This window comes from Apostichopus japonicus, chromosome 3 (genome assembly GCF_037975245.1).
Source record: "Apostichopus japonicus isolate 1M-3 chromosome 3, ASM3797524v1, whole genome shotgun sequence".
NCBI lineage: Eukaryota > Metazoa > Echinodermata > Holothuroidea > Aspidochirotida > Stichopodidae > Apostichopus > Apostichopus japonicus.
In genome coordinates this window covers 21,614,870-22,725,996 of record NC_092563.1, presented here as the reverse complement: position 1 = coordinate 22,725,996, position 1,111,127 = coordinate 21,614,870, and the positions used below count along the sequence as shown (strand labels likewise).

At 37.7% G+C, this 1,111,127-nt stretch overlaps 40 protein-coding genes, 8 long non-coding RNA genes and 2 pseudogenes across 124 annotated transcripts in view; 32 read left to right on the top strand and 18 right to left on the bottom strand.

The window, feature by feature from the left end:
• The first annotated feature begins 17,435 nt into the window (after nt 1–17,435).
• Nucleotides 17,436–96,959, top strand: LOC139965468 (uncharacterized). 4 transcript variants are annotated; one of them, XM_071967842.1, is made up of 22 exons: nt 17,436–17,984; nt 25,867–26,266; nt 28,888–29,054; nt 31,876–32,205; nt 32,638–32,773; nt 34,621–34,725; nt 36,008–36,079; nt 37,047–37,310; nt 49,312–49,578; nt 58,493–58,759; nt 61,216–61,476; nt 65,866–66,123; nt 72,039–72,299; nt 72,968–73,234; nt 73,956–74,216; nt 75,121–75,373; nt 78,656–78,814; nt 79,222–79,354; nt 80,736–80,844; nt 82,395–82,522; nt 83,456–83,702; nt 85,710–96,959. In XM_071967842.1, exons 2-22 carry the CDS (start codon nt 25,918–25,920, stop codon nt 85,922–85,924), a joined length of 4,509 nt encoding a protein of 1,502 aa, XP_071823943.1. In that variant the 5' UTR covers nt 17,436–17,984; nt 25,867–25,917; the 3' UTR covers nt 85,925–96,959. The 4 variants fall into 4 exon arrangements, with proteins under 4 accessions (XP_071823943.1, XP_071823942.1, XP_071823941.1 ...); XM_071967841.1 differs by lacking the exon at nt 17,436–17,984 and adding an exon at nt 17,993–18,801; XM_071967840.1 differs by lacking the exon at nt 17,436–17,984 and adding an exon at nt 17,993–18,924.
• A 43,933-nt stretch (nt 96,960–140,892) lies between these two features.
• Nucleotides 140,893–147,215, top strand: LOC139965500 (uncharacterized). The gene is made up of 4 exons (XR_011792272.1): nt 140,893–142,053; nt 144,658–144,776; nt 145,239–145,387; nt 146,210–147,215. It is a non-coding gene; the product is annotated as an uncharacterized lncRNA (long non-coding RNA).
• Nucleotides 147,216–150,576: 3,361 nt separating this feature from the next.
• On the top strand, nt 150,577–172,625 carry LOC139965498 (uncharacterized). Of its 3 annotated transcripts, none has more exons than XR_011792268.1 (4): nt 150,577–151,044; nt 153,884–153,996; nt 154,889–156,266; nt 171,227–172,625. It is a non-coding gene; the product is annotated as an uncharacterized lncRNA (long non-coding RNA). The 3 variants fall into 3 exon arrangements; XR_011792269.1 differs by lacking the exon at nt 171,227–172,625 and adding an exon at nt 157,260–157,722; XR_011792267.1 differs by lacking the exon at nt 171,227–172,625 and adding an exon at nt 157,184–157,722.
• On the bottom strand, nt 163,309–179,466 carry LOC139965482 (sorting nexin-21-like). The gene is made up of 4 exons (XM_071967888.1): nt 179,318–179,466; nt 176,302–177,036; nt 172,632–172,765; nt 163,309–170,399 (listed from the first exon to the last, which is right to left on the bottom strand). Exons 2-4 carry the CDS (start codon nt 176,588–176,590, stop codon nt 169,722–169,724), a joined length of 1,101 nt encoding a protein of 366 aa, XP_071823989.1. The 5' UTR covers nt 176,591–177,036; nt 179,318–179,466; the 3' UTR covers nt 163,309–169,721.
• A 7,379-nt stretch (nt 179,467–186,845) lies between these two features.
• On the top strand, nt 186,846–195,756 carry LOC139965477 (noelin-like). The gene is made up of 6 exons (XM_071967879.1): nt 186,846–187,007; nt 188,711–188,872; nt 189,312–189,563; nt 190,497–190,662; nt 191,111–191,243; nt 192,268–195,756. Exons 1-6 carry the CDS (start codon nt 186,945–186,947, stop codon nt 192,914–192,916), a joined length of 1,425 nt encoding a protein of 474 aa, XP_071823980.1. The 5' UTR covers nt 186,846–186,944; the 3' UTR covers nt 192,917–195,756.
• Nucleotides 195,757–201,339: 5,583 nt separating this feature from the next.
• LOC139965470 (uncharacterized) lies at nt 201,340–229,738 on the bottom strand. Of its 2 annotated transcripts, none has more exons than XM_071967844.1 (8): nt 229,600–229,738; nt 228,067–228,251; nt 226,234–226,396; nt 212,368–212,476; nt 211,544–211,616; nt 206,086–206,298; nt 205,603–205,727; nt 201,340–205,026 (listed from the first exon to the last, which is right to left on the bottom strand). In XM_071967844.1, exons 2-8 carry the CDS (start codon nt 228,197–228,199, stop codon nt 201,721–201,723), a joined length of 4,122 nt encoding a protein of 1,373 aa, XP_071823945.1. In that variant the 5' UTR covers nt 228,200–228,251; nt 229,600–229,738; the 3' UTR covers nt 201,340–201,720. The 2 variants fall into 2 exon arrangements, with proteins under 2 accessions (XP_071823945.1, XP_071823946.1); XM_071967845.1 differs by having other exon boundaries at nt 229,545–229,672.
• Nucleotides 229,739–237,670: 7,932 nt separating this feature from the next.
• Nucleotides 237,671–258,351, top strand: LOC139965466 (uncharacterized). 3 transcript variants are annotated; one of them, XR_011792260.1, is made up of 4 exons: nt 237,671–237,824; nt 246,487–252,940; nt 253,846–255,009; nt 255,062–258,351. XR_011792260.1 is itself a non-coding variant. In XM_071967835.1 (3 exons), the coding sequence occupies exons 2-3, from the start codon at nt 246,688–246,690 to the stop codon at nt 254,376–254,378; spliced, it is 6,786 nt and encodes a 2,261-aa protein (XP_071823936.1). In that variant the 5' UTR covers nt 237,671–237,824; nt 246,487–246,687; the 3' UTR covers nt 254,379–258,351. The 3 variants fall into 3 exon arrangements, 2 of the variants coding, with proteins under 2 accessions (XP_071823936.1, XP_071823937.1); XM_071967835.1 differs by having other exon boundaries at nt 253,846–258,351; XM_071967836.1 differs by lacking the exon at nt 237,671–237,824 and adding an exon at nt 237,864–238,509 and having other exon boundaries at nt 253,846–258,351.
• Nucleotides 258,352–258,631: 280 nt separating this feature from the next.
• LOC139965493 (cilia- and flagella-associated protein 90-like) lies at nt 258,632–263,037 on the bottom strand. Its single transcript, XM_071967913.1, has 3 exons — nt 262,461–263,037; nt 261,145–261,264; nt 258,632–260,631 (listed from the first exon to the last, which is right to left on the bottom strand). The coding sequence occupies exons 1-3, from the start codon at nt 262,617–262,619 to the stop codon at nt 260,473–260,475; spliced, it is 438 nt and encodes a 145-aa protein (XP_071824014.1). The 5' UTR covers nt 262,620–263,037; the 3' UTR covers nt 258,632–260,472.
• A 153-nt stretch (nt 263,038–263,190) lies between these two features.
• LOC139965476 (RING finger and SPRY domain-containing protein 1-like) lies at nt 263,191–283,175 on the top strand. 3 transcript variants are annotated; one of them, XM_071967877.1, is made up of 14 exons: nt 263,191–263,406; nt 266,151–266,775; nt 268,409–268,461; nt 271,973–272,085; nt 272,553–272,738; nt 273,484–273,550; nt 274,135–274,266; nt 275,374–275,489; nt 275,644–275,787; nt 276,355–276,466; nt 277,014–277,116; nt 277,905–278,057; nt 278,498–278,602; nt 279,269–283,175. In XM_071967877.1, exons 2-14 carry the CDS (start codon nt 266,513–266,515, stop codon nt 279,387–279,389), a joined length of 1,668 nt encoding a protein of 555 aa, XP_071823978.1. In that variant the 5' UTR covers nt 263,191–263,406; nt 266,151–266,512; the 3' UTR covers nt 279,390–283,175. The 3 variants fall into 3 exon arrangements, with proteins under 3 accessions (XP_071823978.1, XP_071823976.1, XP_071823977.1); XM_071967875.1 differs by having other exon boundaries at nt 263,191–263,411; XM_071967876.1 differs by lacking the exon at nt 263,191–263,406 and adding an exon at nt 263,420–263,591.
• Nucleotides 283,176–284,028: 853 nt separating this feature from the next.
• On the bottom strand, nt 284,029–295,979 carry LOC139965496 (uncharacterized). Of its 2 annotated transcripts, none has more exons than XR_011792265.1 (4): nt 295,965–295,979; nt 290,045–290,213; nt 288,295–288,800; nt 284,029–287,613 (listed from the first exon to the last, which is right to left on the bottom strand). It is a non-coding gene; the product is annotated as an uncharacterized lncRNA (long non-coding RNA). The 2 variants fall into 2 exon arrangements; XR_011792264.1 differs by lacking the exon at nt 295,965–295,979 and adding an exon at nt 291,649–291,663.
• LOC139965473 (uncharacterized) lies at nt 291,987–312,748 on the top strand. Of its 3 annotated transcripts, none has more exons than XM_071967863.1 (10): nt 291,987–292,545; nt 294,255–294,378; nt 298,409–298,455; nt 307,834–307,954; nt 308,272–308,367; nt 309,597–309,722; nt 310,068–310,260; nt 310,656–310,776; nt 311,317–311,704; nt 312,040–312,748. In XM_071967863.1, the coding sequence occupies exons 1-10, from the start codon at nt 292,205–292,207 to the stop codon at nt 312,625–312,627; spliced, it is 2,145 nt and encodes a 714-aa protein (XP_071823964.1). In that variant the 5' UTR covers nt 291,987–292,204; the 3' UTR covers nt 312,628–312,748. The 3 variants fall into 3 exon arrangements, with proteins under 3 accessions (XP_071823964.1, XP_071823965.1, XP_071823963.1); XM_071967862.1 differs by having other exon boundaries at nt 291,990–292,545; nt 309,582–309,722; XM_071967864.1 differs by lacking the exon at nt 309,597–309,722.
• Nucleotides 312,749–317,180: 4,432 nt separating this feature from the next.
• LOC139965480 (malonyl-CoA-acyl carrier protein transacylase, mitochondrial-like) lies at nt 317,181–327,272 on the bottom strand. 3 transcript variants are annotated; one of them, XM_071967883.1, is made up of 6 exons: nt 327,023–327,272; nt 326,182–326,374; nt 324,422–325,107; nt 322,242–322,329; nt 319,494–319,711; nt 317,181–318,348 (listed from the first exon to the last, which is right to left on the bottom strand). In XM_071967883.1, the coding sequence occupies exons 3-6, from the start codon at nt 325,040–325,042 to the stop codon at nt 317,959–317,961; spliced, it is 1,317 nt and encodes a 438-aa protein (XP_071823984.1). In that variant the 5' UTR covers nt 325,043–325,107; nt 326,182–326,374; nt 327,023–327,272; the 3' UTR covers nt 317,181–317,958. The 3 variants fall into 3 exon arrangements, with proteins under 3 accessions (XP_071823984.1, XP_071823985.1, XP_071823986.1); XM_071967884.1 differs by lacking the exon at nt 326,182–326,374; XM_071967885.1 differs by lacking the exon at nt 326,182–326,374 and having other exon boundaries at nt 327,180–327,199.
• A 19,442-nt stretch (nt 327,273–346,714) lies between these two features.
• On the top strand, nt 346,715–356,860 carry LOC139965454 (interferon regulatory factor 8-like). 4 transcript variants are annotated; one of them, XR_011792258.1, is made up of 5 exons: nt 346,715–346,943; nt 349,663–349,810; nt 351,045–351,222; nt 353,719–353,854; nt 354,587–356,860. XR_011792258.1 is itself a non-coding variant. In XM_071967797.1 (4 exons), the coding sequence occupies exons 2-4, from the start codon at nt 349,685–349,687 to the stop codon at nt 353,775–353,777; spliced, it is 363 nt and encodes a 120-aa protein (XP_071823898.1). In that variant the 5' UTR covers nt 346,715–346,943; nt 349,663–349,684; the 3' UTR covers nt 353,778–356,860. The 4 variants fall into 4 exon arrangements, 2 of the variants coding, with proteins under 2 accessions (XP_071823898.1, XP_071823899.1); XR_011792259.1 differs by having other exon boundaries at nt 346,718–346,943; nt 353,748–353,854; XM_071967797.1 differs by having other exon boundaries at nt 353,719–356,860.
• Nucleotides 356,861–357,023: 163 nt separating this feature from the next.
• Nucleotides 357,024–406,650, top strand: LOC139965472 (uncharacterized). 9 transcript variants are annotated; one of them, XM_071967852.1, is made up of 11 exons: nt 357,024–357,469; nt 397,075–397,186; nt 397,793–397,876; nt 398,342–398,493; nt 399,133–399,249; nt 402,204–402,299; nt 403,485–403,625; nt 403,973–404,165; nt 404,561–404,681; nt 405,220–405,610; nt 405,944–406,650. In XM_071967852.1, the coding sequence occupies exons 1-11, from the start codon at nt 357,125–357,127 to the stop codon at nt 406,529–406,531; spliced, it is 2,340 nt and encodes a 779-aa protein (XP_071823953.1). In that variant the 5' UTR covers nt 357,024–357,124; the 3' UTR covers nt 406,532–406,650. The 9 variants fall into 9 exon arrangements, with proteins under 9 accessions (XP_071823953.1, XP_071823954.1, XP_071823955.1 ...); XM_071967853.1 differs by lacking the exons at nt 397,075–397,186; nt 397,793–397,876; nt 398,342–398,493; nt 399,133–399,249 and adding exons at nt 358,937–359,020; nt 360,027–360,110; nt 360,801–360,953; nt 361,631–361,747 and having other exon boundaries at nt 357,025–357,469; XM_071967857.1 differs by lacking the exon at nt 357,024–357,469 and adding an exon at nt 395,160–395,608.
• Nucleotides 374,708–378,223, top strand: LOC139964429 (uncharacterized). Its single transcript, XM_071965985.1, has 4 exons — nt 374,708–374,837; nt 375,360–375,480; nt 375,939–376,329; nt 377,526–378,223. The coding sequence occupies exons 1-4, from the start codon at nt 374,708–374,710 to the stop codon at nt 377,727–377,729; spliced, it is 846 nt and encodes a 281-aa protein (XP_071822086.1). The 3' UTR covers nt 377,730–378,223.
• A 4,149-nt stretch (nt 406,651–410,799) lies between the features above and the next one.
• On the bottom strand, nt 410,800–421,116 carry LOC139965481 (malonyl-CoA-acyl carrier protein transacylase, mitochondrial-like). Its single transcript, XM_071967886.1, has 5 exons — nt 420,884–421,116; nt 415,896–416,585; nt 413,698–413,785; nt 412,577–412,794; nt 410,800–411,699 (listed from the first exon to the last, which is right to left on the bottom strand). Exons 2-5 carry the CDS (start codon nt 416,517–416,519, stop codon nt 411,313–411,315), a joined length of 1,317 nt encoding a protein of 438 aa, XP_071823987.1. The 5' UTR covers nt 416,520–416,585; nt 420,884–421,116; the 3' UTR covers nt 410,800–411,312.
• Nucleotides 421,117–422,426: 1,310 nt separating this feature from the next.
• LOC139965501 (uncharacterized) lies at nt 422,427–430,492 on the top strand. The gene is made up of 3 exons (XR_011792273.1): nt 422,427–423,351; nt 427,898–428,014; nt 429,055–430,492. It is a non-coding gene; the product is annotated as an uncharacterized lncRNA (long non-coding RNA).
• Nucleotides 430,493–435,062: 4,570 nt separating this feature from the next.
• On the top strand, nt 435,063–467,984 carry LOC139965475 (uncharacterized). Of its 2 annotated transcripts, XM_071967873.1 has the most exons (9): nt 435,063–435,201; nt 435,861–435,977; nt 437,932–438,052; nt 442,261–442,353; nt 442,871–442,996; nt 443,302–443,494; nt 444,017–444,137; nt 466,563–466,953; nt 467,276–467,984. In XM_071967873.1, exons 2-9 carry the CDS (start codon nt 435,895–435,897, stop codon nt 467,861–467,863), a joined length of 1,716 nt encoding a protein of 571 aa, XP_071823974.1. In that variant the 5' UTR covers nt 435,063–435,201; nt 435,861–435,894; the 3' UTR covers nt 467,864–467,984. The 2 variants fall into 2 exon arrangements, with proteins under 2 accessions (XP_071823974.1, XP_071823975.1); XM_071967874.1 differs by lacking the exon at nt 442,871–442,996.
• Nucleotides 452,345–456,638, top strand: LOC139965502 (uncharacterized). The gene is made up of 3 exons (XR_011792274.1): nt 452,345–452,453; nt 455,155–455,271; nt 456,118–456,638. It is a non-coding gene; the product is annotated as an uncharacterized lncRNA (long non-coding RNA).
• On the top strand, nt 457,615–558,282 carry LOC139965488 (terminal nucleotidyltransferase 4B-like). 5 transcript variants are annotated; one of them, XM_071967907.1, is made up of 13 exons: nt 543,654–543,762; nt 544,891–545,002; nt 545,249–545,332; nt 545,758–545,798; nt 546,762–546,914; nt 547,543–547,659; nt 550,127–550,247; nt 551,692–551,787; nt 552,302–552,427; nt 552,732–552,924; nt 553,732–553,852; nt 554,318–554,702; nt 555,812–558,282. In XM_071967907.1, exons 6-12 carry the CDS (start codon nt 547,613–547,615, stop codon nt 554,445–554,447), a joined length of 834 nt encoding a protein of 277 aa, XP_071824008.1. In that variant the 5' UTR covers nt 543,654–543,762; nt 544,891–545,002; nt 545,249–545,332; nt 545,758–545,798; nt 546,762–546,914; nt 547,543–547,612; the 3' UTR covers nt 554,448–554,702; nt 555,812–558,282. The 5 variants fall into 5 exon arrangements, with proteins under 5 accessions (XP_071824005.1, XP_071824004.1, XP_071824006.1 ...); XM_071967904.1 differs by lacking the exons at nt 543,654–543,762; nt 544,891–545,002; nt 545,249–545,332; ... (4 more) ...; nt 551,692–551,787; nt 552,302–552,427 and adding exons at nt 457,615–457,755; nt 498,020–498,131; nt 498,733–498,816; ... (3 more) ...; nt 507,289–507,384; nt 507,899–508,024; XM_071967903.1 differs by lacking the exons at nt 543,654–543,762; nt 544,891–545,002; nt 545,249–545,332; ... (4 more) ...; nt 551,692–551,787; nt 552,302–552,427 and adding exons at nt 496,070–496,551; nt 498,020–498,131; nt 498,733–498,816; ... (3 more) ...; nt 507,289–507,384; nt 507,899–508,024.
• LOC139965484 (uncharacterized) lies at nt 510,195–560,685 on the top strand. Of its 4 annotated transcripts, XR_011792261.1 has the most exons (5): nt 510,195–510,334; nt 510,813–510,934; nt 511,466–511,856; nt 512,191–514,122; nt 559,577–560,685. XR_011792261.1 is itself a non-coding variant. In XM_071967891.1 (4 exons), exons 3-4 carry the CDS (start codon nt 511,503–511,505, stop codon nt 512,776–512,778), a joined length of 942 nt encoding a protein of 313 aa, XP_071823992.1. In that variant the 5' UTR covers nt 510,195–510,334; nt 510,813–510,934; nt 511,466–511,502; the 3' UTR covers nt 512,779–517,059. The 4 variants fall into 4 exon arrangements, 3 of the variants coding, with proteins under 3 accessions (XP_071823992.1, XP_071823994.1, XP_071823993.1); XM_071967891.1 differs by lacking the exon at nt 559,577–560,685 and having other exon boundaries at nt 512,191–517,059; XM_071967893.1 differs by lacking the exons at nt 510,813–510,934; nt 559,577–560,685 and having other exon boundaries at nt 510,217–510,334; nt 512,191–517,059.
• LOC139965478 (malonyl-CoA-acyl carrier protein transacylase, mitochondrial-like) lies at nt 517,057–524,593 on the bottom strand. Its single transcript, XM_071967880.1, has 5 exons — nt 524,472–524,593; nt 522,354–523,043; nt 520,198–520,285; nt 519,065–519,282; nt 517,057–518,187 (listed from the first exon to the last, which is right to left on the bottom strand). Exons 2-5 carry the CDS (start codon nt 522,975–522,977, stop codon nt 517,798–517,800), a joined length of 1,320 nt encoding a protein of 439 aa, XP_071823981.1. The 5' UTR covers nt 522,978–523,043; nt 524,472–524,593; the 3' UTR covers nt 517,057–517,797.
• On the bottom strand, nt 525,503–525,734 carry LOC139965852 (U2 spliceosomal RNA; annotated as a pseudogene).
• Nucleotides 536,551–709,187, top strand: LOC139965474 (uncharacterized). Of its 6 annotated transcripts, XM_071967865.1 has the most exons (13): nt 536,551–537,021; nt 590,708–590,831; nt 597,431–597,514; nt 598,632–598,680; nt 599,633–599,785; nt 600,379–600,495; nt 601,592–601,712; nt 676,843–676,938; nt 678,135–678,275; nt 678,580–678,772; nt 679,294–679,414; nt 705,185–705,572; nt 705,895–709,187. In XM_071967865.1, the coding sequence occupies exons 6-13, from the start codon at nt 600,413–600,415 to the stop codon at nt 706,480–706,482; spliced, it is 1,731 nt and encodes a 576-aa protein (XP_071823966.1). In that variant the 5' UTR covers nt 536,551–537,021; nt 590,708–590,831; nt 597,431–597,514; nt 598,632–598,680; nt 599,633–599,785; nt 600,379–600,412; the 3' UTR covers nt 706,483–709,187. The 6 variants fall into 6 exon arrangements, with proteins under 6 accessions (XP_071823966.1, XP_071823972.1, XP_071823973.1 ...); XM_071967871.1 differs by lacking the exons at nt 536,551–537,021; nt 676,843–676,938 and adding an exon at nt 603,167–603,262 and having other exon boundaries at nt 590,346–590,831; nt 678,150–678,275; XM_071967870.1 differs by lacking the exon at nt 536,551–537,021 and having other exon boundaries at nt 590,347–590,831; nt 678,150–678,275.
• LOC139965487 (malonyl-CoA-acyl carrier protein transacylase, mitochondrial-like) lies at nt 562,260–568,299 on the bottom strand. The gene is made up of 4 exons (XM_071967902.1): nt 567,798–568,299; nt 565,604–565,691; nt 564,476–564,693; nt 562,260–563,601 (listed from the first exon to the last, which is right to left on the bottom strand). The coding sequence occupies exons 1-4, from the start codon at nt 567,990–567,992 to the stop codon at nt 563,212–563,214; spliced, it is 891 nt and encodes a 296-aa protein (XP_071824003.1). The 5' UTR covers nt 567,993–568,299; the 3' UTR covers nt 562,260–563,211.
• On the top strand, nt 605,798–616,851 carry LOC139965490 (terminal nucleotidyltransferase 4B-like). 3 transcript variants are annotated; one of them, XM_071967908.1, is made up of 7 exons: nt 609,091–609,246; nt 609,613–609,811; nt 610,249–610,449; nt 611,829–612,021; nt 612,419–612,539; nt 613,080–613,469; nt 613,804–616,851. In XM_071967908.1, exons 3-6 carry the CDS (start codon nt 610,369–610,371, stop codon nt 613,357–613,359), a joined length of 675 nt encoding a protein of 224 aa, XP_071824009.1. In that variant the 5' UTR covers nt 609,091–609,246; nt 609,613–609,811; nt 610,249–610,368; the 3' UTR covers nt 613,360–613,469; nt 613,804–616,851. The 3 variants fall into 3 exon arrangements, with proteins under 3 accessions (XP_071824010.1, XP_071824009.1, XP_071824011.1); XM_071967910.1 differs by lacking the exon at nt 609,091–609,246 and having other exon boundaries at nt 609,615–609,811; nt 610,249–610,304; XM_071967909.1 differs by lacking the exons at nt 609,091–609,246; nt 609,613–609,811; nt 610,249–610,449 and adding an exon at nt 605,798–605,833.
• Nucleotides 616,888–626,873, bottom strand: LOC139965479 (malonyl-CoA-acyl carrier protein transacylase, mitochondrial-like). Of its 2 annotated transcripts, none has more exons than XM_071967882.1 (5): nt 626,633–626,873; nt 623,978–624,195; nt 621,781–621,868; nt 620,652–620,869; nt 616,888–619,782 (listed from the first exon to the last, which is right to left on the bottom strand). In XM_071967882.1, exons 2-5 carry the CDS (start codon nt 624,170–624,172, stop codon nt 619,393–619,395), a joined length of 891 nt encoding a protein of 296 aa, XP_071823983.1. In that variant the 5' UTR covers nt 624,173–624,195; nt 626,633–626,873; the 3' UTR covers nt 616,888–619,392. The 2 variants fall into 2 exon arrangements, with proteins under 2 accessions (XP_071823983.1, XP_071823982.1); XM_071967881.1 differs by having other exon boundaries at nt 623,978–624,667; nt 626,633–626,872.
• LOC139965877 (U2 spliceosomal RNA) lies at nt 635,039–635,133 on the bottom strand (annotated as a pseudogene).
• Nucleotides 654,015–670,454, top strand: LOC139965499 (uncharacterized). 2 transcript variants are annotated; one of them, XR_011792270.1, is made up of 7 exons: nt 654,015–655,206; nt 658,147–658,308; nt 658,620–658,910; nt 659,489–659,689; nt 659,798–660,002; nt 661,831–661,913; nt 663,118–670,454. It is a non-coding gene; the product is annotated as an uncharacterized lncRNA (long non-coding RNA). The 2 variants fall into 2 exon arrangements; XR_011792271.1 differs by lacking the exon at nt 654,015–655,206 and adding an exon at nt 655,991–656,015.
• Nucleotides 679,936–687,222, top strand: LOC139965492 (uncharacterized). The gene is made up of 2 exons (XM_071967912.1): nt 679,936–680,270; nt 681,597–687,222. Exons 1-2 carry the CDS (start codon nt 679,962–679,964, stop codon nt 681,771–681,773), a joined length of 486 nt encoding a protein of 161 aa, XP_071824013.1. The 5' UTR covers nt 679,936–679,961; the 3' UTR covers nt 681,774–687,222.
• On the top strand, nt 695,919–788,191 carry LOC139965471 (mitochondrial inner membrane m-AAA protease component paraplegin-like). 5 transcript variants are annotated; one of them, XM_071967850.1, is made up of 17 exons: nt 757,180–757,292; nt 761,474–761,590; nt 768,679–768,790; nt 769,391–769,474; nt 769,965–770,116; nt 770,748–770,864; nt 771,555–771,665; nt 772,737–772,872; nt 775,803–775,951; nt 780,946–781,184; nt 781,645–781,774; nt 782,848–783,010; nt 783,711–784,021; nt 784,551–784,623; nt 784,851–785,011; nt 786,706–786,783; nt 787,974–788,191. In XM_071967850.1, exons 2-17 carry the CDS (start codon nt 761,504–761,506, stop codon nt 788,181–788,183), a joined length of 2,313 nt encoding a protein of 770 aa, XP_071823951.1. In that variant the 5' UTR covers nt 757,180–757,292; nt 761,474–761,503; the 3' UTR covers nt 788,184–788,191. The 5 variants fall into 5 exon arrangements, with proteins under 5 accessions (XP_071823949.1, XP_071823950.1, XP_071823951.1 ...); XM_071967848.1 differs by lacking the exons at nt 757,180–757,292; nt 761,474–761,590; nt 768,679–768,790 and adding exons at nt 695,919–696,379; nt 747,256–747,367; XM_071967849.1 differs by lacking the exons at nt 757,180–757,292; nt 761,474–761,590; nt 768,679–768,790 and adding exons at nt 743,985–744,385; nt 747,256–747,367.
• On the top strand, nt 748,575–752,846 carry LOC139965486 (uncharacterized). Its single transcript, XM_071967901.1, has 3 exons — nt 748,575–748,892; nt 749,429–749,819; nt 750,237–752,846. Exons 1-3 carry the CDS (start codon nt 748,804–748,806, stop codon nt 750,654–750,656), a joined length of 900 nt encoding a protein of 299 aa, XP_071824002.1. The 5' UTR covers nt 748,575–748,803; the 3' UTR covers nt 750,657–752,846.
• A 2,166-nt stretch (nt 788,192–790,357) lies between the features above and the next one.
• Nucleotides 790,358–795,496, bottom strand: LOC139965483 (uncharacterized). 2 transcript variants are annotated; one of them, XM_071967889.1, is made up of 5 exons: nt 795,290–795,496; nt 793,953–794,722; nt 793,121–793,256; nt 792,249–792,378; nt 790,358–791,370 (listed from the first exon to the last, which is right to left on the bottom strand). In XM_071967889.1, exons 2-5 carry the CDS (start codon nt 794,642–794,644, stop codon nt 791,285–791,287), a joined length of 1,044 nt encoding a protein of 347 aa, XP_071823990.1. In that variant the 5' UTR covers nt 794,645–794,722; nt 795,290–795,496; the 3' UTR covers nt 790,358–791,284. The 2 variants fall into 2 exon arrangements, with proteins under 2 accessions (XP_071823990.1, XP_071823991.1); XM_071967890.1 differs by lacking the exon at nt 795,290–795,496 and adding an exon at nt 795,050–795,232.
• A 1,661-nt stretch (nt 795,497–797,157) lies between these two features.
• LOC139965503 (uncharacterized) lies at nt 797,158–803,264 on the bottom strand. Its single transcript, XR_011792275.1, has 2 exons — nt 802,246–803,264; nt 797,158–799,377 (listed from the first exon to the last, which is right to left on the bottom strand). It is a non-coding gene; the product is annotated as an uncharacterized lncRNA (long non-coding RNA).
• LOC139965495 (uncharacterized) lies at nt 799,149–810,633 on the top strand. Of its 3 annotated transcripts, XM_071967915.1 has the most exons (5): nt 799,160–799,289; nt 800,923–800,955; nt 801,894–802,063; nt 803,273–803,422; nt 803,530–810,633. In XM_071967915.1, the coding sequence occupies exons 1-4, from the start codon at nt 799,202–799,204 to the stop codon at nt 803,372–803,374; spliced, it is 393 nt and encodes a 130-aa protein (XP_071824016.1). In that variant the 5' UTR covers nt 799,160–799,201; the 3' UTR covers nt 803,375–803,422; nt 803,530–810,633. The 3 variants fall into 3 exon arrangements, 2 of the variants coding, with proteins under 2 accessions (XP_071824016.1, XP_071824015.1); XR_011792263.1 differs by having other exon boundaries at nt 799,149–799,289; nt 800,921–800,998; nt 803,273–810,633; XM_071967914.1 differs by having other exon boundaries at nt 803,273–810,633.
• On the bottom strand, nt 809,847–815,083 carry LOC139965497 (uncharacterized). The gene is made up of 3 exons (XR_011792266.1): nt 814,806–815,083; nt 812,873–812,984; nt 809,847–811,727 (listed from the first exon to the last, which is right to left on the bottom strand). It is a non-coding gene; the product is annotated as an uncharacterized lncRNA (long non-coding RNA).
• A 1,051-nt stretch (nt 815,084–816,134) lies between these two features.
• On the top strand, nt 816,135–822,307 carry LOC139965491 (transmembrane protein 208-like). The gene is made up of 4 exons (XM_071967911.1): nt 816,135–816,322; nt 818,690–818,851; nt 820,624–820,760; nt 821,207–822,307. Exons 1-4 carry the CDS (start codon nt 816,317–816,319, stop codon nt 821,415–821,417), a joined length of 516 nt encoding a protein of 171 aa, XP_071824012.1. The 5' UTR covers nt 816,135–816,316; the 3' UTR covers nt 821,418–822,307.
• Nucleotides 822,308–828,953: 6,646 nt separating this feature from the next.
• LOC139965458 (polycystin-1-like protein 2) lies at nt 828,954–875,189 on the top strand. 22 transcript variants are annotated; one of them, XM_071967800.1, is made up of 37 exons: nt 828,954–829,109; nt 832,748–833,023; nt 836,141–836,413; nt 836,611–836,655; nt 837,119–837,157; nt 838,276–838,314; nt 838,855–838,893; nt 839,656–839,706; nt 840,262–840,312; nt 840,753–840,803; nt 840,976–841,026; nt 841,606–841,647; nt 843,113–843,151; nt 844,111–844,254; nt 845,466–845,663; nt 845,989–846,464; nt 846,771–847,191; nt 848,071–848,202; nt 848,758–848,944; nt 849,106–849,371; nt 851,022–851,219; nt 852,158–852,303; nt 857,528–857,734; nt 858,134–858,259; nt 858,361–858,393; nt 858,684–858,881; nt 859,203–859,466; nt 859,950–860,061; nt 860,517–860,855; nt 861,368–861,519; nt 862,558–862,788; nt 863,298–863,578; nt 864,908–866,106; nt 866,720–866,998; nt 867,498–867,766; nt 868,675–868,816; nt 869,215–875,189. In XM_071967800.1, the coding sequence occupies exons 1-37, from the start codon at nt 829,025–829,027 to the stop codon at nt 870,417–870,419; spliced, it is 8,286 nt and encodes a 2,761-aa protein (XP_071823901.1). In that variant the 5' UTR covers nt 828,954–829,024; the 3' UTR covers nt 870,420–875,189. The 22 variants fall into 22 exon arrangements, with proteins under 22 accessions (XP_071823901.1, XP_071823904.1, XP_071823903.1 ...); XM_071967803.1 differs by lacking the exon at nt 837,119–837,157; XM_071967802.1 differs by lacking the exon at nt 838,276–838,314.
• Nucleotides 870,701–885,434, bottom strand: LOC139965462 (dnaJ homolog subfamily A member 2-like). Its single transcript, XM_071967825.1, has 10 exons — nt 885,033–885,434; nt 883,666–883,725; nt 882,377–882,482; nt 880,306–880,417; nt 879,689–879,769; nt 878,386–878,519; nt 877,853–877,995; nt 877,407–877,605; nt 876,699–876,826; nt 870,701–875,812 (listed from the first exon to the last, which is right to left on the bottom strand). The coding sequence occupies exons 1-10, from the start codon at nt 885,144–885,146 to the stop codon at nt 875,654–875,656; spliced, it is 1,236 nt and encodes a 411-aa protein (XP_071823926.1). The 5' UTR covers nt 885,147–885,434; the 3' UTR covers nt 870,701–875,653.
• A 2,234-nt stretch (nt 885,435–887,668) lies between these two features.
• Nucleotides 887,669–891,561, top strand: LOC139965461 (probable E3 ubiquitin-protein ligase MID2). Its single transcript, XM_071967824.1, has one exon. The coding sequence runs from the start codon at nt 888,032–888,034 to the stop codon at nt 889,394–889,396; it is 1,365 nt and encodes a 454-aa protein (XP_071823925.1). The 5' UTR covers nt 887,669–888,031; the 3' UTR covers nt 889,397–891,561.
• A 2,016-nt stretch (nt 891,562–893,577) lies between these two features.
• On the top strand, nt 893,578–897,618 carry LOC139965463 (uncharacterized). The gene is made up of 2 exons (XM_071967826.1): nt 893,578–893,734; nt 893,876–897,618. The coding sequence occupies exon 2, from the start codon at nt 894,079–894,081 to the stop codon at nt 895,282–895,284; it is 1,206 nt and encodes a 401-aa protein (XP_071823927.1). The 5' UTR covers nt 893,578–893,734; nt 893,876–894,078; the 3' UTR covers nt 895,285–897,618.
• Nucleotides 897,619–901,334: 3,716 nt separating this feature from the next.
• On the top strand, nt 901,335–911,496 carry LOC139965452 (uncharacterized). Of its 2 annotated transcripts, none has more exons than XR_011792257.1 (2): nt 901,335–902,304; nt 911,357–911,496. XR_011792257.1 is itself a non-coding variant. In XM_071967794.1 (2 exons), exon 2 carries the CDS (start codon nt 902,976–902,978, stop codon nt 904,389–904,391), a length of 1,416 nt encoding a protein of 471 aa, XP_071823895.1. In that variant the 5' UTR covers nt 901,950–902,304; nt 902,773–902,975; the 3' UTR covers nt 904,392–906,567. The 2 variants fall into 2 exon arrangements, 1 of the variants encoding a protein (XP_071823895.1); XM_071967794.1 differs by lacking the exon at nt 911,357–911,496 and adding an exon at nt 902,773–906,567 and having other exon boundaries at nt 901,950–902,304.
• A 2,718-nt stretch (nt 911,497–914,214) lies between these two features.
• LOC139965449 (uncharacterized) lies at nt 914,215–957,066 on the top strand. Of its 2 annotated transcripts, none has more exons than XM_071967792.1 (14): nt 914,215–914,890; nt 916,457–916,562; nt 931,244–931,317; nt 932,513–932,584; nt 937,954–938,011; nt 940,965–941,043; nt 942,298–942,485; nt 942,775–943,191; nt 944,782–944,854; nt 945,669–945,972; nt 946,709–946,800; nt 947,394–947,635; nt 948,067–949,701; nt 950,435–957,066. In XM_071967792.1, the coding sequence occupies exons 1-14, from the start codon at nt 914,336–914,338 to the stop codon at nt 950,476–950,478; spliced, it is 3,939 nt and encodes a 1,312-aa protein (XP_071823893.1). In that variant the 5' UTR covers nt 914,215–914,335; the 3' UTR covers nt 950,479–957,066. The 2 variants fall into 2 exon arrangements, with proteins under 2 accessions (XP_071823893.1, XP_071823892.1); XM_071967791.1 differs by having other exon boundaries at nt 937,954–938,023.
• A 2,980-nt stretch (nt 957,067–960,046) lies between these two features.
• LOC139965451 (uncharacterized) lies at nt 960,047–974,078 on the bottom strand. Its single transcript, XM_071967793.1, has 16 exons — nt 973,911–974,078; nt 973,108–973,198; nt 972,594–972,719; nt 971,826–971,855; nt 970,218–970,313; nt 969,804–969,908; nt 968,629–968,658; nt 968,166–968,264; nt 967,370–967,489; nt 966,095–966,223; nt 964,920–965,039; nt 963,439–963,477; nt 962,877–962,993; nt 962,150–962,347; nt 961,571–961,734; nt 960,047–960,465 (listed from the first exon to the last, which is right to left on the bottom strand). The coding sequence occupies exons 1-16, from the start codon at nt 973,989–973,991 to the stop codon at nt 960,289–960,291; spliced, it is 1,722 nt and encodes a 573-aa protein (XP_071823894.1). The 5' UTR covers nt 973,992–974,078; the 3' UTR covers nt 960,047–960,288.
• A 3,479-nt stretch (nt 974,079–977,557) lies between these two features.
• Nucleotides 977,558–1,027,546, top strand: LOC139965447 (tyrosine-protein phosphatase non-receptor type 1-like). 2 transcript variants are annotated; one of them, XM_071967789.1, is made up of 11 exons: nt 977,558–977,770; nt 981,504–981,600; nt 989,888–989,988; nt 1,005,906–1,006,004; nt 1,009,640–1,009,783; nt 1,011,132–1,011,341; nt 1,012,380–1,012,556; nt 1,014,030–1,014,157; nt 1,015,664–1,015,774; nt 1,020,968–1,021,043; nt 1,022,325–1,027,546. In XM_071967789.1, the coding sequence occupies exons 1-10, from the start codon at nt 977,705–977,707 to the stop codon at nt 1,021,008–1,021,010; spliced, it is 1,176 nt and encodes a 391-aa protein (XP_071823890.1). In that variant the 5' UTR covers nt 977,558–977,704; the 3' UTR covers nt 1,021,011–1,021,043; nt 1,022,325–1,027,546. The 2 variants fall into 2 exon arrangements, with proteins under 2 accessions (XP_071823890.1, XP_071823889.1); XM_071967788.1 differs by lacking the exons at nt 1,020,968–1,021,043; nt 1,022,325–1,027,546 and having other exon boundaries at nt 1,015,664–1,020,362.
• Nucleotides 1,027,425–1,034,872, bottom strand: LOC139965448 (cytochrome b-245 light chain-like). Its single transcript, XM_071967790.1, has 5 exons — nt 1,034,504–1,034,872; nt 1,033,276–1,033,342; nt 1,032,235–1,032,309; nt 1,031,084–1,031,167; nt 1,027,425–1,029,893 (listed from the first exon to the last, which is right to left on the bottom strand). Exons 1-5 carry the CDS (start codon nt 1,034,565–1,034,567, stop codon nt 1,029,653–1,029,655), a joined length of 531 nt encoding a protein of 176 aa, XP_071823891.1. The 5' UTR covers nt 1,034,568–1,034,872; the 3' UTR covers nt 1,027,425–1,029,652.
• Nucleotides 1,034,873–1,036,528: 1,656 nt separating this feature from the next.
• Nucleotides 1,036,529–1,049,367, top strand: LOC139965446 (DNA replication factor Cdt1-like). Its single transcript, XM_071967787.1, has 12 exons — nt 1,036,529–1,036,729; nt 1,038,260–1,038,942; nt 1,039,248–1,039,511; nt 1,039,852–1,039,976; nt 1,040,473–1,040,673; nt 1,041,213–1,041,379; nt 1,042,442–1,042,593; nt 1,043,069–1,043,257; nt 1,043,436–1,043,579; nt 1,044,543–1,044,655; nt 1,045,325–1,045,413; nt 1,046,716–1,049,367. Exons 2-12 carry the CDS (start codon nt 1,038,271–1,038,273, stop codon nt 1,046,877–1,046,879), a joined length of 2,280 nt encoding a protein of 759 aa, XP_071823888.1. The 5' UTR covers nt 1,036,529–1,036,729; nt 1,038,260–1,038,270; the 3' UTR covers nt 1,046,880–1,049,367.
• A 925-nt stretch (nt 1,049,368–1,050,292) lies between these two features.
• LOC139965445 (dehydrogenase/reductase SDR family member 4-like) lies at nt 1,050,293–1,058,420 on the top strand. The gene is made up of 10 exons (XM_071967786.1): nt 1,050,293–1,050,626; nt 1,050,923–1,051,001; nt 1,051,354–1,051,531; nt 1,053,009–1,053,086; nt 1,053,616–1,053,639; nt 1,054,182–1,054,252; nt 1,054,923–1,054,986; nt 1,055,558–1,055,692; nt 1,056,347–1,056,420; nt 1,057,447–1,058,420. The coding sequence occupies exons 2-10, from the start codon at nt 1,050,943–1,050,945 to the stop codon at nt 1,057,565–1,057,567; spliced, it is 804 nt and encodes a 267-aa protein (XP_071823887.1). The 5' UTR covers nt 1,050,293–1,050,626; nt 1,050,923–1,050,942; the 3' UTR covers nt 1,057,568–1,058,420.
• A 5,123-nt stretch (nt 1,058,421–1,063,543) lies between these two features.
• On the top strand, nt 1,063,544–1,101,004 carry LOC139965444 (breast cancer anti-estrogen resistance protein 1-like). Of its 3 annotated transcripts, XM_071967783.1 has the most exons (5): nt 1,063,546–1,063,683; nt 1,066,903–1,067,010; nt 1,072,765–1,073,081; nt 1,083,583–1,083,819; nt 1,095,974–1,101,004. In XM_071967783.1, the coding sequence occupies exons 3-5, from the start codon at nt 1,073,079–1,073,081 to the stop codon at nt 1,098,050–1,098,052; spliced, it is 2,319 nt and encodes a 772-aa protein (XP_071823884.1). In that variant the 5' UTR covers nt 1,063,546–1,063,683; nt 1,066,903–1,067,010; nt 1,072,765–1,073,078; the 3' UTR covers nt 1,098,053–1,101,004. The 3 variants fall into 3 exon arrangements, with proteins under 3 accessions (XP_071823886.1, XP_071823884.1, XP_071823883.1); XM_071967785.1 differs by lacking the exon at nt 1,066,903–1,067,010 and having other exon boundaries at nt 1,063,544–1,063,683; XM_071967782.1 differs by lacking the exons at nt 1,063,546–1,063,683; nt 1,066,903–1,067,010 and adding an exon at nt 1,070,161–1,070,523.
• Nucleotides 1,101,005–1,109,846: 8,842 nt separating this feature from the next.
• Nucleotides 1,109,847–1,111,127, bottom strand: part of LOC139965649 (uncharacterized) — a 76,797-nt gene continuing 75,516 nt past the window's right edge. Inside the window, exon 37 of the mRNA XM_071968244.1 lies at nt 1,109,847–1,111,127. This exon is cut by the window's right edge and continues 3,599 nt beyond it. The gene's annotated coding sequence lies outside the window, so the exon portion shown is untranslated.

Here is a 1,111,127-nt window from a genome sequence, read left to right as displayed (position 1 = left end):
TATTTGTTTTTTCTCAATATACGGTACATTGTATGTCATACAAACGTTTACAGATATGAAATTGAGTATAAAGAGAAAGGAAGTGATCTAAAAACCTGAAAGGCTTATCGAGTAGAGCCACTCCCTAAAGAAGGAAAATAATTAAGTTATCAGAGTTAACGATATAAACAAACAAGATTTCTAAAAAGTATTATGGATCAATAATCACTTATGTAAACCTCGCTTAATTGACTTTAAAAGAAACGTGGTGACTGAGAATCATTTTGTATATGATCATGATGATCAAGTAGATAATTCCAGCAAGTGTTTGCCCGATAACGTATACTCTGTTTACCCAGGTTACTATGGGAAAAAGTCTATGTATGTGATCAGCCTGTCTTGTATTATAATCATGGATTTCCCTATTAACAGTGAATAAATTTTTACATGTGGGCGGATTATACCCATTAATAGAGCGATAAGCGAATGTAGCAAGATGAACTTTCACAAGGTCCGGTAATTTCAGTAGCTTAAGTGAGGCAAATAATTTACTAGTATGATCGTTATAGTCGGCAGAAGATATATGTCGAATAGCCCTTTTTTGAAGTACAAAAAGTTTCTTAATGTTATAAGCAGCCGTGCCAGACCAAACTGTAATGCAATAAGTAAGGTGAGGATAAATTAAAGTAAAATATATAGAACGAAGAATATGTTTTGGTAAGTAGTGCTTCAATTTGGAAAGAATCCCAACGCCACGAGAAATATTTGTTGATATTGTATTTATGTGATGACGCCATGTCAGACCAGAATCAATAGTTACCCCTAGAAAAGTGGTAAAACACACTTTTTTTAGACTACTACCATGCATCTGTATGTCAGACAGAATATTCCTATTCCTACCTTCATTGAAAACAACATATTTTGTCTTACCTACATTTAAAGAAAGTTTGTTAGCTGAAAACCAAGCATGAAATTCATCAAGCACAAGACAAACTCTAGCCCTCATTTCCACAGGATCCAAGCCAGAGAAAAAAATATAAGTATCATCAGCGAATGATATGATAGTACAATTATCTGACACATGACAAATATCATTTACATATATTATAAAAAGCAAGGGCCCCAATATAGATCCTTGTGGAACCCCACAAACAACATTCATGCAATCAGAATCCGTATGAAGACAATTTGTAAATTGTTTTCTGTTTGATAAATAGCTTCTAATCCAGTCTAGTCCTGTGCCTCTTATGCCATAATGTGACAATTTCATAAACAAAATACGGTGATCAACTGTATCAAACGCTTTGGACAAGTCCAAGAATACACCGACGGAAATCCTTTTGTTATCTATGGCATCATACAATACCTCCAAGGCCTCAGTCAAAGCAAGTTCGGTTGAGTGTCCTGGCCGATACCCATATTGACTTTTGAACATAATATCATGTTTACTGATAAAATTATAAATACGATTATGAACTATTCTTTCAAAGATTTTAGAAATAGAAAATGCTTAGATGCAACTTACAAGGCAAGGGAAGTGTCATTTCCAGCGATCTGGGAGGCATTTTCGGCCAAAATTTTCTTGTACGCTTCGCACCAACTCGTGGTGGCGCTACGCTTAGATAGTTTGCCTACAGGCTTCGCCCATCCCTTGGCAAATTTTCGCTACGCGCCTGTTCGAATTTGTAAAGCAGATATCCGTCATATCAGTAAGCATGAAAATGTCGTTCCAAAATGAACAGCCTCAAAACTGTCTATGAGTAGTCAAAGGCGAAGGAGCCCAATTTGAATTGGGGAGCTGTAACGACTGGCCCGAAAAATATAACCAACATTTTTCGCGCGCTCCGCGCGCGTTCAACGTGTTAATGTCAGTATCATTTAAGGAAGCATCGGCTATTACATCGCATGCCATCATGTACCGTACATAGGCGTACGAGGCGGGGGGTGGGGGGCTGGGGGCTGCGACCCCCCAAGCATATCTTTTGGTGAAAATTCGGGTAATATTCTGATAATTTTTCGGGCACCTACTGGAAGAAGAATAATTTGCAGTGTGTTTTTTCATTTTTTGGGGTGAAACTTCGGCAATATGCTGACAATTTTTCGGGCATCTACTGAAAGAATAATACTTTGCAATGGTTTTTTTTTTCAAATTTTTGGTGAAAATTCGGGCAATATGCTGAGAATTTTTTCGGGCACCTACTGAAAGAATAATAATTTGCAGTGAGCTTTCAAGGTTTATGGTGGAAATTCGGGAAATATGCTGAGAGTTTTTTTTCGGGCACCTACTAAAAGAATAATAATTTGCAGTGTGTTTTTCAAGTTTTTTGGTGAAAATTTGGGCAATACGCGCGAAAAATTTTGGTTATACTTTTCGGGCAAGTCGTTACAGCACCCCCCCCCCCATATCAAATGAGGCTCCTACGCCTATGGTACCGTAAGCTCACTGAAAGTTGCGCAGTATACCCCGGGATGCTCATATAAACAACTAATTGTCCTATGTAGATGGAGAAAGAGCATGGAGGTCCAATTATGTCAAAACTCTCTTTTACATTAGTATTGGCGAATTAGTCGGCCAAGCTTAGAACTTTACTTTAATTACCAAGGAGATAATTTTTAAACTATTCATTTCCTTTAGCTACTTCATTGCAATGTATTTTCTTCCAGTATTGGTGCCCGAAAAAATTCTCAGCATATTGTCCGAATTTTCAGAAAGAAATATTTCGTTAGCCCCCCCCCCCCCGTCGCCTCCTTGACCTATGTGTGCAGTGTTCGGTTTCGGAAATATCTGGTATTTTTTCGTTTCCTTCAACGAAGTTTTATAATAGCCGTTGTAGGAGGTTTAAATATTTGTACACCAATAAATTAACTGTGTCTGAATTTTCGAAAATTTCCTAACCAACATTCTTCATCGTATTTCCCTCTACTCGTGCAATTTTGACCAGTCTGTAAGGGGTTCAAGGAGGTTTTTCTGTATTGGTTGTCCATAGATGAAATTTTTTGCAACATTATGGGTATGTTTTGAAGTGAGTTTAATCACGAGAAATTTGAAATTCTGAACAAAAAATTGGCCTAAAACCTTCAAAAGTGGGGTTGTCGGGTATTGTGGGCCGCGACGTCGAAGCACCTACAAAAAGCAATGATCCACAGGAGATGCGATGAGATCGAACATGATGTGTGACTGGTGACAATCATCAAAAAGGTTATGGATGGGGAAAAAACTATTGGGAAATACTTTGTTCTCAGGCAAAAGTGTAAATCTGTTTGGTCTTTTTTAAGCCAGAGAAGTGTCATTTCCGGTGATCTTGGGGGTATCAAAACCAGAAATTTTCTTGTACGCTGCGCGCCAACCGATAGTGGCGCTCCTCTTAGATAGTAATTCGCGCCCCCGGGTTAGAAAATCCTAGATACGCCCCTGTAGTGTCTTGTACGCAGCTAGTATAGACCTTACACTGTAAGGCTATATTGCGTGCAAAACAGTACAGAACTTTAGTCTTTAGAACAACTACATACCCCACAAACTGTGGTTTGGTACGTTCCAACTTAGTCGTTTCATCGCGTGGTCAGAAACAGGTTCAAAAAGATACAGAAAATTTCACTTTGGAGGTATTATTTTCAACCAAAATTACAATTAATTGAATAAATAAAGTCTTCTGAAAGTTACTGAGAAGCGTTTTGAGGTAAATCTAACAATAACTCAGGATATCACAATCAAACGAAGACAACAACAACACTTCTTTCACCAACGTGTGCTGAGTACAGTATTGTGACGTCATGTCGATTGAGAACGAAGGGAAACAGAAGGAATATCCCTGATTTCTTTTTAGTTTGTAATTTTGGCGTAAGGTTCTCATTGGTCAATCTAGTTAAGAATCGGTAGAAAACGTGATGAATATTCAAAGGTTTAATTCACCGTTTGAACTGGGATTATAGGACTTCGCATACAAAAGTTACGGTGCAAAAATAGCCCACACAGTGCGGAAAAACTAGGGGTTTCAAGTGTACTCTCATTGAAAATATCCAAAAATCACTTTTTTAATTAAAACTTGGCGTAAGGTTACCAAAATATATATGGATTAAGGCATACACCACCAGAAAGCTAACGGTTTAAGCTTTCGAAATGTGGATGGTCCAATATGATCGACTAAATACACATGAAGATACAGGTCAAAACACACACAAAATTGCTCTTGCGCTACACAAGTTAAGGACACTCTCGGAGTGCCGTGAGGGCTATGTTCCGTTATGGCGTAGAGAAATTTAACCTGTATAAAATTCCACAGCGAATTTATTCTCAACAAGGGCAATCTACATGCTTAAATTTTTCATAACTACAATTTCACCTTTATAGTTACTTCACGAGATTTTCAGACTGCGTCTTATATAATAGGGGTTGTTTACAAGCAGTTTACAAGGTTCTTACAGTTTGACCTTTGGTGACCTCAATGGCCTTTGACCTCCATGAACAATTTGTATCTTCTACCCAATATGGCTTACCCATATGTAAAGTATGAGTTTAATCAATAATTTAGATATCGTGTTTACAAGAATGTGTCACATACCTAACACACCACGCACCCACACGCAGCTGTGTTTAACATTTAGACTGAGGAACCCATTGTTTTTTCCATTGTTCAAATCCATGAACCGTAACCTTCATAATACGCCTTAACAATAGAATCCTTGCAAGGACTCAGTGATATTTTAGCAACCACATAAGAGGACCTGGAATTATTTTGTTCAAGTCCACAGTCAGAATACAAGACATAAGCAAAAGTTATCATAGTTCACTATTTCACTCAATAAATGTAACGTTCCTACAACTTCACCCAACTTTGAATATCAAACCTGACTATATGGCTAGCTTTCCCAGGATGAGTTACACATTCCGGTTTACCCAGTTCATTCTTGTCGATTCAGTTAGAAGATCCAATTTCTAAAAGGGTGCAACAAAGTTTTACATGTTCAACCAGAATGGCACATCACAAGTATTGTGTAATTACCAATAAAAAGTATCAAAAATAGCTGAAATCTGTATTCATTCTCTCCTCTCTCTCTTTGCAGGTAACAATTGTGCACCCCCTTTTAATAAAACGCGCCTTGGTCGAGAACTAGCTTTTCTAAGTTAAGACAAATCATGAAACAATTAAACCTCAATATATTTTTAAGCCCTTGGCAGGAAGAACGAAATTTGATTGGTGTTTCACTGTCTCCATCCTACTTGAGAATATAATTTGGTGCGGCAAACACGGCAGCATGGTACCTCAGTGGCAAAACAGTTAAGTTACAGCAGCATCAGATGCCAATAGGAGAAACAATTGTGCTGAAGCTTGTCTGAGATTTGCTGGCATGTCACCACTCAGGAAAAAGGTGAAGGAACATTTTACATCTGTCACTTTTGCAACAAGATTGCAGTACTATTGGTCATCCGTTTTTTGGTGGCAAGATCCAAGGGTCCCCTAGACAGATATGCCTTAGCAGTGTCTTGAAGATGTTAACTACCCTTTCTCACACAGTCATCATCAACTCCTTCCCTGTATGGTAGGAAAACTATCAAACATCTACTGTTTTGGTGTTTTCACATAGTCGCTATCTGCAGTTTTTAACTGGTGAGATGGAAAGTCGACGGCAAGAAATTCCAATATGTGTTCCATCTCCAGCAAGTTATTTTGGGTTGTAACCACACCAGTGATCAACTTCTTTAGGGAAATCAATATCAAATCGACCGCACCAAGCAAAGAATCACGGAACACACTCGGAGTTTTCAGAAATAGTCACATTTGATGTAAGCACACGCTTGGTAAAGTCCCAGCCTATTTCAACACACATATAAAGTACAAACGTCTGCTCACCTTTGGTATTTTCTTAGAACCGAATTCGTCTCTTGAAATTGATATGCTCAACTTAAAATGTTCATAAATTATTAAGATGGATTCTGTTGAACTCTCCTATTCCTACCCCCATGAAACCGGCCTAATAATAAAGACCCAAAATAACGGCCCAAATGACTACAGACATTTCTATACACCTTATAGTGGATAATCAGTTCTTCTCTTTACATTTTAGCGGTTATCTGTTTCAGTAGTTGCAATGTATGAGATGGAACTATGCAAAATGTTTCCCTTTCTCTTTTTTTTTTGGTATATAATCTAATATTAGTTATCGAGCTAACAACCCAACTGGAGTTCATAAAACATTGAAACACCAGTTGGTGGTCTGTAATGAAGTAATGATTGCTTTTAAGATAACCTCTACCATTCACATTTGCAATTGTTGTGTACAGTGATGGGTGATGGACACTATGGCACTGAACAGCGAGATTATCCCAGAGAAAATTCCTATGAAGACAATGTGAGAACAACAATTTCCAAAAGAAAGAAATCAATTAGTCTATGTTCCTTACACCTGGAATTTTAAAATTGAAGTCCAATTTTGGAGTTGAATGTCATAAAACCATATCGTCCCTCAATACAATTGCCACAGAAAGTGATTGAAAATTTTGGAGAAGCTCCAGCAGGGGAACGAATGTATGAATATGAAGGTCAATCGTGGATGTGGAGTAAATTTCCACATTTTGGAATAAACATTGCATCTCACACAAGCCCACATATTTTGAGAATTCTTTATCAGGGAAAGAATACTCTTGTGCAACCTGTAAAACCCCCTTTTTTGCAGACAATGTTATTCTATTCCAATCAATTCCAAATTCAAAAATATTATAACAATAAGTGTTAGGCCTAGTCCTTATTTTGTACTTAGGGCCTATACCATGCCTCTCACTCTCACTGAGTCGCAGTGTCCACCTTGAACTTGAAGTCACATGGACGAATGTGAATAATACTGTGTAAATCCGACCTCTTTTACTTAGTATTCCACCGCACAGTCACGGGCACATACGCATTGCGTTCATAAGCAAAGAACTGAAGGCTTCACTTTTCTTGGTCAACATAATAAAGTAACTTAGTGTACGTATATAATCATGCATGTGGTCAGAATGAACATCCTGATGAAGCCGTGCAGGGCACGGCTCCTGCAGATTAATTAGATTTTTTTAAACAAGACTGACCATATAATTGTTTGACCGTTAATTGTGAGGTAGACAAGCAACACACACATTTTGGAAGCATATTAATATGAGATACTGGGAGCTACTAAGTAATAATTAATATTGGGAGGCTGCTCCGAACCAGGCAAACTCACCATCTCATCAATTACCGTCGGAGTTATCAGCCAATCTCGTGACGTCAGCATCATTAATAACCATCGCTTGGAAGTTTGAAGACACACAATGAATCAGAAGAATGATAAGGTCCACGGGTCTTAAAATGTCAAATCATGAATGAGTTTATTGACGTCACTGAAACGTGCATGCTGAACAGAATAATATTTGTTGATTGACCTGTAACACTAGTTACGGGGCTTCCTTCCAAACGGCCTTACTTTACTTTTAATGTTTGGAACACATGTTAACCTTCATTATGATACATACACAAAATTCCGTTGGGTTCGTGTTTACGTTATCCAAGATTCGTGCGCGACAACATTAGGACTCTAGTTAGTCTGAATATTCCTGTCTAAGATTTGAAAAATGGTACGCGAATAATCAAGGCTTAATTGACACAACTTTCTGTTGAATTATATGTATCTCCATTGGGCTTAATCATATATAGAGGAAAGTATTGACTGAACACCGCACATTTAGGACGGGAATATCTTTGTTGCAACGAATGTTTCTGGTTACCTCGAAGTGACGGTTCAGTGGTGATGACGTAACTTTTCCGACCAATCATGAGCGACTATTTACACATAAATGCAAAACTGTTTGGGGAAAAATTGACTCCCGGGAAGAAACCCCTAGCTAAGAAAAGAAGAGAAATAATAGAAAAAAAGGAAAAATCCTTCCCGGTGGTTGGGCTGTTCCCTGGAAGAGAACTGTTCTTCCGAAGTTTTACTCAAACGCCCTCTAGACACCGGGTTCCTAAACAAGGGGCCTCTTCCTCTGCCAGAGCCGGGGCCTTCTCCCAGTTTAGAAAATCAATATCCAAGGAGGATTTTAAATTATTTTTTGCATATTTTTTAATAACCAGGAACTTAAGGAGGGGGTTTTGAATCAGGAGGTCGAGGAGGAGGGCATTTTTAAGACATTATGGTTTTCAGCAATTAATTGATAAAAACGAGGGATTTTGTTTGTAGAGCTTTTTTTTGCGGCGATATAACCGGGGATATTAAGGCATATACTCAGGGCTTAGTTATTAATAATATGTAATTTTGAGTTTTAGTACAACTAAGTAGGCAGAAACTGCAATAAGTCTAATACTGAAAAGTCTAATACTGAAAACTGAAAAGGCTAATATAGGCTTAATATTAGGGTTATAAATTTGTAATAGGATATGTGGAGGGAGAATGTTAAGATTGCTAAGCCTTTTAAGTGCGTTTAAGATCTTCCAGGCTTTCCAGGTACTGATGTCAATGTGTTTTTTAAATTTAGTTTATTGTCTAGTGTTATTATAAGGTAAACAGCTTCCTTACTGGGTGTAATGTTTGTGATGGAAAGATTAATGTTGCAGTCTTCAGTCGAGTCCTTTGAGGACAAACTGAGTTTTATCGGGGTTAATTTTAACTCTTCACTTCTTACACCAGGTGCTGATCACCATCGAGGGTGTCAGAGAATCTCTTTAACGCGCTGACGCATATTTATATTCTTTTGCTGCTATGCCAGATAGCGAGGTCGTCGGCAAACTTACTATAATGAGCTGAGTTAAGATTATTGTAAGCGTAAATACTATGAAATTGAGTCAAGATTATTGTAAACGTAAATACTATAATACTATATACTTGTTAACGTAAATACTATAAAATTGGGGGCCAGAACCGAGCCTTGAGTAGTATCAGCTTTGAGCGCTAAGGAGTTGGCAGTCGGAGATCTGACCTCAAGAAAAAAACCGTTATTGCGCAATTATTAGCCACGGGAAGTTTTACCGGAAGTAGACAAACTACTCTCTTCCAGTTTGCAAAGTTGCGCGAATTCAATCGACACCACATAAGGAAATTGTCGGAATTATGCATATTCATATACTTTAGAAGCGTTAACTTTCTTCATGTGTGACTTAAACATTCCTTTACCCGAGAATATCCGACTTTTGACGAACCTAAGCTGCTGGGGTACGGTTGACGACGAATAAATGAACGTTACTTGCAAGAAATAGTGAAATGAGTACCTAAGTTTTAGCTCCAATTTTATCTGTGACATTGCCGTCTTAAGTCACTAGTCGTACCAACGAGTGTATTTTCTGGTATAAAACCCCTTTTCCGCCACAGTATATCACAATGCGGAGTCGTTTCACAGTTAAATTAGGTTATTTGTGGCCTGCTGAAAATGAGACACTAAACGTGTTGCTTGGGTCTTTAATTTTTATCCTATCGTATACACTACACAAAGCGATTAGTGCTTAGGCTTCGCAATCGCATTAACAGTACTGAATACACAGTATTTGTCAGTAGCCTAGCCTACAGTATGTATATTAACTTGTTATAGTAGTAGTACGTACACAAAACTGTCCTACAGCCTACAGGAGTGCACAAGCACAGGGTAAATTATGAATATGAGTTGGACTAGGCCCAGGAGTGCGTGAGCATACATAGTGTGTTGGTAAATTACTAGGCCTAGTGTAATATTATATCGGGACTCGCGAAAGAATTGTACTGGGGTTATCTAGATGCCGTATTTTATGCTTCTTCAGGAGACGTATCGAACGGGCAATAGAAGAAAGCAATGAGTTCTCAGAGAAAAAATTTGACAAGATAGGATTTGATTAGTGATTCGGTATAATTTCTTCTCTGTCGATTCTCTTATAAACAAAACAAAATTACAATGATTTGACCACGTCAATTACACAACTCGAAGAAGTGATGAAGTGATGAACTTGCAGGACACATGCCGCTTTTTATGGATTACTCTACCGAAAATCCCACTGCGCATAGTCAGAAGGCAGCCAATAACCTGCCCATTCTGCATTAGCTAACGAAATAAAAATCAGTGTGTTGGCACTGATCTGCCCTGATTGGTTGGGAGTTTGGAAGTCCACCCCTTTTTATGGACACTTCCATACCACGTGAGAAGAGCCTTCTCGAATGTTCCACAGACACATCGAATCTATTTTGGGAGAAGGCCCTGTAACATGATTCAATAAGATAGTTAAAACTTCTCGTGGGAAAACTGAAACATCGACCTAGATAAATATTTAAAGAGCCTGTATGGTATCTCGATGGAGTGTTTCAGGAACATCAAAGAGGCAGTATTACTATTTCATAACACTAGTAAAAGGGTACCAATTTAGAATGAGTGACACACTCCCTCATATTATTTATTACGTATCTAACCTATTGCCTCTTATTTCAAAATCAAATCTGTTGCTCACAGCTCCGATCCTTGCTTATTTATTAGTTAGGTATCCCTAATTTTTAATGCTCCTTGCCCTACTTTTAAACTAGAGCCAAGTTTAGATCTAGAACTTAAGCAGTTGTATGATGTTTTTGAAGACGTACTCGTAGTATTTCAAACTTTCTTGAGGCCTACAATTTACAATAGAACAAGTACAAGCAATAGCCTAACTTATTCCTATACTAGGCTATACCATTTCAGACATGCTCTTCTAATCTAAGTAGGCTTAATCTAGGAGTAGCATATTTTGGGGTTAATTTCTTAAGGCCAGCCATTAGCTTCCTGTAGGCTGTAGGAGAAGGTTCTTCTAAAACTTCTGAGAGTGGGTCAGATGGACAGGACTTGGAATCTGATAATGAAAATGGGTCTTGAGAGCTTGCAGACTAGAGAACCAATGCCACTTGTATACTGTTATTGTTGCCTTTGTTGGGTTGCGTGCCTTTTGTGCCTGCCACATGATAAACCTTTACTTATTTTTTCCCCACAGTATGAGCAGAAGCAATGAGTCTACTTGTTTGATAATAAGTTTACAGGTAGTGTGTGAAAACCACAATGGGTTGCTTTCATACTTATAACACATATCAACCTTTAGCCCACACTTTTGTGAACTGGTTAGTTTTTATACATGTATGAAATTTTAGCACAATTTGCTTTCATAGCATACCATTAAGACTGATTGTTGATTGCTTTAAGAAATCTTTCTTTACAATAATCAATCCTGTATGCAGGCAGCTCATAGTTTATCATAAAAGGCTGAACAGGCTGGTAGTAACTGGTGATTGTTTGTGAGAGTGTGTTGTTTTGTTGATGTAACATTGTTGTACTGTTTGTTTGTGATTTGTCTCTCCTCACATTACAAGTATAGTTTTCCTGTCTCTCACATGTTTCCGTCCAATGTTGTGGTATAAAAAGCTTCCACTGTTATGTAAGCATCCTGCAAATGCTTGAATCTATTCTGTTTGGTTACTGCATCTTATTTCGGAGACCAAAACATGTTTCCTTTGTAAAGAGCATTTGTTTTACTTTTTATTATATAAAACATAAATATACATAAGGAAGCATTTAACTGCCTTAAGACAAGTTTCCATTGGTTCTACTTCTACTGACTTGCCTTGCAAATTTTTTTCATATCTTTTGCACAACACCTATTACATTAGTCGTTGTAAAAGTGGTCACACTTATTTATCATTTAATACTCGAGTTGTTGGCCATTTTCTATAACTTACCTACAAACTGCTAATAGCATTCCTGTACCTTTGCTTTAAAAGAGATCAGAATTCTATATTTATCAAAACCTTTATATATGCATAAAGTCACTGCACATCTTGTGTTGCCCATATGTTAACTTCTTTCAGTTCTAATAACCATACATAATGCAACATGAAATACTCTTCCCTGGTGAATGCAATAGCATCCTATAGATGCTTTTTTAAAACTTTGGTTTACCCTTGCCAAAGAGAATGCCTTTCTCTCTTGAAAGTCCTCCTGTAAGTACTGTAGAATTATGTTTATATTTAGTGTATCACTTGATTCCATGCTTTCTAGCAGCAGCACTATAATGTTACTTTTGTCAGTTTCAAAGAGTTCACATAATTATACCATTTCATTTAAAAGATAAATTTCTGTTTCCTGCTTCTTCTGTTTTATTCGATATGCAGTACTACCTAGAGCAGCCATATTACTTTTATTAAAGTGGTCACACCTATAGGTGCTTGTGTTCATGCACAAGTCTGTTAGCTTTTGGTTCCTTTTCTTCATTACTTGTACAGTTGAACAGCTATAAAATGTTATCAGTGTCAAAGTGGTCACCGAAAACATATGCTTTCTTTCATTTTTATTATAAATAGAACAAATGTATTACATTTTTCAGTATGAAATGTGGATGCACATTATATACTCTATTTGTTCATAATAATCAGTACAACTTTACTCCTTTCACATTACTTTAATGATCATTTTGCTAATTAGTTGTACAGCCAGGTTACCTTGATAATGATTATATTTGTATTTTCTGAGTGTGCTTTTCTACCTCTGCATTATTACCTTGACAGGTATCGAACATTAAAGCCAAGTATTTATCAAATGGTACATTTTATTATACTGTTAAAGAAGTCCGCTCTTTTCTATGTTTACTTATCATATACTTTCATACCAGAAGCAGTCAACCATTATTTCAAAGTTACAAAGTACATATTTTAAGATTTTTGTATTTAACATGTGCGTGCCTGTCATTTTTGTCACTGCCGTTTGCCAATTTGCGTTCTAACCTGACCATATAGATGTCTACCTCATTACATAGTCAAACTGACACAAGGTAATAAACTTCATGTCCTTCCTCAATAAATGTTATCTTCTAACTTCTAAGCATGCTTTGGCTTTCATAGCAATTGCAATGAAACTTTCATGCTAACTTTCATGTGCAAGTTAATTATTATTTTATGATCTTTCAAAGTTTTAATATGATATAGTTTAATTTAGTGGCATAGTACTCGTTACAGATTCTTTTGTAAGTTCAGATTTTGCCACAACACAGCAGTTTTCTGGAATTTTATGATGTGAAGACTTCTGTATTTGCAAAAGAAAAAAATGTGTACACACATCCTGCCTTGTGATGATTATGCTTGTATAAAAGATCTCACTCATAGGTTATTTTCTGCTTCTTAGTGATGCTGGATTATACCACTAAGGTTTCTTGACACATTCATATTTGCTGCAAGGCATTGGTAATGACTGGAGTCACTCCTTAGACCTGGTAATTATCCCCATGCGGAGTGAGAAAGCTTTATTTGCGGTCCAGTTGGTCATTTAGTATTGAGAAAGAACACTGCTCATCATTCTCACATTTGGGTAGTACTGTGTGGTTCATATGCTACAGTGAATTCCTCATATGCACTAGGAACCAAGCTCAAGATCTAACAGTACCCAGGTCAGTTGGCCTATTAAGGATTGCTGCACTGCAGTCGTAATGAGTGGAGTCTGATCACTTAAGCGAGGAACCTGCCAAAACAAATTTGGCAACAAACTTATATTCTGTATGTGTGTAGGTATTGCTGAAGTGTAACCTTGCATATACTTTGGGCCTTGTTCAAAACAACAGCCAGTCTCTCTTGGCCTTTTCAGATACTATACTCAGGGTACTATGAAGTGGTAATAAACCATAAAATTTTACAATAAACCACTCTTTGGTGAGTGGTTTATTGTAAAATTTGTGAATGCGGGACAGTTTATGTACCTATTTTGTTTTGCTTTCACCAGCGTCAGCGCTTGCTTGATATCTTATGTAAATCTGTGCTATAACCCGCTTCATATTTCTGTGTTCGATATGACCTATCCATGTACTTAAACTTGTGTGAAAATTCTCCATGTTCGTATTAATATCATTTTTGAACTGCCATCAATATATTCTATCAATGAATAAAAATGTTGAAAAGGAACTCAAACTTGTTTTTTTGTTGCAATGATTGGTGTGAGTCATTGTCAGCCTATGATTAAATAGATAAGCAACCAGGTGTTAGAAAAAGAAGGAAATGCTCCCCATGGTGGATGGGGGAGTAGGGGAGTTGATATGCTTGTATACTACAGAATAAACTACTTAACCATTCCAATGAAATAAATTCATTAAGGCCATTGACCGCTTAACTTGAGGTATTGTGCTAACGTGCCTCACCTAGGTGTGCCCATCTGACCACCACCCGTCTCCACTCCCACCTCTCCTGTCATTGCTTTCGACGTGAATGTATACTATGGCAGAAACCAACACTCATAACCCCCACGTGAAGTTGATGTGATTTGAAATTGCATTTTACATTCTATCTAATCATCCCTACCCCCATCAGGAGAAACGCGCCGATCTAAACCGATAGAATGCATTGTTTATGTAGTGAAGTGAAATTTTGTTGTATGCACCCGTTGAGTATTTACATCAACGAGGTAAATGAATCTGGAGAAACTATCACACAGTAAATAAGCGCGTACGCGCGTACCATGTATGGAGGGTCATGTGATGTGTTCCAGAGTGGTACTAATATACTACTCTCCCTATTACGCATGATGATTTCACCCAACTAGTACGTAAATGTGTTTGCGTGCTTAGAGCAGCAGACGACACCCGTTACCTAGCAATAACCGTGCCTGTAGCCTAACGTGATAGCTATATTCCCGTCGAGCAGCATTAGGCTCTGTTCCATGGAGAATTCCGTGGTTGCACTGAACTAAACAATTCCCCACATTTCCCATTTCTACATTCACTTATAGCGTGTAGTAATAACGTTAGGCCATATGAGACAAAGCTTGCCCCTAGAGCTGTATTAATAAGTAAGATTATGTAGAAAGCCTGCCTTCATTCAAGAGAATAAGGTTGAACGTTAGCATATTAGCACTATTTCGTAGGCCTGAAGTACCAGTACCTTCTTATGCCGCTAGTTCCCATGTCCGAACCGACCAATCTTTCACGAAGTCACTAACACTGTTCTCGAACTGCTACAGAGAAATATCAGTATAGTACCACCCTGGAACACATCACATGACCCTCCATACATGGTACGCGCGCACCCAATTGACATGAATCCTCCAGATTCATTTACCTCGTTGATTTACATCAACGAGGTAAATGAATCTGGAGGATTCATGTCAATTGGGTGCGCGCGTACCATGTATGGAGGGTCATGTGATGTGTTCCAGGGTGGTACTATACTGATATTTCTCTGTAGCAGTTCGAGAACAGTGTTAGTGACTTCGTGAAAGATTGGTCGGTTCGGACATGGGAACTATCAACGAGGTAAATGAATCTGGAGGATTCATGTCAATTGGGTGCGCGCGTACCATGTATGGAGGGTCATGTGATGTGTTCCAGGGTGGTACTATACTGATATTTCTCTGTAGCAGTTCGAGAACAGTGTTAGTGACTTCGTGAAAGATTGGTCGGTTCGGACATGGGAACTAACTGCATAAGAAGGTACTGGTACTTCAGGCCTACGAAATAGTGCTAATATGCTAACGTTCAACCTTATTCTCTTAAATGAAGGCAGGCTTTCTACATAATCTACTTATTAATACAGCTCTAGAGGCAAGCTTTTTCTCATATGGCCTAACGTTATTACTACACGCTATAAGTGAATGTAGAAATGGGAAATGTGGGGAAATGTTAAGTTCAGTGCAACCACGGAATTCTCCATGGAACAGAGCCTAATGCTGCTCGACGGGAATATAGCTATCACGTTAGGCTACAGGCACGGTTATTGCTAGGTAACGGGTGTCGTCTGCTGCTCTAAGCGCGCAAACTCATTTACGTACTAGTTGGGTGAAATCATCATGCGTAATAGGGAGAGTAGTATATTAGTACCACCCTGGAACACATCACATGACCCTCCATACATGGTACGCGCGTACGCGTGTATTTACTGTGTGATAGTTTCTCCAGATTCATTTACCTCGTTGATTTACATGTATTACGTAATAGTTCGTAATAGTTTGTAGCGTTAGTTGTTTGCACGTGTGTATTCTTCAGTTCTGTATACGTCGTTTTAATGGCAGCATCGTCCCTGAAGAGCTCCGGGGTTCGCCTCGTAAACCCCTTATTATTTTGTCATATTTTATTAATCTCGGGTCGTCAATAGCCCAGATTCACTCTTATCTGTACTGTCTGGAGGTCAGGAAGGAGATGTCACCCTTCTTTAGAGGCAGGATGCCTCAGGTTTTGGATGGTTCGGCTTCTGGCTCGAAGCCACTGGTTTCCTAAGATGGCGGACCTATCACATATATATGGCGAGCTAGCGTTGATGGAGTCTCGATGTCCGCGAGCTTCCTTTACCGCGAGCGTAGAGTCCTCTTCTTCTTTATCGCGAGCGAATTGACTTCAGTATAAGAGTTTAAGTCGTAAATATTAAATGCCGTACGTACCCTTATTGTTAATTAATAGAATCTGATTTTAAGTGTTTGGCTAGGTTGTACTTGACCGTACAGAGTACATACGTTAGCTTGTGTATTGGTGCTCCTAAAAAGCATATCTGAGTTTACCAAGTTGTACTTAGTACTTTAAATGCTTATATGTAGTTATATATGTCATAATTCAATTAAATGAACCTTTGTAAGCTATTCCAGATTTTATATGGTTATATATTCATTTTCTGGTTTAGGTTCTTTTGAGTTGAGTCGTGATCCGGTGATGTGAGGGTTACTGATCATTGTTGTTAGATGACTGGGCTGGTAAGTTGATGCATGATATTTTGCAGGGTATTTCTTTTGTGGTCATAATTGTTCATGCGAGGACCTGAGGTTACATTTTAGCTATTTTGTTTATTATTATCTTCTGATTTTATCTCGCCAGGAGCGAAAGGATATGTATATACGCCATGCCATTGATTTGTGTTCTTCGTCATGTTACAGAAGGTGTTAATTAAATTTCATATTTAGTTATGTGCTAGATTGGTCCTTCGGTAAATATTATCATATTCTGCTGTTATCATTTTTATGGATGATGTTATTGTACTACACAAGAGATTCACTTTTTCACTCTTCGGGTTTATATGGATGAACCGATAACTCCATTCTTTTCTTCAATTCATATCCAATTCTTTTCCAATTCATTCAAGTCTTACTCGATTATTATCTTGTTATTATCACTAGAGATGAGCTATTGCAGGGTTGCTAGTCACTTGTTCATTGCAAGATTGTTTTACCAATTATCTGTTGTTTTATTATTTTCATTCAATTGAGGAGTTTCACACCAATGGTAGGTTGTTGGGTAATATATACATGGCTTACCTGGACAACTGCTTAGTTTTTAATTTTCTCTTTTCATTGCAGAGGCTGTTTGTCTGTTTGTTTTGTTTGAATAAATTGGATGAACCAAGTGCGACTCTTCATCATTGTCATTTGTGTGGCATGACTCACCGCTAGCTCCCCATTCAACTAGATTCCCAAATCGCTTCATTTACAGATGCGATCAAACCACGAGAGAAAATGTTCAGCTGAAATACTGCGATAACTTCAGGTAGCATACGCCCGCTAAAATCCCCATTGACTTATACACTAAATCACAAAATTAATGTGGTGTCTAAGTCTAGATAGAAGGTTTCACTAGCTCAACGCTACCCATCACCGGATAGCTGACAAGTTGGTCTTTAATGGCACCATCAATTTTCAGTACCATGACCGAGCAGATTTTTTGCTATCCAGCCGGAAGTTTTCATCACTTGTAAACAAACCTCTTCACTCAGTAGTAAACAATTTTCCTACGCTGCTCCTGGGAGGCCTAAAGGGGTCTAAAATTGCCTCAATTGACCCAATTTTCACACCATTCATGCTCTTCAACATGCAAGCCACAGAAACTAGATCATGATTGATAACAGGTCAAAAAAGATGTTCTCCTGCTGCTTTTTGGCACTTTTCCTGAAGGAGAACAATCGAGCGGATGGATATAGACTCTAATAGGAGTACACCACCTTAAAGTCGAAATTCAATATGGCCGCCAGACAAGCTAACGAAACGCATAATCTGCTTCTATCATACGAAATGCGAATAGCCGTCTTACGATGTTTGCCGTTCTGAATGCGACGAAATCCAAAAGGTATTTCACTTAACGTAAAATCCGGGTCACTTTCGAGTTGTTTTCAGGCATTATCGCGACTTAGGAATGATTTTTAAGCATCCTCCGGCAAGATCATGGAACCGCTATCAAATTTTCTTTGCCTAATTTCTCCGGCAAAATTTACGAAATTCCAACATAACATTCCACCTATGCATTAAATAATGTGTTTGCTACGCGCATGTGTCTTTTTTTTGGGCATTATAAACCATATTTGGCAATAAATGGTTATTGGAAAACTCTATGCGTGCAGCCTTACGCGGCCGCCGTAATTCAAACGTAATGATATGCAAAATCAGTAAAACAATCGAAGGTCACGGGGGCATATCTCCGACTATTGGAACAGAGACCGTGGAGATAAGAAGAAAGGAGTCTGATCAGAGAGTTTCCACAACAACTGCTGTCTGATAAAATGATTGCCGTGGTGCAACAGTGATGAAATAGGGTTTCAAGTTTCAACAGCTTTCGCTATTGCGCAATGAAGGGAAAATTCCCCGTGTCGACGCCAGCTCGAGTTCAAGTTCAGTTCAAATTCTTCAACATAGTAAATATTGACAAAGACAATTTGTGGTACAGTGGTATCAGTATAACGTACTGTAGTTCATATATAGCATCGTGTGTTTGACAATTGGTGTGGGTAAGACATAAATAAACGATCAATTTGAAAGCACATCACGAAGAAAAGCTGTACGTTCCTGACTACAATGTTGAAGCATACATGAAAGAAGATTTTATCAGTTTTTACAGTCTGTCTAAGACTTTCATTTAGAGGTCTTTTGGAACATTTTGGTTGAAGAACGTAAAGTCTAACTCTCTGCTTTGGTGCTTGTCTGAAATATTGTGACTTGATTAGACACAGCTTAGGATAACGCTAACTATAGCTCACAAATGTTCCCGATGAATGCCATTCACTTTGACCAAGGTATAGTTATGTATTTGAATTGAGTTCTCCATATTTCAGCTGGTAAATTCGTATTAATTTAAGATTAAAGGGTATCCTCGGTTAGCGTTTAGCTTTTAAATCTTCCCCGAGGCCCAGAAATATAAAAACTACAAGTAGAATACAAATAATACTATCGCGTAAGCCTATGCTGTTTGGTAGAAAAAGTGTTCCCTAAAACCTGCAACTAGGTTAACTATAGTTATATCGATTAAGCCTAATGTTACAGTAACATACCATAACGTTTGGGCTAGGTTAACTGTTCAGGAACTAGTTGAAAGTACTGGCCAAAGGATGGGCTTTTACTAGCCTGTACTAATGGTTTGGGTATTGGTTGTAGCCAATGGTGAGTTAATGGTACTGATATTTGGTTGTTTCTCAGTATGATTGGTTCAAGAGGTTCCGAACTGTAGTTGTCACCAAATCAACAGCATGTTGATAACACTGAATGTAATAATGTTAGGGGAAACTTTACTTTTAAGTTACCTATTTTCAAGAAATGTGCTCAAAAAATTAAATGACAAAAAACGTTATGTTTTGCTCCAATTCTTCATGTATTCCCTGGGCATTCATTACAAGCACCTACAAAATTGTTTCATAGTCATTTAGTCAAGAACTTTACTCTCCAAAAATGCAAAATTCACTGGCCACTAAAACTTTGTCATGTTTGCTACAAAGGATATGGCTTATATATATATATATATATATATATATATATATATATATATATATATATATATATATATATGTGGGCAGGGTCAAGCGGTAACGGAGGGACATTTGACTGTTTTCCTTACACATTTTGTCTCTCTTTGCATCAGTTTGAGGGAGTATGTTGCAATTTCTTTTGTGGTTATCTAGACAGGTAGTTACTTGCTTCATACCCATAAACTTAATTCTTGTGGCTGTTACTGTAGGGAAAATATGGCATGAAAAACATGGTAACGGAGGGACACCAAATGAACACGTGTTTTCACACTTTTTTTGGAAGATGTCAAATCCACTGTTCTTAAGTTGCACTGACCATGTAACTTATATCAGGTGTTGGCTGGTACATTGCTTCACATACACCAAGGAAAAATTAGATGAACAGGCATCAATTGTGAAATCTACAGCTGATTTCGTACAGTAACGGAGGGACAATTCCGATGGTAACGGAGGGACACAAATTGTTCAGTGTTGTTTAGTGTAGCCTTTTGCCTGTTTTTGCTGCTTAGTTAGATTCAATATTTTTTATTGCTGTTGGACTAAAAGTTATTATATTACTTAGGGAAACAAGGATAAGAACATTAAACCAACAGCTATGTTCACCAAAACATTAGCAATTTTAGTGGTTAATAAAAATGTAAGAAAAAATAGTAAGAAATTGATTAAAAGAACAAGTTTAAACAGACCACTCTTCATCATTTAGCACTCTCTAACTGCATTATTAGCAACTGTTGGGGGGGGGGGGCTGGTGGCTAGTGGCTAGTGCACTTCAAACCAAGTCAGTAAATCACATATTTACAGTAGACAGTTCACAGGTACTGTACTGTACCATGTGCAGAAAGGAAATTTCATTACAGTAGTATGAGAGTCACATTTTGTCTTCCAAATACTGCTAGTACTTTGCAGAAACCACTTTGTGCAGTATATACTTGATACTGGGCTTAAAAGTGAAATGCTGAAGTAACTTCTAACTTTAATGATAAAACCATACTGTAATAATGCAGTGGTAGTATAACAATTTAACAACTAACAACAATAATAATACAAAAACATTTTGAGACATAACATGATACAGTTACAGTAGCTACTGTACTGTACTGCAGAAAGGTTCAGTATACCTGAATGTAATATTTGTGGATTAGAAATTATAGTTGAATTAACTTCCTGTGATTATTTATAAACTCAAAACAAAACAACAATATCATAGAAATAAAAAACAATATTCCAATCACAACTATGCTTTGAACATGTCTGCAAACTTTTCTATTATTTTTAATCCTGATCAACAAATTTTGAGTTTGCTCTTGCTGAAAGAAAGTGGCTTTGGAAGCTCTTGCAAATGGAAGAAAATGTCCTTGATTCTCACAGCTGAAATATTGCTCACAGTTTTGAACTGGTTGGCAATCAGCAGTGTATGAATGAAAACTTCCATTCTGTACCTTCCAGCCAGTGTTTGTGATGTGGTTTATTTCTAACTCAAATGTAGCTTTTCTTGACTTCCATGACTTCACATTCTGAGGAATTTATTAATGTTAGTCAAGCTGTTGTTCTCTTCACATAAACAGGAAGTCAAGAATTCCATTTTAAGAACACAACTACTTAGCAAGTAAACTCCCACTGGCAGGAATCTGTGCACAATCTTGCATTAAACAATTGTCCCTCCGTTACCAGTAACGGAGGGACACTACTTCACTTGTTCTTTATTTTAGCATAAAAGTAGCTAAATCCTTGGTTTAACATTTCTTTAGTGGTTAACCCTATGAAAGTGTTTTATACAAATTATGAAATTTTTCCAGCATTGAATGACTGAGAAATTTAAAAAAAATGTATTTTTTTGGTAACGGAGGGACAGGTAACGGAGGGACAAATCAGGTAATTAGCAATTACTGCTAATTGACAATTTATAGACATTGAAGGGGAATTATTCCTGTGATATGCATAATATTGACCATGACTACTAGGCTGTGTAAGAAATCTTTCTAAGTCATCTTTGTACTTTGAAAAATTTGGTTTTAAAAATATCCCCAAAATTCAATATTTTTTGGCATAACACAAGTGAAAATTGGCATGTGTTATATATGTCTATAACTTTTTATTAAATTAGTATATTTTTGTTCTGCAAGCACAGTGGTAAAATATAACTCTTTACCTATCTAGCCATACCACATTTGACCATGTTCTGTACATTTCCAATTTCAACCCAATTGTTACATTTCCCTTGACCTTGCCCATATATATATATATATATATATATATATATATATATATATATATATATATATATATATACCCTTACCAAAATCCCAGATCTGGCTTATATCTGGCCATACAAAGCCAGATATAACTTGATTTAAAGTCAGCCCAGATATGCAGATAAAGTTTTATCTGGAAATATAAAGCCAGATACCACTTGATATAGAGTCAATCCAGATATGCAGATTTTTTTTATCTGGCCATATAAAGCCAGATATAAATAGGTATGTAGTCAATCCAGATATACAGATAAGGTTTTATCTGGCCATATAAAGCAAGATATAACTGGATATAGAGATAGTCCAGGTAACTTTCATCTGGCCATACAAAGCCAGACGTAACCTGATCTATAGTCACTCCAGATACACAGATAACATTATAGACATACACCAATTATCCTAATAATTACTTTGAGACGTTAAGCTTCTGTTTCATATTGACTTAAAAGGAGCTGTCAATTAAAAGGAATGTGCTTGTAGGTATGGTGCTAAGGCTTCACAGTTTTGGCTGAAAGGAAAACCATGCAGTTGGGTTGCAAGTTTAAAACTGGTTTCACTGGGTTTTCAATGGGACTTTGCAATTCACTTGATGCACATGCAAACAAAACAAAAAAGTTTCTTCAGGTTTACTTGTAAACATGTTTTCCAATTGATAGAATAGGTAATTGAAAATTTGAAATTTCCTTGATTATTTTAACATCGTGTACAATGTTGTCAGTTAATAAACTACAAAGGGTGATAGATTGTAATGTAACAGTTGCTACGGAGAGATTTTAAAAGTCTACAACATTGAATTAAGGAAATTAACCAGGTTTGAGAAACCATAATGGATGAAAGCTGTGTTGAATTGAATGATGTTTACATTCTTTGGGAGGAAATTGTTAAAACTCTGGGAAAGGTTACTTTTTCTCTTTTAATGCTAAATTACCTTGTCATACAACAATGATTCCAAAGCAACTGGTTTCAGTTTGTAACCTTTGTGGCACCATTTTGGTTAAAATTGTTTAATGCAAATAACACTACTATTAACTCTAGTCTAGCAGAGTACAAAGTTCTTATAAAATATACAGGCTTAGCAGAACTATGTATCGAAAAATATCACATGCTGGTCCAATACCTTTGTGTTATGATTTTCATTCCAGAAAGTATTTTGAACCTGCCATATAAGAATCAAATTGTACCATGTTCTAGCGAGTATACTGCAGTATTGTTGGTATTAAAAGAGATTTAGGAAGTATTGACTTTCTGTCTGTATGACCTGACACAAATAAAAGAAACCACCATTGTGGTGGAAACTTTGATGTTTTGTGGTTCCTGTGAGATGTCAGCTGATAACCTGTGTAGTACAGTATATGAGATTAATTAGTAAAGGTTATGACGTAGACTGACCACCATTTGAAGACTAACAGGGCTAAGTTAAGTTTTGTGCACATATAGTACAACATATCACATTGATGGTAGGAACTGGTAGGAAATGTATGCCATAGATAGGCTTATGCATTGTAAAAAAAATGTATTTATCATAGCTGTCATGGATTATATACTCTTTAAACATACAGTACCATCTCAGATTTGTCAAAATGTAAGTTACAGTCGGTGATGATGCTGTGATTGGTTGGGCTGGGGAGGTGATTGGTAAGAAGGTGGCACTTGCCTCAAACTTTTCTCTTTTTGGGCATTGTATGAGAGGTTCACCAAGTTACAGGGTTAATTTCGTCTTTTACAGGCCTACAAGAAAGTTTCCTCAGAAGTATTCCTTAAAGTATGTTTCTTACCAGCTGTCACTTGATACATACAAAACACAACTGACAGAGAGTCCGGTCATATCAGTGCCCTATGATGTGCACCTGGAACCCATACTGCATGGCATTCTCTGCCAGGATGCCTTTTCAAAGTATTGTGCTTACCTTCCAAATTTGGCAACAGGATCCACAGTCTGAATGTAAAACACACGTGTGTGTGGGTGCGTGCGTTTGTTTTGCATTCTGACTGAGGACTTGAACAAAATGATCCAGGTTCTCTGATTTCTAAAGAAACACCAACTCCTTGCAAGAATTCTATTGTTAAGGTGTATTATTGAGATTAGAGTACATGGATTTGAACAATGGAAAAAACAATGGGTCCGCAGTCTGAATGTAAACACAGCTGTGTGTATTTGTAGCCTTGGCTTTTAAACATGATAACTCAAATCTATATGGTGGGTGTACTTCATATTTGGTATGTGATATGCAGCTTATAAAGTAGAAGAACACCTTTTGTTTCCTGGTAAGTTCAAAGATCATTTGAGGCCAAGAGAGGTGAAGTCTGAATACCTTGTAAACACAAATGTGCAGAAGATGCACTTCTTATTTGGTATGTGGATGCATCATATTGAGTTGAAATATCTTTCTGAGGAGGTGGAGGGTCATCTGATGTCAACAGTGGTCAAAGTCTGAATAGCTTGTAAACAAGTACAGTAGAGGTTGGGTATTGTTTTCTGTGGAGGTCAAAGGACATTTGGGTCAACAGTGGCCAACGTCTGGAAACGTTAATGATCACATAAAATCTGTATGAACTTCATATTGAAAAAAAAATATGAGATGCACCATCTGAGTAGAAAAACTTGATGTTTTTTCAATAGAGGTCAAAGGTCATTTTTGAATAACAGCTTGGTCAAAGTGACCCTCAGTGACCCTCCACCAAAATGACCCTCAGATAACTGTTTTAGTTTTGAGCACCATTTCTTTGATGAGTGGCTTTTCTATGTCACTAACTGTCTCAGGTTTTGACCTTTGTTCTTTTAAGTGGCTGGAAGGGTTATCCATATCTATCTATGACTGTTATATGTCATCAACTTTCAGAAGGGTAGAACCTTTAAAGCCTGTACAATGGCCAAGTTATCTGGGAGTAATTGCTGATGTACTGATACTAGTATTGAGGACCTATTTTCCTCAGTTGCACTATCAATCAGGTGATTCCATATATAAAGTTATAAGTCAAGGAATCACTAGACCTACTGGCTTTCTGGCTTTCTTTAGAGTTCAAACATCATTTGAAGGCAGCAAAGGTCAAATTGTGAATTCTTTAAAGCTTCATACATAGTATGTGGATCCCCTTACGCCATGTTGACATAACAGTTCCCAGACTCCAAGCTCGCTTTGTGTTCAGCATTAAAACAAGATGAATTGAATTTTTAGCCTCAGAGCATTTACAGTGGAACGTGTGCTCTGGTATTAGAACTTTCGCCGGTGACCACAGGAAGTTGAGGTTTTTTTACTAGAAGAAACGGCGCAAAACCATTGACCATTCATATGCTTCTGTTATCTCAAATTACTGATGTAGACAACCTCAGAAGTTACAGGTAACCGCTGGTCCCAGGTCAACCTTAATCTGCGCTTTCATTAATATTTAACACCAGGCTTGGGTCTGATCCTCCCACAAGAGTACATCGGGTGGTTCAAACTGGGGTCTGATCCGCGTTTACATTGAAAATCGCATTCTGATTTCGGGTTCAATACTGCGCCCTGTGTCTTATTTAAACAGGGTCTTAATCATTTCAAGAATACTATATAGTATTCTGTAGAGGTGAAAGCTAAACTAATTTCAACAACTTGTTATCACAGCAACTCCAACAAGTAAAGCTGGAAGAAGTATATAAAAACATTGTGTGCACAAGTCACAAATTGTCCTCAACTTCACAGGAATGTAAAATGTTGCGAGGAATCACTCAGCCTTTTGGCTGTCTGTTTTCTTCTTTTGTTTAAATATTGCATGGAACTATAGAAGCTCAGAGAGCAATCTATTTCTGGACCATGTCCTTTATGATCCGAATGGAACTATAGGTGGCTGTGCCATCTTCTCACTACACATCTGGTAAAGCAAAAATTCACAATGCTTTGCTAGTTTACTCTCCTTATGTCTTTGTCACTGGTCCAAACTTCTAGATCAGAATCAATTGATTGCTCTTTGCCTTTGTTATTTGCAGTGTTCGTGAGTTACGCAAAGATAGAGACCCAGCTCCACCAACCGCTGCATAATGGCTGATCATTGCCAATCATTACCTGCATCCCTGTGGGAGGAGACATATAAACTACATCCCTGGTATATTTTGATCAAAGATGATGTCCCTAGGGTTGACTATCGTTCAGTTTTCCCCAAGTGTGCTGAGAAAGGAGAACTATATTATTATGATGCATCCTCACAGACTTCCACAAAGAGCTATAGAGAAAAGGAATCCAAATCAAAGAAGGTTATCATGACAGCTGTGTGTTCTACTAGACTTCAAGTTCAGTGGTCTCCACATATATTTGCACCATTGAATGATAAGGAGAAGGAACTCTTGGAAGCTATACCTTCTACTAAACAGCGCTTTGTGACCTACAATGGTAAGATGTGGTAGATACCTTACATTTCTTTTGTATTCAAGTATCTTAAAATTTCTAGCTTCTCTGTTCTTTGTATTGATGGAGATGCAAACTCAACGATAATCACTGAATCTAGTCATAGAGATGTTTAAGATAAACACTCTTTAGGGCAGGCGCGTAGCCAGGAATTTCACAAGGGAGGGGCGAACCTGTAAGCAAACTATCTAAGCATAGCGCCACCATGGGCTGGCGCGAGGCGTACAAGAAAATTGTGGCTGAAAATGACTCCCAGATCGCTGGAAATGTCACTTCCCAGACCTTATAAGAGGCATCTTAACATTTTCTCTTTTGAAATTAGTAGCGATATCATAGAAACATACAAAAAAAATTGCTCAAGGGGGTTGGCTGCCCCCTTTGCCCCCCCCCCTTTGGCTACGTGCCTGCTTTAGGGACTTATACACTGACATTTAAATGATGGTTGGGTTTGTTCTCCTTTTAGCTAATATTACAGTAATTAGCTCATCTTACCTATATTATCACAAATAAACTGACAATCTGAAGGAAGACATAAGATGGTCACAAGCCAGTGATTAATATACAGAGAGCAGGATTCAGCTCTTAGGAAGGAATTATTTGGTGGTACTCATTGTCATTGTCGACTTTCACGTAGTTCTGTAATATTGAATGGTTAAATGTGCGAATCTGCAGTTTCAACTGTTTCACCTTGGAATAGAGGTTACCAAACATTATATTCATGACAAACAGCTGATTGGTCTCCTGCCATGTTCAATGTAAAATGCTTATGGGTAGGCTACTGAAGAGCTAATAGTTAGATGGCATGTTAAGCCCAGGTAAAGTGACTATTCAAACCACTCCTAGAGAGAGAAAGAGTGAGAGAGAGAGGGAAAAAGAAGAAGAGAGATGGCAGATTGAACAATAACTATTTTAGTGGACCAGGGTCTGGTAGGGGCGTATGCAAATGAGGGAGATGGAGATGGAGAACTTAGAAGGTTGCATGCCCAGCAGTGTGTAGGAAGATGCGGAGGCAAAGGGCAGATTCAGCAGACGTCTTAAACTGGTTCCAGATGGTTGTTGTTTGCCACCAATGCCTAGGGATTACCACTTCACCCCTGGAAATCCTAAGGTGTTGGGGGTAGGGGGTCGAAGAGGAGACATATTTTTGCCTCTCAATGAGCACTCATTGGCACAGATCAATGGATACTGAGAACTATGCTTCAAAGGACACAAGAAAGAGTTTATCTCTGGTTGCCATTCTGGGACAGAGGAAGATTTACTCCAATACCCAAAGACTTGCTTTTAAGCAGGGTTGTCCAACCTTTTGCAGAGGAGGGCCACATGGAATGATTATGATGAAGGAGGGGGCCGCATGAACCGTACGCTCGATTTTTCGATTTTTGGCCCGAAACCTAAGGCAACAGAATGTGAGCACTGCGCGTGGAGTGTACTGATTTATTTTCCTTCCTGATAAAACAGATGAATAAAGTCCAGCCCCCCCCCCCTGCTGAGAGTGTCACACAAACTGACCTGTATGCAGTTTTTGGACCCAGAAGGTTCGAATAATTGATTATATAGCTTCAAATTGTTAACAATAAATCTGCTCACTAAAATTTCGCACCGTAGAGCATCTCTGGCGGGCCGGACGCAACCCTGCGGCGGGCCGGTAGGTTGGACAACCCTGCTTTAAAGAGACTATTTTGGATATGGTCCCTGCTGATAGTGCTGAGGTGTGAAGTTGTGTCCGAGCCCTCAGACATATACAATTGTATTAGCCGTAACTAATGTGCATCATAAGCTTTGCACTAGTAGTAGACCGCAAGATAGGCCTGCTTGTAGAAAAAATTAAAATAGCTCTTGAGTCTGATGCATTGTGGTCGTCTTTAATTACGGAAACTAAACTCAATCTTACGATGGAAACTTACATTAGTATGTCAATTTCATTCTGAGAAGACCATAACATATATAGCTACTACTTACTGTTAAATGTAAAACCTTTGATAACTGGTTGCACATATTCAGAGTATAGTTTCGGTGAAGTTGTATCGAGTTGTAACAAGTACAGGCAATACTTACACTCTTTAACCTAGTGATCTTGGCATGCTTCTAAGAAGTTTTTGATTGCTTTTTGCAATCCCTTTGTGTCACCCAATCCATACCCCAAACAGTCTGAGTGAGGTTACCTTGTAATACACCATCACTCACAGAAAAGCTTGAAGACATTCATAATTTACATGTAGATGCCTCTTCTTGAGTAAAATCTTATTAAATTTGGTCATGGTCAAAGGTCATTTGAGTTCGATACAGGTCAAAGTACAAAAACCTGTAAACATAATAACTGCAAAAGTGAAGCTTTGATGAAGGTCATTTTTCATATGTTTGCTTGAACTACTCAGTGCATTTACACAATAGTTTTTGTGGTCAAAGCTGCAATGGAAATTTTAAGTTTACAGAGATCAAAGTCTGAACACCATTTAAACAGAGTAAAAAACTTGTATGCACCCACATCTTCATAGTTTGTATGTAGATCCACCTTAGTAAGTACAAGTGTAGTTTACATTACATGTTCTCATGTCAAACTTGGCAAAAAATCACTAAACTTGTTTTCTTCCTGGTTCTTTCTTTAGATCAGAAAGACTATCTTTTATTTGGGGCACAATTGCAGATTAATGATCCTGTCCAACTTTGTGCTGGTGCCCTGAGAGTTCCAACGGCCAACGATGTCCATGGTAAATTGAAGTACATAGGACCACTGAAGGGCCAAAAAGGGACAATGTTTGGAATACACTTGTCAGTGAGTTCACCTACGTTATACTAAACTGTAATTCTTTTAGCAGCATACAGGACATACTGTAGCAATGAATCTTTTGATCCCTTGCTGAAGGCAAAAGTAATTTATGCCATGAAGATGATGTGTATGTGTGGGTATGTGTGTATGTGGGTATGTGTGTGTATGTATGTATGTATGTATGTATGTGTGTATGTATGTGTGTATGTATGCGTGTATGTATGTATGTATGTGTGTATGTATGTATGTATGTATGTATGTATGTATGTATGTATGTATGTATGTATGTATGTATGTATGTATGCATGCATGCATGCGTGTATGCATGTATGTATGTATGTATGTATGTATGTATGTATGTATGTATGTATGTATGTATGTATGTATGTATGTATGTATGTATATATGTATGTATGCATGCATGTATGTATGTATGTATGTATGAGACAACTGCTCGTAAACACCATTGCTCAAAAAGTTCATGGTCTTTATACTTACTCTTATTGAGTGCAAGAACCATCATTTTCTATGAAGTTTAAAGATATATTGTGGTTAAAAGAAGTCAAAATCTGAAAACTTTGTAAAGACAGTCACTTCAAATAGTACATCTTTGTTTGAACTTCATACTTGGTGTGTAAATCCAGTTTCGTGAAACAAGAACCCTATTGAATTTGGTAGAGGTAAAATGTCACATGAGGTCAACATGTGTCAAGGTCTGAAATCGCTTTAAACAGTAACCAAAAAACGAAAGCTAGAATTAAACTGGGGGTTCTCTGATGCTATAATTTTCTTTTAGTGCATTTTGTTTGATCATCTTCAGTCAGTATAGTTTTGTTAAGGGGCTCAAAATATAATGTAGAATCTTCCCATAATAAATAGTCAGCCATGAAATGGAATCTGTTTCAAAGAGTTTTGGTGACTTAAGCACATTAAAGTGGCCCTTCTCAGTTTATACTTTTAGCTTCAAGCAGGTTATCTCATATCCTCTGAAACTTGGGTCAAAGGGACAGTTACCTTAAATGGTCTCACAATTGGCCTTATACTCTATGTTATTCTAGATGACTGCAGCTTTGGCAGTTAGCAATGCAAATATTTCACAATGAACAAACAATGACATGTAACGCTCATTTCATTAAATACAATTATTAAAATGGCGGTTGGTGGCAGAACTGATTTGTTAGCTAAAAATGTTAATAGAAAATGTCCATTTCATCATATGTAGAACATCTATGTGTTTATATTTCGCAAAGGAAGACTGTTCTTTCTGGATATTAAAACATTTTGGAATAACAGATGTATGTTGTGAAATCTTTACCATTGAAGAAATTGGTTGATGCCAACAAGAGGGTGCTTTGCATAAGAGCTGGGAATCTCTCATCTTTTCTGGTTTTCACTTAGTTCTTGGACGAACTAATTCACTTGTTCTGTGTTAGTCAGATAGCTGAGAGGGAATTTTGAGGAATCACAAAACTTTCAGGCGGGCGGTCTTGAAACCAGTGTAAGATATATCCAAGGCTTTGAGGTGTGTGTATGTATGTGCATATGCTCTTTTTCTTTGTTCTGACTGAGGACTTTAACAAAAGAGCTCCTAGTCCTATGAAAATTTTTATTGTTAAGTTTGTTTAGGTTAGGTTACATGAATGTGAACAATGGAAAAAAATCCATGCAGTCCTCAAATGTAAGACACACCTGTCAGCTTATATACATTTTTGAGTGTGCATAACTGCATGGAATTGGCTTGTAAGGATGGAAAACTCGAAAAGTACATGATAGATCAACTTCCTACATGGTACTGTATGTTTATCACCCTGGGTGAGTTCAAGAGTCCTATTGGAATTGGTGCAGATGGAAGGTCATTTGAGGTCAACAGTGATCAAAGTCTGAAAACTTTGTAAACATGCTATCTCAAAAAGGATATCTTAGTTGAAGTTCATACTCAGTGTGTGGATACCACTTAGTGAGTACAAGAACCATGCAGAAATTGGTGGAGGTCAAATGCCATTTGCAGTCCACAGAGGTCAACTTAAATCTCATATACCTGATAACCCCTGAAGTTAAGCTTGGATGAACTTTATAAATGGTAGGTAGGTCTGTATTAGTGCAAGAATCTTGGTGATCATTGTTATGTCAGTATTGTTCAGCACTAAAATATCTTGCTTGTAGTGTCAGAAGGTGGCAAGGAATCACTATTGGCTAATTGGCTTTCTGGTTCATTAAAATGTTGCTGTGTTGGATTTTCCACAAATGGTATTTAGTGTCTCAATGTCACTTCTATACTCTTGTTTAAAACTCTTTGTTAGTTCTCACAAAATAACACAATGGAACTTTACACATGTAAAATGGTAGGCTCATAAACAATTAAATATTTCAAAAATTAAAACTTGACACAATGTTTTGGGGCCTACACACATACAGTATGGGCTGTCATTACCATCAGAAAATATCAGCCGCTTTCTCACAGGTCATTAACATGAAACCATTGGAAAGCATTGAATTTTGGCTGGTTGCAAACGAGTCAACCTGGAAAATATAAAACTGTATTCAGTCTTTTATAATATTTATGATAACAACAGCTGTCAACATTGATTCATGATCTACAACAGTGAATCATTTTCAATGAACAATTTAACCTCTTTTATAAAGTTTGTTTTCTACACAGTATAAAACCCACAATCATAGACAATTGTAAATAAATCCGCAGGACATTTTTAGGGAGCTATTAATGTGAAAACAGCTCTGTACCAATTTCTGGAATGCAAGCAATTAAAACAAAGAAAAAGATAATTTTGATGCAAATGTAATAATCAGTTCTTCACTTGTAATTCAGACCAATTATGGAGATTGCAATGGAACACATCGGTCAACCAATTATTTCAAGTGTGACTCCTTGTATGGAATATTCTTACCAATTAATAAATTGGTCCCTCTAAGAAAATCAGACAAACTAACTCAACAGGAGACTACAAAGAAAGTAAAGCATTGCAGAGCTGCCGCCCTTGGCACAGAAGATGTTCCACAACCCACAATGTTGAAAATAGGGGTAACTGTGGAAATTAAAACAATCCTTCAAGATTCACCACAAAAGAAGACCTTGGTTAAAGGGACAATTGTAAACATGGCAGTTTTTGAAGGAAACACTCTATTTGCTGTTGAACTGGTAAGATACTTGAGTTGAATTCTTATATGAATGTATTAATCTCAGTAATTTGACTTTGATAAAGAAGTATGACCCTCTTTAAATGAGATTCCTACATAAACTTCAGCAAATTTCAATCATATGTAATCTACCACTTTAATTTAAATTATAAATTAATTAATGCAAGTGGTGCTCTGAACATCAGGTCTTTGTAAACATGGCTGGAATTTCTGGTAAAAAATCTAGTGATAAAAATGTATTCTGAATGTACCCATTTGATTATTGTTTAAACCTCAAGTGACTGTTATCATACAATAGAAGAATCGAAGGAATAGAGATATTGTAGATGTTAGGATTTGATATATCAAGCCTTAGATTGCACATATGTATATTTAAATGTTGGAGAAATTGCAGTTTAGTTAGTCTTTGCAAAATACTTTGCAATTCTTTCAGGATGGATTTAAGAAGCCTGCTGTAAATACTAATGGATTTTACAAAGGAAAAGCTTTCTTTGCACTAAAGAACCCAAAGTACACTGTCACTGTGGAGCAATCAGCCATCAGACAGATTCACTCCAGTCTCACATCAGGTATAGTATCACATTACGTCAGAGGTGCAACTGTATTCTGATTTTATGTTCTATTAGTAATGTTGACACTGCTTGGGAAGCCTCACATCGACACTCTTACATCATTGCCAAGTGACTATTGTTACCCTTGATATGAGCATAGTTCAACAGCGCAGGAACAAGAAAGACAAGAGAAGTAAGACATGCTCTCGACTTTCCCGAATATTGACACGATTTGAACTACTCAGCGCTGATTGAATTATATCACAAAGAGAAGCTTGCAAAGTTCCATGTTCACCTTGCTATAATAAAGTTATGTAAGGTACACAACTTCAGAATAACTTCTGAATACAAATTTCTTAACTCATGGAATTGCTCATATCTTGAAACTGTAATTTTTTATTTGTGTTTAAATCCAATACGACTTACTCTTCACATCTGGCTTCCAAGTCTTTCTCTGTTACCAGACACCAAAGCCATGTGGTCACAATAATACCATCCTTTCGATGTCCCCAAAGCAGTTGTTTATTTTTTATTCTATACATGGGTTAAACTGTTTGTCTTTTGTTTTCCTGCCATGTTGTCTCTTTTGCATTTGTTCCAGTTTGTATCTAAACTTAAATGTGTTTTATAAAGGCCTACTTAATACCACCAACATCTTATTGTTTGCTTGCTGCCCCGAGTTTGATATACCTGCACCCAGCTCCTCTTGTAACAAAGCATTCCTGTGTAATTTTGAGTAAATTATCAAAGCAGATAAAATCATTGTATTGTGCCCTGGCATATTTCCTTATCTCAGCTTCCCTGTAAATATTTGTTTCAATGGTGGCCATTGTAATATTTACTGATATCCAATATAAAAACAGAGTGTCCATAAAGCAGACACAAGTACTTCTGTCATGGTTATATCAAATGAGAGTAATTGTATTGAGGTGTGGTCAGTTGGAGGGCAACGTAGTAAGGGGCAGGGTGCTGCCTGTATGATACAGTACATAAGTTGAGTGTATCATTGGCGTTGCATTAGTATGCTAAAGTAGGAAAGTGACTGCAAACAATATAGATATCGACATACAGTAGTTCATCATTTTGCAACCTTTGAGTCTCAGACACATGTTACCCTCAAATATTCTTCCCATTATGTAGTTGCATAAATCTAGTATGCAATTTAGATTCAAAAAGTAAATACTTGTTTTATGTATGAAGCAAATTCTTGTTGAGAGTCCTTAGTACAAATGCTGCATAACAAAATAAAACACAAGGTCTTTTCAGGGAATTGCCCGAATATTTGGCATTACATGCAAATTATTCTTACGATTGGCAGCTCTCAGGTAAAACACAGAGTGACATAATAATGAAATAAAAACAGTAGATATTAGTTAACAAAATAAGTTTCAAAACTACATTTTTGGTTTCAATGATAACCGTAACCTTTGCATTTATGATTACATATGCGTGGGTGCATTTGTGACACCCAGCTTGTAAACACGATTTCTCAAGAAGGGCAGGTCAAACCAATTTCATATTTAGTGTGCAGAAGTACCACATTAAGTACAAGCAGCCATTTATATTTTATGGATGTCAAAGGTCATTTAGGGTCACCAGGGGTGAAATTATGAAAACCTTGTAAACACTATATTTTTAAGAAGGGAAGGTCCCTCCTATTTCTTTTTGGTGTCCTAGTTTTCTTTTGCATAGTACTACTTTTGTTGTATCCTTTCATTAACAGCATTCATAATTACCATTTCAGGATATTATAAAGTTCAAATTCAAGTCAGAACTTTTCAAGTTCTTGATGTATGTCTTTGTTGAAGTGTGAGATTAACTGACTTAGTTTCTCATTCAACAATTAATGTTTGCATGATCATCAGGCAAAGAGGAAGTTGATGCTGAGAGAGACTATAATGGGAAGGAGCAGTTTGATGATGAGAGAAGAACGATGTCTTATAACTTCGAAAGAGGAACAAATCAATTTGGTGAGTTCAAGTTTTCCATTTTTTTTTATTAGCAGCATACAATTTCCAGAATTTTTTATCATACATAGTCAACCTTGGCTAAGAATGTAAGGGACTGTTAACAACTCTATGTACTTTACTTCCCTTTCTCTGTTACCTTTCTCAAAATTTTGTATTGCAACTGTCCTTCTCAGGGATGACATTTTAGGTTGTGTATTACACAGTCACATACCTCTTTGGTTACTCGCATCACTTTATACCCGACCTATAATCAATGTTGAGTGTGTACAATGCCCAAATTGGTAAACACATTATCTTTAGAAAATACATGATGACAAATTTCATACTTGACATGAGCCTACCCATATTGAGCAAAAACTCTCTATTATTGTTTGCAGGGTGCAAAGTAAGTGTAAAAAGTGAAACAGCCTACAATTTTTGATAAGGGGTTAATGTCATTTTAGATTGGAGTTGGAAAATGTTTCTTTACTTTCTGTTTGCAGGATAAACTATCCGTAACTTTAGTATTTCACACTCCGTACTTGCATTTGTAGATTAAATAATCATATAAAATTCTTCATAAAACTGGTAATAAATACTATCCTACCATTTAACTGCTACGTTGCTAAGCAAATCAGCCACTTTTGTGTTTAGGAAACGGGCAACACTTTGATGTGCGAACTTAATTCTTAGATTGCAAGCTGTTGATAATCATTTTATCATTCACCGAAGAGGTTGATACTGTCAACTCCCTGAAATTCAAATTCCAGTTAAATAAAAAGTAAAAATAATTTTGAAATGGTTTCATGCCATGAAGCAATATAGCAGTGTTCTCCACCTGTTGTAAATTACTGACGCTGCCCGGAAAGCGCTTTGCATGTAGTAAAACTACAAGGCAATTTCAAAGCTACAGTATAAAGAGAAATGTACATGTTATTTGAATATCTAAGTGTGTGGTGTTTACAATATGTTTCTAGCATATTTTACTCAAGTTATGCATGAACTGTGTTTAAGTTTACTGGAATTTCTTGACAAGACTTTGGCAAGTGCTAGTCTAACAGGTTTCAGTGAGCCTAGTAACATCAGTACATTAGATGATGGTGCAAAAGAATATGCAGTGCCATATATACCACAAAACTTAGTAGTATAAGTATAATAGAACGTAGTGCAGTAATCATAGGGCATTTTTATGCTATCTTTGATCTTCTTGTTCAATTCCACTTCACCCTCTTATAACTTGAGTGCTTATGCATGCATATGGTGTTACATAATAATACGCTTTCTCTGCGTATGTTTTATTCAGATGATCTTCAGAGTTTCAGTAGCATTGACATTAAAGTCCCCCCTAAAACTGGGAAATGGGACGAGACAGCTGGTGAGTTCGTGGCTTTAAAAAAGCTGATCTTTGGTTGCTTTTACATTCATATTCATCTGTATTGATCAATGTATACTCCAGCCTATGTTGAATATCTAAGGAGTGTTATAGGAGCCTGCGTCATTTAATATGTATTTGCTATTATTATAGGATATAAACAGATGAAACTTGCAAAAACATATCAATGTAAAAACATACATTGCATTTTTACAAGAAAGAAAATCAACATTTGTGCCAGAAGAGCTGGGAAGATTAGAAAAAATTGAGCAGGAATAGCTATTAATTGGAATTTAAAAAAGGAAAAAGGATTGAACAAAATGGTAATATTACTGACCTATAGTGGGCTAGGCACCCCAAATAGCTACCAGGCCCCCTGATTTAAAGTAAAAAGGGTTATTGAGTCTAAAAGGAAGTGCTGAAAATGCTGTTAATTTTAAAATGTTGAAATCCTAGGAAAGCAAAGCATTGAGTTCCTTGTCAGCAAAAAGGAATCTGGGATGGTGGTGGCATGCATGGGTGTTTGTGTGTGTGTGACATTGCTGGCCTGAAAGTTAAAATATGAAATGGGACTCCACCTTAGTGGATACAAGAATCTTATAGTTCTCAGTGCAAGTCAATGGTCATTTGTTTCAACGGAAACCAAGCTCTGTCACTTGATGTCAACATAAAACTTTGAAAGCACAAAAGTTCCTAGATAAACGTACATTAACTTGATTGATAATATATCTACAATAGTTCAATAACTTTGCTGATCAATTGAAGAAAATTCTAGTCAGTGCATAAAAATCTTGTGTCACAGAGACTCTGTATCCAGAATGTTCTCATGGTAAGGATTCACTATTCACCAATTGGCTTTCTGTATTTTCATACGTTGATTTTCATCAGTGAGAGCAACTTACCACTTTCTTAATCTTTTCATTTTTGATGCACATTTCTTACATAACTTGTGTCTACCATTATGAAATAGGAGAGACACCATCAAAAGTGAAAGGAAAGTCTGCAAGAAAGAGTGAAGATCAAGAAGATGAGAATAACATAATGTTGCCTGCATCTTCAAATATGGTTAAAATTCTGCCGTCATCAATGAATATGAATGAACATCATTTTGTGACAAACTCAAGACTAAAGGGTGGCACATCATGGCCATCAGATAACCATCAACATGACGGAAAGCCACCTGATGGTTCAAAAGGCTTCATTTCAAATTTCAGAAGTATGTGGAAATCTCCAGGTGAGCAATTAATATTCCCTTACAATTTCATTGTGAAAGGTTTAGTTAGCATAATAATCCAGAGAACACATATAAGACAACATTGGAGGACTTAAAATGATAGAGTATTGCGTATCTTTGGATACCTTGGTAATTGGAATAAACAATTTAACTGTTATTAATTATATTGGTAGCTTTGTTATAGGGTTTCAGTCTCCATAACTAAGTGGTTAAGCTGTACTAACAGTCACCAGAGAGTTGTAGTCAAATGGCTTAGGCAGTGGACTTGGGATCTAAAGGGTTGCTTGGTCGAATCCTGGCTTGGTCGAATTATAAAAGGGGCATATTGTGTTGATTTTTTTAAATTTAGGAACAATAACCCAGCTGTCAGACACGACAGAGAATACCAAGAGTCATAGACACAGATTGGTCAAATTGAACAAAAAGTTAATATTACTGTAGTCTCACCTATAGTTAGCAACATTTTAGAACATTTATTGGAATTTATCAATGGCTTAGTGCACTGTTAATATGTATGCTGTATGCATTGTTCATCTACAAATAGTGGCATAGTACATCAATGTACGTTATGAGTAAAAAAGAAGGGTTTGTTATTATCTGATGTCACATGATAGAGATGATTTGATTAGTTGAGTCTTGAAATATAAATGAGAAAGGTGTGGTTTTCATGCATAATTGTTTGGGAAAATAAAATTGTCAACTTTAATGCAAAGGTGAATTACTCATTAATTAGTGTTCACCGAGTTAAAACTCTATCACAGTAATCTCTCATCAATCGCAAGTTGCTGATATGTAAGTTTCAAAGGAATGCTAACAATTTCAGGTACGTGCAATATTGACCTTTAAAGATGAACGATAATGAAATTTCAGTATTCACCAAAAAAAAAATACGTTTTTATTACCAGTATTCTAGTTGGTCTCATTTTTACATATCTGAAAAACGATGTCAATGAAGCCAATCAGATGTTGGGAAAGGCTGGAGAAAAAATCCTAAACTTGTTGTGAAGAAAATATAAAAAAGTAAGCCTATATCTTCAGAAGCCTACATAATGATACTACGACTACCATTGGAAGCAATTCACAAATAAACTATTTAAATATGACAACAGCAGTAACTTGGTTTGGCAATGCTGAACCAAGTTTAATATGTAAAAGTGAATTTTGTCAACACCCAGTCACAAAATGAGTTAACTGTTTGAAGTAGTTCATTATTTGCACATGTTGTATATGCAGGAATGTTTTACTTGTGGGTTTGGTTGTTCACAAAGTTGAAAGTTTTCTTCTGTTTGAAAAGTTGTTTTTTGTTGTTGAATTTATAAAGAGTGTTTTTCGTGCCTACTGTCATTTAATTTGTCATAGCTTTTGAAAGTTGTCTTTTTTAATCTGGAATGGGTAATGAAATATTTAACATATTGGATTCAAATTTATTATAAAATGTTTTATCCATTCTTTAGCCAATTTAAAAAATTTGATAAATAATGATCTCACGTAGGACTTGTCTATGTGCAGGTAACTCCTGCAGTAAATATTCAAGTGACCCTTGCATAACAGGTGCAAATGCCTTGCTATACATTCAAATATAAGAGCACTAATCTAATAAAAATTCTGTAACTTTTTAAGTTAACACGTTGTCAACCACGATATTCCAAGTTTTCTATGCAGGCTCTTATTCCATGATTAAAAGACACAAGAAATGTTGCAGCTGATATGAGAAGAATCAAATCCACAGTTCACAATAAAAATATTGCATCATCGAAGCATGTAACTGCCAAGGTTGTTGGGTTCACTGCCACAAATGCAAACAACGGTAGGATAATATTTTGTTTGTGACCACGAAAAAGTGAGCAAAAATATTTCATGTATTGGAATAACAATACAAAAGACATTAATTATTCTTAATGGGTACTTTTGAAATGGCATCAATAAATATAGCACACTGTCAACTGAAACATCCTTACAGTTCTTCAATAGCTTTATTTTGAAAAGAATTTTCATATTCTCACTCAAGACATACAGTAGGTTGCATATGGGTTACAGACACTTTGACAAACCTATAATTTTCAATGGGTTTACTTATCAGATTGTTTTTATGTAAGCATTGATGTAGTTTGCTTACAATTTTGTCCAACAAATTGAGTTGAAATAGAGTCCAATTTAAGTTAGGGTACTGGCACTAGCAATAGTAGGTAGCACTAGTGTTAGAAATGGGAGGAAGGGGATGGGGCTACAATTTCAGACTTTCTTTAGGGGGGTTTATATATTTTATGACATACATGAAAAATTGCAATGTACCACATAGAATGTGGGAAATATTAGCACTATTTTCATATAAGGCCTGACCTAAACAAAACAATTTCCCAAATTGGGAGGAGTTCCAATTCCCTTAGATCCCCCAACAACAGTCATCAACCAACATTTTGCTCTCCCTACCCCATCAAACTGGGCCTGATGAAGATAGGTAGCTTTGCAGATAACATTAAACAATCGTTTGAAAGTGATGTGCACTAATGAAACTAATTTGCTTTAGTGAAGTGGATGTCAGCCACAACTGAAAGACTAAATAGCAACAAACAAATAAGATGTGATCAGTTTGAAGATCCTGGAATGTTATATTGGATGTCAGTCAAGTAAAGTCATGGAAAAGTCAGGGAATCCTCAATTGTCAAGGAACCCTCTGTTGAATTCATTTTTGGTTTCGATGATAATTGTAACCTATGCATTCATGATGGCCAGTGGCGTAGGAAGGTACTTTTGAGTGGGGGGGGGGGCTGGAGACTGATGGCCGGCCTGAGGGAGGGGTGTAAGGGGAGGTTTTTTCTTTGCATTTCCAAGTGGCCTCAGATGCAATTTGGTGCAATATAGCACACTTCAACACCCACTCCATTTTGTAAATAATTTTGCATTTTCACCTGGCCTTAGATGCAATTTGGTGCTCCAAATGAGATTTTATTCTCATTTGGAAATGAAAAAGGGGTTTTCTGACTTGCGAAGCGGGGGGGGGGGGGGGCGGAATGATACTTTCGCCCCACCATATTTTTCACTGGGGGGGGCTGGGGCGGTTCCTATGCCCTTGACGATGGCATTTGGGGGTGTGTATGTGTGTGTAGGTGCGTGTTTGTGACACCCAGCTTGTAAGCACGATTCTCAAGAAGGGAAAGTTGGACCAAGTTCATGTTAAGTGTGTACTGTAGATGTACCACATTGAGTACAAGAAGCCTATTGTTTTCTGTGGAGGTCAAAGGTCATTTGGGGTCTTCAGGGGCCAAAATGTGGAAACCTTGTCAACACAATTTCTGAAGAAGGGAAAGTTGGACCAAGTTCATGTTTGGTGTGAAGATGTACCACGTTGAGTACAAGAAGCCTTTTGTTTTCTGTAGAGATCAAAGGTCAATTTGGGTCACTAGGGGTGAAATTGTGAAAACCTTGTAAACACGATATCTCAAGAAAGGAAGCTTGGGCAGACTTTATATTTAGTGTGTAGAAGTACCACATTGAGTACAGGAAGCCTATTGTTTTCTGTGTAGATCAAATGCCATTTAGGGTCACTAGGGGTCAAATATTTAAAACCTTGTAAACACGATATTTCAAGAAAGGAAGCATGGGCAAACCTCATATTTTATGTGTAGAAATACCACATAGGGTACAAGAAGCCTATTGTTTTATGTGGAGGTCAGAGGTCATTTAGGGTAACTATAGGATCAAATTGTGAAACCTTGTAAACACAACAGCTCAGGAAAGGAAGCTTGGGCATACCCCATATTTGTTGTGAAGAAGAACCACATTGAGTACAGGCAGCCTTCTGTTTTTATTGGAGGTCAATGGTCATTTGGGGTCACCAGGGGTCAAATTGTGAAAACATTGTAACCACGATATTTCAAGATGGGAAGCTTGGGCACACCTAACTTTTAATGTGTAGACGTACCACATTGAGTACAAGATGCCTATTGTTCATGTTGGAGGTCAAAGGTCATTTGGGGTCACCAGGGGTCAAAATGTGAAAACTTTGAAAACCCGATACCTCAAGAAGGGAAGCATGGGCAGACCTCATATTTAATGCTTGGACAAACCCCATTGAGTGTTACATGCCTATTGTTTTTGGTGGAGATCAAAGGACTCTTATGGTCACCAGCGGTCAACTTTGAAAACCTTGTAAACACGATATCTCCGGAAGGAATGGTCAGACCAATTCATATTACCGTGTAGACGTACCACATGAGTACAGGAAGCCTAATGTTTTTGGTGTAGGTCAAAGGTCATTTGGGGACAGCAAGTCAACCCATGTCAACCTTGTAAACATGATATTGCAAGAAAGGACATATCTCATATTTGGTTTGTAGAAGTACCACATTAAATTTAAGGAGCCTATTATTGCTTTAGGTGGAGGTCAGAGTTCATTTGAAGTCAGCAAATGCCAAATATTTACTTCACTCCCGTCTTACCTGTCTCTTCACACTAACACATCTTCCTAAACATAATATCGCAAGGGAAGCTTGGACAGCTCGCATATTTGTTATGTAATTGTACCACATTGAGTACAAGAAGCCTTAATGTTGTGGGCGGAGGTCAATGTGAGTTCACCAGGGGTCAGATTGTGAAACCATGTTTTACACAATATTTCAACAATGACTGATGTCATATATAGTATGTTGATGTATCTATCACATTTAGTACAAGAATTTTGTTGTTGAGGTCAATTTAGGACAGCATGTGTCATTGTGAATTTATTGTTTGTCACATCGCACTGCTTTTCAGTGTATTACTAATATCAAGTATGTTGTACACCCCCACTATACATTTCGCCAGATTCATGCAGAAAATAGCTCATGATATCATCGCAAACCACTATGCATTTTTGCATTCTTGTTTTTTTTTTGTTACACATGTGTTAAACTCTCTGTCTTTTGTTTTTGGTTCCTTGCTTTAGCAAAAGGAACCTATGTAGTCAGGTTTGCGTGTGTGTGTGTCTGTGCGTGTGTGCGTCTGTGTGTGCATCTGTGACACTTGCTTGGGTACACTGTAACTCAACAAGGGAATGTTGGACGTAACTTAAACTTGGTATATAGATCCGCCATAGTAAGAAGGTGTGTCCTATTGTTTTTGGTGCCCACAAAGGTCACCAAAAGTGAGTTATGGTCCAAAATATTAAAACTGCAATAACTCCAAGTGCCAATGTGCGACAAAGTTGATATTTTAGGACAAGTTGTGAATTGGTTAGTGGAACTTTTTGAAACTAACATTCATGTGATCCAAGGTCACCAAAGGTCAATTAATGTTAAAAAAGCAGTATTTTTGCGATAACTTGAAAACGAATTGTCCATTAGGGTTGAGAGTTGCTTCAATGTAATCCAATTGTCAACCCGCATCTGGGTGGCCCTTGACCTCAATTTGACCTCTGGTGACCTTTATGTGTTTTGGGGATTTTTACAGTTTCGATGCTATTTTCAGATACCTTCTGATCATAAATGTCTATAGGTTGACCCCTGTGTGACCTTCGTGTGCGAAGTAATATGGGGTCAAAGATTTTGGTCGGAGTTAGGATGGCTGTTCAGATTTGTTGTGTTGTTTTTTGGAATCAGGAGATCAAACTACATCTGAAACCAAGGTCAAAAGGTCAAAGGTCACATTAGAAAAAATGTGCTTATTTTGGGAGAAAACGGGGAAAAAAAGAAAATGTTTGGTTTTTATGCTAGATTTGGATATCAAAGGTACCTTCCGATCGAAAATGTCAATTTAAGTTAATTTTCAGACATTTAATGCAATAACTCCCAGTGCCAAGGTGTGACACGGTTGATATTGGTGCTGTGGCCGAGTGGATACAGGCGGTGGCATTTGAAGCAATGAGGGTTAGCAATCGGGAGGGTCGGGGTTCGATTCCCGGCCGGGCCATAGTAAAGTGGGTTTTTCATCCAAGAGCAATCTACGGTTTTCCCATCTGAAATGTTTTTCTAAATTGAAAAGATTCCAAATATGAGTTAAAATGTTGAATTGGAAGCCAACCGACGTGTAAGTTGTAATCCATAAGCCCTTGCGGGCTTCTCCCACGTTTGTGGTTGCTTAAGCGTCGTAAAAGTAACTGCTGATTATTATTATTATTATATTTTGGGAAAAGGTGCGAATGGTAAAAGGGAATATTTTCAAACCTAACGTTCATGTGATCCGAGTTCACTAAAGGGCAATTAATTTTAAAAATAGAGTATTTTGGGGGGAGAAAATGGGCAAAGAAAATAAAGTTTGATATTGCATAGTTTTAGATGCTATATTCACGTCTCACCGATCAAAAATGTCAATGGGTTGGCCCCAGGTGACCTTTGTGTGTGAAGATATACAAGTTCAAAGTTAATTTTTAGACATTTAATACAATAACTCCCAGTGCCAAGGTGTGACACGATTGATATTTTGGGACAAGTTGTGAATGGTGTGGTGGAACATTTTTAAATGTAACGGTCATGTGATCTGAGGTCACCAATGTTATCATATCTGTTGACTCGCTTGTACGTGACCTTATATTTCTTACATTTTCGACGCCATATATACAAATCTCAAAAGAGCCTTCCGATCACAGTTTGTGATCACAAAAGTGTTGGCTATAGTGTTGGTTACTTTATGGATACATGTAGGGCCACAATTACCAAGACTATTTGAGCCCAATCTTACTATGATAATATTATGTGTATTGCCATATACTGTACCCCTATGCAAGGAACCACAGTGCCCTTGGGCTCTTGTTCAGCCCTGTTGTCTCTTTTGCATTTTTTCCACTTTTTATCTGAGATTAATGTGTTTGACATATTTACCAACATTATCTACTTGTTTCTTTGCAATCCTGAGTTTGATATACCTGCACACACCCAATTCATCTTGTAACAAACAAATTATTCCTGTGTCATTTTGAGTTCATTATTAGAGCAGATTAAAACATTGTACTGTGCCGTGGCATATTTCCTTTTCTCGGCTTCCCTGTAAATATTTGTTTCAACTGTGGCCATTGTAATATTACTGATATCCAATATAAAAACAGAGTGTCCATAAAGCAGACACAAAAACTCTTCTAATGGTTATAACAGATGAGAGTAATTGTATTGAGGTGTGGTCAGTTGGAGGGCAACGTAGTAAGATGCAAGATGCTGCCTGTATGATACAGTACATAAGTTAAGTGCATCATATGCATTAGAATGCTATAGTAAAGTGGCTGTTAATATTATAGAAATCAACATAACGTAGTTCATCATATTATAGCTTTTCAGACACATGTTCCCCTCAAATATTGTTCCCATGATGTAGTTGCATATATCTAGTACTCTAGGCAATTTAGGTTCAAGAAGTACATTCTTGTTGCATGATGAAGCAAATTCTTGTTGAGAGTCCTTTAACAGTAAAATGCTGCAACAAAATAAAACAAGGTCTGATCAGGGAGTTGCCCAAATATTTGGCCTTATATATATGCAAATTATCCTTAAATTGACATAATAATGAAATAAAAACGGTAGATATCAGTTATCAAAATAAGTTCCAAAACTACATTTTTGGTTTCAATGATAATCGCAACTTTTGCATTCATGATGGCGTATGTGTGGGTGTGTGTATTTGTGTGACACTTGTTATATGCACGATAACTCAACGAGGGAATGATTAATTAAAGTCATACTTGGTGGGTGGGTGGTACATAATGAGTTGATGAAACCCTATGAATTTTGGTACTAATATCATGAATATAAATGAGGTCACAGGGTCAAACGTTAAAATCTTCAAATTGCAAAAACTTGACAACCACAAGTTAGAGATTCTTCAAACTTAGTATGGTGATGTTGGTAGACAACTTATACATGCTGATGAGTCTTGCAATTGATAACATGCATATTTATGAGGAGGAGGAGGGGCTGAGCATTAGTTTTGTAACAGAAGGTTGTATGCACGATTACTCAACAAGGAAATAATTGATCTATGCCATAATTGGTATGTGGGTGGTCCATAACGAGGGACTGCCATACTTGGTGGGTGGGTGGTACATAATGTGTTGATGAAACCCTATAAATTTTGGTACTCATACCATGAATATTAATGTGGTCACATGGTCAAATGTTAAAATCTTCAGATTGCAATAACTTGACAACCACAAGTTGGAGTTTCTTCAAATTTGGTATGTTGATAGTGGTAGACAACTTATACATGCTGGTGAGTCTTGCAATTGATAACATACATATTTATGAGGAGGAGGGCTGAGCATTATTTTTGTAACAGAAATTTTTATGCATGATAGCTAGACAAGGGAATGTATGATCAATAACATACTGTACTTGATAGGTGGGTGATCCATAAGGATTAGATAAACCTCTGTGCTCATATAATGATATTTGTGAAGTCACACAGGCACACGTCAAAATCTTCAAATTGCAATTAACTGGTCAATCATAAGTCACAGTTTTATAAACGTGAGTGTGTTATTAGTAGGTCGCCAGCACATGGTGATGTAAATAGCTCAATTTCTGTTTCTTGTTCTCCCCTTCCTAGTGGTTATGTAATAGGTATGCCTATACTCTTCCACAACCTGTGCTCATATTCCCTTGTAAATTTAGTAGTGAGCCAGTAGCAACAGTACTTTCTTTGTTCTGCCAAAGTTGCTGGTTGCTGTAAACATCTTCTCTTCTTACTTTCTTTTCTTAGATAAGGGATGCCTTGTCTTAGTTGTTTCAGTTTTAGTGTAAGCATTTGTATGCAGATTAGTCTGTGTAATTAGCTCTGATTGGTTCCAAGTGTTACTCTTGGTATCTAGGGTGTTTATAGCCAATCAGAGGTGTTAAGAGGGTCACATGTTGTTACCCTGTGGTTTAGGAGCTTCCTCCAAGGTGTCTTAGGAGAGAGAGGCAGTTTAGTTGTCAGCTAGTCAACAGGGCATGTTTGTATATAGCCACCCTTGACATCATGTAGTCTTTACACTACAGTATACTTATATAAAAAATAATTAGAGAAGTTGTCTATCTTGTGCTTTGAGAATATTTATCTACATTCATATAACTTTTGCTGTCCGAGGAATTAATTGTCTATAATTGATTTGCTGTACGTTTGTAAACATTATTTCATCGTTTTAATGGATTATATGGAACTGAGAGCTGTGTCCTGCTAGTTGCCATTTTGTATTTACTTATCTTTTACTGGGACTTCACCTACTCTTTAACTTATCTTTTACCGGGACTTCACCTACTCTTTTACCTGGACGTCACCTAGTCTTCTACTGTACCTACTGTATCTTGTACCTGGACTTTACCTACTCTCCTTGGGAAGAACATTTCTTTGAACATATATATTATTTATTGGAGTATTCCTGGAACTCTCACTCATATCTATTTTCACTGTCCAAGTATATTCACGGAACTCTTACTACTCACCTTATATTTCGTACTATCGGACATTTACTGTATTTAACCTTTCAACACCGTGCCTACCAGTCCTTCAACTACATTGCTGTGCCGTGCTGCTGGACTATACAGACCTGCCCGCCAGATAAGCTCTATCTCTTTTTTTATTAATGTGCACATACATGTATTAGTCTTGTGGCCACTTGACACCTTTAGTTGTTAATATTCAATATCTCTTGTTTTAATTGTTGATACAAGTTTAATTATGTAACAGTAAAGAGTACTCTCCCAAGATTCTTTATGTTGCACACTTTCATGTGTGACCGAGCAATATAACTATTTTCTGTACCTAACAGCCAGTCTTATTCTTGTTTTTAGCCTGTTGTATTTGTAATACAGTGGTCAGCTGTCTTCACACATCGTGACCACTAGGGGGATTCCCAATAATCCTGTTGTACAGCTAGCTGCTGTCAAGAACCCCATATCCCGCAACTCTTACAGTGATTTGTTGCAATTGATAACACGTGTATTTATTAGGAGGTATGGCTTTGCATTATTTAGGTTACAAGTTTGTATGATTAATAACTGCACAAGGCAATTATTGATCATTGCCCATATTTAGTGAGTAGGTGAACCTAATTGATTTAAGTGCTCCTGTCATGTCATTTTAGTTTACCAGGTGAGTTTACCAGGTGAGGGATTATATATCGAATTACATTTACTTGTGTGAAAATCATATTTTGCTCTTCAAAATTGGTTAAGTGATATTTGAATATAGCAGACACATGCTGATGTGTGCTACAGATGGTTCATGCATATTTATGAAGGGCCCTAGCTAGCATTATTTTGGTAACAACAGTTTGCACACATAACTAAGGGGAATGCTTCATTATTACATACTTGGAGTATTCCCTCTCAATCAAATCAATGAGCAGCAAGGAATCATGAAATGTTTCATTCTTGTTTTGTTCTGTGTATGTATATAAATGCCCTATTAAACTACATAATCATTTTTTTGTTTTATGTAATGTGATTCAAATCTTTCACAAGGTTTAATCAGGTAAACCCACCACTTAGAGAGCTGATTTTTGGGCTATTCCTGACATCCTTTATCTGTTTACCTGAATAGCTACAATCTGTTGACAGATTAGATGAGGGTCTTGAGCTATTTTGATCTTCAATGATGAAAATTCTGTAGAAAAATTCTACATTCTTTATGCTTTGATTATTTGCATGAACGTAAATTTCAGAAAATGGCGGGTTAGATGACAGATTAAAAGAAATCTGCATATCATCATAATGATCACTAAAACTTTTCTCTATGAATCCATTAAAATGGTTACTATACCGGAGATATCAATGAATGCATTTAAAAGGTATTATTGTATTAGTATATAATATGTTGATGCTTACAAACTGTCTGTTGCATACTTCTGAACGATAGTGTATTTGTATCCCCTGTCATTTTTTTTTATATTTTGGTAAATTTTCTAAAAGCTGTAACACTGGAACGATTGATTCAAAATTAAAACACTGTCAGCTTGCCTTTATTGTTTTGTTTTTAGAATTTCCATTTTTAGACTTCAGAAGATAATCGTAGATTGGCAATTGTTTCCGAAATAAATAAGTCCTTCTGTTAAGCCATGTGTAAGGATGTATCACCGAAAGGCATCCGTAGTTTTCTCCTTGGTGGGCAGAGGATAGTAACAACCCAGTGATCTTTGACATGGGTCTATTACATCATCATTGTTTAGATCATAGAGCGATGCATGGTGCGTCACATGGTCACAAAGGACACTATTGTTTAACTTTGGTTTATTTTGGGAAGGAACAAGTCCAGACCTGTTGGGGAGGAGATATTGGGGGAACAAAGAAGGTGAGAGGAAGAGAGTAATTAACTTTAGCAGAGGGTGGACTACAACTAGTGAGGAGAGTGCAGTATTTTCTTATACTCTTGTCAGATTATTTGTAATACCTCAAAGTAGAGACTTACAATTAATTAGAGATGTAGCTTTTGCGCTATAATTGGTGTCCATCTCCAATTTTTGTGTGTGAATTGAACATTCTCAACCCAATGTTCCAGGTGGGAACATAATGACATCATGTGTAAGGTAGAAATTCTTCTTGGGTTATGAAGAATGAATTGTCTTTTATTATAAGCATACTTTATTGGTACCAGCTGTGTTGGAAAAAAAACTCAGTTTAGCTTTGAGAAAAGAAATTTAAAGTCTAAGTTGAAGTTTTGATGAGGTTATTATGCTTTTGTTGAGGTCTGAATGAGAAGTTAGCAATAACAACAAATTTTGCTTCCATATGTAAGTAGATGTTTGAATTTTAATTTAAGGCTCAGTTCCACATTTGTTTTCACATTATGTAACCTCCCACAATATGAAGGTCTTAAACTTGTGCACTCCATGAGTCTGTATCGCCAGATAAAATAGAATAAGCAAAATACCTTTGGGGATAGCTTGAGTGAAGCCACTTCAAAATATATATGCAAGTTCTTATAGGCCACAGTCTGTCTAACACTACATGAGAAGTTTGTTTCATTTCATGCAAATGGTATTATATATTGTTAAGTAGCTGTGAGTCTTTTCTTGTTTGCCTAATCAAGTAACTGCATGCATATATTATTTATCCATTCCTAGATCCACCACCGTATCCATTTTCTGTGTACGAAGGTCAAGCTATAGTTACTGATAGCAAACTCTTTCATGGATTGATCTCTGAACTGGAGTTGACTGATAAATGGAGAGCAAGTACAAAAAGAGATCAGAAGGACTTCTTCAGGTTTGAATCTGTGCTTCAGAGTTGGTGGAAAGATATACATGAAGGGCATCAAGCTCATCTGCAGAGTTTGCTCATGTTTCTTGGACAGTATGGAAGAGAAGATATAAGGGATCACATTGAAAAAGGTAAACAATTAACTTAGAATATTCTGATATTCAAAGTTGTCTGTTTACAAAAATATGCTGTTAACCTCTTAGTGATGGAAACAGTCCAACAATTTTCTCCCTAGTACTCAATTGCCTATTTTGGTTGGTCGCCCGGGTACCTGTTCATTATGCAATCAACCTATACAATAATAGCATACATAAACCTAAAGTTACCACATATAGACTATGCAGGCTGTCAGTCACTTTATATGGTAAAACTGTAAACAACCCATGAACTTATTTATATGGCAAGACTGCATATTTATATTTACTACTTACATGTTAAAATTACTTTATAATCAACACATGCAATGTTTCCCCCCAATGATGGTTTTCTTTGGCCTATGAAAAAGTTTTGTAACTTCCAAGTATGTACAGTACTGATTTCGCTTAACTCCCGTTGAAAAAAAATCAACGATCGATAACAAAAGTTAAAAATCGATATAAAAAGTTGAAATTCGGTTAATTTCGTTGACAAGATTTAGACTACTGCGGGCACGGTTGTCAACGAAGTTTCAACGAAATTTCCACGAAAGTTATCGCGATCAAAAACCGCAAAGGCAATTCTAGACATATCAAGGTTGTGACTTGCGTTGAATCCTTAGTGTAACTACAGCCGTTTTCAGACTCTACCAGAAGTTGCCGAGGAATATTACAAACGTTGCAAAAGTGTGATTGTATATAAGACGGAGTAAGTTCTGTACTAGGTGTTTGAAAAATGATTTGGCTAGGATAATAAAAACTAGTCTTGGTCGATCGTAGCAAGCACATTCTATGACTCTTAAGTTATAGGCTAGTATTAAACTAGGATAAGTTTAAGTTAACTCACCAAGGAACGCAGTGTCAGAAAAAACAAGAAAAAAATATCAACAATGAAACAGTCGTAGCTGGATATCAAAGAGATCTTTATTTCCAAAAAATTCCTGTGTTACTTGACGTACTACGGTACCGTTTACTACAGAACCGCACTCACTTTCAAACTTTTCTGAGAGCGCATTCCGTCCAAAAAATCTCCCCCGACTTCAATGCACGCAAAAAAAAAAAAAAAAAAAAAAAAAACTTATTTTTCCCCTAACCCGTTACTGTAAGTTGCCCGCGAAAGCAGATGGACTGCCCTGGTAAGGTCGCAGCCTGGGTCTGGGCCACCTGTAGTATGCTGCTTACATGTGCATTCCCTACCCTGGATATCCCCACCACCAAACTTTTTTGAAAGGCTTAGTCCAATCATAAACTTGGCTTTGTCAAATTCACGCCTACCTTATGTTAATTAGCATAGTATTTATCTTCGTGGGGGGTTTAGCACCGCAGAACCTTCATGGCTGGCTGCCTCTAGAAGCAAACATTATTTTACCCCTACTGTTCGTAATGGAATGGATGTTATCTGTTACTTAGTTAATTGAAAACCAAATATTCATTCATATATATATAAGTAGAACAATCCAGCAGGGATAGAAAGTTTATCTTGAATGAACCAATCAAAAGTCGTGCTATTAATAAAACTTGAAAACACCTGGCCAGCAAGAGAGTTGCAAACAATTGTTTCCATGACTACTAAGAAAATAAAGCAGTGACTTGGGGCCCACGTTGGGTAGATTTCTGTGGAAAATGAATATATTTTCATTGCTTATTTGAGTATTGTATATTGGGAAGAGCTGATCAAACATTATTGGGGAGGGCTTTCAACTGGCCTGACGGCTTTCAACTGGCCTGACGGCATGTATAAGTTTATTTTAATGAGTAGGGGGAGTTTTTATGAGTCTCCCGGTATGCGTCACATGAAAAGTAAATGTTTTGTTTTTCGGTTTTATCATCGTTTTTCAAGTGGAACAACTCATAAAATCATGTCAAATGAAAATAATATATATTTGAATATCCTTCCTTAGTTTTACTAATCAGGAATGCTTGATAAGGCATGCAATGCATCGTTCGAAAATGTAATTTTAAAGTAGAATTGAAAATGAACGACATAAAACAATATCTGTGAAGCGTGTGGAGCACAACTTTGAATATTCGTTGTGAAAGAAAACATAATGAACGATGTTTACTGCGTAAATAAATTTCGCGGAACTGGTACAGAGAAATTACTTACTGCAGCTTACGTCAGAGAAGCTCATAAATGACACAGGTGGATAGAGCGCATCAAAATTCGGTTTAGGAAATCCCTATACAGCCGACAAAAGTCGATGTCTCCTTCCGTTTTCGAGTTATAAGCGATTTTGTGTTTTTGCGATATGGTTTTCAGTATATTTTCATTGAATAAGGGCGTTTTGTTGTGTGTGTTTAAATAAGGGTGTGACCTATCAGATATTTCGCTAACCGTTTCACCGTATCCCCTGCCGGTCGGTTAAACGTTTAAACGCCGTTTCCCGCCGTCCCCCTCCCCTAAGACCCCTCCCCCATTTCAGTCACCACTTCCAGATCCGTCGGCAAGTCAAATTTGACTTAAAATATGCACCAGATTGCATCTAAGGACGTTTCAAAACTAAAAATTTTCCAAAGGGGAGGGGGTGTCCCCCTCCCCTTTGGAAAATTTTTAGTTTTGATTAGACCCCTCCCCCATTTCAGTCACCACTTCCAGATCCGTCGGCAAATCAAATTCTCCACAACCCCCCAACAACACAAAAAACCTTCGCTACGCCCCTGGTCACATACATGATACAGTACCTTACATTTGATACAAAAGTTACTTCAAACAACAGCTTCCAAAAATTTGTGTCGCAATATGTTAAGATTTAACCACGCTGCTCAGTACCATTCATAATTTGCATATTACACTCGGCGTCCAGATGGCGGGAGAATATAACATCATGTTCAATGTGTTGTGTCGTTCCCATGGTGCGATGAACTTGGGCAAGTTGCCAAGTTCGAATGTCAATGACCTACTTATGTTCTGTGACCAATGTCAGTTGGAATTATGTGTGTAAAAACTCGGGTTTTTCCATTTGTTATATATATAGAAGTTTTTCCGTAAGCGGAGCGAATTTTAGGGCGGCTCGTTGATTGTGAGGAAGCACTTATCTAAGCATCAATATTTGTGAAAAAATATCGTAAGTTTTTCAGTTTCATTCATTTTCTTTTATGTTTGCCGCAATCGCGCCCGCAATGCATGCACAGCATAATATCATGTGTGAAAAAATGGCTGTACACGTGCGGACCTGAGAGAGCAAACTGGCCTTGTGTTGTTAATGTTATGACGGTACTTTCTAGAACGGCCATTTGCGTCTTTTGAGGTCAACATATTTTCACACGGGGTTTTCACCATGCCATTGATCGATGTACACGGGTGATATGTCGCAAATATAAACTGAGAAAACGAATTGACGACACTATCATCATGAGCTCATGACGATTGGCCTACTACTTTAGTTATATTAAACACATTATTCATGCCTAAAACATCGTTTTTTTGTTTTTATAGATAGTTTGCAGTACATTACTAAGTTCTTTACATATTTTAAAATAATTTTCATGTTTAAAAGTAAACAAAATAGAAAAAATAAAAAGAGAAAACGCCTTTTCGAAAAATGGAAGCGTACTCGCAGAATGGGCGGGGCATCTTTATTTTGCTTCAAGTTACATGTTTTCGCGCAGAAACAAAGTTTCATACTCCAACTCTAATTAAAAACCAATTTACATCTCTAAAAAATAACTACGTTTCGTAATCTGCAAGTAAACCAAGTTTATATGTCCATTCATTGTTATTTAAATGGTTAAACAGCACTCATAATTTATCTGGAAGGGTGCCTCGTGGTACATAGCTTTGACTGCAACCTCTCTTACGTCCTGGCGAAGTTAAGACTTATGTCACTGTGTTTGGGGTTCACAGTTAGAAAACGTCCCCCGTCAGTTTCACTACATGTTTCTTTGAGTGTCACTACTCAGTAAGTACAGGAATGTTCTTGAGAAAATTCCTGCCTTCAAACGACTGTTCCAAAGTCTAATCAATACTAATAATCGAAGTTGCTCGTTTTCCGACGTTTCTCGTAACCACACATTGACCTTCTATTTCGTTTAAAAAAGAATTTCAACGTATCGTTGAAAATTCCACGAAGGAAATGACCGAAATAACCAATCGTTAAAATTCGTGGAATTTCGATAAAAATCGGGGAATTTCGATGACAAAACGTGGAAATTCGGTTATTTTCCTTTTAACGAATTTTAACGGGAGTTAAGCGAAATCAGTACTGTACGGCCATTCGAGCCAAACATTGCAATGCCCCATTGAAAAACTTTCTTGTGATTGAAAGATTTTCTTGAAGCATTCGTTGGGGTATATTTGCATAAATTGATAAAATTAAGCAATGGGAGACAATTGATGGTATATTTTGCGAAAAATGACATTTAAAAGAATCTTTCGGCACTTTAAACAGCACCGGCAGTATCATACTTGTACTAGTCCTATCCATAATGTTCTTTCATTGCTGTGCACTAAGGCTAGTGCTCCAGGAGGTCACGCCCAACCCTTTTTAATTCCCCAGTGAATGAGGTCGCCAGGAGGAACATCCTGTGGCGACTAGATCTTGATTTTCTCAAATTCTGGTCGCCCAGAATGAAAATGTGATCGCCACTTTGATATGCTAAATATTAGTACAAAAAAACACTAGGCCTAGGCTCAACATCAAGTAGAACTACTGTCAGTACTGACTACACTAACGTTGAACTATAGTATAAAAAAGTATTAATTCCCGCGCTAATAGGGTTGGGCGATATATCTAAACTTATTATTATCGCGATAATTTTTTGGGCTTGAACAAATGACGATAATTTCTTGTGAAAGAAATTTGAAATAAATGTGGAAAAAAATGAGATTATCCTTTCTCCGTTTTATGTGTAAATGTTATTCTAGCATTCCATGGTTAAGAAAGTTGAAAAGAAATCAAGTTTATCAACTTCATGACTTTTGAAGTTCGTAAAAACCAGTCCTGTACAACATTAACTGTATAGAGAACAAAACTCTGAAAATCAGTAGAGAAATTACCAATTGTGTACGAAAAGTAAGTTGGTACACCTTTCAAATTTTACAAAAGATCGAGCAAAATACTTTCGAAAAATTCACGCGAAACTGGCATATCGTGCTAAATGCAACTAATTTCATGTAAACAAGGCTCTAGTACACCCATTTATGAATTAACCATAATTCCACATCTAGTGTTGAGCGGGGGAAAAAGAAAGTATTTTCTAGAATTTCCACACAAAAAAAGGAAAAATTAATATCCTACCATAGTTAAGTGTATAGTAAATAGCCTAACCACTTCGTCGGTTACGGATCTCACGTAACAACAAAAACACAACTTAAATTGTATTTTGCGAAGTTAACGTTCTCTACAAGTACATGGAAACAATATTTAGCATTTAGTTAATCATGCCAAGTGGCCTAAAACATGGGATTGCAAGTTTAACTTTCATAAAGATGGCCATACTGTAGCTATTGAGGCCTTGATATCGTGCTATGTCTGTACGGTATAGACTGTGCCTCTTGTATCATGGGGAATAGATTGTTTTGTTCATGCGAAGGAGTCGGTTGACCTGAGGTGTGTTTTACTTACGGGGATATTTACCTACTTTTCTTGAACGTCTAAGATAATATTTCGCATAACTTTACCGATCCTTTACTGACTGACCTAATTAATTCTAGAGTGGAGACAAAATAGATTACTCCATGAAAAGTTTTTTTGGAAACGTGCCAAAAATGTTAAAAAACAGGTGTTCGACAGGGGGTTGTTTGGCAAGGTACCTGGGAAAATTCGAAAGACATGAAGCCAGCCTACCGTGATATTTAAGTAGGGTTAAACACTGCAGTCGTAAACTGATGTACGTATCGTGCACGCTGTTCATTGTTAGGCATTCTAGAAACGTGGCTTTGCCGAACATAGTTTGTTTCATAATATCGACAGTTTTGTAAGGGAAATCCATTGGATATTAATTTTTTAGCAACGTGCGTTTAGTCAGTAAGTACATTTCAGTTTTTTGTAAAGCATTGGTGAAATTTTCAGTTGCAAAAACTGATCGCCACAATATTATAGGGCTGGCGACTAGCATTAATTTTTCCAGAAATTCTCATCGCCAGCCGAGAATTGTGGTCGCCAATGCGACCATGGCGACCGTAATTAAAAAGGGCTGGTCACGCCTATTTATAGATTAGTTGGAAAGTCCTTAAAACTACATCAATCAACCCAATATTGTTAAATAGTGATGTCCGATGTGTGATAATGGATCAATCACATGTTTTTGATTATGGGAACATTCTGTTCAACTTTTGTGGGACCGGTCCAAGAAATTTGATTCTGGGCGGTCAACTTTATGAGCTGTGCAAGAGTACAAAGATCAATTTTTGTTGCATTGAAATTATGCAAGTATGCAATGCAGAGACCTTGCTAAGGCTATACAGTGCAAAGTTTTCATTAAATTTTACGCTTAAACAAATCAAGATAAAAGGTAATATTACCAAATGATGTAATTACGGAAGAATACACATTTTTATCCTCTTTCATTAATGCAAATAAAAGTGAAACTGAAAATGGAGAACAATGTCAGTGGTTTCCACATATTTCCGGACCAGGTAGTAAAGGCTTGGACCAGGAAATAACTTTTTCGGATGGTTCCCTGGTACCCGTTCCCATTGAACAATCTCTTACACAAGTTTGGAAAACCGAGCACATTCTAATAGCATGTTAAACCACAATGTATACGTTTGAAAATTGGATGAAGTCTCATGAATGAAACATTTCGTTTAATTATGTAAGTAAACAAATTGGAAAAGGAAAGTAAAGAGTAAAACATGTGTCACTTGGCATCACAAATCAGTAACTAAAATCCATTTCCTGCAATTTGCAATTTACGAGGTTAGTTTTCTTGCTAACCACAAAATCATCTTTGAAATGAGATCACCATCAAATCTATGTACATTGTAAATGTGTAGCTCTTTCCCCACATGCATTTATGTGGTACAGTAGCCTGGTGCCATTGAATTACTGATGGGTTTCAAGCAGTCTGGAAAGCAGGTTGGTTGGGGAAAAGTAGGGAAAACGAAAAATCTCTTTCTTGGTTCTTGAATATCCTCGAAGTTTGAAGATTAGTCTGTGAAAGTGATGAAAAATTCTAATTTGAAACTTCTGCTTATTGATGTTTCCCAAATGTAATTACAAAAAGATTTTGGGTTCTTTGCCATTGGCAGGCAAGTATGTTTTGCCTTATGGCTTGTGTGTGTGTGTGTGCGTGCATGCGTTTGTTTGTTTTGTATTCTGACCGAGGACTTGAACAAAAGAATTTCAGGTCCATGGTTGTGATTTCTAAAGAATTACCATGTCCTCGGAAGAATTATATTGTATGGGGTATTGTTAAGGTTAGGGTACGTGTGGATTTGAACAATGGAAAATACAATGGGATCCTCGGTCTGAATGTAATACAAACATGCGTGTCTGCGTGTGTGTAAGAATCAAGTTTGTAACCATGATAACTCAAAATGTACATGATAACAGAACTTTACATTTGGTATGTGGAATTGTGTTAGGGAGTGCAAGACGATTATAACAATTGGTGGAGATCAAAGGTGACGGGTCATTGAGGTCAATAGAGTTCAAAGTCTGAAAACCTTGTAAACAAGATAACTCAAGAAGGACAATTGGTGAAGTTCATAACTAGTATCTAGATCTCCCTTGATAAGTGCAAAAAGCCTACTGAGACTGGTGGAGGTCAAAGTTCAACATAAGAGAAATTCTTTAACTTCTGGTAAACATGTTACTCCAAAAGCCAAGCTTGGATGAATGTCATACTTGATATGTGAATGCACCTTAGTGCTTACAAGAACACTGTTGCCTTTTTGTCATGGTCAAAGATTGTTTGACTTCTGCAGAAGTCAAAGTCTAAAAATGTTACCACATTCAGAGCTGTTGTAACTACTGTACTACAGTTGTGTGTCAAGTGTGTATTGTTGATATAAGTTTAACAAATTTAAATAATTCCTACAATTTGTTCTTTTACATCAAAGCAGGAAATTAATGATATTTCTATTTGGATAGTAATTTGATTAATTAAATGGTTCAAAACTTGATAAGGTCTTATCTGCTGTGCATGGAGATCCCAGACCATTGAGATGTAAAGCAAGGCTGAATGACTGCTCTATAAGCAGAGGAATTAAAGCACTTGCTCTTGTTATAAATTAATGTGGGAAAAATGTAAGAGATATTCGACTATCACAGGGTTGTCCAACCTTTTGCAGAGGAGGGCCAATTGGAAAGATTATGATGAAGGAGGGGGCCGCATGAAGCCTACGCTTGATTTTCTATATTTTGCGCGAAGCCCAAGGCAAGAAAATGTGAGAACTGTGCGCGGTGCGCACTGATTTATTTTCTTTCCTGATAAAACAGATAAATAAAGTCCAGCCGCCCCCGCCCCCTACGCTGAGACCTGTATGCAGTTTTTTGGACCCAGAAGTTCGAATGATTGATTATGTAGCTTCAAAATGGTCAAATTGTTATCGATAAATCTGCTCACTAAATTTCGCACCGTAGAGCATCTCTGGTAGGCCAGATGCAACCCTGCGGCGGGCCGGACTGTGGCCCGGGGGCCGTAGGTTGGACAACCCTGGACTATCATATAAACCTAGAGTCAAAGGGCAATCAACAAATGCGTTCTGAAACACAGCTGTATTATTCCTGCATAATTCAATTGAAGAGGTTTTTTCATCTCAAGACCAATTTCATACAGCATGTGCCCACAGGCTTGGTTATGACCAGCCAAAGATTTCAATATATCCACCACTGCTGTCTTTGTCCAGCCTATTTTGGTTTGTTTTATCCAAAATATGGTTTGAATGTTGACCAACGCTAAGGGTTAGTAATTGAAGAATCATTCAAAAATTAACACCTTAGAGAAACTTTTACTCCCTTTGCAGTTCCTGACCGTGGTTGCTTTGATGAGACTGTTCTGAATACTGTGATACTTTCAGTAACAAACAGCTGGAAACTGTTTGTTGCTGAGCTTGGTGTAAAGCAACATGAACTCACTGGAAAGCTAACACAAGATATGAATCCCTACGACTGTCTTAGGACTGCTTTTGACATTTGGAACACAAATGAGAGAGGATGCAACAAGCTGGGTCAACTTCTAAAAGCCTGTCGTGCCATTGGTCGTGACACTCTTGCTGATGAAATTGAGCAGGGTATGTTCCAATCAATCTCTATGACATAATTTCTGTCCTTCAAATCAGTTTCAATGGAATCATAATCAAGATCGCAGTTACAGGTCAAATTTATGCAAACAAATGCATTTTGTTATGACTCCAAGGGGAAACATGGAATTGAGTTGCAATAGTCAAATGTGTTAAGGGTAGGACATGCACTGTGGATAGATGTGGTTACAATGGTAGCTGAGGTCACAAGGTCATGGTTCAAAGGTATAACTTCAGTGCAAGTTTGTGTCACACTTTTCTGTATACTTGTTAGGAAGTTTCTAGTGTTTGCAAAGGGTATCCAAGTATCTGGGTAACTACCTGACGCGGTACTACCTGGTTCCTAATTTATTACCCGAATCCTAAGCAAAGTGTGAATTTTTTTTAGCTAACCGAAGGTTAGGTAAGATTTTCATATTGACTTAATGTGGTGTAAGGCTACGATGTGGTCAAAGTTAACAGCAATTATAAAGTATTTCATGGATATCTTATAATTGCGTCACAATTTCAGCGAATAAACAGATGGTGAGGCTAGATTTTTTCATTGACACAGTCTGGTGTTAGGCTACCATGTGGAAGAAATTGAAAGAATTCTCACAATTATTATTTTTTCATTCGTTTATTTCATAGAAGGAAAGACCTAAAAAGGAAATTTACGAGATGTTACTAATGGATTATAGACTGGATAACTAAAAAATCATAATCCCAAGCGGCTTTTTACTAAACATTTATTCTAAATGCAAGAATCCCGCAATCCCGCTGGTAATGTGAACCCAGGCTGGCATTATAGATAGCAGTAGGCTAGTAAAACTGTTTAAGAGCTAAATTGGATATTCATATGGTCTGATCCAATAGAGGAGGTTGAGAGCAAACATAAGCCATGGCAGTGCGATGTTACTGTAGTAGTGATGTTAATTATATGAAGTTATTGACAAATTAATGAAAGAAACAATTGTGTCTTACCGAAATCGATTTTATAAAAGCAACAGAAATTATTGAGGAAGTCTTTAAATACTCTATCTTAAACCTATATGAACATGAAAACATTGTCAGTGGAGAATATAATTCATCCAGTATAGCATCCAATAGTAATTTCTTAAAATTCGCGATACACGAGGGTAAATGTCAATTTTTTTCAGGTACCCGGATACCCGACGGGTAACGGCTCTCGTGTACCCGGTTACCCATTTCGGAAACATTGAATTGACTGAGGAATGTCAAATACTCTCCAAATATGTGGTTATCATATTAACTGAAGTCAAAGTCATAGATTCAAAGTCAAATGCACTGCTAATTTGCAATGCAAGAAATTCTGTTCAATCAGGGGCCAAACTGCTTCAAACGTAGTAGGAAGATGCCCTATGATGGGAACTTGTACAGAGTGATAGGTCAAAAGCTCAGAGGTCAAATTCAGTGAAACCTGACCTTTTGCATTAAATCTAAGTGGACATATTGAATCAAATTGCAATAAGCACTGGTATAGTGGGTATGTAAAGTAATATAAAATGTGTGATTAAAATGTTAAGTAAGGTCAAATGTCAAATGAATAATTTTTGTGCTTGTATGTAAAGTGCCCAATGAAAGGGAATTACCACTTGAAGGTCTTTAAAATGAAAGATCAGAGGTCATAAAGGCCCAATGAAGTGAAAGGCAACTTTGCTATCAATGTAAGGACACATATATATACCGTATCAAAATACGTAGTTACTTTAGGCAAAGTCTGGCATCAAACCCAAGGGGTAAATATAGGGCAGGTTCAGAACAAGTACAAGAGATTTTCAAGAAAGAGAGAAAATAAAACCCTGTTCTTAGTTGTGCAAATTTACAATGTCAGTACAAATGTATTTTCTTTATTTTAAGTTGTAACAATCTTTGTTGGGTGTTTTACTTTTGAGAATATAACTGTTGGGAATTTGAATTTGACCGTAGAGAAGTGAAATTGCTGAATGATAAGGGTTATGTCCAGAAGAATAAAAGACAAGTGAAAGCTAATACACGCACAGACCTACACACATAAATTGTGTTTGCTGGTCTAGTTTTGATCCTTTGCAAATGGTAAAAGGTATATATGCAATGATGGCTTATGTTTGTATGTGGGTAAGTGTGTGTGGTTGTGAACGCCATAACCCAATAAGTATATCTTGGTTGAAGTTCATACCTGGTGTGTACATCCCTGTGCTGAGTACTAGAAAGAGGATTAAACTGGTGAAGATCAAAGTTCATCTGAGGTCAGAAGAGGACTGTAGCTCCCAGGCTCCTCTACTTCCAGTCTCTGAATTAAGACCAAAAAAAGTTTATTGGATACATATCTGGGGCAAAAAGCAATTCCTTAGGGAATTATGGTTAGAAAAGAGAAAATGTGGGACAACCTGAAGTTATATAAGTCTCAACAATCATTGCCTCTGGTGATGAAACAAGTTTTCATCCTTTATTTTTGTCCTTTACAGGTTTAAATGAATCTGTTTTACGTCGAATAGGCCATCAAATTAAGAAGGAACAATGGAAATTACTTGGTGAAAAGCTGTTGATTTCTGAAGTGCGTCAGGATGCCTTTAGGGAAAAATTCAAACTCCTCCCTGAGAGAATCTATCGAATGTTCTCATACTGGAGTATGCTTCAATCTTTTGATGCAAACAAAATTGAGATGCTTGCCTCTGTATTGTATAAAGTTGACCTTGGACATGTTGCAGAAAAAGAACTATATAAAGGTAAGATATTTGCTTGCTCTTGTAAAGTTAATATTACATGCTAAATGTGAATAAGACAAACCCCTCATTAGAGTTTATGTGAATCTACTGTACCCTACTGCATATGGTAATCTATGTTCTTTCCTTTTAATGGTATGTATTCTATGTTTATAGCAACTCCTTTTTTTCCCTGTCTCAAACGGGTCCATCGTGGATGCACCTATCAATTAAACCTATAAGATAAAAAAAGTGGACACCTCAAGACAATAATTCATAATTGTGATTTAATAATCTAGTTTATTTCCAGTGTCTCTTCTGAGCCATCTATAAAAATTAAATATTCTTCCTCGCTGTTCTTTATTGTGCTTCTTGTGACAATGATTCTAATGCACTGAGCAAAATGTAATGCATGTAAAGTCCTTCTGGTTGCAATACCTGTAATGGATCATGACATCACCCAGAATGTCATGTGAATTTTCTGATTAATAATACTGTCTCTCAGACAGGAATGAAGGTTTTCCTAACTAGAATTTGAATATCACTTTTCTTAACTGGAACTGGTTAAATGTGAATCATAATGTCATTTAGTGCACAAGAATATTACTCATGCCTAACTGTATTAATGTACAGAATGAGTTATCAGTGCCTAACTTCTACCTTAAAAGAAGAACTTAGGGAAAGTAAATGTTTCAAATCCTGTTTGTCTTATATCAATGCCAAAATTGCAGCTGGACAGTGTGGTTTATTACACCCATGAATGTTGCAATAATAAAACAAAAAATAAAAAGAGTGAACATTCTCTCCTGTTTCTCACTTACAGATTTACATTTCTCAGATTTACTTAATATTAAGCTTACAAAATGCAACAGCTTCTGGGGGTTTTGCGATACATTTCGCTGAAATTGATTTCCCAGAAGAAAAAAAACTGTTAGCCAACTACTTACTGTAACTACTGCAAACATCCTGTGTTGGTAAATATGTAAAAGATAGAGGTGTTTCGATCCTAGCAGGATCTTATGCAGAGACTAAACTTAAACAAACAAAGACCACATTAAGAGACACATATGGACACATTAAGAGATATAGATGGACACATTAAGAGACAGATGGACACATTAGAGAACACAAAGAGAACGAGAGAGATACAGATCTATGGACACATTTAGAGACACAGTAATGGACATGTGAAGAGACACAGATGGGCACATTAAAAGACACAGACTGACAGAGATACAGATGGACAGAAAGTTGAACAAATGAGAAATGAATATCTGAGCAAACATTGTCACAACAAAGGAGAGATACAATATGAAAGGAAACAGTGAATGTCCTCTCATCTAATTTAAATCTCCTCAGAAATTTATTTCTCTGCTTAAAGTCATTTCAAGAAAACAAGAAATATCTGCTAATGCTGCAGCTGAAGCCCTCTGGACTCTCACGAGGGCTCTGAGATACTATACATTCAATAGAATTCTTGTGAAAATGTTTCTGACATCACTGTTGAACATGGCGACTAACACATCACCCCAATTTCAACCAGATCTACTCAAAAACTTCCAGTAATTACTAAAATTACATTCATATGTGAGTTGAATGCTGGTCATTCTAGTTTCAAATGGGGAAAATGGATCCTGTTTACTGATTGTTATGGGTATGATTAGCAGTGCCCTACCCAAAATTTTATTGTTTGTTTTGGCGTTCAATAGCGCGTATGGTGGGCGGAGCCTCAGCGATTGATTAACATGTGCCTTAATTTCAACTACTAAAGATAAACTGTTTTTCCTCTCTCCGTCTCACAGGTAAGATGTTGCTTAAATCCCTTTCATGTGAAGATGAAAGTATTACTAGGTTGTTGATTAAATATTTGTCGTTATTAAAAGTATTTCATTATGACGGATGGTCTAGATTTGCCATTGATACATGAGAGTTAATATTCGTTATAAACGAGACCGTCAGATTTGCATGTAGGATATGTCTGTGTTATCATGGGCCTACATATATTCGCATAACAATTGTTTGTCGTTAAAGTTTGATTAGTGGTAGAAAATCATAATTTGCACGAGTCATATCAGTACAAAAGTGATTTATTTCTTGATGTTATTAATAATAATATATCATATGTATCAGGATGCCGTAGATGTGGCATTTTAGGTAATTTCTTTGAACGTAATGTTGCTCAGTGACCTAGCGTTATGAATAGGCTATAGCGTGTACATTTGGTCGTTAGAACTGTCATGAGGGGTGACGTCATTGCGTAGTAACAAGAGTAGGGGATTCCCCGAAATGCCAGGATGAAAATCCATTCAGATGCCTCATCCAAATTTGCAGTTATGTGAGACTGCAAAGTTATTGTATTATATCAGTGATTGATTAACATGTGCCTTAACGTTACAACAACTGTTTTTCCTCTCTCTGTTTCACAGTGGGATTGATAGATCCGGGTCCTAACATAATTTGCCATGCTTGGAAATAGATGTGTAAATATATGTGTAAAATATTAGTTGATGGTTGATGTTCATGCAGTATATAATGGCCCAGGGAGCCATTCTGGCAGTCTGCCACACAGCATGATATAATCTATTCTTAGTATTTACATTTGTTTTTTTGCATCCGGTTTCTAGAAGCTGCACATCCAGCTTACCTGCACAATTACTACAAGTACTAGGAGATCGCAAGAATCATGATGTGTTATCACAAGTCTCTGTTAGTGTATATTGTCCAGCGTCAAGTTTACAACTACCTTTACAAGCCTTCTCCTATTTGTGCAAACCTTATGCAGTTAAATATTGTATTGATGGAAACAATTGGACAGGATTATAATTTTCATAACACTTTGTCAGGGGCATCGGAGGCGGTACGGCAGGTCCAGCGAATGCCGGACCAACATTCATGGCGCCAAAAAAAAAAAAAAAAGTAGGACTAAGAAAAAAAGGGCAAAAATAATCTGGGAGATATTTTTCAATAATTTTCAATAATGATGACGGCAAGTAGGCTAAATGTGACTACTCTGGCATGGCAGGGGTCCTGTTTTCAAGCTCGGGAAGTGCCATTTCGTGCAATCTGGGAGGCATTTTTTTCAAAATTTTCTCTGTTCAGTTTAGTTTCACCTACCAAACGTTCCCCCCCCCCCTGATAATTATGATACATGGCCACACTCTGATCTGCAGTACTAATCCAAAATAGCTTCCAACGCCCCTGTTTGTACTGATTAAAATGGAAAAAAGGTAAGTTTGCCCATGTCCACATCTCTTCAGGCAAATGCTATAGGTTGCTATCTTAATCCTGTGCATACAGCTATATTTACAAAGTACATGACAGTTTCCCACTTAAACTCCTGGGCGAAGAAAGGCCATGGAGATTAAGTGCCTTGCCCAAGGTGTCAAGGACACAGCAAAATGATCTGGCAATCCTTAGATTGCAAGCCGTTGCCATATTACCATTTTACCACATTGCTGTGTATTTCTATTTGAATGTATATTGCAAAACCAGTATGCGTACATGTACTTAGTATGTGATGACATAATTAGCTGAATGTTTGAGGAATCTGGCAGTATACATATAAACTTTCAACTCTTGAGGTCACATTTTGACAGATAAATGACCATGGGATTAATAATAGGATTCCTAGCAATATGGTACATGCCAAACTGTATCCTAATTATAAGTTCATCATTGCAAAACCCCATATTTGCAGGCAATTTTGACATTGCTAACCACAGATGACCATGATTTTAACTTGAATCCACAGATTTATATTTTTTAATATAGGGCATCCACATATACCAAGTGAAGGTTTCATTAATACAGTTTACCTTCATGAGAATCATGTTTACTTGCAGTTTTCTTATGCATACATACAGTATGCCATCATAATTGTAAAGGCTTATTATCATTGGATTCTAAAAGGGAAAAACTGACTGGAAGTTTGAAGTATTAGTCATTACACCAAAATCTGTAAGAGGCTGCATTTTCATATGACTCTGCATTAGGTCTATCTTTCTTTGGAATACTTTGCCTTTCAATACTTGCAACACACCCTAATAACTACTTTCAAGTATAAACCCAAAACTTATTTATTTAATTACTATTTCAGTCTTCTTTGTCGCATTTGTAGTTTGTATGTATTTGTTCATATTTCCTTTGTATAGGGCTTAGGAACATTTTGTATTTTGAGCTTTATAACTTGTATTACTGTAATTTATGATTATTATACTTTGTATCTTTATAATTAATACTCAGACCCAATTCTTCCTAATTGGAGAGCTATGGGTTGTTAGATTCGTACTGTCAAAAATCTCAGAACATGGTTGCCACCGCTTGTTGTTTCACTGTCAACATTTTTAGTATCCTGGGTGAAATTGCATGATTCTTCTGCTTCTCACATCTGTGATATTTCTCCATTTATTTTAGGTCTGAGACAACATGAGCTTGAGAACATTGCATCTCTTCTCTCTGACAATTGGCAAAAACTTGCACCAGTTTTTGTCAAATTTCAGGACATTGATTATATGATGGAGCAAAAGGGAGATTCATCTCAAAATTGTCTCAGAATGTTAAAAATTTGGAGGGGACGAAAAATTCAAGCTGATGATGGCAATTTGAAGGAAACTTTTATCGAAGCAATGTGTCAATGTGATTTGAACAGAGAAGCCAGACAGTTGTATGATGGTAAGTTGTGTTCTCTCTTTGTTTGGTGGGAAGTGGAAAGCTTTGAAGATGAGGCTGCTGCAGGTACATGGTTACTTGTGGGAAGCACTCTGGCCTGGTAAATATATCAGGTGTAGCCATTGTGGCTTTAACATACACAAAAGAGAACAGTTTGGCTATTTGCCACCCCACATCTTTGAACAACAAAGGATGGGAGTGAAAGGGGTATCTGGTATGTAGCCTTATCTGTCATGCTGTTGGAAATATAACTTAAAGAATGAGGTATATACAGTCATTTATAACTTGTTGTGCATAGTCTAAAGGCAAAGCTATCTCTGTTGTATTTCTGTAGAAATTATAGTTGTGAGAAATGACCCATAGAACATATGAGGCTCATTAATTGAAGTGGCTTGACCATTAAAAACTGGTGTAATTGTATTAATAATTTGGGCCTGCACTGTTGAGATGATGACAACATTAATTAAGGCTTAAAGCAGCCGTTTCAAACAATTAACGTAGTCTGGATGTGAATAAATTTAAAAATATAACAAGTGATAAAAAACATTACTTGCACTCATATTTTCGTCTATAATTTATCAAGAAAAATTCTGCCGAAAGCTGTTTGTGCTAATCATATGAAGTAACAAGCACTAGCTTTGATAACCTTGGAGTCGTTTAGTGCTAACTCATCATAGGCGTAGGAGCCTCATTTGATTTGGGGGGGCTGTAACGACTTGCCCGAAAAATATAACCGAATTTTTTTCGCGCGCTCCGCGCGCATTCTACATGTTAATGTGCATTTCATACAGGCATCCATCATTTATTGCATCATCTGCCAATAACATCAAATCATTTTCCGTGTTATTACCCTTCCATATTGGTTAGAATTATTGGGGAAGTCGTTACAACAATAATGATAATAATAATAATATCAGTTTAACCATTGAAAAACACATTGCAAATTCTTCTTCTTTCAGTAGGTGCCAGTGGCGGAGCTAGGGGTATTGGTCGGGGGGGGGGGAGAGAATGGTCTGTAGGGACGCTTTTGACACTATCTAAGCGGAGCGCCACCACAGGTTGGCGCGGAGCGTACAGAAATTTTTTGAGTAAAGATACTCCCTAGATCGCCGGAAATGACCCTTTCCGGGCCTTGCTGATTTGCAGATAAACGAAGAATAAATAGGTGTCATCGCCATTTGTCAGAAAATTGAACCAACAAAATGTGACAAATGTCAATAGGTATTTGAGAGCGCAATAAAAAAGTCAATAATCGAGAATAAGTCAAAAGTGGTAAAAAGCTGAAAAGGGTGCCAGCAGTCCATTTGAGTCCGTCAGGGGGGCATCCGCCCCTCTGACTGTATGGACGCTCCGCCACTTGTAGGTGCCCGAAAAAATTCTCAGCATATTGCCAGAATTTTCACCAAAATATTTCAAAAAAAACATTGCAAATTATTCTTCTTTCAGTAGGTGCTCGAAAAATTCTCAGCATATTGCCCGAATTTTCACCAAAAATTTGAAAAACACATTGCAAATTATTATTCTTTCAGTAGATGCCCGAATAATTCTCAGCCTATTGCCGAATTTTCACCCCCCCCCCCCAAAAAAAAAAGAAAAACACATTGCAAATTATTATTCTTCCAGTAGGTGCCCGAAAATTCTCAGCATATTGCCCGAATTTTCACCCAAAAAAATTGTTGGGGGGGCTGCAGCCCCCCCAGCCCCCCCGCCTCCTACGCCTATGTAACTCATACAAGAAGGGTTATATGTGCTGGATACAATGGATGGACACATCTTTTGCACAGAACAATGTTTTGTTATTTATTCTTAAGTTTTTCTTTGGTGGCCCTCAATGGTAAGGCATTTATTCCTACTTTTTATAGGTTTAAATATATTAATATTATATTAATATCATATTTTATTATAATAAATTATGATTCTTGACTGAGTGGCTAAAGTATCAAATATAGCTATCTGACTCTAGTACCCTGCAGTCTGGTGTCCGGTTTCTTATTTATTTTGTCTTGGTGTTTCCTAGATAATGCTCAGAACTTCTGATACTTTCTGAGCATTTGGATTTCGAAAGACCGCAGGGTTATTAAGAAACTAACAGTTACCCTCAGTGTTCCCCCCTTACACAATGGCCAATCAAAGAGAAGTTTTACAGATAGTTCCATCAGCTGTGTGATTTAAACACACTAATCAGATTTTACACTCGAGTGGTCAACTGGTTATCTCAAAATGGTCTCAAAATTGGCTTTATTCTCTGCAATTTGTACTAGATGACTTTGACTTTGGCTGTAAGTTGTGAAAATATGTGTAACTCTCATTTGTTACATAAAATTTTTAAAGGGGTGGTTGGTGGGAGAGCAGATTTGCTAGCTCAAAAATGGTAAAAGAAAATGTCCGTTTGATCATACCTAGGACACATTTTTGTCTATATTTCACTTAGGAAGACTGTTCTGTGTGAATATTGAAACATTTTGGAATGAAAAGTATATTTTTTAATTGGTAAAAAGTAATTGGTTGATGCCCACAAGCGAGAAATACAAACAATACATCTTTTATGGTTCTCACTTAGTTCTTGGACAAATTTAACTCACTTGCTCTTTATCACCTTTGTAAGATACTGTATATCCCAAGGCTTTCAGGTGTTCGGGGGGTGGGGGGTACGTAAAATTATCCTGTCAACATTTTAGCTGACTTTCAGTTTTGTGGTCGGCACCCATGTGACCTGAGAGCATGTAGAATCACAATGCATGCTTCAAAAATAGAGGCACAATTAGACTCAAAATATAAAATATCATTAGGCTGGCCAGTTAAGGTGTGCATGAAACGTTTTAAAAGAAAATCTTATTACTGTGGTAATTAGCATGCTCATGACTGCTGGCAATATATGATTGGACTAGTAGTCACGAAACAATGATTTATGGCTTCTGGAATGGCTAGGTTACATGAACTGAACCATGGAAACTACACTGTACTGTAATCCTTAGTCCAATTGTGAAACACACCTGTGTGCTTGTATGGATCTGTGAGTATGTTTAAAGACCAACTATGGAGACAATTTGGGGGTGGGGGGATTTTCCATTAATTTGGGAGTTAACATACCCATAATCAACATGTGTAAAAAAATAATCTTCGAAAACCTACTATAACCCATCAAAAAAGACCACGAAAATGGACATTTTGGGTAGTCACCTGACATGAACCTCTGGAATGTCTGAAAACAGAGATTGACCCAAAGGAGCCTCTGGTCACCGTGTGACGTCATTGTTTGTATACCGCGAAAATCAAACGCTGATATAGGCTGATATAGGTTCACTTAAAACAAGAACACATAAAGGTAAACAAATATTTTTAAGACAATTTTAAGAAGAAAATTTAGTTAAATTGGTTACTTTGTTATCAAAATTTCCACTCAAATTAAAGCATCTTTTACATAGCGGAGCATCAATACGTCCGTACGGTAAAATATACTGTAGAACATGCAAGCAGCTTGGCGATTCCGTAATACAATTTGATCGCAAGATACCCTAAACTGAACAGAAGAATATACCTAAAAGATGCCTCATGCGTGATATGTGACGGGTAAATTGCTTACGTTACTGTCAACGAATTACCAAAAAGAAACTAAACATAATCGAACAACTACGAGAAGACGCTGACCCGAATCGACCAGGGTAGCATATACATGACTAAGCTTCAGCTGAACATAGTACTTACTCGTTTTAATATCCAAAAGTACAAACACAGAAAAAGTATCCTTTCAATAAACCAAATTTAGCAGTGAATATCCAAATCCATGTTTCTCGTTTAATCCTGGGCGAAATACTACCGAGACTCTGTGTAATTCCATAGAGTTAGGTCTAGTTGAAACAGGCCTTGACCAGTAACATCCCACAATCACAAGACAGTTACTAACAGAATAAAACGTCCGATTGCTACATAGAACCGTTTTTATTCAACTCCTTGGACCATGCAGATGCCGGAATAAACATAACGGACAATATAACACAATGTACCACAAACTCATGATACTGCATGGAATACAACAAATGTAGATAAATGCGATGAAATCCTAACATGACTATAAACACATGCTGTGAGTTGTAACTCACTACATGTACTAACAATGCTACCCTAGGCACGGTACATACATGGTCATCTCTTTCAGTAAATATTATACTGTCAATTGCGTGATATAATGTTACATGTAAGGACGTCCAGAGCTTGTTTACGAGGAGACTTGAAAGGGTCAATTTCCTATTAGCTATATGTCTGACACAGCTATGGACAGTATATAATTTTCGCAGAATGAGACATTTGCAGCATACACAGAGGCAGAGTCATGCATGTGGACTCATGGGCATGAGATACTCCGGGTGCTGAAAAATCTTTCCTCGTGGATCTCACAAAATTGATCCAAAGTCTGCGGCGTTTACGTCAGTTCTTTTACTCGGAAATCTAAAAAGCTAATGCTTTTGTTGGGTGAGTTATAACTGCAACCTCCAAAAACACAGAATTGTGGCATATCGGGGCAAAGGAGTAATATGGTTGATGTTTTTGGCAGCTCAAGTATACAACTTTACACACTAAAAGTATTGTTGTGAGTGAGGTATACAAACAGTGACGTCACATGGTCACCTGATGTCTTCGGAATGTTTCAGGAATGTCTGAAATAGGTTTCATAAAAAGTTGACTTTTCTTCCATTTTTCACGTATTTAACGTCCGAAATTGGTAAAGTTAATTACAGCAATGTAATTGGAGTGAGTTAAGGATTACATACATGCAAAATGGTGGGATTTTATGTTCATCGAAAAGTCTCCATAGTTGGTCTTTAACTGCATGTCATGTATGTTTATCCCCCTGGAAGAGTTCAAGAGTCCTATTGGAATTGGTGCAGATGGAAGGTCGTTTGTGGTCAAAGTTTGTGGAGTGTTAGGTCAGTGGTTAACCCTGGTGCCTTTCAATCATAAGGTCCTGAGTTCAAGTCACTCCATGATTCATGTTTGCCGTCCAGTTACAGAGTTGTTGACAATTCATAATCATGGACGTTACATATGAATCTAAGAGACTGACTTAGGTCAGCTTGCGGCTTTGATAAGCCAATAATGGTTTCTTTGCAAGTTCCTGCTTGCAGGAGGATCTAAATTACATAGAAATACAAGTCTGAAAACTTTAAAACTCAAAAACAAATCTTGGTTGAAGTTCATACTCGGTATGCAGATACTGTACCACTAGAGTGTCACTCTAGAATGTTCTCGTACAATATTCTTCCTGTTATGTAGTTGCATATGGATCTAGTACTCTATGCATTTTAGATTCACAAAGTAAATACTTGTTTTAGGCATGAAGCAAATTCTTGTTGAGAGTCCTTAGTACAAATGCTGTATAACAATTTAAAACACAAGGTTTGATCACGGAGTTGCCCAAAGTTTTGGCATTATACGCAAATTATTCTTATATTGACAGCTCTCAGGTAAAACACAAAGTGACATAATAATGAAGTAAAAACAGTAGATATTAGTTAACAAATTCAATTCCGAAAGTACATTTTCTTCAAAACGATTATATTTGCAAGTATTGCAGTTATTTGAACTTTCTTCCATCAGTGTGTGTCTGAAATAAGATCCAGCGGTATAGCGATATATTCCAACTGGTCGGTGTTGAGATTATAATCAAACCAATGGTTTTGCCTTCTGCATATGACCAGTGACTGATGAAAAATTGAAATAATTATGAATAATTGATTACAAGTCATGAAACAGTGTCCTACAATTCCTTTAGTATAATTTCATTCCTAAGCAATATGGGTGTCGTTTGTATCTAAGCTAATGGAAATTTTGCTACCATGCATGCAGAACATATTTGAGCCTTTGTAGCAGTTGCTTCCAATGTTACCGTACAGTATGTACTATTGTATCTTTATTCCTAGGTCCACCACCTTATCCATTTTCTGATTTCCATATTGAAGTTATAACTGATGATAAGAAACTATGCCAGGGATTGATCAGAGGCCTGCAGTTGGAGAACAAGTGGAAAGCAGAGAAAGGGAGAGAGGCTTTTTTCAGGTTGGAATGCGTGCTTCAGCACTGGTGGACACAAATTTATGAAGAAAGCAAAACACAAATGCAGGAATTCAAAATCCTCCTTGTACAGTATGGACGAGAGGACCTAAGGGATCATATTGATAAAGGTTTAATATCCTTTTAATGAGATGATATCAATAAAATTTCAATACTGAGCATCTGTAAGTTCAATTGGTCATCCATGGTCCAATTAATAGTTGTCTCATCCAATTCACTGATAAATTCAGCCATGGGTTGAGATTTGAGTAAGAGATAATCAAATTTAGTGTGTAGTTCTTCTCAGAATAATTCCAAATTTCACTAACAAAGTTGAATTCCTTTATTATTTATTTAATTACCATTTCCTATCCTTTATCTATGAATTCTTTAGTGTTTAATATCCAAGCATCAACAGTGGTGGTCTATATCCTGCAAATTTGGCATAACATCTTTTAAATATAGTTTTCCCAGGCACTTTGAAAAGAGTAAATACATGCTCCTGGATGTGCAGTGCACCTGCAAGTAGACACACACCAATCAGAATTGAATAATATATAGAATATTGAATCTGCACCTGTCAGAATTGAAAAATAGTCTGCTTACACTGTAGAGGCTATTCTTTCCTTTACCATATCACAGCTTTTTCCCACCTGATGAACAAGCTTTCTCTTGTCTGTAAATGGTAGAAAACCCTGTCTGATCAGCCACTATGTACTTTTAAATTAAGCCTTTGTCCAACATTTTGTAGGACTTCTTCCATTATCCATCTGTCAAAATAAATTGTATTCTTTTGCAGTTCCTGACCGTGGAATGTTTGATGATACCATTTTGAACACAGCAATATTTTTAGCCCGTAAAGACTGGAGAAAGTTCGCCAGTGAACTGGGGATGAAGCAAAATGACATCGATGAAAAGTTGAAACAGGCTGTACTTCCAGAAGAAAGCCTTAGGATTGTTTTCCATATTTGGTACAAACAGGAGCAAGGATGTAGTAAGCTGAGTAAACTTGTGAAAGCCTGTCGTTCTATTGGTCAACATACTCTGGCTGAAGAAATTGAGCAAGGTATATTTCAACAACCTTTGTGGGTATTTATTTTTTGTAACATTCTTGAAAAGTCTACATTATAGGCTAGAATTTAACTGAATAAAAAAGGCATACTTCATTTTTGGCTCCCCCCTTCTACCAAAGAATCAGTTGGAAGAAAGAATGTGGGCAGTGACATTAATGTGGGCTGGATGGGACCGAGGCAGCACAGCTAAACTGTTTGTATTACTTGACAGGAGCCCAACCAGTCCATTGAGCAGTGTTTAGTGATGAAGCAATTATTCATATCCACATCTTGATAGATGTTTCTTATTTTTCATGGATTCCTTATCTTTATATAGTTTTGTGCCATCATTCAGTCACTGTATGTGCAGGTCTTGGGTGTAACATATGAAAGGCATTGATATCGTAGTTAGATAATGGTCAGAGAAGCAATCAGTTTTAGACATTTATATATCATAAATTAGATCTTTGCAGTTGCATGGTACTATTTGCAAGGTGCAAAGTAAAAACCAAGATTGCAAAGTACTAAGTTTGACAAACTTCTTTTTCTTTGCAATGGAGAGACATTCCCTTCCGTAAGATCGTTTCCTAAGTATGGACAATGTCTGCATGTTCAGATGTTACATGTCTTAGCTTTTGTGAAGGAATGTCATTTATTGAATGTGAAATTACATTCTAGCTCGTTCATGAAGGTTGCTATGCATTCAAATAGTTTTGTACCCATTGTCCTTTCCAGGTCTGAGTTACGATATGTTAAGGAAAATAGCCCATCAGATTGAATTAAAGTCCTGGCAACGACTTGCTGATCACCTGTTAATCTCCCCTGTCCGTCAAGATGCATTTAGAGAAAAGTTTAAATCCCTTCCCAGTAGAGTGTATCACATGTTGTCATACTGGAGTATGATTCAACCATTTGGAATTGACAAAGTGGACGGACTTGCCTCTGCTTTGTATGATGTCAAGCTTGGATATGTTGCACAAACATTGCTATACAGAGGTAATTATGTGTGGTCATGCATACCTTCAATAATGTTGAACTAATATTCAAATTTTGCACATCCCTGTGAATGTTTTGGAACAAGGAATTGCAAATAAACTGAAAGTTTTGTTATGTTAAAATACATATGGATTTAAATGTGCACATTAACAGATTTTACAAACAATCTGCACTGATTTGGGAATTTAATTTGCTACTAGCTACAACAGTATAGAGAAAAGGCATATATTAACCAATCAGTGAACAGCATGCATATATCATATGATATCAGAAGAACTGATTGAAGATATTGATAGGATAGGTACAGCAACTGCTTTTGTTTACATTGTGACTTTACATCTCCATCAGATATTCTTTACTCGATGCCATTTTTGGTTAGATTTCTTGGGTACTTTTATCCTAGTAATATGCAAGTTCCTATCATTTTTCGTGTGTGCATGTGAATCGTGATATTTGTGCTTCTGTCACTCTGTTGTCATTTTGGTTCTCCATTCGAGAGATAGAAATGTTACTTGACTAAGGAATTCAATATGCTATATTGATTTAAGATAGTTCAGTTCAACATTTCAGATTTTGGTGGCATTGACTGTGATCAGTTGATGGCTATATATATCCAAACCCCAGAGATTATTAACTCAAGGAAGTCTGGGCCTATTGTACAATAATTGTGCTTTGTTTCTTGTTAAACTTTGCATTGGATGTCACAAAATTTGTCTGGGTATTATCTCACACATATTATAACATTATAACTGTTCATAACTTTAATCATAATGTTGCGATTAAGTAGAATTTTTCATTTTTTCTGTTAATTTACATCACATAAATGTTTGTATTTCTTCTCCAAACTTGGATTTATTCCCCTGTTCATGAGCTTACAATGTCAAAAAGTAATTTCTTCCTTCAGATTTTGGTGACAAGGACTGTGAACCAGTTGAAGGTTACATTGATCCTCCAAAGAATGTTGAAGCTTATCAGGTTGGAATGTTCAAAGGTATCCAAGGAGTCCACAACTCTTCCTATATGGATGCCACTCTCTTCAGTATGTTTGCATACAACAGTATCTTTGATGCAATTTTGTTCCATGATGAATCCACCAAGGAGGATATCACACAGGTCAAAGATGTTCTTCGGACAACAATTGTAAACCCTCTGAGAAGGTAGGCCAATTGTTAATTTGTAAATTGTTTATGAAAAAAATTCCTTATTACATTGCTGCAAGTGCAGCAGTGCAACTTGTACCTAACTGCTGATTGGCTAGATCTGTGAAGAGGCAGCATTATAACTTGCATGGCATTTACATAATTATTGTTGTGATTCTCTTATATTCACAATATATAAAACAAGTCCTTTACAAAGATATCAGTAAGATCACGGCCTTTATTGTTCTTGCATTTGACTTGTTTGAATTGTTTGGTACATATTTAAAGAGCTTCTAGCTCTTCTCTGGCGTTATTACTATGGTAAGAGGTATCATTGCCAGCTGTAACAGGCATAACATCTTTAAAATATGTAAAGGCATCAAGTAACCCAGTCCTGGAAATAAACTCTCCTACAATTCAAATTGAAGCTCGAAATATGGACCTTAAAGAGAAACAGCCGTTGGTGATGTCATCAAAGACACTGTAATTGTGGTATACAGATCCTTTGTGAGGAATAAAGGATATGAAGTAACAGTTCCCTCCTAAAGACCATCCTATCAAATGTAATCAGCAATCCTTAATCTTCTCTATTTCTTCTTCAGTTAGACCAATTATTTTAATGTTTTCCTTTCTTGAATATTGTTCAAGCTGCTCAGTTCCACTGCTCTTTACTTTAATATTCTGTTTCAAACCATGAAGTTCTCTCTTCTCAATCTGTAGTGCTTCCATGTTATGTCTAATACTTGTTCTGTCTTGGCCCTTATGCTGTTGCCACTGCTTCCATAATCATGGGCTTTATTAAAGTTATAACACTTAATATTATGGTGCTGAGATACTCACCTGCAGCCCGCATAACTGTTATTTCGGAGGTGAACTGACAATTGACAGTTAACTCAATGTTTTCCCATTAGAGTTATAGCAATACATTACTTTTCACTTCATTTGTCCCTTTATTCTGAAAGTCTGTGAGTTTGTGTCATGCATAGGAACCTAACAATCTAGAAGAAAATCTGGCAGGTGTTTTGTAGAAGTTTTGTCTCAAAATTGCAATTCAGAATGAGGACCCCATTTCTTTTACAATGTTCAAATCAACATACCCTAATCTTAATATCCGGATAAAGGACGTGTTGATTCTTTTGAAATGACGTCTGGGGACTCAGTCAGAATACATAACAATTGCACAATCATGAATGCACCTCATCCAGAATGTCAGGACCTGTGCTAAGAAACACACCTTAAAAGCCACGACATTTGAGGAAGACAGGACCAAAAAACCAGTCCTCAGATTTTCTTTGGCTCATAGCCATTGTCATGCTGCCATCTTCTTTCTCTCAGAGTTTGCATACACACACAAAGTTTTGTAGCCCTTCTACAGATGACCTCCAGACAACTTCTGTTAAACTTCCCACTTTTGACGCCATTTTGTATTATCTGCATTCTGTGCACCCAAATGTCAATCTCTATTATCTGACGCCACTAATTCAGAGATTTTTGCACCACAAGATACTCAAATGATTCTTTCAACAGAAGAATGAACTTCCCAAACCTGAACTTTATTGTTTTAAATGACTGTTCGAGACAACACTAGTAAAATCAGCTAACCTTCAAATTTTTATTGGGTTGGTCTTGTCCAAGGGTTGAAATAAGGATTTGTGGACCAGGAGCCACTTTCTAAAAAAGTGGCTCCTGGTTCGCAGCAATTTCAGTAGGACCAGGAGCTATTTTCTCACTACCAGGAGCTAAAAAGGAGAAACAAAATTCAAGTATGGCATGTACGTACGTATCAGTACAGGTGTTGTGCGATAAACCATGTGCACCAGTGCAATTGTGCATGCACTCTATCGATCAGTGATTTTATCAAATCGCTAGCAGTTACTATATAGCACTAGCATGCAATGTAGTTTCAGGCTTCTGTGCAGCGCATGATAAGGCTGATATTTACAGGAGTACGCGGGCGCTTATTTGCCGACAAAGTAGCACCTTTGCAAATTGTATTTTCATGTCCAGGGGCGCTATTTTAGTGCTTACCGGCGCGAATAGCGCCTGGGCGCCCGCTTATTTCAACCCTTGGTCTTGTCACTCTTTTGGTCAAATGTAGTCCAAAAATACAGAACAATGTCATAGGAAACTATCTAATAACTGAATGGCACTAACAACTGGGGTTTTGGAGTATTCCTCAGAAGAATAATTTAGTGTCTTTATATACAATGGTGGGTCCAATGGGATGTTGGAATCTCAAAATGTCCACTTCCTTATCTCTGAATTTTTATTTTCTCATAACAAAATCTGTATTTTTTAATGGAAACTTTAACTTGCTCCTCACATTATCAAATTTATAATGTCCCACCTTTTATCCTTAGATTACTGAGTTTTGCTTCAGTTTTTCTGGAATTTTTCTTCATATAAACTTATAATAAAAGGAATGTAAGACAAAAGTTTGATATTTTGAAATTGCAAACTTTTGACTGTTTGATCTGAAATGTAGACTTATGACTGGGAGAAGCCCGCAAGGGCTTACATCATCATGTCGGGTGGCTTGCTTCCAAAGCAACATTTTAACTCAAAATTGGAATCGAACATTAAAACATTGATAGTTATACCAGTGACACTGTCGCTGTGTAGTTTTGCATATTCATTACTAAATTCACATTTAGGGGTGGTCTAGCAATCATAACGAGAATCGTTTTTTTTCCTCAAAATTTTACCATCTTTATGGCGTTTCCATTCGTTTTAACAACTATCAAGTGCTGTCATTTTCAGTCATTAGAGAACAAATATCAGCCATGAACAAAACCGGTGGTACATCTAAACAAAGAAAAACATATCATCAAACACTATCTTATGGTTTTCCTATTTCGGTATGCACATAATCACTTTAAGAAAGCTTAGCCCAGCTAGGCTACATACATCTGCTGTGAAAGTATTTTTCAATATGACATCACCCATCACTTATGACAGTAACGTGACCATGGACTTACACTATAATGCTTGAGATTTTTTCACTTTTTGTTTACTTGCTATAGGCAGGCAAGTAACCTTTGCAGTCAAGTTGGCACGTGTATGTGTGATGCCCTAGCTCAAGATGGGTAACCTCTGCAGTTTTCATATTTAGCATATGGCTTCCCCATAATTAGTAAAATGATCCTATTGTTTGGGTGAAGTCAAAGACCATTTAGGGTCATCATGCTGCATATGTACTGTATTTAAAGGCAAGAAACCACTGGGAGATGTTTCCCTTTGGTCATGTCCATTAATTCAGATTCTGTGTTTCTTATTTTTCTCTTTTCTTGCTTCTCAAAGCATTGGTTATGTTCGAGGCGATCACATGCTGTATTTCTGCAACTTGCTGAGAGGCCTAGACATCTTGCAAGGTCTACAAGCAGAGGAGAAAGATCCAGCAGAGTTCATACAAGCCCTCCTGCAGGAATTAATTAATGTGAAACCTTTCCTTCAGATCAGGTACATAGTAGTGGTATTGCCTGTTTCATTCCAAAAGAAAACAGAATGTGAAATATTTGTTTAATTTTCTATACCGTAATCATTTACATTACATGTAATAGAATATTCTGTCATAGACCAAGACTGGAGACTGAACGAGGCTTTTACCATGGTCTAGCTAATAGGTGAAGGAATGACGCAATCTCTAATAATAAAAGCCAGAAAAACCAAAAATGTACAATATGTCTTGAAAGAAGTGATTTGGGTGTTGCTATGTTAGACCTATATTTGAGTCTGAAAGTGTAGGAAATAATACCACCATTGGAAGACTAAGAAGTTGAACTTTGATAACTGCAGAAGCTATATCATCTTAAACTGAAATAACCAAATATGACATTTTTCCTTATTGTTTACTTTCTTTTCCACAGTCAAGGCCAAAATACTACAATGGAGTCTTTCATGTATCAGATATTTCTGGACAAGCAAGATAATTCAGACACGTCAACAGTGTCTGATCTGCTCCACTTGTCTTTCCTACAGTCTGACTTGAAGTTAGCTAAGGTGATTAGTTTACTTCTCTACTCCCTCCGTTAGCATGGCTTCTCTAAGATTTTACTGTTTGAGTGTTATTATGGTGTATTGTGTAAAGAACCTCTTCCCATGGGCTTGTATTGCAGTTTAATGCATGAAATCAACTGTTGGCTAGCACTTTCCAATATGATGATTGTAAGGAATAGAAAGTTACGAGTATGAAAAGAAATGTTAGACCAACAAAAATAAGGAAATTCATTTTGACATTTATAGACTTTTGTTCAAGTTAAAGTGAAAAACATACTGTACAAAAGACATTTCACCTCAATGTCTAATCCTTAAAATGTTTTAGGTAACCTGTTCACTACTAACATATGTGCATATCAAATAAATCTATGCTTTCGATTGTCTGTGGTAGGTAATGTGTACAAATAATGTTGTGTCAGGGATCCTGTAGGAATGTCAATGTGCTTTGACAGTTCAAGACAGATTGCCAGTCGAATATCATCAATTGATAGTTCTTCCTTCATAACTCTCCAATTTTGAGTGATTTGAATGTAAGTATGTGAAGTATAGGCTTATTATTAATCTGGATGTAGCAGGCCATGGTACAGTAAATTTACAGTGGAAATGTTCCCTAACATGTTATACAGAAGGTGTGACACCACCATTTATTGCTCCCATTGATTTACACACTAAGATTGTCACTTTCCAAGGTGGATAGAGCATATAGATAGAAGTTTTCAACTGACATATCCTACCTGGCACATGATAGATAATGGCTTGGGCTATCATAAAACATTCAACTTTTGCCACCATGACCAATTAGATTTTGAGCTAGAAGAGCTCAAAGTTAATCGTAGTGCTTACCAACACATCTTGCCAGCTGTCTTTGCAGAATCATCTTGTTTCACTAAAGATTTCTAAAATACCTTAAATCACCTTCAATCATCCAGATTTTTAGACCTTCAGTAGTTTATTTCATCCTTTTTAACATCCAAGCATAAAAAAAATGGTGATGACTCCGAAAATGGCCAAAAAGTCAATACAGTGTTCACATTAGGACTATTTTCCGACAGTTAAAGTCACACGTGCACTACTCTAATTGTGGTGTGATACCTGTACATTCTGTACATCACTGTACTGCTAACGATTGACATCTTGACCTATTGTGCAATACTCAACCATGGTGTAACTCCCAACTAGAATATTATATATTTAGGTATCAGTCTTATGGATTGATTGCTGATAGGACATGCATATGTTTACTGCTTAGTCTCAAATAGGTCACAAAGCACTTGAATAAATATACCCTTTGATAAAAACTGTTGTTGGGCAAGGATTTATTTGTAAGATTTTCTTGGTTACAAGAAAATATTTAATCTTGGAATTTGAATTCTATTTTCTGAAGGTACCAGAGTGTTTAATCATTCAACTTCATAAATATGGCAAGAAAAACAAGCTTTATGATTGGATCATTCCCAGCCTTGAGATGGATATCAATACACTCATCAGAGATAGTGAGTTGATTGCATTTCTTCTATAATGTGAAGTTTTTATCATCATCTCATCATTTTTGGGTCTGCAAAAAGTTAATTGATAGAGCTTATATGCAATAAATGGAATAAAAGAAATTAAAGCTGACCTAATAACGAATCTTGAAGAAAGCCACCAGAATTGTTTTCATCCTTCACCACCAACCCTTCTGAACCCCAATTATTAGTACCCACATCTCTTTCTGATTGTTTGTTGGTTAAAGCTTACTGTATGATGGCTTTCCTGATGCTACTGTATAAATTACATTTTTTTGGCTTTATATGAAAATGATCTATTGATTCTGTTCATTGCTACCAAAGGTATGACTTTGGTTTGGTCAGAATTATTCATATTTGCAACATTATGAAAATACAAAGTTCTTTTAACTATATTTCTCTATTTATACCACACCATCATCTATCCATAGTGGCATTCTCTTTCCATGAGATTCCTGGGGAAAGTGTGTGAAGGTTTTTTGGTTAAACTTTACAGAGTAAAGATCAGTATGTGAAATAAGCAAAAGCTGACACAACACTGAAACTCACAGGAAACCTCGACAATACTTCTTTGTCACTTACCATGCACTGACGAAAGTAACAATTTTATTATCCACACATTTCTTTATGCTTGTCTGTTGGTCCGAAGACCGTTAAAAACAGAACTTTCATGAAGTTTGAAGGTGCATTTTGTTTTCAAATTGACGCAATAAATGGGTAATATACAAAACCAGTAAAGAAATCATATAAGCAATCTAAACAAAGGTGCAATGCATTATTCCACCAAAGGTACACAAGGATCTAAAGGCAGAGGTTTACAAAGGGAAAACTTAGCCTAATGAACCCAAGTCAGTACCGATCTATTTCCATGTATAAAACTGAGAGTATTATCAAGCTGTTTCACTGTAGATGTGAAAAGAAGTTCTTGCATGGTTGATGAGAAGCTACTTTAATAAAGAGTCATTGTGTGCATGATTAAATACCTCTAAGATATGACATTACAAAAACTACTTTGTTAAATTACTTGAAAACAATATGAAATTAAACACATAGTCAGCTCAAAAGAATAAGTTAGTGCACACATTTTGTTTTAAAGATTTTTCAGGCTATTGAAACTTATTTCTCATAAGCTACTGAAAATAGCATGTTTCTGTGTATAAAAACTGATATATATTTTCATTTATGAAGCAATTTGCTCAATTTGCATAGCATTTAGCTATTCTATACAGAATAAATTTGCTGAGGCCACTTGCTATATAAATGGAAATTTGATACATTATACACAAATTTTGAGCACTAATTCCTATCACTTTGGAAAGTTTCTGTGCAAGGTTTTTCTGTTTTTCAGTGGGACCCCCTACTAGCTGCAAACTGTCCATATGTTTAATCAAAGACTTCTCCGTCTGTTTAAAATGTTTTCCCCAAATTTCTTTACTGCTCTGTTTTTAAAATGTCTATCAAAGATTTAACGTAATAATCATGGGTTCTATGATAATTGTTGGTCTGATCTACAAATATAAATTAATTTGGCTTTACAGGTCCCCGACAGTGCAGTATCTGTGGTAAACTTGCATTTATAGAATGCAAGGACTGCACACCCGTGTCAACAGATGAAAACAGAGATGTCATTCAAAGCTTCTGTGTAGATTGCTACCTTGCAAGACATGTGAGATATTATATCTTCAATATATATTTATTACCTTCAAAGTTAGTCTGAAAACCAATATTATCACTCTTTGAAATGTGAATTTAATGTATGCATGCTGAATAAAACAATAAGTTAATTATGCTTGTAAAAACACTAACTCCCCTACCCGATTGCATTTCCCTAAGCTTCCCATTCAAGTATTTCTTTTGTAGTTATTCATGTGGTAATATGTGCAGAGTAAAGCATGTAGGTTGTTAGCAACTGGGAACAAGATTTGTACCAAGACAAGACAATGTTGAACTATTCAAGTACAAAAATTAAAAAGAAAGCATTTGCTTTCCTGTGTTGTTTTGACATTTTGTGCTGTCATCTTCCGGAAATTTTAGCCAAAGCGATTAGAATAGAATTTGATTATAGGTGGTACATATCAGTAATTATTTGATACATGTATACAACTTATAGTACGGCACGGTTCGGTCGTATTTTAAATTCTAATAATGCTGGCAGAGGTCTGGATAATAATGCAATGTTTCTGTATTGAGTTCTAAATTTAAGTTTTTCAATGTCAACTTAAATCACTTCAGCTGCTATCATTGAGAACATTTCAGTTGTGTCAGATGGGTTTTGTGTCAATATATACATAAGGGAAATCACAACATTGGATGTGCAATCAGAGACGATGCCTTCCTTATTTTAATGTAGCATTCTGACCATAGATATGTATAATTTCAGTAAATATTCAGTTCATTTAATGTTATGTGTGTGCATGTGTCTTTGTTGCTGCAGAAAGCTCTTCAATGTGTTCTCCCAAAAAGGGTATTAGAGGTTCCTTATTTGTTGCAGAATTAGTAGATCCCCTTAAACGGACGATATGTTGATTACCAGTGTCCACTTGAGTGTCCCATGTAAATTCCGTATCAGTTTATGGTCTACATGTTTTATTTGTTGTAGAAAAGAAAGAAACATAAAACTACAAACCTGTCTGTAACGCTTGAATTTACCAAGATGTTTCAAGAAATAGCAGAAAAGGTTGATGAAGATAACATTGCAGTAAAGACTCAGCATCTTTATCCAGAACACAGAATGGAGTTGTTTTCTGTCGTCTGCATCGAAACAAGTCACTACATGGCCTTTGTAAAGACTTGTAGTGGAGATGGTGAACAGTGGGTGTTCTTTGATAGCATGGCTGACGGACGAGGTAGGTTTTCAAGTCACACCTACCTCTCTGGTGGTAGGAATATCAAGACAGATATTTTTAATTTTCATGAAACCTTACTGCTGTTGCAGTTATCTACAACAGCGTTCCCCAACGTTTAGGTCCATGAACCTGGATCTTCCATATGGAACCACCATTCCTCAGAATGGATGCTTGGAATGCATCAAGCTAGGTTGGACTACATAATTGATGTAAAAATATAACTAAATGGATGGCCATCAGCAAACTAAAATATTAGATCAATTATGCAACATCTGGATAAATCCCTGGCTCACCAATACAATTTTTCCAACTCATTTTTTTCTCACACCCATTAGTTTTCAGCTGTCAATCGACAATTCCCAGGGGTTGGCTGATTGTAATCACTGGTTTAAATTTTGATTTAAGTCACTTGATTTTGGTTCAAAGAAAGTCACTGATTGCAAGTAAAGTAACTTTGCTAATTTGGTAAGTGGGACAGCTTAATGAAGTGAACGCTGCATGATGTATGTATCTTTCTAACTAAATTATATGATAAGTAACATCATTCTGCATTCTTGAAAAACATGGCAATTAAAACAGATACAAAATATCAATTTTTTTATATCTTGAAGTAAACAACACATCGCTTTATACAAAACATAAGTCTATGAGAATTCCACAGTTTATTAACTAATAAAATGCATCAGCTCATATCGGGATTACCTTTCGTCAATCATCACCCTTCTGCTCCTTTTCATACAGAATTCCATGTAATACCACTCACCCTATCAATGTTGTAATTTTCTTTTAATTCCTCACCAGAGGCAAAAGGATTCTATGTGATGGTATGTGTGTGTGTGCTTGTGTATGTAACACCCGCTTGGTGGATTAACTTCATAGTTGGTACATCTATGGTATTGAGTGCAAGAACCATATTCTTTTCTGTGAAGGTCCAAAGTCCTTTTGAGTTCAACAGGTCAAATTCTGATAGCTTTGTTAACATGATATAGTACATCTTTTTTAACTTACTTGGTATGGAGATCCAGTTAGGTGAATAAAATAACTCTATTGAAATTTGTAGAGGTCAAAGGTCAACAGGTGTCACATTTTGAAATCCTTGTAAATGTAAGCGAGGCCGATTACGGTAATTGTAGAGTTCGGAAGGATACAAAATATACTATGTACAACACTGTGAACTATGCGTAACATATATTTTATCAAAAGTGCTATGTACAACACTGGATTCGTGCGTAACATATATTTAATCAAACGTACTAACACCTAAACGTATCTAACACCTCGTGGCCAACTCAACCAGCCTTCTCCACAAGCGAGCCAGGGCTCGTCGACAGTGAACATTAAGATTAAACTATTGTTACAAAAATAAAGGGCATCATTCCTATATCTTCTTAGCATTTCGGATATGCAAATGACGGATAAAGGTTAAGGGTGAGAGTTAACTTTACAATTGAATACAGTCGTTTTTTATTTCGTTAAAAATATAGTGGGCCAGCAGTCTTTATTATAAGATGTTTCATAAACATGATGGGTACAAACTTAAAGCTGCAATTAAATGTTCAACTTCACTTCAGGTTTGTGAAGGAATCAATATACAATAGATTTAAAGTAATCTTCCAACAATACAGTACATAGCCAGCCAAGAAATGAAATCTGCTTCAAATGAATTGATAGTCTTCTGTTGGGTGCTTTAAAACACATTGAGTGACCCTTATCAGTTTTCACACTCAGAGAGCTTCAAGGGATCCATGGGTTATATCAAATGGTCTCAAACTTGGCTAAAGGGGTCAACAGGTTATCTTAAATGGTCTCAAAATTGGCCTTATTCTCAGTAATTTATACTAGATGACTTTGCCTTTGGCAGTAAGTTGTGAAAACATTTCAGTCAATAAAATAATAACATGTAACTCTCATTCATTAGTAAAAGTTATTTAAAGAGTTGATTGGTGGTTGGCTGATTTGTTAGCTCAAACTTGGTTAAAGAACATATCCATTTTCTTGTATGTTTAGGTGATCAACATGGTTACAACATTCCTGAAGTGGCTCATTTGAGTAACTTTAGGCAACAAATGGAAAGTGACAGCCTCAGAAGAGATATGAAAAGACACAATTTTCCCAAAAAATTGAAGAGACTGCTATCAGATGCCTACATATGCTTCTATAGACCTGTCAAGAATAGAGCATCTTCCCATATGGACACCATTTCTCAAAACCACAAACGTTAGAAATGCACAGGGAAACGGTGGCAGCTATTCAGAAAGTAATCATAGTATTTTGCAGCCTCACCACAGCCTCGGTTATACAGACGCAACATACCAAAATACTTTCAATCAAGAACCAACCAGTCAGCAAGTGCCTCAGAAAAGGAACAGTAACCAAAGGATTGAGCCAGAAGAAAGAAGAGTAATGTCACAGGGATGTAGAGATAGGGCCTTGAGCTACGGGCAGCAAAATGACAACCGTTTGTACGATAAGGAGGCTTATAATCAATACAGATAAAGGTACCCATCAGAATACAAGATGAGCAGATGAGATAACAGATGAAAATCATATGGATTGTGAACCTAGTGAAATCTGGGAAAATTATAATTGTAGTCAACAAAGTGGATATCCAAGAAACTATAGCACTAAACAACACATTGGCCAAAGCAGTGGACATTTGAGGAACCATGGTATTGACCAACAATCAAGGAACTATAATAGCAATCAAAACATCGGACAGTTAAGCAAGTACAACTGTGACCGAAGCAGTTCACATCTCTCCCAGTCACTAGATTTACAGATGTTTACCAGTGTGGGAGTAGATCTGATAATATCAGATCTCAAGGAGTATCAACTAAAGATCAATGGAGCAACATTGATCTGAAAACATCCCAACAGCAAACTTCCACTTATACTCCCAATCGACCAGCTATGAGCAACAAGATGAGAGGTGGACTCTTCGAACTACTCCTGGAGGTAGCTTCACCACCAATCAAGACTTCTCTGGATTCTCCACAAACTACAGGAAGGCTCAGTAGGAAGGATTGGAAGCTCACATGAATCAAAACATCAATCCCCAATTTGACGTACATTATCAGTCCAAATGCTTCACTCAGCAGTGCCCAAGGGAAAGATCTGGATAAGACCAGATTATATCCCATCAAAAACTTCACAAGGAAATTTAATGAAGGGTGGAATGAAGAAAAGCTGAGATGGTGACAAAATTAGTAGCTGCCAAGGTTTAGAGTTAAGAAGTGACTTCATTGTAAGTGATGTGGATCTTTGTGTTTTATGTATGTTAATGATACCTCACTTTTTAAGTAGATTCAATGGTTTCATAAAGATGCATGACAAAGTTGATTTGTGTAGTCTTTTTGGAATATTGCATTTTATTTGTAGATTTCAATATAAGAGAAGGATATCACTTGATATGTGACTCCTAAAAGCCAGGCATCTGCCAAAAAAAATCGAATCAATGGATTGCAACAGTTGTGAACCAAATAAGTCTGTAAGTACTTTTCAGTTTGGGATCATATCCCTCTCCCTTATGTGCACAGATTTAATTTATACTGTTGCAAATGTGGGGAAAATAGCATCACTCAGCAAATGTATCCCTTCCTTTCTGCATCTTTGTTAACTACTTTGTAGAGTGAACTTTATAGTAATGGATAGAATAAATTCAATTCAGTTTAAGTTTCTTTCTTCCTGTTTTTTCTTCTTGTTTTTTAATTAAATCAAGATCTGTATAATGCTTGTAACTTTAATACTGAAATTCTCACAGTCAAATTATTGATAAGAATCATTTTAATGGCTCCAGTTGAGGGGTAAGATCATGAATTGCTGTAACCTGACATGCAGATCCATGCATATAAAGAAATATGATTTAGAATTTGACCATCTCCAAAGAAAAATTAATACAAATTGTTTTGCAAGTGTTGATGATTAAATATTAATTTTTCAGCTTTATCAATTATAGACAGTGAATCCATTGACAGGAAAGCCTGTGTACCTTTGGAATGTGATGTATTCTAGATGTTACTGTAAATACACTATGACTGCAATTTTACTTTATTCAAGTTGTTTTAAGGTATGATTGCTGAAGGAGCAAGATAAGGGGTTGAGTTTTGGAGTTGCATTCATAACCTTATCTTGATGCTTTCAACTCTACCATTAAATTAACTGCACAGTTTACTGTATTTGAGTCATTTAACTTATATGTTACCTCAAAGGGTAACATGCAAGTTGTCAATTATTATAATATATAAGCTTTCTCATCCAAAGCTAAAATTATATTATGAAGTTGAATTTGGTCATCATCATCATCCTTTTTGCTTTTTTTCTTCTTCAAATGAAGATTTAAGTCTGTTGTGGGGTATATGTGATGAATACATGTATTGCATTTGTTTTTGGTATGCTATCTGCTACAAAGTGGCAAACTTAACACGTCGCAATGTTGGGAAGTTATGTAAATGTTGGGAACTTACGTAAAACTGAAGTGATACAATTATTGAATAACCAAATGTTTGTGAGTAAAAATTCACATTAAACAAACGTTACATATGTTGCATAGCTACTTTTTTATAACACTATTTGACTTTAAGTCAATAATCAATAAATTCCTTTAGTAAGTTGTTATGATGTAGCATGTTACTTTAAAGGTTAACTACGCTAATTGATGTTATGCAATTCTTAAATGGTGTATTATTATGCTAATTTGTAAACGTAAAGCACAATCAGTGCAGTTCTAAGCTACGGTCGAGTAACCTCACCGAATGCCATATATATTAGTTTTCAAGGAGTGGCTCGGTCTCTTCTCCCAGTGGCACCAACCTGTACGTCACGCCACGTAAAACAACGATGTCTGCATAGCCCTTACAAAACCTACCTTTTCCGTTCCGGCCTTTCTTCACCATGCCAACCACGCTGTGTGTGACTTACTCTTAACTCTCTTTTGGATACCATTCTTCTGAACTTATTATTTACCTTACCTGGTCCTGTTCTCTATACCGGAGCTGTTATTTATACGAAAAGCGCCTTCCGGAAGCTTCCAGACACACCCGCACTACGGTTACAGACTACCCTGGGATTTGACACCCCGACGGAGAGCCCAGCGGTAGCGAGGTACCTTGCGTGCGCGCTAAGTTAACTTTAAGTATTAAGGTATGTAATGTATTTATGCTAAGTTACATATTTTTGTTACCAAGAGACACGCATTAGATTCTTTTAAAACAAAACCTATCTAACCTACTTTATTGTGTTCGTTTCCCAAACCATGATATCTGGACTTCGTAACAGATATTATTTGGGGGCCTATCCGGGAAACGAACAAATTGGCTAAACTTGCAAATTTTTTCAAAAAATACCAGATTAGCAAAATTTGCATCTAATTAGTGTCTCTTGTCTTATAAGTGTTTCTATATGTATGTAATAGCGGTGTATTTATATTTCGTTATGGCCTTTACAACGGCTGAAGCATTTGTATCACATACTGAATTGACTATAGAGAATGTAGATGATTTATCCAAAGATAATCTCCTAGACTTAGCTAAACACCTTAGTATCGTAGTACCTCCAGCTGCTAAGAAACCTCAGTTGAATCGTATAGTTGGTAATCATTTACTAAAATGGGGTTTCATCAAAGGAAAAGGGGAGGATATGCCAAAATCTAGTGAAGAAAGTGAAGAATTAAAGAAATTAACAATCCAATTAAAGATTAGGGAACTAGAATTGCAAAACGAAAGAGAGATACGTGGTAAGTGAAAAGTTAAAGATAGAGAACGAATTTAGACTGAAGGAATTAGAACATGAAATGGCTCTTAAAATGCTGGAAACGAAAAGTCACATAGGGCAATCTTCATCGTCTTTTGATTTCTCTAAGAACATAAGGCTAGTTCCTCAGTTTGATGAAAATGACGTAGACAGATTTTTTACATCGTTTGAAAATTTGGCGAGAAAGTTAGGGTGGCCTAACAAATATTGGACCACATTGCTTCATAGTGTATTCACAGGAAGAGCAAAAGACGTTTACACGTCATTGTCGTACTCTGTAGGTTCAGACTATTTAAAAGTCAAAGAACGAGTCTTAAATGCTTATCAGCTAGTACCAGAGGCATATCGTCAAAAGTTCAGAAATACAAAACGCAAAAGTCCAGATCAAACGTATGTAGAATTCAGTAGAACAAAATCGGAACTATTTGATAAGTGGCTTGCTTCTAAGAATTGGAGTTGATTTTGAGCTATTAAGAGAGTTAATTTTGATGGAAGAATTTTGTAACTGTCTTCCAAGGGAGATCAGAACTCATCTTTCAGATAGGGGGGTAGAGCAAATGGAGAAAGCTGCCATTGTTGCAGATGATTATGAGCTGGTTCACAAGAGCTCATTTGGTCAATCCCAGAATCCCAGAGTTCCAAATTATTTCAAAGGAAAGGGCAAATATGGGAGATCAGGAGAGGGCAATGATTCTGACACCAGAAGGGGTAGGTTTGGAAATGCAGGTTCCAGAAATAGGCCCACGTGCAGTTTTTGTCACAAAATTGGCCATGTTTATGAAAGTTGTTTCAAACGGTTGAGAGAAATTGAAAAGCCAACGGCGTTTATTGCCAGTAAACAAAAGTTAATTATGGGATCCCCACTCATTCAACCGAACTATGTGAAGGACAATAGCATATTTTCGAAAAGCAAGCTTTCTAGTAGTCAAATTGAGAAAATTAGGGCAAATCTCAAACCACATGGCTACGATAATTTTATGTCAGTTGGCACTGTTACTAGGCCAGGCACTAATGATTCTTCAGAAATTCATATATTGAGGGATACTGGGGCATCACGTTCTTTGATGTTGCGTAATGTGTTTTCCCCAAGTCATGACGCAGAAACCAGTCCAATACATGTGTTAGTAAGGGGTATGGGAGAGGATACCGTGAGAGCCCCCCTCGTTAAACTTCAGCTCGATTGTATGTCTCTAAGGTAGTCGAGATAGGAGTAGTAGAGAGGTTGCCGGTCGACGGTATAGATTTTCTCCTTGGCAATGATATTGCTGGTGGCCAAGTCCACACTTCCCCCTGTGTCCATGTATGTAACCAACCTCAGTCTAATGAGGAAACAGAACGGTTGTTAACAGAATTTCCAGGTATTTTTCCGGCTTGTGTAACAACTCGTTCTATGGCTCTTAAAGCACCTAATGTGAATGATACTAATGTTCCAACAGGTGATGAATGTTTCCAACTGGCAGGAACATTCTTTGAAAATCTTAATGATTTATCTCGAGAAAATCAATTTAATAAGAATCCAGCAAAAAATGCTGATGTTGTCAAACCATTGGTTTTAGATCAACAACACTTGATCGAAAGGCAAAAAGCTGACGATCAAATCAAGAAACTTCTGCAATCGGTTCATACTGAACAGGAGATTTCTAAGATACCAGTAGGGTATAATATGTCAAAGTCTGGGGTGCTTATGCGAAAATGGCGGCACCCAGAAGTAGCAGCCAATGAAGAATGGCTAGTTTTTCATCAGATTGTTGTCCCGTCAGAGTACAGGGCTCAGATCATTCAGGTTGCTCATGACCATGCAATGTCAGGTCATTTAGGCGTTAGGAAGACTAGAGATCGCATACTGCGGCACTTCTTCTGGCCAAAGTTATATAAAGATGTGAGTTTTGTAGAAGTTGTAAAACCTTCCAAATTGTAGGTAAACCAAACCAGAAAATTAAGAGTGCTCCCCTCATTCCTATCCCCGCAGTAGGGCAGCCTTTTGATAAAGTCATCATTGATTGTGTTGGTCCACTCCCCAAAGCCAGGTCCGGTTTTATGTATCTCTTGACGATAATGGACGTGGCTACCAGATACCCTGAAGCAATCCCACTTCGAAATATTTCGGCAAAATCTGTTTCTTATGCACTTTTGAAGTTCTTTACCAGAGTTGGACTTCCTAGGGAAGTACAACATGATCGAGGTTCAAATTTCATGAGCGGGTTGTTCTCAGAACTATTGCAAACACTAGGTATTCGGCAAACGGCGTCATCTGCCTACCACCCCGAATCCCAAGGTGCACTAGAGCGTTACCACCAAACCCTTAAAAATATGCTAAAAACGTTCTGTCACGAAAGTCAGATGGATTGGGATAAAGGTATCGACTTTGTGGTATTTGCAACTAGAGAAACACCAAATGAGTCTACGGGTTTCAGCCCCTTTGAGTTAATTTATGGGCATGAGGTTCGTGGGCCTTTGAAGTTAATGAAGGAAAAGTGGTTGACAGATTCGCCTGCTGAGGTCAATTGACTAGATTATGTATCAGATTTGAATGACAGATTGCACAAGGCTAGCAAATTGGCAAAGGATAATCTGTTAAAGAGTCAAGATCGAAAGAAGAAAAGGTTCGATCAGAAGTCAAAAGAAAGAAGTTTTCAGACTGGGGAAAAGGTCTTAGTTTTACTGCCAGTACACGGTGAACCATTGCGTGCTAGATTCTCTGGACCGTATCGTGTTGCAAAGAAAATTAGTGATGTGAACTACATTATTGATACCCCTGGACGCGGTAAGTCTAACCGTCTGTGTCACATTAACATGTTGAAATCGTTTCATGAGAGGGGAGAAGACAATTTTTGTGTGATGTCAGTAGTAGGGGATAATGGTGATGAGACAGAATTGTTGGGAAAGTACTTGAAAGTGACTAAAACGAACTCTGAAGTTCTTTGCAATCTTGACAGCAAGTTAGGTCACCTACAGCGGAATGAAAGGGAAGATCTGAAACGGTTAATCTCTTCGTTTCCAAGTATTCTTAACGATATTCCAGGAAAAACAAGTGTATTGTTCCATGATGTTGATGTTGGGGATGCAAAACCAATAAAACAACACCCATATAGACTCAATCCTTCAAAACTATCTGTGGTTAGGAAAGAAATTGAATATATGCTTGAGAACGGGATTATTTCTCCTAGTCATAGCCCTTGGTCTTCACCTATATTACTAGTACCCAAGGAAGATGGATCCCAAAGGTTATGCATAGATTATAGGAAAGTAAATTCAGTGACAGTCACCGATTCACATCCTATACCTCGTCTCGATGATTGCATCGATCGTATTGGGAATTCAAAATTTGTGAGTAAATATGACTTATTGAAGGGATACTGGCAAGTCCCCTTAACTTAAAGAGCTAAAGAAATTTCGACTTTTGTGACACCGGATGGTGTATGGGCATGTAATGTAAGGCCTTTTGGTATGAAAAATGCACCAAGTACAGGCGCGTATCCAGGATTTTCTAACCCGGGGGGCGCGAATTACTATCTAAGCGGAGCGCCACCATCGGTTGGCGCGCAGCGTACAAGAAAATTTTTGGTTTTTATACCCACCAGATCACCGGAAATGGCACTTCTCAGGCTTGAAAATAACCAACCAGATGTACACTTTTGCCTGAGGACCAAGTATTTCCCAATAGTTTTTTTGCCATCCATACACTTTTTGAAGATTTTCTTCAGTCCCCAATCATGTTCGACCTCATCGCATTTCCTGTGGATCATTGCTTTTGTAGGTGATTCTACGTCGCGGCCCACAATACCCAACAGCCCCACTTTTCAAGGTTTTCAGCCCATTATTTGTTCAGAATTTGAAAATTCACATTTCTCGTGAATAAACTCACTTCAAAACATACCCATACAGGGGCGTCGAAAGCTATTAGGGATTGGTATGGCAGATCAGAGTGTGGCCATCTATCACAATTATCGGGGGGACGTTTGGTAGGTCAAACTACACTACGCGCCACCATGGTTGGCGCGTAGCGTAATGAAGAAAATTTGTTAAAATGCCTCCCAGATTGCAGGAAATGGCACTTCCCGAGCTTGAAAACAAGACCCCTGCCATGCCAGAGTAGCCCGATTAGTCTTCTGAAACACATTTTTGAAGTATGTTTCATTTTGGTTCTTTATTTTTTGCCCTTTTTTTGCGCCGTGAATATTGGTCCGGCTCCGACGCCCCTGCCATAATGTTGCAAAAAATGTCATCTATGGACAACCAATATAGAAAAACCTCATTCAACCCCTAACAGACTGGTCAAAATTACACGAGTAGAGGGAAGTATGATGAATGTTGGTAAGGAAATTTTCAAAAATTCAGACTCAGTTAATTTATTGGTGTACAAATATTAAACCCTCTTATAACGGCTACTATAAAACTTGGTTGAAGGAAATGAAAAAAATAGCAGATATTTCCGAACACTACACACATAGGCGTAGGAGGCGGGGGGGGGGGGGGCTCCTACTGAAAGAAAAATAAATTGCAATGATGTAGCTAAAGGAAATGAAAATATATCTCCTCGATAATTAAAATAAACTCCTAAGCTTGGCCGACTAATTTCGCCATTACTTATGTAAAAGAGAATTTGACATAATTGGACCTCCATGCTTTTTCTCCATCTACATAAGACATTTCGTTGTTCACATTAGCATCCCGCGGTATACTGCGCAATTTCCACGGACCGTGCGGTACACAATGGCATGCGATGTAATAACCGATGCTTGCTTATATTATATTGACATTAACATGTTGAACGCGCGAGGAGCGCGCGAAAAATTTAGGTTATATTTATCGGGCAAGTCGTTACAGCCCCCCCCCCCCCCCCAAATCAAATTGGGTTCCTATGACTACACACATCGACAGTTTTGAGGCTGTTCATCCTGGAACCGCCATTTTTATGCTCACTGATATGATGTGATATCTACTGTTTGCGTTACAATTTGAACAGGTGCGTAGCGAATAATTTGCCAAGGGAGGGGCGAAGCCTGTAGGCAAACTATCTAAGCTTCGCGCCACCAGAGTTGGCGCGAAGCGTACAAGAAAATTTTGGCCGAAAATGCCTCCCAGATAGCTGGAAATGACACTTCCCATGCCTTGTAAGTTGCATCTAAGCATTTTCTATTTTGAAATTACTAGCGATATCATAAATAAAAATATGCTCGGGGGGGGGGGCGGTCGCCCCCTTCCCGAAATGCGTCATGTTCCCCGACGACTCGGTCGAGTTCGAGACCAGCCACAGTTGGTTTAATAGCACAATTGTTTAAGGTATCCATGCACACACGCGTTATGTTAAAGACCATATATAGTATTTATGTAGATACATTAGTGAGAGAGGAAAAATGGAAACGTCAAAAATGTAGTTGTCGGTGTAAGGGGTAGGGTGAGGCGCACGCCCTTCCGAAGTCCTCGATCCATCACTAGCTACCCGGTCATGTGTATATAATAGGGTTCAGCGATGTAATGATGTCACTGTCCCTCTTTCTCTTCCAGATGTCTTGGCGTTTTTCTTTTGCTCCCTCCTTTTCTCCCTTTTCTCTCCTTCTTTTTCTTTTCCCTTCCTTCTTCTCCTCCTCCTCTTTTTCCCCTCTTTTTCCCTTTTTTCTTCTCATTTTTTTCTCTCCTCTCTCACTTACCCGGGGGGCGCGCGCCCCCAACGCCCCCCTGGATACGCACCTGAAGTACGTTCACCCGTCTCATGAACATAGTTTGTAAGGGTCTTAAAGGGTGTGGTACCTATATCGATGATGTTATTTTATATTCTGACAGCTGGCAATCTCACATAGAACAAACCAAGGATTTTTTTGAGAGACTTAAAGAGTGCAAACTTAACAATAAATCTAAACAAGAGTGATCTAGGAGAGGCTTCCGTTACGTATCTTGGTCATGTTGTGGGAGGGGGTAAGGTTTTACCCAAAACAGCTAAGGTTGAAGCAATTTCCAGTTCCTTCAAACAAAAAGGAACTAATGCGTTTTTTTGGGAATGACAGGATTTTATAGGAAATTTTGTCCGAATTTTGCAGATGTGGCCAGTCCACTCACTAGCCTATTAGCAAAGAAAGTTAAATTTTTATGGTCAGAATGTTGTCAGACCGCATTTGAGAATCTTAAACTCATTCTTATAAGTGAGCCTGTACTTGCGGCTCCAAATTTTAAGATATCATTCAGCATGACTATCGATGCAAGTGACGTCGGAGTCGGCGCTGTATTATTTCAAGAGGATGACCAAACAGTGGAACATCCTGTTATTTACTTTTCCAAAAAATTAAATCAAAGTCAACGAAACTATTCTACAATTGACAAGGAAGCATTGGCTCTTATTTTATCTGTAGGGCATTTTGAAGTGTATCTTAACGGTCCATATCAAACTGTCGTATATACCGACCACAATCCATTGGTTTACACTAATAAGTTTAAGAACAAGAGTGCACGTTTGATGAGATGGAGTATTTTCCTCCAAGGGTATGACCTAAAGATAGCTCATATACCTGGAAAGGAAAACATATGTGCAGACGCACTCAGCCGTGTCGGTTAATTGTTTATATATGTGAGTGGTTAAAGTGTTTTTAATTTGTGTAATTATCATCACATGCTAAGTGTTTTCAAGGGAAAAAGACTCCCTTTTTGGTTGTATTTTTCCACTTTATGGGGAAGAATGTTATGATGTAGCATGTTACTTTAAAGGTTAACTACGCTAATTGATGTTATGCAATTCTTAAATGGTCTATTTTTATGCTAATTTGTAAACGTAAAGCACAATCAGTGCAGTTCTAAGCTACGGTCGAGTAACCTCACCGAATGCCATATATATTAGTTTTCAAGGAGTGGCTCGGTCTCTTCTCCCAGTGGCACCAACCAGTACGTCACTCCACGTATCACAACTATGTCTGCATAGCCCTTACAAAACCTACCTTTTCCGTTCCGGCCTTTCTTCACCATGCCAACCACGCTGTGTGTGACTTACTCTTAACTCTCTTTTGGATACCATTCTTCTGAACTTATTATTTACCTTACCTGGTCCTGTTCTCTATACCGGAGCTGTTATTTATACGAAAAGCGCCTTCCGAAAGCTTCCAGACACACCCGCACTACGGTTACAGACTACCCTGGGATTTGACACCCCGACGGAGAGCCCAGCGGAAGTACCTTGTGTGCGCGCTAGGTTAACTTTAAGTATTAAGGTATGTAATGTATTTATGCTAAGTTATGTATTTTTGTACCAAGAGACACGCATTAGATTCTTTTAAAACAAAACCTATCTAACCTACTTTATTGTGTTCGTTTCCCAAACCATGATATCTGGACTTCGTAACAAAGTGTAAAAATGCTTCATGAATTGCAGAATTGAAAATGCATGTTATCAACGATTTTAAAATTTGTGGTAGCCCACAAAATTGTACTTTTCTGATTCTTTTTCTTTTCAGCAGATTGTAGCCTGGGCAAAAATGTGTTGCATTCATCATTGGGTAAACTAAATAAATATGTAAACCATCAGATGGAGTGCTGTCATTTATTTTTTAATCAATTTGTTTTAATCAATTATTGTTGATCAATTGTAAACTTTGAAACCACAGTTGCCCTCTCATCATTTTTCTTTTCTCTCCAATTTTGTTGTTGTTCTCAAATCCACCAATAAACCTACAGTATAACAATTGGATTCCACAAACTATGTTTATACTACACTATACAGACACCCAGGTAACTTCAAATATTGACACTTTCTTAAGGTTGCCAGTGTCAAGGTGAAATGGTTAAGGCAATGGTCATGTGACCGAAGGATGCAGGTTCCAGTGGTGGGCAGATCATTAAGTCCTTGGGCAAAGCATTTTAATCACAATGCCTCTCTTTACCCAGGTGTATAAATGGAGACCTGTGTGATAATTTGTAGATACAGTTGAGTGTCCGAGATTGCCTGAAACCTATGAAATGTCCCCCGAGGTTAGACTAGATACATGTGGCATAAATACTGTAATGCCATTGGGGTGACAATTGAAGTATTGCATTCTTGGATTTGTGGGTGTAACAGGTTATCAGGTACTAACTGTTATACAGTTATGTAAGAATTAAAGCCTTGCATGGCCATGATACAGGATTCTGAACTACTGCAACTTTATATAAAACTATATTCATCATCTTTATAGTTTCATTCTTATCAAACACCAAAAGCAGTTTAAAAGTAGTTTATTGGTTAATGTCCACTATTAATCAGAATATAATAGGATACATCAATGGAGTAATAATTTTACCCTCTTTGATCCCTTGCCTGAGGTGAAAGGGGCCTACTCGATGTTGTTGGTGTGTGTGACCCTTGCTTGTAAACATGATAATTCAAAAAGTTCATGGTATTTTTTCTTTATACTTCGAATGTGGATCCATCTTATTGATGACAAGAAACCTATTCTTTTCTGTAAACGTCAAGTCGTCAACTGAGGTCAAAGTCTGAAATCCTTATAAATAGGATAGCTCGAAAATTCTTTCTTTGGGATTTTTTTCTCATTAATTTAATCCATTTGAATAGAAAAGTAGAGAGTAGTAGGTATTGTATCACACAGTAAGCGAATTTTATAGTGTACACGCGAATTTACCTTACCACCATACAACACTAGGCCTAGTACTAGAGTATCATGGGGGTAGGGGGGGGGGCTCATAATTGACGCACTTAAGGATTTGATCAATGATGTCTATCAAGGAAAAGTCCAATTCACTCAACTGTATGCATCTTTCATATGTGTAGTTCCTCAAACTGGTAATGATTTCAAAATATTTATTGTATCTACGCAACATACAATTGAGCAGAATTTGACAACAAAATGTCCGCCGTGTCAAGTTCTTTCATATCATGAAATTGACACATTCGTTGATAAGCTAAAGTATAACTTTAAAAAAAAAACGTAAATATACATCTAAGCAACTGAGCCCAGGTCCCAAAGAGCAGTGGTATCATGTTGAGGTAATTTTGTTAATTTTAGCCTGGGAGTAAGATTTCCAATACCAAAAATACGTGCAAAACTGGGGGGGGGGGGGGGGTGTTTAAAGCTTAAAACAAAACCAAAATTTGATCAGCACATACCCGAAATGAATTCCAACTCATGAAATATGTAACGCTGCAAAAAGTTTAAGTTGCCTGCTGCATCGTTGCTAGTAATATTTGAAGGTGCCTCAATTATGAGGCCTTTACTCAGTTGCTGTACTACTGCTACTAGAACTCATGATGGCATATACCCACTCTAGACTAGGCCTAGCTAAATTGGTACTGATACAGTGATAGCCTAGGCAACGTATGCAGCGGCTAGGACACACTAATCCAACAATACCAAATCAGATAAATCATTCGGTCACTTAACGGCCGTTTCTTGGAATGGCACTCTTTATATTTTCATTCATCGTTGATTAGAACTAGATTAACCCTACAGTAACGGCATTCGTTCGGTAAACTCGCCGTACGGCCGGTCGTATGTAAGAATGTGTTATGTACAATGGAACGCGAAAAGGGTCAAAGTTGGGCGCCCTCCACTCAGAGATCGCTTCTCAAATGCAAGCAGTGGTCCACTTACAAATCGTCGTTAACGTGTATGGCAAGCCTTGTGGGACAAACACTGCATAATATATCCGCGTATTAATTGGAATTTATACGCGTATTAATTGGAATATATACGTGTATATATTATTAGCCAATCATATGGCTTAAATATATCCGCGTATTAATTCGAAAATATACACGTATTAATTCGAAAATATACACGTATTAATTCGAATATATACACGTATTAAATAAAATACATATGGGGATTAAATCCAATATATGCACGGATTAATTAGAATATACACGAAAAAACATTTCCGCTCTTGCTGTGTACATATACCAACGATAAATGTTTTGGCGGGCTCGCGAGAACACTTCAAAAAGCGAAGCTTTACACATGTAGGCTACAACACATGTATATTCGAATTAATACGCGTATATATTCGAATTAATACGCGGATATATTATGCGGTGTTTGTCCCACATGGCTTGCCATAAACGTGAGACGCCGTCCACTTAGAGATGGTCGTTGATACACAGATCGTCTACTCACATATCGCTGCGCAAACAGCCAACCAACCTTTCGGGAAACCGGCGCGATTTAGAAATGGTCGTGATTCATAAAACGTCCATTCAGAGATCGTTCACTCAGAGATTGTTCACTCAGAGATTGTTTATTCAAGTGACAGCGAAATGTGTGTATTATATCGTGGGAGGGGTGTAAACTTTTCAATCACAGAGTCGAGGTGCGTCGACCGTTCGCACTCGACACTCGTACTCGCTCATTGAATTATCAATTATATATTAAAATAGATCAAAACGATGATATACAACTCGAGGAATATGTGAAAATCGGTTTCAGCCACAAAAGACAGGCAGATTTGCCTGATTGCAGTGAATCAACTGTTCAAAGAAGGTGTGCTTCTTTAAGCCTCTGGAAAAAGATGGATCTTTCGCAATACAAAACTAACGTTAGTATAGGCTATGATGAGTGTATGAGAACGGTGCTGGTATTCATCAACCTGCGGCGAATCCCTAACTACTAGACTTGACCCTCATCCTAGTTTTTCTTACCCATTTCATTCATTATCGTTTCGCACTCAATCTTCAGGAGTTGTGCATGTTGAGACGACGTACAGTGAAGCCCATTAGGCTAGTGCCACCGAAAATCAGTTGCTCTGAAATTCAATCAGCTTCAAATTTACCTATTTCCCAAATTATGCGTTATAGCAATTCAACTCACATAGAATCTTTTCAAGAACTGAATTGTACAATGACAGTCTCCAGAATCTGAGTAATATGATGTTCAGTTCAGCACAGTTAATTCGTTTCTTCACAGATAATGTATAACAAACACACTATATAGGAAGAACAAAAAGTGAACACGTGAAATGATTGAACAAAAATAAACCTTGTGGGCTTGATAAATTGATCACTGTCAGAATAAGAACAAGGAAGTGAACAAAAGGAGGGTGTAGATAATGAAAACCCCTTACTCATCCCTGCCAAATCCCAGCCCCCCCCCCCCCCCCCCAAGACAGGAAGAACGGGCGACACTTGATGGTAATTTTACATTTTAAGCTGATTGTCTGAAGGAAATAACCGAAGGTTTGATTTTCAAATCTATGCATAAGTTGTTCGATATTGGACAGACTTTTTTAGTTACACATAATGTAGAGTAAGAACTGTAGGGAGGTGATTATTATTAATGCGGTTAAGATCGTTAAGCTTAATTTTGCTCAGCATGTACTACTACGAGAAAAAATTAACAACACTAAGAGCATCGAGAAAGAATAAAACTGCATCAAGTGATCAAGAAACATTCTTGGGGGAAACATTCCTCACTTTAGATTACATTCCAATGCCTTTGAACACTTGTATGGCTACGCGATTGATATGATCCTTTCGGGATTGCTAGGAATAAAAATGACGCCTAGAAACAGTGTATTATTCACTCTCCGAAGTAAATTACTGTCCTTACGTACATCGAAAACCGTAGTTTTGGTAAGATATCGAATATTGTATAATTTAATCTTATCGAGATTTAAAGATAGCTTATTGTAGAAATACTCGTACGAACTCGTACGTCTTTTTCAGAGAGACTTATGAATAAACGGAAGGTATTGCGACAGTCGGTTGTGTTATCGAATGCTGTCAATTAATGGTAGAAAAAATATTTCGATAAGTAATTTTAGAATTCCAAGAGCGTTCGAGGCATTATCAAGAACTCCTTTGTGGGGCTATTTGTCTATTATATCCTCTTTCCTTGTCATATCAACGCAAGCCAATCCAAACCAACAAACCTAGCCCAACCCAACCAACAAACCAAACCTAACCGAACCAAGCCAAATACAACTCGACTCAACATACTTAAGTCTGTAACTCACTGTCGGATTAACACTATCTGAAATCTTAAGGCGCTATATGCTTATCAACGTTCCCTTTTTATAACTTTTGCTTTGGCATGTGCAACCTTAAGGTATCGAAGGTCAGGTTTGTCTTGCATGGAAGTGGTCACGGAGGCCATGTTAATTTGAAGGATCGACCCATTGTCTAAACAGACAACGTGAAGTCACTTGCGTGGTGTAGGGCTGAATTGGGTCCCAGTCCGATTCAGTGTCTATTCAGGTGTAACAATGGAGGGCCGGTGTGGTAATACCAGCCACCAACCCGATGATTTCGAGGTCAACCGACTTACTTTAGGAGGTCCAAACCATTCGTTGCAGACCAATAAATAAATCAGGGAAGGAAGCAAACCGCATAACCAAAAGAGGAGGGCTCCACCGCTTAGTTTACGTAGTTTGATGTCACAATTGCGAAACCATATGATTAAAACAACTTTTGAAGAGATCATTTAGCCAGTGTTCGTGTCAAGTTTGAAAAGCATGTGTCTCATGTTTACCCGCGAAAAAGCTATCCAAAGAGTTAACGCTTTCTTCACCGACAGCACTATAATAACGAAACTGATTAAAAAGAAATCAACTCAGAATTGAGATATTTAAATTTCAAACCTCATGAACTCTTAACGGTTACAATTCCCCATCCCCCAACTTTGAGAAACAATTCAACACCCAACGCTGTATATGACCCCACGTGTCTTTACCGTCTACCAACCTTTAAGTGTTCCCAAATCGAATCATTCTCCAATGATTCCCCTTTCCTAACACACGTGGTTCAGGCTACCCAACTATGACACCATTTTACATCTACGGGTTATATCTAACTTCAAAATTCATTCTTCTAGAGACAATGATTCCTCAGTCATATGTCATGTGCTCTCAGAGAAAATATACCTTATACCATTTTCTGACGTTCCTCCCTAAACTGCAAAATTCATGCGCTCCTGTCACTTTCTGAAAAGAGCTGTACATGATGAGATGGGAAAAATACTCTTTTTTTTTTAGTCTATACAAGATAACGGAATTCGTTCTTCTTGTGTCATGTGACAGGAACCGGTGAATCACATTGTTTAGTAAAACAGCTGTAAATATTCATCTATCACATTGGACCACGTACACAATGTGATAGTCTTTTTTCAATACGACATATAGGCACGTCTTTGACATAGATGGAAGTAGAGTGACAAAACAAGTGTTATATGGAAATGGCGACCTTATATAGGCATGATGTCATAGTAGTTAAAGCCATGGTGGAGAGGCAATTTTACATTGGACAGATGAAAGAGGAACATATTGAAATTTGGTTTAGATTCTCATGTACTGTTCTCAGCCTTTGAAGTGACACTTATATGCAGCAGAAGTGAACATGAAGCTACCGGTGTGATGAGAAAGTAGCACACTAACATATTTGATTATATTATTCGTAAAGCTATAATTACAGTTTTCTACTTCAAAAGTGTTTTGCAACTTAGTACAGTCATTGGTTTGTTGTTATCGTTACATCCCCTCAGGTAAATTCGGATCCCCATCCAATCCAAAGTCAAAACAATTAAGTTAAACAAAACATTTGACCGTCAGTGTGTTACTAATTAGACATCACTGATTTCAAGTTCACTTATGATGCAATATGTCACAATTGAGATTGATCAAATTGTCGAGAACGCTATGTACGAATTGTATGCATATAGCATACATGCAGAGTGAAATGTATCTCCTTTATCTATGTTCCTTTATTTCTCTAGCCAGTGGCTTAATAACCGATTACACTGTTCTCTGTGCTATATCACAGACAGTAAGCCTGGCGCCCAAGACAGGGTCTGATAATTGTTTTTCATGCAGTTTTATTGTATCACATTTACGTCATAAGTGTAAAATCCAACGCTAACGTTGATTCCAACGTGTGACCGACTTCGTATCGATTTAAAACCGACCCCCCCCCCCCTGTCATGTGCGACAACCTCCACGCCCCTGTCCCAACCCGTTTCATGATGCAGTCTGGCGAAAAAAACATATCCCAATTAACTTGGATATGGATATACCCATAATTGTTGAATATGGACAACTCAAGGCCCTGCCCCATATCAAGTCACCATCCTGTACAAATCCATCACAAGTCATATGATATACATATTGTTTCTCTTATACCGCCCCCCCCCCTGCCACACCTCCTTCATATCCCCAACCACCACCACCAACAACTCAGAATTTGTAGTTATATACGGGTTTGCATCTAATATATATACATGTCCTAAATTGTATATTTGCAAACCACTGTCTTTACTCTTCTATATAAAAGTGTTAACTAAAATGTAATTACTTTATTGATTAAAGAAGAGTTCTTAATGTTATTGATATATCAATAAATCTGCAATCTTAAAAATATTGATTTCATTGTGTGAAGTGAGGGTAATCGATTCTAATTTAAATTTCTTACTTCATTATATACATTCTAATATAAACAACTAAATGTTATATACAATAACAGTAGCACTTGTGTACACAAGAAAAGGCACAACACGTTATGTCAAAAAGGAACCTTCTCGGATACAAAATTAAAGCTTTGGCTTAGAGCGGTAACTTTAGGAATATTGGTCTACAATACTTTTCGAATGTATTTCACATCGCGCCATATCATATGTTGTTATACGAGTGACATCGGTAAAGCATTAATTTAGCGCGTTGAAGTGTCAATTCGCGGTGATTTGTTTCTCTCAGCACGGTTTTTCTCTCAGTACGTCTATTCTATACCGCCTCCAATGCAACTTACGACCGAAGTGAAGCAATCTATGAAATAATAAAACATTCCAGCTCAAAAAGAAAGGACGTTGGACACAAGAAAACTTAGAAAAATTTAAAGAGACATTACTTGTATAATTTTGTCTCATGGTTTCCGTGTAAGCAGTTTGTGGTATTTTGGATTATTTTCAGTGTTTATGTGAGGAAATTTATACGTTTAACAGTAAATCTTTACAGGGAGTAGATTTGAAGAAGGAAAAAAAAACTTATTGATTACGTTCAAGCTATACACCATTTGGGTGAAATACAGAGCCGAGATATTTTGCATACTACAACACAAAACCCGCAGCGGGTTATATTCAGGCAGCAGAGCTCCGAAAAAAATATTTTGGATTCACTACAAACTTTATGTTAAACTTAAAAGTTATATAGTAGTCAATACTCAGAAACGCACTGAACCAGATCGGGACTGGTATTCAGTCTGAGAAGCAAAGTGTGAGTTACGTGCATTTCTGTAAAACATAATCGACTTTCAAATTGTGGAAAATGTATGAATGTGTTTGGCTTGCCTTTCTCATAGCATCTCGTCTGGTCACATCTGGGTTAACATGTGACTGTCAGTGGACTCACTTTAACGGTAGTTGTTACTATCTCTTTACGCACAAGGATACAATGTGCGCACAAGTGAGTATTTGTAATAGTCTATCGAGTCCGTCGAAAGATGTCAATCTTGTCCATATCAGAACCGAGGAAGAGAACCTATTTATAAGAAACGAAATTAAAAGGGTTTTAGGAAGCGAGGAGAAGATTTGGATTGGTCTTATGGAGGCTACTGGTCCCACCAGGGAGCTACCTGGTTCCACTGCGACACCAGGGAGGGTTTTCAAGTGGATTGATGATGGGAGCGGCATCACAGAATTTATTGGGTGGAGAACTACGGAACCTAATAATCACGGTGGAAATGAAAATTGCGTTCACTTTAGACGTGGAAATTGGAACGATGATGAATGCACAGCACAGGCCATGGCAGTATGTAAATATACTCCATGACGTCACATGGGTACACAGTATGACGTTGTAGATCAGAATAATATGTTATCTATATAAGTTTTGTGGTAAACGGTTGTTTAATCGAATGCATTACTTGTACTACATCTGTCGACGAATTGTTAGAGACTTAGCTATATAGAGTCGTATTTCATGATGACATACAACCTCTTATCATTTGCACTCAAATTATTTAGATAAGTTCTGCTCGCAATTTATTCAGTTTTTGTCTTCACCAGTACAAGCTACAACCTAAATGGCAATCTATTGTCACGATTCTTCTACATGTTAAGTATAGGCTACTAGACTCTAGCTACGTGTACTCAAGTGTGGTAATCGCTTACTATAGCATTTACATATTATCCAATGTGATACAAGCAGAGCCGGATTTAGATTGTAGGGGCCCGGGGCCAGAATAGTTGCGGGCCTTTACACGATTATGCCCACTATCTTAACGGAGCGCCACCATAGGTTGGCGCGTAGCGCGCACGGAAATTGTGGCAGAAAATGCTTCCCAGGTCGCTGGAAATGGCACTTCCCAGGCCTTGCAAGTTGCATCTAAACATTTTCAATTTTGAAATCTCATGTTCTGGAAATTGACTATTGTCACAATTAATATGTAAACTGTTTTTTGTTTTTACGTTTTTTTTCTTCTAATGCCCCTCCACCTGGAATCAATATTCCGTTTCCCGTAGGAATAACATGGTCGGTGATTGATAGCTAGAACGTCATCCAAATATCTTTTGCCAATTTGTTTTGTGCAAAACCGACAGAATTTACATATGTAAACACTAAATTTATTGGGTTCGTGGTGTCACGTGTGTGACAAGTTTTGCAAGTGCCTTAGAATAAAGACCTTACCTCCTTATAGGCCCAATGTATTTTTGGAAAGACAACTTTTGTTCAGTGTGGAGTTTTGAACAAAGTTCCGTATTTTACACATACTATCGACGGACGGACGTACAGGCATCTTATGCCTCCATTTTATGGACACCCAAATGTGGGGGCTGGGGCCCGTAAATCCGGCACTGGATACAAGTTTCTATACATTTGTAAAGACAAGGGAGCTTGAAAAGTGAAATTTTGACGTAATATTACTGTGGCACGCCCTTTGTAAAATGTAAGTGTCTTTTAAGGCACACATGTGTACTCATCGTTAAATTAATTAACGTTCATTGTCCGTTCTGTGAAGTCAAAAGATGTCATGGACGTAAAGGTACCCTAATACAGTCAATTAATATTCATCATTCGTCGTGGAATAAAACTTGGAAACACTAGCTCTTTTATTTAATTGCTTAACTTTTATTAAGAATAAACTGTCTTAAATGGTGGGTACAGTAATGACTTGAAACCCATTAATTATAACCTTCGTGTCGAACAATTACACTTTAGTACCGATTCGTATTTAGTACCGATTCGTAATTACCACACATCGGCAGCCGGGACAATGTCAAGTTTGCATAACCTATTCATAGTAAAGGTATTACCCAAATTTTGGTTTATATTCTCGTTAGCTGATTTCTGTGCTTTAATTATTATGTACATAATGTGTCTAATTAAATATATAGGTTATTGTTGAAAAATTTGTATTGTGTTTGCATGTGTTTATTGGTCCATGAATACATTTGTTGTTCGTGATAAAATTACGGTGTCAGTTTTCACTATTATCGCAAATAGCCTACACAAAGCTGAAACATAAGGTTGACTTAACTGACACATGCATGATTCAGTTATAATTAGTATAATAATTTAATTTCCTCTAATAAATCGTAACCAATTGACCATTTGCGGTATCAATTTGCCTCTGAACAAGACGTTGGGATGGACGATTAATGTACTTTATTATGTTATTATGTCCTGGGCTTATCACTAACAATTCAATACTAGGAAAATAGGATGATAGCCTAACTTAGGCCTATGTACATAGCCTTGCCCTTGCTGTGACTTATAGGTTAGCCTATAGGTCATAACTTAAGTGTAGAATATTTCAGTCATTAACATATCTAGAATTGTAGATATTTAAACAAATCCTCCATTTGCAACATATTCCCAACACTGTTTTTAAGGTCTAATGATATTCACTAACCATGTTCAGACAAAGCTTTGTAGGCAAAACAACACATTCAAGCCACTAAACTCGTGCTAACATTTCATCCTTTGCTGACTGTGAAAGAATGTATAGACATGCATCAAATCTGTTGGACTCTCACTTCATAAGGTGGGATCTTTTATCCTACATAAACTACTATCCACTTTGCAACATTAACATTAATCTGAGAACTGCATGCACAGACTAAAATGGAAGTAATACATACAAGTAGGTGTGTTTGGGAAGTGCCGTGTTAAAGCAACGGTCGACCCTCACGTGAGATGTTTGCCGTGAGCCTCTCAAATACCGGAAATGACACTTTCCAGACATTAAAAGTTGCACAAAACACTCCACTTACTCGAGTGAAGTTAATAAAGTAAAGTAAATAAAAGTAATATTAAATGTAAATAAAAGTAAAAGTAAATAAAAGTAAAGTTAATAAAAGTAAAGTAAATAAAGTAAAATAAATAAAGTAAAATAAATAAAAGTAAAAGTAAAAGTAAATAAAACGAAAGTAAATAAAAGTAAAGTAAATTAATGTAAAGTAAATAAAAGTAGAGTAAATAAAGTAAATGTAAATAAAAGTAACAGTAAATAAAAGTAAACGTAAATAAAAGTCAAATTAAATAAAGTCAAAGTCAATAAAAGTCAGAGTCAACAAAAGTCAAAGTCGAAAAAAGTCAAAGTAAATCAAAGTCAATAAAATTCAATAAAAGTCAAAGTAAATAAAAGTCAAGTTATATTAAAGTCAGAATAAATAAAAGTCAATTTAAATAAAAGTCAAAGTAAATAAAAGTCCAAGTAAATACAAGTCAAAGGCTATAAAAGTCAAAGTTAATAAAGTCAGAAAGTAAATAAAAGTCAAAGTAATAAACAGAAGTCTTACAAATCGTCCAGAACACTAAGGGTTTCCTTAAAGGAATCCCTACTACCATCAAGGAAAAGCGTAGTGTCATCTGCGTATTGTGATAATTTAATTACATTATTCCATACCCTAATAACTTTGATGTTAATGTTAGAAATAACCTTTAAAGCAAGCACTTTCGCACAAATATAAAAAGATAAGGACTCAAAGAACATCCCTGTCTAACACCCCTCTGCATGTTGAAGAATCCCGTTGAATAGCCATTGTTACACACACATGCATTTCCCTCTTATAAAACACAGTAATCCACTCTCTAAGGCTATTACCAAAACTCAAGTCCGACAGGGTGTAATCAATAAAATTCCATTCCAACATATCAAAGGCCATTTCAAAGTCAATAAGAAAGAATAAGCCAGGAATGTTGTGATTTTACGAATGATCAATAAGATCTAAAACAACAAGGGATGTCATCGCCAATGAACTTGCCTTTCATAAACCCAGTTTGAGTGTGTGATTGGTCGATAATTTTTAAGAAAAGTTGAGTCTTTTCCTGGCTTCAGTATGACAGTAATAATACCCTAGATTGTTCAGCCGTTAAGGCACCCTCCTGAAAACCGGAGTTAAGAGAGTTAATAAACACTGGTCCAATAATATGCCAGAAGTTTTTTATACATAATTGACAGTTAGACCGTCGCTCCCAGGGGCATTATCATTCTTCATTGAAGAAGGGCACTAAAACATTCCTCTAAATCTAAAGGTCCACCACAAGAACTTGAATCATCTGGATTCAACTGGGGGTGATCTAGGTCATTAAAGAAGCTAGATGGGGAGCAATGGTTAGAAGTATATAATGTCTTATAAAAATCTTTAATATTGATAAGAATATCAGTACTCTCTGAATACATTTGACCGTTTTCTCCAATGAGCTTACGAATTGTATTATTACTCCTATTTTTTTCTATAGATTAAGAAAATACCTTGTTTTTCCCCCTCCTCTACCCATCTTGCACGAGATCTAATAATAGTTCCTTTCAACTTATAATCGTAGGAGGTTAAATGCTCGATTTGAGCGCTTTTTAGCTTAAAATGATAAAATGATGAAATGGTAAAATGGTAAATGGGTAAAATGGTAAAATGGTAAAATGGTAAATGGGTAAAATGGTAAAATGGTAATATGGTAAAATGGTAAAATGTGGTAATATATGATAAATATATGTAGCCTACAATAGTAACGAATAGTTAAACTAACTTATGAATATATGTGGCTTACAATACTTGAAAGTAATTAAACTTACTTACGAATATCTGTGGCTTACAATAGTAACGAATAGTTAAACTTACTTATGAATACCTGTGGCTAACAATACTTACAGATAGTTAAAGACACTTATGTATTTCTGTGGCTTACATTACTTACTGATAGTTAAACTTACTTATGAATATCTGTGGCTTACGTTAGTTACAAATAGTTAAACTTACTTATGTATATCTGTGGCTTACATTACGAGTGATTAAATTTAATTATCAATATATGTATATATAATACCTACGAATAGTTAAACTTACTTATGAATATCTGTGGCTTACTATAGTAACAAATAGTTACAAATAGTTACTATAGTAACTATAGTAACTAATAGTAACTATAGTAACTATAGTAACTAATAGTTACTATAGTAACAAATAGTTACTATAGTAACAAACTATATTATGAATATCTGTGGCTTACGAGACTAACAAATAGTTAAACTATATTATGAATATCTGTGGTTTACGAGACAAACTAATAGTTCAACTTACTTATGATTATCTGTGGCTTACTATATTCCGAATAGTTAAACTTAAGGATTAATATATGTGGCTTACAATACCCACGAATAGTTAAACTTACTAATGAATATCTGTGGCTTACAATAGTAACACATAGTTAAACTTACTTATGAATATCTGTGGCTTACAATACTTAAAATTAATTAAAATTAAAAGTAATTAAAATTAATTAAGAATATCTGTGGCTTAAATAGTAACGAATAGTTAAACTAAATTATGAATATCTGTGGCTAACAATACTAACAAATAGTTTAAGTAATTATGAATATCTTTGGCTTAAAATACTTATAGGTTAGTAATCTTACTTATGAATATCTGTGGCTTACAATACTTGAAATGTGGCTTACAATACCCACGAATAGTTAAACTTACTAATGAATATCTGTGGCTTACAATAGTAACACATAGTTAAACTTACTTATGAATATCTGTGGCTTACAATACTTAAAATTAATTAAAATTAAAAGTAATTAAAATTAATTAAGAATATCTGTGGCTTAAATAGTAACGAATAGTTAAACTAAATTATGAATATCTGTGGCTTACAATACTAACAAATAGTTTAAGTAATTATGAATATCTTTGGCTTAAAATACTTATAGGTTAGTAATCTTACTTATGAATATCTGTGGCTTACAATACTTGAAAGTAATTAAACCTACTTACGAATATTTGAGGCTTACAATAGTAACGATTAGTTAAACTTACTTAACTGAATATCTGTGAATATCTGTGAATGAATATCTGTGAATGAATATCTGTGGCTAACAATACTTACAAATAGTTCAACACACTTATGTATTTCTGTGGCTAACATTACTTACGAATAGTTTAACTTACTTATGAATATCTGTGGCTTACATTAGTTACAAATAGTTCAACTTACTTATGTATATCTGTGGCTTAAATTACGAGTGATTAAATTTAATTATCAATATATGTGGCTTAAAATACCTACGAATAGTTTAACTTACTTATGAATATCTGTGGCTTACAATAGAAACAAATAGATAAACTATATTATGAATATCTGTGGCTTACGACACTAACAAATAGTTAAACTTACTTATGAATATCTGTGGCTTACAACACTTGAAAGTAATTAAACTTAATTATGAATATATGTAGCTAACAATAGTAACGAATAGTTAAACTTACTTATGAATACCTGTGGCTTAAATAGTAACAAATAGTTAAACTAAATTATGAATATCTGTGGCTTAAATACTAAAAAATAGTTGAAGTAACTTATGAATATCTTTGGCTTAAAATACTTATAGGTTAGTAATCTTACTTATGAATATCTGTGGCTTACATTACTTACGAATAGTTAAACTTACTTATGAATATCTGTGGCTTACATTACTTACAAATAGTTCAACTTACTTATGTATATATGTGGCTTACATTATTTACATTACGAGTGATTAAATTTAATTTTCAATATATGTGGCTTAAAATACTTATAAGTACTTACAATACTTATAAGTAATTAAACTTAAATATGAATATATGTGGCCTAAAATACCTATGAATAGTAAACTTACTTATAAATATCTGTGGCTTACTATATTCCGAATGGTTAAACTTAAGGATTTATATATGTGGCTTACAATACCCACGAAGAGTTAAACTTACTTATGAATATCTGTGGCTTACAATACTTGAAAGTAATTAAACTTACTATATTCCGAATAATTAAACTTAAGGATTAATATATGTGGCTTTCAACACCAACGAATAGTTAAACTTACTTATGAATAAATGTGGCTTACAATAGTAACGAATAGTTTAACTTACTATTGAATATCTGTGGCTTACAATAGTAACGAATAGTTAAACTTACTTATGAGTATCTGTGGCTTAAATATTAACGAATATTTAAACTAAATTATGAATATCTGTGACTTACAATACTAACAAATAGTTTAACTTACTTATGAATATCTTTGGCTTACAATACTTAAAAGTAATTAAATTTAATTATGAATATCTGTGGCTTACAATAGTAACGAATAGTTAAACTAACTTATGAATATCTGTGGCTTAAATAGAAACGAATAGTTCAACTTGCTTATGAATATCTTTGGCTTACAATACAATACCATACAATACAGTAATTAAACTTACTTATGAATATCTGTTGCTTACAATAGTAACGAACAGTGAAACTTACTTATGAATATCTGTGGCTCAAATATTAACGAATAGTGAAACTAAATTATGAATGTCTGTGGCTTACAATACTAACAAATAGTTTAACTTACTTATGAATATCTTTAGCGTAAAATAATTATAAGCAATTAAACTAACTTATGACTATCTGTGGCTTGCAATAGTAACGAATAGTGAAACTTACTTATGAATATCTGTAAGTTACAATATAGTAACGAATAGATAAACTAAATTATATTCAAACTGAAATATAGTTAAACTAAATTATGGATATATGAGGCTTACATAAAATGATAAAATGGCAAATTGGCAAAATGGCAAAATGGCAAAATGACCAAATGGCACAATGTCCAAATGACCAAATGACAAAATGACAAAATGACAAAATGACCAAATGACCAAATGACCAAATGACCAAATGACCAAATGACCAAATGACCAATTGACAAAATGACCAAATGACCAAATGACCAAATGACCAAATGACAAAATGACAAAATGACAAAACTTAAATTATGAATACCTGTGGCTTACAATGCTAAAGGAATAGTTCACCTTAATTACGAATATATGTGGCTTACAATATACCTACGAATAGTTAAACTTAATTATGAATATCTGTGGCTTACAATACTAAAGGAATAGTTAAACTTACTTATGAATATCTGTCGCTTACAATACTTATGAATGGTTAAACTTACTTAGTAATATCTGTGGCTTACAATACTTACGAATAGTTAAACTAATTTATGAATATATGTGGCTAACAATACTTAGAAATAGTTAAACTTACTTATGAATATCTGTGGCTTAAATTACCTACGAATAGTTAAACTTACTTATGAATATCTGTGGCTCACATTCGTAACGGATAGTTAAATTTACCTGTAAACATATATGGCTTTAAATATTTACGAATAGTTAAACTTACTTATAAAAATATGTGGCTTTTAATACTTACAAATACTTAAATTTATTCATGAATATCTGTGTCTTACAATATACCTACGAATAGTTGAGCTTATTTATGCATATATTTGGCGCAAAATACTTGTCAATGGTTTAACTAACTTAGGAATATCTTTGGCTTACAATACTTACGAATAGTTAAACTTTCTAAAGTGTATATGTGGCTTACAATACTAACGAATAGTTAAACTTACTTAGGAATAGCTGTCGCTTACAATACTTATGTATGGCTAAACATTATCATGAATATGGGTGACTTACAATATACCTGAGAATAGGTAAACTCACTTATATATATATGTGGCTTACGAAAAGTTAAATTCCCTTATAAATATATGTGGCTTACATTACTTACGAATAGCTAAACTTACTTATGCATATGTGGCTTACGATACTGACAAATAGTTAAACATACTTATGTATATATTTAACATAAAATACCAACAAATAGTTAAACATACTTATGTATATATGTGGCATAAAATACCAACGAATAGTTAAACTTACTTATGAATATCTGTGGCTTACATTACTTACAAATAGTTAAACTAACTTATGAATATATGTGGCTTACAATAGTAACGAATAGTTAAACTTACTTATGAATATCTGTGGCTTACAATATTCCGAATAGTTAAACTAAAGGATTAATATATGTGGCTTACAATACCCACGAAAAGTTAAACTTACTTATGAATATCTGTGGCTTACAATAGTAACGAATAGTTAAACTAACTTATGAATATCTGTGGCTTACAACACTAACAAATATTTCAACTTGCTTATGAATATCTTTGGCTTACAATACAATACAATACCATACAATACAATACAATACAATACAGTAATTAAACTTACTTATGAATATCTTTGGCTTACAATGGTAACGAATAGTTAAACTTACTTATGAACATCTGTGGTATACAATACTAACAAATAGTTCAACACACTTGTGAATATATGTGGCTTACAATAGTAACGAATAGTTCAACTTACTTATGAATATCTGTTGCTTACAATATTCCGAATAGTTAAACTAAAGGATTAATATATGTGGCTTACAATACCCACGAATAGTTAAACTTACTAATGAATATCTGTGGCTTACAATAGTAACGAATAGTTAAACTAACTTATGAATATCTGTGGCTTACAAAACTAACAAATATTTCAACTTGCTTATGAATATCTTTGGCTTACAATACAATACCATACAATACAGTAATTAAACTTACTTATGAATATCTTTGGCTTACAATGGTAACGAATAGTTAAACTTACTTATGAATATCTGTGGTATACAATACTAACAAATAGTTCAACACACTTATGTATTTCTGTGGCTTACATTACTCACAAATAGTTCAACTTACTTATGACTATCTGTGGCTTACATTACTTACAAATAGTTCAGCTTACTTATGTATATATGTGGCTTACATTATTTACATTACGAGTGATTAAATTTAATTATCAATATATGTGGCTTAAAATACCTACGAATAGTTAAACTTACTTATGAATATCTGTGGCTTACAATAGAAACGAATAGTTAAACTACATTATGAATATCTGTGACTTACAACACTAACAATTAGTTCATCTTACTTATGAATATCTGTGGCTTACAATAGTAACAAATAGTTTAACTATAGTATGAATATCTGTGGCTTACGACACTAACAAATAGTTTAACTTGCTTATAAATATCTTTGGCTTACAATACAATACCATACAAAACAGTAATTAAACTTACTTATGAATATCTGTCTCTTACAATAGTAACGAATAGTAAAACTGAATTATGAATGTCTGTGGCTTACAATACTAACAAATAGTTTAACGTACTTATGAACATCTTTGGCTTACAATACTTGTAAGTAATTAAACTTACTTATGAATATCTGTGGCTTCATTAGTAACAATAGTTAAACTAAATTATGAATATCTGTGGCTTACAACACTAACAATTAGTTCATCTTACTTATGAATATCTGTGGCTTACAATAGAAACTACATTATGAATATCTGTGGCTTACGACACTAACAAATAGTTCAACTTACATATGAATATCTTTGGCTTACAATACTTACAATACTTACAAGGCTTACAATACTTACAATAATAAGTAATTAAACTTAATTATGAATATCTGTGGCTTACAATAGTAACGAATAATTAAACTTACTTATAAATATCTGTGGCTTACTATATTCCGAATAGCTAAACTTAAGGATTAATATATGTGGCTTACAATACCCACGAAGAGTTAAACTTACTTATGAATATCTGTGGCCAACAATACTTGAAAGTAATTAAACTTAAGGATTAATATATGTGGCTTACAACACCCACGAATAGTTAAACTTACTTTATGAATATCTGTGGCTTACAATATTCCGAATAGTTAAACTAAAGGATTAATATATGTGGCTTACAATACCCACGAAAAGTTAAACTTACTTATGAATATCTGTGGCTTACAATAGTAACGAATAGTTAAACTAACTTATGAATATCTGTGGCTTACAACACTAACAAATATTTCAACTTGCTTATGAATATCTTTGGCTTACAATACAATACCGTACAATACAGTAATTAAACTTACTTATGAAAATCTTTGGCTTACAATGGTAACGAATAGTTAAACTTAGTTATGAATATCTGTGGTATACAATACTAACAAATAGTTCAACACACTTATGAATATATGTGGCTTACAATAGTAACGAATAGTTCAACTTACTTATGAATATCTGTGGCTTACAATAGTAACGAATAGTTAAACTAACTTATGAATATTTGTGACTTACAACACTAACAAATATTTCAACTTGCTTATGAATATCTTTGGCTTACAATACAATACCATACAATACAGTAATTAAACTTACTTATGAATATCTTTGGCTTACAATGGTAACGAATAGTTAAACTTACTTATGAATATCTGTGGTATACAATACTAACAAATAGTTCAACACACTAATGTATTTCTGTGGCTTACATTACTCACAAATAGTTCAACTTACTTATGACTATCTGTGGCTTACATTACTTACAAATAGTTCAGCTTACTTATGTATATATGTGGCTTACATTATTTACATTACGAGTGATTAAATTTAATTATCAATATATGTGGCTTAAAATACCTACGAATAGTTAAACTTACTTATGAATATCTGTGGCTTACAATAGAAACGAATAGTTAAACTACATTATGAATATCTGTGACTTACAACACTAACAATTAGTTCATCTTACTTATGAATATCTGTGGCTTGCAATAGTAACAAATAGTTCAACTTGCTTATAAATATCTTTGGCTTACAATACAATACCATACAAAACAGTAATTAAACTTACTTATGAATATCTGTCTCTTACAATAGTAACGAATAGTGAAACTGAATTATGAATGTCTGTGGCTTACAATACTAACAAATAGTTTAACGTACTTATGAACATCTTTGGCTTACAATACTTATAAGTAATTACACTTACTTATGAATCTCTCTGGCTTCATTAGTAACAATAGTTAAACTAAATTATGAATATCTGTGGCTTACAACATTAACAATTAGTTCATCTTACTTATGAATATCTGTGGCTTACAATAGAAACTACATTATGAATATATGTGGCTTACGACACTAACAAATAGTTCAACTTACTTATGAATATCTTTGGCTTACAATACTTACAATACTTACAAGGCTTACAATACTTACAATAATAAGTAATTAAACTTAATTATGAATATCTGTGGCTTACAATAGTAACGAATAATTAAACTTACTTATAAATATCTGTGGCTTACTATATTCCGAATAGCTAAACTTAAGGATTAATATATGTGGCTTACAATACCCACGAAGAGTTAAACTTACTTATGAATATCTGTGGCCAACAATACTTGAAAGTAATTAAACTTAAGGATTAATATATGTGGCTTACAACACCCACGAATAGTTAAACTTACTTATGAATACCTGTGGCTTACAATAGTAACGAATAGTTAAACTAACTTATGAATATCTGTGGCTTACAACACTAACAAATATTTCAACTTGCTTATGAATATCTTTGGCTTACAATACAATACCATACAATTCAGTAATTAAACTTACTTATGAATATATGTGTCTTACCAAAATAACCAGTAGTTAAATTCACTTATGAATATCTGTGGCTTAAATAGTAACGAATAGTTAAACTAAATTATGAATATATGTGGCTTACAACACTAACAATTAGTTCATCTTACTTATGAATATCTGTGGCTTACAATACTTACAAAGAGTTCAACACACTTATTTATTTCTGTGGCTTACAATAGTAACGAATAGTTAAACGTACTTATGAATATCTGTGGCTTACATTACTTACAAATAGTTAAACTTACTTAGGGTATATATGTGGCTTAAATTATTTACATTACGAGTGATTAAATTTAATTATCAATATATGTGGCTTAAAATACCTACGAATAGTTAAACTTACATATGAATATCTGTGGCTTACAATAGTAACGAATAGTTAAACTACATTATGAATATCTGTGGCTTACGACACTAACAAATAGTTCAACTTACTTATGAATATCTTGAATGGCTTAAATTACCTACGAATAGTAAACTTGCTTATAAAAATGTTTTTCCCCCCTCCTCTGCCCATCTTGCACGAGATCTAATAATATTCCTTTCAACTTATAATCGTAGGAGGTTAAATGCTCGATTTGAGCACTTTTTAGCTAAAAATGATAAAATGATAAAATGGTAAAATGGTATGATGGTAAAATGGTAAAATGGTAACATGGTAACATGGTAACATGGTAAAATGGTAACATGGTAAAATGGTAAAATGGTAAAATGGTAAATATATGATTAATATATGTGGCCAACAATAGTAACGAATAGTTAAACTAACTTATGAATATAGGTGGCTTACAATACTTGAAAGTAATTAAACTTACGAATATCTTTGGCTTACAATGGTAACGAATAGTTAAACTTACTTATGAATATCTGTGGTATACAATACTAACAAATAGTTCAACACACTTATGTATTTCTGTGGCTTACATTACTCACAAATAGTTCAACATACTTATGACTATCCGTGGCTTACATTACTTACAAATAGTTCAACTTACTTATGTATATATGTGGCTTAAAATATTTACATTACGAGTGATTCAATTTAATTATCAATATATGTGGCTTAAAATACCTACGAATAGTTAAACTTACTTATGAATATCTGTGGCTTACAATAGAAACGAATAGTTAGACTAACTTATGAATATCTGTGGCTTAAATAGAAACGAATAGTTAAACTAAATTATGAATATCTGTGGCTTACAATAATAACAAATAGTTTAACTTACTTATGAATATTTGTGGCTTATAATACTTACAAATAGTTCAAAATACTTATGTAATTCTGTGGCTTACACTACTTACGAATAGTTAAACTTACTTATGAATATCTGTGGCTTACATTACTTACAAATAGTTTAACTTACTTATGTATATATGTGGTATACAATACTAACAAATAGTTCAACACACTTACGTATTTCTGTGGCTTACATTACTCACAAATAGTTCAACTTACTTATGAGTATCTGTGGCTTACATTACTTACAAATAGTTCAACTTACTTATGTATATATGTGGCTTAAATTATTTACATTACGAGTGATTAAATTTAATTATCAATATATGTGGCTTAAAATACTTATAAGTACTTACAATACTTATAAGTAATTAAACTTAAATATGAATATCTGTGGCCTAAAATACCTAAGAATAGTCAACTTACTTATAAATATCTGTGGCTTACTATATTCCGAATGGTTAAACTTAAGGATTTATATATGTGGCTTACAATACCCACGAAGAGTTAAACTTACTTATGAATATCTGTGGCTTACAATACTTGAAAGTAATTAAACTTACTATATTCCGAATAATTCAAATTAAGGATTAATATATGTGGCTTTCAACACCAACGAATAGTTAAACTTACTTATGAATAAATGTGGCTTACAATAGTAACGAATAGTTCAACTTACTATTGAATATCTGTGGCTTACAATATTCCGAATAGTTTAACTAAAGGATTAATATATGTGGCTTACAATACTCACGAATAGTTAAACTTACTTATGAATATCTGTGGCTTACAACACTAACAAATATTTCAACTAAGTTATGAATATCTGTGGCTTACAATACTAACAAATAGTTTAACTTACTTATGAATATCTTTGGCTTACAATACTTAAAAGTAATTAAATTTAATTATGAATATCTGTGGCTTACAATAGTAACGAATAGTTAAACTAACTTATGAATATCTGTGGCTTAAATAGAAACGAATAGTTCAACTTGCTTATGAATATCTTTGGCTTACAATACAATACCATACAATACGGTAATTAAACTTACTTATGAATATCTGTTGCTTACAATAGTAACGAATAGTTAAACTAAATTATATTCAAACTAAAATATAGTTAAACTAAATTATGGATATATGAGGCTTACATAAAATGGTAAAATGGCGAATTGGCAAATTGGCAAATTGGCAAAATGGCAAAATGGCAAAATGGCAAAATGGCAAAATGGCAAAATGGCAAAATGGCAAAATGACCAAATGGCAAAATGGCAAAATGGCAAAATGTCCAAATGACCAAATGTCCAAATGACCAAATGACCAAATGACCAAATGACCAATTGACAAAATGACAAAATGACCAAATGACCAAATGACCAAATGACCAAATGATCAAATGACCAAATGACCAAATGACCAATTGACCAAATGACCAAATGACCAAATGACCAAATGACCAAATGACCAAATGACCAAATGACCAAATGACCAAATGACCAAATGACCAAATGACCAAATGACCAAATGACCAAATGACCAAATGACCAAATAACCAAATAACCAAATGACCAAATGATCAAATGACCAAATGACCAAATGACCAAATGACCAAATGACCAAATGACCAAATGACCAAATGACCAAATGACCAATATCAATATATGTGGCTTACATTACCTACGAATAGCTAAACTTCCTTATGCATATGTGGCTTACGATACTGACAAATAGTTACTTACTTATGTATATATGTGGCATAAAATACCAACGAATAGTTACACTTACTTATGAATAAATGTGGCTTAGACCACATACGCATAGTTAAACTTACTTGCTTACAATAGTAATGAATAGTTAAACTTACTTATGAATATCTGTGGCTTACAATAGTAACGAAACGTTTAACTTACTTATGAATATCTGTGGCTTACAATATTCCGAATAGTTTAACTAAAGGATTAATATATGTGGCTTACAATACTCACGAATAGTTAAACTTACTTATGAATATCTGTGGCTTACAATAGTTATGAATAGTTAAACTTACTTATGAATATCTGTGGCTAAAAATAGTAACGAAAAGTTTAACTTACTTATGAATATCTTTGGCTTACAATAGTAACGAAAAGTTTAACTTACTTATGAATATCTGTGGCTTACAATAGTAACGAAAAGTTTAACTTACTTATGAATATCTGTGGCTTACAATAGTAACGAATAGTTATGAATACTTAGTTATGAATATCTGTGGCTTACTATATTCCGAATAGTTAAACTTAAGGATTAATATATATGGCTTACAATACCCACGATTAGTTTAACTTACTTATGAATATCTGTGGCTAACAATAGTAATGGATAGTTTAACCTACTTATGAATATCTGTAGCTTACAATAGTAACAAAAAGTTAAACTTACTTATAAATATCTGTGGCTTTCAATTCTTGAAAGTCATTTAACCTAATTATCAATATCTGTGGCTTACAATAGTAACGAATAGTTAAACTTAGTTATAAATATCTGTGGCTTAAATAGTAACGAATAGTATAACTTACTTATTAATATCTTTGGCTTACAATACTTATAAGTAATTTAACTGAATTATGAATATCTGTGGCTTAAAATACCTACGAATAGTTAAACTTACTTATTAATATATGTGGCTTACAATAGTAACGAATAGTTAAACTAATTTATGAATATCTGTGGCTTACAACACTAACAAATAGTTAAACTTACTTATGAATATCTTTGGCTTACAATACTTATAAGTAATTAAGCTTAATTATGAATATCTGTGGCTTAAAATACCTAGGAATAGTAAACTCACTTATAAATATATATTGCTAATTATATTCCGAATAGTTAAACTTAAGGATTAATATATGTGGCTTACAATTTCTTATGAATATCTTTGGCTTACAATACTTATAAGTAATTAAACTTAATTATAAATATCTGTGGCGTAAAATACCTAGGAAAAGTAAACTAACTTATAAATATCTGTGGCTTACTATATTCCGAATAGTTAAACTTAAGGATTAATATATGTGGCTTACAATACCCACGAATAGTTTTACATACTTATGAATATCTGTGGCTTACAATACTTACTAATAGTTCAACTTACTTTGGAAATTATGGATATCTTAGGCGTACATGAAGGATAAAATGATAAAATGATAAAATGATAAAATGATAAAATGATAAAATGATAAAATGATAAAATGATAAAATGATAAAATGATAAAATGATAAAATGATAAAATGATAAAATGATAAAATGATAAAATGATAAAATGATAAAATGATAAAATGATAAAATGATAAAATGATAAAATGATAAAATGATAAAATGATAAAATGATAAAATGATAAAATGATAAAATGATAAAATGATAAAATGATAAAATGATAAAATGATAAAATGATAAAATGATAAAATGATAAAATGATAAAATGATAAAATGATAAAATGATAAAATGATAAAATGATAAAATGATAAAATGATAAAATGATAAAATGATAAAATGATAAAATGATAAAATGATAAAATGATAAAATGATAAAATGATAAAATGATAAAATGATAAAATGATAAAATGATAAAATGATAAAATGATAAAATGATAAAATGATAAAAGGATAAAATGATAAAAGGATAAAAGGATAAAAGGATAAAAGGATAAAATGATAAAATGATAAAATGATAAAATGATAAAATGATAAAAATAATAAAATGATAAAAATGATAAAATGATGAAAAGATAAAATTTTATAATGGTGATAAGATGGTGATAAGGTGGTGATAAGATGGTGATAAGATGATGATAAAATGGTGATAAAATGGTGATAAGATGGTGATAAGATGGTGATAAAATGTTGATAAAATGTTGATAAAATGTTGATAAAATGTTGATAAAATGTTGATAAAATGTTGATAAAATGTTGATAAAATGTTGATAAAATGTTGATAAAATGTTGATGAAATGTTGATGAAATGTTGATGAAATGTTGATAAAATGTTGATAAAATGTTGATAAAATGTTGATAAAATGTTGATAAAACGATAAAACGATAAAATGATAAAATGATAAAAATGATAAAATGATAAAAATGATAAAATGATGAAAAGATAAAATTTTATAATGGTGATAAAATGGTGATAAGATGGTGATAAAATGGTGATAAAATGATGATAAAATGATGATAAAATGGTGATAAAATGGTGATAAGATGGTGATAAGATGGTGATAAAATGTTGATAAAATGTTGATAAAATGATGATAAAATGGTGATAAAATGTTGATAAAATGTTGATAAAATGTTGATAAAATGTTGATAAAATGTTGATAAAATGTTGATAAAATGTTGATAAAATGTTGATAAAATGTTGATAAAATGTTGATAAAATGTTGATAAAATGATAAAATGATAAAATGATAAAATGATAAAATGATAAAATGATAAAAATGATAAAATGATGAAAAGATAAAATTTTATAATGTTGATAAAATGGTGATAAGATGGTGATAAAATGGTGATAAAATGGTGATAAAATGATGATAAAATGATGATAAGATGGCGATAAGATGGTGATAAAATGTTGATAAAATGTTGATAAAATGTTGATAAAATGTTGATAAAATGTTGATAAAATGTTGATAAAATGTTGATAAAATGTTGATAAAATGTTGATAAAATGTTGATAAAATGTTGATAAAATGTTGATAAAATGTTGATAAAATGTTGATAAAATGATAAAATCATAAAATCATAAAATCATAAAATGATAAAATGATAAAATGATAAAATGATAAAATGATAAAATGATAAAATGATAAAAATAATAAAATGATAAAAATGATAAAATGATAAAAAAGATAAAATTTTATAATGGTGATAAAATGGTGATAAGATGGTGATAAAATGGTGATAAAATGATGATAAAATGATGATAAAATGGTAATAAAATGGTGATAAGATGGTGATAAAATGGTGATAAAATGGTGATAAAATGTTGATAAAATGATGATAAAATGTTGATAAAATGTTGATAAAATGTTGATAAAATGTTGATAAAATGTTGATAAAAATGTTGATAAAATGTTGATAAAATGTTGATAAAATGTTGATAAAATGATAAAATGATAAAATGATAAAAATGATAAAATGATAAAAAGATAAACATTTTATAATGGTGATAAAATGGTGATAAGATGGTGATAAAATGGTGATAAAATGATAAAGAGGTGATAAAATGGTGATGAAATGATGATAAAATGGTGATAAAATAGTGATAAAATGGTGATGAAATGGTGATAAAATGATGATAAAATGATGATAAAATGATGATAAAATGATGATAAAATGGTGATAAAATGGTAATAAAATGGTAATGAAATGGTGATGAAATGGTGATGAAATGGTGATAAAATAGTGATAAAATGGTGATAAAATGGTGATAAAACGGTGATAAAATGGTGATAAAATGGTGATAAAATGGTGATAAAATGGTGATAAAATGGTGATAAAATGGTGATAAAATGGTGATAAAATGGTGACAAAATGATGATAAAATGGTGATAAAACGGTGATAAAATGGTGATAAAATGTTGATAAAATGATGATAAAATGGTGATAAAATGATCATAAAATTGTGATAAATGGTGATAAAATGGTGATAAAATAGTGATCAAATTATGATAAAATTATGATAAAATGGTGATGAAATGGTGATAAAATGGTAATAAGATGGTGATAAAATGGTGATAAAATGGTGATAAAATGGTGATAAAATTGTGATAAAATTGTGATAAAATTGTGATAAAATGGTGATAAAATGGTGATAAAATGGTGATAAAAATGGTGATAAAATGGTGATAAAATAGTGATAAAATGGTGATGAAATGGTGATGAAATGGTGATAAAATTGTGATAAAATGGTGATAAAATGGTGATAAAATAATAATCAAATGGTGATAAAATGGTGATAAGATGGTGATAAAATGGTGATAAAATGGTGATAACATGGTGATAAAATGGTGATGAAATGGTGATAAAATTGTGATAAAATTGTGATAAAATGATGATAAAATGGTGATAAAATGGTGATGAAATGGTGATAAAATTGTGATAAAATTGTGATAAAATGATTATAAAATGATGATAAATGGTGATGAAATGATGATAAAATGATGATAAGATGGTGATGAAATGGTGATGAAATGGTGATAACATGGTGAAAAAAATGATGATCAAATGATGATTAAATGTCGATTAAATGATGATAAAATGGTGATAAAATGATGATAAAATGATGATATTATGGTGATAAAATGATAAAATGGTGATAAAATAGTGATAAAATGGTGATAAAATGATGATCAAATGGTGATCAAATGGTGATAAGATGGTGATAAAATAGTGATAAATTGTTGATAAAATGGTGATAAAATGGTGAAACAATGGTGATAAAATAGTAATAAAATGGTGATAAAATGATGATAAAATGGTGATAATATGGTGATAAAATGGTGATAAAATGGTGATGGAATGGTTATGAAATAGTGATGAAATGGTGATGAAATGGTGATGTAATGGTGATGAAAAGAGATGAAATAGGGATGAAATAGGGATGAAATAGTGATGAAATGGGCATGAAATGGGGATGAAATGGTGATGAAATGGTGATCAAAAGAATTGGTGATGAAAATATTGGTGATAAAAAAAATGGTTTATGGAAATGGTGATGAAATGGTGATGGAAATTGTTATGGAAATGGTGATGGAAATGGTGATAAAAAAAATGGAATCGTTGATGAAATAGTAATGAAATGGTGATAAAATGGTGATGAAATGGTGATAAGATTGTGATAAAACTGTTATAAAAAGGTGATAAATTGGTGATAAAAAAAATTGGTGATGGAAATTGTGATGGAAATGGTGATGGAAATGGTGATGGAAATGGTTATGGAAATGGTTATGGAAAAGGTGATGGGAATTACGATGGAAATGGTGATGAAATGGTGATGGTGATGGTGATGAAATGGTGATGAAATGGTGATGAAATGGTGATGAAATGGTGTTGGAAATGGTGATGAAATGGATGAAATGATGAATTGGTGATGAAATGGTGATGAAATGGTGATAAAAAAAGGGTGATGGAAATGGTGATGGAAATGGTGATGAAATGGTGATAAAAAAAATGGTGTTTAAAAAAATGGTGATGGAAATGGTGATGAAATGGTGATAAAATTGTGATAAAAGGGTGATAAAATGGTGATAGAAAAATGGCGATAAAAAAATGGTATTGGAAATTGTGATGGAAAAGGGGATGGAAATGGTGATGAAATGGTGATAAAATGGTGATAAAATGGTGATGAAAATGGTGATGAAATGGTGATGGAAATGGTTATGGAAATGATGATGAAATGGTGATGGAAATGGTTATGGAAATGGTGATGAAATGGTGATGAAATGGTGACAAAATGGTGATGAAATGGTGATAAAATTGTGATAAAAAAGGTGATAAAATGGTGATAAAAAAACTGGTGATGGAATTGGTGATAGAAATGGTGATTGAAATGGTGATGAAATGGTGATGAAATGGTGATGAAACGGTGATGAAACGGTGATGAAAAGGTGATAAAATGGTGATAGAAAAATGGCGATAAAAAAAATGGTGATGGAAATGGTGATGGAAAAGGGGATGGAAATGGTGATGAAATGGTGATAAAATTGTGATGAAATGGTGATGAAATGGTGATAAAAAAATAGTGTTTAAAAACATGGTGATGGAAATGGTGATGAAATGATGATAAAATGGTGATGAAATGGTGATAAAAAAAATGGTGATAAAAAAATGGTGATAAAAAAAATGGTGATAAAATGGTGATGAAATGGTGATGGAAATGGTTATGGAAATGGTGATGAAATGGTGATGAAATGCTGCCAAAATGGTGATGAAATGGTGATAAAATTGTGATAAAATTGTGATTAAAAAGGTGATAAAAAAACTGGTGATGGAATTGGTTATGGAAATGGTGATGGAAATTACGATGGAAATTGTGATGGAAATGGTGATGAAATGGTGATGGAAAAATGGTGAAAAAAAAATGGTGATGGAAATGGGGATGGAAAAGGGGATGGAAATGAGGATGAAAATGGTGATAAAATGGTGATGAAATGGTGATGACATGGTGATGAAATGGTGATGAGATGGTGATGAAATGATGATGAAATGATGATGAAATTGTGATGAAATGGTGATGAAAATAGTGATAAAATGGTGATGAAATGTTGATGGAAAAGGTGATGAGATGGTGATGAAATGGTGATGAAATGGTGTTGGAAATGGTGATGAAATGGTGTTGGAAATGGTGATAAAATGGATGAAATGATGAATTGGTGATGAAATGGTGATGAATTGGTGATAAAAAAAGGGTAATGGAAATGGTGATGGAAATGGTGATGAAATGGTGATAAAAAAATGGTGTTTAAAAAAATGGTGATGGAAATGGTGATGAAATGGTGATAAAATTGTGATAAAAGGGTGATAAAATGGTGATAGAAAAATGGCGATAAAAAAAATGGTGATGTAAATTGTGATGGAAAAGGGGATGGAAATGGTGATGAAATGGTGATAAAATGGTGATAAAATGGTGATGAAAATGGTGATGAAATGGTGATGGAAATGGTTATGGAAATGATGATGAAATGGTGATGGAAATGGTTATGGAAATGGTGATGAAATGGTGACAAAATGGTGATGAAATGGTGATAAAATTGTGATAAAAAAGGTGATAAAATGGTGATAAAAAAACTGGTGATGGAATTGGTGATAGAAATGGTGATTGAAATGGTGATGAAATGGTGATAAAATGGTGATGAAATGGTGATGAAACGGTGATGAAACGGTGATGAAATGGCGATGAAATGGTGATGGAATTCTGATGAAATGGTGATGAAATGGTGATGAAATGATGATAAAAAATGGTGATTACAAAAAAAGGGGGTAAAATTAAATGGTGATGGAAATGGTGATAAAATGGTGATGAAATGAGAATGAATGGTGAGGAAAAGGTGATGAAATGGTTATAAAAAAAATGGTGATAAATAAATGGTGATTACTTAAAATGGTGATAACAAAAATGGTGATGTAAATGGTGATGGAAATGTTGATGGAATTGGTTATGGAAATGGTAATGGAAATTACGATGGAAATGGTGATGGAAAAATGGTGATAAAAAAAAATGGTGATGGAAATGGTGATGGAAATGGTGATGGAAATGGTGATGGAAAAGGGGATGGAAATGAGGATGAAATAGTGATAAAATGGTGATAAAATGGTGATGACATGGTGATGAAATGGTGATGAGATGGTGATGAAATGATGATGAAATGATGATGAAATTGTGATGAAATGGTGATGAGAATAGTGATAAAATGGTGATGAAATGGTGATGGAAATGGTGATGAAATGTTGATAAAATGTTGATGAAATGGTGATGAAATGGTGATGAAATGATGAATTGGTGATGAAATGGTGATGAATTGGTGATAAAAAAAGGGTGATGGAATTGGTGATAAAAAAAAGGGTTATGGAAATGGTGATGTAAATGGTGATGAAATGCTGATGAAATGGTGTTGAATTGGTGATAAAAAAGGGTGATGGAAATGGTGATGGAATTGGTGATTGAAATGGTGACAGAAATGGTTATGCAATATGCAATATTTCATTCAAAACACTCTGCAAATTGAAATAAAAACATATAATGAACTCATTGCAATACAAACACATACTTTACTCTTTTGCTTGTGGCAAAAGGCTGGAAGCTGGTGGATTGTGGTAGGTGGTGGTATTTGTTACTTGGTTGCTGGAGACGTCTGGAACATCTATAAATATATAAACTAGAAAAGATCAATCAGGGATTTTATTTTAGTTTAAACACTCTTCAAATCGGCATAAAAAATATATAGTAAAATCATTGCAATACCAACACACATGCGTTATTACTCTTTTGCTCGTGGCAAAAGGCTGGGGCAAGGTAGCTGGTGGAAGGTGGTGGAAGGTGGTGGTATTTGTTAGTTGGTGGCTGGAGTGGTCTGGAACATCTATAAAGTATAAACTAGAAAGAACAATCAGGCATTTCTTTAACAAATCTGCATAAGTATATGTAATAACATCATTGCAATACAAATACAAATACACATACTTTATTACTGTTTTGCTTGTGGCAAAAGGGCTGGTGGCTGTTGGCTGGTGGCATGTGGCTAGTGGATGATGGAAACCTGTACCACCTGCAATATATAAACTAGAAATGAGCAATTAAACTGATTTTTCAATTCATACCAGTACTACACCATTTTTGGTTCTTCTTCTGTTTAGTTCATATCATGGTTCCTTTCGTTCTTCGGTCGATCTGTCGTCTTGGTCCTCGTCCGCATTGTCATCATTCTAGAAGCAAACCAGTAGAGTTGTACATTAAGTTTCTCTTTAATTTTATTTCGAGTATGTCCTCAATTTAAATTGCAATATTCGTAATAATACTGGTTGCTAAATAAGGGAAATCTTTGCAGGTCTCCTGGTACCAGCAGACGTATCCAAGAAAGAAAGTCCCATCAAATAAGAAACGTTCTAGAACGTACCGTACCGTGAAAAGTTTCATCTTCAAGTAAATATATTGACATTTTGCAGCAAAATGAGAAATTTCTTAAGTGTAATAAGTGAGGAAATTAACTTTGTGCTGCCAAACGCCAACATTACTATTTATCAAATGTCACCCACTTCAACATTTGGAAACAAAAAGATAACTTATGCTCACATCAGAAATTCATCATTACCACTGACAATTTGCAGCTAAAACTGATGACGTCATTTCAACACTATATTCAACAAAAGGTTTGATTACGCTTCCATCAGAATGCTATCAGTTCAGCATTTTGCAGCAATAATCCAGAAAAGGATTTTAACATTTTGACGGCACCTTTACTTGTTCACAGGTTACTACAACTGGATTAATCGACAGTAACTGTTAAAATTTGGTTTCTTGTCATAACATAAATAGACGTATAGCCTACTTAACCGCATGAACAAGTTTGGTAAAACATAACATGTTTCTCGTATTAAATATGAATGGTATCTAAGAACATCAATTAGTAGTAGAGCATTTTAGCTAAAGTTTATACTACTCTAAAGAAGGCAATAACCCTAAAATCATTCTTGGTTCATGTGATATATGCCATGCATAACTTCTTTCAACATCTAACAAAATCTTATTTCATTTGGGAGATATGATAAAGATTTAGTGCTTCTTTACACATAAGGCTGGATAACAAACCAAGTTCATATATGACATCATCGAGCTGCATGTGATTCATTGTTCTTCTATTGTCTTTTAATTATTACATTTTTTATATTGCATCAATGATGGTTTTTGTGTAAATTTGTTTTTTCTAAAGCTGAATCTCAAATATTGAACCTCTTTAACACGGTCAACAGTTTACCTAGGGATTATGTCAAAAGAAACCCAAATAGAAAGTATGATTGAACAGAGTCCAACACGGAGATGGGCCAAACACCATGGATATGTATGCTCCACTGACATATTCCTCCCCTTGCATCTTTACAAACAGTAGACCAGGAATATGTGACTACACATTCCTGGATGTAAGCTCTTTACTTGCTTTATAGGATTATACAGATTACACTTAGCATTACCATTAGGTAAAGGCCAACAACGTTGCACTTAAAATATCTGACATCATTGCCTTCTGTTTAATCAACATATTCAACAAAAGGTTTGATTACGCTTCCATCAGAATGCTATTAGTTCAACACTTTGCAGCAAATATCCAGAAAGGATTTTAACATTTTGACGGCACCTTCACTTGTTCATAGGTTACTACAACTGGATTAATCGACAGTAACTGTTAAAATTTGGTTTCTTGTCATAACATAAATAGACGTATAGCCTACTTAACCGCATGAACAAGTTTGGTAAAACATAACATGTTTCTCGTATTAAATATGAATGGTATCTAAGAACATCAATTAGTAGTAGAGCATTTTAGCTAAAGTTTATACTACTCTATTAAAGAAGGCAATAACCCTAAAATCATTCTTGGTTCATGTGATATATGCCATGCATAACTTCTTTCAACATCTAAGAAAAATCTTATTTCATTTGGGAGATATGATATAGATTTAATGCTTCTTTACACATAAGGTTGGATAACTAACCAAGTTCATATATGACATCATCGAGCTACATGTGATTCATTGTTCTTCTATTGTCCTTTAATAATTACATCTGTTATGTTTGCATCAATGATGGCTTTTGTGTAAATTTGTTTTGAACAAATTTAATGCTGAATCTCAAATATTGAACCTCTTTAACACGATCAACAGCTAGTTTACCTAGGGATTGTGTCGAAAGAAAACCAAAGAGAAAGTATGAATGAAGAGAGTCCAAGACAGAGATGGAACAAACACCATGGAAGTACAAGGATGTGCCCACACTGGGCGGCAATGGGTGGCCCCGCCCAGCACTAAAAATTACCGCCCAGCACTGTCTTAAAAATCGTGAATCCCGCCCAGCACTATTTTCATCTAAAATCCCGACATTCCTAACATATGTTCAACATAAACTGGGCCTGGTCTATGCCAAAATCATACAGATTAATAATGCATCAGTTACGCATGCGAGAAACATTACTTACGGCTCTCAATCGGTCCCTTGTAAAATCTCTTTGAAACAAACTAATAACTTTTACCAGGTACGTAATATATTTCACTAAATAAAATAAAAAAAGGAATTTTTTAGCAAAACTAGTACTTGTTTCTGTGCTTAAAAAGCTACACAAGTGCCAGCATTTGGCATCTTGGCACCTTCAAAAATCGGGGGGTGGGGACACACCCTCCCCCTTACACCCCTCCCCTAGGACGGCGATCAGTATAGCGGGCCCTCAGAAAATCCTGGGCAGAATATGCTCTACAGACATATTTCTCCCTTTGCATCTTTACAAACAGTAGACCAGGAATATGTGACTACACATTCCTGGATGTAAGCTGATCTTTACTTGTTATATATATATATATATATATATTTACCATTGAGTAAAGGCCAACAACGTTGCACTTAAATTATCTGACATCGTTGCCTTCTGTTTACATGCATATGGTGTTAAAATTACTTTACAGTTACGCACATTATTAACAATTTCTTTAAGATATGTTGTATTCCTCAGCCAAAACAAAGAAAAAGTAACTTAATTAAGATACTCTATTTAGATTCCTCAACTTACCCGGCTTCACTGCAAAGCAGCCCGCATTCTGTATACAAAGTCTGTAAACAACGTTACACTGCTTCTCTTCCTAAAGTCTGAATGAATTGAATTTCCCGCCCAGGGCGTCTGTCGCGTGCCTTACCTCATTACTATGGATGTTTTCTAGTCTTGTCTTTCATCGAAGTCAGTCAACTATGCATACTAATCTGTTGGAAGCTAGACCAAGTAATCCCCGTACGTTCTGCGTATCTTTTCTTGTGGTTGATTGACTTCGTCAATGACGTCAATGGGTATATTTTGGGATACATGCACTCCACTGCAGTGCTAGATCAAACAGCTGGATCATTTCTATTAGCGGCAAATGATAATTTTCTCCGCTTCAGATTGAATTTCAGATTGAAACTGAATTGAATATTTCAAGATGAACAGTCGATGTTTGGAGATAAAAAGTCTCCAAATTTCGAGGAAGCCGAAATTTCAGAAACAAAATGACAGCTGATTTTGAAGTAAAAGTGCCCTTCCCCCTTCATGTTTATCTTCTAACCGTGCAAATAGTATACGTCATTGAAACCGTCACTCCTTATTGGTCCAAAGTAGTACCAGTAGTTATTATAGGACAGTATGATACATTGCCGCGATGAGACGAGACGGGACATAAGGCTACTAAATGCCGATTATTCGTTTCAAATGAAACAAGGAAAGTTGTGGTATTCAGGGAATTCAGAGATTTAGTTGGAACCGGTAGGCATTTATTTTGGAGTTAATATTGAGTATGTTTATAACTTCTTATCAAAAGATTGTACGTACGCGACTTCGGTCAGCCAACAGATAATAATAGTATTACTATCAAGATATTACACCTTGCTATATATGACTAGGCCCGTAGTACTACTCCTAGTTATTGCCTATACTATAGGCTTGGCCATACTAGTTGAGGTAACGTTACATATTGAGGAAGGTTGACTAGGCCTAACATTAGGCCTATACTTATTGCGAACTTGTGAACTAGTAGCATGGTGACTTCGAAGTTCGGACACTTAAGACTTAAAACACCCCAAAACTAAATCTTCTGGTATAAATCACCTGAAAATATACTTCATATGGTGGGAGAATTGTGTTATTGTACGATACACGGCCAAACTTTCTTTCCTGCAAACTGTTTTCACGTTGTTTTCTAAGAAGATTCTTCGTGATTGTGGAACTGGTATTTCTTTGCTAGAGTATTGCGAATTTCGGCCACGCAACCCACAGTGTGACGCTGGTGATAAAATTGGTGGCGCAGTTGCTCTTTCAGTAATTATAACAGACTTCATATGTCTTTGTCATTTTATTTACAAATATGTAAGTAATTTCTTGCACACGGGTCATTTTGGAGAGAAAATAACTGTAGGCTAGCTTCGTACTTTTTGGTGAAATTTGGCTCTTCCTGTAGGTTTTCATGGTGAAATTGTGTATTTCTTAGGGTGTCCGAACTTCGCAGTATGCCGAACTTCGCAATACTGACTATACTAGTAGTATAGTTGCGGTACGGATGTTTGCAGGCCTACAAAACTAGTGAACTAGCACTAGTAGTAGCACTAGTAGTAGTAGCTAGCACGTACTTTATAGTGTTTAGTTGTTATAAAAAAAGACACGATGTTCTTGATTCATGAAGATTGATTGCCTGTTTATTTCTTACTCGTAAGTGCGTAGCACTGCCATCTTGGAGAGGGCGTACTTCAAGAATACATATCATAAATACATAAAGAATGTCATTACAATAACTGAACACAACATTTCCCCCTCCTTATAACTGAAGTGTAACCCCTGCAGTAGGGTCATAGGATTTTGTTTTCTTCAGAATTCATGTTTGTAAAAGAATACCACATGCATAAATCAACAACTTTAATAAACTTGAATAATAAACATATTAAACTTCAAACTGATCAAATCTCTTGACTACTTTAAACATTAAATTAGTCCATGACATAATCCCTCACCCAAGTGGGTGGTCTACGGTTCCTAATGGGCCGTTCCCTAATTGCTTCCCGTCCTCTGGGCCTCTCACATGGTTCTACTTGACCAGCCACAGGCAAGAGCCACTCTTCATTCCTGCCCTGGTTTGGGGCCCAACCTCCCATGTAGGGAACCAATCGCTCTACATTCCAGGTCTTGCCATCAGACAGAATGTAGGTGCTTTGACCAACTTTCTTGGTTATTTGTAAAGGATCAGAATAACTGCTTTTGCCCTTTGGAATATGTCCTGGTAAGTGGACACGTACCCAGTCATGCACCTTAAATACTCTGTGCTTAACCCTCTTTCTCTTGTCAAAATATTGCTTGCTCTTAGTCTGCGCATGCTCTACACGCTCTCTAACTCTATCTGGGTCAGTCTGTGTAGGTACAGGGGTTGCTCCCACTATATCTAATTTGGTTCGCAGATGACGACCATGCAATGCCATCTTTGGGGATTCCCCCGTTGTAGCATGAGGGGTACTCCTGTAAACACACAGAAATTCTCGCACTGCCCTTTTCCTATTGGTGTTCTCTAGCCTTGCTGTTTGTAAGTAACCCTTGAACACCCTATTGAATCGCTCTACCGTACTATTCCCTTGAGGGTGGTAGATAGCGGACATTCTATGTACTATGTTCCTCGAACGCAAGAATTCTTTAAATTCATGAGAAGTAAATTGTACACCATGGTCCGTCACAATCTCTTTAGGGTAGCCTTCCCTACTGAACACAGTTAATAAAAACTCTATCACCGTGCTTGATGTGACAGTATCCGTAAATGCAACCTCTGGCCACTTAGACTTGTAGTCTATCAGGGTAATTGCAAATCTGCATCCTAATGGTGCAGTCTCATCGGGACCCACAATGTCCAATCCCAGTTTGTCCCAACTACATTCTGGTAATGGTACTGGCTGCATTGGAGCTACTCTTGTGCTCACCGACTTATCAGCCAAGTTGCATGTTGCACAATGCTTTACCATTGTGGTAACCTGGCTGTCCATGCCTGGCCACCAATATAGCTTCCTTATTCTCTGTTTTGTCCTTACCATACCCTGGTGTCCCTCATGGGCCATGCTAACTATGATACTTGTTAGTCCTGTAGGGACTACAACTTTTTCACCCCTGAATATGATATTGTCATGCACTGACAATTCATCATGCACACTGTAGTATGGCTTCACTATATCATCTACTCCTGATTTACTCTGAGGCCATCCCTGCTGTATGTACCCTTTTATAGTTTGGCAAGCCTCGTCCCTATTAGTCTCACTTTGTAGCTGAGTATAGGTAACGCTACTCTCCTGTAATACTGTTTGACATACCGCAGCAATGTCGTCATCGTCATCATCGACTACGCCAATTGCTGGGTTATGTTCCACTGGCAAACGGGATAGGGCGTCTGCCACTTTATTTTCTATACCAGGTTTGTATTCCACTGTATAGTTGTAATGACAGAGGCGTGTAGCCCAGCGGGCAATCCGCATTGGCCTATGGCCCGTTCCACTAGTGGCTAACAATGTAGTCAATGCCCTATGATCTGTCCTTAGGACAAATGGTCTACCCCATAAGTATGTATGCCATTTTTCAATCGCCCATACACATGCCAAGGCCTCCCGTTCTCCCACTGAATATTTCTGTTCTGCAGCGGTTAGTTTACGGGATGCAAAACACACAGTGACCTCTTGCCCCCCTTGAATTTGTGACATTACAGATCCAACACCATACCCACTAGCATCAGTTGTAACAATGGTCTCCCTATTCGGATCAAATAAGGCTAGCGCTGTACTATTGATGATTTCATGCTTTACTGCCTGAAATGCCACTTCGGCCTCCTTTGTCCATTCAAAGGCATCAGCTACCATTGTATCCCTAATGTGCTGAACTCGCATGGCAAAGTGGCGAATAAATTTGGAGTAATACCCCACCAGCCCCAAGAAAGATTTCACTTGATCCCTATTTGTTGGGGTGGGTGCCTCATTAATTGCTCTCACCAGGTCTGGGTTTGGAGATAGTCCCTTATGATCCACCACGTGACCCAAGATTTCAATTGACCCCACATTGAACTCACACTTAGAGTTCAGTTTCATCCCCACTGACCTGAGTTTGGTCAACACTGCATGCAATCTCTTATCATGCTCCCCCCTGTTTACACCATATACAATTATATCGTCAATGAAACATTGGACTCCTTGAATCCCCTGTAAAACAGAGCTCATGACACGTTGAAAACAGGTAGGAGCTGAGGCCAGGCCAAAGCAAACACGCTTATAACGATAAAGGCCTTCGTGTGTCACAAACGTTGTTAAGTAACGTGAACTCTCTTCTAACTCAAGCTGGTAGTAAGCCGACTTGAGGTCTAATTTTGAGAAAAATTTGGCATTCCTAAGCTCAGACAGGAGCTCATCAATATTCGGTAGGGGGTATTTTTCAATCACTACCGCTTCGTTAACTTTTCGCAAATCAACACAAATACGGATCCCCCCATCCTTTTTCCACGCTACTACTACTGGGGATACCCACTCGGATGCCTCCCGAACTGGTTCAATGACCCCCTCGTCTGTCAGACGCTTCAGCTCATTCACAACTTTACCCCTGACTGCAATGGTATGCGTCGTAGTTGCTGTTGTACTGGCTTGAAGCCAGGCTGAAGTTTTATTTTGTGGGCATAGCCTTTGATTCGCCCCACACCATCAGAAAATAAATCCTGAAATTGCCCTGTAATGGCACTTGAATCATGTGTGTAACTGTTAGCATCATTACTGCTGACTGTACCATCCTTCAGTCTAAGTGTAGGCCTATGTCTAGTAGTTTTACCATGACTAATACCTGTGTTATTATCACTACTAGTGTCAGGGCAAGTGTTAGGCTTATAACCCTTGCTACCCTTCATAACACCGGGCACACTAGGCATAGGTGTAGGCCCAACATCACTTGTACCCACCTGTAGACATGATAATGATTTGCCATCCAACTGTAAGCCTAGTCCTTGGATGACATCTTTACCTATAAGGGAAATCCCCACCTCAACAACATAAATGTTGGCATGCATGCTCTTTCCTTTATGGCCTACTTTGGCCGTAAAACAACCTAAAGTTTGGATAACAGTGTTGTTGTAGGAAACAAGTTTCTTGTTTATTGGACCGAGGGATTCCCGCAAAAAATACTTATCAAACCTTCTTGCATTCATGAGGGTAATATCACTGCCTGTGTCCACCACAAACCTCAGACTGATGCTGTTGATTTCCAGGTCACAGACGATGCTCGGTTTCGCGGAACCGGCTTCAACCGCTGGTTCTGTAACGTTAGAAATTCCCAACACCTGTACACTATCTGCTCCTTCATCGGTAGTACGAGGATTATGTAGCGTACTGCTCTGTGTAGAATCCACCTTTCGAACACTCGCATTATTGTTGTTTTGTAAACAAACCCTCGCGAAGTGTCCTGTTTTACCACACGCGTCGCACTTAGCATTCTTTGCTCTGCATAGATGTGACTTGGCCAAATGTTGTTTCGATCCACAGCGATAACAACACTTGCGCCCTCTGTTATCTGGAGTGTTCTGGTTTGTAAAACTAGAATTTCCCCGAGACTTTGTGAACTGCGACTGCGAGTCTCTAGCATCTCCTGATCTATGGTTGGAACGGTCAGAGTTCTTGCCCCTCGTAAACTTGACATTTGCGCACGTCGCTTCTTCAGGCATTTTCCCAGATATGGAACGGGAGTCTCTTACTGCTTGTTCCACCTGTCGGGCGGTTTCTATCGCTTTGGGTAACTTCAAATCCGTTTCCAAGAGTAGTCGTTCTCGTATACGTGTCGAGTTCGTTTTTTCGACGAGTTGATCCCGCAACATCTCGTCCAGGAAGGTTCCGAAATTACAAGTCGAAGACAACTCGCGTAATGCAGACATGTACGTGTCTACCGGCTCACCTGTTAGTTGTGCTCGCTTTCTGAAACGGTAGCGGGCTGCCACGACGTTTACTGTTGGTTCAAATCGTTTGTCCAAAACTTGGATAGTCCGATCGTAAACATCCTCGCCTTCTACAACGGGAAGGTCTGGCAATGTGTAGAAAATTCGCTGTCCTTCTAGTCCAAGCGAATGAAGCAGTATCGCCTGCTTTCGTCCGGCGGATGACGTATCCGTACCTGCCGCTAGCATGTAATTACTGAACATGCGCTTCCATTGCGGCCACAGTGTAGGCGGCTCTCCAGGGCTTGATAGAAAAACGGGCGGAGGGAGTAGTCCTGAGGTAGCCATGATTGTAAAAACACGTCCAAATTGTAAAATTTTCTCCTCGTCGCCAAATATAGTGTTTAGTTGTTATAAAAAAAGACACGATGTTCTTGATTCATGAAGATTGATTGCCTGTTTATTTCTTACTCGTAAGTGCGTAGCACTGCCATCTTGGAGAGGGCGTACTTCAAGAATACATATCATAAATACATAAAGAATGTCATTACAATAACTGAACACAACATACTTGCGGTAGGGGGGTTTAGGCATACAATTCCACAGGCAATATAAGTATTAACCGCACTTAATATGCATGGCTAAAACCTTACAATGGCGTAAACAAGTTTGTTACAAATACTAGGCTGAAATCAATATTTTCTTTCATTTATGTTATCACCAAAGATGGTGTACTTGTGGATAAAGAGGATGAAGCAGAGAAACAAAGATGCTCTCGTAGTCGTACCTCTCCTTGAAATGGAGCCAAACACAGCCATCAAAGTGGTGAAGAGAAATGGAATGTTGGGTAAGTGACAATTTAGCTCCAACCTATCCAAAATAGTCTGTTGACATGAATATAATCAGCAGTGTTTCGAAATGTGTGTATAAAAGTTGGGGGATGATTTTTTTTCATCAAACACACTAATTAAGCCTACCTTTGTTCATGGGAAGGATTTCCCTGGTTCCTTCAAATATAACATTTGAGGTGTTCAAATCGCAGATTCCCCATCAGTTGACAGGAGTAATTTTACTTTTGAAAGACGTTTCAACTTTGCTATTAACATGGATGATTCTTAAACAATCGTTAACTATCAAACAGGTGGCCTAGTGTTGTGCGGGATCCCGGTAGTCAAGTGAATACCGGTATCCTGATCCCGGTACTGACTAATCCCGATCACAGGGCAATGTGTAACTACTGCCAGTATTGGGAAAACAACCGGTTATTAAATTCGTTTCGGTATCATTCCCGGGAATCCCGGACAAAATAAAAAATATCTACGTGTAACTATTTGAAATAAATAAAAGAAAACACGTTTATATCTGGTTTCTGTGTTCTTAGTTTGAATAATATCTGATCAATTTACACACTGGCCTAAACCTATATATTAACGAATCAACTTTTCTCGTAGTAATTTGGACCTAAGCTACACCAAATATCGAACGTTACTTAGGCTCAGCATGTTACGGGACCTCAAAGTTATTCTGAAATTTTCATCATTTATTCTTCCTTCAAACGATGATTGTGAAGGTTCCCATGTACAAAATCTTACCCTTATGCATTTCACCACATTTTGTTATAATAATTAAAACGATTTAATAATTTTTGAGCCAAAAGCAAAGGGAGTATATGCCAGTTTAAATCCATCTTCGCACGGGACTGTATATTATTATAGCCTAGTGTACGGTACTGGTACACACTGCTGTGCGGTACTTGAGACTTGATGCTGTAATGAATTGGATTCGTTTATTAATGCGGGGGTTCCACGATGTCATATCTAGTTATCTTTCGCTACTTTTTTAATTTTTAAGAACTATTGTACGAAGATTGGTATTGTACGTATTGAAAGTACTGTTAATTTTGTGGGGGTAAACAACAGCCAATTAACGATATAAATAAATCCGTACTATTATGTATGTAGTTTATAATCTCGTATTTACGTAGCCCCTACGTTACATTATTATTGTCTGAAGTTCCAAAGACTTGGGGACTTGTTGATAGTTAAACAAATTTCAATGTGAACTCTTGAACTTAAAGTAGTAGTAGTAAGTCGAGTCCTGTCTATCCAACATGCTCAGTGATTCCCGTTAAATTAAATTTAGGTAACAATGCATGAAAACTAGGCAGGCATTGGCCGATCCTACTGTACCTCTAAGCCTACCTCGAAAGTTACGCCGTATTACCCGTATACACCTCGCAAGAAAACCACGATAACCTTAAATGAAAAAACATTTTTTTGCACTTGACGATTTGACTTCTCCCAAAATGCAATGATAAGGTCTAGACCCAGTACTTCTTGATATATATATTGAGTTTCCAATTAATAGTCAAAATAGTCGAAATTTGCTACGCTTACATAAAATATCTATAGTATATATATTACACGTGGAAAAACCCGAGTTTTTACACACATAATTCCCATTGACATTGGTCACATCACAAAAGTAGGTCATCGACATTCGAACTTGGCAACTTGCCCAAGTTCATTGCACCATGGGAACGACAACACATTGAACATGATGGTAAACTTTCCCGCCTTCTGGACGCCGAGTGTAAACTTTGGTGTAATATCCAAATTATGAATGGTACTGCGCTGCTTGGTTAAAACTTAAACTATTGCGACACATACAAATTTTGGGAAGCTGTTGTAGAAGTAACTTTTGTATCAAATGTAAAGTACTGTATGTTAGGCCTTCTATAATTTATAAAAGAAGGTTTTCCTCAGGTGATAGGGAAAAGGGGTGTTTCGGTGAACTCGATCTCTTTGTATAGTACTTGGATACTTAAAATGACCAAGTACATGCAGTTTCTATTTCTCTTTAGTAAGCTCTACATAGCATCCCAGTACGCATCACACTGGCGGTCCGCTGGCGTAAAAACGCTGGCGGTAAAACGCTGGAGGTCCGCCAACGGACCGATAGACATTGCTGCTTGGAAAAACCCAGCGTATTGCCGACAGCGGACCAACAGCGTATCGACGTCGTAAAAAAGCTGGCGGTTACACGCTGGAGGTCCGCCAACGGACCGATAGACATTGCTGCTTGGAAAAACCCAGCGTATTGCCGACAGCGGACCAACAGCGTATCGACGTCGTTAAAAAGCCGGCGGTTACACGCTGGAGGTCCGCCAATGGACCGATAGACATCAATTGCTGCTTAGAAAAAACCCAGCGTATTGCCGACAGCGGACCAACAGCGTATCAACGTCGTAAACAAGCCGGTGGTTTCACGCTGGAGGTCCGCCAACGGACCGATAGACATTGTTGCTTGGAAAAACCTAGCAGAATTCCGACAGCAGACCGACAGCGTAACGCCGTAGAAAATTTCCCACAAATATTATGTTATGAAAGTCACTCAGCAATTTACACAAGTTCACATACACATTGACCATCGGGTCTGTCCAAAATCTTAAGTCTCTATGTGAAAGTTTAGTTAAAGATGAGTTTCTATTAAACTATTTTACCCGTGCTTTTTGTATATATTTGTTCCTGTGGAGAGAAAAATTAAGAATACTTGGATTTTGTGTAGTATTATAGGCCAGGTTTAGGTGCGGCTGCATGGGCTTATACGTTATTAGGCAACGGCTGGTGGTCCGCTAACGGACCGATAGATATTACAGCTGGCTTGTAAGTCCAGCGGAATGCCGACAGCAGTACCGCCGGAGGAAATATTGGATAGCTTTTGTGCAGAATTGGCGGGAAGTTACCTTACCAAACTGGCACAATTAACAGAATAATATTTTCCTAAAACCTATATTCGCCAATAACTATAAGGTAATTAAAGATTGAGCTAACTCAAAGTAGTTAAATGTTGCTTACCATCCAATGTTATATATATTATCATACACTACATAATATTTGAAGGGGAAAAAAATACTGATCGAACGAGTCTGACGGATACCACATGAAGAAATCTTGGCAAGCATTTGGGCAAAATGGGCGGGTAATACCCTTAACCACAGGAACACTTACAAAATAATATTTTCAACAAATTCAAATTCTGAAATAAATATTAGCAATAACGTTATAAGCGATATTCAAATACTTTAATTAATTTCAACTATCCCAAGAAGTATTTATTAATCAACAATTTAGCGTAGTTGAGAGAAAACAGTTCAGAAAACATTTTTCACTGATCGAACGAGCCTAGTATAACTGGCATCCAATCGCTAAACCGCAATGCTCAGTGTCCTCAGATATAGCAGCTAGTTTGAAAAGCGTTCGCTTTCGTAATCCGTTACAACTCTTTCGATGTTGGATATCCTGATCAATTGTTTTGAAAGTACTTGCAGTCTGCAGATACAAATTTGCTTAAGAGGTATGTACCTGTTTTTTCTTACTAAGGGTTGACAGTTGTACATTTGATTTCGCAAGTATTTGAAGTGACTATTTTTTAAATAAACTTAGACGTAATCTAGCGTTAGGCTAGAATGTATCGCTTAATGAGAAGCCTTTCGCGGTGTATGAATTACACCTAGCCTACATTTGTAGGTGTTAATTGTGTTAGGCTGAGCAATAACGATCACACATAAAGGTAAACTAATGACCGTTGTTTGTATAATAGCTAGGTTATGCAATGTTATGCCGAAACATTTGTTTGCTGACTGTATTAGAAGAAAAATGTTATCTGCAGAAGGTTAATACTGTTAATATTACTAGATGACTATGGAAGGCTTCCTCCTAATTTTAAATATCATATTCTGAAATATATATTACTTTACTAGTAGTACAGTACTATAGTCAGTATTGCGAAGTTCGCCATACTGCGAAGTTCGGGCACCCTAAGAAATACACGATTTTCACCATGAAAACCTACAGGAAGAGCCAAATTTCACCAAAAAGTACGAAGCTACAGTTATTTTCTCTCCAAAATGACCCGTGTGCAAGAAATTACTTACATATTTGTCAATAAAATGACGAAGATCTATGAAGTCTGTTATAATTACTGAAAGAGCAACAGCGCCACCAATTTTTACCAGCGCCACACTGTAGGTTGCGTGGCCGAAATTCGCAATACTCTAGCAAGAAATACCAGTTCCACAATCACGAAGAATCTTCTTGGAAAACAACGTGAAAACAGTTTGCAGGAAAGAAAGTTTGGCCGTGTATCGTACTATAACAAAATTCTCCCACCATATGAAGTATATTTTCAAATGATTTGCACCAGAAGATTTAGTTTTGGGGTGTTTTAAGTCTTAAGTGGGCGAACTTCGAAGTCACCATCCTACTACTAGCTAGTAGTGGTAGTACACTAGTACTAGGGGCCTAGGCCTAGTTTTAAATCATTTGGCAGTATTGAAAAATCATGGTCATCCATAACTTTTAAGAAATAATGTGCTGTTTTATTTGTTTATAGCTAGGCCTAGGCCTAGGCTAGTTAAGAAGGTAAAGACTCAATGTTAAAACCTTATTAATAATAATAATATAAGTATGGTTGTTTTTAAATATCAGGAATGGGTTGGTGGTTAAATCTTTTTGGATTTCATGTTTAGTGCTTAGGCTTCAAAGTTTTTGTGACAAATTAAGCATTTTGGAGAACAATAGGTCATCGTCATCATAGTTTATGAGTACTCCTGTGGAGTATAGTGATACCCAGTAGCGTAGGAAGGTACTTTTGAGTGGGGGGCTGAAGACTGATGGCCGGCCTGGGGGGAGGGTGCAATATGGCACACTTCAACACCCACTCAATTTTGTAAACTTAATTTTGTATTGTCACCTGGCCTTAGATGCAATTTGGTGCTCCAAGTGAGATTTTTTTCTCATTTGGGAATGAAAAAGGGGTTTTCTGACTTGCGAAGCCAGGGGGGGGGGGAGGGCGTAATGATACTTCCGCCCCTCCACATTTTTCACTGGGGGGCTGGCGCCCCCATCCCCCCCGGTTCCTACGCTCTTGGTGATACCAACCAACACGATAATGAAAAATATTTCATATCTAGCCTCTAGGCTTCTAAAAAAATTGTGGCTGCCTTATCTCTTTTTGTTGCTTTTTGTCTTAGCTACTGTCAATTTGAAATATTTGCATTGGGTCTATTCCATGTGCTCAGTTTCTGGTGAATCATTCTTCACATGATTTCCAAGAAAATAACTGCCTACATTGAAGTGATCCTCAGTTAAAGTAAAGTATATTTGCCCAATAGCTGAACTGCCTCTGTGCTATGTCTGTACTGCGTGCCACTATTTAACTCTATGGAAAGTTACTTTAAAGGGTTCAAAGTTTAAAGTGCTGCGGGGAGAACTGTTTAAATTCCTTGGCAATAAATCATTGAAAGCATAGTTAGTAGAGGTAGTTTAGGTTCAATTTGCCCCTCTATTGTATTCCTAGATGAATTAAATGGCAATGAAAGTAGATACAACTTTCGGCAAGCAGGAGGGTATGTTATTCTGTTTAAAAAGCTCTGCAGACAGAGTAACGAATAACATGATTTGTCTGTATTTGATGATGTAAATTTGACCTTATATAATAGTTCTCCCCCCCCCCCCCCCAAAAAAAAAAAATTAATCCAAGGGTTAATGCCCATTGTTAGTAATGGATACAGAATGAAGAGCTCTAGATTATTGTTTTTGGTTCTTATTTTGCAGTAGATTAACAGGGAAAAAATGACTCATGTGAAATCCCTGGCGAACTAAACAAGGAAAATACAAAATGAGGTTGATGGGCATGTCAACACTGTTTTACAAGAAACAAGCAATAATGATAACAACTTTGAGCTGCATGATGACACAGTTGAAGTTAAGAGTGAAAGGATTCTAAGTATATAAAGGAGTGACAGATAGCCATTCCTCTCCTGCACAATATGTTGTTGTGAACTTATTTACTGTTAACTTTAATTTGAAGTATGGAAACACCAAAGTATGCTGCTGTTGTTGTTTTTTGAGGAAGATGGAGTCAGCAGATTAAATCACAATTTATCAATTTTTCCAGATCAGGATTTCAGGAACTAAGTTAGAAGCCAGCGCGTTACTATTCCTGTGGGATCTTTGGAGGAATTTAATAACCTGGATGACTCTATTGAAACAAACAAGGCTTTGGAAAGATATTTGGTAAGTCAGTTTAAAAGTGTAAGGAAAGTAATCAGAAAACAGTTTTCCAGAGTGTAATGTTAGTTTATCATTATAAATTTGAAGCCAAGTCAGGTTTTATTGTGTCAGTGGTCTGTACAAAATAAAATATTTCCTGAGGGGCTAATTTCCTTTTACTGGGAGAAAATTAAAACTGTAAGGTAGTAACAGACATGAAAGCATTTAGGTAACAAGAGTTCGGCCAGAACTGATTTTACATTGCGGTGCATTCTACAAAAGTGGGCTGTTAAATCAATCTTGTTTTTGACTGGACCCAGAAAGGAACATTGCAGCACTGCATTGCTAGTTCCTCTTAAAATATTGATAAGAAATTAGCAAAAGATGCCAAAGTTTGGATGAAATAGAATTACTTGAATATTTCTGTTTGTATAATAATTATTGAATGGTTTCTGATTAACTTTTCTTTCTTTTTGTTGTTTCAAGAAGAGAAGACTATCAATTCTTGGTGGCAACACGTTGAAGGATTGCGTTAAAAGAATCATGGGTGATTTATTGGCAAATGCAGTTGCTACCACACTGAACTGGACATGTACCACTGGGAAAACAGCCTTTGCGAAGCTGCATGTATGAAAGTGAGTTTATATGTGTCATTTTTGTTTTCAGCAGCAGTGAAGAGAACCTAGAGTTGTGGGGAGGGGGTTGTGCATTTGACTCATGGATCGGCCAGCTTTTCAATGCAAAACCCCATCAACGAGAATTCTTGCTTTAATATACATTGAATTCTGGTCATTTAAATAAGTTACTACAAATATATTTTGATGTAAGATGTGTTGTTTCAGATGCAGTTGAAAAGCAGCATTCAGCATTGATTTTAAAGTTAATTCACCATATGATTTTATTGACCAGTCCATTGTCACTTTCTTTCCCAATTGATGGGACCTGGATTTGCAACAGTAATGCATGTGTTCAGTATAAAATGAAAGAAGGTGACTGTCAAATGCAAAGGAAATATTTCGTATATCACTGAAAAAATGGTAAATGTGTGAAAATGTGAATAATGTAGTTTAACCAATTGTGATCATAATGTGAGACCCCAGCCGATACTCATAGCTAGTGTTACAGTTGGCACAGTAATTATCAAAAAGATGTGACACATTGAACTAAGAGTCAGACAGGTGAAAATTTGCAGTAATTTAAAAAAAACATTTTTAGTATATTAAATTTTATAATTATTATTATTTTTTTTTTAAATTTGCATTTACAAAAAACTTGCCACCTGTAACACATGTGTTACGAGCAGTTACAGTAGTAACTGATGCATGGTTGTGGAACATGAACAGTAGTAACTGTCCTAGCTATGAGTATCAGGTAACCCATTATTGGCTTCATTTTACTGCTTGTGTAGAATGCAATCTTTTATGTAATGTTTTGTGTAATGTGTTTTGTATTAACAGAAGCTGTACGGAGGAACTGCACAATCGACTTCATCTGATATTCAGGCGGCGGTGGTTAGATTTCTGAAGGATGCATCTGATTGTGAGGGAGGGCGAAAATCTCGGACTTCACCACAAACAGTTGACGAGTGAATTTCTTTAGTGCTGTTGCAATATTTAACGCTGGAACTCATTTTCTCGCTTTGTAATTTATAGGCGTAATAAAATGATAGCAACTAATTTCACTGTGTTAGTCATTATTTCTTCATATGTAACCGCATGTGTAATTCAGTAAAATCTGCAGGTAGACCAATAGCTCTGTTCTAGTAGTACACCCCAAACAAGCTGGCACTCTTGCTAGCATTCCCTTGACAATGTGCTGGGACAAAACCCGATATTTGACGGACAGTTTTCTACCGGAACACAGATATTTGGTTAGCAATTCATGTGAATATCTCTGCCTAGCGGGTTGCTGGCGAAATACCAGATTTGGGCTAGCAGGTCGCCAGAACACTGGATATTAGCTAGTGGATAGCCAGTGGCTTTCTCTGACAGAAATTCAGCGGTACTCCGGTGGTAAGCTTGCGTTTCTCCGGCGGTCTGCTGGTAGTACACCGGCGGAAAACTGGCGTTTCTTCGGCGGTCTGCTGGTGGAACACTGACGGTACACCAGCGGTACGCTGGCGTTTCTTTGGCGGTCTACTGGTGGAACACCGGCGGTACGCTGGAGTTTCTTCGGCGGTCTGCCGGTGGAACACTGGCGGTACACCGGCGGAACGCTGGCGTTTCTTCGGCGGTACGCTGGCGTTTCTCTGGCGGTCTACTGGTGGATCACTGGCGGTACACCGGCGGTACGCCGGCGTTTCTTCGGCGGTCTGCTTGTGAAACACTGGCGGTACACCGGCGGTACGCTGGCGTTTCTCCGGCGGTCTTCTGGCGTAGTCGCCGGCGGACCGCCGGATTAAAGCCGGCCAAATCTCTGGCGTTCCGCCGGCTTTCCCCGCCGGTGGACCGCCAGTGGTGCAGCTGGCGGCCGCCGGTGGACCGCTAGCATGATGTTATCTGGGATTTTTATCCTTTGTGGATCTTTATTGGAATAAATACGAAATGTATTGTTTTACGCCAGTATTTAACGGTAAGCAATTTCTTAAATTGTTGACTGAGCTTCAAAATTCATTTTCAAACAAGTCTCTTAATTTTCATGAAGGTTTTATAAAAATCGACATACAGCTAGGGAACGAAAGTTGTTCTATATGATCCAAATAAAGTACATGTTTCTCGTACTGAAATCTGAAAAAAAACGGGCGGCCATTTTTCTTCTTGTCATGCGCTGATACTAGTTTGGAATATGTTCCAACCTTTACAAAATAATTTTTAAGGATAGTTTAGATTTCTTGTTATCCGAATAGAAACTCGGGAATCAGGAAAAAGGAGGCCCATTGCACGGACGAGAAACATGTTTTGTTTTTAACCGGCCGTGCTTCAAATTTGTTGGGTGGAAGTTTTTTTTCTTTTCATTATGTTGGAACCAAAAAATTTGGTAAATTATATAAAAAATTGACACAAGAAACGCTTAGTAACACTTTATTATTTCTTCAAAATGTTGCCAACTATTCAAAGTAAACTTATCCTCCGTGGAACATGGCGGCAATTTGTGTGTCAACGATCGAGATTATATGCGATTGTACTTGTTTATACGTCTTTATACGATCATGTGCCCGCACACATGTCCAGTTATACGTGAGTGGTACTTTAGGCTATGCATATTGAATGTATGACATTGAATCTCGTAACTAAGTGCTTTGAACCATAGATGAAAGTTGAGGAAAATACCGGTTGTAGTTACGATACCGGTATTCATGTTGCAACACTACAGGTTGTGTGAAATCCGACAACCGCACACAGCTAAGGTGGCCTCCCAGCAAACACATAACATTATCATAACATTTTTAAAAGGTCGTAGAAACGTTATAACAAAACATTTTTATATTATATTTATATAACGTTATTATGATGTTATTTTATAACATAAAAATGTTTTAAAAATGTTTAAAAAATGTTTTGTTTTCAATATTATTTCAAAATGTTGTTAAAATATCATAAAAATATATTCTACCGTTAATTAGATGGAAATATGCATTGTGGGTATATGATGCATTAAAACTACGAAAACAATGGCACTTCATCAAATGTGATTCACATATGCTAATAAACTTGCATGTTAATAATAATATTTTAAAAACATTTTTAAAACGTCTTGCTATATAAAATATCTTCCTAATGTTATAATAATATTTTCTTAAAACGTTATATCATCATGTTTTTAATTTGTTATACAATAACATTGAGGAAAATGTTTTAAAATGTTTTAAAAATGTTTTACCTACAACACTATATCAAAATGTTTTTCAAATATCATATAAATATTTTCTAATGAAGTCAGATAAAAGTTTGCATTGTTGGTACATACGCAATAAAATTAAATAAAAAGGACTAAAAACAAACATTGCCTGCACCCTCAAATTGATTCAAATAGGTTCACAAAGTTTTATATTAAAAACGTTTTAAAAACATTTTTATAACGTTTTGCATCACAAAATATCTTTAAAATGTTTCAATAATATTTTCTTAAAACGTGATATCATAATGTTTTCAATGCGTTATACAATAACATTTGTAAGAAATGTTTTTAAAATGTTTAAAAAATGTTTTACCTTCAGCATTATATCAAACTGTTGTTCAAATATCATATAAATATTTTCTAATGAAGTCAGATAAAAGTTTGCATTGTTGGTACATACGCAATAAAATTAAATAAAAAGGACTAAAAACAAACATTGCCTGCACCCTCAAATTGATTCAAATAGGTTCACAAAGTTTTATATTAAAAACGTTTTAAAAACATTTTTATAACGTTTTGCATCACAAAATATCTTTAAAATGTTTCAATAATATTTTCTTAAAACGTGATATCATAATGTTTTCAATGCGTTATACAATAACATTTGTAAGAAATGTTTTTAAAATGTTTAAAAAATGTTTTACCTTCAGCATTATATCAAAATGTTGTTCAAATATCATATAAATATTTTCTAATGAAGTCAGATAAAAGTTTGCATTGTTGGTATATACGCAATCAAATTATAAAAAAAGACTAAAAACAAACATTGCCTGCATCCTCAAATTGATTCAAATAGGTTCACAAACTTTTATATTAAAAACGTTTTAAAAACATTTTTATAACGTTTTGCATCACAAAATATCTTTAAATGTTTCAATAATATTTTCTTAAAACGTGATATCATGATGTTTTCAATGCGTTATACAATAACATTTGTAAGAAAATGTTTTTAAAATGTTTTAAAAATGTTTTACCTACAACATTATATCAAAATGTTGTTCAAATATCTAGTTTCCTAATGAAGTCAGATAAAATTATGCGTTGTTGGTATATACGCAATAAAAAAAGACTAAAAACAAACATTGCCTGCATCCTCAAATTGATTCAAATAGGTTCACAAACTGTTATATTAAAAAGGTTTTAAAAACATTTTTATAACGTTTTGCATTACAAAATATCTTTAAAATGTTTCAATGTTTTCTTAAAACGTTATATCATAATGTTTATAATTAGACTATCGTGATAAATCACGGTAGTCTAATTATTATAAACGTATCTGTGGTAGATCACGTGATAGTGATTAATCACAGATACGTTTATAATAACCCTTATCCGCATTAGGGAGTGACGTCAGACCGTCAGGTCACGCTCCACTGAGCATCACTTGAAGCGGCCGCGGTTTGCAGTCGTGTTTAATCATAGATACGTTTATAATAATTAGACTACCGTGGTTAATCACAGATACGTTTAAAATAAGTTATAATTATAGGTTTCGGTTAGGTTCCCAAGGGTTAATATTAATCGAGCATGTTCTTTCATAATCCCGAAATAGAAATAAAAAGATTCAAACTTAGTTTCAAACTTAGTGTCACATGCATGAATTCCAGGAATTTGATTGGTTAAAAAAAATGTCGTACGTACGACGCATACGCGCTAAATTTAAAGCCATTACCACCAGTGTTACCAGCTTTAGCGTTTTACACTAGATTTAGCGTGTTTTAGACTTTTCTGCTGTCCTAGCGTACGTTTTTTCGTATCAAAATTGATGGTTCCCAAAAAAATGACCGTATCCGAAACATTCGAGGTGAAATTCCCGCTTTGCAACACACTTGAACCGCTATTTATATGTTACTTTTACACAATGTTATCGCGGTCGATATATTTAAAATGAATAATGCAGAACGTACGTACAGCTGAGGCGTACGTTTGCATGTAGTAAACATGAGGAGCGGAACTGTTGGCCATTGTGTGAGTTTATGTATACACTACGTATACAGCCTTACCGCGGATTGAGACGAGAATCGTCTGAATTTGTTGTATTTTTGTTGATTCTTCAGTTGTTTTGTTATGATTCTGAGCCATTATGACTTGAAGTTTGTTTAAAATAATCATATTCATAACAATGTCTATCATATAAGTAAGTGCAACTTGTGATGGAGGTAATAGGCTACATTACATATGTGCATTAATATCTATATCTAGCGTTTTCTGGGATTTTACTTTTGCAAATCTAGCGTTTTTTGGCATGTGCCGCTGGTTACGCTGATTTGCTCATTTGCCATCAACTTTGCCAACTCTGCCAACTTTGCCTTCAACTTCAAAGTTCAACTTCAAGCCTGTTCTGCTCTAGTTACTGCAGTAAGAATTACTCATTCAAGTCTGTGAATTATCCAGATTCTTTTATACTTTTCATCAGGAGTTAGGAGTAAGTCTATCGAAAACAAGAAATAATTAGGTAAGTTCATTGTATTTTTCATAAATAATGCAAAATCAGCCTACCGTACTATAGTATAGGCTTATAGCATTAACGTAAGGTGTACCACTAACGTTATAGGCCTAGCCTACCCTACCACGATATGCACGTTATCACGTATTTTGTATGATGGACCCTGCGAAGTTCGGACACGTAAGAGGATCAGAGGGAATTTTCAAGCTTAAAGAAAACCTGTATGAAACAAAGTTCACCCTTTTATAGATCAGCTTAGCAGACATTAATTGTGAAAGTTTCAACATTTTAGGAAAATGTATATAGGCTAGGGCTACTTTTTGTACAGGAAAACCAAAGAGATTGGGGCTTGTTATTTAATAATGTGTAGGCCAGGCATAGGCTACCTGTTTTTGGTTAAACCTTGCAAAGAAAATGTGGGTGATTATATTACAGGTTAGGGTTTAGATATATTTCACACTATTTTTAATCCTTTTTTAACTGTTTGATTTGATTATTAGCACAGAAAATAAACAAAAAAGTTGGTTTTAGTGTTATAGGTTAGGGTACTGTACATGTTGTTGGAAACAGGTGCACGCATTATTACATCGAGCCAACAACGTCCATTGTTGCTAAGTTCAGACAGCCGACTTAAATGGCCGCCAAAAGTTAGGGCTCGATTTAATAATGTGCATATTTCTTTGTCAGTTTTATATTTTTTACCTTTCTGAAAATGGTTCGGACCCTTTATTTGCAATCAGAACATTCATGTGTAGATGACTTGTTTGAGTTTGTTTATAACTTTTTTGGGGTATCGGTACAAGATTTGTCAAGAAATTGGTCCATGTCAGGCGTAGCTTAAAATGTTCCAGTGATATGTAACACTAATTTCCTATTGAATAATACAGTATAGAAGAAGCTAATTTCTTTGTTTTTTTTATTAAATGGTCCCAGCCCTTTTATTTTTAACCAGAACATTTGCAGATATATTGAATGAGTTAGAACATAATTTTCATGGTTCAAAGGTTCAAATTTTCTCAACACATATCTGCTTTGACATCGATATAATTGTTTCCAAACAGGAGCATCATCTAACTGAGTTTCCTGTAACAATTGTAACAGAGAGCATTTTACTGTTATCTCACCTTCCCCTTACCCTAGGAACATATTTACAATATCTTAGCTAGTAGCACAGACAGGAAGTTCTTACATCACACCTCTCAGAAACCTCCAACTTATTAGTTCCAGGAGATCATCCACACTGTAACCTCTAGTGTAACTTTCTACAACCAAAACCCTACACCTGTTTGTGCACCTATTATTATGTAATCTTCAGCAGGATGTGTGGTCAGCTTCACAACAGCTTAACCACTGTTTATGTAGACAGAGTAACATCCTGTCCCATCCTCTTGTAATCCATTGTAAAAGAGTATATAAGATGCAACTTTCACCATTTGTACTCAATAGCATATATCCAGCCAAGGAAGATATCAATTTTCTAATTCTTGGCAGGAAAAGTTGAATTGTGGTCAGCTTAATCTCTGAAATCAAACAATTCGTATTAAAGTAGAGTCTCAATCAAGTATCAAAGCAACTTCAGTAAATCCCAGTAATATCTGTCCCATATATATGTAATATATAGCCCATGGCACTGATTAAACTGCAATAATGAAACACTCGTATAATTAAATACCAAAGCAAATAGTCTTGATTGTAGAAAGGAAAGAGCCGAGTCTCTTGCTTTAGTGGAACTTTATTCAAACTTTTATCAAACAAATGAACTTGTATTAAACCTGTTTTATTCCCCCCGGGGGTGGGAGGTATTTTCAGTGAGAAAAATCCTGTCACACTGGTATGGCATGTGTCCCATCGTACTAAAACAAATTGAACAATTCTAGAAATTGCCTGCAAGAATCCCCTCTAGTTGACCTGTTTGATAGAGACTCAATGAAGTATGTGAGCTTGGATAATACTGAATTGGGTGCACTTAAAGATATATAGCCTAGTATGAGCCCATGCACACTTCTTCTGTGGTACTCCCCATTCAGAGTGAAGTGTCAACTACCAAATATAATACAATTCCCTATAATCCCCCAATCAAACCTTACTGGGGTGGAGTATCATGAATAAATTAACTTCCTGTGTATAGACAGTAGATTGCATAAACTATGGTTGTGAAGTAGCTCATTGGGTGCAAACAAGTGTCTGTGTTCAACAAAGGGAAATTGGTATCATTGGCCCCTTAGTGGGGGATATAGGGCCTAATTGTGAAATAATATATACAAGACAGCATGACTTCTGTTGATTGTGTGGAAATCAAATTAAAGCATTGGGCTGACTGCTCGTATGTAATATGGGTGGGTATAGGTGTTTTTGGAAGATTTAGGTAACATTTGAGAGGAAATTGAACTTTTGATTATTGCAAAATTTAAAAAAATCTGATTGAAATAAAAAAAAAATCTGATTTAAAAAAAAAAATCAACAACCCTGGTTCTAGGTTGCCCGATATTCTCCCACTGGCAAGTTTTGAAATTAACCTGAAAAAGTCATCCAACTGTGTATATACCATAGTGTCCCCAGGTTTACATGTACAAACAAAAATATATCGATCTGTCACTGAGTATATTTATGTGTCAAAATTTACATTGCATACATATTAAACAGCACTACAAGTGCTGGACCCATGGGTACAGGCTCATGAGTACGGGTATGGGTAATGGCCTATACTGTAAGTACGGGTCCAAGGAAAATGAAACTGTGAGTATGGGTACCAGTACCTACTCATGAGTATGGGTATGGGTATGTATAAAATATGTTAGCCAATTTTTTCAAACAGATGTTTAATACTTGTTTCCTTTCATTTGTACAGAAGCACTATGGAAATGCATCAAAAATGGGAAGAGGAGCGATTTCTTGTTTGAAATCGGTGAAGTTCTAAGAAATGCCCCAAATATGCCAGGAGGCAGCAACTACATGAGAAAGGTAATTGGAATTGTTTATATTAATGAAATAAACAAGATCATGTCTCTAAAGCACTTAGTGTTTGTGTAGATGTGAGTGGAACAATATTGTGAAAAACAAATGACTCGGCACAAACTTAATGCACTTGGTTCTGCATGGCAAAGCAGAAGAGTGATATCTGCAAAATGTTTTGAAAAATTATCATCAAATACCGTTTTTTTACCGGCCAAATCTGGAGTAACCACCATTCCCCACCCCCTCAGATTTGGACTTGGGGAGATAGCACCCTGAGGCAAAATGTTAGATGTGGGTGTGCTAAATTTATGTGACAGAACGTTCTGTCAAAGGCATCATCGCAAAGCGATACGCCATATTGTTGTGGAATCAAGGTGCCCTTTTGGGGGATAGTATATGTATATATATGTTTTAAAATAGCATATATGCTATGGTGTGTTAGGCTATAAAATTCACCAGTTTATGTGTATAAAATGATGAGAATAAAAAAAGACATCGTTTGAAGATTTCAAATATAAGTATAGGCTTTAAATTCGCCTATGCTACAGGGTGTCAGGCTATAAAATTAACCAGTTTGTGTATAAAACGATCCGAACAGAAATTGACATCGTTTGAAGATTTAAAAAAATATAGTTTTAGGCCTTAAATTCGCCTATGCTACAGTGTGTTAGGCTAAAAAAAAATCACCAGTTTATGTGTATAAGTTCTCAGAAATGCCCTAATTAATATGCCAGGAGGCAGCAACTACATGAGAAAGGTAACTGGAATTGTTCATGTTAAATAAACAGGATGATGTATGTGTTAAGCACATCCTTGTGTAGATGGAACCATCAGTAACTGCATGCATGTATAAGATTTTTAATAAAAATATATTACCATTGTTCTCCATATCTTATAGAAATCACAAGTGGCACAAAAGAGGAACACACAGGTGTATGAATCTGAGGTTGAATCAGAAGAGGGACCAGCAACTCCAGCGATTGAACCCTCATCGTTCTAGTATTGTGTTCTCAGATTTTGTTGTCTGTTTTTGTATTTGCTCTTCTAGTAATATTCTAGTGTTCTAGTATTTGTTGTCAGAAATAAACATGTTTACATTGAACATAAATAATGTCTCTTATATTTGACTTATTATCTCGCTAATCGGGGTGGGAGTTCAGCGACAATCACCAAGTAGTTCCAGTAGCTCAAGCTACCAAGTAGCTCAAGCTCAAGTACCGCCCCTTTGTGTTCGCAAGAGCGCCGGTTGTCACGCCACAGTGACCTAGCATCCCGCTGCCAGAATTTTCGGGTACCTACTGTCAGTTCCGAGCTGCGCATGGCCAGGGGAAGAGGTGAGACACATACGACAAGATGTGAGCTAAAGGGGGGGGGGGGGGCGGGGTTATGGGGATATCTAATAACGTATTGTCGCTGTCATCCGATCATTTCCAAGACATTTTGATGACATTTGGAAATAATGTTATCATAACATTTGCTATAAACGTTAACATAATATTTTCCAAACGTTTCGTCTGATATTTTATTAACGTTATATTAAAATATCAAGTAAACGTTTTGATCAAATGTTAGGTAAACTTTATATGAAAATATCAGGAAAATGTTTTGGTCAAATGTTATGAAAATGTCTTTAAAAGACGTTATAATAACGTAAAATATTGAGTCTTAGAAATAGCGGGAAAACGTTTTAAAATATTTCATGTAAACATCATGAAAACGTTATAAAAACGTTGTGATGATATTGGAACAAAACATTTTAAAACGTTTTCCCGCTATTTCTAAGACTCAACATTTAACGTTATTATAACGTTATTCCAAAACATTTTCATACCGTTTGACCAAACGTTTTCCTGATATTTTTAAAACGTTATTGTGTTTGCTGGGCTGAACAATTATGGGTTGAAGGGAATCACCTTTTGAAAATTATAAGTGGATTTCGCAAGGTCTTTGAGTATCCCTGACGAGAATTTCAAACACGCCAGGACTTGGAAGAACAATACTCATATTACAAAAAAAAGAATAATGAAGGTTCTATAGGCCTATAATTTATGTTATGTAAGCTCTGATTATGAACCTCTTATATTCATTTCAATTTGCAAGAATACTTGTATTTTGTTTTCCACACCTAATTTAAAGCTCAGTCACATTGGCAGTTCTTCAGAAAAGTCATGCCAGTGGTCGCTGTTTAGCCAAATGCAGTGTCAACATATCTGAATGCAGAATGCAGGAGATCGTTGGTAAACATAGCAGTTGCTAACATGATGGTATGCCCATGGGTAAGTATTTATTTTTATCATATATCCTGATTTCATACGAATTTGATGTATACAATAACATTGATATATTAAGACTTGTAACCAGTATATGTATTATATATGCCCAATTTATATAAAATTTACATAGTCAACCCATGATAAGGAAAATTCTTTTCAGGTCGAGTATTCGTAACATGTTTCAATTTTCCTGCTTGAAGGCATGATTGCATATATTGTAATAAACTTGAAAGCATTTCAATGTACACGTACATACAGAAGTTTGAGATACAGTATTTCCTACCTAAGGTACATATGCAGCTAATGAAGTGAGCTGTATGATGTCAAATTGTAGTTAGCAGCTGCCGAATTAAGATGTAAAATGCATGTTTAGTGGTGAAAAGTACTTTCATTAAGGTAAAAGTTGAGCTGTTGTCCTCACTGCAAGAGTAATCTGACTAAGAGGTCTGTCTGTGTGTTCAAGGGGTGACCAACGGCTCTAGATAAATAGATAGTAGATAGATAGCTAGATAGTCAACTTGATTGAATCCCAGAAGGAAATTATGTAGATCTGCGGTGAGCAATACAATGAATATGGTACAAAATACAAAGAACTTTGATACAACGAATGATACAAAACACAAAAAAAAAAACATGGAATGAGGAGTCCACGAAGAAAGTCACGAAATGGGGAGTTAAACTCTTGAAAGGTAAGCTGCTAGTAGTAGTAGTAGGCATTCTATAGCCTAGAAACAGGCCTTGGAACGTAATTTTAGGCCCCCGGCCCTAGACTAGGCCTAGGTGTAGTTCCCCAGCCCCCTCCCCATCTTTATAGCTGGTACCAAAGTTCTGTATACCAAATATTAGCACTTCTCGTAAAGCATGATTTATAAATCATCAGAAAGCTTTAAATATGTCAAAACACTTACTTTCTATTACAGAATGGTGTCCAGCAAAGGAGCTAAGAACTGATTTTGAGCAGCTTGACGTGCCGGAATTGGCTTCCCTTCTTCGAAGATTTTATGGAGAAGTTCGAAAACAAGATGGTAGTCCATATGCAAACAAAACATACTGAGGGCTGCGATCCACCGCCATCTGACAGGGGCTCCCTACAACCGTCATGTAAACATTATGAGAGATAAAGACTTTCAGAGTGCCAATAACGTCTACATTGGAATGATGAAAAAAATCAAGAGAGAAGGCCTAGATGTGAGTTGTCAGAAACCAGCTATTTCTGAAGGCGACCTTAAAACCATGTTTGAGAGCAAAGTTTTGTCCACAGATAATCCTTCTTCACTGTTAAACATGGCGTGGTTTTATCTTGAGTACCATTTTGTCGTCGAGGACGAGAAGGTCTGCGAAGTCTAAAGAAGTCGTCGTTTAACTTTGGTATCGACGACACAAATAACGCATATGTCTTTCTTAACTTCAACGAAGCAACTAAAATTCACCATGGCGACCTCCAAGACGACTTCCAATCCCAGAAACGCATGTATGCCACAGATGACGAAAAATGTCCAGTGAAGGCGATCAAGAAGTATTTGCAAAAGCTGAATCCAAACTGCGAACACTTTTTTCAACGGCCAAAGGTATCTGTTGCTGAATCAGACCAAGTATGGTATGACAACCAGCCGCTGGGGGTTAACACCCTTGGCAAAATGATGGTGAAGATTTCCGTAAAAGCAAAGCTGAGTCAGAAATACACAAACCACTGTGTTCGTGCAACAACTATTACAACACTCAGTAGTGCTGGCATCGAGACACGGGTCATTATGGCCATGCGTGGACACAGAAACGAGAGCAGTATAAAAAGTTACTGCCAAGATGCATCTAATTCACAGAAATGATCTTGTTCAAAAGTCTTGCAAGATGCCATCAGAGGTAAAGGACGCGAAAACATGGATCCGCACTCAAGTCTAGGCCAAAGTGTAGGCTGCACAGCTGTTGCCTCCAACAATGACATTAACGTTACTGCTGCTGTTAGGGCTGAAACGTCTAACATGTCCAAACTGTTTTCCAAATGTTCTTTCCAAAGTCCTGTGAATGTTTACTTCCAAAATTCATAGTTATATCCGTATTAAAACACCAAACAGTACGTTGTGGATGCTTTGAGTTTAAATATATCCAGTATCTGTCCGTAATTAAGGCCGTTAAGGCAAGGCCGTTATGTTGCTCATAGTGTTATAAATTTAATGTTAAACGACCGCAGTGCCAAGCACTCGTTCAAGTGAGTGTACGTACGTAGGTACGGTACGTATCGTACGTGTTCAATACAAGGCCTACTATGTTATTGTATGACTATATACCATACGTACATGTTTGTCCCTAGAATGGTTGCTATGGGAACCAGAAGCTGTAGGGTATTGATATGATAAAGCCAACTAGTAATTGTTTGTAGTTCCTTGTTATTGAGACCTTTCAAAAATAGTTTTATGACCGCAATATTGCCAAACATTAGTTAAAATGTTATTATGGTTCATCTTTTATGAATGATAGCTTTTCAAAGACGTTTCCTTTATAATTATTCACTATCGTTCAGTATTACTTTATAATTGCACATGTACATTGTTATGCTGGTTGTTAATCGTTAATTCGACTTACAGGGCATCACTCTAATAAACTTTTGGTTATATGTAACCAAAAATGTTTTGTTTTATGATTTTTCCCCCACACAAATGGTAGTGTATGAATGAACGGGGTTAATCAACGGTCTAGCGTGCGTTACTCACATAATTAATGCACTCCGGGTGTTAATGCTATCGCTGGATGCATTATCCCCCGATCGTGCATTAATCCTGTGCGTAACGCACGCTTCACCGTTGATTAACCCCTTATTTAATTATCACATCGCTTGATAATACCTTACTGTATGTCTAGTTCTAAAATCAATAACAATCTCTTTGGTTTTGGTAACATTTGATTCCAAATAGTCTCCATCTCAATAATCTACGAATCTGCTAATCTGTTCAATGATACATATTATGGTTGCCATCAGAAACCAAACCAATAAGGGCAGTGCCATCAGCTAATTTCACTAAGGGACAGTTTAGGGTTTGTTGAATGAATATCAGATGTGTAGACAGTAAACAGAAATGGTGCGAGAACTGTACCCTGTGGGGCACCAGTACTGCAATGAGTAATATCGGAATGAACGTTATCTCCTAGTTGAACATACTGCGAGCGGTTGTTGCGAGCTGACACCTTGCCAAACTTTGTTTGTTCAAGGTGAGAATACAGCTTGTCAAATGAATATAATATTGCGTCTTCAGTACAGCGAGCGAATTGTAATGGGTCCATCTGACAAGATATTAAAGACTTAAGAGAATTTAGGACTAAACGCTCACAGGTCTTCATGGCAACCAAAGTTAAAACAATAGGTCGAAGATCATTCATGCATGAGATTATTGGCTTTTTGGGCACAGGGATGATACATGACTGTTTCCAAATAGATGGAGTGGACTGTGTAGTGAAACACATATTGAAGATATGTAAGTAAATATACCAGCTAACTGTCGACTTGCACAATCTCTAAGCACACGGGGGGATAGATTATAGGGCCAGCAGCCTTAGATGGAATAATCTTTCTAAAATTATGCCGAACAATTCCTCTTCAGTGATCGTTAGAAAGGGCACAGAATTTGGGAGAATTTACACATAGGAACCTGTTGTCAACTTTGGTCGAAAAAGTCATGACAATCGAAACGGCTGTAAAATGTATTCAAAGCATTAGCATAATCAAAAGAAATATTATGTAAGACACTACGTTTGTTGTCATTCACACACCCACTCATTAATCGCAAACCGTCCCTTACACGTTTCATGTTATTCTCGGTGAAATGATCTTCAACCTTTTCCTTATAAACCTGTCTCTCTTTCTTAATTGCTCTATCCAATTCTTTCTGTATCCCTTTCAGTTCTTCTTTATTGCCTCTACTACCAAACACCCTCTTCTTACGGTTAATGATCCCTTTAATCTCTTTGGTAATCCAGGGTTTATGATTAGAAAAATCATTTAACCCTTTTAGTTTGGTATAATAGTGTCCTCACAAAAGTGGATATAGGCACTGATTGTATCTGTGAGCTCATTCAAGGTTAGATTCAGTGAAGGCACATCACAGACTGTTTCTTCAAGGCAATCCTGTAGACATTCCAAACTTTCTTCAGACCACTGCTTTGTATTGACCACTTCTGTTTTAACCTCCATGGTTTTACACATTGAACAATCTAGGCTTGTATATGTGTCAGCTAGGAGGATGAGATTATGATCAGCCTCACAGAGTTTAGTCCTGAATAGAGTGGCAATGTAAGCGTCTTAATAGACATTTGAATAGCACAGATCAAGAATAGCATGCAACTCCAAGGGTCAGACAATTGACGTATTGGTAGAATTGAGACACAGATCTCTTTATTGAGCCATGATTAAAATATTAAAAACGATGAAAGCATCTGGGGCTGCCACTTGGAGATCATGATTAGCTGCACTGAATTCCTCACCACCGGCTTTAGCGACAGACTTATCCGGGATGTAAATAGTGCAATAAAGTACATGCGAGGATTCACGTGGTAAATAAAATGGTCAGAACAAAACAGTCATAATTTCAAGGTTAGGGGTGGATGAATATTTTTTTTTGATGAAAGCATTGTTTGGATGACACCATCTATCGTTGATGTAAACACAGACACCTCCCCACTCTTTTTGCCCGCCTCCTTCATATCCCGATCACCCCTGAGCAGTATGAAACCATCAATATTAACATGTTCATCACTATGAATGCTAGTTAACCATGTCTCTGTAAACGACATCAGATTAGCATTAATTTACGAAAATCTGCTATGTAGATAGAATTTGCTTGAAGTTCATCAATTTTATTGATGAACTTCAAGCAAGTGCTATCTACCTAGCAGATTTTCGTAATGCTAGTAATGCTGTACTGTCGAATGCAGTGTATCACTACTGAAAAAGATTTAGATCACCAAGGTTGATATCAGTTAGTGTGTGATCATATAACCAGAAAGCCAATGGGCTTATTGTCATTCCTTGCCAATTGAGATTTTAATCCCAAGCTTTCGTCATTGTTGAGTAAATTGATCTGCAAGGTTCTTTTACTGACTGTGGACCTCTCTACTAAATATGTTAACTTACCATGTTTACAAGCTGTTTTTAGCAAAAATCAACTCAATTGAGTTGATTTTAGCCCTGCCCACTAATTAATGTTCATAATATCACATTGAACATACATTATCATGTACCAGCTGTCTACCAACTCCTTCACACAAAGTATGATTCAATTCTGAAAATGTTTACATTTGACCCTGTGACCTCATTAATATTCTTGATATGTGCACCAAAATCAATGGGGCTCTGACTTTCGGTTGCGGAGTTATAAGCATTTGAATATTTTTACGTTTGACCCTGTGACCTCATTATTGTTCATTAGATGAGCACCAAAATCAATAGGGTTCTTATACTCACTATGGCGCATCTATGAACCAAGTATGACTTCAATACAACTTCTTATTGTCCAGTTACCGTATTGACAAGCTATTTTAGTGAAAATCAACTTCAGCCCGCCCCCTAATAAATATGCATAATATCAACTTGAATATGTTACCGTGTACCCACTATCTACCAACACATTAAATTCAAGTATGAATAACTTCTGACTTTTGGTTGCGGAGTTATTAGCATTTGGAGATTTCACATTTGACCCCGTGACCTCATTATTCATTAGATGAGCACCAAAATCAATAGGGTTCATCTACTCACTATGGCGCATCTATGAACCAAGTATGACTTCAATCCAACTTGCCATTCTTGAGTTATCATGTTTACGAGCCAAGGGCGTCACATACACACACACGCAAACGCATGTTTGTGTTTCATTCCAACCGAACACCCCATTATATTTTCCTTTGTTCAATCCACGTACCCTAACCTTAACAATACCCCATACAATAGAGTTCTTCGGAGGACTTTGTGATTCTTTAGAATTCACAACTGAGGACCTGAAATTCTTTTGTTCAAGTCCTCGGTCAGATAGAAAAACAAACGCACCCACACACACCTGACTGCATATGTTCCTTGGTTCCAGCAAGGAACCATAAAAGGGAAAAGTAAAGAAATGTACCACTTCAATAAGCATCATTAGGTGAATTTATTAGGAATCAGATATACATGGGGATTCCCTTTTGAGGTCTTTGAAGTCCGTTGAACTCAAATGGCCTTTGACCTTTGCTACACACAAAACTCTTTTTTAACACACTATGAAGGATTTCAAGTGAGAATTATCTTAAGTTTCCCGTCTTGAGATCTTGTTTACAAGATTTTCACATTTAGGCCTCTGCTGTCCTTAAACGACCTTTGACCTGCACAAAAACATGCTTGATCTACCTATGGGGCATTCACATAAAGCATGATATCCAGCTGAGTTTCCTTCTTGAGATATTACCTTTACAGGGTTTTAACTCTTTTGAACTCAGCTGACCTCCAATGACCTTTAGCTACAATGAAAACAGTGGGCTGCACCTACTAAGCATTGTTTCATATCCTGCATGGTGGCACAAACATTAGGGTTTCATATCCTGCATGCCATGGTGGCACATACATTAGGGTTTCATATCCGGCATGGTGGAACACACATATAGGCTTTTATATCCTGCATGGTGGCACACACATTAAGCTTTCATATCCTGCATAGTGGCACACACATTAAGCTTTCATATCCTGCATGGTGGCACACACATTTGGCTCTCATATCCTGCATGGTGGCACATACATTAGGCTTTCATATCCTGCATGGTGGCACACACATTAATCTTTCATATCCTACATGGTGGCACACACATTAAGCTTTCATATCCTGCATGGTGGCACACACATTTGGCTCTCATATCCTGCATGGTGGCACACATTTGGCTTTCATATCCTGCATAGTGGCACACACATTAAGCTTTCATATCCTTCATGGTGAAACATACATTAGGGCAAAATACATACAACCGGTAAGAAAAGTGTAAAGCAATTACCCGGACAACTCAAAACAACATATACAATGTCAGCAACTAATTAATTTACTTCATCAAATGTATTTTGTTTAGCTGTCATCATTAACATCAGATAAACCAACTTGAACATAGGAAAACATATACCATCATCAGAGATATGCATAGCAGAACAGTGAGAACACATACACCCAAAACATACATCAAACATGCACTGCCTGTAAGTATTATGATTGCAAAAAGATATTAACCACCCTAAAAAGGGAAACAATAGTATAAAACTGAGCTGGCAGTGTAGCAAGGTTCATAAAGACATTTGTATGATTGCAAAAGTTTGTAAATGAAGCAAACATATCAAAAGACATAGATAAAAATAGAATAAACAAATGACATATCATAAAGAATACTGGAACAGATTAGTGGAATATTGTGACCAGAAACTTGTAAACTTGCAAAGACTGACAATCCTCGCCACATGCATACTTGATGTTATATAAATGACCCACAAAGGAAAGGCTGGAGTACACATACTCCATCGTACAATAAATTACCATGGTCCTCATTCCCATCTCAACTGTTTTCCCATCTGAAATAGTATTTCAGAATCGGTGCAAAAAACAGGGACTTTTGAACTTCTTTTTTACAACACACTTTCATTGTGATGTGTTAGCATTTTCCCTACAAGCATATTTGGGGGCTTAAAGTGCTAAGACAGAATTGTCTTTATAAAGAATATATACGCTGAAGTAGTGGGAACAGCTAAGGTGGGTAACCAATTTAAGAAATTGAAATACCAAAATATGTGTGAAAGATAACTTAAATCACATGATCTGGTTTACATAACCACCAATGAGTTAATCAATACATTAACTACTATTGTAAATGAGACAATACAATCCTCACGACAACAACTACAAAGAAGATTTTCACACATGAGACAAGTGATTGATAAAAGACTTTGCACTTATTGACTCTGAAAATGTCACTTTAACATTAGCATTGGTTGTTATTTGTCAGTCATGAAAACAAAATTAAGCTTTACCAATCACAAACAAAAGTTTCAAAACAATGATTCACAATTTCTACACACTGGAAAGTACAGTGGAAAACTGTAAAATACTATGCAAATGCTTTTGAACAGAGCAACTCCAAAAAATGGATGAAAGAGTTATTCACCTATTTTTATTTTTGGAAGGGGATGGGGTAAGGGTTGGATGGGATGGGGATAGGTCCTCCAACACTTCCCAAACTATGGGCCCAGCCCCAGAACTGGCTTGCAAAGTTTTTTTGGTAGGTTGGGAAAGGGGCTAGCTAAAACTAAAGATGGAATATTACAGTAAACATCCTCCCTGTCATGTGAAGTTTTGATAGATATGTTTTTTCAGTCAGGGTGTAATCAATCGTAATCATATAAACCAGTATTAGAGTATTAATCATCAATCAACAAGGAGGACATATAGGGTAACATATTAGGTCTCAGAAAGTAACAGGTCGTGAATGCACTAGGGAAATGATAACATGAGTCCCGAAAGAACAATGTTGAGGAGAAAATCTCCAGGGAGTATGACAGTATTCTTTCATTTCAAATCGAAAAACATGCTTAATTAAAGAGAGAACTTCTTGAATATACATTTTGAAATAACAGTATTTGTATATAAGAAAGAATTAAAAATAGGCAAAAAATGATGTTTGTAACTATTTCTTTGGTAAGTTCACCATAACACCAAACAATGGATACATGCTTACATAAATCAGACAACAGAACTAGTGAATGTAAATCTCTTCAATTTATACACTCATTTTTACATATATGTGAAAAAGGAATATTTTGTATTTTCTTCTGGAATATTACACTAAAAAGACCTTGTTCAAAATGGTAATTCAACCAATTACTTATATTTACTCTTTTGTCAAAGGATACATGTCATAATCACAACATGTGTAGTGTAAGCAGTCAAACTTCATCATGTATGTCGAATAACACACAAAACTGCAACATATAATACGTTACCCAAATAGGGGAATAGCTAGTGATGATTATTTCAGAAAATGTTAAAAGTTAGAGTGTATATTATAACAGTCAAGGGTCAAAACGTCAGCCTCGATATTTGTGACCTTGCAATCTTTAATTAATTTAATTGAGTACGTTATTAGATTAATTGATTTGACTCATCGACCCAATCTCCGATACGAGATGAAACATACCGATATCATTATTTATTTTCATATTACCTACCAAATATTGCAGGGAAACTCACACAACAGCACTGATAATTGGATATTAACACTTGATCCTGCTTTATATATTGAGAACCACTGGCAAACACTATGTCATTTGTATCTATCTACTTGTTTCAATGGTATGATAGAAAGCTGTTCTCATAACATTAATTAATTTCAGAATCATCTAGACTGATCACCTGACAATCAGCGACCCTCATTCTGTTTAAAGTTAAACCTTGAAAGAGCAAAGGAAACCCTTTTCCTACGATTGGATTTTAACCAATGACCTCATGACTATTGACCTCTACACCCCCAACCCCCTCTCACAATCACCCTCCTGCATCCTCCTGATGCATTTTTCCTTCCAAATTAATATATTGTGTTCTGTGGCATGTTATTATTCCTGCAGAATTCAACATAAAATGCTGCATTTAAAATATAGATAATAAATAGAACACATTTGTCCTTTCTTACATTGCAGTTAGCCAATCTTTCTTTCACTCACATGTTCAAGTACTAATCTAGGCATATTGTACGGTACGAGTTTAAACCCAATGAGTTGCTTTTTTGAGCTTCTTGGCAGTTTTTATTAATTGTAAATTATAGATAACATAAACAGTACTGTGTCAAAGTACTTTAAAACTGGAGATCCACCACAGTTAACTTATATTAACAAAGATCCATATATACATAATACTGATGACAATACACAAAAATGAGATAACATTTCCACAGTGAGGAAAGTCAGAAAAAGAAGACAATTGATGCACATTTTTTAAAATAAACATCATGCAATGATAACTTGTCAAATAACACCACCAACCCTCCCCCCTCCCCAGGTATTTCAACATCTCATACCTCAGGGAACATGGTACCATAATTATTCATTGAATCTGGCACACTTAATGACACTCCGGCAGTTAATTAATGAAGTTCAGGCAGTTTATTATGCAAATGAACCAAAAATTTCAAAATTTGTAACACAGTTATTAAAGCATGTCAACTGCATATTGGTGGTAGAAAATATTTTATCAAGCAATAAATATATTTGCATTAAAAAAACAATGCAATTAGTAGGAAATTAACAAGATAGTTAAAACTTTTTAGCTTTGTATCAAAGCATACCGACAATTAGAATCAAAACTAGATCACCACAAAGTGCAGAGACAGTTGTATTAAGTAACTGAAAATATTTTATTAAGCTAAAACACAGCAAATTGTTCGAAAATCTCCAGAAAAAAAAAAGAGTAATAAAAAAAGGATCATGCATTTGAAAAATCAATATTAGTGATGAAAATACCACCAACAAAGAACATGGAAAACAAGGTATTACCAAAAGTACAAGAAACACTTGACTCAAAAATGTCAAATTTAAAATACTATAATTTTAAACATTTATAGAACTATTTTGATGAATAATAAAAGAGAAAGAGTGCCATAGAGAAACGGTGGTTGCAATGTGCTTATATACGGAAGGAAAGTTTCTGATGCAACCAAATTTAAAAAGTAGTTATTGCTTCCAAAACGCTTTTCAACCACTCCCAAAATCGTAGATTGAAAGTGATCATGCCTGAAGGACGACAGTTACTGTATCATATCATGGGGTAGGCATAGGTTAATCTCACTAATGGCAAGAAATTGAAGTTGTAAAGTGGCAGTTTTACCCACTATTAAAAAATCCATTTTTTGCATCATTGTAACTTAATTTTTTCTCTTGCAACATTTCTCACATTTCATTTAGATTGATAACGATGCTGCAACTAGATGTAGCAAGTCGAAGAAATCTTGAATTTCTGATTCAAAATCTTCCAACACTCTAAACTGGTATTAAAAATTATCAGTAACAATGTTTGTAGCCAAAACCTAATTTTGAAGAAAATAGCACAGAAGTGTTGCATGTATGCGACATTTCTTAAGATTGGGGAAAAACATAGGCAGAAATACTGCTACTCAAGATGAGGAATAGGCAGTTTATATTGCTAAAAACGACATTGCCAGACACCATATATTCAACGTACGTTGTATTTGTAACTACTTCTCAATGTTACTGTGCTGCTTTTTGATTTTCACAATCCACATTTTAACAACGGTCGGCTCTCAATCAAACTTAAGAAGAGGAAAGCTGTGACATCACACAAAATCTAGCGTACAATATATCGTTAGATTTCACTGAGACGACATAACATCTTTAAGCTACAATGAAGAAACTAGGCCTAGAAGGATTGAAAGATATGTCTCATAAGATTGTTGATTTGGTACAAACCAATATTTCACTTCTTTTGTTTGAGTACCAAAATTAAAGAAATATCAAAGAAGGAGAGAATGAGAGAAACAGGTTAATACAATGAGCATTGGTTAATTAATAAATAATAAAGTGGTTAATTATTTTGGGATCAAATTTAAATATAATGACCACTTTGTAAAAAACTGATAACCATAACATAACATAACCATATATAAATATAACCCAAATTATGACCACTTTGTAAAAACTGATAACTTTGTGCAAAGAAAAATCTGGAAAACAGGAACATGACTTTATAGACAACACTAAAACATTGACCAGACTAAGAAAAAAACAACATAACTTTCATTTATGAATTATTAAGAATTATTTTAATGACATATATTCAAATAGAGAGACAAATTCATATGTGGAAAATATACTATTTACCATTGTGCAGGTTTTCATACAATTCTAGAATCCATAGATTTAAGTTTATATTCCAAATAAATTCTTATCGAATAAAGCTCTTTACATTGAGCAGGTACATGTGTTTTTACACACATATTCAAAAGGTTGACATATAAATTAAGGAGTTGCATTTTAAGGGAGGGTTTTGTCTTTCTACTTTGCCATGGGCAAATGGAATCTACAGCACATATTTTAAGAGGTAGTTTAGGTAAAACACTGAAAAATAACTGAAGTTTCATTCACTTCGAAAAGTTAAGAAAAAAGATATAACCTTCATCTTTTTTCGTTAAATGTTAACATATACATTCTATATACTTAAGGACTGCACGACCCAAATAGCACCACTTTGAAAACAGTTTTGTTTTCTCCAAATCTATGAGAAATGAAAAGGAACTGATGATATGTTTTGACTGTTTATCTGCACAAAAAAACACCAAATATGAGAATTGTATTGATTTTGCAGTATTTTGTCGTCACATTCGCCACCCAAGTTTTCTTCCAATTACAAACAGTTTTGTGACTAAGACAAAAAAGTAGAAAAAGGGAAAAGGGAAACTGGCAAAAAATATGGCATCAGGTTCAGTATAAGTGAATTAATCCCAAATTGATGAAAAAAAAAAACATTTCTAACATTATATATGCAAAGCTCTAATATCATAAAACCCCCTTAAGACTGAAATATTGAGAAGAGGGAGGAGGGGATGGGGTGGGAGGGTGTTAGTTATAGGATGGATAGCCTCCCCCCCCCCCATTCCACCTATTTATGACATAAGATATGACACAATGTAACTAATAATGAATGCAAACCTGACATGCTCCACTTCATTTAAAGGGTTCAATAGTATCAAATAAATGTTTCTCTTAATACCTATCTTACACAGTCATCTAAAAAAGAAGCCCTTACTCTCCAATAGTTGATTCTTGTTCCATAGCTACTTTTCTCTCCTTCCTTATATATTTAGATTGATGAAGTGTCTTCTTACCCCATCTGCTAGGATTTAAATTGACCTAGAACATAACCTGTCAACTTTAAAAATGGCGACCATCAATTCATATCCTTGAGTACATACATCTTTACCATCAGACCTGTTTGCTTCAAGTTCACTTTTGGTACAAAACATGTCAACTTCAGATGTTGTTATTTCAACAACAACAGCAACAAGAAAAAGATTACAAAGGAATTCAATGCAGCATTTGCCAGATGCTTAATAGATCACTTTGCCAAATTTCATCAGCTAAATATGAAAAATCCTATGAACTGTCCTTTCAAGCACGTCGCATCAGGCATTGATTATGAAGGGACAATATTACCTCTCTATATTAGTATTACATGCACAACATTGGAATCATTCCCCATTGTTTTTGTCCACTATCAAAATTAAAAACAATTTTAAAAAACATTAAAAATTTTGTTTTGAAAAAAAAACAAGATTGAAACTGCCAAGAACCTGTTCCTGTTAGAAAAAATTAACGAACCCCATTTCAAATAATCTGAATGGTTTTTTCCCATCTTTCTATGCCGTGACAAGCCTGCCCATTCTATTATAACATATAGCTTCTCATACATGCGATAGACTCTGCATGACAAGGTCCTCCAATGTCGGCATATCTACAGGGCCTATTCCTGGCCGCACATAGGTGGCTAGCAATGTCTCTAGATCCCTCTTCTCTTTATTAAGTCGCCACCTCACCCCGATCAATGTTTGGATCAGCGGGATCTTAAAAGGGCTGGTCTGCGCTTCCCGGATGATCCTGAACGCTGCTTCGGCATAACCCAATGCATGGGCCTCTCCTTCTTCTATCGACATGTACGCTACGACTAGAGCGCAGAAGGTGACGACCGTGTCCGGGTACTCTTCGCCCAAAAGTTTGGCTTGTAAATGGGAAGCATTTTGGAGTAGCGGTATAGCCTCTTGGAATTTACCCTCGGACATGAACTTGTAAGCTCTACGGATGTCCGTTGCATAGAAGAAGTCTTGGTACGGCATGGACAGTCTTATATCCTCGCTCGTGTAGATGTGGCTGAGGTACTGTTCAAAGGCACGACTGCGCTCTGCGATAAACTGATGACGAAAGTTACCGGTGAAGGCTTTCCGCGGGAAATAGATGTGCTCCATTACTTGAGGAAATAGCTTGGTGAGTTGCTTGTGGAGATCCAGGAAGTCTGAGTATCGCTTTTCGATCGTTGCCTGGGAGGTGTCAGATCCAATGTTACGATTGATGGCAATGGTGTACAACTGTAAGAACAAATGCATGGACAGAGGATTGGTGATATGTGGTTAATGGCGATGGTGTACAACTGTAAGACAAATGCATGGACAGAGGATAGGTGATATCACCAATTTATCAACCTTATTGCAACGGTGGGATTTGAATTTCATAACGGCAACACTTTTTATTAAATGTGGCATCGAAGGATCTGCTATTTCTTGGGTTGAGAAATTGGTTGGAAAAAAAGGAATGGTGAAAAATATCCATACAGTAATTAGCAAACTTTAGTTAAAGATAATGTCATCTACCCTAGGGTGGATTTGTAGTTGCTCTCCAAAGCAAAAAACAGTTAAACTGAAAATGATACTCAACAGGAACTACAGTTTGCAGATGACTCAGTCGATTCAACCATTTAATACTTCCCTTCAACTGACTATGTTGGGCAGAGAACAATGAAAGGTCACATTGCATCACACTGCATGTCACGGAAATTAACAAGGTATATTAGGAATTGGTTATTTTACCTTAAAAAGTAAATGTTGAAATTTAAAAAGGGGCTCTTTAAACTACAGATAATTGAACTGACCAAAAATTTATTGAGCTTTATATACTGTACTCTTTAATTACTGTACATTCCACTTTTCAAACCAAAAACTATTATCTTACATTTAAAGTTTCTCAAATTGAGACTTCAACTCCCCCCCATTAAATTGAAAGCATATTCTGGATATTTTCTGTATTCATCAGAGTAAGGGAAAATCATATGCATATATTACGTGCTTTGTTATGAAGATATGCATTTTCTATACTTCATTTTAATTGGTTTTTCTTTAATGAATGCATCTGGCAACAGCTGACTGAATGATATCTTTCGGCAAGCATACCTAGAGTAACGAACAAGATGATGCCGGGTATATAAGAACATTCCATGTACTGGAGGAGTTTTCTTTATTTAATTTTTTTAAATGATTACACCTGATACGCTTGCTTAAAACAATGTAGTTTATTAGCGTGTGATCAAGTGTTCATTTCGTATCATGAAGAACAGTCTTAATATGTACGTGTATCTGAACACCTAAGCTAGATCACCAAATTCCAAGACTTACCGGTTTTAGATATTTACGAATGACATGCCTACCTGTCTCCTCACAATCTCAGCACTGTCATTCTACCGTGTATAAAGTAAACTGGTAACCTTAACACTGTGGGCCTTCTATGGCTAGACCCTCCGGCCAATGACCTCATTCTACCAGTAGAAAAGTGTCTAGAACGTTCGTTCTGTGCTCGGATTTCTTTTGATACAATTTGCTTGGAACTGTTGTTATCAGGACCTTTTTCAAAACATCTGACCCAACCTTCAAGAAGTGTTTCTCAATACCAGACTGACATTCATAATTTAGCTACTTTATCCCTAAATTTTATTCCCACATGAAGATCTGGCATATAAAGTTGGTGAACGTGTTCCAATCGTAAATAAAATTGTAGCCAGAATTGTTTGCATATCGTCGTATGCAAAAAGGATCTCAAAATTGCCTTCATTTTTCTTAATCTTTGGTAAAGAAATATGACTACTGATGATAAAATAAGTCTTCTTTTATGAGGTTTATATCATAAAGAATACTGACAATTAAACAAACCATCAGTCCATACTGTATTATAAACTTGCTAAATATTATAGTCTTTTGACCTGAGCAACATGTTGGTATTAGACTGGCTTTTGGAGGAAGTTTGTGAACAGCATTGCCTTTAATAGACACAATTTAGACCTTATAAACCGTACAATGGGAAACCAACGATACCATAAAACAAAAATTCTACAGGAGCAGAGGATGTGTTCACTTCCTAATTGCAATTTCATTTCTTGTGATGAACACAGAAATTCCAGTGCAGGTGATTGACCCAATTGAAATCCCAGCTGCAGTAACAGAGTGATAAACACACAGTGCCTAACGGCATGATGAAGCAGCTTGGAATGATTTTCTAAGTTTTGATCAATATTCTGACAGTGAATAGTTTATTCTCCAGTATGCAGAAGGGGGTAGGGGGAGGGAAGGAGGTTCAAGGCCCACCAATATCATCTGTCAGAACTGCCTTCAGTCAGGACATTTTTTACTTTCAGTCAGGGAAGAACGAGCCCACTCTTCTGGGCCAAACGAGGTCCTTCCATTTTAGAATTTACCCTCCCCTAACCACACCCTTCCCCCAATTCATATCCACCTCACTGAGCACTGTATTTCACATAAGGAAATGACACTTACAACAAATTTCTTGTGGCCATCCTTCATTGTCTTGGCTGAGGTCACAGAGAATGCCGGTTTACTGGAGGAGAGCGTCTTTTCCTCATCCCCGTACGGGCAGAGCTCTGAAACTCCATATATCTTGAAATTTCTCCCTGATGATACAAGAAAACAAACTGATGAAAATTCATCCATAAAATCTATGACAAGGTGCAAACAATCTGTATAAACACATATATGCCATAGTGTTTAAGATGTACTTGCTGAGAATATAAAAAGGAGATGTCATTATTTCCTGACCTTGTTTGAAATCACCTTCAATACTGAAAAAACAATTATTCATTACTAAACCAGGAAACGAAAGAGCTACCAATTGTGAAGAACACTTTTATACTTTTAATTGTAAACAGAAAACACAAATTCCATCCATTTTGGGGTTCTTGGACTTTTTGAAAGGTTACTTTAGCTTACAGAAATGCATATTTGAAAAATGATTGGGAACGATATTGGGAGCCTTGGGAAAACTTTTTGTGGATTAACATTGAACATTACTAAAAGATATACTTTCCAATTGTTATATGTATTTGAATTTATTTTTGTGTTTACAAAGCAAGATGATACATGTTGATTGTCTTGTTTGTTTGTACTAAAATGATATATAATTTAATCAAAAATAATCAAAAATAAAATAAATAAAATATTGTGAAGAACACAGAAACTGTTAGGTGTCAGAATCAAATATGTTTTAGAAGTGTTTTTCTCTTTGTTTCCTTTCTTCATTGGAATGTTTGTGTTGACGGTTCCGTCCTTTCATCAAGGAAAACAATGATTCATCAGCTAATAAATATATATCTAAAGTTATGCATATTGTTTACAATTCATGGATTACCATTCATTTCTGTACATAATGTGTGTAAAGAACTAAGGTACAGTCTGGGAATGATTGAACCTATGTTCTAATTAATTCAAAGTCAGAGTAACAAACATTAACAAAAGTTACTGTGCATGTAATGATATAATGTATATAAGTTTACAACATACAGCTACTGTACCCAACAATGTTTTTTAAGCACAGGTAGTTGGCATTTTGTAAATATACTCGTGGCTAAAATAGGCAATTCTCTAGGAGAGACATCGCTTTACACAGCCAATTCAGTGAAACAGTTTACTAAATTCAACCAAATGACATGACCAGAGGTTATTACTTATTAGTGACTTCCAAAAGCGCTCACATCTTTTTGTAATTAACTGATGTGGTATTCATAGCTGATCACCTGTTTTTTACAAAATATATGAATATCAATCTACTGTAGTCCTACTGTATACAGCCTCATTGGCAAATTTGGCATACAAAGGTGTGAAATGTACTGAGTATAATAATATTAGTAATAATAATGTTAGTTCTGAACATTAGATACAGGAATAGGTACAGGAATAGCCTACTGTACATATGAAACTAGTTAACTAAGTATATATGTATATTGTGTGTTTATATATATGGAACAAAGTGTAGAGTCACACTTAACACTTAAACTACATGGTTACTTAACCTAGCTCAAAGTTGAAAGAAAACAATGTCCAGGAAGCAAAGTTACACATATAGGTTAATACACTATCTGATACCATTAAATTTACACATATGTACATTTCTTATTCTTTAGAGGCTCCAAGCTGCCAGTTGATACAGTCAGTAAAGTAGTCATAGCCTGGCATCAATCAATCGATCACAAAAAAAATACAACACTGTGCAAAATATGCGTCCTGGATCAATCTCAGGTCCAAGTAAACAAAAACTCCAACTGATTATTAAGTCCCGAATAATTCCAGAAATGTCCTTAGTTGTTTTATTCTCCTGTTATCAAAACACTCTGCTTGTTGTTCAAACAGTCCACTTTGAATGGTTACCAACTTGTGATGAACTTTTGATCCTTTACCAAAGTTCCGACAGGATATCCTAACTTTCAACCTTCTACCAAAGGACAATGTGGAGTACTAACACATTGTAATGGAATAGTCTGCCATACGCACTGTACTGTAGATTATTATGATTGGTTTGTACAAAGAAAACAGTGCCAGGTCGTGCCACTGTGTGTAACTGTAGGAAATTGCTGAAGTGTGTGTCTCAGCAAATTTGTTTTGGAAGGAAGCCTGTATGAAGTACAATGGCAGTTCATTACAGTAAGTGGTAATGGAAACTAATATTTTAGTATACTCAGCAAAAATCTGAGTCAAAATGTAATGCAGACAATGCAAAAAAATTCTGCTTGTTAGATTGATATACAGATCATAATATAAATTGATACACACCCAAATGTTTACACAAATTACACTTTTCTGGACAAACTGTGATGCTTTTACAAAGATTTCGGAGATTGGTATTATTGATAATGTCAGCAGTGCGAACAAATTGTTAACACAAAAACAAACACGCACACACACACAGAAAATGGATAACAACTTTTCCTCATTGACGTCTGAACTATTTATATCTACAACTGAGGTTTAGCACAGTAAGCCATTTTCAGTTTCAAGCTTACCCTACAGTAGGTGTGTGAAGTTATATCAAGCGGAAACAAAACTTGCAACACAATCAACTATGCAATCATTAAAAATCCCTGTAGGCCTAAAACTAAGAATACAGACTTGAGATTTATTAATTCCTTGCCACATTTTACATATATGAGAACAAGTCATGTTTAAAAGTTCACAAAGTTTTTTTTTAACTTAATGAGGAGGAACAACTAACATAAACAAGTGTCAGGTTCACCCAAGTTTGACATTCTGAATTATCTGAAGTATTTACAAGGTTTTCAGAATTTTAAAAACCTGAATGAAATGATGACTTTGATTTGTACAGGCTTTTTAGTGAGACATAAAGGGATGTGAATTAACCAATAAAACTGTTGCGGTTTTGAGAAAACCAAAGACAGGAAGCAATAGCACAGGTCTCAGCATTATAACAGTAGGCTTCGCCAGAAAAGTCTTGTTTGTGGTAAACAATCTCTAACAGTTTTAAATTTTGACATAAAGATCACCCTTTTTCACCAAAAAAAATATTTATTCTTAAGGGCCTACAACATATCAAAATTAATATTGTGCCTTACGTCATCCTGAAAAGTTTTGAAACCATGACACTGTTTCTCCATTTATGACAGCTGGTGTAGCAGGTCTATACTTTGCACAACAAATGTGTTAGCCTTGTTTTAGGGATTTCCTGGTAATAAGTACTGATGCTACTGTACAGTTTTACTGGGTATGTTTGGGGAAAACAGATAAACACTGGTGTCCAACCCCATGTATTAAACACGTAACTTTAATGATTCTGTTGGGTAATTCAAAATGGTCATTTTTTTATGACAATTGAATTCAGCTAAAATCTAACAATTACTGTCATGAAGAAATAGGATTTATTAGGGAAAAGGGACCAAAAATCTCTCTTCCAATGTGAGCAGTACCAAAATGGACTTACAAATCTCGAAAAGCAAACTTCACTGTCATTTTATACTGGTTTTAAATTTCATATATTAACATGGCTGTATAAATTCAATCTGTAAGTTACCTAAATAACACTCACTGATGGAATTCACCTATTAACTCTATGACTACCCATCTCAGCAAACCCATAAATTGGTACAATTGTACCTAACATGGTTTATAATTCAAATTTCATAAAAATAGGCATTTACTCTACCTGAGGGAAGAGAAGAAAAGGAAGCACCCTGAGACCCGGTGTCATCATCACCATCACCATCATCATCATCATCATTTAAACCATCATCGCCTTCATCATCACCCAAATCACTGTCACCTGGGATGCCCATGCCATCCAAGCCGAGACCATCGTTAAAGGTCAGTTGACCGCTGAAGTTGACCCCGAGCTCATCATCGTCTTCCACCAGCTCACTCTCCGACGATGAGCTGACAGGATCATTTATACTAATGGTGCAGGGTAACTTCTTCAACTTTCCCGGAGCGGTCATACTTTCTTTCCTGTCTCCTCTCTCCTCCTACGTCGCAAGTATTTCCTCCAGGAGGAGAGACAGATATGTTGTGCTCTCTCTAGTTTCTCTAGTCTTGACTTTCTTTCTACTAAAAGAGTTTTATGTCCACAAAAGGACCTTATATCAACAAGATGTAAAAATCTGATTTTGCATGATATGGATGGGTATAGGACATCACTCTGATGTGTGTACAGAACTCAACTAGTGTGTGCAGCAATGTCTAGCAGATTGTGCTATTAGAATGAATATTTCTGAACAATCTGATTTGGTTAATAACCGTGAGTAAAATGAGTTCTTGTGTCCATCTTCCTCATTCTGTTGGAGGTAATGCTAAAATTTAGCAGGACTTCGCCAAAGACTATGTAGTAGTACATAAATAATTCAGGCTAACCTGTGCCTAATGCTACAGTAATACCAAGTGCAATCTGAAATGAGAAAATAGACAATGAAAAGAGAATAATGATGTCTTTCTAGATTATTTATTTAAAGATATTTCATATTAAAGGGAAAGTTGCCAGTAAGGAAGCCGCTTATAATTGGTATAATTTACCAACTGGTGTTCAAATCAAGCTAGGAGAAAGTATCCTGTATTTATTATATTGGACACTAAAAATGCACAATGAACTGATTGGAAGATAACTACTACCACCAACACCACAGTTTCCCCTCCCCATGTATCCCCTCTCCCCCCCCACCCCCCATATAGCAATTGATTAATGAAGGAATAGCAGACAGCATTGTCTAGAGCCTTGAAGAAGCACACTGTAAGGAACCAACTTCATTGCTTATTTCCACAACTTGGTATTTTTGCTAAGATTTTTGTTGTATCAGAAATGCCAAGTTCTTTTCAAGTTCTGTAAGATACGTAAGACCAAAAGTCATTGACCATCAGAGTCACTGGATCATTTGATCTGCTGTTAAAGAAATTGTACAGTTTGTACAAAGAACTCTATTCATATATTTTTTTTTAAAGGTACAAGGACTAAATGCAGTGCACAGTTTAAAGGACCAAAGTTCAGTCATGAACAGTACAATATGATTTTGGTATCAAAAGAGATTGAATGGAAGGCGAGATATTCTCACGCTTGACCACATCTTGTTTTAAATATTTGCTGAACCTATATATAGTCATGTGAAAGAACTAACGAAGAAGATTACTAAAGTACAGTACCAGAGTTTGTTGGTTTTACCATGCTTGCAATTTTTTTGGGCATTGTGAAGATGACATTCACAAATCACAAGATATCATTCTTGCAGAAAATTGCTCCAAAGAATGAAAAACCCAGGAAAAGACTTAATCAAATGATTGGTTGACAACCACTTACACTTGACCTTTAACAATGAGAGTTCTAAGGAACTTTTAGAATCATTCCCATAACACTGCATCATAGCTAATATATAACTGGCCTAATTGGAAGTTTTCTGTGAGTGCATGACTTTGATAAAACTTACATTCACAAATATAGGAACAGACACACACAAAAATACATTAAATTGCAAATGAGATGTAGACATACAAGTGATCATATTACAGTTCAAGTACATCAAATAAATGAAGTTCAATTCCTAAGCATGACCCAGCTTATATGGATGACTCAGTTGTTACACTAAGTATAAAATAGGCCTATGCATCCTAAGCATAAAATTAAGACCTTTATCCTATGACTGATAAAAGTGTGGCCATCGAGATGCGTTAGTCGCAGTTTACCAAGCTGGTGTTTGCAATGTGGGCTGAGCCAGAATTCAGAACTGATAAGTACCTGCCTGTAAGTTACTTCTGTGACAGTACTGTCTGCACTTGGAACTTTATAGTACTTCTTACTAACAGTCACCCAAGAAGGAACCTGGGTACCAAAAATGAACGCCTGATCCACTCTCAACCCCAGTCCCCTTTCATCGAGAATGTGACTGTGTGATTGTCAGGTGTGTATACATGGCGATATCTCTATATGGGGAATATAATGCTACACATGGCATGGAACAATACGTTTCCCTATGTTAGGCCTGTAGCACTGCAGGCAGCTTTCTGCTATTCTATATAATGAGCTTCCTATGTAATGATTTTAACCTTTTTAGTAGTCATTCTTGTGACTTAATGTCACCTTCGTTTCCATTGTACAACACTGTAGTTCTTATTCAATCATCAATGGGTCTACTCTTACAAACAGAAAATGCTAGAATACTTCTTATGTTATTTTTATTTGTTAAGAATTGGAATAATGTTGTTTATAAGTACCCATGGTCTAATAAATTCATTATACCTCTCCTGTGCATGAGCCCGACAACTACTGTATTAATACTATAACGTGTATGCATGTGTCTTGTCACTCCCGCTGGTTCTGTTTAGTGAAGTTGGTCGATGGTTAGGTGTAGTATCAACTGTTAAAGTTATATAGTTGAGGAAAGCCTGTGGGGTAACTTACAGAGATGTGCCAACCATAATGCTTTGCTTAGCCTACGTCTAACTCTAAGCAGCTAGTCTCATGTCCAACTCTATTTATGTATGTTAGCCGAAGGCCTGTATAGCCTATGGTAAATATAGAGCCTAGGCCTACTGCAAAACCTAACGTAACGCTAAGCAGATACGTTTCTGAATGACATGAACATTGACCTAGCCAGCAATGGAAGCCGGCTTGTGAAGTTGAATTTTACAATTAAAGTTGTCATACAGAAAAACACATAAAGAGGATTCCTCACTTATCCTACCTTCCTTTCCCGACCGACTGCGAAGGCTTCTACATGTCTAGACCTAGTATTAGTACAGTACTAGGGCCGCGCCGGGACATGTTATATTCCACCCCAAGGTAACACATTGCATTTAGCGTTGTTAGTGTGAGATATGTATATGGCAGCTAGTGTAGTTTGCAAGACGTGACTCTCTTAAGATTTCAGTACCATGCACGTAGTCTCGTTTAAAAATTTTGTGCGCATACTTTGCCTAATCGGAACAGGTTTGTAAAGATTCCCAGCAACCGCTATAAACCACGTATCATGGTATAAGCATGGGGGTAAATCAGAAGTAAGAGTAACCAGGCGATATAACCATAACTGGGGGCAACCCTTCTGAAACTGGACAGGGACCGCATAACTATTTGGGTTAGTTGGAACGTAGGGACGAGGGAACGTTTGTTGAATTTATTGAAATGTATTTTGGTGCCGATCGTCTTATTGAGGCATATATAAATATGTGTAAAGCTCTATGGTTAGGACTTAATGCCACTGTGTTTTCTCTATACCCACCTACAATTACGAACGAAGTCTTTGGTTCCATCGGAATATGAGATGTCAGTTGCAGGTGACTAAAGAAAAAAAAATCAGGTTTTGAATGAAAGAAGCACCTATATAAGAATGCCCTAAGCCTGGCGCACTGGCGGGGCTTGATTCCCCATTTTCCGGCCCCACATGCAGAATATATAGTGTGTCACGCCTCCAAATGTATGATATGTATGATCTAGTGTCTGTATACGTTATTATTACAGAATTGAATTACAGCTGTAAGCAGTTACACATATACCATATTGGAGCCATATCACATACTTGAATAATTTAAAACGGACTACATGGACTCGCCAGTGCCATATCGCCAGTGCCATATTAGGGAGTGTTAGCTCAGTGCCTTTCAATCATAAGGTCTCGAATTCGAGTCACTCCAAGATTAATGTATGTCGTCCAGTTACAGAGTTATTGACAATTCCTATAATCATGGACGTTAATATGAATCTAAGAGACTGACTTTGGTCAGTTTGCGGCTTTGACAAGCCAATGATTGCTTCTTCGCGAGTTCCTGCTTGCAGAAGGATCCAAAATACATGCATATCCATACAGGTTCCCTGTACCCTGAGTACAAAACAAGCCTGAGTCCACGGAAAACATGCCGAGTTCATATTCCAGTCTTTAGAGAAAATACACTTACATGGACAAAGAGATGCAAATACCAACGGCAACAAATATACCCCCTCCCCCTCCCCAGATATTATAAACGTCGATGTCGCTATGACCCTGTCATAATCGTTTGGCGGCTCTTAGAAAAAATGGAAAGAGCGTTCTCTATGCAATTAAGTTTACGCGGCAATCACGCGTACCTACATGGGTGTTTTATACATCAGCAGTGCATGGATGTGACGTGTATTCTCTATCACAAATCCCTTTCTATTGAGGAGATTTACTGCTGCTAGAAGTGGGGTGGGTTGGCGTGGCGTGGTATAGAGGGAGCTGATTGAGGGGTGGCTTTGTAAATTAAATACCCAAATGTTTTATATTTGTTTTTTTCTTCTAAAGTTGAAATGAAACTTGCCGAAATAGGTGATTTTGTTAACTATTCAGCTAGTTAGGACCGTTTGCTAACGCAATGTCACTCTTAACTGTCCTCTTACGTAGGCTACTATGCTTCGAAACACTATTACTAACAGGTGGAAAAGTCTGATATATCCTGTTGTAGGATTCCGTATACTGAGTATAATGACAGTTTATACTTCCGCACAGTAGAGACACGATACTCCGCACACTGTTCATATACTGTCATGATACAAGTGCTCTGAAGCATGACCTGAAAATAAAGCCGTTTGTAAATAAGCAAACGGCCGAACTATAGGTGAAAAAAATACAATACATTTCTTATTATTCTGTGTAAGACTTGTTAGTGTTTGACATCTGTTGTTTAATGTTTATGTAGAAGAGGGACGGGAGGGAGTGATTTAGGTCCTGCCCAGTGTATCATGACACCCCAGTTAAAACTTGTGCTGATACGATGGTAGTGTGCAGGAGAGGTATAGTGAGGAGGCACAGGGGAGGTTATCGTGAATTGCTTGTGCAAACTCGAAAGAAAGGTTTGAAATTGGGTACCAAAGACATGGATTCCGGTCTTGGATTCAATATTCTTTAGCCTTGGAATTTGTAGAAACTGACTAAGTGGACTGAGATTCCCACCGCCGACTGTTTCCATAAATACTGTGAACGGATATAAGACCTGTAAAAGACTCGCTAAAGGATTTGGAGATAAAATTTGACTGAAATCATATACAAAGGATCATCGTGTATATTGCCTCCCATTATGCTAGAGGGTAACATGTGTCAAGTAACGTTCAAGTTTCAACTGCCAGTCGAAGATCTCGTCATCTTTTCCATCGGGCGGCTATTCGCCATTTATTATTCATACATGGAATGAAATAATCTTTCATTTCCACTACTAACCAATACTAAACCCTGGACAGACTCGCAATTACTGGGTGAATGATACGCATGCGTGGAGCGTTTATGATTTATATGAAAGGGTCGACATGCAGTTGTTTGAAAGCTTCGGTTTAATATTTCAGAGTTATCATTTTGCATATTTCAGCGTAAATGTAAACATACTAAGTACATACGCCATGAACACCTCTCATCCCTACAAAATAGTCATACAGAATGCCATACACGTCACTAACTAATGAGTGTGAGTGAAAGGTTAATGCACAACCACTATCTTGCGGACAGCGCAAGACGTGCACGGCTGTTCTGAAACCAAAATATAAATAAAGATAGAAGAAAAGTTACTTTAGTCGATGCTTGACTTAAAGAAGTATTCATTGTAATTTTTAAAGAGAAAATGTCTTAGACTACTTTTATTAAAATAACCAATAAGGAATGATACGGAGTTCTAGTGGGATGACGTTCCGTAATTTAGGGCCATCTTTGGCAATTGAACGATCGCCTAACTTAATGTCACACACGTAACCAGATTTTTTTTTTAAATAAATCAATATTTTACATGATTACGGATGTGGAACAGTTTAGTCTTTCACGTTCATAGATAGACAACATATCGAGGTAGTGGTATGAGAAGTAAAAGTTCTTCAACCACCTAAGAAACAGATATTTCCAAAGATTTATTTTCTGCAAACTTTATTATCTGGAACAAGGGTCACCTAGTGTACAATAAAACAGGCGCGTGGCCAAGGGGAGAAGGGGGCACCCCCCCCCCTTGAGTATATTTTTGTTGTATGTTTTTATGACATCGCTAGTAATTTCAAAGAGAAAATGCTAAGATGCAACTAACAGGGCCTGGGAAGTGCCATTTCCAGCGATCTGGGAGGCATTTTCATCCAAAATTTTCTTGTACGCTTCGCGCCAGTATGGTGGCGCTACGCTTAGATAGTTTGTGTAACATATCTACGGCTCTGAAAGCTATACAGTTTCGCCCCTCCCTTGGCAAATTCCTCTCTATGCGCCTGCATTAAAATACCATAAGACAGAATATTTTTCCCTCTCCGAAAAAAAATACATAGAGGTAAACGAAAAAATGTACACGTCTCACACGTAATCGAGAATGGCTGTACGGATCAATTTCCATTAACGTATGGTTTTCATGCCAGCAAAGTTTTCTTACATTTTTATAATACAACCTCTCGGATTGATATTTCTACCAGTATATTTTTTTTTCCATGTTAAACAACACCAAAGGATTAATTTCACTTTAACCCAGTTGAAAGTGTCTGATTCCATAGGAAACCCCATATGAACTCGTAAAGGCATTTATAATTGCCTTATATCACTATTTTGAACTTACTCAAGTTGATTAACACCGGATATGGCTTTGTATATGAGGGAACACGTGCAATAATGCTCCTATAGTGCATAATTTGTCTTGTCTTGAGGAGAAGGGGAAGAGGGGGCGTAGGGGAGGGACGGTCACGGTGGCACGGGGCAACTAAAATTTCACTGAAAGCTACCGAAAATACCTTCCTAGTTACACCTGGTGAGTATAAGAGACTGAAACCTTGGACCCGTCTCGCCGTTTAATCCTAGTCTGAAGAGCTTCCGGGTTTGCATTAGCCATTTACCTTGCAGACGGTAATATAAAAAATATAATAATAATAAGCCTAATATTAATGAGGCAAATGTTTTTCGGGATTGAAAATGAGTTTAGAGCAAACAAGAGTCTGCCACACAGGCAGTATCGTAGCCAGAGGAGGACCGGCCGCCACTCAATCAGTCTCACCATGGAGGTAAAAACAGACCTCCATGGTCTCACTCATGGAACCGTGTGGCACGTTCGTGCAATTCATACATCACAAATGCTATGATACAATTTCATTCATATGAAAACGTTCCATTCGCGTGAAGGGAGGGGGTAAGGGTGGGGTTAGGATCATGCTTTATGCAAATCCCCATTGCTCATGATAGTATAATCTTTACACATTCAAGCATCCACTTCCCTCCCCAATTTTTTTCATCTCGTGTTCAACTTAGATTACAGGTACCGTACCACATTAATGCAGAGTAGTACACGTCCGAGAGAATGGTTAACCATTATACAAAAATATTCCTAAAAGTAACCTACTGTAGTGATTTGTTTGGCATGTTTGGAGTCATTATCGTTCATTTTCATTCTTGGATGTTGAAGAGGATGAAATAAACTACTGATGATCTAGACATCGAGGATTGAAGGCGATTTGGGGCATTTTAGAAAATCTTGGGTGAAACAAGGGCGAGAGCTGGGGAGCACTTTGCTAAACTTTCTTTTATCTCAAACACTAAACGGTTATGGTGGCAAAAGTTGAATGTGCCGTGATAGCCCAAGCCGTTAGTTTTCATATGATGAGTAGGACATGTCAGTTGAAAAGTATCCTTCAGCGATGTGATTTCTTCGATGATTTGAACAGATTCCGGCAGAAATAGACAACATTCAACTTGTAGAGGTTATTCAAACTGCTGGAAACAATGAAATTGTTTCCTATACCTTTGCGCATGCGATGAAGTCTGCAGTATAATTCAGCTAAATAGAATCCACGAAAGTGTCTCAAGATCCAAGTTACAAAAGTGATGTGTACTTGTTTCACAGTGGTAACTTTGGCTGTTTCCGTTACAACTTTGCAGATTAAAATTGCGATTGAAATAGTACAGTGGTTCACAATTTGACTAACGAACACATCAGTGCAGATTATGTATAACACCGTACGCGAAAACAGTAAGGAAAGGTGGTGTAGTTTAGCGATGCTGGATAGATAACTGTTTCAATTTACAGAAACTAAGCGCCCCAAAAAGGAACAGAGGCAGGCAAAGAAAGAGATGGAGAGATGAAATACAGAAATTCTGCATGGAATGAAACCAATTGGTACACACTGGATCCAAGGGGGGGGCCAAGGGGGCCATGCCCCCCCCCCCAAAGGTGAGCCAAAAAGTGTTTCCGAACATCCGCTAAATCATATGATTGGAAATTAAAAAAAATCGAGAGGAATAGCAGTGGTAGACTAGTCTAAACCTTTTCGTTTTCTGGTTTAAAATTAAATGCAGAGCTCCCAACTGACCCGCAATTCGCGGGAATTAGACCCGCATTCTAACACCCAAACCCGCTGACCCGAACAAGCGTCCGAAAAAACCGCATTGTAATTGCCAAGTATATACATAAAAAAAATTGCATCAAATTTTGACTTAGCAACCATCATTTCTTTGGCATTTAGCATAATAGAGTATAAAACCTCCTTTACAGCATCATTTGAACCTCAAATTAGCCTATATTTCTTTTCATTGGGGCGAGCAGCGAACATTTTCATGCCACGGGAAAGAATGAATTATCACCTACTATTCAATTTATTGATGTTACACACAAAATAATGCATAATTCTCAGAAAATTTTGGGTGACAAAAGCCTTTCTAAGTGCCACCATTTTACATGTAGGCATCACCAGGATTCCAAAAAAATTCAAAAGGGGAGGGGGACACCGCCTCCCCTTATACCCCTCCCCCAGGACTGCGATTCGTGGCATGAACCAGCATTTGCCTTCTCAAGAGTTCGGAGCTATGTAAATGTATGAGGATTTACAGTTTAACACCATTTTGCAGTTACAGGCTGGTTATAAGAAATTTATAACCTATGAGAAATAAAATTTCTTGAGAAAGATGATCCCAACTTTGTTTTATAGATATTTTAGAAAATTACACCTGGGAAAAAATTTTTTTAGAAGTAAATTAACATCACCATTGTCCACTTTTGTCGCACCAAATTGCATCTGAGGGCATTCAGCAATAGAAAATTTTCCAAAGGGGAGGGGGGCACCCCCTCCCCTTAGACCCCTCCCCATATCACTCTAATGCCACTTTGGCCCCTCCCAAACAAAGGCTCTGGATCCGCCAGTGTTGGTACACACATGCAAGGGAGAGAGAGAGTTGGAGACATCATGCTGAGGCCTTCATCCAGCAGTGGATCGACAACGGCTGAAGAAGAAGAAGAAGGCGCCCCAAAAGTAAAGCAATCGCTGTAACTGCAGGAGATATTTCTTTCATACAGAACCACGTACTTATGGACCACCGGATAGTACGGAATAGCAAATGCGACATGAGTCCATAAGGGCATGGGCAAGTGCCCCTCCCTGCCTCCTCCACTGAAATTTCAGAGACGATACAGGGAAGACAAGAAAGGGGGGGGGGCGGTAATATATATGATACTGTGTATGGGTTGTACTTACTTTTTTTATTGTGGTCTTTAATAGAAACACACCATCTCCATTTGTGTCAATATATAGAGATTTGAAAAACATGCGTATATGTATACCAACAAGTAATTTATGTCTTATTGATGTTTGACAACTTTACATATTCAGGGACGTATCCACTCGAAGCATGGGGACACATGCCTCCTCCCCTTATTCCCCTCCTACAAACTGTCTTCCAATGGCTTACAATTTATAACACACGGCCGCAAAGTCGACTTGAATGTATAGTTATAATGATGGAAAGGATAGCAAAATTCATCTTTGCACTCTTACTGAATACAAATCTCGTATAGGGAAGTGTACATCCCTCCCATTAGACTCAATCCCAGAACGGACACCATCTAACTTTTTTTTGCCTGCATCAACCATCCCCTCCCCGTAAACTTGAATTCGTAACAGCAGGTACAGTCTATCTTTGTCATGAAAATTCATATCAATACAACCGTTAATTACATCGTAAATACCCTGACTCTTACAGAATGGGGTAAAATAGAAAATTGGTCTTCGCCCCTCACACCACGATGGCTTATTTTGTGATGTTGTAGGCTATTTAGTCACGTGACATGTTTTACTTTGTCGCCATCTGTAAATGAGAAGAGTTTGCTACACAGGTCACGCGTTTGAACCTCAACTCGGAAGACGATAGAGGAAGTGTACCGGACGTGTAAGATTATCTCTGACGAAACCAATATACCATCAGATAATGTAAACCGTAGATTTATTTCGCTGTCTAGATATATCATATATCACTGTCCTCCATTAAACTCTTTACTGCAATTACTAAGCTATAAAGCAAGAGACATCAACAGAGAATTGAATATTCTGACACGTTTGTCGTTTACCCCTTCCCATCTTAATGAATCATGGCTTTTTCATCACAATTGGAGAAGATGTTCCTTTTGTTTGTTTTAACAACAAACTTGCACGTAAGTTGACATTTTCAGTCTTATCCTATATATTCATATGTATATTTTATGTATATCTATGAAAAATAGTATTCGTTAAGACATTGTTTGTCTATTTGTAATTTCTTGTGAAGTCAATCATCCATTTATGTCTGTTATATCACAATATTTATGTCGCTTCAATAATTTATATAGAAGCATTATATAGAAGCAAAAACATAATGGATCACTTTCTGAAAGAAATTCACCGTGTTATTGAGGCTAAAATTATTTTAACATATTTTTTATTTAATAAAAATGTCACCGACGATACAAACCGGTCACGAATGAATGATAGGATATGACTACAAATCTATGACAACGATTACAGAAATGAATGTTAGAGTATGAGTACAAATCTATAAGTATAAATGAATGCGAGAATATGACTACAAGTCTATTAGTATGCGGAGTACAAAAATTAATGCGAGAATATGAGTAAAACTCTATGAGTATGAGTACAGAAATGAATGCTAGAATATGAGTACAAATCTATGGGTATGAGTACAGAAATGAATGCTAGAATATGAGTACAAATCTATGGGTATGAGTACAGAAATGAATGCTAGAATATGAGTGCAAATAGGCTATATGAGTATGAGTACATAAATGAATGATAGAATATGATTACAAATCTATGAGTACGATTACAGAATTGAATGCTAGAATATGAGTACAAATTTATAAGTATGAGTACAGAAATGAATGCGAGAATATGACTACAAATCTATGAGTATGAGTTCTAGAATATGAGTACAAATCTATGAGTACGATTACAGAAATGAATGCTAGAATATGAGTACAAATCTATGACTATGAGCAGAGATGAATTCTAGAATATGAGTACTACAAACTCATAACATATATAGCCTACACAAGGGCGGGGGGAGCACTTTTAATCTGGGGGGCACCGACATCAAAGGGCACTTTGCAGAAATTCGATTGGACTGATGCAGCCTTATATTTAGTACCCTTTATGACTCTTATTGTATAATCTTATTTGCGTATACACATCACTCCATCAACGCCCCCCCCCCCCCCCTCAAGGAAAATATGCATACTAGCACTGCAATATCAAATGTGCAAATTGGGAAACAAGGAACAAGTTTTCTTTTGAGACAAAATGAGGTGAAATCATGCTAGTCGCTAATGTAGGAATCTTCCGAATTAGAGTTTATTTCTTGTTATTATCTTAACAAAAGTTATTCCATTCGAAATAGCTTTGAGTTTGACCCACAGAAATTCATTAAAAGTCAGGGGCGTAGCCAGGATGTGAAAAGTTGTATGCACGACTATCTGAGCGGAGCGCCACCATCGGTTGGCGCGGAGCGTACAAGAAAATTTTTGGTTTACAAACCCCTCAGAAGGCCGGAAACGGCCCTTCCCGAGTGTTCATTCTGGTTCCCTGGCCTCTTGCTAACTTGAGATGAGACACCTCAATTTTTATGGAGAAAAAGGGCACATTTTTAACCTGAGGAAAAGTGGGGGGGGGCACGTGCCCCCTATGCCCCCCGGTTCCGCCGCCCTTGAGCCTACATTTGACTTATATGTATAAGTCAATAACATCAATAGGAATTTGATTGAATACTAAGCAAACAAATTACATTAAGAACTTTTGTAAAAAGATTAATCCTCACTTCACATCATAGAAACCATTATCCACACTTATATGTTTTATTTTTAAGATTTCGTACGCTCAGGAAACTGACGTCGGTTTCGCTGTTGATGGATCACGTAACCCGTTAACTGACCAATGCATTTGTCGCGTGCATGTTCCAGACACCATTCAATGCGCAAAGGTGACAAACCCAGCAACTATAGTGCAGATCAATGATCTACAAAATGAGGTAAGTTTAGAAGTGACCGAGTTTTAATAACATGCATATGATTACGACAACACTCTATACATGTAAATCATTAACAAAGGCATTAGGACCGATTCATTATACAGTGTCCCAACCATTTAGAATTTCAACTTGACAGAAAAGATATAATGCGTTGACCGAAACTTATGTACGTTGTATACATAATAACGTTACGGTATACTGTTGGGAAATACTCTCAACTCCAAGAATTCATCAATCGGATGAATAAAGCACGCTCGATAATATAAGTCAGATTTACGTCTTCTCAGGCAAGTGATTCCAAATCCCTTTGTCGACATTATTGATGAAGGAATGTTATATAAAATATAGACATACGATGTTTTATATAAGCGCATTTTATGTCAGGCAATGGATACATGATACAAGATAAGATTGTTAATATCAAGTCATGCATCTTTAGGTTTCTCGAGTCAGTCTGCGACTTGACAACCAAGTCACAGCCATCCAAGCTCAGACAGCTACGATTGACAGCGTAAGTGTTACCTTGGCAACGTCACTTGCAACTCTGCAGAGAATTGAGGCGGGAACTATGGTCGTTTCTCGACCTGAACTCATCCAAATACGCAAAGAAATTCAGGATATGGAGGCGCTGTTAGTTACTCTACAGAGCAACCGTACATCGACCTTGGTGATCGGCAGACTACAGGCAGAGGTGAGCATATAAGGGACTTATTAAAATATCTTGTGCATATACTCTCTTATTTTTAAATTTACAAAGTGATTGACATCATTATTTGAGGGTTTTCCGGCATAGATGGCACCAGAATATATAGCCTCTGAATCTCACGTTGTTAAGGACGGAGTTACATCACGTGCAAATACACTCAAGGTACTATAGTGAATATTTTTTTTTAATTCACTCTATAATTTAAACTTGTAATATTTCACTTTCAGAAAGATCCTTTAACAAATATCAATATGTTGACATTCCTACGTATAGTTCCTTGCCATTTAGATGTTCTTGTCGAGGTTTTCTTTCATCTATAACATCTCATAATTTAAGTTCTTCGTGATGGCTATAAAAGACATGGCGATTTTAGATCTAAAACAAGAAGTTTATCATATCGAGGTGAGTTATCTAAACGAGCTCATCCCATATACTTTAACTTGACTACTTTATCGCTTTACATTTTAAAAACATCTGCAACTTTAAATAAATACACATATGCAATATCTTCCTTCCTGCTCTGTACATCTCTCAACTTGAAATATAAGTAAGTTGGCCTGACGTTTCGATCCTAGCAGGATCTTCTATAAAGGCTTTTTTTTAAGCCTTTGAAGAATATCCTGCTAGGATCGAAACGTCAGGCCAACTTACTTTTACACATTCTCTTACACAGGCTCTCTAGTGGATAAGCAGTTTACTAACAGTTTTATTTTATTTTAACTTGAGATATATGCAACTTTGTTGTTAAGAGTGGGGGGTGTAAATATCTGGTATAACTCTAGAATCTCACAACCATCTACAATACCATTCTATACCCTCTTCCATCTGTTCATATCAATGTCTGGTACATGTATACACGCGGTTTACATATACGTTGGTATAACAATTACCCAGACTTTTGTATTTTCTTGATATCAGATTTTTAACGTCACAACGTTACTGAATGAACTGGAATTGAACGAGAACACCGATACGTCTGACCTTCTGGAACAGATTAAAAATCTTAGAGCTAAAGTTGACGAGTGTAAGAATGCAGAAATCCCCTCATCACTTTATGATTTGTGGGAGGAAGATGGCACACAGGGTGAGTAAATTATATACTTACTTATTTATGTTTTTCAGAGGTTAATTTTTTAACAATAATGTAAAGTGACGAAAGTAAAATTTCGGCGTAATTTTTGCTTAATGACCTTTAACGTTAACGCTCTTTTCTGTCGGACGGGAGGGGCTGGTCACCAGGGACGTAGCCATGACGGGGGGGGGGGCAATTGGAGCGATCGCTCTTCCCTCTTTCAAATTTCTCGCTATTTCCCTTTTGGGCACGGGATAGTAATCATGGGAAAGTATCATTTCAAGTGGCCAGTGACTATATTTTTCAACTCATTATATGAGATTGAATTTTGAGGGAGAAGTTGGGGGTAGAAGTTGAAATATATGTAGCCATGAATGAATATCCTTATAGATAAGTCTAATTAAAATTATGCAATCAATACACAGATCTTGCCAAAACGAAGTTCTTACTCTTTTAACAGATTCCTGTGCTAATTTGGTAGCGGTTTCTCTTCCCTACACCGTTACGGGGCTCCGATCGCTCTACGGGGCTTGGTTCCGCGATCCGGTGAAGTTCCCCAGAAGGGTTTACTCTTATGAAATGCCCAATGGAAGGTTAGTAGTTATTACTTACAATATAAGATGGCACGTTGTATATGTAGGCACTTATCTTGGTCAAATTGTCTTAGATGGCTGGAGCCACCCCCTTCCCCTATCCCCCTACCCCTTCTGATAATGTTTTAATTTTTCTGTAGCTTAATTCCAGTTTCAAGACGTTGAGTTTCAAAAAAATATTCATGTCTAATGCTCCTATAAGATTGACCACATTCACCCTTCGGTGTAGGCGTGAAATGCAAATGTTTATGCCTTTCATTATCTAATATCTCAATAAAGACATGATTTTCAACTTCTTATAAAGAACAAGGCACCAAAAATCATGAATTTTGTAGATGCATCTGTGGAACTGACCTAATTGCCACTGTGTGGTTTTTAAAAGTCTCTTCACTTTAATTGATTAATCTTAGATGCTTAAAGCTTCATTTCTCAAAAACAAAACAAAAATAACAAAGTAAAACCTGCAGGTTATTGTTACTGGGCATTAATGTTTAACGGACTTTAAGTTATCAAAACTGTGTCTATAGTAGTCCTTTGAAAAGTACTTGCATTCCTAAATTGACAAGTGAAGTATGATTCGATCTCCAGCTTACGCATGGACGGTGTTCAAAAGAAACGTTCCACACAGTCAGTATAGGCTGCCCATCAGCGCAGGTAATATCCACTGTTTGTACTGGATAAATTACCACAGATTATATAGGATATACATAATTCACCTATGGTTTTGTGTATGTCCTTTTCTTTTTGGTTCACCGGAAGGGAAAACTATATAGAGTTCACTCCAACCGACCTTGCTAAATTGTGAGGGTGAACCGCGGGTTGCAAAGTCGGTAATTACCATTACGGTTTGATTCTTTAAACACGGCAGCATACAGAAACGTTGTACTCAAAGCCGAGACCAAAGTGAATTAATCAGGTCTACGCATCCAGAGTCTATACATGCGAAGTTTTTCAATACCGCCCTCATTTTCGAGGAAACATTTCATGCTGTAGCTTTGATTCTTCTCCCATACTATATATACAGATACTCCAACCTTGTCAAATATTACGGGTCCCTGAAGGATTACCATGACGGTAACGATGCCGTAGAAATACGTCTTACCGAAAGCTCACAGGGGACTGGACTGGTAGCATTTAACGGTTCCATCTACTACAACCCTTACAACAGTAGAAATGTCGCCAAATTTGATGTAGTTTCTAATCAAAAGCTAGTATTCAAAGCACTAGATGACGCAGGCTACAACAATGCTCTACCGTACCGGTCCGCAGCCTACTCCGATATCGACCTTCTCGCCGACCAACTGGGACTGTGGGCAATCTACTCTAGTACGGCAGCCAACGGATTCATCCTCATCAGCAAACTCGATCAGGACACGCTCGAAATTATCGAGACTTGGCGTACAAATTACCCGAAGAGTGCCGCGGGAAATTGCTTCGTCGCTTGCGGCGTCGTGTACTGTACCAATGGCTTTGACTCTCACATTAACAAGATCAATTACAAATTTGACACAAAATCGGAAAAAGAGGAGTTCTTGAACATTCCGTTCGACAACAAATTTTTAAAGACATATTCGTTGAATTACAATGCGCGTGATCAGAAGTTATACGGATGGGATAACGGCCATCAAATGATATACGATCTCATCTTCAGAAATGAAGCTCCTACAGTTTAAAGATTCTTGTCGCAACGTGTGACAATTAGGAATATCAAGTACGGGTGGAGGGAATAACTGGTATCATACCATTATTAACTTGAGTAGTATAAATCAGCCTAAAAGGTTAACCATTGGCAAGTTATAACGGTCTTAACTTTACCTACTTGAAGTAACCTTCTTTTTTTCATCATCTTCCCCTTTACATTGCTTTCATCTAGACCTTTTGTTTTGGTTTGAGTTTTTCCTTCACTCGCTCTCTGCGAATGGGCCAAAGTGTTTGGGAACACCGTTATGCTTGTGTGACGACGAATCGGTAAATTCGTGTTTATAAAGAAATACATAAAGGGGATTTAACTTACTTTAGTTTAGAGACCCAAGGATCAGGAAGTCTTTACAGTAGCTTTATTTCAGACCCTATTCGTGTTAGATCGTGGATGAACACCGGCTTATTTCAAGCCTTCTCTTTTCGATAAGTGTTCAGAAGATAGCGAGGCTAGGGTGTGAATTAACTCCCATTCCTGCTCCCGGACCGCCATTTAACGTCCCCATCCGCCGGATGAGAGTGTATGCCCCAGCATCTGACCACTTTCTCAAATACTGAAGTAACCACAGTGTTGTCGATAACTTTTCGGCAAAACCTTAATTTTGATTTGTTGTGCTTAGACCGTTGAATTGTGCTTTGACCGTAAACATGACTGTCTATCATGTATTTCAACAAAGCTTTAAAACTCTTTACAGAGTCCAGTTTGTATTTCTCTATTTAATTTCTGAGAAATGACCCTTCTGTGGATCATCAATTAAATTGGCTGGACTAATAAGTCTAGCACACAGACCAGCGCCGTTGATCTCTGACACAGATCATAAGGTCGGTTCCTCATGTGCAACAGGACAACATCAGACGTTTCTTGGCCTAAACATGATAAAGGTTGTCAAGTATAGGCCCCAAATTATAGCATGCTATAATTGCTAGTTTTCAAAAAGTACTTTCCTGGTGGTCTTTACTCTCTAAATTGTTTTCAGACATTTTTAAGGTACACATAAGGTGACTGAATGTCCCAGTGAGGAAAATTGCCTCGATGGTTGCAATAAAAACAGTTCAAGAATTATGACCAATGGTGACCATCTTTGAATATCTAGCATATTCGGGGCAAATACAGCATACCTTTAAAAGGATTGTCTGGTGGCCCAAAGAAGTTACCTTAAAAAATAGTAAATAATTTTCCAAACATGTTGTCAAAGTATGAGAACGCTAATGTTGCGTTTGACAGAGAAACGATTTTTTAATCGTTATGGATAGACACTTCAAATATGATTTGAACAGTACAATACGTGACGTCAGCTCTGCCATAGCAGATTGCGTCATAACCCACCCTCCGCACAGTACCTATACGGTAATCACAACAAAAACAGCGTGTGTATACAGATAAATTTCTTCCTTAATTTCCGGTGAAATTTCTTAAAAATTAGATATGTTTTCAAAAACTCCTTAAGCCACCATGTACTTGAGCGGTGGTTCCGTGGTCTTTGTGTAACACAAGGTAAATTTTAACAGCAGACTCTGAGTTGTTCAGGCTATGCATCGCGCTATCCAGCTCCAACGCGAAAAATGTTCGCATGTAGGCTGTACTCAAACGTTGACAATCGGACAGTTCTGCGAAGCCTAAGCTTTTCAGCGCTATATTCTGCTCTGACAACGATTCGATCAATTTCTTCAATAATTTCCGGTGAAATTTCTTATAAATTAGATATGATTTAAAAAACTCCTTAAGCCGCAATATATTTAGTAGATCGGTGGTTTCGTGGTCTTTGTGTAACACAAGATAAGTTTTAACAGCAGGCTCTTCGTTGTTTATACATCGCGGTATCCAGCTCCAGCGCGAAGAATGTTCGCGTGTATAGGCTACTGTAACGTTTACAATCGGACAGTTCTGCGATGACATCGATCCCGCCAAGTTTCATCTTTCGGTTTAACGAATACTTTATAAGTTTCCTTTTACTGTTAATTTGATCCGTGAATTTTATTTCAGCGAGTTCGAAGAACAGTTAATGAACTGTGGTTTGAGTGTGAGTGTACTATGTGTAACGCTATACAAGTACACCAACTGAGCATCGTAGTATATACGTTCGCGAGTATGTACGTTATATATATGAGGCAATTCAATGTACTTACACGTGAGTTAATTTGCTGCGGAATTGGGAGTGCTAACTTCAAGTCGCCTGTTTTGCCTATCTGCAAGCACTACGTCAAACACCATATTGAAGCGTTCGAACAAACGGTACTTTTGGTGAGAAACTGGTGAATTTGAAAACTAGATTTCTACAAGAAGAAAATGTCGAATGGGGACAATTTTTACATGGTTAGAAAGAGAAAAATAATAACTACAAGGACAATGTATCAAAATCTTCCACCAGACAATTCCTTTAAAATGTACTGCAAATATAAAGTGTAAAAGGTGTTGAATGTCGTCCATGGTGCTGCTGGTTTTCCCATGCTGCGACATAAGAGAGAATAGAGTGGATATGTTGACATGTTAGCCTTAATGGAGCATTCCACCTATACTTCATATTTTGAATTGCTGAATACCTTGAAAACTGTAATAACTATAGGAACGATACTAGCGCAGTTAACTTTGTTTGCTTATTCTTAGACTAATACATATCAAGTCTAATGCCTACAGAGTTCCTTCAAAAAGCCTACATTATCAGCCAGTCCTTTAGAGTCAATAAAATATACCCAATTCCATTATATATATAAAAAAATAACCATTATTTATCAACTTTTTTGGCCTTGTCTAACTACTTCAAAATTGTAAAACACAACATTTCTGCAGAAAGAAATACATAAACACATGCATTCACTTGATTGCCCTTTATAATTTATTTACATAACTGTATAAATTATTGATTACATCTGCTACTTACGGATTGATGAAGTATACAAAATACTGTTGAGTACTATGTACAAAAATTAATTGATATAAGAGTCCTGTAAAGTATACCTTTACTATATAGTATTCAACATCTGGATTAAAAACATTCCCAATGAGGTCTTCAAAATCACTCCAAAATGTGCTGTATTACACCTACACCCCATCAGACCCCCACTCCCTCCACCTCCCTTTTTCATTGGGGGAGGGGGATCAACAATATATTGGTCTAATTGCAAACTCAATTGTCGAGGAATAATTTGGAGGTCAGAACAACCATGAAAATACAGTTTCTGAATACTTTAAAGTAATGTTTAGCAGACTAAATTTTTTATTAAAGGGAGGGGGGAAGGGTATGAATATGTAACACAGAAGACAGGATACCGACCCCACCAGAATATAAGTAAGTAAACTTTACACATGTCATAAAATGATACTACACCAGAAATACAACATGAATGTGAGACATATCCATATTAAAATTAACTCTTAATGCTTCAGCAACACAGGAGCAGTCCTAGGGATGTTTGGAGGGTGGGAGGTGGGGGTCTGGGAAGTACAAAATGAAAATTAAATATAGATATATATAATGTCTACATTCTGACATCTGAAACCGCAGAATGTGATATTAAAATGATTTTAAATTACAGACTACTTTAACAGTGACACAGCCCCATCTTCCCCTTCTCAACATTGACTTAACATGCATAGTACTGTATTGGTATATATTATCTTTAACAAACAACCATTGCAAAATAAACAAATGAACTTTTTCTCGGCCTACTAAGTGTGGATCTTGATGTATGAAATAACTGTACTTCTGTTTGACACAACATAACCAAGAAAACAAACAAAATTATTCATGTGATATTTCAGTTACCTAACTTATCAATATTGAGAAGCTGCGATACTTCCTTCTCTCCATCTTCAAAATGGATCAGATGGTTGTGTAACAAACGAGGACAAAAACATGGGACTGGATGAACGCTGGTAACTTTGGTGATGAGTTAATCAGAATGTAATCAACTCTTGACTATTCCACTCTTGTCTTTGCTGTGTAATTTTTTTTGGGGGGGGGGTGGGGGAACAGTCATGAAAGACTGGCCATATTCTACATCATTATGAGTTGTAAAACAACCAATGAAAGTTTACCACCATGCCTCACACCATGCCCTTTACTACCTTAACCATTCTGGACATATACATTCCAGAATTATTTCCGGAACGAGAAGTAAAACATTTTGTATCTTTTATTTTGACCTGTACAGAATGATATTCAAGCAACTCTTGGTTTTTTAATCAACATAATATTAAAGTATCAAAACAATCACCCAATGGAAAAAAAAAATCAAAATTCATGCATTTGCCGATCAGAATGTACTATATAATAGAAAATAGTATTAGCAAGAACTCCATTTCCACTTTGAATACATAAACTATTCAAAGATTTGTAATAATGAATTATTCACTTTATTCTCAGAGATGAGTTGCATATGAAGGAGAATAAAATGAGGGAAAAATGCAGTATGTATTATGTGCAACAAGACAGCTGAGGGACATCGATTTTTATTTCCATACCCCTCCCCCCCCCAGCCCAATTTACCAAAAAAAAAAGAAAAAAGAATTCAACACTATATGTAAGAATAGTAAAAATCTCTTTCACTCTCCATAACAGTGAGTGAATGTCTGCCATACGATCCTGTAAGACATTTCCTCCAATGGAGCACCTCAAGTGGAAAAACTTTAGAAAGCCTCCCATGTATAACAGTCGTGCAATCATTTTGTATGTGGAGTCATGGCTGTAGACAGAAGCTGTACAGGTGCATACAGACCACTGCATAGCATAATCCTCATTAAACCAGTGTATCCAGACAGCATAACATACATTGCACAACTTTTGTTGACAGATTGAAGTAAAAAAAAGGTTAAAGTTTGAGAACACGGATTTTAAATGAAGATAAGGTCATTTAATTTGCAAATTTTGGGTCCTGTCTGTATACTCAGCAGCATTGGTTTAAGAACAGAAGAAAAGGGGGAATCAATGAAATGATTGTCTAAACAAAATTAGAGGTAGAGAGACTGAAAAGAAAATGTGATTTGATAATTTTATACCATGAATGATGAAACAAATTCCAGCACTTAACTTACTCCACGGTACCCCCCCCCCCCCCCACTGCAATGCTGGATTCCTTCAGATTTCTAAAAATTTAACCTGTGAGTTATGATAATAAGAGTTGTTATAAAATTATACTGATCCTGTCCAGTGCCTGAGCTTCAAAGCAACCCTTGTAAACTTTGGTCAATGTGTTTTACGGTACTATCGCCATAATTTTATGACTTGCAAAAGTTTTCACCGTTTGCGCAAGTCTTCAACAGCTTCCAGATCATCCAACAAATGCTAATAAACATTTTCAATAAATTAATTGATTACAGTTGATAAATATCAATCAGTTACTTTAGACAAATGTCTTCAATTTTCTCCCTCTCCCCACCACCCCTCCCTTAAATCACTAATTAAAAGAGTGGTCATCTTGTTCCAATTCAAATCCTGCTTTTCTTGTTTACATTTTGAAATATTACACCCACTGTAGGAACACACACTGACAAAATAAATGCAACATTTATAAAAAAGTTATTTCCTTAAACATATTAATGCTATACTAATTTTGGATACAGGAATGATCTCTTTTTAGTCTTGCTTATAAAAATAGAATTGAATCATTAGTTTCTTTCTTCTTAGGAATGTTAAAAAAATATGATGAAATATTACCCTTTTCCTTTTCTCACGTTCATTCAAGTTATGATACAGGATATACGACAATCCCTTGAGTAAACTCTTGAAATTAAAGTAGTTAACTTACTGCAAATAAATCAGGTACAGAAATACAGTTATGTGCAGAAATATTGAAGGAGGAAAATACAAACCCACTGCCTTAGAGCATTCACTGGATATAAAAAAACATGTGAAGCGCTTTCTATAATATCTATATAATATATATATATATATATTTATATATATATAATATATATATATATATATATATATATATATATATATTGAATATGTATATATGTTAATCATTTTGGCAGTTACCTTGACAAACTATCAACACCTTTTTAGCTTAGTGGTGGTGGTGCTTGCTGCTGGTATTTGGATAAAACATTACTATCTACATTATTTTATTTCAGACAAGTTCAGAGGTTGAAGTGTATTTATACAGAGTAGCAACATAAGGACAATGCTATTATTGAAACACTGTTATATACCTCACTTACTCCCTCCCCACCCAGTCCTCCCCACCCAGTCCCCCCCCCCTTTCCTCCCACTTGCAAGTTTACAAGGATAGTACACCATACAAAAGCTAATGCCTTATATACAATGTACAACCTATAGACACTCTGATACATGCATGGTATATAAACAAAGTGTAAAATATCTTCATCATCAAGGTAAAATAGCTGAATATAAAATGGTGACCATCCCACCTCCTTGTTACATGCCCTCCTCTCCCCTCCCCCACCACTTCAGCCATATACTTCTACTGTAAGTTCTAACTCACTATAAAAAACAAAAACTCTATGTAAAAGGTGTTTCTTGGATACAAGTTACCTGAGATAATTTTAACTATACAAGAATCAGTAATTGTCTGGTAATGGTAATATTACCTTGATCTTGACAGTTATTCTGCCACATTGTTTTTGAGATGAATAATTGTACATGAATGACATCAGTAATGTCTCAATTGAACTCACTATACTCTCTCAAAATTTAGCTTTACACAAACAAAAACTTCCTATTAACTTTGTAGTTATCAACTCTGTGCTTAAATTGTACTCACACTCAGCAGTAAACTTAACATTAAAGTAATCATACTTGTACTCACTGCTCTGTACTCGTAGCTCATACATCTACTCAGTAAAAATAATGGCCGTGTGCTTACACTCAAGACAAATGCCTTTGTACTCATACTCAGCAAATGTATTAAATAATCATGTACTCAACTCATGGCTTTGGGCTCCACTAGCAATCGTACTCGGGACCTTGAACCCAAAACTACTCGAAAGTCTGTAACTTCCTAATTTTCTTCTTAAACCAGTCTTGCTGATATAGCACCATACTAGCTAGATATTAGATGCAGCCTCACTATCTCACAACTTTTCCTGCCAGAAAAAAAATGAACCTAATTATCATGCACAATCTCAGTTTTGTTTAAAGAGAGGAACCTAGATGTGCTAACCAGTGGCAACTGTAATCATCATAGCTCAGAATTATATTGGTTTCCCTTAAAAAAGTATATATATATTTATAAAATGTCCACTCAAATGAAAGTTGCAATCCATTTATCATGCTTACATCTCCTATCGTCATGTATTAATTAGATGAACATGATTTTGTAGAGTAAAACTAATCCAAAAATAGAAAGCAAGATATGATTCTAAATTTTCTAATGATTAGTCAGTTCCTCTGCTTTATCTGGGGAGATCAAACAAAACAACCAATATCAGTATTGCTCATTTAACTTAAGTTATATCGTTTTTTTTTATACTTAGGAATAAGTTAGGAATACAGCAAAACCTTTTTAATATTTGGCAGGTTAACATATGACCATGCTATTGCTGATTTTACTTCAGAGAGAATTTTTGTTTCTGGAATGAAAGTCAGGAATAAAATAATTTCATATATATTTCTGCAATGTCTATACACAACATTTTCATAACTTAATGTCTATACACAACATTTTCATAACTTATTCTCAAAGTCATTTCCCATTTCTGTTATTGATACAAATTAATATAGAGTATATTCCTGCCTCATGAGATTATTGCAGTCTAGTCAGACCCTGCTTCCAGCTATAACCATACTGACTCGTTAAAGTTTGACAAGATTTATATCAACCAATAAAAAGAAGGAATAAGGTTTGCTCTTCTTCTACTGCCTTTTGAGTAATACATTTTCATGAAAATGACAACAACGAAACAGGGATACAATTTGAATACATGGCTTAAAACTGGCCCGGTGGTTACAATGGATGTTTGAAGCCAATTCCAAAATGGAAGAGTTTCTTCTGCTTATTAAGCCATGCATGAAAACAATGAATTTCCTGACAAGTCACCCACTTTCATAAATATGAATGTAAGTGCATATGAAACATTTGCCAGTGAATACGACGTAGAATGAATACGTACAAATTATGTATTGATGTCACCTCAATGTTGAATAACTTTAGCTCATTAGCCCCCTTTTATGGAAACAGCTGCATAATTAGCACCAGGCAATGTAGCTGATATACATAAACAAAATGCATCATGAATATTGATATACTTATATAATAAACTAAACAAAATTATCACCAAAAAAAAATATATATATAGCAAAACCAAACCAGGGATGCTGAAGGCTCCACACCTATCATGGTATAAAAAGATTACTGATTGGACAAGATATGATATCCATAGCTTGCTTCTTGGATCAAATATAAAACTCCAATATCATAAACCACGTTTTCTCTTATCAAAGTTTGGGGTTGGTTCACAAGCCAAATTCCCCCTCAAATAAAATTGAAATTGTCTTTCGTCATTTGTTATATGTTCTACTATGGTTGTCTCTACTTGGGATTAGCTCTCAAACAGTGGCTTGCAGTGGAGAAGACATTTGAGAAACAGGGCTCTGTATTACATAACATACTATTGCGCAACTTTTGGTTCCACCAATAAAAGGGAAGAATTTGAATATTTCATACCTCACCAATGTAAACAAATCATGTGAACAGAAGTTGTACCAACGACTTACTGTTAACATTCTCGATTTGTCTTTACATATATTTCATAGTTCTACCTCGGAGACCTTTTAACTCTATACCCCCTTTAAAGAGGTTTACCAATCTACGTTGTTCATCATAAGATTTCCTTACCGATGTAGACATGTCGCTGAGAGACTGACGGTGTCCGGGAAGGGCTCTTAATGATCTTCTCCTGACTACAGTTCAAACTTGTGCCTGGGGCTGGTTTACTGTATCTGTTATCTAAGGCACTATTCCTCACTCCACCATCGGCCCAGTAGGAAGACTTAACACCCATTACACTCTCTTCGGTGTCCGGACCTACTGCGGAACCTGGATCCCAGCTGTGAACTGGATAACTTCTTTTGTCATTAACCAAGGCATAATCTCCTCTCACCGAATCAGCCTGTGATGAGGTTGATTCACCCGTAATAACCCTACCCGAGAGATCTTTGCTCAATCTAGATGGCGGTGGCTCAACATCATCCTGACTCCACTGTGAGATCAGATCAAAGGAGTCCACGCTGCCGATCGGTGAGACTGAACTTCTTGACACTCTTTCCAGTGGTGGCGGCGCCAACATAGACTTTTGCTTCTCTGATTGATTGTAAGAGTCAACAGTTTGTGTTGTTCTCAACACTGGAATTTCTTGTCTGTTCTTTGATCTGTCGTGTTCGTTCGTCTTCCTCCCATACGGGCCTAGATGCCTCTTCTCCTCTTGGCGTCGTTGCACCTCTGGCCTTCTGGACACATCGTCCGTTGACCACTGGTCACTTTTACTCGGCTTCAGTTTAGGCCTGGCTCCTGATCTTGAATAGATGACCTGCTGATATGACGGGAGAGGGGCCTTTGATTTTGCAGGCAGGTTGGAAGCTTGCAGTGGCAGGCTTTGCTGGAGCGGAAGACCCTTCTGAGAGGTATGCTCGATTATATCTGGACCTGCATAATTATGACTCTGCTTCAACGGCTTGGGCTTGACGACTCTCTTAGCCAGAACTGTCTCGTACTCGGGTGGCTTTCTCTTCTGATCATCCATGAAAGATTGGAGACTGTCTAAACTACGTCGGTCAGACATGTCTAGTTCTAGTCTCTGAGAAACTTGACTCGCTTCGAACATCCTGCCGACGCTTTGTTCCGTTCTGCCATCGTTTCTGCTAGCGTTCCGTCTCACCTTTGGGCTGTGTCCACCCCTCTGGGGCTGAGATTCAGGTTTCACCTGACTACTGATGAACACTTCATCAACATCCAGATCTTTCACCACCCACTGTCTGGCATCCCCGCTTCTCTTATCTCTAATTAAATCGGGAAGATTGTGAGGAGTGGATCTCGTCTTGGGGTTTGTTTCATCGTCACTGTGGGTGCGGCTTTTTCTCATCAGAGCCTGGTCGTATGTCGGTGGGATTCTTTTGCCTTGGTCCATCTGAGGTCTAGATTGCTCTGCAGTTCTTAAAGTTCTTACTGTTGCCTCTTTCACCTCTTTCCTGACACCATCTGGACCCCCTTGCACTTGCCTAGTCTTAGATATTACAGGGTGCTTATTTTCCCCATGTGGCTCCTGATCAAATCTGGTATTCTCTTGCGGAAATGTCTTCACCTGGGCTGATGGTCCGCTCACTGGCCTATTGTTAGTTATTTCTGCAAATTTTGCTCTTGTTATCTCATCATTTTTACGCCTTACTTGATGATGATGAAAGTTCAGGTCATCCTTTGATCTTTTCATTCCAACGTTCTCACCATTTCGACCGGGGACCCTTTCATAATCCCGATCCCGCCTCTTCTGCACCATTGCTGGGTTGAAGGCAAGGTCTTTACGACCACTCTCCAACGCTGCAGGCTGCGGGCCATCAAATTTCGATTGATGAGACCAGTGGTCGGGCAAGTCTTTTGGCTTTGGCACAGGGTCCTTTCCTTTAACAACGCTGAAATGGTTACTTCTCTCCTTTGAGGCTTCCCTTCTTACAGGCCTATTCTTTTCATACCTAGTCATCCTTGTTGTAGCTGAGGTTTGATGATCTCCGTGGTTTTCTCTCTCTGCCTTCCTCGCTCTGTTTTCCTCGGGTCTTCTATACGTTGCATGATATCTTCCTTCGGGAGGTTGTCGTCCTTGCCTCGAAGGAGGATGTACATGCTTTCCATGGTTTTGTTCTAAAGATTTCTCTCTCGGATTTTCTCCTCTGGCGGATAAGTTATTTCCTCCCATTCCTCTCTCCGTATTTATTCTCTCTCTTTCTTTCCTATTCTCGGGTCGATTTGCAGGTTTTGGTGGCGCTTGAAAACCATTTGAGGCTGTACGGTTGGCAGGAGTAGGATGGTTAGCTCTTTTATGACTGGATGGTGCAGAGGATCCAACCGTAGCACTGCCATGTCTTACATGCATACCATGCTTCGGATGAGTCACCTCCGATCTTTCTCTCCTCCTACCACTTCCTGTATGGGTAGAGTTTGCTGGCAGAGTGCCTGATAATGGTCTTGTGGCTCTATTTCCTGGTTCAACCAAGGTCCTTGGAGGTTTAGGTGGTGGTCTGGCAGAAACATTGCCGTCATGATTTGAAGCATGTTGGTTACCACGATTCCCGTTCCTCTGGGCTGATGGATCTGCTGTACCTTGAGCAGAAGCAGAGCTATCAGTGGTTCTCCTTGTACTTGATGGAATTGAAGCATTAGTGACGACACTAGTTGATGCATTGACTACACTGTTGGAGATGGTTGGCACAATACGATCACTTGCGGGTGGTACCGTGTTGGCGCTACCACCCTGGTAAGGCACAGAATTCGCGTTGGCAGTATTAGCTGCTGTTTGGACATTTCTAGGTACCATTCCTGGAGCACTGTGGGTCCTATCTGCTGTTACAGTGGTAGGAGGCAGAGGGGCAGCATGTTCCACAGCTGCATGAACGGTGGTGAGTGGGTTGGTGGGTCCAGCATTCCCAGTCGGCAATGATGCCTCTGTTACACTGGTACTAAATAAAACTGTAACGTCACCAGCCACCGCCTCTGCGTAGGTCGGTGGGGGCTCTGCTGGAAGTGGTACTGGGGCTATAGATCTGTCGGGGGTGGATTCCAGGGGGCCGATGTCTACCCCTCGCTCTGAGTAAGGAGGTAAAATCACAGGTCTTCCCTCCTCTAGGTGACTTTCCCCAAGAATGCTCCACTCAGGAAACGCATTACCGTCTACCCTTATAGGGCTTATTACCGTTCCTTGGGTATTTGAACTCATCCTGCGGAGAGGTTTGTTGCCAGTGAAAGGACGCTGAAAGAACATTAGTATTTTACAGTTGATGGATGTTACCAAGGATCCCTTTTGAATACTGGGTGGGGTAGTCACAATGCAGGCAAGCTCCCATCCACGTTTACCCATTGTGTGGATCACTTTGTTCCATGAGGTCTTGGCATAGCATTCTCTGAAATCTTCAAATCGAGTCTGGAAAATTAGAGAAAGAAGATAGTCTGAAAACATTCTCTTAGGGGTTAATTCCAAAAAAAGATTTTTTTTATATTTTTTTATAATGATTAAGTTTTTAAAATTGATAGATAGGCTTGTACATTGTCTAGATTGTCACCAACTGACTCATGTAAAGGATCTTCACCATAAACTATAAGGATGATTTGTGAAAATGTATGCAGTCTGTTTTAAGAAACAGAGAAGGGCAGTCTTGACATATCTTTGAAAATCACAAATCAGCGATAAAACAATTTCATTAATATTCACATTAGTGATCTGCACATTAAGTCTTTCCTCAGCTGAGACAAGCACCTCCCTTACTTAAACCTTTCCTGACTTTAACATTTTTCATAAAAGATGCAGTAGTGTAGTAGTCATAAAGAAATCAAAGTCAAATGAAATGCTGTATTTAATTCCAGAGTTTAAGGTCAGTGTTCAGAGCAACGAACTACAATATAGAGTATAATGTATCATGGATGATAGCTGAGATGAGACATATGTAAGTGAGGAAGGAATCAAACTGAACAGTTGGTAATTACGAGACAATACACTTACGTATGATTTGTGCATGTAACGTATGATGACTCCCTCCCATCTCGGTGAGGGATTGCTCTCGTCCTCTGCTCTCTTCTCAAACACCCACACAGAGTTCATGGTAAGGGTACGGGAAGGGACTGTCACTAGAATGACAATAAGACAGAATAAAACATCAAACATGCTGCACTTTATTGACACAATCAAAACATGGCTCCCTCTGGCAAAACAGGTTTGTCAGTACATACACCAGGGCCTTTGTAACATTCTAGCTCATAAAATACATAACGAGTCGGTTTTATCTCTTTCACCTTCACACAACTCACTTCCTAGGTTTGTGAGTTCACAGGTAATAACACTGCTGCCTACATTAAATGCACTTTTCCGTAAGCCTTTTTGAAGAGGATTAATGAATTTTAAGACTGGATCTCCCCCCACCCCCACCCTCTTCTCTCTCTCTCTCTATTCTCCCTTCTATGATTCCATTCCATAAATGTCTCTCACCTCTATGTCTGACAGAGCTATCAAACAGTATCTCAACTAGCTTCCATCCCTCGCTGAGGAAGGTTATAAAATGTGAGAACCAATCGCACTCCAGGGCGTCTCCGCTAGGGTGTGTCTCTCTATGCCAGAGAACAGGCACACTAATTGCCTGGTAGATGAAAAACGAAGGGTTGAAGTGAAGGGGTACATCGAAGAAGACATCTACTTCTTGAACTGAGGATAGAAAATAATAAAGCAGTGTATACAATTGCTTTCCTTTCATATAATACAGAATATGTTGCACAGTAAAACTGGAAGTTTTCAACAGCTGTATTTTCTTAACCATTTAATTAAATTAGATAAACAATGGAAAACTGACAGGGAGTTTGAAGTTACTTTTGACGTTATGGCATCTACTTAATGGTACTTAGTGTAAGTGGTCCTTAATAAAGTTATGGTGCTTTATGTAAATAACTTATGTAAATTAAGTATGTAAATTACCATAAAAATCTAAGTTAATTCATAACCAATATGCTGCTCCAGATGTCCACACACAGAAAAGTAAGCCTACAGTAACCTACGCTAATCACCTCCCCTTTGAAATGAAAGATCTCATCAAACATAGTCCTCTTGCTAAAATCACTTACTACAGTAGTTCTTATCGTGAGAAGAGACAATATGTGAGGGATTCTGCCATATAAGCAATTATGAGATAAGAGTAACAAAGTCTCTCTGATAACAGAAAACAAATTTCATATCTCGAGGCCAGAGTGCTTTAAATCACAGAAGCTTTTGTTTGTCCTTCACTGAACTATGACGGTTTAATACTGGGTAATATGTAGGCGGGTTGAATCACATAATTACCCGACAAATAGCAGGTACCACACCTAAATCAAAAGATGCAATGTACTGATACGGCATTCTTAAGGATAAAACTATCTCCGATGAACGAAACTAAAGCATGCATATCCATGCAGCCTTGCCATCAGAGATTACATCATATATTAACTTTCATAACACAGGGAATAACATCTTGTATCCCATTGCAAAATGCTATGTAAAATGACCATAAGGAAAAAGATGTATATATTGCAGTAGGTTTTATACCCTGAATTGTTATGTTACACAAATTTCTGATAAACAAAATTGTAAAAATCTCATTGAAGGGGCACAAAAAAAGTGTACTTTAACTTATCCCCCCAGATTTAACTATCCTTTTCAAAAAAACTGTACCAGCAAAATGTTGACCTTTAAAGGGGGGCACGAACCCTAGTCGTCAACTTGAGCTTATATGGCAGAGATCGTTGCAAAAAACAACTCTGCTAAATAGCTAAAAAAGAAATGTTGTTTCGAAATTCAAAGTCATTTCTGGGGAGCTGTCATTTTGTAAATCTATGATGTTACAATGCCACTGGGATGTGAAACCTCTTAGTTTTCTCTTTGTTTTGCTTTTCAAATGTTCAAGGTAGAATGTTAACAGTAATGACACTGAAACCAATGTCATAATTACTGTAGGTTATGTTTAAGAGGGTCTATATTTAAGATTCAGCATATAATATGAAACACCAATCTCAGTTACAAAGCATTAACATTGTAATCACTAAAGAAAGACATAAACAAATATGAAGAATAAGTGGCTTGATGATGTCATAATATTTAAGCTTGATCAAGTCTTCTGTGGGTAAAAAAACATTAAATTTGTGACAACTCCCACGTGGAAAACAAAGGTTTTCTTATGTGTCTAGGGGAAGTTGTGAATGACAGTTATTTCTATTGAATGTTGTTTTGGAAAGTAAATTTAATACCTGCTTGGGTCTGGAAAGAGCAGGATGGCTTATAGTGACTTTTAAATATTATTTAAGGGATATAACATGAGTTATATGGAGAGATGTTCATGGCAGCTATATCTATCACATTGCCCATTATTGATGGTAGGTTTGCTACTCCTGGCTGTGGAGGGTGGAGTGGATGAGGAGGGTGGGGTGGGGCGCGTGAGTTGTTCGAGACAATTATTTCAATCAAATAGACCATTTTACAAAGGGGGGTTTGTGTCTCCTGGCTGTGGAGTGTGAGGAGGGTGGGGTTAGGTGAGGAGGGTGAGGTGGGTGAGTTGCCCATGACACTAATATCTTTCACATACACTATTAATGATGGAGGGTTTGTGACTCCTTTAAATGTGACTTTGAAGTCTGATACTGTAGAGCTCTGAGGAAGCCTGATAAAACAACTGGTTGCATTTCATATTCAAATTTCATTTCTCACTGGAGTCCCTCATGTTTTCTAATACAACATCTGTTCTTCAATCTCTACAAAGTTTTTGTTTTGTTTAATAAAACCTGTAAATTAGGTTGTAATTGTGCTCAACACTTAAAATGACAGAAAACAGTATGTCTACTGTGAAGGCCTAAACCCTGATGACTTTCCATCTCATAAGGATTTGTTTTTCAAGCCAAAAAAGGAACCATTCAAATCTGCTAACCCTTATAAGATGACTAGAGATGTTAAACTGTAAACAAAATCCAGCTGCTTTCAATAAAGATTTTAAATAACATTTTCTCTTACTCTGCTAAAGTCATTTCGGTTATACTGTAATAACAATAACATGCAATACCTAGAACAGGGATTGGGTGGACATAAGGTACTGTATCTCCCTGTCCACCAGTCCCATCCCACATCCCCTTACCCTTTCTTTCCCCTTCCATTTCCCATCCATGCACCCCCTTTTTCCCCTTCACCATACCAACTTCTGATAAGTTTAGATGTAACTTTACCATTCCATAGTATAAAAACCATTCATTAAACACCTTTCAATATGCCACTAGCAATTAACATCATATGTTTCAATTTCTCAATAATGATAATGCATGGAATGGATATCCATAGATGTAAATATGATACAATATACATGCTTACTAAATAAGCCATAAGCATCAAACTCTGGCTATGTCCTCTCCTGTGACAGGCATAATTGAATATTTTGACACAGTACTGTATGTAGCTAAACATATATAGCCAAAATTGATCCAAATTACTGAGTAGAATCAAGTATGTAGAGACTGAGTGCAAACTGCAGTTTGACATTAAAAAGTTTATGAAAAAGTTCCTCCATTTCTTGTAACCATGTGTTTGCATTTGGTGGCCAGTGTTACCAAATCTAATCAAATGTTACTCCAAATTTTTGGTGGAAAGAAGAAAAGTTAATGCAGATTTGCAGATACAAAAAAAATAGCAAGACTTTGAAGTTTTGGTGACTGTAACCAAAACGTTACATGAGAATAAATACCATTCAAGGACTAATAATATTCGCTACAGAAAGTAAAAATTTCACAAAGCTTGCATCTGAATCAACTCTGTTGTGTAAATAATATATATTTTTAACAAATTTTCACGACGATGTAGAAGCATAGAACTCAACAAGAATTTGTGTCATTATGTCAGTTTTATTATTTATATAGAACTATTTTTTGACCTGGATGAGCCTCTTAACACCGCATGCCACCATGCATACCATGCAAACTCACGCAGGCAGAGGCCTACCAATTCCCCAACTGCCTTTCTCTAGATCATCTTCAGGAATAGGGAAAAAATATGTAAAAGTAAACAACTATGTAGTTTAGAACACATTAATTTGAGTACACAAAATCACCCTTAAAGCTACATATAAACCCACAAGCTTTAAGGCGTTAGTTTGTAATACTATGACCACACATATCAAGTCTTGAAATTGCCTACAACCAGCTCCCCCTACCCTCACCCACCGCCCCCCCCACACCTGAAATAAAACAAATGTAACTGATAATTTTGTTATCAATTTGAATACACACTCGATATCGAACAAAAACTAGTCAACACAGGTTTTAAATGGTCTTTTCCTACTTTTTGTTACCACTGGAAGTGGTGGTCGCTTGATCAGGACCAATAATGATGCGCATATCAACGGAGAAAAATGTGAATGATATGCTTGTACACATTTTAATAAACAAAGGTAGGAATTTAGGAATACTATACATGTAAGGTACGTGAATGGAAAAAAAATTGGGTACAAATATCATAGGACCAGTATTTACTAGGGTTGTGCGGGATCCCGATAGTCAAGTGAATCCCGGGATCCCGATCCCGGTATTGACTAATCCCGATCACAAAGCAATGTGTAAATACTACCGGTAGTGGGAAAACAACCGGTTATTACATTCGTTTCGGTATAATTCCCGGGAATCCCGGACATAATAAAAATATCTACGTGTTACTATTTGAAATAAAGAAAACAAAACACAATTTTTTCTGGTTCCTGTGTTCTTAGTTTGAATAATATCTGACCAATTTACGTACTGGCCTAGACCTATATATTAACGAATCAACTTTTCACGTAGTAATTTGCACCTAGGCTACACCAAATATCGAACGTTACTTGCGCTCAGCATGTTACGGGACCTCAAAGTTACTCTGAAATTTTCGTTATTTATTCTTCCTTCAAACGATGATTGTCAAAGTTCCCATGTACCAAATCTTACTCTTATGCATTTCACCTCATTTTGTTATAATTATTATAACGATTTAATAAATTTTGAGCCAAAACCGCAGGGAGTATATCCAGTTTAAATCCATCTTCGCACGGGACTGTATATTATTATAGCCTAGGGTACGATACAGGTACACACAGCAGTTCTTGAGATTTGATGATGTAATGAAATGGATTCGTTTATTAATGCGGGGGGTTCCACGATGTCATTTATATTTATTTTTCGCTACTTTTTTAATTTTTAAGATCTTTTGTACGAAAGATTGATATTGTACGTATTGAAAGTATATTTTCTGGAGTGAACAAAAGCCGATTAACGATATAAATAAATCTGTACTATTCTTATGTATGTAGTTTATAATCCCGTATTTACGTAGCCCCTATGTAACATTCTTATTGTCTGAAGTTCCAAACACGTGGTGACTTGTTGATAGTTAAAAACTTTTCATTGTGAACTTTTGAACTTGAAGGGGTTGCCCTATTCCAATATCATGGATTAGTGGGGAACTCCCAATTTATGTTTGTGTACGGATTACAAGTTTAATCCACGTGCGAACGTGTTAATCTAATATTGTACGTCGAGTATGAATGAAGGATGGTGTGGGTTGCTTTTTTCCAAGGTTTGTGCTTTTCTTTTTGGAAGTGTATGTTAAAAAACAAAGGCCCTAATATAGCGTGTTATTTTTTTAATTTTTTTTTAGAACGTGCGTGTACGAGTATGTACATAACCTATATGCTATGTATATTGAATGTATGACATTGACAGTCTCGTAACTAAGTGCTTTGAACCGTAGATGAAAGTTGAAGAAAATACCGGTTGTAGTTACGATACCGGGATTCATGTTGCAACACTACCGGTTGTGTGAAATCCGACTACCGCACAAAGCTAGTATTTACGACTTATTGCTAATGAATATTAACCAGACCAATCAAATCTCTTTGATTAAATATCAATCTCACCTTGGTGATGCGCTGCCGGAATGGTGGGTTCTATAGAGACCAATCTAGCCCCACGAGAAGCCTCCTCTTGAATCTGATGATGAAACAATAATGTATAAGTTAATTACATCGAATCTTGTCCTTGCATGTATGCAGGTGAACTTTGACACAATGTCAACATTCATTTGCACAGTTTTCTTAATGACAACTTTGATTCCGAAGCTCCTTTCTTAGCTTCGATTCTGGAAAATAATTTGCATAATTTAAACAGGAGGGAAAATTGATTGATGGTTTGTGTTGAAACATAAACTGCGTGGGTACGGGGAGACAGGTATTGGCAGACAAACAGTAAATCTATTATTAAAACTTCACCATGTCTGTACAGTAATGTATCATCAATCTCTAGTCCAGCAAAAACTGCAAAACGGGTTTTGGTTGAAGTGATGAGCAAGATTACATTAAGGAGCTGCAGCAGTTACGGTCCCCTGAGCTAAAAAGGGAACATCCATATTAAAGGTGTTAAAATATGAAGGAGGAAGTTGTTGCGTAATTTCTGAGTGGTTACCTAGAGTCCTTTATGTCAGGTTCACCTGCAAACGTAATGTTCAAGTGGGTGGTTCTTGTTAATATTTGCAATGTTTGGTACACAATTGGTACACAGTTTAAGTGGAAAACTTTAGAAATAAAAGAGTACTGTAGATGGGTACAGTAGGGGAGGGACATAGTCAATACAAAATTAGATATATAAGTACTGTACTTTGGAACTGGTGTTATTGTGAAACAAAATATCTTACAGATTACCAAACTGTATGTTATAATAGAGGTAATGCACTGTAAATACTCACATCTCTCCATAGTTCTGTAACGTGTGTAGTTATAGTACTGTTGGAGTGTTCTGTGCTGATAAAGCTTCTCTTCACATGTAACTGCCATTTGTTTGTCAGACTTGGTCCTCTGTGGAAATGACAACAGCAGAACGAGAAATATATTACACTAGTCTCCACTGCACGGCATAACAATTTATAATACTATTGAGGATTTATAAAACCGCAGACATATACACTGATAACAGTGCTCAAGGCGCATAACAATATTACCCTGGTCATATGATAACCTGTCAGAGACAAATCCATCCACATGATAGCAGAGAAACAGCACCAAACTGACAGTTTATCTCACAGGTCCCCAATTATACACCTTTGTGAAGAGAGGCAATGGAGATAAAGTGTGTTGCCCAAGGACACAACGTACAGTAATGATCTGGCCAGGACTTGAACCTGTAAGCCTTACTGTAAGTCCACTACCTTAACCACTTGACCAGAATGTTCTCACATACAGTTGTACCAAATACACGAGCATGAGCGGAACCACATGTAGACTTTAATATATATATTATCACAGAGTGAATAACATACATGTCACATTAGTACCAAAAACCTTGAAAAGAATGTGGGTAGTGATCTGCCAGTGGGTCAGTGGAAGGAGGGGCGAGGGAAAGGGGTAGTGTTAACTGTTACCAAGTTTTGCAGGTTAGAAACTGTAGATGAGAAAGTGCATACAGTAACATCTATAGGAACCGTTAAGGAACGTTATAAATACCTTTATAAATCTAAGAGAATATTTCAATTACATAGCAAAGTGGTATATAAAATATAACCAAAGTGTGAAGAGTACTGTTCATCTCAGCATCAACATAGTAGGCTATGATTAACTGTAAATTTGGTATTACTGTAAGTCTCTAAATTAACAAAAATGCAACAGAATCCTACCAGAAGAATTGCAGAAAGATAGATATTGGGCAGTAACCCTAGAGGTACAAGCCACTTGCAATGATATTACCAGGTTTCGTATTAGTTGGATACAGTCAGCGGTGGCTCCAGCCTAGGCAATTGAGGGGGGGGGGGTACAACTAGGGAGCAAGGTGTATATTTGGGGGGGCAAAAAATATATCACTGATATGGGGGAGGGTCTAAAGGAAAGGGTGATCCCTCCCCTTATGGAAGGTTTCTACAAGTAAAATGACTTAATAGATACAAGTGGTGCTATAGTATCATTAAAAAAAAAATAACATTATAGTGCACATACATTCATGTTTGTTCAGTATATTGCAAACTGTAGGGTTACGGTAGTTTATGGTCACTACGGTACATTCATTCCTTTGCCACACGGAGGTTATGTAGGTACATGCCCAGATGTCATGATGTAATGAATATTCACACCCAGATGTAATGATGTAGTGAATATTCAGTGCCCTACTGTAGGAGCTGCTGAGGTTACTTTACTTGTCACCACAGACATTTCAGTCAGTTTAAATGGTTTAAAGGTTTGACTTTATACAGACTTAGTCTTGGTTATAATTTCTTAATCAAAGGAAAACAAAAAATTGGACTGACTAGTAATGTTTCTATAGCTATTTAGGTTTTTAAGATATTCACCTAGAGCTAAATCATGTGAATTCTCTGGAACGATGCTTTGAGGCTAAACTAACGATGATGTCGGCTCCTCAGTGCAGGCCATTGAGTTTAAAATGTTCTTTTAATTCATACAAAGGAGAGAAGAGAGCATCCTTTGGTGACTGTCAATACGATTTGTCCTAGACAAATGTATTAACTAAACACAATAAATATATCAAAATATCACACTTGAGGCTACTAAAGTCCAGGTAGATGTTTTTCCAAAATAGTTTTTTTTTGCATAAGGCTGTATAGTTCAGTCATTTTAACTGTTGAACCTGAGCTGTGTTAAGCATCATAAAAGTCACCCTTGAATGAGCTGTACTATATAAGATCTTTCCAAAACTAACAATATTGGGCGAGATCCTCAAATGTGTACACACAAACAATAATATAGAGTATACACAGTAAGGTATTAATTGTATGAGTCTCTTATTGTAAATCATTCACTGTGAACACGTTTTCCACCTCTTCACTGCCATTCATTCCACCCACCTCATGGAGTATTGTTAACAGGAATGGTGAACTAACATAGGGCTACAGTGAAGTTCTGTTAAATTTTTCAATTCTGCCTTGTAACATACTCAGCTCTGAATATAAATTATGCACTTTCTATGTCGACTTGATACTGTACCTATCCATGCGCACTGTCTATGAACAGCAATATACAATTCCTACATAAATCATATTCAAAAATATAATACATATATTTGCATGACTCAGCCTTTCATACTAAAGGATTTTATTTTATTTTCTATCACCACTGCCAAAATAGTTGATATCTGGAATGATAGCAGCTCCTTTCAATGAGATACCATTAATCATTGTAATGTTTTGGATAGCAAATATATACTGTAATACAGGGTAGCAGAGAGTAAGCTACATTATCTATCGCAAAATGCTATACAAAATGGTTAAATTGCAGCTTTACAAGTCCAAAGATGTACAGTTTAGCAGTTGTTAACACAGGAACCATAGTATATATATATTGCAAAGGTTTAAATGGTACAGTAGGCCAGTCGTCACAGATGACCAAATTTCAGTTCGGACATCCAACATCACCTGTCTGTGGAGTTATCGTCTGTCGGACGACCTGTTCTTGATATCAAATTCAGATGGCACTGTCATACTAAATATCCCAAAGATGTGAAATGGTAAACTGGTATCCCCAAAGGTTTATGTGCCATACAGAAACTTACACAATCTCTCCATACAGTGTTAATATTGATCATTGCTTTTTTTTCTGACTTTTTTTTGGGAAATTTTACTGTTCCGACAACCGGAAAATAATTCCTTAAAAATTTGTCCCGGATTTTATGAGAGACAATTTTCAAAGCCTTACAAAAATGCTTCTGTTATACAAACTCTGTACACTAAAGTATTCCCTGAATAGCGTACTGTTCTGCAAATAACATATGCACATCAGGTGCAAATTTAATAATAATAGTCCCTATCGTATTGAACAGAATGAACCAATTTTACATCTTACACTCCAGTCTTAACACTTTAGAAAGAAAAGTGTTGTACTTCTAGTGCACTGCTACAGTATGCATGTATAGCCTACTTGAATTGACAGTGTCTCTTAAATTCTTAATACACATGTGTCAATGAGCATACAATGCATGTAGGTCAAATTTCGAAAAGAAACAGCAATATAGCCAAGTTTACTTGATTTTGTAGACAATTCTGGAACTCCTACGGTGTGGCTAATTTTTTTTTTTTTTTTTTTTTTTGTGGCTTGTCTGAACCATTGAAATGTGCCGTACCCCAATGATTGTATTTTTACATGTCAAAGGCTTTATGGATTTTACCAGGCTGTACACCCAACCTGCAAACCTGGGAATTAGCAAACAAAACTATAACAAAAAATATATTATTTTCCAAACTCATTGCATCTTGTAAACACATTGACATATAATATTATATAGGATGTATGCAATGCTTAACAATTTTGTAACACTCCAAACTATTCTAGGCTAATAAACATCTATATCAAGTCAAACCTACATGATTTAGTATACAATCATAATGTTTTTAAAATATGGAGAATTAATAATAATATAGCTTTCCTAGTCCCCATTGGGATTCTAAGATATTTTGAGGTGTTTTATTTAGTTAATAAATTGGTTCAATAAAATGAATTTGACTTTGGTCAACATTTTCTTTCCAACCCTAGAAAGTAGACACATAATTTAAGAAAAAAAATATTGCAATTGATACCCCCCATGAGGCCCTCCTAGTTTTTTTTTTTTTTCCACTAAATCAAGGTTCATGAGTGAGTTATTTTGAATTTGAATTAAATTTCAGTGGTTTGCTATCAGGACACTCTCTTCAGTATTAATCACATCAAAAAACAACAATTAAGATTCTCTGACTATATACTGAGACTGTATTTGCAATGAATCTTGAGACAATACCAGTATATTTGAGTAAAATTGAGTCAATCATCAAGACCGCACCCAACATACAGGATAAACAGGATAATCCTACAGGATAAACTTCAAGATCATCCTGCTCACATATAAAGCCCTGCATGGATTAGCACCAGAATACATTAGTAGCATAATCAGTCGGAAGACCACCAACCGCTCTCTCCGATCCTCAAATCAGCTACTGCTCCATGTACCTAAGTGGAAGCTCAAGTCATTTGGTCAACAATCGTTTTCTAATGCTGCTCCTACTCTTTAGAACTCACTTCCACTGCACATCAAGTTGGCACCCAACATTAACATTTTCACAAACAGACTCAAAACTTATCTATTTTTGACTGCCTTCCCTGAGCACTAGCGCCACTGAGCATTGGTTTTCCTCTGGATATTGGCGCTATATGAATTTGCATTTATTATTATTATTACTGTATTAACTTGCCATCAAACATTAACAACATGTTTCACCAACTTTGACCCAAAAAGCTGTGGTTGTACATTAACACACTTTTTTAAGCCACTCACTCAAATTATTTAGGGATAGCAATACAGCATGACGGCAAATTTGGATTCGGACATTTTACACAAAGGAAAGCAAGTTATTCCCTCAAATACTGATCAAAATTTTTTCAAGTTTCCTTAAATCTTACATAACGGCGTCTGTCGCATTTTTTAACTCCTCTACAGTCTGTATCTAGGGTTAAATTTTAAACCTTTTACTAAAAAGACTATCCCATGCATATAATACTACAGGTGGGTATTTGCCATCGGTCTACGATACAATCTCATCTTTGCAACGACTCAACAGTCAACATGAATTATTAGTCAGATGCAACACAAAATACAAAACTACAAAGAAAACTTGTTGACCCATCAAACAAACAATAATGGGTCACACCTTGTAGGGTGTCAACAACCTCCACCAGTCTGTGTTGTACAGTGTAAAGTAACACCGACCCAATGGTCTGCAGTGTAGTATCACATAGATTCAGACCACTCTTTTATACTCCTGGTCATCTTCATTTAGCTGACATAAACTATCAACACAATAGGGTATGTCCTTCCTGTTTATCTGGTCTTGGGGATAGAGTTCAGGTTCAGCTGGCCAGAATCACTACTTTAGCTTTTTCCCACAGGTACATCTTTTGTTGGCTGTTTTGTGTGGTCAGGGATTTATCTTTTAAATTTTGTTTGCAAGGAAGCTTTCTCCACAGAGTTACTACAGCTTCCTCTTCATGATATACTTGCTTTACATTTTACTCTGATACTGTACTTTACTTCATTACTTTGCATTTTACACAGTACTGTACTGTTATTCATCTATTCGGAATACATAATAATAGGGTTGGATCTCTACAATAATAATATTACTGGAAATCTTACTCTACTTGTGTTGTGTTTATTATGCATCCCCTGTTATAATAGTAGTAATAACCAACCAAATGGTTTGACCTTGCCAAAGATGAAACAATAACAGCAAAATACTATAAATATCTGCGTGTCATATATATAACTACAGAAAATACAAAGTATGCACTCAAAGAAACTTAAAACAAAACTGTTTTTGTTTTTCTTTTCTTATTTTAAGTTTAAATAACAGATTGATTGCAGTTTCCTTTTCTTGTTTTATTTTGATGTAATTTAAATAATCTTGCTAAATATCAACAGTAGGCTGTCTGTTTACTGTCACAACATCTGATCAGGCTTGAACTAAGATTTATAGTTTACAGCAAAATACTGTAAATCAAGGAAGGAAATCTTGCATCCACCCTTAAACATCTCTTCCAAATCCTCATCTCTCCCCCCCCCCCATCCCCCATAACCACCTTTTTCTTCTTCTTTGCTGTGATTTATGGTGTAGTTCAAGTATGCAGATTATGCTAAGATTACTTATTTATATTCAAGTATAAAACACACAGCACAACTAACAGGTCTGTTGTTGTCCACCTACATATCACCTTACACACTTTTACAGTTATACTGTAAGAGTTGCGGGATATGGGGTTCTTGACAGCAGCTAGCTGTACAACAGGATTATTGGGAATCCCCCTAGTGGTCACGAGGTGTGAAGACAGCTGACCACTGTATAACAAATACAACAGGCTAAAAACAAGAATAAGACTGGCTGTTAGGTATAGAAAATAGTTATATTGCTCGGTCACACATGTGTGCAACATAAGGAATCTTGGTAAAGTATTCTTTACTGTTACACAAATACACTTGTATCAACAATGAAAACTAGAGATATTGAATATAAACAACTAGGGGTGTCAAGTGGCCACAAGACTAATACATGTATGTGCACATTAATAAAAAAGATAGAGCTTATCTGGCGGGCGGGTCTGTATAGTCCAGCAGCACGGCACAGCAATGTAGTTGAATGACTGGCACGGTGATCAAAGGTTTAATAGGATAGATGAATGTCCGATAGCGGGAAGTAACGGAGAGGACGGTGTTGAAAGGTTTAATACAGTAAATGTCCGATAGTACGAAATATAAGGTGAGTAGTAAGAGTTCCATGAATATACTTGGACAGTGAAAATAGATATGAGTGAGAGTTCCAGGAATACTCCAATAAATAATATATATGTTCAAAGAAATGTTCTTCCCAAGGAGAGTAGGTATAAAGTCCAGGTACAAGATACGGTAGGTAGAAGACTAGGTGACGTCCAGGTAAAAGAGTAGGTGAAGTCCCGGTAAAAGATAAGTTAAAGAATAGGTGAAGTCCCAGTAAAGATATGTAAGTACAAAATGGCAACTAGCAGCTAGAACACAACTCTCAGTTCCATTGAATCCAATAAAACGATGAAATAATGTTCACAAACGTACAGCAAATCAATAATTAACAATTAAATCCTCCAGTAAAGTTATATTTATGTAGATATATATGTATTCTTTAAGCACAAGAAAGACAACTTCTCTAACTATTTTTATATATATGTATACTGTAGTGTACAGACTATGATATCAAGGGTGGCTAATATACAAACAGGCCCTGTTGACTGGCTGACAACCAAACTGCCTCTCTCTCCTAAAACACCTTGGAGGAAGCTCCTAAACCACAGGGTAACAACATGTGACCCTTTTAACACCTCTGATTGGCTATAAACACCCTAGATACCAAGAGTAACACTTAGAACCAATCAGAGCTGATTACACAGACTAATCTGCATACAAATGCTTACACTAAAACTGAAACAACTAAGACAAGGCATCCCTTATCTAAGAAAAGAAAGTAAGAAGAGAAGATGTTTACTAAAAACCAGCAACTTGGCAGAACAAAGAAAGTACTGTTGCCACTGGCTCACTACTAATTATACAGGGGAAAATGAGCACAGGTTGTGGAAGAGAATAGGCGTACCTATTACATAACCACTAGGAAGGGGAGAACAAGAAACAGAAATAGAGCTATTTACATCACAATGGCCTTTTTAAAACAATATACAGAAAATACCAAAAACATAGAAAGTAACAGTACTCATTCTTTAATATGACTATCTGAATTATAAATTAAATTACCTCTAGATATTTGGCATTTATTAACATTTTGTGCAATAACAAGCCCATTGGTGAAATTCACTTGTTATCAGTGCTCCATCATCAAATTCAACTGCCCACACAGCCCATCAGGTATGTTAATTAACTTACAGTACACATATAGGATGCAGAGCTAGTATCAACACATGCTTGGTTTTGATCAACACACCAGGCTGACATAAAGACAGTGTACACAAACATCAGGTACGCTTTGATTACACTTTTATTGGATACCCTCATACTTGTCAAGAAAATTTTGGATGGGTGGGGGAGGGGGATTTTGACATATAAATATCAATGGTATCCTATATACACTAAAATCTCATAACAATGTAGGACATTAGTTGATAAGTCAAATTTCATTCCCAATAGTTATGTTAAAGATTAAATTTTTCATACTTTCCACTTTTGAATTTGCATAGATATGATATATTTACTGATTACTATGAACAACAGCCGGGGTCATTATTTGCTCATTCACTTTCTTCAGTCTACCTCCTCCCTCCCTCTCTCCACCCCTCCCTCTGCCCACCCTCTCTCCCTCCCTCCCTCCCTTCCTCCCCTCCACCATTCCTCATCATTCACTCATGTTTCTGTATATGGTCAATTCCATGGTGACTCGCGTGACATTTTTACTCAAATTCCTCTCTATTTGATATCATTTAACAAATAAAAAAATTACCTGGGAGAAAAGCATTAATGTAGCAGTGAATGTACGCCTTAATGCTTACAACAGTAGAGAAAAAATATTTATACCTCAAGTATTGGGGGTGAAATTGGCGAAAAACTAAACGTGACTCGCGTGACAGTTACAGAATGCACACACAAATGTTCGATTTCTTATGTCTTATTAAAATTTTTCCAATCACTTTTTATAATCATACCGAAGTTGAAAAATAACTCTACCTCAATTGCTATGCAACTTTGAAAAAAAGTTGTAACGCATGAAAATAACGATGAAGATGTATTGTGACTCGCGTGACAAGAAAACGTGACTCGCGTGACAAGTTCACTTTTCGGATAGTTCTAGACCAAATGCAGTAGTGAATTGAGGGTACAGATCTTGCATAGTGAAATATAACATTCATTGGTCTAGAAAGTGTCCAAAAGGTACTTCCCTTGGGAATTTCCAGATGATATTAATGTCCCGGAGTTACCTTCATGACTGCAGACAGTAGGTAATATACTGTACGGGTAGTACAGTTGTTCAGGCAATATATTTTGTCAATTAATATTTATAACAATATTTAGTCTGTTGAAGTCACTCATTTGAAAGTTATAGAAGAAACAGATCTATCAAAATGTGATTCAAATTACCATTCTCATTTGTCATATTTGAATAAACCAAAAGTGTAATATTTGAGAAGATACATTTGCTCATAGGATTTTGGGAATGATTGAGCAGTTAAGACCTTAAGGTTGTCAAGTCATAGCACATGGCATTGCCAGATACAAATGTAGATTATGTTTTAGTATAATACTAAAAAATCAATGACATGTGCTAACTTTCCAAATGTGGTGATAAAATAGGCATTATATTGCGAATAAATATTCATGATTTTAAATTCTGATATTTCAAATGAAATTATGATAATTAGTTGCATTATGTGTGCCCATATTATTCAAGTTGCCTAATTAAAGGGGAATGCACATGATATCTTTAATCAGTGATTCATTCATCAAACTAGATAACATCCCTGTAATTTTCACACAGTAAATAGGTAGAAACACTATCTTGATTTGACGTGACTCGCGTGACGTGACTCGCGTGACATTCATAAAGGGTGATTTTCTGCAAAATTTGAATATCTTCTGAAAAGGAAAATTCAGTAATCCTTTTGGTATCTATGTGAAGACTTGATATTCATTATTTTGGAGTAAAACTATTGTGCAGGCAAGGAGAAAAAAAGCAAAAACAGTCAATTTTGTGACTCTGTGACAGTAAATCGAGGGTGTTTACTGTTTTCTATTTACCACTGTTGTCTAATGCCTTGATATCAAAATAAAATTGAAGCTATTAAGTGAGCACTATGCTATAGCAAATATAATTAGTCCAACACACAGTAAATAGGTAGAAACACTATCTTGATTTGACGTGACTCGCGTGACGTGACTCGCGTGACATTCATAAAGGGTGATTTTCCGTAAAATTTGAATATCTTCTGGAAAGGAAAATTCAGTAATCCTTTTGGTATCTATGTGAAGACTTGATATTCATTATACGGGGTAAAACTATTGTGCAGGCAAGGAGAAAAAAAACAAAAACAGTAAATTTTGTGACTCGCGTGACAGTAAATGGAGGGTGTTTTCAATTCACCACTATTGTCTAATGCCTTGATGTCGAAAAAAAATTGAAGCTATTAAGTGAGCACTATGCTATAGCAAATATAATTAGTCCAAAAAACTGATGATATCTATGATTACTATGTACAAATCTGCACAAAATGAAATTTCACTGTATTTTTCATAATTTAGTTACAACGGGAACCATTTGTTATAACTGACCCCATAATCAAACAAATGATGTTTCGGGGGTGAAAAAATTATTTTTAGTAACTACAAGTATTCTATTTATTGGAAACTTATACAATTTTAATGTACAATGATTTTAAATTTTTTGGTATGATGTTGACCTTATCATGGAATTGACCATGAAACTGTTGATGATCTTAAGGGCAGATCTCTTGTTTGGCTCATTTTAGTGTACAGTACATACTGTCGGACGGAGAATTCTATTTCTCCAGTCTGATGTGTGAATATATTTGTTATCTGATGCGAGGGCGCAATCTCCGACGGTCATCGCATTGAGGGTCTGATACCGTCATTACATTGTGCTCTCCTTGACACGACCTTCAGAATGTCATTGACGACGAGTGGACTGAAAACAGTCTCACAAATTACAAAAGTCTGCAAAATGTAGACTATTATCCATGGAGTAAAAAATATATCCTACTGTCCAAACAGAACATAAAAGAGTGACAAGTAGCTAATTATTGATATGTATAGTTCATATATGAAGACTTTTGAAATCAAACAAAATATTAACCATATAAGTATTCACAATACAATTTATAAGGGTTTGCGTAGGACTGTATATGACGACCAATAGATATCACCGAGAAATTATCCTACATACCAGCATGACCATACACCAAACACTAATCAACGGAACGGACGAGAGGAATAAACTGGTACGGAAATTCAGTGGTTTTGAAAATGGAAACAGATCACAGTGTATAAACTACCTACTTTGTAATGCACAGCTTTATGAAATATGGCATTCCTTTGATTCTACAGTTTCTCTGCAACTGGCTGCACAACCTAATTAAGGAGTGTGATTTAAAACAATGCATTTTTCACAATTGGTAGCAGAATTGGCCGTCCAGTCGTCCGAGATTCTGTTCCGACCACCTAAATCCGCTATGGAGGTTATCGACTAGTTGTTTAACTTGTTTACATCAAATTCAGATTGCGTTGTTACTAAATATAACCAAATACTGTAGGTAAAATGATAAATTGGTTATCACTCCTAAGGCTGGTTTCTATTCATAAACCTACACATATTGGTCACTGCTATTTTGCTACAATTATTCCGCCTAGTGCCTACAGTACCAAACTTTTAAGGCCTGGTTGTCCGAGGGACAACCAGAGGAAACTTTGCCCTTGGTAGCAATATGGGTAGCACTTATTTCTGTGACAGAACAGTGGATACTGCATCTGTGCATCAACTGTACATATCGGTATTCGCAAAATCGATGATTTTACAATTTAAATTTCCAAGCGACTGGATCGATACTGGGCACATACTCAGTAACAATCAATTTAGATACAACAATGTCAGAGCATACAAGTACACACATACCTGACCAGATATTATACTTCACCACCAAAGCATTTACATTGTTATTTCAAAATTACATCGTGAGCATAAAATACACCAACAGATTGTTGCTAATTAATTCTTACATCTCAGATCATATATGCGGGAACATAGAAATCCCTTTTCAATACTTATGTCGCACAGTTTTGCCAAGGTCTACATTTCAGCACATACAACATACATAGGATAGTCAAATTATTCACATTCTGTTCATCTGGGCTGAAATTGTGAATTTTGATCAGACTAACTTGATTACCCTAAAATTATTAGCTGACCAAGACTGTTTGGGGAGGTATATATGCTTCTTAAAAGTACAGTGGCATTTTTACCGAACAATACAAAGTTAATGGAATGGACAGCAAGCACACAGGGGGGGGGGCGGGGGTGAAGGCAAATTTAATAAAAATTTAACAATGTTAATTATGAAACTATGTATTCATTGTTATGTGAGAAACATCAGAAATAAACAAAGTTGTTTGCAATATCTCTGAAATTTCCACCCCCCTTTATATATATTTTTTGTTTACCCCTAAATGAGACTATCGGCACTATCCTGGGAAAAAGACTGCACTGGAACTGCACACTACATTCAGGTATCGCATAGCAAATCGTGGAACATGATGTGCAAATTACTACACAAATAAATTTAAATGCAAGACTTTTTGAACAGAAACTTGGTGCTGTTAGTATTTTATGAGAAACAAAATATGAAAAAACCTTCTACAGTACACTTAATTGAAAATACTAAAAAACATCGCTGTCTACTAAATCTAACAGCTGCACTCAATTCAAAAGGGTTAGAAAAACATCCTTTGTGTTTCTTGATGGATTGCAAATTTACCCAGCGGTAAATCTTTTGTACATTTACAAATAAACTAACATACCAAGCATCAACGTACAATAAATCCACTGATTGGATAAAATTGTTCAAAACACTGTGCTGTCGAATTAGATGGAGGATATGTGCCTGAACAGAAGGTACTCATTTTCTGCCATGCCTGGATCGTGGAATGAGGTAGGGGAGGATGAGGGAGGTGTATTGGGGAGGGGGGAGGAGTATGAAACGGACTAGACTCCATAGTGGGCAAAGCTGAATAGGTTCATAAAACATTCTAGACAGGATACGGCAACTTGAGTGTATAGGTTGTGAAGAGATAGTTAGTTGGGGAAGCAAAACAAATATTTCATACCCTTTTAGTATTACTATAAGCGATTTCGTTGTTTAAGGAGACAAAAACTCAACCATCATTATTCATCTATGTTATATTGATTACTGCCAAGAACAACTTCCCCACATAGCTAAGAAATTTTTTATTCTATTTAGTAGATCTATCACCGATTAAATGTTTCGTCATTTCACATAAGGCTGAAGACTTGATCAAGTCGAAATATGACATCATCAAGTTGGATCAGCTTCTACCTTGTTATTTTTTGTGTTCTTCCTTATTTTTGGAAATGTTTTATATTGATGGGTGCTGCAAATCATACTGAATATGAAATATTGAAGCTATTCAGATGACATAATGATTAAAAAAAAAAAGAGAGAAACTAAGAGGTTTCATATCAGAGTGGCATCATATGACATCACAGATTTACAAAATGACAGCCCCAGACACAGTCTAATTAACTAGTTAACTACTTAACTACTAAACTATAGTATCCCTCAATACAAAGATTTGTTCTTAGTTGTCTGGGGAAGTTGTTCTTCAGAAAGTATGTCATATTGCTTGATGATTGTTGGGTTTTTGTCGCCTTTTTGAAGAGATATATTCCATTGGTTGAAGTTGACTGCTTCATAATAATGCTGTTTAAAGTTTTCTGCATCTTTAAGGTCAAAACCACATCCTTGTAGCAGTTGGTACTGTATATCAGAGATACAACTTTTTAACTTCTTAACTTTAGCTGTAATATTGTTAATTCGTCTGGCAGAGTGGATTGTGTAGTCACAGCAAAAATCGGCCGAAGATGTTTTTCCTTTGTAATATTTGACTCACTTATTCACAGAGCAAAATAGAATGTTTATAAAACAAGTTGCATGTTGATAAAGTTCTGAATGCAGAGAACCATGATATCTAAGCAAACATTCCAAAATGTATCCACAATTTCAAGGATGAATCAACAACAAGGTTATTATAATGGGAAAGTAAAGCTTTTATTTTAGCAACTGCTGTGATGACATCAAAGATCATCTACATTGATCAACTCCCTGGAAGAATGAATGGTTTAGCTGGTTCAAATTGATTACATTCAATCATCCATATCTCAACAGGATATCAGAACTTAGGTGTTTTCAACTAACAGCGTGGAATATTTTTCTTTTTCATATAAGTGCCACTGGAAATTACACCGGAAGATACATTATAAGAAAAGTCACCCAAGATGTAAAACCTGGGCAACGAAAGAGGTAACACTTACAGAAGATCCGCCGATTTGGATAAAATAACTTGAAAGAGAGTTTTGTTGTCGAACTTGACGCAAGGAATTCTTTTCAGTTGGTTCAAGGTGTAACCGTCGTTGTAAAACTTTGCCACCAGAGGATAAACTGCTTGGAGATTATTCCTTTGCCTGGATAATAACTCTGTAGAGAGAAGTATGTGAAAACAGAAAAGGTAAAACAGGTCTGGTGAGAAAAATCAAAAGTTTGGGTTTGGTTATAACTTAAAGGATTGGTTCAGTTGTCATACATGTTTATGTTATATGAAACAGGACAATAAATGAAACACAATGGTGAAAAAACTGTTCAAATATCTTTTTCAGTTAAAGAGATATTCAAGTGTAAAGTTTTATCAGATTGTGTAGAAACTGCTGAAATCTGACTAGCTGTGATGTCACATCCTCACATTCCTGAAAAGTCTTTGTTTTTTTCTCTAAATATTTTGTGAGATTTCATGACTTTCAACCAAAATATATGTCAGGAGATCTCATATTTGTCAAAGGAAGTATTGAGATTAAACACCTGAAAATTTTTGTTTATATTATTTTCAAATGTGTTAAAAAATGTAAATAATTAAAAAAAATATATATATTCACAAATGTTAAGGAAGTGAGGATGTGACGTCACACCCTCACAGTAAGTCTTTCTACACCAGTCGTTTTCAAAGAAATGTTGATATCTTCAAAGTGTCATAATTCCTTAACAGAGCATGCTACCATGGTAGTTTCTTCACTGTTCTTTTTGTCTTTTTGTGCTCTTTCATACATATTAGACATGTCAAACACCTGAACCAATCCTTTAAGTGACACACTTGTTTCTTTGCCTTGATAATATCTCTGTAGAGAGAATTTTATGAAACAGAATGGTATAACAGGTCTGGTGAAAAAAATCAAATAAATTTGTGTTTGGTTATATAACTTAAGTGACACACTTGTTTCTTTGCCTTGATAATAACTCTGTATAGAGAGAATTATGTGAAAACAGAAAGGGAAAAACAGGTCTGTTGAGTAAAATTAAACTAGATTTGTGTTTGGTTATAACTTCAGGGACACACTTGTTTCTATGCCTGCATAATAACTTTGTAGAGAGAATTATGTGAAAACAGAAAGGGAAAAACAGGTCTGTTGAGTAAAATTAAACTAGATTTGTGTTTGGTTATAACGTAAGTGACACACTTGTTTCTTTGCCTGCATAATAACTCTGTAGAGAGAATTATGTGAGAACAGAAAGGGAAAAATAGGTCTGGTGAGAAAAATTAAACTAGATTTGTGTTTGGTAATATAACTTAAGTGACACACTTGTTTCTTTGCATTGATAATAACTCTGTAGAGAGAATTATGTGAAACAGAATGGTATAACAGGTCTGGTGTGAAAAATCAAATAAATTTGTGTTTGGTTATAACTTAGGTCACACACTTGTTTCTTTGCCTGGATAATAACTCTGAAGAGAGAATTATGTGAAAAGAGAATGGGAAAAACAGGTCTGGCGAGAAAAATAAAAATTTTGTGTTTGGTTACTTAACTCAAGAGTGACACATTTGCGATCTGTATATTACATATATACTACATTGATTCCAGCAGGTGCATTCAGGGTACCAGCTACAGTAAAGATCATACTGCTCATGACATGAAGACATGAGAAGTATAGCTAAGTGGTACCACTATTAGACACAGTACATTCTCATTCTACGCTACCATCATTTGAAAATATGCAAACACTAGCATAACAGAATGACCTTTCTTTTCATTCCAATATTGTCCACAAAATGTTTTCCCTGCACCCTAGGTCTTTAATCTTCATTACCATACTGTACCTGTATTAACAGATGATTCTGTCACGAGGAGACTATATTCCAAGCCCTTTGGTGAATGACTATGGCCGTCTACCGGTAAAACGGAATGTTCCCCTGCCGGGAGGTTGTCATAGTGAGTATGAGATTGGCCCATTACTTATCCATTTCAGCTGGAGGTTTTAACTATAAATCTTTCAATGCCTGTACTGTAAGGATTAAAGAGCAACATTATAAGTCCATTTTTCATATCAACTTACACTATGCACTTAGAATAGGTACATATTTGCAACTTTCCCGTTTGCTCGTACTTTTGGCATTTGGAAATATTACTCCCTAAAAATAACCAAAATTACATCAACATGATACCAGTACTCTCTGGGACCTGACCTGTCTGAGCTTAGAGGCCCAGAGCATAGCAAACAGCATCCAGAGTCAATGGATGTATACTTACAGACTACAGTTTGCTTCTTGATGAATGTGTCAATTTCAGGGTATAAAAGAACTTGACATGGCAGACATTTGTGGTCAAATTCTGCTCAATTGTAGATTGCGTAAGCACAGAACAATAAATATTTTGAGATCATTACATTTCTGAGGAACTACACATCTGGCTATGGAAAACGCATACAGTTAAGTAATTTGCATTTTACCTTGATAGACATCGTTGATCAAATCCTTAAGTGCATCAATTATGAACCCACCATAGATCTAGTGCCAGTTAAGACAAGACTGGGGAATTGATACACATTTTAATGTACGGGTTGATTGAATAGTTTTATTTGTAAGTTGGTGAGAGTGGATACACTGTCTTCAAAAATAATATGTAATACTTCTTGGTTTAATAAATCAAATTAAATTAGACTGATTGTTTATTAAAGGACCGATTACGATTGTCAATTTAAAATACCAATTTTGTGGATTCTGCGTGCCTAGGTAGAGTGAAGCGAAGCAATATACAGTGTATATACATACAGTGCACCCACAATCATGTGCCATTACCCCCATACAAAAAGTGCTTTACCACCATGGCGGTAACATGGAGGAATGGCACTTTTTCTATGGCGGAAAGAGCACAATTCCTATGGCAGAAAGTACTGATGGTGGAATGACATGGCTCCCGCCCACCATGCTACCACTCCTAGTCTACTCTTACTAAGGCTAGCCAGATCCTGATTTAAAACTAGCCTAAGTTCGTACTTAAACCTAGTAAGTACTGTACTAGTCTAAGTTAAGCCTACCCTATGTGAGAACTAGTGTTTGTACATGTAGACTAGGCTAACGTTAATAATGTTTAACATGCGAATGAATAACGTTAATAAGCTTACATAGTAGTATAGTAATAAGAATAACAACTGTCCGTAGCCTGTACTGTGGGATATCATGCGAACAGTACTAAATACTATCATTATCAATGCTGCAGGCTTGCTCTATACATTCCTCGTTTTAAAACTAACAGTTAGTGATCGATACCCTTCAGACCGCTCAGGATAAAATCGTACCTTGTATTTAAATAACAGAAACTTTTCGCGAATCCTGTCTTTACAAAATACATACCAAAGACCATTTACGCCTACAGTTATCCAGTAGAACGGTTGGCTGTACTAGTACTAAAGGCATACAGTAATGGTACTAGTACATACATTGCAAGCAGTATTCCAGATAAGGGGTTGGATCCATTGATATCATATCTCTGTACTGTGTTGAGTTATCAGTGGTTGGATCACTTTAAAACTGGCATATCCAAAATACAAGAGGGCGGACTTCTGTTTTTGTTTCTTCTTTTACAGTGAAGGAGGGAAGACCTGGGCAAATCTCTTGTGGCTTAATTAATGTACCTGACGGCATAGGCGTACGGGACCATTTCAGTTTGGGGGCAGAACTTTTGTGCCCGAAAGTTCCCGTGACACTATCTAAGCGGAGCGCCACCATCAGTTGGCGCGTAGCGTACAAGAAAATTTTGGGCACACAATGCCTCTCAGATTGCCGGAAACGGCACTTCTGAGGCCTTGCAAGTTGCATCTAAACATTCTTTATTGTATAATCTCACGTTTTAGAAATTTACACTTCCCCAAAAATTTGGTATATTAGAAGAAGAAAAAATGGTAACATCACTTTGAAGGGGAAAAATGGGACAGAATATTTTTTAAGCTCCTATTTAGTTACCTTATTTATTATTTTAACACAGTACTCAGCTACCTCCAGAAAAACATACATTGTTCAACGACACGTAAGCGGGATAATGTCGCTGTGTCGGATGAGACTGCAATTTGTCTAACAAAAAAAGTATAAAATATAACAAAGAATATGATAAACCTGTACTTCTATGCTTGTAGGCACCCCCCCCCCCACCATCCATGAAAAAGAAAATGTTTCTTCTATATACACTCATGTTGGGGATATCCAGGTCAAGGGCGGCGGAAGCACTTTTAATCTGGGGGCACCTACATGATACATCAAAGGGCACATTGCAGAAATTCGATTGGACTGATGCAGCCCTATATTTAGTACCCTTTATAACTCTTATTGTATTATCTTATTTGTGTATACACATCACTCCATCAATGCCCCCCCCCCCCTAAAGGAAAATATGCATACTAGCACTGCAATATCCAATACGCAAATTGGGAAACAAGGAACAAGTTTTCTCTAGAGACAAAATGAGGTGAAATCATACTAGTTGCTAATGTAGGAATCTTCCGAATTAGACTGGTTTTTTCTTGTTAATATCTTAACAAATTTTCCATTCGAAATAGTTGTAAGTTTGACCCACAGAAATTCATTAAAAGTCACGGGCTTAGCCAGGATTTGCAAAGTTGTATGCACGACTATCTGAGCGGAGCGCCACCATCGGTTGGCGCGGAGCGTACTATAAAAATTTTTGGTTTTACAAACCCTCAGATGGCCGGAAACGGCCCTTCCCGAGTGTTCATTATGGTTCCCTGGCCTCTTGCTAACTTGAGGCACCTCAATTTTTATATAGAAAAAAGGCACATTTTTATCCTGAGGAAAAGTGGGGGGGGTCACGTGCCCCTGTGCCCCCCGGTTCCGCCGCCCTTGGGTCCAGGTAAACAATTGACTAGTTAGAAAAAAAAATGATCTTGCAAAAAGCGTGGTAGCCCAGATGAACTGCGCTTACGGTGGTGTTACACGGAAATATTCGGGCATAATGATACTGAATAAAGAAAATCATGCATTGTCGGGCAAAAATTTGAAAAACATTCGGGCAAGCTACTGCATATTTATATTCCAGATGACAAGAAATTCGGGCAAAAGTCCTGAAAAATTCGGGCAGCCTAAAAAAAAAATATATATATATATATATATTTTTTTCTCCTCTTAGGCTGCCCGAATTTTTCAGGACTTTTGCCCGAATTTCTTGTCCTCTGGAAATTTGGGGGGGCAGTCTGCCCCCTGCCCCCCGCCTCGTACGCCTATGCCTGACGGTCGTAATATCTAACCAGGGAGTTGTTATGGACTCCCTGATCTAACAAAGCAGCCCAAAACCTCTCACTCCCACTCCCCCTGCAAGAAAATTCATGATTTCACGATATGAGTAATGTGTTTTTGTTTTCAGAAGTTTCTTTATTTTTTGGTTAGTGGTACTTTAATGCATTCCACAGGGAACCCGACAATTGCAGGATTCAGATTAATGGTGGGACAGGAGTCTTACCAATGTCACTGGTGTTTACCTACCCCACCGGGAAATCACATCTGTGACCATTTCCTTCCTGTACCCTCCCTGGTTTTCATGCCCATACATAACCTCCAAATTAGTAAAGACTTGGATACATGGACAGAGTTGATAAGTTATCTAATTTTAGATGCAATTCGCAAAAATAAAGCTATAGACGGTCATGGGCGGGAGGGGGGAGGGGAGGGGACAGGAGTACTTGCTTTTTTATCAATGTAAATTAATTATCTACCTGAAAGACTTAACTTGGCTTCAGTGTCAAGGTATGTATGACCGGTAAGTCTGCATATTAAGGGCGGGGGGGGGGGGTGGGGACAACAGAATCCGCACCTATATAAGACAACGCTCATGTTCCCATTTGAGACAGATATTTGCAACCCTTGAACTAATAATTTTGTTTTGAAGAATGCATTACACAATAAACAGTCGCTAACTGTCCGACCCCGACCTCCTCCTTCCGTAATTTTTAAAACATTACATAGATTCTGATATGAGTTATGTTAGAATGAAGTAATGGAGTACGGTTTTAACTCCAATTTTACTTTAACAATAGAATATATATAGCCGCAGATGATGCACATGAAACGCAGAATACTGCTACCAACACGACAATAGGTGATTGTATTACCTGCATACAAAAATACATACATAAACCAGGGAGTTGTTATGGAAACTCCATGCATGAACCCTGCATTCAGATTCGATACCATACACTGGGTGCATAAACTGTTAACGGTATGCTGTATGAAAAAATACCGTACATACCAGATATCGAAAATCGTTGAGGCATATATCACACACCAAGGGCGTAGGAACCGGAGGGGGGCTGGGGGGCGCCAGCCCCCCAGTGAAAAATGTGGAGGGGCGGAAGTATCATTCCGCCCCACCGGTTCGCAAGTCAGAAAACCCCTTTTTCATTTCCAAATGAGAAAAAAATCTCATTTGGATCACCAAATTGCATCTAAGGCCAGGTGAAAATACAAAATTAAGTTTACAAAATGGAGTGGGTGTTGAAGTGTGCTATATTGCACCAAATTGCATATGAGGCCACCTGGAAATGCAAAAAATTCCAAAGGGGAGGGGGACACCCCCTCCCCTTAGACCCCTCCCCCAGGCTGGCCATCAGTCTTCAGCCCCCCCCCCCCCACTCAAAAGTACCTTCCTACGCCACTGTCAGACACTGCTTGCAAAGTTAAAGCAAATGTTTTTAGACCTTGTTAACGATACTTCCAACTATATAATAGGCATACACCAAAGGCAACAACAAATATTAAGAACAGCGAACATACATATAATACTACATATGCTTGAAGTCAACAAATATGTATTGTAAACCAGATATCGAAAATAGTCCACGGATATCATTATCAGATGTACACTGCTTGCATTAAACCAAAATGTTTTAGACCGGGAGACCGTCATTTCTCAGAAAGGTTGATATTGCTGAAATCGTATAGGGTCTAAACTGTTTGTCAATGTTAAGAAAAAACATTCAACATGTAAAATAAAATTAGCAAATGAACATTAAAATTGTACTTGGTACTAATAAATTAGTTATATTGATAATATAAGTACTTCAATACCGCATTTACCTCTTTTCGGGGAAACATTTCATTCTGTAGTTTTGATTATAATACTCAAGTGTCTACTGTGGGTTTCTAAATTGGTTTTTTTTACCATGAAACCTTTACTGCACGAGAAAAATCGTTATTAAATCCTCTTGATTTCGTATTTAATCTCTTCAAATAACATACCGTAAAACAAGTATACAATCGCTGGGGAGGGGATGTCAGCACCCCCACCACGAAAAAGATAAACACCAATAATGTCTGGAACCGGTCGATACACCCGTTCCGAATAATTTCCAAAATATTATGATGGTAAGATCGGGGCAGAATAAACGGTTGAGAGGTAAAACTTGCGGTTTGTCAGGGGGGGGGGGGGGGAATCACATATGTCAGGAAAAATCTCACAGTTGCCGGGTAAGTAGATCAAATCCTTTTGGCATAATGATCCATCGAGGAAGCTCTCAAATATATTCACGATCGCTCGGCTTGTCGGGAAAAGTTTGTCAGGTAAAAATTGAGAACCAAACCTCCGCCTACACCCCCCCCCCCATATCCCTACTCCTCAAATTCTTCGAACCTTATATTTACCCTGCAAAATGTCTCCCAATTCCAGAGTCATAATTTGTGGCCCACCTTATGAATATGTATCCTATACCTATATACTGTTTCATCACTTTTGTTTACCTCAGTGACGTATTAGGGGGAGAAGGAATGCTTGGTTATTTTAGGATATTCTTTGAAAAAACGATTATAGCTATATATTCAGTCCCAAGCTTCTTGCGTTTACTTTGATACCTGCTAATTTCCCCTGCTGAAGTTAATACACAATCCCATTCATGGTATGGAAACATTTTCAATTAAAACACATATATGTCTCCCCGGTAAGGACCATAAAAGAACTATATGAAAGCCACAGCGTAACAAGCTACCGTCTCCCTATAGAAAACCCCACAAAATATACTTCACCCACTGACCCAGCAGAAACAGAAAGGTCAACAGTCATTTTACATTGATCATTATCAGCAATATCGATATGGATAGACCATTACAGTTGAAGCATGGAGGGGGGGGGGTATCTTCGTTACCCCAGTGTTGCCCTATTATATATTAACTCCACTTCGTCATGCATCCAGCCTGACAATATATATATAAGGTTCAACATGAATACAATAGAAAACATACCACAGTTACATGTGTGTAAAGTTTTCCCCAAAATACGTATAATGGCAAACAAGTTTGATCAATTGATCACTTTTTGGTAATGAAATTGACTAAACTCTCGTACTGTTTCTTTATACCCAAGGTGTGTTGAACTTACATATACGAACCCAAAATATTTGCCCAAATTTGAAGAGGGTGAGCTGCATGGTCGCTCCATTATGTATTATGTATAAAACATTCGATATTCCTCGGGGGGGGGGGGGATTTTTATTTGTTTTATTTAGGTAAAAGTTTTGAGGAATAAGTATATGCATGGAGATGATTATACCCAGTGGATACCGTTCAGCCCCCCCCCCCCCCTTCCTTCTGCACATATACACACAAACGAAGGTACCGGGAAGGACGGTCGTTGGATTTTATAAAGAATGGAGTGTGGCCCTGGGGTCGGTGGGCCGATCAACGTGTAGGGGCGTAGTATTGGAGAAACTCCCTCCAGCAAAACTGAACATAAAATTTTGCTAATGGTGTAGTGATATTTGAATATTTATGTACCTCCATGGGCTGACCAGGTTTTATCCCTTCCCAGTCCCCGTGCCATTGGACCGGTCTGCACACTCACTTTTCATCAGCGTGGGCGGTTCGGGAGGAGGAGGAGGAGGAGGAGGAGGAGGAGGAGGAGGAGGAGGAGGAGGAGGAGGAGGAGGAGGAGGAGGAGGAAATACTTTTGTCGGTTATAACCTAGAGAAATAAATGCAAATCTGTCATTATGTGCGGACACTCCCGTATCAATTGTCATTCAGTAGAAACATAAGATGACTAGTGAGATGGTATATTTAACACCAACGCGAAATTTTGTGGTTTGCATATTGATGTAAATTAGAGCTTGTATGTGTGCAAATTACAATCACCCGAAATGTTACTGTATGTAAATATTATGTCCCTCTGTCAACAAGCGCAGTACATAATCTGGTTTCGATGCCGCATTTCATTTTTCCTTACAGTATAATCTATGCTAAATGACTCTCAGGCGATAAATAAGTGATGACAGTGGTTATTTTTTCTTTCGTTAAGTGCAGGCGCTGCTACGTATATTGTCGATTTGAATGGCATTATGCTATACGCCTGTTCACCATTTCTTTATACATGCTCATGAGTAATTTGTTGAATTGTGTCGTTGATCATACCAACCTTACCGCATCTTTTGTTGATTCTTCTTCTTTTTCTTCTTATTTTTTTCCTTTTATGGTCTCTGATAAAATTGTCAGGTCCATGTGTTGCCCTCTCCTATCTTTGCTCACCAGGCATGAAGTTCTGTAAATTCATGTAAACAATGGTTAACTAGTATCATAGGGGGGTTTCAGGAGGGGTGCTCCCCCACTTTCCCAGACCTTGAGTTGGCTTCCTTTTCTATCCAATTCGGTCGGTAGTTTGGTTGGAGTATGCCATAGCAGTAATGACAACACTGCGATACTTTTATACTTATTCATGTCATTACACAGACTATGAGAAAGATCGAACCATTGTGACGAAATTCACTTGTTACGTTTTTCGCAATCTGGCAACACTTTAATGCAAATTACATTTTCAAGACACAACTAATAATAATAATAATAATAACAGAGATTTATAATGCGCACATATCCACCCTACAGGGTGCTCAAGGCGCAACATGGAAAAAAGTCAAATAGAACTACTGGAAAGCTTCACGCATAAGGTGAGTTTTAAGGTGTTTCTTGAAAGCTGCAATACTGGTGCATGACTTCAGTTCATATGGTAAAGTGTTCCAAAGGCGTGGGGCGGCAACCCTGAAAGACCTGTCACCCCACAAATGTTTAGACCTGTGTTCCTGGAGGTTAAGCGTGCTGCTTGAACGAAGATTCCGTGATGGAGAGTACAATTGGAGTAATTCTGAAACATACATAGGAGCCATGTTATTAAGTGATTTAAAAACAATGAGTAGAATTTTGTAGATAATCCTATAAGAAATAGGTAGCCAGTGTAGATCTCGTAGTATAGGTGTTATATAAGACGATTTTCTTGACAAAGTTACAACTCTAGCTGCAGTATTCTGAAGACGTTGAAGTCGGGAGAGCTGAGATTGTGGTAAACCAAAGAGTAAGGCATTTCCATTATCCAGACGAGAAGTGATAAATGAATGAACGATTTGTTCAGCAGCAACACGATTTAAGTACTTTCGAATCCTACCAATGTTCCGAATGTGTAATGAGGATGAACGGATAACATTAGAGATATGTAACTAGTAGGCTACTGGGAAATAACCTATACATCTATAGGGGCGTTATAAAATCCAAACATTTCACCCACTCCCATTTGACCCCTCCCTCAGGTTCACCCACTTTCACACATCAAATTCCGCCCCTGGCGAGTATAATCCCATATAGCTTAATTCATTAAAATTGACAAAATATAACGGCTCTCATTTGATTGTTCTTTTAAAAGTCTATTCCAACCCAGTGTTCCATACTATTTTGACATATACATGTAAGTTATTGTTTTCGTGACTATTTTCATCGAACGTTATTCGTAAAGGAAACAAAGAATTCTTTGTTTCCCCACAAAGAATTTTTTGTTGACCCCACCCTCTGGGGTCCCTCACTGGAGGTAGTTTAGCCAGTATATGATTCTAGGTTAGTGTAATCAGGTCATATGCCCGCAACCATGTTGGGTGCGAGATCCAAAACAAAATTTCAATGTTGTGTTTTTGTTTGGGTGGGAGTGCAAGATGAAGGGTTTGATAGGGATAAGGGAGGCGTGAGGGTATGGCCGGGAGAGAGCGGGTATTAGTGGTGTCACCTTATCGATATTCCCTTGGTTTAAACATCAGACAATTTTCATACCATAATCTTCTGCATAATTTCTTCTGTTGTAACTGAATCTTCTACGCCCACTCACATTTCGACCATATTAGTCGTATTTCATGGGTCAATGTCCACCACATTATTTCAAAGTGCTACTTACGGATAAATTTAGGTCTTAATAGTTGTATTGCTTTCCGGTCGATTTTGGACGAATGTTAAAAGCGTCTTCTCTCGATTCAGTCGAAAATTTATGACGTTCAACAAATGATATACCGGTCCCCCATATATTCTTAAACTTGCTGCAAGTAGTAACTTCGTTGGTCACGTTGGAAAAACAAACGTGATTCGTCAGTTCTCATGACGTAATATTTTAGCTCATTGACTCCGCCTACCATTTGTCAGTACCCCTCAGCTTCTTTGCTGTCTATATTTCAGTCGCCATCTTGGTTTGGTTGGGAATGGGCAACTCGTCTAAAATTAAAGAAGTCATTCTGTATTGACATTGGATTAATTCCGCCTACTTAGTCCTGTTAATTGTTGGTAAGTAACTTTTTTAACAGTTTAGCGGGTTCCCGGGTCCAAAACCGGGTCCAGACCGGGTCAACCGCGCATTTTAGACACGCATAACAATTACGTAGTGCTGCGCGTTGTTTTGTCTTCTTTCACAGTATGTTATGTACGTACTAACGTTCGTACGTTTCTATATGGCTCGTAAACACAATATGTAAATACGGCGATACTAACGTGGGATTGAACGTTGGAGATGGTTGTAGCAAACGAAGCTACGTACATATCACTCCGTCAATAACTTTTTTTCATATTATGTTGAAAATATTCTAAGTGCCGCTGTTAGATCATGTATCGCCGCGGCTGTTGTGTCAAATGTTTCCTGAAAAAGTTTTTACGCAAAGTTTGATCGTTAGTTTGTAGATATTGTATCGGTTTGAGGGAAGCCATTTTGGAAATCTGGGTGTGAATATAGGACCCACATGACCAGTACGAACCAATGAAATTAGAGTATTAGCTTACAGAACCTGATTTACATGCACAGATCCCGAAGCTCCGCCCACAGGGTTCAAGTCTGGCATCTGGCACATACAAAGCAGTGCAGCCGGGGCTAAGAGTGTTAGGCACATTTATACTAGATGAGTCTCCCTTTAACAAAGACATGTTTGTTGCTACAGTATTGCATCTCTGGATTAGCTCTTGATGAAGAATTTATCAAGTAAGATTGCTCTCTCATAAAGTTAATACTCTGGCAATTGCTAGTGATAATACAGGACTGTGTCCTTTGACATGTTGGGCCTACACCCACTATGCTCTTATTTCCCACTGCCCCATTTACAATCCGAAAGCCATGCTGAACTGTCTTGGTTTCTCAAGGAGGGGACTGTAGCAATTAATGTTAAGATTGAAAATTCAGGAGTGAATATGGAAATAGGTGAATTGGCCCAGGCTGTTGTGATTTGATCTTTTCACTTATTAGGCATCTTATATGTTGTTGGAGTGAACACGCTAGTACCATTTAATGACAATTTCGAGAAAGTGCAACTGTACGGTGCTATATGGTAAGAGCCCAAGCATAGCAGTGATTCCCACTGATTTTTATGTGTGGTTTAGTTGATCATACTTTGCCAGAATGAGGTAGTTTAATTACTCACAAAGGTCCAATCAATGTAAAGTAAGCAAGGATAATTTTGTGTATGTCTCAAATTTTGTTGTATAATCCTGCTACGTAGATGAAATATTTCATGAATTTACTATAGAATGCAAAATTGATGCTTCTCTATAACAAGTTTAATAGCTGTTTTGTTAAGGTTGTTTGTGTAGGCCTAGACTAAAAGTTGTGCGAGGTTGGTTACAAGTTGACTTTTAAACTACAGTATCATTCCATGTAACAGTACATAAAATTAAGGTAACATGTGAAATTGCTACACTACTATCGGAACAACATTAAAAATATGGGTTTCTTTTATTTCATTAGCAATATGAGGACACCTCATCCAGTATTCTTTATATTTTTTTTTAAGTAACGACAAATGTTTCTGTAATCATTCTTACAGTAAATTAGTGTTGAAGGTTCGTAGCTTCCACAGGTGTGCTCTTAAGAAAAAAAATGTAGTTTATGAAACGAAATCATTTATGTAACATATTGAATTTTATTTATGGAGAAAGAGGAACTTCTGCATTGTTCAGTGCTAAATCCAAAAATAAAATGTAGGGGGGGGGGGGGGAGAGAAGTTGGCTGTTGCAGTAGAATTTTCTAAAATGGATATCAGCCCTTATTTGATAAGGTTCAATAGATATAAGATAACAAAAGGTGGGAGGGTAGCCGTGGGTGTTTTTTAACCTTTTCAACAGTAAAAATCGGTGTCAAAACAATTTCCAGTTATTGTGATGATTGTAATAACATTATGATGTTGAGTAAGCACAGTTATTTCCTATCATTATTTCTGTTGTGTGAATACTGTTTCCTCAAATCTAGTGCAACAACTTGTTAAATTCAATGACCAATTAAATTGAAAGGTGATTTCCATCACAGCCACATCACAGCAGAAAAGCAGAGACCAAATACAGATTTTCAGATTTATTTAGTACTGAGTTGCTCTCAGTATGTGTTGTGCCAGTTTGCTTATAAGATGTGCCATATATATACAGTACTGTACTGTACTCTCTAGTGAATTCCATTGTGTGGGTGTATTGTGTGTGTATACACATGTGTTGTCAATGATTGCATTAACTGCATGTTATGAGTGCATGTGTATACTGACTGTACAGTCGTTCAGCATGGTGACTATAAAGGCCTGTATTCATGAGCAATATATAGTGTGTAGGCCTATTGTTTGTTTGTTTAGTGAAGAAATGAAGAGAAGAAAGGAAGGTGCAAAATATTATCACTGTAAGATGAAGATGACAGTGTTCAAATACTTTAGATTATCCAAAGTCTCAAATACAATTTAGTAAAGGTCTTACTGACCGTAGGAACACAAGCCACAAACAGTGTGAGCATACTGTACTAGGCCTATAGCACACAAGGTGAGAACGTTTATCAGGCTCCTTGTAGTGTTTTGCTTGGTCCTCCTAAACTGGTTATTACAGTGCTAGACAATTTATTTTAATTACATCTGTGATTGTCGTTTCTGTTGTTGGCTTCATTGTTGTTGTATAAACTATCAACTTAGCTGTCACAGTTAGAGCTGTGTTAACATTATGAAGATTGATTTACCTGTAAAATAAAGATTATGTCAGTGCAAAGTATCTTTTAAAAAACCAACACCAAGTCGTTGTATAATTGTGTACAATTGTGAAACAATGTGAGAAACCATTCTTGAAAGTACCGTAGAATACAAGTTTGAGTTTGCCCTCCCTTTTTTCTGTCAATATGCTAGCTGTTTTCATTGAGGCATCATGTAGATATGGTTCAAAATTGCGATCAATAGACAACTTGGTTGAACTGTATGACAGGAGCTCTACAGTGTCTGTCAGTACAGCTATATGAAACAATAGTTATATTAAGGTACCATATATACCAGGCAATTTACATCATATTTTCCATTGCAATGGTATATCACAGCAATCATATTGTAGTATTCATTTTGCGCGGTCACTAGGTGATCTATTTTCTATTCAGAAAGTGGTAATTTATGTGTATAGATTCCACAACAATGAAAGTGAACTCGAACATTGTTCTCCGTTGTACCACAGTACAGTCATAGAACATGTCTGTTAGCATCATATAAAGTCAACACTTTCAGACCTGTATTACATTTATGGAAAAAAAACTTACTTTGATACTTGCATCAAAAACTAGAAGAAAATAATTGTTGTACGTGGTATAGATTTCAAGGGGTTTTCACCAAATATTGATAAATAGAAATACCTGTATAGGTCAGATAGCAGACAGTGTGTTTTCAGTGTCCATTAGGATTGGAAGAGTTGTGTTCACATATTTGTACATTAAATAACCTAATCATCCTCAGTATTTACTGATCTATACAATCTGCACAATTGTGAATGCTACAGTAAGTCTGTAAAATGTAAACAACTGGTGTTACAATTTTTTAATTCCCGGATGAAAAGGTTACCACAGTACTGCATGTATATGATTGTGTACACAAATCACACCCTTGAGCGAGCACAAGCTCTGCACACAAGTATTTTGCAGGAGATATGATCAACTCTGTACAGTATGTAGTATGTATTTTGAATTGAAACATTAATGGAAGATACCAGATCACATGATCTAGAAATGATTCAAATGAGTACTGTAAACACACACACACAAGAGTAGTGGAAAAGAAAAAATAACTTGAAAGTATTGAATGTTACTGAAATACTTTTTACCTTCCTAATTTCATATTTAAATAAGAGGGCCTGGTGCTTCGATCCCAGCAGGACCTTCTGCAGAGAGCAAAACATCAGGCCCTCTAACTTTAAATAACATATTTACCTACACAGGCTTTTTGCAGTAGATAAGCAGTTTAGTGACAGAGTCTTGCTTTCTTTGACTTCCTTTGACCTTTTAGACCTGTAGAAATAAGAGCTTTAACATATATTTACCTATAGGCTGGCTATACAGACTCTTTGCAAGAGATATGCAACTTGCTAACAGTCTTTTTCTCCCTTTGATGTCCTAAATTCAGACCTGTAGAAATTTATAACTTATAAGCATTCTAGTTTCTAGTGTCTACTTGAAATTGTGTAGCACAAGTTTGTCAGTTCTAACAATTACAGGATACAAAAGTATGTAAATCCTCTTGTTACTTAAAATGTGCAATCTTTTTCACCATTTAAGTTCACCTTCATTGAAGTATTGTACAAGTATTCAGTCATTTTAGCCATCATGGCAAGTAACAAAGTGCATAATTTTTACTGGAGAGTTAATAGTGCTTTAAAGGGTTTCTCCATTTAGCAGATATTGTCACTCTGAACTTAAAAAGAATTTTATTCCACAAGTGCTGGTAGTTCAAAACCCCATCTCAACATCTTGCAGTTATCTCTAGATACGGTTGATTCAATGTGAACTATTTTTTGATTCTTCAAGGACAAGGAGTGTATCGCAGTGCAGAGGTGGTCTGTGATGTCATTTCGATTGATGCTTTTCAAAAGCTGTAGTTTATTATTCTTGTTGATTTATCCTTGAAATGTAATAAATTTGGAATGTTTGCTTAGCTTGCCAATGCTTTCTACAGGTACAGTACTAAGTTTTTCGGGAAAATGAATTTTCGTAGAAATAATAATATTTCTTTTGTGGATAACCAGTAACACTGTGTAGTAATATACAGATATTAGCAGGGTTCGCAGGTTTCTTCCGGGGGTGGAAAAAAACGCGGAATAAACCGCGGTTTTTTCCACTCGGAAGAAATAGGTTTCTTCCAGTTTCTTCCGGACAAAATGGAAGAAACTCATTTTTTGGGGAAAAACTGTTGATAAAGTTTCATAAGTTTCATGCAATGATTTCTAACTATGTAATAAATGGACAAGAAGCACTATAGTGTCATCTAGGTAGTCTATATCTAGGTTTGGAGCACATGACCTGTTTCCGGCATATATACTGTACACAATATGATACTAGGCTACTAGCATCGGACAATTCAACAAAACTATGGGCAAGCAATATTTTGCAAACCAGAATGGTCCTCATTATAGCCCAGTTCTTAGTTAAAAACTAGTTTCTGAGTGGAGGAGCAAGTGTTCCCTGGAAACTAGTGTAGGCCTACTAAAATGCACACTCATTACTACGATTACATTGACCACTATGGCCATATTTTGTGGAGATTGAACTCAAGACATGAGGGTTACAGATTCGACTGGAAGTGGTAGTGTGAAATGAGGGCTGGCTCATGGCCAGCTGTGTTTAAAGGGTGTGAAGACTCGCGCAAAAAGAAACGTCTAATGCCGGTAATCTGACCTAGTTTCGAATGAGGTGTAACAAGTGTTAGACACCACCAATGATCGCAGAAAATACACACACAGCTTGCTACCATCAGTAATTATACACTAGTATACAGCTGCGGTCAATACCCACAACAGTGTACATAGCAGCGATGGACATCTCAGGTCCAGCTAAAGATAACAAGGTACCACGTTTCATTACTGTACTGTCTGCATTTTGTAGCGACACGAACTAAACGTCACTTGCAAGCAACGGAAAGTTAACTTTTTCAGATGGCCACACACCGTTTGGGGCGAGTCTTCCATGCCTTTAATTGTGGATGTTTGTTCTTTTTGCTGTTGGGATGACAAGTCCTGTTAACTACAAGCTGTAATTTAGGGAGTTGCAGAAATTAAACTGTTGCCTAAATCTAACAGATATTGTTCGGCTATTTTCTTGGTGTTCATTGTATTAAATCCTCAGTGCATGGGCCAATCCAGGTTAATCATTCATACAGTATGGCCAGTTATGCAATTCTGGTTGATGGGGGGACCGCGAGATGATAAGTAGTCCTTCAATATTGTGATTTATAAGCAAACATCTTTTGGTGTAGAAAAACAACCCAAAATTATAATCAAAACAAAAATATAATATTTTGATGGTTTCAATGGTATGCATTGATGGTAAACTATTTGTCTCTTTATCATGTATGTGGGCTGTGCTGCGTACAGTATATGCCAATTTTCACAGTTTCTTCCAGTTTCTTCCGGTTTCTTCCAGTTTCTTCCGGAAGAAACTGGAAGAAACCTGGAAGAAACAGGTTTCTTCCAGTTTCTTCCACGTCCCCGGAAGAAATAGGTTTCTTCCGGAAGAAACCGAACCCTGGATATTAGAAATAAGTCTTTTCAGCATTATTGCAGTGATAACATCATTCACTCTGCTGTTACCAGCTGCATTCACAATGTATTCGTCCTACAATATGCATTTAGGTATTTGTGGTTTTGACATAATGATGCAGAACATATATCCTTCATTATTGTCAAGCAATCGACTTCAGCCTCTAGAATACTCTTAAACATGCCCTGAACACTGTAATGTAAATGTACATGTATACATGTGCAAAGTAGAAAGAGGGATTGAAAACAAAATTTACAGTAGATGGCCCCAATTAGACTTACACAATCACCCTGTACTTATTTTTACATTTTTACACTATATACCACAACTACAGTATTACTGTGTGCAGGGACTCTGCACTCTCTCTACCTCACATCCATAGTTCAAGCCAATTAAATGTGTGTGTAGCTGCTGCTGGTAATGGAAGTGTCTAGTAGGAAACAGGCATGCTGTACAAAGGCACTGACTGTTATACAAAGTGAATTGCAGTGTGCGGTACAGTATTGTGCACTATTTTGAGTATTTTCATAGAAGTCCTGCTCAATGTCCACTGTGGTGCAGTGTGGATTAGGTTGTTGACCCATATTAATTGCTGTTTCTCAACATCTTTTAAATTCAGAAGTTGGTGTTTTTTTAGCAAGAGTATAATAGTACAGTTCAGGTAGTTTTGTACCTTGTAGTATAGTAGTTCATACTGTAGGTCTACTGTATATGTATGCTTCATTAAAATTGTGTGGCACAGTAATCTGTTGATAGTACATTACAAGTGTAGTAGGTTTGCACTATAACATCAAATGCAGGGAATAATTTATCTTGTACTGTATTGTATAGCAAGATATTATGGATAATTTACAAAATTTGCATGAATAATTGCAGATACATAGATCTTTAAAGTAGAATCTATTTTTAATTATATTATAATGATAATAAGAATGCAGGATGTCAAAATTGCTACATGATTCAAACTTCTGTATTCACTGACTTTTGCCCAGGTGGTCAGTTTTTATCTGCAGGTGGACTCTTAAACACAGACTAGGAAACTTGGATAAGATTCAGGTCACCCTTTAGTGTAGGTACAAAATAAGTTACTGTAGGAATAATTTGTAAAATAAAGACCTGGCAAAGGTTTGAATCTAGATGTTGTAACATGATCAAACATCACTGACAATGAGAATTGTTCAGTACTGTGTACAGTAGCTATAGAGAGTGATTAATAACTTACATGAAGTAAGTGTGTGTTTGGTTGCTTAAAGTTTGTAACTGTTTATATGACACTGTATAGCTGACATACATCAGATTGAACTTCAAATTTGAGTATGTTGTAGTTTTTCAAAGTTAAACTTACAGTATTTAGGTTTATACTGTACTTGCCTTTGGTAGACAAGTTTAAATCTACATACAGTATGTAGTCCAGTTGGCACATGTGTGTGTATACATAAATTTGCATACATGTTACAGTACTTACAGTATGTGTGACACAGGGTCGTACACAGGTACCAATTTGAGTCCTCATGAATTGTTGATAAATCATGATAGAGTCCTGAAAATAGCTGTCTACTGTGTAGGCCAAGTTGTGGTCATAGATTTCAGAAATGAAGTCTAAAAGATGATTGGAGTATATAACTGTTATGTGTAGCTCTAGATATATATAATGCCTCAAAAATCTCCATATTTGCTGGGCCATTTTTGGTTTCATCTTTACTACCAGTAAACAGAACTTCCTATAGAGGCAAAGCTTTCAGGATACAACCAGCCTATAAGGGTTAAAAGCTTTTCTTAAATACAAGAGCCATATATACCACTCACTTTTGGAAATAATTTGTATCAAAACTGGCACTTTGTGTGACTTTGACAAAATATGACCTGACATCACATACTGTGTTTAAGTTGTAGCTACACTGATAGACACTGTAGTTGCTGTGTTTGAAAGTCAAATTCTTGTAATTACCAACTTCTGAAAAAAAATTATACAATATTTTTAAAGTTAAAATGGCTGACTTGAGGTTGGAGTGTAGAATTGCCATAAAGTGAACACCAGAACTCTACCTTGTGGAGGTCAAAGTTCATTTATGGTCAAACCTTGGAAATCCTGTGTATACAGTGTTACAATAAATGATTTCATATGAAATGTGGCAACTGGCAAGGTGTCATTGAGCCTATGAACTGACTGTGTTGATTTGCATTTAAATTGGAGTGAACTTAGGAATTTTAAATTTCCCATAGAATAAAAAGAATGTCAAATTTAGCTTGATTTGTTACTGACAGTCAAGGGTCATAGAGGTAGAACTGAGTGATTAATTAAAGCTCAAGATTGGTATACCTGGCAGGAATTTTCAATCAGATTGTAAATGCCTGCTGATTTTTTTTGCTTCATTATGGATCCAATTCCTGATTTAATATTTTTTGTTTCTATTTTTTTTCCCTCCCTAGATTTGTACCTCCTGGAAGAAACTTACTACTAAAGAGAGAAAAAGAAACCAGAGGTATTGGTACACACACGTCTACAATGCATAGCAGGTCTACTTGGGTATGATATCGTGTAGATACAACAGTCAGCATCCAATAGCCGAGTACCATATGATGTACTCAATGAAAGTGAACATATTATGTTAGTAATGTTGATCCCATACAATGTCTGAGGAAGATGTCCAGGTGCTGGGACCACCAGATGAAAAGATGGAAACAGACCATGAGGGGTCACTGATGCCAGGAAAAGCAGAAGTCAAAAGTGTTTTGGAGGCAGACTCTGAAGGCAAAAGAGGTGGGAAGACAGGCCAGTCTGTTTACATTAATGGGTTGTCTCATGACAAAGATGAAGATGCAACAGAGAGTATAGACGAGGTGATGGATGTGGATATCTCTGAACATCAACCCTCTTCTGGGGGTTTGTCTGGCCAGCAGAAGGGAGTTCTTGATGCAGACCACTTGCAAGGGCAAAGTGCAAGCCAGAGTATTGATAAAGACAAAAACTTAAATGTTGAGACAGATGGTGTTACCATTACAGAGAATGATGTTCAAACAGTTTCCAACATGGATCATGCCATCATTCATGAAGACGCTTATACAAATTTAGTGCCCGTAGATTCTGAGGAAAGTGAGCCTCCACGAAAGGAATTGTCTAAGGTTTCTGAGACGTTGTCTTCCAATGACGATAGTGGTTCTCTTAGCAAAGCAATATTGGATGATGGTAACGCCATTGCTGTAGAGAACGAAACCAAAAGTGAACATCAATCTCAGATCAACCAAGATGTTGATAATTCCATTTCGGAGGTGTTAGAAGTGGAATCACAAGACAGTAACGCAACAGCTCAGGAAGAAAGTGGCAAATCCAGGGATGGACAAGCCCTTAAAAGTGGGGATAAAGAAATCAATCAAAGCCTTGCTGAAAATAATAGCAGTGACCAAACCTCAAAAGACAAAGCAGTCAAAGCTGTACCGAGGAACTCAAGCAAGACCATAGAAAAAGGAAAACCAACACCAGATGATGATGTTATTGTTATTGATGATGACGATGATGAACCTGCAGCTGTTCGACCAAAGCCCGTTCGTAAAAAGTCCTCTCAGGCAGCACTTTGCAAGTGTATCCTCTGTGGAGACATGGTCAGGCTTAGTACATTGGGGCTCCATGTAAACAGTTTACACAGTAAGCTGATTGTGAAAGGGAATGCCAGCATAGAGTGCAAAGTTTGTGAAGAATTTTTTACTTGGAGTAACTTTGTTGATCATGCACAAGTGAAACACAAGTGGAGTATTGTCAAAAACAGTACCACTAAAGCAAAAACTGTTCCTGCCAGGGTAGACTATGAAAATATGAAAGTTACTTGTATTTGGTGCAAGGAGGGAACTGACGTACGATCTATCTCTTCACATTTTAAGTCTGTACATAAGGTAGATGAAAAAGTAATTGAAAGGGCCATGAAGCTTACTTTTTTATCTAAAGACCATGACAAGGGAGCAGAACCAAGTAAAACCACATTGCCGACAGGTATCACTGGTGCTTTATTTGTCACATGCAATGAGTGCAACAAAGACCTGAAATTTTCTGAAGTTTTGAACCATTTCCAGTTAATGCATAAGAAATCAAAGGTGGCACCAAATTCAGGGCAGGTTGTTAGTAGACCTGCAATTCCTCCCCAGAGACCAGTCACCAAGCAATCAATACCTCAACCACCAAAACCCAAATCTGTAGCTGGCAAAGGAGAGCAACTTATTACACTGTTTAAAGGTCAACTGAATATATCCAAGTCTCCAAATTATGCTTTGGTCAAATTAGCCCATGATGGGAAGGACAAGATCCTTTCTATTCCTTTCACTCATCCCATTGCTCGTCACAAAGTTCAAACCATCGCTGTAAAAGGTGCTTTAGATGATATACCTGCTCTCATTCAGAGTGTCACAGATTTATTAGCATCTCAAAAACCTCCAGCAGAACCCCTAGTTCCTCCACCAGTCACTCAGGGAATGTTATCAAAACTACAGCCTCCTGCTACTACTACTGCTTCTACCACTGCTACTGCCACTGCAAGCAAAGCGAAGCAAACTGTAGCTCAAGTGGATGACAAGAAAGATAATAAAAACACAGCTGTGAAGGATGATAAGGCCTCAACAGAACATGCAGGTGATAAGTCTGAACAGGCTTCCAACTCTGCAGAAAAGGGTAGTTTAGGAAAGGATTCATCGTCTGATTCTGGAAACCAGAAAGTGAAAAAGATTGTTGAGGAAAATAAGCCGGATGGTTCAAAAAAGGATGAACCAATTGCACCTGCCACAAAAATTTCCAGCGAAGAAAGTAAGAAGGAGAGCAGTGAGGAGAAGACTGAAGTTGAAGATTCTCCTCTGAAATCACCATCGAAGAAAGGTAGCCCAAGAGGGTCGTTGAGTCGATTGTTAGAACTACAGAGAGAGTCTATAGGTAATGCTGCTGAAGATGTGGCAGAAGAAGAAGAAAGCTCTGGTAGACCACTTCGAAGAAGTTCTCGTAGAGCTAAGATGGCTGCAAAGTTAAAAATAAAGAGTGTAGTGGAAAAGGAAATTGAGGAATGGAAGAAACTTCCAGAGCTTACTGAATATGTTCCAACTGAAGAAGAGGAAAATGACAGTAAATTGCCAGCAAATAATGTAATTTATATGGTGTCTTCAAGTGCAACCAATCACACAACCTCAGTAGCTGCAAAGAATAAACCTTCCAATGCTATAGAGCAGTATATTTTCAGACAAGTGGAGGGTGGAAAGAAAATGCTTGTTCCTGTAGGGTCAAAGGAGAGTTTTAACAAGCCACCCGGAGTGCAGATTACAAGCGGAACTCGGGTAACAAAAGCACTTCCGCAAACAAGAACGAGTGTTCTGAAGTCTGCTTCGACGTTGGACAGAGGAGCAACAACTCCCGTTGTTGGTGGAAGGTTGCCTGGGACTGCAGGTGGTCAACTCAAGGTGTCATCTCTTGTGACCAAGCAGCAGAAATCACCTGCTAGGAATTCTGTTACCTCAACACCAAAGCTCATTGTCCCACAGCAGCATCAAACAAGCACAACTACTATTTTGCCATCTGGTGTTACACTTCATAGCCCTCAGCTGTATCAGCAGCCAAATGTTTCATCCGGGCAGGTGGTCCTCAATCAAGTTGGATCGCCACAAGGAGCTCAGTATATCATCCAACCTCAGCAGCAAAGTTTAGCTTTCATGCAACCTACGACTGTACTTCAGCAGGGCTTGGGTGGTGTTGGGAACGTCCAGGTTCAATTGCAGCCACAGACCGTGCCAGTTCAGAGTCCAAATATGATGGTTATGCAAAATCGCCTTCAATTGGTAACAACCCCGCAAGGTCAACAAATCCTACTCTTACCATCTAATAACAATATGTCACAGCCAGTGGTAGTGAATCAGGTACCACAAAATAGGATGATATTTTCAGTAGGACCCCAACAATCAGTACAGCATGTCAAACAAACCGTGGTCACTAAAGCACCACAAGTTTCAAGTCCTCAAGCAGCACCTACGGTATCATCAGTAAAACCACACATCACTGTTATAAAAAGTACCTCAAACCTGCAAACTGAGAAGCGTGTTAAAAATACACAGTCAAGTAACACAGACTTCATGAGAATATCAGATCTCAGTAAAGAAAAGGATGGATATGTCTGCCAAAAGGCTGACATTAGTGTCAAAACTTTCAAAGAAAAGGTGATCAAAAACATACCTATCATCAACAGTGTTACTCCTGTAGAGAGGACTGAAGAGCAAGTGATAGAGGCCAAGAAGGCAGCTGAAGAAGATGCAAGCTGGTTTGAAGACTACGCTCGTGTTGTAACGATAAGCACGTCTAGAGGCAGCATCAAGGTGTCAGATCTCCCTGATATTCCCTCCATCATGTTTGAATGTTCCAGATGTGGCACTGGTCTCCCAACTCATTTGTTGTTACGTACACATCTGGTAGACTGCTTTGATACACCACCCGTGGAGGAGCCAGCCTACATTGTACGACTTCCATTCTCTCTACTTCAGATGTTCTTTGTGACAGGGCCAGAGCCAGGGGGTGTGGTGTCATGCAAATTGTGCAACAAAATCATCCCAAGATCTGGTAATAAAGATTTGATTCCACTTCAGGCACATGTAAGAGAACATCAGGGCCAGAATACAGCTTTGAAAGGAGGGAGTGTAACTTTTGGTGTTATGTCGTTAAACAAAATATCAGTGTTAAAATGTAAGCTCTGTGGCGAGGTGATACTCAGATTGTGGCAGGACATCACTCCAATGGGAGCTCATCTTCAGAAACACATCAAAGGGAATGTTGAAATCTTATGTAATCAGCCACCAGTGTTTGGACTGACCAGTAAACCACATGCCCAGCATATTAGTAAGAAAGCCTATACTTGGGTAGATTATATTGTGCCACCTTTCACAATGGAGAATCCTCCCATATCTGAGAAGCAGAGCAATTTAGATTCTCATGTTGCAACTGCCGGGATTTTGCATCACGAATCCCTCTTGCCGAGAAGGAAGCGAAGATACCAGTCAGAGCCAGAAGCACCTAGACTCCGTGGCAAGTCTTCTCAGATGTACCAGTCTAACCTCAAGCCTTTGATCATCGAGACTTCCACTGCCGAAACGGTGACATCATACGACATCAGGCCGGGGAAGACCAACCTTCTACACAGTATCAAGATTATGCCATCGCCGAACAAACTGAAACGATCTACATTGACAGCATCCATTCCACTAAAAACAAAAAGTAAGACAGTCATGGCTCAGTCATCTGGTAGTGACAGGAGAAAGATATATAGGCAAGGCCCGTACAGGAGTGCTCGTTTACAAGAGAAACGGGACAAGTATATGAAGGAAATTGATGAAGCGGCAGAGGCTGGGAGTGGGACAGACAGTCCCCTCAATCCTTCAACACCGGTTAAAGAGCAAGAACCTGTTAAGAACGCGGTCCTACCTGTGACCTGCAGCAAGTCTCAAAGAAATGATAAACCTCTTCAAGCAACTGTGACTACATCACAAGCAGAGAATGTGATGGCAAAGTCAATCTCCTCTGCAACTGTGATGCTGAAGAAGTTTGCTGAAAGCCAAAGTGCAAAGTTAAACTTGACAGAACAGTCAAATAAAGTAGAGGCTAAGAAGGCAGGTAATCCTGTGAGCGCAAAAATGCCACTGCTCAGACCTGTCGACATTGAGAAAAAGCAGACTCCATCATCTTGGCAAGACGATGGTGTTGAGTATGTGGAACCAGTGATGCCTCCTAGAACACCATCCCCTCCAACTCCAGAGACACCTCCACCACCAATTACCGAGGGAGATATATCTGACTACTTGAAGATTCTGGATGGGTGTGACTCCTTGCTGAAGGAATCCGAGGCCGATGACAGTGACTCAAGGAGACCTATGCCTGAGATTGGCGATGTATCACTCTCAGATTATTTTGGAGACTCGGCCAACACCAGCATACTGTGCGAACCATTGATAATAGAACAAGGACAGGCACCGATGTACTTCACTCGTTCCGCTAGCACTGGCTATAGATTCAGGTGTTCCTTTAGTAAATGTGAAGCTGCAGTACCAAACAACACCCTTGTCATGCTCGCCCACCTCAGCCAACATTTCCGTGTCAGGATTGCGGGAGACTTTAGTCAAAACGGAAGTGTGGTTGGACACCGAAGGACTTGTAAATCATTACCTCTGACCATCAACCAAGTCGGTGCTCACTTCACCCTTTCAGATAGGGAAGAGGCTAGTTTACATGCTGGAGAGGTCCAAATGGCATATGTTTGTCAGTGGAGGAACTGCAATCGCACCAGAACTTTTAAAAAGGGTCTCATCACTCATCTTTACCGTCATGTGTCTTTTCATCTCATCAGTGAATCACAGCATGCAGCCTTAAAAGAGAAGAGCAAACCACTCAAACTCTCATCTGCGCAGTTTGTACCGCATGGTTCAGGGACGAAACTCATCACTGAGTCGATGAACTCAAGCCATGGGCTTAACTTCGATAAGAGTAAGTGCCCTAAGCTGCTTGGCCTTCTGAATGAGAAAGCTGATCCTGATAATCCTCAACTCTCACAAGGTAATTATGGGACAGGAAGTCCTTTGGGGTCTCTTATTGATAAGCTGGCCAGTCAGCTAATGAAGTCTGATGGAGGTCCATCCTCTCCATTAGTAACCATTGATGATAGCTCCAATAAGAAACCATCTACAGTACCAAAGGAGGGAGAGACTCTTTCAAGAGCTGCCTATCGAAAAGGGAAATTTCCTCACTACCAGATGGGATTATCTGTGTCTTCACCTAGCTGTGGACCAGGTCCAAAGAAAATAGTAACACCAAGGGTGCCTGGAGTCTCTAATGAAAAGTCATCAAAGAATGATGAAGAAGAGGTTCAAGGAAAAGACGGTAAGACTTTTAGATAATGTCTTCGGTGATTGGTTATATATATAATGCTTGAATACTAATATTTTTCTGAACGCATGAAACTGTTGATGCATTAGAATCCAGTTCGCACATTAATTTCTCTTATTACTATACATTGAAATGCTGTTATTATTACTTCTCCAATATGCCAAATGATAAGGTTTGGTGTTTGAAAGTTAACCTTCATTACTCAAAATTCCTCTGCTATATTCTTCTGCACAAACTTATTGAGCCATGGGTTTTTCCAGTCGTTAGAGGTCACCCTTTAATGCCGCAGATTTCCAAAGATGTATTTTACGTGCATCAGTTTCATTTTCAGTGTAATGATCCCTATGTGAAGTTGTAGGAGGCTTCTCGGTGTTATTAATAAGGCATTAACTTGTTGCGATCAAGCCATTAAGCTTTTGACAATTTTACTACCCATTTCAAAGCTGATGAAAGAGTACTATTTTCAAGAAAGAAACTTTCAATAGCTTTCCAACAATTGTGAAATGTTTTGAATACTTCCAGATTGAGCACAAGTACATTCTTGTGTTCATAAACTTTATAACAAATATAAGCATGTTTACAAAATGGAAATATTTTTAAAACAGACTCAAATTGGCTTATACTGTAGTTTCAGCCCCATTTGCTGTACATTTGCACTACATTTTTGGTGGTAATGAAAATCATAAACTTTGCAATCAGAATTGAGTGTATGTGTTAGTATGTATGTATGTATGCATGTATGTGTGACTATGATGCATTGTTTGTAAAAAACATTTCTCAAGAATTAACGCTTATTGGCTTTGAAAACATAGGAGTATTACAGGTCTTTGGCCTTTTGAAATTAACTTCTCAAGAGTCTGGATTGTATCATTGTATCATTGTGGATTGTATCATTTCAGGAACCTTGACGGATGATGTCAATTCCACCAAGTCTCCATTGGATGGAAAGAGAAAACGTCAAGATGACGAGATCAACCCCCAGAGTGAGGGAGATGAACCAACCACCAAGAAAACTAAAGCAGAGGATGAAAACAGATCAGGAGATGCGGAAAGCCATCATTCCAAAGAAAAAGAAGACGACGACGTCCAGAACCCAGAGGGCAAAACTGATTCTCCATTACTCAGCGGACCGTACGAAGCGACAAGCGGGGAGATCAATGCCCAAGAGGAACAACATAAGTCTGGAGATGGGGGCTCATCTTTTGCAGGAGATGATAGTCCAGGTGATACTGACCTGACTCCTCCTCCTCCTCTGTTGTCCCCAGAGGCACCTTGTGTGAAAGAACTACCAAAACTTGGCAAACAATCAAAGGACGTTCCAATGCCACACTTAGATTTTGTCGGTCCAGACGATACAGACGAGAAATCGACAGACAAAGCTAGTCGTTCACCTCCAGATCTGCCTAAGTTAGATTTGATTGGAGACTCATGACATCAGAAAGTGATGTTGTGGAAGAGAACTTGGTTGGCATCCACACAGAGAGTTAAAAAAAAAAAATGCCATCATTTTGTTAACTCATGGATTATCCGGCAGTAAGAGTTTTAACTTATCCATTGCATTTCAGAGCGTTTCCTCAGAAATATTCAACTGGGTAATGTAGAATTTTATGTCAGTGCTTATGATCCTGAAGACAAAGAGTATCTAGTTTGTGAAGAAAAGGGAAATGTTAACAAAACATTACATACATTAGAAATGATGTCTGTATTCAAAGACATGATATCCCCTTGGTAGACGTTGTCGTAAGATAGACATTTCTTCAGGTCGTATGGAAGATTTGGGTTGATAGGTATTTTTTTCCGTACAACCATTCTATTTTAAGGTATCGAAAGTAATCACCTGATCAGCTTTGCGATTAGAAGGACAAATAGATTTAACATTTAAGCTTCAATCAATCAGTCCTACCATCTTTGCTGGTTTGTGATCAGTGGCTTTGTTGGCAAATCTGGTGGCATCAGATTAGTCAAGAGTCAGATGTAATTGCTAAAAAGGTCTTGAAGAAGAATGAGACAACTTCAGCCGATGGTTGGAAGGGGAAGGGAGTGACAGTGAATCCTGTTTTAAGGTCGTCACAGTGAATCCTGTTTTAAGGTTGTGGCCGTGAAACCTGTTTTAAGGTCATCACCAAATATGCTAGAGAGTTAAATAATGGTTACTCATGTCTAAACTTGAACAAGTAATCTTTCTGCCAGAGACACTCTTAGACAGTCTTAGTTAGCACACCTCAGTGTTGGAGGAAAATATGAAGAGTGATTAAACCCGGTATCTGGACATGCTTGGATACTTTGACGTGGTGGTAGAAGGTATGGGAGTAGGGGGGATGGGGCAGGGAGGGAGGGAGGGAGGGAGGAGGAGAAGAGATATTCCATATCTTTATTCTAAATGTAACTTACTAAACATTTAGTTCCAGAGCCCACTCGCCATGTGTTTGTAATAAAACTGATTACTTATGTGTATCTACCCAAGTATCTTGTGAACTAGCAAGAACCATCCTATAAAACTACTGTAAGCAGTCTGCTTTTCAGTACAGAGTGTCTTTATCTTGGGACATTCACAATTGAATTGGTATAATAATTGATTGGCAATGTGATTTGTAAACTATCAGTGGCAATGAAGTCTCATCAGGTAGTTTAATGTTTGGGATGAAACGAAAGAGAAAAATTGTACCATGCATGTTTAGAGAATTCTGTGGAGCTGTATGTACTTACCTGTACAAGTGTTGGATAATTTTTATGATCACGTCGGTGGTATTCATCATTCGATTTTGTTGTCCAAGAGACTTATCTCTTCACCTTTTTGATAGTTGTAAGGAAACGAATGTCTTCAAAATCGTCTTCCTCCTCTGATGGCATTATTAAAACACCAGTGATATCATAATGACGCAAATAATATATTAAAATGTCTGTTGCCATGAATATGCAGTAGTGAATATAGGATACGGAAGGTATAAACACAAGAGTTTTCCAGTCGAAAAAATATCCCACAGAAATTTTTTCGGCAACTGCTTCTCATTTGATGCGGTGCTTGTTTTTTTTCACTTTGGAGGTGATATTTATCCTTGCGTGGATATAACAGGTTAACTTCTTTCAAGAAAGTGTTCTTTGGTTCCACTATTTCTGGCATGTAGTCATACCACTTGACTTAAATAATATCCCTTTTCATTTGTTTTGGGCAACGGTGTAAAGTATTATTGTAAAGACTGCGATGCTCTTACCCCCAACTATATGTAATACTGAGGATCAGTGGTCCAAATGGTTTCTCATGTACAGTATGTGTAGCACCTGTAGGTTATCCAAATCATAAAAGGAGAAAGTTATAACTTAAAGGATGAGAACTTGGTCAAGGTAGACAGAGAAAGGAAAACATAACTTAACATGTCCTCCCATCAGGTATTCTTAAAAGATGCAGACATATTTCTCTATTTTTCAGTATTTACAGGGCAAAAATCTGATATGGCATTTTCTTACTCTTACAGTAGGAACTTCTATTCATCATCCCCAATGTTCTGTGCTGTAGACATTATAGTGCACATTAATGTAATCTAATGTGTTAATAAGTTACAAAATGGGAGAGGGAGGGGGATGGTGGGAAGGAGGGTTTGAGTCTGGAAGCAGGAAAACTAGAGTGGATGTTTGTGTTGACTGAAGGGGGAAGGAAAGAGGGAGGGAGTCAGGACAATACAAATTGTGGTTGTTATTAATCGGGTCGCTGTTTGTTAAGAATTGGGCTCTTTGGTTTTCAGTTATACTGGATAATGGTTCTCTCTTCCATAGGGAAGATTTAGTTATGTACAATGTAAATAAGATGTTATCTATTTTCTAATAAGTGTCACATTAAGAGAAAAGTGTAGGTGTTTACTCTTTAGTGCAAAGAAAGCATAATTGTTTGCTTACCTTTTTTAGCTTTCCCCATCTGTATTTTCAGTTATGTTGTGCTTTTCAATGAATATGTTTTGTTTTCATGTTTCATTCTAATTCAGTTTTGCTCGGCCTGACCTCTTTCACTTCCCCCTTTATTTGCGTTCCAGTATGATAGTTGACTAGAAGTGTTTTTGAAAATCACCACTCCTGTTACAGGTTGACAGAGAAGGGTAATGTGTGTGTCACCATAGGCTGCATTAAGCAACTGTCAATATTCTTGGTACCCAAAATACGGCCAGCATCAGTGTTCGTAAACAGCTGTCGACGACCTAATACCCGATTCAGAGCTGCTTTTTACAAACCATAATTGTCATGTCACATTTTAGCAATCTTGCACAGACCATATGAATATCCTGTTTCTATAAGAGAAATGATCAGCATGTGAGACCGTCGGTACAATTTAGTGGCGTAGTGGGTGAGGTGACCTAGGCCCCAAACGTTTGTCTGGCCCCCAACAAATTGTCAGAATGTTTTTTTCCCCACAAAGCTTCAGTGCCCCATAGCAAAAGGAGCCACACCTCTGGACTATGATTGCTATGAAGCCTGACATGATAGTAGAGAGTAATATGAGAAAAAAATGTCCTTATAGACTTTGACTGGTTGGCTCGATCATTGGCAGATTTTGTAAGAAAATTTGAATGGATTCACCCAACAGTTTAAAAGGGCTTAAACGAACCTCCCTTCCATTCTACCCATTACCTAAGTGCCTCTCTGTAAATGGTTAAAAAAATGTATCCATCTATGCTCCTGAAATTATATAAGCATCCAAGAACTGCTATAGCTGTGGTTTGCTGGTCAAAATAGGCAACCTGTTACCTTGGGTAAGAGCCTCTTCACACTATTTCTAGTAATATTCCTGGCAAAGTACAGTAGATGTGATACTGCTCAAGGTTGTGCACTGTCATAGAGCTTTATACTTGCCATCTCAGGGATCAAATTGCTCCACGAGGAATGAAAAATTCACATCATTGCAATATTTAGAGGAAACACTATTTCCTAGTGGACTGATTTTTGGTATTTCTGTTGCATTTGTGGAGGGGGGGGGGAGGGGGAACATGGGCCACTTCATACTGTATTGCATACATCATTGGGCAATACAGCTGAAAAACTAATGAATATGTAAGAGTTAAATTTTTGTGGGAATACTAGACCACTGATATTCCTATACCTCAATTGATTAAGACATATTTTTAAATATCTCCTCAAATTTGTACAGTGTGTTTCTTCCTTGTTCCTAAAAGACCTTGAAGTATCATTTCAGTGCTTGTGCAGTGAATGGAGACAATGATGCAGGCAAAGAGAGAGTTTGCTTGATAATTTATCGTAACTGTAGTTTTGTTTCCACCGTTTTGTAAAATTTTGTTCATAATAGAATTGCAGAAAAGTAGACAGGTAATGAATCAGTAGATGTTACAAACTGTATTAAGCCTTTCATAAGAACAAAAGTTTCCATTCGATGTAAATAAAGTTTAAAACAGATGAAAGGATATTATTTTTTGCATATTTTTTGGGTCAAACATATTTCTTACAAATATGGCTCTGAACGAGAGTGTTAAAAAGGAAAGAAATAGATCCTCTGATGATAATTTACTATAAGGATGATTAACAAAAGAATTTCACCAAAAGTACAAAGAAGAATTATTATTTCAGTATCAACAAAAATTGATCTCTAATAGTGACTACAAGGGTCGGTTCTGTCTCTTATGTTACACTGTCTCTCCCACAAAGATGAAAACCAGGCAATACATTAATACAAACTCATGAAACTGAAATTTACATGATAAAAATTTATTTTGTTTCTCAGTACAAACATTGTGTTACAAACCAATGATTTTTCTTATTATTTTTCTTATTATTATTTCTTATTACAGTGTATCCTTACACAAAACTGCTTCATGTGGCCTGTATTCAACATATATGCCTGACCATGTAGCTATAAAACCTGTCTCTAATATGGGCACAGGCCTAGCATTGTGTTACATTATAAACTAAAATCTTTTTAAAAAAAAGAAGATAAATGTGCACTTAATACAGAAAATTAGAAAATATTTGGAAAACTGTCAAACACTGAAATTAATAGAACAAGATCTCATGGATACAGTAGGTAAATTTCTAAAAAGGTTTCAACCTTGGATTGGTGTGTTATTTAATGAGCTAATTACAATACAAGCCATTATACCACACTCACAAATGGCTAGGCTGCATGCCTACTTGATTTGAAAAATAAAATCGAGATGACACAATTTTTCGGTGACAGCAGAGCTGCATGGTGTGACATTAAGGTTTTTATCCAATCAATTAAGAATTCTCTGCAGTTCAGTCTGAACTCTTAACAAACCAAAAATTTACCTGTTAGGATTTTCCACCATAATGTAGGTTAAAGGAATCTTTTGCTTAAGATATCTTCTCACGTTTGAAGTAACCACCTAGATATACTCTCACATGGTATTAAACCCCATTGATTAACATTAATGTCAATTTATAACAGTTTGCATTAGTATATATGCATCTAAATGAATTTTCAACATACACAGAACTTAAAATTGCATCTGTATAGCTGAATAAGTTAACTACCATGGAATATATTTTATAAAACAATTACCAAACATCATTTTATACAAGCTAGGGGCTTTACCGCTACTGCATACCTCCAAACATTCAGAGTAAACTGCTTTATTCCCTGTGAACAAAACCATCTATTCTACCAAGAAATTCTGTCTTTGAATAATTACAATGCCATATATACTAAGTAACCTTATTTCATAGAATGTACTGGAAAAACTCTGGGTCTTGAAGTGAAACCCAACATGTGAGAAGGCTTTCAAACTTCCATCAAATCCAACCAATCAGAATGTTTGGTACAGAAGACTACACAGATGTCATTTCTCATGAACATATGAGAACAGATCTAAAAGAAAGCTTTCAAAAGAATGTTCAGCCTGCAGTGGTCTTACATATATCTTCATACTTTCATTTACGGAGATGGAAAACTTTACATTGGTTACTGAAATGGCACACAATGTTTTGGTTTCATTAATGGCACAAACATTTCAGTATTAAGTGGTTGGCCTTTTAAAAAAAAGGAAACCCCCTTTCAGGGCTAAATATGGCTGACTTTGCTGTTTGAAGTTTTGGTTGTTCAGATGAAGGAAACAAGGAAGACAATAACATATAGTTGAAGACTTGAGGTCCACAAAAAGATGGGGTTTTGGAGTTTGGTACTATGAAGCATGGTATCATGTGTGTTCTAGAAATGATGACAGTTTATTCTCTAAGTTAACAATTAACTTGGAGATAATTCCAACACCTTTTCAATTTGGAAAGGAATGATTGCTCATGTGTTACTGAAACCTCTTGCTGCGTATGCGCCAAATATCACTGAACTCTGTTGGTGAACAAAAAGCTTGCCCTGTCCCCCATCATGAAAATATAATCACAGGCTCAGAACTTGCGAGAATTTCACAAAATGAACCATGATATTTTCCCATCTCAGCTCATCAAGTTTATGAAGATACCGTAAGATGCATGGCCATACTAGTTCTCATTTTCCATATCATAGTACAGCATAATATTATATCTTTTTACCTCATTCTGACAATGATCAGCAACTAATGTTCTTCGCCGCGAACATTTATTCCGTTTCGGCTGTAGAATTCTGAATTGACATGACCAACCCTTACATGTTTACGACCAGGAGGGTCGTTGAAATTTTCCAGTTTATGACCGTAGACTGATGACGATAAGGTTGGAACGAATTTGATTTGTTCCTACAAGAGAAGAAAAGAAGGAAAATCTATATATACAAGTCTTTCGGAGGAAGCATGCAGAAAGGAGTCACTACCATGTAGCAAAATTTAACACTGGTAGCTCTTGAATCAAGTGTCGCTGCTCTTTGACAAACTCCAAAACAATATCTAGTCCCACTGGTCCTTCAATCCAATCATAAAATTTCTATCTTAAGATAGGTGCTACTTAATAATATTTGCTTTTTATATAGCACTTCATACCAGCGATAGGTCTCAAAGCGCTTTAAAGACGTTATATTACCCCTGGTCAATGATAACCTGTCCCAGGGACAATCCCTCTAGTCGGCAGCAGTTACATACTGCGCCCAATGACAAGTTACCTCACAGGTACTCATTTAACCCCTGGGTGGAGAGGCAATTGAGATAAAGCATCTTGCCCAAGGAAACAAAGTAATGAACTTAGGCAGGAGTCGAACCAGCAGTCCTTGGATCACGAGTCCGACGCCTTAGCCAGTTGGCCACCACGGCACTTACCTCGTCATTCACATGCAGACCTCGCAGTTTCGCATGTTCTCTGTCACATCTGTGCAGTTTGTTATTGTACCCATCAGACTGATTAAATAGTTGATCGTATGTGGAATGAGAAGCTTGATCCTGCAACAAAAGAGAGAAAAAATGAGTTCAAGACACCTCTACCCAGCAGGTCTCTACAACACTGAATTAAACAAAATGAATGGTAGGATTATGAACTGATTCTGAAGGGCCAATACGACACACTGTAACGGTGATCATAACTTCTGGATACCGGTGGTGTTTTACCTTTAAACTAAACATAGTAACAAGATTTGTCCAAGCAACTGACATGAAATTATGGCACTTTAAACTTCTCCATCTCCATCTTTGCCAAATGAGGCTACTGTCAAACTGGACTAGTAACAAACATAGAATATTAACATGTTGATTGTGTGACGTAGCCCCTAGAGCTACCTGTTGACCTGATGGTCAGCATAATTGAGAGTTACTTAAAACCTTTAATGTATTTGGTAGATATATGAACTTGAATAAATGAGTTCTTGAAATAAATTGTGAATCAATTATCCTATGTTAAAATGGCATACATTTGACTTGCTTCATGTAATGCTCACCAGTAGCCAGTCTAGCTAGTGGTGTCAAATTCAAACAATTCTCTTTCATGCACAAACTGGAACATGCATTTTGTAATAGCACTTTCTCTGAACTCTTCATGACTGTATATGACACTATCATTTCATAGTATTCATTCTCCAATCTGGTTAAGGATTTGGTCAGAACATACAAAAGAGTATCTCTGACAACTTTCAGAAGTTTTTCTGACTTCTGTTGATAGCCTGTAGTAACTAAGAGTACTATTAATAGTATTATGTCATCACAATGGCAGGTAGACCATAAGTTTGAATGTACAGTCAGCGCTAGAGGGCTCTGTAATATTGATGCTTGTTTATTGTGTTGGTTGGTTCAAAATATATATCAGAGTGACACAACATCCAAAGTGTGGACTGTGGAGTCATATTTTGTCTTGGCTCTACAAGCCTAATAAGTAATAGTGAAGTAATAGACTGGTGACCTTTCAAATTTTTCAATAAAGCACTGACTTGTGGTTAAGCCAAGGCTGGAATGACTTCCTAAATTGAAAAGATTCCACATTTGAGTTAAAATATTGAATTAGATGCCACCGGACATGTTTAATAGTTGTAGTCCATAATGGCATAAGCCTTTGCGTGTTTCTCCCACATCTGTCCCAAATAATTAGCTTCGTGAAAATAACTACTGATTATTATTATTAATATTATTCATTGTAAGGCTTAACTCACTGGTTTAACACTGTTGAAAGCATTTAGTTTTGGTCTGTTGTGCTCTCTCTTAGTAGGCACATAACTGAAAGCAGACTTGGCAGCAATTGGATGTCCATCTTCCATCAATCCTGGATAGTCCTGCAAAGTTTTGCGTTCAACCTCTGTCTGCAGTGCCATGCCTTCAGCTTTCTTTGGTTTGGTAGGTGAAGTACTACTATTTTAAACAATCAAACTAGGCTAGTGTTACTGTTACTGTGTGTTAGGCTGGCCTGTAATTTTACCAAAAACATTAGAACTATGCTAACACACAAAGAATCCGATATAAGAACAAACTTGTAGATAATAAAACAAGCTCGCAGGATGATTTTTAATTTGCAGACTAAGTTATACTTCAGGCTAGAACTAAAGAGTAACGATTGTGCACTCCAAATCTAAGTGAGATCCTGGGACACCACTGTCACACAGGCACTGAATACTCCATTCACCATGTCCATACGATATGCAGCAGCAGGGCAGTGGTTTCGTGTCGACAGCTAGCTAAGAGCGAGAGTCCAACATTATTGTACGTGTATCTTTCATCTTTGCAAAACAGACGCTGCTGATTGTTACTATAGCAACTTGCCAGTGGCTGATTAAAACTTGCAAGAGAGTTGTTAACTACCGCCCTCTTCATTATTCAATCGGTAATGAACCTGATGATCTGAAGGCACTTACTTTAGTACTAATAATATAGTCTAGTACTAGACAAACGTAGCATACTGTACTGTACTCATGATGTAGGCTTATTGGATATCGGCAATACAATATCCAATGGGAAGTTCGTTGCGTATTGATTACTCAACCACAAATGTCCTTTTATGGAGACTTACCCAATTCTTTTCAGGAAGTTCGCACTGCATCATCAAACAAACACTAGCGTTAATCATTAATGGCATTCACAGATATGTTAGATGCTGTCTTGAAAGTAACGTATGGATTGTCGTTTCACATTATTTGTTATTAATATTTGACTATAGGCTGCCTAGGCCTATTTACTTTACTGTAGTGTTACTGTTAGGAATAGGACTTTCATCATAGAATTTGTAAATGTTGGACAAAATTACATTACGCCTTAGGCTTGTACTAATCTCAGAGGACCAACAATATCAAGTAAGTAACTGATTAAATACATTTTGACACGGACAGTTAAACTGTAATTGTAAGTGTAACATTAGGACAAGGATAGGAAGGCCCAATGTCACATTGTAGTAGCATGGTCACTTCGAAGTTCGGACACCTAAGCCTTAAATCACCCCAAAACTAAATCTTCTGGTATAAATCACATGAAAATATACTTGATATGGTGGGAGAAATTTGTTTTAGTACGATACATGGCCAAACTTTCTTTCCTGCAAACTGTTTTTACGTTGTTTTCCAAGAAGATTCTTCGTGATTGTGGAACTGGTATTTCTTTGCTAGAGTATTGCGAAGTTCGGACACGCAACCCACAGTGTGGCGCTGGTGATAAAATTGGTGGCGCAGTTGCTCTTTCAGTAATTATAACAGACTTCATAGATCTTCGTCATTTTATTGACAAATATGTAAGTAATTTCTTGCACACGGGTCATTTTGGAGAGAAAATAACTGTAGCTTCGTACTTTTTGGTGAAATTTGGCTCTTCCTGTAGGTTTTCATGGTGAAATCGTGTATTTCTTAGGGTGTCCGAACTTCGCAGTATGCCGAACTTCGCAATACTGACTATACTACTAGTATGGTACTAGGCCTAGTTACTACTAGTAGTAGTACTGTAGTAATAGTACTTGTACTAGTAGCATGGTGGGCTCAAATTAATTGACACACTTAAGAATTTGATTAATGTTGTCTATCAATGAAAATCCATATCACTCATATGCATTCATTTTCATATGTGTAGTTCCTCAGAAATGTAACGTTCTCAAATATTTATTGTTCTGTGCCTACACAACATACAATTGAGCAGAATTTGACCACAAAATGTCTGCTGTGTCAAGTTCTTTCATACCCCTAAATTGACACATTCTTCGCTAAGCTAACTGTAGTGTAGGCCTAAGTATACATCCATTGACTTTGGAATTGGATGCTGTTTGCTATTCTCTAAGCTCAGACAGGTCAGGTCCCAGAGAGTAATGGTATTATATTGAGGTAATTTTGGTTATGTTTATTAGGTAAGATTTCCAAATGCCCAAAAAATGTACAAAACTAGGCGGAGGGTGTTAAAAGACTTTTAAAAAACACAATTTGATCAGCATATACCTGAAGTGGATTAAAGCTCATCAAATTTGGAAATCTGCTTGACTGCAAACATTTTAGGTTGCCTGCATATCATTGCTAGTAATATGTGAAGGTGTGTCAATTATGAAGCCTTAGTACTAGGCTAGTGCTACCCTAAAATGAGGTTATCATTCAGGCTGGGTATGAATAACGGTGGTCCAATTGTTTGGGCTGACAAAAATGTGTCAAACAACTTACTTCCTTCTAAACCAGCTTTGCCAGTAAGTCGATCAAACAACAAAAATTACAAATTTGGCATTCCCATTTGGCAGTAGGAAAATGAAATGTCCGACTACAAGTGCAACAGCACTTTTTGAATTTTTCACTGCATTTTTAATGGCCTAAGCTACAGTACCAATTTAAGAGAAATAGACTAGTAGCTGTAAATTGTTAAATTCCCCAAATAACATTGATATCAAGCATTTCATTATGTTCAGCCCAACTTTGGGCATATCAGTAAAAAGTTCTTGACCACATTTCACTTCCTAAATGTGCATGTACAGTAAGAGAACCCACACAATTCCTACCCATTTACAAATTATACGGTCATATTCAAAATCCATAAAATAACAGCAAATTCTTATTTGGCGTTCTTTCATCTGTTTTCGCTGCCAATTTGGCCAGTTGCATCACAAAAAGACGGTCAAACCTGTCCTAAATTCCTTCTCCACAGTCAATCCTATGTCATTTTAAAGGGTGTGAAGACTCGCACACATAGAAACGTCTCATGCCGGTAATCTGACCTAGTTTCGAATGAGGTGTAACCGAAGTGTTAGACACCACCATCGATCCCAGAAAATATGCACACAGCTTGCTACCGTCGGTAATTAGACACTAGTGTACAGTCAATACATACAGCTACGGTCAATACCCACAACACAGTGTACATAACAGCGTGGACATCTTAGGTCTAGATAAAAGATAACAATGTATCATGTTTCATTACTGTCTGCATTTTGTAGCGACAAGAAGAAAACGACATTTGCAAGCAACGAAAAGTTAACTTTTTCAGAGCGCGGCACGCGGTTTGGGGCTGGTCTTCAATGCCTTTAAATGTAATGATGCTCTTGAAACATGTTTGCTGTATACCGGTTGTTTATAAAAAATAATGATGATACTAGATATCCTTGTTGTTGAGATGAGGCTTAATTTGAAAGGAAAGTCATTATAAAAATAGGAAACATTCATTTTAATGGACATGTTTTCAAACACGTTTATGTGTTTGACTGTTTGTTCCACTTTTCAATTCTAGTTTAGCTACAGTACTTTCAATGGTGTTTTTTTAATAATAAAGACAGGTTTTACCGATTTCTTCTTGACACATAAATTGGAAAAGAAAGAGAAGAAACCCAAAATAATAATGATGCCAATATATACAGTATAATGACAAGATAATTGTTGTGCTTTCTTTCTCTTTAGGCAACCTATTTGAAGTTGATGATGATGATGGACTAAGGAAAGAGCTGTATTGACACTGGGTCTTAATGGCATTTCATATCAATCTTAGCTGAGCTGTCTCCCCAAGAGGAAGAGTCCATGTCACACATTTTCCATTTACTTTGCTTTTAAAACAACCGAGTAGGTTGTAGATGTCAGTCTCCATGTGGAAATCATTATCTGTGCTCGATGATTCGATGTCAGTCTGACATAGCAAGTCTCTTTTAAGTTTGGAATCCGCAATACATTGCAGACCTAACATATTTTGTCTTTTAAAATCTCATGGTCGCTGTGATATTGCACCAGGACGGTAACTTTACACATATTTGCTCGACCAGTGATTTATGATGGGCAACTCTTGCTTTGGCAAGCGGAGACGAACAGATCATGCCTACGGACCACAAGTGCCACAGAATGTCAATAGCAGGGGTGAGGAGGAGCAATTATGGAGCCCCGTGCCACGACTCTATCCAGATAGACCCCATAATGGAATTGTCATGCTGAGGGGTAGTCATATGTTCACCTGCGATATGAACTACATATGGAACATGGATGTAGAGTCCTTGGTCTTATTGACTCTCAAGGAAATCAGAAGACTCGTTGACAAGTAAGAGAGGCATTGAATTTTTTCATTTTTTTCTTTGAAGACCAGTAAACTGTTATACATATTTGAAAATGATTCATGCAGTATCAGTCTCAAGTTACAGCCTAACTACCAGAAATCAGCATAGACCAGTGGCATGCATTGCAATCAAACTTGTATTCCATTTGACATAAAGTAACGTCTGTCAGATCTGTCGTAACATTAAATGTATATTAGGAAAATGTGCATAAAGTAACATTAATGTTTTAAAATGTTAAAATATATTTTCAGGATTTACTGACTCACTCACCTGTCTCCCCACAACAACAACGATCTTTTCACTACTGTGTCTAGAGCATCTGGTGACCTTTTAGCACCCCCCCCCCCTCTATTGGTGTCGGGTTTGCAACTTTGTACTATCTTCTATTATAGTCAGGTGGGGTAAAAAAAAACAATTTACCCAAAGTTTGCTCTAAAAATTGATGAGTAAGAGGTATTTTTCGGTTCCGATGTTCAAGTGTGTGGAGTGGGATTCTCTTAAAGAGAATCTAACAAAAATAACTTTTTTGTAAATGGAAAGTGTTGTTTTTGGCGAAAAATGTTGTTTTTTTTTACCCCCCAAATTTGCTTAATTTGGGGTAAAAAAAGACAATGCTGGGGTAAAAAAAAACAATGCTAGAAAACAGCTATTTTCTTCATGAATGTACCTTAAAATCGTGTTTGCATATAATTACACCTAAGTATGAGCTACTACCTTTACATGAAAAAGGAAAAAAATTGTAAAATTGTCTTAATTCGAAATTATGGATGACTCGTGTCATATGTCATGCTCAGTCATATTCATACTGTACAGTGTGTATATGATGCTACACAAATGTGGTGTAATATAGTAGAAACATTAGAGTAGAGCCAATTTCAGTTACTTCTGCCCAATTATTTAACATTTTTGACATAACACAGACATGAAAACTATTTGCCTTACCTCTAAAATCAACATTATGGAAAAATTTATCCATTCGGGCAAAATAGGGAGTACATTGGAGCCGGAAAGTACTTGTTTTTTTTTACCCCATTCGCATCATTTTTTTGGGGTAAAAAAAAACAAGGCCCCCCCATGAAGCGTGAATGAAGTTGGAGTAATTCTACCATGGGGGAGTGTAATATCACTAATTGCTATGCTGTAACTGCTGGAATAATCTCCACATCATATAAGCTGGGTTCGCAGGAGAAAGTTTCGGATATGTGGTACAAACTTCAAATTTTGCTAGTTTAGCATTCGCTTGATTCGATGAAGCGGTGATTGGCAACGAAGTGACATAGAGTTCCAGAAATTATATAATAATAAACTAGACATGTAGGACTATCACCCAAAATAAATTGGAACTTTGGCTAAATATTCCCCTTCTATAAAAAGGGGTTGTTTTTTTTTACCCCAACTACCCCCTTGTTTTTTTTTACCCCAACTGACTATATGTTTTATAAAATGTTGCACAACATATAACATCTTTGAGGCTATAAAATACAAGGTGAAAATGTAATATGTATTGTACTGATTCTATATATCTACATTACTTCATATCACAATAAATAACTTGAATTTTCATTAAGGACTTCTACTGACTGGTCACATTTGTTATTCTTTTGTTTGTTTTTGCAGCAATCAAGAACCTCCCCTTTCTATCATTAGGCTGAATGAAATTGGAGAATCAGGTAATTCTACGAAATGTTTACTGCTCTGAAGAAATGATAATAAACCACAATTATTATGCAGACACATCAGGATTGTAGACTGTCCAGACAAGAAACAAATTCTTTATAGTAATTGCTGTTTTAATAATGGACCATACGTGATATAGTGTGTTTCACATTCTATGCATAGTGTTTGTTACAACTTGCTGTTCTTATAAATGTACCATATGTGATATAGTGTGTTCCACATACTATACATAGTGTTGGTTGCTGTTTTAATAATGGAACATACGTGATATAGTGTGTTTCACATACTATACATATTGTTGGTTGCTGTTCTAATAATGGACCATACGTGATATAGTGTGTTTCAAATGCTATATAGTGTTGGTTGCTGTTTTAATAATGGACCATAATAATAATAATAACTGTTATTTATATAGCGCAGGTATCCAGAGCACAAGGCAATGTTCAAATGCGCTCCCATATAAAGGGTCTAACTGTGATATTTCTCAAAAAGGATAGTTTTTAACTGTTTTTTGAGATCCGTCTTACTGGATGGAGAAATAGGTGCCTCTTGTTTGACTATGAGATTGTTCCACAGATTGACCAGACATGATATAGTGTGTTTTACAAACTATACATAGTGTTGGTTACTGTTCTAATAATGGACCATACGTGATATCGTGTGTTTCACATGAAGCTATACATAGTGTTGGTTGCTGTTTTAATAATGGACCATACGTGATATAGTGTGTTTCACATACTATACATAGTGATGGTTATTGTTTTAATAATGGACCATACTTGATATAGTGTGTTTCACATGATGCTATACATAGTGTTGGTTGCTGTTTTAATAATGGACCATACGTGATAGAGTGTGTTTTACATACTATACATAGTGATGGTTATTGTTTTAATAATGGACCATACTTGATATAGTGTGTTTCACATGATGCTATACATAGTGTTGGTTGCTGTTTTAATAATGGACCATACGTGATATAGTGTGTTTCACATACTATACATAGTGATGGTTATTGTTTTAATAATGGACCATACTTGATATAGTGTGTTTCACATGATGCTATACATAGTGTTGGTTGCTGTTTTAATAATGGACCATACGTGATATAGTGTGTTTCACATACTATACATAGTGATGGTTATTGTTTTAATAATGGACCATACTTGATATAGTGTGTTTCACATGATGCTATACATAGTGTTGGTTGCTGTTTTAATAATGGACCATACGTGATAGAGTGTGTTTTACAAACTATACATAGTGTTGGTTGCTGTTTTAATAATGGACCATACGTGATATAGTGTGTTTCACATACTATACATAGTGATGGTTATTGTTTTAATAATGGACCATACTTGATATAGTGTGTTTCACATGATGCTATACATAGTGTTGGTTGCTGTTTTAATAATGGACCATACGTGATATAGTGTGTTTCACATACTATACATAGTGATGGTTATTGTTTTAATAATGGACCATACTTGATATAGTGTGTTTCACATGATGCTATACATAGTGTTGGTTGCTGTTTTAATAATGGACCATACGTGATATAGTGTGTTTCACATACTATACATAGTGATGGTTATTGTTTTAATAATGGACCATACTTGATATAGTGTGTTTCACATGATGCTATACATAGTGTTGGTTGCTGTTTTAATAATGGACCATACGTGATAGAGTGTGTTTCACATACTATACATAGTGTTGGTTGCTGTTTTAATAATGTACCATACGTGATATAGTGTGTTTCACATGATGCTATACATAGTGTTGGTTGCTGTTTTAATAATGGACCATACGTGATATAGTGTGTTTCACATACTATACATAGTGTTGGTTGCTGTTTTAATAATGTACCATACGTGATATAGTGTGTTTCACCTACTATACATAGTGTTGGTTGCTGTTCTAATAATGTACCATACGTGATATAGTGTGTTTCACATACTATACATAGTGATGGTTATTGTTTTAATAATGGACCATACTTGATATAGTGTGTTTCACATGATGCTATACATAGTGTTGGTTGCTGTTTTAATAATGGACCATACGTGATAGAGTGTGTTTCACATACTATACATAGTGTTGGTTGCTGTTTTAATAATGTACCATACGTGATATAGTGTGTTTCACATGATGCTATACATAGTGTTGGTTGCTGTTTTAATAATGGACCATACGTGATATAGTGTGTTTCACATACTATACATAGTGTTGGTTGCTGTTTTAATAATGTACCATACGTGATATAGTGTGTTTCACTTACTATACATAGTGTTGGTTGCTGTTTTAATAATGTACCATACGTGATATAGTTTGTTTCACATACTTTACATAGTGTTGGTTGCTGTTTTAATAATGTACCATACGTGATATAGTGTGTTTCACCTACTATACATAGTGTTGGTTGCTGTTCTAATAATGTACCATACGTGATATAGTGTGTTTCACATACTATACATAGTGATGGTTATTGTTTTAATAATGGACCATACTTGATATAGTGTGTTTCACATGATGCTATACATAGTGTTGGTTGCTGTTTTAATAATGGACCATACGTGATAGAGTGTGTTTCACATACTATACATAGTGTTGGTTGCTGTTTTAATAATGTACCATACGTGATATAGTGTGTTTCACATGATGCTATACATAGTGTTGGTTGCTGTTTTAATAATGGACCATACGTGATATAGTGTGTTTCACATACTATACATAGTGTTGGTTATTGTTTTAATAATGGACCATACTTGATATAGTGTGTTTCACATGATGCTATACATAGTGTTGGTTGCTGTTTTAATAATGGAACAAACGTGATAGAGTGTGTTTTACAAACTATACATAGTGTTGGTTGCTGTTCTAATAATGGACCATACGTGATATAGTGTGTTTCATTACCAGTAAACACTGCAATTTACTGGTTTCAGTACTGACTCATTCTGTTTGTACCTTTCTTGTGATGTGAAAATCAACATTTAAAATGAACGTTTTTCATAGTGCATTAACACTGTAATGGATATTACAGTGTTATATCAGAGTCTGTATATAATGTAGGATCATGATAATGGAGTCTGTTTTCATTTAGTCTGGTTTTATTGTAAGTATATTATGAAAGAACAACATGTGATTTTAATTGCATAGATAATTGCTGATAAAGATACTGTTTCAGTTACATGCCAGCTTTTATGACAAAGCTGGCAAGATGCAAGTTGTTTGTCATTTCACTGCAAACTGACCTGCTTTTCAAGCCGATATCTGCAAAATTTTATGAATAAATATTTACTTCACTTCCTTACTAACCTGTCTCCTCAAAACATTACCACTCCTCTTGTACTGTGCCTAAATGATGTGGTTACTATTTAAGCACAGTGCACCCTTAGTGACTAGTTTCATCTGAGCAAACAAGCTTGTTATTCTACAGCACATGCCTAAATGCATATCTGTTTTTTGTTTCTTCACATTGATGTTTCTTCTTTCTTGTAGAGTCTGGATGGGTTCAAGTTGTACAGGCCATGATAAGTACAATACCCATGGATGATCCACTGGGACCGGCTGTTATAGCACTCTTATTGGATGAATGTCCCTTACCAACTGTAGTAAGTATCAGTTAGGCTAGCAGCACTGGCATGCGACAAGATCAGAGAGATCGAAAGCCAGAACCGAAACCAGGGACAACTATGTCACCAGGCCCCCCATTTTGTCAGAATTAAGTATATTATGGAGTAACATGTACACTGTTCTTTATCCTATATCTTTCCTGGCCCCCTAATTGACACCTTATTTAAACTTCATTCTTTGTCGTTTTGAGATCAAGAGTCCTTCGATACCATAATGACTGATGTGTGTTTGTAAGGTCAAACCTCACAAACATGTACTGTCATATTTATTCCTCATACTACAAGAGCCTTCCTTTCTTTAATCTGTAAACCTACCGAATGGGATGTTGCACTCCATAGAATCCTGTTTAATAGCCATCACTACTTACAGTAGTTGCCTAGTTTGGTCATGTCTCAGATCTCCAACATGAATGTATCACACTGACTATTTCCAATAATCCTTTCAGGAAACTGTTGAAAAATTGTATGATATACTCAAGCCATCTGGAGAACTGGCACAGGAGGCCCTGCACCTGCCTGCAAAACACAGGAATTTTACATGCATTCTGGGATGTGTGGCTGGCATCCTGGCAGGACTGAAGAGTGTTGAACTACTCAAGGACAGTGTTCTGGAATATTTACTTACATTATTGGTAAATTATGACGAATAATCTTTCATGTGATTCAAGCATTGTTCTACTGTATATGCAGTCGGGAAAATACTTTCTTTTTTTTCTTTTGGAGGGCGGGGGGGGGGGGGGATGGCAGAAGTTCACAATCAACCATCATGAGATTCAGTTTATTATGTAAATTGATGCCTTGTGCCTTGATTATTATATATATATATTCTTTAAATAAGGCTAGGCTAGATACCTCCCTCTACTGTGTAGGTACAATAGGTCAAGGTTAAGTGTTGACGTTGGATCATCGGATGCCAAATACAGTGAGAAAAACGCAAAGGATAGACTCACTTATTACTGACTATGATTGTGAATTTGCTAGGCGGTGTTGAAACAATGTCATGTTAGTCAACTTCCCCCCCCCCCACCCCATAGAGATAATGCAGTGACTGGCTTGGATGGTTGGATTTGAGTCAATTAAAATCACTGGCAATGACATAGTAAAGTGACTGTAAAGTGGCATAGTAAAGTAAAGGGACATTGTAAAGGGACTCTGTATATAAAAGTGGCATAGTAAAATAAAGTGACAAAGTAAAGTGACTCTGTTGCTGACTTTCATGGACGAGATTATGGCTCCATACTGTCAGGTAAACCTGTCGAAGGAAGTCAATAGGTAAACTTATAGTACTGTTTTGATGTATTACATGTTGTCTTTATGCCACCTCAAAAAAAGTTGTATTGATCGTTTGAATTTCAATATCCTATATTTATTCTTCAGGATCCAAAATTTGCACAAGAAGTTGTCTTATTTGCTCTAGTGGCACTAGAGAAGTTTGCTCAAACTGGTAAGTGCTCTTTTTGGAAGGGTTTGAAAGTTACACTTTGACCTCCCTGTTTGAGTCATAGTAATAATATAACTGAGGAGATTAACAGTAAATTGCAATGTCATTTTTTTATGAAGTTACAGTATCTTTAATCATGCTTTTCTATAAATACCACTTCTGTCACCTTAGAGAAATTTCAAGGTGTTATTTCCTTTAGGAGGGAGTGGGGTAGGAAGGGAGGGTGTAGAGTCTTTTGAATTATTTAAGCAAGATACAGGGTACTATGACCTATCTCCAGTCACATGACAAGTTGTTTTTTTATACATTTATTGGTCAGGGATATAAAGTAAAAGACAACATTAGTATCCATCATTATTTGTAGAGATCCCTTTCCATGTATCTTTGCCATTCTCGCTTTCTGTGAATGAAAGACAAAATATGTTCCTTTGCGACATTGTAATATTTGATGCTCAGTGTGATTCTAGAAGCTTATTCCAATTGAAGACTTTAAGCGATTTTTAGCACGATGTTAAAAATTTCGGCCAACACTGATGGTCTGTGACTTGATTGCTAGCAACCACTGAATCCCACATTCAACTTTGCAGGAGAGAATAAGGCGACGATACGCAAATCTGGAATCCAGGAAAAGCTGATGGAACTGGAAAAGTATCAAGATAGCTCTCTCACCAAATTCAGGGAAGTTGGATTCTGTGCTCAGTGGTGCTTGGATAATACTTGTAAGTGTCAGTTATTTGGTAATAGGGCACTGCTAGAATATAGACAATAGGTAGTAGATTATACTTTATCAAGTGAAAAATAATCTACCCATATTCATGTTTTGCTGTTATTGCTTCATATGCTCTTCAAGGCAAATTTGTTCAGGATTTTTTTTTTTCTTGGTTGACCCTCGGACAAGCAGGTCTTACCTTTTGGTGGTCCTGAACAGCAAGTTTGGTTGTCAGATGAAATATATAGCAATATAGGAAAGAATGACCAATATGTACTCTTTAAGAGAGATGTGTAGGTTTGGTGAGTTGAACACAAGGCCTTGGGCCAAAGAAACTCACCTTCAGGTGAATCATAGGCCTATCACTCTTTTTGTTTTTATGTTACTATCTCCAAAATTTTAGAGGGCGATATCAATTTATGATTTGACCAATTTGGGAGTATTTATTAAAATGCAATCTGAACTTGATGTAAACTACGACCACCAAAGCTGATTTTGATTGTCTGATCATACTTTTGGTCCACTGAACGACAGGAAAAACATTGCCCTGCTATGTTGGTACATTATCAAAGGTGTTAATAATGTTGCTTTTGATGACAATAGGCATTTACCACTGCAAAAGTAACGCTCAAACATTGAGGAGAAAGGTCAGAACATTTGACGTTAAAATGCCTATGCCGATATTTTCGTATAAGTCCTAGTCAGGCAAATTGCTTCAGGAAACATCTGGTTCTTAGATTACTTGATTGCATCCTACTAGCAGTACTGAGATCTTGGATGTGTTTTTGAGCCGTCTCTTTCTTAATAAGATAATAACAACTAGAATGAAATGTTAAAGCTTAGGCACACATTCCTCAAAGCAACCGGTCAACTGGAAAAGAAGGGGGGTGGGAGAGGGAGGGAGAGAATGAGGATCTTGACTTAAATATTTGAACGCTTCTATCGATCTTTCGTCAGTCTTATGAGATTTTCATAGCTTTTGCCTGTAAAGCTGGGAAAGAAAATGATGTGAGGAGGGTTTGATGAGGAAGGGAAAATGGTGGAAATCTCACTGACCCTATTGTGCATATTTGAGTTAATTCTGCAACTATCTCTCTTTTCTCTTCTCTTTTGTCAGTACCTATTGATGGTAGGACTCTTACCTTTGAAGGGCTTTCCATGGAAAAGTGCAATGTCATCCTTAATGACCATGACGTCAGCGAATATCTGAAGATCTCGGCTGACGGACTAGAGGTGAGTTCATCCGTTCAATTTTCTGTAATCTCATGTCACTTTTTTTTCCATTTGTATAAAATCGCTATTACATGAACAAATCTGTTTTTTCCTGTTTAAATCTGAAGTAAACAAGTTTTTCTCCTTTTTTTTTTGTGTGTGGATTCGAATACAGGCAAGGAGCGATGCCTTATCATTTGAGAGTGTTCGTAGTACGTTCTGTGTGGACGAAGGTACCTGGTACTATGAGGTCCTGGTGCTGACAGATGGCGTCATGCAGATAGGCTGGGCCACAAAACAGAGTAAATTTCTTAATCATGTGAGTAGTATACAGCCAAATTGACTGAAGTCCCAATAATGGTGATCATATCGGTATATATTCATTGCTTTCGTTTTAGATATCTTTTGTTAGACTTGGCTCCTGTTGAGTTGGGTTGTTTTATCAGATGTCCGCAGGTCTGGAGTTGACAGACATGACCTAGAGACTGTAAGGCTCAGTTGGATTAATTCGGAATAAAACACTTGTTGCCCCCTGCCATGTTTTTGGTCTTCCTTGGTCCTTGCTTTTTCAAGGTCTAGACATCTAGATGATCTTCTTCTAATCACTAATCTGTAAACTTGTGTTCTGGTGTCATTAGATGCACCTGTATATTGCTATGTCTTGAAAATGCAGTAGATTACTTTCACATGTATGTACCCATGGTATTAACCACACCCATTTGCCATTATTCAGATACAAAAGCCCTCTGATGTGAGTGTGGCGGAATCTTGACAACAACGTGAGACCTTGGGTTCTGTGTCCCTTAAACTCGCCTAGTTATTTCTGTCAGATTTCACTTTCAGATTTAGTTGTAACGATATCGACTGATTCCATCTCTGTTTTCAGGAAGGAGTCGGTATTGGAGATGACGAGTATTCTTTTTCGTACGATGGCTGCAGGCAGCTGTATTGGTACAATGCTAAGAGTCGACCACATGACCATCCTCAGTGGAAACCTGGTAAGAAGCTGTCTGATAAAAACATGGAAGCCAAATATAAAAAAGTGCTACTTTTTTTTGGGAGAAAGATTTTAAGCAGAGATTACCATCAACTGTGGGTTCAACAGCACAGTTAAAGAGAATTCTGTTCTTCACAATTGCATAATGTGGTTTTCCATTATTTTTTTTTGGATTTTATAGTTTGCTAATTAGTTTTACAAAGGTAGATAGAAAAAAAGTATTAAGTAGACCAAAGTGACTTGTGAGGCATTTTGTATACTGGGAAAGAAAACTGTTTGAAAACTGACTTGCAAACCCATAGACAGGGTCAATTGTCATAAATTCACAGAAAATTTGTATGTGATGCTTTTTTCAACCGATTTGGCTGTAAGTTTGGCCGGTTGTGTCACAGAAAAGCTGGCCACCCTGGCGTGTGACTTAGATGATGGATGACAAAACACAATTCACTCTGCGAAAATCATTCGAGCTTACGCTATTGCGGAAGGTTCAAGCTGTTCTGCATTACAAGTTCAATTTGTTTTTTGTTTTTGTCATCTTGATAATCCAGGTGACATAATCGGCTTCCTGATAGACTTGGAGAAGAAGCAGATGGTTTTCTCTCGTAACGGTATCTCTTTCCCACCAGTCAATGATGTTTTCCAGTCTGTGTGGTAGGTTATAGCAGTGGATTTAAATAAAATATAATAACTCGAATTAAATTCTAGATTATTTACATTAAAATGGGTATTAAAACTCACCTTACCCTAAGTATGTTAGAAATGTTCAGAATGATCCTTTAAGCCCAGATTAATGCTTAGGCCTTACCTCAGGTCTGATTGTTAATGTTAATCCATTGTTCTATCACTTCCATTAAGTGTTCAATAATCAACGTCATTCTGTCGATATGAACAACAGACTACCAAGCAATGATATGAAACTCTGAACAATATCATTTAAAGAAAAATAATAATAATATTGTATGTATGTCATGGTAATTAAAAGATTCGGTTATTCTTTATTGTTTTATTTGTTGTCTATTTTGTTCTTGAGAGGAGAGAAGTATAATTGTTCTGTAAGGAGATAAAGTAAACCTCTATACATAAATGAAAAAACGGTCAAACGGTATTCTAAATTGTTCCAGTTGTGATTCTTGTCAAAACACCTACACTCTTGATGAAACGTCAACACAACAAGAAACAAAAACAATCACAAAATAAACTCTTTGACAATGAGTTATAAAACCAGACTGTCCTCACATTGTTCCTCAATTTCTCTGTGACTTTGGGAAAACAAAATTGATGTCAGGGTAAGGGTCAGTCTTTATTTTCTGAATATTCAGTAAGGGTTGACATCAGACAAGAAGAAGTTGGTCTTTTTGGTAGATTGATTGCAAGCCAAGAGGCTAAACCAGAGAATTTTGAGTTTTTATTTGAAGTGTATCATCTCTCTCCCCCCACAGCACCGGTTTCTTCGCTGCTGCCAGTTTTATGTCTTTTCAGCAGTGTCGCTTTAATTTTGGAATGACTCCATTCAAGTTTCCTCCTAAAGTGCCTTTCAAGAAATTCAACGATTATGCATTCCTGCCTCCAGAGAAGAAGATTATCCTTCCAAGGTAAGCAGTCTAGTTGGTTGCATTTTTTTTTTTCATAAAGTCACAAGCAAACCAATATCACATTGCTGGTTGATCAATGAAAGAGGGAAATGGGTAAAAGGATGAAGAGAGTCAGACCTCCTGTTCAGATTTTCCAAAAAATATGCAGAAACCCATCAGTCATCATGACCACTGATTCATGACATATTTACACAAATAGGAGAGGTCAAATGTCAAAGACAGACTAGCGAGGTTATGTTATTACACTCACTGAGCATATGCCATTCCTAATGCTATGGTAAACACGATAGTACCCATGAAAGGAACTTCTCCAAACCAAAACGAGGTTCAGTTTCAGTGGTGGCCTTATGTTTTTGTAAACTGTTAGGGAAAAATGTTAATTATAAAGTCAAACAAGTAAAACATTTTTCTTGTTTGTTTTTCTTCCCCTGTTTATGTAGATTCCAGAAGATGAAACTTCTTTCCAGCATGAGTATAAGTGAATCTTCTTGTTCTATATGTTGTGATATGGATGCTAATGCTAAGCTGGTACCCTGTAATCACGGGTGAGTGGAGACCTTCATGTACTACAGAAATAGGAATCATATAGATGTAATTTAGTCGTGGCAATGTCATACGATGGCTCCCCATGACCATAGAGGGGGAACTATACTATATTTCATATCTTTTCGTTATGCTTACCTTAAAAATTTACCCCCATTATTGCTGTAAAAAGCTGGTAAAAAAGTCACGAGTTACCCTTGTGTGATGCCCGTTTGATACATTTGCAATGTTTCCTGAGCTTTCAACCTTCTCCTCTGAATCTTGAATGTTGTCAAAAATGCAACTTTCTTCCTAGAATATTTTCCTGTCTGGATTAATGATTGCTATGTCGTAAAGAAAAAGATATAAAGTAAAAGAATAGTGGAAAACTGACCGCAGAATATATTTCTCTGTTTTGCTACCATTTTCCGTAAAGAAAAAGAGAAACATTTCCAGCTCGATAACCATTAAGACTTTGATCACTCTGTTGTTGCCAAAAGCATCCACAAAACATCACTTTTTTTCTTTATGAATAATTCATATTTTCATCTTATAAAATGCAATGAAGATGTGGGTTCCGGCATTTTTTGTTCAGCAATCAATTTTTACTGAGCAGAACGTCAACTTAGAACACAACGCAAGAGATTGCACATACACCTCTGATTATATCTTTTCATATTGCATTGTAGTGGGCTATGTATGGACTGTGCAGTGCAAGTTGAACAGTGCCCTCTGTGCAGGGTGAAGATATCGAAACGCATACAGCTATCTCCAGCGGATCCCGGCCTATATCAGGACGAAATCGGCTAAATGCAAACGTATATATATATATATATATACAATTCTCTTATGTTACAAAATGGGGAAAAGTGCCATAGAAAAAATCAATTAACTATGTGTAATGTTTTGTCTTATCTTATTCTGTCAGAGGTATATATACATATATATAAAACAAAGGTTCAATTGCTCACTTTCGGCTGCAAGAGTGCTCAATTCATAGTAGTAGAGCAAATAATATAGTAAACCTATACGGTAACTTACAGCATGTTGTTTCACGCCTGCACGTCGATCATCAGATACAGCATGTTGTCTGATGATCGCAGGCGTGAAACTTAACTTACAGCATGCTGTAAGGTACCGTATAGTTATACTGTATATATATATGTATATATTCATACATACATATTATAGTGATACTACAGTGTAGGGCTTTCAGTTTCTTACACTCTACCAGTGTCAGAAAGACAACAAATAGTCAATTCATTGGGTTTAATTCTTCTTCTTCTTTTTTTATTACCATAAGTTCACATTGTTAGAATAAAAGAATAAAACTCATAATCTGATAAAGTTGGATAACATAGTTCCATATTTAGTTGGATTTCTCAATGAAATTTCATTATTTTAGGTAGCTTCTGCAAGCTTGTTACTCTCCCATATATGTACCTCTTTCTTTGCTCACTGTTATTTACCAAGACATATTTTAAATGGAAGTGGGAAGGTGAAGATCCATCAGTGCACTGTATTGGTAGAGTGATAAAAGAGCCAAAAGTAGTACAATGTTTTACAAACTCATTTCATATGCTGAATATTGACATTTTTGTGCTTTGATTTGTCAAAGATTGATTGGTGGTAGCTGCAAGAGCCCTTATAACCACTAACAGATCTGTAAGTTTGGTGGATATTATGCCCTATGTCATATTGAGGTTAACAACCAGACATCCCTGATTATAATGCAGACTAGACTAGTCCATGCGTGGAGCCAGCCTTCGTGATGGAGGGGGGGGGGGGCAAAGTCAAATTTTGTCCCCAGTAAGAGAATTTTAAGTTCAATTAATGCTTGCTCCCAGTGGTTATGATCCCCGTACACATGAAAGATATCAAGCAATTATAAAAATAAAATAGTGTATGGGTTGGAATGTGCAGGTATCTCGTACTGTATGTTTTTCTATATTATATTCACCCAAGTGGAGGTGTGTTTTTGTTAAAGTTGAGAAATCAAGTTCCACAGGAAGCTTGAAAGTTTCAGCCACTGAATCAGAGTTAACTTGACCAGAGATTTCTTGTTTAGTGCTTAGTATGGCTAATGAGGAAAACTTTCTTAGCAAGAGATCTTAAAAACAAGTAGCCTATCGACTATCATATATCATGGCTGCCTATCTTTCTTTTGCCAATTTTTTTGCTGTCCTCGTATTGTCTTCCCCTCCTGCCCCCCCCCCCACCCTCTGGCTATTCCACTGGGCAGGTATGGGGAGGGTACAGGGAATCTCTGGAGAAAAACTTTCAACATAATTCATATCCATAAATTGTTTATTGTAGGTAGCATTGGTTGTGGCTTTGGTTGTGACATTTTAAATGGAAAAATAAATTGTAATCTCTTACCATTTCATTCGGTAAGGAATTGCTGTCTTCAAAGAGTAAATAAAATAAAATCATATTATAAGGGGGGCATTGGAGATGGGGTAGGTGGGAATGCAGGAATTAGCAACTCTTTTGTTTTTAAACTGAAAATGTGTAACTGATTCAACACCATTGTTGGTTTTTCGGTTTCAATTTGAGACAACAAAAACAATCTTTTTTATATTAAGTGTTAAACCTTTTTCAAATCCAATTTAAACTGTTGAAATGAACTACCGAAGAGGCTGTATTTTTTCTTTTTTTTCTTTTTTAAATGATTCATTAAATGTGACAGAAATTAACAGAGATCGTAACACAATGAGAGATAAGGAGGTTTATCCGTAAGGAAAACTGTTAAATGCCGTATTAATGTCGTCCTGACTTCCATGGAATTTAAAGATTGAGTGTCTTCTCATTGTTTTAGTATTTTGGCACCGAGAAAAGCACTTTATTCGATAAGGGTTTTCCTTTATCGATATCATTCTTTCTTTAAAGAGAAAAACTACACATTTGAAGAGTGCATTTTTCTGATGTCATTTAATATTTTAGAATTCACCCAGAAATCTTACAAAAATGTCAACTTTTTGCATGATATGTATTTATTTGTCATTATTCCAGTATCACTTTGACTAAAGTAGCTTTTAGTACACAATTAATCACTTGTAATAATATCTTCTCATGATATGAGCATGGGGAGGAAGGGTATGGTGAGGGAAGGGGGGTTTGGTAGGGTGGTAGTTGGAGGGGAGGGGTAGAATGTTTGCTATAAGTGGAAATGTAAAAGGGCGTGTGCATTGTTCTCTTACAAATGCATTGAAAGTTTGCACATCCATTAATGGTTTATATATCAAGCACAGCATACTTTTGTACTTAATTTTAACCAAATGTTACTTAAATTAATTTACCAATAAAAATGACTTTTTCCATGAAAGAGTTTCTCAGATCCAAGGTGTTGTGCAGTTTGTATATCTATAATTTGTAAAGCATTACAGGGGTAAACTATGACCCAGAGATTGGCTCAAATTTGCGATACAGTAGGGTTGCTTCTAGATCCAAACTCAAAATAAGTTTACAAATTTTGTATGTAGAAATGTACCAGACATGCTTAGGTGTGACTATTTTAACAGTGTATCTGCCTGTACTTTAACAGCTTGCAGCCAATAATTTAGTGTCCAAAGTTTGTGTAGCAGTGTTTGAAGGTTCGAGCTTTTTCTCGTATAAAATTCCTATGGATCCTGTGTACAAACCTATGATAAACATTTGCACTTGTATAGCACTTTGCCCTTTTAGCATTAGCCATTTGGCATTTTTGCTATGTGATAAAGATAAATTATTCACTAGTTTTGGCCTGCCATGAGTTTTGCTAATGCTAATGCAAATGCAAATGGAATGATATGAAGTAGAATAGTTTGATCCTTGAGATGCTGGTAGCACCATTCCTCTGGTCCTTATGTGGCTGAGGTGAAATCATTGCCATGGGAATGTCTCAAAAAAACCTTGAGAACCCCCCACCAAACCCCCACACTCACCCACTCTCCCTCTTTCTCTCTCTTGCCACATTTTCTTCACCAGTGTAGCAGAGAAACCTTTCTTCAAAAATGCTTGTTGTATTTTTCATTTCCAGATCATTTTGTTGCCTGAACTAATTATAAGTGAAAGACAAGGTTTCATACTGGAGAAAAAATCAGAGAATTTAAAAAATACTACAAATCACGATATGAATTTTGATGCTTTAAGTAAATGCTAAATACTTTGGAAAGTATTACAAATTCAAATTGTCTCGGTCTTAATTAAAATGTGTAACATTTTGGTGGAAATTTGGTCAGTTATCCAGTGTAACCTATATTACATATTTGTATTAACTTATGTAACTATACCCTTTAATTTTTCACTAGTTGTTGGATAAATAACATCAGGAATGACTTTCATTTTTTTTCTTTCTTATAGGTTAAATAAGATAAGTTCTCACAACCTCTGCTGTCATCCATTGAATTGTTTATGTGCCATTATGGTTCATAAATCATTACGTATTAGTTTGTGATAATGATAATGCCCTTGTTTTACAGTATGTCAATCTTTTTCATTTCATTTTTTTTCTTAATCAAAGGATGTGATATTAGAAAGTAGTAAGGCTAAGGAAATATTATATTGATCACAGAAATGGACTCATGATATATTAACCTTGATTTTTTTTTTTTTTTTTTTAAACACACAAGTCAAAAACTCAGTTGATCCTTTGTGTAACAGGGGACACCAAATGTATCACTAATTATACCCTGCTCATTTATGAATGAAATGACCCTCGTTGCTAAGTGCCATATCATCATTCATTCAGGTATGAAGCTACATTTTTTGTAAATAAATGGTCTAAAAAGAGGAAGATGCTAATAAAAGTAAAGACACAAGTCAAAAGACGATGTATTTCAATTCATTTTCTTAAACAACCCGTTTTTTTTTTTTTTTTTTTTGGCCTCCTGGTGTTTCTGTGTTAGGAAACTATTTTGGATACAGGTAACGACTGTATTTATTATAATAAAGACCATCAGTAGGCCTATTGGTCTCAAATGGCTGAAAATTATCGCAAGTACCTTCCTGGAGATTCAGACCTGCAAATTATTCAAAAACATTCATGGATGCTGTCCAAGTTGATCCTAGCTCGTTGAAATTAGCACTATAGGTAGTGTTGATGTCTGAACATGAGTGACCATTATTTTGACTTTCTGACATATTTAGGCTAAGATGGAATTAATACCAATCATTTCTTCATTATTACCAATTAATTACCAATTTATTCATTATTACCAATCATTTTCTTTGTGTCATTAAATCTATTAGCATGGAAGTATTTTTAGGGTGGGTTCATTTCATATACACCAAGCAGTTGGTGTTTCCTGAAATGTTCCTGTGACCTAACCCAGAAGTGGACATATACCAAGGCTGTTAGAGGGGGTGGGGGAGTGGTGTGATACTGATGATAGGAAGCCCCTAGTGGTAGAGGGCACACTCTTGCATAGGTTTCCCAGAAAAAAACACTCAATGAGACGAAAAAGGCAAATTTAAGTTATCATGCAAAAACAATTTAATATCCATAACCATTACATTTAGTACATTCCTTTTATCATAGGGCAATCCTAAGATAAAGTAAATTAAAAAATGCACATTTTTATTTACAATAGAAAAATTTGGTGTGATGCAAAAATGGTTTTAGGCAGCTAAAGAGACTTATCTCAGCAATATAAGTTTTTTAAGAGAAAGAGGCTGAGAAAGCCTGGGTCAGCTGAGCAGAGGAAAATTAAGGGGGAGATTGTGCAATGCTGAATTGGTCATCAATACAATTAAAAAAGATGTTCACTTTATGTTGAACAAATTTTGAATACTTTAACAAAACATTTTTGCCATCTTCAATTTTTCATACGTGTTACTTGTGTACAACCATCCATTATCTTTTAATATGCTACTGTACCTGTTTTCACTACTAGAATTTTTCATCGATAATAGTCGCATATTTACGGCATCTTTGTTACAAAAGAAGTTAAACCAGAAATCCAACAACAGAAATGAATATTCATGACATACTGTACCTATAAGTTCAGAATGAATGCAAGTTACAAAGTTTCGATGTTTATCGACTATGAGGCAATGTATTACAAAAACAGAACAAAAAAAATAGAAAGTTAACCATTCAGTAGCATTCAGCACGATGTCATTTCTTACTAGTTGAAAGACTCAGGCTGACGAAATACTTGATAAATTTGTGAGATAACACCAGCCGCAGCTTCCATACTGTTGAACAAAGATACTGTTCTACCAAAACTTCAACTTAAAATTAATGTCTCAGTACGTATTTGCCAAATTTAAACTTTGACCTTTCCAGCTTACTGCACCGAAATCTCAGTGAAAATCACTGTTTTATGCAACTATATCAGCATTCATTATTTTTGTAATCTATCTTTCGTTAAAAATTCTGAGCTGAATAAAATTCGCCAGTCCGTAGATCCTAAAAACTTCAATCAAAATTTGCAAGACCCACCCATAAGATCATGCGCCAATCAAATCTCTCTGTTTTGTTTACGACCATTTCGTGGCTAGCCTGTCTTAGGTTCCTTCTCTTGAATGGTTTATTTATCTCCGTCTTAACGATGTAGCTTGCAAAATTATGTCATTTCCTTCCATTGCAATGAAAAAATGGGTGTTTTCAGACGATTTCTCTGTGGAATTGTAAAAAGTTGACGATACTAGTATAGGACTGCGTTAAAATCTTGATGTCTGATGCATGGCTGAAAGACACATATTTTTACTTGATTTTTTTCTTGCAAACTGCCCAGTTAATTCAACCTCTATCTCTCACCCCCCCCACCTACCTCCCACCCCACCCACAATCCCTAATGAGTACTAGAAATGAAACACTGGAATATAAGTTAAATGGAAAAAAAAGAACCTCTTATATCAAAATATTTCAAAACAGCCTCATGAATAACTGTATATATGTTACATGAACAAAAAAGATTCACAAAGGATAATAAAAAACAACAGCAAAGGTATAAAACATATGAAGTACTAACAGTGATGAAGGAGATTTAAAAAAGAAATAGCTGTCATGCTGCACATAAATTACAAGGTATGCTAATATATGGAAAATATTAATAAGAATATGTATGAAAGAACAATTTCAGAGTTAACAAAATTTGTTGCTTGCTATTACCAACTGCAGAGTGTGTACAACTCAAACCAGGAGTCTAGAGATGATTCCACACTTGTCCCCCCTCACCCCCCCCCCCCTTATTCCTCTTATTTTGAGCAAGCAAATATGTAAGGATCTACTAGATATAGGAGAAACACAAAAAAAAGTTGGTTTCAAGTGTTCACACTATTTTTACTGCTAGTGGAAACTAAATTTGAATAATTCCACATATTCTTTACGAATAAAGTCAATAAACAATTTGTTTGTAGAAATCATCAATGACACTTTTGGAAAAAGAATCTAATTCAAAGTTGCATCTAATTGAAAAAGTGCAGTGAATAAATTGGCAAGTATGCTACTGTAGTACTGATCTTAGATCATGTTACTTGCTAATTCACATGAGTATTCACCAGTGTTGTAAAGAGACATGACTCGAGACGCTTAATTTCAAACGTAAAGTCACTCAGAGCAAATTTGGCAAGCTCCCACTCTCTCTACCCGTTAGAGATTTATCTAGCGACTTCAGTCGATGACGACACTGGACTTTGCTCTGGTAAATTCACTTATTAGCTTGCAGTAAATTGGCAACAATTTGCACTCCCTGCTTGCTTCCATCGTACAGCTCACAATCTGTATCGTAAGCAAAATAGGCTTCTACGATTTGATTGATCAGTTTGAACCCTTTAATAAATCCAAAGCTGCACACCATAAGAAATAAGAATTTCGTTGAAAAAATGGTCTTCAAGAGCCTTCTGTTTGTATATATCTGCAAGACTAAATCTCAAAGCACAGAGATATTAATATGTATTGTCTACTGGACTAACACCTCTCTTTAATTACTGTAATCCAAAGCCTCAAAGTTCCTCAACGACATAGAATGTAAAGACACAATCTTTCCACTGTGCTACTGTACCCCCATCTTCAGTGACCAGTTCTGCTACTTATGATTATTATAGTTTTATTATGGTACAGTATTATCCCTAACTGAGCCAATTAATGGTCCCATTCTAGATAAGTTATCATGTTAGTTAAATTAAAAATGCCATTTGGCAACTGGTACTGAAAGTTAAAAGAAAATTTCTTTATTTGTTTTACTAACATAAGCCTCTAAATCTTTCATCAATCTGACATTCTTCTTCATGAATTACTTGTACCCATAAGTGCTTCTTTCCATCATATTTTATGACATACGCTAAAAGGCACACATAAATAATAACAAGAACCTGTTTAACTATTTGCCCAAACCATATCTTTGGTTTGGTTAACCTTTCTTAATTATTCTGGGCAGTAAATATAAGTAGATGAAAAACTAACAGACACATACAGTAGTCAATTATATTCCTCTTGCTTAATTTTTTAATATCAATATAAGAAAAATGTGACCTGCCAAAAACTGCCACATTCTATTATCATTCTGTATCATAATCAAACTCAACTACAAGTAACAAAGAAGATAATATCTGTTCACCTTAATTTCAGCATGGGTCATTACTTCTAATTCTGCATAAATTTCCTCAACTAATGTACTACTGTATGTCCCCTAAATGTCTGAAAACATTAATCCCAAACGTTCGATTAAAGTATATATACATGCATTCATATTAAGTCAAGTAGGCCCTATGGTCTGTGCTTGACAGATTTACAGTACAGGAACTGAAATTTGTTGAGTCAATTATTCTGGAGACTTGAGTGGGGTAATGTCATCTCCTGAAGGGGCTGAAGGGGCGGAAGGTGGGGTCTGGGGCTGTGACTGCGGTGGGGGCATCATAGGAGGTGCAGACCCAGGTTTTCCACTGCTCTGTGGTATTTTTTCATGTGTACCAAACTTGCTTCGGAGTACAGGAATTCGTTTTCTGTTTTTGCAGATGAAAAGACCTACACCACAGAATCCTAGAAGTACAGCAGCTGGGAGTATTACTGAGATGATGATAATCAAGAAGTTCCCTGGTTTGTAGAGAGCTGAATGAAAGATAGGAAAAGTATGCTATCAAAAATATTATGCTAGTGATGGTACTAGGCAGATTGGATATTAGGTGGTGGTATTAAAAAGCAATGAAAACCTAACATCTGGGAATTTGTGGGTTCCAGCCCTAACCAGCTAAAGTAAGGCATTGAAAAACACTAATGACAAGGCTAAGTAAATAAAGAAAGTGGCGTTTGAGGCAACAAGGCTTAGCAAGCAGGAGGTTTGTGGTGCGATCCACAGCCAGATCATACTCATACAGTAGTAAGGTGGATTTTTCATCCAAGAGCAGTCTATGATTTTCCCATCGAAATGACTTCCTGAATTGAAAAGATTCCATATTTGAGTTAAATTGTTGAACTGGAACTCGGAAAACCTTCTGATGTGAAAGTTTAATCAACAAGCCGTTGCTGGTTTCTCCCACATTCGTGGTCGCTTAAACGTCCTAAAAATAACTGCCTGGTTAATATCATTATCAATGTACAGTATTGTCCCTAAGACTAAAGTTACTACGATGACACTTCCTAACGTCAACTGGCCACTGAGGGTCAGGCCCAGCTCAAGCCAGGTAGGCCTAGTACTTAGTAATACTAGTACTACTGTAGTAGTACTAAACTAGTCTAGGCATAGCTACCACCCCTGTAACATTCAGAGGTGACCACAATCAATCATCCTACCTTCAGCGTACGACACTGCCACAGACAGAAAAAGCAGAACCTGCAACAACTTTGGATCCATTTTAATCAGAATCGTTCAATACGACGAAGTAGATATCAATAAATCTGGTTTAATAGTAGCCTTAATCCTTGTCTAAGTTGGTAGCGGTGTTCACGTAGTATCAGTGCAGTGTTATATTAAATTTAAGGGTGTGCCTATCGTACCCATTCATTGATCTGTATCACAAAGATTGTATGCTACCAAGCCTGGAATTTGTTGCCTGTGCATTTCATGAATAGAGTTGATGTATGGGCGGCCATCTGGACAAAAATAATAATAACCACAGGAAAATGTACGGCAGGCAGAAATGAAATATCAATGATCAGCACTGCATGGTTGTCTAATGAATTATACCAAAGTTTGTACCAACAGGTAAAACGATATTTTGACGATTCCATAACCAACCATTTCTTCGGAGATTCGATCCGCCTAACTGACACATCCACTTCCCTATCCCTACTGTACCCTGTGAAACCAATAAAATACAAGTTGTGACAATTCAGCATCGTTGCAAAAGGACATTTGGATAAACTTGCTTCTGGTGCACACTGCACCAGTAACATGACACTTCTAGTATGCATCCCTCTCAAATTATATGCTTCGAAGATGTTTTGACTCTTGTCTGGATTGTTCTTTACCGTCACTCCCCCACCCCTCCCCCTCCCTTCCCTCGATACCAATTTAGCCGTGATGGAGGGAGATCAATCCCGTAAAACCGCTTAGACATCAATGAACATGTTAATGAGATTAGCGTTAGGGTTAGGCTTGAGGTTCATATAGAGGTAAAGATGAATACTTTACTGGGTTGGAATATGTTGCTAGAGTATTAGAAGTTTTGTCTTTTGATATTTTATAAGAAACTCTTTCTATTTCACAACAGCCCTATATAAGCAGTCCTTGTATTTTTGCAGCGTCAATTACTATAAACTAAACTTCGAGCGACTGCTGTAATGAAAATTCCCGTTTGAAGGTAATTATAGCGTGTCGGGTTGGGGGGGGGGGTGGGCTGATCATGAGCGAAAGTAATGAGAAAAGAATACCAAAGTAAGATTGTAAATTTCGGTTAGTTCAAAGCTCACCATTCCTTAGAAAGTTTATATGAAGAACAAAAAAAGACAAACGGCTGGGCGTAGAATTTATGTCTAAATACGACCTTGGATCATAAGGGATCATGAAGGAGCCACAGCCGCTACAATATAGTATAGAGATTAGCAGTTCCCTGTCGGCGAATTTTATGGAGCGCTTTCTACTGCTTGTTATGACCTCAAATATGGCTCTGTGTTGTTTTGTGCAAGAGCGCCATCTCTTTTGTATACAGTTTTCTTCTAAATCATTAGAAAGTTTGAGTTTCAACTTGTAATTTGAGTTCACATAATGTGAGAATTTAGAGTTTCGCATACATACGTTTATGAATTCATTTATCAACATGGAGACTTAGATGCTGGTTGCTGTTTGAAGATAAAGTATTCAAGTACCCATTGTTACGCTACGAAACTCGGAAATTTACAAAGTGGCTGGTCTACGATGTCATTATGGCACACGTACGTTCATCAATCTGGTTTATTCCCATTCGTAGTAATATTTATTTATGCATTGAAGACTCGCCCCAAACCGCGTGCCGTTATCTGAAAAAGTTAACTTTCCGTTGTTTGGAAGTGAAGTTTTTTTTTCATGTCGCTACAAAATGCAGACAGTAATGAAATGTTATACCTTGTTATCTTTTATCTAGACATGAGATGTCCATCGCTGCTATGTACACTGTGTTGTGGGTATTGAAGAGCTATCTTGCAGACCGTATGCATATATAGTATATACCAATATGTTGCCTAGTATGTATTTTCATCAGATGAATCAATTCCACAATGCATGCCGTTGAAATCTGAAGAAGAAATAGAAAAATAAATGACAAAGTTAACAAGAAATGTATAGTGTATGAGTCTTATCTGAACTAAAACGTATACAGACAAACGTATCTGATCGCAGATTGACATAGATCACCCTGATGATCTCATAATTTACATATTTGACACGTCATTGATGTATCGACCAATCACTGGGACCAAACACGAATGTGTCGTATTTCGCAACACATTGCAAAACTGGAAAATTGCTTGGCTAAAAATACGCCTCCAGCGAGTAAATGTCTCTTATCCAAATTGGATTGTTTGGTATGTAATCACTTAGGGCTCATGATTGTTTTGTCGAACACCGAGTCCATGTATGTAAAATGGAACTTCAAGTGTTAGTGGCATTCTATAGGTTTATTTGCATCCATGAGACACGAGAGGAGGAAATTAATTCTGAATGATGAGTACATTTGTGAATGAAAGTAATTATATTTCAATATTGTTTTCCTGGAACGCTTTCAAGTCGTAGAGCCGTGCAGTTAGGCGACACGCTGTCAGTATCATATCGCCAGCCACCACATATTCTGGATAGTCAATTACAATCATTTCTTTAAAAGTTTCAACTATGCATTTTATAGTTGTTTGCACTGTAAAAGCGTTTTCCTTCAGCACTTCCAAGAAGGGACATTTGAAGAAAAGAAAAATGGGACAATATAGGCTTCTGTAGAACTTGCAGTTTAATCCGCAGAACGAAATGTTTCAAATTATTTTCCTGATTAACTGAATAAATAAGAATTCGATCCAGGTGAACTTGAATGAATGAAGTAGTGAATTGAAGTATGCGTTAAGGGTGGTCAGTATAGGCCCCAAATTATAGCACGCTATAATTTCTAGAAGCTTTCAAAAAGTACTTTCCTGGAGGTCTTTACTCTCCAAATGCAGACATTGTTAAGGAACACACAAGATGACTGATCATGTCCCAGTGAGGAAAACTTTCTCGAAGGTTGTAATAAAAACAGTTAAAGAATTTTGACCAAAGGTGACCATATTTGAATATCTAGCATATTTGGGGCCCTTACAGCATACCTTCAAGCTTCATCTGTTCATCTCGGACACTGGTCGGGCTGCAATGCCCTCGTTTGTTTCATAGTTGAGATAGACCTAGTTGTTTAGATAGCTCAAAACCAACACCAGCGATCAGTAAGTCATATCGCGATCATTTCAATGACAAATAATCCCATATTCATAACTTGACGGTGAATTAGCTGTAATTTTTTAATCTTCAGTTAACATAGACAAACTATGTTAAAAAAACAACATTTGTTTCACAACTATTAAAATAACTTTATAAGGCTTACATGAAAGATTACAACTTTTACATGCAATTGTGACAAAATGGCAGTGAAGATCGAGGGCCTGAGCAATGACTACTCCAAACATCATCCTGGCCTCAACCTTAACACTCACCGATCTTGGCTTATACTGGCCTTTTCCATCACCAGGCTTCCTTCTTTCTATTGATTCGTTCTTGCATTTTTGCCCCTCGCAATTTAGTCAAATGTCATTATGTCAGTTTTGACGCAAATGTACTCCGTTCCTTCCCCTCACCGTCCCTTCATTTACTCTCCCATCGCTGTCCCTTTACTAACCCTCTGCTCCCATCCCGAACCCTATGACATCACACCCAGGCAGGCCATGGTTAAATTTGGTAATAACAGGCACATGGCGTTCCATTTGCTGTTTTTGCAGACATTGCGTAAGTTCGTTGCTAATTATAGCATCAATGAAGTAATTGAGTCTGTGTCGAGACTGTAGTGCATTATGTACGTACATCTTACACTAGTATAGTCTTCCTACACAAACGCGTATAGGTATACACAGTGTGGCTTTATTATACGAGTAGACCTCTAGAACACTAGTCTGCATTGAAAACCTACACACCACATCCGGAATTTAGGGGTCGAAATTTGAGCCATTTCGAACCTTCTAAGTTCCAACTTATAGTTTTGAAAGAATTATATTGATGGATCGAAAGATAAGTTGGCATCAGCCAGAACAGCTTGGTCCAGCAACTGAACTTTGGACGAAAATAATCAACGAAGCCAGGGATGGTATAAGACAAACGCACTTGTCAGAGAATATGAGTGCTAAACCTAACGCTAATCGCAATCTAGATTACATTCCACTTTCACCCGACTATCCTCCGAACGGTAACATATTTGACGAGAAATCAGTTAACACTGGATATTCGAAGCGAAAAGAAAATATCGCTAGCACTTACGATTGGAATTCAAGTGGCAAATTGAGAAGCGGGGGTACACCGTGGAAACTAGACGGGACTGAATACAGAGAGGGAGTGGTTGGGTAAGACAGAGTGAGACGAGTCAGTCCCACTCGAAACTCAGCATAGACTAGGCTACAGTCTGTAGTGCAGGCCAAATGTTAAAATACTGGAAATAGGCCTTGTATATTACTGTAATAATACATAACGTACTTGCCAGATAAGTTTTCGTGACCTACCTGCTAGTTGCGAATTGTTGAATGGTCTTTTTGTAAGTTTAATATTAGGCCTGCATTCATTTTGGGTGTGGAATAACTCAGGCCTAGCCTAGGCCTAGCATATAGCAATATATTGTAGGCCTAGTCAAGAGTTCAATTGAACTTCATGGTCAGAAAAAGTGTCAGGTAAAGTTTATTCCAGTAATTTTGTAAACAGGGTGGATTAGTAAGTGGCCCCATGTTTTTAAATAGGCCGTGGCTATTCTTACGACTAGTCGTAACAATTATTTATAAACTATTCATACGACATCGGCGAATTCATGCGAATTCGAAGTAAATAAAGCAACTGCGCATGTAGTAGGGGTAACCCTAACTCTAACCCTCAATCCAACCTTAACCCTTACCCTTACCCTAACCAGAAATTATTGTTACTCCTGGTCATAAAAATAGTACTCCTAGTCGTAAAAATAGCCACGTTTTAGCAATTGCGCATGTGCAAAAGGGAATTATTGTTATGACTAGTCGTAAGAATAGCCACTTTGTTTTAAATAGGCCTATGGTCCTTCCAATATACAAAGTATCAATCATTTTCAATCAAAGTCTCACCAATTCTGGATTTTTTTTATACATATCCCTACCATAGAAATACATAAGAAGCAGATAATAGTCCATGTAATGTTGAAACAAAACGTAAGTATTGCTAATGATATTTCAATTGCAGAGTGCTCATTTACACTATAAGTTTAAGAACTTAAAAGTAGGTGATTTCTGCCAACCTTACTCAATTCACAAATTATACCTCCACATGCTCCCTCCCCCTCCCACCAACAAATAAATAATTGAAGTTACATTCACTTTGTAATCAAATTTGTGTTCCCTCGCTTTGTCATAATGAAAACTTTTACCAACTTTCACAGTGGCCAGAATTATCTTATATTTAACAAATTCCCTATCTGCACTTTACAACCATCTGTGCTCATAAACACAGGTTAAAAGAATAAATTGCATATACCTCTGTAGTTTCTTCTTCACTAATTTGTTTAATTTTCATGCAATATGTATTTTTGGGGTGCCCAAGGAAAACCCATAGTTTGTATAGCAAGTACACTGAAAGGGTCAAACCAAAATATAATAGTGGCAGACCATTTTATAGTGTGTTCAATTTGGATGACATATATATTAATACCAGCCACCATTTGTCAGAAGTTTGGTCTAAATAATGCTTAACATGGCAAAAGCTACTGAAAAATTTCGGTAAGCAAAAGAGAAATGAATTCAATTTGTAACACACAACACATTCTCTGAATGCCATTGTGTTGCGATAACTTTTTAATGAAGCTTATTTTTGGTTCTTCAATGGGTACTGCTACTGTACAGATGTTTTATATCCGAAAAATTTCATTTTATGCCAGTTTGATGAAGCCTCTGCAATGTCAATCTCCATGGCAACACACTCTTTGGATAGCATACTCTACATTTATTACAAGTTGGGTATCTGGTAAACATGATTAGGACCCCTTGAAAAACAAAGAACTTAGACCTGTCTACTATAAATTTTTCCTATTTTTTCTTAGACTCCATGAAGAGATTCAGGATTTCTACAAGTTTATGTTCCCACGATTGGAGGAACATGTGATGCGCCAAGAGGTCGTCTCAAGAGTCCAAGGGATCATTCAAAATATTTGGCCTGATGCTAAAGTAAGTATCCATTTTGTTTTCAGTGTATTATTGCATCGCGTTTGCCGCAGTCGGATGGTGCGATGTATCACTGATAATTGGGAATGATAATGTACCTGAACATGTTATTTCCATATCAAGGAAGCTAACATTACGCCAACAAAAATGAAACCATAACCATACCTATGTGTTGAATACAGTACTCTCCAGCTCCCTAATCAAATGGTTAGGTGGGTCCGAGAGGACCTGGAAAAGAAAAACCAATTGAGGCAACCCAAAGTCTTCACAATAGTGATTTTCCCTAAAGAGGTTGAATCTCGATGTGAACATGGAATGGATTGAGAAGGCTCTTAATCCTTGCTAGCTTAGGGGCATAATTCAGTTAGAAAAGGTTTATATATATATATATATATATATATATAAAATTGAAATCGTTATGAGATAGAAAATTAAGAACAGTGAAAAAACTTCCAGTCCTCACCCGCCCACCGGGATTCGAACCCGGGCGTCCCACTTTATATGCCGACACCCTATCCTCTAGGCTATTGATGCTAATTGTGTGTCCACAGGTTCAAAACTGGTATTAAAGGAAGGTCGTAATTCCACTGTAGGCGTTCTGTCACCTGTATCAAACAATACTAGTTCTGTCTTTAGTGACATATTTTGCCTTTCTTTGAGATCGAACAAAATAGGGGTTGTAGGCTGTTCATTGGATGTCCAATTGTGCTTTTTTTGTTTCCTAGATATATTTTCTGATAAATATATATGTAAACATGTGATTTATGTGAACTTTGGTGTCATTTTGTGCTTTAAAGAATTTATGAACCACTTACCAATTTTATTTTCACCCAACTTAACTCTAATAAAGGCAAGAAGCAAAGGCCTTCCAGTACGACCTCACCGAACATATAAATTTATGCAAAGGTGTAGCTTTAAACACAGTTGTAGCTCACAGTACAACAGTGTGTTTTGAATTGTTTTCAGTGTTTCAGTTTGAAAGCAAAGATAAAAATGTGAAAGGGAAGTACAGGCAGAAACTTGGTAAAATTTGTGAACTGGCACCATTCAGGCAATACAGTACTACAGCTGTTGCAGGATCTTCTAATTTTATCTTTAGCCTGTACAGTAAGTACTATGCTATTGATAAAAAGTTTGGCCGAGTTAAATTTAATTCCTCAATTCTGTGAATATTTGAATCTAGTTTTAAATTTAACCAGTGCAGTCATTCTCTTGAAAAATTCAGTAGTTCTGAAGATTAGAGAAGTAATTTTTACAGGCTTGCAGACGACTAAAAGTTAAACATTCATATTCAGTTCTACAGTACAGTTTAAATTGCAGCCATTTTACCTTTCAGTTAAACTGTAAAACGCACAAAATTATGTATTGAAAATGGTGTATACCTGATTTGTTTAAATTTAATGGTCCAGTGTGGAATCATCAAATTGTGACAAAGTTGATAAAAAAGGCAACTTTATAGCTACTGGTTGAGGCAGTAAAACAGGGAATAGATTTGCAGAGGGTAATGAGTTATGCAGGTATTTTTACAGGTATATACAGTACATAGTGCATGCTAATATCCCTCAAGTGTAAAACTATCGATTCCTTACCATTCTATTCATTCCAAATTAAGCCAAGTCATCACCCCGTATCAAACACTGTAGACTTCAGGTCTTATCAAAGTTTCTCAGCAGTTCTATTTGTATCCCTGCACCCTCAGTTGGAAAATCCCAATTTCGAAACAGAAGTTCAATTGACTGTGTGTACCCTGGTTGTTTACACAATCTGTTCAAATGTTTAACTCTGAGCCGTGATGTCGTCATTAAAACGGTTGCTTCCAGAATTGATCAGTATTGGGTTCGAACGTATTGTGTTCAAAATTTTGTGTCAAATTAAAAGCGTAGATGTACTTTACCCTCTAGAGGCTAGTACCGAACATTCTGTCAAGTACAGACTTGAATATTTATTTAGATTTGTATAATATGTAATTTATACATCAGTTGAGACTGCAACAACAATGTTTTTAACATTAGGTTTCTTCAAAACATGTATTATAATGTTGATGTTCAGAGTCTATCAGAGAAATAGGTAGATACTGTATGTCTCCTTTTTTGGAGTAGGAGGAGGAGGAGAGTGAAAAAAAAAAGGAGAAAAACCCCCCAAACAGATTAGACCTAGTGACCTACTGTTAAAAGTATTGAATGGAAAATGCAGAAGCTGTGGTAAATTGAGTGAAATGGTTTGGCTCAAGTATAGCACCACAACAAGGCAATTAGTATCGTTGGAACGTTAATCACCCTGCACAATAAAATAGGAAACCAAATGAATCTACTCATTTTATCTGAACATTTGTAAATATTATTATATCAATGATTACTGTAGTTTCTACTTGGCTGTTTTGTTTCACTGAAAAAAAGAATAAAATAAAGAAGAGGGTTAACTGTTACATGTGTTTATTTTAATGCAGCATTAAATCTGCATAACATAGTAATGGGACAGATGAACACAGGAACTTGTCATTAAGAGGAAGTTAGGAAGAACTGAGTTTGTGATTGTCAACAGATCTTCAATACAAGATGACCTTTGATCCACAGGAAGTTATTAAAGGTCACTGTTCAATGTGGCATTGCTATGTAGAAACAAGTATAAATATATTCATTCTAACCGCATAAATTTTTAGTCATTCTTGAAGAGAATTGTAAACATTAAGCATTATTCTACAAAACCCAATTTATTACAGAAAGTCATTTTTCGTTTTTTACACTTTCTTCTGTTGCTGCACACAGCATGTGTTACTCGCCAGTACACAGTACTGTATGCGTGTATGTTGTGTATGTGTGTTTCTATATTGTCAATGCAGTACTATTTGTGTGTAATACCAATATGATAAGCACAGTACTGTGTGTACCTCTGTATTGTAGTGACATCCCAAGTGGCAAGTAAATTTGATTGCAAAGGAAAGTTATCAGAATTGATTGTTTCCTCCTGGAACTGAACTTGATAGCTTATTGACGGGAGTAAGTGTACAGGGTAATATAACCCTGCTGGTATCTTGTGTCAGGGACTGTACGTAAACAGCACCAGTAGTTATAAACTAACCGTACAGTATCTTGAATTGTGCTTACAAAATTTGTACCAACTTTCTCTCATGTTTTATTGAACACATTACCTGTATTTGTTATATTTGTTTTTGCGTTTGTATGTATTGTATTTGTACAACAAAGTGCTTCCCCAAGATGTAAATTCTATTGGATGACTGATGGCACAATTATGAGAAATTGAATATAACCAACTAAGCTTACTGTACAGCAATGGAATACTTATTGTACAGCAATGGAATACTGTATATGAACTTTTTTTTAAATTATTTTAATGTTGCCCATTGCTTTATTAATATTAGCAACATTGTGTACTGTTTCTAGGCTACATAGATGTGGAGTGTATATATTATGTATGGATACAAGTAAGTAGTTTTTTTTGTTTTATTTACTCAGACCAGTACATGCCTTTTTGGGTCCTTCGCTGAAGACAAAAAGAGGTCTTTGGGATGGTAATGGCGCTGGGTGTACTGTACTTGCGATTTTGATAAATTATATATGATTTCCCAATGAGTTAATCTTGAGTGAATTATATGAATCATATGCGCACATAGATCCTCCTTAGTGTAATAGAAGAACCAATGTTTTGTAGGGGTCAAAGGTTATTGAAGTCCACAGGGATACAGGCCAAATATATATTGTTGAATATTTAACTCTAGAAGTAATGGCTTGATGGATTACAGTATGTATCCTCCTTAAGTGATTGCAACAATCCCATTGTTTTGTAGCGGTCAAAGTTCATGGAGGTCAATAGATAGTCTGAACACCCTGTAAACAAAAAAGACTCCAAAAGTATAGCTTGGATGAATGTTAGAAAGAAAAGAAGGTCGACTTTAAGAAGTGGGGTCAGTCGCATAAATTTCTTCTGGGCTGAATGTGTTTGTTGTCAAACATTACAGTATCTTTTTATCACATTTCTTTGTAAATTAATAGGTCGTTCTCTTGTTTCTTTTCAGGTTGAGATTTATGGCAGCTGTAAGACCAGACTCTTCTTGCCCACTAGGTAAGAACCCTGTTCCTGAATGGTTCAGTAATTAACATTTTGTATCTTATAATATTAAAAGACATTTATGGCAAACATGTAAACATGCAAAATTTAATCATACTTAGCAAACCATGCTCTTGAACAGTGTTGAAAATGTTATGTACAGTATATGGTTATCCACAGAAACCAAAGGAGCACTCACAGCATGATCAGGAAACCATGGAGAATAGTAATCATGAAAACTTGAATGAATAAATGGATGGAGGACTTCTAAACGGTAGATTCGGAAGATGGCAGCGACCAGAAATTAGGTCAATGGAGGTGCTGGGGGGGGGGGGGGGCGGGGGGATGCAGTGCTAAACTTTAACCTACTTGTGGTAAATAAGATAGAGCAGGCAATATGGGGGTGAAGTTTCTTATTCATAGATGATGTTGACTAATTATTGATCAATGCTGTGGCTTCTTTTGTGAATCAGAGTATGTGTACCATTAGAGTATTACAGACTGTACACACTGTTACAAATCAAACCATCCCAGTCATGGATGGCTGACCTGTTCACCCCTGCTTGACCTATCCACATCATAAACTGTAAAAGGAAAAACAAGAAGTGGTACCCTTGTGATGTTTTGCACCTGTTCGAATGGTAAATGTACTCTAGTCAGTAGTCAAACAACAGTTCATGGGATCTAGGTTCTTTACTCTAATCTCTCCCCCCCCCCCCCCAAGACTCCCAAGTAAGCAAGGGAAATATTGTTTCACTTCATTGTTTGTGTAATATCATACATGGAGTTTTAACTGCCCATTTATGGCAGCTGAAAAGTACCATGAAGATAAGAATATCTTCACATAATAAGTTGACATTTTTTTGGACAAACTGTTGTGCTGGTTGTGAATTCTGGATGATGTCACTGCCCCCTGTCATTGCTTTTGATTGGATGTTTTTCATCTGTTTTTCTGTTCCATATTAATACCCCATTTGTACTGTAAAGTGTACAATAGATCATTAGCTTTATAAGTCAAATTTCAATTCAAATGAGGATTTCATCATCTCAAAAAATAGTGAATTGAAAACAAAACTCAACAAACTTTGATACATTTATTTTTAACAGTGTGGTATACAGTGCCTTGATGTGGCATTTACCCCTTACTGTATCTGGGTCTTGTTTGGGAGTCGACTGTGTGGAAACACATAAAGCTTACAGCATGCACATGTACAAATACAGTATATACTGTATTACAGTATCATGTATGAATAGTTGGCTATGGGATCTTGAAAATGTAGAGTTCTCGAATACTTCAGGATTAACAGTTTTTCACTTTTTGAATAAAAGAATCATTTTTTTGCGGGTTGCAGTATCGTATCAAGTAAATTGTGTTTTTTCATGGAATGTGTACTAGTCTATGGATAAGGAAACAGCCGTTTGGAACCATTTTGCTAAAAGATTGAATTTGATCTACATTAAGTACTGTCAAGTTGATGTGCAGTTTTAAAATGGTGAAAACAGAGAATAACTGTAAGCGTAAAGTGTTAAATGTACAATTTAAGGCTGTTATGAAGTACTGTAGGCTGCTTAGCAGTCACTAAAATACATACAGTTAGAGGTACAGTGTGTTTGTTCTCAACAGTGTTACAGAAAGAAGAAGCAGGGTGGGATGGGCAAATAGCATGCATGGGAGAAGGCCTATTGACCCTTTCCTCTCAATTTCTATAGTTGTCTTGTCTTCACATTTCAAACTGCAACTGTCTCATGCAGAGAGTCTTTCACCTGTACAGATTACCCATCCAAGCTTAACACCATGTATACACTATCTCCTCACAATAACAGTACTAACACTCACTGTACTGTTTGTATATATATTTCTACCTCTTACTGTAGCTAGCTCATGTGCATTCACAATATCATGCAGTAACCTATCAGTCAAGTTTGGTTAGCTAACATGTGTTGTGCTACAGTAAGGCCGACAGACCCTTTTTCTGCTTCCCTTTTGTAGCACTGTTTTCTTCTCATTTGGATGTTTACTGCCATGGCTTCCAGCTACTACTTGGTAGTAGCAAAATAACAAAAGAACCTTGACCTTATATATCTTATGTTTGTATGCAAGCACCTACCATATATGATAGTAACAGGTTCCTCTACTTTTATCACCCAAGTAGGATCATTTGATTAGGATATTCTCCTTCAGTCATTCAGTCTGTCTGGAACTATGTTTTTGGCTGATTTCCAATGACCCCAGACTTGAACTTAGAACTTTCAAAAAACAGCTGTTTACAGTAACAGGCTTATTTTCATCAAACATGTCTGAAGCTCTTGATGATAAAGTTACATATGAAACAAATGGTTACATATATGTTTTGAGTGGAGTGGAGGAGGAATATGGGTGGAGGGAAAGAAGCAGAATAAACTATACATAGCAGATTGCAGTACACTAAAGGTATGATGGCAACAAGATTTTGAAAGTGCACATTAATTACATTATATGTGTTAATTTGTATTTGGCCATTACACCATATGGTTAGAATAGAGGAGGGGATAAGAAAAGGAGGGGGTAAGGTAAGGAAGGGAGAAAAAAGGGTAAGAGAATGTTAGGGCAAATTTAGAATGATTCCCAATTTTACTTATCTACAGTACAAGAGAATCACAGTTATACTGTACCAGAAAGTGTAAAAAAAAAAAAAATAGTCAATCTACTTTGCACCCCTCTGACGTATCTCCAATCATTAAATGTATGCACTTTTTCCATGTATTTGCAATATAGTAAACTAAATGACTAGGAAAGATGAAGCACAGCTCCTCCCCCTCCCCTATCCCACTACCTGTATCCCACTTACAGGACACCACCTAATTTTTCATCACTTATATAACAGAAGGTATGAAAGGAAATGTGATCTGTGTTACTGGGAGTATAACTGTTTGCAACAATTTGTCCTGTCTGTCGTTATCCTCAAGGTTTTCTCATTGCTAATTACTAATTAAATCTATGAACTCCTTGTCCTTGTCTCCTCTATGGGATCGTCCCAAATTACAAAGGTATGCTTGAAAATGTTAAATGATAAATAAACAATGTGAAAAAAAGTACAAAAACATAAACAGATCTATTTAACTTTTCTAATCTGCTGTTATCAAGGTCTCTGAAATCGGCAACGCTCTATCATAAAAAAAGTTGTCTCTTCTTTGTTACTGTGGAAGTAATTTGACCAAATTAACACTTAACAGTAGGTGTATCTTTTTTTAATAAATAGTTCTTAAGAGTTTCATGTTTTCACAATTTGACAAACAATTGGTTTATGTCCCTCACCGTATGGTTCATTACAATGCCGGGGGGCATCCAAAGTTGTGACCGAAAATTGATTGCAGCCCGGAAAGAGCAACTTCCAAGCATTTATTGAAGACATACTACTACGCACTGTGTATATATACTGTTTGTGACAGATACATGACCGTGCTGCTTTGAGAATTTCTTTGCTAACCTAACCAGAGTAACTCATTATCAGTCTCAATACACATACTTCAGTGTGTGCTACAAAGGGTAGATCTAGTATGGTGTTGCATTGTCTGATGCTTCATGTAAACATTATCAATGATCGTAATCATCACGTCCCTAGATGAGCACTTTGATCAAGCTTGTTGGTCTGAGATTTGTTTACTTGTAACTTTGTAGAAGGATCTGATTTTGGTTAAGTAATAACCCAATATCTAAGAACCCCCCACCCCTCCCCCCCCCCCTCCTGCCAGGCCTCAAGAGAAATTGATTTGTCCTGCTTAAATGAATTGTCAGAACTTTCTTTGTTGTACTGCTATAAAATATGATTTATGTGACTGGGAATTTTAACTGTATAACAGTGAGAAAATACATTGCCTTGATTATTACTTGCCAGTTTGTTCAAACTTTTTGGCACCAAATCTTCCCTTGTTGCAGTGCACAGTAGGATAACCTTAACTCAACCTTCCTCTCCCTTGCCATCTCCCCTTAGACCATTATCCTCTCCCTAAGATCCTTATCCCTCGCCCTTATTGCACCCTCCTCCCACCATTAAATCTCAAGTGTCATTGCAGCTTTCATTACAATGGAAAACATCTTTCCTGACACATCAGTAATTCAGAATGCACAAGTTTGCTAATTGCACAGTATTTGACAGAGGGTACACTGTGCTGCAGTATATATATCCCATTGATGTAGTTGCTACTGGCATTTTAGCGGTCAACATTTTGTCAACGTAGCTAAAGTTATGTTACAACTTACACTATTTCTGCAGAGACACCTTGTAATGTACCTGTAGCTTTTGTTCACCTCTGGTTTTGTTAACCGAGCTAAGTTGTTTTTTATGCATGCTATGAAAATGATACACTTTGGTCTTGTTTACCTCCCTCATAGATACTCTTCTTATCTATAGATTTTCAGACCTGAAATATGATAACAATCCTTTCAACTCACCCTTTATCTTAGACAAACAATTAATAGATCTTCCTATTAGTGTCTCCTTCAATGACTAGCCATGATTACTTTATTTGTTTGTCAAAGCTGTTGATTTGTTTGCACTACAGTAGTACTGTGCAGTGTTCTACCTTTTCCTGTCCTTGAGCAAAAACGGTTGTTGTGGAATTTTATCTCATTTGGATTTACTGACAGTTAATATGTTAGCGTTTAAATTTTGCCTAGCGGTTTTGAAGTACTTATCTAACTACTACTGACAATTATACTGTACTGTTAAGATATAGCATAGTTACTGTGCAAAAAGCATGTTTTTGGACTTGTGTAGCAAATTTTACCATTTTGCATATGATCAATATTTATGCATTCTTGTATGTCCCAGTTTGTGTGATGCTGGAACAGAATCTTTGAAAATATCGTCCAAATTAAAGTTTGGAGAACACTTTAACCCTCCCAACCATACCATTAACGACATGTTCCTACAGGGGATTGAATCCTTAGGCAGCGTCCTGACCTACTGTAGTACGAATCAGCAGAGAGAGGCTGTGAGCAACGCCTTCGCACCATTCAACCTCATGGGCTCAACATTCAGGAAGGACATGACTCACTTTTCTTTTGTTCCCCCTCCATCTCCCCTTGGCCCCCCCCCATCACTCCTCTTCTCACAGCTCTCTTCCACCCATTTTTTTTCTCCACACCTTTCTGTCTTTGTCCTTCTCCAATTTATTCCCTACCCCCTTCCTTTAATCCTCTCTTTGTCCCTCCAGGCCTCCACTGTGAATCTCCTACCACTCCTCTTCCACTGTTGCTTTCTTCTCTCCATCCCTTGTCTACTAATCCCCTTACATCTATATCTCTGTGTTCACCATGCTCATTAACCTCTCTGTATTCTGTGCCTGTTTTTGTCCCTTCTGTTACTGTTACTTGTCATTTAGCCTCTTAGGAAGATCCTGCTAGGATCGAAACGTCATGCCAACTTGCTTTAACACAAATTAAAGCTTATCACGTTCAGTTTAAAGGAGGGTTAGGTGTTGTGGAAAGTAACTCCTAAATATTCTTCAAAAGTTTACCAACAAATCTGCTTCTGGGCAAAATTCCAATAAAAAATGTGACAAAGTTTTGAGAAATTCTTTATACCTGCAGAAAATTTTTCTATTTCCGGGAATTATCTGTTTAAGTTGTGGACAAAAAAAGTGATAATATTTATGTAGGGGGTAAGGGCCTCTCCCCTCAATTCAAATATGGGATGTTGCAGAAGGTCCAAGGTTGGCACAGTCGGGGGAGCAATTCTGGGATTAAATTGTGTACTGAATGTATGGGTTTGTATAATGAAGTTGCTAGCACTAAGTCCGCACATTTGACCAATTCGGCAATCTACATTGTTGTATCGGAAAGCAATATTTCTTTGAAGATTCTTCCGCTAGGAGAATGTAGTAGCCTAGGGAAGTGTCAGTGGTTAATAGGCTAGACTACAAACAGTATCAAGTTTGGCTAGGCCTGGCTGAACCATTGAACAAACACTTTGACTAATTGCTACATACAAACACACTGTACAAGAGTGTTTCAAAGTTGTGAAGGTATGGGGAGGTATTGACGAGGTTGGCCATTCCATGTTAAATAGTTTAATATACATGAAATAAGAATGATGCCATTTGGGAATCAGTTGACTTCTCTTTTGCTTAAATTGTCAACAGTATTCTACGTGCTTGGCGGCTATTTATAGACCACATGTGCAATACTTACAGAGGAGTTTTCGTGGCAGCTCCCTGACTGTATTACAACATTGGTACAATAGTAATACGTTAAGAGTAATCCCATTGTGACACGTAGGGATGGATTGTTTTATTGACTTCTACCCTGTCTACCCAGGCAGCGTGCAACAGTAGGCCTGTCACTCACGATAGGATATTTAAGAGTGTAACCGGGACGATGATGGAACCGATCTTCATGCTTTATGATTGCACTTTTTGTTAAATTTTCAAGCTATTTTGGACAGCTTGTGAATGAAATTGACCTGTATCAAGCAACTAAATGCAAGTACAGTTTGGGACAAATCATAAAGGTACTTATGGTACATTTTGCATTGTCTTTGTTGACAGTTTTGGCAATGCCCTACCCTCGGCGCCTTTAGAATAGTACTGTACGTTAGACAGTTGACTAGTATTCTGTAGGGCTCTAGTTAATAGCTACAAAAGAGAATGTGCATTTTGCACTGTCCAATTGAAGCACAAGGAATTTATCGATAGGTGCACCAACTTAGTGTAGAATCCAGGGCTCTATACCCTATTCCAATGACATGGTAGAGCCCTTTAAACTTTCTCATAACATCATCACACACACACATACACACACAAAAACCAAGGTCATTTCTATATCTTACTATTACTTTTTTATTTCTTTGTCATTGTTGTGATTTTTCACATATTCTGCCAAATTTATTGAAATAGAGAATATCTTCTGGTTTGAATATTATTATGATTATTATTTAGGTTTACAGTCTTGTACAGGGCCAAGGCCCTCTCACACGACTTTTACAACTTAACCCTGGTCATTGGTAACTTGTCACACCTACACACCAAAGTGTGCACAATTCAATCAATCTTTCCTGGGGCACCACAGTGCACCACAACCATGTGTCCCCCGGGGGACTTCCCATAGGGTGCAGCCACAAACCGGCGCACGCAACTATATTTACAAATGAAAGTTACCTCGCAAGTCCCCATTTATAGACCTGGGTGAAGAGGGCCAATGGAGATAAAGCGCCTTGCCCAAGGACACAATGCAATGATCTGGCCAGGGCTCGAACCTGTAATCCTTAGATCACAAGTCCACTGCCTTAACCAATTGACTACAATGCCCTCTCCATTGTTAGCATAGTTCTTAAAGCTGAAACAATACTTGACTCAGTCCTGATAGCTTTTGCAAATGAAATAAAAAAAGAAAAATAGTGACCTGTTTTCCCAATTTGGGAAATGGTTTCTGACAGGAATTATAAGGTCGTACAGTTGTTGGCTGCGATCAATGATTTTTGCACTGAAGACGATCACATGAAGAAATTCAATTAAAGACTTTTTTTTTTTACTTTCGCTCTCGGTATTTTTAACACAGCACAAATCTAACTGTAAGTCATTTACTATTGTAATCGTTGTCATACAGACTTCTTCTGATCAAACAGGAAACAGGAGGTAGTGTTTCAAATGAACTCCTGCAACCATTTCATGTAATCTTGTATCATTGTGTATAGATCTTGGTTTGAAGACTAGTCTTACAGTAGTACCACATATGGTTAGTGTTGTTCGTAAGAATATTTTCAGTACTGGACAGTTCTACAAATATTTTACATGAAAAGAAAAACTCCCAAACGCGTCAAATACGTCATAATTTCCTCCGAGTTATGCCCAGACTACAACTTGATGGGAACTTTGATGTATAGTTGCTATCATACCTACATCTCTGCATTCCTCCCACCCCATAAATAGTGTTTTTCCTTCAGTGTTAATTATTATCAAATTGTTGCTGTTCAGGTTAGGTCGGTATGGACCAAAAGGACAGTACAGTACATGATGTCTTCCCAATTTTATTTTTTTGAACCTTTCTAATGTGTACAATATACATTGCTGCACTGTGCACATACATATATACAGTATACTGTATGTAGGTGATACTACACTGCCCATCCCATCACTGTACATTGTATGGTAGGTGCAGTATGATATTACACTAGTTACAGTACGTAGGTAACTGTAGATGTAAATTCCACACAGGTCAATGTGGAATAGCTGACAGGTCTGTTTGTTGGTTGTGATTGAGAATACTGTAGGACATGGTGGAACAGCTCTAGACAAGATCTAGATGTCATTAATTATATATACAGCATTGTAACTGCAGTACAGTACCTGTTCTGCTGCTAACACATTTGATCCAGTGGCACTTTGATTTGAATGGAGTCCTAACCATGGTAGTCTGTAAATGCACTGGTTCAACATGGCTCAACTTGGTTTTATGTGTTTGTGTGTGGGGGTGTGATTTATTGTGGCTGATACAGATTTCCCTTTGGAATTATCATGTAGTAAATTGACTTACTGTATCCTAGTTCTTTGGCTTTGTAACCAATTACTTGTTCAGTCTGGTAAACATCAGTTTTTTTTTAGGGGGGTTAAATAATTTGATGTGGTATATAAAGGGACATGTTACAAGTTTACAGATATAGAGTTCCTCTTCTAAGGAGGGGGGGGGGGGGGAGAAGGAAGGGAGGATAGTATATTCCATTTAAATTCTCTTGTAATAAGGAAATTATCTGCTGTTCCTTTTTGTCCCATCCTCCACCTCCCATCCCCACCCTAATCTCCACCCCACCCTAATCTCCACCCTGCATGACTTTCACTCAATTATAGGTACTGTATTGCCCTCTTTATAAAAGTCAAGCATGATATAGAACTGTGGTTACTGGTTAATAAGGGCAACATTTCAAAGTATTAGTAGTTTTAGAATAAAGAGCAGAAGTACATTGATGGAATAATTTTATCAACGTATAGAGCAGAAAATTGAAAATGTGTCTTAAACATTAATCTATTCAAACTCTTTTCTCTCCCGTTCAATCAAACATTTATTTGGATATTTTTTTTAAAATATGTGTTAATATTTTAAAAGTCTTTACACAATACACATTGTTGAATCCAAGGGACATGCATATAGGGTTGTATATTGAGTTTTGAAACAAATTGCACTAAAATGATTCAACCATGTGACCTTTGACCTCAGTTTCCATAGCAATCACATATTTTGACAGTATTTGACATTTCCATGATACCTGTGAAGAAGAAATATTCCAACAATCTTGAACTTCTGTGCATTGTATACGACATACAACAACTTTCAATACTAACACTTTGAACCTTCGGTGGGTAGCCTTAATAATGTTCCTTACCATAATACCGTTATTATTCTTTATTCCTTCTTTGCAGTGATATCGACCTTGTCGTTTTCGGAGATCTAGGAGACAATCCCTGCTGTCGCCTCGGAGAGGAGCTAAAGAACAGTGCACTCCCTTCACAAGGGACCATTAAAGTACTGGATAAAGCCACTGTAAGTCCAATTATTGTCAGGAAATACCTTCATCTGGTCATATATGTCTGTGTTTGTTGAAATGTGCACAACTCTGAAGGGAAAGAAAACTGTATTAAATAGATAGTGAGAGTTAATGTTGTTTGCAATCAACAAACCCTGTTTAGCCATCTGTCTAGTATTTCTATAGACTATCCAAGTTTATCTAAGTCCCTAAGATGTCAGAGTTTTATAGTAAACTCACTACCTTAAGCCCATTTCCCAATCTGATGAAGTGATGAAGTCATAAATTTTTATCTAAGTTTGGATTATTTTAATATATATTTTTTTCTATAAAGGTGCCCATCGTGAAACTGACAGATGCCTTCACTCAGATTCGGGTTGATATCAGCTTTAATGTAAAAACCACCACAGAATGTGCCGAGCTTATTGAGGTGAGCTATATGAAACAGTTGAAAGTAATTTGCTGTGTCACATTTTAAAAATTGTTCCAAAAAGAAGATAATTACAAAGTAGGTTTTGTTAAATTGACCAGTGACCAAAAATTTGTGGAATTGATGGGAAATGCAGTGACTTTGGTAGTTTGGTGTAATTTAGAGTAGAAGTAAGTAATTTTTGTTTCCTTGCTTTTTGGAAAGCAAGGAACCTTATGCATTCAACTTGGCATATGTGTGTGTGTGTATGTGGCGCTTGGCTTGTGTACACCATATCTCAATAAGGAAATGATGTATCATGATCAAACTTGGTGGGTGGATAACTCATAGCGATAGAAAGATCCCTTTTGTTTTTGGTGCCTGTGAAGGTCACCAAAGGTCAGTAAGAGGCCAAAAACCAAAATATTAAACACAGCAGTAGCTCCCATTGACAGGTACAGACATGGTGGATATTTTGGGAGCAGTTGTGAATGGGGTAAGGGATCATTTCCAAGCATAAAGGTCATGTGATCCAAGGTCAACAAAGGTCAATTAGGGGTCAAAAACTAGTATTTTTGCAATCACTTGAGAACAAAATGTCCGTCAAGGTTAGGAGTGATGCTATTGTAACCCAGTAGTTGACCCGCATCTAGGTGACCTTTGACCTCAGGTTAACCTGCGGTGACCTATATCAGTTTCTTTGGTTATTTGAATTTTCGGGCCATAATCAGATCTCAAAGATACCTTCCGATAAAAATTGTCCATGTGGTTGACCCCTGTGTGACCTTCGTGTGCAAAGTTATCAGAGGTCTAGGTTTTGTTTTTTTAATAAGTACAGTTAGGATCGTCGTACAGACTTGTCATGTTGTTTCTGGAATCAGCGTGTAAAACTACATCTGACAGTAAGGTCAAAAGGTCAAATTTTGAAAAATATACTCATTTAAGGAGATACAGGGCAAAACAAAAAAGGTTGTCATTATTTTGATACTGATAAAGCTCTTTGTGCCCTATAGAGGAAACCAACTCCCGCGTCAATCGGGCACCCGGTTTTCAAGTTATGAGGGGCCAAAGGTTGGTTTTGATACCTTATTAGCAATAACATTGTGTGTGTAGTGTGTACATTGGAGCCCATGACAATTTTAGGAGAGGTTTCACATCACAAAGGGGAATATTTTTGATAAAAGTACAAAGGAAATACTAATCAAAACTGAAATTCTCCTTTTGTTCTTTCTCAGAACTTTATCTCTCAGTTTCCCACCCTCCCACAATTAGTGTTTGTCTTGAAGCAGTTTCTACTTCAGAGAGACTTAAACGAAGTCTGGACTGGTGGCATCAGTTCCTATGGCCTCATCCTGATGATTGTCAGCTTCCTACAGGTAACATTTCTAGCAGATTATAGTGAGTATGCTCTAGTCACAACCTAGCACTATCACTGTAGCCATTTCTTCAGTGATCTGATTACCTTCTTAGCTCTGTCCTGCCACAGTTGAGGAAGCTCTTCTAGTTTATGACAACCACAACCACATTACTGCACCTCTAATGAGGAAAGAATTCCACCTCTGTTTGTGGTTATAGACATATATTTGAGGTTATATAGCAGAAAGCTGCCTTTTCTAATTTGGGCTTTCTGGTCTAAGTTGGGTGGGATTTTTTGTTTAGCTCAGACTTGTTCCAATAATCTTTTGTTTTTAATTGAGAAGTTTTCTGCTCTTTCTCTACAGTTACATGTTCCCCCAGAACCAGTCAATTATGGCGTTCTTTTGATTGAATTCTTTGAGCTGTATGGCGTCAACTTCAACTATTTCAAAACAGGAATTACTGTCGAAAATGGCGGTAGCTACTTTCCCAAAGAGGATGCCTCTTTTATGACCGACCGCTTTAGCCTACTCTGTTTAAAGGATCCACTCAATAATGGTAAGTCCAATTTACACTCCCCCTTTTTTTTCACTAAAAGTGCAAATTTTATGGTATCAAAGTAGAAATATTCAGAATATTGTCAACTTCTCATTCAATTTGGGATATGTCATAAATATTCCTTTGCATTATGAAATGAAAAGTTTTCTTCTTTAAGGCTTCTGAGTTTTGCTTTATTATACTTTATTTTACTTTGTGTTATCAAATACTGTATATACACACATGTGATGGGGGGGTGGGGGTGAAGGGGGCAGTGGGAGGGGAGATGTTTCAGTGATTAAAAGAACAGTATAAAACACAAACATATTTTTACCTTTAATACATGGCAGAGAATATAATGAAGATCTGCCAGATTAAGCTATCATTCCATTTTAACATTTCTCTATTGTTGACAGGAGTTGATCTTGGCAGGAACTCTTTTGGGTTCATGGAAGTGAGGAAAGCATTCCATTATGCCTACCAAGTGCTCACCCAAGCTGTTGTACCTCACATAGACCAAGAAAGTAATGGTCATAGGTCAGTGAATTGCCAGAATTTAGTCTCCTTTTTTCTTTTGCCTTTACTCCAAAAAACTTCTCTTAGAAAATATCGAGTAAAGCTTCCATCTATTTCAGCCGCCCCCCCTCCTCCCCCTACATTACTTTTGATCAATCTGTCAAGTTCTAGCATATTATACTTATCAGGGTATATTTCTTTTGTCAAACAGTCAGGCCCAAATGAAGCTGGAAGAGACTTTCTTTATAACCTTACCACAGTATAGCGGTACACAATTTTGACTGAAAGTTACATATACTCGTTGTTTTGAAAATTTACTGTCAAAAGGTTTTCTACCAACAAAGGGAAACCAATACTGATTGTCATATGCAGTAAGAAAAAATCGTCGATTGAGATATGTTTACATCTAACCAAACAAGTGTTGATCCTCAACCTTGATCACACTAGGTGGCCTCCAGAGGTACAGTGTAAATATTTCATTAAGCAACATTACAGTCATTTCCACTCAGATTGTCCCCTAGATTTATTTGTTCCTTTTCCTTTTGGTTTTGCTCCACACAGCATCCTCGGTCGCATTATAAGGGTAACAGACGAAGTGATGGACCATAGGTTATGGGTCCAGCAAAATTGGGCCCGGAAAGCAATGGCTATGTATCCACACAAGTTTTCCATACATTGTAATATACCTCAAGATGCCTTCTATTTACCGGACACAGCCTTGAGGATAGCACAGCCAATCCGCCCTGTGAATGCTACAACCATCATCCTTGCTGACAGTTCTCAGAGAAATAGCCAAGAGACAGGATCTTGCCAAGAGGTCAACAAAAAAAGTGCAATGAACCCCACTGCTGCCACCAATATGTCCAACTCCAACGATGTCATCAACAACAAAATCACGTCTATATCTTCTTCTTCCTCTGGTGAAATTGTGTCTAGTTCCAGTGATTCTGTAAGTTGTCTGCTCAATATAGCAATTTAATCCACTCCTCTCAAATACTGAAAAGAAAAAAAAGACAGGTCCAAAAACATTTGGAAACATTTTACAGGATATTATAATATTTCTTCTTACACTCTGGTGTCCTTTTTTGTCTGTCCTTGCATCCATAATGAATGATTATTTGTTAAAAAATTAAGTGATTCTCTTTGAAATACCTATTTGCGATGGGGGAAGGGTGGGGTGGGGGTACTGTCTTGCACTTTTGGCACTTTTTGCCTGTCATATAATGTGCCATCAAATCTGAATCAGATAAAAATCATTTTGTTTTCCCTTTTGTAATTTTCTAGGAATCAGAAATGTCTTCACAAACTTCTGGTTCTTCCAAGGACACCATCGACTCTGTCCAAGGACCCTCTAAAAGGGAGACTGTCCCTAGTGTTGAACCTGAAACTAGTACTGACAAAGCCTGGACACAGGAAATTAAGAAACCAGTCTCCCATGGGCAGACGTATCACAAACAATCAAAATTCGGCAAACGGTGCAATCATACTTCTAACTCCGTTCGTGGTAACGCAGGGAACTCGCTCAGTAAGCAGACCGCCAAGGAGCGGCAAGTAGTCACGCCTCATATTGAGGTCACCGTCTCATCCAATAACAAGTCTGAAATTCAAACATCTCTGCCGAAGGGAAACTCCCGAAATTCTCCAGGAGGGACCTCTTCGTCTTTACAGCCAGTGGTATCAAAGACTTATAGAAGCAAGAATTATACCAACCAGCATGGCAAATTCCGCCACAATAGCGGTGGCAACTCAACCCAGAGTGGCAGCAGTGGCGGAGACAATAATAACAATGGCAGTCAAAATAGTAACTCTGTTAACAAAAGATTAAAGAAGAAGCATAAAAAGGATAACTCTAAGAGAGGGGCAAAGAACTGAGTCAAAAGATGAGACAAAAAGTGCCTGTATTATCTTGGTTTAATTTATGAAAGCGACAAGATTGATTGGGGGACAAGAAAACCAACAAAGAAGACTGTGAAATTGGTAAACAGACAAGACTTTAGAAGTAATCTAGAAAATCAGCTGTGCTTTGATTAAGGAGAGAGAAAAAAAGTATTGCTGTTAGTTCGGTTTCATGATTTGTGATGTAAGTGGATGTACTGAAATGAGCAATTAAAAGTGTCTACCGTGACTCCAATCTGAAATTCACTCAAAGAGAGTCCGTTTATTCAGTGTTAATGTGTTGCTAATCTCAAAGTGAAGCGGATAGTAATCAAACACGTCTACTTTCACATTGTCAGCCTTGTCAACAATGCAATTATTGTTTATATCAAATCTTTTTCTCTCGATGATTTTTTTTTTAACTATTCAGTGACAAAGAAACCATATTTTGTTGGTTTTTTGCTCACCTAGGAAAAGAATATAAAGCATAGTAAAAAGCAAAAAAAATATTATTAATGTTGTCATACTGTGACAGGAGAAGAAGCAAGATGATGGAAAGTTTGTAGTGTCGATATCAAAGCAAAAACAACTAAAAAAGATAAACATGAATACAAAACTTAAAGACACCCCACCGCCCCCACCCAAAAAAAATGCTAGAAAAAAAAAAGAAAAAACAATTTGACAGCAAACGACTTGTACAGGAAGATCACAGAGAAGTAGGAAAGATATTATATTATTATGCAGGAGTTCACTTTTCTTTTAGTAAAGACTTGGTTTTGACAAGATAAGTGGATGTTAGTTCTAACAGTTTATTTTTGTGACATTTTTTATGGCTTTGAGAAGAAATTTTTATCTGTTACCTAGAGCAATAATTGTGAAGTAACCAAGGAAGTGGGCAAGAGGTATATATTGTTTCTGAAATTGTAAAGCAGAGTTGGTCTCCATATCTTCAAACTGTTCTTGTATTCGCCATTTCGACGAAGGTGAATTTGATAGGAGGGTCGTTGTGTGATTATCTGTTGCCGGTTGGATTTTGGTGCATTAATCAGTTGTTAGGTAGTGAAGGTGCCAAGCTATAATTTTTTTCTTCATTTTTATAGGACTTTCTTACTTTGGGAGTTATGCTGATTTGTGTCTGGTTTTTAAGAAGGGACTGATAAACATTTTAAAATTGTTGCTATTGGCCCAAAAATATATACATAAAATAGCCCAAAAAGTGAAGGGATATAAAATATACAAAGGTTAAATTGATAAGATGTGGTAATGGTTGGAAACACATTAGTGTACTATAGTAAGGTTAGTTTGAGTGATATGGGAAAGGGTAGGTGGGTGGCAAAGAGGTCCTTTAATCTGTCATTAGCAGTTACAACGAGATATCTTCTTGGTCACAACTAATTATTGCTGGGCAAGTCGTTACAGGTAATCAAGATTCTCCCTCGCTGCCCTATACTTTTCATGAATTTCAAAACCCATGAAACATAAATGCTGTTTCTTATTTGTTTCACGATGTACAGGACATGGTCTTGTGTTGTGGATATGTGTGTGTTTGGGAGATGTGGGGTGTGGGAGAAGGGGGGTGGGTAGACATGGGTGGAGGTTGGAGGAAATTAGTGATCAAATTAATCCATTAACAGCAGCAAACTTTATAGACCAATTCAAAAAGGGTAGTACTTAAATAACTTGTGAAATGGAAATTCATAGTAACAGGGTCATATTAGATCATGTAATTGACTTCAGAAAGATAAAAAAAATTAAAAACAGAATAATTGGAAGAGCTTGAGTAGGAGAAACTCATAATATAATTGTTATATTGTTGAGGGAAAAAATGTATTTTGTTTGTTACTATTTGATATAAGTAAGATCAACCAGAAGTATAGAAGATTGGGGGGGGGGGGGTAGGCATTCAGGAGCATCTTATTGCATTAGGACTCATGTGATTATTCTCAAGTGATCAAATTTTAAAAAAAAGTATAAGGAATTGAGGCAATGCCATGGCATTCATAGAGAGAATTTGGGATGGCAAAGATTAAAATATAGTAGTTGCTAAAACCTATGACATAAAATGCAGTATAACATTTAATTTTTGTTCTTTATATTATTATAAAAACATAAAAAGAGAAAATACCAGTTGTAACTGTGAAGTAAAAACTAAAAAAAAAGTCAGTTTTATTTGGTTTTGCCTGACAGCATTAGACTGTATATAATGACAGAACAAAAAAATGACTAAAAAATACAAAAATTCCCACCGGACATTAGGAATTGTTACATCTTAAGTGAGTTACCCCTTTTGGTATCCTTTTGTTTATAATTGACTGTAACCATTATTGTCTCCATTTTTAGATATCAATAGTGAATTCAATTAAAACCTTTGAGGTATTTTGGATATTCATGAAGCACAATGATCAGAAATGCATCCAATTATAGGTTTTATGGTTGGGGGGGGGGGGGACACTAAAAACAAGTGTGTAACATTTTCTTATAATACAGATTTTTTTTTTTCACATGATTATTTTCATTCTCATATCTTTGGATGACTTTAAGAAGGACAGTCAAGGGCGTAGGAACCGGGGGGGCTGGGGGGGGGGAAAATGTGGAGGGGCGGAAGTATCATTCCGCCCCCCCGGTTCGCAGGTCAGAAAACCCCTTTTTAATTTCCAAATGAGAAAAAAAATCTCATTTGGAGCACCAAATTGCATCTAAGGCCAGTTGAAAATACAAAATTAAGTTTACAAAATGGAGTGGGTGTTGAAGTGTGCTATATTGCACCAAATTGCATCTGAGGCCACCTGGAAATGCAAAAAATTCCAAAGGGGAGGGGGTGTCCCCCTCCCCTTAGACCCCTCCCCCAGGCCGGCCATCAGTCTTCAGCCCCCCCACTCAAAAGTACCTTCCTACGCCACTGAGGACAGTGTACATTCAAATTGGTATCATTGACACAGTTTACCCTTTGTCGCTCCTTACTGTCACTGCCATGGAATTTAGCACTAAGAATTTAACGTTAATACGAAAATTAATTATATAAAATAAATTTAAAAATTCACAAACTATTCCAGTATGTTTAGGGAACTGGGAAATAAAAAGAACAGAATATTATTTGAATTAACAGAGAGAAAGAATGTAGAAAATGTAGTGACATAAAAAATTACAAAAGAAGCCAAACAATGTATTTTTTAATTTCAGTTAATGGGAATAACAGCCACCTTTTGTTAAGATACAAGAAAGCTTATACAAGATCAATTGACATGTGTTAAACAAACGGATGCCACTCTTCAAAAACATGTTATGTGAGTGTGCAGTATGGTAAGGGGCGATAATGATTGTGTGCACTGCCCAGTGTATAAACTATTCAAGAATATTGTTTGGTATTGTTGTGGCTGTGCTAAACCTTGTGCAGTGATCACATTGCCATTGCTAGTAGCACAGTGTATCAACATTTTTAATCTGTTGAAATCCTAATCAAAGAATACAGATTCATGATATGTTGAGAGATGATTAGTTAATTTTCAGATGGGAATCTTTATCAACACAGCTTACAAGTTATGTTTTACTTTGTTATGCAACTTCCTTCATTTTGGTAAATCAATGCTCTATAAAGATTCACATTATTCACTGTATAATTACCAGCATGTACTACAATGTAGTAAAATAAAATAATTATTCTCATGTTACCATGGCAATGCAAATGGCAAACCATGGGAAAGGCTTGGTAATAGCATTTTCTTCAAAGTAACCAAAGATATGGACATCAATTTTGTTTTCATTTTGTTATAATGGTGACCTATGTTGAGAACCTCTTATTACAAGTTCTTGGGGAAGGATTGAGGTTCGTATAAAGTTAACACGTCTACTGTGAAAATGTGAGAAAGTATTTGACACCTGGCTGTGATGTCATCCAATTTAATTAAATATTTTTAATTTGACTGTTTCATGTGATGTTTCTACTGAATCAGATGTCACAAATGAATCATGGAAGTAAAGAAACTGTAGATAGTTTTATGTGAGAGTTTGAAAAATTTGTGATTATCAGAAATTCCATTCTCCAAATTGGACATCTTGACAAGGTATACTGTTATATATTTATCCAATAAAGGGATATGTGATGTAAGCTTGCAATATGTGTAAAGAAAGCTCAGTTTGATTGATATAGGGGGGGGGGGGATAGTTGGGAGGATAGCTGGGGTGAAGGAAATCTGGGGGAGGATGGGGGTACATGTTTGAGTAATTGTGAGGGAGTAGGTTGGGAGGGAGGGAGGGTTAATGATGTGCTGCAAGATAATATGAAACAACCAAGAAATGTGATAACTATTTCTTTTCAATAAACAGTGGCACTTGTTGTATCCTCTTGTGAGAAAGACATTGACCAAATTGATTCTATGTCAGTGTTGAGGTGGAGCGTAGGCAAATGGGAACAGCAAGGCTGTTTGAGACTTTTTAATTTTTTTTAAATCTTATGCATCAGTTCTCTAGTGTAAAGGACAATTTTTTTACTCTCAGGAAAAATGCATTACAGGAAAAAGGCAAAAAAAAAAGGATTACAAAAAAAAGAAAAATATTGTAGAAACAAAAATAAAAATAAACAAAAAAGCAGTATATTATATCATTTGTTGTGTTTATTTGATCTGGTTTTCTATTGTCCAGATTTGGACTCCAATTTTGTTACTTTTTTTCAGAAAGATATCAATGATAGAACCTGGGCACAAAAAAATGAAATCGAAGTTGATCCAACTCGCATCTCTGTCCACGTACATTGTAACCACGGTAACCATGTGATCATGACTATTTGTAAAGTGAAGAAGAATCAGTAGTTTCTTGGAAAGTAAACATTACTGTGGAAGGGAGGAACAGTGTGTGGGGTGGTGTTACAGGGAGGATTACAGACCTAAGTCAAAAGTCAAATTAAGGTCATGCTAAGGAGCATCATATATTTTCAGCTCTTATTTGTAGCACTCCCTTGTATGCATCAGCCATATTATTCACTGGTAAGGAGTTAACAAGGAAGAATTTTTATTCTAAAAGATATCAATGTCCAGAAAAACCAGTCTTCCCTATGTGAAATAAAGACATATATGTATTTTCTTTTACCAATTTCAGGCTAGCAAATCAGCTCTGCCACCAACTTGCCCCCCCCCCCCTCCCAAGGCACATTTTAAATAGTAGGCAAATCCACCCTTCACACAGCCTATGATATCTTTATCCCACAGCGCAGAGTGTCGTCAGCTTCTGATCTGGTGTCAAATTCTTACGTTATTTGTCAGTGTTAGTGAAAGTTGACAAAGTGTCACTCTTATCAACGTTGAAGTAATTTCTACCTAAATCGTAGGATTAATCTTAAACTTTGCAGTAGCTGTCAAACGCTTTTCTGTTTATCCGTTTTAAGATTGTTCCGAGTTGCTTTCCTGGACCGACTTCGAATGTGTGAGGAAAGGGCACTCCTTTAGCCCTCTCATATATATGGTGCATGGTTTGTTCCCACTTCACTGGTAGAGTTAGTTGTTTCTTCAGTGACCTTTTCACGTGTTTTGGATTCTGGTACACTTTACCGTCAATGTTTGAATAAACCTGAATTAATGGTTCTTCTAATGTCACTTCCTCCAGAGCTTTACCAAACTTTTCCTCTGCTGGTTCCATGAATGACGTATGAAACGCTCCGCTCACAGGTAGACGACGAGTTAGTTTAAGAGAAAAGTCTTTCGCTCTCTCTTGAATAAAGTCTAAGGCCTTTAAACGAAAAAAAGAAAAGCCAAGATAATTGAATTAAAATATATGAAATAATTCGTTCTAAACATTTGTTTTAAAATAATTATATCGATTCTATACACGAACAAAATGGAAATATTGGCTTCAGATAAATGTGAGCATATATAATACGGCCAGTTTGAAACCAAATGAGCTACAGTAGTCGGTCCAGACTGCAGCTGATATTACTACAATTACCTTACAATGGAAACTCCTAAGAAGTCAGTACCGTACATACACTGTTCGCATATAGATTAATATGTTATTCAGTGCAACACCAAAGACTCATTGAAGTCATTTCTGCAAGATGCACATAAAAAACAAAAGCTATCCATTATTACAAAGAAACTTGGATATTAACGATTTAAAAAGCAAAAAAAGTCATCATAAAGTGCAGGATGGAAACTACTGGCAATAACAAAACCTGCTCCAACTGAAATTTATGAATTATCTAGGATTATTCACTAGATTGAATGATTCAATTCTAGGAGATCAGTAGAGAGCTGATTTCACACAAGCTAGAGTTGGTTCTGAAGCAGTAAAAAGGATAGTCCAGGGAAAAGTAATTTTTTTGACTGATGAAAGAATACGTTCTTAAAAGCATCCTGGTGATGTTTGCATTCATTGCCAAAAACACATTTAAAGTTGATGTTCTGTAAACAGGATGGGAACATGAAGTAAACAGGTGTGTTGTTTTAAGTGCACACTGAGGAATTTGGTTTACATCTTTGTTTTACATTCTTCACTCAATTTTCTTATCAAAATGGGAATTCATTAACAACAGGATATATATATATGGATATATGGATATATATATGGATATATATATATATATGTATATATATATATATATATATATATATATATATATATATATATATATATATATATATATGGATAACTCACATCCTATAAAGTTAGTTTGATTCCAGTTAGTTAGTTAGCTTATAAAGTTAGTTTGATTCCAAAAACATTCATGAAATTGTCAAGAATTGTAAACAAAAAACAATTACTATTTGTTCATCATATCAACATCATAAATTGTTCATTACTTAAGTAAATTCTCTCTCTGAATACAAAATTGTTCCCAAATACAATTTATGCAAACTATTTCAAACATGTTTAACCTCAACATTGCCAGCTAGTACCCTGGCATCTGGATACAAGTAGTTAGCTACAGAGCACATGGCGCCCTCTATCCCATGGTTCTGGCAGTATGTGGCCGCCTCCTTGCAGATGTAATTGTATCGTGCCTGGTCTCTGCCGACAACAGAGAGCATTCCTGTCTTTACCATTTCCGACGCTCTTTGCATCGCTTCTGCCCGAACTTGAATGAGAAAGACAGCTGTGGATGGAAATGTAGTAAATTGAAATGAAAGTTTAATTTTTCAATTGGTGGTCCTTGTTTCTCAAGGAATATCTCTGTACTTAGGCCAGTTTTTCATGGCGACAGTCCAGAAACTTTATATATAGCCCAACCCAACAGTGGGTTGCCAAGAAATTGCCTGTGCGTTTTGGTTTTTTCCCGACAGCCGAAAGCTTCCAGAGCTTGCTATCCCACACTGATGAAATTATATTTTGTAATGTTCATCAAATCGTTAATCCAAGCTAGCATTCATACATCCTGAGTGTCGATTCTGAGAGTGCAGTGATCTGATGGGTCATGGCTCAGTCCTCATCGAAGATCCTGGGTCGTGGGCCGAATGCAGTTGTAGATTTCAGATTGCTGTTAGATATTAGTTGGTTCTGGTTAATAATAAAAAAGTACTTAGGACAGTACTAAAAGAGAGGACATATGATGAAAGGGGCTACAAGCTATAAGATGCCAAACACATCATGACTTTTCTTTTATAATTTCTAAACATTCCAGCAGTCATTTAATAGTATGAGGTTAATACACTTTTTACTTTAAAGTCATTGTGCTGACAAATTTTTTTGGCGACTGTGAACTCCACATGACCTAAGCTGATCTATGACCTCAACATTAAAGACCAACTATGGAGACTTTTCGATGAACATAAAATCCCACCATTTTTCATGTATGTAATCCTTAACTGACTCCAATTACATTGCTGTAATTAACTTTACCAATTTCGGACGTTAAATACGTGAAAAATGGGACGAAAAGTCAGCTTCTATTTCAGACATTCCTGAAACATTCCTAAGACATCAGGTGACCATGTGACGTCAACGTTTGTATACCTCACTCACAACTATACTTTTAGTGTGTAAAGTCGTATACTTGAGCTGCCAAAAACATCAACGATATTACTCCTTTTTCCTCAAAATGCCACAATTCTGTGTTGTTGGAGGTTGCAGTTAAACCTCATCCAACAAAAGCATCAGCTTTTTTAGATTTCCGAGTAAAAGAACCGACGTAAAACGCCGCAGACTTTGGATCAATTTTTTGAGATCCACGCGGAAAGATTTTTCAGCACCCGGAGTATCTCATGCCCATGAGTCCACATGCATGACCCTGCTTCTGTGTATGCTGCAAATGTCTCATTCTGTGAAAATTATATACTGTCGATAGCTGTGTCGGACCATGGTCGGACATAGCTAATGTGAAATTGACCGTAAACACGCCCTGGACGTCCTTACATGTAACATTATATCACGCAATTGACAGTAATATATTTACTGTAAGAGATGACCGTATATATATACCGTGCCAAGGGTATAGCATTGTTAGTACATGTACGTTAGTTAGTTACAACTCTCGCCGGCGTTTGCTCACAGCATGTATAAATAGCCCTGTTTGGATTTATCTATTCATTTGTTGTATTCCAGTATCGTGAGTTCGTGATACATGTGTAATATTGTCCGTTCTGTTTATTCCGACATCTGCATGTTCTAAGGAGTTGAATAAAAACGGTAGTATGTAGCGATCGGACGTTTTATTTCGTTAGTGACTGTCTTGTGATTGTGGGATGTTACTGGTCAAGGCCTGTTTCAACTAGACCTAACTCTATGGAATTGCACAGAGTCACGGTAGTTTTTCGCCCAGGATTGAACAAGAAACGTGGATTAGGATATTCACTGCTAAATTTGTTTATTGACAGGATACTTTTTCTGTGTTTGTACTTTTGGATATTAAAACGAGTAAGTACTACGTAAGTATATTGTACCGTACGGACCTATTGACGCTACGCTATATGTAAAAGATGCCTCCATTTGAGTGGAAATTTTGCTAATAAAATAAGCAATTTAACTAAAATTTCTGCTTATAATTGTCTTCAAACATGTTGTTAACCTTCATGTGTTCTTGTTTTAAGCTAACAGCTTTTCAAACGCTCGAAATTGGAAGTCAAAAACAGTACAATTGTTCGCTATCTGTGTACAAACAGTGCCTATATCAGCGTTTGATTTTCGCGGTATACAAACTTTGACGTCACACGGTGACCAGAGGCTCCTTTGGGTCAATCTCTGTTTTCAGACATTCCAGAGGTTCATGTCACGTGACTACCCAAAATGTCCATTTTCGTGGTCGTTTTTGATGGGTTATAGTAGGTTTTCGAAGATTATTTTTTACACATGTTGATTATGGGTATGTAAACTCCTAAATTAATGGAAAATCTCAACAACAAAAATTGCCTCCATATTTGGTCTTTAAAGAAAAGGATTCATGTACACACCCAATTGAATCAAAGTATGAGGTTCATTCAACTTTTGATTTTGGAGTTAATATCTTTTATAAGCTAGTCCAATAAACAATAAGAGTCTTGTACACACCAATGTGCATATATATACATTAAAACTTGATTAAATTATGACAATAAATCTACTGTTACAAGATTGTGACAAATTTTAGTCAAAATACAGTTTTTAATAATGTTTACACCTCTAGATTTGTAAAACTTAAAGTTACCACTGACCATCTTCAAATGACAAAGCACCAGCAAATACCAGAGCAGCAAACTCTCCAACGCTAAACCCAGCAGCTGCTACACAATTCTCAATGGCCTGTATTGAGAAAAGAGAAAGTCATTTGTTGTCTGGTAATTAACTACTGTAAGTGTATCATAAACATCATAAACTTGGTAATAACGGACAGCTTATGAGAAGCTTACAAAACTCTTCATTTGATCTACCTAAATTACTAAGTGCACTAAACTCCTACCTGTACGTAATTTTCGACACAGACTTTCAAGAAAGTTATCCTAAATGTAATGTAAGTTACATTGCACAGCACAGAAGATTATTCAATATTGTTAGGACTCTCTGGAAATTAAAACATAGGTGTATATATGTCCTTGCCAATGTCAAGATAGACTTGATTATTAGATCACGTAAAATACTTTACCTACAGGTCACATACACTATTAGACATAAATGAAATACAGAAGGTGTACTCTATTAGTCAAACCAAACCCTTTTTTATTGAGTCTGTTGATCAAATTATCTACTAACGTTTCTGAATAGTGTACATAAACGACATTTTGCACAGTACTGTGAAAGAAGGCAGAACAGTGCTTTGGAAATGAAGAAATCCTGATTTGATTCATTTCTTGATTAGAAGAGTTTTATATTTAATAGCTGTCTTCGTCCTACAAAAGAGGAAAAGGAGAGGAAAGAGGAAAGGAAGAGGTCCCGGGGTGGGTGTGAGAGAAGAGCAAGGGATGGAAATGTACAGTACAAGACTACAGCATGAGGTGTAAATGGCATGTGAGGTTAAAATATGCCATTTTTACACTTTTGTCCACTTTTCAGAATTCTGCATTCCCAGTTTTATGTCAGTAGTCACACTCAAAGTTTGACAGAGCAATGATTCGGATGTTAGTAGATTTCTATTAATGATATCAGAATCAAAACATTGGTCCATACCAATACTGTGTGACTAACATAATGAAAACTACTTACAAGTCCTATGGTTTATAACAATTAGGGTACCCCTAGTGGTACTACAGATAAATCAAAACCAAAGGGTCAATAGAACTTTTCAAACACATCTCTGAACATTGCCTGTGACTGTTCCCAAGATTTTGGAGGTCAATTCCACAAAATGTTAAGACTACTTTTCACGTAGCATAATGTTTAGAAATAGGATATACTGTAAGTCGATTGAGGATACAAAACGTGACTGGTGGTTTGACTGAGAAACCAATTTATTGTACAGATACACAGCAAAGTTGATACCAACCCAAAAGTCTCAGGTCAACACAAGTTACAAGTTTCTCAGTCACAGGTCAATTCATGTGACATGTCACACTCTATCTGAGCTGATTAAGTCTATTACAGTCAGAATGCTAACGTGAAGCATATTCTAGTTTGTGTTGACATATTGTTCACTGACGATGTTGTTATAATGACGTCACACATGGCTCATGTTTGGGTGGTTACTGTATGTAGGCTATGGTTCAAAGCTAATAGAAGCGTGTACAGATGTGGGGATGGAAGACAGCCAAACCGGTTCAAACTGGTTGAGTGCTCATTTGCATGTGCTCATCTGCATATCAGGTTGGCAGTCACCTTGAATCAAGAGTTGGGATGAGAGGTCAGAGCTAGTTTAGACCAATCAGGTCCAAGTGCAAAGCGTGTGCCCTGTGCTTGACGTTGTAAGTTGTTATTTTAGAGTCAGGGGTTTAAGTTTGTCTCCCAAAGCCACAGACCTATCAGGGAGTACAGTTTGTCTTCCAAAGGGTACAGACGTACAACAGAGGGCTCCGTAATTTATATTTATACTCAGCATTTATGCTAGTATATTTAAACCCTCCAAAGTTACTGTTGTATTAATCGTTGAGTTTATACTGTACCAAGAGTTAATAAAGAGGAATTTATAATCAAATATCCGCTTTTGTAAACTATTTATGAAGACTTTCATGTTTACGCTCGGTTAACATTACTAGTGTAAGGCCCAGCTTAGCCTACCATTACCAACTTATACCTAGAACTATCAAAAATATGCCTTACACTCATTCCAATTTTGCTTCCCTCTCCAGGTCAATCAAAAAGTAACGAAGAATGTGCAGTACGCGCAGTACAGTAAACGGGGGACTATCACTGCAGTATATGACTAATATATGCTAAACAATATTAATAGGCACTTACTACAGACCTTTGGATTTTCTTCTCTTAGCTTCTCAACCCCAGCCAGTGATGTCAAGAAGACAGCAGATTGGCAGAAAATAGTCTGATCCAGGTCTTCTTTGGGTCCAGTGGTACAAAGTTGTTTCAAATCATACTGTAATATCTCTGAGGCAACTTCAAACATATCCTGCACATTAGGGTACTTCAAGAACGCCTCACACATACCAACATATTGGCTCCCCTGTCCTGGAAAGAGAAGGACCGAAGTAAGAGAGGGATTGATTTTCTCACGTCTCGGTTTCTCCGTAGTCAATTCTGCGATACTTGCTTTAGACAATCCATCAAACTCCAAGATTTCTTTCTCAAGTTGCAATGCTGATTTATCTGTCTCCTCCATCAGAGCAAGTAGTTTTGTTCTACTCTTTTTCTGTCCTCTATACAAGAGGTCTCCTCCATCTCCTTGCTGACCTGAATAATGTCTCCATGGCAGGAGCATTCTGCTCAAAGGTGGACATTGTTTAAACTGATTTATGCTGTTTGATGATGGAACCTGTCTCCCTAAAGTTGTTGATAAGGATTTCACCAGACTTATACCAAGTCTGTATCTCTTTAGCTTTATGTGACAGTTCCTGCATATAGCTAGAGCCATTGTCACACCTCAGCAGTAGGAATAAGATTTCTTTGTACGAACTGTGTCGTAGCGGCTAGCAATTCCTACAAATATAAATTGAAATAAAATAAAACTGTTAGCAAACTGCTTATCCACTAGAGAGCCTGTGTTAGAGAATGTGTAAAAGTAAGTTGGCTTGAAAGAGAAAGAGATCATCAATCCCAATTTTGTCCCTCAACTGTTTATCTCCCACCTCTCCTGTTTGCCTGTTGGTTTCTTTCTTCTCTCCATCCCTTGTCTACTAATCCCCTTACATCTATTTCTTTGTGTTCACCATGCTCATTAACCTGTCTGTTTTCTGTGTGTGTTTTTGTCCCTTCTGTTACTGTAACTTGTCATTTAGCCTTTGAAGAAGATCCTGCTAGGATCCAAACGTCAGGCCAACTTACTTTTACACAAAAATAAATTGAAAAAGATATCAATAATAAGAAAAAAAGAAGGTAACCGTCACCTTTCAGATCATCATCTTTATTGCCCCTGATATGCTATTGTTATACTAGTTAGAATGTTGAAAGAATGATGGGGTTTATTTGATTTTAGGCTATTGTAAAGTCTACAGGTTTCTTATGGGAATCTTCTTGTTAATAATTAGTCATGGACGGCGATCATAGGGGGGGGGGGTTATAGTACCTAATATCCCCCTCCCCCAATATTTGGAGGCATAGTTTTATGTGTGGCTATAAATAGAAAATAATATGAGATAATTAATCCAAATCATATTTGGCGGTGGCTTAACCTCATCCAACACATGCTGCATGAGGTAAATGACTCCTCTCGAGCATATTTTTTGTATTTTTTATGATATCAAAGTTTTATAGTAGCCGTTATAAGAGGTTTTAATATTTGTACACCAATAAATTAACTGTGTCTGAATTTTCGAAAATTCCCTGACCAACATTCTTCATCATGCTTCCCTCTACTCGTGCAATTTTGACCAGTCTGTTAGGGGTTGAAGGGGTTTTTTCTATATTGGTTGTCCATAGATGAAATTTTGTACAACATTATGGGTATGTTTTGAAGTGAATTTATTATTCAAATTCTGAACAAATAATGGGCTTAAAAGTTAAAACCTTGAAAAGAGGGGCTGATGGGTATTGTGGGCCGTTACGTAGTATTACCTACAAAAGCAATGATCCAAAGGAGATGCGATGAGGTCAAACATGATGTGTGTCTGGTGACAATCTTGAAACAGGTTATGGATGGAAAAAAAAACTATTTGGAAAGACTTGGTTCCCAGGCAAAACCGCAAAAGTGTTCATCCGGTTGGTCATTTTCAAGTCCTTGGAGTGCCATTTCCTGTGATCTGAGGGGCTATCAAAACCAGAAATTTTCTTGTATGCTCTGCTTTGATAGTAATTCGCACCCCCGGATTAGGAAATCCTGGATATATGTATATATATATATATATATATATACAAAACGTCACAAAGCGCATGAACAATTTGGGTGATGAAAGTTGCTACGTGCCTGCACCAAAGCAAGTGTCCCCCCCCCCCCCAATATTTGAAACAAATCGCCGCCCCTGATTACAGTGTTAAAGCTGACCATAGGCCCAGGTACCGTGCCCACATTAGAAGTGTACTTGCAAGTTTCCCTGGATTTTGAACAGAAATAAATATCTAATCTACTTATTAGCCCTAGGTATGTACAGTATGATTCCAATTTATCACTAAAAAAATTTAGGGCCTAGGCCTAGACCTAGTACGTATCAGTTGCCAACATTGTTTTATGTTTATGTCCAAAATAGATAACCAAGGAATGTTGCCAAAATATTCCTTCTAGAACATTCCTAATGTGCTTTGTCATTAAAACAAAGGGTAATATGTTATATCATAATTGTACCCACCATGCAACCTATGCTCTACCTGAAGTAAATAAATGTTATTATTTTCGTACAACGTTAGTTAGTTTCCCTAATACTATTAGTATTACTACTACTAGCACCTAACTTAGGCCTACTTCTCTTGGGCTTCAGCCAGTGGTAACACGCCGCATGTGTGGCCCATGTAGACTGGCACGAAAGTTTGTTACTGTAGGTTGGCGACATTCAAAATGTCGCAAACGGACTCATTCTTCCGTTGTCCTTAGTGTCCGCACTTCATTTTTCTTCACTAACCCGGCTTTATTTAAGCACCAAATACCGACCACCAATGTAATAAATGCGCTGTTATACGAAGTGATCACGAGTACTACTGCATGCCGCCACGCGCTGTATATTATATACGAGGGTGACGGTGTCACAGTATGTTAGCACCAATCAAAATAGATCTTAGAGAAGGTCTGGGGTTTCAGCCAATCGCTGCAAAGCACCACTAATCAAGATGTCTGCGCCCATAGATGTAAACAAAGTGCAAAACGTAACCGAGAAGAATGGCGACTTCCAGCCCGACTTCAAGCGTGTATACTGTAGTTAAGTTGAAGGAGCATAGAATTAGAGAAATGGCGAGCGGTCGATTCGGGCGCTTTGGAAGTGATGAAGAAGTCCGAATTTCGATATAGCCTACCTATTACTAGTAGTAGGCATAGTATACACTAGTTGTACTACTCAGTCTGTAGTAGTAATACTACTGCTACTACTACTACAGTAGGCGTAACTGTATGTTAGGAATGTAACTGTGTTAGCCTTACTTAGGCCTGCAAACTGTACTGCCAGTGTCATGCACGGCCATTCACTCTGGTATTTTAATAAGTATTAGAACCCTAGGGCCTAGGATCAATACTTAGTTTTGTACTGGTGGATCCAAGGGTGAGGGGCGTTGTGCTTAATACCCAAAGGCGATTCACAAAATGTCTAATGCCCCATTGTTTGTCCTATGTACACTGCATAACAATGTGCAACGTATTGTCTGCAATTTTGAAAAATATAATATTATTACCAAGTACTCACTCCACATATTATTCAGCACAATAGGCTATACTGTACCTATTTCATGGACTTTTGTGGATGAAATTGGAAGCCCTCAGTTTGTAATGACTTTGTAAACTGCAGTGATTGAGATCCTTGCTTGGACAAGGTGTTGAGCTATTTAAATAAAATTGTGACAGGTGATCAGCATGAGATCCAAGAGAACTTCATATGTCATTCAAAACCATTGACTTTCCAAACTGGCCTTAATTTTAAAAGATGGTTTACTGACAACACACGCTGGCAGTAGATGTCAATGATTGTTAACATGCTGAAAAAAGGATAGTACTGGCAGTAGAAGCACAACCAAAAACATTGGAAAGGAAAGTAAAGCTGCACTCAAAGACACAAAATATTTTGCATGGTTCCATGACTGGTCTATGGAAGTTGCCATCATGATAAATAACAGTATGTCCATGATGGATGCCTCCTATGAACGAAGACTCTGGAGCAAAATGTTATATTCCATATTTAATGGAGTGGCACCTGGTTAATGGAGAGCAAGCACAGTGTACATAAAATACTGGTGTAAGTCTGAGCAACTGGATATTTGAAAGACTCTCCCATATTGGAATGTAACTTTTAGCTCGAACCAGCTAATGCCACTTGATATATTGTGACTCAGCATCTTCACTCTGTCAATTATCTATCTAGCTGTTATCCATCTGTTATTCATATTTCTACAGTACCTTTTTGAAGTAACTACTGAATGGGCTGTGTGAAAACCCCTCATAGCACTGCAACTGTATGACTGCCTTTGGCTAAGCCATCCTTCACCAACTTTAAACTCTGCAGTCTTGTGTTTGAGGCAAGTGGGATTGCTTGACAAAAGATTGAACTATTAAGTTTATGTAGACAGCTCAAAATTGGCAAAATACAATTAGCTTCCTACTCGTATTAACATGTAATAGATCAAGGTGGTAAGTTTGTTCACCATACATGTATATATGTGCTAGCAGCCTAGGATGTCATCATTTACAGTTTGTATTTAGGAATTCTATAAAATTATGTCTTTTTCTTTCACCTTGACACATGATGTGGTCGAGTACTTATTTATGAATCAAGTAGAGCCTTGTTTACAGGAAACCTGCAGAATATCATACAACATGCCAGTTTCAGGGTTTGCAAATCACTCAATCTTTTGGTATACTGTATATGACCAGTTTACAGTGGTAACTTATCAGTAGTATTATAAAAGCTATACATATTTAGGGTTAACATTTCACAACATGAGTGTGGTTTTAATGGATTAGCTGTATTACATTTATCTATGGTTGTTTAAGTGCTCTGGAAACTCTTTTTGTGATGGATTTTTGTGAAAGTTGAATGCAGTTTTCCTCTGCAAGGTCACAATTGCAACCACGAGCATTTCTCTGGCAACTAGAAATGTTCATCCTCTCAGTTTAGTCACTGAGCCGGTGTTCGTTCAATCATCTGTTGGCAAAATTTTCAGACATTGTATGAGAAGAAATTCAATAATTTCACCTATGGTAGTGAGCAAAACTTTTGCCAAAAGTGTGCAAAAATGGCAAATACTTCACACAAAATACCTGACATTACACTCATATTTTCATGCATATTGTGTTGAAACTTTTTATCTTTTCATTCTATTTATGTCAAGAGACATGCTGAAGGGCATAAGAAGCCTCATAGAGAAAGTTTCATGAGTGTAGTAGTAGCAGAAAGACATGACAGTAATCACATGGAGACTGATTTGGCTGGACATTCCAACTGAAAATTACAATTGAGTTTTATCAATTTTTATGTCTTTCACCAGCCATGATTGCTAATAATGAAGGCATACTGTGCATACCTGAGAAGGCAATGGGTTGGGAGGAGGCATCTTTCTTGGTCTTGCAGGTTTGTGTGTATGTAGTTGTTTAAACCGCAGTATGGTATAATGCAATTGAACCTCATATTGTGATAAGTTAAATACTGTGCTTGGATTCAGTTAGTATTTTACCTTTGCAGACATTCTTAGATGTTTACTCCTTTAGGTACTGTAAAACTTCATAGGATCAAGCAAATGATCCCAATAACTATAAAAAGAAACTCAATGTTATTATTGATCACAATTCAAGTCAATTGAGAAAGCACTGTATGCAAGCAGAATAACAATTGGAATGGTTGTTCAATGATGATAAAAAAAAAGGGGTGTGGCAGAAAAGGTTTGTAGGTATACAGTATTTGCTCATGTTACTATCATAATTATCATATTTCTGCCACCTAATCATACAGTTAATCAAGAAGAATTTTATATTAGTGACTAGTAATTAGTAAACAGTGTTAAAATAAATAAAAAATCTTAACATTAAAACGCTATAGAAATATGCCCTTTGCAAATCACAGGTGACATATGTTCTGTTCATTTATTGACAGATCTATTTAGTCTAAAAAGGTTCTTTTCACTGTAAAAAGGTATTTGTTGTGGCATGAAATAGTTATCCTTCAGCAGGATTCATATTATATTATTTTCTGAACATTTACAGTAAATGAACCCATTAATTGTATGTTAAACATTATGTGGTTTCAGTCAGTCTTGACAGTCAATTAACATTTCCTTGCTGTTAAGGAAGTATGCAATTACCTCTTTGTTTAATTAACAAGAAATATCATGTTGCATTGTGCCTGGATCAAACACAACAGCAAACTTAAATTTATGTGCATTTTGTGTATTGCATTTTGTAGTTTCGGTTTCTTGCTAAAAGCTTTGTAGTCAGGTCGGTGTGTCAGCGTGTATGTGTATGTGTGTGACACTTAAGTTTGTATGCACGATAACTCAACAAGGGCTATGATTGATCAATGCTATATTTGGTGGGTGGGTGGTCCATAATTAGTTGATTAAAATATTGATTTTGGTGCTCATATTATGAATATTAATGAGGTCACAGGGTTAAACCTACAGTAGACAACCATAAGTCACAGTTTCATCAAAGGTGAGTGTGTTATTGATAGGTAGCTTACACATGGCGATGTGTGTTATAATGGATAACATGTGTATTAATGAGGAGGTGTGGCTTTGTAAGGCAATTATTGATCTTGCTTCATCATTACATACTTGGAGTGTTCCCTGTTAATCAATGAACAGCAGCAGGAACCATGAAATATTTTCATTCTGGTTGACAGTACCTTGCTATGCCAAATGTATCTTGGAAATACCATAGCTGGTTGTGTTTCATATGTAAATAAGTATGTGCTCATTTCTACTTCCGATCTAGTTGCTGGGAAAAGCAGCGATTTGTTTTGTTATTCTAGTGATATCATAGCATATTTGTGGTGAATAAATGCAATACTTTAATCTGGTGACATTGCAACAAGAGTACTTGGTGATTTCAATAAACTCAAGTCGCAATTGATAATGGTATTTTATTGTTTATTTCATTAACTATTATTGACAGATGGATAAAAATCCACATTCTTGACATTTTTATTATTACGGAAGGGACTGAAATCTTGTCATGATGCTCTCTAGCATAAAATAATTTTAAATTATTAGATGAACCTAATTGCCTGTGATGTTATCAAGGGCGTAGGAACCGGGGGGCTGGGGGGGCGCCAGCCCCCCCCAGTGAAAAATGTGGAGGGGCGGAAGTATCATTCCGCCCCCCCCCCCCGCTTCACAAGTCAGAAAACCCCTTTTTCATTTCCAAATGAGAAAGAAATCTCATTTGGAGCACCAAATTGCATCTAAGGCCAGGTGAAAATACAAACTTAAGTTTACAAAGTGGAGTGGGTGTTGAAGTGTGCTATATTCCACCAAATTGCATCTAAGGCCACCTGGAAATGAAAAAAAAACCTCCCCTTAGACCCCTCCCCCAGGCCGGCCATCAGTCTTCAGCCCCCCCCCCCCCCTCCCACTCAAAGGTACCTTCCTACGCCACTGGCCTCCCCTAGCTGTATAGACTCGGAGTGATATCATAATTATCTACCCTTTCATTCTCCTCTCACTCTCTACAATAATGCATTTAATCGTCCTGATCATTGCATCAATGGACCCAGCGAGTCCAATTCTAGGGCAAACAGTATTTTTATCGATTTTTATGACGTTATATTGTGGAGCGGTATTTGGCGCCAATGTAAACTTTGCCCGACTGGCTTGAAATTATATATTAAAATATTAAAAACAAAGCTCATTTTTTCAATGTCATTTCGATTGCCTCCGACCTTATTATTATATTTTTTACAATTTTTTTTATGTCTTTTTAACATGCCGCCTTTTATCAAGTAGAAAAGAAAAGATATGAAACTTAAGAAGTAAGAGAAAGTGTCATGCTGTATATATGCCACAAATTATTGCATGTTGCATTTCCGACTTATTGACGTACACGACTACATCACATCCGCTTGGATTTAAAAGACGGGAAAATCGGGATTTAATTTTCAAAACGTACCTTTGCAATTAGCTTTCAAGGTAATTATAAGTTTCAAGTTGACAGATATTCCCAGTGCTGTGGGGTTTGCCTTAGAAAGTATTTTTATGAAGCGCCCTCACATGGAGAGCAACTTACACTGAGCTAATACATGGATATCACGTGAAAGCATCGGTCTGCCATAATATGCATTCGGAGATTCGGCTTCCTATAGACCTCATTGAGACACCAAAATTAATCAGGCTAACCCTAATGGTAAACCTATAGGGTGAGGGTTAACGCCATAATTGTTTGGAAAATTCTTTTCGAGGTCGAAAGCCTTTCCACTTACTGCCGCACATATAAATTTTAGTTCCAACCAAGATTTTGACTTTCTTAAAGACTTTAATATTTTGGACATGCCATTCTCCTGTGATTCTGTGACGTTATCACACTCGTTTGGAAGGTGGGAAGTTTTCCATAGAACTATTAGTTCTGCAAGTTTCTTTCGATTTTAGCCTCAGTTTGAAAATATGGCCAGTTGAGCACTTTAACCATTTTTAACTTCTGGACCAGAAATGGTATGAGCATCCGTCTCGAATATGTTTGGGAACTAGTGACCCAATAAGCCATAAAATTAGAAGATCGGATCCTCCCCCCTTCACAGACCCCCCCCCCCCCCCACTCTTACGGAATAACTTTGAGAAAACAGGTTTATTGGACTATATAGGCTACGAAACATGTGCATTATTGTGTATAGCTGATCATGTGAAGGTTTTTATAGAGGCACTCCTTCCGCAAATTGTTCTCATCTGTTTGTTACTGGTATATTTCGAATCAGCCTGCTGAACTTTGGTCCGGTAGTTAGCTATTCAAACATTTTATATCACTGCCCATTTATTAGCCGTGCTGCTGGTGTTTTTCTTTATTATTCACTTTTCTTAAAGGATGAGTACATCATTTACAAAAGGGCAATGAGCAGCCTAGTAATGAGCAAATAATGAACCAGAGAGTCAAAGATTCAGTGATTCCTTGCCCATAGGAGAAATTTTGTTAGGGCTTTGATTTCAACTTGAGAGATTTGGAGTTATGTTTGTAGGTTATTCACAGTTTGGGCTGTATTGACCTTCACCAAAACAATAGGGTTCTTTAATTGATATGGGTCATCGACATACCAAGTACATATCAAAATCTTATTGCTTACTGCAAAGATACTGGCCAGAGAGAACCTACAGAAACTCAGCAACTTACGCGAAATGCAGCTCGTATACCGGTTTCTTTGCGACAGTTTTGTACGGATGCCTGATCCGGACGACGAAATGATATAGGCTTGCGCATCATCATCGTAGGGCAGAAACATGTCTGTGATGACAGTATGGTCGATGTTGGGTACCGTAGAATGTGTTTTCTGAAAACTACTTCTCTTGACCTCAAAGGAAATTTGACACGCATGAAATTCCACAGCGATTTTGTTCTCACCAAAGGCAATCTACGTGCTTTGTTTGTACATTAACGCAATTTCACTTTTAGAGTAATTTTTATACAAGTTTTTCAGACTCAGTCACCTCTGCTGACCTCAAATGACTGTTGACCCGTGTCCAATATAATAGGGATCTTCTACACAATATGGGCCATCTACATACTAAGTATGAAATCCTTCCAAGTTACCCCACCTATAAGATATTGTGTTTACAAGCAGTTTAAGAGGTTTTTAGTTTGACCTCTGGTGACCTCAAATGACCTTTGACCTCCACCAAAAACAATAGTATTCTTTTTCCTACAATGGGTTACCCACATGTAGAGTATGAGTTAAATATAAGCTTCAATTATTGAGATATCGTGTTTACAAGAAAGTGTCACATAAACACACGCACACACACAATCACCATCGCATTGATTTCTTCAGCCTTTGGCAAGGAATCAAAAAGAGGCCTGTTTCTGGATATAATGCCCCAGAGAACTACAGCAACTGAAATACAATGACTCAGACTTTTCTATTTTATTCTTTTTATTTCAAACCAAAAATATAGTATAAATGTATAAATACACGAGGTACACAAAATATGAATATATAGGTTAAGAGAAAAGATGTGATAAGGAGCTTGAAATAAACTTGATTGAAATGTACTGTAAAAGTCATTACAATCCCAGCTGCCTATACCACTCCACCCCCTCCGAAGACTTAATAATAGTAATAATGATGACAACGACGATGATGATTTTCTAATAATAATAATAATCATGATAACGATGATGATGACGATAATAATAGTAACAACAACAATAATAAGAATGATGACAATGACAATAATAATAATAGTAATCATAGTAACAACAACAACAATAATAATAATAACAATAAGAATGATGAGGATGACAATGACGATAATCATAATAAAAGTAATAATAGTAAAAACAACAACAACAATAATAATAATAATAACAACGATAAGAATGATGAATAATAATTTTAATAATTAATGGCATTTATACATTAAGTTGCCCATGGATTGGTGTACCTGAAACTCTCGACCCGCCCACCCTCCCCACCTCACCCCTCCGCTTTTCTTAATGGATGTATGCAAGTTATCATGGTTCACTATTTCACTCAACAAATGCTGTAACATGCTTGGACCACATAAACACTGAATGCTCCAAACCACCGTACTTCAGATGTTGTCAGCAACTGTTTCCATCGTCGAGGCATTTCAAGTAACACACTTTGCATTGAATTGGTGCCTTCATGAATAAAATGTAGTAAAATAAACGAATAGTTAGGAAGCAATACAACATATTTTGTAGATTTCAGGAAGTTAAAAAAAAAATCAACAACTGTTCATAACTTTCTGCAGATCATTTCTCATGTTTTTGCTTTGTCGTGACTCCTGCTTCAAGGCATCCTGGGTATTACAGGGTATTACACAAAGTCATTGCCCACGAAACCATGAGTATGAAGCATTGATTTCAATGAATTTTTAATTATTTCTAGAAGTTTATGCTCTTACTCATATGCTATGATGATGCTATGATGGATGGCTAGTTCTCAATTAAAAAAGAACAAATTAAAACCATTAGATAAACACAATCATTTCACATACTGAAAGGTGCCTTGTACTTACTGCCTTGGTTAGGAAAGAAAACCCATAGGTTACCTTCATGTTTAAAGTTAAGTCTAAATTTTTCCATTTCTTCTCTGTTTTAAATGATTTGCTTGTAACCCTATCAAGAATATTGTTTACCAGAAGACATACTCAGGTTTAGTAAGATACCCCCAGCCAGGCGCGTAGCCAGGAATTTGCCAAGGGAGGGGCGAAACTGTTGGCAAATTATCAGAGCCGTACATTTGGCATTGCAAAATATCTAAGCGTAGTGCCACCATGGTTGGCGCGAAGCGTACAACAAAATTTTGGCTGAAAATGCCTCCCAGATGACTGGAAAAGGCACTTCCCAGGCCTTGTAAGTTGCATCTTAGCATTTACTCTTTTGAAATTACTAGCGATATCATAAAAACATTAAGCAATTTTTTTTAATGCTCAAGGAAGGGGGGGCGGCTGCCCCCTTCACCCCCTTTGGCTACGTGCCTGCCCCCAGCCCCTCAACCTCCATCCTAAAGTACTACAAAGTGCTGACTGACAGGTGGTGGTTCCCAGTGTCAGCCACTATAGAATAACAATACTTGTCCACACTTTTGAGGGTATTTTGGCACAGAGATTAGTCAAACTTTTGGCTTTAAAGGTAGTCAGTATAGGCCCCAAATTATAGCATGCTATAACTGCTAGAAGTTTTCAAAAAGTACTTTCCTGGGGGTCTTTACTATACAAACTGTTCTCAGAAATTGTTAAGGAACACACAAGATGACTAAATGTCCCAGTTAGGAAGTTTCCTCAAAGTTTGTAATAAAAAAAAGTTTAAGAATTTTGACCAAAGGTGACCATATTTGAATATCTAGCAAAGTTGGGGCCAATATAGTATACCTTTAAGAGGAACCCCAACTGGAATTAGTGATTTACTTGAAACCCTCTCAATGCATATCTATTTTCTTTACCGGGCCTCTATATTGCACAAAACATTTTACTCATTTAACTTTTTCCTTGCAAGAATATAAAGAAATTCCAAGAGACCTTTACATAGCCACAGGAACAGTGACACCAATTTATGTGTTCAATATGCTGTCCCTAATTCCCACCCCACTCACTTCCTCACATATTGTCATTTTGTAATATATTATCAAGAGATAATTGCTATTGCAGTTGAAGTCTCCTTTTTACTGGACACTGCCTTGATATACCATTCTATATGAGATCAACCTCACCTTCTAGTTTACAGACACACTCACTATGCACTACATAAACTCAACAGTATGTGGATATGAATCCAATTATTCGTAAAGTACCTGCACTTTTTCATTATATATTAGTTATCTGTTCCAGTAGTTCCAAAGTATGAGATGGCAACATCCAAACATGTTTCCTGTTAACATTTTTTGTTGTTGTTTAATCTAAAGTTAGCTGCCGAGCTAACAACTCATTTTGAGTCTTTCATTGGAACACCAGTGGATGGTCTATAATGAAGTCATGATTACTTTAAAATTACCCCTACCATTCACATTTGCTGTGTGGAGTGATGGACACTAGAAAGCGAGATTATCATAGAGAAAATTCCTATGTAGACAATGTGAGGAAATTCAACGAGAGCTTTGCCACTGAAAAGTTCCTGTAATTCCTTTTGTTACAAGTCTCATGATGGTGCCGAATACTTGACCTTCTTTTTGGAAACTGTTTGGCATCTGTTGATGGAATTGAACCACCTGCTGAATGAATTCTGCATCGCCAGAACAGATTATATAATGGCCAAACAAGTTCCAAAAAGAAAGAAATCAATTTGGTCTGTTTCTAGCACCTGGAACTTTAAAACTGAAGTCCAATAATGGAGTTGAATGTCAAAAAAAAAAAAAAACTGGGGGGGGGGGGGCACCGACATCAAAAGGCACTTTGCCGAAATTTGATTGGACTGATACAGTCTTATATTTAGTACCCTTTATAACTCTTATTGTATTATCTTATTGTATTATCTTAACAATTTTTTTCCATTCAAAATAGCTTTGAGTTTGACCCACAGAAATTCATTAAAAAGTCAGCGGCATAGCCAGGATTTGCAAAGTTGTATGCACGACTATCTGAGCGGAGTGCTACCATCGGTTGGCGCTGAGCGTGCAAGAAAATTTTTGGTTCTACAAACCCCTCAGATGACCAGAAACGTTCATTCTGGTTCCCTGGCCTCTTGCTAACTTGAGACACCTGAATTTTTATGTAGAAAAAGGGCACATTTTTAACCTGAGGAAAAGTGGGGAAAGTCCCTCAATACAAATGCCACACATAGTACTGTAGGGAATGAAACTTTGGAGAACCATCAGCAGGGGGATGAATGTATGAAAATAATGAATCAGTCATGGATGAGGAGTAAATCTCCATTATATGGAAAATACATTGCAGACAATGTTATTAATGGCCAATCACAATTTACAAAGAATATCATAACATGTACAGGCCTATTTAATTTGAATGAGTTTACACAGTTGGAGACCATTGCATTTCAATATCTCAATCATACCATTGTTTGTCTTCAAATCTATCATATTCATGGGGAAATAGGAATAAGTAATATCCTCTTGTTTACTGGAGAAGAAACATCATATAGCCTAGACCTACCTGCCTGGAAGATCAACACGAATCTTCCACACGTCCCTCATCATGAGTTTCGTTTTCAGATAATTTGGTACAAGTGCCATACGAGCTGTAACATTAACATAAAGTGTTAGGCCTTTGCCTATTTAATTATTAGCCTAGGGCCTAGCTTACTCCAGTCTCACGTCTCTCTCAGTGAGTCAGTGTGTAACTTGAAGTCATATGGACGAATTGTCAAGTAACGCAATAACGTTATTCTGTGAAAATCCGACCACTTTTACTTGGTAGTCCTCAGCACAGTCACCGGGCACACTTGTATTGCGTTCATATAAAAAATAGGTACGGAAGGCTTCACTTTGGTTGTTCAGCGTAAAAAAGTGACTGGTAAGTATAGGCCTTGGTTATTACTAACGTTAGTTCGTGTACACCACTGAAACCGGGGTCGGCATAAGTTTACACAAGGGCGCAGACATGTTGTTTATCCAGGAAATGCCTGCGATTGGCTGAAACCCTAAATCTTTTCAGAGATCTATTTTGATTGGTGCTAACATTCTGTGACAACGCCGTAGTGATATAGGCTATATGTACCGGTGTGAAGTTAGATACTTATTCCCCGTTCCTCGTTCGACATTCGCGAATGAGTAACTGCTACCTATTCAGTTGCGTATTCGACAATGGTATCGACGTAACACCTCTGGCAAGACAAAAGCTTTCTTACAAGATGTTCAACATTTGGTCGTGGAAAGAGGTTTATCTATGGCCCATGGGTCATATGAACTCTAATGACTATGAAGAAGGGTAACATAATGCATCTTGCCCGGTCCAAATAGTTCTTGACAACTAAAATGACTAGTATAGTCAGTAGTGCGAAGTTCGGCATACTGCGAAGATCAGCCACCCCTAAGAAATACACGATTTCACCATGAAAAACTACAGGAAGAGCCAAATTTCACCAAAAAGTACGAAGCTACAGTTATTTTCTCTCCAAAATGACCCGTGTGCAAGAAATTACTTACAAATTTGTCAACAAAATGACGAAGATCTATGAAGTCTGTTATAATTACTGAAAGAGCAACTGCGCCACCAATTTTATCACCAGCGCCACACTGTGGGTTGCGCGTCCGAACTTCACAATACTCTAGCAAGAAATACCAGTTCCACAATCACGAAGAATCTTCTTGGAAAACAACGTGAAAACAGTTTGCAGGAAAGAAAGTTTGGCCGTGTATCGTACTATAACAAAATTCTCCCACCATATGAAGTATATTTTCAAATGATTTATACCAGAAGATTTAGTTTTGGGGTGTTTTAAGTCTTAAGTGGCCGAACTTCGAAGTCACCATCCTACTTCATCAGTTCTTAAATTAATGTAAAAAAATTACTTTAGGCCCTAATCAAGACTAGCAAGCCTTGGACCACCTTACCAATGGGTCATATGAATTCTTAACACATTGTAGAAGTGTACCATAATGCGTCTTGCCCGGTCCAAAGAGTGCTTGACCAATTAAAATGACCATTAAATCGTTCCGTTTTAATGAGTGTAACGGAACCATGAAAAAGCTTTGGGCCCTAATCCATGCAGCACGCCTTGGATCACGAAACCGATGGGTAACATGAACTTTAAGGACATTGTAGAAGAGTATCATAATGCGTCTTGCCCGGTCCGAAGAGTGCTTGACCAATTTAAATGACCACTAAATCATTACTTCTTTAATGAGTGTAACGGGTCCACGAAGAAGCTTTGGGCCCTAATCCATGCAGCACGCCTTGGATCACCAAACCTATGGGTAACATGTACTCTAAGGACATTGTAGAAGACTACCATAATTCGTCTTGCCCGGTCCAAAGAGTGCTTGACCAATTAAAATGACCACTAAATCATTACTTCTTTAATGAGTGAAACGGGGCCACGAAAAATATTTGGTCCCTAATCCATGCAGCACGCCTTGGATCACCAAACCAATGGATAACATGATTTCGAATGGCAATGTAGAAGGGTACCATAATGCGTCTTGCCCGGTCCAAAGAGTGCTTGACCAATTAAACTGACCACTAAATCATCACTTCGTTAATTAATGTAAATGGATCTGCCAACATCTTTAGGCCCCAGTCAAGATCAGCACGCCTTGGATCACCAAACCAATGGGTAACATGAACTCGAATGGCAATGTAGAAGGGTACCATAATGCGTCTTGCCCGGTCCAAAGAGTGCTTGACCAATTAAACTGACCATTAAATCTTTACTTCTTTAATGAGTGTAACGGGACCACGAAAAAGCTTTGGGTCCTTATCCATGCAGCACGCCTTGGACCACCCAACCAATGGGTCATATGAACGGTAATGACAATGTAGAAGGGTTCCATAATGCGCCTTGCCAGGTCCAGTGTTCTTGACCAATTAAACTGACCACTAAATCATCAATACGTTAATGTATGTAAATTGACCTGCAAAAATCTTTAGGCCCAGTCAAGACCAGCCCGCCTTGGACCACCTAAACAATGGGTCATAGGAAGTCCAAGGACATTGTTGAAAGGTACCCTAATGCGTCTTGCCCGGTCCAAAGAGTGCTTGACCAATTAAAATGATCACTTAATCATTACTTCTTCTATGACTGAAACGGGACCACGAAAAAGCTTTGGGCCCTAATCCATGCAGCACGCCTTGGACCACCCAATTAATGGGTCATATGAATTCTATTGACATTGTTGAGGGGTACCATTATGCGTCTTACCCGGTCCAAAGAGTGCTTCACTAATACAAATGACTAATGCACAATCATTATTCAGTAGATTCTGTTGGTAAAGTCCACTTTTGCCTGGACTGTTATTATTGTTTTCTTTTATGTACCTACTTTGTTTATCTGTTTAACTCGTATATATATATATATATATATATATATATATATATATATATATATATATATATATAAGTATAAGTGTACAGTAAGCAAGTCCTCTAACCTATAAGGAGATATTTTGTTTACGTGCTGCTGTACGATTGCGAAATATCATATTGATATTTCGTCATGTTTGTTCCCATCTACATGTTCCAATGCTGAAAACCTCCCGATAAGAAGCAGTGATTAAATAAACACTTTTATTGTTTTTTGAAGTAAACTACAGTTACGTGTTTGACTATTTAATCTCTTCTGGAATCGTTTTGTACTTCTTTTAACGCTACAAAGTTCAGTCAACTAGTCGTTTTTGTGGCTACGAATCACGTCTCTGCGTTCATCTCTGCCAATAGATTCATCAATATTTTCTTTTTTGAAGTTTTACTCTTTGTGTGTACCAGGGTGGTAATACAAAACAAAAGCAACACCTTTGCCGCGCAAGATTAATGCTAATTGGTGCTTTACGATCATCAGCATACAAAGTTTCCTTCCCACCCAGGAGAAACACACGCGCACTCTTTTTTTTTGGGGGGGGGGGGGGCGTGCACGCACCTTAGCGCAACTCCATATCTCAGAATGAAGTGATTAATGAAGACTGGCAACGCAATGAAAAACGTTTTTTTATTATCCGTTCATAGAACTTAATTTCATTTCTTTTATTCGTTTCACACGTCACAGATTTACAGATTGAAAGAACAGAGAAGTTTTCTTGCCTCGCTCCATGAAAGTGTTTGTGAACGCTGTTACCCCCCCCCTTCGTAGGTTCTGAAAGATTCCACTGCTACATTCCATATAGAGCTGACTAAGGCAATCAGTCATCTTGGGTCAAGCGGAGATAAACATACTTTAATAGTTTATTTAGCAAAATAGTCTTCAAGTGAAATAGTTCTACCCAGACATGTTTTTTATGCCGAAGTTCCTTTCTGATTTATTGATGATCTCCATTAGTCATAGTTGGTAATAAATCAATCCAAGTTACCCTATGTACTGCCATTCTATGCATTTTTCAGTTAATCGTTGGAGTTTCCGTTGAAGTGTATAGAAGGCAGATCGACCATAAGAAGTTTCACTGGGTTTATTCCAACTAAACATAGACCATGCAGAGTTAGTGTGAGTTTTTAGCAAATTTCCTTTTATTCAGTTTTACCTAAATATTAATTATAACTTCCATAATCTAGCTATACACATTTTACTAAATACACAAGATATATTCAATCCATTAACAAAAGTGCCAGATTTTAGGGCAATTTCGCGTTTAGTCAAAATTACACTTTTCTAATCACTTACAATTGTATTTAATGTATTAATTCTTCGGTTAATATAAATTAGGCTATATGCTGAGTCAATTATGGAAATATAGAAGTCAGGAGATATGTAACATGCTTAATATCCACCCCTCCCCCCCCCACCCTCCTCATTTATTCTCTAGTTGGATTGAGATGTACTTGTAGGCCTAGAAGAGAAATTTTCATGCCAAAATTACTTTAATTTGGTACAATTGATACATTTTACCAATCTATGTGCAAAGATGTTCCATATCACTATATTACTTAATACTTCATAAGATAAATGTGAAGGAGCGGAACAAAGGACCGTGCGTTCTGATTGTGATTGAATAATTCATTCAGGATGTTTCCTAGAAGTTTTCTCTCGTTAAAGAGCGCTTGACCATTAGGCTCGAACTAATTGATACCTATGTACGAACTGACTGCCTACCTTGTCCATGGAATTACCTTTAAAAGACCGAGAGTTCATATTTATCATAGCGTGATTGCTCCCTCGTGTCGAACCATTAACATTCTTAAGTGATAGATAAATGAAAGAAACTGCAGCATTATGAAATTTTAACTGCATTTTCGCATTTGTATTCCCAAATGAATTAAATATCAGAAATAGTCACAATTTTCTTCGTTCCTTGTTTGAACGTTACTGCATGTGCCATTAAGTGGTAGGCCTAGGGCAGGCGCGGCGGAACGGAAAAATTATTGGGGGGGCTAATGTGTGGAGACTATCTAAGCGGAGCGCCACCATCGGTTGGCGCGGAGCGTACAAGAAAATTTTGGGTTATATCAAACCTCCAGATGGCCGGAAACGGCACTTCCCGTGTGTTTTATGCTGCGAATACCTAGCCCTAAAATATGTGTCTCAAGTCTGCAATTTCTCAGATTGCACGTAAAAGTCTGTAAAAACATTGAAATTTGTATATTCGATGGTGTTTTAAGAGAATTATACTCGTAGTGTACTCGCAAAGACATTTTTTAGTGTAGTAAGGGCAGTGGCGGAACTAGGGGTATTCCGCGTGGTCGGGGGGGGGGGGCAAGAATGGTCTGTAGGGGCGCTTTCGACACTATCTAAGCGGAGCGCCACCACATGTTGGCGCGGAGCGTACAGAAAATTTTGAGTAAAGATACTCCCTAGATTGCAGGAAATGACCCTTTCCGGGCCTTGCTAATTTGCAGATAAACGGAGAATAAATAGGTGTCGTCGCCATTTTGTCGGAAAATTACACCAAGAGAATATGACAAATGTCAATAGGTATATGAGAGCGCAATAAAATAGTCAATAATAGCGAATAAGTAAGAAGTATAGTGAAAAGCTGAAAAGGGCGCCAGCAGTCCATTTGAGTCTGTCAGGGGGGGGCATCCGCCCCCTGACTGTATATATGGACGCTCCGCCACTAAGTAAGGGGATGTTGGAAAACTGTCTGAAATGAGGCAAGTCATTGGCCTAAGACGAAGTTGTGTTACGCTTACTGGTACTCACACTCACTGCTTCCACTTTTCACGGGGCGTGAAGACGCGGTTGGGGTGACAATGTGGTCTATAGCCAGGGGACGGGCCGAGGGTCCCCCAGCAATTACTAAAATTATTACACCTATATAGTATACGTGTGCATCGGACAGATCGACAAGTATGCATTGAAAAAATGGGCAGATGCACGTTTCGGAGCCTTGGTAAATATTGGGGGGGGGGGGGGCTTATCATGCATTTGCCCCCTCAACTTTTTCATTGGGGGGGCTGAGCCCCCCAAGCCCCCCGGTTCCGCCGCCACTGGCCTAGGGGATTGTTCATTACTTTGATTGTTTGTCCGGCTGTAAGCTTCAGTTGAGCTTTTATGACAGTGCATGCCTGCTACAAGCCTGCCACAAGCCTGCCACAAGCATGTTACAAGCCTGCTACAAGCCTGTTACAGCCTTGCTTTAGCCCTGGAAAGATGCTGTCGCTTTATGCCACTGTGTTCAAATAACTCCCACATTGCAATTTTCCTATTTGATTAGGCCTGAAATTTCGTAAGTGATTTGCGCAAGTGAAAGTGTTATAAATGCTGACATATCAATGAATTCGGAAGTCATTTAGAGGTAACGTTCTAAAATTGTAAAAGCTTTCCTACAGTGTCTCACCCCCCAATCTTGGTAAAACTGACGATAGTTGTAAAATTTGAGTGCGACAATCGGAATTTTCCGACTGTCGCACTCTAATTTTTCCGATTGTCGCACTCTAATTTTTCCGACTGTCGCACTCTAATTTTCATATATTCTTGTAATTTGTGAGCGAACTAAATTTTCGGTCAAAATTGACCTTTAATCAGTCATATTTATCACGTTTTCCTTGTCACATTGAGAAATTGTATCTCGTGATTCTTATACTCCACCATACAAAACTTCGTACGATTTTGAATACTGTAAAAAAATGCTTAATAGAACTACAGTACATCGTACACAATAAAAACACTCAATGCTAATCTACGGAAGTTTAAAAGTGCCATCAACATAAGAAACACTGCCATATAAGGTGAAATTTTTCAGTAAATTGTGTAGAGTACAAGATAAAATCTTATCAAAAACAGAAAAATGTTGGAATGCTCAGTTGCTTTAATTGAGCAAAAGTTTTCTGCAAAATGTTTAATTGACAACTTACCTTATCTCGTCAAATGGACATTTTTTGGCAAAATGTTCAATTGTTCACTTCATTCCAACTGAGCAATTGAAATATTTTTTGGGCAAAATGTTTAATTGACAACTTATCGTATCTCGTCAACTCAACATTTTTCTGCAAAATTTTTAATTGTTCACTTCATTCCAAATGCTCTAAATCCAAATCCTTTTCTCATGTGAGTGATAAACAGTCTCACCCCTCCCCCCCCCCCCCCCATCCCCAAGAAAATAATATTAAGCGCCCTAGGAGAAAGCACTGTATTTTGGGGTAATTTCACTATGTCATCGAATATAATTTGTTGAAAATTTGTTGTTTTCCTCTTTGTTACATTAACATAGCTTTTGTAGTTAGTAGTCTATGTAGCCTATCAAGCAGATAACTTATACTCAGTTGCTTACTCGCTTAACCAGAGTGATTAATAACTTTGTGAAGTGAGGGCAAGTGGTAACAACAGTACCGAAAAAAAGTTCGGAACAAAAGTGCAGTCGCGAAAGATAGGGTGCCTTACTGAAAGTGACCGTATCGTTGTCGAGAAGTGCTGGGAGGGGGGGGGGGTGGGGGGTTACAAGGCAGCAGTCGGAATTTTCCGGCTCCAAAACCCATCCAGTTGGAATTTCAGCCACTACACCCCCCCCCCCAATCATCTGGACTTAGCCACGTCCCTGCATGCAGCCATAAATAAGAATTCATATGACCCAACGGTTCAGTGGTCCAAGGCGTGCTAGCCTTGATATGTGCCTAAAGATTTTTGCAGGTCCATTTACATACATTAACGTATTGATGATTTAGTGTTCAGTTTAATTGGTCAAGGACTCTTTGGACCGGGCAAGGCGCATTATGGTTCTCTTCTACAATGTCCTTAGAGTTCATGTTAACCATCGGTTTGGTGATCCAAGGCGTGCTGCATGGATTAGGGCCCAAAGCTTTTGCGTGGTCCCTTTTCAGTCATTAAAAAAGTAATGATTTAATGGTCATTTAAATTGGTTAAGCACGCTTTGGACCGGGCAAGACGCATTATGGTACCCTTCTACAATGTCCTTTGACTTCCTATGGCTAATTGGTTAGGTGGTCCAAGGCGTGCTGGTCTTGACTGGGGCCTAAAGATTTTTGCAGGTCCATTTACATACATTAACGTATTGATGATTTAGTGGTCAGTTTAATTGGTCAAGAACACTGGACCTGGCAAGGCGCATTATGGTACTCTTCTATAATGTCCTTGGAATTCATGTTAACCATCGGTTTGGTGATCCAAGGCGTGCTGCATGGATAAGGGCCCAAAGCTTTTTCATGGTCCCGTTGCACTCATGAAAGAAGTAATGATTTAGTGGTCATTTAATATGGTCAAGCCCTCTTTGGACCGGGCAAGACGCATTATGGTACACTTCTACAATGACTTAAGAGTTCATACGACCCATTGGTTGGGCGGTCCAAGGCGTGCTGGTTTTGATTAGGGCCCAAATGTTTTTATTTCAGTTCCTGTTACATTTATTTAAAAAATTGTTGATTTAGCGGTCATTTTAATTGGTCAAGCACGCTTTGGACCGGTCAAGACGCATTATGGTATCCTTCTTCAATGTGTTAAGAATTCCTATGACCCATTGTTTAGGTGGTCCAAGGCGTGCTAGTCTTGATTAGGGCCTAGAGTGTTTTTTTCAGGTCCCGTTACATTAATTTAGAAACTGATGAAGTACTGGTCATTTTAGTTGGTCAAGAACTATTCGGACCGGAAAAGATGCATCATGGTATCCTTCTAAATATTCATTAGAGTATATGACCCATAGATAAACCTTTTACCACGACCAAATGTTTAACATCTTGTAAGAAAGCTTACGTCATGCCAGAGGTGTTACGTCGATACCATTGTCGAATACGTAACTGAATCGGTGGCAGTTACTCATTCGCGAATGTCGAACGAGGAACGGGGAATAAGTATCTAACTTCACACCGGTCGTGTAGTTAGGGTCAATGCAATCACTCACGTAATTGTAACGGTAACTATTTAGCACATATTATCATGGCTAAATACTTCTAAGAGGCGTTAGACCTTCTTTTTATGGGCAATTTGACCATCCAGCCGTTGGAGAAGAAGATTCTGACGATGAAATTCTGATATGGTAAGCCGCACAGTTGCACACTGTACGTACTATGTATTGTGTATACATGTACTGTCGTAGCGCAATTGGTATAGCCTATATGACTTACCGTTACGCGTGGCTACCATTGTATTACATAATACAGTACTTTGGAGAGAGGGGGGGGGGGGGGGCTAATCAGTCATATTCCTCACATTCAAACATCAAATTATATTTTACTTATGAAATAACATGTCTTGAACTCATCAAACTATCAAAAGTCCAGCAGATTTCATCAAAATAATTTCAAATGGGCAAAAAAAGTACAGTGTTTTTATCATAACCTCATTTGCATATTTACATATCTAATTAGCTCAATTATAAAAAAAAAATTATAAACATTAAAACATCATTTCAATACCTATCTGTCAATACTTGGGTCCCTATTGACAAAAATGAACAGATTTCAAGTAATTACAATGTGTAAATATATTTCCCCCAGGGGACAATTATATGATCACAATTATATGATCACAATTGACTTGTTTTAAAACAAGTCATAACCTCATTTCCTTGCGCCAGGATTGGCATGGTTCGTTCTTCTACAACATTAGATTTGGCTTTTTGAGCGAGCTCCAAAACTTGAAGCTAAACTTCTCCAAAAGTTGACGTTGTTGATTCAGTAAGTTTTGGTTTTCTTACGAACGAAAACTAAATATTTTATAAAACTCTTCGTCTTTGCTTGGTGGTTGTTAGAAGAAATTATTGTATGCATATTGTGATGTTGTTTTAGCTACCAATATTTTACAATTTAAATGCAGGATATTAATAAGTAGCTTATGGATTTTAGGATTTGCCTTCAACAATTCTTTCATAATAGGCGTAGTTATAGTGAAAAAATGTCTTATTACAAATTTTACCATATATGTTTTTAACCTTTATGATGTCTGTAACTGACTTTGGATTTTCCTTAGCTATAGATGTGTTCTTCGCAGAATGTTTATTGATTGATTAATTTTTTTATTTACTCATTCATTCATTTAGTTACAACTATGTTGTAACTCTCTTATGACTAGAGGTATTTCGAAAAATTGTTAGATATATCGTTTCTCCACAAAATTATTATTATGGCTTATATTTATGATTACATTGTGTTTGTTAATTGCAACCTGTTGGCATTAAGTATTTGCAATCACAATATCCACATAGATTAGTATTTCTAAATCGTTTTACTCTCCACAAAGTTATAATCACTGGCTTATATTTTTAATCAACGGATTATAATTCGAATTTGAATTATCCCTACTTTTTGGTATCGAAGAAGTAGAGTAAAATTTAAGCTGTATACTTTTCGAAGTGAATTTTTGTGTTTAGCATGATGAAAAGCTTTAATGTACCACGTTGAAAGACACACGTGAAACAAACCTCAGCGATGCGCAACGGAGACTCGTCAAATTTAATTAACCGAGTTGAACGCCTGAGTGCCTGAGTGTTCACGCCATGCATTTTATGTTTTATTCGTAGAGCAAGTTTAAGACGCATTTTTATTCAAAACAGCACAGTAACTGACTCTGCTTTAGTTAAATTAATCGGCTAATATACTCTTTCAGTGCCTAGCTTCTACGCAGGCTGGCGAACAAGTGGAAACTGGCTGTAGCAATTTCTAATTCAAAATTTCAAACGAATCTGTGCTTCACAGATGATTGATTTATTTGGTGGCAAATTGATTAAGTTTATTATTCTACGACTTTTTACTCATTTGCGACTGTTACGTCTGTCTCCATGGGCGGCGATCCTGGGGGGGGGGGAGGGGGGGATATATACCCCCATGAAAATGGGTGTAGGGGATGTAATACACCAAATGCCAGGGATAAGAATTTGTTCATGCCTACATTTATGCATCCTCGTGAATGTACCGCTCTTTTTTAGCTTCATTTTTCGCCTACCATAAATGCAGTGCGATCTTTTCAAATAAACCGTCTTTATAAAGCAAAAATAGTTGACTGTAGGCTTCATTGGCACTATAACAACAAAATGTATTATTGTGCCCACGGTATTGATATAGTACATATATGCACCCTCATAGTATTCATATAGGCCCTATAGTAGGCCTACACACGTACATGTTCCCTCGAACAGCTGAGAATCTCATGTTACCAGGGTAATGCTTTTAAGTAAAAAACAAAATTTTAATTTTGTATATCCCTATTTATACTTGTCCACATTTATTTGAACAATTTTTTTTATAGTTAATTAATATGCAGCTATATAGACGATAATAATCAATAAAGTATTGTATTGTATTATCTCAGCATCAACGCTCTTCACATCATGGGAACATAGACCAAAAATCGAGTTTCCAATAATATAATTCTTATTTATGCGTTTCTAAATGATTTTGTTAAGGATTATCACTTTATCAGGTCATCTATATTTACATACAGTAACAAGACACAGAAACTTTTCGGGCAATATTTTGTTTAAGTAGTCAACTGTTTGCTGTCATAACTTATATGATTTTTACCGGGTATTATTCAAATTTTTTACTTAATAGAGCCAGGTGCAACTGGGTAAAATCTTGATTCACCGTGGCTCCCAACGACAGTAATAATAATAATACACAGTTCTTATAAAGCGCAAATACACACTTAAGTCTCTATGCGCTGAAGGACAGAAAACTACAAACAGGAGAACAGGTGAGTCTTTAAGAGAGATTTGAAACTGGTTACTGACTGAGCTTCGTTAACTTTGATCATTCCAGAGGACAGCGGAAGAGACCTGAAATGATTAATGAGGGTAACATCAAAGGATTAGTGTGGATGAATGCAGAAAAGAACATGTTCAAAATACCATTGAAACTCGCCGGAAAACAAGACTATGATCCCGAAGAAGACTCCAAGATATTTAAGGTAACTAACCTCTTTTTTTATTCTTGAATAAAATATTAAAAAAATGAATTTTTCATTGTCATAAATCAAGATGTTAGAAAAATAAAATGTCTCTGGTTATCACTACTAACGTGTGATCCCCCCCCCCCCACCCGTTTATAAGTGATTTATTGTTGAGCCTTTGTTTTGATGATTGTTGGATTGTCGATACTTGTATTGTTGTTGATTGTTGATATCCCTTGATGTTGCTATATTTTCCTGTATGGTTGTTACATGTATATATATGTATCCATTGAATAACAGGGCTATTTTTAAGATATTATTTTTCTTATTGATTTCTTTTGTTTTAACTTGATTTATAAGGTTTTGGTTACATTCTTTGCTTTAAATTTTCTCACCTCGTACATAGAGAAAATCAAAGATAGTTCATTACTTATAAACGGTTATAGCATTGCCTCAAAAATGATTAAAATAAAGCAAAAATTGAAAATGAAAAGAAAAAGATGAATACTCCTGCATGTATATTCGCAAATTGAATAGAAATAGTGGACGATAAAAATATGAGGATCTAACAGCCGTTTAATCCTTGAATGTTTTGGATGTTTTGAACATATATCAATCAGTCTGAAGGTCAGGAAATGTACAGTTATTGTATGCTAATTTCTATAACATGACGTCGTAAATATTCAAAGTAGTATGATTTTTACTTAAGAAACCCAATCAGACTGCTAGAGAATAATACTATGGTTCCTCTCTTATATATGCATGAAATGGGTCTCTTTTCTTTTTAAAGAGAAGTTATTCATTTTAAGTTTTTGAATTGAAGAAAAAATGATAAAAATCGACAAAAAGTTGAGGGAAAACGTGATCAAGTGAAATGTAACCTTTCAATCAGAGTATAGGTTTCATTGACGACTTCTGAACGGTTCAATCGAATTTTAGATTGCATCGGCCAACCAATCTCATGACAGGCGAGCATACCAAGTTCCAAAGATCGAAATCGGACAATTTAGATTGAATATTTCAATCTGTCAGATACAAAGAGAGTATAATAGCACTGTGTATAAATGCCATCTCGAGATAAATATATATTCATATATTCACTTAAATGAATCCTGCCGTTTATATTCCCAAAAGAGTAAAAATTTATAATTTGCTACCGTATTCTAGATCTGATTAATATGGGACATAAAAAAGATGCAATATGAACGTGCTTTTATTTTAATTTACAATATTTCTTTGTCAAATATTTTAGCGCTGGTCAGAAAACACTGGCAAGTACAAGGTGGGTGTGAATCCAGAAGAACCAGCCGTTTGGAAGACTCGTCTTAGAACTGCGTTGAATAAACTCCCAGACATTCAAGAAGTCACAGATAAAACAATGCTGGACATCCCCGAACCGTATCGTGTGTACAGACTTCTTCCAAAAACAGGTGAGCCTAACAGTTTAAAACCTTAACCTTTAAAAACCATAAAGAAAATGATAGGAGTTTCGTCTTAATTTTGTGAAGAATAAGTACAATTTCAACCATAAAATGTTGGTTTATCCACTCGTGATCATGAACTGGTTTACATATTCGCGTGTAATAAAGTTTGGTTGATTCAATATTTGACTCCCGACCTCTCTCCACCCTCCCCTTCGCACTCACTCTCCCATGAAAGAAAGATCCCGGTGTCACGTGGTCGGCATTAAAGTGATGTACATTCAAAATTCTTAGTCCCAGTGCTCCTTCGTTCCACAAACATGGATTTAAGAAAAACTTTGGATGATGAAACTTTTTTAGTAAAAATGGGGAAAGGAGGTACCGTAAAGGGTGGTACGAGCCATGATTATTACTATGAAGAGACGTAGAAAGTTCTGATATGAAAGACATGAAAAGCATAGACTCAAATTGATTTGTGCTATTCTAGGATTTATTATATATCTCTCTGTCTAAAGAAATAAACCATCTATCTCACAATCAAGTTTTGAAATCACGTAGGCTGGTGTACAATTCCCTGACATATAGTGGGTATAGAATCATAACAAACCATCGCGCGACATGTGCGCAGTGTTTAAGCGCGGGGGATTGTCGTAGTTTTACACTCTAAGTGAAAGAATGAAAGGATCGAGCATGAACTATTAATGCATTTCACTGGGATGGCATTATATGAGAGGTTCAAGCAGTTCTTAAGGTTTGTTTGTCCAACTTTAATTGGACAATGAAGATGTGATCTTCTGGGGAAGCAAAGGGAGTAAACATCGACTGATTGATACTGAACAGCTACTTAATGAATCGTCATATGAATTTCATGATGCAGGAGATGAAGAGAAAGATTTAATTCAAAATAGTTCATATGAAATGACAGCGCAAAATGAACTTTTGTTAACCCTTATGAAGTAACGATCCGGGGCAAAAAATCTGGACCTTGCAGAACGCTTCAACCTTTCTAACAGTACAGTGTCAAACAAAATAATAACATGGATAAATCTACTGTACGTAGCACTGGGAACACTGAACATTTGGCCACACAGAGACATAATCATCCAAAAGTCACCTAAGGAATTTCAAGAGATCATTGTGTTACCTCAAACCAATATATTATAAAGATCGTTGTTAATGTTAATTTACTGCCATTCATTGCCTTAAAAGTTAAATGATTATGTTTCCATGTTGAATTTATTACCATGCAGGGGAAGATCAAGGATTTTTTTTTTTTTTTTTGGGGGGGGTGGTCATGCATACACTCATAAAGTTTACCATCACAGATAATAACCCCTGCGCATATTGTCTTCTTTTTTATTTGTGTTTGTCAGAGCAGGCCCCCCCCCCCCCCCCCCAGATTACACATGAAGAAATTCAGCCGGCTCGGCCAACAGTTCTACATGTATTATTTAGTCAAATTATAGGATGTTTTCATGCAACTGCAATAATTTTCCTCTTGCCAGGCATCATACATGATTCTATCAACTCAAGGTAGTGTTGAAAAGAATTTGTTTTTGTAGATGACATACTGTACTGTAGATGGTATACTCTCTCAGTACATGGTAGTTATTGTGTTGAATACATGAATTAAACTTACAATAATACTGTTGTTCGGTGTCAACCTGGTTTTCATTTATTTATTTTGTCAAATAAATACAACTGTAGTAGACATATATACAGCTTTCTTTTTTATAAGCACATTTTCACATAGATCTGATAAATGGAATGGATTAAACACAGAAATCAGATTGTTTTCCACTTTCTTTATGTTGACATAGATCTGATAAATGGAAGAGACTTAACATAAAAATTGTTCAATTTACTTAACAAACTATTCCAATATTCTTCATCAAACAGTATCCTTATTACTGCCATATCATGTGAATCACTTAAATATACAACAAAGTCACACCATGATAACCCTGAGATTGTCCTTGGACCTGATCGTAATACCCATGAGGATGATTTTTTATGAGGGAATATACATGTTGTTGCCATACACCGAGCTTGGCTTGTTTACATTGTATACTCCCACTATAGGTCACGTGATGCCAGTTGCCGACTGTGTCTATTGTTCATTGTATGATAGTGCAGTATCAACATCGTCCATTTCGATCGAGCTGAAAGTATGTGTTATGTGATATTCGAGACTTTTTGAAGCGGCAATCAGAAAAATTTGCCAGAACCCCCCCAACCACCCCCCTCTCCTCCTCCATCCGGCCAGTCTTTGATCCTTAGTGACGCCCTTACAGTGAAGGATTGAGTGTTCACAATTATAAGTAACTGACGGTATAGTGTTTCCTCCTAACTTATAGCTTATTTTAGCATGAAAACCTGTCTTTGAGTAATTAAGACATCTCAATTACACTCGTGAGATTAGACGTGTTTGCCATAACGCCCTTTATCTTTGTGTCACATCATTCATATATTTCAGATCTGGTCTTTACATTCTCTGTTTTTCAGATCTGGTCTTTACATTCTCTGTTTTTCAGATACGTTTCCGTAAGGATGAAGAACCATGACATATCTCACGTACTGCACGAGAAAGTACCAGGAACCGTCGCTATTATCATGCACATTCATACTGAACAGCCAGTTGGTATAGGTTTCCAATGCTTGACCAGATTTATTGTCCTATATATTAGACAGTATTTGAACTTATGAAATATAAGCGAGGTGGTTATAGTGTTCACACCGTCCATGCGATTGCTTTGAAGCGGGATATGAAGGTACATCAATAGCAAATATTGTCCCAGCTGAGTGGTATTGAATGCTGATGAAGTCTTAATAAATACATCACTTCTGTCATACTCTGTAGAGAAGTTATCTGTAAACAGACAGCTGGTCGCTCATCCTTCTCTATTTAATAAATTTAAGAAGTAGATAGTTATTTTACTAGAAAAAGATTGGAAGCTTAGTCACCTGGCATATTTGGTCTCTTCGTGATAATTTCTGTTTCAAATGTTTTAAATCCATATCTGGTTCGAAGTTCAGGTCGTAAAGATTTGGTCTCAATTGATATTCAGAACTTCCCATTGTCAGAACTCAGTCGGCAGCTCCTAAATGTAACAGTTGTAATAGAGGAAAAGCGTCATCGTGTCAACAGTGCTGTAGTCGAGTACTTGTAAGATAAGTATTCCAGGTACTTCGGGTTTCGAGTACCAAGTACTAGTCCGAGTACTGCTTTAAGAATCCGAGTACCGAAATCGAGTACTTTTTGCATCCGGGTACTTTTTCGAGTTCCATAGACAAAGGCCGTTATGTTCATGTACAAAGATCGTTATTGTAAGCAAACAAATATTGATAACCCGACATCTTTGATTTGTTATAGATGAGTTAAGTCCACCAATTTCTACTGACCGTTTTTTATCTGAAAATGGACGCTTGGTCACCCATCCCACCGACAAACATTGCATCAAATAAAGGTGGATTTTGGATTTCTGAAATTAACTAAAAAGGAATGAACCAGATGGAGGGGAACATAAAGCCTACAACATGTTACAGTTTTTTATTGTATTTTGTAGTACTGTTCATGGGGGTGACGTCATCTTGCCTCATTTCCGTTATAGTATTGTATAGTATTGTTGTAAAAGTGCGCGTTTGTCTATAATATATTTCTCATCTGTGTGTGCACAGAATGTATTGTTTACATTTATATTTGTTCAGTTCATAGACTATACCCATGCATCATGCATTTATGATGCCTACTGTATATGAGCCTTGAACACCAGTGGTACTTCAAAACAAAGTCAGTTTGTCTTCTCTATAACAGAAACCCCCCCCCGCCCCACGTCCCCACATGAAGGGCCTTTGCAACCCACATGCGAGTTTCTAAAGTAGTCCAAAAAGAATGGTTGTCTAGGATCAAGTTTTATAATCCATTTCTTCAAACTTACATTGTTGTCACTGATTACAAATTTGACACTGTTTTGTTATTTACGGTGGTGTCTGCAAACTATAGTCCACTTAGAGATCCTGGCGAGATATGAGCAATGCTTACTGGCATTTTCAAACACTTATATCTAATAGCATTATAGCTGCTAAATTATATCCCCAAGTCACTGCTTACAATGGTTTGAACTTTTTCAAATTTCCTCCAAAACAGCGATTTTTTAGATAATTTTAATGTTCTGAAATCTTGTCATAATAGGGGAACTTTTTCTTTTTTTAATTTTAAGTTTTTGCTTTTGCTTTGTATAATAAGATTTTTTTCTTCAAATTCTGTGGTAATCAGCAAAGTTAATTGTGACATTTCAAGGTCATTATACTGTACGTATTTTCTACAAACGTTAAAGCTAACTAATTTAATATCCTGGTACATTATTGATTCATACAATTATGGATTTGCCGAGAAGAAAAGACTGGGTCAGAATAAACTGATTTAAGTTGGGAAATGAGTGACCATTATTTACTAAACTATTTAGTGAAAATGTAGATTACCAGTGTAAGTTTTTATCTCAAGTAAACTGCTGCGTGAGTCTTAACTAAATATGTATATAGTTCTAACATTACATTTTCGTTTACTGTATATAAGCCAAATATGCAGCTGAAATATAGACAATGGTGATGATGTGTGGTGTCTGCTATGTTGTTTGTACTCCTGAGTCCTTAATTTTTCTTGTAATGTGATTTTGTGATATTTCTAGTTACGATGACCACTAGTAGGTCTCAGGAATGAGTAATCCACAGCACAAATGTGTAGACATATATGGCCTTGAGGCGTCGAGGTATTGGCTACTATTTGCACCCGAATAATTGGGACTACTATCTTCTTTGGAAATGCAGACAACAGGGAGGGGGGGGGGGGAGACACCATTAACTTGAGTAACTACGCTCATGTATTTTCTTTTTTCTTTCTTTTTTTTTTTGTTTTCTTTTGCCTTTTCTTTACAGGGAGTCCTCTACTTTGTTAAAGGGTTTAAGCCATCTGAAGGTTTTTTAGAGGATTTCCTATCACATTGTATATATTCATGTGATGAAACAAAAAAAAATCAGTCAATCAATGTGTGTATGTACTGACGACTATGAAATAGTACTTAAATGTTTGTTTGCTACTCACCCCCCCCCCCCGCCACCCCCCAGTGAATCAGTCAATCAATGTGTGTATGTACTGACGACTATGAAATAGTACTTAAATGTTTGTTTGCTACTCACCCCCCCCCCCCGCCACACCCCCCCAATCCTACCACTCCCTTCGCTCTCCATCCCATGTCGTTCTGTTCGCCAGTATAGTCCCCACCCTGAACCAATTATGTTATATTAATTTTATATTAAAAATGTTATATTAAAGAAATAATTGCATCATATTAATTGTTATATTAAAGAAAAATGTTATACAAAAATACAAATACAAATACAATACAAATACAAAATACAAATACAATTATACAAAAATACAAAAATGTTATATTAAAGAAATAATTGCATCATATTAATTAAAATATCATATAATTGATTTATTGCCGAAACGTTTAAGTTGATCTTTAATTTTTTCTTCTCTTTTCTTTCTTCAGGGAGTCTTCTACATTGTTAAGCTATTGTATGCTTTATAGAAGACTTCCTTTCACCTTGTATATTTGCACGTGAAAAAACAAAATAAATCAAATCAAATCAAATTAAGCTATTTAAAGCATTTTCGTGAAATTACAAAATCTTCAGGAATGTGTCAGTGTGCCTGGCATATTTGAAGTGACCAATTTGGTGAGTTCCTTATAAGCATTGGGCAATTTGTTACGATGTAATCGTAACAATTTCCAAACAGTGGTGGAGAACTGACAAATAACCTTGTAGCCCTTCCAATCTAAAAACAAATCGTCAACAAACTGGATACAGACCGTTTCTTCCATCCCTAGAGTGAACCTTTTAAATCATGAGTGGAGTTATTCGTTTAATTTCAACCAAAAGAGAGTGGTCGAAGAAATTGGGAGGAAAAATAATCGTTAGAGAAAACCGTAAGAAAGTTTCTGCTCGAAAGAAATCAACGTGTACTAGTTTAGCGAAACCTGTGAGAACCGCGCATAACGTATGGAATGAAAGGTCTAGTGCAAGTTGTGCAAATAACCAGTACAAAGTATCGCAACTTAATAATTCAAAGTACAACACAAACTGTCATCACTTGCAATCATCGGTGTTCAGCACATGTTCGGCAATACAAGGCAGAGCAAGGAACCAAGTCAGAAGTTATGTGTGTCAGAAGATGTTCAACTTGGCAATGGTATGCATTAAGTCGCACACTCCTGCAGTTTATAACTACTGTAGTCGTAATGTTGTTTCATCATTTTCATGCATGCAAATGGTTCACAGTATGCATTCATGTATGTAAAATTTTGTTGTGGTGGCAACTGTGGCATTCACAGTATCATAGGCTAACACTTGCACAAGCAAATGTACGTATTGTCTGTAATTTGAAAAATTAAAAACAAAAATGATGACGGATACACAGTGAACAATAAATACGGTCAGACATTCAACTGCCAGGGAAGAGCTAACGAGTCAAGACTATTTATAAATGTGTCATTCTAATGGCTACTGTATATCTGCTACAGAAAACTGTGAGAGAGAGCCAGATAGAATTTATGGTACTAAGCATAGAGTAGTGGTTACGCACAACACATGTACAGTTATGAACGAAACCTCAAAGCTCCTGCCCAGTACCCACACATACACATGATGAATGTTGTGGATATTTAACAATTTTCTTGTCTGAAATTTGCATTTCTTTGAACTGTGTAAATAAGCCAAAATTCTGACAAAAGTACATTGTCAAAAATTTATTTACCATGAAAAGATTGTTTAGTAGAAGTGGAGTTTGTATGTATAATGAGGCTTTAAAGTTTGATAGCCATAAACTTATATGCAGGTCACATCAAAGATCTTTCAATAACTATTTGACACAGGATGAAATGAGATCTTATGTAAGAGTCATTGGGAAAGTTTCCAGTTGAAAGTTTCAGAAATTTATGTTATATAGAAAATGCTCAACTTGCATTAATGCTGGTTAACTCCAGCAGTAATTTGTGCAAGTGGTTCATGTACCAGAATGGATTACAAAAATGTACACTCTAATGTACATAGCAAACTTAAAGAATGCTTTTAATCTTATAGATACCAAGCCTAATCCTTTAAATAGGAGGTTGCTAGTTCCCATCTTCAAGAACATTTCACTTGGGTTTAGAAATGAGATATAGCCTCTAAAGCTTAAGAAAAAAAAACAAGGAGCATGTTGAACAGTTGATTATTCATAGAGTTGAGTCCACATTCAAATTGTTCATTTGATTGTGTTCTGGTATCATTTTAGCCATGCCATTTAATATTAAATAATGTGTGGTTGAATACATTTCTCAATCTTTCTACGTACAATCAGGTATTTAAATTTTAATTCCGTTTTTAGCATGGAACAGTATTGTACAGGAACATACCAAACATGTGCATGTGTATTATGGTATTTTTGCAGCAAAGAAACCAAGACCCAAATTTAGTATGGTATTTAGCCCCCTGATACAACCATTACTGTACATTGTCTACTGTTATGATGTGTAAAGTCAATATATATACCATTTTTGCAGCATTAATGAAAGCCATTTGAGAAGTTGCATACTGTAAACCAATCCTTTCTTTGTTTTCCAGATCACCTTAACTGAGACCCTGTTTTTCATTCTTTTTTCCTTATATTCCTTCTCAGGTTTCATCACATTGGAGCACCCAAAGAAGGAGAGAGTTCAATGCTTTACAAAGAATAATACAAAGATCTCAGTGGCGTAGGAAGGTACTTTTGAGTGGGGGGGCTGAAGACTGATGGCCGGCCTGGGGGAGGGGTCTAAGGGGAGGTGGTGTCCCCCTCCCCTTTGGAATTTCTGCATTTCCAGGTGGCCTCAGATGCAATTTGGTGCAATATAGCACACTTCAACACCCACTCCATTTTGTAAACTTAATTTTGTATTTTCACCTGGTCTTAGATGCAATTTGGTGGTCCAAATGAGATTTTTTTTCTCATTTGGAAATGAAAAAGGGGTTTTCTGACCTGCGAACCGGGGGGGGGGGGCGGAATGATACTTCCGCCCCTCCACATTTTTCACTGGGGGGGCTGGCGCCCCCCAGCCCCCCCGGTTCCTACGCCCTTGAAAGATCTAATTTGAGCAATACCAGTTTGAAAAATATTCTGGGCATAAATGGTAAGTTCCAGGTCTGATTGTGAGTTTCCATAATGTCTTGATCAAAAAGAACGTGGTAAAATATAGAAATGAGAATACCTTTTGAAATAAATCTTGTAAAACTAAGCCAAAAATTGTTTATGTTGGTCATTTCAGTTTCAAAAACAAAATCATGTGATAGGGGTAGTTCGTTAACATTTTTAAGTATGCATGATGTTACGTTAGGATGGCTGACTTCAGATTGAAAGAGCTGAGGAAGAACAGTGATGTCATCCTTTTGTGTAGGACCCTTCATTAAATCATGATTTAAAACAAAATTGAGATTCTTGATTTTATAATCAAATATTTAATCGCTACTATTTCAAAGAGTGAATTACTGTACTTTGTTTATTTGTAAAGCAACATGTGTAACGTTAGTCTGCCTTGCCTTTTGTTTTAATAATGTAAATGTTTGGAATTAATATTCATTTGACCTAGCTTTAAATTTGTAAATTCATGTTGTTGACTAAAAACATTGTTATTGGGTACACTGAGCCTTAGTAATCTTAAACCAAAGTTTGTTACCTTTTGTGATGAGAATGTTAGCTGTGTGTAATTATTGTGTGATCTTTTTTCTTTCAGAAACTTTACAATTTTCCAGTTCTTCTAGACAATCCAACAGACAAAATCAAAATGATGAGAAACAGGAACCACAAGATGAAGAAGGTACAGTATGGTGTCTCTCTGAATGTTGAGTCTAAAACAAAATGTATTTATTTTGTTGGGAAGATACATTGATGAACACAATGATTCAGTTTTCCTAATTAGCATGTCTAGGATTACTGTGTTCTAAATTTGCATTTAAAATATTACAAACAGTTTTAAAGATTTTTGCCCTAATAGTTGCAATTACCAAACAGACATGTGTGATTAAATCAAGATAGCTGACAGAAACGAAAATAGTTGGTTATAATTTTATGTTTTATTCTATTGTTTTGATTTTGGATTCAGAGTTATAGGGTATATTACACTTTTGCTATGATTTGACAATAAAAGTTGTCAATGAATGTAGAGCAATGGTGCTCAACCCATTTAAGAGGAAGACAACTAAATTCAAATTTTGAACAGACAAAATGAACGTTTGTCATAGTGTATCTAGGACATCTCAACTATCTGCTACAAGTTCACTCTTGGTACAACAATGGACAAACTGTAGCTGTTGTTATATCAAAAATTACTTGTAGGAATTGCATGCTTTTTTCTTGGGATGCTTGGAAATTTGTTTGCCTTTGATATTTCACGATAAAGTATAAAAGTACTCCCTGGAGTCAACTTCCAATTTTTGTGAATTGAAATGAATAATTTCTACATCTTTTCCTTTTCTTCTTTTCTTACTTGCTTGTTTTGATTATACAGATCCTCAGAGGGGGAAGTTTGGACAGTGATAATATCCGAATGTTGCTAATGCTCCTCCTTATAACCACGTTGCTGAACATGCTCTCGAAGGGAGATGATGCCCAGAAAATCTCCTGGCAGACATTTATTAATGACATGTTAGCCAAAGGAGAGGTGAAAAATTTTATTTTCGAATTCATCATTTTCACATTTTTGGATTGAAAAGTAAACCCTCCAAGCATTCCTTACCATAATTTCCAGTACAGTCTGTGAATGTAACTGTACAATTGTTAAGTTATAATTTTGTTTATTTTCTCAACAAATTGGTCACTTTCTTATATACTTTCTTATATACAAATTTCTTATATACACTTTCTTATATACAAAAAAATACAAAAAAGAGTAACATTTTCTTTATTACTAATCAGTTTTTCACAAAGTGGAGTAGTGAGAGGAGTCACATGCCAGTTATGTCACCCATCTCCACCGTCCCAATTTGATAGTTATTTCTAAAGAAGATAAGTTTAAGAACTCCATTAAATATGTCAAGGTGCTGGTTTACTCTGTTCAATTAACACTGTGGGTTGTAAACTCCTGTAACTTGTGATATTGTCAGATTAAAACAAAACAGAACCAGATACATCAGTTAGGTAAGATTATTGCATCCTTGAGATTATAAACCTTTAAGAAAAGTCAGTGTCCTCTGGTATTTGTCTTCCAGAAACCATTATTAAAAGTATTATTGAAAGTAAAAGAAGTTTGATATAGCCCTTTTGTACAAAATGTTGAAAGCACACGTTTGCATGTTAACAATTTTCCATTCTCCCTGCCACATCTTTAACTTGGAAAAGGTCAAAGGTCTGTCTGTCACATACTACGATTCTGATGGAAGTGGTGAGGCATCCAATCCAGAATCTGACGTTGTCCATGTGTTCTTGCATGATGGTGCCATCGTGTTTGGTAGAGAGGTGAGAACTTAACAGGTTATGAGGCATGCAGTAGGGTATTGACTGTTGAGTATACTTTGGGGAACAGAGCATATTATGGGAGATGGGCAATGGTATGAGAAGTTGAGAATGCTATGGGGAATGGAGCATATTATTGGGAACGAGTCATAGTTTGAGGGATGGATTATGATATGGGGAATGGAGCATACATTTGAGATGGACCATGCTATGGGGAATGGAGCATTATATGGTGATGGACCATGCTATGGGGAATGGAGCATTATATGAGTATGGACCATGCTATAGGGTTATGGAGCATACTTTGAGGAATGAAGCATACTGTTGGGAGTGAGGCATAGTTTAAGGGATGGACCATGCTATGGGGAATACAGCATTATATGAGTATGGACCATTCTATAGAGAATGGAGCATACCATTGAGATGGACCATGTTATAGGGAATGGAGCATCATATGGTGATGGACCATGGCATGGGGAATGGAGCATACTAATGGGATGGACCATTCTGTGGGGAATGGAGCATACTATTGGGATGGACCATGCTATAGGGAATGGAGCATACTATTGGGAAGGACCATGCTATAGGGAATCGAGCATACTATTGGGAGTGAGTCATAGTTTGAGGGATGGACCATGCTATGGGGAATAGAGCATTATATATGAGTATGGACCATTCTATAGAGAATGGAGCATACCATTGAGATGGACCATGTTATAGGGAATGGAGCATCATATGGTGATGGACCATGGCATGGGGAATGGAGCATACTATTGGGATGGACCATTCTGTGGGGAGTGGAGCATACTATTGGGATGGACCATGCTATAGGGAATGGAGCATACTATTAGGATGGAGCATGCTTTGGGGAATGGAACATACTATTGGGATGGACCATGCTATGGGGAATGGAGTATACTATTGGGAAGGACCATGCTATAGGGAATGGAGCATACTATTGGGATGGACCATGTTATGGGGAATGGAGAATTATATGTGTTTGGACCATGCTATGGGGAATGGAGCATACCATTGATATGGACCATGCTATGGGGAATGCATCATTATATGAGTTTGGATCATGGTATAGGGAATGGAGCATACTATTGGGGTGGACCATGCTATGGGGAATGGAGCATACCATTGAGATGGACCATGCTATGGGGAATGGATCATTATATGGTGATGGACCATTCTGTGGGGAATGGAGCATACTATGGGGATGGACTATGCTTTAGGGAATGGAGCATACTATTGGGGTGGACCATGCTATGGGGAATGGAGCATGATATGGTGATGGACCATGCTATAGGGAATGGGTCATACTTTGAGTGAATGGAGCATAATATTGAAGGGAAGCTTTGTTTTCAACTATTGTATATTATGCTGTGCAGGCTTAAGTCTTTGGGCTATTAATGCTAAATGCCTGTGGATTTTGCTGTTTGTGAGTGGAGAGAAGAAGCAAGGGGGGGGGGGGGGGGCACTGGCAGTTTCTGCCACTATCTGACATTAAAGCACATGGTAAGTCGGTTAACAACCGTCAGTCATATGGGGAATGGAACAAACTATTTGGATGGACCATGCTATAGGAAATGGAGCATTATATGAGTATGGACCATGCTATGGGATATGGAGCTTACTATTGAGATGGACCATGATGTGGGGAATGGAGCATACTACAGAGATGGACCATGCTATGGGCGATGGAGCATTATATGAGTATGGACCATGCTATAGGGAATGGAGCATGATATGAGCAGAGACCATGCTATAGGGAATGGAGCATACTATTGAGATGGACAATGCTATGGGGAATGGAACATTATATGAGTATGGACCATGCTATAGGGAATGGAGCATGATATGAGTATAGACCATGCTATAGGGAATGGAGCATACTATTGAGATGGACAATGCTATGGGGAATGGAGCATTATATGAGTATAGACCATGCTATAGGGAATGGAGCATACTATTGAGATGGACCATGCTATTTGGAATGGAGCATTATATGGGGATGGACTGTGCTATAGGGAATGGAGCATTATATGAGTATGGACCATGCTATGGGGAATGGAGTTTACTATTGAGGTGGATCATGCTATGGGGAATGGAGCATTTTATGAGTATTGACCATGCTATAGGGAACGGAGCATTATATGAGTTTGGACCATGCTATGGGGAATGGAGCATACTATTGAGATGGACCATGTTATGGGAAATGGAGCATTATATGAGTTTGGACCATGCTATAGGAAATGGGGCATACTTTGGGTGAATTAAGCATACTATTCAAGGGAAGCTTTGTTTACAACTACTGTGTATTACTGTATGCTGCGTAGGCTTCAGCTAAATGCCTGTGGATGAGAAAAATCAAGGGGCCACTTTCAGTTTCTGCCAGTATCTGACATTAAAGCACATGGTTAGCCGATTAACAGCCGTCAGTCATAGAATCATGAAGCATGATTCTGTACTCAACATAAACCTGCTGAATTTCTGCTCATTATCATTAAATAATATTCTGCTGTTCTGGTACTGTAAGCCTGTTCAGTAACAGGTGTGTGCTCTAATTCAGGAAAATGTCTCTAGTAGATTATTTGAAGATTTTATTAGCAAGTGCCACAAATTGAACATGTTACTCTTGTCAAAATTTCAATAGTCTTGTCAGGATTTCAATAACACCTGTTTTCTCTGTCCTGCTTGTACTTGGATCTTCTCTGATCTACTATGAGCCATGCTTTATTTACAGGGAGGGGGTTGGAGGAGGGTGGGTGGAGGAGGCAGGTACAATATGGAGGGGCAAAAACATCAAAGGGCAGTGGAACATGTGACTGTTATATTTGTGGGGGCAGAGCAGAAAGATATCTCAGACATTTTCCAACAAAATGGAACCTCTGTTCATTCCATACAACAAATTCTAGTCTTTGAATGATTTGTTACATATTTTTCAATAATTATAAAATCATAAGAGGGTTACTTTTTGTTACTAGAAAGGAGCAATTACAATTAATGAAAAGATGCATCTTTTCACCAAAGGGGCAGTTTTTCACAAAAGTGGAAGGGCATCTGCCCCCCCCCCCCCAATCCCCTCCTCTTCATTGCTTCTAGTTCTACCATCCCAGTCTATGTGGTAAACTCTTTTAAAATAACACTCAAACTTTCAATACTGGCACTTCAAGCTTTTGGGTGGGTAGACTTATTAATATTCATTATTGATATTATTCTTTATTCCTTCTTTGCAGTGATATCGACCTTGTCGTTTTCGGGGATCTAGGAGACAATCCCTGCTGTCACCTCGGAGAGGAGCTAAAGAACAGTGCACTCCCTTCACAAGGGACCATTAAAGTACTGGATAAAGCCACTGTAAGTCCAATTATTGTCAGGAAATACCTTCTTCTGGTCATATATGTCTGTGTTTGTTGAAATGTGCACAACTCTGAAGGGAAAGAAAACTGTATTAAATAGTGAGAGTAAATGTTGTTGCAATCAACAAACCCTGTTTAGTCATCTGTCTAGTATTTCTATAGACTATCCAAGTTTATCTAAGTCCATTAGAAGCCGTCCACTCTGCTAATGGGTCACACTATTTGGTAAGAAACAATCACCAAAGGGCAACGTGGAGAGAAAAATGAATTTCACGTAGTTGCTTCTTTGAATGGTTGATCTATAAGGAAGTTAACGTGGGTAGTGTACCAGAAGTGGAGGAGGGGGAGGGGAGGGGCAGTGATTAAATGTTCCAAACATGTAGTCTAGATAAATAGGAAAGGGGATAGGCAGGCTGGGGAGGCAGGTTAGTATTGCCTTGCATAAATCCACAAGTTATCTGGTCAAGTGATAAGAAACAGTGTAGTGTATTGTACAGTGATTAGTGTATAAGCTGACTTATGCCTTTCTGGTATGAGTGAAGTATGAACATAGTGTCCAAAGGTTTTGGATCCCAGGGTCTGCACTGAGCTACTTGTTAAAGTTGTCATAATGGCCACTGCCTAGCTATCTTGCACCATGAGGACAAGGAACATATGAATACAGTGATACTTCAGTTTGGGATTTTGTTAAAGAATGTTTAAGGATGCCTGACATTCCTCACTTAATATTTAAAAGTATTGTCCAGAAGTTTTCATATTAATTAATGATAGATAACCTAAAAATACAAAACAACACTTCACCAAAGCGTATTCATATCTGCTTTATAGGTTGGAAGAGAATGACATTTGATACTTACCACACGCCCTCCAGAAGTTTGTAACAGTACGAACATGTGAGGTCCTGCAAAGGCAATTTTATAACATTAGGAATTAGGTAGCATAGAGTTCTGTGGACACCCTCACAACCACAGCCCTCTCACCCCCCTCCTCACAACCACAGCCTTCTCATCCCCCTCCTCACAACCACAGATGCCTCACCCCCCACACCCTTTTCCTGTATGTAGACTGATCTGGTAACCTGTTAACAGCCTCGTCCTCCTCATTCTCTCTCCAAATTTCAAACATGTATATTTGTGACATGGATTTTGTTTATCCAGTTTTTCACATTTATTACCTATTAGCCATGGAATCATGGCTTCTGACAAACTCTGGATGCTTCTATAACATCCACTACTTGTACAGTAGGAGGCCACAGGAGAGATGCCAACATTTCTGCCATGAGCAATGTCAGAGTTTTATAGTAAACTCACTACCTTAAGCCCATTTCCCAATCTGATGAAGTGATGAAGTCATAAATTATTATTTGAGTTTGGATTATTTTAATATATTTTTTTTTTCTATAAAGGTGCCCATCGTAAAACTGACAGATGCCTTCACTCAGATTCGGGTTGATATCAGCTTTGATGTAAAAACCACCACAGAATGTGCCGAGCTTATTGAGGTGAGCTATATGAAACAGTTGAATGTAGTTTGCTGTGTCACATTTTAAAAATTGTTCCAAAAAGAAGAGAATTACAAAGTAGGTTTTGTTAAATTGACCAGTGACCAAAAATTTGTGGAATTGATGGGAAATGCACTGAATTTGGTGTAATTTAGAGTAGAAGTAAGTAATTTTTGGTTCCTTGCTTTTTGGAAAGCAAGGAACCTATGCATTCAACTTGACGTGTGTGTGTGTATGTGACGCTTGGCTTGTGTACATGATATCTCAATAAGGAAATGATGTATCATGATCAAACTTGGTGGATGGATAACTCATAGCGAGAGGAAGACCCTTTTGTTTTGGTGCCTGTGAAGGTCACCAAAGGTCAGTAAGAGGCCAAAAACCAAAATCTTAAACACAGCAGTAACTCCCATTAACAGGGTCAGACATGGTGGATATTTTGTGAATGGGGTAAGGTACGGAGAGCCAAACGTTCCATAAATGTCGAAAAAGAAAGTGAAGTGTCCAAGTTAATATATATATGTCCAAATCGATATCAACATGTTACAATTCGATATCAGCATGTTACAATTCCATATGAACATGTCGAAACAAAATACAATATGCCATTGCGTCTATCAACATGTCAAATTCAACATCAGCATGTCGAAAACTTGTAACAGCATGCCATTACTACATTGGTCATGTCAACATGCTATATTTACGTCGTGCTATAATTTTGGCACTTCGGCGCGCGCCAACGTTTCGTATATGTCGAGATTTATTTCAGTATGTCCAAAACTTGTGTCAGCATGGTGAGCGAAGAGTAGTGAAGTATTGCCATGACAACGTTGCACATGGTTCGTGTCGTTCACACGGTACTATGGTTGAATCATGGAGCTATAAACAGAAGGAGAAAACCCACTTTGAAGTATCATTGTAACCGACAAAATTTGATCGCCATAAGTAAACATGCCTCAGGGCACAAACACGGGTAAAGCCATCATCAGCTATTACGTAATCCTGGTACAAAGGTCATTTCGTATATAGCATATATAACAACAGACACTCCGATCCTAACGTATATGTATTGAAATAGTATACACAGTACTCATATATGTTACGTTACGCATACCTGTAAGAATTTCGATCGGAATATATCTTTCATTTCTCACCGAATCATGCGAAGATTCGTATTTAATAATTAATTGTTTATCTCAGCATATATTTTATCGCAATATATGAACAAGTAATGGCGAAATAGGTACTTTTAGTCAAGTATTTTCCGATAAAACTTTTCTTCGTTCGTTAGGCACATAACGTTAGTGCTGTTTGTTATTGCATTGGTGTTATAAAATTAACAAAATTAATTTAACACGAAACATGGCTGCCAAAAAACTTTGCATCCGCCGAGGACATTAGAAATGTTCATGCTACAGGATATAGTTGAATTTATGGTGAAGCTGATGATTGAAGAGTTTGAGAGGCTGGATGTTCCAGACGACATAAATTTGGAAGATACATTAATTGTTGAAAAACATGAGGAACAAATTCTAAGATAATTAGCAGGTTATGTGCCATTTGCCCTTAAAAAACGTTACATGAAAGTTAAGAGTACTCAGAATGCTTTAATATTTTTACAGTAGCATGGTGGGCTCATAATTGACGCACTTAAGGATTTGATCAACGATATCTATCAAGGAAAAATCCAAATCACTCGACTGTATGTGATTTTCATATGTGTAGTTCCTTAGAAATGTTATGATCTCAAAATATTTAAGGTTCTGTGCTTATGCACCGTACAATTGAGCAGAATTTGACCACAAAATGTCTGCAGTGTCAAGTTCTTTCATACCCCTAAATTGACACATTCGTTGTAAAACTAACTGTAGTGTAGGCCTTAGTATACATCCATTGACTTTAGATGCTGTTTGCTATGCTCTGAGCGTCTAAGCTCAGACTGGTCAGGTTCCAGAGAGCAGTGTTATCATATTGAGGTAATGTTGGTTATTTTTAGGAAGTAAGATTTCCAAATGACCAAAAAATGTGCAAAACTGGTGGGAGGGTGTTAATAGCTTAAAAAATACCACAATTTGGTCAGCAAAAAGCTGAAATGGATTCAAACTCATGAAATATGTCATTCTGCTTGACTGCAAAAAAGTTAAGGTGGCCTGCTGTATCGTTGCTAGTAATAATTGAAGGTGCGTCAATTACGGGGGTGCGTCAATTATGAAGCCTTTACTATATGTATGTCTGTTGCAGGTGAAGGTCACAGTTTTTTAGATTACAGTAAAGCCTGGGTGGAAAAACAAAACAGAGGTGGATTAATCTTAGTTAATAATAATATTTTCATGCTTTTCAAGACTGGAATTTCAGACAAAGCAAATTTTAAACATGAAGACCTTGCTTATTTTGAGAAATAAATATGTGAGAGACCATCTTCTGCAAAAAGTTCTGCAACACATGCCAGTTCAGAATCGGTGGGCGGATCTTGTTAAACGAGGACTTAAGTGGGCAGTTGCTTCAAATTTCATACGTTTGTTGTTTATTGGGTAAAGTTAATAGTAAATACTTTTGTTAGAATGTAAATGGAGATAAGTTACAAAAAGGAAGACTTCTTGTAGCAAGAAAGGAGAGAAAGCATTCAGAAAAGAATTGGCAAGTGAAAGCAAGGAGTGAAACTGAGAGTAACATGATTGGTATCTATATATCTTGATTTTATGATAATTATGTTGTATACTTACATAGTTCGTTTGTTCTTTCCATGGCAAACCTCATCTTTCAAGCTTATAACAAGTTTACTTTAGTTCAGAGAAATATTGTGGAACTAGAATATTGTCAGTTTTGTACAAATTTAAAGTTTAAACTTTGTTGTGATTTGTTTCCTTGTAAATTTTATTGATGAAGGTCAAAGGTGACACATGCTTTCTCTTCAACACCACCTACAGTAGGTCTGGTAGGTAGGACACCATCCGCTCTAAATTGGACAATGGCAGCATCGCCACAGTGACAACCACAAAACTCACCTTCGCAATATTTACACCCTCTTGAAAGAAGCACTTTAGCTCAGCATGGAAGATTTCATCGCTTTCTTTCTGTTGGCAAAGCTTAATCTTCTCTACACCCCCAATATCCTCACCAGCATTTAGAATCCTTCCCACAACTTTTGCAGATGCCGAACTCCCTATCTCTCAAAAGTAAAACCCTCATACTACCTTTGGCATTTGGAGCTCCATAAACTCACCATCAATACCATCAAACTGGCTCCTTCTCTTGACCCATCTTCACTCCTTCAGACACCCACTAACCCCCCTCCCACCCAACTATCTTCCTAGGCCTTGTGCCAGCAAAATTAAAATATATTTAGCTACATGAGTTTACTTATATGGACATAATTCGAGCACAAAATGTGATTTTAATCCCCAATGGGCACAATGTAACCATTAGCAAGGGCGTAGGAACCGGGGGGGGGGGGGCTGGGGGCGCCAGCCCCCCAGTGAAAAATGTGGAGGGGCGGAAGTATCATTCCGCCCCCCGCTCCGCAAGTCAGAAAACCCCTTCTTCATTTCCAAATGAGAAAAAAAATCTCATTTGGAGCACCAAATTGCATTTAAGGCCAGGTGAAAATACAAAATTAAGTTTACAAAATGGAGTGGGTGTTGAAGTGTGTCATATTGCACCAAATTGCATCTGAGGCCACCTGGAAATGCAAAAAATTCCAAAGGGGAGAAGGGTACCCCCTCCCCTTAGACCCCTCCCCCAGGCCGGCCATCAGTCTTCAGCCCCCCCACTCAAAAGTACCTTCCTACGCCACTGACCATTAGTAACAGCCAGGATGGCATCCCTTCAAGTCGCTTGACCACTACACTTTGGTTGACAACTTGACTATTCAATGTTATGCATATGATTATAAGGGCACCTTTCCCTTCATTTATGAGAGCTGGCAAAAAAAAGAACAGCAAGTTGGAGTTCCTTTACTGTATATATTGTACTAAACAGGAAAATAAAACTACTTCACAAGATAACATGAAAACTATACAAGATCAAATCACCACATTGTTATTTAAATATACTGTACTAGTTCCACCAAAAAAAAATCTAGAGCACATGGACAAATGACAATGTTCTTCTAACAGAAATCCCCACTTTAAGTACTAGTACAACAAAGGTACAAATAAAACATTAAAATACTGTGAAATAAATCTACTGTAGTGCTATACAGAACAATCAAATCAGTTTGAGTTCATTTACAGTACTGTACAGTGACGTAGACAGTGTGGGGCGAGTTCCCCCCAGAATTTTTTGGGGACGTGAGTGGCGACGGTGACAAATCATAGGGAGCAAAAAATATTTAAATGTACTCCTCTTAGTACACAAATTCAGTTCAAAGAATGGAAACGGCAACAACCCCTTTGCATCTTAAGCCCTTTTTTAAACAACATTTTTCAGGGGAGGAGGATGCCCCTTATACCCTCCCCAGGACGTTGTTCCACCGCTTAGTGCCTGAAAATGGGGACAGAAGTTTGACTTTGCCCCCCACCCCATACCAGAAACCTGGCTATGTCCCTGGTACTGTATTAATCAAAGAAAACATTTATGCAAAAGATTTTGAAAAATCTATAGAACATTAACTCATTATTACAATTTACCAGTTCCACGAAAAAAAATCTGTTACTTCACATGGAAATGTACTGAAAAATTGTTCCATACATAAAGTGAAAAAGTTAGACAGTATATCCAAAACTTGTGTCAGCATGTTGAGAGAAGGAAATAAAATATTCAAGCCAAAGGGATCACGTTGATGACTTTGTGCGAGATAATATTTGCCGGACCTTTGCACACCATCCCACGTACCATCAGAGTAAGAATTTGCGTTGAACAAAGTCGGCCTGGACGTTCGGCATCGATACCGACAAGGGTGAGGAGTTGACAGGCTAGTTAACTATACCACAAAACTGCTACTTTCCAGTTCCATCGATGCTAAATACACCGTACACATCCGTTCTCTGGTCAGTCTGTTCCCCTTTTCTCAAATTACAATTTCAGCATAGGCTACATTCAAATTTGCCGATAAACACGCCGCCACATGCCTTGTTGATCCATTCGTGAGTCATTGGACGCGGACACTAACAGTAACATGGTAATAAATTAAAAGTTTGTAAGAATATTCTTGGGGAAATTTCACTAGGCCCCTTTCTCCCTTTGATCCAGTCCGTGCTCTGTCTTTGGGATTTACTTCAACTAAGTTCTACTTGTATTTAGCCTATGCTAAGTTAGGCAATGCCTAGACTAAGGCTAAAGTTAGGGTATACATACTCTTTTTTCTAACGTTGCCTCTAGACGAGTTCGGAGGCGTGGTGCTATCGAAAGCTGGTTTTCTCTGACGCATTGGTTTATTTCTCCAACCAAACGCGGTATGGAAGAAAAAGTTTCTTGCAAAACATTCATTATGAATGATTATATTAAATGAACTGCTTTGTTTGGACAAAGCTTTGGCGCGACTAATACGAATAAGGGCTTGAAGATATTCTCAATGGTATATTTTCCACCTACTGCAGCAGTTTAAAACGTATTGTAACGCCGCCAACGTCTGGTAGTGTAAAACCTGTCTCGAAACCAACTGGAGGAGGGTAGGGGAGGTAGATGGGGGACGGGTACAGATTATTAACTCTAAATTAGGAGGCAGACACCAGAGTTGTATGTTTAATAAAAGTATAATTTCTCATCTCGTTCTACATCTACAGCGTATAATACACAATATTAACATTTGCCCAATATAACGTACTGGGGTCGGGCACAACCCAAGGATACGCAGGCATAACACTGGGGCTGCGCAAGGGTCGGGCAGTCTAAACGTCGGCAATCCACCGGTGTCGGGCAGTACAGGCTTCGGGCATTCCGCTTGACTCGGGCAGGGCAGGTGTCGGGCAATCCGCTGGACTCGGGCAGGGCAGGTGTCGGGCAATCCGCTGGACTCGGGCAGCGCAGGTGTCGGGCACTCTAAAATGCCTAAACACATTTGTTTGGACTTAGGCAAATATCAAAGGCTTTACCACGAGCCGCCGGAAGGAAAGTTCCTCGTCTTGCACTCGACCGACTCTCCGGCTCTCTGACTCACTCATTTACGAAAGAACCCTTCATTAAAATACCCCGGAAATAACCCCCGTATACACACGTCCGTACATAAACTGTAAAAAAAGGCTTAGACCAATCATGGACTACCTGTATATAACTACGATGAGTTGCGACCAATGGGATCGACTCACACACCCACCGCCGTGCCTGCCTATGCCAGTCACGGGAATACATCGATATAGCAAAATTACGTAATCAGTTCCTGTTCCTGTTTCGGATAAACATCTCTCGTTACCTTCGCGGAGCGCAACAGATGTAACCCCTGAGGGAACGAAACGTATCGCACTAAGGAAAAGTCGTAGCTTTCCGCTACAGTATATTCAACCATAGTACCGTGTCAACGACACGAACCATGTGCAACGTTGTCATGGCAATACTTCACTACTCTTCGCTCACCATGCTGACACAAGTTTTGGACATACTGAAATAAATCTCGACATATACGAAACGTTGGCGCGCGCCGAAGTGCCAAAATTATAGCACGACGTAAATATAGCATGTTGACATGACCAATGTAGTAATGGCATGCTGTTACAAGTTTTCGACATGCTGATGTTGAATTTGACATGTTGATAGACGCAATGGCATATTGTATTTTGTTTCGACATGTTCATATGGAATTGTAACATGCTGATATCGAATTGTAACATGTTGATATCGATTTGGACATATATATATTAACTTGGACACTTCACTTTCTTTTTCGACATTTATGGAACGTTTGGCTCTCCGTAGTAAGGGATCATTTCCAAACATAAAGGTCATGTGATCCAAGGTCAACAAAGGTCAATTAGGGGTCAAAATCTAGTATTTTTGCAATAACTTGAGAACAAAATGTCCGTCGAGGTTAGGAGTGATGCTATTGTAACCCAGTAGTTGACCAGCATCTAGGTGACCTTTGACCTCAGGTTGACCTGCGGTGACCTATATCAGTTTGTTTGGTTATTTGAATTTCGGGGCATAATCACATCTCAAAGATACCTTCCGATCAAAATTGTCCATGGTTGACCCCTGTGTGACCTTCGTGTGCAAAGTTATCAGAGGTCAAGGTTTTGTTCTTTTAATAAGTACAGTAAGGATCGTCGTACAGACTTGTCATGTTGTGTCTGGAATCAACGTGTAAAACTACATCTGACAGTGAGGTCAAAAGGTCAAAGGTTAAATTTTAAAAAATATGATCGTTTAAGGAGATACAGGGCAAAACAAAAAAGGTTGTCATTTTTTTTTATATTGATAAAGCTCTTTGTTCTCTATAGAGGAAACCAACTCCGGCGTCAATCGGACACCCAGTTCTCAAGTTATGAGGGGCCAAAGGTTGGTTTTGATACCTTATTAGCAATAACATTGTGTGTGTACATTGGAGCACATGACAATTTTAGGAGAGGTTTCACATCACAAAGGGGAATATTTTTGATGAAAGTCCGAAGGAAATAATAATCATATCTTAGATTCTCCTTTTGTTCTTTCTCAGAACTTTATCTCTCAGTTTCCCACCCTCCCACAATTGGTGTTTGTCTTGAAGCAGTTTCTACTTCAGAGAGACTTAAACGAAGTCTGGACCGGTGGCATCAGTTCCTATGGCCTCATCCTGATGATTGTCAGCTTCCTACAGGTAACATTTCTAGCAGATTATAGTGAGTATGAGATAGTCACAACCGTAACACCATCACTTAAGCCATTTTCTTGAGTGATGTGATTACCTTCTTAGCTCTGTCCTGCCACAGTTGAAGAAGCTCTTCTAGTTTATGACAACCACAACCACATTACTGCACCTCTAATGAGGAAAGAATTCCACCTCTGTTTGTGGTTATAGACATCAGAAAGCTGCCTTTTCTAAATTGAGGGGATTTTTTTGTTTAGCCCAGACTTGATCCAATAATCTCTTGTATTTAATTGTGAAGTTTTCTCCTCTTTCTCTACAGTTACATGTTCCCCAAGAACCAATCAATTATGGCGTTCTTTTGATTGAATTCTTTGAGCTGTATGGCGTCAACTTCAACTATTTCAAATCGGGAATTACTGTCAAATGGCGGGAGCTACTTTCCCAAAGAGGATGCCTCTTTCATGACCGACCGCTTTAGCCTACTCTGTTTAAAGGATCCACTGTATAATGGTAAGTCCAATTTACACTCCCACTTTTTTCTCACTAAAAGTGCAATTTTTATGGTATCAAAGTAGAAATATTCAGAATATTGTCAACTTCTCAGGCATTTTGGGAATTGTCATAAATATTCCTTTGCATTATAAAATGAAATGTTTTGTAGTTTAAGGATTCTGAGTTTTGCTATTTTACTTTGTGTTATCAAATACTGTATGTACACATGTGATTGGGACGGAGTGGTTGGGGTGAAGGGGGTGGTTGGGGTGGAGGGGGCAGTGGGAGGGGAGATGTTTCAGCGATTAAAAGAACAGTATAAAACACAAACATCTCTTTACCTTTAATACATGGCAGAGAATATAATGGAGATCTGCTCCCCAACAAAATAATCACAACTGAGGGGAAAGATAAGGGTTGTATTCATTTCTGCATTAAGAAATAAATAAACATGATGTAAATTGCCCAGGAAGAAGCTTTCTCTACTTTCATGTCAGATTAAGCTATTATTCCATTTTAACATTCCTCGATTGTCGACAGGAGTTGATCTTGGCAGGAACTCTTTTGGATTCATGGAAGTGAGGAAAGCATTCCATTATGCCTACCAAGTGCTCACCCAGGCTGTTGTACCCCACATAGACCAAGAAAGTAATGGTCATAGGTCAGTGAAATGCCAGAATTTTGTCTCCTTTTTTCTTTTGCATTTCCTATATATATTTCATATCATATTTTACCTATCAGGGTATATTTCTTTTGTCAACAGTCAGGCCCAGATGAGGCTGGAAAAAAGACTTTCTTTATAACCTTACCAAACCAAAGTATAGCAGTACACAATTTTGACTGAAAGTTAAATATACTCGTTGTTTTGAAATTTACTGTCAAATAGTATCCTACCAACAAAGGGAAACCAATACTGATTGTCAGATGCAGTAAGAAAAGATCGTCGCTTGAGATATGTTTACATCTAAACAAAAAAGTGTTGATCCTTAACCTAGATTACACTAGGTTGCCTCCAGAGGTACAGTGTAAATATTTCATTAAGCAACATTACAGTCATTTCCACTCAGATTGTCCCCTAGATTTATTGTTCCTTTTTTCTTTTGGTTTTGCCCCACACAGCATCCTCGGTCGCATTATAAGGGTAACAGACGAAGTGATGGACCATAGGTTATGGGTCCAGCAAAATTGGGCCCGGAAAGCAATGGCTATGTATCCACACAAGTTTTCCATACATTGTAATATACCTCAACCAGATGCCTTCTGTTTACCGGACACAGCCTTGAGGATAGCACAGCCAATCCGCCCTGTGAATGCTACAACCATCATGCTTGCTCACAGTTCTCAGAGAAATAGCCAAGAGACAGGATCTTGCCAAGAGGTCAACAAAAAAAGTGCAATGAACCCCACTGCTGCCACCAATATGTCCAACTCCAACGATGTCATCAACAACAAAGTCACGTCTATACCTTCTTCTTCCTCTGGTGAAATTGTGTCTAGTTCCAGTGATTCTGTAAGTTGTCTGCTCAATATAGCAATTTAATCCACTCCTCTCAAATACTGAAAAGAAAAAAAGACAGGTTCAAATACATCTGGAAACATTTTACATGATATTATAATAGTCCTTGAAACAGGTGATGTCATCTTGAATTCAGGTCCTTGCTGTTTTCATTAACTTCACCAAACATTAAAACCAACAAGATTCCAGAAGATTACAAATTACCCTGGAATTAAAGTGGTAAAGCTTTCAGAAAGGTAGATTTTTGAAGTGAGAGGAAGTGGACGTTGAAGTAGATCCAGGGGGTGAGGGGTGGGGAGCACGGTGCTAAAATGCCACAGACTTTTGTAGGCTATGATGATTCAATTGCATATTTAGAACAGAGACAGGTAAGTATCGTTGTTCATAAAAGCCCTCAGCAATAATTTTTAGGATATTTGAGGAGTGTGTAAAGTCACATAACATTGAGTAGTAAAATAGATGTTCTTAGCCTTCACAGCAGTGTGGTTTTGTCTTCTCAACCATTTGCAGAGTAACAACAGATGTGAATTTTGTGTATTCGGTCAGGAAGGTAACATTAACGACAGGAATGTGAGTGATCCTTGTATTAGCACAGATTTCTGTCAAAGGTACCTCACAGTAACACCAATTAAATTGTCATAAAAAGACAGATTTAGAATCATAATTCAAGTTAATTCTGGCTAAATGCAAGTTGATTTTGCTGTTTGCCAGCAGACATAAGATAAGGCACTTACATTTTCAGCCAGTAGACATTAAGAACATAAAGACATTAATTGGGTTACAATCTTCAATAAAATTGAGAATTAGTAGGTCTGGTTTAGATATAGATTAACCTTACCAAACAATTATTTCATATTTCATACTAGAACATTTTAGCAGCACACCCTCACTTCTGGGGCACCGTCCACTAACTCTCTTCAACACCAACCATTCAGAAGAGATGCCATGTGGTTTTGCAGACTTTTTCTTCTTACACTTTTGTGTCCTTTTTTTGTCTGTCCTTGCATCCATAATGAATGATTATTTGTTAAAAAATTACGTGATTCTCTTTGAAATACCTTTTTGCGATGGGTCAAGGGTAGGGTGGGGGTACTGTCTTGCACTTTCGGTACTTTTTGCCTGTCATATAATGTGCCTTCAAATCTGAATCAGATAAAAATCATTTTGTTTTCCCTTTTGTAATTTTCTAGGAATCAGAAATGTCTTCACAAACTTCTGGTTCTTCCAAGGACACCATCGACTCTGTCCAAGGACCCTCTAAAAGGGAGGCTGTTCCTAGTGTTGGACCTGAGTACCGACAAAGCCTGGACACAGGAAATCAAGAAACCAGTCTCCCATGGGCAGACGTATCACAAACAATCAAAATTCGGCAAACGGTGCAATCATACTTCTAACTCTGTCCGTGGTAATGCAGGGAACTCGCTGAGCAAGCAGACCGCCAAGGAGCGGCAAGTAGTCACGCCTCATATTGAGGTCACCGTCTCATCCAATAACAAGTCTGAAATTCAAACGTCTCTGCCGAAGGGAAACTCCCGAAATTCTCCAGGAGGGACCTCTTCGTCGTTACAGCCAGTGGTAGCAAAGACTTATAGAAGCAAGAATTATACCAACCAGCATGGCAAATTCCACCACAATAGCGGTGGCAACTCAATCCAGAGTGGCAGCAGAGACAATAATAACAATGGCAGTCAAAATAGTAACTCTGTGAACAAAAGATTAAAGAAGAAGCATAAAAAGGATAACTCTAAGAGAGGGGCAAAGAACTGAGTCAAAAGATGAGACAAAAAGTGCCTGTATTATCTTGGTTTAATTTATGAAAGCGACAAGATTGATTGGGGGACAAGAAAACCAACAAAGAAGACTGTGAAATTGGTAAACAGACAAGACTTTAGAAGTAATCTAGAAAATCAGCTGTGCTTTGATTAAGGAGAGAGATAAAAAAGTATTGCTGTTAGTTCGGTTTCATGATTTGTGATGTAAGTGGATGTACTGAATGAGCAATTAAAAGTGTTTACCGTGACTCCAATCTGAAATTCACTCAAAGAGAGTCCGTTTATTCAGTGTTAATGTGTTGCTAATCTCAAAGTGAAGCGGATAGTAATCAAACACGTCTACTTTCACACTGTCAGCCTTGTCAACAATGCAATTATTGTTTATATCAAATCTTTTTCTCTCGATGATTTTTTTTAACTATTCAGTGACAAAGAAACCATATTTTGTTGGTTTTTTGCTCACCTAGGAAGAGAATATAAAGCATAGTAAAAAGGATAAAAAATATTATTTATGTTGTCATATTGTGACAGGAGAAAAAGCAAGATGATGGGAAGTTTGTAGTGTCGATATCAAAGCAAAAACAACTAAAAAAGATAAAAATGAATACAAAACTTACAGACACCCCACCGCCCCCACCCAAAAAAAAAATGCTAGAAAAAAAGAAAAGAAAAAACAATTTGACAGCAAACGACTTGTACAGGAAGATCACAGAGAAGTAGGAAAGAAATTATATTATTATTATGCAGGAGTTCACTTTGCTTTTAGTAAAGACTTGGTTTTGACAAGATTAGTGGAAGTTAGTTCTAACAGTTTATTTTTGTGACATTTTTTATGGCTTTGAGAAGAAAATTTTATCTGTTACCTAGAGCAATAATTGTGAAGTAACCAAGGTAGTGGGCAAGAGGTACAAATTGTTTCTGAAATTGTAAAGCAGAGTTGGTCTCCATTTCTTCAAACTTTTCTTGTATTCGCCATTTCGACAAAGGTGAATTTGATAGGAGGGTCGTTGGGTGATTATCTGTTGCAGGTTGTATTTTGGTGCATTAATCAGTTGTTAGGTAGTGAAGGTGCCAAGCTATAATTTTTTTCTTCATTTATAGGACTTTCTTACTCTGGCAGCTATGCTCATTTGTGTCTGGTTTCATGAAGGGACTGATAAACGTTTTAAATTGTTGCTATTGGCCCCAAAAATATATAAGTAAAAAAGTGAAGGGATATAAAATATACAGAGGTTAAATTGAGAAGATGTGGTAATGGTTGGAAAAACATTGGTGTACTATAGTAAGGTTAGTTTGAGTGATATGGGAAAGGGTAGGTGGGTGGCAAAGAGGTCCTTTAATCTGTCGTTAGCAGTTACAACGAGATATCTTCTTGGTCACAACTAATTATTGCTGGGCAAGTCGTTACAGGTAATCGATCAAGCTTCTCCCTCGCTGCCCTATACTTTTCATGAATTTCAAAACCCATGAAACATAAATACTGTTTCTTATTTTATTTCATGATGTACAGGACGTGGTCTTGTGCTGTGGATATGTGTGTTTTGGGGATATGTGTGTCTTTGGGAGATGTGGGGAGTGGGAGAACGGGGGGTGGGTAGACATGGGTGGAGGTTGGAGGGAATTAGTGATCAAATTAATCCATTAACAGCAGCAAACTTTATAGACCAATTCAAAAAGGAAGTACTTAAATAACTTGTAAAATGGAAATTCATTGTAACAGGGTAATATTAAATCATGTAATTGACTTCAGAAAGATAAAAAAAATGATACAGAATAATTGGAAGTGCATGAGCAGGAGAAACTAATAATGTAATTGTTATATTGTTGAGAAAAAATGTATTTTGTTTGTTACTATTTGATATAAGTTAAATCAACCAGAAGTATAGATTTTTTTTTTGGGGGGGGGGGGGTTAGGCATTCAGGAGCATCTTATTGCATTAGGACTCATGTGATTATTCTCCAGTGATCAAATTAAATAAAAAATATAAGGAATTGAGGCAATGCCTTGGCATTCATAGAGAGAATTTGGGATGGCAAAGATTAGAAGATAGTAGTTGCTAAGACCTTTGACATAAAATGCAGTATAACATTTGATTTCATTCTTTATATTATTATGAAAACATTAAAAAGAGAAAAATACCAGTTGTAACTGTGAAGTTAAAACTCAAAAAAAAAGTCAGTTTTACTTGGTTTTGCCTGACAGCATTAGACTGTATATAATGACAGAACAAAAAAATGACTAAAAAATACAAAAATTCCCACCGGACATTAGGAATTGTTGCATCATAATGAGTGACCCCTTTTGGTATCCATTTGTTCATAATTGACTGTAACCATTATTGTTTCCATTTAGAGATATTAATAGTGAATTCAATAAATACCTTTGAGGTATTTTTGAATATTCATGAAGCACAATGATCAGAAATTCATCCAATTATAGGTTTTTATGGGGAAAAAACACTTATAAAACTAGTGTGGATCATTTTCTTATAATACAGAACTTTTTTTTCTCACATTTTTATTTTCATTATCATATCTTTGGATGACTTTAAGAAGGACAGTGTACATTCAAATTGGTATCATTGACACAGTTTACCCTTTGTTGCTCATGCTGTCACTGCCATGGAATTTAGCACTAGAAATTTAACATTAATAGGAAAATTAATTATAAAAAAATAAAAAAAATCACAAACTATTCCAGTATGTTTAGGGAACTGGGAAATAAAAAGAACAGAATATTATATGAGTTAACAGAGAGAAAGAATGTAGAAAAGGTAGTGACATAAAAACATACAAAAGAAGCCAAACTATGTATTTTTTAATTTCAGTTAATGGGAATAACAGCCACCTTTTGTTAAGATACGAGAAAGTTTATACAAGATCAATTGACATGTGTTAAACAAACGGATGCCACTCTTCAAAAACATGTTATGTGAGTGTGCAGTATGGTAAGGGACGATAATGATTGTGTGCCCAGTGTATAAACTATTCAAGAATATTGTTTGGTATTGTTGTGGCTGTGCTAAACCTTGTGCAGTGATCACATTGTCATTGCTAGTAGCACAGTGTATCAACATTTTTAATCTGTTGAAATCCTAATCAAAGAATACAGATTCATGATATGTTGAGAGATGATTAGTTAATTTTCAGATGGGAATCTTTATCAACTCAGCTTACAAGTTATGTTTTACTTTGTTATGCAACTTCCTTCATTTTGGTAAATCAATGCTCTATAAAGATTCACATTATTCACTGTATAATTACCATCATGTACTACAATGTAGTAAAATAAAATAATTATTCTCATGTTACCATGGCAATGCAAATGGCAAACCATGGGAAAGGCTTGGTAATAGCATTTTTTTTAAAGTAACCAAAGATTTGAACATCATATTTTTTTTTCATTTTATTATGATGGTGACCTATGTTGAGACCCTCTTATTACAAGTTCTTGGGGAAGGATTGAGGTTCCTATAAAGTTAACACGTCTACTGTGAAAATGTGAGAAAGTATTTGACACCTGGCTGTGATGTCATCCAATTTAATTAAATATTTTTAATTTGACTGTTTCATGTGATGTTTGTACTGAATCAGATGTCACAAATGAATCATGGAAGTAAAGAAACTGTAGATACAAGTTTTATGTGAGAGTTTGAAAAATTTGTAATTATCAGAAATTCCATTCTCCAAATTGGACATCTTGACAAGAAATACTGTTATATATCTATCCAATAAAGGGATATGTGATGTAAGCTTGCAATATGTGTAAAGAAAGCTCAGTTTGATTTGTATGGGTGGGGGGGGGGTTTAGTTGGGAAGGATAGCTGGGGTGAAGGAAATCTGGGGGAGGATGGGGGTACATGTTTAAGTAATTGTGAGGGAGGGTAGGTTGGGAGGGTTAATGATGTGCTGCAAGATAATATGAAACCACCAAGAAATGTGATAACTACTTCTTTTTAACAAACAGTGGCACTTGTTGTATCCTCTTGTGAGAAAGGCATTGACCAAATTAATTCTTTGTCAGTGTCGAGGTGGAGCGTAGGCAAATGGGAACAGCAAGGCTGTTTGAGACTTTTTAATTTTTTTTAAATCTTATGCATCAGTTCTCTAGTGTAAAGGACAATTTTTTTACTCTCAGGAAAAATGCATTACAGGAAAAAGGCAAAAAAAAAGGATTACAAAAAAAAAGAAAAATATTGTAGAAACAAAAATAAAAATAAACAAAAAAGCAGTACATTATATCAGTTGTTGTGTTTATTTGATCTGGTTTTCTATTGTCCAGATTTGGACACCAATTTTGTTACTTTTTTCAGAAAGATATCAAAGATAGAACCTGGGCACAAAAAAATGAAATCGAAGTTGATCCAGCTCGCATCTCTGTCCACATACATTGTAACCACGGTAACCATGTGATCATGACTATTTGTAAAGTGAAGAAGAATCAGGAGTCTCTTGGAAAGTAAACATTACTGTGGAAGGGAGGAACAGTGTGTGGGGTGGGGTTACAGGGAGGATTACAGACCTAAGTCAAAAGTCAAATTAAGGTCATGCTAAGGAGATATATTATCAAGATTCTGAGACCCATGGGCCTATCTGTTACAATACAAACCAGGGGCGGATCCAGGATTTTGAGAAAGGGGGGGCCGACATCCCGATGGTAGCACTTTAGTGATCTGCATCCTGGGGGAGGGGTCTAGGGGAGGGGTTGTCCCCCACCCCCCTTGGAAATTTTTGCTTAATTGTGAGTGCTTAGATGCAAAATGGTGAAACATTTCGCCAAAAACTAGAAAAACCAGAAACGTTGCAGACACGCTTTTTTTGTGCACATATTTTTTCTCGATAGACACATATTTAACAACGCTCAACAGTGCATGTAGAGCACTACAATGGATACACTATTATTGTGTCGATTCGTTTGTTCTTTTGCGCGAAAATTATGACACCAGATTCACCCCAAGAAAAAACATAAAACAAGATATATTCAATGAGATAATTGTGATATACTTAGCCAATACGGAGGTTTTCTACAACGCCCCGGCGCGCTATAATGTTCCCCCAACTCCCACTTCGCCCGCGTGATTGTTTTTCCCAGGAAAAACACCCCCCTTTCATTTCAATTTGCCTCTCTGTTCTTCGGAATATTGAGACGTAGGTTTGCATAACCACTGAGAATTCTTTCGAGGAATCTCTATAACGTTAAACTTGGATGTAAAATACGATGAATATTCCATCGTCTCACCAGAGCGAGACACAGAACTTTAGTCGCTCAGAACCTAAACATTACACCATAAGCGTGTGTGTGCGTCACCACTTTGTAGCCTATGGCAAAAAGGCTTCTACAACAGAATTTGGACCAATCACAGGCCTTCAATGTTTGACTTCACTGCCGCCTCCAAAACCCAACTCTATAACAAAAGAGCTACTCCCCAAATCTCAAAGATTTACTTGTTAACTCAAGGTTTCGTACTAACGAAGAATCAGCTGACTCTCAAGGTTCACACGAAGCTTTCTTTCAGATGCTCTTATAGCATTTTGAGAACGAGACGCCCAGGCCGAATATAAAATATTCAAAGGCTATACTACTGATGAAGCTCCTCCTATAAAGTTTGAGAGCAGAAACCGGTCTAGTTGGTCATAAGACAGGGGCGTATCAAGGATTTTTTAACCCGGGGGCGCGAATTACTATCTAAGCGGAGCGCCACCATCGGTTGGCGCGCAGCATACAAGAAAATTTCAGGTTTTAATACCCCCAGATCACCGGAAATGGCACTTCTCGGGCTTGAAATGACCAACCAAATGTACACTTTTGCCTGAGAACCAAGAATTTCCCAATAGTTTTTTTTCCATCCATAACCTTTTTGAAGATTGTCACCAGTCACACATCCTGTTCGACCTCATAGCATCTCCTGTGGATCATTGCTCTTTGTAGGTGATTCTACGTCGCGGCCCACATATACTCGTAAGCACCATTTTTCAAGTTTTTAAGCCCATTATTTGTTCAGAATTTGAAAATTCACAATTTTGTGAAGAAATCCACTTCCAAAAATACCCATTATGTTGCACAAAATTTCATCTATGGACACCAATATAGAAAAACCTCCTTCAACCCCTCACAGACCTGTCAAAATTGCACGAGTAGAGGGAAGTATGATGAAGAATGGTGGTCAGGGAATTTTCGAAAATTCAGACACAGTTAATTTATTGGTTTACAAATATTAAACCTCTTATAACAGCTACTATAAAACTTCGCTGAAGGAAATTAAAATATACCAGATATTTCGGAACCGTGCACTACGCACATCTACAGATTTGAGGGTGTTCATCCCGGAACGCAATTTTCATGCTCACTTATGTAATGTGATATCTGCAGTTTGCTTTAAAAATTCGAATAATTGAAATGAGACTGAAGAAATAACTATTGTCTGTTTATTGTGCAATGCTCCACCAGTGGCGTAACGATGAGCCTGGGGGCTCCTGGCCCAAAGGGGCCCCCTATCAGGAGGCTGAGCAAGGACGTCCGCAGAAATGTAGTACAAGGGGGGGGGGGGGGCAGTAGGTCATATAGGTGTAACACACTACTTGATACTATCTAAGCGGAGCGCCACCATCGGTTGGCGCGGAGCGTACGACGATTTTTTTGCCAAAAAATACTCCTAGATCGTCGGAAAAGACACTTCCCGTTCAAGGAGCATTTACACATCGGTTATTTTGAGATCTCATGTCTTAGGATTTTGACCTTCAATAATTTCAGTAATGCATTATGGGTCAGTATGCAATGAACATAACTAGAGAACTGTCGGTTGGGGGAAATCATTGAAATGTCAAATGCTTAACATTTTTTTTAATTTTCCAGGGGTGGACAAGTGCCCCACCCCCCTACTCTATGGAGTATAATGGAGACTACTGTACAAATACAGTTATCAAATCTAAGCATATGGCCCATAGGAGCCCATAGGAGTTGCGCCCCGCATTCTTTTCGAAAGACGCACAGTTTCAAGTTCATTACACACTGAAGGCTTCGATTCTCTATCTGCCTTCAGTTTATGGAAGATCTTGGGATTTTCATCCCTCGATATCGCTAGATATTGCTAGATGTCCATACAGTACAGTGCCCTTTGGGTTTTTCGGGGCCTGATGTTGGGAAATTGCAAAGTCGGGAGTGGTCACACTCCATGTAGGTCAGTGTACGACCTCTATAGCCGTCACTAATACACAACCCAATCACTTGTTATCGATGAAGTGGTGTGTTGCCGGATTTTGTCAAGAGGTCTTGGTACTTCGGGCAAAGGTCATTAATTAAGTTTCGTAACTCATCGGGAAGCGATGAGAGTGGAGGGGCGTAGTGTTGTGGGCGCGCGTTTTCATGCAGATATGGGTGCGACCTTTTCTCCTTTTTTTATCTTTCTTCTTTTTCTTTTCCCTTCCTTCCTTTTCTTCCTCCTCTTTCCCCCCTCTTTTCCCCTTTTTTCTTCTCTTTTTTTTTCTCCTCTTTTTCTTACCCGGGGGGCGCGCGCCCCCAACGCCCCCCTGGATACGCGCCTGTAAGAACCTACGCTAGTCTCTCCTACTATTAACAGTACACTCAATTCACCTAATAGGTGCAATTATGTTTCACCATGAGGAGCATGCTATAAGTTCATGTTCCCCGGGCCCTCCCTTAAAAATACTTCAGGTTCTTGGCGACTACGTTGCGTTAGATAGTGTAAAACCGCCTACACACCCCTTTCATATGGTACTAATTGTCTTAGTTTCAAATTTGGAATAAAAACGATCGCGTTTCAGGGAAGAGCAGCTGGACATATTAGGCTTTTCTTTCACCAAGTTATGCCTATTAGGAATTTGAAGTACTCCCACATAAAAAAAACGCAACTGATTTCCAAAAAGGGGGGGCCGGGGCCGGGTCGGGCCCCCCCCTGGATCCGCCCCTGCAAACCTATAATCTTCATCATATATTTTCAGCTCTTATTTGTAGCACTCCCTTGTATGCATCAGCCATATTATTCACTGGTAAGGAGTTTACAAGGAAGAATTTTTATTCTAAAAGATATCAATGTCCAGAAAAACCATATAAGTAGAAAGCAACAGGAGAAGGGGAGAGGAAGGAGATAAACTGTGGAGGGACAAAGAGAGGATTAAAGGCACAGGGTAAGGAATAAACTGGAGAGGGACAAAGACAGAAAGGTGTGAAGAAAAATGGAGGGGAAGAGAGCTGTGAGAGGAAGAGTGAAAGGGGGGGGGGTGAAGGGAAGGGACAAAGGGGAGAAGGAGTAGGGAACAGAGGAAAGTTAGTCATGTCCTTCCTGAATGTTCAGCCCATGAGGTTGAATGGTACGAAGGCGTTGCATCCAGAGCCTCTCTATATCAGCTCTATTATACCCCAAACTGATCAGTGCCTCATTTATGAACGCACACCCAATCAAAAGTGGTCGCTCAACCTTTCATATGACTTTTGTGATAATTGTCTTCTTCGAGGTAACACCTTTCATATGACTTTTTTGACAATTATCAAAAAAGTCATATGAAAGGTGTTACCTCGAAGAAGACAAACAAGCCACACACCTATCGTAAAATTTGGAGGTGCTTCCTTATAGCTATTGACAGCTACCAGTTGTTTGTATTGCGACGGGTTTTGCAGTCAGTGAGCCAATAGTACATAAGGCGAACTTAAAGACTAGGAAGTTGCCTATGTCGGAAGAAATGCATGGTTTCAGTTTGCAACACAGTTTAGAACAAAATCCAAGTAATGTATGGTGGAGTGTACGTTCCAGTTCTTAAAGAATCTTTTACTTTTGCAATCAATATTTGCGTGAATATTCATGGCAAGGATGTCTGTTTTTGCATTGATTTGTTGCGGCGATGACCCTTTTCTCTGATATGGATGTATATACCCTACGTGATTGTTTGGGTTCGTGGTGAATAAGAAAAGACGACACAAACATAAATGGCACATATCTTTTAAAACTGAAATTTTGGTAAGATGGTACGAACAGCAAGTGTCACTCAAAGTTGTCAAAATTTTTGGTGAAATTCGGACAACGCTATCGAGGATTCAGGAATTTTGGAAACAGCGTCCTACTCCAAAGGGCTACTTACGATTGGTCAACATGATTAAGGTGTGTCGTGGACCGTGTGTCGTGGGCCCAAATTGTTTTACCATAGTATTCAACTGAAGAAGACTACACAGTTCACCAAGTATCTCTTAAAGCACTTCTATCATTTTGTATACAAGGTTTATTTTCATTTTCTGTTGCAGAGTCCGACTCGCAAAGAGATCAAATCTTATGTAAATCAGAAATGAATAAACAGATTGGATCAATTCTCTGTAGGTTTCGTATTTCATGAAACATAAATAGCGCCAAAAGGAAAAGAAAGAATCCTTGTTTGTACCGTGAGATGAGGACTTCACTGGGTAAGTTGAAAGAGATTTCTATGGGCTGTATGGGGTAGAGGAGGCCGGGAGGGTGTTTTTTTTTTCTGGACTCATGTACAATATACTAAACTACGACTCTTGTAAGACTATGCAACAATCATGTTCTGTCGTCCTGACAAGACCATGTGATGTTCAATATAATACCACTATTAAAACTTTGGAACTTTACAATTATTTGTATACAGGTTAACTGACGGCGCAAAGCATTATCATTGGTGATATTTCTATGAAATACCCTAAAATCCCCTACCCCTTCCGCACCCAACACCTGTCTCATTTTCTCCTCTCTTACATTAGCCGGTCACCCCTACCCCCCCCCCCCGCCTCCCACTCCTTCCCTCCACCCAATCGCAGTATAGATTACATAGAAAATCCGCAAAGGACGCATTAAGAGATTAACGTTTGTTTACGATAACCTCTTTTGCACGACACAACAAATCGTCTGTGATTTTCTTTTCAGCCGACTTGTCGTGACGTGTAAATGCCTCTTTAGGCATTCCGTAGATTTGTTGAGACCGCCCCTTTTGTTACGTTCACGAAATCATAGTGAATAAGTCGCATTAAGAACTTCGCAATAGCTTCACGCTGACTTAAAAAAAACATGGGTGGCTGGTTGTCTCGACTTTTTAATCCTATTCCTCCAGCTGGTAAGTCAAATTTCTCTTTTCTCTTTTCTTTCAATAACTTTCCAATTTCTGGAAATTCCATCACTGTATGTTAAGAGAATTTTTAAAGTAATAACATGTGAAAGGAAAAAATTATTATAATTACAGGCCTCTAAGATTCTACTTTTTTGAAAGTCTTTCCAATCCTCTCACTCAGCCAGCAGCCTCAAAATTCGTAAAATATGATATATCTTACAATTTTCGTTACACAAATATGGATTTAAGAAAAAACTTTGGATGATGAAACTTTTTAGTAAGAATGAGGAAAGGGAGGCGGTACCGTAATGGGTGGTACGAGCCATGATTATTACTATGAAGAGACGCAGTCGTGGGGGGGGGGGGGTGGTGGTGGGGGGACAATATCAGAGGAGCACTTTCTCATTCAATAACCACCACTCGTTTTGCTATAAACCGATACACACCGGCCATATCACTTAAATATATATGATATGTTAGTATGCTATCAATATTATTATGGTGCACTGTAACATCGTGTTTTTTTTTTTAAATAGCATGTACAGACTAAAATAAATACGGGCAGTTAAAATAAAATATTGAAATTCACAAAGGTTTAAAATATCCAAAAGACAATTCTTCACCAAAGGGACACATTTTATTTGCCAGTAGGGCACATTTGCTATTTTGTATAAAAAAAAAGTGGGGCACGTGCCCCCCCCCCCCCCCGGCTCCTACCCCCTGTAGGCTGGTATACAATTCCCTGCACCAGACAATGACAGAAATGGGGATGAGATTCCCATAAAGTTTTTCAATTTTTTTTCTTCTTTGAGATGATCTCATGTTAATATGGTGAGATAGATCACTGCCTGTGGATCGATAAATTGGCCACCTCTACTCACAATCGGGGACTGGCTTTAGGACATTTGGTACTGTGTGGTCTATAGCCAGGGGACGGGCCAAGGGTCCCCTAGCATTTGCTAAAATTATTACACCTATATAGTATACGTGTGCATCGGACAGATCGACAAGTATGCATTGAAAAATGGGCAGATGCACGTTTCGGAGCCTTGGTAAATATGGGGGGGGGGGGGGTTATCATGCATTTGCCCCCTCAACTTTTTCATTGGGGGGCTCCGCCGCCACTGACTGATTCTGCACCCCTTTCCCAATTTCAATTCCTACTCAGAGAATACATCTCTTTGCCAAAACTTCACTTTTGATGTTACTGAAATCTGTCCTTAATAAAACCATCTCGATTTTCGCCCCCAATCACTGATCCATTTGCCCATTTTTACCCTTCACATTCCACAACTCTCACAAAAAAACGTTACTACTGACTATATTTCAAACTCATTCAACAAGTCGTTATACGGTTCTGCTTTTTAAGAAAAAGTCGCCCAGGAAAGAACCTGGGCACGAAAACCAAACTTCCGAACGGCTGATCCGCTCTCAACCCAAGCCCCTTTGCATCGGGACTGTGACTATGTGATCATCGTCGGTGTGCATCACTATTCCCTTCGAAATGGAACAGATACTTTTTTAAGGAAAAGTCGGCCATGAAAGAACCTGAGCATGAAAACCAAACTACCGAACGACTGATCCGCTCTCAACCCCAGTCCCCTTGCATCGGGACTGTGACTGTGTGATCATCGTCGGGTGTGCATCACCATTCCCCTCGAAAGGGAAAACATACTACACATGATCTTAGCCAAAAGGCCGAGAAGCAAATAGTTAGCGTTTGGCATTTCAAACGACTTCAATTGTTTACTTCAAAATAATTAATAATTAGATAATAGCTTAAATCCCCTACTTTGTAGAGTTTGGTGAAAGGCGCATAAGGTTACAACTTACAAAACAGTTTTTTGTACTGGTTACGTTACAGGTCGATAAAGAAATAAATATTCTTTTCTCGAAAAATGTTTTGGGTAAGCATTATCCATGCGCTATGTTGCGAAACGCCTTTTCTAATTACGTAAAGAAGCGAACTGGGTGATTGGTCAATGTTCCGTGTACCCTCTGCGCTTGCGCAAATCCCATGGAGCGCCAAAAGTGACACATGCACCAGCAGCAATGATCGCACTATCTAACTCAGTGGTGTATGGCTGACCATTGATTGATTGATTGATTGATTTGTTTCATCACGTGAATATATACAATGTGATAGGAAGTCCTCTAAAACACCTTCAGATGGCTTAACAAAGTAGAGGACTCCATGTAAAGAAAAGGAAAAAGTAAACTAAATATATAAGAAAAATGAACATGTTCAATTAATAAGATGCAATAATTTTTTGAATAAAGTTTCTTCTGAAGGATTTTGCAGAAGGTTTATTTGTAATATTGTCTGATAGAGAATTCCATGTTTTGATTGTACGTGCCCTTAGTGATAACATCCCCATTGTAGAATTATACCTGTTATAATGTGCATTGCCTGAAAATCTGGTATTGTAATGATGAATATCACTGTTTCATATTAAGTAGTCATTAAAAGCATTTGGTAACAGTCCATTCCATGCCTTATAAGCAAATGTAGCAAGGTTAACCCTAATAATGTCACCAGTTTTTAACAAATTAGAACGCTTAAAAGAACGCTTTGTCAGACCATGGTCTGACAAAAGCCGAAAAAGAAGGATAAGGTTACCTCACGCCATGAGGTACGAGAATGAATAAAGTCGATGGTTTACGATAGGAAACTATGTGATTGAAAACGTTTAAATGCTTTGTTGACACGGTTTTGAGAAACAAAATAGTCGAATTTTTAAAAGAGAATTATAAATTTGGAGTAAAGTAGTAAAGATTTTAGAAAATCGTTTGAGACATACAGAAAATTAAATTGTCGATACAAAGTTTCGAAATTTATTGGGGAAAAAAAATAGTTTAAAAAATAATACAATTTCTAATGGTCTTTCTAGGCCACTATAAAATTCGTGTGGGAGCTCGTAAAACCGCGCCAGTTTCTGCCCACTTTTTCCACACTTTGATAGCTTATACTGTACTCTACTTTTCTAATTTTGAAAATTGTTCTTCAAATATAGCAAGATATTAGGTTATTCTATAACATTCTATAACAACCCGTTACCTCATGAGCTGACCTAGAGGGGAGGGCATTTTTGGGGTCCACTGGCAGGGGTACCCCACCAATAAAAATTACTGGAAATGCCCATCCCTTGTGTCTGAAGTCCTAACCATCATTTTTCAGAAGGTTTCAAGTGGTTACCTCATGAGCTGACCTAGGCCATTCATGAGGGGTCATCTATCATGACTGGCGATGGCCACTTGTTGCTCTTGGGGCCACACCTGACACATTGTACTTACTTTGATGGGGTTACCAATGAAAGCTGATCTAGGGTAGCTTTTAGGTGAATTTAAAATTGCCCTCCTGCAGCCACACCCACCACAGCAGGTTAGCCAGTCGTCTGGTTTCATAATGCAGGAATGCACTGTGAACATTGTGATGTACAAGGCAATTGGTTACCTTCCCAGCTAACCAAACCCTCTGGGCTCCCGCTCTATAAAGGGAACATGGCATTATACTGGGGGAAGAGGACCCAAACATTCCATGTCATTGTAGGTTGGCATAGACTTTGGTTTTTCAAAAATGACATCTCAATTACACTCGTGAGATTAGACGTGTTTGCTATAACGCCCTTTATCTTTGTGTCACATCATTGATATTTCAGATCTGGTCTTTACATTCTCTGTTTTTCAGATACTTTTCCAGTCCAGTGTACTGAGGATAATGATATCCAGGATGTCCGTCATGATAGGAGTCTACTTGGTCTTCAGATCCATACTCTCAGGGTTCAATCAGTTCCTACAGAGTTTGGTATGATGTCATGTTTGTTAAATGTTCATCTTCTGGGAGGATATCTAAATCATTAAAAGTTTATTCTTACCAGAATTGTAGTACATTGGTATATCATAATCCAAAAAATTAGAAACTTCACTACAGGTATAGTGCTATAATTCCTCCTTTCTTTGCCAAGATATTGGCTTCAATAAAGTAAGATTACAAGAAATATAAAGCTGTTAAAGCAAACTTACTTATTAGAATCGCGTAAGGATGAAGAACCATGACATATCTCACGTACTGCACGAGAAAGTACCAGGAACCGTCGCTAGTATCATGCACATTCATACTGAACAGCCAATTGGTATAGGTTTCCAATGCTTGACCACTCTATTGTCCTATATATTGGACAGTATTTGAACTTATGAAATACAAGCGAGGTAGTATAGTGCTCACACCGTCCATGCGATTGCTTTGAAGCGGGATATGAAAGTACATCAATACCAAATATTGTCCCAGCTGAGTGATATTGAATGCTGATGTAGTCTTAATTAATACATCACTTCTCTCATATCTGTAGAGAAGTTATCTGTAAACAGACAACTGGTCGCACATCCTTCTCTATTTGATACATTTAAGAGGTAGATAGGTATTTTACTAAGAAAAAAGAATGGAAGGTCACCAGGCATATTTGGTCTCTTTGCGATAATTTCTGTTTTAAATCTATATCTGGTTCGAAGTTCAGGTCGTAAAGATTTGGTCTAAACATGATATTCAGAACTTCCCATGGTCAGAACTCAGTTGGCAGCTCCTAAATGTAACAGTTGTAATAGAGGAAAAGCGTCATCGTGTCAACAGTGTTGTAGTCGAGTACTTGTAAGAAAAGTATTCCGGGTACTTCGAGTTTCGAGTACCAAGTACTAGTCCGAGTACTGCTTTAAGAATCCGAGTACCAAAGTCGAGTACTTTTTGCATCCGGGTACTTTTTCGAGTTCCATAGACAAAGGCCGTTATGTTCATGTACAAAGATCGTTGTTGTAAGCAAACGAATATTAATAACCCGACATCGTTGTCTTTGATTTGTTATAGATGAGTTAAGTCCACCAATTTCTACTGACCGTTGTTCATCTGAAAATGGACGCTTGGTCACCCATCCCACCGACAACCATTGCATCAATTAAAGTGGATTTTGGATTTTCTGAAATTTACTAGAAAGGAATGGACCAGATTGAGAGGGACATACAGCCTACAACATGTTGCAGTTTTATTATTTTATATTGTGATACTGTTCATGAGGTCGACGTCATCTTGCCTCGTTTCCGTTATAGTATTGTGTAGTATTGTAGTAAAATGCACGTTTTTCTGTAATATATTTCCTCATCTCTGTGTGCACAGGATGTATTGTTTACATTTATTTCTTTACAGTACATAGACTATACCCATGCATCATGCATTTATGATGCCTATATGAGCCTTGAACACCAGTGGTACTTCAAAACAAAGTCAGTTTGTCTTATCCATAACAGAAGGCTCCCCCCCCCCTCCACGTTCGTCTCCACATGAAGGGCCTCTCCAACCCTCATGCGAGTTTCTAAAGTAGTCCAAAAAGAATGGTTGCCTAGGACCAAGTTTTATAATCCATTTCTACAAACTTACATTGTTGTTATTGATTACAAATTTGACACTGTTTTGTTATTTGCGGTGGTGTCTGCAAACTATAGTCCACTTAGAGACCCTGGCGAGATATGAGCAATGCTTACTGGCATTTTCAAACACTTATATCTAATAGATATATAGCTGCTAAATCATATCCCCAAGTCACTGCTTACAATGGTTTGAACTTTTTCAAAGTTCCTCCAAAACATCGATTTTTAGATAATTTTAATGTTCTGCAATCTTGTCATAATAGGGGAACTTGTTCTTTTTTAATTGTAAGTTTTTGCTTTTGCTTTGTATAATAAAATATTTTTCTTCAAATTCTGTGGTAATCAACAAAGTTTGTTGTGACACTTCAAGTTCATCATTCAGTACGTATTTGTCTACAAACGTAAAAGTTAACTAAATTGATATCCTGGTACATGGCTGGTTCAGACAATTATGGACTTCCCGAGCAGAAAAGACTTTGTCAGAATAAACTGCTTTAAGTTGGAAAATGAGTGACCATTATTTACTACACTATTTAATGAAAATGCAGATTACCAGTGAAAGTTTTTATCTCAAGTAAACTGCCTTGTCAGTCTTAACTGAAATATGTATATAGTTCTAACATTACATTTTCGTTTACTGTATATAAGCCTAATATGCAGCTGAAATATAGACACGGTGCATGATGATGTATGGTGTCTACTATGTTGTTTCTACTCCTGAGTCCTTAATTTTTCTTGTAATGTAAATTTGTGATATTTCTAATAACAATCGGATCAAGTAGGTCTCAGGAAAACGAGATCTACCGCACAAAGAAATGTAGACATATATGGCCTTGACGCGTCGAGGTATTGGCTGCTATTTGTAACCGAATAAGTTGGGACTACTTTCTTCTTTGGAAATGCAGACAAGGGGGGGGGGGGACACCATTCAGTAACTACGGTCATGTTTGTATGTACTGACGACTAAGAAATAGTACTTAAATGTTTGTTTGCTACCTCATCCCCACCCCCCCCCGCAACCCACCCCATTCTCCCACTCCCTTCGCTCTCCATCCCATCTCATTCTGTTATCCCTCTAATGGAGTATTCACAGGCACGTAGCCAGGAATTTGCCAAGGGAGGGGCGAAACTGTAGATTCGGCATTGCAAACTATCTAAGCGTTGCGCCACCATGAGTTGGCGCGAAGCGTACAAGAAAATTTTGGCAGAAAATGCCTCCCAGATCGCTGGAAATGGCACTTCCCAGGCCTTGTAAGTTGCATCTTAGCATTTTCTCTTTTCAAAATACTAGCGATATCATAAAAACATTAATTTTTTTTTTTTAAATATGCCCAATGGGGGCGGCTTCCCTCTTCTCCCCCCCCCCCCCACCTTGGCTACGCGCCTGAGTATTCACCAGTATAGCCCCGAATTGAACCTAAGTCATGTTCGTGAAGTTACAAAATCTGCAGAAATGTGTCAGTGTGTCTGGCATATTTGAAGTGACCAATTTGGGGAGTTCCTAATAAGCATTATGCAGTTTATTATGATGTAATCGTAACAATTTCGGAACAGGCGGAGAACTGACAAGTAACTTTTTTGCCCTTCCAATCTAAAAACAAAATCGTCAACAAACTGGATGCAGACCGTTTCTTCAATCGCTAGAGTGAACCTTTCAAATCGTGAGTGAAGTTGTTCGTTTAATTTCAACCAAAAGAGAGTGGTCGAAGAAATTGGGAGGAAAAATAATCGTTAGAGAAAACCGTAAGAAAGTTTCTGCTCGGAAGAGAACTACGTGTACTAGTTTAGCGAAACCAGTGAGAACCGCGCATAACGTATGGATTGAAAGGTCTACACCAAGTTGTGCAAATAACCAGTACAAAGTATCGCAACTTAAAAATTTAAAGTACAATACAAATTGTCATCACTTGCAATCATCGGTGCTCAGCACATGTTCGGCAATACAATGCAGAGCAAGGAACCAAGTCAGAAGATATGTAGGCCAACTTTACCACTTCAACTTCAACTTGGCAATGGTACAGTATGCATTAAGTCGCACACTCCTGCAGCTTGTAAATATTGTAGTTGTAGTGTAGTTTCATCATTTTCATGCATGCAAAATTGCAAATGGTTTACAGTATGCATTCATGTGTGGAAATACAGTATTGTTGTAGTGGCATTCACGGTATCATAGGCTAACACTTGCACAAGCAAATGTACGTATTGTCTGTAATTTGAAAAATTAAAAACAGAAATGATGACGGATACACAGTGAACACTAAATATGGTCGAACATTCCACTGCCAGGGAAGAACTAATGAGTCAAGACTTTATAAATGTGTCATTCTAATGGCTACTGTATATCTGCTACAGAAAACTGTGTGAGAAAGAGCCAGATATATTATGTAATGCCATCATTTATGGTACTAAGCATACAGAAGTATACACACAACACATGTACAGTTATGAACGAAACCTCAAATCTCCTGCCCAATACCCACACATACGCATGATTAATGTTGTGGATATTAAACAATTTTCTTGTCCGAAATTTTCATTTCTTTGAACTGTGTAAATAAGCCAAAATTCTGACAAAAGTACATTGTCATAAAGTTAGTTACCATGAAAAGATTGTTTAGTGGAAGTAGAAGTGGAGTTTGTATGTATAATGAGGCTTTAAAGTTTGATTACCATAAACTTATGCATGTCACATCAAAGATCTTTCAATAACTATTTTACACAGAATGAAATTAGATCTTATATAAGAGTCATTGGGAAAATTTCCAGTTGAAAGTTTCAGAAATTTATGTTATATAGAACATGCTCAACTTGCATTTAATGCTGGTTAACTCCAGCAGTAATTTGTGCAAGTGATTCATGTATCAGAATGGATTAAAAATATACACTCTAAGTTACATAGCAAACTTAGAGTATGCTTTTAATCTTATAGATACCAAGCCTAATCCTTTAAATAGGAGATTGCTAGTTCCCATCTTCAAGAACATTTCACTTGGGTTTAGAAATGAGATTTAGCCTCTAAAGCTTAAGAAAAAAACAAGGAGCATGTTGAACAGTTGATTATTCATAGAGTTGAGTCCACATTGAAATTGTTCATTTGATTGTGTTCTGGTATCATTTTAGCCATGCCATTTAATATTAATGTGTGGTTGAATACATTTCTCAATCTTTCTACGTACAATCAGGTATTTAAATTTCAATGAACAGTATTGTATAGGAACATACCAAAAAGTTGCATGTGTATTATGGAATTTTGTGCAGCAAAGAAACCAAGACCCAAATTTAGTACATGGTATTTAGCCCCCTGATACAACCATGACATTGTCTACTGTTATGATGTGTAAAGTCAATATACCATTTTGGCAGCATTAATGAAAGCCATTTGAGAAGTTGCATACTGTAAACCAATGCTTTTTTTGTTTTCCAGATCACCTTAACTGAAACCCTGTTTTTCATTCCTTTTTCCTATAACTTCCCTTCTCAGGTTTCATCACATTGGAGTACCCAAAGAAGGAGAGTTTTTAATGCTTTACAAAGCATAATACAAAGATATAATTTGAGCAATATCAGTTTGAAAAATATTCTGGGCATAAATGGTAAGCTCCAGGTCTGATTGTGAGTGTCCATAATGTCTTGATCAAAAAGAACTTGGTAAAATATAGAAATGAGAATATATACCATTTGAAATTAAATCTTGTAAACTAAGCCAAAAATTGTTTATGTTGGTCATTTCAGTTTCAAAAACAAAATCAGGCGACAGGGGTCATTCATTAACATTTTTAAATATTCATGATGTTACGTTAGGATGGCTGACTTAAGATTGGACGAGCTGAGGAAGAACAGTGATGTCGTCCTTTTGTTTAGGACCCTTCATTAAATCATGAATTAAAACAAAATTGAGATTCTTGATTTTATAATCAAATATTTAATCGCTACTATTTGAAAGCTTGTGAATGACTGTAATTTGTTTATTTGTAAAGCAACATGTGTAACATTTGTCTGCCTTGCCTTTTGTTTAAATAATGTTAATGTTTGGAATTAATACTCATTTGACCTAGCTTTAAATTTGTAAATTCATTTTGTTGACTAAAAACATTGTTTATTGGGTACACTGAGCCTAAGTAATCTTAAACTAAAGTTTGTTACCTTTTGTGATGTGAATGTTAGCTGTGTGTAATTATTTTTGGATTTTTTTTCTTCAGAAACTTTACAATTTTCCAGTTCTCCCAGACAATCCAACAGACAAAATCAAAATGATGAGAAACAGGAACAAAAAGATGAAGAAGGTACAGTATGGTGTCTCTCTGAATGTTGAGTCTAAAACAAAATGTATTTATTTTGTTGGGAAGATACATTGATGAACACAATGATTCAGTTTTCCTAATTAGCATGTCTAGGATTAATGTGTTCTAAATTTGCATTAAAATTTTACAAACAGATTTAAAGATATTTGGCCTAATGGTTGCAATTACCAAACATACATTTGTGATGAAATCAAGATAGCTGACTGACACGAAAATAGTTGGATTCAAATTTTGAACAGACAAAATGAATGTTTCTCATAGTGTTTCTAGGACATCTCACCTGTCAGCTACAAGTTCACTCTTGTTGTTATAATATCAAATATTACTTGTAGGAATTACATTCATGTTTCTTAAAATGCTTTGATATTTGTTTGCCTTTGTTATTTCACGATAAAGTAAAAAAGTACTCCCGTCGTCTTCCAATTTTTGTTTGTTTCAATTATACAGATCCTCAGAAGGGAGGCTTGGACAATGATAATATCCGAATGTTGCTAATGCTTCTCCTTATAATCACGTTGCTAAACATGCTCTCGAAGGGAGATGATGCCCAGAACATCTCCTGGCAGACATTTATTAATGACATGTTAGCCAAAGGAGAGGTGAAATATTTTATATTCGAATTCATCATTTTCACATTTTTGGATTTAAAAGTAATCCCTCCGAGCATTCCTTACCATAATTTTAAGTACAGTCTGTGAATGTAACTGTGCAGTTATTAAGTTATAATTTTGTTTATTTTCTCAAAAAATTGGTCACTTTCTTATATAAAAAGAATAGAAAAGAGTAACATTTTTCTTTATTACTAATCAGTTTTTCATAAAGTGGAGTAGTGAGAGGAGTCACATGCCAGTTATGCCACCCATCTCCACCGTCCCAATTTGATAGTTATTTCGAAACAAGATAAGTTTAAGAACTCCATTAAATATGTCAGGGTGCTGGTTTACTCTGTTTAAAATTAATAATGTGGGTTGTTAACTCCTGTATATAGTGTGATATAGTCAGATTAAAACAAAACAGAACCAGATACATCAGTTAGGTAAGAACTTTGAATCCTTGAGATTATAGACCTTTAAGGGAAGTCAGTGTCCTCTGGTATTTGTCTTTCCAGAAACCATTATTAAAAGTATTATTGAAAGTAAATGAAGTTTCGTGAAGCCCTTTTGTACAAAATGTTGAAAGCACACATTTGCATGTTAACAATTTTCCATTCTCCTTGCCGCATCTTTAACTTGGAAAAGGTCAAAGGTCTCTCTGTCAAATACAACGATTCTGATGGAAGTGGTGAGGCATCCAATCCAGAATCTGACGTTGTCCATGTGTTCTTGCATGATGGTGCCATCGTGTTTGGTAGAGAGGTAAGAACTTAACAGGTTATGAGGCATGCAATAGGGTATTGACTGTTGAGTATACTTTGTGGAAAAGGGCATATTATGGGAGACGGGCAATGATATGAGAAACTGATAATGCTATAGGGAATGGAGCATACTATTGGGAAGGATCATGTTATAAGGAATGGAACATACTATTGGGACCACCCATGCCATAGGGAATGGAGCATTATATGAGTTTGGACCATGCTATGGGGAATGGAGAATGGAGCATACTATTGGGAGTGAGTCATAGTTTGAGGGATGGACCATGCTATGGGGCAATGGAGCATACTATTGGGATGGACCCTGCTATAAGGAATGGAACATACTATTGGGACCACCCATGCTATAGGGAATGGAGCATTATATGAGTTTGGACTATGCTATGGGGAATGGAGAATCTTATGGTGATGGACCATGCTATAGGGAATGGGGCATACTTTGGGTGAATGAAGCATACTAATGAAGGGAAGCTTTGTTTACAACTATTGTATATTATTCTGCGCTGGCTTCAGCGTTTTGGCTATTAAAGCTAAATGTTTGTGGATATTTCTCTTTGCAAGGGAAGTGAAAAGCAAGGGGCCACTTGCAGTTTCTGCCAGTATCTGACATTGAAGCACATGGTTAGTTGATTAAGAACCGTCAGTCAAAGAATGATGATTCTGTACTCAACATAAACCTGCTGAATTACTGCTCATTATCAGTAAATATAATTCTGTTGTTCTGGTACTGTAAGCCTGTACAGTAACAGGTGTGTGCTGTAATTCAGGAAAATGTCTCTAGTAGATTATTTGAAGTTCTTATTAGCAAGTGCCACAAATTGAACAAGTTACTCTTATCAGGATTTCAATAGTCTTGTCAGGATTTCAATATCACCTGTTTGCTCTGTCCTGCTCGTACTCGGATCTTCTCTGATCTACTATGAGCCATGCTTTATTTACAGGGAGGGGGTTGGAGGAGAGTGGGTGGAGGAGGCGGGTACAATAATGAGGGGCAAAAACATCAAAGGGCAGTGGAACATGTGACTGTTACTTGTGGGGGCAGAGCAGAAAGATATCTCAGACATTTTCCAACAAAATGGAACCTCTGTACATTCCATACAACAAATTCTAGTCTTTGAATGATTTGTTACATATTTTTCAACAAGAAGGCACATTTGTAGTTACAATTTTATAATTATAAAATCAGAAGAAGGTTACTTTTTGTTACTACAAAGGAGCACTTGCAATTAATGAAAAGGTGCTCCTTTTCACAAAAGGGGCAGTTTTTCACAAAAGTGGAAGGGCATATGCCCCCCCCAACCCCCTCCTCTTCATTGCTTCTAGTTCTACCATCCCAGTCTATGTGGTAAACTCTTTTAAAATAACACTCAAACTTTCAATACTGGCACTTCGAACTTTTGGGTGGGTAGACTTATTAATATTCATTATTGATATGATTCTTTATTCCTTCTTTGCAGTGATATCGACCTTGTCGTTTTCGGAGATCTAGGAGACAATCCCTGCTGTCGCCTCAGAGAGGAGCTAAAGAACAGTGCACTCCCTTCACAAGGGACCATTAAAGTACTGGATAAAGCCACTGTAAGTCCAATTATTGTCAGGAAATATCTTCATCTGGTCATATGTCTGTTCTTGTTGAAATGTGCACAACTCTGAAGGGAAAGAAAACTGTATTAAATACAGTAGATAGTGAGAGTAAATGTTGTTTGCAATCAACAAACCCTGTTTAGTCATCTGTCTAGTATTTCTATAGACTATCCAAGTTTATCTAAATCCATTAGAAGCCATCCACTCTGCTAGTGGGTCACACTAGTTGGTAAGAAACAATCACTAAAGAGCAACGTGGAGAGAAAAATTAATTTTACGTAGTAGCTCCTTTGAATGGTTGATCTATAAGGAAGTGAACGTGGGGAGTGTACCATAAGTGGAGGGGGGGCTGGGGGGGGAGGGGGAGTGATAAAATGTTCTGACCATGTAGTCTAGATATATACAGTAGGAAAGTGCATATGCAGGCTGGGGAGACAGGTTAGTATGTCCTGCATAAATCCACATGTTATCTGGTCAAGTGATAAGAAACAGTGTAGTGTATTGTACAGTGATTAGTGTATAAGCTGACTTTATAAGCCTTTCTGGTATGAGTGAAGTATGAACATAGTGTCCAAAGGTTTTGGATCCCAGGGTGTGCACTGAGCTACTCGTTAAAGTTATCATAATGGCCACTGCCTAGCTATCTTGCACCATGAGGACAAGGAACATATGAATACAGTGATACTTCAGTTTGGGATTTTGTTAAAGAATGTTTAAGGATGCCTGACATTCCTCACTTAATATTTAAAAGTATTGTCCAGAAGTTTTGATATTAATTAATGATAGATAACCTAAAAATACACCACAACTTCACCAAAGCGTATTCGGATCTGCTTTATAGGTTGGAAGAGAATGACATTTGATACTTACCACATGCCCTCCAGAAGTTTGTAACAGTATGAACATGTGAGGTCCTGCAAGGCAATTTTACAATATGACGAATTAGGTAGCATAGAGTTCTGTGGACACTCTCCTCACAACCACAGCCCTCTCACCCCCCCCTCACAACCACAGCCCTCTAATCCCCCTCTTCACAACCACAGCCACCTTCCCCCCTCCTACACCCCTTCCTGTTATCCAGGTTTCCATTTATTACGTATTAGCCATGGAATCATGGCTTCTCACAAACTCTGGATGCTTCTATAACAGCCACTACTTGTAAAGTAGGAGGCCACAGGAGAGATGCCAACATTTCTGCCATGAGCAATGTCAGAGTTTTATAGTTAACTCACTACCTTAAGCCCAACTCATTTCTTTGTAAAAACAAAAGGGGGTACACATTTCCCAATCAGATGAAGTCATAAATTATTATCTGCGTTTGGGTTATTTCAATATATATTTTTTTCTATAAAGGTGCCCATCGTGAAACTGACAGATGCCTTCACTCAGATTCGGGTTGATATCAGCTTTAATGTAACAACCACCACAGAATGTGCCAAACTTATTGAGGTGAGCTATATGAAACAGTTGAATGTAGTTTGCTGTGCCACATTTTAAAAACTGTTCCAAAAAGAAGAGAATTACAAAGTAGGTTTCGTTAATGACCAGTGACAGTAAAGTTGTGGAATTGATGGGGGATGGAGTGACATTGGTGTAATTTAGAATAGAGGTAAGTAATTTTTGGTTCCTTGCTTTTTGGAAAGCAAGGAACCTATGCATTCAACTGGGTGTATGTGTGTGTGTGTGTGTGATGCTTGGCTTGTGTACACGATATCTCAATAAGGAAATGATGTATCATGATCAAACTTGGTGGGTGGATAACTCATAGTGAGAGGAAGATCCCTATTGTTTTTGGTGCCTGTGAAGGTCACCAAAGGTCAGTAAGAGGCCAAAAACCAAAATAATAAACACAGCAGTAACTCCCATTGACAGGGTCTGACATGGTTGATATTTTGGGAATAGTTGTGAATGGGGTAAGGGATCATTTCCAAACGTAACGGTCATGTGATCCAAGGTCAACAAAGGTCAATTAGGGGTCAAAAACTAGTATTCTTGCAATAACTTGAGAACAAAATGTCCGTCAAGGTTGGGAGTTATGCTATTGTAACCCAGTAATCTAGGTGACCTTTGACTTCAGGTTGACCTCCGGTGACCTGTATCAGTTTCTTTGGTTATTTGAATTTTCCGGGCCATAATCAGATCTCAAAGATACCTTCCGATCAAAATTGTCCATGGTTGACCCCTGTGTGACCTTCGTGTGTGAAGTTATCAGAGGTCTAGGTTTTGTTTTTTTAATAAGTACAGTTAGGATCGTTGTACAGACTTGTCATGTTGTTTCTGGAATCAGCGTGTAAAACTACATCTGACAGTAAGGTCAAAAGGTCAAATTTTGAAAAATATGCTCATTTAAGGAGATACGGGGCAAAACAAAAAAGGTTGTCATTATTTTGATACTGATAAAGCTCTTTGTGCTCTATAGAGGAAACCAACTCCGGTGTCAATCGCGCACCCGGTTTTCAAGTTATGAGGGGCCAAAGGTTGGTTTTGATAACTTATTAGCAATAACATTGTGTGTGTACACTGGAGCACATGACAATTTTAGGAGAGGTTTCACATCACAAAGGGGAATATTTTTGATAAAAGTACAAAGGAAATACTAATCAAAACTGAAATTCTCCTTTTGTTCTTTCTCAGAACTTTATCTCTCAGTTTCCCACCCTCCCACAATTGGTGTTTGTCTTGAAGCAGTTTCTACTTCAGAGAGACTTAAACGAAGTCTGGACTGGTGGCATCAGTTCCTATGGCCTCATCCTGATGATTGTCAGCTTCCTACAGGTAACATTTCTAGCAGATTATAGTGAGTATGAGATAGTCACAACCGTAGCACCATCACTTAAGCCATTTTCTTGAGTGATGTGATTACCTTCTTAGCTCTGTCCTGCCACAGTTGAGGAAGCTCTTCTAGTTTATGACAACCACAACCACATTACTGCACCTCTAATGAGGAAAGAATTCCACCTCTGTTTGTGGTTATAGACATATATTTCAGGTTATATAGCAGAAAGCTGCCTTTTCTAATTTGGGCTTTCTGGTCTAAGTTGGGTGGGATTTTTTGTTTAGCTCAGACTTGTTCCAATAATCTTTTGTTTTTAATTGAGAAGTTTTCTCCTCTTTCTCTGCAGTTACATGTTCCCCCAGAACCAGTCAATTATGGCGTTTTTTTGATTGAATTCTTTGAGCTGTATGGCGTCAACTTCAACTATTTCAAAACAGGAATTACTGTCGAAAATGGCGGTAGCTACTTTCCCAAAGAGGATGCCTCTTTTATGACCGACCGCTTTAGCCTACTCTGTTTAAAGGATCCACTCAATAATGGTAAGTCCAATTTACACTCCCCCTTTTTTTTCACTAAAAGTGCAAATTTTATGGTATCAAAGTAGAAATATTCAGAATATTGTCAACTTCTCATTCAATTTGGGATATGTCATAAATATTCCTTTGCATTATAAAATGAAAAGTTTTCTTCTTTAAGGCTTCTGAGTTTTGCTTTATTATACTTTATTTTACTTTGTGTTATCAAATACTGTATATACACACATGTGATGGGGGCTGGGGGTGGAGGGGGCAGTGGGAGGGGAGATGTTTCAGTGATTAAAAGAACAGTATAAAACACAAACATATTTTTACCTTTAATACATGGCAGTGAATATAATGAAGATCTGCTCAGATTAAGCTATTATTCCATTTTAACATTTCTCTATTGTTGGCAGGAGTTGATCTTGGCAGGAACTCTTTTGGATTCATGGAAGTGAGGAAAGCATTCCATTATGCCTACCAAGTGCTCACCCAAGCTGTTTTACCTCACATAGACCAAGAAACTAATGGTCATAGGTCAGTGAAATGCCAGAATTTTGTCTCCTTTTTTCTTTTGCCTTTACTCCAAAAAACTTCTCCTAGAAAATATCGGGTAAAGCTTCCATGTATTTCAGCCCCCCCCCCTCCTCCCCCTACATTACGTTTGATCTATCTGTCAAGTTATAGCATATTATACTTATCAGGGTATATTTCTTTTGTCAAACAGTCAGGCCCAAATGAAGCTGGAAAAGACTTTTTTATAACCTTACCAAAGTATAGCGGTACACAATTTGACTGAAAGTTACATTAACTCGTTGTTTTGAAAATTTACTGTCAAAAGGTATTCTACCAACAAAGGGAAACCAATACTGATTGTCATATGCAGTAAGAAAAGATCATCGATTGAGATATGTTTACATCTAAACAAAAAAGTGTTGATCCTTAACCTAGATCACACTAGGTTGCCTACAGAGGTACAGTGTAAATATTTCATTAAGCAACATTACAGTCATTTCCACTCAGATTGTCCCCTAGATTTATTTGTTCCTTTTCCTTTTGGTTTTGCTCCACACAGCATCCTCGGTCGCATTATAAGGGTAACAGACGAAGTGATGGACCATAGGTTATGGGTCCAGCAAAATTGGGCCCGGAAAGCAATGGCTATGTATCCACACAAGTTTTCCATACATTGTAATATACCTCAACCAGATGCCTTCTGTTTACCGGACACAGCCTTGAGGATAGCACAGCCAATCCGCCCTGTGAATGCTACAACCATCATCCTTGCTGACAGTTCTCAGAGAAATAGCCAAGAGACAGGATCTTGCCAAGAGGTCAACAAAAAAAGTGCAATGAACCAAACTGCTGCCACCAATATGTCCAACTCCAACGATGTCATCAACAACAAAATCACGTCTATATCTTCTTCTTCCTCTGGTGAAATTGTGTCTAGTTCCAGTGATTCTGTAAGTTGTCTGCTCAATATTGCAATTTAATCCACTCCTCTCAAATACTGAAAAGAAAAAAAGACAGGTTCAAAAACATCTGGAAACATTTTACAGGATATTATAATATTTCTTCTTACACTCTGGTGTCCTTTTTTGTCTGTCCTTGCATCCATAATGAATGATTATTTGTTAAAAAATTAAGTGATTCTCTTTGAAATACCTATTTGCGATGGGGGAAGGGTGGGTTGGGGGTACTGTCTTGCACTTTTGGCACTTTTTGTCTGTCATATAATGTGCCTTCAAATCTGAATCAGATAAAATCATTTTGTTTTCCCTTTTGTAATTTTCTAGGAATCAGAAATGTCTTCACAAACTTCTGGTTCTTCCAAGGACACCATCGAGTCTGTCCAAGGACCCTCTAAAAGGGAGACTGTCCCTAGTGTTGAACCTGAAACTAGTACTGACAAAGCCTGGACACAGGAAATTAAGAAACCAGTCTCCCATGGGCAGACGTATCACAAACAATCAAAATTCGGCAAACGGTGCAATCATACTTCTAACTCTGTTCGTGGTAACGCAGGGAACTCGCTCAGCAAGCAGACCGCCAAGGAGCGGCAAGTAGTCACGCCTCATATTGAGGTCACCGTCTCATCCAATAACAAGTCTGAAATTCAAACGTCTCTGCCGAAGGGAAACTCCCGAAATTCTCCAGGAGGGACCTCTTCGTCTTTACAGCCAGTGGTATCAAAGACTTATAGAAGCAAGAATTATACCAACCAGCATGGCAAATTCCGCCACAATAGCGGTGGCAACTCAACCCAGAGTGGCAGCAGTGGCGGAGACAATAATAACAATGGCAGTCAAAATAGTAACTCTGTTAACAAAAGATTAAAGAAGAAGCATAAAAAGGATAACTCTAAGAGAGGGGCAAAGAACTGAGTCAAAAGATGAGACAAAAAGTGCCTGTATTATCTCGGTTTAATTTATGAAAGCGACAAGATTGATTGGGGGACAAGAAAACCAACAAAGAAGACTGTGAAATTGATAAACAGACAAGACTTTAGAAGTAATCTAGAAAATCAGCTGTGCTTTGATTAAGGAGAGAGATAAAAAAGTATTGCTGTTAGTTTGTGATGTAAGTGGATGTACTGAAATGAGCAATTAAAAGTGTTTACCGTGACTCCAATCTGAAATTCACTCAAAGAGAGTCCGTTTATTCAGTGTAAATGTGTTGCTAATCTCAAAGTGAAGCGGATAGTAATCAAACACGTCTACTTTCACACTGTCAGCCTTGTCAACAATGCAATTATTGTTTATATCAAATCTTTTTCTCTCGATGATTTTTTTTTTAACTATGCAGTGACAGAGAAACCATATTTTGTTGGTTTTTTGCTCACCTAGGAAGAGAATATAAAGCATATTCAAAAGCATAAAAAAATATTATTAATGTTGTCATATTGTGACAGGAGAAAAAGCAAGATGATAGAAAGTTTGTAGTGTTGATATCAAAGCAAAAACAACTAAAAAAGATAAAAATGAATACAATACTTAAAGACACCCCACCGCCCCCACCCAAAAAAAAAATGCTAGAAAAAAAGAAAAGAAAAAACAATTTGACAGCAAACGACTTGTACAGGAAGATCACAGAGAAGTAGGAAAGATATTATATTATTATTATGCAGGAGTTCACTTTCTTTTAGTAAAGACTTGGTTTTGACAAGATTAGTGGAAGTTAGTTCTAACAGTTTATTTTTGTGACATTTTTTATGGCTTTGAGAATAAAATTTTATCTGTTACCTAGAGCAATAATTGTGAAGTAACCAAGGAAGGTGGGCAAGAGGCACATATTGTTTCTGAAATTGTAAAGCAGAGTTGGTCTCCATTTCTTCAAACTGTTCTTGTATTCGCCATTTCGACGAAGGTGAATTTGATAGGAGGGTTGTTGCGTGATAATCTGTTGCAGGTTGGATTTTGGTGCATTAATCAGTTGTTAGGTAGTGAAGGTGCCAAGCTATAATTTTTTTCTTCATTTTTATAGGACTTTCTTACTTTGGGAGTTATGCTGATTTGTGTCTGGTGTTTAAGAAAGGACTGATAAACATTTTAAAATTGTGGCTATTGGCCCAAAAACTATATACATAAAATAGCCAAAAAAGTGAAGGGATATAAAATATACAAAGATTAAATTGAGAAGATGTGGTAATGGTTGGAAACACATTGGTTTACTATAGTAAGGTTAGTTTGAGTGATATGGGAAAGGGTAGGTGGGTGGCAAAGAGGTCCTTTAATCTGTCGTTAGCAGTTGCAACTAGATATCTTCTTGGTAGCATGTTGCTGGTCAAGTCGTTACAGGTAATCAAGATTCTCCCTCGCTGCCCTATACTTTTCATGAATTTCAAAACCCATGAAACATAAATATTGTTTCTTATTTGTTTCACGATGTACAGGACGTGGTCTTGTGCTGTGGATATGTGTGTTTTGGGGATATGTGTGTCTTTGGGAGACGTGGGGAGTGGGAGAAGGGGGGTGGGTAGACATGGGTGGAGGTTGGAGGAAATTAGTGATCAAATTAATCCATTAACAGCAGCAAACTTTATAGACCAATTCAAAAAGGGTAGTACTTAAATAACTTGTGAAATGGAAATTCATAGTAACAGGGTCATATTAGATCATGTAATTGACTTCAGAAAGATAAAAAAAAAATTAAACAGAATAATTGGAAGAGCTTGAGTAGGAGAAACTCATAATATAATTGTTATATTGTTGAGAAAAAAAATGTATTTTGTTTGTTACTATTTGATATAAGTAAGATCAACCAGAAGTATAGAAGATTTGGGGGGGGGGGTAGGCATTCAGGAGCATCTTATAGCATTAGGACTCATGTGATTATTCTCCAGTGATCAAATTTAAAAAAAAGTATAAGGAATTGAGGCAATGCCATGGCATTCATAGAGAGAATTTGGGATGGCAAAGATTAAAATATAGTAGTTGCTAAAACCTATGACATATAATGCAGTATAACATTTAATTTTTGTTCTTTATATTATTATGAAAACATAAAAAGAGAAAATACCAGTTGTAACTGTGAAGTAAAAACTAAAAAAAAGTCAGTGTTATTTGGTTTTGCCTGACAGCATTAGACTGTATAAAATGAAAGAACAAAAAGTGGCTCAAATAAAAAAAAAAAAAAATACAAAAATTCCCACCGGACATTAGGAATTGTTGCATCTTAGTGAGTTACCCCTTTTGGTATTTTTTTTTGGGGGGGGGGGGGGATTGACTAACCATTATTGTTTCCATTTTGAGATATTAATAGTGAATTCAATTAAAACCTTTGAGTTATTTTTGAATATTCATGAATCACAATGATCAGAAATGCATTCAATTATAGGTTTTTATGGGGGGGAGGGGGGGACACACTAAACAAACAAGTGTGTATCATTTTCTTATAATACAGAACTTTGTTTGCTCACATTTTTATTTTCATTATCATATCTTTGGATGACTTTAAGAAGGACAGTGTACATTCAAATTGGTATCATTGACAGTTTACCCTTTGTCGCTCCTTGTTGTCACTGCCATGGAATTGAGCACTAGAAATTTAACATTAATAGGAAAATGAATTATTAAAAAAAAAAAAAATCACAAACTATTCCAGTATATTTAGGGAACAGAATATTATTTGAGTTAACAGAGAGAAAGAATGGAGAAAATGGAGTGACAGAAAAAAATACAAAAGAAGCCAAACTATGTATTTTTTAATTTCAGTTGATGGGAATAACAGCCACCTTTTGTTAAGATACGAGAAAGTTTATACAAGATCAATTGACATGTGTTAAACAAACGGATGCCGCTCTTCAAAAACATGTTATGTGAGTGTGCAGTATGGTAAGGGACGATAATGATTGTGTGCACTGCCCAGTGTATAAACTATTCAAGAATATTGTTTGGTCTTGTTGTGGCTGTGCTAAACCTCATGCAGTGATCACATTGCCATTGTTAGTAACAGTGTATCAACATTTTAAATCTGTTGAAATCCTAATCAAAGAATACAGATTCATGATATGTTGAGAGATGATTGGTTAAGTTTTAGATGGGAATCTTTATCAACTCAGCTTACAAGTTATGTTTTACTTTGTTGTGTAAATTCCTTCATTTTGGTAAATCAGTGCTCTATATACATTCATATTATTCACTGTATAATTACCAGCATGTACTACAATGTAATATGTTGTACAGTACAACCTTCAAATAATTATTCTCATGTTACCATGGCGATGCAACTGGCAAACCATGGGAATTGCTTGGTAATAGCATTTTCTTTAAAGTAACCAAAGATATGGACATCAATTTTTTTTTGTTCATTTTGTTATGATGGTGACCTATGTTGAGACCCTCTTATTAAAAGTTCTTGGGGAAGGATTGAGGTTCGCATAAAGTTAACACGTCTACTGTGAAAATGTGAGAAAGTATTTGACACCTGGCTGTGATGTCATCCAATTTAATTAAATATTTTAATTTGATTGTTTCATGTGATGTTTCTACCGAATCAGATGTCACAAATGAATCATGGAAGTAAAGAAACTGTAGATACAAGTCTTATGTGAGAGTTTGAAAAATTTGTGATTATCAGAAATTCCATTCTCCAAATTGGACATCTTGACAAGAAATACTGTTATATATCTATCCAATAAAGGGATATGTGATGTAAGCTTGCAATATGTGTAAAGAAAGGTCAGTTTGATTGATAAAGGGGGGGGGGGGATAGGATAGTTGGGAAGGATAGCTGGGGTGAAGGAAATCTGGGGGCGGATGGGGTACATGTTTAAGTAATTGTGAGGGAGGGTAGGTTGGGAGGGAGGGAGGGTTAATGATGTGCTGCACGATAATATGAAACAACCAAGAAATGTGATAACTACTTCTTTTTAACAAACAGTGGCACTTGTTGTATCCTCTGGTGAGAAAGGCATTGACCAAATTGATTCTTTGTCAGTGTCGAGGTGGAGCGTAGGCAAATGGGAACAGCAAGGCTGTTTGAGACTTTTTAATTTTTTTTAAATCTTATGCATCAGTTCTCTAGTGTAAAGGACAATTTTTTTACTCTCAGGAAAAAATGCATTACAGAAAAAGGGCAAAAAAAAAAGATTACAAAAAGAGAGAAAAATATTGTAGAAACAAAAATAAAAATAAACAAAAAAGCAGTATAGTATATCATTTGTTGTGTTTATTTGATGTTGTTTTCTATTGTCCAGATTTGGACTCCAATTTTGTTACTTTTTTCAGAAAGATATCAATGATAGAACCTGGGCACAAAAAAATGAAATCGAAGTTGATCCAACTCGCATCTCTGTCCACATACATTGTAACCACAGTAACCATGTGATCATGACTATTTGTAAAGTGAGGAAGAAATGTAAATGTGAAATAAAGACATATATGTATTTTCTTTTACCAATTTCAGGCTAGAAAATCAGCTCTGCCACCAACTTGCCCCCCCCCTCCCAAGGCACATTTTAAATAGTAGGCAAATCCACCCTTCACACAGCCTATGATATCTTTATCCCACAGCGCAGAGTGTCGTCAGCTTCTGATCTGGTGTCAAATTATTCTGTTACTTTATATTTCTCAGTGTTAGTGAAAGTTGACAAAATGTCACTCTTATCAACGTTGTCACTCTTATCAACGTTGAAGTAATTTCTACCTAAATCGTAGGATTATTCTCAAACTTTGCAGTAGCTGTCAAACGCTTTTCTGTTTATCCGTTTTAAGATTGTTCCGAGTTGCTTTCCTGGACCGACTTCGAATGTGTGAGGAAAGGGCACTCCTTTAGCCCTCTCATATATATGGTGCATGGTTTGTTCCCACTTCACTGGTAGAGTTAGTTGTTTCTTCAGTGAACTTTTGACGTGTTTTGGATTCTGGTACACTTTACCGTCAATGTTTGAATAAACCTGAATTAATGGTTCTTCTAATGTCACTTCCTCCAGAGCTTTACCAAACTTTTCCTCTGCTGGTTCCATGAATGACGTATGAAACGCTCCGCTCACAGGTAGACGAAGAGTTAGTAGAGAAAAGTCTTTCGCTCTCTCTTGAATAAAGTCCAAGGCCTTTAAACAAGAAAAGAAGAGCCAAGATAATGGAATTAAAATATATGAAATAATTCGTTCTAAACATTTGTTTTAAAATAATTATACATCGATTCTATACACGAACAAAATGGGAATATTAGCTTCAGATAAATGTGAGGATATATAATAAGGCCAGTTTAAAACCAAATGAGTTACAGTAGTCGGTCCAGACTGCAGCTGATGTTACTACAATTACCTTACAATGGACACTCCTAAGAAGTTACAGTACCCTATACACTGTTCGCATATAGATCAATATGTTATTCAGTGCAACACCAAGACACATTAAAGTCATTTCTGGAAGAAATTTATGAATTATCTAGTAAGATTCACTAGATTGAATGATTCAATTCTAGAAGATCAGTAGAGAACTGGTTTCACACCAGCTAGAGTTGGTTCTGAAGCAGTAAAATGGATAGTCCAGAGAAAAGTTATTTTTTTGACTAATCATATCTGGTCATGTTTGCATTCATTGCCAAAAACACATTTAAAGTTGATGTTCTGTAAACAGAATGGGAACATGAAGTAAACAGGTGTGTTGTTTTAAGTGCACACTGATGAATTTGGTTTACATCTTTGTTTTACATTCTTCACTCAATTTTCTTATCAAAATGGGAATCGTTAACAACAGGATATATGGATATATATATGGATATATGGATAACTCACATCCTATAAAGTTAGTTTGATTCCAAAAGCATTCATGAAATTGTCAAGAATTGTGAACAAATAACAATCACAATTTGTTCATCACATCAACATCATAAATTGTTCATTACTTATGTAAATTCTCTCTCTAAATTAAAAAAATTGTTGCCAAATGCAATTTATGCAAACTATTTCAAACATGTTTAACCTCAACATTGCCAGCTAGTACCCTGGCATCTGGATACAAGTAGTTAGCTACAGAGCACATGGCGCCCTCTATCCCATGGTTCTGGCAGTATGTGGCCGCCTCCTTGCAGATGTAATTGTATCGTGCCTGGTCTCTGCCGACAACAGATAGCATTCCCGTCTTTACCATTTCTGATGCTCTTTGCATCGCTTCTGCCCGAACTTGAATGAGAAAGACAGCTGTGGATAGAAATGTAGTAAATTGAAATGAAAGTTTCATTTTTCCCTTGGTGGTCCTTGGTTCTCAAGGAATATCTCTGTAATTAGCCCAGTTTTTTATAGCGACAGTCCAGAAACTATATCTATGGCCCAACCCAACAGTGGGTTGCCAAGAAATTTCCTGTGCGTAATGGGCTTTTTTCCTGACAGCCGAAAGTATGTCTACCTCTCGGAGCTTGCTGTCCGACATTGATGAAATAATATTTTGTAATGTTCATCAAATCGTTAATACAAGCTAGCATTCATACATCCTGAGTGTCGATTCTGAGAGTGCAGTGATCTGATGGGTCATGGCTCAGTCCTCATGGAAGATCCTGGGTCGTGGGCCTAATACAGTTGTAGATTTCAGATTGCTGTTAGATATTAGTTGGTTATGGTTAATAATAAAAAAGTACTTAGGACAGTACTAAAGGAGAGGACATATGATGAAAGGGGCTACAAAGCTATCAGATGCCAAACACATCATGACTTTTCTTTTTTAATTTCTAAATAATCGAGCAGTCATTTAATAGTATGAAGTTAATCCACTTTTTACTTTAAAGTCATCGTGCTGGCAATTTTTTTTGCGACTGTGAACTCCACTGACCTAAGCTGATCTATGACCTCAACATTAAAGAAAAGGATTCATGTACACACCCAATTGAATCAAAGTATGAGGTTCATTCAACTTTTGATTGTGGAGTTAATACTGTATCTTTTATAAGCTAGTCCAAAAAACAATAAGAGTCTTGTACACACCAATGTGCATATATATATGTATGATGTCAATCCTACTTTTACAAGATTGTGGCAAATTTTAGTCAAAATACAGGTTTTAATAATGTCCACACCTCTAGATCTGTGAAACTGAAAGTTACCACACACCATCTTCAAATGACAAGGCACCAGCAAATACCAGAGCAGCAAACTCTCCCACGCTAAACCCAGCAGCTGCTACACAATTCTCAATGGCCTGTATTTAGAAAAGAGAGAAAGTCATTTGTTGTCTGGTAATTAACTAAGTGTATCATAAACATCATAAACTTGGTAATAACGGACAGCTTATGAGACACTTACAAAACACTTCATTTGATCTACCTGAATTACTAAGTGCACTAAACTCCTACGTAATTTTCGACACAGACTTTCAAGAAGTTATCCTAAATGTAATGTAAGTTACATTGCACAGCACAGAATATTATTCAATATTGTTAGGAATCTCTGGAAATTTAAACATCCATAGGTGTATCTATGTCCTTGCCAATTTCAAGATAGACTTGATTATAAGATCACGTAAAATACTGTTTACCTGTCACATACACTATTAGACATAAATGTAATGCGAAAGGTGTGCTCCATAAGTCAAACCAAACCCTTTTGTATTGAGTCTGTTGATCAAATAATCTATTAACGTTTCTGCATAGTGTACGTAAATGACATTTTGCACAGTACTGTGAAAGAAGGCAGAACAGTGTTTTGGGAAATGAAGAAAATACAGTAAATCCTGATTTGATTCATTTCTTGATTAGAAGAGTTTTATATTTAATAGCTGTCCTCGTCCTACAAAAGAGGAAAGGGAGAGGAAAGAGGAAAGGAAGAGGTCCCGGGGTGGGTGTGAGAGAAGAGCAAGGGATGGAAATGTACAGTACAAGTCTACAGCATGAGGTGTAAATGGCATGTGAGGTTAAAATATGCCTTTTGTACACAGTTTTGTCCACTTTTCAGAATTCTGCATTCCCAATTTTATCAATAGTCTCACTCAAAATTTGACAGAGCAATGATTCAGATGTTAGGAGATTTCTATTAATGATATCAGAATCAAAACATTGGTCCATAGTGTACCAATACTGTGTGACTAACATAATGAAAACTACTTACAAGTCCTATGGTTTATAACAATTAGGGAACCCCTAGTGGTTTTACAGATAAATCAAAACCAAAGGGTCAATAGAACTTTTCAAACACATCTCTGAACATTGTCTGTGACTGTTCCCAAGATTTTGGAGGTCAATTCCACAAAATGTTAAGACTACTTTTCAGTTTTCACGTAGCATAATCTTTAGAAATAAGAAGATATACTGTAAGTAGATTGAGGATACAAAACGTGACTGGTGGTTTGACTGAGAAACCAATTCATTGTACAGATACACAGCAAAGTTCATACCAACACAAAAGTCTCAGGTCAACACAAGTTATAAGTTTCTCAGTCACAGGTCAATTCATGTGACACGTCACACTCTATCTGAGCTGATTAAGTCTATTACAGTTAGAATACTAACGTGAAGCATATTCTAGTTTGTGTTGACATATATTGTTCACTGAAGATGTTGTTATAATGACGTCACACATGGCTCATGTTTTGGTGGTTATGTGGGCTATGTATCAAAGCTAATAGAAGCGTGTACAGATGTGGGGATGGAAGACAGCCAAACCGGTTCAAACTGGTTGAGTGCTCATTTGCATGTGCCCATCTGCATATCGGGTTGGCAGTCACCTTGAATCAAGAGTTGGGGTGAGAGGTCAGAGCTAGTTTAGACCAATCAGGTCCAAGTGCAAAGCGTGTGCCCTGTGCTTGACGTTGTAAGTTGTTATTTTAGAGTCAGGGGTTTAAGTTTGTCTCCCAAAGCCACAGACCTATCAGGGAGTATAGTTTGTCTTCCGAAGGGTACAGACGTACAACAGAGGGCTCCGTAATTTATAATTATACTCAGCATTTATGCTAGTGTATTTAAACCCTCCAAAGTTACTGTTGTATTAATCGTTGAGTTTATACTGTACCAAGAGTTAATAAAGAAGAATTTATAATGAAATATCCGCTTTTGTAAACTATTTAGGAAGACTTTCATGTTTACGCTTGGTTAACATTACTAGTTTAAGGCCCGGCTTAGCCTACCATTACCAACTTATACCTAGAACTATCAAAAATATGCCTTACACTCATTCCAATTTTGCTTCCCTCTCCAGGTCAATCAAAAAGTAACGAAGAATGTGCAGTACACGCAGTACAGTAAACGGTGGACTATCTCTGCTGTATATGACTAAAACCTTATGCTAAACAATATTAATAGGCACTTACTACAGACCTTTGGATTTTCTTCTCTTAGCTTCTCAACCGCAGCCAATGATGTCAAGAAGACAGCAGATTGGCAGAAAATAGTCTGATCCAGGTCTTCTTTGGAACCATTGGTACAAAGTCGTTTCAAATCATACTGTAATATCTCTGAGGCAACTTCAAACATATCCTGCACATTAGGGTACTTCAAGAACCCCTCACACATACCAACATATTGGCTCCCCTGTCCTGGAGAGAGAAGGACCGAAGTAAGAGAGGGATCGATTTTCTCACGTCTCGGTTTCTCCGTAGTCAATTCTGCTATACTTTCTTTAGACAATCCATCAAACTCCAAGATTTCTTTCTCAAGTTGCAATGCTGATTTATCTGTCTCCTCCATCAGAGCAAGTAGTTTTGTTCTACTCTTTTCCTGTCCTCTATACAAGAAGTCTCCTCCTTCTCCTTGCTGACCTGAATAACATCTCCATTGCAGGAGCATTCTACTCAAAGGTGGACATTGTTTTAACTGATTTATGCTGTTTGATGATGGAACCAGCTGTCCCACTAGAGTTGTTGATGTAGATTTCACCAGACTTATACCAAGTCTGTATCTCTCTAGCTTTAGGTGACAGTTCCTGCATACAGGTAGAGCCATTGTCACAACTCAGCAGTAGGAATAACATTTCTTTGTACGGACTGTGTCGATAGCGGCTAGCAATTCCTACAAATATAAATTGAAATCAAAATAGAATAAAACTGACATTAATTAGAAGACTGCTTATCCACTAGAGAGCCCATTATTTTAGGCGGGGGGATGTAGTACCTAATATCCCCCCCCCCCCCAATATTTGGAGGCATAGTTTTTTGTGTGGCTATAAATAGAAAACAAGAGATAATAATCGCCGCCCCTGATTACAGTGTTAAAGCTGACCATAGGTCCAGGTACCGTGCCCACATTAGAAGTGTACTTGCAAGTTTCCCTGGATTTTGAACAGAAATAAATATCTAACATACTTATTAGCCCTAGGTATGTACAGTCAGTGTTCGACTTATGGCCAAAAAATTGCATAGCAACAAATTTCGACAATTGCTATACAATATTTTTGTTGCATAGCAGTTCCCCAATATTGAATAGCAGTTTTGAAATTACCACAAAACGGACCAAATGTTGGCGATCAATGTATTAACTAGAAAATGTTTGTTTATTATTATTATTTATACTAGTGTTGCTACGATAATCGTTTTCAATATCGGTATCGGCCGATATTTGCAATATCGGCAGCATATCGGTATCGGTAAAAGTTTGCCTAATTGCCGATAACAGCAAACCGATACTGAACTTTTCTTTTTAACAGCAGAGCTACCTGTACTTTTTTATACTTGCAATGATTTGTTAATCTGCCCAAGACGATCTTTAGCGTCAGTTAAACCCAGATTCATTTTCGATTAATATCCATGGAAACCTGACTCTCCGTAACATCTAAAAACACGTCTACGGCGCGCGAATATAACCAATGACCTTCGTGAACCTTGGCCTACACACAGCATTAGTGCAGCATATATACACTGTACTAACCATTCATTTCCTCAAAGGCCTACGTGAAAACCTTGAACATGATGCATACAGTAACTGCAAAGTTCAGCAGTGTTGGAAAACCTTGTTCAATTTCCCGCGAACACACTGCCGATTTCCCGCCGGTGTTCGCCTGCCTAGCACGCGTAACGTGCGAGCATAAAGGCGTGGTGTCCAGGGGCCCGTCTTAGGGCTATGGTGGGGTCATGGGGTAGAACCCCTCGTGGGGATCCTGGGGGCGAAAGCCCCCAAAAATTGTTGTCATTTTTTGCGATGTCTGGCGATGAAAAAATTCGCAGTTGAGGATGCAAACTACTGACAACTTTTTTTATTTAAATTGTCCCGAAACTGATAAAAAATTTAAAGTGACAAGTTAAAGTAGCTATATTATCAGGCGCGTATCCAGGATTTTCAAACCCGGGGGGTGCGAATTACTATCTAAGCGGAGCGCCACCATCGGTTGGCGCGCAGCGAACAAGAAAATTTCTTGTTTTGAAACCCCCCAGATCACCGGAAACGGCACTTCTCGGGCTTGAAATGACCAACCAGATGTACACTTTTTGCCTGAGAACCAAGTATTTCCTAATAGTTTTTTTTTTCCATCCATAACCTTTTTGAAGATTGTCAACCCGGCACACATCATGTTCGACCTGATCGCATCTCCTGTGGTTCTTTGCTTTTGAAGGTGATTCTACGTCGCGGCCCACAATACCCGTCAGCCCCACTTTTCAAGGTTTTAAGCCCCATATTTGTTCAGAATTTGAAAATTCACATTTCTCGTGAATAAACTCACTTCAAAACATACCCATAATGTTGTACAAAATTTCATCTATGGACAACCAATATAGAAAAAACTTCCCCAACCCCTAACAGACCGGTCAAAATCGCACGAGTAGAGGGAAGTGTGATGTAGAATGTTGGTCAGAAATTTTCGAAAATTCAGACACAGTTAATTTATTGGTGTAGAAATATTAAAACCTGTTATAACGGCTATTATAAAACTTGGTTGAAGGAAATGAAAAAATAGCAGATATTTCCGAAACCGAACACTACACACATAGGCGTAGGAGGCGCGGCGGCAGTGGCGGAGCTAGGGGTATTGGTCAGGAGTGGCGAGAATAGTCTGAAGGGGCACTTTCGACACTATCTAAGCGGAGCGCCACCACTGGTTGGCGCGTAGCGTACAGAAAATTTTTGAGTAAAGATACTCCCTAGATCGCCGGAAATGACCCTTTCCGGGCCTGGCTAATTTGCAGATAAACGAAGAATAAGGTGTCATCGCCAAATTACACCAACAAAATGTGACAAATGTCAATAAGTAGATGAGAGCGCAATGAAAAAGTCAATAATCTAGAATAAGTAAAAAGTGGTAAAGAGCTGAAAAAGGCGCCAGCAGTCCATTTGAGTCCGTCAGGGGGGCATCCGCCCCCCTGACCATATGGACGCTCCGCCACTGCGCGGCGGGGGTGCAGGCCCTAATTCGCCATTACTAATGTAAAAGAGAGTTTTGACATAATTGGACCTCCATGCTTTTTATACATCTACATGAGACATGTCGTTGTTTACATTAGCATCCCGCGGTATACTGCGCAATTTTAACGGACCGTACGGTACATGATGGCATGCGATGTAATAACCGATGCTTGCTTATATGATATTGACATGAACACGTTGAGCGCGCGCGAAGCGCGTAGCGAAAATTTTTGGTTATTTTTTCAGGCAAGTCGGACAGTTTTGAGGCTTTTCATCCTGGAACGCCATTTTCATGCTCACTGATATGATGTGATATCTGCTGTTTGCGTTACAAATTCGAACAGGCGCGTAGCGAGGAATTTGCCAAGGGAGGGGCGAAGCCTGTAGGCAAATTATCTAAGCGTAGCGCCACCATAAGTTGGTGCGAAGCGTACAAGCAAATTTTGACCGAAAATGTCTCCCAGATCGCTGGAAATGACACTTCCCAGGCCTTGTAAGTTGCCTGTAAGCACTTTCTATTTTGAAATTACTTAGCGATATCATTTAAAAAAATGCTGAATGGGGGGGGGGGGGCGGGCGGTCGCCCCCATCCCAAAATGCGTCATGTTCCCCGACGACACGGTCGAGTTCGAGACCAGCCACAGTTGGTTTCATAGCACAATTCTACACACGCGTTATGATAGACCATATATAGTATATATATAGATCATTAATGAGAGAGGAAAATGGAAACGTCAACAAATGGAGTTGTCGGTGTAAGGGGTAGGGTGAGTCACACTTTTACGAAATCGTTGATCCGTCACTGGCTACCCTTCAGCGCTGTAATGATGTCACTGTTCTTCTTTCTCTTCCCGGTGTCTTCGCGTTTTGCTTTTACTCCCTCTTTTTCTCCTTTTTCTCTCTTTCTTCTTTTTCTTTTCCCTTCCTTCCTCTCCTCCTCCTCTTTTTCCCCTCTTTTTTTCCTTTTTTTTCTCTTCTCTCTTTCTTACCCGGGGGGCGCGCGCCCCCAACGCCCCCCCCTGAATACGCACCTGTATTATGTTATAAAATGAAAAGAGATTTAATCTGTCTTTCAATCTTTAAAAAGTGCAACTTACAAAACTTCCGATATTATGAAACAAACAACGTTCAGCAAAGCCCCGTTTCTAGACTGCCTAACAATGAATAGCGTGCACTATGCGTACATTTTTACAACTGCAGTGTTTAACAATATACCCAACTACTGTACCACGGTACATGTGCTGCGAATTTGCCCAGGTACCTTCCCAACAACTGTGAGCTCATCCCCTGTGTAACACCTGTCTGTTAACATTTTTTGGCACGTTGCCAGGGAACCTTTTAGTTAGGTGAGATCTGTAACCGCCGAGGTGGTTAGGCTATTTTGCTTAAAACCTAACTATGGTAGGATATTATTTTTTCATTTTTTTTTTTTCGCTATACGGTCAAGTGAATAAGTTGTACATTGAGTATAAACTCAATAAATTATAACTTCTACATTGTAATCGACAGTTCGTAAGTTAAGGTTTGAGTGTTTGCTCCCAAATCTGACTAGGAATTTGTATCGCACAAATCGGCACAATGTGCGATGCTGATTTGGAAACGTCTCGCAAGTTTGTCGTTTTGGATCGCATTTTGCGATGCGATACCGGAAAAATCGAACACTGTGTACAGTATGATTCCAATTTATCACTAAAAAAATTTAGGGCCTAGACCTAGTACGTATCAGTTGCCAACATTGTTTTATGTTTGTGTCCAAAATAAATAACCAAGGAATGTTGCCAAAATATTCTTTCTAGAACATTCCTAATGTGCTTTGTCATTAAAACAAAGGGTAATATGTTATATCATAATTGTACCCACCATGCAACCTATGCTCTACCTGAAGTAAATAAATGTAATTATTTTCGTACAACGTTAGTTAGTTTCCCTAATACTATTAGTATTACTACTACTAGGACCTAACTTAGGCCTACTTCTCTTGGACTTCAGCCAGTGGTAACACGCCGCATGTGTGGCCTATGTAGACTGGCACGAAAGTTTGTTACTGTAGGTTGGCGACATTCAAAATGTCGCAAACGGACTCATTCTTCCGTTGTCCTTAGTGTCCGCACTTCATTTTTCTTGAATAACCCGGCTTTATTTAAGCACCGAATACCGACCACCAATGTAATAAATGCGCTGTTATACGAAGTTATCATGAGTAACCGGTGTGAAGTTAGATGCTTATTCCCCGTTCCTCGTTCGATATTCGCGAATGAGTAACTGAGCTACATATTCAGTTACGTATTCGACAATGGTATCGACGTAACACCTCTGGCAAGACAAAAGCTTTCTTACAAGATGTTCAACATTTGGTCGTGGAAAGAGGTTTATCTATGGCCCGTGGGTCATATGAACTCTACTGACTATGTAAAAGGGTACCATAGTGCATCTTGCCCGGTCCAAATAGTTTGACCAACTAAAATGACTAGTACTTCATCAGATTTTAAATTAATGCAAAAAAATTACTTTAGGCCCTAATCAAGACTAGCACGCCTTGGACCACCTTACCAATGGGTCATATGAAATCTTAACACATTGTAGAAGTGTACCATAATGCGTCTTGCCCGGTCCAAAGAGTACTTGACCAGTTAAAATGACGATCAAATCATTACTTCTTGAATGAGTAAAATGGGACAACGAAAAAGCTTTGGGCCCTAATCAAAACCAGCACGCCTTGTATCACCAAACCGGTAGTTAAAATGAACTCTGAGGACATTGTAGAACAGTACCCGTAATGCGTCTTGCCCGGTCCAAAGAGTGCCTGACAAATTAAAATGACCTTAAAATGACCATGAAATCATTACTTCTTGAATGAGTAAAATGTCACAATGAAAAAGCTTTGGGCCCTAACCCATGCAGCACGCCTTGGATCACCAAACCGATGGTTAACAAGAACTCTAAGGACTTTGTACAATAGTGTCGTAATGGGTATTGCCCGGTCCAAAGAGTGCTTGACCAATTTAAACGACCATTAAATCATTACTTCTGTAGTGAGTGTAACAACATAGTATCAAAAAGCCTTAGGCTTTAATCCATGCAGCACGCCTTGGAACCGTCACGTCAAGTCCAAGATATTTTCCATTTTCAAGTACATTACTAAATCGATTACTAAATCGCTACTTAGCACTTATACATCATTTCAATAGATTAACTTCTGCTGCCGTGCGATGGGCAGGCTCGAAAGTGTGCGCCATATAAAGACAATCTCGTGAGATTAAATTTAGTTAACGTGCGATGAGAAGTCTCGATATTAGCTGCAACTAAACAATTACTCTGTCAGTTTAACTTAGTTCTATTGCCCGTGCGATGGGCGGGCTCGAAAGTGCGCGCCATATAAAGCCAATCTCGTGAGATTAAATCGAGTTACCCGTGCGATGAGAAGTCTCGATACTAGTTGCAACTAAACAATTAGTTTTTCACTGTAACTTGTATTGCCGTGCGATGAGCAGGCTCGAAAGTACGCACCGTATACATTTCATTTGGACAGGTTATATTTTGTTGCCTTGCGATGAAGCAGGTTAGGTCTTAGTTCTACTGCACAGCTCATGTCTTCTTACTGCAAAAACACGTCATTGTTGGAGTAATGGTCAGCGCTTGCTACCCCGGTTATTATAACTGACTGCCTTTGGAAGAACCCTCTGAAATAGGCTGTGTGTTTTGTTGTTGTTTTATTGCGGCGATGACCCATTTTTCCTATGCGTGGATATGTACCTTACCGTGTTTGTTTAGGTTCGTGGTGAATAAGAAAACAGAACAAATCGGGCAGAAATATAACATTAACCAACTGAAAATTTGTTAGCCTATTACAAACGGTGGGTTTACATGAAGAATGGCAAAAATTTTGGCGGAGATTCCCACAGTGTCTTGAAAGTGCAAACAATTTCGTACATCAGCGTCCTACTCCACTGGGGTAACGTTACCATTGGTCAATATAATTGAGGCGTGTCGTGGGCCGTGTATCGTAGGCACGAATTCACTTCTTCTTATATGCGATAGTTGCACATGTTCTTATATAAGCTAGCGATAACATGCCCAAGATTTATGGCCGTACACGGATCCTCGCCTTGCCAGGAATTAATGACACAGAAAAGCACACGAAAAAAGGGAGACTTTGTTGATTTCTTCTCACCGAAATGTTACTCCATTTAACTGGGACTATTAATAGTTTCGTTATCTAGATTTGGATTCTCCCACACCAACGTTCCTCCTGGGAAGTACGCGTTTGGACATTTACGTAACGTCTGTTTACGAGAAGATCATTTGTAGCCTCCATACAATTCTCAGCTGGTACCTTATAGCTTTTTAGTTTGACTGTCTATAGTGTATCATTCACAAATTCAAGCTGACTTAGTGAACATGGGGTGTTTTCCGGCGCGATTTAAGCCCGTTCCCCCAGCTGGTAAGTTGACTTTACAACACAGCTTTCTTTTCTTTCAATAACTTTCCAATATTTTGAAATTCCATCACTGTATATGTTAAGAGAACGTTTAATGTACTATCATGTTAAAGATATATGATTATTATACTTATAGGCCTTTACACTTTAGAAGCTTATCCAGTCCTATCACTTAGCCAGTAGCCTCGCGATTTGTTAATTATAAGATATCTTACGGTACAATATTAAATATTAAAAGTTAAAAAAATATTAGAAGTTATATTCACATCACGACCTAAGCTCTGAGGCCGGTGTCACGTGGTCGGCATTCAAGTGATGTAAATCCACAATTCTCAGTCCCAGTGCTCCTTCGTTTCACAACTTTGAATTAAAGAAAACTTTTCATGATGGAACGTTTTATTTTTGTTTTAAGAAAGAAAGGAAGGGAAAGGAGGGACTAAATAGGTGATACGAGCCATAACTATAACTTTGAAGAGACGTACAAAATTATGATATTTCTGATATGATAGACATGGAAGCATTGACTCAAATTTATGTCCTTATGTTATATCTCTCTGTCTGTCATAAGAAATAAAACCCTCCGTCATAGGCGTAGGAGCCTCATTTGATTTGGGGGGGGGGGGGGGGGCTGTAACGACTTGCCCGAAAATATAACCAAAATTTTTCGCGCGCTCCGCGCGCGCTCCACATGTTAATGTGCCTATCATATAGGCATTTTTCGCTTATTACATCACATGTCAATAACATACAATCGTTTTCCGTGTTTTAACCCTTCCAATTATTGGGGAAGTCGTTACAACAATAATGATAATAATATAACCATTGAGATACACATTGCAAGTTCTTCTTCTCTCAGAAGGTGTCAGTGGCGGAGCTATAGGGGTATTGGTCAGGGGGGAGAGAATGCTCTGTAGGGGCGCTTTCGACACTATCTAAGCGGAGCGCCACCACAGGTTGGCGCGGAGCGTACAGAAAATTTTTGAGTAGAGATACTCCCTAGATTGCCGGGAATGACCCTTTCGGGGCCTTTCTAATTTACAGATAAACGAAGAATAAATAGGTGTCATCGCTATTTGTCAGAAAGTTGTACCAACAAAATGTGACAAATGTCAATAGGTATTTCAGAGCGCAATAAAAAAGTCAATAATCGCGAATAAGTAGAGAGTGGTAAAAAGCTGAAAAGGGCGCCAGTAGTCCATTTGAGTCCGTCAGGGGGGCATCCGCCCACTCTGACTGTATGGACGCTCGGCCACTGGTAGGTGCCCGAAAAATTCTCAGCATATTGTCCGAATTCCCCCCCCCCCCAAAAAAATACTTGAAAAACACATTGCAAATTATTTTCTTTCAGTAGCTGCTCGAAAAATTCTCAGCATTTTGCCCGAATTTTCACCAAAAAATATGGTTGGGGGGCTGCAGCCCAGCCAGCCCCCCCCCCCCCCGCCTCCTACGCCTGTGCCCTCCGTCATACAATAAATCGTAGGCTGGTGTACAATTCCCTGCACCAGACAATGACACCAATGGGGATGAGATTCCCATAAAGTGTTTCAAATTTTTTTCTTCCTTGAGATGATCTAATTTTAATATGGTGAGATAATTCACTGCCTTTGGATCGATAAATTGGCCACCTCTACTCACTTTCAGTACTGGCGTTAGAACGTTTGGTACTAATTGTGTACCCCCGTCCCCAATCTCAATTCCTACACAGAGAAATACATTTCTTTGTTAAAACTTCACTTTTGATGTTGCTGAAATTTGTCCTTAATTAAGCCATCTCGATTTTTGCCCACAATCCCTGATCCATTTGCCCGGTTTTACCCCTTCACATTCCTTAAACTCCGCGACTATCACATTAAAGCCCTAGTTTTTAAAAAAAAAGGTGGCACGAAAACCAAACTACCGAACGATTGATCCGCTCTCAGCCCCATTCCCCTTGCATCGGGACTGTGACTATGTGATCATCGAGAAGCCCTATACTTTTTAAGAAAAAGTCGCCCAGGAAAGAACCTGGGCACGAAAACCAAACTACTGAACGACTGATCCGCTTCTAACCCCCAGTCCCCTTGCATCGGTACTGTGACTGTGAGATCATCGTCAGGTGTGCATTACCAATCCCCTCAAAAGGGAACAGATACTACACATGATCTTAGCTAGAAGGCCGAGAAGCCCTACTACTCTATATTTCAAACTTATTTAACACATCGTTGTACTACACAATTGACGTCAAAACTAATATAAATTGTGAATAGCTTCAGTATCGTGCTGATCACGATAATGGCTTAAATCCCCTAATTGGTAGAGTTTGATGACAAATTGACAATATTTAATCAAAAAGCGCATGCACAAGGTTACAAAACAGACGTTAATAATCTAGAAATGAAAATACTTTGAGAAATTGTGACAAAAAATAAATTCAAATGAAGTTTTTGTGAGAACAGCGAATTATTTGTACTGGTTACGTTACAGGTCGATAAAGAAATGAATATTCATTTTCTCGAAAAATGTATAAGATAATGTTAAGCGTTATCCATGCTCTATGTTGCTGTACTGTGTTGCGAACCAACTTTTTTAATTTTAGAATTACGTTACGTAAAGAGGCGAACTGGGTGATTGGTCAATGTTCAGTGTACCCTCTGCGCTTGCGCGAATCCCATGGAGCTACAAATTGTGTATGGCTGCATGTTTTTACCTCCATGGGCTGACAAAGCCGAAAAAGAAGGATAAGGTTACCCCACACACTGAAGTACGAGTATAAACAAAGGTGGTGGGAAAGTATGTGTTTGAGAAAGGTTAAATCAAAAACTGTACGAAGACAAGAATTCACTACTTTATGTACTCGTTTTTGAGTAGTCGAATTTTCAAAACAAATATGTAAATGTAGAGTAAAGCAGTTCACGCTTGAGAAATCGTTTGAGACATACAGCAAAAAAATTGGTATATATAGTTTCGAAATTTAAAGGGAAAAATTCTAGTTTCAATTATTTACAATTTCTTACCTTCTACGTAAAATTCGTATGGAGAGGCTCGTAAAACCGCGCCCATTTCTGCCCACCTCTCCCAGTATTTGTTAGCTTATCACACCACGCTATTTATTATAATTTGGAAAGATATTCTTCAAATATTTCAAGGTATAAGGTATTCTGTAACACAAAGAGAGCATGGCAATGTATGGGGAAGAGGACCCAAACATCCCTGTCATTGAGAGTTGGCATAGACTTTGGATTTTCAAAATTCTTTTTGAATTCAGATTTAACTTCGTTCTCAGTGTTTATTCGATAATGTTGCTAGGTTTGCTACAATGCAGCTTGATGCAGCCCCTGCCCCCCCCCCCCACATCCCTTCGGACCTGCCCATTGTGGGATCTAGAGATACGTTCCACATAAATTGAATTCTCCTCTTCAGATATATTTTGTGCTTTAAACGAGATACGAAGATAAAATGAAAGACGTCAAATTCAAAATTTACCGGGGACTTCGCCGCCTGTAACCTCACCATGCACGAACCAGCCCAAGCTTTCAAACCTAATGAGCTGAAAGCCAGTGGTGGGGCCGTTGCACAGAATAATTTCATATTTGTAGATGTCGAAAAGTGCATGCGATATTTTCAAATTACGACGCTCGTTTTTTCTCCAAATTCGACTTCCACCTCAAAATATTGATGGTTTATGTCAAGCAATTGGTGTTTACCCTTAAAAACTGCGTTTTACGTGGAATCCACCAATTTCAATGTTTAATCATTATGGCATCAGAGGAAAATGCTTATAGAGTTTCTCATGGACAGATCCCACCTGCTTTCGACAATTTACTTGTTCACAACCATGACATTCACAATTATAACACACGACACATACTAATTGTACGCCCTAATCGCATTCACACCAATGTAGGAAACTGTAGCCTTCGTCCAGCTCGTATACAAGCATCACATGGAATTCACTGCTGCTTAATATCAGGTCACAACCTTCCCGAAATTTGTTTAAATACAAATTTTACTTCAACTTATACTGAGATTGATGTTCCTCTTTCTCTCTTTTCTTTTTCTTCCTTTTCTCCATTTTGTCTTATTTTCATAATTCGTTTCTTAATGTTAGTTATTTGTGTACTCTATGTACAGCAGGGAGTGTCTCACTAGATAAGCCCACAATGTTTTTTGTTTTTTTTTATACACTTGCTTTCACACTGTATTCGCTACAAAAAAATGTGTACATGTTCTGAAAAAAAACAAATAAATAAACAAAACGAAACGAAACGAAACGATAATGTGGTCGTTTTATGGCGTAATTATGATGTTTTATGTCAAATCGAAATGTCCTAATTTCAACTTTCATCTAAAACATATGATATCTTGCTATTAAATGGTGACGTTTTACTTTGAAGATATAGATATGTTTTTCCTTATTTATATAGCTTATTTCAGCATGAACACCTATTTGTGAGCCCTTGTCACATCTCAATTACACTCGTGAGATTAGACGTGTTTGCTATATCATCCTTTCTCTTTGAGTCACTTCATTGGTATTTCTGATCTGGGCTTCACTTTCTCTGTTTTTCAGATACTTTACCAGTACAGTGTACTGAGGATAATGATGTCCAGGATGTCCGTCATGATAGGAGTCTACTTGGTCATCAAATCGGTACTCCCAGGGTTCGATCAGTTCCTACAGAGTTTGGTACGCCGTCATGTTTGTTAAATGTTCATCTTATTTGCAGGATATGTAAAGCATTAAAAGATTGATCTTACCAGGATTTAAGTATCTCCATATATCATATTCCAATCAATTAGAAACTTCACTTTATGTCCCTTCTTTCTCTTCCTAAATATTGGCTTCATTACAGTATAACATTACCCTAAATATCAAGTTGTTAAAGCAAACTTACTTATTAGAATTGTGTAAGGATATGAAGAACCATGACGCACTGCAATAGAAAGTTCCACGATCCATGGTTATAATTACTACGTATTATTATCATGCATATTCATTAACTGCAATATATTGAACAGCCAGTTGGCACAATTTTCCAATGCTTCACCACGTTATTGTCTTATATTGAACAGCCGTTTTTAAAATTTATCAAATATAAGCGAGGTGTCCATAATGCTCACAACGTCAATGCGATTGCTTTGAAGCGGGAACTGAAAGTACATCAATACTAAATATTGTCCCAGCTGAGTGATATTAAATAAAATGCAGCACTTCTCTTACACTCTGTACAGAAGTTATCTGTACACAGAAGACTGGTCACTCATCCTTCTCTTTAAATACATTAACGAGGTAGTTAGATATTTTACTTAAAAAAAGGAAGGTCACCTGGCATTTATTTTTATCTGGTCGTGATAATTTCTGTTTTAAATCCGTTTCTGGCTGGTCGTCAAGATTTGGTCCCACTAGATATTCAGAATTGTCTATGGTCAGAAAGGTTCAGCCTTCAGCTTATCAATGTAACAGTTGTAATAGAAAGAAAGCTTCAATTCAAGCCAGCGGTGCTCTAGTCTAGTATATTTAATTCAAGTACTTCCGGGTACTTCGGGTTTCGAGTACCAAGTGGCTAGTCAGATTACTGTTTTTAATAATCCGAGTACCGAAATGGAGTACTTTTTCATCCGACTTCTTTTTCGAATTCCATATACAAAGGCCTTTATGTTCATGTACAAAGATCGTTATTGTAAGCAAACGAATATTGATAACCCGACATCTTTGATTTGTTATAGATGAGTTAAGTCCACCAATTTCTACTGACCGTTTTTTATCTGAAAATGGACGCTTGGTCACCCATCCCACCGACAACCATTGCATCAAATAAAGGTGGATTTTGGATTTCTGAAATTAACTAAAAAGGAATGAACCAGATGGAGGCGAACATAAAGCCTACAACATGTTACAGTTTTTTATTTTATTTTTGTGATACTGTTCATGAGGGTGACGTCATCTTGCCTCGTTTCCGTTATTGTATTGTATAGTATTGTTGTAAAAGTGCGCGTTTGTCTATAATATATTTCTCATCTGTGTGTGCACAGAATGTATTGTTTACATTTATATTTGTTCAGTTCATAGACTATACCCATGCATCATGCATTTATGATGCCTACTGTATATGAGCCTTGAACACCAGTGGTACTTCAAAACAAAGTCAGTTTGTCTTATCTATAACAGAAGGCCCCCCCCCCTCCACGTACGTCCCCACATGAACGGCCTTTGCAACCCACATGCAAGTTTCTAAAGTAGTCCAAAAAGAATGGTTGCCTAGGATCAAGTTTTATAATCCATTTCTTCAAACTTACATTGTTGTTATTGATTACAAATTTGACACTGTTTTCTTATTTACGGTGGTGTCTGCAAATTACTATAGTCCACTTAGAGACCCTGGCGAGATATGAGCAATGCTTACTGGCATTTTCAAACACTTATATCTAATAGCATTATAGCTGCTAAATTATATCCCCAAGTCACTGCTTACAATGGTTTGAACTTTTTCAAATTTCCTCCAAAACAGCGATTTTTAGATAATTTTAATGTTCTGAAATCTTGTCATAATAGGGGAACTTGTTCTTTTTTAATTGTAAGTTTTTTGCTTTTGCTTTGATTGTATAATAAGATATTTTCAAAGTTTGTTGTGACGATTCAAGGTCATCATTCAGTACGTATTTGTCTACAAACGTAAAAGTTAACTACATTAATATCCTGGTACATGACTGGTTCAGACCGTAATTATGGATTTCCCGAGCAGAAAAGACTGGGTCAGAATAAACTGCTTTAAGTTGGAAACTGAGTGACCATTATTTACTACACTATTTAGTGAAAATGCAGATAACCAGTGTAAGTTATAATATATCAAGTAAACTGCCGTGTCAGTCTTAACTAAATATGTATAAAGTTCTAACATTACATTTTCGTTTACTGTATATAAGCCAAATATGCAGCTGAAATATAGACAGTGGTGATGATATATAGTGTCTGCTATGTTGTTTGTACTCCTGAGTCCTTAATTTTTCTTGTAATGTGAATTTGTGATATTTCTAGTAACGATGATCAAGTAGGTCTCAGGAAAGAGTAATCCACAGCACAAATAAATGTAGACATATATGGCCTTGATGCGTCTAGGTATTGGCTGCTATTTGTAACCGAATAATTGGGACTATACTATCTTCTTTGGAAATTCAGACAACAGAGGGGGGGGGGGGTGAGGGGGGTGACACCATTAAGTAGCTACGCTCATGTGTTTTCTTTTCCCCTTCTTTTTTTCCTTTTCTTTACAGGGAGTCCTCTACTTTGTTAAGCCATCTGAAGGTGTTTTAGAGGACTTCTCATCACATTGTATATATTCACGTGATGAAACAAAATAAAGGTGTATATGTACTGACGACTATGAAATAGCTTAATTTGTTGCTACCTCACCCCCCCGCCACACCCCCTCCGCCACCCCCCCCCCCCCCCCGCCACCCCCCCATCCTCCCACTCCCTTCGCTCCCCATCCCATCTCTTTCTGTTATCCCTCTAATGGAGTATTCGGTCGCCAGTATAGTCCCGAATTGAACCAATTTAGCTAAGGCATGTTCGTGAAGTTAAAAATCTGCATGCAGGAATTTGTCAGTGTGCCTGGCATATTTGAAGTGACCAATTTGGGGAGTTCTGATAAGCATTGGGCAATTTGTTATGATGTAATCGTAACAATTTCCAAACAGTGGTGGAGAACTGACAAGTAAACTCGCAGCCCTTCCAATCTAAAGAAAAAATCGTCAACAAACTGCATAATACCGTTTCTTCCATCGCTAGAGTGAACCTTTTAAATCATGAGTGGAGTTATTCGTTTAATTTCAACCAAAAGGGAGTGGTCGAAGAAATTGGGAGGAAAAATAATCGTTAGAGAAAACCGTAATAAACTTTCTGCTCGAAAGAGAACTACGTGTACTAGTTTAGCGAAACCTGTGAGAACCGCGCATAACGTATGGAATGAAAGGTTTACACCAAGTGCAAGTTGTGCAAATAACCAGTACATAGTATCGCAACTTAATAATTCAAAGTACAATACAAACTGTCATCACTTGCAATCATCGGTGCTCAGCACATGTTCGGCAATACAAGGCAGAGCAACAAACCAAGTCAGAAGATATGTGTGTCAGAAGATATTCAACTTGGCAACGGTATGCATTAAGTCGCACACTCCTGCAGTTTATAGCTACTGTAGTCGTAATATTGTAGGCGGAGTGTATAGCCTAGTGGTTAACGCCGGCGTCTCCCAGTCATGAGATCCCCGGTTCGATTCCCCGCCGACAGCAAGGTGTGTCGTCTGGCAAGGGTGTTGTTCAATAACAACTTCCCGACATGGACGTTAAATGGATGTGTGCCGAGAGATTGGCTTCGGTCAGCTTGCGAGTCTATAAGCCTCCATGGCTTCTTTCGCGAGTTCCTGCTTGCGGGAAGATCACATATACATATACATACATACAAATATAGTTCATCATTTTCATGCATGCAAATGGTTCACAGTATGCATTCATGTGTGTAAATATTGTTGTAGTGGCAACTGTGGCATTCACAGTATCATAGGCTAACACTTGCACAAGCAAATATACATATTGTCTGTAATTTAAAAAATTAAAAACAAAAATGATGACGGATACACAGTGAACACTAAATATGGTCACACATTCCACTGCCAGGGAAGAACTAATGAGTCAAGACTATATATAAATGTGCCATTCTAATGGCTGTATCTGCCACAGAAAACTGTGTGAGAGAGAGCCAGATATATTATGTAGTGCCATCATTTATGGTACTAAGCATACATTAGTGGTCCATACTGGAAAGTACTTTGACCATACGCCAAAGAAACACGCCAAGGTGGATGTGATTTTGTTCTGTATTTGTACGACACACTATCTAAGCGGTGCTCCACCATCGGTTGGCGCGGAGTGAACAAAAAAAATTTTGGTCAATAATGCCTCCCAGATCGCAGGAAATGGCATCTCCCGGACCATATAACCTACATCTGTAATTGTATATTTGGAGGTTTCGTGTAATGAAAATTTGGGTGAAATCATCATGTGTAATGGGGATAGTAATATAAAAGTACCACCCTGGAACACATCACATGACCCTCCATAAATGGTACGCGCTCACGCGCATATTTATTGTGTGAAAGTTTCTCCAGATTTATTAAACTCGATGGTATAAACCATGTTGCGTCACTTGCACTGTTGCGGCTGAATTTTCCTCCACGCTTGCGTGATACGCCACGCAAACTGTCGTACTTTTCCCTGGGGCAGTAATGTACGCCGTACACCAAATTTATCGGCGTATATTTCCATACGCCAAAGATCTTTTTGTGAAAGGCCGTACTTTCCAGTATAGGTAGTGGTTACACACAACACATGTACAGTTATGAACGAAAGCTCAAAGCTCCTGCCCAATACCCACACATACGCATGATTAATGTTGTGGATATTAAACAATTTTCATGTCTGAAATTTTCATTTCTTTGAACTGTGTAAATAAGCCAAAATTCTGACAAAGTACATTGTCATAAAGTTAGTTACCATGAAAAGATTGTTTAGTGGAAGTAGAAGTGGAGTTTAAATGTAATGAGGCTTTAAAGTTTGATTACCATAAACCTATGCAGGTCACATCAAAGATCTTTCAAGAACTATTTGACACAGGATGAAATTAGATCTTATATAAGAGTCATTGGGAAAGTTTCAAGTTTCAGAAATTTATGTTATATAGAACATGCTCAACTTGCATTAATGCTGGTTAACTCCAGCAGTAATTTGTGCAAGTGGTTCATGTATCAGAATGGATTATGAATATATTACAGTCTCATATACATAGCAAACTTAGAGAATGCTTTTAATCTTATAGATACCAAGCCTAATCCTTTAAATAGGAGGTTGCTAGTTCCCATCTTCAAGAACATTTCACTTGGGTTTATAAATGAGATTTAGCCTCTAAAGCTTAAGAAAAAAAACAAGGAACATGTTGAACAGTTGAGTATTTATAGAGTTGAGTCCACATTCAAATTGTTCATTTGATTGTGTTCTGGTATCATTTTAGCCATGCCATTTAATATTCATGTGTGGTTGAATACATTTCTCAATCTTTCTACGTACAATCAGGTATTTAAATTTTAATTCCGTTTATAGCATGGAACAGTATTGTACAGGAACATACCAAAAATGTGCATGTGTATTATGGTATATTTGCAGCAAAGAAACCAAGACCCAAATTTAGTATGGTATTTAGCCCCCTGATACAACCATGACATTGTCTACTGTTATGATGTGTAAAGTTCATATACCATTTTGGCAGCATTAATGAAAGCCATTTGAGAAGTTACATACTGTAAACCAATGCTTTCTTTGTTTTCCAGATCACCTTAACTGATACCCTGTTTTTCATTCTTTTTTCCTATAACTTCCCTTCTCAGGTTTCATCACATTGGAGTACCCAAAGAAGGAGAGTGTCCAATGCTTTACAAAGCCTAATACAAAGATCTAATTTGAGCAATACCAGTTTGAAAAATATTCTGGGCATAAATGGTAAGCTCCAGGTCTGATTGTGAGTTTCCATAATGTCTTGATCAAAAAGAACTAGGTAAAATATAGAAATGAGAATACTATTTGAAATAAAATCTTGTAAACTAAGCCAACAATTGTTTATGTTGGTCATTTCAGTTTCAAAAAGAAATCAGGCGATAGGGGTCATTCGTTAACATTTTTAAATATGCATGATGTTACGTTAGGATGGCTGACTTAAGATTGAAAGAGCTGAGGAAGAACAGCGATGTCATCCTTTTGTTTAGGACCCTTCATTAAATCATGATTAAAAACAAAATTGAGATTCTTGATTTTATAATCAAATATTTAATCGCTACTATGTCAAAGCTTGTGAATTACTGTACTTTGTTTATTTGTAAAGCAACATGTGTAACATTAGTCTGCCTTGCCTTTTGTTTTAATAATGTTAATGTTTGGAATTAATACTCATTCGAACTAGCTTTAAATTTGTAAATTCATTTTGTTGACTAAAAACATTGTTTATTGGGTACACTGAGCCTAAGTAATCTTAAACCAAAGTTTGTTACCTTTTGTGATGTGATTGTTAGCCGTGTGTAGTTATTTTTTTATCTTTTTTCTTCAGAAACTTTACAATTTTCCAGTTCTCCCAGACAATCCAACAGACAAAATCAAAATGATGAGAAACAGGAACAAAAAGATGAAGAAGGTACAGTATGGTGTCTCTCTGAATGTTGAGTCTAAAACAAATGTATTTATTTTGTTGGAAAAGTACATAGATGAACACAATGATTCAGTTTTCATAATTTGCATGTCTAGGATGTGTTCTAAATTTGCATTAAAAATTTGCAAACAGTTTTAAAGATATTTGGCCTGATGGTTGCAATTACCAAACATACATGTGTGATGAAATCAAGATAGCTGACTGACACGAAAAAAGTTGGATTCAAATTTTGAACAGACAAAATGAATGTTAGTCATAGTGTATCTAGGACATCTCACCTGTCTGCTACAAGTTCACTCTTGGTACAACAATGGACCAACTTCAGCTGTTGTTATAATATCAAAAATTACTTGTAGGAATTACATTCATGTTTCTTGGGATGCTTTGAAATTTGCTTGCCTTTGTTATTTCATGATAAAGTATAAAAGTACTCCCGTCGTCTTCCAATTTTTGTTTGTTTCGATTATACAGATCCTCAGAAGGGAGGCTTGGACAATGATAATATCCGAATGTTGCTAATGCTTCTCCTTATAATCACGTTGCTAAACATGCTCTCGAAGGGAGATGATGCCCAGAACATCTCCTGGCAGACATTTATTAATGACATGTTAGCCAAAGGAGAGGTGAAATATTTTATATTGGAATTCATCATTTTCACATTTTTGGATTGAAAAGTAAAACCTCCAAGCATTCCTTACCATAATTTCCAGTACAGTCTGTGAATGTAACTGTACAATTGTTACAAAGTTACAACTGTACAAAGTTATAATTTTATTTCATTTATTTTCTCAACAAATTGGTCACTTTCTTATATACAAAAATAGAAAAGACTAACATTTTTTTTATTACTAATCAGTTTTTCACAAAGTGGAGTAGTGAGAGGAGTCACATGCCAGTTATGTCACCCATCTCCACCGTCCCAATTTGATAGTTATTTCTAAACAAGATAAGGTTAAGAACTCCATTAAATATGTCAAGGTGCTGGTTTACTCTGTTCAATTAACACTGTGGGTTGTAAACTCCTGTAACTTGTGATATAGTCAGATTAAAACAAAACAGAACCAGATACATCAGTTAGGTAAGAACTTTGCATCCTTGAGATTATAAAACTTTATAAGAGAAGTCAGTGTCCTCTGGTATTTGTCTTTCCAGAAACCATTATTAAAAGTATTATTGAAAGTAAAAGAAGTTTGATGAAGCCCTTTTGTACAAAATGTTGAAAGCACACGTTTGCATGTTAACAATTTTCCATTTTCCCTGCCGCATCTTTAACTTGGAAAAGGTCAAAGGTCTGTCTGTCACATACTACGATTCTGATGGAAGTGGTGAGGCATCCAATCCATAATCTGACCTTGACCATGTATTCTTGCATGATGGTGCCATCGTGTTTGGTAGAGAGGTAAGAACTAAACAGGTTATGAGGCATGCAGTAGGGTATTGACTGTTGAGTATACTTTGTGGAACAGGGCATATTATGGGAGACAGGCAATGGTATGAGAAATTAATAATGCTATGGGGAATGGAGCATACTATTGGGAGTGAGTCATAGATTGATGGATGGACCATGCTATGGGGAATAAAGCATTATATGAGTATGGACCATGCTATAGGGAATGGTGCATACTATTGAGATGGACCATGCTATAGGGAATTCTGGAGCATAATATGAGTAAGGACCATGCTATGGGGAATGGAACAAACTATTGGGATGGACCATGCTATAGGGAATAGAGCATGATATGAGTATGGACCATGTTATAGGGAATAGCATTATATGAGTATGGACCATGCTATAGGGAATGTAGCATACTATTGAGATGGACCATGCTATGGGGAATGGAGCTTACTATTGAGATGGACCATGCTGTGGGGAATGGAGCATACTATTGAGATGGACCATGCTATGGGGAATGGAGCATTATATGAGTATGGACCATGCTATAGGGAATGGTGCATACTATTGAGATGGACCATGCTATAGGGAATTCTGGAGCATAATATGAGTATGGACCATGCTATGGGGAATGGAACAAACTATTGGGATGGACCATGCTATAGGGAATGGAGCATGATATGAGTATGGACCATGTTGTGGGGAATAGCATTATATGAGTATGGACCATGCTATAGGGAATGTAGCATACTATTGAGATGGACCATGCTATGGGGAATGGAGCATTATATGGTGTTGGAACATGCTATAAGGAATGGAGCATACTATTGAGATGGACCATGCTATAGGGAATGGAGCATTATATGAGCATGGACCATGCTATAGGGAATGGAACAAACTATTGGGATGGACCATGCTATAGGGAATGGAGCATTATATGAGTATCGACCATGCTATAGGGAATGTAGCATACTATTGAGATGGACCATGCTATAGGGAATGGAGCATTATATGAATATGGACCATGCTATGGGGTATGGAGCTTACTATTGAGATGGACCATGCTGTGGGGAATGGAGCATACTATTGAGATGGACCATGCTATGGGGAATGGAGCATTATATGAGTATGGACCATGCTATAGGGAATGGAGCATGATATGAGTATGGACCATGCTATAGGGAATGGAGCATACTTTTGAGATGGACCATGCTATGGGGAATGGAGCATTATATGAGTATGGACCATGCTATGGGGAATGGAGCATACTATTGAGATGGACCATGCTATGGGGAATGGAGCATTATATGAGTATGGACCATGCTATGGGGAATGGAGCCTACTATTGAGATGGACCATGCTATGGGGAATGGAGCATTATATGAGTATGGACCATGCTATGGGGAATGGAGCATACTATTGAGATGGACCATGCTATAGAGAATGGAGCATTATATGGGGATGGACTGTGCTATAGGGAATGGAGCATTATATGAGTATGGACCATGCTATAGGGAATGGAGCATTATATGAGTTTGGACCATGCTATGGGAATGGAGCATTATATGGGGATGGACCATGCTATAGGGAATGGAGCATTATATGAGTTTGGTCCATGCTATGGGTAATGGAGCATTATATGAGTTTGGACCATGCTAAGGGGAATGGAGCATTATATGGGGATGGACCATGCTATAGGGAATGGAGCATTATAAATTTAAAAAAAATTAAGGAAAAGGTGCACCTTTTCTCAAAAAGGGCAGTTTTTCACAAAAGTGCAAGGGCATATGCCCCGCCCCCCAACCCCCTCCTCTTCATTGCTTCTAGTTTTACCATCCCGGTCTATGTGGTAAACTCTTTAAAAATAACACTCAAACTTTCAGTACTGACACTTTGAACTTTGGTTGGGTAGACTTATTAATATTCATTATTGATATTATTCTTTATTCCTTCTTTGCAGTGATATCGATCTTGTCTTTCTCGGAGATCTAGGAGACAATCCCTGCCGTCGCCTCGGAGAGGAGCTAAAGAACTGTGCACTCCCTTCACAAGGGACCATTAAAGTACTGGATAAAGCCACTGTAAGTCCAATTATTGTCAGGAAATATCTTCTTCTGGTCATATATGTCTGTGTTTGTTGAAATGTGCACAACTCTGAAGGGAAAGAAAACTGTATTAAATAGATAGTGAGAGTAAATGTTGTTTGCAATCAACAAACCCTGTTTAGTCATCTGTCTAGTATTTCTGTAGACTATTCAAGTTTATCTAAGTCCCTTAGAAGCCGTCCACTCTGCTAGTGGGTCACACTATTTGGTAAGAAACAATCACCAAAGGGCAACGTGGAGAGAAAAATGAATTTCACGTAGTTTCTTCTTTGAATGGTTGATCTATAATGAAGCGAATGTGGGTAGTGTTCCAGAAGTGGTGGGGGGGGGGGGGGTGTAGTGATAAAATATTCTGACCATGTAGTCTAGATATATAGGAAAGTGCATATGCAGGCTGGGCAGACAGGTTTTATGGTCATGCATAAATCCACATGTTATCTGGTCAAGTGATAAGAAACAGAATAGTGTATTGTACAGTGATTAGTGTATAGCTGACTTATATAAGCCTTTCTGGTATGAGTGAAGTAAGAACAAAGTGTCCAAAAGGTTTTGGATCCCAGGGTGTGCACTGAGCTACTCATTAAAGTTGTCATAAAGGCCACTGCCTTGCTAGCTTGCACCATGAGGATAAGGAAGTTATGAATACAGTGGTACTTTAGTTTGGGATTTTGAAATAGAATGTTTAAGGATGCCTGAAATTCATCCCTTAATATTTAAAAGTGCTGTCCAGAAGTTTTCATATTAATTATTGATAGATAACCTAAAAATACAAAACAACACTTCACCAAAGCGTATTCGTATCTGCTTTATAGGTTGGAAGAGAATGACATTTGATGCTTACCACATGCCCTCCAGAAGTTTGTAGCAGTACGAACATGTGAGGTCCTGCAAAGGCAATTTTATAATATGAGGAATTAGGTAGTTCTGTGGACACTCCTCACAACCACAGCCCTCTCACCCCCCTCTCCTCACAACCACAGCTGCCTCACCCCCCCCCGCCCCCCGCAACCCCTTCCTGTATGTAGACTGATCTGGTAACCTGTTAACAGCCTTGTCCTCCTAATTCTCTGTTCCAGTGTCAAACATACATATTTGTGACATGGATTTTGTTTATCCAGTTTTTGGTTCCTTGCTTTAGCAAAAGGAACCTATGTAGTCAGGTTGGCGTGTGTGCGTGTGTGTATGTGTGTGTGTATGTGTGTGTGCGTCTGTGACACTTGCTTGGGTACACTGTAACTCAACAAGGGAAAGTTGGACTTAACTCAAACTTGGTATATAGATCCGCCATAGTGAGAAGGTGTGCCCTATTGTTTTTGGTGCCTGTGAAGGTCACCAAAGGTCAGTTAGAGGCCAAAAACCCAAAATATTAAAACTGCAATAACTCCCAGTGCCAATGTGCGACAAGGTTGATATTTTGGGACAAGTTGTGAACTGGTTAGGAGAACATTTTCAAACTTAACGGTCATGTGATCTGAGGTCACCAAAGGTCAATTAATGTTGAAAAACAAGTATTTTTGCGATAACTTGAGAACAAAATGTCCGTAAGGGTTGGGAGTTGCTTCAATGTAATCCAAATGTTGACCCGCATCTGGGTGACCTTTGACCTCAATTTGACCGCTGGTGACCTTTACGTGTTTTGGGGATTTTTACAGTGTTGATGCTATTTTCAGATGTCAAAGGTACCTTCTGATCATAAATGTCAATAGGTTGACCCCGTGTGACCTTTGTGTGCGAAGTTATATGGGGTCAAAGTTTTTCTGTCGGAGTTAGGATGGCTGTACAGACTTGTCATTTTGTTTTTTGGAATCAGGAGATCAAACTACATCTGAAACCAAGGTCAAAGGTCACATTAGAAAAAATATGCTTATTTTGAGAGAAACCGTGCAAAAAAGAAAATGTTTGGTTTTGATGCTAGATTTGGATATCAAAGGTACCTTCCAATCAAAAATGTCAATGGGTTGACACCCGAGTGAGCTTTGTGTGTTCAGTTATACGAGGTCAAAGTTAATTATCAGACATTTAATCCAATAACCTCCAGTGCCCAGGTGTGACACGGTTGATATTTTGGGACAAGTTGCAAATGGTATCGGGGAATATTTTCAAACTTAACGGTCATGTGATCCAAGGTCAACAAAGGTCAATTAATGTTAAAAAACTAGTATTTTGGGGGGAGAAAATGGGCAAAGAAAAAAAAGTTTGAATTTTTATAGTTTTGATGCTATATTCACGTCTCACCAATCAAAAATGTAAATGAGTTGACCCCAGGTGACCTTTGTGTGTTAAGTTATACAAGGTCAAAGTATATTTTCAGACATTTAGTGCAATAACTCCCAGTGCTAAGGTGTGACACGGTTGATATTTTGGGACAAGTTGCGAATGATATAGGGGAACATTTTCAAACTTAACAGTCATGTGATCCAAGGTCACCAAAGGTCAATTAATGATAAAAAAACTAGTATTTTTGCGATAACTTGAGAACAAATTGTCCGTTAAGCCCGGGTCACATCTGCGCGATTCAACACGCAACTCAACTCGCAACTAAAATCACGTGAATCAGAAAAGTTGCTTCAAAGAAGTTGCGCTGATTAGGACATTGCTCTATTGCAAATCGACGGCGCAACTTTTATTGCTCGACAAGTTGATACCCGTGTCTAACTACGCGATTCAACCTTCAATTGTATTGCGAGTTGAATCGCGTGTTGAATCGCGCAGATGTGACCCGGGCTTAAGGGTTGGGAGTTGCTTCAATGTAATCCAATTGCCGACCCGCATCTGGGTGACCTTTGACCTCAATTTGACCTCTGGTGACCTTTACGTATTTTGGGGATTTTTACAGTTTCGATGCTATTTTCAGATGTCAAAGGTACCTTCTGATCATAAATGTCAATGGGTTGACCCCTGTGTGACCTTCGTGTGCAAAGTTATACAAGGTCAAAGTTAATTTTCAGACATTTAATGCAATAACTCCCAGTTCCAAGGTGTGACATGGTTGATATTTTTGGACAAGTTGCAAATGGTAGAGGGGAATATTTTAAAACTTAACGGTCATGTGATCCGAGGTCACCAAAGGTCAATTAATGATAAAAAACTAGTATTTTGGGGGGAGAAAATGGGCAAAGAAGAAAATTTTTGAATTTTTATAGTTTGATGCTATATTCACTTCTCACCGATCAAAAACTTCCAATGAGTTGACCCAAGGTGACCTTTGTGAGTTCAGTTATATGAGGTCAAAGTTAATCTTCAGACATTTAGTGCAATAACTCCCAGTGCCAAGGTGTGACACGGTTGATATTTTGGGACAAGTTGCGAATGGTATAGGGGAATATTTTCAAACTTAACAGTCATGTGATCCAAGGTCACCAAAGGTCAACTAATGTTAAAAAATAGGATTTTGGGGGGGAAAATGGGCACAGAAAAAGTGTTTGAATTTTTATAGTTTTGATGCTCTATTTAGGTCTCACCGATCAAAAATGTCAATTGGTTGACCTCCGGTGACCTTTGTGTGTGAAGTTATGTATACAAGTTCAAATTTAATTTTTAGACATTTAATGCAATTAAATCCCAATGCCAAGATGTGACACGGTTGATATTTTGGGACAAGTTGTGAATGGGGTGGTGGAACATTTTCAAACTTAACTTAACCAATGTTATCATATCTGTTGACCCGCTTGTAGGTGATTTTATATTTCTTACATTTTCGACGCCATATTCAGATCTCAAAAGTGCATTTTGATCAAAAATACGATCACAATTTGTGATCACAAAAGTGTTGGATATAGTGTTGGTTACTTTATGGGTACATGTAGGACCACAATTACTTGACTATTTGAGCCCAAGCTGGCTTGATAATATTATGTGTATGGTCATATACCCCTACGCAAGGAACCACAGTGCCCTTGGGCTCTTGTTCACATTTGTTACCTATTAGCCATGGAATCATGGCTTCTCTCAAACTCTGGATGCTTCTATAACAGCCACTACTTGTACAGTAGGAGGCCACAGGGGAGATGGCAACATTTCTGCCATGAGCGATGTCAGAGTTTTATAGTTAACTCACTACCTTAACCCCAACTCATTTCTTTGTAAAAAAGAGGGGTACACATTTTCCAATCTGATGAAGTCATGAAGTCAAAAATTATTATCTGAGTTTTGGATTATTTTAATATATATTTTTTTCTATAAAGGTACCCATCGTGAAACTGACAGATGCCTTCACTCAGATTCGGGTTGATATCAGCTTTAATAAAACCACCACAGAATGTGCCGAGCTTATTGAGGTGAGCTATATGAAACAGTTGAATGTAGTTTGCTGTGTCACATTTGTTAAAACTTGTTCCAAAAAGAAGAGAATTACAAAGTAGGTTTTGTTAAATTGACCAGTGACCAAAAAGTTGTGGAATTGATAGGAAATGGAGTGACTTTGGTGTAATTTGGAGAGTAGAGGTAAGTAATTATTTACTTCACTCCTCTCTTACCTGTCTCCAACTACATTAACGCATTTTCCTAGTCTTTCAGACGCCACTGGTAAATTGCGTTAGTGTAGTTGGAGACAGGTAAGTATCGTCGTTAGTAAATACCCAAACCAGTAAGTTTTGGATTTTTTATCCTATTTAGGTCTGAGAACAGCAATCTGATCTGAACCGCTTGCAGAAGGCAGTCTATTTGTGCACAGATTCAAAGACATAAAGATCAATGTTATTGTTACCCTCATTCACAAGTTCTTCCTACTTTTCCATATTTATAATAGTAAGAAGGAAATAATAATCAAAGCTGAAATTCTTCTTTATCTCTTAGTTTCCCACCCTCCCACAATTGGTGTTTGTCTTGAAGCAGTTTCTACTTCAGACAGACTTAAACGAAGTCTGGACTGGTGGCATCAGTTCCTATGGCCTCATCCTGATGATTGTCAGCTTCCTACAGGTAACATTTCTAGCAGATTATAGTGAGTATACTATAGTCACAACTGTAGCACCATCACTTTAGCCATTTTCTTGAGTAATGTGATTACCTTCTTAGCTCTGTCCTTCCACAGTTGAGGAAGCTCTTCTAGTTTATGACAATCACATTACTGCACCTCTAATGAGGAAAGAATTCCACCTCTGTTTGTGGTTATAGACATCAGAAAGCTGCCTTTTCTAATTTGGGTGGGATTTTTTTGTTTAGCTCAGACTTGTTCCAATAATCTCTTGTATTTAATTGTGAAGTTTTCTCCTCTTTCTCTACAGTTACATGTTCCCCCAGAACCAATCAATTATGGCGTTCTTTTGATTGAATTCTTTGAGCTGTATGGCGTCAACTTCAACTATTTCAAAACAGGAATTACCGTCGAAAATGGCGGTAGCTACTTTCCCAAAGAGGAAGCCTCTTTTATGACCGACCGCTTTAGCCTACTCTGTTTAAGGGATCCACTCAATAACGGTAAGTCCAATTTACACTCCCCTATTTTTTCACTAAAAGTGCAAATTTTATGGTATCAAAGTAGAAATATTCAGAATATTGTCAACTTCTCAGGCAATTTGGGATATGTCATAAATATTCCTTTGCATTATAAAATGAAATGTTTTGTAGTTTAAGGCTTCTGAGTTTTGCTATTTTACTTTGTGTTATCAAATACTGTATGTACACATGTGATGGGGGAGGGGGGTGGTTGGGGTGAAGGGGGTGGTTGGGGTGGAGGGGGCAGTGCGAGGGGAGATGTTTCAGCGATTAAAAGAACAGTATAAAACACAAACATCTCTTTACCTTTAATACATGGCAGAGAATATAATGAAGATATGCTCCCCAACAAAAAATCACAACTGAGGGTAAAGATAATGGTTGTATTCATTTCTGCATTAAGAAATAAATAAACATGATGTTAATTGGCCAGGAAGAAGCTTACTCTACTTTCATGTCAGTTTAAACTATTATTCCATTTTAACATTTCTCGATTGTCGACAGGAGTTGATGTTGGCAGGAACTCTTTTGGATTCATGGAAGTGAGGAAAGCATTCCATTATGCCTACCAAGTGCTCACCCAAGCTGTTGTACCTCACATAGACCAAGAAAGTAATGGTCATAGGTCAGTGAAATGCCAGAATTTTGTCTCCTTGTTTCTTTTGCTTTTCCTATATATTTCATATCATATTTTACCTATCAGGGTATATTTCTTTTGTCAGTCAGGCCCAAATGAGGCTGGAAAAAAGACTTTCTTTATAACCTTACCAAAGTATAGCGGTACACAATTTTGAAAGTTACATATAATCGTTGCTTTGAAAATTTACTGTCAAAAGGTATCGTACCAACAAAGGGAAACCAATACTGATTGTCATATTCAGTAAGAAAAAATCGTTGATTGAGAAATGTTTTACATCTAAACAAAAAAGTGTTGATCCTTAACCTAGATCACACTAGGTTGGCTCCAGAGGTACAGTGTAAATATTTCATTAAGCAACATTACAGTCATTTCCACTCAGATTGTCCCCTAGATTTATTTGTTCCTATTTCTTCTGGTTTTGCTCCACACAGCATCCTCGGTCGCATTATAAGGGTAACAGACGAAGTGATGGACCATAGGTTATGGGTCCAGCAAAATTGGGCCCGGAAAGCAATGGCTATGTATCCACACAAGTTTTCCATACATTGTAATATACCTCAACCAGATGCCTTCTGTTTACCTGACACAGCCTTGAGGATAGCACAGCCAATCCGCCCTGTGAATGCTACAACCATCATCCTTGCTGACAGTTCTCAGAGAAATAGCCAAGAGACAGGATCTTGCCAAGAGGTCAACAAAAAAAGTGCAATGAACCCCACTGCTGCCACCAGTATGTCCAACTCCAAGGATGTCATCAACAACAAAGTCATGTCTATATCTTCTTCTTCCTCTGGTGAAATTGTGTCTAGTTCCAGTGATTCTGTAAGTTGTCTGCTCAATATTGCAATTTAATCCACTCCTTTCAAATACTGAAAAGAAAAAAAGACAGGTCCAAAAACATCTGGAAACATTTTATATGATATTATAATAGTCCTTGATACAGGTGATGTTATCTTGAACTTTCAGGTCCTTGCTGTTTTCATTAACTTCACCAAACATTAAAACCAACAAGATTCCAGAAGATTACAAATTACCCTGGAATTAAAGTGGTAAAGCTTTCAGAAAGGTAGATTTTTGAAGTGAGAGGAAGTGGACATTGAAGTAGATCCAGGGGGTGAGGGGTGGGGAGCACGGTGATAAAATTCCAAAGACTTTTGTAAGCTATGATGATTCAAGTGCATATTTTAGAACAGAGACAGGTAAGTATCGTTGTTCATAAAAGCAGTAATTTATAGGGTGTTTGAGGAGGGTGTAAAGTCACATAACATTTAGTAGTAAAATAGTTGTTCTTAGCTTTCACAGCGGTGTGGTTTTGTCTCCTCAACCATTTGCAGAGTAACAACAAATGTGAATTTTCATTCTCATCCAATAACAAGTCTGAAATTCAAACGTCTCTGCCGAAGGGAAACTCCCGAAATTCTCCAGGAGGGACCTCATCGTCGTTACAGCCAGTGGTATCAAAGACTTATAGAAGCAAGAATTATACCAACCACCTGGCAAATTCCGCCACAATAGCGGTGGCAACTCAACCCAGAGTGGCAGCAGTGGCGGAGACAATAATAACAATGTCAGTCAAAATAGTAACTCTGTTAACAAAAGGTTTTAAAGAAGAAGCATAAAAAGGATAACTCTAAGAGAGGGGCAAAGAACTGAGTCAAAAGAAGAGACAAAAAAGTGCCTGTATTATCTCGGTTTTATTTATGAAAGCGACAAGATTGGTTGGAGGACAAGAAAACCAACAGAGAAGACTATGAAATTGGTAAACAGACAAGACTGAAAAATAATCTAGAAAATCAGCCCTGCTTTGATTAAGGAGGGATAAATAAAGAGTAATGCTGTTAGTTCGGTTTCATGATTTGTGATGTGTATGGATGTACTGAAATGAGCAAAATAAGGAGTTTGGAGTCAATTAAAAGTGTTTACCGTGATTCCAATCTGAAATTCACTCAAAGAGAGTCTGTTTATTCAGTATTAATGTGTTTCTAATCTCAAAGTGAAGCGGATAGTAATCAAACACGTCTACTTTCACACTGTCAGCCTTGTCAACAATGCAATTATTGTTTATATCAAATTTTCCTCTCAATAATTTTTTTTTTTAACTATTCGGTAATGATTTTTGTTTGGAGAAAGGAGGCGTAGGAAGGGGTGGATGGGTTTGTTTGGTAAGGGAGTAACCCAGAAATAATTGGTGTTTTCTTAGCAGTGACATAATGTCAGTGAAAAATGGAAAATAGTATACCATTTAATGACGATATCAGTGACAAAGAAGCCATATTTTGTTGGTTTCTTCTCACCTAGGGAGAGAATATAAAGCATAGTGAAAAGCCAACAATTTTTTATTAATGTTGTCATACTGTGACAGGAGAAGAAGCGAAAACAACTAAAAAAGATAACAAATGAAAACAAAACTTAGACACCCCACCGCCCCCACCCAAAAAAAAAATGCTAGAAAAAAAGAAGAAAAAAAACAATTTGACAGCAAACGACGTGAACAGGATGATCACAGAGAAGTAGGAAAGATATTATATTATTATTATACAGGAGTTCACTTTTGTTTTAGTAAAGATTTGGTTTTGACAAGATTAGTGGAAGTTAGTTCTAACAGTTTATTTTTGTGACATTTTTTATGGCTTTGAGAAGAAAGTTTTATCTGTTACCTAGAGCAATAATTGTGAAGTAACCAAGGAAGATGGGCAAGAGGTACATATTGTTTCTGAAATTGTAAAGCAGAGTTGGTCTCCATATCTTCAAACTGTTCTTGTATTCGCCATTTCGACGAAGGTGAATTTGATAGGAGGGTCATTGTGTGATTATCTGTTGCAGGTTGGATTTTGGTGCATTAATCAGTTGTTAGGTAGTGAAGGTGCCAAGCTATAATTTTTTCCTTCATTTTTATAGGACTTTCTTACTTTGGGAGTTACGCTGATTTGTGTCTGGTGTTTAAGAAAGGACTGATAAACATTTTAAAATTGTTACTATTGGCCCAAAAAATATATAAATAAAATAGCCAAAAAAGTGAAGGGATATCAAATATACAAAGGTTAAATTGAGAAGATGTGGTAATGGTTGGAAACACATTGGTTTACTATTGTAAGCAGTGGCGGCGCCAAGGGGGGACTTGGGGGGGGGGGGCTTTAGCCCCCCCCCCCCCCCACTGAAGTAGTCAGCCCCCCATTAGCCCCCCCAACTGAAATAGGCCCCAAAAAAACCTCATTGAAACAATATAGCCTACCCAAATTTTGTCAGCCATAACGCAGTGCTACAATGGTCAATGGAAATTTTGATGAATTTTTCACATGATAATAGTCACTGACTCAGTTGTGGTGCAGGAAGCCTTGTTTTGGTGACTGATAAAAACAATTCACCGACAGGTGTTCTCATACGGCAATGTCGTGTGCGTTTCACAAACAGCGTGTATACAGACTAAAACAGGAGTTGTGTCAGAGAGCGCGATATAATAATTGAGCAAAGGAATTGGATCTTTCACAGCAGGTAATATTTTAGTGATACGAAAACTGAATTGGTATCTTCCATTCTAATTTGACTAAAGTTACTCACAAAAAAATGCATATTTTTGGCGAAATTTTCAGGTGACAAAAGCCTCGCTAAATACCACCATTTTGCATGTAGGCCTTTCCAGGATTGGGAAAAATTTCAAAAGGGGAGGGGGGCACCCCCTCCCCTTATACCCCTCCCCCAGGACGGCGATCACTCAATCTTGTAAGCCACCCAAAAAAATGGCTCAGCCCCCCCTTAGCCTCCCCAACTAAAAATTCCTGGCGCCGCCACTGATAGTAAGGTTAGTTTGAGTGCTATGAGAAAGGGTAGGTGGGTGGCAAAGAGGTCCTTTAATCTGTCGTTAGCAGTTACAACGAGCTATCTTCTTGGTCACAACTAATTATTGCTGGGCAAGTCATTACAGGTAATCAAGATTCTCCCTCGCTGCCCTATACTTTTCATGAATTTCAAAACCCATGAAACATAAATATTGTTTCTTATTTGTTTCACGATGTACAGGACGTGGTCTTGTGCAGTGGATATGTGTGTTTTGGGGATATGTGTGTCTTTGGGAGACGTGGGGAGTGGGAGAAGGGGGGTGGGTAGACATGGGTGGAGGTTGGAGGAAATTAGTGATCAAATTAATCCATTAACAGCAGCAAACTTTATAGACCAACTCAAAAAGGGTAGTACTTAAATAACTTGTAAAATGAAAATTCATTGTAACAACAGGGTCATATTAGATCATGATATTGACTTCAGAAAGATAAAAAAAATAAATAAACAGAATAATTGGAAGAGCTTGTGTAGGAGAAACTCATAATATAATTGTTATATTGTTGAGAGAAAAAAATGTATTTTGTTTGTTACTATTTGATATAAGTAACATCAACCAGAAGTATAGAAGATTTGGCGGGGGAGGGGGGTCGGGGGTAGGCATTCAGGAGCATCTTATTGCATTAGGACTCATGTGATTATTCTCCAGTGATCAAATTTAAAAAAAAGTATAAGGAATTGAGGCAATGCCATGGCATTCATAGAGAGAATTTGGGATGGCAAAGATTAAAATATAGTAGTTGCTAAAACCTATGACATAAAATGCAGTATAACATTTAATTTTTGTTCTTTATATTATTATGAAAACATAAAAAGAGAAAATACCAGTTGTAACTGTGAAGTAAAAACTAAAAAAAATGTCAGTTTTATTTGGTTTTGCCTGGCAGCATTAGACTGTATATAATGACAGAAAAAAATGACTAAAAAATACAAAAATTCCCACCGGACATTAGGAATTGTTGCATCTTAAGTGAGTTACCCCTTTTAGTATCCTTTTGTTTATAATTGACTATAACCATTATTGTCTCCATTTTTAGATATTAATAGTGAATTCAATTAAAACCTTTGAGGTATTTTGAATATTCATGAAGCACAATGATCAGAAATGCATCCAATTATAGATTTTATGTTTGGGGAGGGGGGGGGGGACACACTAAAAACAAGTGTGTATCATTTTCTTATAATACAGAACTATTTTTTTTCTCACATTATTATTTTCATTATCATATCTTTGGATGACTTTAAGAAGGACAGTGTACATTCAAATTGGTATCATTGACACAGTTTACCCTTTGTCGCTCCTTACTGTCACTGCCATGGAATTTAGCACTAAAAATTTAACGTTAATACGAAAATTAATTATATAAAATAAAATAAAAATCAAAAACTATTCCAGTATATTTAGGGTACTGGGGAAAAAAAGAACAAAATATTATTTGAGTTAACAGAGAGAAAGAATGTAGAAAATGTAGTGACAGAAAAAAATACAAAAGAAGCCAAATGATGTATATTTTAATTTCAGTTAAAACAGCCACCTTTTGTTAAGATACGAGAAAGTTTATACAAGATCAATTGACATGTGTTAAACAAACGGATGCCACTCTTCAAAAACATGTTATGTGAGTGTGCAGTATGGTAAGGGACGATAATGATTGTGTGCACTGCCCGGTGTATAAACTATTCAAGAATATTGTTTGGTCTTGTTGTGGCTGTGCTAAACCTCGTGCAGTGATCACATTGCCATTGTTAGTAACACAGTGTATCAACATTTTTAATCTGTTGAAATCCTAATCAAAGAATACAGATTCATGATATGTTGAGAGATGATTGGTTAATTTTTAGATGGGAATCTTTATCAACTCAGCGTACAAGTTATGTTTTACTTTGTTATGCAACTTCCTTCATTTTGGTAAATCAATGCTCTATAAAGATTCACATTATTCACTGTATAATTACCAGCATGTACTACAATGTAGTAAAATAAAATAATTATTCTCATGTTACCATGGCAATGCAAATGGCAAACCATGGGAAAGGCTTGGTAATAGCATTTTCTTCAAAGTAACCAAAGATATGGACATCAATTTTGTTTTCATTTTGTTATAATGGTGACCTATGTTGAGAACCTCTTATTACAAGTTCTTGGGGAAGGATTGAGGTTCGTATAAAGTTAACACGTCTACTGTGAAAATGTGAGAAAGTATTTGACACCTGGCTGTGATGTCATCCAATTTAATTAAATATTTTTAATTTGACTGTTTCATGTGATGTTTCTACTGAATCAGATGTCACAAATGAATCATGGAAGTAAAGAAACTGTAGATAGTTTTATGTGAGAGTTTGAAAAATTTGTGATTATCAGAAATTCCATTCTCCAAATTGGACATCTTGACAAGGTATACTGTTATATATCTATCCAATAAAGGGATATGTGATGTAAGCTTGCAATATGTGTAAAGAAAGGTCAGTTTGATTGATATAGGGGGGGGGGATAGTTGGGAAGGATAGCTGGGGTGAAGGAAATCTGGGGGAGGATGGGGGTACATGTTTGAGTAATTGTGAGGGAGTAGGTTGGGAGGGAGGGAGGGTTAATGATGTGCTGCAAGATAATATGAAACAACCAAGAAATGTGATAACTATTTCTTTTCAATAAACAGTGGCACTTGTTGTATCCTCTTGTGAGAAAGGCATTGACCAAATTGATTCTATGTCAGTGTTGAGGTGGAGCGTAGGCAAATGGGAACAGCAAGGCTGTTTGAGACTTTTTAATTTTTTTTAAATCTTATGCATCAGTTCTCTAGTGTAAAGGACAATTTTTTTACTCTCAGGAAAAATGCATTACAGGAAAAAGGCAAAAAAAAAGGATTACAAAAAAAGAAAAATATTGTAGAAACAAAAATAAAAATAAACAAAAAAGCAGTATATTATATCATTTGTTGTGTTTATTTGATCTTGTTTTCTATTGTCCAGATTTGGACTCCAATTTTGTTACTTTTTTCAGAAAGATATCAATGATAGAACCTGAGCACAAAAAAATGAAATCGAAGTTGATCCAGCTCGCATCTCTGTCCACGTACATTGTAACCACGGTAACCATGTGATCATGACTATTTGTAAAGTGAAGAAGAATCAGTAGTCTCTTGGAAAGTAAACATTACTGTGGAAGGGAGGAACAGTGTGTGGGGTGGGGTTACAGGGAGGATTACAGACCTAAGTCAAAAGTCAAATTAAGGTCATGCTAAGGAGCATCATATATTTTCAGCTCTTATTTGTAGCACTCCCTTGTAAGGAGTTTACAAGGAAGAATTTTTATTCTAAAAGATATCAATGTCCAGAAAAACCAGTCTTCCCTATGTGAAATAAAGACATATATGTATTTTCTTTTACCAATTTCAGGCTAGCAAATCAGTTCTGCCACCAACTTGCCCCCCCCCCCCTCCCAAGGCACATTTTAAATAGGAAAATCCACCCTTCACACAGCCTATGATATCTTTATCCCACAGCACAGGTGTCAAATTCTTACGTTATTTGTCAGTGTTAGTGAAAGTTGACAAAATGTCACTCTTATCAACGTTGAAGTAATTTCTACCAAAATCGTAGGATTATTCTCAAACTTTGCAGTAGCTGTCAAACGCTTTTCTGTTTATCCGTTTTAAGATCGTTCCGAGTTGCTTTCCTGGACCGACTTCGAATGTGTGAGGAAAGGGCACTCCTTTAGCCCTCTCATATATATGGTGCATGGTTTGTTCCCACTTCACTGGTTGAGTTAGATGTTTCTTCAGGGACCTTTTGACGGTTTTGGATTCTGGGACACTTTACCGTCAATGTTTGAATACACATCCTCTTGACCTTGAAGGGTATCGGGCGAACTTTAGCTGAAGTGTTAAGGAAGGATTTTGCCTCTACCAATTTAGATTATCATCGGTCTCGGTTGTTAAATACACTGTCACATTTTAAGTGGGAAGGTTGTCAGGCGAGCTCCGCAACAGAAGTCAAGTGTACTCAAAACGCCAGTGTAAAGAGCCGCTTTTGTTGATCTAGTTTGTTTTTATAACAAAATAAGAATGTGTTGTTTGGGTTCTCTGTGACGTACCGTAATTTGTGTTTTAGCGCAGGAAACAGGAGTAAAATCTAATCATATCGGTGTAATGTAGTATATGATGTAGTGGAAGTTCCACTTGCTAAATTAGTGGTTGACGTGTGCTCATGTTTTATTTTTGCAGTCACTTTTTATACCGGCCGTTACGGCGAGGATCTCTGTTTTTACCTTTGTCTATTGCAGCGATGACCCTTTTCTCTTATTTGGATCCATATACACAGTCACCTGTGGCACATATATGTTAAAACTGAAAATTTGTTAGAGTGGTTCGACCACAACTTCGTCATAGCTTCACGCTGACTTACAAAAATAAATTAAAGATATGGGTAGCTGTTTGTCTCGACGGTTCAATTCTATTCCTCCAGCTGGTAAGTCAGATTTACATCAGAACTTTCGTGTTTTATTCTTCTCTTTTCTTTCAATAACTTTTCAATTTCTGGAAATTCCATCACTGTATGTTTAGAGAGTTGACGTACTAACATGAGAAAGATAAATGACTATTACAATTATAGGCCTCTACGATTCTACTTTTTTGAAAGTTTTTCCAATCCTCTCACTCAGCCAGCAGCCTCAAAATTCGTAAAACATAAGATATCTTACAATATTAAAAGTTATACTCACATCAGGATCTAAGCGCTGAGGCCGGTGTCAAGTGGTCGGCATTAAAGTGATGTAAATTCCAAATTCTTAGTCCCAGTGCTCCTTCGTTCCACAAACATGGATTTAAGATAAACTTTGGATGATGAAAACTTTTTAGTAAGAATGGGGGAAAGAAGGAGGTACCGTAAAGGGTGGTACGAGCCATGATTATTACTATGAAGAGACGTAAATAGTTCTGATATGAAGGCCATGAAAAGCATGGACTCAAATTTATGTGTGCTATTACAGTATTTATCTCTCTGTCTAAAGAAATAAAACCATCTATCTCACAATCAAGTTTTGAAATCACGTAGTCTAGTGTACGTACAATTCACTGCACCAGACAATGACAGAAATGGGGATGAGATTCCCATAAAGTGTTTCAAATTCTTTAATTCGATGAGATGATCTAATGTTAATAGGTGAGATAATTCACTGCCCGTGGATCGATAAATTGGCCACCTCTACTCACTTTCAGGACTGGCGTTAGAACCAGTGTCGTAGGAAGGTACTTTTGAGTGGGGGGGGGGGCTGAAGACTGATGGCCGGCCTGGGGGAGGGGTCAAGGGGAGGGGTCTCCCCCTCCCCTTTGGAATTTTTTGCATTTCCAGGTGGCCTCTGATGCAATTTGGTGAAATATAGCACACGTCTACACCCACTCCATTTTGTAAACTTAATTTTGTATTTTCACCTGACCTTAGATGCCCCCCAGCCCCCCGGTTCCTACGCCCTTGGCTAGAACGGTTGGTTCTGATTCTGTACCCCTTTCTCAATCTCAATTCCTACTCAGAGAAATACATCTCTTTGCCAAAACTTCACTTTTCATGTTGCTGAAATCTGTCCTTAAAAAAGCCATCTCGATTTTCGCCCCCAATCACTGATCCATTTCCCCGTTTTTACTTCACAACTGTCACATATAAGCGCTACTGTACTACTCTATATATCAAACATACGGAAAATCATTGTCATGTTCACGTCAAAACAAACATACAGTATAAATATTATCCATGCGTTATATTGCTGTGTTGCTAACCATCTTTTCCAATGAAGAATTACGTTACGTAAAGAGGCGAACTGGTGATTGGTCAATGTTCAGTGTACCCTCTGCGCTCGCGAATCCCATGGAGCGCCAAAAGTGAAACATGCATCAGCAGCAATGATCGCAGTATCTAAATCAGTGTGGCTGACAAAAGCCGAAAAAGGAGGATAAGGTTACCTCACGCACTGAAGAACGAGAAAAGACAAAGGTGTTGGTTTACGATAGGAAACTATGTGTTTGAAAAAGTTACCATTAAAACAAATTGTATGAAGACAACGTTTTACTTCTTTGAGGACACGGTTTTGTGAAACAAAGTATTCGAATTTTTAAAGCAGAAGATTTTATCAATACGTTTGTGACATACAACAAATTTAAAACTAGGTTTATAGTTTCGAAATTTAATAGTGAAATAAACTAGTTTCAATAAGTTACACTCTCTAATGTTCTTTCTAGGCCAATATAAAATTCGTGCGGGAGAAGCTCGTAGAACCGCGCCAGTTTCTGCCCACTTTTTCCACATTTTGATAGCTTATACTGTACTCTGTATACTCTTGAAAATTGTTCTTCAAATAAAGCAAGACATAAGGTTATTCTGTAGAATAAAGGGAACATGGCAACCATAAGCGTACGGGACCATTTCAGTTTGGGGGGCAGAACTTTTGTGCCCGAAAGTTCCCGTGACACTATTTAAGCGGAGCGCCACCATCGGTTGGCGCGTAGCGTACAAGAACATTTTTTGGCAAATAATGCCTTTCAGATTGCCGGAAACGGCAATTCTGAGGCCTTGCAAGTTGCATCTAGACATTCTTTATTTTATAATCTCACGTTTTAGAAATTTACACTTCCCCAAAAATTTGGTAAATTAGAAGAAGACAAAATGGTAACATCACTTTGAAGGGGAAAAATGGGACAGTATATTTTTTAAGCTCCTCTTTAGTTACCTTATTTATTATTCACAGTACTCAGCTACCCCCAGAAAAACATACATTGTTCAACGACACGTAGCCGGGATAATGTCGCTGTGTCGGGTGAGACTGCAATTTGTCTCCCAAAAAAGTATAAAATATAACTAAGAATATGATAAACCTGTACTTCTAGGCTTGTAGGCACACCCCCCCCCCACCATCCATGAAAAATATATACACTCATGTCAGTCTTTGATCCTTAGTGACTCCCTTACAGTGAAGTATTGGGTGTTCACAATTATAAGTAACTGACTGTATAGTGTTTCCTCTTTACTTATAGCTTATCTTAGCATGAAAACCTGTCTTTGAGTAATTGTGACATCTCAATTACACTCGTGAGATTAGACGTGTTTGCTATAACGCCCTTTATCTTTGTGCCACATCATTGATATTTCTGATCTGGTCGTCACATTCTCTGGTTTTCAGATACTTTACCAGTGCAGTGTACTGATGATAATAATATCCAGGATGTCCGTCATGACAGGAGTCTACTTGGTCTTCAGATCCATCCTCCCAGGGTTCAATCAGTTCCTACAGAGTTTGGTACGCCGTCATGTTTGTTAAATGTTCATCTTATTGGAGGATATGTAAAGCATTAAAAGATTGATCTTACCAGGATTTAAGTATCTCCATATATCATATTCCAATCAATTAGAAACTTCACTTTATATCCCTTCTTTCTCTTCCTAAATATTGGCTTCATTACAGTATAAGATTACGCTAAATATCAAGTTGTTAAAGTAAACTTACTTATTAGAATTGTGTATAAGGATGAAGAACCATGACGCACTGCAATAGAAAGTTCCACGATCCATGGCTATAGTTACTACGTATTATTATCATGCATATTCATTAACTGCAATATATTGAATAGCCAGTTGGTACAAATTTCCAATGCTTCACAACGCTATTGTCTTATATTGAACAGCCGTGTTTAAAATTTATCAAGTACAAGCGAGGTGGTCATAGTGCTCCCACCGTCAATGCGATTGCTTTGAAGCGGGATATGAAAGTACATCAATACCAAATATTGTCCCAGCTGAGTGACATTGAATAATATGCAGATATTCAGAATTGTCCATGTTCAGAAAGACTCAGCCTTCAGCTCATCAATGTAATAGTTTTAATAGAAAGAAAGCTTCAATTCAAGCCAGCAGTGCTCTAGTCGAGTACATGTAATTCAAGTACTTCCGGGTACTTCGGGTTTCGAGTACCAAGTTTCTAGTCCGATTATTGTTTTTAATAATCCGAGTACCGAAATGGAGTACTTGTTCATCCGGCTTCTTTTTCGAATTCCATACACAAAGGCCGTTATGTTAATGTCCAAGATTAGTATTGTAAGCAAACGAATATTATTAACCCGACACCGTTCTCTTTGATTTGTTGTAGATGAATTAAGTCCACCAATTTCTACTGACCGTTGTTTATCTGAACATGGACGCTTGGTCACCCATCCCACCGACAACCATTGAATCATTTAAAGTGGATTTTAGATTTTCTGAAATGAACCGGATGGAGGACGACATCACGTCAACAACATGTTGCAGTTTTTCTTTCATTTTTTTTTGTGTGATACTGTTCATGAGGGTGACGTCATCTTGCCTCGTTTCTGTTATAGTATTTTAATGTATTGTTATAAAAGAGCGCGTTTGTCTGTAATATATTTTTCCATCGGTGTGTGCACAGGATGTATTGTTTACATTTACTTCTTTACAGTACATAGACTGTACCCATGCATCATGCATTTATTATGCCTATATGAGCCATGAACACCAGTGGTACTTCAAAACGACGTCAGTTTGACTTATCTATAACAGAAGCTTGCCTCACCGCCTCCCCGTCCTCGCTTGAAGGGCCTCTCCGACCCACATGCGAGTTTCTAAAGTAGTCCAAAAAGAATGGTTGCCTAGGACCAAGTCCACCAACTATAGTCCACTTAGAGACCCTGGCGAGATATGAGCAATGCTTACTTGCATTTTCAAACACTTATATCTAATAGCATTATAGCTGCTAAATTATATCCCCAAGTCACTGCTTACAATGGTTTGAACTTTTTCAAATTTCCTCCAATAGAGCGATTTTTTAGATAATTTTAATGTTCTGAAATCTTGTCATAATAGGGGAAGGTAGTCCTCTACTTTGTTAAGCCATCTGAAGGTTTTTTAGAGGATTTCCTATCACATTGTCTATATTCATGTGATGAAACAAAAAAAAATCAGTCAATCAATGTGTGTATGTACTGACGACTATGAAATAGTACTTAAATGTTTGTTTGCTACTCACCCCCCCCCCCCCCCCCGCCATGGAGGCTTATAGACTCGCAAGCTGACCGTAGCCAATCTCTCGGCACACATCCATTTAACGTCCATGTCGGAAAGTTGTTATTGAACAACACCCTTGCCAGACGACACACATTGCTGTCGGCGGGGAATCGAACCGGCTATCTCATGACTGGGAGACGCCGGCGTTAACCACTAGGCTATAGACTCCGCCTATAGACTCCGCCTATAGACTCCGCCTATAGACTCCGGCTATAGACTCCGTTATGATGTAATCGTAACAATTTCCAAACAGTGGTGGAGAACTGACAAATAACCTTGTAGCCCTTCCAATCTAAACACAAATCGTCAACAAACTGGATACAGACCGTTTCTTCCATCCCTAGAGTGAACCTTTTAAATCATGAGTGGAGTTATTCGTTTAATTTCAACCAAAAGAGAGTGGTCGAAGAAATTGGGAGGAAAAATAATCGTTAGAGAAAACCGTAAGAAAGTTTCTGCTCGAAAGAAATCAACGTGTACTAGTTTAGCGAAACCTGTGAGAACCGCGCATAACGTATGGAATGAAAGGTCTAGTGCAAGTTGTGCAAATAACCAGTACAAAGTATCGCAACTTAATAATTCAAAGTACAACACAAATTGTCATCACTTGCAATCATCGGTGTTCAGCACATGTTCGGCAAGACAAGGCAGAGCAAGGAACCAAGTCAGAAGATATGTGTGTCAGAAGATATTCAACTTGGCAACGGTATGCATTAAGTCGCACACTCCTGCAGTTTATAACTACTGTAGTCGTAATGTTGTTTCATCATTTTTATGCATGCAAATGGTTCACAGTATGCATTCATGTATGTAAAATTTTGTTGTGGTGGCAACTGTGGCATTCACAGTATCATAGGCTAACACTTGCACAAGCAAATGTACGTATTGTCTGTAATTTGAAAAATTAAAAACAAAAATGATGACGGATACACAGTGAACACTAAATACGGTCAGACATTCAACTGCCAGGGAAGAGCTCACAAGTCAAGACTATTTATAAATGTGTCATTCTAATGGCTACTGTATATCTGCTACAGAAAACTGTGAGAGAGAGCCAGATAGAATTTATGGTACTAAGCATAGAGTAGTGGTTACACACAACACATGTACAGTTAAGAACGAAACCTCAAAGCTCCTGCCCAGTACCCACACATACACATGATTAATGTTGTGCATATTTAACAATTTTCTTGTCTGAAATTTGCATTTCTTTGAACTGTGTAAATAAGCCAAAATTCTGACAAAAGTACATTGTCATAAAGTTAGTTACCATGAAAAGATTGTTTAGTAGAAGTGGAGTTTGTATGTACAGTATAAAGAGGCTTTAAAGTTTGATAACCATAAACTTATATGCAGGTCACTTCAAAGATCTTTCAATAACTATTTGACACAGGATGAAATGAGATCTTATATGAGAGTCATTGGGAAAGTTTCCAGTTGAAAGTTTCAGAAATTTATGTTATATAAAACATGCTCAACTTGCATTAATGCTGGTTAACTCCAGCAGTAATTTGTGCAAGTGGTTCATGTATCAGAATGGATTACGAAAATGTACACTCTAATGTACATAGCAAACTTAGAGAATGCTTTTAATCTTATAGATACCAAGCCTAATTCTTTAAATAGGGGGTTGCTAGTTCCCATCTTCAAGAACATTTCACTTGGGTTTAGAAATGAGATTTAGCCTCTAAAGCTTAAGAAAAAAAAACAAGGAGCATGTTGAACAGTTGAGTATTCATAGAGTTGAGTCCACATTGAAATTGTTCATTTGATTGTGTTCTGGTATCATTTTAGCCATGCCATTTAATATTAATGTGTGGTTGAATACATTTCTCAATCTTTCTACTGTACGTACAATCAGGTATTTAAATTTTAATTGCGTTTTGTACAGGAACATACCAAACATGTGCATGTGTATTATGGTATTTTTTGCAGCAAAGAAACCAAGACCCAAATTTAGTATGGTATTTACTTAGCCCCCTGATACAACCATGACATTGTCTACTGTTATGATGTGTAAAGTCAATATACCATTTTGGCAGCATTAATGAAAGCCATTTGAGAAGCTACACACAGTACTGTAAACCAATGCTTTCTTTTTTTTCCAGATCACCTTAACTGAAACACTGTTTTTCATTCTTTTTTCCTATAAATATCCCTTCTCAGGTTTCATCACAATGGAGTACCCAAAGAAGGAGAGTGTTCAATGCTTTACTAAGCATAATACAAAGATCTAATTTGAGCAATACCAGTTTGAAAAATATTCTGGGCATAAATGGTAAGCTCCAGGTCTGATTTTGTGTTTCCATAATGTCTTGATCAAAAAGAACTTGGTAAAATATAGAAATGAGAATACTATTTGAAATAAAATCTTGTAAACTAAGCCAACAATTGTTTATGTTGGTCATTTCAGTTTCAAAAAGAAATCAGGCGATAGGGGTCATTCGTTAACATTTTTAAATATGCATGATGTTACGTTAGGATGGCTGACTTAAGATTGAAAGAGCTGAGGAAGAACAGTGATGTCATACCTTTTGTTTAGGACCCTTCATTAAATCATTATTTAAAACAAAATTGAGATTCTTGATTTTATAATTAAATATTTAATCGCTACTATTTCAAAGCTTGTGAATTACTGTACTTTGTTTATTTGTAAAGCAAAATGTGTAACATTAGTCTGCCTTGCCTTTTGTTTTAATAATGCTAGTGTATGGAATTAATACTCATTTGACCTAGCTATAAATTTGTAAATTCATGTTGTTGACTAAAAGCATTGTTAATTGGGTACACTGAGCCTAAGTAATCTTAAACCAAAGTGTGTTACCTTTTGTGATGAGAATGTTAGCTGTGTGTAATTATTTTGTGATCTTCTTTCTTCAGAAACTTTACAATTTTCCAGCTCTCCCAGACAATCCAACAGACAAAATCAAAATGATGAGAAACAGGAACAAAAAGATGAAGAAGGTACAGTATGGTGTCTCTCTGAATATTGAGTCTAAAACAAAATGTATTTATTTTGTTGGGAAGATACATTGATGAACACAATGATTCAGTTTTCATAATTAGCATGTCTAGGATTAATGTTTTCTAAATTTGCATTAAACTTTTACAAACAGTTTTAAAGATATTTGGCCAAACATACATTTGTGATGAAATCAAGATAGCTGACAGACTCGAAAATAGTTGGTTATAATTTTGAACAGACAAAATGAATGTTTGTGAAAGTGTATCTAGGACATGTCACCTGTCTGCTACAAGTTCACTCTTGGTACAACAATGGACCAACTTCAGCTGTTTTTATAATATCAAAAATTACTCGTAGGAATTGCATTCATGTTTCTTGGGATGCTTTGAAATTTGTTTTGCCTTTGTTATTTCAAGATAAGGTATAAAAGTACTCCCTGGAATCGTCTTCCAATTTTTGTTTGTTTTGATTATACAGATCCTCAGAAGGGAGGCTTGGACAATGATAATATCCGAATGTTGCTAATGCTTCTCCTTATAATCACGTTGCTAAACATGCTCTCGAAAAGAGATGATGCCCAGAACATCTCCTGGCAGACATTTATTAATGACATGTTATCCAAAGGAGAGGTGAAATATTTTATATTCGAATTCATCATTTTCACATTTTTGGATTGAAAAGTAAAACCTCCAAGCATTCCTTACCATAATTTCCAGTACAGTCTGTGAATGTAACTGTACAATTGTTACAAAGTTACAACTGTACAAAGTTATAATTTTATTTCATTTATTTTCTCAACAAATTGGTCACTTTCTTATATACAAAAATAGAAAAGAGTAACATTTTTTTTTATTACTAATCAGTTTTTCACAAAGTGGAGTAGTGAGAGGAGTCACATGCCAGTTATACCACCCATCTCCACCGTCCCAATTTGATAGTTATTTCTAAACAAGATAAGGTTAAGAACTCCATTAAATATGTCAAGGTGCTGGTTTACTCTGTTCAATTAACACTGTGGGTTGTAAACTCCTGTAACTTGTGATATAGTCAGATTAAAACAAAACAGAACCAGATACATCAGTTAGGTAAGAACTTTGCATCCTTGAGATTATAAAACTTTATAAGAGAAGTCAGTGTCCTCTGGTATTTGTCTCTCCAGAAACCATTATTAAAAGTATTATTGAAAGTAAAAGAAGTTTGATGAAGCCCTTTTGTACAAAATGTTGAAAGCACACGTTTGCATGTTAACAATTTTCCATTTTCCCTGCCGCATCTTTAACTTGGAAAAGGTCAAAGGTCTGTCTGTCACATACTACGATTCTGATGGAAGTGGTGAGGCATCCAATCCAGAATCTGACGTTGACCATGTGTTCTTGCATGATGGTGCCATCATGTTTGGTAGAGAGGTAAGAACTTAACAGGTTATGAGGCATGCAGTAGGGTATTGACTGTTGAGTATACTTCGTGGAACAGGGCATATTATGGGAGACAGGCAATGATATGAGAAACTGATAATGCTATGGGGAATAGAGCATATTATTGGGAGTGAGTCATAGATTGATGGATGGACCATGCTATGGGGAATAAAGCATTATATGAGTATGGACCATGCTATCGGGAATGGTGCATACTATTGAGATGGACCATGCTATAGGGAATTCTGGAGCATAATATGAGTATGGACCATGCTATGGGGAATGGAACAAACTATTGGGATGGACCATGCTATAGGGAATGGAGCATGATATGAGTATGGACCATGTTATGGGGAATAGCATTATATGAGTATGGACCATGCTATAGATCTTTACACACCGTTGCGTTCCTCGTCCCGTCTGCTTTTAACTGTTCCTAACATAAGAACTGCAAAATTTGGACCGAGATCTTTTAGCTATGCTTCGCCAGTTTTATGGAATTCACTCCCTGAGGTTTTAAGAAAAATTGAAAGTTTTACCCTGTTTAAATCCAAACTTAAGACTCATTTATACTGCAATGCTTATAATATCTGAATTCATTTTATGTATTATTATTTCGTTAATTTTTTTCTTGTTATATATTTGTTTTACTGTTTATCATGTAATTATTATATTCTTTTATCCACTTTTTTTATTAACTTAATTTAACTTGATTTGTTTTTTTTTTTTAATTCTACTTATTTTTGTTTTATTCTTCATCATGTAAAGCGCATTTGAATATACATATGTTATAGTATTTGCGCTATATAAGGATCCATAATAATAATAATAATAGGGAATGTAGCATACTATTGAGATGGACCATGCTATGGGGAATGGAGCATTATATGGTGTTGGAACATGCTATAAGGAATGTAGCATACTATTGAGATGGACCATGCTATGGGGAATGGAGCATTATATGAGCATGGACCATGCTATAGGGAATGGAACAAACTATTGGGATGGACCATGCTATAGGGAACGGAGCATTATATGAGTATGGACCATGCTATGGGGAATGTAGCATACTATTGAGATGGACCATGCTATGGGGAATGGAGCATTATATGGTGTTGGAACATGCTATAAGGAATGTAGCATACTATTGAGATGGACCATGCTGTTGGGAATGGAGCATTATATGAGCATGGACCATGCTATGGGGAATGGAAGAAACTATTAGGATAAACCATGCTATAGGGAATGGAGCATTATATGAGTATGGACCATGCTATGGGGAATGGAGCATTATATGTGTATGGACCATGCTATGGGGAATGGAGCCTACTATTGAGATGGACCATGCTATGGGGAATGGAGCATTATATGAGTATTGACCATGCTATAGGGAATGGAGCATTATATGAGTATGGACCATGCTATGGGGAATGGAGCATTATATGTGTATGGACCATGCTATGGGGAATGGAGCCTACTATTGAGATGGACCATGCTATGGGGAATGGAGCATTATATGAGTATTGACCATGCTATAGGGAATGGAGCATTATATGAGTTTGGACTATGCTATGGGAATGGAGCATTATATGGGGATGGACCATGCTATAGGGAATGGAGCATTATATGAGTTTGGACCATGCTAAGGGGAATGGAGCATTATATGGGGATGGACCATGCTATAGGGAATGGAGCATTATAAATTTAAAAAAAAATAATGAAAAGGTGCACCTTTTCACAAAAAGGGCAGTTTTTCACAAAAGTGGAAGGGCATATGCCCCGCCCCCCAACCCCCTCCTCTTCATTGCTTCTAGTTTTACCATCCCGGTCTATGTGGTAAACTCTTTAAAAATAACACTCAAACTTTCAGTACTGACACTTTGAACTTTGGGTGGGTAGACTTATTAATATTCATTATTAATATGATTCTTTATTCCTTCTTTGCAGTGATATCGATCTTGTCTTTCTCGGAGATCTAGGAGACAATCCCTGCCGTCGCCTCGGAGAGGAGCTAAAGAACTGTGCACTCCCTTCACAAGGGACCATTAAAGTACTGGATAAAGCCACTGTAAGTCCAATTATTGTCAGGAAATATCTTCTTCTGGTCATATATGTCTGTGTTTGTTGAAATGTGCACAAATCTGAAGGGAAAGAAAACTGTATTAAACAGATAGTGAGAGTAAATGTTGTTTGCAATCAACAAACCCCGTTTAGTCATCTGTCTAGTATTTCTATAGACTATCCAAGTTTATCTAAGTCCATTAGAAGCCTTCCACTCTGCTAGTGGGTCACACTATTTGGTAAGAAACAATCACCAAAGGGCAACGTGGAAAGAAAAATAAATTTCACATAGTTGCTTCTTTGAATGGTTGATCTATAAGGAAGGGAACGTAGGTAAAGTACCAGAAGTGGAGGAGGGGGAGGGGGGGGGGGGATGGTGATAAAATGTTCTGACCATGTAGTCTAGATATATACAGTAGGAAAGTGCATATGCAGGCTGGGCAGACAGGTTGGTATTGTCATGCATAAATCCACATGTAATCTGGTCAAGTGATAAGAAACAGAGTAGTGTATTGTACAGTGATTAGTGTATAAGTTGACTTATATAAGCCTTTCTGGTAAGAGTGAAGTATGAACATAGTGTCCAAAGGTTTTGGATCCCAGGGTGTGCACTGAGCTACTTGTTAAAGTTGTCATAATGGCCACTGCCTAGCTAGCTTGCACCATCAGGACAAGGAACATATGAATACAGTGATACTTCAGTTTTGGATTTTGTTAAAGAATGTTTAAGGATGCCTGAAATTCATCCCTTAATATTTAAAAATATTGTCCAGAAGTTTTCATATTAGTTATTGATAGATAACCTAAAAATACAAAACAACACTTCACCATAGCGTATTCGTATCTGCTTTATAGGTCTACTATTCAAGTGTCAAACATGCATATTTGTGACATGGAACTTGTTTATCCAGTTTTTCACATTTATTACCTATTAGCCATGGAATCATGGCTTCTCATAAACTCTGGAAGCTTCTATAACAGCCACGACTTGTACAGTAGGAGGCCACAGGAGAGATGGCAACATTTCTGCCATGAGCAGTGTCCTAGCTGTATAGTTAACTCACTACCTTCAGCCCAACTCATTTCTTTGTAAAAAAGAGGGGTACACATTTCCCAATCTGATGAAGTGATAAAGTCATAAATTATTATCTGAGTTTGGATTATTTTAATATATTTTTTTGTCTATAAAGGTGCCCATCGTGAAACTGACAGATGCCTTCACTCAGATTCGGGTTGATATCAGCTTTAATGTAAAAACCACCACAGAATGTGCCAAGTTTATTGAGGTGAACTATTTGAAACAGATGAATGTAGTTTGCTGTGTCACATTTTAAAAATTGTTCCAAAAAGAAGAGAATACAAAGTAGGTTTTTTTTAATTAACCAGCGACCTTATTGATTTTGGTGCTCATCTCAAGAATATTAATGAGGTCACAGGGTCAAATGAAAACATTTTTCAGAATTGATAAACTTTGTGTGAAGGTGTTGGTAGATAGCGGGTATATACATGATAATGTATGTTCAATGTGATATTATGCACGATTTTATTATGGGGCAGGGCTTGAGTTGAATTTTGCTAAAAATAATCAACAATGACGAAAGCATGGGATTATAATCTCAATTGGCAAGGAATCTCAATAAGCCCACTGGCTTTCTGGTCTAAGTTGGGTGGGATTTTTTTTGTTTAGCCCAGACTTGATCCAATAATCTCTTGTATTTAATTGTGTAGTTTTTTTCTCTCTCTCTACAGTTACATGTTTCCCCAGAACCAATCAATTATGGTGTTCTTTTAATTGGATTCTTTGAGCTGTATGGAGTCAACTTCAACTATTTCAAAACAGGAATTACTGTCGAAAATGGCGGTAGCTACTTTCCCAAAGAGGATGCCTCTTTTATGACCGACCGCTTTAGCCTACTCTGTTAAAAGGATCCACTCAATAATGGTAAGTCCAATTTACACTGCCCCTTTTTTTCACTAAAAGTTCAACTTTTATGATATCAAAGTAGAAATATTCAGAATATTGTCAACTTCTCATTCAATTTGGGATATGTCATAAATATTCCTTTGCATTATAAAATGAAATATTTCCTAGTTTAAGGCTTCTGAGTTTTGCTATTTTTCTTTGTGTTATCAAATACTGTATATTCACATGTGATGGGAGGGGGTGAGTGGAGGGGAGATGAGAAAAAAACAGTATAAACACTAACATCTCTTTACCTTTAATACATGGCAGAGAATATAAGGAAGATCTGCTACCAAACAAAAGAACACAACTGAGGGGAAAGATAAGGGTTGTATTCATTTCTGCATTAAGAAATAAATAAACATGATGTTAATTGCCCAGGAAGAAGCTTTCTCTACTTTCATGTCAGATTAAGCTATTATTCCATTTTAACATTTCTCGATTGTCGACTGGAGTTAAATCTTGGCAGGAACTCTTTTGGATTCATGGAAGTGAGGAAAACATTCCATTATGCCTACCAAGTGCTCACCCAAGCTGTTATACCTCATGTAGACCAAGAAAGTAATGGTCATAGGTCAGTGAAATGCTTTTTCTTCACAAAACTTCTAGAAAATATCGGGTAAAGCTTCCATGTATTTCAGCCCTCGCCCCTTCCTCCCCCTACATTACTTTTGATCAATCTGTCAAGTTGTAGCATATTTTACCTATCAGGGTATATTTCTTTTGTCAAACAGTCAGGCCCAAATGAGGCTGGTAAAAAGACTTTCTTTATAACCTTACCAAAGTATAGCGGTACACAATTTTGACTGAAAGTTACATATACTCGTTGTTTTGAAAATTTACTGTCAAAGGTACTGTCAAATTTACTGTCAAAGGTATCGTACCAACAAAGGGTAACCATTACTGCTTGTCATATTCAGTAAGAAAATATTGTTGATTGAGAAATGTTTAAATCTAAACAAAAAAGTGTTGATCCTCAACCTAGATCACACTAGGTTGCCTCCAGAGGTACAGTGTAAATATTTCATTAAGCAACATTACAGTCATTTCCACTCAGATTGTCCCCTAGATTTATTTGTTCCTTTTTCTTTTGGTTTTGCTCCACACAGCATCCTCGGTCGCATTATAAGGGTAACAGACAAAGTGATGGACCATAGGTTATGGGTCCAGCAAAATTGGGCCCGGAAAGCAATGGCTATGTATCCACACAAGTTTTCCATACATTGTAATATACCTCAACCAGATGCCTTCTGTTTACCGGACACAGCCTTGAGGATAGCACAGCCGATCCACCCTGTGAATGCTACAACCATCATCCTTGCTGACAGTTCTCAGAGAAATAGCCAAGAGACAGGATCTTGCCAAGAGGTCAACAAAAAAAGTGCAATGAACCCCACTGCTGCCACCAATATGTCCAACTCCAACGATGTCATCAACAACAAAATCACGTCTATATCTTCTTCTTCCTCTGGTGAAATTGTGTCTAGTTCCAGTGATTCTGTAAGTTGTCTGCTCAATATAGCAATTTAATCCACTCCTCTCAAATACTGAAAAGAAAAAAAGACAGGTCCAAAAACATTTGGAAACATTTTACAGGATATTATAATATTTCTTCTTACACTCTGGTGTCCTTTTTTGTCTGTCCTTGCATCCATAATGAATGATTATTTGTTAAAAAATTAAGTGATTCTGATTTGCGATGGGGGAAGGGTGGGGTGGGGGTACTGTCTTGCACTTTTGGCACTTTTTGCCTGTCATATAATGTGCCTTCAAATCTGAATCAGATAAAAATCATTTTGTTTTCCCTTTTGTAATTTTCTAGGAATCAGAAATGTCTTCACAAACTTCTGGTTCTTCCAAGGACACCATCGACTCTGTCCAAGGACCCTCTAAAAGGGAGACTGTCCCTAGTGTTGAACCTGAAACTAGTACTGACAAAGCCTGGACACAGGAACTTAAGAAACCAGTCTCCCATGGGCAGATATATCACAAACAATCAAAATTCGGCAAACGGTGCAATCATACTTCTAACTCTGTTCGTGGTAACGCAGAGAACTCGCTGAGCAAGCAGACCGCCAAGGAGCGGCAAGTAGTCACGCCTCATATTGAGGTCACCGTCTCATCCAATAACAAGTCTGAAATTCAAACGTCTCTGCCGAAGGGAAACTCCCGAAATTCTCCAGGAGGGACCTCTTCGTCTTTACAGCCAGTGGTATCAAAGACTTATAGAAGCAAGAATTATACCAACCAGCATGGCAAATTCCGCCACAATAGCGGTGGCAACTCAACCCAGAGTGGCAGCAGTGGCGGAGACAATAATAACAATGGCAGTCAAAATAGTAACTCTGTGAACAAAAGATTAAAGAAGAAGCATAAAAAGGATAACTCTAAGAGAGGGGCAAAGAACTGAGTCAAAAGATGAGACAAAAAGTGCCTGTATTATCTCGGTTTAATTTATGAAAGCGACAAGATTGATTGGGGGACAAGAAAACCAACAAAGAAGACTGTGAAATTGGTAAACAGACAAGACTTTAGAAGTAATCTAGAAAATCAGCTGTGCTTTGATTAAGGAGAGAGAAAAAAAGTATTGCTGTTAGTTCGGTTTCATGATTTGTGATGTAAGTGGATGTACTGAAATGAGCAATTAAAAGTGTCTACCGTGACTCCAATCTGAAATTCACTCAAAGAGAGTCCGTTTATTCAGTGTTAATGTGTTGCTAATCTCAAAGTGAAGCGGATAGTAATCAAACACGTCTACTTTCACATTGTCAGCCTTGTCAACAATGCAATTATTGTTTATATCAAATCTTTTTCTCTTGATGATTATTTTTTAACTATTCAGTGACAAAGAAACCATATTTTGTTGGTTTTTTGCTCACCTAGGAAGAGAATATAAAGCATAGTAAAAAGCTTAAAAGAATATTATTAATGTTGTCATACTGTGACAGGAGAAGAAGCAAGATGATGGAAAGTTTGTAGTGTTGATATCAAAGCAAAAACAACTAAAAAAGATAAAAATGAATACAAAACTTAAAGACACCCCACCTCCCCCACCCAAAAAAAAAAAATGTTAGAAAAAAAGAAAAGAAAAAACAATTTGACAGCAAACGACTTGTACAGGAAGATCACAGAGAAGTAGGAAAGATATTATATTATTATTATGCAGGATTTCACTTTTCTTTTAGTAAAGACTTGGTTTTGACAAGCTTAGTGGATGTTAGTTCTAACAGTTTATTTTTGTGACATTTTTTATGGCTTTGAGAAGAAATTTTTATCTGTTACCTAGAGCAATAATTGTGAAGTAACCAAGGAAGTGGGCAAGAGGTACATATTGTTTCTGAAATTGTAAAGCAGAGTTGGTCACCATATCTTCAAACTGTTCTTGTATCCGCCATTTCGACGAAGGTGAATTTGAAGTGGGTCGTTGTGTGATTATCTGTTGCAGGTTGGATTTTGGTGCATTAATCAGTTGTTAGGTAGTGAAGGTGCCAAGCTATAATTTTTTTCTTCATTTTTATAGGACTTTCTTACTTCGGGAGTTATGCTGATTTGTGTCTGGTGTTTAAGAAAGGACTGATAAACATTTTAAAATTGTTGCTATTGGCCCAAAAAATATATAAATAAAATAGCCAAAAAAGTGAAGGGTTATAAGATATCCAAAGGTTAAATTGAGAAGATGTGGTAATGGTTGGAAACACATTAGTGTACTATAGTAAGGTTAGTTTGAGTGATATGGGAAAGGGTAGGTGGGTGGCAAAGAGGTCCTTTAATCTGTCGTTAGCAGTTACAACGAGATATCTTCTTGGTCACAACTAATTATTGCTGGGCAAGTCGTTACAGGTAATCAAGATTCTCCCTCGCTGCCCTATACTTTTCATTAATTCAAAACCCATGAAACATAAATACTGTTTCTTATTAATTTCACAATGTACAGGACAAGTTCTTGTGTTGTGGATATGTGTGTGTTTGGGAGATGTGGGGTGTGGGAGAAGGGGTATGGGTAGGCATGGGTGGAGGGAATTAGTGATCAAATTAATCCATTAAAGGCATAAAACTTTATAGACCAATTCAAAAGGGTAGTACTTAAATAACTTGTAAAATAGAAATTCATTGCAACAGGGTCATATTAGATCATGCAATTGACTTGAATTGATAAAAAAAAATGATACAGAATAATTGGAAGAGCTTGAGCAGGAGAAACTAATAATATAGTTGATATATTGTTGAGACAAAAAATGTATTTTGTTTATTACTATCTGATATAAGTTAGATCAACCAGAAAAATAGAAGGTTTTTTTTTGGGGGGGGGGGGTTCTTATTGCATTACGACTCATGTGATTATTCTCCACTGATCAAATTAAAAAAAAAAGTATAAGGAATTGAGGCAATGCCATGGCATTCATAGAGAGAATTTGGGATGGCAAAGATTAGAAGATAGTAGTTGCTAAAACCTATGACATATAATGCAGTATAACATTTGGTATTTGTTCTTTATATTATTATGAAAACTTAAAAAGAGAAAAATACCAGTTGTAACTGTGAAGTTAAAACTCAAAAAAAGTCAGTTTTATTTGGATTTGCCTCACAGCATTAGACTGTATAAAATGACAGAACAAAAAGTGACTCAAATATAAAATACAAAAATTCCCACCTGACATTATTTGTTGCATATTAGTGAGTTACCCCTTTTGGTATCCTTTTGTTTATAATTGACTGTAACCATTATTGTTTCCATTTTGAGATATTAATAGTGGATTCAATTAAAACTTTTGATTTATTTTTATATTCCTGAAGCACAATGATCAGAAATGCATCCAATTATAGGTTTCATGGGGAAAACACACTTATAAAACTGGTCTGGATCATTTTTTTTATAACACAGACCTTTTTTATCTCACATTATTATTATCATATTATTGGATGACTTTAAGAAGGACAGTGTACATTCAAATTGGTATCAATTGACACAGTTTACCCTTTGTTGCTCATGCTGTCACTGTCATGGAATTTAGCACTAGAAATTTAACATCAATAGGAAAATTAATTAACATATAACACGATTCGGGTTTTATCCAGATAATAAACCAAACCACAGAATAGACAAATAAAAACAAAATTGTTTTACAAGTATTGCTTTTTGTTTTAGTTGTAACGGTATTCCCCTGGCATATCGTCAGACTTTGTAAGTTTGGAATCCTCTAAATTGATTCAAAATCCATGAGTTCAATTAGTACACTGTCAGTGAGTTTAAAGTTCAAACTGACATTATTATATGGATATAGATAGGATAGTTCGATGTCATGTGGACTTCGGTAAATAATTTACATGACAGTAATCTTAAAGTGCAACCAAACTCAATAAAACTACGGATTACAAAATCTCATCTGGTAGAACAAAGTTAATTTCTTCATCAAACTGGTACACCTGCCGCTGAGCATCTAGTGTCAATTGTCAGTTCAGGCAGTTACCGTACGGTGTTGTTCTACTGGCCCACAGAAAGTCTGATTACAGGCAGCAATGGGACGAGAGTTGGAATGAGGGGGGGGGGGGGGTGGGAGAGAGACTAGCTTTATCCAGTGGCATAAGCAGAATTTGAGTGTTCAATACGAGTGCAGCATACGGAAGCTGGTCTCTTCGCCCAACTGCCATTTCGCCCAACCTTACCGTTTCGCCCAACCTTGTTGGTCATTTCGCCCAAGCAGCATGGTCAATTCGCCCAACCTTGTTGGTCATTTCGCCCAACCTTGTTGGTCATTTCGACCAACATGGATTAAATATTATACTTCAATATTGGTCAATTTAATAAGGAAACGTTCTGGAATTGCTAACGTTACGGGATATGAACCGAATATTAAAGAAACTTGAAGTCGTGGTTACATTGATTAAATATTATACTTCAATATTTATGGACGAGTTTTATATTTAAATTTGTTTAAATTTTAAAGAAACGTTCGGGAATTGTTAGTCGGTAGGATGGATCAGTGTTTTAGGGGTTAGGTTTGATCTTTATTAGGTTTAGGGTTAGGTTTTTATGGACACCGATTCCCCTTTGTTTGTATAACATTAGATTAACACGATGTAGAACTAGATAAACACCTAACTGCTGTGAACAATACCCGTGATTAATGCCTGGCGGACTTAAATAAACGCTTGACCGAAGTCATCAAGCAGGACAATAGCTGTGGATTAATAAAATCAAAGAAAAATCGTATTGAACCAGTGAAATAGAAAAAGTGTTATTATTCTGACTGAATATGAGTAAAAAAATGGTTGGGCGAAATGATCATGCTGGTTGGGCGAAATGACCATGCTGGTTGGGCGAAATGACCATGCTAGTTGGGCGAAATGGCAATTGGGCGAAATGGCTGTTGGGCGAATTGACCAGAAAGGCAGCATACATTGGCCTACATAATCAGGCTACTATCACCTGATTACCGTCGTGTACATCGCCTTGTTTTCAACAGGCCATACGTATGAATGAACCACGGCGTTTTCTGGGGATGTGGAGGATGTGGAAGATAAATTATATTAGACACATATATTTAGTGGGTTGTCTCATAATATGGGTCAAAACTCATATGATGATTATCGAGACTCCATCCTGAGCGATATCAAAGGTACTGATCACTGTTACGGTATATTCGGTTTGAAAAAAAGTGGACACCCATTCGGCCCTTATCCCTGAGACATGGCAAACCACGTTAATCTGACCAGTTTATTTCGATACAGTATATGTCACTGCTCCTCCCCTGTATCCAGTATATCTCGTTTATGGAGAGAAGCTACCCGTACTACTGCAGATTTTCAGTAGCATCATCAGAAAAGGTACTATATAAATGGAAGCTCAGCTTGTGCAGTGTACTTAAGTCACAACAGCTGGTTCAGAATGGATCCGCAGAACTTAGGCCATATATAAATTTAACTAGGCCCTATATGTACATGGGCGTCAATCCAGGGGGCGGGGGGGGGGGCACGCCCCCACCACATTTCGATGGGTGGTGGGAACAATATCAAAGCAGCAGTCGGAATTTTCTGGCTTCAAAACCCATCCAGTTGAATTTTCAGCCACTACACGCTCCCCCCCCCCCACCCCTCTCTCAATCATCAGGCCTTAGCTACGTTCCTGGGTACACGGTGGTTACATATACGCGCCGACCAGAATTCACCCGATTACCAGATGCAGATCCACCTAGCAACCGAGGTAACTTGCGTGAGTACTCCAACGAACAACTAATGATTTATTTGAATGCATTCATCACTTTAGCCACCACTCACATGGGACCTATTCTAAGTCTGACGATACATGCGCATGTGTGAGGTCCTGAAAACATAATAAAAGTGGTTTGTCTTGTTATCCTTGTTTCAAATTTCATAGAAATGTATTCTCGTAGACCTAGCAAAACATTTAAACTGACCCAGTCCCGTTGGAAGTGTGTCACGGGTGGTATTAAAAATCATTGGTGGTTTAACATGCTGGCGTATGACGACCATGGCTACATTTGCGCTAAGCTCAATATAGGAACTCGGATCTGGGCTGTGCCTAATTAGTTAGTTATTTAAATTATTAATAATGGCGTATGAAGAAATGCACCAATTTTGTGGTACGGCTCCCAGGACGGCAAGTCGAGAAACTCACATGCAGTCGCGGCGGATAGCTTCTTTCGCCTATATGTCCGGGGACATTTTGGGACATCGATCCTACAGGCCAGGGGTGGGCAACTACGGCCCGCGGGCCACATGCGGCCTGCCAGTGATTTTTTACATCATCACAAAAAAGGAACTAGCTGCCTATAATTGATCTGCACTTATGATGCTGTCAGGTAGGTCTATTATCACCATTTATTTTCAATTGGACTGTATTGACATTATGTTTTTATGAATACAATTTGTACACACACCGATTTCTTGAACGTTCTCGGAGGCAAAGGTTTGAAATCAACAGCAGGTCGTTGGTTAGGTGCGGCCCTGTCAATCTTTCGCTTCTAAAATCTGGCCCATTCATTCAAAGAGGTAGCCCACCCCTGCTATAGGCCTATATCTGAGGCCCTGGGGTCATTCCTTGACCGACTTGGTGCAATATAATGTGCCCATTTCGAAGTAAATTTATTCACAGATTGTTAGTTGTCATGGGTTCGAACAATTGAGGGGTATTCTATCCTGAAACATATGGCAAAATGGGGCTGCGGTTCCATTTGTCAACTTGCACTGGGTTCTAATGTTCATGTCAATTGGAATCACTAATAAAAGAATAAATCCACCAAATATGAAGGTCGCATGAATTTTATTGCAGATTTCCTGAGTGACGAATTTGTAATTTTCACCCGAAATCACGCAACTAGATGGCTGCTATCCAAACCTGGCAAGTGCCATCTCCAGCGATCTGGCAGGTATTGAAATCTGAAATTTTCTTGGTACGCTGCGCGCCAACCGATGGTGGCGCTCCGCTTAGATAGTACTTACGGCCGGAATACTCGAATAGATTACCTCCCCCCCCCACGTTTCAAATCGGGTTGACGCCCCTGTATATGTAAAACTAATTAGGCAACGGACAGTGAGCATGGTCATGCCCGGCCACGCATTACTACAAAATATAGTACATTATTGTTCCATGTTGCCCTCCAGTCCATGGCGCATTTATGGTGGTAGAGGCCTGCGATGAATTAACGTTATTAACATGACATAAATGTTCTTTTAAAGGATATCGGTGATGACGATCTCGTTGATTTTGTTCAGTGGTTTAGTTTAATCCTTCAACTATGTAATTTCATCGATTGTTTGAACAGATTCGGTCAAACATAGAAAGAACTGTACTTTTCAGTTTTATTGATTCACTGTGGCAATTTTGGCCGTTTCGTTAAGGCTTTGCAATTGACAAATTGATTACAATTTGACTAACGAACACAGGAACTACAGAGTCTATCAGTTGACATTTTTCAGTCAATTGTTAAGATAACAAGATAATATACTATCAAACTCTTATCAACTACAGTGTCTATCAGTGCAGCTGTACATACATAACACAGTACGCGAATTTTGGGGACACGCAAAGTTACAGTAACGTGACCCCCGGACATATACCCCGGACTTATACCCCCGGGACAAGTACCCCCCTGACAATCACCTCCGAACAAAAACCGCGAGGACGAATACCTCCTAGGACAACTACCACCGAGACAACTACCCCCCGGACATACAACCCCCGAGGACAAATACCCCCGAGGATAAGTACCACCCAGACAATTATCCCCGGACAAACACCCCCTTGAATTTTACCCACGAGGAAAATAACCCCCACCGCCCGGCATTTACCTCCGGGAAAACTTCACCCGCCAAATACACCGGCACAGATACCTCAACAGGTGACTACCAGAACTAACCCAGAATACGCCCCAGTCCCCCCCCCCCCTCCACCCGAGCCCGTGAACCAAGCTGACCTTAAGCTGGTGAACCCCGTGGTACGAATATATATGTCCATATGTGACATGACTCCGGCCTCATTACTATTTATAGGGGCGGGCTTAAACACTATTTTAAATTAAATGTACTTTTAATGAGACAAACTCAGAATTGGTAAGTGGGATCATTCTCAGACTTAGTAGTAGGTAGATTCCACATAGTGAATTGATGAATCCTAGTGTGTAGCAACCTGTCCGTCGCCACTGCAGGAGAGCATTGTCGAATTATCATCATTCTTTTTGCATAAAGAATGACCAGAGAATAGTTTTTTTTTTTTTCAAATGGTAGTGACATCGTGGTCTCAAGTTTCTTTCTTTTCTTATTTTTCATACAATCGTACAAACTATTATGCATGCATGCATGCATGCATTACATGTAATTCTGCTGGTATAACGGGTTACACCGTAACCGGTTTTGACTAATAGCCCAGCGGAAAATGAAACAATGCATGGGATGTTGGTATGGATTATGATCATGCACACCAAACTAGAGGGGTGGACCGTGGTTGTGCTTGCCCCGCCCCTCCTCTCTGCTCCTCCCATCTTAAACTGGTGAACACTCCAGAGGACAAAAATTGCTTAGAATAAGCAAAACAAGAGGAGCGTGGTGGCCGAGTGGCTCATGCATTGGTTTTATATATGATCTCAGTATTGTGGGTTCGTTTCCAGCTATTACCATTATGTTGTTGCCCTATTTTCCGAACACATATCTAGTGTATTAACATCTATGAATAAACATTCAACTCGGGCACAGATTCGTATTCCCTGCATGGGCTAAGCTAACAAGAAACAACGGTTTTTGAGTCGTGTCTACTTTGTTCCGGAAAACTGACACTGAACATGCGCTGAAACGTTGACTAAGAATGGAAATGACGTAAATAATTGTAGACAAACGTACGGAAGCTTAAAACTGCCATCAACATAAGAAAAACTTTGCCCCATAAATTGACATTTTTTTCAGTCAATTGTTTAGATAACAAGATAATATACTATCAAACTATTTTCAACTTCAGAGTCTATCCGTGCAGCTACACATGCATAACACAGTACGCGAATTTTGGGGACACACCAAGTTACAGTACCGTTACCAGTGGCGTATCCAGGATTTTCTAACCCGGAGGCGCGAATTACTATCTAAGCGGAGCGCCACCATCAGTTGGCGCGCAGCGTACAAGAAAATTTCCGGTTTTGATACCACTTAGATCACCGGAAATGGCACTTCTCGGGCTTGAAAATAACCAACCAGATGTACACTTTTTGCCTGAGAAATTAAGTATTTCCCAGTAGTTTTTTTTCATCCATAACCTTTTTGAAGATTGCCACCAGTCACAAACCATGTTCGACCTCATCGCATCTCCCGTGGATCATTGCTTTTGTAGGTGATTCTACGTCGTGGCACAAAATATCCGTCAGCCCCACTTTTCAAGTTTTTAAGCCTATTATTTGTTCAGAATTTGAAAATTCACGTTTCTCGTGAATAAACTCACCTCAAAACATACCCATAACGTTGCACAAAATTCCATCTATAGACAAACAATTATAGAAAAACCTCCTTCAACCCCTGACAGACCGGTCAAAATTGCGCTGGTAGAGGGAAGTGTGATGAAGAATGTTGGGCAGAAATTTTCGAAAATTCAGACACAGTAAATTTATTGGTGTACAAATATTAAAACCTCTTATAACGGCTATTATAAAACTTCGTTGAAGGAAATGAAAAAATAGCAGATATTTCCGAAACCGAACACTACACACATAGGCGTATAGGAGGCGGGGGGGGGGGGGGGGTTGCAGCCCCTATATCGCCATTACTAATGTAATAGAGGGTTATGACATAATTGGACCTCCATGCTTTTTCTCCATCTACATAAGACATTTCGTCGTTTACATTAGCATCCCGCGGTATACTGCGCAACTTTCACGGACCGTACGGTACACGATGGCATGCTTAGTAGTAGTAAGTTGAGTCTCGTCTATCCGACACATGCTCAGTGATTAACCTCCGCCACGTATCACGATCTTGCGAAAGGTTTATTGCTTCCTCGAAATTGTTAATATTAATGTCCTTCAACTTTAACCGGTGCTTGCTTATATGATATTGACATTAACATGTTGAACGCGCACTAAGCGCGCGAAAATTTTTGGCTATTTTACGGGCAAGTCGGACAATTTTGAGGCTCTTCATCCTGGAACGCCACTTTCATGCTGACTGATATGATGTGATATCTACTGTTTGCTTTACAAATTCGAACAGGCTCGTAGCGAGAAATTTGCCAAGGGAGGGGCCAAGCGTACAAGAAAATTTTGCCCGAAAATGCCTCCTAGATCGCTGGAAATGACACTTCCCATGCCTTGTAAGTTGCATCTTAGCACTTTCCATTTTGAAATTACTAGCGATATCATAAAAAATAATGCTGAAGGGGGGGGGGGGCGGTCGCCCCCTTCCCGAAATGCGTCGTGTTTCCCGACGACACGGTCGAGTTCGAGACCAGCCACAGTTGGTTTCATAGCACAATTGTACAATTGTTTAAGGCGTCCATACACACACACGCGTTATGATAGACCATATATAGTATATATATATAGATCATGAGTGAGAGAGGAAAAAGGGAAACGTCAAAATGGAGTTTTCGGTGTAAGGGGTAGGGTGAGGCACACGCCCCTTCCGAAATCCTCGATCCGTCACTGGCTACCCTGTGTATATAATAGGGATCAGCGCTGTAATGATGTCACTGTTCCTCTTTCTCTTCCCGGTGTCTTGGCGTTTTCCTTCTACTCTCTCCTTTTCTTCTTTTTCTCTCTTTCTTCTTTTTCTTTTCCCTTCCTTCCTCTCCTCCTCCACTTTTTTATCCCTCTTTTTTCCCTTTTTTCCTCTCTTTTTTTCTCTCCTTTTTTTCTTACCCGGGGGGCGCGCGCCCCCAACGCCCCCCTGGATACGCGCCTGGTTACCGTGCTATCAGTATTCATATAAGCGTATGTTTCCATGTTAAAGACAGGAGACAACAGGCTAGTTTCCGAAAAACAAATTTAGTAAATTAACATCTATGAATAAACATTCAATTTGGACGCAGATTCGTATTGCATTAACAAGAGAATTCCCTGCATGGGCTAAGCTAACAAGAAACAACGGTTTTTGAGTCGTGTCTACTTTGTTCCGGAAAAAATGACACTGAACATGCGCAGAAACGTTGACTAAGAATGGAAATGACGTAAATAATTGTAGACAAACGTACGGAAGCTTAAAACTGCCATCAACATAAGAAAAACTTTGCCCCATAAGTTGACATTTTTCAGTCAATTGTTTAGATAACAAGATAATATACTATCAAACTATTATCAACTTCAGAGTCTATCTGTGCAGCTATACTTGCATAACACAGTACGCGATATTTTGGCCTGGGAACACACCAAGTTACAGTACCGTTACCGTGCTATCAGTATTCATATAAGCGCATGTTTTCATGTTAAAGACAGGAGACAACAGGCTCGTTTCCGAAAAACAAATTTAGTGACTTAAAATCTATGAATAAACATTCAATTTGGGCGCAGATTCGTATTGCATTAACAAGGGAATTCCCTGCATGGGCTAAGCTAACAAGAAACAACGGTTTTTGAGTCGTGTCTACTTTGTTCCGGAAAAATGACACTGAACATGCGCAGAAACGTTGACTAAGAATGGAAATGACGTAAATAATTGTAGACAAACGTACGGAAGCTTAAAACTGCCATCAACATAAGAAAAACTTTGCCCCATAAGTTGACATTTGTCAGTTAATTGTTTAGATAACAAGATAATATCTCGTGTAAAAGTAACTTGGCCTCAGACAGGTGTCTGTTTTCTGTGCGTGTTTAAGTCCCTTCTGTTACTGTAGTTGTCATTTAGTCTCTGAGGAAGATCCTGCTAGGATCGAAACGTCAGGCCAACTTACTTTTACACATTCTATTAGTATTACCCAGGCTCTCTAGTGGATAAGCAGTTTGCTAACAGTTTTATTTATTAAGACTGTATCTCCAAAAAAATCAGAAAATGTTGGATTGCTCAGCTGATTTTAACTGAGCAATTATACTATTTTTGCAAAATGTTTAATTGACAAATTATCAGAGCTCGTCAATTCGACATTTTTCTGAAAAGTAAAAAATAATGCACAAACTATTCCAGTATATTTAGAGAACTTGGAAATAAAAAACGGAATATTATTTGAGTTAACAGAGAGACAAAATGTAGAAAATTAGTGACAGAAAAAAGGCCAAACGATGTATCTTTTAATTTCAGTTGATGGGAATAACAGCCACCTTTACGAGAATGACATGTGTTAAACAAACGGATGCCGCTCTTCAAAAACATGTTATATTTTGTGAGTGTGCAGTATGGTAAGGGACGAGAATGATTCTGTGCCCAGTGTATAAACTATTCAAGAATATTTTGGTCTTGTGGCTGTGCTAAACCCCATGCAGTGATCATATTGACATTGTTAGTAATTAACACCAATGGCGGAGAAACAGGGGGGTTGGGGGGGGGGTTTACCCCTCCCCCCACACTTTTTGAAGAAGGGGGTTGGCCCACACAATCAACCCCCCTAGTTTTTGACAGTAATGTTCTGTTATAGCCTATGTTATGTGCTCCAAATGGCATAATAAATCAAATTATTAAATTTGAAATTGTTAAAGTCATTTCAACCTTTTACCTACATCAACAATTAACGACCGAAAACCGAGTTAGAATTGACCCACACATTATTTCTAGCCCCTTTCCCCTACCTTGCGCATTGGAACTTGTAGCTCATATCGCTAACTTCACCCCACAACAGACATACACAAAATAACGTTTTGTTGCTGTTTAATAGCTTTGGAACTGTATACACTTGCCAACTTCAACGAGGTGAAGGAAGGAAAAGAAAAGGAAGAAAGAGAGAAAAGGAGAATAGGATGGAGTAGAAAATACGGCAAGAAAACGGGAAGAGAAAGAGGAACAGTGACAAATTCGAATTTGTAAAGCAAACAGCAGATATCACATCATATCAGTGAGCATAAAAATGGCGTTCCACGATAAACAGCCTCCAAACCATGGGCGCAGATCCTGGTGAGGACAGCGGGACGCGTCCCCGCCAACTTTTTCAGTAGTGGGGACATGATATACCGTGTCCCCACCAATTTGTCTTGACGAATAGCTGCATTTCAAGTTCCCCTGTATTGAACTTTGGGGCAGTTTTATCCAGCATTGTGCAAATGACATGCAGCAGTTCTCATTTTATTGTATTTTATCCACAGTCATAGGCGGCGATCCTGGGGGGAGGGGAGGGGGGATATATCCCCCATGAAAATGGGTGGAGGGGATGTAATACACCATATCCCCCCCCCCCCCACCAAATGCCAGTGATAAGAATTTTTTCATGCCTACATTTATGCATCATCGTGAATGTACGGCTTTTTTTTAGCTTCATTTCTCGCCTACCATAAACGCAATGTGATCTTTTCAAATTAAGCGTCTTTATAAAGCAAGAATAGTTGATTGTAGGCTTCATTGGCCCTATAACAACACAGGGTATTATTAACGTAGCGCCTGAAACGAAATTGACAGGGGCAATTTTCCCAAAATAACACCCGAAATTAAAAAAAAAAGTATTTTGGATCCTGATTATGAGATATTTCGGACATGATATCCCTATTTTAAAGTTGGATATATGCCACTTGGAAACCTCGGGAAGTGCCGTTTCCGGCCATCTAGAGGGTTTGTAAATCCCAAAATTTTCTTGTACGCTTCGAGCCAAGTCATGGTGGCTCTACGCTTAGATAGTCAACAAGGTCATACCCCCCCCCCCCTTTCGGAAGTACGGATCGCCGCCCATGATTAACACAGTGTATTAAATTTTTAATATGTTGAAATCCTAATCAAAGAATACAGATTCATGATATGTTGAGAGATGATGGGTTAAGTTTTAGATGGGAATCTTTATCAACTCAGCTTACAAGTTATGTTTTACTTTGTTATGAGAGTTCCTTCATCTTGGTAAATCAATGCTCTATATAGATTCATACTATTCACTGTATAATTACCATCATGTACTACAATGTAGTATGTTATACAATACAACCTTCAAATAATTATTCTCATGTTACCATGGCGATGCAACTGGCAAAACATGGGTAAGGCTTGGTAATAGCATTTTCTTTAAAGTAACCAAAGATATGAACATCAACTTTTTTTTTCATTTTGTTATGATGTTGAGACCCTCGTATTACAAGTTTTTGGGGAAGGATTGAGGTTCGTATGAAGTTAACACGTCTACTGTGAAAATGTGAGAAATTAGTTGTCACCTGGCCGTGATGTCATCCAATTTAATTAACTATTTTTAATTTGACTGTTTCATGTGATGTGTTGTAGTGATGATGTTTCTACTGAATCAGATGTCACAAATGAATCATGGAAGTAAAGAACCTGTAGATACAAGTTTTATGTGAGAGTTTGACAAATTTGTGATTATCAAAAATTCCATTCTCCAAATTGGACAGCTTGACAAGAAATACTGTTATATATCCCTCCAAGAAGGGATATGTGATGGAAGCTTGCAATATGTGTAAAGAAAGCTCAGCTTGATTTGTATGGGGGGGGGGGGATAGTTGGGAGGATAACTGGGGTGAAGGAAAGCTGGGGGAGGAGGGGGTATGTGTTTGAGTGATGTGAGTGAGGGTAAGTGGGGAGGGAGGGTTAATGATGTGCTGCAAGAGAAAATATGAAAGAAATAAGAAATCTGATAACTACTTCTTTTCAATAAACAGTGTTTGGGAAACTTGTTGTATCCTCTTGTGAGAAAGGCATTGACCAAATTGATTCTATGTCAGTGTCGAGGTGGAGCGTAGGCAAATAGGGAACAGCAAAGCTGTTTGAGACTTTAGGACTTTTTAATTTTTTTAAATCTTATGCATCAGTTCTCCAGTGTAAAGGACATGTTTTACTCTCAGGAAGAATGGAAAAAGGCCAAAAAAAGTAATAAAAAAATTGTAAAAACGAAAATAATATTAAAAATAAACAAAAAGCAGTATATTATATCATTTGTTGTGTTTATTTGATGGTCTGGTTTTCTATTGTCCAGTTTTGGGCACCAAATTTGTTACTTTTTGAGAAGGATACCAGGGATACAATTTGGGCTTAAAAAAATGAAATCTGCCCAATACATTGTAACCACGGTAACCACGTGATCATGACTATTTGGAAAGTGAAGAAGAATCAGGAGTCTCTTTGAGAGCAAACATTACTAGTCTGTTTCACATAGGCGTACGAGGCGGGGGCAGGGGGGCAGACTGCCCCCCCCCCCCCCAAATTTCCAGAGGACAAGAAAGTGGGGCAAAAGTCCTGAGAATTCGGGCAGCCTAAGAGGAGAAAAAAAATATATATATATATATTTAGCAGCTTGACCGAATCTTTTTCATATTTTTGCCCGAAAATTCCGTGGAGAGCGTTCTGCGTTATTTGTTTTTTGACATTAGCATCGATATAGGCCTAATGATTTTCTTTATTTAGCATCATGATGCCCCAATATTTCTGTGTACCACCACCGTAAGCGCAGCTCATCTGGGCTACCACGTTTTTTGCACTATCGCCCAAAATTATTAACAGGGAACGCCGCTCACAATCGTGGTGACAAGCATGCATGGAGATTAGCAGTCTCTAAAGTGGAAAAACCGCAGTAAACAAGCCTAAAAGTACATGTTTATCATATTCTGTTTTTTATACTTTTTTTGTGAGACAAATTGCATTCTCACTTGACACAGTGACATTTTCCCGCCTACGTGTCGTTGAACAATGTATGATTTTCTGGAGGTAGCTGAGTACAGTCTTAGAACAACATATACAGCAACTAAATAGCAGCTCTGAAAATGTACTGTCCTAGTTTTCCCCTACAAAGTAATGTTAACATTTCTTCTTCTTCTAATTTACCAAGTTTTTGGGGAAGTGTAAATTTTTAAACGTGAGATTATAAAGTAAAGAATGTTTAGATGCAACTTGCAAGGCCTCAGAAGTGCCATTTCCGGCAATCTGAGAGGCATACTTCGTCAAAAGAATTCTTGTACGCTACGCGCCAACCGATGGTGGCGCACCGCTTCGGTTGTCTGACGGGAAATTTCAGGCAAAGATGGTCTTCAACCCCCCCCCCCCCCCAAACTGAAATGGTCCCGTACGCCTATGTCTGTTTATGCTTGTAAGTGGAATGGAGGCACAGTGTGTGGGGTGGTCCTACAGGAAGAATTACAGACGTAAGATACAATCAAAGTTGAGGTTATTCTTAAGAGATATGTCCGTATTGTTTTGGCACACATGAGTTCATATTTTAAAGCAGAAACTTCCGATCTTCATCATACTTTTGATACATTTGACTGGACCGTTTGTCATTTTCTCTCCTAATCGGATGGTCCTTTACTCTGAACGTTACTTACAGGAGACACAAACCCAACCATCAGTACTGTGATAGAGGTGATGATCATTAGTAAAGCAGGTTATTAACCCCCCCCCCCCCCCCAAGTCCCCATAACACCACCACCACAACCAGCGGATTCAAACGAAACCATCATTCTTTCCGTTGTGTTCATTATGATCAGGGGCGGGATTTGAGTTGTGAAAGTGGGGGGTGCAAACCTGCCAGCAAGACTATCTAAGCGGAGCGCCACCATCGGTTGGCGCGGAGCGTACAAGAAATTTTTGGGCTTTACAAACCCTCCAGATGGCCGGAAACGGCACTTCCCGAGTGCTCTAAGCTGCATGTACCGATCCTTGAAATATGGATCTCATGTCTGCAATTGTATCTAGATAGTTAATTATCGTTTAAAAATTTTAAGAGGATTGATAGTAGAACATATGGTCAGATGGTGATGTACAACTTTTGTTATACGTCACTATCTAAGCGTCGAAATTTTCGATGAAATTTACCCTTAGATCGGTAAAATTAACACCCATATAGGCTTTAAATTGCATTTAAACAATTAATGAACGTGTGTTAATTTAGGGAGGACGGATAGAAGAACTTATATGGGGATGTACAACTGAAGCTTATACGTCACTATTTAGGCGGTGCACCACCATCAGTTGGCGCGGTGCGTCGAAATTTAAGCAAAAAGGAAATCCTAGATCAGCAAAAATGACACCTCTGGTAACAATAAATCGCATCTAGACAGTTCTTTCCCCCTAAAATTATTAGTATATTGTGCATTGGACCGATCAAGAATATGTTCAGCACCCACTTCGAAATTCTCCCCGCGGTCCCCACTTCTTGGAGCACTTGGCAAATATTGGGGGCTGAACATACCCAGGTGCGTATCCAGGGGGGGGCGTTGGGGGCGCGCGCCCCCCGGGTAAGAAAAAGAGGAGAGAAAAAAAAGAGAAGAAAAAAGGAAAAAAGAGGGGGAAAAGAGGAGGAGGAGGAGAGGAAGGAAGGGAAAAGAAAAAGATGAAAGAGAGAAAAAGGAGAAAAGGAGGGAGTAAAAGAAAAACGCGAAGACACCGGGAGGAGAAAGAGGAACAGTGACATGATTACAGCGCTGAAGGGTAGCCAGTGACGGATCAATGATTTCGTAAAAGTGTGCCTCACCCTACCCCTTACACCGACAACTCCATTTTTTTGAAGTTTCCATTTTCCTCTCTCACTAATGATCTATATATATACTATATATGGTCTATCATAACGCGTGTGTAGAATTGTGCTATGAAACCAACTGTGGCTGGTCTCGAACTCGACCGTGTCGTCGGGGAACATGACGCATTTTGGGATGGGGGCGACCGCCCCCCCCCAATCAGCATTTGTTTTAATTGATATCGCTAAGTAATTTCAAAATAGAAAGTGCTTAGATGCAACTTATAAGGCCTGGGAAGTGTCATTTCCAGCGATCTGGGAGACATTTTCGGCCAAAATTTGCTTGTACGTTTGGCGCTAACAAATGGTCCTGGGTAATAATAATAATAATAACAGAGATTTATAGTGCGCACATATCCACCCTGCAGGGTGCTCAAGGCGCAATGATTATTATTAACCCCTGGTCATTGGTAACTTGTCACACCCACACACCAAAGTGTGCACAATTCAATCAATCTCTCCTGGGGCACCACAGTGCACCACAGCCACGTGTCCCCCGGGGGACTTCCCATAGGGTGCAGCCACAAACCGGCGCAAACAACTATATTTACAAGTTACCTCGCAGGTCCCCATTTACACCTGGGTGAAGAGAGGCAATGGAGATAAAGCGCCTTGCCCAAGGACACAACGCAATGATCTGGCCAGGGCTCGAACCTGTAATCCTTAGATCACAAGTCCACTGCCTTAACCACTTGACCACAACGCCCTCACAGTGCCGTTTCCAGCGATCTGGGAGGCATTTTCGGCCAAAATTTTCTTGTACGCTTCGCGCCAACCTATGGTGGCGGTACGCTTAGATAATTTGCCTACAGGCTTCGCCCCTCCCTTGGCAAACTCCTCGCTACACGCCTGTTCGAATTTGTAACGCAAACAGCAGATATCACATCATATCAGTGAGCATGAAAATGGCGCTCCAGCATGAAAATCCTCAAAACTGTCCGACTTGCCTGAAAAAATAACCAAAAATTTTCGCGCGCGATGCGCGCGTTCAACGTGTCAATGTCAACATCATATAAGCAAGCATCGGTTATTACATCGCATGCCATCATGTACCGTACGGTCCGTTCAAATTGCGCAGTATACCGCGGGATGCTAATGTAAACAACGACATGTCTCATGTAGATGGAGAAAAAGCATGGAGGTCCAATTATGTCAAAACTCTCTTTTAAATTAGTAATGGCGAATTAGGGCCTGCACCCCCGCCGCGCAGTGGCGGAGCGTCCATATGGTCAGGGGGACGGATACCCCCCCCCCCCTGACGGACTCAAATGGACTGCTGGCGCCTTTTTCAGCTCTTTACCACTTTTTAATTATTCTAGATTATTGACTTTTTTATTGCGCTCTCATCTACTTATTGACATTTGTCACATTTTGTTGCTGTAATTTGGCGATGACACCTTATTCTTCGTTTATCTGCAAATTAGCCAGGCCCGGAAAGGGTCATTTCCTGCGATCTAGGGAGTATCTTTACTCAAAAATTTGTCTGTGCGCTACGAGCCAACCAGTGGTGGCGCTCCGCTTAGATTGTGTCGAAAGCGCCCCTTCAGACCATTCTCGCCACTCCTGACCAATACCCCTAGCTAGGCCACTGCCGCCGCGCCTCCTACGCCTATGTGTGTAGTGTTCGCTTTCGGAAATATCTGCTATTTTTTTCATTTCCTTCAACCAAGTTTTATAATAGCCGTTATAAGAGGTTTAATATTTCTACACCAATAAATTAACTGTGTCTGAATTTTCGAAAATTTCTGACCAACATTCTGCATCACACTTCCCTCTACTCGTGCAATTTTGACCGGTCTGTTAGGGGTTGAAGGTAGTTTTTCTATATTGGTTGTCCATAGATGAAATTTTGTACAACATTATGGGTATGTTTTCAAGTGAGTTTATTCACGAGAAATGTGAATTTTCAAATTCTGAACAAATTTGGGGCTTAAAACCTTGAAAAGTGGGGCTGACGGGTATTGTGGGCCGCGACGTAGAATCACCTACAAAAGCAAAGACCCACAGGACATGCGATCAGGTCGAACATGACGTGTGCCGGGTTGACAATCTTCAAAAAGGTTATGGATGGAAAAAAAAAACTATTAGGATATACTTGGTTCTCAGGCCAAAAGTGTACATCTGGTTGGTCATTTCAAGCCCGAGAAGTGCCGTTTCCGGTGATCTGGGGGGGTATCAAAACCTGAAATTTTCTTGTACGCTGCGCGCCAACCGATGGTGGCGCTCCGCTTAGATAGTAATTCGCGCCCCCCGGGTTACAAAATCCTGGATACGCGCCTGATACCTAACCCCCCCCCCCCACTCTTTTCATGGGGGATAAGCCCCTCAAGTCCACCGGTTCCGTCGCCACTGAAGTCGAGGCGGGGTGACTTTTTGGATTTTACAATGCGACTAGGTGCAACATGGAGCAATATCGGTTACGAGTCATTTCATAGTACTGGCTGAGATTTTAAAAATGAAATTATTACCTGGCAGTAAACAATGGACTTAATGTGTTACTGTGTTAGTGCCAATTTGTAATTCACATTATTCGATTTGCATGCATCATTCCAGGATTTCGAGCAGTAAAGATACTACATCGGCATTGCCATTGCATATTGTTGAATGACACGGGGGGGGGGGGTGTCATGTGTCAGTGTATTGAATTTAATTATTGATATACCCAATATGCAAATCTGGCTTTCGTAAATCGTTTCTCTGGATTAAGTTATTCAACGCATTCAGTAGAGCAGCAACGTTGAAAATCAATTCCTGAAGCTAGAACTGTAGCACATGCCGCGGATTCATCACATGCAGAATTGAATCGCTAGTGTGTTAGCTCCAGGATTCGTAACCTGTGCTGCGAACCATGTGCTAGCTCCAGCTCCAGTTATTCTGCATGCTACATGTTACGATGTTAAAAACAAATTCGACTTAGATTCGAAACAAATAGGCCTATTTGATAGAGCTGTTGTGGCGGAATAACTTCGATTAGGGTTGTGCACATTTGTCTGCAAAAACGACAAAAAAGTGAACTAAGGTCTGGGAAAAAGTGGGGGGGCAAATGCCCCCTCTTGCCCCCCCCCCCCGTAATCCCGCCCATGATTATGATCATGCTATATCGTTTGTGTAGCGTTGCGGAACCGGTGAGATAACAAATTATCTGACATACTACGTGGAATATGTAAATGCATTACCTGGTACTGCCGTTTGTATATATTTTTTCATAACTGCCAATTGTGCTCTTGAACAGAATGATATCACTAGTATTGACATTACGAAACGTACGATAGATTAATCAGCATTTCCTGTTGTTTAGGTTTCGTCACATTTGCAAGTGTACTGTTTAAAAATGTTGTGTGGTCACATTTTAACGGGCTGTTGGGTAGTGAGAGTTTTATCACCTGTCTTTGGGTTTTGGCATATTTGCAATCGTGCTGTGCAAAGCACGCGTATAGTAATAGTACTTTGTTTACTACAGTGGAGCATACGTTCCCTCTATACTGACTGTCATAGCAGGATGTTTTCTTTTGTTTACTGTACCTTAGTGAAGCGATGACCCCTTTCTTCTGCAGTGAGATATATATTGCATTGGTGGTTCTTTGAGTTCGTGGTGGATAAGAAAATACGACAGAAACGCAAATAAATCAGCAGGGTACCACATATACGTAGTATGTTAGTAATGAAAATTGACAGCTCATTAGAAACGTCAAGTCTGAATGACAATTGCCAAAATGTTGTGAGTAATTCAGATCCCCTTCTAAAGGGTTACACAATTTCGGAAAATAACGTCCTATTTCATTGGGGTTACGTTACGATTGGTCAGAATAATTAAGGTGTGTCGTGGGCTGTGTGTCATGGGCATAGGTTTCTTTAAAACAGTTCACCCAAATATTTATATTTTGCAAAGTCCGACTCGCAAAGATATGAAATATTACGTGAAGCAGAAAAAAATAGAGATTGTGGAAAATTCCGTCTAACTTTTATAGTTCATGAAACATGCATAGCGCCAAAAGGGAAAGAAAGAATTCTTGCTTTTACCGTGGGAAGGCTAAATTCAGTAAGTTACAGCAGAATTCTATTGGGCTGGGGTAGGAGGAGGCCGGGAGGGTGGTCCATCGTCTCACCTAAGCAAGAGTAGGACTATTGGGTGATGGCCTTATTAAATCAAACATTTTCATTTTTCATTTTTTACGTCTTTCTTCGTTGTAGTGTTTCATTTGACTTTGATTTAACGTTTGAACCTTGAGTCGAAATTCCGTGGGTCGTATGGCCTTGAGTGTTGTCTTTAATTAAAACATAACATTAGTTCAGACCTGCTCTTTTGTAAACAGGCACGTAGCCAGCTTTCGTGGTGTGATGGTTGTGGGGGAGGGGCACATTTTCGTCACCATTTTGAGAGTCAGTGAGAATGGGATTTGATTGCCACCTCTCTTGATACGACTTTTCACGACACCATTATAGACTCTACCCTGTGTTACGAAATCGAATTATAGAGAGAGAAGCGTAATAACTCCAAAGTTCATTCTGTTCGTGGAGGGTCTAGGGGGACAGTCAGGGGGGCGGCTGCCCCTCCCTTCTTTGAGAAAACTTTGTTTCAGTAAAGGGGAATTAGATGCAAAATGGTATTTATGTATTTCCAGTACCTTTTTGAATAGGATCTGCGTTTGGAATAAACTTAGGGGACAGCTCAGAGCCACACGTGCTTGAATCTTTAACGTTCTTCTTTCCTTCATTAATGTACTCTCTTCTCTTCTTCTTATATGCAATTGTTGCACAGGTTCTTATTGAAATTGTCAGTATAATTCCGATGATTTATGGCCGTACACGGATCCTCGCCTTGCCAGGAATTAATGACACAGAAAAGCATACGAAACAACGGAGATTTTCTTGATTTCTTCTCACCGAAATGGTACTCCATTTATCTTAAACTATTAAAATTTTTCTTAGTTAGATTTGGATTCTCCCACACCAACGTTCCTCCTGGGAAGTACGCGGTTGAACATTTACGTAACTTCTGTTTACGAGTTGATCACTTGTGGCTTCCGTACAATTCTCAGCTGGTACCGTATAGCTTTTTAGTGTCACTGTGTATAGTTTATCATTCACAAATGCAAGCTGACTTAGTGAACATGGGGTGTTTTCTGTTGCGACTTAAACCCATTCTCCCAGCTGGTAAGTTAACTTAACAACACAGCTTTCTTTTATTTCAATAACTTTTCAACATCTGGAAATTTCATCACTGTATATGTTAAGAGAATGTTTAAATTACTTACATGTAAAAGATATATGATTATTATAGTTATAGGCCTCTACATTTTAGAAAGTTTATCCAATCCTATCACTTAGCCAGTAGCCTCGCGAATTGTAAATTATAAGATATCTTACGGTACAATATTAAATATTAAAAGTTAAGGAAATATTAAAAGTTATATTCACATCAGGACCTAAGCTCTGAGGCCGGTGTCACGTGGTCGGCATTCAAGTGATGTAAATTCACAATTCTCAGTCCCAGTGCTCCTTCGTTTCACAACTTTGAATTAAAGAAAACTTTTGATGATAGAACGTGTTTTCTTTTTTTAAGAAAGAAAGAAAGGAAGGGAAAGGAGGGACTAAATAGGTGATACGAGCCATAATTATAACTTTCAAGAGACGTACAAAATTGTGATATTTCTGATATGATAGACATGTCTGTCATAAGAAATAAAACCCTCCGTCATACAATAAATCGTAGGCTGGTAAACAATTCCCTGCACCAGACAATGACACCAATGGGGTTTGATTCCCATAAAGTGTTTCAAATTCTTTTCTTACTTGATATGATCTAATGTTAATACGGTGAGATAATTCACTGCCTGTGGATCGATAAATTGGCCACCTCTACTCACGGTCAGGACTGGCGTTAGAACGTTTGGTACTGATTGTGTACCCCCGTCCCCAATCTCAATTCCTACACAGAGAAATACATTTCTTTGTTAAAACTTCACTTTTGATGTTGCTGAAATTTGTCCTTAATTAAGCCATCTCGATTTTCGCCCACAATCCCTGATCCATTTGCCCGGTTTTACCCCTTCACATTCCTTAAACTCCGCGACTATCACATTAAAGCCCTACTTTTTTTAAAAAAGGTGGCACGAAAACCAAACTACCGAACGACTGATCCGCTCTCAGCCCCAATCCCCTTGCATCGGTACTGTGACTGTGTGATCATCGTCAGGTGTGCATCACCATTCCCCTCAAAAGGGAACAGATACTACACATGATATAAGCCAGAAGGCCGAGAAGCCCTACTACTCTATATTTCAAACCTATTTAACACATCGCTTTATGACACAATTGACGTCAAAACTAATGTAAATTGTGAATAGCTTCAGTATCGTGCTGATTACGATTATAGCTTAAATCCCCTAATTGGTAGAGTTTGATGACAAATTGACAATATTTAATCAAAAGCGCATGCACAAGGTTACAAAACAGACGTTAATAATCTAGCAATGAAAATACTTTGAGAAATTGTGACAAAAAAAAAAATCAAATGAAGTTTTTGTGAGAGCAGCGAATTATTTGTACTGGTTACGTTACAGGTCGATAAAGAAATGAACATTCATTTTCTCGAAAAATGCATAACGTATTGTTAAGCGTTATCCATGCTCTATGTTGCTGTACTGTGTTGCGAACCAACTTTTTTAATGAAGAATTACGTTACGTAAAGAGGCGAACTGGGTGATTGGTCAATGTTCAGTGTACCCTCTGCGCTTGCGCGAATCCCATGGAGCGCCAAAATGTGTATGGCTGCATGTTTTTACCTCCATGGGCTGACAAAGCCGAAAAAGAAGGATAAGGTTACCTCACACACTGAAGTACGAGCATAAACAAAGGTGGTGGGAAAGTATGTGTTTGAGAAAGGTTAAATCAAAAAATGTACGAAGACAAGAATTCACTACTTTATGGACTCGTTTTTGAGTAGTCGAATTTTCAAAACAAATATGTAAATGTAGAGTAAAACAGTTTACATTTGAGAAATCGTTTGAGACATATACAGCAAAAACAATCGGTATATATAGTTTCGAAATTTAAAGGGAAAAATTCTAGATTCAATTATTTACAATTTCTTACGTTCTATCTGGGCTACTATAAAATTCGTATGGAGAAGCTCGTAAAACCGCGCCCATTTCTGCCCACCTTTCCCACTATTTGTTAGCTTATCATAACCACGCCTCTTATTATAATTTGGAAAGATATTCTTCAAATATTTCAAGGTATAAGGTATTCTGTAACACAAAGAGAGCATGGCAATATATGGGGAAGAGGACCCAAACATTCCTGTCATTGAAAGTTGGCATAGACTTTGGATTTTCAAAATTCTTTTTTAATTCAGATTTAACTTAAGTTCGTTCTCATTGTTTATTCGATTATGTTGTTAGGTTTGCTACAATGCAGCTTGATGCAGCCCTGCCCCCCCCCCCCCCCCCAATCCCTTCGAACATGTCCACCATAGGACCTACAAATACGTTCCACAGAAATTGAATTCTTCTCTTCACATATATTTTTATGTTTTAAACAAGAAACAAAGATAAAGAAGAAAGACGTCAAATTCAAAATTTACCGGGGACTTCGCCGTCTGTAACCTCACCATGCACGAACTAGCCCAAGCTTTCAAAACCTAATAAGCTGAAAGCCAGTGGTTGGGCCGTTCAACAGAATAATTTCATATTTGTAGATGTTAAAAAGTGCATGCGATATCTCCAAACTACGTCGCTCGTTTTTTCTCCAAATTCGGCTTTAACCTCAAAATATTGATGGTTTATGTCAAGCAATTGGTGTTTACCCTTAAAAACTGCGTTTTACGTGGAATCCACCAATTTCAATGTTTAATCATTATGGCATCAGAGGAAAATGCATATAGAGTTATTCATGGACAGGTCCCACCTGCTTTCGACAATTTCCTTGTTCACAACCCTGACATTCACAATTATAACACACGCCACATACAAATTGTACGCCCTAATCGCAATCACACCAATGTAGGAAAATATAGTCTTCGTCCTCGTACAAGCATCACATGGAACTCTCTGTTGCTTAATATCAGGTCACAAACTTCCCTTAATTCGTTTAAATACAAATTTATCTTCAACTTATACTGAGATTGATGTTCCTCTTTCTTTCTTTTATATTTTTCTTCTTTTTGAAAGTGATATGTGTACTCTATGTACAGGGAGTGTCTCACTAGATAAGCCCACACTGTTTTTTTTTTTATACACGTGCTTTCACACTGTATTCGCTACAAAAATGTATACATGTTGTGAAAAAAAACAAATAAATAAACAAAACGAAACGAAACGAAACGAAACGATAATGTGGTCGTTTTATGGCGTAATTATGATGTTTTATGTCAAATCGAGATGTCCTAATTTCAACTTTCATCTAAAACATATGATATTTTGCTATTAAATGGTGACGTTTTACTATGAAGTTATAGATATGTTTTTCCTTATTTATAGCTTATTTCAGCATGAACACCTATTTGTGAGTACTTGTGACATCTCAATTACACTCGTGAGATTAGACGTGTTTGCTATATCATCCTTTCTCTTTGAGTCACTTCATTGATATTTCTGATCTGGTCTTCACTTTCTCTGTTTTTCAGATACTTTACCAGTACAGTGTACTGAGGATAATAATATACAGGATGTCCGTCATGACAGAGGTCTACTTGGTCTACGTGGTACGCCGTCATGTTTGTTAAATGTTCATCTTATTGGAGGATATGTAAAGCATTAAAAGATTGATCTTACCAGGATTTAAGTATCTCCATATATAATATTCCAATCAATTAGAAACTTCACTTTATATCCCTTCTTTCTTTTCCTAAATATTGGCTTCATTACAGTATAAGATTACGCTAAATATCAAGTTGTTAAAGTAAACTTTCTTATTAGAATTGTGTAAGGATGAAGAACAATGACGCACTGCAATAGAAAGTTCCACGATCCATGGATATAGTTACTACGTATTTTTATCATACATATTCATTAACTGCAATATATTGAACAGCCAGTTGGTACAAATTTCCAACGTTTGCTTCACAACGCTATTGTCTTATATTGAACAGCCGTTTTTAAAATTTATCAAGTATAAGCAAGGTGTTCATAATGCTCTCAACGTCAATGCGATTGCTTTGAAGCGGGAACTGAAGGTACATCAATACCAAATATTGTCCCAGCTGAGTGATATTAAATAAAATGCAGCACTTCTCTTACACTCTGTACAGAAGTTATCTGTACACAGAAGACTGGTCACTCATCCTTCTCTTTAAAAACATTAACGAGGTAGTTAGATATTTTACTTAAAAAAAGGAAGGTCACCTGGCATTTACTTTTATCTGGTCGTGATAATTTCTGTTTTAAATCCGTTTCTGGTTCAAAGTTCTGGTCGTCAAGATTTGATCCCACTTGGTATTCAGAATTGTCTATGGTCAGAAAGGCTCAGCCTTCAGCTCATCAATGTAATAGTTGTAATAGAAAGAAAGCTTCAATTCAAGCCAGCAGTGCTCTAGTGGAGTACATGTAATTCAAGTACTTCCGGGTACTTCGGGTTTCGAGTACCAAGTTCTAGTCCGATTACTGTTTTTAATGATCCGAGTACCGAAATGGAGTACTTTTGCACTCGGCTTCTTTTTCGAGTTCAATATACAAAGGCCGTTATGTTAATGTTCCAAGATTAGTATTGTAAGCAAACGAATATTAATAACCCGACATCGTTCTCTTTGATTTGTTATAGATGAGTTAAGTCCACCAATTTCTACTGACAGTTGTTCATCTGAAAATGGACGCTGGGTCACCCATCCCACCGGCCATTGAATCATTTAAAGTGGATTTTAGATTTCTGCAATGAACCGGATGGAGGACGACGTCACGTTAACAACATGTTGCAGTTTTTCTTTCATTATTTTTTGTAGTACTGTTCATGAGGGTGATGTCATCTTGCCTCGTTTCCGTTATAGTATTGTATAGTATTGTAGTAAAATGCACGTTTGTCTGTAATATATTTTCCAATCTGTATGTGCACAGGATGTATTGTTTACATTTATATTTGTTCAGTTCATAGACTATATCCATGCATCATGCATTTACGATGCCTATATGAGCCATGAACACCAGTGGTACTTCACAACAACGTCAGTTTGTCTTATTATCTATAACAGAATACTTCTCCACCCCCCCCCCACGTCCCCGCTTGAAGGGCCTCACCAACCCACATGCGAGTTTCTAAAGTAGTCCAAAAAGAATGGTTGCCTGAGGACCAAGTTTTATAATCTATTTCTACAAACTTATATTGTTGTTATTGATTACAAATTTGAAACTGTTTTGTTATTTACGGTGGTGTCTGCAAACCATAGTCCACTTAGAGACCCTGGCGAGATATGAGCAATGCTTACTGGCATTTTCAAACACTTATATCTAATAGCATTATACAGTAGCTGCTTAATCATATTCCCAAAGTCACTGCTTACAATGGTTTGAACTTTTTTCAAATTTCCTCCAAAACAGCGATTTTTAGATAACTTTAATGTTCTGAAATCTTGTCATAATAGGGGAACTTGTTCTTTTTTAATTGTAAGTTTTTGCTTTTGCTTTGTATAATAAGATATATTTCTTCAAATTCTGTGTAATCAACAAAGTTTGTTGTGACATTTGAAGGTCATCATTCAGTTAACTAAATTAATATCCTGGTACATGGCTGGTTCAGACCGTAATTATGGATTTCCCGAGTAGAAAAGGCTGGGTCAGAAAAAACTGCTTTAAGTTGGAAAATGAGTGACCATTATTTACTTAACTATTTAGTGACAATGCAGATTACCAGTGTAAGTTTTTATCTCAAGTAAACTGCCGTGTCAGTCTTAACTGAAATATGTATATAGTTCTAACATTACATTTTCGTTTACGGTATATAAGCCTTATATGCAGCTGAAATGATTTATGGTGAACTGTCATGATTTATGGTGTCTGCTATGTTGTTTGTACTCCTGAGTCCTTAATTTTTCTTGTAATGTGAATTTGTGATATTTCAAATAACAATCGGTCAAGTAGGTCCCAGGAAAGAGTAATCCACAGCACAAAGAAATGTAGACATATATGGCCTTGAGGCGTAGAGGTATTGTCTGCTATTTGTAACCGAATAATTGGGACTACTTTCTTCTTTGGAAATGCAGACAAGGGGGGGGGGGCACCATTCAGTAACTACGGTCATGTTTGTATGTACTGACGACTAAGAAATAGTACTTAAATGTTTGTTTGCTACCTCACCCCCCCCCCCCCCCCCATCCCCCCCCCCCCCCCGCCACCCACCCCATTTTCCACTCCCTTCGCTCTCCATCCCATCTCATTCTGTTATCCCTCTAATGGAGTATTCGGTCGCCAGTATAGTCCCGAATTGAACCTAAGTCATGTTCGTGAAGTTGCAAAATCTGCAGGAATGTGTCAGTGTGCCTGTGCCTGGCATATTTGAAGTGACCAATTTGGGGAGTTCCTGATAAGCATTATGCAGTTTGTCATGATGTAATCGTAACAATTTCCAAACAGGCGGAGAACTGACAAACCCTGTAGCCCTTCCGATCTAAAAACAAAATCGTCAACAAACTGGATGCAGACCGTTTCTTCCATCGCTACTGTGAACCTTTTAAATCATGAGTGGAGTTGTTCGTTTAATTTCAACCAAAAGAGAGTGGTCGAAGAAATTGGGAGGAAAAATAATCGTTAGAGAAAACCGTAAGAAAGTTTCTGCTCGAAAGAAATCTTCGTGTACTAATTTAGCGAAACCTGTGAGAACCGCGCATAACGTATGTAATGAAAGGTCCACACTCCACACCAAGTGCAAGTTGTGCAAATAACCAGTACAAAGTATCGCAACTTAATAATTCAAAGTATAATGCAAACTGTCATCACTTGCAGTCATCGGTGCTCAGCACATGTTCGGCAATACTAGGCAGAGCAACAAACCAAGTCAGAAGATATGTGTGTCAGAAGATATTCAACTTGGCAACGGTATGCATTAAGTCGCACACTCCTGCAGTTTATAACTACTGTAGTCGTAATGTTGTTTCATCATTTTCATGCATGCAAATGGTTCACAGTATGCATTCATGTGTGTTAATATTGTTGTAGTGGCAACTGTGTATCATAGGCTAACACTTGCACAAGCAAATGTACGTATTGTCTGTAATTTGAAAAATTAAAAACAAAAATGATGAAGGATACACAGTGAACACTAAATACGGTTGGACATTCAACTGCCAGGGAAGAACTAATGAGTCAAGACTATTTATAAATGTGTCATTCTAATGGCTAAATCTGCTACAGAAAACTGTGAGAGAGATATATCGTGTAATGCTATCATTTACTGTGCATACAGTAGTGGTTACACACAACACATACATACAGTTATGAACGAAAGCTCAAAGCTCCTGCCCAGTACCCACACATACGCATGATTAATGTTTTGGATATTAAACAATTTTCTTGTCTGAAATTTTCATTTCTTTGAACTGTAAATAAGCCAAAATTCTGACAAAAGTACATTGTCATAAAGTTAGTTACCATGGAAAGATTGTTTAGTGGAAGTAGAAGTGGAGTTTGTATGTATAATGAGGCTTTAAAGTTTGATTACCATAAAGTTATGCAGGTCAAATCAAAGAACTTTCACTAACTATTTTGACACAGGATGAAATTAGATCTTATATAAGAGTCATTGGGAAAGTTTCCAGTTGAAAGTTTCAGAAATTTATGTTATATAGAACATGCTCAACTTGCATTAATGCTGGTTAACTCCAGCAGTAATTTGTGCAAGTGGTTCATGTATCAGAATGGATTATGAAAATATACACTCTAATGTACATAGCAAACTTAGAGTATGTTTTTATTCTTATAGATACAAACCCTAATACTTCAAATAGGAGGTTGCTACTGTAGTTCCCATCTTCAAGAACATTTCACTCAGGTTTATAAATGAGATTTAGCCTCTAAAGCTTAAGAAAAAAAAAAACAAAGAGCATGTTGAACAGTTGAGTATTCATAGAGTTGAGTCCACTTTCAAATTCTTCATTTGGTTATATTCTGGCATCATTTCAACCTTGCCATATAATATTAATGTGTGGTTGAGTACATTTCTCAATCTTTCTACGTACAATCAGGTATTTATTCAATGTAAACAAAATTTTAATTCCGTTAATAGCATGGAACAGAATTGTACAGGAATATACCAAAAATGTGCATGTGTATTATGGTGTTTTTGCAGCAAAGAATCCAAGACCCAAATTTAGTATGGTACTTAGCCCCCTGATACAACCATGACATTGTCTACTGTTATGATGTGTAAAGTCAATATACCATTTTGGCAGCATTAATGAAAGCCATTTGAGAAGTTGCAAACTGTAAACCAATCCTTTCTTTGTTTTCCAGATCACCTTAACTGAGACCATGTTTTTCATTCTTTTTTCCTTATATTCCTTCTCAGGTTTCATCACATTGGAGTACCCAAAGAAGGAGAGTGTTCAATGCTTTACAAAGCATAATACAAAGATCTAATTTGAGCAATACCAGTTTGAAAAATATTCTGGGCATAAATGGTAAGTTCAAGGTCTGATGGTGAGTTTCCATAATGTCTTGATCAAAAAGAACTTGGTAAAATATAGAAATGAGAATACTATTGGAAATAAAATCTTGTAAACTAAGCCAACAATTGTTTATGTTGGTCATTACAGTGTCAAAAACAGAATCAGGTGATATGGGTCATTCGTTAACATTTTTAAATATGCATGATGTTACGTTAGGATGGCTGACTTAAGATTGGAAGAGCTGAGGAAGAACAGTGATGTCATCCTTTTATTTAGGACCCTTCATGAAATCATGAATTAAAACAAACTTGAGATTCTTGATTTTATAAACAAATATTTAATCGCTACTATTTAAAAGAGTGAATTACTGTACTTTGTTTATTTGTAAAGCAATATGTGTAACATTAGTCTGCCTTGCCTTTTGTTTTAATAATGTTAACGTTTGGAATTAATATTCATTTGACCTAGCTTTAAATTTGTAAATTCATATTGTTGACTAAAAGCATTGTTTATTGGGTACACTGAGCCTAAGTAATCTTAAACCAAAATTTTGTTACCTTTTGTCATGAGAATGTTAGCTGTGTGTAATTATTGTGTGATCTTTTTTCTTCAGAAACTTTACAATTTTCCAGTTCTCCCAGACAATCCAACAGACAAAATCAAAATGATGAGAAACAGGAACAAAAAGATGAAGAAGGTACAGTATGGCATCTCTCTGAATGTTGAGTCTAAAACAAAATGTATTTATTTTGTTGGGAAGATACATTGATGAACACAATGATTCAGTTTTCATAATTAGCATGTCTAGGATTAATGTGTTCTAAATTTGCATTTAAAATTTTACAAACAGTTTTAAAGATATTTGGCCTAATAGTTGCAATTACCAAACAGACAGTGATTAAATCAAGATAGCTGACAGACACGAAAATAGTTGGTTATAATTAGTGTTGCTACGATAATCGTTTTCAATATCGGTATCGGCCGATATTTGCAATATCGGCAGCATATCGGTATCGGTAAAATTTTGCCTAATTGCCGATAACAGCAAACCGATATTGAACTTTTCTTTTTAACAGCAGAGCTACTTCTTTATACTTGCAATGATTTGTTAATCTGTCCAAGACGATCCATTTCTTTAGCGTCAGTTAAACTCAGATTCATTTTCGATTAATATCCATGTAGACCTGACCCTCCGTAACCTCTAAAAACACGTCTACGGCGCGCGAATATAACCAATGACCTTCGTTCGTGAACCTTGGCCTACACACAGCATTAGTGTAGCATACATACACTGTACTAACCATTCATTTTCCCAAAGGCCTCCGTGAAAACCTTGAACATGATGCATAACTGCACAGTTCAGCAGTGTTGGAAAACCTTGTTCAATTTTCGCGAACACACTGCCGATTTCCCGCCTGTGTTCGCCCAGCGAACACGCCGAGCATGCGTAGCGTGCGAGCATAAAGGCGTGGTGTCCAGGGGCCCGCCGTAGGGCCTTGGTGGGGTCATGGGGTAAAACCCCTCATGGGAAAATTTTGGCATTTTTTGCGTGTCTGGCGATGAGAAAATTCGCAGTTGCGGATGCAAAATACTGACAACTTTTTTTATTTAAATTGTCACGAAACTGATGAAAATTTTAAAATGACAAGTTAGAGTAGCTATATTATGTTATAAAATGAAACGAGATTTAATCTGTGTTTCAATCTTTAAAAAGTGCACCTTACAAAACCTCCGATGTTATGAAACAAACAACGTTCAGCAAAGCCCTGTTTCTAAACTGCCTAACAATGAATAGCGTGCACTATGCGTATATTTTTACAACTGCAATGTTTAACCCTATAGCCAACTACCACGGTACATGTGCTGTGAATTTTCCCAGGTACCTTCCCACACAACTGTGAGCTCATCCCCCCCGTGTAACACCTGTTTGTTAACATTTTTTGGCACGTTGCCAGGGAACTTTTTAGTTACGTGAGATCCGTAACCGCCGAGGTGGTTAGGCTATTTGCTATACACTTAAGTATGGTCGGATATATTTTTTCCGTATTTTTGGAAATTCTAGAAAATACTTTCTTTTCCCCCTGCTTAACAACAGATTTGGTCTTACGGTATATTCATAAATGGATGCACTAGAGCCTTGTTTACATGACATCAGTTGCATTTAGTACGATATGCCAGTTTTGCGTCAATTTTTCGAAAGTGTTTTGCTCGATCTTTCGTAATATTTGAAAGGTGTACCACCTTACTTTCCGTACACAATTGGTCATTTCTCTACAGATTTTCAGTTTTTTTCTCTATTCGGTCAAGTGAATAAGTTGTACATTGAGTATAAACTCAATAAATTTTAACTTTTACATTGTGATCGACAGTTCGAACCTAATTAATATGCAATTTTGCAAGCATACGTTAACACTGTAGCTACTTGTAAGTCTTTACGATGTTAAGGCTCACATTTACTGCGTCCATTTTATTATCGTGTGCAGCAAAGATTCCGGTTGGATTTCAATTACCATTTTCTTTTTCAAAATCAGGAAAAAAGTCATTCTTTTCAACTTAGGACAAAAGGAAAACAAAACACCATATTTTGTTGTTTACTTGAAGATTTATTTGTGAATGTATGCATGACTAAAAAGTACGATTTTGCCTTTATTTTGTCTGTTAAAAAATATCGGTATCGTATCGGTATCGGACCGATATTGGGATGATAATATCGGATATCGGCCAAAACCGATATTGGTAATATCGGCGCAACACTAGTTATAATTTTATGTTTTCTTTTATTGTTTTGATTTTTGATTCAGAACTATAGGGTATTGTGCTATGATTTGACAATAAAAGTTTTCAATGAATGTGTAGTAATGGTGCTCATTGCTCAACCCATTTTAGAGGAAGACAACTGGATTCAACAGACAAAATGAACGTTTGTCATAGTGTATCTAGGACATCTCACCTGTCTGCTACAAGTTCACTCTTGGTACAACAATGGACCAACTTCAGCTGTTGTTATATCAAAAATTACTTGTAGAAATTACATTCATGTTTCTTGGGATGCTTAGAAATTTGTTTGCCTTTGTTATTTCACGATAAAGTATAAAAGTTCTCCCTGGAATCGTCTTCCAATTTTTGTTTGTTTCGATTATACAGATCCTCAGAAGGGAGGCTTGGACAATGATAATATCCGAATGTTGCTAATGCTTCTCCTTATAATCACGTTGCTAAACATGCTCTCGAAGGGAGATGATGCCCAGAACATCTCCTGGCAGACATTTATTAATGACATGTTAGCCAAAGGAGAGGTGAAATATTTTAAATTTGAAGTCATCATTTTCACATTTTTGGATTAAAAGTAAACCCTCCAAGCATTCCTTACCATAATTTCCAGTACAGTCTGTGAATGTAACTGTACAATTGTTAAGTTATAAACTTGTTTATTTTCTCAACAAATTGGTCACTTTCTTATATACAAAAATAGAAAAGAGTAACATTTTTCTTTATTACTAATCAGTTTTTCATAAGTAGAGTAGTGGGAGGAGTCACATGCCAGTTATGCCACCCATCTCCACCGTCCCAATTTGATAGTTATTTTTAAACAAGATCATTTTAAGAGCTTCATTGAATATGTTAAGGTGTTGGTTTGCTCTGTTTAAAATTAATAATGTGGGTTGTAAACTCCTGTAATAAATGTGATATAGTCAGATTAAAACAAAACAGAACCAGATACATCAGTTAGGTAAGAACTTTGCATCCTTGAGATCATAAAACTTTAAGAGAAGTCAGTGTCCTCTGGTATTTGTCTTTCCAGAAACCATTATTAAAAGTATCATTGGATGTAAAAGAAGTTTAATGAAGCCCTTTTGTACAAAATGTTGAAAGCACACGTTTGCATGTTAACAACTTTCCATTCTCCCTGCCGCATCTTTAACTTGGAAAAGGTCAAAGGTCTGTCTGTCACATACTACGATTCTGATGGAAGTGGTGAGGCATCCAATCCAGAATCTTGAGTTGTCCATGTGTTCTTGCATGATGGTGCCATCGTGTTTGGTAGAGAGGTAAGAACTTAACAGGTTATGAGGCATGCAATAGGTTATGGACCATGCTATAGAGAATAGAGCATACTTTTGAGATGGACCATGCTATGAGGAATGGAGCATACTATTGAGATGGACCATGCTATGGGGAATGGAGCATTATATGAGTATGGACAATGCTATGGGGAATGGAGCATTATATGAGTATGGACCATGCTATGGGGAATGGAGGATTATATGAGTTTGGACCATGCTATGAGGAATGGAGTATTATATGAGTATGGACCATGCTATGGGGAATGGAGCATGTACTATTGAGATGGATCATGCTATGGGGAATGGAGGATTATATGAGTATGGACCATGCTATGGGGAATGGAGCATACTATTGAGATGGACCATGCTATGGGGAATGGAGCATTATATGAGTATGGACAATGCTATGGGGAATGGAGCATGTACTATTGAGATGGATCATGCTATGGGGAATGGAGCATTATATGAGTATGGACCATGCTATGGGGAATGGAGCATACTATTGAGATGGACCATGCTATGGGGAATGGAGCATTATATGAGTATGACAATGCTATGGGGAATGGAGCATGTACTATTGAGATGGATCATGCTATGGGGAATGGAGCATTATATGAGTATGGACCATGCTATGGGGAATGGAGGATTATATGAGTTTGGACCATGCTATGAGGAATGGAGCATTATATGAGTATGGACCATGCTATGGGGAATGGAGCATTATATGAGTATGGACCATGCTATGGGGAATGGAGCATACTATTGAGATGGACCATGCTATGGGGAATGGAGCATTATATGAGTATGACAATGCTATGGGGAATGGAGCATACTATTGAGATGGATCATGCTATGGGGAATGGAGCATTATATGAGTATGGACCATGCTATGGGGAATGGAGCATTATATGAGTATGGACCATGCTATGGGGAATGGAGCATACTATTGAGATGGACCATGCTATGGGGAATGGAGCATTCTATGAGTATGACAATGCTATGGGGAATGGAGCATACTATTGAGATGGACCATGCTATGAAGAATGGAGCATTATATGGGTATGGACCATGCTATGGGTAATGGAGGATTATATGAGTTTGGACCATGCTATAGGGAATGGAGCATGCTTTTGAGATGGACCATGGTATGAGGAATGGAGCATTTTATGAGTATGGACCATGCTATGGGGAATGGAGCATACTATTGAGATGTACCATGCTATGGGGAATGGAGCATTCTATGAGTATGACAATGCTATGGGGAATGGAGCATACTATTGAGATGGACCATGCTATGAAGAATGGAGCATTATATGGGTATGGACCATGCTATGGGTAATGGAGGATTATATGAGTTTGGACCATGCTATTGGGAATGGAGCATGCTTTTGAGATGGACCATGGTATGAGGAATGGAGCATTTTATGAGTATGGACCATGCTATGGGGAATGGAGCATACTATTGAGATGGGCCATGCTATGGGGAATGGAGCATTATATGAGTATGGACCATGCTATAGGGAATGGAGCATACTTTTGAGATGGACCATGCTATGAGGAATGGAGCATGTACTATTGAGATGGACCATGCTATGGGGAATGGAGCATTATATGAGTATGGACCATGCTATGGGGAATGGAGGATTATATGAGTTTGGACCATGTGATAGGGAGTGGAGCATACTTTTGAGATGGACCATGCTATGGGGAATGGAGCATTATATGAGTATGGACCATGCTATAGGGAATGGAGCATACTTTTGAGATGGACCATGCTATGAGGAATGGAGCATGTACTATTGAGATGGACCATGCTATGGGGAATGGAGCATTCTGTGAGTATGACAATGCTATGGGGAATGGAGCATACTATTGAGATGGACCATGCTATGAAGAATGGAGCATTATATGGGTATGGACCATGCTATGGGTAATGGAGGATTATATGAGTTTGGACCATGCTATAGGGAATGGAGCATGCTTTTGAGATGGACCATGGTATGAGGAATGGAGCATTTTATGAGTATGGACCATGCTATGGGGAATGGAGCATACTATTGAGATGGACCATGCTATGGGGAATGGAGCATTATATGAGTATGGACCATGCTATAGGGAATGGAGCATACTTTTGAGATGGACCATGCTATGAGGAATGGAGCATGTACTATTGAGATGGACCATGCTATGGGGAATGGAGCATTATATGAGTATGGACCATGCTATGGGGAATGGAGGATTATATGAGTTTGGACCATGTGATAGGGAGTGGAGCATACTTTTGAGATGGACCATGCTATGGGGAATGGAGCATTATATGAGTATGGACCATGCTATAGGGAATGGAGCATACTTTTGAGATGGACCATGCTATGAGGAATGGAGCATGTACTATTGAGATGGACCATGCTATGGGGAATGGAGCATTATATGAGTATGGACCATGCTATGGGGAATGGAGGATTATATGAGTTTGGACCATGTGATAGGGAATGGAGCATACTATTGAGATGGACCATGCTATGGGGAATGGAGCATTTTATGGGCATTGACCATGTTATAGGGAATGGATCATACTATTGGGATGGACCATACTATAGATGAATGGAGCATACTATTGGGATGGACCATGCTATGGGGAATGGAGCATACTATTGGGATGGACCATGCTATGGAGAATAGAGCATTATATGGGGATGGACCATGCTATAGGGTATGGAGCATACTATTGAGATGGACCATGCTATGGGGAATGAAGCATACTATTGGGATGGACCATGCTATGGGGAATGAAGCATACTATTGGGATGGACCATGCTATGGGGAATGGAGCATATTATTGGGATGTACCATACTATAGGGAATGGAGCATTATATGAGTTTGGACCATGCTATAGAGAATTGGGCAATATGTGGGGATGGACCATGTTATAGCTTTGTTTACAACTATTGTATATTATGCTGTGCAGGCTTCAGCGTTTGAGCTATTAACGCTAAATGCCTGTCAAAGAGTCATGATTCTGTGCTCAACATAAACCTGCTGAATCATCAGTAAATATTATTCTGCTGTTCTGGTACTGTAAGCCTGTAAGTAACAGGTGTGTGCTGTAAGATATCTCAGAGCAGAAAGATATCTCATACATTTTCTAACAAAATGGAACCTATGTGCATTCCATACAACAAATCTAGTCTTGGAATGATTTGTTACATATTTTTCAACAAGAAGGCACAATTGTAGTTACAATTTTATAATTATAAAATCATAAGAAGGTTACTTTTTGTTACTGCAAAGGAGCACTTGCAATAAATTAAAAGGTGCTCCTTTTCACAAAAGGGTCAGTTTTTAACAAAAGTGGAAAGGCATATGCCCACCCCCCCCCCCCAACCCCCTCCTCTTCATTCCTTCTAGTTCTACCATCCCAGTCTATGTGGTAAACTCTTTAAAATAACACTCAAACTTTCAATACTGGCACCTTTAACTTTTGGGTGGGTAGACTTATTAATATTCATTATTGATATTATTCTTTATTCCTTCTTTGCAGTGATATCAATCTTGTCGTTCTCGGACATCTAGGAGACAATCCCTGCTGTCGCCTCGGAGAGGAGCTAAAGAACAGTGCACTCCCTTCACAAGGGACCATTAAAGTACTGGATAAAGCCACTGTAAGTCCAATTATTGTCAGGAAATATCTTCATCTGGTCATATGTCTGTGTTTATTGAAATGTGCACACCTCTGAAAGGGAAAGAAAACTGTATTAAATAGATAGTGAGAGTAAATTATGTTTGCAATCAACAAACCCTGTTTAGTCATCTGTCTAGTATTTCTATAGACTATCCAAGTTCATCTAAGTCCCTTAGAAGCCGTCCACTCTGCTAGTGGGTCACACTATTTGGTAAGGGCAACGTGGAGAGAAAAATTAATTTCATGTCGTTGCTTCTTTGAATGGTTGATCTATAAGGAAGTGAATGTGGGTAGTGTACCAGAAGTGGAGGGGGGGGGAGGGGGGAGGGGAGTGATAAAATGTTCCGACCATGTAGTCTAGGTAGATAGGAAAGTGCATATATGCAGGCTGGGGAGACAGCTTAGTATTGTCATGCATAAATCCACATGTTATCTAGTCAAGTGATAAGAAACAGTGTAGTGTATTGTAATAATAGTGTATAAGCTGACTTCATAAGCCTTTCTGGAATGAGTGAAGTATGGACATAGTGTCCAAATGTTTTGGATCCCAGGGTGTGCACTGAGCTACTAGTTAAAGTTGTCATAATGGCCACTGCCTAGCTAGCTTGCACCACCAGGACAAGGAACATATGAATACAGTGATACTTCAGTTTGGGATTTTGTTACAGAATGTTTAAGAATGCCTGAAATTCATCCCTTAATATTTAAAAGTGTTGTCCAGAAGTTTTCATATTAGTTATTGATAGAAAACCTTAAAATACGAAACAACACTTCACCAAAGCATATTCATATCTGCTTTATAGGTACGAAGAGAATGACATTTGATACTAACCACATGCCCTCCAGAAGTTCGTAACAGTACGAACATGTGAGGTCCTGCAAAGGCAATTTTATAATATGAGGAATTAGGTAGCATAGAGTTCTGTGGACACTCCTCTCAACCACAGCCCTCCCACCCCCCCCCCCACAACCACAGCCATCTCATCCCCCTCCTCACAACCACAGCTGCCTCACCCCCCCACCCCCCCCCACACCCCTTCCTTTATGTAGACTGATCTGGTAACCTGTTAACAGCCTTGTCCTCCTCATTCTCTCTTCAAGTGTCAAACATGTATATTTGTGACATGGATTTTGTTTATCCAGTTTTTCACATTTATTACCTATTAGCCATGGAATCATGGCTTCTCACAAACTCTGGATGCTTCTATAACAGCCACTACTCGTACAGTAGGAGGCCACAGGAGAGATGCCAACATTTCTGCCATGAGCAATGTCATAGCTGTATAGTTAACTCACTACCTTAAACCCAACTCATTTCTTTGTAAAAAAAAAGGGGTACACATATCCTGATCTGATGAAGTGATGAAGTCATAATTATTATGTGAGTTTGGATTATTTTAATATATTTTTTTGTCTATAAAGGTGCCCATCATGAAACTGACAGATGCCTTCTCTCAGATTCGGGTTGATATCAGCTTTAATGTAAAAACCACCACAGAATGTGCCAAGCTTATTGAGGTGAGCTATTTGAAACAGTTGAATGTAGTTTGCTGTGTCACATTTTAAAAATTGTTCCAAAGAGAAGAGAATTACAAAGTAGGTTTGTTAAATTGACCAGTGACCAAAAAGTTGTGGAATTGATGGGAAATGGAGTGACTTTGGTGTAATTTAGAGATTAGAGGTAAGTAATTATTTACTTCACTCCTCTCTTACCTATCTTCAACTACACTAAAGCATTTTCCTAGTCTACCTAGACGCCACTGGTCAAGTGCGTTAGTGTAGTTGGAGACAGGTAAATATCGTCGTTCGTAAATACCCAAACCACTAAGTTTTGGGTTTTTATCCTTTTTAGGTCTGAGAACAGCAATCTGATCTGAACCGCTTGCAGAAGGCAGTCTAGGTGGACACAGATTCGAAGACATAAAGATCAATGTTATTGTTACCCTTATTCACAAGTTCTTCCTACTTTTCCATATTTATAATAGTAAGAAGGAAGTAATAATCAAAGCTGAAATTCTTCTTTATCTCTTAGTTTCCCACCCTCCCACAATTGGTGTTTGTCTTGAAGCAGTTTCTACTTCAGAGAGACTTAAACGAAGTCTGGACTGGTGGCATCAGTTCCTATGGCCTCATCCTGATGATTGTCAGCTTCCTACAGGTAACATTTCTAGCAGATTATAGTGAGTATACTATAGTCACAACCGTAGCACCATCACTTTAGCCATTTTCTTGAGTAATGTGATTACCTTCTTAGCTCTGCCCTGCCACAGTTGAGGAAGTTCTTCTAGTTTATGACAACCACATTACTGCACCTCTAATGAGGAAAGAATTCCACCTCTGTTTGTGGTTTTAGACATCAGAAAGCTGCCTTTTCTAATTTGGGTGGGATTTTTTTGTTTAGCCCAGACTTGATCCAATAATCTCTTGTTATCTCAATACATTACATGTATAGAGATATTGTAACAGTAAGTGGGACTCTCTCCTCTCTTAAAAATTTTTCAGCGTCTTCATATAAAGTTCTTTTTCTCTGGAATTTTCAGAGCAAGCATATATCATATAGGCCAACAAAAGTTACTATTTTTTATTCGAGAATTTTATCTCATTCTATGACTTTTTCACCGATTTATGTCCAAATCGGGCCAATTTGGTCTGAAATACAGTTTAAACAACCCATTTTTGCACACGCTCTAAAACTTATGTTTTATGAAAGAGAATAGAATAGAATTGTCTGTCAACAGAGGTATCGTCTAAGATAGGGTCCTATGTATCATATATTTTATTAACATTTTAAACTTTCATTTGTTGTTTACAGGTAGGTATTAATAAGAATTTTACCAGCTGTATATGACATTTTATGGCTTTTATTTGCTTTATTTGATGTTTAAATGATTTTTCTTTCTTAAAACAACACTGAGCTGCCGCCCCTACTTTTAGTAAAAAGGTCTGTTTTTGATGATTAAGCCCCGCCCCCAAGTCTGTTTTGTAGCAGATTGGCTATGACTCATGGCAGCTACATATTAGATATACGAAAATGGCTACCCTCGCGACCAATTTTCTCTACTGTAGTTAGGTACGCCAGGTGTAGTGTATTGCATGCTAATTACATATACAAATTCTGTACTGCTGAATTCTACGTACAGTAGTGCATTTAATTTATATTAGGCCTTCGTTTTTGTAACATCCATTTAAGGATAGTATTGGTGTTCAGGTAGCTTTTCAGAGCAAGGGCCATGATAAGTTTGTTTGATTGCCCTTCATGTATTTTGTATAATTACGTATACACATTCTTGTATTTCTGAAGGCTACTTACTGTAGGCCTAGTGCATTTAAAAAAATATATATATAGGCCTACGCCCCCTAGGTCTATGAGGCTTTCAGTGATAGCCACATTAGCATTGTACTGGTGTTCAGACAGCTTTTCCTAGGAAGGACCAGGGTAAGTTTGTTGATGGGTACGTATAAAAGAGGAGACGGCCATAGCATCACAACTTTTATAAGACTATAAAAATTGTATAAGGTTATGTTTTATTTATAAGGATATAAGATGTATAAGGTTATAAGAAGTATGTTTAGCTTTCTTTTGAACCTGTAATGTTTGACATCAAATGTACAAAGAATTAAAATAAAATAACAAAATGGAGAGGAACTGAGGTGGCTATTAGGGGAGGAGGAGGCCACCCATCACTTGCATATAAAAACTTGTAATCTTCTTTTACATTATTTTTTCCAAGTCATAAATCCATGAAATCTTCATGTCAGAAAAATTGAGATGGAAAAACGTGGGTTGTTTTGATATCTAGAAGTGGACAGAGTTTTGATGGTAGTCACCACTACAGTCTACAGTAACATACAGTAGGTCAATAGGCCTAGCTCTCAAGGCAGGCATCAAGAATATGGTCGAGTTGTTCGCCTCTTCTAATTTGGCCGTTGTCATTGACGTCAAACTATATGACCAAAAAGTCCAACAGAGACTGACCCAAGATGAAGGATACCACATAAAAAACAAGTTCTTAAATATTCTATGACATTACTAAACCTTGCAACATCGTTCTTTCGACTAACAGGCAAGACTAGCAGGATAAAGTGTAACCTGCAGAGACTATTCGTGGCAAAAATGCAAGTTATATATTTGTTGTACCATGATTGATATCGATAATTGTAGAGACAGAGCAAAGATTTGAAATTAGGAATCAAAATTAAAACTTCCAGTATTGAGATACTGCGTCATTGATGCTCTTGTATTTAATTGTGAAGTTTTCTCCTCTTTCTCTACAGTTACATGTTCCCCCAGAACCAATCAATTATGGCGTTCGTTTGATTGAGTTCTTTTAGCTGTATGGCGTCAACTTCAACTATTTCAAAACAGGAATTACCGTCGAAAATGGCGGTAGCTACTTTCCCAAAGAGGAAGCCTCTTTTATGACCGACCGCTTTAGCCTGCTCTGTTTAAAGGATCCTTTCAATAATGGTAAGTCCAATTAACACTCCCCTATTTTTTCACTAAAAGTGCTACTTTTATGGTATCAAAGTAGAAATATTCAGAATATTGTCAACTTCTCAGGTAATTTGGGATATGTCATAAATATTCCTTTGCATTATAAAATGAAATGTTTTGTAGTTTAAGGCTTCTGAGTTTTGCTATTTTACTTTGTGTTATCAAATACTGTATGAACACATGTGATGGGAGAGGGGGGTGGTTGGGGTGGAGGGGAAAGTGGGGACATGTTTCAGCGATTAAAAGAACAGTATAAACACAAACATCTCTTTACCTTTACATGGCAGAGAATATAATGGAGATCTGCAACTGAGGTTTAAGATAAGGGTTGTATTCATTTCTGCATTAAGAAATAAATAAACATGATGTTAATTGCCCAGGAAGAAGCTTTCTCTACTTTCATGTCAGATTAAGCTATTATTCCATTTTAACATTTCTCGATTGTCGACAGGAGATGATCTTGGCAGGAACTCTTTTGGATTCATGGAAGTGAGGAAAGCATTCCATTATGCCTACCAAGTGCTCACCCAAGCTGTTGTACCTCACATAGACCAAGAAAGTAAATGGTCATAGGTCAGTGAAATGCCAGAATTCTGTCTCCTTTTTTGCTTTTGCTTTTTCTTCACAAAACTTCTAGAAAATATTGGTTAAAGCTTCCATGTATTTCAGCCCCCCCCTCCTCCCCCTATATTATTCTTGATCAATCTGTCAAGTTTTAGCATATTATACCTATCAGGGTATATTTCTTTTGTCAAACAGTCAGGCCCAAACGAAGCTGGAAAAGACTTTATAACCTTACCAAAGTATAGCGGTACACAATTTTGACTGAAAGTTACATATACTCGTTGTTTGAAAATTTACTGTCAAAAGGTATTCTACCAACAAAGGGAAACCAATACTGATTGTCATATGCAGTAAGAAAAGATCGTCGATTGAGATATGTTTACATCTAAACAAAAAAGTGTTGATCCTCAACCTTGATCACACTAGGTTGCTTTCAGAGGTACAGTGTAAATATTTCATTAAGTAACATTACAGTCATTTCCACTCAGATTGTCCCCTAGATTTATTTGTTCCTTTTCCTTTTGGTTTTGCTCCACACAGCATCCTCGGTCGCATTAGAAGGGTAACAGACGAAGTGATGGACCATAGGTTATGGGTCCAGCAAAATTGGGCCCGGAAAGCAATGGCTATGTATCCACACAAGTTTTCCATACATTGTAATATACCTCAACCAGATGCCTTCCGTTTACCGGACACAGCCTTGAGGATAGCACAGCCAATCCGCCCTGTGAATGCTACAACCATCATCCTTGCTGACAGTTCTCAGAGAAATAGCCAAGAGACAGGATCTTGCCAAGAGGTCAACAAAAAAAGTGCAATGAACCCCACTGCTGCCACCAGTATGTCCAACTCCAACGATGTCATTAACAACAAAATCACGTCTATATCTTCTTCTTCCTCTGGTGAAATTGTGTCTAGTTCCAGTGATTCTGTAAGTTGTCTGCTCAATATAGCAATTTAATCCACTCCTCTCAAATACTGAAAAGAAAAAAAGACAGGTCCAAAAACATTTGGAAACATTTTACAGGATATTATAATATTTCTTCTTACACTCTGGTGTCCTTTTTTGTCTGTCCTTGCATCCATAATGAATGATTATTTGTTACAAAATTAAGTGATTCTCTTTGAAATACCTATTTGCGATGGGGGAAGGGTGGGGTGGGGGTACTGTCTTGCACTTTTGGTACTTTTTGCCTGTCATATAATGTGCCTTCAAATCTGAATCAGATAAAAATCATTTTGTTTTCCCTTTTGTAACTTTCTAGGAATCGGAAATGTCTTCACAAACTTCTGGTTCTTCCAAGGACACCATCGACTCAGTCCAAGGACCCTCTAAAAGGGAGACTGTCCCTAGTGTTGAACCTGAAACTAGTACTGACAAAGCCTGGACACAGGAAATTAAGAAACCAGTCTCCCATGGGCAGACGTATCACAAACAATCAAAATTCGGCAAACGGTGCAATCATACTTCTAACTCTGTCCGTGGTAATGCAGGGAACTCGCTGAGCAAGCAGACCGCCAAGGAGCGGCAAGTAGTCACGCCTCATATTGAGGTCACCGTCTCATCCAATAACAAGTCTGAAATTCAAACGTCTCTGCCAAAGGGAAACTCCCGAAATTCTCCAGGAGGGACCTCTTCGTCGTTACAGCCAGTGGTATCAAAGACTTATAGAAGCAAGAATTATACCAACCAGCATGGCAAATTCCGCCACAATAGCGGTGGCAACTCAACCCAGAGTGGCAGCAGTGGCGGAGACAATAATAACAATGGCAGTCAAAATAGTAACTCTGTGAACAAAAGATTAAAGAAGAAGCATAAAAAGGATAATTCTAAGAGAGGGGCAAAGAACTGAGTCAAAAGATGAGACAAAAAGTGCCTGTATTATCTCGGTTTAATTTATGAAAGCGACAAGATTGATTGGGGGACAAGAAAACCAACAAAGAAGACTGAAATTGGTAAACAGACAAGACTTTAGAAGTAATCTAGAAAATCAGCTGTGCTTTGATTAAGGAGAGAGATAAAAAAGTATTGCTGTTAGTTCGGTTTCATGATTTGTGATGTAAGTGGATGTACTGAAATGAGCAATTAAAAGTGTTTACCGTGACTCCAATCTGAAATTCACTCAAAGAGAGTCCGTTTATTCAGTGTTAATGTGTTGCTAATCTCAAAGTGAAGCGGATAGTAATCAAACACATCTACTTTCACACTGTCAGCCTTGTCAACAATGCAATTATTGTTTATATCAAATCTTTTTCTCTTGATGATTTTTTTTTTAACTATTCAGTGACAAAGAAACCATATTTTGTTGGTTTTTTGCTCACCTAGGAAGAGAATATAAAGCATAGTAAAAAGCTTAAAGAAATATTATTAACGTTGTCATATTGTGACAGGAGAAGCAAGATGATGGAAAGGTTGTAGTGTTGATATCAAAGCAAAAACAACTAAAAAAGAAAAAAATGAATACAAAACTTAAAGACACCCCACCGCCCCCACCCAAAAAAAATGCTAGAAAAAAAAAAGAAAAAACAATTTGACAGCAAACGACTTGTACAGGAAGATCACAGAGAAGTAGGAAAGATATTATATTATTATTATGCAGGAGTTCACTTTGCTTTTAGTAAAGACTTGGTTTTGACAAGATTAGTGGAAGTTAGTCCTAACAGTTTATTTTTGTGACATTTTTTATGGCTTTGAGAAGAAAATTTTATCTGTTACCTAGAGCAATAATTGTGAAGTAACCAAGGAAGTGGGCAAGAGGTACATATTGTTTCTGAAATTGTAAAGCAGAGTTGGTCACCATATCTTCAAACTGTTCTTGTATTCGCCATTTTGACGAAGGTGAATTTGATAGGAGAGTCGTTGTGTGATTATCTGTTGCAGGTTGTATTTTGGTGCATTTATCAGTTGTTAGGTAGTGAAGGTGCCAAGCTATAATTTTTTTCTTCATTTTTATAGGACTTTCTTACTTTGGGAGTTAGGCTGATTTGTGTCTGGTGTTTAAGAAAGGACTGATAAACATTTTAAAATTGTGGCTATTGGCCCAAAAACTATATACATAAAATAGCCAAAAAAGTGAAGGGATATAAAATATACAAAGATTAAATTGAGAAGATGTGGTAATGGTTGGAAACACATTGGTTTACTATAGTAAGGTTAGTTTGAGTGATATGGGAAAGGGTAGGTGGGTGGCAAAGAGGTCCTTTAATCTGTCGTTAGCAGTTGCAACTAGATATCTTCTTGGTAGCATGTTGCTGGTCAAGTCGTTACAGGTAATCAAGATTCTCCCTCGCTGCCCTATACTTTTCATGAATTTCAAAACCCATGAAACATAAATATTGTTTCTTATTTGTTTCACGATGTACAGGACGTGGTCTTGTGCTGTGGATATGTGTGTTTTGGGGATATGTGTGTCTTTGGGAGACGTGGGGAGTGGGAAAGGGGGGTGGGTAGACATGGGTGGAGGTTGGAGGAAATTAGTGATCAAATTAATCCATTAACAGCAGCAAACTTTATAGACCAATTCAAAAAGGGTAGTACTTAAATAACTTGTGAAATGGAAATTCATAGTAACAGGGTCATATTAGATCATGTAATTGACTTCAGAAAGATAAAAAAAAAATTAAACAGAATAATTGGAAGAGCTTGAGTAGGAGAAACTCATAATATAATTGTTATATTGTTGAGAAAAAAAATGTATTTTGTTTGTTACTATTTGATATAAGTAAGATCAACCAGAAGTATAGAAGGGGGGGGGGTAGGCATTCAGGAGCATCTTATTGCATTAGGACTCATGTGATTATTCTCCAGTGATCAAATTTAAAAAAAAGTATAAGGAATTGAGGCAATGCCATGGCATTCATAGAGAGAATTTGGGATGGCAAAGATTAAAATATAGTAGTTGCTAAAACCTATGACATATAATGCAGTATAACATTTAATTTTTGTTTTTTATATTATTATGAAATCATAAAAAGAGAAAATACCAGTTGTAACTGTGAAGTAAAAACTAAAAAAAAGTCAGTGTTAATTGGTTTTGCCTGACAGCATTAGACTGTATAAAATGAAAGAACAAAAAGTGGCTCAAATAAAAACAAAAAAAAATACAAAAATTCCCACCGGACATTAGGAATTGTTGCATCTTAGTGAGTTACCCCTTTTGGTATTTTTTTTTTGGGGGGGGGGGGGGATTGACTGTAACCATTATTGTTTCTATTTTGAGATATTAATAGTGAATTCAATTAAAACCTTTGAGTTATTTTTGAATATTCATGAATCACAATGATCAGAAATGCATTCAATTATAGGTTTTTATGGGGGGGGGGGGGGACACACTAAACAAACAAGTGTGTATCATTTTCTTATAATACAGAACTTTGTTTGCTCACATTTTTATTTTCATTATCATATCTTTGGATGACTTTAAGAAGGACAGTGTACATTCAAATTGGTATCATTGACAGTTTACCCTTTGTCGCTCCTTGTTGTCACTGCCATGGAATTGAGCACTAGAAATTTAACATTAATAGGAAAATTAATTATTTAAAAAAAAAAAATCACAAACTATTCCAGTATATTTAGGGAACTGGGAAATAAAAAGAACAGAATATTATTTGAGTTAACAGAGAGAAAGAATGGAGAAAATGTAGTGACAGAAAAAAATACAAAAGAAGCCAAACTATGTATTTTTTAATTTCAGTTGATGGGAATAACAGCCACCTTTTGTTAAGATACGAGAAAGTTTATACAAGATCAATTGACATGTGTTAAACAAACGGATGCCGCTCTTCAAAAACATGTTATGTGAGTGTGCAGTATGGTAAGGGACGATAATGATTGTGTGCACTGCCCAGTGTATAAACTAGTCAAGAATATTGTTTGGTCTTGTTGTGGCTGTGCTAAACCTCATGCAGTGATCACATTGCCATTGTTAGTAACAGTGTATCAACATTTTAAATCTCTTGAAATCCTAATCAAAGAATACAGATTCATGATATGTTGAGAGATGATTGGTTAAGTTTTAGATGGGAATCTTTATCAACTCAGCTTACAAGTTATGTTTTACTTTGTTGTGTAAATTCCTTCATTTTGGTAAATCAATGCTCTATATACATTCATATTATTCACTGTATAATTACCAGCATGTACTACAATGTTATATGTTATACAGTACAACCTTCAAATAATTATTCTCATGTTACCATGGCGATGCAACTGGCAAACCATGGGAATTGCTTGGTAATAGCATTTTCTTTAAAGTAACCAAAGATATGAACATCAATTTTTTTTTGTTCATTTTGTTATGATGGTGACCTATGTTGAGACCCTCTTATTACAAGTTCTTGGGGAAGGATTGAGGTTCGTATAAAGTTAACACGTCTACTGTGAAAATGTGAGAAAGTATTTGACACCTGGCTGTGATGTCATCCAATTTAATTAAATATTTTAATTTGACTGTTTCATGTGATGTTTCTACTGAATCAGATGTCACAAATGAATCATGGAAGTAAAGAAACTGTAGATACAAGTTTTATGTGAGTTTGAAAAATTTGTGATTATCAGAAATTCCATTCTCCAAATTGGACATCTTGACAAGAAATACTGTTATATATCTATCCAATAAAGGGATATGTGATGTAAGCTTGCAATATGTGTAAAGAAAGGTCAGTTTGATTGATATAGGGGGGGGGGGGATAGTTGGGAAGGCTAGCTGGGGTGAAGGAAATCTGGGGGAGGATGGGGGTACATGTTTGAGTAATTGTGAGGGAGGGTAGGTTGGGAGGGAGGGAGGGTTAATGATGTGCTGCAAGATAATATGAAACAACCAAGAAATTTGATAACTACTTCTTTTTAATAAACAGTGGCACTTGTTGTATCCTCTTGTGAGAAAGGCATTGACCAAATTGATTCTTTGTCATCAGTGTCGAGGTGAAGCGTAGGCAAATGGGAACAGCAAGGCTGTTTGAGACTTTTTAATTTTTTTTAAATCTTATGCATAAGTTCTCTAGTGTAAAGGACAATTTTTTTACTCTCAGGAAAAATGCATTACAGGAAAAAGGCAAAAAAAAAAGGATTACAAAAAAAAGAAAAATATTGTAGAAACAAAAATAAAAATAAACAAAAAAGCAGTATATTATATCATTTATTGTGTTTATTTGATCTGGTTTTCTGTTGTCCAGATTTGGACTCCAATCTTGTTACTTTCTTCAGAAAGATATCAAAGACATACCCTGGGCACAAAAAAGAAAAATCGAAGTTGATCCAGCTCGCATCTCTGTTCACGTACATTGTAACCACGGTAACCATGTGATCATGACTATTTGTAAAGTGAAGAAGAATCAGTAGTCTCTTGGAAAGTAAACATTACTGTGGAAGGGAGGAACAGCGTGTGGGGTGGGGTTACAGGGAGGATTACAGACCTAAGTCAAAAGTCAAATTAAGGTCATGCTAAGGAGCATCATATATTTTCAGCTCTTATTTGTAGCACTCCCTTGTATGCATCAGCCATATTATTCACTGGTAAGGAGTTTACAAGGAAGAATTTTTATTCTAAAAGATATCAATGTCCAGAAAAACCAGTCTTCCCTATGTGAAATAAAGACATATATGTATTTTCTTTTAACAATTTCAGGCTAGCAAATCAGCTCTGCCACCAACTTGCCCCCCCCCCCTCCCAAGGCACATTTTAAACAGTAGGCAAATCCACCCTTCACACAGCCTATGATATCTTTATCCCACAGCGCAGAGTGTCGTCAGCTTCTGATCTGGTGTCAAATTATTCTGTTACTTTATATTTCTCAGTATTAGTGAAAGTTGACAAAATGTCACTCTTATCAACGTTGAAGTAATTTCTACCTAAATCGTAGGATTATTCTCAAACTTTGCAGTAGCTGTCAAACGCTTTTCTGTTTATCCGTTTTAAGATTGTTCCGAGTTGCTTTCCTGGACCGACTTCGAATGTGTGAGGAAAGGGCACTCCTTTAGCCCTCTCATATATATGGTGCATGGTTTGTTCCCACTTCACTGGTAGAGTTAGTTGTTTCTTCAGTGAACTTTTGACGTGTTTTGGATTCTGGTACACTTTACCGTCAATGTTTGAATAAACCTGAATTAATGGTTCTTCTAATGTCACTTCCTCCAGAGCTTTACCAAACTTTTCCTCTGCTGGTTCCATGAATGACGTATGAAACGCTCCGCTCACAGGTAGACGACGAGTTAGTTTAAGAGAAAAGCCTTTCGCTCTCTCTTGAATAAAGTCCAAGGCCTTTAAACAAGAAAAGAAGAGCCAAGATAATGGAATTAAAATATATGAAATAATTCGTTCTAAACATTTGTTTTAAAATAATTATACATCCATTCTATACACGAACAAAATGGAAATATTAGCTTCAGATAAATGTGAGGATATATAATAAGGCCAGTTTAAAACCAAATGAGTTACAGTAGTCGGTCCAGACTGCAGCTGATATTACTACAATTACCTTACAATGGACACTCCTAAGAAGTTACAGTACCCTATACACTGTTCGCATATAGATCAATATGTTATTCAGTGCAACACCAAGACACATTGAAGTCATTTCTGGAAGAAATTGATGAATTATCTAGTAAGATTCACTAGATTGAATGATTCAATTCTAGGAGATCAGTAGAGAACTGGTTTCACACCAGCTAGAGTTGGTTCTGAAGCAGTAAAATGGATAGTCCAGAGAAAAGTTATTTTTTTGACTAATCATATCTGGTCATGTTTGCATTCATTGCCAAAAACACATTTAAAGTTGATGTTCTGTAAACAGAATGGGAACATGAAGTAAACAGGTGTGTTGTTTTAAGTGCACACTGATGAATTTGGTGTACATCTGTGTTTTACATTCTTCACTCAATTTTCTTATCAAAATGGGAATCATTAACAACAGGATATATGGATATATATATGGATATATGTATAACTCACATCCTTTAAAGTTAGTTTGATTCCAAAAGAATTCATGAAATTGTCAAGAATTGTAAACAAAAAACAATCACAATTTGTTCATCACATTAACATCATAAACTGTTCATTACTTATGTAAATTCTCTCTCTAAATTAAAAAAATTGTTGCCAAATGCAATTTATGCAAACTATTTCAAACATGTTTAACCTCAACATTGCCAGCTAGTACCCTGGCATCTGGATACAAGTAGTTAGCTACGGAGCACATGGCGCCCTCTATCCCATGGTTCTGGCAGTATGTGGCCGCCTCCTTGCAGATGTAATTGTATCGTGCCTGGTCTCTGCCGACAACAGATAGCATTCCCGTCTTTACCATTTCTGATGCTCTTTGCATCGCTTCTGCCCGAACTTGAATGAGAAAGACAGCTGTGGATGGAAATGTAATAAATTGAAATGAAAGTTTAATTTTTCAATTGGTGGTCCTTGGTTCTCAAGGAATATCTCTGTAATTAGCCCAGTTTTTTATAGCGACAGTCCAGAAACTATATCTATGGCCCAACCCAACAGTGGGTTGCCAAGAAATTTCCTGTGCATAATGGGCTTTTTTCCTGACAGCCGAAAGTATGTCTACCTCTCGGAGCTTGCTGTCCGACATTGATGAAATAATATTTTGTAATGTTCATCAAATCGTTAATCCAAGCAAGCATTCATACATATCCTGAGTGTCGATTCTGAGAGTGCAGTGATCTGATGGGTCATGGCTCAGTCCTCGACTCCTCATGGAAGATCCTGGGTCGTGGGCCTAATACAGTTGTAGATTTCAGATTGCTGTTAGATATTAGTTGGTTATGGTTAATAATAAAAAAGTACTTAGGACAGTACTAAAGGAGAGGACATATATGATGAAAGGGCCTACAAAGCTATCAGATGCCAAACACATCATGACTTTTCTTTTTTAATTTCTAAATAATCGAGCAGTCATTTAATAGTATGAAGTTAATCCACTTTTTACTTTAAAGTCATTGTGCTGGCAATTTTTTTTGCGACTGTGAACTCCACTGACCTAAGCTGATCTATGACCTCAACATTAAAGAAAAGGATTCATGTACACACCCAATTGAATCAAAGTATGAGGTTCATTCAACTTTTGATTGTGGAGTTAATACTGTATCTTTTATAAGCTAGTCCAAAAAACAATAAGAGTCTTGTACACACCAATGTGCATATATATATGTATGATGTCAATCCTACTTTTACAAGATTGGGGCAAATTTTAGTCAAAATACAGTTTTTAATAATGTCCACACCTCTAGATCTGTGAAACTGAAAGTTACCACTCACCATCTTCAAATGACAAGGCACCAGCAAATACCAGAGCAGCAAACTCTCCCACGCTAAACCCAGCAGCTGCTACACAATTCTCAATGGCCTGTATTTAGAAAAGAGAGAAAGTCATTTGTTGTCTGGTAATTAACTAAGTGTATCATAAACATCATAAACTTGGTAATAACGGACAGCTTATGAGACACTTACAAAACACTTCATTTGATCTACCTGAATTACTAAGTGCACTAAACTCCTACGTAATTTTCGACACAGACTTTCAAGAAAGTTATCCTAAATGTAATGTAAGTTACATTGCACAGCACAGAATATTATTCAATATTGTTAGGAATCTCTGGAAATTTAAACATCCATAGGTGTATCTATGTCCTTGCCAATTTCAAGATAGACTTGATTATTAGATCACTTAAAATACTGTTTACCTGTCACATACACTATTAGACATAAATGTAATGCGAAAGGTGTGCTCCATAAGTCAAACCAAACCCTTTTGTATTGAGTCTGTTGATCAAATATTCTATTAACGTTTCTGCATAGTGTACGTAAATGACATTTTGCACAGTACTGTGAAAGAAGGCAGAACAGTGTTTTGGGAAATAAAGAAAATACAGTAAATCCTGATTTGATTCATTTCTTGATTAGAAGAGTTTTATATTTAATAGCTGTCCTCTTCCTACAAAAGAGGAAAGGGAGAGGAAAGAGGAAAGGAAGAGGTCCCGGGGTGGGTGTGAGAGAAGAGCAAGGGATGGAAATGTACAGTACAAGTCTACAGCATGAGGTGTAAATGGCATGTGAGGTTAAAATATGCCTTTTGTACACAGTTTTGTCCACTTTTCAGAATTCTGCATTCCCAATTTTATCAATAGTCACACTCAAAATTTGACAGAGCAATGATTCAGATGTTAGGAGATTTCTATTAATGATATCAGAATCAAAACATTGGTCCATAGTGTACCAATACTGTGTGACTAACATAATGAAAACTACTTACAAGTCCTATGGTTTATAACAATTAGGGTACCCCTAGTGGTATTACAGATAAATCAAAACCAAAGGGTCAATAGAACTTTTCAAACACATCTCTGAACATTGTCTGTGACTGTTCCCAAGATTTTGGAGGTCAATTCCACAAAATGTTAAGACTACTTTTCACGTAGAATAATCTTTAGAAATAAGAAGATATACTGTAAGTAGATTGAGGATACAAAACGTGACTGGTGGTTTGACTGAGAAACCAATTCATTGTACAGATACACAGCAAAGTTGATACCAACCCAAAAGTCTCAGGTCAACACAAGTTACAAGTTTCTCAGTCACAGGTCAATTCATGTGACACGTCACACTCTATCTGAGCTGATTAAGTCACTTACAGTTAGAATGCTAACGTGAAGCATATTCTAGTTTGTGTTGACATATATTGTTCACTGACGATGTTGTTATAATGACGTCACGCATGGCTCATGTTTTGGTGGTTATGTAGGCTATGGTTCAAAGCTAATAGAAGCGTGTACAGATGTGGGGATGGCAGACAGCCAAACCGGTTCAAACTGGTTGAGTGCTCATTTGCATGTGCTCATCTGCATATCGGGTTGGCAGTAACCTTGAATCAAGAGTTGGGTGAGAGGTCAGAGCTAGTTTAGACCAATCAGGTCCAAGAGCTAAGCGTGTGCCCTGTGCTTGACGTCATAAGTTGTTAATTTAGAGTCAGGGGTTTAAGTTTGTCTCCCAAAGCCACAAACATATTGGGGAGTTTAAGTTTGTCTCCCGATGGGTACAGACGAATAACAGAGGGCTTCTTATTTATATTTATACTCAGCATTTATGCTAGTGTATTTTAACCCTCCAAAGTTACTGTTGTATTAATCGTTGAGTTTATATATAAAAATATCCACTTTTGTAAACTATTTAGGAAAACTTTCATGTTTACGCTTGGTTAACATTACTAGTTTAAGGCCCGGCTTACCGTTACCAACTTATACCTGGAACTATCAAAAATATGCCTTCCACTAATTCCAATTTTTCTTCCCTCTCCAGGTCAATCAAAAAGTAACAATGAATCTGCAGTACACGCAGTACAGTAAACGGTGGACTATCTCTGCTGTATATGACTAAAACTTTATGCTAAACAATACTAATAGGCACTTACTACAGACCTTTGGATTTTCTTCTCTTAGCTTCTCAACCGCAGCCAGTGATGTCAAGAAGACAGCAGATTGGCAGAAAATAGTCTGATCCAGGTCTTCTTTGGGTCCAGTGGTACAAAGTCGTTTCAAATCATACTGTAATATCTCTGAGGCAACTTCAAACATATCCTGCACATTAGGGTACTTCAAGAACGCCTCACACATACCAACATATTGGCTCCCCTGTCCTGGAAAGAGAAGGACCGAAGTAAGAGAGGGATTGATTTTCTCACGTCTCGGTTTCTCCGTAGTAAATTCTGCGATACTTGCTTTAGACAATCCATCAAACTCCAAGATTTCTTTCTCAAGTTGCAATGCTGATTTATCTGTCTCCTCCATCAGAGCAAGTAGTTTTGTTCTACTCTTTTTCTGTCCTCTATAAAAGAAGTCTCCTCCTTCTCCTTGCTGACCTGAATAACATCTCCATTGTAGAAGCATTCTACTCAAAGGTGGACATTGTTTAAACTGATTTATGCTGTTTGATGATGGAACCAGTTGTCCCTCTAAAGTTGTTGATAAGGATTTCACCAGACTTATACCAAGTCTGTATCTCTTTAGCTTTATGTGACAGTTCCTGCATATAGCTAGAGCCATTGTCACACCTCAGCAGTAGGAATAAGATTTCTTTGTATGAACTGTGTCGATAGCGGCTAGCAATTCCTACAAATATAAATTGAGAAAGATATCAATGATATGAGAAAAAGAAGGGGACCTTTCAGGTCATCATCATTCCCTAAAATGGGCTTTTGTTAAACAAGTTAGAAATTTGAAAAAACATTATCGGTTTTAGTTGATTTTAGGCTGTATTGTAAAATCTACAGGTTTCTCATAGCAACCTCCTTGTTAATAATTACACTGTTAAAGGTGACCGTAGCTCCGGGTACCGTCCCCATATTAGAAGTTTACCTGCAAATGTCCCGTAATTTTGAACAGACTTGAAGGGTGTGAAGACTTGCGCAAAAAGAAACGTCTTATGCCAGTAGTTTGACCTAGTTTCGAATGAGGTGTAACAGAAGTGTTAAACACTACCATCGATTCCAGAAAATACACACACAGCTTGCTACCGTCGTTAATTAGACACTAGTGTACAGTCAGTATATACAGCTGCGATCAATACCCACAGCACAGTATACAAACGATAAAGCGATGGAAATCTCAAGTCGAGCTAAAGATAACAAGGTATCACGTTTCATTACTGTCTGCATTTTGTAGCAACACGAACAAGATGCCACTTGCAAGCAACAAAAAGTTAACTTTTTCAGATGGTCCCACGCGGTTTGGGGCGGGTCTCCAATGCCTTTAAATATTTATTCTACTTATTAGCTTTAGTTATGTACAGTATCATTCCAATTTATCACTAAAAAATTGTTAGGGCTAGGCCTAGTATCAGCTGCCAACACATTTCGTATGTTAGTAATAGTAGTAGTATCGTAAAGCCTTCATAATTGACGCACAACCGTAATTGACGCACCTTCAATTATTACTAGTAATGATACAGCAGGCCACCTAAACAGTGAAGCAGAATTACAAATTTCATGAGCTTGAATCCATTTCAGCTATTTGCCGACCAAATTGTTACATTTTTTTGGGCTTTAACACCCTCCCCACAGTTTTGCATGTTTTTTGGGCATTTGAAAATCGTACACCCTAAAATTAACCAACAATAACATTACCTCATAATAGGTATCGCTACTCTCCAAGTCAATGGATGTTTACTAAGGCCTACACTACAGTTAGCTTATCGACGAATGTGTCAATTTGGGGGTATGAAAGAACTTGACATGGCAGACATTTTGTGGTCAAATTCTGCTCACTTGTAAGGTTCATAAGCCCAGAACCTTGAATATTTTGAGATCATACATTTTGGAGGAACTACACATATGAAAAACACATACAGTTGAGTGATTTGGATTTTTCCTTGATAGACATCGTTGATCAAATCCTTTACTTAAGTGCGTCAATTATGAGCCCACCATGCTACTTAATACTAGGCCTAGGACCTAGCTTAGGCTACAACGCTGCAAATGTGGCCAATGTAGACCAGCGCGAAAGTTTGTGTTACTGTAGGTCAACCAAAATGTTACTTACGGACTAATTATTACCGCTGTCCCCTCTTGTCGCAGTCCAATTTTCATGGCTAGCCCGGCTTTATGTATTGTAACTGTAAGTACCGAGTACCTACTACCTGTTGTACAAGGTGATTATGATTAGTAGTACTGCATGCTGTTACCCGCCTATCGATATTTTGTGATCAGATTACATAGGCGCATAGTACCAGATTCTGGATTGTTACACTTAACACGATCAAGTAACCAGTCCCCGAGACAGGTTGTGTCCCGAGGGCACAATATCACAACTTTTATGAAATTGAGCATAGATTTTTCTTGACACTTATTTTCCCGGGCCCACCACCTCAACAGTCCTAAATCAGGAGAGAGCACGTAATTGAAATTATGGCCACAATGACATTTTCCCCCGATCCCGGTGGCCTACGTACAGTATACCTCTGTTTTTACCTCCATGGTCCTAACTAGTCAAAAGAAACTGCTTTGGGCATATTGAAAGAGTGATCGCATTACATTGCATTACCTTGGAGGGGGGGGGGGCACTATTATTGCCTGGCAGTGCAGTACGTGGTTCGGCCGGGCAAGCTTAGGCCCGGTCGGTCCATGGGGCGGACCCTCGGAATATTGTAGCATACTCAGAAATTCCTTGACACCTCACATAGGATTTTTAAGGACAAATATACACATGTTACTAAATGAAATCACTCTAGAATTCCTTTTCAATGCATCCCGAGGGTTGAATTGGTCAGTGCGGGCTGCCATTATCATCACCAAAATTAATATACATAGGCTATGTCATATAAAAAAGATAACTCTGAAATTTCTTTCTTTGTGTGTGCTTGTATGTATTTTTTGTCAATGGGTGCGTAGTGTATCTCTTTTACCTCCATGCGGTTAGAGTACCAGCTCTCGGCAGCATGGAGAGGGAAAGCTGATATACAACAACGTAACGCAGTTTACACTGTTGCAGGAAGGAAATTTCCCCCTCCGTAGAAACCCAGGAGGATTGATTTTAGTTCAAAGCTTAATTCCTAGGTATCTATCCACCCAGGAAGGAAGTAACGTAAGTAATACCAAAACATTGTTTAAAATGATACTTTTTAAAAAAAAGTCACCCAGGAAAGAACCTGGGCACGAAAACCAAACTACCAAACGACTGATCCGCTCTCAGCCCCAGTCCCCTTGCATCGGGACTGTGACTGTGTGATCATCGTCAGGTGTGTATCACCATTCCCTAAGGGAACAGATACTACACATGATCTTAGCCAAAAGGCCGAGAAGCGATCATTGTTTAAAATGAAGTCGTAGTAAGCACAACTTTACTTTGATTATTTCCTTTAAATTCATGAGTAAAGGTCTAGATGATTTGAGTTTACCGTGGCTCTTTAGTACCGTCGTGAACAAGAAAATATGTTAGAGCACTTATTTCAAACAGTTTGATGCCAATATTCGAACTGAAAATTTGACAAAATGTTACAAAATATACCTTTTAATTCAAATTATTTAAGTTTGTAGAGAAGCTGTGAAAATGTGGGAAGAATTCAAGTTTTTGGGAAAGCAGCGTCCCATTTCATTGGATAACGTTATGATTGGTCAATAATTAAGGTGTGTCGTAGGCCGTGAGCCATAGGCACAATTAGTTCGTTTACTCTTATATTCAACTGAATAGGACTACATAGTTCATACATAAAGCTTCTTTAGTACCTATATCATTGTGCAAGTAAAGGGTTTGTCTCTATTTTCTGTTGCAGAGTCCGACTCTTAAAGAGATACAATTTTATGCAAAACAGAAATGAATAACCATTATTCAAAATTATGTGTACTTTTTGTAGTGCATGAAACATATGGAGCGCCAAAAGGGAAAGAAAAAATCGTCGCTTCATGAAGTAGCCAAATTCAAAATTTCCCCTGACTGATTAAGATAGAAGCCTGAACTTTTGTGGTAGGGGCGAAGGAAGGAATTTATTAAAGGAGGAGGAGGACTACACTGAGTACGTTAAACCATAATTCTATGAAGCTGGGGAGGTTGTCTGAGCTTTCTCCCCACTCCTCAAAAAAGTAAACTTTTAAAAGTTAAATTATGCATTCTTTTGTGACCCACTCGCCTATCTCATTTTCTCCTCTCATTCACTCCGTCGTAGTCTACATAAAAATCTATCGAGTACGCGTTTTGGAAATTAACTCTGGTGTAACGTTTGTTTACGGGGTGCTCACTTAAAGGCCTCCGTATACAATTTCAGTCTATTTCTGATGTTCATAGGTTAGCACTTAGCCGGCGAATATACTACCGTCATAAGTCGCATTTACTGCTTAATCATAACTTCGCGCTGATTTAAAAACAACATGGGTTGCTGTCCGGTTCGATTTTTTAATCCCATTCCTCCAACTGGTAAGTTATCTTTACAACACAGCTTTCATGATTTTCATTCAATAACATTCTAATATTTCCTAATCCATTACTGTATCATAAGAGAATGTTAAAGTACTAACATGTAAAAGATAAATGATTATTATAATTATAGGCCTTTACTTTTCAGAAAGTTTATCCAATCCTATCACTCAGCCAGCAGCCTCAAAACTTGTAAATTATAAGATATCTTACAATATTAAAAGTTATTATTACATCAGGACCTTAGCGCTGAGGCCGGTGTCACGTGGTCGGCATTCCATGTTAATTCACAATTCACAGTCCCAGTGCTGCTGGATTAAAGAAACTCTTGATGATGGAACGCTTAATCTTTGTTTTAAGAAAGAAAGAAAGGGGAAGGAGGGAGGAAATAGGTGATACGGGCCATAATCAAAACTATGAAGAGACGTAGAAAATTGTGATATTTCTGGTATGAAAGACATGGAAGCATTGACTCAAATTTATGTCCTTGCTGTATATCCCTCTGTCTGTCTGAAGAAATGAAACCCTCTGTCTCACAATAAATGTTTGAAATCACGTAGGCTGGTCAACAATTCACTGCGCCAGACAACGACACCAATTGGGACGGTAGTCCCATACAGTGCTTCAAATTCTTCGCTTTCTTGATATGATCTAATGTGAATATGGTGAGATACTTCCTCACTGCCAGTGGATGCGTAAACTGGCCACCTCTACTCACTTTCAGTTCTGGCTTTGGGTTGTTTTCTACTGATGCATCCCGTCACCAATCTTAATTCCTACACAGAGAAATACATCTTTTGCCCAAACTTCACTTTTGATGTTGCTGAAATCCAAGGGCGTAGGAACCGAGGGGCTGGGGCGCCAGCCCCCCCCCCCCCAGTGAAAAATATGGGGGCGGAAGTATCATTCCGCCCCCCCCCCCCCCCCGCTCCGCAAGTTAGAAACCCATTTTACATTTCCAAATGAGAAAATATCTCATTTGGAGCACCAAATTACGTCTAAGGCCAGGTGAAAATGCAAAATTATTTACAAAACTGGAGTGGGTGTTAAAGTGTGCTATATTGCACCAAATTGCATCTGAGGCCACCTAGAAATGCAAACAAAAAAAATCCAAAGGGGAGGGGGACACCCTTATACCCCTCCCCAGGCCAACCATCAGTCTTCAGCCCCCACCCCCACTCAAAAGTACCTTCCTACGCCTCTGCTGAAATCGGTCTTCAATAGGCAATATCGATACTTGGCCTGATGCCAAATCGGGTAAAGTTCATCGGATAAAGCACAGGCAAAAACAGGGAAGATATTTAAGTGAGATATATTGGGTGCGGGGACAGTTGACTGAACAAATAAACAAAGGTGGTGTTTAACAATAGGAAAGTATGTGATTGAAAAAGGTAAAATCAAACATTGCACGAAGACATGTTTTCACTACTTCACGGACTCCTTTTTTTGAGAAACAAAGTAGTCGAATTTTCAAAACAAATATGTAAATGTAAAGTAAAGCAGTACACATTTGAGAAATCGTTTGAGACAAAAAAAAAAAAAAAATCGGTATATGTAGTTTCGAAAGTTAAAGGGGGAAAAGTACTAGTCTCAATTATTTACAATTTCTTATGTTCTATCTAGGCCACTATAAAATTCGTATGGAGAGGCTCGTAAAACCGCGCCCATTTCTACAAACTATTTGTTAGCCTATCACATTGGCGTATCCAGGATTTTCTATTCCGGGGGGGGGGGGGGGCGCGAATTACTATCTAAGCGGAGCGCTACCATTGGTTGGCGCGCAGATTACAAGAAAATTTTGGGTTTTTATACCCCTAGATCACCGGAAATGGCACTTCTCGGGCTTGAAAATGACCAACCAGATTTACACTTTTGCCTGAGAACCAAGTATTTCCCAATAGTTTTTTTTCCATTCATAACCTTTTTGAAGATTTTCACCAGTCACACATCATGTTCGACCTCATCGCATCTCCTGTGGATCATTGCTTTTGTAGGTGGTTCTACGTCGCGGCCCACAATACCTGACAGCCCCACTTTTGAAGGTTTAAGCCCATTATTTGTTCAGAATTTGAAAATTCACATATCTCGTGAATAAACTCACTTCAAAACATACCCATAATGTTGCACAAAATGTCATCTATGGACAACCAATATAGAAAAACCTCCTTCAACCCCTAACAGACCGGTAAAAATTACATGAGTAGAGGGTAGTATGATGAAGAATGTTGGTAAGGAAACTTTCGAAAATTCAGACACAGTTAATTTATTGGTGTACAAATATTAAACCCTCTTATATCGGCTATTATAAAACTTGGATGAAGGAAATGAAAAAATACCAGATATTTCCGAAACCGAACACTACACACCTAGGCCTAGGAGGCGGGGGGGGGGGGGCTCATACTGAAAGAAATATAATTTGCAATGATGTAGCTAAAGGAAATGAATAGTTTAAAAAATATCTCCTTGATAATTAAAGTAAAGTTCTACTAAGCCGACTAATAATGTAAAAAAGAATTTGACATAATTGGACCTCCATGCTTTTTCTCCACCTACATAAGACATTCCGTTGTTAACATTAGCATCCCGCGGTATACTGCACAATTTCCACGGACCGTACGGTATACACGATGGCATGCGATTCAATAACCGATGCTTGCTTATGATATTGACATTAACATGTTCAATGCGCGGGGAGAGCGCGAAAAATTTAGGTTATATTTTCCGGGCAAGTCGTTACAGCCTCCCAAATCAAATGACTACACACATCGACAGTTTTGAGGCTGTTCATCCTGGAACCGCCATTTTCATGCTCACTGGTATGATGTGATATCTGCTGTTTGCTACAGGCGCGTAGCGAATAATTTGCCAAGGGAGGGGCGAAGCCTGTAGGCCAACTATCTAAGCGTAGCGCCACCACGAGTTGGCGCGAAGCGTACAAGAAAATGTTGGCCGCAAATGCCTCCCAGATCGCTGGAAATGACACTTTCCATGGCTTGTAAGTTGCATCTAAGCATTTTCTATTTCGAAATTACTAGCGATATCATAAAAAAAATATGCTCGGGGGGGGGGGGCGGTCGCCCCCTTCCCGAAATGCGTCATGTTCCCCGACAACTCGGTCGAGTTCGAGACCAGCCACAGTTGGTTTCATAGCACAATTTTTCAAGGCGTCCATACACATACACGCGTTATATGATATACCATATATAGTATATATATAGATACATTAGTGAGAGAGGAAAAATGAAAACGTCAAAAATGTATTTGTCGGTGTAAGGGGTAGGGTGAGGCGCAAGCCCCTTCCGAAATCCTCGATCCGTCACTAGCTACCCGGCCATGTGTATATAATAGGGATAGGCGCTGTAATGATGTCACTGTTCCTTGTTCTCTTCCCGGTGTCTTGGCGTTTTTCTTTTACTCTCTCCTTTTCTCTTTTTCCTCTCCTTCTTCTTTTTCTTTTCCCTTCCTCCCTCTCCTCCTCCTCCTCCTCCTCCTCCTCCTCCTCTTTTTCCCCTCTTTTTTCTTTTCTTTTTTTCTCTCCTCTTTTTCTTACCCGGGGGGCGCGCGCCCCCAACACCCCCCCTGGATACGCGCCTGTATCATAACCACGCCTCTTATGATAATTTGGAAAGATATTCTCCAAATATTTCAAGGTATAAGTTATTCTGTAACACAAAGAGAGCATGGCAATATATGGGGAAGAGGACCCAAACATTCCCGTCATTGATGGTTGGCATATAGACTTTGGATGTTCATAATTTTTTTATAATTTAGATTTAAGTTAAGTTCGTTCTCATCAAGGGCGGCGGAACCGGGGGCACAGGGGGCACGTGCCCCCCACTTTTCCTCAGGTTAAAAATGTGCCCTTTTTCTACATAAAAATTGAGGTGTCTCAAGTTAGCAAGAGGCCAGGGAACCAGAATGAAAACTCGGGAAGGGCCGTTTCCGGCCATCTGAGGGGTTTGTAAAACCAAAAATTTTCTTGTACGCTCCGCGCCAACCGATGGTGGCGCTCCGCTCAGATAGTCGTGCATACAACATTGCAAATCCTGGCTACGCCCCTGACTTTTAACGAATTTCTGTGGGTCAAACTCAACGCTATTTCGAATGGAAAAAAATTGGTTAAGATATTAACAAGAAATAAGCTCTAGTTCGGAAGATTCCTACATTAGCAACTAGCATGATTTCACTTCATTTTGTTTCAAAAGAAAACTTGTTCCTTATTTCCCAATTTGCACATTGGATATTGCAGTGCTAGTATGCATATTTTCCTTGAAGGGGGGTGGGGGCGGGACGTTGATGGAGTGATGTGTATACGCAAATAAGTTAATACAATAAGAGTTATCAAGGGTACTAAATATAAGGCTGCATCAGTCCAATCGAATTTCTGCAAAGTGCCCTTTGATGTCGGTGCCCCCCCCCACCCCAGATTAAAAGTGCTTCCGCCGCCCTTGGTTCTCATTGTTTATTCGATTATGTTTTACGTGGAATCCACCAATTTCAATGTTTAATCATTATGGCATCAGAGGAAAATGCATATAGAGTTATTCATGGACAGGTCCCACCTGCTTTCGACAATTTACTTGTTCACAACCATGACATTCACAATTATAACACACGACACATACTAATTGTACGACCTAATCGCATTCACACCAATATAGGGAAACTGTAGCCTTCGTCCAGCTCGTATACAAGCATCACATGGAATTCACTGCTGCTTAATATCAGGTCACAACCTTCCCGAAATTCGTTTAAATACAAATTTTACTTCAACTTATACTGAGATTGATGTTCCTCTTTCTCTCTTTTCTTTTTCTTCCTTTTCTCCATTTTGTCTTAGTTATTTTCATAATTCGTTTCTTTATGTTAGTTATTTGTGTACTCTATGTACAGCAGGGAGTGTCTCACTAGATAAGCCCACAATGTTTTGTTTTTTTATACTTTTTTTATACACTTGCTTTCACACTGTATTCGCTACAAAAAAATGTGTACATGTTGTGAAAAAAAAACAAAGAAATAAACAAAACGAAACGAAACGAAACGATAATGTGGTCGTTTTATGGCGTAATTATGATGTTTTATGTCAAATCGAAATGTCCTAATTTCAACTTTCATCTAAAACATATGATATCTTGCTATTAAATGGTGACGTTTTACTTTGAAGATATAGATATGTTTTTCCTTATTTATATAGCTTATTTCAGCATGAACACCTATTTGTGAGCACTTGTCACATCTCAATTACACTCGTGAGATTAGACGTGTTTGCTATATCATCCTTTCTCTTTGAGTCACTTCATTGGTATTTCTGATCTGGACTTCACTTTCTCTGTTTTTCAGATACTTTACCAGTACAGTGTACTGAGGATAATGATGTCCAGGATGTCCGTCATGATAGGAGTCTACTTGGTCATCAAATCGGTACTCCCAGGGTTCGATCAGTTCCTACAGAGTTTGGTACGCCGTCATGTTTGTTAAATGTTCATCTTATTGGAGGATATGTAAAGCATTAAAAGATTGATCTTACCAGGATTTAAGTATCTCCATATATCATATTCCAATCAATTAGAAACTTCACTTTATATCCCTTCTTTCTCTTCCTAAATATTGGCTTCATTACAGTATAACATTACGCTAAATATCAAGTTGTTAAAGCAAACTTACTTATTAGAATTGTGTAAGGATGAAGAACCATGACGCACTGCAATAGAAAGTTCCACGATCCATGGTTATAATTACTACGTATTATTATCATGCATATTCATTAACTGCAATATATTGAACAGCCAGTTGGCACAATTTTCCAATGCTTCACCACGTTATTGTCTTATATTGAACAGCCGATTTTAAAATTTATCAAATATAAGCGAGGTGTCCATAATGCTCACAACGTCAATGCGATTGCTTTGAAACGGGAACTGAAAGTACATCAATACTAAATATTGTCCCAGCTGAGTGATATTAAATAAAATGCAGCACTTCTCTTACACTCTGTACAGAAGTTATCTGTACACAGAAGACTGGTCACTCATCCTTCTCTTTAAATACATTAACGAGGTAGTTAGATATTTTACTTAAAAAAAGGAAGGTCACCTGGCATTTATTTTTATCTGGTCGTGATAATTTCTGTTTTAAATCCGTTTCTGGCTGGTCGTCAAGATTTGGTCCCACTTGATATTCAGAATTGTCTATGGTCAGAAAGGTTCAGCCTTCAGCTTATCAATGTAACAGTTGTAATAGAAAGAAAGCTTCAATTCAAGCCAGTGGTGCTCTAGTCTAGTATATTTAATTCAAGTACTTCCGGGTACTTCGGGTTTCGAGTACCAAGTGGCTAGTCAGATTACTGTTTTTAATAATCCGAGTACCGAAATGGAGTACTTTTTCATCCGGCTTCTTTTTCGAATTCCATATACAAAGGCCGTTATGTTCATGTTCAAAGATCGTTATTGTAAGCAAACGAATATTAATAACCCGACATCGTTGTCTTTGATTTGTTGTAGATGAGTTAAGTCCACCAATTTCTACTGACCGTTGTTTATCTGAAAATGGAGGCTTGGTCACCCATCCCACCGACAACCATTGCATCAATTAAAGTGGATTTTGGATTTTCTGAAATTTACAAAAAGGAATGAACCAGATGGAGAGGAACATAAAGCCTACAACATGTTACAGTTTAATCATTTTATTTTGTAGTACTGTTCATGAGGGAGACGTCATCTTGCCTCGTTTCCGTTAAAGTATTGTGTAGTATTGTAGTGAAATGCACGTTTGTCTGTAATATATTTTCCCATCTGTGTGTGCACAGGATGTATTGTTTACATTTATATTTGTTCAGTACATAGACTATACCCATGCATGCATTTATGATGCCTATGTGAGCCTTAAACACCAGTGGTACTTCAAAACAAAGTCAGTTTGTCTTATCTATAACAGAAGGCTCCCCCCACTCCCACGTACGTCCCCACATGAAGGGCCTCTCCAACCCACATGCGAGTTTCTAAAGTAGTCCAAAAAGAATGGTTGCCTAGGACCAAGTTTTATAATCGATTTCTACAAACTTACATTGTTGTTATTGATTACAAATTTTGACAGTGTTTTGTTATTTACGGTGGTGTCTGCAAACTATGGTCCACTTAGAGACCCTGGCGAGATATGAGCAATGCTTACTGGCATTTTCAAACACTTATATCTAATAGCATTATAGCTGCTAAATTATATCCCCAAGTCACTGCTTACAATGGTTTGAACTTTTTCAAATTTCCTCCAAAACAGCGATTTTTAGATAATTTTAATGTTCTGAAATCTTGTCATAATAGGGGAACTTGTTCTTTTTAATTGTAAGTTTTTGCTTTTGCTTTGTATAATAAGATATTTTTCTTCAAATTCTGTGTAATCAACAAAGTTTGTTTTGACATTTCAAGGTCATCATTCAGTACGTATTTGCCTACAAACGTAAAAGTTAACTATATAAATTAATATCCTGGTACATGGCTGGTTCAGACAATTATGGATTTCCCGAGTAGAAAAGACTGGGTCAGAATAAACCGCTTTAAGTTGGAAAATGAGTGACCATTATTTACTAAACTATTTAGTGAAAATGCAGATTACCAGTGCAGGGGCGTATCCAGGGGGGGGCGCAGCAGGCGCGCGCCCCCCCCCCCCTATTGGCCGTCACCAAAAAAAAAAACTTTAGCAAAAAAAAAAAAAAAAAAAAAAAAAAATGATGACGCCCTTTATGTGAGATGTCGGTGATCGCTCAACCCCCCCCCCCCCTCCCGTATGCTTTATTTTTTGTTTGCCAAAAAAAGGTTCTGGCGAAGTTCGGCGGCATAATAGTTTTAGAAACATAGATGGTAATTGTGTTTGTATTATCACTATAAACACTAAATGACATGCCAGCCATACTAAATTGTGCATTTTGTGTCCATATTTACTGGAAATGTTGCTTATTATTAAGGTCGAAAAATGGATCACATATGGCCATGGGCGGCGATCCTGGGTGGAGGGGGGATATATCCCCCCATGAAAATGGGTGGAGGGGATGTAATGCACCATACCCCCCCCCCCCCACCAAATGCCAGGGATAAGAATATTTTCATGCCTACATTTATGCATCTTCGTTAATGTACGGCTCTTTTTTAGCTTCATTTCTCGCCTACCATAAACGCAGTGCGATCTTTTCAAATAAAGCGTCTTTATAAAACAAAAATAGTTGACTGTAGGCTTCATTGGCCCTATAACAACAAAATGTATTATTGCGCCCACGGTATTGATATAGTACATATATGCACCCTCATAGTATTCATATAGGCCCTATAGTAGGCCTACACACGTACATGTTCCCTCGAACAGCTGAGAATCTCATGTAACCAGGGTAATGCTTAATACACGTTTCACCTGGATGCCCTAGCAATCGGTACCTAGGAATGTAACTATGTGTAATTGTGTATTGCATGTATATAGGCCTATAATAGCCTGCATGAGGCCATTTTCTTCATCGAATAATATAACAGAGCTCTCGAACATTCTAACGTTGCGCCTGAAACAAGATTGACAGGGGCAATTTTCCCAAAATAACACCCGAAATTAAAATAAAAAGTATTTTGGATCCTGATTATGAGATATTTCGGACATGACATCCCTATTTTAAAGTTGGGTATATGCCGCTTGGAAACCTCGGGAAGTGCCGTTTCCGGCCATCTAGAGGGTTTGTTAATCCCAAAATTTTCTTGTACGCTTCGCGCCTTCCTCATGGTGGCGCTACGCTTAGATAGTCAACAAGGTCATATCCCCCCCCCCCCCCCAATCGGAATTACGGATCGCCGCCCATGCATATGACACCATTTTGCATTTCAGCCCTTCTTTGAAAGCAAACATTGTACACCCCCTCCCCTTAGACCCATCCCCCAGGACGGCGATCATTCATGCCTGGCGCCCCCCCCCCCTATTGGAAAATCCTGGATACGCCCCTGCCAGTGTAAGTTTTTATCTCAAGTAAACTGCTGCGTGAGTCTTAACTAAATATGTATATTAGTTCTAACATTACATTTTCGTTTACTGTATATAAGCCAAATATGCAGCTGAATAACAGACACGATGCATGATGATGTGTGGTGTCTGCTATGTTGTTTGAACTCCTGAGTCCTTAATTTTTCTTGTAATGTGAATTTGTGATATTTCTAGTTACGATGACCACTAGTAGGTCTCAGGAAAGAGTAATCCACAGCACAAATGTGTAGACATATATGGCCTTGAGGCGTCGAGGTATTGGCTGCTATTTGTAACCGAATAATTGGGACTACTATCTTCTTTGGAAATGCAGACAACAAGGCGGAGGGGGGGGGGGGGGGTGGGGAGGGGGAGACACCATTAACTTGAGTAACTACGCTCATGTGTTTTCTTTTTTCTTTTCTTTTTTTGTTTTCTTTTTCCTTTTCTTTACATAGAGTCCTCTACTTTGTTAAGCCATCTGAAGGTTTTTTAGAGGATTCCTATCACATTGTATATATTCATGTGATGAAACAAAAAAAATCAGTCAATCAATGTGTGTATGTACTGACGACTATGAAATAGTACTTAAATGTTTGTTTGCTACTCAACCCCCCCCCCCCGCCACCCCCGCCACCTCCCCCAATCCTAACACTCCCTTCGCTCTCCATCCCATGTCGTTCTGTTCGCCAGTATAGTCCCCACCCTGAACAAATTAAGCTAAAGCATGTTCGTGAAGTTACAAAATCTGCAGGAATGTGTCAGTGTGCCTGGCATATTTGAAGTGACCAATTTGGTGAGTTCCTTATAAGCACTGGGCAATTTGTTATGGTGTAATCGTAACAATTTCCAAACAGTGGTGGAGAACTGACAAATATCCTTGTAGCCCTTCCAATCTAAAAACAAATCGTCAACAAACTGGATACAGACCGTTTCTTCCATCCCTAGAGTGAACCTTTTAAATCATGAGTGGAGTTATTCGTTTATTTTCAACCAAAAGAGAGTGGGCGAAGAAATTGGGAGGAAAAATAATCGTTAGAGAAAACCGTAAGAAAGTTTCTGCTCGAAAGAAATCTACGTGTACTAGTTTAGCGAAACCTGTGAGAACCGCGCATAACGTATGGAATGAAAGGTCTACACCAAGTTTAAGTTGTGCAAATAACCAGTACAAAGTATCGCAACTTAATAATTCAAAGTACAATACAAATTTTCATCACTTGTGGCGCACGGAGCAAAGAAACAGTCTAACTGGTAAATTCCGCTTTTTGTATAATTATATTTATTCAATCTGTATCAAAGAAAATAAAGAAAAATAATCAAGAAAATCATTTAAGAAGAGCGCCATCACTTTGAAAACTTGCCCAGCCGTAAATGTATCATTGCGCTTGTACCACTACCTATACACTAAGCCTAGCTTCACACAATCCAGTTAACTCTAAATCCATAAAAAATGACTTATCTAACCTTCACAGGGCTCGCCAAACCATAGAATAATGATTAAAAACAATACACAAACATACACGCACGACCCCCGGTCGGAACAGTAAAAGTAAACACCTGCCCACCCCCATAAATACGGCAAAGTTGTCGAGTATACTCAAAATAAATCAGTAAGTAGTCTATACACCGCTTACGGTTAGGCCCGCAAAACATAAACCTTCAACTAAAGACATTGTAGAACTTAAGAAATTATACATGAACATTAGATAAGAATACCTACTTCTTTGGCGGAATCACCGGTATCTCTCACAAAACTTGAACACTTCTATTCAACGTAAAAACATGTAAAATGATCACAAACTGGTTAGCAGAATATGATATCGAACAGGTTAGCTTTACGGTATGACTATACTTCTCGTTTTCCAGGAAAAACGCGACAGAGCGCTCCCTTGGAACGCCGATTGATACAACGAAACACCCTCCCCCCGCCAATGAGAGCGGTGATCTCATTACAACTCATTATCAAAACCCTCTGCTGGATAAATAATTACTATCTTAGTTATTGGTCTTGAATACACTCCCTTTGCAGTTTTCACTTTTACATTTCTGATTTTGTTGTCTGAGCCTGGGTACACATGAATAACTCTGCCTAGAGTCCAGTTACCGCGGACAGTATTTGGATCAGATAACATGACTATATCATCAACCCGAACGTTTCGTCTCTCGACGTTCCATTTCTTGCGAGGAACCAGCAGTGGAAATACGTCACGATTCCAACATTTCCAGAACGCATCAACGATTCTTTGTACAAATTCCACTCTATGCTTCGGGTTCTTGGTTTCTCTGAAAGGACCTTGTGGAACTGTTGTTGACGCTCGTCCCAATAACATATCGTTAGGACAAAGATATGATCCGTCGTCAGGGTCATTAGGCAATCTTCCAATTGGACGCTGATTAACCAAATTGGAAACTTCCACCAAACAGGTGTAGAGCTCAAAAGGTGTTAAAGTTTGACCACCGATAGCTTTCTTTAATGCAAACTTACAACTTTTGACAAGCGATTCAGCGCAGCCGTTCTGATGGGGTGCTAATGGCGTAGTGAATTTCCATTCCACTCCTTTGTCAGCACAAAATTCTTGAAGTTGTTTTTGATCATATCCTTTGATCATTTCCTGCAGTTCTTTCTGTGCCCCAACAAACTGTTTTCCATTGTCACTTGTAATAACTTTCGGGCATCCTCGAAATGCCAAGAATCTTCTGAGAACTTGGATGAACTCCATGGTTGAAGCGTCGGTTGCAAGATCTAGGTGTACTGCTCTTGTGTTCAGGCAAGTGAATATTACTCCATAATGCTTGCTAGTTTTGTTGCGACCAACTTTAACGCTGAATGGTCCAAAATAGTCACAAGCTGTATAGTAGAATGGAGGAGTCTCGGGCATCAAGCGGTATTTTGGCAAATCAGCCATAAACTGTGACTCAGTTTTATGCTCCATCTTCTTACATAGCACGCACCTATGTTTCACTGTTTTCGCAAGCTTGTGCACTCCTATTATCCAATATTTTCTCCGTACTTTGGCAGCGGTAGTTGCCACGCCATCATGACCAATTTCATGAGTTTGCCTTGTAATTAGCATTGATATTGGATGTTGTCGTGGTAGAAGTATGGGATGACGGCAATTGTAAGAAACCAGTCTCTTCTCAACTCGCCCACCAACATGGATGATTCCTTTCTCTTCAAATGGACTGAGTGTTTTGTATTCTCCCTTTTTAATCTGGTCATGTAAGGGTTTCTGAGCTTCTTGAACCCAATACATTTCTGCCCTTTCTAACTCTGAAGGGGTGAGTGTTACAGTCTCAGGTCGGCTAGCATTATCATCCTTGTGGCATCTAAGTTTTAGGTGGCTGAGAAATCTTTGTACATAAGCGGTTACCCTGATCAACTTTCTCCAGCTTGAAAACCTTTTGCAATCAATGACATCTGACTTTGATGTCACCGTGGCAATCTGAAAAATTTTGCGTTTTTCATCAACTCCTGTTTGAGTTTGAACTTCTTGGTGTGGCCATTCTGTCTGTGGTTGGCATAAGAATGAAGGTCCTGTTATCCATCTATCAGATAACTTCTCTACAGGAACACCTCGAGAGATATCATCTGCCGGATTTATGTCTCCCGGCACGTGCTTCCATTGTGTAGGATCTGATCTACTTTGTATCTCTCCGATTCGAGCAGAAACAAAAGGTTTGAATGTCCTTGCCTCGCTGTGAATCCATCCTAGGACAATCATACTGTCGGTCATGTAGACAGTTTCACTGATCTCTAAGGTGGTTTCTTCCTTGAAAGTTGAACTCAGTCGAGCTGCCATAACTGCTGCTTGCAGCTCAAGTCTTGGAACAGTGAGTTTCTTTAACGGAGCCACTCTTGATTTGGCTGTTATGAAACGTGTCTCATACTTGTCGTTGTCCACTTCCCATCGAATGTAAACGCATACACCGAAGGCCATTTCAGATGCATCACAAAATATGCATATCATAGGCTGTCCCATTACATTTGGTGGTGTAAGACATCTTGGAAAAGATGTGTAGTTCAAAGCTTCCATTTCCTTGAACAATTTAACCCATTCCTTTTGCTCAGTAGGTGGGACTTCTTCATCCCAATCTAGGCCCAACCGCCACAAAGTTTGCATACCTATTTTTGCTCGCACCAGAAATGCAGCGGCAAAGCCAATGGGATCGAAAATTCTTGCAATCTGACTCAGAATTTGTCTCTTGGTAAGTTTGATCTCTCCTTCTTCAGACCCATTTAAAGCATGAATTGGTTTTACTTTGTAGGAAAACTCATCTTTCTCTTGATTCCAGGCGATACCTAGAATCTTTTCCTCTGTTAAGGTTTCCAAATGGTTCAAATCTTTAGGACTCTGGGAAACTTCTGATGCCTCCAGAGGCATATTAGATGACCAGCCTTTAACTTTAAATCCACCTTCTGATAATACTGTATCTATATCTTTGGTTAATTTCTGTGCCTCTTCCACGTCCTGAACAGATGTGCACATGTCATCCATGTAGGTGTCTCGATCTATCACCTCAGCTGCCCGTGGAAAATTCTCCCTGCATTCTTCGGCCGTTCTTTTCAAAGCAATCTGTGCCATCGCAGGTGCTGGTCTGTCTCCAAATGTGAGGACAGTTTTGACATGCACCTCAGGATCTTGATCTCCCTTCATGTCCCTCCACAAATATCGGTGGACATGTTGATCTACTTCTGATATCAAGACACGATGGTACATCTTGGAGATGTCCCCACATACCGCAACTGGATGTTCCCTGAAGCGAAGCAGAACTCCGAATAAGTCGTTCAGTAGGTCTGGTCCCTTTGCCCAATAGCTGTTTAAACAGTGCCCTTGAAATGACGCCGAGGCATTGAAAACAATTCGCACTGGAGTACTTTTCTTTTCTGGTCTGACAATGGCGTGATGAGATATGTAGTGGATTGGGCCATCATAATTTTGGGTCTCATCCTTTGCCAACTTCTTTGCAAAGCCCATTTCTAACATTTCTTCCATCTGTTGTTGATAGGCTGCAGCATACACTGGACTTTTGGCAAGCTTTTTTTCGGTAGCGTATAACAACTTTTCGGCATGACATCGGTTATCGGGAAGCAAACTTGGATTCTTTATCCATGGGTAGGGCACCAACCACTGTTTGCCTACCTTTTTACATGAGTTCCATATGGCTTGGTACTCCTCTCTTTCTACTTTGGACATCTTTCCTGGCTTACACTGGCAGTCTGCTTGAATGCCCATGGACTCTGTGCTCCAAAACTCAGACAGATCGATTGGAGCAGCCATTTTTACATGCAAAACTCGATTTACTCCTTGCTGACGAGAGCTCCCTCTTCCGAAAACTAACCAACCCAAGGGCGACTTTCTGGCTACATAGTTGTAGCCACGTCCCACTTGTCTGGTGTCTCCTGTATGCATTTTTGGGTGGTCTATTCCGATTAGCAGATCAACAGAACCTGCGTTCGGTCTATGCAGCTTAGAAACTTCTAGTCTAAGGGCCTTGGCTATTTCAGTCAATGATACCTCTTTAATATCACTGATGTACGGTAACCCAACAGCCTGAACTATATGAGTGCGGTTACTATCCAGTGATGCTATTGGAAACTTGTAAATCTTGGTTTGCAGCTCCTCTATCTCTCCACCCACCTTAGTTATCTCAATGGTGGTGTTCTTTCCCTGCAGTTTGAGTTCAACGGCAAAGGCTTCTCTTATCAGGGTGACTTCTGCCCCTGTGTCCAACAGCACATTTCCTACCCGTTTTTCATTCTGGCGTCCAAAAAACTCTGCTTTGATGACTGGTAGTAATGCATCTTTGCTGCTGACCAGTGCCACACCTACACTGTTTGTTTCTGGTTCACTGTGCAGTAATGGGTGGTGGTAGTACTGACACGGTTGCCCTTTATACTTTTCTGTGCACAGTCGTCGCCTTCTACAGTTTGACATCCTATGGTTACGTCCTGCCTGTTTCAAGCAGCTGTAGCACGCATGGTTTTCCTTTACCAACTTGAACCTTTCTGAAGGCTGTTTTGAAAGCAGGTCTTTGCACTGGTCCGTCCAATGGTCCTGACACTTACATACCCAACACTTATATGTGCCCTGGATTTCTGATTGGGACAACTGGTTTACTGATATTTTATACTTGGTGTCACTTCTCACTGGTGCAGATGATCTCATTCGTGCCTTTAATTCTGTCTCCATCCATGTCAGAAGAGACTCGAGTGAAGCTGGTGTCTCACCCTCTGTTCGGAACCACATTCTTCGGTCCTCGGGGCTCATCTTCCGTTCTATCATAGCCAGCATATGGCTGTTATTCATATCGCTGGTCCTTCCAACCTCATTTAAGGTGTTGAAACTTCTTTGTACGAGGTTGACAAATTCACAAAACCTCTCATCTTCTCCAAGTTTCAAGGGCCGAAACTTAGAAAGATCATCAATAATGGCATCTGCCACCATACGAGGGTCACCATACAGGAGATCTAATTGGTCCCATGCTGCTTTGTAGTTATGCCCAATGCCTTTAATATACTGTAGAGGCTTACCTGTGAGACATGACCGTAGAATCATCAAAGCATCTCTATCACCATATCGATCATGCACGATGTGTTTAAAGTCGGCCTTGAATATGTTGTATTCTCTTATGTCACCATGGAACTTGGGCATTTTGGGCTTTTCCATCTGAAATGTGGTGGATACCGAGGGCGCTATTGGTGGATATGACTCTCCTGGTGTTACGCCTGGGTTGTCTGGTCTATCAATCTGTGTTTCCACAATTCTTTCTGGGTTTGGAGGAGGTCTGTCAACTTGTGAATCTTTCTGTAGGATCTGTAATTTGAGGAAAGTATTCTGACATTCTTCCATCCATTTCTCTTCATTCTGGAATTCTTCCTCATTTTCGACTTTTTCTGCATACTCTTCATGTTTAGTCTGGAGCACCTTATATGCACTTCGCACTTCGCAAAATGCTTCATCTATTTCGGATCTGGATCGGTTTCCTTCTATTAGATAGGTCAAGGCATTACCCAGTCTTGTGAACTTGGCTTTTGCCCCCCTTCGTTGGTTCTTCAAATGTTTAGTATCTTCTGACATGACTGTTCTTGAATCTCCGAGTCCCTGGGCAGCTTTAGAAATTGAATTTTATGGCGCACGGAGCAAAGAAACAGTCTAACTGGTAAATTCCGCTTTTTGTATAATTATATTTATTCAATCTGTATCAAAGAAAATAAAGAAAAATAATCAAGAAAATCATTTAAGAAGAGCGCCATCACTTTGAAAACTTGCCCAGCCGTAAATGTATCATTGCGCTTGTACCACTACCTATACACTAAGCCTAGCTTCACACAATCCAGTTAACTCTAAATCCATAAAAAATGACTTATCTAACCTTCACAGGGCTCGCCAAACCATAGAATAATGATTAAAAACAATACACAAACATACACGCACGACCCCCGGTCGGAACAGTAAAAGTAAACACCTGCCCACCCCCATAAATACGGCAAAGTTGTCGAGTATACTCAAAATAAATCAGTAAGTAGTCTATACACCGCTTACGGTTAGGCCCGCAAAACATAAACCTTCAACTAAAGACATTGTAGAACTTAAGAAATTATACATGAACATTAGATAAGAATACCTACTTCTTTGGCGGAATCACCGGTATCTCTCACAAAACTTGAACACTTCTATTCAACGTAAAAACATGTAAAATGATCACAAACTGGTTAGCAGAATATGATATCGAACAGGTTAGCTTTACGGTATGACTATACTTCTCGTTTTCCAGGAAAAACGCGACAGAGCGCTCCCTTGGAACGCCGATTGATACAACGAAACAACTTGCAATCATCGGTGTTCAGCACATGTTCGGCAATTCAAGGCAGAGCAAGGAACCAAGTCAGAAGATATGTAGACCAATTTAACAACTTCACTTCAACTTGGCAATGGTATGCATTAAGCTTAGGCACACACTCATGCAGTTTATAACTACTGTAGTCTCATACTGTAGTATCATGCATGCAAATGGTTCACAGTATGCATTCATGTGTGTAAATATTGTAGTGGCATTCACGGTATCCTAGGCTAACACTTGCACAAGCAAATGTAAAAATTAAAAACAAAAATGATGATGGATACACAGTGAAAACAAAATAGCTAGTTCGGTCAGACATTCCACTGCCAGGGAAGAGCTAATGATTCAAGGCTATTTATAAATGTGTCATTCTAATGACTATATCTGCTACAGAACACTGTGAGAGAGACAGCCAGATATATTATGGAATGCCATCATTTATGGTACTATGCACACAGTAGTGGTTACACACAACACATGTTCAGTTATGAACGAAAGCTCAATGCTCCTGCCCAGTACCCACACATAGGCATGATTAATGTTATGGATATTAAATAGTAATTTGTGCAAGTGGTTCATGTATCAGAATGGATTATAAAAATATACATTCTCATATATATACATAGCAAACTAAGAGTATGCTTTTAATCTTATAGATACCAAGCCTAATCCTTGAAATAGGAGGTTGCTAGTTCCCATCTTCAAGAACATTTATAGATGAGATTTAGCCTCTATAGCTTAATAAAAAAAACAAAGAGCATGTTGAACAGTTGAGTATTCATAGAGTTGAGTCCACATTCAAATCGTTCATTTGATTGTGTTCTGGTATCATTTTAGCCATGCCATTTAATATTAATGTGTGGTTGAATACATTTTCTCAATCTTTCTACGTACAATCAGATATTTATTCAATGGAAACAAAATTTTAATTCCGTTTTTAGCATGGAACAGGAACATACCAAAAATGTGCATGTGTATTATGGTATTTTTGCAGCAAAGAAACCAACACCCAACTTTAGTATGGTACTGTATTTAGTCCCCTGATACAACCATGATATATCTTTGTCTACTGTTATGCTGTGTTAAGCCAATATACCATTTGGCAGCATTTATGAAAGCCATTTGAGAAGTTACATACTGTAAACCAATCCTTTCTTTGTTTTCCAGATCACCTTAACTGAGACCCTGTTTTTTATTATTTTTTCCTTATATTCCTTCTCAGGTTTCATCACATTGGAGTACCCAAAGAAGGAGAGTGTTCAATGCTTTACAAAGAATAATAAAAAGATCTAATTTGAGCAATACCAGTTTGAAAAATATTCTGGGCATAAATGGTAAGCTCCAGGTCTGATTGTGAGTTTCAATAATGTCTTGATCAAAAAGAACTTGGTAAAATATAGAAATGATAATACCATTTGAATTAAAAACTTGTAAACCCAGCAAAAATTGTTTTATGTTGGTCATTTCAGTTACACAACTTAGGTACACTGAGCCTAAGTAATCTTAAACCAAAGTTTGTTACCTTTTGTGATGTAAATGTTAGCTGCGTGTAATTATTTTGTGATCTTTTTTTCTTTCAGAAACTTTACAATTTTCCAGTTCTCCCAGACAATCCAACAGACAAAATCAAAATGATGAGAAACAGGAACAAAAAGATGAAGAAGGTACAGTATGGTGTCTCTCTGAATGTTGAGTCTAAAACAAAATGTATTTATTTTGTTGGGAAGATACATTGATGAACACAATGATTCAGTTTTCATAATTATTATAGGATTAATGTGTTCTAAATTTGCATTAAAATTTTACAAACACTTTTAAGATAAGCATTAGTCATAGTGTATCTAGGACATCTCACCTGTCTGCTACAAGTTCACTCTTGGTACAACAATGGACCAACTTCAGCTGTTGTTATAATATCAAAAATTACTTGTAGGAATTACATGCTTGCTTCTTGAGATGCTTGGAAATATGTTTGCCTTAAATATTTCATGATAAAGTAATAAAATACTCCCTGGACTCGTCTTTTAAGTTAGCTCAACTAGTTGAACTTTTGTAATGACAAAGCATCTGTCAGTCTGTCTGTCAACAGTTGTTGAAAGGCCATGCGCAAGCTGTTTCTTGTCGAACTTGGTGAGTTAATAACGCATATCAACAGGTTGATACTCATGCTAGCAAAAAGGAGGTCAAGATCATTATGATCATTTGGGGTCAAAGAGAGGTAAAACAGTGAAATCACGCCAAAGGCTACTCCTCCTTGGGTTAATGTTTAATTTTAATCAAACTTGGTCAAAGTGTACAGTTACTGATTGGTCATTAAAGGTGTTCTTACTTAAGATGTCAAATAAAGGTTAGCTGAGGTCACATGAAGTCAAAATGTGAAATTCATATCAAAGCCTACTCCTCTGACAGCTTTTGTGTTATTGTGACTTTAGTTGGCCAGGCATGGGGATCATCAGTTAATGGGCCACAAAAGTGATTCATTTGTAATATGGTCAAAGGCCATCTGAGTGATATCAAATACTGCCTCAGAAACATAGCCAAAATGTGTTTTGGAGCATCACCAGCTGGGTTTCTTAACTAGGTTTCCTTCTCAACTGGGCCCAACTAGGTTCTCATCTGAGACTCCTCTCAACTAGGTCTTATTGGGTTCCTGTCATTGTAACTGAACTGAGCTTTTCAAATAGGATTTCTATCAACACAATGCCTGAGCTGAGTCTGGATTTTACTGTAAAGCAGGTTCAACTGCACCTCAACAACATGATGTTCAGTTACTAAATCTAACAGTAGTTAGCCATCTTGAGATAATGTTGTTACAAGTCAGCATGTCACCTACTTACACTCCCACTCACAACATACACGTACATACCAGCTTCACTGCAGTACATTAGAAACCAGTAAAAGATAAACAGTATTCTTGCAATCAACATTATTTGTGAATTCTTGGAGTACAACTAACCATTACATACCTTGTTCAATGTCTCAAAGACATCAGGTAGTTTGCAGTTGAGCTATAGTGTCATTGGAGCTCTAGTTGTGAACTGAAATGAATAATTAATATATCTCTTCTTTTTCTTCCTTCTAATGATTAAACAGATCCTCAGAGGGGGAAGTTTGGACAATGATAATATCCGAACGTTGCTAATGCTCCTCCTTACAATCATGTTGCTAAACATGCTCTCGAAGGGAGATGATGCCCAGAACTTCTCCTGGCAGACATTTATTAATGACATGTTAGCTAAAGGAGAGGTGAAATATTTTAATTTTTGATTTCATTGTTTTCACATTTTTAATATGAAAAATAAATCCTCCAAGCATAAATTCCAGTACAGTCTGTTTATGTAACTGCAATTTTTAAGTTATTATTTCTTTTAAGTTTTCGAAAAATTTGTCACTATTTTATATACAAAAATAGAAAAGAGTTACTTTTTTCTTTATTGCTAATCAATTTTGAGGTTTTCAACAAAAGTGGAGTAGTGGGAGGAGTCACATGCCAGTTATGCCACCCATCTGCACCGTCCCAATTTGATAGTTATTTCTCAAAAAGATGGTTTAGGAGCTTCATTAAATATGTCGAAGTGTTGCCTTGTTCAAATAATCATTTGGCTTGTAAAATCCTGTAACTTGTGATATAGTCAGATTAAAGACCAAACAGAACCAGATACATCAATTAGTTAAGAACTTTGCATCCTTGAGATTATAAAAACTTGAAGAGAAATCAGTGTCCTCTGGTATTTGTCTATCCAGAAACCATTGTTAAAAGTATTATTGAAAGTAAAAGAAGTTTTATGAAGCCCTTTTGTACAAAATGTTGAAAGCACACGTTTGCATGTTAACAATTTTCTACTCTCCCTGCCGTATCTTTAACTTGGAAAAGGTCAAAGATCTGTCTGTCACATACTACGATTCTGATTGAAGTGGTGAAGCATCCAATCCAGAATCTGAAGATGTCCATGTGTTCTTGCATGATGGTGCCATCATGTTTGGTAGAGAGGTAAGAACTTAACAGGTTATGAGGTATGCCATAGGGTATTGACTGTTGAGTATACTTTGGGGAACAGGGTATATTATGGGAGACGGGCAATGGAATGAGAAATTGATACTGCTAAGGGGAATGGATCATACTATAGGGAGTGAGCCATAGCTTGAGAGATGGACCATGCTATGGGGGAATAGAGCATTATATGAGTATGGACCATGCTATGGGGAATGGAGCATACTATCGAGGTAGACCATGCTATGGGGAATGGAGCATACTATTGAGATGGACCATGCTATAGGGAATGGAGCATACTATTGGGAGTGAGTCATAGATTGAGAGATGGACCATGCTATGGGGGAATAGAGCATTATATGAGTATGGACCATGCTATGGGGAATGGAGCATACTATTGGGCCGGACCATGATATGGGGAATGGAGCATACTATCGAGGTGGACCATGCTATGGGGAATGGAGCATACTATTGAGATGGACCATGCTATAGGGAATGGAGCATACTATTGGGAGTGAGTCATAGATTGAGAGATGGACCATGCTATGGGGGAATAGAGCATTATATGAGTATGGACCATGGGGAATGGAGCATACTATCGAGGTGGACCATGCTATCGGGAATGGAGCATACTATTGAGATGGACCATGCTATAGGGAATGGAGCATACTATTTGGAGTGAGTCATAGATTGAGAGATGGACCATGCTATGGGGGAATAGAGCATTATATGAGTATGGACCATGCTATGGGGAATGGAGCATACTATCGAGGTGGACCATGCTATGGGGAATGGAGCATACTATTGAGATGGACCATGCTATAGGGAATGGAGCATACTATTTGGAGTGAGTCATAGATTGAGAGATGGACCATGCTATGGGGGAATAGAGCATTATATGAGTATGGACCATGCTATTAGGAATGGAGCATACTATCGAGGTGGACCATGCTATCGGGAATGGAGCATACTATTGAGATGGACCATGCTATAGGGAATGGAGCATACTATTGGGAGTGAGTCATAGATTGAGAGATGGACCATGCTATGGGGGAATAGAGCATTATATGAGTATGGACCATGCTATGAGGAATGGAGCATACTATCGAGGTGGACCATGCTATGGGGAATGGAGCATACTATTGAGATGGACCATTCTATAGGGAATGGAGCATACTATTTGGATGAACCATGCTACAGGGAATGGAGCATACTATCGGGCCGGACCATGATATAGGGAATGGAGCATACTATTTGGATGGACCATGCTACAGGGAATGGAGCATACTATTGGGCCGGACCATGCTTTAGGGAATGGAGTATACTTATGAGATTGACAATGCTACAGGGAATGGAGCATTATATGAGTTTTGACCATGCTATGGGGAATGGAGCATACTATTGGGTGGACCATGCTATGGGGAATGGAGCATGATATGGTGATTGACCATGCTTTAGGGTATGGGTCATACTTTGGGTGAAAGAAGCATAATATTGAAGGGAAGCTTTGTTTACAACTATTGTATATAATGCTGCCCAGGCTACAGCGTTTGGGCTACTAACGCTAAATGCCTGTGGATTTTGCTGTTTGCGGGTGGAGAGAAGAAGCAAGGGGCCACTGGCAGTTTCTGCCAGTATCTGACATTAAAGCACATGGTTAGTCGATTTAGAACCGTCAGTTAAAGAATAATGATTCTGTACTCAACATAAACCTGCTGAATTACTGCTCATTTATCAGTAAATATTATTCTGCTGTTCTGTTACTGTAAGCATGAACAGTAACAAGTGTGTGCTGTAAAATTCAGGAAAATGTCTCTAGTAGATTATTTGAAGTTTTTATTAGCAAGTGCCACAAATTGAACAAGTTACTCTTGTCAGGATTTCAAGAGTCTTGTCAGGATTTTAATATCACCTGTTTGATCTGTCCTGCTCGTTATGGATCTTCTCAGATCTACTATGAGCCTTGCTTTATTTACAGGGAGGGGGTTGGAGGAGGGTGGGTACAATATGGAGGGACATAAACATCAAAGGGCAGTGTAACATGTGACTGTTACTTGTGGGGGCAGAGCAGAAAGATATCTCAGACATTTTCCAACAAAATGGAACCTCTGTTCATTCCATACAACAAATTCAAGTCTTTGAATGATTTGTTACATATTTTTCAACAAGAAGGCACTTTTGTAGTTACAATTTTATAATTATAAAATTTTAAGAAGGTTACTTTTTGTTACTACAAAGGAGCACTTGTAATTAATGAAAAGGTGACCTTTTCACAAAAGGGGCAGTTTTTCACAAAATTGGAAGGGCATATGCCCTCCCCTTCATTACTTCTAGTTCTGCCATCCCAGTCTATGTGGTAAACTCTTTAAAAATAACACTCAAACTTTCAATACTGGCACTTTGAACTTTGGGTGGGTAGACTTCTTAATATTCATTATTGATATTATTCTTGATTCCTTCTTTGCAGTGATATCGATCTTGTCGTTCTCGGAGATCTAGGAGACAATCCCTGCTGTCGCCTCGGAGAGGAGCTAAAGAACAGTGCACTCCCTTCACGAGGGACCATTAAAGTACTGGATAAAGCCACTGTAAGTCCAATTATTGTCAGGAAATATCTTCATCTGGTCATATATGTCTGTGTTTGTTGAAATGTGCACACCTCTGAAGGGAAAGAAAACTGTATTAAATAGATAGTGAGAGTAAATGTTGTTTGCAATCAACAAACCCTGTTTAGTCATCTGTCTAGTATTTCTATAGACTATCCAAGTTTATCTAAGTCCCTTATAAGCCGTCCACTCTGCTAGTGGGTCACACTACTTGGTAAGAAACAATCACCAAAGGGCAGCGTGGAGAGAAAAACAAATTTAACGTTGTTGCTTCTTTAAAATCGTTGATCTAGAAGGGAGTGAACGTGGGTAGTGTACCAGAAGTGGAGGGGGGGGGGGTGAGGGGAGTGATAAAATATTCTGACCATGTAGTCTAGGTAGATAGGAAAGTGCATATGCAGGCTGGGGAGACAGGTTAGTATTGTCATGCATAAATCCACATGTTATCTAGTCAAGTGATAAGAAACAGTGTAGTGTATTGTACAGTGATTAGTGTATAAGCTGACTTACGCCTTTCTGGTATGAGTGAAGTATGAACATAGTGTCCAAAGGTTTTGGATCCCAGGGTCTGCACTGAGCTACTTGTTAAAGTTGTCATAATGGCCACTGCATAGCTAGCTTTCACCACCAGGACAAGGAACATATGAATACAGTGATACTTCAGTTTGTGATTTTGTTACAGAATGTTTAAGGATGCCTGAAATTCATCCCTTAATATTTAAAAGTATTGTCCAGAAGTTTTCATATTGGTTATTGATAGATAACCTAAAAATACAAAACAACACTTCACCAAAGCATATTCATATCTGCTTTATAGGTTGGACGAAAATGACATTTGATACTTACCACATGCCCTCCAGAAGTTTGTAACAGTACGAACATGTGGGGTCCTGCACAGGCAATTTTATAATATGAGGAATTAGGCAGCATAGAGTTCTGTGGACACTCCTCACAACCACAGCCTTCTCACCCCCCCCACCTCACAACCACAGCCCTCTCGCCCCCCTCCTCACAACCACAGTGGCTTGACCCCCCCACCCCTTCCTTTATGTAGACTGATCTGGTAACCTGTTAACAGCCTTGTCCTCCTCATTCTCTCTTCAAGTGTCAAACATGTATATTTGTGACATGGATTTTGTTTATCCAGTTTTTCACATTTGTTACCTATTAGCCATGGAATCATGGCTTCTCACAAACTCTGGATGCTTCTATAACAGCCACTACTCGTACAGTAGGAGGCCACAGGAGAGATGCCAACATTTCTGCCATGAGCAATGTCATAGCTGTATAGTTAACTCACTACCTTAAACCCAACTCATTTCTTTGTAAAAAAAAAGGGGTACACATTTCCCAATCTGATGAAGTGATGAAGTCATAATTATTATGTGAGTTTGGATTATTTTAATATATTTTTTTGTCTATAAAGGTGCCCATCATGAAACTGACAGATGCCTTCTCTCAGATTCGGGTTGATATCAGCTTTAATGTAAAAACCACCACAGAATGTGCCAAGCTTATTGAGGTGAGCTATTTGAAACAGTTGAATGTAGTTTGCTGTGTCACATTTTAAAAATTGTTCCAAAGAGAAGAGAATTACAAAGTAGGTTTGTTAAATTGACCAGTGACCAAAAAGTTGTGGAATTGATGGGAAATGGAGTGACTTTGGTGTAATTTGGAGAGTGGAGGAAAGTAATTATTTACTTCACTCCTCTCTTTCCTGTCTCCAACTACACTAACGCACTTTCCTAGTCTACCTAGACGCCACTGGTAAAGTGCGTTAGTGTAGTTTGAGACAGGTAAATATCGTCGTTCGTAAATACCCAAACCAGTAAGTTTTGGGTTTTTATCCTTTTTAGGTCTGAGAACAGCAATCTGATCTGAACCGCTTGCAGAAGGCAGTCTATTTGTGCACAGATTCGAAGACATAAATATCAATGTTATTGTTACCCTCATTCACAAGTTCTTCCTACTTTTCCATATTTATAATAGTAAGAAGGAAGTAATAATCAAAGCTGAAATTCTTCTTTATCTCTTAGTTTCCCACCCTCCCACAATTGGTGTTTGTCTTGAAGCAGTTTCTACTTCAGAGAGACTTAAACGAAGCCTGGACCGGTGGCATCAGTTCCCATGGCCTCATCCTGATAATTGTCAGCTTCCTACAGGTAACATTTCTAGCAGATTATAGTTAGTATGCTATAGTCACAACCGTAACACCATCACTTAAGCCATTTTCTTGAGTGATGTAATTACCTTCTTAGCTCTGTCCTGCCACAGTGAGGAAGCTCTTCTAGTTTATGACAACCACATTACTGCACCTCTAATGAGGAAAGAATTCCACCTCTGTTTGTGGTTATAGACATCAGAAAGCTGCCTTTTCTAATTTGGGTGGGATTTTTTTGTATAGCCCAGACTTGATGCAATAATCTCTTGTATTTAATTGAGAAGATTTCTCCTCTTTCTCTACAGTTGCATGTTCCCCCAGAACCAGTCAATTATGGCGTTCTTTTGATTGAATTCTTTGAGCTGTATGGCGTCAACTTCAACTATTTCAAAACAGGAATTACTTTCGAAAATGGCGGTAGCTACTTTCCCAAAGAGGATGCCTCTTTTATGACCGACCGCTTTAGCCTACTCTGTTTAAAGGATCCACTCAATAATGGTAAGTCCAATTTACACTCCCCCTTTTTTTTCACTGAAAGTGCAACTTTTATGTTATCAAAGTAGAAATATTCAGAATATTGTCAACTTCTCATTCAATTTGGGATATGTCATAAATATTCCTTTGCATAATAAAATGAAATGTTTTGTAGTTTAAAGCTTGTGAGTTTTGCTATTTTACTTTGTGTTATCAAATACTGTATGTACAAATGTGATGGGGAGGGGGGTGGAGGGGGCAGTGGGAGGGGAGATGTTTCAGGGATGAAAAGAACAGTATAAACACAAACATCTCTTTACCTTTAATACATGGCAGAGAATATAATGAAGATCTAGCGCTGCTCCCAAACTAAAAAACACAACTGAGGGTAAAGATAAGGGTTGTATTCATTTCTGCATTAAGAAATAAATAAACATGATGTTAATTGCCCAGGAAGAAGCTTTCTCTACTTTCATGTCAGTTTAAACTATTATTCATTCATACTTAGTAAAGATTCATAAATCCTATTGGTCCATTCAGGTCAGCTGACCGTGGTTAATCCTGTGAGTAACACACGGTAAAATTACGGGGCATCACTTTAATAAATCTTTGGTTATATGTAACCAAAAATGTTTTGTTTTATGATATTTCCCCGACACGAATGGTAGTATATGAATGAACGGGTGTTAATGCTATCGCTGGATGCACTCGGGCTCCGCCCTCGTGCATCGCTTGCATTATCCCCTGATCGTGCATTAATCCTGTGAGTAACGCACGCTAGACCGTTGATTAACCCCTTATTCCATTTTAACATTTCTCTATTGTTGACAGGAGTTGATCTTGGCAGGAACTCTTTTGTTTTCATGGAAGTGAGGAAAGCATTCCATTATGCCTACCAAGTGCTCACCCAAGCTGTTGTACCTCACATAGACCAAGAAAGTAATGGTCATAGGTCAGTGAAATGCCAGAATTTTGTCTCCTTTTTTCTTTTGCTTTTCCTGTATATTTCATATCATAATTTTATTTTACCTATCAGGGTATATTTCTTTTGTCAAACAGTCAGGCCCAAATGAGGCTTTAAAAAAGACTTTCTTTAGAAACTTACCAAACCAAAGTATAGCAGTACACAATTATGACTGAAAGTTACATATACTCGTTGTTTTGAAAATTTACTGTCAAATGGTATCCTACCAACAAAGGGAAACCAATACTGATTGTCATATGCAGTAAGGAAAGATCGTCGATTGACATATGTTTACATCTAAACCAAAAAGTGTTGATCCTCAACCTAGATCACACTAGGTGGCCTCCAGAGGTACAGTGTAAATATTTCATTAAGCAACATTACAGTCATTTCCACTCAGATTGTCCCCTAGATTTATTTGTTCCTTTTTTCTTTTGGTTTTGCTCCACACAGCATCCTCGGTCGCATTAGAAGGGTAACAGACGAAGTGATGGACCATAGGTTATGGGTCCAGCAAAATTGGGCCTGGAAAGCAATGGCTATGTATCCACACAAGTTTTCCATACATTGTAATATACCTTAACCAGATGCCTTCTGTTTACCGGACACAGCCTTGAGGATAGCACAGCCAATCCGCCCTGTGAATGCTACAACCATCATCCTTGCTGACAGTTCTCAGAGAAATAGCCAAGAGACAGGATCTTGCCAAGAGGTCAACAAAAAAAGTGCAATGAACCCCACTGCTGCCACCAATATGTCCAACTCCAACGATGTCATCAAAATCACGTCTATATCTTCTTCTTCCTCTGGTGAAATTGTGTCTAGTTCCAGTGATTCTGTAAGTTGTCTGCTCAATATAGCAATTTAATCCACTCCTCTCAAATACTGAAAAGAAAAAAAGACAGGTCCAAAAACATTTGGAAACATTTTACAGGATATTATAATAGTCCTTGATACAGGTGATATTATCTTGAATTCAGGTCCTTTTCATTAACTTCACCAAACATTAAAACCAACAAGATTCGAGAAGATTACAAACTACCCTGGAATTAAAGTGGTAAATCTTTCAGAATGGTAGATTTGGAAGTGAGAGGAAGTGGACGTTGAAGTCAGGGTGAGGGGGGGTGGTGGGGGGGGGGGGCTCGGTGCGAAAATGTCACAGACTTTGGTAAGCTATGATGATTCAAGTGCATATTTAGAACAGAGACAGGTAAGTATCGTTGTTCATAAAAGCCCTCAGCAGTAATTTTTAGGGTGTTTGAGGAGGATGTAAAGTCACATAATATTTAGTAGTAAAATAGTTGTTCTTAGCTTTCACAGCCGTGCAGTTTTGTCAACCATTTGCAGAGTAACAACAGATGTAAATTTTGTGTATTCGATCAGGAAGGTAACAGTAACGACAGGAGTGTAATTGGGTTACAATCTTCAATTAGCAAAAAATACAGTAACTGCATGCCGTTTGCAGCCTTCAAATGAAGTATTGGACAAGCAAAAGTAAATTTGGCTTTTGCGTGAATTCAATGAAATTGCTAGTGGGAATTATGAATTTAGTAAATAGAGTTTCTATGCATTTTCTTAGCTAAAAATGGGAATTTGTAGGTCTGTATTTGATTAACAAACATATATTTCATATTTCATACTAGAACATTTTAGCATCACACCCTCACTTCTGAGGCACCGCCCACTAACTCTCTTCAACACCTACTATTCAGAAGAGATGCTTTGTAGTTTTGCAGACTTTTTCTTCTTACACTTTAGTGTCCTTTTATGTCTGTCCTTGCATCCATAATGAATTATTATTTGTTAAAAAATTAAGTGATTCTCTTTGAAATACCTATTTGCGATAAGGGGAAGGGTGGGGTGGGGTTATTTTTTGCCTGTCATATGATGTGCCTTCAAATCTGAATCAGATAAAAATCATTTTGTTTTCCCTTTGTAATTTTCTAGGAATCGGAAATGTCTTCACAAACTTCTGGTTCTTCCAAGGACACCATCGACTCTGTCCAAGGACCCTCTAAAAGGGAGGCTGTTCCTAGTGTTGGACCTGAAACTAGTACTGACCAAGCCTGGACACAGGAAATTAAGAAACCAGTCTCACATGGGCAGACGTATCACAAACAATCAAAATTCGGCAAACTGTGCAATCATACTTCTAACTCTGTCCGTGGTAACGCAGGGAACTCGCTTAGCAAGCAGACTGCCAAGGAGCGGCAAGTAGTCACGCCTCATATTGAGGTCACTGTTTCATCCAATAACAAGTCTGAAATTCAAACGTCTCTGCCGAAGGGAAACTCCCGAAATTTTCCAGGAGGGACCTCATCGTCGTTACAGCCAGGGTATCAAAGACTTATAGAAGCAAGAATTATACCAACCACCTGGCAAATTCCGCCACAATAGCGGTAAGCTTGCACGGTTTCGAGAAAACTTAAAACCGGTTTTTCTCTAGCAAAAAACCGAATCTGGCTCAAAAATCGGGTTTTTTTCCCTCCCGAATTGTATTGAAAACATCCAAATCTCGATCGCTAAGATGCGTATTTTTGAAGCTTTACCAACAGCGGGTTCAAGTCTGTTCATTCGCAGTGAAGGGTTAAAAATAAGGAGAATACATTCAAGAAATGTTACTGCCTTCATGACTCTCATTTTATAACCCACGTTAACTAAACTGAAGTAAATATGTCGAAAAGAAATGTTAGTCAATTTTTTTCTTAAAGTTTAAACATCACGTAAACGTATCGTTTGTCTTGTGTTTACTGTACTTCACGAAGTTCAAATTCGTGTTCAGAAAAAAATATCACGGTCATGTTATATTATATTATATTATATGTTATATTTTCGGAGATGAGGGCCGAGCGTAAACCCCATTATGACCATTGACCAATTGGAGATCGTAAAAAAAAACTTTACAATGTGATTGGTCCAATATATTCATTCAGTAGTGGCTGACAAAGTGTTCGAAGGTACCAAATTGCACGAGGCTCTAGCCATGTTCGCGGGTGGTATCTTGGCGGTAAAATAAATTTCTCTTCAAGGAGTGAAGAGAATTTACCGTCTACACTTTCAAGTACAAGTTGAAAAATATCGCTGGCGAGAGCGGGATTAGATCGGTAAAGAAAATAAATTGTTAACGTTTAAGTTGGAAACATGTGTTCATCAACGTAAACGAAAAACCAACTGAGAGACGCCTTGTCTGAAAACTGATAAGAAGAAATGTTTAAAGGAAACTTACAAAGAAAATTAAATCTATTAGCGTACAAGAAGAATTGTCCCAACAGCAACATCTGTAATTTCCACCAATGTATGCAACATTTTTACTCCTTTAATTTTCCTTGCTCAAGCCTGACGCCAGGTGTCTCTTGTGAACAATGGACTGTGATTGTTCTGATGTTACTTGTTGCATCTTAGTTGTTAAACTCAGAGCCCCCCCCCCCCGTGATTGTTCTAATGTTACTTGTTGCGTCTTAGTTGTTAAACTCAGAGCCCCCCCCCCCGTGATTGATCTAATGTTACTTGTTGCATCTTAGTTGTTAAACTCAGAGCCCCCCCCCCCTGCGACTGTACATGTCGTATGGTATTTTGGATTGCGCAATGTACCTTTCAAGTTTTAACGTTCAGTTTTTGAACACGAACTGTGATCATTGTGTTTGAAAAGATTTTCTCCATAACCTCTACTGTTAAATTGAGGTTAAATAATAAGAACAACACAAAGAGGACAAACACGTTGGATAAAACAATTTATTTTGAACTGCATCTCGTCGTTTGAGTGTGTACTTCTCACAACTACTAACGTTGGCCACCAAGGTCAGTTCAATACTACAAGGTCACCTAACTGATGCACGCATATTAGGGCTGCATAGCCTAATGTTAGGCCTAGCTATCCACCCTCAAGCACTGGTTATGGCGTGTGCCTATCGTAGCTGACAATGTCGTCTATCAGAAAAGCTTTCTCTTGTTGCAATTTACTTTCATATCGCAAAAAGAACAGTAAATAGGAGAAACCAAAGGCAACAAACTTTGATTTTTTTCCAGTATTGGCAATTCACATTTCGGTTTTTCCGGTTTTTTCGGTTTTTCGGTTTTCTTAAAATAAAAAATAGTACCGAAATTCGGTCGGAAAAAACCGGTTTCGGTACTAAAACCGGTTTACCGTGCAAGCCTAAATAGCGGTGGCAACTCAACCCAGAGTGGCAGCAGTGGTGGAGACAATAATAACAATGGCAGTCAAAATAGTAACTCTGTTAACAAAAGGTTAAAGAAGAAGCATAAAAAGGATAACTCTAAGAGAGGGGAAAAGAACTGAGTCAAAAGAAGAGACAAAAAGTGCCTGTATTATCTCGGTTTAATTTATGAAAGCGACAAGATTGGTTGGGGGACAAGAAAACCAACAAAGAAGACTGTGAAATTGGTAAACAGACAAGACTTTAGAAGTAATCTAGAAAATCAGCTGTTCTTTGATTAAGGAGAGAGAAAAAAAGTATTGCTGTTAGTTCGGTTTCATGATTTGTGATGTGTATGGATGTACTGAAATGAGCAAAATAAGGAGATTTGAGTCGATTAAAAGTGTTTACCGTGATTCCAATCTGAAATTCACTCAAAGAGAGTCTGTTTATTCAGTGTTAATGTGTTTCTAATCTCAAAGTGAAGCGGATAGTAATCAAACACGTCTACTTTCACACTGTCAGCCTTGTCAACAATGCAATTATTGTTTATATCAAATCTTTTTCTCTCGATGATTTTTTTTTAACTATTCGGTAAAGATTTTTGTTTTGGAAGAAAGGAGGCGTAGGAAGGGGTGGATGGGTTTGTTTGGTAAGGAAGTAAACCAGGAATGATTGGTTTTTTCTTAGCATAGTAAAAAGCTTAAAAAAATGTTATTGATGTTGTCATACTGTGACAGGAGAAAAAGCAAGACGATGGAAAATTTGTAGTGTCGATATCAAAGCGAAAACAACTAAAAAAGATAAAAATGAAAACAAAACTTAAAGACACCCCATCGACCCCCACCCCAAAAACAAAATCCTAGAAAAAAAGAAAAGAAAAAACAATTTGACAGCAAACAACTTGTACAGGAAGATCACAGAGAAGTAGGAAAAATATTATATTATTATTATTATGCAGGAGTTCACTTTTCTTTTAGTAAAGACTTGGTTTTGACAAGATTAGTGGATGTTAGTTCTAACAGTTTATTTTTGTGACATTTTTTATGGCTTTGAGAAGAAAATTTTATCTGTTACCTAGAGCAATAATTGTGAAGTAACCAAGGAAGTGGGCAAGAGGTACATATTGTTTCTGAAATTGTAAAGCAGAGTTGGTCTCCATTTCTTCAAAATGTTCTTGTATTCGCCATTTCGACGAAGGTGAATTTGATAGGAGGGTCGTTGTGTGATTATCTGTTGCAGGTTGGATTTTGGTGCATTATTCCGTTGTTAGGTAGTGAAGGTGCCAAGCTATTATTTTTTTCTTCATTTATATAGGACTTTCTTCCCTTGGCAGCTATGCACATTTGTGTCTGGTTTTATGAAGGGACTGATAAACATTTCAAAATTGTTGCTATTGGCACAAAAACTTTATACATAAAATAGCCAAAAAAGTGAAGGGATATAAAATATACAAAGGTTAAATTGAGAAGATGTGGTAATGGTTGGAAACACATTGGTGTACTATAGTAAGGTTAGTTTGAGTGATATGGGAAAGGGTAGGTGGGTGGGCAAAGAGGTCCTTTAATCTGTCGTTAGCAGTTACAACGAGATATCTTCTTGGTCACAACTAATTATTGCTGGGCAAGTCGTTACAGGTAATCAAGATTCTCCCTCGCTGCCCTATACTTTTCATGAATTTCAAAACCCATGAAACATAAATACTGTTTTTTATTTTATTTCATGATGTACAGGACGTGGTCTTGTGCTGTGGATATGTGTGTTTTGGGGATATGTGGGGTGTGGGAGAAGGGGGGTGGGTAGACATGGGTGGAGGTTGGAGAAAATTAGTGATCAAATTAATCCATTAACAGCAGCAAACTTTATAGACTAATTCAAAAAGGGTAGTACTTAAATAACTTGTGAAATGGAAATTCATAGTAACAGGGTCATATTAGATCATGTAATTGACTTCAGAAAGATAAAAAAAAAATTAAACAGAATAATTGGAAGAGCTTGAGTAGGAGAAACTCATAATTATATTGTTATATTGTTGAGGAAAAAAATGTATTTTGTTTGTTACTATTTGATATAAGTAAGATCAACCAGAAGTATAGAAGATTTGGGGGGGGGGGGTAGGCATTCAGGAGCATCTTATTGCATTAGGACTCATGTGATTATTCTCAAGTGATCAAATTTAAAAAACAGTATAAGGAATTGAGGCAATGCCATGGCATTCATAGAGAGAATTTGGGATGGCAAAGATTAAAATATAGTAGTTGCTAAAACCTATGACATAAAATGCAGTATAACATTTAATTTTTGTTCTTTATATTATTATGAAAACATAAAAAGAGAAAATACCAGTTGTAACTGTGAAGTAAAAACTAAAAAAAAAGTCAGTTTTATTTGGTTTTGCCTGACAGCATTAGACTGTATATAATGACAGAACAAAAAAATGACTAAAAAATACAAAAATTCCCACCGGACATTAGGAATTGTTACATCTTAAGTGAGTTACCCCTTTTGGTATCTTTTTGTTTATAATTGACTGTAACCATTATTGTCTCCATTTTTAGATATTAATAGTGAATTCAATTAAAACCTTTGAGGTATTTTGGATATTCATGAAGCACAATGATCAGAAATGCATCCAATTATAGGTTTTATGGTTGGGGGGGGGGGGGGGGGGACACACTAAAAACAAGTGTGTAACATTTTCTTATAATACAGATTTTTTTTTTTTTTTCACATTATTATTTTCATTATCATATCTTTGGATGACTTTAAGAAGGACAGTGTACATTCAAATTGGTATCATTGACACAGTTTACCCTTTGTCGCTCCTTACTGTCACTGCCATGGAATTTAGCACTAAAAATTTAACGTTAATACGAAAATTAATTATATAAAATAAATTAAAAAATTCACAAACTATTCCAGTATGTTTAGGGAACTGGGAAATAAAAAGAACAGAATATTATTTGAGTTAACAGAGAGAAAGAATGTAGAAAATGTAGTGACATAAAAAATTACAAAAGAAGCCAAACAATGTATTTTTTAATTTCAGTTAATGGGAATAACAGCCACCTTTTGTTAAGATACGAGAAAGTTTATACAAGATCAATTGACATGTGTTAAACAAACGGATGCCACTCTTCAAAAACATGTTATGTGAGTGTGCAGTATGGTAAGGGACGATAATGATTGTGTGCACTGCCCAGTGTATAAACTATTCAAGAATATTGTTTGGTCTTGTTGTGGCTGTGCTAAACCTTGTGCAGTGATCACATTGCCATTGCTAGTAGCACAGTGTATCAACATTTTTAATCTGTTGAAATCCTAATCAAAGAATACAGATTCATGATATGTTGAGAGATGATTAGTTAATTTTCAGATGGGAATCTTTATCAACACAGCTTACAAGTTATGTTTTACTTTGTTACGCAACTTCCTTCATTTTGGTAAATCAATGCTCTATAAAGATTCACATTATTCACTGTATAATTACCAGCATGTACTACAATGTAGTAAAATAAAATAATTATTCTCATGTTACCATGGCAATGCAAATGGCAAACCATGGGAAAGGCTTGGTAATAGCATTTTCTTTAAAGTAACCAAAGATATGGACATCAATTTTGTTTTCATTTTGTTATAATGGTGACCTATGTTGAGAACCTCTTATTACAAGTTGTTGGGGAAGGATTGAGGTTCGTATAAAGTTAACACGTTTACTGTGAAAATGTGAGAAAGTATTTGACACCTGGCTGTGATGTCATCCAATTTAATGAAATATTTTTAATTTGACTGTTTCATGTGATGTTTCTACTGAATCAGATGTCACAAATGAATCATGGAAGTAAAGAAACTGTAGATAGTTTTATGTGAGAGTTTGAAAAATTTGTGATTATCAGAAATTCCATTCTCCAAATTGGACATCTTGACAAGATATACTGTTATATATTTATCCAATAAAGGGATATGTGATGTAAGCTTGCAATATGTGTAAAGAAAGCTCAGTTTGATTGATATAGGGGGGGGGGGGGATAGTTGGGAAGGATAGCTGGGGTGAAGGAAATCTGGGGGAGGATGGGGGTACATGTTTGAGTAATTGTGAGGGAGTAGGTTGGGAGGGAGGGAGGGTTAATGATGTGCTGCAAGATAATATGGAACAACCAAGAAATGTGATAACCATTTCTTTTCAATAAACAGTGGCACTTGTTGTATCCTCTTGTGAGAAAGTCAGTGTCAGTGTCGAGGTGGAGCGTAGGCAAATGGGAACAGCAAGGCTGTTTGAGACTTTTTAATTTTTTTTAAATCTTATGCATCAGTTCTCTAGTGTAAAGGACAATTTTTTTACTCTCAGGAAAAATGCATTACAGGAAAAAGGCAAAAAAAAAAGGATTACAAAAAAAAGAAAAATATTGTAGAAACAAAAATAAAAATAAACAAAAAAGCAGTATATTATATCATCTATTGTGTTATTTGATCTTGTTTTCTATTGTCCAGATTTGGACTCCAATTTTGTTACTTTTTTTCAGAAAGATATCAATGATAGAACCTGGGCACAAAAAAATGAAATCGAAGTTGATCCAACTCGCATCTCTGTCCACGTACATTGTAACCACGGTAACCATGTGATCATGACTATTTGTAACGTGAAGAAGAATCAGTAGTCTCTTGGAAAGTAAACATTACTGTGGAAGGGAGGAACAGTGTGTGGGGTGGGGTTACAGGGAGGATTACAGACCTAAGTCAAAAGTCAAATTAAGGTCATGCTAAGGAGCATCATATATTTTCAGCTCTTATTTGTAGCACTCCCTTGTATGCATCAGCCATATTATTCACTGGTAAGGAGTTTACAAGGAAGAATTTTTATTCTAAAAGATATCAATGTCCAGAAAAACCAGTCTTCCCTATGTGAAATAAAGACATATATGTATCTTCTTTTACCAATTTTAGGCTAGCAAATCAGCTCTGCCACCAACTTGCCCCCCCCCCCTCCCAAGGCACATTTTAAATAGTAGGCAAATCCACCCTTCACACAGCCTATGATATCTTTATCCCACAGCGCAGTGTCGTCAGCTTCTGATCTGGTGTCAAATTATTCTGTTACTTTATATTTCTCAGTGTTAGTGAAAGTTGACAAAATGTCACTCTTATCAACGTCACTCTTATCAAGTAATTTCTACCTAAATCGTAGGATTATTCTCAAACTTTGCAGTAGCTGTCAAACGCTTTTCTGTTTATCCGTTTTAAGATTGTTCCGAGTTGCTTTCCTGGACCGACTTCGAATGTGTGAGGAAAGGGCACTCCTTTAGCCCTCTCATATATATGGTGCATGGTTTGTTCCCACTTCACTGGTAGAGTTAGTTGTTTCTTCAGTGAACTTTTGATGTGTTTTGGATTCTGGTACATTTTACCGTCAATGTTTGAATAAACCTGAATTAATGGTTCTTCTAATGTCACTTCCTCCAGAGCTTTACCAAACTTTTCCTCTGCTGGTTCCATGAATGACGTATGAAACGCTCCGCTCACAGGTAGACGACGAGTTAGTTTAAGAGAAAAGTCTTTCGCTCTCTCTTGAATAAAGTCCAAGGCCTTTAAACAAGAAAAGAAGAGCCAAGATAATGGAATTCAAATATATGAAATAATTCGTTCTAAACATTTGTTTTAAAATAATTATACATCGATTCTATACACGAACAAAATGGAAATATTAGCTTCAGATAAATGTGAGGATATATAATAAGGCCAGTTTAAAACCAAATGAGTTACAGTAGTCGGTCCAGACTGCAGCTGATATTACTACAATTACCTTACAATGGACACTCCTAAGAAGTTACAGTACCCTATACACTGTTCGCATATAGATCAATATGTTATTCAGTGCAACACCAAGACACATTGAAGTCATTTCTGGAAGAAATTGATGAATTATCTAGTAAGATTCACTAGATTGAATGATTCAATTCTAGGAGATCAGTAGAGAACTGGTTTCACACCAGCTAGAGTTGGTTCTGAAGCAGTAAAATGGATAGTCCAGAGAAAAGTTATTTTTTTGACTAATCATATCTGGTCATGTTTGCATTCATTGCCAAAAACACATTTAAAGTTGATGTTCTGTAAACAGAATGGGAACATGAAGTAAACAGGTGTGTTGTTTTAAGTGCACACTGATGAATTTGGTTTACATCTTTGTTTTTCTTTCTTCACTCAATTTTCTTATCAAAATGGGAATCATTAACAACAGGATATATGGATATATATATGGATATATGGATAACTCACATCCTATAAAGTTAGTTTGATTCCAAAAGCATTCATGAAATTGTCAAGAATTGTGAACAAAAAACAATCACAATTTGTTCATCACATCAACATCATAAATTGTTCAATACTTATGTAAATTCTCTCTCTGAATACAAATTGTTGCCAAATGCAATTTATGCAAACTATTTCAAACATGTTTAACCTCAACATTGCCAGCTAGTACCCTGGCATCTGGATACAAGTAGTTAGCTACAGAGCACATGGTGCCCTCTATCCCATGGTTTTGGCAGTATGTGGCCGCCTCCTTGCAGATGTAATTGTATCGTGCCTGGTCTCTGCCGACAACAGAGAGCATTCCCGTCTTTACCATTTCTGATGCTCTTTGCATCGCTTCTGCCCGAACTTGAATGAGAAAGACAGCTGTGGATGGAAATGTAATAAATTGAAATCAAAGTTTCATTTTTCCCTTGGTGGTCCTTGGTTCTCAAGGAATATCTCTGTAATTAGCCCAGTTTTTTATAGCGACAGTCCAGAAACTATATCTATGGCCCAACCCAACAGTGGGTTGCCAAGAAATTTCCTGTGCGTAATGGGCTTTTTTCCTGACAGCCGAAAGTATGTCTACCTCCCGGAGCTTGCTGTCCGACATTGATGAATAATATTTTGTAATGTTCATCAAATCGTTAATACAAGCTAGCATTCATACATATCCTGAGTGTCGATTCTGAGAGTGCAGTGATCTGATGGGTCATGGCTCAGTCCTTGACTCCTCATGGAAGATCCTGGGTCGTGGGCCTAATACAGTTGTAGATTTCAGATTGCTGTTAGATATTAGTTGGTTATGGTTAATAATAAAAAAGTACTTAGGACAGTACTAAAGGAGAGGACATATGATGAAAGGGCCTACAAAGCTATCAGATGCCAAACACATCATGACTTTTCTTTTTTAATGTCTAAACAATCGAGCAGTCATTTAATAGTATGAAGTTAATCCACTTTTTACTTTAAAGTCATCGTGCTGGCAATTTTTTTTGCGACTGTGAACTCCACTGACCTAAGCTGATCTATGACCTCAACATTAAAGAAAAGGATTCATGTACACACCCAATTGAATCAAAGTATGAGGTTCATTCAACTTTGATTGTGGAGTTAATACTGTATCTTTTATAAGCTAGTCCAAAAAACAATAAGAGTCTTGTACACACCAATGTGCATATACATATGTATAATGTCAATCCTACTTTTACAAGATTGGGGCAAATTTTAGTCAAAATACAGTTTTTAATAATGTCCACACCTCTAGACCTGTGAACTGAAAGTTACCACTCACCATCTTCAAATGACAAGGCACCAGCAAATACCAGAGCAGCAAACTCTCCCACGCTAAACCCAGCAGCTGCTACACAATTCTCAATGGCCTGTATTTAGAAAAGAGAGAAAGTCATTTGTTGTCTGGTAATTAACTAAGTGTATCATAAACATCATAAACTTGGTAATAACGGACAGCTTATGAGACACTTACAAAACACTTCATTTGATCTACCTGAATTACTAGGTGCACTAAACTCCTACGTAATTTTCGACACAGACAAGAAAGTTATCCTAAATGTAGTGTAAGTTACATTGCACAGCACAGAATATTATTCAATATTGTTAGGAATCTCTGGAAATTTAAACATCCATAGGTGTATCTAGATGTCCTTGCCAATTTCAAGATAGACTTGATTATTAGATCACGTAAAATACTGTTTACCTGTCACATACACTATTAGACATAAATGTGATGCGAAAGGTGTGCTCCATAAGTCAAACCAAACCCTTTTGTATTGAGTCTGTTGATCAAATAATCTATTAACGTTTCTGCATAGTGTACGTAAATGACATTTTGCACAGTACTGTGAAAGAATGCAGAACAGTGTTTTGGGAAATGAAGAAAATACAGTAAATCCTGATTTGATTCATTTCTTGATTAGAAGAGTTTTATATTTAATAGCTGTCCTCGTCCTACAAAAGAGGAAAGGGAGAGGAAAGAGGAAAGGAAGAGGTCCCGGGGTGGGTGTGAGAGAAGAGCAAGGGATGGAAATGTACAGTACAAGTCTACAGCATGAGGTGTAAATGGCATGTGAGGTTAAAATATGCCTTTTGTACACAGTTTTGTCCACTTTTCGGAATTCTGCATTCCCAATTTTATCAATAGTCACACTCAAAATTTGACAGAGCAATGATTCAGATGTTAGGAGATTTCTATTAATGATATCAGAATCAAAACATTGGTCCATAGTGTACCAATACTGTGTGACTAACATAGTGAAAACTACTTACAAGTCCTATGGTTTATAACAATTAGGGTACCCCTAGTGGTATTACAGATAAATCAAAACCAAAGGGTCAATAGAACTTTTCAAACACATCTCTGAACATTGTCTGTGACTGTTCCCAAGATTTTGGAGGTCAATTCCACAAAATGTTAAGACTACTTTTCACGTAGCATAATCTTTAGAAATAAGAAGATATACTGTAAGTAGATTGAGGATACAAAACGTGACTGGTGGTTTGACTGAGACACCAATTCATTGTACAGATACACAGCAAAGTTGATACCAACACAAAAGTCTCAGGTCAACGCAAGTTATAAGTTTCTCAGTCACAGGTCAATTCATGTGACAAGTCACACTCTATCTGAGCTGATTAAGTCTATTACAGTGAGAATGCTAACGTGAAGCATATTCTAGTTTGTGTTGACATATATTGTTCACTGACGATGTTGTTATAATGACGTCACACATGGCTCATGTTTTGGTGGTTATGTGGGCTATGTATCAAAGCTAATAGAAGCGTGTACAGATGTGGGGATGGAAGACAGCCAAACCGGTTCAAACTGGTTGAGTGCTCATTTGCATGTGCCCATCTGCATATCGGGTTGGCAGTCACCTTGAATCAAGAGTTGGGGTGAGAGGTCAGAGCTAGTTTAGACCAATCAGGTCCAAGTGCAAAGCGTGTGCCCTGTGCTTGACGTTGTAAGTTGTTATTTTGGAGTCAGGGGTTTAAGTTTGTCTCCCAAAGCCACAGACTTATCAGGGAGTACAGTTTGTCTTCCAAAGGGTACAGACGTACAACAGAGGGCTCCGTAAGTTATATTTATACTCAGCATTTATGCTAGTGTATTTAAACCCTCCAAAGTTACTGTTGTATTAATCGTTGAGTTTATATATACTGTACCAAGAGTTAATAAAGAGGAATTTATAATCAAATATCCGCTTTTGTAAACTATTTAGAAAGACTTTCATGTTTACGCTTGGTTAACATTACTAGTGTAAGGCCCGGCTTAGCCTACCATTACCAACTTATACCTAGAACTATCAAAAATATGCCTTACACTCATTCCAATTTTGCTTCCCTCTCCAGGTCAATCAAAAAGTAACAAAGAATGTGCAGTACAAGCAGTACAGTAAACGGGGGACTATCACTGCAGTATATGACTAAAACCTTATGCTAAACAATATTAATAGGCACTTACTACAGACCTTTGGATTTTCTTCTCTTAGCTTCTCAACCGCAGCCAATGATGTCAAGAAGACAGCAGATTGGCAGAAAATAGTCTGATCCAGGTCTTCTTTGGGTCCATTGGTACAAAGTCGTTTCAAATCATACTGTAATATCTCTGAGGCAACTTCAAACATATCCTGCACATTAGGGTACTTCAAGAACCCCTCACACATACCAACATATTGGCTCCCCTGTCCTGGAGAGAGAAGGACCGAAGTAAGAGAGGGATCGATTTTCTCACGTCTCGGTTTCTCCGTAGTCAATTCTGCGATACTCGCTTTAGACAATCCATCAACTCCAAGATTTCTTTCTCAAGTTGCAATGCTGATTTATCTGTCTCCTCCATCAGAGCAAGTAGTTTTGTTCTACTCTTTTTCTGTCCTCTATACAAGAAGTAGATTTCACCAGACTTTATACCAAGTCTGTATCTCTCTAGCTTTAGGTGACAGTTCCTGCATACAGGTAGAGCCATTGTCACAACTCAGCAGTAGGAATAACATTTCTTTGTACGGACTGTGTCGATAGCGGCTAGCAATTCCTACAAATATAAATTGAAATAAAAATAGAATAAAACTGACATTAATTAGAAAACTGCTTATCCACTAGAGAGCCCATTATTTTAGGTGGGGGGATGTAGTACCTAATATCCCCCCCCCCCAATATTTGGAGGCATAGTTTTTTGTGTGGCTATTAATAGAAGACGAGAGATAATAATCGCCGCCCCTGATTACAGTGTTAAAGCTGACCATAGGTCCAGGTACCGTGCCCACATTAGAAGTGTACTTGCAAGTTTCCCTGGATTTTGAACAGAAATAAATATCTAATATACTTATTAGCCCTAGGTATGTACAGTATGATTCCAATTTATCACTAAAAAAATTTAGGGCCTAGACCCAGTACGTATCAGTTGCCAACGTTGTTTTATGTTTGTGTCCAAAATAAATAACCAAGGAATGTTGCCAAGATATTCTTTCTAGAACATTCCTAATGTGCTTTGTCATTAAAACAAAGGGCAATATGCTACATCATAATTGTACCCACCATGCAACCTATGCTCTACCTGAAGTAAATAAATGTAATTATTTTCGTACAACGTTAGTTAGTTTCCCTAATACCATTATTATTACCACTACTAGGACCTAACTTAGGCCTACTTCTCTTGGACTTCAGCCAGTGGTAACACGCCGCATGTGTGGCCTATGTAGACTGGCACGAAAGTTTGTTACTGTAGGTTGGCGACATTGAAAATGTCGCAAACGGACTCATTCTTCCGTTGTCCTTAGTGTCCCGTTGTCCTTAGTGTCCGCACTTCATTTTTCTTGAATAACCCGGCTTTATTTAAGCACCGAATACCGACCACCAATGTAATAAATGCGCTGTTATACGAAGTGATCATGAGTAACTGGTTTGAAGTTGGATGCTTATTCCCCGTTCCTCGTTCGATATTCGCGAATGAGTAACTGAGCTACATATTCAGTTACGTATTCGACAATGGTATCGACGTAACACCTCTGGCAAGACGAAAGCTTTCTTACAAGATGTTCAACATTTGGTCGTGGAAAGAGCTTTATCTATGGCCCGTGGGTCATATGAACTCTAGTGACTATGTAAAAGGGTACCATAGTGCATCTTGCCCGGTCCAAATAGTTTGACCAACTTAAATGACTAGTACTTCATCAGTTTTTAAATTAATGCAAAAAAAAATACTTTAGGCCCTAATCAAGACTAGCACGCCTTGGACCACCTTACCAATGGGTCATATGAAATCTTAACACATTGTAGAAGTGTACCATAATGCGTCTTGCCCGGTCCAAAGAGTATTTGACCAGTTAAAATGACGAACAAATCATTACTTCTTGAATGAGTAAAATGGGACAACGAAAAAGCTTTGGGCCCTAATCAAAACCAGCACGCCTTGGATCACCAAACCGGTAGTTAAAATGAACTCTGCGGACATTGTAGAACAGTACCAGTAATGCGTCTTGCCCGGTCCAAAGAGTGCCTGACAAATTAAAATGACCTTAAAATGACCATGAAATCATTACTTCTTGAATGAGTTAAAATGTCACAATGAAAAAGCTTTGGGCCCTAATCCATGCAGCACGCCTTGGATCACCAAACCGTTGGTTAACTCTAAGGACTTTGTGCAATAGTGTCGTAATCCGTATTGCCCGGTCCAAAGAGTGCTTGACCAATTTAAACGACCATTAAATCATTACTTCTGTAGTGAGTGTAACAATGCAAAATTAAAAAGCCTTAGGCTCTAATCCATGCAGCACGCCTTGGAACCGTCACGTCAAGTCCAAGATATTTTCCATTTTCAAGTATATGATTTCTAAATCTCCGTCAACAGGGGGAGACACCTGCAAGCCGTTCTGCGCTCTTTGTCGTTTGGTCTTTCTTTAGATTGTTGCCGTGCGATGAGCAGTCTCCGTCTTCCTTAGCACTTAAATATCATTTCATTAGATTAACTTCTCCTGCCGTGCGATGGGCAGGCTCGAAGGCCATATAAAGTCCGCCTCCTAAGATTTAATTATTGTCACCCTAAAGCTCCGTCACCGTACAACTCATTCAGTTACACTTAGTTCTATTGCCGTGCGATGGGCAGGGCTCGAAAGTGCGCGCCATAGAAAAACAGCGTCTTCAGGGATAAGTCTTGTCAAGGTAAAGCTCCGTCACCGTAAAACTCATTCAGTTACAATTAGTTCTATTGCCGTGCGATGGGCAGGCTCGAAAGCCATCTCGTGAGATTACAATCAGGTACCCTGGAATGACTAGTCTCGATATTAGCTGGAACCAAACAATTTCATCAGTTTAACTTGTATTGCCGTGCGATGAGCAGGCTCGAAAGTACGCACCGTATACATTTGATTTGGACAGGTTATATTTTATTACCTTGCGATGAAGCAGGTTAGGTCTCAGTTCTACTGCACACCTCATGTCTTCTTACTGCAAAAACACGTAATTGTTGTTGGAGTAATGGTCAGCGCTTGCTACCCCGGTTATTATAACTGATTGCCTTTGGAAGAACCCTCTGAAATAGGCTGTGTGTTTTGTTGTTGTTTTATTGCGGCGATGACCCATTTTTCCTATGCGTGGATATGTACCTTACCGTGTTTGTTTAGGTTCGTGGTGAATAAGAAAACAGAACAAATCGGGCAGAAATATAACACTAACCAACTGAAAATTTGTTAGCCTATTACAAACGGTGGGTTTACATGAAGAATAGCAAAAATTTTGGCGGAGATTCCCACAATGTCTTGAAAGTGTAAACAATTTCGTACATCAGCGTCCTACTCCACTGGGGTAACGTTACCATTGGTCAATATAATTGAGACGTGTCGTGGGCCGTGTATCGTAGGCACGAATTCGCTTCTTCTTATATGCGATAGTTGCACATGTTCTTATACAAGCTAGCGATAACATGCCCAAGATTTATGGCCGTACACGGATCCTCGCCTTGCCAGGAATTAATGACACAGAAAAGCACACGAAAAGAGGGAGACTTTGTTGATTTCTTCTCACCGAAATGTTATTCCATTTAACTGGGACTATTAATACTTTTGTTATCTAGATTTGGATTCTCCCACACCAACGTTCCTCCTGGGAAGTACGCGTTTGGACATTTACGTAACGTCTGTTTACGAGAAGATCATTTGTAGCCTCCATACAATTCTCAGCTGGTACCTTTAATCATTTTAGTTTGACTGTCTATAGTGTATCATTCACAAATTCAAGCTGACTTAGTGAACATGGGGTGTTTTCCGGCGAGATTTAAGCCCGTTCCCCCAGCTGGTAAGTTGACTTTACAACACAGCTTTCTTTTCTTTCAATAACTTTCCAATATTTTGAAATTCCATCACTGTATATGTTAAGAGAACGTTTAATGTACTATCATGTTAAAGATATATGATTATTATACTTATAGGCCTTTACACTTTAGAAGCTTATCCAGTCCTATCACTTAGCCAGTAGCCTCGCGATTTGTTAATTATAAGATATCTTACGGTACAATATTAAATATTAAAAGTTAAAGAAATATTAGAAGTAATGTTCACATCACGACCTAAGCTCTGAGGCCGGTGTCACGTGGTCGACACTCAATTGATGTAAATTCACAATTCTCAGTCCCAGTCCTCCTTCGTTTCACAACTTTGAATTAAAGAAAACTTTTCATGATGGAACGTTTTATTTTTGTTTTAAGAAAGAAAGGAAGGGAAAGGAGGGACTAAATAGGTGATACGAGCCATAACTATAACTTTGAAGAGACGTACAAAATTATGATATTTCTGATATGATAGACATGGAAGCTTTGACTCAAATTTATGTCCTTATGTTATATCTCTCTGTCTGTCATAAGAAATAAAACCCTCCGTCATAGGCGTAGGAGCCTCATTTGATTGGGGGGGGGGGGGGGCTGTAACGACTTGCCCGAAAATATAACCAAAATTTTTCGCGCGCTCCGCGCGCGCTCCACATGTTAATGTGCCTATCATATAGGCATTTTTCGCTTATTACATCACATGTCAATAACATACAATCGTTTTCCGTGTTTTAACCCTTCCAATTATTGGGGAAGTCGTTACAACAATAATGATAATAATATAACCATTGAGATACACATTGCAAGTTCTTCTTCTCTCAGAAGGTGTCAGTGGCGGAGCTATAGGGGTATTGGTCAGGGGGGAGAGAATGCTCTGTAGGGGCGCTTTCGACACTATCTAAGCGGAGCGCCACCACAGGTTGGCGCGGAGCGTACAGAAAATTTTTGAGTAGAGATACTCCCTAGATTGCCGGGAATGACCCTTTCGGGGCCTTTCTAATTTGCAGATAAACGAAGAATAAATAGGTGTCATCGCTATTTGTCAGAAAGTTGTACCAACAAAATGTGACAAATGTCAATAGGTATTTCAGAGCGCAATAAAAAAGTCAATAATCGCGAATAAGTAGAGAGTGGTAAAAAGCTGAAAAGGGCGCCAGTAGTCCATTTGAGTCCGTCAGGGGGGCATCCGCCCACTCTGACTGTATGCACGCTCGGCCACTGGTAGGTGCCCGAAAAATTCTCAGCATATTGTCCGAATTCCCCCCCCCCCCCAAAAAAAAAAATTGAAAAACACATTGCAAATTGTTTTCTTTCAGTAGGTGCTCGAAAAATTATCAGCATATTGCCAGAATTTTCACAAAAAATTTGAATAACACATTGCAAATTATTATTCTTTCAGTAGATGCCCGAAAAATTCTCAGCATATTGCCGAAGTTCCCCCCCCCCCCCCCAAAAAAAATGAAAAACACACTGCAAATTATTTTCTCTCAGTGGGTGCTCGAAAAATTCTCAGCATTTTGCCCGAATTTTCACCAAAAAATATGGTTGGGGGCTGCAGCCCAGCCAGCCCCCCCCCCCGCCTCCTACGCCTGTGCCCTCCGTCATACAATAAATCGTAGGCTGGTGTACAATTCCCTGCACCAGACAATGACACCAATGGGGATGAGATTCCCATAAAGTGTTTCAAATTTTTTTCTTCCTTAATTGAGATGATCTAATTTTAATATGGTGAGATAATTCACTGCCTTTGGATCGATAAATTGGCCACCTCTACTCACCTTCAGTACTGGCGTTAGAACGTTTGGTACTGATTGTGTACCCCCGTCCCCAATCTCAATTCCTACACAGAGAAATACATTTCTTTGTTAAAACTTCACTTTTGATGTTGCTGAAATTTGTCCTTAATTAAGCCATCTCGATTTTTGCCCACAATCCCTGATCCATTTGCCCGGTTTTACCCCTTCACATTCCTTAAACTCCGCGACTATCACATTAAAGCCCTAGTTTTTTAAAAAAAAGGTGGCACGAAAACCAAACTACCGAACGATTGATCCGCTCTCAGCCCCATTCCCCTTGCATCGGGACTGTGACTATGTGATCATCGAGAAGCCCTATACTTTTTAAGAAAAAGTCGCCCAGGAAAGAACCTGGGCACGAAAACCAAACTACTGAACGACTGATCCGCTTCTAACCCCCAGTCCCCTTGCATCGGTACTGTGACTGTGTGATCATCGTCAGGTGTGCATTACCATTCCCCTCAAAAGGGAACAGATACTACACATGATCTTAGACAGAAGGCCGAGAAGCCCTACTACTATATATTTCAAACTTATTTAACACATCGTTGTACGACTCAATTGACGTCAAAACTAATATAAATTGTGAATAGCTTCAGTATCGTGCTGATCACGATAATGGCTTAAATCCCCTAATTGGTAGAGTTTGATGACAAATTGACAATATTTAATCAAAAAGCGCATGCACAAGGTTACAAAACAGACGTTAATAATCTAGAAATGAAAATACTTTGAGAAATTGTGACAAAAAATAAATTCAAATGAAGTTTTTGTGAGAACAGCGAATTATTTGTACTGGTTACGTTACAGGTCGATAAAGAAATGAATATTCATTTTCTCGAAAAATGTATAAGATATTGTTAAGCGTTATCCATGCTCTATGTTGCTGTACTGTGTTGCGAACCAACTTTTTTAATTTTAGAATTACGTTACGTAAAGAGGCGAACTGGGTGATTGGTCAATGTTCAGTGTACCCTCTGCGCTTGCGCGAATCCCATGGAGCTCCAAATTGTGTATGGCTGCATGTTTTTACCTCCATGGGCTGACAAAGCCGAAAAAGAAGGATAAGGTTACCCCACACACTGAAGTACGAGTATAAACAAAGGTGGTGGGAAAGTATGTGTTTGAGAAAGGTTAAATCAAAAACTGTACGAAGACAAGAATTCACTACTTTATGTACTCGTTTTTGAGTAGTCGAATTTTCAAAACAAATATGTAAATGTAGAGTAAAGCAGTTCACGCTTGAGAAATCGTTTGAGACATACAGCAAAAAAATTGGTATATATAGTTTCGAAATTTAAAGGGAAAAATTCTAGTTTCAATTATTTACAATTTCTTACGTTCTACGTAAAATTCGTATGGAGAGGCTCGTAAAACCGCGCCCATTTCTGCCCACCTCTCCCAGTATTTGTTAGCTTATCACACCACGCTATTTATTATAATTTGGAAAGATATTCTTCAAATATTTCAAGGTATAAGGTATTCTGTAACACAAAGAGAGCATGGCAATATATGGGGAAGAGGACCCAAACATTCCTGTCATTGAAAGTTGGCATAGACTTTGGATTTTCAAAATTCTTTTTGAATTCAGATTTAACTTCGTTCTCAGTGTTTATTCGATAATGTTGCTAGGTTTGCTACAATGCAGCTTGATGCAGCCCCTGTCCCCCCCCCCCACATCCCTTCGGACCTGCCCATTGTGGGATCTAGAGATACGTTCCACATAAATTGAATTCTCCTCTTCAGATATATTTTGTGCTTTAAACGAGATACGAAGATAAAATGAAAGACGTCAAATTCAAAATTTACCGGGGGCTTCGCCGCCTGTAACCTCACCATGCACGAACCAGCCCAAGCTTTCAAACCTAATGAGCTGAAAGCCAGTGGTGGGGCCGTTGCACAGAATAATTTCATATTTGTAGATGTCGAAAAGTGCATGCGATATTTTCAAATTACGACGCTCGTTTTTTCTCCAAATTCGACTTCCACCTCAAAATATTGATGGTTTATGTCAAGCAATTGGTGTTTATACCCTTAAAAACTGCGTTTTACGTGGAATCCACCAATTTCAATGTTTAATCATTATGGCATCAGAGGAAAATGCTTATAGAGTTTCTCATGGACAGATCCCACCTGCTTTCGACAATTTACTTGTTCACAACCATGACATTCACAATTATCACACACGACACATACTAATTGTACGCCCTAATCGCATTCACACCAATGTAGGAAACTGTAGCCTTCGTCCAGCTCGTATAGAAGCATCACATGGAATTCACTGCTGCTTAATATCAGGTCACAACCTTCCCGAAATTCGTTTAAATACAAATTTTACTTCAACTCATACTGAGATTGATGTTCCTCTTTCTCTCTTTTCTTTTTCTTCCTTTTCTCCATTTTGTCTTAGTTATTTTCATAATTCGTTTCTTTATGTTAGTTATTTGTGTACTCTATGTACAGCAGGCAGGGACGTAGCTAAGGCCTGATGATTGGGGGGGTGTAGTGGCTGAAATTCCAACTGGATGGGTTTTGGAGCCAGAAAATTCCGACTGCTGCCTTGTACCCCCCCCCCCCCCGCACTAATCGTCAACGATACGGTCAGTGTCAGTCAGACACCCTATCTCTCGCTACTGCACTTATGTTCCGAACTTTTTTCGATACATTTGTACCTTATGGGGCAAAGTTTTTGCTTATGTTGATGGCACTTTTAAGCTTCCGTAGATTAGCATTGGTGTTTTAATTGTATACCGTAGAGACAATGTATACCCCAACGACGTAGCCAAGAGTTTGAAAGAGGGAGCACCTTTTGCGATTGATATGGGGGAGGGGTCTAAGGGGAGGGGTCTCCCCCTCCCCTTTGAGATATTTTTGAACAATTGAAGGTCCTTAGATGCGATCTGGTGCAATTTGTTGCCAGTTTCATCATTATCATATGATATCATATTATCAGCAGATTTTGTTTCCTGTTCGAATTCTTTTACATGTTCTTTTACATAATATACCAGAAATACATTTGACGAACTTAACTGATGGACAATATAAACTTTCATATTTTTTAAGACAGCCAGATGTGCAGTGGCGTAAAAACAAATATTGTTATCGCCGTGTATTAGCAGTGTAATAACAACAGTTTTTAAACATATTTTGCGACACTGAAAGGGGGGAGCAGTCGCTCCCCTGCTCTCCCTGGCTACGTCCCTGTATATCCTGAACTTACTTGAAGCTAGCGAACAGGGTCGACCCACCCAATAGCAAAATGAATACATAAATTATCCGAATTGAAGCTGGCGAACGTTGTATTTTTTTTAGAGTATTCAAAATCATAAAAAGTTTTGTATGGTGGAGTATAAGGATCGCGAGATACAATTTCTCAATGTGACGAGGAAATCGTGGTAAATATGACTGATTAAAGGTCAATTTTGATCGAAAATTTTATGCCACTCACAAATTAAAAGAACATATGAAAATAAGAGTGCGACAGTCAGAAAAATTAGAGTGCGACAGTCGGAAATTCCGAATTGAAGCTGTCGACAGTCGGAAATTCCGACAGTCGGAAATTCCGACTGTCGCACTCAAATTTTCCAACTATCGTCATTTTTACCAAGATTGGGGGGGTGAGACACCCCCCCACACCCCCCCTCTAGCGACGTCCCTGACAGCAGGGAGTGTCTCACTAGATAAGCCCACAATGTTTTTTTTTTTATACACGTGCTTTCACACTGTATTCGCTACAACAAAATGTGTACATGTTGTGAAAAAAAAACAAATAAATAAACAAAACGAAACGAAACGAAACGATAATGTGGTCGTTTTATGGCGTAATTATGATGTTTTATGTCAAATCGAAATGTCCTAATTTCAACTTTCATCTAAAACATATGATATCTTGCTATTAAATGGTGACGTTTTACTTTGAAGATATAGATATGTTTTTCCTTATTTATATAGCTTATTTCAGCATGAACACCTATTTGTGAGCACTTGTCACATCTCAATTACACTCGTGAGATTAGACGTGTTTGCTATATCATCCTTTCTCTTTGAGTCACTTCATTGGTATTTCTGATCTGGACTTCACTTTCTCTGTTTTTCAGATACTTTACCAGTACAGTGTACTGAGGATAATGATGTCCAGGATGTCCGTCATGATAGGAGTCTACTTGGTCATCAAATCGGTACTCCCAGGGTTCGATCAGTTCCTACAGAGTTTGGTACGCCGTCATGTTTGTTAAATGTTCATCTTATTTGCAGGATATGTAAAGCATTAAAAGATTGATCTTACCAGGATTTAAGTATCTCCATATATCATATTCCAATCAATTAGAAACTTCACTTTATATCCCTTCCTTCTCTTCCTAAATATTGGCTTCATTACAGTATAACATTACGCTAAATATCAAGTTGTTAAAGCAAACCTACTTATTAGAATTGTGTAAGGATGAAGAACCATGTCGCACTGCAATAGAAAGTTCCACGATCCATGGTTATAATTACTACGTATTATTATCATGCATATTCATTAACTGCAATATATTGAACAGCCAGTTGGCACAATTTTCCAATGCTTCACCACGTTGTTGTCTTATATTGAACAGCCGTTTTTAAAATTTATCAAATATAAGCGAGGTGTCCATAATGCTCACAACGTCAATGCGATTGCTTTGAAGCGGGAACTGAAAGTACATCAATACTAAATATTGTCCCAGCTGAGTGATATTAAATAAAATGCAGCACTTCTCTTACACTCTGTACAGAAGTTATCTGTACACAGAAGACTGGTCACTCATCCTTCTCTTTAAATACATTAACGAGGTAGTTAGATATTTTACTTAAAAGAAGGAAGGTCACCTGGCATTTATTTTTATCTGGTCGTGATAATTTCTGTTTTAAATCCGTTTCTGGCTGGTCGTCAAGATTTGGTCCCACTTGATATTCAGAATTGTCTATGGTCAGAAAGGTTCAGCCTTCAGCCCATCAATGTAACAGTTTTAATAGAAAGAAAGCTTCAATTCAAGCCAGTGGTAGTATATTTAATTCAAGTACTTCCGGGTACTTCGGGTTTCGAGTACCAAGTGGCTAGTCAGATTACTGTTTTTAATAATCCGAGTACCGAAATGGAGTACTTTTTCATCCGGCTTCTTTTTCGAATTCCATATACAAAGGCCGTTATGTTCATGTTCAAAGATCGTTATTGTAAGCAAACGAATATTAATAACCCGACATCGTTGTCTTTGATTTGTTGTAGATGAGTTAATTTCAACTAACCGTTGTTTATCTGAAAATGGAGGCTTGGTCACCCATCCCGCCGACAACCATTGCATCAATTAAAGTGGATTTTGGATTTTCTGAAATTTACAAAAAGGAATGAACCAGATGGAGAGGAACATAAAGCCTACAACATGTTACAGTTTAATCATTTTATTTTGTAGTACTGTTCATGAGGGTGACGTCATCTTGCCTCGTTTCCGTTATAGTATTGTGTAGTATTGTAGTGAAATGCACGTTTGTCTGTAATATATTTCCTATCTGTGTGTGCACAGGATGTATTGTTTACATTTATATTTGTTCAGTACATAGACTATACCCATGCATGCATTTATGATGCCTATGTGAGCCTTGAACACCAGTGGTACTTCAAAACAAAGTCAGTTTGTCTGATCTATAACAGAAGGCTCCCCCACCCCCACGTACGTCCCCACATGAAGGGCCTCTCCAACCCACATGCGAGTTTCTAAAGTAGTCCAAAAAGAATGGTTGCCTAGGACCAAGTTTTATAATCGATTTCTACAAACTTACATTGTTGTTATTGATTACAAATTTTGACAGTGTTTTGTTATTTACGGTGGTGTCTGCAAACTATCGTCCACTTAGAGACCCTGGCGAGATATGAGCAATGCTTACAGGCATTTTCAAACACTTATATCTAATAGCATTATAGCTGCTAAATTATATCCCCAAGTCACTGCTTACAATGGTTTGAACTTTTTCAAATTTCCTCCAAAACAGTGATTTTTAGATAATTTTAATGTTCTGAAATCTTGTCATAATAGGGGAACTTGTTCTTTTTTAATTGTAAGTTTTTGCTTTGCTTTGTATAATAAGATATTTTTCTTCAAATTCTGTGTAATCAACAAAGTTTGTTGTGACATTTCAAGGTCATCATTCAGTACGTATTTGTCTACAAGCGTAAAAGTTAACTATATAAATTAATATCCTGGTACATGGCTGGTTCAGACAATTATGGATTTCCGAGTAGAAAAGACTGGGTCAGAATAAACTGATTTAAGTTGGAAAATGAGTGACCATTATTTACTAAACTATTTAGTGAAAATTCAGATCACCAGTGTAAGTTTTTATCTCAAGTAATCTGCCGTGTCAGTCTTAACTGAAGTATGTATATTATAGTCCTAACATTACATTTTGGTTTACTGTATATACGCCAAATATGCAGCTGAAATATAGACAATGGTGATGATGTGTGGTGTCTGCTATGTTGTTTGTACTCCTGAGTCCTTAATTTTTCTTGTAATGTGAATTTGTGATATTTCTAGTTACGATGACCACTAGTAGGTCTCAGGAATGAGTAATCCACAGCACAAATGTGTAGACATATATGGCCTTGAGGCGTCGAGGTATTGGCTGCTATTTGCAACCGAATAATTGGGACTACTATCTTCTTTGGAAATGCAGACAACAAGGCGGAGGGGGGGGGGGGGGGGGTGGGGAGGGGGAGACACCATTAACTTGAGTAACTACGCTCATGTGTTTTCTTTTTTCTTTTTCTTTTTGTTTTCTTTTTCCTTTTCTTTACATAGAGTCCTCTACTTTGTTAAGCCATCTGAAGGTTTTTTAGAGGATTCCTATCACATTGTATATATTTATGTGATGAAACAAAAAAAATCAGTCAATCAATGTGCGTATGTACTGACGACTATGAAATAGTACTTAAATGTTTGTTTGCTACTCACCCCCCCGCCACCCCACCGCCACCCCCCGCCACCCCCCCCCCCCCAATCCTACCACTCCCTTCGCTCTCCATCCCATGTCGTTCTGTTCGCCAGTATAGTCCCCACCCTGAACCAATTAAGCTAAAGCATGTTCGTGAAGTTACGAAATCTGCAGGAATGTGTCATCTGGCTGAAGTTGGCGAACAATAAGAGCGACCAATAGTAGCGAACAATAAGAGCGACCAATAAGGGCGACCAAAAAATGCTAGAAAGTGCAAATGATACTACGGAGTTGTGTAGTGGCCTTCGTAATGGGCCATGTGGCAAAAATGATGTGTTTAAAGCAAATTGAATGATCGAATGCTTTCAATCGATTGCAATTAGGAGGGAAAGACAGGCTTTTGGACGTTCCATGCATTAAATAATTAATTATAAGAGATTCAAACCCGACAAACTCGTAATTATGGAACGGGGTATAAAATATCCCCAAAGTCAGGGAATGGCCTAACTCATTATCGTGGTAAAGCAAAATTTTAGCTCTTAAAATATCAGACCTGCCCCGAATATCAGCGAAAAGCGTAAGTTTAGGGTAAAAGATCATATATTTGGAAACAAAGCTTAATGGGAAACATGAAGAAGGGTGGGGTGAACGTTAAAGCTGACATTACACTCTACCAAAGTATGTCAACAACCGTGAGGGACGATGTCGGGCAGGGGGTTATTAACAATTAACTCGGCAACTGAAAGTAAAACATAGCATATATATATACTGTTATTTAAAACCACATCTGGCAAACAAATAAAATCTGTAACTCAGTATCATTGGGGAGCAAAAACGTAGCTGACGTCACCAGCTATCACCCTATACCAACAAACCTCGGGGGACGGTATCATTTAGGGTGTTATTAACACCCAAACTCGACGTAAAGTCGCATTTACAGTTTAAATACGGTTTTTCAACACGATTTTTGGCTAACAAATCAAATCTGTAACTCAGTATCATTGGGGTCCCCATGGTAGCTGACGTCACCCTCTATCACCCCATACCAACAAACCTCGGGGGACGGTATCATTTATGGTGTTATTAGCACCCAAACTCGACGCAAAGTCGCATTTACAGTTTATATACGGTTTTTCAACACAATTTTTGGCTAACAAATCAAATCTGTAACTCAGTATCATTGGGGTCCCCAAAGTAGCTGACGTCACCCTCTATCACCCTATACCAACAAACCTCGGGGGACGGTATCATTTATGGTGTTATTAACACCCAAACTCGACGCAAAGTCGCATTTACAGATTATATACGGTTTTTCAACACGATTTTTGGCTAACAAATCAAATCTGTAACTCAGTATCATTGGGGTCCCCATGGTAGCTGACGTCACCCTCTACACCCCATACCAACAAACCTCGGGGACGGTATCATTTAGGGTGTTATTAACACCCAAACTCGACGCAAAGTCGCATTTACAGTTTAAATACGGATTTTCAACACGATTTTTGGCTAACAAATCAAATCTGTAACTCAGTATCATTTGGGTCCCCATGGTAGCTGACGTCACCCTCTATCACCCCATACCAACAAACCTCGGGGGACGGTATCATTTAGGGTGTTATTAACACCCAAACTCGACGAAAAGTATCATCTACAGTTTAAATACGGTTTTTCAACACGATTTTTGGCTAACAAATCAAATCTGTAACTCAGTATCATTGGGGTCCCCATGGTAGCTGACGTCACCCTCTATCACCCCATACCAACAAACCTCGGGGTACGGTATCATTTATGGTGTTATTAACACCCAAACTCGACGCAAAGTCGCATTTACAGTTTAAATACGGTTTTTCAACACAATTTTTGGCTAACAAATCAAATCTGTAACTCAGTATCATTGGGGTCCCCAAAGTAGCTGACGTCACCCTCTACACCCTATACCAACAAACCTCGGGGGACGGTATCATTTAGGGTGTTATTAACACCCAAACTCGACGCAAAGTCGCATTTACAGTTTAAATACGGATTTTCAACACGATTTTTGGCTAACAAATCAAATCTGTAACTCAGTATCATTGGGGTCCCCATGGTAGCTGATGTCACCAGCGATCACCCCATGCCAACAAACCTCGGGGGACGGTATCATTAATGGTGTTATTAACACCCAAACTCGACGCAAAGTCGCATTTACAGTTTATATACGGTTTTTCAACACGATTTTTGGCTAACAAATCAAATCTGTAACTCAGTATCATTGGGGTCCCCATGGTAGCTGACGTCACCAGCTATCACCCCATACCAACAAACCTCGGGGGACGGTATCATTTAGGGTGTTATTAACACCCAAACTCGACGAAAATTTTCATCTACAGTTTAAATACGGTTTTTCAACACGATTTTTGGCTAACAAATCAAATCTGTAACTCAGTATCATTGGGGTCCCCATGGTAGCTGACGTCACCCTCTATCACCCCATACCAACAAACCTCGAGGGACGGTATCATTTATGGTGTTATTAACACCCAAACTCGACGAAAAGTATCATCTACAGTTTAAATACGGTTTTTCAACACGATTTTTGGCTAACAAATCAAATCTGTAACTCAGTATCATTGGGGTCCCCAAAGTAGCTGACGTCACCCTCTATCACCCCATACCAACAAACCTCGGGGGACGGTATCATTTATGGTGTTATTAACACCCAAACTCGACGAAAAGTATCATTTACAGATTATATACGGTTTTTCAACACGATTTTTGGCTAATTAATCAAATCTGTAACTCAGTATCATTGGGGAGAAAAAACGTAGCTGACGTCACCCTCTACCACCCCTTCCCAACAAACCACGGGGGACGGTATCATTTAGGGTGTTATTGACACCTAAACTCGACGCAAGCTATCCGATTTATATTCAGTGTAGAGAGAATGTGTCTCACATTATAGAAAGAAGAGAAATTAATTGAGAAAGCCGTAAATTAAAATGAAGTTAGGAAAGCTATGATTTTTTTACGGAATACCGTTTATTATATACAAAGATACATAAGTATAACTTAAAATGGCCCTACTCATATAGTATCGTTGAAATGAAGTAACAAGAAACTTCCCCGATCAGTATATCCGGACCAATTCGGAATAGATTGTAGTGTCAGTGTACAGTCACATTTCACCGTATTACAAGAGTTAGTCAAAATATAGTTAATATGTCTCCAAACTTCATTCAGTATGTGTGTAGAAGTTTATCGATATGCAACCGCAATGGAGAATAGAAGGCTTAGCGATGTTGTATTCCTTTTAAATACCAAAGGAATTAATCGCCGTGAACTAAAGATGGATTTATTTGACAGACAACAAAATCAAGTCGACAGTATAAGCAAATTGTGAAAGTTCAGGCCCGATTTTCCTAAAATGGGATCCATAGAACCAATTTGAGATAACATGTGATGGGTAGTCTAATGACAATGATCCAACTGTAAATTTGGTTTAGACAAAATATCATATAAATTGGTTAGCGATAAATGTTATCATGGCATTTTTCTCGAATTGTCTTCAATCAACCTAATTGCATATAAGCATGTGAATTGTTTTAAGACGTTGGACCACCGAGTTGCAAACACGATGATCAAATCCATGGTTTTTGGTTTTTCTCTCAAATACGTTTGCGTTAAAGCATCAATTCCGTCACAGGATATGACGTATCTGACTCCCTTGTTCAAATTGTGCCGAAAAAAATTATTTTATAAATGACTGGTTAAAGTGCAAAAAAAAAGAATAAACGGCTCATGATTCGAAATACATAAATTAACCTAATATATTGACTCGATATCTGGCATTTAACATTGACAGCATATATACAATATGTTTCTTGTATATAATAAGGGGAATGTATATATCAAGTATGGCTTTCAATCAAGGTTTACTTACTGTATAAGTAGTTGAGATATTTTCATATTTTCAACAATGTTAAGATGATGATTTGATTGTGTACCAGTTTTTGCAATCAACGCATAACGGCCAAAACTACGTGAAAAGCAGCTGGGCTGATATCTTTTCAAGTTATACGTACATTTCATGAAGTTTTAAGTTGCATTGACTTTTTTAGTTACACATACACACAACAAATAAACAACAAACAAACGAAGACAAACTCCACATGAATCTTCATAGATCTTCCGGCATTCAGCAGTAAGCTGATAAGAACCTAATTCTTCAATAGACATGCAACAAACGACAAGTAATGAAATTAATATCTAAGTAGAAGAGAAGAGAAAAGACCATGACTTTTTAAGCAAATTACAGGGTATACTAATTATGGATTACCTTCTTGAGCTATAAAAAAATTGAAAGTTTATTGAAATATTTAGTCATATTTCTTTTAAAAACAACTTTTATTGCTGAAGAAAATCACAGTGTTGTACACAAAATCGCAAATTTGGGCCCCGGATGACCGTTGGCCCCAAATTCTTACCACTACTGTTCAAGTAACACTATGACCAACATTCTTCATAATCCAATGCAAACTGCACGAAAAGAACCTTCGGTAGTTACATACAACTTACTGCAAAAGATAAGTAGATGATCTTTGACATCCATATTTTAAACTCACCATAATTATGTCTCCATATTAAGTGAACACTATGACCCAGCATGGTGATCACCAGGGTTGTCACCACGCCGGGCGGCGCCGGACGGTGCTACCCAGCTCTCAAAATTTCCGCCCAGTACTCAAGGTCAATTTCAGCCTTACCGCCCGGCACAAATTAGCCTACAGTACCGCCAATAAGCAACTTGGTAAAGATTGGCGCGATTCAGTGCAAAACGCAGCTTATCTGTAATTAACCATGCTCCAAATAAAGGAACGCTTCTTTCCCCGCACTCCAAATAAAGGAACGCAAATTCCCCTCGCTCGCTATTCACCACCGACACAATGGGAGTGAACCGATCGATACAACGCTATTCATAGCGTGGAGGTAGCGTAAACCGATCGCTTGTAACCAACACACGTTATATGCAATTGTTTATTGTAAACATCCAGAGTAGGCCTACGAGCACGAGTACGAAGTTTACGAACTTTGACTGAAAGAAAGTTTTAAACGAGAATAGTTTCATGTTGAAGGGCAAAACCTTTTTATACATGTTTATTTTATTCCCCGATATGTTCTGGTTACCAGAAGTAATAAAAAGCAAGAAGGAAACTTCGTGCCTTATCCTTTCGGGGTTACATATCATTTTTAGTAGTAACATTAGGCCTCGCGTTTTGTGTGGACTTTAGGCACATTAGGCTAGGAAACGTTGCACTGAGTACTGTTCAAAAAACATGTCGAGACAAGACTCGGTGCATTGGATACTGTTCGCTGTTTAGCTATGTAGAGACGTTCCACTGCCAATCGTTTCTTGGCGATTTGCCAAGTTTAACTATAAGAACAAGTGTTTCACGCACATTGTAAGAATGTTGTACAGTACTGTAGCATGCAAATCATCAGACGACAGCCTGCTGTACCAATGATTTCCCGCGTACACTGCCGTGCAGGTAAAATGTGAATTCCTTTTTGGGGGGATTTAATGGTCATGCATACTAAATGAGAACAATGTGCATTTGGAACAATAACACTGGGGTGAGTGATGAGGGGCTCAAAAAGATCCCAGGAAAATTCAGTGATCCACATGAAAAAACAAAGGTATCTCAGAAGAATTTTGAGGATCAAAACCCTTTCTAAATGCCACCATTTTGCATGTAGGCACCATCAGGATTTGAAAATTTTTCAAAAGGGGAGGGGGACACCCCCTCCCTTTATACCCCTCTCCCAGGGCGCGGATCACTGTCACAAATTACCCGGCTCTAAAAATGGTCTGGTACGTGACAACCCTGGTGATCACCCATATACGAGAAGCATTTTGAGTGTGTTCACACAATTAACTCAGATGACCTCTGTATAACCTTTGGCATAAACTTACTAAACACCCATATGACCCACTACTCAAGGACACTATGATCAAGTTTGGTCATCTTTCATTGATGTGTACACATGCTCTAACTTCACTGGAATGAAAATTTAAAAAATAGCTCTTTCGACTTTTAACTATTGGTGTATCATTTAGAGAGACCTGAATCCAGGTCAACAAAACGTACCTACACAAGTCTGTGTAATCAACAACCGATGAAACCTCAAGTTTTTTGTTTCAGTCACTATCGGTTTAATCCGTACTATACCGTTAACCAACTCCTTTAAAGGGCATAATCAACAGGCATGCAGTTACCTAAATCTTGTTTTCTATCGTCGGCTAAATTCTTCAATCTCCTTTTATGTTCCAACAAAGGTACCCTCGTGATGTTTCAGAAGACATATATTGGATATAAAGGGATCAACTTGTATTTTATAAGTTACAAACGTCATATAATGAACAAAGGGTGTATGCGTGTTCCCTTTAAAGTGCACTCAACCAATGATAATGTTTCTCTACCACTGATCTAACAACTGCTGAATACAGATCTGATAAGATACACTCACCATCAAAAATACAAAAGCAGGAGCACTAATTCAATTAGTACATTTGTATCCATGCATGATAAGGTTATTTATCCCAGGTTGTGATGATCACTCTTGTTCCATGTTCTGAAGTTGCCCTTCATGAATTTTGAATATGTATTAACCAGGTAATAACGCCAGGGTTCTCGCCAGTCCGATTTAACCGGGCGGGGCTCCAGGTTTGAATTTGATTTTGGCTCTCGCCGATCGGTTCGAAAGTTGTGCGCCCTAGCTGTTTGAAAGTTGGGTGCCTGGTTTTATAGCTGTTATAAATAATCAACGTTAGCAAGTACTACTGAAACATTTTGACATTTTTAATGTGAATAAAACCATCGACTAAATATTCACACTTTTCAGTTCACTCTTCCTATTCCCAACTGCAACCACGGCAAATAACACATTCCAGGTATCACGTAAGCGCTTCAGTATAGTGATATCGCGACACAAACGATCCCTGCTTTTACACAGCAAAAGGTTGCGAACGAAGTTTGTGTTTTCTGGGTACTGAGAGATGCCAGAATGTTTGTATTTAAACATCGTACATAACCTAAACCAGGGCAGGAAAAAAATGAAGTCACAACTGAATCACCGTGACACACACAAAAAAAATAGTCATTCAGTTTATGTAGCAGTTTATGTAATGTTGACTCTAGTCAATGGTCAGTTGACTATCTTTCTTTATACTGTAGAGTATAACTAACAGCAATGTCCAGGTTATTGCCATACATTTGAAAAGTTAAGAAATCATAGCTTTGTAAAGTAGCGCGAATTTCAAGTGGCTTGGCTGCTGGAAGAATCACCAAGACCAGTTTATTTTGTCTTTATTATTCGGCAGTCATGTATAACTCTAAGTTATTGAAAAATATTTGAGCATTTATAAATCATAGCTCGAAAAAAGTCAATTTCAAGCAGTTTGCCTACTTAAAAAAGACGAAAATCGCGGAGCTTCCGGGGGCTTAGCCCCTTGGACCCACACAACGAACTTTGCCCCTTGACCACACGCCGAGAGTGCGATCGCTACGCTACGCGATCGCGCGGATACCTTTGGCATCCGAATTGATCATCGGCACTTGAGACCACCCGGTTTGACAAAAAAGCGGGCGAGAACCCTGCAGGTTTTAAGTTTAATGACAAATTCAAAAAGTAAGATTGATTTGTAAGCCAAAAACTGTGTTGAAAAACCGTATACTAACGGTTGATGAGACTCTGCCTCGAGTTTGGGTGTTAACACCCTAAATGATACCGTCCCCCGATTTTTGTTGGCATGGGGTAATAGAGGGTGACGTCAGCTACCATGGGGACCCCAATGATACTGAGTTACAGATTTGATTTGTTAGCCAAAAATCGTGTTGAAAAACTGTATATAAACTGTAGATGATACTTTTCGTCGAGTTTGGGTGTTAATAACACCATAAATGATACCGTCCCCCGAGGTTTGTTGGTATGGGGTGATAGCTGGTGACGTCAGCTACTTTGGGGACCCCAATGATACTGAGTTACAGATTTGATTTGTAAGCCAAAAATCGTGTTGAAAAACCGTATATAAACTGTAAATGAGACTTTGCGTCGAGTTTGGGTGTTAATAACACCCTAAAAGATACCGTCCCCCGAGGTTTGTTGGCATGGGGTGCTAGTGGGTAACGTCAGCTACTTTGGGGACCCCAATGATACTGAGTTACAGATTTGATTTGTTAGCCAAAAATCGTGTTGAAAAACCGTATATAAACTGTAGATGATACTTTTCGTCGAGTTTGGGTGTTAATAACACCCTAAATGATACCGTCCCCCGAGGTTTGTTGGTATGGGGTGATAGCTGGTGACGTCAGCTACTTTGGGGACCCAAATGATACTGAGTTACAGATTTGATTTGTTAGCCAAAAATCGTGTTGAAAAACCGTATTTAAACTGTAGATGAGACTTTGCGTCGAGTTTGGGTGTTAATAACACCTTAAATGATACCGTACCCCGAGGTTTGTTGGCATGGGGTGCTAGTGGGTAACGTCAGCTACTTTGGGGACCCCAATGATACTGAGTTACAGATTTGATTTGTTAGCCAAAAATCGTGTTGAAAAACCGTATTTAAACTGTAGATGATACTTTGCGTCGAGTTTGGGTGTTAATAACACCTTAAATGATACCGTCCCCCGAGGTTTGTTGGTATGGGGTGATAGCTGGTGACGTCAGCTACCATGGGGACCCCAATGATACTGAGTTACAGATTTGATTTGTTAGCCAAAAATCGTGTTGAAAAACCGTATTTAAACTGTAGATGATACTTTGCGTCGAGTTTGGGTGTTAATAACACCTTAAATGATACCGTCCCCCGAGGTTTGTTGGTATGGGGTGATAGAGGGTGACGTCAGCTTCTTTGGGGACCCCAATGATACTGAGTTACAGATTTGATTTGTTAGCCAAAAATCGTGTTGAAAAACCATATATAAACTGTAAATGAGACTTGGCGTCGAGTTTGGGTGTTAATAACACCTTAAATGATACCGTCCCCCGAGGTTTGTTGGTATGGGTTGATAGCTGGTGACGTCAGCTACCATGGGGACCCCAATGATACTGAGTTACAGATTTGATTTGTTAGCCAAAAATCGTGTTGAAAAACCGTATATAAACTGTGAATGAGACTTTGCGTCGAGTCTGGGTGTTAATAACACCTTAAATGATACCGTCCCCCGAGGTTTGTTGGTATGGGGTGATAGCTGGTGACGTCAGCTACGTTTTTGCTCCCCAATGATACTGAGTTACAGATTTGATTTGTTAGCCAACAGTATATATATGCTACGTTTTACTTTCAGTTGCCGAGTTAATTGTTAATAACCCCCTGCCCGACATCGTCCCTCACGGTTGTTGGCATACTTTGGTAGAGTGTAATGTCAGCTTTAACGTTCACCCCACCCTTCTGCATGTTTCGCATTAAGCTTTGTTTCCAAATATGTTATCTTTTACCCCAAACTTACGCTTTTCGCTGATATTCGGGGCAGGTCTGATATTTTAAGAGCTATAATTTTGCTTTACCACGATAATGAGTTAGGCCATACCCTGACTTTGGGGATATTTTATACCCCGTTCCATAATTACGAGTTTGTCGGGTGTGAATCTCTTATAATAAATTAGTTAATGCATGGAACGTCCAAAAGCCTGTCTTTCCCTCCTAATTGCAATCGATTGAAAGCATTCGATCATTCAATTTGCTTTAAACACATCATTTTTGCCACATGGCCCATTACGAAGGCCACTACACAACTCCGTAGTATCATTTGCACTTTCTAGCATTTTTTGGTCGCCCTTATTGGTCGCTCTTATTGTTCGCTACTATTGGTCGCTCTTATTGTTCGCCAACTTCAGCCAGATGAATGTGTCAGTGTGCCTGGCATATTTGAAGTGACCAATTTGGTGAGTTCCTTATAAGCACTGGGCAATTTGTTATGATGTAATCGTAACAATTCCCAAACAGTGGTGGAGAACTGACAAATATCCTTGTAGCCCTTCCAATCTAAAAACAAATTGTCAACAAACTGGATACAGACCGTTTCTTCCATCCCTAGAGTGAACCTTTTAAATCATGAGTGGAGTTATTCGTTTAATTTCAACCAAAAGAGAGTGGTCGAAGAAATTGAGAGGAAAAATAATCGTTAGAGAAAACCGTAAGAAAGTTTATGCTCGTAAGAAATCTACGTGTACTAGTTTAGCGAAACCTGTTAGAACCGGCGCATAACGTATGGAATGAAAGGTCTAGTGCAAGTTGTGCAAATAACCAGTACAAAGTATCTCAACTTAATAATTCAAGGTACAATACAAACTGTCATCACTTGCAATCATCGGTTTTCAGCACATGTTCGGCAATACAAGGCAGAGCAAGGAACCAAGTCAGAAGATATGAAGGCCAACTTTACCACTTCAACATCAACTTGGTATGCAATGTTATGCATTAAGTCTCACACTCCTGCAGTTTGTAAATACTGTAGTTGTAATGTAGTTTCATCATTTTCATGCATGCAAAATTGCCAATGGTTTACAGTATGCATTCATGTGTGTAAATACAGTATTGTTGTAGTGGCATTCACGGTATCATAGGCTAACACTGGCACAAGCAAATGTACGTATTGTCTGTAATTTGAAAAATTAGAAACAGAAATGATGACGGATACACAGTGAACACTAAATATGGTCAGACATTCCACTGCCAGGGAAGAGCTAACGAGTCAAGACTATTTATAAATGTGTCATTCTAATGGCTATATCAGCTACAGAAAACTGTGTGAGAGAGAGCCAGCTATATTATGTAATGCTATCATTTATAATACTATGCATACAGTAGTGGTTACACACAACACATGTACAGTTATGAACGAAAGCTCAATGCTCTTGCCCAGTACCCACACATACTCATGATAAATGTTGTGGATATTAAACAATTTTCTTGTCTGAAATTTTCATTTCTTTGAACTGTGTAAATAAGCCAAAATTCTGACAATATTGTCATAAAGTTATAGTTATCATGAAAAGATTGTTTAGTGAAAGTAGAAGTGGAGTTTGTATGTATAATGAGGCTTTAAAGTTTGATTACCATAAACTTATGCAGGTCACATCAAAGATCTTTCAAGAACTATTTGACACAGGATGCAATTAGATCTTATATAAGAGTCATTGGGAAAGTTTCCAGTTGAAAGTTTCAGAAATTTATGTATATAAGCATATATTTGATACTGGAGAGATTTTATGTCCCTTTTTTCATTTTGCTGAAATTTCCATTCATCATACCCCTTTGCTTGTATTTCCCTTTTCAATGGCTGTGTCAATATACCATCAGATATCATTGATAGTTTATATTCATCCATAAATTGTGGGGATGCGAAATTATGAGGGTTTTACTGCAAAAATTGGCCTAATTTTGGACACCAAAGTGTGACATTATGAAAATGGCTGTAATTGAGATGCACTTTTCTTAGTTTTTCCCATATTATTATGCCTTGAGTTTGCATTTTCTATTCAAGTGAAAGCAGAGCTTCAATTACACTTGCAAATTTCAGTCACCCATGCTCATCAACTGCTGAAAAATAAAGATCTTCATCTTTGTTAACGTACATATTTTTGGTGTCCTCCTGCATCACATACGTTAACTGGTGGCAACTTTTCATGATCATAACCTAATCACACACTGCACAGTAGTGTACTAGGGATTGCAAGTCCCAGAAACTCACTACTCATGCTGAGAATAGGTCTAATGGCATCTCAGAGGACAAATTCATTCAAAAATACATGCGAAAAAAACTTGTTATTGGTTGTTAAACTGTACAAATTGTTCGGTGTCCTCAACATAACGTACGTTAAATGGGCATTATTTCACTATCAACTGATAGTTTTGAATATCAAAACATTTTTAACTGATCAACACCCCACATACACTGATAGTAAACAATTCTTTCACTGCTAGTAGTTCAATTCCTCTGTATCAGTCACAATTTGTGTGTGGTGTCCTCATTTCTAGCCTGCATAACATACGTTAACTGTGAAAATCTATTTTAGGCCCATGTCAGGAATTCTCACAGAATATTCAACTCACTTAATTTTCACCATGTTTGAAATAGAATTAAACTATTTCCATCATCCAATGAGTCTAAAACATGGTTTTGGAACATCTGTTAACGTATGTGATGGTGTCTCAATTTTTGGTGTCTTCATAACATACGTTAACAATATGCACTTTGAATGTAAATTATTGAGAAGACTGAGAACTTCCATGCTAAGAAACACATCATTCCATGTAGTTCTAAGGTACTCTATCTAACTAGTTGATGAAATTTGTCATTGAGCCAGTGGCTAAGTTCTATAACTCCAAATTCCTGTTGTGTTGTTAACGTATGTTATGGTGTCCTAAATGATCAGCCTCATTAACTTACAATGGAATGTGATAAGAACTTCAATTTTTTTTTTGTGTCATAAGATATCATTTAACATTGCTCATATATATTCCCCTTCACTTTAATTGAGAAGGGGCTATGTTTATAGACAACTGTAGGACACCGAGTAACATACGTTAACATCATCACTTGTCCTTTTTATTTGCCTCACATCCACCTTTCTTAATACTGTATTATCTTTTAACATTACTAATTGTGTTCGACATTCACCGGAGAACCAGAATCAGCACTCAAATAGATACCTTTGTGTAATTCATTTTTGAACATGCATGTCACACTTTAGTAACCCAGTATCAAATAATGACTTATATATAGAACATGCTCAACTTGCATTAATGCTGGTTTACTCCAGCAGTAATTTGTGCAAGTGGTTTATGTATCAGAATGGATTATGAAAATATACACTCTAATGTACATAGCAAACTTAGAGTATGCTTTTAATCTTATAGATACCAAGCCTAATCCTTTAAATAGGAGGTTGCTAGTTCCCATCTTCAAGAACATTTCACTTGGGTTTATAAATGAGATTTAGCCTCTAAAACTTAAGAAAAAAAAAACAAGGAGCATGTTGAACAGTTAAGTATTCATCTAGTTGAGTCCACATTTAAATTGTTCATTTTATCGTGTTCTGGTATCATTTTAGCCATGCCATTTAATATTAGAGTGTGGTTGAATACATTTCTCAAACTTTCTACGTACAATCAGGCATTTAAATTTTAATTCCGTTTTTAGCATGGAACAGAATTGTACAGGAACATACCAAAAATGTGCATGTGTATTATTGTATGGTATTTAGTAGTATTTACACGGGTCCAAAAATCGGGAACCGGGTACCCGAGGGCCGTTACTCGTCGGGTACCCGGGTACCCGGGAAGATCACTATACATACATACATACCCGGAAAAAATTGTTTACCCTCGTGTATCACGATTTTCAAGAAATTACATATCGGATGATGTAATAAATGCATTATATTCTCTACTGACAATGTTTTCATGTTCAAATACGTAGACCTGTGTAAGATAAGGTGTAAAACCTTCCTCAATAATTTTTTTTTTTTTTTCTTTCATTAACTTGTTAATAAATTAATTATTTAATTATAATTAGCATTACTACTAACATCGCACTGCCGCCGCTGCTTTTGCTTGCTCGTGCACGTCCATTGGATCAAACCATATAAATATCCATTTAGCTCTTAAACAGTTGTTACTACTACTACTATCTATTATGCAGGCCCAGGGTTCGCATTAGCCGCGAGATTGCGCGATTCCCGCAATTTGATCGCATTTGGAAAAAAACGATTAGTAAAAAGCAACTTGCGATTACTGTTTTTTAGTTATCCCGTCTATAATCCATAAACATCTCTTAAAATTCCTTGCCAGCCTTTACTTTTATGAAATAAACGAATGAATAATTAATAATTTCTTCCACATGGTAGTCTAAAATCAGCACCAAACACCGCCTCCTTCAAGTTAATTAAACCATTAGCCAGCTTGGAGGACTGCACGTTAACAGCCACATCAGGGGCGATTTGTGCAGTATCACACCAAGACCAAGACCAAGAATGAGAAATCTAGCTAAGCCTAACCATCTGTTTATTTGCTGAAGTTGTGACGCAGTTATAAGACATCCATGGAATATTTTCGTTATTGCAACATTATGTTCGACCACATGGTTGCCTAACACCACACTAAGTCAATAGGGGTAATCTAGCCTAGCCATCTGTTTATTAGCAAAAATTGTGACGCAGTTACAGTGTAAGATATCTATGGAAAGCTTTCGTTTTTGCTGTTATCTTCGACCTCATGGTAGCCTAACAACACACTAAGTCAATGGGAAATCTGCCTAACCATCAGTTTGCAATTTTTTTTTTTATACAATCACACTTTGCGTAGGATTCGGGTAATAAATTAGGAACCGGGTAGTATCGCGTTGGGTGGGTTCCTTCGTTATTGCTGTTATCTTCGACCGCATTGTAGCCTAACCCCAGGAAAAAATTTACCTCAAATTTACCGCGGTAACATACCACACTTTTACCCCGGTAAAACCGGGGTAAAAACGTGGTAAATTTGTTGTACATTACCGCGGTGTTTTGGCCCTATGGACGCGGTAAACCGCGGTTTACCGCAGTAAATTACCACAAATTTACCATGGTTTTACCTCACTTTTACCCCAATTTACCACGGTGTTACCATACTTTTACCGCGCTTTTACTACACTTTTACTACGCTTTTACCCCAAATTTACCACAGTTTTACCGTTCTTTTACCCCAATTTTACCGTATATTTACCACGCTTTTACCAGTTAACCGTTCTTTTACCCCAATTTTACCATAGATTTACCACGCTTTTACCTTAGTTTTACCTCAATTTACCATACTTTTACCACGCCCTTACCACATTTTACCCCAATTTTACCGTAGATTTACTACGCTTTTACCTTAGTTTTACCTCAGTTTACCATGATTTTACACTAATTGCAGGACAGTTTTACCTTACATTGCAATGAGCATGATTTTGTCCTTATTTCAATTAGCATGTACACCATATATTCCTTTGAATTTCACCCATCAGTGTACTGTATTATGATTTGGCTATATGCTGTTACCCTTATTGTAATGGTTGTATGCCTGACATATAAGTCCTCAGTTGTAGAATGCATCAGTTTTTAATTCATCAAATCCATGGAGGTTTCACACATGAGAAAGCTTTGTTGAATTTCATTTAGCTGGTATGATTCCTGACTCTCTTCTTTTGACTAGATCGGTAGTCCAGATTGGACTTTTGATCTCTTATTGTCCTCAAAGACTTGTTTTAAATGGAAAGAGTACTCTGAACATAATTACATAGACTTGTCAAGTCACTTATTGGACCTGACAGAGAATACCCAAATCTGAGGACACTGATTGGTCAATTTTTGTGTGCCACAGTGTTGAGGCACAGAACCTATGCCTTATGTGTGCTAGTTTATATAGTTCTTTTTTCATTTTAAAGGCTTTTAGGTTCTCCCTAATAATGAAAAAAGAATTAATTGTTGTCTCCTCTCAAATATATCAGGGATTCCATGAAGGAATTCTCTATGTATCTATCCTCTGCTTGTTTTTTTTTAGGAAAAGAGATGCATACTATAACATATAAGAATAGCAGTTTGTCTCTCTTCTTTATTCAACTCATATCCACAGGTAATTTATATTGCCAACATTAAGATATGAGTAGAACAAAAGGTTTGTCATATCAGTATTGCAAAAATATGGGACAAAATCATGGAAAAATTGCTGTAAATGTACCATCATGTTTCATAGTGTGACCCATATATGTTCTACTGTGGTACAATTATGGTAAATTTACCATAGTATAATTGCACCGTATAGTTTTACCCTATTTTTACTGTGGTTAATCAAGGCACAATTGTAGGAATTTCACATATGTAGTTTATGTACCATATAAACTTACCCTACTTTTACTACAGTAATATCATGGTAAAACTATGGTAAATTTACCGTAGTAAATGTACCACACTTTTACCCTACTTTTACCGCGGTAATACCATGGTAAAACTGTCGTTAATTTACCGTAGTAAATGTACCGCACTTTTACCCTACTTATACCGCGGTTATATCATGGTAAAACTGCGGTAAATTTACCGCAGTAAATGAACCACACTTTTACCCTACTTTTACCACGGTAATACCATCATTACCATGGTAAAATTGTGGTAAATTTACCGTAGTAAATGTACCACACTTTTACCGCGGTAATACCATGGTAAAACTGCGGTAAATTTACCGTAGTAAATGTACCACACTTTTACCCTACTTATACCGCGGTATAAGTAGGGTAAAACTGCGGTAAATTTACCGCGGTAAATGTACCGCACTTTTACCCTACTTATACCGCGGTAATATCATGGTAAAACTGCGGTAAATTTACCGCGGTAAATGTACCGCATTTTTACCGCAGTAATACCATGGTAAAACTGCGGTAAATGTACCGCAGTTGATTTTACCACAATTTTACCACACATTTACCCTATTTACCACACATTTACCATAGTTTACCGCGGTAAAATTAGGGTACATTTTTTGCTGGGACACCACACTAAGTCAATGGGAAATTTGCCTAACCGTCGGTTTGCCAATTTTTTTCGCGTCGGGTGGGTACCCGGGTACCCGGATAACCCGTGCAAACACTAGTACAGTATTTAGCCCCTTGATACAACCATGACATTGTCTACTGTTATGATGTGTAAAGTCAATACATTTTGGCAGCATTAATGAAAGCCATTTGAGAAGTTACATACTGTAAACCAATGTTTTCCAGATCACCTTAACTGAAACCCTGTTTTTCATTTTTTTCCTTATATCCCTTCTCAGGTTTCATCACATTGGAGTACCCAAAGAAGGAGAGTGTTCAATGCTTTACTAAGCATAATACAAAGATCTACTTTGAGCAATACCAGTTTGAAAAATATTTTGGGCATAAATGTTTAATGGGTACACTGAGCCTATTAATCTAAAACCAAAGTTTGTTACCTTTTGTGATGAGAATGTTTGCTGCGTGTAATTATTGTGTGATCTTTTTTCTTTCAGCAACTTTACAATTTTCCAGTTCTCCCAGACAATCCAACAGACAAAATCAAAATGATGAGAAACAGGAACAAAAAGATGAAGAAGGTACAGTATGGTGTCTCTCTGAATGTTGAATCTAAATCATAAAGTATTAATTCTGTTGGGAAGATACATTGATGAACATAATGATTCAGTTTTCATAATTAGCATTTTGCAAATTCTTGTCAAGTTGTTGTTTTATATTCACCACAGTGCACTGTGAGAGATTTAACTTGTATTGATACGAAAGGTAAATTTGAGGTTTCAGAAGTTAATGCCTAGTAGGTTGTTTGTAATACTTGGTCAAAATATTGTTGGATTGAGTGATTGTGTCAAATATAAAGTTTGGTCATTTGATTTGAATATTTAAATTTGAAGCAATTGCAGAGAACTGCACAGAAACTTTTTCATTCGTTTGTACACAAGAATTTGTATCATTGCCAGGTGGTCTTTCAGTTGAAGGTGCCTGATAGCCTTGTCTTTCTTTTATATAATTTTTGTCGGAGTCCAGTGGCGTATTGTGTACACCTCATGGCACTATCCAGTGGAATGAAGTCTTTGCCAAATGTGGCTCAGCTAAAACTATGCAAGCACAACAACTTATTTTGACCCAAAATTGATTAATGAAATCTGAATCAATATGTCTAGGATAAATTTATTCTAAATTTGCGTTATAGTTTTACAAACAGTTTTAATAGTTGCAATTATATCAAACAGACATGTGTGATGAAGTCATGGTAGCAGGCAGATGAGAAAATAATTGGTTAGGCTTATTTTTTTTATTCTATTGTTTTGATTTTGTAGGGGTTAATGCACTTGTGCGATGATTTGACGATAACAAGTTTCCAATGAATGTAGAGTAATAGTGCTCAACCCATTTAAGAGGAAGACAACTGGATTCAAATTGTGAACAGACAAAATAAACTGTTGTCATAGTGTATCTAGGACATCTCACCTGTCTGCTACAAGTTCACTCTTGGTACAACAATGGACCAACTGTAGCTGTTGTTATATCAAAAATTACTTGAAGGAATTACATGCTTGTTTCTTGAGATGCTTGGAGATATGTTTGCCTTTGATATTTCACGATAAAGTATAAAATACTCCCTGGACTCGTCTTTTAAGTTTTAGCTCAACTAGTTTAACTTTTGTAATGGCAATGCATCTGTCTGTCTGTCAACAGTTGTTGAAAGGCCATGCGCATGCTGTTTGATCGTTTCTTGTCGAACTTGGTGAGTTAATAACGCATATCAACAGGTTGATACTCATGCTAGCAAAAAGGAGGTCACACATCATTTGGGGTCAAAGAGCTAAAACAGTGAAATCACGCCAAAGCATACTCCTCCTTGGGTTAATGTTTGATTTTAATCAAACTTGGTCACAGTGTACAGTTATTGATTGGTCATAAAAGGTGTTCTTACTTTAGATGTCATTTAAAGGTTAGCTGAGGTCACATGAGGTCAAAATGTTCATATCAAAGCCTACTCCTCTGACAGCTTTTGTGTTATTGTGACTTTAGTTGGCCATGCATGGGGATCATCAGTTAATGGGCCACAAAAGTGATTCATTTGTAATATGGTCAAAGGTCATCTCAGGTCATCTCAGTGATATCAAATACTGCCTCAGAAACATAGCCAAAATGTGTTTGGGAGCATCACCAGCTGGGTTTCTTAACTAGGTTACCTTCTCAACTGGGCCCAACTAGGTTCTCAACTGAGACTCCTCTCAACTAGGTCCTACTGGGTTCCTGTCATTGTAACTGAACTGAGCTTTTCAAAAGGATTTCTATCAATACAATGGCTTAGCTGAGTCTGGAAGTTACTGTAAAGCAGTCTCAACTACAACTCAACAACATGATGTTCAGTTACTAAATCTAACAGTAGTTACCCATCTTGAGATAATGTTGTTTCAAGCTAGCATGTCACCTACTTACAATCCCACTCACAACATACACGTACATACCAGCTTCACTACATGAGAAACCACTAAAAGACAAACAGTTTTCTTGCAATCAACAATATTTGTTAATTCTTGGAGTACAACTAACCATTACATACCTTGTTCAATATTTTGAAGACATCAGGTAGTTTGCAGTTGAGCTACAGTGTCATTGCAGCTCTAGTTGTGAATTGAAATGATTAATTAATATATCTCTTCTTTTTCTTCCTTCTAATGATGATACAGATCCTCAGAGAGGGAAGTTTGGACAATGATAATATCCGAATGTTGCTAATGCTCCTCCTTATAATCACGTTGCTGAACATTCTCTCGGAGGGAGATGATGCCCAGAACATCTCCTGGCAGACATTTATTAATGACATGTTAGCCAAAGGAGAGGTGAAATATTTTATTTTTGATTTCATGATTTTCAAATTTGTAACTTTGCAATTTTTTAGTCATAATTTCTTTTAAGTTTTCGAAAAATTGGTCACTTTTTATCTACAAAAATAGAAAGGAGACTGGAGTTACTTTTTTCTTCATTACTAATCAATTTTGACTTAAGGTTTTCAGCAAAAGTGGAGTAGTGGGAGGAGTCACATGCCAGCTATGCCACCCATCTCCACCGTCCCAATGTGATAGATATTTCTCAAAAAGATGGTTTAGGAGTTTCATTAAATATGTCAAAGTGTTGGTCTTGCTTTGTTCAAATAATAATTTGGCTTGTAAAATCCTGTAACTTGTGATATAGTCAGATTAAAGACAAAACAGAACCAGATACATCAGTTAGGTAAGAACTTTGCATCCTTGAGATTATAAAACTTTAAGAGAAGTCAGTGTCCACTGGTATTTGTCTTTCCAGATACCATTATTAAAAGTATTATTGAAAGTAAATGGAGTTTCATGAAACCCTTTTGTACAAACTGTTGAAAGCATACGTTTGCATGTTAACAATTTTCCATTTTCCCTGCCGCATCTTTAACTTGGAAAAGGTCAAAGGTCTGTCTGTCACATACTACGATTCTGATGGAAGTGGTGAGGCATCCAATCCAGAATCTGACGTTGTCCATGTGTTCTTGCATGATGGTGCCATCGTGTATGGTAGAGAGGTAAGAACTTAACAGGTTATGAGGCATGCAATAGGGTATTGACTGTTGAGTATACTTTGGGGAACAGGGCATATTATGGGAGACGGGCAATGATATGAGAAATTGATAATGCTATGGGGAATGGTGCATACTATTGGGAGTGAGTCATAGATTGATGGATGGACCATGCTATAGGGAATGGACTCAATGGAGCATACTATTGAGATGGACCATGCTATGGGGAATGGAGCATTTATATGGTGATGGACCCTGCTATGGGGAATGGAACAAACTATTGGGATGGACCATGCAATAGGGAATGGAGCATTATATGAGTATGGACCATGCTATGGGGAATGGAGCTTACTATTGAGATGGAACATGCTATGGGGAATGGAGCATTTTATAAGTATGGACCATGCTATAGGGAATGGGTCATACTATTGAGATGGACCATGCTATGGGGAATGGAGCATTATATGAGTTTGGACCATGCTGTAGGGAACGAAGCATATTATTGGGATGGACCATGCTATGGTGATATGGAGCATACCATTGGGAGTGAGTCATAGTTGGAGGGATGGACCATGCTATAGGGAATGGAGCCTTTTATCAGTTTGGACCATGGGTGGAGGAGGCGGGTACAATATGGAGGGGCAAAAACATCAAAGGGCAGTGGAACATGTGACTGTTATTTGTGGGGGCAGGGCAGAAAGATATTGCTGACATTTTCCAACCAAATGGAACCTCTGTTCATTCCATACAACAAATTCTAGTCTTTGAATGATTTGTTACATATTTTTCAACAAGAAGGCACTTTTGTAGTTACAATTTTATAATTATAAAATCATAAGAAGGTTACTTTTTGTCACTAGAAAGGAGCACTTGCAATTAATGGGTGACCTTTTCACAAAAGGGGCAGTTTTTCACAAAACTAGAAGGGCATGTGACCCCACCCCCCCCCCTCTCTTCATTGCTTCTAGTTCTACCATCCCAGTCTATGTGGTAAACACTTTAAAAATAACACTCAAACTTTCAGTACTGGCACTTTAAACTTTTGGTTGGGTAGACTTATGAATATTCATTATTGATATTATTCTTGATTCCTTCTTTGCAGTGATATCTACCTTGTCGTTTTCGGAGATCTAGGAGACAATCCCTGCTGTCGCCTCGGAGAGGAGCTAAAGAACAGTGCACTCCCTTCACAAGGGACCATAAAAGTACTGGATAAAGCCACTGTAAGTCCAATTATTGTCAGGAAATATCTTCTTCTGGTCAAATATGTCTGTGTTTGTTGAAATGTGCACAACTCTGAAGGGAAAGAAAACTGTATTAAATAGATAGTGAGAGTAAATGTTGTTTGCAATCAACAAACCCTGCTTAGTCATCTGTCTAGTATTTCTATAGACTATCCAAGTTTATCTAAGTCCATTAGAAGCCGTCCACTCTGCTAGTGGGTCACACTATTTGGTAAGAAACAATCACCAAAGGGCAACTTGGAGAGAAAAATGAATTTCACGTAGTTGCTTCTTTGAATGGTTGATCTATAACGAAGCGAATGTGGGTAGTGTTCCAGAAGTGGAGGGGGGGGGGGGGTGAGGGGAGTGATAAAATATTCTGACCATGTAGTCTAGATAGATAGGAAAGTGCATATGCAGGCTGGGCAGACAGGTTAGTATGTCCTGCATAAATCCACATGTTATCTGGTTAAGTGATAAGAAACAGTGTAGTGTATTGTACAGTGATTAGTGTATAGCTGACTTATATAAGCCTTTCTGGTATGAGTGAAGTAAGAGCATAGTGTCCAAAGGTTTTGGATCCCAGGGTGTGCACTGAGCTACTTGTTAAAGTTGTCATAATGGCCACTGCCTAGCTAGCTTGCACCACCAGGACAAGGAACATATGAATACAGTGATACTTCAGTTTTGGATTTTGTAAAAGAATGTTTAAGGATGCCTGAAATTCATCCCTTAATATTTAAAAATATTGTCCAGAAGTTTCATATTAATTATTGATAGATAACCTAAAAATACAAAACAACACTTCACCAAAGCATATTCATATCTGCTTTATAGGTTGGAAGAGAATGACATTTGATGCTTACCACATGCCCTCCAGAAGTTTGTAACAGTACGAACATGTGAGGTCCTGTAAAGGCAATTTTATAATAGTAGGAATTAGGTAGCATAGAGTTCTGTGGACACTCCTCACAACCACAGCCCTCTCACCCCCTCCCCCTCCTCACAACCACAGCCCTCTCACCCCCCTCCTCACAACCAAAGCCCTCTCATCACCCCCCCCCCCCCTTCCTGTATGTAGACTGATCTGGTAACCTGTTAACAGCTCGTCCTCCTCATTCTCAATCCAATTTCAAACATGCATATTTTTGACATGGATTTTGTTTATCCAGTTTTTCACATTTGTTACCTATTAGCCATGGAATCATGGCTTCTCACAAACTCTGGATGCTTCTATAACAGCCACTACTTGTACAGTAGGAGGCCAATGGAGTGATGCCAACATTTCTGCCATGAGCGATTTCAGATTTTTATAGTTAACTCACTACCTATAGCCCAACTCATTTCTTTGTAAAAAAAAAAGGGGGTACACATTTCCCGATCTGATGAAGTGATGAAGTCATAAATTATTATCTGAGTTTGGATTATTTTAATATATTTTTTTTTCTATAAAGGTGCCCATGGTGAAACTGACAGATGCCTTCAATCAGATTCGGGTTGATATCAGCTTTAATGTAAAAACCGCCACAGAATGTGCCGAGCTTATTGAGGTGAGCTATATGAAACAGTTGAATGTAGTTTGCTGTGCCACATTTTAAAAATTGTTCCAAAAAGAAGAGAATTACAAAGTAGGTTTTGTTAAATTGACCAGTGACCAAAAATTTGTGGAATTGATGGGGGATGAAGTGACTTTGGTGTAATTTAGAGTAGAAGTAAGTAATTTTTGGTTCATGCTTTTTGGGAAGCAAGGAACCTGTGCATTCAACTTGACGTGTGTGTGTGTGTGTGACGCTTGGCTTGTGTACATGATATCTCAATAAGGAAATGATGTATCATGATCAAACTTTGTGGGTGGATAACTCTTAGTGAGAGTAAGATCCCTATTGTTTTTGGTGCCTGTGAAGGTCACCAAAGGTCAGTAAGAGGCCAAAAAACAAATATAAAAAAAAGCAGTATCTCCCATTGACAGGGTCTAACATGGTTGATATTTTGGGAATAGTTGTGAATGGGGTAAGGGATCATTTCCAAACATAAAGATCATTTGATCCAAGGTCAACAAAGGTCAATTAGGGGTCAAACACTAGTATTTTGCAATAACTTGAGAACGAAATGTCCGTCAAGGTTAGGAGTGATGCTATTGTAACCCAGTTGTTGACCCGCATCTAGGTGACCTGTGACCTCAGGTTGACCTGCGGTGACCTATATCAGTTTCTTTGGTTATTTGAATTTTCGGGGCCATAGTCAGATCTCAAAGATACCTTCCGATCAAAATTGTCCCTGGTTGACCCCTGTGTGACCTTCGTGTGCAAAGTTATCAGAGGTCTTGGTTTTGTTTTTTTAATAAGTACAGTTAGGATCGTCGTACAGACTTGTCATGTTGTTTCTGGAATCAGCGTGTAAAACTACATCTGACAGTAAGGTCAAAGGTCAAATTTTGAGAAATATGCTCATTTAAGGAGATACAGGGCAAAACAAGAAAGGTTGTCATTATTTTGATACTGATAAAGCTCTTTGTGCTCTATAGAGGAAACCAACTCCAACTCCAACAAAGTTATGAGGGGCCAAAGGTTGGTTTTGATACCTTATTAGCAATAACATTGTGTGTGTACATTGGAGCACATGACAATTTTAGGAGAGGTTTCACATCACAAAGGGGAATATTTTTGATGAAAGTCCAAAGGAAATATTAATCAAATCTTAAATTCTCCTTTTGTTCTTTCTCAGAACTTTATCTCTCAGTTTCCCACCCTCCCACAATTGGTGTTTGTCTTGAAGCAGTTTCTACTGCAGAGAGACTTAAAAGGATTGTCTGGTGGCCCAAAGAAGTTACCTTAAAAAATAGTAAATAATTTTCCAAACATGTAGTCAAAGTATGAGAACGCTAATGTTGCGTTTGACAGAGAAACGATTTTTTAATCGTTATGGATAGACATTTCAAATATGATTTGAACAGTACAATACGTGACGTCAGCTCTGCCATAGCAGATTGCGTCATAACCCACCCTCCGCACAGTACCTATACGGTAATCACAACAAAAACAGCGTTTGTATACAGATAAATTTCTTCCTTAATTTCCGGTGAAATTTCTTAAAAATTAGATATGTTTTCAAAAACTCCTTAAGCCGCCATGTACTTGAGCGGTGGTTCCGTGGTATTTGTGTAACACAAGGTAAATTTTAACAGCAGACTCCGAGTTGTTCCGGCTATACATCGCGCTATCCAGCTCCAACGCGAAAAATGTTCGCATGTAGGCTGTACTCAAACGTTGACAATCGGACAGTTCTGCGAAGCCTAAGCTTCTCAGCGCTATATTCTGCTCTGACAACGATTCGATCAATTTCTTCAATAATTTCCGGTGAAATTTCTTATAAATTAGATATGATTTAAAAAACTCCTTAAGCCGCAATATATGTAGTAGATCGGTGTTTCGTGGTCTTTGTGTAACACAAGATAAGTTTTAACAGCAGGCTCTTGGTTGTTTATACATCGCGGTATCCAGCTCCAGCGCGAAGAATGTTCGCGTGTATAGGCTGTACTCTAACGTTTACAATCGGACAGTTCTGCGATGACATCGATCCCGCCAAGTTTCATCTTTCGGTTTAACGAATACTTTATAAGTTTCCTTTTACTGTTAATTTGATCCGTGAATTTTATTTCAGCGATTTCGAAGAACAGTTAAAGAACTGTGGTTTGAGTGTGAGTGTACTATGTGTAACGCTATACAAGTACACCAACTGAGCATCGTAGTATACGTTCGCGAGTATGTACGTTATATATATGAGGCAATTCAATGTGCTTACACGTGAGTTAATTTGCTGCGGAATTGGGAGTGCTAACTTCAAGTCGCCTGTTTTGCCTATCTGCAAGCACTACGTCAAACACCATATTGAAGCGTTCGAACAAACGGTACTTTTGGTGAGAAACTGGTGAATTTGAAAACCAGATTTCTACAAGAAGAAAACGTCGAATGGGGATAATTTTTACATGGTTAGAAAGAGAAAAATAATAACTACAAGGACAATGTATCAAAATCTTCCACCAGACAATTCCTTTAAACGAAGTCTGGACTGGTGGCATCAGTTCCTATGGCCTCATCCTGATGATTGTCAGCTTCCTACAGGTAACATTTCTAGCAGATTATAGTGAGTATGAGATAGTCACAACCGTAACACCATCACTTAAAAGGATTGTCTGGTGGCCCAAAGAAGTTGCCTTAAAAAATAGTAAATAATTTTCCAAACATGTTGTCAAAGTATGAGAACGCTAATGTTGCGTTTGACAGAGAAACGATTTTTTAATCGTTATGGATAGACACTTCAAATATGATTTGAACAGTACAATACGTGACGTCAGCTCTGCCATAGCAGATTGCGTCATAACCCACCCTCCGCACAGTACCTATACGGTAATCACAACAAAAACAGCGTGTGTATACAGATAAATTTCTTCCTTAATTTCCGGTGAAATTTCTTAAAAATTAGATATGTTTTCAAAAACTCCTTAAGCCACCATGTACTTGAGCGGTGGTTCCGTGGTCTTTGTGTAACACAAGGTAAATTTTAACAGCAGACTCTGAGTTGTTCAGGCTATGCATCGCGCTATCCAGCTCCAACGCGAAAAATGTTCGCATGTAGGCTGTACTCAAACGTTGACAATCGGACAGTTCTGCGAAGCCTAAGCTTTTCAGCGCTATATTCTGCTCTGACAACGATTCGATCAATTTCTTCAATAATTTCCGGTGAAATTTCTTATAAATTAGATATGATTTAAAAAACTCCTTAAGCCGTAATATATTTAGTAGATCGGTGGTTTCGTGGTCTTTGTGTAACACAAGATAAGTTTTAACAGCAGGCTCTTCGTTGTTTATACATCGCGGTATCCAGCTCCAGCGCGAAGAATGTTCGCGTGTATAGGCTACTGTAACGTTTACAATCGGACAGTTCTGCGATGACATCGATCCCGCCAAGTTTCATCTTTCGGTTTAACGAATACTTTATAAGTTTCCTTTTACTGTTAATTTGATCCGTGAATTTTATTTCAGCGAGTTCGAAGAACAGTTAATGAACTGTGGTTTGAGTGTGAGTGTACTATGTGTAACGCTATACAAGTACACCAACTGAGCATAGTAGTATATACGTTCGCGAGTATGTACGTTATATATATGAGGCAATTCAATGTGCTTACACGTGAGTTAATTTGCTGCGGAATTGGGAGTGCTAACTTCAAGTCGCCTGTTTTGCCTATCTGCAAGCACTACGTCAAACACCATATTGAAGCGTTCGAACAAACGGTACTTTTGGTGAGAAACTGGTGAATTTGAAAACCAGATTTCTACAAGAAGAAAATGTCGAATGGGGACAATTTTTACATGGTTAGAAAGAGAAAAATAATAACTACAAGGACAATGTATCAAAATCTTCCACCAGACAATTCCTTTAAGCCATTTTCTTGAGTGATGTGATTACCTTCTTCTGTCCTGCCACAGTTGAGGAAGCTCTTCTAGTTTATGACAACCACAACCACATTACTGCATCTCTAATGAGGAGAGAATTCCACCTCTGTTTGTGGTTATAGATAGTGTTCGACCGATTGTATGACAATCGGTTTTACAGATTACTGATTAATTCCTGTGACAATCGGCCGATTGCCGATTACCGATTATTTCAAAATTTTTGTGGAACTGGCCCAATGTATGATTTAGTGTTATGCATGATTACCAACTTCTAGGCCAATACAATCAAAGATGTAAATGAACAACTTAACTTTTCACAGTAAAGATTAGTGGAGCAAGTGAAGAACACTGTTATACATACATAGGGTGATGTACGATTATAACGAGGAGTCGCAATATTGCAATACCGCCACAACACAGTATTGTACAGACTACAGAAGGGGGAAAATAGTAGCCATTGGCTACGAAATGAAAAACAAAAAAGTTAGGGAAAGCTTTTACAACTGCTTTTAGAATTTAGAACCATTGTCAATGTTGCAACTCCAACGTAACTAAAGTAAAAAGTTTATCGCAGGTAAATAAAATATTTGTTATTTCGTTAGCTGATATTGAATCATATAAATTGAAATGAAAAATAATGTGCAGGCCTATGACTAGTAAGAGTAAGTTGGCCTGACGTTCGATCCTAGCAGGATCGAAATGTAACGCCACATTACTTATAACCTATTCTTACACAGGCTCTTTAGTGGATAAGCAGTTTGCTAACAATTTTATTTTATTATCAAAAATTAAACAATTCTGAACATTTGCTTCAAGTTTTCAATGATTACCATCTGCGCGGTAAAATTTCCGATCGAACGAACATTGTTTCAAACGATCATACACAGTAAGTCAATGGCGCTTCTCCATTGACTTAACTACATGTGGGAGAATTCGCACACTAAAGTCCCATTGACTTTGTTGCGGCGTGTCACTGGAAATCAGACTTGCACTTAGTCGGTTGCGGTAAGGAGTTTGGTTACTGTTAGCACATATAACACACGCTGCATTGGAAGAAAGTTGCTTGGGGTTTTTCGCAAAAATATGCGTAAGAATGTTTGCCTTATCACAAAATACTGTAATGCAGTAGAACTACTGAGGACTGTCGCCAAACGTGTTTAGGGATTTTTAGCAGTATTGGAGCCTTGATTTCATCACTTTATGTCATTTGTAAAATCTTGGGCGCATTTTCAAACTTAACAGTTCTGAAGGTGGCATACTCCTATTAGAGTCTATATCAATCCGCTCGATTGTTCTCCTTCAGGAAAAGTGCCAAAAAGCAGCGGGAGAACATCTTTTGTGACCTGTTATCAATCATAATCTAGTTTTTTGTGGCTTGCATGTTGAAGAGCATGAATGGAAGTACATGTGGTGTGAGGAGGTTGTGTGGAGTGAAGAGGTTTGTTTACAAGTGACGAAAACTTCCGGCTCGGATAGCAAAAAATCTACATGGTCATGGTACGGAAAATTGATGGTGCCATGAAAGGCCAACTTGTCAGCTATCCGGTGATGGGTAGCGTTTAGCTAGTGAAAACTTCTATCTAGACTTAGAGACCACATTACTTTTGTGATTTAGTGTGTAAGTCAATGGGGCTTTTAATGGGCGTATGCTACCTTAAGCAAAAATGCCAAATTTTTCATTTTAAGTGCTAGAAGTCTCAATTTTGGATCAAAGTAGTTGCTATGGTGTGTAAAAATGGTTTTCAAGCAAACGTCAGAAAATTTCAAGCTTGGGTGATTTTTACGCATAAATTAGTATTACAGCCTTAAAGTACCACAAAGAGCATGTGCGTTTCCATACATTAGGCTAGAATAGCCTTCTGAGCATTTGTAACCAGTTTTCCTCCCCAATAAATATTGGGTCATTAAGCCTTGACCTACCAAAGCTTCCGTAGTATGATTCCTGCCTTGAATCTGCTAAGTAGGTGCCAAATCCACGAAATTCAAAATCCTTCAGAATCAGACCAAAATGCCTGCAGTGTGTTTGACGTGAACGACTAAGTTCAGTGAAATTTGACATCTGTGGGCACCTAAAGTACATGGTAATCATACTTTGGGTTATTTTTGCTAAAGTTGGAAGTACCTGGTGTTTAACTAAGGACAAAAACTCAGTTTCAATGCATGAAATACCCCTAATGTTGTTAGCTTAGGCCTAGGCCTCAGGTTCATAATGGCGCTATGTTAGTATCCTAAACCAAGTCTACACCAGCTGTAGCACAATGTTGTATGAGGTCTGTATCCTAAGTGGAGTGGCTGATGAGGGCTAATACCTTACACAGAGAATGTTTTGAGTCTTATTTAGCAAATAATCCACAAAGGTATGCAATTTCTGCTTCTGCCAATGTGCATCAAGGGGTTTTTGAGCCTACTCACTCCTCATTAGTTTTCTGTTGTTTTGTCAATTTCAGAGAAAGTTGATGTGCTAAGTCCTCAGCATGCACAGCGATATACTTTGAATGGGTGTGGTATCAATGGACTCAACTGGTTAGATGAGGTAACAACAAATCCCAAACAACTCTGACAGCAGAAAGAGATATCCTGATGCTTCCATGGGAGATCTACTGTAGTAACTATAGGAACCAGTGCTTGCCACCAATGAAGAATAAGGTAATTTGACATTGTTGTTCTCTGCCGAGCAACAAATTTGAATGTTTTATCATGAAATATGCCCCCCTATCCACCTCTCTTCCCTTATAACTATCTTTAATACATTGTAATAACCTTTGCACAAACCTTTAAATGGACTGGATATGCTATTGAGGTGAACTGTGTATTTAGATAGCATTCCAGTAAGCTTTCCTTTTGACTACTGTAATACTGTTACAGTGAGGCTGTTGTTTACAAATCCCGATGATCCAGTTTTGGCAAAGAACACCTTCAATTCTCTTCTTTTATTCTTAGTAACTTAACAGTTGCACTGGAGTGACATGCAATATCAGTTTAACATGTTCCAAACAGTTCAGGAATACATTGGGGTATGTCCTGTGGGTCAGTTTGTGAAGAATCTGCTGAGCTAAACAAAAGTAGTTTTCATCACTTTTCAGAGCCAGAGACGAAAAAGCCCTCACCGCTAACCCTTCTATGGATGATGTTTCTGCAGGTAGGGCAAGCCAGACCAAGTGGACTGTGATCAGGGATACCAATAATACCTGCAAGAATCATAGATGCACCCAAATTGGTCAAGCTTATCAAAATTGGTGACTGGAAGTGTTGTTGCAGACACAGACCTGGTTACTGCTTACACAGTATTGCTCATATGTGTATTTACACACTGCACCGTGCATACTGAAATCTCTGAAAATACATCTTTATGGACCTAAAATGATAATTGCATAGATTTCTGTTGTGGTTTATATGGTGACAACTATGAAAAGTAACATTTTGGTGATAAAAAAAAATTTCATCTCTCACTTAAGGTGGCATACGCTTATAAGAGTCTATATCAATCCGCTCGATTGTTCTCCTTCAGGAAAAGTGCCAAAAAGCAGCGGGAGAACATCTTTTGTGACCTGTTATCAATCATAATCTAGTTTTTTGTGGCTTGCATGTTGAAGAGCATGAATGGAAGTACATGTGGTGAGAAAATTGGGTCAATTGAGGCAATTTTAGACCACTTTAGGCCTCCCGGGAGCAGCGTAGGAAATTTGTTTACCACTGAGAGAAGAGGTTTGTTTACAAGTGACGAAAACTTCCGGCTCGGATAGCAAAAAATCTACATGGTCATGGTACGGAAAATTGATGGTGCCATGAAAGGCCAACTTGTCAGCTATCCGGTGATGGGTAGCGTTTAGCTAGTGAAAACTTCTATCTAGACTTAGAGACCACATTACTTTTGTGATTTAGTGTGTAAGTCAATGGGGCTTTTAATGAGTGTATGCTACCTGAAGCTCAGCCATTCTTCAGCCAGACTAGCCTAATGTACGTAGATCTCACAATGAACAAAACCTAATGTTATTGTCTTCACTTTCCAGTTTTCACCTATGGTGAAATGGCCAGAGTGGTTCAGAAGTATATTGATTTGGTGTTTTTACTTAGTATAGACAATTAATCTCTCTTATTAATCGTTTAACATGATGACAAGTGGTCTTGTTAGATGTAACAATCGAAGCAAAAAAAATACGTTGTCCCCCTAAGCTTATCTCGGGTATACTGTATGTTGACACGCGGGTGTACTGCATAATGTGAACTGCCATTATTGGATAGTGCATCGAACAGCATTTGTACAAACTCGCGTGAGGGACTTGCGGTACCGTTACACGGTAGATTAGCGCACCTTCCCCGGTTATGAATAGCATTGAATCGAAATATCAATTTTTTTCTCCTGTTGTGGTTGTGGTGTATCAAAAGCGCGGAAATATACAATCCTTTATGTGGAACGTAATAATCGGTTCCAAATAATCGGTAGCGCAATGGATTTTGCCGATGCCGATTATTTACCGATTGTCTGATGCCGATGCCGATTGTCTAACCGATTATCGGTCGAACACTAGTTATAGACATTAGAAAGCTGCCTTTTCTAATTTGGGCATTCTGGTCTAAGTTGGGTGGGATTTTTTGTTTAGCTCAGACTTGCTCCAATAATCTCTTGTTTTTAATTGAGAAGTTTTCTCCTCTTTCTCTACAGTTACATGTTCCCCCAGAACCAGTCAATTATGGCGTTCTTTTGATTGAATTCTTTGAGCTGTATGGCGTCAACTTCAACTACTTCAAAACAGGAATTACTGTCGAAAATGGCGGTAGCTACTTTCCCAAAGAGGATGCCTCTTTTATGACCGACCGCTGTAGCCTACTCTGTTTAAAAGATCCACTCAATAATGGTAAGTCCAATTTACACTCCCCCATTTTTTTCACTAAAAGTGCAAATTTTATGGTATCAAAGTAGAAATATTCAGAATATTGTCAACCTTTCATTCAATTTGGGATATGTCATAAATATTCCTTTGCATTATAAAATGAAAAGTTTTCTTCTTTAAGGCTTCTGAGTTTTGCTTTATGATACTTTATTTTACTTTGTGTTATCAAATACTGTATATACACACATGTGATGGGAGGGATGGGGTGGAGGGGGCAGTGGGAGGGGAGATGTTTCAGTGATTAAAAGAACAGTATAAAACACAAACATATTTTTACCTTTAATACATGTGGCAGAGAATATAATGAAGATCTGCCAGATTAAGCTATTATTCCATTTTAACATTTCTCTATTGTTGACAGGAGTTGATCTTGGCAGGAACTCTTTTGGGTTCATGGAAGTGAGGAAAGCATTCCATTGTGCCTACCAAGTGCTCACCCAAGCTGTTGTACCTCACATAGACCAAGAAAGTAATGGTCATAGGTCAGTGAATTGCCAGAATTTAGTCTCCTTTTTTCTTTTGCCTTTACTCCAAAAAACTTCTCTTAGAAAATATCGGTTAAAGCTTCCATGTATTTCAGCCCCCCCCCCTCCTCCCCCTACATTACTTTTGATCAATCTGTCAAGTTCTAGCATATTTTATCTATCAGGGTATATTTCCTTTGTCAAACAGTCAGGCCCAAATGAAGCTGGAAGAGACTTTCTTTATAACCTTACCACAGCATAGCGGTACACAATTTTGACTGAAAGTTACATATACTCGTTGTTTTGAAAATTTACTGTCAAAAGGTTTTCTACCAACAAAGGGAAACCAATACTGATTGTCATATGCAGTAAGAAAAGATCGTCGATTGAGATATGTTTACATCTAAACAAAAAAGTGTTGATCCTCAACCTAGATCACACTAGGTTGCTTTCAGAGGTACAGTGTAAATATTTCATTAAGTAACATTACAGTCATTTCCACTCAGATTGTCCCCTAGATTTATTTGTTCCTTTTTCTTTTGGTTTTGCTCCACACAGCATCCTCGGTCGCATTATAAGGGTAACAGACGAAGTGATGGACCATAGGTTATGGGTCCAGCAAAATTGGGCCCGGAAAGCAATGGCTATGTATCCACACAAGTTTTCCATACATTGTAATATACCTCAACCAGATGCCTTCTGTTTACCGGACACAGCCTTGAGGATAGCACAGCCAATCCGCCCTGTGAATGCTACAACCATCATCCTTGCTGACAGTTCTCAGAGAAATAGCCAAGAGACAGGATCTTGCCAAGAGGTCAACAAAAAAGTGCAATGAACCCCACTGCTGCCACCAATATGTCCAACTCCAACGATGTCGTCAACAACAAAATCACGTCTTTATCTTCTTCTTCCTCTGGTGAAATTGTGTCTAGTTCCAGTGATTCTGTAAGTTGTCTGCTCAATATTGCAATTTAATCCACTCCTCTCAAATACTGAAAAGAAAAAAAGACAGGTCCAAAAACATTTGGAAACATTTTACAGGATATTATAATATTTCTTCTTACACTCTGGTGGCCTTTTTTGTCTGTCCTTGCATCCATAATGAATGATTATTTGTTAAAAAATTAAGTGATTCTCTTTGAAATACCTATTTGCGATGGGGGAAGGGTGGGGTGGGGGTACTGTCTTGCACTTTTGGCACTTTTTGCCTGTCATATAATGTGCCATCAAATCTGAATCAGATAAAAATCATTTTGTTTTCCCTTTTGTAATTTTCTAGGAATCAGAAATGTCTTCACAAACTTCTGGTTCTTCCAAGGACACCATCGACTCTGTCCAAGGACCCTCTAAAAGGGAGACTGTCCCTAGTGTTGAACCTGAAACTAGTACTGACAAAGCCTGGACACAGGAAATTAAGAAACCAGTCTCCCATGGGCAGACGTATCACAAACAATCAAAATTCGGCAAACGGTGCAATCATACTTCTAACTCTGTTCGTGGTAACGCAGGGAACTCGCTCAGTAAGCAGACCGCCAAGGAGCGGCAAGTAGTCACGCCTCATATTGAGGTCACCGTCTCATCCAATAACAAGTCTGAAATTCAAACGTCTCTGCCGAAGGGAAACTCCTGAAATTCTCCAGGAGGGACCTCTTCGTCTTTACAGCCAGTGGTATCAAAGACTTATAGAAGCAAGAATTATACCAACCAGCATGGCAAATTCCGCCACAATAGCGGTGGCAACTCAACCCAGAGTGGCAGCAGTGGCAGAGACAATAATAACAATGGCAGTCAAAATAGTAACTCTGTTAACAAAAGATTAAAGAAGAAGCATAAAAAGGATAACTCTAAGAGAGGGGCAAAGAACTGAGTCAAAAGATGAGACAAAAAGTGCCTGTATTATCTTGGTTTAATTTATGAAAGCGACAAGATTGATTGGGGGACAAGAAAACCAACAAAGAAGACTGTGAAATTGGTAAACAGACAAGACTTTAGAAGTAATCTAGAAAATCAGCTGTGCTTTGATTAAGGAGAGAGAAAAAAAGTATTGCTGTTAGTTCGGTTTCATGATTTGTGATGTAAGTGGATGTACTGAAATGAGCAATTAAAAGTGTCTACCGTGACTCCAATCTGAAATTCACTCAAAGAGAGTCTGTTTATTCAGTATTAATGTGTTGCTAATCTCAAAGTGAAGCGGATAGTAATCAAACACGTCTACTTTCACACTGTCAGCCTTGTCAACAATGCAATTATTGTTTATATCAAATCTTTTTCTCTCAATAATTTTTTTTTAACTATTCAGTGACAAAGACACCATATTTTGTTGGTTTTTTGCTCACCTAGGAAGAGAATATAAAGCATAGTAAAAAGCATAAAAAAATATTATTTATGTTGTCATACTGTGACAGGAGAAGAAGCAAGATGATGGAAAGTTTATAGTGTCGATATCAATGCAAAAACAACTAAAAAAGATAAACATGAATACAAAACATAAAGACACCCCACCGCCCCCACCCAAAAAAAATGCTAGAAAAAAAGAAAAGAAAAAACAATTTGACAGCAAATGACTTGTACAGGAAGATCACAGAGAAGTAGGAAAGATATTATATTATTATTATGCAGGAGTTCACTTTTCTTTTAGTAAAGACTTGGTTTTGACAAGATTAGTGGATGTTAGTTCTAACAGTTTATTTTTGTGACATTTTTTATGGCTTTGAGAAGAAATTTTTATCTGTTACCTAGAGCAATAATTGTGAAGTAACCAAGGAAGTGGGCAAGAGGTATATATTGTTTCTGAAATTGTAAAGCAGAGTTGGTCTCCATATCTTCAAACTGTTCTTGTATTCGCCATTTCGACAAAGGTGAATTTGATAGGAGGGTATGTGTGTGATTATCTGTTGCAGGTTGGATTTTGGTGCATTAATCAGTTGTTAGGTAGTGAAGGTGCCAAGCTATAATTTTTTTCTTCATTTTTATAGGACTTTCTTACTTTGGGAGTTATGCTGATTTGTGTCTGGTTTTTAAGAAGGGACTGGTAAACATTTTAAAATTGTTGCTATTGGCCCAAAAATATATAAATAAAATAGCCAAAAAAGTGAAGGGATATAAAATATACAAAGGTTAAATTGATAAGATGTGGTAATGGTTGGAAACACATTAGTGTACTATAGTAAGGTTAGTTTGAGTGATATGGGAAAGGGTAGGTGGGTGGCAAAGAGGTCCTTTAATCTGTCATTAGCAGTTACAACGAGATATCTTCTTGGTCACAACTAATTATTGCTGGGCAAGTCGTTACAGGTAATCAAGATTCTCCCTCGCTGCCCTATACTTTTCATGAATTTCAAAACCCATGAAACATAAATACTGTTTCTTATTTGTTTCACGATGTACAGGACATGGTCTTGTGTTGTGGATATGTGTGTGTTTGGGAGATGTGGGGTGTGGGAGAAGGGGGGTGGGTAGACATGGGTGGAGGTTGGAGGAAATTAGTGATCAAATTAATCCATTAACAGCAGCAAACTTTATAGACCAATTCAAAAAGGGTAGTACTTAAATAACTTGTGAAATGGAAATTCATAGTAACAGGGTCATATTAGATCATGTAATTGACTTCAGAAAGATAAAAAAAAAATTAAACAGAATAATTGGAAGAGCTTGAGTAGGAGAAACTCATAATATAATTGTTATATTGTTGAGGAAAAAATGTATTTTGTTTGTTACTATTTGATATAAGTAAGATCAACCAGAAGAATAGAAGATTTGGGGGGGGGGGGGGGGTAGGCATTCAGGAGCATCTTATTGCATTAGGACTCATGTGATTATTCTCAAGTGATCAAATTTAAAAAAAAAGTATAAGGAATTGAGGCAATGCCATGACATTCATAGAGAGAATTTGGGATGGCAAAGATTAAAATATAGTAGTTGCTAAAACCTATGACATAAAATGCAGTATAACATTTAATTTTTGTTCTTTATATTATTATGAAAACATAAAAAGAGAAAATACCAGTTGTAACTGTGAAGTAAAAACTAAAAAAAAAGTCAGTTTTATTTGGTTTTGCCTGACAGCATTAGACTGTATATAATGACAGAACAAAAAAATGACTAAAAAATACAAAAATTCCCACCGGACATTAGGAATTGTTACATCTTAAGTGAGTTACCCCTTTTGGTATCCTTTTGTTTATAATTGACTGTAACCATTATTGTCTCCATTTTTAGATATTAATAGTGAATTCAATTAAAACCTTTGAGGTATTTTGGATATTCATGAAGCACAATGATCAGAAATGCATCCAATTATAGGTTTTATGGTTGTGGGGGGGGGGGGGGGACACACTAAAAACAAGTGTGTAACATTTTCTTATAATACAGAATTTTTTTTTTCACATTATTATTTTCATTATCATATCTTTGGATGACTTTAAGAAGGACAGTGTACATTCAAATTGGTATCATTGACACAGTTTACCCTTTGTCCCTCCTTACTGTCACTGCCATGGAATTTAGCACTAAAAATTTAACGTTAATACGAAAATTAATTATATAAAATAAATTAAAATTTTCACAAACTATTCCAGTATGTTTAGGGAACTGGGAAATAAAAAGAACAGAATATTATTTGAGTTAACAGAGAGAAAGAATGTAGAAAATGTAGTGACATAAAAAATTACAAAAGAAGCCAAACAATGTATTTTTTAATTTCAGTTAATGGGAATAACAGCCACCTTTTGTTAAGATAAGAGAAAGTTTATACAAGATCAATTGACATGTGTTAAACAAACGGATGCCACTCTTCAAAAACATGTTATGTGAGTGTGCAGTATGGTAAGGGACGATAATGATTGTGTGCACTGCCCAGTGTATAAACTGAATTCAAGAATATTGTTTGGTATTGTTGTGGCTGTGCTAAACCTCGTACAGTGATCACATTGCCATTGCTAGTAGCACAGTGTATCAACATTTTTAATCTGTTGAAATCCTAATCAAAGAATACAGATTCATGATATGTTGAGAGATGATTAGTTAATTTTCAGATGGGAATCTTTATCAACTCAGCTTACAAGTTATGTTTTACTTTGTTATGCAACTTCCTTCATTTTGGTAAATCAATGCTCTATAAAGATTCACATTATTCACTGTATAATTACCAGCATGTACTACAATGTAGTAAAATAAAATAATTATTCTCATGTTACCATGGCAATGCAAATGGCAAACCATGGGAAAGGCTTGGTAATAGCATTTTCTTCAAAGTAACCAAAGATATGGACATCAATTTTGTTTTCATTTTGTTATAATGGTGACCTATGTTGAGAACCTCTTATTACAAGTTCTTGGGGAAGGATTGAGGTTGGTATAAAGTTAACACATCTACTGTGAAAATGTGAGAAAGTATTTGACACCTGGCTGTGATGTCATCCAATTTAATTAAATATTTTTAATTTGACTGTTTCATGTGATGTTCCTACTGAATCAGATGTCACAAATGAATCATGGAAGTAAAGAAACTGTAGATAGTTTTATGTGAGAGTTTGAAAAATTTGTGATTATCAGAAATTCCATTCTCCAAATTGGACATCTTGACAAGATATACTGTTATATATTTATCCAATAAAGGGATATGTGATGTAAGCTTGCAATATGTGTAAAGAAAGCTCAGTTTGATTGATATAGGGGGGGGGGGGGGGGATAGTTGGGAAGGATAGCTGGGGTGAAGGAAATCTGGGGGAGGATGTGGGTACATGTTTGAGTAATTGTGAGGGAGTAGGTTGGGAGGGAGGGAGGGTTAATGATGTGCTGCAAGATAAAATGAAACAACCAAGAAATGTGATAACTATTTCTTTTCAATAAACAGTGGCACTTGTTGTATCCTCTTGTGAGAAAGGCATTGACCAAATTGATTCTATGTCAGTGTTGAGGTGGAGCGTAGGCAAATGGGAACAGCAAGGGCTGTTTGAGACTTTTTAATTTTTTTTTAAATCTTATGCATCAGTTCTCTAGTGTAAAGGACAATTTTTTACTCTCAGGAAAAATGCATTACAGGAAAAAGGCAAAAAAAAAGGATTACAAAAAAAAGAAAAATATTGTAGAAACAAAAGTAAAAATAAACAAAAAAGCAGTATATTATATCATTTGTTGTGTTTATTTGATCTGGTTTTCTATTGTCCAGATTTGGACTCCTATTTTGTTACTTTTTTCAGAAAGATATCAATGATAGAACCTGGGCACAAAAAAATGAAATCGAAGTTGATCCAACTCGCATCTCTGTCCACGTACATTGTAACCACGGTAACCATGTGATCATGACTATTTGTAAAGTGAAGAAGAATCAGTAGTCTCTTGGAAAGTAAACATTACTGTGGAAGGGAGGAACAGTGTGTGGGGTGGGGTTACAGGGAGGATTACAGACCTAAGTCAAAAGTCAAATTAAGGTCATGCTAAGGAGCATCATATATTTTCAGCTCTTATTTGTAGCACTCCCTTGTATGCATCAGCCATATTATTCACTGGTAAGGAGTTTACGAGGAAGAATTTTTATTCTAAAAGATATCAATGTCCAGAAAAACCAGTCTTCCCTATGTGAAATAAAGACATATATGTATTTTCTTTTACCAATTTCAGGCTAGCAAATCAGCTCTGCCACCAACTTGCCCCCCCCCCCCCCCTCCCAAGGCACATTTTAAATAGTAGACAAATCCACCCTTCACACAGCCTATGATATCTTTATCCCACAGCGCAGAGTGTCGTCAGCTTCTGATCTGGTGTCAAATTATTCTGTTACTTTATATTTCTCAGCGTTAGTGAAAGTTGACAAAATATCACTCTTATCAACGTTGAAGTAATTTCTACCTAAATCGTAGGATTATTCTCAAACTTTGCAGTAGCTGTCAAACGCTTTTCTGTTTACCCGTTTTAAGATTGTTCCTAGTTGCTTTCCTGGACCGACTTCGAATGTGTGAGGAAAGGGCACTCCTTTAGCCCTCTCATATATATGGTGCATGGTTTGTTCCCACTTCACTGGTAGAGTTAGTTGTTTCTTCAGTGAACTTTTGACGTGTTTTGGATTCTGGTACACTTTACCGTCAATGTTTGAATAAACCTGAATTAATGGTTCTTCTAATGTCACTTCCTCCAGAGCTGTACCAAACTTTTCCTCTGCTGGTTCCATGAATGACGTATGAAACGCTCCGCTCACAGGTAGACGACGAGTTAGTTTAAGGGAGAAGTCTTTCGCTCTCTCTTGAATAAAGTCCAAGGCCTTTAAACAAGAAAAGAAGAGCCAAGATAATGGAATTAAAATATATGAAATAATTCGTTCTAAACATTTGTTTTAAAATAATTATACATCGATTCTATACACGAACAAAATGGAAATATTAGCTTCAGATAAATGTGAGGATATATAATAAGGCCAGTTTAAAACCAAATGAGTCACAGTAGTCGGTCCAGACTGCAGCTGATATTACTACAATTACCTTACAATGGACACTCCTAAGAAGTTACAGTACCCTATACACTGTTCGCATATAGATCAATATGTAATTCAGTGCAACACCAAGACACATTGAAGTCATTTCTGGAAGAAATTGATGAATTATCTAGTAAGATTCACTAGATTGAATGATTCAATTCTAGGAGATCAGTAGAGAACTGGTTTCACACCAGCTAGAGTTGGTTCTGAAGCAGTAAAATGGATAGTCCAGAGAAAAGTTATTTTTTTGACTAATCATATCTGGTCATGTTTGCATTCATTGCCAAAAACACATTTAAAGTTGATGTTCTGTAAACAGAATGGGAACATGAAGTAAACAGGTGTGTTAAGTGCACACTGATGAATTTGGTTTACATCTTTGTTTTACATTCTTCACTCAATTTTCTTATCAAAATGGGAATCATTAACAACAGGATATATGGATATATATATGGATATATGGATAACTCACATCCTATAAAGTTAGTTTGATTCCAAAAGCATTCATGAAATTGTCAAGAATTGTGAACAAAAAACAATCACAATTTGTTCATCACATCAACATCATAAATTGTTCAATACCTATGTAAATTCTCTCTCTGAATACAAATTGTTGCCAAATGCAATTTATGCAAACTATTTCAAACATGTTTAACCTCAACATTGCCAGCTAGTACCCTGGCATCTGGATACAAGTAGTTAGCTACGGAGCACATGGCGCCCTCTATCCCATGGTTCTGGCAGTATGTGGCCGCCTCCTTGCAGATGTAATTGTATCGTGCCTGGTCTCTGCCGACAACAGAGAGCATTCCCGTCTTGACCATTTCTGATGCTCTTTGCATAGCTTCTGCCCGAACTTGAATGAGAAAGACAGCTGTGGATGGAAATGTAATAAATTGAAATCAAAGTTTCATTTTTCCCTTGGTGGTCCTTGGTTCTCAAGGAATATCTCTGTAATTAGCCCAGTTTTTTATAGCGACAGTCCAGAAACTATATCTATGGCCCAACCCAACAGTGGGTTGCCAAGAAATTTCCTGTGCGTAATGGGCTTTTTTCCTGACAGCCGAAAGTATGTCTACCTCTCGGAGCTTGCTGTCCGACATTGATGAAATAATATTTTGTAATGTTCATCAAATCGTTAATACAAGCTAGCATTCATACATCCTGAGTGTCGATTCTGAGAGTGCAGTGATCTGATGGGTCATGGCTCAGTCCTCGACTCCTCATGGAAGATCCTGGGTCGTGGGCCTAATACAGTTGTAGATTTCAGATTGCTGTTAGATATTAGTTGGTTATGGTTAATAATAAAAAAGTACTTAGGACAGTACTAAAGGAGAGGACATATGATGAAAGGGCCTACAAAGCTATCAGATGCCAAACACATCATGACTTTTCTTTTTTAATTTCTAAATAATCGAGCAGTCATTTAATAGTATGAAGTTAATCCACTTTTTACTTTAAAGTCATCGTGCTGGCAATTTTTTTTGCGACTGTGAACTCCACTGACCTAAGCTGATCTATGACCTCAACATTAAAGAAAAGGATTCATGTACACAACCAATTGAATCAAAGTATGAGGTTCATTCAACTTTTGATTGTGGAGTTAATACTGTATCTTTTATAAGCTAGTCCAAAAAACAATAAGAGTCTTGTACACACCAATGTGCATATATATATGTATGATGTCAATCCTACTTTTACAAGATTGTGGCAAATTTTAGTCAAAATACAGGTTTTAATAATGTCCACACCTCTAGATCTGTGAAACTGAAAGTTACCACACACCATCTTCAAATGACAAGGCACCAGCAAATACCAGAGCAGCAAACTCTCCCACGCTAAACCCAGCAGCTGCTACACAATTCTCAATGGCCTGTATTTAGAAAAGAGAGAAAGTCATTTGTTGTCTGGTAATTAACTAAGTGTATCATAAACATCATAAACTTGGTAATAACGGACAGCTTATGAGACACTTACAAAACACTTCATTTGATCTACCTGAATTACTAAGTGCACTAAACTCCTACGTAATTTTCGACACAGACTTTCAAGAAGTTATCCTAAATGTAATGTAAGTTACATTGCACAGCACAGAATATTATTCAATATTGTTAGGAATCTCTGGAAATTTAAACATCCATAGGTGTATCTATGTCCTTGCCAATTTCAAGATAGACTTGATTATAAGATCACGTAAAATACTGTTTACCTGTCACATACACTATTAGACATAAATGTAATGCGAAAGGTGTGCTCCATAAGTCAAACCAAACCCTTTTGTATTGAGTCTGTTGATCAAATAATCTATTAACGTTTCTGCATAGTGTACGTAAATGACATTTTGCACAGTACTGTGAAAGAAGGCAGAACAGTGTTTTGGGAAATGAAGAAAATACAGTAAATCCTGATTTGATTCATTTCTTGATTAGAAGAGTTTTATATTTAATAGCTGTCCTCGTCCTACAAAAGAGGAAAGGGAGAGGAAAGAGGAAAGGAAGAGGTCCCGGGGTGGGTGTGAGAGAAGAGCAAGGGATGGAAATGTACAGTACAAGTCTACAGCATGAGGTGTAAATGGCATGTGAGGTTAAAATATGCCTTTTGTACACAGTTTTGTCCACTTTTCAGAATTCTGCATTCCCAATTTTATCAATAGTCACACTCAAAATTTGACAGAGCAATGATTCAGATGTTAGGAGATTTCTATTAATGATATCAGAATCAAAACATTGGTCCATAGTGTACCAATACTGTGTGACTAACATAATGAAAACTACTTACAAGTCCTATGGTTTATAACAATTAGGGAACCCCTAGTGGTTTTACAGATAAATCAAAACCAAAGGGTCAATAGAACTTTTCAAACACATCTCTGAACATTGTCTGTGACTGTTCCCAAGATTTTGGAGGTCAATTCCACAAAATGTTAAGACTACTTTTCAGTTTTCACGTAGCATAATCTTTAGAAATAAGAAGATATACTGTAAGTAGATTGAGGATACAAAACGTGACTGGTGGTTTGACTGAGAAACCAATTCATTGTACAGATACACAGCAAAGTTCATACCAACACAAAAGTCTCAGGTCAACACAAGTTATAAGTTTCTCAGTCACAGGTCAATTCATGTGACACGTCACACTCTATCTGAGCTGATTAAGTCTATTACAGTTAGAATACTAACGTGAAGCATATTCTAGTTTGTGTTGACATATATTGTTCACTGAAGATGTTGTTATAATGACGTCACACATGGCTCATGTTTTGGTGGTTATGTGGGCTATGTATCAAAGCTAATAGAAGCGTGTACAGATGTGGGGATGGAAGACAGCCAAACCGGTTCAAACTGGTTGAGTGCTCATTTGCATGTGCCCATCTGCATATCGGGTTGGCAGTCACCTTGAATCAAGAGTTGGGGTGAGAGGTCAGAGCTAGTTTAGACCAATCAGGTCCAAGTGCAAAGCGTGTGCCCTGTGCTTGACGTTGTAAGTTGTTATTTTAGAGTCAGGGGTTTAAGTTTGTCTCCCAAAGCCACAGACCTATCAGGGAGTATAGTTTGTCTTCCAAAGGGTACAGACGTACAACAGAGGGCTCCGTAATTTATATTTATACTCAGCATTTATGCTAGTGTATTTAAACCCTCCAAAGTTACTGTTGTATTAATCGTTGAGTTTATATATACTGTACCAAGAGTTAATAAAGAAGAATTTATAATCAAATATCCGCTTTTGTAAACTATTTATGAAGACTTTCATGTTTACGCTTGGTTAACATTACTAGTTTAAGGCCCGGCTTACCGTTACCAACTTATACCTGGAACTATCAAAAATATGCCTTACACTCATTCCAATTTTGCTTCCCTCTCCAGGTCAATCAAAAAGTAACGAAGAATGTGCAGTACACGCAGTACAGTAAACGGGGGACTATCTCTGCTGTATATGACTAAAACCTTATGCTAAACAATATTAATAGGCACTTACTACAGACCTTTGGATTTTCTTCTCTTAGCTTCTCAACCGCAGCCAATGATGTCAAGAAGACAGCAGATTGGCAGAAAATAGTCTGATCCAGGTCTTCTTTGGGTCCATTGGTACAAAGTCGTTTCAAATCATACTGTAATATCTCTGAGGCAACTTCAAACATATCCTGCACATTAGGGTACTTCAAGAACCCCTCACACATACCAACATATTGGCTCCCCTGTCCTGGAAAGAGAAGGACCGAAGTAAGAGAGGGATCGACTTTCTCACGTCTCGGTTTCTCCGTAGTCAATTCTGCGATACTTGCTTTAGACAATCCATCAAACTCCAAGATTTCTTTCTCAAGTTGCAATGCTGATTTATCTGTCTCCTCCATCAGAGCAAGTAGTTTTGTTCTACTCTTATTCTGTCCTCTATACAAGAAGTCTCCTCCTTCTCCTTGCTGACCTGAATAACATCTCCATTGCAGGAGCATTCTACTCAAAGGTGGACATTGTTTTAACTGATTTATGCTGTTTGATGATGGAACCAGCTGTCCCACTAGAGTTGTTGATATGGATTTCACCAGACTTATACCAAGTCTGTATCTCTCTAGCTTTATGTGACAGTTCCTGCATATAGGTAGAGCCATTGTCACACCTCAGCAGTAGGAATAAGATTTCTTTGTACGGACTGTGTCGATAGCTGCTAGCAATTCCTACAAATATAAATTGAATTAAAAATAGAACTAAACTGACATTAGCAAACTGCTTATCCACTAGAGAGCCTGTGTTAGAGAATGTGTAAAAGTAAGTTGGCTTGAAAGAGAAAGAGAGGATTAATCCCATTTTTGTCCCTCAACTGTTTATCTCCCACCTCTCCTGTTCGCCTGTTGGTTTCTTTCTTCTCTCCATCCCTTGTCTACTAATCCCCTTACATCTATATCTTTGTGTTCACCATGCTCATTAACCTGTCTGTTTTCTGTGTGTTTTTGTCCCTTCTGTTACTGTAACTTGTCATTTAGCCTTTGAAGAAGATCTTGCTAGGATTGAAACGTCAGGCCAAATTACTTTTACACAAATATAAATTGAGAAAGATATCAATAATAAGAAAAAAAGAAGGTGACCTTTCAGATCATCATCTTTATTGCCCCTGATATGCTATTGTTATACTAGTTAGAATGTTGAAAGAATGATGGGGTTTATTTGATTTTAGGCTGTATTGTAAAATCTACAGGTTTCTTATGGGAATCTCCTTGTTAATAATTACAGCCATGGACGGCGATCATGGGGGGGAGGGGGACGGGGGAACATGTCCCCCCATTATTTTAGGTGGGAGGATAAAGTACCTGATATCCCCCCCAATATTTGGTGGCATAGTTTTTTGTGTGGCTATAAATAGAAAATAATGTGTGAGATTTATCCAAATCATATTTGGCGGTGGCTAAACCTCATCCAACACATGCTGCATGTGGTACATGACTCCTCTCGAGCATATTTTTTTTTTTTATGATATCGAAGTTTTATAGTAGCCGTTATAAGAGGTTTTAATATTTTGTACACCAATGAATTAACTGTGTCTGAATTTTCGAAAATTCCCTGACCAACATTCTTCATCATGCTTCCCTCTACTCGTGCAATTTTGACCAGTCTGTTAGGGGTTGAAGGGGCTTTTTCTATATTGGTTGTCCACAGATGAAATTTTGTACAACATTATGGGTATGTTTTGAAGTGAATTTATTATTCAAATTCTGAACAAATAATGGGCTGAAAAGTTAAAACCTTGAAGAGTGGGGCTGATGGGTATTGTGGGCCATTACGTAGTATTACCTACAAAAGCAATGATCCACAGGAGATGCGATGAGGTCGAACATGATGTGTGTCTGGTGACAATCTTGAAACAGGTTATGGATGAAAAAAAAAACTATTTGGAAAGACTTGATTCCCAGGCAAAACCGCAAAAGTGTTCATCTGGTTGGTCATTTTCAAGTCCTTGGAGTGCCATTTCCTGTGATCTGAGGGGCTATCAAAACCAGAAATTTTCTTGTACGCTCTGCTTTGATAGTAATTCGCACCCCCGGATTAGGAAATCCTGGATATATGTGTATATATATATATATATATATATATATATATATATATATATAGAAAACGTCACAAAGCGCATGAACAATTTGGGTGATGAAAGTTGCTACGTGCCTGCACCAAAGCAAGTGTCCCCCACCCCCCCCCCCAATATTTGAAACAAATCGCCGCCCCTGATTACAGTGTTAAAGCTGACCATAGGTCCAGGTACTGTGCCCACATTAGAAGTGTACTTGCAAGCTTCCCTGGATTTTGAACAGAAATAAATATCTAATCTACTTATTAGCCCTAGGTATGTACAGTATGATTCCAATTTATCACTAAAAAAATTTAGGGCCTAGGCCTAGACCTAGTACGTATCAGTTGCTAACATTGTTTTATGTTTGTGTCCAAAATAAATAACCAAGGAATGTTGCCAAAATATTCTTTCTAGAACATTCCTAATGTGCTTTGTCATTAAAACAAAGGGTAATATGTTATATCATAATTGTACCCACCATGCAACCTATGCTCTACCTGAAGTAAATAAATGTTATTATTTTCGTACAACGTTAGTTAGTTTCCCTAATACTATTTATATTACTACTACTAGGACCTACCTGTAACTTAGGCCTACTTCTCTTGGACTTCAGCCAGTGGTAACACGCCGCATGAGTGGCCTATGTAGACTGGCACGAAAGTTTGTTACTGTAGGTCATTCAAAATGTCGCAAACGGACTCATTCTTCCGTTGTCCTTGGTGTCCGCACTTCATTTTTCTTGACTAACCCGGCTTTATTTAAGCACCGAATACCGACCACCAATGTTATAAATGCGCTGTTATACGAAGTGGTTATGAGTACTACTGCATGCCGCCACGCGCTGTATATAGGCTAATATGTTACCGGTGTGATACTTATACTAGATATATATATATAGATAATATACTATATATTAGATACTTATTCCCCGTTCCTCGTTCGACATTCGCGAATGAGTAACTGCTACCTATTCAGTTGCGTATTCGACAATGGTATCGACGTAACACCTCTGGCAAGACAAAAGCTTTCTTACAAGATGTTCAACATTTGGTCGTGGAAAGAGGTTTATCTATGGCCCATGGGTCATATGAACTCTAATGACTATGTAAAAGGGTACCATAATGCATCTTGCCCGGTCCAAATAGTTCTTGACAACTAAAATGACTAGTACTTCATCAGTTCTTAAATTAATGTAAAAAAATTACTTTAGGCCCTAATCAAGACTAGCACGCCTTGGACCACCTTACCAATGGGTCATATGAATTCTTAACACATTGTAGAAGTGTACCATAATGACCATTAAATCAACATTTTTTTAAAACAAATGTAACGGGAACTGAAATAAAAACATTTGGGACCTAATCAAAACCAGCATAGGGTCATAGGAAGTCTAAGGACATTGTAGAAGGGTAACATAATGCGTCTTGCCCGGTCCAAAGAGTGCTTGACCAATTTAAATGACCACTAATTCATTACTTTTTTTAATGAGTGTAACGGGACCACGAAAAAGCTTTGGGCCCTAATCCATGCAGCACGCCTTGAATCACCAAACCGATGGTTAACATGAACTCTAAGGACATTGCATAAAAGTACCATAATGCGTCTAACCCGGTCCAAAGAGTGCTTGACCAATTAAAATGACTATCAAATCATTACTTCTTTAATGAGTAAAATGGGACAACGAAAAAGCTTTGGGCCCTAATCCATGCAGCACGCCTTGGATCACCAAACCGATAGTTAACATGAACTCTAAAGACATTGTAAAAGAGTACCATAATGCGTCTTGCCCGGTCCAAAGAGTGCTTGACCAATTGAACTGACCATTAAATCATTCCTTTTTAATGAGTGTAGCGGGACCACGAAAAAGCTTTGGGCCCTAATCCATGTAGCACGCCTTGGATCACCAAACCGATGGATAACATGAACTCTAATGGCAATGTAGAAGGGTACCATAATGCGTCTAACCCGGTCCAAAGAGTGCTTGACCAATTAAACTGACCATTAAATCATTACTTCTTTAATGAGTGTAACGGGACCACGAAAAAGCTTTGGGCCCTAATCCATGCAGCACGCCTTGGATCACCAAACCTATAGTTAACATGAACTCTAAAGACATTGTAGAAAAGTACCATAATGCGTCTTGCCCGGTCCAAAGAGTGCTTGACCAATTTAAATGACCACTAAATCATTCCTTTTTAATGAGTGTAACGGAACCACGAAAAAGCTTTGGGCCCTAATCCATGCAGCACGCCTTGGATCACCAAACCGATGGTTAACATGAACTCTAAGGACTTTGAAGAAGAGTACCATAATGCGTCTTGCCCGGTCCAAAGAGTGCTTGACCAATTAAAATGACCATTAAATCATTACTTCTTTAATGAGTGTAATGGGACCACGAAAAAGATTTGGTCCCTAATCCATGTAGCACGCCTTGGATCACCAAACCGATGGAAAACATGAACTCTAATGGCAATGTAGAAGGGTACCATAATGCGTCTAACCCGGTCCAAAGAGTGCTTGACCAATTGAACTGACCATTAAATCATTACTTCTTTAATGAGTGTAACGGGACCACGAAAAAGCTTTGGGCCCTAATCCATGCAGCACGCCTTGGACCACATAACCAATGGGTTATAGGAAGTCCAAGGACATTGTAGAAGAGTACCAAAATGCGTCTTGCCCGGTCCAAAGAGTGCTTGACCAATTAAACTGACCATTAAATCATTACTTCTTTAATGAGTGTAACGGAACAACGAAAAAGCTTTGGGCCCTAATCCATGCAGCACGCCTTGGACCACATAACCAATGGGTTATAGGAAGTCCAAGGACATTGTAGAACGGTACCATAATGCGTCTTGCCCGGTCCAAAGAGTGCTTGACCAATTAAACTGACCATTAAATCATTACTTCTTTAATGAGTGTAACGGGACCACGAAAATAATCACTTTGGGCACTTATCAAGGCTAGCACGCCTTGGACCACCTAACCAATGGGTCATAGGAAGTCCAAGGACATCGTAGAAGGGTACCATAATGCGTCTTGCCCGGTCCAAAGAGTGCTTTACCAATTTAAATGACCACTAAATAATTACTTCTTTAATGAGTGTAACGGGACCACGAAAATAATCACTTTGGGCACTTATCAATGCTAGCACGCCTTGGACCACCTAACCAATGGGTCATAGGAAGTCCAAGGACATCGTAGAAGGGTACCATAATGCGTCTTGCCCGGTCCAAAGAGTGCTTTACCAATTTAAATGACCACTAAATAATTACTTCTTTAATGAGTGTAACGGGACCACGAAAATAATCACTTTGGGCACTTATCAAGGCTAGCACGCCTTGGATCACCCAACCATTGGGTCGTATGAATTCTTATTTATGGCCGCATGCAGGGACGTAGCCAAGGCCTGATGATTGGGGGGGGGGGGTGGTGTAGTGGCTGAAATTCCAACTGGATGGGTTTTGGAGCCGGAAAATTCCGACTGCTGCCTTGTACCCCCCCCCCCCCCCCAAGCACTACTCGTCAACGATACGGTCAGTGTCAGTCAGACACCCTATCTTTCGCGACTGCACTTTTGTTCCGAACTTTTTTTCGGTACTGTTGTACCCCTTGCCCTCACTTCACAAACTTATTAATCACTGTGGTTAATTAAGCGAGTAAGCAATTGAGTATAAGTTATCTGCTTGAGAGGCTACATAGACTACTAACTACAAAAGCTATGTTCATGTAACAAAGAGGAAAACAACAAATTTTCAACAAATTATATTCGACGACATAGTGAAATTACCCCAAAATACAGTGCTTTTTCCTAGCGCGCTTAATATTATTTTCTTGGGGTGGGGGAGGGGGTGAGACTATTTATCACTCACATGAAAAAAGGATTTGGAACTTGGAGCATTTGGAATGAATTTGAACAATTAAAAATTTTGCAGAAAAATGTTGAGTTGACGAGATACGATAAGTTGTCAATTAAACATTTTGCCCAAAAAATATTGCAATTGCTCAGTTGGAATGAAGTGAACAATTGAACATTTTGCCAAAAAATGTCCATTTGCCGAGATAAGGTAAGTTGTCAATTAAACATTTTGCAGAAACTTTTTCAATTGCTCAGATGGAATGAAGTGAACAATTGAACATTTTGCAGCAAAACGTCCAATTCACGAGATACGATAAGTTGTCAATTAAACGTTTTTCAGAAAGTTGTTCAATTGCTCAGTTAAAGCAACTGAGCAATCCAACATTTTTCTGTTTTTTGATAAGATTTTATCTTGTACTCTAAACAATTTACTGAAAAATTTCACCTTATAGGGCAAAGTGTTTCTTATGTCGATGGCACTTTTAAGCTTCCGTAGATTAGCATAGAGCATTTTAACTGTATACGATGTACAGTATTTTGGTTAGGCATTTTTTTTACAGTATTCAAAATCATATAAAGTTTTGTATGGTGGAGTATAAGGATCACGAGATACAATTTCTCAATTTGACAAGGAAAACGTGGTAAATATGACTAGGTCACTCACAAATTACAAGAATATATGAATATTAGAGTGCGACAGTCGGAAAAATTAGAGTGCGACAGTCGGAAATTCCGACTGTCGCACTCAAATTTTCCAACTATCGTCAGTTTTACCAAGATTGGGGGGTGAGACACCCCCTACAACACCCCCCCCCCCTCTAGCGACGTCCCTGGCCTCATGTCTATATATGGCCAAATTCTGTAGGAAGGCTTTTACAATTTTAGAACGTTACCTCTAAATGACTTCCGAATTCATTGATATGTCAGCATATATAACACTTTAACTTGCCCAAATCACTTAATAATAATAATAATAATTTATTTTGTAAAGCGTAAAATCCACAAAAGTGCTCTAAAACGCTATGTAACAGCAAATAAGAAATATAAAAATATGACACAAAATATGTAGTAAAAAATGCAGAATTAAATACAATATAAATGAGTATGAAAAATAAACAAAAAAAACATGCACGTTTGAGTATTGCACATGAAAGAAATTTAAATACACAGTTTAAAAATTGCAGTAATGCTGTCTAAAAAGGAAAGTTTTCAGCTTTGATTTAAAGGTCGTGAGAGTAGGAACAGTTTTCAGTTCAGCTGGCAGCTCATTCCAGAGGCGTGGCCCAGCCACGCAAAAAGCTCTGTTCCCATAGCTGTTTGTCTTGGTGATCGGAACCTCCAGACGACTATGACCAGCAGAACGTAGGGCTCTTGTTGGCTGATAAAGACGGATCAGATCTTGCAGGTATGGAGGTGCCATGTTGTTCTGGCACTTGAACACAAGAAGAAGGACTTTGAACCTAATCCGCTGTGATACTGGCAGCCAATGAAGTTCATGCAATATTGGGGTAATATGATTAGACGTTCTTGTTAGTGTAACGATCCTTGCTGCTATGTTTTGGAGCCTTTGCAGTCGTTTTATTTGTTTAACTGGTAGTCCACAGAAAAGTGCATTGCAGTAATCCAGTTTAGATGTTATGAAAGCATGGATTAACTGCTCTGTGGCTTCTCTGGTGAGGTATTTTCGTATTCTTCCGATGTTGTAGAGATGGTACTGAGCAGACCGACACACAGATGTTATATGGTCTTCCATAGAGGCATGTTTGTCCATTATGACACCGATGCTCTTTGCCATATCACTAGGCTCCACCTGATGGTCACCAATAATGATGCTTGGACACTCTATCTTCCTGGCCAGATGCTTTGATGATATTAGAAGCACCTCAGTCTTTGAGTCATTCATTTTCAGGCATTTGTGTGACATCCATTGCCGAACTGAGGCTATGCACTTCTCTAGACGGTGCACAGTGATAGAAATGTCATTGGGATGGAACATAAGATAGAGACTCGAGTCGTCTGCATAGAAGTGATAGTCCATGTCCTGCGAGCGAAGGAGCTGACCCAGTGAAGACGTGTATACCGTGAAGAGCACAGGCCCCAGGACCGAACCCTGGGGCACGCCACATTCTAACGTCTGAGGGTCAGAAGAATCCTTTCCCAGACACACAATCTGTTGGCGATCACTGAGGTATGATGTCATCCACTTTAAGGCGCTACTTTTAACACCAAGGTCACTGAGTGTACTAAGAAGCTGGCGGTGGTCGACCGTATCAAAAGCGGCCGAAAGGTCTAACAGAACCATCAGGCACGCTTTCTGACCTCCAAGAGCTACCATCACATCATTCTGAACGAAATTTCAGGCCTAATCAAAGAGGGAAATTGCAATGTGGGAGTTATTTGAACACAGTGGCATAAAGCGACAGCATCTTTTCAGGGCTAAAGCAAGGCTGTAACAGGCTTGTAGCAGGCTTGTAGCAGGCTTGTGGCAGGCTTGTAGCAGGCTTGTGGCAGGCTTGTGGCAGGATTGTGGCAGGATTGTGGCAGGCTTGTGGCAGACTTGTGGCAGGCTTGTGGCAGGCTTGCAGTAGGCATGCACTGTCATAAAAGCTCAACTGAAGCTTACAGCCGGACAAACAATCAAAGTAATGAACAATCCCCTAGGCCTACCATGCATTAATGGCACATGCAGTAACGTTCAAACAAGGAACGAAGAAAATTTTGACTATTTCCGATATTTAATTCATTTGGGAATACAAATGCGAAAATGCAGTTAAAATTTCAACATGCTGCAGATTCTTTCATATATCTATCACTTAAGAATGTTGATGGTTCGACACTAGGGAGCAGTCACGCTATAATAAACATGACCTCTCAGTCTTTTAAAGGTAATTCCATGGACAAGGTAGGCAGTCAGTTCGTACATCGGTATCAATTAGTTCGAGCCTAATGGTCAAGCGCACTTTAACGAGAGAAAACTTCTAAGAAACACCCTGAATGAATCATTCAATTACAATCAGAACGCATGGTCCTTTGTTCCGCTCCTTCACATTTATCTTATGAAGCATTGAGTAATAGTCATATGGAACATCTTTGCACATAAATTGGTAAAATGTATCAATTCTACCAGATTAAAGTAATTTTGGCATGAAAATTTCTCTTCTACAAGTACATTTCAATCCAACTAGAGAATAAATGAGGAGGGTGGGGGGGGGTGGGAGGGGTGGATATTAAGCATGTTATATATCTCCTGACTTCTATACTCCCATATTTGACTCAGCAGATAGCCTAATTTATATTAACCGAAGAATTAATACATTAAATACAATTCTAAGTGATTAGAAAAGTGTAATTTTGACTAATCGCGAAATTGGCCTAAAATCTGGCACTTTTGTTAATGGATTGAATATATCTCGTGTATTTTGTAAAATTTGTATAGCTAGGTTATGGAAGTTATAATTAATATTCAGGTAAAATTGAATAAAAGGAAATTTTCTAAAAACTCACACTAACTCTGGTCTATGTTTAGTTGGAATAAACCCAGTGAAACTTCTTATGGTGGATCTGCCCTCTATACACTCCAACAGAAACTTTCTATTGAAAAATCGCTAAGAGAAAGGACAAGCACATGGAAACACGATTAAATGAAAAATGCATAGAATGGCACTACATAGGGTAACTTGGATTGGTTCATCACCAACTATGACTAATGGAGATCATCAATAAATCAGAAAAGGATTTCGGCATAAAATATATGTTTAGGTAGAACTACTTCACTTGAAGACTATTTTGCTAAATAAACTACTAAAGCAAGTTTATCTCCGCTTGACCCGAGATGACTGATTGCCTTAGTCAGCTCTATATAGAATGTAGCAGTGGAATCTTTCAGAACCTACGAAGGGGGTAACAGCGTTCACAAACACTTTCATGGAGAGAGGCAAGAAAACTTCTCTGTTCTTTCAATCTGTAAATCTGTGACGTGTGAAACGAATAAAAGAACTTAAGTTCTATGAACTAATAAAAAAAAAACGGTTTTCATTGCGTTGCCAGTCTTCAGTAATCAATTTTTTCTGAGAAATGGAGTAGCCCCTCCAATAAAAAAAAGTGCGCGTGTGTTTCTCCTGGGTGGGAAGGAAACTTTGTATGCTAGTGATCGTGAAGCACCAATTAGAATTAATCTTGCGCGCCAAAGGTGTTGCTTTTCTTTTGTATCACCACCCTGGTACACACATAGAGTAAAACCTCAAAAAAGAAAATGTCGATGAATCTACTGGATAATGATTGTGCATTAGCAATTTGTATTAGTCAAGCACTCTTTTGGACCGGGTTAGACGCATAATAGTACCCCTCAACAATGTCCATAGAATGTATATGACCCATTGGTTGGGTGGTCCAAGGCGTGCTGTTCTTGACTAAAGCCTAAAGGGTATCTATCAGGTCCCGTGAGAATCATTAAAAAAGGAATAGCACTCTTTGGACCGGGCAAGACTCGTTATGGTGCTCTTCTACAATGTCCTTGGGGTTCATGTTAACCATCAGTTTGGTGATCCAAGGCATGCTGCATGGATTAGGGCCAAAATCCGTCTCAACACGGCCCCGAGTGTGTTCTCTTCACTTTCTGTTACATTGTCCAATTAGTGGTCGTTTCGAGTGGTCGTTTTGCTTACTTTAGTTTACGAAATTAAGAACCATTGGCATGGGACACAATACACCACACTAAAATCTATTTCTGTAGTAATGTTTGGTGTTTACCTGAGATCAATATAGTGGATATTTTTACAGTTTGGGTGTTACATTAAGGGTGTTAACAAAGGACAGAAGTTTCCTACTGTCGTTAAGGATAAAGGGAACCCAGTCCTACTTACAGGTCTGTTGGTTATACGGAAGTTTTCTATTGTCGTCAAGGACAAAAGGAACCCAGTCCTACTTCCAAGTTAGTTATACGGAAAACCTTATACGGAAACCTGGGCACGAAAACCAAACTACCAAACGACTGATCCGCTCTCAGCCCCAGTCCCCTTGCATCGGCGATGGTACTTTTTAAGAAAAAGTCACCCAGGAAAGAACCTGGGCACGAAAACCAAACTACCAAACGACTGATCCGCTCTCAGCCCCAGTCCCCTTGCATCGGGACTGTGACTGTGTGATCATCGTCAGGTGTGTATCACCATTCCCTAAAAGAACAGATACTACACATGATCTTAGCCAAAAGGCCGAGAAGCGATGGTTAGCGATGGTTAGCGTGTGCTACCCCACCTACATCAGGTAATACTGTTTCCATGATCCCTAATACCAAGGCTGTATGTATTTTTTTACTTTATTGCAGTGGTGAACTTTTTCTCGTATATCCAACTATATACACTACCGTGTTTGTTTAGGTTCGTGGTGGATAAGAAAATAACATAGAAGAATGCATGAGAAATTCACCTGCGGCAGAAATGAAACATCTTCCAACTGAAAATTTGGTAGCTTGTCACAAACAGCAGCTTTGCAATATTTTGGGTGAAATTACCATAGCTTTGCAAAAGATTAAAGAATATCCCAAATTACCGTCCTATTCCATTAGGGTAACGTTACGATTAGTCAATACATTTGAGGCGTGTCGTGGGCCGTGTTTCGTGGGCACAAATTCGTCCACCATAATATCAAACTGGACAAGACTGCATAATTCACCCAAATAATCCTTCGTACACTTATAACAGTTTCCATGCACAAGGCTCGTTTGTATTTTCTGCTGCAGAGTCCGGACTCGCAAAATGATGAAATCTTATGCAAAACAGAAATGAATAAACATTGTTGAAATCTCTGTGTACGTTTTGTAGTGAATGAAACATAAATAACGCCAAAAGGGAAAGACAGAATCCTTGCTTTTACCGTGAGAGGAGGAGGATTACACTGTGTAATTTAAAGAGGAATTCTATGGTATGGGGGGCACATTTATGGGGGGATGATTTATGGCTGTACACGGATCCTCGCCTTGCCAGGAATTAATGACACAGAAAAGCATACGAAACAACGGAGACTTTCTTGATTTCTTCCCACCGAAATGTTACTCTATTTATCTTAAACTATTAAAAATTTTCTTAGGTAGATTTGGTTTCTCCCACACCAACGTTCCTCCTGGGAAGTACGCGTTTGGATATTTACGTAACGTCTGTTTACGAGATGATCATTTGTGGCTTCCGTACAATTCTCTGGTACCGTATAGCTTTTTAGTATCACTGTTTATAGTTTATCATTCACAAATTCAAGCTGACTTAGTGAACATGGGGTGTTTTCTGGTGCGATTTAAGCCCCTTCTCCCAGCTGGTAAGTTAACTTTACAACACAGCTTTCTTTTCTTTCAATAACTTTCCAATATTTGGAAATTCCATCACTGTATATGTTAAGAGAATGTTTAATGTACTATCATGTTAAAGATATATGATTATTATAATTATAGGCCTCTACACTTTAGAAGTTTATCCAGTCCTATCACTTAGCCAGTAGCTTCGCGATTTGTAAATGATAAGATATCTTACGGTACAATATTAAATATTAAAAGTTAAAGAAATATTAGAAGTTATATTCACATCAGGACCTAAGCTCTGAGGCCGGTGTCACGTGGTCGGCATTCAAGTGATGTAAATTCACAATTCTCAGTCCCAGTGCTCCTTCGTTTCACAACTTTGAATTAAAGAAAACTTTTGATGATGGAACGTTTTATCTTTGTTTTAAGAGAGAAAGGAAGGGAAAGGAGGGACTAAATAGGTGATACGCAGGCGCGTATCCAGGATTTTCTAACCCGGGGGGCGCGAATTACTATCTAAGCGGAGCGCCACCATCGGTTGGCGCGCAGCGTACAAGAAAATTTCTTGTTTTGAAACCCCCCAGATCACCGGAAACGGCACTTCTCGGGCTTGAAATGACCAACCAGATGTACACTTTTTGCCTGAGAACCAAGTATTTCCTAATAGTTTTTTTTCCATCAATAACCTTTTTGAAGATTGTCAACCCGGCACACATCATGTTCGACCTGATCGCATCTCCTGTGGGTCTTTGCTTTTGTAGGTGATTCTACGTCGCGGCCCACAATACCCGTCAGCCCCACTTTTCAAGGTTTTAAGCCCCATATTTGTTCAGAATTTGAAAATTCACATTTCTCGTGAATAAACTCACTTCAAAACATACCCATAATGTTGTACAAAATTTCATCTATGGACAACCAATATAGAAAAAACTTCCTTCAACCCCTTTCAGACCGGTCAAAAATTGCACGAGTAGAGGGAAGTGTGATGTAGAATGTTGGTCAGAAATTTTCTAAAATTCAGACATAGTTAATTTATTGGTGTACAAATATTAAAACCTGTTATAACGGCTATTATAAAACTTGGTTGAAGGAAATGAAAAAATAGCAGATATTTCCGAAACCGAACACTACACACATAGGCGTATGAGGCGCGGCGGCAGTGGCGGAGCTAGGGGTATTGGTCAGGAGTGGCGAGAATGGTCTGTAGGGGCGCTTTCGACACTATCTAAGCGGAGCGCCACCACTGGTTGGCGCGTAGCGTACAGAAAATTTTTGAGTAAAGATACTCCCTAGATCGCCGGAAATGACCCTTTCCGGGCCTGGCTAATTTGCAGATAAACGAAGAATAAGGTGTCATCGCCAAATTACACCAACAAAATGTGACAAATGTCAATAAGTAGATGAGAGCGCAATAAAAAAGTCAATAATCTAGAATAAGTAAAAAGTGGTAAAGAGCTGAAAAAGGCGCCAGCAGTCCATTTGAGTCCGTCAGGGGGGCATCCGTCCCCCCTGACCATATGGACGCTCCGCCACTGCGCGGCGGGGGTGCAGGCCCTAATTCGCCATTAATAATGTAAAAGAGAGTTTTGACATAATTGGACCTCCATGCTTTTTATACATCTACATGAGACATGTCGTTGTTTACATTAGCATCCCGCGGTATACTGCGCAATTTGAACGGACCGTACGGTACATGATGGCATGCGATGTAATAACCGATTCTTGCTTATATGATATTGACATGAACACGTTGAACGCGCGCTTTGCGCGCGAAATTTTTTTATTTTTTTTTTTTTATTATTTTTTTTTAAGGCAAGTCGGACAGTTTTGAGGCTTTTCATCCTGGAACGCCATTTTCATGCTCACTGATATGATGTGATATCTGCTGTTTGCGTTACAAATTCGAACAGGCGCGTAGCGAGGAATTTGCCAGGGAAGGGCCAAAGCTGTAGGCAAATTATCTAAGCGTAGCGACACCATAGGTTGGCGCGAAGCGTACGAGAAAATTTTGGCCGAAAATGCCTCCCAGATCGCTGGAAATGGCACTACCCAGGACCATTTGTTCGCGCGAAGCGTACAAGCAAATTTTGGCCGAAAATGCCTCCCAGATCGCTGGAAATGACACTTCCCAGGCCTTGTAAGTTGCCTCTAAGCACTTTCTATTTTGAAATTACTTAGCGATATCATTTAAAAAAATGCTGAATGGGGGGTGGCGGGCGGTCGCCCCCATCCCAAAATGCGCCATGTTCCCCGACGACACGGTCGAGTTCGAGACCAGCCACAGTTGGTTTCATAGCACAATTCTACACATGCGTTATGATAGACCATATATACTATATATATAGATCATTAGTGAGAGATGAAAATGGAAACGTCAAAAAATGGAGTTGTCGGTGTAAGGGGTAGGGTGAGTCACACTTTTACGAAATCATTGATCCGTCACATGCTACCCTTCAGCGCTGTAATGATGTCACTGTTCCTCTTTCTCTTCCCGGTGTCTTCGCGTTTTGCTTTTACTCCCTCTTTTTCTCCTTTTTCTCACTTTCTTCTTTTTCTTTTCCCTTCCTTCCTCTCCTCCTCCTCTTTTTTCCCCTCTTTTTTCCTTTTTTCTTCTCTTTTTTTCTCTTCTCTTTTTCTTACCCGGGGGCGCGCGCCCCCAACGCCCCCCCCCTGGATACGCACCTGATACGAGCCATAATTATAACTTTGAAGAGACGTACAAAATTGTGATATTTCTGATATGATAGACATGGAAGCATTGACTCAAATTTATGTCCTTATGTTATATCTCTCTGTCTGTCATAAGAAATACAACCCTCCATCATAGGCGTAGGAGCCTCATTTCATTTGGGGGGGGGGGGGGGGGCTGTAACGACTTGCCCGAAAATATAACCAAAATTTTTCGCGCGCTCCGCGCGCGCTCCACGTTTTAATGTGCCTATCATATAGGCATTCTTCGGTTATTACATCACATGTCGTACAATCGTTTTCCGTGTTTTAACCCTTCCAATTATTGGGGAAGTCGTTACAACAATAATGATAATAATATAACCATTGAAATACACATTGCAAGTTCTTCTTCTCTCAGAAGGTGTCAGTGGCGGAGCTATAGGGGTATTGGTCAGGGGGGGGGGGGAGAATGCTCTGTAGGGGCGCTTTCGACACTATCTAAGCGGAGCGCCACCACAGGTTGGCGCGGAGCGTACAGAAAATTTTTGAGTAAAGATACTCCCTAGATTGCCGGGAATCACCCTTTCCGGGCCTTTCTAATTTGCAGATAAACGAAGAATAAATAGGTGTCATCGCCATTTGTCAGAAAATTGTACCAACAAAATGTGACAAATGTCAATAGGTATTCCAGAGCGCAATAAAAAAGTCAATAATCGCGAATAACTTGTAGAGAGTGGTAAAAAGCTGAAAAGGGCGCCAGTAGTCCATTTGAGTCCGTCAGGGGGGCATCCGCCCACTCTGACTGTATGGACGCTCAGCCACTGGTAGGTGCCCGAAAAATTCTCAGCATATTGCCCGAATCCCCCACCCCCCCCCCAAAAAAAACTTGAAAAACACATTGCAAATTATTTTCTTTCAGTAGGTGCTCGAAAAATTATCAGCATATTGCCAGAATTTTCACAAAAAATTTGAATTACACATTGCAAATTATTATTCTTTCAGTAGATGCCCGAAAAATTCTCAGCATATTGCCGAAGTTCCCCCCCCCCCCAAAAAAAATGAAAAACACACTGCAAATTATTTTCTCTCAGTAGGTGCTCGAAAAATTCTCAGCATTTTGCCCGAATTTTCTCCAAAAAATATGGTTGGGGGCTGCAGCCCAGCCAGCCCCCCCCCCCCCCGCCTCCTACGCCTGTGCCCTCCGTCATACAATAAATCGTAGGCTGGTGTACAATTCCCTGCACCAGACAATGACACCAATGGGGATGAGATTCCCATAAAGTGTTCAAATTTTTTTCTTCCTTGAGATGATCTAATTTTAATATGGTGAGATAATTCACTGCCTTTGGATCGATAAATTGGCCACCTCTACTCACTTTCAGTACTGGCGTTAGAACGTTTGGTACTGATTGTGTACCCCCGTCCCCAATCTCAATTCCTACACAGAGAAATACATTTCTTTGTTAAAACTTCACTTTTGATGTTGCTGAAATTTGTCCTTAATTAAGCCATCTCGATTTTTGCCCACAATCCCTGATCCATTTGCCCGGTTTTACCCCTTCACATTCCTTAAACTCCGCGACTATCACATTAAAGCCCTACTTTTTAAAAAAAAGGTGGCACGAAAACCAAACTACCGAACGATTGATCCGCTCTCAGCCCCATTCCCCTTGCATCGGGACTGTGACTATGTGATCATCGAGAAGCCCTATACTTTTTAAGAAAAAGTCGCCCAGGAAACAACCTGGGCAAGAAAACCAAACTACTGAACGACTGATCCGCTTCTAACCCCCAGTCCCCTTGCATCGGTACTGTGACTGTGTGATCATCGTCAGGTGTGCATTACCATTCCCCTCAAAAGGGAACAGATACTACACATGATCTTAGACAGAAGGCCGAGAAGCCCTACTACTCTAAATTTTAAACTTATTTAACACATCGTTGTACGACACAATTGACGTCAAAACTAATATAAATTGTGAATAGCTTCAGTATCGTGCTGATCACGATAATGGCTTAAATCCCCTAATTGGTAGAGTTTGATGACAAATTGACAATATTTAATCAAAAAGCGCGTGCACAAGGTTACAAAACAGACGTTAATAATCTAGAAATGAAAATACTTTGAGAAATTGTGACAAAAAATAAATTCAAATGAAGTTTTTGTGAGAACAGCGAATTATTTGTACTGGTTACGTTACAGGTCGATAAAGAAATGAATATTCATTTTCTCGAAAAATGTATAAGATATTGTTAAGCGTTATCCATGCTCTATGTTGCTGTACTGTGTTGCGAACCAACTTTTTTAATTTTAGAATTACGTTACGTAAAGAGGCGAACTGGGTGATTGGTCAATGTTCAGTGTACCCTCTGCGCTTGCGCGAATCCCATGGAGCGCCAAATTGTGTATGGCTGCATGTTTTTACCTCCATGGGCTGACAAAGCCGAAAAAGAAGGATAAGGTTACCCCACACACTGAAGTACGAGTATAAACAAAGGTGGTGGGAAAGTATGTGTTTGAGAAAGGTTAAATCAAAAACTTTACGAAGACAAGAATTCACTACTTTATGTACTCGTTTTTGAGTAGTCGAATTTTCAAAACAAATATGTAAATGTAGAGTAAAGCAGTTCACGCTTGAGAAATCGTTTGAGACATACAGCAAAAAAATTGGTATATATAGTTTCGAAATTTAAAGGGAAAAATTCTAGTTTCAATTATTTACAATTTCTTACGTTCTACGTAAAATTCGTATGGAGAGGCTCGTAAAACCGCGCCCATTTCTGCCCACCTCTCCCAGTATTTGTTAGCTTATCACACCACGCTATTTATTATCATTTGGAAAGATATTCTTCAAATATTTCAAGGTATAAGGTATTCTGTAACACAAAGAGAGCATGGCAATATATGGGGAAGAGGACCCAAACATTCCTGTCATTGAAAGTTGGCATAGACTTTGGATTTTCAAAATTCTTTTTGAATTCAGATTTAACTTCGTTCTCAGTGTTTATTCGATAATGTTGCTAGGTTTGCTACAATGCAGCTTGATGCAGCCCCTGCCCCCCCCCCCCACATCCCTTCGGACCTGCCCATTGTGGGATCTAGAGATACGTTCCACATAAATTGAATTCTCCTCTTCAGATATATTTTGTGCTTTAAACGAGATACGAAGATAAAATGAAAGACGTCAAATTCCAAATTTACCGGGGACTTCGCCGCCTGTAACCTCACCATGCACGAACCAGCCCAAGCTTTCAAACCTAATGAGCTGAAAGCCAGTGGTGGGGCCGTTGCACAGAATAATTTCATATTTGTAGATGTCGAAAAGTGCATGCGATATTTTCAAATTACGACGCTCGTTTTTTCTCCAAATTCGACTTCCACCTCAAAATATTGATGGTTTATGTCAAGCAATTGGTGTTTACCCTTAAAAACTGCGTTCTACGTGGAATCCACCAATTTCAATGTTTAATCATTATGGCATCAGAGGAAAATGCTTATAGAGTTATTCATGGACAGGCAGGCGCGGCGGAACTGAAAAATTATTGGGGGGGCTAATGTGTGGAGACTATCTAAGTGGAGCGCCACCATCGGTTGGCGCGGAGCGTACAAGAAAATTTGGTTTTTTTTTCAAACCCCCAGATGGCCGGAAACGGTACTTCCCGAGTGTTTTATGCTGCGAATACCTAGCCCTAAAATATGGGTCTCAAGCCTGCAATTTCTCAGATTGCACGTAAAAGTCTCTAAAAACATTGTAATTTGTATATTCGATGGTGTTTTAAGAGAGTAGCTATTACTCGTAGTGTTCTCGCAAAGACGTTTTTGAGTGTAGTAAGGGCAGTGGCGGAGCTAGGGGTATTGGTCAGGGGGGGCAAGAATGGTCTGTAGGGGCGCTTTCGACACTATCTAAGCGGAGCGCCACCACAGGTTGGCGCGGAGCGTACGGAAAAAATTGAGTAAAGTTACTCCCTAGATTGCAGGAAATGACCCTTTTCGGGCCTTGCTAATTTGCAGATAAACGGAGAATAAATAGGTGTCATCGCCATTTTGTCGGAAAATTACACCAACAGAATATGACAAATGTCAATAGGTATATGAGAGCGCAATAAAATAGTCAATAATCGCGAATAAGTTAAAAGTAGTGAAAAGCTGAAAAGGGCGCCAGCAGTCCATTTGAGTCCGTCAGGAGGGGGGGGGGGGATCCGCCCCCTGACTGTATATATGGACGCTCCGCCACTAAGTAAGGGGATGTTGGAGAACTGGCTGAAATGAGGCAAGTCATTGGCCTAAGACGAAGTTGTGTTACGCTTACCGGTACTCACACTAACTGCTTCCACTTTTCACGGGGCGTGAAGACGCGGTTGGGGTGACAATGTGGTCTATAGCCAGGGGACGGTCCGAGGGACCAGGGTCCCCCAGCAATTACTAAAATTATTACACCTATATAGTATACGTGTGCATCGGACAGATCGACAAGTATGCATTGAAAAATGGGCAGATGCACGTTTCGGAGCCTTGGTAAATATTGGGGGGGCTTATCATGCATTTGCCCCCTCAACTTTTTCATTGGGGGGGGCTGAGCCCCCCCCAAGCCCCCCCGGTTCCGCCGCCACTGTGGACAGGTCCCACCTGCTTTCGACAATTTCCTTGTTCACACCCATGATATTCACAATAATAACACACGCCACATATAAATTGTGCGACCTAATCGCATTCACACCAATGTAGGAAACTGTAGCCTTCGTCGTCGTACAAGCATCACATTGAATTCTCTGCTGCCTAATGTCAGGTCACAACCTTGCTTCCCTTAATTCGTTTAAATACAAATTTTACTTCAACTTTTTCCTTTCTTTCCTTTTTCTTCCTTTTCTCCATTTGTCTTAGTTATTTTCGTAATTCTTTTCTTTATGTTAGTTATTTGTGTACTCTATGCACAGGGAGTGTCTCACTAGATAAGCCCACAATGGGTTTTTTGATACACTTGCTTTCACATTCCATAACTCTCTGCATTAGCTAATTAAAATGTGTACATGTTGTGAGAAAAAAATAAATAAATAAACGAAACGAAACGATAATGTGGTCGTTTATGGCGTAATTCGGTTTTTCACTTAAGATAATGATGTTTTATGTCAAATCGAAATGTTTAAATCGGATTTGTTCACCCCTAATTTCAACTTTCATCTAGAACATTTGATATTTCTCTATTAAATGGTGACGTTTTACTTTGAAGTTTTAGACGTGTTTTTCCTTATTTATAGCTTATTTTAGCATGAAAACCTATATTTGAGTAATTATGACATCTCAATTACACTCGTGAGATTAGACGTGTTTGATATATCATCCTATCTCTTTGAGTCACTTCATTGGTATTTCTGATCTGGTCTTTACATTCTCTGTTTTTCAGATACTTTACCAGTCCAGTGTACCGAGGATTATGATACCCAGGATGTCCGACATGATAGGAGTCTACTTGGTCTTCAGATCCATCCTCCCAGGATTCAATCAGTTCCTACAGAGTTTGGTATGATGTCATCTCCATATATCATATTCCAATAAATTAGAAACTTCACTTTATATGCCTTCTTTCTCTGCCCAAAATATTGGCTTCATTACAGTATATATAAGATTACGCTAAATATGAAGTTGTTAAAGCAAACTTACTTATTAGAATTGTGTAAGGATGAAGAACCATGACGCACTGCAATAGAAAGTTCCACGATCCATGGCTATAGTTACTACGTATTATTATCATGGATGATTTATTAACTGCAATATATTGAACAGCCAGTTGGCACAATTTTCCAATGCTTCACCACGCTATTGTCTTCTATTGAACAGACGTTTTTAAGCTTTATCAAATATAAGCGAGGTGTTCATAATGCTCACAACGTCAGTGATTGCTTTGAAGCGGGAACTGAAAGTACATCAATACCAAATGTTGTCCCAGCTGAGTGATATTAAATAAAATGCAGCACTTCTCTTACACTCTGTACAGAAGTTATCTGTACACAGAAGACTGGTCACTCATCCTTCTCTTTAAATACATTAACGAGGTAGTTAGATATTTTACTTAAAAAAAGGAAAGTCACCTGGCAATTATTTTTATCTGGTCGTGAAAATTTCTGTTTTATCCGTTTCTGGTTCAAAGTTCTGGACGTCAAGATTTTGTCCCACTTTATATTCGGAATTGTCCATGGTCAGAAAGGCTCAGCCTTCAGCTCCTCAATGTAACAGTTGTAATAGAAAGAAAGTGTCAATTCAAGCCAACAGTGCTCTAGTCGAGTACATGTAAGTCAAGTACTTCCGGGTACTTGGGTTTCGAGTACCAAGTTCTAGTCCGATTACTGTTTTTAATAATCCAAGTACCGAAATGGAGTACTTTTTCTTCCGGCTTCTTTTTTCGAGTACTTTTTCGAGTTCCATATGAAAAGTCCGTTATGTTAATGTTCCAAGATTGGTATTGTAAGCAAACGAATATTAATAACCTGACATCGTTGTTTTTGATTTGTTGTAGATGACTTAAGCCCAGCAATTTGCCCAGCGACTGACCGTTGTTCATCTGAAAATGGACGCTTGGTCACCCATCCCAGCGACAACCATTGAATCAATTAAAGTGGATATTAGATTTTCTGAGATTTACTCAACGTAATGAACCGGATGGAGGACGACATCACGCCAACAACATGTTGCAGTTTTCCTTTCATTTTTTGTGGTTCTGTTCAAGAGGGTGACGTCATCTTGACTAGTTTCCGTTATCATATATCCAGTATTGTAGTAAAAGTGCACGTTTGTCTGTAATATATTTTCCCATGTGAATGTGCACGATGTATTGTTTACATTTATTTCTTTTCAGTACAAAGAGTGTCAAAGACTATATCCATGCATCATGCATTTATGATGCCTATATGAGCCTTGAACACCAGTGGTACTTCAAAACGAAGTCAGTTTGTCTTATCTATAACAGAAGCCTGCCCCCCCCCCCCCTCCTCGTCCCCGCTTGAAGGGCCTCTCCAACCAACATGCGAGTTTCTAAAGTAAAAACAGAATGGTTACCTAGGAGCAAGTTCTATAATCTATTTCTACAAACTTATATTGTTGTTATTGATTACAAATTTGACACTGTTTTGTTATTTACGGTGGTGTCTGCAAACTATAGTCCACTTAAAAACCCTGGCGAGATATGAGCAATGCTCACTGGCATTTTCAAACACTTACATTTATATTGCATTACAGCTGCTAAATTATATCCTGAAGTCACTGCTTACAATGGTTTGAACTTTTTCAAATTTCCTCCAAAACAGCGATTTTTAGATAATTTTAATGTTCTGAAATCTTGTCATAATAAAGCAACGTGTTCTTTTTTAATTGTAATTTTGCCACATTTGCTTTGCTTTGTATAATAAGATATTTTTCTTCAAATTCTGTGTAATCAACAAATTTTGTTGTGACATTTAAGGGTCATCATTCAGTACGTATTTGTCTACAAACGTAAAAGTTAACTATATAAATGAATATCCTGGTACATGGCTTGTTCAGACAATTATGGATTTCCCGAGTAGAAAAGACTGGGTCAGAATAAACTGATTTAAGTTGGAAAATGAGTGACCATAATTTACTAAAGTATTTAGTGAAAATTCAGATTACCAGTGTAAGTTTTTATCTCAAGTAATGTGCCGTGTCAGTCCTAACTGAAATATGTATATTATAGTTCTAACATTACATTTTGGTTTACTGTATATACGCCAAATAGGCAGCTGAAATATAGACAATGGTGATGGTGTGTGGTGTCTGCTATGTTGTTTGTACACCTGAGTCCTTAATTTTTCTTGTAATGTGAATTTGTGATATTTCTAGTAACGATGATCAAGTAGGTCTCAGGAAAGAGTAATCCACAGCACAAAGAAATGTAGACATATATGGCCTTGATGCGTCGAGGTATTGGCTGCTATTTGTAACCGAATAATTGGGACTACTATCTTCTTTGGAAATTTAGACAACAAGCGGGGGGGGGGGGACACCATTAAGTAACTACGGTCATGTGTTTTTTTTCCCCTTTTCTTTACAGGGAGTCCTCTACTTTGTTAAGCCATCTGAAGGTTTTTTAGAGGACCTCCTATCACATTGTATATATTCACGTGATGAAACAAAATAAATCAATCAATAAATCAATGTGTGTATGTACTGACGACTATGAAATAGTACCTAAATGTTTGTTTGCCACCCCACCCCAAACCCCCACTCCCTTCGCCCTCCATCCCATCAAATTCTGTTATACCTCTAATTGAGGAAGTTGGTCGCCAGTGTAGTCCCCACCATGAACCAATTTAGCTGAGGCATATTCGTGAAGTTACAAAATCTGTAGGAATATTGTGTCAGTGTGCCTGGCATATTTGAAGTGACCAATTGGGGGGGGGGGGGGTTCCTGATTAGCATTGGGCAGTTTGTTTCTGGACAGGTATGGTCCATATGTGAGTCACTGAAAAACCATGTGTTTAGAAATCATTACTCGAGATAGAAATACACTATAGAGAGCTTCCCATAGCTTTATTTTGCACATAAGACAGCCTGCATCAATAAAGAACCCATTTTCCGAGGGGGTCACATGGATTTTTTTTTTTCTGTCTTCAAAGATTTGGTTACATTAAAAAATCAGTCGTTTTGACCTTTTTTTCAAAAAAATTGTGAGAACAGTGAAAACCTTGAAGTCAACTAACCCTATCCGATACAACTAGCTAAGCCATACAAGGAATCAAGCCAGGAGCCTTCACGGGCATATGTAGAGAGATGGCTCTATAATTGGGGAAAACATGTCAAAAATGACGTTTTTCGGTCTAAGTTAGTGCCAAAACACGGTCAAATTTCCGATAATATTTCTCCAGAATGCCTCACCCTACAGAGTAGATTTTTAGCTTTCCAGAAGCGCCACACTGAAACGCTATGCTACATAGAATTAGCAATAGCGCCTCCACTTAGTGAGTAACCTTAACAATTCAACTCAAGCATTTTTATGGAATCGAATTTCGGTCAACCACAGTTGAAACGCTTCGTGTATGAGTATCGGTGTGAAGTTAGATACTTATTCCCCGTTCCTCGTTCGATATTCGCGAATGAGTTAGTGAGCTACCTAGCCGTTACCAATCCGACTGTACAAATTCGAACATTCCAAACCCCATGTGTTTAGAAAATCATTACTGGAGATAGGAATACACTAGGGAGCTTCCTATAGCTTTATTTTGCACGTTAGACAGCCTGCATCAATAAACAACCTTTTTTTTCCGAGGGGGTCACATGGACCTTTTTTTTTGTCTTAAAAGATTTGTTTACATTCAAAAAACCGGTCGTTTCGACATTTTTTCCAAAAAAATGTGGAGAACAGTGAAAAATGTCAAGTCAACTGACCCTATCTTATACAACAAGCTAATACATACAAGGAATCAAATCAGGAGTCTCATAGGCATATGTAGAGAGATGGCTCTATAATTGGGGAAAATATGTCAAAAATGACATTTTTTGGGTCTAAGTTTAGGCCAAAACACTGTCACATTTCCAAAAAAAATTCTCCAGAATGCCTCACCCTACAGAGTAGATTTTTAGCTCTCCAGAAGCGCCACACTGAAACGCCTGTCTACATAAAAACGATTTAGCAATAGCGCCTCCACTAGCAATTCAACTCGAGCATTTCTACGGTATAGAATTTCGGTCAACCACAGTTGATATGCTTAGCGTCGTTAGGGTCCATGCAATCACTCACGTAATTGAAACGGTAACTATTTAGCACATATTATCATGGCTAAATACTTCTAAAAGGCGTTAGACCTTCTTTTTATGGGCAATTTGACCATCCAGCCGTTGGAGAAGAAGATTCTGACGATGAAATTCTGAAATTCTGATACGGTAAGCCGCATAGTTGCACACTGTATGTACTATGTATTGTGTATGTAGCGCAATTGGTACAGTATATATAGACTTACCGTTACGCGTGGCTACCAATGTATTACAGAATACATTTGTTTGTTTGGAGGGGGGAAAATCAGTCATATTCCTCACATTCAAACATCAAATTATATTTTACTTATGAAATAACATGTCTTGAACTCATCAAACTATCAAAAGTCCAGCAAATTTCATCAAAATAATTTCAAATGGGCAAAAAAAGTACATTGTTTGTATCATAACCTCATTTACATATTTGCATATCTAATTAGCTTAATTAGAAAAAAAATTATAAAAATTAAAACCTCATTTCAATACCTATCTGTCAATACTTGGGTCTCTATTGACAAAAATGAACAGATTTTAAGTAATTACAATGTGTAAATAGTTTCCCTAAGGGACAATGATATGAAAAGCAAATTGTCTATCAAGGGCTAGTTAGTCACCGGTTGTAGAGTGTGTGGTCAACGCTATCACTCACGTAATTGAAACGGTGACTATTTACTAATTAGTATTTAGCACATATTATCATGGCTAAATACTACGAAGAGGCGTTAGACCTTCTCTTTATGGGCAATTTGACCATCCAGCCGTTGGAGGATGACGACATCGCTGAATCTGAAGAAGACTCTGACGATGTAATCCTGATATGGTAAGCCACACTATATGTATTGTGTATACATGTACTGTAGTAGCGCAATAGGCCTATATGACTCATCGTTACGCTTGACTACCATTGTATTACATGGTGTAGGTCAAGTAGTTTGGAGGAGAGGGGAGGGGAGAATGGTATATAAGGGGGGGGCAGGGGGAAACCTGGTAGTAGATATGATTGAGGGGAGGGGAATGAACTGGTTATTTAAGTTTGAATAATAAATATAAAAAGTCAAAGCAATTTGTTTCCCTTTTTTGTATATTGTTTGTACAAATTTTGTTATTATGCGCATACTAATTAGCCTTTTATTAGACCCTTGCTCCAGTTACAGCAACAACTGAGGTGCCAAATATGATGTGGATGAACAACAGCCTATACTTATCACTCCAGAAGAGCCCTTGACCAGCATGGAGACCATAACTTTGATATATATAAACCCTAAATCTGATAGCCTGTAAAATAAATAAATTATTCCTGAATGAAAATTTAACAAAACATCAAAAAATCAGTCATATTCCTCACATCAGTCATATTCCTCATATTCCTCAAACATCAAATTATATTTTACTTACAAAATAACATGTCTTGAACTCATCAAACTATCAAAAATCCAGCAGATTTCAACAAAATAATTTCAAATGGGCAAAGGAAAGTACAGTGTATGTATCATGACCTCATGTGCATATTTACATATCTAATTAGCTCAATTATAAAAAAAATTATAAAAATTGAAACCTCAATTCAATACCTATCTGTCAATACTTGGGTCCCTATTGACAAAAATGAGCAGATTTTAAGTAATTACAATGTGTAAATATTTTCCCCAGGAACAATGATATGACGTGGAAATTGGAACATAAGGAGGTTAATTGTAAAGCAACATGTGTAACATTAGTCTGCCTTGCCTTGTAATAATGTTAATGTTGGAATTAATATTAATTTGACCTAGCTATAAATTTGTTAATTCATGTTGTTGACTAAAAACATTGTTATTGGGTACACTGAGCCTAAGTAATCTTAAACCAAAGTTTGTTACCTTTTGTGATGAGAATGTTAGCTGTGTGTAATTATTGTGTGATCTTTTTTCTTTCAGAAACTTTACAATTTTCCAGTTCTTCTAGACAATCCAACAGACAAAATCAAAATGACGAGAAACAGGAACAAAAAGATGAAGAAGGTACAGTATGGTGTCTCTCTGAATGTTGAGTCTAAAACTAAATGTATTTATTTTGTTGGGAAGATACATTGATGAACACAATGATTCAGTGTCCTAATTAGCATGTCTAGGATTAATGTGTTCTAAATTTGCATTAGAATTTTACAAACAGTTTTAAAGATATTTGGCCTAATAGTTGCAATTACCAAATAGACATGTTTGATGAAATCAAGATAGCTGACCGACACGAAAATAGTTGGTTATAATTTTATGTTTTATTCTATTTTTTTGATTTTGGATTCAGAGTTATAGGGTATATTACACTTGTGCTATGATTAGACAATAAAAGTTTCCAATGAATGTAGAGTAATGGTGCTCAACCCATTTAAGAGAAAGACAACTGGATTCAAATTTTGAACAGACAAAATTAACTTTTGTCATAGTGTACCTAGGACATCTCACCTGTCTGCTACAAGTTCACTCTTGGTACAACAATTGACCAACTTCAGCTGTTGTTATATCAAAAATTACTTGTAGGAATTGCATGCATGTTTCTTTGGATGCTTGGAAATATGTTTGCCTTGGTTATTTCACAATAAAGTACAAAAATACTCCCTGGACTCGTCTTTTAAGTTTTAGCTCAACTAGTTGAGCTTTTGTAATGGCAAATTGGCAATGCATCTGTCTGTCTGTCAACAGTTGTTGAAAGGCCACCGTGCGCATGCTGTTTGACAGTTTCTTGTCAAACTTGGTGAGGTTATGGGGCATATCACCAGGTTGATACTTATGCTAATAAAATGTAGGTCAAACGTCATTTGGGGTCAAAGAGAGGTAAAACAGTGAAATCCCGCCAGAGCCTACTCCTCCTTGGGTTAATGTTTGATTTTAATCAAACTTGGTCAAAATGTACAGTTATTGATCGGTCATTAAAGGTGTTCTTACTTTTGATATCAAAGGTCAGCTGAGGTCACATAAGGTCAAAATGTGAAATTCATATCAAAGCCTACTCCTCTGACAGCTTTTGTGTTATTGTGATTTTAGTTGGCCATGGGGATCATCAGTTAATGGGCCACAAAAGTGATTCATTTGTAGGCCGTTGAAGGTCATCTCAGGTCATCTGAGTGATATCAAATACTACCTCAGAAACATTTACAAAGATGTGGTCAGTGTGCGTTTTGGAGCATCACCAGCTGGGTTTCTTAACTAGGTTACCTTCTCAACTGGGCCCAACTAGGATCTCAACTGAGACTCCTCTCAACTAGGTTCTACTGGGTTCCTGTCATTGTAACTGAACTGAGCTTTTCAAATATGATTTCTATCAACACAATGCCTGAGCTGAGTCTGGATGTTACTGTAAAGCAGTCTCAACTACACCTCAACAACAACATGATGTTCAGTTACTAAATCTAACAGTAATTAGCCATCTTGAGATAATGTATTTACAAGCCAGCATGTCACCTACTTACAATCCCACTCACAACATACACGTACATACCAGCTTCACTACAGTACATGAGAAACATCTAAAAGACAAACAGTATCCTCGCAATCAACATTATTTGTTAATTCTTGGAGTACAACTAACCATTACATACCTTGTTCAATGTCTCGAAGACATCGGGTAGTTTGCAGTGAGCTACAGTGTCATTGGAGCTCTACGTAGTTGTGAATTGAAATGATTAATTATTATACCTCTTCTATTTCTTCCTTCTAATGATTATACAGATCCTCAGAAGGGGAAGTTTGGACAATGATAATATCCGAATGTTGCTAATGCTCCTCCTTTTAATCACGTTGCTGAACATTCTCTCGAAGGGAGATGATGCCCAGAACATCTCCTGGCAGACATGTATTAATGACATGTTTGCCAAAGGAGAGGTGAAATATTTTCTTTTTTAATTCATCATTTTCACATTTTAATATGAAAGTAAATCCTCCAAGCATGATTCCAGTGAATGTAACTGTGCAATTTTTAAGTCATTATTTCTTTTAAGTTTTCGAAAAATTGGTCACTATATTATAAAGCAAAATATAAAGAGTTACTGTTTTCTTCATTACTATTATCAATTTTGAGGTTTTCAACAAAAGTTGAGTAGTGGGAGGAGTCACATGCCAGCTATGCCACCCATCTCCATTGTCCCAATTTGAATCTATATTTCTCAAAAAGATGGTTTAGGAGCTTCATCAAATGTGTCAAGGTGTTGGTCTTGATTTGTTCAATACATAATTTGGCTTGTAAAATCCTGTAACTTGTGATATAGTCAGATTAAAGAGTAAACAGAACCAGATCCATCAATTAGTTAAGAACTTTGCATTTTTGTGATTATAAAACTTTAAGAGAAATCAGTGTCCTCTGGTATTTGTCTTTCCAGAAACCATTATTAAAAGTATTATTGAAAGTAAAAGAAGTTTGATGAAGCCCTTTTGTACAAAATGTTGAAAGCACACGTTTGCATTTTAACAATTTTCCATTCTCCCTGCCGCATCTTTAACTTGGAAAAGGTCAAAGGTCTGTCTGTCACATACTACGATTCTGATGGAAGTGGTGAGGCATCCAATCCAGAATCTGACGTTGTGAGGTGAGAACTTAACAGGTTATGAGGCATGCAATAGGGTATTGACTGTTGAGTATACTTTGGGGAACAGGGCATATTATGGGAGATGGTCAATGATATGAGAAATAATACTATGGGGAATGGTGCATTATATGCAGGGTGTGCCCACGCTGGGCAGCACTGGGCGGCCCGGCTCAGCACTAAAAATTACCGCCCAGCACTGTCTTAAAAATTGTGAATCCCGCCCAGCACTATTTTCATCTAAAATCCCGACATTCCTAACAATATATTCAACATAAATTGGGCCTAGCCTATGCCAAAATCATACAGACTAATAATGCATCAGTTGTGGGCAGCACGGGGCAGCCCGGCTCAGCACTAAAAATTACCGCCCAGCACTGTCTTAAAAATCGTGAATCCCGCCCAGCACTATTTTCATCTAAAATCCCGACATTCCTAACAATATATTCAACATAAATTGGGCCTAGCCTATGCCAAAATCATACAGACTAATAGTGCATCAGTTGTGGGCAGCACTGGGCGGCCCCGCTCAGCACTAAAAATTACCGCCCAGCACTGTCTTAAAAATCGTGAATCCCGCCCAGCACTATTTTCATCTAAAATCCCGACATTCCTAACAATATATTCAACATAAATTGGGCCTAGCCTATGCCAAAATCATACAGACTAATAATGCATCAGTTACTCATGCGAGAAACATTACTTACGGCTTTCAATGGGTCCCTTGTAAAATCTCTTTGATACAAAGTAATAACTTTCACCAGGTACGTAATATATTTCACTGAAAAAAATTTAAAATGTAAATTTTTAGCAACACTAGTGCTTGTGTATATGCTTAAAAAGCTACACAAGTGCCAGTGTGGCAGTAATGAGTGTCCGGGCGTCCGTAGGACACTTATTACTAGGAAATAGTGTCTCATTTGCGTGAATAGTGTCTCAGGGACACTTTCCCTTGCTTTCTATGCCACCGTGGAAAGTGTCCGGGTTCTCTTCAAAGAGCTTTAACGTGGTTCTGTTGAGTGACAAACATTTCTGGCCCTATCTACGTTCCCTTATTACTTAAAAGGAGGTAATTTACTAGCGAAGACCAGGTTGACAATGTTATATATCGGTCAGCATGCACCCTCAAAACTCGGTTAAAGTATAACTAATACTTCGAGTGTCGACTGTTGTGGGAAGAGGCGGCAAAATGTTATTATTATCATGGAGACTACACTCCAGAGGGACGCTGTCCGCTCTATTTCGATCGTCGACTGTCAGAAGGCTGCATAATGAATGTTAAACTTATCTTCCGAACTAATTAGTCATGTCTGTCTGACTCTGCTGCTTATCAATCGTTACTACCATTAGGGTAGTTGTTTGGAAGGTCGGAATTTCTAAACGTTGGAGAAAGATCAACCATGTAGGTCGAAGGTAAATGTATTTTAACCGATACGCGGCGGTGATAGTTCCCCGCCATCCGGAGCATGGAGGTCAAATCCGGGGTCAGAGCAGGGAGTTGTTATGGAAAAACTCCCTGGTCAGAGTCAATATATTTTATTCAGTACGCGGGAAATGTGGAAATCTCCCGCTCTACGTTCTAGGTGTGACATGCGTATTTGCATTCTACTGTAAAATGTATACTGCTGTTTACTCAGTGAAGTAAGCCGAATGTGCCGTCTACGTCGTTACATGTCGCAGGCCCAAAATTTCTTAGTAGCTGCATATATGCACGCACAGTAATTGCATTAATTAAGAGTTGAGACCGTTAACTTACTTAGCCCGATCTGATATTACAAGATGACTTCTCCTGACCTGGATACCGATGACGAGTAGGCCTACATTATCATTGGAAAATATCTTTCGTCAGGACTGTACCCAGTGAAAAGTCTACGATAAATCTAGAAAGATCGATAAGGGGAAGATCGAAGAGTTTTAGACTGACGGGAGATGCCGATCTAGTTTACGTCGGCCCACATGGCAACGAAGATAGGCCCTTGGCCAAAGCCCACAAAATTAAAGCTTACAAGAAGGGTTTGGCGGTAAGTGTATTATTTGTTTATTTGTATAAAACTTTTAGGAATTATTTCCACTGAAGAAAATGATTCCATAGATATGCATATAACTTGAACTAAGTGCATTGGCCATTTGGGCCTTGCAGATTATAGGTATATTTTATTATTTGTAATCACCTAAGAGTAGAACTGAAAAGTCTAAACTTTATTAGTGTTAGAGAATATCGTGATGCATAATTAGTCGGCAAGACACGAATAGTATTAGGCTACTATAGGCTAGCCTACTGTAGCCTAGGAGTAGGACTTCGAGAGTTAACCCTATTTGCAAATAATTTGCTTTATTCAAATTCAAGCCACTCCGATTGGCAATCTCTGAAATAAAGCCTACTTGGTATAATTTTTGTTACTGTCTGGTAGCTGCCAAAACTCCCAGATCAGCTGTCAGTTACATATCAGCTGTGTAGTGTGTACCCATGCTACCATGAGTATACAAGCTTTTAATTTCAATAATGATTATGTGTTTGAAATTGCAAGGTTAAAAAAAAAAGAAATCTTCAGGATAGGACTTTTCAGATTTTCTGAAAGATATGTCCTGGGATTAGTCCCCTTACTAGTTAAAACACAAGGCAGCAAGGGAGTGGGGGGGGGGTCCCTGTCTTGTCCATTTGGAGGATCAATTAAATTAATGAGTGTTACTTTATTATCTCATTCTTTTTAGAGGTTTTCCCATATTTTTTTAATATATTGGTGCCGGGATGTGCACAGACACTGCAGCAGGTTGAATATATGCTATAGGTAATCAGTTGGCCACCTGCCCATCACTTCATTGTCAGAAGGTTAGCTGTACGTGTTGGCTAATAATTTTTAATAAGTTTAATGGGCCTCTTTGCTGGTGATATTTTAATTGTGCAAACATGTACATGGTTATGGTATGAATATTCATTAAACATTCTTCCACAGTAATTAAGGTTGTTAATATATATGCACAAAACAATGTTGCAATTAAATTAGTGCAGGTTAAACCATGGAGCTATAAACCTGGGATTATAGCTCCATGGACCAAGTTTATATCATTTATATTAAATTTGCAATGTATTATCACATGTAGACACTGCTTGGTGATATACTGTAGTATGTGCTAGAATAGTGACCAGAATGGACCTAAAAAACTAATATAGGCCTAGTGTAATCTCTTTGACAAATTTGAGGGTGGGTGAATAAATTTCTATTCAGGGGGATAGCTGGTTGTTGAGAGAAACAATTGAAAAAAGAGCAAATAAAAATGCACAACAATTTGCTTTTGTTTTATCCCACATGTTATCATGAACTTATTTGACCAAATGATAGGAGTATTTTGGTATAAGACCCTAATTTGAAAGAAAGGGATCTGAGAAGGTGGCTAAATCAATAGAAATATCAGGTTCATTTCAATTTCTGTAAGAGTCCTTGTAGGACACGAGTGGTGACAATTTCACCACCTAAGTATTATTTTCATCTGCATTTCAGCAGGAGGCACATGTACACCTGATTTTGATGGAATCTGCAATGGAAGTTGTGTAACATGTTTTTTTTTTTCAAATACCTATCCTAGCTCATAGGCCTTACATGTTAATGGAATACATATGGACCACCTTATGCGTTCAGCTTATTAATGCTAGGCCTGGGTCGAAAATACTGTTCACAAGCAGCACAGTTATCACTAAATCACTTTGTTTTTTGTCATCTAAAAGCAATATTTGTTTGCATGATTGTAACTGCAAAGTCATTCACCATATGCATATCAAGTTATCAACCGATGCTTAAAGTTTGCATCCCTTTGTTTGCCAGTGCAAGAGTATAAGGAGTATGTGTGGAGATTGTCCAGAGAATGAAAGATCTAGCTCATTCATTTGTTCTTAAAGTTATAATTTACTAAGCATATATTAAAGATGATCATGATGGTGGTACATTCAGTAGACTTAATGACTCGCAGTACTGTCGGGAATTTTCATGTACAGCAGCCATAAACACAAATTTCGCTAAGAACACATTTTGGTATTTTTTTTTAGCTGCGTATAATTAAAGCAACAGGAAAACCTTTACATAGGACTTCATAATTATCTGATATGAATTTCAAAATGAAAGAAAACTGAATTGTGATATGAAGCAAGAATGACACATGAACATAACAGAGTTCAGTACTTGAATTGTTGTCATAAAGAAGTATCCGAGAAAATGTCCTAGGTAGTACATTCATATGCAGTTCATAACTAAAGTACCAACAGAGCCATAGCCTTTTGTCCAAAATTCATCCCCAATGAACCCATATGCTTATTTCAACATCTATTTAAGTAAAATTTGCTACTTGGTTAATAACCAAGAAGTCTTTCCTTCCATACTGTAAGTCTATATTTGTAAATTTCTGTCATTAATATAAAAAATTCTGCAAATTCCCTTCAAAGATTAATTTGTAACATTTCTAAATGCTTACAATATATTGATACCAAGGTAAAGGTTGTACCAATGTATGCTTCCTACATTAGTTAGGTGTAACCCTGTCATCTCACTGAAAGATTCCAAGGCAATTTTCTGACTAACTATCAATCACTCATCCAGGTACTTATACATCTGTCCCCACCCCCACCCCACATTCAAAGGTGATGAAAATGGTTACCAGGCCTATGATAGTCCCTAGTGACAATTACCATCTAGGTTGTCAGCTAGATCACTGCATGTGACTTGCATCTCACTTCAGAGATTTCCCATTGGACTTCCATATAACAGCTGGGTTTGACAAGTCAGTAAGTAATAGGTTTGGTAATGAAGAAAAAAATGGTAAAAGAGTCTTCCAGTGTGAGTTACAATAAAAAATAAAAAAAACAATTGAATGTTTAGCATTTTACAAAACTCAGATATAAATCACTTGAACATCAGTTCGTATGATTAGATTGTGTATGGTTCTGAATGCCATTTTACTTCTTTTTTTAGATGGGTGTGGATATGATTGGACCCCTTCCAGAGACCATCAATGGAAATAAGTACATCATATAAACCCTATGTGACTATTTTTCAAAATGGCCAGAGGCTGTTGCTGTACAGAAACAAAACAGCAAAAACTGTTGCAAACTTTCTGTTTGAAACCATGGCCAGGTAAATATCCATCTACTTTTGTTTCTACTTTACATGGAATTAGTTATGCAGACCTGCATTTGCACTGTTTTAACTGTGACCCAGAAAGCGGCCAAATGGTTACAGGAATTTATAGAAGTTGTTTCTTAAGTTAATGTCAATGAAATGTTAGTGGGATATGGTCAGTGCTTTTAACTTACTTTTTTTTTAAATCAGTGCTGAAATGATTTCCTGATTAAACCATGTAGCCATTCTGCAGATGCCAGTAGTTCATTACATTATTCGTAATCAATACTTTAACAATAGTTATTTAAATGTTTCCATTTATTTAGATTTGGGTGCATGAAAATTGTCATCTCAGACCAGAGAGGAGAATTTGTTAATGCTCTGAACAAGTCCCTGTTTGACATGATAGGGGTAGACCACAGAGAATCCTCTAGCTACCACCCACAGACCAATGGGCTTGATGAAAGATTCAACCAAACTCTGCAAAGGTCACTCATCAAGGTTGTCAATGAAAACCAACATGACTGAGATGAAATGCTGTCTTCAATTCTCATGGGGTACTATACAGCCAAACATGGTTCAGTAGGTCTTTCACCTTTTGCTGTGATGTTTGGAAGGTTTGTAATAATTTAAACCTGCCATTGCTGAAAAGAGATTTACATTTGCTAAGGCCATATACAGAGAAAAAGCAATCAGGGAGAAGAGAGTTTGGACAAATCTTGCATAGCTACACCAGTCCTCTGTACGATAAAATCTAATTTGACACATCCCAGGTCCTGGGAAAAAACGCTAAATAGAGGACCATCAATAACCCAATTTAAGTTATAATATCTAAACAAATAAATATTAACCCTGTATATGGTACACTCTGCAGCAAGTACAAAATATGAACATTCATTAAACTGTAAATGCATGCCCATTAACTTAAAGATACATGCAATTAATGCCACTGAAATTGGTTTTGTTTTTCATATACTATATATTAATCATAATTGACTGGTATGCAAGTTGGACCTATAACAGCACAGAATATATATAAGGGTTTTATATTTGTGCTGGTTTGAGTATGTGATGTGACTCAAATTTCTGGTTCCATGGTCTTAATAGTGAAAATAAAATATATAAAAATTTATTTATTCTTCAGTCAACAAAGTGTTGTGAATAATTGAATGTTAATTTATCTTCATATATCCAGAGAGCCATTGCGACCAGTCGACATTGAAGACTCCATTGTCCAACCAGAAGCTCCTACTACAGACTGCAGCGATGCACAGCGGGAGAGGGTTTTTCAACTCATGTCACAGTCGCGGGACATAATCAAAGGTGTTGTGAAAGAAAATATTGGCAAAGCCCAAGAACGGCAAAAAAAGAATTTGGATAATAGGCACCAAAAAAGGTAATTATATAATGCTATGTTGTACATTGAAGTTGTAATTAAATGAATGGCAACATATGCATTATATTGTGATGTTTACGTATATCTGCTGGATTTTATTTTATTCAGAGCTTCGAAGTTGGTTCCAGTGTTCTCGTACGGAATGCTAGAAAGGATGCCCGAAGAGGAGGGAAGCTCGAAAACTTTTGGCTAATTGGGCCGTATGAAGTGAAGGCTGTGAATGAGAAAGTACTGTACACACTTATTAACAGTACCACAGGCCTTCCTCAGAAGAAGAAATTCAATTCAATTTTACTTAAAGAATTTTGCACAAGTAAGATTTCTTTGCAGTATTTTTTTGGGGGGGGGGGGGGTGGGGGAGGAGGAGGATTGGCATGATTCCTCCAGAATTTCCTTAAAAATAATCAGCAACTTAATCAGTTCTGAGTATTTGCTGGCTTATGTGAGGGTAAAGTGCTGTAGCTGTCTTCACACAATAAATCAGTTTCGACTTAATGGCCTAACAAATTAACCATTATTGCCAACAATAATAAAGACGGGAATAAGTTAATTAGAAGAAAACTTCAGTTTCCTGACAATTGTTTTCAGAAATTAAATTTCATTTGTTTTAGTTTTGAGAAGATAATTTTATGTGATGTCAGTTTGAAACTCTGCAATTTAATGTTCAACTTCTGAAGAGCAGCTTTCCTGGCTTTGATAATAATCGTAACCTATTTATTCATGCTGGCGTGTGTGTGCGTGTCTTTGTACCGCCCACATTGTAAACACGATATCTTAAGAATCGAAGCTTAGATTGATCCCATAGTTTGTGCAAAAGAGTACATTGTTGAGTACAAGAAGCGTATTGTATTGTTTGAGGTCAAAGGTCATTCGGGTCAAATTGTGAAACCTTGTAAACATGGTATCTCAATATTGGAAGCTTGGGCAGATCTCGTACTTGGTAAGATAGTGCATAACATTGAGTAAAAGAAACTGTTTGATTTTGTCGGAGGTCATAAAGGTCATTTGAAGTCAAAAAATGCCAAACAGTTACCTCACTCCCCTCTAACCTGTCCCTACACTAACGCACCTTCCTAAACATAATATTTCAGAAGCTTGGAACGATCGCATATATGATATGTAATTGTACCACATTGAGTACAGAAGCCTAATGTTGTGGGCCGAGGTCATAGGTGTACGGGACCATTTCGGTTTGGGGGGGGGGGCAGAAAGTTTTGTGCCCGAAAGTTCCCGTGACACTATCTAAGCGGAGCGCCACCATCGGTTGGCGCGTAGCGTACAAGAAAATTGTTGGCAAAAAAAGCCTCTCAGATTGCCGGAAACGGCACATCTGAGGCCTTGCAAGTTGCATATAAACATTCTTTATTTTATAATCTCACATTTTAGAAATTTACACTTCCCCAAAAATTTGGCAAATTAGAAGAAGAAAAAATGGTTACATCACTTTGAAGAGGAAAAATAGGACAGTATATTTTTTAAGCTCATATTTAGTTACCGTATTTATTATTTTAACACAGTACTCAGCTACCTCCAGAAAAACATACATTGTTCAACGACACGTAGGCGGGATAATGTCGCTGTGTCGGGTGAGACTGCAATTTGTCTCACAAAACAGTATAAAATGTAACAAAGAATATGATAAACCTGTACTTCTAGGCTTGTAGGCACTCCCCCCCCCCCCCCACCATCCATTCCATCAAAAAGAAAATGTTTCTTATATACACTCATGTCGGAGATGTCCAGGTATACAGTTGACTAGTTAGAAAAAAAAATGATCGCGCAAAAAGCGTGGTAGCCCAGGTGAGCTGTGCTTACGGTGGTGTTACACGGAAATATTCGGGCATCATGATGCTAAATAAAGAAAATCAATGAATTGTCGGGCAAAAATTTGAAAAAGATTTGGGCAAGCTACTGCATATTTATATATATATATATATATATATACATATATATATACATATATATATACATATATATAGTTTCTCCTCTTAGGCTGCCCGAATTTTTCAGGACTTTTGCCCGAATTTCTTGTCCTCTGGAAATTTGTTTTTTAAGACTCCCCCCCCAGGCCTATTTTTACAATTCATGGTTAAGTAAGTTTCCAGTGTGCTATGATTGTGTTCTTTGCTTTGATTCAACAGAGATCTGTTTGCAACAGTTTTTCTTCAAGTTCCACGAAGCAGTTGTATGACCAATTGAAGAAACTCAAAAAGTTTGAAGTACAGTAAGTGTTAAATATTTCATTAAAGTGGGATTATATGCACTCCATAATCATGCAGTTACTGATACCAACCTAAGTGGTATACATTGGCAGTTACAAGCAAAATTTTGTAGTGTTTAAGCAACTCTCAAAATTCAAGCAGAAACAAATATTGATTAATATTAATGATAAAGGTGCTCTACCTGTTACCTATCATCATCATCGCTCGGCCAAACGCTTTTAGATGTTTCGCTACGTGTTGCAAACTTTTATTGTGCTATATAGTAATGATATGTATACTTTCAATGGTTAAGCACTGCATTTAAAGGAACTTTTTATTGAAAAATGGGATCCAGTCCTTCTGGTCATATCATTGTTTGTAAGTTTATCGCCCTAAGCCTTGCCTTGTCATGAATTTTACTTTCTGTGATTGAGTGCTTGAACTGTTGGCCCGTCCTGCCAGAAAATTTGAATCTAACACTGACTTACGTCGAGACGTGACCTTAGTGCTGCACATAGGTCACACTTGATCAGATCTCACTCTAAGCTTGGCCTTGATACAATACACAGGAATGCGTACAGACTTCAATAGGCTATCAACTTGCCATACTGTATATCTGAATGCTCGCATGCTCAAGGAGGATCAGATCCCACACTTGGGGATTCAAGTTGCTATACTCTGAATAATCGCATGCTTAAGGAGGATCAAGCAGACCCCACAAATGAGGTGATCAACTTGCAATGCTAGCTTGCTAGTCTGAATCTCACATGCTCTAGTAGGACGAGACGTACAAGGGCGATCAACTTGCTATAGTTTGCATTCTCGCATGCTCAAGGATGATCAGACCCTACAATTTGGGTGATCAACGTCCTATAGTATAAATTATTGCATGGTTAAGGAGGATCAGACCCACAAGGGCGAACAACATGCTAGTCTGAATATACTCCATACATGCTCACGGTGGATCAGACCCACAATTGGGGGATCAATTTGCTACTGTCTGAATGCTCGCATGCTTATGGAGGATCAGATCTGCATTTGTGGCAATAAACAATATTGCTAGTCTGAATGCTTCACCTTGTTCTTACCGAATGCTGCAACATACATTAATTTGAAGTACCCATTCGTAATGATTGCTGAAATCATGTTTTCACAGTAATATTTACTTTCTATTTAATTTCTGTAACTTTGAAGCAATGCTTACTATTCATGCGTCCTTTTCTGCAGGCTGAATTACCTCAATGACGTTCTTGTCTCTCATGCTGTGGACCATCTCTACCACCTTGTCACAGGTTGCACCGAAACAGAAGCTGAAGCAGCCTGCAGTCAACTGCGCAAAAGCTTACCAAAGTAATGATCCTGATGCACAATTATCTTTTCAATATGATATGTGGTGTAAACATGCATTTTTTTAGCTTGAATGTGGTTACTTATTAAATTCTCTATTCAGTCAATAATTTTAAACTTTTATGTATAGGTATAGGTTGGTGCCAAGGGTCAGAGCATTTCACCAGGATCTGAAGGGAGGCTATCCAAGCTGAATATGATGAGGTTGGAGATGATCAGGTGTTTGAGTATAACAACCAGTGGTTAAGACAAGAACTTGATAATTTATGATAAAAAGGTTTCTTTCTTTCAATCATATCGTTATTGTTTGTCCCCCCCCCCCACCCCCACTGATAGAAAATTCCAGAAAAAAAATCCCGCTTAAAGTTTAAGTATGTTTATATGTGCAAGATAGATTAAAAACAGCAAGCAACAAGAAAAACAAAGCATAAATGCCGTCAGATAGCACTTTTTGGAACCGGCAATAAGTGTCCTTATATTAAGCAATATTTAATTCACACATTCCCTCTGTTCAAACCACACTAGATTGGTTTCAATTCATAACCCCCCCCCCCTCTCACACACACACTTCCTCCCCCTCCATATATATCAAAGGGTCTGTTTTTCTCCCCCTGGCAAGGAGGAAAATGTGCACACAATTAGTATACTGAATAGAATTAGTATTTCTATTATCTTATAATGCATTTAGTAATGGCATTGTAAGGTTGAATCAACTTGAGAGCAATGTTCCCAGAGAACTCCAGTCAGAATGATGGTATAAGTAAATCCTGGGATTGTTTTTGTTGATTGTGAAGTTCAAAGGACTCTAAGGTGACAAAATTCTAACAAAACTCTCACATAACAAGCATATATTTTACCACACGTAGAAATTAAGTTGTTCTATTGGTAGTTGTAATCTATAAACTCATGTGTCACATCCAGGACAGTAAATGGCAGTTAGTTCGTCTTTCTTCAGGTAAATGGAATTTTTACATTCACCATCTAATTTTTTAAATTCTGTTCTGCTATGCTTTGCTTTGGTCACACGAATAGCAGGGGCGGATCCAGGATTTTGAGAAAGGGGGGGCCGACATCCCGATGGTAGCACTTTAGTGATCTGCGTCCTGGGGGAGGGGTCTAGGGGGAGGGGCCCCCTCCCCCTTGGAAATTTTTGGTTAATTGTGAGTGCTTAGATGCAAAATGGTGAAACATTTCGCCAAAAACTAGAAAAACCAGAAACGTTGCAGACACGCTTTTTTGTGCACATATTTTTGCTCGATAGACACATATTTAAGAACGCTCGACAGTGCATGTACAATGGATACACTATTATTGCGTCGATTCGTTTTTTCTTTTGCGCGAAAATTATGACGCCAGATTCACCCCAAGCAAAAACATAAAACAAGATATGTTCAATGAGATAATTATGATATACTTATTAATGAAATGGGGGTGTAGGCGGTTTTACACTATCTAACGCAACGTAGTCGCCAAGAACCTGAAGTATTTTTAAGGGAGGGCCTGATAATAAGCGGAAACGGATCACCGACCGAAAATATATCGGAATTTGTGGATTATTTCTTGCTTCCTATTCAGGGGCGTAGCGAAGGTTCTTTTGTTGGGGGGGGGGGTGATTTGATTTGCCGACGGATCTGGAAGTGGTGACTGAAATGGGGGAGGGGTCTAAGGGGAGGGGGTGTCCCCTTCCCTTTTGGAAAATTTTTAGTTTTGAAACATCCTTAGATGCAATCTGGTGCATATTTTAAGTCAAATTTGATTTGCCGACGGATCTGGAAGTGGTGACTGAAATGGGGAGGGGTCTAAGGGGAGGGGGTGTCCCCCTCCCCTTTGGAAAATTTTTAGTTTTGAAACGTCCTTTGATGCAATCTGGTGCATATTTTAAATCAAATTTGATTTGCCGACGGATCTGGAAGTGGTGACTGAAATGGGGGAGGGGTCTTAGGGGAGGGGGTGTCCCCTCCCCTTTGGAAAATTTTTAGTTTTGAAACGTCCTTAGATGCAATCTGGTATATATTTTAAGTCAAATTTGATTTGCCGACGGATCTGGAAGTGGTGACTGAAATGGGGGAGGGGTCTAAGGGGAGGGGGTGTCCCCCTCCCATTTGGAAAATTTTTAGTTTTGAAACGTCCTTAGATGCAATCTGGTGCATATTTTAAGTCAAATTTGGCACCGTAGAATTTCCATTTCGATATTATTTTTATGGCAGTCGGCAGAAGAAGAATTAATTGGGACCAATTATCGAACTGTGTTTTCTCTTTCACTGATCGTTGAAATAGTGAAACTTCGTGATGAAAATGTTCAGAAAACTTTCCGGTAATGAGAAATAACAACATTCATTGATATACAAGCGAGAAACGTTAAAAATTGTGTACAATTCGTGAGCCGTGTCCTTAAGTTTTCCACGGAGAACGAAGAATGACATCTGCGATGACGTCATTCTGAACAGAGGCTAATAACAACACGTTGTCACACGATAGCACGACTCATGGGCTACGGCCTATACGGAAGCCTTTAATTCCATTTCTTTCACTGAGTTGCCGGCGATTCTGGCACTCGTCTAGCTGAGCCTGGCTACAGTAGCTATACTGACGGCCGTGACATTATCAGTTATTTGCCGAGAGGTTTTTAACTTGCAGGCGTCGGGTGATTGGATTGGTGAATGAGTTTATCAGATGAAGAACTGGAAAATCGAAAAAACCGATAAAGAAGCTCCCGTTCTCCTTTTCTCTATTCAGCTTTCCTTCTTTCTTCCCCTTCCGCTCTCTTCACCTTTTCTCCTTTTGCCGACAGACCCAAAATTTGCCGACAGCGACCAAATTATTATATATAATATAATAAATAAAAAAATAAAACCAAAATCTCAAAGGTTTACTTGTTAACTCAAGGTTTCATACTAACGAAGAATCAGCTGACTCTCAAGGTTCACACGAAGCTCTTTTAGATGCTCTTATAGCTGCATTATGAGCCCATAAAAACTCGTGCACAGAAAATTGTCGCATTTTGAGAACGAGACGCCCAGGCCGAATATAAAATATTCAAAGACTACTACTGATGAAGCTCCTATAAAGTTTGAGAGCAGAAACCGGTCTAGTTGGTCATAAGAACCTACACTAGTCTCTCCTACTATTAACAGTAAACTCAATTCACCTAATAGGTGCAATTATGCTTCACCACGAGGAGCATGCTATAAGTTCATGTTCCTTGGGCCCTCCCTTAAAAATACTTCAGGTTCTTGGCGACTACGTTGCGTTAGATAGTGTAAAACCGCCTACACCCCGTTTCATTCAGATAATTATGATATACCTGCTAACTGTGCATTGATTTTCCCTGACAGTAATAGTCAGCACTATAGTACTGAGCCGTATCTAATTAATACGTGATGTCGCGTAGGCCTGGTAATTGCCTTAGTTTCAAATTTGGAATAAAAACGATCGCGTTTCAGGGAAGAACAGCTGGATATATATTAGGCTTTTCTTTCACCAAGTTATGCCTATTAGGAATTTAAAGTACTCCCACATAAAAAAAACGCAACAGATTTCCAAAAAGGGGGGGGGCCGGGGCCGGGTCGGCCCCCCCCCTGGATCCGCCCCTGAATAGGTACTAAGTAACAGAAAACTGGCTAAAACAAGCAGAACAATTATCTTTCCAAGATGAGGGAAGCCAGCTCGCTTGATATAGCATACATTCATTGTTAGTTCTAAGCATAAACTTAGAGTCGTGACGGTATGGGTTAGAAAAAAATGATTTGTCATATTGCGTCATCTCAATATCAATGCTTAATTTGTTTGCTGATTTAATAAACCTTATGCATTAATACTTGTGTGTGCGGTATGACACCTGGCTTCAAACACGCTATCTCTAGAAGGGAAGCTTGGAAAATGTAAGATTTGGCATGTATGTGAATCATATTGATTATATCCTATATTTTTGGGGTGGATGTCAAAGGGTAAACAGGGTTCAAGTTGTGAAAACCTTGTAAAAAATTATAAGTTCAAGAAAGGAAGCTGAACAGATATCATATTTAGTCTGTAAGTATACCACATGGCTAAAAGAGGCCTTTGTTATTGTGGATATTAACAGTGGTCAAATTTTGTAAACCTTTAAAACTTGATATCTCAAGATGAGGAAGCTGGAAGAAATCTCATATTTACTGTAGTATGTATCACATTGAGTGAGTACAAGCAGGCTATCAGTGGTCATTTGTGTCAGCATCGGTCATTGTGAATATACTGTTTGTCACTTCTTGCTGTATTACTAAAGATCAAGTGTGTCAGTATGTCCCATTCATATGAGAGGATACTCATGTTGGATCATAGAAACCACAGTCTGGTTTATGCATACATGCTACTTGACAGCTGTCCTCATATGCCATTCAAGTATATCAAGGCAAGTAACAACTGGGATATAGTTTATTTATCTGTGATGCATTATGTAGTTGTTGCAACTGAATAAGCGTTTTCGTAGAAAAGGTCTTGTATCATGTAAGTTAACTTAAATCTCAATTAAAGATGCAGAAGTAGAACGCACTCATCATACAGTATACCTAGGTGTTTGTATTGATGACAAACTAAGTTTCACTGGTCATATAAGCAGAATACTTAAACGGGTGTACTTCATAGTCTCAACTCTACCGTATATAGTTCCATATTTTCATGTTGATGTAAGCAAAAGAGTTTTTACTGCCAATATCATACCACACCTAATATATGCTGTTTCTGCTTGGTATCACTTTTTACTAATTAAAGATAATAAGAGAATTTTTTTTTTTTTTAAAGTATTTTTCTAGAATTTTTAATATAGATTTTAACTTTCTTGTGAGTACTGTAAACAATGCTACTAAAAATTAGTTCATTAGAAGTGTAAATTGCATACAGAGAAATGACAGACATTCTTTGCATACCGAACTTAACTCTCTACTTTGAGAAACTACTAGGTATAATCTGAGAAACAAAGCAATAACACCAAAATTCAGAATTAATGTGTATAGATAGTTTTATAGTTTTATTTATCTTGCTGCTATTTTATTTACAAAATGGTAATCTGGATAATTTATTGTAGACAGCTGCACTTGTACGTTTTGTATATATATATATGTGTGTATATGTATGCGTGTGTGTGTGTATATGTGTGTATACATGTATATGTATGTATGTGTATGTATGTGTATTTTTATTTTCAGTGTTGACTGGCCTTGGATGCTCCCCAGTAAAGGATTCAGGTGATTATAGTGTTGACTGTGTCAAGACCAAACTTTTAGTGCAAAGAATATTTATTTAATGTCAAAGGAAAAGGTGGGCCAAATATGTAGACAAAAGCAAGAGAAATGTTAACTGATACCAAGTTGTGTGAATTGTGTACAAATATGATTTTACTGGCTTCAGCTTGCATTTCCCAATTAGCCCTAATTGATTTTTTTTCTTTTCCAACATTTGAACAATAGTCATTGAGATACTTTGACTAGCACTAAACAATCTGAGTGTAGTAGAACTGGTTCTCACACAGCCTCCTTTCCCAGTATTTATGTTAAGCCTGATACTTAGTGTGACCAGCAGCATGTCATTTGAAGGTAGTCTGTATAGGCCACAAAGTTGTATTGTGACATCAAGAAGTACTTTCCTTGAGGTCTTTATAATCTCCAAATTTTTCTCAGACATTTTAAAAGAACATGCAAAAGGACAGAATGTCCAAGTGAGGTAAATTTCCTACAGGTGGTACAAAAACAATTTAATAATTTTGACCATAGGTGACCATATTTTAGTATCTGGCATATTTGAAGCCAATGCAACATAACTTTCAGCTGATTTTTGTTGAAAATAATTGATATAGCTTAGAGGCCTTTATGCCCATTAACAATACATCGTAGCAACAAACGTTTTTGGTGTTTATCAATACCAGTTGTGCATGGTGAGATATTCGTTTGGAAATACCTTCTAATGAATATTGCACTGCCTGACTGTGCAGGCAATATATCATGATTCGATGGTTGACATGTCATGAACACACGAAAACACCCTACACAAACCCTCTGCTCCTATACCATATGATTTTATATTGCTTCCCAAGTACCATTTCCAACCAGCTAGGCATTGCCCAATCTTAAAATATATCACATGAAAAGGAATTCCCAAGTATTTTCACCATAGTTAACATTCACAGCCTGTCGATAATTGGATTAACAATAGTCTACCTTTAATTGATTGCCTGACCAACAAATACTGCTAGGCTACAACTGTGGATGCCAAAGCATGGTTTACTTTGATTTATGTAACCTTTTTTTCCCATGTGAATGTCATTTTGTCTTGAGATCCCCAAGATTTCAAAAGTTACTAGATGTGAGGCTATCTGTTATTGTCAATGGTTGTCAAGCATTAGTATTAAAAGTAGAAGGGAAATTGGATGATTTTTATAAAACAAAGTATTTGAAACAGCTTGTACTAAAATAAAGAAACAGATACAGTTGTTCTATGTCACAATAGACGTAGGATGTTGCACGAGTCTTGCAGCACTTTTGTCATTTTTGGTTCCTTGCTTTTTGCAAAGCAAGGAACCTATGCGTTCAACTTGGCGTGTGTGTGTGTGTATGTGTGTGTGTGTGTGTGTATGTGACGCTTGGCTTGTGTACACGATATCTCAATAAGGAAATGATGTATCATGATGAAACTTGTTGGGTGGATAGCCCATAGTGAGAGGAAGATCCCTATTGTTTTTGGTGCCCGCAAAGGTCACCAAAGGTCAGTTAGATGCCAAAAACCAATATATTAAAAACAGCAATAACTCCCGTTGACAGGGTCCGACATGGTTGATATTTTGGGAGTAGTTGTGAATGGGGTAAGGCATCGTTTCCAAACATAACGGTAATGTGATCTGAGGTCAACAAAGGTCAATTAATGATAAAAAACTAGTATTTTTGCGATAACTTGAGAACGAAATGTCCGTTAGGGTTGGGAGTTGCTTCAATGTAATCCAATCGTCGATCCGCACCTGGGTGACCCTTGACCTCAATTTGACCTTTGGTGACCTTTACATGTTTTGGGGGATTTTTACAGTTTTGATGCTATTTTCAGATGTCAAAGGTACCTTCTGAACATAAATGTCAATAGGTTGACCCTGTGTGACCTTTATGTGCGAAGTTATATGGGGTCAAAGTTTTTCGGTCGGAGTTAGGATGGTTGCACAGACTTGTCGTTTTGTTTTTTGGAATCAGGAGATTAAACTACATCTGAAACCAAGGTCAAAAGGTCAAAGGTCACATTAGAAAAAATGTGCTTATTTTGGGAGGAAACGAGCAAAAAAGAAAATGTTTGGTTTTGATGCTAGATTTGGATACCAAAGGTACCTTCTGATAAAAAATGTCAATAGGTTGACACCCGTGTGACCTTCGTGTGCGAAGTTATAAGAGGTCAAAGTTAATTTTCAGACATTTAATGCAATAACTCCCAGTTCCAAGGTGTGACGTGGTTGATATTTTCGGACAAGTTGCAAATGGTATAGGGGAATATTTTCAAACCTAACGGTCATGTGATCCGAGGTCACCAAAGGTCAATTAATGTTAAAAAACTAGTATTTTGGGGGGAGAAAATGGGCAAAGAAAAAAATGTTTGAATTTGTATAGTTTGATGCTCTATTTAGGTCTCACCGATCAAAAATTTCAATAAGTTGACCCAAGGTGACCTTTGTATGTTAAGTTATATGAGGTCAAAGTTAATTTTCAGACATTTAGTGTAATAACTCCCAGTGCCAAGGTATTACACGGTTGATATTTTGGGACAAGTTGCAAATGGTATAGGGGAATATTTTCAAACTTAACGGTCATGTGATCCGAGGTCACTAAAGGTCAATTAATGATAAAAAACTAGTATTTTTGCGATAACTTGAGAACAAATTGTCCGTTAGGGTTGGGAGTTGCTTCAATGTAATCCAATTGTCGACCCGCATCTGGGTGACCCTTGATCTTAATTTGACCTCTGGTGACCTCTGGTGACCTTTTTGTGTTTTGTGGATTTTTACAGTTTCGATGCTATTTTCAGATGTTAAAGGTACCTTCTGATCATAAATGTCAATGGGTTGACCCCCGTGTGACCTTTGTGTGCAAAGTTATACGAGGCCAAAGTTAATTTTCAGACATTTAATGCAATCACTCCCAGTTCCAAGGTGTGACACGGTTGATATTTTTGGAGTAGTTGCAAATGGTATAGGGTAATATTTTCAAACTTAGCGGTCATGTGATCCAAGGTCACCAAAGGTCAAGTAATGATAAAAAACTAGTATTTTTGCGATAACTTGAGAAGGAATTGTCAGTTAGGGTTGGGAGTTGCATCTACGTAATCCAATTGTCCACCCACATCTGGGTGACCCCTGACCTCAATTTGACCTCTGGTGACCTTTTCATGTTTTGGGGATTTTTACAGTTTCGGTGCTATTTTCAGATGTTAAAGGTACCTTCTGATCATAAATGTCAATAGGTTGACCCCTGGATGAGCTTTGTGTGTGAAGTTATAGGAGGTCAAAGTTAATTTTCAGACATTTCATGCAATAACTCCCAGTGCCAAGGTGTGACAAGGTTGATTTATTTGGACAAGTTGCGAATGGTATAGGGGAATATTTTCAAACTTAGCGGTCATGTGATCCAAGGTCACCAAAGGTCAGCTAATGTTAAAAAACTACTATTTTGGGGGGAGAAAATGGGCAAAGAAAACATGTTTGAATTTTTACAGTTTTGATGCTCCGTTTAGGTCTCACCGATCAAAAATGTCAATTGGTTGACCTACGGGTGACCTTTGTGTGTGAAGTGTTGTATACAAGTTCAAAGTTAATTTTTAGACATTTAATGCAATTAAATCCCAATACCAAGGTGTGACACGGTTGATAATTTGGGACAAGTTGTGAATGGGGTGGTGGAACATTTTCAAACTTAAAGGTCATGTCATCTGTGGTCACCAATGTTATCATATCTGTTGACCCGCTTGTAGGTGACCTTATATCCCTTACATTTTCGACGCCATATTTAGATCTCAAAAGTGCCTTTTCATCAAAAATCCGATCACATTTTGTGATCACAAAAGTGTTGGCTATAGTGTTGGTTACTTTATGCGTACATGTAGGACCACAATTACTTGGACTATTTGAGCCCAATCTTGCTTGATAATGAGTGTATTGTCATATACCCCAAGCAAGGAACCACAGTGCCCTTGGGCTCTTGTTTAGAAATGTATTTATCTTATGCAACAGAGAACATGAAGGAGAATTAAATTTGCAATAAATTTTAAATTAAATTGATATTTCCATTCATTTGTGTCTGTCCAAATAGTATCATGCAAGAAATCATTAATGACCATATATTTCAGCCGTTCATCATGTAGCGAAATTGGTCTAAAGTTCCTCTATAAATCCTGCCATTAAGAAATGCAATTAAGATGAAAAGGCATACTCCAAAGAAGCCTTGCTGTCCTGATGTTTTTGCACTACGTTTCCACACAGAAGAGCTTGTAGGACACATTTATCCGTGCTATTCTCTCATCCTGTCCGCGCGGACAGAAAATCACCACACACGGACGTTTTTCCTAGTTAATAGTGTCCGTCCGGACAGATAATACTGTCCGCCGGACACAATTCCCCCCGAGAAAGTTGTCCTACGGACACAATTCCCGTGGAATAGTGTCCGTGAGACGCCCGGACACTATTCCCTGTCACACCAGCATCTGAGCACCTTCAAAAATCGAAAAAAATTCTCAAAGGGGAGGGGGCACCCCCTACCCCTTAGACCCCCTCTCCCAGGACAGCAATTAGTATACCTGGCACTCAGGAAATCCTGGGCACATCCCTGTATGAGTATGGACCCTGCTATAGGGAAAGGAACATACTTTGGGTGAATGGAGCATACTATTGTGAAAGAAAAATTCTATGAGGAATGATCCACACTAAGGGAAGTGGAGAATACTTTGGGGAACAGCATTATATACTTTGGGTGAATGTAGCATACTATTGAAGGGAAGCTTTGTTTACAACTATTGTATTTATTGCTGCGCTGCCTTCAGCGTTTTGGCTATTAATTCTAAATGCCTGTGGATTTTGCTGTATGCAAGTGGAGAGAAAATGCAAGGGGCCACTGGCAGTTCTGCCACTATCTGACATTAAAGCACATGGTAAGTCGGTTAACAACCGTCAGTCATAGAATCATGAAGCATGATTCTGTACTCAACATGAACCTGCTGAATTACTGCTCATTTATCAGTTAATATTATTCTGCTGTTCTGGTACTATAAGCCTGGACAGTAACAGGTGTTTGCTGTAATTCAGGAAAATGTCTCTAGTAGATTATTTGAAGGATTTAATAGCAAGTGCCACAACTTGAACAAGTTACTCTTGTCAGGATTTCAATAGTTTTGTCAGGATTTCAATATCACCTGTTTGCTCTGTCCTGCTTTTACTCAGATCTTCTCTGATCTACTATGAGCCATGCTTTATTTACAGGGAGGGGGTTAGAGGAGGGTGAGTGGAGGAGGCGGGTACAATATGGAGGGGCAAAAACATCAAAGGGCAGTGGAAAATGTAACTGTAATATTTTTGGGGGCAGAGCAGAAAGATATTGCTGACATTTTGCAACAAAATGGAACCTCTGTTCATTCCATACAACAAATTCTAGTCTTTGAATAATTTGTTACATATTTTTGAACAAGAAGGCACTTTTGTAGTTACAATTTTATAATTATAAAATCATAAGAAGGTTACTCTTTGTTACTAGAAAGGAGCACTTACAATTAATGAAAAGGTGCACCTTTTCACAAAAGGGGCAGTTTTTCACAAAACTGGTTGGGCATATGCCCCCCCCCCCCCCTCTCTTCATTGCTTCTAGTTCTACCATCCCAGTCTATGTGGTAAACTCTTTAAAAATAACACTCAAACTTTCAATACTGGCACTTTGAACTTTGGGTGGGTAGACATATTAATATTCATTATTGATATTATTCTTGATTCCTTCTTTGCAGTAATATCGATCTTGTCATTCTCGGAGATCTAGGAGACAATCCCTGCTGTCGCCTCGGAGAGGAGCTAAAGAACAGTGCACTCGTTTCACAAAGGACCATTAAAGTACTGGATAAAGCCACTGTAAGTCCAATTATTGTCAGGAAATATCTTCATCTGGTCATATATGTCTGTGTTTGTTGAAATGTGCACACCTCTGACAGGGAAAGAAAACTGTTTTAAATAGAAAGTGAGAGTAAATGTTGTTTGCAATCAACAAACCCTGTTTAGTCACCTGTCTAGTCACCAATCTTGCTTGATAATGAGTGTATTGTCATATACCCCAAGCAAGGAACCACAGTGCCCTTGGGCTCTTGTTTAGAAATGTATTTATCTTATGCAACAGAGAACATGAAGGAGAATTAAATTTGCAATAAATTTTAAATTAAATTGATATTTCCATTCATTTGTGTCTGTCCAAATAGTATCATGCAAGAAATCATTAATGACCATATATTTCAGCCGTTCATCATGTAGCGAAATTGGTCTAAAGTTCCTCTATAAATCCTGCCATTAAGAAATGCAATTAAGATGAAAAGGCATACTCCAAAGAAGCCTTGCTGTCCTGATGTTTTTGCACTACGTTTCCACACAGAAGAGCTTGTAGGACACATTTATCCGTGCTATTCTCTCATCCTGTCCGCGCGGACAGAAAATCACCACACACGGACGTTTTTCCTAGTTAATAGTGTCCGTCCGGACAGATAATACTGTCCGCCGGACACAATTCCCCCCGAGAAAGTTGTCCTACGGACACAATTCCCGTGGAATAGTGTCCGTGAGACGCCCGGACACTATTCCCTGTCACACCAGCATCTGAGCACCTTCAAAAATCGAAAAAAATTCTCAAAGGGGAGGGGGCACCCCCTACCCCTTAGACCCCCTCCCCCAGGACAGCAATTAGTATACCTGGCACTCAGGAAATCCTGGGCACATCCCTGTATGAGTATGGACCCTGCTATAGGGAAAGGAACATACTTTGGGTGAATGGAGCATACTATTGTGAAAGAAAAATTCTATGAGGAATGATCCACACTAAGGGAAGTGGAGAATACTTTGGGGAACAGCATTATATACTTTGGGTGAATGTAGCATACTATTGAAGGGAAGCTTTGTTTACAACTATTGTATTTATTGCTGCGCTGCCTTCAGCGTTTTGGCTATTAATTCTAAATGCCTGTGGATTTTGCTGTATGCAAGTGGAGAGAAAATGCAAGGGGCCACTGGCAGTTCTGCCACTATCTGACATTAAAGCACATGGTAAGTCGGTTAACAACCGTCAGTCATAGAATCATGAAGCATGATTCTGTACTCAACATGAACCTGCTGAATTACTGCTCATTTATCAGTTAATATTATTCTGCTGTTCTGGTACTATAAGCCTGGACAGTAACAGGTGTTTGCTGTAATTCAGGAAAATGTCTCTAGTAGATTATTTGAAGGATTTAATAGCAAGTGCCACAACTTGAACAAGTTACTCTTGTCAGGATTTCAATAGTTTTGTCAGGATTTCAATATCACCTGTTTGCTCTGTCCTGCTTTTACTCCGATCTTCTCTGATCTACTATGAGCCATGCTTTATTTACAGGGAGGGGGTTAGAGGAGGGTGAGTGGAGGAGGCGGGTACAATATGGAGGGGCAAAAACATCAAAGGGCAGTGGAAAATGTAACTGTAATATTTTTGGGGGCAGAGCAGAAAGATATTGCTGACATTTTGCAACAAAATGGAACCTCTGTTCATTCCATACAACAAATTCTAGTCTTTGAATAATTTGTTACATATTTTTGAACAAGAAGGCACTTTTGTAGTTACAATTTTATAATTATAAAATCATAAGAAGGTTACTCTTTGTTACTAGAAAGGAGCACTTACAATTAATGAAAAGGTGCACCTTTTCACAAAAGGGGCAGTTTTTCACAAAACTGGTTGGGCATATGCCCCCCCCCCCCCCCCTCTCTTCATTGCTTCTAGTTCTACCATCCCAGTCTATGTGGTAAACTCTTTAAAAATAACACTCAAACTTTCAATACTGGCACTTTGAACTTTGGGTGGGTAGACATATTAATATTCATTATTGATATTATTCTTGATTCCTTCTTTGCAGTAATATCGATCTTGTCATTCTCGGAGATCTAGGAGACAATCCCTGCTGTCGCCTCGGAGAGGAGCTAAAGAACAGTGCACTCGTTTCACAAAGGACCATTAAAGTACTGGATAAAGCCACTGTAAGTCCAATTATTGTCAGGAAATATCTTCATCTGGTCATATATGTCTGTGTTTGTTGAAATGTGCACACCTCTGACAGGGAAAGAAAACTGTTTTAAATAGAAAGTGAGAGTAAATGTTGTTTGCAATCAACAAACCCTGTTTAGTCACCTGTCTAGTATTTCTATAGACTATCCAAGTTTATCTAAGTCCCTTAGATGTCAGAGTTTTATAGTTAACTCACTAGTCACTACCTTAAGCCCAACTCATTTCTTTGTAAAAAAGAAGGGTACACATTTCCCAATCTGATGAAGCCTTGAAGTCATCAATTTTTATTTGAGTTTTGATTATTTAATATATTTTTTTTTCTATAAAGGTGCCCATCGTGAAACTGACAGATGCCTTCACTCAGATTCGGGTTGATATCAGCTTTAATGTAAAAACCACCACAGAATGTGCCAAGCTTATTGAGGTGAGCTATATGAAACAGTTGAATGTAGTTTGCTGTGTCACATTTTAAAACTTGTTCCAAAAAGAAGAGAATTACAAAGTAGGATTTGTGAAATTGACCAGTGACCAAAAATTTGTGGAATTGATGGGAATTGCAGTGACTTTGGTGTAATTTAGCGTAAAAGTAATTTTTGGTTCCTTGCTTTTTGGAAAGCAAGGAACCTATGCATTCAACTTGGCGTATGTGTGTGTGTATGTGATTCTTGGCTTGTGTACACAATATCTCAATAAGGAAATGATGTATCATGATCAAACTTGGTGGGTGGATAACTCATAGTGAGAGGAAGATCCCTTTTGTTTTTGGTGCCTGTGAAGGTCACCAAAGGTCAGTAAGAGGCCAAAAACCAAAATATTAAACACAACAGTAACTCCCATTGACAGGGTCCGACATGGTGGATATTTTGGGAGTAGTTGTGAATGGGGTAAGGTATCATTTCCAAATATAAAGGTCATGTGATCCAAGGTCAACAAAGGTCAATTAGGGGTCAAAAACTAGTATTTTTGCAATAACTTGAGAACAAATGTCCTTCAAGGTTAGGAGTGATGCTATTGTAACCCAGTAGTTGACCCGCATGTAGGTGACCTTTGACCTCAGGTTGACCTGCGGTGACCTATATCAGTTTCTTTGGTTATTTGAATTTTCGGGGCCATAATCAGATCTCAAAGATACTTTCCGATCAAAATTGTCCATGGTTGACCCCTGTGTGACCTTCGTGTGTGAAGTTATCAGAGGTCAAGGTTTTGTTCTTTTAATATAAAGTACAGTTAGGATGGTCGTACAGACTTGTTTTGTTGTTTCTGGAATCAGCGTGTAAAACTACATCTGACATTGAGGTCAAAGGTCAAATTTTGAAAAATATGCTCATTTAAGGAGATACAGGGCAAAACATAAAAGGTTGTCATTATTTTGATATTGATAAAGCTCTTTGTGCTCTATAGAGGAAACCAACTCCGGCATCAATCGGGCACCCGGTTCTCAAGTTATGAGGGGCCAAAGGTTGGTTTTGATACAGGTTTTATTAGCAATAACATTGTGTGTGTACATTGGAGCACATGACAATTTTAGGAGAGGTTTCACATCACAAAGGGGAATATTTTTGACAAAAGTCCGAAGGAAATAATAATCAAATCTGAAATTCTCCTTTTGTTCTTTCTCAGAACTTTATCTCTCAGTTTCCCACCCTCCCACAATTGGTGTTTGTCTTGAAGCAGTTTCTACTTCAGAGAGACTTAAACGAAGTCTGGACTGGTGGCATCAGTTCCTATGGCCTCATCCTGATGATTGTCAGCTTCCTACAGGTAACATTTCTAGCAGATTATAGTGAGTATACTATAGTCACAACCGTAGCACCATCATTGTAGCCATTTCTTCAGTGATCTGATTACCTTCTTAGCTCTGTCCTGCCACAGTTGAGGAAGCGCTTTTAGTTTATGACAACCACATTACTGCACCTCTAATGAGGAAAGAATTCCGCCTCTGTTTGTGGTTATAGACATCAGAAAGCTGCCTTTTCTAATTTGGGTGGGATTTTTTTGTTTAGCCCAGACTTGATCCAATAATCTCTTGTATTTAATTGTGAAGTTTGCTCCTCTTTCTCTACAGTTACATGTTCCCCCAGAACCAATCAATTATGGCGTTCTTTTGATTGAATTCTTTGAGCTGTATGGCGTCAACTTCAACTATTTCAAAACAGGAATTACCGTCGAAAATGGCGGTAGCTACTTTCCCAAAGAGGAAGCCTCTTTTATGACCGACCGCTGTAGCCTACTCTGTTTAAAGGATCCACTCAATAATGGTAAGTCCAATTTACACTCCCCTATTTTTTCACTAAAAGTGCAACTTTTATGGTATCAAAGTAGAAATATTAAGAATATTGTCAACTTCTCAGGCAATTTGGGATATGTCATAAATATTCCTTTGCATTATAAAATGAAATGTTTTGTAGTTTAAGGATTCTGAGTTTTGCTATTTTACTTTGTGTTATCAAATACTGTAAATACACATGTGATTGGGGAGGAGGTGGTTGGGGTGAATGGGGTGGTTGGGGTGGAGGGGGCAGTGGGAGGGGAGATGTTTCAGCGATTAAAAGAACAGTATAAAACACAAACATCTCTTTACCTTTAATACATGGCAGAGAATATAATGAAGATCTGCTCCCCCCAAAACAAACACAACTGAGGGTAAAGATAAGGGTTGTATTCATTTCTGCATTAAGAAATAAATAAACATGATGTTAATTGCCCAGGAAGAAGCTTTCTCTACTTTCATGTCAGATTAAGCTATTATTCCATTTTAACATTTCTCGATTGTTGACAGGAGTTGATGTTGGTAGGAACTCTTTTGGATTCATGGAAGTGAGGAAAGCATTCCATTATGCCTACCAAGTGCTCACCCAAGCTGTTGTACCTCACATAGACCAAGAAAGTAATGGTCATAGGTCAGTGAAATGCCAGAATTTTGTCTCCTTTTTTCTTTTGCTTTTCCTGTATATTTCATATCATAATTTTATTTTACCTATCAGGGTATTTTTCTTTTGTCAAACAGTCAGGCCCAAATGAGGCTTTAAAAAAAAGACTTTCTTTAGAAACTTACCAAACCAAAGTATAGCAGTACACAATTTTGACTGAAAGTTACATATACTCGTTGTTTTGAAATTTACTGTCAAAAGGTATCCTACCAACAAAGGGAAACCAATACTGATTGTCATATGCAGTAAGAAAAGATCGTCGATTGACATATGTTTACATCTAAACAAAAAAGTGTTGACCCTTAACCTAGATCACACTAGGTTGCCTCCAGAGGTACAGTGTTAATATTTCATTAAGCAACATTACAGTTATTTCCACTCAGATTGTCCCCTAGATTTATTTGTTCCTTTTCCTTTTGGTTTTGCTACACACAGCATCCTCGGTCGCATTATAAGGGTAACAGACAAAGTGATGGACCATAGGTTATGAGTCCAGCAAAAGTGGGCCTGGAAAGCAATGGCTATGTATCCACACAAGTTTTCCATACATTGTAATATACCTCAACCAGATGCCTTCTGTTTACTGGACACAGCCTTGAGGATAGTACAGCCAATTCGCCCTGTGAATGCTACAACCATCATCCTTGCTGACAGTTCTCAGAGAAATAGCCAAGAGACAGGATCTTGCCAAGAGGTCAACAAAAAAAGTGTAATGAATCCCACTGCTGCCACCAATATGTCCAACTCCAACGATGTCATCAACAACAAAATCACGTCTATATCTTCTTCTTCCTCTGGTGAAATTGTGTCTAGTTCCAGTGATTCTGTAAGTTGTCTGCTCAATATTGCAATTTAATCCACTCCTCACAAATACTGAAAAGAAGAAAAAGATAGGTTCAAAAACATTTGGAAGCATTTTACAGGATATTATAATAGTCTTTGATACAGGTGATGTTATCTTGAATTCAGGTCCTTGCTGTTTTCATTAACTTCACCAAACAACAAGATTCCAGAAGATTACAAATTACCCTGGAATTAAAGTGGTAAACCTTTCAGAAAGGGAGATTTTTGAAGTGAGAGGAAGTGGACGTTGAAGTAGATCCAGGGGGTGAGGTGTGGGGAGCACGGTGATAAAATGTCGCAGACTTTTGTAAGCTATTATGATTCAAGTTCATATTTAGAACAGAGACAGGTAAGTATCGTTGTTCATAAAAGCCCTCAGCAGTAATTTTTAGGGTGTTTGAGGAGTGTAAAGTCACATAACATTAAGTAGTAAAATAGTTGTTCTTAGCTTTCACAGCAGTGCGGTTTGTCTCCTCAACTATTTGCAGAGTAATAACAAATGTGAATTTTGTGTATTCAGTCAGCAAGGTAACATTTACGACAGGAATGTGAGTGATCCTTGTATTAGCACATATTCCTGTCAAAGGTACCTCACAGTAACACCAATTAAATTGTCATAAAAAGAAAGGTTATAGACTCATTATTCAAGTTATTTCTGGCTAAATGCAAGTTGATTTTGCTGTTTGCCAGTAGACATAAGATAAGGCAGTTACATTTTTCAGCCAGTAGACAATAAGAACATAAAGACATTAATTGGGTTACAATCTTCATTTCTTCAATTAAGAAAAAAAAAAAGGAGTAGCTGCATTTCCGTATGCAGCCTACGAATGAAGTATTGGACAAGCAAAAGTAAATTTGGCTTTTGCGTGAATTCGAGGAAGTTGCTAGTGTGAATTATTAATTTAGTAACTAGAGTTTCTATGCATTTTCTTAGCTAAAAATGGGAATTTGTAGGTCTGTATTAGATTAACAAACATATATTTCATACTAGAACATTTTAGCATCACACCCTCACTTCTAGGGCACCGCCCACTAACTCTCTTCCACACCTACCATTCAGAAGAGATGCTATGTGGTTTTGCAGACTTTTTCTTCTTACACTTTGGTGTCCTTTTTGTCTGTCCTTGCATCCATAATGAATGATTATTTGTTTAAAAATTAAGTTATTCTCTTTGAAATACCTATTTGCGATGGGGGAAGGGTGGGGGTACTGTCTTGCTCTTTCGGTACTTTTTGCCCGTCATATAATGCGCCTTCAAAATCTGAATCAGATAAAAATCATTTTGTTTACCCTTTTGTAATTTTCTAGGAATCGGAAATGTCTTCACAAACTTCTGGTTCTTCCAAGGACACCATCGACTCTGTCCAAGGACCCTCTAAAAGGGAGGCTGCCCCTAGTGTTGGACCTGAAACTAGTACTGACAAAGCCTGGACACAGGAAATTAAGAAACCAGTCTCCCATGGGCAGACGTATCACAAACAATGAAAATTCGGCACACGGTGCAATCATACTTCTAACTCTGTCCGTGGTAACGCAGGGAAATCGCTGAGCAAGCAGACCGCCAAGGAGCGGCAAGTAGTCACGCTTCATATTGAGGTCACCGTCTCATCCAATAACAAGTCTGAAATTCAAACGTCTCTTCCGAAGGGAAACTCCCAAAATTCTCCAGGAGGGACCTCTTCGTCGTTACAGCCAGTGGTATCAAAGACTTATAGAAGCAAGAATTATACCAACCAGCATGGCAAATTCTGCCACAATAGCGGTGGCAACTCAACCCAGAGTGGCAGCAGTGGCGGAGACAATAATACCAATGGCTGTCAAAATAGTAACTCTGTGAACAAAAGGTTAAAGAAGAAGCATAAAAAGGATAACTCTAAGAGAGGGGAAAAGAACTGAGTCAAAAGAAGAGACAAAAAGTGCCTGTATTATCTCGGTTTTAATTTATGAAAGCGACAAGATTGGTTGGGGGACAAGAAAACCAACAAAGAAGACTATGAAATTGGTAAACAGACAAGACTAAAAAATAATCTAGAAAATCAGCTGTGCTTTAAGGAGGGAAAAAAAGAAGAGCAATGCTGTTAGTTCGGTTTCATGATTTGTGATGTGCATGGATGTACTGAAATGAGCAAAATAAGGAGATTTGAGTCGATTAAAAGTGTTTACCGTGATTCCAATCTGAAATTCACTCAAAGAGAGTCCGTTTATTCAGTATTAATGTGTTTCTAATCTCAAAGTGAAGCGGATAGTGATCAAACACGTCTACTTTCACACTGTCAGCCTTGTCAACAATGCAATTTTTGTTTATATCAAATCTTTTTCTCTGGATGATTTGTTTTAACTATTCGGTAAAGATTTTTGTTTTGGAAGAAAGGAGGTGTAGGAAGGGGTGGATGGGTTTGTTTGGTAAGGAAGTAAACCAGGAATGATTGGTTTTTTCTTAGCAGTGACATAATGTCAGTGAAAAATGGAAAATATACCATTTAATGACGATATCAGTGACAAAGAAGCCATATTTTGTTGGTTTCTTCTCACCTAGGAAGAGAATATAAAGCATAGTGAAAAGCCTAACAATTTTTTCGTAATGTTGTCATACTGTGACAGGAGCAAAAGCAAGACGATGGAAAATTTGTAGTGTCGATATCAAAGCGAAAACAACTAAAAAAGATAAAAAATGAAAACAAAACTTAAAGACACCCCACCGACCCCACCCAAAAGAAAAATGCTAGAAAAAAAGAAAAGAAAAAACAATTTGACAGCAAACAACTTGTACAGGATGATCACAGAGAAGTAGGAAAGATATTATATTATTATTATGCAGGAGTTCACTTTTCTTTTAGAAAAGACTTGGTTTTGACAAGATTAGTGGATGTTAGTTCTAACAGTTTATTTTTGTGACATTTTTAATGGCTTTGAGAAGAAAATTTTATCCGTAACCTAGAGCAATAATTGTGAAGTAACCAAGGTAGTGGGCAAGAGGTACATATTGTTTCTGAAATTGTAAAGCAGAGTTGGTCTCCATTTCTTCAAACTGTTCTTGTATTCGCCATTTCGACGAAGGTGAATTTGATAGGAGGGTCGTTGGGTAATTATCTGTTGCAGGTTGGATTTTGGTGCATTATTCGGTTGTTAGGTAGTGAAGGTGCCAAGCTTTTATTTTTTTCTTCATTTATATAGGACTTTCTTCCCTTGGCAGCTATGCACATTTGTGTCTGGTTTTATGATGGGAGTGATAAACATTTCAAAATTGTTGCTATTGGCACAAAAAATATATAAATAAAATAGCCAAAAAAGTGAAGGGATATAAAATATACAAAGGTTAAATTGAGAAGATGTGGTAATGGTTAGAAACACATTGGTGTACTATAGTAAGGTTAGTTTGAGTGATATGGGAAAGGGTAGGTGGGTGGCAAAGAGGTCCTTTAATCTGTCGTTAGCAGTTACAACGAGATATCTTCTTGGTCACAACTAATTATTGCTGGGCAAGTCGTTACAGGTAATCGATCAAGATTCTCCCTCGCTGCCCTATACTTTTCATGAATTTCAAAACCCATGAAACATAAATACTGTTTCTTATTTTATTTCATGATGTACAGGACGTGGTCTTGTGCTGTGGATGTGTGTGTTTTGGGGATATGTGTGTCTTTGGGAGATGTGGGGAGTGGGAGAAGGGGGGGGGTGGGTAGACATGGGTGGAGGTTGGAGGGAATTAGTGATCAAATTAATCCATTAACAGCAGCAAACTTTATAGACCAATTCAAAAAGGAAGTACTTAAATAACTTGTAAAATGGAAATTCATTGTAACAGGGTAATATTGAATCATGTAATTGACTTCAGAAAGATAAAAAAAAATGATACAGAATAATTGGAAGTGCATGAGCAGGAGAAACTAATAATATAATTGTTATATTGTTGAGAAAAAATGTATTTTGTTTGTTACTATTTGATATATAGGGGGGTTAGGCATTCAGGAGCATACTATTGCATTAGGACTCATGTGATTATTCTCCAGTGATCAAATTTTAAAAAAAAGTATAAGGAATTGAGGCAATGCCATGGCATTCATAGAGAGAATTTGGGATGGCAAAGATGAGAAGATAGTAGTTGCTAAGACCTTTGACATAAAATGCAGTATAACATTTGATTTCATTCTTTATATTATTATGAAAACATTAAAAAGAGAAAAATACCAGTTGTAACTGTGAAGTTAAAACTTAACAAAAAAGTCAGTTTTACTTGGTTTTGCCTGACAGCATTAGACAAAAAAAGTACAAAAATTCCCACCGGACATTAGCATTTGTTGCATCATAGTGAGTGACCCCTTTTGGTATCCATTTGTTTATAATTGACTGTAACCATTATTGTTTCCATTTAGAGATATTAATAGTGATTTCAATTAATACCTTTGAGGTATTTTTGAACATTCATGAAGCACAATGATCAGAAATGCATCCAATTATAGGTTTTAATTTTGAAAAAACACTTATAAAACTAGTGTGGATCATTTTCTTATAATACAGAACTTTTTTTTCTCACATTTTTATTTTTATTTTCATTATCATATCTTTGGATGACTTTAAGAAGGACAGTGTACATTCAAATTGGTATCATTGACACAGTTTACCCTTTGTTGCTCATGCTGTCACTGCCATGGAATTTAGCACTAGAAATTTAACATTAATAGGAAAATTAATTATAAAAAAAATTAAAAAAATCACAAACTATTCCAGTATGTTTAGGGAACTGGGAAATAAAAAGAACAGAATATTATTTGAGTTAACAGAGAGAAAGAATGTAGAAAATGTAGTAACATAAAAAATAACAAAAGAAGCCAAACGATGTATTTTTAAATTTCAGTTAATGGGAATAACAGCCACCTTTTGTTAAGATACGAGAAAGTTTATACAAGATCAATTGACATGTGTCAAGCAAACGGATGCTGCTCTTCAAAAACATGTTATATTTTGTGAGTGTGCAGTATGGTAAGGGACGATAATGATTGTGTGCCCAGTGTATAAACTATTCAAGAATATTGGTTGGTATTGTTGTGGCTGTGCTAACCCTCGTGCAGTGATCACATTGCCATTGTTAGTGTGAAGCGTATTCTAGTTATTGTTATTGTGAAGCGTATTCTAGTTATTATTATTATGACGTCACCCATGGCTCGCGCATTGGTGGTTTGCGCTGTGGTGTGGCGGGGTATAAATCACTCGCTATTAGAAGCGTATCTTTTGTTTTAAATGATTCGGGGTTGGAAGACAGCCAAACTGGTTCAAATTGGTTGAGTGCCCATTTGCATATGCTCGTCTGCATATCAGGTTGGCACTCAACCAATCAAGAGTTTGGTAAGGGGTGAGTTAAAAGTTTACACCAATCGGGTTCAAGGGCAGAGCGTGTGCCCTGTGCAACGCGTCTTAATTTGTTACTTTGGAATCAGGGGTTTAAGTGTTTCATAAAGATATAACGAGGAGTTGAAGTTTATCTCCCGAAGTCTACAGACGTAGAACAGTAGGCTCCGTAATTTATATTTACGTATTTAGACTTCGGGCTCTTTACACTTTAATTATCCAAACTTACAGTTTTATCCTGAATCAATAAAAGAAGACATATAATATCCAGTACCCGCTTTTCCTGTTTATTTCACGTTTCACGCTCGGTTCGACGTTACCAGTGTAAGGCCCGGCTTACCGTTCCTGAACTACCTAAGATAAGCCTTACATTAGTAACACAGTGTATCAACATTTTTAATCTGTTGAAATCCTAATCAAAGAATACAGATTCATGATATGTTGAGAGATAGATGATGGGTTACTTTTTAGATGGAAATCTTTATCAACTCAGCTTAGAAGTGTTGTTTTACTTTGTTTTGCATTTTCCTTCATTTTGGTAAATCAATACTCTATATCGATTCATATTATTAACTGCATAATGACCAGCATGTACTACAATGTAGTATGTTATACAATACAACCTTCAAATAATTATTCTCATGTTACCATGGCGAGTAACTGGCCAAAAATGGGTAAGGCTTGGTAATAGCATTTTCTTTAAAGTAACCAAAGATATGAACATCAATTTTTTTTTTCATTTTGTTATGATGGTGACCTATGTGGAGACCCTCTTATTAAAAGTTTTGGGGAAGGATTGAGGTTCGTATAAAGTTAACAAGTCTACTGTGAAAATGCAAGAAAGTGTTTGACACCTAGCCGTTGTGTCAACCAATTTAACTATTTTTAATTTGACTGTTTCATGTGACGTGTTGTATTGATGATATTTCTACTGAATAAGATGTCACAAATGAATCATGGAAGTAAAGAACCTGTAGATACAAGTTATATGTGAGAGTTTGACAAATTTGTGATTATCAGAAATTCCAATCTTCCAAATTGGACAGCTTGACAAGAAATGCTGTTATATATCCATCCAAGAAGGGATATGTGATAGAAGCTTGCAATATGTGTAAAGAAAGCTCAGTTTGATTTGTATGGGTGGGGGGGGGGGGGGATAGTTGGGAGGATAACTGGGGTGAAGGAAAGCTGGGGGAGGAGGGGGTACGTGTTTGAGTGATGTGAGTGAGGGTAAGTGGGGAGGGAGGGTTAATGATGTGCTGCAAGAGAAAATATGAAAGAAATAAGAAATCTGATAACTACTTCTTTTCAATAAACAGTGTTTGGGAAACTTGTTGTATCCTCTTGTGAGAAAGGCATTGACCAAATTGATTCTATGTCAGTGTCGAGGTGGAGCATAGGCAAATAGGGCACAACAAAGCTGTTTGAGACTTTAGGACTTTTTAATTTTTTTAAATCTTATGCATCAGTTCTCCAGTGTAAAGGACATGTTTTTGCTCTCAGGAAGAATGGAAAAAGGCCAAAAAAAGTAATAAAATAATTGTAAAAACGAAAATAATATCAAAAATAAACAAAAAGCAGTATATTATATCATTTGTTGCGTTTATTTGATGGTCTGGTTTTCTATTGTCCAGTTTTGGGCACCAAATTTCTTACTTTTTGAGAAGGATACCAAGGATATAATTTGGGCTTAAAAAAATGAAATCTGCCCAATACATTGTAACCACGGTAACCACGTGATCATGACTATTTGGAAAGTGAAGAAGAATCAGGAGTCTCTTTGAAAGTAAACATTACTAGTCTGTTTCACATAGGCGTACGAGGCGGGGGCAGGGGGGCAGACTGCCTCCCCCCCCCCAAATTTCCAGAGGACAAGAAAGTCGGGCAAAAGTCCTGAGAATTCGGGCAGCCTAAGAGGAGAAAAAAAAAACAGATATAAATAAGTAGTAGTTCGCCCGAATCTTTCTCATATTTTTGCCCGAAAATTCCGTGGAGAGCGTTCTGCGTTATTTGTTTTGTGACATTAGCATCGATATAGGCCTAATGATTTTCATTATTTAGCATCATGATGCCCCAATATTTCTGTGTAACACCACCGTAAGCGCAGCTCATCTTGGCTACCACGTTTTTGCACTATCGCCCAAAATTATTAACAGGGAACGCCGCTCACAATCGTGGTGACAAGCATGGAGATAAGCAGTCTCTGAAGTGGAAAAACCGCAGTAAACAAGCCGAAAAGTACATGTTTATCATATTCTGTTTTTTATACTTTTTTGTGAGACAAATTGCATTTTCACTTGACACAGTGACATTTTCCCGCCTACCGTGCCTACGTGTCGTTGAACAATGTATGATTTTCTGGGGGTAGCTGAGTACAATCTTAAAACAACATATACAGCAACTAAATAGCAGCTCTAAAAATGTACTGTCCTAGTTTTCCCCCACAAAGTGATGTTAACATTTCTTCTTCTTCTAATTTACCAAATTTTTGGGGAAGTGTAAATTGTTAAACCTGAGATTATAAAGTAAAGAATTTTTAGATGCAACTTGCAAGGCCTCAGAAGTGCCATTTCCAGCAATCTGAGAGGCATACTTCGGCAAGAGAATTCTTGTACGCTACGCGCCAACCGATGGTGGCGCACCGGTCTGACGGGAAATTTCGGGCAAACATGCTCCGCCCCCCCCCCCCCAAACTGAAATGGTCCCGTACGCCTATGTCTGTTTATGCTTGTAAGTAATGGAGGCACAGTGTGTGGGGTGATACTACAGGAAGAATTACAGACGTAATATACAAGCAAAGTTGAGGTTGTTTTCAAGAGACATGTCCGTATTGTTTTGGTACACATGAGTTCGTATTCTAAGGCAGAAACTTCAGACCTTCATCATACAGCAGGTCACACTTTTGATACATTGCAATGGACCATTGGTCCTTCTATTCTCTAATCGGATAGTTCTTTACCGTGAAAGTTACTTACAGGAGACACAAACCCAACCGTCATTACTGTGATAGAGGTGATGACCACTACTGAAGTGGGTTAGTACCCCCCCCCCCCTCCCTAGTCCCCATAACAGCACCACCGCACAACCAGCAGATTCAAACCAAACCACCATTAATGATGTCAGTAATAGCAAATCACGTCATGGATAGCTTCGGCAAGCAAGAGGTCGAAAAAAAAAATCCATTTCCATTTGTACATAAAAGGCAGCATATGAGGGTCACGCTGAGTTCTTTCCATTGTGTCAGTTATCGTCATGGTATATCGTTTCTGTAGCGTTGCGGAACCGGTGGGAAAATAAGTCGCCGCAATTGTAACGTTTTACACCGTGAATGCATTAGCTGGTACTGCCGTTTGTTCTGGTTTTGTCGTATTTCTCAATTGTGCTGTTCAAAACACTGATATCATTAGTATTGACTTTACGAAATGTTGAATAGCTTGTTTAGAATTTCCTTTTGTTCACTTTTCGCCATATTTTCAAGCTTATTGTTCAACATTGTTCCGTGGTAGGCACTACGTCTACGGACGATTGAGTACGGTCGTCGTCGTTACCTTGTGTTGGGTGTTATTACATTTGCAATTGTGCTGTTCAAAGCACTTGTATAATAATAGCACTTTGTTCAGTACAGTGCAGCATAGGTTCCTGCCCAAAACAATCATATCAGTGCCAGGCAAATTCGTTTACTGCATTTCCATGTAGCAGCTATCAAGTTGTATACCACAATTTCTGTTGGCATAGGGAGTAGGGTGTGCACCACGGTTATTGTAGAGTTGTTTTCTTCTATAGGATAGCAGAGCAGTGTTTTCTCTCTTTTTTACTTTTACCATATTGAAGCGATAACCCCTTTCTTTTGCAGTGAGATATATATTGCATTTGTGGTTCTTTGAGCTCGTGGTGGAAAAGAAAATACGGCAGACACACAAGTAAATCAGTAGGATATGAGATATGTGTGATATGTTACGTATTAAAATTGACAGCTCGTTAATGAAAATTGCCAAAATGTTCGGAGCAATTCAAATCTTCTTCTAAAAGGATGCACAATCTCGGAAAATAACGTCCTATTTCATTGGGGTTACATTACGATTGGTCAGAATAAACAAGGTGTGTCGTGGGCTGTGTGTCATGGGCATAAGTTTCAGTAAAACAGTTAACCCAAATATTTATATTTTGCAAAGTCCGACTCGCAAAGATATGAAATATTACATAAAGCAGAAAGAAGTAAAGATTGTGGAAAATTATGTCTAACTTTTATAGTTCATGAAACATGCATAGCGCCAAAAGGGAAGGAAAGAATCCTTTGTTTTACCGTGGGAAGACTAAACTCAGTAAGTCACAGCAGAATTCTATTGGGCTGGGGTAGGAGGAGGCCGGGAGGGTGGTCCATCGTCTCACCTAAGCAAGAGTAGGACTATTGGGTGTTGGCCTTATTAAGCCAAACATTTTCGGTTCATTTTTTACGTCTTTCTTCGTTGTAGTGTTTCATTTGACTTTGATTTAACGTTTGCACCTTGAGTCGAAATTCCGCGTGTCGTATGGAACTTGAGTATTTTCTTTAATAGAAACACAAAATTAGATCAGACCTGCGTGTTTTGTAAGCAGGCACGTAGCCAGCTTTCGTGGTGTGAGGGTGTAAGGGGTGTGGGGGAGGGGGCACATTTTCGTCACCATTTTGAGAGTCAGTGAGGATGAAATTTGATTGGCGCCTCTTTTGATATGACTTTTCCCGACACCATTATAGACTATACCATGTGTTACGTGTTACAATTTTAGAGCGAGAGAGAGGCGAAATAACTGTCTGAAATTTGTTCTGTTCGTGGAGGATCTATAGGAACAGCCAAGGGACGGCTGCCCCCTCCCTCTTTGAGAAAACTTTGTTTCAGTAAAGGGGAATTAAATGCAAAATGGTTCTATGAGTTTATTTATTTCCAGTAGCATTTTGAATAGGATCTGCGTTTGAAACAAACTTTCGAAACAGCTCAGAGCCACACGTGCTTCAATATTTAACGTTCTTCTTTCCTTCATTAATGTACTCTTTTCGCTTCTTCTTATATGCCATTGTTGCACAGGATCTTATTAAAGCTGTCAATATAATCCCGATGATTTATGGACATACACGGATCCTCGCCTTGCCAGTAATTAATGACACAGAAAAGCATAAGAAACAACGGAGATTTTCTTGATTTCTTCTCACCGAAATGGTACTCCATTTATTTTTACCTGTTAAGTTTTTTCTTAGTTAGATTTGGATTCTCCCAACACCAACGTTCCCCTGGGAAGTACGCGTTGGACATTAACGTATAACGTCTGTTAACGGGATGCTCACTTGTGGCTTCCGTACAAAATTAAGTACCACATAGCTTTTTAGTTGCACTGTTTGTAGTTTGTCATTCACAAATGCAAGCTGACTTAGTGAACATGGGGTGCTGTCTGGTTCGACTACCCATTCCTCCAGCTGGTAGGTTAACTTTACAACACAGCTTTCGTGTTTTTTTTCTTTTCTTTTCTTTCAATAAATTTCCAATATCTGTTTATTCCATCACTGTATATGTTAAGAGAATATTTAATGTACTATCATGTTAAAGATATATGGTTATTATGATTATAGGCCTTTACGATTCTACATTTTAGAAAGTTTATCCAATCCACTCACTCAGCCAGCTCACTCAAAATTCGTAAAATATGAGATATCTTACAAAATTAAAAGTTATACTCACATCGGGACCTAAGCGCTGAGGCCGGTGTCACGTGGTCGGCATTCAAGCGATGTAAATTCACAACTATCATTCCCAATGCTCCTTCGTTCCACAAACATGGATTTAGAAAAACTTTGGATGATGAAACTTTTTTAGTAAAAATTGGGAAAGGAGGTACCGTAAAGGGTGGTACCAGCCATGATTATTACTAGGAAGAGACGTAGAAAGTTCTGATATGAAAGACATGAAAAGCATAGACTCAAATTGATTTGTGCTATTATAGTATTTATAGTATATCTCTCTGTCTAAAGAAATGAAACCATCTATTTCACAATCAAGTTTTGAAATCACGTAGTCTAGTGTACGTACAATTCACTGCACCAGACAATGACAGAAATGGGGATGAGATTTCCATAAAGTGTTTCAAATTCTTTAATTCGATGAGATGATCTAATGTTAATAGGTGAGATAATTCACTGCCCGTGGATCGATAAATTGGCCACCTCTACTCACTTTCAGGACTGGCGTTAGAACCAGTGTCGTAGGAAGGTACTTTTGAGTAGGGGGGGGGGGCTGAAGACTGATGGCCGGCCTGGGGGAGGGGTCAAGGGGAGGGGTGTCCCCCTCCCCTTTGGAATTTTTTGCATTTCCAGGTGGCCTCAGATGCAATTTGGTGCAATATAGCACACGTCTACACCCACTCCATTTTGTAAACTTAATTTTGTATTTTCACCTGACCTTAGATGCCCCCCAGCCCCCCGGTTCCTACGCCCTTGGCTAGAACGGTTGGTTCTGATTCTGTACCCCTTTCTCAATCTCAATTCCTACTCAGAGAAATACATCTCTTTGCCAAAACTTCACTTTTCATGTTGCTGAAATCTGTCCTTAAAAAAGCCATCTCGATTTTCGCCCCCAATCACTGATCCATTTCCCCGTTTTTACTTCACAACTGTCACATATAAGCGCTACTGTACTACTCTATATATCAAACATACGGAAAATCATTGTCATGTTCACGTCAAAACAAACATACAGTATAAATATTATCCATGCGTTATATTGCTGTGTTGCTAACCATCTTTTCCAATGAAGAATTACGTTACGTAAAGAGGCGAACTGGTGATTGGTCAATGTTCAGTGTACCCTCTGCGCTCGCGAATCCCATGGAGCGCCAAAAGTGAAACATGCATCAGCAGCAATGATCGCAGTATCTAAATCAGTGTGGCTGACAAAAGCCGAAAAAGGAGGATAAGGTTACCTCACGCACTGAAGAACGAGAAAAGACAAAGGTGTTGGTTTACGATAGGAAACTATGTGTTTGAAAAAGTTACCATTAAAACAAATTGTATGAAGACAACGTTTTACTTCTTTGAGGACACGGTTTTGTGAAACAAAGTATTCGAATTTTTAAAGCAGAAGATTTTATCAATACGTTTGTGACATACAACAAATTTAAAACTAGGTTTATAGTTTCGAAATTTAATAGTGAAATAAACTAGTTTCAATAAGTTACACTCTCTAATGTTCTTTCTAGGCCAATATAAAATTCGTGCGGGAGAAGCTCGTAGAACCGCGCCAGTTTCTGCCCACTTTTTCCACATTTTGATAGCTTATACTGTACTCTGTATACTCTTGAAAATTGTTCTTCAAATAAAGCAAGACATAAGGTTATTCTATAGAATAAAGGGAACATGGCAACCATAAGCGTACGGGACCATTTCAGTTTGGGGGGCAGAACTTTTTGTGCCCGAAAGTTCCCGTGACACTATTTAAGCGGAGCGCCACCATCAGTTGGCGCGTAGCGTACAAGAACATTTTTTGGCAAATAATGCCTTTCAGATTGCCGGAAACGGCAATTCTGAGGCCTTGCAAGTTGCATCTAGACATTCTTTATTTTATAATCTCACGTTTTAGAAATTTACACTTCCCCAAAAATTTGGTAAATTAGAAGAAGACAAAATGGTAACATCACTTTGAAGGGGAAAAATGGGACAGTATATTTTTTAAGCTCCTCTTTAGTTACCTTATTTATTATTCACAGTACTCAGCTACCCCCAGAAAAACATACATTGTTCAACGACACGTAGCCGGGATAATGTCGCTGTGTCGGGTGAGACTGCAATTTGTCTCCCAAAAAAGTATAAAATATAACTAAGAATATGATAAACCTGTACTTCTAGGCTTGTAGGCACACCCCCCCCCCCCCCCCGCCATCCATGAAAAATATATACACTCATGTCAGTCTTTGATCCTTAGTGACTCCCTTACAGTGAAGTATTGGGTGTTCACAATTATAAGTAACTGACTGTATAGTGTTTCCTCTTTACTTATAGCTTATCTTAGCATGAAAACCTGTCTTTGAGTAATTGTGACATCTCAATTACACTCGTGAGATTAGACGTGTTTGCTATAACGCCCTTTATCTTTGTGCCACATCATTGATATTTCTGATCTGGTCGTCACATTCTCTGGTTTTCAGATACTTTACCAGTGCAGTGTACTGATGATAATAATATCCAGGATGTCCGTCATGACAGGAGTCTACTTGGTCTTCAGATCCATCCTCCCAGGGTTCAATCAGTTCCTACAGAGTTTGGTACGCCGTCATGTTTGTTAAATGTTCATCTTATTGGAGGATATGTAAAGCATTAAAAGATTGATCTTACCAGGATTTAAGTATCTCCATATATCATATTCCAATCAATTAGAAACTTCACTTTATATCCCTTCTTTCTCTTCCTAAATATTGGCTTCATTACAGTATAAGATTACGCTAAATATCAAGTTGTTAAAGTAAACTTACTTATTAGAATTGTGTATAAGGATGAAGAACCATGACGCACTGCAATAGAAAGTTCCACGATCCATGGCTATAGTTACTACGTATTATTATCATGCATATTCATTAACTGCAATATATTGAATAGCCAGTTGGTACAAATTTCCAATGCTTCACAACGCTATTGTCTTATATTGAACAGCCGTGTTTAAAATTTATCAAGTACAAGCGAGGTGGTCATAGTGCTCCCACCGTCAATGCGATTGCTTTGAAGCGGGATATGAAAGTACATCAATACCAAATATTGTCCCAGCTGAGTGACATTGAATAATATGCAGATATTCAGAATTGTCCATGTTCAGAAAGACTCAGCCTTCAGCTCATCAATGTAATAGTTTTAATAGAAAGAAAGCTTCAATTCAAGCCAGCAGTGCTCTAGTCGAGTACATGTAATTCAAGTACTTCCGGGTACTTCGGGTTTCGAGTACCAAGTTTCTAGTCCGATTATTGTTTTTAATAATCCGAGTACCGAAATGGAGTACTTGTTCATCCGGCTTCTTTTTCGAATTCCATACACAAAGGCCGTTATGTTAATGTCCAAGATTAGTATTGTAAGCAAACGAATATTATTAACCCGACACCGTTCTCTTTGATTTGTTGTAGATGAATTAAGTCCACCAATTTCTACTGACCGTTGTTTATCTGAACATGGACGCTGGGTCACCCATCCCACCGACAACCATTGAATCATTTAAAGTGGATTTTAGATTTTCTGAAATGAACCGGATGGAGGACGACATCACGTCAACAACATGTTGCAGTTTTTCTTTCATTTTTTTTTTGTGTGATACTGTTCATGAGGGTGACGTCATCTTGCCTCGTTTCTGTTATAGTATTTTAATGTATTGTTATAAAAGAGCGCGTTTGTCTGTAATATATTTTTCCATCGGTGTGTGCACAGGATGTATTGTTTACATTTACTTCTTTACAGTACATAGACTGTACCCATGCATCATGCATTTATTATGCCTATATGAGCCATGAACACCAGTGGTACTTCAAAACGACGTCAGTTTGACTTATCTATAACAGAAGCTTGCCTCACCGCCTCCCCGTCCTCGCTTGAAGGGCCTCTCCGACCCACATGCGAGTTTCTAAAGTAGTCCAAAAAGAATGGTTGCCTAGGACCAAGTCCACCAACTATAGTCCACTTAGAGACCCTGGCGAGATATGAGCAATGCTTACTTGCATTTTCAAACACTTATATCTAATAGCATTATAGCTGCTAAATTATATCCCCAAGTCACTGCTTACAATGGTTTGAACTTTTTCAAATTTCCTCCAATAGAGCGATTTTTTAGATAATTTTAATGTTCTGAAATCTTGTCATAATAGGGGAAGGTAGTCCTCTACTTTGTTAAGCCATCTGAAGGTTTTTTAGAGGATTTCCTATCACATTGTATATATTCATGTGATGAAACAAAAAAAAATCAGTCAATCAATGTGTGTATGTACTGACGACTATGAAATAGTACTTAAATGTTTGTTTGCTACTCACCCCCCCCCCCCCCCCCGCCATGGAGGCTTATAGACTCGCAAGCTGACCGTAGCCAATCTCTCGGCACACATCCATTTAACGTCCATGTCGGAAAGTTGTTATTGATCAACACCCTTGCCAGACGACACACATTGCTGTCGGCGGGGAATCGAACCGGCTATCTCATGACTGGGAGACGCCGGCGTTAACCACTAGGCTATAGACTCCGCCTATAGACTCCGGCTATAGACTCCGTTATGATGTAATCGTAACAATTTCCAAACAGTGGTGGAGAACTGACAAATAACCTTGTAGCCCTTCCAATCTAAACACAAATCGTCAACAAACTGGATACAGACCGTTTCTTCCATCCCTAGAGTGAACCTTTTAAATCATGAGTGGAGTTATTCGTTTAATTTCAACCAAAAGAGAGTGGTCGAAGAAATTGGGAGGAAAAATAATCGTTAGAGAAAACCGTAAGAAAGTTTCTGCTCGAAAGAAATCAACGTGTACTAGTTTAGCGAAACCTGTGAGAACCGCGCATAACGTATGGAATGAAAGGTCTAGTGCAAGTTGTGCAAATAACCAGTACAAAGTATCGCAACTTAATAATTCAAAGTACAACACAAATTGTCATCACTTGCAATCATCGGTGTTCAGCACATGTTCGGCAAGACAAGGCAGAGCAAGGAACCAAGTCAGAAGATATGTGTGTCAGAAGATATTCAACTTGGCAACGGTATGCATTAAGTCGCACACTCCTGCAGTTTATAACTACTGTAGTCGTAATGTTGTTTCATCATTTTTATGCATGCAAATGGTTCACAGTATGCATTCATGTATGTAAAATTTTGTTGTGGTGGCAACTGTGGCATTCACAGTATCATAGGCTAACACTTGCACAAGCAAATGTACGTATTGTCTGTAATTTGAAAAATTAAAAACAAAAATGATGACGGATACACAGTGAACACTAAATACGGTCAGACATTCAACTGCCAGGGAAGAGCTCACAAGTCAAGACTATTTATAAATGTGTCATTCTAATGGCTACTGTATATCTGCTACAGAAAACTGTGAGAGAGAGCCAGATAGAATTTATGGTACTAAGCATAGAGTAGTGGTTACACACAACACATGTACAGTTAAGAACGAAACCTCAAAGCTCCTGCCCAGTACCCACACATACACATGATTAATGTTGTGCATATTTAACAATTTTCTTGTCTGAAATTTGCATTTCTTTGAACTGTGTAAATAAGCCAAAATTCTGACAAAAGTACATTGTCATAAAGTTAGTTACCATGAAAAGATTGTTTAGTAGAAGTGGAGTTTGTATGTACAGTATAAAGAGGCTTTAAAGTTTGATAACCATAAACTTATATGCAGGTCACTTCAAAGATCTTTCAATAACTATTTGACACAGGATGAAATGAGATCTTATATGAGAGTCATTGGGAAAGTTTCCAGTTGAAAGTTTCAGAAATTTATGTTATATAAAACATGCTCAACTTGCATTAATGCTGGTTAACTCCAGCAGTAATTTGTGCAAGTGGTTCATGTATCAGAATGGATTACGAAAATGTACACTCTAATGTACATAGCAAACTTAGAGAATGCTTTTAATCTTATAGATACCAAGCCTAATTCTTTAAATAGGGGGTTGCTAGTTCCCATCTTCAAGAACATTTCACTTGGGTTTAGAAATGAGATTTAGCCTCTAAAGCTTAAGAAAAAAAAACAAGGAGCATGTTGAACAGTTGAGTATTCATAGAGTTGAGTCCACATTGAAATTGTTCATTTGATTGTGTTCTGGTATCATTTTAGCCATGCCATTTAATATTAATGTGTGGTTGAATACATTTCTCAATCTTTCTACTGTACGTACAATCAGGTATTTAAATTTTAATTGCGTTTTGTACAGGAACATACCAAACATGTGCATGTGTATTATGGTATTTTTTGCAGCAAAGAAACCAAGACCCAAATTTAGTATGGTATTTACTTAGCCCCCTGATACAACCATGACATTGTCTACTGTTATGATGTGTAAAGTCAATATACCATTTTGGCAGCATTAATGAAAGCCATTTGAGAAGCTACACACAGTACTGTAAACCAATGCTTTCTTTTTTTTCCAGATCACCTTAACTGAAACACTGTTTTTCATTCTTTTTTCCTATAAATATCCCTTCTCAGGTTTCATCACAATGGAGTACCCAAAGAAGGAGAGTGTTCAATGCTTTACTAAGCATAATACAAAGATCTAATTTGAGCAATACCAGTTTGAAAAATATTCTGGGCATAAATGGTAAGCTCCAGGTCTGATTTTGTGTTTCCATAATGTCTTGATCAAAAAGAACTTGGTAAAATATAGAAATGAGAATACTATTTGAAATAAAATCTTGTAAACTAAGCCAACAATTGTTTATGTTGGTCATTTCAGTTTCAAAAAGAAATCAGGCGATAGGGGTCATTCGTTAACATTTTTAAATATGCATGATGTTACGTTAGGATGGCTGACTTAAGATTGAAAGAGCTGAGGAAGAACAGTGATGTCATACCTTTTGTTTAGGACCCTTCATTAAATCATTATTTAAAACAAAATTGAGATTCTTGATTTTATAATCAAATATTTAATCGCTACTATTTCAAAGCTTGTGAATTACTGTACTTTGTTTATTTGTAAAGCAAAATGTGTAACATTAGTCTGCCTTGCCTTTTGTTTTAATAATGCTAGTGTATGGAATTAATACTCATTTGACCTAGCTATAAATTTGTAAATTCATGTTGTTGACTAAAAGCATTGTTAATTGGGTACACTGAGCCTAAGTAATCTTAAACCAAAGTGTGTTACCTTTTGTGATGAGAATGTTAGCTGTGTGTAATTATTTTGTGATCTTCTTTCTTCAGAAACTTTACAATTTTCCAGCTCTCCCAGACAATCCAACAGACAAAATCAAAATGATGAGAAACAGGAACAAAAAGATGAAGAAGGTACAGTATGGTGTCTCTCTGAATATTGAGTCTAAAACAAAATGTATTTATTTTGTTGGGAAGATACATTGATGAACACAATGATTCAGTTTTCATAATTAGCATGTCTAGGATTAATGTTTTCTAAATTTGCATTAAACTTTTACAAACAGTTTTAAAGATATTTGGCCAAACATACATTTGTGATGAAATCAAGATAGCTGACAGACTCGAAAATAGTTGGTTATAATTTTGAACAGACAAAATGAATGTTTGTGAAAGTGTATCTAGGACATGTCACCTGTCTGCTACAAGTTCACTCTTGGTACAACAATGGACCAACTTCAGCTGTTTTTATAATATCAAAAATTACTCGTAGGAATTGCATTCATGTTTCTTGGGATGCTTTGAAATTTGTTTTGCCTTTGTTATTTCAAGATAAGGTATAAAAGTACTCCCTGGAATCGTCTTCCAATTTTTGTTTGTTTTGATTATACAGATCCTCAGAAGGGAGGCTTGGACAATGATAATATCCGAATGTTGCTAATGCTTCTCCTTATAATCACGTTGCTAAACATGCTCTCGAAAAGAGATGATGCCCAGAACATCTCCTGGCAGACATTTATTAATGACATGTTATCCAAAGGAGAGGTGAAATATTTTATATTCGAATTCATCATTTTCACATTTTTGGATTGAAAAGTAAAACCTCCAAGCATTCCTTACCATAATTTCCAGTACAGTCTGTGAATGTAACTGTACAATTGTTACAAAGTTACAACTGTACAAAGTTATAATTTTATTTCATTTATTTTCTCAACAAATTGGTCACTTTCTTATATACAAAAATAGAAAAGAGTAACATTTTTTTTTATTACTAATCAGTTTTTCACAAAGTGGAGTAGTGAGAGGAGTCACATGCCAGTTATACCACCCATCTCCACCGTCCCAATTTGATAGTTATTTCTAAACAAGATAAGGTTAAGAACTCCATTAAATATGTCAAGGTGCTGGTTTACTCTGTTCAATTAACACTGTGGGTTGTAAACTCCTGTAACTTGTGATATAGTCAGATTAAAACAAAACAGAACCAGATACATCAGTTAGGTAAGAACTTTGCATCCTTGAGATTATAAAACTTTATAAGAGAAGTCAGTGTCCTCTGGTATTTGTCTCTCCAGAAACCATTATTAAAAGTATTATTGAAAGTAAAAGAAGTTTGATGAAGCCCTTTTGTACAAAATGTTGAAAGCACACGTTTGCATGTTAACAATTTTCCATTTTCCCTGCCGCATCTTTAACTTGGAAAAGGTCAAAGGTCTGTCTGTCACATACTACGATTCTGATGGAAGTGGTGAGGCATCCAATCCAGAATCTGACGTTGACCATGTGTTCTTGCATGATGGTGCCATCATGTTTGGTAGAGAGGTAAGAACTTAACAGGTTATGAGGCATGCAGTAGGGTATTGACTGTTGAGTATACTTCGTGGAACAGGGCATATTATGGGAGACAGGCAATGATATGAGAAACTGATAATGCTATGGGGAATAGAGCATATTATTGGGAGTGAGTCATAGATTGATGGATGGACCATGCTATGGGGAATAAAGCATTATATGAGTATGGACCATGCTATCGGGAATGGTGCATACTATTGAGATGGACCATGCTATAGGGAATTCTGGAGCATAATATGAGTATGGACCATGCTATGGGGAATGGAACAAACTATTGGGATGGACCATGCTATAGGGAATGGAGCATGATATGAGTATGGACCATGTTATGGGGAATAGCATTATATGAGTATGGACCATGCTATAGATCTTTACACACCGTTGCGTTCCTCGTCCCGTCTGCTTTTAACTGTTCCTAACATAAGAACTGCAAAATTTGGACCGAGATCTTTTAGCTATGCTTCGCCAGTTTTATGGAATTCACTCCCTGAGGTTTTAAGAAAAATTGAAAGTTTTACCCTGTTTAAATCCAAACTTAAGACTCATTTATACTGCAATGCTTATAATATCTGAATTCATTTTATGTATTATTATTTCGTTAATTTTTTTCTTGTTATATATTTGTTTTACTGTTTATCATGTAATTATTATATTCTTTTATCCACTTTTTTTATTAACTTAATTTAACTTGATTTGTTTTTTTTTTTTAATTCTACTTATTTTTGTTTTATTCTTCATCATGTAAAGCGCATTTGAATATACATATGTTATAGTATTTGCGCTATATAAGGATCCATAATAATAATAATAATAGGGAATGTAGCATACTATTGAGATGGACCATGCTATGGGGAATGGAGCATTATATGGTGTTGGAACATGCTATAAGGAATGTAGCATACTATTGAGATGGACCATGCTATGGGGAATGGAGCATTATATGAGCATGGACCATGCTATAGGGAATGGAACAAACTATTGGGATGGACCATGCTATAGGGAACGGAGCATTATATGAGTATGGACCATGCTATGGGGAATGTAGCATACTATTGAGATGGACCATGCTATGGGGAATGGAGCATTATATGAGCATGGACCATGCTATAGGGAATGGAACAAACTATTGGGATGGACCATGCTATAGGGAACGGAGCATTATATGAGTATGGACCATGCTATGGGGAATGTAGCATACTATTGAGATGGACCATGCTATGGGGAATGGAGCATTATATGGTGTTGGAACATGCTATAAGGAATGTAGCATACTATTGAGATGGACCATGCTGTTGGGAATGGAGCATTATATGAGCATGGACCATGCTATGGGGAATGGAAGAAACTATTAGGATAAACCATGCTATAGGGAATGGAGCATTATATGAGTATGGACCATGCTATGGGGAATGGAGCATTATATGTGTATGGACCATGCTATGGGGAATGGAGCCTACTATTGAGATGGACCATGCTATGGGGAATGGAGCATTATATGAGTATTGACCATGCTATAGGGAATGGAGCATTATATGAGTTTGGACTATGCTATGGGAATGGAGCATTATATGGGGATGGACCATGCTATAGGGAATGGAGCATTATATGAGTTTGGACCATGCTAAGGGGAATGGAGCATTATATGGGGATGGACCATGCTATAGGGAATGGAGCATTATAAATTTAAAAAAAAATAATGAAAAGGTGCACCTTTTCACAAAAAGGGCAGTTTTTCACAAAAGTGGAAGGGCATATGCCCCGCCCCCCAACCCCCTCCTCTTCATTGCTTCTAGTTTTACCATCCCGGTCTATGTGGTAAACTCTTTAAAAATAACACTCAAACTTTCAGTACTGACACTTTGAACTTTGGGTGGGTAGACTTATTAATATTCATTATTAATATGATTCTTTATTCCTTCTTTGCAGTGATATCGATCTTGTCTTTCTCGGAGATCTAGGAGACAATCCCTGCCGTCGCCTCGGAGAGGAGCTAAAGAACTGTGCACTCCCTTCACAAGGGACCATTAAAGTACTGGATAAAGCCACTGTAAGTCCAATTATTGTCAGGAAATATCTTCTTCTGGTCATATATGTCTGTGTTTGTTGAAATGTGCACAAATCTGAAGGGAAAGAAAACTGTATTAAACAGATAGTGAGAGTAAATGTTGTTTGCAATCAACAAACCCCGTTTAGTCATCTGTCTAGTATTTCTATAGACTATCCAAGTTTATCTAAGTCCATTAGAAGCCTTCCACTCTGCTAGTGGGTCACACTATTTGGTAAGAAACAATCACCAAAGGGCAACGTGGAAAGAAAAATAAATTTCACATAGTTGCTTCTTTGAATGGTTGATCTATAAGGAAGGGAACGTAGGTAAAGTACCAGAAGTGGAGGAGGGGGAGGGGGGGGGGGGATGGTGATAAAATGTTCTGACCATGTAGTCTAGATATATACAGTAGGAAAGTGCATATGCAGGCTGGGCAGACAGGTTGGTATTGTCATGCATAAATCCACATGTAATCTGGTCAAGTGATAAGAAACAGAGTAGTGTATTGTACAGTGATTAGTGTATAAGTTGACTTATATAAGCCTTTCTGGTAAGAGTGAAGTATGAACATAGTGTCCAAAGGTTTTGGATCCCAGGGTGTGCACTGAGCTACTTGTTAAAGTTGTCATAATGGCCACTGCCTAGCTAGCTTGCACCATCAGGACAAGGAACATATGAATACAGTGATACTTCAGTTTTGGATTTTGTTAAAGAATGTTTAAGGATGCCTGAAATTCATCCCTTAATATTTAAAAATATTGTCCAGAAGTTTTCATATTAGTTATTGATAGATAACCTAAAAATACAAAACAACACTTCACCATAGCGTATTCGTATCTGCTTTATAGGTCTACTATTCAAGTGTCAAACATGCATATTTGTGACATGGAACTTGTTTATCCAGTTTTTCACATTTATTACCTATTAGCCATGGAATCATGGCTTCTCATAAACTCTGGAAGCTTCTATAACAGCCACGACTTGTACAGTAGGAGGCCACAGGAGAGATGGCAACATTTCTGCCATGAGCAGTGTCCTAGCTGTATAGTTAACTCACTACCTTCAGCCCAACTCATTTCTTTGTAAAAAAGAGGGGTACACATTTCCCAATCTGATGAAGTGATAAAGTCATAAATTATTATCTGAGTTTGGATTATTTTAATATATTTTTTTGTCTATAAAGGTGCCCATCGTGAAACTGACAGATGCCTTCACTCAGATTCGGGTTGATATCAGCTTTAATGTAAAAACCACCACAGAATGTGCCAAGTTTATTGAGGTGAACTATTTGAAACAGATGAATGTAGTTTGCTGTGTCACATTTTAAAAATTGTTCCAAAAAGAAGAGAATACAAAGTAGGTTTTTTTTAATTAACCAGCGACCTTATTGATTTTGGTGCTCATCTCAAGAATATTAATGAGGTCACAGGGTCAAATGAAAACATTTTTCAGAATTGATAAACTTTGTGTGAAGGTGTTGGTAGATAGCGGGTATATACATGATAATGTATGTTCAATGTGATATTATGCACGATTTTATTATGGGGCAGGGCTTGAGTTGAATTTTGCTAAAAATAATCAACAATGACGAAAGCATGGGATTATAATCTCAATTGGCAAGGAATCTCAATAAGCCCACTGGCTTTCTGGTCTAAGTTGGGTGGGATTTTTTTTGTTTAGCCCAGACTTGATCCAATAATCTCTTGTATTTAATTGTGTAGTTTTTTTCTCTCTCTCTACAGTTACATGTTTCCCCAGAACCAATCAATTATGGTGTTCTTTTAATTGGATTCTTTGAGCTGTATGGAGTCAACTTCAACTATTTCAAAACAGGAATTACTGTCGAAAATGGCGGTAGCTACTTTCCCAAAGAGGATGCCTCTTTTATGACCGACCGCTTTAGCCTACTCTGTTAAAAGGATCCACTCAATAATGGTAAGTCCAATTTACACTGCCCATTTTTTTCACTAAAAGTTCAACTTTTATGATATCAAAGTAGAAATATTCAGAATATTGTCAACTTCTCATTCAATTTGGGATATGTCATAAATATTCCTTTGCATTATAAAATGAAATATTTCCTAGTTTAAGGCTTCTGAGTTTTGCTATTTTTCTTTGTGTTATCAAATACTGTATATTCACATGTGATGGGAGGGGGTGAGTGGAGGGGAGATGAGAAAAAAACAGTATAAACACAAACATCTCTTTACCTTTAATACATGGCAGAGAATATAAGGAAGATCTGCTACCAAACAAAAGAACACAACTGAGGGGAAAGATAAGGGTTGTATTCATTTCTGCATTAAGAAATAAATAAACATGATGTTAATTGCCCAGGAAGAAGCTTTCTCTACTTTCATGTCAGATTAAGCTATTATTCCATTTTAACATTTCTCGATTGTCGACTGGAGTTAAATCTTGGCAGGAACTCTTTTGGATTCATGGAAGTGAGGAAAACATTCCATTATGCCTACCAAGTGCTCACCCAAGCTGTTATACCTCATGTAGACCAAGAAAGTAATGGTCATAGGTCAGTGAAATGCTTTTTCTTCACAAAACTTCTAGAAAATATCGGGTAAAGCTTCCATGTATTTCAGCCCTCGCCCCTTCCTCCCCCTACATTACTTTTGATCAATCTGTCAAGTTGTAGCATATTTTACCTATCAGGGTATATTTCTTTTGTCAAACAGTCAGGCCCAAATGAAGCTGGAAGAGACTTTCTTTATAACCTTACCACAGTATAGCGGTACACAATTTTGACTGAAAGTTACATATACTCGTTGTTTTGAAAATTTACTGTCAAAGGTACTGTCAAATTTACTGTCAAAGGTATCGTACCAACAAAGGGTAACCATTACTGCTTGTCATATTCAGTAAGAAAATATTGTTGATTGAGAAATGTTTAAATCTAAACAAAAAAGTGTTGATCCTCAACCTAGATCACACTAGGTTGCCTCCAGAGGTACAGTGTAAATATTTCATTAAGCAACATTACAGTCATTTCCACTCAGATTGTCCCCTAGATTTATTTGTTCCTTTTTCTTTTGGTTTTGCTCCACACAGCATCCTCGGTCGCATTATAAGGGTAACAGACGAAGTGATGGACCATAGGTTATGGGTCCAGCAAAATTGGGCCCGGAAAGCAATGGCTATGTATCCACACAAGTTTTCCATACATTGTAATATACCTCAACCAGATGCCTTCTGTTTACCGGACACAGCCTTGAGGATAGCACAGCCGATCCACCCTGTGAATGCTACAACCATCATCCTTGCTGACAGTTCTCAGAGAAATAGCCAAGAGACAGGATCTTGCCAAGAGGTCAACAAAAAAAGTGCAATGAACCCCACTGCTGCCACCAATATGTCCAACTCCAACGATGTCATCAACAACAAAATCACGTCTATATCTTCTTCCTCTGGTGAAATTGTGTCTAGTTCCAGTGATTCTGTAAGTTGTCTGCTCAATATAGCAATTTAATCCACTCCTCTCAAATACTGAAAAGAAAAAAAGACAGGTCCAAAAACATTTGGAAACATTTTACAGGATATTATAATATTTCTTCTTACACTCTGGTGTCCTTTTTTGTCTGTCCTTGCATCCATAATGAATGATTATTTGTTAAAAAATTAAGTGATTCTGATTTGCGATGGGGGAAGGGTGGGGTGGGGGTACTGTCTTGCACTTTTGGCACTTTTTGCCTGTCATATAATGTGCCTTCAAATCTGAATCAGATAAAAATCATTTTGTTTTCCCTTTTGTAATTTTCTAGGAATCAGAAATGTCTTCACAAACTTCTGGTTCTTCCAAGGACACCATCGACTCTGTCCAAGGACCCTCTAAAAGGGAGACTGTCCCTAGTGTTGAACCTGAAACTAGTACTGACAAAGCCTGGACACAGGAACTTAAGAAACCAGTCTCCCATGGGCAGATATATCACAAACAATCAAAATTCGGCAAACGGTGCAATCATACTTCTAACTCTGTTCGTGGTAACGCAGAGAACTCGCTGAGCAAGCAGACCGCCAAGGAGCAGCAAGTAGTCACGCCTCATATTGAGGTCACCGTCTCATCCAATAACAAGTCTGAAATTCAAACGTCTCTGCCGAAGGGAAACTCCCGAAATTCTCCAGGAGGGACCTCTTCGTCTTTACAGCCAGTGGTATCAAAGACTTATAGAAGCAAGAATTATACCAACCAGCATGGCAAATTCCGCCACAATAGCGGTGGCAACTCAACCCAGAGTGGCAGCAGTGGCGGAGACAATAATAACAATGGCAGTCAAAATAGTAACTCTGTGAACAAAAGATTAAAGAAGAAGCATAAAAAGGATAACTCTAAGAGAGGGGCAAAGAACTGAGTCAAAAGATGAGACAAAAAGTGCCTGTATTATCTCGGTTTAATTTATGAAAGCGACAAGATTGATTGGGGGACAAGAAAACCAACAAAGAAGACTGTGAAATTGGTAAACAGACAAGACTTTAGAAGTAATCTAGAAAATCAGCTGTTCTTTGATTAAGGAGAGAGAAAAAAAGTATTGCTGTTAGTTCGGTTTCATGATTTGTGATGTAAGTGGATGTACTGAAATGAGCAATTAAAAGTGTCTACCGTGACTCCAATCTGAAATTCACTCAAAGAGAGTCCGTTTATTCAGTGTTAATGTGTTGCTAATCTCAAAGTGAAGCGGATAGTAATCAAACACGTCTACTTTCACATTGTCAGCCTTGTCAACAATGCAATTATTGTTTATATCAAATCTTTTTCTCTTGATGATTATTTTTTAACTATTCAGTGACAAAGAAACCATATTTTGTTGGTTTTTTGCTCACCTAGGAAGAGAATATAAAGCATAGTAAAAAGCTTAAAAGAATATTATTAATGTTGTCATACTGTGACAGGAGAAGAAGCAAGATGATGGAAAGTTTGTAGTGTTGATATCAAAGCAAAAACAACTAAAAAAGATAAAAATGAATACAAAACTTAAAGACACCCCACCTCCCCCACCCAAAAAAAAAAAATGTTAGAAAAAAAGAAAAGAAAAAACAATTTGACAGCAAACGACTTGTACAGGAAGATCACAGAGAAGTAGGAAAGATATTATATTATTATTATGCAGGATTTCACTTTTCTTTTAGTAAAGACTTGGTTTTGACAAGCTTAGTGGATGTTAGTTCTAACAGTTTATTTTTGTGACATTTTTTATGGCTTTGAGAAGAAATTTTTATCTGTTACCTAGAGCAATAATTGTGAAGTAACCAAGGAAGTGGGCAAGAGGTACATATTGTTTCTGAAATTGTAAAGCAGAGTTGGTCACCATATCTTCAAACTGTTCTTGTATCCGCCATTTCGACGAAGGTGAATTTGAAGTGGGTCGTTGTGTGATTATCTGTTGCAGGTTGGATTTTGGTGCATTAATCAGTTGTTAGGTAGTGAAGGTGCCAAGCTATAATTTTTTTCTTCATTTTTATAGGACTTTCTTACTTTGGGAGTTATGCTGATTTGTGTCTGGTGTTTAAGAAAGGACTGATAAACATTTTAAAATTGTTACTATTGGCCCAAAAACTATATACATAAAATAGCCAAAAAAGTGAAGGGATATAAAATATACAAAGGTTAAATTGAGAAGATGTGGTAATGGTTGGAAACACATTGGTGTACTATAGTAAGGTTAGTTTGAGTGATATGGGAAAGGGTAGGTGGGTGGCAAAGAGGTCCTTTAATCTGTCGTTAGCAGTTACAACGAGATATCTTCTTGGTCACAACTAATTATTGCTGGGCAAGTCGTTACAGGTAATCAAGATTCTCCCTCGCTGCCCTATACTTTTCATTAATTCAAAACCCATGAAACATAAATACTGTTTCTTATTAATTTCACAATGTACAGGACAAGTTCTTGTGTTGTGGATATGTGTGTGTTTGGGAGATGTGGGGTGTGGGAGAAGGGGTATGGGTAGGCATGGGTGGAGGGAATTAGTGATCAAATTAATCCATTAAAGGCATAAAACTTTATAGACCAATTCAAAAGGGTAGTACTTAAATAACTTGTAAAATAGAAATTCATTGCAACAGGGTCATATTAGATCATGCAATTGACTTGAATTGATAAAAAAAAATGATACAGAATAATTGGAAGAGCTTGAGCAGGAGAAACTAATAATATAGTTGATATATTGTTGAGACAAAAAATGTATTTTGTTTATTACTATCTGATATAAGTTAGATCAACCAGAAAAATAGAAGGTTTTTTTTTTGGGGGGGGGGTTCTTATTGCATTACGACTCATGTGATTATTCTCCACTGATCAAATTAAAAAAAAAAGTATAAGGAATTGAGGCAATGCCATGGCATTCATAGAGAGAATTTGGGATGGCAAAGATTAGAAGATAGTAGTTGCTAAAACCTATGACATATAATGCAGTATAACATTTGGTATTTGTTCTTTATATTATTATGAAAACTTAAAAAGAGAAAAATACCAGTTGTAACTGTGAAGTTAAAACTCAAAAAAAGTCAGTTTTATTTGGATTTGCCTCACAGCATTAGACTGTATAAAATGACAGAACAAAAAGTGACTCAAATATAAAATACAAAAATTCCCACCTGACATTATTTGTTGCATATTAGTGAGTTACCCCTTTTGGTATCCTTTTGTTTATAATTGACTGTAACCATTATTGTTTCCATTTTGAGATATTAATAGTGGATTCAATTAAAACTTTTGATTTATTTTTATATTCCTGAAGCACAATGATCAGAAATGCATCCAATTATAGGTTTCATGGGGAAAACACACTTATAAAACTGGTCTGGATCATTTTTTTTATAACACAGACCTTTTTTATCTCACATTATTATTATCATATTATTGGATGACTTTAAGAAGGACAGTGTACATTCAAATTGGTATCAATTGACACAGTTTACCCTTTGTTGCTCATGCTGTCACTGTCATGGAATTTAGCACTAGAAATTTAACATCAATAGGAAAATTAATTAACATATAACACGATTCGGGTTTTATCCAGATAATAAACCAAACCACAGAATAGACAAATAAAAACAAAATTGTTTTACAAGTATTGCTTTTTGTTTTAGTTGTAACGGTATTCCCCTGGCATATCGTCAGACTTTGTAAGTTTGGAATCCTCTAAATTGATTCAAAATCCATGAGTTCAATTAGTACACTGTCAGTGAGTTTAAAGTTCAAACTGACATTATTATATGGATATAGATAGGATAGTTCGATGTCATGTGGACTTCGGTAAATAATTTACATGACAGTAATCTTAAAGTGCAACCAAACTCAATAAAACTACGGATTACAAAATCTCATCTGGTAGAACAAAGTTAATTTCTTCATCAAACTGGTACACCTGCCGCTGAGCATCTAGTGTCAATTGTCAGTTCAGGCAGTTACCGTACGGTGTTGTTCTACTGGCCCACAGAAAGTCTGATTACAGGCAGCAATGGGACGAGAGTTGGAATGAGGGGGGGGGGGGGGGGTGGGAGAGAGACTAGCTTTATCCAGTGGCATAAGCAGAATTTGAGTGTTCAATACGAGTGCAGCATACGGAAGCTGGTCTCTTCGCCCAACTGCCATTTCGCCCAACCTTACCGTTTCGCCCAACCTTGTTGGTCATTTCGCCCAAGCAGCATGGTCAATTCGCCCAACCTTGTTGGTCATTTCGCCCAACCTTGTTGGTCATTTCGACCAACATGGATTAAATATTATACTTCAATATTGGTCAATTTAATAAGGAAACGTTCTGGAATTGCTAACGTTACGGGATATGAACCGAATATTAAAGAAACTTGAAGTCGTGGTTACATTGATTAAATATTATACTTCAATATTTATGGACGAGTTTTATATTTAAATTTGTTTAAATTTTAAAGAAACGTTCGGGAATTGTTAGTCGGTAGGATGGATCAGTGTTTTAGGGGTTAGGTTTGATCTTTATTAGGTTTAGGGTTAGGTTTTTATGGACACCGATTCCCCTTTGTTTGTATAACATTAGATTAACACGATGTAGAACTAGATAAACACCTAACTGCTGTGAACAATACCCGTGATTAATGCCTGGCGGACTTAAATAAACGCTTGACCGAAGTCATCAAGCAGGACAATAGCTGTGGATTAATAAAATCAAAGAAAAATCGAATTGAACCAGTGAAATAGAAAAAGTGTTATTATTCTGACTGAATATGAGTAAAAAAATGGTTGGGCGAAATGATCATGCTGGTTGGGCGAAATGACCATGCTGGTTGGGCGAAATGACCATGCTAGTTGGGCGAAATGGCAATTGGGCGAAATGGCTGTTGGGCGAATTGACCAGAAAGGCAGCATACATTGGCCTACATAATCAGGCTACTATCACCTGATTACCGTCGTGTACATCGCCTTGTTTTCAACAGGCCATACGTATGAATGAACCACGGCGTTTTCTGGGGATGTGGAGGATGTGGAAGATAAATTATATTAGACACATATATTTAGTGGGTTGTCTCATAATATGGGTCAAAACTCATATGATGATTATCGAGACTCCATCCTGAGCGATATCAAAGGTACTGATCACTGTTACGGTATATTCGGTTTGAAAAAAAGTGGACACCCATTCGGCCCTTATCCCTGAGACATGGCAAACCACGTTAATCTGACCAGTTTATTTCGATACAGTATATGTCACTGCTCCTCCCCTGTATCCAGTATATCTCGTTTATGGAGAGAAGCTACCCGTACTACTGCAGATTTTCAGTAGCATCATCAGAAAAGGTACTATATAAATGGAAGCTCAGCTTGTGCAGTGTACTTAAGTCACAACAGCTGGTTCAGAATGGATCCGCAGAACTTAGGCCATATATAAATTTAACTAGGCCCTATATGTACATGGGCGTCAATCCAGGGGGCGGGGGGGGGGCACGCCCCCACCACATTTCGATGGGTGGTGGGAACAATATCAAAGCAGCAGTCGGAATTTTCTGGCTTCAAAACCCATCCAGTTGAATTTTCAGCCACTACACGCTCCCCCCCCCCACCCCTCTCTCAATCATCAGGCCTTAGCTACGTTCCTGGGTACACGGTGGTTACATATACGCGCCGACCAGAATTCACCCGATTACCAGATGCAGATCCACCTAGCAACCGAGGTAACTTGCGTGAGTACTCCAACGAACACTAATGATTTATTTGAATGCATTCATCACTTTAGCCACCACTCACATGGGACCTATTCTAAGTCTGACGATACATGCGCATGTGTGAGGTCCTGAAAACATAATAAAAGTGGTTTGTCTTGTTATCCTTGTTTCAAATTTCATAGAAATGTATTCTCGTAGACCTAGCAAAACATTTAAACTGACCCAGTCCCGTTGGAAGTGTGTCACGGGTGGTATTAAAAATCATTGGTGGTTTAACATGCTGGCGTATGACGACCATGGCTACATTTGCGCTAAGCTCAATATAGGAACTCGGATCTGGGCTGTGCCTAATTAGTTAGTTATTTAAATTATTAATAATGGCGTATGAAGAAATGCACCAATTTTGTGGTACGGCTCCCAGGACGGCAAGTCGAGAAACTCACATGCAGTCGCGGCGGATAGCTTCTTTCGCCTATATGTCCGGGGACATTTTGGGACATCGATCCTACAGGCCAGGGGTGGGCAACTACGGCCCGCGGGCCACATGCGGACTGCCAGTGATTTTTTACATCATCACAAAAAAGGAACTAGCTGCCTATAATTGATCTGCACTTATGATGCTGTCAGGTAGGTCTATTATCACCATTTATTTTCAATTGGACTGTATTGACATTATGTTTTTATGAATACAATTTGTACACACACCGATTTCTTGAACGTTCTCGGAGGCAAAGGTTTGAAATCAACAGCAGGTCGTTGGTTAGGTGCGGCCCTGTCAATCTTTCGCTTCTAAAATCTGGCCCATTCATTCAAAGAGGTAGCCCACCCCTGCTATAGGCCTATATCTGAGGCCCTGGGGTCATTCCTTGACCGACTTGGTGCAATATAATGTGCCCATTTCGAAGTAAATTTATTCACAGATTGTTAGTTGTCATGGGTTCGAACAATTGAGGGGTATTCTATCCTGAAACATATGGCAAAATGGGGCTGCGGTTCCATTTGTCAACTTGCACTGGGTTCTAATGTTCATGTCAATTGGAATCACTAATAAAAGAATAAATCCACCAAATATGAAGGTCGCATGAATTTTATTGCAGATTTCCTGAGTGACGAATTTGTAATTTTCACCCGAAATCACGCAACTAGATGGCTGCTATCCAAACCTGGCAAGTGCCATCTCCAGCGATCTGGCAGGTATTGAAATCTGAAATTTTCTTGGTACGCTGCGCGCCAACCGATGGTGGCGCTCCGCTTAGATAGTACTTACGGCCGGAATACTCGAATAGATTACCTCCCCCCCCCCCCACGTTTCAAATCGGGTTGACGCCCCTGTATATGTAAAACTAATTAGGCAACGGACAGTGAGCATGGTCATGCCCGGCCACGCATTACTACAAAATATAGTACATTATTGTTCCATGTTGCCCTCCAGTCCATGGCGCATTTATGGTGGTAGAGGCCTGCGATGAATTAACGTTATTAACATGACATAAATGTTCTTTTAAAGGATATCGGTGATGACGATCTCGTTGATTTTGTTCAGTGGTTTAGTTTAATCCTTCAACTATGTAATTTCATCGATTGTTTGAACAGATTCGGTCAAACATAGAAAGAACTGTACTTTTCAGTTTTATTGATTCACTGTGGCAATTTTGGCCGTTTCGTTAAGGCTTTGCAATTGACAAATTGATTACAATTTGACTAACGAACACAGGAACTACAGAGTCTATCAGTTGACATTTTTCAGTCAATTGTTAAGATAACAAGATAATATACTATCAAACTCTTATCAACTACAGTGTCTATCAGTGCAGCTGTACATACATAACACAGTACGCGAATTTTGGGGACACGCAAAGTTACAGTAACGTGACCCCCGGACATATACCCCGGACTTATACCCCCGGGACAAGTACCCCCCTGACAATCACCTCCGAACAAAAACCGCGAGGACGAATACCTCCTAGGACAACTACCACCGAGACAACTACCCCCCGGACATACAACCCCCGAGGACAAATACCCCCGAGGATAAGTACCACCCAGACAATTATCCCCGGACAAACACCCCCTTGAATTTTACCCACGAGGAAAATAACCCCCACCGCCCGGCATTTACCTCCGGGAAAACTTCACCCGCCAAATACACCGGCACAGATACCTCAACAGGTGACTACCAGAACTAACCCAGAATACGCCCCAGTCCCCCCCCCCTCCACCCGAGCCCGTGAACCAAGCTGACCTTAAGCTGGTGAACCCCGTGGTACGAATATATATGTCCATATGTGACATGACTCCGGCCTCATTACTATTTATAGGGGCGGGCTTAAACACTATTTTAAATTAAATGTACTTTTAATGAGACAAACTCAGAATTGGTAAGTGGGATCATTCTCAGACTTAGTAGTAGGTAGATTCCACATAGTGAATTGATGAATCCTAGTGTGTAGCAACCTGTCCGTCGCCACTGCAGGAGAGCATTGTCGAATTATCATCATTCTTTTTGCATAAAGAATGACCAGAGAATAGTTTTTTTTTTTTTCAAATGGTAGTGACATCGTGGTCTCAAGTTTCTTTCTTTTCTTATTTTTCATACAATCGTACAAACTATTATGCATGCATGCATGCATGCATTACATGTAATTCTGCTGGTATAACGGGTTACACCGTAACCGGTTTTGACTAATAGCCCAGCGGAAAATGAAACAATGCATGGGATGTTGGTATGGATTATGATCATGCACACCAAACTAGAGGGGTGGACCGTGGTTGTGCTTGCCCCGCCCCTCCTCTCTGCTCCTCCCATCTTAAACTGGTGAACACTCCAGAGGACAAAAATTGCTTAGAATAAGCAAAACAAGAGGAGCGTGGTGGCCGAGTGGCTCATGCATTGGTTTTATATATGATCTCAGTATTGTGGGTTCGTTTCCAGCTATTACCATTATGTTGTTGCCCTATTTTCCGAACACATATCTAGTGTATTAACATCTATGAATAAACATTCAACTCGGGCACAGATTCGTATTCCCTGCATGGGCTAAGCTAACAAGAAACAACGGTTTTTGAGTCGTGTCTACTTTGTTCCGGAAAACTGACACTGAACATGCGCTGAAACGTTGACTAAGAATGGAAATGACGTAAATAATTGTAGACAAACGTACGGAAGCTTAAAACTGCCATCAACATAAGAAAAACTTTGCCCCATAAATTGACATTTTTTTCAGTCAATTGTTTAGATAACAAGATAATATACTATCAAACTATTTTCAACTTCAGAGTCTATCCGTGCAGCTACACATGCATAACACAGTACGCGAATTTTGGGGACACACCAAGTTACAGTACCGTTACCAGTGGCGTATCCAGGATTTTCTAACCCGGAGGCGCGAATTACTATCTAAGCGGAGCGCCACCATCAGTTGGCGCGCAGCGTAAATTTCCGGTTTTGATACCACTTAGATCACCGGAAATGGCACTTCTCGGGCTTGAAAATAACCAACCAGATGTACACTTTTTGCCTGAGAAATTAAGTATTTCCCAGTAGTTTTTTTTCATCCATAACCTTTTTGAAGATTGCCACCAGTCACAAACCATGTTCGACCTCATCGCATCTCCCGTGGATCATTGCTTTTGTAGGTGATTCTACGTCGTGGCACAAAATATCCGTCAGCCCCACTTTTCAAGTTTTTAAGCCTATTATTTGTTCAGAATTTGAAAATTCACGTTTCTCGTGAATAAACTCACCTCAAAACATACCCATAACGTTGCACAAAATTCCATCTATAGACAAACAATTATAGAAAAACCTCCTTCAACCCCTGACAGACCGGTCAAAATTGCGCTGGTAGAGGGAAGTGTGATGAAGAATGTTGGGCAGAAATTTTCGAAAATTCAGACACAGTAAATTTATTGGTGTACAAATATTAAAACCTCTTATAACGGCTATTATAAAACTTCGTTGAAGGAAATGAAAAAATAGCAGATATTTCCGAAACCGAACACTACACACATAGGCGTATAGGAGGCGGGGGGGGGGGGGTGGGGTTGCAGCCCCTATATCGCCATTACTAATGTAATAGAGGGTTATGACATAATTGGACCTCCATGCTTTTTCTCCATCTACATAAGACATTTCGTCGTTTACATTAGCATCCCGCGGTATACTGCGCAACTTTCACGGACCGTACGGTACACGATGGCATGCTTAGTAGTAGTAAGTTGAGTCTCGTCTATCCGACACATGCTCAGTGATTAACCTCCGCCACGTATCACGATCTTGCGAAAGGTTTATTGCTTCCTCGAAATTGTTAATATTAATGTCCTTCAACTTTAACCGGTGCTTGCTTATATGATATTGACATTAACATGTTGAACGCGCACTAAGCGCGCGAAAATTTTTGGCTATTTTACGGGCAAGTCGGACAATTTTGAGGCTCTTCATCCTGGAACGCCACTTTCATGCTGACTGATATGATGTGATATCTACTGTTTGCTTTACAAATTCGAACAGGCTCGTAGCGAGAAATTTGCCAAGGGAGGGGCCAAGCGTACAAGAAAATTTTGCCCGAAAATGCCTCCTAGATCGCTGGAAATGACACTTCCCATGCCTTGTAAGTTGCATCTTAGCACTTTCCATTTTGAAATTACTAGCGATATCATAAAAAATAATGCTGAAGGGGGGGGGGGGGGCGGTCGCCCCCTTCCCGAAATGCGTCGTGTTTCCCGACGACACGGTCGAGTTCGAGACCAGCCACAGTTGGTTTCATAGCACAATTGTACAATTGTTTAAGGCGTCCATACACACACACGCGTTATGATAGACCATATATAGTATATATATATAGATCATGAGTGAGAGAGGAAAAAGGGAAACGTCAAAATGGAGTTTTCGGTGTAAGGGGTAGGGTGAGGCACACGCCCCTTCCGAAATCCTCGATCCGTCACTGGCTACCCTGTGTATATAATAGGGATCAGCGCTGTAATGATGTCACTGTTCCTCTTTCTCTTCCCGGTGTCTTGGCGTTTTCCTTCTACTCTCTCCTTTTCTTCTTTTTCTCTCTTTCTTCTTTTTCTTTTCCCTTCCTTCCTCTCCTCCTCCACTTTTTTATCCCTCTTTTTTCCCTTTTTTCCTCTCTTTTTTTCTCTCCTTTTTTTCTTACCCGGGGGGCGCGCGCCCCCAACGCCCCCCTGGATACGCGCCTGGTTACCGTGCTATCAGTATTCATATAAGCGTATGTTTCCATGTTAAAGACAGGAGACAACAGGCTAGTTTCCGAAAAACAAATTTAGTAAATTAACATCTATGAATAAACATTCAATTTGGACGCAGATTCGTATTGCATTAACAAGAGAATTCCCTGCATGGGCTAAGCTAACAAGAAACAACGGTTTTTGAGTCGTGTCTACTTTGTTCCGGAAAAAATGACACTGAACATGCGCAGAAACGTTGACTAAGAATGGAAATGACGTAAATAATTGTAGACAAACGTACGGAAGCTTAAAACTGCCATCAACATAAGAAAAACTTTGCCCCATAAGTTGACATTTTTCAGTCAATTGTTTAGATAACAAGATAATATACTATCAAACTATTATCAACTTCAGAGTCTATCTGTGCAGCTATACTTGCATAACACAGTACGCGATATTTTGGCCTGGGAACACACCAAGTTACAGTACCGTTACCGTGCTATCAGTATTCATATAAGCGCATGTTTTCATGTTAAAGACAGGAGACAACAGGCTCGTTTCCGAAAAACAAATTTAGTGACTTAAAATCTATGAATAAACATTCAATTTGGGCGCAGATTCGTATTGCATTAACAAGGGAATTCCCTGCATGGGCTAAGCTAACAAGAAACAACGGTTTTTGAGTCGTGTCTACTTTGTTCCGGAAAAATGACACTGAACATGCGCAGAAACGTTGACTAAGAATGGAAATGACGTAAATAATTGTAGACAAACGTACGGAAGCTTAAAACTGCCATCAACATAAGAAAAACTTTGCCCCATAAGTTGACATTTGTCAGTTAATTGTTTAGATAACAAGATAATATCTCGTGTAAAAGTAACTTGGCCTCAGACAGGTGTCTGTTTTCTGTGCGTGTTTAAGTCCCTTCTGTTACTGTAGTTGTCATTTAGTCTCTGAGGAAGATCCTGCTAGGATCGAAACGTCAGGCCAACTTACTTTTACACATTCTATTAGTATTACCCAGGCTCTCTAGTGGATAAGCAGTTTGCTAACAGTTTTATTTATTAAGACTGTATCTCCAAAAAAATCAGAAAATGTTGGATTGCTCAGCTGATTTTAACTGAGCAATTATACTATTTTTGCAAAATGTTTAATTGACAAATTATCAGAGCTCGTCAATTCGACATTTTTCTGAAAAGTAAAAAATAATGCACAAACTATTCCAGTATATTTAGAGAACTTGGAAATAAAAAACGGAATATTATTTGAGTTAACAGAGAGACAAAATGTAGAAAATTAGTGACAGAAAAAAGGCCAAACGATGTATCTTTTAATTTCAGTTGATGGGAATAACAGCCACCTTTACGACAATGACATGTGTTAAACAAACGGATGCCGCTCTTCAAACACATGTTATATTTTGTGAGTGTGCAGTATGGTAAGGGACGAGAATGATTCTGTGCCCAGTGTATAAACTATTCAAGAATATTTTGGTCTTGTGGCTGTGCTAAACCCCATGCAGTGATCATATTGACATTGTTAGTAATTAACACCAATGGCGGAGAAACAGGGGGGTTGGGGGGGGTTTACCCCTCCCCCCACACTTTTTGAAGAAGGGGGGTTGGCCCACACAATCAACCCCCCTAGTTTTTGACAGTAATGTTCTGTTATAGCCTATGTTATGTGCTCCAAATGGCATAATAAATCAAATTATTAAATTTGAAATTGTTAAAGTCATTTCAACCTTTTACCTACATCAACAATTAACGACCGAAAACCGAGTTAGAATTGACCCACACATTATTTCTAGCCCCTTTCCCCTACCTTGCGCATTGGAACTTGTAGCTCATATCGCTAACTTCACCCCACAACAGACATACACAAAATAACGTTTTGTTGCTGTTTAATAGCTTTGGAACTGTATACACTTGCCAACTTCAACGAGGTGAAGGAAGGAAAAGAAAAGGAAGAAAGAGAGAAAAGGAGAATAGGATGGAGTAGAAAATACGGCAAGAAAACGGGAAGAGAAAGAGGAACAGTGACAAATTCGAATTTGTAAAGCAAACAGCAGATATCACATCATATCAGTGAGCATAAAAATGGCGTTCCACGATAAACAGCCTCCAAACCATGGGCGCAGATCCTGGTGAGGACAGCGGGACGCGTCCCCGCCAACTTTTTCAGTAGTGGGGACATGATATACCGTGTCCCCACCAATTTGTCTTGACGAATAGCTGCATTTCAAGTTCCCCTGTATTGAACTTTGGGGCAGTTTTATCCAGCATTGTGCAAATGACATGCAGCAGTTCTCATTTTATTGTATTTTATCCACAGTCATAGGCGGCGATCCTGGGGGGAGGGGAGGGGGGATATATCCCCCATGAAAATGGGTGGAGGGGATGTAATACACCATATCCCCCCCCCCCACCAAATGCCAGTGATAAGAATTTTTTCATGCCTACATTTATGCATCATCGTGAATGTACGGCTTTTTTTTAGCTTCATTTCTCGCCTACCATAAACGCAATGTGATCTTTTCAAATTAAGCGTCTTTATAAAGCAAGAATAGTTGATTGTAGGCTTCATTGGCCCTATAACAACACAGGGTATTATTAACGTAGCGCCTGAAACGAAATTGACAGGGGCAATTTTCCCAAAATAACACCCGAAATTAAAAAAAAAAAGTATTTTGGATCCTGATTATGAGATATTTCGGACATGATATCCCTATTTTAAAGTTGGATATATGCCACTTGGAAACCTCGGGAAGTGCCGTTTCCGGCCATCTAGAGGGTTTGTAAATCCCAAAATTTTCTTGTACGCTTCGAGCCAAGTCATGGTGGCTCTACGCTTAGATAGTCAACAAGGTCATACCCCCCCCCCTTTCGGAAGTACGGATCGCCGCCCATGATTAACACAGTGTATTAAATTTTTAATATGTTGAAATCCTAATCAAAGAATACAGATTCATGATATGTTGAGAGATGATGGGTTAAGTTTTAGATGGGAATCTTTATCAACTCAGCTTACAAGTTATGTTTTACTTTGTTGTGTAAATTCCTTCATTTTGGTAAATCAATGCTCTATATAGATTCATACTATTCACTGTATAATTACCATCATGTACTACAATGTAGTATGTTATACAATACAACCTTCAAATAATTATTCTCATGTTACCATGGCGATGCAACTGGCAAAACATGGGTAAGGCTTGGTAATAGCATTTTCTTTAAAGTAACCAAAGATATGAACATCAACTTTTTTTTTCATTTTGTTATGATGTTGAGACCCTCGTATTACAAGTTTTTGGGGAAGGATTGAGGTTCGTATGAAGTTAACACGTCTACTGTGAAAATGTGAGAAATTAGTTGTCACCTGGCCGTGATGTCATCCAATTTAATTAACTATTTTTAATTTGACTGTTTCATGTGATGTGTTGTAGTGATGATGTTTCTACTGAATCAGATGTCACAAATGAATCATGGAAGTAAAGAACCTGTAGATACAAGTTTTATGTGAGAGTTTGACAAATTTGTGATTATCAAAAATTCCATTCTCCAAATTGGACAGCTTGACAAGAAATACTGTTATATATCCCTCCAAGAAGGGATATGTGATGGAAGCTTGCAATATGTGTAAAGAAAGCTCAGCTTGATTTGTATGGGGGGGGGGATAGTTGGGAGGATAACTGGGGTGAAGGAAAGCTGGGGGAGGAGGGGGTATGTGTTTGAGTGATGTGAGTGAGGGTAAGTGGGGAGGGAGGGTTAATGATGTGCTGCAAGAGAAAATATGAAAGAAATAAGAAATCTGATAACTACTTCTTTTCAATAAACAGTGTTTGGGAAACTTGTTGTATCCTCTTGTGAGAAAGGCATTGACCAAATTGATTCTATGTCAGTGTCGAGGTGGAGCGTAGGCAAATAGGGAACAGCAAAGCTGTTTGAGACTTTAGGACTTTTTAATTTTTTTAAATCTTATGCATCAGTTCTCCAGTGTAAAGGACATGTTTTACTCTCAGGAAGAATGGAAAAAGGCCAAAAAAAGTAATAAAAAAATTGTAAAAACGAAAATAATATTAAAAATAAACAAAAAGCAGTATATTATATCATTTGTTGTGTTTATTTGATGGTCTGGTTTTCTATTGTCCAGTTTTGGGCACCAAATTTGTTACTTTTTGAGAAGGATACCAGGGATACAATTTGGGCTTAAAAAAATGAAATCTGCCCAATACATTGTAACCACGGTAACCACGTGATCATGACTATTTGGAAAGTGAAGAAGAATCAGGAGTCTCTTTGAGAGCAAACATTACTAGTCTGTTTCACATAGGCGTACGAGGGGGGGGGGGGGGCAGGGGGGCAGACTGCCCCCCCAAATTTCCAGAGGACAAGAAAGTGGGGCAAAAGTCCTGAGAATTCGGGCAGCCTAAGAGGAGAAAAAAAATATATATATATATATTTAGCAGCTTGACCGAATCTTTTTCATATTTTTGCCCGAAAATTCCGTGGAGAGCGTTCTGCGTTATTTGTTTTTTGACATTAGCATCGATATAGGCCTAATGATTTTCTTTATTTAGCATCATGATGCCCCAATATTTCTGTGTACCACCACCGTAAGCGCAGCTCATCTGGGCTACCACGTTTTTTGCACTATCGCCCAAAATTATTAACAGGGAACGCCGCTCACAATCGTGGTGACAAGCATGCATGGAGATTAGCAGTCTCTAAAGTGGAAAAACCGCAGTAAACAAGCCTAAAAGTACATGTTTATCATATTCTGTTTTTTATACTTTTTTTGTGAGACAAATTGCATTCTCACTTGACACAGTGACATTTTCCCGCCTACGTGTCGTTGAACAATGTATGATTTTCTGGAGGTAGCTGAGTACAGTCTTAGAACAACATATACAGCAACTAAATAGCAGCTCTGAAAATGTACTGTCCTAGTTTTCCCCTACAAAGTAATGTTAACATTTCTTCTTCTTCTAATTTACCAAGTTTTTGGGGAAGTGTAAATTTTTAAACGTGAGATTATAAAGTAAAGAATGTTTAGATGCAACTTGCAAGGCCTCAGAAGTGCCATTTCCGGCAATCTGAGAGGCATACTTCGTCAAAAGAATTCTTGTACGCTACGCGCCAACCGATGGTGGCGCACCGCTTCGGTTGTCTGACGGGAAATTTCAGGCAAAGATGGTCTTCAACCCCCCCCCCCCCCCCCAAACTGAAATGGTCCCGTACGCCTATGTCTGTTTATGCTTGTAAGTGGAATGGAGGCACAGTGTGTGGGGTGGTCCTACAGGAAGAATTACAGACGTAAGATACAATCAAAGTTGAGGTTATTCTTAAGAGATATGTCCGTATTGTTTTGGCACACATGAGTTCATATTTTAAAGCAGAAACTTCCGATCTTCATCATACTTTTGATACATTTGACTGGACCGTTTGTCATTTTCTCTCCTAATCGGATGGTCCTTTACTCTGAACGTTACTTACAGGAGACACAAACCCAACCATCAGTACTGTGATAGAGGTGATGATCATTAGTAAAGCAGGTTATTAACCCCCCCCCCCCCCCAAGTCCCCATAACACCACCACCACAACCAGCGGATTCAAACGAAACCATCATTCTTTCCGTTGTGTTCATTATGATCAGGGGCGGGATTTGAGTTGTGAAAGTGGGGGGGCAAACCTGCCAGCAAGACTATCTAAGCGGAGCGCCACCATCGGTTGGCGCGGAGCGTACAAGAAATTTTTGGGCTTTACAAACCCTCCAGATGGCCGGAAACGGCACTTCCCGAGTGCTCTAAGCTGCATGTACCGATCCTTGAAATATGGATCTCATGTCTGCAATTGTATCTAGATAGTTAATTATCGTTTAAAAATTTTAAGAGGATTGATAGTAGAACATATGGTCAGATGGTGATGTACAACTTTTGTTATACGTCACTATCTAAGCGTCGAAATTTTCGATGAGATTTACCCTTAGATCGGTAAAATTAACACCCATATAGGCTTTAAATTGCATTTAAACAATTAATGAACGTGTGTTAATTTAGGGAGGACGGATAGAAGAACTTATATGGGGATGTACAACTGAAGCTTATACGTCACTATTTAGGCGGTGCACCACCATCAGTTGGCGCGGTGCGTCGAAATTTAAGCAAAAAGGAAATCCTAGATCAGCAAAAATGACACCTCTGGTAACAATAAATCGCATCTAGACAGTTCTTTCCCCCTAAAATTATTAGTATATTGTGCATTGGACCGATCAAGAATATGTTCAGCACCCACTTCGAAATTCTCCCCGCGGTCCCCACTTCTTGGAGCACTTGGCAAATATTGGGGGCTGAACATACCCAGGTGCGTATCCAGGGGGGGGCGTTGGGGGCGCGCGCCCCCCGGGTAAGAAAAAGAGGAGAGAAAAAAAAGAGAAGAAAAAAGGAAAAAAGAGGGGGAAAAGAGGAGGAGGAGGAGAGGAAGGAAGGGAAAAGAAAAAGATGAAAGAGAGAAAAAGGAGAAAAGGAGGGAGTAAAAGAAAAACGCGAAGACACCGGGAGGAGAAAGAGGAACAGTGACATGATTACAGCGCTGAAGGGTAGCCAGTGACGGATCAATGATTTCGTAAAAGTGTGCCTCACCCTACCCCTTACACCGACAACTCCATTTTTTTGAAGTTTCCATTTTCCTCTCTCACTAATGATCTATATATATACTATATATGGTCTATCATAACGCGTGTGTAGAATTGTGCTATGAAACCAACTGTGGCTGGTCTCGAACTCGACCGTGTCGTCGGGGAACATGACGCATTTTGGGATGGGGGCGACCGCCCCCCCCCCCCAATCAGCATTTGTTTTAATTGATATCGCTAAGTAATTTCAAAATAGAAAGTGCTTAGATGCAACTTATAAGGCCTGGGAAGTGTCATTTCCAGCGATCTGGGAGACATTTTCGGCCAAAATTTGCTTGTACGTTTGGCGCTAACAAATGGTCCTGGGTAATAATAATAATAATAACAGAGATTTATAGTGCGCACATATCCACCCTGCAGGGTGCTCAAGGCGCAATGATTATTATTAACCCCTGGTCATTGGTAACTTGTCACACCCACACACCAAAGTGTGCACAATTCAATCAATCTCTCCTGGGGCACCACAGTGCACCACAGCCACGTGTCCCCCGGCGGACTTCCCATAGGGTGCAGCCACAAACCGGCGCAAACAACTATATTTACAAGTTACCTCGCAGGTCCCCATTTACACCTGGGTGAAGAGAGGCAATGGAGATAAAGCGCCTTGCCCAAGGACACAACGCAATGATCTGGCCAGGGCTCGAACCTGTAATCCTTAGATCACAAGTCCACTGCCTTAACCACTTGACCACAACGCCCTCACAGTGCCGTTTCCAGCGATCTGGGAGGCATTTTCGGCCAAAATTTTCTTGTACGCTTCGCGCCAACCTATGGTGGCGGTACGCTTAGATAATTTGCCTACAGGCTTCGCCCCTCCCTTGGCAAACTCCTCGCTACACGCCTGTTCGAATTTGTAACGCAAACAGCAGATATCACATCATATCAGTGAGCATGAAAATGGCGTTCCAGCATGAAAATCCTCAAAACTGTCCGACTTGCCTGAAAAAATAACCAAAAATTTTCGCGCGCGATGCGCGCGTTCAACGTGTCAATGTCAACATCATATAAGCAAGCATCGGTTATTACATCGCATGCCATCATGTACCGTACGGTCCGTTCAAATTGCGCAGTATACCGCGGGATGCTAATGTAAACAACGACATGTCTCATGTAGATGGAGAAAAAGCATGGAGGTCCAATTATGTCAAAACTCTCTTTTAAATTAGTAATGGCGAATTAGGGCCTGCACCCCCGCCGCGCAGTGGCGGAGCGTCCATATGGTCAGGGGGACGGATACCCCCCCCCCCCCCTGACGGACTCAAATGGACTGCTGGCGCCTTTTTCAGCTCTTTACCACTTTTTAATTATTCTAGATTATTGACTTTTTTATTGCGCTCTCATCTACTTATTGACATTTGTCACATTTTGTTGCTGTAATTTGGCGATGACACCTTATTCTTCGTTTATCTGCAAATTAGCCAGGCCCGGAAAGGGTCATTTCCTGCGATCTAGGGAGTATCTTTACTCAAAAATTTGTCTGTGCGCTACGAGCCAACCAGTGGTGGCGCTCCGCTTAGATTGTGTCGAAAGCGCCCCTTCAGACCATTCTCGCCACTCCTGACCAATACCCCTAGCTAGGCCACTGCCGCCGCGCCTCCTACGCCTATGTGTGTAGTGTTCGCTTTCGGAAATATCTGCTATTTTTTCATTTCCTTCAACCAAGTTTTATAATAGCCGTTATAAGAGGTTTAATATTTCTACACCAATAAATTAACTGTGTCTGAATTTTCGAAAATTTCTGACCAACATTCTGCATCACACTTCCCTCTACTCGTGCAATTTTGACCGGTCTGTTAGGGGTTGAAGGTAGTTTTTCTATATTGGTTGTCCATAGATGAAATTTTGTACAACATTATGGGTATGTTTTCAAGTGAGTTTATTCACGAGAAATGTGAATTTTCAAATTCTGAACAAATTTGGGGCTTAAAACCTTGAAAAGTGGGGCTGACGGGTATTGTGGGCCGCGACGTAGAATCACCTACAAAAGCAAAGACCCACAGGACATGCGATCAGGTCGAACATGACGTGTGCCGGGTTGACAATCTTCAAAAAGGTTATGGATGGAAAAAAAAACTATTAGGATATACTTGGTTCTCAGGCCAAAAGTGTACATCTGGTTGGTCATTTCAAGCCCGAGAAGTGCCGTTTCCGGTGATCTGGGGGGGTATCAAAACCTGAAATTTTCTTGTACGCTGCGCGCCAACCGATGGTGGCGCTCCGCTTAGATAGTAATTCGCGCCCCCCGGGTTACAAAATCCTGGATACGCGCCTGATACCTAACCCCCCCCCCACTCTTTTCATGGGGGATAAGCCCCTCAAGTCTACCGGTTCCGTCGCCACTGAAGTCGAGGCGGGGTGACTTTTTGGATTTTACAATGCGACTAGGTGCAACATGGAGCAATATCGGTTACGAGTCATTTCATAGTACTGGCTGAGATTTTAAAAATGAAATTATTACCTGGCAGTAAACAATGGACTTAATGTGTTACTGTGTTAGTGCCAATTTGTAATTCACATTATTCGATTTGCATGCATCATTCCAGGATTTCGAGCAGTAAAGATACTACATCGGCATTGCCATTGCATATTGTTGAATGACACGGGGGGGGGGGGGGTGTCATGTGTCAGTGTATTGAATTTAATTATTGATATACCCAATATGCAAATCTGGCTTTCGTAAATCGTTTCTCTGGATTAAGTTATTCAACGCATTCAGTAGAGCAGCAACGTTGAAAATCAATTCCTGAAGCTAGAACTGTAGCACATGCCGCGGATTCATCACATGCAGAATTGAATCGCTAGTGTGTTAGCTCCAGGATTCGTAACCTGTGCTGCGAACCATGTGCTAGCTCCAGCTCCAGTTATTCTGCATGCTACATGTTACGATGTTAAAAACAAATTCGACTTAGATTCGAAACAAATAGGCCTATTTGATAGAGCTGTTGTGGCGGAATAACTTCGATTAGGGTTGTGCACATTTGTCTGCAAAAACGACAAAAAAGTGAACTAAGGTCTGGGAAAAAGTGGGGGGGGGCAAATGCCCCCTCTTGCCCCCCCCCCCCCGTAATCCCGCCCATGATTATGATCATGCTATATCGTTTGTGTAGCGTTGCGGAACCGGTGAGATAACAAATTATCTGACATACTACGTGGAATATGTAAATGCATTACCTGGTACTGCCGTTTGTATATATTTTTTCATAACTGCCTATTGTGCTCTTGAATAGAATGATATCACTAGTATTGACATTACGAAACGTACGATAGATTAATCAGCATTTCCTGTTGTTTAGGTTTCGTCACATTTGCAAGTGTACTGTTTAAAAATGTTGTGTGGTCACATTTTAACGGGCTGTTGGGTAGTGAGAGTTTTATCACCTGTCTTTGGGTTTTGGCATATTTGCAATCGTGCTGTGCAAAGCACGCGTATAGTAATAGTACTTTGTTTACTACAGTGGAGCATACGTTCCCTCTATACTGACTGTCATAGCAGGATGTTTTCTTTTGTTTTCTGTACCTTAGTGAAGCGATGACCCCTTTCTTCTGCAGTGAGATATATATTGCATTGGTGGTTCTTTGAGTTCGTGGTGGATAAGAAAATACGACAGAAACGCAAATAAATCAGCAGGGTACCACATATACGTAGTATGTTAGTAATGAAAATTGACAGCTCATTAGAAACGTCAAGTCTGAATGACAATTGCCAAAATGTTGTGAGTAATTCAGATCCCCTTCTAAAGGGTTACACAATTTCGGAAAATAACGTCCTATTTCATTGGGGTTACGTTACGATTGGTCAGAATAATTAAGGTGTGTCGTGGGCTGTGTGTCATGGGCATAGGTTTCTTTAAAACAGTTCACCCAAATATTTATATTTTGCAAAGTCCGACTCGCAAAGATATGAAATATTACGTGAAGCAGAAAAAAATAGAGATTGTGGAAAATTCCGTCTAACTTTTATAGTTCATGAAACATGCATAGCGCCAAAAGGGAAAGAAAGAATTCTTGCTTTTACCGTGGGAAGGCTAAATTCAGTAAGTTACAGCAGAATTCTATTGGGCTGGGGTAGGAGGAGGCCGGGAGGGTGGTCCATCGTCTCACCTAAGCAAGAGTAGGACTATTGGGTGATGGCCTTATTAAATCAAACATTTTCATTTTTCATTTTTTACGTCTTTCTTCGTTGTAGTGTTTCATTTGACTTTGATTTAACGTTTGAACCTTGAGTCGAAATTCCGTGGGTCGTATGGCCTTGAGTGTTGTCTTTAATTAAAACATAACATTAGTTCAGACCTGCTCTTTTGTAAACAGGCACGTAGCCAGCTTTCGTGGTGTGATGGTTGTGGGGGAGGGGCACATTTTCGTCACCATTTTGAGAGTCAGTGAGAATGGGATTTGATTGCCACCTCTCTTGATACGACTTTTCACGACACCATTATAGACTCTACCCTGTGTTACGAAATCGAATTATAGAGAGAGAGGCGTAATAACTCCAAAGTTCATTCTGTTCGTGGAGGGTCTAGGGGGACAGTCAGGGGGGCGGCTGCCCCTCCCTTCTTTGAGAAAACTTTGTTTCAGTAAAGGGGAATTAGATGCAAAATGGTATTTATGTATTTCCAGTACCTTTTTGAATAGGATCTGCGTTTGGAATAAACTTAGGGGACAGCTCAGAGCCACACGTGCTTGAATCTTTAACGTTCTTCTTTCCTTCATTAATGTACTCTCTTCTCTTCTTCTTATATGCAATTGTTGCACAGGTTCTTATTGAAATTGTCAGTATAATTCCGATGATTTATGGCCGTACACGGATCCTCGCCTTGCCAGGAATTAATGACACAGAAAAGCATACGAAACAACGGAGATTTTCTTGATTTCTTCTCACCGAAATGGTACTCCATTTATCTTAAACTATTAAAATTTTTCTTAGTTAGATTTGGATTCTCCCACACCAACGTTCCTCCTGGGAAGTACGCGGTTGAACATTTACGTAACTTCTGTTTACGAGTTGATCACTTGTGGCTTCCGTACAATTCTCAGCTGGTACCGTATAGCTTTTTAGTGTCACTGTGTATAGTTTATCATTCACAAATGCAAGCTGACTTAGTGAACATGGGGTGTTTTCTGTTGCGACTTAAACCCATTCTCCCAGCTGGTAAGTTAACTTAACAACACAGCTTTCTTTTATTTCAATAACTTTTCAACATCTGGAAATTTCATCACTGTATATGTTAAGAGAATGTTTAAATTACTTACATGTAAAAGATATATGATTATTATAGTTATAGGCCTCTACATTTTAGAAAGTTTATCCAATCCTATCACTTAGCCAGTAGCCTCGCGAATTGTAAATTATAAGATATCTTACGGTACAATATTAAATATTAAAAGTTAAGGAAATATTAAAAGTTATATTCACATCAGGACCTAAGCTCTGAGGCCGGTGTCACGTGGTCGGCATTCAAGTGATGTAAATTCACAATTCTCAGTCCCAGTGCTCCTTCGTTTCACAACTTTGAATTAAAGAAAACTTTTGATGATAGAACGTGTTTTCTTTTTTTAAGAAAGAAAGAAAGGAAGGGAAAGGAGGGACTAAATAGGTGATACGAGCCATAATTATAACTTTCAAGAGACGTACAAAATTGTGATATTTCTGATATGATAGACATGTCTGTCATAAGAAATAAAACCCTCCGTCATACAATAAATCGTAGGCTGGTAAACAATTCCCTGCACCAGACAATGACACCAATGGGGTTTGATTCCCATAAAGTGTTTCAAATTCTTTTCTTACTTGATATGATCTAATGTTAATACGGTGAGATAATTCACTGCCTGTGGATCGATAAATTGGCCACCTCTACTCACGGTCAGGACTGGCGTTAGAACGTTTGGTACTGATTGTGTACCCCCGTCCCCAATCTCAATTCCTACACAGAGAAATACATTTCTTTGTTAAAACTTCACTTTTGATGTTGCTGAAATTTGTCCTTAATTAAGCCATCTCGTTTTTCGCCCACAATCCCTGATCCATTTGCCCGGTTTTACCCCTTCACATTCCTTAAACTCCGCGACTATCACATTAAAGCCCTACTTTTTTTAAAAAAGGTGGCACGAAAACCAAACTACCGAACGACTGATCCGCTCTCAGCCCCAATCCCCTTGCATCGGTACTGTGACTGTGTGATCATCGTCAGGTGTGCATCACCATTCCCCTCAAAAGGGAACAGATACTACACATGATATAAGCCAGAAGGCCGAGAAGCCCTACTACTCTATATTTCAAACCTATTTAACACATCGCTTTATGACACAATTGACGTCAAAACTAATGTAAATTGTGAATAGCTTCAGTATCGTGCTGATTACGATTATAGCTTAAATCCCCTAATTGGTAGAGTTTGATGACAAATTGACAATATTTAATCAAAAGCGCATGCACAAGGTTACAAAACAGACGTTAATAATCTAGAAATGAAAATACTTTGAGAAATTGTGACAAAAAAAAAAATCAAATGAAGTTTTTGTGAGAGCAGCGAATTATTTGTACTGGTTACGTTACAGGTCGATAAAGAAATGAACATTCATTTTCTCGAAAAATGCATAACGTATTGTTAAGCGTTATCCATGCTCTATGTTGCTGTACTGTGTTGCGAACCAACTTTTTTAATGAAGAATTACGTTACGTAAAGAGGCGAACTGGGTGATTGGTCAATGTTCAGTGTACCCTCTGCGCTTGCGCGAATCCCATGGAGCGCCAAAATGTGTATGGCTGCATGTTTTTACCTCCATGGGCTGACAAAGCCGAAAAAGAAGGATAAGGTTACCTCACACACTGAAGTACGAGCATAAACAAAGGTGGTGGGAAAGTATGTGTTTGAGAAAGGTTAATTCAAAAAATGTACGAAGACAAGAATTCACTACTTTATGGACTCGTTTTTGAGTAGTCGAATTTTCAAAACAAATATGTAAATGTAGAGTAAAACAGTTTACATTTGAGAAATCGTTTGAGACATATACAGCAAAAACAATCGGTATATATAGTTTCGAAATTTAAAGGGAAAAATTCTAGATTCAATTATTTACAATTTCTTACGTTCTATCTGGGCTACTATAAAATTCGTATGGAGAAGCTCGTAAAACCGCGCCCATTTCTGCCCACCTTTCCCACTATTTGTTAGCTTATCATAACCACGCCTCTTATTATAATTTGGAAAGATATTCTTCAAATATTTCAAGGTATAAGGTATTCTGTAACACAAAGAGAGCATGGCAATATATGGGGAAGAGGACCCAAACATTCCTGTCATTGAAAGTTGGCATAGACTTTGGATTTTCAAAATTCTTTTTTAATTCAGATTTAACTTAAGTTCGTTCTCATTGTTTATTCGATTATGTTGTTAGGTTTGCTACAATGCAGCTTGATGCAGCCCTGCCCCCCCCCCCAATCCCTTCGAACATGTCCACCATGGGACCTACAAATACGTTCCACAGAAATTGAATTCTTCTCTTCACATATATTTTTATGTTTTAAACAAGAAACAAAGATAAAGAAGAAAGACGTCAAATTCAAAATTTACCGGGGACTTCGCCGTCTGTAACCTCACCATGCACGAACTAGCCCAAGCTTTCAAAACCTAATAAGCTGAAAGCCAGTGGTTGGGCCGTTCAACAGAATAATTTCATATTTGTAGATGTTAAAAAGTGCATGCGATATCTCCAAACTACGTCGCTCGTTTTTTCTCCAAATTCGGCTTTCACCTCAAAATATTGATGGTTTATGTCAAGCAATTGGTGTTTACCCTTAAAAACTGCGTTTTACGTGGAATCCACCAATTTCAATGTTTAATCATTATGGCATCAGAGGAAAATGCATATAGAGTTATTCATGGACAGGTCCCACCTGCTTTCGACAATTTCCTTGTTCACAACCCTGACATTCACAATTATAACACACGCCACATACAAATTGTACGCCCTAATCGCAATCACACCAATGTAGGAAAATATAGTCTTCGTCCTCGTACAAGCATCACATGGAACTCTCTGTTGCTTAATATCAGGTCACAAACTTCCCTTAATTCGTTTAAATACAAATTTATCTTCAACTTATACTGAGATTGATGTTCCTCTTTCTTTCTTTTATATTTTTCTTCTTTTTGAAAGTGATATGTGTACTCTATGTACAGGGAGTGTCTCACTAGATAAGCCCACACTGTTTTTTTTTTTATACACGTGCTTTCACACTGTATTCGCTACAAAAATGTATACATGTTGTGAAAAAAAACAAATAAATAAACAAAACGAAACGAAACGAAACGAAACGATAATGTGGTCGTTTTATGGCGTAATTATGATGTTTTATGTCAAATCGAGATGTCCTAATTTCAACTTTCATCTAAAACATATGATATTTTGCTATTAAATGGTGACGTTTTACTATGAAGTTATAGATATGTTTTTCCTTATTTATAGCTTATTTCAGCATGAACACCTATTTGTGAGTACTTGTGACATCTCAATTACACTCGTGAGATTAGACGTGTTTGCTATATCATCCTTTCTCTTTGAGTCACTTCATTGATATTTCTGATCTGGTCTTCACTTTCTCTGTTTTTCAGATACTTTACCAGTACAGTGTACTGAGGATAATAATATACAGGATGTCCGTCATGACAGAGGTCTACTTGGTCTACGTGGTACGCCGTCATGTTTGTTAAATGTTCATCTTATTGGAGGATATGTAAAGCATTAAAAGATTGATCTTACCAGGATTTAAGTATCTCCATATATAATATTCCAATCAATTAGAAACTTCACTTTATATCCCTTCTTTCTCTTCCTAAATATTGGCTTCATTACAGTATAAGATTACGCTAAATATCAAGTTGTTAAAGTAAACTTTCTTATTAGAATTGTGTAAGGATGAAGAACAATGACGCACTGCAATAGAAAGTTCCACGATCCATGGATATAGTTACTACGTATTTTTATCATACATATTCATTAACTGCAATATATTGAACAGCCAGTTGGTACAAATTTCCAACGTTTGCTTCACAACGCTATTGTCTTATATTGAACAGCCGTTTTTAAAATTTATCAAGTATAAGCGAGGTGTTCATAATGCTCACAACGTCAATGCGATTGCTTTGAAGCGGGAACTGAAGGTACATCAATACTAAATATTGTCCCAGCTGAGTGGTATTAAATAAAATGCAGCACTTCTCTTACACTCTGTACAGAAGTTATCTGTACACAGAAGACTGGTCACTCATCCTTCTCTTTAAAAACATTAACGAGGTAGTTAGATATTTTACTTAAAAAAAGGAAGGTCACCTGGCATTTACTTTTATCTGGTCGTGATAATTTCTGTTTTAAGTCCGTTTCTGGTTCAAAGTTCTGGTCGTCAAGATTTGGTCCTACTTGATATTCAGAATTGTCTATGGTCAGAAAGGCTCAGCCTTCAGCTCAAAAGTGTAATAGTTGTAATAGAAAGAAAGCTTCAATTCAAGCCAGCAGTGCTCTAGTCTAGTATATTTAATTCAAGTACTTCCGGGTACTTCGGGTTTCGAGTACCAAGTTCTAGTCTGATTACTGTTTTTAATAATCCGAGTACCGAAATGGAGTACTTTTGCACCCGGCTTCTTTTTCGAGTTCAATATACAAAGGCCGTTATGTTAATGTTCCAAGATTAGTATTGTAAGCAAACGAATATTAATAACCCGACATCGTTCTCTTTGATTTGTTATAGATGAGTTAAGTCCACCAATATCTACTGACCATTGTTTATCTGAATATGGACGCTTGGTCACCCATCCCACCGACAACCATTGAATCATTTAAAGTGGATTTTAGATTTCTGCAATGAACCGGATGGAGGACGACTTCACGTCAACAACATGTTGCAGTTTTTCTTTCATTATTTTTTGTAGTACTGTTCATGAGGGTGATGTCATCTTGCCTCGTTTCCGTTATAGTATTGTATAGTATTGTAGTAAAATGCACGTTTGTCTGTAATATATTTTCCAATCTGTGTGTGCACAGGATGTATTGTTTACATTTATATTTGTTCAGTTCATAGACTATACCCATGCATCATGCATTTACGATGCCTATATGAGCCATGAACACCAGTGGTACTTCACAACAACGTCAGTTTGTCTTATTATCTATAACAGAATGCTTCTCCACCCCCCCCCCCCACGTCCCCGTTTGAAGGGCCTCACCAACCCACATGCGAGTTTCTAAAGTAGTCCAAACCATAGGCGTAGGAGGGCGGGGGGCTGGAGCCCCCCAACCAATTGTTTTGGTGAAAATTCGGGCAATATGCTTAGAATTTTTCGGGCACCTACTGGAAGAATAATAATTTGCAATGTGTTTTCATTTTTTTGGTGAAAATTCGGCAATATGCTGAGAAATATTCGGGCATCTACTGAAAGAATAATAATTTGCAATGTGTTTTTCAATATTTTGGTGAAAATTCGGGCAATATGCTGAGAATTTTTTTCGGGCACCTACTGAAAGAATAATAATTTGCATTTTTTTTCCAATTTTTTTGGGGGACAATTTGGGCAATATGCTGAGAATTTTGCGTGCACCTACCAGTGGCGGAGCGTCCATACAGTCAAAGGGGGCGGATGCCCCCCTGACGGACTCAAATGGACTGCTGGCGCCCTTTCAGCTTTTTACCACTTTTTACTTATTCGCGATTATTGACTTTTTTATTGCGCTCTCGAATACCTATTGACATTTGTCACATTTTGTTGGTGCAATTTTCTGACAAATGGCGATGACATCTATTTATTCTTCGTTTATCTGCAAATTAGCAAGGCCCGGAAAGGGTCATTTCCGGCGATCGAGGGAGTAACTTTACTCAAAAAAATTCTGTACGCTCCGCGCCGACCTGTGGTGGCGCTCCGCTTAGATAGTGTCAAAAGCGCCCCTACAGATCATTCTCCCCCCCCCCCCTGACCAATACCCCATAGCTCCGCCACTGGCGTGCACCTAGTGAAGAATTTGCAATGTGTTTTTCAATGGTTAAACTGATATTATTATCATTATTGTTGTAACGACTTCCCCAATAATTCTAACCAATATGGAAGGGTAATAACACGGAAAATGATTTCATGTTATTGGCAGTGATGTAATAACTGATGGATGCCTATATGATATGCACATTAACATGTGGAACGAGCGCGCGAAAAAATTTTGGTTATATTTTTCGGGCAAGTCGTTACAGCCCCCCCCCCCCCCAAATCAAATGAGGCTCCTACGCATATGGTCCAAACAGAATGGATGCATAGGAACAAGTTCTATAATCTATTTCTACAAACTTATATTGTTGTTATTGATTACAAATTTGAAACTGTTTTGTTATTTACGGTGGTGTCTGCAAACTATAGTCCATTTAGAGACCCTGGCGAGATATGAGCAATGCTTACTTGCATTTTCAAACACTTATATCTAATAGCATTATAGCTGCATGCTAAATTATATCCCCAAGTCACTGCTTACAATGGTTTGAACATTTTCAAATTTCCTCCAAAACAGCGATTTTTAGATAATTTTAATGTTCTGAAATCTTGTCATAATAGGGGAACTTGTTCCTTTTAATTGTAAGTTTTTGCTTTTGCTTTGTATAATAAGATATTTTTCTTCAAATTCTGTGTAATCAACAAAGTTTGTTGTGACATTTCAAGGTCATCATTCAGTACGTATTTGTCTACAAACGTAAAAGTTAACTATATAAATTAATATCTGGTACATGGCTGGTTCAGACAATTATGGATTTCCCGAGTAGAAAAGACTGGGTCAGAATAAACTGATTTAAGTTGGAAAATGAGTGACCATAATTTACTAAACTATTTAGTGAAAATTCAGATTACCAGTGTAAGTTTTTATCATGGCGGAGTGTATAGCCTAGTGGTTAACGCCGGCGTCTCCCAGTCATGAGATCCCCGGTTCGATTCCCCGCCGACAGCAAGGTGTGTCGTCTGGCAAGGGTGTTGTTCAATAACAACTTCCCGACATGGACGTTAAATGGATGTGTGCCGAGAGATTGGCTTCGGTCAGCTTGCGAGTCTATAAGCCTCCATGGCTTCTTTCGCGAGTTCCTGCTTGCGGGAAGATCACATATACATACATACATACATACATCTCAAGTAATCTGCCGTGTCAGTCTTAACTGAAGTATGTATATTATAGTTCTAACATTACATTTTGGTTTACTGTATATACGCCAAATATGCAGCTGAAATATAGACAATGGTGATGATGTGTGGTGTCTGCTATGTTGTTTGTACACCTGAGTCCTTAATTTTTCTTGTAATGTGAATTTGTGATATTTCTAGTAACGATGATGAAGTAGTTCTCAGGAAAGAGTAATCCACAGCACAAAGAAATGTAGACATATATGGCCTTGGGGCGTCAAGGTATTGGCTGCTATTTGTAACCGAATCATTGGGACTACTATCTTCTTTGGAAATGCAGACGATAAGGGGGGGGGGGGTGGAACAGGAGACACCATTTAGTAACTACGGTCATGATTGTATGTACTGACGACTAAGAAATAGTACTTAGATGTTTGTCTGCTACCTCCCCCCGCCCGTTCACACCTCCCCACCCCCCCCCCCCTCCCCCACCCTCATCCTCCCACTCCCTCCGCTCTCCATCCCATCACATTCTGTTATCCCTCTAATTGAGGAAGTTGGTCGCCAGTAAAGTCCCCACCATGAACCACTTTAGCTAAGGCATGTTCGTAAAGTTACAAAATCAGGAATGTGTCAGTGTGTCTGGCATATTTGAAGTGACCAATTTGGGGAGTTCCTGATAAACATTGAGCAGTTTGTTATGATGTAATCGTAACAATTTCCAAACAGGCGGAGAACTGACAAGTAACTCTGTAGCACTTCCAATCTAAAAAGAAAAATCGTCATCGAACTGGATACAAACCGTTTCTTCCATCGCTAGAGTGAACCTTTTAAATCATGTGTGGAGTTATTCGTTTAATTTCAACCAAAAGAGAGTGGTCGAAGAAATTGAGAGGAAAAATAATCGTTAGAGAAAACCGTAAGAAAGTTTATGCTCGTAAGAAATTTGAGAGGGGGTTATAGCGCTCACGAGGGTTAAATCTCTGCAAAATAAACTAAGTCCGAGATCTGTGCAGTGCGTTATAGTATCATTAAAAAATTCCCATTGACTTTGTGTTAGCTCCGTGAGGCGTTGCAAAAGTTCAAGGCCCCCAGTCCCAAGTGCACGGTATGGTACTAATACTTCGTGAACGTCTAGCTGGTACATACGAAATTTGGGTCAGGACTTAGTTTGGGTCAAATCCCTATTTTCCATGGCGCACGGGGCCCGAAACACATGCCAAATATGCCAATTCTGTTTTGGACTTAAAAAAAAAAAGGAAACAGCTCCCATTGACTTTGTGTTAGCTCCGTGAGGCGTTGCAAAAGTTCAAGGCCCCCAGTCCCAAGCCCCCCACGGTATGGTACTCAAACTTCGTGAACGTCTAGCTGGTACATACGAAATTTGGGTCAGGACTTAGTTTGGGTCAAATCCCTATTTTCCATGGCGCACGGGGCCCGAAACACATGCCAAATATGCCAATTCTGTTTTGGACTTAGAAAAAAAATGAAACAGCTCCCATTGACTTTGTGTTAGCTCCGTGAGGCGTTGCAAAAGTTCAAGGCCCCCAGTCCCAAGCCCCCCACGGTATGGTACTCAAACTTCGTGAACGTCTAGCTGGTACATACGAAATTTGGGTCAGGACTTAGTTTGGGTCAAATCCCTATTTTCCATGGCGCACGGGGCCCGAAACACATGCCAAATATGCCAATTCTGTTTTGGACTTAGAAAAAAAATGAAACAGCTCCCATTGACTTTGTGTTAGCTCCGTGAGGCGTTGCAAATGTTCATAGCCCCCATTCCCAAGCCCCCCACGGTATGGTACTCAAACTTCGTGAACGTCTAGCTGGTACATACGAAATTTGGGTCAGGACTTAGTTTGGGTCAAATCCCTATTTTCCATGGCGCACGGGGCCCGAAACACATGCCAAATATGCCAATTCTGTTTTGGACTTAGAAAAAAAATGAAACAGCTCCCATTGACTTTGTGTTAGCTCCGTGAGGCGTTGCAAATGTTCAAGGCCCCCAGTCCCAAGCCCCCCACGTTATGGTATTCACAAATGGCAGGCCCCTTCAGAACAGTTGTACAATTTTGTTAACCGTATAGCCCTTAATAACACATTACCCGAAGCAACAGAAAAGTTAGCAGTAGTAGAAAGATTGCCAGAACATATATCTATGAACATCAAGGGATTAACACAAGCAGTTTCAGGCATTAAAGACTTTGATTTGATTTTACTTAACGGTCGGGCACATAAATCTCCCATTTCGCTCTTTGACACACTAGTACACGAGATGGCTCATGCAAAAGTAGCAACAGACGGTCGACATAGTAAGACTCATGGGACTGGGGGCCTTGAACATTTGCAACGCCTCACGAACATGGTGTTGAATCAATATCACGAACTTCATTTTCTTTTGAGATCTCATTCCTGTGCAAAGTCAATGCGTACAGAGAACCTGAAAATATTTCTGTGTGTGTGCGCCGTGGTGCAACGTTGTGATCTTGGTCTCGTCAGGATTTAGCCACCTTGGTCAGAGATTTAACCTGTGTAAGCGCTATAACCTCTTCTGAGAAATTTACGTGTACTAGTTTAGCGAAACCTGTTAGAACCGGTGTAGCAGTACAAACTGTCGCAAATATTCCATATTCAGTATAAACTGTCCCAGTCCCACTGGGACAGTTTATACTGAATTTACCAGTACATTTAGTCTCCCGGACCTTTTGTACAAGGCCAGTTGGTACAGACTGTCTCCCAGGACAGTTTATGCTATGATGAAACGAGGGGGGACATTATTTGTTGGTCGCATATTTGGTTGTAAATTGTGTCCCCCTGAACACTACGTCCGCATTAGCATGTACGTTCGAGTAGCAAAAATTTAATTAGTAATGGACTCTGGCAGTATCCGTATTATTAGCAAACTGTCGTATTTCGGCTTCCGTATATTTAGCAGTAAACTCGTGCGACAACTAAAAATGGAAAAGCTAACAGAAAACGTGAGACAAATTGCAGATATTCTAAGAGATGAGAGCTATCCAAGTGGGTTTACAAGAATAAAACAGAGAAGGATCTTACGGAGACAAAGTCAGTCTTTCAGACTGGCTGAAAATGGAACTCTTGCATACCGAAAATAAAGGAAAGTTTTGCTATCTAGGGCTTCTCAACTCGCCCAAATCGAGGCAGCTCATACTGACTAGTGACATCTATAAGGTAATGTCTGTAACTTACAGTATAGGATACACAATATGGTATTGGTTGTTAAATGGCGAACGGCCATTCCACAGTTAAACTATAACCAGGCCTCTAGGACTGATTGGTGCACAAATCATGATATTCTTTTACCACGTTTGGTTATAGTTGTAAAAACTCATTCGCAAAAGTCAAGCAATTGCTTATGCAACATTATAATCAGTTGTATGCTTGAGCAAAGTTGTAAGTGCATGAACAAAGTTGTTAGGGCCTATTTCTTTTCGTTTTGTTTACCCAATTGTCTTAACAAATTTTTGTGAAAATTATTATAAATTTCTACCCTTTATCGCCCTGCCTATCATAAAAGATAACAACAGATCACTAACGCTTACAGAGCTAGTCTGGTTTGCATGCATGGGACACTATAAAATGCTATTATTGGACTATAGCATATAGCCTAGCCTACTTCTAGAGGAAAGTGGCACTAATACTGTACATAACAAATTCACGTTCATTAATTTTGGTTGGTAAGAACAGATATTGAAGGCCTGATAGTACTTTTTTAGGTGTGGCATATTCTCTACATGCCAAACTTCACTGCAGAAGAAAACTCCTTAAATATCTATAGACCCAAATAGTGGCCATGCAATATGTACAATAATGGGAATATTCCATTTCAAACACCAATATAGAGTTGTAATTCAATTTTAAGGCACTTCAGCTAGAACTACCAATCCTGCAGCCCATATATTTGTGTGTGTTTGTTTGTTGTTGTTTTTTTTGGGGGGGGGTGGGCAAAAAAACATGATATCTCCTTGATCATGAATTTTCTTATCTCTTTGAAGGTGTTCATCTTTGCATAGATAAACCAGACAACAGACTATGTCTAGATTCTATTGGAAAACTATCAACGTTGATGTAACAAGTTATGTTCAACAGGATGTCAAAGCGTCATTGTCCTGTAGACCTACGAACAAGTCTCCATAGCATTCCTGTAACTGGATTATGGAAACAGGTAAATTCTCAATCTGTTTTAATTGCACAAGATGTCCACAGTATGCAGTGAAGGTTTAGTATAGTTAATGTCACTCTTTCTGGACAAATTCAACATTTACAAGTTTAAAGGTAGTCTGTATTGGCCCTAAATTTTGGCCACTTTAATTGCTAAAAGTTTTCAAAAAGTACTTTCCAAGGGGTAATAACCCTTTAAATTGTGCTCAGACATTCTAAATGATGACACGAGATATTGAATGTCCCAGTGAGGTAAATTTCCTCCAGGGAAATAAACATACTTATAGAATTTTATCCATAGTGAAAATTTGGCATATTTAAGGCCTATACAGCATACCTTTAAGCCACACTCTGGCCTAACTGCAGAGCAACCAACAATATAGGAATATAATTGTAAGTTGCAAAAGTGGCGTATCATTTTTCTGGTTTAGTGGTTGAAGAAAGAGATTGTAAATATATGGTACAGTATGGTGTAAGTTACATTTTCATGTTTGCAAGGTAAAAATAATTGGCCTAAATCCACCAACACCCTGTTTCGATCAGATATCCCACTGTTTTTATCTAGATCTCTGTACAGAATGAAGCAATGGAATAGAACAACAGTCAAGGCAAAGCATGCAACTTGTAATTGTTTTTGAAATTAGCACCTAAATGCTGTCTTCTTTCTTAACAGGTTGGTGTAGATCTTATTGGTCCTCTACCAGTGACAGCTGCCAAGCGACTGTACATCATAACACTGTCTGACTTCTATTCAAAGTGGCCTGAGACTAAGGCAGTGCCTGAAAAGACTGCAGCATCAACTTCTTATTGCATTACTGATGTGATGATGAGGTAAGCATGTCTTAAAAAGTGAATAATTTTCTGTAGTTAGTTCCATTATGAATGGCATCATATCTGTTATTTGTACCATGCAAATAACTTGTAGTGCATGGCAGAATGCTGTGTTTGAGTATAAATTATTTCCAAATAGGTATTAAGCATACAGAAAGATCACGAAGGTAGGTGAGAACAGAGAAAGTGTACTGTAAATCTTTGCAGGTTAAGTCCCCATTAACAAGTTTATATGTACATAGTTTTTGTTCCTATATTTACTTGCAAAGTTTCCACCTCTGGTTCTTAAGTAGCATATAGCCTGACAATTGTCGTCATTTGATTTACATCCCCAAAAAGTGATTTTGGCTGGACATGTTTCACTGCAGCAGACACAGTTTATTTGTTCAAACAAATGATGAGTAAATAATTAAGACCACATTCCACAGCTAGACACCACCTATTGTGTGTTGTTTTTCAAAAAGGTGTTGGACAGTTTGATATTGTAACCACAGGGAACTTTTCTGTTTAGAAAGTGTGAACTTATTACCACTTGGCTGTTTTGACAGGAATTTCGACAAGATAAGAGAGATAATGTATCAACTGAGTTTTGGTACCATTTTTCTGTTAGGTCCGTTGTGGAAAATTGCTAAATGTGTTTGTGTGTGGTGGGGGATATTTCCTGAAACCTGGGAGAGGGACCCCTTTTTCTTTGGCAAAATAAGGCAATGTTTAGGTCTCTTGATGCAAAATGATGTATAATAGTACATTTTACTATAATAATGGTAAGCTAGCATTATTTGTTTTTGCATTTGGGTCATACAGAGGGTGTTTTGAACCCCCCATGGATCCTGATTCAGGACAATTAATGTTTGATCGGCATTAAACAGTCATACCAGGCACACATACATCAATAGAGCACCAAAAGGCATCAAATTTCTGTTGTATCCTAGCTTACTCTAATTTGATAAATTTCTGATATTAAATTTAATTAATATGCCCCAAAGTTGTATTGGCTCATGTGGTTAAAACTTTTCAGGTTTGGTAGTGAACTGTACAATATAGCGCCAAAATTATGACATGCATTCTCCAATTAATAAAATGGAGCCAGTAATCCCATAAACATGTAGGTGTCACAATAAAAGATCATCAAATTAACTCAATGCCTAAGCATAGTTCAGTTGTACACTATACAGTCTACACTTAACCAATATGGTGAATGTTAATTATCTTTGTAGTGGAGCTTACACATAACTTTTCAAGATGATAATTTATTTTATATATGACTTACAGTGTGGTATTCACTACTCATAATATTGCTTTCAACTTTTATTTTGCACAGATTTGGTTGTACTGATATCTCATCCCTGACCACCAATGGAGGGAGTATGTATGAGGTTAACAGAAGACATGTCTAGACGATTTTCTTAGCAGTTAACTTGTTACCGACAATAATCTTGTCTTTCACTCTAACATATCATGAGAGAAAATTGCGTCGGCTGCTATACGTTTAAGCAAAGACAGGCCATTGACTTTTCACTGCCAGTCGTAGTCGAAGGGATGTGACGCTCGAAATTCTTTATCACCTCATTACTTCATTAAATAACAAATACAGTAAGAAGGCGTGTTTCTTGGTTCTGGAAGTTGTGTTCAAGATAAGTTCTCATAGTAAAACATATAACCGACCATATTCTTCTTCCTGTTGTAACTTTTGCTGTTATGGATTTCTGTGTAAGTCTTAACGAAAAACCCATTGGATATATGAGATTCAGCTGTTTTATTTGTAATTAACAATCAAGATTAAATTTTTGACGGTATCAAGTTGCACATTAAAGCATTATATAGGTAATCCTACTGTTTGTGGAAAGCAGTTAAAGGGGGGGAATTCTAACAGGGAAACTTCTGCATGGTTTTATTGAGGTCTTTACCAAACTCTAAAGAGGATGTTCTTCATGTGGATTATGAGAGTTTCAAGTACATATTGTTTGAAGAAGAGTGACAGTAGTATATCATTCTAATCAAGCAATACCTCCCTGCTTGAAGGATGCTCTAGAAAGCATGGATTATCTTTAGTTGCATCAGAGCTACAAAGGGAGAGTCATCATTCCAGTTAAATTTCCCCATGCAGGGGGTAGGAAGTGAGGGTGGGCACACAACATCAGAGGGACATTTTCTCATTCCACAACCACCACTCGATATGCTATAAACCGATACACACCGGCCATATCACTTAAATATGATGTATGATGTGTTAGTATGTTATCAATACTATTTATTGAGATTGTTAATTGTTAAACGTGCTATAAAAAGATATGGGATGCCATTTAAAAATAGCATGTACAGACAGTGCCCCCCCCCCCCAGGCTCCTACCTCCCAGATCCCATGTATAATCATTTTTCACTCTTTGCCCAGTCTGATATAGATTCAGTATATTGTGTTTGTGCATGACTATCATCCAATTTCATGTTTTGATTTTTACTATATTAACTTTCTTTTAACAAACTTTTCTCTACAAGAATGACATATTTAAAGTGTGAGAAACATGATGAGACAAAAAATCTAGCATATTGCATCCTGCTCTGTCCTATTTGCTTTATTCTTTCCCTTGTTTGGCTTTGTTTTGTTTCCTGTATGTTTGCAGCTCTTTTGAAGAGGGTATCGTTCTAATATATCTTTTCTAATTTGAACCACTTTTGTCCAATAAGAAACATTCATAATAAGAAACAACAAACCTTTATCACTGGAATTGCCTGGAATGCCATTTGTCTATACAAATGAAAATTTGCTTCACGCATGGCCATCACAACGGGGCAGGGGGTGGGGGAATGGCCCTCCACCTTGTTGAAAGGGAGAAAACCTTGACGATTGAGTGACAAAAATAAGGAAGGGTAAGAAAGTAAACAATAAAGTAGTAATGAAAGTCAATAAATAGGTGTCAAGCCCATACGGAGAGGGTTGGGGCAGTGTTGACATGTTCAAGGTCAGAGAAGTATCTAGTCCAGCTACTTCATGGTTGTTATTAGCAAACAAAAATATTTTGGAACTCATCACAGATAGGTCACAGACTTAAGAAGACCCCTCCCCAGGACACAAATTCGATAACTTACCATCCCAACTCCCCCCCCCCCCTTATCCGTAACTTAAAAACACCCTCGGTTCCCGTCCTATAATGAGCTTTACGCACGGATGAAATTTCATATTGCCATGGCAACTCTCGTAGACCCATGAAGTACAGTTACCATACTTGCCAAAACTTACCCACTGTGTGTTAGGGAAATACGGCAACAATGAAGTTTGGACTCCTAAAGTTCGTAATATTTTACCTCTGCAATTATCATTTTTTGTTGTAGCTGTTGCATTCCCTATCCCGTACCCGCCCTCCGTTGGGAGGGGGGGGGGAGTTAGGTTTATACTATCCCTCCCTCTGTAAAGATGACTATGAACGCAATGTAGTTGCCGAATACAACATGCAACATATACGGAGGATGAAATAGCAGCAATCACAACAAAAACATGATTAACATCTTCTACAGATGGAAGACTTGTTTCTTTTTCTTCTTTTTTTCCCCTTCTATTTTTTGTTTTGCAACAACGCACAACGTCTCATTTATATCCTGTAACATTTAACTCTGATGTATGCATCTGCTCTAATTATTGATATAATGAACTCAATTGCCATTTGAATGTCGAAATGCTTAAATTTTATGCGGGACAAAAGATGCTATGAAGTATTTGCGGACATTCTGTACCAGGACATTTCGTCCGGTGGGACTATATTTGCTGTGAGGGTGGGACACAATTTTCAGCAGATAATGTCCGACCGGACTAAATATGCTGGTACAAAGTGTCCGCGGAGACACTTTGTACAGGGGGACACTCTGTACTGTCACACCGGCGCATAACGTATGGAATGAAAGGTCTAGTGCAAGTTGTGCAAATAACCAGTACAAAGTATCTCAACTTAATAATTCAAGGTACAATACAAACTGTCATCACTTGCAATCATCGGTGTTCAGCACATGTTCGGCAATACAAGGCAGAGCAAGGAACCAAGTCAGAAGATATGAAGGCCAACTTTACCACTTCAACATCAACTTGGTATGCAATGTTATGCATTAAGTCTCACACTCCTGCAGTTTGTAAATACTGTAGTTGTAATGTAGTTTCATCATTTTCATGCATGCAAAATTGCCAATGGTTTACAGTATGCATTCATGTGTGTAAATACAGTATTGTTGTAGTGGCATTCACGGTATCATAGGCTAACACTGGCACAAGCAAATGTACGTATTGTCTGTAATTTGAAAAATTAGAAACAAAAATGATGACGGATACACAGTGAACACTAAATACGGTCGAACATTCAACTGCCAGGGAAGAACTAATGAGTCAAGACTGTTTATAAATGTGTCATTCTAATGGCTATATCTGCTACAGAAAACTGTGAGAGAGAGCCAGATATATTATGTAATGCCATCATTTATGGTACTAAGCATACAGTAGTGGTTACACACAACACATGTACAGTTATGAACGAAAGCTCAAAGCTCCTGCCCAGTACCCACACATGTATACGCATGATTAATGTTGTGGATATTAAACAATTTTCTTGTCTGAAATTTTCATTTCTTTGAACTGTGTAAATAAACCAAAATTCTGACAATATTGTCATAAAGTTAGTTACCATGAAAAGATTGTTTAGTGAAAGTAGAAGTGGAGTTTGTATGTATAATGAGGCTTTAAAGTTTGATTACCATAAACTTATGCAGGTCACATCAAAGATCTTTCAAGAACTATTTGACACAGGATGCAATTAGATCTTATATAAGAGTCATTGGGAAAGTTTCCAGTTGAATGTTTCAGAAATTTATGTATATAGAACATGCTCAACTTGCATTAATGCTGGTTTACTCCAGCAGTAATTTGTGCAAGTGGTTCATGTATCAGAATGGATTATGAAAATATACACTCTAATGTACATAGCAAACTAAGAGTATGCTTTTAATCTTATAGATGCCAAGCCTAATCATTTAAATAGGAGGTTACTAGTTCCCATCTTCAAGAACATTTCACTTGGGTTTATAAATGAGATTTAGCCTCTAAAACTTCAGAAAAAAAAACAAGGAGCATGTTGAACAGTTAAGTATTCATCTAGTTGAGTCCATATTTAAATTGTTCATGTTATCGTGTTCTGGTATCATTTTAGCCATGCCATTTAATATTAGAGTGTGGTTGAATACATTTCTCAATCTTTCTACGTACAATCAGGTATTTAAATTTTAATTCCGTTTTTAGCATGGAACAGAATTGTACAGGAACATACCAAAAATGTGCATGCGTATTATAGTATTTTTGCAGCAAAGAAACCAAGACCCAAATTTAGTATGGTATTTAGTAGTATTTACACGGGTCCAAAAATCGGGAACCGGGTACCCAAGGGCCGTTACCCGTCGGGTATCCGGGTACCCGTACGTACGTACGTACATACATACATACATACATACATACATACATACATACATACATACATACATACATACATACATACCTAGAAAAAATTGTTTACCCTCGTATATCACGATTTTCAAGAAATAACATATTGGATGATGTAATAAATGCATTATGTTCAAATACGTAGACCTGTGCAAGATAAGGTGTAAAACCTTCCTCAATAATTTTTATTTGTCTTTTTTCTTTCATTAACTTGTTAATAAATTAATTATTTAATTATAATTAGCATTAATACTAACATCGCACTGCCGCCGCTGCTTTTGCTTGCTCGTGCACGTCTATTGGATCAAACCATATAAATATCCAGTTAGCTCTTAAACAGTTGTTACTACTACTACTATCTATTATGCAGGCCCAGGGTTCGCATTAGCCGCGAGATTGCGCGATTCCCGCAATTTGATCGCATTTGGAAAAAAACGATTAGTAAAAAGCCACTTGCGATTACTGTTTTTTAGTTATCCCGTCTATAATCCATAAACATCTCTTAAAATTCCTTGCCAGCCTTTACTTTTATGAAATAAACGAATGAATAAATAATAATTTCTTCCACATGGTAGTCTAAAATCAGCACCAAACACCGCCTCCTTCAAGTTAATGCTGGGAAGTCAGCAGCACCATTAGCCAGCTTGGAGGACTGCACATTAACAGCCACATCAGGGGCGATTTGTGCAGTATCACACCAAGACCAAGGCCTAACACCACACAAAGTCAATGAGAAATCTAGCTAAGCCTAACCATCTGTTTATTTGCTGAAGTTGTGACGAAGTTATAAGACATCCATGGAATATTTTCGTTATTGCAACATTATGTTCGACCACATGGTTGCCTAACACCACACTAAGTCAATAGGGGTAATCTAGCCTAGCCATCTGTTTATTAGCAAAAATTGTGACGCAGTTATAAGATATCTATGGAAAGCTTTCGTTTTTGCTGTTATCTTCGACCTCATGGTAGCCTAACAACACACTAAGTCAATGGGAAATCTGCCTAACCATCAGTTTGCAATTTTTTTTTTTACACAATCACACTTTGCGTAGGATTCGGGTAATAAATTAGGAACCGGGTAGTATCGCGTCGAGTGGGTTCCTTCGTTATTGCTGTTATCTTCGACCGCATTGTAGCCTAACACCAAACTACGTCAATGGGAAATTTGCCTAACCGTCGGTTTGCCAATTTTTTTTTTTTTAAATCACACTGTGCGTAGGATTCGAGTAATAAATTAGGAACCGGGTAGTATCGCGTCGGGTGGGTACCCGGATAACCCGTGCAAACACTAGTACAGTATTTAGCTCCTTGATACAACCATGACATTGTCTACAGTTATGATGTGTAAAGTCAATACATTTTGGCAGCATTAATGAAAGCCATTTGAGAAGTTACATACTGTAAACCAATGTTTTCCAGATCACCTTAACTGAAACCCTGTTTTTCATTTTTTTCCTTATATCCCTTCTCAGGTTTCATCACATTGGAGTACCCAAAGAAGGAGAGTGTTCAATGCTTTACTAAGCATAATACAAAGATCTACTTTGAGCAATACCAGTTTGAAAAATATTCTGGGCATAAATGGTAAGTTCCAGGTCTGATTGTGAGTTTCCATAATGTCTTGATCAAAAAGAACTTGGTAAAATATAGAAATGAGAATACTATTGGAAATAAAATCTTGTAAACCATTGTTTATGTGGTCATTTCAGTTTCAAAAACAAAATCAGGCGAAAGGGGTCATTCGTTAACTTTTTTAAATGTTCATGATGTTACGTTAGGATGGCTGACTTAAGATTGGAAGAGCTGAGGAAGAACAGTGATGTCATCCTTTTGTTTAGGACCCTTCATTAAATCATGAATAAAAACAAAATTGAGATTCTTGATTTTATAATCAAATATTTAATCACTACTATTCAAAGAGTGAATTACTGTACTTTGTTTAAATTTGTAAAGCAACATGTGTAACATTAGTCTGCCTTGCCTTTTGTATTAATAATGTTAACGTTTGGAATTAATATTCATTTGACCTAGCTTTAAATTTGTAAATTCATGTTGTTGACTAAAAACTTTGTTTAATGGGTACACCGAGCCTATTAATCTAAAACCAAAGTTTGTTACCTTTTGTGATGAGAATGTTGGCTGCGTGTAATTATTGTGTGATCTTTTTTCTTTCAGCAACTTTATAATTTTCCAGTTCTCCCAGACAATCCAACAGACAAAATCAAAATGATGAGAAACAGGAACAAAAAGATGAAGAAGGTACAGTATGGTGTCTCTCTGAATGTTGAATCTAAATCATAAAGTATTAATTCTGTTGGGAAGATACATTGATGAACATAATTATTCAGTTTTCATAATTAGCATTTTGCAAATTCTTGTCAAGTTGTTGTTTTATATTCACCACAGTGCACTGTGAGAGATTTAACTTGTATTGATACGAAAGGTAAATTTGAGGTTTCAGAAGTTAATGCCTAGTAGGTTGTTTGTAATACTTGGTCAAAATATTGTTGGATTGAGTGATTGTGTCAAATATAAAGTTTGGTCATTTGATTTGAATATTTAAATTTGAAGCAATTGCAGAGAACTGCACAGAAACTTTTTCATTCGTTTGTACACAAGAATTTGTATCATTGCCAGGTGGTCTTTCAGTTGAATACTGTATATACACATGTGATGGGGTATGGGGGGGGGGGTGAATGGGGTGGAGGGGGTGGCTGGGGTGGAGGGGCAGTGGGAGGGGAGATGTTTCAGCGATTAAAAGAACAGTATAAACACAAACATCTCTTTACCTTTAATACATGGCAGAGAATATAATGAAGATCTGCTCCCCAACAAATAAAACACAACTGAGGGAAAAGATAAGGGTTGTATTCATTTCTGCATTAAGAAATAAATAAACATGATGTTAATTGCCCAGGAAGAAGCTTTCTCTACTTTCATGTCAGATTAAGCTATTATTCCATTTTAACATTCCTCGATTGTCGACAGGAGTTGATCTTGGCAGGAACTCTTTTGGGTTCATGGAAGTGAGGAAAGCATTCCATTATGCCTACCAAGTGCTCACCCAAGCTGTTGTACCTCACATAGACCAAGAAAGTAATGGTCATAGGTCAGTGAAATGCCAGAATTCTGTCTCCTTTTTTGCTTTTTCTTCACAAAACTTCTAGAAAATATCGGGTAAAGCTTCCATGTATTTCAGCAGCCCCCCCCCCCCTCCTCCCCTACATTACTTTTGATCAATCTGTCAAGTTCTAGCATATTATACCTATCAGGGTATATTTCTTTTGTCAAACAGTCAGGCCCAAATGAAGCTGGAAGAGACTTTCTTTATAACCTTACCACAGTATAGCGGTACACAATTTTGATTGAAAGTTACATATACTCGTTGTTTTGAAAATTTACTGTCAAAAGGTTTTCTACCAACAAAGGGAAACCAACACTGATTGTCACATTCAGTAAAAAAAAATCGTTGATTGAGAAATGTTTACATCTGAACAAAAAAGTGTTGATCCTTAACCTAGATTACACTAGGTTGCCTCCAGAGCTACAGTGTAAATATTTCATTCAGCAACATTACAGTCATTTCCACTCAGATTGTCCCCTAGATTTATTTGTTCCTTTTTCTTTTGGTTTTGCTCCACACAGCATCCTCGGTCGCATTATAAGGGTAACAGACGAAGTGATGGACCATAGGTTATGGGTCCAGCAAAACTGGGCCCGGAAAGCAACGGCTATGTATCCACACAAGTTTTCCATACATTGTAATATACCTCAACCAGATGCCTTCTGTTTACCGGACACAGCCTTGAGGATAGCACAGCCAATCCGCCCTGTGAATGCTACAACCATCATCCTTGCTGACAGTTCTCAGAGAAATAGCCAAGAGACAGGATCTTGCCAAGAGGTCAACAAAAAAAGTGCAATGAACCCCACTGCTGCCACCAATATGTCCAACTCCAACGATGTCATCAACAACAAAATCACGTCTATATCTTCTTCTTCCTCTGGTGAAATTGTGTCTAGTTCCAGTGATTCTGTAAGTTGTCTGCTCAATATTGCAATTTGATCCACCCCTCTCAAATACTGAAAAGAAAAAAAAGACAGGTCCAAAAACATTTGACCAAACGTATGACATTTTAGCAGCACACCCTCACTTATGGGGCACTGCCCACTAACTCTCTTCCACACCTACCATTCAGAAGAGATGCTATGTGGTTTTGCAGACTTTTTCTTCTTACACCTTGATGTCCTTTTTTGCCTGTCCTTGCATTCATAATGAATGATTATTTGTTAATAAATTAAGTGATTCTCTTTGAAATACCTATTTGAGATGGGTCAAGGGTAGGGTGGGGGTACTGTCTTGCTCTGTTGATACTTTTTGCCTGTCATATAATGTGCCTTCAAATCTGAATCAGATAAAAATCATTTTGTTTTCCCTTTTGTAATTTTCTAGGAATCGGAAATTTCTTCGCAAACTTCTGGTTCTTCCAAGGACACCATCGACTCTGTCCAAGGACCCTCTAAAAGGGAGGCTGTCCCTAGTATTGGACCTGAAACTAGTACTGACAAAGCCTGGACACAGGAAATTAAGAAACCAGTCTCTCATGGGCAGACGTATCACAAACAATCAAAATTCGGCAAACGGTGCAATCATACTTCTAATTCTGTCCGTGGTAATGCAGGGAACTCGCTGAGCAAGCAGACCGCCAAGGAGCGGCAAGTAGTCACGCCTCATATTGAGGTCACCGTCTCATCCAATAACAAGTCTGAAATTCAAACGTCTCTGCCGAAGGGAAACTTCCGAAATTCTCCAGGAGGGACCTCTTCGTCGTTACAGCCAGTGGTATCAAAGACTTATAGAAGCAAGAATTAGACCAACCAGCATGGCAAATTCCGCCACAATAGCGGTGGCAACTCAACCCAGAGTGGCAGCAGTGGCGGAGACAATAATACTGAATAAACGGACTCTCTTTGAGTGAATTTCAGATTGGAATCACGGTAAACACTTTTAATCGACTCAAATCTCCTTATTTTGCTCATTTCAGTACATCCATGCACATCATCACAAATCATGAAACCGAACTAACAGCATTGCTTTCTTTTTCTCTCTCCTTAATCAAAGCACAGCTGATTTTCTAGATTATTTTTTAGTCTTATCTGTTTACCAATTTCATAGTCTTCTTTGTTGGTTTTCTTGTCCCCCAACCAATCTTGTCGCTTTCATAAATTAAACCCGAGATAATACAGGCACTTTTTGTCTCTTCTTTTGACTCAGTTCTTTGCCCCTCTCTTAGAGTTATCCTATTTATGCTTCTTCTTTAACCTTTTGTTCACAGAGTTACTATTTTGACTGCCATTGGTATTAATGTGTTTCTAATCTCAAAGTGAAGCGGATAGTGATCAAACACGTCTACTTTCACACTGTCAGCCTTGTCAACAATGCAATTATTGTTTATATCAAATCTTTTTCTCTGGATGATTTTTTTTAACTATTCGGTAAAGATTTTTGTTTTGGAAGAAAGGAGGCGTAGGAAGGGGTGGATGGGTTTGTTTGGTAAGGAAGTAAACCAGGAATGATTGGTTTTTTCTTAGCAGTGACATAATGTCAGTGAAAAATGGAAAATATACCATTTAATGACGATATCAGTGACAAAGAAGCTATATTTTGTTGGTTTCTTCTCACCTAGGAAGAGACTATAAAGCATAGTGAAAAGCCTAACAATTTTTTCGTAATGTTGTCATACTGTGACAGGAGCAAAAGCAAGACGATGGAAAATTTGTAGTGTCGATATCAAAGCGAAAACAACTAAAAAAGATAAAAAATGAAAACAAAACTTAAAGACACCCCACCGACCCCACCCCAAAAGAAAAATGCTAGAAAAAAAGAAAAGAAAAAACAATTTGACAGCAAACGACTTGTACAGGATGATCACAGAGAAGTAGGAAAGATATTATAATATTATTATTATGCAGGAGTTCACTTTTCTTTTAGAAAAGACTTGGTTTTGACAAGATTAGTGGATGTTAGTTCTAACAGTTTATTTTTGTGACATTTTTTATGGCTTTGAGAAGAAAATTTTATCTGTTACCTAGAGCAATAATTGTGAAGTAACCAAGGTAGTGGGCAAGAGGTACATATTGTTTCTGAAATTGTAAAGCAGAGTTGGTCTCCATATCTTCAAACTGTTCTTGTATTCGCCATTTCGACAAAGGTGAATTTGATAGGAGGGTCGTTGTGTGATTATCTGTTGCAGGTTGGATTTTGGTGCATTAATCAGTTGTTAGGTAGTGAAGGTGCCAAGCTATAATTTTTTTCTTCATTTATATAGGACTTTCTTACTTTGGCAGCTATGCTCATTTGTGTCTGGTTTTTATGAAGGGACTGATAAACATTATAAAATTGTTGCTATTGGCCCAAAAATATATAAATAAAATAGCCAAAAAAGTGAAGGGATATAAAATATACAAAGGTTAAATTGAGAAGATGTGGTAATGGTTGGAAACACATTGGTGTACTATGGTAAGGTTAGTTTGAGTGATATGGGAAAGGGTAGGTGGGTGGCAAAGAGGTCCTTTAATCTGTCATTAGCAGTTACAAAGAGATATCTTCTTGGTCACAACTAAGTATTACTGGCAAGTCGTTACAGGTAATCAAGATTCTCCCTCGCTGCCCTATACTTTTCATTAATTCAAAACCCATGAAACATAAATACTGTTTTTTATTTTATTTCATGATGTACAGGACGTGGTCTTGTGTTGTGAATATGTGTGTGGTTGGGAGAAGTGGGGTGTGGGAGAAGGGGGATGGGTAGGCATGGGTGGAGGGAATTAGTTATCAAATTAATCCAGTGGCGTAGGAAGGTACTTTTGAGTGGGGGGGCTGAAGACTGATGGCCGGCCTGGGGGAGGGGTCTAACGGGAGGGGGTGTCCCCCTCCCCTTAGGAATTTTTTGCATTTCCAGGTGGCCTCAGATGCAATTTGGTGCAATATAGCACACTTCAACACCCACTCCATTTTGTAAACTCAATTTTGTATTTTCACCTGGCCTTAGATGCAATTTGGTGGTCCAAATGAGATTTTTTTTCTCATTTGGAAATGAAAAAGGGGTTTTCTGACTTGCGAAGCGGGGGGGCGGAATGATACTTCCGCCCTCCACATTTTTCACTGGGGGGGCTGGCGCCCCCCCAGCCCCCCCGGTTCCTACGCCCTTGAATTAATCCATTAACAGCAAAAAACTTTATAGACCAATTCAAAAAGGGTAGTACTTAAATAACTTGTAAAATGGAAATTCATTGTATCAACAGGGTCATATTAGATCATGTAATTGACTTCAGAAAGATAAAAAAAAAATTAAACAGAATAATTGGAAGAGCTTGAGTAGGAGAAACTAATAATATAATTGTTATATTGTTAAGACAAAAAATGTATTTTGTTTGTTACTATTTGATATAAGTAAGATCAACCAGGAAAATAGAAGATTTGTGGGGGGGGGGGGGGGTTAGGCATTCAGGAGCATCTTATTGCATTAGGACTCATGTGATTATTCTCCAGTGATCAAATTAAAAAATATATAAGGAATTGAGGCAATGCCATGGCATTCATAGAGAGAATTTGGGATGGCAAAGATGAGAAGGTAGTTGCTAAGACCTTTGACATAAAATGCAGTATAACATTTAATTTTTGTTCTTTATATTATTATGAAAACATAAAAAGAGAAAATACCAGTTGTAACTGTGAAGTAAAAACTAAAATTAAAAAATTACAAAAGAAGCCAAACAATGTATTTTTTAATTTCAGTTAATGGGAATAACAGCCACCTTTTGTTAAGATACGAGAAAGTTTATACCAGATCAATTGACATGTGTTAAACAAACGGATGCCACTCTTCAAAAACATGTTATGTGAGTGTGCAGTATGGTAAGGGACGATAATGATTGTGTGCCCAGTGTATAAACTATTCAAGAATATTGTTTGGTATTGTTGTGGCTGTGCTAAACCTTGTGCAGTGATCACATTGCCATTGCTAGTAGCACAGTGTATCAACATTTTTAATCTGTTGAAATCCTAATCAAAGAATACAGATTCATGATATGTTGAGAGATGATTAGTTAATTTTCAGATGGGAATCTTTATCAACTCAGCTTACAAGTTATGTTTTACTTTGTTATGCAACTTCCTTCATTTTGGTAAATCAATGCTCTATAAAGATTCACATTATTCACTGTATAATTACCATCATGTACTACAATGTAGTAAAATAAAATAATTATTCTCATGTTACCATGGCAATGCAAATGGCAAACCATGGGAAAGGCTTGGTAATAGCATTTTTTTTAAAGTAACCAAAGATATGAACATCATATTTTTTTTTTCATTTTATTATGATGGTGACCTATGTTGAGACCCTCTTATTACAAGTTCTTGGGGAAGGATTGAGGTTCGTATAAAGTTAACACGTCTACTGTGAAAATGTGAGAAAGTATTTGACACCTGGCCGTGATGTCATCCAATTTAATTAAATATTTTTAATTTGACTGTTTCATGTGATGTTTCTACTGAATCAGATGTCACAAATGAATCATGGAAGTAAAGAAACTGTAGATACAAGTTTTATGTGAGAGTTTGAAAAATTTGTAATTATCAGAAATTCCATTCTCCAAATTGGACATCTTGACAAGAAATACTGTTATATATCCCTCCAAGAAGGGATATGTGATGTAAGCTTGCAATATGTGTAAAGAAAGCTCAGTTTGATTTGTATGGGTGGGGGGGGGGGTTTAGTTGGGAAGGATAGCTGGGGTGAAGGAAATCTGGGGGAGGATGGGGGTACATGTCTAAGTAATTGTGAGGGAGGGTAGGTTGGGAGGGTCAATGATATGCTGCAAGATAATATGAAACCACCAAGAAATGTGATAACTACTTCTTTTTAACAAACAGTGGCACTTGTTGCATCCTCTTGTGAGAAAGGCATTGACCAAATTAATTCTTTGTCAGTGTCGAGGTGGAGCGTAGGCAAATGGGAACAGCAAGGCTGTTTGAGACTTTTTAATTTTTTTTAAATCTTATGCATCAGTTCTCGAGTGTAAAGGACAATTTTTTTACTCTCAGGAAAAAATGCATTACAGGAAAAAGGCAAAAAAAAAAGGATTACAAAAACCGAAAAATATTGTAGAAATAAAAATAAACAAAAAAGCAGTATATTATATCAGTTGTTGTGTATATTTGTTCTGGTTTTGTATTGTCCAGATTTGGACACCAATTTTGTTACTTTTTTCAGAAAGATATCAAAGATAGAAACTGGGCACAAAAAAATGAAATCGAAGTTAATCCAGCTCGCATCTCTGTCCACATACATTGTAACCACGGTAACCATGTGATCATGACTATTTGTAAAGTGAAGAAGAATCAGGAGTCTCTTGGAAAGTAAACATAACTGTGGGAGGGAGGAACAGTGTGGGGTGGGGTTACAGGGAGGACTACAGACCTAAGTCTGTCAAAATTATTTACAACATGGAGTGTGTGTTGGCGTCTACTATATTGCACCAAATTGCATCTGAGGCCACCTGGAAATGCAAAAAAAATCCAAAGGGGGAGGGGGACACATACCCCAGGCCGGCCATCAGTCTTCAGCCCCCCCCCCACTCAAGAGCACCTTTTTATGCCACTGCTCCTAAGAAGTCACAGCACCCTATACATTGCTCGCACATAGATCACTACGTTCTAAGTTCAACATCAAAACTCATTGAAATTATGCCGACAGAGAGCACTGTCGCCTCTATTTTCCCTTGTTCTCTTTGCACCGCTTCTGCCCGAAATTGAGTGAGAAAGACGCTGTGGATAGCAATCCTAACTACGGCAGTCAAAGTTTCTTTCATCTCTTATTGTTAGCTATATCTAGTGGAAAACCCCACTTCGTAGTTCTCCACACCATGCGGTCCTTGCAGTTTCCACAAGTAGATAAATCTAAGGAATTTCGTTTATTCGCTGCAACGAGCGAGGATCTTTTATTTCCAAGATTAAGGTGGTAATTTGCGTAATGTGATAGATGTGATCTGAAATCGGAATTGCGAAATAATTGTGAACAACGTTTCCATAGAATGGTACCTTTTGTTTAGTAGCAAACAACGGTTCCATAGTATGGTACCTTTTGCTCTGTACCACAGAAGGGTTCCATAGAATTGTTCCTTTTTTTCAGTAGCAAAGAACGGTTCCATGGAATGGTACCTTTTGTTCAGTAGCAAAGGACGGTTGCATAGAATGGCAACTTTTGTTCAGTAGCAAAGGACGGTTCTATAGAATGGCACCTCTTTGTTTAGTAGCAAAGAACGGTTCCATGAAATGGTACCTCTTTGTTGAGAAGAAAACAACGGTTCCATACAATGGTATCTCTTTGTTCAGTAGCCGTTATTATGCTTTTCATGCTCTGGTGAACCTATTTTCTGGATTACCAAAAAGGTCACGTGGATCTTACACCGTAAAAGTAATGTCCGGTGTAGGTTCCAACCCTTCAAACAGTGGTTGGCGTGTGGCTATTTCTTATTTTCGTAGTCGTTCTTTCCGTGAACCGACATAGCAAGGCTGTCTGTTTTTGATTCAGTTTGTTGCAGCGATGAACCCTTTCTCTTACAGTTGGTGATATACGTTGTCGTGACTGTTTGGGTTCGTGATGAATAAGAAAACATGACAGAAACATGGCTAGAACAGCAACATATTGGTACGGCGTACGATAGATTCCCAAAAAGAAAAAGAAGCACTGTCATCTGTCAAAATTTTCGTTCTCATTTCGATAACTATATGCAAGATTCAAGAATTTTGGAAAACAGCGTCCTATTTGATAGGGCTGCTTACGATTGGTCAACATGATTAACGTGTGTTGTGGACCGTGTGACGTGGACACCGGTTCAATTAACATGATATTCGCTGCAAAAAGACTACACGGCTCACAAAATTTCTCTTGACAAACTTCCATACTTTCGTATACGAGGTTTGTTTTCATTTTCTGTTGCAGAGTTCGACTCTCAAACTTTGGAACTTTACAATTATTTGTATATAGCTTAACTGACGGCGCAAAGCATTATTATTGGTCATATTTTTATGACATAACCGAAGATCCCGTACCCCTTCCGCACCCAACACCTGCCTTATTTTCTCCTTTGTTACATTAGCCCGTCACCCCCCCCCCCCACCCCCGCCTCCCACTCCTTCCCTCCACCCAATCGCACTATAGATTACATAGAAAATCCGTACAGGACACAGTAAGTAATTGTCGTTTCTTTACGATTACCTATTTTGCACGACACAACAAATCGTCTGTGATTTTCTGTTTAGCCGACTTGTCGTAACGTGTAAATGCCTCTTCAGCTATTCCGTACATTTGTTGAGACCGCCCCTTTTGTTACGCTCACGGATTCATAATTGATAAGTCGTATTAAGAACTTCGCAATAGCTTCACGCTAACTTAAAAAAACATGGGTGGCTGGTTGTCTGGACTTTTTCATCCTGCTTCTGGTAAGTCAAATTTCTCTTTTATTTTTTCTTACAATAACTTTCCAATTTCTGGAAATTCCATCACTGTATGTTAAGAGAATTTTTAAAACAATAACATGTGAAAGAAAAATGTTTATTATGGTTATATGCCTCCAAGATTCTACTATTTTGAAAGTTTTTCCGATCCTCTCACTTAGCCAGCAGCCTCAAAGTTCGTACAATATAAGATATCTTACAATTTTCGTTACACAAAAATAGATTTAAGAAAAACTTTGGATGATGAAACTTTTTAATAAGGATGAGGAAAGGGAGGCGGTACCGTAACTGTGGTACGAGCCATGATTATTACTATGAAGAGACGCAGTCGTGGGGGGGGGGGGTGGTGGTGGGGGCACAATAGCAGAGGATCACTTTCTCACTAAAGAACCACAACTCGTTTTGCTATAAACCGATACACACCGGCCATATCACTTAAATATATATGATGTGTCAGTATGCTATCAATATTACTATGGTGCTCTGTAACATCGTTTTTTTTAATTTTTTTTTAAATAGCATGTACAGACTAAAATAAACACGGGTATTTAAAATAAAATACTGAAATCCACAAAGGTTTAAAATATTCAAAAGACAATTGTTCACCAAAGGGACACATTTTATTTGCCAGTAGGGCACATTTGCTATTTTGTATAAAAAAAAGTGGCGCAAGTGCCCCCCCCCCCCGGCTCCTACCCTCTGTAGGCTGGTGTACAATTCCCTGCACCAGACAATGACAGAAATCAGGATGAGATTCCCATTAAGTTTTTCAAATTTTTTTCTTCTTTGAGATGATCTCATGTTAATATGGTGAGATAGATCGCTGCCTGTGAATCGATAGATTGGCAACCTCTACTCACAATCGGGGACTGGCTTTAGGACATTTGCTACTGATTACAGGCGCGGCGGTAGTGGAAAATTATTTGGGGGGGGGGGGGCTAATATGCGTGGAGACTATCTAAGCAGAGCGCCACCATCGGTTGGCGCGGAGCGTACAAGAAAAAATTGGGTTTTTCAAACCCCCCAGATGGCCGGAAACGGCACTTCCCGAGTGTGCTATGCTGCGAATACCCAGCCCTAAAATATTGTTCTCAAGCCTGCAATTTCTCAGATTGCACGCAAAAGTCTGTAAACACATTGCAATTTGTATATTCGATGGTGTTTTAAGAGGGTGGATATTACTCGTAGTGTACTCGCAAAGACGTTTTTGAGTGTAGCAAAGGGATGCTGGAGAACTGGCTGAAATGTGGCAAGTCATTGGGCTAAGACGAAGTTGTGTTACGTTTACCGGTAGTCACTGCTTCCACTTTTCACGGGACGTGAAGACGCGGTTGGGGTGACAATGTGGTCTATAGCCAGGGGACGGGCCAAGGGTACCCTAGCATTTACTAGAATTATTAAACCTATATAGTATACGTGTGCATCGGACAGATCGACAAGTATGCATTGAAAAATGGGCAGATGCACGTTTCGGAGCCTTGGTAAATATTGGGGGGGGGGGTTTATCATGCATTTGCCCCCTCAACTTTTTCATTACGGGGGTTGAGCCCCCCAAGGCCCCCCCCCCCGGTTCCGCCGCCACTGACTGATTCTGTACCCCTTTCCCAATCTCAATTCCTACTCAGAGAATACATTTTTTTGCCAAAACTTCACTTTTGATGTTACTGAAATCTGTTCTTAATAAAGAACCATCCCGATTTTCGCCCCCAATCACTGATCCATTTGCCCGTTTTTACCCTTCACATTCCACAACTCTCACAAAAAACGTTACTACTGACTATATTTCAAACTCATTCAACAAGTCGATATACGGTTCTGCTTTTTAAGAAAAAGTCGCCCAGGAAAGAACATGGGCACGAAAACCAAACTTCCGAACGGCTGATCCGCTCTCAACCCAAGTCCCCTTGCATCGGGACTATGACTATGTGATCATCGTCGGTGTGCATCACTATTCCCCTCGAAAGGGAACAGATACTTTTTTGAGGAAGAGTCGGCCATGAAAGAACCTGAGCATGAAAACCAAACTACCGAACGACTGATCCGCTCTCAACCCCAGTCCCCTTGCATCGGGACTGTGACTGTGTGATCATCGTCGAGTGTGCATCACCATTCCCCTCGAAAGGGAAAACATACTACGCATGATCGTAGCCAAAAGGCCGAGAAGCAAATAGCTATAGCGTTTGGCATTTCAAACGACTTCAATTGTTTACTTCAAAACAATTAATAATTGTGAATAGCTTCAGTATCGTGCTGATCACGATAATAGCTTAAATCCCCTACTTTGTAGAGTTTGGTGAAAGGCGCATAAGGTTACAAAACAGTTTTTTGTACTGCATGTTACGTTAAAGTTCGGTAAAGAAATAGATATTGTTTTCTCGAAAACTCTTTTAAAACAAGAATTATCCATGCCGGCTATGTTGCGAAACGCCTTTTCTAATTACGTAAAGAGGCGAACTGGGTGATTGGTCAATGTTCCGTGTACCCTCTGCGCTTGCGCAAATCCCATGGAGCGCCAAAAGTGACACATGCACCAGCAGCAATGATCGCACTATCTAACTCAGTGGTGTATGGCTGACCATTGATTGATTGATTTGTTTCATCACGTGAATAAATACAATGTCATAGGAAGTCCTCTAAAATACCTTCAGATGGCTTAACAAAGTAGAGGACTCCATGTAAAAAAAAGGAAAAAGTGAACTAAATATATAAGAAAAAAATGAACATGTTCAATTAATAAGATGCAATAATTTTTTGAATAAAGTTTCTTCTGAATGATTTTGCAGAAGGTGTAATTGTTATATTGTCTGATAGAGAATTCCATGTTTTGATTGTACGTGCCCTTAGTGATAACATCCCCATTGTAGAATTATACCTGTTATAATGTGCATTGCCTGAAAATCTGGTATTGTAATGATAAATATCACTGTTTCATATTAAGTAGTCATTAAAAGCATTTGGTAACAGTCCATTCCATGCCTTATAAGCAAATGTAGCAAGGTTAACCCTAATAATGTCACCAGTTTTTAACAAATTAGAACGCTTAAAAGAACGCTTTGTCAGACCATGGTCTGACAAAAGCCGAAAAAGAAGGATAAGGTTACCTCACGCCATGAGGTACGAGAATGAATAAAGTCGATGGTTTACGGTAGGAAACTATGTGATTGAAAACGTTTAAATGCTTTGTGGACACGGTTTTGTGAAACAAAATAGTCGAATTTTTAAAAGAGAATTCTAAATTTGGAGTAAAGTAGTAAAGATTTTAGAAAAACGTTTGAGACATACAGAAAATTAAATTGTCGATACAAAGTTTCGAAATTTATTGGGGAAAAAAAATAGTTTAAAAAATAATACAATTTCTAATGGTCTTTCTAGGCCACTATAAAATTCGTGTGGGAGCTCGTAAAACCGCGCCAGTTTCTGCCCACTTTTTCCACACTTTGATAACTTATAGTTTACTCTACTTTTCTAATTTTGAAAACTGTTCTTCAAATATAGCAAGACATTAGATTATTTTATAACATTCTACAACAACCCGTTACCTCATGAGCTGACCTAGAGGGGAGGGCATTTTGGGGGTCCACTGGCAGGGGTACCCCACCAATAAAACTTACTGGAAATGCCCATCCCTTGTGTCTGAAGTCCTAACCATCATTTTTCAGAAGGTTTCAAGTGGTTACCTCATGAGCTGACCTAGGCCATCCATGAGGGGTCATCTATCATGGCTGTCGATGGCCACTTGTTGCTCTTGGGGCCACACCTGACACATTGTAGTTACTTTGATGGGGTTACCAATGAAAGCTGATCTAGGGTAGCTTTTAGGTGAATTTAAAATTGCCCTCCTGCAGCCACACCCACCACAGCAGGTTAGCCAGTCGTCTGTTTTCATATACAGGAATGCACTGTGAACATTGCGATGTACAAGGCAATTAGTTACCTTCCCAGCTAACCAAACCCTCTTGGCTCCCGCTCTATAAAGGGAACATGGCATTATATGGGGAAGAGGACCCAAACATTCCATGTCATTGTAGGTTGGCATAGACTTTGGTTTTTTAAAAATGACATCTCAATTACACTCGTGAGATTAGACGTGTTTGCTATAACGCCCTTTATCTTTGTGTCACATCATTGATATTTCAGATCTGGTCTTTACATTCTCTGTTTTTCAGATACTTTTCCAGTCCAGTGTACTGAGGATAATGATATGCAGGATGTCCGTCATAACATTAGTCTACTTGGTCTTCAGATCCATCCTCCCAGGGCTCAATCAGTTCCTACAGAGTTTGGTATGATGTCATGTTTGTTAAATGTTCATCTTTTGGGAGGATATCTAAATCATTAAAAGTTTATTCTTACCAGAATTGTAGTACATTGGTATATCATAATCCAAAAAATTAGAAACTTCACTACAGGTATAGTGCTACAATTCCTCCTTTCTTTGCCAAGATATTGGCTTCAATAAAGTAAGATTACAAGAAATATAAAGCTGTTAAAGCAAACTTACTTATTAGAATCGCGTAAGGATGAAGAACCATGACATATCTCACGTACTGCACGAGAAAGTACCAGGAACCGTCGCTAGTATCATGCACATTCATACTGAACAGCCAGTTGGTATAGGTTTCCAATGCTTGACCACTCTATTGTCCTATATATTGGACAGTATTTGAACTTATGAAATACAAGCGAGGTAGTATAGTGCTCACACCGTCCATGCGATTGCTTTGAAGCGGGATATGAAAGTACATCAACACCAAATATTGTCCCAGCTGAGTGATATTGAATGCTGATGCAGTCTTAATTAATACATCACTTCTCTCATATCTGTAGAGAAGTTATCTGTAAACAGAAAACTGGTCGCACATCCTTCTCTATTTGATACATTTAAGAGGTAGATAGGTATTTTACTAAAAAAAGAATGGAAGGTCACCAGGCATATTTGGTCTCTTTGTGATAATTTCTGTTTTAAATCCATATCTGGTTCGAAGTTCAGGTCGTAAAGATTTGGTCTAAGGATGATATTCAGAACTTCCCATGGTCAGAACTCAGTTGGCTACATAAAAATTAAGGTGCCTCAAGTTAGCAAGAGGCCAGGGAACCAGAATGAACACTCGGGAAGGGCCGTTTCCGGCCATCTGAGAGGTTTGTAAAACCAAAAATTTTCTAGTACGCTCCGCGCCAACCGATGGTGGCGCTCCGCTCAGATAGTCGTGCATACAACTTTGCAAATCCTGGCTAAGCCCGTGACTGTTAATGAATTTCTGTGGGTCAAACTCAAAGCTATTTCGAATGGGAAAAATTTGTTAAGATGTTAGCAAGAAGAAAACTCTAATTCGGAAGATTCCTACATTAGCAACTAGCATGATTTCACCTCATTTTGTCTCAAAAGAAAACTTGTTCCTTGTTTCCCAATTTGCGCATTGGATATTGCAGTGTTAGTATGCATATTTTCCTTTAGGGGGGGGGGGGCGTTGATGGAGTGATGTGTATACACATATAAGATAAAATAACAAGAGTTATAAAGGGTACTAAATATCAGGCTACATCAGTCCAATCGAATTTCTGCAAAGTGCCCTTTGATGTCGGTGCCCCCCCCCCAGATTAAAAGTGCTACGTAGCACTTGACCTAGAGATCCCCAACATGAGTGTATACAAGAAACATTTTCTTTTTCATGGATGATGGGGGGGGGGGTGCCTACAAGCCTAGAAGTACACGTTTATCATATTCTTTGTTATATTTTATACTTTTTTGTGAGACAAATTGCAGTCTCACCCGACACAGCGATATAATTCCGCCTACGTGTCGTTGAACAATGTATGTTTTTCTGGAGGTAACTGAGTACTGTGTTAAAATAATAAATAAGATAACTAAACAGAAGCTTAAAAAATATACTGTCCCATTTTTCCCCTTCAAAGTGATGTTACAATTTTTTCTTCTTCTAATTTACCAAATTTTTGGGGAAGTGTAAATTTCTAAAACGTGAGATTATAAAATAAAGAATGTTTAGATGCAACTTGCAAGGCCTCAGAAGTGCCGTTTCCGGCAATCTGAGAGGCATTGTGTGCCAAAAATTTTCTTGTACGCTACGCGCCAACCGATGGTGGCGCTCCGCTTAGATAGTGTCACGGGAACTTTCGGGCACAAAAAGTTCTGCCCCCCCAAACTGAAATGGTCCCGTACGCCTATGTATATGGCCTTGACGTGTCGAAGTATTGGCTGCTATTTGTAACCGAATAAGTTGGGACTACTTTCGTCTTTGGAAATACAGACAAGGGGGGGGGGACACCATTCAGTTACTACGGTCTCCCCATTCTCCCACTCCCTTCGCTCTCCATCCCATCTCATTCGGTTATCCCTCTAATGGAGTATTCACAGGCGCCTAGCCAGGAATTTGCCAAAGGAGGGGCGAAACTGTAGATTCAGCATTGCAAACTATCTAAGCGTAGCGCCACCATGATGGGCGCGAAGCGTACAAGAAAATTTTGGCTGAAAATGCCTCCCAAATCGCTGGAAATGGCACTTCCCAGGCCTTGTAAGTTGCATCTTAGCATTTTCTCTTTTGAAAATACTAGCGATATCATAAAAACATTAATTGTTTTTTTTAAATATGCCCAATGGGGGGGCGGCTTCCCCCTTCGCCCCCCCCCCTTGGCTACGCGCCTGAGTATTCACCAGTATAGCCCCGAATTGAACCTAAGTCATGTTCGTGAAGTTACAAAATCTGCAGAAATGTGTCAGTGTGTCTGGCATATTTGAAGTGACCAATTTGGGGAGTTCCTAATAAGCATTATGCAGTTTATTATGATGTAATGGTAACAATTTCCAAACAGGCGGAGAACTGACATGTAACCTTGTTGTAGCCCTTCCAATCTAAAAAAGAAATCGTCAACAAACTACATACATACCGTTTCTTCCATCGCTAGAGTGAACCTTTTAAATCATGAGTGGAGTTATTCGTTTAATTTCAACCAAAAGGGAGTGGTCGAAGAAATTGGGAGGAAAAATAATCGTTAGAGAAAACCGTAAGAAAGTTTCTGCTCGAAAGAGAACTACGTGTACTAGTTTAGCGAAACCTGTGAGACCCGCGCGTAACGTATGGAATGAAAGGTCTACACCAAGTGCAAGCTTTGCAAATAACCAGTACAAAGTATCGCAACTTAATAATTCAAAGTACAATACAAACTGTCATCACTTGCAATCATCGGTGTTCAGCACATGTTCGGTAATACAAGGCAGAGTAACAAACCAAGTCAGAAGATATGTGTGTCAGAAGATATTCAACTTGGCAATGGTATGCATTAAAAGGATTGTCTGGTGGCCCAAAGAAGTTACCTTAAAAAATTGTAAATAATTTTCTAAACATGTTGTCAAAGTATGAGAACGCTAATGTTGCGTTTGACAGAGAAACGATTTTTTAATCGTTATGGATAGACATTTCAAATATGATTTGAACAGTACAATACGTGACGTCAGCTCTGCCATAGCAGATTGCGTCATAACCCACCCTCCGCACAGTACCTATACGGTAATCACAACAAAAACAGCGTTTGTATACAAATAAATTTCTTCCTTAATTTCCGGTGAAATTTCTTAAAAATTAGATATGATTTCAAAAACTCCTTAAGCCGCCATGTACTTGAGCGGTGGTTCCGTGGTCTTTGAGTAACAGAAGGTAAATTTTAACAGCAGACGCTGAGTTGTTCAGGCTATACATCGCGCTATCCAGCTCCAACGCGAAAAATGTTCGCATGTAGGCTGTACTCAAACGTTGACAATCGGACAGTTCTGCGAAGCCTAAGCTTCTCAGTGCTATATTCTGCTCTGACAACGATTCGATCAATTTCTTCAATAATTTCCGGTAAAATTTCTTATAAATTAGATAGGATTTAAAAAACTCCTTAAGCCGCAATATATGTAGTAGATCGGTGGTTTCGTGGTCTTTGTGTAACACAAGATAAGTTTTAACAGCAGGCTCTTCGTTGTTTATGCATTGCGGTATCCAGCTCCAGCGCGAAGAATGTTCGCGTGTATAGGCTTACTTATCTTATCTTATCTTATCTTATCTGCAAGCATTACGTCAATCACCATATTGAAGCGTTCGAACAAACGGTACTTTTGGTGAGAAACTGGTGAATTTGAAAACCAGATTTCTACAAGAAGAAAACGTCGAATGGGGACAATTTTTACATGGTTAGAAAGAGAAAAATAATAACTACAAGGACAATGTATCAAAATCTTCCACCAGACAATTCCTTTAAGTCACACACTCCCGCAGTTTATAACTACTGTAGTCGTAATGTAGTTTCATCATTTTCGTATTGTCTGTAATTTGAAAAATTAAAAACAAAAATGATGACGGATACACAGTGAACACTAAATACGATCAGACATTCAACTGCCAGGGAAGAACTAATGAGTCAAGACTATTTAAAAATGTGTCATTCTAATGGCTATATCTGCTACAGAAAACTGTGAGAAAGAGCCAGATATATTATGTAATGCCATCATTTATGGTACTATGCACAAGGGCGGCGGAAGCACTTTTAACCTTGGGGGGCACCGACATCAACTTGGGCACTTTGCAGAAATTTGATTGGACTGATGCAGCCTTATATTTAGTACCCTTTATATTATTGTATTATCTTATTTGCGTATACACATCACTCCATCAATGCCCCCCCCCCCCCCCCTTCAAGGAAAATATGCATACTAGCACTGCAATATCCAATGTGCAAATTGGGAAACAAGGAACAAGATTTCTTTTGGGACAAACTGAGGTGAAATCATGCTAGTTGCTAATGTAGGAATCTTCCGAATTAGAGTTTATTTCTTGTCAATATCTTAACAATTTTTTTCCATTCGAAATAGCTTTGAGTTTGAACCACAGAAATTCATTAAAAGTCAGGGGCGTAGCCAGGATTTGCAAAGTTGTATGCATGAATATCTGAGCGGAGCGCCACCATCGGTTGGCGCTGAGCGTACAAGAAAATTTTTGGTTTTACAAACCCCTCAGATGGCTGTAAACGGCCCTTCCCGAGTGTTCAGTCTGGTTCCCTGGCCTCTTGCTAACTTGAGACACCTCAATTTTTATGTAGAAAAAGGGCACATTTTTAACCTGAGGAAAAGTGGGGGGCACGTGCCCCCTGTGCCAGTGGCGGCGGAACCGGGGGGGCTTGGGGGGGCTTAGCCCCCCCAATGAAAAAGTTGAGGGGGCAAATGCATGATAAGCCCCCCCAATATTTACCAAGGCTCCGAAACGTGCATCTGCCCATTTTTTCAATGCATACTTGTCGATCTGTCCGATGCACACGAATACTATATAGATGTAATAATTTTAGTAATTGCTGGGGGACCCTCGGCCCGTCCCCTGGCTATAGACCACATTGTCACCCCAACCGCGTCTTCACCCCCCGTGAAAAGTGGAAGCAGTGAGTGTGAGTACCAGTAAGCGTAACACAACTTCGTCTTAGGCCAATGACTTGCCTCATTTCAGACAGTTTTCCAACATCCCCTTACTTAGTGGCGGAGCGTCCATATATACAGTCAGGGGGCGGATGCCCCCCCCCCTGACAGACTCAAATGGACTGCTGGCGCCCTTTCCAGCTTTTCACTATACTTCTTACTTATTCGCTATTATTGACTATTTTATTGCGCTCTCATATACCTATTGACATTTGTCATATTCTGTTGGTGTAATTTTCCGACAAAATGGCGACGACACCTATTTATTCTCCGTTTATCTGCAAATTAGCAAGGCCCGGAAAGGGTCATTTCCTGCAATCTAGGGAGTATCTTTACTCAAAATTTTCTGTACGCTCCGCGCCAACATGTGGTGGCGCTCCGCTTAGATAGTGTCGAAAGCGCCCCTACAGACCATTCTTGCCCCCCCCCGACCATGCGGAATACCCCTAGCTCCGCCACTGCCCTTACTACACTAAAAAATGTCTTTGCGAGTACACTACGAGTATAATTCTCTTAAAACACCATCGAATATACAAATTTCAATGTTTTTACAGACTTTTACGTGCAATCTGAGAAATTGCAGACTTGAGACACATATTTTAGGGCTAGGTATTCGCAGCATAAAACACACGGGAAGTGCCGTTTCCGGCCATCTGGAGGTTTGAAATAACCCAAAATTTTCTTGTACGCTCCGCGCCAACCGATGGTGGCGCTCCGCTTAGATAGTCTCCACACATTAGCCCCCCCAATAATTTTTCCGTTCCGCCGCGCCTGCCCTGTGCCCCCCCGGTTCCGCCGCCCTTGACTATGCATGTGATACAGTATTGGTTACACACAACACATGTACAGTTATGAATGAAAGCTCCTGCCCAGTACCCACACATACGCATGATTAATGTTGTGGATGTTAAACAATTTTCTTGTCTGAAATTTTCATTTCTTTGAACTGTGTAAATAAGCCAGAATTCTGACAAAAGTACATTGTCAAAAAATTAGTTACCATGAAAAGATTGTTTAGTGGAAGTAGAAGTGGAGTTTGTATGTATAATGAGGCTTTAAAGTTCGATTACCATAAACTTATGCAGGTCACATCAAAAATCTTTCAATAACTATTTGACACAGGATGAAATTAGATCTTATATAAGAGTCATTGGGAAAGTTTCAAGTTGAAAGTTTCAGAAATTTATGTTATATAGAACATGCTCAACTTGCATTAATGCTGGTTAACTCCAGCAGTAATTTGTGCAAGTGGTTCATGTATCAGAATGGATTATAAAAATATACACTCTAATGTACATAGCAAACTTAGAGTATGCTTTTAATCTTATAGATACCAAGCCTAATCCTTTAAATAGGAGGTTGCTACTGTAGTTCCCATCTTCAAGAACATTTCACTTGGGTTTATAAATGAGATTTAGCCTCTAAAGCTTAAGATAACAACACAGAGCATGTTGAAAAGTTGAGTATTCATAGAGTTGAGTCCACATTCAAATTGTTCATTTGCTTGTGTGCTGGTATCATTTTAGGCTTTAGCCATGCCATTTAATATTAATGTGTGGTTGAATAAATTTCTCAATCTTTCTACGTACAATCAGGTATTCAAATTTTAATTCCGTTTTTAGCATGGAAGAGTATTGTACAGGAACATACCAACATGTGCATGTGTATTATGGTATTTTTGCAGCAAAGAAAGAAAGACCCAAATTTAGTATGGTATTTAGCCACCTGATACAACCATGACATTATATCATTGTCTACTGTTATGCTGTGTCAAGCCAATATACCATTTTGGCAGCATTAATGAAAGCCATTTGAGAAGTTACATACTGTAAACCAATCCTTTCTTTGTTTTCCAGATCACCTTAACTGAAACCCTGTTTTCATTCTTTTTTTCCTTATATTCCTTCTCAGGTTTCATCACATTGGAGTACCCAAAGAAGGAGAGTGTTCAATGCTTTGCAAAGCATAATACAAAGATCTAATTTGAGCAATACCACTTTGAAAAATATTCTGGGCATAAATGGTAAGCTCCAGGTCTGATTGTGAGTTTCCATAATGTCTTGATCAAAAAGAACTTGGTAACATAAAGAAATGAGAGTACTATTGGAAATAAACTCTTGTAAACTAAGCCAAAAATTGTTTATGTTGGTCATTACAGTGTCAAAAACAAAATCAGGTGATAGGGGTCATTCGTTAACATTTTTTAATATTCATGATGTTACGTTAGGATGGCTGACTTAAGATTGGAAGAGGTGAGGAAGAACAGCGATGTCATCCTTTTGTTTAGGACCCTTAATGAAATCAAGAATTAAACAAAATTGAGATTCTTGATTTTATAATGAAATATTTAATCGCTATTATTTCGAAGAGCGAATTACTGTACTTTGTTTATTTGTAAAGATACATGTGTAACATTAGTCTGCCTTGCCTTTTGTTTTAATAATTGTTAACTTTTGGAATTTATATTCATTTGACCTAGCTTTAAATTTGTAAATTCATGTTGTTGACTAAAAGCACTGTTTATTGGGTACACTGAGCCTAAGTAATCTTAAACCAAAGTTTGTTACCTTTTGTGATGAGAATGTTAGCTGTGTGTAATTATTTTGTGATCTTTTTTCTTCAGAAACTTTACAATTTTCCAGTTCTCCCAGACAATCCAACAGACAAAATCAAAATGATGAGAAACAGGAACAAAAAGATGAAGAAGGTACAGTATGGTGTCTCTCTGAATGTTGAATCTAAAACAAAATGTATTTATTTTGTTGGGAAGATACATTGATGAACACAATGATTCAGTTTTTATATTTAGCATGTCTAGGATTAATGTGTTCTAAATTTGCATTAAAATTTTACAAACAGTTTTAAAGATATTTGGCCTAATGGTTGCAATTACCAAACATACAAGTGTGATGAAATCAAGATAGCTGACAGACTTGAAAATAGTTGGTTATAATTTTGAACAGACAAAATGAATATTTGTGAAAGTGTAACTAGGACATCTCACCTGTGTGCTACAAGTTCACTCTTGGTACAACAATGGACCAGCTTTAGCTGTTTTTATAATATCAAAAATTACTTGTAGGAATTACATTCATGTTTCTTGGGTAGGTTAGAAATTTGTTTGCCTTTGTTATTTCACGATAAAGTATAAAAGTACTCCCGTCGTCTTCCAATTTTTGTTTGTTTCGATTATACAGATCCTCAGAAGGGGGGCTTGGACAATGATAATATCCGAATGTTACTAATGCTTCTTCTTATAATCACATTGCTGAACATGCTCTCGAAGGGAGATGATGCCCAGAACATCTCCTGGCAGACATTTATTAATGACATGTTAGCCAAAGGAGAGGTGAAATATTTTATATTTGAATTCTTCATTTTTGGATTGAAAAGTAATCCCTCCAAGCATTCCTTACCATAATTTCCAGTACAGTCTGTTAATGTACTGTAACTGCAATTTTTAAGTTATAATTTTGTTTATTTTCTCAACAAATTGGTCACTTTTTGATATACAAAAATAAAAAAGAGTTACATTTTTCTTTATTTCTAATCAGTTTTTCAAACAATTGAGTAGTGAGAGGAGTCACATGCCAGTTATGCCACCCATCTCCACTGTCCCAATTTGATAGTTATTTCTAAACAAGATAAGTTTAAGAACCCCATTAAATATGTCAAGGTGCTGGTTTACTCTGTTCAATTAACAATGCGGGTTGTTAACTCCTGTAATGTGTGATATAGTCAGATTAAAACAAAACAGAACCAGATATATCAGTTAGGTAAGAACTTTTGCAATCCTTGAGATTATAAAACTTTAAGAGAAGTCAGTATCCTCTGGTATTTGTCTTTCCAGGAACCATTATTAAAAGTATTATTGAAAGTAAAAGAAGTTTGATGAAGCCCTTTTGTAAAAAATGTTGAAAGCACACGTTTGCATGTTAACAATTTTCTATTCTCCCTGCCGTATCTTTAACTTGGAAAAGGTCAAAGGTCTGTCTGTCACATACTACGATTCTGATGGAAGTGGTGAGGCATCCAATCCAGAATCTGACGTTGTCCATGTGTATTTGCATGATGGTGCCATCATGTTTGGTAGAGAGGTAAGAACTTAACAGGTTATGAGGCATGCAATAGGGTATTGACTGTTTAGTATACTTTGGGGAACAGGGCATATTATGGGAGACGGTCAATGATATGAAGCAAGGGCGTAGGAACCGGGGGGGCTGGGGGGGCGCCAGCCTCCCCCAGTGAAAAATATGGGGGGCGGAAGTATCGTTCCGCCCCCCCGCTCCGCAAGTCAGAAAACCCCTTTTTCATTTCCAAATGAGAAAAAAATCTCATTTGAAGCACCAAATTGCATCTAAGGCCAGGTGAAAATGCAAAATTCTTTACAAAATGGAGTGGGTGTTGAAGTGTGCTATATTGCACCAAATTGCATCTGAGGCCACCTGGAAATGCAAAAAAATTCCAAAGGGGAGGGGGACACCCCCTCCACTTAGACCCCTTTCCCAGGCCGGCCATCAGTCTTCAGCCCCCCAACTCAAAAGTACCTTCCTACGCCACTGATATGAAGAATGTAGCCGACTGTGGTAAATATAGGATGGGATAAAGAATGGGACACTTATGTGGAATGGATCATGCTATATGGGAATGGAGAAAGCTAAGAGGAGAGCTCCTTTAAGTTTCAAGTCATAGAATATCTTCAAACAAACAAACAGTAATGTCTTTTACTCCCAGCAGACATTCAGTCCAAACGTTACCGTCATGTATTTTGCCCGATATCTTTACAGGTTGGAAGAGGTCAGTCCAATCACTTCAGACTCAGAGTTGGCAATATCGAGAAGTTTGAAGGAAAACTGAGGAAAGTCGAAGATGAGCTGGGCATCTCTGCAATAGACAGGGTCGGTGCTAGTATGAAAATGACATGTTAGGCTTCAGTAACATACTCTGTTCTATATATCCTATACTAATCCAATCCAGTAATATTATTGGACATTTTTGGGAGTTTCAGTTCTTAAAGGAATATAGAAATAAAGATACCAATATTGCTTGATGTCAAAGCCAAAAATGGCCACAAAATGAAAAGTTTTTTTGATTTATCTGTAAAAGCCTTTGAAGAAGGTCCTGCTAGGATCGAAAGGTCAGGCCAACTTACTTTTACACAGGATTACACCGGTCGAACATCGCTCAAGCTTTTCTAGATTCTTCTTTCTACCGTTCCCGACCCTCCAAATTATTACAGGAGTGTTAACATATAGACAGTTACCTGTCTCTCTGTGGGAATATCATCCTAAGGCCAGCAGTGAAATGATTGGTCTAGTTTTGAGCATGAGTGACCATTTTTTGATATTCTAGCATATTTTAAAGGGTATATTGCAGGGGTTCCCTAACTGGGGTGCATCATATAATGTAGTAATGTGCAAAAGTTGTACCTATCGACAAATTCTTTTCACGTTCCATACGCATATGTTGCCATAGTAGTACTGCACCGTGCATGTGATAGAAAACAGGAGCATCCGTCTCATCGTGTGTGATGGGTGATCGATGCGTGATACAATTCTTGATCTGATCTTGAAGTTTCCAAATAAAGATTTGTTCATCTCTTGTTTTTCTTCATTACACTATGAGTATGAACTTGATCTTTTACGAAGCACTGTTATGCGTATTATAGTATAATAATGACTCAGATCGTGTCTCGAAAAGTTGGGGGTTTGTAGACAACTCTGACATCTACCAGGGGTTCGTGGGGGGATAAGTTCGGGAAACCGTGGTACAGAGATGAGTCTGAAATATGTTGAAATGGATTAACCTACTTGCAAAATCTTCAACAGTTTTCTTTGCCAATTGTCGAAATTGAAGCTTCACAGATGACGATATGGTTTAGCAGTTTACCAGGTCTAAAAGAGAGCGTTTTTTGTTAAATGTGTGTTTTGTTTGATTTATTTACTGTTTATCTTGTTCTGTTTTAACAGCTTCAAATCAATTACAAGCATGCCAGTTCGGATGGTTTTACAGGCATCATTGGGACCGTCCTCATCCTTGGATTCCTCATGTATATAATTCGATCAGCCATGAGAGGCGGTGGCATGAACGCTTTGTCTCAGTTCAGTGAGTTGTACTTTTATTTTGATTACTTTAAAGCTCACTCTGTAATCAAAAAATTGTCCGCACGTTAAACCGACAGAAGTCCTCCTTTAACAGTTATTCCCAAGATCACAGAGCCATCAATGACCTTTCAGTACTACTAAAGATCTTCTAAAAAATCTTCTAAAAAGTCTTCTAATTTTTTTTTTAAAGCAACGGTGTAGATATCTTGATCAATTATTTATGTAGCATGTCACCCAATTATCCACATCTAAACTTGCAAATATCCTTAAGAATTGTTCTTGTTTTCTGAAGGATACATGACATATGCAAAGGTAATGGATTCATATTTTCACGGAATTGTTGAACAACACTTCCTTCTGATGCAACACCAGATCTATGCCTAACTTTGAGAAATAGGCAGTGTCAAGGAGTGACTGCCTGGGCCTTCCTGTGACAACATTATTGAATGCAAAAAGTGTGGTCCATTTGCTGATATATCGGTTCATGGACCAGTGAGTGACCTTCAGTTATATGTCCTTCCCTACATGATGTATGTTGGACATTCATACATATTCGTAGCTATGGGTCATTGGGCCACCATTTACAGTACTTTCCTTCAATACAGCCTTTTCATAATAAGTGTTGAAGTATGCTTTAGTACCATTAGATCTTTCCTTCAATACAGCCTTTCCATAATAAGTGTTTAAGTATGCTTTAGTACCATTAGATCTTTCCTGCAATACAGCCTTCCCATAATAAGTGTTTAAGTATGCTTTAGTACCATTAGTTCTTTCCTTCAATACAGCCTTTCCATAATAAGTGTTTAAGTATGCTTTAGTACCATTAGTTCTTTCCTTCAATACAGTTTTTCCATAATAAGTGTGTAAGTATGCTTTAGTACCATTAGTTCTTTCCTTCAATACAGCCTTTCCATAATAAGTGTTAAGTATGCTTTAGCACCATTAGTTCTTTCCTTCAATACACCCTTTCCATAATAAGTGTTAAAGTATGCTTTAGTACCATTGGTACTTTCCTTCAATACAGCCTTTCCATAATAAGTGTGTAAGTATGCTTTAGTACCATTAGTTCTTTCCTTCAATACAGCCTTTCCATAATAAGTGTTAAGTATGCTTTAGCACCATTAGTTCTTTCCTTCAATACACCCTTTCCATAATAAGTGTTAAAGTATGCTTTAGTACCATTAGTTCTTTCCTTCAATACAGCCTTTCCATAATAAGTGTGTAAGTATGCTTTAGTACCATTGGTACTTTCCTTCAATACAGCCTTTCCATAATAAGTGTGTAAGTATGCTTTAGTACCATTAGTTCTTTCCTTCAATACAGCCTTTCCATAATAAGTGTGTAAGTATGCTTTAGTACCATTAGTTCTTTCCTTCAATACAGCCTTTTCATAATAAGTGTGTAAGTATGCTTTAGTACCATTGGTACTTTCCTTCAATACAGCCTTTCCATAATAAGTGTGTAAGTATGCTTTAGTACCATTAGTTCTTTCCTTCAATACAGCCTTTCCATAATAAGTGTTAAGTATGCTTTAGCACCATTAGTTCTTTCCTTCAATACACCCTTTCCATAATAAGTGTTAAAGTATGCTTTAGTACCATTAGTTCTTTCCTTCAATACAGCCTTTCCATAATAAGTGTTTAAGTATGCTTTAGTACCATTAGTACTTTCCTTCAATACAGCCTTTCCATAATAAGTGTTTAAGTATGCTTTAGTACCATTAGTTCTTTCCTTCAATACAGCCTTTCCATAATAAGTGTTTAAGTATGCTTTAGTACCATTAGTTCTTTCCTTCAATACAGCCTTTCCATAATAAGTGTTTAAGTATGCTTTAGTACCATTAGTACTTTCCTTCAATACAGCCTTTCCATAATAAGTGTTTAAGTATGCTTTAGTACCATTAGTTCTTTCCTTCAATAGAGCCTTTCCATAATAAGTGTTTAAGTATGCTTTAGTACCATTAGTTCTTTCCTTCAATACAGCCTTCCATAACAAGTGTCTAAGTATGCTTCTTAAACAGTTGCCTTTTTATCAATAAATGAATATCAGACAGTCATTTGCCACTTTCAGCAATATGGATCACAAAATCAGCTGGATCATGGGACTTCTTTGATGCTATTATGCCTTTATAAATAATAATAATAAATAAATATTAAAGTGCTGTTATCATGAAATAAAACATGCTCAAGAGCACTATACAAAAGAACCAATACCTGGAATATAAAACTACCAAACTTAAGAAAACCTAAAAGTAATAACAACAGCAATAAAAGTAAAAAATGATATAAGACAGGGTTATAAACCACAATAAAGAACATAAAAATTTTAAATATATATAAAAATGGGCACAGTAATGTGAAAATAACAACAAATAAGATTAATGCCCAAACTCAAGCCTAAAAAGATAAGTTTTCAAATGCCTTTTTAAATGCCTTTGTGTCAATATAGGTTGCTACATTCACTTGATCTTTCCTATTGATTTGTTCATAATCTTAGTGAATGTATGTTGGGTCCCTCTCCTTTCATAGTATCCGGTGGATTAGTTTCATGACAAAGTTTTTGACAATGCTATAGAGCAGGGGTTCTCAATTAATTTCTCAATTAATAAAGGGCCTCAGGGGTTCTCAATTAATAAAGGGCCAGAGAGAAGTATCAGTCAGAGAAAATGGCCAGAGAGAGGCAAGAAATCTCACTATATCTATATTGAGCAATGGACAGGGTAGGTCGGTATTGGTCCTCAAGTCAATGGCCTTAAAGGGTGGCCTGTGCCGAAAACGAGCCCAAAATTTTGGACCAACTTTTGGTTTAGCAGGCTTGTTGAAACCCCCTTAAGAGCTGGAATTGGCATGCTGTTGGATTTGCTTCCTGTGCTGCCCATTTGAGTAGTGTTATAGAGAATGATTTCTGTAAACTTGTTTCTTCTCTTCTCAGCTAAAGCCAAATTCACAGTGGTTGAAGAGGGTGGTAGCAAAGGTGTCTCTTTCAAAGATGTCGCTGGGCTGCAGCAAGCTAAGATTGAAGTCATGGAGTTTGTGGATTATCTCAAGAAACCAGAAAAATTTGTACAGCTAGGAGCGAAGGTACAGATATCGTTGCGATGGTTGCTGTAGTAACACTGTACACTGTACATCGTACTTACAGTCACAGTAGTGTAGAAGCATGTATAATTCACAGCAGGGTTGGTTGCCAGTTTTTAAGTGACTCAACCTGCCAAATTTGCCACCAAATGGGGTGCAAAATGCCAAATACAAATTCGCTGTTATTTCATGTCAATAGACCCTGTATTTGGGTAGGCATTGTCACTGTGTGGGTTCAACATTTGTGGGTCTCTTACCTGAACATTAGGAAGTGAAACAGTGCTAACAATTCCACTGTTTTTTAGTTAGGCCTACATAGTTGAAATCATGTTCTTTGGGGGAATTTAACAATTTTCAGGACTTTCTTTTTTGTTAAAATGGTAAGCCATTAAAGGAAATGTCAAAAAAAGTAAAAACAATAATCTGTCAGATATTTGATCGGCCAAAGCTTTCATATCTTTGGCCAATGAGATTTGAAAAACACCAGATTTGTCATTTTTGGGCATTTGAAAATGCCAAACTGTCATCCCTGCTTAACAGTGTAAGTGTACAGTTAATCTGTGTGATAAACAACATCTAGTAATTATCCTCCATTCATAGTACTTATTCAATGACACATGATATTTGAATATAACTATTTAAATGTGTTGATTGATGTCAAGCACCATGGAGTGACTATTTAATGAATGATGTCACTTTATTCTTGTATCCTGGGTTTGATTGCAAGTTTTAATCACTTACATAATGGTTTGTTTGTTTGTTTGATGTTATACTCTAAAGAGTTCTGAATTGTTTAGAGAAGCTTGTACACATTGGTTCCCTGGTCCAAGATATATTCAATATGGGAATATTCTTTGCATATCATGAGCAAAGAATATGAACCTTACAATTGTGGATTGTCCACAAGATCTATGATTAGCCTTTCCTCCTACACCCACACCCCATCCATCACTAACTCCCCATCCAGCCCCACGCCCCATCCAGACCCACACCCCATCCATCACTAACTCCCCATCCAGCCCCACACCACATCCATCACTAACTCCCCATCCAGCCCCATTCACCACTAACTCCCCGTCCAGCACCACATCTCATCCATCACTAACTCCCCATCCAGGCCCACACCCCATCCATCACTAACTCCCCATCCAGCCCCACACCCCATCCATCATTAACTCCACATATAGCCCCACACCCCATCTATCACTAACTCCCCACCCAGCCCCACACCCCATCCATCACTAACTCCCCATCCAGCCCCACACCCCATCCATCACTAACTCCCCACCAGCCCCACACCCCATCCATCACTAACTCCCCATCCAGCCCCACACCCCATCCATCATTAACTCCACATCCAGCCCCACACCCCATACACCACTAACTCCCCATCCAGCCCCATACACCACTAACTCCCCATCCAGCCCCACACCCCATCCATCACTAACTCCCCATCCAGCCCCACACCCCATCCATCACTAACTCCCCATCCAGCCCCACACCCCATCCATCACTAACTCCCCATCCAGCCCCACACCCCATCCATCACTAACTCCCCATCCAGCCCTACACCCCATCCATCACTAACTCCTCATCCAGCCCCACACCCCATCCATCACTAACTCCCCATCCAGCCCCACACCCCATCCATCACTAACTCCCCATCCAGCCCCACACCCCATCCATCACTCCCCATCCAGCCCCACACCCCATCCATCACTAACTCCCCATCCAGCCCCACACCCCATCCATTACTAACTCCCCATCCAGCCTCACACCCCATCCATCACCCACCCCATCCATCACTATCTCCCCATCCAGCCCCACACCCCATCCATCACTAACTCCCCATCCAGCCCCACACCCCATCCATCATTAACTCCACATCCAGCCCCACACCCCATACACCACTAACTCCCCATACACCACAAACTCCCCATCCAGCCCCACACCCCATCCATCACTAACTCCCCATGCAACCCCACACCCCATCCATCACTAACTCCTCATCCAGCCCCACACCCCATCCATCACTAACTCCCCATCCAGCCCCATACACCACTAACTCCCCATCTAGCCCCATACACCACTAACTCCCTCATTCATTTGTATTTGATTTTGAACCTGTTTAGATGGTTAGTTTTATATCATCATTCATTAACTCCACATCCAGCCCCACACCCCATCCATCACTAACTCCCCATCCAGCCCCACATCCCATCCATCATTAACTCCACATCCAGCCCCACACCCCATCTATCACTAACTCCCCACCCAGCCCCACACCCCATCCATCACTAACTCCCCATCCAGCCCCACACCCCATCCATCACTAACTCCCCATCCAGCCCCACACCCCATCCATCACTAACTCCCCATCCAGCCCCACACCCCATCCATCATTAACTCCACATCCAGCCCCACACCCCATACACCACTAACTCCCCATCCAGCCCCATACACCACAAACTCCCCATCCAGCCCCACACCCCATCCATCACTAACTCCCCATCCAGCCCCACACCCCATCCATCACTAACTCCTCATCCAGACCCACACCCCATCCATCACTAACTCCCCATCTAGCCCCATACACCACTAACTCCCTCATTCATTTGTATTTGATTTTGAACCTGTTTAGATGGTTAGTTTTATATCATCATTCATTAACTCCACATCCAGCCCCACACCCCATCCATCACTAACTCCCCATCCAGCCCCACATCCCATCCATCATTAACTCCACATCCAGCCCCACACCCCATCTATCACTAACTCCCCACCCAGCCCCACACCCCATCCATCACTAACTCCCCATCCAGCCCCACACCCCATCCATCACTAACTCCCCATCCAGTCCCACACCCCATCCATCACTAACTCCCCATCCAGCCCCACACCCCATCCATCATTAACTCCACATCCAGCCCCACACCCCATACACCACTAACTCCCCATCCAGCCCCATACACCACAAACTCCCCATCCAGCCCCACACCCCATCCATCACTAACTCCCCATCCAGCCCCACACCCCATCCATCACTAACTCCTCATCCAGCCCCACACCCCATCCATGACTAACTCCCCATCCAGCCCCACACCCCATCCATCACTAACTCCCCATCCAGCCCCACACCCCATCCATCACTAACTCCCCATCCAGCCCCATACACCCCATCCATCACTAACTCCCCATCCAGCCCCTAGCCCCATCCATCACTAACTCCTCATCCAGCCCCACACCCCATGCATCACTAACTCCCCATCCAGCCCTACACCCCATCCATCACTAACTCCCCATGCAACCCCATACACCACTAACTCCCCATCCAGCCCCACACCCCATCCATCACTAACTCCCCATCCAGCCCCACACCCCATCCATCACTAACTCCCCATCCAGCCTCACACCCCATCCATCACTAACTTTCCATCCAGCCCCACACCGCATTCATCACTAACTCCCCACCCATCCCCATACACCGCTAACTCCCCATCCAGCCCCACACCCCATCCATCACTAACTCCCCATCCAGCCCCACACCCCATCCATCACTAACTCCCCATCCAGCCCCACACCCCATCCATCACTAACTCCCCATCCAGCCCCACACCCCATCCATCACTAACTCCTCATCCAGCCCCACACCCCATCCATCACTAACTCCCCATCCAGCCCCATACACCACTAACTCCCCATCTAGCCCCATACACCACTAACTCCCTCATTCATTTGTATTTGATTTTGAACCTGTTTAGATGGTTAGTTTTATATCATCATTCATTAACTCCACATCCAGCCCCACACCCCATCCATCACTAACTCCCCATCCAGCCCCACATCCCATCCATCATTAACTCCACATCCAGCCCCACACCCCATCTATCACTAACTCCCCACCCAGCCCCACACCCCATCCATCACTAACTCCCCATCCAGCCCCACACCCCATCCATCACTAACTCCCCATCCAGCCCCACACCCCATCCATCACTAACTCCCCATCCAGCCCCACACCCCATCCATCATTAACTCCACATCCAGCCCCCACCCCATACACCACTAACTCCCCATCCAGCCCCATACACCACAAACTCCCCATCCAGCCCCACACCCCATCCATCACTAACTCCCCATCCAGCCCCACACCCCATCCATCACTAACTCCTCATCCAGCCCCACACCCCATCCATCACTAACTCCCCATCCAGCCCCACACCCCATCCATCACTAACTCCCCATCCAGCCCCACACCCCATCCATCACTAACTCCCCATCCAGCCCCATACACCCCATCCATCACTAACTCCCCATCCAGCCCCTAGCCCCATCCATCACTAACTCCTCATCCAGCCCCACACCCCATGCATCACTAACTCCCCATCCAGCCCCACACCCCATCCATCACCAACTCCCCATGCAACCCCATACACCACTAACTCCCCATCCAGCCCCACACCCCATCCATCACTAACTCCCCATCCAGCCCCACACCCCATCCATCACTAACTCCCCATCCAGCCTCACACCCCATCCATCACTAACTTTCCATCCAGCCCCACACCGCATTCATCACTAACTCCCCACCCATCCCCATACACCGCTAACTCCCCATCCAGCCCCACACCCCATCCATCACTAACTCCCCATCCAGCCCCACACCCCATCCATCACTAACTCCCCATCCAGCCCCACACCCCATCCATCACTAACTCCCCATCCAGACTCACATCCCATCTATCATTAACTCCCCATCCAGCCCCATACACCACTAACTCCCCATCTAGCCCCATACACCACTTACTCCCTCATTCATTTGTATTTGATTTTGAACCTGTTTAGATGGTTAGTTTTATATATCCATTTTAGAGGAAATTTCCAGTCATGAAAGTATCTCATGTCATATACTGACTAAATTCTCTTAGTAAATTTGTTTGTATTGAAAATGTCTTTTCATTGAGGACTGTTTCTATCAATTTGCTCATAATATTTAGGTCCCAAAGGGTGCCCTCCTGTTAGGTCCCCCTGGGTGCGGTAAGACCCTACTGGCCAAGGCTGTTGCTACGGAAGCCAACGTACCGTTTCTCGCTATGGCAGGGTCCGAGTTTGTGGAAATGATTGGCGGTCTGGGAGCTGCTAGGGTGAGGGATTTATTCAAAGAGGCCAGAAAGAGGTCGCCCTGCATCGTTTACATTGATGAACTGGATGCCATTGGCAGAAAACGACAGGGAAGGTATGGTCACATGTATTTCTATGTCTTCATCTTATTGACAAGTAACACTGAAAAGTGTATGAAATTTTACTTGCGTGTATGATGCTGTAAGACTTATTTATCTGTTTCCCTTAGATCTCAAAACAACTGGCAGTGTCTTTTATTGTGAAAATGTAAATTAGATTAAATCATGCTTCTTTTTTTGTGTGTGTGTTAAAAACGGGTTGGAAAATTTTTGTATCTAAAGAACACCTGGTAGAGTCTTTTATGGTATAAATATTTGGACTATGTTAAAATGAGATTATTAATTATGAAATGATTCCTTTATGTCACAAAAAAAGAAGCAGTTTGGCAATTTTTTATATTTTTTATACCAGTTTCCACCCCCTCCCTCCACCCCTCATAAACATGCAACATTACTTTGTGATTTATTCTTACCATATTAGGTATTCCTATTTTTTCATGCCTTTTTTCTCTGCAGTGCTGCCATGGGTTCATCCCCTGAGGAGGAACAGACCCTGAACCAGTTGCTGGTGGAGATGGATGGTATGGGCACACAGAAGGGGGTCACCATGCTGGCATCGACCAACAGGGCAGATGTCTTGGATAAGGTACAAACATATTTTGTTTTATTAACTGGAAAAGACTGGTAGATATAGTAATCATCTAGCACACTAAACTTTGGGTCCCTTACCTCCTGAAGAAACAATATCACTTTATGTTAAAGTGCATGCATGCTCTGCATGTAGATAAATAGGAAGCAACATCTTTTTATAAACTCATTGATGTTGACAGGATGATAGACTAGTAGCATAAGTACAACTACAAGTAGAATTCCCTTTGGTATGAGTACCAGGATGAGTACAAGGCTCTAAGCATGTATATGAGTACTAATACTCCCCCCCCCCCCCCGCTTTGCAAGTCAGAAAACCCCTTTTTCATTTCCAAATGAGAGAAAAAATCTCATTTGGAGCACCAAATTGCATCTAAGGCCAGGTGAAAATGCAAAATTATATACAAAATGGAGTGGGTGGGTTGAAGTGTGCTATAATCTACCAAATTGCATCTGAGGTCACCTGGAAATGCAAAAAATTTTCCAAAGAGGAGGGGGACACCCCCTTTCTTTAGACCCCTCCCAGGCCGGCCATCAGCCTTCAGCCCCCCCCCACTCAAAAGTACCTTCCTATGCCAATGAGGCAGGGTACATGCTACAGGCAAACAACTCTTCAATACGAGTCCCCACTGACTACCAGGTCAGCAGGACGGTAAATTTGATGGTCTAGTCTTCATATACTTCCTAATAGCAGTTGGATATATTCACAGAGTAAATTTTTCCACTGTCTGATACAGATCTCCATTGGTAAGTTTCTTGCAATTGAAGGTCAGGGCAGATGTTTAAATTTGGAAAGGTTTGCTGCTTCTCAAATCAAATCTGAACTCTCTGCCTATACCTGCCACACTACCCATCACTACAGTGAAGGCACCCAGCCTAGCCTAATTTGCATGTAAGAATTGGGACTGTAGCAAATATAATTGTAATCGTTCGCTACAGCCACCTGTTGAGAAATTTACCAATGGAGATCTGTCTTCATCTTATTGACAAGTAACACTGAAAAGTGTATGAAATTTTACTTGCGTTTATGATGCTGTAATAGTAATAGTAATAGTGCTCTCATTTTGCCAGGCGTTGCTGAGACCTGGACGATTTGATAGGCACATTCTGATTGACAGTCCAACGCTTATCGAGAGGAAGGAAATATTTGAAGTCCATCTGAAGAAACTGAAGTTAAAGAAGCCAGCATCTGAATACTCTACAAGACTAGCTCAACTTTCACCAGGAATGAGTGGTGAGCACATAAACACAGACAGAGTATTCATTTAATACCAGAAGAGTTGTCTATTGTTATAATGGTCAAATTGACTGAGGATGACTAAAAATGAAGGAAACAGCTATCGTATGTTTCCCTTTGATTTTGGCAGATTTACTTCGGAAAAGCGAAGAAGCCAATCAGGTTGGCCATTTGGGTCCACTTCCCCCAAAATGTTTATTCAAGCCCTTCCTCCTGCAGTGAACATCTCTTGGCCTTAGATTGGTTTGTACACTGCGAGACTGTCGCTAATTGCTGTGGAAGAACTTGATATCACATGACAAGTAATTTTGTAACAACAGTATTAATAAAGATTTTTTGATTAGCAGAAGTTCATGCCACTCGTTGGAGAAATGTCCAAGACGTATGTATCAGACAGATCCTCGGGCATGTAAGCTACAGTGGGCAAGCACATTCATGATAGGCAGAAATGGACTCTGAGGCATGTACAGTAGTTTGCTCTCGAGAAAAAAAGTATTGCAAACGACTTGGCCAAGTCTTTATCGATCCTAGATTATCGTTTCTGACAAACCGTGCTTTATGGATCCTAGATTATGCTACATTTTATGCTACTATGGCTGATGATGATCTAATAAGGAGAGCTGCTACTATATTTATCACAAATGATGCTATTTATTGAATGTGTATTTTCTTTTTCTTTTTCACTCCACCTCAACAGGTGCTGACATTGCTAATTTAACCAACGAGGCTGCCCTCTATGCCGCGAGGAATGGGAGGAAGGTCGTCGACGTCCAGGACTTTGAGTACGCCGTGGAGAGAGTGGTCGCAGGCGCAGAAAAGACCAGCAGTGTCCTTTCGAAGGAGGAGAGGAAGGTTGTGGCTTACCATGAATCAGGTCACGCATTGACAGGCTGGTTGCTGGAACACACGGACGCACTGCTCAAAATATCCATCATACCAAGGACAAGTTCTGCACTTGGATTTGCCCAATATTTACCAACAGAATTTAAGCTCATGTCCAAAGAGCAGGTTGGTATAAATTACCAAAACGATCAAAAAGAAGAGAAACATTCCTGTTATACTTGCAGAAGACTGTAGATGATTTTCATTGCAAAAGTTCATTATTGCAGAAAATTGTGCTAAAGATTATATTAAGATATTGTGATGATTTATTGTAATTGGACATTTTAGTAGTAGAATCTGGATGATATGAGAGAAAGTAAATTTCTTTGTCTAAAAAGCTGGGTAAAATATATATGTGGTTTGGAGTATATGAAAACAAACAGTGTATGCTCCATACTGTAACCAACTATGTAATCTTGTGTTAAATGTATTTTAGGTATTAAGCAAAATGAAAGCACAGGGCTTCACTGTCAACATCAAGATTTGTCAAGTTACTCAAGATTCTGACTTTAGTTAAGATTGGGGAGGACCTTATACAGAATATGTCCAGTTGATGAATAAGTAACATCTCTCCTTTCTCATTTCGAAAGAGACGTTAGTACCTTGGGAGAGCTCTAATTAGAGGCATGTTTATTCATTTGTTTTCATTTTCCAGCTGTTTGACAGGATGTGTATGGCTCTCGGGGGAAGAGTTGCTGAAGCGTTAATGTTCAATAGAGTCACTACCGGTAAGTTTATTGTCGGCTATTAGTATCACCATCAAAGAATGGATCATTTTAAAAAGAAAACAAAATTTATGATTAACATTGTATTTGTTGTTTTTTTATTTGAATTTTAACACAAGACCTCTTTGTAAAACCTATCCTATCCAATTATCTTTCTTGCTCTTTCACTTCCAACACTTAACAATACTAAGACCATTAAAAACTGTGGCTATGTCTCCAATTTATAACAGGTGCTCAAGATGATCTAAGCAGGGTCACCAAAATGGCGTACGCCCAAATCAGCCAGTACGGCATGAATGATAAGGTTGGAAATGTTTCTTTCCCGGACGGAGACAGCGGAGACGCTGGAAGGAAGCCCTACAGTCGCCGACTGCAGCATGTTATTGACCAGGTAATTAAAGGTCATCACTCCTCGCATGAAGGTGACTCGATGTCCCCAATTTCCGGGGAACGACCCTGGAGTAGATATACCATCCCCGTATGTATACTGTCCCCAGATTATACTTAGGGGTCGATCTACTATCCTGAAGAATTCCCCAAGTTTTTAAGTTATCAATTTTTACCCGTTTGATCGTGATTTCATAGAAACAGCTCGATTGTAAGCTATGACTGTTGACAGCTAAATATGTTAAGTTCATTCCTGACCCACAGATAAAAGCCACACGCCAGATTGTTTGAAATTACAGAATAGTCTGACTTCCAACAACCTTCAAGCCTTCTGGTATTGGATTTTTATCTTGGATAAAATACTCGTTTCTGGATGAGGTGCTCTAAACGTCAGTGAGCATTTGACCTTCATCCTTCAAACATAGCACCATCAAAGAAGGGAGAGGCTTTCAAAATTTTAACCCTCCTTTCAACGTACAGTGTAAATGCAGTGTAGGGGGTGGGGGGGAGTTGATCACATTAGTGTGACCCCGGATTCCAAAAACAAATATAGTCACTTTACCATACAGGAAATTTTCAAAGGAATTTTTGCTTGTGGGGATAAAACTTATAAAGAATATTACATTGTAAATGTGAGAATCCTGATAAATGGGAGCTTATTATAATTACTGTAAGTATATAATTAAATAAAAAATGTAAATTTTAGACAATGGAAAAGAGCAAAGAAATGTATGGCTAGGAAGGGATTCAAAGTAGTGACCTCTGGATTAGAAGCCCAGCTCTCTACCAATAATTATAAATGTCAGTAAAAGTTTAGTTTATTGGAGTCTTTTTGTGGAAAATATGAAGTCACTGGATGGATATTTAATAGAACTATTTTGAAATTCTCTCACCCCCCCCCCCCCCAAACACCAGTTTAGAACTTTAAAACGTGTTGACTCTGTATTTATGTGGTATTTCAGTGACAAATAATCTGGTTTTCATAACATTACAAAGGATTGAAAATGGGACTGGTAAAAAAGTGGAAAAGAAAATATTTCCCTTGGGATCCAACTGGAGTCTAGCATTTGGTAAAAAAACTCCAAGTGATCACATATAATTAGCAATGACAAACAGCTCTTGCATTTTCTCTACAAGAATAAGCTGAAAATATCGCATGCCGGGAAGATGTGCATGGTTGTAGGGAAATAAAGTAGAGCAGAATATTACCTCCTTTTAGTGTGGTTGAGCTGACTTATGGATTCCCTTGTAACCAAAATTCTCAACAAACGTGAAGTACTCTGTGACTGGTAAGTGACACTATTGATAAAGAAATATAACATTTGGGGAGAGGTTTGTGAGTAATAGTGCCATTCAACCTGGTTAGGGTGATCTATGAAGGAACCAAAGCAAACTTCCTTTATCTTTGCTAATGGATAGCTCAAGGAGTAGGATAAGGAAGACTGGTTACCCTCGTAGATCACGTGATACCCGGAAATCACCGTTTTGTCCGGTCATAAACCAAGGGGGGGGGGTTAACCAGGTTGAACTCATAATGGCCATCACCTCTTGTGCCTTCTTGGCATGCCATGGTCACCAGGCTCTCTGTTTGTCTGCGATGTTAAACCTTATTTGAGAGTTGTCTATGTTTACATTGTTGATCTTTAAATTTCAAAAGTTTTCAAAGGTATGAATTTTTTGTAATTTTGATATTTTCAGGAGGCTAGGAAAATTGTTAACGAAGCTTACAGAAAGACGGAAGCGATACTGGCTGCAAATAAAGATAAACTAGATTTGGTGATTATTGCATTTTTTTTAAAGTGATCAATATTTCATTGATGTCTTAAATGGTCCGTCTACGTAGTTTATGTTGACGTAAAAAGGACTTAAGAAAGCTTTACTTGGGCAGAGCCAACAAAATGCACTTTAATATATGCTAGATGGCTTTTTGGATTTGTTTCTATCATATGACTTTACCATGAACTTCAAGCAAGTTTAATCATGGCAGTCAAGCCATAAAAAGCTCATTGTCAGAACCGAAAGGACGGCAAACAGATTCAGTTTTGGGAACCTTGAGAGTAGCATCACTGAAAATACATTAAATGGGATATGCAACTGTTTGTTTTATAACATATCGATCCTAGCATTATCTTATTCGAAAGACAGACACACAGGACCCTTGTTAAGAAGCAGATAGTCAAAATGTTTACTTTGTACATCGAACAGTAAACTAATATAAAAAACAAAATGGAAGTGAGATGACAGGATGCAGGAGATTGAAAAGAAGAAAAATGAACAAATTCTTCATATCATAAAGGCCCGGTCACACTATACCGATTTTTTATCGGAATACTATCCGATTTTCCAGGAGGAATCGAAACAGCCAGTTTTTCTTTCGGGTCTTCTAGCCACAGTGATAAAGGACCTGATTTGCTATCTGTTGAGCCATTCCGATGTGGAATAGCCCTCTCCTAACTTTTGATATTGACTCCGTTTCCTTTTATCGGATAGCTATCCGATTCTCTTACGATTGTTATCGTTTTTCGATGTGACGTCAGTTCAAAATGTAGTCCGTTCCAGAACCCCTCAGATTTGGAGTAGGTATTCGAATATTCCACTGCGTTCATTACATTCACTACCACAAACCTCACTCTTCGGCCTAAAATCGGAAAAATCGGACCATATTCCGATAAAATATCGCTGTAGTGTGACCGGGCCTTAAAAGCAAGAGTAATGAAGCAGCTGCTTCTCATATTCAACGTTTGTTGTGTTATCTGTCTTGCTCTGCTACTAAATAAAGGTCAAAGTATTGTGTGTTTTTTTTTCTTGCATTTCATGTCATACATAACAGGTGTTTGAAAACCTTCATTGAGTATTTTATGTCTTGTGTCTATTAGTACGTTGGAAAAATTGGTCATTGTTTTCAAGCATGGTGTATCTGTTGATGCTTAATATTCATGACCCCGGTGTACGTTTTGTTTCATAAGCTCGCTGGAAGTCTCCTCGAGAAAGAAGTCTTGAATTACGCCGATGTGGAGACGCTCCTCGGGCCACCAACGTTTGGTAAGAAGAGATTGGTTGACATTGACGATTTTGACGAGATGGAGATAATGGACAAGGAAGACAGAGATGTACAGCAAACTGAGAGAAAGGAACCGGGAGAAGAGAATGGCGATGATGAAGACAAGCTGAGATGAATCTCATCCGAGAATATCGTGAAATGACGTGTTTGTGCAAGGAAGTAACTGACCTCTTCAGTAATTCCAAAACACAAAGTTGAATACATACAGAATAACATACAGAATAATCTGTTTAAACTTGTGAACCAGATATGAGGGGGGGGGGGGGGGTGGCAAGAACTTGAAGAAAAGATTTGGAACTATCTTGTGTTTTGCCTCAAGGATAGTGTATGGAATAAAATGCAAAGTTTTAAAATACATGAAAAGTACAATTTTTTTCATTTCAAAAATGAAATCTCAGGCGATTACATGGCCAACCAGGAATTTTTGGTCTCGTATTTCATGATGTAAGAATTGTTTTAATTCAAGAGCATTATTTAAGTTACCCATGGACAAGTATTTCAGTTAATATTAAAGTTTGCTTCTTTGTATCTGTTGCAATGATGATATTAGTTTGTTTGCTAGTATTCTAGCTTATTTTCTTACATGGAGCATTTAGACAAACAATATTAAGCCAAAATTTGTTGGCAAATATGCCTCTGGTTCTGAATACTGTAGTAGCAGTTTAAATGTTGTGAATGGCACTTAAAGTATGTTGGAATACAGAAGTATGTAAAGAAATTCTGTTGTACTCTGCCATAACTTCATGTAAAGCCATGTAATGATTTGAGTATGTGTGTTTCCACTTGAAATCGTAACTGACAGTGACCTTTATGGCAGGACATGGAGATGCGAAGAGAATTGATATCTTGGAATGCTTTTGCCGCACACATGCATTTATGATGGATCTCAACCCTCCTTGTCACTGGTATAACTTAAAAGGTGGCCGCATAGTTTTCACAAAATCCGGGGACATGATATTGACCCCCACATATTGACATCAAGGGAATGTTGCCTACTCTGTATGTCTATAAGGGCCCTAAAAGTACCTCGTCCAATATAAAAGTCCAATTCAAAAATAAAAAGTCCAAGTGGATTATAGGCTATGAAAGTATTTGGTTGCATTCATCTGTGAATCATGAACAAGCCTTAGGTTTGTGATTGTAAACAATCAAAGCTTATAGTTAAGCCGCAAGGTCAAATTGAAGGTCAGATTGGAATTAAATTAGGGCCTTCTACAAATTTGGGAATATTCCCTCAGGAGTATTCAAATCTGGGCAAATTACCCTTGACTGTCTCCTGAAATCAGGGACATCTGGTCACCCTAGTACAAGTGCTCACCATGAAGTCCCCCATTCCAGGGATTGATAGATCTTCAAATCTATACAGCCTTTCGACAGCAGGATAAAAGAGGGAGGAAATAACAAAATATTCCCATTGCCCAAATAGTCAAATCTTAATTTGTTTCTAGATTATTTGCTCATATGTTCAACTTTCTCACATATGCCAACTTTAGAAAACATTTCAGTACACTTTTCTGTTAATAAAAATGTTAAATTTCAAACTCATGCTGGTCCACTGAAGTGCAGTGAGGTGCAACCATAGTTAACCACTTTAGACAGAACAAGCCCCCCCCCCCCACCCTCTCCCCTTTTCTGCAGTTGTGGACGTTTTCTTCAACTAGTTGGTGGATAGATACAATGGCAATGTGACATACTTCAATGCAACATCTTGCATTTACAACTCACTGCAGCATATTCTTGGCTGTAATATAATTTTTATACACAGCTTATCGTGCCTTAATAGAGGCATTTTGATTACTTTTAGCATTAAAATTACATGCACAGGGAAATCGAATAAAGAATATATGACAAAAGGAATAATGCACTTTATTTTAGAAATGTGTATTTATCAAATAGGCAAGAAAGCATGATTTCAATTCTGTCAATGTTGCTTCTCATTCAGCCTCTGAAGAAGATCCTGCTAGGATCGAAATGTCAGGCCCACTTACTTTTACACAACATATAATCTTATCACAACAAAATGCATTGGTAAAAACTATTAAGCTTGTCATGATAAATGTTGGCAGGAATGTTAAAAATAAAATCTGGAAGTTTATGCATTTGGAAGCCTGATATAAAAATAAAATACCAAAGATAAAATATTTGAAATGGTCAGTTAGAAATTACCACTAGTACCCAAACTTAGTTTACGTTTGTAAACCTACAACAAAATAATCTGTTCATTGTGTGATGTACATATCTTAAAATTATGTTTCATCGTTTCATAGACAAAGGCTTTTTTTTGGGGGGGTCATAATATTATTGTTCCACAAAATTGTGCCAAACTCAGCACAGAATTGCAGCTGTTATAATTACATGAACCTAAAGTAAGAAAACTTTGCCAAATTCCAGGCGTTACTATTAAAGCAGCCCGAATTGCTTTCCATTACCAAAATTAACATAATGAAATGTAGCTTGATAAGCCTGTACGTTTACATAGTAAAACAGAACTGTTCCATCTCGATATTGGCTACCGTTGCGACATGATTCTGTTACTTTTTCACACCTAGAATATTCAATATAAAATTTAGGACTGATTTGATGTTTCTAAATTTTAATTTTTTTTTATGAACATCAAACCACTATTTTATGTGTGACAGGAATAAAACATGTGATTCTGAAAGGCTATAGACTGATCTCCAGGCCAAAAAATGACAGGAAGAGTTTTCTCTTGCTCTCTGTATTTGCTTTAATTTGTTAACTCCTTCCTCTCTGAAGATCTGTCTACAACTACTTGTCACACCCTAAATCCAAAAAAAAAAAGATTGTCTATTTCTATTGTACTTTAATTCCCCAGTAAAACTCATTAAAATTGCAACCCATGGCTGGACAAAACCCTCACCTCATGTGACCCCCACAAGCCCACCTGCCAGGCCTCAGTACACGCCTATAGCACTAATTCATCTAGACCCTCAAGCGGAATATGTCCATACACCAATTCCTACACACAAAACTGGTTCACTTTTCAGGCTAAGACTGTATAACTCTACAAGAGTCACTTGCCTGGGGGCCAGCAAAGGGGTTACAAAATATTGCTTATATAAAACTTGTAAGATGATACTTATTTTTAAGTTCTTAAATAACTCCACCTGTCCATAGACTATAAATCACATTTCAGGATCTGTTGGTGATGCTACGGTCATCACATGCGATGTCACTCTGAGAGGCCATAGACTACTAGTCATATTCAGATCCAATGGTGATGCTCAGGTCATCGCCTTCGATGTAAGTCTGGTGGAACCATCGGTTTGTATCCAGAACAACTGCAACAAGAAATTTTCAGATCACCTCAAATGGAAGTGTAGTCAGGTGATTTGTTTACATGAATATTAAAATATGTAATGTAGATTTTGATTGGTTCATTACTTACTCATAATCTTTAGTCATGAATTGTTAAACAATTTTAAAGCAAAACAACATACTGGTTTCCTTTGATCCTCATTCAAACCTTTTAAACACTTTATAAAGGTTAAGATTTGATAAGATGACCTTTATTAAACCCCCACAAAGGGTAACTAAATGCTTGCATAAAAACAGTATTATACAAGTATACTAAAAAGTTACAAAGGGGCAAGAATGAATAAACAAAGCAGGACATATAAAAACAGTGCACAGTGACAAATTTAGCGTTTGAAATTTGAATTATGAAGTTTTATACATTGTAGAATAAAAGAAGATGGTGCCTATTTGTACTGGCCAACAGCAGCCTCATCCTAACACTCCGAGAGAAAACTGCTTTGTCCAGACACACACATAGTGGGTGGTCATTGTCATTCATAATTTTGTAGTGTTTATATCCTAGGAGCTGTTGGTTGGTTGCTGAAGTGGTTGGTTGCTGAAGTGGTGTGTTGTGTAGTAAAGTTCCCACATTTCAAACTGAGTTGTAAAATATCCTAGCCAAGGTGGGAAATGAGATTAAACAAAGACTAAATCAATTTATATTCGTGGGGGGCAGGGGGGGGGGGGAGATGGGACAGCAATGGTCACATAAACTGTGATTCAAACTCCTAAAGGAGAGCTACCTAAAACTAATTCGATAACAAAAATGAACATTTGAGGTCAAGGGACGGTTTATTGATCTAGACAGTGAGACTGAAATCTGACAAGAAAAAAAAGAGAAAAGGATGAACATGATACTCACTGATCTCTCCTGGATGGACCACTACCTCAAGTTGGCTACAGTCCAAGTAACACTCTGGAGGGGGTTCTAGAATCCACTGTTTAGTACCCTTTACTTGCGCCTGCCATGATGGGAGGCCAACATTGTCGATCTGATCGAGAACGAGGGAAAAAACATTTTAGGGTAACCGTATCAGTGGTATTGTTAATTATGTAAACGACAGTACACCCTGAACATGATATCACTGCAGAGTTCAGTTTTGTAGTTGTCAATTGATTTGAACCAATGTATCTATTGAAAAAACACTTTTACTTACTTGCTAAAAAGATTAGTAATCATGTTCACTTGTTGTAAACTGGTTGCCATTTTTTTTTCAACACTACTTCAACCCCAAAGCCCAATTAGTAACTACAGTAGTGCCTTGCAACTCATATAAAATGCTAGGAATTGAATTCTTAGCACTTGAAATGGATATCTCATTGGCCTCTTCAGTTGTCCCATCACACTAAGAGGACCTCATCTATACAAACTGATGGTTAAATTAGTGTAGACAAAGGCATGACAGATGCTAATTGAAAAGTTTGGTTTCTTGACACTTATTAAATCACCCTAAAACAGTTCCCAACCATTGACTAGAGTACTATTCAGAAGCCTACTGTAGTTCATTGCACCACACACAAATGCAATGAAATCGTTTGTTGGCAGTTAGCCTATTCAACAGCTCAGTCACAATATTTAGCAATCATTTATAGACTCTTCTACCTAAGTTAGGCAAGGCTAATACAAATGACAAACAAGACATTTCTTGCTTAGTTGCAAATGAGATTCATTATGAAGATAGTGCTAATTTTGTGCTATTGTAGTGGGAGGCCTTAACTTCTGAAATAACCTACATGCATTGGTGCACCATAGCCAGGTGTTCCCATGAAAATCCAGTCAGTTCGGCTAGACTCTGAATCAGAGGGTAGGAAGTATGGCCTACTGTAATGATGTCGTAAGGTGTTAGCTGCAAGAGAGTCACAGTTGCTCCTAAAATTGAAATATGGAAACAAAATGGAACAAAATGACAGAATGCTGGCAAGACTGAACTGGCATTGAGCTACTCTACCAGTGGGAATGACAATGTTTATTAGAAAAATATGTATCATAAAAATATTCTAGAGAGGAATTGTGGAGGATAAAGAATATTTCCAGAATGACACCTATGATAGGCAATTCTTGTGTAAAAAGTTTTTTTGGGTAAATTTTGAGCTAGATCTATTTGATACAAGTGGCAAGACTTAACTTTTGTATTAATGAACATAGTACCACATGAATATAATTTCCGACCGACAGAATTTACCGTAAAACCAATATTGAATCACTCTATACAGTATGGGCTTCATCAATATGGAGTTCATTCAAAATTTAGGGTCATGGGAAAATCTTGGGTTATTGTTTGGAGTATGGTAGCATACCAACAATTCTCTGTTAGGACCAGCAAATACCTCATTGCATTCACTCCATACTTCAGTGCATTGACTGCACTGATCTATAAAGTGATTTTAATAGGCTACTACTGTAGTACCACAATGTTATTCTTGTGAATAAATTATTTAAATTTCTTTATATAAAGTTCCTTTGATTTCTATTCAGTCTTTTGAAGGGAAATATGTGATTTGTCTCTAAAATTTTCCCAATTCATTTTTTTCATTCTAAGTTGCCAATATTCAAATTCATACTAACCATCCAATATACCATGGCTTTGAGCCATCTTGTAGTCTAGCTCTTTCTGAACTCATCGCGAAAACATCTCTCAGAGATCCAAACTTTGTCTTATACGGGAAAAACTGACATTCGCTGGACGCTCTGTTCAATGCCGGGCTATCGTTACGATACACTGATCGCAAATACTCAAAGCTAAATTTCTCCACGGCAGTCCAATCGTTCATGGCATCTGTAATCACCACAGGTCTAGATGAATATGCAAACTTTTCCTCAAAATCAGCAACAGTAATTCCTGACACCCTCTCGACTTTGGTGACATTGTAGCAGATTGAGCAGTCAACTGGGGGCCGAAAAACATCCTCAATCCCTTCAATGGTCTCTAGTATGCAGGCCTCTCTGTGTAAATCAAATTCCATATAGTCCTCCATAAACATCCTACACAAAGCCAGGTGAGCATCTTGAAGAAATTCTACCTCCTTGAAGATACCATTGTGTACAAGACATAGCACAAACACTGGTGTTAGCAGAAACAGGATGAAAATGATCGCTGAATAACAGAGATATCTTGGCCAATTTGAAGATTTTTGGGGGGGAATTATTTTCATTAGCTGTTTGTATGATTGGAGCCTTTGTAAGTCACTTTCACTGAGGGATTTGAATAATTCACTTTCAGATACAGTTAGAAACTTCTTCCGGGCGGTCCTCTCCATTTTCAAGTCTTCTGACTACGTTTTCAAATGTTCAAGTTCTCATTGCAAGCTCGGGCTGTTTATTTCCAGTGTATTACTCTAAGATTGGCACAAGAGAAGAAAAAAAAATATGCAGGGAAATTTGCCACTGTCTGCAAAAGTTGTAAATCTTGATTTGAAACATAAAAGAATTAGAAATAAGACTTACTGTATTATCTACATAACTCAGTAAGTCTGTTTTGCAACCAGTCTTATGCCTTGAAGAATAATGACCACACATCAAATCACTAGTGGGTGTGGTTACTTTTAAGAAACTAGCACTTACAAAGTGAAACATCTGTGTCTATTTGTAACTAAATTCCATGAGATGAGCTTGGATGGAATTTATATCAATTGATGATTCCATTTTGACCACTGTAAACTTACTTTAGGCTTCTGTCTAACATTGTGGAAGTTTGGCCCGGGTGATACGTTAGTACTCCCATGGTCTACTGTAGTCTGTAAGATTCAAACATGTTGCCTAATGCCGCTATACTACTTACAACCTAGCTAGTTACCCGGAATGCATCGGGATTAAATTACCAATGTAAGATCGATGAACGTTTCAAAATGAATGGATATAGATCAAATAACTCATTGTTGCTTTAAATTTAATTAATCACTCACGAGTTCTTGTTTCAACTGACCCCGGGAGAGGTGTTGTTTGGACTCATAGAGCAGAATATGGATGGACTCTTCTGTTATGTTAGCTGCACTTGGCGTGTGTACTAGTTGCGCGAAATTACATCATAGTGGTACGTGTAGCTAAATAAGTAAGGGTTATATCAAGTTACACCTGTAACGAAGTCGTCCTCAGTACTTTGTGTTCACAAGTCAGAATCAATTAAAACAGTCAAAATGTCCTTAGATATTTTCCGAAAGCCCATAAGGTCCATTCCAAAAATAATTTTAATTCGTTTGTAAGCAAAATTAATAATTCAAAAACTTATGGCAATTAATGGACTTTCGTAGTTTTTCTCTTATTTTTATCATTTTTTGTGTGATAAACGAATAGGTCACGCTTTTTAGGGAGATTTATTACAAAGTAGTGAAGCATCACCCAGTCCTCACGTGACAGTATTTCTCAAGAAAACCGTTTTGCACACAGTTTAGTATCTCCAGAAATGTTATCATGTATGATACTACCCAATGGATGACGTATCTTGTAGACATGGGAAACCCCGCGAACTTTTGAGGTATTACTCGTACGGCGGTACGGAGGTTGTACACAAACCATATCGTGTGTAAACAACCAGGTAAGCAACAGGTCTGATATTTTGGCCATGATAAAATTTGAATTTATAGAGCTTTTCAATATAGTTCCATCACTTTTATTGAAAAGTAATAACTAAGGTAGAATTCATTTAGGAAACTGAAGAGTAAAGTACGTCAATGTAAAAAGAAAGTAATTACTATAATAAGTAATACTAGGCTAGTTTAACTAAGTTAAGGCCTAGGCCTACATTACATTTACAGCCCAGCCTATATGCCGGCTATGTGAGCTACTTCTATTATTTAAGTAGATACTAAGCCTGCGAATAATAGTTTAAAGACTCAAGGATAGCAGAGGACCCCTAATTACGTAGCTTATTTGAAACCCTATCCGTGTTAGATCATGAAGGAACATCGGGTAATTCATGCCTTCTGTTTTCGATAAGTGTCCAACAGCTGTCAGTATAGGGCCTAGCATAACTTCATAACGTAAATTGTACTTCAGCCATATATAGGCTAATGCTATTTATTCTGACTGTAATGACCAATTTTAGTCTGTGCTATTATTACTGCTATAGCAGCATTATATCCCAATTATAGGTCATGCACTAGCCTTACTGGCAAAGTGCAACTGCTATAGCATGGCGAGAATAAGTCCATTAACCATAGGTTGCATTTTTCAGCTCTCTTGACCTCAACTTACTGAAACTTTATGTCTTCTGCAAACAGACTGGTTAGTTTGGAAGAGTTGATTTGTTCACACCTTGCCATGTCTGCCTTAATCTGATAGTGATTTGGCTACTAGCTGTGTGAAGAGTTTCATAATAGATGAATATAGGCAGCTCAACTAAGGTGCGAAAAGATGGGACTGATCACTCAGCTAACCAACTGGAAAAAACCTGCCATTCAGTACAAACTGCGGGTTTTTGGATGCAACCTATAGCTAATGGACACTTTCGTGGCATGGGCCTTTAGAGCCATATGACTCAACCCAAGTCTTTTAAATACTCTAGGCCTAGAGGTCCTATAGAGTAAGACTAGGAATAATGGACGAGGCACATGCATATCGATTGGGCACTGATCTTCATAAACTTTGATGCAAGTTCATAGATGTTCAGGAAGGGGAACCCCTTTGGTTGGAGTGTCTTCTCACAACCAGGAAAGTGGCTCGGGCCTACTGTAGACAGATTGTGGCATAGTATCTTCCCTGATTGTTAAATTAATACGAACTTGTGCAACATTTACATTGCTCAAACCAATAAAAGAGCTGGTGAAGACTGAAGGAAAAGATTGGATTGTATTTTGATTATTTTCATGTTTTACATCATTCAATTTGAAAAGAAAAAAAAGCCAGAACCTATATTGACATTTAATGAACATGTGATGCCAGTATGTTCTAAGACTATGCCATCTGTATATATTGTAGCCCAGATTGGCCAGTTTTCTTTAGCTAGGTCTGCATTAAGTAATAGACCTATTCTTAAACTATAGTTCCAGTTGTGCAGTACAGCTGGTTTGTTCCAGCCTGATGGATTTGTGAGCAGAAACAGAATTTGAAGCACTTCAGCCATCTTCTTGTCCAATCACTATTCATCATTATTTCTGAATGCATTGCATGACTACCTCAACTATTGTGTCCTGTTTATTTTGTGTATCAAATCAATGACAGTTAATCATACTTAAGCTCTGTGTATATCTTAGAAATAAAATGACCCCAAAATATTTTCCCTTCTGTTCCAACAAAACAAACAGTTAACATACATCAAAGGAAGCTTATGGTTTCCTAGGCCTACACGCTTTATAAGATTTCAGTGTTTCCAAAACATATTAACATTGTGAGTACTGAAAAAGTAGAAAGAAAGGAATATTAATTTTAAACAAATGTCATTATTGATGGGTAATATTAGAGAGCTTTAATTTTGTTGACATTACAGAATCAATTGTGAAATATTTCAACCACAAAATTGTGAAATACAGTCATTTTTCAAGTTCTTTAAACTTATTGAACAATTGGGTACCGTTGTTTTAAAGCTTGAATTTATTTTTTCCCCTTCTTCATTTACATTTATTGAAAAGTTTAAACACCTTACCAGAAGTGAGAGGCTTCAGAGATTTGGAAAGAGCTGGAGGACGTTAGGTCAGGATCAGAGGGCGCTGTTTAGAGCCAGGGCCAAAAGCCTCCCAATACCCACATACCAGAAATGGAGGAAGAAAGAATGCACGCAGACCACAAAAAAAAAACCATCAATGGTAAATATTCATGCTTTCAATATGCCAAAAAATTCTCGATTTTAATATGAGAAATCTTATCCCATTGCCATAAACTACTGATTTGTACTTCAAACTGTGTTTGCTTTATAAATGAAATGTGTCCTAGGTATAGTGTCAGCAGCTGTAGTGTTAGCTGTACTACCATTGCACTCCCTATAAAAACTTTATCAGTACATCCCTGTACTGTGTCCAATGCACCAAAAATGTTGGTGAAAATGTGATAATTCAAAGTTAGCCAATCAAGTTCCAAACAATTGTTGTTTCATTTCACATTACCATTTTACCTATTATACAGTACCCTTCAAAAAATCCATATAAGCAATGCAACTGTGTTGGATAACTTCAAGTATTTAACACCTTGGCAAGAATGTGGGATACAATACATTCAACTTGCTTTAAGTTTTAGCCCAAATGGGAAAATGTACGACTACATTCTAATGTGTGTGCATGCAGAGGAAAATATTGCATCTTGACACAGATAATGTCAGACAGGTCTATTTACATACGGTACAAGACATAAAATTTAAATATAAGGTCAGATAAGAATTCAAGATAAAATCCGCTTAGTTCATTGGCTTTGTTTATGAACGTACAATGTATATCAACGTATTAACAAGCATCATACAGCCTATTGGCTAGCCTTTCTCCACAGTCAGCTGGCAGATGTGTTATTGGATAGGCTATTATAATTATAATTAAGCATAGTTGTAACATGTTAACAGGATACTTTTTAATCTGAGCTCTGCTTCCTGATCAAAATGAAAAGAAAATTATGGTAATTATTAGTCATGCAAGTATGACAAATGCATTTCATGGAAGTCTTACCAAAGAAACTTTGGTGGGCTCATCCTACTGTATGAAGCATTTTGCCTTTTACTTTCCCTGTCATATTACTTGCAATATTTGTGCAGAAATTCCTAAAGTTATAAATCTCATGAGATGTAACATAAATTGAACATTATCAGATATCAATTATTTTATTGAACTACAGATTGACAAACTAAAAGAAATATACCAACCACTGAGGGATATTTGGTCCTGAGTACCGGAAGTGAGATGATGTCCTACGGAACATCAAAAGGAACAATGTTCCTTAACGAGTACCCTGGACTGGCCAAAGAGTCATTCAGAGCCTTCCTTAATTGTAAGTGATACAGCATTTGGGGTAGTGATAAAGTCCATCACTCACAATATTTGATGGCTTGATAAGAGTACAGATGGACCAAGGTACACTATTGATATTGAACAAGGAAGAAAATTAACTTTGCAGTGTAACTGTTGGCATGTACACATGTAATTATACCAAATATAATTGGTACCATATTATGCCACCGAATTTAAATATTAAATGCAGTGAAATCCAAGAATCCACCTATTTGTACATAGTTATGCCGTTTGAAAGGACAGTCTTGGATCACTTATTTGCTTAAAACGTGTAATTTGAATGATTTTTAAACCTGATTTGTTTGAAACCATTCACTTTGGAATATGTTGGAATCAGGGTCATATCGCCAGTATGATAATGATATCATTTTACTAGTGCAGAATTATTTTTCAGTATGAATCCATTTATAAGTTTTAATTACTGATACCAGAAGTTTTCTTCCAGCTTTAATTGAACAGACTAAAGAATGAAGGTTTCCAAAACCATTCATTTTTGTGACAAGTTGTAATGCATTTAAAATATGTTACTCAAGACTACAAAGGTAAAAGTTATTGCATTGAGTTTCACCTAGTTTGTGAAGAGCTCATTTAGTATGTAACACCAGGTAGTCCAGTCAACTTAGTTAACAAGCAACTTCTCCAACCCCCCTCCCTTTCCATTTGACCCCACAGTATTGAAATGTAACCTGTTCTTGGAGAAGTTTTTCTTATTTTATGATTTTTTGGGTCTATAGCAAATTTTATGTAATGCTGCATTGGCCCCAAATATGCTAGACTCTCAAATATGGACCTTTAGTCAAAATTCCTTAACTGTTTTTTTACCACCCTTGATGAAATTTACCACACCGGGCATTCAGTCATCTTGTGTGTGCATGTAGAATGTCTGAGAACAATTTGGAAGTAAAGACCTCCAGAAACGTACTTTTTAAAAGTTCTAGCAATTTTAGCATGCTATAATTTGGGGCCAATACAGACTACCTTTAAATTACAATTATTAAAATTGACCGGTGCTGTGGCCGAAGGGATAAAGGCGGTGGCATTTGAAGCAATGAGGCTTAGCAATCGGGAGGTTCGGGTTCGATTCCCGGCTGGGTCATATAAGGTGGGTTTTTCATCCAAGAGCAATCTACGGTTTACCCATCTGAAATGACTTTCTAAATTGAAAAAATTCCAAATTTGAGTTAAAATGTTGAATTGGAAACCACTCGACGTTTAAGTTGTAATCCATAAGCCCCTGTGGGTTTCTCCCATATTTGTGGTTGCTTAAGCGTTGTAAAAATAACTGCTGATTATTATCATTATTATTATTCAAAAACACAATACTGTTTATAGTACTTGGGAATTGTGCCATAATCATACCAATTTCCTAAAATATTACTTTGTTAGTTATACCACAAAACTTGCTATGAACTGGAGTTGTATATCCATACATTAACCTCTGTCCTTGGTCACATATATAATTTCACAATTATTGAACTTAACGAGAAGGGTTGCTGCCTTACATGCATGCATGTGTGGATGTGTTTCGAGAGAATTAAATTTTCATTAGCGACCTTGCAGCTGTTTCCATTAACTATTTCCACATGTTTCTTGATTTTCTTTACCAAACAGAGGGTTTTCCATCCAGTGCTCTTGGAACAGAAAAGGTGACAATCAATGTCAAACAACCAATTTTTAATGAGAAATATTGTAAGTTTCTTTTGAGATTGTACAAACACTGTTAGAACATTCTTATTTCTAAGTGATCTTGCCATTCATTTTTAACAAAATATGTTAATCAAATAACTGATAGTTTCAATTCTGAACAAAGAGAGTTACAGTGACATGTCAGTAGTATATATATGCTATATTGTTTTATACTCAAGTCATGTCTGTCACAAAATTATACATGTAATTAGACAGGTGTTGCTCAGCTGGTGTCTTGTTTAGGTGTACCACCTATGTTCTTGATGAATTCCTCAGAAAGGACACTGACTACTCCTAGGCTGCAGACTGCAGTGCTAGAAAACGTGATTTTTAATGCTTTTTACATATGACATCAGTGCATAATGGACAGATGTACTTTAGGTTAATTACCTTATTAATAAAGTCAGATATCACATTGTAAACTTAATTGTGTTTTTTGAAATCACTTGCACATGGCTACAGCACACATTTTAATATGGCATGAAATGACATATCACATAATATGGAAACTTCATATTATTTTCTTTATGCCTCGTTCTAGGTTTATGAGATTTTAATTTTCTTGCATACCGTTTAATCTTGCTCAGAATTTCTCTAACCACTTAACAGTTGGTCTTTGATTATGTTCTTTGTTAAGCATGAAATATTGTAAAGTTTACAAGCAATAGAAGCTAAGTATTAAAATGTGATGCAATTGAGTTTTGTTTGCCATTAGTTTATGACATCAATCAGTACATAAATTTTTGATGCATGAATTGTACATAGCAAACTGTTTTGTATTTGACCACTCCAAGCCAGCTTTTACACTAGCACACTGAAAAGTTAGCATTCATTAAAGCTGAACATCACAACGTGAACTGTAATTGATAATGACCATTTTCCTTTATAATATTTGAAGCTGATGCATGTGGAGTAAGTGGCAGAAGGATGCATTACTCCAAGGTGAAGCAAGGCATTGTGAAAATGGAAGGGATGCCCCCAGGATTTTTACTGAGACATCCATCATCTTATGAACCGAGGCAGCTAAGAGCAATTTATGCTGCCAAGATGTGCTTAGATGTGTTATTAGTAAGTTGCTGTTATTATATGTGATCTGTAAGGATTCAAGTTATATCTAGTCATAATTGCATAAAAATAATGTGCAAGCTGTGGTGATGTCATAACATTAGATCTGACAAACTGTCTTTAACTTATTGGAATTAACTGTACTGAGACTGAGAATGAACAACAAAAAGCTCAAATATATTTACCCTCATTCTAAGCTCCTTTACATCTTCCCCATCGCATGTATTTTATAGGCAACTTCTACACATCTTTTGGAGCTGCAAATATATTGATTAACCATTTGAATAACAGTTGTGGTGTCCTTCTAGGCCAGGAGTGGGCAACCTATGGCACGCGGGCCACATTTGGCCCACCTGTGATTTTTTTGCAGCCCGTGAGATGTCTCAAGAAAAAAAAAAAAAAGCAATCTATCTTACATCATCACAAAAAAAAGAGCTAGCTGCTTAGAATTTATTGGCTCTAAGGATGCTGTCAAGTAAGCCTATTATCCCCTTTAATTATCAACAGTACTGTATTGACATTAAGTTTTTGTGAATACAGATTAAGTACACACACCTATTGCTTGAAAGTCCTCGGAATCAAAGGTTTGAAATCAACAGCAGGTTGTTGGTTAGGTGCGGCCCAATCAATTGTTTACTCCTTCTATCTGGCCCATTCATTCAAAAAGGTTGCCCACCCCTCTCATAGGCTATAATATGAGATTTTTCATTGGTTTCCTGTATGAAAATGTGGAGCCTATAAAATTGATTGCATTCAACAAGCTGGTGTTCAAGAGCACAGTATGTCATTTTTTATGCATATCCACAATAATCCATATTCTAATAATATGCTAATGCTATGGAGTTTCATTGGGTTATAATTTTGGACACATTTGCAACAAACAAGTACACAGCTTTGTTTCAGTAAGGTTTAAGTCTTATGATTAAGTAAGACTTATGGCCACCTCATGCTTTTACATTATTTCAATATCAAACAATAGTGCAACTAATTAGCAAAAACAAATATTCATTCTTTGTTTTACATTGTATTCAAATATTTATGGGTGTAATGTATATCATCAATTTATTTAGAATTATTTCTTTAGTGTCAATGTTAACATAAAAGGAATGAAAATTAGTATGCATGGCCCTTGCAATGTGATGATTTCAATACTTTACTTAAATAAAATTATTGAAAATTTGTATTTGTATTTCCATTTCTCCACCTGTGCAGATCACCAGGGACAACCGGACGGGTCCTATTGATTGTATTATCGTACCAGAGATATGTTTAAGGTCCATGGAAATTCAGCCACCAGTTTTAATTGTTCTATAAATACGATATCTCAAGAAGAGGAGCATGGACAAATCTCATATTTATTAGGTAGATGTTAATTACAAGAAGCCTATTGCTTTTGTGGAGGTCATTGGACATTTGGTTACTAGGGCTCAAATTAATGAAACCTTGTAAACACAGGTGTAATTTTATAGCTGCAGACAAAAATATATACATTTACCTCAACAATTACTACCCTCAGCTACCTATCTTCTCCCCTGGCCACTTACTACATGTTAAGAGGCAGATTATTGGCTAACCAGAATTTTATTTGCCATTTGATGATTGATTGATGCTACGTTTACCTTGCCTATCTGTCATCTATTATAGTGTAAAGGTGTATTTTCCTTTAGGTATTTAGTAGTGGTTTTCATTTATACTTTTGTTACTATTACGTTTCAATATTAACATCCATCCATTTTATACATATTATACATATGTTTTATACATACTTAATTGATTTATGGAGTAAACATAATATATATTTTGAACATGTTGATCCTCCTGGACCTTTCTCAACAAATGTGCAGTACGACAGTGTCAGTTCATCGTCCATAAAAGGTCTCATTACTGAAGGTGTTTGTTAGAAAATATTTGTTGCCATTTGATACGGGAGTGTGGTTACACACCTTGCCAATCTTTCATATTTAATATTGCTCTTTCATACAGGTATGGAACTATTTTCTTTTACATGGTTTCCTCATATTACAGCACAATTGAGGAGTACTGCCTGTTATATAAATTTATGTTTATATCCAGAACTACCGTCCAATTTTTAAATTCAGTGATATAAATGCATATTATGCCCTTTGACGTATTATTGCAGCGCGATACTTTGCCAGACTTTCATATTTGTTTTTATTACTAGTTTATAACATATCATTCAAACATATATTTATGAAACTCTCAGCAGATTGAACAAAGAAGGTTTATTTCACAATTTGAATTGGTTGTCTCTGCCAACTTGCAGTTGTTTTTCAGTGTTTGAGTTTCTCTTTTATTATCACTATTAAATGCAAATGATGACCATCAATGGTCTGATATCCTGACTAAACATGGCGAAGTATGTAGAGTGAAGACTGACTGTAATGGATGTTATAATGGAACAAAGCCCACAAAAAATAAAAGTAACAATGTTGATAGAATCCATTGTGAGGAACCAACTGCAGAATGATCAATGTTAACAATACTAATTTAATAAAATAGTATCTTGGACAGATATATTTCAGGGGAAAAAAAATAGTAGGTAATTATTTAAGAAAAGAAAAATAAGGTTATGATGTACATTTTCAATACAAGCCAAAATCACATCCCGTTTCCATCAATCTGATAGAACTTGCTAATAGTGAGTTGTGCTAGTTTCACCTCTCAAATTTGAAGAAAAAGTAACATATTTTGATTTCAATGACCAATTTTAGTTTAAAACACAATTTGGTTTGAATCAGTGTACCATAGTAAGATTTCTGTTCCTATATATATGGCACAATTGATATCACATTCCAGTACCCATATTGAAATAGAACATTCTGATAATATAGTAATTGCCTAATTTTACCTCTCAAATATGAAGAAAAAGTAACAAATTTTGATATCAATGACCAATTTTAGTTTAAAACACAATTTTGGGTTGAAACAGTGTACCACACTAAGATTTCTGTTCCTATATGGCACAATTGATATCACATTCCAGTACCCGTATTGAAATAGAACATTCTGATAATATAGAAATCTGACTAGTTTCACCTCTCAAATTGAAGAAAAAGTAACAATTATTGACTTCAAAGGTTTATCTTAGTTAAAACCCACAATTTTGAGGACAACAAGAACTGTTTGATGTACCACATGTAGAATTCAGTTTGTAGGGCCCAAATTATAACATTGTCCCTGCTTTTCAAGAGAACATACTGATAGTAGAAAGTTTCACCCCTCAAAATTAGGAAAAGGCGACAAATTTCTACTTGAAAGATTACTTTTCCTAAACACAAACGTTTTCAAATTGAAATAGTAAATATGATTGGATGTACCACGTGGTAATTGCATTGCCACATTATAAAATGAATTGCTTCCCCCACACGGAGTACTAATCGAGTGACCTATGCACGCAACTATGCTTGCAAAGATTTCTTCAAGTAAAGTTTGTTAAAGGGTTCTGTACATTGTTTGTAACGTCACACCACTAAGCTAGTACTAACCAAAATACGGCATTAGGAGGGCGTTAACGTGGGCGGGGTTAATTAAAATCCGTTCTGATTGGATAGCAGTGACTTTTTAATGTACGGTAGCCGAGAATTACCATTTCAGAGATGCGAAATCAACAGTTCAAGTTTAGTTTAGTTTAGAGACCCAAGGATCAGAAAGCCTTACAGTAGCTTAATTGAAACCCTATCCGTGTTAGATCGTAATCTTAAGTGTTAAAGTAAATACCATTGTTTTGTAATGAAAATGTTGCAGAAAGTTAACCCTAATTTTTGGCAGTTTTACTGTCATCATATTTTTATGATAGCCTTGTTATATGTATGAAAGGGAATGAACTATTCAAATACAGGGTTATATGCAATTTTAAACAAGTCAGAACTTTTGTATTATAGAGTAGGCTACAACTTAGTTTGGTATGTGTTTTACGAAGAAGGAACTGAAACTGCATCATCCTTGTTGGAGTGAAACTTAATAATTGCTAACTGTTTGGATTTTTTTCTAAAAATGACATAACAAAGACAATTGGGGAACAAGATTTAGTGATAAGACGATTGTCTACTCTCACGTCCATAGTGTATTTTGAATGGCAACAAGGGCGGCGGAACCGGGGGGGGGGCACAGGCGGCAAGTGCCCCCCACTTTTCCCCAGGTTAAAAATGTGCCCTTTTTCTACATAAAAATTTCTAAATAAAACAAAAGTTTACAAAGCGAAACCCACGTCGAATGAAATATTTCGGGAAGTTTTAAATGTTTACTACCATAGGCGTGGGAGCCCAATTTGATTTGGGGGCTGTAACGACTTGCCCGAAAAATATTAACCAAATTTTTCGCGCGCTCCGCGCGTGTTCAACACGCGTGCATATCATATAGGCATGTGTCGGTTATTACATCGCATGTCAATAACATACAATTATTTGCCGTGTTATTACCCTTCCATATTGGTTATAATTATTGGGAAAGTCGTTACAATAATAATGATGATAATAATATCAGTTTTAATCATTGAAAAACACATAGCAAATTATTTTTCTTTCAGTAGGTGCCCGAAAAATTCTCAGCATATTGCCCGAATTTTCACAAAATGTTTTGGTTGGGGGCCACCCCCCCCCCCGCCTCCTACACCTAAGTTTACTAGCACAATGCTAACATTCTGGTGAGTGCCATTATGCATATTCAATTTGCCAAAAGAATCCTAATGCATTTCCAAAAATGCCTTGCTATATTACATTGTGACTTTGTAATAATCAGAAGCCATTTATAGCCTACTATGAATAATGAGTATAGTTTTAATATCCCTTAATTAACCTACCCCATCCTTTCGTATTTTGACATATTTCATTCGCTTTCATGCATGTATCGATCGCGTGTGCAGGGACTTGGACTTGATTTCACCTCATTTTGTCTCGAAAGAAAACTTGCAACCTTGTTCCCAATTTGCACATTAGATATTGTAGTGCTAGTATGCATTGTTCCCTTGAGGGGGGGGGGGGGGGGCGCTGATGGAGTGATGTGTATACGCAAATAAGATAATACAATAAGAGTTATAAAGGGTACTTAATATCAGGCTACATCAGTCCAATCGAATTTCTGCAAAGTGCCCTTCGACGTTGGTGCCCCCCCCCCAGATTAAAAGTGCTTCCGCCGCCCTTGAATGGCAATCTCAAAAATTGGGGGGTCGGGAGGTCCAAAATATTGTCTGGGGTGGGTCTGATGTTATTGTACACTCCCACAACAGTTTCAGTTACTTCCGGTCACATGACTTTTTAAAAAGTAAAAAACTGGATGTGAACTACTATACTACCTGTAAATCTATTTTTTTTAGTTGACTACCCTAGAGTTAAGGTCGAAAATCGTAACCTGTGACCTTTGACCTCCAATTTTTTTTGGATACCGAGGGTCAATAGGGCATTAACATATCCAAAGTGGAAGTAAATATCACTTCCGGTTCAGGAGTTATATTGGGTGTCGTTTTTTCAAAGATATGTTAAAACGCGTAAGAGTGACCGATTTTCACGAAACTTGCAACGATGACGTGTGACGTCAAAAGAAACATTCACGTAAAAAAATTCGGCAATGAGGTCATCGGTTCAAAGGTCAATCAGAGGTAAAAAATGAAAGTCCCCCAAAAAATTCATAATTTTTATAGGAGATAATAATTCGGACCTCCAAAAACGGTCAAAAAGTTTCATTTTGACATAAGGTCATACCAAATCAAGATGGCGGCCACTCAAAGTTAAACCTAGGGTTAGCTAGGATAAGCCAAGGGTTAGCATATTCGACTCCTGTGTGTACACGAAATAATTTTCGTGATACAAATTGGTGTCGTGATGTAACTTGATCCGTGCTATTACGTGATACCTTTAAACTTGTTTCAAGTCGTTTACTCTGGGAATGAGGGCGTTGTAAAAAATTGTTCTAGGGGTGCGTTTTTTAGAGCGGAGGAATGTGTTACAACCCTGTAACAAACACTGAAGACCTATCACGTTATGATGTACAAAATATGTGCCGGTTTTTTTGCCAATTTTTTCTGGCCGGTAGTGAAATCATCATAAGCGTTATTATTAATTTCTACAAAATTAAATCATCAATCACCTCATAAATAGCAGTAAAATTACTTCTGGACATTGTCAATCGACTCTCTGAGTTTTAATTTTGTTCCTTTACATTTGACGAAATGGCGGCATAACTTATAAATTCATAAAAAAAATACTATTTTTTTTTTTATTAAACCAAAGACCGGAAGCAGCTCATGCAACCTTTACATAATCTTTCATTATCAGTTCTAACTAAATCTTTAATTTAAAGCAACTTGGCTAAATTATTTTATCCAGCTGAAAATAGCGCCCCGCCAGATGACGTCATAAATTCGACCTCGCGCAAACTCAATGAAAATATTGTTCCTAATAGATTCGGATATGCTGAATCCATTACTGAGGTATGAGTAAAAAGATGTGAAAAAGGCGGTCACTTTGATGTCACGCTTCATCGACAGGGGGACCCGATGGGAACGGGACACCCGATAATAGAAGACAGACACCATAGCGGTGGTGCTCTGAAAAGAACTGCGTAATCGAACCACCCCAGTATCCATGGTAACGCTCCAAAGTTTAATAGTCGGCTTTTAACCATATATGATAACAGTATTACCGGTAGGGGGTGCCTCGGAAATGTATAGACTATACCCCCTTCCCGAGAATTAATGTAACTGTATGAGGTGTCTACAACCAACTGTGAAGCTCTTGTCTACCACATATGAAAAATGCAACTCCATTAGATACCCTCAGTGGATAGGAGGGGGTTCCAAAAGAGGTACTTTTTCAGTTTTCAATACAAAAACACCTTTTTGGGGGTGAATAGAAATGATATAGACAAAAAACCTTTCCTGACCAGATAATGACACGTAATTGGTAAATATCGACATGCGTCTCTTCTACTCCACCTGAAATTGGGCAGTCGATGGGTCTTTCAGAGGGGACAGGAGGAAGGGTCAAGAAGAGGGGGTTTCCAGAATTTGCACTTATATAGAATTTAGAACACGTATGTTTACAGGGGTCTTTGGGACCCATACCTACTAAACTGAAGCAGATATGGACCTGCGGTTTCGGGCTCCTGGGAACCGATTAATCCCTGTGACGTCATTTGGGCGAGTATATTTTTAGCCAAAACTGCAAGTTTTTTAAGTCAAAAACTCTTTGTCACAAATACGGGCAATGTGTATCTTATCTGGTAATTCTCGACACAGAGTTTATTTTTGCATTAGGACGTGAGGGGAAAAAAACATTGGGGGTGGGGGGTGGGGCAGGGACCAAGTAGGGTGTCTCCAAAAACGAACAAATTACATCTAATCCGGTACACTGTAAAGAAAAAACGTAAACGTTTACTTGAAAATGGTTTAAAGTTGCTGCAACCAAAAGTCGGGTTCCCTCAGATTAATCCATGAGATGTTAACCGTATCTTGGTTAAACGTCCATCCTGTTTTGCTTGTTTCATCATTATTGAGTTGCTGCAACCGTAAACGGTGTTTTCTCATTAAAAACGCAAGTGTTTCCTGAAATATTACCACTTTTGCAGTTATCTTCAATGGATTCAGTTTAAGTCTTCCTAATTTTAGAATTTAGAGATCATCTTTCAATTATCTGTTCAGAATACTATTTACACAGTACATACATTTGCGTGGAAATTATGTATGATGGAATTCTCTGCCTATTGAGATTGATGTACAGAATAATAACAAAGAATAGTAAGAGCTGTGAGACTGAAAATGATACAAACTTGATTTTAAAGTACAAATATTTATTAAAACTCAACAAATATTACCATGCAAAGATAATCAATGCAAATTTAAAAATGTACAGCTAAGTATTGTATATGTATCACTAAAGATAACAAACACATGAAACAAGCACCTATATTTGGTGAAGGGTTGGCTGCTTTTACAAGTGAAACTTAGAGAGTGACAAACTTGGTCTCCGATACTTTTGTCCTTGTTTAACTCCGACCACCTTTAGCTTTAACACTCATCTCATATACATGACTGAGTAAAATCATTCTAATGACATCTTTTCATACCTTGGCAATGTCAGAATGAAGGGACTGTTAGCACTACACCCCTCACCCATAAAGAAAAAAAAACGAATTCAAACAAGTTAAAAAAAATCAACTACAAATTATAAAGATAAGAAGAGATAAATCAATTTCAATTTAATAATATACAAACATTTATGTGTAGTATTATTTAAAATAAAAATACAGCATGAAATATCTCTTAAAATGTGGTGTAGGATGCGGTGACCATACAATCAAGAATTCAAAAGAGCTTCTCGATATATAACATTGATTCATCTCAGGTCACCTTATTACAACCAAATCTCACATCTAAACACCTACTTTAGCACGTTTTGCCTAACCAACAATTTTTTTCTTATTTACCCAAGGCTACATGTAAACAAACACTATCATATGAGGCAAGAACAAACAATCAATTACAATTAAAACATTCACAAAGATTATATGTTAAGCATTATTTAATTAATAAACAAAATGAAAAGCTGAAAAAATGACAATACCACCGAACACCTTTCAAATACCACCTGTCTACTCGCAACAATTTTCCTAATTTAACCAAGCGTACACCTTCTCCCCATAGACAAAATGGGTGTATACAACAAAGTGTCACATGAATCAATAACAAGCAATCAATTACAATTTAAATATATACAAATATTATATGTCACCATTATTTGAAATAATTAATCGCAACACCACATAGCATCCCATGTGTACCGTCAGTCTACTAACAACGATTTTCCTAGTGATCCAAGAGTGAAACCCCTGCCCCAGATATTGTCAGATGTTGATCATGTCACCCTACCTAAAAGGTTTATTAAACCAAGTGCAGTAAATTCTTGTTGTTTCATCAACTTTTTTAATTAACTTATGCCCATAGTATTACACATCTCTCTCATATATTATTTTGAAATAGCTGGGGGCACTTGATGGATGACCACAGTTTTTCTTTTCTCACAGTTCATTTATGATAACTTTGCAATTAAAGGGCTTTCCCCTGGAGGAATATATTTCAACAAAATACAAATTTGCTACCCTCTCACCCCCTCAAAAAATGTTTTAAAATTTCATTTTTCAATGCATAACTTTTTTATCAGTCACTCCCAACCTAATGAACAATGGTGAGTCTACACCAGGCCTAGCAAAGAATTCCAAAACTTAAAAAAAAAAATCTTTGAAGAAAAACATGCAGTTAGATTGTGCTTCCAAGCTTTTGTATAGTTGCTTTTACATGCTAATTCTCCTTCCTGCTATCGTACAGTAGCTGTGCTGGATTCGCTTAATGTTGCATGTTCACGTGAGACTGCTTGGGGTTAATCATCAACTGGCTAGCGACTTTTGTTACAAAGGTTACCAACTTAGCCGGTACTTTTCTGTTGTCAGTGATTTCAAAAATCTCCTTTTGTACATATGTCAATGTACAGTTACGTGATCTCGGGTATTCCATATTGACACAATAAAACATAGACTGTCCACAGAATCACCTTCCTTGACCACTTGGGACTCAGCAGCAATGGCACATGTACTTTCACTGATTATAACTGTTGGGGTTGACACTGACTCTGCAATCTTTTGAAATACGTTTTGAAGTCTGAAATGAATAAAAACAAACATACATACGAAATGTCATAATGCAACAGGTTTATAATGACAGGATAAGACATGTCTTTCTCTTTGCAGTACATTACGCTTGGTCCATGGGTGGACAATTATCCTTCCCATACCCCATATGTGCGCATCCCTATATGACTCATATGTGCTTCTATGGTACGATTTACCCATAGTAAGGATATATACACGCAATTAAACTTTAATCATAAAATGGGATGTAGTTCCTGTTGTCATGCTGGAAGACTATATATAAAGAATACGCAAGAAAGGTTATGTTTTACACACAAACGCTTTAAGACCTTGAGGAGTTGACTACAATGGATGCAATAAGTATATTGTAATCTTTGATAACAACAGGAGCAACACATTGGCTACAGTTGCAAAACATAAATCTCATAAATATTACTATAATTAAATAAAGATGATCACTTAAGTGAGTTATATTGAGCGAACATCACTACAAGATCGATTGTTACCTCAAATGACATCTACTACAATACATGTGTTCAAGTTATATACACTTTGGTATAATATGGTATATTTTTACAGCCCCGCTGACAAAGAACACTGTACATCTACCCTATACATATCATTACATGCACCAAGTTGACACTGGCATAAAGCCTAAATGCTTAGGTTTGAGATACTTCAAAGATTTCATGTTGAAAACTGTTAAATGCAATAAGACTAAACCTGCCCTACAATGAACCTGTAAATTCAATTCTGCATCCATTAATGCATCATACTTGATTTTGCCTATAACTACAAGCATGACATGACACTTGACATGACTCACGTCAGAGGCAGGTTCTGTACAAAGTGGTGGGTGGTCAAAAGAGCACCGAAGACTTGCCTGTTGTCTATGTCTTGTGAGTCTTCTGCCAGAATTTTGAAAGTAAAGAAGCCCATTTTATATGCAATTTCCTGGATACTGACTCATAATCATAATCAGGATCATGAAATTTTAAGCATTTGCATCAGAATGTGAAGGTGGAAGGGGCTTCGGATGGTTAATCACACCCTGAATATACACCTGCATAAGATATGCTATTTTTCTCAGAACATGAAACAGGTGATACCAAACATGCCAAGATCACAAATATTCTTTTCCAACTTTGATCTTACATTTGTGTAGGAAACGAATTCTTCTTCATTTTCCCGTAGCAGCAATGGTAGCAACTGTAATCCTGCTTTATTCTGTTCCTCTGTTCTCTCTACCTCAGAGCTTCTTATATTCCTGGAATAATAACAATGGTGAAGAACACAATATGATAGTTTGCATCATGCATAGATTTACGTTTGATACACGATTCATGATTTTAAGAAGGGTAAAATATGTCATAAGTACACGCAATGAACATAGCAATAGGTAGGCCCACAAAATAGAGAAATGTGGTCTCTGTCTTTGTAACGTTTTGGATTTCCTCAATTACAAAAAAAAAATCAAACCATGACTTAAAATCCTCATCAAAGTACTGGAAAATGTTTCTTTTGCTGAAAATGGAACACTCATCATTATGCAGAGAGTATTGTATAATGACTCAGTGAACAGTGTATCTTCATTTTCTAGTTCAATTACTTCCCTAGAATGACCATACTCAAGAAGAATTTTCATGGTGGTGGGTAATGTTGATAACACTTATAGTGGTGATAGTTTTAGCTCCAACACCTATTTTGGGAAACAAAATAAACACCAAATTTTGAAATATACCTTGGCAAATGACACCTCATGAAATACCAGCAGAAAGTAAATTCTTAATTTTTGGAGGCTACTTTGATTTCAAGTTCTGGCTTTAAGAAATTTCAGCAAACAGATAACATGTCTGCTTCATTTGAACTCTGCTTGCAACTGTTTAGCAAATATTTTTAAAATTCTTGGAAATAGTGGCATACGATTTCAGCTCTTGGTGCTTTGCTTCAAACCGCATATACCAGATTGCTTTTAATGGGCCATATTTTAGTATTTGGTCAGCATAATGCAAAAGGTAGTGTTGCTTTGGCTTTAACCTATCCTCTGGGAATAACTCCTTAAAAAGTAAGAAGTGATCAGCTATGGTACTATCTAGAACTGCTATCAGTTCAACAGAAATAACTGGAGTAAAGACCGAATCAATCATATCTTTTAGAATTAATGCCAAAATTAGTGGGGGGGGGGGAGGTGGGAAAAGCTTTAGAGAAAACACAATTTATTCGTCATGTGGCATAGGCCCCTGAAATGGATTCAACATTTCAACCTCATGAAATATGTAACTGCTTTGCTGCAAAAGGTTAAGGTTGCCAGCTGTATCATATCTTTGGTACAATCTAGCAGTAGTAGCATGGTGGGCTCATAATTGACGCACTTAAGGATTTGATCAACGATATCTATCAAGGAAACTCCAAATCACTCAACTGTATGTGTTTTTCATGTGTAGTTCCTCAGAAATGTTATGATCTCAAAATAGTTAAGGTTCTGTGCTTATGCACCGTACAATTGAGCAGAATTTGGCCACAAACTGTCTGCTGTGTCAAGGTCTTCCATACCCCTAAATTGACACATTCGTCGATTAACTAACTGTAGCGTAGGCCTCAGTATACATCCATTGACTTTGGATGTTGTTTGTTATGCTCTGAACCTATAACCTCAGACAGGTCAGGTCCCAGAGAGAAGTGGTATTATATTGAGGTAATTTTGGTTATTTTTAGGGAGTAAGATTTCCAAATGTCCAAAAAACTTGCAAAACTGGGGGGGAGGGTGATAAAAGCTTAACAAATACAACAATTTGGTCAGCAAATGGCTGAAGTGGATTCAAACTCATAAAATATGTAATTCTGCTTGACTGCAAAAAGTTTAGGTGGCCTGCTGTATCTTTGCTAGTAATATTTGAAGGTTCGTCAATTATGAAGCCAATTACTATATTAACTAGGCCTAGGCCTATAGTAAAAGTATTAGTAGGCTACTAGAGTACTCAGTAGTACTAGGCCAGGCAGTACTATTATCTTCGACTTTAGGTCTATGCCACTTTTAAGTTAGCTATTGTAGTTCAGATGATACGGCATGAGTATTTTGGTTACTTACAACAGAAATCGGGTGATTTTTACCAATAAGGCACACTGTTTTACGCTGTTGTGTGATCACGGTACAATCGTTCGAAGAAGCCGCCGTAACAATAATACCCCAGTTGCGCAAGTACAGTGAGATCCATGCTTGGTTACGCCCATTCGATGGTTACGTCACAGCTTTCTACGTGTACGTCACTTGTCATGTAGTATCATGCAATACCGTACTTCTCGAGACAATGCAACTTGCCACATTATAACTTGTCTTGAGAGATGAAAAAAACTTGAGGTCTTGGTGTGAAGCATAGTTCTCAGCCCACAATATGATGGCCCCCATACAGAGTACATGGCGCAATTTGGAATTAGTTCCCCTTCTTGTCCATGTTTTCATCTTGTGTCTGAACACGGTTTACATTTATATTTTATCAGTGGTGTAGGAAGGTACTTTTGAGTGGGGGGGCTGAAGACTGATGGCCGGCCTGGGGGAGGGGTCTAAGGGGAGGGGGTGTCCCCCTCCCCTTTGGAATTTTTTGCATTTCCAGGTGGCCTCAGATGCAATTTGGTGCAATATAGCACACTTCAACACCCACTCCATTTTGTAAACTTAATTTTGTATTTTCAACTGGCCTTAGATGCAATTTGGTGCTCCAAATGAGATTTTTTTTCTCATTTGGAAATGAAAAAGGGGTTTTCTGACCTGCGAACCGGGGGGGCGGAATGATACTTCCGCCCCTCCACATTTTTCACTGGGGGGGCTGGCGCCCCCCCAGCCCCCCGGTTCCTACGCCCTTGTATTTTATAGTTCATGCAAGATATTTCATCTGATGATGTGAAACTGATATTTTGTGTGGGTGTGAAAGGGAGATCTTCATTTACAGCACGATATCGTTTTATCGATATCGTTTATCGATATCAATTATCGTTTTACTTAGTTTGGTTTGAATCTGGTAAGGAAGAATAAGAATCCTTTTCACAAACATCCATATGGAAAGAAGGAAAATATTTTAAAAGAATTTTTAGAACCGTTCCGGAAAATGTTACATTTTTTCCTTATTGCATGTTTCGATTCAAATGCCTCATTGTCAAGCATTTTCATTCAGAATTTCAGATGTCTGCATACAGTATACGCACGAGTATCAAACATATGAATTGCATTGAAAATAACTACAATAATGTACCCAAAATTCTGTTAAGTCCAATTGTGACCACTCATTTTGGTTTGGCAAGCACTTTGTTTACTTTCTGAAGATTATTATTTTATCTCAACAAAACCCCCAGAAATCATGATTGTACCTTTTCGCTTTTAACAATATTAGAACTTTGGCGTTCCATAGTTTACCTACCGAGTTAACGGAGACTTGACTAGACTGTGCGTACTGTACTGATAATGCCAGATCAACAAACCAGACCAAAACCAGTCTGCATGTAGTAGCCCAGGATTGGTCTAACTTATTTATCGAAGATCTCCAGTAGAATATAACGCATATACTATTTATTGGGAGATAATTCGTTCATGACGAAAGCGACAAAATGCCGGTAAAACATCTGGTTGATATGCTGTGCATGATGCTACATATGTTTCGCAAAACTAAACCTAATCATAGGCCTTGACTAGAGCCTAGGCCGCTAGCATAGCTAGGATTGAACTTGAATATGTTCTAGTATAGTCAGTATTGCGAAGTTCGGCATACTGCGAAAGTTCGGACACCCTAAGAAATACACGATTTCCCATGAAAATCTACAGGAAGAGTCAAATTTCACCAAAAAGTACGAAGCTACAGTTATTTTCTCTCCAAAATGACCCGTGTGCAAGAAACTACTTACATATTTGTCAATAAAATGACGAAAGTCTATGAAGTCTGTTATAATTACTGAAAAAGCAACTGCGCCACCAATTTTATCACCAGCGCCACACTGTGGGTTGCGTGTCCGAACTTCGCAATACTCTAGCAAGAAATACCAGTTCCACAATCACGAAGAATCTTCTTGGAAAACAACGTGAAAACAGTTTGCAGGAAAGAAAGTTTGGCCGTGTATCGTACTATAACAAAATTCTCCCACCATATGAAGTATATTTTCAAATGATTTATACCAGAAGATTTAGTTTTGGAATGTTTTAAGTCTTAAGTGGCCGAACTTCGAAGTCACCATCCTACTATGTTCTAGTACTAGTACTACTAGGCTAACTAAAATGATCCTAAACCTAGCCTACGCTTGTCTTAGATATTTCATTCCTTCACTGACCTAAAATTGTACCTAGCGTTCTTTCCGTTTACTGTGGGCGCAAAGTACAGTAAGTGCAACTCCCCTTTCACAAACGAAGTGATTATTCGCAGGGCAGCCCGGCGAATAACGTACACAGACACCTTATTCGCAGGGCTGTGACGATTTTGAAAATAGTTTTATTATTATGTTTTGCTATTGATACCAGTCAGTTTAGGGGCCTTGAAAAAGCCAACCTTTTTGGCCCAAATAGTCTTAGCCACTTCATAAGCTAATTTTTGGAACCCCAGCAGTTCAATTTTAAAAGCTTATTTTAAGGGAGCTTATCTTGGGATTCCCCAAAAGCCGACATTGCCTGAAAGCCAATATGGTCAATGGTGTGACACTGACCTCCCCTTTCCCACACCGTTACATGCAAATGAGCAGTCACTCTGCAAAAACAAAGGTGGAAATGAAGGATGACATTTTTTATGTTGGCGGTACTAATGCTAGACTGGTTCAATCTTAAGGCCATAGGCTCCCAAAACCAATCCTAACAGCATTAAGATAGGAATCCCAAAGGGCAATAAATTCCTCAAAATATAGGGGCTCCCAATTAAGATTCTCAAAAAGATAGCTGGTGCCCAAAAGCAAACTCGTATAGCCCCAAAAGTTACTGAGCCCGTTAACCCGGTCTAAGGCTGCCCTGTGAATAAGGTGTATGTGTTTGGCTATTCGCAAGGCAGCCCTGCAAATAAGGTGTCTGTGTCCGGCTGTTCGCAGGGCTGCCCTGTGAATAAGATACTTGTGTCCGGCTATTCGCAGGGCTGCCCTGCGAATAAGGTGTATGTGTCTGGCTATCCGCAGGGCTGCCCTGTGAATAAGGTACTTGTGTCCGGCTATTCGCAGGGTTGCCCTGTGAGGCTGTGAATAAGGTGTATGTGTCTGGCTATTCGCAGGGCTGCCCTGCGAATAAGCCCCACCTTTCACAAAACGGCTAATTCACATAAGAATGAGAATCTGATTACCAATTTTAATTATAATATCACAAACAAATTTAAGTTTCAGTCAGGTCCCATGGTTATATTAATTAGGCTATATAAATTGATTGGGCTGTTCTTCAAAGGAATGGCAAAACATTAACCTTCCAATAGTGCAAATTGTGTGGCCACAAGAGCATGATATATTGTATACACAGATGCCATAGCAGGATGTTGCTTCAAAGTTGCAGGGTATTCTGCAAATTCCAACTTAAGACTACGAGAATGTCTTTTGATACTAAAGTCACAGATGCTTTATCCAGCCTTATTATGTTATGTCTTGCAGCTTTATTGACTGAACATAATAAGTTAGGATTGTTAAGGGTCAACATTTTGTGATAATACTTGAAGATCCATATTTGAATAAATCCCAAACCTTCCCCTGCCTCTAACACTTGCCATAGTCCTGACCTAAACCACCATAAAAACATTCATAAATGGCAAAATCCTTGGGTTTATAGCCAGTTTTTAGCCTGAATTTCAAGACCTATTTGATATGTTTAACTGAAGATCCTGCTAGGATCGAAACGTCAGGCCAACTTACTTTTACACAAGTTTAACTGTAAGTAGCTAAAAGTGAGTCTGTTTATTGCTAACAGTTGCTACCATATTTTCACACAGTGAGATTTCTCCTATTGAGACTGAAGCATTTTATTTTCAGGCCAAACCAAAAGGCAAAGTTGGAACCAAAGGTCAGAAGCAGATAGCAGAGGAGAACAAGAGCACAATACAGTTTTATGCAATGATCATGGCCACTGCCACGGGCATCTATTTCACCATTAGGATATTCTGGTTATTGGAGAGCTGTACATGGTGGACTTGGGTAGGTACAGTAGATTCTCAGAGACTGCAGGGCAATACAAATGATCATAAAGTTCTGTACTTAAAATCAGTATTGAATATGTTAGTATGGTTGAGGGCTAAAAATATATTGTTTTTTTTAGCTCAAACCAGCATGCTGGTGTGAGCTATTGTTACAGTGCAGCGTCTATCACTCTATCACTCTATCCGTCAACAATTGGTAAAACCGCTCCCACTCGCACAGTGTTTGATGGAATTTCATGAAACTTGGACACAAGGACCATTGGGTATAGGGCCATCAGAGATGGTCCAAAATTTGGGGTCAAAGGTTACCTGTGGGCCGTAATGGGCCATTTTGTGGAAATACGCAAAATGCTTCTTCTCCTACAGATTCCATGGTACAATGTTGAGGGTTTGTCACGATAGTACTATGGTAGTTTTACCTTCAGGGTGTTCATGAATTTGAGATCAAAGATCAACTAGGGGTCTTTTGTGGCCCGGGCCGCGGCCCTATATTTTCAAATTGCTCCTGTTTGTACAGTGTATGGCCAATTATAATGAAACTTGGTCACAACGTTCCTCGGGATGAGAGTTACGAGGGGTGTTCGGAAAATTGAGGTCAAATGTCATTTAGGGGGTCATCGGGGGTCATTCTTTGTAATATTTTCAAATATCTCAATCTCCTCAAGATTTTGATGGATCATATTCAAAGTTGAACTGATGATTGTTGGATTGTGTATCAATAAGGTGATGCTTAAAAATTTTTGTTCAAAAGTTAATTAATTACAATTAATCCCCATTGTTTAAAAAAATCTGAGCCTTCACTTTTTGCCAAAGCTCCTTTAATTTGTCTCCCAGTCACTGCAGTGTTTGTTTACATTTGTGGTTAAGCTCTGCAGAGGCTGTTAGTGGAATTAAAGCAGGACTGGGAGTTGTTATTAACTGTTGAACTGTAAGCATGAGAGCCCTATAGCCAATCAGCACTTGCTGATTCTTAGAAGTCTTTGAGCCTGAGGTATGTAGGCAGCTTGTGAAGTTATGTCTTGTAGGGAGTGCTTGTGAAGTTATGTCTGCTAAGGTAGAGGGGAGAAAGTTTAATAGGGTAGGTCTGTGGTATTGTTTGAGAGAGTGGGTAAAATAGGATTTAAAGGGGATTTAAAGAGGAATTATAGCCAGTGGTGTGGCCAGGATTCTGCTAACGGAGGGGGGGGGGGTATCCCTCATGGGCCCAAAATTGGTTTTGTGGGCCCTACATTTTTCAGCTCGAAAAGGTATGAGCTTCTGCACCATTGGTGCTCTAGTTTACATACAAAATGATCACTTCAATAGTGAATGCACTTTATATCATAAAGTTGATTCAGCTTGTACTGATTCAAAGCTTTTGATAAGTTTATGAAAACACTTGCCCATCCACAGTCAGGTAAGTACTGTAGTATCCCTATACTTTCCATGAGGACAACACTATATTACCAGTACCCAAAATTTGAAACCCAAAAAAGAATGTAACTGACCAGTATATCTTACAAATTGTTGAAAAATGATTTCTCCATAATAATTAATGAATGTTTCTTCAAAGTGCTAGTGGATTGTATTTCATCTGAAAACAACATAAAGAATTATTCTCTCAAGTATGAGTCTAGGGGCATTGGAAATAGTTCTTACTGTGTGATACCATCCTAGACATTTTAGCTATATGACGGTAAATGGTATAGTAGTTTGGATTGATTCTAATAATGTCGACACTTGTAGGTGTGGTGTGTGATAAAATAATGTCGCTGTTTCTTTGTCATACAGTTAGTGGTGTTATTCACAACAGTACTATACGTAGCAGCTTACCAGATCTTATCTTTGATGGGTAGAGCAAAGTATACCGATACTGGAGCAATTCTCGATGCAGGGATGGACTTGAATGCAGAGTCAGGAACAGCAGAGTAAGTGAAACTTGTCATTCTTGGGAGCTATTTTGTGGGGAGGGGGGGGGGGTTATGTTGACAAAAGATGTCACTGAAAGTTGATGCAGGAAGGATGATTGGGGGAAAGGTGTAGAGTGGGATAATATATAATTAAAATAAAATATTTAAACCAGGTGAATCCAGGTTTTTTTTTAAAAAAAGGAGAGGATGTGGCCCTGAAGTTGACTCACGTGCAGGAAATAATTTATTATTCAGTATTGCGTTGCAAACTGCTAGATAAATTTATGAAGTTGCTTAACAGACTATGCCCAGAAGCGCTTTGAAACGCTGTATTAAGCTCTATATAAATGTAATTTATTATTATTATGATTATAACAAGTACTATACAGTTCCCTTTTCCATCTGCTTACAATGATGTTAAATGATTGCTGTTTTTATCTTCTTATTGTTTTGTTTTTTGTCAGACACCTCAAGGATATCATAATTTTAACATCATTACTACAAACCCTCAGCCTTATATCAGAATATTTTTGGCTTCTTTGGTTACTTATTCCTGGAAGAGCATTTTATCTACTCTGGACGAACATCCTCTCGCCGTGGATATTCGCGGAAGCTCCAGAAATTGATGAGAAGAAACAGAAGAAGATGGAGAGGAGAGCAAACAGGAGATTCTAAGAAAATGAAATAGAATAAAAGAAACAACAAGATGAAATAGCTACATATGAATACAGACAACTATAATTCTTTCATTGCACAAAATATAGTAAATCATTCCTCTGTTATATCTGGACAGTTTTCAGTCTTTGCAAATTTGTTTGTCATTTAATTTCAACATAGTGTTCCGTGTGTGATGGATTTAGAAGAGATAATAATGTGAAATATGTCACTTCGTCATATATCTGTTTTATTCTGTTATATAATAACACACATTCTGCATTTCCAGTGTAGACATTAAAATAACATAAGGCTCATTTTCTTTATGAACTATTTTGTCTCCTTGTTTTTCAAAGGATGGTGCTTTAATTATAACTTAAATGACACTGTTTTGTGCTGCTCGGTTTGGCCAGAAAGCTGGAATGGTTGGCATATACTTAGAGCTGCCAGGGCCAATTAAATATCAAGTCAATATATATTCTATCTTGAATATCAAGTATGTGCACACCATGCTTAGTTTTAGGCAAAACAGAGAGTGAATTTACTTCGCCACTTCCTCATTATCCGACATCAAATGGTAAAATATGAAAGTGAATGTACTATCACATTATGAATTATTTATGAATTATTTTACCGTTATGTCCACCTTGGAAAAATGAAGGTAAAGGTGTGTGGGTCTCTTTCAGTCTGGGAACACAATTTCATATTGGGAATCATGGAATCAAGAAGCAGAAATCCATCAGGCTTACAGATTTCTCGCCAACAGGAAAATATAGAATTATTTCTAGTTTGTGCGATTTTTGGACATGCAGCATTTGAATCTGTTTCATTCTAACTACTTAATAGGTAATTGGTTTTCATGTTTTCATGGTCAATAAATAGCTATTACCATTCGGCTATACACAATTGCAGTGATTACGTCATCTATTTCTTGTGTCGAAGCTATCTAGTCGCCCTGAGCATGTGAATTTCATGTAGATGATATCTCGAAGCTACATTAACCATGAAAATACATTTGTCAGGTTTGATCATGTCAGGTGGTACCATGATCAGTAAGTTTCCCTTACCAACTAATATGGATTTACATAGCACAGATGAATTTAAGCTATGCTGCTGAAAATTATCATTTTGAAAAATGTATTCAGCTTTCAGCAATGTTCTCAAGAAATAATCATTGGTTTTTACAGCCAAATCCATTCAAAGCTTGACTTTCAACCCCAACTGACCACAAGTTAACGTTGACATCCCACAAAAACTATAAGGTTTCTTTAACTCACATAAGAGATTGTACATACCATGTATGAAGTAAGACTGGGTTGTACTTTTCTAAGCAACTTTTTCACAAATTTGCTCAAAGTTGCTTACCACGATGATCTTTACCAATTACTCCAGCTTTCCTTGTATTCAGTACTTAGAGTCTAGAGAGGTGTATGATCCTCGGGGTGCTCTGAGAAGAATATGTCGTCCACCAAGATACATGAAGTTAGTTGAGAAGGAATGTTTTGTCTTGGTTGGTCATTCAACAGTCTCATTTAAGCCAGTATTTGGTTTTGCTAAGTTTTAGCAAATTCATTTTAATTCCAGATATTTTTTAATGTGTTATGTATCTTCTGTTGAGTATGGGTGTGCATTAACAGAGGTATGGCAGTATTGTTTTGCCTTTCAATAGTATATTATATTGCACTGACTAAATGGGAATGTGAAAACATGTACTGCAGAAACAAGGGAAATAACATTTGATTCTGACCACATGCTGTCTCTTGACCTGCATCTTTATGAATCTTATGATGGCAGGCCAGGGAGCACAGCGTCCCCAATCTTTTCTTCCCAACCATGTCACACCATCTTCCCCCTCCCTTAATTTTACCATCCATTTCCCCATCCCCACTCTCCCTGCTCCCTCCTCCCATACCCCTTGCCTTTCTCCCTCTCTTCCTGTGCATTGCTTCATCTCACCAACACACCAACTCTCTTCTTCATCTCTCATCTCTTCCCACTTACTCTACAGTACTCTATCCCTTTGTAACTCCTCCCTTCCCAGCCCCCCCCCCCCATCCCAACGTGTACCTACGCACTTTCCGTTGTTGTAGGGCTTATAAATTAGCATACTTAGAAAGTCAGAATGAGATTATAGTTATGCCTTTAAGGGACTCCAGCCAATACATCTTCTCTGACAGGTGGATGGGTTTCTCTGGGGTTCACACTTGTTACCCACAAAAATATCACTGAAGTGGGTCCCCCTTACCAGAGCCATAGATAGAGACGGTTCTGCCCCACACCCCCTGGTCAAAAGCTGAGGACTGCAAGGTAACAAAAGTTTCTCAGACAGTGATATACGTTTATGAAGAAAGACTATCTTAAAAGTATATTTATCATCTCGATTCATATGAAGGTATCCTACACATGAACCATCCAGGGAGTTGTAACAACTCCCTGCACCAACACAGCCGAACAGGTTATCAATACTGCGACAGAGGGTGACAGGCGCGTAGAGAGGAATTTGCCAAGAGAGGGGCGAAACTGTAGGCAGTGGCGGCGGAACCGGGGGGCTCAGCCCCCCTCCAATGAAAAAGTTGAGGGGGCAAATGCATGATAAGCCCCCCCCCCCCATATTCACCAAGGCTCTGAAACGTGTATCTGCCCATTTTTTAATGCATACTTGTCGATCTGTCCGATGCACACGTATACTATATAGGTGTAATAATTTTAGTAAATGCTGGGAGGACCCTCGGCCCGTCCCCTGGCTATAGACCACATTGTCACCCCAACCGCGTCATCACGCCCCGTGAAAAGTGGAAGCAGTGAGTGTGAGTACCGGTAAGCGCAACACAACTTCGTCTTAGGCCACTGACTTGCCTCATTTCAGCCAGTTCTCCAACATCCCCTGAAGGATATATCCTTCTAATGGCAATCATATGACGGGACATTAAGAAATGCTTTCTGTTTTTTCTTATGACATTTATTTAATTATTACATTTAATTGCAGGTAGTAATTTGCTACACTCAAAAATGTCTTTGCGAGTACACTACGAGTAATAGCTACTCTCTTAAAACACCATCGAATATACAAATTACAATGTTTTTACAGATTTTTACGTGCAATCTGAGAAATTGAAGGCTTGAGACCCATATTTAAGGGCTACGTATTGGCAGCATAAAACACTCGGGAAGTGCCGTTTCCGGCCATCTGGGGGTTTGAAAAACCCAAAATTTTCTTGTAGGCAAACTATCAGAGCCATGAAATTACAAGCGATTCATATAAACATACAAACAAACAAAAATGTTCAAGGGGGGGGGGGCGGCTTCCCCCTTCGCCCCCACCCCCTTGGCTACGCGCATGGAAGGTGAATGGCGAGAAGTTTTCTGGCAGAGGAGAGATTGGTGAACTAGCACTGCCACTCCACTATATGTCACTAGTTTACCTCTCATATCAAAGTAAACTGCAAATGAGAGTATTCCACCAAACGGCTGTTACAGAAGCAGGGGCGGATCCAGGGGGGCCGGGGGCCCGGGCCCCCCTTTTTGAAAATCCTGATTTTTTTTTTACCGCGTTCGAGGGAAAGGGCCCTATGCGTGATCAGTGGCGTAGCTACGGGGGGCCTGGGGGCCGAGGCCCCCCATGAAATAGGCTGGCCCCCCCACTGGCCCCCCACAGGGAATGGGGTAAAAAAAAATGTTGTAAAAAATTTAAAAAATAAAAATAAGTGCGATTCACTTATATTTTTGGTCATTAATTTGGGAAATAGAGTTACACAATTAACTCCACTGCATCTGGCAGAATAAGAAAATACAATATCTGTAGTAATCATAAGAATGGTCACACAGCATGGCATGGCAATGGTCGATGCGACGATTGCGACCAGTGGCGTAGGAAGGTACTTTTGAGTGGGGGGGGGGGCTGAAGACTGATGGCCGGCCTGGGGGAGGGGTTTAAGGGGAGGGGGTGTCCCCCTCCCCTTTGGTTTTTTTTTGCATTTCCAGGTGGCCTCAGATGCAATTTGGTGCAATATAGCACACTTCAACACCCACTCCATTTTGTAAAGAATTTTGCATTTTCACCTGGCCTTAGATGCAATTTGGTGCTTCAAATGAGATTTTTTTCTCATTTGGAAATGAAAAAGGGGTTTTCTGACTTGCGGAGCGGGGGGGGGGGGGCGGAACGATACTTCCGCCCCCCATATTTTTCACTGGGGGGGGGGCTGGCGCCCCCAACCCCCCCGGTTCCTACGCCCTTGATTGCGACCATATGCCACGAACCTTGTTGTGCTGCGCGATATCGATATCTGCTGAAAATATGTTCATTGCTTCCACCTAGCGCAACAATCTATCAAAAGATTGGCTCCGTTTGTACTGAGCCGAGGTATCAGGTTTTCATATATTGCCTCGAGTCACATGAATATACAGTGGCGTAGGAAGGTACTTTTGAGTGGGGGGAGGGGCTGAAGACTGATGGCCGACCTGGGGGAGGGGTCTAAGGGGAGGGGGTGTCCCCCTTCCCCTTTGGATTTTTTTGCATTTCCAGGTGGCCTCAGATGCAATTTGGTGCAATATAGCACACTTCAACACCCACTCCATTTTGTAAATAATTTTGCATTTTCACCTGGCCATAGATGCAATTTGGTGCTCCAAATGAGATTTTTTTCTGATTTGGAAATGAAAAAGGGGTTTTCTGACTTGCTGAGCTGGGGGGCGGAATGATACTTCCGCCCCCCCATATTTTTCACTAGGGGGCTGGCGCCCCCCAGCCCCCCGGTTCCTACGCCCTTGTGAATATATGCAGGCGCGGATCCAGGGGGGGTCCAGGGGGTCCGGACCCCCTGCTCTTGGCCCAAAAAAAAAAGAGAGAGAAAAAATAATTAAATTAAACGCCAATTTTAAACATGTAGGACGTCAGAAAAGCGGTTATCCTCACAAGTCATCCAGGTATGTCTTTTCCGTCAAATGAACTATAGTGTGCACAGTGCCAAAAATGCCTAACGATCTCAATTTTCAGACCGAAAAGTTTCAAACTTGAGGTGGTGTTCGTTTTTTTTTTGGGCGGTGAGGTTACAGAGCGGTAGGCTGCTAGGATGCGCTAACGAATTTTTCATGAGCAAACCCCTCACCCTTCCAGAATCCTGGGTCCGGCCTTGCATCAAACAGTGGTGACGGAACGGGAGGGGATTGGGGGCTAAAGGCATTATGATTTTTGTATCATCTCAACTCATCTGATACCATGTTAATACCATATTTCATAGATTGTTTTTTTCTCATCAATTGAGAAATTGCAGACATGAGATCCATATTTTCAGGCTAAGTACATGCTGCTTAGAATACTGATATATCATTGAATATTCCACAAAACAACTTTTTTATGCTCCCACGAAACTGTCGAAACATGATTTTCACTACTGGTAGAGATATAAAATATTGGGAATTCTGAATTTCCTGCAAACATGCGGCTGTGCCTGTTCAATACTCACTACTGTATCGCCTTAAAAAATGATGAGTGGAAATAGTTTCTCCATGACCGTACCGTATCGTATCGTGGGTATCGAGTGCGTCTGATATACGAACGTACGTATACGTACGTCTATGATGATATGCACTGTACTGTACTGATAAAAACATAGGTGAATTTCACTCCATGGGGGTGATCACTGAGCACATTCCGGTATAAGAGTGAATTTCCACTCAATTGGAGTAAATCTTAACTCCTAATAGAGTTATATTTACTCATATTAGGAGTGAGGGTTAACTCCAATAGAGTTAAATTTCGCTCTTAATTTGAAGTGCGCCGAGTGATCACTCCAATGGAATGAAATCCACTCATTTGTGTTTAGAGTGTTGCTAGATATATGAAGAAGAAATTTACATACCAATACATGTTATCGGTCAACGATTGGCACAAAAAGCCAGATTCTGATGACAGCTGCCTCAAGAATCCCAATAAATGGCCTAATTAGCACCGAGCCACCAATGTGGACCATTACCGAAATATCGATGCGTGTTAGTCTTCCATCCCCTTCCTCTAATGCTATTTAAGTCCAAATGTGGGCATATCCTGCAAATCTACCGGTAGCCCACAGGGGTTTGAGTGGGGAGAAAGGCCTTGACAGCTTGAAACGACAAATGATGCCAACTTCCCTCAAGTTAAAAGTCTGGCTGAGTTGGCAAGGCCAGTCAGCATGAAAGAGAAAAAACTTTTTTTTGCATTTCTGTCACCAAAGTTGCACATCTTTTTGGTTGCTATTTTGCCTCACAGGTGCCATCTCCTGCGATCTGGGGAGTGCTGAAATCTCAATTTTTCTCTGTACGCTCTGCGCCAACCAAGGTGGCGCTCCGCTTAGATAGTAACCTCCGGCCCCCCACAAGAAAGAACAGCTCCCCATGCCCCCCCCCCCCACTCAAAAAATCCTAGCTACGCCACTGTGCGTGTAATTTTTTGTAAAATAAATTTGCAAAAAGAGTACCCACCATCATTCTGATAAAGTGAAGGTGAGAGGGGCACTCTGACTGCATTAATAGTCTCCATCTGGAAGGGGGCATCCAAGATGAAATGGCCTGGAGTAGCCTGGTAAAAAGAAGTTTGCATCACCACCTACTCCCCAAAGACGTAAATCCCAGCTCATTGCTCAAAATTGCAAATATATGCCCGGCAAACCATGAATACATGATTTATTGGAAATAAATTTTACTCCAAACTTTCACGAAAAGTAGCACCAGATTGCACCGAGGACCTCCATATTTTGTGAAATTTTCCAAAGGGGAGGGGGGCACCCACTCCCCTTAGACCCCTCCGTCAGGACGACGATTAGGCATTTCCCATCTGGCCCCCCCCCCCCCTTCGGCGAAATTCTGGATCCGCCACTGAGAAGCTTGTACCACAATCTATTAGGGGGAAAATGACTTCCGGATGATAGCCCAACAAACAGCGCCAGGCTTTTGACAAGTTAATAGCCTTTAGTGGGCTCGGGCGTTGATCGTTGACTATGATCTGTTTTTGTGTTAATTATTCATTATTGCCAACGTTGAAAAGCTGTCACTTGTTAAAGATATGCTACGGCGCGTATTGGTGCTATATAGGGATACTTGACTTTTTAATCCTTATTCTGTTGTCTTTTACATAAACAAACTAATGTACAAACGTAACGTAGGATAGGTTTTTGTTGTGGTCTTAGAAATACACTCCAAGCAGTTTCAGTACACGCGCGCGTACACGCGCTAGTTTGTTGATCATCATTAAGTGAATACGAACGCGCTATACGAAGTCATGTTGTTAAAGGTATGCGCGCGGAGGCATGCGCGTTTATTTGGGTTCCGACCATTTCTATGTGCAAAAAGCACGCTTGAATTTAGCGCTTTAAATTCGACAGATACAACACACGGCACCTCTTCGACACTGCTTTGGCAGGTGAATGATAAAGATGATATAGCTAGCGCGTTGGCACGCGCGCGCTGTGCATCCTTTGCGGACTCAATTAATTAGTTTTGTTCACCTGTTCATGCAAATTGTTAGCGCTTTGCATGCATTATGTTTAATCAAAACCATAAGTTAGGCCCATCGTAACAGTACTTTTACTTTGACCTTGCCCTTCAGGACATGCTAAATCTTTTTGAACAGTCAGTGCTACGCGATCATCGGGAAAATGACTTGTGCTTACAATTGTCTACAAACTTTATTGCTGTGTTTCCTATTTTCTCCCTCCTTTCACATTCTTTGCAGCGGAACAGGTAAGCTTTGTAAATTTAAGAGATATGCTAGAATCAAGTAGGCAGTAAGCTATACCGCTAGGATGTAGACCGTCTGCCAAAGCATTAGCATGTTGGTTAATATCAGTTAAGAAAAGTGATGTATTAGAGGGAGCGGTACAATGACGCAGGCCGCCCCTTAAACTACATAGTCTATTAAATAATTCGGTAGGCTACGGCTAAATACGTCACAGTCAGCGTTTGTGGATATGTTGTAGATAACTTGGAATGCTATCATATTTGCCCTCCAACTTTCTCCTCCCCTCACCCTCTTCCAATACAAAAAAAAATAAGATGTGCCATCAACCATGAGTATTGCCTTTAATACAGGCAGCAGGAGCGTAGCCTACATCGGCAGATGAAGTCAAAAGTTGCCGTGTGTGCGCACGCACGTTTGTTTGACCCAGAGATATGTTACAGCTCTATAGAAAATTTCTCGTTTGACCTGACGTATCAGATCATAAACAGCGCCTTGGTGCAGGGTATTTCTTTATTAGAGTGAAACCGTACTAGTTGTAGGCTATGAGGAATACTTTTTCTGAATAACAGATAAGGTGCCTATCGTAACTAGAATTATCTAGTTCAAGTCTGGCATTTAAATCAAAATTAATATATAAAAGTTCTTGTTTTATCCTACTAACAGTGTTACAGTTTCTTATCTGCATTACGATAAAAAGAGAAAGGAGTTTGATCGCCCTATTTGAAATACGGCAGAGCCTGTTGTACGAAGCGATCAGTCACGGTCCACTTGAAGACGCGCGCGTGTACACGCACTACTTTGCTAAAGTACAAAAGTGTATACAATCGGGCTAAAAGACAAAAACGACATGCGCGTGTTGGTGAGCCAGTGCACTGGCTTCAGTTCCTTTTTTTCTTTCTTTTGTCTTTTCTTTTTGTGCTTAATAAGAAGTATAGAAATCAGAAATCTATACAATAGCTTGGGCTATATCTTTGCGTGGAACTAGTTTGCCATATTTGAGAAAACTATAACATTGTCTTATTTCTAAAAGAATATCTCTAGCACGGCCCGTGAAGAAGCTGTAAATATACATGACTGATGATGGCTCAATTGCTTATCCAAGAAAGGTGAGGCCGTGTACATATACCTCGTTGTATACAGGCTGTTAAATAGCATCGCGTCAACTCCACGCGAGCATAATTGAGCGTACTTTTGCAACGAGGAGGCATACTGGCGCGATATGTTATGTTCGTGACGCGTTACACACAGAACGACGCAGTTGAATGGTTTCTTTCCGTCTTTTTTTTCCATACCGAACATACGGTGTTGTTTTCATCGTTTCCCGGCGATAGAGGGAGTAGCCTGTAACTTAAAAGGATTGTCTGGTGGCCCAAAGAAGTTGCCTTAAAAAATAGTAAATAATTTTCCAAACATGTTGTCAAAGTATGAGAACGCTAATGTTGCGTTTGACAGAGAAACGATTTTTTAATCGTTATGGATAGACACTTCAAATATGATTTGAACAGTACAATACGTGACGTCAGCTCTGCCATAGCAGATTGCGTCATAACCCACCCTCCGCACAGTACCTATACGGTAATCACAACAAAAACAGCGTGTGTATACAGATAAATTTCTTCCTTAATTTCCGGTGAAATTTCTTAAAAATTAGATATGTTTTCAAAAACTCCTTAAGCCACCATGTACTTGAGCGGTGGTTCCGTGGTCTTTGTGTAACACAAGGTAAATTTTAACAGCAGACTCTGAGTTGTTCAGGCTATGCATCGCGCTATCCAGCTCCAACGCGAAAAATGTTCGCATGTAGGCTGTACTCAAACGTTGACAATCGGACAGTTCTGCGAAGCCTAAGCTTTTCAGCGCTATATTCTGCTCTGACAACGATTCGATCAATTTCTTCAATAATTTCCGGTGAAATTTCTTATAAATTAGATATGATTTAAAAAACTCCTTAAGCCGTAATATATTTAGTAGATCGGTGGTTTCGTGGTCTTTGTGTAACACAAGATAAGTTTTAACAGCAGGCTCTTCGTTGTTTATACATCGCGGTATCCAGCTCCAGCGCGAAGAATGTTCGCGTGTATAGGCTACTGTAACGTTTACAATCGGACAGTTCTGCGATGACATCGATCCCGCCAAGTTTCATCTTTCGGTTTAACGAATACTTTATAAGTTTCCTTTTACTGTTAATTTGATCCGTGAATTTTATTTCAGCGAGTTCGAAGAACAGTTAATGAACTGTGGTTTGAGTGTGAGTGTACTATGTGTAACGCTATACAAGTACACCAACTGAGCATAGTAGTATATACGTTCGCGAGTATGTACGTTATATATATGAGGCAATTCAATGTGCTTACACGTGAGTTAATTTGCTGCGGAATTGGGAGTGCTAACTTCAAGTCGCCTGTTTTGCCTATCTGCAAGCACTACGTCAAACACCATATTGAAGCGTTCGAACAAACGGTACTTTTGGTGAGAAACTGGTGAATTTGAAAACCAGATTTCTACAAGAAGAAAATGTCGAATGGGGACAATTTTTACATGGTTAGAAAGAGAAAAATAATAACTACAAGGACAATGTATCAAAATCTTCCACCAGACAATTCCTTTAACGTTATAATGCTTGTGGCTGTATCGCATATATGCGTGAATGAAAATGGTTGTTATAATAATATTGGGGCACAAATTTCAAAGAATGAACAAAATGTATAATTGACCTTGAAAAATTCACCGCTGACCGCCATAGTGATTACACTGGCGTCAAGGCGTTTTTTCGTACATATTTTAACTTTTTGCCTATTTCATTTTTCTTAAAGGAATCTTCTTAGTCGCGGCTCTTCATTCATTCATCGACTGATTTGTTTGCTTCCCTTCCCCATAAAATTAAATTTTGCTATTTTCTTGCCATCATAGATACAACTTTCTAAAAGTTTATATATTGGGATATTTAAATGTAAACCATTGTTAGTGTGTAGCACTGCACCTCAATGAATATTGTCCTTTAATTATTTTAAAGGTGCCCCTTTAAAAAAAGGTAATTAAATTTGATGTTTTGTAAAAATCCAATTCAAAATACTGCAATTTGTGATGCAAAACGTATCAGAGAGATTCCATTTGTCGGGACGTTTTGAGGTGTTTTTGTATCCCGTTTTAGTTTTTGGCTTTTTTATTAAAGGCATTGAAGACTCGCCCCAAACCGAGTGCGGCCATCTGAAAAAAAGTTAACTTTCCGTTGCTTGCAAGTGACGGTTTGTTCGTGTCACTACAAAATGCAGACAATACAGTAATGAAACGTGATACCTTGTTATCTTTAGCTGGACCTGAGATGTCCATCGCTGTATTGTTTGTACACAGTGCTGTGGGTATTGACCGCAGCTGTATATACTGACTATACATAAGTGTCTATAATTACCGATGGTAGTAATTAGCTGTGTGTGTATTTTCTACGATCGATGGTGGTGTCTAACAGTTCTGTTACACCTCATTCGAAACTATAGGTCAGATTACCGGCAATAGACGTTTCTTTTTGCGCGAGTCTTCACACCCTTTAATTCAAGAGTAAATTCGTTGGGGTGAGCATAATCATCATCTAAGGCAGTTGGTATTGCGGCATATTTATAACTTTGATCTTATATATTTGAAGATGACGCAGTGTACGTAGGATGCTTTGAAGATTCAAGAGAGAGCGCTTTGTCTGACGCCAACCTGAGCGATCCACAGATGACCCATTCTCGGTGTTTCGAATTCTGCCGTTCCTCCTCATCACCATACGCTGGACTACAATCCTTTAAATATTGTTACTGTGGAAAGGACTATGACAAATATGGTGAACTTGAGGAGAGTCTATGCTCCGCTTCTTGTTCTGGGAACCCGGAAGAAGTTTGTGGCGGAAGACGGGTTAACTCGGTATACTTGCTTGGTGAGTTTTAAAGAGTTTTTAATAGCGGTTTTTATTTTTATAAATAAGAAGAATACTGCGCATGCTCCCAAGTAAAACAGATCAGGCGCGTAGGCAGGAATTTGCCAAGGGAGGGGCGAAACTGTAGATTCGGCATTGCAAACTATCTAATCGTAGCGCAACCATGGTTGGCGCGAATCGTACAATAAAATGTTGGCTGAAAATGCCTTCCAGGTCGCTGGAAATGGCACTTCCCAGGCCTTGTAAGTTGCATCTTAGCATTTTCTCTTTTGAAAATACTAGTGATATCATAGAAACATTTAAAAAACAAAATATGCTCAAGGGTGGGGGCGGTTACCCCTTCGCCCCCGGCCCCTTGGCTACGCGCCTGAAACAGATCAATAGAAATAAAACACAGGAGAGCTGACACGTCCGTGCACTACGTATGGCATGTAGTCTTGGTTATTATGCTCATTTGTGCCAAGTATACGTGTGAACCTTTCCAAGGAAGTTTCGATATAAAATGTCAGTCAAACTTGAGGAAAAATCGAAAGTTTGATTTTGAGGAAAAGAATAATGTAGTCAAACAGCAATTTTGAGGTGAACAGTGTAAAATTTTGCGAAAGCTGTTCAAGTTAATTTGGTTTCGTCTATAGGTCACTGCATGATCTAACAAATGTAAATGGCAACTGGGTCATTGCTACCACCCGTCGCCCTCCCCTCCCCCTCCCCCCATGAAGATGAGGAGAAAGAGTTCTAACTTCTAATCGGTCTCCTATATATTATGTAACTTAGCATGAAATCGACATCAACACGATATGACAAATCTCGCAAATGAACAATGAGCTGGTATGCATGCAATCCATACGTACAGCGATCCTTCATGCTCTGCGTTCATTGACCATTGTATCACAAGAGAGAGGGACCTGCATTTCACGAACTAAACAAGGTTGAGTCTTGAACTTACGTCACAATCCAACAGGTGCAGACCTAGGCCTACGGATAACTGATGCAAGCCTCTTGAACTTATTAGCTGTTTAATCAGGGAGTTGTTTCTATAACAACTCCCTGGTTTAATGTACTGAGGAATAGGTTGTTGTACAATCAAATATTTCTATGCCGAAGCTCTATTATACAATCTACGTAAGTAATAGCCAATTTATACTAGGCTAGCCTAACAGTAACAAGTAACATAATGCCAAAGTTAGGCTATGTCAGCATGAATTGACGTTTCAACTTGTTTGGTCCAAATTATAGGCCTAAAGGTGTTTGGTCCAACGTACAAAAGTTACAGACTTAGAAGTTCGTTGATATTTGAATATTTTCCATTTCCTCAATTTTTGTGAATATGTCGAAATGTCCGAAAGGACCTAGTCTAAAGTGATTGTTTGGTAGCAATTCTATCGTACATGAATAATAGTTGATACATGCAGCAGTTTTAAGTTCAAATTGCACAATTTCCACTTAGAATTAAAATAGGGGAATAGTGTGAGACCAGTTACTGCATCCGGTTGCGCTGGGCATAATATGGTGCATTGCCTTATTCTCTCGCCAGTCCAGTCAAATGATTAGTGAGGGCACTACTCCGTTCTACAGCCCTGTGAATAACATGACATTATTCTGAGAGTTATACCACACACGAGCTCCCTGGCCAATTCACTTGTCCTTTTCAATTTCATGCAATAGTGAATAAATTGCCGAGGCAAAGGTTTGAACTTTGGCCACAAAATTGGGTCCACCTCAAATTTTGCTTGCAGTTCAAAGTTCCAACAAAGTAATTTTATTCACCTCCATTATCATGTTAATCACTAAGTAAGGTTTGTAAGTTTCAAGTTGTGCATATAAAAGACATGTGCAGATGGGATTCATGAGGCACTTAAAGGCATTGAAGACTCGCCCCAAACCGTGTGCAGCTGAAAAAGTTAACTTTCTGTTGCTTGCAAGTGACGTTTTGTTTGGTCGCTACAAAATGCGGACAGTAATGAAACATGATACCTTAATTGTTATCTTTAGCTGGACCTGAGATGTCCATCGCTGTATCGTTGTACAGTATACTGTGCTGTGGGTATTGACCGCAGCTGTATGTACAGACTGTACACTAGTGTCTAATTACCGACAGTAGCAAGCTGTGTGTGTATTTTCTGGTATCGATGGTGTTGTTTAACACTTCTGTTACACCTCATTCGAAACTAGGTCAAATTACCAGCATTAGACGTTTCTTTTTGCGCGAGTTTTCACACCCTTTATTGCTTTGCATATGACTGTGTATAAGAGTTCAAACTATTGTTGTAAATATTTGCTTCCTTCATGTAGAACGTGTGTGCTTGTATTCACTGGAAGTTTTGTTTGTGTTTTAATTAGTTCAAGTAGAGGTTCATATGTACAGTACTTCATGTATCATACTTGTATGAATTATGATCCTCAAACCTCATAGCCATCCTAAACTAAACGTCCTGTTTACTCTTTCAACATATATTCATTAAATGTGCTTAGCAGTTAGTATTAGCTACTTGTTCCAGTGAGTATTTTTTCTTTATGAAATACTGCACACTTTTGTAATTTAAGTACTTTTATCCATATTTGAGGTAATAAAATGAGCATAGCACTTAAAAGTGTGCAATTGTAGCTTGGTGTCAGTGTGGTCTAGTTTTAAGTCAATTCATCCATCACTTTTGTATGCAAAGGACAGCATATATGTTGGCAACATATTTTATAATAATAGGCATTTTCCATTGACCTTTTTTACTCTAATGAGAGACTAGCCAACAAATAATTTGTATTGTGTAAGTTATGTAATATTATTATCAATCATGCTGTACATAAGTATCTATGTATGTATGTATATTAGATCCTTTTGCAAGCAGGAACTCGCGAAGAAGCCTCATTGGCTTATCAAAGCCGCAAGCCAACCGAAGTCAGTCTCTTACATTCATATTTAACGTCCATGATTATGGATTGTTAATTGTCGACAACTCTGTAACTGGACGACATACATTAATCTGGGAGTGACTCGAACCGGGGACCTTATGATTGACCTTATGGGGACCTTATGATTGACCTTATGGGGACGTTATGATTGACCTTATGATTGATAAGTATAGTTGTTGATTTAATCAATTTTCTCTCCAAATCTCTCAGTTTACAGCCTCACTGTCGGTGAAGGACATGTTCTTGACATTGACTGTGGAGGTCATTACATTTCTATAAGAAGTTCAAATTATGGGGCTTTACCAGGAGACCCCGGTAACCTGTTCTATCAGCAATTCCGTGGCATCTGTCAATCGGCAATGTTGCTGCCAGTGCTTCAACATGTCTGCCACGGAAAACATGACTGCAATGTATCAGCGACCAATCAAGTCTTTGGAGATCCGTGTATTGGGGTCTCAAAAAACCTAACTGTGTCTTATTCTTGTAAGTGTGAATGTAAACTTCATATTTGTTAACGAAAAGTCAAATAATAACTTTGATCAATATTTATTCAGTTCCCCATGGAATGCAGGCTACCATCGATCATAAATTATATATATTTTTTTGTAAAAATATAAGTGTACTATAACAGCTAACACGTTACATTTATGGTGCAAGTCTCCCTGTTATATTCATTACAGGCGTGAAGAATCCACCAGAAGTCATATCCGCAGCATTTTCCTCAGGTATTAAACAAAGCACAACATTTGCATTTGATTATGAAGATCATGAATAGAAACGTAACATTATTTTGAAGTAACATAAATTGGTGCATTGTTAATGAAGGAGCATTACTGAAGATGATGCATTTTTATGTTGAAATATTTAACACTATTATTGCAGTAACATGATATTTAATTCCTTCTGGTTGATTAACACGTCTAACAACTTTAGAATGCCTTATGAATCTGTGCTGTGAGCACTATGTATAACTACAAGCCTGTCACTTCAATCCCCACTTATTTAAGGGGAGAGATAAAGTGAAATTTCTTGGAACTACTGTACAGTACTTTCAGGTTCATGCATTTATATACTGGACAGGCCGTTACTGTGTGGACCGAATCCCCAGCATGTACAGAATGTATTAACTGCTGTGATTTCCATAGCATGATGTTATTGCAAAGTAATTATATGTTATTTGCATTTCAGATTTTACATCTACAGGGAAGAGTCATGTCACTACTCAAGGTTATTTAAAGTACCATCAATTTGTTTTCTTCTTGATTTGAACATTTATTAACACACTAAGAGACTAACTTAATGATACTTAAAAAAATATTCTCTCAATTAGGTTTTACGTGGAGCTCAGGCTGGGAATTAAACGATCAAGGGAGAGGGGCAATTGGGCCGGTTGTGGGTCTAGAGTTTGTTTTATTTGTATTTTTGTCCTAAATGTTCGTGGCTTGGTTGCAGATACCTTAAAAACATTTTTTGTGTGTAAAAATCCCAAACTTTGAGGATTTTTCATTTCAAAATAAGGCAAAACACCCTAATGAAATTTCTTGTACAAACAGGGTGGTACTATTTCTCTTCCAGAAAAAATAATCAGATTTTTTCAACATGATGCATTTTGAGTTATTGGCTCTCAAAGATGACCTCTTTTGTACATCTGAGCAACTTATTAACAACTTCATAAATTATTATTGAGAAAGCTAGAAACCTTAAGTTTATTTAGGTGTAGGAACCTTATACTGATAATTTTAGTATAAAACCCTGGCAGCTCTAACATGGTTATTTTGGTAAAAGGTAAAAAAAATTGGCATCAAAACCCCTTCTTCATGCTGGATGGCTGCATAATATAGCTACTTTAGAGCTCCAAGACTTGCAAATATATTATAGGAAAGCATTGTTATCATTATTTTGTATTGTTTGTACTAGCCATAATAACCTCTGAAAGAATTAAGTACCCTGAAGCAATGTTTTAGGAGCAATTTATCACTAAATATAGCACACTTTTTAGTGAAAAATACAAAATTCAACTATGTTGACACTTTTAAGTTAACCTAACTCCACAAGACAATGTTTTAGTAGCCTAATTATTTAAATTCCTGTTCTATGGGATAGACTCTATAGGCATCTGTAATAGAAGTGTAGTAGGATGTTTAATTTTTGAGAAATGAGACCTCAAAAAGTCAACAAAATACCATGATGGCGACAAATTGCACAATTTCAAAGTATGATAAATCGGCCAATTTTGAAGCAATTGGAATTTTTGTTGTTGGAATTATTAAAATATGTCAAACTACAACATACTCCAAAATTTGGTGATTTAATATGGAATGACCCATATGTTATTTGCATTTCAGATTTTACATCTACAGAGAAGAGTCATGTCACTACTCAAGGTAATTAAAATACCACCAATTTGTTGTCTTGATGTGAACATTTACTAACACACTAGGAGACTAAATTAATGACACTTAAAAAAATATTCTCTCAATTATTTATGTTTTCTTCACTACTCATCCTGCCTTTGTACAGATTTTGTTTTTAATTGCTGTTTTTGTTTGTTTTGTTCGTTTGTTTAATATTGTTTTTTTTATATTTATTCTAAAGTAACTACAATAAAAGTACTGAAGGGATATATATAACAAGTTTATACTACATATACTATTTTCAGGTTTACTCAATTTGAACATGGTCCATTCTTTCCACTGGTCAAAGAAGTTTGATCAGTGGATTGAGACCCCATTGCATGTACAGCATCTCTGTAAGAATTGTAATTTACATAAACATAACCAGTTACTGTAAGCATGAATATCATATTAAGAGGGGCATAGTTTAGCACTCTAATGACCACTACATATAATGTTTGCAGATTGTAATTTGGTGGAATGGAATACATTTAAATTACTACAAATTTTCATGTGTGTCATATCCTTCAGGCATGCTAACAACACAAGAGACATATTCCAATAATCAAGGTAAGGGTTTCTAAATTTGATAAAACTGCAGTAATAAAGTTATGGACTCAAGCATGTTTTTGTTGTTCAGCATTTTCTGGGGTGCTATATAGATTTACAGCTATACAGACTTAGTATCCGTGGTCAGTAAGTAAAGACATATTTGTCAATAAAAGGTCCTGGTATAGTTCTAAAGCCTAGGTTCTCAACCTTTTTCTATCCAGGGACCCCTTGAGATGAACTGAAATGTTTGGAGGACCCCCGGACAGTGACCGCCGGCCTGGGGGAGGGGTATAAGGGGAGGGTGTGTCCCCCTCCTCTTTTGATTTTTTTTTCAATATTTGAGGGTTAGATGCGAAATGGTGCATTATTTTGTGACTTTTGAAGTAAATTTATGTTTAGAAATGGATTTTTCTGGGCCTAGAATGCAGTTTTCCTAGACCTGCAAGTATTGCTAGGCATAGGCTTACTTGGAAATTCTAACTTTCAAATTATATATTTCCCAATTTAAATTGTAATTTGGAAGCGATGAGTTGTCAGATATAAACTGGTTGATTCTGCATGAGGTCAGGAGAATTATGGGTTTTCTTTGTCAGAGATAGCTGCAAATGGCACCGTTGTTTTGTATACAACTGGTGGAAATAGTGCTGGTGGAAAATGATTGGAAATAGTGCTCTACTAACATGGTGTTAAAATGTTTTTTTTTTAGTATTGATAGCAGATGATAAGTTGTTTGAACATCTTTATATTATTACAAATTAGTATGCATATAATTTCCTTCAGGCATGTTACAACCACAAGAGGCAGATTCCATTATCGCTTCCACTACTCAAGGTAAACAATTATGAATTTTGTACTTTTTAATATATATTCAAATATGCTAATTAGCATATTCATCTTTCTGTTCATTGTGTAATAATGTATCACACAAATCCTTTGAGTAACTTAAACTGCAGAAAAATATGTAATTTGGGTATGTTACTTTGGTGACTTGTTACCAGAGCTGATAATTAATGATTTATTAAGTGGGTATCAGGGCACACACACACCCGCGCACGCACGCACAAATATATATATATATATATATAGATATTGTAATAGTAAGGCTGGTATATTAAATTAACTTATCATATTTATCCATGTGAACAACTCGTGGAAAATGGTTGGAATTGTTTCTGAATCTGAGTTATTATAAACAATGGAAAAACAAAGAAGTTTATGACTAGAAACAGGATTTGAACCAGTAACCCGTGCGTGGGTTACCCTTTCCAGCCTATAGTGCTGTACCAACATGGTGTTAACATGTTTTTCATAGTATCAATAGCATATGATAAGTTGTTGGAACCACTTTATATTACTACAAATTAGTATGCATATAATTTCCTTCAGGCATGTTAACAACACAAGAGGCAGATTCCATTATTGCTTCCACTATTCCAGGTAAAAAATTATGAACTTGTACTTTAAAATTTAAAGGCAAGAATGCTAATTAGCGTATTCATATTTCTGTTAATTGTGTAATAATGTATCACACAAATCCTATGAGTAACTTAAACTGCAGAACAATATGTTATTGGGGTATGTTGTACTTTGGTAACTCGTTACCAGAGCTGATTATTATATATATTATATATATATTGTTATATATATATATATATATATTGTTATATATATATATTGCTATATATATTGTTACGATAAGGCTGGTATATTAAATTAACTTACCACATTTAACCATGTGAACAACTGGTGGAAAACGATTGGAATAGTGCTCTACCAACATGATGTTAAAATGTTTTTTTTTAGTATTGATAGCAGATGATAAGTTGTTTGAACCACTTTATATTACTACAAATTAGTATGCATATAATTTCCTTCAGGCATGTTAACAACACAAGAGGCAGATTCCATTATTGCATCCACTACCCAAGGTAAATAATTATGAACTTGTACTTTAAAATATAACTTCAAGAATGCCAATTAGCATATTCATCTTTCTGTTAATTGTGTAATAATCTTTATTTTTTAATATTGATAGCAAATGATAAGTTGTTGGAACCACTTTATATTACTACAAATTAGAATGCATATTATTTCCTTCAGGCATGTTAACAACACAAGAGGCAGATTCCGTTATCGCTTCCACTACCCAAGGTAAATAATTATGAACTTGTACTTTAAAATATAACTTCAAGAATGCTAATTAGCATATCCATCTTTCTGTTAATTGTGTAACAATGTATCACACAAATCCCATGAGTAACTTAAACTGCAAAACAATATGTTATTGGGGTATGTTGTACTTTGGTGACCAGAGCTGATTATTAATGAGTTATTTTGTGGGTATCAGGGCATCCTGATCTTTAAAGACAGACAAAACTATATCAACAAATGTTATCTAAGAGACACAAATTTCTTTTACATGTTCCATTAAATATAAGGTATCGGGCATCTGAGGCCTCTGAAGATGCTAGGTTGTTAAGAATTATTGTCTTAAAAGTAACGGTGGTATATTTCAGTGACAGCCAGGTATTTCATTTCTACAATAATCTCTGTTTTTATTGAAATGAAGAAGAGTATGTCCATATTAGTTTCATACAAGTTTTTGCTACCTGGCAGACAGTTTTGTGCATGTAACTGTGCTCATAATAATTTTCATTTTGTGAGATGGACATTTTGTGAAAACTTAATTACGACAAATGTACATATACATATAGCATGATTTTCCATCAGGTGGGTTAGCAACACATCAGACCAAAAATTACACTACCCAGGGTAAGTAGTTCCAAACTCTTTATTTTTTGTGTTAGTAAAATTACAAATGGAAAGACATGTTTCAAAAATGGCTCTTTTGGAAGTACTTAAGGAACCTTATTCTCATTGTTTCTAAGATGCAGATTGATGTGACAGAGTTAAGTTACAACAGCTCGACTGAATACAATCTGGAAAATACTGTAAAATACTGTGTGTATAATATCACTTCAAGAATGCTTAATATATAACTTTGAAGTGTTAACGACATTGAAATGTGAAATGGCACAGTCGAACATTCCATTCATGTTTGGCGTAACGCATCGTACCAATTGTAAGTTAAGAGATTCCAGTTATGCACAGATAACTCAGGTAGATGTAAATGGTCGAGAACAGGAAGTATAGAGAAAAAACCAAACTGGAAGGTCTGCAGCTAATGTACCAATTTAACCAGTTCTTGACACTGTTTGCACCCATCCTTTGTCTCCTCCTCCATGTGGAAGTTTCCAAAAATATATATTTGCATCTTTATGCACTCAGTTAATCTGCAGAGCAGTGCTGCTGGTGGGTGTGAATAGTTTTGAGAGAAATGTTTAGCTGTGACATCATAATAATATATATATATATATATATATATATATATATATATATATATATATATATATATATATATATATATATATATATATATATATATAAATGAAAATCGTAATGAGTTGGAAAATCAAGAACAGTGAAAAAACTTTCAGCTTCCACCGGGATTCGAACCACAGGCCTTCCGCTCTGTACGCGGACACCCTAACCAGTAGGCTATGGACGCTGATTGTATGTCCAGAGGTTCGAAACCGGTAGGGAAGGTCGTAATTCCACTGTAGGCGTTTGCCACCTGTATCGAACAATACTAGTTCTGTTTTTGGTGACATATTTTGCCTTACTCTAGAGATCAAACATGATGCTGACCAACTCGAAATCATTTGTCATTCCTAAAGCCGGATCTCGAAAGAGATACTTTGAACAGACTTTATGTTAATGCAATGGAGGTAAACGACAAAGGCAAATGAATATATATAAATGAAAATCGTAATGAGTTGGAAAATCAAGAACAGTGAAAAAACTTTCAGCCTCCACCGGGATTCGAACCACGGGCCTTCCGCTCTGTACGCGGACACCCTAACCACTAGGCTATGGACGCTGATTGTATGTCCAGAGGTTCGAAACCGGTAAGGAAGGTCGTAATTCCACTGTAGGCGTTTGCCACCTGTATCGAACAATACTATATATATATATATATATATATATATATATTACATATATATATATATATATATATATTTATATTATTATATTATTATATATATTATATTATTATGTCATGATAGTAATTGGACTGACAGAAATATTAGTGACATATGTTATAGTTATTGAACTGTAAATGATGGCAGTGTTCATCAATTGTACTGGTCTATATTTTTCTGTTTTCTCTTCTAAGATGTTGCAACTACAGATCCAGGAGATGAGACCACCCAGGGTATTTAAAGCTGTTTTTCCTCTCTTCTTATATTCACAAGATTGCAGGGTTGCTATGACAGTGTGTGTTTTATTTGAGAGAAATATTAACTGTGACATATGTTAATATATGGTGCTATAGGTATTGAATTGCAACTAATGGCAGCCGTGTGGTAAAAAAGAAAAGGGGCAAAAATAGGCTGCCGCTTACTTTAACAAAGAGTTTGTGAAGGTAACTATAAACTTAAAAGAAAATTGCAGCATACCAAATTTCTGTGGGACTTTATATACAAGATACATACAAGGAAGTTTATCGTCCTATGTAATGCAATCATTTGTCTCGATTTTGTTAAACTTTTGATACTATTTGAGATTAAAATCCCCTATTAATGCAAATCTTTAGCAATTGACTTTAGAAAAGTTTCTCTTCAAGTAATAAAGAAAATGATTAAAAAAAAAATCCATTAATAACATACAGCAAAAGTGTCAGCACAGCAACATGTTTAGATTCAAAAGGAGACCATCATAGTTTCATACTTATCAATGTTCAAAAGGTGGTAAATTCTAACAGGCTCACTTATTAGTTTGATCAATTAAAAATTAAGTTTTAAAATTTGTCCAAAATTTTCAAGCAAATGCAAGCTGTGCTGTTTTAATTGAAGCCATTAAATGTTTGACAGCATCATCCATGCTTGACTAATGAAGGGCAAATGACTACATATGCTGTCTAAAAATTAATCCTATTACCATATATAATATTAATGCATATCATATCTAGTAATATTAAATTATACTTGAAACAATATCCTTGCTGATCTCATCTCAAAAGTAATTTCAAAAGGTAATGTGCACTATTTCGTATCATCTGCTTTCATTCTGGATTTAATGATGTTATTAACTTGGATGCTTTTCTGTCTTTCCAAATTATTATTTTTTTCTTGTATTTGCTTCTCCCTTTTCCTTCCACCATGTTGCATTCAGCTGAGCAAAGGTTAATACTAATGTATGTTGACTCTCCCCTGGTTGAGAACCTTCAGGATCCAGTCGTTGTCCAGATTCAATGGCTATTTTCAGAACCGGTTGAAAGCTTTTACGTCTCTATCAGTTGGGGAGATGGAAAATCCAGTGAGTTTTAATGGGATATTAAACCAATCTCGTTCACAATTTCAGATATAATACCCAAAGTTAATATGTAACCCCATAGCTGTTTCTAATTGTGTTTCAATTTTTCCCCCCTTTTTCACAAGTCTTTAATACAAAATAGCCAACATGTGCAAACTTGATGTTGTTTAAATTTATTTCTATTTTATTGAAGCTGCTTTAATAGCTTTGATAACAGGACTTTCGTTATCTATATCCCTTAATATGTTCTTTGTAAATTGTTTTCTACTGTAATGTGTCTTATTTTACTTCGTTCAAACAAAAATTACATAATTTTAGAATTGTAATGAAATCTCTAATACATAATCTTTCTGAGAATAGCTTTCAAAAAGAAATTTTTCTTGAGATTATCGTCTCCAAACTACTTCTTAAGATATCTTGGAGGATCAATCAAGACAACTAAAGTTCTTATTGAGGATTGAAAATGACTGAAATGATAGAAAAAATAGAGTAGCATTGGCATATTATTGTTTTTTCAATTTAATAAACAGCCTCTATTTGTGTGCAAGATTCATCTTTGGAGAGTACAGTAATGGGTGTGTGTTTTCAATATTTTCCCCTTAAAGGACTAGTTCAGGTGTCACAAATGTTCATCTTATATGAAAGAGGACAATAAAAGAAACCTAATAGTGAAGAAATTATTCAAATATCTTTTTCCATTTACAGGTAGGAGATATTAAATTTTTAAGTTCTATCTGATTGTGTAGAAACTGCTGAAATCAGACTAGTCCTGAAAAGTCTTTATTTCATTAAAATATTTTGTAAGATTTTATGACTTACAACCAAAAGATACGTTAGGAAATTTCATATGTGTCAAGGGAAGTATTTGAGATTTAACATCTGAAGAATGTTTGATAATATTTTTTTAGATTTGTGACAAAAAATGTAATTATTTTTAATAAAATATATTAACACATGTTAAGGAAGTGAGGATGTGACATCACACCCTCACAGCTAGTCTTTCTACACCAGTCATTTGCAAAGAAATTTTGAAATCTTCAAAGTGTGATATCTCCTTAACAGAGCATGCTATCATGTTAGTTTCTTCACTGTTCTGTTGGTCTTTTTAAGCTCTTTCATACAAGATAGACAGACATGTCTGTGAAGGAGAATTCCTTTCGCAGCTACTGTATGATAAGCTGTCACTGAAATTTACTTTTCTCTTATGTTCTTAGCGAATGAATCGGTACCAGCTGATTCGTCAGGCGATCATTCTTTCGGTCATAATTACGACTCTTGTGGATGTTTCAAGGTAGCTGGGGAGGTCACCGGCGATGATCACCAGCTGTTTTACCAAGAGATGGATGTTTGTGTGATGGATAAGATTATGTCCATAGACATCAACGTCCAAGATGAAAATGGAAGAATTATGGGTGAGTGTCGATTAACATTTTTATCTGAAAATGTTACAGAAATTATAGAGGTCGTGCACATTGATCATTTACCAAATTCAACATTTACTATTAATCTGCTGCACGTTTGAAAAGCTTCTGTCCCTAAAAGGCTCCAATCATGTGCATTTGTGCGGCCAAATGAAAATAAAACCATGCTGAATGTAAATTTGTCAGAGTGCTTTATTTTCAAGGGAAACGAATCCCTTTCTGACTCCAACCCCAACATTTCCCATCCTCCTCCCCTCTGCCCACAGAAACTCATGACAGCTTTGTGAATTATGTCCTGATATCTATCTTCTTTCAGAATCAGGTTCATCTGTTGGTCATAATATCTCAGTGGTACTGTCAGCTTCTGTCACACCAAGCGATACCACATGTCATACATTCTCCTGGGATCTCTTGGGACCGGACAACACCAAACGGTCCAGTAGTGCAGAACTTCTGTCCTACCATCTCAGTCAGTGCGGAACCTACACCCTTACTGTCTTAGTCCAAAATGAAATTTCAGTAGAAAGGAAGAATTTCTCAATCTATGTCACTTCAGAGATGACCGTGGTCTGTGATTCTTGGTCAACTGTCCGAGTCCCTGTGACATGCACTTTGGAAATGGAGGGATGTAAATTTGACCTTCGGCCGGAAGTCGACTTTGGTGACGGATCAACAGGTGTGCTTGTCACCATGGAAGGTTACAGTAAGAAAGATGCCCATTATACCTATGAGAACATAGGGAAGTACAATATAACAGTGAGGATTGGTAATGATGTTCAAGCTACAAGAATGGTAAGTTGACTAAAGTTTGTTATCTATAACATAGCTTCCCGTTACCACTTTGTTACATTCTCAATTTAATCTCATTGCATATAGTCAGCTTTAAAGATGATGAACAACCTTTACATTAATTAATTAATGAGTTGATCAATAAATATTACAAATAAACAATTTTACAATTTTAAATGGATATGAATCATAACTTTACGGGAAGTACAGGTGACATTATCAGTGGATGCCTAAGATATGTAAAAAAGGAAAGATAATTGCACGAAAGCTATGAACATATATTCAATTTATACTCTATTTCCACTTTAGGTTACAATCACTGCAGGCAGTCTTTGCTTGCTAACTTCAGCATCCATTAGAGATATTTCTTTTGATGCATCGTCACCCTCCATAATACCCTCAAGAAGTTCAGTGGTGCATCTTGGGTCCACCATTGAGATGGCGTGTTCCCTAGAGGTGTTGCTAGTTGTCCAATGGGAGTTGCATGTCGTCTCAGCCGGGTCAGTGGATGAAGAGGTTCACATTTTACCTGCAACTGTGTTAGCGAACCAGACAGACCTAATAATACCTCCCATGACACTCAAAGTCGGTAACTACAGAGTTCTTCTGCGAGTCAGTTTGCAGGACGAGGATGGAGATACTATTAGAGGAGAGGATGCAGAGGGCTGGATGGTGGTGGAGAGAAGTGACCTGGTAGCACATATCGATGGAGGATCACAAAGAACTGTGGGTATGTTACGTATTATAACTGTTATCTCAATGATAAACATAAGACCTTCGGGAACCACAGTGGAAATAAGTCTGCTGGACAGACTGTTCTGTGGTATCCCTTCACCAAGTGTCTTGTTTTGTCTTTGAATTTAAGTGTGAAATAAATGAACTGAAATCAACTCTTGCCTCTCATTGTTGTGTAAACCTTAATATTGGGGACTTTAGATAGAAATATTTAGGTTTCTTATAATATAATGGTGAAGGACAATGCCTGTGCCAGCAGTTTGTTGAACACTTTTAGACCTTGACATTAGTGGTAAAGGATACCAAATACTTGAGTCAGTTGTACATGTCCATATTATAAATAAGACATTGAGCTGACATGTAGGAGAAAGTCTATATACAAGGGATGTGTGGGACGGTTGTCTATACTCAATTTTTTATTCTTATTAAATTAAACAAAAGTGGTGCTTCATGTGTCAGAAGTAAGGATTTCTGGTTTTTTTTTCCGTAGATTATGATTTGGCTGGGGAACAAGCAAGGTGGGAATGGTGGCAATACATGGTGATGAAATGAATGAATTGTTGGAATGTTTGGAAATTTTAAAATTTTCATTAATCTGCACAACCGTGACCTAACTTTGACTTCTCAGGTAATAAAGATGTTGCAGTGCCATGACTCAGAGATCGATGACAGGTTCAGGTGTTCCAAAATGTCTTTAAATGGGGAAAATTTGATTACATGACCCATGTATTACCTTGCAAATATCAATCTGACCATTCAGAAATTAATTAAACTTTTGTATTTGTATTCACATGAACACCTCATCATAACATGTAAAGTATGTGTTCCTTCTGTCTTTTGTCATTTATGATCTATGTGTGACTTTTGTTTAAAGGTCAAAGCTCGGCCGTTATCTTAGATGGCTCATCATCGCATGATCCTGATTTTGGGGGCAGTCCTCAATTTGATCCTGGTTTGGTTTTTTCTTGGTCCTGCTTGCCGGGAGAAACAGCTCAATCAGAATATGGTAATTAACAGTTGAATTGTTTGATGTAACTTTAGATAAAAAATGGAGGACAAATGACAAGAAATAAACTATGTGATGGTCATGGCATATTTGAGATCTAAACTGGATATCTGAATAACGTTGTAACTTTCATGGCAGTGTTTGTTTGCAAGCAATATCTAGGAGATGTTTATTTGAACATCTTTAAGAAATAATAATAATGACATGATAGCAAGCTTGGTTTAGTCTTATACTGTTGGCTAATGTGTAAAACAATATTTAAGATACCATGTACATTCTCATCCTAAAGAGATTAGTAGGTTGGTGTCTGTGTGTGCATGTGTGTTGGATCATATATCCACTTTTGTACTGTGACATTAACTAATAATTACAGTTTAAGAATACCTGATTGAAGGAAACAAAGAGAAATGGATAAAGTCAGGTAATATTTTAGATTGTAAGGAAAAACAGCAATCACATGCACATTAAGGTTTTTTATCAAAGGTATATATAAAATGATATTTCAATGTCCAAAATTGCCCTCATGGTTTACATGTAACCTTGTTCATTCTCTAGCAATAAAGGAGATTACCTGTGATGGATCGACTCTCTCCAATCGCAGTGTATTTGTCATATCTAAAGGGTCAGTCGATGCTCCTCAGACATTAGTCTTTCAACTGAAAGTGGAGAAAGGAAACCGCTCTGCTATCGCACGTCAAAAACTAGTGTTTGTCGCTGGGAACTTACCACAAATTGCTGTGAGGTACGTAAATGTACAAAAGATTGTATATTTTGATGTAACTTGATGAAAATCTGTCTATCTTCAGCTACATTGGTCCAATTGTTTTGGTTAATGCAGTGTTTTCTTGTCGTTGTTGTTGTTATTGGTTTTCTGCTTTTTCTGTCTGTCTGTCTGTCTGTCAGGTGCATACAGAATTGTGGGTCTTACCTGATGCAGTCGAGTAACTTGGTACTTCAAGCTTCCTGCTTGAACTGTCTGACCTCAGAGGGTGATGATATCTCTTACTCCTGGAAGATCTATCGACAGGAAGAGAATGCAGCAGGAAAGAGAGTGAGAAATTTTGACTGGGAGGAAAATTCATCAACCGGACGGAATCAAGAGTATCTCGTCATCAAGGGGCAGGCCTTGGTGGAACTCGAAGCAGGGATGTATTATTTGGAAGCCTCAGGTAGGATTGGAGAAGAGTAGACAAAACAGAGTGATAAATAAGAGAAGGTGGTATTTTAGAGTGATGTTAGACTGCATTTTAGTTTGGATATGTCTTACTTTCAAGTGAAAGATAAAAGCAAACTTTTGAATGTTAGAAATGTTAAAATAGCTATTCCAGTTTTCATTATTAACTTATGTTTTTATCTTCTGAATGCTCCTTTTAGTCTAAATTGATGATGATGTTTAGCTATTCAATGCAGGCGTTAAATATTAATGTTCATCCAATGTTTCCAAAACTCTTAACAATTCAGCAGAACAATATTGTTTGTTGACATTCTGTGAACAACAGAGCACCCTTGGGTGGTATTTAATAACTTTTCCTCAATGCCAAATTGAGGCCTATGGTCTTATGTTTTCCCATTGACTTTTGTTTCGCATTTGAAGAACTGACTAAGTGACTTATAGTCCAAATGACAGGATGTGAAAATTTCATGAGTATGTGTCAGTCCTTTTAAAGCAGTTCAAAATTTAATTAATGAGAACTGAGATGGAGAGAGTGATATTGAAGAGAGAGAGGAAGTGGTTACAAGTACATATGTGCCTAGACTAACAGCAAAATAAAACTAGAGTAAGAAAAGGCAGCACGAAAGGTCTTTTGAATACTCTCATAGAACATAAGTAGCAGTAGTGGTATTAATTCGTATCATTATAGTACAATTGAACAAACACCTGTCAGAATTTCACCAGGACATGTACCCTCCCAATAGTACAGTCCTCATGTATTGATGAATATTGCCAACAGCTAGATAAAGCTTAAACAGTTTGTTGAGCAGGCTAGAGAATACTTAAAACTACGGAACCGATCAAGTAAAAATGTTCTAAACAACAAGCTTCTTCCAGATGGAACAATCATACCCAGAGACGTACACTGCTTGGACAGTGGCAGCTAATGTAGAGATCATTTTAAGCAGTATTCCTGACAGCATTTCAACTTAAAGGTATTGAAGACTCGCCCCAAACCGCGTGCAGCCATCTAAAAAAGTTAACTTTGCGTTGCTTGCAAGTGATGTTTTGTTCGTGTCGCTACAAAATGCAGACAGTAGTGAAACGTGATACCTTACTTGTTATCTTTAGCTGGACCTGAGATGTCGATTGCTGTATCGTTTGTACACTGTGATGTGGGTATTGACCGCAGCTGTATGTACTGACTGTACACTAGCGTCTAATTACCGACGGTAGCAAGCTGTGTGTGTATTTTCTGGGTTCGATGGTGGTGTCTAACTTCTGTTACACCTCATTTGAAACTAGGTCAGATTACCGGCATTAGACCTTTCTTTTTGCGAGAGTCTTCACACCCTTTAAATAATCATAAGTATTACAGGATTACACGACACTGACAGCATCAAACCAGAACAAATTTTCCTCGGTAAAAATAGCTCGCAACAGAAGTGATAATGGTAATATGAATGTTAAATTGACTAATTTAAATAATTGTTAATTTGTATGTATGGGTTGTAATACATCAAATTCATATGAATTTCTTAAGTTTTTCTTCCTCTTCATATTACACCTTTGTATCTGATTCTCTTAATGTGAAGTAAAGGCATAAGACAGGTACATATTACTTGGTGAATTTTTCTTTTTTTCTTCACCTGATTTGATTTTGAAGGTACTCGTGAATTGGAGACTGGCAGAACAGAATATAGCTTTGGTATCAGCACCCCTCCAGCAAATGGTTCATGCCGTGTATCACCTAGGAATGGAACGGTCCTAGAAACACGGTTTACTGTCCTGTGCGAAGGCTACGTGGATGACGACCACCAACCTATAAGCTACTCGGTGTACAGAACTGACTTTAATGGATTTGGTAGGTTTCCCTCTCAAAGTCAATCAGAATTAAAGCTTGGCCCAATATTTTCTACATCTCCACAAAACACTTCCTGTGAACTGTATGAGTTTTCTTTGTACCTATGGACAGCAGTGAACTATAATGACTGCTGTGAAGTTTAAGGAGCTTCATTGTTTCCTTGCATAAACTAGGGTTACCAGATTTTACATGGGGACTGGGGCTAAATTGAGGGGCTATCCCTCAGCTGCCTTAATTTAAAGGGTATCTACATGAAAATGGTACCATGCGGATTTGAAGTAAAATTGTTTGTTCTGAATGTGAGATGAGAATGGGTTCAAGGACTTACTATTTGCAATTGTGCCTTTCTGTGCTACATGGCCAAACCGCTCTTTAGAAATGCTGCAGCAACATTTCACTCTTTCTCATTCCAAAAAGGTACAGTTAGCAGGTAATAGTTTTACGTATAAGTAGGAAACTTCAGCAGCCCAGATCCTTCTATGCAAGAGAAGCCTAGACTATTTACATCGCCCATATGAAAGTGTGTGTTACGTCTGTAGTCTCAAGTGTTACTCGTTGTCTCTGCAAAGACAACGGGTTGTCTCAAGATTTTCATCACCTGTTATGGACATTAATATTAGAAGAAAATAAAAGATAAAGAGAGAAGCTGTTATTCGAACATTGTGAGGACAAATTTAGCGGCAGCCTCAAACCAGCTGCTTGATCCCAAAGAGGTGGCATGAATCTTTGAACATGACTGTTTGAATTAGCAATGGATATTGAAATTTACTGTTGCAGACAAAAGTTTTGCTATTGTAATTGTGTTTAACTGCTTCTATAAATGTGTTCAACTCAAACGTACAATTCTGTGTGTAATACAGACGTTTAACTTTATATTCTTCCTGTATTTTTGTTAATTTTTAATTTCACTTATTATAGATGTTTTTATTCATCTTCAGATACATTGATATCATCTTACAAGAGTGCCAGTTCACCCTCCTTTTACTTACCTTTGGGTAATGAGAGTAATAGCTTCATTGTACTCCTGAGGGTGAAGGTGTCAGATGTGTACGGCTGTAGTACATATTCATCCCTCAGCGTAAAGGTAAGACGTTCAGCTATACAAGTAAACTTACTTCACCTATTGTACAATTACCGTCAGCTTGCGTTTCTAACACTAACCTTTACATACGAATATTTCCATTTCCATTTTGTATCATTTATTGCCCAAGCCACATGAGTTATAATTTTATATGTCATGATTACTAATTAAATATAAAGTTCCAATTATTGATGTTTTTACATGTTTCTGTCCATATGACTGGGGTGGGGAGTACCTTAAAGTGTTAAAAAAAAATCAGTTTTGTATTTTTTAATTCCCTTAGAATCATTAGGGAAACAGTCCCCTTACAGCGAAGTTGCATTCCCAACCCGACCTCAAGCGGGGGAGCTCGGGTTGGGCTTATCTCGAGCTTCAGCTCTGCTTACACCACTTATCTTAACCCTATCACACGGACCAACGAACATGCGGTTTGCTCGCGGCATTAGCTAGTGTGTCAGCTATATGCAAATGATCAACAAATAAACGTTGTTCACAGGCATGCACAGCTATAGCTACAGGCGTACATACAGTACTCGCGACATATGATCGTATGAAGTGTATTCCGTGTCTTAGTTCCCTTTAGCTGCCGGTTCGGATTTTCGTGATTTTTATTCACCGGTTCCTGATTTTTCCGCGTCTGGCTTGCCTTTAATACATAACACCAGACGACCGCTAATTTTCATAACCGACGCTTGGAAATTTCCCAAACGTTACTACATCCAAACCTGAGATTTTCATGTGCCCCGAATCCATAGCTGTCGCATTAGGCCTAACGCTATGTTGTAACATTGAGAAACCGGCCTCTGAATACGGTCTATATTTTTGTTCAAATTAATGCTGCACAAGTAAATGCAATTTTTTATTATTAGAAACATCATTGGAGTTGTTTTTAGTTCTTATCATTCCTTTATATCAATCTGGAAACGTTAAACAGTAATCCTACACTAGTTACGTTGTCACTATTTACTTAGTTTGATTGGCCTAAGCTTAAATTTCTAATTGAGCTTGAATGGAGTTAATAATAGTGACGAACAAGGATGTTAAACACTAAGTTCGGCATATTTTTTATTTGTTCATAAACGGAATTATATTGAACATAAGTACAAAATAACGTCGGAGTGTAAGAATTAGGTATTAAAATTAACATTTTAGTAAAGATTGAAGATGGATGATTTGTTTGAGATACTTTTTGAGATGGAAAGTTTGGGTAACTATTCTTGGCGCTTTTCGGGCCATTAACACATCTAGTAGGTTAGGCCATTCGCTATTCATAAACACATGGTTACTTGGTACGGACAATCGTCATCTTTTTTATCTTTGGAAATTTTTTTTTTGGAAATCCTTTTTCTTTTTCTTTTTCCGCGAAACTCCTGAGGTGGTTTAGTAGGGGCCTATACATACACAAGGATACATACAAGCCTTTGTTACATGCATGAGAAGAGTTGCATTAAGTACAATGTACCAATTTTGAGGGAAGATAGGCTATTTCATTACTAGGGTTGTGCGGGATCCCGGTAGTCAAGTGAATACCGGCATCCCGATCCCAGCTTTGACTAACCCCGATCACAGTGCAATGTGTAACTACTACCGGTATTGGGAGAACAACTGGTTATTACATTCGTTTCGGTATCATTCCAGGGAATCCAGGACATAATAAAAGTATCTACGTGTTACTATTTAAATTAGAGAAAAGAAAACACGTTTATTTCTGGTTCCTGTGTTCTTAGTTTGAATAATATCTTATCAATTTACGCACTGGCCTAGACATATTAACGAATCAACTTTTCACGTAGTAATTTGGACCTATAGCCTACACCAAATATCGAACGTTAGTGAACTCAGCATGTTATGAGACCTCAAAGTTATTCAGAAATTTTCGTTATTTATTCTTCCTTCAAACGATGATTGTGAAGGTTCCCATGTACAAAATCTCACCCTTATGCATTTCACCACATTTTGTGATAATAATTATAACGATTGAATAATTTTTGATCCAAAACCGAAGGGAGCATATCAAATTAAATCCATCTTCGCACGGGACTGTATATTATTATAGCATAGGGTACGGTACTGTTACACACTGCTGTTCGGTACTTGAAGTTGATGCTGTAATGAAATGGATTCGTTTATTAATGCGGGGGGGGGGGGGTTCCACGATGTCATTTCTAGTTATCTTTCGCTACTTTTTTTATTTTTAAGAACTTTTGTACGAAGATTGATATTGTACGTATTGAAAGTATATTTTCTGGAGTAAACAACAGCCGATTAACGATATAAATAAATCTGTACTATTCTTATATATGTAGTTTATAATCCCGTATTTATGTAGCCCCTAAGTTACATTATTGTTGTCTGAAGTTCCAAACAGGTGGGGACTTGTTGATAGTTAAAAACTTTTCATTGTGAACTTTTAAACTTAAAGTATTAGTAGTAAGTCGAGTCCTGTCTTTCCGACATGCTTAGTGATTCCCGTTAAATTAAATTGAATTTAGGTAAAAATTCATGCAAACTAGGTAGGCATCGGCCGATCCTAATTCTAAGCCTACATCGGAAAGTTACGCCGTATACACCTCGCAAGAAAACCACGATAACCTTGAATGAAAAAACAATATTTTGCACTTGAAGATCTGTCTTCCCCCAAAATGCAATGATAAGGTCTAGACTCAGTACTTCTTGATACATTGAGTTTCCAATTACTAGTCAAAAACATTTTCTGGAGAAAAAAAACGTAAGATATTTTTCACAAAAATTGATGATTAGATAAGTGCTTCCTCACAATCAACGAGCCGCCCCGAAATTCGCTCCCCTTACGTAAAACTTCTATATATATTACACGTGGAAAAACACGAGTTTTTACACACATAATTCCCATTGACATTGGTCACGGCCGACATAAGTAGGTCATCGACATTCGAACTTGGCAACTTGCCCAAGTTCATCGCACCATGGGAACGACCCAACAGATTGAACATTATGTTACATTTTCCCGCCATCTGGACGCCGATTGTAAATTTTGGTGTAATATGCAAATTATGAATGGTACTGCCCTTGGTTAAAACTTAAAACTATTGCGACACATACAAATTTTGGGAAACTGTTGTATAGAAGAAACTTTTGTATCAAATGTAAAGTACTGTATGGTAGGCCTACTATAATTTATAAAAGACGGTTTTCCTCAGGTGATAAGGAAAAGGGATGTTTCGGTGAACTCGATCTCTTTGTATAGTACTTGGATACTTAAAATGACCATGCTGTACATGCAGCTTCTATTTCTCTTTAAGTAAGCTCTACTTAGCATTGTTATCCGTTGTGGATCTTTATTGGAATAAATACGAAATGTATTTTTTGACGCCAGTATTTAACGTTAGGCCTAAGCATTTCTTAAATTGTTGACTGAGCTTCAAAATCCATTTTCAAAAAGTCTGTTTTCATGAAGGTTTTGTAAAATCGACATATAGCTAGGGTAGGGAAATATTAACGGAAGTGGTTCTATTATACAAATAAAATACATGTTTCTCGTACTGAGATCTGAAGGGAAAAAATGGGCGGCTATCGTTATACTAGTTTGGAATATGTGGCAACCTTTACGTGATTTCAGAAATGGCTCTTGTTCTTGGAAAAATGACTCCCAGTCATTATTCATTTTCTTATATTAATGTTCTTATTATTTATTGTATATTATTATATTTTTCATTTCACTATTGGTTATGATACTTCAGGTCCTCGGGAGAAGTTAGCTTTACGCTAACCGAGTTAAATATACGGAGATTTGATCACGGGTGCCAATTTGTATCTACGGATCCCCTTATAACATTCAATGCTAACAGCATCCTCCTATTCTTATGAGGCGAATAGCACATAATATCAATAGGATGGTCGGAGGGAGGAACCTTAGATTATGAAATTGTGTTGCGGGCGCTGAGCGAGTGTATGGAGGGCCCGAATGCCCGACATTTTTTATTTATTCGCATTTTTAGCCAGGGTTGCTTATTCAGCAAAAGCTGATTTCCAATAAGGCCCTGCTTTTTACATTCAACGTTATACATAAAAAGTAAAACATAGCAATACAAAAACAATTAAATGTACATATACAAAACAATTAACGCTGTAAAGTGGAGACAACTACAAAAAAAATGGAAATAAAAGAATTATCAAAAATTGGGCTTGCAAATAATAACTGGAAAGTTTTGGAAACCAACACTATGCTAGTTATTTCAACATGCACGTTGAAACTTTCGATACCCAAGAGCTGATATAATGTAATAGCTGAACAAAGCCCAGGAAGCAATATAAAAAAAAAATATTGTAAAAAACAGCAAATAAGATTCATAATGCAAAGTTATCATTGTAATCACTCTTTGGTGAAAGGATTAGTGTGCCTACGACATGAAATTGAAACACAGTAGAAGACTTTCAGTTTATCTCAAATAGTTTTCCATCCAGTTCACATGCATCATGGACTCGCAATAACATAAAGAATATAATTTTGCCCTTCAGCTATGTATTTGCCAGGCATAAAGCTGACACATCAACCTTTTGTTTAACTGCCTTTATATAAGCAGATACAAGAAAACGGACTGAGAAAGATTGTATTTTAACAGAGTCGGTGTTGTTTCACAAGGGCGTAGGAACCGGGGGCTGGGGGCGCCAGCCCCCCCCCGCACCCCCCTGTGAAAGATATGGAGGGCGGAAGTATCATTCCGCCCCCCTCCCCCCGCTTCGCTTTTCTGTCATCCTAAATCTGTGTTATTATTTATATATTACATAGAAACATAGTTACAAGATAGTTGAGGTCTTGACATGTACAGAGATGAGTTTTAAATGCAAGTCTTCCACTCAACACAGTACACGTTAAGAAGTCAATATCATTTCAGCTATGCACTCTATACTGTCTTGATTGCTCATTGAAGTGCATATAATCCCTTATGTCCTGTGAAACTGGTTTAATTAAATTAGTTCGCATAAGCGATCTTGTGGTCATTCTTATCTTGCTCATCTTACAAAACCTGCTCAACCATGTGTGGTATAGCCAGATAAGCAGCCACTTTGCAACAATTCAAGTGGAAAATTTTGCACCTTCGGTGTAAGGGGACTGTTTCCCTAATGCAAACAAAAGGAGATAATGAAGCTCTAAGAATAACTAATTTTTCAGAATAAATACTTTGAAGTGTTCTCATAACATCTGTAGTTCTTCATTTACAAATTAAACATAACTTCATTTTTGTAGGTTTTACCCATATTAGCACTATCAGGCCAAACGTTAGGGGAGCGTTTGGTGAATTTGACATCAACATCCACGGGCATGCTGGGAAATCTCCTTACTTCTGGCAATAGAGAAGCAGCCAATCAGATGATGGTATCCATGGCTACCATCCTGAACGATGTATCTCTGAAGGATGACAGTGACGCTATAGATATAAACACCAGAGTTCAGGTAAAGATTGTCACTGTTGGTGGCACTGTGTAAAAGCAGGTGTATACATCCAGAACATTAAGAAGTAACTGGTTTTTTTGTAAAGGACTTATGTTGTCCTTTATTATCAGTTCATATTTATGCTGGAGGATCTAAATTTAACAGATATCTTTTTTCAAGAGCAGAATCGTTACATTTATTTATAAGATTGTCTAACAGGAAATACATTCTTCAGGTTACGATCATCGCAATCAGATACTGCTAGAATTAACTGTGTGTTGGAATGAGTATAGAGAGAGGGACAGATGGGGGGGGGGCGGCGGGGGGGGGACTGACAAAGATGGTGTAGCCTTTTCTTAAAGTTGCTCACATTTTCTGTAAAGTATAAGCAATTTGCACGTACACCCTTTGTTTCCACAGATTCGTGACACTTTGATCAAGTCACTGTCCACCATGACTGTGCAGTCATCTCAAGATGTGCTTCAGACGTCATCTTCACTGAGCTTATTAACCGAGGCCAGTCAAGAGATCTCAGCAGACACACAGGTTGGTCTTCAACCCTCTTCATGTTATGTATATTTATGAATTGTCTTCATAAATACAATATTTAAAGTACTAGTTATTAGCAATCGTTTCTATTGTTACAGATGGTACAGATGGTCGAAAGTTCAGCATGCCAGGTGGGTGTGAAGTATTTATAATATGCTAATGTAGAAAATGCAACCGGTAAATATAATCGTTGTTAACAGTACTAAGTGTGTCTCGGAATAACTGATTTCTGCATAATTTCCTTGGTGGCTGCAGTGTCAAATTCATTTCAACTGAATATTTTATCTAATAAGAAACAGAGAATAAATTAATCATTTAAGAGTGATTTAAAGATAGCAAGATTTGTTGAGTTCTTGATTTGAAGAGGAAGACTGTTAAACTTAAAGACTTGATATAAAATCACTGTTTTCTGCTCTTGAAGGTCAGAGCAGTTTCTGTCATATCGTCGATGATATCATACATGAAACAGGAGGGAGCATCGAACAATGATTTTAGCTCTCAAGAAGCCGAACCGGTTGTAACCATTCTCGCTACCGGTCTCTCTAATGTATTTGAAGCAGCTCTAAAAGATGAAGGTGACAATGATACAAACACTGAACATTCAACAGATTATTCACAGGTAAGGATTTCTCTGTTAGATAGCATGGCCCTGGGCTGTCCCAAAACTGTTTATTTACCCAGATCTTATTCACATGTTGCATTACAAATACTCTGAAGTTGGATCTAACAAGTTCTTTAATATAATATTTTGTGTTTAAAAACAAAACATATTTATTTCTATTGTCTTCCTTTAAGTCGTCTGAATATGTATGAAATATGATTCTGCTTATTGGATCATCCTGTATAAAAGAAGTACTTATCAATTATTCTGAACACTATCTTGTATATTTTATCTTTGGTTAATTTTTTGTTTGTTTTAATATTTCTATTGTTTTATCAGAGAGATGTTGTTCTGTCTGGGATTGGTACTATTGATGGCTTACAAGATATACTGGTGAATAATAAAGTACCTGGAGAGAAGGCTACTGCCATAAAGACATCTGTGTTTGGTCTCTCAGTGAGCAGACTATCCACCGATCAGGTGTCTGACATTCAAATCGGTACTACCTCCTTACATGGGATTGGTCAGTTTCAGTTACCTGACAGCAAAGAGTTTTACCACAATTTGACCAGAAACCAGACAGATGGAACAGTTGACATACAGGTATAAAGTTGCATACAATAGGTTTAGTTTGTGTTGTGTATGATTAAATTGCACTTCTTTATTTATGGAGTAGTCTTTTTGTTTGTTTGTTTGTTCCAGAAACTACAAATATCATATCTAGCATTTCCATCTGATACAGAATTTGAAAGTCAGCATGACTCTTTTTGACCATGACATTTTTCTTCTGATAATTTTTAATTTTTTAAATGTGACTATCAACAGTTGGTCATTTTGGAACATTTGCTCATAAATAACATTGGTATATTTTTCTTGATGTCATCATTTTTCAATTTAAAAACAAAATGCTGTGAAGTGTTATATATTTTAATTTGGTCTATTTTTACTGTTGGATAGCAATTGAAGCAAAGAAGTATTACTGTAGGTATTTGCTTAGGTCTTTATAATATTCTCTGAAATTAATATAATTGACATAAATCATATGTGCAGTAACTGATGAAAAGTTACTTTTCATTTCTCACGTAGCTGATAGAAATGCCAACTAATCCGTTTCTATGGGGACCAGAGAGTAAGTCTAGTCCAGTCACAAGCGGTGTTATGGGATTGAAACTGAAATCAAATCAAGAGGAAATTAAAGGTAAGTTTTTCTTTCTTTTTCTCCTGTTTCCACCAGATAATGTGATTCAGTTGAATTTGTAACTTTTTAAGAAGAAAAAAATTACAACAAAAAATAAGTTCATCCAAAAATTTTAGTTGTACTAATTGATGGTCGTTGTCAAAAATATTTCTGACTTTGATTTCGTAAAATGAATATATGGAATGATAACTGTCAACGCAATCATATTGCTTCCCTCAAAACACCAAAAAAAAAAAGATGCTTCATAGGCAAAGGTGGTAAACAGATATCATCAATAAAAGGAGAATGGGGAAATGAATACACCAAAGTGCTTTAAACGTTATACTTTTCAAATGGGTTTCTTTTCAGTGATAACACCCGCCTGAGACGAATATTTGCATGCTTTGTCTTTCAGTAAGTTTTACTTTCATCCTTCTTTTTCTTTTCTTCCTCCTTTTTTTGTGTGGCTTTTTTAGTTCCAAGACTAGATGAGAGTCCATTCACTATTATACTGAAACAACCCCCTCAGCCCCCTCCTGAAGTATTCCATGTCATGGCTGGGTCAGTCGTGGGATTAAATATTACCATGAGTGGTACGGTGGCTCATGATCTAGTACAGATCACATTGGTCCCTTCCACCTCGGGCATCCCAGTCTCTGGCTGTATCCATGGTAACGCTAGCTCAGACAACGGTGAGGATATTGACGACAACCCTTGTCTTGCAACATTCTCACTACCTCACCAAATAAGCGATGAAACTACTGCCAGCATGGAGTCCTTGTATACCTGGACGGGGGAAATCTCGTTACCAGAAGGTAATCTTGGAATTGCAATGTATTTTTTAAAAAAAGATTGTCTTCACTTAAAGGCCAGTAACATTTTGCCTCCAAACTATGCCTCAAAGTCAAAATAGTGGTCACTCATGTCAAAATTTCACCAGCATTGGACAACCACCCTCTCTGAGTCATCCATCGCCCATATTATTTGTTTTTGTTTTTGTTTTGCTATGAATTTAGGAGGCAATGCTGATGATGTTGAATAAAAGCTCGGTAGTTTTTCGAACACATTGAAAATCTTGATGAGGATTCAGTCACAAGGGTGAAACCTTTTTGATAAGAAATTTCTGAAAAATGATCTTGGTGACTGTAGCTGTGACAATGTACCTCATCATTATTTCGTCTAATTATCTAGAATCACTCTGTATATATATGTTGTCCATATACATATTAATGCATATTCATATGCTACCATGTCATTCTCTGTGATTGTGCATGGCTATTTAAAGTGTAGCTTCTCTATAAAAACTGTTTATTCGTTTGGCAATCAGTTGAAATATTACATCTGGAAGTTAAAGTGGGGGAATTACCTAGACCAGAAGATTGGCACAAGAGTGACCTCAATCTGTCTGTTTACTCGTCATCTGCTGGTTGCGTCTTCTGGGATGAAAATAACGAAACATGGAGCAGTCGAGGATGTTGGGTAAGTGAAAGTATCAGCTGGTTATGATGATAGTTTGGTATAAAAGCAGTGAAGACTCGCCCCAAACCGCGTGCGGCCATCTGAAAAAATTAACTTTCCATTGCTGTATGTACTGACTGTACACTAGTGTCTAATTACCCACAGTAGCAAGCTGTGTGTGTATTTTCTAGAATCGATGGTGGTGTCTAGCACTTCTGTAACACCTCATTCGAAACCAGGTCAGATTACCAGCATTAGACGTTTCTTTTTGCGCGAGTCTTCACACCCTTTAAGGCTGTGTCAGTTGAAAAATCTTGAGCTATTATTGAATCTTGTTTTGTGTGATTTATTCAGATGAATGTCAATTCTTTGTTTTTGAATTATAAATGTCTCTGTAGAAACACAGCCGGACATTTAAAAAAATGAATGCAGAGAAAAGGACAAAGGAAGCAAAATTGATATTAGGGTATATTGTGAGACCTGTTAAAGGCATATAGAATTAATGCAATAATCTCCATCTTAGAACAATCATAGATTAGATTTTAATTATTTAAATCTTTTGAAGGATCAGATCATCTACTTCATATATATAAAAATTTATAATAACAATATAACATAGCTAGTGAAAGAATGAAACACCAAGAATGCATTCTTTTGTTTTGATGGCTTTATCTTTATTATGAATTAAATGCAAAGTGGATGTATCGTTGATTAAGTACATGAATCATTATTAATTAATAATGAACATTTTTTAATGTGCCAGTATCGGTCAAAGAGAGCTCATGGCAAATGGATTAGTGTGAACATATTGAAAGTAGAGTGCATTGTATTACGTTAAGGTTAATTTGAATGATTGTAGCATAGCCTGTTAAAGGGAAGAATAAAATAATATAACTGTTTAGTTTTGTACTAGGATCTAAGTTTTGCCAGTAAGGATTATTAAACTTAACCCAGCGTTTATTGTGTGTAGCCTTACTTCCCCAGTAAACACCACTTTCAGACATTCTTGCACCTCCCTTTTCACAATTAACCCTGCTGCATGGTTATCCCATTTTTCAGCCGGGTCCCCGGTCCGACCCTTGGTACACCCACTGCTTGTGTAACCACCTCTCCTTCTTTGGGTCCTCCATGCTGGTCCGACCTAACAAGATTGACCTGATAGCCGATGCCAGACTCTTCCTGACATTCGTGGATAATCCTTTAGTGGTATCCACTGTGGCAGCCATCTTTGTAGGGTATCTGGTGGTAGCTATATGGGCCTACAGGAAGGATAAAATGGACACCCTAAAGGTGAGTGGAGTTTCAATCAAAGTCATGAGTAAGATCGCTTCTATATCTAACTTGTCAGAGATTCGAATAGCTAAAACTTTTAGAAATACATTAAAAAAAATTAGTGAAGAGCTATAGAAAAAAATTACACTGCAATACCAATATCAGCTTGCAAAAAGATATTGTCAGTTTAAAATAAATTATTATAATGTAGGTTTTAATATAATTAATTAATAATCTATTTCTATCTGTATTTAACTGTTGTGAAATTAAAAAAAATGAGTTAAAATATTTGTTTGCCATTGTTCTTTCATGCATGCTAGGACTGAATACTCAGAATGTGTTAATTAAGTACTAAATAATACTAGATTAATTAATGTTTATAGTTCACTGTGTTTTCATGACCATTTATTAAAGTTGCAACAATATTACCTCATCAGTACAAATTCCCCTCCACATATCAATAGTAAATCATACTCTTTTTTTTTTATAATATAGATATATTTGAATATTCACTTTCTCCGTTACAGGCTCAAGTAACAGTCCTTGCAGATAACGACCCGTACGATCACTACCGATACCTGGTGACCGTCGTCACGGGATGGCGCCGTGGAGCAAGCACGACGGCTAACGTCACCCTGACTCTGCACGGTACAAAATACGATAGTGAACCTCACATTCTGAGGAACAGTCTTCATCCCGTGCTGGAGGCTGGTGCCCACGATACCTTCCTCCTGACTACCAGGGGTTCCCTGGGGGAGGTCACCTCTGTCAGACTCTGGCACGACAATGCAGGAGCTCAACCAGAATGGTAAGAGCTGTGTATGGTTCAGATCAGGTCAATTGAGTAAAACCTCAAGAGTTAACTTTAAAGGCATTGAAGACTCGCCCCAAACCCCGTGCAGCCATCTGAAAAAGTTAACTTTCTGTTGCTTGCAAGTGACCTTTTGTTTGTGTCGCTACAATATGCACACAGTAATGAAACGTGATACCTTGTTATCTTTAGCTGGACCTGAGATGTCCAATCGCTGTATCGTTTGTACACTGTGCTGTGGGTATTGACCGCAGCTGTATGTACTGACTGTACACTAGTGTCTAATTACTGACGGTAGCAAGCTGTGTGTGTATTTTTTGGGATCGATGGTGGTGTCTAACACTTCTGTTACACCTCATTCGAAACTAGGTCAGATTACCAGCATTAGACGTTTCTTTTTGCGCGAATCCTCACACCCTTTAATCCATGATATAATAGTGGATGGACATTAGCTTCTAGACTGCTTTTTGATTTAATAGCATTTGGGGAATTACAAGGCAGGTTTGTCAAAGTTGCAGCTCCCAGCATTGCTATTTGATTTCTCCATATTTGACTGATTTGAGTACTACTACCCCAGTGTATCTGAAAAATTTAGCGAAGTGATCGCGAAGGACTATTGTCTTGCTACTTCCGCTGCGTTGAGGTTAGGAGCGTAAGTGAGACATCATAGCTGCCACAATGGGATGGAGAGTACAAGAAGGTCTCGAAAAAATAGACTATTTGAAATAAAGAAGGAAGTGAAGGCCCAATGGCTTCAACATCACTGTATTGTAACTGTGGCAAAGAGGTTGTTTCCTGAGCTGTTCAATCTGTAGTTGAAAACTTCATAGCCGGGATAGAGTAAAAGATATCTTGTATGATTGCAGTAACAGATGCAAGAGATCCCTCTTACTTATAAACCATTCTGGGCTACGTAGTATTCATCGATGACAGCCACATAGGTTGGGTCCTATCAAGGCCTAAGAAGAAGGGGGCAGTATACAACAAGAAATTAATTTGGCGGTCCAATCTGGCAAAGAAGTTGCTGGCTATAAAAAAATTTGAGTGATGAAATAAACAGAAATCCATGTGACTTTGAATCATGACTGGAAGGAGTAATGCAAACAACAAAGAATGTACTAGGAGACATAAAGTATGTTGTTATAAATTGATAAAATATTTAAAGCACTTTATCTGTTTCCTCTGTAAAGATTTATCTTTACCTCTTCAATCGTTTAACTCAGTGGATATCCCCTTTCCCCTCCCTCCCACCTGCCTCCCCCCCCAAATAAGAAAATCAAGGACTGTGTTACTTTATATTTAATTGAAACATTTGAATATTTCCAGGTATTTGAGTCGTATCATAATTCATGACCAGGAGATGGATTCACACTTTCTCTTCATCTGCAACTGCTGGCTGGCATCGACGATTGACGACGGCAGGATTGATAGGACGTTCCACGTGGCAACCCCCGAGCATCTCACCCGTCTAAGCAGCCTCTTGTCTTTTAAGGCCACGGATGACTTTCAGGACGGACATCTCTGGTTTTCCGTTCTCTCCCGTCCTCCTCGTAGTTCCTTCACCCGTCTGCAACGTGTCTCTTGTTGTTTCTCTCTGTTGATGACGGCCATGATGACAAACATCATGTTCTACGGCGTCCCAACCTCCCCCGGGGAGCAGGTTTTGGACTTTGGAGCCGTCCGTATCACAATCCAAGAAATAATCATCGGAATAGAAGCTGCTGTGATAGCATTCCCCATCAATTTTGTGATAGTCTCAATTTTTAGACATGCTCGCCCTTCCAGACAACATCATTCTTCTGAGCTGTACGGGGTAGGCCAGCAGGTAGCCTCGACAATCTCTACAGAATCGTCTGAGAGGAACGAAGACGCAGAAAGGAAAGAACCGACACAGAGCAGCGACATTTATGTCTGGATAGATGATTACACAGAGTCACTCATTTCATCTGCATCTCGTTGTTTGTTAACTTCTCCTGAGTTCCTCAGCACCGCCACCACGCTGGACCGTTCGTCAGCCGCATGCAAGGAAGATGCAGCAAGGAAGATGCATCCAACTTACCGTAGTCAATCCATTATCGGTGATTTGGACTCAAACAGAGAGCACAGCCAGATAAAGTCATTCGATGACTATTCAGAAGACTCGAAGGGATTGGTAGGCGAGTATGTCTGCCCTGACCCTATCGAAGGTGACAGTATGTCCCGAGACGGATTGGACGAGATGGGAGGCAGTGAAGAGGGTCATAACAGACTCCTTTACTCAAAGCTGGTGAGATTGGTGAAGGAACTAGAAACAATAGGACCAGACTGCTTTTCATCTGAGGCAGAGTACCAGACGGCTCTATCAGAGGCCAGGGCCCTGGTATTGACGGCATTATCGGTGCACACCCCGGTCAGTTCATCTTATGATACCAGCATCAGTGTAGATGAGGACAGTGTTCTGGACGGTACTCCCGGAGGAAAGGAACGGTGGTACTCGTGGCTGAGGAGACAACCTCAGAGATTGACGAAGAAGGATGCCAAGAAAGGTAAATGTTAGCCTGCAGTGGAGACAAGCTACCAAGAACTAGTAGGGAAATATAAATGGAAAGCACTTATTACTGTGGTAACCGCATAATAACATATTGCACCTGTGTGTATAATATGTGTAACTGCATGTGACAGATCTCTTTCCCTCCTGCAGTGTAAGGTATGAACTTGAGAACGAAAGTTTTCTCATCCCACTCTTTTCTGCTTCTTTTTGGACTGTATTTGAGCTTGAAACTGTCCATTGTAATTTCACAAGTCATTTTTAAACAGTTTAGCTGGAAGACTGGCATGCCCATCCCTCCGTTGTGATAGTTAATGAATTGTGTAGTGTAGTTGTTAACTAGCTATAGTGATTAACTAAGTACATATGGTGATTACTTCCTTAAAGTGACGATCAATGATAAGGTGGTAGAACTGTATAATTTCCTTTTATTTAAAAAAAATTGATAATTTCCAGCCTTTGTTTATTAATTAATATTACAAAGACTTGTATTGACAGCACATTCTCTCAGTGGTGTTTACTTACCATTGGCAAGGAGTGTCGGAAGAATACTTAATCTATGCTAGACAAAACTTTCATAAGATATCTGCTGGTCTTTCTCCTTCCACTAGGTATTCCTCACGTGTTTGTTTACCTCGGTTGGTTGCTATTGGTTGTGACATGTCTCGCGTCTGGTTACGTGACGATGCTGTACGGTCTCAAGTACGGCAAGCAGCGCAGCCTGGATTGGCTGGTATCGCTGTTTGTGTCGACGCTACAAAGCATCTTCATCACGCAACCTATCAAGATCATCCTCTTCGCTGTCATCTTGTCCATGATATTCAGACAGTGGGAGGTTGAAGACGATGGCGCTGTTCATTTAGAAGAGGAAGTGGAGGAGAAAGAACTGGGTAAATCTAAAATATTTAGGGAATCATTTATCTAGATAAGGTGTTATAAATGTGCAACTGTCGATAATTTCCAAATGTTAGTTGGTTTAAAGTCCGGCGATGGGGTAGGATTGTTTCTCTGTTGGAGAGAATTACCTGTAAGTGCCACCAAAGTATCTACTTCCCATGGCACGTTAGTACTATATTTAGGTTGCTATGGGGATATCAGGATTCATGCCTTGCGATAATGCAGTACATTTACTACTAAAGGAAAGTAAAATTGTCACTTCTCAGGGGAATCCCTCATCATGGTGGGTTTATTTGCATACCACAATATCTTGTGCAATATCATATTCACTTGCTGTAATGCTAGCAGAATTAAGTATTCCCTATAGTTCATAGATTATGAACTAAATTAAATTTTACAAAGTAATATTCCCAGGCAGGTCTGCTTAACTGTTTTGTCTATGAACATGGCTGTTGTTTGATATTTTGCCTCATTTTACCACTGAATTTGCAGACAATGCCGAACAACTCCATCGGGATCTCGTTCGCACCAAGAAAGACGACGTACGCTACCAGCCTCCCCCGAGAAGTGAGGTAGACAGCCATCGAAGACTCAAAGACCAAGAGAAGAACTTGTACGCTCTGTTAAAGGAGATTGGAGGATATGTGATGTTTATCTGGCTGTTGTTGATAATAACATACAGCAGGAGAGATAAATATGCATACTACATGACCAGAAATATCAGAAACAGATACTTTGATGGAAACAAACTCTACAACTTGGTAAGGTTAGATTTGGTCAGAGATTTTCTTTCTTGTCTTGAAATATTCTAACACTTTTGCTAAAGTCCTGCATGGTAACACTAGCCTCCGACAGATCAAAAGCCTTATGGTACCGTCAAATTGCTCCTTACTCAGATAATCATTTTGTTTTAGAAGAATCCTAAAAGTATCATTGAGAATATATTGCTCTTTAATTCTGAGAGCATATTAAGAATCGATACACGATCTCCCCGAAAAAAAAGTTACAAAGATCTGTATAGTTATCCTGCTTTGTGCATAGAACATCAGCTTTGAGTCAGTAAACCTCCCTCTCGGGTGGACCATAGACCTAACACTATTTCTATTTTATTCCACAATCTCCAAAGTGGTGGAGTGTGATTTCCCAGTTATCTTGTGACATATTTGGGTACATTAATTTACAATGTAACCTGAATTTCATGTAGATAAACTAGCCATTCCCCCAGATGACCCCCAAAGCTGATTGTGGTTGTCGATCTGAAGATAAAATTTGGTCGACATGGACGATCGGGTAACCGTTAAAACTTTGCACGGAGACTAAAGCAAAGGAATATAATTTGTCTTTTGTTGGATCAGAATTAAATACATCAGAACAAACTTTCTACAAACTTGAAATCAACAGCAATAAGGGAAACCAAATAATCTTTTCTTCATAGGAATATACTTTCAGCTGCACTGCAGCTAGTAGCAAAATGACTAGGCTAATGGTGTTAATTATTCTTGCACGAAACTCACCAAGCTGATATGGTCATGCTTTCAAGAACTTATAGTGACAGTATGAATGTATGAATAAACTGTCTCAGTTAGATAACGGTTTCAAACTGTTCATATTGTAATGGCATGAGTTGCGCATATTACACATTCTGATGCTTATTATATCCCCGTAACAGAACTTAACCCACTACAAAGGCTTTTTCGAATGGACAGAAAACACCCTACTTCCTAACTTGTATAGCTTATCTGACTATGAGGGAGACACCCAGTCAACGCTGCTGGGAGGAGTGAGGATACGGCAGCTGAGAGTCCGATCCGGTAAGAGATAACACCCTCATCATCTACCCCTCTCCATCCAACCCCCGCCCCCCCCCCCAAAAAAAAACACTTGTAGATGTCAAAGTATAGATCTTTAATCTTTGATAAAATGAAAATGTTCACAATTAAGTCTTGACAAACTACATGGAAAGAGTAATGACTGCATGTAGCATAATTCCATATGTAAGTACGCAGTACACTTTGAATACAGATCAATGTAGGAAAGTAAGACCCTCCCAACCACCTCTGGCAAAAAGAGGGAAGATGCAAGATGTAACGGGTCTCTAAGTATTTGTTTATCATTGATATACTTTACAAACCATGCGAAGTAAATTATTATGACGTGAAAGATGAGAGAAACCAAGTTTACAGTGTACTATATGTATCTTGATTTGTAGATGCTTGTGATGTTTTACCAGTGGTGCAGAACACAATCTCGGATTGTGGGTCTCGCTACACTTTGCAGAGTAAGGACACTAGAGGGTACAACCGCAGCTGGCACAAGTCCCAGTCGGTCACCCCCGAACAGGGCAAGCTTGACCCCTGGACCTACCGCGAGGACATCTCTCTTCCTTTCAAAGGCAAGGTCACATTTTACGATGAAGGAGGTTACGTCTGGTACTTGGGAGACACCATGGACAACGCAGAAGGACAAGTCCAACAGATGAAGCTCTCCCGTTGGCTGGATACAAACACGAGAGCGATATTTGTTGATTGGACAGTTTTCAACGCCAACATCAACATGTTTGGTGTGGTGACGTGTCTGTTGGAGACCCCAGCTGGTGGAGGTATGCTAAAGACATTCGTCATACACAGCGTGAGACTGTACCGCTCCGCCAGTAACACCAGTGTCTTCGTCACACTCTGTGAAGCGGCTTTCACCCTGAGCCTGGTTTATTACATGTACCGTAACTACCAACAATGGAAAGATCAGAGGGTGCTGTACTGGCGGAACAGTTGGAATTGGTTGGAAGTCACGATAATCGTCAATGCCCTCGTGATGATAGCTCTTTACATCACACAACTGGTCTTCGTGAAGCGCTTGTTTCAAGAATTCAGAGAACAGCCCGGCCAGTTTCACGATTTCAGACAAGGTGCAATGATGGAGAACAACCTGACATACAGCTCAGCATTCCTTGTCATATTAAGCACCATCAAGTTCCTTCACCTGCTGCGACTGAATCCCAGGATGTACCTGCTCACGTCTGTCGTTTTCAGGTCGGCTTCGGAGGTTCTGGGATTCATGTTTATGATAATACTTCTCATCTGCACATTCTCCTTATTTTTCACCCTCTACATTGGGAGTCAGTTGATGAACTATCGCAGCTTCGTCGCTTCCTTCATCACCCTGTACAACGCCATCCCGGGAAATTTTAACGTCGACGAAATTCGCCCGGTATCCAAGATTTTCGGTCCCTGGGCAACGTTTGTCTTCCAGTTTGCATCTTATTTTCTGTTCTTGGATTTACTCATTTCTGCCTTGAACGAAAATATGACGTACATTAGACGAAATCCGCAACCGTCAAAAGATGCGATCATGGGCCTGCTTCTCATATCAAAGATTCTCTCTTTCTTTGGAATTCGTAAGAAAGTTAAAACCTGATCTCTCATAGATAAGCAGAAAAGCCAGTTTATTTCACAAACGTATGGCCAGACAGGCTGATGTCACAGGTCCTATGTCACAGGTTCTACTTTAGGTCCTACTTTAAGTAAGATGTCACAGGCTCTACTTTAAGTAAGGACTTCCTCAGTATTAAAAGTTAATAGACCTTTTAATCTAAGGCTGAGAGAATCGAGCCTGTGTGACAAATCGTTCATCTCTTTCAGATTTATTTATAGACGATAGAAAAGAACAAAGACAAGGAAGAAAACATCAAGTGTGGCTGAATTTTTACTTTTATGTTACTTTTATTTCTTTAATTTACCATTAAGCCCTTAACATGTGGTGGTACATTTGCTAGTACTAAAAGTTGGATCCTAGAGGAAAACTGCAGATGTCTGAAGTTATTATGATTATATTCTGCAAAAATCAGCCCAAATCAATAAGGGGGACAAAAACCTAACCATCATCTGTGCCTTATATCAACACCTGCCCCTAACAGCTCAGAAAAATCTTGTTCCGTTTGGGAGATTTCCTAGTTTAAAAAATTGTCATGTTCCCACTAGGATCTAAAAACACCAGTGCCAATCTTTATGTCATGTTTTAGAGGTTCAATATTTGATAGATACAGCATTTGCAACACCCATCTCCTCCATTACACAAAATAACCCTTTTAGTAAACATAGACAGGAAATAATTCAAATTGGGAGCACAGTGGCTCGATGTCATATTTAGACTTGATCAAGTCTTCAACCTTGTAAGTGATGGATAGAATATGAAACCTGTGATATCTCCCAAATGGAAAACTCTTTTTCTTAGCTGTTTGTGGAGGTGGTACATGACTATTGTCTCTATCATATAGCACAAGAATGACCATGGGTCTGTCTCTCCTTTGAGACAAAGTTTCCTTTCCACATCTTTCATCTCATGAATCCAATCTCCATGCAATGAGAGATAGGACTAACAGATGCTGCTACCCCCCCCCCCCCCCCCATCTTGATATGGTTCACTAATACTAACTACTTTTGCTCCCAGTAGGTAGTCTATTACAGTGTTACTACTTAATAACCATTGAGGTACTTGCTTTTCAAGATAAATTATACTATCTATTAATACACAAAACTGCAAAGCCCCAGTCAAATGTACAAAGACTGGTCTGTATTTTATTATGTAACATATCTCTGATGGTTTTTGCTTACGTCTTGATGATGAGAACAAAAGATATGCTCTTAAATGATGAGGGTAGTGAATGAACATTGCTGAGGTAAAGATTTTCCCTTGTGACTTTCAGGTTAGATCAGATTTAGCCAGCTGAAAGTGAATTGTAAGAAAACAAAAGAAAGCAAAATATATCCAAGCTTACACATATTTTTGATATAAATTTTGTAATAGGTTTAAACAAAATCCTGGAAAGGTTTGCGCTGTGAACATAGACAACAGAATACTTGTAACACTAGAGCAAATTCAGTTACGGCTGTGAAGGAAAACTTCCAGAGAAAGGAAAAGTTACAATGCAACACTGAAATACTGCAACCTATATTGTGTATTTATTATACAATACATATACAAACTACACTAATTTCTAGAGTTACCACAGGTCCCCATTATTTGGTATTTCTGTTTTGCAATGGAATTACATTGTCCTGCAGCCATGCCACATCCCGACTTTCTGTGACGTTCACAAATAACACTGTTCTTACGACACATAAACTGAAAACCAGTGCACATGTATCGCTACACAGAAGCAAACATAATTGTTACCCAAAAGCAAGAATGATCAACCGCTGCAGATTACCTCCACAAGGTTTGACAGGAAAAGCTGTGTTACCGAGGCTACATTGTTGCCACAAGTAATAAACACTGACCAAAATATAGCTGTTTTGTAATATTACCTCTTTGGTGATGTTGGGTATAATGTCGTGTAGACCACATGGTGCAATGTCCCAATTTTCTACCAAAGAACTATGGTAACCCTAATTAAATCAGGTCACTATAACCAAATACATGCAATGCTGTAGAGTAAAGATTTCCATACTTGTGTTTAGTGCAAACTGGAGAGGTTTGCACTCCCAACAAGTCAGATTTTCACACGACTGTATGAATGAATTCAAACTGTCCAGTGCAGACAGAGACCAAGGCTTAGAGGATATGGTTTATTTAACCCTTATGCTATTATACAGGTCGCATATACAAAGCTCTAACCTCAATTCATAAAATAGCTCATAATGTAACTAGTTATAGTAATCCAGTCATGTGTGCTATGAAGACATAGCTGGCTGACATAACAACATCAAAAACTTATCCTATTAAGAAATTGCACAAATTTTTGCAATGCGACCTATTGTTTATCTTTATACTTAATCTTAATGATAGTACATAACTTTATATGACAATAAAAAAAAATTCTTAAGGAAAATTGAAAATGTACAGAAAACAAGAGTAATTGATAATCCATTTTAACAGTGTTCTCTGTAAATATTTGCAATAACTTAAACAACTTGCAAAGAAACAGTTCCCAGATACATATCAAGGACAATGCACTTGTGCAGCACAGCACTCTACATGTAATATGTGACAATTTTTCTGGTGTCAGCCAAATCATAATTTATCAAATTTGGAGCAGTCTCCACTTTAATATTTCCAAAAAATTCCATTACTCTGAGAAAAAATTATGTAGCATCAACTAAACCACAAAATTACACTTGATTCAAATCAACTGTTTGGAGCTTCCCATAGAAACGTGTGCAAAGTGAGTTTCATAATACTGACTATGTACTGAAACTGCAATGTACTTGCATCCGTCGCTTGGAAAGATTTGGTCATTTTACTTCATAAATCCATTGAGTAAATAATTTTTAATATCTTTTACATCCTTGGGAGATTTGATGCCAAGCACATCACTCTTTGAAAATGAAATCATCTCGATTAATCCTTAAGATAAATGACAACCCTGTGTTTGTACCACATGACCAATCCCATTTAAACACACCCAGTTGAAATCACAGAATAGTTCATTATTGTACAAGGACAAAATAAACACTACAAACTCCACTGTATTCATCTGGTGGGAATGATATACACAAACAACTGATGGATCAAAGACCAAAACTGAGAGATCAAAGGGGGGAAAACCATGATGGAACGTTTAAAAGTGTTACACAAACAGGTCTGGTGTAACTAATAGCACCTAAAGATATCTGTATTTTGCATATTTCAAGTGCACTTTCAGGTTGCACTCTCACCCTTCCCCACCCCCTCATCTTTCCAACTCCCCTCCATCACCATGACAAACATAAATTATGGGTAGGAATTGCTGGCTGCCATTTTGTGTTCAGACCAACAATACTACCCTTGTCAATAGCAATATTGGCTGGGATCTATATGAAATCAATATGCAGTTTAAAATTGCCAGAGCAGGTGGATAGCAATATCACCTCAGGTGTACTGAACACCAGCATGGGTATACACTGCTAACATGTAAGGTAGCTTCTGCTTACAAGACAAGATTGTTACATATACCAAATCAAAGCATTAAAGTCAGGCTAAATCTATAGTGTTGGTATGTCATAGTTCATGAAAACTCTTGTACACAAAACTTTCCTGTATCTTGCTCTTCGTATTGTTGATCTACAAAATATGTTACAAGAATGTAAATGTGCCACAAAAGCGACCTATGAAGTAATATCAATCAAAATTATTCTTTTCATAACAAGACATCCAAGAATGGATTGAGCCACATTTAACCTTGACAGTTAAAGGCAATCATGTCATTGTAAAGATGTTATTATTGAGACCTGATAATTGTTTACCGTTTGACTTTTTTTTTGACTTTTACTTTCTACTGGGGTGACTCAAGGGGTGCAGCCATGCCAGAAAGACCCTGAAGGGTTCTCATACAGGGTGATATTCTCCACCAACTGAAGAAACGTACTACTGAAAAGTTATATGCTTGGACAGCAGTTGTTTTCAACGTGACACATCAGAAGAAATTTTTATTTAAAGTCTCCATTTCAGGGTTTATCATTAAAATGTTTTTATTAAAGTTACAAAAAAGAATTCATCCTAACAGGTTTTAGTTCATTCAAAAATATATCTAACCTAGACAGCCTTTTTCTAGAAAATGAGTGATTAAAAAGCTTTTGAATGTAACTGCTAACCAAAACGAAGAAACCCTGCCAACCCACAGTGTTAAGCATTCTCTGCATGTTCAATATAGCCTCAGAATCAGGGCAGTATGAATGAAAAGATAACAACTGCAACTACTGATATGACAATAACTCCTTAGTTCTACAAAGAGATCACTCCATAAACCCTGTGGTATGACTGAGCTTATCAACACAAGTTAGCATCAAACTGAAATACTCTCCATCTTTCACTTGTCAAGTAGACATACAGATGGGTGTGGTTAAGTAAGATCAGGATACTACCAGACCGTTTGAAAATTTCAAACAGTGCAATACCTGACCACAAAGGAACTTTTAATAACTACCATTGACATACATCCACTGATATCCTACTATTTTTGGACAATCTGCATTGTAGGGGTAATAGAACTTTGTTTTTGAAACCCAAGACCTGTCAAGATTTTAAGACTCCTGGTTTTAGCTTTCCTGATGAAAGAGATTCTTCCTACCTTTAGTGCAATGCTATCACCACACAGACTTAGACAGCCTTTAATAATAAAATATCTATTATTTCCTTACTCTGAAGAGAAGGCTATGTCATACAAACTTAAAGACCATTTAATAAAAGAAATGGAAAAAAAAAGAGAGAATTGAGATAAAAAAGGATAACAAGAGGACGTTGACAAATATTGAACACATTGAGATGTCCTCAAATCATGAAATGAATAATGCTTGTGCTCTTCTCGCCAATACAATGCTGATAAACTAAGGTTAATCTGCATCATTGTAACTGGTGATATTCTTACAAGCACACACACTGACATTATCTGTTACATCAAATAGACACTTATTCTTTCCTGTTCCAACTGCATTAATCACCAATCACATACAGACAGAACTCTTCTCAAAACTACTACAAATTTTGTAAACTGTTAATAATGTTGACCATTCTATAACGAAAAGAAGATTAATCCACATCTCTCTGTTTTTGCCTTTTCCTAAAGAACAGTTTTGCAAACGTGCGCCGTATTCTGGTTAGAGAGGTTCGTAAGGTTAAGGGTGGGGTGTTGGAAAGGACAAGGGGAATGCCTTGCCTTTACCAATCTGATGAGTTCACTGGTGAGCACACTGGACGTGTTGTGCCCCGCCCTGGTGTTCCTCATCCTCATCGTAGGCGTTGGAACTGCCCCGAGAAAATTCCTCTAAATGAATGGCTTCCGCGTCTTGACCAATCTTCACCGTTTCTCTCGGAGGGAGTATGGACTCTAATTGCTGTGTGTGAGAAAGGAAATGTTACAAATCCTGTGGAAAATAACAGCTCCAATTTTTCAAAAATTTCAATATTGCTTCTTTTCTCTTTTTTTATAGGTCTTTTGCTCGATAAAATAAATACAAGAAATTGCCATAGAAGTCACAGTATTTGATACCATTAGCATTTTGTATGAAAATAGTCTGTGTGACAGAATGTCAAGAAAGGAATCTGACTCATACATTACTTGCTAATTAACCTTCATCTGATAAAAAAATAATGGCACATGGCTATCTTTAGCTTTCTTTAGTCGTATCAATTACTACTTTATTGGGAGTGATGTTGCATTTGAAGGGTAAATAAAGTAGGAATTTGAATCTTGATATGTTAAGAGTGCTACCATTTATTAATATGGTTGTCAAGGTATTCTCCTTTGAAATATATTTGATCTCTGGAATGCTACTTTAAAGAATAACTTGCAGCGATGACCTCAGCCGCACAATACAGACCGTAATGTCAATGTTAATATATTGTTTCGAACATTTCAGAACATGTCCTATTAGCTTGACAAATCAATAAATCCTTGACAAATGTTGGAATGCATTTTGAAACATGCTATTTCAGGACAAGAAAATATTTTGGGGAATTTCTTTTCCAATATCAAATTCTGTGCAATGCATCTGAGGAACTGACCTCCTAATGGATGATGTGAAAGACTAAGTAAGTTCATCTTCATTAACTGACAAAGCTCAGATGTATCAAGGTACACTTCCAAAGGAGACAAGGGATATATATATACTTTTTTGTCTTTTTCAACCTTCTACAATTTTGTATGGACTGCAATAATCCTTTAAGGTAGAGATACATAGTAGAGATAGGATGATAACTTCATACATTCATGTAACATACCATTAATTCTTCCTCTGGCTTGAAGTACTTCTCTGGGAATTTGACATCAAAGTGAATGATGAGATCTCCTTTGCTGAGCGGGTTTTTAACCATTGGCATACCCTCACCCTCTACTACTTTCAAAGATCCTGAAAATGACAAAAAAGCCCCAAATAATTACAAACTATAACTGAGGAAGTCACAAGAAACTTTAATCCCAGGAGATGCTTGAAGCTTCTTTTTTTTCTAATCCCTCACTAATGAATAAATCATTCTCTTGAAATGTTTTTTTAAATGAATATGGATTTCAAGTAAAATGTTAGTAGGGGGTAACAATGCTCATTGGATAGAGGAAACCAAAGTTGACATAAAGCGTCTGCTATCAGAGCAACGTGTTACCACGGTAACATGACATTTGAGACAAGGTTACAACCCGGCCATAAGCACACCGTCCATGACGTTGGTTACCATTATGAGTCTAGCATGGTAAATTAAGACCAGAGTCAGGGATGGCATGCTGGATACAAACCATTGAACCCAATGGCCAGCAACAAGGTTAAGTTTTTAAGAATATGCTAAATTCAAAAAATTTAAAAAAATTTAAACTTTTTTAAAAAAATCATTAATTTGAACAATCAAATAATTCTTGTCCATATCATGAAATGTCTTTCTTTAGAGAGAGAGAGAGAGAGTATATTTTCCTTGACAACAAAGCATCAGGCCTCTCACCTGGGTGGATGATATTTCCAGGAGGGTTAGTCACCAGCAGTTCCCGATCATCCAGATGCTTCAATGTGAACTGGAAACCGCACAGAGCCTCGGTCAGACCTATCGTCTTTTTGAGCACAAGATTACTACCGTTACGTTTGAAAGTTTCGTGTTCCTTCTCGACTAACACAATTATTATATCTCCAGGCTCCAGACCGGGCTGAAAAGAATTCGTACATGAAAATGATGATGTGTAAAGTACACGTGATCAAAAAACCAGCTGGACAAGAACAAAGGCAAATTTTCTGATAGTCAAAAAAAAAAAAAAAAAATTCTGATAGATGGAATATGGCTTACAAGTCCTATGCTCTAATAACTGTGTTATGCAACTCCTGTAAGTTTAGACCCCCAAATTATGGGGGCCAGGGCAATGCCAGCAGGACCCTTGCAGACGACAAAATGCTCACCTGTTGATCCCCTTCTCCTCTGAATGGTATTTTCTGTCCTTCCTTCATTCCTGGTTCTACATGTACCTCTAAAATCTTGCTCTCTTCTACTACTTTCTTTCCATTGCAGTTCTTGCACTTGTCCCTGTCATTGATACATTCACCTGCAAGAAAAATTCCACACTGCGGGTGTCAACCAAAACTGGTCACGATACAGGGTTATGGGCACATGTTACTGCACGACGTACCCCACCTAACATACACCTCAGTCGTGGTAGGGGGAATATCCTCATGGATGTGACGGGTCCACCACAGAAACCAAGAATACCTACGCAGAATGACTGCCATTTGCAACTCCATGAAACAAAGAGATGTACAGAAGTCAAAACTAAACAGCAGACAGGACCAATCGCACCACTTTATTATGTACCTCCCATCCTACTGATTATATTCAACTTCAACCCCCACCCCCGCACAACCCCCCCCTCCTGTCCCCCACTCCCCACAGATAGCAAACATACATCCCAGCCTGGTGAGGTTGGAAATCTGCTTACCCTCTCCATCACAATCAGTACAATGACTCTGCATCTGTTGTACCATTCCTGGGCCCAGCTGTCTGATGGTTACCTTCACACCGCGCCCGTGACACGTCCTACAGGTCTGCGTCGCCCCAGCTTTGCCACCGCGACTGAAATATCAAATCAAGGATATCAAAGATAAAAACATAGAACTAGGAAAGAAAGATGTCTCTCACAACCACTGATCTGTCCGTCTTTACATTCTCTTATAACAAACATGGGTAATTTTTTTTATTCCATTGATGGCCATGGGCATTGTCCTTTTGTGACAGCCATGGGCACTGTTCTTCACAAATGGCCACTAACATTGTGATTGTTCCTATTTCAGTCATGGCTAATGCTCTTTTATTAATTCAGGGGCTGGAAATAAGGCTTGGTGAGGGCAAGGCCATTTAGCTAGAACTGTGACTTATGAATTTGAAAAGGGGGGGGGGGGGTGGAGGCACCAATGCCATCAAGTAGGACACCAAGGCGAAACATTATTTGGCAATAGGGCACCAAGGCCAAAACAAGTTCTGTTGCTAAACAGTCAAGAAAACATCAGTATTAGCTTAATGTGATTTTATGAGTATTGAGCAGAACATATTACACATACTACTGGTTTGTTCAATCATGTTTTTAACTCTGCCAAAATAATGTAAAATCACTTACTATGAAAAAACACATACATGACTCATAGTTTGATATTTATACTTGATCGTTATCTTGTGGAAAATTATTTTGTGGACTTTATGATTTTGCAGAACGGTTTTCATGAACCTACTTGGCATTGCATTCAAGTGAGAGAGCACAGCGGCCAAAGAATTTAGGCATGACAGCCTTTGTGGCCTCTGATGATAGGTCTTTTCATAGGGTACCATGGCCGACCTCAAATATACGACAGCCATGGCCTTTGCTTATTTCCAGGCTTGAAATTCCCAGGCTAATTGTTTCTAATATCAGTTTACCGGCTGTTGCAGCTATGGTTAACTCCACAAACGCTGTTCTCTGATCAATATTTCATACAAATAAGCAGCACTGTAATTAATACTTGATGCAGCGCAATATCATGTGTACACGTAACTTCAGTAGGTTGATATCCATCAGGGGGGCAATGGGTGCATCCAAATTGTCTGGTGTATGGTATTATTTCTCTTTTGAGGTGGCGACAAAGACAAAGAAGAATGTCCAATCTTTAATAAATAATAATATTATGCAGAGAATGTATGCAACATCCATTCATATTTTTTAAAGGCAACTTACTGGTAAACAATGAGGGGGTATGTTGTGAGGTACTCACCCTTTACAAGATGCACATATCACATTCTTCTTAAGTTGAAGTTTGGATGTTTTGCCGTTATATAAATCTTCCAACGATACTCTATTGAAAAAAGGAAGATGACAGATCCAATTGGTCAGAAGTGTACAAAATGAGGAGAAGGAGTAAGAAAATCAGTTGGAGGGAGGAGAACCACTTTTTTATTCTTTGGGTAGAGGGCTAGGGAGTGAAAGAAATGTGAAAGCAGTTAGGCAAATGATAGCAAATGAAGTCCGTAGACTGGACCACATTGGGAGGGGCAACATACCCATTGTCCTTGCACCTGACCAATGCATACGCCTAATTTTGGGGAATTAATTAACCAAACTGTTGATTCAGACTGCCTGAAGAACAACTAGGATATTCAGACTTGATGGTAAATAAATACAATATCAGACCTTACACAAACTGATAGCAAAGTTTTCCACTCTGTACAACCAATAATGTTTTCATCAAGTTTAACTGATATTAAATGTGTTAAGTGTATATAACAGGAATATTGAATATTCATGAAATCACTGGGCAGAATATGTCATATTGAGCCCTACTGCACTGTCAGCTTTTGTTGTAGAATGATAAAATTTAAAGCAATAACTTACTTTAATCGATGAACCATGTCTTGCCCTTTCCTTGGTCTACGAGATCCACCAAATCCACCTCCGCCACCAAACAGGCCTCCTCCGAAGAAATGTGAGAAAATGTCCTCCATACCTGTCGGAGAAATGTCGTCATGTAGCGTAGTGTGAAATGATGCATCTAGGCCTATAACAACACCATTTATATACAATGATGATGTGCAAAGGAAGGGCAATTCATTTTCATTTGGCACATCATCATCCTTTCAATACAATGTTGTGTTAATATCAGATTGATTCAGTAAAGCTCATTTAAGGTAAACATGCTTCCACCATACTTGCATAGCCAAAATTTACAGAAGACAAAGTGTGGTAGCAAACCAAATGCACTCCCACAGCTTTATACTTGGGAGACAAGTAACATTAAAGCAGCATTTGCGTCCTCGACTACGATATTTCTCAACCTCACTGACTCCACTATGCCATAACGACATACATAACTAGCTTATCTATTTATATTTTACATCAAATGGTGGCATAAAAGTCGAATAAATTGCAACTTTCAACTTTGTTGTTCTCCAAGATATTTTCCGTTGAGAACCCAATAAACCTCGCCCATAATATGAATATTTAAACACTACGAACGTTATTGACAGATACGTAATATTACACCATGCTTGATTTGTGTACAGTCTATATAGCAGTTGTACCAGGGAGTTGCATAACAACTCCCAACACAAAGTCTTGAATCTATTTTTAGCAACGGCTCATAACTAAACCTGCATCTCTGATTGGTTGATTGGTTGAATTCAAACTAGCGGGTTTGGGAACTGAATGCGATTAATATTGTATGTGGAATACTCGCCAACTAACATTGTTTGCAGGGAAAAACTTGGCTTATATCTTAATTTGCTGTTTTGTGATTTGATGTATGTAAAAAACTCGATGGACATGTCAAAAAAGTAGAAAACGGCGACCAAACGCAAAATGCTCATGAATAAACATGCTATTCACTGATTGGTGGAATTCTAACTAGTGGATTTGGAGATATGAAAACTTTGTCGAGGACACTTTTACTCGTTATCGATATAAATTGTTAATTACTCGCTAATTTACGCTCTTGGCAGGGTGAAACTTGGATGGTATCTTAGTTTGCTGTTTTATGATTGATACATGTAAAAAAATCGATGCACATGTAAAAAAAGGTGGAAAAAAGCGACCCAATGCAAAATGCTGCTTTAAACAAAGTTGACGGTGATGTGAAAAATGCAATTAACGCTGACTTAACCTTTCTGTGTTTAAACACTACTTCAGCAGGTTGAACAGAACACTTCAAAAGATGTGAAAGTGTGAAAAAAGAGATGTGCAACAAGTCAATGGTAATAGGAATCTGTGCAACAGAGGGTACATGGTAATGTTTATATACTAATCCATGTCTAACCATTGTCTACTGTATCTACTCATGTATGTAGGATATAAATTAGATATTAAACATAAGCCCAGGCTGTGTAGTTCAAAAGTATTTATTTTATTCATCTGCTCACCTGAGGGATCATAACATGCTAATTGTACAACTTACTGAAGAACAACACTGAAATTACTGAATGACATTAATCACCGTTATCTCTTTCCCCCTTTTCCACCAAAAGCAGGACATGAAACTTTTCAGTTTAGAGTTGTGCCAAGTCAAAGTGCACTGTTTCATCATTACATATTGCAGCATTTAGATTTCTATATAATATATATAAGATGAAACTTATGAACTTTTACCATCATCTTGATATTGATAACTTATCAGTTGAAAGTAACTGTACACGTGTTATACCCATTGTCCCTTTCCCAAATAGAATTGTTCAAGTTCTCTCCCCATCCCCTTGCTCCAGGTATGTACTCCCTCCCCCCCCCTTCCCATCCATCCCACCACACACAGTTCTAGATATGGCAATATACTGATTATAAAGAAGCCATAGGCAATTTGATACCAGATTTTGGTAACTGTCCTTGGTTTTGCCAGTTTGCGGTTACTGCTATGTTTTTTATGTTTCCTATAGAGCCTAATATTAAATACAAATGTATCATTGATCCATATGCTTACCTCCATCTGATCCTCCGTCCTTTAAAGCATCTAAACCATAATGATCATAAGTCTGCCTCTTCTCCGGGTCGGACAGAACTTCATATGCGAAACTGACCTCTTTGAACTGTACAAGAAATACAAGGAATGAATATTCTAAATAACAACAATACATGGCACACAAAGAAAGGAAACAGAGGGTTTAGAGACATGGCATCATTATACTGATGATTTACTTAGAACTAACAAACAGTAGTTTGATATATTGCAGCCTGGACGAATCATGCAACCAGACCGATTCAAATTTCTACTTTGTCCTTTCTTTCTACAATTCAGTTTCACTGAACTGGAAAGCCAGCTGGCTAACAGTGGTCATTCCTTGCCACGGCTTGTATGAGAACATAAACCAGTAACACTAAGAACAAGTTTCTTGTACAAAGGCAGATCATACCTATCAGGTAGGAAGTTCAGTCCTTTACTTTTGATCTTATCATACAAACACAGTGTTTTCAGACCTAGATATTAACCTGGAATGTACTCCAACAAAAGATGCACCTCTTGAGTTATTGGGTACATGCTAACAAAATTCTACAATGTTGACCTCTTTGGACCTCAGATAACCCTTTATCATCACAGAAAAGAATATGGACCTTGTACTCAATAAGGTGGATCATATGTTCCAAGTATGACACTCATCCAACCCTTACTTTAGGGTTTATCATGTTCACAATGTTTCAAATTTTTGAGCTCCACTGACCTAAAACAAACTTTGACATCTACCAGTTTCAATAGGAACCTTGCAGTCACCAAGGATGAGCTACATACCACGTATGAAGTGCAACCAAGCAGCAGTATTTTGAGTTATCATGTATACAGAGTTTTCACACTTTTATCCCTGTTGACCCCAATACTTTAACCTCTACAATTTCGATAGTGTTCTTGTACAATCCCACCGAGCTGGACCTACATTCCAAGTTGAAGTTCAACGAAGATGTACTTTCTGAATTATTGTGTTTAAAAGGTTTCTAGACTTTGATCTATATTGACTGCAAATTACCTTTGACCTCCACCTATTTCAGGATTCTTTTACTCAACAATGGTTACCTGCATACTAAGTATGACGTTCAAGAAAGATCTTCTCAGACTTTGAACTCTGTTGACCCACATAAGATGGATCCACATTCCAAGTGTGAAGTTAGTTCACCCTAAACTCTTTGAGTTACCATGTTTACAAGTAGGTATCAAAGACATACCACCATATCATTGTTCTTCACCAATTCACCACCTTTACAGATGGTTCAATAACTCACCTTTTCTTCATTCCCTGGATGCTTGTCAGGATGATTCTCTTTAGCCAATTTTCTATAAGCCTGCCAAGATAACAGATGAGAAAACATAGTACTGGTGCAATAAGCTCTAATGGTTGGTATCAACTCCCTACTGTGGACTATATGCTTGTTAGGTCACAGCACTTCACCCACCAGCAGTGAGGATTCACCCAGCAGCAATGTGCATCCATCCAGCAGCAGTGGGAATAAGCATCAATATTTAGGGAATGGTAGCTTCTGTTTCATAATTCTCCAGGCAATGTGAATACCACACTTACTAATTACCTAGCTGTTAGAGGAACTATCATCTCAAGATTGACTCTACCAAGTTATTTAAATTAGATGCAATCTCCGATGCTCTTTTACCAATCTAACAGCACCTGCACACCACGTTGAACGCTCAGAGGAATAATTTTTTTTTATGAAGTTTACTTTCATGCAGCTCTGATGATCAAATTGGTTCAAACCCTACTGTAACTGCATCTGCGCCTTCATGTCAGGTTAGAGACCCAGTGGACTTCAGTACACATCAGCATGGAGGCATCTCTGGACATCTATGGAGGCATCTCTGGACATCTCCGGAGAGGTATTCAATAGCAGCCCAGCCTTTTTCAAATTTAGATACCATTCACAATACTAACTCAGGCAGGAACCCTCTGAACGAGTGTCTTACGTAAACTGATTATTTTAATATGGCAGAGTTGAAAGAAGAAACTAAGGTAGATTAGTCCCACTTGGGCTACAAAACATTTCCAGCCAATTGCCAACAAAAAGCTTCACGTCAGAGATTAAATCCAGTTTAACAATTCTGGATGTCAATATTTACATCTAGAACAATGGCCACCATCTTGTTTGGAGGGAAGGCATATATGATACTGTATAAATTCTCATAGCCTGAGCCGTATTTTACTAATACTAGGGCCTAGGCCTATGTAAAAATGCCTCCCAAATTTTGATCGTGACCATGGCTAGGCTAGACTAAATATCAATTTCAATTTTTTTTCTCATATGCTTGTACGAGTTAATGGTGCACTAGAAAAACAAAAGAGACTGTTAATTAAGCTAGTGATCATGTAAACAGAAACAAAATAGGCTAGCTTACGGAAAAATTAAATAGCCTAGACAACTTCAAAGTTCAAGTTCTTCATTGGTCGTTTTCTACTCATCAGATTGGGTATTGTGGCCATAGGACTTATAAGTAGGTTTAGTAACGCGTACTCATTACCACTGCTTTAAATATGACGATAGATACTGAACGTAGGATAGGATTGCTATGCGAGTCCTAAGTTCTAAGACATAGGCCTACGTTGAACGAAGTATGGAGTAGGCTAGGCTTACGTAAGGCTTACCTTTTTCAATTCGGCATCAGTGCAGTTTCTTGATACGCCTAACAAATCGTATAATTTGTTATCAGTAGACTGTGGTCTCGCTCCCATTCCTCCAAACGGATGGAAAAATGCCATTTTGATATGAATTAATTTTTTGACAAAATGTTCTACTGTAGGTTTTGAAAGAATTATAATAAGATCCTCTTCATCATTTAGGACAAGGAACTGCACGTTTGTAATGTGTGTCTGTGGTATGGTACAGAAGGTAACACATGCGTTAGAATCGCTATAGCTAGGTTGCCGGTGTAGATAACACTGTACTCTATAGACAAATTGTAATTCGGTGATTGACGACAATGGGAAAATCCACAATTACACTCCAAGAGGTTCGAGACACCGAAATTCTGTGGTTTCGAGAAGGCTCTTTGCCAGATGGCATATTAATACATTTATAATTTAAATTTTAGATATAAATACACATTAAAAACCTACGAGATTGTAGAAAATATCAAGTTAAATGTTTTAAATAAATTCTTCTTATTACTGAGATATATTTCATTTTTGCCAAACATTGACGACTTCTTGTTTCTTCTGGTTTCATAAAACTCAGGGAGCGTTACAACATTAATAATCACTGGTTTATGGAAAGCCGTTTTGCCAACTGTATTAATTTCAAATGCACTGTTTCCAATTGTCTGAAACCATGATTTTATATACCTGAATTGGAAATTTAAATGTCTGAGTTTGATTTTCCGGATATTCGAAAGATCTTTTCTGTTTTTTTTAGATACAAAGTAGTGTGGTGTATTCACTTTATAACACTAAATCATGCACAATTAAGCATTTGAAGTTTTCGATTTTAGTGATATTACTCAACACAGTGTCACAAAGGAGATATATGATCAAGTGACTTCAAGAAAATATTAAACAGAGCATGGAGTGGTCCTATAAAACTTGGTTAGAAAAACAAATATAAAGCCTGGAAAGACAATTAAATTGTAATGGTCTGTCTTCATGTCTTCATGTATGACAGAGAAATGACTGCACTTCGTTCTTAACCAATTAAACGAATAAAGAACAAAATTGTTTTCTCATGAAAAGAACAAGGTACAAGAAGAATAAGGGACCCGAACCCGGCATGTGCTTCTTTTACCGTGTTGGTTTATATGTGTTTCAAATAAAAGATTTCTTCATCTTTTTTAATTAAAGGCATTGAAGACTCGCCCCAAACCGCGTGCCACCATCTAAAAAAGTTAACTTTCCGTTCGGCTTGCAAGTGAAGTTTTTTTTTCGTGTCGCTACAAAATGCAGACAGTAATGGAACGTGATACCTAGTTATCTTTTATCTAGACCTGAGATATCGGCATCGCTACTATGTACACTGTGTTGTGGGTATCGACCGTAGCTGCATGTATTGACTGTGCACAAGTTTTTAATTGCCGATGGTAGCAAGCTGCGTGTGTATTTTCTGGGATCGATGGTGGTGTCTAACACTTCTGTTACATATAATTCGAAAATAGGTCAGATTACGGCATGAGACGCTTCTTTGTACGCGAGTCTTCAATGCCTTTAAGTGAGATGTCTGTGTTGTCAGACCGTTAGCGAGTGGCAAATCTGCAATAACAAGTTTACGTCGGGTAATGTTATATTGACTTTGAATATGTTATAGAGAGTTCATTTGACACAGAGACACGAACAGGTGTGTTGCGTAGCGGTTGTGCTAGACATCTAGCAGCTGCTATTCATAGCGCAGATGCGGTGTGGCATGGTCAGCATGAGTTGTGAAATTACACAGGGCGTAGCAATAGCGCCCCGAGAAAACTGTATTTTGCATTTAGTTAGCGACTGTTGATATTTTACAGTTAACCAACACCTACGGAGCTCCGCTAATATTTTGCTGTGTATAACCATTGCAACTTAATGTCGTATCATGCATGTGCACTCAGTTGTATTAGTTGTATTTTTTGGGTCATTTTTGTACCTGCTCGCCTAAAATGTACTAGCGGAATCAACTGCATAACTGAAACACTGAAATATCCCACATCAGAATGATTTCCCCAGCTATTCTCTTCTATACCGATGCACATACCATATGTAGCCCTATTCATCCCTATACCCCTACCTTTACCTTTACTCTGCAATCATAGCCCTACTCATTCCCTCATACCCCTTCCAATATAAACCCACACATGCATACCACTACCCATCCCCTTACCACACACAGAAACCTACCCTTCCTTGCACTGACGTCATATTTCATAGCTGTCGCTCGGGTGGCGTTACAATATAGTTTAATTACTTATGTCACCATTTCTGTCAAAAAGTTTTGTTTTGCAAAAACTAGTATTAAATTTGTGTGCCTCTTCGTTTCTTTCGGAACCATACAAATATGTCAATCTAGGTTGTTATCACTATTTTAGACAGCCCTTAGCAACCCCAACATATGAATCACAACCTTCTAAATATAGTCCGTCCGATATTTTCTCCGGAAGCCTCTTTTGTTGAGCCACGTAGGTCTACGTCACTTCTGTAGGAGTGCAAGCGATGGTATTTTAGTCTTATTATATCAGTATGTACTGTATCAATAAAATCAACCATGCGTTGAGATGATTATTGTTTTCATTCAATGCCAGTTTCCACACGGAGGCCAGCTATTATATTATATATTTGCAATCACCCTATTACCCTTTTGTGGTAAGGTTACTTACTATACAGTAGCTGGTACTTAGTTTGTTACTTGCAGGATATCGCGTTATATCGAAAGGTGTACAAGATTACGAAGCACTGGATTATTCAACATCGTATACACGTAACATTGGAAAGGAACGGGGAAATTCATTGCCTGGTTTGAACATTTACATCTTGGTAAACGGAAAACATAAATTATGGTGCATCGTATGTAGGACATGCAAGCTACAGGAACTCATTTCGATTAACTTTCCTATTAAAAAAAAAAAAACTATACTGCAGAGACGGTCTCAGGCTACATTAAACAGGGTTTCTGTTTCGGATATATCTCGATGGTGGTACAAACAAAACGTTTTGCCATGGAAGGAAGGGCTAATATAGTTGAAAGTACCTGCGGCATTTGTAAACTAGGGTTCGTTGATCCTAAGATCTTGCCATGCATCCATACCTTTTGTAAAAAGTGTCTAGTTGACAACGTTCGTTCTGCACAACGTCAATCTGTACCATTCAGTTGTCCACACTGTAAGACTCCTCATTCTCTAAACAAAGACAAGATTAACGCCCTTCAGGACAATTATTTTGTATCGACGCTTAAACCTGATCCTGCACTGCGAAAACCCAAACAGGATGTGAAACGGAATCATCTTCGCCTAGCCGCTAAGAGGCGTCCAGTGTCATCTGCCAGTCGCATTGATGTTTCCATAGGCAGCATGAAGAAAGTTCGTTGCTTAAAGCATCCGAGTGGTTCTGTCTACTGTAAGACTTGTGAAGTATTTCAATGTCTGATGTGTAGAAATAACAAGGAACACAGAGGACATGTTTTAATTGAAGCCACAGATATAAATGAGCAATTCGATAGTGACGATGAGCAACTCTCCGAGTCGAACGACATCTTTTTTTCCGTTCTTCAGCAGCAACATCTCAGCGGTCAAACGGAAGAAATTTGTCAACGAGCGATGCACTCGGTAAGAGATGAAGCTTCATATCTGATGGAGGAGATTAATAATCGTGCTGCACAGGTCATCAAGAAAATCGAGGAGGAAAAGTTGATGTTATTGAAAAACCTAACCCTTATTGAAGCTAAGAAATTGCAGACAATAAGGCAGGCTCTTGACTGTGCGAACAAAGTCTCAAGGATTCAGCGCAACCAAATTCAGAGTCGGCAACTCCCGGAAATCCCAAGTGAAGATCCATATCACGCGCCTGCAGTTCAAGAAAGTAAAACCACAGCTAAGTTACGACTAGAGAGTTCTCTTCTTACTATTGGTACCACATTTGTTCCTTATGGGAGTGTCAGACCAGTCCTTGGAGAATTGAATTCGGTTGAATCGGAGAACTTGGCAGCAAAAGAAGAAGTTAAACTAAGAGAGAAGGATGAAACCTCAAGTCAACGAAAACTGGAATACAGACACACTGTTGCTGACCTGAATCAGTTACCGTCGCATTACAACAGAATACCTGAAGATCTGAATCAACAGACCGAAGGAGAGAATGAAGAATTACCGAATCACAGTGAGAACGACGATGACGATGAAGTTCAACAAGTCACAACATCTATTCCAAAAGAGAATTTTAAGCCTCAGCCAGCTCATCGGAAATTGGAACGTCTTTATCCACCTAAACCAGTCGAGCATCGTCCGTTGCCACCTATTCCTGCCCCGAGGAGGATTGTACCTTGCAGTCCAATGGAACAATAAAACCATGTAACAAGTAACTACTTGTATCAACTCAGAGATATATACTCTCGGTGTAAATTTCTTACTGTCTGGATACTATAGGTTAATAATCATTCATCACTACATAATCATTACATAATCACGTACAACGGTTACGTTGTTAACCAGGAACGCATTTAGAAATTATTTGGCAACGTCAGATATTTTGCAAATTTAGGGAAAATGTTCTTCTATTGTTGAGTCATTATATTAACCTATTGTTCATTGTTGGGCCACCAAAAGTTAACAAAGGAAATGTTGGTTCTTGCTCCTTTTTCTTTCTTAATATTCGGATGTTGTTGAAAAAATCTATATCCTATAAGGCTACTTTCTCAATCATTCAACTTACATTGGTTTAAAAGCCTAGTATATTTGCCTTATTACCTAATTTGTCAAGTTTGCAATTTTATTTTAAGTTATTTACTTGTTAGGTTTGGTAAAGCTGGAGATCAGATGTAGACAGTTTTTGAGAGTCATAGCTTGATAATTGTGTTAAAAATGGATACGATATACTTAAAGGGGAAATGGAGCTTTCGTTATATATGTTCTCATGCATTTGCATTAGGTTTGTATGAATCATGCAAACATTTGGCACATAACAATGATGACAATTTTTTCGACAATCACCTTTTGTGATATTTTAAGTGACTCAACTGCAGTGTGCATGTGTCATTGTGCAAGTCTGGTGAGGCATAGCCTTGATCCAATTTGTAAAATATAACTGCAAATTCATGGTGCGCATTGGGCATGGTACACATTTTTTTCTTGCCAAAATGTACCAACTGCTCTTTCATTTGTTTTATACCTCAAGAAACGAAGCTTTGCAAGCATACATCGAACTATATCATGAGAACATGGTGTATCAGTCTACGCATAATACACGGTGCGGTTAACTTGCAAGCCGTGGTACGGGTTAGACTAGAAGTTATACAACTATCTCCACCGCTCTCTCTCTAAATTTCTCTGCCCACCCATCTCTCTAAAAAGAAGAGTCATATAACTGAATAATTGAACATACCTTGATTATGTAACCACGATGGAGCTACACGCTATGGCATTAAATTTAAGTGAGTGAAGTAGAGCCCTAGCTTGCAATTGGCTGACATTTTCACCTCTGATTTATTCGAGGAAACTATTTTTTTTCAACTATTGCTATAGAAAAATTTGTAATTTAGATACGCGCTCTTTTGAATCGTCAGTGTTTATTAGGTATACAATAACAATGTTTAAAACTATTTCAATAGGTTGGGTAGGAGATATATTGCAGTGTAATATTAAATCTGCATTGAAATACTTTGACGATATCACTGCTTGGGAATTGCTTTTTCATTATAAGTTCATAAAACAATGCAGAGGTATTTCCAATATTGAAATTCACGCAAACACTAAACTATATAGGCCTACCTCCCATAGGATTATAATGAGAGCACTGGTCACTCATATAACAGTGTTAATTATCCGTTTGTTTCAATGATTTTGTTGTTCATATTTACTTGAGTCAAACTTCGGTTAACTTAAAGCCCTCGTGTCCAGTTGAAAATAGGGGTCCTTAAATGCGTTTCATATTTAAACAGATATATGATGGATTTCTATAAAGTTTACCGTATAACGAAGATAATGCATCAAGAGTAGTGTTTCATTTTTGTTTCGATTTAAAAAAAAGTATTACACTATTCGAAAATATTATGTCCATGGAACAACTCCATGGTAACGTTCATGTATACTTGTTGTTATATGTTAATGAACAACATTACTCGGAAAGAAGATGGAATTACTCAGATGCCTGATATGATGTTTAGTGTCAGATAGAAACGACGACATGCTGGGAATCATCTAACAGAAGCTATTCAAAATTTTTATATCGTATAGTTTTATTATCGTTTTATTTCTGTGTAACCGCAAAGGTAACATTGAATCATATACATTACGAACTATTGAAATTATATAAAACCACTTGATGACGCCATATCGAAGAAAAAGTTCAATTGTGATGTAGTAATTTTGTTGTTAAATAGTTTTGGTTTTGATAACCAAGAAAGTTTATCTGTCCACCTATGATTTAATCGCAATCATCATTGTCATCACGCTGCCTGTGTAACCTGCTTAATTTGCAATAATAAATATCAAATATATGAGTTTTTCAATAATCATATTGTATTCATATTTTTTTGCACTATAGAATAACTAAGTAGTTCCTGCTTCTATTTGACTTGACCCCTGTAACATAGAAGTCCTCTCCGATCCTGGTCTCTTTGCATCCATATTTTATGATACCTTTTTATGATGCGGGCGGTGCTGAATAACGTTTCCCTCTCCTTTTAACCAGTAAACCACTGTTACAAACGACGTGTGATGCTACGCCAAAATTTCACCCTTAATAAATGGATTTATTTTGACAGTTACACACATATTGATGGATTGATTTATTTTTTTCATAACGTGAATATGTACAATGTGATAGGAAGTCCTCTAAAAAACCTTCAGATGGCTTAACAAAGTAGAGGACTCCCTGTAAAGAAAAGGAAAAAGAAAACAAAATGTTAAAGAAAATATGAACATGTTCGATTAATAAAGTGCAATTATTTGTTGAATGATTTTACAGAGGGTTTATTTGTAATAGCGACTGATAGAGAATTCCAAGTTTTGATTGTACGTTCCCTTAGTGATAACATCCCTATTGTAGAATTATATCTGTTATAATGTGCATTGCCTGAAAATCTGGTATTGTAATGATGAATATCACTGTTACTTATTAAGTAGTCATTAAAAGCATTTGGTAACAGTCCATTCCATGCCTTATAAGCAAATGTAGCAAGATTAACCCTAATAATGTCATCAGTTTTTAACAACCTAGAACGCTTAAAAAGAGGATTTGTGTGGTCCCGTGGTTTGGCATGTGTTATATGGCAGACTGCTCTCTTCTGTGTAATATAAATGGGATTCAGATTGGTATATCAAGTACCAGACCATATGTTACAACAATACGTAATATGTGGCAGGACTAATATCTGATAGAGAATTTTTAATATGTGTTGTGGCAGATAATGCTTAAGCTTAGCTAAAACACCGTTTTTTGCAACTTTTTTACAGACAGTTGTAATGTGGTCACACCACTTGAGTTTATGATCAATATAAATGCCTAAAACCTAGTACTTTTGACTTGTTGTAGTCTTTGACCGCCCATAGTTATATCAGCATTCCATGTAAAATTGTTAGAAGTATTATAAACTATATAAACTATAAAGTTTGTTTCATCATATAGCGTATTTTCAAACCAAAATTGCAATTACTTTGGTAAGTTCTTGAAGTATCGTTTTCTCTACTTGTATGAAAATCGACGGATGCCTCAAGAGGATATAACAGATAATGGATCAAGACAGTTTATAGCACGGTTTTCGAGTATCTGACATGCAATACATTGTGCAATGTATTGCCTTATAGACTCTCAAATCGCACAGGATGACATGACAACCCAGGGAAAAAAAAACAACATACTTCGATCACTCTGCGAAAGGCGTGTCTACACAGGGCGGTACAGAGCATTAAATGGCGGACGCAAATGTACGTAGCTGTGTAGAAATGCCAAGAATTCGTCCCATTTCAGAAATGAATTGTTTTTGAAGGATGACTTAAACATTTTATCAATTTATCTCTTTATAGTGAAGGTAACACCTCAGTTTGTCGAATTCTTTTTCGCAGTTTATAGAAACATTGTTCAATGAAAGCGAGTTAGTTCACCTGAGCCAAACTCGGTCGAATCACAACAAAAGCAAAATCAATTCTTTTTGTACTTGAAAAGTGAGTAATCCGGAGGCGGAATCCCACACACACATACACACAAACTACCTCATGTATGAATCGTGCCATACACAATCCTACTATTGCACGAGGTTACAAAGGTACATTTTATATGTATGGTAGTAAAGACTCGATATTTTCGTCGGTTGATAGGAACTTATTAGTAAACATCGGCATCTCCTCCTGACAGATCAAGTAGAAAATGTCAAAAGACCGAAAGATACAAGCAGACTTCCCGTCGATCACTCGTTCAGTTGGCTTACTTGACATATTAAGAAACCGACTGTACGCACAGTTTGTACTGTGGCCTTGATATCAACTGGAAAACCACCCGGCGTGCACTTGAACAAAGGTTGGTGTATTGTAAACAATGAATAAAACGTAGTTGTGTTGTACATTCTGAATAGACTTTTCCTCGTAAACTAATGCCCAGCACACCTGTTGATACAACACAAGCTCAATGGATTACATTGGTTGGAACTGTAACAGTGAAATGTTGCAATGCGTTACGTCGAACAAGAGGTAGGCCTACGATATATGTTACATTTGTTGTATTTTTTTATGAACCGGTCGGCCGCACGGTATTTATAGATTGTAGCCTAGTCATCAGTTTGTAACTGAAATGATGAAGATATCAGATCCATTCTCTTATATTTGCAACAGGTTATTCAACAACACGGCCTCAAGCTATAACTGTGATGGGACTCGAACCGCAGTTTAACCAACAACTTCTGCCGGACTTGCTTCGGACCCTGTGCAAAGAGTTTAGGACCGCACAGCGCTAACATATAAGTGACATCCAATTGTTCCTAGTGCATCAGAGTGGACAAATCTTATCTGGTCGGATTGATCATTATTTTATCAATATGGCGTCAAATGTTGTAAAGGAACTAGGAGATGAGTTTTTGAACTGTGCTGTATGCAGAAGCACCTACAGTGAGCCAAAAATGTTACCTTGCATACACAGCTTTTGTAGGAATTGTCTTGAGCAATGTAAGATGGCAGCGCAGCAGAAAGGTGAACGTTTTGGCTGTCCAATCTGCAGAACAACTATCACGTTATCTCCTGGTGGTATCAAGGCATTGCCGACTGATTTCTTGCTCCAAAGTCTACACGATGAACTCGGCGAAATTGAAACAAAAGATGCATCAGGATCATTAACCACAGCTAAAAGGACGCTAACGAGGAAGATAAGTAAAACTAGATGCTCTACGCATACAAATGGGCTATCTATGTACTGCCGTACGTGTAAAGTGTTTCAATGTATGTCTTGTACAACAAGGAACAAACACAATGGTCACGACCTAGTAGATGCAACGGAGGCAGAGTTAGATGTCCACGAGACTCTTGAACTTCAAGCCGTCCAATCAGTTCAGGAGCACGCGCGCTGCGGCGAAACAGAGGACAGAGCGCGGAGAGCGTCACAGCGAGTAAAACGCGAAGCCGCTTCTGCGGAAGATGCCATCACACAACGTGCCGCCGAGGCGATGGAAAGAATCGCGGCAGAGAAAACGGCTATGCTCAGTAGATTACGTATGACGGAAGCAAGGAAACTGCGTCTGATCAATCGTGTGTTGGACAGTGCTGCTGAAACAAAATCCCGCCTCAAGGAGATTGAAGCGTCCGTCAAAGAAGCTATAAAATCAGAAAATAGCGAGGACGTTCCGAAAACTAGTAATCTGTTATCGCAACTGGAGGAACTTCGAATCGAGTTGGAAAATATTGAGCTAGAAGATTCTCTTAATGGGCTAGGCCTTGAATTTGAACCATCTGCTGAAGTTAGTACTTTAATAGGTGAACTGAGGAATCCTGCCAGTGTAGTTGAAGAGAGCAGTAACTCGTCAGCGCAAACAACAAATATCAGCCAGGAATTACAACCGGATACAAATGGTCACGTGTCTACCGCCAACGAAGTGGAGTCAGTTCAAGAAATAAACTACACTGGCGTCGGCCATTATGAAGATGAAACCCAAAACAACGACGAATCTAAAGAATTAAGTTTAGAGGAAACTCTTGATGCCATAGTGAGTGAAACTTTACAACCTACAACCTACCGTTCTGTCCCCTACTGAGGAATACAACTATACTATCGATCATCACGCATGGCATCCCCCACCTCCACCGCCATGGCACCATCCTCCGCACCATCATCACCGACCAAGACACCATCTTCATCACCCATACCATCCTCGTCACCCATTCGGTCCAGGGTTGGGATGCCACGGTGGGATGAGGCATGGTCGTCCATTCGGTAGAAGAGGGCGCTGTCACCATCCAATGTAGGAAATCGTAAGATACGCTATTGATAATATAAACCTGCACCTGAAATTATTTGCTTCGATTAAAAGCAAAGATAAGTGTGTATATCAAACAAAGGTCTCTTTAAGTTGAGATAAGGGCTGCGTTGAATGACAGTTGTGTGCTTGCGGACATGTCAGAATATAGTATTACTCGTGTTTGTGTATATGCGTGTGTTTGGCAGGTTTGGGATGGGGGGGGGGGGTGTTTCTCTGGGTCAATGCATATCATCTGGTTATAATCCTTTAGTGATAATTGAATTGGGTGGGATAGTCAGGACCGATGAGAGGGGGTTGGTGAGGCTACAGTTTCTGGGCTTATTATGGGACAAGGCGAAAGATCACCTTAAGAATGTGTTATCGTTTTCATACCTTACCTAATGCAAAATGTAATTATAAGTGGGAAGGTTTGGCGAGGGGGTGAGGACACTGCCGTACAGCATATGTACCTGTTAAGCTAGTACTACAGTACCAGGGTGACTCCATATCGAGTCGAGGAACTCCCTGGCTCGAGTCACTGTATTCCTCGTAGTACATAACGTGCATTCGTAGCTATTCATTTTATTAATTAAATTTTGCATCGTCACAAAGATGTTTCCCTATTGGTTTCAAGTTAGATGGTAGGATGGAGGGTTGCAACTTACCGAGACTGACTCAGCATCCACCAGTAAACAGGTAAACCCGAAAGCCTGGAATGATACATAAGTTTGTCAGTGAGGGGTTATTATGTCGTCTGTTTATCAATGTGAGGAACTCTGTATACACTGCAGTTCATCCTTTACAAAAAGATCCGTATTATTCCCAACTGTGTCAGTTATGTAACATATGATAACACCGTCAAACAACATGTGCAAGTTAGATTCACTGGTAAGTTTAATGTTTATCTTGACTCTCTCATGCAGGATAAATGATTAAAATACTAATTCGTATGGATAAGAGTTCGCAGGGTGCACATGTAGATGTTCGGGCTATGTTTGTTTGTTTATGTTTGATTTTTTGTTGCTTTTTGCTTAAAATAAATGTGTACAAATGTCCTTATTTTGGCATACATGGGACTTTTTTTTCTTCTGTTTTGTGAATTTTAGTCCAAATGAAGCTCGAAGGACATCATATGATATACAAGCGTTGAAATGTTTATATAAAATATGACAATGAAAACGCACATCATGAAAATTATGCATTGAGATGTCGTAGGCTAAGCGAGATTTAGGACTTTGAGGAGTTTTTGTCTACTTCAGTTTACGATTAATTGCCTTACTTTTCCTGGAATGCTGCTCTAAGGTAAAGTTGATATTGATGTTAACTCTTCTCTAGATTTTAAGTTATAATATTATGTATTAATCCAATGTTTTAAGCGTTACGATAACTCCATATCATCTTTCGTTAATGAATTAAAATGTCGCCAGAGCTGTGAAATGAACCGTAACATCAATATTCATAACGTTTAGTGTGGAAGATATATATTAAAGTTTGTTTTGTTTCTAAGTTGTTAATGTGAAAGTCAAGCTCTCTGAACCGCTGCAATTGATCAACTATACAGCGATATTAAAATGCAACCTGCTGCGATACTGATATTTGTTATTTACAATGATGTATATTTCAGTTTAATTTTATTGCATAATTATGGAACAAATAGCATATTTAATAGATGCTCATGGTACATTATAATCTCTAACTACGCCTCACCGTATAAATTAGTAAATGAAAATGCAATTTCTTTGATTAATTTAGGATTCTATAATATATGGCAATTAAGTGCGATATCTGTCGGTGTATGCAGGCAGACTCTCAACGGAAGGATTTATAAACAAGAAGCTCATGTGACTGCAGTTTGAGCAATTTAATTATAATTTCGTTGTGTCTATTTATGCAGAGTCCGTGTTATGAGTGGGATTGAGGTAGGGCTATAGGGAATGGGTATACGGCGTTCAATTTTATTGTTTACTTTGGAAGCCATTGTTTTTGTTTATATTTGTAGAAATTGCTTTAATTTACCTTTTTTTTAATTTGCTTTGAAATTACTTTATAAAATGTACGATGAAGTTTGAAATTAAAGCAATACAAAAAAGGATGTTGTAGTTGCTTATGACGTAAATAAAATAACATAAACGCAAATCTGGTGGATCTCCTTTTCTTTATAGGAGACTACTGCATACACGATATACTATATTGTAGCGTCGATCTCCCGCGTCCACCCCTTGTCCACTAAAATAATGTCTAAGAAAATGGTTTTGCAGCTCATAATGAAAATAACAGTGCAATCTCCGTTGAATATACATGTTTTGTACGCAGACTATACAGTAATATTTGTGACTTCATCCTCTCCCCCCCTCCTTCGACCCCACCCCATCCGTCTCCAATAAAGTAATTGGCATGAAAATGGGCCCATCTAGGTGACACTCATCTATGCTCATTTGGTAACCAACATGTTACATTTTGCACAATGTAGCTATACGTCCTCTCAAGTTTGTTTTTGTATTTTTACTGATGGAATCATGTAAGAGGGGAGTTGTGTGTATATACGCCAGTGTGATGCATGGGAGGGTCAGAAGTATATATGGGGGCGGGGGATTTCAACCTTTAGCGCTAGTTTCACCGACCACCTCTATAATTTTCGTCAACTTTGTCAACTGTTATTTACTCACGCCACAAAACTCTTTCCAAATTAGTTAGTTAAAGCAACGATAACGTGTCTTCTATCGCAGCCTATAGTGATCAGTATATTAGTTCCCATATGGCTACACGTGTTCACTGCATTCAGTAACCCCACCCCTCCCTTCAAATTCACCCCTCGTCTCTTCTTAGAACCTTCGCCAGAACGGACGCCAGGCCCATATCATGCTCTCCAGCCTCTAAAATTCGAATTCGTAAAAGAGGGTTAGATTCTCTATACGGTCGGTTATAAAAAGTCATATTTATATCCTGGAAACGTGAAACTAAACTTGAATTCTCTGACTTAAAAGGGGACAAATTTTGTTTTTCCCTCCTCAAACCACTAAGTCTATCGACGCGCTGGGACTCATGATCAACTGGCTCCACCAAATCCCAAGTGAGGATCCATATCACGCGCCTGCAGTTCAAGAATGTAAAACCACAGCTAATTTAAGACTAGAGAGTTCTCTTCTTATTATTGGTATCACATATTTGTTCCTTATGGGAGCGTCAGACCAGTCCTTGGAGAATTGAATTCGGTTGAATCGGAGAACTTGGCAGCAAAAGAAGAAGTTAAACTAAGAGAGAAGGATGAAACCTCAAGTCAACGAAAACTGGAATACAGACACACTGTTGCTGACCTGAATCAGTTACCGTCGCATTACAATAGAATACCTGAAGATCTGAATCAACAGACCGAAGGAGAGAATGAAGAACTACCGAATCACAGTGAGAACGACGATGACGATGAAGTTCAACAAGTCAAAACATCTATTCCAAAAGAGAATTTTAAGCCTCAGCCAGCTCATCGGAAAATGGAACGTCTTTATCCACCTAAACCAGTCGAGCATCGTCCGTTGCCACCTATTCCTGCCCCGAGGAGGATTGTACCTTGCAGTCCAATGGAACAATAAAACCATGTAACAAGTAACTGCTTGTATCGACTCAGAGATATATACTCTCGGTGTAAATTTCTTACTGTCTGGATACTATAGGTTAATAATCATTCATCACTATACATAATCATTACATAATCACGTACAACGGTTACGTTGTCAACCAGGAAAACATTTAGAAATTATTTGGCAACGTCAGACATTTTGCAAAATTAGGGGAAATTTTCTTATATTGTTGAGTCATTATATTAACCTATTATTCATTGTTGGACCACCAAAAGTTAACAAAGGAAATGTTGGTTCTTGCTCCTTTTTCTTTCTTAATATTCGGATGTTGTTGAAAAAATCTATATCCTATAAGGCTACTTTCTCAATCATTCAACTTACATTGTTTAAAAGCCTAGTATATTTGCCTTATTACCTAATTTGTCAAGTTTTCAATTTTATTTTAAGTTATATACTTGTTAGGTTTGGTAAAGCTGGAGATCAGATGTAGACAGTGTTTGAGAGTCATAGCTTGATAATTGTGTTAAAAATGGATACGCTATACTTAAAGGGGAAATGGAGCTTTCGTTATATATGTTCTCATGCATTTGCATTAGGTTTGTACGAATCATGCAAACATTTGGCACATAATAATGATGACAATTTTTTTCGACAATCACCTTTTGTGATATTTTAAGTGACCCAACTGCAGTGTGCATGTGTCATTGTGCAAGTCTGGTGAGGCATAGCCTTGATTCAATTTGTAAAATATAACTGCAAATTCATGGTGCGCATTGGGCACGGTGTACCGTTTTTTTTTTTCTTGCCAAAATGTACCAACTGCTCTTTCATTTGTTTTATACCTCAAGAAACGAAGCTATATGCAAGCATACATCGAACTATATCATGAGAACATGGTGGATCAGTCTACGCATAATACCCGGTGCGGTTAACTTGCAAGCCGTGGTACGGGTTAGACTAGAAGTTATACAACTATCTCCACCTCTCTCTCTCTCTAAATTTCTCTCTCCACCCATCTCTCTAAAAAGAAGAGTCATATAACTGAATAATTGAACATACCTTGAGTATAACCACGATGGAGCTACACGCTATGACATTAAATTTAAGTGAGTGAAGTAGTGCCCTTGCAATTGGCTGACATTTGCACCTCTGATATATTCGAGGAAACTATTTTTTTTTCAACTATTGCTATAGAAAAATAGATTTGTAATTTAGATACGCGCTCTAATCGTCAATGTTTATTAGGTATACAATAACAATGTTTAAATCTATTTCAATAGGTTGGGTAGGACATATATTGCAGTGTCATATTAAATCTGCATTGAAATACTTTGACGTTATCACAGCTGCTAGGGACCTGCTTTTTCATTATAAGTTCATAAAACAATGCAGAGGCATTTCCAATATTGAAATTCACGCAAACACTAAACTATATAGGCCTACCTCCCATAGGATTATAATGAGAGCAATGGTCAGACATATCAACAGTGTTAATTATCCGTTTGTTTCAATGATTTTGTTGTGCATATTTACTTGAGTCGAACTTCGGTTAACTTAAAGCCCTCGTGTCCAGTTGAAAATAGAGGTCTTTATGCGTATCATATTTAAGCAGATACGATGGATTTCTATCAAATTTACCGTATCACGAAGATAATGCAGCAAGAGCGGTGTTTCATTATTGTTTAGATTTAAACAAAGTATTGCACAATTCGAACATATTATATCCATGGAACGACTCCATGGTAACGTTCATGTTTATTTGTTGTTATGTTAATGAACAACATTACTCGGAAAGAAGATGGAATTACTCAGATGCCTGATATGATGTTTAGTGTCAGATAGAAACGACGACATGCTGGGAATCATCTTACTTAATTTGCAGAAGCCATTCAAATTTATTTATCGTATGTTTTTTTTTATCGTTTTATTTCTGTGTAACCGCAAAATTTAACAAGCCATGTCGTAGAAAAAGCTCAATTGTGATGTAGTAATTTTGTTGTTAAATAGTTTTGGTTTTGATAACCAAGAAAGTTTATCTGTCCACCTATGATTTAATCGCAATCATCATTGTCATCACGCTGCCTGTGTAACCTGCTTAATTTGCAATAATAAATATCAAATATATGAGTTTTTCAATAAACATATTGTATTCATATTTTTTTAACATAGAAGTCCTCTCCGATCCTGGTCTCTTTGCATCCATATTTTATGATGCCTTTTTATGATGCGGGTGGTGCTGAATAACGTTTCCCTGTCCTTATAACCAGTAAACCACTATTACAAACGACGTGTGATGCTACGCCAAAATTTCACCGTTAATAAATGGATTTATTTTGACAGTTACACACATATAGCGTATTTTCAAACCAAAATTGCAATTACTTTGGTAAGTTCTTGAAGTATCGTTTTCTCTACTTGTATGAAAATCGACGGATCCCTCGAGAGGATATAACAGATAATGGATCAAGAAAGTTTATAGCACGGTTTTCGAGTATCTGACATGCAATACATTGTGCAATGTATTGCCTTATAGTCCCTCAAATCGCACAGGATGACATAACAACCCAGTCAAAAAAAAAACATACTTCGATCACTCTGCGAAAGGCGTGACTACACAGGGCGTTACAGAGCATTAAATGGCGGGACACACATGTACGTAGCTGTGTAGAAATGCCAAGAATTCCTCCCATTTCAGAAATGAATTGTTTTGAAGGATGACTTAAACATTTTATCAATTTATCTCTTTATATAGTGAAGGTCACACCTCAGTTTGTCGAAGCTCCTTTTCACAGTTTATAGAAACATTGTTCAATGAAAGCGAGTTAGTTCACCTGAGCCAAACTCGGTCGAATCACAACAAAAGCAAAATCAATTCTTTTTGTACTTGAAAAGTGAGTAATCCGGAGGCGGAATCCCACACACACATACACACAAACTACCTCATGTATGAATCGTGCCATACACTATCCTATATTGCATGAGGTTACAAAGGTACATTTTATATGTATGGTAGTAAAGACTCGATATTTCGTCAGTTGATAGGAACTTAAGAGTAAACTTCGGAATCTCCTCCTGACAGATCAAGTAGAAAATGTCAAAAGACCGAAAGATAAAAGAAGACTTCCAGTCGATCACTCGTTCAGTTAGCTTACTTGACATATAAAGGAACCGACGGTACGTACAGTTTGCACTGTGGCCTTGATATCAACTGGAAAACCACCCGGCGTGCACTTGAACAAAGGTTGGTGTATTGTAAACAATGAATGAAAAGTAATTGTGGTGTTGTGTTGTACATTCTGTATAGACTTTTTCTCGTAAACTGATGCCGAGCACACCTGTTGATACAACACAAGCTGTAGGGTAATATTCTCAACTGTTTTCGGTGGGCACAGATTCGAACCAGCTGCATATGTGTACGGACACCAATATAATCTGCGTTTTGTGAACTAAATGTTTCATTATTTTACAATTTCATGAGATGTTTGACACCTGTTATTTCAACTCAATGGATTACATTGGTTGGAACTGTAACAGTGAAATGATGCAATGCGTTACGTCGAACAAGAGGTAGGCCTACAATATCTGTTACATTTGCTGTATTTTTTTATGGACCGGTCGGCCGGACGGTATTTATAGATTGTAGCCTAGTCATCAGTTTGTAGCTGAAATGATGAAGAAATCAGCACCCATTCTCTTAAATATGCAACAGGTTATTCATCAGCCCGGCTTCAAGCTATAACTTTGATGTGACTCGAACCGCAGTTTAACCAACAACTTCTGCCGGACTTGCTTCGGACCCTGTGCAAAGAGTTTAGGACCGCACAGCGCTAACATATAAGTGACATCCAATTGTTCCTAGTGCATCATAGCGGACAAATCTTATCTGGTCGCATTGATCATTATTTTATCAATATGGCGTCAAATGTTGTAAAGGAGCTAGGAGATGAGTTTTTGAACTGTGCTGTATGCAGAAGCACCTACAGCGAGCCAAAAATGTTACCTTGCATACACAGCTTTTGTAGGAATTGTCTTGAGCAATGTAAGATGGCAGCGCAGCAGAAAGGTGAACGATTTGGCTGTCCAATCTGCAGAACAACTATCACGTTACCTCCTGGTGGTATCAAGGCATTGCCGACTAATTTCTTGCTCCAAAGTCTTCACGATAAACTCGGCGAAATTGAAACAAAAGATGCATCAGGATCATTAACCACAGCTAAAAGGACGCTAACCAGGAAGATAAGTAAAACTAGATGCTCTACGCATACAAATGGGCTATCTATGTACTGCCGTACGTGTAAAGTGTTTCAATGTATGTCTTGTACAACAAGCAACAAACACAGTGGTCACGACCTAGTAGATGCAACGGAGGCAGAGTTAGATGTCCACGAGACTCTTGAACTTCAAGCCGTCCTTCTAGAATCAGTTCAGGAGCACGCGCGCTGCGGCGAAACAGAGGACAGAGCGCGGAGAGCGTCACAGCGAGTAAAACGCGAAGCCGCTTCTGCGGAAGATGCCATCACACAACGTGCCGCCGAGGCAATGGAAAGAATCGCGGCAGAGAAAACGGCTATGCTCAGTAGATTACGTATGACGGAAGCAAGGAAACTGCGTCTGATCAATCGTGTGTTGGACAGTGCTGCTGAAACAAAATCCCGCCTCAAGGAGATTGAAGCGTCCGTCAAAGAAGCTATAAAATCAGAAAATAGCGAGGACGTTCCGAAAACTAGTAATCTGTTATCGCAACTGGAGGAACTTCGAATCGAGTTGGAAAATATTGAGCTAGAAGATTCTCTTCATGGGCTAGGCCTTGAATTTGAACCATCTGCTGAAGTTAGTACTTTGATAGGTGAACTGAGGAATCCTGCCAGTGTAGTTGAAGAGAACAGTAATTCGTCAGCGCAAACAACAAATATCAGCCAGGAACAACCGGATACAAATGGTCACGTGTCTACCGCCAACGAAGTGGAGTCAGTTCAAGAAATAAACTACACTGACGTCGGCCATTATGAAGATGAAACCCAAAACAACGGCGAATCTAAAGAATTAAGTTTAGAGGAAACTCTTGATGCCATAGTGAGTGAAACTTTACAACCTACAACCGTTCTGTCCCCTACTGAGGAATACAACTATACTATCGATCATCACGCATGGCATCCCCCACCTCCACCGCCATGGCACCATCCTCCGCACCATCATCACCGACCAAGACACCATCTTCATCACCCACACCATCCTCGTCACCCATTCGTTCCAGGGTCGGGATGCCACGGTGGGATGAGGCATGGTCGTCCATTCGGTAGAAGAGGGCGCTGTCACCATCCAATGTAGGAAATCGTAAGATACGCTTTTGATAATATAAACCTGCACCTGAAATTATTTGCTTCGATTAAAAGCAAAGATAAGTGTGTATATCAAGCAAAGGTCTCTTAAGTTGAGATAAGAGCTGCGTTGAATGACAGTTGCGTGCTTTCGGACATGTCAGAATATAGTATTACTCGTGTGTGTATATGCGTGTGTTTGGCAGGTTTGGGATGGGGGAGTTGGGGGATGTTTCTCGGCGTCAATGTATATAATCTGGTTATTCTTTGGTGATAATTGAATAAGGTGGAGTAGTCAGGACCGATGAGAGGGGGTTGGTGAGGCTAAAGTCCCTGGGCTTTAAATTGGACAAGGTGAAATATCACTTAAAGAATGTGTTATCGTTTTCATACCTTACCTAATGAAAAACGTAATTGTAAGGGGGAAGGTTTGGCGAGGGGGTGAAGAGACTGTCGTACAGCATATGTATACGTGTTAAGCTAGTACTAGTACCAGTGTGACTCCATATCGAGTCGAGGAACTCCCTGGCTCGAGTCACTGTATTCCTCGTAGTACATAACGTTCATTCGTAGCTATTCATTTTATTAATTAAATTATGCATCGTCACAAAGTTGTTTCCCTAGATGTAGTAAAATGGTAGGATAGAGCTTTGCAACTAACCGAGACTGACTCAGCATCCAACAGTATAGTTTATCCTTTAAACATGGATCCGTATAATTCCCAACTGTGTCAGGGATGTATCATATAATAATAAAACAGCATTGTCAGACAACAGGTGAAAGTTAACTTCACCGGTAAGTTTAATGTTTATCTTGACTCTCTCATGCAGGATAAATGACTAAAATACTAATTCATCTGGGTAAAAGTTCGCAGGGTGCAGATGTTCGGGTTTTTTTGGCTTTTGCTTAAAATAAATGTGTACTAATGTCCTTATTAGACATGCATGGGACTTTACTTTATCCTGTTTTGTGAATTATAGTCCAAATGTAGCTAGAATGACAGCATATGATATACAAGTGTTGAAATATTGATATAAAATATGACAGTAAAAACGCTCATCATGACAATAATGCATTTGAAATGTCGTAAGCGATATTTAGGACTTGGGGAGTTTTTGTCTACTTCGGTTTATACGATTAATTGCTTCGAGAAAAACAAAGTTGCAAGTTGTACATTTTTCGACTTTTATGCCACCATTTAAAGTAAGATTTGAATAGATAAGCTAGATATGTATGTCGTTATGGCATCGAGGAATCAGTGAGGTTGAGAAAAACCATAGAAGAGGACGCAAAATGCTGCTTTAAGTCATACATTTTCTAGAATGCTGCTCAAAGGTAAAGTTGATAGTGATATTAACTCTTCTCTAGATTTTAAGATATATAATTGTATGTATAAATCCAATCTTTTAAGCATTACGATAACTCCATATCATCTTTCGTTAATTAATTAAAATGTCGCCAGAGCTGTGAAATGAGCCGAATCATCAATATTCATAACGTTTAGTGTGGAAGATATATATTAAAGTTCATTTTGTTTCTGAGTTGTTAATGTGAACGTCAAGCTCTCTGGACCGCTGCAATCGATCAACTAAACAGCTATATTAAAATGCAACCATGCTGCGAAATTTGTTATTTACAATGATGTATATTTCAGTTTAATTTTATTGCATAATTATGAAACAAATAGCATATTTAATACATGGTCATGGTACATTATAATCTCTAACTACGCCTCACCGTATAAATTAGTAAATGAAAATGCAATTTCTTCGATTAATTTAGGATTCTATAATATATGGCAATTAAGTGTGATATCTGTCGGTGTATGCAGGCAGACTCTCAACGGAAGGATCTATAAACAAGAAGCTCATGTGACTGCAGTTTGAGCAATTTAATCATAATTTCGTTGTGTCTATTTATGCAGAGTCCGTGTTATGAGTGGGATTGAGGTAGGGCTATAGGGGATGGGTATACGGCGTTCAATTTTATTGTTTACTTTGGAAGCCATTGTTTTTGTTTATATTTGTAGAAATTGCTTTAATTTACTTTTTTTTTTTTAATTTGCTTTGAAATTACTTCATAAAATGTACGATGAAGTTTGAAATTAAAGCAATACAAAAAAGGATGTTGTAGTTGCTTATGACGTAAATAAAATAACATAAACGCAAATCTGGTGGATCTCCTTATCTTTATAGGAGACTACTGCAAACACGATACACTATATTGTAGCGTCGATCTCCCGGTTCCACCCCTTGTCCACTAAAATAATGTCTAAGGAAAGGGTTTCGCAGCTCATAATGAAAATAACAATGCAATCTCCGTTGAATATATATTTTTTGTACGTAGACTATACAGTAATATTTGTGACTTCATCCTCTCCCCCCTCCTTCGACCCCACCCCATCCGTCTCCAATAAAGTAATTGGCATGAAAATGGGCCCATCTAGGTGACACTCATCTATGCTCATTTGGTAACCAACATGTTACATTTTGCACAATGTAGCTACGTCCTCTCAAGTTTGTTTTTGTATTTTTACTGATGGAATCATGTAAGAGGGGATGTGTGTGTATATACGTCAGTGTGATGCATGGGAGGGTCAGAAGTGTGGGGGCGGGGGATTTCAACCTTTAGCTAGTTTCACCGACCACCTCTATAATTTTCGTCAACTTTGTCAACTGTTATTTACTCACGCCACAAAACTCTTTCCAAATTCCATACCCTAAGATAGTTAAAGCAACGAGAACGTGTCTTCCATCGCTGCTATTGTGCTCTGTAATTGGTTCCCATATGGCTACACATGATATTCAATGTACTCAGTAGCAGGGGCGTATCCAGGGGGGCGCAACAGGCGCGCGCCCCCCTATTGGCCGTCACAAAAAAAAAAAAAAAAAAATTGATGACGACCTTTATGTGAGATGTCGGTGATCGCTCAACCCCCCCCCCCCTCCCATATGCTTTATTTTTTGTTTGCCAAAAAAAGGTTCTGGCGAAGTTCGGCGGCATAATAGTTTTAGAAACATAGATGGTAATTGTGTCTGTATAATCACTATAAACACTAAGTGACATGCCAGCCATACTAAATTGTGCATTTTGTGTCCATACTTATTGGAAATGTTGCTTATTATTAAGGTCGAAAAATGGATCACATATGGCCATGGGCGGCGATCCTGGGGGGGGGGGGAAGGGGGATATATCCCCCCATGAAAATGGGTGGAGGGGATGTAATGCACCATATCCCCCCCCCAAATGCCAGGGATAAGAATATTTTCATGCCTACATTTATGCATCTTCGTTAATGTACGGCTCTTTTTTAGCTTCATTTCTCGCCTACCATAAACGCAGTGCGATCTTTTCAAATAAAGCGTCTTTATAAAGCAAAAATAGTTGACTGTAGGCTTCATTGGCCCTATAACAACAAAATGTATTATTGCGCCCACGGTATTGATATAGTACATATATGCACCCTCATAGTATTCATATAGGCCCTATAGTAGGCCTACACACGTACATGTTCCCTCGAACAGCTGAGAATCTCATGTAAGCAGGGTAATGTTTCACCTGGTAACGTTTCACCTGGATGCCCTAGCAATCGGTACCTAGGAATGTAACTATGTGTAATTGTGTATTGCATGTGTATAGGCCTATAATAGCATGCATGAGGCCATTTTCTTCATCGAATAATATAAAAGAGCTCTCGAACATTCTAACGTTGCGCCTGAAACAAGATTGACAGGGGCAATTTTCCCAAAATAACACCCGAAATTAAAAAAAAAAGTATTTTGGATCCTGATTATGAGATATTTCGGACATGACATCCCTATTTTAAAGTTGGGTATATGCCGCTTGGAAACCTCGGGAAGTGCCGTTTCCGGCCATCTAGAGGGTTTGTTAATCCCAAAATTTTCTTGTACGCTTCGCGCCAACTCATGGTGGCGCTACGCTTAGATAGTCAACAAGGTCATATCCCCCCCCCCCTCCACTCGGAAGTACGGATCGCCGCCAATGCATATGACACCATTTTGCATTTCAGCCCTTCTTCGAAAGCAAAAATTGTACACCCCTCCCCTTAGACCCATCCCCCAGGACGGCGATCATTCATGCCTGGCGCCCCCCCCCCTATTGGAAAATCCTGGATACGCCCCTGCAGTAGCCCTACTCTCCCTTCACATTCACCCCTCGTCTCTTCTTGGAACCTTTGCCAGAACGAACGCCAGCCAAATTTTGTGCTCTCCAGCCTCTAAAATTCGAATGCGTAAAAGACGGTTAGATTCTCTATACGGTGTTAACAAAGTCATATTTACATCCTGGAAGCTTTAACTATATAAACAGAATTCTCTGACTTAAAAGGGGACAAATTTGGGCATTTCCCTCCTCAAACCACTAAGTCTATCGAGGAGCTGGGACTCATGATCAACTGGCTCCACCACTTCAAGAATTGTGCGGTGGATATATCCTTTTGATAATTTAGAAATATATAGTAGGCGAAAGTTTGATATAAAAAGTCAAACTCTTCGCAGTATAAGTTGAAATTCGAGAATAAAAAAGGTTTAACTTGGAGGAAATGGTCGGCGAATTTTGAAATAAAATAGTACGAAATTTCTCCTCGGGAAGTCCCCAAACTTTTTACCGGTCCCTCCCCCCCCCCCCTTATACCCCTTTCATCTCCTCCTTTTTGGTAGCGTCCCAGGTCGCTGATGTAATTCCTTTCATCCAAAGATCACCTTCTCCGTCATGAAATATACGCCTGAAAAAAGTTTATTGTAACGAGAACACTTTCTTTGTAATGGAGAATGGGGAAATCAAGCCTGTAAACCATCGGCGCATGTACGTTATTTGTATATAATTGTCGAATATTAGATCAATGATGGTTCAATTGATACTAAAACCATATTTTGTCAATAAAATGTTGAAGTTGCTTCTTTAATTTGAATACTTCTCTGTTCATCAAAATTTGCTATTAAAGCCCGACTGTAACAGTAATGTCAGAAAGTCAAAGTTTTTCAACAGAAAGGCCAAAGAAATTTGGTAGCGACATCGGGTCTCACCTTTGGAAGAATGGGCATTGGGGCGTAAATCTATAGAGCATTTTACACCGTTCCACGGGAGTCTCGCCTCAAGCCCACCTAGCATGATGTCCATTTCCATACGTACTTTAACATGACAGGAGCAATAAATGAAAGCGAACATTACGACAGGGAACGATACCGAGTCTGCCCCGATGGACTACGTACAGAAACCCATTAATTAACGGTTTGCCGTGACACCATGGAGGTAAACCTCCATGGTGACACACAATAATCACGGAGAACGAAAATACTGATATGTGGCTATCCGCTATGAGTTACAAACTCAGGTCGGTGCCACCTCGCCCAATTTGATTAAGTCCATTTAATTTCAACCAAGTTTCACAGGATAACATTTCTACCTGCTGCAGCGACTTAATTATACATAAGATAAATCGTTTGTTGTTGTGTTTAATTAATTGTGGGTAAACACTAAACACAACTGGAATGGGAGTGACTTGACAGCTGTGTACAAGTTTCAAGGGAGATCCTTAATCTCGACCAAAGTCCTGATTGATCCAGAAATTGAATACTGTGGCTTACTTATCAGGGCAACCGACCTAAATGTTTATAACAAGAAGGTTAAATTACTTATCGTAATAAGTTAGGACACTAATGCAAACTAAAGCATGTGCATCAATACTTTCATAGGTTTCATACAATCCTGTTGCGTAAGCTTGTGAATCGGAATGTTACAGCAACACTGAAAGGCTGTAACCCAGTTCCGCTAATCTATCTGATATTCAGCCGAACGCACAAAGAAGGGCGTACAGTAGGTAACATCTTTCCATTCGAATTGTGTGTGCGTACTCAGACATTTGTTGAATCATCTGGAATGGATCTCAAAGAAGTTCTACTAACAATACTTTCTTTTCTGGCATCAACATTAATTGTTGTAGTATTCATTGCTGTTGGTGAGTAATGCCAGGGTATTAGTGTTCTAAATTTGTGGCCATAGAAATTGACACTTTATAAGTGTAGATATTTGTCATAACTATAATAATGTTGTACTTCTTGCTGTTTTGTGAAAAAATGTTATCACAACAATTTCACTTGCAGTTGTTTTTATGAAGGCCCTATGTGAAACATTACCAACACGATATCATCAATCAACTCTAAAGTTAGTCTCATTATACGTGCTGAGTTTGATACTAATCAAAGAATTTGATGTGTGTAATAACCAAGTTGTTGGGGTCACATGATGTGCTACATATGATCATGATGTTTATGTAGGAATAAAAGTGTACAGCGAGCGAGATGTGCCAACCTCCCAAAAGTGTAAGGAGCTCTGGGAATTAGCACACAAAAAACTGCATAGAGATTGGAGATTGAAACCTGACAATTTTACAAAGGGTTAAAACTAAATTAAACTCTTAAGGCTTAACTTTGTTTACCAGTTTAAAGGTTTGGACATGAGAGTTGGAGATTCCACAGTGAGATGATACACGTAACTGTGATTCAAACTGTTCTACTGTGGGAGTTGGTAGATGTGTGAGTCAGCCTAGGCTACAGTGTGGAAAGTACATACTAGTGCCACAGGCTTCTAATGTCACTATGCACTTTAAGGATATGGCATATCACATAGCACAATAAGAAAAAGTGTATTAGTTTGACATTAGTAATAAGTTCAATGAGCAGGAGAAAGGGAAGGAAAATTAAATGTAATGTATTCTACATGGTTACTGTTCTACCATCAAACTCATGTTTGGCAAATGGGGGTGGGATGGGGGGAGGGCATACATAACATATCCATACCTATTATGATATATGCCTTATTAACTGATCCCAGTTCCAATCCCCCATGTTCAATCATTTAGATTGGTATGATCTACTGTACTTGACCCTGTTAATGTGTTCACTCATTCAGTCTGAGGGCTTGTCAATTAACTCAAGTGGTTTCTTTTTACCGTAGGTTGGTATATTATTTGGGTTGCTTTCCTGTCAAGATTCAAGCTAATGAGAGAACTGCTTTCTATTGGAGATGGCAGTGAGAAGAAAAAGTCTGAACCATCTGACAGTAGAAACTCATCAAGATCATCTCCTAGGAAACCAATTGGGAAACGCTCTCAACCGGCCAGGTGATGGTCAAGTCTCTATTGTGGATGATATCGGTCATTTCTGTTGCAGACTTTACCTGTTGGCAATGCTTTAGTCTTTGATACAGTATGAAGCACATTGAAGATCATGGACATGATATTTTCAGTGATTCATCGTTTGTAATTGACATGTCACATACTAACAGTTATTACAGTAGGGAAATAACCTGTGAATGATAACATGCTGTAGAAATTGAAGATTGGGGGTAATAAAGGTCAGTGCAAAAACATAGATGCAATTGTAATATCAGTTATTGGTTCAGTAATTACTTTGCATTAATTATTCTCATTAGAGCATACCATGCTGGCAATAATTTACTATTGAAATTTTTGTAGCAGTTTGGAAAATATCTGAACTCTGTCTCTATAAATATACTATGTTTCCTGAGTAATTACAAAAACTGCTATACATCTTTGCACTCGTGTAGCAATATGCCTAATTTGCATAACATTTTGTGATGCGATGCCAGATTATATTTAATTATTCCTTGCCATGGACAAGTTTTGGTCATCTTGGCATATTAAATCAGTACAATTTTTGTTTGTGTAATATATACACAAAGGATAGCAGTTCACATCAGTATACAGTATGTAGTGTCTATAATAACATCATTTGTGACATTTATCCTCCACGCTCCAGCCCTCCTGGTGGGTTATGCCACTTGTTGAAAGTGCATTCATGTAAACAACCAAAAGAGATGAAAGCTCTGTAATTGCTATCAAGACATTGGCTGTATATTACTTACAGCCTTCAACACTAAGCATGGGCAACGTTCTTGTTGAAAAGATTGTGCCTTCCTTTGTTTCAAATGTCAAGTGCAACAACATTTCATATGTTGGAAAATGAAGAAATGTGTTGAAAATTGAAGACCCCTTAACTACCAAAAGACAAATGTAACATATATATTGAACATTTGTAGTAGAAAAATAGCAGTGTTAGACTCGGTTAATAAGATCATTGATATAAATATCATTATATTTGAAGAAACAGTCAATGTGAGTTGACAGAATCTAAACTGAAACATCCCTCTTTTTCCTTTTTCATATCACTCAAATTTAGTTGAAGTTGAACCGGTACTAAAACCAAAATTTTATTTTCACAATACGTTCATAGAGATGCAGAGATGATAAGCCAGTATTGTCAAAGAGTTATGCAAATACCGATATATTTTTTTTTGTCTTCACAGTGATAAGATTAGGGAGGTTGTTGAGAAATTTTGCCTTACTGTACTAGGGATCTTCCATCTCTAAGAAGAATCAAATTGGCTTCTTTCTGTGGATATCTTGTTCATGGTTACATGTTGAGAAAATGACAGTTATTAAATGCTTATAATTTCTAAGTCAGTTTCCTGTTTATTATTTGAGTCAAACTTCATAAATTTAAGAAAAAGGAAAAAGTCCGCAGAAGTAATACTTAACCTTAAACTTTTTTTTTTGCTTCAAAGAATATGAAAGAACAATCATTAATGCTTAACAAGGTATGTTTTGAGAACATTTCATGAAAGACCCGATATTGACAGGATCAACAAAGTTGGAACTGAGCACAAAATGTACAGTAAGGGAAGGAAGTAGCACATCTACAGGTAGTAGATATTGCATTTTGTATATGACTGTGCATGATATGACCAGCTGGATTCTGGAATGCAGAACCCAAGGATAAGCATATGTGCCTCATATGATCAGCTAGATTCTGGTACGCAGAACCCAAGGATAAGTTTATGTGCCTGATATAACCAGATAGATTCTGGTATGCGGAACCTAAGGATGATTTTATGTGCCTGATATAACCAGATAGATTCTGGTATGTAAAACCCAAGGATAAGCATATGTGCCTGATATGACTGTGGCTAGATTCTGGTACGCAGAAACCAAGGATAAATTTATGTGCCTGATATAACCAGATAGATTTCTGGTATGTGGAACCCAAGAATGATTTTAGGTTCCTGATATGACTGTAGCTAGATTCTGGTATGCAGAACCCAAGGATAATTTTATGTGCCTGATATAACCAGCTAGATTCTGATATGCAAGTAGTACTCAAGTAGTAGCACCTCCTGTTTAAGTAGTAGCGCCACCTATAGTCCTTTTGGCGTTCCATAGGTTAGGACAGTTGTCGGCATCCGGTGGTGGGGTAGCACAATGTGTCCTATTCGATCTGCGCACATAGCTATCCCATGAATTCAAAAAACCTTGACTCAACATGCATGTTTAAGAATGTTGTTTTACTAGATATTTGTATGCATACTTCTCTTCACGCTAACCACCTACATCCCTCCACCTCCCCCCCCCTCCCAAAATGTATTCTTCATCAAAGTACAGAAGCCACATTCAAATGAAGTCACAAGTTGAAAGGTGAGTTCGGGTTTTACAGGAACCTGGTCTCCGAAATCGGGGGCAGCAGACAGTTAGATTAAAAGCTCGGCGTCAGCTGGTTATCGAGATATCAGAAAAAAGAGTTTCCTATTATTGTAAAGGGGGTTCAAAGTATGTCAACTCTGTCTAATTATTATTTATCATAAGTCAGCTTTTCATTTAGCAATAATTCACCTTGAATTAGGGTGAATTATTATGTTATATTTCAAGTATTAATTTATCTATCACTTTAATCCATCTGAATCAAGAAGCAATTCCTTACAGTTGACTATACAACCTTCGAAAAATTGTGCATGATTACAAAAGAAACCCGTATGTGTATCTGAATTTGCAGTAATGGCGACCATCAATCATGACGGTAACCTAGAAGCAAGTCCAGTTATATAATGTAGTAGTGAAAAATGGTAAATTTAGGTCGATAAATGAGGGAAGGACAACCAATTGCCAGAATGGTGTGTAAAAAGGAGGTAATCGCTTGGTTTAGTGATCTGACAACTTGTCGTCGGATTGATTTTCTCTGTGCTTTGATGGACTGCTGTGGGTCTGCTGAGCTAAGATTCCTAGGAACGTACATTGAAGCATTGTGTAGAAGGGACTACGACAGTCTCCGGGAGGCCGAGTTATCCGCGAACGATGTCTCATATTTGTCAAAATTAACTAGTGCAACTGATAAAAGGATACTTGATAAAGTTTTAACAAGCCTTGCGTTGATGAATTCTCGATGCACTGAAGGAGCCAGGGTGTTATTCAAGATGCTTCAAGAGCACACCGACGCCATATTGAATGGACATGACTTACAGATGACTGAGAGTAAAGAGAGGGTACCTCCCAGGTGTGAGACAGATGAAAAAGTGGTACTGTTGGCAGTGATGGCAGTTAACCACCCGGCTTTTACATTTAGTCAAAAGCAAGCAATTAGACGTCAGCTATCGGCTCTTTTACAAGCTGTTGAATCCGAGACAGCTGTGGAGCCAGAGGTGGGTTTATTTACAGAGCTATGTTATTGCCACTGGTCAATTCAAATTAAAATTTTATAAACTTAAATGTGCCATAAACTAATTAGAGATGTTTGCCCATGCTGGAACTTTGGGTGGTTATTCCAGCTATGTAATTCGTTATGAGCTATGGGAAAGGAAACTCTTCAACTAGATCCACGCCGCCATCCTCCCTCCCCCACCCCCTTCCCCGCCCCTTCCCCGCAAGTACTGCTTACATTTATTACATACAAGTTAGGCATGTGTATTGTCTTGAGGTCTGTAATATAGACTAAAGCAAAAGGTGAAGTTCGTAACTCCTGATGTTTACTACACAGGTACCAGTTGGCCCGAAGGTTATTCAGACCTAAAGCTCACTCCCCCTCCCCTCCCTTACCTGTATGATCCTGCAAGAGGTATCAACTAACATTTGGATAAGCACATTTCAAGCCTTGAGGCTTAATTGACATTCTGATCTCAAGTATTCAAAATATGCAGTTAATGTCCTGTGCAGGCAAGTATACACATCTCACTGATCAAATTAAAAAAGGCAGTCTAGCCTATATCGATATAACAAACAAACTTCAATATTTTGAACACTTCTGGCTTATTCCAACCTCAGTACCTGCTAGAAACTATTCAAATAAATCGCAAACTACCATCACAAACTTAAAAAATATCTTCTAGTGAGAAAATGAAAATAGAGACTGAGTGAAGCCCAAAACATGAACAAGAATTTTGAGCCATTCATGGTTAGAATTTCATACCAGTTATTAAGGTGGTTTTAAAGTCTTGTTCAGGTCATTGGCCAATTGGTCTGCAAATGGTCAAGAATAGGGAATTGTGCAAAATTAATATTGCTGGCCTGAGTGAAAGTTTGTGCCCCAACCACTTTCCTTCATCGCTCTGCAGACTTAGGATGTTCTCACTTCATGGACAGCAAAACTGGAAATAGTGAATTATCAGGTCTATACATTCAGGCTATTTAAATGTTAAAATTGCCAGTGGCTTTCTGCAATTTGCCACTTAGAAGAAGTGTTGCATGCATTTTGCTGCCAGTAGACATTGCAATCATGTATGCTATTGCTTTATACAGTACCTGCCAGCCTGGATCCTGACACAGGTATTTGATATATATGCTGGAGTCGTGGGAAGGGCAGGAATTAGAAAATTGTTCAGTGGTTTTGAAATTGTCACCTTTGATGGCACAATGTTGGCTTGGAAATCATTTCTGTGAAAACTGTTTTGGAGGACCATGGCATTGTTAAGGGAATACTTTGCTGGCCAGTAATCACTGGCTGTTTGAATGGAGTTTTTCCGCAGAGTTGGCCTGGTGTGCTAGCATTGGCAATAATGTCATTTCCTTGCACTTATTAATAGAACAAACAAGCGTCATAAACAACTTGCATCCACGCATTCAATGGAGTATGTTGTTTTGTTGCACATCTATGAAGGATTTAGGAGAAGAAGAAGAAAAATTGATACAACCTATCTCTTTTAAGAGATTAAACTGTTGAATGTTTGAAAGGTTTGACTGTTGAGCCTTTTCTCTTGCCTCCTTTATTTCAGGTAGTGGACAGTCAGTCTGACATCATCTCTGACAGCAGCAAGTCGAATGCGAGACCCAAGTTGAAAGTGATGGGCAAACATTGCAATAAAGTGCATGACAACAAAGGTGAGTGGTGGTATGGTGTTAAAGGCATTAAAGACTCGCCCCAAACGGCGTGCGGCCATCTGAAAAAGTTAACTTTCTGTTGCTTGCAAGTGATGTTTTGTTTGTGTCGCTTCAAAATGCAGACAGTAATGAAACGTGATACCTTGTTATCTTTAGACGTTTCTTCTTGTGCGGGTCTTCACACCCTTTAATTCAGGGCTGAAACAAAGGATCGAAAGGGCAAGACAACAATTCTTTTTTGAAGATTGATTGAAATTGCTTTGGATTTGCATTGACATGGCAGGTCAGCATGTGCAACATTTCATCAGCTCTCAAAGTCACAGCAAGGCAATTAAATTGCATACAAGTCAGAGAAACACTAACAGAAATGGTAGCAAACAAGTAGGAAAAATGAGATCGATTGTAAAACCGTACGTCTCTCCCTTTCATTTCCCGCAGCTAACTTAGTAGCTGCGGTTTATCTATCACAAAATATCGCAGAAGATGGGACAATTTCTGAGCCTTGATTTAGTTTGATTGTGAAGCTTTCATGATCACCACAATTATGGGGCCACCTATATGGAAGATACAACTGCAGCTAGTAGATGATTCATGTAGACTACAACATGGTTAGTGTGTGTGTATGTTTGCAGGTACAAAATTCTGTTGATTCAAAGGTACACTGTTACCAAGGACACCAATATTTGAAAGATTGTTATTTTCCATAATGCAGCAGATTTCCCAATAAGTGAAGCTGTACGGATTTAGAAGTTATGGTAGAAAATTACCCATTTGTTGAAACCAAACTGTTTGGGCTTTTCAAATGCCTCGCAGGCTTGGCTTTCATTTCTTTGCAGTGCAGTGGCATCTCTTTGAAAACAATTTTTTGTTAACAAGCTTCAGGCCGAGTATATCATTAAAACAAGGCAGCTGTTTTCTTTTCATAGCAAGACACTCCACAATGGGACCACCCCACCAGGATGAAAAAAAAAGCTCTGCTTTTTACAAAGTCCTCTTGCTTTGTACCATTGCAATGGTCAGTTTAACCTAAGCAGACAGTATGCTCTACACTGTGTAATGTTGGTATGCAAGAATGCAGTACAGTATGTGCCCTACAATTTCATTAATTAGACATACATATATTGTGTATGTGCAAACTGTAGGATTTTAAGTTATCGATGGTATACAAAGTGTTAAGAATTGGGATGTGCATTTTGAAATGGTGTTACCTTGCTCTCTGCAACTCAAATAGCCAGATGAAGTCTAAGAGGTAATATGTACATACTTGTGAGAAGAGATGGTGAACAGCTTACCATGGGTTTGTTGTCTGCTCCTCCACCTATCCGCCAAGATGCAACTTAAAATTGGTAGAAATATTGATAATCAGAATGTAATTCCTGATAGTAGGCTATGTACACCAGTTGAACAAATCTGACCCAGCTCTATATACTTGCACTGTGCATAAAGTACTGTACATATATATATGTAGAAATTGAGGTCGAGAGGGTGGCTGGTAGATATTGCCTACCCCAGGCAATCCCTCACAAGTCATAGGTACATTTATAAGTCTTGGTCTAAAATGAGTTTCTGAGGGGTACCAAAAGGAACAACCACATTTTTAAAGTACATGTGTCCTCACTGGAAGCTTTTATCAATGGCTGGTAAGAAATACTGTAGGGATAACATGTATGGATAGTAACAGGGGAAAGGACAAACTACTTGGAAAGTTGCTTTGTACCCTTGAAATGTTGGCAGAATTATAGTGCATGTTGTGTTTCTTAGTATATACTGTATGTCTTTCTCAAATGTTTGTATGTTATGGTTTACATAAGTTGCATGTTTCAAAATTCTAAGAAATGTGGAGTTTTTATAATTGTCTTAATTATAATGGAAAATGGAAACCTTTCACAAGGAACATCATTAGTGACACATTCTTACCCGTTATGCAGAATGCTGAAATGAAACTGACAAGCTCAGCGAACTTGTGGCCCTTTTTGTGAAATCGAGTAAATTAGAAAAATTATTGTTTTTCTTGGACAAGCTTCCTTCCTTTTGCATATCTATCGATATAAGGATATCCTACAGACAGTTACTCCAGCTGTGCTCATGTGCTGTACATAGCTCCTCGATTATGACCAGTTTTCTTTATATTTTTTTCTTACATTTATGAAATTAAAATTGTCATCTCTTGTCACTCATATCAGGCAGGCATAGTAACCTATGTGGTCAAGTTGGCATATTTATGCATGTGTGTGTGTGTGTCATGGAGATCCGGTGGTGAGGGCGATTCCTCGGGATAGTGAATAATGGCTCATCTCATACTTGGACATGTGGCTTGGTATTATGAGTTCAAAAGCTGTAGTTTTGTGCATGAATATGAAAGGTCATTTATGGTCAGCAGAGGTCAAAGTGTGAAAATTGTGTAAGTGCTTTAATTGATCATGTCACGAATGGTGTAAGTGACAATAGTTTATTCGACAATGGTTGGTTGCCACATGACATGAAGAAAATCTGCAATATTTAGAAGAGTTTGAGTGTTTACTATATAAAGGTCAGTTGAGCTCTCAGTGGGAATACCTTGTAAATGCCATGTCTCAAGAAGAACTTCAAAGTGTGCAAGAAATGGCTATCATGTTGGGAAGTGTCAGGGTCAACTATGGGCAAGTATATTTCAGGAAGCAAATAGTTGCTAGACCTCATATTCAATGTGTGGCTTTCCCCTTGTTGAATAGTATCCTTCTGTTTTTGGCAGCTCTAGGTCAAATGGTTATTTGAGATCTTTAGACAGTATTAAGATACATTATGTATTTAATTCGTTCCTTACAAATAACTCCTCATGACAATTTCATGGCAAATCTGCATAGTTTGGTTCTGGTCTGTACAGTTGTGATATACATACTGTATAGACCTGTACAGTAAATGGTCACTGTTCCCATGCACGATATCAAAATTCATAGCACATACAGTACAGTACCGTACGTCAGAGAAAAGTGATCGATCAGTACAGATTTGGATTTAAGTTAAACATTCACTGTGGGGCATTATGTGTTAAGTAAAGTATCAGTGAGGAGACGGATAAGTTGATCGCTTGTCAACAACCAAACTTGGTAAGCTTTGGAATGCCAATCGTTTACTTCATCTTGTTTGCTAGTTTTAGTTCATGTTGTACACGATAAGTAATTACTGTCAGAGTCATTACTCTGGTTTTGTACATATATACTTGGTAAATTAAGAAATGTGATTACAGTGTACTCATAAACGTGTTTGTATGTAACTAACAGTATAGTATATATACTGAAGTGTGCTTTTACCCTTCTCAATGTACATGCAGTACAATACATGAATATGTACATGCAGTGATGTACAGAATCCACAGTGTAATATAAGGTTACATGTGGTTGCTGCACTTTGTATGATAATTTACACCATGCACGTAACAGTTTTTTGCATTTGTATATACAGTATGTACTGTATGTATATATATAAATATGAACATTGCATTACATGCGGTCCAGGTGCAGTAAGGTGCTTTAATTACTTGTGTACGAACCACCAGGAGTATATTCAAGCGCATTCTTCTGAGCTGATTTGCTGGTACAGTATTATCTAGTTGACTGTCAAGTCCTTTTGTCAGCATATGCATATAAACCAGAAATATCAGTCACATTTTCAGTATTCCATTTTCATTGTTGCTCAGTTTCTGTGTTGGATTTCATGTGTAAGTGATCCTCCAAGGATCATCTTACATCCTGTATATATGCCAATCCTAAGCTACTGAAAAGTTCCTTGCTTGATGCTTCTAAGGAAATATCCCTGATGCATGACAGAAGCTGTCAATATCTTTTCAGGTGTTTAATTTTGTACACATTGAGGAGTGATATTGTGATGGCTAGAATTACACTGAAAGTGTACCACGTACAGTGTGATGTTGGTGCTGAATGACACACTGTACCTACAGTGTTCAGTGAACATGATGTATAATTTACAAATTATTAATTTGTAGTCTACTTTGTTCATCTCTCAACTGTCTGTTACACATATGGACTCCTATCTATGTAGCTTATAGCAACTGGTAAACATTCTTGCAATGTCCCCCCCCCCCCACCTTCCAAATCTACTGTACTATTCCAAAGAATATGAAATGTGTTCCAGTGTTTGAACAGTTACCATGATGTGTTTGTACTATGTGCATGCATGTGTAGTGTTGTGTGCGAATGCTCATCTATTTGTACACGTGTACTGTATTTGATAACACTTAGGCAGTAAGCAGGCAGTAACTTCTACTAGCAAGGTAGATTGTAATGCAGGATTTGAAAAGAGACATGTAAGTGTTAGTATGTTCCTAAACATCCAAACCCAAATAGTTTTGGAGTTTTCCTGTTTATTGAATGGCTGCTTGTTTATACATACTGTATATACCAGTCTGTCTCTACTCAAGACATGTGCTAGCTCGTGTACGTACAGTACCGTCAAAACTTTGGTCACCGTTGAGCACTGCACTTTCGTAGACGCATGTCTAGGTCACTACCAGTACCACTCACTTGCTCGCCCTTCTGAATGTTTTACTCTGAAAGTTAACAGAAGGTTACATACTTACTAACTTGAACCAATTCTACAAAAAGAAATCATTGTTCTGTTACGGACTATCATCCAATCAACTCCTCAGATCATATGTCTTGACTACTGCTTATATAATACAGTATATATGACAAGAGAATTCGCTGTGGTAGACTTACATTTTAGCACGGAATTTTTAGTAGTGCAATGATCCGATGTCATGTTGTCAAACACCCATGAGAAATTGTGCTCAGTTACAGTACTTCAAGAAAACTTTAATGAGGAATTAAAATATAGTTTTGACCTTTTTTTGTGCTTTTATTTCAATTTTGAAAAGCATTGCATTGGAGAATGCGCTGAGCACGATTGCCTAGGCTTTACTTAGCGCCAAAAAGATCACCCAGAAAATATCTTTAAACTTTTAGGGACTCCAAATGGCACTGTAGTTGTTACTGTTTATCACACTTGGCCTATTTGCAGTCTTTAACTAGTGCAGTGCTGCAGTGCATCAAGAAGTTGGATACTTTCAGCGATCTGCCAAACTTTAAAGGTTTCTACTACCAACTGCATCAAATAAACATTGAAGATCACAGCACAAAGCCTGTAGAGTCAATCATGAAAAGGACCTGTAATCCAGTGTGTACAGAACTGTACTTCATCAAAGAAACTTGATTTTTTTCCAGTTTTTGCAAGAAAAGACAATATTCCTTTTGACAACTGGTTAGGTTGAAAGGATTTATTTTCTCAGTGGTTGCTGATCCTTCTGCCATCTCCTTGACATGTGTTAAAGCAGTAAAATGTAAATCAATGTTAATTTTGATCTCTTTGGCAAACCAGGTTGGATTTCAGGTTCTGCAACATACAGTAAAGTCTCGTTGTTATTGTTCTAGTGTGACACACGCATAGTAAATATACTCAGTACAGTTGTAGAGAGAAAGCAAAAAATAATTTTTTGGAACTAGATTAAAGTTCAAAGGGAGAGAGAGGTTTGTTAAATAATGGAACGGCACTTTAATTGTTACACACAATTGTATTATTTTAACGCTACGCAAGTATGGAGATATGGGTTCGATTACCGTATCTTCGAATACAAATTAAAGAGAGAGAAGTATTAGCAAACAACAATATTTAATGCCAAAAAAAAGGGCCATTTGTAGGTAAATGTTAAAGTTCGAGGGCCAAACCTGTTTGCCTTTGAAGAAGATCCTACTAGGATCGATAGTACATCAAGTGCCACCAACCTGTACATTAAATACAAACTCAACATGAGCTACATCAGGGTTAGTTGTACCAAAGCTGACGCTATCTACCATAGCTGGTAAATGTTTAACATTCATGACCAATGAAATTCAGTGCACTGTGCGGTTAAAAAATATTGTTACTTCTTGCATGAGTCGACAGCCGTCAAGGTTAAGAGTTGAACTTTCCCTATGACGATGTAAGAAGTCAGAAGGAAAATTTTTTTTTGTGATGAACTATTTATTGTAATCAACAACAGGCACACTGTACTTGTGGGCATGTTGTACGTACTCGCAGCACACACAGAGAGCAGAGAGACCGAAGACCTACTGTACGACGACGACGGACAGCATTCCTCCGGTGGCTCGAGTCAATATCAATATCATGCTACATGTAGAGGTCTGTTTTTTATAGACCTGTTCTGATTTGTAATTGAGATGCTTCAGCATGTACAGTTTAAGCCAATTACATACTCTTGAGGTTAAAAGCTAGATCGAGATGGATGGCCGGTTTTGACTTTGGAAGATGAAAACAGCAAGATGAAGATGATGATGATGTTAGGAGTAAGGCCCCCCTGCTAATGGATAGGTTATTCTTATCCATAGACTTTACAGACATTCTTAGTCAACAATACTAGAGTGCTGTGAATTATTGTCAGGAAAGATCAATTCAAAATAATGTATAACTTGAAACATTGCAATATTTTGTTGGGTGTTATTTGATTCCTCACCACATCTCAAGTCAGTTGATATCGTTTGAGTAAGTTTACGTTTCTGAATATTTTGACTTTTTTTTTCTGGTTAAGCAATATATTGCCTGGTATGATGAGTTCAGTCAGTATTTTGAACTATCTTCTAAAGTTGATTTGACTTTTCTCACCAAATTTTCTGCTAAAACCAAATGAACAATTATTGTACATTTTGAAAGATGAATGGTACAGTATATTTTCACAGAAGTCTTGCATTATGATGTCTATGGCATTTGAAACGTTAGTTTGGAAGAAGAAACTGGTTGCCTATATATGTTTGATTTCTCAACATGCTAAACATGTCAGATTTATCAACTTCTCAACTTTTATGCTGTTTACACATTATTAGAGTGAGATAATGCTGTTGCTCAGAGGCAACATTAGTATTGGAATGGGGTTTAAATCCAGTGGCATGGACAGGAATTTAAAGGTGGGAATGGAGGTGGGGGGGGGCAGGGCCTAGTTCAACATTTCACTCTGACGGATTTAGGTTGGAGACTGAAAGGGCCAGAGGCGAATGGAGGGTTTCATAAAGATGGGAGAGGGAACACCATGGGGTCATTGAAGCTGACTCTTATGAAGGGGTAGTCTGAGGTCCTCCCCTAGAAAAAGAAAAGTAGATGCCAAAGGTACATTTTGATGCTTATTTAGACTATACATTAGGTCTACAAGTACCTTAATTGCGAGATTGTACTAATAAATAATACGAAACTAAAAAATACCCCCCCCAACTGATTCAGTTAATGACCTGAATCTGTATGTGAGGGTCAGATGTTAATGAAGTACTTTTCTGTTAAAGGAGGGGTCGCTGCAGTGGTGTCATTGAAGTCGTCTCCTTCGAGGTTGGTTTGGCAGGGCCTTCCCAGAAACAGAGAACAAAAATTAAATGGCAAATGGTGTATTCTATGACCTTTAAATACTTCATGTGAGGTTGCAGAAAGGAGGGGCTTGGTTCACCCCAGCTGAATGCAAATACACCCCGACTGTGAACCATTTCCTCTCCCCCCCCCCTTCCTCTGCTCATGCCAAAGGTTGAATTGGGGTATGCCAATGTTTTAATCCCCATGGTAGGAGATGGATCTTCTGGTTATTCAGCAGCCATTGGAGATATTAAAAGAAGATGGTTTTCAACATAAAACTGCCATAAAAATGTTAATAATGAAGTTCATTAGGGAATAAATAGTCCACTTTAATTTCAGACATTGGAATTAAAGAAACCTCTAGTTTTCAAATGCACCAGTTAGTAGATCTACTATAAACAGGCCTGTGATAAAATGCTAGTGTGAATTGATTCTGGGCTACCAAATGTTGAGAATGATCCAAATAATACCATTAATGACTAGTTCATTTACTGTATATATCTGTTGAGTGCAAGAAACTAGAAGGAGGGGTGAGGGAGGGGAGGGGATGTGGATCTTAGGTTGCTCAAGATTCACCCTCTTGGTGTGAAAAATGACTTGGTCCAGTTGGTGAAATGACAGACCAAGTTACAGTAGCACTGTGTAAATAGAGCTGCTTTATAGTACATGTTGAAGATGTAATCCCCCTGATGTGCCATATTATGCAATGCTGTACTTGTATAAAAAGCTATAGTGTGCTGCAATGTATCAAAAGGTACAGGCATTTTCACCTTCTCAGACTCTCTGTTAAGGTCTTAAAAACAATCCTGCCTTGCTCTTGCAGTGTTGATTGTTTTGATGCCAACCATAAATCTGTCACAACAGTATAGATTTGTATTAAATTTACAGAGCCCGACTGTTTCAGTCTCAGGATGAGATTGTTCAGGACTAGGTTATCTAATCTATGGCAAGCATAAACATAGTGTTCTATATGTAGGGCTTGCTCACTCAAGAGGTCTTCCCTCTTCATTAAAAGTTTGGATTTATATCTAAAGACGAAACTTTCTGCTAGAGAAATGCTGTGTGCAAACTGCTAATACAGTAAGTATATGCTTCTAGATAAAGTTGGTCCGATCTACTGCTTTGTTATGTACAGATCTTATATCTGAAATACTCATTGTTCCTGCTTAGCAATCCAGCTGTGAGAGATTCTTTTAAAACATCCCATATCTCTTTGACATTCGTCCAGCTATTTCTTGTTTAATGCTCGTCCAAGTTCCTCAGTAATCAATATGCTGATAATTATTGATCAGTGCTCCTTATTTCTAGTTTTCATGCTTTTAGTTCCTTTATACTAGTGTAAATTGCCTTAGATGTTTTTTCTTCCATACTGTACAGAATAAGGGCTAATATTATCTTTTGACTTTGCAAGTTTTTTGGGGGGATATTTAACAACAAAAAAAGTATTTATCTTCCACAGTTGTGACTTAAATGATGAATAGTAGAAATGCTGGTCAGAGGAATTTTTTTTTGCCAGGGAAAATCCCCCTCATCATTGTAAGAGCCAAGAAACATTCAAAAGTTGCACTTTAAGGATAAATGGATGATGACATCAGATCTTTAGTGAAGGCCTATTTTATGTTAATAATAATTTTTCCCAGATTTTTGTTTTTTGATGAAATAAAGTTAGTACATGTTTAAAGCACTAAATTGTAAAATGTAAACCTGGTCTTTATTCCATGCAGTGACAGGATGCAATGGCCATAACTAACTGCCTACCACTTCTTCAGATCTGGTGTGGCGTTATTCACGAAATACCTTTGAGACTATGATTCTTGTTCGGATCATTGCAGTAGACTTGAATATATTCGTGAATAATGAATACCTAAATTCATGTGTGCTACTGGTTTCATCAAAATTTGTATAGGATACTTTAACATCTTGGAAAATTTTGTAATGTGAGAAGCCTTGCTATCATACGAAGTGAATTAAGTGAGGCTCTGGATGTTTCCACCATCAAGAAAATTGTCACAGAATTTTGATGTTTAACACTTCACTCCACAGTCGAATTGGATTTGAAAAATGTTTATATTAATAATGATCACATAAAATTACACAAAAGGAAATTAATAAAACTACCAGATCAGAAAAACAGGAACAAACATCTAGGCTTAAACTGTTTGTATTCGCAAATAATTAAACAAATTATGATCAGGTTATTTCAGGTAAATTTGATCCTAGTACATTTATTAAAGGTCTATATAGATAGGTTGGAACTTTCTTTTGGCCCCTAACTTAAGTAGATTATGGGAAACGACTTTAGCAATTTAGAATGCCACATAGCGTCCAAGGGTTGTTACCATCCAGCTGTAATCCCAGTAGGATTTCATAATTTAGTGTTAGAGACTGGATCATTGCTCTGTGAGAAATTGTTAAAGAAAGGTTTTCACATACAGTAGCTAAAGAACCCTGTTTTTTTTCTGTCTAAAGCTATTTTGCATCCTCTCACATGTGTGGTTACTCAAGGAAGTGTATGTTTATGTCTGGTCTACTCTCACCTGTCAAGCAATTATTATTTGACGGGGGGGGGGGGGGGGAGTAAGGAACATGGAAGACCACCTTGAATACATTGTACCCTGACACTTGCCAAGCCTTGCAATCTCATACATTTATCTGTCTTCCCCCTCCCCTCCTCCCTCATCCCTCCATGCTCCTCTCGCTCTCTACACAACCCCACTACCCTCTTCATGTTCCTTTCTTCATGAACACATAACAAGTCTCACTGGATTTACTGATTTCTTTGCATAAATTTATTAATCTTCAAACTTCCCAAAATGGATGAAGGATGCTGTAAATGTTAAGTGTCCATCAACCTTTTAAAACAGTTTACAGGTAAAGGGTTTCATGTTTTCTCCTATTTGTGGATTGAAGGATAGTATACTGCAGTCAATAGTTAACATGATAAACACATATGTATGTCTTCCTGTAGTAATTTCGCCTGCTATCTGTACTTTCGTTCACAACCGATGGTTGCTGTGCTGTATGCGGGTGTGCCTAGTGTATAAAACAATATCTTAGTTTTGTGCTGGTACATATACAGTATGAGATATGATGTTACAAACTTATAATGCCTAATGTTAAATGCATAATAGTACACCAGCTAAATTTATATAAATATCCCATATGGGACATCGGAAGAAAAGGTTAAGTTTGTTAGACATTCAAGCAGTGTTGCCAGTTTGGCATTTTAAACTGCAAAAATGACAAAATTTGACGTTTCTCAAATTTCATCGCGCGTAGGAAATGACCAAACAGCATTTCTTTTATTTTTATTAGTGGCTTTCCATTTAAGAGAAATAATAGTTTAAAATAATCAAATCCCACAAAGAATATTGATTTCAACCTTTTCATGTTGTTCACTCTAACTCAAAGGGCATATGCTAAATGAACACAACTACACATTGATAAAAACATTGGAATTGTTTTTACCACGTTTCACTACCTAATGTTCACGTAAGAGACTCACCCTGCCAATTGCCAAAAATCAAGCATACCAAAGAATGTTCATAATTAGATAAACAATGACCTTAGTTTAGGTTAGAATTTTAAAATAACTTTCTAAAATTAATTCTCATTAATAGTACACCACCTTCTCTGAGGAAGGTATATTAACTCAAGTCTAAGGCCTAGTCACAACTCCTGCTTGTGGGAGAAGTAGGAACTTCTCATCTTTTGGGGACATGACTCAAACAGTTTTCTCCAAGGTTTTCTACTCAACATATTCAGTGCGAAGTAATGTATAAATTTCCCCCGTCACTCTCTACTACAGACGTCCTTAGGACAACCGTCCAAAATTCAAAATTGAACAGTTTTGGCAAAGCATCTGCACTTCACATAGCAATCTTTTCAAGTGTTGCAGGTTTACTTCTTTCAAAACTCTTCAAAATTTGGCAAATTGTTTTGAAGTACGGCCCATTTCATGTAGCAGAAATTTACCCAGTGTAATCTGGAGTTAATGATATCTCTACAGGTCTTGTTCATATGACAAAGAAGCTGTTTGCTTCAAGTTTTACATGTTAACTTGTAAATTAATGTACTGTACTACTGTACCATCACACAGTACAGTACAGTTGGCAGTTAAATGAGTTTCATGTCAAAACGACAAATGATTGTGACATGTGAAATTGATCCTTTATATCTTATCAGTCAATTGAGCTGCTAAGGCTCTTGTGTTACTAAAACCATGGACTTTAAGTTGCCAAAGTTTGAAGTATCGACCATGGTCCAAGTTGTTATTTAAATACAGTACTAGTTATATGAGTTTGAGATGTTACAGATCTGTAGGTCTTACAGTATATATAGCAGGGGATTTCCACATGTTCAGTTTATGTTGGTCTCCCGTTAGTTGTCTTAAACACATTGGTACATGTAGTCCTGCCATAACAGGTTGCAGGTTGCTTTTGTTTGAAACTCAAGTTAATTTGTTAACATCATCCATAATTCAAATTTATTAGATTATTCAAATTAAAATAATATATTTGTGAAAATTTTATTATGAACACAATATAGCAGGGAGAGAAAGGGATGGTGCATTAAATTTTAAACTGAGCTAAGAACTGTACATTGTAGTGTTGAAATCAGTTGACTGTTACTGTAGGCCTACTGTACTGCACCATGCCTTTAGTCATGAAGCTCCTCCTCGATATGAGTGTATGCTTTTACAATTTCTCGGATGCCACTGCATCGACTATTGAATGATGATGCAGTCCCCCCTCTGAGTGGAGTCATACTGTAACTCTTAGGGCAAGGGGGGGGGGGATCCAACTCCAAAGTGTTTTGAGTTGCCAGACCAGACACCAGTCACACCACACCTCAGCTTGCCCCATTCTCCTCATACCATTTGTCGTTTGACAACGACAAAACATTACAGGGGAAGGCAGATGTCACCTTTTGGCAAAGAGCCCCTAATACTGGTGCTGTAGGCTAAAATGACAAGCCAGGTGAGTTTATTTGACACTTGGAAAGGCTTCTACAGTATAAGAACAGCTGTTGTGGTAAAGAGTGAAGTACTGTAGTCAAAGCTCTTTACAGCAGGTCCTTCAAAATGACATTTTTATTGAAAGATCTACTGTAGATATATGTCTGCTGTGATAGGATGATGTAGGTTAATCTCTTGTACTATCGTGAAGTAATATTAATGTGCTGGACAAAAGTGAACACAGTATTTAGATTCATCAAGCCTAACATGATAACCAGAGTACAGTGATTGTGATAGGATATGGATTTATCGATTTGAGCAAGCATGTTCAAATCTTGCTGAAACAGAAAAGAAAGCAAGAAGTTTGGATTGATGTTATTCTTTCAGAATGTTATTTATTTATCAATTAAGTTGGAATTTTGTTTACTGCCTGTTTGATACTAACACAAATCATATTAGCTATATAATGCGTTTCTCTACTCACTGCTTAAATAAACAAAATCATGGCTTCAAAATGTACTAAAGTAATTAATGCTTAAGTTGCATATTTTTTGTGCTATGTAGGATTATATAGTGCAAGCTTCATGTTTTGTTAATTTAGCTAGACCGTGTAAAAGGTTACTGCCTGGTCTATTTAAGCTTTGCACTGTGTGGAATGTACTTTCTTCTGTCAGCAATTATAAATTATGATCAATGTTGGGACAATATAGTCAACTTTTAACTTGTTCACAATATTTACATTAAATTTGATATTATGACAGGTAATTGTAATGCTACGGAAGGGAAGACATTAAATGTCGTAATTTATAATCAAGACTGACAATACCAATGGAATTTTGTAAATTACCGTTCAGTCTTGCCCGGAGTGTAAAAAAACTACAAAAGCTGACGCTCTGCCAAGTGCCACACAAACTTCATCCTACCAGTAATCATTTAATTCCAACATGCCGTCGCAGTCAGGCAGAAGACAGCGCTGCTACGTACCAGACCTGATTCAGTATGGTACTTGTGGGTTTGACGTATTTATGTAAGGAACATTCATGTACTTTCTCGACGTCACACACATTGGTGACGACTGAATGTTGTGTCTGGAGGATATGAATCAAACCCACTGTATGTTTCTCCCCCCCCCCCCCGACGACAGGGTGGATCTGAGATACGTACAGTACCCTTATCGTTTACAGTAGAAGTGGTACTGTACAACGTTTTTAGTCATAGTACTTCACAGACCTGTATTGTGAAAATGCAATAAAACCAGCCACAGAATTATTAAACATGTTTGAGAGTTTTGGATGTTTGTCTTTTGATGATGATGTGTGGATCATTTGAAGGAAGTTTTAAAGATGTATGGTTGAACATGATAATCTAATATTTAACATCTGCTATTCTACATCATACTGTTCAGCAGATGTTGGATGATGGTACTGTTAATTATAGCTTAGTGTGTAGAGTTGCAGAGTTTTCGGGCCAAGAATTTCAGTTTTAGCCATAATGCGAAAATAGTGCAAATGCATAAAAAAAAAACCTGCTGGTTAAAATCAAATTTCCACTTGCAGTTTCCTTGAATTCATACAATAATTTTCACTGGCAGCAATATGGCCGATCGCATTTTGATATCCGCTGGCAAATGATGAAATCCATTACCATTTAAGCATTAGTGTACTGTAAATATAGCAATGTATGATCCTAATCCAACCTGTCTTCTCAGCTCCTTGCTCTAGCATTATCGCTGCAGGTGGTCAACCGTGGTTATTTCCTAGATTCCTGAGAGAATGGGTAGAAAGTACTGTACATCACTGACCGTTTATTATGATTACACAAGGGGATTTACTTTTATAAAATAGCCGTGTTTACAGTTTGCCTATAGTCCATACAAAGGTCACATCTTGTTGCGCTGAAGCAGCATAACGTGCAGGGATGTTGCACAAAGTACAGCACAGCATATATACACTGCTTGAAAACGGATGCGCTTGATCAAATGTTTCTCCCTTCGGTGGATAAAACAGCGGACAGCGGCATGGGGCAGTGATCGATCTTTGAAGGATCACAGATTATGTATGCACAGATGGATCGTTTCCCTTGTCAATTCATCATCAACAAATTTAACAGAACTTTTGTTTTATCTAGCTATAACCAGCGTTACCTAAAATTAGCTTTCCTCACAGTGTGTTGATGAGGGTCGATGACAAACAGTCCTAACTGAGAGCACTGCTTAAATGTGTCTTTCAGTCTTTCTCAGATTCCTCCATAAATTTGTGTAAACTGTTCCTTCTGATGGTGTTGTTTGTTCTACTGAGCGTTCCTTGTCTTGTTCACACACTGTTTTCCTTTACTTTTGCAGTTCTCATTGGACGAATAGAGATGGATTCATTACAGATAAGACAATCTGATAAAAGATATGAATGCGTATTCAAAGTAAGTACTGATGTATATATGAACAAAATGTATATATATAAATGTACACACATATATATATATATATATATATATATATATATATATATATATATATATCGTATATGTATAATTGAAATCGTAACGAGTTGTAAAATCCAGAACAGTGAAAAAACTTCCAGCCTCCACCCGGATTCGAACACGGGCCTCCCGCTTTATATTCGGACACCTTAACCACTAGGCTTTGGACGCTGATTATATGTCCAGAGGTTCGAAACTGGTAAGGAAGGTTGTAATTCCACTGTAGGCGCATACATATATATCACTGGAAGCATCTGCTATATTTTAACAAAGTATCACTTACATGGTATAGTTACTTCACATTTTCGGCCACTTAGGATTGAGTCGTATATTCTTAATTTATCTTTGAAATCAAGTCTGTTTCTAGTTTTTGCCACGTTGTTTTTCGGGGGGGGGGGGGGGAGGGGGAGAACAGGGATAAGACTGATAGCCTTGTCCATTGCTTAAAGGGACATAAGCGGTTGTTGGTGCCACTGCAATTCAATTATAAAGTATATGACAGTGATTATCAAAGAAATATGGTTAGTGGCCAAAACAACCTTCCAGGTCTTATGCACTCTTGTATTACGCTCCTAAAAATGAAATTTATTTGCAAATCAGAATAGATTATATATAGTTGCAACTTTTCCAGCCAACAAGAAGAGTATATAAACTCTCATGTTGGATTATGTATACTTTTAAGCGCAGAACAATGATTTTAAACAGAAAATACTTATTATATGGATAAAAAGTTTATCAACAGTATTTAGTTTTCAATATATTGCGATTGCCAAGACTTTTCTTCCTTTTTTCACTGTTAAAATAAAAAAAAAAACTTAAGGGAAACCAAGTAGATGGTGGTAAAAAAAAAAATTTTAAATGTGAAAAATAAATTTTAATCAGGAAAAATAAAAATGGCAATTAAGGTGTCTTGGACACTAAATACATGAAGTTTTTAAAGCCATGTTTTCCAACTAGCTCAATATTTCTTTGACGGCAGTTTCAATTTTGTGTGAAACGCACACGCTATGGATGCTGTACAACCTGTCATGTGGAGGTACAGTAGCACTGTACAACATGTACATGCAGTATATGTGCAAATTACTATTGTTTTGTTAACCATTGGCATGTTGAAATTCTTTTCCTCAACACACAGGTTCATTGGTTAGATGGTTGCATTACCACTGTTTGCAAGACACATGCCCAACTGTTTGAATTCCAAGGAAAGGTATGTCTTCAAGAAAAATCATTCACATGTGCTTAGTTTTGATAGTTTTTAGTATCTTCTGTGTTGGTGTGGGTGTATGTGCCTCACTGTGTATGTGCCAGAGTGTGTGATTAAGTCATTCATGTTTATGCTTCACATTATTTGGCATTAATTTTATCACCATCCTGTGTGTCATTACGGACCAGTCAGGTGGTGCTTGATTCTTTCAAGTATGGAAAAGTTCTGTTCATCTTTTTTGTGGGACCGTTCCATTAAAATCGACACTGGAGGTGATAAAATTATTAGCTGCCCAAGAGTACAAAAGTCAAGTCTTGAATTGCATTGCATTGATAGCGTGCAAGTACGCAATGCGGAGAGATTGCAATAGGCTATACAGTACAGTGTACACATGTAATTTAGTGAACGAACGCAGTTGATCAGATTTCCTGAGCGGGAATAGCAACAAATCTTCAGCATATTTTACACTTAAACACATCAAAGTAGAAGGGAATTTTACAAAATGATGAAATTAAGGAAGAATGCTCATGAATATTTCCCTCCCTTTCATTAATTTGAATAGAAATGTAACTGCAAAATGGAGAATGATATTAGTGATTTTTAAGAATTTCTGGACCAGATAGAGACGGCTTGGACCGGGACCTTTTTTTGGTTGGTCCCCCGGGCTCCCGGGTATCTGTTCCCATCACCAAAAGATACTCATTCTGAAGTACAAATGAATGAATATATTGCCCAAAAAATGTAGTACTTATTAAAACCTGGTAAAATATATCATCAGTCCCCCTTTGTTTTCTTGGTCTGATTGTAGCAGAGAAGGAAACTATTACTAAAATATTGTTCACCAAAGTATTCAAATACCCAATGGATCAATCAATTCAAACAATTTTGTAGAAATAGCCCCTTTTCTCTCTTTTTCTTTGTTTCCAAATTAACCCATTTTGTTAGTATTAGTCACGTATAAAAAAACACCATTTTGGGAAAATGTCATAATTTTCAAATCCCCCCAAAGAAAAGCATAATGTGAAATGAAACTAATGAACTAGATTGTTAAAATCAAATTCCAAACTTGTATACAATTTAGCTTGAAAATAATGATAAAAAAATCAACTGGAGGAGACCAATTTAAAGCTCGACTAGATTTTGTTTGGCACATTGTTGATTCAAGAAATCATGCAGGTTTGCAGCACACGTACGCTAGTGATTTCAGGCCATCAGAGCTTATTGACATCTTGAGGCCGCAGGCTGATTTGAAAGGCTGGCAGATTGCTGGGCATTCTTCCTCATTTCACCTCCTCATTAGGAAACATTTTGCTCATGCTCCTTTGATCGGATAGGCAGGGAAAAACAAGAAGAAGATGGGGAGTGATGAATAATTTACTCGGTTGATGGAATCGTTGATTGTTTGGTCTTGACTTTGGATGTGCTCTCCTTCATAATACTGTTGGTCAGTATGATCAAACTGTCAAAATAAGAATGAATCAAGACTTTTGGTGCAAGTCCCATTCAGAATTAAATCAGCCATCTCACATTTTTAGTGTTGTTTGTACGAGTACAACAGCATGTTTACAGGTTTGATTAGAATTCTTCACGTTATGAGTACCAATACGAGGTAAACGTAAGTATGAGTCCTTTTGTGACCCCTGCACTAGTATCTAGTCTAAAAATTCCAAATCGCACTGGGTTACGAGATCCAGGTAACTACAGTGACGCATGGATTAAAAGTATGAGCACATGTATAGTCACTGCAAGTCTGGTGTATACAATCTTAGTTTCACCCGGTGTGAACTTCCATCTGTTGAATTTGACATGAAAATGGATTGCGTTTTGTCATTTAGCAATTGATCTGTTGAGGAAAAAATAGCTGATACGATATTAAATATTGCTCTGTTGCTGCAATAACTCAAAAGATGCTTGTAAAACTGTTCAAATCCAAAGATCGACAATTAAGAAGTTTAGTAAATTGGCGTCATTTGCATTATCAAAGGTTTGAATATCAAACAAGATGATTGCCTTCTGTGCCCCAGATGACCCTCATCGGTTCACTGACCTCTTCCTTCTAAACCGTGTACCTTACAAACTTAATAGTTGTAAAAGGGTCAAGATTTGGTCCCTTCAGCTGAATGCGATTTCAATTTCTTTGTTTTGTTGCAAAATAAATCTGCTGTACATTTTCAGTAAGAAAAGATGTACAATCAGTTTTGGGCTTTCAAAACCTTTGAGTATTTATTATCAATACAAAAAAAATTATTAAAATATTGGAGAGAGAAGAGATAATTCATATCCCATTAACTTAGTCTCCTCAAGTTACTATTTATGTCAACCCAAAATTATTCTTGGCAATTACTATCCCCAATTTGAGACTAACTAAAGCAAAACTCTTGTTTAGCATGTGGTTTTACCTTCATTTGGTTTCACATAGTAAAGTTACAGGACATCATAAATGTGCAACATTCTAGAACTTAGTATCATAAATGATCCAATTTTATGAAGACAAAGATATATTGTCGAAGAAACTAGTTTTATACACAGTTGATTGATATTATTGATGATTTTCTTATTAATATATAAAGAGTGCCACTTTGAAGGTTCTTTTGATCATATAAGCGGCGAAATTATAGGCCTGTAGCTACTGAATGTCTGCCGCAGTTTCAATTATAAATGTTCTCACGACTTTTAACTTGTAGGAGTTCAAAACTCGACAGTATGTACAACCTAATAAATGGTTTCCTTTATTGAATGTTCTTTTACCTTGGAAAGATCCCAATGTTATGGACTTGAATAAAGGAAAGGAAAACAGACTGTGAAATTTCACTCAGTGGGGAGAAATAGTTTTTAAACTACTGCTGGTGTAATTGCTCCTGAGCACTTGTTCTGACGGTATGAGCAGTATGGATATCGTTCTTCTGCTTTTAAGAGTGCTTTTGAAGTATGATTTGAGGTAATTTGAGAGGACAGTAAACAGCGATAATTAGTATCATCTAGAAAATTATCCCAACTGGCTGAAAGTGTTCGATTCACCCCCACAATGGCAGAAAGAAAGTCAATAAGATACTTTATAGAAGTATGCTGTTTGAAGTTAACTCAAAATCATAAAATTATGCCTTGAAATAATCTTTCATCTCTTGGATTATGTAAATTGGACTATTTATAGAACTAACTAACCATGTGCAGTATTTGAGTGTGTGTGTGTGTGGTTAGGTCACAGCATACTCTTAACTTTGGAATAAAAAATAGACAACCATTTTAGAGCCTAATGAAGTCTGTTTCATTATAAACAAAAACAAACCCATACCTAAATTCTAAAGTGTCATAAAATTGGTTATGGAACAAAAATCACATAATAATGAACACATGTTCTCTAAGATATTGACCCTTTCACATAGACGAAGTAACTTAAACATTGAGACTTAAACCAAAACGATGTCCCGTCTCTGTTTACAATTAGACCAACAGTTCATTTGCTCATTAGCATAATGTTACTATAAAATGTATACATGAATACATATTATAGCTATTGAATATTCATGTATACCTAGATCACAGTATGTACACATAACAATGCAACTTGATGATTATCATGTTGAGCACCAAAAAGTCCATTTCGTTTACAGAGCTCTTTATCGAAGCTTGACATAGTTCAGTTATTCAGAAATAAATCATTCTAGTAAATGAATTGCAAGTACCCTACTGTACTTACAGACTTTTCCCGTGTTTAGCCATTTTACAGCACAAGTTGTACCACGGATGAGTATTTGTAGGGATTGTCTGCTGTACATTATTTTAGTAATTATGCGCAAAAAGATAGAGACCCATTAACCATGGTCAAGTAAAGGCCTATTAGAGCTATCATTATCTTGAAATCTGATGCTATGTGTAGTAAACAAGCCTTTGTTTATGTGTTAATATGCATCATTATAATTTGCTATTAATCCATTGCAAAGAAAGTGGAATCTGTGGGGAAAGTAATGTACTTAATTATTACAATGCGATTGTAGGGGACCTGTAAAAAGCCTAAAGAGACGATTAAAGCCGTCAGGATACTGTAGGTATCGGTTTTATGCGTGTTGGTAATGGACTTCCAAGAATAATTGTACAGCACCCACCCTGTAAAATATCTTTTAAAAAAAAGAAGGAAAAAAACCTTGTTAAAGTTGAGATCAATTAGCCTTGATTATAATCAAGTCTGCCTGAATTTAGCAGCTGTGCATCTGGTTAGGTTGATGTGGATTATATATTGAATTGTTGAGTCAATGTTTGCAATTGATTAATGGCATCTTTAAGAGGTGAAACACTTCAGAGTTGTCAGCCGTGAGTTACTTAAGAGTTGGACAGTATGCTCCGTCTAAATTTTACATTCTAAACTTGCTTTATAGTTAACAATAGCCCCATATCCTAAACATGGTTATGAAAGACTCTAGATTTATCATTTGAAAGGAAGAACATATGAAGTTGGTTCATGGGTATCCTGTTTTTTACTTTGTTTTAGCTTAGAACTTGGTGACCTTGTTTGAAATGAGATATTTATTATCATTCGTGAGTTCCCTGTTCAAACAATTACATGCTCCAGAACTCTTTAAAGTAATCAAAGTGCCCCTCCTGGATTTAGTATACCGTATAACACCCTCTTCGTAATATAAATGCTGTCACTTGAAGAACGTATGAAGATGTCACCCGAGGGAATTGCTCTTCACACACAGCTTTATCTTAAAACACTTAAACGATACTTTTATGAACGACTCGATACCTCCGAGGATCGTAAGGACTTCATGAAAAACTGCTCAGTTAAACAACCGGCCCCTCCCTTCACAAGCCATAGATGTTAACAAACTTATATGAATTATCATCATGAACAAGCATCCACTGTACTGTATGAAAGCAATTACATTCTGGGATGTTTTTATTATAAATCCCTGCTGTTATATTGCTCACAACTTCCCTGCTAAAGATCCACACTTACCAATCCATAATACTTAAGTTATAATGTTCACCTGAGGGTGATAAAAGACAGAATTTTCATTGCATTTGTAAGTTGTCCTCCTTAAACAAAGCCAATTTATCGTACCTGCTTTATACTGTCGGACTCAAGATCCAAAAGCGGTCAAGACATGCTTAGTATTGAATTTAACTGCCGCTATCTGTCCGTCCTCCCTCCACCCCCCCCCCCCAACCCACCTGCCTTGCAGATTTATGTCACAAGTAGAAAATCTGTACAGCTTAAGAGTCCCCTTTTCCCTGTTATCTGCAAAAATGCAAAACACACTATTCTCTTCCCTGATTTATCTAACTGGTTGTCTTCTTTGCATTGCATTGTTATTATTGTTTATTTATTGTTATTTATTGTTAGTATTGTATTATTGTTATTTTTTTTATAGCTTTTACAGCATTTCCCTGAAGGAGATACAAGGGAGCGATTGATACCATATATCCCAGGTGAGGTGCAAGGTAAATAAATCGTCTCACTCTCATCTTCTACTCTTCATCTTATTTTCACCTTTTCTTCTGTTTTCTTTTTATCTTTCTTTCTTTTTTTTCCACTGCTTCAGATTCTGATTCTACAGAGAGTGGCTTGTTTTTGTTTTTTCGCTGGTCGCACATCTATCATGGTTCTCTGTTTTCATTCTATCATCAAAGGGTGCTCAAGCCTCAAGCACAGATTGTGACTTTCGACCACCGGTTACCCTATTCCTCGGTCAAATAAGCCAGGATAGCTTAAACTTGATCACAGTCCATTCAATGTTCTTTCTCATCGTTCGACTATCCACAAGGTATCTGAAAGATGATGATAAAAAAAAAAAAGATACAAAAAAACAGAATGAGTTGGTCACGACTGATTATCTGGCATTGGCCATTGTTAGCGTATATATTCCTAGAAGGTTTTTCGGGAAAGAAATGGTGTAATAGGTTAAGTTTACACACTGTGGACTGATGTGCAACAGAAAAGCAAACAGCCTGTGGGAGTTTAGCTGATTGTTAGGATAAGCATGAAGTAGAAAATGATAACATCTGCCAGTGTTACTAATTTACTCTTACGGAGTGGTGGATTTAAGTAAAGTAGGTTATGCACGACTTACCTTTGCTTCAGAAAATCAACATATCGGAGCGGTGTGATGGATCATTAGGAGCATGATGAAGAAAGCATAGATTCTTCCCATACCAACTATACCAAGCAAAATTTTGAGGCAGTTGACATAAGTTGTCTTTTGTGAAAATCTCTGAGCTGAATTTCACTTTCAGCATATATCCAATGCAAGGCAACATTAACTTATAGTTGTGTGTGAAACAGCTTGTCGCTGAGAGACAACTGTTTTGTAAATTTCTCAAAATCTTTACCCAGTTTGATTTGATAATTAAATGGGGTTTAAGAACAGATCCTCTCTGATGGGGTTCCTTGTAAATGTGGTCATGGTCAGAAAAACCAGAAAGCTACCTGTAAGTAACACATAACAAGATGTGATAATTTAGTAACATGTTAATGAAGGTTTAGGGGAGGGGTGTTCTTTGCAAATTGTTGTCCATAAAGAAATAAGGCCTATTATGTAACCCTTTGCTGTTGCTTCTTAAACTGGGTTTTTAATACTTAACTTGGCAATTGGAGGTGTTAGACCAAAGCACTGAGGTATTTTGATAGTTTGGGTCACTGCTCGAAAGCAGCAAAGTAAATGCAAGAACCTGATGCACTAGTGATACTCTGTAGATCAGAACCCCCAGGAGCGACTGGATTTGCTAGAGTGACGACTTAGTGACGTTTTATGTTTCTCAGATGTGTTGGCCATTTATGTAGAAAACAGCTGTTTATGCTGTAGTATTCTACATTTAATCATACCTCCAGTATAGGGGCCCCTTCATTTAAGCGCAGGACTTAACCAGGACAAAGGCTTTTGCCATTTGGTGCCCTTCGTGGGTTTCCTTCATGCCCCTCTTAAATGACCCCACCAATGGCACAAGGTGCTACAATGCCGTGTGACTTTTACTATTGGTGTCCACTGCTGCAATTTAAAACACTTAAAACTTTCCTGTGTCATAGCTATATTTCGGTGCTAAATTTTGAGACAGTTTTTTTTCCTTGTAGGTCTCATGAATAGCTTTCCTTAACAGTCAGGTACAAGTATGGTACCAACAGGTTGTTAGATTAACAAATGCAATGTTCAGCTTGTTACATGCACTTGTGTTTACATTCAATGTGTGTCACTTATATATTGTTCTGTACAAATAATATGATTGCTACAGTAAGACAGGGTGCAATAAGCTGGCAATTAACCTTATCATTTGGTGTCAAAAACAACCTTGATCATGATATATGTAAATTAGTCAGCTTGACCGTGGTCAGACTGGTATAAATCAAGTGTCAACAACTCTACCTTTAAAGTATTTTACAAAGACGGTCTGCAGGTTGTAAAGATGCTACTGTGAGCAGATTAAGTCGAGTTTATGTCGGAATTACAGGGTTTTTTTTTTTTTAAATAAAACAAAAACTGTTAGCAAACTGCTTATCCACTAGAGAGCCTGTGTAAGAGAATGTGTAAAGGTAAGTTGGCCTGACGTTTCGATCCTAGCAGGATCTAGGTCAGTGGGCCTGACGTTTCGATCCTAGCAGGATCTAGGTCAGTGGGCCTGATGTTTCGATCCTAGCAGGATCTTCTTCAGAGGCTGAATGACAAGACAAAGTTATTTCTTGCACTAAAGATACATCTCTGAAAAATCAAAAACCTTACAACATTCAGTAGCGAAAAACTTCCACATTTTTCGGTGATCGTGTCAAAAATCTGTGTCCCTACAGCGAATTATCGGCCTAAATATCCCGTGGAAGGGTTGATATGTTGGGAAAGCATTACATTGCAAACACAGCTAGCTGCTTTTTACAGATAATTTTCTTGTATGAAATGTTGACGTTGTCACCTCTGGTAGCCTCAACCTCATACAGCAGATACCTCTGACAGCCAATTATTTCAGACTCTTGTCAGAATTTGTCAGACTTTGTCAGAACCACTTAGTATATTCATGTATCTATTGCCTATCTACATATATAAGAACTGACCATCAACTTTGCTCTTTTTTTTTCTTATTTCCTTCCCCTTCTTTTTTTTTCCTTTCTTTAGCCATCATCATCATCATCTTCTTCTCTTTTCTCTCTAGCTGTATTTTTCAAGCCATATCCAGGGATCTACAGATGTTTGCCAAAGTGCACAAGGCCTAAGTGTTTAGTGTCAAGTAAAATGCTCTGTCGTATTGGTTATTGCCTTATGAATATTCATTAGAGGGGTCGGCGGCAGGTGGTGTGAACTAGAATCACTGTAAAAGGTAGAATCTGAGCAGACTTACCGAGGGGTGCACATGGGGATCGTCTAGTCATAATCGTTTCTGCTTTGATATTTTTTTTGCCCAGGTAAACACATATTCAGCGGGGCCCAAGGCAGAGACTCGACAGAGAAGTTGATACCGAGGGAGTTTCTGGAATACGCCAGGTTAGCCATTTTGTGCCCTTTTATGCAAGATCATTTCCACATCTTTTTCCTGATTTCTTTGTGTCGATCCATGTCACAAAAATATTTACGTGCTAGTTTTGTGAACCAGTTCATCAACGTGACTGCCTTTGCAGGGTTTTGCTGGTAGTGTAAGACAGCTATATTTAAAAAAAAGATGAGATAAAACTTACTCTTTTAAGCTCTCAGAGGGACAAGCATTTAATTTAGAGTGATGTTGCTCAGTCATACATTGCGTTCAATCACGTAGTTGGACGATCAGCTTTGGCTGTGTGTCCAGTCGAAACTTTGAATATCATCGGATTTTCTCTAAAAGCCAGTTCTGATTGGAAGCTAAAGAATATAGTCACGTCATTATAAGTCGTAAAATAATGTACATGTACATATGTCTTCTGCACTAGAGGAAGTTATATAGATGTAATGTTTGTTAGCCATCAAGAGTATCAGAGGCATAAATATGGAATACTTGCATACTTTTTTTGGTTTCTTAGAAGAAATTAAAATTTGGTTATGTGCGAAGTGAGAGGTACTGTATATATATGTTTAAGAAACAAGAAATGGGCATCTTGCTGTGGATTCAGTCAAAAATGCTACGAATTTTCAGTCCACAGGAATATTTGCACTGAGATAGATACCATGCACTGATGTTGTTGTTTTTTTTTCTGTCAGTTTCTCTATGTGAGCTTCTATATTGACAAACAATATATCTTTAGTATGTATAAAGTAAATTGATATCTTTAATATAAAAAAATAATGTTCTTTCAATGTGAAAGACGGTTGGGCATTCCAACTGGCCACGTATATGAAATATGACAATTTTAGATGCAATTTACCTCATGTTAAGTTACTATGTTGTTGCACTCAATTCTTCCAAACTTGATTCAAATAGTAAAGTAAATAAATTCATAACCCACCCTATATTCTTCATGATATGAAGTCAGGCAAAATCAGTCCCTGGAAATGAGAAATCCACTCTGTCATATCCAGTCACTTCAAGTAAAGGTTCTAAATGTCAAATGTATCTGTATTTAAACTTTGCGTCACTTAATTTAATTGGGAATTCATTGGACACGTTCACAGCAGATATCATGAAACAGCTGGAGAATGATGTAGATGCTATTCGTTAAATTACTAGGATAAATATGATTAAATGAAAAATGAATGACGTTCGTTTTTAATAAAGATAAACAACAACCGTTGTAGTAGAGATCCTAATTTTTTGTTTTTTAATCACAGTAAATTGTCAGCACTACCTAAGAACATCTTACACTGCGAGTTGATGAAGGAGTTCTTCAAAGCGGACAAGCCTGTCGAAATCGCAGAGCCATCTTCAGGGCTTGGTGGAACAGAAGGGTCATCAGCCAATGGTGCGCCCTCTAGCACCAGTTCATCAGCAAAGACGATACCCGTACCACCTGCCACTGGTGAGTCGTGAATCCCAAAGAGCAAGAGCATCGTGAAAATATTCTGCAGAAGTTAACTAAAACTAACTGATTGCCTTTCATGTATATATATTGTTTGATACAGGTGACAAACGCCTACAGTTGAATTACGACCTTCCTTACTGGTTTCGAACCTCTGGACATACAATCAGCGTCCGTAGCCTAATGGTTCGGTACCTGTAGGTATCTGTACATTTTTCAATGTACAAATGAAATGATATAACATGTTGCATCATATTTTGTATCGATAATCAATATTCATTATATTTAGAAATGACCTCCAACCAGCCAACCGAGGGTCAGTCCCCATCAGAGTATGGTTCATCTAACACCCCTCATCATCACCACTACCACCACCAGCAACAGCAGCCTCCTCATCCAGTCTCACCTTTACCCCAGCCAACTCACCCATTGACAGCCTCTCTGCAACACTTGGACATCTCTCACCACCAGAACATTAACTTGACTCCACCAAATCCAGTTCACATCAGTGCCCAACCCACTGTCAACCAACACAGCAGCAGTACAGCTCAGCTGCCAACGGGAGCCAGTGGAAGTAGTAGTAGTAGTGGCAGTAGTACTCCTCCAAACTCATCAGGATCCAACTCGGTTTACTTCCAAACCATCTCAAGTGCTATCTCAATACCAACGCCAACAGAACTGTACAATGCCACGACATCTTCGAGTGGTGAGAGCCTTCTTCCACTTAACACAGTTTCTCTATCACAATCTCCTTAAGAAAATTGGTCATTTTCAAGTCCTTATATTCCATAAAAATGTTGTCATTACGTATTGGATCCTCCTTAACAGAACTTTAATCTAGTACGATTGACAGAACCCAAACAGCAATTTCAAAGAATCTGTTGTAGTAGAAAAATGATTTGCAAAAAGAGCAAAGAAAGGATGAAATACACTCGGTGTGAATTTGGGACAAAGGACTTCAGGAAAAGGACTCCAAAGCTCACTCATTGGAGCCATCGTACACTTGGGTGACGTTGATTGCGATGTAACCATTTTCTTTGCTCGTAACAGTTGTAATAGTCGTAAACCCTACTGCTATTTGGTTACAATCACCCCAAGTTGATGTTAGGTCCTTTGTAATGAACTATTTCCCAGTTTCCCATTTTTTACCCCAATCCACTGAGAGATAGTATCCTGGAAAAATTCTAAAATGAGTGGATATTTCTTTTGCCTAATATTATGAAAGATGATGTTTTTGCACCACGACAGCTGGTTAGATAGTATCCCTTTCCGATGAAAACTCACCTCTTTAGTTTTATGACATTTATGCACTGCTTTGTGGTTATTTTACATCGCATTAATTTACATTTGTTTGAAGACTGTGGTTCAGCCGAAACTAATGTTTCTCTATTCTGTGGAAGACATTTTTTAAGTTAATAGCAAACAAACTCGTTAAGCATCGTTTTGTAGAAAATTACAAACAAAAATGGCAGCTGAATGCTAACGAACATTCTAATGTTTTGTTGGTCACGGTGTAGTCTGCAAACATCACCAATACAAGGCTACCCAATCGACTTGATAAGAAACTCTACCCTACAGATTATACCGATCAGTCACATCTGTCAGTACGAAACACAATTGTTTTACGAGGCTAAACAGGCATGGTGGTGGGTGGATTAAAAAATAGGCAAAATAATTGACAGGAAGCCAGAAAATTATTATGTGCTGCACATTTACACACAATTGCAGATGATGCAACGTTTATTCCATGTTGGGATCACATTGTTCAAATTCATTCATTTAAATGTCAGTTTTCCAAAAAGGGGATATTTAGATTTTTGACTACTAAAAGAAGAACATATATGTTAAGCATCATGGGTTAGTTTGCATGCAATTCCTACATTGGGCTTTTGAGATATATCGATAGTTGAAATTGTCAGCAAAAAGTTGTGACGTCATATTTGCACACTGACAGCAATTTTTTTGGGGGAGTGGAGGGGGAGGGTAGGGGTTGACCTGATATTTCACTGTATTGGTTTGACCTAGGGTTAGATTTGGGCTCCAGCTTTACCAAAGGGTTGCGTAGTTATCCCATATATCTCAATGACACTAGTGTATTCATATGTCAATGCATCCCAATTGAGAAAAAGTAGAAAACTGGAGGATAGTTTTGAAGAACAGCGAGAAACCAAATTTGTCAACGTGTGCTTCTTGGACATCACACCTGTTTGCTTCAAGTTCACTTTTGGTCCAAAACATCATTTTCAAATTCTTAAAGATAACAACTTGAGAATGTTTAATTGCATTTTAATTTCAGAAAACATTTTGATGTCCAGGCAACCATATGATGCTGCCATGCTTGGAAAGACGCAGGGATTGTCACCAATCAGGTGGGTGTTTCTCTTCTTGTTTCATTCTCTTTCTTCAAGGGGATGGTGTGGAGAAGGGAGGGGGGGTGGGTCCTTCAGTGAAGCCACACCTCCATATTCATTGAGGTTATAGTTGTCTTACAGTCTAAACTGGTTAACAGTTCCAGGTAAAGTAATTGCAGTGCATTATCTTGCTCTGAAAGTTTCCCAACTAAGACCAGGAACAATTTCTAATGCAGCTTTCTCAGTTTGCATCGGGCATTCAAGTATTACTCAAAACATGGTTGCATGTGATTAGTGAGACACCAGTGAAAAGTCCATTCTCTAAATGAGCGTATCAGGCCCAACTCTATCGTGATCAGCAAAACATTCTAGATTTACTCTATTTTGATGTGAGAGTAACAATAGGATGCTCTCTTAGCAGGGAATATTTCTTGATACCATTTATCGGAGAATAATTTTTATCCAGTATCACATTGCAGAATGCTTCACAAAGTGTTCACGTTGCGATACAAGTGCAAAGATGTGTAGCAACTTCTTGCACAATAGAAACTGTAGTGAATTATAAGAGAAACTTCAGTCTTCTACACAGCTACACAGAATTTGAACAGTAATTTAAAGTGTGGTATATTTACTTCAGTCCTCCCTTTCCCACCTCTACCTACCCTACAACAGTTGGTACTAAACAATCTGTGGCACTTTTAGCCCTGTACCACCTTTGACCACTCCCTCATTTGCCACCCATCCCACGTTCATGGTATAAACGTGACAAGTTTTCTTTTCTCCATCTCTAAAGCCTGTCTCTAAGTTATTTGCGTTTCTTCTCTCCATGCAGCCCTGTGAACTATGCCACAGCCTTGCCAAATAGTTGTGATGCTTTCAGTCCCAAACTCAACCCCACTGAAGTGAATTCTCCGCCTGCTAACGGGGAGGTGCCACCTGTATTGTCTGCCCCAATGGTCTACCTGCCCCATCCACATCAACCACAGCATATGGTCTGCTTCACCACTGCTAACAGCCAGCCTTTAAACCCAACTGCCTTACCAAAGAATGCCGTAGCCCCCGAGATCCAAGAGTGGTTGAAAAAGCAAAGGTTACACAAATACGAATATCTGTTTCGAGGACTGTCCGTCTCAGAGGTAAACGTTTATATATCATGCACCTTTCTTGTTTTATACCATTAACTGCAGGCCTAGAATTTCATAACCTTTTTGAATATTTAATTATTTTGGGATGGTTAGCAGAAGCATACAACCCAATCACAACACAGGGATTGTAAATAAAAAACTACTGTAGAGTTGGTTGCAGCTTGCTGAAATACCTAATTTTTTCAGTTAATTTGCGATTAAGGGTGCTACCAAGTTGGGATTTAGTGTAATAGTTAGGCTTGGATTAAGAGTGCTATCAAGTTGGGATTTAAAATAAAATAAAACTGTTAGCAAACTGATTATCCACTAGAGAGCCTGTGTAAGAGAATGTGTAAAAGTAATTTGGCCTGACGTTTCGATCCTAGCAGGATCTTCTTCAAAGGCTAAATGACAAGTAACAGTAACAGAAGGGACAAAAACACGCACAGAATACAGAAAGGTTAATGAGCATGGTGAACACCAAGAGATAGATGTAAGAGGATTAGTAGACACGGAATGGAGAGAAGAAAGAAAGAAACCAACAGCCAACAGTGGAAGAGGAGAGGCACAAGTTGTGATTTAGTGTAATATTTAGGTTTGATGCAGGTGGAAGATGTGAAGCTTTCGTCATTGATGACATCTTAAGTTTTAAGATTGTTACTTCGAGTGTTACACAGCTATGTAATAATTGGTCATTGATTTACCAGATCAGATCCTTAATTCCCTACTCTCCTTTCATGTTAACCAGGTGATAGAACTAAAAGACGAAGACATTGATAAATGGGAAATAGTAACGACCGGAGCTAAGCGGAGATTCAAGGATCACATCGAGCAACTCAGGTACACACTTTGTCTCTTTGCTCTTTCACTAATAAGTTTTCTCTCATTCTTTTTTGGTCTTTTTTGATCTTTTGTGGAAGTATTAGCCAAAAAATCACTTAGCCCTGCAATACTCCTATGGAATACCAGCATTTTCAAGTGATAGCACGAAATTGTCAGTTCTGGTAAGGTATGTGAGGCCTGGCAAAGTTCAGGTGGCATATATATAGAAAAGTACATAATGATTGCGTAAGTTTGGAACTCTGGATGCGAATTCAGTTCAGTGCAGGATAATACACTGGGGAACTAAAATTGTTATTGCTTTCCGAAAGTAACTTTTAGTTTTGAAACTCAAGTGTGTTTTCCAATTGAGTGTGCATGGTATTATCGTGTTCGTAGCCTGTTATCGGATCCACCCAGGTATAAGAATTCCCATTAGTTTTCATCTACTTGTGTATTTATAGTTTTCATCTCTCCTTTTTCGCTTCTTTCCATTTTCCGTGATTTACTTCGCGCCTCGCTTACCTGTCCCCCCACAACCTTAGTACTCGCATTTTACCGTACCTAGAAATGAACAATAATGGTGAGTCTGTTTCTCATCTCTTTTGATCCAGACAAAGCTTGCAGTCACCTCCTAATGGATTGACCACACCATCGGCCGGTGACCAGTCTCAGTTCACCGTTCCGCACCCTCATCTGCCACTCATGCACCAATCCCCAGTCAACTACTTTGTGGTGCCTGGCATGGCACCGGGGATGATGGCACCTCAGTATCCGGGCCACTGCCAGGAGGGTTCATCGGATAATTCTAGTTCAGCGTCCGCTTCTAGAGAGAGCTCTGATGAATGCGATAGAGGTGAAACGACAGTTAACCACTTTTAAAGATATGAAAATGATTTATTGCTGCAGTGACAACCCCACCTTTGCCCCCCCCAACCCCTCCCAACTCTCAAAAGAAAAAGTTGGTGAGAAAAGAAATAACATGACAATGTAACTTTGCTAATACTGTCTGTAGTGTAGTCTAGGGGCTTGAAGTAACTGACAGCATACAATACAAAATACCACAATGGTTATTCAAGCATGGAAATGCTGCCCCCTCCCTCATCCATACATATTATGGTATAGCCAGTATGACAGTTATTTCCCATTATATCTATGTATGATTTTATTTAGTTGATTAAACCTATTCAATTTAAAGTAATATCAAACCCTTGTGTTTGCCTTCTTGGTGATGTTATTGTCATGAATATAACAATAAAAATATTACATCTTTCCCTCTTCATGCAGATTCTGAGGAAAACGATTCGATTGGCTTCGTATCGCAAGATGTAAGGGCTCACTGCAATCCACAACCAAACATGAACCAAGGAAGTCGCCATGGAGCTCGGCAGCACCAGAGCAAGTCTCATCATGGATGTCACAAATCCACCAGCAGCATCCCTGGTCCGGCTTCACCTCTACCTTACAGTCAGGTCGTCAAAAGTCCCATGTCTCCTAATGAAGGGGGCAAGAACGATCCTCGCCATGGATCAAGGGGTGTGAGACGTGTAGAAACACCACCTGGCAAGGGGATTGTTGCACCATCAGATGGTGTGTTACATATAGGACAGCACCCAACAACAATTATTCACAGCACCAATTCTCCCGTACCTCCTAGTCCGCATCAGTTTTACATATCTTCTCGGGGAGAGACGCCCAGTGCAATGGACCTGGAGGTATCTCCTGGACCTAACAGGACCTCAAAGGGGCCAGGTAACCAGAAGGTCAGCCAGCCAGGTGTTGCCCGAGTTCAGTTGTCCCAAGCACTGCCAGTGCGTGGTGGACCAACCAATTCAGGATGGTATGTATCTGCTGGTAACAACACTCTGCCCGGTGTCGGACCCTCTAACGTGACCGGTTTACCAAGCTCGGGTCCGACACCTCTTATTGCCCCCAGTCAACAAAACTTAACAGCCATGACCAATACTGTGCAAGGAGCTCAGATGGATCATTATAACCAAACGCCTTCACAGCGTATGGAAGGTCCTCAGCAAACACCCATGGTGAAGCCACATGGTGGGCGCCAAGCGGGTAACAATAACCACTTCTCGGGGGAGGAAGGTATAGGTTACCGGACGGTCATGTTGGGACCAGGGATTCCCATGCAAGTCAATGTTCCTAGTGAATCTCTGCAAGGACAGGTCACGCCCGAGGGGAATTTCGTCGGGTCAAGTCCAGGACAGACACAGCCAAACCCAAAGGTAGCAGCAGTCTACACAAACACTGCCAACCCCAGCGGCGCCTCTGTACCTTCCAGTCACGTCGCTAGCGAGAACCTTCTAGTGTCCTCGGCCACAACTTACGTCCAAGCAGCCAATCAGAACACCGTAAGCGTGGTCGCCAGTAACTTAGGGATGATGCACTTAACACCGATGGTACTCTCAGCTAACGCTGGACTGGGACCCTGCTCGTGCAACAACAGTGGAGGAGGAAGCAGTACCAATCAAAGTTGCTCAGTTCACCAATATCAAGTCACAAATGCCTTGTTACCAAACCCGCCATACTTGCCATACCAGAATTTACACTTTTTTCAGAATGCCATTCCTGGCAACCGTATGGTTCCACCCGTCAGTCTGCTTAAAGGACCATCGGGTGGTCCCAACAGTCCAAGGTATGTCAACCACCTGCCGGGTCCGTCCGCTGCCATCCCGTCAGAAATGTTGTACGGAGGTCAGTACAGTGTGATATCACCACAGGGACAGGTGTTTATGAATCAGATGGGCTTAAACCAAAGAGGAGGAGGAGGGCCTCATAGCCCCCGCGCTGGCATGATGTCAGAAGGGGTGGGGAAGAAGAAACCCTTGAATTGCTTTAACTGTGGAAACCAAGGGCACAAAGCCAGTGACTGCCGTGAGACGACCATGGAGAGCATCACTCAAAACAGTAAGTACACCATACATCATCAGTAGTGTCAATTTATAGAATTCAGCCTTCTTGTACAGATGTGGTACTACCTATGTACAGAAAGTACATCAGTAGTGTTAATTTATAGAATACAACCTTCCTGGGCAGATGTGGTACTACCTATGTACAGTAAGTACACCATACATCATCAGTAGTGTCAATTTATAGAATTCAACCTTCCTGGGCAGATGTTGTACTACCTATGTACAGTAAGTACACCATACATCATCAGTAGTGTCAATTTATAGAATTCAACCTTCCTGGGCAGATGTGGTACTACCTATGTACAGTAAGTACATCATACATCAGTAGTGTTAATTTATAGAATACAACCTTCCTGGGCAGATGTTGTACTACCTATGTACAGTAAGTACACCATACATCATCAGTAGTGTCAATTTATAGAATTCAACCTTCCTGGTCAGATGTGGTACTACCTATGTACAGTAAAATTGGAACAAACAGATCTTGATGTGTCATTATGACACACTGACAACAAAGTGTTTTGCTTTGCCTAGCTGTAAAATGGTATTTAATTTTACCTCCTGTGTTAGTTCACAAACATAACCAGCTGCTGTAAGCAAATTTCACAGAATCTTTTTTTTTTTTTTTTTTTTGAATCAAAAATTGAAGGACAGAATCTTAAGTTTTCTCTCTCTTTCTCGCTTTTTTTTTTCTGTATTTTATTTTATTTTATTTCTTTATATTCTAGGTCAGTACCGGATGAACTTCAAGCAAGACAATACTGACAGCTAGTACAGAGCTCAAACCTTGTGAATTATCAGGGAACTTCAAGAAACAGAAGATCAAACATCTCAAGAAGTGGGGTTTTGATTTTTTCTGAGGTTTATTTAATAACACTGCATGTAATCTATTGTACATAAAGGAAGGTAGCTATGTGGTTTTTGACTATACCATTATTTTTACTGTGAGAACATAGTGATTTAATGGTTGAAAGTTTTCAGTCAGCTTTTAGAGACATTTTCAATCTTTTTGTTTGATTGAAGGAAAGGGATTTTAGTCACGATGTACGAAAAAATTCTACTGTGGTCAGTTTGGTGCTTTATAAGGATTTTTGACATCAACAAGTTTCCTTGTTTTTTTGCAGGGTGTCTGCAAGTGTGAAATTACACACAAGGGTTTATCTCAAAGTGTGTGAGAGATGTTTTGTGGCCTGAGTTTTTTTTTTTTTTCTCGTGTAAGAGAGCCCAGAAAGGTTTGTGTGACACAAAGGCTTCCAAGAAAAGTAACAGTGTACAAAATGTTTAAGAAGAGAATCGGCATATATTTTAGTTATTGTACATAACTTTTATTTAGCTACGATAAAGTTATATATTGTGTGACATGCGGGCAAACTGTATGCAAAAGCAGAGTCGGGTCGAGAGAAGCAAGAGATGAAGATTGACAGGTTGCGTTTGCGTTTTTTCGTGATTGATACATTCTTGTGTTTTAGGTTCTTCCTTGATATGGCTTTCTCTGTTTCATTTAAATACAGCTTTCTTTAATTTCATAGCCTTTTCTCTCTTGAGTATATTTTGTTGAGCGTGAAAAGTCTCTGATATGTCTGGTCAAGTCCTGGGCCATCAGTGATCTGAAGATCGGGACCTTGTAGATAGGCGACTAAGTTTGTAGTCTCTGATGTGTGTGTCAAGGCCTGGGCCATCAGTGATCTGAAGATTGGGACCCTGTAGATAGGCGACTAAGTTTGTAGTCTCTGATGTGTCTGGTCAAGGCCTGAGCCATTAGTGATCTGAAGATTGGGACCTTGTAGATAGGCGACTAAGTTTGTAGTCTCTAATGTGTGTGGTCAAGGCCTGGGCCATCAGTGATCTGAAGATTGGGACCCTGTAGATAGGCGACTAAGTTTGTAGTCTCTGATGTGTGTGTCAAGGCCTGGGCCATCAGTGATCTGAAGATTGGGACCCTGTAGATAGGCGACTAAGTTTGTAGTCTCTGATGTATGTGGTCAAGGCCTGGGCCATCAGTGATCTGAAGATCGGGACCCTTTTGGGACCCTGTAGATAGGTGACTAAGTTTGTAGTCTCTGATGTGTGTGTCAAGGCCTGGGCCATCAGTGATCTGAAGACCGGGACCTGTAGATAGGCGACTAGGTTTGATCGGTTGGTCGTTTATGCGGTGTTGTCTAAGTTGTGGTCCGTAACCGAGCTGCTCTTCCTCTCTCTGTTGTGGCAGAATATTTGGGTGCATTCACTGCACAGAAGTGTTGATATGATAGATAGCCTAACAGAGTCAGGTGTACATTTAGGGAAGTGATTAAAGACCTACACTTTCATGGGTTTTTGATTTGGATGTGCCTTAGTTCATATACCGATCTTCTTCACTCTCTCTTTGATGCACCTCACGGAGGTCTTTAAGTGGTTCCATGTACTGGCAGAGATGGATCCTTAGTTGGTGTGATGTTTGAACAGTTTATGTTTAAAGGTCAATTCTCTGAAAATATGTGAGATTTCTTGACATGCTCATGGGTCGTGTGTGGTTTTTGCTTAACCTATGGACAGTGACTTTTTTTCTTGATAGTCTGAAGGGATGCGCTGATACTTTAGTAATATTACAGTACAGCTCTTCAGTCATATTTCTATTACAGGAGTTTTACAGTAATATCTCAATTACAGGAGCTTTGCAGTTATGTTACAGTAGCTTTACAGTAATATTTCTATTACAGGAGCTTTACAGTAATAGTACAGTAGCTTTACTGTAATATTTCTATTACAGGAGCTTTACAGTAATATTTCGATAGCTTTTCAGTAATATTTCTATTACAGGAGCTTTACAGTAATATTACAGTAGCTCTACAGAAATATTCTATTACAGGAGCTTAACAGTAATATTACAGTAGCTTTACAGTAATATTTCTATTACAGTAGCTTTATAGTAATACTACAGTAGCTTTACAGTAATATTTCTATTACAATAGCTCTACAGTGATATTTCAGTATTTCTTCATTCATATGACAGTAATTTTTCCATTAAAGAGTTCTCCTTAAAGACTCAAACACCTTTAAGATTCTATATAAGTTTGATTTTGTATATCTCAATCTCCAACTTTACAGCTGACTCATTCACCTCGATCCCTAAATTTGGATTCATTTTTTTCCCCTACATTTTCTCTGACTTTCTTTGATTTGCACGACCTTGTTTTGATAAGAGTACAAATATCTGTCGTTGGAAATATGTTAGTGATGATATTAAAAGTGAATATCAGATTGGACTAGCTTTAGCATGGCTTTGATTTTAATGGTGCTTAATCATTTATGGAGATTATGACTTCTTGTCAGCTTCATTTTTTTCTTTCTGAAAAATCATTTTGATGGTTTTATTACAGATTTGTTCTATTTATACTTTATCAAGCAATATTAGTTGAGTTTGGACTATGTGTACAGTCTGTGACTGCCTATCAGTAATGGATGTCTTACAAACTCATTATATAATAACAGATTGATATCAATTCAAGATAATAACTAGTCCGACTCTACCAGAGTGTTCTCATCTGTCAGTGAAACTACAACCAGTTGGAGGATACTTTAAGATGATGTCATCGGTTGAATGTTTATTAATTTTTTCGGACAACGTTCCATTTCAAGAAGTGATCGGTTTCCAGAAAGTTGATTCCACATTACATATTGTCGATAGTACTGATAGTGTTTACCAGAACTGCAGATAAATTTCACGCAAGACCAATGACCAAGATCGATGCCTCTCAGTGAGTGAAAGAGATAAAGAGGTACTGAATAACCAACAGCTCAATGATATTAAAGAGCTCTCCTCAAACCGTGTGCAAAAAATATATATACTCAGAGCCTAATGACACAAGGTTACTATGTAATTTGATAGAAGAAAGAAAAACATTGGTGTGAGTTTGAGGTCAAAGGTTACTTTTAAGCATCAGAGAGGTAATATATTTATCCACACCTGTAAATATAGTATGGTTGATTGTAAGATGTAGCATTTTTTTTTTTTTTTCTGAGAGTTTAATAACAATAGTACCTACAAAATGTTGGGACACTTTTTAAATTTTATAAAAATATGTCATGGCCAAGGTTTCTGCTTTGTTTTTGTGATGTAGTGCTTCTGTTAAGGATGTAGTATTTTCTAGAGTTTTTGTATTAGCCCCAATTTTATGGAATTCAAAAGAAATCTCTTGAGAAGTTCCTTTTTTTTTTTGGTCCGACCTTTGCTCTCCTTTCAGCTTTGATTGTGTGCCTTAAAAGCCAGTTTCACACATTCTCTGTGTGATTTGTAACACATTTTTCAACTTTTGAGATGTGTTTTGCGCTTTTGTCCTGTATTGTATAACCACCACCTTTGTCACACTTTGTGAGTTAGCTATCAGTTACTCTGATTGGTGAAGCATTCAATTTTGAACAGTGTGACCAAAGAAATAAATCAAACCGACCGAAACGTGAATAAGGCATTCCCCTTTTGGCCCAATCCCTCTGATGGACAATTCTCACATTGAGGTATTTTTTTTTTTGTACATATTCCAAGGGCCATCTATGTAGAGAGTGACACCCACATAGTGTAGCACTGTGCTAACGGAAGGAAAGAGCGGGATGCAATGTTTACTTGTACTGGAAGCTTTTGAAGTCTGATACAACAGTCGCATATCTTGAAAGTATCGTTAACAAAATTTTAAGGAGGAAGGAGGGGGGGTGGGCAATATGCTCAAATGTAATTTTATTTTTTAACTTTTTAACTCTTTTATCAAAATGTTCCCTGTTTACAGTTTACAGACATTACTTAAAGATCTCATACCAGATATAGCACATTTACTCGCTATGGCCGTTCAACTGTATAGTTTTGTTTCTCTTCTTGCAGACGGGGGGGGGGGGGTGGGGTTCACAATTTTCTACAAAGGTCAGAGGTGAAAGTCCATGTTGTGACTGACACTGGCAACGGTGCTTTGTATTATGAGGGGCCCTGTGAGGGTACTTTTGTTTTATTATGTGAAAGATGGTGAAGAGGTATGGATGTTACTGACAGAAGTAAGGGCACTTTAGATGTTGCGACACATGAGGGTACTTAGATGTTACAACAGTGCTGGGATGTGGCAATTGTTGGGTACTAATACCACCATAAGGGCACTTCAGATGTTGTGACACATGAGGGTACTAAGATGTTACAACAGTGCTGTGATGTGGCAATTGTTGGGTACTAATGCTACCATAAGTAAGTCACTTCAGATGTTGTGACAGGTGAGGGAACTTAGATGTTATAACAGTGCTGGGATGTGGCATGTGTTGGGTACTAATACTACCATAAGTAAGTCACTTCAGATGTTGTGACAGGTGAGGGTACTTAGATGTTATAACAGTGCTGGGATGTGGCATGTGTTGGGTACTAATGCTACCATAAGTAAGTCACTTCAGATGTTGTGACAGGTGAGGGTACTTAGATGTTATAACAGTGCTGGGATGTGGCATGTGTTGGGTACTAATGCTACCATAAGTAAGTCACTTCAGATGTTGTGACAGGTGAGGGTACTTAGATGTTATAACAGTGCTGGGATGTGGCATGTGTTGGGTACTAATACTACCATAAGTAAGTCACTTCAGATGTTGTGACAGGTGAGGGTACTTAGATGTTATAACAGTGCTGGGATGTGGCATGTGTTGGGTACTAATGCTACCATAAGTAAGTCACTTCAGATGTTGTGACAGGTGAGGGTACTTAGATGTTATAACAGTGCTGGGATGTGGCATGTGTTGGGTACTAATGCTACCATAAGTAAGTCACTTCAGATGTTGTGACAGGTGAGGGTACTTAGATGTTATAACAGTGCTGGGATGTGGCATGTGTTGGGTACTAATACTACCATAAGTAAGTCACTTCAGATGTTGTGACAGGTGAGGGTACTTAGATGTTATAACAGTGCTGGGATGTGGCATGTGTTGGGTACTAATACTACCATAAGTAAGTCACTTCAGATGTTGTGACAGGTGAGGGTACTTAGATGTTATAACAGTGCTGGGATGTGGCATGTGTTGGGTACTAATGCTACCATAAGTAAGTCACTTCAGATGTTGTGACAGGTGAGGGTACTTAGATGTTATAACAGTGCTGGGATGTGGCATGTGTTGGGTACTAATACTACCATAAGTAAGTCACTTCAGATGTTGTGACAGGTGAGGGTACTTAGATGTTATAACTGCTGGGATGTGGCATGTGTTGGGTACTAATGCTACCATAAGTAAGGGCACATCAGATGTTGTGACAGGTGAGGGTACTTAGATGTAATAATAGTGCTGGGATGTGGCATTTGTTGGGAACATATGTTGTGATATGTAAATTCACCTATGGGTTTAAGTCACAGAATTGTTTGAATATGTTTTTTGTTTTTTGTTTTTTTGTACTGAATATGATTTAATAAGGGTAACATGTCTTCAGTTTAGCTTATGTGCCTGCTATTCAAATATTCTAGTTTTGAGTTTTGAATGAATCGTGCAGATGTGCAGGTCGACTTAACTAAATTGTAAAGTTGTACACTACAGTAGGTAGGCTGATCATGATGTGAATGCATTTACACAGAGGTAAGTCTATTCCCATTCGGAAAGGATCATACAATGGGTGGACTAGTCTCAAGAATTATGCAGAGTGGCTAGAACAGTCAAATTCGTAAACAAATGTACGTTATATATTAAGGCCATGCCGAAAGAAAATGGATTACACAGTGGGCAGTGTATTCCCATCGGAAAAACATTCAGCGAGTGGGTAATAATGCCACATCTGTAAAGAAATGTACAACAATATAATCTCATTACACAGGCTCTCTAGTGGATAAGCAGTTGGCTAACAGTTTTATTTTATTTTGATTTCAATATAATCTCAAGAAGGAGAGTATTAACAGATTGGTTACTATATCCCCTCTAATGAAACATTGTACAGCAAGTTGACTTATCTCATTGATATAAAGATACAGAGCGGCTACAAAAGCTCCATTCGTATTAGAACGTATACGTTATCTATTAAGGCCATGTCCAAAGAAAATGCATTACACAGTGGGCGGTGTATTCCTATAGGCAAATTTCATTGTAAAATGACTGGACTATGTCTCATTGGTAATGCATTGTTCAGGAATTTGTTTAAAACTTGGCTCAAAGGAAGGATATTGTTAGGATAGGATTGTTAGGATAGTCTTGATAGTGTAGCAAGGCACTGTGGACACATTAGCCGTATGGATATTAGCCGTACAGATATTAGCCGTATAGATATACGGCAGTTTATACAGGCAGTTTCTTGGTTCATTCGTGATACTCAAAACTGTGAAATATTTTAGCTATGTCATCACAAATGTGTTTTGCATCTCCCATCCCCCTCCCCCCCCCCCCCCAATAAAAAAGCCCTAGCTTATATTTTGTTTTCCTCTGAATGTTTATCATAGTTTATGGAATTTTTCAATGCGTTTTATGTATCATAGAGTAAAGGATACAAACAGTTTCACTAAAAGAAAATGCAAACCATAAGATTCACTTTGGAACCAGTACGGTTTACTCTAGATTTGTTTATTAGTAATGTTTGTACAGGGTAGCTGGAGGCTAGCTAGCATCAATAACAGTTCATATTTCTTTTTTAATTTTGATGATAATGTACAATTTTCCAGTAAATCAAGATATTGAAAATGATGGATTTCAGTAAGAAAAATTGGGGGCATTATTAAATATTATTTTGTGACATTTTGGTCAAGATTCACCATTTTAATTTAACCTGAATGCAAAATAATGAGATGCATAATACTTTGAATAATTCATAACCAATAATGTAACCGTGAAGGAAGCGGTTATTTTAACTTATAAACAAAGAACTAGAACATGAAGTGGGGATGGTGTCCAAGTTAACCTGAGCCTGAGTTTTCATTTCACCTAAGACAGGCTAGTGGAAATATGGCCCAGGCTATGTTAAGTGAAACATTTTACTATTTATTTCAAATCACAGATCTATTTTGAGGGTTTAGAATCTTAAAGGCACACTCTCACACAAGGGCGGCGGAACCGGGGGGGCACAGGGGGCACGTGCCCCCCCACTTTTCCTCAGGGTTAAAAATGTGCCCTTTTTCTACATAAAAATTGAGGTGTCTCAAGTTAGCAAGAGGCCAGGTAACCAGAATGAACACTCGGGAAGGGCCTTTTCCGGCCATCTGAGGGGTTTGTAAAACCAAAAATTTTCTTGTACGCTCCGCGCCAACCGATGGTGGCGCTCCGCTCAGATAGTCATGCATACAACTTTGCAAATCCCGGCTCCGCCCATGACTTTTAATGAATGTATGTGGGTCAAACTCAAAGCTTTTTCGAATGGAATAAATTCGTTAAGATATTAACAAGAAATAAACTCTAATTCGGAAGATTCCTACATTAGCAATTAGCATGATTTCACCTCATTTTTCTCAATAGAAAACTTGTTCCTTGTTTCCCAATTTGCACATAGGATATTGCAGTGCTAGTATGCATATTTTCCTTGAGGGGGGCGTTGATGGAGTGATGTGTATACGCAAATAAGATAATACAATAAGAGTTATAAAGGGTACTAAATATAAGGCTACATCAGTCCAATCGAATTTCTGCAAAGTGCCCTTTGATGTCGGTGCCCCCCCAGATTAAAAGTGCTTCCGCCGCCCTTGCTCTCACATTCAGAAGTTAAACAAGTTCTGTATAGTCTGTGTATTCTTGCACAGGCTGTAACATTGAAGTTAAGAGTTAGTGACAAGCCGTTAGTCTCATCATCCATTACAATGATGCAGAAAGAGTTGAGACTTGGTTTATTCATGAATTATTCATCCGCTAGAAATCCAAATTTGTGAACCTATTAAATGGGCATAAGAATTGCAGACATTCCCAGTTTAACCAACAAAAACAGAGCCGGACAAGCAATATCTGTGCTGTGTGCTGTGGAACATATTCCGTGGTTAACGTTTTGTTAAAGACTCAAAAGTTTTGATTTTAGTCGAGAATTACCCTTTCCATCTTCGAAATAGAGGCAACTCCTGAATTTGTCAGTTTGAACCTTTTTGGGGAGGAGAAACATCTCAAGAACAAATCATTCATCGTTAATTTACCAACAACTCTAAAACATGATAACAACAAAAATCATGACAGTTATGCCTGAAGAGATCAAAGCAATAGAAAAAGTTTTAACCAAAGAATGCAGAAGTAAAACTGGAAGTGAAATAGCTAATTTGCCTTCTACACCACTAGACTCATACCCCCCCCCCCCACCCTCCATATTGTGTTTGGACCAGGGAGGTTGTCATCTTATTGCTCAGATGTGCTTTTTTTTTGGTATTTCTAATACTTAATTTTTTTTTTTAATTTAATGAACATCTGTAATCACCTTGCAGCATTTCTTGGTTTTTAAGGACAGTTTAAAACCTAATGCTATTCTTTATAACTCCTGTTTGCTTTGATAGTACTTTATGTCCCATTTTTGAGAATATATTAATAGCATCTTTTGGCAACACCTCGCAAATGTGGCAATTTCCTCAGACATCGTACAGGCTAATTTTTCTGCTTTTTTCAACAAAAACCAAACACTGCCCTCATTAATTTGTCACCAGAGATCGTTCAGAAACTCAGCAACAAAAGAAGCTGTTTGTCATAAATTTACGAATTTATGTACAAATATTTCAACCAAGAACAACTTTTTTCTTTTATTCTTTCACAAAATACTAAATATATATATTTTTTAGTCCCTTATTGTTCATTTTCTTGGCATCCATCAACATATCGTGCTATAATCACCGCCAAATCACATACAAGCTCAATTTAATTTTGTGTTTTATGCTGCTCTTTCTTGTGGGTTTTTTGTTTTTTTGATGTTTTGGTCACAAGCAAAAAGAAAAAGGACTTGTACATAAAAGCAAAAAAAACAAAAAAGAGTGCATTATCAAAAGATCATATTGTACAATGTTTAAGAGTTGGGAAGGTTTTACTCCTCATACAAGTCAAGATTTATCTGTATATTATTTCGTCTTCTTTTTCTTTTTTGGATTTCAGATAATAAAAAAAAAAGAAACAAAAGATTAATAAAAACGAATCAAAAATGTTTCATTGTCTGAAAGAGTCTTCTTTTAACTTGTCGCTGTATTTTGAAAACTATAGATTCAATATTTTGAAACTTAAGATTATCCAATCTCTACACCATTGACCTGAAGATTTTTTTTTCTTGTTTTGCTTTTCTTTTTGGCTTAACCAGTAATGCTAATGAAAATGTTTCTCTTCCAGGTAAAACAAAACAAAAGAATACATAACAGCAGCAATAACAACCACAGCAACGGAAACGACAGAAAAAAAAAACAAATTGGATTGTCAGAAGGTCATGAATTCATTAATTTATTTGATGTAGTATATAAGCAAATTTTGAAATATATTTGAATACAAAGATTCGGATAGTGAGATATCTTCGCTCACTGTTTCAATATTTAGCTTCGAAAGTATTCACGTATTAAGATCTTCATCTGAAAAAATCTCTGCCGCCTTAGAAATTCATTAGTTTGTTAGTTAGTTAAATTGAAATTATTGAGAAAGGAATGGCATGAGATTGTGTCCTCTTGGTATATCAGTCGGTGGTACTGCCAGCGTTAGTTGTTGGCATTGATGAATAGATGGCGCTATTCAGATATGGCAAGGGGATATCCTGCGACTGATCCACAAAGATAATGTGCCCTGTGTCTCCAGTCATTTCTCTGAGTACCTCCATGTTACAACCTTCACGGTCCAACACCAATGCATAAATCTGCAGACAAGAAGAATCAAAACTATAGTATGAAATGTTTCCGAAAGTTGATGAGGGCGGTATTGAAGAACTTAGCATGCATAGACTCTGGATCTGTGACCTACTTAAAGGCATTGAAGACTCGCCCCAAACCGCGTGCGGCTATCTGAAAAAGTTAACTTTCTGTTGCTTGCAAGCATGGAGGTAAAAACTGTTTTTACCTCCATGTTGCAAGTGACGTGTTGTTCGTGTCGCTATAATGCAGATGAGTAATGAAACGTGATACCTTGTTATCTTTAGCTGGACCTGAGATGTCCATCGCTGTTGTTTGTACACTGTGCTGATCTGTGGGTATTGACCGCAGCTGTATGTACTGACTGTACACTAGTGTCTCATTACCGAAGGTAGCAAGCTATGTGTGTATTTTCTGGAATCGATGATTGTGTCTAATACTTCTGTAACACCTCATTCGAAACTAGGTCAGATTACCGGCATTAGACGTTTCTTTTTGCGCGAGTCTTCACACCCTTTAATTCACTTTGGCTTTGAGTACAACGTTTCTTTATGCTGCCGTGTTGGGCGGATCTAACCATTATAGTAATTCCAGACTTTGCGATCCGCGTTTTAATCACTGGCGACTTTACAATCCCCGACCCCCCCCCCCCCTCCACAGTTTTGTAAGGTCGTTAAAAGTGACTCCACAGTTTTCCCTTTCGGGAAATAAAATATGTTAAATATGTTTATGTCGCTACCCAACAATTATTTATTGGATCAAACCAGAAAGGTAAATAATTTCCGCCTCATGCAGTTGACGAGGAAGGGGAAGAGGAAGGTTGTGGTGGGGGTCAAGGTACATGTACGTCGAACAGTGTAAAAAAATAATCGCCAAAATAATTGCACCTTGCTCTGCGACCACACATGACTAGTTATGACGTCATAGGAATAGTGCATACACTCATTTAAATATCAGTATTCACACCCACTCTTAAAATTCCATATTCTTGAGGCAGGATAGATCCTTGATGCATATGATTATAAGGTGTTCATTCATTTGCTAACCCTAGTAAAATCACATGTGTCTATACTTCTTCTAAGGCCGTCTTGTTAGTGAAAGTTGGATACATACCTCAACACCTTTTGACCTCATATCTTGACTGAACTTGACAGGGCGATCGCCAGTGTATAACCCGTCTGACACCAGATAAAAGACTTTGCGAGCGCTGTCACGCGCATGGGCAAAGACGAGCTGCTTAGCAGCACGAAGTGCTGACGTAAGTTTACTTTGGCCACCTGTATATACAGATATCACATAGAGAAAAGATAGAAGGAAAGAGCAAAATCCGTGTGGGAGAATTTTTAGAAATTACATAAGACAGACTTAATGATTTCTAATCGGTATCTTTATTGATTAAAAAGAAACAGCGAATTAGCCAAATGATTTTGAATTGACGTGGCGAGTTGGGGAGGGGAAAGAAACTAACTTCAAGAATTTCATAACAGCAATATGTTTAAAAATTCGCAGATCTACGTAATGTAACCGTAGTTACCAAAAAATAACCAATTCAACTACTTTCACCTTCCCTCCCACGAACACCGGATTTGGGGGTTGTAAATATTGCGGATGATGCCGCAACGTTCGTTTGCATAGGCAATATAAATAAAGGTAACGGGAAGGAGCGGAATAAAAGATATATTCATTATTCACCTTCGTATTTTACCGCTGATAGACTCTTTTTGGCATCTTCTTTGTTGTGGATATCATACAAATTTCTTCCAAGTCGTGTGTTTGTATCGAAGGCCAAAAAGAGCGCCCTCACTCCACCTTCCGCGTTAAAGTCCACTGAATTGAGAAACTCCAATAAAATTTCTTTCTGTTTTTTGAACATCATTTCTCCAACAGACGCTAAAAGATATAATTGAGATATCGGTTTGACTGTGATCAGTCTGATCACAAAGGTTTCTTAGGCAATAAAACTCATGTCTCTCATGGTTATTAGTGGAGATATATGGAATGTTAGTCAGCTTACTACTAATTTTGATGAACAAAGATTCGAAATTTCAGTAGAAAACTTTTACTTTTTTCTTGTATTTTTCTATAGCCATCTAGCGACTGACAGCAACGTTGCTGCGAATAATTGTTTTTCTTCTGGAAACCCACCCAAGAACGGAATCAACATCGCTTTCTCAATTTACATAGTAGAAATTACCAAATAATCACATCGGTGAGTGCAGAGAACACACGTTACAATTCGGTTTACACGTCCAAAGATATTGGACCGGTATCAACTAAAACAACGGTATCACACTGAATAACTCAATTTCTTACGTCTAGTTCATATCCCCACTGCCCATACATAGCCTACACCATTAAGTTCGGTATACCGACGCCATGTAAATAGCTGACACCATGTTTATAAGTGGTATAGGCCTACCTGATGCATCCAATAAGAAGACCATCTCAATTCCAGGTCCAGTCATGTGATATCCGCCCTCTTGGACGCCTTTTTCACGTCTCATTTCTTCTTCGGTTCTCGGTAGTTCTGTGTGAACTGTACGTTTGAATATGTAAATACGACGAGGCACCATAGTAGTAGCCTATACATAGCCCAGTAGGCTAGCTATATTCAAATCTACAGTTGTCGGGTTACAATAGATACTACTTAATATCTGAAGCTCTTTGTTCAAAGCATTACATTTTATGACATCTCTACCTATAGCCATTTTTGCTCCTTTTGGTACGTTTCTTTCTTAATTTATTTTTTGCCAGCCTGGCATGGTTAGCCAACCCCACCCCCCTCATTCACTGCTTCAGGCTCATTGCTAATCCCGTTACCTGCAATCACGCCGTGAATTTGAAATAGATTGTCAGTCAGGTATTGAGAATATGCAGAAGTGTGCTTACCACAAAATTTAAGTACTTGAATATCATCATATGGTTACCTGTTACAATTGACTCTAATCCATATCTGGTACAATTGCTCTATTTATGCTTACCTAAAAAGTAATTGCCATATCCTTTGCTTCCCTCGTCCTCTGCAACAGAGAGAAAAAGAAATCATAGGCGTATAGGAAGAAGAGTCCCCTTGCTTTGAAAAGGGGGTGGGGTGGTGAGGGGGAGGGGACTCACAGCGTTATTAGTTTTGAATATAAAACAGGCTAATACAGGTATCACTCTCAGTGACAGTGCCAACAACTATAACACTGTATGGAAGCGATCTGTAGAAGGCCAGTCTCCAGTAAAATGATAAAAGTAGTACCTATAGACCATAAGTTGCCATCAAAAGGGGTCACAGGACTACCAGATGTCAGGTATGGTGTACCCCCAGTCCCACCTCATCACCCCCCCCCCCACACACACACAAGGGCGGCGGAAGCACTTTTAATCTGGGGGGGGGCACCAACGTCGAAGGGCACTTTGCAGAAATTCGACTGATGCAGCCTGATATTTAGTACCCTTTATAACTCTTATTGCATTATCTTATTTGCGTATAACCCCCCCCCCCCCCAAGGAAACAATGCATACTAGCACTGCAATATCTAATGTGCAAATTGGGAAACAAGGAGAAAGACAAAATGAGGTGAAATCATTATAAAGTCCAAGTCCCTGCACACGCGATCGATACATGCATGAACGCAAATGAAATATGTCAAAATACTGAAAGAAAAATAATTTTCTATGAGTTTTTCAATGGTTAAACTGATATTATTATGATCATTATTATTGTAACGACTTTCCCAATAATTATAACCAATTTGGAAGGGTTATAACACGGCAAATGATTGTATGTTATTGGCATGCGATGTAATAACCAACTCATGCCTATATGATATGCACATTAACATATTGAATGCGCGCGTAGCGCGCGAAAAATCTTGGTAATATTTTTCGGGCAAGTCGTTACAGCCCCCCCCCCCCCAAATCAAATTGGGCTCCTACGCCTGTGGTAGTAAACATTTAAAACTTCCCGAAATATTTCATTCGACGTGGGTTTCGCTTTGTAAACTCTTTATTTATTTAGAAATTTTCATGTAGAAAAAGGGCACATTTTTAACCTGAGGAAAAGTGGGGGGGCACGTGCCCCCTGTGCCCCCCGGTTCCGCCGCCCTTGCACACACACACAAACCCGCAAAACCAAACTCACATCACTACTGTCTCGGCAAAGTGAATTAACTCCAGCTGCACAGCAACGAAAGGATTTATCATTCGTCTCTGCATGAGGGCTCAATGCACCCCACCCTTTGACCCCCCCCCCAAACACACACACAACAAAACTCTATTCCCTTTGTTGCAATTTACCCTAGCTGCTGTTTTAACGAAAATATTCTTCTCTCGTCGAAAATGATCTTTATCGTGTGGTTTAGTATAAACAAAATATTCAGTAACGGTATGCATTATATACTCAGTCTCTATTTACCAGGCGTCCTAAAATGGTGGTTACATTTCTTTAATTTCTATTTATGTTTTCATAACTTACTGTGACAGAATCCACAGGCCTGTGTACATTTTAGTTGCATCCATGCCTCATACTGAGGGTTCTCACAGTAGCCGGCCCTGCTCATGGCAGAACATCTCTTGTTAGAATCCTCGCATGTTTCTGAGAGGAATAATGATAAAGAAGGTCAATATTGAATATTCATTTCCTGGAATGAAATCTTCAGATGGGATCATTTTCTAAGGCTAATACCTCCCTAAACTCTCCTCCCATATCATGCTTAAGAGCACTCGTATTAATAATACAAACAGTTCATAAAACCTTTATCTGATAGAAACACGATATTCATACATGTTCATACTGACACTGCGAGTGCTCTGAAGCTCTGACCGTACAGTATAGAAAAAAAATTGTCCCAACTGGGTGGAAATCTTTCATCAATTTTAACATAATTATATTTGAATATTCTTGATGGATAGCAAAAAGGCCTATGTATATAGACATATATGCTTACAGTGTTGACCCAAATATGTCTTTTTATATGTAGCTTGATATTTGCTCTGTGTGTATCGAAAAAGGCTCATTGCGATGGCATTTGTCGACCCTGTGAGAATAGTGGTTTCTGCCATTTAATGGCTCTACTAGTTTAGGCGGGTTGATATAACTGCATTACGTTATTTCCCAACATGATACGAATGATTTTCTCCTTCTCAGAAAACTGTATCGCTTTTCTGCATTTGGCTAAGATCAATGAAGTATGTTTCCTTTCTACATACGGGACTACGCACTTGACTATGGTCACACAGTCACACTCTCGATGATCAGGGACTATGATATATATATATATATATATATATATATATATATATATATATATATATATATATATATATATATGTATATGTATATAGATATGTATATGTATATAGATATGTATACAGATATGTATATGTATATAGATATGTATATGTATATAGATATGTATATGTATATAGATATGTATATGTATATAGATATGTTTATGTATATATATATATGTATATGTATATGTATATAAATATATATATATATATATATAAAGATATATGATCTCATTTGTATATATATATATATATATACAAAGATATATGATCTCATTTGTATATATATATATATATATATATATATATATATGTATATTTATATATAGGATCCCATTTGTGAGTTTTGATACCTACCGTCACATTTCGTGCCATCCCAACCATCTGGGCATTGACAAAAACAATCTGTCTCATTGTTCACCAACACTCCTCCGTTCAAGCATTCTAGTGAACATTCAAATCCCGGAGCACCTGGCCCAAATTTATCTAAAATAAAGTAAAATGAAAACGCGAGGGTGTACAGTTATATACCATCATGCAAGGCACGCATGTTCATGCTGGACGCCGACTGTGTTTCCTAGAAAAAAACAAAGTAGGTGGATATACCAAACGTTTTTATGCAAACAAGTTTAGCAGTCTATAGTGTCGTTTCTAGAGTAACGCTATTTCTTGCATATTTTCGAACACGTTTTATGTTTTTATTTCTACAATGTAATTCAAGGAGTAAGTACATAAAATACAAACAAGAACAGAATGATCATTTTTTGGTTTGTTGCAGTTCCACGCATCACACTCCACAGTGATCTGTTGCGGACTAGATGGGTCCAGATGAATGATCCTATGGAACGCCGTAAAGTGTAGAAAAGTATGTGTATGGGTATAGAGTAGAAACATGCGTCTCTCGCCACTTCTTAAAATTACGGTAGTATTTCCTTTTGCCCATCCCACCTGTCATCCTCCCAAGTCCCCTGTCCCGCTCCCACTATTCTATAAACAGCAAGTTTAGGAGGTGTACAAGGAGTGAGGTTAATATAAAGTGGGAGGAACACATCCCACCCCAATATGACTGGTATTGTTTCCATTAATTTCAACGGTAGTATGTATCATTAAACGAACTTATAACGAATAATGTGTACCATACGTATAATGTTAGCAAAATAAAACCAATGAAATCAAACTTGGTCACGGCAACTTTTGACAAGAACCACGAGATCACACATGCATACATCGTTCCAATCCCTGATTTGGGTCTTTTGTTTCAACCTCCTGCCAACACCCCTTATCGACGTGTTCGCATATTCATATATAAATATAGCAATTTATTATAATTAATTTCAGAACCCTCAATCTGTTGGCCAATATTGAAGTTTTGTTTTTCTTCCTTTTTCTTCTTCTGAGACAAGAACATGCTTGGCTTATTTATATCCACTGCCAAAGAATTGACACAATCAGTATATGATGTAATGATTAAAACCATTTTGAGAATAACATGAATCTTACATTTGCTTTTGAAATGCACTAAGCAACGGACTGACCAGATAGTGACCCCATTCGGGTGAGGGGGTGGAGGGGGGGTGAGGGGGTATGTTGGGTGCTTTGGTCTTTCAGGTATTTTAAACGGCCCATACTCACCGCATCTTTTGCACAGCACTGGGCATTTGTTGTAGACATAATCCTCAGTCAAACATTGTTCAACGGAATATCTCCCGCCTACGTTACTGCTGCAGGCCTCTTCGTCATCGAGACAAATTGCTATAAATGAGAAGTATATATCGTATAATGTTAAAATAAAATAAAATATAATGTTAAAATATCTTAAAGAACTTGATTTGCTAAAAGTCTTGAATACTCGAGCAAAACTGAGGCATAGAAAATATTATGTTGTAAATAGGTAAAGAATGTCAATGCTTATACTTTCTTAAGCACCACAATGACATACTTTAGGGCGATGATGTCATTGTTTTGTTTAACGGTGCATGCATGAGCACATAAACCCCATGCTAATGAAATAACTTAGCAGGTTGATAACAGAATTAACAACAGGGATACAACAATTCATTATTACTGAAATGTCTTAAAATTAATATGAAAACCCCATATATATAAATATATATCTACAGGGAAAAAATGATACTTTCATTTCCAACTTTATTACTTAGAACGTTAAATCAGTTACAAAATATTTCGAGCGTTAACACGGCTCTTTTTCAGTTGCAGTAATAATGCAACTATATATATATATATATATATATATATATATATATATATATATATATATATATATATATACATAGGAATTTTCGCTCCCCTTGGGACCTTTGTCAGTAATAATTGGCAGTGGAATGAAAAGTAAACAATGTAACACAATGAAAGTATGACGCTAGATAAGTGTAAATGGCATTGATGGAAATATGATTTATATATTTACCATCACATTGATCTCCCTGCCAGCCTTTGGCGCATTCACATCGACAGTCTCTGTCGGTATCTATCAAGCTACCGCCATTCACGCAGTCTAGTAAACAATCTAAGTTTAATGGAAATGAAACGTTGTACATAGTTTAATACTTCAAGATTCTCTGAAGGCGGTACCAACCACGTGAGGCTCCCTGACCGAGCTAACGTCTATCACGCAGTCTAGTAAACAATTTAAGTTTAATGAAAATGAAACATCATATTTCTATTAAATAAAATATGGTTATTCAAAGGAAACAACCCAACATAGTGACGTAGTGAACGCTTTACAAACAAACGACTTTATTTTGCGCTGCCACTCTTTCCTTCTATTTCTCTCTGTCTCCACCCACCTCTCTCTCGCCCTCCCCGCCCCCCCCTCCCCCTTAACCTCATCCGTCACTGATTTTTAACAAAGTAACAAAACCTATACTTACAGAATCCTGGAGAACCTGGTCCGAAAGGCTCTAAAAAGGAGGGGGAAAGTACCAGTTAAATTTAATTTAAAATTTGGCTAAAAGGTATCAGTAGCACAATCAAACCCCTATCCACCCCTGAAAACATTCTTATACCAAGCCTTCTCTTTTCGATGAGTATGCAGAGAACTATGAGGCACATTCCTGAGATCCCAACTTGGTTTAAAGGAAACAGTAGCACAATCCAAAGCCCTATCCATGTTGATGAAAACCTGCTTATATCAAGCCCTCTCTTTTCGATGAGTATGAAGAAAATAAACGAGGCACGTTCCTGTGTTCTTTACTAACAGATCTGACCATCTAATCACTTCCTTAAAAACTGAGAACCTGCAACCTATTCGTGATACCACTACAGTATACCAATGCGAACGAAGTTACCTCGAAAAGAGTGAACGAACAATTTTTCTTCCTTCAAATTCGCCAATCAAAACATTAAATCTGTACAAAAGACTCCTTGAAGATCACTGCATAGCGGAAATCTTGAACAATTCAACAGAATGGTCCATGGTGGGTTTGTGAACTGAAAACCAAGTGGTTATAGGGGCGTATGGCAAGCCGTTTTTAACAATTTGCTCCCCTAAGTTTACTTAAGTGAAATGCATTCTACTTAAGTGAAACTCAATTCCATTTAAGTAAAATACCATTTCACTAACGTAAAATTGAATTCTACTTAAGTGGAGTGGCATTTAATTAAATGAAATGCAATTTCACCAAAAGGGATTTGAATTTCACTCAAATAGAATGCATTTCACTTAGATAAAATAAGGCGTAATTCGACTGCAACTCTACTTAAGTAGTACTCAATTCTACTTAAAGTGGAATTCTATTTTACTTCAGTAAAACGGGCTATATATTTTGAATATGCCATTTCACTAAAATAGAATTCAATTAAACTTAGGTGGAATACAATTCTACTTAAGTGAAATTAAATTCCACTTATGTAAAATAGAACATTTGTATTCTATTTAAGTGGAATTTGATTTCACTTAAGTTGCATGAACTGAATTAGACTTACGTATATAGAATATATCATGGCTAAGTAGAATTGTGAAGTAAATGTTAAAACGGCTTGCAGTAGGACGGACACGTTATCCTCCTAACTGCTGTGACTTATATAATACTAAAATGATACTAACCGCAAGTGCCACATGTAGCCGGGCATTTTGTATCTACAAACGGCGCCCCACATTGATTAGCCTCCTTCCATAATGCACAGTTTTCTGATTCGTCAACACATTTGTCTTTTCGACACCGAATAGAAATAAAGAGAACATATAAATTATTGAAACTATATAATAAATGGAAAATATATTATACTAACACCATCATCCCTTAGAATATATATATACGAACGATCACATCAGCCAATCAAACTTTAGTAGGCTTATTTGTTGTTGTAACTTTTTTAATATTTCGTCGAATTTTTGCTGGGAGATTACAAAGATTAAGATAAACATATTGAATTTAATTCTCTAACTTTATAATAGATTAATTTGTGATACACTTATATCACCTATTGTAAATATTAGGAATGGAATTTCGTGACTCACTTTCACAGAGGTCCCCAAACCAACCGACTGCACATTCACAAATACACGCTGCAGAATTCAGACGGCCTCCTGGACTCGCACAATTCTTTTCACAAACTGAAAGCCAATAAAAAAAAGAGAAAAGTTTGCAGGAAAAAATGAGCAAAGGGTTTATAAATCTTTTCATAACTAAGTTAAGGACAAATACAGAGTTAAAAGGGAGCTCGTTGACATACTTGTCTTCTGGGCCCAATCTGGTTATTGACGTCTCTGAATGTATTTGTGTACTTATTCACTCTCGTCTGCTTCTTTTGATCGTGCCTGTCTGTACTATTGATTTGATCGTCTGGAGCGCAACGGGGAAGCCATGAAGGATTAATCCCCATAAGAAAGAAAGGGGTTAACCCCCACCCCAACCGCACTCCCATCCCCACCTACAGACAGACAAAGTTCAATCAATTTCCTAGTTTATAGCACATATATACATAACTTAAATGTACAATGCAACTTGAACAGTTGCAGGCGTATCCAAAGTGGGGAATTTTTTAAATACAATTTGTAGTACTATAGTAGTACTACATGCACAAATATATAATTCAAAAAAATGGAAATGATAGCACCATTTCTGACCTAAAAAGTCAGCAATAAAATAGATTTTAGTTAAACCTTAATTCTCTGACTCTTAAAATGGGGACAAACATTGAGCTTTGCCCTCTCACGCCCACGAAGGCTCAGTGGCTATAATACGTGGGTTCATTGCAGTCATTCATAATATGCGTGGTTACGCCCCTGCAACATATGTTACTGGTGATTGCAGTTTAGTGTTAAAGTAATTGCATGCATTCAATGAAATATAACAAAAGGCCCTTCGTTCTTGTTAGATTTAATTACTAACGATATCTGAGTTTAATTAACTCATCACTTTTTTTGATGATTAATTAACTCATCCCTATCACTGTATATATTTATTTTACTTGTGTGTAAGTATATGTAACAGCTGTACAGGCCTGATGATAAATTCAATAACACATTCAACAAGAATTAACTGCTGACTTCAGTCCGTAAATCTAATAAAATAACGGCGTTAACGACATAATGTGTAGACAGAGAGCGAACATAATTACGGGGTTTACAGTGACTAAAACAAATTTCTTTTTTCTTTGGTTCTGGTTTTTTTTTTACTAACATATTTTTGCATTTGTCTTTATATATATGTTTATAATCTTTTCTGTATTGACAGTGATCAATTATAGGCCAGGGATTTTTCGATCTCTTCCTTTCGCAATGTATGTATATAAACCTCCGTGCCCAATATTATATATATATATATATATATATATATATATATATATATATATATATATATATATATATATATATATATATATATATATATATATATATATCGTGCCATGTGTATTGATGTCATTGGATACATGTAAAAAGGCAATAAATGAAGTGAAAACTTTATATATGTAAGAATCATAACATAATTACCAGCGCACGGCAATTTAATTTTTAGCACGCAGTGACTTCATATTTCTCCAGAAAAAAAACACTAAACAACGAAATTAATTTATATATATATGTACATAAACAATTAAAAACTTATGTAATCATATATCCTACCAAAACCTTCCGAACCTGGTCCAAACTTTTCTGTAAAATAGAAAACAGAAGATCGATCTTTTAGAAAAGAAAATATTTAAATTTATTTTGTAACATACTATAACTGATCGTGAAGCATACATATATATATATATATATATATATATATACTCAGAGATATATGAACATAATATGGAAATAAGGAAAACAATTCGAAATTCGAAACTGTGTCTTGTAGCCTATATATTAATGTGGAGTCTTTGGCGTGCCATAAACGTTTCAACCTGTGCCAATTATGCAGGGGTGGACAAACTTGCTTAAACGCAGTAAGAGCTCCATATGATAAACTTCAAACTATAAATACTATAATACTATAACTATAAATTGCGATCAGCGAACATGGGCTCTATTATCATATTTCCGAGAACCGTTAAATGTCATAGAGCTGCATGTGTCAGCTCACGACGAGCCGACGGTTTGGCCACCCGTGCGTGATACATAGCCTGAGTAATGTAAACTTACAATAAACAAAACTTCGATATACATGCCATGTGAAGCAGGATAAATTTTTCATCGACCGTGTAAGAGAGGCTGGTTGATATGGTATGGCAAGGGTAAGGGAGGGAATTTACTTTGTATACTTGTATGCATTATTTAGCCACAAATGTACAAGTACGGCTTGACATATATAATCGTGTTAATTGTTGACCAACTGCACGACATAGCCCTTGGAATTCCCTTCAGTGAATCAACGCTACACTATATATAAATAATTTATATATATCCTACCGCAAATTCCACATGTAGCCGCACACTGTTCCTCCATTTGAAAGGTGAATCTATGATCATCACAAATCCCTTGATTGGTTTCTAAGGTAACGCAGTATTCCTCTCCTCTTGCATCGAGACATTTTGCTGCATGTGGTTAATTTCATATATAGGATGGGTCAAAATCTGTATAGACTGCATGTTTGATCATCAACAACAAACTTGAAAAACAAATGGATCTATCACAAGTGTGTCGTAATGTACCAGGCTACCCCTAAATCCAAGCAACCCCCCCTCTCCAAGCCCCCGGCCTTCCCAACTTACTCATTCCCTCCATCCATGCACATATTTGAGCCTAGTTCACGAACATCCAGCTCTCTGATGAGTAGAGGTGACCCAAGTAAACATACACAAATTTAGTAAAACATAGAATATAAAATCGGAGAAGTCATTTATATACAACAAACATGTTAACAAAGGGACAACAAACAATACAAACTGACTATTGTTCAGAGTGATAATTTCTTTTCCTTACTTCCGCAATCCGTTCCAAGCCAGCCGCTACGACAGACGCAACTACAGCCAGCAAACTCAACGAAACCATGTTCACATTTGACGTCACATTCCTAAAATCAAAACAATGGCAATATTTATTGACGCATATGGAAGGGGACTTCCAGAGGGCCAAACGAAAATCGTTCAGCCCCCCCCCCCCCAATCGTTATCTCTCCCAATAATAGCAAATACACTTTCCCGTTAACCGTAGACGACCGAATATGAGACAAATTGAGGACTGCACTAATGGGGGCAGGGGTGGGTTGATGATTTGTGATTCTACTATTGAATTTGATATACTACGAATGGTTTTGATGCTGCAACGTTTGGTCTTTATGGTGCAGCAACGTTGATTAATATTTTATTTCTGCCCTATTGGCGTTCAATAGTCATGTACTTGTTTTATCTACGTTTACAAAGTTATATGTCGTTTTTGTTGTTGTTGTTGTTGTATTACATTACTATACTATGCATCAAATACAGTTTTCCACTGAAGTATTTTCACCTAGGCTATATAGTCTTATGTTATTATGAAAAAGCTCTTGCATGTTATGTTGAAAATCGATCAAAGACGATAAAATGACCCTCTTTTCTGCAAAACTGACCCTATCCCATCCTATATCCCTCTCAACATATTAATAATGAAATAACAATAAAAAAATATATATTAACAACGATTGACATTTCATAAATTGCAATACCAACGGAAGGAATACGGCATGCTCTCTTAACAGATAAAAGTTACATGGCATTTTGTACATTTGTTTTAGTTTTAAACATTACCTGGCTGGCGAAGGATGGATCAAGTTGTCCTAAAATAACGAAACACGCTAAAAGGAACCTCTGAAGAAACAAGAAGCTCATCTTTAGTAATTAACAAATAGTTTTCTATTCTTGGAAACTTCAAAGTCAGGATTTGCTGGTTTACCATCTCAGCTAAACTGATTCAGAATAATTGTTACAGCTTGACCATATCAATTATTCAATCACGCATGTATTAGCTATTATGCAATCATTTATTTTGTTATTAGCTGTTTCGTTTTAATTTGGACAACAGGTGTTGCAAAGAGGATCAAAATAAAAGGATGACGTAATCACAGTAGTAAGTCGTAAACCGTAATTAAGCTATTCTTTCAATGTTTTCATTTATTTCATTTATTGATGTCATGGAATCAGCAATTAAATACTCAACTGATTGACGTGTATAGGCAGGCCTATCTAGCTACAAATTTGTATACGGTACAGTATATTATGTATGTATATTATACGGTAAAGTATTTGATGTCTTTCGTTAATATATACATGGCGGCATGAACTGTTTCAAAACTAATTGGTTGATTTATAAGCTGAGTAGAAATATGGTTGAGTAGGTCACGGAACCGTATACCAAAGTTCATATTCACAGGACGTGACACATCCAGTGTAACATTTCAGCTTATCACCCAGTCCCATGCACTTCATATATAATTCAGTTGCCGTGCCGTGGTATAAAATAATGAAAACTGATTTATAAATATATATTTTTTAATATATATATATATTTTTTATAAATTCAAAGCAACCTCCTTCATGAGTTGTTGCTGTCTACATCTTGTCCCCTACCCCTCCTCTCTCTCATCTTCTAAACCCAACCTCATCCTCTTGTGTTGCCCTATTCAGACTAACGAACAGGCTGTAACGAAGGACACCAAGTGCAGCACTGTTCCCCTTCTACAGTGCAGGGACCGTTACTACCGGCGGACGAGCATGGTAAATGCAGTTCCCTGGTTGGTTGGAGGAAGTGTGTCTCCTTAAAACGGTTATTGTCGATTTTTTTTTACACTTCGTCAAAACTTTACCAAGTGTGCAAATAGGATAGAAAAGGTAAACTTTCAACTACCTGTAGTTTGAAAAAGGCCGACGGTACCGAACCGCAATTTTTAGAACATACGATGTCTCTTCTACAATTCCGTCTATTTTCACAGTTTGATGAACTTGAAAAGCCTTTATCATCTTGTTTATTCAGTGTTTCCTCTTATTGTTCGCTTGCGACCATATTGTCGAACACAAACAGTCTTATAAGGGTACCGGCCACTTTAACGCAAACGGCCATACTGGATTTAAAAGTTTCAAAGGGTAATTTTGATGTTGTTATATCAGTCAATGCACCCAATTAGTCCCTTACCGAAATGCAAGATCTGGCTTTATATCTGGTTTAATCTGGCCAGATCAAGTTTTATCTGGCCATATAAAGCCAGATATAACTGGATATAGAGTCAATCCAGATATGCAGATCAAGTTTTATCTGGCCATATAAAGCCAGATATGACTGGATAAAGAGCCAATCCAGATATGCAGATCAAGTTTTATCTGGCCATATAAAGCCAGATATAACTGGATATAGAGTTGATCCGTTTTACAATCAATTAACACAATTTTGTGTAAAGACCATGGGTTTGTACCGTATGTCATCCAAGCAGGGGCGGCGATCTGTTTCAAATATTGGGAGAGGGGGGGGGGGGATTTGCTTAGGTGCAGGCGCGTAGCAACTTTCATCCCAAAAATTGTTCGCGCTATATATTCGTTATAGTATATATATCTTTATATCTATATGGTTACTGGTTGCTACAGCCCTATTTTCCTTTTTCATCGGCAAACCAAATTTCATTACGGATGCGGTCCGTCTAGCTAATTCATTTCGAAAAAAAAGTAAAAACTACTTTCGGTGAAAGTCTGTGACGATTTTTGGTGATATTTAGTAACAAATTGTGACATGGTCTTAGACAGGCGCGTTGCAAGGAATTTGACAAGGGAGGGGCGAAGCTTTTAGGCAACCTATCTAAGCGTAGCGCCACCATAAGTTGGCGCGAAGCGTAAAAGAAAATTTTGGCCAAAATGCCTCTCAGATTGCTGGAAATGGCACTTCCCAGGCCTTGTAAGTTGCATCTTAGTATTTTCTCTTTTGAAATTACTAGCGGTATCATAAAAAATACAAAAATATGCTCAACAAAAACCATATGCCACCAAATATTGGGGGGGGGGGGGATATTAGATACTATATTCCCCCACCTAAAATATTGGGGGGGGGGACATGTCCCGCCCCCCATGATCGCCGCCCATGTATCCAAGGGTGCTATGCAGTTAAAAGATATGATTTTGGTTTAACTATATCTAGAACACATTTCTTCTATATGACATGTACGAAATATCAAGACTAAAATTTCATTCCAAAAGTCGGCAAAAAACCTCAATCAACGTTTTATATTGATATGATATAGAGATGGCTATTATGAGAAACAACCCCTGACAGGTATAGTAACGAGAAATTTGCTCAGCTATTTGCGAAATATCAGGGGCGATGATGATACGGCGGCCGTTTATCAATATGTGAGGTCGTAAATAAAGGATTACTATATAGGCCTAGTGTATAACTAAGAGGTGAAAACAACGTTGTTGCTACTATAGAAACAATGTTGTAACAAAGCTCATACAACCGTGAATTATTATAGACGTAGAAACATTGGAATGCGCCATTCAAGGAGATACAAACCCAGCCATCATTTTTAGTCTATATGTGGTAGTAGGGATAATTAGTATCGCGAACAAAATGTTCCTCGAAACAGCTAATAAAAAGAGTCATTCCATTTGGGAGATATGACAGCTTTCACACGCAAGACCGAAGACTAGGCCTATATCAAGTGTAAATTTCACGTCATCAAGTCAGATGTACTCCAATTTGTCAAGAATTTTACTTTCTTTCTTTATTATATTGTTTTGGCAATGTTTTTTCCCCTATATTGAAAATCCGGGGTTTTGCGAATGCTTAATCTAAAACACTGAAGCTCGTAAATGGTCTAATGATGACGTTGGTTTCAGGGTCAACACTGTTAACATTTCCCTTTGTAGGCTAAATATTTTTTTTAAAGAAAGCAAAGAGAGAAAGAGTAATTTCACTTTGACATCACAGATGGCAGTTCCCGGGCATGACTTTCAAACTATGATCCCCAAACGGAGCCAGATTTTTCGTAGCGGAGTTCTTTGGGGAGTTCTTTACAAGGACTTATGTCATTTTTTTCTGTGATTTCTGATGTATGGGTTTCTGCTAAGTTTACAATGACGTCGGTGAGTCCTTAGTAAAAGCCTTGTTAAACAAATTCATATAAACAACAGATCATCCTTGGATGACATTCAACACCATGTGTCAATGCCACAAATTTTTAACGCAGTCATTTGTGTCTTGTATGGAAAGGCCTTCTGACACTACTGTATAACTGTATCATTCAACAGTGGCTGAGCTGTTTCAAAGCTGCTAAACTGTTTAGCGTTAAAAGTTGCACTTTGATACCCGTATGATGTATCCCCTCATCTGATTTGTAGGTATCAGCTGATAAAACGACTGTTACGAAGTCTATTCGTAATTCGATACTATTGCACTCGAGGTTCACACACACACTCACACACACACACACATGCTTCCGGTGAACAAGCTTCTTCCAGGAAATCGGTTTTGAGTTATTTATAGAGGGTATCCACGCAGGAATGGCGCCAGCTCCTCAAAATTGCTGATTTCGAGCAAAGCCAGAAGGAAGAAATCCAAAATGAAAAGCATTCAAGATGAGTTCAACGAAATTGAGGCAAGCAAAAGCTGGCACCAAGTTTTTCTGGTGAGAAAATCTTAAAAAAACTTACATTTATCTTTATCTTCACAACACAACTGGCACCAGCAGCGATTATCTTGGTCAAACGGTTAGCTTAGGCTACAGTAGGCTACCCTTGGCTTATCTAGAACCAGGCTTTGGCCTAATGTTAGGTCTGGAATGGTAAAGTTTTGTGTTTGGCATGGTTTGCCATGTAGAGCTGGCAATTCTAATTGAGTCAAGCGTCTGCAAAGTTGGCAGTCATACACACCTTATTGAAATCTTGACATATCCTAGCCTTGACCTAATGTTAGGCAAGGCACAGGTTTGGATCTAATGACAGCATAATATGAACTGTTGTAAAGATGTCTCAGTCATGAGTGAACTACTTGAACTTGAATACCTTTGCCGTGGCTATTCTTACGACTAGTCGTAACAATTATTTACAAAAATATTCTTACGACAAAGGCGAATTCAAGCGCAGTAAAGTAAATAAAGCAACTGCGCATGTAGTAGGGGTAAACCTAACCCTAAACATAACCCTAAACCTCAATCCTAACCCTAACCTGAAATTATTGTTACTCCTCGTCGTAAAAATAGTACTACTGGTCATAAAATTAGCAACTGCGCATGCGTAGTCGGAAATTATTCTTGCGACTAGTCGTAAGAATAGCCACATTGTTTTCATTTTGTGCAATAAAGCAATGCACATATGAACCTTTCAAGGCTTTAGATCATGGGCAGTGTAGCCAATGCGATGGAGATTTCCAGTTAGCGTATGATTTATTCTAGTCATAACATAGGCCTAGCCTTTGTGGAATGTCCATTCAGCCAGCATCTCCATATGTGTGAAGTCATTAGGCCTATTCTACTTGCCATTTTCCTAAAGATAGAGGCCTATTTCAAAATAGTGTGCCAGTTTCCATATATTTCCTAAACAGTAAACGTCGGTTTTCAGTTACCACTAAACGGTTGTGACCAATACGGTTCTGTAGCAGTGTACATGCTTTCAATAGACATGGTTTCTGTAAATGTTAAAAAATCGTCAAGCAGCAGCAGCACTATTTAAAACTGATAACTGTACTGGTTGTTACTGGTTTAAAATATATCCGTTGAAAATACTTTAGTGAATGCTTGAGATAGGGATGTTGACGGTACTACTAGTTAGTGACGGGATCCCGGGGAACGACCAAAAAAGTTACTACCCTAATAGTCTGTCATGACCCGACCTGGAAATTTGTAAAAATCACTCACGTCATTCTCCAATTTCAGTTACATTTTTATTTGAATTAATGAAAGGGAGGGAAAGATGTGCATTCTTCCTTAATTTCATAATTTGGTGATATTCCCTTCTACTTTGATGTATTTAGGTGTAATTTTTGGTGTAATTTTGTAACTATTCCTCCCCAAGAAAGGTTTTATCAACTGCGTTTGTTTACTTTTACACTGTATTGTATAGCCTTAGCAATCTCTCTGCTTTGCGTCCTTGCACACTATCAATGCAACGCATTTAGGCAGCTCATAAGTTGACCCACCCCTGTGTCAAATTTTAGTGTTACGGTCCCACAAAAGATGAACAGAACTTTTCCATACTTGGAAGAATCAAGCAACACCTGATTGGTCCGTAATTACACATTGACATCTTTATTTAATAATAAGGGTTGATTAATGTAGTTTCTACAGACTTTGCAACTAACGTATAAATAGACAGGACCTCCTGGAGTGCTCCATAGTGCACAGCAATGAAAGAACAGGTTGGACATGCGTACAGTAGCACACATATAATATTAAGTTGCACACTTACAAAACTTTGTCATAGATCACTAAAAAACATCATTGGGGGGAAACCACTGCATGTGTTGATTTTATTCTAGTTTTAAATTCTTCCTAAAGGATATATATCTCACTATTTTTTGGCCATCATGACGAGGAATATATCAGTAGACCTATGTTTTAATATCCTTTGTTGAAGATGTAAATTTATGACAATTAATGTTATAGGGGAGCAGTTGAATAGATTTTTTGTGAAACCAAAAGCTCAACATTGCCAAAAACGTTGCTGAACCTATGCCATAGGGCAATATTACTCTACTGTAGTTGGCTGGAAATTCAACAAAATTTCTGAGTTTTTTCATGAATTATTCATTTTGACAGTTGTAAAAGAATCTTTTGGACCAAACTTTTTTTTTTAGCAAAATATCATTTGTACAGGTCTACTAAAAGTCACTGAACAATGCAAGCATTCAGTGCCGTCAGTGGTTATCTGATAGCTGTGATTATTTCTAAATATTTCATCTTAAGAACTGTACTTTTAATCTAGTCAATATCTAACAAGGTTTTTCCCTACCAAGAAGAGTAATTTTGTTGACTGGAACTAAAGACTGTGAACTTTATGGAAAAGAAACTCCAAGAGGTCTTTACACACGTGTGTGTAATTTGAACTAAGTTTGCTTCAGGAGTTATGTTGTAGATGTGTTCAGTGCATGGGATAAAAACTTCAGATACCCAATTGGCTGCTGTGGGAGAGAGTGTATTATTGGAAAGGGAAGTCCTACTGTCCTCCATCACACTGAGATCATGATGTATTTGCAGATTATTTCATCATGTTACAAGACTGTGATGACTTTTACCCATTTTGTTTTACAACCAATTTTAAACATTTTTGATAACGCAAGTGACCCAATTCTTGAAATAACCTCTTGGAAAGGAAAACTGAAAAGACAGAAATTTAGCCTGCAGTGACATTGATAAGCTTTTTGGTTACCCTTGAAACCAAACTAATTTCTGTTAAAAGAAGCTTGTCAAGTGATTGTATGCCCAGCAAGATTTTAAATGAATTATTCAGGTTCCAAAAAAAAAACCTTTCCTTGTGAATGCAGATCCAGTGCCACATTTTTCTAGCTGCCCATTGTGCTGTTTGTTTTTAAATTCTTCAGGATATAGCTGGCACTTCAACATGAATTTAATAGTTTTACAGCTACAGTGTATCAGGCGTGAATGGGATAATCATCTCATCAGTTTGATGGGTTTATCTTTTTAAAGATGCCATTTGTCTGTGTTTATTACATGTTATCATGTTGGGATTTTTTTTTTATGATGAAGTTTTGTGTTTTATAGCTTGCATGTAAATTTTTGAGTAGTGCTTAATTTTTAAGTTTCAGTAACTAATCATTACATTACAGTATATATATCATGTGTGTCTTTGTGTAATCAAGTATTAGTGAAATCAATCATGCACTAAATTATCAGTCAACAATCTTTGAATCTCAACGTAAGTTTGTAAAAAATTCAGTATTCCTTAACTAGATTCATTCATTACATGAGCATGGTGTTCATAACTTTAGGAAAGCCAACTGCTTTTGGTTTATTAGTTTGTATCATCACCAGCCTCCTCTGGACAATCTCCCCGTCCTGAAACACACAACTCTTCCTGCGCCATCCACTACAAATAAAAAGAAAAAGTTTTGAACGGATTCCAAAGAAGTTTTAAAGAATGTCTTGGGGTCAAAGAGGTCCTAAAGAAATATTTATATTAGACTTGTGATAATCATCTTTAATATAAAGGCACAGTTGGACTATTAATGGTGCTTAATTATAAGTGTTATAATTTCTTACTTAGACATTTGATTCGGGTACTGCTCATACTATACATATGTAATGTTATTGTGGACAAGTTTAGCGCTAGGTTTCTTGCTTCACTTTGATAAACCCAGCAAAGTGACAATCTTGAATGAATTTCTTTATTCTGTTTACTTTTCAGAAAATTCGGCAGCAAACCCAGAAAAATGACTACAGTTTAGCAATTGCGAGAAACCCCAGGAACAAACGACTGAATAGATACAGAGATGTTAGTCCATGTAAGTTCATCAAAGTTCTGTGTAAAATTAGACAGAGCGAGCGTGAATGAGTGCAAGTCTTATATAAGTGTGGACACTGTCAAAATGCCTGACTGGGTAAACATGAAGTTTCTTGCAAAGTTCTTCTTGGCAGAAATGATAGATTTGCACAGGGTTTCAGATTATTGTAGTAGTTTGGAGGGTCAAAGTTCACTTCCTATGTTTGAGAATGTCAGAGTATTTAAAGGAATAACGAAGCCAGGGATCAAAGACAATTTATATTATTCAGTAACCTGAAAATTCTAATCTTTGATTTTTAAGTTAACGGCTACCTGTTTGACTGAATACATTCGCTTTGAAAATTTGCTCCTACTGTTAGGCCTCACCAAAATACACAGTAAACTGCCAGTGATTAGGTAATAGTCCTTTAAAGACCAACTATAGAGACTTTTCGATGAACATAAAATCCCACCATTTTTCATGTATGTAATCCTTAACTGACTCCAATTACATTGCTGTAATTAACTTTACCAATTTCGGATGTGAAATAAGTGAAAAATGGGACGAAAAGTCAGCTTCTATTTCAGACATTCCTGAAACATTCCTAAGACATCAGGTGACCATGTGACGTCAACGTTTGTATAACTCACTCACAACTATACTTTCAGTGTGTAAAGTCGTATACTGCCAAAAACATCAACGATATTACTCCTTTTTCCTCAAAATGTCACAATTCTGTGTTGTTGGAGGTTGCAGTTATACCTCATCCAACAAAAGCATCAGCTTTTTTAGATTTCCGAGTAAAAGAACCGACGTAAAACGCCGCAGACTTTGGATCAATTTTTTGAGATCCACGCGGAAAGATTTTTCAGCACCCGGAGTATCTCATGCCCATGAGTCCACATGCATGACCCTGCTTCTGTGTTAGCTGCAAATGTCTCATTCTGTGAAAATTATATACCGTCGATAGCTGTGTCGGACCATGGTCGGACATAGCTAATGTGAAATTGACCGTAAGCACGCCCTGGACGTCCTTACATGTAACATTATATCACGCAATTGACAGTAATATATTTACTGTAAGAGATGACCGTATATATATATACCGTGCCAAGGGTATAGCATTGTTAGTACATGTACGGTAGTTAGTTACAACTCTCGCCGGCGTTGGCTCACAGCATGCAGTGTTCTCCGCAGGTCATTTTTTTGTCCGGGTGGTAATCGCCGTCCTGTGGGTAATCGCCGTCCTGGGGGAGGGGTCCAAGGGGAGGGGTTGTCCCCCTCCCCTTTGGAAAATTTTTGCCCTCCGAAGGTGGGCTAGACGCCAAATGGTGCAATATTTGGTGCTATATTTGCCTTGCATGTATCTCCAGGAATTGCTATTTTTTAGGCAGTGTTTTAAATTTTCTCTTACGTTTGCCAAATGAAAAAAAATAAGAACACTTCAAAATTGTTGCTGAAATATGAGTAGTAATGAATAGGCCCTAAGTCCAATGAAAAATTATTCTACACTGTGCAAGGCTAACCCAACACCAGGCGCGTAGCCAAGGGGGGGGCGAAGGGGGCAGCCGCCCCCCCCCTTGAGCATATTTTTAAAATTTTTTTTAATGTTTTTATGATATCGCTAGTATTTTCAAAAGAGAAAATGCTAAGATGCAACTTACAAGGCCTGGGAAGTGCCTTTTCCAGCAATCTGGGAGGCATTTTCAGCCAACATTTTCTTGTACGCTCCGCGCCAACCATGGTAGCGCTACGCTTAGATAGTTTGCAATGCCGAATCTAGTTTCGCCCCTCCCTTGGCAAATTCCTGGCTACGCGCCTGCCCAACACAGCCTGTGCTTGACTGGGATAACTGCCAAGTTCAGGCATATCAACCAATTATCAGTCCTTATTAGACAGATGCACACAATGAATGAAAGAATGATAAATAGATGATCAAATAACAAATTAGTCTTTATTTATTTCAACACCAACAGGATAACAATTGCAGTGAGAAAGTTGAAAAGAAATAAAGTTTATCAACTTCATGACTTTTGAAGTTCGTAAAAACCCGTCCTTTACAACATTCACTGTATAGAGAACAAAACTCTGAAAATCAGTAGAGAAATTACCAATTGTGTACGAAAAGTAGGTTGATACACCTTTCAAAGTTTACGAAAGCTCGAGCAAAATACTTTCGAAAAATTCACGCGAAACTGGCATTTCGTGCTAAATGCAACTAATTTCATGTAAACAAGGCTCTAGTACACCCATTTATGAATTAACCATAAGACCACATCTGGTGTTGAGAGGCAGAAAAAGAAATTATTTTCTAGAATTTTCACAAAAAAAAGGAAAAATTACTATCCTATCATAGTTAAGTGTATAGTAAATAGCCTAACCACTTCGTCGGTTACGGATCTCACGTAACAACAAAAACACAACTTAAATTGTATTTTGCGAAGTTGACGTTCTCTACAAGGACATGGAAACAATATTTAGCATTTAGTTAATCATGCCAAGTGGCCTAAAACATGGGATTGCACGTTTTGCTTTCATAAAGATGGCCATACTGTACTGTAGCTATTGAGGCCTTGATATCGTGCTATGTCTGTATGGTATAGACTGTGCCTGGTGTATCATGGGGAATAGATTGTTTTGTTCATGCGAAGGAGTCAGTTGGCTTGAGGTGTGTTTTACTTACCCTAATGTTACGGGGATATTTACCTACTTTTCTTGAACGTATAAGATAATATTTCGCATAACTTTACCGATCCTTTACTGACTGACCTAACTAATTATACAGTGGAGCCAAAATAGTTTACTCCATGAAAAGTTTTTTTGGAAACGTGCCAAAAATGTTAAAAAACAGGTGTTAGACAGGGGGTTGTTTTGCAAGGTACCTTGGAAAACTCGAAACACATGAAGCCAGCCTACCGTGATATTTAAGTAGGGTTAAACACTGCAGTTGTAAACTGATGTACGGATCGTGCACGCTGTTCATTGTTAGGCATTCTAGAAACGGGGCTTTGCCAAACGTAGTTTGTTTCATAATATCGAGTATTATCGACAGTTTTGTAAATCGTCGCGGCCGCGGCAGAAACAAAACATGTAGTTTCGATCAAATTCGTCACTCTTAAAGAATATGAGTGACTTTTAGAAAATGTTTGACGAGGTGCCAGTGTATTTTTTTTTGTCCGGGCGGCCGAGTTTTTCGTCCGGGCGGTAGCTTTATGTCCGGGCGCTAGCCAGCCTTTTCAAATTTTGTCCGGGCGGCGCGCCCGGACAAAACCGGTAGTGGAGAACACTGAGCATGTGTAAATAGCCATGTTAGGATTTATCTATTTCATTTGTTGTATTCTAGTATCGTGAGTTCGTGATACATGTGTAATATTGTCCGTTCTGTTTATTCCGACATCTGCATGGTCCAAGGAGTTGAATAAAAACGGTAGTATGTAGCGATCGGACGTTTTATTTCGTTAGTGACTGTCTTGTGATTGTGGGATGTTAGTACTGGTCAAGGCCTGTTTCAACTAGACCTAACTCTATGGAATTACACAGACTCACGGTAGTTTTTCGCCCAGGATTGAACAAGAAATGTGGATTAGGATATTCACTGCTAAATTTGTTTATTGACAGGATACTTTTTCTGTGCTTGTATACTTTTGGATATTAAAACGAGTAAGTACTATGTAAGTATATTGTACCGTACGGACCTATTGACGCTACGCTATGTAAAAGATGCCTCCATTTGAGTGGAAATTTTGCTAATAAAATAAGCAATTTTAACTAAAATTTCTGCTTATAATTGTCTTAAAACTTGTTGTTAACCTTCATGTGTTCTTGTTTTAAGCTAACAGCTTTCCAAACGCTCGAAATTGGAAGTCAAAAACAGTACAATTGTTCCCTATCTGTGTACAAACAGTGCCTATATCAGCGTTTGATTTTCGCGGTATACAAACGTTGACGTCACACGGTGACCAGAGGCTCCTTTGGGTCAATCTCTGTTTCCAGACATTCCAGAGGTTCATGTCACGTGACTACCCAAAATGTCCATTTTCGTGGTCGTTTTTGATGGGTTATAGTAGGTTTTCGAAGATTATTTTTTACACATATTGATTATGGGTATGTAAACTCCTAAATTAATGGAAAACTTCAAAAAAAAAAAAATTGCCTCCATATTTGGTCTTTAAGGGGCTAGATGTCATTTTTGGTCAGTAGATACTCAACAAGCACGCTAGTGGGTAAAGTACTGAATATATCTCATTGTAGGTTACAGGATTTCAGGTCAGTGGTAACCACCAAGGTCACAAGTTATTAGTTGAGATCAAATTTGGTAGAGATCCATGGATACATGTCCACTGGAAAATATCCAAACAGATAGCTAATTTTGGAGTGACCTTTTGATCATTTTCTATTAGTTGCCTTTAAAGAATTTGGTATTTTTTAAAAACAAATCAGCTTACTAAAGTCAAAAAACAATTTTCAAACAGGTAAAGTAAAATATGAAATGTCACTCACATGTTTAGCCCAGAGCCCCAGATGTTTTCTTCAGAATCTTCAGAAAACTTTGCACTGCTTCATACTGTATATATTTTGCAATCGTGCACGGAAAAATAGGCCATCATTTTGCGAAAAATTGCCCGTTCCTAAGACGGCTGGACGACTGGCTGCCTAAACCCCTGGTTGCAAGTGAAAAAATAAACAGCCCAGATGAGCAAACGTAAACAACGTCAAAGAAGGACTTGAATAGAACTTTGACTCTTTCTACAGTACTTACAGTGTAAACCTTTGTGAAACCTTGACATATCAAATTTGGTCATTTTTGCCTAACATTTTGCTATATAATATAGCAAGTAATCAATACGTACTGTACACCCTTAACCGTGGTGATTTTCAAGTCTCTTTTGAGATTAGAGTGTTATTCGGTCAGTTGTTGAGTGTTTTGCTTGGTTCTGTTCATTGTGCTTTCATGATACTATATATTCTAGTGTGTATATGTACTGTAGGTACCAATTTCCAAGAGTTATTAAGGTTCACTGTACATCATGTATTACTATCACATTAAAGTTGAGTCAAATTCCTGTTCAACGTAGGATCTAACATTGGTTCCCTCAAATCGTTCAAACTGTTCCTTGCACATGTCGACATTGAATCAATCGAGACTTCTTATTTTGTGTCTTTAGTGGAGATAAACAGTTCTACAAGTCATGTTGAAAGGAAATGTACTGTAAGCGCCGCCCACAAGGAAAGTACCAATTTAGTTACAAAACAGGAAGGACAAGTCTGATCAACAGTCGATTTGTATTTCCCTTCAATTACAGAATGACTTGAGGTTTTTCTTGCATTTCTTTCGAGATCAATAAATACAGTATATATAAATATAAAAAAAATTGTAACTTACAGTAGTAGGGGCTTCACACTACAAAGGAATGATATAGCATTTAATCAATCTATTGCGGTTGTAGCTGCTTTCACAAGTTTGTGAGAATGTAGATGATCACTGTTTTTGTTCCCTGGCCTAAAATTCTTTGGTCATTGCCAGTATCAGAAATTAACCCAACCAATTTCCGTAGTAAAATTTACGAATGTCGTGTTCATTTATATTATTGGGAACAGGATTATTCTTGCCAAGATGTTTTTATTCAGTGAGATACAGTGAAAAGAAAAAAAAAGAGTGCACGGAAGGGGTGGATGCTGTACATCCCACCCCAACCACCCCTCCCATTCCTTGTCATTACCCTCACCAGAGTACTTGTCAAAGGCTTTAATGCTTAATCTCTGGTCCTTCAAACCCTTTGTGTAAATATCATGGCAGGAATCCTCTGGCAGGCTGTTAAAATTACCCCAACCCTTGATTTTGGAGTGACTAGAATAATTTTACAACATTGCTGGTGTACTAGATAGGTCATTATCATGGAAATGAGTAGCAGTTACTGTAACACATCTCTAACAAGCACTTCCCCTTCTTCAGCAGAAGAATGAATCAGGTCAAGTTTATAAAAGGAGGAAGCGTTAAATTTGGGTTTCATTGAGACAAAGTTACCACATGGGAAAATGGTAAAATAAACATTCATTTCCTACAGTATCTCTGACCAGAACAGAAGGAGGTAGCATGCCATATGGTACTACTGCTTGGCTTTGTGAGGCCTCTCAACTGTCAGAGTTACATTGAGCTACGTACATTATAACATACATACAGATGTTTGTTTATAGACAGTACTGTCTTTAAATAACCATATCATTGACTTTTCCAAGGAAGTGATGGCTTTACAGATCGAAAAATCACATCTTGGGGAGAGGCGTAGTCTTTTTCCACTGAAAGTTAGAAACTCAAATAATTATTATTCTTCCATCCAGGCTGCTTCCATCAGTAATTTTTCAAGTACAAGAACCTTTTTGTTTCTCAAGGTAACTTGCTATGTACAGCACAGTGTTTTAGAGCGACGCTGCATGGTATTCTTCTCTGTATACATAAATTTGATACTGTAGTGCTGCTCTCATTAATTAATTTACTCACTGGCACATACAGTATTAAATAAGACAAGGAAGTAAAACTTTGCAGGTTATCAACTCACACCTGTTAGATGAAGGATGCAACAACACTGGTCAGTAGTACTTAGTAGTTAAAATATGCAGTGTGGTGCTGTACAAGTAAAGTATAGTAAGCACTAGACATTGCATTGAATCCCATTGAATCTCTGTTGAATTTAAGTAGCTGTAACAAATTTCTCTAATTTGTCTTGAGTTTTAGTAACTTAACGAGCAAGGACTTAAACAAACAAAAAGAAGCAACATGTGACTTGAGATTCGATGCTGTAATGGAATGGGCTCGTTTATTATTGCGGAGGGTTCCACGGTGTCATTTATAGTAATCTTTGGCTACTTGTTTAATTTTTGAGAACTTGTGAAGATGGATTTAAACTGGATATACTCCCTGCGGTTTTGGCCCAAAATTTATTAAATCGTTATAATTATAATAACAATGAGGTGAAATGCATAAGGGTAAGATTTTGTACATGGGAACCTTCACAATCATCGTTTGAAGGAAAAATAAATAACAAAAATTTCAGAATAACTTTGAAGTCCCGTTACATGCTGAGCCCAAGTAACGTTCGATATTTGGTGTAGCCTAGGTCCAAATTACTACGTGAAAAGTTGATTCGTTAATATATAGGTCTAGGCCAGTACGTAACTTGATCAGATATTATTCAAACTAAGAACACAGAAACCAGAAATAAACGTGTTTTCTTTTCTTTATTTCAAATAGTAACACTTTTCATTTTTCCCTTTCCATCTTTCTTTCTTTCTTCTTCCTTCTTCATGTTTTTGCTGTCTGTTTTTTATTTTTTTATCTCTGCTCCAAAATTTCCTGCAAGTGACAAAGATTTCTTTTTTTATCTCTGCTCCAAAATTTCCTGTGAGTTACTAAAATATCCCGGGAACCAGGTTCCCGTGTTACCCCCTTTTTCCCGGCCTGTGGTGTGGGGTGCTGTTTTCCTACGTTTGCTTTCCTTTTTGAAAGTGTATGTTAAAAAATGAGGGCCCAAATATACAGTAGCATGTTATTTTGGATCTGTCTTTATTGAAAACCGTCTGTAAGAGTATGTAGTTGGCAGAGGCTATACCAACGAATGAATAACATTTGACAGTCTCAGCACTTGAGTGCTTTGAACCGTAGATGAAATGTTGAGGAAAATCCCGGTAGAAGTTACGATACTGGGATTGATGTTGCAACACGACCGGTTGTGTGAAATTTGCTCTACCGCACAACGCTGATTGTAAATGTTGGGTTGATTTTATTGTTCCTATAAACATTGTACTAAAGTATTTTGAGAACCTTCCCAAGATTAACACTCTGGCCTGGGTAGTGTTATTCAGTGAAATCATGTAAGCTGATATATGTTCTATGACTTTGCCAACAGGCACATAAACAAAAAGTTGTATTTTGAACTTTGTTGATGCCATGGTCATTTGACAGGTGCATATAAAAGTGATAAGTTTGACTATTTGTGGCTCTTTGAACTGTACAGACTTGGCAACATTTTGCCCTTTTCTCGAAGACTAGCACATATCGTATTCTGCCTAGGGTCATCCTTTATGCTCTGATATTGTGGCACAATAGCACTGGATTGCCAGCTTAGTGTTGATCGCTGGTCCAGGAGGGAGTAAAGGGAACCAGTCCATGGATGTACTGTACAGTATCAGTGATATTAAATTGATCAGTTTATGTACAGTGATAACTGATCTATGACAGGTTCATTCAGAAGTCCTTACTTGGAGGCTTTCACTCTCACCAACCGGTCTTTTTCAATTCCATAATCCACAGATGACCATAGTCGTGTCAAGCTGGAGAAAGGGGACAGTGACTACATCAATGCAAGTTTGGTGGAGGTTCCAGAGGCCAATAGAAAATACATTCTTGCCCAGGTTGGTTTTTTTTTTTTTTTTCGTCTTTTAGGTATTCACTGTTACTTACTTCGCTCCTGCCCTGCCTGTATCCTTCGCTACATCTGTACTTTCCTTTGTTTATAGTAATATATCTCCCTCAATTCAGCAATGCACTTAAGGTGATATGGTACTGTTTATGTCTCACAGATTATCTTTAAACTTAGAACAGTGTACCTTATTTGATCATTAAATAATGTGTATCAATGTCAGTAAACTTTCTGGATATATTTTGAAATATGGCATACATCGGATTTTGATTGGAATCCCAGCCGCATCTCTGATTGTTGCGACTGGTATGGATTGGACTCGCTCTTAGAATCAGCTATTTTTAGGCGGCCTAATAAGCAGGTGATAAATTTTGAAAGGTTGGTAGAATAGAATTAATTACCATGTAGTTGTTGTCATTACATTCTGCCACTGTAGTGAGAAAATTCAGGCTGCATTTATAGATGATACTGTCATAGTGTCATAGTTGGCTATATAACATTAGTTTGTTGTATTAGTGCCACCAGAGAGCCCACATGCCTTGGTGCCACCAAAGAGCCCATATCCCTGGGTGCCACCAGGGTAGCCTGGATACCTTGGTGCCAGTACAGATTTTTTTATCTGCTGGTCCGAATGTGAGATGTTATACTGTATGCCCTGGTGCCTCCAGAGAGCTGTTATCTACTGGTACCACCAGAGAGCTGTTAGCCCCTGTTTCAAACAGAGAGCAGTTTCCCCTTGGAGCCACCAAAGAGTTCTTTAATCCTGGTGTGATCAGAGAGTTGTTATATGCTACAGCCACCAGAGAGATGGTATCCTGTGGTTCAAAGAGCTGTTATCTACTGGTACCACCAGAGAGCTGTTAGCCCCTGTTTCAAACAGAGAGCAGTTTCCCCTTGGAGCCACCAAAGAGTTCTTTAATCCTAGTGTGATCAGAGAGTTGTTATATGCTACAGCCACCAGAGAGATGGTATCCTGTGGTTCAAAGAGCTGTTATCTACTGGTACCACCAGAGAGCTGTTATCTACTGGTACCATCATAGAGCTGTTATCCCCTGGCACCATCATAGAGCTGTTATCCTGGGACCACAAAGTATTTCCATGTTTTAAGAAAAACCTGTTATATTTCAAAACAACACAAATATCAACACATTAGCTACATTATGGTTCAACAACAGTCTCTCATGGCAGTTGTATCTAGCCAAGGTCAAAGGTAAGTGCTACAGTAGCTATAGATTAGGTGGATTTCCTAGCTTATAGGTGAGGTTAATTTCAAGTGTACTGTAGTACACCAGTTTGGTGGCTAGAAGGAATCCTTAAAAGCTCATTCTTTTATGAAGAAGTATAGTCTCTCATGGCAGTTGTATCTAGCTAAGGTCAAAGGTACTGTAAGTGCTAGCTAGAGATAAGGAGGATTTCCTAGTATAGGTAAGGTTAATTTCAAGTGTACTGTAGTACACCAGTTTGGTGGCTAGAAGGAATCCTTAATAGCTCATTCTTTTATGAAAAAGTACAATTTTGTGTACTTAAAAGATGACTGGAATTGGTGGATTGTTTGCATATATCTTGATGAGTACGATAAATTTAGATATGAATTGCAACCATCACTGCTCTCAGAATGAGATTAATTTTTTAGAAAAATCTTGATATTCTTGCCCTTCTTTCAAGTTCTTTGACTAATGTGACAGAAGTTATCATTTCAGAGTAAAGGTTTACAAAATGATGATGATGATAATGATAGAGATGTCATCAATCAGCAAAGGTTTGGTTTTAACTTTCTGCTCCTGAAATTGTTTGCTTTCTCTCTTCCTTCTAGTGTCCTTTGTGATTTCTTTATGTATGTTTAAAGCACTCATCAGTTAAAAAAAGAGAAGTTAAGTATGAAAGGGTTAATTATAGGATGAAAACCTGATGGTAAAGCAAAAACTTCAAAGTACACAGTCATTCATTAACCAGTCAAGCTGGATTGTCAACAATTCTTCTGGGACAGAAACTTCCGCCCACTGACATACTTGATGTTCTGCCTACGCTCTGTATCATTGCGAGGGTAGCCATAACTCTTGATCATAAAGAGCAAATTGGCTTATATTGTTAACGCAGGTATGTATGTATGTGTGTGTGTGTGATCGTCTCAGATGATCAGGTTGTAATGCTTACGGTAGTGCACAGTACCTGCATGGTGCCCGTAAATCTAATGTGAACATATATTGTGAACATGGATGGGACTTGCGGTAACCAGGAAATAAGCCTGTAACCCTCATTATGATCTAACAAGTTTTAGTACTCTGTGCATATTTAAATTGATATTAATAGTACACTCTTAACTTAAATAACAAACGTTTGGCATTTTTAATCAATGTAATTTATGATATGATGTCAAGTACAGCCATTTAGTTGAACATTACATTAGTAGTCAGCCAAAATGGTTAACTATATTGTTTTATGAGTCAGTGATAGTAACTCAATTGATAGACTAAGTAATCCAGCCACTCTGATTGATAAGCCTCTGATGTCAATGCACTTCCTTTTTATGAATTCATATGAAGTTATGGAAGTCTCTGTCATTTCATTTGTGTTTTTTTTTTGGGGGGGGGGGGAAGGGGTGTAATATGAAAATTAAGTAAAAGAAATATTTTCCCTCAAACCTTGGACAATTGGCTGCTTGTTTATATGTACAGAGGTAACAAAGCGTTCGTCTCATCCTGTTCAGGAGTGATTTTGAACAAATGAATGTTGTGACGCAAAGTCATGGTTTTGCAGCCACACACTGACTAAAAGCAGCATTTTGCATCCGTTTCAGTCTCAGATAATTTTCCAGTAGCAGGAGATACTGAAATCCCATTAGCAAAAATCTGCAGTTCAGTACAGTAGATGAACAAGGAAAGTGATTTTTCAGTGTTAGCAAAAAAAGAAAAGGAAAGAAGAATGAATCTCAAGTAATGTTACAACTTATTTACTTGTGACTCTGTAATTTTGGTAAAACTAAAAGATGTTTGACAACTTGAGCACAACAGCTCTGCTTTAAGTAATTCAAGGAAATCTTGAAGTGCACATCAAAATGTCTGTTTTTTTTTGTAATTTTCTTGTAGGGTGGGGGGGGGGTCACACAGGTTTAGTGGTGCATTTTAGTTGATGGTTGAGTATCATCCAATGTCAGTGGAAGTGAAGAAAGTCCAGCAAGGGTGGGAGGGGGGGGGGTGGGCACAGTGCTAAAATGTTACCAGCTAATCGGCAGGTAGATGGGTAACTGCATGGGTAAGCTACGACCTGTAAATATTGTGACTTGTAAATTATGCCCAAACAATGGGTGAGATTTACATATCTTTTTTTTAATTTTTTATGGTATATGAAAACAACTGTTCTGCTCTCAAGTAGAAATAACCAGTTCAACATGCAGATTTATACCCTGGCAGTGTGTTGTTGCTCTAAGGGGTGTGAGAGAGAAGATAGTGGGGGAGTGAGAGGGGGGATCATGGAGGAGAAGGACGTATTCGCACCAAATATAATCTCATGTTTAACTCTTCTGGTAAAATAGAAAAATTCAGAATGGTACCTGGCTCAGTCAACTGCAGCAGGTTTGCCTTAAGTGTGTCTCTAAAGAAAAACAAAATTGATCTTTCCACTTGTTCCCTCCACAAGCGCTCTCCCTGCAACACAGTTGCAGATACAGGCATCTACTGTTCTGCCATGCATGTATTGCCAGCGATATTTCCACATTTACTTCGTTCCCCACTTACCTGTCTCCCCACAACCTATGCACCGCATTCTACCGTGTCTAGAATGCCCTGGTAATCTTTTAACACTGTACACCCTCATTGGCCCTAATGGCCTTCCTTCATTTTTCTACCCACAAAGTGTCTCAATGTGTTTTTCGGAGTTAGAAAAATTTTCGCGAAATTCGCCCGGATTACCTTGGATTTATACTCTAGAAGTTTCCTATCAGGACTTCTGCACTTCCAAGGATCTTTTCCAGCCTGATAAGTATCCTTTTCTTGTAGGGAAGGGTGTTTTTGGGGGCTGTTTTTAGTGTACACTCTCGCCCATGCGTTCGTTTTTTCTTACGTAACGTTTTTAGGGTAACAGGTAGTAGCTCTGCGAGACTACTTCGTTCGTTGCCTATACCGCCTTGTTTACGCGGATAGGCATATATTTTCGTATGTACATGTTTCAGCTTTTCTTACTTTCAAAATTAAGATGTTTTGCTTGTTTCATGTACCTTCGTTACTTCTTACGCTTTTGTGTGGGTTTTCCCCTTGTAGCGTAATTTGTAGCGTTGCCTATACCGCCTTGTTTACGCGGATAGGCATGTTTTTCCGTATGTACATGTGTTTCAGCCTTTCTTACTTAGGCATAAGATGTTTTGCTTTCATGTACTTCGTTAATTTTACGCTTTCAGTGTGGGTTTTCACTTGTAGCGTAGTTGTAGCCACGTTCCGTTATCTCCTAACTAGTCGAGATAGTCGGCTCGTTTCGTTGTTTTTCATGTTAAGACGGGAGTATCCTTGATTTCATATATTGTTGTATATTTTCATGTTTCCTCCAGTTGTTGCTACGTGCGCTCCCTGAGTCTCATGACTTGGGGTGTACCTCGTAGCCTTGTTCCCCCCTCCGCTGGTTCGCGGTTAGGGGGTTCTCTCCCTTATATACATGTTTCGTCCTTTTTACAAGTTTTTCGATGCATATATGTTTAGTTACGTTGCTTCCATATGTCGGAAGTGTTCTCCTTGTAACGTATCTTGTAAGCCGCGAACTCCTATCCAATACTAGGCGGTTAGGCGGTTCGATTACGTTGTTGTTGTTTCTTGTTTGAACCTTCATATATTTGTACTTATTTTCATGTTTCTCCATGGGTTTCGCTACTCGTGCGCCTCCTAAGTGTCGGGAGTTTCACTTGGGGCGTATCTCGTAGCCTTGTTCCTCCCTTCCCGCTCTGTACGCGGATAGAGGGGTTCTCTCCCTTGTATACATGCTTCGTCCTTTTCCTTCTTGTATTCTAGTTACGTGTTCGCTTCTAAGTGTGGGAAGTTTTTCACTATTGTAGCGTACCTTGTAAGCCGCGAGCCTCTAGCGGGGCGCGTTGTTTTTGTCACGTAACTTTACTCTCTGTTAGCATACTCCCACCCTACTTCCTCCTTATAGTCGTTCCGTTTGATACGTTAGACTATTCGCCGTTAGTCTCTCTTTAACATGGGTTTCTCAGACATGTCTCGAAGCCACCTTAAATGTGTGAACTGTTCCGAGACCTCTGTCTAGTCTGTTTTGTTTTCACACCAGACAGTGGCAGCACATCGACACCTGGCTAGCAGGCCGGGACAGGTTAGATCTATCACCGAACCCACAGTTCCCCTGGAGGGAATCGGAGGAGAGACAGGAGATGAAGAGGAAGTGAGAGAGTTGGTGGGAGTTGAGATGGAGAGAGGCCAGGAGAGGGCCGGAGAAGAGAGAGAGAGAGATGGGGATTTTGCCACCCAAGGTGCCGGCGCTGTCCGGATGTACCACCAAGGGCTAGGGCAAGGCTCAAGGCCAACCAAAAGCCCATGTGAGAGAGAGAGAGATAAAGATTTTGCCTCCCAAGGTGCCGGCGTTGTCCGGATGTACCACCAAGGGCTAGGGCAAGGGCAAGGCTCAAGGCCAACCAAAAGCCCATGACAAAGACGGCCAGAGCGGACAGTCCGTCCGGGTCGCAGAGAGCGGCACCCGTTGTGGTGCGCGCAAAGAGAGGGGCTCCGGAGAGCCAGGGTCCGGCGAGACCTCAGAGGGAGCCCGGAACAGACGTTCCCCTCCGACCCAAGGAAGGCTAGGCTCAAGGCCAATAAAAAGCCCATTAGAAGTTCCGACCGGAACGGACAGAATGTCCGGGTCGAGGAGAGTGGTACCCGGAGTGGTACGCACACAGAGATAGGCTCCGGGAGCCCGAGTCCGGCGAGAGAGGCCGGAGGAGAGAGAGAGAGAGGAGAAAGAGATATTGCCCCCCAAGGTCCCGGCACCGTCCGGATTCTATGACCAAGGGGGAAGGCAAGGGCAAGGCTCAAGGCCAACAAATAGCCCATTTGAAATTCCGACCGGAATGGACAGAATGTCCGGGTCGAGAGGAGTGGTACCCGGCTAGGTACGCACACAGAGATGGGCTCCGGGGGCCCGGGTCCGACGAGACCACGGCTCCAGCGAGACCTCACAGGGAGTGCGGAACCGAGGTTCCACTCCGGATCCCAGGAGTCGGTCCCGGAGCCGGGAACCGATGAGATCAACAACTGCTGGGCCCCCAGAACGGGGTAGTAAGGGCAAACGCCCAATCCGAAAGGAGAGCCGGCTGGAGCGAGGTTCCCACGGCAAACGGAGATTTACTTATCCCCAGCCTGAAAGTTAATCCCGCCTCCAAGAGGGGGAAGAGTCTCTTTCATCAGGGGAGTGTTGCCCCCCGGAACTAGCAGCTTGAGCTGCGACGACAGGTTCGAATCAATTGCGGAAAGACACTGCAATCGCTACACCATTTATCATTACACATCCCGAATGTGTGTTTAATGAGTACCAGCAGAAACCAGGACATGACATAGATTTCCTGGGCATTCATGGGTCATATTCTCCTCGCTAATTACTTTTCTCTCTCGTTATAATTCATCGCCATATGTCTAGGTTTGAAACCTTGCTTATGTTTTGTTGTTTAAAAAGCGTGTGGAACCCCCTCCAGAGCATGTTAAAATGCGCAAACTGAAGCGATTCTAGTACAGTCTCGTTACTTAGTACCTTGGCAACCTGCCAAGAAGAGAACGTTCTCGAAGCTTGGCAAAGTGCCAGGAAAACAAGCCTTCGAAGAGTCTTGGCAAACTGCCAAGACAATATACCCGCGCTGTATATTTGTTATGAGAGGAGGGGGGCCAAGCAGTCACCTGGATTGACACGTGTAAGCTCAACGTTTGCTGCAACGAGCTGTCGACTACGTGAGCGATCCCATGGAATAAACCCCTCTCTCTATTTTTTGGGTGAATTTCCAAGACAAACGCGTTAGTAAGTTGGAAAAGGGGTAGGATAAAACCCCAACAAAGGTACAAGCGCTAACGCGCTCCGAGCATACAGTATGCGCTTCGTGAATAATGTTCGATGTTCCGACATTTTAAGCACAGTTGCATTTCGTAGCACCTGATAGCCTAGTCGTGGCTATGCGCTAGGTGGTTCAATAGGAAGTTGGATACTTCTACTGTACTACACTACGAAATTGACAGTCTCGACATGGAGAGATTTGAGGAGTAACGGGTACGTTATCATAACATTTATTACGTGTTTATTACGTTAAATGTGGTGTGGTAAAAACGTCGACATAACGTTTCTATGAGATATTAATGTTATATTAATGTTATATTAATGTCTTAACGTAAATCGTTTTGAAATATGAGTCTGAAAACGTTTTCGGTGACATACCTCTTACACCACTAATAACGTTACCATAACAAAACACTAGGCCTACATGCTTAGTAACGCTTTAGTGTTTGCTGAGTAACTCCCCGGGCTCCGTTAAGCAGCCAGGGATTTATGAGGTGGATTTTCTACAAACCCACCCTCTCACCATCTTCACAGCCCCTGTTGGGAGTTTGTTTCTGATGAGTAGGTCTATCGCTCAGTTAGCTCAGGGTTAAAGCCTTTCAGTCATAAGGTCCCCGGTTCAGGCCACCCCAAGAGTAATGTATGTTGTCCAGCTACAGAGTTGTTGAATTTTCATAATCATGGACGTTAAATTTGTATGTAAGAGACTGACTTCAGTCAGCTTGCAGCTTGGTTAAGCCAGTGAGGCTTCTTCTCAAGTTCCTACTTGCAGGATGATCCTAAATACGTTCTTAAATACATACATTTAATTGTAGGAGTCACATAAACAGTAGCATTGTAGCTTTGTTTAAGATTCTGCTGAAGCAAACTATCCATTCAGTACTCAGTCTCATTTTTTGTAGCAGGGTAGCATTGTTTAAGATTCTGTACTCACTCAGCAGAGTGAGATTCTGTACCTTCAGTACTCATTTTTGGAGAGTACTGTGGTCAAGTGGTGAAGGCAGTGGACTGGTGATCTAAGGCTTGCAGGTTTGAGTCCTGGCCGGATCATTCAGTTGTTTCCTTGGGCAAGGCACTTTTTCGTCAGTGCAGCTTCCCATCCAGGAGATACTTGTCTCTATGCTTGACAGGTTTTCGTTGACCGGGGTAATATTGTTAGGCGCCTCAGGCATCATTATCTTTCAATAGGTCTACGCCTTTTCTTTCCCCAATATTATGATTAATATTTTTTAGCATGGAAAGAACCTCCATTAAACCTCCCTACAGGGTACAGCTTAGCATCATCAGGACATTCCTTTTCTTCAGAGTTTTCTGATTGCAACGGGTTGATAACTGAAAGAGTCATCAACGGTACTGTGGTACTGAATCAGTACTGCGAGTGCGGCTGTCATACAAGCGCTAACAAGGTCACCAAGCAGGCCGCTGTCCTTGACTTCTTTAGCAGCAGATACACAGGATTGGGCTCTCTGGAGCCCTCCGGCGCCCAGGTACGGGGCTTTTGACTACCATCCTCTCAGACAACACGACGGTGGTAACATACTGTAGCTACGTCAACAGACATGGTGGCACCAGGTCAGGGAGATATTGCCGTCTGGCAAGGGAGACCCTCACCACAGCTACAGAATCTGGCATGGCCCTACAAGTCTCTCAGATAGCCAGAAAGGAGAATGTGATGGCCGATGCTCTGCCCAGGGGACAGCTCCACCCTGACGAGTGGACCCTTTCGCAACGAACATGAAGTAGGTTTTTCCACATGTTCAGCAGACCTCTGATAGACCTGATTGCGACACAGGGCAACAATGGGCTGCTCATCTTGGTTCAGGCGGCCCACCCGCAGGCCTTCCACATAACGCCAGGTCCCTGTCGCGAAACGGACCGGAAGCTTACATCTTCCCCCTCTTGGCATGGTCAGCCATCATAGTGGCCCCGCTGACCCCGGTTCGGGCAAAAGTTATCCAGCTCCTAGCGGACGAGCCAGCGATCCTGCCGGACAAACCACAGTCGGTTGCCCCATAGACGGGGCGCTGGCTCACCCAGACAGCAAGGGCCTACAATTAGGTGCCTGGAAATTGTCTGGTGTTTCCTTAGACAGAAAGGACTTTGGCCGCCAGAGTGAGAACAACCTTGGTACTTACGTTTTCTGCCTACGGAGATTCGGAGTATGCCGAACGAGACAGACTCTGCCTACCATGGCCTTTCTAACCTTGATCGCTGACTCCTTACCCACACTGTTCCAAGAAGGGAGGCAGGGTGTAGACGATCAAAGACTTTCGTTCGGCTGTTGCCGCCTTCCATCAGGGGCTTCCCCTACGGCTCCACGCCAGGCAGCAACGGCTCGCCTTGACTAAGGTGCCTTCAGTCCTACGGTTTGTGGGGTGCTGATAGCTCTCGACCCCTCCTTCTTCGCTAGAACCAGGTTTGGGCTCTCCTACCGGGAGACATCATCATCCCAGAGATCAAGACCTTCTCTTTGATCCCCGAGGACAGACTACAGTATGGTTTCCCATTAGGGCACTGAAGTGGTACCTCAACAGAACACAAGATCTCTTGGGTACTTCGACATCTCTGTTCTTCCTCCTTCGAGTGCCCCACTCAGCAGCCTGGGAGGATACCTTGTCCCGCTGTTTGGTGGAAGCCATCCGCCCTCTGGCTACAGGTCCAGGCAGATCCATGGCTCACAACAGCAGGGGTTTCACTGCTTCTACAGCCCTGTTCGCAGGTTTTCCAATAGTGGACAATCTGCAAGACGACGGCGTGGAAGACTCCAATCACTTCGTCGCCTGCTACTTATCGGACATATCACAGGCCGATTTGGCTTTGGTCGCTCGATGATACGAGCTCCGGGGGTCCCACCCCTCGGGCCTCCCACCATCGGACAGTGCCACTCGGTGCATAGGTTGTGGGGAGACAGGTAAGTGGGGAACGAAGTAAATATTATAAAACTTACTGGTTTATATATTTACGAGTGACCCACTTACCTGTCTCCATTTCCCGCCACCCTCCCCCGAGGGAGGTGGGACGCAGCCGGACGGGGGAGTGGTCGTTCGACCTGACTCATGACTCCTCGCGTTTCGTCGATAGACATCGCCACCCCCTGGGTCGCCTGCGGCTTCTTGTCTATCGGTGGGTGTTGTTTCCTTAGTTTGGTTTACCAGGTTACTCTTTACCATCTAAGGTAGTATGGGCCTCGTCCCCTTGTTCAATTAGGCCTCTGTAAGTGTAGGGGGAGGCACGCCTACGGGGTGACGGAGGGCGGACCCCCACCCCGACTGTTCAGGGTGGGCTCCGCCTGGAGGCGTCAGCAGTCTTTGTTAGCGTTAGATTTTTCCTTCTCGGCGAGCTCGGCGGGTGGCAGGGTTTACCCGCCACCCTCCCCGAGGTCGCGTCAGGGGCCACTTTGTTGGAAAGTGGTCTCAAAATGAAGGAAGGCCATTAGGGCCAATGAGGGTGTACAGTGTTAAAAGATTACCAGGGCATTCTAGACACGGTAGAATGCGGTGCATAGGTTGTGGGGAGACAGGTAAGTGGGTCACTCGTAAATATATAAACCAGTAAGTTTTATAATTTTTCAAAATTGATAAGGACTCATGATTGAAATGCTACCCATGGAAACTAGAATGGCAAAGTTTTATGTGGTTGAACATTTTCTAGTAACAGAGATGCAATACAGTAAAAGACTATGAATAAACCACATGGTGTTTGTAAATTTGCATTTCTGAGAAAGTGAGAGGATGTGCGTTGACTACCTTCTTTGTCAAGTGCATAACATGAAGATTACTGGGAACTTATGTACAAAGCTAGAATAAATATATGCCAGACGTCTGGCATACAGCTTTGCCCAAGTAAAAGTAAATACAGTGCCATTCAATATGATCAAAGTCAGTCATTTGTTACAGAATCTCACCAAATTAGTTCAATGTAGGTTTAAGTCTGGTCATGGCACACTTGAGACATTATAGGTTATATATTGATGTCACAGTTTTCCACTGAATCGCCTAGGGCACAAAGTTAACAAATAATGAAAGAGAAAAAAGGAAAAGGTTGGAAAAGAAAAACAAATTGCTTTTAGAGCAAATACTTGGTACATGTATGGATTTGTCACGTGTGAGAAGTGTATGTCAACGCCATGTAATTGTACTTTAATGGGGTGTTTTAAAGAGGTTATGAAATGAAAAATTTTCATGTCTTGGAATGGTTTATCTACAGTACTACAACACCACCCATGCACTATTTTCCGTAAATACGGCTTCAAACGCCAGAAATTCGCTGTCAAAGTATTCCCGAGAGACCTCTCGAGCTGCCACTCATAAAAAAAAGCAAAGCTGCCACCGCAGTTCATCTGACGTCATCAAAGGAACCATTTCAGCTAAAGCCGACTCCCCGCTGTTTACCGATAACGGCGTTATACAGTTTACAACATGTAACCAAAACATTCTTCTCATCAATTGTCTTCTCCCGAATCTTCCGATTCCGAGGAAATAGGACTTCACCTCTCATGACATTCGTAAGCTTTGACTAAAATTATTTTCTTGAGGAAGAAGAGGAGTAAATAGTTTTGAGGGTGATGAAGATAATATCGGTGTTTTTCCCTATCAATTGAGCCCCTTGCAGAAGAATTGTAAAACGATCCCGATGGCCGAGACGCGTTGCTGCCGTGCGAAGTCCCCGAGCAGAACGGTTGGACGACCCTGAACCGAAACTGGTCGGTTGAGCATAAACAAAACCACCGTTATTAAGACCTTCATATGATTTAAATTATCTCGAATGTCGATGATCCTGCTACATAACTTCGTAGCGTAGCTTCTAGAATTTTGTGTCTTACAGTGCAAGGAAAATGTGACATTCTGTTACAGTGCAACCCTATAGTAGTACTGGTAACATGGCCCTAGACCTAACTAATAGACGTTGTATAACAGGCTAGCCCGTGTAATTGTATCATCCAACTGTTACATAAAATCACAACACAGAGCCAGTTTTACCACAAAAGAAAACTTGCAGATCTATAATTGATTGTTCTAAAACCAACTGGCTTTAAATTTTGTGTAAAATATTAGGTAACCAACAAAAAATCGTCAATTGCTGTATCAAGGAGGCCTAGGCTATGGTCATAACAAGTAATTTGGCAACAGTACAGGCCTACAGGCACTCATAACGTTGTGTATGTGTAGTGTTTTGAGCGAGTCGTGTTCAAATTCTTCGATTTCTGTCATCTTTTGGAAAAGCTTGCAGTAGAAATCCGTCTTTACTTGTGGTGGAGCAACCTGATACTACATATCGGCTCAGCATATTTAACAGTAACGAGATAAATTTACGTTAAAACAAAACTCCAATTCTCAGTTACTACGGAGCGCTGCAACAGTGTAATGGTGTGTGTTCTCAGACGTTTAAGAATGTAAACATAGCTTGGAAGTGAGCTGAGTTCCTCGACTGACGTCACGCCGCATTACCGTGAATACAACAATTTTTCGAAAGTTTTTATTACCCTCGAATTTTTGATCGTTTTTTCCTCAATGATGCAAGCTTCGATTGACACAAATTGGGTATCATTGGAAAGCTAGGAGTATACAGAATACGATGAGAAAGAATTTTTTTTCCATTTCATAACCTCTTTAATATTACGAATGACGCAGAGAACTTCAGTATTTGGTTTATAGATTGTGATTCACATCATTGACCTCAATGTGACATATATCCTGTACTGTACCCTACCATCTGAAGTATTATCAAGTTCCCAGGCGCATCCCTGCTTACAGTATTCTCTCTCTTACTGTGTGAAGAGGGACAAAACTCTGGACAATCTCTGACTGCAGCACTGTATTGTGTATCAAGTGTTGGTTGACTTGTTCAAGGAAGGGTACAGGAGAAAGATACCCAAAGATTCACTTACACTTAGTCTGTTACTTTAACCCATCAATATGCCCCTAGGAATTATTAAGTATAGCTATTTAATACCATATCATGTGACAAAATATGGTAGATTGAATTTGTAGGTAAAATGTTCTCTATTGGATAATAAATAGGTTTAGTACTGTAAAACTAGTTTCAGCATGAGCAACAAAATGGTTGTGAACATTGTACACATCTCTTAGTCCTTGTGATGATTTCCATAGTTATGGTTTCATCAGAATGACTCAACAGTTCTCTGTATGGCTTTGAGGAGTACTGTAGTATTTTGATTTAATTGTTTGATACCCAAGGCCTACAGTAGTAGTAATTTCAAGACACTTGGCAAAAACAGAGCCAGTGCTTAACAAATCTACCAGTTGGCTAAAATCAAGTTCTAAAGTTCTGGCATTTTCCTGAGTTACAACATACACATCGGTACAGGCTTTTGAGAGCAGCCCAGTAATGTTTGCTGATTGTTAGCAGTAACATAGGGCTTGACTGACGGTTGTAACCTACTTTATACTGTATCCTATGTTTAACAGTTCATGTCTACAGCAGAAAATTGTCTCTTCCCCCATTTTTTGCCTCTTGTTCTATTGGCAAACGGAAATATACACTGGCATTTAGCCAGTAAATAGCCCAAATTTTGAGGCACTGTAATCCTCGATATCGTACGAATGGCTACAAGAAGAATCAATTTGGTTGTGATATCTTTTTATGAACATGTGTCTACGCTGTGATACCCTGAGTGTGACCCAGAACAGTGTGAACAAGTGAACCTGCATTGAACTTCGTACTTGGTAACCTTAACTTGCCCAAGGGAAGGGTAGGGGTACAAGAACTTAAAAGTAAAGTTCTGCTCATGCTGAAAGTCACTTGGGCTCAAATACTGAGAATGTTTGCAAAGTAAGCGTGTTATTGTAAGACCTGGTAATCTTTGTTGAGTTGCATATTAAGTTTAATGCCTCTCTGTAAAAACTAAATTTCTTTGGTTGATGTCAGAGGTCAATGGAGGTCAGGATTAATAAGGTTGTACTGTGATAATTTGGCCCCCTCTGCTCCTACTGTAAATGTAAGTACAAAAATGTGTTATATTTACAGTAGGTGAGGTTGAAAGTCACCTGAAGTCAACTGGAGAACAATACCAAAAAAGTTTGTAAACACTGTAATAAAACAGCTTGCTTGAATGGCATATTTGTAACTGATTTTGTGGACCTTTTTATAGCTATGGTAGTAAATGTCAATTTCTCAATTCACCTAGATCATGTTTGCTTCAAATTAAAAAGTCATTTGAGGTCATCATTCTGTTTCTACAAAACTAAAAAAAAAGAAAAGAAAAGAAAATGTATTAATGTTGTATGTAAGGAACCATTCAGCAGCTTATGACTGCCTTTGCTTGAAAACAGAGAACACATTCAGTCCCTTTAGTAAAAATTGTATACACGATGTAAGTGAAATAGCTACTGCTTGTATTAAAGCCTGTTACAGTCAGCTATTTTTCTAAATAGTTTCAGTATTGTGCAAGCTACAGTAAATGAAACATTGTTATTATACAAAAAGTGAAACCTGTTTTACCCACTTAGAAATTCTGAGAATTGGATGGGACAGGAACAGGAAGACAAAGCACTCTTGGCTTACTGTATACAGTATAACATTGTCTGAGAGCAATTTCTAATATTTTTAAAGTTCCACTCTGATCTGTTTTCTGCATAATTTCTGTAGCCTGTAGGAGGTTACGATTGATAGTTAAAGCAGCATTTCCTTACTATTCCAATTTACTTCAAAGTGTCATTTTAAGTTGACTTTGATAAAACAATTTTTAAGGTGATTATGTACTTCATTTTAGCCTGTTCACTCACGTTTTGTTTCAAATGTTAGGAAAAACTAAAAAAAAAGTCAGATATGTAGGAGAAAGTTTTTTTTCTTCATAATTTGCATCTTTTCCAGTACATGTCATGTGAAAAGTTCATTGACTTGAGTTGGCCACAGTGTTTAAGTCTAAGTACATCTGATGAAAAGAAATTCTACAAAGATATTGTAATTTTGATAAATTTGGATGATTAATCTTATGGTGAGTAATTAGTCTAGAGGTTGTATTGATGTTGATCCACCACCACCTGTTCTCAAATATGGATATATGTCCCTGGCTCATCTTTATTACCTCCCCAAGGGACAAACAAGACCGTGTGAAGTGAGAAGTTTGACTTTTGAAGTCATGTTAGTTCCATCTGTTGAGAAATTCAATGTGTTTCATATCAACAGTACCAAGCTAAAGGACAGTTCATCTTGTGGTTTATAAGTTTGTTCATAATATGTTTATAATTTATTTCTAGACCAGATCGAAATTGATGATCTACTCTATTAAGACCAGAAATTGTGTTTTAAGTCCATGACATGTAGGACTTTTTATTTCCTTTTCTGTTTTTATTCTTAGTGTTTATTTGTCAGCATTTCAAAATGTCGCTTCAAGTGTTCAAAGCCACCATGACATGAGTAGAGGCCATTGATTTCATAGCTTCCCTTAATGTTTCCTTAAAAACAGTGATGTCATTTCCGCCAAAAAATAAACTGAGATGACAGCCTAAAAGACTTTGTCACAAAACCTCACTAATTTGCTGCTTGTCTGAATGAAAGCCATTGCTAATGACCTTTGTCAATGACCATTTGATCGTGTAGTTTATCGTTCGTTTCCCTGGTCAAGTTGAATAATAAACGCACTGTCTCTTTAGTGCTTAACTATAATATGTTTTACAGTTTTAATGTAAGGAATGGTAGGAACATGTGAACAGCTACAGTACGTAATTAATAGAACTTGCTAATGTTTTTCCCTTCTCTTTTTCTCTTCCATATATTTATCTCATTTCTTCTTCTTTTTCTTCATTTTTTTTCTTGCACATAAATAATGGAACTTGCTAATGTATTTCCTTTTGTTTTGTTCTATTCCATATCTTAATCTCATTTCTTCTATCTTTTTATCTTTTGTGACAGGGTCCTTTAGACCACACAGTGGACCATTTCTGGCAGATGGTATGGGAGCAGAAGTCCAAAGCTATTATTATGCTAACAAATCTTATTGAAAGAGGCACTGTAAGTCTGAAAGTCTTCTTTTTCTTTGTGGTATATGGAGATCTGTTTTAAGTACATGTATGTATTTTTACCTCTGTCTGTATTCAGATGACTTACAAGTGGGTATATATATGACAAAACTTTTAAGTAATATTTTTGCTTTTTCCCTTGGAAAAGCAGGTCTTTACTCTTTGGTTGTCCCAACAGCAAATTTTGGTTGTCTGCAAAACAAAGTGTAGCAAAACAATCTAAGAATAACTTATATGTACACTGGAAGAGAGATGTGTAGGTTTTGTTAATAGAACACCAACTTGGGACAGTAAACTCCCCTTCCATTCCTACCCCCACCCCAAATTGATGGAGGGTGATATCAATTATTCCTTTTTGGGGGCGTATTCAGTTACAATGAAATCTGAATTTGATGGTAAACAACAACAAACTTCAGGGCTGATTGTCCCAAAGAAACCATTAATATTTGCTCTGCTGTAAGGCATTTTCTCCTATTTGCTCTTTGCTTTGGATTGGTGTTACACAAAAAATATAGAGTGTGTTTGTAGACATCTAAACAACTTTCCTATCAGTCACCATTATATTTTCCATTCCACTTTCATAGTTTTTGTCACATGCAGTGGCTCATCAATCAAAGTGGCTGAAATGTTTAGTCTAAGACTCAGACAGCAACACAATTTCAGTAGCCCCCAAATCATGACTTTCTCTGGCCTCAAATACCTACTGTATGTTTACAGATGCATTTCTAAATTGTCATGGAAAAGTGGTGTTGAATGTCATCCGTGGAAGCCCCGATGTTTGTAAGAATTCTTTCAGATGTCAGCTATGAGAATTTCAGAAAACAAAACAATTAATGAACAACTCAACGTTAAGGCCTGAACTGAGGATGCATGTCATTTTCAGTATTGTCTTTAAAGGCTTTAAAGATCTCGCATATTGGAATAGCTACAGAAACACTAGCTAGTTTTCAAATTTTCATCTCCACTTTTGGGGGGGGGGGGGAGGGGGCTATATCTTTGAGTGGTGATTGTGATATTGTGTACAGGTATCATTCTGTTGCCTAGTAACAGCCTTCTTGTGTGAGAGTCTGTATTGTACACAGGTGAAAACAAGATACAGTTGTTGGTCTGATGGTTTCCTATTTTAGTTACAAACAGATGTAACGATAATAACATTGGCAGTAATTGAAACACAAGGTTCACTAAACATCAAGGAAATAATTATTCCAAAACCTGAGAGGTGCTCATATTAATGATAACTCCAAAAGCAGAGCTTCAATGAATTTTATATACAGTACTGTAGTATGTGTATGCCAGCTACCTGCAATTGAGTACAACAACCCCATTGGTCTCTATGAAGGTAAATGGCAATTTGAAGTCAACAGAGGTCAAAGTCTACAACTTGTAAACAATTGAACTACAAACAGAAAGCTTGAGATGAACTTTTTATGTAGTATGTGGATCTGCCCTAGTAGTGAACAATGCAAGAAACAGCATTTTCAGTGGAGTTCAAAGGTCAATTGAGGTCACTGTCTGAATACCTCATTAAACACAACAACTCTAACTGTTAATCTATATAAATGATCCTACTGTTTACTGCAAAGGTCAAAGTTCATTTGAGGTCACAAGAAACTGATTTTTTTTTAAATAGGCCCAAATGAGTGTAAGAACCCTGATACTGAATTCGTAGGGTAAACTTTTAATGGTACTGTAGTCTGGTAGTTTGTGGCCTGGTTGTCTTTGGGACAACCTGAAAAAAATGGTTAAACTTTTGCCCATATGTAGCAGTGATTAAACCTTGAAATCTTGTCTGCAGCACTAGTTGTTTTTAATACTCTTGTATAAAATGTGGGAAATAAAGAAACCACTAATGGGATTATCTGGTTGCAAACAATGTGAAACTTAAATTGAAGAGAAAGCTATTCCACACTGCTATGTAGTTGAAAACCCCATCACAATGTCTTGCCCTTAATCTGAGATGTGGTTGATTGAATGCAACATTGTTTGACTGGCTAAATCTTCAGCTGCTCTAGGATGTTGAAGCACAATAGGGGGGTCTGTGATGTCATCTGGACAAAGGCTCTTCAAAAGCTTTACTTAAGCTATTAAAATCTTTGTGTAGATTCATCCCTGAAACCTGATACATTTGAAATGTTTACTTACTGTAGCTGTCAAAGTTATCTCCAGATATTAAGAATTTAATGAAAATATATCCTTTTGATAGAAATATTTTAGTCCTCTGTGGATAATTGAATGACAAATACTAAAGAAAAACAAGGACAGAATTGCCCTGATGACATCATCCATTCTGCTATTGCAGGATGCATTTACAAAATTAAACTTGAAATTGTTTGTTGCAATCCCATTATCAAATGCTATAAGGATGTGGTCTTCGCCTACAGATTCAGAAAATTTTCAGCAATTTAGCTATAAAGCGATAAACTTGAGTCACCAGACTATCGCTTCAGTTATTTTGCTCTCTGGTTGGGGATAATTGTATAGTTCCATTGAGGTTCTCCAGAATTAAATGACACATGGGTAGTGGATGGTGTCCTCTGTGAGTTTAGTTGATTAGTCAGTATTTTATTAATCTTAACCTGTTTCTGATCTTTCAAAACACATTGTGATCAAAGCTGTTCACGTCAGCTTTGTTAAAAAATCTATCTTAGCAGTTACGATACCTTGTACATATATATCTGAATAAACCTGACATAACACAAAATTGAAAATTAAAATATCTGTTGCCTTCCATTAATTCAATTAGTCAAAACATTCAAACCTAGGGCCCTGCCTGAAACCATCATAAATAGCACTCAACGCTTCTAATTAATACTACAGTGTGTGAGTCATCCAGACATGAATACGTGGGAATGGAGATCAAAATGTTGTAACTGTGCGGGGTATATTCGTCTGTCTGGGACCCTCTCTCTCTCCATTAGTTGGTGAATTTCTTGGAAACAGAGTTTACCGTTTAAACAGGTGGTTAGCTGTCGTCACACTGTTGTAACCACTAGGGGGATTCCCAACAAGCCTGCTGGCCAGCTAGCTGCTGACAAGAACCCCATTTCTCGCATCTCTTACACTTGCAAGGGCACTCAACGAATTAAATGTCAAGGACAAGCGTGTATGTGGGTGCTAAGGAGTTTGTATCTCTCAAGTTGCTTGTTTTCCACAGTGGATAATGTAAGAGTGAATTAAGTTCAATTAACCTTAGTCAAGGTTCAAACTTCAAGAAAAAGGTTGCAAACTTTTTGAGAGGTTTACTTCAAAAGGCCATCTGTTCCCTCCCCGCCCCCATTGCTATTTTGGAATTAACACTGGTATGGTAACACCTTTTGTCATTTAGATGGTAACTGTTTGATTTGAGAAATATACATAAACATCGTCCAATGTATCTAAGAGAAAGTGAGTCATCATTTGAAATGTGTATAACAGATCTGGAGGAGGACGTAAGTCACAGCGTTGGTGGCTAACAAATGTAACATATCTTTTTAGCCTACAAAAAATGGTGTGCATACATTCATCGGAAACAGGCAAAGTATTGTTATTTGGTCAATACCCATACCAGCCAAGTTATATGATTTTGATAAATTTTATCCGTAATCTTCTGTCCTAGTTTATCAAGTCAGGTTTTTTCTCTCTCTTCAGATAAAATGCTCCAGTTATTATCCACGGGAGGATGAAGAGGATCATGTTCTCCTGAGTGACGACCCGTTTCTCAAAGTCACATGTTTGAGTGTTCAGAGACATTCCTATTACAGAGTAAACACCTTTGAGTTAGAAGAAGTATCCGTGAGTTTATTGCCATGGGCCTCAGTTTTTTTAACCGGGGGATTGGGGGAGGGGCAAGGAGGAGGGAGGTGTCGGGAATGACTAACTTACCGTCTGACCTACCTCAGCTTGAACTATTATGTCAAGTGTTGTCGTGAACTGAAGAGCAAAACTTCAAAATTATCATCATTTTCAGGCATGGTCATAATTATATTAAAGCTTGTAAGTCCCTAACTCTTATAAGAGCGCCACCTAATAGGCCTATTTTTGTTTGTTTTTTGTTTTCTCTTTTCTTTGTGTCTATCATGTACGGTACTTTACAGTTGAAACAGTGCCTTAAGATGAAACAAAGCACCATGCCAAAGTGATCCCATTTTGAGCCTCAAATCTCTTCAATCTTGCCAACTATGCCATGTTTATATCTAGTGAAGTATGTTAATAAATGGGCGGGGGGGGGGTGGTAAAGGGGGGATGGGACAAAGCAGATCCACTAAACTTAGATCTTGGCCAAAGACTCAATTTAGATGTTCTTATTGTGTTAGCAGATAGAGTAGAGCTCATATTCTCTGCCAAAGAAAAGAAAAAAAAAAACATTCAGCTATTGTGTGTAGCATTGCAAACATCTGACATTAAGGACAATGGTGTATGTTGTAACAGGCTGTGTGTCTGGCTTGAAGTATGTTTAGATGTAGCAGCTTTATTTCCCAAAATTTACTTCTTGAATGTTTGTAAAATAATACTGCAATAAAGCTCCAAGGCAACTACAGAGAAGGAAGGTCAAAGAGAGACAATTGAGGTCACCATACTGACTACTAATTCACTCGGAGTACTCAATGAACACTCAATGGATATGATGTTGAATAAGATCTTTGTATTGAAATTACTAGAATCTGTTTATTTGATGGTATAGGATAAATTTGTGATAGTATAAGAGCATTGATGCTCCTCTTGAAGGAAAGCAGTGATGACAGCGATCTCACTGATTTTGGTCGATGGTCTAGTTCTACCCATCAGCTGTTTGATTTCATCAATGGGTTGACCAGCTTTCTAACCATTAAGATCTCAATGTCAGATTGAAGGGTTTCTAATTATATGTGAATACTACCCGGCTCGGTCAGTGTGCCCAAAAATGCGCAACAAAAATACAAATTTGGTTATTGCAGTTTGCATCTCAGCAAGGACATACAGTAAGATTTGAAGATACTAAGACTTGCTTCGCTCCAAACACTTGACCTCATTCATGATGTCACACTTCCTTAAGTAGAAAACTACATATTTGTGTCAATATTTTTTGTTGTTATACAATTATTAAAAATTAATTAAAAAACATACAATAATTTATTTTTTTTAAAAACTTTTTACTCATCAGTCAGGGAAGAAAAGGGAGGTGCTTCATTTCCATTATGCGAGTTGGTCCGACTTCAGTGTCCCTCAGTCTCCAGAAGCATTTCTCAAGTTCCTTCATCAGGTCAGATTATCGGGGTCTTTAGACTCGACCGTAGGACCACCCGTCATCCACTGTAGTGCAGGCATTGGAAGATCAGGCACTTTCTGCCTGGTGGACTCTAGTCTGGTTCTGGTAAGATAACATGTATGATCAGGGATGTGCCCACGCTGGGCAGCACTGGGCGGCCCGGCCCAGCACTAAAAATTACCGCCCAGCACTGTCTTAAAAATCAATGCATCAGTTACGCATGCGAGAAACATTACTTACGGCTCTCAATTGGTCCCTTGTAAAATCTCTTTGAAACAAACTAATAACTTTTACCAGGTACGTAATATATTTCACTAAAACAAATTGAAAAATGTAAATTGTTAGCAAAACTAGTACTTACAAGTGTATGTGCTTAAAAAGCTACACAAGTGCCAGCATTTGACATCTGAGCACAAACATTTCTCAGGGGGTACACTCCCTCCCCTTAGACCCCTCCCCCAGGACAGGGATCAGTAAACCTGGCACTCAGGAAATCCTGGGCACATCCCTGTATGATCATTCCTTCAGTTTGCTATCCAGACCCAACGAATGGAGCTTGTATCCCAGCGATACACTCTGTGTATTGTGGTTAGTATGTCTCTGTCTGTCAAGCTCAATTGAGTTGCCACGGCTCTCTAACAAACTGCAGTCGGATATACGTCCGTGAGCTGGAATAAAATTAACAAGGAAACTGTTTGGATCAAAGTTAATTTGGAAGTCAAGAGAAGCCCCAAAACACACGAAATCCACATGAAATTGTTTCCCTGTCAGGGATATGTAATAATCTGGTCAGATTAGAAAATGGATTTAGTTCATTAAATGCCAATTCTTTTTCATATATATATATTTGCCTTCTTTGTTGCTTCTGTGGCTTGTAGCATAGAATCATAGCTGTCCTTACTGGATGTCCTCACATGCTACTTGTGGGCAGTCCCGAGGAAAGGGTTGGTTGATTGGGGTGGGGGGAGTTACAGCATTGTGTTGCGGTGCAATCAAGCAGTTCAGGGAAATGTGAAGATTTCAAAAATGAGGGCCCGGTGACATAGTTGTCCCGAGGTCCGACCTGGTCTCTTTGAATGATTCGTAGAGACCGAAGGCCTGTGTCCTGTCAACCTTTAATTTGTGTGTTTATTTTCCCCGCAGATCAAGAAACGCGGAGGTCCCAATGGCCTACAGTTGCAGCAGTTACTCCTGGAGATGAGAAAGTGTCGTATGGGACTCATCCAGACACCAGAGCAGTTGCGATTCTCATACATTGCAGTACTAGAGGGCGCCAACACCATCCTAGAACGAGGAAGTTTGGGTGATATCCTGATAGAGGTATTACTGCAGTAAAAATAGCATTTTGCATACATTTTGAAGGTCTGAAATTGCATTATAATGCTATTCATGGATGTAGCTAGTCAAAGTTATTTTCCTATAAAATGAGGAAAAGTTTGGGCAATTCTGATTTGCTTATAATGAAGAAGTAACCTGGAGGCAATTTGTTGTTGTTGTCGTTAATAATTACTCTTACTTATCTCAAAGTCACCTGTGTACCATCCTGCTGGCTTATTAATATCAGTTGAGAAGTACCTCTATGTGGAGTGCTTTGGTTGTTCTAGTTGGATGTTATCTTCAAAGAATCTCGGTAGGTTTGCCAAAAACCAATTGGTGGCCAAAACCAAGATAGCTACCATTATGGGAAGCCTTTTTGAATGGTGACTATTGTGGTAGCGTCCTCACGTCATTTACTACTGCCATTGGAGACGATATTGCTTTCTAAGGGGTTGCTAGGAACTAGTGTTGGAAGTTTATTGTCAGGTAAACTTCCTTTCACTGTTGAATTGTTACAGAAATACCAATGTTGGTACAACTCCAGGCAGTAAGGTTTACAATAAGGTTTATGTTATTTTTATTTAAAAATAAAGGTTCTTTAACCTTAAAGTGTTCCCTCTATCCAGAACAGATGTCAAATAAAACGTGTAAAAACCTTAACAGCTCTACCCGGACATATGACGACTTCTCAGAATTGAGAAAACCCAACGATCTATTCCGCTATTTAATGGATCCGCCATAAACAACTTTATGATCATGTATGCCTTCAAGTGTATCATAAGTATTGAGTAGGTTCTTTTGCAGTTATTGAATATTCTTTATTTACCAACCAATTTTATTAGCCTCCGTTAAATCTTCTGTGTTTCATTTATTCACTAGTAAAAAGACCAGCCACATTGCCAGAAGTGGGACTCTGTTTATGGTTGCAATTACACAATTTATACTTCCAATTTAAACCTGTTTCCACATATATCATATATATTAGCAGCGGTTATGCAGCAAGTGTTTTTTTCAGGGAAAATATTTATTATATAAAGCACAATATTATATATAGCACAAGCAGAATGGTAGCAACGATGACAAAACTGCATGAACCAAAATGATCAGAAACACAGCATCTTTCATACACAGAATGTTAGTATTTATAACTATGTAATTTATTTATAAACATTACATAGTAATAAACTGGCGTCAGTCATGTCAATGGTAACACATACCCGCTTTGCAAAGCAACACCCTGATTTGAAAAAAAAATGGTATATTATAAATGTGTATTAAATGATCTATCAGAACTTTTCCAATTAAAACTCCACCAATTTTTTTTTATGATCAGTGAGCAATTACTTCAGAACGATTTGCTACACACTTAAAGAATGATAAAACTGCATTCTATTGAAAATGTGTTTGATTATTCTCGTGATTGCTTTGTCTTAGTTTATGCAAATTAATTCTTTTCTTTTCTTCCTTTTGTTCTAGAACAATGAGCCAGAGGAGGCGCCTCCTCTCCCTCCGAGGGTTAAGCGGCCAAACTCATCGACCGAGTCTACTCCAACAGAAGAAACGAAACCGTTAGTGGAGGACGAGGCTGGTGAAACAAAGAACAGGTGAGATATCTCATTCCACCGTAAAATTTAGATTCAGCGTAGGAATTGTGCAATGTAATAAACAGGCATGAGCTTTTTCCGGGAATTCGCTGAATATCCATGATATGTATTCTACCTCGGAACAAAAACTATTATCCTAACACACTGTAGCATATGCAAACTGGAGCCTATACAGCAATTTTTTCAAAGTTCCGTGATTTTTTTTTTACCCCAGGCTCATCCCTGAATAAACAAAGGTGCTACCTGTAGAAGATGCATTGATTGTGTTAAGCCAATTTTTTTGAAGAAACAAAGGCTGTGGTTCAATAGACAGCTGGTTGCCCTGACTTTGTGAATCATTCTCGTTAGCATAATTAATGCATTTTAGACATAAGATTATTCGATTAAAGCAATTTAACCAAGAAAAATCGTATTTGGATTTTCACAGATCCTTAAAAGCAGCTAGTTTTATGATATAAAGCACCATGACAAGGAAGTCCATTAGCTTAGAGTTTTTTGTTTCAAAAGGTTTTAAATATTATTAATGCATACATAAAGAGTATCTGGATAACATAGTGTTGAGGGAAAGATTGGATTCATTTATTAACTAATTGCTCGTTAACCTTCGTTTAGTGGAGAACATCTATGAGGATGTCTTTGATAAGTCGTTATCTATTACAAGTAATAATTTATAGGTTCGGTACAATTGCAAAGTGAACTCAAAAATTGCTTCTAGAATTGGTGCACATCATTCCTCAGCAACTTCAGAAGGGCAGAAATAATAGTAAAAGAGTTTAGTCAACTTAGTTTTCAATCAATTTTTGTTGTTTTAAGTTTTAGGGTCCGTCACCTGCATCATGATAATGTTCTCTAAAGATTTAGTGGTTGCATCCAGTTGGTGAACAGATATAAATTAAATGAGTTGGAAAATCCCCAAAATAGCTTCCACTCTCCACTGGGTTTCGAACCTGGGCCCTCCCGCTTTATACGCAGACTACCTGTAAATATATATGAATGTATGTGTGTATTTATGTGTGTGTATATATATATATATATATATATATATATATATATATATATACATATGTGATGACCCAAGATCATGAAAATGACTTACTGATGTGCAGTTTTTTGGAGTGTGTTTTTTTGTAGCAACTTTGAGGTTCATCAATTAGTTTATCATGAAATAATGAAATAGTAAGATCCTTTAGTATATTAAACTGTAGTATCTTGTGTATATATATATATATAGTGTATCTAGAGATTTGCTATTCATATACCAAATGTTCTCCGCCCTTCATTGGTTCCTGTGCTCCGAGAGTATGACCTCTATGCTGTTCTATAACTCACTTAATACGTCCTCTCTTACCGTTTGGAACATGGTCAGATCTGGCGGGAAGAGAGAGAGAGAGGCGGGCAGAGTGTCGTTCAGTCCAGTCATGTGCTAATCTGTCTGGGGTTTGGTGAAATTAGTAATCTGAGATAATGGCTTATTGTGAACTTTTCCTCATTCCTTATAATCTCCAGTGAACAGGAATTGAGAAAAAGGAAACGAGACGAGAAGAAAGAAGAGCTTGCAAAGAAGGTCTCGGACATGAAAAAGAAGATGAAGACATCGGAGAGCTGGAATGAAACCAGGTCAACATTGAATAAGATTGGTATGGGGGTGGGGGTCGGTGTAGTTGCCGCCATTGCACTTATTGCCATTGTCAATTACTTCTCTCATTAAAAGAAAGATAAAAAGAATGTAAGTCCTCCCCACAAGAGGCTTGACAGTCGCCGTAAAATAACATTTTTATATCTTGATAATCTTTTGACAGGATGTCAATGTGAAAATGGAGGAATTAGTGATTTTTATAGACTTGAGCATATAGCATTTACTCTTAGAAGAGTGATTGTCAAAATTTGTGGATGAAAAGAAGAGGATGATTTTTGAAGTTATGAAACGGTAGTTAATATGACACAGTTTATACTACAAGCCGTAAATTACTAAATTAATTAAATCTTGGTAAATTACAAGCTGAAACAGATTTTCAGGGTGAAATATTAAAGTGACTAAATAAGTGAGGAATGTCTTATTTGTTGAGATGTGTTCTGAGGAATGTTTTCTAACATATTTCAGATGTTGTTAAGGAAGCTAGACTTGCCTACAGAAGTTATATATGTATGAATTGGTGCCTAAGCCTAACAACATTGAAACATTCTGTCTTGGCAACCCTGCAGTCTTAATGTTATCAAGTCTATCGTATTTGCTGAAGGTTTCCAAATTTAATCTTTAATATGTAGATAAAGTGAATACTCATATTTTCAAGAAAGTCTTTATTAAAAAAAAAAAAAAAAAAAAACGAACAAAAATCAATTTTGTCACCGAAGATTTTAAGTTATATCTTGTAATCTGTTGATAAATTATCACTGCACAGGAAAACTGTTTTTTGATGTCATACAAAAAACTAAAGCTGATATTTTTAAGGAAATCTTAATGCAATGCTGTTTCTATAGAAACAGGTCATGACATGTTGCCTGTTGTGGATACATTTTTGAAACTTAAAATCACCTTGCCATTGCAGATTTTTACTATTTCCTTGATCAAATTTCTGAGCTGTGTCAAACTGTATACTTAAACCTTTGATAGTTTAATGATACAATAATCGTGGGTAGGACTGTGTATCAGTATCTTGTTACTGAGCAACTGTGTAGTCCTTGAAAGAAATCCATATTGCAAACCCAATGAAAATGTATCTAATATGTGGTTGAGATGCATGTGACAAACCATCTCTACCCCCCCCCCCCCCCCCCCTCAAAATGATGTGAAAACTATATATTTGCTTGGCTTAAAGTAAACAAACTACAGTTGATTTGTTGACCATTGTATAGACAATTTTATTTCTAGTCACATGAGCAGTTTTTACTTCTAAAAAAAAAAAAGAAGGTGTGGGGGGGGGAGAGGAGAAAAGTACTGGGTATTTGCAAACTGGACCAAAGACATATCGTTCTTGAAACAATTAATTTGCATAAACATTTGACCTCATTCTAAGGTATGGTGGGAACGTGGCTTGCATTTCAAATTTGCAGCTGACCCTGTTACTTTCTTTCATTATCAATCTTTCCAGATTAAGTGTGGACTAATTTCGGTCCCAGATATTGGTCAGCACTGGTTAACTTAAGGAAACATTTTGCCCTCTGAATCGTCATAGTATTATTTTAAGTCATGGCGCCAAAGTTGTCTGATATGATGTGTATGAAAGGGAAGAAAGAAAAAAATATATATCAAGACATTTTTCAAAATTGATATTCCCGACTACAAATGTCAAAAATACAAAAGTGAAAAAATATATTAACTTGGAAGAAAGAAAAAAAATGTGATGAAATTGTGTGAGATATATGGAAATGAAAGGAGAGCTACATAGGTGGATGGAGGGGTGGGGTTTATGGGTTTATTTCTTATAGTTCACATGTATGTTTTAGCTTGGAACAGTGCTTAGATAATCCCACCCATGTATTTCAAGAAACACATATAAATAAAGTGCTCTCTGTTTTTTGTTTTTATCTTAGAGTCTTTATAGTTAAGTGCTTATTTTTGTTTGAGATGATTTATTTGGCCAGTTTTCTTTTTGGTCTTGTTTGCTCTGGGCATTCATTGTATTTAAATTTAATTTCTTCCTTTTGTCTGTACATGTATCAGGGATGATTTAATGGGGTGCGGAGGGGGAGGGGGGATGGGGAGGTAGGTGGACAATAAAAGAGCAGAAAGAAAAAGGTGATAAGTTGCCTGGATCAATATAGGAGCGTGGATTAGTCCTTACAGATTTGTTGTATGTGTGTGTGTGTGTGAAAGAAGTGGAGAATATGGCAATATTAACTTCCCCAGTTTGAATTTGACCGAGTTTCTACAACAAAAACCATTTGTCAAATAAGCCTACTGTTATATGATGAGAAGGAGTGATAAGGGGAAAGTAGAGACAAAAAAGGAAGATTCTGTTGGGAAAAATTTGATCAGATCTAGGGAATTATCTAGATCACTGTATGTGTGTTTTAATAATCAGTGTGATAGGATAGGTAGCTAGGTTACTTGTGATTAACTGTTGGTTTTATATAGCATGATTGGATAGGTTAATCAGTTATCCTGTCCTTATCTGCAAATTCTTGCCCTCACTATACCTCATGAATCAAATACTTCTGTGTTGCATTGGGGAGGGGGGGGGTGCTCAAATTTCTGGTACAGATTAAGAGTATAATTATTCTTTGAATGTTTTCGATAGTCCGGACGTTATCACATGGGTGTTGGGAGGCATGTTTTCTCAATTACTTTATAAAATCTCAATGCTTTACCTAGTTTCATCAAGGTAATTTGCTTTTGTACCCTAACTGTGTCACTTCTCTACATAGAAATTAAAATACCCTTTCAGGTTTCATTGGTGCTTGTAGACGATGCTAAGCCTTTTTTTCTTTGCATATCAGTAGAAATGTTATTGAAGGATTGCACCAGAACAGTCAGTTAAAGAGAATCGTTAGGATCATTCTTAATTCCACCTTTTGTCTTTCTTCAACTCTTTGTTATCTTCAGTTACTTTGTTAAGTAACTGACAAAAGGTTTGTCTCTGGAAAGAGTCTTAATAGGGATAACTAACCCAAATTGTTATGAAAAAAAATATTATTCCTGGTACTACCATGTTAGAATAGTGGACTCACTCTTTATTTTAAATATAAAAATAAATACTTTCATGTAGTATTTAAATTTTAATAAGTAAAATGTAACTTAAATATTAAATAGACTTTTATTAGATACAAGTTTTAAGGGTGATTGCTAGAATAAAATTACTAGAGCTTTGATTCTTTCTCTTCAGTTTCTTTATAGTCAATATCACAGTTAATAAGACATATATTTCCTCCTTTCTTTTTTATCAATTTAATAAAAAAAAAATGCTTTAGCACTTTTTTGAAGTTATCAAAAAAGTTGAAGCCATGCAAGAAAATAGTGTACTAAATATGGTTGTTGTGCAAGGAAGGTTTTCTTTCAAAGAGATATTAGTACCAAAACATCATTTTACATTACATAACAAGCTACTGAGATGATTGGAATAGGAGTATTGGAAGGGGGGGGGTGGGTGTGGGGGGAGTCTTGGAACCATCCTTTTTTTTAATTTCTTTCATATGGTGCCAACAAATGTTTTGTATGCTAATATATGCAAATGTGTTCGAAATGGACTTCTGTAAGGGTGTACAGAAATATTAATAATGGTCCTTGCTGATTGTGGATTGTGGTGTAGGTCTAAGATTTATGAGAGGTTGTCAACATCAGTCCAGAAATTGTCATTAATTTGTTTGTGTGCTTAACAAATAATTCAGGGAGATGTACCTTTGTGTTGTTTGTTTGTTTGTTTGTTTTGTATTGTTATATTTTTTCCTTCATTGTATTTTTTTTTTTTAAATCTTAATCCAAAGTCCTCTCATCATGTTATTACTGTATTTTCTACATTAAGTAATGCTTTAACAGGCACCAAAAAAAAAGGAAAGTAAATTGTATTTCGTAGAGATTATCATTTATTGCAAAACAATTGTTGAGTATTGAGTGTGGAAATAAATAACACTTTCATGATACCTATCATTCCACCAAAAAAAAAATTGGCGCAGTGCTTTATGTGAAAATACATCCAATCAAAATTTCTCACCAGACAAAACAGATAGATGAAAATTCACAATATATTTCCTTTTGACAATAGTTGTTTTAAGGTTCTGTTTGTTTTTTCATAACAGTATGGAATAATTCGCTTCTGTTCTCTGTCATTGTTCTTAAAGAAATACCAAACATCGAAAAAGTATCCCAATTAGATTGAGTAACTGTAAGAAATCATTAAAAAAAAAAATTAAAAGATGACAATTGATTATCTTTATGTAGAAATGAATGATGTATGGTTTCGTAAGCTGCTTAGAATTTCAAATTTATTTAGATAAACGTTTAAAACTGTGATCTAGATATGTAACGGAAAGTGGCCGCTGTTATGTTTCTGCTCTGGTAAAACTGTTTCCACTTTTGATCAAACAGTGTTTTAAGAAGTCCCATCTTCTTGATTGATAAGTATGTAATATATTTGTGCTTTTCAATGATGACAGAGGCATAATAATAATTAATGTGAAGACTACCTTGCAGAGAATTTTTGGCCGCAGCAAACTTCCTTGGTCATGTCATACACATGCTTTGTTATAATATATTTTTGAGATAAATCTATCCTGTGTGTAAAGTTGTTGTCCTTACTGTGATATTAAAAACTGCTATACCTTGCTTTAGGCATGACCAGTCCAACGGTCCTTTGCTGGTTTCCATGGTTACGTGATAATTGAGGTGGGCGGGGGGGGGGGGGAGGGAGAGGGAAGAAAAGATGGTGCTGAAGAGAAAAAAGAGACTGGTGTTTTCTCTGGTGCAAAAAGATCCTTTACTGTAAATGACAACAGTTTTGCAGGTGTTTTTTGGGGGGGAGGGGGTGGATGGGAGGGGGTGGATGGGAGGGGAGGGGAGGGGGTTGTGGAAGCCCTTGTGGATGTGTTCAGTCAATCCTTAGACAACTTAAAAGGTGAAAGGACCGTTTGGGCTTGTCATATCTCTTTTAAATTCTTCAACTGTACTCAAATATTGGAGTACATTTTAGGCCTTTATTTCACATCACAATACAATCATAGCTTCAACATTAAACCATTCAGCACACACAGGTGAAATATTTAGGATAACTGGAACAACAAAAGTTGGGTGATATCAAGTTCGAAATTGATGCAAAAACAAAACAAAGAAAACATTCCAACTGGCCCCTTACATTGTCCCATTTTCTTTCTTTGTAGGCCTCCCTCAGCAAAAGCCAGAAAAAAGTCCTCACCATCTTAGGGGAGCCAGGTCACATGAGAGATAAGGTCAAAGGTCAGATGAATGTCTCTTAACATATATGTTTTCTACCCTTCCCTTAAACTTAATTGTGTTAACATTTTCTTGGATGCATCTATGATTTCATGCCAAAAACTGAAAGTCAATATTTTTGGAACATTATCAACTATCAATCTGCTGCTGCTGCATTCAAAATTATACACATTTAAAAAAAAAAAATTGTTTTTTGTTTACTACTGCATACAGTAGGAAACATATCACAAGATTTAAACAAACCAAGTATCTTTGCAATATGAAAATGCCTGTCTGTGATTTTGGCCTACATTTCTTTTAAGGAATGTTTCACCCAAAAAGAATCTATAATCTTCACTGCAAACCATTGAGATTCTGCAGCATTGATGCTCAGATTGTATGTTAAAATCAGGGATTATTGGTCAGAACTATGTGCCCTAAGGACAATTAGGAGCTAGTGGTTGTGTGGACAAGTATAGTAAATGAGTATTTTACCTGACATCACCTCCCCTATTTTCAAGTCTCCCATCATCGTCACCCAGTCTTCCACCCATCAAATTCCACACATCAGAAATTGCTACATAGTGATGGTCACAAACAAAGGGCAGAGTACCGGGCTTGGCGACTCAAAGGTCACGGTTTGGAGTCCCGTCGTAGCCATAAATTTGCTCTAATAATCTTTGGTGTCAGATCTCCCACGGAAGTACCTTTTGAAAACTTCTAGTTGAAAAATCGTTTTCAATATCTTGCTCCTAATAGGAGATATGATTGTTTGAAACTTATAAAACTGTGATGACTGATAAATTAATTCACTGTCTTGCCACTGCTTGGAATGACAGACAAGTTTCATGTTGCCCTCTTTATAAACTACACTAGCACCACTGGGGTGTTAAAATATCTTGTTAAAATATCTTGAAAACTTTTTAAAGTGTCTACTTTAAAGTATTCCATCGATGTCGGAAAAGAACGAATGCAGATTCTTCACAGCACTTCATGAATATTTTAGTATTTATAACATACCAGCAAACATACCAGCAAAAAGAAGAAGTTATTGCTACTTCCAAGGATGATTTTCAGTTTGGGTAGGGTCCTCCATTTTTCTAGATTGATTATTTTTTTTTGCCTAACAGTAGTCTATACCTTGTGGAATCTGTCCTCAGAAAAAATCCTTCTACCTTCCCATCCCTCCCTCCCACCACTACCATCCTCTTCACCCCTCCTCTCCCTCTCCCACCCACCCACCTAGACAGATTTACAGCTATAGCTTGTCATCCTGCCAACCAGTCCTCGTATTATATTTTACAGAAGGAAGAGGAAAATGTACGATTAGGCAGACTGAGCAAGTCCATGGAGTTCTCCTAAGGTCCAGAAGTCGCAACCTCTGAACTGATTGAACAGGACTTGAAAAGATTGAAAGGAAGATGGAAATACAATACTAATCCACAAATGGTTTTACTGGTGTAGATTTCCATGTATGGAAGATGCAGTTTGAAATTGTGTAAACATTTGCTAATCATGTTGACAGATGCAAGAAAGGAGTATGAATGTACATAGTCAGACCTGGTAATCACAAACTCCTGGTCAAACACAGGTAGCTTTCCCCTCGAGAAAGACTGCAACAGAGGTGTTTTCAAGTAACTAGCCCCTTGTACCTACTGCCATTTATAGACTGCCCAATTAAAAGCAAGTAAAATATTTGAAACAGTGGGAGGTGGGGGGGGGGGCGTAGGGAGGGATGTGGAAATGATGCTGCTTGATAGATGAAATTTGGCACTGTTCCACATTTGTACACACTGTACAGTTTGAAGTATGGGTGTTGTTTGTAAATAAGCTAGAAAGTTCAATAATGGTTACACATGCCCAAAACTTCACATAGCATTGAATCCCCACCCTTGAAGCAATTCTTTGCACTTTTTGTTCTTTGAGGAATTCTTTCATTGATAAAGACTCCTCAATTTGCAAGTGCTGATGACTTTAATGCAAGTTAAAACTTAAGTCTTGTCGGATTGAATACTGCAGATTTATTCTGTTGGTCGAACTGTCATCCGTTATTTCATGACCAGAGGTGAAATCCCAAGCAAAGAGTGAAAACATGAAATATTTGTACGCATAATTAACGTTAAATTACATTAATTCACCTAGTTACTGCAGTCTCAGTGGGAATTTTCAATTCTAAAGAGGGTTTCTACTTTAACAGAACACATAAAAAGATGCCAAACACAAATACTGCTAAGAAATCCGGACAGTGGCGTGAACATTTCGTGATGAATAAGCTGGTTATCGCATGGTTAACTTTACGCTTAGTTCATTTGGTGTATCCCATTCTCTTGCTCTTTTAGCAATGAATCAATGATAACTTGAGTCATGGTCTAAGTTTTGTACCAATGAAAAAACCCCATAGAACCAATATTTTGAATACAGAATGAAGGAATGCCACGATCTTTGTGAAAACTTGTTGAACCATTTCGTAAACGTAAAAGCGTGCAATTCACTCCACATTGCATTGGGTTTTTACTACAGCCATGTGACGTCATTCAAATTTGAAGGGCAGCAACACGTGTGTTACTGACAGAACAGTAGAAAATGACATTTCCTATTCAGTGAACCCGTTCTCCTATAAGTGTTAGTCCAAAAACAAAACCCATTTAGTTTTAATTGCCTGTTCATGCAAGATGAATTCCACCTTTTAAAACTGTATCACAGAGTTTGAACAAAAGTTGATCTTGAATAAGAGACAAGTTCTTTGTCACTCAATCTATTGTGTTATCAACATAGTTATTAGGTTGAACTTCATCATGCAGTTTCATGAGAAGCTGCTGTACAAAATAATCTTAAAATAGAACTCAGGGTGAAACAGATAGTAAAATCATCATTAATATGTAATATTTCATACAAGGTGGAATTCCTAGTCCAATAAAACTGCCAAAAGGCTTAGAAGATAGCTCTCATTCTGCTTTATTTTTTAGAATACTTGATCTTTTTTATTCATGATGTTGGTGATCTCACATGATTTTTTGCTTAGCTTTTGTTGATTACTTGTAATGTCTTTGTACAGCGCAGTTGAGTAATTTTTATTACTGGTGCTTTATGAGTGGTCTACTATACTGTACTGTACTGTACTATACTATACTATACTGTACTATTGTACTGTACTGTACTATACTGTACTGTACTATACTATACTGTACTGTACTATACTGTACGATACTATAGTATACTATACTGTACTATACTATACTGTACTGTACTATACTATACTATACTGTACTGTACTATACTATACTATACTGTACTGTACTATACTATACTATACTATACTGTACTGTACTATACTGTACTATACTATACTATACTGTACTGTACTATACTATACTGTACTATACTGTACTGTACTATACTGTACTATACTATACTATAGTATACTATACAACCCACATTGCTTATTCAACTACTTTAAAGGGATATTCCGGTAGCTGGCAATGGTTGATGAATGGAAATGCCTGAAATTGTCTGCATGTATAGGTCACTACTGCATCCTTATAGCATGTTGTATGAAGATGGTATGAATTTTCAAATTTTACATCAGGCAATAGCAGAGTGAGTGATGTCATCAGCATCACGGCAATTCAGTTGAAATCGTTCTTGTTCCTCATCATAATTCACTCACACTTATTCTCATTGGAAAAATATTATTTCTACAAAGCCATTGCATTTTGATGAAATTCTTTATTAGAAAGAACTATAACAGCTGAACAAACATTTCAAATATGTCAGGTTTCAAGGACAAATCAACAAAAAGATGATAATAGAAAAGTAAAGCTCTTGAAGAACATTTGCCACAATGCTATCACAGATCACCTACTGAGATTTACTACAGGAAAGAATCAATGGTTTAGCCGGTCAAAATAATTTAAATTCAATCAACTATATCTTGAGTTAGGTACAAGATATCAAGATGGGCTTTCCAACTTAACAGTGTGGAATATTTTTCTTTTCCTTGTCAATGTCACCTTGTCTGACAATGGAATATCCCTTTACAGATAACCATCATACCCTAAATTTTCACCTGCAATGGTAAAGTAAAAAGTTTCATGTGTACGTTTTTCTTGCAAGGGTGCAAACCTGGGGGAGTTTGTTTCCTTTTGCTAACATTTCATCGACTAAGTTGAACTACCTTGATCCTTTAGAAGAAATGACCAAAATTTGGCCACACATACATACATACCAACATACATACTTTTATAAAGTGCAAACTCCATATGATCATGTATAGTACAAACAGAAAGTTGAAAATAGATTATAGAGTGCTAAACTTTTATTCACATTTTATAGCAATTTGTAGTAATTTTATCGTGTGATCTATATAGAAGAAATTTAGTGTGATAAAATCTTGTAGATTCCACGAAGTAGATTCCACGAAATTTCTCATTTCTTCAACTCTCCCTCACTTTTGATACAAACCTTTATTGTCCTGTATATGTTTATATATATATATATATATATAAATATATATATGTAAATGTAAATACATATATATATGTTAATACATATATATATATATGTAAATACATATATATATACATATATATGTTAATACATATATATATATATATATACACATATATATGTATATACATATATATGTATATATATGTATATATATATATACAGGGTTATAGCTAGGAGATTGTGAGTGCTGGTTAAATAAATTTGCGAAGCGTAGCGAGCGAAGCTCTCGCATCTCACGGCCGGGGGTCCAGGGGCCCCCTTAAGGGTGATTTTTGCTACTTTTCAGATTTACAATTGGTAAATAACAGAAAAAGGTGACGTTATTATCATGTTTTACGGCAAGGGAAAGATAAATTTGTTACTTTTGTTGTATTTCACAAGCATTTTACTATTTTTTTGTGCCGGCCAGTGGACTGTTTATTCACTTCCAATGCCGGCCGGCAGGCGTGAGTGGCGGTTACCACCGGCCGCCGCCGGCCGGCGTGGCTATAACCCTGTATATATATATGTATATATGTATATATATATATATATATATCTATATATATATATATACTGTTGATATATATATATATACTGTAGATATATATATATATAGATATATATATATGTGTATACATACATATGTATATTTATTTAATATGCAAATTAAAATACAGGTTTGTATTATTTTTCCTGTTTTATGAGTTATTTAATAACAGTATGAACTATAAAGGAATATGAAATTACATACATCTGAATTCAATCTCTCCCTATATTCGTTCATATAATTTCAAAAGTCTTACGTATCTGTTAGAGCTTTTATGCAAATCTAAATTAGTTCATCATCGACAGGGTCTCGAAATTGTATATAAATTTTGCTTTAAACAAATTGTGCCAATTTTGATGACAAATTTTGGTTTGTGACATAAAATGCATGTAAAGACAAGTATGGATAATGAAGGGAAAATACCCAATTGAAGAATGATGTGGGACAAATATTTCCAAATAAAATTGCCAATTTTTTGCCCTTACAAGTTGTGTTTCATGTTTTGTTTGTAACAAAGAAAGAATCCCTCTTAGTATATATAATGATTACATTACAAAGAAGAACGAAGAATGATTATTCTCATGTGCTGTGATGTCACTCTGCTGGTGGGAGACACATGGAAGTATAAACTTAGTGCAACTGACGAAAGCAACTGACTGTTACAAAAATCATGGGATTTGTTATTTTCGTGCATGAGGAAAATTGATGAAAAGTGTAACTGTTTGCGGTGTAGCGATTGATTGGGGGGTGGAGGGGAGGGGAGCTGGGGTAATGTTAGAAACATTTGTAATTGTAATTAACATGGAGTATTTACACTTGTTCACATAATCTTGTATAATTTGGACATAGATTTATGCATTCCATAACTATGAACATTTTAATAAAGAGTATTTCAAGAGTTTTAGACAAAGGTAAAAGATATCCATCATGTATAACTTAATATTCTGTGAATATGAAATACAAATGTATTTAACATCCATAATTCTGCAGTGACAGGAGATGAGTTCTATTTAGTGTAAAACAATAACAATATCTGATTTAACATCAAATTCAATTTTTCCCTTACTCTTCTGGTATCTGCAAGCAGGTGTTTTGATCATCATAATTTTGACGTTTTTATCAACCACTATGGACTATTTGTTCTTGTAATTTGAGTTTTTCATCAATTGTGTGTTTTTGACTCCATTTATTTGTATATTGTTATATATGATCATGTGTGTTTTTAATGAATTCAGCTTTAAATATAGATATCCTCTTCTGTCCAAGTTAGAATACCAAAGGAAGGAACAAACCACACACACATACATACACACAAACATACATACATATTCGCAACAACAAGAAAAAGAGAGAAAAATGCTGATCTATACAAAACAATAGAATTTATTCCAAATGTTATGTATAGAAACTGCTAACTATAAAAACATGTCTTTCTTTGTATACATGTACTGCAAGGATTAATAATAAAAAGTAACTTGTTTTAAAGTGATATTTTTGTGCAAATTGTCTCATTTTGAATCATCATTTACATGTTTTTCTTCTTAAAAGCCTAAGTCACATTTTGCAATTCAATACATATGATCTAACAGGATACTGTACAATTAAAGCATTGAGATGTCATAATATTACCAGAGTTGTGAAATCAGTTTATGGTCAAATTCCAGTATTTATCAGTAATTTTATGACTTTAGTCCAGAGCATTGGCTGTTGTCACGGTACTGTATTTAAATGGCAAAAAAAAAAAATTGATGAACTTGTTAGAATCATAACTACATGTTAGAAATTTAGTGACCGGAGTCTTAAAAACTTTATTACAAGACAATATGGTTGCATGGATACAGAAGGTACACATATAAACAATACATGCTGGTTGATTTGTATTACTCAATCAAAGGAGTGAAACCTAGGCTTTAACAATTTTCCTTTTGTTTTACTTCCTCAGTACCATCTCCTTAAAAGTACAAGTTAAACTAATCTGAGGTAAAGACAAAGTTTTCAAATTATTCCATCTTATTTAGTATTTTTAAAACAACCAAAAATTCAACCAAATGCTGAAAAATCAATGCTTAAGATCAAAATATGGATACAACAATTTACTTAAAGATGTTTATACTGCATATTTATAAAGATCGTTTGATCATTTGCTTAAATTGGGAAGCAGCAATATCTATATTTGATTGCCCCTTAGCTGAGCTTTGATCATTTTTACAAAACCTATAGTGGATATCTCTGGCAGAACACAGTATAAACAGGCTGGAGGTTTTGACAACTATTTTTGCCAGCTACTGCCTTGCAGATGTAGTAAACAAAATCATTACAAAACCAACAAAAGAAATGATACTCAAAAAAACTCTTTGTTGATAATCAGATGTGGTCCAACCCCCTCATGTTCTTCCTAACAATTTGAAGTAGTCCGGATTGGCCCCAAAATATTCTTAAGTATATTTAATCGTTGCTAAACATTTTCCAAAAAATATTCTCGTTGTTGCTCTATAAATCCTTCAAGTTTTATTTCCCAGGCATAACTCTAATTCTGACTGTTAAAGGGCTCACTTAGGTCAACTGAAACATGTTCTTTTTAAATCTTAATGTAAACAAATTTTGTTTTTCACTGTACACTATATAGCTTTATTTATATAGTTTAAAGGTCACCCGATAATTTTACTCTTAGAATTGCATTCTTGCAACAATATTTGTTATTGGATGACTTAATATGTTCTTATTTAATACTAACAATGTTGTGTCTGGGCACTGTTTGAAACTCTACACTATACAGTATATAACTTGATTCTTCCTGCTAAATGCCATTGCTTAACCTTTCCATTTGACTGTATATCATTTACAACATTGGAAAAATGAAACCACTGCATTACAATATAATAACACCAATGGCATTACCATATTGAGATACCAGTTTGTCTGAACAATATAAGAAAAACACTTCCTTCTACCTGTATATGCACAGTATCCTGTTCTTTCAGATCCGCAGACAATAATGTCGAAGGTCACCTTGTGTTGGCAAGACTGTCAAGTCATCCCCATAGTAACATGACATGGCAGATTAATTTTGGTGAATGCTTTGCATTGAATTAATACCTATGTCAGGCTATGTGGAACATATCACTGTGCGATTACAGCCTTTAAACTTACCTGCATTGGTGTAGTATGCAGTTCTGACAAAGTTGTAATGAACATAATTTGGGAAAGAAAGAAAAAAAACCTGACTTGCTGGTGATTCGGCCATCTAGCTACTCTAAGGTGAACTTTGGAATGCAAGTTATTTGTTGTAACAGTACATCAAGTGTTCATATTTTACAATTTTGTCAAATTTGCTTTCCACATTCATATTTCTTCCCACAATGGGGAGATGGGAAAACCTCAACTTATACACCTCTCCCTGGTCATGACAACTGAACTTGAAATCTGTACCTAGGAAAATGCTCAGATGACAACAATTTATATTCTTACTTTCAATTATTATTTTTTTATTTTTTTTATAGCATGTTATCTTTTATAGTTATTATTCTAATAAGACAAAAAAAGAAAGACATGAAGGCCTTCTCGATCTTGGAAGAAGATGTCGATAAGACTACTGCTAGTTGTTAGGATCGTAGCCATTATTGTCTGCACCATTTTTATGGGCTACAGCCTCTGGTGGGGGACGGGGTGGTGGATTGACCGGTGGGCGATCGGTCAGTGTCTTCTGTCTCTTCGGTGCCTTGGCGGTAGTCCAGCTCTCACCGCCGAGGGCGGCTTTGAAGTAAATCAGAGCGGCGATTAGTAGAGATATTCCTCCAATCACAGTCGGCAACTGGAAAGCACAAGGAATACACAACCTGCCCAAGAGAGGAAAAAACGTCCGTTTTATTAGTTTTAAAAGTTGAAATAAGTTTTGATAAACACGGGGGATAAGTAAGACGCATTTCTTATTTGCAGTGCCGTAAATTCTGGATCGGCAACCCCAGTAGGTTACAAGCGGCCAAACTAAATTTTCCATGAAATTGAACTTGCATAGATCTATATGAAGTAACTCAAATTCAATTCAAGTCAATGTTCTCACACCAAAATAGAAAGAGCCAAAGTTCAAATCTTAAAAAACCTGTTTTTTCTTACTTCTACCCCTAGGATGGTAGCAGTAGACTATGTACTTGGAAACTCATCAACCACTCCTGCCCTCCTCATTTACTGTACATTTACCGGTTTGGGGGGGGGGGGGAGAGGATGTACCCTATGATGTAATCATATCACTGGTGTAGACAGTATATTTACAGCAGCTCCACCTCAATTTAAGGTTCCATTCTTAGAATTTAACAAATTTAGCCATTTGAGCTGCAAGGTACTGGTAACAATTTCTCACTGGCAAATTCCTGAATTACAACACACATCAGTTTACTGTACTTTACAGGCTTAAAAAATATTTGCCGGTTTTAAAAGCATCCCTAAGTGAAAACATTAAAAGTTTGTATCTCTCCCATTTTTTAGATATACTGTGGAAAATAAGTACTTTATGAATTTTTGATATGTATTAATTTATCTGGTGAATGGGTTACACAACTGCTAGTTCCTACAATGTGTAAAGTAAGTTAGCCTGACGTTTCGATCCTAGCAGGATCTTCTTCAGAGGCTTAATGACACTTAACAGTAACAGAAGGGACAAAAACACGCACTGAATACAGACAGGTTAATGAGTAGTTCCTACAATATTAGTTTTCCTTGGCAACATAAATATATAGCATACTCTATTATGGTTGAAAAGTAGGCAGGGCAGCCACTAAGTATATGTCATTGTTAATCACGTATAATTAAAGGATGTCCGGCCAATATGGCAAAAAATGAAAAATGTCTTCACTACAGATTTGGTGTTAACAGCTGTGAAACCAGTGATCACATAATTCATAAGCAAGGCTATATTGTAGATGAAAGAAGTCCCAGTTGAGGTTGAACAGTTAAAAATACACAGCAACCCTTATTGTGGTGTTATGGGTAACATGTGGCAAATAACTTTACAAAGTATGGAAATACTTACACAAGATATAAGACGAATCTGACGTAGTAATTGGTTGTGATTGGACTTCCGAGCATCATGACCGGTTGAAGGAAGCTCTGAAACCTGAACAATGAAGAGGATAATATAGACAGGGCCCTCTTAGCATGATCAATAAAAGGTACACTTTAGGTACAAAGGGTGAACAAAGTGTGCAGGAATGGGTCGGCAGTGAGGGGTGAAAATTGCGCAAATAAGACAGATATTTACTGCATTAGGAAACAGAGGAATGCTATTTCTAGTATCAAAATATGTTTCAAATCTTAATGCAGACATTTATTTTGGGCAAGGTAATAAGAAAATATGCGATCCAACAGCTGCAGATTCTACAAGTTCTACTTGTGTATTATTAATTTGGGAAATGATGTACTGTACGCTAGTGTGTAGTGTTACCGTCCATGCATACGTTTGCGCGGGGCTATTTGCCTAAGACTGTGCAGCCCTATTATTTCAATGTGGAGGGGGAATATTTCATGTGAGGAGATTATGCGACGCTCACATTAATAAGTGCGGTATTTTTCAGTGCAACTTGTCAATGCAGGATGATATCTAACCCTGGCCCACAACCCTAAGAGCATGAATATTGACACTTCTCTCAGTTTAAACAACGTTTAGATCAACTAACAATTTGATAGCTCAAGCATCTGGCACCTGTTGCATTTGCTTTCACTTTCATTTCAACACATAGGCATTCAATAAGGACACACTGTTAACTTGTTCTTTGATTTGATTTATCTTCACTGTTGTGTTTCCATTCCTTTGTCACTCTTCCCCTGCAATGCATTATGGTATTAACGCACAATTAGAAAAAATAATTTCAGATAATTTTCCTAATGATTGGTTGGTTACATGAACATTTAGCAGAAATTGTGTACAGTACAGTAGTATATATGAAGTTCCTAAGACATTATAATTGTTTGATTGAATTACATATTTGTTACACCATCATGCTAACTTGCCAATTTTCTGCAGTTACCATTGACAACAATAAGTGAGATACCATTTGTAATTGGTAATGAACAAGCAATTTTTACATTTCATGTAATATTGTGCTACAAAATTAACACAAAATCTCTTCAAACTTTGTCAATTCAAATTCCCGAGCTTAGGAAGAATCAGTGAAGGGTGCTTACCTTCTCTCCACAGTGCTCCCCTTCCTCCTACAGCTTCTTGCATACTCCAAGAGACAGACGATTAACCCCGCTACGCTATTGTTTAACACATTAAGGAAAGCAAATCACAGCAACTATAAATAAAATCACGAATGGTCTTAATATTTGACAGTTTTGTGCACAGTGTCGTCTCTAAGTACTACGGTGTACAATAGGAACAGAAAATTAACAGCTGGCAGGACCGAGAAATTGTTTCAAAGTGGCTTAATTCAGCTAGTCCTAATGTTACAATAATATGGTATACATACCAGTACTAAACACACTGTCAGGATAAAACGCAAACTTTTGAGCTGAAGTTTCAGCAACAACTTTACATTGCCTATTACAGGGTTATCATTATTTTTTTACCCCAATCAAGTGCTTTGAAAATGATGAAAAGTGATCCTCAAAGAAAATATTGTGTTTCCTTTCTCATGTCATTTGTCAACAATGACATATTGTCATGTGCCATAATATATTTCTAACATTATATTGTAGCACCTATGCATCTGTGTTTTGGATCACACAACAGGTTGACAATCCAACCTTCAAACACAAAGATCTAAATATAATATATAATTTCTAATTTTATAGAGTGTGAGTGCCTTGCCATTTTATACTTACTGTATATGCATAAGATTATATTGTACAGTAGCACCTTTGCGTCTGTGTTATGGATCACACAACAGGTTTTACGATCAAACCTTCAAACACAAAGATCTTATTTCCAAAATGATGTCCATATTTTCTACTGTATAGTAGCCTCCACCTAAGTACACCCACCTGCAATAGTGTAAAGTCACTTCCAAAAATATAGTGAGTAACTATTTGAAGGATTCACTGTCAATTATAAAAACCATTCTTTAAAACAATACGAAATGGAGTACAGGTACATGGAATATTGTTTAAGCTTCATTTTGCAAGGTCGACTAAGCTGTTTACTTCACCCATCATACAAAATGATCTTGAAATAGTCCCCATGCAGTGTCTCTAACTCGGTAATTTTTTTCTACAAAAGGATACATTGAATAAATTGCAAACTGGTATCCATCAAATCCAATAGTACCAGTAATACCGCCCATGATCATAACTGCAGAGAAATGAAAGTAGATAGTGTAACATAATCTTGGAATGATAGATGTAAGTACATGGTGTAATACATAATGATCAAATGTAACTTTTTCTCTTAGTCCACCTGTAGCCAGCAGTGGAAATTAAATTTGTATATTGAATGGGCCGGATACAATGTATCAAAATTTAATTGCAACTCATCATTTTCCCAAATGTAACAACACTGAAGGAAAATTGTAAACCATTTCCTTAGTATTCTGGAGCAATTATAGAATACCCTGTCCCGCAAAAACAACCCGCCAAAACAACCCGCAAATTGAGTGGCTCTGTCGAAGCCAAAAGTTTCCCCAGGAGTGGCTACACCAGCTCCATCGACTACGAAGAGAAGAAGTCTTTATTCGCCTGCGTCGGATACTTTGTCAAATACACTTGCAGTATTATAATGATAACCATGCACCCATCATTGATACCAATCGTTTCGACGTGAGTTTATAGGTAAGAAAAGTTTACAAAAAAAGACTAACTCCAAAGGTATCCCTGGTAGAGATAACACTGTACTTCATCAGCTACTTCTTCAAATACCCTTGCAGTATTTTAATGATAACAACCCATCATTGACACCAATCGTTTCGACACAAGTTTAAAGTTAAGAAAAGTTTACAAAGAAAGACTAAGTCCAAAGGCTTCCCGGGAGTGGCTACACTGGCTACTTCATCAAACACCCCTGCAGTATTGTAATGATATCTGTAAATCTTTGTCGTACTGAGTGGGCAATGTGTGTACGAGACTTACGTTTGGCAGGGTATTCTATAGTTGTACCAATATTCTTTCTTAAAGGATTACAAAATAAAATAAAACTGTTAGCAAACTGCTTATCCACTAGAGAGCCTGTGTAAGAGAATGTGTAAAAGTAACTTACTTTTACACATTAAAGGATTACAACAGAAGTTGCATAATGACTCTCCTAGCATGGACAATAGAATTAAAGGTTTAAGCCTGCAACAACTTCAACTTTCTTTGGTGACCTTATTTTCATACAGTACATATACTACTGTGGTTAGAACCACATTATTTTGTTGTAACCACTTTCCACTTAATTGGCTATTTTGGCAATGATGATATTCTCAATTCAAAAGGCATGTGAGGTTAAATTATGTTAGTTCGAGCAACTTAAACTCACCAACGCCGCTGATGAAGGCATGTTCATTTGCCCACATAGCCCATTCTTGGTTTCCTTCTGGCATGTTGGTGATATCCTCTCCGAAGGTTTCACTGTAAATGGTGGTCGCTAGTGATGGGAGTCACACTAGGCTTGTGTTAGGCTTAGTCTCCTGTAACTTTGCTCGGGCTTAACGTTATATAAGTCCGGTATGTTGTTACACAGTGTAACAAGGAAGTAAATTTAGCTTTACGTTACTCGTAACGTTATTAAGCAAGTTTTTAGCTGAAACCATATATTTTAACTTTTAGAAGTGTGGAATCATTCTACAGGATCAACGCGTCTACTTCCTGGTTGGTTTCGTTCACAACTGTACAGAACTTCATTGTTTACAAGCTGTAGAGGGCCGGGTTAAAGATCAAAGAATTACGTCAACTGTGTGTGCTAAAGTATGATGAGACAATTCATTTAAGATGGGTAAACGCTATTAATAAAATACTAGCATACAGACTTCAAATTATTTTTGAAGCACATATTGTACTTTTTGGGGGTTTAAATTCATATTTTAATATATTTTTTTAATAATAATACTTTCAATAAATTAACTTAAGGTATTTAAATTATCTTATTAATTCTTTTGTTCCTATTTTTCCCTCGAATTTTTGCAAGGTTGATAGTACGGTGGCTTATAAGAACATAGGAAAGAAAAATATTGAGATAAATTTAGACATCTCAAAATTTTGACTTTTAACTTAGCTAGGATGTATACTCATGGGCGGCGATCCTGGGGGGGGGGGAAGGGGGGATATATCCCCCATGAAAATGGGTGGAGGGGATGTAATACACCATATCCCCCCCACCAAATGCCAGGGATAAGAATATTTTCATGCCTTTATATGCATCATCGTGAATGTACGGCTCTTTTTTAACTTCATTTCTCGCCTACCATAAACGCAGTGCGATCTTTTCAAATAAACCGTCTTTATAAAGCAAGAATAGTTGACTGTAGGCTTCATTGGCCCTATAACAACAAAATGTATTATTGCGCCCACGGTATTGATATAGTACATATATGCACACTCATAGTATTCATATAGGCCCTATAGTAGGCCTACACACGTACATGTTCCCTCGAACCGCTGAGAATCTCATGTTACCAGGGTAATGCTTAATACACACCTGGATGCCCTAGCAATCGGTCCCTAGGAATGTAACTATGTGTAATTGTGTATTGCATGTGTATAGGCCTATAATAGCCTGCATGAGGCAATTTTCTTCATCGAATAATATAAAAGAGCTCTCGAACATTCTAACGTAGCGCCTGAAACAAGACTGACAGGGACAATTTCCCCAAAATAACACCCGAAATAAAAAATAAAAAAGTATTTTGGATCCTGATTATGAGATATTTCGGACATGATATCCCTATTTTAAAGTTGGGTATACGCCGCTAGGAAACCTCGGGAAGTGCCGTTTCCGGCCATCTAGAGGGTTTGTTAATCCCAAAATTTTCTTGTACGCTTCGCGCCAACTCATGGTGGCGCTACGCTTAGATAGTCAACAAGGTCGTATCCCCCCCCCACTCGGAAGTACGGATCGCCGCCCATGTCAGCATACTGCCTGGTAATTTTCTCACTCATTAATTAATTTACACCGAGAAAGTATAATGTAACGTAAAGTAGCAGTATATTGTTTAGTGTTGAAATGAAAGTCACGAACACTGAGCTGGGACTTTATTTATCAATCTTGACTTAATATATTATATTAAAGTGCGCAAATCTGATATGTTTGTATTTGCAGTGGAAGTCTTAGTGCACTGCAGGTTCCTGTCGATTGACCGTACCCCCATGCGCGGCGGGAGTTTGGGAAAAGACCAAGGAGACTAAACAACCGCAAGCGACTTACTGGTCGCTGGTCCAGTTACATACTCGAGACTCAAAATCTTGACTTAAAAATTTTGGGACAGTTTTTTCTTTTGTATGTCCCGAAGAAGCCACCGTATAAATGACACATGACAAGTTCCCGCGAAAGTTTAGATGGTGTATGGTACACAATATTGTTGTGTTGCGTTGGGTTTTAATTTTCTGTCCAGACGTAGACTAGCGTTATTTTTCTATATCGTTAGGTACATCATTGCGTTAGGTTACATCAGCTCCCTTGAAATACGTGTCTGAATTTAGTCCTATCAAACGTATCTGTTAGTGTTACTGTAGTGAAGGGTTAGCCTCAAGTCTGTGTTCAGCTGAGGTAAGTGTAACTTAAAATAGATCTGATCTACACTGCAGACAGGTTTTGGTATCATCGTTCTTGTCGAAAGTTAACAGAAGACGTGTTTAGGATGTGAAGAGGAACGCATTTATTATGTAACTGAGAACGTACTAGGTTGGCCTAACTTAGCCTAAGCTTGTTTTATATTGTGTTAAGCTTGCATACTGTACTGTACTTGCATACTAGCAGAGGTTTCTATCACAGCATGCCTGTAGTAAACAGTAGTCGGTTTCAGTTATTCTCCGCACACGGTAGCCCCTGAACTGTAGTCTAGAACCTGGTTATATCGTTTGGAAACGGTTTAAGTTCTAAGTTGATTAATCATGTTAAGCCTACCACCATGAAGCATTTGACAGAGAAATGACTAATCGTTTAGGATGGATATTTCAAATGTATTTTGGACAGTAACGATTGTGAAGTCATCTTCACAAAATAAATGTAGATTGCGACATAACCCATGCTCCATACAGTTCCAACAGTAATCACAAAAAAGACCTTGTTTGAATACACATTAATTTCTTCCTAATTAGGAAGAAATTAATATTTAGCCTAAATGCTGAAATTTCTTATAAATTATATATATTTTTAAATTATGGTTAAGCCATCATATATGTAGTGCATGTGTAACACCAGATGAGTTTGAACAGCAGACTATATGTTGTTTGTATACATTGCACTGTCCAGCTCCAATGCGAAGAATGTTTGCATGTAGGCTATTCTAACGTTTACAATTGGACAGTTCTGGGAAGCCTAAGCTTCTTGGTACTACATTCTGCTCTGACATCCATTCCGCCAAGTTTCATCTTTTGATGTTCAAATACTTTTCAAGCTTCCTTTTATTGTAAAGTTGATCTGTGAATTTTATTTCAGTGATTCAAAAATGGTTTATAAACTGTGGTTTGAGTGAGAGAGTGTATTATGTGCAATGCTAATTACGTACCAACTGGGCATGGTAAGCTGTGTTAGTACATTCGTGAAGTGTACGTAATATATAGGCAATCACCTGTGCGTACATATGTGAGGCTGTATTCGCTGAGGAAATGGGAGTGCTTGTTTTGCCTATTTGCCCAAACTACTTCATTCACCAAATTGATGCGTTCAAACGAACGGAATTTGTAAACCAGATTTCTACAAGAAGAAAACGTCAAATGTGGACAATTTTCACATGGTTAGAAAAAGTAAAATAAGAACTATGAGGAAGTAGGCCTAATGCAATTCCATTTGAAAATGTTTCTTGTGGCCAGGGATTTCAGGGATTCCAACTAAAGTCAAGGCTGTGAATCAAGAGCTGCTTTTCACATAAGGTGGCCCTAGGTCCTAGAGACTCAAATTTGTCTCCTATGTGTATCATTCCAATACAGGGGCCTGGGATTCATTGCATCAGACTTTGTGATAATATTTTCCCATTGGGCCTACCAGGTGTAGGCTAGTCTGTTTTCACTATTAGAGCTGTCAAGAAGACTATGGCCATACAAGCTTCTTTAGTTTTTTTTTTTTTTTCAAATCCAGGATCACAAGAAATGGCTCAAGCAAAAGTAACCGACTTCTACGCTCACAGGAGAAGCTCGAGGAAGATAGAATCTCGAACGATGAAAAGGAGAAAGCTGAGTTCATCTAGTGACAGTTTATTAAAGGAAGTACCATCCAAGAGGTCAAAACCTGACTTCCATGTTCAAGCTATCTTTCAAGACATTGAAGACAATTGTACATCCAGTGCTATAAATATAGGTAAAAGTATTAGCTTCCATGACTTTACACAGGCATTGAATTCTAGGAGTAAAACGATTAGCCAAACAAAGTCTACAGTCGCTAGTGGGAGGAAAGATGACCCCAAGCCGAGAGGAAGGAAAAAACAAGAGACTAAAGGGAAGGTTGGTATGGTAGGAAAGCCACAAGCAATATCATCTTCCACTCTAGAACAGTATTTAGCAAAGAAACAGGTGACAGATGTAGATGTGGGTAGTGGGAAGGCAGATAAAATAAAGAACAGTAAAGAAGCTTGTCTAACACCTTTGGAAAAGACTCCTACCAAAAGAGGCCATGACCAAACCAGGGTACCGGTCAGGAGGAAAAAGGCTAAAGAAATATTCAGTGAGGAATCTGGATATTCTTCTCAATCCAGTGTCAGTGATAACCAGCCGAATGAAAGGAGCAAGAGGATGGCCAAGAGATGTCTCGGGAGTCAGTTTCAGGTACGTATATCTTTTTCATTTCTTGCTAGAAGGCCATGGGCTCAGTTATGTAGCAATCACATGTAGTAATCATGTAGTCATAGCTTGACTGACTGTTGTTATTTATCATACCCAGTATACATAGCTTTCAAACTATTTCAGATGTCTACTGTAACATTACGATGCTAATAGTTTGTGCACTTCAATATTTTATTGAACCATCAGATCAAGTGACTAGTAAGTTTTTCTTTGCATCGGTGAGTTCTGTATAGCATTTAATCTCTATTAAATGAACGTTTTCATTTGTCTCCACCATTTTCCTGCAGAATGGTCAAAGTCTGGAAGCAATCGGTACAACTACAACTCAGTCATCTATCTCAGGGCAAGACCCATCAGAAAATGGACGAGTCGTCACGCCAAATCTGCAGAAAGTCAAAGTAAAACCTGCTCCAACGAAGGAGAGAAAGGAGCGAGTAGTCGACAGCGCATTAAATAAATCACCACTGAAGGACAGAATCCGACAGACCTTAGCAAATCAGTTGACGGAGAAGTCAGATGGCGGTAAAGGACAAAAGATAGGAATGAGAAAAGTAATTGAATGACACTTGTCTTTTAGAAACAGTCTTTAAGTAGTAGACTGTGGGCTAAAATAAATTGTTATTGCTTATTGCACTGATCTTACAACGGATGAGCTTTACTACTTCAAAGCAAACATGAACTCTCAGTGCATCCACCAACTGCTCTAATAAGCAAAGCCTGAAATGGGCATAAAGCAACTTGACAGTCACTCCTTCAACTGACTCAACCCCCGCCCCTCCCCCTCCCAAACCTTATGAATTGTTTTCTGTCAGTGACTGGTGTTCATTAAGCTCACATTTAAGATAACTTCCTGTGATTGGTTATATTTGTTGAATTCTTTTGCATTCACAGCTCTCACCGGAGGAAGTGAAGGCTAAGCTTGCAAAATGTGGTAAACTGGAGGAACTTCAAGCTGTACTTGGAAGGGTCAAAAGGTCAACCCAGGTCAAGAGAGATGAAGTAAAGAAGCCAGAAAGGTAAGTTTGCTAAAGTTTGGGAATGTCGAAGGTTGAAAAGAAAAAACCTGCTGATCAAATGAACTAATGGAGTAATAATATAAAAAGCAATGCTAGATGATGTGATAGGTGGATACTATAGATAGGATATATAACATGGCCAGTAATGATATCACAAATATAAAATACATTTGGTGGTTTCATCTGATATATGATATGAAAAGATGTAACAAGTAAATTGTATCATATGATATGACAAGTAATGTGTGATGTGATATATCATCTGATATATGTGACATGATATTACATGATATATGATATGGCAAGATATGTCAAGTAAATTATATGATATGATATATAACGTAATGATATGATGTAATATATGATGTACAGGTACATCTGCGAATTAATCATGTCACACATCCGGAGTCTATGCATGCTAAGTTCTTCAATACCGCCCTCATTTCCTTTCAGCAAACATTTCAAACTGTAGTTTTGATTCCTTTAAAATCTGCAGAAAAGCCGAAGAGCTGCCAGCTTATAAGAAGTATCGTCACCTCGCCATAGCTGCACCGCCCTCACTTCTGTTACCGCTCAAGTATAAGACTCTGGAGGAGATGTTTCAAAGCACAGATACAGTCGTGTCAATGCTTCACAATCGATCAGAGGGATGCTCCTTCAGTAAACTAAAAGCCGGGGTGCAGGAACTTTGCAGAAAGTGAGTGATTTTCAAATAGCAAGTTGTTATACATTTTCAGGAAAGGTCTATTGAAGAAGTTACCCTAGAATCAGATAGATTTGTTAAGGCAGAAATTAGGGTTTCACTACTCAACTTTGAGCTAAGATGGGTGATACTATTAAGAAGGAGCATACTGTTTGTTCCTGTTAGAGTTTCTAGTAAGATATTTGAATAATGAAAGTCACCTCCATAGAGATAATTACAGAATGCAATTAAGACAGAGTTAATTCTTTTATAGGGGTAAATTTTCTATTATTCTGCTCATACCGGATCTTAACATCTTGGCAAACCATTTTCAGGCCAGGACCCACAGTTCGGGAAAAGGAGTGCGTTGCTTCTCAAACCAAACTGAATTGTGCTTGAAACACCAGTATCCTCAAACATTGTTTTACAAAACAGCAAACCAGCAAGTCAAATACTATTACTGAATTTTGAAATAATAAAATTTTGAATTTGCCAGAAATATTTTACGGCAAAATGTAAACCTAAATGTCTCTTTTATTTTATGCTCACATTAGGACTTTCCAACCCAAGAATCTCGGCCAGATCAAAAAGGTGTATCCAGCCAGTTACCGCCTCTACCAACAGAAGAGCTTCCAGCCAATCTCAAAGAGAGGGAAAGATAAAAATGGAGGATATGAACTGATGGTTGAGGCAGACTTGAATGAATTTAGCAAGAACTCAGGTGCTTAGCTCTATGAGAGACTCTCAAAAATGCTCTTCTCAATGTTAAACTGTTTACCATACCTACTTATCCAAGTAGCACTTAAGATATGTGACTTTGTAAAAAAAAAAATAAAAAAAAAATATTCACTCATTTTTGTCATCAACATTTTCTTGATAAGTTCTGGCCAAGTTTTTCCATTTCTTCCAAAAATGCATAAAACCAGGTTGATATATTAGTCAGTCGAAACATGTATGTAACAAGCACTGCAACTTGTTTGGCCAGCTAGTAAACCTGGTTCTAGCAGTTATCACTTTGGTAAATCTGGTCACATTGCCAAAGACGTACTTTATTTAGCAGTTACTGGTGTGCAAGTTCCTTACATTCCGTTTCATATGTTATGTCATGTCACAAACGCTGGGAGCTTGTGTGCTCTGAAATAGTGAATGAAAGCCTCAAACCGACCATCATCATAAGCTTTATATGACAGAGACCTTTGTGACAGACAATCTCCCCCCCCCACCCCCCATCAGCTACAGTAGGATAACTGTCCCGTTTGAGAGATATCCTAGTTTAAAAGTCATGTCTGGGAGCTGCCACTTTTCAAATCTGTGATGTCATAGTGCAACTATGATCTGAAACCGTTTACCTTCTCTTTGTTTTCTCTCCATATTTTCAAGGTCGAATGCTAACAGTGTCGACACTTGAAACTAATGCCATCATTAGACCATGTTAAGAGCTTCAATATCTTAGATTCAGTATTTGCGAGACCCAAAGTAAAGGTTGTAATTAATATGGAAAAACATAAATAAAAAAAATTGAAGCACATGTAGCTCAATGATGTCATATTTAGACTTGATCAAGTCCTTCAGCTTTGTGTGAAGGAATGTTACATCTGTGCTACCTCCCACATGGGATGAGTTTTCTCCAGCTGTTTGGAGAGAATTGTTCATGACGGTTAATCTCTTATAACATAATGTTGGTTGGGTTTTGTACCTCCTTTCAATAAGGCAGTTAGTTGTATGCTGTCTATCTGATACACATTTTATTATTTTTTCTCTTCTTTCATTCATTTTCTTTTAGTTTCAAATCCTGGAAACATCAGCAGTAATTCAACCATGAAGGATATTCATTCTCAATCAAACTTTCTGAGCAAGTTTACTCCATCGGCTCTGATCACAAGGAGGACCATCTTTCATAGCAACTTAGTAGAGATTGTGAAGGAGCAACATAAGGTGAACCTTCACACATGTAAAAGCTATTGAATAATAAAAAGGGATGAAGAACTTGCTTTTAAAAGGTCAACCTTCAAATGTGAATCTATTACAATAATGATGTAGAACATAGATAAGGTGAACTTTACACATGTGAACATACTGAAGAAGGTTGTTAAGAAGCTACATCAGGTGAACCTTCATATGTGAATTTTGCAAAATTAAAAAGGACATAGGTATGGTGAACTTTACACATGTGAACATATTGAAGAAGGTTGTAAAGAAGCCACATCAGGTGAACCTTCATGTGTGAATCTTGCAAGGACATAGATGAGGTGAACTTTCATGTGAATATATCAAAACTTTATAAAAAAGCATCATAGAGTGATCCTTCACATGTGAATCTATTGTTAAAAGATATCTTCATGTTATATTTGCTACATATTAGTTGCAATTTCTTTTTATCCTTTTATCTTTTTTCTTCTTCCCAACTCAGGAATTTCTTCAGAAGCAGAACCCTCCACTAGCCGTCCCTGACGACAAGATAACGAGATGGCACCCAAAGTTCCCGTTAGAAAACATTACAGACATCGATCCATCCCCTCTCCCACAACCTCCCAACTTTCAAACCTACTCGACTGCAAAAGATGTGCTGAACAAAGCAAGAGATCTGATGAACCCAAAGGTGAGGTCACAACCTTGTAACTTACGACCTTGATTCAACCTTGTAACATTAAAAGGTTTACTTTATTCGAATTTGTTGCCCAGAATCAGTATTTTTGTGACATTTGCAGAGCTTATTTAATTGGTAGCAAAGATGTCAATTCCAAAGAGTATTATTATTTTTCTCCCTTGTACTATAGGTCACTAAAGCTCTTGAACTTATCGCAAATAAAAACGAGGAGAAACAGTCAGAGCCTGCTAGCAAACCTAGACCAGAAAAACCAGCTGATGAGTCCAAGACTAAGAAAGTACCAAGTGGTATTTCTTCAGATTTATTGGAAAGGGTTAGTACCGAATGCTTTATTCATTTGTAAAATGTAAAATTGCATATTAGAAGATATGGAATTTTTAGCATTAAAGTAAGATATGTAGGAAGACATTTTCCACAACATATTTACCTGCCTTTATAATTTTGAAAGTAGAATCAAATTTGTGGTAATGGAAGGGTACTGATTCTCTCTTCGAGAAAAGTCACTTCCGTTTTGTCTAAAAAACTAATCGCAGAGATGTTAATCATGTGATACTGTGGTGACTCTTTCAGCTTCAGACAACATCCAAATTCTCAGTGAAAGCCTGCCCTGGAAAGTATCTTTAATAAATGGCCAAAACATTTGCTTTGCACTGGAAATGCAACAACCCTGTTACAGGGATGTGCTTAGAAATATTTGAGTGACGGGCGGGTTTGTGTGGTAGTGTGGTCCACATCCTGGAGAAGGGGTCTAAGGGGTGGGGTGTCCCTCTCCCGTTTGGAAAATGTTTGCCATTATGCTAAGATGGCAAATGATGCCAATGGTGATTTCCAATTCCAGAGCTAACTTTTGTGCCAAGTATTCTCGCATATTTTGGTAATGGTTAAAGTTGTTAAATTAATCATCAAAACTAGTGCTGGGCAAAAATGTTTACAATACTGTCTGTGCTGGGCGGCATTCAGGACTGCCGGGCGCAGCCGCCCGCCACTGCCCTGCGTGAGCACATCCCCTGCTATTAGGGATTGATATTATTTCAAAATATTCTAGTTTCTTACCCTGAGCTTGGAATAGATGCTGTTTACTCAAAGAGGCAGAAACTTTGGTTGAAAAATGGATTGAGAGTTTCTGGATAGATACTCCTCGCAGGTTACGGGAGCCACATCTACAATTTCCTCTCTCTAACGTTTAACCTTCTTTTCTCATTTATTTCTTCGATAATTTGTTTAAGTTTCCTTTGTCGGTCTCTGTTTGATCATCATTTTTGTCTTTATTGAGCAGATCCGTGCCAAGGAAGCCCGGAATCTCCAGGCAGCCATGATGAGAAGCGAAGTAGATGAAGAGAGAATCGGGATGCTGGAGAGGTTGCCAGAGTTATGTCTGATTGTCAGAGGGTAAGAAAATGTTGTTTTCTATGTAATGTGTTTTGAATGTTTTTTTTCTAATATTCCAAGAGTACTAAATACCATACTGGACAATCAAACATTGCGTTGATGTTCCACATAGATCCAACTAGCTTCTTGACTGTAAAATCCCTGAGTTAATAATAAAATAGTTTATAATAATAAACAAGTTCAGTTTGCATTTGATGATGTACAAATAATACTTTCTGCAATTTCCTCCACAAACTTACGATCCTGAATATGAGCTTTGATAATGTACTGTGTACGTACTTTATAGGGGTACAAATTATTCCCACCCCCCTTTCCCCCCAAAAAAACAAACAACCCAAAGGCACAGGTAGCTAATTTTGGTTTTAATGGTTTACAACATGAAAAGCTTTCACTCTTCTTCTATGTGCCAAGGAGGTTATTCCCAAGGTAATCTGCTATGGCATTTTTACTGTATATGCCAAAGGTTGGAGGTTTGATATCCGTTTGGAAAATGACATTGACTAACAAACTACTAATAACATTTAAATTGTGCTCACGTATGCTTCCATGGTCTGATCTGTGATGCCGTAGATACAACCAATGCCGTAGATACAACCAATTGATTTGAGTTAAATGAATCTGGAATGGTTTCACGTTAAAGAAATGCCTTGTTTTTCATTGGTACTCTAGATTATTTCTAGCTGAGAAGAAAGCTGCCCTGACTGTGGATGTGGTTATTCAGAAGGTGGGGGACAGCTGCAAGACTACTCTTTCTCAAGGTGAGTGACCACCGTTGTTAGAGCTGCCTGTTTTGGTTGGACGTGATATTTGTAGTATCACGCACGGCTGTTTACAGGATGCTCAAGTACCTCCAAGATGGGTCTGCTACTTCTTGTGTCCGTCAGGACTTGAACCAGAAACGGTGAAAGTAGACATAAACATCAGAGCTTCGCAAATGAACATGAATATTACAATTTGGAAGATTGACCATCCTGGACTCAATGGTCAATGATTCACTTGTGGGGAAGATTTGAAGGGTTCTAAGTAAATGGATCTCTTGATAGATCGAAAATTATGGCTAATAATGAATGGCTCTTTCAGGACCGGCAATTTTTTTTCCAGTCTCGAATGGTTACAGCTGTTAAAGGAGTTGTCCCATTGGATTCTAGCAGACGGCACCCGGTTCGTCATTGAAAATATTGAGAACAGTTAAAAAATGGAGAATGACTGCATTGTCTTTTCAAACAATGAGTGGATTAAAGCTGAATTTCCTGAATACCAAAAACAAATAAAGTAAAACAATAATTCCAAATTTCTTCCTTGAAGAAGGAAAGCCTGGACTAAATGTACGATCTGGCCAATCAAGGAGGTTGCAATTAAGACCCTGCACATGTGCAGTTGAGTTAGTGGAATCCCTCAATTAGGTGTTTAGTGATATTAAGACCCTACTCATGTGCTGTTGAGGTCGTGGAATCACTTAACTTGGTGTTTAGTGATTTCGTTGAGGGAAATTTTTAATGTGGGGAATCATTTCACACTTTTCAACTGGTTGTTTACTTTGAAAAAGTCAGAATCTAGGACACAATTTCATGACACGGTGACAAAATTTGACAGACAAAAATTGTCATTCACAAGACAAAAAGACAGCTGTTTATAATGTGAACTTTTTCTACTTTGTCATGTCCCTAAACACAGCATCTAAGACAAAAGATTTATGTCTAGGGTATGCTATGTCTAGAATTAGCATTTCAAAGTAATATGCAAGTGGTCACCTTTGTTACAAATATAACACTGTTGTTCAGTAAGTTTTGTATTAAATGATCAAAATTTCATAAACCTCAACTTTGCTATGCAAAGCTGTAAACACTCAAGTATTTGTTGGTTTTTATCTTTCAGCTTTCTATTCTTTCTATCATCTTTCAGAATTCACTATTTAGCTTCAGATGAAATGGAAAAAAAATAAAAAATATGTATGAATGTTTAAAAATTTTGAGGAAGCACTTTATAATTTTTTGTTTCTTTAGCTTTATTTTTCCTATCAAGTTTCCAAGTTTTCAATTTCAATCTCTTTTAATTTTCAGGTCAACTTGAGAAACACCTGGAACTCATGAAAGAAATCTTGCCTGATTGGATGACGTCGATTAAAATTAGAAAAGAGACCTACCTGAAAATAAACAAGAAGAAAGAACTGAAAGAGTTGACAAACCAAATCACAAAAGTTTTAAAAGAGGAAAAGAGGAAGTGATAGCTGTCTCACTTTGTTCCTGATGTGTCGACATTGACCTGTTTATTTGTCATTGGCCATTGTTGTTGCTGATTGGTAGTAAGGAGTGAAGGTTTCACAGGGCCTGTTATTACCATGTTAGGGTAGGATGACAGTCAATGCCTCATTAAAAAAACTTCGGAAAAAATATTGTGTGAATGTTACAGGCATAACTGACATTCTAAAGCACTTGTTATGCTATGTAAAATAAAGTTTGTGAGTAGAAGAGATATAAATGCTATTAAAATACAGTGTCAGGTTAATGCACTGCTGTAGCCCAGTGTCTCACAGCGACCTGTGGTTGTCAGTTTCTTGAAAGACAAACGAAAGTTACTGTTTGACAAAGACTTCAAAAGAACAAAAGAAAGCAAAAATAAAGAACATCAAAAGAACGCAAAGCAAGAGGACATCAAAAGAGCACAACACAAGTTGTAGAACATTCACTGAGACTGGCTAGAGGCAGGTAATTCTTGTGAGAATTGAAAAAACAAACATTGTGTGGGTGTTTGTTGCGGTCTGTGCTAGACAATTGTTGAATGCTGCTTCAAGGAAGTCTACCCTCTTCTTTTTTTAACAACATTTCCTGCGTTTTTCAACATTTCCTGCGTATTTTATAGCTTTTTGTGTAGTTTTTGAATTCTGCTGTATCCAACTTTTATTGCCATCTGAAGTGTTTGGTAAGGTTTATCAATCGACTGATTTTGGTCATGGAGTAAAATATTGTTGGGAGATGCCATGTAAACACTCAACTTGGAGTAATTTCAAAAAATTAACTCCAGGATAATTTAGGCAAATTATGTAAAGGAAAGTTTATTGATCAATTTATGAAAATCAAACACAAAAGAGGGGCTTTCAAATGGTGAATTGCATTATGGCTCTAGGAAATTTGATAATTACCAACAGCTGTGTCATAATTTGGCAAATCTGTGGTCCCAATGTGTCTTGTAACAACTGTACTGGAAACACTCCAGTCTTATATCACACAGGTCACCTTGTAATTCCATCTTGTTCAAAGAATTAGTTTGTAAAATTATCTGCCGTAGTGGTGATTCTGTCAGATTTTTTTTTTCTGACTTTTTTTTTGGCGGTGGTTGGGGGGGGGGGGGGAAGGGGAGGATAGTAATATGTTTTCCATCTACTTGCAAGGTCACCTTGAGAAGTCTTACCAAGTTATTTTTATGTAATTCTGTGGAATTTATATAGCTCGTACCACTTCCTTCCATGAAATACTCGTGACCCATTTTGAATTTAGACAGTAAGGCAGAGTACAAAGCTTATTCACTCACAGAGAGAGTATCACTGCTGACAACTGTCTAGCCATTTTCTACTTTTTCACTTTTTTGGAATCTTGTTGACATCTTGGTTGGGTTCATTTTAAGCCGGTACAAAGTGCATGCATCAGAACAATCACCAACATATTGGTACCGTTATTTATCTTTAGCGGCGGCCGATAAGAAACTTGCCCATTGACCACCAGATTAAATTAGCTCAAGCCAGTCCATTCCTGTGACACGTAGGATCTGCAAATATGTAAACAAACAAGTATATAGATTAAGATAATATTCTTAAAACGATTGTGTAAGTGATTACAGGTGTTTAAAGTTGAATTGGCTTAAGTCTGTAATATATACCTATATATATATATATATATATGTGTATATATATACTTATATATATGTGTATATATATACTTATATATATGTGTATATATATATATAATCTATATGAAGATGTCCAAGTTTTCCTTATTAAATGGGAACAGTTACTTACATAACAGCTATATGGGGATACTTGTACCTTAAGCTTTAAAAGAAATTGACTTTTTGCAGCATTTTGTGGTTGGTTTTTCAGTCGGCAAAGATTAAAATATGAAGCGATTGCCAGAGGAGGCCAAACAAAATACTTGCTCAAGATGTTTTGTTCAGGCTGATTTATACTTTCAATTTTAAAGATGAATTCAAATGTACACTAGTATTTTTTGATAGTCAATAATTTTTGTGGAATATGCTGTTGAATGGAAAACTCTTTTATAAAGGATGTTTTTGATAGAAATTACTTGTTTTGGAGGATATTTTCTCAATAAAAGATTCTTGATGGTGACATGTCTACATCAAGGTTCCTCGAATATCACACACTGTTCAAGATGATTTCATTGGAGATGTTCCTAGGGTAAACAAGCCTATAGCTGTTGGAAATAGTTTCAATCTTCATATAAAAATAAAGTTTTCTTACAAGCTTACATTATAACCCCCCTCCCCACCCTTGGCACACACAATTTGATATGCCTATACTTTCATTGCCTTTTGACCAAATTGCCATAAGCATGTGAAATTTTCTGCTTATATTTTTCTTAATAAGGCTGGACATATACCATTCATGTTTTAAAGTTTGATGTTTTATAAACATTTTTGCTTGATTTTTTAACTTTAATGTTGATAACTATAAATGAATAAATATATTGTAATTTTAATTAATATTTTATTGTATTTTTCCCCTTTGTGCTCCCCCCCCCCACACCCACACCTCATCACTACTGTTTGAATAAGTTATGGAGGTTTGACACTGATATTGTTACAGTGGACTCAGGAAGCCCTTTCCCAGCCTAAAGCTGACAGGAAACAAGAAATTCTTTAGCAAGCTACCATTTTTGGTTCAAGAAAGGGAAAACTTTGGAGTCACTCTCTTAGCGGCCTTCCAAAATTGCGAGAAGGACCATGGATAGCAAAGTCGGCAATGACTATAACGCGGATTGCAAAGTCGGTAATTACTATGACTGTTAGATTCGTCCAACATGGCAACATGCAGAAACGTTGTACTCAAAGCCGAAGCCAGAGTGAATTAAGCAGGTCACACATCTGGAGTCTATTCATGCTAATTTCTTCAATACCGCCCTTATTACCTTGCCGTGGGGTGGAGGGGGGGGGGACAATTCATTCTGTAATTTTGAATCATATTATGCCAAACTTTTCAATTGTCCACTCAGACTGTCAGTCGGTTGTGTTTGTTTTATTCTTTTTATAACTCGTCTTTGCTAAATTAAATATTTATATTGTGGTCACGCCACTTGTCAACTGTCCATCCTCGCCGTTTTATTTTGGGAATATAGCAAACAAACCCGTACTTCAAACCGACATTAACCTGAAGACGAGATTCGATTCAAGTTCAGAAGAGAGATAGCTTATGATAAACTTCAAGAGGATAGTCAAAGACACTTCTTCCGAACAGACAACTTTTTTTCGTAAAAAATGTGGAAAGGTAATTTCAAACCTTTCAAATTCATCGACGTTTACTCCAACATTATGCCCGTACAAATGTGGGTGGGATGGGGGTTGGGTGGGAGGGGGCTTTCTTATAGGTCAACGCCACAATATGTTTATATCTTCTTCAATTAAATTATTGAGGTGAGAGTGGATAAATATATCATTACGGTCTCTCTGTTGCTCGACCTCTGGTTCATATTTCTTTTTGAATCTTTATGTCACAAATAATGGTGCCGGGAGAATTAAGAACACACTTATCAGTTATCGCGGTTGCGTTCTTGACCATGTATCGATATAGCGATAAAATCTGCAGAACAGTCGTACCTCTTGGGGAACTTTGGACTTCGTATTGTCTGAAATATAGCGATTACTGACTTTGACTTTCAGACAGGGTCTTCGAACATTATTCGTTTCTTTACAGCTTCACCCTGAAGAACACTAGAGAATCCTGTATCAACGAACTAGAAGGGTAATTTTGTTTAATGTTCATAAACGTTTAATGATTATAATTTAACTGTTTATATATATATATATATATATATATATATATATATATATATATATATATATATATATATATATATATATATATATATATATATATATATATATATACATACATACTCCTCCGTGTGGGAGAATGGTGATCACTACACTATAATAACTATAACATTATCTGGTAACGTTATTAACGGGTAAAATATCACCGGATTTTATTCCTAATGTGTGCATGTACAATGTTATTATAAATCTTATTATTTTCAGGTTTGCCCATATAGTTAACAATGCCGGGAGTAGAGCGATTTCGAGGTCGCGTGGCCATACTGACTGGTGCAACACAAGGGTACGTGTCAGCTAATAATAATGAAAATGCGATGAAAGCTATATGGATGCATCCATTATTTGCCTACAAATCTTACTACGCCGTTTTTTTCTTTGTCTTTGTGGTTCAAGTTTCAGGGCTTGTGTTGCCGTTTCGTTTATTTTTCATTGCTTTCTGTTCTTTTTCTCTTGCTTCGTTTGAAGGCGATAGGGGGGGGGGGGGGAGGGTCAGTCGTGTATTTTCTTTTCATTTGCTATTTCGTCTTCCTTCTCCTTTTGTGTTCTTCTTCTGAGAAAAGGGTATACTGTTATGCTTAAGTTTCACGAAAATCCCGATACACATTTATATATATATATTTTTGTTCTTACTTCAGTATCGGTCTATCATCCGCTCGTAGACTGGGTGTAGAGGGGTGCAAAGTCGTGGTTAGTAGTCGAAGTCAAGAGAATGTAGACACTGCCGTCAAAGAACTAAAAAACGAAGGAATTGAAGTGTCGGGAATCGTGTGTGATCAAGGTCAAAAGGAGGATAGAAGTAAACTCATTAAACACGTAAGTATGCACGGACGGTTCTGAGGACTTGACAATATATGTAGGTTAGGGGCCAGCCTCGGGCCCTGGGGGATACAGCCTCGGGCCCTGGGGATACAGCCTCGGGCCCTGGGGATACAGCCTCGGGCCCTGGGGATACAGCCTTGGGCCCTGGGGAAACAGCCTCGGGCCCTTGGATTACAACATCGGGCCCTGGATGCCAGGGGAAAAATTGGGGGCCCGGGAGAATTTGGACGAGGGTCGTGAAAATGATAGGATATAGAATATTGCATTGTCGTTTTGGTATATATTCTAAGCAAAGAAAATATGAAGACTTTCAAGAAGAGGACACGTGATGATATTGTACCTATAAGAGGTCCGATCAGGCCCTCGACAGCCCTGACCGCTCATCACCTGAGACTTTTAAGTGTATAGCATCATCTAAAATCATATACCTCCTTTTGAACGTTTTGTCAACTTCTTTTACGGTCACCGTGAATGGGTTGCTTGAGCACGCCTGCTACAATTTCGAAAACGACGCAAAAAGAGGCGAGATAATAAGAAATCTCATGAATTTGGTTGAGTTGATCCCTGAAATCATGCAGGCGATAATGAGCTGATAGAATTACCACAGGCGTAGGAGCCTAATTTGATTTTTTTTGGGGGGGGGGGGGGCTGTAACGACTTTCCCGAAAAATATAACCAAAATTTGTTCGCGCTGTCAACTTGTTAATGTGCATATCATATTGGCATTCATCGGTTATTACATCACATGCCAATAACATACAATCATTTTCCGTGTTACTACCCTTCCATATTGGTTAGAATTACAATAATAATGATAATAATAATATAAGTTTAACCATTGAAAAACACATTGCAAATTATTCTTCTTTCAGTAGGTGCCCGAAAAATTTTCAGCATATTGCCCAAATTTTCACATCAAAAATTTGTTGGGTGGGGGGAGGCTGCAGCCCCGAGCCCCCTGCCTCCTACGCCTATCAGAATTACTGATATGAACGCTGTATATTAATACAAAAATGTTTCAATGTCATATCAGTAGGATTCGGTGTGATATTGCAGTTGTTTGTATAACTTGCTGGGTGGGGATATGGTTTAAGGTAGTACTCTCGGTGTCCGTCTGAATTAAATTATAATGAGTTGGAAAATCCAGAACAGTGATAACAACTTGTAGCCTCCACCGAGATTCAGAGAACTTTCTGTTGTTGTATATACTATTCTTAAAGTTCATCTACATTATCCCATCCATGTTATTGTATTTCGTCCTTTTAGTACTAAGTTTCTGGGGTTTTCCTCACTAGTCTGATAGGCCAACCAGTCAGCCTCAGATACACTCGAACAAGGTTATTAAAGTTATAGGTCACAACAAATATTGATATGTACTTAAGAGAAAGTCTCGTCTCATTTTTTCCCATGTAGATCTATATGTACTAGGATTAAACTAGTATAACTTTGGTATATACACATTTGTTGACAGGCAATTGACACGTATGGAGGTTTTGATTGTCTCTTCATTAGCGCTGGGGCCAACAATCATAACGGGAACCTACTTACAGTAAGAAAGAAAAATAATAATATTGATGCTGTTTTATGTTATTATCTCATTGTGATATTACACTACCTCATTCGAAGATTCTACTCAATCAAAGTTTTATTTACTTTTTACTTTTCATTTTCGATTGCAAAGAATTTTTATTAAATTACGACAATTTTTCATTTCAGAATGATACTGTGTGTGTGCGTGTGTATGTATGTGTGTTTTCTGCTGTGTTTTCTTCTTGTTTGTGTAATCGTCTCCAGGTACTGATCAATGATTTTAAAGGAACGGGCGAGGCCTAGGGTAGTGAAGCGGGCTCCCATGGCGGGGATCTGTGGGTCCTCACCAGAAGAAAAAAAGTCAGAAACGTGAAATGGTGAATTCAGCGGCATATTAAGGTATAATTCGGTCTATAATGGACAGATAAACAGTGTAATAAACATGTACCGATGGGTTAAGTTATATCGAAGTTTTGGCTTTCATATAGATGATTTTTAAATTGATTTTAATTTCATTTGGTTTTAATTATTATTTGTTCACTTGACAGGCAACTGAGAAACAATTTGATCACGTGAGTATCAAATACATATATTATCATTGACAAACCTATGATTTATGAATATCCTGCAAAGCGATCGACGGATTATGTAAGATGAATATCGCAGCGTCGCTACGTCGCTACGTCGGACCAATTCCATGAAGTTGGCGAACATGCATTCCAATTAACCACCTTTCCTGCCCCCCCCCCTCCCCTCCTTCCTCTCCTAACAGAGAAACGGCCGTTTTTATCAAAATCGCTTTTTACATTGAAATGTTGACTTTCGTGAAATATCCATTGCATAACGTGTCGAAAGTATATAGTGATCATTCTAGTGTGTGGCATACAGCTAAATGCAGAGGATCCAACTGTATAATCCAGCATAATCCCGTGGAATGCATCCCTTGTGGTGTAGGGGGTGGGGAGTGGGAAGAAACATACTCATGTGGGGCCCCTCTGCCCTTCCTTCCCCACCCGGTCTTATGTATTTGTATATAGTATCCAATTATTGAACGTCATGTGTGCATGATACAGTAGGATATACAATTAGAGCCTATACCTTTAAATTTCCGCAGATTTTTCACATGAATGTGAAATCGAATTTCCAATTAATCCAAGAGTGTGTTCCAGTACTTGCCGAAAGAGGGTAAGTTGATACCTCGAACTGGGGGAGGGGGAAGGGCCAAGGGCGATATATAATTTAATAAGGAATTATGGCTTCTATAGAATACCACACTACGAACTGTCACGTTCAAACGGCTATGGGCAGAGGCGGCAGAAGAGGTTAGGGGGTGGGGTGGGGTGGGGGCAAAAAATATCACGATTGGGGAACACGTGCTTTGATTTGTTGGGGTGGGCGAGGGAGCCGCTGCGTTTGAATCACATCAGCTTCCCGATAAAATGAATCCTCTACGCTTTACGTAGAGAATGGTATTGTTTGTCTATATGCAGTTATTCATGACATCAGACCTATTTCCTTTGTGTCCACTTTTGTTACAAAATTAACAGAATAAAAGTATAAGTTGCAGTTGATGCAATTTATGTATGGAAAGTCACACTTTAGGCCTATCCACTAAAGTGTCTATACATTAACATTCAACAAACCTACACAGATGCAAAACTCAGGCTAACCTGTTCAAGTTACCATTGTATCCAGAAGAGAACTGTAGCTTCTGGTCACAACACAACATAATTATATATATTATATATATAATTAAACCAAATCAAATACTGTGTAAAGATAGGCAGCTGGCCTCCGACGACTACAATTGCACTGTTTACCTAGAAACTGATGATCTCGTTTATTCTGTTTGTAGAGGTGGTTCCATCCTCACCAATGCCACTGCAGGCACTTATGACCCATTGCAATCAGTCACTAAGGTGAGAGAGACTCTTATTTCTATTGAAATTCTGACAATGTTTTTGTTGTTGAGTCTGTTTATGAAAGGTTTCAAGTTTTCATTCTGATCCGGGGGTTTGGGAGGGGGAGGGGAAGGGGAAGAGAAGACACTGTCTTTAGCTCTATACTTATAATATAACACTAAGACATTCATATATTCTTTACAAAGTTATAATCTAGAAAAAAGTGGAAATACATCTGCATTCTAATAAATCCTAAATTTCTTCTGTTATATTAACGCCCTTGTCTCATCGTCACTGTCATCGTCATCGTCGTCATGTTCCTCATTGTCATTAGAATCGTGTCTATATATATATATATATATATATATATATATGTATATATATATATATATATATATATATGTATATATATATATATATATATATATATATATATATATATATATACATATATATATATATGTATATATATATATATATATATATATATATATATATATATATATATATATATATATATATATATATATATATATAGGCTAATATTCACCTGATATCATCTCGTACCTCTGTTTAATTTCTTGTTTAGAATCTGCTACTTTATTCTCTGAGCAAATTGTGTTTGATGTCGATGTCCCAGCAAATGGCGCCAACTTGTTTTAATCGTAAAATCAGGCTCAACTGTGTCGTACCTGGACCTATTAAGACACCATTTTTAATGGGGGTAAGTATTCCTGTCACAATTACCTTGTCTATATCACGGACATGTCGTCGTGCATCTAATGCTGGTTGTGTCGATTAATTATCCATTCTATTCTATTCTATTCCACTTCACGACCGGTTTCGTCCTTTTGAGAGGCCCTAATTATCATTTATACAAGCCAGTTTATACGCACTCACACACCAGTAGAATCACTGTGGTCGAGTGGTATAGGACTTCGGTCTGTGACCCAAAGGTTCGGGGTTCGATTCCTACCTTCGCCTGGTCAGTCTCAAAAGGACGAAACCGGTCGGGAAGTGGAAGTTTTCTGGTGTGTTGATCTTTATTAATTATATATATATTTAAACGAGGAAAAGCAAGATAATTGTGTGAATCGTGAATATGATTATAACATATATTACATATATATATATCAATTGATAATTCTAATATGTACACACATGTTCCACAAGCTATTGGTTTCTAGGAAATGTATGTGGTCTATCTTGCTATTCTTGCTCTATTTATAGCTAACTCTTTCTTACAGCTAAATCTACCACATCATTGTGTATTGTCCCATTCGGTCGCAACATTCCTCCCATCCCCGCCCCAATTTTCCACAAATGTAAGATTTATTGGAAATAAGAACTCATGGATTTTATGTAATTCTCGTTGTAGGGGCTAACTGATGTCCAGATGAAATCGTACGAAAAACTTGCGGGGATGAGCTTCACTGACGATCTGACAGGACGGTGAGTTGCAGGGGATCATGTCCTGTCATATCATATCATGTCATATCATATCATATCATATCATATCATATCATATCATGTCATATCATATCATGTCATGTCCTGTCATATCATTCCATACCATGCCATACCATGCCATACCATACCATACCATGCCATGCCATACCATACCATACCATACCATACCATACCATACCATACCATACCATACCATACCATACGATATCATATCATATCATGTCATGTCATGCCATGCCATGCCATGCCATGCCATGCCATGCCATGCCATGCCATGCCATGCCATGCCATACCATACCATACCATGCCATGCCATGCCATGCCATGCCATGCCATGCCATACCATACCATACCATACGATATCATATCATATCATGTCATGCCATGCCATGCCATGCCATGCCATGCCATATCACATCACATCACATCATACTATAAGACAGAAATGGGAAAAGCTTATATCGATCCGTGATAAACACATCGCACTGAAACTTTTCAAACTTATATTACTGTTTGTGCTGGTTCTTCAAATTTCTTTTCCAGCAAGACGGATGTTTAATTAGATTGTCACATATCAGGCCTGGCTTGGAAAATGCTTTTAAGTGTGACAGTATAATATACATATAATTAAATTTAAAAAAATATGTCATCCAAGATAGAGCATGAGTGTGTAAGCCAAACAACTTGATCTATACGCTCAACCGCTGTCCCCTTACATCAAGACTATATGAACCAGGCGATCATGACCGTGTTACGTCAAGTGAGTAGAATAACACACCATGTGAGTAGAATAACAAACCATGTGAGTCAAAGTCAAACATTAGCGACTAATAAATTATGAATTTCTATCATATCTGGAAAAGCAATACTTAATGAACTAATTAACTGCTAAACGGAAAGACAAAAGGTTGATTCAAGGTATGCTGTAAAATGGATTCTCATCAGTTCTTTTAAAAAGCTTGTTTATATTAAAAAAATATTTTCATCTGTTTTAATTCTGTAACATAGATTTGGGGAACCAGAGGAGGTCGCGTCCATAGTTGCTTTCCTGTTATCTGACGATGCTTCTTATATTAATGGCCAGTGTATTGTTGCTGCTGGGGGACTTCCCTTTACCACCTTCATGTGACGTCATCTTTCGTTGCACAAGTCAGTCTATATGGCTGCTGAAATGTATTGGGCGAGATAACAACTTGAAAGTAGCCAAACTGATATACCGAGGACTTCAGTTTCGTTATCTACATGTTTCTACTTCCACGATATATTGTACACTATATATAACTCTTCCCATGGACGTCGGTATCTCACTGTGACGGCGTTTTGTACCAAGCGGTGGACCCACCCGGGCCGGTTTCGATCCAATAATCTGGCAGTCCACGTCTTCCCTGTGCTAAAGCAGTGATAACTTCAGGGATGTACTGGGCGGCACTGGGCGGCCCCGCCCAGCACTAAGAATTACAGCCCAACACTGTCTTAAAAATCGTGAATCCCACCCAGCACTATTTTCATCTAAAATCCCGACATTCCTAAAATATGTTCAACATAAATTGGGCCTAGCCTATGCCAAACTCATACAGACTATAATAATGCATCAGTTACGCAAGCGAGAAACATTACTTACGGCTCTCAATCGGTCCCTTGTAAAATCTCTTTGAAACAAACTAATAACTTTTACCAGGTACGTAATATATTTCACTAAAAAAATTGTTAGCAAATCTAGTACTTGTGTATGTGCTTAAAAAGCTACACAAGTGCCAGCATTTGGCATCTGAGCACCTTCAAAAATCCCACAGGACGGCGATCAGTATATACCCGGCACTCCAGAAATCCTTAATTCCTGTGACACGTTGGCTTTCATGACGCATTCAAGTTCTCGTAAGAACAACATGACCACAGAGGCGTCGGGGCGCCACCAGGCCACCTTTTTGCACTCTCCATATATCCCATATTAAAGTTTCCGGCCACCCTAACCTTTTTCGAGCCCTCAGCCCCCTATTGTCACAATCTCTCTCTTGCCAGGCCTGATGGTATATATATATATATATATATATATATATATATATATATATATATATATATATATATATATATATATATATATATATATATATATATATATAGATATAGATATAGATACTGATTTCGCCACAGTCTACATGGTCCCTTCTCAGTGGCCTAATAACTGACAATATACATGGACACGTTTTACGTTACTTTGCACCACCCCATTTGCACCAAAATTCTTTAACTGAAAGTTATTTAATTGTTGTAATAAATAACCATGGGGCTTACATCTCTTCCGCCCGCAGAGTTATGCAGTTAGTGACTTGCTTTACACTGACAAACTACCCTACGCAAAATGCAGCAGCAGCTGTATGAGTTACAAGATGTTGAAATATTCTCAGTGGGTTGTTTATGGAGGGGGGAGGGGGGGGGCGGGATAGGGTCTGGGATTACCCATGAGAAAACATCACTCAAAAACAAATGATGCATGATATGTAATAAATTACTCAACATCCAAATATAGATGATTGGTCTGATGTCGGTTTTTACATTTTCATGTCATTAAATATTGCATTCAGTGATATATGGTATTTAACGTCTTGTTATTACTTATGCAAAGAATTTCAGCACATTTCGAAATTTGTTATACAGCTGACAGAGGTGAAATATATAAATATATATGAGCTAATTGATTCTTCTGCCGTTGTTTACTTTATGTATCCTTTTGTTTTCATTCCTTTCTTACTTCTTAAATTATTTGCGAGATTGTACTGGCTTTTACGTTGACAGTGTTTCAATAATTCTCACCGTAAACAAATATTACTTACAGAATTGACATAGAAGAAAACAGATCTATAGTCTATTGCCTACACTGTTAATTAAGAAATATCCGGAAATTAACGGTGAAATTTGAAGTAGTATTATTGTGGCACCCTAATTGTGCTATTTTTACATTTTTTTGGGTGGTTAAAATAACAGGAATTTTAATGATATTTACCCTGTGCACTACTCCTTAGCATTCACTCTTCTTGGTGGACGTAAAAGTACCATAAAACCGTAAATGAATATGCAGCGCCTTGGTTGTAGAATAACTGTTGAATACAGTTTTAGTTGTCTAATGGTGCTTTTATAAAGACACCATATTAAATGGTGGGTACATGTGGTGACATGACAGCGATTATTTAAGGCCGTGGCTATTCTTATGACTAGTCGTAACAATTATTTATAAAGTATTCTTACGACATAAGGCGAATTCAAGCGCAGTAAAGTAAATAAGGCAACTGCGCATGTAGTAGGGGTAATCCTAAACCTAACTTTAACCCTAAACCCCAATCCTAACCCTAACACTAACCCTAACCGGAAATTATTGTTACTCCTGGTCGTAAAAAATAGTACTCCTGTCATAAAAATAACAACTGCGCATGCGTAGTCGGAAATTATTCTTACAAACAGTCGTAAGAATAGCCACTTTGATTATTTAACCTCTGTGTGAATGAATTACACTTTGTTACCTGTTTGTATCATTTACATATATACATCAGGACACTGTTTCATATTGAAAGTTTTACTCAAATTTATTTGAGTTTCATTCTCGTTGGATGATTTTGGTGCTTAATTATGCATGTTTGTGTCTCATTGATCATGCAAGTGGTCATCTTAGTAATGCACGTTGTTTTTTTTTTATCGAGGGCGCTTGTCCCAAAATCAAAACAAAAAAAATCGCCCTGTACAGCAGTATAACTCTGGAACTGATGGCGCACTTTTGATTTGATTGATACATCTCTGTTTTGGACACCAGATAGTTTGTACGCAAAGTGCTCTGACAAAGTAGTCTAGAAAGATGTTGTCTTTCATAGTGTTTATATATTAACACCGTGGGCTGTGCGAACAGGGGGGGGGGGTCTTTTCCACCACTCTAATCGTCGTTCGGGGATAATGATTCAGTTGGGGATTGTTTACATTCAATTGGGGAATAATTTGGACCATTGCCACGGGTGTGCTCCCCTTTTTCAATTTCACACAAACGAGCAAGGGTAATTATTAGCACAACCTTGCTTTTAGAGCTAATTATAGATCTAATGTATGCTCTAAGCTTGTTCTTTTTCATTGGGACCACCTTCATGGCAGTCGCTTTTAACGGCCGCAGCGCTACACCGGGCCCTCCTTCATAAAACCATTCATTCGCCTCTGGCTCTGCCATAAAAGTTCCATCCCTCAATTTATAAGTCAAGGGAACTTTGGAATTTTGCCCTTTCCAGTCCCAGTTCTGTTCCTAGAGCGTATTCAAGTATACGACCCAGATACCAATGGGTGGGGAGGGGGAAGGGACATGATGACTGACGATTGAACTGACTCCAGTCCCACCCCTTCCCAATCTTAAACCTGTTCGGAATCTCTGAAGTGTCAAACCCGGATGACTGTAAGTTGCACCGATGAAATTGTTCTAACTTTCCCCGGTTGTGAAAGAGGTAATTCCACAACTTACCTGAACCGGAGAACTTGAGAATTTTTTGATGAGCGAGCGCCATCTACCGGTAGGAACAAGCTTGTTAACTTGCCTGGCTTGTTCGTTCCAGTTTCATCAACGTTTTGCAAATTTTAGGCCCAAAACCCAAGATATTACAGGATCGAAGAATACAACCCACCAGACCAGGCCTGCAGTCAAAATAATCCTTTGAGATATTTTTGCTTATCTGAGGGGCTTAGATGCCAAATGATGCAATCTTTTACATCTTTTTATCCCGGCTACATTTGTATTCCATTTTTTTCTGTTTCTTTTTTAAAACACTAGTCATTTTCTAAATTCAAATGGAATGTTATTGATTGATCACAAACTGTCAAATTGTAAGTGACAATAGGGAAATTAATTTTTTTAAATAAAACAATTATAGTTTATTGTAGGTCTTAAAACTGGTCAAATTGGGCGGTAGTTTTGGTTGTTTATTGGTTTAATGGGATAGGAGTTTTGTCCGTGTATACAACCGTACGTTTTTTAACTTAGCTAGAACTAGGGTATCAGGCGCGTATCCAGGATTTTCTAACCCGGGGGGCGCGAATTACTATCTAAGCGGAGCGCCACCATCGGTTGGCGCGCAGCGTACAAGAAAATTTCTGGTTTTGATACCCCCTAGATCACCGGAAATGGCACTTCTCGGGCTTGAAAATGACCAAGCAGATGTACACTTTTGCCTGAGAAGCAATTATTTCCCAATAGTTTTTTCCCCATCCATAACCTTTTTAAAGATTTTCACCAGTTACACATCATGTTCGACCTCATCGCATGTCCTGTGGATCATTGCTTTCGTAGGTGATTCTAAGTCGCGGCCAACAATACCCGACAGCCCCACTTTTTAAGGTTTTCATCCCATTATTCGATCCGAATTTGAAAATTTACATTTCTCGTGAATAAATTCACTCCAAAACATACCCATAATGTTGCAAAAAATGTCATCTATGGACAACCAATATAGAAAAACCTAATTCAACCCTAACAGACCGGTCAAAATTACACCAGAAGTGGGAAGTATGATGAAGAATGTTGGTCAGGTAATTTTCGAAAATAATTTATTGGTGTACAAATATTAAACCTTGTTATAATGGCTAATATAAACTTGGTTGAAGGAAATGAAAAAATAGCAGATATTTCCGAAAACGAACACAACACACATAGGCGAAGGGTGCGGGGGGGGGGGGGGGCTACTGAAAGAAAAATAAATTGCAATGATGTGGCTAAAGGAAATGAATCTCCTTGATAATTAAAATAAAGTTCTATAAGCTTGGCCGACTTATTCGCCATTACTAATGTAAAAGAGAATTTGACATAATTTGACCTTCATGCTTTTACTACATCTACATAATACATTTCGTTGTTTACGTTAGCATCCCGCGGTTCCTGCGCAATTTCCACGGACCGTACGGTACACGATGGCATGCGATAATAACCGATGCTTGCTTATATGATATTGACCTTAACATGTTGAACGCGCGCGGAGCGCGCGAAAAATGTAGGTTAAATTTTTCGGGCAAGTCGTTACAGCCCCCGAAAATCAAATTTGGTTCCTATGACTACATACATCGACAGTTTTGAGGCAGTTCAACCTGGAACCGCCATTTTCATTCTCACTGATATGATGTCATATCTGCTGTTTGTTTTACATGTTCGAACAGGCGGCGCGTAGCGAATAATTTGCCAAGGGACGGGCGAACCCTGTAGGCAAACTATCTAAGCGTAGCGCCACCACGAATTGGCGCGAAGCGTACAAGAAAATTTTTGCCGAAAATGCCTCCCAGATCGCTGGAAATGACACTTTCCATGCCTTCTGAGTTGCATCTAAGCATTTTCTATTTTGAAATTACTAGCGATATCAAAAAAAAATATATACTCGGGTGGGGGGGGGGCGTTCGCCCCTTCCCGAAATGCGTCATGTTCCCCAACGACTCGGTCGAGTTCGAGACCAGCCACAGTTGGTTTCATAGCACAATTGTTAAGGCGTCCATACTTACACACGCGTTATGATAGACCATATATAGTATGTATATATATATAGATACGTTAGTGAGAGAGGAAAAATGGAAACGTCAAAAATGGAGTTAGTGTAGGGTGAGGCGCACGACCCTTCCGAAATCCTCGATCCGTCACTGGCTACCCGGCCATGTGTATATAATAGGGATCAGCGCTGTAATTATGGCACTGTTCCCCTTTCTCTTCCCTTGGCGATTTTTTTCTTTAACTCCCTCCTTTTCTCCCTTTTTCTCTCTTTCTTCTTTTTCTTTTCCCTTCCTTCCTCTCCTCCTCCTCTTTTTCCCCCTCTTTTTTTCCTTTTTCTTCTCTTTTTTTTCTCTCCTCTTTTTCTTACCCGGGGGGCGCGCGCCCCCAACGCCCCCCCCCTGGATACGCACCTGGGTATGTCCCCCCCCACTCCCCGTGGGTACGTGCCTGCACCACTCCACCCCTCAGGAACAATTTTCCGAACATCCGCAAGCCGAAACTGTAGATAAATTTAACCACGTCTGAAAAATCGGAAAGAGTGAAACGTGGGCACGTTGAAATATGCTATCACAAACAACCCTCCCCTCCTTTATCTAATCCATCTGCCCAGCAGACGACAGCAGACGACAAGTTTAAATAGCGACGAACATCCACGGTCGGCGGTCGGCAAGGAAAATGTATTTTGTTTTGATGTGTCAAGTTCATATTAATCTGGCTTAATCTTTCAACCGTTTACGGAGTTTTAAATCAAAGTATGTCCCTGTTATGAACGTCATATTTGAATTTCTACAGAAACAGAATGTTTTATTGCATATGTGTTTTCTTTTCTCTCCTCTCATGCTACTGTAGCCTGTAGGTCTAACGTTAGGTTAGTAAAGAAGTTATATTTAGTATTGTAAGTTTAGGTTATCAGAAAAACCCTATTTAACCTGTATTAATTATATGTAGGACTAGCCTTTATGGCTGTAGGCTACTTCTCCTAAGATAAGCAAAACGTAATTTAGGGGGTACACCTAAGTTAGGTGTAAGTAAGGTTAGGAAGTGAAATGCAAATCATGACAATTTTGGTAAATTTTGTTTTAGTATTCCCCATTTGAAATCCTTTCCCATGTGACGCTCACGTAAAGAACACAGGCAGCAGTCAGACTATATCAAGTAGGCCTATACTCTATTCCATGAATTTTACGAAAGTTACTAACCTCATATTTCATAAGTCATAGGAGTAGTGGAACAATATGCATACCGAGCAATAATCCTAACGTGTATTAGCCCTACACAAATTTTGATGCCAACCTCAAGTCAGTTCTTTCACTGAACATAATATCCACATAGGCTAGGCCTATTATAAAAGTATAAACTTGATGAAAGGTCAAAATCTCCAGAAAATTGAAACCTTTTAAATTGTTCTTGCTGTAACAGTGCTGTCATGATTGAGGACTATTCAAGGTAGGTTGAGGAGTGATCGACCGTTAATTGTAGCTATCAATTTCCTTGAAACAGATTTGATGAGATAAGAGAAAGTATCTTTCAGAAAATTTGTTGAAATTTGCAAATGGACAAGAAGTTGGCAAATTTAGAGTTATTTTAGATTTGCTTGAGTAAATCATTCCAAATCATGTCAGTTTAGGGGACTTATACACTATATTAAATTGCAGTGTGTATAAGTCTACTCCACAGGTTTTACATACACCAGAGCTATGAGTCATTGATCTTCATAGCTGATAACATGGGGGCGATCCTGGGGGGGGAAGGGGGGATATGGCCTCCCCATGAAAAGGGTGGAGGGGATGTAATACACCATATCCCCCCACCAAATGCCAGGGATAAGAATATTTTCATGCCTACATTTATGCATCATCGTGAATGTACAGCTCTTTTTTAAGCTTCATTTCTCGCCTACCATAAACGCAGTGCGATCTTATCAAATAAACCGTCTTTATCTTAATCACAGTATTGATATAGTACATATATGCACCCTCATAGTATTCATATAGGCCCTATAGTACATAGGCCTACACACGTACATGTTCCCTCGAACAGCTGAGAATCTCATGTTACCAGGGTAATGCTTAATACATGTTTCACCTGGATGCCCTAGCAATCGGTACCTAGGAATGTAACTACAGTATGTGTAATTGTGTATTGCATGTGCATAGGCCTATAATAGCCTGCATTAGGCCATTTTCTTCATGGAATAATATAAAAGAGCTCTCGAACATTCTAACGTAGCGCCTGAAACAAGATTGACAGGGGCAATTAACACCCAAAATAACACCCGAAATAAAAAAAACAGTATTTTGGATCCTGATTATGAGATATTTCGGACATGATATCCCTATTTTAAAGTTGGGTATACTGTATGTCGCTTACAAACCTTGGGAAGTGCCGTTTCCGGCCATCTAGAGGGTTTGTAAATCCCCAAATTTTCTTGTACGCTTCGCGCCAACCTATGGTGGCGCTATAAGCTTAGATAGTCAACAAGGTCATATCCCCCCCACTCGGAAGTACGGATCACCACCCATGGCTGATAACACTCATTTTGGATGATTTAAGTGTACAAATTTGTGCAACAAGAAATTTTACCACTTTGTTGTACATATAGACGCAACTTGAAGAGAACCCTGATTTATAACAGCTACTACTTAAATAGTTGTCAGTTTGATCAATGCAACATGCAACCTAGATTATTGTTCCTAGAGAATTGTACTGGTCATGCTTACAATAAGTGTCTCTTTTGAAGCTAAAAAAGTAAATTTACAGTAGCATTATATACTATTAAAGGTAGTCAGTATAGGCCACAAAAATATATCACCCTATAATTGCTAAAAAGTTTTCAAAATATACTTTCCTGGAGGTCTTTACTCTCCAAATTGTTCTCAGACATTTTTTAAGGAACACACAAATGACTGAATGTCACAGTGAGGAAATTTCCTCCAAGGGTGTAATAAACACAGTTTAAGAACTTTGACCAAAGGTGACCATATTTGAATATCTAGCATATTTGGGGCCAATACAGCATACCTTTAAGATGCTCCCGGTAGCACCTTACAAGTTACTAAGTCTGTCTGAACCATACAGAGGCCTCTATTCCAGTGGTGAAACCTGCCAGTATATCTAGCAAATCTCAAAATGCCTCCTTCACAATCAATACTTATGTTTGTCACATTGCCAGCTATTTATTGCACTTCCTTTACCGTAGATTAATAAAAAAAAATGCCTACCACGCAGAGACCTTGTGTGTGTATTTTGGCTCTGTCCCAAAACTCAGGCCATTTTGAGATGAATTACGGCAGAAGTACATTGTGCAATATACTGCCAGTTGATGCCTATATTCCAAGGGTCTCCGTACTGTACAACTTAAATTACATATTTGAAAAGGCAATTTAACCATCCACAAATGACCTCTTCAGTCAGTGTGTTAATTCAAACTTCTTTGACTGTCATATAAGTGCTGAGCTTTTGAACACAATGTCATCAGATACTATGATCCTTGATGATTTTCCATTCAGATCCCTGATTTAGTTGGGCAGGTACAGGAAATTTCAGTGATTCATGTATGACCACAAGCCCCAAGGTCAATCATAACTACAGAAGTAGCTGGACTGCATGTCTTGCCTAGGCCATAGAAGGTCCACTTCACTACTGAGTCCTTGTAATGTACACTTACTGTATGTCCACACAAGGAACTAAACCAGATAACTTTCTGGCAGTCTAATATTAATTGCCTATGTTGCAAATAACTCAAATCATATATCAACCAATATGTGGGTGTATATTAACAACAGGTCATATGTCAATAGAATACAAAAGTACACATTTATATCAAGCAACCTATTGATTTAAAGGCTGTGTTCTTTTTGTGTGTATAGTTCAGTTAATAGGCTAAATTTACTGCTATTTTGTTTTCTGATTTTTATCTTTTAATGTTTTTTTTTCATAATCTTATCATATTCTTATCTTTCTTTATATAGTCAAACCACTTCCTATAACCACCACAACAACTATACACTAAGTCAATGCCATTCATTAGTTGTTATTGCTTATGATTTACTACAAAACAGATCAAGCCTAACAAACAGGTAAATCTCAGTTCCATTCTTCTATTCAGTTTAAACGTGTTTCCTATTATTACTAAGTAAGAAAAGTGAATAGCGAATATAGATTAAAAATTGTGAATTACATTCCGCTACCAACTTTCCATCGATAAATTAACCTAACAGGACAGAGTTTTAGGCTAAAGACATTCCTAGAATATTTCTAATACTAACAGATTAAAGGTCATGATTGCTGCTCCCAAATATGCTAAAAACAAGTCAAATACTGTAATGGTCAGACATGGCCAAATTTCAGGAACAATTTACAGCCATTCTTAAAATATGGTTTCACTCCCTGAGGATGTGATCATACACTAATTTATTCATCCCAATTCATCTGATAGCAATAAAGAGGCACTCAGAGCCCAGGAAAATAATTTTGAAAGTTTTTTCAGCAATTTTTTAGCAAAATACTGATGACCTTTAAATGTAATGCTCAAAATTGGTAATTTCCAGTGTTCACTTTCTTGATCCCACCATGCAGGAGGTTAGGCTTAAAAATGTTAGCATAGAGTGCAATGTATTAGAGAGTTTGGTTACAGGCTTATCAGTTATTGAGATATGATCATTTGAAAGTTAAAGTGTGAGCTGTATCTATATTTTTTCTGTGTGTGTGTTTGTGTGCATGTGGGTATGCTTGTGTGTGGTTTAACTTACCAACAAAGTGTCCACAGTTATTTTCCAAAATGGTGTAATCCAGTTTAGAGTAAGTTTCATATGTAGAGGAAGATGACATTTACACAAATGAGAGTAAAGTCAGTAAACACAATGACTTTGTCAGGAACTAGTGTAAATTGGTCTTTGGTTTCATCGTGACTTTGGAATCATCTGGCATATATAATTGGGACAAATTTTCTCCAGTAATAATAAGTTCTTTCTTTCCGTATTTTTCTTTTGGTTTGCAATTTACCTGGATCTTAAAGTTTATCTTCTGTGTTGACTTTGTTTCACTTCTTTTCATTGACAAGCACTTTTTCTTGTATTTTTAAATAACCCATTATCAATTATTGTTTTTATAAGGAGAACACTAAACCTCAATTCAACTTCCTTGATTGCAAAGGAAAACAACTTTTCATGAGAAAATCATGTTCCACTCCAGTATTTTGAAATCTTGCACGCATATATGAGGTACTGTACACATGTTGTTGCATTATATTCTAGAGGCTCATTTCCCACTTCAAAAACTTTTTTTGTATCTTGATTTGCTAATTGGAACTTTGTCTATCTCTGATATGTATGGTATAAAATGGAAACCTATGACATAAAATTTGATCAGAATAATAGTTTATGTCTTCAGAATAGTAGTTTATGTCTTCTAATTTATGTACTTAAATAAATATTAAACTTTATATCAATTACTGGTGAATTCTGGCAGTTGTAGGTTTTTGATTATGCCATGAAAAGTAGGAAAGGAACAATGAAGTGTTCCATTGACCCCATAAATAAACTTAGGCAGATTATTAATGGTAGTCTATGACAACCAGCATCAGCTGTAAAGGGTTACAAGGGTAGTCAAATTCAAATTGCATTGTCACCAAATAGGTAAAATAATATATTGGTATCACCCCCAAAAGCTTGAGTTCTATTCACCAACAAACTCTCCAGTTAAAGTTTGTTCTGTACTAGTCATTGTTATTTTGTTACATTTCTTCAGACAACCAAATTGCTGATAGGACAACCGAAATGTGAGGCAGTGCTTGTCCGGGGGGGGGGGGGGGGGCAACCAGAAGAAATCCTTAAAAAACTTTGCCCTGAAACTGAAGATGTTGCTTACTTTACCTTCAAAGAGGTTTTACATTTAGTACACCCTAGCATGTACTACTGGATCCTGAGATCTTCAGTGTTTGCCCTGGGCGTTTCAAATCGCAGTCAGTCAGGGAAATGAGGTGGGAGAGAAATGGGGAGTTTGATTTGGTTATTAAAATTTAACTTTAATTTTAGAAATAGATTAAATGTGTTCCAAACTCAGTCAAGTAACTGGTTTTTGAGATAGAAAAGGGTCAGAATGAGAGGACTTAAGTTGGCATTAAGGGTACGAACTAAACTTGAATCTAAATGCATTTGTAAATATTTAACATATCATCAAATTCATCATATGTGCATGGCTTAAGGTGTGAAAATTGTTCAGCAGAGGGCATGTGGAAGGAAAAACTGTACTTGTGTAAGTCCCATTTCCCCTCCCTCCCCCTTCCTCTCCCTTTAGGCAAGTGATATTAATATAAGAGTACAGTAACATAATATTATTCGTACAGTAAGAAAGGTTTTAGATATTAATTAGGAGACGGTTTCTTCATAGAGCAGAACTTTGTTTGCTACTGGTATAGAGATGCTACATATTAATAAATACATGCATTTCAATTTCCAAAGTTGATGGGTGGACATCAACTCCACTTATAGAACCTGTTTACACTAGATCCAAATGGAATCCATGAGGCATTTGGATGCTCACATGCCCTGATGATCATGTTAGCTGCTGATTTACCCAAGATCCAGATGTGATCTCCATCAAAAGTGTTTTAGACTTAGTATAATCATCTTATACACTGATATAATATTTGTACATGTATGTATGCAAAAATGTAGAGTTGATCTTTGCTTCGGAGCCACCTTAAAATCGGAGGACGTTCACCTCATAAATATTTGATTCAGGGTCTTGACTTATCTCACATCTAATTTCAAGTGTGTTTTGCGGTAAGAACTGATCCAGAGAGTTCATTGTTCGCTCATGAATGTTAGATCTAGATCCAGTGTAAACAGTTTCGTTAGTTTACCACCTAGGCTAAGGAGATACTGTAGCCTACAGTAGTATTACACTCATGATATAAATAGTAGGGTCCATGCACTCTCAAAGATTGCTCATCAATAACTCACCTCTTTGGATTTCAAATTATCAATTGCCTGACAATTTTCAACAAGTTTATTTAGCAAATTGACACAAGTACCAGTGAAAGAAATACAAGCCATCCGTCCACCCACATGGTGTGAAGCACATCTTAGTCATAGCTGAACCTCAGTATAAGCCCCTCCCACTTTTTCTCTTCTAATTGTATGTTCTCTGTACTTGATTCTACCAGTCAAGCTGGGATCGTGTGAGAGCTCTATTCTCCAATTGACTGAGCACACACACACACACATATATACAAGTACTAACAGTGATCAGCCTGTGCCTCACACACAGACTTATGGTGTCATTACTGTGTATTTGTAAAGAGATACATGCACTGTTTATATGGTGGTACTGGAAATAGTCTCAAGGAGCAGTGGTGTGAAGCCAACTATAACTAATATCTTGCTTGGGATCTGAGCTGTTTGCAGTATTCATCACAGTCCTTTGGATCGAACAGTTTATTATAATATCCCACCGGCTAAATAAGATTAGCTGTGTGTGTCTGTACATGTACATTGTAGGATAGCAGACATTTAGCTCTGTGAGGATTTACTAGTTATGCCTGGTGGTGAATGGGAATCTGGCTAATATCACAACCTTCTACCAAACAGGTATGTGGACAATATTAATTGACTAAATACTGCTGGTAACGTTATTGAATTGTTAAGGAAAAAGAGAAATAACTTGCCAAAACTAAGGTTCAGTGTTAATTGTGAACTACACACACATACAGTATATAGCTAACAGTTTCAGCATGTAAAATTTTCTCCTATATATATTATTCAGCTTATATTAGCATTGACAGATGTCTGCTACTATATTATGCAACAGACAGAATTTTATTATTCACTTTAATTATGATGAAGAGTTGTAGCTAGACTTATGATCGCATTGGTTGTCATTGCATGCAGATCATTTAAAAATTCAATGTTCAGGCTTTGATGATGAATAATGTTGAGATATTTTAACTATATATGTTAGTTTTTGCCCCTCCTAAGAGTTTCATGGATCCTTAAAATCAATCCATTTACACTGACAATTACATGAAAAGTAATAATTTATGCCGATCATATATATGTTGCTCTATTTGGGTAGTTAAGGCTGGACACAAGTGTCATTTGTATCTTGTAGTTTAATCTTGCATGTACGTCAGAGCCATCCTACATTGAAGCGATATTTTATGTTTAAAATAAGCGATATTTTATGTCTAAATAATTCTGAACTTATATAATTTTTTTCTAACTTTGCATAAATTGAGCAAACTTCATGTCCTGTATTGATGTGTTCATTTCCAAGCCTTTGATATGTCTCAGTTTGTTGCTTCTGGTGTGATTTTGATTTGAATTAAAGATCATCAATATTACCTTCAAATCTGCTAGAAAGTCAGTGAAATGGTCACCCATGCTCAAATTTCAACAAGCATCTTGGCCACTCTAAAAGTAGTTTTCCACACTGAGAAATTTAACCATACTGTATAAACATCCCTTCATGGCTGGAAGTAATATATTGAGAAACAGAACCCCCAGAATCATACTTTTGAAAACTTCTAGTGCTCAGTTTTTAGTGTGCTAAAATTTGGAGCCAATACTGATGACCTTCAAGGAACAGATAAGTTCTTTTAGCTCCATAATGTTCTAAAATGTGGTCCCGGATAAGTCAACATTGTGGTAAAATTTGACCGAAATGCAGATTAAGTTAGTCTTGTCCCTGGAAGCTAGTGAACCCAAACAGATCAAGTACAGGTAGCCTGTTATGATGCAACTTATCAATTGATTTATCAAGACTACAGTAGTAAAGTCTGATCAAGGCTCGTGCCTTTCAAAACTTAGGTCAAGGATAGTTCTGTCCTAGAGCCTTATATCATTGTGAACTCTCAGTCCTGCCCTTTTCAGATATTTTTCTTATTGTAGAAAGTTGTTCCATATTTGAAGATCAATATCGAAGGGCCTCCCCCCCACCCCCTATAGGTTTTCTTTGTCATTATTAGTCTCTTTGAACATTACTGAGAAATGCCCTGATGTCCAGTAGCCATTTGTAGTGTTTGAATAAAGACATGTTCATAATAGATCATCCGGAAATTAGTCAATTTTAACAGTTGTATGCTAAATCACAGAATCATAGTCTTTGTGTCTTTGGACACTTTATCTTGCAGTGCAATGTGGCATATTACATACTGGTACTGAATTATAGGGAAACTCAGTTTTAAAGGCTTCATCTTCAATACTAGGGTTATGGTGTACAAAAGCTGATATAGACTTCTTTGCACCTGACATTGACCTTGACATTGACATATGAAGTTTGAATGTTTAACATACTTACTTTCAACTTCCTGCCTTCAGGTCTTAGTAAAATGTTAGCAAAAGTATTTGAAAGGGTTTCTTCAGTAACACACTGTTTCTTACTCATTTGAGTTTCTTTCAATTTTAGTGGAAGAAACCTGTTTCTTCCGTCCGGCAAAAAACCATGGTTCTTTCTCTGGTTTCTCCCGCCTTGTAAGATACTTGTAAACCCTAAATTTGATTTTTCAGCTACAGTAACTTGTCGGTATCACTTTCACATAGCCTGGTATGTCACTGAACTTTTGTCCAATAACAACTCCCCCACACTGCAGTGATATAAGGTAATGTAGAGAGAGCTCAGTTTACATATATACGCATATATAGTATGCATTAAGTGAGAGTGTAGCAGTAGATATTGTCATTTCTTCGTCATTCAGTACCAGATAAAAGATCTTTATCTTCATCAGCATAGAAACATACCTATACGCTACTTCCAGTTATTCTCTCGGTGTTACTTAAAAGTGTCATAACTTGATATTCTTTCTTTTGTTTTCTTCTGGTTGTTGTCGTTAGGTTCAAAGTGCCATCGTTATCAGCTGTGACGTCAGATCTGTTGCCCGGCACTGTGATTCCAGGAAGCTGTTTGGGGTTTGCAAAGGAAGTTTGACTGTTGCTGGTGACTGACGATTGTTCAAAGAAAACTTTTAACGTTAGACTTCCAGATGATCTAAACAGTCTGTCGCCGACCAGTGTAGCCATAACACATCATTTTATCGCAACTGGAATAATAATTGTAACCAGTAACGTTTTGGCCTGGAATACTCTTAACTTTGGAAATATTTCCTTTAATGGTTGAAGTGTAGTGAACAATCTGAAGACCTAAAAGAATGGTAAGTTTAAGATATAAGTGTCTGCACATTGAAACTCGAGACTTAAAAGAGTAAGCCAACAGGGTGGTGTGATCATTAACCATTGATTATATAGTGAACAGGAAGATGTGATATATATACTGTACATAGTATGTTGTATACTCCAGTATAGTACATGTAAAGCACTCACTCAAGTGTGTCGTGGAGTTTGAAATGGGAAAACAAAAATATGTGGGGGTGCCATCAATATTTTTGATAGAGACTGCAAAACTATGAAAGGTTTGTTAAAAATATTGTTTTCCTTAACTTTCTTGAATCCTTAAAAAGAAAATGATGGAAGGCAGTAATGGGGGGAGGCAGGGAGGTACATGTGGATGTGGGGGGAGGGGGGTTGCTGCATGTAAAAATTCTATTTACTTAACTTGCACAATCAATTTCTTTGTATCTATGGCTCAGCAATGTAATGGTTTACATATGAATGTCTGAAAATGAATCACATTAAATAACCCTACAGCAGTGAGTGTAAGAATAGGATAGACTAGGTCATACATAGTTTGTACCAACTAAAGTAATCCAACTGTCAGTGTTAAGGGTCCCGAAACAGGCAGCTTCTCCGGCATCTCAGATGGAGTTTGCACCGTTTCCGACCAAGAGGAAAAGTGGCAACTTCTGCGCCTCGAACTAGGTAGAGCCATGGGGTGCCTTGGATCCAGCAGCACTCCGGTTCCAAACCAGTGAGCCGCTTTGGCCAATCTACCTCTGGATACGGTTTATTTAGGTCAACTGTGAACTTGTGACTTCTGATATAATTATTTCACAGTAAGAAATGTACAGGTACCAATTCATTCCACAATCGTATGTCTTGACTCTTGAGCTCTTCGATTGGTGGTCCATGTAAAGAAAAATATGGGAATAACTCACTTTCTTTCCTGCATATTTCCTGAAATACGACTAGACACTTCTTCTTTAGTTACAGGTTATAGCTATTGTACCACTAAATTGCTGGTAGTTTGTATTAAACTGGGCATTGACAAGTGTATATTGACATCATTGGGACAAGTTGATGCGGTTTTGATGCTGTACAAAGTGTGACTGGTCATGAGATTCTCTGTGTATACTGTAGTATTAGTCATATATTACAAATTACTTTCAGTGCTTAACTAGTGTCAGCTTGAAATTAAATGCAATGTTTGATGAACCAAAGATGCACAGCAGGTCATTCCATCCAAAGATACTCGTTTGGGAGAATTAGATTAAAGTAATGGTCTGATCAGCAGTCAGCTAGCCTAACTGTCATTAATATCAAAATTGTGCAATAAGTACATGTACATGAAATGAACAGTGCAAGTGAAGCTAAAAGACATGAATGGGATTAAGTAGTTAACATGCCCATTGAGTGTATATTACAGACAGTTGTTTGTGCCATCTATTTATACTCTGAATTTTTAGATCTCAATTGTCAAAATTTGCTAAAATTGCTATAAAAAGAAAGAAAACCAATTAAAAGTGCTGTCCTCCATGTTCTTCAAATCATTCCCTATGTTAACGCAGGCTTTTCTATCACGGTTAATGCTTCCTGAAGGACTTGAGTGTCCATTAATGTACGTGAGTTTGTTTCTCATATTTTATGGTAATACTGCTGACCATTGACAATTGTATACTCAACACAAACGCTCTTTGAAGCAGCCATTATTCTGTTGATATTTTTTAATATATTTACCATTGTTTTCTTGCTCTGCTATAGTGTACAGTCACAACAACATATCTCCCTGAACTTCAGAGCTGTTTACATCACGCACACACACACACATTTTCCAAGGTGCTTTCTCTTTCAAGGATCTACAGTAGTAATACAGTAAATTTTCAACTCATTTGAACTCTCTAATACCTCTCATGGATCAAGTTGACTCATGTGGTGTTGAAGGGTGATTACACATACCAATAGGGTGGGGACCTTCACCCACTAAAGGCCAAATGTGGTGGTTTGTTATCCTGCCTCTGTCATGGTAATCCCAATGAAACCAATACTGAAACTCAAAATTATAGTACCCTTACACAGCTGTTACAGCAATATGCTCAGTAGTAAGTGGAGGTCTGTAAAGGAATGCTGCTGTGTTAAAAAGCTGATAAAAATACCAAATATGTAATGTCCTCTTTTACTACCTGGCAACTCTCCCATGGAGTTATAGCATTTAAGTAGTTGTTTGTTAGTTGTTGATATATTTGCTCTCTAAGGGGCAGTATAATTTAAATTTGTTCATTCTGTTTTTATCAAAATGAAAAGTGTCTGAGCACTGAGCATAAAAATTATGTTCATTTTCTCAAAGTTTGCTTGGGAAAGGAAGAATTATTTACGACAAAAAAGATAGTCAAATTTTGTTTACAAACTGCAAGTCATTATAGTCCATGAATATTTATAGAAGTACATACATGAGCTGTCATCTGCAGAAGCAAGTCAAGTTAAGCACTGTATTACAGTACTATAGATTTTGTCTTCCTTGAAGGATCTTTATGTCCACTATACTTTTGACTGGACATCATGAATGGTTCTATTGTTATACTTCATAGCAACAAGCTAACAAGGGCAGAGGCTTAACCTCACTGTGGGCAGTCAAAGATCCTTTAATGTAATTTCATTTATCTGATTCATATGGAAATGTGAAGATTTATGCGATTTGCTTTCAGCGGGTCTCCCGAAACTGTAACCTTACTGCTTAGTGTGTTGCTCATTTGTACTGAGGTCAGGTTATACACAGTATATAAGCCAAGGTCGTTGTATCGCATTGTGAAGAAAGCAAAACAGTTTGCCAGATAACGACACTTACATTACATGTATTTGGTACTATTCAGAAGTCACAAATAGGGATACGCTACAAACAGTACTAGAGGTGCTAAAGTCTATACCTAGCAGAGTACAGTACATCTGTATCAGGGCCCAGTAGCCCACTTACAGTGTTTTTGGTTATCCAAAACACAAGGGCCTACCTGTAGATAGTAGATACGCCTCTTTACGTTTCTTTACAAATATCTAGAGTAGATGTATGTATTGTCTGATTTGTATTGTGGAAGTTCCGGAAGAGCACTTACTGTAGTACTGTTATTAACTGGTCGTCCGGTATTTTTGGATGTTTTGGACCATGGGATATTAAACAGTAAATATTAGCCTTACGTACACGTGTCTGATGTAGTACAGGGTATGCCATATACCATCTCACAGTGACTCAAGCATGCACTGTACATAATAACAGTATGTAATCTTCGGGCCGCTTCACAGGATTTAGAATTCTCCCAAGTAACTCTTTGTAAGCCCTCAAGTTCCTTCCCTACTGTAAACAGTTACAGTTACATTTCATGCTATGGTCTCCTTCAGTACTTTACACAGTATATAGTAACATTGATTAAATCTAATAAGAGACTAACAATGCTTTGCTAAATCCCTTACACAATAGGAATCTCATCTCTTCTATAATACCGTGGTGTTAGCTTACCACAGCCACAAAAGGAACAAGGTATATCATTGTGGCAGGATTATCTGGGTTTGTTCTGTATTGGTAGAACAGTTTCTTGATTGTTATAACTGTTTGGTAAATGGAGGAAGATGTTTACAAGATTAATCTGCATGAAATGATTTGTGTAGGTTACAGGCTGCCATCATTAAATGGCTCTATGTTGATTGGCCTGTTCACATGATTTACCGATGATTGAAGGAAGTTATAAAGAAGAGGAAGAAACAGTTCTGTAAAGAACACTTGTAAACACTAGCTGGCCACATATAGAAACTTGAGCAAGGTTTCATAGAATTTGAAGAGGAAAGAAACATATTCCTATCATAATTAATTTCAATAAAAATTAATTATAATAGGAATATGCTTCTTTTCTCTTCAAATTCTGTGAAACCTTGCTCAAGTCTTTCGTCAGGAAAGACTTTAAAGGGCAGATTGTGTTTTTTTCTTTCCTATTATAAGTAATTTCTATTGAAATTAATTATAATAGGAATATGTTTCTTTCCTCTTCAAATTCTGTGAAACCTTGCTCAAGTCTTCTGTCAGGAAAGACTTTAAAGGGCAGATTGTATTTTTTTCTTTCTTATTTCTTTTTTTCCAAAATTATGGAGAACAAGTTAGTGAAAAAAGAAGAAAGCAATGGGCATGCTACACTTATGTATGACATGTTACTGAATACATGTTTATCACGTTATATGTTGATAACTTCAGACTAACCACAGAACATTATGACATTTAACTCTAATTAGAATTTCAACCAGAAACATAGCATGATATAATTATGTATCAGGGAAACGTTTTAAACGTTGTCCGGTCATGCGAGATAACTAAATTTCTGGTTTGAACAGACGGTTGTTATGAGCCTAATCAGCTAGTTGATTAACATAAAATTCAGATTTCATTGTAACTGAATATCCCCCAAAAAGGTATGATAATAAATTGTTATCACCCATCCATCACTTTAAAGGTATGCTGTATCAGCCTCATATTCAAATATGGTCACCTTTGGTCAAACTGTTAAACTCTTTTTATTGGGACATTCAGTCATCTTGTGTGTTCCTTAAAAATGACTGAGAACGATTTGGCAAGTGAAAGATTTCAAGGAAAGTACTTTTTGAAAACGTCTAGCAGTTATAGCATGCTATAATTTGAAGCCTATAATGACTACCTTTAACACCTTAGAAATGAGATACTACATACAGTATTCTAGTTTGAAGTGTTATTAATTTTGCTGTTGTAGTGTACGTAAGTTATTCCACAACATCTGATATGATCATACAGTTATTTTTTCATTGTCTTTTTTTTTTCTTCTTTCTTCATGGTTGATTTCCCCAGATACCATGATTAATCCTGTTGTGTGTTTGAGTAAGAGGAAGTACATGCCATTGTAGAAACAATGAGGCTCACTAGTAGACAAAAGCCTCCCTTCATAAAAATCAAGTAGGGATTATGCTCAGGTATCTAGGATAAGGCACAGTGTTTGACCTGTAAATACCATGGTTTGCAAAATCCTGTTGTGTGTTTGAGTAAGAGGAAGTACATGCCATTGTAGAAACAATGAGGCAAAAAACCATATGAGTTGTTGAAAGTTGTTTTCAAATAGTGCTTCAGAATTATTGTGTGAGTGGGATGGAAATACGTAAGCATAACAACCAAGTATAGTTACCTCATTAAGTCTCTGATACTGATGACAGTCCCAGTAAATTCACAATCTTGTCATTGTTAGGTCTCTGTGAACCATTATTCCAGCTCTAGAGAAGTTTTGTAGAGTTTGTAACCTGTCTTTTGATGAGGAGCATATAGTGAGTGCCTTGTAGAGTTTGTAACCTGTCTTTGATTGGGACCATATTGTGAGTGCCTCAAGGCCCAAGATCAGACGTAGCATACTTTACATGATGGACCTTTATGGTACATTTCATTCAAGTAAACTGCTTTTCACCTTTGAACCTCACAAAATTGTTTCAGAGTCAATCGTTATATTGTCGCCTCAAAATCTGCTAGACCGTCAAGTAATGGCCATTAAGTACTCAAACCATTGACAAGCGTTTCACTTCGGCCCCCAGAGTACAGTCTTTTACTAAGACATTTAAATTAGATCTATAAATTAACACTGCTGAGATGTATATTGCTCAATATGTAGGAATAACTTGGAGGGACAGAACCTTTGAAACAGAAAAGTACTTTTGAAAACTAAGCAGCAGTTTTGAGTATCGTAAAATACGGGGCACGTAATAACGACCACCTTAAATCTTTCTCAGGTTTAAGAAGATAAGAAGGGCAGAAGCCCGTTGCTCAAGAGTATTGCAAGTTAAGTACACAGCTATTAATATCGTGGCATTTGCTCTGTTTTTATCGCTCACATTAACCTTGTTGATGGTACTGTTAATGGCTTAAGCACCTCGTATATACTGTATTATCGCCCATATATCCTACTGTTTAGGGAGTCGTCGGGTTGTGAAAGTGTGAAACTGTATCCTCTCCACATCCTGCAACCAAGAAAAAAAGGATATCCTCTATGAGTTGTCTTTTGTTTTCTAAAACATAAACATGTACCAGTTGATGGGTTCTTCATTGTTATATCAGTTTATTGAACTTCCATTGGGAAATTATTTCAGAAGTTCCGGTTTCTTTGGTGTCGTCACTTTCAGTCACGGTTGGCGGTTTAACTACCTAGCCGAGCAGGAAGCTCCCAAGACACAACAATGCAATTTTGTAAGGTTTGCGTGTGGGGGTTAAGCTGGAAGTTTGTTAACGTATCATGTCAGAACCATCAAAACCTGCACATATACAGGCACAAAGTAGTTAAAAGATAATCCTCATTTAGCCAAAAATTTGAAGTTAATAATCCATGTTTCCATACTGCAGGCTTAGATGTAAATTCCATTGTTTGTACTCATCAGAATGGATGCAGTGCTAAAGCCAACCATTAAGATGATGCCATTTTGCACTCCCATTGACCCTCCCCCTTCCCCCCTCTCTTATGTCTCTAGATTAGCATACAAAGCAGTAATCACCAAAGGGGACACCTCCCGGGATCTCCCAGGACTTCCCGGGCCACAGTCCGGGATCACAATATTACTTTTTCACTGTCTCTCTTCAGTATTCACCCTTACTGCATGTTATGATTTTTCATTCTCCTCCAGACCCAGGCAGAAATATATATACCGTTGATGCCAATGTTGCATCTTCAGCCTGTCTGATCTGGAGCTTCAACATCACATATCAAACATACAACCATACCTGTCTCGTTAAAGTGGATGAAAAAAAAAAAAGTATAGAAAGTTAAGGAAGTAGTTTTTGTTAAAGGGGTTTTTAATCACAAGTTTTACCCCAGGAAGTATTTCCAGTTGTTTGGCAGGAGAAGATTACAGACAGTTTTTACTGGAGTTTCTTATAAATGAGGGAAAGACCTTCAGGCTTAATTGATCTGTTTAAACCGCCTGGAAAAGTGTTTATCATACCTTGAATTTATTTTAATCATCTTTATGGTAATGTAGTACAAGGGTTTTTTCAATAATTAACATCTTGGGGGAGAGTCAAGTATTTATTTAATCTTAGTAAGAGGATTAAAATGAAACAGCCAATTTCATTAACAGGATCAGCATGTCGATTCACCGTGTGGCATGTGCTTACTATTCTAATCGTGCCGTGCATTAATAAACTAACACAAAAACAAGAGAGTTAAATTGACTTTAAACTGGAGACAAGGATAAAGCCCTCTAGCGCAATCTTTATCCTTCATTTTATTCTGTCACAGTTGACAAAAGCATTAGCTTCATTTGTTTTAAAGATTTGTTACCAGGAGTTTGTCCTTTCTTTTAAGCCAAAATAAACATTAAGAGACAATGTCTTTGAAGCCTTTGTGCAGATGTTCTTGAAATTGCTTGAATTCTTCGGAACATCGGACCCATCATACCATTCCCCAAATACTTGTAAACATAGAAAGATGGCTTTGTCTGTTTACTCGAGCTGGAAGTTTTGTATGCGAAGTTCTGCTAACCATCTTAAGTACAAAGGCAATGGTTAAACAAATGTCACTTCTTTTCAAAGACAGTTGTCATAACAATGCCATACTTGAAAAGATTGACATTGCCTGCTGTCTTTTTTAAATCCATACTTAAGTATTAATAGTCTCTCTCTCTTCTCTTGTAAGAATCAGATGCATTATGGGTAAAGAAGTGGTGTCGTTGTCACGGAAAGAATGAGGAAATCTGAAATACAATATGTGTGATACCTATATATATGCTACAGTACTTTACTTGTTTACTATATGAACAATACAATTTCATGTAATGATATGATTCAAGTTGAATTCATGCACAATGTGTTTATATTATCTTTGAATGTTAAAGCAAAGATAATTTGCCTAGAGCCTTGAGGGACTAAATATAAAATATAGTCTACTACTTAAGCTGAGCAAAATCATAAAATACTGTATTGCAGGAATGATATTAGACATCAAGTTCAAAGGTTTGACTTTTGAAAATGATGAAAATACGATGTTGTGTAAACTTTTGTGGACTTAAAAATGAGAAAATGCAAGAATATTGAAATCAGATATAAAGGGTTGTTAAATGAAATTTAGAAACATTTCATCAAAGTTTGTGGGACGAAAAAATATATGGAAGTCTTTCTAGAGAGATGCAACTACTGTACATGGTTGCAACCACACAGATCTCTAAGTCAATTGTCAAGGTTGTGTTGGAATAGGTATTATTGCAGTAGTGAGGTTCTAAGCTCATCACTCGTAAATATCCTAACCCGGTAAGTTTTTGGAGTAAATAATGTTAAAACTGCAGCACTTTGCTATGAATTGACCTTATACTTTCATGCTACTATGTAGTAACAGCAACACTGGACAATCAAAAGGGAAAGATAAGGTAGTAAACATAATCTGCAACTGAAAAGAGTCCACGAATTTTAAAAATTAAACATTTACAAATGAAAAAAGACAATTTATACTAGTGGGACACAAAGTTTCCTATAAATTTTGCTATGGAAATGGTGTGAGTCACTCACTAATTAGAAGGTAATTAAATGGACATTGTAAATTGTGGATCTTAGTTCTCACTAGCAATTTCCTGAAGTACAACAACACACATTTATGAGTTGCTGCATAGGCTCTTGAGATGAGTCCAATATAATATGTGCTGATGTATGATTGTTAACTGACTTACCAAGTGTTTAGGTTCTAATTGTCAACTGTCTTGGTGGTGTACAGTATTGTGATAATGCCCATGAACATCATTCTGTTGTTGTCTAATACACAGATGTTTTGATAGCGTGTAGAAAGCGTCATGCACTGTAGCTTGACAGATGGATTAAGTTCTTCTGAATTGCATTCTAGACTCATGTCTTACAAAAAGTGGAGGGAAACATACTCAGTGCTTCCTACAGTATTCTGTTTATTTTTTTAACTGTCAGTTTGGAATTCAACTACCTCTGCTCCAAGTTTAAGAAAAATGCCAAGCACTTAATGAAATAATAAACATTAACATCGTCCCAAATACTGAAATAAATTTGCAGAACAATGAACATAGTAATTGTTACAGATCTGTATTAACCAATCTTATTCTTCAAAACTGGGACTGAGCCAATGTCAAGAGCTCTAATACACTTGGTGTCCTTTGCTATCCATGACCAGTCTTGTATAAACTGACTACTCTCGTTAATATATAATCCCCCACATTGCTATTGTATATACTGTTTATTGTTCCATTGCCTTCATTAATACTATGATCTTTAGTTTCCAACTTAATTGGTGACCTTCATCCTGAACTTCTTTTGTAAAGGAAAACTACTAAGGTATATAACTTATGGGGAGTATCACAGGCACCACAAAATAGATTTGCTGAACCTTAAATTCATTTTGGAAAAACATTTTCTCTAAAAATACACACCAATAATATATGACCCCGCAGCAATGCTTAAAAGAAATGTTTTCTATATGACTGACTGCATGGCTATGAGACAGAGAGCTGCCATAAGCCTTACTCATATTCGATTAGTGTGTAGTGGCATCATCCACCATATGTTGGATAAACTGATTCATTCATTTAATAACACAGCTGTAGATAGCTAACATGCCAGTGAGATGTTAAAACAGTTGTTTCTTGGATTCATATCGGTTGACCTTGAGGATGAACTCTCAACGTAACCTCTGTACCGATGAGTTAAACACTACTCAACACCAGTAAACTGTGAATGTAGCACACTGGTCATACTGAGGTTCCATTAAATTGATTCTGTGAATCTTTCTCCTGGGTGAGTCACGTTCATCAGCATCAAGTTGATGTCAGCGCCACAGCGTGCAAGTTTTCCCTCCGGCGTATTTTCAAGTCGGGTCTCTAATTGCTTGTTTGATGGTGGGATAAAAGATTGTCAAAGCCAGGCTCAAGGACTATTCTCTTCATGTGACTGTTCCTTAAGTAGATGGCCCAGGGCATGGTACTGTTTGGTGTCTGATATCACCGGCGGGTAATGGTGATTAGCAGGTGTTACTCTCGACCTTTCAGGGCATTGCTCAGATTTTCATTCCCGGTCCCTGTCGTCTGTAAATGGAAGGCATTTGCAGGTAAGCAAGTTACCCCCTTTAAGCACCAGGGCAACAGTTTACTGAGCATTTAATGAGGTATTGATACTACTACCATACTGTAGATGCCTCAGGTATAGCCTACAACCAAACATAACTGATGAATGTTGTTGTACTATATAGTTATCAACCTACTCAGCTACATGTTGATTTTGTTTGGTCACTCATGATAACAATCCTCCACTTTGCTAGCTTTACATATGTCCCCTCTCTCATACCACAATGTAATTCTCATATTCGGTTAAAGTAGAAACATCGTTCTGCTCACTGGGGTGGGTCCACAGGTGGGTTAGAGCTTGGATCAGCTATCAGGTATTAGAGTTCTTCATTTGTCATGAAGATTACACTGGAATCAAGTTTATAATGTTGCAATACCGTTCTGTCTAACATTTTCTCCTCTCTCTGTTCCTATCACTTTCACAAACAGAATGTTCTTGCTAAGGCGTTATACGACAACTCGGCTGAAGCTCCAGATGAGCTGGAGTTCCGTAAAGGAGATGTTATCACGGTGATCGAACAAAATACAGGGGGCTTGGAAGGATGGTGGCTTTGCTCTTTGAATGGACGCCAGGGCATTGCACCTGGCAACCGCCTGAAAATTATGGCTGGCATGTATGACACATCATTTGTGAACAGTAAACTCAAGAAAAGTGCAGAATTTGAAGTGAGTCTTTCAAATTAATGTTCTTTTTTTATTGTTTTGTTTTCAACATTTATTATTGAATAGCTCTCTATCATTCATTAATTACCAGGGACCAATTGAGCCCTTGGCCTTTCTTCCTAAACAGTAGACCTTGCATGTAACTTGCACTTAGAAGGGAAAAGTACCTATCATCCTGCAGACACTTGTTTTCATTGATATCTTCAATGTGTACCCCTAGTAATTAAAATTTAAGGGCATGTTTTTCTTTCTGTATTAAAAAGAGATAACAGTATTTTGCTTTGCACGCAAGCAAGCAGAGGTCAATGCTGCGTAATGAAAATCAGAACATTCCATTTGTAAATTTTGTGTTAATATAATACTTGTGTGGGAGAAAAATTTGAACTGGATCAGGATTTCCAATGTTTATACTATATGTTTAGAACATCAACATGGTAAATTGGGACACACTCTGTGGCTGTAAAATGCTTTTTCCAGACCTAATTTTGCAAGAGCTTGGGCTCCAAGCTGAATAAAGCGGTGGAGTGTTTTGATCTAGTTTCAAGTGTTTGGTTATATCCTTGTCTCCTTCAGGTCCTATGATGTTTCTGTTTTTTACAACTCTCCCGCAAAAAAAAGGCCTTTCCTAGAACTGAGAGAGTGATCGTTGGAGTGGAGCACAGCCAAAGTACTTAACAGGCTGAATGGTCACTTTGAGTTCCTTCTAGAATTCAGTTACTTTTGCCAAACTAGGGCAATATTTGATAATTGAAACCTTGAATCAAGGCATTGAAATATTTTCAGCAGATTTCGATCCTAATCCTGTAGTGAATTCATTTTGTACAGTACCATGTTTACCATTTGTCGCCAGTTATACTTTGGCACCAGAATTGTTATCTATTCATGTACCATTACCCAAAGCTTTGTGTATTATATCCCTTGTTTTACATACTGTATGATACATCCCAATACTTTCCTGAAATCGGGATGAAAATTAAAATTTTGAGTCAAATTCATTGAACAATGTTCAGTAGATTTTCATTCCTAAATAATTGTGCTGCATGTTCATATATATGTCACTTACCAATTTTAGAAATTTTCATCAGTTACATTTTGGCAACAAAATTCTAATCTATCCATCTATCACTTCCCCGGCTGTTTATATTGTATCCCTTGCATGATTATGTCACATTTATTTGTTATTTATTAACTTTGTAATTTGTCGTATGAAGCCCACCATCGAATTCAATATACTCAGACCATATTGGTAGCAAATTTAGTTCAAACGTCTTGACCCATGGGACGGGTTTTACTATATTGTGACTGTATATTAACAGTGGAAAACTGGTTATAAGAGCAAATTGTCTGAAAGCAATATATAAGAATGCAGAAATTGCTTGTTCTCTCAGGAGGATTCCATCCATTGCTTGCATGCCCAAAAGTATTGGCTTATTAAGAACTATTTCTCATAGTACAGTCTCCGGTAATACTGTGCTCTGCATTTGATCGGCGACCAATTACAGAGGCAATTTTAGTCTAATTTAAATCTAATCAGATATGAAAAGGAAAAAGCAACAGACCTTGTTAGGAATTGATCAAGGAAATCATTTCCCCTCATAGAATGTTGTTTGTTGCTGCTTTAGGACTCATTCATGTGGGATACCCCTACCCACCCACCCACCGACCGACCCACCCACCAACCAACACACACATTATACTATCCCCATTATACTATCTATCTCCTCTAGCAGGTAACTCAGATGATTGGCCTGTAGCACCTCAAGGAAATTTATTTTTCAAGGAAACGTTTTTGCAAGGAAATACTTTTGGAAAGACAGTTTGCATTTTGAAAATATATGGACAATGTCAGTATTAGTAATGCCATGATCTTCCACCCTCTTTCCTTTCTCTCTCTCTCTGTCCTTTCAATGAAAGTTCCTTTACTTTCAGTCAGTCGGCTAAATAATAAACCCTACGATTTGTGGTTTTGAACTTCTTCTTTATTAATATGTTAGTCCTTTCATTTGAAACATGACTTTACGCCAAGTAATTAAGTTTTGTTGGATTCCATACACCACTGTCACTGATAAGCAAATTTGCTGGAAATTTCTTACCTCCATAGCTGGTGCATGCACACTGTACAGTACCTATAAAACAGAGATTGTAAAATGAAGGGAAGTGTTGCGACAACAAAATAAAAGAACAATAAAGGAGCTCAATAAACCACAAGAATTCTGTAGCTTTTGTAGGTAATATAAAACTGCACAATAGCTTTTAAATAAGTTTGTCAAATAATATAAAGAAAGGGAACAAAGTAAACTACTCTTTTTTTTTGTCACCCGAAAACACTGGGGATCTCTCTGACAGAAGAGTGTAAGTCCTTTCTTGGATAATTGATGTGTAATGGATCTTTAGTGGAAGCCTTTCAAGCATAAAGCTTTGTGACCTGGTCCACTCACTTGACCAATTTTGTTAAACATTTCAGTCTTGCAGAGAAACTGAAAAAGAAAAACAACAAACTTAACTGATGAATTGTCCCCCTCTTTCAAGCAGATCAACAGGACATTGTCACCTGCTGAAATATCGCAAAGAGGTTAAAAAATCCTTGGACAAAAAATCCCATCGAAATTCGGTACTGAAACTGCCGGAAGGAATTTGGGATCTATGAAAGGAAAAGTATTGTCCAGGGAAAGTGGTATTAACCGAGGGACCGCTCTAAAAGAGAATCTGGATTATGTGGGATTGAGCAAGACATGGTAGCGATACAGACTTAGACTGTTAACAAAGATTGAGGATTCATATTCTGACTTAATGTTATAATGATTGGCACATATGGATTTGTAACTGTTTTATGTATTTATGAGTAAAGAACTCAAGAGGCTACAAGCTATCTATTTCCCTTCATAACCTGTAGAGAAATCACTTCTTATGGTAGGACGGTTTATAGTCGCTTCCCATGCTTTCACAGTGTTTAAAATTGAAATTGATGACTTAAAGTTATTCAATTAAGCATGATATAATTACTTGTCAAGGAAATGTAACATTTCTAGAGAATCTCTCTTTTGTGGATAGTTGTTCTCCTCAAACCTGTGAGTGGCGTTGTAAGCTAAGGGAGGGAGTTTCATTCAAGAGGTTGAGTTACTGTATCCTTTTTCAACAGAATGCTATTGGACATAACCAAAAAAAAATTTGAGATGTAGGTTGCAGTTAGTGTGAGACATAAACAACTCACAGTTTTAATATTTGATGAATGTGCTTAAACTTAAAATTGTATACCAGATCCAAAATCCTCTCGGAGCCATGGTTGTCACTTTTCATGATTCTGTATACACATTTTTGTATACACATGTACTTGTAACCATATGGCAAGTAATGGTGCATTAGTTTAGTAAGGACTACAGAAAGTTTTATGAATTTTTAGCAGTAGGATAACATTTCAACTTTGCTTTATTTCACTTTTTGTGGTGAATTTTGTTAATTTATAGTAAGAAATGATTCACATTACGGTAGATATTTTCCAGTATCTAATATTTTTCAGGTCAAATTTTTAAATGGACGTTCCAGAAGACCAAATTTCTGTTCAGATGACCAATATCAGCTGTGGAGGTTGTCTGAAGGGTGACTAGGTGGTACATCAACTTCAGATTGCATTGTCACAAGATATAACCCAGACCAGCAAAATGATAAGTCGGTAGCACCCTTCATGACTTTGAAGCTACTGAAATGATACAAAAATAGATGTAGGCCTATGATGTACTTGAAGGGGAGTTTTACTGACCCAACAGCTGGTGTCCTAACTAAAAAGGTTATGATATTAATTCTGCTCAGTCATGGGCTATTTTAAGTTTGGACAGTGGACTAGACTCACAAGGTCAGTAAATGATGGCATTTAGTCAGTTTGTTATGAAAACAGAAGTTTTGATGTCAATTACAGACAGCCTTGTTGATAGATAACCCTGGGAATAATGAACTTAACCGTGACAGTCTTAATCTAGGGCACATGTTTCTCCACACTGTTTTATATACATCTTGTAGATATATTAAGAACAACCATGTGTGTCGCCAGGCTGCTCCATTTGCAGTCGCCTTAAATGTGAAAACCATTCATGAATGAAGATACTTGGGTAACTTTTTGTGATTGGTAGATTGGAAAACCATCTGCACCAGTGGTTAAAGCATGGTGTTGCCTGTAGTAAAGGAACAGTTGTTAGATAAAAAAAGAAAAATGAATTGGCCTTATAGTGTGTGATTCATATTATCCTTTATGCGTCACTAAGGCTCTCAGATTATTCACGGCTCTGTACTTTACCAAGTTTTTTGTTAAGATTGGTAATTACTTTATATACACGGCTCGGTGATGTAATGTAGCCTTCAATGGTTTAGGCCTGGATTTATTTCATTGTAGTGTATCAAAGCAAGTCGTGGCGTGTGGGTCTCAAATTATTTTGCAAATCATGACATACTGTAGAATTATACACCAGTGTTCAAACTTTCAAAGGAAAGTTTGTTCTTATTTTGCAAAATGAAACATGTGTCATACACTATGTGAAATAACAAATGATTGGCTATTTGTGATAATCTTGGGATTATTATTATATTGGCAGTATTTGTCACGATTCACTAGATCAGCTGTGTCCTTAAATATGACTTGACTACAGTTGACCTGAAAGTCTATTACCACCTTTCAGGAACCTCTGTACAGATGCAGGATTTTATATACAGTAACACATGTTGTGTAATACATTTGTTAACCTACGAGGTGAGAAGTGATTGGAATTACAGCTGGTGGGATGGGTACCCAGGGTATGTTCCAAGGTATCCCTTGTTACCACATCTGGCAGCAGTTGAGGACTACTTGCAGTAGCACCAGTTTCTTGACCCCATGAACCCACCCTTATGAGATCATTCACATGGAGACTCAGGCTATTGACAGGAAGAATCAAGTTTAATAACATTTTCTGTCATGTCAAGGACAAAATCATAATTTGTGATAGGAATAAAGTAATTTATCTTCTCAAAACAGGTGACCCAATTGGTCCCCATTGCTACTTGATTTAATTATTACTTCCAGATATCCAGCAAAAATACATAGACATAATTTAGCTTGCTGCATCTGTAAGTAATCAAAGTAGGTACAAAAATCCTGAAGTTTATTATCAAAACATTCACCCAAAAAAAACTTCATACAGTACAGTACGCTAAAAGTCGATATTAGCATTCCAAAATCATTAAAGGGAAAGCAGCCCAAAAAAAGAAAAGAAAAGAAGAAAAAATCTTTCAGATTGTTTTGATTCTAGAAAGTTTTCCCAGACACTTTGAAAGGTCAAGTTTCACCAAGTTTCACCAACTGTTTCCTCTGGTGACTTTGCTGCACAAAAGTTTGACCATAAGTGATCCTCTTTGCTTTACTCATTGAAATGACTTTTGCTTAAATCTCCTTTCTATGTGCCTCTGCTGAGAATGCATAAAAAAGTCATCAAAGGCAAAATTCTACCAACTCTTTTTGCCACACATTTATTCCATTTTATAGCACTTTGTTACTCCACCTGATCTAGTTTCTGTACGGCTCCGAAATATTAATTAACTCAAAAAACTCTTAAAGAAAAATGTGGAATAAGATTAATCAACATGTGTGTTGATGGACTTGAGTGTTTGATGCCTGAAAAGAAAAAAATTATAAAATCGTCGCCTGACACTGAGATCATCTGCACTGCTCCTTCTTGTTCTTTGTATTGACGAAGAAAATTTGGAGGTTAATTCAAGTTCTTAGCAAATTGGAATCAAGTTGGAACAGACACGTCTATGGGTAACATATTACAAAAATTAATTAAATACCAAACATAACACTGTACACGTATGTTATCTGCATAAGAAGCTCTTGCCCAGCTGTTCATCATATACAGTATGAGTGATATGAATGAATGGCGTATTACACAGTTACAGGAATTTAATAATTGTAAACACTGTAGGTGTCTATTATGGTCAGTGTATGTGGGAAAATCCTTAAAACAAAGTCATTATATGCTGTTACTGTTTTTATTGTCTCTGCCACTTGGACTGTAAACATGGATGTTTATTTGTGGTTTTGGTGGTTTAACCAGTATTAGTGTGCTGATGCATCATAGCACAGGAAATATTTGATATTTTGTGGTCTAAAGAATTTCCTAAATACTATTTGCCATTGGGAATGATGAAGTCTTTTCATACTAACCCTTTATTCATGGAAGGGCTAAAGTAGAGAGTACAGTAACTTGTAACCTCATTTATTGTGTTATCCATGAATCCCTACCTCCCCCCTTACACTCTACCACCCTGTTGTATGCCTTGTACAATACTTCATAAGCCTTGGGGTGGGAGAGAGGGTGCCAGACAAGTCTGATGAATATGTTGTCTATAAAAGTCAGCTGCCTTCAGTTTGAAACATGTCTGTGCTAAATTATGATTCTGGTGAAACCTTAGTTTTATAAGGAAATAATTCATTATGTTGATTCTAAGAGCTAGCTAGCTCTTGGATTAACCTTAGCCGACAATCATCTCACTGTGATTCAAAAGGAGATACTGTGGATAGACATGGAAACTACAGTATGCTATTTCAATATGCTGTAGTTGTTGAAGCTAACTGCTATGATGGTGAGATGTTTAGTTGCTGAGGTTTTAGTTTCTGTGGGGATCAGGTTTGGTTATTGGTATATATTGCTATGGCTGTGATGTTTTTGGGTTCCATGGAGCAGATCTTGCAGAAAGCACTGTTATTATCTTCCCTTGGTATTACTACACTTAGTAAGACCAGGTATTTGACTCAAAGTTGGGGAAACTCCACCCAAGTTTTTATGACTGCAAAGAAGTGATAAGACTCAATATTTCAAACTTAAATTATTCAACCAATAACATATTTTTCCCCTAAAGATAGATCAAGTTATAATGCAGATTACGGATATTTTCTTTTCTATTTTATTAATTTTTCTTTGTCACATTTGAATTTCAACCTTCAGTTTCCCTATCATGTGACTTTTGATACCCCAAAGGCATCTCAATGGTGTTGATGTTTTGATTTCTCTTTATCCTTTGTCACTTTTGCCAGCAGATCATCAAAATTTTGAACTTATGGGAATGTAAATGCCAAGGTGTCAAAGGTCATTCCCTTTAGAATTTAATGCTGAACATTACTGTAGAAGATTCTCCTATCATAACTCACTCATGTGGAAGTCAGCCTTGAGATCATTGTATTTGCATTCATTGATTTCAGCTTTTAGTAGAGAATAAAAAAAATGTCATTTTCAGATTCCAAAAGTTTGTTTTTCAAGGGCAGTTCAGTATTATACATACTGCCATGTTCATGGAGTTATGTTCTGTTCCTTACACTCATAGAAACAGATTGGTGAGCTGCAAGATGTGTGTGTGTGTGTGATTTTCTACATTAGTTGATACCATAATCAAATAGGAGTTGAAGGAAAGTTAAAAAGTTCATGGAAACAGAATCTGTTCCAAAATAAAACAAATACAAAATACAAAGAGAAAGTTTTAAAATCACATCAGGATCTGATGAAATTTTGTTAAAGGTTTGCATAATGAAAGGTAAATAAGTAATAGAGGATATGGTTTTAATGAATGGGGATTAAACCAGTATCTAATTATCTCAAAGGAAGGCAGTCTGTGTTGTTTGAATTGCACCCCCTCCCTCCTAAATTTCATCATGTCTCACTAATTGGGTCATATGATTCGTTTGATATTTCATCCATTTTAAGTTGCATTAGAAACCTTGCTAATATGCACAGGAAATATGTCTAAAAATAACTTCTTCCAAATCCTTATAGTTTTACTTTTTATATAAAGCACTATAGTAAGTTAGATATTTAATCGCATGAGAACTTACTTAAACTGTGACTTGTAATTTAGTAATCATATGATATGTTATGCTTCTAACATTTCTCCATCTGCAAAAATGTGATCTTTTTATCGAGTATCAAATCTCAAGTCTATCAGTTTCATTTTGGTTTTGATTGCAAACATAAACACACCTAAATAGACATGATTTCTCACTTCCCGGACTTCCCTGTCACCTCACAACCTACTCTGTCTGTACCATACCTAGAGTTTCGTCATTACTCGGCATCGTCATCATCATCAATATCGTCAATATCTTCAATATCATCAATATCATCAAATTAATATCATCAATATCAACATCAATATCAATATCAATGATGACACAATGATAAAACCCTGCTAGGATGCCCTTAACCTTCAGTTCTATTAATAAACTTTTTACTTAAACTTTCAGCTCTCACTAGATGTTACAGTACTAATTTGTTATCTGTTTTTGTGACTGCACAATTGTACTTTAATAACACACTTCAAAGTTCAACTACTCAGGCAGCTATTGTTTACCTTTTACAATGAAACTGGCTCTTTCATAACATTTGAATTGTGGTATTGTATCTTATGACAGGAGTAAATATGTACTTTAATAAATAGAAAAATATCTATTGAAAGCCCGGTGATATATACCTGTGAATTAAGGCTGATGAACAATGCACCTAAAAATGCAGTTTTAAAAAAAAGGTATTTAAATGGTAGGTAGAACTGGGAGCAGGAATTTGAGGTAATGTTGCTTTGACCCAGAAGTCGATTAGTGAGGGAGGCAGTGCTAAAAGCCTAAAATTGTAAAAATGTGTTTAAAGTTTTGTAGACTAGATTGTGTGATTAAAGTGCATATAGTACCTAAGAGTGGAGTCTGGTTAATATCGTCAGTTGTATTATATATACACAAACCAGCCAAGCTTTAGGGGGGGGGGGGGGGGTTAGAGATGTTTCTTCCAATCATTAATTTGTCCAATCCACAAGGTGATAATTTAGTTATAATTGATCATGGTTAATCATTTAATTTCTTCCAGGCCCCATTGATGACTGCACCCCTCTCATACCTACTGTATCTGCCATCAGAAACCCACCCCCCCAATCGACGCCACTTATTCTTCCCTTCATTCCTCAACTACCTCTCATAAGTCCTTTACCGGTTTTCCATTATTTTTGTTGTTGTTTTTCTTGTCCATCTCGAAGCCATTTGGTTTTCAAGTATGTATGTGGGTGAATTTGTTTGATAAAGCCGCCTCTGGTACAAACGCATATTAGAGATCATTTCTTAAACCTTCCTCAATTATTTCATATTCATCAGATAAACATAAAGACCAACCTTCCATAAACAAATTCATTGTTTTGTTTCAGATGGTCATCAAAATCTTTTCCTCATAGTTTTGTGTTCCTCTATTTTGGGCAGTTTATGCAATTCGATAACCATCAAGCGCATCAACATTTTGCTTGTCCAAACACAAAGAGCGGATTAAAGTTATCCAGAGACGTCATCAGAGTCGCATTCATTTTAATGTTTACATAATCAGGATATATGCAAATCTTATAACTATTTAATTATGCTTCATGATACCTTGTTTTGTCTCAAATATTTCAATACTTAACTTCCTTCCTCATGAAGTTGAAACCTATGGTAGTTTTTGGGTAAGAAAACATTGACTCTTCAGTTATAACTTACATGTGGTGTCAAGTAGGCCTATATATTATTCAGGACCATGGAATATGGGGACAGCAACCGATAACACTGAGAAAGCAGTAAGAAAGTAACCAATATTAAGGAAGAAACATGATTCATCTGAACATTGCCAAGTTGTATTGGTGGGAAAATCCTTGAAAATTTTTGATAACCTTTAATCTGCAGTCATTGCAAAAATAGTTTCACCTGCTTGTCTCTTCCCCCGGGGGCTGGGGGAGGGGGGTGGGGAGATATCCAAGTTACATTATGATCTGTATGATGTGTTTACTGAACCAGTGAGAGATACAAAGTATAGCCAGTGGTTATAGCATTATACAACTATTAACAACAAATAACTTATCATCACAGACATGTCACATAACATTTGGTTCACTTATACTGTTTTACAGTCTACTTGATTGATTCCTACTTGCAGCTCTGATTGTATCTAGGCCAAATCATGGTTATATTTCAAATTTAAAAGTAACGAAACTGGAAGGAAATTGTTTAAATTTTATTTTTGATCCTTCACTTTGAACCAGGTACAGTATATTTAGTAGCTTTAATCTTCTGCTTCATCATATCCAATCCTAATTCTAGGATGTTGACAGAATATTTATCAGCCCTTCTTCCATGCTCACTGAACCTGTTTAATCTTTTGCAATAAAATGGCTTTCTCAATCTTTCTAATGGTGTGACCTTGAGTAATCTCTTAACCTTGAGAAAGGAAGTCATCCTGTCAACAACTGATAAACAGATGACAGATATTCAGCTGAACTTCTTCCTTTAGAATCTTATCTCTAAGTTTTGCAGTAACAGAAATATTCATCTCTTAAAGAGACATGTTATCATATGAGGACAGGTACAACCCGTTAATTTGATCTAATACGTTGTTGGTAGAAACTACTTTTTGAAATTTAACCTTAAAAAGTGATTGTCGTTCCTATTATTACACTAAAGTGAAGTAAAAAAAAAATTACATATAAAAAATAATAATAAAATATGCTTAAATGATTTATCTTTAATCCAGTCTCTGTCAGAGGAGGATAGAAGTGGAAAATTAAATCTCTGCATTTTGGGCGTTTTGTGGGAATGGTCATCGTTTTGAAAATATCAAGTAAATTTCAACTATTTCTCGGCCTAGCCATTCATTAAAATTAATATTTAATTCTCTTAATGTAATAAGAAAAATTTGTACCACAGAGATGATGCACAGAAAAAGAAGCTTTGTTTTCTCAAAACTTCCGACTTTATGCACAATGGCATTGTACTTCAAGGTCACCGATCAACTGTAATTTAGTGAAGGTGTTTGTACCAACAAAGGGAAACTGAAAGATCTGTCAGAATTATCTCCAAATATGCTAGAAAGCAAAATAATGGTCATCCATGCTCAAAGTTCAACCAACTTGTTATTGCAACTGTGTACAGGTCCCAGGGTGTCATGTTTTATTTTCTATTTCATTTCTTTTCAATTGCTGGGAAATATTCTCAAGGATGATCAGAGTCTATAGATAGGAAAGTAGTCAAAGTTCAGTACCTTGAAACAAACTTGTAGCATGCTCAAATTTGGGGGGGGGGGGGGGAATTCCGATGACCTTTGCATTCAACTGCCTGGTTGGAGGGTGACCTTACACATACAGATCTCAATACTGACCATTCCACAGATCTGGAAAAACTTACTTTGCCAATGAATTCACCTAGTAGATAATTACTGTTACTGGCTGATCATATTACTAGGGTACATTTTGTTTTGCAATCAGTGTGCTCATTTTGGATTGTAAAGAACAGCTAAGTTGTCCGTGAGTTTGTAGTTCTTAAGTCTTTATCTCAAGTGAATGAGTGCAGTTGCAAGTCAATATAAATTTGTGACTGATGATTCTGTAAGCTTGCGCGCATTTCGTTTAGTCTCTCCCCCCCCCCACACATGAAGTTTGCTATCTGTAATATATGCCATTGTAGTCATCCAGTTTGTTGAGTAGCTGGGACAGTTCTTTATCCTGGTTTATTGCAAAGCTTAAAGCAATTCAATTACTTATATCCTCCTCTTCTTCGAGACATAAACCTAGACCTGAACTTGAGACTTCAGAAGTACTGTACTTTCAAGTAAATAGAAACTTTCATTTATAGTTGGCACGTATTGGTCTGTCAAACATCCAAAATTCGGTAGCTATGCCAGCTGGGAGGTTGAGGGGAGGTGAATACTCCGCCGACAACGGAACACAACCATGTTGGACAGTTTGGTCATATCCTGTAAGAGTTTAGGGAAATATCTGTGTCTTTATTCGCTAGGTCAATAAAGGATCTTCACCTTGGCAGACTGTCCTCAATCGCAAGTAAACTGTAGACAGACTTTGTATTGTTTGTGACCGTCGTCGTGAGTGTGAGCATTTTGTAAAGTGCATTGCCAATGTAAGCACTTGAATTGGCTGACATTGTTAAGTACTCACAGATTTTTGTAGTCCCTAGTTTTCTCTCTCTGATCTCTCTCTCTCTTTATAAGGGATATGCATTAAGGTATAGAAAGATTGGGCACAGACCTTATTCATATCCAGATATTATCATAGATGGCATTGTCTGAAGTACCTTCCTTTATATTTTACTAATATGATTCAATTTCCTCCTTGTATCTTGCAGGCATACACCTACGACACCCTACCCTCTCGTAAGGTACCTGCAGATGCAGGGCCGGGACAGGAGACGTATGACATCCCCCCAAGAAGGGAGGCCCACCCTGCTGCCCATTTGGGATACAGGACTATACCAGGGGCACGTAGGCAAGCGTCCAAGGATCTGCAGAAGGAAGATACAGACAGCTGCGATAGCTCTGTCGATCAACAGAGGACAGTGCAGAAGCAGGGTAGCTTCTCTCAAGACATTTACGATGTTCCACCCAATCACCATCAGACTGGAACAAACAATAATGTAGGACCAACAGAGCATTATGATACCCTACCAAAACATGCAGGAGGTGTGACCACTAACCCCAACACAAAAGTCAAATTGGAAAAAGCTCCTGTCAGAAAGACAGATGTTTTTGGTTCTCCAAAGAAAGTCAATCCTAATGTATCTCAGTTGAAGCTACCAACTTCTTCGTCATCTCCCATGGATATCTATGATGCACCATCTGCATTCAAACACCACCAACAACAACAACAAGAGGTGTACGACGTCCCCCCAAGTCACGCCCCGGAGGGCGTGATCCTCGGTGAAGTGTATGACATTCCTACCCATAGACAGTACGGAGGCAGCTTACCTAGCAGTCCGAGAGACAAAAAAGATATGAAGAGAATAGCTGGCCATCAAGTTATTACCAAAACATACTCTCAAGATGTTTATGATGTACCCACTCATTCCATTTCTCATACCAAGCAGAGCATGGATTACACGTACGACGTACCACCGCAGGTTTCCAGGGACAAACCGGCGGAGGCTGACAAAGTTACAGGCAACACAGCAGTCCAAGACCTGGAAGGTAAAGTCAGCGTCCTCTCCCTCAGTAAGAATCCTCGCTCTGGAAAAAGTGATGTAGGTTTTCCGAAAGGCATGCTAGAAATCGCCAGGGAGGATGCAGGAGATACTCTTACAAAGAAACAGCAGAATTTAGATTCTTCCTCCGCCTACTTGCTTAGTTACGTCAGTAGTACCTGGAGGCAGATGGAAAACCTGGAGCCCAGGGTCTTTGAAATCAGGGCCGCTTGCAATCAACTTAAACTAGCTAGCAAGGAATACTTGGAATTCGCTGAGGGAGTGGTAGCTAATGCCCTTCAGATCCATGACGATGCACTCTTTGGAAAGTTGAGTAAGTTACTGGTTGCTCTTAAATCGGCATACGAAGGCCTGGAAAAGACAGCAACTTCCATGAGTGATACTAACTGGGAAGCGGCTCAATTATGCTCCAAACCAGAAAATGACGAAGCCCTTTTAGATTCATTTGTTCTTTCAGCGAAAACTATCACAGACTCTGCAAAGAGGTTTTGCTCTGTCGTTCAGGATAACATTTGTGCTCTTTTCAAAAGGACTGGTAATATGCAAGAGCGCCCTCTGCCCACACCACCCAGTGAAACAGGTTCATTGAGAAGCAGTACATGGGTAGCAGCTGAAAAGGAGGGCATGGTCACTAAGGAGCCTGTCCAAGTCAGACCTCTACCCGTACCCCCACAAAACGTTCCTACCGTCGATGACGACACTATGAACACCTACGAGGAACTTCCTTCGGTTAACGAAAGAAACGAGGAACCCCCTAAGATTGCAGATTACGGATACCTCTCAAAAGATAGTCATATTATCCCAGTGAGGCAAGAGGATGCACTCTCTGACAAGGACAGACAAATCTTACAATTCTACTCAGGTGAAATTGAGACATTGTCAAACAGCATCACTTCAGCGGTGGAGTTATTCTTTTCTTCGGTGGAAGGGAACCAACCACCCAAGATATTCGTATCCCACAGTAAACATGTTATCATTTTGGGACATAAGTTAGTTTTCATCGGTGACACGATTCACCTTAACCTTCAAAACAACAGTCTGAAGCAACGAATTATCTTGACAAACGACACTCTCTGTGCGTGCCTCAGCAGTGCTGTCAACAGCACAAAGGCTGCTGCTCTGCAATTTCCTGGGGTACCAGCCATGCAGGAAATGGTTGACAGAATCACAGATGTTGCGAATGCTACGCAAGATTTACGGAATGTTATTCTCGTCGGTGGGAATTGAAAACTGTTCCACTAAAGTTTTGCTTTTCAAGCCTGACTTGTTTCATCTGTGCAGTTTTATCATGACATCACAAAGGGAGGGGGCGGGGGAGGGGGAGGAGAACCATCTGACCACAGAAATTGTATTCTCTCTCATTGTTACTATATTAGGTAGCATAGTTTGCAATATTGGAGAGTAAATATAACTTGAAATCTTTCGTTCATAAAGTTACAAAGAGAACTCTCAATTTTTTCCCCACCTTTATCAGCATGAATGCTATAATTAAACAAACATATCAACCTCAGATCAAATGATGATGCCTTAAAATGTCAAAGTTTATACAAGGTTTGCTACATACCTGACAAGAGGGTGGGGGAGGTGTGGGGTGTTTGTTCATTGAGTGTTCCTCACCATATAACTATCTTAACTATAGTGCTCAATCAAATGCCCACCACAACAGAAATGCACAAGCCATGATTTTCTCCAGCACAGTTAGTAGTTATGGTTCAGAATACTTTAAAGACTGTCTTTTCAGTGTGATCCTGTCAATCATAGAGTTTAGACAGCTCAGCTTATATACTTACTAGTTAATAACTCACTACCAGTTAGTGTTGTGGTCATGTGGTTTGTCATTAAGAATGTGTCCCCCTCCACTTTCTCCTTTGGAAGGTCAGCTAAGTTTAAACAAAATTGATAATAACTTTGAATCTTTGATGCTAAGCAGGTTCCTTGCAGGAGGCAGTAGAAATAGCTATAAAGCAGAAGGCGCTGGCTGACCCAAATTTATGAAGGAGACAGGACAGAAACTAATAACTTTCTGCTAATAGGCTCAGGTATGGACAATGAAATCTCCTGTTGTTCTTTTGTAATTCTTTGTGTAAGGTTGTTATCAACCCCTAACTGACCTTGATTTAGGTTATTGAAAAATGACCCTATTGTGAAAATACACAAAAATAGTAGTAATTTTGTGGGTTTTTTTTCTTCTCAAAAATTGTTTACGAAGGTGAAAGACAGTTAAACAGTTTACATGCAGGGTCAACAAACACCTGAAGTGTTCTTATGTGAACAGGATGTATGTTGTTAGTAAGGTGTGATTTATTAGAGGGAGTTGTTATTGTATTGGTCAATTTTAGCCAACACAGCAGGCTTTTATGGTGTTACTTTATCTTTTGGTTCACCCTGCTTATGTTATATCTTAGGACAAAAAAACGATTTACCTATGGCAATTGAATCTCTCAGAGGGGAAAGAACACCCAGAGTTTGAAAAGTAGGTAACATCCAGATAATTGTCACAATATTTGTTAAAGATGAAATGCATTCTTCACAAACATTTCCATTATCAGTTGAGTTGGATGTTTAAATATAGTATGCTGTTTTCTAATACATAGAGGGGAGGGGGGAGGGAGAAGGGGACAAGTTTCATTTGATCTTATAAATGTTGATTTGCAGATCTGCTCTCTCATTTCTTTTAGCTTTCATATATTCTTGTATTTATTTGTATAAATGTATGTAAACACTTTAGATATAAATACTTGTCTGAAAAATTAATTATCAAATAGATTGTGATTTTATGTACAATTACGTTCTTAAAACGCTTCTCAAATAGAAGAAATCTTTTGGTTTTGTTGAGATATTGTAAACCAACGTAGGGAGTATGAAAGTTGTATAGAATATCCCCCCAAGCACTCAGACATCTGACTATACCCCCCCTGCCCTGGGGTTGGCTAGCAGTCATAAGTACATGCTTTGTTTTGGTATTAAGAAGTGCTGTATTTACAGGAAAGATAATTCTTTTGATTTGAGATATAGACTGTTTTTTTTTCATTCATTACCGGTTGCTAATGCCTCCTCCTCCTTGTTATCTCAATCTAGGATCTGTTCAGGTGCCCTGTTGATGATGGTTGAGAATTTATTAGTTTACAGCTTTGGCAATAACCTTGGTAGTAACTGACAAAGGTGATAAATTACAAGTGATTGCCGGTGAGAGTGTCTGGTTAAAGTAGCTGGTGGTGAGGGGTTTCCTTGTGCTTTGTGCAATATTTTGATGTATGGTAGGGAAGTTTCTGGCAGTAACAATATCATAACTGAACACATCTAACTAAATAACCAGCTAAGAGATTTTGAACCTTTCTAGCAAACAAAAAGTGTTTTTCATAGTGACAATTCTGTCCAGCAGGTTCAACTGCTACAGTTAAGCTAGCAGCATGTTGTCACAACCAAGTGTACCAAAGAAACTTGAATATTTGGAAAGACACCAGAATTCTCTCACAATTTGACATAAAAATAAGTTTGATTTCATTTCAAATTTATTTCTCATATTAATTGTACAGGTAAACATTATACACAGTACAGTAGAAAAATAAAATAGTTACTGCTAACAAGATTAGGAAATAAAGAAATAAAGAATAAAAAAAGTACAAAGAAAGGAAACAGAAAGCTCCAATTCCATTAAAGTTTTGTTAAAACTAAATGAAACACTTCATAAAATAACCACGATACAAAATATATGTATAAATAAATAAATATATATACGTAAAATGAAAATAGCCTTATTCGAAAGAATGGTTGAAGGTAACGTGTTGCTTTAACACTGCTGGTGATTATGGTATGTGATGAATGCTATCGTGCAACCATTGTCTGTGTTTATAAAACCAGTCGAGCTTGGTGTAATGAATTGCATAGGAGAACTCAAGGGTTTCTTGATGATGAAAATCATCCCCTGGTTGATATCTAGATCCCATAAGAGGACAATAAATGTATCCTTGTGACAGAGAAATGTCTCTTTCACCAATGTATCATCTGTCTCTAGTACTATCTGCAATATTAATATGATTTAAATGATTTGAATACCTACGATGTTACTACTCGATGAACACTCAAAGTGGAAAATTTGTACTTTGGATGTTATAGGCTTTGAGTTAATATGTGGGTATCTATAATAGTATTAAAATGTATTAAAAGTTTAAACAAAAATTGTTTTCTTTATTTAACCTTGGGTCTTGAATTGATGGCAGTTCTTTTCTTTTTCACCTTGCTTATGATTGGACATTTCTCATTCCAAGAAAAGAAACACTGAATAACAAATTATATAAGAGTGTAAGAAAGAAAAATCACTTGAAATATAGAGAGAACAGTTTATGTCGTTGAAATGATTCGGCATCCTTGTTGACTGAGGTAAATGTATGTAAAATAATCCATAATATTGTATCTCCTTACAAGTACATTCTCACACCTCTCCGTCCCCTTCCCTCCCTTTCCCTTCTCTCCTCCCCACCCCCCTTACACATCTCCTCAAGTGGCCAATGGTTATGACAGCTCCACATGGTACCAAACCCTTGTTGTGACATTTGGTCTAGTTAAATCTGCCACAGTCTATGGAATTGTTGTATTACTTGCACCAGGTGTACATATTATATTTCAGCATCACTCTCTCACTTGAGGAAGATAAACACATGGGGTAGTAGTTGTTGTTAATGACCATAGCATTTAAAATAATTCAAAGGGAGTATATTTCATTACAAAAGTCAGTAAGCATGGAGGAATTATCTGGTACTATAGTTTAAATGTTCACTTGAACAGCATATATATATATAAATATATGAATATACCATATATACGGTATATATATATATGGTATATATACGGTATATATATATATGGTATATATATATATATATATATATATATGGTATATATATATATACATATATATATACATATATATATATATGTATATACATATATATTTATACATACATATATATATATATATATATATATATATATATATATATATATATATATATATATATATATATATATATATATAAATATATAATGAAAGAGAAATTTAGTTAACCTACATTTATAAATTCACTGGTTCTGTTGTTCTCTTTCAAGGCAGATAAATCATCGTTTTGTTCTGTTTACACTAGCTAAATCCATACACTATCTTTTCAGCTAGAATTGCAGTGATGGGTTGTTATTCTCAGGTCAGGTATAGACTATACATCATCCAACTTATAATTTCAAACAAAGCCATAAATTTGCTTTCTCTTCCCATTGCCAAAAAATCTTTGAAAACTGTTTGCAAAAATCAATTGACATCCCCAGCTCCAGGAAAGTAATACAGAGTTTTGTAACAATAATCAAAAGTGGAGTGCCTAACATTCCATAATCTAATGCACTTACCTTTATATTTGAATCTGTTTCTGTTGGGGGGGGGGGAGTTGGGGGGGGGATAGTGCATGCTGTGTTAGCTAGAATTGTTAGCAGGAATTGCCTGGGAATGGGGCCGAGGTCTCATAGTTATTTCACAATTTTAGCTTCTCTTTTCACTTAGCTGTATCCATGGAGATATATTTTATATGGATGGTTTGTGCAGTATAGAAAAGCTTGTAAATTTTGTATATGTAAGGATGTCAGTAAATTTGTGACTACCTAAATATTTATAAAGAATTATTAATCACATTATTATTAAACAACAGCTTACTGGTTCCAGCTCAATCAGAAATTACAGGTTTGTTGATGTTTAAACTGATCCAGGGCTGACCTCAAATATGCTAGATAGACAAATGAAAAATGGTCACAAGGAACAAAATGTTATAAAAGTTGCCAACTTGTTGTGAACAGTTGAAGGTTCATCTTGTTCAATTTTCTTTGAGCAACAATTTGAGGAAATTTCCCAGAAACCAGTTCTGTTTCTTTTCGTGTTTACACTTAAAATATAACAAAGTAACTTAAAGAAAAGGAAAACATGAAAGTAAATCCAGAAGGAAAGAAACGAAATTCAAAGCGTGAGGATTTATTAGCTAAACTATGAAAGTGATAGTGCAAGGAACTGGCTTTGGAAGTTAAAGTGGTATACACCCAGATTAGGAGCAAATGAAGAGATTGATAAAGGACGAGAACAGCCCTCAGAACAGTTTCCCCTCCTTCAAACCCCAAGTGCCCCTCCTCTCCTCCCCCTTTTCCCCTATACCCTCCCTAACTCAATCCCATGTGAGCTACTCAACTTGCTTGTACCACAGATGGAGATTTTGTATTTAAGGTGGTCTCTGTGTCTGTAATATTTGCATTGCTTATATTTGGGTACAATAAGATGAAATAGTTGTAAGCATTATCAAAATTATGAATTATATTACTATTCTGTGGTGTTTGTTATAAAAGTATTCAGTTGGTTAAGGAGTAACTTACCTTCGTTTCTGTTTGCAGCATTCCGGAAGGGTTTGGGTGGGCAGAGAGGGTAGGAACAGGAAGGGGGAAGATTTGACACCTATTTAAAACAAAATGTTTTTCAAATGGTACTGTAGATCAACTACTATTTAGTAAAAGAAGTCCCCCAAATTCCTAAAAATGTAATTTAAATGATGATGTTGATGATGATGAAATATATAACTGACACTAGAATTATCGGGATAAAATAATGTCCCTCTGAAAATCGCATTAATTTGGAGGACCCGCTTGGGGAACAAATTTGCTCGCCATGATTCCTTTCCATGGTAAGCTAATCTAATGCTACGAGAGGGGCCTTGTAAGTAATTTGTAAAAATTGCCATACAGATTGTCACATTATGTGTTGTACCCAGTAAGTTCTATTGAAGAGAATTCTTGAACCTTGTGATGTGGCTTTTTCTCATAAGTTTTTTTTTCAGTTCATAATTCTCTATTAATTTAATTTATGTGTAAGAATTAGTTTTAGAAGCCTTGAAGATGATACTTTGTGGAATTAAAACCAGATATTTGCATGTTTTAATGCTTATGGGTTTGAGTTGCCTTTAAGCAGTGTTGTTTTATTTTAAATGATCTGGTTTGTGACAGACTGGATAAAAAATTTAAAAAGTGAAATTGATTTTCAGTACTGTCTAAGATTGACAGAGGAATTGTTGAAATCCATTGATGTAGATATACTTCTTTTTTTTCTTCTCATTTTTGAAGTTGTTTTGTAATACAAAATGATGATTTAATCGTACTTTGCTTTTATTTTTAGTTGTTATTGTGTATTCAGATTCATTTATTACTCATAATAATAATAATGGACATTAATAATGCGCCGGTATCCGTCAAAAAAGACGCTCATGGCGCAGTGACACAAACAGAGCGGCAGCAAAAAAAAAAAAAACAGTAAACATAGTACAAGACAAAAATGCAAGCAAAAAAGGGCAACAGTGAACAGTTGATTAAACAGTTTTCATCAGATGAGTCTTGAGAGAGGGCTTATAAGAAGCAAGAGATGGACTGTGTTTTACATGTTCTGGAAGGCTGTTCCACAAAGAAGGGGCAGCAGCAGCAAAAGCTCTTTTGCTCACATGATCGATTTAAGCGATTTTCACACAGAAAGTAATTTATTGTGTGATCTCATGAAAACTGCGATTTGCGTGATATGGTTGCAGAAGTTCTGACAAGTAGAAAGGCGAAGTTTTAACAAAAGATCGATATTTGAAAAAAATCAATATTTGAAAAATAATTCGGTCTTTGATCGGGAGTCAGTATAATTCTTTCAGAATATGTGTGAAATGTTCTCTTGGCTTGGAACGGGTAACAATTCGTGCAGCAATGTTCCACAGTCGTGCAAGACGGCTGATTTGTATTTCTGGTAGATCGTAAAGGAGAGTCTTGTTTCCATGCAATGGCAAGAACAAACCCATAAAAACGAGCAAAACATTTAGCCACAACTACCAGTATAAAACTAGATTTATCTTTCAACCCCAAAAGGCAACCAGTGACTCATACAGCAACTAATGTCTTAGTTTATTTAATTATACCGGTACGAATTAGGGATTAATGGTCTAACCCCCCCCCCCCCCCTCCCTCCGCAAAACCAACATGGGTTAATTAACTCAACCAACTGATCATGTATCAAGATATGGAAACTGCGCTGTTTTTATTATTGTGGGAAACTCCGAAGAATTCTTTTGAAGAATTTCACATTCCTTGGTTGATAATTGAGCATGATGCATTGAAAACGGATTGAGAGAGCGTTATGCAGGATAGATGGCATGGTATAATATTGTATGTGATAATTGCATCATACAACTACTTAAGGTCGTCAGACTTCCCCCACAAGTTTGCTAGAATGCCATATTATGGTCACACATTTTCAATTATCAAGAAATATTTTACTGCCACCGTCGTCAAAACATTTAACCTCGTTGGCAATGCGAGAGTCTAAGTTTACCTTCTCTTAATACAACAATGTATCACGTCTGTATAGTATTTACAAATAAGACCGACTTCGTCAAAATACTTCCAAAAAAAAAAAAAAAAAAAAAACGTTAGTCGTTCGGAATCATCTTACCACGATATGATGACTTACATGGACGTTCCATAAATAAGAAAATGTGCCGCCAAGGGTCATCGATCAAATTTGCCAGATCAGACACTAGCAGAAAGTATCGCCTACTTTACAAATATATTTTACGAAGCTGTTGGGACAGGAGGGCAGTTTATTATTATTGTTTATTTAACATTATTTTTGTTTTTTGGATTTGTGTATAAGTTTGGAAGGGGATAATTGCCAAAAATTGCAATCGTGAACTGTGTAATAAAGAGTGCAATTGAACGACGGATTCACCCGCCCCCCCCACCCCCTTTCATCAACGCCTTAAATTATTCTGCCTAAAACCGGAATGCTGCCATCATTTTAATCACCGAGCCCTGCTACAGATTTCGCTTATCAGTCTTGGTTGTTTGCTGTGTTTCTGCGGACTGGGTATGTTCATCTAGTCTGTGGTATTTCATTCCCAGAAGTCTCTTCGCATACAGGGGATGATGCAAGGCGAGGGAGGTGGGGTTGGATTGGGGGAGGGAGGGGAGGGGAGGGGGTCGTAGGAATGGAGTGACGGATGACAATTGGACCTTTTTTTTCGAACCTTTCGTGTATCTTGATTTTGTTCTACTATGCTGTATTTTTGCACTCATTTTGTTTCTTGTAAAGCGCATTGAGACCGCCGGTGAAATGCGTTATATATATACATATATATATATATATATATATATATTTATATATATATATATATATTATATTATTATTATGATGATTATTATTATTTAGGGAAAACTAATAGCTATCCTTTACTGATGATACAAGTAACGTATTAAACTGTAAATTGTTATAGTATACAGTTAGATATGTAAATCATGCTTGAGGTTTCATTCAAATGCTGTCGTTAGAAGTTATTTTGTGTAGTACGCCCTGTTCTCTTTTCAAGAGAATAGTGATGTTATAATAAACGAGTCACCGTCGTAACGATCTGCACATTATCTCAGTACCACTGGGGTTTTGTAATTACTACTTACTATACAATAGTGGTTTGGTAAATGTGCTCATGATATTGGAATAATTGGGTGACTTCAAAAATACCGTTGGTTATCAACATATAATATAACCAAAAAAACGATTGCATCAGTCAGTCAGCTGACTCTCAGGAAGCTCGAATTAACACTATATTGAATAATATTTAAAAGGATCATGAAGCAAATGATACGTTCAACGCAAATAGGTAAAGAAAATCTTAGGCTAACGTTTCGTCAAGGACGGGGATATTCGTAGAAGATGTTGTCTCGCTGATCATGTGCATTATCTGTGTGTAGTATCCGTGATCGCTTCTCGGCCCTTTGGCTGAGATCATGTTGGTATTTGTACCCTTTCGAGGGGAATGGTGATGCAAACCTGACGATGATCACACATTCACAGTCCCGATGCAAGGGGACTGGGGTTGAGAGCGGACCAGTCGTTTTGGTAGTTTGGTTTTCGTGACCAGGTTCTGTCCTGGGTGAGTTTTCTTTAAAGTATCACAGTATTGGTCTCCCAGCATATTAAACCCCCCCCCCAACCCCTCCCGTTTCCGGCACCTATGCCATTGTAATTGAATGTTTTTATCACTCACAATACCACTAAGTGTTCAATCATCTTTGGGAGACGCTTTACAACATAAAAGATGGCGCTGCAACATTTTATACACGAATATAAACGTTGCCCTAACCTTGTGGCGCCCTGCTAAAATTAAGTGTAGATTTTTGTAAAACTTCTTGTTTACTTTTACGAAATTTGGTGCATGATGAATTTCAGCTCTTGGAAATTTAATCAAGTTTGGTCAATTTACAAAGAGTTCTTTTGTAGTTGCTTTCTTCCCGGAATTATAACAAGGTGTTGACAAACTAACATATATTTCTTATCCAAAAACTAATTTATTTGTACGGTTTGTTGTTGTTAGTTGTTTTTTCTTCTACTTTCCAAGGAGGGAGAAGAGATTGTCTGAAAAAAATCAAACACTCATCTTGCTTTGTATCATCTAGAACTAGAGAAAAGGAAAATAAACAAAATATCGATATTAATAATAACAGCACGTACACTGGATTTTATTGTAACGTACGTATATACTACAAGTAAACGAAATTACCGAGAGTGATTGTTTTTAATCTAACAAAAGAATAAATACCAACTTGACTTGTTTCTTCATGTCGCTTGTGTTTTCTGATATAAAACATTTCTAAATAAAATAAAACTGTTAGCAAACTGCTTATCCACTAGAGAGCCTGTGTAATAGGTTGTGTAAAATTACTTACTTTTACACATCATAAAACATTTCTAACAGATATTTGTTTATAGGAAATTATATAACGAAACAAAATAATCCGGACACGTCTTGTCTCCTCATCGGTACCACGTGCATAACGACGGAAATAATTCCAAGTTATGAATAATAAAAACATCTGTATAAAATGGATTTGAGGCTCCAGTGTTTCTATGACAGTGTTTTAATTTGTTTCTTCCTTTTTTAAAGAAGTAACGTAGAAAATCGAGCGTGTCAAGCATTCCGACCTGATCTGTCGACAGGTGGCAGTGACGGCGTCACTAGGGGGGGTCTATATATAGGCCTACGTATATAACTTACGTGTAGCAATGTGTACAGCTTACTGTTTATCATGAATTCCATTCATAGCCTATATATTTCCATAATTATTTTGTTTTAAGAGCTTCAGTTCAATTTCTTTCCTTTCATGTTCCTGGAAGTAGAAATGTTTTTCGAATCAAGTAAAATACTCATGTGGATGACGTTAGAGATTAATATGTGCTTACTGTTATGCAAAGTCATTTTGTTTTTGTCTGTTTACCGTGTTTACCATTCTGAGTATGTGACCGGATTCCTTTATTGTCAAGCTACGCCATGCTGAATACCAAGGTGCAGTTACGGTCGGCTGAACTCCCTTAATAACAGTTTCACGTGGCTCTAGCTCTTCCCGTGACGCAGCCTCTCAGATCCTCGGCTGCATGCTGTTTGAAATAATCCTTCTTGCCATAACATGTGAAACTGCCGCCTGGATTTTTATCTTATATAACAACCCTTTTCCGTTTCCTGGAACTCTGCCCAGCACTGACGTCTTTATCGTAATAATCAGAATTAATAACCTGCTTCCCTGAACTTTTATAAATACTTACATATGCAGGAAAACGCATTAACCAGTCTCGTACCAAGCGGCCCGATCAACCTCTACACCACCGGACCCTACCAAAAGGAGGTACCTCTGCGCGCGTTAACGGGTGTGAAGACTCGCGCACAAAGAAACGTCCCATGCTGGTAATTTGACCTAGTTTCGACTGAGTTGTAACAAAAGTGTTAGACATCACCATCGATCCCAGAAAATACCCACACAGCTTGCTACCGTCGGTAATTAGACACTAGTGTACAGTCACTACATGCAGCTACGGTCATTACCCATAACACAGTGAACATAGTGGCGATGGACATCTTAGCAGGGAGTTGTTATGGACTCTCTGATCTCAGGTCCAGATAAAAGGTAACAAGGTATCACGTTTCATTACTGTCTGCATTTTTGTAGCGACAAGAAGAAAGCTTCACTTGCAAGCAACGGAAAGTTAACTTTTTTCACAGAGCGGCACGCGGTTTGGGGCGAGTCTTCAATGCCTTTAACTTAAGTTCTAAGATTGTAAGTACCGGTACGTTGTGTTTTTTTTCGTGTATAAATTCAAGTAATGACAAGGACATTTCTATTATATTTCATTGTAAACTGCCATTTCGTCTACTTTCTCGTCTGCCGAACAAAGAATACCATTGACCGTCCTTTTATCCACGCGTTTCCAGATAGTGGTATAAGGCTTCTAGCAAATGTTTGACTTGAGTTACATTTTAAAGCAACGTATTGTTAAGTATTATTGGAAGATGTCTTAATGCATTGCAATGGGGAGTGAATTATTATAATTTGCTTTCCTTTCCAATTATCAAGGAAATTGGTGGGTGCATGTTTTTTTTTTTTAATCATAGTATGTATAGGCTTCCATGTGATGAATAAAATGCAAGAAACGACTGTAAGACTTATAAATGTTGTCCGAATCGGACGGAGGCGTAACATACATGTTTTTCTTACGAATCTTTCCGTACTTGCAATGACAGTATATCTAAATTGCTGCTTCAGAAATGTTTCTTAATAGCGCCCTCTTTACACTAAAGTTAATTGTATAAAGTTTTGCAATTCTTTATCTAAACTGTCGATAAGTTCCCGCAGAAGTGACAGTCGAGTTTTTACTGTTAAGAGAGATTCTATCGATTTTCTCGAACATGGAACAAGATGCTAACAAATGTGGAAATATTTTATCCAGTACCAGTATATCTAATTTACAGCTTAGACAGGTAAATAAAATATTTGTCCAGAGGATTTTTATATTATCGCAAATAAACCTTGAAATGCAAAAGAACACTTCACCAAGACAGAAACGCACATGAATCGCAGGTTAATAGAAAATGACATTCGAAAATGACCTCAACCCCCACATTTAACCAAAGATTTTTTTCAAATGTTTTAAATTCTCTTTATTTTCGCACCATAATTTATGCTCTTAAATATGCAAGCAGAACAAACAATGCAAATAAATGATAATATGCCAAATCAATCACCTCATTAGATCATTTTAGTTCTATTGTCTGACAATAGTTATAATACTTCTCGATTATAAATTTTGCTGCAAAATGAGTTTCAAGTCATATGCAATTAATAATGACAAAAAGAGGATGGGTTTCTGAAATCGTCATGTGTTTTACAGTGAAATGTTGTATTGTATCAAAACGACAATATCTCAATACAACCAAAACTTACAAAACTGCACACCTGACATGAACTCTTTGACGAATCTTAGCTGTTAACCAGACAATTCTAGCATATTCTACATTCGTTTTGAAATGAGACCCTGAAAACGGTAATTTGGCTGCCAGGGTCTTACATGCACCGTAGGCCTACCATTTGGTGGCCACTTCTAGGTACCGTAGCACACAATTAGAGTAGTGTACGTCCGCCTGAAAAGTTATTCGAAAAACGTGAGTTTTTGTTTGACATGATTTCAGTAATTATCATCATCCTTTATCATGGTTGGATGTTGCATAGCACGAAATAAACTACGTAGCAAGTGTCATCCTAATTTAATAACTGCACAAAAGTGAATACAACATACTTACTGCAAATATGCCAATAAAACCCTTAAGCAAACGTAGAATTGATAATAATGGAGTGACAGATAAGTTCATTTGCTTTTAACCCAAGTTTTCTAAAATATAACCCGAAATCAGCCCAAGGGAATAAAAGCAAACAAGAAGGAAACTAAAATCTGAAGATATATAATAAGTACGATCTGATATGTTAATGAGAAACCAACACCTATCGGCATCTGCAGAAGGAAAATCCAGCAGTGTACACTTCAGTTTCAAAATAACCGTATTAATCGATTTGCAAAAAAGAGATTTATAAACAGTTTAACCAATCAAAATTGAGCTGTTCTGTCTGGTGTCTGGACTAGTTAAAGTAATGTAGTAAGGAGTGGTGAAAATAGCCCCAAAGGAGAGACCAAATTCACCACATATTTGGGCTTGAGTGAGAATTTTGTTTATACTAGACACCTCTAAACGCCCAGATATGCAATATATTTCAATGCTTCACGTGATAGTCGACTGCCAAAATGATCAATTTCGTTTTAAACTCAATCGGTCTATGGGGGGGGGGGGGGGTGGGCAGGAGCAGCGGGGTCACAGACACTCAATTTACAAAGTTTAAATTCAAAAATCTCATTGAAAAGAACAGTATATAC

Coding starts and splice junctions, on each gene's coding strand:
- LOC139965468 (XM_071967842.1), top strand. CDS start 25,918: ATGGCTGATCATTGCCAATCATTACCTGCATCCCTGTGGGAGGAGACA. Junction 26,267..28,887: donor GCGCTTTGTGACCTACAATG/GTAAGATGTGGT, acceptor TTCTTTCTTTAG/ATCAGAAAGACTATCTTTTA. Junction 34,726..36,007: donor AAGAGGAACAAATCAATTTG/GTGAGTTCAAGT, acceptor TGTTTTATTCAG/ATGATCTTCAGAGTTTCAGT.
- LOC139965482 (XM_071967888.1), bottom strand. CDS start 176,590: ATGACCGCTCCGGGAAAGTTGAAGAAGTTACCCTGCACCATTAGTATA. Junction 172,766..176,301: donor CTTTTCTTCTCTTCCCTCAG/GTAGAGTAAATG, acceptor TTGTATCATCAG/GGAGAAATTTCAAGATATAT. Junction 170,400..172,631: donor ATGGCCACAAGAAATTTGTT/GTAAGTGTCATT, acceptor TTGTTCTTACAG/TTGTACACCATTGCCATCAA.
- LOC139965477 (XM_071967879.1), top strand. CDS start 186,945: ATGGCTTTTTCATCACAATTGGAGAAGATGTTCCTTTTGTTTGTTTTA. Junction 189,564..190,496: donor TCGGCAGACTACAGGCAGAG/GTGAGCATATAA, acceptor TCTTGATATCAG/ATTTTTAACGTCACAACGTT. Junction 191,244..192,267: donor TATGAAATGCCCAATGGAAG/GTTAGTAGTTAT, acceptor CTATATATACAG/ATACTCCAACCTTGTCAAAT.
- LOC139965470 (XM_071967844.1), bottom strand. CDS start 228,199: ATGGGCCAATCTCATACTCACTATGACAACCTCCCGGCAGGGGAACAT. Junction 212,477..226,233: donor TCCAAATCGGCGGATCTTCT/GTAAGTGTTACC, acceptor TCATTTCCACAG/AGGACCAAGTCTGACAAACA. Junction 206,299..211,543: donor TCCGGCAGCGCATCACCAAG/GTGAGATTGATA, acceptor TTCTATCCTCAG/TTCAAGAAGTAGATGTCTTC.
- LOC139965466 (XM_071967835.1), top strand. CDS start 246,688: ATGTCTGAGGAAGATGTCCAGGTGCTGGGACCACCAGATGAAAAGATG. Junction 252,941..253,845: donor AGAGGTTCAAGGAAAAGACG/GTAAGACTTTTA, acceptor GTATCATTTCAG/GAACCTTGACGGATGATGTC.
- LOC139965493 (XM_071967913.1), bottom strand. CDS start 262,619: ATGGCACTGCAGACAGAGGTTGAACGCAAAACTTTGCAGGACTATCCA. Junction 261,265..262,460: donor CTTTCAACAGTGTTAAACCA/GTGAGTTAAGCC, acceptor CTTTTGTTGCAG/GATCAAGCTTCTCATTCCAC. Junction 260,632..261,144: donor GTCTGCATGTGAATGACGAG/GTAAGTGCCGTG, acceptor CTTCTCTTGTAG/GAACAAATCAAATTCGTTCC.
- LOC139965476 (XM_071967877.1), top strand. CDS start 266,513: ATGATGGGCAACTCTTGCTTTGGCAAGCGGAGACGAACAGATCATGCC. Junction 268,462..271,972: donor GAATGAAATTGGAGAATCAG/GTAATTCTACGA, acceptor TCTTTCTTGTAG/AGTCTGGATGGGTTCAAGTT. Junction 272,739..273,483: donor AATATTTACTTACATTATTG/GTAAATTATGAC, acceptor TTTATTCTTCAG/GATCCAAAATTTGCACAAGA.
- LOC139965473 (XM_071967862.1), top strand. CDS start 292,205: ATGGATCGAAAGATAAGTTGGCATCAGCCAGAACAGCTTGGTCCAGCA. Junction 294,379..298,408: donor ATATTTGGCCTGATGCTAAA/GTAAGTATCCAT, acceptor GTTTCTTTTCAG/GTTGAGATTTATGGCAGCTG. Junction 310,777..311,316: donor CAAGAAAGTAATGGTCATAG/GTCAGTGAATTG, acceptor TGCTCCACACAG/CATCCTCGGTCGCATTATAA.
- LOC139965480 (XM_071967883.1), bottom strand. CDS start 325,042: ATGGCTCTAGCTATATGCAGGAACTGTCACATAAAGCTAAAGAGATAC. Junction 322,330..324,421: donor TAAGAGAAGAAAATCCAAAG/GTCTGTAGTAAG, acceptor TTCTCAATACAG/GCCATTGAGAATTGTGTAGC. Junction 318,349..319,493: donor TACTAGCTGGCAATGTTGAG/GTTAAACATGTT, acceptor TTTCGTTTAAAG/GCCTTAGACTTTATTCAAGA.
- LOC139965454 (XM_071967797.1), top strand. CDS start 349,685: ATGATTAATGAGGGTAACATCAAAGGATTAGTGTGGATGAATGCAGAA. Junction 349,811..351,044: donor AAGACTCCAAGATATTTAAG/GTAACTAACCTC, acceptor CAAATATTTTAG/CGCTGGTCAGAAAACACTGG. Junction 351,223..353,718: donor CAGACTTCTTCCAAAAACAG/GTGAGCCTAACA, acceptor TCTGTTTTTCAG/ATCTGGTCTTTACATTCTCT.
- LOC139965472 (XM_071967852.1), top strand. CDS start 357,125: ATGAGTGGAGTTATTCGTTTAATTTCAACCAAAAGAGAGTGGTCGAAG. Junction 397,187..397,792: donor AAATATTCTGGGCATAAATG/GTAAGCTCCAGG, acceptor TTTTTTCTTCAG/AAACTTTACAATTTTCCAGT. Junction 404,682..405,219: donor CAAGAAACTAATGGTCATAG/GTCAGTGAAATG, acceptor TGCTCCACACAG/CATCCTCGGTCGCATTATAA.
- LOC139964429 (XM_071965985.1), top strand. CDS start 374,708: ATGGCGTCAACTTCAACTATTTCAAATCGGGAATTACTGTCAAATGGC. Junction 374,838..375,359: donor AAAGGATCCACTGTATAATG/GTAAGTCCAATT, acceptor GATTGTCGACAG/GAGTTGATCTTGGCAGGAAC. Junction 376,330..377,525: donor TGTCTAGTTCCAGTGATTCT/GTAAGTTGTCTG, acceptor GTAATTTTCTAG/GAATCAGAAATGTCTTCACA.
- LOC139965481 (XM_071967886.1), bottom strand. CDS start 416,519: ATGGCTCTACCTGTATGCAGGAACTGTCACCTAAAGCTAGAGAGATAC. Junction 413,786..415,895: donor TAAGAGAAGAAAATCCAAAG/GTCTGTAGTAAG, acceptor TTCTAAATACAG/GCCATTGAGAATTGTGTAGC. Junction 411,700..412,576: donor TACTAGCTGGCAATGTTGAG/GTTAAACATGTT, acceptor TCTTGTTTAAAG/GCCTTGGACTTTATTCAAGA.
- LOC139965475 (XM_071967873.1), top strand. CDS start 435,895: ATGGAAGTGGTGAGGCATCCAATCCATAATCTGACCTTGACCATGTAT. Junction 443,495..444,016: donor AAGGGATCCACTCAATAACG/GTAAGTCCAATT, acceptor GATTGTCGACAG/GAGTTGATGTTGGCAGGAAC. Junction 444,138..466,562: donor CAAGAAAGTAATGGTCATAG/GTCAGTGAAATG, acceptor TGCTCCACACAG/CATCCTCGGTCGCATTATAA.
- LOC139965488 (XM_071967904.1), top strand. CDS start 502,086: ATGGAAGTGGTGAGGCATCCAATCCAGAATCTTGAGTTGTCCATGTGT. Junction 502,169..505,725: donor CCATCGTGTTTGGTAGAGAG/GTAAGAACTTAA, acceptor CCTTCTTTGCAG/TGATATCAATCTTGTCGTTC. Junction 505,847..507,288: donor AAGTACTGGATAAAGCCACT/GTAAGTCCAATT, acceptor TTGTCTATAAAG/GTGCCCATCATGAAACTGAC.
- LOC139965484 (XM_071967891.1), top strand. CDS start 511,503: ATGGACCATAGGTTATGGGTCCAGCAAAATTGGGCCCGGAAAGCAATG. Junction 511,857..512,190: donor TGTCTAGTTCCAGTGATTCT/GTAAGTTGTCTG, acceptor GTAACTTTCTAG/GAATCGGAAATGTCTTCACA.
- LOC139965478 (XM_071967880.1), bottom strand. CDS start 522,977: ATGGCTCTAGCTATATGCAGGAACTGTCACATAAAGCTAAAGAGATAC. Junction 520,286..522,353: donor TAAGAGAAGAAAATCCAAAG/GTCTGTAGTAAG, acceptor TTCTAAATACAG/GCCATTGAGAATTGTGTAGC. Junction 519,283..520,197: donor TGCCTTGTCATTTGAAGATG/GTGAGTGGTAAC, acceptor TTCCATCCACAG/CTGTCTTTCTCATTCAAGTT.
- LOC139965487 (XM_071967902.1), bottom strand. CDS start 567,992: ATGTGTGAGGGGTTCTTGAAGTACCCTAATGTGCAGGATATGTTTGAA. Junction 565,692..567,797: donor TAAGAGAAGAAAATCCAAAG/GTCTGTAGTAAG, acceptor TTCTAAATACAG/GCCATTGAGAATTGTGTAGC. Junction 564,694..565,603: donor TGCCTTGTCATTTGAAGATG/GTGAGTGGTAAC, acceptor TTCCATCCACAG/CTGTCTTTCTCATTCAAGTT.
- LOC139965474 (XM_071967865.1), top strand. CDS start 600,413: ATGGAAGTGGTGAGGCATCCAATCCAGAATCTGACGTTGTCCATGTGT. Junction 600,496..601,591: donor CCATCGTGTATGGTAGAGAG/GTAAGAACTTAA, acceptor CCTTCTTTGCAG/TGATATCTACCTTGTCGTTT. Junction 601,713..676,842: donor AAGTACTGGATAAAGCCACT/GTAAGTCCAATT, acceptor TTTTCTATAAAG/GTGCCCATCGTGAAACTGAC.
- LOC139965490 (XM_071967908.1), top strand. CDS start 610,369: ATGCACCCAAATTGGTCAAGCTTATCAAAATTGGTGACTGGAAGTGTT. Junction 610,450..611,828: donor ACCTGGTTACTGCTTACACA/GTATTGCTCATA, acceptor CTTTCTCTACAG/TTACATGTTCCCCCAGAACC. Junction 612,022..612,418: donor AAAAGATCCACTCAATAATG/GTAAGTCCAATT, acceptor TATTGTTGACAG/GAGTTGATCTTGGCAGGAAC.
- LOC139965479 (XM_071967881.1), bottom strand. CDS start 624,601: ATGGCTCTACCTATATGCAGGAACTGTCACATAAAGCTAGAGAGATAC. Junction 620,870..621,780: donor TGCCTTGTCATTTGAAGATG/GTGTGTGGTAAC, acceptor TTCCATCCACAG/CTGTCTTTCTCATTCAAGTT. Junction 619,783..620,651: donor TACTAGCTGGCAATGTTGAG/GTTAAACATGTT, acceptor TCTTGTTTAAAG/GCCTTGGACTTTATTCAAGA.
- LOC139965492 (XM_071967912.1), top strand. CDS start 679,962: ATGGCTATGTATCCACACAAGTTTTCCATACATTGTAATATACCTCAA. Junction 680,271..681,596: donor TGTCTAGTTCCAGTGATTCT/GTAAGTTGTCTG, acceptor GTAATTTTCTAG/GAATCGGAAATGTCTTCACA.
- LOC139965486 (XM_071967901.1), top strand. CDS start 748,804: ATGGAAGTGAGGAAAGCATTCCATTATGCCTACCAAGTGCTCACCCAA. Junction 748,893..749,428: donor CAAGAAAGTAATGGTCATAG/GTCAGTGAAATG, acceptor TGCTCCACACAG/CATCCTCGGTCGCATTATAA. Junction 749,820..750,236: donor TGTCTAGTTCCAGTGATTCT/GTAAGTTGTCTG, acceptor GTAATTTTCTAG/GAATCGGAAATTTCTTCGCA.
- LOC139965471 (XM_071967846.1), top strand. CDS start 764,246: ATGAGTGGAGTTATTCGTTTAATTTCAACCAAAAGGGAGTGGTCGAAG. Junction 764,597..768,678: donor AGATATTCAACTTGGCAATG/GTATGCATTAAA, acceptor ATTCCTTCTCAG/GTTTCATCACATTGGAGTAC. Junction 781,185..781,644: donor GGCAGAAAACGACAGGGAAG/GTATGGTCACAT, acceptor TTTTCTCTGCAG/TGCTGCCATGGGTTCATCCC.
- LOC139965483 (XM_071967889.1), bottom strand. CDS start 794,644: ATGGAGAGGACCGCCCGGAAGAAGTTTCTAACTGTATCTGAAAGTGAA. Junction 793,257..793,952: donor AAGCCATGGTATATTGGATG/GTTAGTATGAAT, acceptor TTTCAATTTTAG/GAGCAACTGTGACTCTCTTG. Junction 792,379..793,120: donor GCTATGGTGCACCAATGCAT/GTAGGTTATTTC, acceptor GTTCTCGATCAG/ATCGACAATGTTGGCCTCCC.
- LOC139965495 (XM_071967915.1), top strand. CDS start 799,202: ATGATGTCCTACGGAACATCAAAAGGAACAATGTTCCTTAACGAGTAC. Junction 800,956..801,893: donor GTGCTCTTGGAACAGAAAAG/GTGACAATCAAT, acceptor TAATATTTGAAG/CTGATGCATGTGGAGTAAGT. Junction 802,064..803,272: donor TGTGCTTAGATGTGTTATTA/GTAAGTTGCTGT, acceptor CCACCTGTGCAG/ATCACCAGGGACAACCGGAC.
- LOC139965491 (XM_071967911.1), top strand. Junction 818,852..820,623: donor GCTGTACATGGTGGACTTGG/GTAGGTACAGTA, acceptor TTTGTCATACAG/TTAGTGGTGTTATTCACAAC. Junction 820,761..821,206: donor GCAGAGTCAGGAACAGCAGA/GTAAGTGAAACT, acceptor GTTTTTTGTCAG/ACACCTCAAGGATATCATAA.
- LOC139965458 (XM_071967800.1), top strand. CDS start 829,025: ATGACTTGTGCTTACAATTGTCTACAAACTTTATTGCTGTGTTTCCTA. Junction 839,707..840,261: donor TATCGCTTCCACTACTCAAG/GTAAACAATTAT, acceptor AATTTCCTTCAG/GCATGTTAACAACACAAGAG. Junction 866,999..867,497: donor AGTGGAGGAGAAAGAACTGG/GTAAATCTAAAA, acceptor CTGAATTTGCAG/ACAATGCCGAACAACTCCAT.
- LOC139965462 (XM_071967825.1), bottom strand. CDS start 885,146: ATGGCATTTTTCCATCCGTTTGGAGGAATGGGAGCGAGACCACAGTCT. Junction 882,483..883,665: donor ATCCAGGGAATGAAGAAAAG/GTGAGTTATTGA, acceptor TTTCTTGTACAG/TTCAAAGAGGTCAGTTTCGC. Junction 876,827..877,406: donor TGGAAATATCATCCACCCAG/GTGAGAGGCCTG, acceptor TGTCATTTTCAG/GATCTTTGAAAGTAGTAGAG.
- LOC139965461 (XM_071967824.1), top strand. CDS start 888,032: ATGGTGGTACAAACAAAACGTTTTGCCATGGAAGGAAGGGCTAATATA.
- LOC139965463 (XM_071967826.1), top strand. CDS start 894,079: ATGGCGTCAAATGTTGTAAAGGAACTAGGAGATGAGTTTTTGAACTGT.
- LOC139965452 (XM_071967794.1), top strand. CDS start 902,976: ATGGCGTCAAATGTTGTAAAGGAGCTAGGAGATGAGTTTTTGAACTGT.
- LOC139965449 (XM_071967791.1), top strand. CDS start 914,336: ATGAGGGAAGGACAACCAATTGCCAGAATGGTGTGTAAAAAGGAGGTA. Junction 942,486..942,774: donor ACCCGTACCACCTGCCACTG/GTGAGTCGTGAA, acceptor CATTATATTTAG/AAATGACCTCCAACCAGCCA. Junction 945,973..946,708: donor GAGGACTGTCCGTCTCAGAG/GTAAACGTTTAT, acceptor CATGTTAACCAG/GTGATAGAACTAAAAGACGA.
- LOC139965451 (XM_071967793.1), bottom strand. CDS start 973,991: ATGAGCTTCTTGTTTCTTCAGAGGTTCCTTTTAGCGTGTTTCGTTATT. Junction 968,265..968,628: donor ACCAGGTTCTCCAGGATTCT/GTAAGTATAGGT, acceptor CATTAAACTTAG/ATTGTTTACTAGACTGCGTG. Junction 960,466..961,570: donor TGAGGTCAAAAGGTGTTGAG/GTATGTATCCAA, acceptor TCTTGTCTGCAG/ATTTATGCATTGGTGTTGGA.
- LOC139965447 (XM_071967788.1), top strand. CDS start 977,705: ATGAAAAGCATTCAAGATGAGTTCAACGAAATTGAGGCAAGCAAAAGC. Junction 989,989..1,005,905: donor GAAAATACATTCTTGCCCAG/GTTGGTTTTTTT, acceptor CTTTTGTGACAG/GGTCCTTTAGACCACACAGT. Junction 1,006,005..1,009,639: donor ATCTTATTGAAAGAGGCACT/GTAAGTCTGAAA, acceptor CTCTCTCTTCAG/ATAAAATGCTCCAGTTATTA.
- LOC139965448 (XM_071967790.1), bottom strand. CDS start 1,034,567: ATGCCAGAAGGAAACCAAGAATGGGCTATGTGGGCAAATGAACATGCC. Junction 1,033,343..1,034,503: donor TGCCTTCATCAGCGGCGTTG/GTGAGTTTAAGT, acceptor ATTTCTCTGCAG/TTATGATCATGGGCGGTATT. Junction 1,029,894..1,031,083: donor AGATTCGTCTTATATCTTGT/GTAAGTATTTCC, acceptor TCTCTTGGGCAG/GTTGTGTATTCCTTGTGCTT.
- LOC139965446 (XM_071967787.1), top strand. CDS start 1,038,271: ATGGCTCAAGCAAAAGTAACCGACTTCTACGCTCACAGGAGAAGCTCG. Junction 1,041,380..1,042,441: donor TGAATTTAGCAAGAACTCAG/GTGCTTAGCTCT, acceptor ATTTTCTTTTAG/TTTCAAATCCTGGAAACATC. Junction 1,043,258..1,043,435: donor GAGATCTGATGAACCCAAAG/GTGAGGTCACAA, acceptor CTTGTACTATAG/GTCACTAAAGCTCTTGAACT.
- LOC139965445 (XM_071967786.1), top strand. CDS start 1,050,943: ATGCCGGGAGTAGAGCGATTTCGAGGTCGCGTGGCCATACTGACTGGT. Junction 1,051,532..1,053,008: donor GAAGTAAACTCATTAAACAC/GTAAGTATGCAC, acceptor ATTTGTTGACAG/GCAATTGACACGTATGGAGG. Junction 1,054,987..1,055,557: donor CATTGCAATCAGTCACTAAG/GTGAGAGAGACT, acceptor TTTCTTGTTTAG/AATCTGCTACTTTATTCTCT.
- LOC139965444 (XM_071967785.1), top strand. Junction 1,083,820..1,095,973: donor AGAAAAGTGCAGAATTTGAA/GTGAGTCTTTCA, acceptor TGTATCTTGCAG/GCATACACCTACGACACCCT.